The sequence below is a fragment of the Sitophilus oryzae genome, unplaced genomic scaffold (genome assembly GCF_002938485.1).
Source record: "Sitophilus oryzae breed Bouriz unplaced genomic scaffold, Soryzae_2.0 scaffold_1067_pilon_pilon, whole genome shotgun sequence".
Classification (NCBI taxonomy): Eukaryota; Metazoa; Arthropoda; class Insecta; order Coleoptera; family Curculionidae; genus Sitophilus; species Sitophilus oryzae.
This window is the reverse complement of record NW_022145690.1, coordinates 2,379,997-3,306,185: the sequence shown is the minus strand read 5'-3', so window position 1 is coordinate 3,306,185 and position 926,189 is coordinate 2,379,997. Positions and strand designations below refer to the sequence as shown.

General features: G+C 32.2%; 12 protein-coding genes and 1 long non-coding RNA gene across 18 annotated transcripts; 7 read left to right on the top strand and 6 right to left on the bottom strand.

Moving 5' to 3' along the window:
* The first annotated feature begins 20,593 nt into the window (after positions 1–20,593).
* On the top strand, positions 20,594–43,281 carry LOC115880009 (annexin B9-like). 2 transcript variants are annotated; one of them, XM_030897122.1, is made up of 8 exons: positions 20,594–20,826; positions 20,930–21,100; positions 27,171–27,375; positions 30,861–30,940; positions 33,505–33,621; positions 36,905–37,077; positions 37,135–37,276; positions 43,022–43,281. In XM_030897122.1, the coding sequence occupies exons 1-8, from the start codon at positions 20,815–20,817 to the stop codon at positions 43,067–43,069; spliced, it is 948 nt and encodes a 315-aa protein (XP_030752982.1). In that variant the 5' UTR covers positions 20,594–20,814; the 3' UTR covers positions 43,070–43,281. The 2 variants fall into 2 exon arrangements, with proteins under 2 accessions (XP_030752982.1, XP_030752975.1); XM_030897115.1 differs by having other exon boundaries at positions 43,019–43,281.
* A 5,642-nt stretch (positions 43,282–48,923) lies between these two features.
* LOC115880003 (annexin B11-like) lies at positions 48,924–57,662 on the top strand. The gene is made up of 7 exons (XM_030897102.1): positions 48,924–49,111; positions 50,006–50,037; positions 53,763–53,939; positions 53,999–54,203; positions 56,724–56,981; positions 57,040–57,266; positions 57,561–57,662. The coding sequence occupies exons 1-7, from the start codon at positions 49,042–49,044 to the stop codon at positions 57,624–57,626; spliced, it is 1,035 nt and encodes a 344-aa protein (XP_030752962.1). The 5' UTR covers positions 48,924–49,041; the 3' UTR covers positions 57,627–57,662.
* Positions 57,663–59,394: 1,732 nt separating this feature from the next.
* On the top strand, positions 59,395–65,581 carry LOC115879995 (annexin B11-like). 2 transcript variants are annotated; one of them, XM_030897079.1, is made up of 7 exons: positions 59,395–59,620; positions 61,597–62,118; positions 64,118–64,294; positions 64,401–64,605; positions 64,660–64,917; positions 65,055–65,305; positions 65,360–65,581. In XM_030897079.1, exons 1-7 carry the CDS (start codon positions 59,597–59,599, stop codon positions 65,414–65,416), a joined length of 1,494 nt encoding a protein of 497 aa, XP_030752939.1. In that variant the 5' UTR covers positions 59,395–59,596; the 3' UTR covers positions 65,417–65,581. The 2 variants fall into 2 exon arrangements, with proteins under 2 accessions (XP_030752939.1, XP_030752950.1); XM_030897090.1 differs by lacking the exon at positions 61,597–62,118 and having other exon boundaries at positions 59,396–59,620; positions 65,360–65,416.
* Positions 65,582–67,395: 1,814 nt separating this feature from the next.
* LOC115879990 lies at positions 67,396–68,295 on the top strand. Its single transcript, XR_004049784.1, has 2 exons — positions 67,396–67,619; positions 67,695–68,295. It is a non-coding gene; the product is annotated as an uncharacterized LOC115879990 (long non-coding RNA).
* Positions 68,108–314,365, bottom strand: LOC115879954 (MICAL-like protein 1). 3 transcript variants are annotated; one of them, XM_030897021.1, is made up of 12 exons: positions 314,264–314,365; positions 241,862–241,929; positions 175,424–175,597; positions 133,816–134,003; positions 107,042–107,133; positions 86,937–89,014; positions 75,639–75,849; positions 72,676–72,928; positions 71,227–71,472; positions 71,062–71,161; positions 68,772–68,897; positions 68,108–68,627 (listed from the first exon to the last, which is right to left on the bottom strand). In XM_030897021.1, exons 3-12 carry the CDS (start codon positions 175,573–175,575, stop codon positions 68,312–68,314), a joined length of 3,762 nt encoding a protein of 1,253 aa, XP_030752881.1. In that variant the 5' UTR covers positions 175,576–175,597; positions 241,862–241,929; positions 314,264–314,365; the 3' UTR covers positions 68,108–68,311. The 3 variants fall into 3 exon arrangements, with proteins under 3 accessions (XP_030752881.1, XP_030752890.1, XP_030752900.1); XM_030897030.1 differs by lacking the exons at positions 241,862–241,929; positions 314,264–314,365 and adding an exon at positions 219,555–219,849; XM_030897040.1 differs by lacking the exons at positions 133,816–134,003; positions 175,424–175,597; positions 241,862–241,929; positions 314,264–314,365 and adding an exon at positions 91,305–91,357 and having other exon boundaries at positions 107,042–107,125.
* On the bottom strand, positions 155,962–159,584 carry LOC115879981. The gene is made up of 2 exons (XM_030897058.1): positions 159,014–159,584; positions 155,962–157,196 (listed from the first exon to the last, which is right to left on the bottom strand). Exons 1-2 carry the CDS (start codon positions 159,525–159,527, stop codon positions 157,078–157,080), a joined length of 633 nt encoding a protein of 210 aa, XP_030752918.1. The 5' UTR covers positions 159,528–159,584; the 3' UTR covers positions 155,962–157,077.
* LOC115879973 (insulin-like growth factor-binding protein complex acid labile subunit) lies at positions 279,410–284,472 on the bottom strand. The gene is made up of 2 exons (XM_030897047.1): positions 283,913–284,472; positions 279,410–280,122 (listed from the first exon to the last, which is right to left on the bottom strand). The coding sequence occupies exons 1-2, from the start codon at positions 284,331–284,333 to the stop codon at positions 279,521–279,523; spliced, it is 1,023 nt and encodes a 340-aa protein (XP_030752907.1). The 5' UTR covers positions 284,334–284,472; the 3' UTR covers positions 279,410–279,520.
* On the bottom strand, positions 314,265–323,225 carry LOC115879241 (protein-lysine N-methyltransferase EEF2KMT). Its single transcript, XM_030895951.1, has 4 exons — positions 323,115–323,225; positions 315,996–316,316; positions 314,423–314,915; positions 314,265–314,365 (listed from the first exon to the last, which is right to left on the bottom strand). The coding sequence occupies exons 1-4, from the start codon at positions 323,223–323,225 to the stop codon at positions 314,265–314,267; spliced, it is 1,026 nt and encodes a 341-aa protein (XP_030751811.1).
* An 8,581-nt stretch (positions 323,226–331,806) lies between these two features.
* LOC115879944 (annexin B11-like) lies at positions 331,807–334,399 on the bottom strand. The gene is made up of 6 exons (XM_030897013.1): positions 334,308–334,399; positions 333,276–333,449; positions 332,992–333,214; positions 332,679–332,936; positions 332,328–332,578; positions 331,807–332,267 (listed from the first exon to the last, which is right to left on the bottom strand). The coding sequence occupies exons 1-6, from the start codon at positions 334,320–334,322 to the stop codon at positions 332,211–332,213; spliced, it is 978 nt and encodes a 325-aa protein (XP_030752873.1). The 5' UTR covers positions 334,323–334,399; the 3' UTR covers positions 331,807–332,210.
* Positions 334,400–340,499: 6,100 nt separating this feature from the next.
* LOC115879930 (heparan sulfate glucosamine 3-O-sulfotransferase 1) lies at positions 340,500–536,203 on the top strand. 2 transcript variants are annotated; one of them, XM_030896994.1, is made up of 7 exons: positions 340,500–340,657; positions 468,982–469,053; positions 526,573–526,678; positions 529,774–530,029; positions 531,750–531,965; positions 534,011–534,262; positions 535,177–536,203. In XM_030896994.1, exons 3-7 carry the CDS (start codon positions 526,617–526,619, stop codon positions 535,489–535,491), a joined length of 1,101 nt encoding a protein of 366 aa, XP_030752854.1. In that variant the 5' UTR covers positions 340,500–340,657; positions 468,982–469,053; positions 526,573–526,616; the 3' UTR covers positions 535,492–536,203. The 2 variants fall into 2 exon arrangements, with proteins under 2 accessions (XP_030752854.1, XP_030752863.1); XM_030897003.1 differs by lacking the exons at positions 340,500–340,657; positions 468,982–469,053 and adding an exon at positions 521,773–521,800.
* Positions 346,556–347,146, top strand: LOC115879235. Its single transcript, XM_030895939.1, has one exon. The coding sequence runs from the start codon at positions 346,556–346,558 to the stop codon at positions 347,144–347,146; it is 591 nt and encodes a 196-aa protein (XP_030751799.1).
* Positions 536,204–556,325: 20,122 nt separating the features above from the next.
* On the bottom strand, positions 556,326–836,290 carry LOC115879914 (BMP-binding endothelial regulator protein-like). The gene is made up of 12 exons (XM_030896970.1): positions 835,831–836,290; positions 794,986–795,031; positions 730,226–730,314; positions 603,704–603,804; positions 572,063–572,153; positions 571,666–571,842; positions 567,048–567,206; positions 565,135–565,421; positions 562,779–562,929; positions 560,789–561,292; positions 559,119–559,377; positions 556,326–557,586 (listed from the first exon to the last, which is right to left on the bottom strand). Exons 3-12 carry the CDS (start codon positions 730,308–730,310, stop codon positions 557,433–557,435), a joined length of 1,968 nt encoding a protein of 655 aa, XP_030752830.1. The 5' UTR covers positions 730,311–730,314; positions 794,986–795,031; positions 835,831–836,290; the 3' UTR covers positions 556,326–557,432.
* LOC115879922 lies at positions 735,585–736,906 on the top strand. The gene is made up of 2 exons (XM_030896982.1): positions 735,585–736,009; positions 736,339–736,906. Exons 1-2 carry the CDS (start codon positions 735,922–735,924, stop codon positions 736,884–736,886), a joined length of 636 nt encoding a protein of 211 aa, XP_030752842.1. The 5' UTR covers positions 735,585–735,921; the 3' UTR covers positions 736,887–736,906.
* Positions 836,291–926,189: the final 89,899 nt, after the last annotated feature.

The window sequence follows — 926,189 nt, the reverse complement described above, 5'->3', positions numbered from 1 at the left end:
ATACGTTTGAGACATGATAGAACCATTTTATTCTTAAGAGTTGTCTAAGATGTCTCTGTTGCAACTTGTTTAATGCGTTCATGTGTCGGCGGTACGGCACCCAGGTTTCGCTTCCATATAACATGGTGGGAATTATTATCGCTCGGTACACTGCAAGTTTCGTTTTTGTGCTCAAATCAAGATTGTAGGAAACCCTGTCTTTTAATTTCCAGAATGCTCTTGAGGCGCTGCTAATCCTGTGCTGAATTTCAGAGTCGATATTGGCCTTTCAAACAAATATCAAATAATCGTCAGACATTCTGGATATTTTGAAGTATTAATTCATTCTATTGATGTTTAGTCGATAACTTTACGAATTAAAGTTGAATGGCGGAATGATATTACACGTGAAATATTTAAATCCAAGCATATAAGAGTTGACAGCTACATTTCGAGAATTTTTTTGTTATTGTTTCCTGTAGAATTTCATTTATTATGAATGTGTTAGTTCTGTGATTCAACACGGTCAAAAAGTCGATATCTATAATGGTCAGAGGACTTTTAAAACTATATTTTTATGGCTGAACACTATTCACCTTGTTATTCAGACAAATATCGCTATCGATAGGTTCGCTTTTATGTATGGAAACGGTCGATTATTAGGTAAAATATAGGAGGTACCGCAAAAAGTTAAATACAAAAGTTATAGGATTTCTTAATATCTATTAGTGAGTAATAATGATAACTATACAGGGTCATTCATAAAGTCATGGCACATCAAAGTTTTATTTTTTTAAATAGAACCCCCTAATTATTATTATATATTTCAATTCTTCCTTCAATTCTAAGCAAAAACCGAAATATACACAATGTACTTCAAAGCAACCTGTTCCGAGTTATTGACTTTTGAAAATATCACTTAAACAATTCGATTTAATTAATTTCGATGTGTGTGGTTTGATTTAATGATGCCATTCTGCCGAAACTGTGATACTGTTGTAATGAGTTTTTAAATTCCGATTAGCTAGTAGTAAATATAAGTATACAGGATCGGTCATAAAGTTGTGTCACATCAAACTTAATTTTTTTTTAAATGAAACCCCCTGTATATTATTGCAATTTATTCAATTCTCCCTTCAATTTTAAACAATAATCTTAATACACAATGTACATAAACTGAAGAATTGAAATGCTAAACGAAAATTTTGTAATTTCCAGAGACTAGATATACTCTCATTTTATACATCTATAAATGCTTGAGAACTTGAGAACTAACGTCAAATATTATTAAGTATCACAGTTTCAGCAAATTGACATCGTTAAATGAAACTAAACATATCGAAATTAATTAAATCAAATTGTTTAAGTGATATTTTCAAAAGTCAATAACTCGGAAACGGTTGCTTTGAGGTACATTGTGTATGTTTCGATTTTTGCTTAGAATTGAAGGAAGAATTGAAATATGTAATAATATACAGGGGGATCCATTTAAAAAAATGAAACTTTGATGTGCCACGACTTTATGACCGACCCTGTATACTTAAATTTATTACCCAATAATAGATATTTATAAACTCTATACCTCTAATATTTAACTTTTTGCGGTACCTCCTATATTTTACCTAATAATATACCGACATATACCGACCGTTTACATACATAAAAGCGACCCTGTATATCTTATCTATTTAAACATGATTTATCAATAACATATTATGGTTAATATGTTAACACACTCAATAGATAATTTGATTAATAAAATATGTAATAACAGAGATATTCAAATATATTATAGATTTAAACTAACTTATAAAATTTGGTATATTATGTTCTACCTGAAAAGGAAAATATTACAATAATAAATGAAATTGTTTAAAGGTGCAAACCACCATAAAACGAGAGAAATAATTTATTAAGTCATACAGACTAGCTAATATAAAGTAACCGTCTGTATATTAGGAAACTTAGTAACGTTAATATTGACAGCTTCGAAGTTTTCTTTCAATAATAACATTATGTGACATGAATTAGAACTATTTTACGTCGAAGCAGTTTGTACGAATAGCATAAAATGTTTAACTTTTAGATGAATACTCTTTAAATGAAGGGATTCAAATGTATTAAAAAAGATATTCTACGATAAATCTTAAACATTTTTACATATTATATACATTGATATAATATATATAACTGTTAATTGTGACGCTGATAACTACTATAGCAACAATTAAATATAAATATATAGGATATTTCTATAAAGTCATACAATGATGTGTACATACTGATATGTATTGTGTGATCACCATGTGAACTGTCATGATAGTTTTAAAATTTGCCTACGAAAGTTTTTTAAAATAAAACTTGCTTAACAAAATATCTAAAAAAATGACAATTCTACTACAATATAGCAAGAATATGTTTAACAGCTTATACATGATAAAAAAAGTTAAACTAACCAATATACACACTACATTTATATGGATTCAACATATTCAAACAAAATGTAAGCTACCCGTTTGATTATCTACGGTTTCATTTGATCACAGACTTATAAATAGACTTCTGTTGAGATATTCCTTAACCAAGCCTGTATATCTTTCTTAAGGTTTGTGAGTTGTGTGAGATTATTTTTTTTAAGAAAACAGAAAAATGTTTGCTAGTAGTATAAAAACAAGAGGAATAAATTGATAAACCACAAAATAATGGTTCTATTATACCTACTGCTTCATCTTAACGAACTGTGAATGTTAAAAATTAAAAAAAATGTGATATTTAGGTCGAGTTTTTGCAATGAAAGTGAAGTAAATACTTGGTATCATTTATATCAAATTATGTATTTTTAACTTTGATAATATTTAAAAACAAAATAAGCTACTTTACACGAATTTGATAACTTTTATAATGTCATTCTTATGTATAAAGTTATATATACATAATTATTCAGGGTAGTGTCAAGGCCATGGATAATATAATAATATATAATTTTGTGGTATTTACTAAAGATTGATTTGAATCTTAACAATTCATACAAACTGTTTAAACGTAAAATATAAATCTAATAGAAGTAAAGCAATAGTATGTATACAAAACATCGATTTTAGAGTTAACCCAAACATATCATGAAATGCCATTGTAGAAGTTTAGGTTTAAGTTAGTTAAGTTTAACAGAGGGTAAACAAAAGTTTATGAAAATAACTCAAATATTATTTGATATTTCAATTACATATAAATGTATTTAGAAAATGTTAGGGACATAGTTAAAAAATGTGTTTAAGAAAGTAATATATTTGTTTATTCTATCGAATTTATTTTTTAAGAAAGAGTCCACAACTATAAGAAACATATCAAACCTAAAATACACATATCAAAATTGTGATTGAATAAGTTTGTAAAAATATATTGTATATATAATTAAAAGAAAATAGTGTTACCATATCAATTATTTATAGAAATATTAGATTTTTGAATGTGTACGTAGAATATATTGACATTTTACCCTTACATTGATTTAATCTATATGACATATAATCTATAATCGTTACTAGAAAAATTTAATAGGAAAATTTTGTTATATTTGCTTGTTGCAATTAGAATCTTTAGAAATCCACAAATTAATAATATAAACAGATAAATGATAAATAGATCAATGAAAATCATAAAGCATACTTCAAAACAATTCTAAGAAACCACTGATTCTTCTAAATTTATATCATATCAAATAACATCACAAAGACATTTTTGAAATATCGTACGTGCAGAGAAATATCTCGAGAAATACTTAATAATTTGTTATAGTTGTTATTATATTATACACTCACCGGTAAAAAAAACCGGCCACTAAAAACTAGTCCCAATTTCAAAGTTGGATTTCTCGCGAACCACTCATTAGATTTTGATTTTTTTTTAATTGTAAATTAATTCCTTCTTAATGGATGCTACTCAAAAATTTTTATTCCGAATTTATTTTGAACAAATAGAGAGCACAACAATAAGTCGATTTTTTTTACTCGAACTTTGTAACACCCTGTAGGGTGCAGTAGCTGTAGTAGCTATTGCTAAATCAAATCACATTGTAGCCGCATTTTTTGTGAGCATTTTGTATTTTTAATCACGACATTATCTCTGTTTGTATTGGAGATACGTTGCTGGCTGGTCCTTGTCGACCTAACCGCTGCCTACGACACCGTCAACCGCCGCAAAATGCTGTCAAAAGTATATAAAACAAGACTACTTAAATGAATGATTAATGATAAATAGAAATCAACAAACAGTCAATTATTCATAATCTATGAAGGAAAAAAGCCGCTGAGATCAAGAAAACGGACTAGACAGTAAGCGTGCTGGCCGATTTTGTTAATATCTCACACGACACACACCGGAAGAACAAACATTTGTATACGCTGAGAAATGGCATTACGGCTCAGGAATAACTTTGAAGAGGTTTAAAGCAAGGTAGAGGCCATTTCTGCAACTGAGTTGACGTTTAAACAAATCCTTCCAAAAACACAGTCTAGTGATCCACTCCACACGACTAGCAAACAGCAAACTTAAGGTCGCTTGGAACGGAAAGACCCTTGAACACACAAATAAACATGTGTACTGGAGCACATCGAAGATTCTAAACTGACGAACCTATGCGAAAAACACCCGCTCAAAAAGTGCTCGAGAACAATAATTTAAGAAACTAACCAGGTAAGTGGGCGATAAACTATGTAATAAGAACGACGACCACAGGTTGTTTCTCCAGCCGATACGCTGCTGATCTGGTTCAAGATTCGTCGCATGCAAAAGGTCGATAGTAGCCAACGAATTGTAGACTTGTGAGGTCAATAAGGACACGCTGAAAAACTTACGAGCAGTTTCAACAGTCCTACTAAGGGCAATATCATAGACGAAAGTTAAAAAACATTTCAGAACATCGCATATTTGGGAATACAAGAATTAAAGACTAAAATACAGACGACGATTTCTCAGCAGACCCCTGGATGAACCACCCACAAACTACCCTCTGTCAGAAAGCCTGCCCAGTGGTGCCTCGTTCAACTTTAAAACATGGAGAATGTTGAACCGCAAAGAAGGATTCACTCGGTAAAAACCAATTTAGTCGATCGGCATGCGCAACCAAATGAGACAAATGCGACTGGGATATACAGATACTGGAACACATCAAAGTGCGTTATATTGTCTGACATTGTAATCCGAATAGATTATGAAAAGCAAACCGAAGCAATTGAAGTGGCTAATATTAGGTCAGAAAATATAGAATGTTACGGAACACGAAAAGTAAGTAAGTGAGATCTATGCTTTAAACGAAGTCTCGGAACATGCAATGTTCGCAGGCAATACGCGTCTTCACTGAAATGACTTTAGGGATTGCATATCCAATTGTAAAACGGAAACTGAAGACGTGCTCGACAATGTCTTGGAAATAGTTTGGCTCCTGTGTTCTCTGCTAGCTGTTTTCTTGTCATCGTCTGATTGTTCTCTCACTGATTTGAGTTCTACACACGGCTTGTAGCACATGTTGATTCTGAAGCGTATTTACGTATTCGTAAGAATCAGTAACTAAGGGTCGTCAATGCATTTTTTCGTTTCCTTATATCGGAATCAATCGCATGTGAATTTCGTTTCCATATACCGATTCAGGTATCCTGGATTGTTGTTCGAGGTAAGCCAGAGTATCAGACACATAAGGTTGACTTTGCATCTTAAGTAATACGAACACATGTAAGTAATGCATTTTTTATTTTGACAGTGCTGTCATATTGCAAATACATCATAAATCCGTTTTCGCATATGTCGCTTGATTATTTAACTAATTCTGCTTTTCGAACATTTTTCCGAGAGTTCATTCAAAACAGGTATCTCAACAACAGAGATAAAGTGTGATTAAAAAAGCAAACTCTCACAAAGATGAGGCTAAATGTGATTTGATTACAATAGTTACAGCTGCTGACCCTAGGGTGTTTCAGTTCGCGGCAAAAAACTTAGTTTATTGTTTTTCTGTATTGCTGCAAATATATTTAATTAATAAAAAAAAAAAAAAAAAAAAAATCTAATTTAAAATTTAAAAAATCAATCAATAAAAAAAAAAAAAAAAAAAAAAAATACAACTTTGAAATTAAAACTACACCATTTAAATTTTTTTTTATAGTTTATATATTTGTTAGTTGGAAGCTTTATTAAATTTTAATTCGGTATATCTCATATCATTTCCGCTCATAGTTTTCAGCTTATTCAACCATTTCCAATTATGTTGTAACTTCCCTCACATGCTCTCTTTGTAGCTGGGCCCATTGTTTTCTATTGTTGGCTACGCGGGCCCAAGTTATACTTGCTAATTTCCTAATATCATGGTCCCATCTCAGGTTCGGTCTTCCTCTATAATAAGTCTCTTATGTTCTCGTACATCGTGAAATTTTTGTGCTCCATCTGTTCGTTTTTTTTGCCAAGTGTCCTGCCCATTTTCTACCATTTTAGTGATTTGACTCTTTGGATAACATTTATTACCTGAGTCTTTTGTCGTCTCTATTCTTTTACGGCCTCTTTTGGTTATTCCCAGCATATTTCGTTCCATTGAGCTCCTGCAGTTTCCTTATGATGTTTGTTTGAAGTGTCCAGGTTTCGCATGCATTGGTCATGACTGATAGTACACATTCGAATATTTTCTACTTTAGATAAAATGGCATTCTAGATTGGAATATGATTGAGTTTCTTCCATGAGTACTCCATGCCAACTTAATTCTTCTGTTGATTTAGTTGGGAATAGAGATCCCGAGCTGTGTATTAGTTGTCCCAAATATAAGGGAAATTAAAATAACTGTCGTTACACATCATAATACGACCACCAGCAAACTCCTTATAAGACGACGCATGGTATCATTGATGACGTGCAACGAAAGTTGTTCCAATTTTTCTATTATTTCCAGTGTTGTGTTATTTATTAGAATGTCTTTTCTTTCCACCAGTTCGTTATGCATTACTTTAGTTTTTGCTAAATTCATTTTGAGATCCACTTTATTGCTGGCTGTATTTAGTTCTTCAATTTGTGCTTGTAGTTCTTCATGACTATTGGCAACTAAGACTAAAAATTAGGACTATGTCCCATTATTGAACTGTAAACGTAAATGTCATTATATATATTACTCTTTTTGTATCCATTAGTCCTCTACACAATTAGCTATTATTTCTTACAAAAACTTTATTCAATATAATAATTTCATAAAAAAAAGATTTTTGTTGGATCGTTTTAGAATTAGTTAGTGCACTTCTAAGTACTACTAAGGTTGTGCGTACTTCTAAGGTGGTACGATTATTACACAGACTGATACACACTACATACGTTAATAATTCTATCCATTATCAAGATAGAGTTTAAATTTTATTGCATTACTTGGAACCTAATTTTAAGGATTGTCACGTCATACATATAACTTAATAATTTCGGATTCGGGGAATAATTGTATTGATGTGTATTACTTATCGATTGAATTATTTCTGTTGTTTTTATATAACTTAACTTCTTAAAATATAATAGTTTCGTAATCTAGCTTTATATTATATTACACAGAATTTGTTGTTTTACAAATTTGGCAGATAATTTATATGTGCATTTAAGAAATATAGCCAAAATTATCAAATTTCAATAGCGACACAAGTATATACGAGGTTTTTGGAATAGAAATTTCATGATGAACACTCTGAATAACACAACAAATATACATAACAATCAATGATTGACAATCTCAAATACAGAACCTGATATATATTTTTTTTAATAACAAGGGGCCGTCTTCTACAGGAAACACTGCGACCTGTGAGGCCTATTGTGTTTGTCTCCTTTTTTCTGCACCCATTCTCCTATCCCTGTATCCTGCACTAACTTATGCATGTCCTTGATGGGATGGGAACATAGTTCCTGTGGTTCTAGCCTAGCTTTCCCAAATAAAAAGTGTCGCTTGCGATCCAGAGCATCGCAGTGACAGATTATGTGCTCCGCTGTTTCAGGATCTTTATCGCAAAGTTTACAGCAAAGACTTCATTGATGCAGGTTGAGCTTGTTCAGGTAACACTTGACAGCCACGTGCCCTGTCTAGAGGCCTGTTGTAATCCGCATTTTATTCCTGCTAAGCATTAGCAGTTCTTTTGTTGTTTTAGAGCTAGGTCCTTGGATAAAGGCCTTGCTGAGCCTGTGCCCCTGTCTGTTTCTCTAGTGGACATTCTGCTTTTCCATGATCCAGAGTTTTAGTGCATTACGGGCCATACCTTTGGCCAATCCCTGTACTGGCTCTGGACCAAGACAGGATTCCGATGATCCTTGTTTAGCTAGCTCATCGGCTTTTTCGTTGCCTTGGACGTCGCTGTGGCCCGGCAGTCATGATATAAGCTTAATCTGAACCTTTATCTGAACACTGTATCATCCTATAATGTTTTAATGGGTTGTGTAAAATGGATCAGTGCACTGATATTTTTTGAAAGTAATAATAAAGTCTCTATACATTTTTCATAATCGATACATAAACCTAGAATAAAATTCTAAACGATTTTTTCTTGGATATTTTTTTATACTATTTTTATATTTAACCTCATTATTGGTATGTTATGTAAAGAGATTTTTTATAGAAAAAAAAATTAAAAAAATATTCCTGACTCTGGCATAAGCATTATTTTAGAACTCTCAACTCAAAACCCGCTTGATCATAAAACTCTTTGATCGCCTGATATACTTGAGGAACTATGTGTCAAGAAGTGAAATTTTAAATATAAAAACTAATTATTGGTCCCTTTTGGTTAAAATTTAAATTACAGGCAATTAGGCATTTGAATTGGACCAAATAACATTTTCAAAAATATAATGTCTATCAACAGTATGTAAAATAGTAATGAAACGTAAATATCGAGGTAAATATAGTACCTATGATCGAAAAAAAAACGGCGTTGAAGACGGCTGGGGAATCGCAATCGATGATAATTTTGACGAGGTCCATCTTAAAGGTCATTTAGTAAAAATTAACACAAAACTTTTAAAAAATTAAGACTAAATATGGAAAGATTAAAAATGGATAGAACCGTGTTCAGACGCACAAATCTCTTTTCCAAAAATATTTGTTCTCAAATTTTAAACTACACCATTTAAAAATATTTTTTGCTCAATATAAAAATAAATTATAACCTTCTCAAAGCCAACTTTCAAGCGTCATTAAAAAATTAAGAAGAGAACGGTTTTACCTCGTCAAAATTATCATCGATTGTCATTCCCAGCCGTCTTTGACGTCGTTTTTATCGATCGTATTAACTTCTATATTAAGGTGTTGCGATTTATTACTTAGATTTATGTAGTGGAGGCATATTTTCTACTATGGTATTTTGATGAGACATCAAGTTACAATACTAAAAAATAGATTTAATAGAAGAACTTTATCATAAAATCATAAAAAAGCATTTCCCTTAAAAGCTTTCCATTACTTCTGTTGCGTTAGTAATGGACCAAATATTTAAGCGAATTTTATAGTGTTGTGATTCGTAATAGGAACATATATAAATATAGTGCTCCTCAGATAGATATTAATGAAACGTACATAAAAAGTTCCATATTCCTTTGAGAGATGATCTTAGCCGATAATGTATATAGTATAATAGAACAAATTTTAATTTTATTAATATATTCAATTTTTCTCTTTTAGTTATATTTTTGTGTATCCTAATATTTTACATCTCTAAAGAATTACTTGTTCTTATACTTATTCTATGTCTAGGTATACTTTATGAGGTATAAATATTTTGTTGAATTTATGAGTATTCATTCATGTAATGCATACTAAAGTCTGTCCAAGGAAAGAAGGACAAATTTAAACGATGACATAAATAAAAAATTAAAGAAAATAACTAACTACTTTTTAATTAAAATAATAGAAACGCACAAGTCACTGTCATAAAATCTCTCCTTGGACAGATAAGACTACAGTCACTCTAGTATTGTCGATTTCCAAATCAACAAACTATAAAAATGTTTTCTCCTTGTATTAAATTAAAGTATAAAGTGTATAATTGTAAATATATCTTTAAAACGAAACTAGGAAATTTAATCTAAAATAATTGTTGACTAAAAGTTGCTATAGATCTAAAGATTTCTAATTTAAATAGTTTTATCCAAAATTTTTACTACAATGATACGCTTTCTCTTGGTTGTTAACGTTTGCAGGGTGTAACAAAAAAACTCAACAACAATAGATAATAGAGTAGTCAATTTTATAATTAATTAGTATAATATGTAAAATAATACCTGGTATATATTATTTATCGTAAACAAAGTCTTCCGACTTATTTAAAATTAATTTTATATTTTTTTGTATTAATGATGCATTTTCTGGTGCTTGAAAATCAGATCAGTAACTTATGTTTATATTTTAACCTAAGGATATAATACAATAGTTAACTTCAGAACTTACAAGATACTATATAATTTCACATCCACACATGATGTAACTACCGTAATTCTGATGTATTAAATAAAATAATTAGATTGTACCGCAGTGGTACCTAAAATAAATATTCGCATTAATGAAGACAAGTATAGAACTATAAATATCGCGGTATATATTGAAAAATTAAATGGAGGAACATGCAACATGTTCTGTGAAAAATAAGCTAAAATTGCTAATACGTACAGTATTTTATACTACAAATGTGAATAACATTATAAACTTTCGTAAATACTTACTCTAAGATAAAATAAAAATCTTATAATGCGGCCTACTCACGTTCAACTTGGTTGATCCAGTGGTTGAGCTAACGAATTTGGATATTGCCACCACACTATCCTATTTCACAATAAATATATCTGTAATCATGGTAATCGTTGGTATTTCGCTTCCTATAGGTACTTCTTCTTCTTTATGCGACCTGCCCTCGAAGAATGTTGGTTATACTTCCGCGCAAGTTCTTGAGCCAGGACGTGCTTCTTCTTCCAGCTGAGCGTCTCCGTTCTATTTTGCCTTGGATGATGTTCTGCAATAACTGGTATTTCTCCTGTCTCATAAGATATCCAAAGAATCCAGTTTTCTGAAGTTTATGCGTTTTATAAACACGGTACTCGTAATTACTCGCACCCATGATATTCTTAAAATTCTCCTGTAACACCACATTTCAAAGGCTCCTTTTCTTCATCTCGCTCTTATTCATCGTCCATGACTCCATTGCATAGAGCGAGGTCGAAAATACATAACACTTTAATAACTGTAAAGCACTTTACTCATCTTTCTCAACCCAGCCCTAGTTTGTTCTAATCTCATTCTTATTTCAGTTGTGTTTATCCAATTGTTGTTCATACAGTGTGCTTCAAACAATGCTATAAAAATCGGAGAAGAACTATTGAAATATGTAGCGGAATTTAATTACCCCGGCAGTTTGATTTCGGAAAAGGCCAATATCGACTCTGAAATTCAGCACAGGATTAGCAGCGCCTCAAGAGCATTCTGGAAATTAAAAGACAGGGTTTTCTACAATCATGACTTGAGTACAAAAACGAAACTTGCAGTGTACCGAGCAATTATAATCCCCACCATGTTATATGGGAGCGAAACCTGGGTGCCGTACCGCCGACACATGAACGCATTAAACAAGTTGCAACAGAGACACCTTAGACAACTCTTAAGAATCCGGTGGTTCCATCATGTCTCAAACGTATCGGTCTTTGAAAAAGCTAACTGCGAGAGTATTGAAGTCATGGTTACAAAATCCCGCTTAACATGGGCTGGTCACGTATGCAGAATGCAAGAAAACAGCATACCAAAATCTCGGCTTTACGATGAGCTTATAGATGGTAAGAGGAGGCCGGGTGGACAACTCAAAAGGTACAAGGACATTTTCCATAAATTGAACAATAAAACAATTGGATTGTTAAAATTCATTAAACTAGTAATTATTGTACTCATTGTAATTGCAATTATTTTTTCCGAGTGGTATGGCTTCCTGGTGTGACTTTTGTCTTTCTGGGCCTGAGGATGGCAATTAAATGAATCCCGAAACATGTCGCCCCAATTTTGAATCAAATTAAATTTTGAAATAAACATCCTAAAAGATTGTGAGTTTTTTGAGTCCCCTACCCCTCGTCAGAGGTTTTACATTGATATGTATTCACACAGGGTTGGAGAACGTTTAGTTAAAATACTTAAGTATATGAACGATAACCAGGACAGCGCGAAATACAGAGCTGGAAAGTTCTGATTTCTGCCGTACAGAGCGCCGCTGTTGATTTTTTTTAAATCAACTGAAATACACTAAGCTTATATGATTTAACATCTGATTATACTTTGTATAATCTATTATTTCTTTAGTTCATTTATCATTTTATCTTAGTGTTTCTTAACTTTAATTTACTTCATTACCTTATTCATTTATTGTGAAATCGGGTAACATAGAGGTAATATTCCGTTAATAATAACCGTTTGGTTAACCGTTAGGTCAACCAAATTGAACGTATATAGTAGGTCCCTTTAGCATACACATTTTCCAAGATTAGTTTCATGTAGCACTTGAGTTACCAAGGTACTTATTTTATAAAATTCTATTTAAATTATTTTTATAACATACAAATTTATGTGTGAGGGTTAAAATAATCTTCAATAGTACCTAAGCAATTAATAACCATATACATAATTTTTATAAATTTCTTAATTAATTTCATGTAGCGAATACAAGAACTGACCATATGTTTCTTTTATGTGTAAATACTTGATAGTAAACTAATCAAAATGTAGATGAATATAGCTGCCAAGCGTTATTATTCAACCAGAAAAAATCCGCTTACTGTAAATAATACAATTTTTAAAGCGTCTGAACCTTAGCTTGTTATATGCTGTTTACGTATATGTATATTAAAAATTGTTATTTTTATATTATATAAGTCATTTTCATACTTATATATTATAGTTTTGTAACTGTAGCTTTGAATAATTCATCCTAGACACTCGTTAAATATTCCAACGTATTTTTTTCTGTTATTTCATATAGTATAGAACTAGTAATAAAGCGAATTAATGATTATTTTGAACAATATTATAATTTATCGTAAAATCAATTTAAAGATATAAATATTACTATAATATGCTTCTATTTTATTTATAGAAGATATGTGATACTTAGTAGTTTAATCAAAATACCAAGGTTTTTGTTAAAATGTGTTCAACACAATAATATTATGCATATCACTTAAGATATATAGCTAAAATTGCAATAGAGTTACACTGCCTGAAACAAAAATATTTGGGAAAAAAGAAAAACTTAAGAATGTAAGACATTCGAATCTTTGAAATTTCATTTGTTTAACCATCTACAGTAAATTCTATAATTACACAGGACCTTAAAATTATACTCATTTACCTATTTTTATTTTTTTTTGTTTCGATTGCAATTTAAAAAGTAGCGATCGGAAATATCTCAGATTAGAAATATCGAGATCTCAAATATACAGGGTGGTCCGAACTGTATTCCGGAAACTTCAGCAGTATATTCTGCACATAAAAATAAGTAAAAAAATTCTTATAAATGAATGCTTAGTTTCGGGGGTGTAGAAGTTTCATTTTTATTTCGATTTTTTCCAAATATTTTTTGAAGTAACGTCAATATTTGGATGAAAATTGGTATCTAAGGGTATTTTGACATGATAAATTTGATTTTGATGTCAATATGACTCCTACTTATAGAGGGCGCTACCTACATGTTTTTAAGTGGTTTGAAGAGTAATAACTTTTCACCCGTACCTGTATAATAGTAATGAGTAAAAAAATATACATTTACGATGTTTTTTACGTAAAAAAAGTCTCTTGGTAAAAATCGCTACGAGTAATGGTTCTCGAGATATTTTGAATCGAAATTATCAATACCTGTCATCATTGACATAAATTAAACATGATGTTGACTAAATAGTTATTAGACTGAAATCATAAATTTGAAATGTTTTTATGCCAAAAGTTCAACAGAAACTGTTTTATCGTCATTTTATTGAAGAAAAATTTATGATTAATTTAAAAAAGCAAAAAGTTCTCAAATTTATCATTTCAGTCAAATAATAATTATCTGCCCAGCAAGTTTACTTTTTGTCAACAATGACATGCATTGACGATTTCCATTCTAAATATCTTAAGAACGGTTGCTCGTAGAGATTTTTAGCAAGAGAGATTTTTTACGTAGAAAATAACGGAAACGTATATTTTTTCACTCATTAGTTTTATACAGGTACGGACGAAAAGTTATTACTCTTCAAAACAGTTAAAACACATGTAGGTGGCGCCCCCTACAAATAGGAGTCATATTGATATTAAAATCAAATTTCTCATGCCAAAAAACTCCTAGTCACCAATTTTCATTCAAATATTGACGTTACTTCAAAAATTATTCGGAAAAGTCGAAATAAAAATGAAACTTCTACACCCTGTATCTCCGAAACTAAGCATTTTAGGACATACAATTATAGGAACTTTTTTACTAATAGTTACCATTAATTTCCTAACCACTAAATATAACAGAATAAATCCAAGAATAAAAACTTACATTATCCTATACAGTGTACTTTTTATGGAGTCACCAAAACCGAAATATTTAAAATCCTATATCTCTATTTTTTAAAAGCAACACCCTGTATATTATTTTTCATTTAGATGCAGACTTAAATAATGAACATTTTTTGTATTTAAAGTGTTCCCAAATTTTTAGCGGTTTGCAGATATTCGCTGTATTTGTATTATATTACATATAGGGTTTTCAACAGTAAAATACCAGACCAAGATCATATTTATATTAGAAGGTTTTGATTTAAATTTTCTGTAGGAAGAACCATATGTAATATCGGGAATATCTGCGAAACTGTGAAAAATTTAGTAACACTTTAAATACAAAAAATGTTCAATTATTAATTCTGCATACAAAGTGTTGTATTTAAAAATAAATGAGATATAGCAATTTAAATATTGCGATGTAGGCGACACCATAAAAATTACCCTGTATTAGAATATGTAAATTTTTCTTCGCGGGTTTATTCTGTTATCCTTGGTGTTTAGGAAAGTATAACTAAGTATTAAAAAAAATAAACTCACTCCATTTTTTAACCACTTTTCCTATATAGTGTTTTTAACCAAAGTTTTAGTAAATGAGAAACAGAATGGCGACACGGCATAGTACTTCAAACAAAAATACTCTACTACATGCAGAATTTTATGCTGAATCCAGCTATCTACAAAAAAATGGGGGGCACAATTTAAAAAAACTTAAAACTTTATCATAACTTTTTTTACGACACCCTGTATACAACTAAATCTTTTTAAGATATGCTCCTTCCTTTATAAACCATGCAACATATGTATAAAAATTTTTTTCATATCTTCAACAACGACTAGGATATTGGACTTCCTCGCACTAATGGGCCACCGTGTATATTTGCGATCCCTACTTTTCAAATTCGATTTTACTTATTTACATTTTAAATTCGATTTTATTTTGTCAGATTATAACTAATGAAGAAAAAAAAGAGTTTTCTGCAAAATCACAAAACATGAAAGATTTTCATAAAAATGTGGCTTCTCCTCATTAAATTCAATATTAATCTATATGTTAATTTTATGGTCAAGTGTATATCAAGAATCTAATGGACCATTTTTCATTTTTTATTCAAGATTTCATCTCCAACAATCAAAATTCTTTCAACCTTTCATGTAACGAATATTATTGTTGTATATAGAAAATTAAGAATAACTATTTTTAGCTATTGGTTTTTAAGTAGGTCGTCAGGTGAACTGACAATAAAGAAACATTAGACTCTTTTTTAATAAGCAAATAAAGTATTAAAATGGTATTAAACAAGTATGTGGCATTTTAAATAATGTAACCTAAAACATAAAGCCACTGGTCAAAACAAACTTAAAAATGCATTTAAAATAATACCGTTTTTTTCCTTAATAATTAGGTTACATTGTTTAACTTAAATTATAAACTTAACGATATAATATGTAGAGAATTTTAGAATAAATTTTGTTACAAAATGGAAGAGTATCAAATACTGAAAGGAATGTAATATTGTAAAATTGCGATTTGTGACTGTTGTGAGATTATTTAATAAAATATTTTTAAAAAGTTATAAAAATGTATTTTATTACTTATCAAAAATGCGCAGACCGTACTTTAAACGGGTAAACAGTGCACACATATACCGATCTGGTCATCGAAACTGCGTGCTCTGGATTTTAACGTGACCTAACCAACTAAAAACCGGCAATACTGTAGGCTGCTTTTTATTTTGCCTCTCTGTTTGTCAACCGGTCATTTATATTTATCTCTATCGCATGCATTAAAATATAGACCACGCAGATGAAGTGTCCAGAATGGTATTATATTCAAACCAGCTAAGCTTAGTTTTCCTGAATCCGAATTTCGGACTTTTATTCTGAAAGCTACCTACATAATATTAACACAGATATTTGTAGAAAATACTTAAATTTATCAAAAAAGGATGTCAACAGATAATCAAAATTCAAAGGTACTATTAAAAACGGCCGGATATAAAAAATATATAAATTTGACTGAACTTTTTAAAATTTATGACGCACGTATGAAGAAAATTTGAGAAATTCCCATATTCATGAAAACTATGCTTTATTTGTAGTAGCGATTAATTAATTAATCTTCAGCCCTATTTAGCCGAATTAAAGAGGTGACAGCTGTACAGGGTGTCCATCTTCGTGTGTTTTATAGTCGTCAATATTTCACGTCACTGTAAATGAAACTAAAGATGCTACACACAGATTTATCCTAGTCCACTCAGTTCCTGAAATACAGGGCGAATTTGAAAATCCTACATTTTTCGGTTGTCCTATAACCCTTGTTTATATATTCTTAAAGTTGCCCAACCGACTAGACAAAATGTGCTGCCAACTGGAGGACAAATCGTGAACCTTTCGGGGCGGAGTCAAAAATATCGATAATTTTCGTTATTTTCCTCAGAGTAATGTAATAATATAGCCCAGGCTTTCTGCGAACTTTAATAGTGATCAGCTGATTAAGAAATTTAAACGAAACTTTTATTTTATTGTAAATTGTGGATTATTTTTGCCTGTTATTTTAAGAATTCCAGACCGTATTAACAAAGAAATTATTATTTCGATATGTTGGTACATTATTTGTAATTTATGATAATGCTAATTGCTGTTAATTAATATTTAAAAAAAAGTTACATACCTATTTTAATTTGATTTAATGCAGATTTATAAAAGAATCATTTCATTCTTAGATTATTTTATTCTAAATTGAGTGCTTTACGAATTTTATGATATTTTTTTTGAAAACATGAAACTTTTTACATTTTTGATGCCAACTAATTGGCATGGTATTATTGGTATGGAAATTAGCCAAGAAAGAAAATAATTGGCTATAACTTGTAATTTTTCGAAAAAAACATATTATACCTATATCGCTGAAAAGCTTAAAAAATGGCGCTTTTTATGAAGTCATGGCCAACTACGGTTTCCATTTAAAAAAAAACATAATGTTTGTGTCATATGTCAAAAATGACAGTCTTTAGAAAAAAAAACAGAAAACACAAACTCATTAGGTATGTGATTATCTACAACTTTTATCTGAAAACTTTTTGTCTAAAATACCGTATGATCGAATAAAAACGGCTTCAGCGATGGCTATGAAATGACGATCGATGATATTTCCCATATAATTTTACATAGATATAAAATGACAGCGATCTTCATTTCATAGCCATCGTTGACGCCGTTTTTATTCGATCATACGGTAGATTATAATGGAATTAGAGACAAAGTTTTTAAAATAGCCAAAATTTGTTTTTCGAAATATCTAGTAAGCCTTGAATTTCTCCGAAAAATCCGAAAGCGCATATTTATGACCTCACAAAACTGCAATTTTTTCCCCATTTAATCGACTCTCTATCTCCAGTAGTTTCAGAGATACCCATAGAGAAACATCGTAGGAAACTCACCCTGTATAGTATTTAGAAACTAACTATTATTATTATTTGACTAGATTAATTTGATTAATAAAACTCGATTAATTTAATTTAAAATAAATTTGATCAGATTTTTTTTTCGTATATTCTACTACCAGAAAACCAAAATTATATGATAACGCACTTTTCAACGAAGTTGAAGGAAGATATAGTGTATCTATCACAATACTTAATAGAATTACTACAATTAGAAGAAAAACAAAAAGAAAAAATACCCAAATACCTTCACATACTACTCATCTACAAAATAAACTAATATAATCTCCTATAAAAACACTACACAACTACTTCTTCACTACTTCAACCACTTCTACACTGAAAAAATTATCAAATTTACTAATTAATCAAACAAAAAGAAAAAATAACCAAATTATCCTTTCACCTACTACTTAACTGCAAAATAATAAACTATAAAAACACTAATAAACTATTTCTGGTATTCTACACTAAACATTATAATTAAACTTAATAAAATTAATCTAATTTTACACTACAACCACTACAACTACAAAGAAATAAGAACATTTTTTAAAACTAGAAGAAACAGAACCTCGATACGTGCAACCAGTATAATAGATCAAGCGGACAAAGAATATAAAATACTTAAAAATGTGCATTCAGAAAGAAAAAATATCTCGAAAATTATCTAAACAAACATTTTTTTTTCTTCAGTGAAAAGCATCGGCCTCGTCGGCCTTGCGAAATTTTTCGGGTATTTACAATGGTCGAATTGTATAACTACCAGCTTTTATAATATATCTAATAGATAAAAAGTATCTGGTCGATTAGTAACCAATTGGCACACTTCGAAAATTATCGATTTTTATTTTCTCTGTTTTTATTGGTCGCTTCAAAATTCAGAGTAACAAAAAATATTTTTCTGTAGTAAAAGACTGTGAAATACGCCCCGCCATCTGGTGCTTTACATCCATAAACGTCTTAGGTTGAGCTACTTTAAAAATTCATATACAAGGCTATAACATACGAAAGAGGTGAAACCGAGGTGAGTTCCGTAGAAATTTTTACGTAGCATCCTAAGGTAGCATCCAGTGGCGTAACTAGTTTTTAGCTGAGAGCTGTCATTTTCTACCAACGAAAATAGGTCTAGCTAATGAATATGAAACGTTCGGTAGAACGAGATATTAAAATATAAATTTTAACAAAAATTATTAATAATAACTGCGGTTGGTTTCTAACGTTTTTTTTTTATTTTGGTGTACATTGATTTATGTTTTCTAATCCATATAGTTATTGCTTTTTATATAACTATACACATGGTGGCGCACCTCATTCGCCTCGGTTGATAATACGAAAACGGAAAGATGTGGAAACAAAATATTTAAGGGGTATATGTGGGAAAGCAATGTGCATAATTTAAAATTATTTTGAAATGTACAGGGTGTGCCAGAACTAAGACGAAAATTTAAAGCTTCCACGATTTATTTAAAAAAATACAGTGTGTTGCATTTCAAATAACGAAGTTTTTAAAATAAATATTGAAAATAGATCAGCAATTTTTGACACCCCTGTAATTAGGTGACATTGTTTAACTTAAATTATAAACTTAACGATATAATATGTAGAGAATTTTTTAGAATGAATTTTGTTACAAAATGGAAGAATATCAAATAATGAAAGGGATATAATATTGTAAAATTGCGATTTGTGACAGTTGTGAGATTATTTAATAAAATATTTTCATTAAAGGAAGCAATTAAATATTTTACTAAAGTTTATTTCTCTACCTATAAAGTCAGAAGTCACAAGAATTAATTGTGAAAAGTAATGTACATGGTGTTAACAGAATTTCGGACTTCCATTGTCTTTATTTATTTTGATTAACACAACATTTCGCTCAGAAGGATCACTGATCACTATCAATTGTAAACTGTTTTGAGTTTACACTTGGTAACGGTCCGTAATCCTCTTGACCGAAACGTTATGTTTATCGAAATCCGCTGAAAGTACGAAATTCTTTTAGTTTCAATACTGAATCATTCCACATTCATCTACCGCATTCAAAGATAGCATGCATATTTAAAAATCTTTAAATATGTCAAAAACAAAAGTTTTTAAACATATTTAATCCTTATAATAAATGCCTTTTTTAGGTCCAAAAATTCAAAAATGAAATAAAGTACCGGGTGTTTAATAAGAAAAAATATAACTTTGATATGGATCTTAGTTTTGAAACACCCTGTACATTTCAAAATAATTTTAAATTATGCACATTGCCTCCCCACATATACCCATAAAAATTTTTGTTTCTACATCTTTCCGTTTTCGTATTATCAACCGAGACGAATAAGCTGCGCTACCCTGTATATAATGATAAATGCTTTCCCCGAGTACACACAAATACTAACTAATCCAATTTCCATAGATAAGCTTCCACAGTTTAGATCATAAGAACAGTAGGTACCTATATTATTAGATACGTCAGTTTCGTAATTTAAAAATCATGTTCTCTCTTTTTTGTCTGCATGAAAATTGGATGTAAATAAGTCCAGTACACTTTTAGCTAGATATCGTCGTATATTTCGTACAATCTATTCATACTGCGACAGCCCTGATATTCCTGCGGCCTGCGCACTGCAAATACAGACTGTTACTGCAACGCTATAGCAGGTTTTGTCTGTTTGTAAAGGTCTTTGGCTTTATAGCCTCTCCTCTCCCATTCTTGCTTGCTTCGTCTACAGGCTAATAATTTGTGTACTTCCTGTGTAACCTAATTTTAGTGCTTTCTATTAAATTAAATAAATAATTCTAATACTTTTAACTCAAGCAAAATTGGTTGTTGATACACAGTAACAATGGGTAGATCTGTAAGTATTAAATTTATGTAATATCTTTTTAACCGGCAAAAATTTAAATAAACATTCAAATCATTTCATGTTGTTACTAAACAACAAACAATTTGTAATTTAGCCAACTGTGTTTCCTGCGGAAGATTTTGATGAAGAATCCGACGCTAAGGCTTTAAAGCAAGCTTTCAAAGGTTTTGGAACAGATGAAGATACAGTTATAGAAATTTTAGCAAAACGGACTAATGACCAAAGAAGAAAAATTGCTGCTACCTTTAAAACAATGTACGGAAAGGTAAGGAAAAATAGAAAAATTAAATATTGAATTGCGTCCAAAAATATAATTTTGTTTTATTTACTATTTGATCACTGATTTAAATAACTTAAACTTGTTAGCGGTTAATTTTTTGGATGGTATGATTGTTTTAGATCTTTTCAATTTTTCAATGAGTCACACTAGCCTTGAAATATGAACTGTAATATGGCACGATTTAAATATAATTAGTACATCATAACAAAATATTTAAAGTGACATTTTCTCTGTTAAAATTAACAAATATAAGTAAAATTTTAGGGAATTGCCAATAACAATAATTTACACAAAAGGTAAATAAATCTAAGATCACATGTCGAGTTCTGCATCATGCTCTGATTCCATGTAAATAATAAATCAATAGTTCTTAGGATGTGATTAATTTAAATTATCTAATTTGTGTGTCATTATGACTCACGTCAGCCTTGAAATAAAGATTTAAAGAGATGGGATGCTTAGACTATGCTAGGTTAAAAATTATGGATATTGTCTATTGAATTAATAGATACAACACATCGCACAACCTAACATTAAAGAAGAAAAAAAAACACAAACAATATTAATTAATTATTAGATAAATTATAAACAAAACTTTCCTTTATAAAGTAATACAACGCAATTTTTTTATTTGTGTAGAATGTTCCTATAATTTCGATGTCATGGTCTAGATTTATGGAATACATATTTAATCAATAGATCGATATAAAACGTATTTGCAAGTAATCTATAACTATTCATGAACTATTCTTCGCAGGATTGTTTAGAACTTTATGTAATATACCTATAACTAAAAATGACTTGTAGAAAAATTTCTCATTAAATGGTTGATGTGGTTAAATGAATTTATTACATATAAATATTCAATAAGTCAATTTAATACAAAGTCTGTTTAATTTGGCAATTAAATAATGTCTTATGAAAATACGTAAAGCCACGACGTCTAGACATCACTTACTTACACTATGCCTATTTCTCGTTTTATATTTATTAAAAGATATTTTTCTGATAGCTTTATCAAATCTTATAAACAGTAAACTTTGCCATAACCAAAGTTTAATCCATAACCGAGATATATACACGCATAAACTTTGATATGCCTGCTGTGGTTTATTACATATTTTAACAGAAATACATTTTGTAATGACATCTATTATAAAGTCCAGATTAAAAAAAAAAAATTCAAGGAAACAAAAGATATTAATGTTCATTATATTATAATATGTCGCTTATTAACACTAACCAAGAAAACTAAAAAATGTTTACTCTATTAGTTCTATCTATATGTCACTGTAAACGTACGAAATGCGGTAAAAAAACCAAACCTAGGTTTTACCGCATTTCGAGTTGGTTAACGTGGTTATTTAGGGGGTGTTAATTCATTGGTATATCCTAGGTTTAGCGCGCTTATCCTAGGTTTTACTGTGCTTATCCTAGGTTTTACCGCATTTCGGACATTTACAGTAACATATACATATTTCTGACTGTATCTGCATTAGAACAATATCTAGATCAGCGCTTATATGCATGTCAAAGTCTCATAATTCCGATTATAAATTATCAATTTCACTTCCCAACTTCTAAAAGTGACACCATATTAAAATAAGATAACAAGTGAGATCTTAATGTTGATTACGAGAGAACTTAAGTTAATGAAGTTTTGAATAGACCTACTTCTAATCCAAACTCAGCCAGAGTCACTCTGTATATTTAGTCTCCTAGGAATAATATCGCTAAAATAACACAGTTAATAACAAAAGATGGTGTTTTTCTGCTGCTATATTGAGAATCCACAAGAACAAATTCCTCAGTGGTTCATTAACCTTTCTAGGATTATTATTATTAATACTAAAATTAAGATATCCATCGTTTTTTTTTCGTTTATCAACTAAGTATATGTTAATTGCTAACTTGTGATATACTAGATGCATTTTATTTAAACAATTTAAAAAAAACTATTTTCATTACTTGTAATTAAATACAGGGTGTCCCAATATTCCGTGGACACTGAACTACTGCCTATTTTTGAAATAAAAATTAGTTCATTGGACACAATTTACCTTTATACAAAAGTGCTTCGTTTGCCCGTTAGAGGGATCAAACTTTAAAAAAAAATATTTTTTAAGATATTATTTTAAGAACCCATATTCCGATTTGAATAAAATTTGAGGTGCCTATGTTTTCTTTCTTGCAATTCTTTTTATTACTCAATACTTCAGTGAGGTGTTTCTCAAAGTTGTAAATTCTTGGTATGTCATCCACTGGGAGTTGGAGAAGTGGAATTTTCTTTTAGAGGGTGTTCCAAGCCCCTGACCTGAAAATTCTCTCAGTACTGTTTCCGTCAATGACCATTCTAATCATTGTCGCATTGGCATAACTACCGACGACAATATGCAGTGCTGTTAGGTCTAGAATGACCTCTATTGCTGCTGCTGGACATGTTCTCATGGCACCTGTGATGCAGATACATGCCAGTCTCTGTACTTTGCACAGATTTTGCCTTGCTGTACGTTGCTCTAGTTTTGTATACCAAGCAACTGCTCCAGAAGTAATCATGGGTCTTACTATCATGGTATACATCCAGCGCAAAATGTTAGGGGCGCAGCCCCACCTATTTCCCGCCAGTCTTCTGCATATCATGAGAGCCTTTGTGGCTTTGCTGGTAATGTTCTTAATATGCCTGTTCCAGAGAAGTTTACTATCCAGGGTTATTCCCAGATGTTTCACTTCCTGTGATGGCAGTATTTCCTTTCCATCTAGATGGATTCTTTTCAAGTTTTTCTTCGCTTTCTGGTGAATGGCACTACTGCGGTTTTATCTGAATTAATACTTAGCCCGACAGTCCTGCACCATCTCTCAGCGATGCGGAGTCCTCTTTGGATAATATCACACAGGGTGCCTTCATGTTTCCCCCGTGCAATGATGACTATGTCATCTGCATACCCTATGCAGTGTATTCCCGCTAGAGTTAATTCTTCCAGTAGTTCATCCACTACCAAGCTTCACAGTAGGGGGGAGATCACTCCACCTTGTGGAGTTCCTTGCGTTTTGGTACCTATCTCAGCTACAGTTTTGGTACCTATCTCAGCCTCTGCTGTTCGTGTTGAGTGGACATACATAGAACAGCTATGTATTTTTTTAATCAAAATAAGTTGATTAGCCACAATTTACTTCTGTACAAAATGCTTCGTTTGTCCGTTAGAGGGCACCAATCAAAAATAAACCCAAACGTTAATTAATTTGAAATTTATGAAGAGAGAGAGCTTATTGTCAAATATCATTTGTGTTGTAACATAAAATTCTGTAGTTTTGCCAACTAGATTAGCGCATAATGGATTTGATGCTCTTACATAGCTTGATGGGATATGAGACATTTTTTGGAAGTCAGATTCGAAATTTTTTTTTTCTTAAAAAGAATGCGCGGTGCGTTTTTTACAAGAGACAAAAATGTAGGAAAACGAGAAGGACCATTTTACGAAAAAAAAATGGTTGTCGGTAAAGAAAATATTTATACTAAAATTTATGTAGTAGTTTTCACCCTTCCCGTACTTTTTTTTACCCTTAAAACATAAGCACCCCAAATCTTATTCAAATCGGAATAACGGTTTTTAGTTTATTTTATAAAATGTGTTTATTTTTTTAATGTTTGATCACCTCTGACGGACCATTGTGTCCAATGAACTTATTTGATTTCAAAAAAAGCAGTGGTTCTATTTTCACGGAATATTGGGACACCCTGTATATAAACCTACGTATATGGTTGTCACCAAACCTGCAAACAACAATAAATTATATTTATTTGGAACAAATATTATAAATTAGTTTTCCGACAGTTAAACAAGATTGTAATATAAAATTATTTAAGAAAGTAGTCAAAAAATATTCTAAAATTATTTTATTATAATTTTATATTAAAATATAAAATAATTATTCTAATATGCCAACAAAATTTTATTTTGTTTACCTCATGAACAAAAATTGGTAATTTTCGAGGTAAAAAAATAACAGAAGATATTAAAACAAATGTGATAAAAATGATGCTACTAAATATAATCTCACTCGTATATTAACTGTCTGAACGTAATACAACAATAAATTGTTACGTTTAGTCTTGTCAAATTAGTATTAAAGTGTGACTAAATTTACCATTTATCGTACATTTATTTTCGCAAGGATAAAAATAATATATTTATTATGTTTAGCAGCTACAAATATTATTTTATATGAAATGTTGATGTGTATTAATAAATATTTTATGCAGGAGTGTTTCCCATACAGTCAGATCAAAATTGATTTATTTTTAATGATTGCTTTGATTTAATGAAGTTATTAAAGCAAATTTCTCTCCAAATTAGAATGTAAAAAATTCAAAAGTAAATTTGAACAAATATTGAGCAATTATTATTGCAATGCATCTACTTATCTGACGCATGACGTCCAATTTTGTTAAAAATTGCTTTAAGACATAAACAAATATTTTATTAATTTGGACACCAAGGCTTCATCAAAGGAGTTTCTGTAATATCCGACTGAAATTGAAATTACGATATTTCAAATACTGTATAACCAAAAAATATGCTCAACGGGGCTTTTATTTTACCTCATAAAAAATATTGTTTTTATTTCCATAAGAATTGATTATTGTTTCTTCATATTTCTACAAATCAGACTTCATCATACCTATACAGGGTGGTCCGAACTGTATTCCGGAAACTTCAGCGGCACATTCTGGAGAAAAAAAATAAGTAAACAAGTTCCTATAAACGTAGGTCCTAAAATGTTTAGTTTTGGAGATACAGTGTGTAGAACTTTCATTTTTATTTTGCTTTTTTCCAAATAATTTCTGAAGTATCGTCAATATTTGGATAAAAATTGGTATCTGGGAGTTTTTTGACATGAGAAATTTGACTGTGATGACTCCTACTTGAAGGTGACGCCACCTACATGTGTTTTAACTGTTTTGAAGAGTAATAACTTTTCGTCCGTACCTGAATCAAACAAAAGCGAGTGAAGAAATATACATTTCCGTGATTTTTTACGTAATAAATGTCTCTCAGTAAAAATCGTTACAAGCAAACGTTCTCAAGATATTTAGAATGGAAATAGTCAATACATGTCATTATTGACAAAAAGTAAAGATGTCGAGTAGATAGTTATTTAGACTGAAATAATAAATTTGGGAACTTTTTATTAACATTTTTCTTCTAAAAAATGACGATAAAACAGTTTTTGTTGAACTTTTAGCACAACAACATTTCAAATTTATTCACTCTGATAACTATTTAGTCAACATGTTTAATGTATGTCAATGATGACAGGTACTGATAATTTCGATTCCAAATATCTCGAGAATCATTACTTTTTTTACCTTTTTTACGCAAAAAACAATGTCCTTTACAGACGAAAAGTTATTACTCTTCAAACCAGTTAAAAAATATGTAGGTGTCGCCCTCTACAAGTAAGTATCATATGGACATCAAAATCAAATTTCTCATGTCAAGAAACTCCCAAACACCAATTTTCATCCAAATATTGACCTTACTTCAGAAATTATTTGGGAAAAATCGAAATAAAAATGAAACTTCTACACTCTGTATCTCCGAAATTAAGCATTATACGACAGAGCGCTTGCACACACACCGGCAAAATCGGTGCAGGAGTCGGCGCCGGCTTTGCACCCGTTCCGACAGTTGTATTTAATTTTATTGTATTTGCCGGTCGCTGACTATTTTACCGGATCGAAGTATATGTGAAGGAGTTAATCTATTTATATTGCAATCGATTTCAGTTCCGGCACCGGCACCGATTTTGCCGGTGTGTGTGAAAGCGCTCTTATACTATAATTTATACGAACTTTTTTACTTATTTTTATCTGTAAAATATGCTACCGAAGTTTTCGGAATACAGTTCGGACCTCCCTGTATATTGATATTGCACTCATATAATATTTTTCTATGACCAATTTTCATCGGAAAATGAAAAGCAAGAAAATCTGAACTTTAAACTTCTTTCGATCCAACTATTGCTTCCCTTTTAATAATTTATGTGGTTTTAGGATCTGATCAGAGAACTGAAATCTGAACTGAGAGGAAATTTTGAAGACGTGATAATTGCTCTGACGACCGATCCCATCGAGTTCCAAGCTAAAGAACTCCATCATGCAATTAGTGGACTAGGAACAGATGAAAGTACCATTGTGGAGATTATTGGAATCCACAACAACGAGGATATTATTAACATTGCCAACGCTTATGAAGGATGTAAGAACGTATTTCTATATTTATCTGAGTTTCCAAAATTTAAATTAGGCTTATGTCGTTAAAAATTATTAGTATATGGCGTTAAACCCGATAATCATACAACTAACATTGGCACCATTGACGCTGAAACAGCAAAATAATACTAATTAAATATAAAAAATATCTATACCTATGTGGCGGATTCATCTCTCCAAAAAAATCCTATATGAGTATTTCGCCACTGCAAGAAAATCTACAAAATAAAATAGTTATTTTTTGTAAACACTTCTGGGCGTTAATCCAAACGGAAACTACTTGTCAGAAGTTAGGTTTACAGATATACAAATTTGCCTAACGAACAAAAAAATGCTTAACGTTTCGGAAAGTTTCTCTTTCCGTCGTCGTAAGCAAAAAAAATACAAAGACTAAAGACAAAAATACTATTTAAAATATTTAAATTCAACTAAGTATTCGAGAACACTGTAGTTTTTTTTTAAAACAGATAGGTACGTCTACAAAAACCGTTGACGTTCTGTTAAAATTACTATTTTATTTTGTAGATTTTCTTGCTGTGGTGAAATACCCATATAGGATTTTTTGTGTATATGAATATAAATATGTTACAATAATTAAAGTCGGAAATCTAGTAAATTTTAACAATCACTAGGAAATGCTAACAATTACGCAATGGGCCCGTGATCGTATTTTAAAGAAATTTGTGGACATTTACTAGTAAATTGTTAGAAGTGAATAGTGCCAGTAGAATGTAAAATGAGTGGAAGGTAGGTTAATCACCACGGCCTTAAAGATCGAGTGTGTCTTCCTTTCTTGAGTTATAACTCATCATACATGGAGATCTTCCTGTTATAGGGGGGACTGGGTATTTCCCATCCTTCTCTGACAACAGATGTTCATCTTCCGAGGAGTGGATATCTACCTCCTACGAGGGTATACATGCAGCTTTTCACGGTTGGGAGTGTAGCCCTCCGTCTCCTTCCCAGTCGAGGTGCTTGTCTCCGGCTGAGGTACTTGTGAAGTGGACGCTGGAGGATCTGTCTCCATTTTCTCCACCTCTTTAACTCTAACTGCACTTCTTTAACCGGTGTTGTCCCGAATCTATAATGGAGGATATTTCTCTCTTTCTCTATTGCCTCATTGGATTTGAGGTCAATCTGTATTCTTTCTTCAATCCCTATTCTGAACCTGACGACCATGACCCTCCTCTCTCGAGTTAATGACTCGCCAACTCGATGTCCTTACATAGGAGCTCTGGCAAAGCTGGTGATCCTTCGGTCTCGGCTTACTAAAATTAGTTGTTGAACTTTTATTGACGTATTGTCAACAAATTAATGAATTTCAAACTGACGTTACATATACTTTTACTAGTTCAGTGATTCTCTGATCTAGCTTTTGCCACAGTATATTCTGTGTTTTAGCTGTGACATATACACGATACCACTTATTTTGGATTACCAAAACACACTTTATTAATTTTACTTATAAGCCTCTGTTGATGATACTAACATAATTAAGAAAACTTACATCTCTAGTTCAAAACTTATACTGTACACTCTATTGTATTAAATTAATTTTAATTTTCCTCTCTGGAGAATTAACACAGATCAAACACAATACACTAAAATTATTTTTTTATGCCGAAGTCACGTTTTGCTAAGCACGTGAACTTCATCAGTAGATGATTCAAGCTAACGTTACATATTTTATTAACAGTTTTATTAATCGGCTGATGATGCTAACATGATTAGCAAAACGTGCGTTTAGAATTTAAAATCCTTTATTGTACTGTTAGTTGACTTGTGTATTCTTTTAATTCATTTAATTACGTTTATTCTGTTAGCATTGTTTAGTATTAAATATCGAATTTTAGTTGCAAAATGTAACTATAATATAAATATAGAATTAGCAAAAGTGCTAAATAATAGTTGGTAAAATGTAGCATTATCACATATTTGGTTTGTATTTCTAAATGGTAGATATTTATATTAAAAATTGTGGGCTAATTTATATACATAAATTAGTATATTTCTGCGTGTATAAAAATTACAGTACATAATTAATTTTCCATAAAGCATCAATAGATTGATGTTGCGTTACAATTAAAGATCGCTATCGCAGTTTACGATTGGCTTCAATAGTCCTTCAACTGCGACTGCGAATTTCTCTATTTGCTATTTTTTTTCCATAAAGCAAAAATAGATTGATGTTGATTTACAATTAAAGATGAGCAACAAATCGCAACCTACGATTGGCTCCAATAGGAAACTGCGACTGCGAATTTTTCTATTTGCTAGTTTCAATTTCGGCAACCATTTTCTTACTATAGTTCCAATTTACGATTTTGATTGGATTAATTTTGTGGTCCGTTGAAGCATTTTATAGTAAACTGCGATGGAATTTTTTCTCTCATTTTATTTATTTATAGAGCAGGTATTATTTTCTAGGGTCAAGATCATAATATAACGGGTGTTTCTCAAAAGTGGTTCGCTTCTATAACTTTTTATTTTTTCTGATAAAAAAGCGAGATTTGGTATGTAAGCATATGACATAAATTAGGATTGATTGGCGTATTCAATTCGTTTCGATCACTTCCTGTCTCACCGGAAATAAGTACAACTTTTGTTTTATTCGATAGAAAATGACACTGAATAAAATGCCTAGTACAATATTTAAATATTAAAATCGCAATCGCTGGTTACAGTCGCAACGATTTAAAAATCGCAATCGCGGTTTCAATCGCGATTGAAAAATCGCAGTTTTGCTCATCTCTAGTTACAATATGATTCAAATGCGCGTTTCGCTGACCATGTTGGCATCATCAACAGATAAAAACAGTCCTAATCAGTTAAAAGAACTAAAAAAACAGTTAACACAGTTAAAAGAAAAGTATTTTGCTGTTGGCGAACTAGTAGTTCATTTTGCTGACGTAACAACAAAGGTATAACTGTATAACAACTGTATTCAATAACAACTGTATTCTATTAGAGAAAAAAAAAGTAAAAAATGTCTATACCTGTGTGGCGGATTCATCTCTCCAAAAAATCCTATATGGGTATTTCGCCACTGCAAGAAAATCTACGAAATAAAATAGTTATTTTGTGTAAACATTTCTGGGGGGGGGGTTAATCCCAAAAGGAAACTACTTTTTAGAAGTTAGGTTTAAAGATATACAAATTTGCCTAACGAACGAAAAATGCTTCACGTTTCGGAAAGTTTATCTCTTTCCGTCGTCGGAACCAAAAAAATACAAAAAATAAAGAAAAAACCTATTTAAAAAAAATTCAACTATTCGAGAACACATAAATTTTTTTTAAAACAAATACGTCTACAAAAACCGTTGATGTTCTGGTCTGTTTTCTTGCAGTGGCGAAATACCCATTTAAGATTTTTTGGAGAGAAAATAAAACAGATTGCATATAGAATTTATTAAAGCTAGAATTTATATTTGACAAAAAATTTAATAATAACAAACCTACTTTTTTTTTCAGTGTACCAAACATCTCTTGAAGCGGATATCAAAGGCGACACGTCGGGGCACCTAAAACGACTTTTTGTTTCCCTGGCAAATGTGAGTAAACACACAACAGATTGTATTATTACGTATTACATTAAATTTTATCACGTAAAAGTTGTAAAAATGCGTATATAATGCGCCTTCTCATAAATTAGTAAGTATATCCACAAGGTCGTGTTAACGAGATGACGGATATAAATACTTACATATATAGTTTACACTGTTACTGGATATCTAACAGCCATCTTTCATATTTTTGTTGTTTGTCGTAATAATATAGTATAGTAGTTCAAATTACTATTTATATACAGGATGTTCGTGAAGTACATAAATCCATATACATATTTTGAAACGAATGAACGAAACAGAATTTAAAAATAAGACTTGTAAATTGGAAGTGAGAGTCCAAACGTAAACTCAGCTTCCCAGTGATTTTTTACTTGTAAACAAATTTGCTTAACCAAGAAAAAACACTTGACGTTTCAAGAGGTATCTCCTCCCGTCAGTTACAAACAAAAAAGTAAAGAGTGGAGAAAGAACTTTTAAAAATGGAAAATACTTATTGTCAATGTTTCTTCAAAATGTAATTTTGATTTACAAAACTGTTATCACCGGATAGATTATCACACTGCAAATTACACCAATTTATTTAGTGTTATGTGATAACATTTATGTCTGAAATAAAGACTAATATACCGTATGATAAAAAAGCTGTCCAGTTGGCTTGGAATCTTAGCAATGACGATCGATGACATTCCCAATATAATTTTACACATAAAATGACAGCGATCTTCATTTCACCATTTCATAGTCATAGTTGACGCCGTTTTTTTTCGATCATACGATATTTACAAGTATATAAGTTGATTCTTATAAAATAATCATTTCAGACAAGGCAATTTGGAATATTTAAATATAATTAGCTATTTTTAGAACAATCGTTATAGAATATAAACACAGGCATTTTTAAACACAATTAACCAGTTTAACATATCATTACTATTAATCAGTAACAACATTCATTTAAAAATACATACAAATAATTAAGTTTGAAATTTGAAGTTATATAAAGATGGTGTTGTGAAAATGCAGCCTATCCTTCTGAAAACTATAAAACATGAGATTATCTCATATTTGGCGAGTGCGAGTATCTAAATCGACTCTTACTCACGAGATATCCGATCTCATCCGGCCTCAAACCGGCGCGGCGAGAATGAGCAGTGTGCGTCAATAGATTTTACACTCTTGCCATAATACAACAGCAGGACAGAGTTTCCAGAGAGGCATCCCCGTCCATCCTCTCGCATTGTCTAACGTCGCTTAACTATCGTGAACTGGTGTTTCGAAACTAGATCGTAGCTCTATTTTGAAGATAATCTAAATTTAAAAATTGACTCCATCATTTTAAGAAAATTGGTGAATTTGCGGAAAAATAAATCTGAGAAAAAAAAATTATTCAATAATAATAATGAATGAATAATTAATTATTGTTAAAGAAAATTAAATAATCTTTCAAATAATGTGCTATTTATTAAAAATATAAATTTCAATTATACCGTTATTGATATTTAAGCAAAATAAAAACACTAAATCACCACAATACACCAAAACACTTTTACTTTTACACTGGACGCGCGTTTCGCTAACCATAACATTTTTAAAATCATCAGCAGATGATTATAAACCAGTTTATTGTGGTGATTTAGTGTTTTTATTTTGCTGTGTAATACCAAAGGTTCCAACCCTCAACTGTAATTGATATTTAAGACAAAAGAAGTTAAAAAAGACAGCTATACTATCATATTTATTGGAGCGCAAATATTACAATTACTCTTTTAAAATGCCGCCCCCCCCCCTATTTGTAACATTATTTTTTCTATTTATCGCCCAATATAAATCTATATTAGTATATGGCTAAAAACGGCATGATATAAACCAAGCCATGCAGCATGATCTTATCGAAATACTAATCTAAAATCTTATCGTTAATTACATGTTTACTTTACTACATGGTAGTACAATTGGATATTCCTTGTTACGACAATTGAATTGTGAAGGTAAACATGACGAAAATTTAACTCTAATAAGATACCATACTATCGAATAAAAAAACAGCGTCAAACACGGGTGGGGAATAACAATCGCTAGGTAATAATTTTGGCGAAGTCACGCCCTAGACGTCATTTAGGTACTTGGCTCGTACTCGTCTTTATTTTTTTAAGCTGGCGCTTACTGCCAGTTGTTCTTAAGAAGCTTGTAATTTATTTTTATATCGAGTTAAGTGGTAGCTTAAAATTCGAGAAAACATAATTTTTTCAAAATAGATTTGTGTGTCTGGAAACGTTCTGTGCTTTTTTAATCTTTCTATAATTAGTGTGAATTTTTGACAAGTTTTATGTCAGTTTTTAGCAAATGACTTCTAGAGATTGACCTCGGCAAATTTATCATCGATTGTCATTCCCCAGCCGTCTTTGACGCCGTTTTTTTCGATCATACGGTATTTATGCACAACATAACGTAACATGCACAACATATGAAAAAAATTAAATGTCTATTATACAACTACCAAGGTTTTCATTTAAAAAAACTCTATCAAAATGTTTTAATGATATTTTAAGGGACATAGAGATGAGTCTGATGATGTTGATGAGGATGCTGCACGCAAAGATGCTCAGGAATTATTACAGGCTGGTGAATTGCTGTTCGCTGGAACAGATGAATCTGTATTTAATATGGTGAGTTATAATTTATCGCAACTATCATAATCAGTACATTATTATAAAACAGTATTTTACATATTCGTAATTTTACTCACCTATAATTCTAATTTTAATTTTACTACACTTAAAACGGAAAACCTCAAACAGGTCCCAATTATATTAATAGATAGTTACGTTTAGAGTGTTTATTTGTACTACATGTTCAGGGGAAAATATATATAAAATACAATTTGACTTTATTATTTAATAATGTCTTCCATTTAATAAAATCATAATATGATGGTTGGTTTTAAATCGTATTCTTCTCTATTGAGATAAACTTGGCTTTAGATTTAACAGTTAGCTAAAATTATCGAATTGTAAAAATCACAATAGAGGCAAAATAATAAAATTAGGTACTTTTGCTATACACGGTGAGTCTTAAATAAGTGAAAATATTTTCTGGGCTTCTAGATCTCGATAAAATAAACAATTATATCTTTACCGTTTTTCAAATAAGTCCAAAATAACCGAGTTATTAAAGTTTGAAAATCTAAAAAAAATGATTTTCTTTAAACGTCACCAAAGTATTAGTCTTTGCGACATGATTGACAAATATGAAAAAGTTATTTTAACGCCTAGGCATAAAAGTAAAGCACTTTTACGATATATATTCGTACTTTTATGCTTAGGCGTAAACAGACGCTTAAGCATAAAAGTACGAATATATATCATTAGCAAAATAAAAACTCCATTAAATCACCACAATACACCAAAACACTTATACTTTTACACTGGACGCGCGTTTCGCTAACCATGTTAGCATCATCAGCAGACAGTGGTGACGCTAGAACTTGTTTTTTTTTGGGTGGGGGGAGGACAAGCAATTTTCCCAACTCCCTACTTTTTTTTAAAGGCCATAATACATGTAATAATGTATCGTGATAGGAATAAAAACCCTTGTTTTAAAAAGATTGTTTTATTAATTTAAAATTTAAATTTAACATTATTGAACATTATAACATGCATAAATAATTATTGTTATAACAACTCTAAAATTAAAATAAAATCGTACCATCCTTAATATTTTATTTAATAACTAGCATGTACCAGCGACTTCGTTCGCGTCGAATTAATCATTTGTAATGGTGATGATAAAGCAAAGCAAGAATTTCCATTAACATACAAACTAGATTCAATTTTCTCACATTTATGTCAGCATGAGAAAAACAATATGGCGATATTATTATATAACTTGGTAATACTTGAGGGGTAGTTTTATCTCGTTGGAATTTGACTTTCGAAAAATCCGTTTGCCAAAAATAAGCTTTTTACGTCAAGCCGTTTAAGCAGAATCGTGGTTAAGAAATTACCCAACTTTTTGGAGCACCCTGTATGATTTTTTAAAAAAATTCAAAATATGTAAAAAACCAAATAAATTATGCTTGTACAAGCGTTTTCCCGGAGGACTAACCGTTTTTTAAATAACAAATATTGTAATATTGGAGGGGCATTTTTACCCTCTTGGAATTTGAGATTCGAGAAACCCCTCCTTATCGAACCTCTATACCCCACAGTCAATCCGTTTGCCAAAAATCAGCTTTAAACGTCAAGCAGTTTAAGCAGAATCGTGATTACTCAATGGTCATATTTTATGAAACACCCTGTATAAATTTAAAAAAATCTTAAAATATGTAAAACAACAAAATAAAATATACGTGTTTAAGAGTTTTTCCGAAAAACTCACCGGTTTTTAAATAAAAAATATTTTAATATTTGAGGGATAGTTTCACCCCCTTAGAATTCGAGTTTCGAAAAATCCCTTCTTATCGAACCTCTACACCCTAAAGTCAATCTGTTTTCCAAAAATCAACTTTTTACGTCAAGCGCTTTAAGCAGGATCGTGATTAATCAATTACCAGATTTTTCAAAACACCCTGTATACATTTTTAAAAAATTTTAAAATATGTAATAAAACAAAATAACATATACGTGTTTAAGCGTTTTTTCGGATACCTGACCGTTTTTTAAATAAAAAATATTGTAATATTTGAGGGGTGGTTTCACCTTCTTGGAACTGGAATTTCGAAAAATCCCTTCTTATCAAACCTCTACACCCTAGAATCAACCTGTATGGCAAAATTGAGCTTCTTACGTTAAGTGGTTTGAGCAGGATCGCGTGATTAATCAGTATGTCAGTCACTTAAGGATTTTTTATATTAGTATAGACTAGTCGTCTGGTCTTCAAAGTGGCCCAAGTTGTTATTATTTTTTGTTATCTAAGTTGATGGCAATATCCGCTTCACATTAGTGCAGCGGCAAATTTTTTTTTTATTTTTGACAAATTTGGGATTTAGACGTCGCGTCGCGTTGTCATGACTCATTTCCCAACTCAGTTACACATTGGGGGGAGGAGAGGAGCATCCCCCATCACCCCATCACCCCCCATAGCTTCGCCCCTGTCAGCAGATGATTATAAATTCAACATGGTTAGAGAAACGCGCGACCAGTGTAAAAGTAAAAGTATTTTGGTGTATTGTGGTGATTTAGTGTTTTTATTTTGCTGTGTAACACCAAAGGTTCCAACCCTCAACTGTAATAATATATATCATTAAACTGACGTAAAGTGTCAAATTCAACGAGCGTAACCATAGTTTCTCAATATAGTATAATTACTAACAAGCTATTACATTTAAAGATTCATTCAGAACTTCGGAATTAGTGGAATAAATTAGTGTTTTCAATTAGCGTAGAAATTTGTTCCTAGTGGGAGGCATTTTCAATTAGTAGAGAAAGTTATCAAACTTTTAACATGCTTTTAACTTTTCACTAATTATACTTCAAAATTTGCGAGAAATGTCATTTTGGCCTTTGATTATAATCCTTCAAGAGAAATTGTGGTTAGAAATCAAAAGTTGATTGTTTTATAAGCTAAATATTAGGTTTTCTCTATGGATACGACTTACTAACGCAAGCTGTTGCTAGGATATTCTATTAATTTTAATTGTGTTTTTTAAACATTGTAAATGATCGTAAACTAAAAAGTATGAAGTGTAATTGAAACCGCTAATTTATTCCACTAATTGCGAGGTTTTACAAAAAATATACAGGAAAATCTAAAAGAAATGCACGATTTTCAAATTCTTTTTTTTTTGCGAAAATAAAAATATTTGCACTAATTTAAGACTCGCCCTGTATAAGTAGGTAATTAAATTGCTTAAAACGGCTAGAATGACGTATTTTCGAATTGTAAATGTTTTTATTGAAAATTAACTTTATTTAAATTAAGCTTATTAATAATAATTAATAATGTATACAGGTTCTTTGTCAACGCAATCGTCCACAGCTAAGAAGAATATTCCACGAATACGAAGAGATAACTGGTCATTCCATCGAACAAGCTATCGAAAACGAGTTTTCTGGCACCATTAAAGATTCCATGTTGCAGCTGGTTGGTTGCATTCGTGATCCAGTAGATTTTCTAGCAACCAGGTAAGCAAAAGTTTTAAAAAGGAAAATAACCATTTAACACCAAAAGTATTACTTCAGGCTCCACGATGCGATGGCTGGAATTGGTACGGACGACAGAACGTTAATAAGAATCGTCGTTGGAAGATCGGAAGTAGATTTGGGAGAGATTAAAGAAGTCTACAACACTAAATACAACAAGAGTTTGGCAGAAAGGATTGAAGTAAGTCTGAGATCGTAACAGTTGGAAGTTACTTTATTTTTGGCGTTTTGGTACAGCTTGGTGCGGGGCTTCTATTCAATAACTTTCTCATTTTTGCATATTCTTGAGATTTAAAATGCTTTAAAGCGAATAAAAGACATATTCTCAATAATACGGTAGTTGTGTTAAAAATCAATATAACCTCTTCAAAAAAGTCCAATTGGTATTTCGCCACTGACTGTAAGAAAATCAGCTTTTCAGCAGTGATTTACAAGTAAACAAATTTGCCTAACAAACAAAAAAAATGCTTAACGTTTCGGGAAGCATATCTCTTCCCGTCGCCGCGTCGCGCGTCGGAAGCAAAAAACACAAAGAACAAAAAAACTATTTAAAATATCTAAATACAACTATTCAAGAACACTTTAGTTTTTTCAACAGATACATCTATAAAAACCGTTGACGGTCTGTTAAAATGACATTATATCAAGTTAAACTTCAAAATTAACATTTACTACCTGTTAACAATTACTTATTGAGGTAAAATCAAAAAGCCTCAATCTTTCTGAATGATTATTTTTTAATTTGTTTTTAATCTGTATGATATCTTTACAGTTGAGCGTTGGAACCTTTGGTGTTACACAGCAAAATAAAAAACACTAAATCACCACAATACACCAAAACACTTTTACTTTTACACTGGACGCGCGTTTCGCTAACCATGTTAGCATCATCAACAGATGATTATAAAACTATATATATATTTAGTTTATAGTCATCTGTTGATGATGTTAACATGGTTAGCGAAACGCGCGTCCAGTGTAAAAGTAAAAGTGTTTTGGTGTATTGTGGTGATTTAGTGTTTTTATTTTGCTATGATATCTTTATTCATATTATGTTCTTTAAAATCGAAGAAGCGATTGCCATACATTACTACCCTCTACTATTACTAAGCTCTCTCCTGACCTGTTTTAATTATTCTATAATTAGTGGGAATTTCTGACAAGTTTTATGTAATTTTTTAGTAAATGACTAATAAATGACCATCGATTGTTATTCTCCAGCCGTCTTAGACGTCGTTTTTTTTTTATCATACGGATTTATTGCATATATGACAAAAATGAAATGCTTATTATACCGGGTGCGTCTCAAAAGTGGCTCACCTCTATATGTTTTTTGTTTTTTTTTTTATTAAAAGAACAAGATTTGGTATGTTAGTGCATGACATAAATTAGGGTTGATTGATGTATTCAATTGTTTTCAATCACTTCCTGTTTCATCGGAAATGACTACAACTTTTGATTTAAAAATCGAAAAATTGGCAGCCTCGGTATTTTTTTACTTTATTTGATAAAAAATAACACTTTGAGTAGAATGACATATCATATGTCAACTATTGACATTTTTGCATATGCATGGTTTATTCCAAATTATAACTTGCGGTTCGTAACGAAAATTTGACTCGAAATACCAAGTGTGTGTAACCAAATTATTCGTAAAAAAATACTTTTTCCAAATATGTTAATGAGCCACCCTCGTTCTATTTGAAAACATTGAGATATGATTAAAAATACGATTTGTGCATCTTTCAACCGACCAGGACAAGACACAAAAAACATTAGACGATCAAATCTATTTCTCCAAAACTCCTTGAATAAAAATTAGTGTTTTTAACACAACCATGACATTCTAGATTGAAATTTAAAATTAAATTTTGTTTTAAGCAAAAATGACAAAAGTTAACATATAATAAGTCATTCTATTCAGAATGTCATTTTCTATCAAATAAAGTAAAAAAATACCGAGGGTGCCATTTAAAAATAAAAAGTTGTAGTCATTTCCGGTGAAATCGGAAGTGGCCGAAAAGAACTAAATACGTTAATCAATCCCAATTTATGTCATATACTAATATACCAAATTTCGATTTTTTATCTGAAAAAACAAAAAAGTTATAGGGGGTGAGCCACTTTTGAGACGCACCTGGTAGCGTATTTCTATAATATACCTTGTAGAAAGCATAGGGTCTCTAAGCCCCGCCTCCAAGCTTATTTCAGCATTGAAGATGTCTCTAACGCGGTATAGAATGGAATAGGATAATGTGCCAAATGCGGTATAGTATATGCCAGTTGGAATAACAACTTGCGCGGATCTTCATTTGAATCTTTGTTGCAATGTTGCAGAAAAAACGTTTTTATCGCCTTTCAAAAACAATATTTCTGTAGCAAAGTTTCATCAATCACGGCAAAACGTTTACAAATCAACATTACAAAGCAAGCTGTTTGGGGAATGTCTGCAATGTTGCAAATGTAATGTGAGGTTTCTCGCTTGGTGGGAAGCATTAGGTACATTAGGAAACAGTATGTTAGAGATTATGTTAAAAATATAAAACATGAAGTGAAATTCTCGATATGTAAAGTGCCTCAGCTTCACAAGAGTCAACAACTGGCTATTAACCAAAAAAATAGTGCTGTAAGTAGCGATACACCTATATTTGTGGGACTTCAATGATTTAGTGAAGATAGTTTTGAAGATCAGCATTTTTTATTGAAAACGAATATGGAAAAAATATTAGGTTTAACACAGGAATAGAAAAGCTAGAAATATTAACACAATTTAATAATGGTCACGATTTAATAATATGGTCAGATCATAAATATTGATACAGAACGGCAGTTAAAAACAATTCTCATAAATATTACAATAAACTGTAAAAAAAAACAAGTAATTTAAAATACAACCAAGAGCTTTATTCTAAAGAACTTATGGTTCGCGCTCGCAAGAAAGGCTCATCAGGAAGGCCATCAGAAGAGAACAAACTAAAAAAGAAAAAATGGTGCTTGAGCATAAATAGCACCGAAAATACCCCAATTGCCAAAGGGCATTGGTATTTTAATGTTTGTAATTAAAGCTGAGCATTGCTGTTTAACAGGAACTAGCAATGTTTTTTTATTATTTTTTGTTTAGGTGTCTTATATTTTAATGATTAATTTAATTAAAATATAAGACACTTAAACAAAAAATAATTAGTTAATAATTAAAGATAATATAACATTATTTAATAAATAAATCTTGTTTTTGTTGATATTTCTATTTTTAATATAATGATAAAGAATAGACATACACTATTTTACATAAATGAATATTACTGTTTATACTATCAAAGGTTACGCCAGTAATGCGACTACGAACTATACCCGATTTTGGGGCATTTCCCAATTCCATTCTATACCGCGTTAGAGTCATCTTCACTGCTGAACTAAGCATGGGGGCGGGACTTAGAGACCTTATGCTCTCTACATGGTATATTATGGAAATACGCCACCCAATATATTATAGACGATAGAAGAAGCTTCTTTTATATATCGCTTCTTTCATAATAATTTTTGCATTGTTAAAACCTAGCCTGTACCCTGTGTCCCATGAATGCTGACAAATCTTAGCTTTGTGAAAATCGCCCTTCCTTAAATAATCTTTATATTCTTTAACTCGAACATTTAAGGGTCTAGATATTTCACCAATATAAAATGAATAGGGCTTTTATGAAGAGATGAATCCGCCACAGAGGTATAGACATTTTTTCATTAATATAACCACTATCAAAAAGTTTTGTAATCAAGCGGGATGGGACTACTATTTTTGTTCTCTTCAAGTGCCATTAATAAATTTAGCTTATGCAAGTTTAGTAACTAACTGAAGCGTATTATTCATCAGTGCATGAAATATTTGTTCTTTTTTCAAATTAAGTTTAACATGTATTCTTTAAGTTGCCTATAAAATATAACGCCAAAGAATATTAAAAAGGGTGTATTTATGTTTTTACTTTTCTACAAGCGATTCTAATGGACTACATACGTAGTCAGTGGGCCGGATATGCACCAAAATACATATATCATGGTGCTACATGATACATGATGTCCAATCCATTAATTTGTTCAGAGAAATTCAATGATTGCCAATTTCTTTCCAAACTCTAATTTCATTCCCTCCGTGTCATGTTTGACAGAGGGGTTTCAAGGTAATCAATATCCTTATCGCTGTCTAATCTTGATTGAGACTTTCTACTTTTTAGATACTTTCCCTTAAGGTGTGTCTGTTATTGCTACTTTAGGGTTGGTGAGCCTCCTCCTAGTTTGTCCGTGATGTATTAGACTCCACACTCTTATTTTAGATGCTATTTTTTGAGAAGTCGTCTGCTTTTAATTTGAATCCTTCCTTTGTCTGCTTCCCTGACAGGTACTCAACTTTTTTTTTTGATAACAACTCACATTTAGTGCGTAGTAACTTTTTTCCGAGATGGACTATTAGAAGTGGTTCTATCCGAAGGTTGGATTCAAAATGTATCTTCTTCTTACAGTGCTCCGTATCATGATATATATTGAGCCTAAACTACCTTTTGCAAGTAATTCTGATCTGCCGTGAGTACTTCAGCGCCTGTTTATAGCCGAATTCTAACGGAATTTGAGTGGCTGTACAATGAAATGATGCACAAGATGGTACGTCATGGCATACCTTGGGATGACGGCTCAGTGATCGCTCAAAGCACTTATGCAGCCGGTACTCTTGGGCTGCAGACCACTTGCCACTTAGCCCTGGCGGCCACTGTCATGAGAGATACAACTATTTAACTGTCAATATTAAAGATTAAAGTATCCTCAGAAAGAAAATCTTAACTCTTGTTTTGTGTGAAGTAATTTAGTAATTCATAGAAACTGAAGTATTAGTATATGCTTTTTAGGTAAATATTAAATTACTATATTCATTTATATCTATGGCCTGTCATTAGAGTACAGGTAGTAACGCACATATTGTTTGTGCTACTTTTCGATAGGTGTATTTCTGTTTTTCTATATCAAGATTCAACATCTTTTGTAACCGTGAAGTAATACTAGTCAATGGTTCCTACCTTTTCTATTACCGCAAATCATATTTTCATCAGATTGTATTCAGGAAATCATATTATGGTCTCTCCAACGTTCTGCAGTCAGAGCAATGTAACTCTCTTAATCTAATATTTATCAATATGTAATGTTCATGTAATAATATCGTATTATCGAAAAAAATCGGCGTTATATATGGCTTTGAATGATAATTAATCTATGATAATTTTGCCGCGATAAATCTCTAGATGTATTTTGCTAAAAATTAACATAAAATTTGTCAAAAATTCACATTAAAAAAATTTACTCGTTAACTCTATAGAAAGATTAGAAAAAGGGTAGAACTCCCCTAACCGTTTCCAGATATACAAATCTCTTTCTAAAAAAAAATATTTTTTCTCGAATTTTAAACTACACCGTTTAAAAATAATTTTTTCTCAATATAAAAATAAATTAGTAACCTTCCTAAGGCCAACTATCATTAAACGGTATTAAAAAATAAAGAAGAATACGGGCCAAGTAAGGGCCATGTAAGGCCACGTCAAGGGCTTGACCTCGCAAAAATTCCCCAGCCGTCTTAGACGCTATTTTTATCGTATGGTATATTGACCTTCATATATCACAACTTCTGCGTATCTACATGCAGCTGTGTATATTTACCTGAAAGTCTGGGAATGTATCCATGTATAGATGTCTTATTGCACATTTTAAAATATTTAATATTTAACTGAAATGATTACATTATTTATTACAATTCTAAACTTACCCGCTACTGTATAAAATCATTATAATAATTAATCATTATAATAATGCACCGCTTTTCTCTTTATTTAGCTTCCTCTGTGTCACACTTTTTTACGTTATTAGAACTAACTCGTTTATTTTTCAGCAGGACACCTCAGGAGATTACAAGAAGACCTTAGTTACTATTGTAGGATAAGTTACGTTTTAAACATAGTTCTGAGATTTACTCCATTCAGTGAAACTGCACAACATTCTAGCTTTAATCTTTATACTTTATATTGCTTGGTTTTTTAAAATAGCCACTCACGCCTTAAATATAGAGCAAACATATTTTGGAGACCGTTATTTATTGAAATATTGTTACTATACATACGTAAATTTTATAATAAACCAATATTTTAGTTATAATAGTGTGTCATTATTTTATCACCAATCTCTCACCATTATAGGTAACAACAATTTACTTAATTCCATTGAAATAATATTGGAATAGTTTTCTATGTCATATATTTAAGTATTTTGGTTTTTACTAGTGCATTATTATATTATTAACACTATAAATTTCTCAGGTATGAAGTTTGTGTGATGTAGTTTACACACTGTTTCGAGTAGTAAAAATTAAGTGAAAAAGAACGGTTGTTTACGGTAGTATCCGATGGTGGCAGCACTGTCGGAGAATGCACCATGCTTATATTCAATATGTTTTTTGATGAAGTCAATTTTATCTGAAATATAACATAATGGCAAACATAATTCACTAATAAGAAACTCAGAGACTCAAGAGTCACTCACTTTGTACAGGGTGTCCCATTTTGATTGAAATCATACGGTATCTCCGTTATTAGTTAAGATAGAAGGGTCCGGTTTTCACCAACCTGTCCCACTTTTTCACCAATCGGAAGATGCACTAAACTAAATTTTCGTAGTCTTCTTCGTTTCTGAGCTACAGGGTCTTTTTGAAAATTTTGCAGTTTGGGAAACCCGTATCTCTGTTATTGTTAAAGATATCGAAATGAAATGATGGGTTTATTGTAGAACTTTTTACGTAGAATACAGTGGCGTAGTATGTTATTCTACAAAAATAATATTTTTGAAGATATGAACTAAAGTTACGTTTTACGTTTTCTTAAATAGAACAACCTGTATATTTATAAATGATATGATCTGGCTTGCCATAGGCTTCTCAAAAATATATATCACTCTATATTTATTTTCACTATTTACTGCAATATTTAAAAGTTTTCATTAAAAGACCATTTTTATTAGTAGGCCATGATTGATAATAAAAGAAACTAAAGAATTATTAAACATATAAACTGCTAACAGAGCTGCTATCTGTCACTTGTTTTATTTTGGAAGCCACTAATAAATGAAACTCGAGGGGAAACTTAACTCTCTACCGCTATTTCTAAATCTTGGTTGATAATTTACGTGAATTATAGTTTCAGCAATATGGGTTCCCCTCACAACTTTGAGAATATTAGAATTTTGTTAAATGACTATTTCCCAAATCAATGAATTGGGACCAATGGATCCATATTATAGCCCCTCTAAGCCCTGGATTTGTCCGTTCTCGATTTCTATATTTAGGGATTTTTGAAATATGAAATATATCGTGACAACTACAACAATGTCGAAGACCTGGAAAATGCTATCAGGTAAGCTGCGAAAGGTAATCGTGGAAGGTAATCTACAGGTAATAATCAGGTAATCTACGAAAGAGGTATCCTACCCCAGGACTGGCTGACTTCTACGTTCGTACCTCTTCCAAAGAAGAATAAATCAAGGAAGTGCGAGGACCACAGGTCCGTCTGCCTTATGAGCCATGCTGCTAAGATAATGATGAGGATCATTTTTAATCGGATACGCTCCAAGTGCGACAACTACGTAAGTCGATCGCAGTATGGCTTCAGAAGAGGAACAGGAACAGGAGAGACCATCCTGGGCCTAACCTTAATAGCTGAAAGATACGGAGGTAAAGAAGGTAAAGAAAGGAGTGGAGGTAAAGAAGGATCTTTATGTCTGCTTCGTAGACTATAAGAAGGCTTTCAACCGCATACAATATGAAAAACTAATAGACATCCTCCAGGAAATGGGAGTAGATAACCATGACATCATTGTAATTCGTAATATATACTGGAACCATAAGGGGTGCGAACATCAACTGGAAACACCTCTTACGTAGATATCCAAGGCTGCCTCCTCTCCCCATTGTTATTTAATGTGTACTCGGAGTACATAATCAAACAATCGTTGGAAGATCGAACTGAAGGAGCTAAACTAAATGGAATAGTAATTAACAAACTCCGTTACGCAGATGACAACGTAGTGATCGGACAGTAAAGAACAGCTACAGACTCTGATGAACATCCTAACAGAGCACAGTACCAGAATGAGTTTGGAGGTAAACGCATCTAAGACCAAAACTATGGTGTTTTCTCGGACCTCTCAAGATCACCCTCAATTGGACATTGTTGTTAATAACACCACTTTACATAATGTACAAAAGTACTGTTACCTGGGTAGGGAAATAAATAGTCAGCTCGACCACTCTATAGAGATTAAAAGGAGAATAGAAATCGCTTGTGCAGGATTCGTTAAAATGCGAAGCATACTCTGCAACCCGCGTTTGTCCATAAGGGTAAGGTTGAGAACACTCAAGTGCTACGTTTAGCCTTTGTTGCTATACGGGTGCGAAACTTGGACCCTAAAACAGGAGGACCTCAGGAAGGTGGAGGCATTCGAAATGTGGCTTTATAGGCGAATGCTACGTATAAGCTGGACCACTAGAACAACAAATGTGGAAGTACTGACCAGAATGAACACCCGTACCCACTTAGTCAACACAACAAAAATAAGGAAAACTGCTTACCTCGGGCATATAATGAGACACGAAGAATACGAACAGCTTCAGCTAATACTTCAAGGTAAAATCGAGGGCAAGCGCGGCATAGGAAGAAAGAAGAAATCGTGGCTTCGAAGTATACGAGATTGGAGAAATATTTCAAACGGGAATACTTTAATACATCGAGCCCAACATAGGGAAGTTTTTGCCATAGTGGTCGCCAACCTCATCGGAGACGGCACCTAGGAGGAAGCTTTTAGATATTTGCAAACCAATTTCGTTACAATAAATCCTGTTATAAAAAAGAAGAAAAAAACATATTTAGAGATTCAATGGTAACAGTTTAAAAGTAAAATATTTCAGTCCTAAATAAAATTTTAATATGTGTATTACTATTTTAGTAAATATCACATTTTGATTTTTTTGTTATATGTATATCACGACCTACTAATAAGAAAATGATTTTAAATATTGCAGTAAATAGTGAAAATAAATATAGAGTGTTATATATTTTTGAGAAGCTCATAGCAAGACGGATCATACGATTTATAAATATGCAGGGTGTTTCATTTGAAAAAACAACTTTAGTTCATATTTTCAAAAATATTTTTTTCGTAGAAAAAGAGACCACGCCACTCTATTCTACGTAAAAAAATCTACAAGAATCGGTTTTCACCTTCTCGATACCTTTCATAATAACATAATAACAGAGATTGGGGTGCCCCAAAATGCAAAATTTTCGAAAATACCCTGTAGCTCAGGAACGAAGAGGGCTATAAAAATTTTGTTTGCAGCATCTTCCGTTTGACAAAAAAGCGGGACAGGTTTGTGCAAACCGCACCCTTCTATCTTCACTAATAACGGAGATACCCTATGATTTCAACCAAAATGGGACACACTGTACAGGGTGGTCGAAATTAGTCTGTTATAACAGACTATTTCCTGACTAGATGGAGCAAAACCGACAGAGATCTCATGGGCTCGATTTCTGAGAAACGTTTAATGGCGTAAACCGTCTGTTGATATTTTCACTGCCAACCGAGATACAGGGTCTTTTTGAATTTTTTACCATTTGGAAAATAGCCCATAACTTTTGTATTTCGCGGAATAATAAAATTCTGTAAAAACGTTCTTAAGGCACTTTTTTAAGCACAATCCTATACTTGCTCTTTTTGTCAGAAATATTAAAAAGTATAATTTTTTAAATGGAAATCATAGTTGGCTGTGAACTTAAAAAAATGCTGGCGTTTAACCCTTTCCAACGATATAAAGATATGTGTGTTTATTTCTAAGAATGAGAGAAATATTAGGTTTTTTATCTTTGTATCGAAGCAGGCCTTGATTTTGTGTTGACCTAGTTTCCTAATTATTTTTTATCACAATTTAATATTCTATATGATTAATTATCTGCATAATTAAAGACTTTTGAAAAGGTAAATCAACATTCTATATTAGTAGTACCATTTACAATATTTACAATTAAAAAACCAGGGCTACAACCGCACTATTTAATAGAGAATTTAGAGAGAATTGGATTGAAACAAGGGATCCCATCAACTTGGCCTGCTAGGTCCTGTGATGTGATGTAACTCCTTTCGACTTTTCGATAGGGAAATTAAAAGGCCTTATATATAAGGGAAGAACCATTAGGACGAGAGAAGGGTTTCAGAAGGCTACTAGGCAAGCTTTTGGACTTCTTACACCAGTTCGCCTAACTCTACTAACAGTAACTCTGTGCGCAAAAGATGTTTATTGTGTATTCAACAAGGTTTGAACATCTTTGATGATTTTTTTTAAAAAACTTTATTCGTTTTAGTTTTGTTCTTTGTTTACTGTATCGATCTCAATTGTAATTATTAATACTAATATAGAATGTTAATTTACCTTTTCAAAAGTCTTTAATTATGCAGATAAATAATAATATAGAATATTAAATTGTGTGATCTTTTTAACAGAATTTTATTATTCCGCGAAATAAAAAAGTTATGGGTAATTTTCAAAATGGTAAAAAATTCAAAAAGACCCCGTACCTCAGTTGGCAGTGAAAATATCAACAGGCGGTTTAAGGTTGTCGCCCACTAGACCGTTGCGCGGCGCGGCGCTGGGAAGCCATTTAAAAAATTATATTTTTCATTATTTCTGATAAAAAGGGCAAGCATAGAAAAAAACTCACTACGCCACTGGATTGAGCTTAAAAAAGTGGCTAAAGAACGTCTTTACAGAATTTTATTATTCCGCGAAATAAAAAAGTTATGGGCAATTTTCAAAATGGTAAAAAATTCAAAAAGACCCCGTATCTCAGTTAGCAGTGAAAATATCAACAGGCGGTTTATGACATTAAACGTGTCTCAGCAATCGAGCCCATGACATCTATGTCGGTTTTGCTCTATCTAGTCAGGAAATAGGTTTTCTCTGTTAAAACAGACCAATTCTGACCACCCTGTACATTATTATTTGATACCAATATGGCGGATTAGAAATTACTTCTTTCTATTTGACTGCTTCCTACTATGGCCTCTAGTTTAATTTTTAATAAATATAATATCATTCTTTAGCAATTTTTAATATAAAAGTGAACAGATAGATATATTATTAATTTCAAAGTTGGAAAATTAAGTATTTAATTTTTTAGAGTCATTTTCCATATTCATCAATCCTTTTAGTTATACATTCTTAAGTATATATTCATGTTGAAAGTGCATATTTTAAAAAGTGTCCTAATACTTATAATAAAACCATTATTGAGAGTGGTTCTAATAACTTACATGTAGATTTATAGGTACAGTATTACCTTTGGTATTACCTTATGTTCCCAAATTTTTTTAACCTTTAAAAAAAATAAAAAAGCGTATGAAAACAGACTTCCTTTTACTTACGCATATTATTCTTTGTTTTAGTCACTAACATGGTCATTTTTTCAAAACCACAAATAAATTTCTGAATTACTTCTCGGAATACAAAAATTGACCGTAAGGTCAGATGTTGATATTCAGATACATAAGCGTATTAAATATAGGATGTATCTAATAAAGAATCATATAGTTGAATAATTTTTTTTTGGCTAAAATAATATGATATTTCATTTTGTCTTTCCATTAGTTTGACAACAGAGAATAACGCAAATCATGGCCTTCATAAAAATAGATTTAATTAAGTTATAAGATTCAATAAACGAATATTATTAATAAGATTTTATTTGTTTGCGATTCACTATGTATTGCAGTCATTCAAACAACTCAAGTCGTATCTTATAAAGACTTAATTTAGTATTATTAAAACCATAGGCTAAGAACAATAGTGTTGACCAGTAAAACAAATTCAGTATGACACGGAAATGTATTTTACTAGCTTTAATTTTCTGTTTAAATGCGATTTTGGGACAAACAGCGCAAGGTAAGTAATATTGGATTTCATTGTTGTAAAATATTTAAAATTATTCAAGATATCAGTACATAATATATTAATTTTCTATAAAAGCAACTAAAGATATACTAAAAAAAGTTTTTTATAATACCTAAATTTATAAATTATAAATATCAGTACATTTAATCATTAAACAATAATAATAGTACACACATATTTTAAAAGCTTTTTGTTAATACACATTTTACTTATTAATTAGGTATTGAGGTCATCCTTATATTAACTTTGTTGTATGTTCAATATACCACTCTTATCAGTATTTTTAAAAAGATACTTTATGCAGATTTTTTGCTGTTAGTATTAAGTATTTGAATTGTTTTAATTCACTCATGATGCTCTTTTGTAAACATTATTTCCAAAACTGTCCAACTTTTATCGGAAAAAATAAGTCTATGTCAAAACTTTTATAATCAAAAGCGAAAAGGAAAAACATAATAAAAATAAACTTACTGTTGGAATATAATGAAAAAAAATTGATTTTTTTTTTAAATTTTAAGTAAAAAACATAATATCTTGTTAATATGGCAACCATAAGGAGTAGATCAAATTTACAAAAAGAACACCCAGAAAAGATACAGTGGTTCTCAAAATTTAACCAAAAAATTAGTTTTTTCTTAAATTTTCAAAGTAAAATAACTCGGTTATTTTGTAATTATTTGAAAAAGGGTAAAGAAAGAAAATATGCTTCTTTTATCGAGGTTTACCGGTTCTGAAAATATTTGCACTGATTTAAGACTCACCCTGTATTAGCAAATATTGTGATATTTTCCAATGTTCTACAGAAATACATCTAAACAATAATTGTAAATGTACTTTCGGCAAGATATACCCGGTATGATGTGGGATTACATTTATATTTTTCAGATTGCTTAGGAAATGAGGCTCCTGGAGAGACGGTAAGTAACAGTATATTGTTTTTATTTTACACAGGGAGGTTTTTCAAAAGTGACTGACCCGTATAATTTTTTTTTCCGATAAAAAACGAGATTTGGTGTGTTAGTATATGACATATTAAATTAGCACTGATTGACATATTCAATTACTTTCGTCAACTTCCTCCTTCACCGAAAATGACTATAACCACAGACTAACCTATAACTTTTTAGTATTAAATGGTACCCTTGGTATTTTTTTTTTTACTTTATTGGATGGAGAGATAGAAAATGACATTCTGAAGATAATGACATGTTATATGTCAATTTTTGACATTTTCTCTTAAAAAATAGTATTTTTAAATTTCAATAGAGTACCACGACAATTAATGTAACGAAAATTTGACTCCAAATACCAATTATGCGGTACCAAATTATTCGTAAAAAAATGCTTTTTCCAAATATTTTGATGAGCCACCCTCCGTTCCATTTGAAAAAGTTATAATTGAAACCACGATTAGGGCATCTTTAAACCGACCGGAGACCTACAACTGCTACACTTGTACACTTTTGGATAGAGACTTGTAAAGTTTCGTAACACACGGCAACTTGTACTTACCTGTGTAGGACTTATAATTACGGAAAATATTTTACAATTGTAGTTCTGTTCTGTAACTCAAAGATAACACTTGTAAGTTTATGTTACGCATTCCATTACAATTGTAGGAAAATATTAACTATGCTGAAAAGGTGGGTACAAAATTCTACAAGAATCAGTTTAGAAGAAGTTGCTTTATTCACACGTCCCGCGCAATGTGGTCAAGTTCAAGTGATGACGAAAATGAACCTCGTCTGCCATATCGATTCAGAGAGAGAACTGACTTTGCATTCCTTTCCGATAAAGAATTTGAGGAGCGATTTCAACGAAGTAGAGCGCAATGCCAGGATCTCGTAGAAGACCTCTCCTCGGCGCTACAAAACAGGAGTATTCCAACCAAAATAAAATAAAATAACCAAAATTAATTTTAGAACGAACTTGTCTAAACAAGTATTTTACCACCCATACGCACTGATACACAAACGAACGTTTACCGATCTAGTGCGTCTGTCCTACAAATCTTGTGCACTTTAGCTACACTTGTTAGAAATATTCGCCGTTATTACAAGTCATTTTAAGAACTTTGTGTTACAGAAATTAACAGGAATTGTAGCTGACGAATTGAAGTGAATCTTCAACAAGTTCTACGCTTGTTACAGTTGTAGATTTTGTGTTACAGGCCCCAGGACAAGACACGAAAACATTAGACGTTCATATCTATTTTTCCAAGGCTCCATGATTAAAAATTAAAGATTTGATCACAGCTATGGCACTCTAGATCGAAATTTAAAATTCTATTATTTTAATTGAAAAATGTCAAAAGTTAACATATGACATGTCATTCGGGGGAAACAGGAAGTGACCGAAACACATTGAGTACGTCAATCAATCCCGATTTATGTGATATACTACCAAAAATTTCGTTTTTTTATTTAACAAAATTAAAATTTTTAGGAATGAGCCACATTTGAAAAACACCCGGTATACATATAAAATAATTTAAAACTATCTTCTAAATTATTAAAGTAAAGACAACTATTAAAATATGAATAACAATAACCTAATTAAATAATATTGTTAAAGAAGCAACAAAATAAAATTTTCGAATCAACATATGGCTTTGAAAATGGCAACAAAATCAATCTCAAATAATCGGATGATTATCCTATCCTATGACTATGGATATAAAAATCTAACGTATTTTGTCCTTAAGTTCCTCTGGTAGAAATGTTTCTAAAATAAAATAATTATAATTAAAACATTGGTTACAGCTGAGGGTTGGGACCCTTGGTGCTACAACAGCAAAATAAAACAGTAACTCACCACAATACACCAAAACAATTTACTTTTGTACAGGACGCGCATTTCGCTAACCAGCATTATCGGCAGATGATTAAAACTAAACTAATATCTACAAATTGAGTGTTAATATAGGCTCTCAGTTGGTACCGAGTAGATGTGGCAAAACTAGCCAAGCGTGTCGACACCAACCGAGCGTAACGATTAATTACCGAAACTAGAGCAATATAAGCAGAAAACTAGAAGAAATTGGACCATTGTCTCTGTTTATACTATCTTTACATTTATTAATTTGAGACTTGTCTAATTAATTTTAAATTATTATAATCTATACAATGTTCTTTTTCGACAATATGTTCAACAACGCAAGATTTATCCGTAGGTATAATTTTGCTATTTCTGCAAATTCGACTTTTCAAGTGGAGAAAGATAGGTACCTATCTACGTCAAAATATTTCTCAATACCGTTTGATAGAGAGTTATCCCGTGGTTTAAAAATAATTTTTAAGAATATCAATTATATACTTGAGTATAAGTAGTGCTAATTACAATAATTATGAGATAATCCTAATGACAAAACACCTCTACTGGAAAGGTCGGGTATTTATGAAATTTCATGAAAAGATTGTAATCAGAAATATGTTGGGCAAACTAGAAGATCAATATTAACTAGATTTAAAGAACATATGGCTCAGATAAGATATGGTAGACCGGATAAATCTGCGTTGCTCAACATATTGTTAATCAAGGACATTGTATAGATATTAATAATTTAAAATTAATTATACAAATCTCAAATTACAGACACTTAGATGCATATGAAAGTGCCAAAATTAATTAAATATAAAGATATTATGACCAGAATAGTCAAATTCCTTCCAGTTCTCTGTTTATATTGCTCTAGTTTCGGTAATTGTTACGCTCGGTTGACTGGCTTGGCTAGTTTTACCACTCTTTTACTCGAATGTACGTAGTGGTCTATTTAGAGCTCAAACGCACTGACGACCAGATTGCAGCGACCAGCCAAATCAAATAATAAAAAAAATAAATCAAGTGGTCGCAGCTTGGTCAGCAAACCACACAAAGCTGCGACCAGTAATACCATTAAATCAAATGCTGGTCGAGCTTTAAGAGCTCAAACGAATTGAAGACCAGGTCGCAGCTACCAGCCAACCACCAATCCACTTAATGCTTTTTTATTACTGGTCGCGCGGTCGCAGCAACCAAGCTACGACCGACAATTTGATTTAATAGCCTGACCATTGGCTGATCACTACGACCTGGTCGTCAGTGCGTTTGTGCTCTTATACATATTTTTGTTTTTACTTATTTTGTTTTAGTAAAAATACCCAGAAGTTACAACATAAACTGGCTACAATTTTATTAATAGACAAGATACTCATTTCTCCAAAAAAAATCCTTTATGGGTATTTCGCCACTGCACTGCAAGAAAATCTACAAAATAAAATAGTTATTTTTTGTAAACACTTCTGGGGGCGTTAAACCTAAACGGACACTGCTTGTCAGAAGTTATGTTTACAGTTATAAAAATTTGCCTAACAAAGAAAAAAATACTTAACGTTTTGGAAAGTTTCCGTCGTCGAAAGCAAAAAAAAAATACAAAAAATAAAGAAAAAAACTATTTAAAATATTTAAATTCAACTATTTGAGAACACTTTACTTTTTAAAACAGATACGTCTACAAGAAACCGTTGACGTTCTGTTAAAATGACATTTATTTTTTTTTTGGCAGTGCAGTGGCGAAATACCCATAAAAGATTTTTTTTGGAGAGATGAATCCGCCACATTGGTATATACATTTTTTAAGATACTCATTTTCCATTTTTTCCAGAAAACACCTACTTTGTTTCCAATTTATCCGTTTCATCCAGAAAGAGACGCTGCTATTTTACGAGCAGCCATGTACGGTATTGGTACTAATGAAGACGACATTATCGAAGTTTTGGCCAGCAGAACTAAAGAACAAAGGCTGAAAATTGCCGAAAAGTTCAAAGACCTTTATGGGAAGGTATGGTAAACAAACAGATGGGTACACTATAAGCAGTCTAAACGAAAAAATATTTTTAGGATTTATTAAAAGATTTAAAATCGGAAACATCAGGAGACTTTAAGCGATTGCTTAAAGCTATGATGACTCCACCAGCTGAGTACTATGCTAATGAATTAAACCGTGCGATGAAAGGAGCTGATACAGATGAAGATGTTTTAATAGAAATTTTATGCACCAAAGCAAACCACGAGATTGTAGCTATTAGGAGAGTGTACCAAACATGTAAGTAATAAATAATATCTATAACGTTGCGGTGAGATAAAGCTGAGTATTTCGTCACTAGTCAGTAAAGCAGAAATCCAAAAATCAAATAGATATTTTTTATAGAACTCCACTGGATTAGATCAAACGGAATCCAGCATCTCAGCAAGAATTTATTTGTAAACAACTTGCCTAACCAACAAAAAACATCTCCTTAGGGGATGAGTTTCCAAAAATCGCTTTTTGTCAGTATGGATTCATTGCACAAACTTTCATACTGCAACCAATTAAAAAAAACTGTTACCCCTTAACTTACTTTAAACTTTTACCCCTAATTTAAATCACTTAAGGGATGAATTTCCTACTTCGTACACACTTTCGTCGCTTAATGTCACCTTCATAGAATATGAAATTTCAAAAATTGCTTCTGAGTCACTTACAACATAAACTGGCTACAATTTTATTAATAGACAAGACACTCATTTCTCCAAAAAAAAATCCTTTATTTATATATATGTATATATATGGGTAAGTCACTTTCGTTACTTAGGGTTATTTTATACTCCTAGGATTTTTTTTTCATGCATCAACAATTACCCTTCAATTCAACCCCTTATATTCTCATCCCTAGTTTTCCTATGGCTGTATTTCCAAACATTGTTTCTTACTGGTCAATTGCATAATTTCAGGAACTCCTGTGCCAAATTCAGATTCCTAGGAAAGATTTTATTTTTTTATTTTGCCACTTATTTCCCAACCTTAGTGGTCCAATTTCAAAAAATTGCTTCTTAGCGCTCAGCTACGTTACCTAAGGAATTTCATAAAAAAATTCATACTCCTATAACAGATTTTAACAAAGCTTTATGCAACCTTTCATTCTTAATTTCACTCCCTTAGGGGTTGGATTTTGAAATATCTTCTTAGTACTCACTTACGTCACTCAATGAATCTATATGTAGTTTTGAGTGTTATATTATTTAATAGAAGATTAAAAACGGAGATTAGAAGAATAAGAGTTAGTTAATTCAAAGAAATGTTTTGATGTACACAGCCAAAATAGACAATAACAGAATAATTTCGTAAGTAATAAGTCCTTGAGTAACAATTTAGATATGTACGAGTAGCTCTTACTTATTATCTTCCTTCTCCCCTCATTTTATACAACACAATAGAATCATATACCATATGATCAAAAAAAAAACGGCGCCAAAGAGAGCTAGAGAATGACAATCGATGATAATGTTGGAGAGGTCAATCTGTAAACGTCATTTACTAAAAATTGACATAAAACTTGTCAAAAATTAACACTAATTATAGAAAAATTAAAAAAGGGTAGAACGTTTCCAGACAAAAAAAAATATTTTTCTGGGATACTCAATATAAAGATAAATTACAATCTGCTTAAGACAAACTGGCAATGATCGTCATTAAAAAATAATGAAAAGTGCTGGCCAAGAAAATGACGTCAAGGGCTTGACCTCGCCAAAATTGTCATCTATTGTCATTCCCCAGCCGTCTTTGCCGCCGTTTTTTCAATTGTATGGTATTATAACAATGGTTAAAAACATTTTTGATCAAAATTAGTACTTGATTAATACCAACTACTGATGTCATAAATGCCTATATAATACCTATTATTAAAATAATATTCTAGATATCTAAATAGGTTGTCTACAAAATTAACTAGCTCTATTCGCAGAGAAAATATATTATTGTGATAGTTGTTTTCTGCTATTGTAATTTAAAGTTAAGTTACTTTTTGGATATCGTCTGACGAAATCTTCCCTGACTTGTTGGATAGCCGTAAAAAATATCAACTGCTGTTTCCAAACTCAACACCAATAATATTTGTCGTATCTTATTTTTATACCTAATCAAATTAGAAGGAAGAACTAGTATTGGAAAGCATATTCTGGCTTAGTAATACTACTAACAGTTAAAACTATAGTATAGTTCATACCAAATAAACTTTCTGTGGCGTGATTAAGCTTGACTGGCACAGCGTTGTTCACTTTTACATATTTTCTTTTAATCAAAATAGTTTAGGAACCAAAAATAAAATTAATTGTAAATATATAAACAGTTATCATTTACATCAACAAAACTTACCTCCTTAAAAGCACTTAACCGACATAAATGGCCATTACTACCGATTTCCCGTTCAAAGTATTCTAATAATGTCGCGATGAGTTTTTAACAGTTATTAAGCTATCTTGTACACTTCGCACTAAAAGAGGTTCTAACAAGAATAATGTTCGACTGCTAATAAAAAAATTTAAGTATAAAATATCACCAAACCAAACTCATACAAAACTAAAGTGTCAAAACAAATGACAATGTCAGGAAATAAATAAATGAATGTAGCAACTTGACATTTTTACAGCAGAGCTACCACCTGAATCCCCAGCGGGAAATTTAAATTCCAGTTAGTCAGCCCGGCGACGAATATGTTGCCATGGTTGGCAACAATGAATTTAAAAATCGCGCCCTCGATTACGTATCTAAAAGTTTAATTGATATTGAATACACATTTTTTAATAGTATACAAAAACAGCTTAGAAAACGATTTGGTTGCCCGTACATCCAACACTGCTCAAAGACTGATGGTATCTCTCTGCAATGTCTGCCGAGATGATGATAACATAACAGACATAACTGAAGCCAGAAATGATGCTGAAGCTCTAGCAAAGATTGGAGTACTGAATTTGGGCGTTGATCAAACCGCTTTGAACAATATTTTGTATCAAAGAAATTGGAAGCAACTTCAGTTAATATTCAAGGAATACGAGAAAATGACTGGTACTAAAAGTTATAAAAAATAAGATTATCAAATTTAACAGGTTTATTGTATTTTTAGGTTACGATATAGGAAAAGTGATTAAAAATGAATTTGCGGTCACTAGGTCTATCAAAAACCAAGCCTCCTTTTTTGCTAGATTGTTTAGGAAATGTGTGAAAGGATTTTTTGGTACCAAAGACAGGACACTAATTCGATTAGTTGTTAGTAGATGCGAAGTAGACATGAAGGAAATTAAAAAGATATATGAGATCCAATATGGCGAAACATTGGCTGATGCAATTAAAGTAAGACCCAAAGCTATTTTGAAATAATGTTAAAATTACAACCCCGAATATCACAATGTGAAATGTGATATTTTTTAACGATTCCCTAAGTTTTTATAGATTTATAAAATATAAACTTCGTATTGTGTTTTAAGCAATTTACCATTTTTAATATGTACCTATATAACTATAAATAAAATTAAGCAAGAATGGCAATTTTATTTTAAAATTCAGCTTAGTATTAACAATATTAGTTTTAAATCTATCTTTATGGTTACAATTTTAATAAGTCATTAATAATTTTGTATTTTTCAGGGCGATACTTCTGGAGATTACCAAAAGTGTTTACTTAAGCTTATAGGGGAAGGTGATAATCAATGAGTGCAGTATAATTATTAATAAATACTATATTATTATTATTTTTGTTTCTTTTGCTTTCATAAAATTCAAACACAGTCATATAAACAATCAAACTCACCAATACAAAAAATATATTCAGTTTAGATTTATTTTTATATCAAAATATGTAGGTGCGATCCTGCGTTTAAAAAATGAAGATCGCTGTCACACACATTTTATACCATCCTGGACACTTTATCTGTGTGTGGTCTGTATTTTAATGCATGCGACAGAGATAAATATAAACTACAGACAGAGAGGCAAAATAAAAAGCGGCATACAGTGATGCCGGGTTTACAGAGCAAAGCAAATAGGTTTAAACTAAAAGAAATAATGAAAAACCAAATTTATGATAGCATAGACATTAATACCGTGCCGAGAAAAAACGAAAATAAACAAAAATGAACCAACAAACCAAACTAAAGCAATCAAAACATCCAATAAGCTAAAACGCGTCCGTTTACGAATTCCAATTGCCAAGTAATTTTTAAATCTTGCTATATTTTACAATATATTATCAGTAAATGAAAATGGTACACTTTCGCAAGTTTTTTTTGCGTGTATCTATGGTTATAGAAAAAATTCTAAAATGAAAAACAGAAACGTGTTTTCGTGTAACTGGTTTCAGCTATTCTAAAGTTGAAAACCTGAAAAATGTTTGTGACATAATATTCAAAAAGGCTTCCAAATGCTAAATAAACAAATATTTCTTACATAACTTATTTCAAGTAAACGAAAGTAGCCCTTATTTCAGCTATTCTAAAAGTTGAAAAGCTCGAAAAAGATGGATTTCCGCAGAAAATTTTTCATGACATAGGTACCTACTATTTTAAAAGGATTCCAAATTCTAAATAAACAAATATTCCTTAGATAACTGATTTCAAGTAAACGAACCTTGAGCCGGAATCTCCCCACGAGAGATGGTAACAGTAACAAAAGGTAACAAAAGTAGTATGGACTATTAGGCACAATATGTAGGCCATATTACAGTATAATATGAAAAAAATAATCCTTAAATAGTCCTTGTAGGTATTCTTTAGTCATTGTGTCTAATTTGTAACAGGGACAGGGACAGGGGCAGTTTAAATCCATTTTCTGTCATTTTTTGAATGTCGTCTGTCGAAATATTTCCTGACTTCTGACCTGCTGGACAGAGACCATATAGATTAATGGAAAATGTAAGATGGAAACTGAAAAATACATTTTTCTTTAGATTAAAAAGTCATCAAAGAATGAGACACATTTTCCTCTACGTAGATGGGTATCGCGTAGTATTTCTGTCATTTATTTATATAGTACCTACTTATTCATTTTTCTTATGATTATCAAGGCTATTTTAAAATGTATTCGAGGAAAATAGTACTGGTATAACTAGATATGACTAATGCAAAACATCAAAATTCCAAAAAGAACAACAATGACGTCGAAACCTTGTATTATCAATGAAACGAAATTCAGACTAATGATCACGTAATGAGAAAAAAATCTATACACATAGAGCTTAACCAAATATAAATAATTGTCACTTATTTTGTTACGTTATACATTTAAATCTCTATGATTTAAATTTTAAATTGATTTATAAGGGACGGTTTGAATTATTTGAATATAAGCATAACATTTTTTATCAATTATCAACTAAAAATAGGTCTTGAACAGATTTCAAAAGATATGTAAAGTTTTCATACGATCTATTTTTATTTGTGTTGCGCTCTGTTACACTATTTGCGAATTTTTCATACCCAAAACCCAACATAACCTCATTTCTTCGGTGAAAGTCTGACGTGTTGAGGAAGTTGGTTTCGTTTTTAAAATTTTAAGTGATTTTAAGGTAGAAAATACTGAAAATAGTCAAGTTAACGGTGCCTGAAAATTGGTACGTGTTTATCCTTGTGTTAAATAAAAACAAAGGCAATTTAATAATAATAAATTACCTTTTTTAAAGTGACAAAATGAGTTACGGACAATATCAATCAGTAAGTACCTAAAATTTGTTTATTATTTAAATCTGTGTTTAATTAGGTGTTAATCATAGAATATAATATAGTTTGAAATTATGAAAAGGTAGGTAAATCTGTAAAAGAAAATAATTACTACTATTTATTCCACCTACTTATATTAACCTAAACAACTACACAATACAGAAAAATGGAACAGAATATACCTACAGAATACTCTCAGGAATGGTATATGGTTTAAAAGATAAACAGTCTACTGAACTTTTAAATTTTTAGTTTGTTTATGAAATCAAATTGGTTTGGTCAATTGTATTTTAACAATAGTTTTTTAATTAATATGTTTGAGCATTATACCGGGTTGTGGATCGGCTTTGGAAACAGGAAATCCCATGCAAATTTTGAATTGTCCAAATATTGGCTTCCCTGTTGATTTTACATCGAAGTCGTAAGTAGTTTTTTTAAAGATCATCTGGGCCTATGCTAAATACACATGCCAAATTTGAACAATTTTGGACAAGCCGTTTTTAACTAATTTAAGAAAAACTGCTACCTAAATCTATTTTTAAATTAAAACTCAACAGGTAACAATGCAAAACCAGGTAAATGCAAACACACCTTTAGTTGTCAACTTAGAATTTTGTCAGTGTCAAATTATATTTTCAAAACATTTAGCCTTTTGCCTAATTCGAACAAGTTTTAAATTACAAAAATGCATATCGGGCACACTTACCGTAGGTATTATAACATGGTAGCATAAACAGCACAACTTACAAATTGCATTCAATCATAGGTTGACAACTCAAGGTATGTTGACATTTGCCTGGTTTTGCATTGTTACCTACCTGTTTAGTTTTAATTTAAAAATAAATGCAGTTTTTCTTAAATTAGTAAAAAACCGACGGAAAATTGGCATGTGTATTGAGCATACGCTGACCTTTAAAAACCTACTTATGACTTGGTTGTAAAATCAATAGGGGGCTGATATTTGGACAGTTCAAAATTTGCATTTGCAAACGCTGCGATGCACCACCCAGTATGTTATCCCTTTAAGATATTATGTTAAATACTAAACTAATGTATTATCGAGAAATAATAGCTATCTCTTATAATAAATTAGTAATTTTGCATATGCTCGATGCACTATCGCCGGACCCTGTAAAATTAAATAAAACAGCTTTTATAATGATAAAAAAATACTTAAACTGATATCAATATCTCTATTTTTATAACTTATTTTTTTTAATACTTATGTATGTTGTCAATTTATCTGAGAGTTTATGTGGGGTCAATATGAAAACAATATACCTAGGTATTTTATTTTTATTCATATTCTAAGATATTTTATAGTTTTAATTGATACATACACTTTTGCATAGAGATGTTACTTATGAATTGATGATTGAGGATAATTCTCTCTCTCTCTTCATTCTCTCTCTCTCTCTCATATGAATAGAATAACATTTTTTTTTTATCAAATAAAGTAAAAAACTTAAGGATGCATCCAACATTATCCTAGAAAAAGCGCATCGGCGTAACGACCTTGAAACGATTTCCAGTAATTCTATTGGCTGAAAAATTAATCTGTCAAAAATTTCATCTGTCAAAAATTTCAGCCAATAGAATTACTGGAAATCGTTTGAAGGTCATTACGCCGATACGCTGATCCGCTTTTTCTAGGATAATGTGGATGCACCCTAAGGTAACTTTTACTGTACTGATGGTAAACATTTAAAAATCAAAAGTTATAGTAATTTCCGGTGACACAGGAAGCGACCGAAAGTATTTGAATACGTCAATCTATCCCGATTTATGCCATATACTAAGGCTAACTAATAATGGGTAACCTAACCCACTTTTGAGAAACACCCGGTATATTTTGTCAACAAAAAATGATTTAGTATTTAAGCTTCCTATATTCACTACATTTTCGTAATTAATATTAAATTTTATAATAATTTTAATAAATATTCTTATAAATCCTATTTATCCACCAGGGCCAAACACCGGGAGCTCCTTATCCCCAGCAAAGTTATCCCCCGCCAAGTGGGGGAGCACCATATCCCAACGCCGGCTATCCTCCCATAAATCCTAACGCTTTCGGCCATACAAGCAATATGCCTATGTTTATGCCACAACCGATGCCACTGCCCACTTATCCACCAAGCGCGCCTTCTGGCCACGGTACATCATATCCACCTTCTTCAGGAGGGTATCCATCTAATCCGAGCTCTTATCCGGCGACGAATCAGGGTTACCCTCCCGCACCTTCCGCTTATCCTCCTGCACCCTCTTCTTATCCTCAAGCTGCTTCTGCTTATCCTCCGGCACCTTCTGCTTATCCTCAAGCTCCTTCTGCGTATCCTCAAGCACCTTCAGGTTATCCCCCCGCACCTTCTGCTCATCCTCCAACTGGATATCCTTCTGTTCCCTTAGCTCCTGGTGCTTCCCCTGGAGGATCATATGGAAGAGGTGGTCAATCTTCAGTGGGGTCAAGTGGTCCATATACTCGTATTAAGGTATTTAGACAGATGAGACACTTTGTCTATGGAGGATTAAATTGATACTTTTAATCCTAACATATTTAATATTTTGATATATGTCATCAGGATCATATCTAAAATATAATTTATTAGATTATATAACGAAATATAACTACACATTTTTAATCCTCTTAATCATTCTCATTCTGATATCTGTGAATCCCCTTTTCTATTTTTTTTTCTACTTCATACCTACATACTTCAAAGTCAAAATAAACATTATATAATATAAGCTATAAGCAATTATACATATTTCAAACATTTGCAGGTATAAAGGCATATTATGTGTTTCTTTAAATGCAGAATTATTAATTCTCCAATATAAGTAAAATTTTGTATACCTACTTGGATGTATTTACCTCGGTATTTACTTATTTCAGATTTCTTATCAGTATGTTGTATGTACCTAGTGATAAAAATTTATGAATTTAATCATTTATAAAAACCCTTGGTTAAATACTAAGTACCATATGATCGAAAAAAAAACCGCGTTAGCGATGGCTACGAAATGAAGATCGCTGTCATTTTATATGTAAAATGTCATCGATCGTCATTTCCCAGCCAACTAGACGCCGCCGCCGTTTTTTTGTTATCATAGGGTATTTTTTTATAGGTTCGCCTTCGGGTTCCTCTATTAGAAAACTTGTAGGTTGATACTTCGTTCATTAATTAAATTCTAGATTAAGTTATCTTTGTTTTAAAAAATAAATCTGTTAGTATCGTTATAGGTACAACTTAACAAGTATAGCTAGAGACGTGAGTAATATAAAATAACACACGACCGGTGCTATCCCCAAGTCTCTTCCTATATTTGTACAACTGTACATATGTTACTGTCCATATTTGGATATAATTACTAAACTTTTCAAATATGTAATAATCAGAAATAGTACTAAGAATTTTAAATGACAATATAAAAAGTAATCTACAGTAGGTAGGTATGTGTCTGGATTGTCTTTAAAAGAGGAAAAACTTTTTTATTATTGACGTTTTTAGAAAAATACATTATTCTTCATAAAAAAAATTTTGCTTGTTCTAAAACGGTTAGTCCCTTTATACTTATACAAATTTCCACACCATTTTAGAGAAAATGAAAGACAACATGAAATTCTTGTCCTAAAAATCATAACGCGTTTCTATGGTCATTAATTTCGTTTTCATTCTTTTGTAGAATTTTATTGATAGAATTTTAATTAACGTCATATTTTTTGCTTTTTTAAAATGTTAAAAAAGCACAAAATTTATTTAGTTCAATGCTACGGAAATGGCGACAAAATTATCGGAAAATGACATTTTAACAACAGTAAAAAATTTGATGTTAATCAAAATTAATAATAACCATCTATCAATGAATAAAATCTAAATTATATGACCATAGAAACGCGTTTTGATTTTTAGGACTAGAATTTCATGTTGCCTTTAATTTTCTCTAAAAGGGTATGGAAATTTGGAAAAGTATAAAGGGATTAACCATTTTAGAACAAGCAAAACTTCTTTGAAGAATGCATTTTTCTCAAAATGTCAATAATAAAAAAGTTGTTCCTCTTGTAAAGACAATCCGGGGACATACTGTATATTGAATTGTTAGAAAAGCTTGGAATATATTTTACTGTAGCAACCGATGTTACTTAATTCTTTAATAATAAAATGTTTTTTTATGGTTTAATTTTGTTTTTGATGGCTCACTAAGTACCTTGATTATAAAACTTTTAAATAAAGCAATCAATTAATGATCTATAGTTACTACCTACTATGTATTAAGACAGATATACAAAAACCGAGACCAATACCTAAGATCAAAAAATAAATGGCGTCAAGTTATCTTAGAAATCAAAATCGTTGCCATTCACATTTAATTTTACATATAATATGTCAACTATCATTGTTTATAGGTAACTTGACCCTCATTTTTTATTCGGTCAAAGGAAATTTACATGCCTCTATTTATCTCTTACTATAACAATTTCAATTTTAGAGAACACCCACTGTGGTTCCAGCCAGTCCTTTTGATCCTAGGGCTGATGCTGAAATTTTACGTAAGGCTATGAAAGGATTTGGTACAGATGAGAAAGCAATTATAAATGTTTTGGCTCACAGACCAAACGCTCAAAGACTACAGATTGCTGTTCAGTTTAAAACACTTTATGGAAAGGTAATAAAAATAGATTGACACATAGGAACAATATTTACCATTCTTATTCAATGATTACAGTGTAATATATGAAAAGTAATTTTTAAAATTAGTAAATATTTTTTAGGATCTAATTAAAGATTTAAAATCTGAAACAACTGGAAACTTTGAAAATCTACTTGTTGCTATGATGACACCACTTCCTGAATATTATGCTAAACAATTACATGATGCTATGCAAGGCTTGGGAACAGATGAAAATGTGCTGATTGAAGTTTTATGTACCAAGTCAAATCAAGAAATTATGGTCATCAGACAAGCGTACCAAGCTTGTATGTTTTATATTTCCTTTGAGTTCTTTCCTTTTCTAATAATTTTATTTTCAGTGTATTATAGAACTTTAGAAGAGGATTTAAAAGGAGACACCAGTGGTACCTTCAAAAGGCTAATGGTATCTTTGTGCAATGCTTGTCGGGATGAAAGTATGGCTGTAGATCAAAACTCTGCCAGAGCAGACGCACAAGCTTTGCTGAGAGCTGGGGAACTTCGACTGGGTACCGATGAAAGTACTTTTAATATGGTTTTGTGCCAAAGAAATTGGGCCCAGCTTCAACTAATATTTCAGGAATATTATAACTTGACTGGTTAGTACATGATAGATAATTTTTAAAATGTTTTTCCAATAAGCAAGTTACAATTTTGAAGAAAAATACATACTGTTAACAGTTACCGCTGCTAAGTCTGTTATATATTATTTAACAACATTTTGTACATTTTTAAGGGCATGATATTGAAGAAGCAATAAAAAATGAATTCTCTGGAAATTCGGAGGATGGCCTCCTTGCTGTTGTGCGATCAATCAAGAATCAGCCCGCCTTTTTTGCAAAACTACTTAACAAATCTATGAAGGGGTTGGGTACAAATGATAATGATTTGATTCGATTGGTTGTGACTCGATCTGAAATTGATATGGTCGAAATTAAGAGAGAATACCAATCTCATTATGGAGAATCTCTAGCTGAAGCTATTAAAGTATGTATCAGACTCTGCATATTATTAAATAATAGCTCTATTTTTATTTTTTAGGGTGACTGTTCTGGTGATTACAAGAAATGTCTTTTACACCTTATTGGGGAAGCTTAAACTACATTTTTGTATCTTATTATATATTTCTTACACAAAAATCACAACACATTATAAAAGAATTTAATTTTAGCATTGTTTCTGATGTTATCTCAAATTTTAAATTGTATCGCTTATTGTTCGTTAAATCAATATAGCTTTTGCATTTTCTGTAATTTAATCTCAGGGGCAAAAGAGTTTTATATTTACCTAAACTGTAGTTATTGGAAAATTGCTTTTAAATTTTTTATTATTGCATATGTAACATGTTATATTAATTCCCAACTAAAAGATACAATGTTTGTTATACGATATAATTGAAAAAAAAGGCGTCGGAGATGGTTTTGAAATGAAGATCTCCATTAATTTATATATAAAATACAACATTAATTCTATATGGGAAATGTTAGCGATCATCGTTTCCAAGCCAACTGGACGCCGTTTTTTTCGATCATATTTTACTATATTTAGTTAGGAATTGTATATCTATTCGTTACCGGCGAAAAAAAACGGCGTCAGTTGGATTGCTGTCATTTTATATCTAAAATTAAAAGGTGAATCTCATTCATTGTTATTTCCAGGCCAAATTTAGTCTTTTTTTTTCGAACATATGGTATTCAAGTGAGCAAATGAATTATAATAAGAAGATAAAAAGTATAAGGGCCAAATATTTTTAATATTAATGTTTTTAAATGTATAATGTAATTAGTCTTTTCTATATAATATATATTTAGCAGTTGCCTCTATTTTTGAAATTGATGTTTATACAAATATAATTATATATTAAATAAAGCTGAAAGTTGCTAAATGGGATATTTTAATATTTGCAGTATTTTTTTTAGAAGAAAGAAAGTTAAGAAGTTTTTAAATTAAGAGGTTAAGGTAAGCTTTGATCCATTAACTTTGATCTATCAAATTTTTACGAGGTTTATAGAATCTAAGGATGATACATATTTTTACTAATATCTCTGCTAATATACACATTACAAAATGAAGGGCACACGGGAAAAACGATGAAAGCCAATTTTTTGCTATTTTGATTTTAATGTATATTTTTGGTTTTTAAGAGTTACACTTTTTGGTACCTAAATATATTATATACCTGGTATAAACGGAAATATCGATTATGATATCGATAACGCTCACATAGAAACAGCTATTTAAAAATGGGAAAAACTAGTGGAAAAACGATAACAGTCAATGCGTAATTTAAATTAAAAAACGCTTTCCTGAACATTTATTGTTTTGGACACTCATCGTTTTTCCATTGTGCTCTTCAAATGGTAATGTTTGAGCTTTTCTTCTTTTATTTATTAAAATTTTGAATATAAAAGAAATTTATAAATAAATATTGTATTAAAAATTAAAAATTATATAGAGATGTTTGATGACCCTACATTTAGATGTAGGGTCATCTATTGTGTCCCTCTATAAATTTTATTCTATTTGTACAGCTTCCTATATTTTGTTAGAATTAAAAATTTACCTAAAGGTGGACAACTGGTGGACAATTTATATGTTACTGTATATTTGGTTGCAGCAACATAATTAATTTTGAGAAATATATATTGCTGCTGTGGCTGAAAGCACTCTTGTCACTTGTTGCATGTCAAATGTCAATCTTGTCTTGTGTCTTGTCAATTGTCAATCAGCGTTGCCAGAGCTGGTACATTTGTACAGATCTGGTACATTTTGGAACCGTTTGTACCAAAGTACATTTTTCACATTTCTGGTACATTTTTTAATAGTAAACATTGATTACAACAATAATTTTTTGAATAAAAATCGGCAAATTACACTCCAAATATCGAAAGTTCAAAAAAATCGACAATTTTTCCCTTAGAATTTTTTCTAATACCGCTCATCTCTAATTTCGTTTTCTACATCGCCGGTATCGCCCTCTATCAAATATAAGTCAAACTATATTCTGCCAACCCTGCCAAGAATTCTTTTTCTATCTGTGGCTGACAGTACCGAGACGACTTTGACTAATGCGCGATTTGTCTGGTACATTTTCGATCAAATCGATCAAAATCTGGTACATTTTTACCACAGAATAGTACAATTTTGGAAAAGTCTCTGGCAACGCTGTTGTCAATGTCATATTTCATATTGTCAATGTGTTTTGTTTTCGTCGTTTTTTTTATTTTTCCCGTGGAAAAAATATAATTTAAATAGTTTTTGCTGGTCCTTTATCAAATTGTAAAATAAATAGTAGTGTAACGTAAGTATATTATATTTTGTTCAGATAAAAGGGTACTCTCCAAATATTTATCTCAACATACTATTTTTTTTCTAGATTTTGTCATGGCAAAGCATCATCCTGATCTAATTTTCTGCAGAAAACAACCTGGTGTAGCTATAGGGCGTTTATGTGAAAAATGTGACGGTAAATGTGTAATTTGTGATTCTTATGTTAGGCCATGTACTCTTGTGAGAATATGTGACGAATGCAATTATGGATCATATCAAGGTAGATGTGTAATCTGTGGCGGTCCTGGTGTCTCAGATGCATATTACTGTAAAGAATGCACCATTCAAGAAAAAGATAGAGACGGTTGTCCCAAAATCGTTAATCTAGGAAGTTCAAAGACTGATCTATTTTATGAACGGAAAAAGTATGGTTTTAAAAGACGCTAGACACAATTCATCTATTAAGTTGAATTATTCAAGTATAATTATGTGTTATATCAATTGTTCATACTTTTTTGTAACGTCTTAAGAAATTAAACACAGCTCTTATAATAAAAATGTATTAGGTAGTAAAACAAAAATCACAAAAATAACATAATCTTAAAATTAATATGGAAACAAACTTTAGCTCAAAATAATGTAACAGTTTCATGTAAATAGTAAAAATATGTACAACCTAAATAGAAAGTACTGAACTTACAAAAACATTCTCAGATTATAGATTCAAAACAGAAATTTTTTCTTTTTTTTCTTTTCTGCCGAGTTAGTTTCAGTTTCATCCACATCTTTGTCAATATCAACTTTATATTCTCTTTCTTTGTCTTTGTGTCTGTGTAAAGTTGGGATAATTTTTTTGATTTTCTTAAGTTTCTTCTTCTTTTCCTTCTTATCTTTTTCGGGTTGGTCCTTATCACTATCCCTTTTTAAACTATATAAATTTAATTGACTGCTAATACTGTTATCTTCTTCAGCCTCCCTTACTCTGTCCATTTCAAGGCATTCAATTATTTCATTTCTCCTTTCAACAATTTCTAATAACCTGAAAAATACATTAACATCATATAATAATACAGCCAATCCACATATCAAAAATATATAAGTAAACAAACATGGCAAATTTGAATTTTGATATGAATATAATGTTTAGACCAATAATAGGAAATGTGTGATTAAAATGGAGTACCTATTAATTAAAGCCTCTTCTTTAGTTTTATCTGAGTCAGTTTTATTGGCCTCTGGTTGCATCATTATGCAGCGAATCTGATATTCAACGTCTGCATGTTCTTCCTCCAATCTCTGCTGGCGCCTTCTGCAATGAAAAAAGTTTATAAGTAATATATTATAATAATGTAATATGAAATTGGATAAATTTTCAGGCTTGGGTAGTAAGAAGCAACTTTGCTGCTGTAATACACTTACCATTCAAGCTTAACTCTTTTTTATACCGGATGTTCCTTAAGCCGGTCCCACACACTGTGGCAAACACCTTCCAATGTTGGACACATGAATATTTGCCACGTCTTGTAGGAGCCACACTTGTCAATATTGTCGATGAGCTCTAATCACATGCTAATATTTAAAAGGGTGATTCTTGGGCCAGTCATAAGAAAAAAACTTCATACGAATGTATGTCCTAAACAAAAATGGGGAAACACCAGAACACCTTATTACTGAGTGCGCCGAGACGACAACCGTGTGTGCCATAAACTTAGGTATGGCTGATGTCAAAGATGGAGAGCTGGACTCTGTAGAGCCGTGTCAGATACTGGCTTTTGTTAAAAGCCCTGAGACTGAGTTATAACTCAAGAAAGGGGAACACACAATAGATTTGTAAGGTTGCGGTGATTAACCTCCCTCCTAAACATTCTACTACATAATATGTCCCAAACATCTTAACTTTTGAGATACAGGGTGGTAAATTTTCTAAAAAACACTTCATATATTAACTGATATCACAGATTTTTTTATGGAATTTGATACACTTCTTATATGCATCAAAATTAATTTTGATGCAACAATAATTTCTTCTACCTCTTAAATGAGTGACGATTTCGAAAATTGTTTATTTTAAGAGAAATTAGTGGCGTACTATTTTTTTTCCAAAACTATACTAAGGGCTGGCAAAGATTAGTCTTGGGTCGAGATTTCCGGGATGTAAGAAGAGTACAATGTGTCTATAATGTACTGAACAAAGAGAGGACAGTAAACACGTTGCCAAACATATGAAATAAACCGAGAAACTGTGCACATCGCTAAGAGACGTGGAAGGGGATAAGCAGATTTGTCGCAGTTGACCAGTCGACCCAATCAATACCTCTGTCAGTAATTAAAGTTCTAGGGAAAGGTGTACGTCATGCGTTCACGATTTAATTACGTCTCGTGATACTTAATTTGTTCATTTATTAACGAATCGTTGTAATTTTCCCTATGGCAAGCTAGAAACACTTGCATTTTTGGTAAAAATAAGTGGAATTGAGTAGGTGTTCGATAGTGGTCGCGCTATTAGAACTCTGAATTCAAAAATCGATATCTCGAAATCTATTAGAAATAAGAGATTGTAGTTTTTTCAAGAACTTTGTTAATATTTCTGCTGTGTTTTCTTTGTAGACAGTATGTGAAAATCTTTATCAATAAAAAAATTACACGATTGCTGAAAATTGCTATGCTCTAAAAGTAAATGGATGGATTGTTTACAATTTTTGAATAGAAAAAACAACCCTATCGAATTTTTCTTATGTAAACATATTGTAAAATATCCAATCTTGGAAATAAAAAAAAAGTTTCAATATCTAAAGTGGTTCTTCAGTTATGGCCTGTTATGTGTTAAAAAGTTGAATTTTTAAATTATCGCGATTACTGACGTTTTCTCGTTATAAAAAAAATGACACCCTAACGTTATCCTTATAATTCCATTTTGAGATGCTCAGAAACATGTCTAATGACTTTATCTAGTTATCTCTTGAAAAAAAGTCTTTTAAAAATAAGCGGTTTGCGATCGTGATTTTACTTTACTTCATAGGGAAAGGCGTATCGGCAACGCCGCAACAGCACACCGTCGCGCGTCGCGTCGGTCGGTCGCATTTCTCTCACTCCGACTTAATAAGATCCCTATGCGATTTAGTTCCACACATGTAAATGCCGACCCAAAAGTAACAGTTGCCAGCACGGTATATAAAACCCGTATGGACGCCACTGGTTGAAATAAATTAAATCGTTTGTACATCAAAAATGGCATATTGAGGCACAGAAGACATTTATTAAGATTCATAAAGATATCTATCAAACATTAGCGTTATTATGAAAAAAAAATTGAAAATTTTGCTACCCTGCATCTGAAAAGTTATGATGTTTAGGACGTACATTCATATGAAGTTTTTTTCTTAGAATAGGTTCAAGAATCACCGCCTTAAATATTATCATGTCATTAAGGAACACCCTGTATATAAAAAACATAAAGAAAAACTTATACTTACAAGTACATGAGTTCTGCTTGTCTTCTAAACAGTTCATTTTTCTCATTAACTATTTCAAACAGTTGCAGTATTAGATCTTCCACATCAATTGGCACATCATCTATAAACAAAAATCATTACGTTAATACAATTTAAGTATGATTTACCAATAAAATAACTATGTACCTGTTGGAGTACTTTCGGCACCTTCGCATTTTTCTCTGATAATTTGTTCCAACCTAACACCTTGCTTTTCAAGTCCTTGCTGTTGAATCTCAATGGTATCTAATTCCCTACGAATTTCAGAAATTGGAAGTGTTTTGACAATTCTTCTTTCAGGAATTGGCCGGGTTGGTGCCTGCCCTTTTTTCCTTTTCCACCTCCCCAAAGTACTTTTATTGAGCACAGATACACCATCATTATCGGAAGTACCTAAAAATATACAGGGTGTCATTGAAATTGTGTAAAAAATCGGGAGGTAATAGTACTCCTAAAAATAGTAAAAAAAGTTAAGTATAGGGTGGAAAATGCATATTAAGGGAGTTAGGGGCACTGAAACGGTGAATTTAAAAACGATTGTTTTGAAATTGTAGGTTTAAAAAACGAGATAAAATTTCGAAAAAAAATCCTCTGTCATAAATTTTGACCCTAAATCAAACGGTGATACTGAAAAATTATTTGGAAAAGCGGAAAGGGTAGTTTTTGCCAGGGTAGGGGGTTGTTTCGCGAATAACTTTTTTGAGGTTATCTTTTTTTGCAGCGCGGGTTTATTTTTTGAAAACTACATATTTTTTCCTACAAAAAAGGTATTCTTGTTGCACATCATCCAGAGCGATGGTTTTCGAGGAAATTGGAGGCAAAGGGTTTGCTCTGATGGGTTGCTAACTGGTTAATCAATATAAACTTATCAAAAGTAACCAACTAGTTATTAAATAATTAATTGGAAAATCATAAATTTCATGATATTGTCAAGAAAAATGGCGTACCCGCCAGAAATTAAAAATGTATTACTGGTTGCCTGCACAACCGCAACGTATCCGCCAGAAATTAAAAGACTTTTTCAGGCGCCATCTTTTAGTCAATTCGAGAAGTAAGGGAATCAGACAATGGAATTGTCTGGTATGAAGAAGTACGCTTTCCGAGAATTGGGGAAATTTCGAGAAGCAGTCAATAGAGCCGGAGCCATCGAACTGAGACAGTTTTTGAAATTTGAATATACCGCGTGGAAATTGAAAATCGGACAATTTGGTGAAGGAATCTTATAAATAGTTAGTTTGTTGTGTGTTATAAGTTAGTAATTGTGTATAAAGTGAGAAAATAAATTCGTTAAGTATTTTAATTAATTATTTGGCAACTACTTGGCTACTTTTGAACCACCATAACTTTCGTAAGTTTATGTTGATTAACCAGTTAGCAACCCATCAGAGCAAACTCTTTGGGCGATGTGCAACAAGAGTACCATTTTTGTAGGAAAAACTATGTAGTTTTCAAAAAATGAACCCAGGTTACAAAAAAAATAACCTCAAAAAAATTATTCACGAAACAACCCCCCACCCTTGCAAAAATTACCCTTTCCGCTTTTCCAAATAATTTTTCCAAAATTAATTTTTACTTCGAACTTTACAAAGATCTTACCTTGAGTATCACAACCAATGTTTATGTTTTGTTTATTTCTATTTTCCTCATCCTTAACATCTTTGTTCTTTGGAACATCCTCATTTGTGGGAATGGTTGTGGTGGCACTATCTGAATCTATTGGAGATATTTGACTAGGCAATCTATCTGATATATTTTTCGTGTCGGGATTTGGTGTGGATGCTTTTGGTGGAGGTGGAGCCCTTTTATTTTTTCTGCTTCTTATGGTTCCTGACAGGTTGGGAGACTGTGACTGAAAATAAAAACTTAAGTAAGTATCTCTGAAATTTTTTTCGATGTACTTAAACAGCCGTTAAACGGTAGCCTACTAAAATACTGTTAATAGATATTGTGACGTCGTTCATGTCGGCGGAAAGTAATGCCTAGCCATAAGCATATTGCAAGAGCATCTGTGGCTCCGTGGCTGAGACTATCGGTTCGTGAGCGCATGGTCCGGGGTTAAAATCTCACGCTGACCAAGACTTTTTTATATATTTTTTTGCTTATAGCATGATCTTATTGCATTGGTTTCACTCTTTTTGGTTGGATTGGTTTAGTTATTTGGCGGGTTGGTTAGCGTGGTTATTTGGAGGGTGTTAATTCATTGGTTAGTTGGTTATTTGGTGGGGTTGGTTGATTTTTACTAATTTATATTTGTTTTTTATATTTTTTATCAGTGTCGGGGTTAGTTGCGTTGGTTAAGTTGGTTATTTGGTGGGGTGGATAGCGTTGGTTAGTCCTTATAAAATTTCTGTATTTCATAAAGCCGTCAAGTGCGTCACATCAACGACGTCATACCTATTAACGGCATTTTAGTAAGCTACCGTTTAACGGCAGTTTAAGTACAGCCTATTTTTAAGGCTGTACTTAAACTGCCGTTAAGGTATGACGTCGTTGATGTGACGCACTTGACGGTTTTATGAAATATAGGAATTTTATAAGGACTAACCAACACTATCCACCCCACCAAATAACCAACTTTAACCAACGCAACTAACCTCGACACTGATAAAAAAATTTAAAAACAAATATAAATTAGTAAAACCAACCAACCCCACCAAATAACCAACTAACCAATGAATTAACACCCTCCAAATAATCACGCTAACCAACCCGCCAAATAACTAAACCAATCCAACCAAAAAGAGTGAAATCAATGCAATAAGATCATGTTATAAGCAAAAAAAATATAAAAAAGTCTTTTAATATAAAAAATATAAAAAAGCGTGCATTTTAATAGGCTTTTAAGAGGCATTTTAGTAGGCTACCGTTTAACGGCTGTTTAAGTACATCGTTTTTTTAACGATGCTTTACTAGAAAGAACATTAGATTTGTTCTATATTACTGGATTATCTACACTTGTTTTATCCAACTATTTTTTTATTCATACCGTATGATCGAAAAAAAAAAACGTTGACTTGGAAATGAACATCGATGACATTCCCCATATAATTTACATATAAAATGATATTTCTTCATTTAATAGCCATCGTTGACGCCGTTTTTTTTCGATCATATTCTATTTCACCCCTCATTTCAAACCAGCTCTTTTTGAACAGCAATAACTATTGCGAATTAAACCGAGAAATTGATTTGGACTACATCAAAAAAGCTTGGGAAATTAAGTATAGATTTGTTTATAAAATTCTGTAGTATAGAATATATAATTTTGTATGTCTAATTTTGGATACAGGGTGGGCAAGTGTTTTGAAAATTCCTGATATAAAATCAAGTCTCTTATTTGAGATTTTGACTGAAACCTTTTTAAAAAATTGCGGGCTCTAGTATCACACGTTTGATAAAATATTTTCATTTTTATACCGGGTGCGTCTGGAAAGTGGTCTCTCACCCCTATAACTTTTTTATTTTTTCAGATAAAAAAAAAGATATTTGGTATGTTAGTATATGACTTAAAGTAGGATTGATTGACGCATTCAATTGTTTTTGATCACCTCCTGTTTCACCGGAAATTACTACATCTTTTGATTTTTAAATGGCACCCTCGGTATATTTCTACTTTGACATATCGCATGTCAACTTTTGACATTTTCGCTTAAAAAAGCGTATTTTAAATTTCAATCGAGAGTGCCATGGTTGTGTTAAAAACACCAATTTTAAATCAAGGAGCCTTGGAGCAATAGATTTGATTGTCTAATGTTTTTCGTATCTTGTCCTGGCCAGTTAAAGGATGTCCTAATCGTATTTTTAATCATATCCTAATTTTTTCAAAGGAACAAGAGTAGCTCATTAGGATATTTGGAAAAAGCATTTTTTTACAAAAGCATTTAATTTGGTAACAAACACTTGGCATTTCGAGTCAAACTGTCGTTATGAACCACATGTAACATTTTAAAATAAATTATATGCGAAAATGTCAAAAGTTGACATTGATAAAATATGTCATTTTCCATTGAATAAAATAGAAATATACCGAAGGTGCCATTTAAAATCAAAAGTTGTAGTCATTTCCGGTGAAACAGGAAACGACCAAAAACAATTGAATATGTCAATCAATCCTAATTTATGTCATTTTGTAATTTTGTAGTTGGAACAACAATATATCTATTTTTGGCTCTTCCAGTATGTACAGTTGTGCATATTATAGTCTGAATAGATTTAAATAAGATACTAGAATAAAATAATAAAATATTTCTAGTTCAAAAGCATCAATAATTTGAAATTTAAAATAATTTTGAGATAGCTTTAGATGTGTAGAAAACATAAAAATGATCATATTTCAGAAATATCTCCACTGAAACTAAACCAATTCTATTAAAAAAACTACTAACTTCAGAGTCAAGATCTATTTTAATCACCCTGTATACCTATGAATATATAACGAAAATTTAGGTTACCATTGCCCGCATACCCTGAAAGAAAGATTGCAGTGAAAACGTGAAATAAAAAACCTGATAGAAGTTTTTTCAGAGCACTGGCTCACCTCATAATTAATTTTAACTTACAAGACTTTGACTTGGGCTTGTGGTAAGACTACTCGAACCTGAGTGGTCTGCTCTAAACGGCAATGGTGGTCTTGGAGCAGGTTTCTTTTTTCTCGCACTGCCGAACGCACTTCCACTTGAAATAGACGAATTTGACCCTCCGTGACTGCTTTTACTCAAAACAGAGAGCGTATCGCGAGGTTTGGGTTCTGGAGGACTGGAAAATGTTGATCTGAAAAGAAGAGCAAGAAAAATTAGTCGAGCATTGTCTAAAAGTAAATATTAATTAAAATTCACATACATGTTGGAATAATATGCAGAGTCTTTGCTGGAAACAGAAATAGTATCGCTAACTTTAATTTCTTTTTGGAGTACTGATGCTGTGGACGATCTGGTAACCCGATATTTAAGCATATTTTATGAAAATACGCACAATAACAACGCAACGTACTTTAAAATTAGGATTAATTGTTACGTATGTAAGAATGCTGATAAATTTTATAGCTAGTGATTTTGAAGTTCACGTATTTCACCCACTAGGTATATCACAGTTATAAAACACGTTTCAAACTGAACTAAAATAATAAAGAAAGACACACACTTGGCTCGCCAAAGTTGCAGTAGACTGAAAAATAAAACAGAGTTCTTAAATTATCATCTTCGGGCCAACGTTTATGATAAATTGCTTTAAAACAGGAAGCAGGCAAACTTTCAAATGCATTTATATCAAATTAAAAGTCTCTTTGACTATTCGCAAAATACACTGTTCTTGTTTGATTAGAGAATGTACTTCTAGAATATTAATAGATGTTGTGAAATTTCAATTTAAAAAGATTCAAAATCAAATTTCATATGTATTAGTAATATTTAAATAATTACTGTATACTAACAATAATGCTTCATGTAATACGTATCCAATTAGGAACCAATATACAGGGTGGCCCATCGAAAACGTTCCGCAAGGCATAACGGCCAGGGTAATTTTTCTTCAGAAAATCCAAAAACACGTCAATTTTGTTTGTGAGGGGGACAACTTTTGCCCCAAAAATTATTGCAAAATCTTCAACCCTCTAAGCGGGGGTGTCATCACCCAATTTTCTTCAAATGGGAAAGGGGGTTAAGTGGTACCGCAATGAAAAGGGCTTTCTATTCTTTATAATTTCCCGCTTCGTTTTTGAAAATCGGTCGAATAATTGAGAAAATATGAAGGATTGAAATTTGAAAAGTTTATTTAAACATTTACGAGAATAAATGATAAGGATAAATTCTTCGACCAATTTGCTGTTTTTTCTTATTATTTCTAGATGTTTACGCATTTTTTCACTTGCCACAAGGTTGAACGATCAGGTGTGGTAGTTGCTAGATAGCTGTTCTGTGACTTATGCGGTGAAGTTCTTCTTAATATCGTTAAACTTTTTAACAATTATGGTGTACTCACTTGCAGGAAAAGTGGAAATAATCGACCTTTATTTTAAAAATAATGAATGTGGCAATCGGGTTGCGCAGATATTCAATGACCGCCATCCTGACAAACACCTTTATGGCAAAATTATTCGCGAGTTAGTAGCAAAATTTCGCGAAACTCTGGTTCCGTTATGAATAAAAAGAGACACAGGGAAAATCCTGTAGTAAATGAAGCTATGGAGGTATTCGTATTGGGCCAAGTTGCCATGGATAGTAAGCTGAGTACAAGAAAATTAGCCAATGAGACCGGCCTGAATCGTACAAGTGTCCAAAGGATATTAAAAAAACCCGTTCCACAAAAAAAAAGTTCCACCCGTACAAAATTCAGTTGGTACAAGAACTCAACGAAGACGATTTTGATCGTCGCTTGCAATTTTGTAAAACTATGAGTGAACGAGTGGCGAATGATAATCATTTTCTATTTAATGTGTGTTTTTTCGGATGAGTGTACTTTCTTTTTGAACGGTGTCGTTAATCGGTACAACTGTCGGTATTGGGCTGAGGACAACCCCAGTGTTCTTCACGAGGTGCACACACAAAACCCTCAGAAATTGAACGTGTGGGCTGGTATTTTTGGAAATACTATTATGGGTGAGTTTAACAATATTGAGAAGGACAACGCACAAGTCACAGAACAGCTATCTAACAACTACCGCACCTGATCGTTCAACCTTGTGGAAAAAATGCGTAAACATCTAGAAATAATAAGAAAAAACCTCAAATTGGTCGAAGGAATTTATCCTTATCATTTACTCTGATAAATGTTTAAATAAACTTTTCAAATTTCAATCCTTTATATTTTCTCAATGACTTGACCGATTTTCAAAAACGAGGCGGGGAAATATAGAGAATAGAAAGTTCTTTTCATTGCGGTGCCACTTGACACCCCTTCCCATTTAAAAAAAGTTGGGGGATGACACCCCCGCTGAGAGGGTTGACGATTTTGCAATCATATTTGGGGCAAAAGTTGTCCCCCTCATAAACAAAATTGACGTGTTTTTGGATTTTTTGAAAAAAAAAATACCCTGGCCGTTATACCTTGCGGAACATTTTCGATGGGCCACCCTGTATAAAATACATTCACAGGACAGGAAAAAACTGACACTTTAAAATTTTGATATATTTTAAGTTTCATATATTTTGTTCTAGTGGGCCGATTCTGATGATGTTTTAAGCAATTTGTAGCTAAATTATTTGACTTTTTAGTATCTCTTTCTAAATTAAAAATGAAAGTTTCCTTCCATCTATCAATTATACGAGGGAAAATAAAATCTTGATATTTTGGTGAAAATTTGCAACACCCTGTGGAATAGGTGAAGAAAGCAAGGAATTTAAAAATAATTTTATCATCTAGGTACGTCTTTTCCCGATAGTTTATTTTTTGATTCATCTCAATAGCTTTATTTTTGTTGGAGATATTCGCTCTTGAATAAGACAGTATCGATTTACAGCAATTTTTGCATTGATTTTGGGTCCTCATTAACACACTGAAAAGTCAATATTACTATTGTTTATTGACGTCATAGATAAAGGAAACAAGCTTATATTGGAATGCTCGGCGTGCCGCTAAAACTTATAATTGTTTTGGGCATTGGCGTAACTACAGGGGAGCCCGGGTGTGCCGCCCACCCCTCCAGGTACTGCTGGGCACCCCACAGATAAATCCTGAATTATCACTCTTGGCTACGTATTAATTTTTATTTGCTTGAGATGTAGTAAAAATTACGTTTTCTAGTTTTGTTTAGTTAATATTATTTTGTCGTATTCAAAAAATGTGTTAAATTTATTTTTTTTAGAAAATTTATAGGTATTTAAGTAATCTACGGGAACATGGTTTGATTGTAACCAAGATTGTAACCACTGTAACCAAGTGTATGAAATTTATTGATAGAGAAATTCATGGAAACGTTTTATTAAAAAAAACTAATAAATTAAATGTGTTTTTTAAAATTATTTTTCATTTTAAAAAAATAAAAGCCCTAGGCCCCCACTGGTCTCTACACCAGGATAAATTGCTAGTTACGCTAATGGTTTTCGGGTGCATACGTTGCACGGGATCTGGCGCTGTTATGGCAGTTGGTAAGAACCAATTACGTTTAAATAAAATATACTGAAGGATGGCTATAGAATTTCAATGCATTTCCTACATATCCTTGTGTTGTAGGAGGTTTGACTAAACAAGGATGAACTTATGTCCTGAAACCATTCAGACTCGATTTTCTGTCCTTCAATACTGGGACGTAAATCCTCTCATTGCTCTTATGGGGAGGCCGTCGTATATTTTATTTAAACGTATTTGGTAAGAACAATCGTAAACAAGAACAGAAATAATTTTCTCTTGTTAAAGTCACAATCTTCAAAAATTATAAAATCTTTCAAAATTTAAACTGTCCTCATTGAAAAAATACTGAAAAGTGTTTAAAGTGTGTCCATTTTCAAAGTAATTATTGCTATCTTGTGAGTTTCATTTAAATTTTATTTACTCAAACCCGTAATAATTGTGAAAAAGTGGCATTAAAAAGCTGTGTGAACTGTGCAAAAATCATCGTGGATCGTGGTTTCATAACGTCGGTTTCCAATGTTTCATGGGTATTTCATACATGTCCTTATATAAAATTAAGTTTCTTATATGCAACACACTGTAAGTATGTTATTTAAAAAATTAAAAGAAAATAATCAATTTGAATAAATGATATTTGGCGACATAACTCCGGAAAAGCCGAACCGCTCCGAAATTATCAAAATTTTTGGAGAGCGACCGTTCTTTGTAAGAATAGCGCCAAATAGTATTTACATTGCCCTTATGGGCATTTTGCAATCTAAACTTGTTTCCTCTATGATTGACGTTTACTCTAGTAGAGATGGTTTTAAGATCTGAAGTATCGGCTATTGCTGCTTCAATTGATCAATGTAGAGATCCAATTTTGGACTTAAAACCATATCTGTTGGGTAGTTATTCAACTGTCCAACAGACAATATTAATATGATTTTTCAAAGACAGTAAAATTACATAAATCATAAACACTATTTTATACGAGCCCTAACAACTACATATTGGGATAAGGTAATATATTGGAATTATTGCCCTGGTTTTTCAAAATGACTGTTTAATTTGTTAAAATATATGTTTAATTTTTTAAATATAAACATAGCCATATATCCTAAACCACTTGACAATATTTTTATGAATCTGTAAATCAATCCATATTTACAGTAGAAGATTTTGTTCATAAAAGGACATATTTGCTGACAACTAAATGTAGGGACAAGTATTTTTAAATAATTAATATCATCATAGGCGGCTTTGCTATAAACGTCACAAATGTCGCAAACTGTTTACTTCAGCATTGACAGCTTGTAAGTGACTCGATACTTTGAGTAGTGAGATTTACTGTAAGAAATTTTAATTTTTTTAATTTTCAATTTTGTTAATTATTTAATTCAAAGTAATGGTCCGTGGAAAAGCTACAAATCAAAAACTAACGCGAAATTATCATTCGTCAATACAGTATGGGAAAAACAATTCGAAAAATTTCTGATGATTTAACTATTCCAAAAACTACAGTCTTTAATATAATAAAAAAATACGGCGAATCTGCCAATGTAGACGTTAGAGGTAAAAGTTCGGGAAGGCCAAAAGGTGTATCTCAAAGAGATTTACGAAATTTAGTAAAAATTTGCAAGTCTGCGAGGAGTACTCTTCGCGAAGTAACAGTTAAATGGAATACTGTAACTGGTTTAAATATATCAAGGGAATGTTGCCGAAAATATATCCACAAATGCGGTCTGGGGTTTTACAAGGTAAACTTTATTTTGTGTGGATAATCAATTACCTGAAGATTATTGATACAAATTCTTATTTAGGCCAAAGAAAAACCGCTACTGACAGAAATTCAAAAGAAAAATCGCTACAATTGGGCAAAATCTAAATTATCGTGGAGACAAAATGATTGGAATAAGGTCATATTTAGCGATGAGTCTAAATTTGATGTTTGCGTTGGAGATCATCGAAAACGAATAATACGAAATAAAGCAGAAGCCTTTCATAAATATTGCTTAAAGAGGGTTGTTAAATTTCTTGGGAATTATTTATGGGATAATGGTTTTGGGTTTGCATGTCAGCAAGAGGTTTGGGCAAATTAAATTTTATTGATGGCACTGTTAACGCCCAAAGATATCAACATATACTTGAGACCTCACTTTTGCCTAGTGCTCAAGAATTGTTTCCAAACGAAGACTATATTTTCCAACAAGATGGAGCATTGTGCCATTCAGCAAAATCAACTAAAAATTGGTTCGGTAATAATAATATAAAAGTTCTATCCCATCCTGCAAGTAGTCCGGACATCAATGTGATAGAAACTGTGTGGCATAAAATGAAGCAATATTTAAGAAACCACCCTCAACGAACAATTTTTGATTTGCGGGCAAAACTGCAGGAAATTTGGGATAATTTTTCTCCTCAAATGTGGCAATCTTTGGTAAATACAATGCCATTAAGAGTTCAGGCAGTTGTTAAGGCGAAAGGTGATGTAACTCCGTATTAAACAAATTTCTTGTTGTGCTGTCCCAATATATAGTTGTCAGCAAATTTGGCTTGGTTTTGGCAAAATAAGCTATTATCAAAAGTGATTTGTTTGCAAAGTTATAAAAATATAGTAAAATTGTCTAGATCATATTGTAATGTTTGAATTTAGAACAATAAACAAAATAAATTGAGCCGTTTTAACAAATTACTATTTTTTATTGCAAACAAGACCTTGTCCCAACATATAGTTGTTAGGGCTCGTAGGTATGTTGACTAGGACCAAAAACAAAGGCATGATTTTAATGCAAAAAAATATTAAGGAGTTCCTCAAAATATGTCACATGATATAATGACATTTTTTTATAATGCATTAAGTATACAATTAAGTGCAGGATGATATTTTTACAAAACATATTTTACGATCAAATAATAATGTTATTTCTAGCATGAAAGTTTTTTTCTTGTGGGGGTTTGCGCCCACCCTCCTTCACAACTCATGATTCGCTACTGTATTTTTGCTCGAACAACAAACTAATATACCAATATGATGTGGCGAGCCAATGCTTCCTTATTCATAAAAACACAAAGTATTACTCTGTAAGTACTATCTGAAGAATATTAAAAGTACCAACACGTTTCACACCTACGGGCGAGTCGCGTAGTTTGCATTTAAAAGCACGTCGCGATATTCTTAATCGAAATTTCAGTCGTCCACTCCCGTGTCCGGTACTTTAACCACTTTCGATGGTACCGTAACCCGTACACGCACCCGAGGGATACGCACTGCACTCTTCGAAACAATTCAAACAATACTCGGTAAAGACGTACCGTTGGAGCATAAAAATGAGTTCAGTGACACCTGACAATTAAAAACATTAAACGCGCTAAGAAGGGCCTCTTGGCTTGCGCGCTTGTGTAACAGGTAGAACACACACAGGTGCCTTATACCAATTAATTTACAGTGTATGTATTATACGTGTTGGCACTGCACCGGCAAGACTACTAATGTTACCGACATTTGGTACCGTTTTTAGCTTCAAATTGAACTCCCCAGGTCAGCGTGTGGGCTTCTTTTTTTTTGCCGCGTTTATGTCCAACTGTCGTCGGTTAATGATTAGTTCGGTTTTGCAATGGGGCAGTGTGGGAAATGGAAGTTTTGCGTTTCGACAACATGTCTAATGAGGCGTAATTATTAATAGAAGTCGATTTTTCCACGCATAGGTCTCGTTATTGCACCTACGGCACACTAACAAGTTTGCAGGAAATTCACATTTACGGTAATGGTAATTATTCGTTCGATTAAAATAAATCTATAAATAGCGACCTCTTTTCAAACAGCGGGCTTCCAAAATGTGAAATTTGCTTAAGAGTACTTAAATATGCCGTATGATCGAATAAAAACGGCGTCAGCGATGTGATGTAAGAAATGACGATCGATGACATTTCCCATATAATTTTAAATATAAAATGACAGCGATCATACGGTAGTTTTTCTTGCGCAAATATTTCTTGTTTCATTGTTGGCAACTTCATGACTCAAACGAAAATTAATAGTGAATATAAATAATGTTTTCTAAAGTAGACGACGCTGCATTATGTTCCACATTAAGAATATTTCGATTTTTTCAATAATATAACAGTAACGAACGAAAACTAGGAATATTTTATTATTTAACCCCCTTTTTTAAACCTTATTCAATATATATTAACTCATTATAGGCTTAGTGCATTTCAGTTGATTTCAACAAATTCCGACCGCAGCGCACTCTACGGTAGAAATCAGAAATTACCAATATACAGGGTGCTACAAATTTGAGGTACGAGCATTGGTATCTCGGAAACCGTAATAGATACGAACATGGTTAAATTGGGGCAAAGTTGCGCTTTAGAATGTTCACCAAGATGCCATCAAAAAAGTTTTGGAAATTTGAAGGATTGCTGAGTTTTTTGGAAAAAAACGGATTTTTTGAAAATCATTTTTATTTTTTCTTGTCGTTATTTTTTAGAAAATCAAAAAACTAATTACACATTCTCATAGCCACTTTATTAGGGCTATCTAATGGTATTTTTAGATTTTCAAATTAGCTTATAATTTGTGAGATACAGAGGCCAAATTATTTTTTTTAAATAAGGACCTGCGTTTTTTATTTTAGATTTTGAAAGACCTCGGTCTCCTGAGTACAGTGATATGCCACACTTGATACTTTTTTTGTTTTGGGTAAAACACTAAAAAAATATATTTAATTGTTCTTTAAAATAATTTCAAATCCGACTCTGGTTTTTTAATTTATTTAATCTGATTATATTCAGCACAACATTATTGATCAGCGCTAATAACACTAAATAAAGAAAATCAATAAAAATTATTTTGGACATTTGAAATCAATACCTTTCAACATTAAGAGTGCAAAAACAATTAACGAGTAATAAAAAACAATTAAAGAGTACAAAATGCATTCGGAAGTATAAGAAGATCTGTTCAAAGAGCTATAAAAAAGATTGAACAAAAATAAATTTGTGCATTATGGAGTAATATGGTGGTAACCCTTTCGAACATGCAGAGCATTAGAAACTAGTTTGTAGAGAAGTTGATTTATTTATAATAACTACGATTAATATTACGCATATTATTAGATCGTACACTGGGATTTCAAATTCACAACAAAAAAAGTTAAAAATAATAGATAGCTTTAAATTGCTGACCTGGATATTAATTATTTGAATCTTTCAAGACGTGTGTAATTTTCCTTATTCGATGTTAATTAGCGCTGATCAATATTGTTGTGCTGCATATAATCAGATTAAATAAATTAAAAAACCAGAGCCCGAGTTGCAATTATTTTAAATAACAATTAAATAGTTTTTTATTGTTAAGGTATCCGAAACAAAAAAAAAGTATCAAGTGTGGCATATCATTGTACTCAGGAGACCGAAGTCTTTCAAAACTTCAAATAAAAAATGCAGGTCCTTGTTTAGAAAAATTAGGTTGGCCTCTGTATCTCATAAATTATAAGCTAATTTGAAAATCTAAAAATACCATCAGATAGCCCTAATAAAGTGGCTATGAGAATGTGCAATTAGTTTTTTGATTTTCTAAAAAGTAACGACAGGAAAAAATAAAATTGATTTTCAAAAAAATCCGTTTTTTCCAAAAAACTCAGCAATCCTTGAAATTTTTAAAACTTTTTTGATGGCACCTTGGTGAACATGCCAAGGAGGCAACTCTGCCCCAATTTAACCATCTTCGTATCTATTACGGTTTCCGAGATACCAATGCTCGTACCTCGAATTTGTAGCACCCTGTATAGTTCGGGGTTTTGTTTAAATATTTAAGTACTTTAGTATTTTAGTTTTTTGCTAGTGCAGTTATTGAGACTATAAAACACTCAGGTACGAGGTTTGTGTGATGTAACGCTGTTTCGGGTAGTAAAAGTAAAAAATAAGTGAAAAAGAATTCGAACTAGGCGTCTTGTTGTGTTGTGACAATTTCAAATGTTAATAAAATTGCCTGAAAAATATTAACGCGTAAAGGAGAACGTAATTAAGGCGTTGTTGGGTGCAATAACATTCAATAACTCAATATTCCAGAATATTCAACACTCCGCGCGGACCGTCCGCGAGTTCCATGAGTTTAAAGTTTAAATGAACAATTTCACATGAGTCGCGTATGCTCCGTCCGGATGAGCTATCTTGAAAAAACCTAACCGCTCCTTCTGAAAGCGCTGTTAGGTATACTATGAGAGGATAAAATATAATTTGCAATATTAATGGTATACCTTTTTAATCAACTAGTGATTAAATGTTTTATGAACATTTTCTAAAATTATCATTATGTACCTTTAAAAAAGAATATAGCAAAACCGGTGATAAAACTCTGCTCGCTACTCGCTACCGTAGTTGAACCCATTTACTTTTTTTTAACTGAAATAATAAATTATAATGCAAGTTAGACCTTCTGAAGATATCAAAATTAACCTTTTTATTTTTTTGTTTAGAATTTCCATAAATTATACTTTTTAACACTTTTAGAATAATTATATACTAATTTTTTCGTTTACTCGTCATATAAACCCGTTTATTTGTATGTATTCGTTATTTACGATATTCTCCGGCGGTGGCAGCACCGGCGGAGAATGCACCAAGCCTATAGTTTTTAGTAAATATATCTAGGCGGCATTTACGAAAAATAAATAAATTGATCAAATTTCAAAATTTTGCTAATTCACTCTTTTTTTATCAAATTAAAATTTGATAAAAAATCAAACTCCGTTTCTGTTTTTATTCATACCAATTTATGGTATGATGGTATATATGTATTAAAAAAAATATCTTTGATTCCTTTGATAGATGATGTTACGCCAGATTGTCGAACATTACGTAAGAAAAACTAAAAAAGTGGTCTCAATTTTCAAAACACGTAAAAAGTTACATAAAAACTTGTTTAGATTGATAGAGGTCTAATTTTCAAAAAAATACCAAATAACAACAAAAAAATTAAACTAACATAAAATAAAACTTTTGTTTGCAAAAATACTACTAAAAAATTGTTTTGTATTGAAAGCAGATGCCACAGACAGTTTTTGGTATCGTATCATTTTAGTAAATTGAAATTTCATTGATGTATATCGATAGTAATTTAACACAAGATTTTATAAAAAATACCAAAAAAAACACATAAAAATGAGTATTTTTATGTTATTTTTCATACCAACCAACGTTTTTAGTAACTTTTATACATATTTTGGAAATTTAAACCACTTATTGTGAGCAAATTTAAGTTCCTCAAGCATACTGTATATGAAGTATCAAACAAAAGTATGTAAATTCCGTTCGAAACTTGAAAATATCTTTTGTAGCTCTTTTGTTATTTTACAAGTTTTTATAAGTAACGACTTTTGATTCAAACAGTATTCTTCTATATATTTTACTGATTAAAAACAAATCAATGTAAATTTAGGTTTGAAACGTAAAATAGCTGAAAAATTAAATATTAAAATTGTTGCACTGCATTTTCAAAAAAGTATATTTTTTACAAAATGCTAAGAATTAATTAATGATCTATATTTTAATTGTAAAAAACGAAGTAAAATAGAGAACACTGAAACTAAAAAATGTAAATATAATGTTCTTGTAGAGTTATCGCTACTAAAACAAACTCCGAGGAATCCACAAATATTGCTTAACTAGACAATACCAATTTAATAATGATTTTGAAAATCAAAAATAGTAATTCTGTTTTAGTTGCCAAAACAATAAAATTCAATACATTAACTACAGAAATGTGTATTACTTACTTATTCAATTCATAACAAATATGTATTACTTACTTATTCGCACCTCTTGGTTTTGGTACAGGTACTATTTGATCTTCATCTTCATCACTGTCAAACGGATTGAGGCTTATCCTAGCGGGAACGATGATTTTTTTCTTCTGTCGTGGACTTGGGAGGGGTTTACGTGGCACCACTTCTACTTCCTCATCCTCGTCATCTTCAAATGGATTAACACTAATACGTTCCATGTAGATCTTAGCTAGTGCTTCTGGAGTTTCTTTCAGTTCCCTCTCTTCTAACGTAGGATTAATTTTCTTTTTAGGTCTTGGTGCCGGGGTGGGTATCGGAGAAATCTTTTCCTCTTCGTCGGATTCGCCAAATGGATTGAGGGATGTATGACCCATAGAAGCTTCAACAGTATTATCATCATCCTCGTCTCCAAAGGGATTTAAGTCCTCTGATTCTGGAGGTTTGGAAGACTCCGGCGTCTCTGTCATTTTAATCTCACCGGAAGCTTGGTGTTCTGCAATAGTTTCAGTCTCATCTCTCCTATTTATTGTCTGACTGATAGACGAGTCAATTTCTTTGGATGATGGCACTGCTGAAGTGGAAGTTACACTTAGGGATTGCTCCGATTCATTATCGATAGTGTACTGAGGCTTATCTTCCGACGTTAAGGAGCTGAAATTATTTTCTAATTCTAATGAAACATTTTCATCTATCGGCGACTTAAATGTTTCATTTGCGTCTGTCAAAGACACTTCTTTATCGTCATTAAAACTTAATAAAGACTCGTTATTTTGTTCCGATGGATGAACTTCATAGGCCGAATAATATTTTCTCTTTGAAGTTATCTTCTCGGCAGATGATTCACTACCAGATGTAAATATATCTATATTCGAGAGTAAACCTACATTGGCAGAAGGTTTAGAAGGGGATAAAGATTCATGAATAACGTTTTCATCTATTGAAACACTGGAATCGTCTACGCTAAAATGAGTTTCATCATTTTTGTTGATATGGTTAGTTTCTATTTCTTCATTAGTATCGTCAACTGTAATAACACTATCGTCAGATATACTTATTGGTTTTTCATTGACAATTTTAGCACACTCAGAATCTATCTTTTCAACGTTAACCGGTAAAACTATATCGTTATGGTGTGACTTATCTGCCAACTTAATAGCATAGTCTTTGGGTTTATCTGTTTTTTCATCTAAATCTATAACGTTATTTACATTTCGGTCAGGTGCGTTATTACTTTCATTTAACGAAGCATCTTCAATTTCAATATCTTTTTTGCTTACGTTATCGAAATCTTCTAAGTCATCTAACGCTATTACCGTGGCTTGTTTCTTATCCACTACCGTTAAAGGCACTTTCTTAGTAGGCGAAAATCTATTTACATCAGACTTATTATCATCATTATTTTCAAATAACTTCATCCTGGCTCTGACGCTGACACCACCAGAACTGGAAACATTATCTTTGGTAACAAAGTGATTGTTCGTCTGTTCACTAACACTATCACTAATTACATTAGAGTCTGGCTTGTAACTGGAAAAACCACTACTATCACTTACAATCGAGTTAGCGTTCTTTTCACTTAAATCAGTCTGTAGTAACGGGGGTTTACTTTCGGGAAGATCCGGTGGGACATCTTCGTTCGAGGAATCGCTAGAATCTTCAATTTGACTATTGAAAAAGGTCGAACGGGCTTTTGAAAACTCCGTACCTTCTGACTGAGTCAGAGTGAATTTCTTTTTTAATTCGCTATCGACGGGGAACTCTAAGGCTGACTCGAAATGCGTACTGTAAGCGTCCGGAGCTTCTGAAAAACTTAACAAACTGGCGGACTTTTCCTCGTCGCTCATCGAACGCGATAACACCGAGTGTTCCGAAGGCACTTTTTTCGATATGAGTTTCTCCTCATCGGGGCAAATTTCGCAGCAAAACTCCCCACTTTCCGTTTCGTAGTAGTTGGCTAGAGTGAGCTGGGACTGGCAACGGGCACATTTGAAACATGTCCTGTGATAGAGCAGTTTTCCGACGTTGAGACGTTCCGCTATGAAAACCGGAAGTCTGCATTTCGCGCACGGCTCTCTACGGGCCCTGCCAACGGTTACTTGTACCTAAAAGAGACAGAAAAATAAGAGATGCATCAATTACTGTTTACAAAATAAGTTAGTATTTTTGTTAATCAACAATTCCAAATTCTGTAGGTGTTGCCGATAAAAAATATTGTTTCAAAATAACCGATATATCGTCCTATTGCTGCCAAAAGGCACTAACTAACATTTTTCCGAACAACCAAATTCAATCACTAACTATGTTTTGAAGCGGAGAATCGATTGCAAAAGTCATTAACTACGATTTCTAGCTATTTATGTTTTATTTTAGTACCGAATAGTTACTAACTATAACATCTTTATGCAATGCAATTCATCTTTAGACGCATTTTTCTCGGAAGTAATAAAAAGTAAGTTAGTGACTTTTGGCAGCAATGGGACGATATGACTTTATCAAAAAGAATTAAGAATTTATTTGAGTTTGTATGGCAGTTTAACCAATCGCCATAAAAGAGAGACGAGGAAAAATTTTATTTAAATTTTAGTAATGAACACTGTGAATGAACAAGTGTATACCGGATGTTTCTCGAAAGTGACTATAATTTTTTCAGATAAAAAAACAAGATTTTGTATGTTCGTATATGACATAAAATGACCTAAATACAAAATATTTTCATGGTGTCTGACTGTCTGTCCGTCTGTCTGTAACACGATAACTCAAAAACCGCTAAACCGATTTCAACCAAATTTGGCACAAAAATACTGTGGCACCGGAGAATCTGGCCATTAGTTCTTGGTGGGGGTGGGGGGTTGGTAAGGGGGTATGTAGTAGCTAGCGAAACGCGGTTTTCAATTTAAGATTTAGAATAATATTTGCAACAAAATTAGTCAAAGTCGCAGTTTTTGAGATAAAAAAAATTGGAAAAATTCCTTTGCTTTGAAACTAAAAGAACTGCCTACAAACTTTTTATTAACATATTTTAGTATGGGCGGCTATACGTGCCTCCCGGCGCCAATTTTTTCAAATGAAACAGGAATGGCTCATTAACATATTATTCGGAAAGAGCATTTTTGACGAATAATTTACTACATACTTGGCATTTCGATTCAAAATGTCGTTATATTTCGTGTGGCACACTAGACTGAAATTTAAAAACTATTTTTTAAGCAAAAATTTTAAAAGCTGACATATGATATGTCATTTTATTGATCATGAATCAAGCAAATTAAAAAAAATATCTAGGGCACCCTTTGAAAGAAACAGAAAGTGACTAAAACTATCTGATTACGTCAGTCAATCCAGATTTTACCGTTTTAATAATCCAAATACCGTTTTATTTATCTGAAAAAAATAAAAAAGTTATAGAAGTGAGCCACTTTCGGGAAACACCCGGTATGTCATTTGTCACAGAATGCCTACTTATATTCAGAATATTTTTATTGAAAGTGGTGCAAAGATCACAGCACAGGAGGTATTGATTTATGTAATTTTTCAAAAGAAGCTTCAAATATATTGTCAGTCATATGATATATGAGAATTAAATTAAAATATTACAAAGAGAAAATATATAGAGATATAGAGAAAATATAATATATAATAAATTAATTCACCACAATACACGAAAACGCTTTAGTTTTAACACTAGCCGCGTGTTTTGCTAACAATGTTAGCATCATCAGTTGATTAAAACTCTAAAACTCAGTTTTAATCATTTGCTGATGATGAAACATGGTTAGCGAAACGCACGTCGAGGGTTGAAAATATAGTGTTTTGGTGTATTATGGTGAATAAGTGTTTTAATTTGTTGTAACACCAAAAAATTCACCTCAACTGGGTGTCCCAATATTGTTTCGTGGACATAAAACTACTATTTATTTGTGGAATCAAAATAAGTTAACTGAAAAGAACATTTTAATTCCAAAAATACGTAGTAGCTCTATATCCAAAGAATATTGGGATACCTTGTATATCCCATTACAAAACCTCAACAAAGAAATAATGCTGTTTTTCTCACTTTTCTCTACCTACATTTATTAAACCGTTGATTCAAACATATAAGTGGTTAAATCCCAAAAGGCACTTAATGTTAATTGTAATGTTAAAAAGAACAACCTAAATTTTATCCAAGGGAAAAATTTAACTTAACACTTACACTAATTTAAGAAATAACAAGAAAGTAAAAAGTCTAGAAATGCCGCATTAATAATGTTGGTAGAATGCATACATATGTTAAAAGTGTACCTGGTCCTTTACCCCAAAGCAAGTGCAGCAAGAAGCGTGAGACTAATGAAAATGGAGAGTATATGGGTGACAAGACAAGTAATGTAAGTGGAAATCATGTTGTATTTTTACCTTTAACAAAATATTTCGGGTTTGTACTGTCCCATTATGTCCAAGCTTTCCTCCTATGAAAATAAACAGTGTGGGTTAACAAAAAAAAAAGCATCGAAGCTCGACAAATGATAAAAGCTAAGCTCGACTGCTCATAATTGTGCAATGTCTTTTTCCAAATATATCAAAGTACTTAGTTGCTAATTAATTCTCTTCGAGAAATAGAACAATACTAAAAAAAGATGTGACCTAATGTTATCGAACTCTGATATGTACCATATAATTTGGATAAAAATGAAACATTTTTTCTGTCTAACGGCCAGAAGTTATATAATAGATATAATAGTAATTTATTACAAAAATAATAATATTTTTAAACCCCTATACGCCTATACTATATTAAATAAGCTCATCTATACTATTTCTAAATTGCTGCTACCAAAAACTCTTGTGCTTTTTCCGTATTGTTCATTTGGTGTTTATTGCTTATGGTGTTAAACTTTTTGACTGTGGCTTAAGCTTATCTTGAGTTATGTACCTCATCTCATTTGACGAATTGAGTGTTAAATTCAAGGTACATTAGTCTGCTACTGGAAATGATGTTTACTTAAATGTACCAAAAAGTACAAAATAGAAGATCATCATCAATTTCTCTGAAACTCTTCATTCACATATATGTTTTTAACTAAACTGTGTGGCAACTTACATTTTCTTGGTGGAGGATCATTCGTCTTTGAGTGTTGGTTTTTCGAAACTCAGCAATTACTTCTAGCAAACAAATAGATATATATCCATCAGCAATAACAATTCTTTGATCTTGTCGAGGAATTGTTGCTACATGACCCGCTTTTGAGACAAATGTCGCTACCATCTTTTTGGAAACACTTCGAGATGATTTCGGATAACTTTCATTAGTTTTGGTTCATCTCGGAGCACCCAAACAACCGATTGACTTTTATTTTCGGGTTCATAAGAACAAATCCAGGATTGATCACCACTGAATACTGTATATTTTTTTGAGTTTTCTGTGTTAAACCGGTGTACGTTTTTTCGACACCAATTCACTCCAATTGCTTTCTGTTCTTCCGTCAACAGATGCGGTATCCAACTAATTTTTTATAGATAATTCTTTATGGAAAATTTCTTTAATTGATGTCTTTGAAATGCTCAATGATACGTCAATTTCGCGGTATGTGGCATGCCGATCTTCTTGGATTAGCTTACGTACAGCATCGACGTTTTCCTGGGTGACAGCCGTTGTTGGTGGACATGTTCCTGGATCGTCACTTAAACCAATCCGCTCACGTTTAAGTTCTCCATACCAACGAGAAATTTTCGACTGATGTGGTGCTACATTCCGAAAACAGAAACCAACTCGGCAAGACATTATTGTTGAGACAACTATCTTCAAAAATTGTAAAAAAATGATTGCACACACAATTCAATTTCTAAAATTCAGTTTAGGTACAGCTTTAAACAAAGTGGTCTAAAATTTTGGCGTTAACTAATGACAGTTAATTTTGACATTTTATATATGTTGACAGGCGCCTCCTATGTTTCAATATGCAACATTTAAAAGACAACCCTCGTAAGATTAATCAATAATCTGATAAAATTAACAAAAAAAGAATCAGTGTTCCTTAAAAAATAAATTAAACTATGAATTTAAGTATTCTTCGATATAATATCAAATACATATTTTACTTACTGTCAAATTATATATATAACTATTACTGATAATTCATTCGCATTATGCATAACAAAAATACACTAACTACTCGTACCTATCGATAACAATATTATAATATACTAAGAGACTAAGTAAGTTAGTTCGTAGCGCGTGTACATGCTACAAATTATTCTTATAATTATACCAAGGAGAAAATCGACAACTATCGTCTGCATCACGTTATGTTTTCTCCTAATAAATTATTTATAGACTATTATTCTCTGGACGAGTAGCCCTAAATAATAAGTTTAAAGCGTTTTCGGTCATCAGCCTCCTTAGAGGAAGATGGCGCGGTGTGTCAGTTCTCTTCATCGATATTCATTATTTATGTTGTTTAAGGGATCGCCTACGGTTGCGGTTAAACTCTCTAAATATGTTAACAGCTGCCATACACAGTGGTATCATTGAGACAACCGCTTTAAGTCATGACAAGCAAAAGGCTAATTTGCCATCTGGTCATCTATAGAGGCTATAGAGCCACTACTCAGATGAAGAAGTTTGTCTTCAGTAAAAGTTTTAAACAAATAGTGTAGATGTATTTAAACGATTTAAAGAAAAAACACTCTTTCTATATTATAGTACCTAATCATTTCATTGATAATAAAAATAGAGATTATTCTATATGCTCCAAAGAGCTAAACTTAATGGGAGCTAAACTCAGTATTGGAATTTTATCAGAAAGTTCCTACAAAACATTTTCTATTTCAAATGTCTTAGAAACAACGTATTGTGTCAAACGAGTATGGACATGAAATAATTGATTCTTATATTTTAGTCTGGTTTTTTACTTTGATTCTTGGTGTTTGGTTTTTCGAGGTGTGTCATCATCATCATTTACAGTTATGGTGTAGCCTCCCTCATGTAAGCGAGGCTACAGAGAGTATCTAAGTATGTACTTAGATACTCTCTTTGTAGTTGGGCCCATTGCTGTCTATTGATGGCTATGCGGGCCCAAGTTATCTCTGCTAATTTCCTAATATCATGGTCCCATGTCAGGTTCGTCCTTCTAGGTCTCTTAATTACTCGTGGGTACCATGCTGTAATTGTCTCTGTTGTCCTTCCTTCTTGCCAGGTGTCCTGCCCATTGCCAACTAAGGGATTTGACTCTGTGGATGACATCAATAACCTGGATTTTTTGTCGAATCCACTCTATTCTTTTACGGTCTCTCTTGGTTATTCCCAGCATATTTCGTTCCATGGAGTGTTGTGCGATCTGCAGTTTTCTTATGATGCTCGTTTTAAGTGTCCCGGTTTCGCATGCATAGGTAATGACTGGTAGTACATATTGGTCGAATGTTTCCTTCTTTAAATAAAGTGGCCTTCTAGATTTAAATATGATTGAGTTTCTTACGTAAGTACTTCATGCTACCTTAATTCTCCTATTGATTTCAAGTAGTAGAGATCCGGAGCTGGTATATTAGTTGCCGCAAATATTCTTCTACTATTTCGTGTTGTGTTACCTATTAGAATATATATAGTCTTTTCTGTCCACTAGTTCGTTATACATTACCTTAGTTTTTACTAAATTCATTTTGAGACCCACTTTGTTGCTGGCTGTATTTTGTTTTTTAATTTGTGCTTGTAGTTCTTCAGGACTATTGGCAATTAGGACTATGTCAGCGTTATCGTTAATGACTAATTAGTAAACAGTTTTCCCCATTTTTATAATATCTACATAATGTACCGAATTCAAAGATAATATTACTTAAGCAAGTTGTTTTCACATACTCTTCCAACAACTAAAAGTATAGTTACTAATGTTTGGAGATTGGAGACACAGAGTACTGTTATATGTATAAAGCTTATCTTTTTGACAATATTTGAAGATATAAATTCTGAAGCATGTTTACAGCATCTTGATTCAACAAACAACATCCAATGGTTTTATATAACAAAACAAACAACTTTTTTAACTGAAAACAAAAAAAGTTTCACATCGTTCAAAAACTGAAGTCACACAAATCTGAATCAAGCAAATATATGTAAAGAAGTAAAGTGAAAAACGATATCCTGGTTTAAATTCAAACAATTTCCATTTTAAATTTTATATAAGTCTATATACCATTTTTCAACCATATTGATTACCGCCGATTCTGTTCAGAGGCAACAATAATTTATGGTAGTCCGTTTGTCAGTCAAATATCTCTCTAGCGCTCATATTATATTTAGTTAAATATTTTGAGTAGATTAAGTAATAGTGTATTATGAAAAGTTAAATTTTGTTGTGGTTGCGTGATGGAAACTATGAACAGCTCTCTCTTTTATCGAGGTGACATCAATTTCTATCAATATTTCCCTCTAATTACTAGCGATGAGAACTATCGAATGAATTAGACTATCGAATGGTTCCTGAATGAATGATTTCAACTATCGAATAGTTTTATTCGAATAAAATCATTCATTCATTTGTATACTAAAGCATATGTGACAACCTCGCCGTGCGACTAAATGGTTATCGTTGCGCCACGAGCCACGACTATCGAATGCTTTTGATAAATGAAATTTAGTATTCGTTTGATTTTTGTGTGCGTCAGTGCATTATTAGTTTTCCCAAATTTTTATAACTTCGCCTTGTAAATACTATGCTATTTTTGCGTTTATTAAAATATTTAAAATACTAAAATAGTAGTTTTTTTTAATTGACGATTGTGTGCGAAGTGGTCAAAATTTTTCCGAAAATTTGTGTGATTTTCCGTAGCCCGATCTTTCAATTATTTAATTTTATATGGTATATTATGGTTAGGTTAGATTGCATTTTTTTAATGGGAAATTTTGAGAAGTAGCAATTTTTTAGAGAGATGAGATGAACTTACAATTAATTTTAAAATACATATTGGTATTTTAGATGTTTTAATAATATGAATTAGTTGAACTTAATAATCATATTTAAGTAATGTGGTTAAGTAAAAGAGGTTATCGAACTCAAATTTTGGGGTGATAAAATTAAATTGAAGGTTTTACACGTGCCAATTTTAAAAAAAAGTTAACAATGTTTGTATTTTGTTTATTCTAATTCACTTACATGTAGTTTTTTTGCGAAGAAATATTTCATTTATTTTTTAAAGTAAATGCCAGTAAAAGTAAATATTATTTTTAAATATATAATTTAAAGCAATAAAAAGTAGTATAAATAATTTTGATTTCTAATTTTTTATTTATATTTTCCTTCCATTACACTGCATGCTTAGAAAATTAATAAATGTTTATATTTCATGATTTTAAAATTTGTTGTTAATATAACAAATTATTTCTGTAATTATTATTATTTAATAAACCAACGTTGCCATTTAGAGACTATATTATTTTTAAATAGGATCTAATATAAATACTTTTGACTTCTATTTGTTGTTTATATTTTGCTACTACTTAAAAAAAAATTTATATTATTAAATGATTTTTTTTTTCAAGCAATTTTGTTGTTAATAGGTATAACAAATTTTAACTGTTATTATTATTTATAAAACCAGTCTTTGCTTAAAAACATTAAAAAGCATTTTTCTACATCCAAAATAAAAAGTATTATTGCAGTGTAACAACAGAATATTAATAAAAAAATGTAAAACATATATAGACATACTATTCCTAACTAACTAATGCTAAAGAATAATATTCTTTGCTAATACCAACTAATACGAATATATGGCAACAGCGCCCTTCATAATGTATTTTCTGTGTAAATACTAGCACCTCAATAAAAAAAATAATGTGTCGTTATCTTTATTTGACTCCGCAAAAAATCAAAGATGTCGGCTTCTTTCATAGCATGGCCACCGACCGCTGTCGGGTTTCTAGGAAAGAAACCTACGTCGCCGGACGACAACTAAAATCCAGTTTATATTTTATTAAAATCGATCCTGACCAATAAATGAATTTGATAAATGAATGAATTTTATAAATGAATGGTTTTTGCTGCCGAATTACTAGAATACAATACTTCAAGGCAGATGACGCATCTATTCGATAATTTTTATTCGAATAGTTTTCGACGAATGTTTTCTTACTAGCTATCGAATTATTCGAATGAATTGCAACTATCGAATGTTTCGATAGTATTCATTCGATAGTTCCCACTACTACTAATTACTTAACTTAAATTTAGATCTTCTTTAAAAATAAGACCCCCAAGTTAAACTTTTTATTGTAATACTTTATAATTTGATCAGAAATCGCATTTGTCAACGTTTAAACAAACGATTTTTTATTAATATTATTAGTATTGTGCATAATTCGTACATAAATGTACAAATCCGAATTTCGTGATGCTATCTCAATAAATGGCGAATATATTCATACTTTGCATACTCAAGTTAAATTTTCTACAACTAAATTTCACTTTTCTGCAAAATTATACTATATTCCATGATGCAATAAATTTAACACAATATATAACCACTAGATATACAGGGTGTTCCAATATTCCGTGGACAGTTCCATGTATTTTTGGAATGAAAATAAGTTCATTGGACACAATTTACCTCTATACAAAAGTGCTTTATTTTTCCGCTAGAGGGCATCAAACTTAAAAAAAACACATTTTTTCAGATATTTTAAGAACCGCTATTCCGATTTGAATTTTATTTTGGGTGTATATGTATTGCTAAGTGCTTTAACATTTGACTTTCACAAAAATTAAGAAAAAGTATCCCCACCCCTACATAAATTTTAGTATAAATATTTTCCAACTCCACCGATGACAGATTTTCTTTTCGTAAAATGGTTCCTCTAGTATTTTTTGTCTCATCGCATAGATTTTGAGAATTCATTTCTTCAAAGCAGACCTACAAAATATTTAGGAAGTTCTAATATTCCGTGGACATAGAACTACTAGGTATTTTTTGAAACAAAATAAGTTAATTGCACATAATTTACCTTTATACAAAAGTGCTTCGTTTGTCCGTTAGAGGGCATGAATCAATAATAAACCCGGATGTTAATAAAACATTATTATTTTTTAAGCTTTTTTTGAAGCTTATTGTCAAATATTATTTTGGTATTAACACAAAATTCCATATTTTCGCTAACTAGGTTATTAGTTAGGTTACCTAGGTTATTAAGAGTATAATAGAAGTTATGCGCCTCCATAGCTTGATGTCACAAAAATCAGTTTTTGGAAGTCAGCTTAGGAAAAAATATGCGCGGTAGGGTTTTTTTACAAGATACAAAAAATGTAATAAATACTAGAGAAGGACCATTTTACAAAAAAAATCGGTCGTCGGTTGAGTTGGAAAATATTTATACTAAAATTTATGTAGAAATGGGGGTAGTTTTCACCCTTCCAGTTCTTTTTCTTGGGTTTTGTGAAAGTCAAATGTTAAAGCACTCAGCAAAACGTAGACACCCACAATCTCATTCAAATCGGAATAACGGTTCTTAAAATATCTGAAAAACTAGGTTTATTTTTTTAGGTTTGATACCCTCTAACGGACAAACGAAGCACTTTTGTATAGAGGTAAATTGTATTCACGGAATATTGGGACACCCTGTATTATGCTGGTTTATTATTTTATTTCTCGTAGGAACAGGCAACACTCTATGCCGCTTTTGGTTTTGTCTCTCTGTCTGCCAACTGGTCATATATATTTATCTCTGTCGTATGCATTAAAGTACAGACCACAGAAGAAGAAATCAGACCACAGAAATAAAGCGACCAGGGCTAGTAGAGTTTCTATACACAGTGGACCACCCTGTAACCCATCATTATAAAAAATGTATACATATTATCGCTAGGTACTAATTGTTAAATTATATGCATGTTATACCAAATTTAAATGCTTTATACCACCCTACCAAAAATCTACTTAAATACCTACTAGCAAAACAACAATGCATAATAATATTTCAAAAGGCTTGCTTCACACACAAAAAATACATGTACTGTTATATCTGACATTAGCGATAATACAAGATATTGCTTTAAAAATACCCACACTGTTCATTGTCCTATAAGTATATGAGTCATTCTGGCTTGGAGAAATCTATGAGGTGTATGCGCCTAACTACTTCTAGATGGTTACAATTAATACAATGCTAATATAAAAGCTGGGGCGTAGCCAAAAGCACACAAAACACAAACTGAAAAAACAGCCTCGTAATGTTGTTATAAAAGAATTAATTATTTATACAAATAAATGCGGTTTTAAAAGGTTAATTAATGTGCTTTACATATAAGATTATTCATAGATTGCTGTACCAAAGTAAATTGGTTTTAATTATTTTTAACATATTTAAAAATGAAGGGTCCAGAGGAAACGATATAAACGAGATAAGCGCCATTTTACTAATTTTACAGGAGAGCAGTGGACAGCTGGCGGTTATCAGGTTCTTTCCATGTATTCTATATTCCGTCCTATTGCTGCCAAAAGACACTAACATTTTACCGAACAACCAAATTCAATCACTAACTATGTTTTGAAGCGGAGAATCGATTGCAAGTTATTAACTACGATTTCTGGCTATTTATGTTTTATTTTAATACCGAATAGTTACTAACTATAACATTTTTATGCAATGCAATTCATCTTTAGACGCATTTTTCTCGGAAGTAATAAAAAGTAAGTTAGTGACTTATGGCAGCAATGGGACGATTCTTTCTAGGAATATACAGGGTGTCCGGAAATTAATGCAATTTGGTCATAGATTCTTGAAAAAAAGATAGTTGACAGTATTGTTTATTTTTGGCGAGTGACCCCCCTTTTCGGATTTACAGCCTCCTGAATTTCGCCCCTAAAAAGAGTTTTTTTTTTAATATCTCAGGGCCCTGTTGGACGAAAATCACTAAATTTGGTACACGTTGTTTTACCTTAAAATGTCATTTTTTGATGCTATTAACTTTTTTTTTATTTTCATCAGTGGCGTCCATACGGTATTGAAACTAAATATTATTGAAGAAAAAAATGGTATGCCAGTGGTTTTTTAAAATAAAAAATTTTAAAATCTACATTAAATTCTGAACAATTTTGATCTCTTGATTTTTTTCGTAAGACGCACCGTTTTCGTGTAAAAAAATAAAAACCATTTTCATACATGACCAAATCACTAAAATTTTAATGTAAATTTTCAAAGCAAAATTTAAAAAACGGCAATTTAGGTTTTTGGACATTTTGGTTCGCACTTAGGTAATAAAAATAAAAAAATATTTTAAACTTAAGTTTGCCGTTTTAAACATTTTTCCATTGAAATTTACGGTAAAATTTTAGCGATGTCATGTATGAAAATTATTTTTATTTATTGACGCGAAAACGGTGCGTCGTACGAAAAAAAGTCAGGAGATAAAGTTGTTCCAAATTTAATGTAGATTTTAAAAATAATTTTTATTAAAAAAAAAACAGTGGCGTACCATTTTTTTCTTCAATAATATTTAGTTTAAATACCGTAGGGACGCCACTGATGAAAATAAAAAAAAAGTTAATAGCATCAAAAAATGTCATTTTATGGTAAAACAACGTGTACCAAATTTAGTGATTTTCGTCCAACAGGGCCCTGATATATTGAAAAAAAAATCTTTTTAGGGGGGAAATTCAAGGGGCTGTAAATGCGAAAAGGGGGCCACACGCCAAAAATAAAAAATACGGGTCACCTATTTTTTTCAAGAATCTATGACTAAATTTTGTTGCATTATTTCCGGACACCCTGTATTATAGGATTTAACAACTTATTGCCCTGCAGAGCTTATAAGCGCTTTCAGATGTAGCGGACCGTACGCGCGGAGAGTCCAATGCGGATGTTTTTTCAATATAGCTCATCCGGACGGAGCATACGCGACCCATGTGAAATCGTTCATATAAATTCATGGTTCTTGCTCGAAGTCGCGGACGGTCCGAACGGTAAGAACGCTGTATACACTGTGTCAATTTTAAAACTTCCCACCCTTAATATCTTTCTTGCAGATAAAATTATGAAAAATCGGAAAAACACGTCAATATTATTTGTGAGGGGGACCCTTTAAATGAATATTTTTAGCCTCTTTCTTTCAACCCCCTAGGAGGGGTAGATGTCACCCTTACAATCTTAAATGGGATTGGAGGTCAAGTGGCACATCGTTTTAAAGGGCGTTTAATTCTCTTTTTAGTGGTATCATACTTTGTTGCTTTTTTTCCAGAGGTTTCCGAATAATCGTGTTTCAAAGTTGCAGAAACAATTAAATATTTCTGCATTGAGATTTTGGTTTTCAGACTAGTGTTTACAGAAAAATGATTGCAATGGATCTCCTTGTAGTATAAATGATTAGAATATTAGGTTACACCACTTACGCCCTATCTTATAAGTTGTTCAAAATGTTGTCAATTTTCCTGTAAACAATAATAGAGTCTGTTTTCAAACTCCCCCCTAACATGTCGGTAAACTTCACCAGGAATTGACCGGCATTCTGCTGCAATTCGCCTCTTAAGATCATCAATATCAGTAGGTTGTGTTTTGTAAACATTGGATTTAAGATGTTCCAAAAGAAAGAAGTCTAAGGGTGTTAAATCCGGTGATCTTTGGAGGCCATTCAATTGGTCCACTTCGGCCAATCCATGTACCCGGAAATCTCTCGTTTAACCACTGTCGGACCGGAAGAAAATGAGGTGGAGCACCGTCCTTCTGGAATGTTAACAAATTCTCCTGTAAAACTGGATTACCCTCTGCACCAATTTGAGTTTCTAGCTCTTGGGTGATAAAAGGATCACTGGTCTCTTGAAACATATTCAGATGCAGATCACCCCTATCAAGTTTCCTTCAATAAATAAAGGACCAATTTATTCAAGCATTTCCAAAAACACCAGCCCAAACATTAACTTTTTGGGGATATATAAATATGAGGGTTTGAGAAAAATAATAGATAATTTGAGAAAAGAAACCTTAATGCGGTTAATGGTTATGATGGTTTCTGTTTATTAGTATTTCGACCCCCCTAGAAAAATGTAACGGTTACGTCCATGTTACCCCCTAATCTTCTAATCATTTCTACTACAAGGAGACCCATTGCAATATTTTTTTGTGTAAACACTAGCCTGAAAACCAAAATTTCAATGCAGGCATATTTAATTGTTTCTGCAACTTTGGAACGCGATTATTCGGAAACTTCTGGACAAAAAGCAACAAAGTAGGATACCACTAAAAAGAGAATTAAAAGCCCTTTAAAACGATGTGTCACTTGACCCCCATTTCCATTTAAGATTGTAAGGGTGACATCTACCCCTCCTAGGGGGTTGAAAGAAAAAGGCTAAAAATATTAATTTAAAGTGTCCCCGTTACAAATAAAATTGACGTGTCTTTCCGATTTTTCATATTTTTAACTGCAAGAAAGATATTAAGGGTGGGAAGTTTTAAAATTGACACAGTGTATATTCTATAGGGACCAGTTAGACTAGGGTTACCAACCGTCGTCTATTTCAGAAGAAGGTTCTCTTTTTGTTTTCACTGTCCTCTTTTCTCTCACGTATTGAAAAAGTCCTCTTTTTTGCATACCAAACTCAAAATCTAAAAAAAAATCGTCTATGGCCACAGTGCTTTAAAAAATCGTTAATCTGTCTCTTTCGCTATAGCCCAGAGCCTATAGAGGCCGAGGTTCAACAAATTAGAGACAAGCTGAAATTTCGCATGGAGCTTCATTTTGTAGATCTTTAAACATCCTGAAACCCCAGCGATGAACCGTTGAGCCCGTCACCCCAAAACCACCCCTACAAGGGGTAAAAATGGCCCTTTTTTTACTTTTTCTACAATAACTTTAAAACTACGAATTTTAGGAAAAAAAGTCACGAGTAAAAAATTGAAGAGAAAAATTGAAGAGATGAATTTCCTACCACATAGGTAAAGAACCAACATTTTAGAATTTCAGTGGCGCACGTGCGAATTCTTTAATTTAGGAGGATTGGTTTTAATAACCCACCATTCTGTGTTTTTCAAATGAAAGCATTTTTGAGATAAATCTCGAGACCAAAAGATTTATCAGGATACAAGTTCCTATAAAAACGATCTTTTTAATAAAGGTAAGTTACCAGTGGCGGATATAATTTTTTAAAATGTGTGTTTTTTACATTTTAAAAACATTGAATAAGAAAAATTGCTGTTTTACAAATAATTTCAAATGAAAGAGGTATATTGAAGAATTTACACGTTTAATAACAAAATAAGAAAACCTTAGCTCAAAAATAGGATAACTTATCTTAAGGATAGTCCTCATTCATTTCCACATTTGTTGGGTTCGTACATGTAATGTCATTGCATTGACCACATGCCATAGTGCAGGTAAGTCCCATTCAGTTGCATGTACATGCTTTTTTACAGCTTCCCGAAGAGCAATTGCAAAAAATTTTCTATAAAACCCATGTAGGAGCAATGGGCTGGTCTGAATGTATTGGATTCATCTCTCGATTTTTCATTTTCTAACCCCAATCTTGCGGTGGTAAATTGTTATTTAACATTTATTTAACACATTTAAAAAAATTATCTCCGCCACTGGTAACTTATCTTTATTAAAAAGATCGTTTTTATAGGAACTTGTATCCTAATAAATTTTTTGGTCTCGAGATTTATCTCAAAAATGCTTTCATTTGAAGTTAAACACAGAATGGTGGGTTATTAAAACAATCCTCCTAAATTAAAAAATTCGCACCTGCACCATTGAAATTCTAAAAAATTTAGTTCTTTCCCTATGTGGTAGGAAAATTTCTTCTCTTCAATTTTTTACTCTTGACTTTTTCTCTTAAAATTCGTAGTTTTAGAGTTATCGAAGAAAAAGTTAAAAAAGGGCCATTTTTACCCCTTGTAGGGGTGGTTTCGGGGTGACGGGCTCAACGGTTCATCGCTGGGGTTTCAGGATGTTTAAAGATCTACAAAAAGAAGCTCCATGCAAAATTGCAGCTTGTCTCTAATTTGTTGAAGGTCACCCATGTAAAACGATGTATCGGTCCTGAGCTACTACTCCAATTCGTTTGTACAGAAAAGAAAATGAAAAAATATATTATATATTGTACAGAAAAGAAAATGATATATATATATTTTTGGAACCGATAAACATGTTTAACTATTTATTTTATGTTAAATTACCGTTCGCTATGTTTTGAAACAAAAGTTTTGTTGAAATGGTTTGTTTTATTTTGACAAGTTTTGGGTATAAATATTTTTTTAAAAGGAAGAAAGACCATTCGCACACAGTTTATAACTTTTTGGTAAATTTTAGACATTTGGGTGAGATTTCAGGAAATGGTTCGCCTGTGTCTCTTTTTTACCCTTTTATCCTCTATTTTTTTATTTTGAAAGTTGGCAACCCTAAGTTAGACCTACTATAATCTTGTAAAATCCTAAAATTAAGAAATTGGCGCTTATCACGTTTTTCCTCTAGACCCTTCATTTCATCTTGTGTTGCACTCAAGATTTCAAATGATGATAAATGACTTGAATTCGAACTATGTATATCGAGAAGATAATTACATATAAATTTGTTGCAAATTTGCATGGAGTATTAGATTAAATACTTTCTACCATTCTAAAACCGGTATAAAATAAATTGTGCAGAACTGTTAAGAATTTAACAGAATTTATGTCGTCTGTTCTTGTTTTTGCTATTTTTTACAGTTAACTGCGAAATACATAAATATTAAGAAGATTAAAAGATTTCCTCCTGACATCTATCTTCTTGATGTAAAGAACTCTGATAGATTTATTTCTTGTACTAGGCCAAACCATATGGTTTTAACATAATAGATACACCATAGTTTTGGATTCTCTTCAGGTTTAAATATATTTGAAAAAATAGTATAGAAAGATTTTTGGATTAGATGATGACGTTCAATCATAGAAGACATTAAGATAATTAATTAATCAAAAAGTACATATTAGCCACTAGAGATACATGAGCCAATAGAAAATATAATTATGTTTTCAACGTTTTAAACGTGCTGTGAAAGTTTTAATAAGTATTGTGTTTCTGCAAGTTTATACTGTATGATCGAATAAAAACGGCGTCCAGTTGGCTGGAAAATGATGACCGATTACATGCCTCATATAATTGTACATATAAAATGAAAGCGATCTTCATTTCATAGCCATCGCTGACGCCGTTTTTTTTCGATCATAATAAAGTAAATATAAGTAATTATTTCTGAAAAAATAAAATGTACAACATCCTCGTTATAAAATCAAAGTTGTATAACAAGCGAACAACAATGATTGAAATATCTATTGTGATTTTGTTGGTTTCGTGTTTCGTTGGTAATAAATTTAGGATATTTCAATATTTATCGGCTTTAATCACTACTGACAAAAGAAACCAAAAATTGATATTTTTTGACGATATTTAAATCATTTTTTCAAAGTAATGTGCGACTAATGACACATCAGTAGATGACAAATAAATGGATCTAGTTTGAAGGCTTTCTAATTTAACTATTGAATAAGTATTAAAAATATTAGTCAAGTTACGTGCTCGTAGTAAATTTTGATAATAAAATAGTCAAGAAAATAGGCCTTCAAATACGAAGTTTTGGTAAAAACTTGAATTTTTCATACTTTGAAAGATCTAAAAACGAATTGCGAAAAATATTTTTTAAATTCATCTGAATGAAATAAATAAATTCGAAATTTCGAAGAAAAAAAATTGTGATTATACTTTTTTTGCTTAAATCAAAACCGAAATAGGGTGGCTAGAAAGCTGTTATTGAAATATTTTTAAGTCCTTACCGTTTCTCTGAAATTAAAAAAAAAACACTTTATTTATATTTTTCACCCCTTCTCAGAGTGAATTTAAAAAGAAAATTAATTGAACCATATAATTTTCCAAACAAATTGAATAGAAATGGTAAATATATGAATTTTCTACCATCATCCTCTAGTTTCTAGTTAATTTTGATCTGAAAAAAAAGTATAGAGATAATTTCTATGTTAAATTTGACGCTCCACAGTATTTTTTTCTGGTTCTTACCGCTTCTCCGAAATTTCGAAAAAATAATTTTATTTATTTATTTCATCCCTTCCCGGGGATGAATTTTAAAAAATATTTCACAATTCGTTTTTAGGCCTTTCAAAGTAACATATCAAAAATTCAAGTTTTTACCAAAACTTCGTATTTAAAGGTCTATTTTAAGGACTAAAAACGCATATTATGGTATAATGAACTAGATTTATTCCAAAAAAGTGTTTGTTAGAAGGTATTGATCGATAACTTGTTTTAGCATCAGTACCGAGTATTCCCAAAATTCTCGAACACAGCTAACTGTTTCAATCATTCTTGATCGCTCCGTATTATAGTATTGGTACAGCAATCAATAAACTTAAACAGTGATTCACACAAAAATATGTTCCAATGGTACTGTTAAAGAACTAAAAGTATTATTACGAGTAGATTGATATGCAGGTGAAACTACGTAATTTACTATTATTACAAAGTGAAAAGTTCAGTCTATACCTAAAGATTCTATTCTAGACTTAGAAATATTTAAAACATGATATAAAAATAGAGTAATATTCAAAGAGTTATTTTAATGAAAGTATTGAATCATCACTTTTAATTTTTTATATAATTAATTATCATACTTGTTGAATATGGTAATTTTATTCCATACTTTAAAACTATCTCACTATTTTTAATAAGAAGACTCTGTAATTAAAAAGATTCAGTCACATTATGACTTTTACTTTATTTTCCATTTTCAAAAATGTCAGTTTCTTAGTTCGCCAGTATGAATAATATATGTAACACTAAACAGTATAAAAAAACTAAAACTAAATATAAAAACCATGCAATATTAATAGAATATACCCGAATTAACGTTATTCTTGCTAAATAAACAAACCATCCATATCCCCACACTTAATTTCAATAATAAACTCCCATAACAGGCACAAACATCTAAAAAAAAACCATTTTGCCACATGCGTCGAGGTAACTTAACAGCGATTAAAAAAATAAACATAATATGTGAAATGAACACGTGAACGTAGAACGAATACACAATAAAACAGAAATAAAATAAACAACGCTTCGAAAAAAAGAACATTGCACAAAAATAAACAATTGCTAAAAATAATTTTGAAAAAAAGTGAAGTCTACCTTTGTTGGTGGGCTCGTCGATGCGGGAGAGACTATACCGTGGTCAGGAGTACTCTGTGGTCTCTTTGGGGCTACTCGAGCTCCAGATTTTCCTGAAACAAGAAAAAGGAAATTGAAGTACAAATATATTAACAGCACAAAACATTTTCTTGACAATATGAGAGATAGTTCTGCAATTATTTCTTTTAAGTAATGTTTCAAATACAATATAACCGAAAATAAAAAAGCGGCAGCGATGGCTGTGAAATGAAGATCTCTGTCGTTTTATATGTAAAATTATATGGGGAATGTCATCAATCGTCATTCCCAAACCAACTATATATAGACGTCTTTTTTTTCGATCAGACGGTATAATATACCTATATGACGATGGCAGTTATATTTGTTTAGGAAACTTTTAAATCTATATTTCTTCTTTTTCTTTTTCTTAATTACTTTTTTATTTCTAGTTTCAATTAAAATGTAAATGCTTATTTTTGCATTAAATTTATCATCTACCCATATGTGGTACTAGGAGGTACTTCGAGGGCTGAAGCAGGCCTGCGTCAGTCAACCTTTAGCACAAGAACACACAATCTACAAAATTTGTATTTGTCGCATTGAACGAAAATGTGTAAAGGTTGATTCTCACTATACCCTCCGTTTCCATTCCATATCCGTTCCGTATTTTTATTGACGCTATACGTAAGCTTCCGTTCCGTCTCACTTCCATACTTTTTATTGTACAGGGTGAGTCAACGATAGAGTAAAGTCCATTATCTCATTTGTTTCAAGATTTAGAAAAAAAAAATTATATAAAAGTTGAAGGGATGGTTAAGATACACATTTTAAAATTATTATAGAATATACAAGGTGCTTCAAAAAAATGTGGCGGCTATAACATATGTTTTTTAAACGCAACACCCTATTTTTTATTTTATTTTTAGATTCTGCGTAAAATTCCATAACTTTTTTGTATATAATGTTATGTATCTAAAATTAATAGTTTCTGTAATATTTCAATTTATTTAAACAAATGTTAAATTGCAGTGTGGTAAAAAATTGTCAGTGGTGTCATTGTTTCTGAAGTTGGAGTACCAAAATTTGGTAGGAGAGTTTTATAGAGATGAAAAAAAAGATATATGTAAATATATTTTAGTTAAATGATACAGGGTGTTCAAAATATATTTATGAATTTCAACTACTTAAAATTAAAAAATCTCAATTTTTTTAAATGGAACACCCTATATATTATCATTTTTTCTAGATTTTACAAAACTGTTCAACTTTTATTAAGTATGTCATATCCCTAATTTTAATAGTTTGTGATTTATTCCCATTTTTTCTATTTTTACCCATAATTTTAATACAATTACCCTATAAAATCATAGTTACCATGACAAAACAAAACTATTTATTACTTACCATTAACAAGTAGCTTAGTTACAATTGCTGGTATTAGTTAAAATTAATTAACTTTACTCAAATAAACTAAATCGCAGTAGTGAATTTCTTGGTGTTTTTCTATATTATGAAAGATGACACTTGGAATTATATGGAAAAGCCAATATTACTACTGCCGTGAAACCGTCCCATTACACATTGAATATGTTTTCTAGATATATATCTATCCTTATAGTACTTAGCAAAGTACTATATAATATATAGTACTGAACCAAAAAATGTGGTTTTCTAAGCTTGTCCGTGTATATCAATTACATTGACTAATTCATTTCAAGAAAATCTGTAACTATTATCTCTACCATTTATACTTATTACAAAAAATTAAACTAAAATTCAGATTTTGTTCTTAACTTGCTTAACAGACATCAAAATGTGATAATTATTACTTTTTGTCATGGTAACTATGATGTTATAGCGCAATTGTATTAAAAATATGGGTAAAAATAGAAATAATTGGAATAAATCGCAAACTAATAAAAATAGGTATATGACATTCTTAATAAAAGTTGAAAAGTTTGGAAAAATCTATCAGAAAAAAGATAATATATAGGGTGTACCATTTAAAAAAATTGAAATTCCTTAATTTTAAGTAGTTGAAATTCCTAAATATATTTTGAACACCCTGTAACATCTAACTAAAATATCTTTACATAGGTCTTTTTCTATATCTCTATAAAATTCTCCTACCAAATTTTAGTTGTCCAACTTCAGAATCAATGCCATCATTGACAATTTTTTAACCCACTGCAATCTAACATTTGTTTAAACAAATTTAAATATAACAAAAACTGTTAATTTTAGGTATATAACATTATATATAAAAAAAGTTATGGAATTTTTCGCAGAATCTAAAAATAAAATAAAAAATAGGGTGTAGCATTTAAAAAAACATATGTTTTAGTCGCCACACTTTTTTGAAGCACCCTGTATACTGTATAATAATTTTAAAATGTGTATCTTAACCATCTCTATAACTTTTATATTTAATATTTTTTTGTAAACCTTAAAACAAATGAGATAATGGACTTTACTCTATCGTTGACTCACCTTGTACAATTTATATCATTACGAAAGCTTTATTTATTTTTTTTATCTTTTGATGGTCCAATTAAAAGGTGAAAGGATGAATAAATATCAGCCAGATTTTAGCTTAATTAACAAAGACAAAACTTAAAACTTGACAACGCGGTTTCCGATACGCTTCAGTCCGTCCGCTAAAAAATGTGTGGAAGAAAAGGATATGGAACGAAAGGGAAACGGAACGTATAGTGTGCATTGTCCTATTCATTTACATGATATAATAGTTAACGTAAACGGAAGGGAAACGGAAAGGAGCTGATACGGAAGGTATAGTGAGAATCAACCTTAAAGGTTCCTAGAAATTCGGTCCCAATTTACTAGTGCGAGTAGACTTCCTGTTCCAGACATAGGGTGTCCACCCAGGAGAATACTACAATCCTCTCCAAGGTAAGCAGAGCTAGTGCCATCTTTTTTATATCAGCAGGAATTTCTAGTTTCTAGTTCATTGAATATTTATTAAGATTTCCTTTCATTTTTAAACATTGGTCTTCGAGCCGGATAAAACCAAGCAGTCAACTTTTGAAAGTAAAAAAAGTTATTTTTCTCATATTTTTTTTCTTCGCATTTTATTTTCTATACTTTAAAATGGGGGGTTCAAATACAGGGGGTTCTCATACAGGGGGTTAAAATCTTCTCTTTTTTCAATTTGAAGTGCTTTTAGCGATTCGAATGAAATTTTAAGGGTAAAAGTTCCTATAAGTGGGACATATTTTAATGCTAAAAAAGTGTCGACATATTCGCCAAGGACGTGCATATGAATTGTCACTGGAATATTTTCTAAAAAAGTATGTACGCCACTGACATTTTTTCCTCTTATTAGCAAAAGTTAGGCCATTTAATGCCGATTAAAAAGTTGTATATTGATATTTTGTCCATTTCGATCTCCTCCATGAGGTAAACGCAATTCTAACAAAATTCTTATTTTTAGCCGACCATACCAACAGGTATTATCTGACAAACGAGTCTAAAACAGCGGAAGGAATTCGGGCCAAAAAAGTCGATGTTGTCACGTTTAATTATAAAAAAGCAAAGTTGCTCGATATTACCTATAAATTGAATATATTTTAGTTCATTTCAGCATACATAATTATATATATGCTAATATGTTGACGTAGTTCTTATTGTAATAATGTATATTTATCTAATTACAGTTTTCGTTCATTCTGACTATTATAAAAGGTAAAGTATTTCCTTAAGATAATGTCCGCTTAGGGTAAGCTGGCAACGCTGACAAAATTCATCATGGCATCCCGGATTCAACCACTCTGATTAGTCGAGATTGCCGCACGTCTTGCCGCCGTTACCCCCAACTTTATGCCCCTCTCTAGGAATAGTAGAAACTATTCTTAATCTAAGGTAGAAACAGTCACTACTATTAAAAAATCCAGTGGCGGGGTTATTGTATTGTGTTTTATATCTTTAACTTGATTTGTGTTTATTATAATTAGTACACGTGTTTCAACAAATATTACTATATTTGGCAAATGACTAAACAAAATGTAGGTACATTTAAAGTAAAATAATATTATAAACTTTACTGAAAAATATTATAAAATTCCTGATATATTTTTATGAAACACCGCACGCTCGCAGATATTTTATGAATGAAATCGGTCATGATTTTAGAAAATTGCGATCCCCTCACCGTTGCCCCGTTGTTTCAGATCCGTTTATCAAACTGTATGGTAGGCTATGAAGATCGGCAAAAAAAAAGTTTTTTTTTAATTTCACTCAAAATGAGTTATTTGGGCCATAAATGACCTAAATACAAAATATTTTCATGGTGTCTGTTTGTCCATCTGTAACACGATAACTCAAAAACCGCTAAACCGATTTTAACCAAATTTGGCACAAAAATACTGTGGCACTCGAGAATCTGACTATTAGTTTTTAGTGGGAGTGGGGGGTTGGTAAGGGGATATGGGAGGGGGTTAAAAATTTAAAAAAATCGTAACTCCAAAATTACAGTAGCTAGAGAAACGCGGTTTTCAATTTAAGATTATGAATAATATTTGCAACAAAATTTGTAATAACATCAAAATCAATCAAAGTCGCAGTTTTTGAGATAAAAAAAAATTGGAAAAATTCCTTTACTTTGAAACTAAAAGAACTGCCTACCAACTTTTTATTAACATATTTTAGTATGGGCGGCTACACGTGCCTACCGGCGCCATTTTTTTTTTATTATAAGAGCTACAAATGCCCGACGCACACATTTGCACGCACTGTTTGCCCCTGTTTAGACAGTTTATACACTGTTTATACACTTATTACAAAGTCACTAAATTTTGAATCCACAGATACAAATTTCTCTTAAAAATAAAAAAATATTTTAGATGAAAAATCAATCGCTATAGTATGTAATTGGTTTAAAACTAACAATGAATTACAGATCATAAATTATGCCTAGACAAACCTAAAAATATGCCTTGTACTATTACAATATAGATGTAAAATAATAAATAAAATAACCGTTCAAATGGCGTTTTTCATGCAAAAATTAAAACTGGGTCACAAAAAATTAACAAATGTTTCGCCTTTTACGTGGTAATTTAAAACTAGGTTAACCGCCGAATATCAAAAAACACTCCCGCAAATCAACGCACAATGGGTTGTCTAGAGTTTTAAACTGTTAAAATTAGATCACACGTAATATAAACTAGAAAAAAAACGTACGTTTTAAAAACCTGAAGAACCGGAACATGATAACACCGCGCAGAGGATGTGGCAGTACTGTATCGATGGTCTAATGTTAAACAAAATGAAAAACCACATTTAGGGAAAGGCACAGATACACACATTGTACTCGACGTCACAATTGGTATTTTGATCAGGTTCATTATCGCTATAACAATAGTGAACCCAATACAAAGGACATACAGGGTGTTTTGTTTTAACATAATAAGTAAAGTTTCGAAAAATATGCAGTTTGCACAGTTATTTTATATTCGTTAATAATTTAAATGTTTACAGTAAATGAAGAACAGGTAAAATGAACATTTTTAACTTGGATTAGAATTAGAAAGACCGATACTTTCTAATTTTTAACCGATTTAGCGAGTGTCTAAATCGACTCTTACTCACGAGATATTCGTATCTCACGTATGATGCAGTTCTTAAATATTTCACTTAATTTAGACGGCAGGAACACTTGACATCTGTCACTTTTCTCAACAAAAATGTATATTGTTTTTTGGATGTAATCTGTCTTCATGTCATATAATATGGACTTGGATATACAAATACCTTTGGCCATTCCTATGAAGACCAAAATGTATAGATAGAAACACGATCGAAAAAAACATCATAGTATCCTTTAATATGTCTACTAAAATTCAAAAGTTCAAAGTATTTAACTCATTGAGTTCATAACACTGTTGAAAACGTACTATAATTTTATCTATACCGGGTGCGTCTCAAAAGTGGCTCACCCCTAGAACTTTTTTATTTTTTCAGATAAAAAAACGAGATTTGTTAGTATATGACATAAATTAAGATTGATTGACGTATTCAATTGTTTTCGGTCACTTCCTGTTTCACCGGAAATGACTACAACTCTTGATTTTTAATAGCACCGTCAGTATTTTTTTACTTCATTCGATAGAAAATGACACTCGGAATAGAATGATATATTATATGTCAACTTTTGACATATTCGCTCAAAAACAAATTGTATTCTAAATTTCAATATAGAGTGCCATGGCTGTGTTAAAAACATTAATTTTTAATCAAGGAGCCTTGGAAAAATAGATTTTATCATCTAATGTTCTTAGTGTCTTTTCCTGACCGGTTAAAAGATTCCCAAATCGTATTTTTAACCATATCTCAATTTTTTCAAATGGATCGAGGGTGGCTCATTAGCATATTTGGAAAAAGCATTTTTTACGAATAATTTGATACCACACACTTGGTATTTCGAGTCAAATTGTCGCTATGAACCGCATGTTACAATTTCAAATAAACCATATGCGAAAATGTCAAAAGTTGACACACAATATGTCATTCTATTCAGTGTGTCATTTTCTATAGAATAAAGTAAAAAAAAATACAGAGGATGCTATTTAAAAATCAGTTGTAGTCATTTCCGGTGAAACAGGAAGTGACCAAAAACAATTGAATACGTCAATCAATCCTAATTTATGTCATATACTAACATACCAAATCTCGTTTTTTTATCTGAAAAAATAAAGTTATAGGGGGTGAGCCACTTTTGAGACGCATCCGGTATACCCGGTAGCAAGTGATGCAATCCAATTTATTTTTGTTTTAAATTCAATGAGAAAATACAGATCATAATTATAAAACGGAGCAAAGGATAACAGTTCAAAAGGTAATTGTTAATATCAATTGGACCAAAAATATATCTATTTAAATTTGTTACAGATTCATTTTTGTGTCTGTTTTTAGATACATGGTTTTTTATACAAATAGCGAAAGTTATTTTTTTTTACAGCCACACCAGAGTTTCTATTCTAATGTTCAAAGGTTTTGTTAATTAATAACAAACATGATTATTCATATATATTTTTTAGTTAGTTGACCGTTCGATTTTATTTTCTATTACATCGACCTTATTTTGACATAAAGCTTTCGTCTTCCATAATGATTAATTTTGGTGTTCCGGAAGACATTTTATTGAATAATCAAGCAGCCTATCTTATATAATATCTCGTATAATATCCGGTGTTATAAATTAAATTAATAAATAATCTATAAAATCGTGTTTTAATATCGATGGGTTTTAACGATTACACATTAAGAACAGGTGAACGATTACAAATAATATATAATCAAAAAAATAAACTGAAACAATAATATCATAGCAAAATCGTGAAAGTTTTGTTTTGTAAAACATAATTTTTTTATTGTATATTTTTCTTATTTTTTATATTGTAATAAAAAAATAACGACAAAATTAGAAAATTAATACTTCTGTTAAAACATACAAGATTTACCCTGGTATCAGTATGAGACTTTATACCAAAATTATGAAAGAAATGAAAAAAAAATGTACTTTTCATTTAGGTAATCAATACAATTGAGAAAAAAAACGCTGACATCCTATATATGAAATTAGATGGTGAATTGTCAAGTCATATTTTTTCCGTTACTACTACTACACTATTTTGCAACCCTAAATAAAAGATTATGGTTGAATATATTGCAAAAGAAACATGGATGTCAATTCATCGATGTATCAAAAATAAGGTTTTTACCAATTTTCATACAGAATCTGCATTTGCCGTTGTTTCTTAGCTTCCATTTACTGAGGTGTTTATTGAGGAGACAGTGTGACAAAAGTCCTGTGACAATCCCAAGATTTTTTTTACTTAAATCAACGAAAATCTTTGATTTTTCTCACTCGAAAGTGTTGTGAAATTTTTTCGAGTTGTTCGCTTAGACCGTTGGAGGATTCTCATTCCAAGTTACGGATAGAGTCTTCCAGATTCTTTAGTTGTGCTTTAAAATGGTTTCCACTTAGGAAGCAGGATGGTTCTGATTCAGTTAGTGGAGTGTTCGACCCTTTTCTAGCTAGATCGTTTGCTTTCTCATTGCCTCCTTGGTGATATAGAACTAGAGTAGGAGGACTTTATTTTCTTTGCCTAATTTGTTCAGCTTCTCCGGGCATTCATTGACCAACTTCGAATTGATGACTACTGGGTAGATAACATGTATAAACAAATACAAATGTATTGTAACACCGATGTATTTTGTGGTATAAAATGACAAAAAAATTAATTGTTATAGAATAATATTTTTCACAAACATCGATATATCGTTTGCATACCTACTTTCACAATGAAATAATAAATTTTGCCCATTTTGATACACTTTAGTAAATACATTATTAAAAATTGGGACTTATTCTAACAGCGGTTGCTTATAAAACGTTATTTCCAAGTACGAGTACATTTGTGTGGCATTTTTTGCCGTTTCAAAAACTTTTTTAAAGCAATAAAAATCGCAGATAAAAGTATAGTTAATACTGCAGCAGTACATAAAATAACGTCCACGACTTGACAAAAAAGCTATTCGATGCGATTCTCGTAACTCGCATGCATTCTCGTAAAACGCAGTTTACTTCCTTTTTTGATCGTAGCACAGTGGGACGCAACTGATACGAAAAACAGGACAAAAACTAGACGTCTATTATGATTTTCTTATATTCTTTTCCCAGATATTACAGATGGATCTTCTAAAGAAGTAAATATATAAAGAAATATTTAAAACTTATACAACTGCAAATGTTTACTATATAATAAACATTTGCAACAGTTGGGGGTTAAAACCCAGCAGTTGGGGGTTAAAACCTTTAGTGTTACAACAGCAAAATAAAATACTAATTCACACAATACATCAAAACACTTGTTTGGTTCAAAATATGTTAGCATCAGCAGATGACTAAAGCTGAGTCCAGTGCAAAAGCAAAGTGTTTTGATGTATTGTGGTGAATTAGTGTTTTGTTTTGCTAGATACTAAACAACAAATGTAATAATAGATAATTTTATTAGAATTTGCTAGGTATTACTGACCACCGCAATTGAAAGACAGCCAAACATAATTTAGACAATGCCGATGATTATCAAGATATATACAAATCATCTTCTACACATGTTAAATACTAATTATGAATAAGGCTCGCAAGGAATAAGGAAATTTTGAAGAGAACTTAAACAACAAAAGGCAACAATTCAAGAAAACCGTCAAGGTTGTTTACAGAATTATGTATTTTTACACAATTCATATACGGGCAAATCACACACATCAACAGATTGGGATTGAAAACAAAATAAATAGGCTGAGGATGAAACTGCAATGCATATTCTAATCCAAGGTACGGCGTAGAAAGAATAAGGAAGCATACTTAGGAGAAGAAAATAAAACCGGATAAAGTTAGACATCCACTCAGGTGCTTGGACCAAATCGGATTGTTCCGGTGGAGTTTTGATGCTTTGCTTTCAACCATTTTTTCTTGATTACAACGCGACCCTCCAAGCGCGCCACTTGCTTATCGTACACTGCTTTGGTACATACTGTGCATCAAACGTTAGGAGGAATTTGACTCATAGTCTGGAGCCGGTCTTATGGTACTCTAATTGCGTTTGCGATGGTCAGCTTTATTTCTTTTGAGACAAATAGACAATGACGACTTAAAAATATGTTTTGGCTCATGATGAAGATCACTCTTTATGACCTAAATCCTTTGTGACCTAAATACTTGTCATCATTTCTATAACTTCTTTTCTATTATGATATATAGCTAATATTAGACTTGCCATCAATGGTATTTTCTGAGGTGTTCATTTTAAATAAAATGGACAGAAACATTTATTGTACCGCAGTACAGGAGCCATTATGATATTTAGCGCTGTCCAGAAGTAGTCTTTGTCCAATTCTTTGTCCAAACCAAACCAAACTCCAATAGAAAATATAAAAAATGTCTATACCTATGCGGCGGATTCATCTCTCCAAAAAATCCTATATGGGTATTTCGCCACTGCACTGCAATAAAATCTACAAAATAAAATAGTTATTTTTTGTAAACACTTCTGCATTAAACCCAAACGGAAACTACTTGTCAGAAGTTATGTTTACAGTTATACAAATTTGCCTAACAAAGAACAAAATGCTTAACGTTTCGGAAAGTTTATCTCTTTCCGTCGTCGGAAGCAAAAAAATACAAAGAATAAAGAAAAAACTATTTAAAATATTTAAATTCAACTATTCGAGAACACGTTAGTTTAGTGGCGAAATACCCATATAGGATTTTTTGGAGGAATAGAAATTTTGTGCTACATCACATTGCAGGGAAGTAAAAAACGAAGAGGAGACTACTGTCTTGTATAAGTATCCTGCAAGTCCTACTACTCTAGCCTTTTTATGGAAGACAACACTAAGTCAAATTACTACCTTCTTTACAAAATTTGAAGAGCTAGACGATATGCCTCTCCCGAGGGAGGGCGCACAAGGCTTCTTCACAAGGAGGCTTCAGTGCTGCAGCGCTCTACGCTTGTACTCCCTCAACAGATCAGATTAAATCAGAAGTGATTATTTCTATAGTAATTTTCACGGATATTTCATTGACCTCTCTGAACATCGTTTTTGCCTTATGAACTTAAAAAAACTCACCAGGGTAGAGGCAGGCGAAAAAGTTCATAGTAGAACATTCGCCAAAATTCACGGCAGACCTGATAAGAAAAGACAGAAAGACAGTCAAATATATATAGTGGGTCTACTAACAGAGCATTGTAATCTGAATAGCTAATGGGATAAATGGGTCCGTCAATCCCATTAGATTGACGGACGAAGCTATATGTGTAGGTTCTGCCAATCAGAAGAAGAAACGACAGATTACATTTTATGTCGGTGCGACAGCCTGGCAAATGTGCGGCTCGCGGTAATAGACAATGATAAGCCAATGCCACAGAGCTACACGGAGGGTTCAGTCTTCATTTTATAGACTTGGCTGAAATAAAAATATTTTAATCAGTACATTTAATCAGTTCAAATGAAAAGTTATTTTTAAAAGAAGTATGGTTATGTCAATTTTTCACTGATACTTGTAATTGCGAACGAGATTAGATTTTGCAGAATCCATTGTTTTCAAATCGCTTCGGCACTTTGAGCAAACAGTGCAATAGTTTCCTAAAGTTGCTATAATGAGAGACTTACTAGACTTCGTGAAAAGGATAGGATTGGAGAATGAAATCTAAGGATCAGAAGAGGACCACAATAGATCTGCAAAGGTCGCAGTAGATGAGGCTATCGATGCATCTCGAAGAATCTAATCTATATAATGTGTTTTTTTTAATTGGATTAGGATCGAAAGAAATTAACAGAAGTCCTTTGTTTTAAATTTGTCGACGTTTCGCAAAATTTAAAACAAAGGACTTCTGTTGATTTCTTTCGATCCTAATTCAATTAAAAAAACACATTATATATTATTGGATCGACAACAATAAAAATGAAATCTAATCTATGTCATCTGCAAATATCTGTGTAAAGATATTCAAGAACTGGTCGCGAACGGGGTCTGCGCCCTGCTCAAGACACCGGAGCTCGGTAAATCGGTGATCGGCCATCAGTAAATCATTTTTTTCGGCGACAGTCTGTTCTGATTTGTTTTTGGTCCATAGGCCAATGCACTGTGCGGCGACCCAAAAGGACACGTCTGCGATCGCCCGTCCACGACTTCCGCTTTCTTTGGCGACGAGGACCGGCTCGCCGAAGAAGAGGAATCGCACGAGAGAAAGCCGCCGCGCCGGCACACGCGGTCTGTAGGTGCGATTGTGGCCGGTTCGGCCGGCTTGTTTGGCTGCCAGGTGGTCTGGCGATTCGGTGAGCGGCAAAGTCGTCGTAGGTGATGAAAACAAACCGAGTGGGCCGACAAATTGACATGTTCATAGTTTTCTTGTTACACATATGTGCCTAATTTCGGACACCTTTCGCTAGAACGTAACATATTTATTACGAAAATGTCACTTCCAGTTGCGGCTCGCGAGTTCTGACGGTGGGTGGGCAAGATCTATAATTTTTCGTACAAAAAGAGTCTACCTTTCTAATTTTCATGCTAGATATGATATCATTATTTGATCGTAACATAAACATATTGTAATTTACTCAATTATATACTATTTCTTTCCTTATATCTTGACGGTTGTTTGGATACATGCTCGTGCGTCCCTTAGGAGCAGCCGCCATTGGTTACTGTTGTCATTAGGGTTAGAAATTAAGTAACTTTCTCCTACTTTTAATAGCATGCTCTATAACGAGCGTCGGCGACCTCTCACATGTAGGTACTTGTGAATCGCCGAATCCAAACGGTACTATTTGAGAAGTCTTACTAGGCAAATATACTAAAGGTGGCTTGTCATTGTTTTCATTAAAGTGGCGGCTCCCTGGTCACTCGATTAATGTAAATAAATAGTTTTATTTAACTAAATAAAGCGACCGTTCTGGCTTGGGATCAAACCCAGTACAGCACTTCGACACACTACAGCTGGAACCACGGCCGGTCACAGTAGCTTTCTTGGCCCAGATATTGGCAAGACTTAAATAGATGTCAATTTGGGTTTATATCAAATTGGGAGAAATTTTCATGCTAGATATGTAGTAATGTAAAATATAATTCTAGTAAACCAATTTGATGTAAGCCCGGGAGATCGGTTACCTGCATGCCATCAATCCCAGATATGTTGTTAAATAACATTAATAATTAAACAATTAAAATATAACAATCTTGGGTCGATAATCAAACGCAGGTCACCGAAGTTCGATTTCCTCACGGTCATAGCCGGGTTAGCGTAATTGGATTGTAAACTATCTTGACGACGTAACCGGCGATGACTACGAGGAATAGAAGAATATAAAGAATATGCTGAAGAGAGCGGGGTTAGTTAAAGAGTTGATAGTTAGTTCATAGTGATTTGATAATCAAATGGTTAGTCAGAAGACAGTGAAGGCGTTGAAGATGTTCCTGTAGGTACTCTTTTCAGCATACCCTTAGCAAGTCTTGTCATTTCCTGAAATTATTGTTCTCCTGATATTTTTATTCACACTGTGCATTTTTATTTAATAAATGTTTATTTTTCTGATTGTTTTAATCAGAAGAGAGAACCTGGTCTACCGATCCTAGCAAACAACCCCCAAGCTAGGATGCGACAATATACAGGGTCCGGCAATAGTGCGTCGGGCATCTGTAGCTCCTACAATAAAAAACTTGAGAATTTTGTTTAAGTGCAAACCTAAAGTATGTACCAGGATTTATTTCAGGAAAATATGTAAACTTCTATAGGGTGGCTCAAAAAAGTGTGAGTGGACCTGGATGATTTTTTTTAAATGGAACACCCTCTATATTATTGCATTTTTGGCTCTCTTTCAGATAACTTTACATAACCCTAAGATATGAATAAATAAATTTCGATAGTTTCAGAGATATTAAAAAATAAATCAAAAATATATATTTTTCAGCCCTTCTTAAAAAAATTATTAAAAATACACGAACTGTTCTGAAATCAAGACTATTTTAGGTATTTACTTTAGATAGTCTGTACTTACTTTGTTATAAATATGAAAATCGTAAATCATACAGGATGTTCAAAATTCTACGCCAAACTTTCTAAAATATAAAATATTTTTTCTTCGTTTTTTTTAAATGGAACACCCTGTATATTATTTTTTCAATAGACGGAGAATTAAAAAATGAACATTTTTTGTATTTAGAGTATTTCAAAAATTTTAACGGTTTCGCAGATATTTGCGGTTTTATATTTCATATGGCATTTTCCACAGTAAATTTTTATCAAAGCCACCCAATGATTTTTCTCTCGTATTTTACCATTGACAGCGCCATATGAAACAATACTGCGTGTATCTGTGAAACCGTTAAAAATTTTGAAATACTCTAAATACAATAAATGTTCATTTTTTAACTCTCGATCTAATAAAAAAATAATATACCGGGTGTTCCATTTAAAAAAACAAAGAAAAAATATTTTATATTTTAGAAAGTTTGGCGTAGAATATTGAACATCCTGTATGATTTACGATTACCATATTTATAGCAAAGTAAGAACAGACCATCTAAAGTAAATACCTAATATACTTTTGATTTCAAAACAGTTCCTGTATTTTTAATAATTTTTTAAGAAGGGCTGAAAAATATATATTTTTGATTTATTTTTTAATATCTCTGAAACTATCGAAATATATTTATTCATATCTTAGGGTTATGTAAAGTGATCTGAAAGGAAGCCAAAAATGCAATAATATACAGGGTGTTCCATTTAAAAAAAAATCATCCAGGTCCACTGACACTTTTTTGAGCCACCCTATAGAAGTTTACATATTTTCCTGAAATACATCCTGGTACATACTTTAGGTTTGCACTTAAACAAAATTCTCAAGTTTTTTATTCTAGGAGCTACAAATACCCGACGCACTATTGCCGGACCCTGTATATGTACCGTTAAAGGTATGTGCTATAAAAATATTATAAAAAATTTGTATTTGTATGCATATTTCAGAAAACAATAAACGCAACCTATACTAACGGCGACATTGCTAATAAATTACAGAATCTATAACTGATTCAAAAAAATCTGTTCGTGATTTTATTACACAAGCTTGACAACCTCTGGTTTTACAAGTGGCTTTCGTAAGTAACATTGGTTTTTGCTTTCCGATAAGCATAATTACTAAATTCATTCGCCAATAGCCTAGTAGTTGTCGCCTTTAATATTTCCTTGATTAGAAAAAAATATTTTTCTATGTATACCGGGTGCGTCTCAAAAGTGGCTCATCTCTATAACTTTTTTACGTTTTCACATAAAAAAACGAGATTTGGTACGTTATTATATGAAATAAATTAGGATTGATTGACGTATTCAAAAGTTTTTATCACTTCCTGTTTCACCGGAAATGACTACAACTTTTGATTTTTAAATAGCACCCTCAGTATTTTTTTTTATTCGATAGAAAATGACACTCTGAATATATTGACATATCATATGTAAACGTTTGACATTTTCTCATTTGGTTTATTTGAAATTGTAACATGCGACTGATAACGACAATTTGACTCGAAATACCAAGTCTGTGGTACCAAATTATTCGTAAAAAAATGCTTTTACCAAGTATGCTAATGAACCACCCTCGTTCCATTTGAAGAAATTGAGATATGATTAAAAATACGATTTGGGCATCTTTTAACCGGCCAGGACAAGACACCAGAAACATTAGAAGATCAAATCTATTTTCCAAGGCTCCTTGAATAGAAATTAGTGTTTTTAACACAACCACAGCACTCCAGATTGAAAATTAAAATACGATTTTTTTAAAGCGAAAATGTCAAAAGTTTATCATATGTCATTCTATTCGATTATGTCATTTTGTATCAAATAATGTAAAAAAATACGTCGAAAAATACCGAGGGTGTCATTTAAAAACCATCAAAAGTTGTAGTTATTTCCGGTGAAATTGGAAGTGACCAAAAACAAATGAATACCTCAATCAATTCTAATTTATGTCATATACTAACACACCAAATCTCGTTTTTTTTTCTGAAAAAATAAAAAAGTTATAGGGGGTGAGTCACTTGTGACATGCACCCGGTATAATGTAAAAAGATTTTATTTTGTATAGGCGTAGAGCATCTGCGAAGATAATAAATACCTACGTAATAACATTTTCGACTTCATATCTCTCTAGCTTAATGTCTATTACCATTTATTTTCAAATCCAAATATTTATATTACAAAAACTTCATTAGTTGAAAGGGTTATATTTAAATGAAAGTATCATTTTATGCGATGCTTAACAACTCTATAGGTATTTCTTCATTATTTCTATTGTATATAGTTATTAGGAACACAACAACAAATAGCAGAGATTTCATAACATAAATAAAATAATTAACAAGGAAATAATTAACTAAGAAAGATTAAAACCGCAGCCATCATAATTCTCTTCTTAAAAAAATATTGAATCATATGTGTTCACGGATTTGAGTTTATTTAAAACACGAGTCTCAAATCTCAGACTCTCAGGAATTTTCAACAATAGTTCTAACTAAATTATCATCTGATTAGTTAACTTGTCATTTTTAGTAACTATATTCTCTCCATATGATTATTTCAAAAGCAACCTCTTGTATTTATTTCTGCATCTATAGAGATAGAGATGCCTGGTTACTACATAATGTCCGTTTATGCGAAAGTCTTACTAAAACTGTTTTTGTTGATTCGAAACGACTAGAAATTTTAATGCAAAATACATTTTTATGATAAAATATAACATAACAAGTTTAGAAGCAGAGAAATGTTCATATGAGGACATTATGTATTTTGCTGCCCTATCTTCCAACACAATTAAAAATATAAATAAACAAAATTTCTGGTGTCCATATAATTTATAGCACGCAGGGCCTATGTAATATTCATTAGTCCAAAAATAGAAGTCCTCTTGCCCTCCCCAAAAACGAATTCCGTGTTTCACGTTCTATCCGTCACCATTACCTATTTATTTGACTGAAATATTCAGGTTGTAGTCGTTCGATGCCACTAAAACTCGGCATGCCAAACCCAACGCTATAAAAAGCCGCAAAAAGCCAAATGCCAACTGCAAACAATGTCGCTTGTTTTTATTTATCTCTTACCTCATTAAATAACTTAATGTATATATTAACGATTTTTATTCGTATTTTATTGATATTTGATGATTATCTTTTACCTATTTGTATTTACATATATAAAAAAATTGACATAAATGAATATATTTCTTGTAATATGTTGAAAAGTTATTTGTCTAATCCGGTTGTTTTGGTATTCAATGTCAATTAACTAGTCAGAATAATAACCAGGTTTAAAATGTTCCAACCTGTTCATATTCACATCTGTTGTTCCTGCCCCTAATGAAATTAATGCATATTATCTAAATTTATGTAATATTCTTTGATATTTAAATTTCATAATGTACAAAATCTCTTATTTTACATTTCGTCATATTTGAAATATGACGATTGAAAAAAATCACTTTTTGGTTTAAATTAAATTACTTAAAGCCTGAAATGTGATTCACTTAACACTTAATAGAAGCATACCGGGTGTATCTCAAAAGTGGCTTGTTTTTTTTTCAGATAAAAACAACGAGACAACTTGACGTATTCGATTGTTTTTGCTCACTTCCTGTTTCACCGGAAATGACTACAACTTTTGATTTTTAAATGACACCCACGGATTCTTTTTACTTTATTCGATAGAAAATAACACTCTGAATAAAATGACATATCATACGTCAATTTTTGACATTTTCGCATACGGTTTATTAGAAATTGTAACATGCGTTATAACGACAATTATTTGACTCGAAATAGCAAGTGTGTGGTATGAAATTATTCGTAAAAAATTGCTTTTTCCAAATATGCTAATGAGCCACTCTTGTTCCATTTGAAAAAAATGAGAGATATGATTAAAAATACAATTTGGGCATCTTTTAACCGGCTAGAACAAGATACGAAAAACTTTAGACGATTAAATCTGTTTTTCCAGGGTTCCTTGATTAAAAATTAGTGTTTTTAATATAGTCGCGGAACTCTAGATTAAAATTTAAAATACGATTTTCTTTAAAATAAAAATATCAAAATTTGACATATGATATGTCATTCTATTCAGAGTGTCATTTTCTATCGAATAAAGAAAAAAATATACCGAGGGTATCAAAAGTTGTAGTCATTTCTGCTAAAAGAGGAACTGACCAAAAACAACTGAATATGTCAATCAATCATAATTTATGTTGCCTAATTATTGCCGCCAAATCTCTTTTTTTATCTGAAAAAATAAAAAAGTTATAAGGGTGAGCCAGTTTTGAGACGCACCCGGTATAGGGCAATACAAATATAATTGTCTTTCAAGTATTAATACTAATATAATCCATACAATTGCTTACCGATATTTATAATCAAAAAACATAAAAATTGTCGATAAACGTCAAAGGATGATGTCAATTCATAGTTCATCCTTCGTCCAATTATCCCGTAAAACACTTCATACCGTAATATAGGTTACCATTTTTTTCTCTCTCAAAACATCTGCTATCTCACCATCCTATCATCATCTATTATCTGTAATTATAGCATAAAATATGCCTACATACACAATGGACTATAAGCGGCTTAAAGGCATTAGACCTGCCTAATTTTAGAACCGTCTTAAGGTCATGGTTGGTGTTGGGGAATCGATATTCTCCATCTTTCTCTTCTTGGTATCACGCTAAGGTCAGTGCTGGCGCGATTGCCTATTTCTGTCCGAAAGCATAAAGCTTAATTTTCATGCATCCGTTGTCCGACGATACGTTGATACGATATTCATTTTATTGGTTTAATTTAAAGACTTCGATTGGTTAGAAACGGTTAATCAATCAATATCCTTAAATTCAACCAATAAAATTAACATCGTATTATCGTATCGTCGGACAACGGATGCATGAAAATCGAGCTTTAATCCAAAAAAATTTGAGGAACCTTTGATAGGTATCTATAAAAAAAATCTTGAGTTAGCTACATCGAGTGGTATTGATTAGTTAAATTTTTCAAAGTTTCATATCAGACAGTTATTAACTAAAATGATATATGTATGTGTCGCACCCACTTAGCGTAATTGACCGTTTCATGAAATGGATATCCACTTCGCGAACTGGTAACCTGACCTAACCTAACCTAACCAGATAACAGTTGAGGGTTGGAACCTTTGGTGTTACACAGCAAAATAAAAACACTAAATCACCACAATACACCAAAACACTTTCACTTTTACACTGGACGCGCGTTTCGCTAACCATGTTAGCATCATCAGCAGATGATTATAAACTCAACTGACTGAGTTGAAAACAAAACTGAGTTTATAATCATCTGCTGATGATGCTAACATGGTTAGCGAAACGCGCGTCCAGTGTAAAAGTAAAAGTGTTTTGGTGTATTGTGGTGATTTAGTGTTTTTATTTTGCTAACCTAACCAGTTCGCAAAGTGGATGTCCATTTCATGAAACGGACAATTACACTAAGTGGGTGCGACATATATACATCGGGATTTAACGTTCTACAACGTCTTCCGTTTCCTAGTCTCCATTGTTGCCTTTCTGGCCAGAGGTTTTCGACTAGTTGTCTATTTCTCGATCTATTTCCTCTCTCCAGCTTTTTCTTGGCCTTCCTCTTTTGCGCCTACCAATGGGTGTCTAATTCAGAATTTGTTTTAACTAAAATGATAAATACCTTTAATGACTGAAATAATTATATATTAATATTACAGTTATTATATTATCTGCGTAAGATTTTAGGGATTTATCATTAAGCTGGTTTTAACTTTCACCGTCCACTGCTGGACGTAGGCCTCCCTCGTTTGTTTTATAACTCCCTATCTAGAGCAATTTAGTCCACTTACTGTGGATACGTCTTAAGTCGTCATTCCGGTTGGAAGATGGCCTCTTCTCCTGAATGCATCATGTCTTGCTCTCCATTCTCTAATTTTCTTCATCCATCGATCATCGTTTAGCCTTGCAATGTGTCCTGCCCAATTTAAAGTTGTTATTTTTTCTATTGCATCCGTAATTTTTGTTCTGTCTTGTATTCGATATTCGGTAGTTTTTCTCTCAAAGATAGCCCCAACAATGATAAAGGAAGGAAAATACAAGAAAAATGGTCAATCAAGGCCCTCAGAAAAATGTTTCGAAATTCACGAAAAGAGCATCTTTAGAACATCATCATCGAAAACTATGCTTAGCTATTTGATTTATTTGATATCCAGATTTCAGCGAAAGACAAATGCTTAAGTAGATGGTAGTCACAAAGATACCATGAAAAAATTTAGTGATAAGTGTAATCTTCATTATGACTAAAAGTTAAAATAATACTTGGAACATTTTGTGTTACAACAACAAAATAAAACACCAATGCACCACAGTACACCAAAACACTTTATTTTTCACAATAAACGCGCGTTTTGCTAATCATTTTAGAATCATCAGCAGATGATTAAAACTGAAGCTCATAACAAAAGTTAATTAGTAATCATCGAGGTAATCATCTACTGACGATGCTAACATGGTTAGCGAAACGGGCGTCCAGTATTAAAAGTAAAGTATTTTGAAGTATTATGATAAAGAAATGTTTTATTTTGCTCTAGAGACATACATATATGGGTCGTAGAGTATACAAACAAGAAAAAAAAACTGGTTTACAACATTATTGAGCACTTGGAACACTGACATAGTCGCAGGAAAACGCTAGTAGATTTATTTATTCATCATCATACCAACTACCTACACCCTACACATCATCATAAAACATTTTGATCACGCACTATATTTTTATTTGTGCTTATATTGAAGAACCGCCACTGCCTAAAGTCGCGGCTAATACTACAAAGGCATCTCTTTTCCTCTCGCAGGTTTCGAACTAGAATAATATTTTCTCGATTAGGATCGGAAGAACCGTTAGGATAAGCTCCATCACGCAATGTTGTTTGAACAAAATGCAGATTTTTTCTTTTTTAGACGTGGTTACATAATCGGCTCTATCGCGTCCAATCTGTGAATTGCAGTTAATAAAAAGATCTTTAGGTTCGCACTTGCGGAGATAATCAATTTTATTCGCTTTCATTTGAGAATAATGTGTTATATGTACAACAACCTTTGATAATTAACTCTCCTTTAATGAAATTAAATCATTGTAAAGAAAACAATCTATTTGACGAGTGTTTCTATTGCAAACCAAGCTGTAAATTTTCGTTTCATTGAAATTTTTTAACCAACTCAAAAACCACTAGAATGTAGAATGTTTAGGAAGGGGTTAATCACCGCGACCTTACAGATCTATTTTAAGACTTTCTTGAGTTATAACGAGTAATAACTCATCATATAGTCTAAAGGTTTTAATAAAAACCAGAATCTGAGACGGCCCCACAGAGACCAGCTCTCCATCCTCGACATCAGCCGTATAAAGGTTCATGGCACGAACGGTCGTCTGGGCGCACTCAGTGATAAGATGCTCTGGTATTTCCCCATTTTCCCCACAAAATCTGCATTTGCCGTTGTTTCTCAGCTTCAGTCTACTGAGGTGTTCGTTGAGGGGACAGTGTCCTGTTAGAAACTCCGTGACAATCCGAAGATTGTTTTTACTTAAATCAAGGAAAATCTTTAATTTTTCTCGGTCATAAGTTCTGAGGGACTTTCTCAAGTGTCTTAGATCGTTGGAGGACTCCCATTCCAGGTTACGGATGGAGTTTTCCAGGTTCTTCAGTTCCGCTTGGAAAGAGAACGCTCATTTTCTGGCCAGATCAAGCTTTTTCATTGCCTTCTATCCCTTGATGAGTTAGCACCCAGAATAGGAGGTCTTTATTTTCTTTGCCTAATTTGTGCAGCTTCTCTAGGTATTCTTAAACCAACTTCGAATTGATGGTTACTGAGTTGATCGCGTTTAGTGCTGCTTGACTATCGGATAAGATGGCGATTTACTGCCTGAAGGATGCTGGATTATTTGCCCATTGATTCGGAGTAATTAGTTTTCGGCCCAAATACCATGTCCCTGGTTTGGTTTTGGATGCATCAGTATACCACGTTATGGTATGGTCTTTTACATGCTGAGCAAATGTTTCTTCCAATCGTTTTTATTACTCAATACTACAGTGAGGTGTAAACCTTCTCCAAACCAACTCGAAAAGCACTAAAGAAAATACCATCAAATTTTATACTTCTGAAATCAGAAGGAAGAAGAGGAATCAGATATACCTACCTAGAGCATTCTATTTCAAAAAAGTCAATGATCTCAAAAATGTAAAAATTCTGATGGATTTTTGTTATTTGGAAAATTAGAATTTGGCATTTCGAGATAAAAATCTAAAACATTCACAATATAGAATTTTTCAAAAACGGAATTAGGTCATGGCTAAAAGATATGTAAATATCCTGTACATTTATTTACTACCAACCAAACTTAAGTGTTTATAATAAGTATTGAATATCCTGTAAACTCTATTATTGGCAATATATTTTAGGCTGGGATTTTATAAACTGCACCTTTCCTTTTTGAGGTCGATGGATTTAGATTACATTAAAGCAGGTCATGATCCTCGTTGCGGTATGACTTGCAATAAATAGAAAACTGAAACCCACAAAATAATAATTCTCAGTAAAACCAGACATGATTTATGATGTCTTTTGCAACGGTAAATCTGAACTGCCGGGTTATGTTTCATTTCGGCTACCATTGGGATTTTTTAAACTTATTTGCCGTGTATCTTGACGTCTTTAAAGGCATTCTGTCACATAACATGCTCATAACTTAAACCAAAGTCATGTTAATCACGTTATTTAATTTATAGTTGGATATTACGACTCGGTAAGTGTTTTTATGGTTTGTTTTCTAGTTGAAATTTGAATTTTCTCTTCTGGGACGGAACATTGATATCGATCATACAGGGTGTCCTACCGGGAACTACTTCAACCAATATAGCAAAAAGTACATTTAGGACTTGTCCTAAAAGGCCTTATTTAGGACATAAAAGTTATAATTGTTTAAAGTCCCCGGCTTTCTATTATGTGAAGATATTACCCCTGGAATATACAGAATTTTTGGTTGCTTAGCTAAATATTTTTTAGAGTAAAAATCTACTAATAACGTTTCAATTTGATTTGGATTCTACAAAGTGGCGTTTAGAAAAATAACTTTTTTATTTTCTGTCGGATTTCTGTTTTAGTGGCAAATTATTTAAGACATTTTTCGGGAAATATTTAGTTAATAGTACCGAGTCTGTGGATGGTTCTTTGTGAAATATCGTTAAAATATTAATATTTTAATGAAAACACGCTTTTAGAGATGTATCAAATTTAATGATACTTTATCTCTATATATTTTTGGACTTGTTAGGCCTTTTTCAAGAGTTTTTTAAAAATCAGTTTTAAAAAGGTTTAACAAGCCAAAACATATGTCGAGATAAAGTTATAGTCTTATTAAATTTGATATATCTATTTAGTTAATAGCATGACATATACATCAAGGAAAAAACATTGAAGGAAATATGAAAATTAAAGGAACATAAAAAACTGATAGGTGAACAAAAAATAGGTTAGACAGAGTATACTTTCCCACACTAATTTGTCTATAAGAGCAAGTCGGTGCGCCAAATGCACGAAGATGAGGAAATAATTGCATAATAAATTTGCAATAGACTGCTAGTAGAGAAAACTGCATCGGATTAGAGTTAGGAATCATTAAAACGGAAGGTTTTTGTATATAGGTAGTATGATCGAGAACATATTTTAAATACCTACAAAATTAATTTTAATAATTTTATCACCAAACCATCTAGCAGTATTTACTGCTATATATTTCGAGAAGTGATGTATAAAAATGACAACTAACCCAAATAAAGACTTAAGAGTCCATTTCACTAGCCCTAAAAAGTAGCAAAATAAGTGTTCGGCATTTAACGTTTTATGTAAAACTGGCTAGGTATTTTTATACAGATGAAGAAGGAAATTAAAGATAAAGGATTATACTATATCCGTATTGTAGCACATTTTAGACAACTTCTTTATCTTTAAGATTTTGATGGTAAATCATCAACAAAATATTCCTTATGTTTGGACTATTTTTTTTCGAAAATAAAGACATAATTTAAAATTCCGTTACAATACGGAAATAAATTGAACTTTTGTGATTACAGTGATATCTAATTTATATGGTTTTGTAACAAATTACTCGCTATTTTATGGCAAATGCTGAAGCGCTGCAAACCTTAATGAAGCCTTAATCAAAGTAAGTGCTTTTGGAATTTCGGGTGTAACTTAACACGACAGGATCGGGCTAAGCCTTTTATTATTAACTCTAACTGGAATTCTAACAGGACTTTGGCAAATCAATGGATATATCAACACTATTAATTTAACTTGGCACAGCACGCAGCAGAACACGAAAATTAAAAAACAAGACGATTTAAAATGTGTTATGCGAGTGCCCAGCCCTGTAGCATAGTATAAGGAAACTAGTAGTTTTACTCCTTGTCAAATCCTTTGTTCTTTTTCTGCCACTTTATATGACCTTGTTCTCGCCTCCGTAGCCGACGACGTAGCTGTATAGTCGTGGTCTATTAACTAGGCAAAGTATAGACGTGGCACTCGCCATAGTTTCACAGATATGTATTTAGGAAAATATGAGTTCACAATAAAATAAAATCAAAAAAAATGATCATCGAGTAAAAACTTGCTTGAAAACAGAATATTTTCACATTTCGTGTAGGTAACAATTCTTCTGTATCTGAAAATCTTCTGATGGGAAGGAAGGAGGAAAAATATATAATGACATATTTTTATATTATTGTCTATTTCAGAGATTTTCTACGACTTTTTTTTATTTAAAGCAAGTTTAGTTTTCTGTAGATAACTGGATTCGGCATAAAATTATGCTATAGTACACTGTCTTTATTTAAAGCACACTGCGGTGTTGCCAATCTATTTCTTATTTACTAAAACTTTGGTTAAAAACATTATATACGAAAAGTGGTAAAAACTAGAGTGAATATAACTTTATTAATACTTTGCTATGTTTTCTTAAACATGAAGGATATCGGAATAAATTCGTGTAGAAAACTACTTTATCGTATACAGGATATTTTTATGGCGTCACCAAAATCGTAATATTTAAAAAATGTTGTATGTCATTTTTTTTAAATGCAACACCTTGTATATTATTTTTCTTTCAGATGTAGAATTAAAAGGTGAACATATTTTGACAATACAAGACAGACAAAGATCATATTAGGTGGCTTTGAAAAAAAATTACAGTTGAAAGAGCCATATGTAATATAATACTGCGAATATCTGCGACAGCGGTAAAAATTTAGAAACACTTTAAATTAATAAAAAATGTTCACTTTTTAATTCTGCATCTGACAGAAAAATAATATACAGAATGTCGCATTTAAAAAAGTTGAGATATACCATTTATTGTGATTTTGGTGACGCCATAAAAAATACCCAATATAGAATAATGTATATAGAATGATGTAAAATAATAAAAAAATCAAACTAACTTTACCATAACTTTTTTTGTGACACCCTGTATATAACAAAATATTTTAGGATACACCCCTTTATAAACCTTGAAACATATGAATAAAACTTTTTTCACATCTTCGACAACGACGACGATATTGGACTTCCTCGCACTAATGGGCCACCCTGTATATTTACGGTGGTTTAAAGCTAAGTGTGGCACTTTTCTTCCCTCAAATATAAACTCAATATTTTGTCTATAATATTGTTATATTACGACCACTTTTAATAAAAAATAAATAAAAAAAACATAAAAAATACAGTCCACTAAATTTATAAGAGATTATGCTATTATAAAATTCTTTCAATTAAAAAATATGAATAATTTGCGGAGACTTTAGATCTACAAAATATTTACTCTAAAATTGTTTCAAAAACCAATTTATATAAATTATCTCGTAAATTATTATTGGAATGAAAATTTTATGGAAAATCCCCTGACCAAAAAATATTTTCATGCGCATATTTGAGACAACCTGTATATCTAAAAAACTATTTTTAAAATCTACACACATGCTAAAAAAATAATAACATTTAATAATTTACATAATATCTCAGCTTCTAAAATAAACAAATATAATTAAATGTTAATTGATAATTACTATCAGCTTGCCGATTTACATCCAATGGAAATCTAAAAAGACTCAGAGAACAATTTTTTGAATTATTTCCACAATTAATAGCAGCGCACAGTAAGGCACTCATTTTTTGTCAATCCGTCCCTGTGCTCGGACGCAACGCTCGAACCTCACAGCTCGACGGACCTGCCAGCTTGCAAAAACTGGCAGAAAATATTTGCGAGAGTGCAACTACTCTTTTCCTTAAACTATGCCTGTAGTCAATTAAAAAGCCATTGGCTTATTGTGAGTGATTCACAAGAGGCACTCTAGGTTACATCTCCAGCTTAGTTTCTAAATTGCTAGGTGCTGCTGTCCTTTTGGATTACCCCTCCAGCAAATTTAGGCAGAAAAATAAAGCGCTCTTACCCTGGGTGACAGCCCATCAAGGGAAAGAAGGTGAATGAAAGAGCAAACAATCTAGCTAGAAAAGGAGCGAAGAACAGTTCTGCTTCCCAACTCGAAACCAATTTAATGGTACTCAAGTGGTATTACAGGACCTGAAAGACTCCATCCGTAACCTGGAATGAGATCAGGACTTCCTTGACTTAACTAAGAACAATCTACGGATTGTCACGGTTTTTTTAACAGTACACTATCTCCTCAATGAACACCTCAGTAGACTGAAGCTAAGACTACGGCGAATGCAGATTCTGCGGGGAAAATGGGGAAACGCCAGAACACCTCATCACTGAGTACGCTTTTGATAAACTTTGGTAAGACTGATAGCGGAGATGGAGAACTTACCTCTATTACACCGGCTCATCTACTGGCTTTCGTCAAAGCTTTGAGACTATATGATCAGTTATAACTCAAGAAAGAGGGACACAATAGATATAGTCGCGGTAATTCATTTTCCCCGTCATATGCAATGTACGATCTAACATATAATAATTTTAAATATTAATTTTTAATTAAACTTTTGACAAGAATAAAAAACATTTATGATGCATTAATGTTATTTCTCATTTATATGGAACAAATGCTTAGAAAAGTTATTTGTTTGTCTCATTCATTGCTAGCCCAACTTACCTCTTTGAACCTCGAACGTCTGATAGAACTGAGACATATACGTCAAAATTGACAGCTTATCAGGTACCTCGTACTCGACCATATCTTCCGCCTCCAACAATGCCGGTATGCCCAAATGGTGTTCGGCCACTCTGAACGCCAGCTCGTTGTTGTGATATATGTCGGCCTTGTTCAACTTATCGAAGTCGCTGTAACAAAAAGAGAGAAAAAATATAGAACAATGAAGTGGCTAGAGGCTCGGGCTTTATGTCAAGGTCAGTCGAGGACTTTCGTGTCGCGACGAATGGGAGAATCAGGTCAACTGATTGAATTATTGCAAACTAAAATCGTTTCGTTTTCAAATGTTAAAAAATGAATATATTGTAAATAAGTGTTAAAAGGGTTGTTTTAGCATACAATATACAGTCCGCTGTATCGCCAATTTGAACATAGGAAATCTAATGCAAATTTAAAAAATGATAAATAAATCTTCCCCATTATATTTTAGAGAAAATTTTATTGGGAATATGGTAATCATAAGTTATTAAGTTATGTCACAATAGGACAAATTTATTATGATTTTCTTCTACAGAGATCTGTCAAAAAATTTTATTTTCTATAAAGGTTACGAAAACTACATTGTACATAATATAATCTTCTATTTATTAAACGCTAAACAATTTACAAAATCAAGTATCAACTAATATATCTAATTATAAAATGGAGAATGGAAAATAGAAAATTTGAAAAAGTTTTTCAACCCCGTCCAATACTTCTTGGTGTTCGGAATACTTAAATGACTTAAAAATAAGATTCTTTTAACTTGTGTTAAAAGCTTGTGCTTGTGCCCTAAAGGAATTTACATCTTATTACTTATTTCTTTTATTTATTTACTTAATAGTCCAAGAAAATAGGCCTTCAAATACGAAGTTTTGGTAAAAACTTGAATTTTCGATATAAGTAGATAGATAGAAAGATCTGAAAACGAATTGTGAAAGATTTTTTTAATTTATTTTTCGAAATTTCGGAGAAACGGTAAAAACTAGAAAAAAGTTCAAATAAAAGTGTGTAGAGCGTTCAATTTTACATAAAAATCTCTATACTTTTTTTGCTCAGATCGATCAAAATTAACCGAGATAAGGTAGCTAGAAGCTAGAGGACAACTTTGAAAAAACACATAAAGTTTTTTTTGCATGTCATTGTAGAAAATATGTTAGTGTATAATACAAACGTGGTATATTAAATATAATTAAAATAATTTTTAAGAGAAATAAATTAATAATTATGTTCTTTGATATTGTTATTCTGTAGTTATAGTTACATAAAAACTTATCCTAAAATAACAAAAACAAAATATAACAAATCGCACGCTCCATATAAATTTTGAAAATTAATTAAATAAATAACACTAATAAGTAACAATGCAAAGCACGTAGCAATTAACAAATTCTTTCAAATTCCCGCATAAAAATTACTATAATAATACAATTAACAAGGAGAAATGCCCGTTCCACTTACAAAAAATAATTCGTTGTTACAGTAGAATTACATAACAAATTTATATAATCCAATAAAAACACCATGGTAATGAATTATGGTTTTTAGGAATTGGAAATGAACCGAGTCAATTAAACCATTCTAATTTCCTTGGGTGGCAAACAAAACTAAAAAGTTTTGAATATTATGATAAAACATTCCTATAAATATATATGGAGTAATTGATTTGGCACAGATAAATTGTATTAAACACCCACAATAATGAAAAGTATTTTTTTTTAATTTTGCATCGGGGGTATTGTTTTAACTATTTAAAAAAAAGTATTAATCTCAATGATATGTGATATTTTATAAAAAATCAGAAAATTAAAACTACACTTTAGTTTTTCACTTTTGCATTAAATTAATAAGTGGAGAAGTATAATTAATTAAAACTGGAGAAGGAAGAATAGAGCTATGGCAATAGAGATTGACAACCACCTTGTTTTTTGCAGACGACCAAGTATTGCAGGTTGTGAGGAGGATGCCGACTATATGTTTAGGAAACTTGAGGAAGAATAAGATAGATGGGGACTCAATATCAACCTCACAAAAACCGAATACCTGAAAATAGGAGAAGAACAAACTGAAGATTCTGAACTATACATACATGAAATTAAAAGGTGTAGCGAATATAAATATTTAGGAAGTATTATATCTGAAGAAGGGAACTCCGAGAAAGATATACATAGCAGAGTTCAACAAGGTAAGAAAGTAATCGGTCGTTTAAAAAATCTCCTGTGGTCAAATAAAACATCCATCCAAACAAAGCTAAGGATTTACAAAGCAATCGTAGAGCCAATTTTAACAAATGGTGCCCAATGCTGGCAATTTTCATCAATAGAAAGAAGGATGGTCGAGTCAGTGGAGATGGACTTTGTCAGAAGAGCATGTCGAATATCAAGGATGGAGCACATTATAAATGAGGAGATCAGGCAAAGAACAAGGCGAATATATACCAGCACCGACAACATCGAATCAAGACAGCTACTATGGTATGGGCACGTAAAAAGAATGAGAGGGGAAAGATGGCCAAAAAGGGCAATGGAGTATCGTCCCCAAGCAGAAGGAAAAGAGGAAGACCTACAACTACGTGGTTAGATGGAGTAGACCAGTACATGAGAGATAGAGCTATTAACCAGGAAGAATGGCAAAATCGAACAATATGGTGGTCGAAATGCGGGATGCGGCAGAAGCTGTAGGACCCCCGCTTTATACAGATTGTTAACTGGACGGTTACTTATTGGGGAACAGAATGGCAACACAGCCTATATTCCAAATGAGTACTAAGCTAAACTGCCGACTCGTCCCGTCGCGTCGTCTCCCGACGAGCGGGCCTAGGTTGCCATATTTCAACCATAAAGCTCTTGTCGCGAGTAATAAACAAATTAACAACCTGTATACATATAATAAGTGCAGTGGAGAAATTTAGATGACGATTTGTTTTAGAGATAGAAGAAGATTTTTTCATGTATCTCATTTTAAACAATGACTATTTGGTTATATTATATACAGGGTGTTCAAATAGCTCTACTTCATTTATAATATAAATCCCCAGACGAAACGAAAAATATTTCAGCATCAAACATCCAAATGTCCAAAAAGCTCCAAATTTGGAATTTGGAGCTTTTTAATAAGAATATTAGAATTTATGAACTCCTATCATTAGAACAAAAAATCGAGAAATATCATTATTTTTTTAAAATATCCACCTTTTTTGCACTTTATTTTTACACCCTGTATAATAAGTTTGAATAAATTCTCAAACAGAAATATTGAATTATTCAAATAAACTGTTGTGTTCGTCAACTTAAAATATTCATTTGAATATTATTGTGTATGGCCCAGATTTTTAAACCAGATATATACTAAAAAATCTAAACGGATAATAAAAAACATCTGTGCTATAAAAATTTTATGGGGACACTAATAAAATCGTAAAATATTCATTTTTTTAATAAAAGTGATCAAGAAACCAGCTGACTTCTTCAAAACTCGTTATGGTATTAGTAAAAGTGAAAAAACAAACTTTATGTGCCAGGACGGTTGCATAAAATCAAAAGTACTGCTAATAACGTTAATTAGACCATTTGGAGAAGATATATTCAGTTTTATTTTAAATGAAAGCTATACGTGTTAACATAAATGACTATTGATTTCCGAGATTCACGGCCGTGGTTTCGACTTTCATCCATTCTTTTGTATTTTTTGTTCACAAATAAAAGAGAAAAAAGGAACAATTACTGACTTAACATCCGTAATAATTAATTTCCTGAAAATGACATATCAACAGAAATTACGACGTAATAAAATACACAATTTCAAAGAAGCATATAAAATATAATACAAAATTAATGGCGTATTCATCACTATACAGGGTGGCGCCCCTCATACAACACGGAGGCTCCAAGGAGAACGACAGTTTGTATTGAAAAAAAAAATTGTGAGCGTATGTAGGTTAACTTAGAGCATTTTTTTAAAGAGTTCTACAGGGAGAAATCTTTTATTAGAGAAATATATGACCAAAATATAAGGTTTTTGACATAATTAACATTTTCAAAAAATAAAGAAAAAATTCGGACTTGAAATTATTTAAATAATAATTAAATAAGCTTTTTGTTGTTAAGGTACCCAAAACAAAAAAAGTATAAAGTGTGGCATATCATTGTACTCAGGAGACCGAGTTCTTTCAAAACCTAAAATAAAAAATGCAGGTCCGTATTTAAAAAAATTAAGTTGGCCTCTATATCTCACAAATTATCAGCTAATTTGAAAATCTAAAAATACTGTTAGATAGCCCTAATAAAGTGGCTATGAGAATGCGTAATTAGTTTTTTGATTTTCTGAAAAGTAACGACAGGAAAAAATAAAATTGATTTTCAAAAAAATCCGTTTTTTCCAAAAAACACAGCAATCCTTGATCTTTGATTTTTTAGTCAGAGGGAAGAATAGGACTCAACAACAAATTGCATTGGTTTCTGGGGTAAAGAACGGAAACAGGACATTCAAAGATGGAGCATTCTATTAGAGGATCTAGTGAACTAAAACTCTGGCCCAGGAAAAAACAGACCGCCCAAAAACAGACAAGGGTAGAGGCATAACAAGGCCAGGAATATGGTGCGGATTTCAACAGGTCTCTTGTCAGGACTTAGGACTGACAAGTGCTACCTAAAGTGTCAATGCGAGGCTCTGGATGGCAAGCAACACTTTCTATTTGGAAGAGCAAGGTTAGAACTGGAGGAATTATGCTCCCATCCTATCAAGGACCTGCACAAACTGGTGCAGGACATGGGGGACTCTCCGGGTGCATACACGGAAAGAGGACGGAATTTGTAAAATTCTTACAGTAATTCATGAATAATGCACTGGATCTTAGTCAATAGTTTTCCTCGTGCATTTGATAAAATATTCATCAGATGACGTCAGAAAAATATTCAATAACACTTAGTAAAAATGTGCAGAATTTAACAACGCGCATTATCTTTTTTATTATGACTAGTTACCTTAACAAACATACATAAGTCATACTGTACGACAAATTGAGTAAATCGTTTGAAATAAATCGTTATTCCCTTGCAACCTTTCGCAATTCAACATGTGCATATTTTTCCATAGGTGGATAATATTTCCAATGGCTATAAAATAAACAACGTATAATATTGTTCATATATAGAAAATGAAGGTCAACCACAGCGATTCTTACTTTTCAGATTATTATAAACAAAACTATTATCCTATCTTGTTTTCAGTTTTCTCTTAATATACTATAATAGAAATTATGCATGTTGACACGGTTCGTGATTTAACCTCTCTTTGTAGGGGAATACTTGGTTAAAAGTTCTAATTTTGATGAAAATCTAAAATATAAGGTAAATAATGAACATGCAATGCTAATTTTTAGCACAGGAACATTGTTATACATCCATAATGATTCATGTAGAATGTAGAATTTTTGGGAGGGGGCTAATCACCGCGATATTACACTCTCAGGGCCTTGATAAAAGCCAGTATCTAAGACGGCCTCACAAAGGCAAATTCTCCATCTCCAATAACAGTCGTACCAAAGTTTATAGCAAGAAAGCTTGTCATCTCGGCGCACTCAATGATGAGATGTTCTGGTGTTTCCCCATTTTCCCCACAGAATTTCCTCACATTTAACAGTAACTCCTAGCAGTAAAAACCCCATGACAATCCGAAGATTGTTCTTACTTAAATCAAGGAAAAGCTTCGATTTCTTGTCGGTCAGAAGTTCTGAGAAATATCTTCGAGTGTCTTAGTCCGTTGGAGGATTCTCATTCCAGGTTACGGATGGGGTCTTCCAGGTTTTTGAGTTCCGCTTTAAGTTGGTTTCCACTTGGAAAGCAAAACGGTTCTGGTTCAGTTAGCGGAGTGATCGCTCCTTTTCTAGCTAGATCGTTTGCTTTTTAATTGCCTTCTATCCCATGGTGAGCGGGCACTTAGAGTAAGGGATCTTTATTTTCTTTGCCTAATTTCTTGAGCTTCTCTAGGCATTTTTTGACCAACTTCAAACCTATGGTTACTGAGTTGATCGGTTTTAGTGCTGCTTGACTATCGGACAAAATGGCTATTTCCTGTTTTCGATAGTTCCCATCTAAGATAAATTGTACGCCATCTTGCGATAGCGTAAATAGTTCTGATTAGGTAACTGTCATTAGTTAGTAAAAGTAAGGTAGTTATTTTCTAATTTGAATATATTTAATGACTTTTTGGAAAATGTAATATTTCTGTGCATTGATAAAACTAGAAGGTTTCGACAGAGCTATTAAAGAATATTTTCAGAACATTTTTAATATGTCTACCTTCCCCCTATTGAGAATTACAGAACCTTTCCAGCCTCTAGCGCTAATTTCAAATTGAAAATCAAGGATAAATTTAATAATACGCGAGCTGATTCACGTTCGCTGTTAATTGTATTTATTTGAAGAAACGTGACCTCAATTTGGAGGATCAAAACCCGAATCAATTAAAATCGACTATCAATTTAGTTTGGTTAAAGCATAATTAATCTATCTAAAAAATCGATACAATGAGGTTATCAGAGACACTGAACTAGTCCAACGACATGTCATCGATTAACATTTCAGTTTTTTTTCTATGTTCCGAAATTTGACGTATACAATATAATTAGCTCAATAATTTTTTTTTAACTTTTGACTTAACAAAAAGTTTTTCAACAAAGTTTGGTACCGTTTGAGTAGCTCGTTTTAAGCAATAATTAATGAACAAAAAAGAAGTAAAATCGTTCCTATAAATTTTTGATGGAAAGTTTGAAATGATTTCGTTTTGGATTATAAAATTTGAATGTGTTTTCGACAACAAAAGACTTGTAGAGAATTCATTTTTTACATCTTGTACGGGTAATTCATTGATTTTTTTTCAACCAGATAGGTAAATTAACTTTCTTTCAGAGATTATTTTCTTATAGTGCCAAACTCTATAGCGAGCTAAGGCGACCTCTTGCACACATGTGTCTCGCGAGGAGACATCTTATGGGCAGAAAACTGCAATCATCACTAACAGCCAAGCAGCCATTTCGGCGCTGAACTCATCTACCTTATCCTCCAAAATAGTAAAAAAACGTACAAGTTATCATACGTAGCAAATCGGTATGATGTAACATTTCTTCGGGTTCTAGACTAAAGGAACATCGAAGGGAACAAACGCGCTGATGAACTTGCAAGGCGAGGATCCTGCCTTGGTCTAGTTGCATCAGAAGAAGTTTTTACTCCCTCAATACCATAAAAAACACATTGACGTCCATTTTCCGTCTATGGCGAACAGTAGATGCAAAACTTTAAGCACCTGCAGGACAGCTAGGAAAACTTGGCCCAAATACGACCTTAAAAAATCGGCAGAGCTCATTAAGAGAAACTAAGTCGTGTAAGAATATCATCAGGCTAACGACGCTCGACGATACATGGGACATTGGCCGACTAGTGAACATGCGGCGAGAATGAGCATTCCTTTTAAAAATCTCTGAATAAACAAAATATACCTAAACCGGTCCCTGAACCCTTTTCGATAACATCGCCTAACTTCGTAATTTAATTATACATTTTATGGCATTAGCCCAGGTTGTCAGAACCACTAGCCAGGATTTTAAATTACCTACTACTTACTAGTAATTTCATTAATCACCTTATTATTATTATTAAGTCCACATCTCTTTTTACGTATTATATTACAGATTAACACATATTTATGACATTACAACACTAATTCTTAAGAGTTGTTTCTCCACAACAAAAAAGTAAAGAGGCAACAAAGCAATGAGATCTTTGAATGTCCGGAGTGCGGTAGGCAGCTAACATCACGTATCGGGCTTTTCAGTCACAGAAACGCTCATGAAAGAAAACGTCTTGTGTGACCATCTTCTGATGCGTGTCAAATACTCGTCAGCGAGTAACGGCAGTATGTATGTATGTACAACACTAATTCTTTACTAAGCACTTGAATCAGAGCTATCCTCTAAAATATACATATAGTTACTTGGGTAGTATAGTTTGCAAAAATAATTATTGTCAAAACCAATACCGTTAAAATAGAAGTATAGAAAATAATAGTAATAAAATTATAACAGCGTTGCTTTGCCTTTGCTTTTTAATACTGTTGAATATTATTTTTCTAAACAAACAGTCGAGGTTAATGTTTCCCATAAAGTGTCAACAAGCAATATGGCCGTATAATAACAAAAAAAATAAATAGTACAATACTCCAGTAAATAACGCATAACTAATAGATACGTATTGCCACTGATTGAAATGTTTATCATTATAGAAGTAAATGCGAGACAAGAACCCTTTATTGCTGTTTCAATCGGTCTCTGATAGATAGCATAATAAAACATTGACTGTAACGAAATGACGTGCTTGCACAATATTAAAGCAGTTCGATTGGATCATTTAAATTTGTAATTTGATAGTTGAATACGGTAGCTGGCACAATCAAATCAATCGACCAATAATGACGTGTAGAAAATACATACAAAAACGCCACCGGTGAAACGGCAATTTTTAATGCAGTAAAAAGATATGGTAAATAATATACAGCATATAATAGAACAGCTAATATTAATTTTTAAATTCACCGACATATTAATGTATCATCATCATCATCATGCTCAGCTTATTCAACCATTTCTAATTATATTGGTATGGCCTCCCTCACATATTTAGATATCTACTCTCTTTGTAGTTGGGCCCATTATTGCCTATTGTTGGCTATGCGGGCCCAAGTTATCTCTGCTAATATCATGGTACCATCTCTAAGAGACCTAGAACGAAGGACCAAACTTGAGATTTCTCGTGGGTACACTTGCTGTAAATTTTATGGTCCAACTGTGGGCCACTTGAGGAATTTGATTCTATGGATGACATCTAGTCAAACTAATTTCTGGATTTAAATAATCTGTCCAATTAAGTGTCTTTCTGTAGAAGACAAGATTTATATCGATTTATATTTGATCATGCATAACATATTGGAATTAACAGAGAATAAGATAAAACAGAACAACAATTGATGATATTCTAAGGAGAAAATTTTCCAAGAATCATCGTGAAATATGGTGGACTCTCTTTAGTATATTGGAGAAACTCAGATTCTGAAGAATGAAGATGAAGATGACGTCTGTCTCCTTTGCAGGTGTTAAGATCGATATTAGAAAAACTAAATCGATGAGAGTCTGTACGAATAATGTCGCCCCCTTTATCATTGGAACAATACCTATTTAGAGGGGGTAAATAATTTTACTTACTTGGGCAGTGTAATATCAACCAACACAGGCACTGAGCACGATATCAAAAGCAGAATAAAAAAGGCCAGAATAACATTTCGAATGCTCAACAATATCTGGAGATCTAGACAGTACACTCAACTTACCAAACTTAAAATTTTCAATTCAAATGTCCAGTCAGTATTGTTGTATGGCGCAGAGACTTAAGCCTATTGTTGTAAGCGCAGAGGTTATATTGTTGTAAAGGGTATATTGTTGTAAGCGCAGAGAAAAATTATACCGTCGTTAATTAACTAACTCCAAGTATTCATAAACCGCTGTCCGCGAAAAATAGTATGAATATTCTGGCTAAATACTATTAGAAATTAGGATTTATGAAGCTTAACCAACAAGAGGTAGGTGTATAATGAGATCAAACTGAGGAAATGAAGGTGGACTGGTCACACATTAAGGAGAAGCGGCAACAACATCGCTGGCAGAGCTATTGAGTGAAACCTACAAGGCAGTAGAAGAACTGGTCGTCCAAGACACACTTGGCAAAGAACAATTAAAAAGGAGATCGACACAATAAGCCGATCATGGCGAGATGTTAAATCAATTTCTAACAACCGAACTCGCTGGAGAGCATTTATTGAAGCCATCTACGCAGGAGTAACAAACAAAATGAGTGAATATAAGGTAACTATGTTAGACCTGTGATAAACGATAAAAGTAAAGAGTAAAGATACTAGTGAAACAACGAATGTAGAATGCATATACTTGAACGCAGGTGTTTGTTGCAGCGCTGAATAGATTGGCACTTTATGCACACAAATGCATGAATTTTATTCAGCCGCTTCAACATAAACACGACCATCTAAACTTTGATATTGTAGCGCTATAGTAATTTTAAGATTTTTGTCAATATTCCATTATCAATATCATAAACACTATGATTATTGTTAGATCCCAGTAGATAGTACGCAGAAAAAAAATCGTGGGTCTTTGAGAAGGCTTGAAAGGAAACAATGTTTTTGCAAAAAGTCAAGTCAAAAGCAAAAACAATTTTTCCTTTCAAGCCTTCCCAAACACCCACGATTTTTTTTCTGCATCATAAACACTGTAGCAACAGCTTCATTTAGACCTCACGTTCCCACAGAATCGCAGTCCAGCATTAAATAGCCACAGACGCCTTTATCTATGGATCGAAATAAAATAATTTTTGCACTCTCGACTAAACAACTATATCCCGCATCTACATGCGCAGCACCCGATTACCATATTAATATCGCGATATTCTCCGTATCATATCTATATCTCTCCAGGTGATTCGGATTTGCATAATTGTCTTATTAGTTCAAGAGAAAAAATGTCGTTACTACTATATCGCAATCGAAGCGATACGCAAGATTAAACCTTTAGATACACGGAGAAAAAGACAACTTGTTAGTGCCTAAGCTCTTTGTCAACAGAGCAGTTTTTTTCGGCAAAAACTGTGTTTATTCAGCGGACAATACTTTCAGCGCATTGTAGTGGTATGCTCTTATTTCAGTACACTTAGTTAGTTAGTTAGTTTAGGACATTCGGTGTTGTTTTTCTCCAATTTAACCCTCATATCTTCTTCAAAATTCAAAATTGAGCTAGAAGCTTCTTTCATATATTCTTATTTATATCTATTAAAGTCCTGAAGAACTACAAGCACAAATTAACGAACTAAATACATCCAGCAATAAAGTAGGTCTCAAAATTAATTGGGCAAAAACTCAAGTAATGTACAACAAACTAGTAGACATAAAAGACATTCTAATAAATAGCTGGTCGCACTACGTTCGATGGAACGAAGCATGCTGGGAATAATGATAATAAATGTAATAGATGTCATCCACAGACGCTCACGGATCAAATCCCTCAAGTGGCAATGGGCAGGATACCTGGCAAGAAGGACGGACAAAAGATGAACCACAAAGATTGGTACCCAAGAGGTACCCAAGAGGAATAAGAGACCTAGAAGAAGACCAAACCTAAGATGGGACCGTGATATTAGGACATTAGTAGGGATAACTTGGGCCTGCATATCCAACAATAGACAATGCCCAATAATCCAACAATAGACAATGCGCCCAACTACAAAGAGAGTATCTACATATGTGAAGGAGGCTACGCCATAATTAATTGGAAATGGAATTGAAATGGAGAATGTCACTTTATCTAAAGAAGAAAACATTTGATCAATGTGTACTCCAGTCATGACATATCCATGCGAAACCTGGACACTTAAAACAGACATCATAAGGAAAATGCAGGTCGCACAATGTTCAATAGAGAGAAATATGCTGGGAATAACCAAGAGAGACCGTAAAAAAAGATTAGAGTGGATGCGATAGAAGACACAGGTTATAGATGTCATCCACAGAATCAAATCCCTCAAATGGCAATGGGCAGGACACCACAAATATTACAGCATGGTACCCATGAGAAATTAACAGACCTAAAGAGGAATACCGAACCTGAGATGGACCATGATATTAAGAAATTAGCAGGCCCGAATAGCCAATAATGGACAACAATGGACCCAGCTACAAAGAGAGCATGTAAGGTAGGCTACGCAATAATTGGAAATGGATGGATAAGCTGAAAATGATGATGATAATTGTGTTTGGCTCATCAATTAATTAAATAGATGACAGTTGCTGACAAATTAAATTGAAAAAGAATATCTATGTAAACCTGAGGTTGCTGCTCTTTTTTATTATTTTTTTTTTATTTTATACATTATAATAATTACTCAATAGAATAACCTATTTTACCAACAATGATATTATTTCCCAATATATGATGATAATGTGATAATATAAAACACCTATATATTTGTTTGATATTGACATAACTAATTTTATACACTTAGCAATAATGCGACTTAAAAACCGGTTTTCTGGTACCACATATTTACGCCTCTAATGACTTAAAATTTTAAAAACTAATATTATTCGGTATCTTCCAATTTAACACTTTAGCACTTGCGTCATGTCCTTATTATTTTTAGTTTATTCTAATCGTTATATGTTAAATTCGATGTTGAACTCCTACAACAGTTACTATCAGTATCATTGCCTAAACTGTTTACTGGATATTAGAGTATATTTAGGTCTAAACTAGTTTTATACTAAAATAACAAATTTCAACAGAAATTGTAAAATAAGACTAATAATACACTAAGTGTACTTTCAAACAGATTTTAGTCTATTCGACTGAATCGTTTCCTCGGAGGCTACAACTTCGTAGATCTTGAAGACGCTGCCGGGAAGAGCATACCGGAAGTCACCCGTTATCTCAATGCCACCGAATGCCTAAGAAAAAATATGCTAACCCTAAAATTATATTGATCATAAAATTACAATTCAATCACTTAACCTACAGTTACTTTTTCTGGGTTATAATAAGCAAATTAAATAATCTTAGTTTAGTCTTCCGGAAGTATATCTACTATACTCCACTTAAAGATCTAAATAACAGATCTGTAACAGTTCTATTTTCTAACACTGAAGTACCTATTTATAATAAAACATAATTACGAAATTCGAATAAGTTCTTCCTGTGTATATATAAATCTATTCAGTTAGATTTCCGTAAATGCAAACAGCTGTTGTCTTAATGCGCCTCTTGATCGTGTATTTACCAATGATCGGTTTAATCGACTCGTATTATTAGAGTCGCGATACGGAATCGTTAATACCTGAACACGGGCAGCGGTAAACAAAGAAACGTTTAATTAATAATCGGAAAAAATGCGAAAGAAAAATGATAAACAATGAGGGTCACGCTTTGGAGAATGAAAAATGGGAAATAGAGGTATTTAATTATGTTTACTGCAGTTACTTGTTGCAGCTCTTGATTCTCGCAACAGACATTATAGATTATTATAGTTCTAGGATCTGTAAGAACAACTCTCGCCTTAAGGTTTTTTTAAGGAGTGTCACATAATGTTGTAATCATGTAGATTAAATCAGTTATAAGCTAAAAAATAATATAAAAAACTGTTTATATTCACATAAACGGGTGGCAAGTCCAATCCCCTAAAAAAGAATAAGCCTCCATCTTGTATATGTTTTATAATGTTGCTTTCCATCATACCAAAGCATGATTCGCTGAAATAATCAATATTCATATTTCCTTTAATAAACTTAATTCAAATTAGCCAGAAGAAAATGTATTCTAATATTTTTTAATTTTAGTCAAATAATACGTATTTAAATTGGGAACCACGCTGAACGACAAGTGGGATAACGATGAAGAGGTTAAAATACGCGTGGCAGTAGCTCGTTTGTTACAACCTCGTTTGTTAAAACACCTTTGTTAAGTTCCAAACCTACCTTCTAAGACCGGAAGTACCCCTAAGTCTATGGCTACGAGTAGTTAAATATTACATATGACCAATACTGCTGTACGGAGCGGAAACATGGTCACACTGAAGGCCTTAGAAATGTGGATATTAAGAAGATTACTTAAAATTCCCTGGGTTGACCACATATCAAATGAAAAAGAGCAAATATGCACCGGCAGCTCTCTCAGAAAGAGTGAAACAAAGGAAGATATCAGACTTGGGTCATATACTGCGAGGTCCTAGGTACACCCTCCTAAAAACAGTACTTAAAGATCCAAAGAAGAAGAGGACCAGGCCGGAAACAGCATTCATGGCTTCGCAATATCGGTGAATGATGTAACTGCGGATGCTGCCATGATATTTAGAAGAGCTGAGAAGGGCGCACTTTATATCGTGCCCAGAAAAGAACGCAACTAAGTGAACAAACGAACGCCAACACGCTACTGAAGCGGACGGCACCAGAAGAAGAAGAAGAAGAGTATAGAGAGTTGTACTCCGCTAAGGATGCGGCAGGTTGAAATTGGCCTCCGCCGCAGCTGTCCTGGACGATGCCTGTAATCCTGGGTGTCTCTAGATCTAGGCTGCCAATTGAGGCTTTATGGTTCCATTTGACCCTTATGTTTTTTTTCCTATCTTCAAATTTTATAACTTGGATGCACATGAACCATATTGATAAAGTCATAAGACAGTTACAGCTATTCTGCAGTTGATCACTGTTCAGTAAGTTGTGTCGAAAATTCTTTTTTATTGCAATTACTTAGTTACTGCCAGTACTCGCTGACGAGTATTTGACACGCATCAGAAGATGGTTATGCAGGGCGTTTTCTTTCATAAGCTTCTCTGTGAGTGAAAAGCCCGATACGTGATGTTATCAGTCTTTCGCACTTTCAAACATCCGCACATTCAAAAATCTCATTACTTTCTTGCTTCTTTACTTTTTTGTTGTCGTTGTTAACTGAGTTTACATTTCTCCACTGATCTCTATTGTGCGCTGCTTCTTCATGCTTCTTCATTGATTCTGCCTGCTTATCCCTTTTAAGTTTTCGTGGAAAATATCTTTGTACCTTTTGAGTTGTCCACCGTAAAGAAGTTCTCTACCAGCTCACCCTAAAGAAGAGATTTTGGTAGGTTTTCTTGCATCCTGCATACGTGAGCAGCCCATCTTAAGCGGGATTTAGTAATCATGGCTTCAGATCTACTGCAGTAAGCTTCTTTTAAGGACCGATACGTTTGAGACATGGTGGTACCATGACATGGGTGTTTGTTTTTAGAATTATGCTTATTTATGTTATCTTTTCCGTTTTTCTGCGTGAAATTTGCATTCTGGAATTTGAAATTTGACTAAAAATGCTTACTTAAATATTAAGGGCAATGAAAATTCACAAAAAAATTATTCACTATAAAACTCTGTCTGAAATATTCAAAGGAAAATCATCATAGGTATTCTATAACTAAGTTATCTATCTGATTTTAGCACACGGCTTTGATATTTAACATCGACTCTTCTGTTACGTAATACCATGAAGCTTCTTCACGTTTATTAGAAGACGTAATAAGTTACGACACTTTTATTTCTTCAACACATCTGTGCCATAAAATAAATCTAAGGTGCAATAGTTGTCCGTTTACTAAGTGACTGCTTGTGAAACGCAACGATATCTGATAGTATCTGGCGTGTGTGTGTGTATGTGGTTAGGCCCGTCTAATATTCCCTTCTGGCACACATTCTAGTCTAATTTTTTATCTCGCCAAGGAATAACATTATGAAACTGGCGTTTTGCAACTCGTTTATTACTGCCACTAATGGCATACTTTCTAGTCGCTGCTGTCGTGGATCAATTTGTTTCGTTATGTGAACTACCGTATTGAACCGGAATGTTTTGAATTGTAATTAATATTAAACAGGAAAGCATTTTAGAACTGGTTTGGATTTAATGAAGTACTAAGTTAATAATGTTAGTAAAATACAATTAGTTTAACTAAAGTTTTGGCTCTGTCTCCTTCTCTCTATAAACATTCATTTTAGTAGAATTAAAGTAATTTTTTATGATTTTGGCCATTCTTAAAAATACTTAAAATATACCATAAATCTGTACCACCAGTTTGAACCATGAATTTTGTTTCTAGGATTATACAGGGTTCGGCAATAGTGCGTCGGGCATCTGATAATGAGGACTAGAAAGATACTCGTATTTGAATGGATCTATGGCGATGAACATAAATTACCATGAAATAATGACCACAGCTGTTCCTACGTAGAGATGTAAGGACAATTTGCAGATGACGCTAAAAGTTATGAGGGATAAAAGTTAAACACAAAGAAGCTATTAAGGATATACATACCATCATAAAATTTATAAAATGGGTGGAAGAAAACGAAGTTCGTTTAACTAGTTAGACCTTTCTCCGAATGCGATGGTAATGTGTGCAATGAATACTAAGCAAGAAAATATTCATTAAGGAAAAATATTGAATATTTTTCAGTACATTTTTAAGTTCGATTTTTTAACAGTGATACTTGAATTATTTCAAATACAGTAACATAGTTTTTCAAACTTTCCTAATTTGTTAATTTAATACCGAACCAGAATAAAATATTTTCATCCTGGATTAGTTTATATTTATTATACTACGATTTTGCCTGGGTATACACTAGTGCAGCGATCGGCAATACTAATTCACCATATTTCTTGACATATTTAGATATGCATATCACATATTTAGAGATATTTGTTTGTAGTTCGGCCCATTGTTGTCTATTGTTGGCTATGCGGGCTCAAGTTATCCCTGCTAATTTCTTAACACCATGGTCTCATCTCAGATTTAATCTTTCTATAGGTCTCTTAATTCCTCGTGGGTACCATGCTGTAATTTGAAGAAGGCAGCTTGTGATGATTCATACGTCTATGTCTTCTTGTAAGCCGATAGAATGTGGTGTCCCTCAGGATTCAGTACTTGGCCCTATTTTGTTTGGCCCCAAATCAACGACATTGCAAATCTAGACATTAGCGTGGGGTACTTGCTGCGCGACAAAATTTGATCGTATTTTCATGCTTCAAAAGAGAGCAGTTCGATATTTATTTGGACTGAACAGTAGAACTCACTGCCAGAATTTCTTTAAAAATTTCAAAATACTGACTTTCCCTTCTTTATTCATTTTTGAATCCGTTTTCTTAATTCGCAAGCACATATTCCCGAAAGGCCATCTCTGCCAACCCCGAGCTCAGAACTAGTTAAAGGTTCAATACTGTACAATGCCAAAAAATGTACAATCATCTGCCTTTGAATATCAAGTCGCTTTCATTCTTTCCCGCATTTCGCAAAGCTCTGAAATCATACTTACTGGAGAGAGCCCTATATGCGGTAAACGACTTTTTTGTTGATGTTTAATCATGAACAATTTTGAATTTTAAAATTTTGATCATCTCACACACTGGTCAAAGGTCAAGTATTTAATATTTTATAACTCTTAAAATTATATCTATTTACAATCTTCCTATTGTAAAATTTTATTGATACGCCTTTTTTTGTGTTCTGCAATTGTACATGTAAGTTCTATTTGTAATTTTAATGACTTAAGTTTTTTTGAATTGTATGATTTGTATTGTATATTTTTATTATTTGTATATTTTGTTTGGTTTGTAAATACTTTGTCGATGAAGCTATTTTGGCTTTTTGCGCAATAAAGCGTTATTTATTGTTATTATTATAATTTCTGTGGTACATCTGCTGTCCGTTTATTTTAATATTATTAATTGCCTGAACTTTCGGATTCAGAAACTGCTTTAGCTTTATTTGCTAAACCATTGTTTATAGATTTTACATATCCATTCAGTGCACTTGGGGTATTCCATTATTTCATAATTCGGGATTTCTGGGACAAAACAACTGGGACAAAAAAATATCAGTTCTAGACATTCTTTTCACATGTAATGTTTCATGATAATGCTGCACTTTTGGTAGATCTTGTTGAGTCCTCGACATCCAAAAAGTATTTCTTTAATTTTAGTGACGTGATTGCGACTATGTGCTAGCACCGACACCTGCACACTATGGTTAAAGCAGATTTAAGTAAGAACAATCTTTGGATTGTCACAGGGTTTTTAACAGGACACTGTCTCGTCAACGAAAAACTCAGTAGATTGAAGCTAAGAAATAACGGCGAATGCAGATTATGTGGGGAAAATGGGGAAACACCAAAACACCTCATCAATGAGTGCTGCCGTGCTGCCGAGACGACAACCATTCATGCTATAAACTTTGATACGACTGATATCGGAGATAAAGAACTAGCCATTAAGCCGTTTCAGATACTGGCCTTTTCAAAGCCCTGAGACTGTACGATGAGTTATAACTCAAGAAAGACGGATACACAATAGATCTGTAAGGTCGCGGTGATTAACCCCCTCCTAAATCCCCTACATAAATGGTTAAAGAATATACGAGGTTGCATGTAATTTTGACATTCCCTACTGGAAGGTTAAGAAAAGTTTACTCATCTCTTAGAAGTCAGGCTAATAAATATTAATCCGTGAGTGCCTTGAAAATTTCGTCAAAGCAGCTTAAAGAGACAAAAAGCCGCATGCAACTCGCGAGCCGCGGTTTGCTGATCACTGTCCCAGTGAGTACCTTCAACAGAAACTAACTGATATCCGGAATTTCAGTTTCCTGTCTAATGCATACGCCTTACAAACCAACTTCGACACACACTTCGTCATTTCTCGCCAATTACCCTACACCACTTCGATTGGTTGCGGTCTTTTTTGCCCGCTCGACATATTTATTTGTTTTCGCGCACTTCCGCGTCACGAAAGCCAACGAAGATGACGTCCACGCGAATATATGGCCGTTCGGTCTGAAAATAGGCCGTAATCGAGAACGATGCGGCCTAGCGATGCGATCGTTAGAGAGCGCTCTCTTTGAACGACGCGATCCGCATCCTTATAATGCCGATACAATCGATATCTGATCGATTGGCGAACGCAGACAGGCGTGAAAAGAAAATAGATTAAAAAGACCAAATCCAGTGGAAGTATAACTACTAAAGTGATATTAACATTAAAGAAATTATTATTATTAATGATTACAAATGAAGGGTAAGGAGAAAAAATGACGATGTCACAAAACTGACTTTTACAGAGAAAAACGATTTAAACTTCGAAACAGAAACTTCTCTCTAACAGCTATTAAATTGAAGGATTTGAAGGATATACATTATTTTTACGAATGCTTTTACGAATTATTTTTATTAACTTAAAAATATTAGAGTTAATATAAAACCGTATACTATTCTAGCTTTATAATTTTTTTTTTAATTTTTATTAAAAAACGGTAATTCTATTACCCGGCCGGATAGCTGTGGCCATTAAACCAAAATACTACTAGATCTCTATCTCTGACTACTACTAACTGCTACTAACCAACAATTTGTTTTGTGTCTGTGGTCTGTTTTTGTTTAAATGTTTTGTTCATTATTCATGTTGAGGATTTATTTTTAAATTAATGTTAATCATTAGGCAACCAGTATTTCTCTGGTATAATAAAAATTGTCACTCAAAATTTTACATAACCAAATTGTCACTGTAAATTGCTGTCTTTTTTAGACAGATGTTACTTGTCTTGTCATTATTCAATTCATTATTCGAATTCTCAGAATGTTCTTAACAAAAGTTTTATCTTAAAATAACATTTTAATCAAACACAATTGTTTATCTCCATCATTTACCGGATTAATAAGACAGAAATAATTACTGCTCAATTAATTACAAACAATTCATTATTTAGAGTGATTTACAGTAATTTTATTAAATTATACGAATATTCTTGTTGATTATTGGTTCGAAATAAATATGACAGTAATCTCCAATGAAAATGCGAGTTACTAACTCTAAATTCTAATTCTGAGCTCGCAAATGAGCTAGATGCTTTATCTACACTTTATTCGGAAGCTACAAACCTATATCGATAAAAATATGCATGAAATCAAGGTTGGTACAGTTTTTTTTATTATAGTGATTTTCTTAGCTGCGTATAGCTCAGATCGTTACCCAGTGTTGCCACAAGCTTATTTTTCATCGGGGTAGATTATCACGAGATAACGGGGTTAAATTGTTTTACAAAGGGGTAAATCTACCACGACGGAGGTTGTGTACGGCGGTTTCGCATGCGTCTCGTGGCTGTCAATCAAGGGCGTGTGTCACGCCTGCGGATGATTTTCCAACATTTGTGTTGATTCTATAGACGAATAAGACTCGCAAGAAGAACAAAGTAGTTTAATTTTTTTCATTCTCCTTATGGTTGATGAATCTCCAAAGAATAATAATAGATAATTCGGGAAGTTCACTAATAAAAGATGGGGATTCAAACTTATAAATACTACATAATCCATCTTGGACCTAAAAATAACTGTGAATGTAATCTGAATGCAACTCAATCTTTTATTAGTAAATTGTCTTTGTTTAATCTCCCAACCTACCTAACAATCCAATCATTCCATTATTTACGTACGGTCTAAACTAACAATGCTCATTAAAGAGTTAAATAAAAATACCCCATTAAAACGTAAACAAAACAAAGACTTGATTGCGACAAAAAGAATATTACGTAATAAAAATACGAAGCGCGTCATTGCTAAATCAAAGAGAAGACAACAAACACATCTCCAAGCAGCGCATCTCACCTCTAAGGCAACGATTTACGCTGCGATTGCATGTCGAACAGGTGGCTGACCATGAAACTAGGATGTTTTTTCACGGCGAGAAAATTATCAAGAGAAAAAAGGTAAAAAGATGGCGACGTACACTATATATCAGGATGGTCGGTTAGGTAAGATGAGCGGCTGGATAAAAAAGGTGAAGCCTAACCCAGAACGATTGTTTGAATAATTAGTATGGATGTTAATAATAATCGAATGAAAGTGATTTACCTTGAGTCTTCTTGCACAACGCAAACGAGCGATTTTCTATTATGTCGACGTTCGTTTATATATAGTTAAAGAAACTACGACTTAAAAGATGAAAATACCTGCCATATAATTAAAATATTCTATCTAAATTGTCCTCGAGGGGAAAATAAAAAAAAAATAAACACAGATAATGTATATTGATATTGTATTTGAATATATTTTACTCAAATTATACAAACGGTAAAGAGAAAATATTAGATACTTTATTATAGCATCTAATTCCAGCATCAAAACTTTCTGGAGAACTTGTATTTTGAGCGTAAATAATTCCAACACTTAATAGGTTACACTTAAGCCTGGTTGACATGGTCAAAGTGTACTTGAACCAAGTCAACTGGAGGCTGCTTCTATGATTTCAGCTGTTTTATCAATAATTTGTTTTTACCTTAATGTTAAAAAACATAATCAACCTCTGAAAAAAGCAAGGCGAGAGACACCACCTACCTGCTGAGCCTTTATCCAGGCTCAGAACTCCAATGTAAGGACATAGAGTTGGCGAGTCATCCACTCGAGGGAGGAGGGCCATGGTCAGGTCCTCACAGTAGGAATTGACCTCAAATCCCAGGAGGAGGCAATAGAGAAAGACATATATCCCCTATTATAGATTCGGGACAACACCAATAACAGGTCTAAGGAGAGTCCAAGTTAAAAAAGTGGAGACCAGATATTATCCAGCCTCCACTTCACGGATACCTCAGCCAAAGACCAGCTCCTCGACTGTGAAGGGCACGGAGGGCCAAACCCCAACCGTTAAAGGGTGTATACCCTCGTGGGAGGTAGATGTTCTCTCCTCGGAGGATGAACATCTGTTGTCAGAAGAGGTTACCCTGTCTCCCCTACAATAGGAAGATCCCCATGTATGATGAGTTATAACTAAAGAAAGTAGGGTACAATAGATCTGTAAGGTTGCGGTGATAAACCCCTCTTCCACTCATTCTAAATTCTATAACCTCTGAAAAAAAATTTTAAAATTTTGAAAGAGTCATAGACAATCAGACTAATCAGAGTATAGAGTCAGAATATTAATTAACTTTTAAAAGTTTACAAACAAACAAATGAAAATAAATTTTTATGAAGGTTGTATATTTAACAGATCAAATGACTTACCTGTAGGAAATTTGATCCTAATTACACGATCAGTTTTGTCCGAAGTACTACATAAAAGGAATACAAATAGAGTAAGTCTTGTCTTGCTGAAATCCGTGCGACATACAAAAATAAACGTGGCAACGCCGCTCCGCACCGTCCTCGCCGCGACTCGCCCCACCAATGTCATTATAAGTTTTGATAAGAGATCGGCTTGTGAGGGGTGGGAGTGACCAAGGCTCTAGGTATAGTTGTGATGTGGTTCATACATAATATTAATTATCACTGTTATTATTTTATAAGATGGCGTGGGTTATGTAGTACTTCGGACAAAACTGATCGTGTAATTAGGATCAAATTTCCTACAGGTAAGTCATTTGATCTGTTAATTACACTTCTCAGTTTTGTCCTCGTACTACATAAAAGGAATACAAATAGAGTAGCTGTTTAGAGAATGAAAAGACGATCTCTAGAAAATAGCTTTATTCCCTATAAGCTTTGTATAATATATACTTAAGTAATTTGTATATATTTATAGGAAAGGCACCTTTTAAAGGTGTGTAACGAAATATAATAATATAACCATTAAACTGTATGTTTACATTGTAACAAACATATAGGTATATAACGTAATTACAAGGAACAGAACGCACTAAATCTTAAAGTAAGGAACTCTTATTTTAACAGGTAATACTGGATCCTTGGAGGACCCCTTTTGCAAAGAGATCCGCCGGTGTTGATATTGGTTTATTATAAAATTTATTAAAAACGTTTGATTTTTCAGTCCATCCTGCATATTTTCTTATTTCCTCAATGTTAACTCCGCCTCGGTATGCGGCCGAAGTTGAGGCATGCCGAGTGCTGTGGCCTGAAAATTTGCTTGTATCAACACCCGCGGATTTTAGAGTCGAGCGGATCCATCTACTTATCGTTTGGCTTGTGGCCGTATGATAAGGTTTCCTGTGTGTCAGTATTAAATAATCATTATTATCGGCGCGGAGGCTTTTAGTTGTGTTTAGATAAAATAAAACCGTAGATGCTAAACACAACCCTGGTTTGTCTCTAAAGAATGGTAACTTTAGCACAGGTTGAAATTTATTTTTCCCGCTAGTTTTGACGGTATCTGGGATCAGTATTTCGATCCTATCATCAAACTGATTTATATAACTTAATCTAATTTTTGAGAATGTTTGTACTCTATGCGCCGTAATAATTGCTAACAAAGTAACTAACTTATGTGATAACTTTTCTAAGGATAAAGTACTTAAAGGAAACATATTTTCTAACAGACTCAGTACTGGGTGAGGATCCCAGGTTGTATTGTATTTTGGCCTTGGTGGCCTTTGGTTATAAATGCCTTTTAAGTATCTTTTAATTATTCCCTCATCTCGAGTGTCGATGGGGAGTACAAAGGATAATGCTGACTTGCACGCGTTAATGGACGAATAAGAGTTAGAGTTATCTACTTGTATACTTAGAAATTTAATAAAGGTAGTAAGGTCGTAGGACCATTTATCGTGATTTATGTCACAACAGAAACCCCACCATTTTTTAAACCAGGTGTCATATTGTTTTAGTGTACTGTCAGCTACTGATGCTACTATGGATGCAATGGCCTCTTCGGGAAACCCTTTCTTTACAAAGGCTTCCCTGATAAATGGCCGGCAGCCAGGGTAATTGTCCGCCATAAGGGGTGAGGTTTCCTGAAAGGCGATAAAAGTAAGGTTTTACTTGGCTTAAAGAATAATATTTTCCCCACAACCAATCTCTTAAACAGGGGGAACCAAGGTTGTGTGGGCCACCATGGTACTACGACTAGACCTTCTGCCTTGTCCATTATGATTTTATTAAGCATTTTTAATATTAGGCTAAATGGGGGAAAGGCATAAAAGAAATCCTGTGACCAACATGTGGTAAAACTATCAGTTCCCGATGCTCCCGGATCCGGTTTCCAAGAATTATACCTTGCGCATTTTGCGTTAATTCGACTGGCAAAAAGGTCTATTTGCGGAGTTCCATGAATGCGGCATAAGCGTTTATAATGAATATTATTTAATTCGTATTCCGTATCAATATTTTTACAGCGAGACTCAGAATCTGCCTGTTTATTATTTTTAGAGCTAATGTATGTTGCAAAAATATATAAGCCTTTTGATTCGCAATATTGCCAGATATGTCTGGTAATAGTGTTAAGTTTTCTGTGTCTAACGCTACCCATTTTATTAATTAATGCTATGGCAGTGACGTTATCTATTTTCAATAGTATGTTCATATGTGTAAAAGACTTGGTAAACGCTTTTAAACAATGAAAAGCTGCTGCCAATTCTAACCAGTTTATGTGATTTTTTGATTCTTCTTGTAGCCAAAAACCGTGAATGTTCTCGTTATTACAACTACCGCCCCAACCACTGTTTGAAGCGTCTGTGAAAATAGTGATGTCGTAGTTGCCTTGAAAAATTGGAACATATGAACATGCTAATGAATTCTGCCACCACTCAAGTCTGATCTGACCCCTCGCGATAAGGATATATTATGATTGTATGATTTTCCGCTCTTTAGGGCTTTATACTTTTCCCCCCTCGAGAGATTTTATATACAGTGGTCCGTACCTTACTGCTGGGCAGGCTGCTACTAAGTGACCAATTATTTTAGCGAAAAGCTTTATGGAACAGATACGTATTAACAACACGTCATTGATTAAAGATATGATTAGCTGGCTTTTTTCTGAGGGTAGCGAAAGACGCATGTTTTTCGAATCTATGAAAAAGCCCAAAAAACAACAAGTATTATTGGGATTTAACTGGCTTTTATCGTAGTTTACGTTAAAACCAAGATTTGTCAACACTTGTAGGGTTAGGGTGATGTCTTTTTTGCTTTTCTCCATAGTAGGGCTGATGAGGAAAAAATCATCTAAATAACAAACGCAGATTATGTCACGTGTTCTAAGGAAATGAAGTACGGGCTTCATTATCTTTGTAAAGATGAACGGGGCCGAACAGAGACCAAAAGGTAAGGAATTAAATTGAAATAGTTCGTTTTGAAAGCAAAACCGCAAAATTTCCTATATTTTTTCATTTATCTGTATTGAAAAATATGCATCCCTTAAGTCTACTAGGGTAAAAAAACAACCAGGGTATGTTAATTTAATGGCAGTGCGATAATCCTCAAGTTTAAAGTGGGGGGCTTCTAAGTGACAGTTTAAAGATTTTAAATTAAGTATGAAACGGTACTCACCGTTTGTTTTCTGTCTTAGAAAATATGAAGAAACATATTGTGTTTTTGAACGGGAAATGGCGCCCATTTCCAACATGCTGTCAATTAATTTTTTACAATTTTCATGTTCTAACCGTGTTAACTTAGGTTCTTTAATGGAATGTCTTGTAGGGGGGGATGATATGAAGTTAAATTTAATTCCCCTTAACCAACTTAAAACTTGAGGGTTACTTGTCAGCATTTCCCAATAATGTAATCTAGATCTAGTCTTGCCGACACACATGTGCGGATCATTTTTTATGCTCACCATTAATATTGGGTCCTTTTTCTTTTCTGCCGGGCTTGGTTGTATGAGACCCCTTGGGTGTTCCGACCCTTCGCTTTGTAGTTCCATTGGTTCTTGTATTTGGACTTGTATTTGGGGCGCTGGTAGTTTTTGAACTGGTGGAGGGGTTCTGTAATCTAAGATCTGAGGACGTCTTCTGTATTTCCTTGGATGACTTCAGTTTCTCCGCAAACTTGTCCCCAAATAAAAACTCGTCTATTGGGTAGTCTTCGATGATCTTCCTCACCGAGCTGTTCAGATGAGGTAGAATAACATGGCGCCTGTGTGTAGATATGCTATGATGGACATTAGTTAAGATTTTCGCCGCATCAATACTGGGTTTTAAGAATTCATTAGACTGTTCGCTTGGATTAGGGAAGCAATTGCCTAAAGGTTTCCCTAAAGCGGAGATGGCTACCCCAATTTCGTCTTGTATCCTACTAAGGTACATGTCTTGTCGGTTCAAGCTTTCGTTTAAACATGTTGCAATTTCCATGTTTAGTTTAGGTGCGAGTAATTCTTTACAGTTTCCTACGATAGGGTAACTGTCGATCAAAGCTTTTTGTCATCTTTTTCACCCCTTTTCTTAGAAATTCGCTCCAGCGCATTACAATATCTTCGTGAAATTTTTCTCCAAACTGTTGGGTAAGGTTTGGTTGTTTACCTATGATAATAAATAATTACATTTATTATTGTTTCCCAAACTGTTGGGTAACTTTTGTATATACCTAATAAGGTAATTATTGCGTCCGAGGTGTTTGGTTTGTTACTGCCTGCATTTATCGCCGGGCTATCGATGGGTTCAAGCGGGAGATTCACTGGGCTCCGCCTTCCCTTTCGGAACCAGAGTGATTATCTTCACTGGAAGAATCATCACTGCCGGAGGATGATGCGTCATCGCCTGCAATGAAACGCATAATTATTAAGTTTGTTGACCACTGGGCCTTCAAACAAAATATTACTGTCAACCATACTTCGCAAGACCACTGGGTCAAGGAGTTAGGTTAGGTTAGATATTAAAATTCACACGTAGTTGTGCAATTCTTTATTTAAAGTATGGTTAACCAGAGAGTATAGAGGCGATAATTTACTGAAAACACGCCTCCCCCGTTTCCATGTGCACTGTTTTACCTAGGTTATGAAAAAACTGATAATACTTACTTGATACATCCTCTAAACGCTCCCAAAGTTGGTTTAGGCGATTCTGCTTCCGTTTCAGCCTCTTTTTAATTTCATTTTGGACCTGTTTCTACCCATTTCGCCGTAAACACGTAAAAACACTTTACAAAAACACTCGACGCACGAACCTCGTTGACGACAAAACTTATAATGACATTGGTGGGGCGAGTCGCGGCGAGGACGGTGCGGAGCGGCGTTGCCACGTTTATTTTTGTATGTCGCACGGATTTCAGCAAGACAAGACTTACTCTATTTGTATTCCTTTTATGTAGTACGAGGACAAAACTGAGAAGTGTAATTCTTAGTTGCTTAACATTACTAACTAATAGTAACAATTTATCCTTGCTTGAAGTAATTAGATCATATTTTGAAATTATTAGGATGTTAAAAACATATCATAAATTCTTTTTACGAAATTTACGAGGTACATAAAAGTAGTGAACGCTCCAATGGTAACAAGGACTAAATTTCAAAATAGATACCGTACCAACTTATATCAGCTAGTTAAAAATAGATATTTTCTGGTCTAGCACTTCCTTAAATTGATACTGAAACAAAAGCTTATTAGTAGCGACCTTCTAAGAAATTGTTTTACATCGAAACCGTTTAATAAATGGGCTATTTTTTATTTATAATAAACCTATTCCTTTTTAGGTACTGAAAGATTGATATCTGTTTTAATCTCGTAGTTGTTAATTTAGAAGCGGAAAATGCGGACCTGAATTGGTAGAGACAACCTTAAATATTACAAAATTAAATAAAAAATATGGTTTACATCTAAATCGTTTAAGAAATAGCACATTCTTTCTTTATAATTAGTTTATAGAGTCTAGTACTTAATAACTTAAGAACAAAGTATGCTGGGCTCAAATAGATAATTGAGAAATTTAAAAATCCAGGAAGGAAGAAATCGAAAGAATATTAATATTACCAGAACAAACAATATTTGAAACTGATATTTACTGACACCGATGACACTGATCCATATCATCGAAAACATCGAAATTATCATAATAATCCAAGATTAACATTAATAACAACTGCAAGAATTTTTTTGTGATAATAACAGTGATGAGTGAGACTGGTCTTGATCTTACACAAAAAACACGACCAAGACCAAAACTAGCGTTAGATCTGCAAGACCAAGACCAACACCCAGCATGCTTTTTGCGGTCTTGCATTTTTTTCACGTTTTTTATTTATATCTTATTTTTATAGATAATAATGAAAAAAAAATATATCTACAATTTTTATTTACTTATCTTAATATGTTGAATAGAAAATAATATAAAAAAATCTTAAAATTATTGGCAGCAAATATGTGATTTAGGGTTGCCATCAACCATCAAGGCTAAACCATATTCGTAAAAAGTTTTTTTTTGTCCAAATATACAGAATTTTGCTGTATTTGTTATTATATTATTTATTATTGTATTGAATCATTCAAATAAATATTATGATATTAAAAGTTATTGTTTTAATTTACTGCAAATAGTGTTTCCTGACTTTTGTATAAAATTTTAAAGGAAGAAATGCTGATTCAATATATGTATACAGGGTGATTCCTGTAAGTTGGTCATGCTTTCGGGGAATAATACAGGACGCCCCGAAATATTAATTTTGATATAGCACACTATGGGTCGGAAATGCCTCTTACGCAAGATACAGGGTATTAAAGTTTTTGAAAAATTAAAGATATTCTTTAATAGTTTTTTAACAGTTGAAGGTATCGTTATAAAATTTTATTATACGAGTCTACCTATATAGACACTTTAAATGTAAAAAAGAAGAGGTTTTAGTTTCAACCAGTGGCGTAGATGTGATACGCCATCGGGTAATTTTTGCAAAAAAAATAGTACGCCACTGATAAAAAATACAATTTTTTATTTACTCGATTTAGAGTTTTTTTATTTACTCGATTTATTTCCAAGCAAAAATGTCTCTTGCAAATCTCTCCTATCTAACACCATTTTGTCACAATTTAAAAATAAAAACATTTTTCAATGAGAACGTTAAATACAGCGAATTGTTATAACTAGAGGGCAGAAAACACATGTGCACCGTCAGCTCCCTTCATCACTTACATGTGAATTTAAATTGGCCAAGATTTAGCTCCTTGAAAATTTAGCTCCTTATTGTAAATTTTAATTAGAATTTTTTTATTGTTAATAATAAAATTCTTAGTTTTAAGGTAATTATAATAATTCGCATATTTAAGGTTCTCATTTAAAAATTTATTTATTTTTAAATTGTGACAAAATGGTGTTAGATAGGAGAAAGTTGCAAGAGACATTTTTTCTTGAAAATAAATCAAGTAAATAAAAAAAACTCCGAAATATTTATTTTTATCAGTGGCGTACTATTTTTTTTTGAAAAAATTACCCGATGCGTATCACATCTACGCCACTGGTTGAAACTAAAACCTCTTCGTTTTACATTTAAAGTGTCTCTGTTAGGTAGACTCTTATAATAAAATTTTATAGCGATACCTTCAACTGTTAAAAAGCTATTAAAGAATATCATTAATTTTTCAAAAACTTTAACACCCTCCGACCCCTATATCCGACTGCTATATCAAAATTAATATTTCGACGTCCCCCATCATTCCCTGAAAGCATGACCAACTTACAGGAATCACCCTGTATACAGGGTGAGTCTTAAATAAGTGTAAATATATTTAGTGGTATGTAGTATATTTCGACCCCCAGGAACATGTCCATGAGGTGTTAAAAATCGTGCATTTTCTTTTAAATTTTATTGTATATTTTAGAAAACTTTTTAGAACTGCCGTTTTTCCAGGTATAATTTCTTAATCACTGATATTACTATGGTTACGGCACTAAAATGGATGGAAATACAGACAAAAATCTGGTGGCTCCCAAACAAAAAAAAACTTGATCTGGTTCTTGTATTCGCTCGTCACTGAAATATATGTTGGCAATGATAAAGCATTAAAAATAAAAGTGTAGAAGATACAAAAAAGTAAAAATCTAAAAGCATTTGTTTCGTATTGCAGAAGTTTTTGCACTTTGTAAGCTTTTTTAACTTCATTCCTTAGTGCAATTTGTCTTAACCCCAAACTCCACTTATTGGACTTTTCTACTGCAGTTTCTCTTTTATTTAACAAAAGATTTAAAGTTTTTTTCAAATCTCAATACTGAATATTCAATAGAGTTTACAATAGTGCAAACGCTATCCAATAATGAGTAAATCTTTAGACTAATTTGTTTCTGCTCTAAGAAAGGCAAAATAAGTTTTTTAGAATATAATAATTAAAGAAACATAAAACAGCAAAAAAATTAAATAATGATAAAATAAAGCTCTATCGCTTTATTACATGAAAAAATATCTCAATATTTATCAGTCAGCAAATTATTCAACCTGCTTAATGATTATCGCACTAGTTAGCGACGTGAAGTCTTCGATTTATGAATGTACATAAAACAACCTAGCATTACCTTGTTAATCAAAGGCTCGATTTACATGGATATCTTATAAAATAAAATCTAAAACATCCCGTGACAATATCAAACATGAGTTATCCTTGAAAATAATAAAAAAAATGAAATGGCACGATATATAAACGATTTAGTCACACTTTTCATCGCCTTCAGCTAAGTTTTATCCGGTTTTGCTACTTTTATAGCATAATAAATACTCCTCAGTATTATGTCGTCGTATTGGACGTGCATAAATAGAAAGTTATTTTTAAAAATCAAATCATCCAAGCAGTAAATCGACTATAATAATAAAAAATAATTTATTCCTATACAAACGAGGATAAAAAAGTCACGTTTACTTTTACGTTTTACCAAGCCAATAATTAATTTTGCTATTAACTTGCTGAATGTCGTAATGAGAAAGACCAAAAATATTCCTTAACAAATGTCATGATAAATTCAAATTTCTAACACTGGATTTTAATTTTAAAAAGGTTAAAGTTAAAAGTTTATGAAAAATGAATATATTAAATATTCACTGCTTTCTCAACTCATTGCAAATCAAGGGCTAGTCGTGCTCTTATATTTTTTGCAAGACCAAGACCAGTACTATCAGTATCATCACTAGACACTCGGGTATACCGGGTGCGTCTCAAAAGTGGCTTATTTTTTCAGATAATAAAACGAGATTTGGTATGTTAGTATATGACATAAATTAGGATTGATTGACGTATTTAATTGTTTTTGGTTACTTCCTGTTTCGCCGGAAATTACTACAACTTTTGATTTTTAAATAGCACCATCGGTATATTTTTACTTTATTCGATAGAAAATGACACTCTGAACAGAATTCATATGTCATATTTCAAATTTTGACATTTTTGCTAAAACCAAAATTGTATTTTAAATTTCAAGTATGGCTGGAAAAGTAGATTTGATCGTCTAATGTTTTTAGTGTCTTGTCCTGGTCGGTTAAAAGTTGCAAATCGTATTTTTAATCAAATCTCATTTTCTTCAAATGGAACGAGGTTGACTCGTTAGCATATTTGGAAAAGGCATTTTTTTACGAATAATTTGGCACCACACACTTGGTATTTCAAGTCAAATTGTCGTTATGAATCGCATGTTGCAATTTCAAATAAGCCATATTCGAAAATGTCAAAAGTTGACATATGATATATCATTCTATTCAGAGTGTTATTTTCTGTTGAATCAAGTAATAAAATACCGAGGCTGGAAAATCAAGTTGTAGTCATTTATAGTGAAACAGGAAGTGACCGAAAACAATTGAATACGTCAATCAATTCTAATCTATGTCATAAATCTCAATTTTTTATCTGAAAAAATAAAAAAAGTTATAGAGGTGAGCCACTTTAGAGAGCACCCGGTATAGTACATTAATTAGAATACCGTACTTTTTATACATCTTCGAAAATTAATTACAATTTTAATATAGCACCAAAATATATAATTTTATGGATTAATAACTTATAGACACAACTTACTGAAAACAATAGGACTTTCAATTTCTAAATAAAGGACTTGAGCTATTGTATTTGATCAGCGACCAAAATAGAAAAGCAGAAATATAATTCCGTTTAATAATGTCCCCCTATATGCAGTAATGTTTTCTACATTGTTCTTATATGTAGCCAATTAATTAAATAATGCACAATTTCCGGACTTTCTTTTTTCTTTCCTTTGTAGGCGACAATGTAAGAAACAATATAAAGGATATACAGTTATATCGGTTTTTCTGCATTAAGAAATAGAAAAAATGATAAATATGAATCATTTCATTTGAGTGACATTAAATATCTTAAAATCAGTATACTACCGTTTTGTTAAAAATTTATTATAGTACAAATATTAACAAATAATATAATTAGTTGACTTTAATATTGTTATCCGATAATAATGTACTCGTAATTAACGTGTATTATAATGATATAAATTGTTCAAATATGTGAGAGAGCTAAGGAATAAAATGAACATCTTAAGTTAAAAAAAGAATGCTAAAATTCTAGGCAATCATAAAATTAGACATATCAACAGAATTCAATACATAAAACTTATTTTTTTTATTTAATCAAATTATAATTCTTTAGTATACAGGGTAGTGCTTCAGTGTGTTCTTAAAATAAACTACATCAACGTTTTGTTATTCGCAACGAAACACTCCATATATTATTAATGAATTGTTGGATTATGAAAAAATAAGGCTCTCATTAGATTTTATTTATGAGTAAAATATAAAGTTTTTGACATATTTAACATTTCCTAAAAATGAATAAAAATTTTGAATTTCAATAAAAGCTACCTAATTGTAACATATCCTGTTTAGTCTGATTTGCAGTTAAAACCAACTGACGTTAAACCGAATAAAAACTTTACCCGAAAAGTTATACCGGGCGAGACAAAACCACTATCCAATATTGGTCACCTTTGAAAGCAAGTTACACTTTTACTTTAAATGAAACATACAGTAGGTATATTATTCCGATATTCAATTGAGGATTTATGTCTCTTCAAAATACTATTACGGTTACCTTCCCCCCACATACAGCATTTTTTATTTTTTATGATTTAATGTCAGCAGATTTTTAAAAAAAAATATAAATTCATAAAAAAATGGCAAAATGGGCACGTATAGCCGCCCATACTAACATATGCCTAAAAATATGTTAATAAAAAGTTGGTAGGCAGTTCTTTTAGTTTCAAAGTAAAGGAATTTTTCCAATTTTGGTCCGCGGTTATTTCCCCTATCCGCCACCGGGGGTCGCGTCCGATGGGAGTTTGAAGTTCTCCACACGGACTTTCTCAAAAACGGACTACGGAAACACGGAATATCTCAAAAACTGCGACTTTGACTGATTTTGATGTTATTACAAATTTTGTTGCAAATATTATTCATAATCTTAAATTGAAAACCGCGTTTCGCTAGCTACTGTAATTTTAAAGTTACGATTTTTTTTTATTTTTAACCCCCTCCCATACCCCCTTACCAACCCCCCACCCCCACTAAAAACTAATGGCCAGATTCTCGGGTGCCACAGTATTTTTGTGCCAAATTTGGTTAAAATCGGTTTAGCGGTTTTTGAGTTATCGTGTTACAGACGGATGGACGGATAGATGGACAGACGGACAGACAGACAGACAAACAGACAGACAAACAGACAGACAAACAGACAGACAAACAGACAGACAAACAGACAGACAAACAGACAGACAAACAGACAGACAAACAGACAGACAAACAGACAGACAAACAGACAGACAAACAGACAGGCAGAGAGACACCATGAAAATATTTTGTATCTAGGTCCAATTATGTGGTCAAATTTATGACCCAAATATAACTAATTTTGAATAAAATTAAAAAAACTTTTTTTTTGCCGATCTTAATAGCCTATCATACCTGTTGGTATGGTCGGCTAATAATTTATTAAAGGTTAGGTTAATAAACTCTAATAACAATTAAATGCATTCGAATACTAATTGATAAACTGAGAAGTGGAAATGTATATGTAAATTAAATTTCAAAATGTAAATTAAAATATTACTATATACGTAACACCCTCTATGAACGTAAACGATCCAATTAATTGATTAATTATGCTGAATTAATTAATTCATGCTTCAAAAATATCAATGCCAAAGTTTACAGACAATGCTAAAGAGTTACATATAGATTATACCAAATAAACTTTTAGTCACGTGATTAAGCTTGACCGGCACAGCGCCAGCGTTGCCCACTTTTATTCCCTTTTAATCAAAACAATTTAGGAACCAAAATAAATTAATTATAAATATTTAAAAAGTTTTTATTTACATGAACAAGTCACCACCTTAAGGGACGTAAAGAACCATTACTACCGCTTTTCCGTTTAAAATATTCTACTAAGGTTGCGATGAGTTTTTTGCAATGGTTATTAAGTTATCTTGTATACTTCCCACTAGTTCCCCACTGCTAGTTCGAAGTTCTGCTAGTAAATTCTGCTTAAATTTTTTTGAATTGTATTATTTGTATTGTGTATTTTTTGTTTGTATTTTTTTTTTGATTTTGTTGTTTGTGAGTGCTTTGTCGATGAAGCTGTTTTGGCTTTTTGTACAATAAAGCGTTCTTTGTTTGTTTTGTTTGGTTTGGTTTGGTTAAAGTATCAACAAAATTCCATTAAAAACAAAAACTCGTAATACAAAACTGAAGTGTCAAAACGAATGACAATGTCAGGAAATAAATAAATGAATGAGCAAACTTCACATTTTTTACAGCAGAGCAACCACTTGAATCCCCAGCGAGAAATTTAAATTCCAGTTAGTCATCCCGGTGCCAAATATGGCCATGGTTGGCAACAATGAATTTAAAAATCGCACCCTCGATTACGTAACTAAAAGTTTAATTGGTATCGCTTATATAAACCATAAACTTGCTCAATCGAGTATCATTTTATAATGATCAAACAATCTAGATGAAAAAGATAAGAAAAAAAATAATGATATTAAAACTGATTTAAAATAGAAATTGCAGAAAAAAATATTAATTACTTGCACGTAAAGCTTCCTCACTTTCCATTTCCGGTATTAAATAAATACAAATATCAATAATCGTTAAAAGAAACTTTTTATATACTTCCTTATTTAAAATTTCCACGCTTGCCAATTGAGGAATAAAAAACACATACAAAGAACGAGCGTTTCAACATTTAAACAAAATTAATAATAAGTATCGAATGAGATAAAACCTTGAATCAATTTATAAAGGTGTGTTTAATAACAGCAATGCAGGTTTATTATTAAGTCGATACTAAACATGAACTTAGGTATAATGTCTCTTCTTTTATGGAGTTTACAAGGCAAAAAGAACAGAGAGAAGAGGAACTTTTTACTAAAAGACCTTCGTTATCCGGTATTTTTACCAAATATAGACAAATATAAGGTCATCGCATACATTAGTGAGACGTTGACTCGCACTGCCTGTATGTCAGAAACAATTAGGCAATTCGTGGAGAATAAGAAAATCGTTAATATTTTCCTTGTGAAGTAGAAAGCTTTCTATTAAGAAAACATTGTAGAACTGTTGGTAAAAACTGTTAAGTGGATGTTAATAAATGGAAATTATGAGTAAAACAATCTGAACAGTGTTTGAATATTGTAATACTATGGAGTTTTAATATCTGCTACTCTACTAACTATACAACATTGTCCTATTCTATAAGAAAGAAAAAAACTATTAAAAATGTTTAGAGATATAAAATTAAACCTGTAATTTACCACTAATTTTATAAAGAAACACTAATAAAATAAGATGAAAAGATTTGGAAGTTAATAAAATATACAGTTATTTGAAAAACAAGAAGGCACAAAAAGATTGGGCCATCAGATTACTTAAATATACAGGCTTATACACAGTAATATGTATACTATATACACAGATACAGGGTGACAGAGAAACAGTTTTCTAAAAAGTGCGTTCTGTCAGCGTATGTGATGTGGGAATGTGACAGAATAGGAAGCCTTTGGGTGGGAGTTGATTTTATTATTGGATGTCGACTGTTCCATAGATATACAGGAAAACTACATAGTACGACTGAAGAACTTCAATGCTAATCAATATACAGGGCGGTCCGAACTGTATTCCGGAAACTTCGGCAGCACATTCTGCAGATTAAAATAAGTAAAAAAGTTCATATAAATATATGTCCTAAAATGTTTAGTTTCGAAGATACAGGGTGTAGAAGTTTCATTTTTATTTCGATTTTTTCCAAATAATTTCTGACGTAGGTAACGTTAATATTTGGATGAAAATTGGTGTCTGGGACTTTTTTGACATGAGAAATTTGATTTTTATATCAATATGACTCCTACTAGTAGAGGGCGCCACCTACATATTTTTTAACTGGTTTGAAGAGTAATAACTTTTCGTCCTGTATAAAACTACTGAGTAAAAAAAATATACATTTGCGGCGTTTTTTACGTAAAAAATGTTTCTTGGTAAAAATCGCTACGAGTATTGGAGAGATATTATTTCGAGATATTTGGAATCGAAATTATCAATACCTGTCATCATTGACATAAATTAAACATGATGACTAAATAGTTATTAGACAGAGATCATAAATTTGAAAGTTGTTGTGCCAAAAGTTCAACAGAAACTGTTTTATCATCATTTTTTTAAGAAAAATTTATGATTAATTTAAAAAAAAATAAAAATTTCCCAAATTTATTATTTCTGTGAAATAACTATGTAACTCTCTCAACGTGTTTATTTTTCATCAATAATGACATGTATTGACTATTTCCATTCTAAATATCTTGAGAACGGTTGCTCGTAGCGATTTTTACGAGATATTTTTTACGTAAAAAGTCCGCTTTAAAGTTACGCTTCAAAAGAGTTAAAACGCATGTAGGTGGCGCCCTCTACCAGTAGGAGTCATATTGACGTCAAAATCAAATTTCTCATGTCAAAAAACTCCTAAACACCAATTTTCATCCAAATATTGACGTTACTTCAGAAATTATTTGGAAGAAATCGATATGAAAATGAAACTTCTACACCCTGTATCTCTGAAACTAAGCATTTAGGACATATGTTTATACAAACTTTTTTACTTATTTTTATCTTATTTAGTTCGGACCACCCTGTATATGTATATCATACACGTGTAGGTAAGTTTGTTTGGATGTATGGATGTTTGTTACTCTTTCACGCAAAAAGAACTAAATTGATTTTAATGAAACTTTACAATAATATAGCTTGTACATACATCAGAATAATATACAGGGTAAGTTTTCTACGATGTTCTCTATGGGTATCTTGGAAACTACTGGAGATAGAGAGTCGGTTAAATGGGGAAAGAAATGCAGTTTTGTGGGTTCATAAATATGCATGTATATTTTTAACACAATCTCATTAAGAATGTGATTATCTACAACTTTTATCTGAAAAATTTGTGTCTAAAATATATTATAATAGAATTAGGGACCATTTTTAAAATAGCCGATTTTTTTTTTCGAAATATCTAGTAAGCTATAAACTTTTTCAAAAATCTTAAAGGCGCATACTTATGACCCCACAAAACTGCAATAATTCTTTCCCCATTTAACCGACTCTATCTCCAGCAGCTTCCGAGATACTCATAGAGAACACCGTAGAAAACTCACCTTGTATAGGCTATAACTTATAAGAATTAGTTCGGTAGTTCGTAGTTTGTAGTTAAGAAATAAAAAATTCCATGAGACAAATTATTTCATTCTTTAAAGTTTGATCTGCAATAAATTACTTGGAAAACTATTTATTTAGTTAGAACTATTTGTAGAAAGTGCCTCTAGTAAAAATCTTAATTAAAAAAATCTTAAACTTTAATTTATATTATACAAACATTATTAACTAAAAATTAGCCAAATCGAACCAATCCTTTTCAACCTGACTGCGCTCACCAACAAAAACCTTTCATTTTTATTTATTTAGATGTGACATTGAACAATACAAATAAACAAGCTTTTTATGAACTTCATCTCGATCTTTTTTCTTCTACCGTAATTACGTATTGTTTTATTATGACTCTCTCCTGGCAATTTTCCGGCTTACAGAAAAAAAGAGAAACCTCTCCTTCAGGTGCAGCAGCGACGACATCGGCCATCTGTATCTTCAACATCATCGCCCGCAGCTACAGATCGGCACAAGTAAAAAGGCAGTTTCTCGGAACCTTTTAAGACTTTTGACATAGTGAAAACATTGTCAACCGTATCGTTTATGTTAGTTATTCCGCTCGGTATGGTTTGTTTCCGTTTATAAACTATTTTTTTAAACGACTTTAATGGTTGTGGAAGTTTGAAGAATGCACATGACCGCATACATATTTGAATTGATATTTCAAGAATTCCCTATATGAAGAATTATTATTGCATATAATTTTGTAACCGTGATAGGAATATTAAGGATTAAATTAAATAGAAGATAAATTCTTAATTTTGTGTGTTCCTGCCATGCATTTGTACACATAATTTTAAATTTTACATTTAAAGATAAAAAAAATACGAAACAATTTTTTCAACAATACATAAATAAATTCAAATAACTCTAAAATAACCGAAATGTTTTACTTTGAAAATTTCCAAAAAAATAATTTTTTTGCTAAAATTTTGAGAACCACTGGATCTTTTCTGGATTTTCTTTCTTATAAATTTAATCTACTACCTATGTTGCCATAATATCAACAAATTATATATTTTAACTTAAAACTAAAAAAAAATCCAAATTTTTTTCAAAAAATCCCAAATTTTCATTTTTTTTCGCGAAGAAATTCATAATCGTGTTTATGGAATCTAAATATACTACACCTAAAAATATTTGCACTTATTGAAAAACTCACACTGTATACAGGGTTGTTCGCCACATACGACGCGGAGTATTGTAGCTAAACTATTAGATTTTTGCAAATTGTAAGTTTTGGGTTCGTTGAAGGACTATTAGAGCTACAATTTAAAAATATTTTTACATACAAAGTGGCCCAAATAAATAAAAAATATCAAAGTTGTATTTTTTTAAATGGAACACCCTGTATATTATTGCATTTTTAGTTTCTACGATTAAAATAAAGATAAATTTGATTAAGGTTTACCGCATTTTAATTTTACCGTTTTTGAAATATTTAGGTTTATGTCAAAATACAGTAATAATTTTAAGGCTTTATTTCTTCAGGCGTATTTAAGTTTTTAAAACCAAATAATTGTACTGAAGTATTTCTATTTACTAAATTTTGTGTTGCAATAATAAAAATTATACTACCTTATACAGAGTGTCTAAAAATTTATTTTAAATAATAACTAACAATAAACGGCAATTACTTCTATAATTTAAATAGAACACCCTGTATATTTTATGGGAATCAGATGCACAATTTAATTGTCTATTAAATTGTATTATATCATTTTTTACCTATGTCTTCAGGTTTTCGTAGAAAATGCATTTTCTTATAATTTAGACCACAATTATCAATATACCCATGGAATATTGACATTTTTGATTATTTTTAAAGATCTAACAAATTTTTTTAGACAATTTTTAAAAATTGTCTAAATATTTGTAAAAGAGGACCAATTAATATGATTCCAGTATTCAAACTACATTAATTGACTGTTTGCGTTGATTAATAATAATTGCTTCAAATACTAAAAAACTTAATTTTGTATGTGTATTAGACAGTGCGGTAAAAAATAACACCTTAAAAATTTTATTTCATTTTTTGAAAGATGCTTATTTAACAACAGAGACGTTCATTTTCATAACTTATTATTATATTGATTTCTGATTCCAAATCCACATTTATTTAGAATAATTTATTAACTAACACAGTTAAATATGTAATTAATTAGTATTTGGGCGGAAATAATGGTGATATATTTAATTATGGTACACTCTTTTATAAATATTTAAATAGTTTTATTTTTGTATACAAATAGGCTGGTAATATTATCGTTTTTAGCACCTGTACATTTGTTGCTTTAAAAACAATCTAGAATGTCAATATTCCATGGGTATATTGATAAATAAGGTCATAAGTCGAGGAAAAGGCATTTTCTACGAAAACTTGAAGAGATAGGTAAAAATGGTATAAAACAATTTGATGGACAATTAAATTGTGCGTCTGATTCTCCTCAAATATACAGGGTGTTCCATTTAAATTAAACAAGTTATTGCCGTTGAAAGCTAGAAATTATTTAAAATAAATTTTTAGACACTCTGTACGAGGTAGTATTATTTTTATTATTGCAACACAATAACTGATCAATAATTAAACTTCAGTAAATATTTAGTATTAAAAACTTTGATACCCTTGGAGAAATAAAGCCTTAAAATTTTTACTACAATTTCACAAAATTGAAAATATTTTAAAAACGGCCAGGTTTAAGGGTGATAAACCTTAATCAAATTTACCTTTATTTTAATCATAGAAACTAAAAATGTAATAATATACAGGGTGTTCCATTTAAAAAAATACAACTTTGATATTTTTTATTTATTTGGGACACTCTGTATCTTGTAAAAATATTTTTAAATTGTAGGTCTAATAGTCTTTCAACAAACCCAAAACTTACAATTAGTAAAAATCTAATCGTTCAGCTACAATACTCCGTGTCGTATGTGGTGAACAACCCTGTATACTGGACTACTTGCTATACTCAAATATATATTGAAAAAATTGTTTCGTATTTAAGTAAGTAGGTAATAAAAGTAAATTGGATATTTTTGTGTGGATTTTTAACTATAGCAGCAATGTCGCGAGGAGCATCAGCAAGGTTATCTATCTAGTTATTGTATGCAATATTTATGTAAATTTAATGAAGACCATTATACTTAAGTAGGTTTGGAAAGAAAAGTTAAATTTAAATGTAAAATCTGTCCCTCTTTTGCAGGTGACATAGATATTTATAACTAAAGTTCAGGTAGATATGCTAACATTAATACGCTAAAACACTGCCGTACTAGTAAATTGTTTACATAATTTTTATAACACAAAATCCTATATTTAATCATAAATCGTATGAGGGGAACTTAGTAGAAAACATTTCCACAAGCTGGGAATGAAAATAGAAATAGTACTTCATAACACTTGACCTGACACGATACTAAATGCCAAAATATGTTCAAAAAGCTCCATCTCAAAATGAATTCTTAAAAATAAGAATTACGATAAAAAGTAAAAATTTCAAGTTAACGTCTCCTTTTTGCTGCCAGGGCTAATCTGGACGGGGCCTACTTTGTTTACGCGGAATCCGAACCGCGGTCCTCGTCCATATCATGGACAATGGCCTACCGACTTGGCAAGTGTCTAAATCGACTCTTACTCACGAGATATCCGATCTCATCCGGCCTAGAACCGGCGTGAATGAGCAGTGTGTGTCAATAGATTTTACACTTGTGCCTTTATTGGACAACAGCACGAAACAGAGTTTCGAACCGGTCACCCGTCCATCCACTAGTATCGCCTTACGTCGCTTAACTTCGGTGTTCTAATAGTCTAAGAGCTAGCAACGTTTTCGAGAAAGTATTTTAAGACGTCTGGCTCTTTGACATATATTTTACTATGCTCTATGAAACAGCATACGGCCCGTCTGGCTGCCGATACCCGTTGCGTTCACTACTGCGCATCGAAAGAAGATACTATATTTTTTATTAATTTAGTCCTATAAATTCTAGTATTGAATATAAATCGAACATGTCTCCATAGCGCAGTGCGTAGAGTTTCCGACCACGAACCGAAGATTCATAAGAGTTCGAATCCGGGTCAGGTCAAAGAGTTTTTTATTTTATTTTCGTTTATATTCTGATAGTAGAGTATTAAAAAATAATTATGGTGATTCAAAAACAAATATTTAAAACTTTACAATCAGAATATAAACGAAAATAAAATAAAAAAGTGTTTGACCTGACCCAGATTCGAACTCTGAATCATTGGTGCGTGGTCGGAAACTCTACGCACTGCGCTATGGAGACATGTTCGATTAATATTCAATACTAGAATTTAAAGGACTAATAAAAATATAGGATCTTCTTTCAATGCGCAGTAGAGAACGCAACGTTTACCGGCAGCCAGACGGGCCGCATGCTGTTCTTGAGAGTATAGTAAAAGATAGATCAAAGAGCCAGACGTCTTAAAATACTTGTTTTTCCGACGTTGCTAGCTCTCGTACTATAATGGGAACCGGTGTTTCGACGTAGCTGGGCCCTTGCCTGAATTACGATAGAATCTCAATCAGTAATATTACTTACATTAAATCGGGTCTGAAGTGATGTATAATGGCACAAAAAGCAAGGCCGTCCCTCCACGATGTAGTCATGTTTTCAATTTTGACACCAGGGTATCCTTCTGTCATTTTACGACACCACAACTCCAATCCTTTCATCCCCTTGCGTTCACTCATTTTGATATTGGGTATTTCTTATCTGAAAAGAAAAAAAGAAGATTAATAATCGATATATTTTAAATAACAATATGGGAAAAATAAAACAAAGTTTTCTTTAATGAACTAAATGGTATTTCCTAAATCAATCAATGTAAGCCAAATGAACTACTTGTTCACCACAATATACCAAAATCCTGCTACTTTCAACACTGGACGCGCGTTTCGCTCCCAATTTTAGTTAGCAAGTCTCCAGTGTTCAAAATATAGTGTTTTGGTAAACTAGGCGTGTTGTGGTAAACTAGTGATTTGTGTTGTTGCAATTCGAAAGATTCCATTGTGAAATATATTAATTTGCCAAAAAAGTTCATTCTTAAAAGTTAATTCAAATTCAATCCTATCATTACCAATACCAACATCTTGTTCTAGATACCTACTGTGTTTATTAGTTAAAAGATATCAATGATCGCATTAACTGATGGTGACCTCATAAATGACCTAAATACAAAATATTTTCATGGTGTCTGTCTGTCCGTCTGTAACACGATAACTCAAAAACCGCTAAACCGGTTTTAACCAAATTTGGCACAAAATACTGTTTGGCACCCGAGAATCTGGCCATTAGTTTTTGGTGGGGGTGGGGGGTTGGTAAGGGGGTATGGGAGGGGGTTAAAACTTTTAAAAAATCGTAACTCCAAAATTACAGTAGCTAGCGAAACGCGGTTTTCAATTTAAGAATAGGAATAATATTTGCAACAAAATTTGTAATAACATCAAAATCAGTCAAAGTCGCAGTTTTTGAGATAAAAAAATTGGAAAAATTCTTTTTTTTTTTAGATAAAAAAATGAAATTTGGTATGTTTAATTATTTATACTAATGCACAAATGTACACGTTTTTCATGATTGGTCTTTATTGCGATTTAACGTAACCCAAAACAATTATTCTGTTTTACATATTATGTCCTGGTTGTCCTTGTCCGATAACAAAGAACAAGTTTTGGTTACGTAAAATCTTAATAAAGATCACTGAAGTTCAAGCTGTTTAATGTAATATTGCAATAATGGACAAACCTAAAACTAAGATGCTTTCTTTCAACTTATTGCGAGAACTTGAAAATTAAGATCATTTACATCGAAGAAGAAATAAAAAAAACCGTAAATCTTAATAATAATATTAATCAAGGGTGTCTTACGTCAAAATATCACATCTTAAAAATGTACTACACGCAACGGCTATTAAAAATACATCGCCGGACACCTTTACAACCGCCAATAATAAAATAAACATCACGATTAACAGTACCGAAACAGCCATTTCAGCTTATTATGATCGAAAATTAACATAGTCGGACTACAGCCCCGGGCGGCTCTAAACGGAATACACAGGGCCTATCTAGGTCAACATACTCTTCGATTCTTTTATAGATTCTTGCGTCATTGAATTATTTTCCTTATTTCTGTATTATGTAAAGTGAGGGGCGAGCATACTCTCTGAGCTAATAATATATTCTTTGTTTTAGTTTAAAATACAGTATGACGAAAAAAACTTGAATTTACAACTTAGAAAAACGTAGAGTTTCTACTCACTTTACTTTTTTCTATTCAAATATTTTTTTACTAGTCATTCTCAATTTCATTCTCAGGTTTCTGGAAATATGTCAAGCATAGTGCGGCCGATAGGCAAGCGACAATGTCTTCTGTCCTAGAACAGACCGGACAATGTTGGTTGCGTCCAATATTACAGACTTTTGCATATTACTGTAAGTAGCCCATGGTATTGATAGAGCTTCCATACTTTCTTTTAAAGTTACAGGTATCAACTCCATGGATGAAGCAATAACGGGAACAATTGTTACGGAATCCATGCCCCACATTTTTTTAACCCCGCTCCTAAGGTTCTCATATTTGGTACGTTTTTCTGTGTATTTTAACTTAACATTGTTATTGGGAACCGATATATCTACTAGTAAGACTTTTTTAACTTTAGGAAGAATAATTGTTATGTCTGGCCTATTATATATGTTCAATTTTAATATCAGTAATGATGGTCTTGTCCCAATAGATTTTGACATTTTCGTTTTCAACTACTGGTGGTGGTTTGTATTTGTAATAGGGTTCGTTGTCGTTAATTTTGATGTTGTATAATTTAGCAATCTCCAGATATACAATTGTTGCTATTCTGTTATGCCGCGTTCAAGGTATTTATTTCCAGCCAAGGTGGGACAGCTTGATAGAATGTGTTCAACAGTTTCACTCGCAGGGTTACACATTCTGCATAGATCGGTATCCAATGTTTCATTCAGAATATACTTTCTATGGTTTCTTGTATTGATGACATTATCCTGGATTGCCATCATAAAACCCTCTGTTTCCGTATAAATGTTTCCCTTGACCAACCACTCCAAAGACGCTCTTTTATTAACGTCATCCCTTTGCAGATCACTATAAAACCTTCCGTGTAGCTGTTTTGCAGCCCATTCTCCAACATGTTCCTGGACCTCATCAGTTTTTAAAATAATTGGGTCTCTTTGTTTTAAATTTAAAGGTGTGTAGTTATCGTCTGCATTAACCATAGCACGGTGTAATTCCTTACGCTGTTTGTAGAAATATAGCCGAAGTTGCTCTTTCTGTTCTCTACAGGTCTTAAGTAGGTCTTTTTTGTATTCCTCGTCCTCCTAAATGTCTGGGAATGTTAATTCGGTGCTTCGACGATCGCGGGTGATGCATGCGATATTTGGTTAACTGCACTCTTATACTTCTATTTATTGCTTCGAGATCTGTCTTTGTCCATTTTATAATACCAAAAGAATAGCTGAGTACCGGAAGTGCGTAAGTATTTATTGCCTTAACTAGATATTTGGAATCTAGCTTGGTTCTCAGTAAACTTTTCAATCTTGTTTCAAATTGTCTAGTCATCACTTCTTTAACTTTTTTTTTGCTAGTTATTATTATTATCATCATTTTCAGCTTATTCAACCATTTCCAATTATGGTGTAGCCTCCCTTACATATTTAGATACTCACTTTGTATAGTTGGGCCCATTGTTGTCTATTCTTGGCTATGCGGGCCCAAGTTATCCCTGCAAATTTCCTAATATCATGGTTCCACTGTTCCAATTCAAAATGATTTATTAAAAAATGGAAAAACGTAGGCACTTTGGTTTTATTTCCATCACTAAAATTAATATTGATTATATAGAATTTGCGTTTTTTCCATTTCTCCAAAATTTTCTAAAAACTTATACCCAGAAAACTCTGAACTATTAGTTTTTTTCTTCTTTGTCTTTACTAGTATCTGCAGCATTACTAGTGTTTTCTTTATTATCCTTTAAATCAACGTTATCAGTACCAGTTTTAGTTTCCTCTACAAAATCACTGTTTTTTCTCTTAGGGTCATCAAAAGTTTGTATTTCATCATTACTTAAAATATATTCTTGATATGCATTTCATCTATATTGTTTTCTTTTTATGACTTTATGTATCCAAATTCATTTTTAGTATCTTTCTGATTCTGATCTACCATACTGCTACCATGGATCCATGGATGTAAACTTGTTTGGAAGAAACTACTGACTAATAATAATAGTGCTTTAAAAATTAAATGGTTAATAGTTCTTTAAGAATTACCGGCATGTTTGTGTTTCATTATTTCACAAATTCAATTGTCAACATTTTTAACAGGAGATAGTATCAACCTCTTTAATACAGATTATTTTCTTAGTCCACTGAAAATAATAACTAAACCTCGTAATAGATCGTTAGTGTCTGTCTAACTTCTAGGTACTATATTTACCAGTTTTCTCTACTTTCAGGAAGAACTGCGAAACGATACTAAACTCATTTACCAACTTACGGTTCTCAAGAATTATAAGTGTCCTTTAACCATTATAAATCATCACAAAATACGAGTATAGCAGAGCAGCAAATTATATTAATACAATAATTCATATTAGAGTAAAGTAAATATTTCAGTTAACGTCTCCTTTTTGGTGCCAGGGCTAATCTGGACGGGGCCTACTTTGTTTAGAAGGAATCCGAACCGCGGTCCTCGGCCATATCATGGTCAGTGGCCTACCGACTTAGAAAGTGTCTAAATTAACTCTTACTCACGAGATATCCGATCTCATCCGGCCTCGAACCGGCGTGAATGAGCAGTGTGTATCAATAGATTTTACACTTTTCCCTTGGACAACAGAAGTGACAACAGAAGAGTTTCGAACCGGTCACCCGTCCATCCACCAGTATCGCCTTACGTCGCTTAACTTCGGTGTTCTAATGGGTGTTTCCACGTAGCTAGGTCGTTGCCACAATTCATATTAAAAGTAACTGCCATTTTATGTCGAAAAAAAATTCGGCAAAAGCTACTGGCATGAAATTTATATTTAGAACATATTTTTTAAATCCCAAAAAAAAACAAACTGAAATTGTGATGATTTAAAAATGGTATTTTTACTAATGATTTAAAAATTAAAAATTTTTTACTAATGATTTAAAAACAATAGCGCAATTCTAAATTAATAAACTAACTTGTTGTTATCTTATTATTAATCATTGTTACGTTATCTTTAGCTGCTACCATTATATGGACTTATTAACATGGATAAAAACGAACAGTTCTATAAAGGAAGCAGTTAAAGTGGAAGCTAAGTAACATTGGAAACCAAGTAACATTGGAAGCTTGTGGAAATTATCTGAACTGATCTTATGATTGAATAAAAAAACAATCTGAAAGAACAGCACATTACATATATTCATTTGAGCCCCAATGCATTTTTCTTGGAGGTTTTAACACACGTTGTCTAAGTCTCTAGTCAAACTAATTAAACAACACTAACAATGTTAAAAAGGTGTCATGTAAGATACAATAATCTTTAACACTATTTTGGGGGTAAAAATATGGCAGCAGTATCAGGTCGCACGACCATTTCAAACTTAATTTCATTTTCTCAGCTATTTAACAAAGGAATCTCTTGCCTTCACGATAAGACATTACAAATATCAATAATTACAATGCTACCTTTATATCCCAAATGATTAGCATGTTTATAATCCTCAACCTCAAAATATGTAGTTCAATAATATGACGTTATAGACGAACAAACTGTATTAACATTTTTCAAATCGAGTTGACAGTTAATTTTTCCTTTGTTCCCCAAGCAACGTTGCAAAACGTCCCAATTGTTTCTAAATAAATATTTTATGCTTTAGTTTTACAGTTGGCAGATACGTGCCTATAATTCGCATTATTGTGTCTATCGATTACGGACATACGCTTATTCGCAATCGAATCACTGAAGCAAGTTATAATAGAAAATTCCTTTACTAACTGTATTCTTCTTAGACTAACAGTGTTTCAGCAAAGAAAAATTCGTTTTGAAGTCAACGTTAAATCAATTCGGTTCTATTCAAAACTGTTCAAATAATACAGTTATCAAAAAACATTACGTGGAAAACAAAACACACAAGATGAATATTCGAAAATAAGATTTATGTAAAATAAACAAATTGTTACAAATCTTTGCTTTGAGCTACATAATGCGCTTTAAGTAAGTGTAAATATATTTAGGGGTAGTAAATATATTTCGATCCCGGAAATACGTCTATAAGGCTTTTTTCGCCAAAAAATTGGATTTTTTTATATTTTTTTTATTTTTGGTTTAGTTAATCGCGCGTCCAGTGTTAAAAGTAAAGTGTTTTGGTATATTGTAATAAAATCGTGTATTATTTTGCTGTTGTAACATCAAATATAAATAAGCAGTTGGGAAATAAAGTACAAAAAAGTACATTCTGAATAATATAATAATATATATAAAACAATAATAATAATAATATCTATAAAACAAATTCGAAAGGGTTTACTTCTAATAAACGAAATACATGAAACCACTTATTACAAACCCAACATAAAGTCGTAAACCTCACTGTCATTATTTTCTTCTTTATAAGGTATTTTCAAACAAACACTTCCACTTTTATGAACAATTCTTTCTTCGGAAATGGCAATAACTATTACTATTGATACTTAAAAAATAATTAAACTAATGTGTAACTTTTATTAAGCTCTTCCAAAGGGCCTTGAAAAGAATAGGGCTCCATACAAGGCCAATATTATTAATCAGTCGTTCAACTTAAAACTAGAGTTGTAATAATCAAAATATCGGCTTTTAATAAAACTACATAAAAATTCTCTTTAATTTAAATAAAAAATTAAACGCTTAACATATTATAAACTTCTTCAAAAAACTCAACAAACATTTTTTAAACACAATCGTATAACTAAGAATATGGATATGATTTAAAAATTATAGTAATGAGTATAAATAACAAATAAGTTGCCAATGCTTTTTAGAATGAAATTACAAAAAACAAAAATTAAGCATAATGGCCTTCTTCTAGGTTTGTTCTTTGTAAGGCCTAAATGTTTTTTTAGTTAAAAAGATGAATAACTCTTATAAATAATAATATTATAAATAACAAAAATATAATAAAATAAATGTAATAATCTTATTACAACGGAATAAAAAAATAAAAATATACAAATTGGCAATAAAAACGATTACATTACATTAAATAAACATAATTTCTAATTCTAAAGAGGTTAAATATATTCAACGCGAATATTAAATTAGAGATCTTAAGGTCAAGGTGATCAAAAAAGAAAACGAATGACTTCATTCTAGCCACCTATTTATATAGAGGAGAGACTTCTATATAAATTTTTATGAACATTTACATACACGACAATAATAAACAAAGCATAAATCAAAGAAAATATTCTTTCTTTCGGAGGATAGTTACTGCAAGAACTGTTTAAATTTTCTGTATATATTTAGTTTCGTCTTTCCTTTTATTTTTTTTCTTTGTTGTTTCAAGTAATAAATATTGTTAAAAGCATATCAAATACTTACAAAATACCTTTTTGTCACAATTTTCGTAATGTTAGCTGATGAAATTTTGATTGGCCATTTTTTCTCTTTTAGTCTGAATTACATTCAATGTGGTCTTCTAATTATTACAGTATAACTAGTGGCAAATACAATTAAAAAAATTGGATTATGATAGTTCACAAAAACTGACGCAGTAAGTAACTTTCTTTGTAGGTTTATAGTCGCAATTTTCTACAAAATTAATACAAATAATTCAACTACCTACTTCAGCACTATTATAAATTTATACTGATCAATTTCAATTCATTTAATACAAGTCATTGTAAAATTTGTTTTATATTCAAACACTATGGCAATAATTAAAAATACAAAATTTTGAAAAAATAGAAAAAAGCATTAATTTATATGATTTATAGAATTAACATATATTCTTTCTATTAAATATCTTTTGACATATTTAGGAAATTTGAAAAACTATACTTTATTTTTGTGTGAATTTTATGTTCTTAAAGGGCTGTATAACCAATAAACCAATATAACTAATATTTTGAATAGTTTAACAGTCTAGACACAGATACACTAAAAATAACTGTGTATAAATAAAGAACATAAGTGTATATAAATTGATATAAAAAAACAAACGAAAACAATGAAATAGTATTAGGTAATATATGTTCATTTTCTGTACTTTTTTTCTCCATTTTTTAAAAAAAAATTTCATTTCGTTTTTATTTTCATTTTTTGATGTTTGTTGTTACTTTTTGTTTCTTTAATTTAAATTTCCTTGTTAATCTTTTATAGAGGAACCTACTAGAATGCAGCAAAGTGAACCATCTTACCCTAGTATTTTTTTTATTTTTATATTTTCTTCGTTTCACTTTTTTTTCGTTTAGTTTATCGTTTAAATATGATATTAACTACACTATTTTAAGTTACTGTTTTTTAATTTGAAAAATAAATGGAGATAATAGTTAACAGAAGCAGTTTGTAAACACAGCAAAAATTAACAGTTTTGTTGCTTAAATTATTGATTGGTTTTCGAATTCTTTAGAATTTTAATATTTTTTGAAGATATACTAAAATGTTTTAATTTTTTATAAGCTAATCTACTCGCATATATATTGACTTTGTTCCAAATTAGTTCATTTATTAAACAAGTGATTTATATTCTAATGTCGTGGGATATAAAGATTGATACAGGATAGAAACATTGCTATTCCCAGCTTATCTAACCTAGTATAATTAGTTTTAAATCACAACTAAACATTCACACATTTAAATAGGTACTATGAAACTTGTAACATTTTACAAAAATCCAAATTTCCATAGTTACAAATTAATTGAAAAATGTAAAGTGTGAAAAATTAAAAAAAAATAAAACAATATTAAAAAGTTTATATATTTTACCCTTATTAGTTAAAAAAAGTCAAAATATAAATATTATAAATTAACAAGACTATTATATTAAACAAAATAAGCAAACGTAGCTACTAAATTATAAAAGTCCACTTTCTACTTAATCCGTGTCATACGACTTATAAAATTATATTTTCGCATATATTAATCCGGGCTAATAGGCAATTATAAAATGTCAAATAAACCCAAATCGAGTTCTTTATTTATTTATATTCGCCATGAGAGACCGATCCTTGGTAAGTATAGTAATAAAAGAACCGGAAAAATAGCAAGAACAAAGACTATTAAAATTGAAATATTCATAAAATACCAGAAATAATAATACTGCAGCAGATCACAACATGACCTTTAAGCCAAAAAGAGCAAGCAGTTTTCCTAGTTTCGTAAAAGAAATCATCTTAAATCGATTTACTGAAAACATGATTTTGAGAAAATATTTTAGTGCAATTCTCCTTTATATTCACTAAAAATTATGTTTTAATTGGTTACTAAAAATCATGCGTTTAGTAATAAATTTAGAATTATTACTCCAATTTTGGTTTAGCAGCTGAGATATTCTTGTAATACGTTTCTAGCATGGATGAATAAACAACATTTGCAATTAAATAACCCAATTAATAAATAACTTTACGTTAAGCAAACATCCTGGTAAGAGTTAATTTTCTCAGTAGGCTGTTGCTATTTGCCATTATTATATTGCCTACTTATTATATATTATCTTATTTTATTGTGTAAGATCAAAAATGTAGATTTTCGACAATTTAAAAAAGAAATTAAGGAAGTTAATCAACATATTTGTTGTGATTTATATAGAGAAGCACCGAGATTTATGTAAAAAGTTAAAGTTTTGAGCGGAAGGAATTTATATTTTTATTACATCTAGTACATACCTTGTGATCGAAAAGAAAACGGCGTCATGTTACCTGAGAAATAACGATTGATTGATTCACTTTAATTGTAAATTAAATTTTGAATGTGTGAATGTCTAATTGTGAATTAAAACTAATTATATCAGGTTAGATAAGCTGAGTAGTTCTATCCTGTATCAATCTTTATATCCCACGAAATTAGTATATAAAACACTTGTTTAACAGATGAACTAATTTGGAACAAAGTCAATATATACAGGGTGAGTCTTAAATAAGTGCAAATACTTTTAGGCGTGGTATATTTCGACCCTAGGAACACGTCTATGAGGTTTTTTCCGCAAAAAAAGATGATGAAAATCGTGCATTTTTTTTTAAATTTCCCTGTATATTTATCGAAAACTTTTTAGAACTGCCTGTTTACCGCTAATTTTGCCACGGTATAATTTCTTAATCTCTGATATTACCATAGTTACGGCTTTACTCCATGGTTACGGCCCTAAAAGGGATGCAAATACCGAGGCAAATACAGAAAAAATACGGTGGCTCTCAAATTTTTTTCAAAAAAATCATTTTTTTTATTTTCAAACTTAAATAACTCGATTATTTTGGACTTATCTGAAAAATGGTAAAGAGAAAATATGTTTCTTTTATTGAGATCTAGCAGCCCTGAAAATATTTGCACTTATTTAAGACTCACCCTGTATAGGAGTAGATTCGATTATAAAAAATTAATATATTTTAGTGTATCTTCAAAATATGACCACTTTTTAAAAAATATTAAAATTCTAAAGAGTTCGAAAACCAATAAATAATTAAACAGCAAAACCGTTAATTTTTGCTTGTAACAAACTGCGCCTGTTAACTATTATCTCAACTTATTTAAATTAAAAAACAGTAACATAAAATAGTAAGTAGATAACATCACATATAAACAGATATAATAATAGAAAAAGAAGGGAAATTAAGAAAAGATAAAAATTAAACAAAAAAAATAAGAGGGTAAGATGATGGTTCGCTTTACTGCATTCCGGTAGATTCCTCTACAAAAAATTTAAAAAAAAAACAAGGAAAATAAAACTAAGAGAAACAAAGGAAATTAAGAGAAAACAATAAAAAAAGAGAAAAAAAAGGAAGAGAAAATACAGAAAATAAACATAATAATATAATAGATGAGCACAAATTCGTGTAACTTGATAGACAAGGCCGCACTTAACAATGAATGCCAAGAAGACAGATAGATATTTTCAATGTTCTATCAGATGTGATTGTGGCAAAATCAAAAAGAGAAATGATTTTGCTTTACTTCACATCAATTTTTCGCAGAACAAAAGATCGATATAACAGTCGATTTTCTTCTTTTAATTTTATTAGTATTTTTTATATATTAGGTGCACGAAAAACATTATACATATATAACTTTTTTATTTGTTCAGATAAAAAACGAGATTTAGTATGTCAGTATATGACATAAATTAGGATTGATTGAGGTATTCAATTCTTTTTGACCACTTCCTGTTTCACCGGAAACAATTACAACTTTTGATTTTTAAATGGCACCCATTCGATATAGAAAATGACACTCTGAATATAATGACATATCATATGTCAACTTTTGACATTATCGCTTCAAACAAAATTGTATTTTACATTTCTATCTGGAATGTGTAAAAACACTCATTTTTAACCAAGAAGCCTTGGAAAAATACGAAATACGATTTTTTACGAATAATTTGATACCATCACAACACTTGCATGATATTCCGAATCAAATTGCCGTTATGAATCGCATATTTCAAATAAACCATATTCAAAAATGTCAAAAGTTGACATATGATATGATACGTCATTTTATCCAAAGTGTCATTTTCTATCGAATAAAGTAACAAAATGCCAAGGATGCCATTTAAAAATTAAAAGTTGTAGTCATTTCCGGTGAAACAGGAAGTGCCCGAAAACAATTGAATAATTCAATCAATCCCTAATTTATGACATATACTAGCATACCAAATCTCGATTTTTATCTACAAAATTCAAAAAGTTATAGAGGTGTTACAGAGGTTTTGAGACGCACCCGGAATAAAACATGTTCCTGAACCAGATATTAAAAATACATACAATACAATACTTATAGAATATAATAGAATAAAATTAAGCTGAATTAAGCAAAAACTGACTAAAAATATATCAATGATTAATCCTAAAATAACGTGCACCGCCACTGAAGAACAGATACACTCTATTTGGAAATTGATAGCAAAAGCATCATTTCGAGGAGTAAAAGGTTGCTTCATTACATAGGAGGACGTAGTTGCTTTTGCAATACCGTTAGAGAAGGGAAGAAAATATTTGTCTTTTTTTCTTGTTCGACTAATAGAAATAAACGTTTGCAATATCTGACGTGGTTATTTGATAAAGATGCCTTTTCCGTTTAGTACCTACATGACAGCGCTAAAATTAAATTAATTTGATTTTGTTGAGTTTTAGAGATGTACTTAATTTGCAAGAACATTAAAAGAAGCGAATAAAAATTTCAGAAAACATAGTTTGTTTAGCAATATTCGATTTAAACACGCGTGACTTGCTGAAAATTACATGTACTACAAACTACAATAACATAAAGAACCGTTGTTTTATAAAAGTTATGTAAGAATAATTATTGTTTCGTATAATAATAAAATCATATTTCCTAGGATTAAATGGCACATTAAAAATTATGTGTTGTCTATGGTTGTTATGTTTTAAATATTGTGTGTTTTAGACGTGTTAAAATACGATTCCTTGTTTAAATATTTGTCCAAATCTGTTTAAAATGTTATTAATATTACTGTTAAATAAGCCTTTAAAATCATTGTTGAAAGTTACTAATAGATCAGTATTTTATCAATAACTTTCAACATTAGTATTTTAATAAAACACGCTTTTAGATCTAACAAAACTTAATGAGAGTAATCTCTACATAAATATATGTTTCGGCTTGTTAGGCTTTTTTAAGACTTTTTTTTAAACTAACCGTCTGACTACATTGTAAGAATATACCGTGTGTTGCATCGCCAACTGAACATAGGAAATCCCATGTAAATTTTAAAAAGGGTGAAAAAGTTTTTCTCATTTTATTTTACAGAAAAAATTATTTGAAACTTTTTAAAGAACTCCTTAAAATGAAGCAAATTGTTCATTTTGAATGGTTTATACGAATTCGTTCTTATTTTATAAGACATACAAACATACTAAATTAGGCGAAATTTAAAATAATGCCGGCCCCTATCAAACAAACATAACAATCACAAGTTATGCCAGAATATGACAAATGTATATGTTACGGTTAAAGTCCGATGTTCGGTTAATGTCGACATTAACATGCTAATGTTTGGGTTAGGTTATGTTTTTGGTTGTTTTGTTGTGTGTTATTCTCGAGATTAACCGGGTAATGTCGATATTAACCGGACATCGAACCTTAACCGTAACATATATAATATATGAGTATGACAACAGGCTACACCATAATTGGAAATGGTTGAATTAGCTGAAAATGACGATGATAATGACTCGGAAACGGTTGGTTTGAGGTACATTGTGTGTATTTCGATTTCTGCTTAGAATCGAAGGAAGAACCGAAATATGCCATAATATACAGGGGGTTCCATTTAAAAAATGAAACTTTGATGTGCCATAACTTTATCACCGACCCTGTATACTTAAATTTATTACCCGCTAATATATATTTATAAACCCCATAACTTTTATATTTAACTTTTTGCGGTACCTCCTATATTTTACCTAAAATCGACCGTTTCCATACATAACAGCGACCCTGTATATATGAATCTTTTAATGATATCAATATTATGCTTGGTAGATAATTAAACATACTGTTTCAAAATAAAATTTATTTATTAAACAGGAAACAATTCACAAAATTAAGTACTTGTTAGTAATTAAAAAAAAAAAATGGAAAAAATTGCCATACGTTCTTCACCCCCGTCCGAATTATTTCTTGGTGTTCGGAATATTTAAATGACTCAAAATTATGCTTCTTAAAATTCGCCAAGCAGTGGTACAATGTTTTTCGACTATTTCTCCAAGTATTTTGGTACTTACTTAGTTTTCATATTCAACTTGTAACAGAATATTTAATTAATTTTCATTTATTACTTTTCCTCATCAATATTAATCTTCTTTTTATATTTATGGTCTTTAATAACTGTTCGTGTTGGAATTCTTCTCTTACATATTCTTCAATAACTGGTCTAGCATATTTGGAAAATGTACAGAAAATAAATCCTTTACAGCCTGTAGATTTTTTTCTCCATAATATCACTAAACCATTTTTTTTTCTTTAATCGTGTTATTCATATTTACACATTATATTTAGCACATAATATAAAGGCAATATCATATTAAAAAAAGGATTTACTTAAAATTATTTTTGGAAACAATAAAGTCAATTTGACATTAAAAGATTGAATTTGAAGGTGGAATATTTGTTATTCTAATCAGGACCGTATTATTTTTATAATAACTCAACAACTCAAGAACGAATTCGTATAAATCATTCAAAATGAATAATTTGCCTCATTTTAAGGAGTTTCAAATACATTTTTTTGTAAAATAAAATGGGGAAAACGTCCAGGTCGGCGAATAGGGATAATAAAAATGTGTTTAGAAAGCCATGTTGTCGTTTACATCATTGTTGTTTTTAGATGATCATATTTCTAAGTGTTCAAGGGAATTTAAGCGTCTAATTTTTTTTTCAACATATTCAAGCTACACAGTTTGAACTCATTATACAGTATATGTTATTGCAGCATGTTTTTACTTTAATTAAAAAATAAATATATTATATCGGAACGGCTTATTACTAATTAAACGGAAAAATAAATAAGATCTCGAACAGCTGGATATTTTCTAAATCAGATGGACATATCGATAACAGCAAAAAATTCTGATTTATTATACTAGACCTAGCTTTTCAACATAAAATTTAAAACAAGTTTCCTAATACCTTGAATATCTTGAAGGTACTTATGAAAAACTGAAACTTCATACGAAATCAACCATGACTAAATTAGCTTAATGTTTTACTTCCAAGGCATAAAAAGGATCCCGAATCGAATATAAAATATATCTATGTAATTATAATTTATGTGGTTGCAAAAAAACAAGTATTTTCAACTGTAAAACGGCACCTTAGAAAATCATAGAAGCAGCTTTTCAAAGTTAGAAAATACAAGGTGTTGCAATATTCCGTTGACACCGAGTCCGTTGACACCGAGTATTTTTTGCATCAAAATACATAAGTATTAAAAAACACAGTTTGCATAGATACAGAAGTGCTTTATTTCTCCGTTAGGGGGTATCAATCAGAAATAAACGGAAACATTCATTAATTTAAAATTTATAAAGATTATTATCATTTGAGAAGATCATTTGTGAAAGAAATCATGGAAGTAACCATATGGAAATAACAAAGCCAAAAATAATACCTATTATGGAATATTGATTTTTCCATAAAAAAAAACAGGTAATATTTTTCATAAGAACACTCGGGCAAGACAGCTTTATACTGATTAAATTAACAAAAATTGAAAAACGATTCCAGTTCCTTCACAAAATCCATGATAAATTCAAGCATTTTGCTATATGGAACTGAAAAGTGTATTTAAAATAAACGGATATACAGGGTGGTTCGAATTGTATTCCGGAAACTTCGGCGGCATATTCTGCAGATAAAAATAAGTAAAAAAGTTCGTATAAATGTAAGTCCTAAAATGCTTAGTTTCGGAGATACAGGGTGTAGAAGTTTCATTTTTATTTCGATTTTTTCCAAATAATTTTTGAAGTAACGTAAATAATTGGATGAAAATTGGTGACTCGGAGTTTTTTAACATGAGAAATTTGATTTTGATATCAATATGACTCCTATTTGTCGGGGGCGCCACCTACATGTGTTCTAACTGTTTTGAAAAGTAATAACTTTTCGTCCGTACCTGTATAAAACTACTGATTGGAAAAATATACATATTTCATGATTTTTTCGTGATTTTCTACATAAAAAATGTCTCTTGGTAAAAATCGCTGCGAGCAACCGTTCTCAAGATATTTAGAATGGAAATAGTCAGTACATGTCATTATTGACAAAAAATAAAAGTTTTGAGTAGATAAATTATTTGACTGAAATGATAAATTTGGAAACTTTTTGTTTTTCTTAATTAATCATAAATTTTTCTTCGAAAAAATAATGATAAAACAGTTTCTGTTAAACTTTTAGCACAAAAACATTTCAAATTTATGATTTCAGTCTAATAACTATTTAGTCAACATTTTTAATTTATGTCAATGACAGGTATTGATAATTTCAATTCAAAATATCTCGAGAACCATTACTCGTAGCGATTTTTACCAAGAGACTTTATTTTTACAAAAATAAAAAATTGAAATAAAAATAAAACTTCTGCATCCTCTATCTTCGAAACTAAGCATTTTCGAACATACATTTATACGAACTTTTTTACTTATTTTTATGTGCAGAATATGCCGCTGAAGTTTCCGGAATACAGTTCGGACCACCTTGTATAGTAACTATATCAACTACCTAATAATTATTAATTAATAAGAACTAAGTGTAACTTTTAGTAAAAAAGATGAAAAAAAAACCAACATAAAATCTAACGTCGTTAAACTAGATACACATCTAAACAACGACATTAAAAAAGTTAAGCAATATCTTTTCCTATTTAAAAGCTAATGTTATTTCAAAACAACAAACCTATTTCACAGGCTGAAATTAGACAAAAAAGCAAATTACTCGGCTAATTTACACAATCCATTATAATTATAGTTCGTTACACTTTTTACCACATGGATAACAACAAAGAAAAAAATGTAACGGGGTATTCCAACACCTACAATATTACTTAAATACATTTTCGTTAATATAAGGTATAACTTTTAAATTTTTTGACTTTATATTGGGGCCATTAATTATTTTTGTATACGATAAAATAACTTATAAGTCGGTAAGCTTGATTTAATTAAAACTGAACGAAAATTATAGCAATTAAAACATAGCATCTACCTCCAAGTTTCATATTATATTTATTAATTACAACTTAAAATTAATTTTAGATTCGCAATTTAAACTTTTATTTTTTAATATTTATGTAAATATAAGGCAGTTTTATAGTTTTACACATATAAGGTGTTAAGAGTTAATAGAACATTCAAAAGTAATTAATTTATAATATCAGTACAATATGTGGTTTATATTTTTCTCAGTATAAAATAAACCAAGCAATTTTCTATGTTAATTTCAGGCCTCTATCAAGACCTCTATTTTTACCCCTAAAATTAATAAAATTAATTATTAACATTTTAAAAACTGTAAAATGTACTTATTTACTATATTATAACGTATGATTAGCGATAATAATTTTATTACTATTTTTTATTATCTTACTAGTAACTTTTATGTAAACTCATAAAACCTAAAATTCGTAAAATATGTATATCTTTTTGTTAGTCGTTATAATCGAGAATATTTATATTATAAGAATTACCGGAGAGTTTAAAACTATACAAATAAAATCAATCTAATAAACTAATATTACACAAAAACAAACAAAACGAGAAGTTTATAAAGTTCAAAAAAATACCATTACTAATAGTAGAGAGAACTGTTTTTATGAAATAACCTTTTAAAATAAGCCAGCGGATTTAATATCGATATTAATAGATTGCACAAAAAATAAAGAGAACAAAGCGCCAAATATTTGAAATTTCTAGCGCATGCTTCCTTTCCAAATGCCACATTAGATAGTATTAGCAATAATGATATTTAATGGTTTCCTGTTAAGAAATATTGGATAATCCGCTATTAAAGATGATAATGTGCCTCAAAAATTGTTAATATAGTTACAAAGTTTATAAAATAAATATAAAGAGTAAAGGTACCGTTGATTTCAACGTCCGATATTAGTATGAACACCAAACTATATATGTTTTCATTAACACCAATAACTGAAGATTGGATGATTGGACTATTGCCTTGAAACATACAAAAATACAGAAGAAAGCATGGATAAAATACAGATTAAATATTAAATAAATACTGTTACAGCTGGAACCGTTCAAACAGCAAATTGAAACACTAGTTCTATTTTGGTGTAGTGTTACACCAAAAAATTTAAAAACTAGGGCTTTATTTAACTATATTACAAATCGTATATTTGTGATAATATACCGGGTGCGTCTCAAACGCACTTAAAACTCAATCGTCATTCCTCACGCGGTAAAAACACTAATTTTTAACCAAGAGCCCTTGAAAAAATAAATAGATTTGATCGTCTAATGTTTTTGTCCTGGCCGGTTAAAAGATGTGCAAATCGTATTTTTAATCATATCTCAATTTGTTCAAATGGAACAAGGGTGGCTCATTAGCATATTTGGAAAAAGCATTTTTTTACGACTAATTTGGTACACACACTTGGTATTTCGAGTCAAATTGTCGTTATGAACCGCATGTTACAATTTCAAATAAATCAAATATAGCAATAATCATCAAAAGTTGACATATGATATGCCTGTCTATTTAGAATGCCATTTTCTATCGAATAAAGTAAAAAATATCGAGTGTGTCATTCAAAAACCAAAAGTCGTAATCATTTCAGGTAAAACAGGAAGTGATCAAAAACAATTGAATACTTCAATTAATATGTCATATACTAAGATACCAAAATCTCGTTATAAGGGTGAACCAATTTTATACCGGTATTATTGAAAATTTTAGTAACTCCATTCACAGTTTAAGAAGGAAAAAAAACTATGATGTAAAATGTTGAAATGTCACAATCAAGGTACCGTAGATTTTTTAAGAAACTGTAGTAGTTTAAAATCATCTGCAGATACAGAACAAGGAATTCATTTAACCATCAATATCAACGAATAATTAATTAAGCTCGACGCATTGAAACTAAAGCAGGGTAACAAGCAAAGAATAAAGGTGATCAGCAATACGATCAAAAACTTGTATGAGCAACTAGGGCTATAGGAAAAAAATAGGAAATCGTAATTAAAATACCATTTCTTTGGCAAAATACAAATATTTATAAAAAATACCTTCATATATTTAGGCATATAATGAATCATCTTGATGTTTTATACTTGTGTGAGAAATAAGTAATCTTAACAAGATGTCTATCTCCTTTTTGGAACTTTGTATTCGATTCACTAGAAATCATCTGTAATCCATGAATCATATAATAAAATTTAGTACTTATCACAAACATTATATTTAGAAAAGAAACAAAACAAAGTAAAATGGATATAAGTAACTGATAACATTTTATGTGGAAGATAAAATGATTATTTTCTAATAAATAATACTAATATGTTAATAATAATTCTCTAACTATATAGTCTTAAAAAAAGAAAATCTTAAAACTCAATCACCATTCTTGTACTGACGACAAGTCTTGTACTGACGACCGGTAATTCTTGAAGTAATATTATAACTAGACCATAGTGTGTTATTGGAGACCAAAGATAGCACCGTGTAATGTCATTAAGATGCTCCACATGTTCATCAAGCTGTTTGCACATAAAATAGAAGCGTGAGAATCCTTCGCTAAACCCCGCACATTAGAATTTAAAATATTCTTCCAATTGATATGTGTGCTCAGTGCTCGGGTTAAACGAAGAGTAATTGAATTTTCTAGTAGAGTAGTTAGAGAAGTCGTCAAAAATTAATTTATTCCGTTAAGAATGGCGATTTCTAAAAACATTATGTTTATGATTGAGGCATGACTTATTATTAAGTTTTGCGAAAAGGAAGTTCTAAACAAGAAAATAAACAAACGATTATTATGCAGTTAACTGCCAATTAAAACTAGCTTAGTTCATGTAGTTACTGAAAATATAAATACAGTGAGAGTAGAAATTAACTATTTTATTTTTAATACGTTCGATGTTCCATACATCAAAGGCGAAAATTACTCTGGAATGATTATTGATATAATATTTTCGAAAGATATGTTTTATCTTCTTCTTCTAGTGCAAATCCATTAATGGATGTTTGCGATAACATTTTCCTTCGCTTCTCTATTCCTGGCGGTGTTTATTAACGACTGTACATCGTGTAAGGCTGTCTACTGTCTAACATTCCTCATATATCCTATATGTCTGTTATAAAGTTTACAAATTATTATTTTCATTTGTTCTATATGACAAATATACAGGGTGGCGCCTCTCGTACGCCGCGGAGGCTCCAAGGAGAACGACAGTTTGTATTGAAATGAAATTTTGTGGGCATATGTAAGGTAATTCAGAGAACTTTATAAAAATATAGAGAGTTCTACAGGGTGTAGTAGATGACTAAAACGTAAGGTTCTTGACATATTTAACATTTTTTAGAAATAAAAAAGAATTTTTAAATCACAATAAAAGCTACCTAAATTGGAATTTACCCGGTAGCATATGCAGTTAAATTAGCTATTGTACAAACTTGATCACCTGATTATTGAACTTAGTTAACTTGGATTATACTTACTGAACTGGATTGAACTTCATTAACTGGATCCAAAAACTTATACAGGGTGAGACGAAATTAATATTGAATATTGGTCACCTTTAAAAGCACGTTACTCTTTTATTTTAAATGGAACACCCAGTATATTATTCCGATATTCAATGGAAAATTCATGTCTCTTCAAAATACTATTAAAGTTGTCTACCCCTCAAACAAAGTTTTTCCTAGATATTTTCATTTACATGATTTGATCCGAGTAGATCTTTATTATTTGATAAAATCTAGGTGGCTGATTTGTCTGACGTTACTTCAACATAGCTGTCTAATTAGTCCAATTTAACAACTAGTTATCATTTTGTGTCAGTTAAAACAAAACAAAAATCGCAGAAATTTGCTGAAAATGCAAACTTATCCTACATCAGAGAGAATTGATATGATTCTATTAGTTGGTAAATGCAGTGTACATTTACTAATAATTAGAAAACTTAAATGCTCCCGATTTTATCTAGTCTGGGTTTTCTTATGAGGATATGTTAAAGACAGTGTTTACAAAATTCCAGCAACTATTGTTGACAACATAAGAGAAATTATTGTAGCTGCTTTCCGAAGTAGAACTCTTCCTTTTAAAATGAAAATATTTTGTCACATACATACGGTTTATATCTAGTTTTAATTCTGTAATAATTAAAATATTTTTTAAACGTGTATCTTTTTACTACCGTTGAGTATTTTAATATTCACTTTTTAATTTTTGTTAAACTAACAAAAGGTATATCACAGCCACCTAGATTTTTTCAAATAATAAAGATCTACTGACGCAAAATCATAAAAATTAAAATATCTAGAAAAATATTTGTCTGAGGGGTAGGCAACCTTAATAGTATTATGAAGATATAGAAATTCCCCATTGAACAACGGAAAAAGATACTGAGTGTTCCTTTTAAAATAAAGAAGTAACTTACTTTTAAATGTGACTAATGTTCAATATTAATTTTGTCTCACCCTCTATAACTTTTCGAGTCAAATTTCATTTTGGTATAACATACAATGGTTACTGTAATTAAATATCAGCCTATACAAAGTCAACTAAAATTTAGTTAGCTGTTATCGAAATTTTAAATTTACTCTTCATTTTCACAAAATTTGAAATATGTCAAAATCTTTAGATTTTAGGTATATGCTTCTTTACAAAAACTCACCTTTATTTTTTTCCTAGAATCCGAAAATCAAGTAATATATAGGGTGTTTCATTAGAAAAAACTGAACTTTGATGTGTAACTTTTTTCGGGGACACCCTGTATAATTCTATATATTTTTATGAAATGCTTACAGTTAACCTACTACGCTACCAAAATTTCATTTCGATATAAACTACCGTTCTTCTTGGTGTTTCCGCGGCGTATGAGACTCGCCCACCCTGTACATAAACAAAATGATCTTCACCGCTTTTACAACCGACATTCATTAAATAAATGTCATTTTTAACAAACAATATTAAACATGAACTTACAAATTTTTTCACGACCAAAAGCAGAAGGTAAATCGAGGTAAACAAATTGTTTTCGTTTCTGAAAATGAACGATGACAATACGACATACTCAAGACATGAATCACAGGAAATACAGCGAAATATACTAATCAAATTTAAATAGTTTTGTTCTTCATTGTTTAACAAATTTAGAAAAAATAGTGGGTAGAAAAAGAAGACAGGTACTTATTTAACAAAAAAAAACACAGTAGTAGTATAAAGAATACAATAATATTCTTGACAAGAAGCTATTTACCTGCGTTTTATCAATTATAACATTGTGTGTAACAAAATTGTTAAGTTATGGTTTAAATTTCATTTGTAAAAATGGAAAGCTAATTGTACAAATATTATCGTTTGGTAACAATCATTAAATATATTTAAACAATTTCGTAAAATTAGGCCATTTTATAAAACTACGTCAAACTATTAGAAGTCGCTTATTAAAGATACTGGATCTAATATATCTATATTATTTTTTGTAAGTTTGCATACATATTGTTTATACTGAATGATGTTCTGAAACTGTTCCATCATCATTTTCGGCTTATTCAACCATTTCCAATTATGGTGTAGCATCCCTCACATATTTAGATGCTCTCTTTGTAGTTGGGCCCATTGTTGTCTATTGTTGGCTATGTCAGCTCAATCAATGTTTGTTTGATGAGCCGTCCATGGTATTCGCAGAAGCCGTCGATATACCCACATCTCCAAGGCATTTATTCTTTGCTTATCACTTTCCTTTAGTGTCCATGTTTCGGAGCCATGTAGAATGTAGAATGTTTAGAAGGGGAGTTAATCACCGCGACCTTATAGATCTATTGTGTGTTCCCCTTTCTTGAGTTATAACGAGTTATAACTCATCATACAGTCTCAGGGCTTTAAGAAAAGCCAGTATCTGAGACGGCTCCACAGAGGCCAGCTCTCCATCCTCGACATCAGACGTGCCAAGGTTCATGGCACGAATGGTCGTCGTCTCGGCGCACTCAGTGATAAGGTGTTCTGGTGTTTCCCCATTTTTCCCACACAAAATCTGCATTCGCCGTTGTTTCTCAGTTTCAGCCTACTGAGGTGTTCGTTGAGGAGACAGTGTCCTGTTAGAAACCCCGTGACAATTCGAAAATTGGTTTTACTTAAATCAAGGAAAACCTGTGATTTTTCTCGGTCATAAGTTCTAAGGAACTTTTTCGAGTTTCTTAGACCGTTGGAGGACACCCATTCCAAGTTACGGATGGAGTCTTCTAGATTCTTCAGTTCCGCTTTCAGTTGGTTCCCGTTTGGAAAACAGAACGGTTCTGGTCCAGTTAGTGGAGTGTTCGCTCCTTTTCTAGCTAGATAATTGATTTTTCATTGCCTTCCATCCCTTGGTGAGCAGGCACCCAGAGTAGGAGGACTTTATTTTCTTTGCCTAATTTGTTGAGCTTCTCTAGGCATTCTTTGACCAACTTCGAATTGATGGTTACTGAGTTGATCGAGTTAAGTGCTGCTTGACTATCGGATAGGATGGCAATTTCCTGTTTTCGAGAGTTCCTATCTAAGATAAAATGTACGCATCTTTCGATAGCGCAAATTTCTGCCTGAAGGATACTGGGGTAGGTGCCCATTGGTTCGGAGTATTCAGTTTTCGGCCCAAATACTCCTATCCCTGTCCCTGCTTTGGTTTTGGAAGCATCAGTATACCACGTGATGGTATGGTCTTTTATATGCTGAGTAAGCGTTTCTTTCTTCCAATCCTTTTTATTACTCAATACTACAGTGAGGTGTTTCTCAAAGTTGTAAATTCTTGGTATGTCATCCACTGGGAGTTGGAGAAGTGGAATTTTCTTTTTGAGGGTGTTCCAAGCCCCTGACCTGAAAATTCTCCCAGTACTGTTTCCGTCAATGACCATTCTAATCATTGTCGCATTGGCATAACTACCGACGACAATATGCAGTGGTGTTAGGTCTAGAATGACCTCCATTGCTGCTGTTGGACATGTTCTCATGGCACCTGTGATGCAGATACATGCCAGTCTCTGTACTTTGCACAGGGTTTGCCTTGCTGTACGTTGCTCTAGTTTTGTATACCAAGCAACTGCTCCATAAGTAATCATGGGTCTTACTATCATGGTATACATCCAGCGCAAAATGTTAGGGGCGCAGCCCCACCTATTTCCCGCCAGTCTTCTGCATATCATGAGAGCCTTTGTGGCTTTGCTGGTAATGTTCTTAATATGCCTGTTCCAGAGAAGTTTACTATCCAGGGTTATTCCCAGATATTTCACTTCCTGTGATGGCAGTATTTCCTTTCCATCTAGATGGATTCTTTTCAAGTTTTTCAAACTTCGCTTTCTGGTGAATGGCACTACTGCGGTTTTATCTGAGTTAATACTCAGCCCGACAGTCCTGCACCATCTCTCAGCGATGCGGAATCCTCTTTGGATAATATCACACAGGGTGCCTTCATGTTTCCCCTGTGCAATGATGACTATGTCATCTGCGTACCCTATGCAGTGTATTCCCGCTAGAGTTAATTCTTCCAGTAGTTCATCCACTACCAAGCTCCACAGTAGGGGGGAGGTCACTCCACCTTGTGGAGTTCCTTGCGTTGTTTTAACAACTACAGTTTTGGTACCTATCTCAGCCTCTGCTGTTCGTGTTGAGAGCATTTCCCAAAACCAGCGAATTATCGTACTGTTCGCCCCTCTTGTTTCAAGAGATCGCTTGACCACCTTGTGAGGTATATTGTCAAACGCCCCTGCAATGTCCAAGAAGGCACAAAGTGCTGTTTCTTTGCTATCCAGGCTTGCCTGTATTAGCTCAGTTAACTGGTACAGAGCAGTTTCTGTGGATCTGCCCGCTCTATATGCATGCTGACTATCGTGCAGTGGCTTAACCTGTAGATGATTTACTCTAATATGGTTGTCCACTACTTTCTCCATCGTTTTTAATATGAACGATGTGAGACTAATAGGCCTAAATGATTTGGGGTTAGCCCAGTCAGTTTTGCCTATTTTGGGTATGAAGATGACTTTAGCTCTTCTCCAGATGGTTGGTATATATCGCTAAGCTGCTTCTTGTAATGTTTAATAGATGGTGTGCAGCTATTTCCTGACCCTTCTTTAGAAGGGCAGGAAAAATCCCATCTATTCCTGCTGTTTTATAAGGCTGAAAGGTGTCAATAGCCCATTTCAGTTTTTGTTCTGTTATTACTAGCTTGGCCGTCTCCCAGTCTTCCCTGCGAGGATTGTGGGGTTCGGTCGGAGCTACTTGCGTATCAATAGATATGCTACCTGGGAAGTGTGTATGAAGTAGGAGGTTAGCTCTCTCTTCATCTTTTCGGAGCCATACATAGCTACGGGGAATATGAGGGAGTTCACAATGCGCAGTTTAGTTCTTCGTGTGATTGCTGTAGTCTTCCATATCTTAGTCAGCTTTGTTGTTGCATTTCTTGTCATTGCCACTCTGCGCCTGATTTCAGCCTCGCATCCTCCACAGTTTGCTATCATGGAACCTAAATAGTTGAACTGGCTCACAACCTGATATCCAGCCACGGTTCGGACATCAGGTTGGTTATTGCGGAGGCGGTCAACAATCATCGTCTTGGATTTCCGTTTGTTTAGTTCCAAGCCATATTCTGCACTAATAGAGGACATTGCAGTCATGACTTCCTGCAACTCTTCTTTGCTGGCGGCTATAATCACGGTATCATCCGCGTATCTCAGGTTAGTTATCCTCCTGCCCCCTACGGATATTCCACCGTTCCATTCTTCAATTACTTGACGCATGAAATATCCATTGTAGATATTAAACAGGATTGGCGAGAGTATACATCCCTGCCTCACACCTGCGTTACTCTTAAAATCACTCGATAACGTGTTATTAGCTCTGATCTTAGCATTGTTGTCCTTATAGAGCTGTTTGACCAAATTAATGAGGTGATGTGGAGTGCCCATTTCTAGTAAGATAGTCCAAAGTTTATTTCATTTTACCTTATCAAACGCCTTGGAGTAGTCCACGAAAAATCCTTATGGGCACCATGCTGTAATTTTTGTGGTCTATCTGTTGTCCGTCCTTCTTGCCAAGTGGACTGCCCATTGCCACTTGAGGAATTTGATTGTGTGGATGACGTCTATTACCTGAGTCTTTTGTCGTGTTCACTCTCTTTTACAGTCTTTCTTGGTTATTCCCAGCATATTTCGTTCCATTGAGCGCTGTGCGACCTGCAATTTCCTTATAATGTCCGTTTTAAGTGTCCAGGTTTCGCATGCATAGGTCTGACTCGTAGTACATATTGGTGGACTGTTTTCTTCTTTAAGTTTTTGAGTTTCTTCCATAAGTACTCCATGTATTTTTTGATTTCTGGTGGTAGAGATCCCAAGCTGTGTATTAATTTACCAAAAAAAAATACATATTCTTCTATTATTTCCAGTGTTTTATTATTTATTAGAATATATTTTCTGTCTACTAGTTCGTTGTATATTATTGTTTATTTTGAAACCTACTAAAACGATTATTGCTGTAAAAATTTAAAGTTTAATAATAATAAACACTTAATTTAATTAGACAAGGCAGTTAGACATTTAAATATGTTAAACAATATATAAAATAAATTACAATACATTCATTTAACTTGACAAAGTTATTATCGCCAATGGCTTTACAATGTTGAAGCGTGCGAATTTGTCGATAAACTTGTTAGAATACCAGAAACGACTTTTTGTCTTCAGCACCAACTGGTTAAATATAGTCTGTCGTTACTTCAACTATAAAATACAAACTGCTGACAAATAATAACCGTTTACGGCCGTAAGAGAAAATCCTAGATACGCAATTAATAATAATGAAACTTGAATTTGCTTCGCAGTCGAGTGACTAATTGAAAACGTTAGGTCCCCGACTGTGTTATTACCCCGATTTTGCAAATATTCAGCCATTTAATAGGACGATTTTTGCTACTTTACATCGGTAAATAAACTTGTCCCTAACCGTAGACATTCACGCGCAACCATACATCAATAATTTAAATTAAAAGTATTTCTTTCACTATAGTAATATTTCCGTAAACTGGTTTTTACCATATATTATGCGAACCCGTTATCTAACAAGAAGAAAGAACTCACTATATCTCGATTGGTTATGTTTTTGTCTAAAATGTATAATTAACAGATTTAGGCTTTCAAACTTGAGAGAGAGAGAGGAGTTGGTATTTACTAATTATGCTAAAAAACAAATTCCTTTCAAACACCTGGTGATTCCGTATTAAAACATGTGGATGTTTTTTGGATGCTAAAAAATGAAATAATTTGATTTAAATACAAATTATATTACAGTACCTAAATAAATATTGCATTAACAATAGCAATCCAACTATTTATTTCTTCTGATGTATTTAATTTACTACTCATCGTTACTCTGTATTTACTTTACTAGCCTTAGATGTCTATTAACCTTACAGTGTCCTATTAGTAAACCCACTATAGTTTTGACGATCTTTCTGTCTTCGCTTATCTGCCATACATTGCCGAACGATCTACTGTGGACTTTTTCCTTGTCTCTGTCCTGAAGACCACTATTTTGTGGCCATCCATAAGGGTTGATCAGAAAGGTTCTGAGCCTATGAATGACATTGATGAGCCTTGTTCGGCCTTTTCATTGCCCTTGACACCATCGTGGACAGGTCAGGTTAATGTAGCATTGCTACGCTTACCCAATATATTCAGACAACGTATACTGTGGGACCCTGAGTGCCATTAGTCTTGGCTATTTCTTAAAATGGCAACTGATCGATGTGTTCTTTCCTGCCTGAATTTCGTCTACAGAATAATGGACTACCGTTATTTCTGCCTGGAAAATTGAGACATCAAAATTGAAAGATATAATTATAGAAATAAATAATGAAACATTTCTTAACTTTAAGATTATAAGAATGTATTGTAAAATTCAAAAATACTATTTTTAAGTGTTTGTATACATATATATTTATAATGAATTGCTCATCAAGAACGTTTACTCAAATCGTGGCTTCAAATAAAGAAATAAAAATTGAGTTTAATGCCACTCTGCATGAGTTAATTGCGCTTAGTCATCATGCATGCCGGCATTAGCATCAACTACATAAATCAAGACCATTTTTCTCATGCCCGCTTCGAGATAGGGGCTTTATTGACTACGTTTGTTTGGGCTCAAAGAATTAGAATTCGAATCAAGAGAATCAAGTTTTCGTGTAATACCTACCATTTTTTATAAAACATATTTATTAACTTGTAATGCTAAGTAAAATTCATGTATAAAATATGTCTCATAAATAATAATTACATTAGCATCTGCTTATTCTTAAATATTCAGTCATATTAATTAATATATGCAGCTAATAACAAGCAATTAACAATAGTTAGAAATAATTAAATACAAGATACGTAGTCGGGGTATTGATTGCAAACATAGTTATATTTATTATTTATTAAACTTGAACATGTGGGTTATGACATGACAAAGAGAGACATATTATTTTACTAGTTTTCATGCATGATTGGAAAATTTCTGAACAAGAAGGCTTTGCATGATGACAGATAAACAATTTTTACGCTAAATTCCATACAATTGCTTTAAAATTCCATACATTGCTTTAGCTATCACCATTAGGGTTTCCAAACCGGGATCCAGAAATTCCAGGATCCATTATACCGGGATCCTGGAAATTCCGGCATCCCGATATTAAATCCCGGGATCCCAAAAATCTGGCAAAATTGAAATGCCCAATCTAAAATGACTGGACTTTTATACACTTTAGTCTTTCAAAGATCATATTTTCTCTATACAATATCTAAAAGTTATATTTTTGTTTTTGCTATATTTTATTTTTTTGCAACAAGAATTGTATTTTTTTTTACTTACTAAATATGAATGTAACTTTGTTTTGTCCATTTTAATAAATCTCTTTTCTCGTTTTCTTTTTGATACACATAGCTGCATTTTTATTAAGTATTTCTTTAGATTATATTTCTCATTCTGATAGTCAATCTCCGGATTCCGGGATTAAAGGTTCTTATCCCGAGATTTCAAAACGGGATTGACGAAAATAGGAAACCTTTAACCACTCATTGAAAGGTCATAACACATTTTTATTATATGTTTCACCTCAAAATATAAATCTAGTTACATAATATATAAGTAATTATGACTTATACACACACACAGTTCCGCAAACAATTTAAATTTTAAATAAGTATATATTGAAACTAGGTTTATTTGCATACTTTTCAGGTAATAATGATACAGGTAACCAACTAATAATTATTGTTTATTTATGTTAATGAAATGGATATCCAGTTATATGTAAAAAATAATTATTTAAAAATATACCACATAATTGCATTATAATTTTTTTTAAATAATTATTCATTTTTAGCAGTTAAAAAATTAATTTTTTTAATAAATAACTGCTAAAAATGAATAAACTCTTTAATAAATAAAAAAGTACTAATAGGAATAATTCCTAATCGTAATTTGTATAGAATCAACACCATTTAATAAAACTAGGTAAAATATTCAACACGAAAGAAAATAAAACACTAAGAACCTTCAAAACCCTTCCAAAATAATTGAAATTTAAAATTGCTGTTGTACATTTTCATTTTATAAGACTTTTTATCAAAGATAAATATGCGTTTCATTCTGTTGCTCGTTATAATCTTTGAAAGACGTTGAAGAAAAAGAGCATATTCTAAAGATTAACTGTAGTAAAAAATAGTTGAAACTACTTAATAAGAAAATTACACATATTCTTCCCAAGTGAAAATCAACTTAAAAGAGAACCCAAGAACACATGGATGACTCCATCCGTAACGTGGAATGGGAATCCTCCAATAGTCTAAAGCCCAAATTACATTTATGAGTCAACCGTATACGGGTACTCGTATAGGAGTACGAGTTTTATTTACATTTAAATTTAGAATCGTATGCCATTAAACTGTGTAAATATGGCGCCTAGTAAAAGAAAGCGTGCTGCTATAGCCGGAATTCTAATGTTAATAATAAAAAAAAAGGATAGAATGTCAACAGATTGTTAGAAAAAAAGGTGAGTGTGGGTTAAAGCCTCTTTACAATCAAGAAGTGTTTTGGGAATTGAAGAAAAATTATTAACCGAGTTATTAACTCTATATTATTTGCTTCTTACATCCCATAAACACTTCATATTGTGCTAAAGATCTATAAATCCATCAATATCCTCCGGCGATAACTTATTTGCCGCCATTTTTGTCAATAAACAAAACCGGTACTCGTAATGAAATCGGATCTCACTCAACTTTGAAACAAACACGTATACGATCTACGAGTTCCTATTTGCATATGCTAAATCGTATACGATTCGCTTACTCGTAAATGTAATTTCGGCTTATGATACTCGAAGAAAGATTTTCCTCCATTTAAGTAAGAATGATTTTTGGTTTGTCAAGGGGTATTTAACAGGACATTGTCTCCTCAATGAACACCTCAGAAGATTGAAGCTAAAGCAGAGATTACACTGTGTCACTTTGGATGTACAACCAAAATGAATCATTCAGATTGAATTCATCCAAATTGAACATCCTTGTTTACATATTTTCATCCAGTTCGCAGCAGTTTACTGTTTCATCTTCCGCAGGTTGCCCCACCCCTCCCAGTGTTTTCTATATCGAGGTTGGCCGCACGGGTCGGCGTCGGCTGTTTACATTTTTCACTAGCCGTTCAATCTGGATGAATCAACGGTTCGTTGAACCCTTCTTTCAACAAAAGTAGGAAGACCTTCAACTTGTTTCATCGTTCTTGTTAGTGTACACTTTGGATGAAACAGTGATGAAAGGCAATTTATACTTATCACTTTGGATGATTCATCCAAGTTGTACATCCAAAGTGACAAATGTAAATGAGCCTTAAGAAACAACGGCGAATGCAGATTCTGTGGGGAAAATGGTGAAACGCCAGAACACCTCATCACTGAGTGCACCGAGACGACAACCATTCGTGCCATAATCTTTGGTACGCCTGATATCGGAGATGGAGAACTAACCTCTGTAAAACCGTCTCAGATACTGGCTTTTGTCAGATAACGCCTTGAGACAGTATAATGAGTTTTAACTCAAGAAAGGGGGACACAATAGATGCATAAGGTCGCGGTGATTAACTTATAAAAACTTATAAATAATATCAGGAGCATTTCCATTTCTTGTAAATATATACTAAATACTCCTTAGCTTGTAATTATTTGCGTTATATAAGAATGTATTTCCTAAACTGTTCAGTACTGTGTGTGTTTTAATTCGATTGGATTAATACGAAACAAACCTGCCCATCGATTCGGCATCGCCTGAGTGGCAGTCGTTGTAGCGAAAATTGACGTCTGGCACGTTTATTTTTCCTTCTACGGTCTGAGAATGGCGCGTCCTTGACAGAATGACACATTAGAAAATGGGTTGGTCGTTGCTCGATTCCTCGGGCGAGAGTACCAGTAGGTTTTGTTGCGTTGTTTTCGATTGTATACCAGTTCTTGATGGTATTCATTAAGCTGCATTGTATATATTAATTTTAAGACGGGTCAAAGAGATATAATGAAAGTAACTAACACATTAACGAACATATTTAGTAAAATTCTTTTATTAATTATATAGAATTGCGTATTTTGAACGAATTATTACTGAATTTAATTGTAGACCTAGCTGTGGATCTAGTGAGAATAAATACACTCAAATTCAAAAAAATCGCAACGGAAAATTTTGTCGTCAAATTTAAGGTGTTATTCTTTTTATTTTTAGCCTTATTTTCATGATTTTTTTGTAAATTGTATATAAATATATAAACTTTAATTTCTAAACTCAATTTTTTATAAACTTTAGTATTAGGCTTATACAAGGTTAATCGTAGGGTTATTTTTTAACCCTAAGTTTAAAACACCTTGTGCAATGATTTGATGGTTAGGATTTTACCAAACCAATATTTTTCGATCCATGTTTTCTGAGCATTATTTATTTGAGTTTTTTTTGCGTATATCAACACGTGCCTTGGTCAATTTTTAAGAGCGAAATGAACAATTTCCAATTTTTCCATCCATCATTATGTAGTTTTTGATGGTATTTTTCAATATGAGGAGGTGGCTTTGGTAACTATTTCCGTAATGACGTCGCATTAAAACCCTATATTGAAATTTAAAAAATGTTAATAGTAACGATGCAGTCTTGGTTATAATAAACATTATTAACAATAACAGAAGTAATGATATTAATAAAACATAACTTTACTGAATTAGTCTATACACTGAAAAAAAATTGGAAGAAATAACCTAATAGGTACTTCTCAGGCCTCTATATCTGCCACGTTAAAACGTATACATTGTTCAACTACCCTTCTGATGGTAGAGCGATTAGTTAGTGTGTAGTACTCTAGCAACAAGAGCAATGGTTCTTGCACATTCTTCGACACTAAGAACCATATTCAATCGCAGTAGGTACCTATACAATATACAAAATGTAATTATCAATATGATCTTACAACAGTCTGTTGACTGTTGTCGTAAGATCATATCCTCATAAGAGCCACCACCTCATATTCAAAACTCAGAAAACATGGTACTGATCGAAAAATAATGTTTTTGGAAAATTTGCCCACAAAATTATTGCACAGGGTGTTTTAAACTTAGAGTAAAAAACAACCCTTCGATTATCCCTCTATAATAATCGAAATACTAAAGTTTATAAAACAGAGTTTACGGATAAAAGTTGATATATTTATATAAAGTTTGCTAAAAAATCGTGAAAATAAGTAAAAAAATCGAGCTAAAAATAAAAAAATATAACACTTTAAACTTGACGAAATAAATTTCCGTTGCGTTTTTTCTTGCATCTAAGTGTATTTATTTATTTAATATAAAATAGCACATAAACATCGAACATTTAAGCCGGGACCCTATTAGGCCACACGGCACGCCATGCCACCCCACGTCATGAAGATCTGTGCGTATGTTTTTCCGATTAATTACATGTGTTGCGTACACACTAGGGCTCACACCACCCCACGCCACGCCACGCCATCCCACGCTATCACACGTATGATGTGCCAGATTTCATGTATTGTGTACACCCTTTCCCACGTCGCAACACGTGGGCTCTCCTGGGTTACTGTGGCGTGGTGTGGCCTAATGGGGTCCCGGCATTTACTCTTATTTCTTCCAGATGCTAATAAAGCTATTCATTCCAACTTATCAATTTAAGGTGTTATTCTTATTAAACACCACGCAATCCAACTTATTAAATTTAATGTGTTGATCTTACTAGACACCACGCAATATGAGATTAAATTGAAATGAAAGCTTAGCGTGACTAAATAAAAGCACTGCTCTACAAATATACTTTTATAACAACTCCTTATATCTTAATTATTACATCGAAAAATAAAATCATATTACAATGGTTATTCCGATTTCTAAATATCAAGAATCCGTAACTATTAAATTTGAGTCAATCAACATCGATAAACCTATTAATAAATCGATCGATAATTATCAATAAACTGCACCAACTAAGGTTAACTGGCACAATCGAAAACATTTATTACATATCCGTTTTAAGAACGACGAAATATATTCGCCGATTTTATCTTTCGCAAATTTGTAACAGATTCGATATCGTGTAGTGAAATCCACCGATGCATTAGTAGAAAGCTGCATAGGTGTCTAGAAAAAAGCGCATTTTAAACTTATTTGTCGTCTAATCTATAACGAGCGCTTTCTATTATCGACTCGGCTGGAAAGTTCACCTAAATCTAATCAATCTAAAACCAAGTTTACGTTTATCAATCACCGATTCCATAATTTCTCCTTCAATATATTAGCATATATTGACTCCTTATTATGTAGATTTTTTAAGGACATGTCAGTACTCTGATATAGGCACTTTCTAAGCTCATACAAACTACATTTTTTTATACTTGCCAAAAAATATTATCTAAAACGCAAATTCAATATCACCAATCCTATTAATTTCTATTCAAGATACAGAGCGTCCTACCGGTAATACGAGTAGTACCGTATTATCGAATTGTCAAAGACGGCGGGGTATAATGGCAATCAATGTCAAAAATTAACAATAATTATAGAAAAATTAAAAAAGAATAGAACGTTTCCAGACACACAAATCGATTAAATCCATCTGCAGCATATCTCTATACAAATTATAAATAATTTTTACTCAATATACGAATAATGAATTGTTGATGTATTTGTAATGTTGGTCAACCTTCTTAAGGTCAACTGACAGTAAGCGCCATTAAAAAATAAAGAAGAGTACGGGCCAAGTAAATGACGTCTAGGGCTTTACCTCGCCAAAATTATCATCGATTGTGATACCCCACCCGTCTTTGACGCCTTTTCTTTCGTAGGGTACAAGTAGCCTACGCATTTTGAATATTTGAGTGAGTACTGATCTCGCTGGGGAGCAATTCAGATAATCATTTTTGAAAGAATTCAATGATTTCAGTTAAGTTTAGTTTTAAACATCTGCTGATGATGCTAACATGTTTATCAAAAATAAAGTGTTTTCGTGTATTGTTGGAAATTAAAGTTTTATTTTTCTGTTGTAATGCCAAAGGTTCCAACCCTCAACTGTAATCTCTTGGATGTATTAAACGATATGTTACATATTACATTTCTAAATTAAATTTTTAATTTTCTAAATTAAAAATTGGTAATAAAATGATATTATTTTTCTAACAAAAAAGAGTTTAATAAAAACAAATTCTTTGCCTATTCGATTTTTATTGGACTTTGCTGCATCCCTTTAACAGAATGCCTGCTTTACGCAAATTCCTAGATCATAAATGAATCAAGGTACCTATTTCCCAAAAATATCAAGTAAAGACTGGCCAACGACACAGATTACATGAACATTGAACATGACAGTGGTATGTTATTTTAATTCGAAAATAAATTGTATTTTAGGAAACTTTGCACTGTAAAAAAAAATGAGTGAAATTTCACTCAGATTTCACTCAATACTTTCTCAATTTCTGTCCACACCCGATTGAGTGAAATTTCCACTCTACAGAACCGAGTGAATCTTCAATTCTCAGAGTGAAAAGCACTGAGTGTTTTCACTCAATCGAGATTAGACGAAAGACTCCTTTTTTACTCATATTGTTTACCTTGAGTAGGATTTTGATCGATTTTGATAATTTATTCACTTTAAAATGAGTGAACTCACTAAGTGTTGAGTTCAAGACACCTTTTATTGAGTGACTTTTACTCAAATTTGTGTTACACTTAACTCGATTAGTACTCATATCTGAGTATTAATTTCACTCAGTATTGAGAAATATATTCTAAATTATTTTTTTAAAAGCTATATGTAAGCTAACTTGTTATTTTATAACAGGTGGGCAGGTGCCTTTCAAAGGTAAGTTTCAGTTTAGGACATGGTCTCGAACATGTCCATTTCCTAAAATTCACTTTTGGGAGGCATCTGGTCACTTGTAATAAAATAACAAGTTAGCTTACATAGCTTTTAAAAAAATCATTTAGAATATTTCGTTTTTTTTAACAAACCAAATAAAAAACTGTAGAACCTTCAAAAATATTTTTATTTGTCATTTTTATTTGACAAAAAAACAAATAAAACCAAATATAACACTATTATTATAATATCAAAAACATTTTAAAAAGTTTTCAACTCTTTTTGGAAAAAATACAGGAACTTTTTAAGCTAGATGTCTAGAAAAGTTGCATCACATCGCAAAAATCCGCTTTATTAAGAGCATTCGTCAGCTCGGCTACCAACATTCTCGAATATTTCTAATTTCTAAACTAACTTTTAATAACGAAAATCCTCCGGAAAATCCAGATACTTTTCCTCCTGAAAATTAAAAAAAAATGTTATTCTGCCAAATGTTCCAGTTCCCAGTTCCAGATTGAGGGAAAGTACCTAGATTTTCGCTACGCTAATTAGTCCAGGAAACATCCGAGCATTGCGGCAATCAGTAGACGCAGTCGAATTTGAATATATGTTAGGCGGATTTCTGCGATGTGAAAAAAAATGTTCTTAACATAAAACATATTTAGGAGTTATGAGTTCGTATTCGCTTCACCACGCCACGCGGCCACTGTCACACTTTACATCACACACACATACACTATGGACTTGTAACCTGGGCACCTTCGAAGGAACAAGACAACCTACGACTCGAACAGATAATTAAAAACTGAGGAACAGGGAAATAGCTTATTCGGTATCGAAGAAGCGCGTATGACGTATGATTAGTAATGAGCGAAAATACTCTAAACTGGGTGATTTCACTCAAATTTTTATTGTGTAAAACTATAACATGAGTTTTTAAGTGAATTTTTCTATTCCATTACTCAAAGATAGGGGTTATAACTCGAACATGAGCTTATTCAATAGCTATTGATTAAATAGAGATCATATTTGAGTAAAATGATGAATTTACTCTATTTTAGATAAAAATGTACTCAATTATTTCACTCAAAAAATTCACTCCCTGAGAAATATGTGTTCACTCAGGCTGATTTTTTACAGTGTGGATGTTGTCTCTATATGTTGTTTGAATAACGAGTAACTCTCTTATCATTACAGTAAATGACATAAAATCTTTATCATAATCATCATCATCATTTTCAGCTTATTCAACCATTTCCAATTATGTTGTACCCTCCCTCACATATTTAGATACTCTCTTTGTAGTTGGGCCCATTGGTGTCTATTCTTGACTATCCCTGCTAGTTTCCTAATATCATGGTCCCTTCTCACGTTTGATCTTTTTCTAGGTGTCTTAATTCTTGGGCGTGGGTTCTAAAGCGTGGGTACCATGCTGTCATTTTTGTTGTCCGTCCTTGCCATGTGTCCTGCCCATTGCCACTTGAGGGATTTGACTCTGTGGATGACATCTATTACCTGGGTCTTTTGTCGTATCCATTCTATTCTTTTACGGTCTCTTTTGGTTATTCACAGCATATTTCGTTCCATTGCGCGTTGTGCGACCTGCAGTTTCCTTATAATAACCGCTTTAAGTGTCCAGGTTTCGCATGCATAGGTTATGACTGATAGTACACATTGGTCGAATGTTTTCTTCTTTAGATAAAATGGCAAAAAGTGCCTTAGCATAAAATCCTTATAGTGTGTAACCTAACCTATACCTGTGATATTATATTCAACAACATTTTCTGTTTTCTGTCAAACTTTAGCCAAAATATGTTGTATGGACCCTACTTCGATGAGCTCATAATAAGTCGCTACACTTTTTATTAAACATCATAAATTTAATTTATCCAGTTTGTTTCTAATTTAGGCAAATTGATTTTTGTAACACTAAATTCTTAATAAAAGTCATTTCCACTGAAATTTAAATCATATAAATCTTGGAAATAAAAAGTAAAGAAATAAAAAGTCAATCGGAAATATCCTGAATGCAGATAAGGAAAATAACGATAAGATATTGATTGTAATATGTGTTTAATTCTCTTTCATACTGTATATGAAAATATACACTTTTATGTATGCATATAAGAAAATAACAAGATAAAATTAACAAGGTAAGACGACTATGGATTTGAAATAAATTTTATAAAATTATAATTAAAAAAATAAATAAAAAAAATCTTTAAATAGAGATAGCAATGATCAATACATATCACATATAACAAGATATAACATATGCATAATTAATTGTACACTTAATTCTTGAATACTCTGTGCTATAATATATAATTTTTCGAAACAGAAACTCAAAAATAATATAAATTTTATAGACACGAAAACCATTCAATACAAACATATTCAGTAAGTTTTACACAAAATTAAAAAAAAAGTTTTCTTAAGCAGCCTATCACGGTCCTTAGTATTAATGTTTAAATATAGTTGAGTGTTTATCACTGTCCACAAAGTAATTCTCATTGTATATAACCCCCATTAAAATTACATATTGAGGTATATAAATTTAGTTAGAAATCCCATGAAAGAATTATTAGGTACTTCACTAGCAGAAAATACATTGCGATAGCATGACGAAGGCCTAAACATATATCAGTTATTGTCCATTAAAATGTTTTGTAAAACAACCAAATGTTTTTAATAGTTAAACTAGTTCAATATTTTTATAACTCGCTTTTTGTTTAAAAATATGTCATGCAATTTTAATCATCTGATGATAATGCAACCATTATTAGCAAAGCGTTTTTCCAGTAAGCGTAGTCTGAATAAATATGTAGTTTTTGAACAAATTTATCAAAATGTTCCAAAATTGTCGATAGGCCATTGAAAATTATATGGCAAAGGACCGCAGTTCGGATTGCGCCTAAGCAAAATAGGCCCTGTCCATATTAGCCTTTGCAGCAAAGAGCAGACGTTAACTTAAAGAACTTTCCTTTAACATGGTTAGCCAATCGTTCGTTTTTCCATGACCATCTTATCTGATAGCCAAGCAGCACTAAAAGCGAGTAATACCATCAATTCGAAGTTGGTAGGTAAAGAATCCCTAGAGAAGCTGAAAAAACTAGACAAATAAAATAAACTCCTCCTACTCTGGGTGAGCGCTCACCAAGGGATATTAAAAGGCAGTGAAAAAGCAAACGATCTAGCTAGAAAAGGAGCGAACACTCCACTAACTGGACCAGAACCGTGCTTTTCAAGTTGAAACCATTTTAAAGCGGAACTTAATACCTGGAAGACTCCATCCGTAACTTGGAACGGTAATCCTCCAACAGTTTAAGATACTCAAAAAAATTTCTCAGAACTTACGACGCGGTAAATGGGAAAACACCAGAACACCTCATCACTGAGTGCGCCGAGACGACAACCGCGGTTCGTGCCGTAAACTTTGGACTTTGGTATGGCTGATGGAGAACTGGCCTCTGCGGATCCGTTTCAGATACTGGCTTTTGTCAAAACCCTGAGACTGTATGATGAGTTATAACTCGTTATAACTTAAGAAAGGGGAACACACAGTAGTTCTGCAAGGTCGCGGTGATTAACCCCCCTCCTAAACATTCTACACATTCGGTGGTTTTGGTGTATTGTCGAACTGTGTATTTTTTCTGTTTACGTTTTGTTTGCGTCAAAAAGAACTCATTTGATGTCAACATCTGCGAAGAGCGATACAATAAATTAGCCATATAGAGCTCACAGCCAAGATCCCAATAGACTCACTGCGGCTAATTTGAAGTTAAACCCATAACACCTGAAACTTCCTTATTTATTTAACTCGTTAAAGACCCGACAGCCATGGTCGAGAGCGTCTTAGCCATATGCAGTCGAGAAGATTTTATTTGCCTTCTGAAGGACTGCATTTCACAATGTTTACACAACGCATTCAATATGGTCGCATTGTGCAATACAGACGACGACAAACGTTCGCTTATTATAGGACTGGCATATGTAAATATTTAAAAACTGTGTAGTATAAGGAGTTTGAATGGGGCTATATGTGAGTGAGAGATTTGTATGGAAAATTCGACATGGGAAGAGGTTTATTAAAAGAAAACACTTTCCCTTTTTCATACAATAGGCTTCATGTTCAAGACTCGTCATTTATCTGATATGATATTGTTAAATCATTGAAAATCGACATTCAATAATTTTAATTAGTCCATTAAATTAAATAGTGTACTTATTTCAGAAAGTATTTTTAACTTTTAGTAAACACAAAATAATGAACACTTACAGCAGCTTTTCAACAGTTCAGAATCAGCGTCCTCTAAATAGTCAACATTTGATCTAAAATGAAACAGACAAGCTGATTGAATTTTTAGGTAATCTAGTTCATTTACTAGCAAAGATTTACGTTGTTGCTAAGAATTATTCCCTGATTAACTAAACAATCTTTCATTGTACATGGTGCAAATGTAACAAAAAAAATTGGCGCCGGGAGGCACGTATAGCTGCTCATACTAAAATATTTTAATAAAAAGTTCGTAGGCAGTTCTTTTAGTTTCAAAGCAAAGAAATTTTTCCAATTTTGGTCCGCAGTTATTTCCCCTATCCGATCCGCCACCTGGGGTCGCGTCCGATGGGAGTTTCGAGTTCTCCACACGGATTTTCTCAAAAACGGACTACGGAAATACGGAATATCTCAAAAACTGCGACTTTGACTGATTTTGATGTTATTACAACTTTTGTTGCAAATATTATTCCTAATCTTAAATTGAAAACCGCGTTTCGCTAGCTACTGCAATTTTGGAGTTACGATTTTTTAAAATTTTTAACTCCATACCCACTTACCTCCACCCCCAACCCCCCACCCCCACCAAAAACTAATGGCTAGATTCTCGGGTGCCACAATATTTTTGTGCCAAATTTGGTTAAAATCGGTTTAGAGATTTTTGAGTTATCGTGTTACAGACGGACAGACAGACAGACACCATGAAAATATTTTGTATTTATTTAGGTCATTTATGACCCAAATAACTCATTTTGAGAGAAATTAAAAAAAAACGTTTTTTGCCGATCTTAATAGCCTACCATACCTGTCGGTATGGTCGGCTAATAATGATCGATTAAAATATAATCTATAAGTGAATAATAACTAAACTAAAATATAAGTGATTACTTAAACTCTGTTTAACTGCAAATTTGTGCAAACGGCTACTAATTCCCAAAAAATAATCCTAAATAATTCATATAGCATATTATGAATGTATTTTGTGCCAAATACTGGTGGGTATTTAAGTGTAGGTGCTGTCAAGAATCACAGTGAAATGAAGTGTTGCTAAGTGTAGGGTTGCGGTTTTAGGTAGAGTGATAAAACGACGCTCTAAGCTAATTACATCGATCTGCTATCTATCGGAGTCCCGTTTTCTAATATTAGATAATTTTTTTACATTTAATCTGAATTTTCCAAGTCGTTTTTAAATCTGTCTAATCGATGTGTCAACACTGAGTGTCGAACAAGCTAGGATTCTGGTAATTGGTTGGTATTTTAGGCTGATTATCGACTGCTGCCGACGGCTCTCAAAATGTTGCCATTATTTTTTTAAATTTTCAAAGTTAAGTAGTTCGGTTTTTATCAATTTAGTCTAAAAATTGCAAAGAGCAAATATATTTCTCTTTTGGCTGGACCTACCATCCCTTAAAACACTTGCACTTATTTCTGGGACACCCCGTATAAGTATTTTTAATTTTTTAATGCTTTGAGTTTTTGGTATACCATATATACTTATCTTAGATATACCATTTATATTACAGTTATCAATATAGTTGAATTTAACACTCAAGTACGATATACGGCACGTTTTTCAAACTAAATGAAAAAAAACTAAAATTGTACCTAACACAGCGCCAAAAAGTATAGCATTAATTTTGAAACGTGCAAATACTTAATGCACTTTTAAGAGAGGTACAGCTATTTTAGTTAAGTGGTTGTAGTGCATAACATACTTATAGATAGACAAATTTTATAATGGTTTGGTTTCTAGGAATTATTTGTGATATCAAACTAAATTATATGAATATTTTCTGTAATGAGGTGCTAATTATCGATAGATATTGAATAAATAGTTACTAGAACGAAAATGTAATAGAATTGTGACAAAGTTTCATGGCGTGATATAAAAGAGATCAATTATCTTCTGAAATGTGTGAATGTTTAATTTTAAAAATAACATCTGATTCTAGCGATGACTAATCGTTAAGTACATTACTACTCAAGTCGATTCGCTTTACTACAACATGTAATATAAACAAAAATGTCTTAACATAATTAACATTATTATCAAAACAACATGATTGCATTATATTTTAAAGCGAGCATTTCAATGTGTGCTAAAATAACCTCTAAATATAAGTATACTGACCTATTTTTGTTAACCAGGTCTGTTCAATAACTATAAAAACACCTCAGAAACCAAATAAAAACCAGAAGTGGTCACAAATTTTATTACTTTTCTAATGAGATATATAATTTACCGACCTACCATTTTATTTTAATGTAAGTCGACCACGTTTGTTTAATGTGCATGAATGACTAATCTGTAAATATTATAAGTAATCATCTGATAGATTCAAGGTATTTTTTTTCAAAGGTAAATAGAAAATAATCTCTTAGTGAATTATCCAACACATGATCAGTAATACATTATATATGTATGTAATTAATTCTGAGATTTCATAAATGGTTGTGTTTAAGATTATTTGTCGCTTTAAAAATGCACCTAGGTATTTAAGAATTTACTACAGTTAGAGCTGGAACACATTTGGAGCAAAACAACAAACAGACTGGATGGTACTAACCCTGTCAGCATCATCATACTTTTTTTAACCATGCAACTTATATGCAAGAAAAGTTACAACGCGTGCACGTTCTGAGTTTTTTGATAAGTTGCTGCAATTTTTTTGCACTTGCAGATGATAGATCCTGATCTATAATTTTCATCTTGCAACCTTTGGGTATTTTTCAGCGGCGAATCTTCCATTGATGCGGGTGATGCGTCACATCTCTTCAATATATTGTAATACGTTTTTATTTAAAAAGGTCACTAAGATCTCCTATAATAAATTAAAATTGTCAGTAAATTTATTCAAATAATTAAATTCAATTTCAATTATTTAATAAAATTGAAAAAACTGTAAAACGGCTTTACTTAGAAGTGTTTTGGTATATTGTGATGAATTTTTGTTTTATTTTGATAAGAACTTACATTTTTAATATAAAATTATTTTATTGCCTACTAACAATTCAAAAGAGATAAAAATAATAATTATTATTACTGCCCTATAATAGGTTCATTTAGTTCTCATATTGTTCATGGACAATGGTCATTTAGCTAATCATGTCGTTGACCAACTTGACCTTTAACAAAAAGCATTTAAAATATGCTCAAAGGAAAAGAACAATCGTTAATGATCATAACAGAGTAAAAAATCAAGCACCAATTTTTACACAAATCTTAGCTTATAAAAATGTCAAAATATAGTTTAAAATTTATTGATATTTTCAAAGGTAAATAGAAGCTTCATAATTATAATTACTACCTATAATTCAAAACAAATTATGCACAGCATAACAATATAAACAATTATTATTGTTATAATGAAGTATAAAGGTTAATTTAAGTTTTATATTGTTCATGGACAATTGCCATTCAGCTAAAAATATTATGTAGATCATTTTCGTGTCGTTGACCACACTCAAACTTGACCTTTGACAAAACCATTTAAAAATTAAAGCCAATTAAACACTTATCAAGAAGGTATATTTTATAAAGTGATATTCCTAATACTTTATCAAATACCACTAAACTGTGAAGGAACTAACATCATATTTCTGTATGAAATCCAAACACTTATCTAAAAATTAAACACTTATCTAGATTTGTTAGAGTAAAAAATCAAGAAGGTATTTTTGATAAAGTAATATGTATTCCTATTATTTTATCAAAAAACCACTAAACTGGGAAGGGGCTCATCTCACAATTCTGGTTGAAACCGTAGTCCTAGTCTCAGTTTAGTATATTTACTCCAATCCTAGTTTTTCTGTTAGAATCAAAACATAAAAAAAGCTTCAAAAAATCTATTTTTCAGTCAGTAATTAAATTATACTTATTTGATATTATCTACTAAACAAATAAATTAGAAACAAATTAGCATATAGTTCAACAAATTCATTTTCCCCACAATTAATGAATTTCAAATGAATAACAACACACTTAAGGAACCTCAGTTAGTTCATAATTGAAAAGAAATTGTTTTGAAAACGATTGTCATGACCACTGTTTAATAATATAATCATAGTTGTGAAAAAAAATGAATATCTAATTTTTAATTTTGTTCCCTAAAAATTAGTGATGAGCAAGAGTGATCTTGGTCTTGCACAAAAAGCAAGACCATAACTAGCGTTTGATCTGCCAGGCCAGACTAGACCAGAATTCAAGACCTACCAGTGCAAGCCTTCCGCAAGACCAAGACCAAGTATGCAAGAGTCTTGCGGTCTGGCATTTCTTTCTTACAAATTATTGTTTTAATTTATTTAATATAGTGTTATCCGGATTATGGCATAACATTTTAAAGAAATAAATGCTGATTCAATGTATTAAGTATATACTGAAAATCAAAATCAGGAAAATAGCTATTTTAGTAATTTCCCTCTTTAAAAATAAAAGGTTTATTTAGAGATTTTCTATGTAGAATGTGCCTCTAGTAAAAATGCAAGACTTGCAAGAGTCTTGCAGCAAGACCAAGACGATAACTACTAAATTACCTACAGACGAAGACCAAAACCAAAGATGTTTGGTCTTTCATTTGCTCATCACGACTAAAAATTATCAAAAAATTACAAGATTTTATGATTAACTTTGCTAAATATATTTCATCAAGTAGGTATAAATAGACGTATCATAAAAAATAAATAAGAATAATAATTAAATCTAGCTTCTTATCACCCGAATATGCCAGAATAAATGATTCACGAATAATTCGAATTAGGTAATTGTACTGTATTCTTATCTATGTGTAAACACAACATTTCAAACATATCACATTAAAATCTTTTTTAGTATTGAATTCAATTTTGCAAATTTTAACAAATCTGGTAGTAAGCAGCAGAAATAAACTAATTATAGTCAACTTAGTTTTGAAATCTAACCACCAAAACTTAACGTATCGTATCTCCATATCCAAAAAAAAACAACTACAAAAAAGTAGTACTTGCCAATAGAAAAAAGCTGATTTTTATCACTTAAAAATAATGTTAAACGCACATAACTTTACTCATTATGACTCCGAAAATCTCTAGAAACTACAAACAAACCAAAAAAAAATCGGACTTACCAACAAAAAAAAAATTGGAATCTTCGTTCGGCCTTATCGCCGACTGGAACGCTGGAGTCGAGTTGTTTTGGCCGTAAAACAGCTGTGAAATCGCTAAACAATCCTGAATTGCCCAAGGTAACGTACCGACACGTGTCGAATGATGTAAGAGACAGACGACGACGACGGCAGCAGCAATCAGCAGGAGCGGCGACCGGTACGAACCGAAAAGCGCGAGAGAATTTGTGAGACTGACGCGGCCGAATCGTCAACGAACGATCGTCGATCGAGAACATACACATGCACGAACCGACACCCCGGCCTACTCTGAACAACTCCAAGTCGCGCTATCTCGCCGCGAAGGGTAACCGATCTGCACCAACTCCGTTTTAAATTAAAGAATTTAAAAAGTTAGTAATTTCCGAGACTGTAGACGTGAATAGCTCAATATTAACTGATGAAGCACAGTAAAATTTAAATTTACCGAAAACATCGATAGAATCTTTCTACATGTTGCGCACAAGTAAATGGATATTAAACATCAATGATTTTATTGGTATCAAAGCAGTCTGCAAAGACAGAAAGCATCAAGCTCAGACATATAGGTTAGGTTAGGTTAGGTTGATGGGGTTTGGTATCATGTTTGATCCCTCACTCGGAGGCCTTGGGCCCATTGCGATACCCCTATATTGTTGAACCAAACCTCCCCCTCATTCTTTCTTTGCGTTAAAGCACATCCAGCTCTTTGCAAAGTTCCCGATGTCGCTGATGTTGGCTTCTACTGCTTCGTCTAGTCCCTCCAAAAAACCTTGCCCTAATGTTTTAAAGCGTCGGTATTCCAGTGCAGGGCAGTGGCACAGCAGGTGCTATATGGTTTCTTCTTCCCCTCCGCATTCCCTGCAGTAGTCGTCGTTGGAAATTTTCCATCTCACGAGGTTTACCCCCGTGGGGCAGTTTCCAGTGGTGATACCTACCATTATGCGTACTAGATTCTTTTTGTGTTCTAGTATTTGTTTTGTCTGTTTGATATCTACCACTGGCCATAGTCTTCGAGCTGTAGCGTAATCCTCACGGAGCTCAGACATATATCTCTTCCGGAAGAAATGCGAACAAAAAGAACAAAAAAAAAGGTCCAGTCAATAAGAATTAAGAATAATTGAAGAGGCGGCTGTAATATCCAGGCAGCTCCATTTTAATAAATTCTGGTAGCCAAAGCAGGAAGCTCGAAGAGCTGCCCTGTTCTTGCTACAACCAAAAGCAAGGCAGTCCAAATAATGTTGTCATTTATGTATTGTTGTGATGAAGTGCCTAATGAAGATGCTGAATGAAGATGCCTAATTGTTGCAAAGAACGATTGGCAAAGGCTATTTTTTAAAGGATCGTTTTGCTTGCTGAACTATCAGTAAAAATAAAAAAAAATGTGATTTTGCGCGTTCTCCTGCTCTTTAGTTAACCTAACCTAACCTAACCTAACCTAACCTAACTGCTTCTTCTTCTTCTATAAATTCGTCAATAAGTAATTGATCTTTGAATATATCCTTCTATCCTGGCATAAAAAGTTCTGGCGTCAGAGATTGACTTCGCAGTAGTCCTAACGCTGGCTGGACTGAAAGTTGGTAAATAAACTGAGTAACTTGGATATGATTTGGCTGATTCCCTTTTTTAAAGGGAACTAATTTTTCCTCCTACGAAGACAAACCGTCCATTGGCGTTACCAAAGCCACTAGAAGAAATCCATAATTAAAAAATTGAACAAATAGAGTAGGTAAAATAGGTGTAAAACACCCTAGTCCAAAGATAAACCAGGAAGTTTATACAACACATCCTTACAGAAACCTCAAGAACTTACTCGTATTCCCTTAGAAAAAAAAATTGTGGAGTTAACTAGACGTAACCAGTAAGGTGAGAGTGATATCCCCTTAAAAGTTCATTAGTTCATTATGAAACAACCCTGTTACAGTTATATGTACAATAAGATCTGCATATTGCCTGAGAGATACCCATCAGCTTCAAACTATGCACCACAATTACCATTCTTGACGAAATATAGATGAAGTTGAAACATCTTACATGGCAAGAGCAAGTATAGCGGATCTCTTATGAACATTTGGTGTTATTAATAAAGAAAACTATACGCAAAAAATCAAATTATCCAACTCACAGAATAGTTGTTTACATTATTAAGCGTTTTATCCGTAACACGATTGGTGCAGACAACCGATTCGGCCAAATGAAAGGTTAATTTTGTCTTAGTCGAATTTGTTTTGGGATCTCTAGCAGGTAGCCGGCGCATTGGAAATTATTATGAAAGCTCGTATGGGGCCCAGAATAAGGCATCACAAAATAAAGCCCATCAAAAGGGTCGGGGTTTGAGGGGCCGACCCATCCAAAGGTTGTTAGAGCTTGTTCGAACGCGTTCGAGGCTCTCGTGGTGTTGCGCTGTAGACAAGGTAGTCCGGTCACGAAATGGGTTTATTTTATGGAGGTATTAATAAGCCATAATCGGTGTATCGGTAAAAAAGTTGTTTTCTGAGATTTTTAGATGGTCTAGTCTTCAAGAAGATTTGATGATTATGAGTTATAAATATGAAGAGGTCAGAAGCAGCAGATCAATTCACTTGATTAGTTTTCTCTGTTTCCAACAAAGGAAATGGCATTTTTATACTAGAATGAGTCTTAAATAAGTGCAAATATTTTAGGGGTAGTATATTTCGACCGCAGAATTTTTATATAAAAAAAATTTGGATTTTATTTTAGTTTTTAGTTAATAAACATAATTTCTTGATGATATGGCAACATAGATAGTAAAATCAATAGTTCTGAAAATGGTGGACAGTGGTTGTCAAAATTTAAGCAACATTATTTTGGAAATTTTCAGAGTAAAATTACTCGGCTTTTTTGGACATATCTGAAAAACGGGAAAGGGAAAATATGTTTCTTTTATCGAGATCTATCAACCCTGAAAATATTTGCACTTATTTAAAAAAGTGTGTAAAAAAGGTGAGTCTTAAGACTCACCTTGTATATCAAAATGTGTTGCTTTCTATGAAATCCATTGATGTCAAATACATACACTAAACATCTTAAACATAAACTTACATAAACTCTTAGTCTTAAAGTCGTAAAGTAGTAAAGTATACTTTTAGTAGGAAAGTTTGTCCAATGAGAAGATCCCCCACAATGACAGTTTTTCCTGTCATTTTAATTCACAGGCAAATTGTATTTTCTATAATTTTTTGAATGTCGTCACGAAAAAACGTCGTTCGAAATTCAGGACAAGTGAGCTCTGAGATACGGACAAATTCGTCCAGGCATCGCCATAAATAAATCATGAATTTATTTTGGTAAAGTTTATTGTCTAATGAGAAAACACCTGACAGTGAGAAGTGTTGCATGTCGTTTTAATTTACAGGTAAAATGTATTTTCTGTCATTTTTTAGATGTTCTCTGACGATATTCTTCCCCGACTCACAGACGGACAGACACACAGACTTTAAAGGGGAAATTACAAGCAGCAGAGAAAGTGTTAAGTATACTTTTTTGCCTTTGTGAACAGTACTAAGAGTTGTACTGCATACGTTACATACGAGATGATAATTGGCTTATCCTTTTTTAATAGAAGGGAAAACTTTGAGCATATTAGTTACTACGCACTATCGTTTTGGCACTTTTAAATGCTTTATTTAATTGGTAAAATCCAATGTTGCACGTCATACTCGAATACCGATACTTCCACATCAATTTACACGTTGCAAATACAATTAGCAAGAGCTAATCTCCGTCCAACGAGTCTGAGAAGATTTCGACAGATGATATTAAAAAAAAACGATTTTCTAGGGAATTAAAGTGACGCGCACAACTAACTGCCCCCTGACTTCAGACGGCACAGGTATAGGCATCTTATCAGTAAAATATAAGTTATTATTATAGGATGGCTGTAATGTTCTACAAGCAGAGGTTTACGCTATAAAGGAAGCGGTTATATACGAGGGAAAATCGCTGATAGACCAATCACAGTTAGCATGGGCCAAGATGTCAAGAAAAAAATATATAAACTTTGAGTACTTTATTTTTTAAATGCCGATACCACTGGCTTCAAAAAAATATAAAAATTAAAATCGCCGACGTACAATTGGGGTCTCTACACAAATTTAAAAAAAAAAACTTTTTCAACCAAAGTAAAAAGCGCGCAGAAAGTTTTGTTAATAATAAATAACGACCATCATCACCAAAAGGTAAGCTTACTGTTGCCCCCCTCCATGTTTCTAAGTCCAGGAGGTTGGGTTTCTGCACAAATTTAAATAAAAATAGACTTTAATCCAATGCAAAAAGCAAAGAAATATTTTTTTTCTAATATTTTAGTTATAAAATTTTACTTTATGATCATAAGTATAAGGGTATTAGTAAACAAGTAAAACTACAGACTAACAATTAAGGAAGTACAATTAATAACTTTAACACACACTGAATTTGGACTAAAAAGAAAGAAAACCATTAGGTACTAGCTATAAGTAAATAAATAAGTTTTAAACGTGGTTACTGTTGTAGGAAGCAACACTCCTAAGGAGATTTTTTTGATAGTTTTTTGATCTCGGATTTAAATTAAAGTTTTTTGGGAACAACTTAAAATAATGATGCACCTGCTCTGAGGCTTGCTCAGAGTAAAAGCCCAATGCTTTCTGTGAAATACTAACAAAAGTAGTTCTCCACTTGACTGTAAATATTTTGAGTTAACATCACACCAGGCACATGGATGGCATGATGATGAAGATTGAAGGCCCATAATATGATCATTATCAACATTAGATCTGCGGCAAATGTGTAAGAACTGACTCCACAAATAGTATCGAGTTGCAAAATCTCAAACATTGCTCTGATGTTTTTGTAGGTTTCTATTATTTTGGGAGCCAATCCTATTATAAGTTTGTTTATTCCAGTACATTTATGTTTTTCTTGTTTTATTTCGGGATTTTCGTAACAACATAAAGACAGACAAATTTTTAAAGATCCGCCTGTACTATCTATGCCCAGTTTTAAATGGAAATCATCAGTAAGTTCAAGTTTTTTAAACAAATGGTATTTCCTCCTGGCCAGGCAGGCAAATTGGTCAAAAAAAACTCCTTAGGGGTGTTGCTTCCTACAACAGTAACCATGTTTAAAATTTATTTATTTACTTATAGCTAGTACCTAATTGTTTTATTCCGTTTTAGTCTAAATTCAGTGTGTGTTAAAGTTATTAATTGTACTTCCTTAATTGTTAGTTTGTAGTTTTACTTGTTTACTAATACTTATGATCATAAAGTAAAATTTTATCACTAAAATAAATTAAAGAATATAATAAAATATTAGAAACAAATATTTTTTTGCTTTTTCCATTAGATTAAAGTCAATTGTTATTTAAATTTGTGCAGAGACCCAACCTCCTGGATTTAGAAACAGGGAGGGGGGCAACAGTAAGCATACATACCTTTTGGTGATGATGGTGTTATTTATTATTAACAAAACTTTCTGCGCGCTTTTAACTTTGGTTGAAAAAGTTTTTTTTTAATTTGTGTAGAGACCCCAATGGTACGTCGGCGATTTTAATTTTTATATTTTTTTGAAGCCTGTGGTATCGGCATTTAAAAAATAAAGTACTCAAAGTTTATATATTTTTTTTCTTGACATCTTGGCCCAGGCTAACTGTGCAATAGGAGCTTTCGTGATATACTCTGACAGCTTAAGCGATTTAAAAAGCATCACCATGTAATCAGAGAGATCAAAAATTGTGATGGACGATGGACTGCCGAGACCCATCACGTGTGACGATCAACGCATTGAAGGAAGCTATAGGAACTACCATCAATGTCAAGCAGCAAGAGAACACCGTGAGGACTACGCTACAACTCGAAGACTGTGGCCAGTGGTACATAGCAAAAAGACAAAACAACTACTAGACAACAAAAAGAACCTAGTATGCATAATTATTGTAGGGATCATTACTGGAAACTGCCCCACGGGGGTAAACCTCGTGAGATGGAAGGTTTCCAACGACGACTACTGCAAAGAATCAAGCCTGCAGAGAGGAAGAAGAAACCATAGATCACCTGCTGTGCCACTGTCCGGCATTGGAATACCGACGCGCGACGCTTTAACTTTAGGGCAATATTTTTTGGAGGGACTAGAGGAAATCAACATCGGCGACATCAGAAACTTTGCAAAAAGCTGGAAAAGCTTTAACGCAAAGAAAGAATGAGAGGAAGGTTTGGTACAATAATACAGGGGTATCGCAATGGGTTCAAGGTCTCCGAGTGAGGGATCTCAAAGCCCAGCAACCTAATCTGACCTAGATATATGATATAAAGATTAAAATATTCAACAAAGCTAACTTGTTTTTCGAAAGATTTCTTGACATTTTTCCGGAAAAATCCGGACTTGTCGGTAAAGACCCGGGTGAATCAGGCCGTATGGAAACCCTACAAATACCAGAAGTACCAGTAAGATAAAAGCTAGTTTATATTCTACAACTTGTAAAACGCGCGTCTAATACTAATTAGCTATTAAATAGTGATACCCTCTAAAAATAATTATTATATTACTTCTATTTATTGGAAAAAATAAAACAAAAAGCAGTGTATCAGATGAATGGTAAATTATATTAAAGAGAATACGTCTGATCATATACATAAGATCTAATAAATAAGTAATAATAATACTATAAACAAGTATATTCTGTTCTATAGGATATTCAATTCCTATAAAAGACCAGAATACTTGCTTTTGACACTGTCATATATTGCCACAAGAAAGATTGTCGTATGTGATATAAAAACAACCCCTGTTATATAGGTTACAAAGTAATCAATTATTTACATTCAATTTCTCCAGGGAGAGTCAAAATTTAATAGTGAATTGGATATTATATGAAACTACCTGAGATATTTGGTCTCCTATGTGTCACAATTTTTATCTTACTACGGATATAAATCGGTGATTATGTTCCATAAATTTTCATTTCCCCATAAATATTAATATTTAACTCAAAACGCAACTTACAGGACGATTACACAGGGTGAGTCATAAATAAGTGGAAATATTTTAGGGGTAATATATTTCGACTCCAAAAACACGTCTCAAGGTTTTTGTCGCGAAAAGAAATTTTTGAAAATGTTTTTAATTTGTAGTTAAAAAAACATAATATCTTCATAATATGGCAACATAGGTAGTAGATTAAATTAACAAAAAAGTAAATCCAGAAAAAATCCAGTGGCTCCCACAATTTCAGTAAAAAATATTTTTATTTTGAAAATGTCAAAGTAAAATATCTCGTTTATTTTAGACTTACATATTTGAAAAACGGTCAAGAGAAAATATGATTCTTTTATCGAGTTAAAAAGTTAATAGTTTCGAGTTAAAAAGTTAATTAAATAAGTTCTAAATTACAAGAAAATGCATTTTCTACGGAAACTTAAAGAGATAGGTAAAAAATGGTATAATATAATTTGATAGACAATTAAATTGTGCATCTGATTCTCGTAAAATATACAGGGTGTTCCATTTAAATTAAACAAGTTATTGCCGTTTGAAGCTAATAATTATTTAAAATAAATTTTTAGACACTCTGTATAAGGTAGTATTATTTTTATTATTGCAACACAATAACTGATCAGTAAATAAACTTCAGTAAATATTTAGTATTAAAAACTTTGATACCCTTGGAGAAATGAAGCCTTAAAATTTTTACTGCAATTTCACAAAATTGAAAATATTTCAAAAACGGTAAGGTTTAAGTATAATAAATCTTAATCAAATTTACCTTTATTTTAATCGTAGAAACTAAAAATGTAATAATATACAGGGTGTTCCATTTAAAAAAAAACAACTTTGATATGTTTTACTTATTTGGGACACTCTGTATCTTGTAAAATTATTTTTAAATTGCACCTCTAATAGTCCTTCATCGAACCCAAAACTTTCTTTTGGGTAAAAATGTCATCGTTTAGCTACAATACTCCGTGTCGTATGTGGTGAACAACCCTGTATTATATTTCTGAAATTTTAATTAATAATGTTTATGTATATAAACTATACATAAACATATTAATTGTAACAACAAAGAAACTGGCCTGTTAAAATATACCACTAAGTTTTATAAAATTTACAAAATTATTCAATTTACGTCGAGTCAGTCAGTTACAAATTAAGACCAAAGTTTACAGAATATTTATTCTGTAAACTTTGCTAAGACATTTACAAACGGCTCTGGTCTGTTTCTTTGTTGTTACAATTAATAAAATATTATAAATTATGTGATAATTATAATTAATACGCGATGAAAAATTAACTACATTTAATTTGTGGTCATTATTTTCAATATTAAAATGAAGCATTTGATATTACAGGTTGTAGCATAATTAATAAAATATGTGGGAAATATTAAATATAATACATTAATTTAATATAATGTTAAATTAGGTTTCTGTATGTTAACATTAGGTTTTTTATAAACAAATATATAGATGGCCCTGGTAGTTCAATTTATAAATTTCGCTTTTTTGCAATAATGGAATTCGGGTGATCGCCATTTTATTTATACCGCTACAAGTGCTAACAGCCTTTGGTTTTCGACTTATTACCAAATATATTATATTCTTATTATTTTGGGGTATAAACCTGGTGTTAGGTAAGAAATTGATTTACAACCCTTAACTCGGTTCCCTATTAATTATAATTTATTTTAGAACTTTGTAGAACTTTTCCTAAACCACACTTACAACCATCAGCGTGGAAAATAAAAAAGATAATATTTCCTGCAGTAGTTGTTTTATTGACCAGTCTTCAGAACCTTACGTTACATTTTGGAAAATGGCGATCACCCGAATTCCATTATTGCAAAAAGGCTAAATTTATAAATTGAACTACCAGAGCCATCTATATATTTGTTTATAAGAAACCTAATGTTAACATACAGAAACCTAATTTAATATTATATTAAATTAATGTATTATATTTAATATTTCCCACATATTTTGTTAATTATGCTACATCCCAAGATGTAACGTAAGGTTCTGAAGACTGGTCAATAAAACAAATACTGCAGGAAATATTATCTTTTTTATTTTCCACGCTGATGGTTGTAAGTGTGGTTTAGGAAAAGTTCTACAAAGTTCTAAAATAAATTATAATTAATAGGGAACCGAGTTAAGGGTTGTAAATCAATTTCTTAACTAACACCAGGTTTATACCCCAAAATAATAAGAATATAATATATTTGGTAATAAGTCGAAAACCAAAGGCTGTTAGCACTTGTGCGGTATAAATAAAATGGCGAACACCCGAATTCCATTATTGCAAAAAAGCGAAATTTATAAATTGAACTGCCAGGGCCATCTATATATTTGTTTATAAAAAACCTAATGTTAACATACAGAAACCTAATTTAACATTATATTAAATTAATGTATTATATTTAATATTTCCCACATATTTTATTAATTATGCTAGAAGGTAGATCACGCTATGGAGATGATGCGGCTGAAGAGGGACAATAAAGGAATTGTCTCTGTTCAGCTACTTCATTTTCATTGCAACGAGTTTTCCAAAAAGTCCAGCAAGATTTTATGTACTACTCTTTTCAATAACCACTTTTAACAATAGTAATCCCTACATAATCGTTTTTTTATCTTTTCACTGTATTGTATACAATAGTAAACCTAATAGTTCTTCAATAATACACCATTAAAACTGACTTCCTCATGCACCGTCTTACCTGATCTTTTTAACTGATAAGCATGATAAGATATAGTAGAATCTATACCTGCTCTAAAACGAGGTTTCAAATAATTCCAGGATATACCACGAATAACATAATCTGTAGTATGTTCTGTATCAACTGTCAGATTGTTTAGAAATATTAAAATCTGGCATATACAAATAAAATACTTTTTGGTCCAAATTGTCCTTTTCTAAATAAACAACAATTAACAAAATCACTTAATAATAATAAGTTTAATTGTTTCTTTCTTCTTAAACCTTTAGATAATTATCCATATATTTTTTTCCTTTTCTTGGGTATAAGATTTTTTTAAATAAATTGAAAGATGGAAACTTTTTTTTATGCGACGTTTCGCTCCAACATAGGTATAGTGGGCTTTTTCAAGCACTTTATTCTTGAAGTCGCCTTATTGCTAGCACCAGTCTGTATAAATGAGTGTGAATGAAATCATCTCTGGTAGAGTAACTGCCAACAATCAATAATAATATGACTTTTTAATGACAGTGGCATTACAAAAACATGATTGATTAGGACCAAAGGCAAAGGCATGATGTTTATGCAAAAATTGCTCTAAATTGTTAATGCATTTTTCAAAAGCGAATATCTCCAATAAAAATAAGACTGTTGATATGAACCAAAAATCAAACTATCTTGAAGAAATGTACCTTGGGAAGAAAATCTTGGATTCCGTATCTCAAAAGGAGAAAACGGAACCCTAATAATATCACTTTTGTTGTCCGTCCGTCTGTCTGTTAAGACCCTTTATCTTGGGAACGCGTGGAATTTTTATATTTCCTCGCTATTTCTAATCAAACTTAATGTAAGAAAAAGATACGGCTGTTTATGCCGCAAAAAATGTATATTTCGACACTCTCAAGGGAATTAAAATTTATAGGGTATGTTCTGTTGACCTAGAACTATAAATTTTTGGCCATCTTCTAAATAATATCATCTTATACTACAAGTATAGAGAAAAATCTGAAAACTAATTTAGCTACGTATTGCTTAAAAATCATGAAAGTCGGCCCACTAGAATAAAATGTATTGAAGCTTAAAATACTTAAAGTTTAAGGTCCCATTTTTCGTACGGGTCAGTGTAGTTTATAACCAAGTGGTTTTTAAACATCGTGTTCTTTATGATATTTATTTTTAACCAGGAAAATATTTTTGTTTTTCTATTCTTTATGCTTAGTATGTTTAGTGCTATTAATTTACCGTTAATTAAAAGTACGGTTTTCTTAGCAATCTCAACGCTATTACCCCCTTTTTCCACAAATTACTATTATTAATAGTAAATTGTTTCTAACATTGGCGTTGATATCAACAAATGATCGTTTCCATTAAATGAAAAAAAACACAATAAGGTTAACGCTATTGTAAAACAATTATTCGTTATTAAGGAAAGAAGTAATTAATCCCGATAATTAAATTACCCATTATTCAATGTATTTACAGTACTTGACACGGTTCTTGGGTTTCAATCTATAGAGACTGGAAAGAAAGGGGTTTAATGCGGTTGGAAAGAGAAAAAAATAATAAAATATGAACATCCTGCTTCTTGTCTGCTGTATGTCTTTTATTGGTTCAGGCCTTCAAGGAAAATAATACAGACAGAAGGTCAGAAAAAGCATAACCGATTGCACGGCACAAAAATCAGCAGCTTGCCGTTTTTGAGTATTTGTAAAAAATATTGGAGTAAAAGTCTCAAACAAGAACCTGATATCGAGCTTTCTTGAAAGAATTCTTCAGATAATTGGTAATATTAGTTCAAAAGTCATTCTATATATTTGCCCAATCACCAATAACTACTATTGCAAAAAGGTAATGCTAACATTCTACAAAAAGATACAAAATATCTGAAGTCTGATTTGATAGTAGTAGTCAACATAAAATGTAAATTTTATATTAAATTCCAGGCTGCTTAATACGAAATTAATATTTAAATTCAAAAGAGTGACGAGAATTTCCAAGTCGATCTATTATTTCAGCATACAAATTACCTTCTTGGTAGAAATGATACTCGTGTCTTGTCTTTTAATTATATAAAATGTTTTTTTGAACTAGACGTTAGTGATAATAATTCTACTGACAGGATGTTATTTCGATAGATATTTTTTCGAAATATTGGTCTAAAAGATTTTTTTTGATATTACGTCAACTATTTTCTCACGATTTGGTCTTCAATATCAACCAACTTGTTGCCGCTTTTAAGTTTATCTAAATAAAAAGGTTTTTGTCGAACGCGTTGTATCATGTATTTTATTGATGCATTTTTTGTGTTTTGTTTAAGACTATAATTATCTCAGATTTTTGTTTAGTGCCTTTTACTGATTTTGTTGTTTTTAATTCTTTTTCTATCAGATTTATCCTTTTGTTGGGTGCTTCACTGTTTTTCTGCCAGCTTTACTTTTTTAATTACTTTTTTAAGAAAAAAAAGCAATGTGCCATGCTTTAACTGTCTATTATATAAATGTAAACTTGAAATGTATTTTAAAAGAATTGTTTGCTCGAAACGAGACGTCTTTCTTTATTTCTAGTGATGAGCGAGACTTGGTCTTAGTCTTGCAAAAAAAGCAAGACCAAGACTAAGTTGATTTTTTTCATGTTCAATTAAAGCAACAATAGTCGAACTTCTGGAAACTATTTGTGCTAGATTGCAAAACAAACAATAATAAAGCATGACCTCAATGACATTGACTTCATAAAAACAATAAACAGTAATTCATTAGTGTGTTCACTAGAACGAAAAGCATGCATTTTAATGAAGTCCAACTTGAAGAAAACATATGTTTGTGTCATACTTCAAAAATGACAGGCTTTAGAAAAAAAACGGAGAACACGATCTCGTTAAGGATGTGATTATCTACAACTTTTATTTGAAAACTTTTTGTCTAAAATTGATTATAATGCAATTAGCGGGCATTTTTAAATTAGCTTTTTTAAATTTATTTTTTAGGAAATATCTAGTAAGCCATAAACTTTTTCAAAAATCCGAAAGAAGCATAATGTTTGTCCTCACAAAACTGCAATTCTTTCCCCATTTAACCGACTCTCTAGCTCCAGTAGTTTCAGAGTAACACATAGAACACCCTAGAAAACTCACCCTGTATGTGACACATGTATGTAATACCACAAACTACAAAATAATGATTTTTTGCAAAAAAGAGATAGCAATAAACGGACAACGATCAATGTCCATTCTACCAATAAATCAAATTGTACCTCGTTACACCTCAGTTAGAATCCATCCAAAAAAGAATGGCTGGGCGTAAATTTTCACGAACAAAAGATAAAGCCGTTTCAGAAGGCAATTTCCTTTTAGTATTCACACAGCCGTCCCCTCAGACGTCTAACGTCAAGAACGGAACTTTACGATCGATATAAATATTTATGAATTAGTGGGAAAGTTTTTTAAACAATATTTATTGTTTGAGCACGCCATATTCGACAAGAACCGATTCTTTTTTCCGCAGCGAACAATACAAATGAATAATGGAGACATACAAATCGAGTGAATGTTGTTGTTTACATATTTACTAATAGTCTTCTAATGTGTAGACCGGATATTATTGGGACCCTGCGTGACGACACGTAACGACATCTAGTGCCACAAATTTACTACGTTTCTAGCGACACAACACGTTGGCTGTATGAAAAGAAAGTGAACATTTAAAACATGATGGTTATTTTGGTGTAATAAAATTAGATTTGTGGAGAATACGCTGTTTAATTAATAGCAGTTAATTTATAGCATTAAAACAAAATCAGCAAAAATACCGAAACTATAGATCAGACCAAATAAACTATTACACTGAAAAAAAGGATCTCTCAGTCGAAATGAATTTGACTTTGACCCAAAAGATTGGCGCTTTTCGATAGGGCCAAGAACGACGTTTCTTTACCCAAAGCATTAATTATCTTTTCATAAGCTTTAAAAAATTACTTTAGAGAATAGAAGAATCTATCTGTCCAAAGTATTTCACTCTTGACCCAAAATTAATAGGCAAAGAAGTTCTTGCTACAAGAACAATAGTCTCTTTGATTCATACAAAAATTCTTGATTGAAAAGGGACATTTCTTGATTAAAGAGACACTTTTCTTAAACCAATAGCGAATACCATTGACTCAACTAAAATTTATTTTGATCTAAGAGAAGTTTATACATCATATACAGACATATACAGGCATATTACGAGGTATATTATTTTCTGATAAATTTAGTTTTTTTTAGTCTGTAGTAAGTAAAGTGATATTATTTTCTTAGATAGTAGGTAGTTATTTCTGCTTCTTCACTACTTGGTATTTTTTGGGGTGGTTCATCACTCTACAAATTACAAAAAAATGTTACATCACGATTAATCAAAGTAAAGCAAACAAATTATTAAAATTAGAAGCTTTGGTCATATTTTGATTTTTTTAATACGACGACTTGAAATTCTAAAATTTTTGTAATTATTTGTATAAAAAAATTGATACCTATATTCTTATTCTATCTATGTCACGCATGTATTATCTATACAGGTGCATTAGGTAAATGCCTCTTACCTTCAAATATAGCAAATAAATGCTTTAATTTCCATTTTTTCAATTAAAGAACCCATATATCCTAAAATGTGTCCATAAAAAATGGCAAATGCATGTTATTAACGATCACTAATCTGTTATACGATATGCGTTTAAAAAGCAAATTATGCAAAATTCCAAGTGGAAAATTCCAAGCAACAAAACCCTTGCGTACTATGATGTGCGACCTATGAAATGCGACGTGAGACTGATCGAACTGCCGACTGGTTGTATATACCGTCCTTCGTCATCGTCTTTGCGTGTCGTTGTTATTTTTCATCAAGAGTATTTAGCTATTGGAAAAATGGCCATGTTTCTTGAATGAAGTACTTCCTAGCGTATTTTTGTTATTATCTTAAAACAAAGTAACTTGCACTTGGTTGAATGAAAATAGATTCAAGATAAATTTTCGAATTTTTCAAGAGAACAAGTTTTCTTTAGTTAAGAGAGTTTTTCTTCAGGCAAAATATTTTCTTTTACGCTAAAATAAATTCTCTTGCCACTATTTTTTTTTCAAGAACGATGACGACTTTAGTGCAAGTCTATCTTTTTTATCAGTGTAGTCACGTGAATAAGCTTGACCGGCACAGCGCTGCTCACTTTTACATATTTTGTTTTAATCAAAATATTTTAAGAAACAAAAATAAATTAATTCTAAATATATAAACACTTATTATTTACATAAAAAAACTCATCTCCTTAACAGTATTTAAGGGACATAAAGGGCCATTCTATCACTTTCTCGTTCAAAATATTCTAATAAGGTTGCGATGAGCTTTTTGCATTGGGATTAAGCTATCTTGTACAATTCGCACTAAAAGAGGTTCTAAAAAAAACAATGTTCATCTGTAAGGTCTGCTAGTAAACATGTTTAAACTTAAAGTATCATAACACAATTCATTTAAACGAAAAACTCGTAATACAGAACTAAAGTGTCAAAACGAATGACAATGTCAGGAAATAAATAAATAAATGTGTCATTTTTTATAGCAGAGCTACCATACCTGCATCCCCAGCGGAAAATTCAAATCCCAGTTAGTAAGCCCGGCTCCGAATATGTCCATGGCGGCCAACAAGGAACGTAATCGAGCCCTCGATTACGTAACTAAAAGTTTAATTGGTATCGCTAGTAGATATCCAATATAGGTATTTATTTTAAATACTGCTATCCATTCCTAATTTCAGTTTGAATTTCAACGTAGCAAGTATCATATGATCGAAAAAAACTTGGTCAAAGACGGCTGGGGAATGACAATCAATGATAATTTTGGCGAAGTCAGTCTCTAGACGTCCTTTCCTAAATTTTATTTATTTATTTTTTTTATTTAGCGTATGGCTTACATCACAGTATCTTAAGTTATAGGACACAGAATGGTATAAACAACAAAAAAAAAATGTATACAAAAAAACTGCATAAACAACAAAAAAATATGTAGATTAAAAAAAACTGCATAAACAAAGAAAAAAAACATACACAACAAAAAAATAGGCTAATTCGTCTCATAAACAGATATCCAGTCTTTGTATATAATCAATTGCCTCCTGAGTAGCCATAAGGAAATCCGCTGAGTTGCCCGTATATGCTCTTATTGGGCAGTCTTGCACTATATGTGTGACAATCTGCCTGTCAGCTCCATAGTCGCATGCGGCTGAAGGGACTTTTCCCCACCTATTTAGAGAGTCGGCACATCTTCCGCAGTTAGTTCTGATGCGGTTAAGAGTTGTCCATGTTCGACGGGGAAGGTCGAATCCTGCAGTTTCATTAATAGCGTACGGTAGACCATGGTATATTGAAGCTGCCTCATTTTCCCATTTCTCTCTCCATTGCTCATTTATATCAAAATTATTTTGGTGCAACTCATGTGCAGTCTTCAATGGAGGGTGTCTTGATCGTAGTCGATTTCCCTGGATGTGTGGTACGTCATCATGGACCTGCAGCTGAGGGTTATTCATTATTTTAGTAAACTCTCTGACCAAGGCATGTTCTCGGCGCAAATTGGGAGGAGCTATGTTGCTAAGAGTGGGCAGCCATATTGTAGGTGTTGGTCGAATTGTCCCTGATATAGTGCGCATAGTTTGGTTTAATTGAATATCAACCATACGGGTGTGTTTGCTATTAAGCCACACTGGAGCACAGTATTCTGCTACAGGATACACCAAACCCAGCGCAGAGGATCTCAGGGTGGATGCTGATGAGCCCCAAGTTGTGCCACATAATTTTTGAAGTATGTTGGGGTGCAGAGTTAGTTCGCCTCCTCGCGGTGCACCCTGGATAGCGCTAAATGATCTAACAAAATAGGCGGCAGAACAAACGATAAAATTCCTGCCTCACATCCCAGTTACAGTATGAAAACTAAAACCGGTCCTTTTAGGGACCAACTGACCAGAGATTTTGGACCTTGCATCCGAATCTGCCATTTTAATATTGCAGGCATAAGCAGATCAAAATGCCAGATATTACAGAAAATCCTGCACGATAACGATATTGACCTGATAGCAATACAGGAAACCCATGCAGAAAACAAAGCCCAACTAGAATCAAGAGGAAAAATTTCTGGGTACGACCTATTAGGAGCCTTTACTAAAAATTGAATATAAGAAGATAATAGAAAGAAGGATAAATGTTTCCAGATAGAGAGATCTATTTCCAAAAAAAATATGTTTTACCATTTAAAAATAATGTTTACTAAAATCCGGACAAGTTAAAAATAATCCGAAGAAAGTTGGATGGTCCGAATTTCCGGACATGTCCAACAAATCTGGACAGATTGTAATTCTAGATGGAATGGTGACATTACTTCTCATCATAACTTTATTCGTTTGGAATTGCAATTTGACTTATAACAACTTAAAATTATCAATTATTTACTCAAACAGAAAAGAAGCTGAACAAATTAGGCAAAGAAAATAAAGTCCTCCTACTCTGGGTGCCCACTCACCAAAGGATAGAAGGCACTGAGAAAGCAAACGATCTAGCTAGAAAAGGAGCGATCACTCCACTAATTAAACCAGAACCATTCTGCTTTCCAAGCGGAACTGAAGAACCCGGAGGAACTCCATCTGTAACCTGGAATGGGAATCTTCCAACGGTCTAAGTCACTCGAAAAAGTTCTTCAGAACTTACAAGCAAGAACAATCTTCGGATTGTCATGGGATTTCTAACAGAACACTGTCTCCTCAACAAATACCTCAGTAGATTGAAGCTGAGAAACAACGACGAATGCAAATTCTGCGGGGAAACAGCAGAACACCTTATCACTGACTGTGCTGAGACGACGACCATTCGTACCATGAACTTTGGTACGTCTGATGTCGAGGATGGAGAGCTGGCCTCTGTCGAGCCGTCTCAGATACTGGCTTCTGTCAAAGCCCTGAGATTGTATGATAAGTTATAACCCGTTATAACTCAAGAAAGGGGAACACACATTAGATCTTTATGGTCGCGGTGTTTAACCCCTTTAAACCCCTCTCCTAAACATTCTACAAATTCTACCCAAATAGAAAATATTGTGCCATTTGTTAGTATGTCATGTAATATTAGAAAATGTAAGTATGATATTTCAGAATGTTTTCTTACGGCGCCAATCTAGTTTGTTCTTTGATCGATATTTTATTTATTATATTATTATATACACTTATTTTCATATTGTAAGGACATTTTTAACACAACTTATTATTTCGAAGATTGCGATATATTTAACGTGTAAATTTTTAATGTAGTTGTGAAAAGTTCCGAATTTCACCATCCAGAAATTGATTTTACATCTCTCCATAATCGGTTTACTGTATCAATCTCCTTTTCAATAGTTCTTGGTCAGGTGGTTTCGGACGACCATTCTTCTATAGCCTTGCAGGTTCCATTCCATTGCTATATCTGACCAATCCAACTCAATTTCCTGAATTTAATCTCATTTTCATCTGTCTTTGGTGGGTTAAGCTCTATAAATCCTCATTTCCAATAGTGTTGGCCAGAATATTCGTATAGTTTTTCGCAGGTAACGGTTTATAAATACTTGGAGTGTGTTAGTTAGCTGCGGTGTAAGTTTCCACGTCTGATACAGCAATACAGAATTTACAATTAAAAATTTTAAGTTTGACATTGAGAGTATTTGCCTAGATCTCAACATATTGTTTAGTATTTCAAAGGTTATTCTGGCCTTGTATATTTGGTTTATGATATCGAGCTCTGTGTCCCTGCTGGTTGGGACTATTTCCACATAACTCGTCCATTAAAAGTTTTTTAGAGATCTAATTCAAATAAAATCGTATGGTCATTAAACATCCTAATATTTATTTATAATATACAGGTTAGTTAAAAAAGACATTCCTTCTACTTGTCTTATAAAACACTATTTTAGTCTGCGGTCTATGGATTAACGGTGTAGTTTAGAGCATGAATCAAAATTTCTCGCTAGTAGCTATCTGCCACCAATTAAAAGCATCTGCTAAGGATTAAATTGTATAACTGCTCGGCCACCCACGTGGCTCGAAACAATTTTGCAAAGATTTGCGGTAAGAACATTGAAGAATACAAGAGGAACGCCGTTAGTGGTCAGAAAAGCGCTAAGTCAAAAAAAAGTCTGTCTGAGTCATGGATTAACACAAAAATCACTGACCTCTGGCTACAGAAATCTTTTTGTCTATCCGCTGGTTTATTCTGTAGAAAAAAAAAACGTTTAAAAGCTTTTGTTTCCTCGTCAAACGGTCTGACTAATACTCAGTGCGAAGGAATAAAATTACAAAACTGTAAAATTGTGAGTAGTGTAATTTAAGCTGACATTTTAGTAAAGTCACTGTATACGTTGTTTAGCAGGTCGTCAAAAAAAGTACTCGAATGAGTAGTATGTACAGGGTCAGTTAAAATATAATGTAGAGTAGTAGGTAAAGTAAGAGTAGATGAAGAGTATAATGTAGAGTTCTTTTTATATATTCAACGCAATATATAATTAATAAAATAAATAATTCCTATTTATAATAGCTTATGCATCTAGAAATATCAATCTGTTGTTTTCGAAAATGAATTGTAAATGTCTTAGAGCAAAAAGAGTATTAACTTAGAAATAAAGTCACCTATAATGTGAGATTTGCAAAATTATCCAAAAACAGAATAATATATAATTGAATATTGTCCACACAAGTTTAACAGATTGTCCGAAAAGTGAAGTAATAGACTGTCCATTGCTGTCAGTTACCGCTATTCAAAAACCTTGTTATTTCAACTTATTTTTACACTTTCTTTCTTCTATTACATTCATTTATTTCATTTTTTTCATTTATGTCCAGGTGTTTTGCTGTTATGTTGTTTAATACCATTTGGATTGTGTTTGTTTTCTCATGTCCCTCCACTTGGACTTGTTACGCCTCTTGGATACTAGTGGACATTTTCACTAGATGACCCGTCCAATACCAATTGAGGAATTTAATTTTCTAGATCACGTATGTCATCTGGATGTCCTGCCTTAACCACTTTATCTTCTGATGGTCCCTCTTTGATATTTTAAACATCCAACGCTCCAGCCACTCCAGTACTCTAGCCAAAATATCATCATGCAGAAACTACCATCAAGGCAAAGCAGCAAGAGACGTGGCAACACCGTGAGGACTGTGGTAGATAGCAAAAAGACAAAACAACTACTAGAGCACAAAAAGAACCTAGTACCTAGATTGTAAGTGTCATGACTGGAACTGCCCAACGGTGGTAAACCTTGTGAGATGGAATATTTCCAACGACGACTACTGCAGAGAATGTTAAGAGGAAAAAGAAACCATAGAGCATCTGCTGTGCCACTGTTCGGCACTGAAATACCGACGCTTTAAAACTTTTTCGGAGGGACTAGGGGAAGCAGCAGAAGCCAACATCAGCGACAACTAAGAGTTGGAAGTGCTTTAACGCAAAAAAAGAACGAGAGGAAGGTTTAGTACAATAACACAGAGCTATCGCAATGGGACCAAGGCCTCCGAGTGAGGGATCAAACAGGATCCCAATCACCAGCAACCTAACCTAACCTAAAAATAATGAGATACCACAGAAATACTCTCCATGCCAGTCTTATTATAATGTTCATTTCAATGAAGCAGTGAGCCAGAGATGTCTATCACCTTTCAATTGATCCAAATATTTGTATTAATGTATAGCATCCAGTCTGCATCCGGCATAATCTATAATTGTAATGTTTTAAATGTTAACAATTCATTGTACATGACCTTTGTTAGGTGCACGCATTTTTTCCTATTTTAATGCTGACTATGTTAAACTCATTTTGTATTGAACTCTTGCAGCTGCTGTTAGCGATTACTACATACTCATTAGCAAACCTTAGATGGTTCAGGTATTCGCTATCTAGTTTTTATTTTGTGATATTCCAATCAACTTTGTTGAAGATATCGTCCAAAGTTGTAATTTTCTAAATAAGAAAGAAGACATTCAAACAATATTCATTAAATCTACAACATGACCTCTGTTTTAAAGTCATTTAAAATAAAGACAACTCTATAGCGTTTTTTGGTACTCTCTGTATATCAACGCCGAAGCGATATAATTGCTTTTTTATCTTCGTCACGAATATCCCGCCCGATCTTTTTTAATAACGCCATAACACGGATATCAAGTACAACAATGAGGAACATGCATAAACTAACACAAACAGACAAACCTTCAATTACCCCCTCCGAATTCATTGGCTTGTTAAAGAAAACCATAGGCGCACCGAAAATTTTCCTAGTTCAACAAAGCCCCTGAATAATAAGTATTATGTAATACTTCTTTATTTTACGAATTGCTATAAAGTACATATCGTCCTCTACACTACTTGCGAAGTAAGCCGAAGTAGGTCAAAGTCGAATAGTCAAGAGATTTATTTCGTGTTTCTTCGTCTAATGACAATAAGCCAATATGAGACAAAGTTAGGTCACTATACGACCTTGACCTACTTCGGTTTACTTCGCGAGTAACGTAGAGACCGTTTATTTTTACATTCTTGATACCAATAAATTGAACTTTTAGTTAGGTAATCGACAGCGCGATTTTTAAATTCATGGTTGCCAACCCATGGACATATTCAGCGCCGGACTGACCAACTGGAATTTAAATTTCCCGCTGGGGATTCAGGTGGTAGCTCTGCTCTAAAAAATGTCAAGTTGCCAGATTTATTTATTTATTTCCTGACATTGTCAATCGTTTTGACACTTTAGTTTTGTATTACGAATTATTAAGAGTTTTTGGTTTAAATGAGTTTTGTTGTGATGCCTTAAAAATGTTTACTAGCAGTCCTTGCAGTCGAACATTGTTCTTTTTACTACCTCTTTTAGTCCGAAATGTACAAGATAAATTAATAGCCGTAAAAAAACTCATAGCAACTTTATTAGAATAGCTTTAACGTGAAAGCGGAAGTAATGGCCATTTCCCTTAAGTGCCCTTAAGTGTCACTTAAGTCCCTCTGTTAAGAAGGTGAGTTTTGTTGATGTAAATAATAATTGTTTATGTATTTATAATTAATTTTTTTTTTCTCTAAAATATTTTGATTAAAAGAAAATATTTAAAAGTGGAAAACGCTGTGCCGGTCAAGCATAATCACGTGACTAAAAGTTTATTTGATATGAACTATACATAAAAACCAAACCAAACCAAAATACAAATAGTTAATATTAAAAAGTAAAGAGCGATAAACTTGCTATACAGATATTCAAACTTTTTATTGTAGAAAGTTCCAAAAAAGAAGAACCTTACATAAATCCTACAGAGAATAAAAAAATAAATCAAGAAATATATAGTTGGAAATTGTAGAGCTAATCCAAATCCGTGTTTTTTTTCTTATTACAGTATTATAGAATAATTGACGTGACTTCTCTAATTTAGATATAATTTAAAAATCTAATGATCATATTATTCTATAAATTTGCTGGAAATAGGTAATGTCAGAAAACAAAATAAAAGATAATTGCATCAAAAATAGATATTTTTTGGAATTATGATAATTTTTTAGTAAGAATTTAACTAAAATATTGCTCATACCTTGAGTGGTCATCGGAGGATGGCAATGGAAAGTGGCACTTAATGGAACTGTTGAATATTATCCAGATCTGAAAAGAAATATAATCTATTAAATTTTGTTAATTTTGGTTATAAAAGGAAAAATTTCCAAACTAACCAAACACAGAACATATAATAAAAATAGTAATGACAAATAAAAAAGTGGTTGTAAAAGTGATTTTAACATTTACTGTCGAAGAATTTATTCAGGTTTGGTTTGGAATTTATTCAGTTATGGTTGCTGAATTACATTCGAACATTCGGATTTTGCTATGGTAAGCGCAAGTCAGTACTGTATATAGGAAGTCATAGGCGCTCGAGGGAACATTCTTGGGGAAGTGAAAGGATTATGTATGGATTGTGCAAAGCCAGCAAAAACTACAATCTAGTTACAAACTATCCAATAAGTAATCTTAATCACAGGGCCCCTACGTATATTGTTTTCTATAGACAGTAAGCATTGTCGCTCGGTTAAAACGGATTTCAACGGCAGTGTAACTAAATTTGGATACTCACGGATAATCTAGCGATCGGAAAATAAAGAGTCGGACTGTAATTAGAGTCTACTGTAATTAGTTCGTCCTTCTTTTTTACATCAGCTTTCCACCACAGCTTAGCAGCTAAAAAATGCCTAGATATTTGAATGAATTGGCATATGATATACTATATTATTGTTATCGAGATTGAGATAGATGAAACATTTTAAGGTTGACTAAAAATATTGCTATTTATAAACGTACTGGATACAGTTATAAAATTATGAAAATAATCTCCGCCAATGACCCTCCTCCGATTCTCCGTCCGCCTTACCTCCTCGGTCATCTCCGCCGACAACCAGGAGTCATTCACGACGGACCGTCGTTAGTCAGTATTTACGCAAAGCCGGCCCTGTTATTAGGCACCACTTTAAGTGCGGCCGGCGCTGATGGGCGGCGATGCCCCTTTGCCCCCGCCGCGCCGCCGCCCCCAGGGCCCCAACGACGGGATCTCGTTCAGCCAGGACGAAAATTGGAAGGTACCGACCGACCGCCGGACGAACGGACCGCCCGAGCGAACGGTCAAGATGAATCTCTTCTTGGCTGGGAGAGATAGCGAGACGGGATCGTCAATGAATAAAATTTAAATGGTCGAAAGACGAAGATTTTTGATAGCGTGCCATGGTCCAAGGCTTCGATTCACCGCATAATTTATTACATTACGCAGTTTCCAAAACAGCGCAATTCATATGGTATGTTGCATCCGATGGTGTGGTTGAAAGATTAAATAAGAACATTGAAGAACAAAGAACACATCTTGAAAGTTGTGGATGAGAATCAAAGAGATTGGGATCACAACATACAGCTATTTGTAATGGAGAATAGGAGTGCAGTTCATAACACCACCAGACTTACACGTGTTGCCTTGTCATTTGGTGTTCGGATCACAAAACGAAAACACCACGAATGTGGAAGACTAAGCAGAACAACTGAAGGAACGGCTAATCAAAATTCATAAAGTCGTTTGGTTTCGTTTAAATTTTTTCGTTGAATTGTTCAGCATGTTAAAGACCATACGATAACGTCACACGTGGTATACTGATGCTCCCAAAACCAAAGCAAGAACAACTAGGAATAGGAGTATTTGGGCCGAAAACTACTCCGAGCCAATGGGCACCTACACAGTATCCTTCAGGCAAAAATCTATTGAAAGATGCGTATAATTCATCTTAGATAGGAACTAGTCAGGAAAACAGGAAATAGCAATCTTATCCGATAGTTAAGTAGCACTAAAAGCGATCAACTCAGTAACCATCAATTTGGTCAAAGCATGCCTAGAGAAGCTGAACAAATTAGACAATAAACAAAGTTTTCCTACACTGGGTGCCCGCACACCAAGGGATAGAAGGCAATGAAAAAGCTAACGATCTAGCTAGAAAAGGAGCGAACACTCCACTAACTGGGCCAGAACTGTTCTGCTTTCCAAGCGGAAACCAACTTAAAGCGGAACTGAAGAACCTGGAAGACTCCATCCGTAACATGGAATGGGAGCCCTCCAACGATCTAAGACACTCGAAAAAGTCCCTCAGAACTTACGACCGAGAAAAATCAAAAATTTTCCTTGATTTAAGTAAAAACAATCTCCGGATTATCATGGGGTTTCTAACAGGACACTGTCTCCTCAACGAACACCTTAGTAGATTGAAGTGCAACGGCGAATGCAGATGTGGAGAAAATGGGAAAACACCATACCAAACGCCTTATCACTGAGTGCGCCGAGACGACAACCGTTCGTGCCATAAAATTTGGTATGGCTGATGTCGGAGATGGAAAGCTGGCCTCTGTGGAGCCACCTCAGAAACTGGCTTTTGTCAAAACCCTGAGACTGTATGACGACGTTCAACATTATACAAGGCCGTTAGAAGTAAGATTGCGCTAGCCAATGACCGGATCGTTACGACCTCAGAGCTAACTCTACGGGATTTCAACAGGGGGATATGGTATGGCTCTATAACCTACAGCGCAAGAAAGGAAGGTCGCCAAAGCTAACTCCAGAGCATGGGAAGGTCCTTATACAGTCATCAAAAGAATAAATAATGTTGTGTACCGAATTCAACACTACCCTAGAAGTAAGATGAAGTAGTGTAGAAAGTATAATAAGAGATACGACACAGGAAACCTTGATCAGGACGATCAAAATTGGGACAATGTCAAAAAGCGGGGCGACATTTTTCGAGGAACGAACGACCGCTAAAGGGAGATTTGAATTGAGCGCCATCTCTTGGACGTTCGCTACGGCATTTAAATCCGAAATCGCTGGAAACAGCACATCAGTTTCAGATAGACAGTTATGATAAGTGAATTGTTAATCATTTGATGAAAGAACTATAAAATCGGGCAAAGCGTCATTAGTGTGTTGTGTTTATAGTTGTCAAATAAATTAGTTTAAGTGGTTTATCGTGTGTTTTAAATTAAGGACCAGCGGAATACTTAACAATATTAAGATGGTATTTGGTGATGTATTCTCAAAATTCAAAATTGTATTATAATATGTCCATATTGATTTTCATATTTTTGTTAATATAAATAATTTGTTTTGCATCGACAACAAGGATAATCTTCAGCCAGCAGCTAATATATTTTCGTTTATTTTATCATTGTACTTCTTTATGTCTTACACTTTGCAAATTTTAAGAAAACACTTACATTAATATACAAGTTAATTAGTTTGTAACGACTAAAAATCAAATCAATTTCAATCGTTTTCAGTTCCTTTTGAAATTATTTAAGAACTATCTACTGACACTTGATTTCTATTATCGTAATTCATATACCTAGCGTTCGCATTTGCAAATATGGCTTACTATTCTTATAGATATTCAATTGTCGCTTTTTAATGAAAAAAAAATAATAATAAACATACACCAATTATAGGTAAAGTATAGATCGTAAATACTGTCGCTGTTTTCGATTTTCAGCAGGAGAAAATCTCCATGCAGGAGAACGAACGGCTCGTTTCAAAGCAGGCGGCGGCCCCTAAAGGTATAGGAGGGCCGAAAGTTCGTGATACTCGAACTTGGCTTATTTTATATACCGTTGGAAAAATTGTGGGGTACGCCAAGCATAACATTACTTATTCGCAGTCGTAATATGAATATATCGAAATTTTACTTCTCGAAAACTAAAATTATATCAGACAGATGAATAAATTTAATGGTACATCAGGTTTCACTATGTATGCGATGTTTGGAACTATTGACTGTTCAAAGAGTAGTTTCATTTAATTTACATTTAAGGCGCACATTACGGCATAACTTAGATAAAAGTGTTAATTATATTTTTAAGGTCTAAGGTTACTTTTTAAAGTAATTTCAATATACAGGGTGTAGCGATATTCCGTGGACATAGAACTAGTATGTATTTTTGGACACAATTTACCTCTATACAAAAGAGCTTCGTTTGTCGTTAAAAAATAAACACATTTTTCCAGATAATTTAAGAACCGTTATTCCGATTTGAATGAGATTTTGGGCCTCTATGTTTTGCTAAATGCTTTAATATTTGGCTTTCACAAAAAAGTACGGAAAGGGTAAAAACTACCCCCAGCCCTACGCAAATTTTAGTATAAATATTTTCCTCCTTAGTCAAACACCTCCGACGACCGATTTTCTTTTTGTATTATGGTCCCTCTAGTATTTACTACATTTTTCGTCTCTTTCAAAAAAACGCCATCTTGCATACTTTTTGAGGATTTTTTTTTCAAGGCTGACTTGAAAAAGTTCGAAGAAGGTGAAAAATGTTCTTATCACATCAAGCTATGAAATCTATTATACTCTAATAATCTAGTTGGCGAAAATATGGAAAATTTGATGTTAGTATCACAAATTATATTTGACAATAATCTTCATAAAGAGCTTAAAAAAGAGCTTATTTTTGATTGATGCCCTCTAACGGAGAAACGAAGCACTTTTGTATATAGGTAAATTATGCAATTAACTTATTTTGATTAAAACAATACGTGGTTGTTCTATGTACATGGAATATTGGAACTCCCTGTATATTTTGTAGGTTCGCCTTGGAAAAATAAATTCTCCAAAACTATTTTTCTCAAAAACTATGCGATGTGGCGTTTTAATATAAGAGACAAAAAATATTGTAAATACAAGAGTAGATACTATTTTACGAAAAGAAAATTGGTCGTCGGTAGAGTTATATATATATAAATGTATACGGGGTGTACTTTTTAAAGTTTGATGCCCTCGAGCGGACAATTGAAGCACTTTCGTATAGAGGTAATTGTGTCCAATGAACTTATTTTGATTCAAAAAATACGTAGTAGCCCACGGAATATTGCGACACCCTGTATACTTAGTAATAATAATTCGGTTGGCGCCAGTGTTGACCTGGAAATGAAAATCGATTGAATTTACCTCCCTGACAGTTGGCACATAATACCTATACAGGGTGGTCCGAACTGTCTTCCGGAAACATCGGCAGCATATTCTGCAGCTAAAAATAAGTAAAAAAGTTTGCATAAATATATGTCATAAATTGCTTAGTTTTGGAGATACAGGGTGTAGAAGTTTCATTTTTATTTCGATTTTTTCCAAATAATTTCTGTAACGCCAATATTTGGATGGAAATTGGTATCTGGAAGTTTTTAGACATGAGAAATTTGATTTTGATGTCAATATGACTTCTATTTGCAGGGGGCGCCACCCACAGGTGTTTAACTGGTTTGAAGAGTTATAACTTTTCATCCATACCTGTATAAAATTACTGAGTGAAAAAATATACATTTCCTTGATTTTTTACGTAAAAAATGTTCCTTTGTAAAAATCGCTACGAGCAACCGTTCCCAAGATATTTAGAATGGAAATAGTCAATACATGTCATTATTAACAAAAAATAAACACGCTGAATAGATAATTATTTGACTGAAATAATAAATTTGTAAAATTTTTATTTTTTTAAATTAATCATAAATTTTTCTGCGAAAAATGATGATAAAACAGTTTCTGTTGAACTTTTGACACAAAAACATTTCAAATTTATGATTTCAGTCTAATAACTATTTAGTCAACATGTTTAATTTATGTCAATGATGACAGATATTGATAATTTTGATTCCAAATATCTCAAGAACCATTACTCGTAGCGATTTTTACCAAGAGATACTTTTTTACGTAAAAAACGTGGTAAATGTATATTTTTTTACTCAGTAGTTTTATACAGGTACGGACGAAAAGTTATTAGTCTTCAAACCAGTTAAAAAATATGTAGGTGGCGCCCCCTACCAGTAGGAGTCATATTGACATCAAATTCCAAATTTCTCATATCAAAAAACTCCCAGACACCAATTTTCATCCAAATATTGTAACGTCAATAGATTCAGAAATTATATGGAAAAAGTCGAAATAAAAATGAACTTCTACACCCTGTATCTCCGAAACTAAGCATTTTAGGACATACATTTATACGAACTTTTTTACTTATTTTTATCTGCAGAATATGCTGCCGAAGTTTCCGGAATACAGTTCGCACCACCCTGAATATTAACAAATTTGTTTTGTTATTTGGTATGCGAAACTGATTGTGCATAAATTTCAAAAATACATACAGTTAGTGACTTGGTCTTGCAGGGCCCAGTCATGGTCTTAGTCTTGCGTATAAGACTCTTGCAAGCCTTACACTTTATTAAGAGATTTTTGATAGAGGCACTTTCTACATAGAAAATCTCTATGCTTTCGTAAGATATAGTCTTAAAATTGACTTAAATTTCACGATTTGTTACAATATACTTCTGAGAAGACTTAAATTTCAGAATTTGATATAAAAACTATCCTGATACCATAAAAAGAACTTGACATACTCTTCACTCCATAAATTTTCATGGGTACTACGTAGATCGAACCTGTTAAGGATCGGCGTGGGTACGAATAAATAATCGCACAACCGCAATAGATATTTATTACTTATTAAAACTCGATAGCTGTGTGTATCTCTGTTTCGCTTGAAAGCAATAAATCAGATACTGGGTCGATTGGTGAACAAGTGTATGATAGTACCGTATTATTTGATTTTAGATCTATCTATTTATATGTAATTATTGAAATGGTTACGCTTGGATGGTTAGACAGATTGACGAAGATTATCTTGATCTGCTACACATAATTAAATCACAAAATATATGTTAATGTTTTTCTTCTTTGTCTAGATTTTTAATATACATGTTTCAAAAACGTCGCAAAAATAGGAAATAATATCATTGAATTATGAAACTGTATGTAGTGGTGAGCCAGTCTAGACTTGGTCTTGGTCTTACAGAAAAAGAAAGACCAAGACTTGTGTTAGGTCTGACAGACCAAAATCGACTAGAGCAAGACAAAGACCAAGACCCAGATCCACTTTTTCAGTTTTTTTTATTTTTGTTATCTCATTTTTCGAATATACTAGCAGACACGGCCACGCGTTGCTGTGGCAAAGGTCAGTGATGGGCAAGTACCCGGTATATTGAAATTTGGGTAAATACCCAAGTTTTTGCACCCGGTATATACCCAAAGGGTCAATAAGTGGTATATTGAATTTGGAAAAATACCATTATACCCGGTATATACCCAATCATACTCACGTTCTTAATTTAAGGTATTCTAACTCTAACAATTTTTAAAAACAATTTGTTGTTAAATTAAAATTATTGAATTACTAATATCGCTATTAAAAAATAGGGGTTGATGGTAGAAAGGCGAAAATTTAGGATTGTATGAATTTTTTAATGCCACATCATAAAAAAATAAATATAAAAAAATTTGTCCAAAAAATAAAAAAATGAGGTGGACTACCCTTACTACTTAGGGGCATAAAAAATAGATAACAACCTATTCTCAGACCTACTGAATATACATATAAAATATCATCAAAATCGGTCAAGCCGTTTCGGACGAGTAACTATTAAAAAAACAACCCCTATTTAAAACAAAGATTGATGGTAGAAGGGTGAAAATTTAGGGTTGTATGTATTTTTATTTAGTTGCCCGGTGGCGTAGAGGTACAGCTCTCGTCTACCAATTCAAAGGTTGTGGGTTCGAATCCTACAGCCGGCATTTCATCAGCCGACTATATTTATTAAAATAAAAATAGTTTGGGTACCTAGGTCGACTCAGCCTTAAATGCGTACTTGGGATTCACAATCCTGAGGTAATAATAGGCGGCTGAAGCGTAATGCTAGCCACATTACTATCCTTACCTACATACCAAACGGCTCTAGTATGGCAAGCTGTACCTTATTGCTACTCCCAAGGTGTTAAAACGCTATATACGGGAGCTATTATTAAGATCGGCAAAAAAAAGGTTTTTTAATTTCACTCAAAATGAGTTATTTGGGTCATAAATAACCTAAATACAAAATATTTTCATGGTGTCTGTCTGTCTGTCTGTAACACAATAACTCAAAAACCGCTAAACCGATTTTAACCAAATTTGGCACAAAAATACTGTGGCACACGAGAATCTGGCCATTAGTTTTTGGTGGGGGTGGGGGGTTGGTAAGGGGGTATAGGAGAGGGTTAAAAAATTTAAAAAATCGTAACTCCAAAATTACAGTAGTTAGCGAAACGCGGTTTTCAATTTAAGATTAGGAATAATATTTGCAACAAAATTTGTAATAACATCAAAATCAGTCAAAGTCGCAGTTTTTGAGATAAAAAAAATTGGGAAAATTCCTTTACTTTGAAACTAAAAGAACTGCCTACCAACGTTTTATTAACATATTTAATATATAATTAATATAATTTTTTAATGCTACGTCATAAAAAAATAAAATAAAAATGTTGTCCAAAAAGTAAACTGACTAAGTTACTAAATATGTACTAGTTGTTAAATGTTTACTTCTACAATACAGACTGTCGTTAATATACCTTTAAAATTAATTTATCAACCTACCACTGCAAAAAACAAACACTAATAACGTTTGCAGAGAAAGTATTGGAAAGAAAGAGGTTAAGCGAAACTTTTCTCTATGCATTTGAGTTTTGCGGTTTACCGCAGCGACAATATAAAGACAGCCATGTTAGATTTATTACACAGTTTTTATGTTCGAAATGGCCGTAATCGATGTAAATACCGAGAAAGCATTTACGCAGCAGAACTAATTCTTTGATGAAAACAGTCATTTCACTTTTCGTCGTTACATTCTTTTTTTGTTTTTAGTTTTGTCAACATATAAGTTAGTATGCTGTAAAGAAAATCAGTTATAATAAACAGAGGACTTAAGTGTAGATTAAACGAACATAATAATCATTTTGAGTTTATAAATTATCTCTGTACAGGCTCTTAAATGTACGAGGGTTGTCTTTTATATTTTGCATATAGAGGTAGAAAAAAAAACAGTAGATAACTTTTAAACTCTACTGTTTTTCGAAGTATTCTCCACGAAGAAAAATGCATTTTTGAATCTTTTGAACCAACTCTGAAAGCAGGTATTCCACTCGCTTTTTGGTACCTTCAAAATTGCGTTTTGGGCTGGAACCTTTGACCACACATTATATTGTTAATTTTTGGAAAAGTCAAAAAATCGCTAAGACTTAGGTTGGCCATGGACAATGACCCAACAATTCGATGTTTTCTTGCTTTAAAAATTTAATTGTGAATCATTCGTTCGTTGAGGGTTGGTTTTTCGAAACTCAGCAATTAGTTCCGGCAAACAAATAGATATGTATCAATCAGCAGTAACAGTTCTTTGATTCTGCAGAGTAATTTTTGCTCCATCACCTGCTTTTGAGACGATATCGCCACATTCTTTTTGGAAACACTTATTCAAGAACAGATAACTTCCGTCGGTTTTGCTTCATATCGGAATACCCAAACAGCCGATTGACGTTCGGATTCATAAGACTAAATCCAGGATTCATCACCACTGACAATGCTGTCTACGATTCATACCAAATAAACTTTTAGATACGTAATCGAGGGCGCGATTTTTAAATTAATTGTTGCCAACCATGGACATCTTCGGCACCGTGCTGACTAAATGAAATTTAAATTTCCCGCTGGGGATACAGGTGGCAGCTCTGCTGTAAAAAATGTCACGTTGCCACATTATTTATTTATTTCCTGACTTTGTCATTCGTTTTGACACTTTAGTTTTTTATTATGAGTTTTTGGTTTACATAAATAGTGTTGTGGTACTTTAAGCTTAAAAATGTTTACTAGCAGCAGACCTTGCAGTCGAACATTCTTTTTAGAACCTCTTTTACTGCGAAGTGTACAGGGTGGACCATTTTGGTTGTTTCTATAGGGTATCTAGGAAACCGTAAGAAATATTCAAATTTTGATACTGCAGTCTCGGGTTCTTTTTTTGGAAAAATCACAATGGCGCAAACGGATCGTGGCTATCTTGATCGGTTACGAAGCTACAGGGGGATTCTCAAATTTTGTACTTTTTGAAAATGTTCGATAATTTGTTTATTTCAGCAACTATGCAAAAATGAATTATACATTCTAAAGGCACTTTTCTGGGTAGAATGCAGTGGCGTAGTCAGACTTTTTTCGAAAAAGATATTTTTTTAGATATTAACTATACTTCTGTTTTTTTAAATAGAACTCCCTGTATATTTTTAAATTTCCTGATTCAGCTTGGCATGGGCTTCTCGAAAATATATAACACTCTATATTTATTTTCACTATTAACCTGAACATTTAAATTTTTTCTTAAAATATCCAGTTTGTAGTAGGCTGCGCCTAGTAACAAAATAAACGGTTGTCATGGTGATCGGGACATACCTTTGATGAATGCGTGACATTTCATTTCAACAGATTGAAGTGTGTGTATTTTAAATAATAAAAAATGAGTAAATTTGAAAATTTTGAGAAATATAATATTCGTATGTTAGAATGTTATATTGAGTCTAACAAACATAAGCAAATGGCAGCTGATTTATATTTTGAGCGGTATTTTGAGCGCAAGCAACTAAACCAAGCCATTTTTAAAACGTCAGAAAATAGTTTATCTAGCCACTTAGCCACCTAGGTCACCTGATACCACTCTGGACTTCTTTCTCTGGGGATTTCTGAAAAACGAAATTTATCGAAATGGAAATAGAACATTAGAAGAGTTACAAGATAGTTTTGTTGTGGCTTTGCAAAGTGTAACCAGCATACATATTCGAAATGCTGTTAGCGACGGCGCGGCGTGCGGAAACAGTGCCAACTCCGTCTAGATAATAATGGGCAGCAGTTTGAACATTTAATGTAGTTTTTGTGTTTTTATTTTTTATATTAATTGAGAAGCCCGATTGAAGTAACCTGTTGAGTTTGTATTAAAATATGTTATGATATCTTTTGTTGTCAGCTGTACCTTTTCACCGCCAATACAAATGTAGAAGTGAGGTAACGAATTTTGAGCATTTATGACAGGGTTTAATGACAATTTAACGAGAGTGACTTTGGAACATTTACATGCAAATTGTTTTTATCAAGTTTTAGTTATATTATATTTTCGATTTTATATTTTCAAAGATCTTGTAACAGATAGTATAAATTTTTGTCTAGCACAAAGAGTATGAATGAGAGAGTGTAAGGATTTAGTATAGTAGGAAATTGTGTTTATTCTTTTTATTGAATTAAATATTGTTTGCTATTATAGTTCTACATTTATTTTTTATTCAAATATCCAACCAGTATCCTTGACAATACAGTATATACTAAACTAGGTAGTATACGTAGTACTACCTGCTTGTCTTACAAGCTAATACTAGGATCACATATCCTAGTATGTCTGTACGGCAGGAATGACAAATCCTGCTCCGCACACATGGATTAATTTGAAAGTAGATATTCGCTTGTTTCCTTTAATACTCGGCATGACATACCAAGAGGAAAGTCGATATCTCTAAATAAATTGAAATTTTAAAGTTATAATAGTGAAAATAAATACATATAGTGTTATATAGTGTTATATATTTTCGAGAAGCTGTCTGAAAGCGATGTCAAACTGAATTTAAAAATATCCCTGTATATTTTTAAACTTAAACTTTTTCGACTTTTTTACATATTATACAACCTCCTGGTTGTATAATATAAAAAGGTAAAAAAAACATAAATATAGTTAATATCTAAAAAAATATTTTTTTCCAATTAAGTCTGACTACGCCATTGCATTCTACATAGAAAAGTGCCCTTAGAATGTTTAATTCATTTTTACGTAGTCGTTGAAATAAACAAACTATCGAACATCTTCAAAAAGTACAAAATTTGAGAATCCCCCTGTAGCTTCGAAACCGATCAAGATAGCGACGATCCGTTTGCGCCGCGCCATTGTGATTTTTTCAAAAAAAGACACCGAGACTGCAGTATCAAAATTTAAATATTTCTCGCGGTTTCCTAAATAGCCTATAGAAAATACCAAAATGGTACAACCACCCTGTACAAGGTAGCTTAATAGGCGCTGCCAAAAACTCATTGGTACCTTATTAGAATCTTTTGAACGGGAAAGCGGTAGTAATGGTCTTTATGTCCCTTAAGTGCTTTATGTCGCTTAAGAACGTGAGTTTTGTTGATGTAAATAATAGCTGTTTATATATTTATAATTAATTTATTTTTGTTTCCTAAAATATTTTGTTTAAAAGTTTATTTGGTATGAACTGTACGTATTTTGAGTTTCCTCCATTAAATTGGTGTAGAGTTTTTTGACACCAATTGACTTTAATAATTGCTGTCTGTTCTTCCATCAACAGATGCGGTATTCAATGAGAAACTAATTTTTTACAGATAATTCTTCATAAAACTTCGGTCTTTGAAATTCCCAATCATGATTACAGTTGGGGGTTGGAACCTATCCAATCTACTATGTACTACTAGTACTTTGTACTATCCTATCTTGAATCATCTTACGTAGAGCATCCACGTTTTTCTGAACGACTGCCGTTGTTGGTGGACCTTTTCTTGAACCGTCTCTAAGACCAAACCGTCCACGTTTAAATTCTTCATACCAACGAGAAATTGTCGACTGATGTGATTGTGGTGCTTCACAGCTTCACTGCCGAAAACAGAAACCAACTCAACAAGGCATTCTTGTTGGGACAACTATCTCCGAAAATAACTATAATGATGACAGTTCATTTTGACGTTTGATGTATGTTGGCAGGAGCCTACTTTGTTTCTAAATGCAAAATATCAAAGACAACCCTGGTATTAAGTGATTTAGAAATTCAATAAAAAGTAAAGCGTGTTAATAATTAAACACACATTCTGACGGTGTCAGAATGTATGTTAAAGTCAATGTTCAAAAAAATATAAGAGAAATAATACTCCTATATTGCTTTATTTCTTGTACCTTAGTTCTATCACATTAGAATACCAATTAAAGATGATTTATTTCTTTAAAACGAAAACCTTGTTTCTTTATTTCCGTCATCTATCTTATAGACATCTTCCTAATGAGTTTTAAATCATTCGAAATTAAATCCGCTCCAGCGAAAATCCCCATAAAACCTTATCGTTCTCGTTCCTGCTGCTCTCTGTGCCTTCTCTTCTCGCTTTTCCCATTTTCGACTTTTTTACATATTATACTAATAAACGACGCTTCCTATTCCACCTTATCTTATCCGATGCATAAATTCGAAATGTATCTATGTATAACTTGGCTTTAATGTGAAAATTATGAACGTATGCGTATATTACTAATTGACTTCAATAAGTTCAACGGCCGACGGAACAAGAAAATCGTGCATGTGTTTCGGATGAATAATATTTTGTAGAAAAAAGTTTATAATATGTATCATTACATTTCTTATCCTTTACCGAAAAATATAGTGTTATTAGTCGGTTTTCTCAAAAAATTATTAAATTAATTAACTTGCCATACAGTGTATCCCAGAAATAATTATTATAACTGCTAGTATATATAGTTGGACCCCAGAAACACGCCCATTTTTTCTCGACATTTTAAGGAAAATATTGAAACACTTTTGATTGCCGCTTGTTCAGTTTTCGGAAATTTGTACAATGAAAAAAATATTGTTCCTAATATTAATGAACATTGATTATTAACTGTTCTTTCATTGGGACAATGATTTTTTTCATTATATTAATGATTTGTTAATCATAAATCGATGCCTGATTTATTAATAGTATGAATCTAATTTCATCAATATAATGAAAATCTGGTTATTAAATTAATGTAAGATTTTTATTAATATAAAGAACGCGTTCATTCTCCCAATGAATGCCTTCTTTGTTTTAATGCTGAAACTTTAATGAACACATATTCATTATATTAATGTACTAAATCATTGATTAATGAGTTGTACATTGTGACAATGAACAATGTTACTAATACAAGGAACACCCTACATTATATTAATGTACGCGGTTATTAATATCAGGAATAAAATATTAGGACTTAAATAGTGGCCATCTTGATTGGTTACTTTGGCACTTTAATAACGTCTGTGTGGTTGAGTTATTCAGTGAGGCTTTAGTTTCATTAGAGCGGTAAGTGTTCTCTTCAATATTTTAAATATTTTAAATAAAAGTCCTATCGTATTGTAGTTAATTTGTTGTGTTGTCAAATCAAATCCCGCTGTGTGAGATCTCTGGTGTGGGTATTCATTAAAACAGCGGTTTCCAAATATGTTTCAGAAGATAAAAAACAAAAAGAAGAAAAACATAGTAACAAGTCGAGGCATGGAACTGATTATGGTAAATTCGAATGTTCTTTTAATATTTGGCATTTAATTATTTTGATATACGTCTTTTAGAACCGGAAGAAGATGTTGAGACCTGCCTTCAAGCCCTCAAATTCGACAATTTAAGATCGGACCCACTTGATGCGACTTGGAAAGCCTCTTGCAAATTCGTCTAGACGTTATCAAGTCTAAGGATACAGCTAATATAATGAAGAAATGGTCTTTTTATAGAAATCCCTCAGGATATCGACTGGTAAATTAATTTTCTTATTATAATTTACCCTAAAATTAACAATAACATTACTATTCTCTTCGTCGATTCGATTTTTTTAATTTTTAATTTGTATATGCTATATCGAATTTAATAAATTATTATTAGTTTATTGCACTTGTTTTTTATTGCCCTAACGGAAAAATTTACTGTGCTCGTAAGTCGGCATTATTGGTAAGTTTGTTACCTTTGTAGCTAAGGGCTTGTTCAAATGGAAATCTATGTATAGTAGAATTATTTTAGGTAGTTGACTGGGAAATGACTATCAATGACATTTCATATCAATGACATCGATTATACGGTATAACAAGAGTTACTAATAATGTCGACTTTTAAATGTATAACAGTAATAAATAATGAAATTATTTCATTGTATTAATGATAACGGTTCATTAATATAAGGATTTAGGTACATTATATTAATGAAATCTGTTCATTGTACCAATGAATGTGTTCTTCAAATTAGGTAATGAACACTGTTCATTGATTTAATGAATTTAAAGTTCATAGAGTTAATGCATTACTTTTCATTGTGCCAATGAAATCGTTCATCGGCTCAAAATTAATGATTTAATTCATTATATTAATGAACTTTTTCATTATATTTATGTCGACTTTTGGTTCAGTGTATACACTGCTTCTAGAGAATGCAATGTGGCCCACCTCCTATGCTATCCATATTCTGTATGTTCATAAGTTATAAGTTCATATAGGTAGATAATGAGTAATTACAGCTTCAACAGTTGAGAATCACCTCCCTCTATTAGATATTTAAATAGTCAACGACGTCAACGTTTGATCTACATTTAAACAGATCTAGCTGATGGCATTTTTAGGTTATCCAATTCTTTTGAGCTTTAACCTCGGCTTTAACTCAAAACTGTTTAAATTCTTAAAAAAAATCCTAAATAATTCAGATGCCAAAAATAATATACAGGGCGAGTCTTAAATAAGTGCAAATATTTTCAGGACTGGTAGATCTCGATAAAATAATATATTTTCTCTTTACAGCTTTTCAAATAAATTCAAAATATTACAGTTGGGGTTGGAACCTTTGGTGTCACACAACAAAATAAAACACTAAATCACCACAATACACCAAAACAAAGTGTTGTTTTGGTGTATTTTGGTCACGCGAAAAAAAACTCATAAGCTTGTTTCTTAGCAATCAAAATATACTACCACTAAAAACATTTGCAATTATTTAAGAATCACCCTATATAACATAAAGATTGAAGCTTGCGAAGAATATAATATGTATTTATGAGTAAAAATCGCAAGCAAAAGCAGATATGCGAGAAGAAAATCGAAGAACGTATTAGCATAGTAGATTTACTCCTTGTCAAATCCTTTGTTCTTTTTCTGCCACTTTATATGACCTTGTTCTCGCCTCCCGTGACCACTGACGTAACTGTATAGTTGAGGTCTATTAACTAGGCAAAGTATAGTCGTGGCACTCGCAGTAGTTTCACAGATATGTATTTCTTCTTCTTACAGTGCCATACTCTATATAGAGCGTCGGCTACCTCTCGCATGTACTTGTGATGTGTGTCATCAGTGTTTCACAAGTACACGGGACCTACAGTTTATCGCCGAATCCGAACGGCACTATATTTGAGAGGCTGTACAAGGCAAATATACTCAAGGTGGTTTGCCATTGCCTTCCTTGAGGTGGCGGCTCGTTGGTCGCTCTATTTAGATAAATAAATATTTTTATTTAAATAAATAAAGCGACCGTACTAGTGATGGGTTGTTATTTAACTATCTGTTATTTTATAACAATTATTTAGAAATAACATAACGCAACCGTTACTGCTTTTAAAAAATAACAGATATAAAATAACGACACGCAGAGATCGAGTGTTCGTGAAACGAAGTCGGCGCTCTGCACCGCCACGAAATTCGATGCTGCTCGAAGCAATTCCAAAAAACAACTAGTATGGATGGAAAACCTATTATTTCGACAACCATCGATACAGGCGGCGAGATACAACGGACAACGGAGTGGGGTATGCGCTACGGCGCGGCGCGTCGTGTTGGGCTGACAACAGCTTAAAAATAATAGGATATAAAAGAAGCAGCTTTTTTGAAACAGTTGCGGGCATAACGCCTGGCTGTCGAGATAACAGGAGTGGGAAAGGAGCGCTGCTGCATCGGTCGATTGTCGATGGAGGCTCGCAACGGGTTGGAGAATAACGCATCAGTTGTTTTAGCTATGTTGTTTTTTTACCTGTTACGAGCATAACAGAACGGCGTTCGAGATAATCGGAGGTTTGAAACAGGTTGGAGAATAACGCATCAGTTGTTTTAGATACATATTGTTTTTCAACCTGTTACGAGCATAACGGGCGGAGGTCGAGATATTATGGCGCTGTATGTTTCAATACTTTGTTATTAAGTTTCAATATTTAAGTATTTATTTATTCTGAAAAATTTTCAGAATAATATTTTAAGATTTTTTAAAAATGTATACAGGGTGTTTTGAAAAATCTGGTCATTGATTAATCACGATCCTGCTTAAAGCCCTTGACGTAAAAAGCTGATTTTTGGAAAACGGATTGACTTTAGGGTGTAGAGGTGCGATAAGAAGGGATTTTTCGAAACTCAAATTCTAAGGGGGTGAAACCACCCTCAAATATTAGAATATTTTTTATTTAAAAACTGGTGAGTTTTTCGAAAAAACTCTTAAACACGTATATTTTATTTTGTTGTTTTACATATTTTGAGATTTTTACAAAATATATACAGGGTGTTTCATAAAATATGACCACTGAGTAATCACTATTCTGCTTAAACTGCTTGACGTTTAAAGCTGATTTTTGGTAAACGGATTGACTGTGGGGTGTAGAGGTGCGATAAGGAGGGGTTTCTCGAATCTCAAATTCCAAGAGGGTGAAAACGCCCCTCAAATATTACAATATTTATTATTTAAAAAACGGTTAGTCTTTCGGGAAAACGATTGGACACGCATAATTTATTTTGTTTTTTTACATATTTTGAAATTTTTTAAAAAATAATACAGGGTGTTCCAAAAAGTTGAGTAATTGATTAACCACGATTCTGCTTAAACTGCTCGACGTTTAAAGCATATTTTTGGCAAATGTGAGAAAATTTTATCCAGTTTGTATGTTAATGGAAATTCTTGCTTTGCTTTATCATCACCATTACAAATTAATAATTCGATGCGAACGAAGTCGCGGGTACAACTTAACAAGTATAGCTAGAGACGTGAGAAATATAAAATAAGAGACGCCCCCCGATGCGCAGTGGACATCCCACAAATTTGCTTCAATCAGATTTTTCGTAGCGTAACTGCATCTCTCTTCCGCCGAATGCGTTCTCTCTCTATCGTGTGCGCGACCGGTGCTATCCCCAAGTCTCTTCCTATATTTGTCAAACTGTACATGCTAGTTTAAGTGTAAAATTAATTCGAACTCTAGTGTGTAGTTGGTTTACTTATGAAGAATATACTACACATTTTCTTATATTGCTATTTTTTGACCGCAAATGGTAAAATCATAACGAAGAGCTTCTCGCCCGTCGAGTGAGATGCACCCTGTACACTGCTACGCAATTCAGAATCTACGCGGATCGAGGGGTAGGGCGTAGGTAGATCGGAATTTATAGATATAGACGAGTGGCGGCATTTTGGCTTTTTTATATCGCAATTTGTAAACAGCGCTTATTTGTAAACAACCCCCGTTTTTAGAGAGGTATTTTAGATAACAATCGATATTTAGAAATGTTATGACACCCTGGAAATACTACCACCGAGCACGTCATTGTTGCAACTGCGTTAATACGCCTGGCGGTGACCGCCTCATATTCTTTCAGATATTTAGCAATAAAATAAAGAAACCTGTTATTTTTAAGCTGTTATTTTAAGCTGTTTTTTATAAATAACTATAACAGTTTCAACTGTTATCTAAAAATAACAGTTTTGCCCATCACTAGACCGTACTGGCTGGGGATCGAACCCAGTACCTTCCGCTCCGCAGATCGACACACTAACGCTGAAGCTACGGCCGGCCACTGTATGCCGGATATGTATTTAGACTTCCCAAAATATGAGTTCCCAATAAAATAAAATAAAATAAATTGATCATCGAGTCAAAACTTGCTTGAAAACAGAATGTTTTCACATTTCGTGTAGGTAACAATTCTTCTGTATCTGAAAATCTTCTGATGGGAAGAAATGCGGAAAATATATATAATGACATATTTTTATATTATTATCTATTTCAAAGATTTTCTACAATTTTTTTTTGATTTAAAACAAGTTTAATTTTCTGTAGATAACTGGATTCTATTTAAAGCACACTGCGGTGTTGCCATTCTATTTCTTATTTACTAAAACTTTGGTTAAAAACATTATATATGAAAAGTGGCAAAAAACTAGAGTGAATATAACTTTATTAATACTTAGCTATGTTTTCTTAAACATGACAAGGACACGTGACATATGACAAGAATAAATTGGTGTAGAAAAAGTTTACTTTATAGTATACAGGGTATTTTTATGGCGTCACCAAAATCGTAATATTTAAAATGTTGTATCTCATTTTTTTTAAATGAAACACCTAGTATATTATTTTTCTTTCAGATGTAGAATTAAAAAGTGAACATTTTTTGTATTTAAAGTGTTCTTAAATTTTTAGGCGTTTTGCAAATATTTTCTGTATTTCATTATATATGGGATTTTCAACGATAAAATATCAAAGATCATATTAGGTGGCTTTGATAAAAATTTACTGTTGAAAGAGCTATATGTAATATAATACTGCGAATATCTGCGAAACCGTTAAAAATTTAGACAAACACTTTACATAAAAAAATGTTCATTTTTTAATTCTGCATCTGACCGAAAAATAATATACAGAATGTTGCATTTAAAAAAAAATGAGATATACCATTTTAAATATTCCGATTTTGGTGACGCCATCGCCATAAAAAATACCCTATATAGAATAATGTATATAAAATGATGTAAAATAATATAAAAAAAATTAAATTAACTTTATCATAACTTTTTTGTGACAACCTGTATATAACAAAATATTTTAGGATACGACCCTTTATAAACCTTGAAACATATGAATAAAACTATTTTCACATCTTCGATAAGAACGACGATATTAGACTTCCTCGCAATAATGGGCCACCCTGTATATTTACGGTGGTTTAAAGCTAGGTGTGGCACTTTTCTTCCCTCAAATATAAACTCGATATTTTGTCTATAATATTTTGAATATTGTTATATTACGACCACTTATAATAAAAAATAAATAAAATAAAAAAAAACATAAAAAAATACAGTTCACTAAATTTATAATAGATTATGCTATTATAAAATTCTTTCATTTAAAAAATATGAATAATTTGCGGAGACTTTAGATGTACAAAATATTTACTCTAAAATTGTTTCAAAAACCAATCTATAGGTATAAATTATCTCGTAAATTATTATTGGAATGAAAATTTTATGGCAAATCCCCTGACCAAAAAATATTTTCATGCGCATATTTGAGACAACCTGTATATCTAAAAAAACTATTTCTAAGATTTGCCTACATTCTAAAAAAAATAATAACATTTAATTAATTACATAATATCTCAGCTTCTAAAATAAACAAATATAATTAAATGTTTATTGATAATTACTATCAGCTTGCCGATTTACATCCGATGGAAATCTAAAAAACTCAAAGAACAATTTTTTGAATTATTACTACAATTAATAGTAGCACACAGTAAGGCACTCATTTTTTGTCAATCCGTCGCTGTGCTGGGACGCAACGCTCGAACCTCGCAGCTCGACGGAATTCAACTGAAACGCTTTGCAAGCTGCCGATATTCGACAGCTTGCAAAAACTGGCAGAAAATATTTGCGAGAGTGCAACTACTCTTTTCCTTAAACTATGGTATTAGTCAAGGCAGAAAGGCTTAGGTTTATCGATATCTCGAAAAAAACTGGTCTATAATACGACCTAAAAATTTATAATGTTATAATGGCTCTGAGGTAATGTCATTTAAGCGAAAGCCAAAAAAAGAGGTTGTTGTAGACCAAAACTTCTTCTGGCGAAGATCAGCGCGAATCTTCCGTTTAGACAGGATTAGGAACGGGAAAATCCAAGAAAAAATATGGCGTGTAGTCGGCTTGGCAATGACAATTGATGGCATTTCCCTTGTAATTTTACATATAAAATGACAGCGATCTTCATTTCATAGTTATCGCTGACGCCGTTTTTTTTTCGATCATATATGGAACAAAAAATACAAGAACAACCACTGCAGTGGTACAACTAATTAGTAATGAGAGAACATCTACGCAAGTAATGCAGTAGACTAGCCTACAGACTTGCGTACACGAGAGGGATCTAAACTTTGCTGGAATCAAGGAATTAATAGAGCCATTAGGAGAATGTAAGTGATTGGATTTAAGATGATTGGAATTAGGAGATTCTAAGTGATTGAATAAGCCCACAGGTCAAGCTAAGAGGATGCTATAAAAAAAACAGGATATATTTTTTACTCCTCCTGTTCTAGCGGGCTGTTTTGTCGATATTTAACTAGATTTTACGCAGTTTTAGTTGTTGGCAATTGATACATCCATGTAATAATTAATTTGCAGCCTTAGACTAACGAGCTGATTTAAAAAAGAATTAACTACAAGATACAGAATCCCCAAAAAAATGTTTTTTGTGTATAGTCGTCTACATTTTTTTTATTTCTATAAAGTTGTCCATCCCCAAAGTTTTGAACCACGCGTCGCCACTGGACAATGATGATATTAAACAAACATACATTCTTAATTACCAATGTCATAGATAATAAAAATTGTCAACTGTCAGAAAACACAGGTCATAAAATAAAATAACATAATTAGCTATGAACAAATGAACAAGACAATACTGCGTATTTTCTCTTTGTATGTTCAGAACAACTATTATAATCATTAATGTCTTTCAAATTGAATTCAGTTAATTATTCATATATTGTACTTAGCATCTTTGTATACTTAACTGTAAGCAATTGATAAAAGCAATTAAGTGGCATAATTGTAAATAGAAAATTAGATAATATCATGTAATATGGCACTTATAGTATGTAACTTGTTATAATAGCTGCAGTATTATGAACAATGCAGCCTTATATTTATAGCATTTATTAAAAATTTCACTTGGTTATAAATTAAAAGCGTTAAAATGCTTCGCATAATTAATTTATTTCGCTAATTTTGTATTAAAATTAAGGTTAGCTTTATATAAGTAAGGTTCGTTCTTCATTGTAGGATTGGAATACCCAGTGCAGAAGTCCCTAAAGATGGCCGCTCTAGAAATAATATCTAGTGATGGGAAAAACCGATTAATTTCAATAATCGAGTACTCGGGTTTCAAGCGATTGCAATAACCGAGTGATGGCTCGAGCGAAATATCACTCGTATTTAAAAATACGGTTTTTCACCCGTCGCTTATTGTAAGTACTCGTTAACGCCAAGCGCCAAGCAGTAAGTTGCATGCACAGGGCACATAGGTATTTTCGGTGATGAATGGCAAGTTGCAAGCGGCGAGCGATTCACTTGATCGCTTGATTTAGTTTATTTCAAAGCATTGTCGATGTAGGTCGCAAAACTTTGTCTCTCAGATACGCAACCATATACATATCAAATATATACGGTTTATCGCCTATCCCTGCAATATGTTGGAGTTGAAGCCGAGTTAGAGACAACTAGATAATCGGTCCATATATATTCCACATAAGTTCGTCTGTTAGGCAGATACTGGCGCAACAGCGCAACTTCAAAATTCCGAATATCGATTAGCCCTTACTCTGAGGATTAGCCAATTGTTAAACGGGAACGCAAACGAAAACCGTACGAAGTTGGACCGGGCAAGGACGGAGCCGTACGAACGAACAGCTGGTGCTAGCGTCTACTCTCTTATTGGTCTGGATATCCGATCGATAATTCAAAATCCAGGCTTGCTCACTACGCTTAAGCACAGCTAACTGAGCGACTTATGCAAATTCCTTCAGAAGATTTATATACCCATTTCACCGGCTTGACTTCACAAAATATCAAATCAGTTTTATTTTTTCAATATTTTTTCCACGTAAATGAGACATAATTTTTATAAAAATTAAAAAATTAAGACGAAAAACAAAAAAATCCATAAAATCATGCATAGAAAATGTGACGAATGAGCGGAGTGTGTTTTGCGGTGACATACTCGTAAGTCCATGTGGACACTGCCACTTGTATATAGGTAGCAATCTATAAAATGTATTGCTGGTTATTTGAATGTAGTTTGTAGTAAATTGATCATACTCCAATATTGTGTCCGCATTCTTGAAATTCCTTTCATAGTCACAAATCCAGTAGACGTACTTTACTACTCCAGAGCTTAGTAGAAAGCTTATTATCAACAGGATCATCAGCAAAATTATGCCATAATGCCAGGTTAGCTAAACGTCTTATTTCAAAAAACTTAAGTTGATTCAGGTTAATTTTTTTCAATTTTGTATTTGAGCATCAAACACGAACCTGAAATTTATGGTTTAAAGTGTTTGGTATAATATTAAGATATAAAAGTATAGCTCAATGAACACGCAAGAAATTTGTAAGAATCATTTCAAAAGTCGAATGCCTAACATAGAAACCTACAAAATTACCCTCAATTTTCTTTCTACTGGTAACTTAGTGTATCTGCAAAAATTTCCATATAAAATCTTCCAAAACCAGTTAAATGTTTTTAGAAATAAATTAAATTTAATCGACAAAAACAGAGACAGGTGCGGTGTGAAGGTCACGGTTAAAACTCAAGCGTGTACCATACACACGCCCACAGGTCAAGCACATCCGCTATTCGTTTGTTTTCCATATTTAACAAAAGAAGAAACGCCGATTACCTCAAGACGTGACAAGAGATGACTAATTAAAACAACGCCAACCACACACAAAGTAAATAATGACAGAACAGAAAAATATTTCATACAAATAAAAGATAGTTCAGTCTAAATACGATACATATCATATATGTCATTTATAAAAATATAATCAATAAAGTATGTTTAAAAATTTCTTTTAAATGTTAGTACAGGTGTCTAGTAAAAGTGTAATGAAAAAAGACTTTTGGGGGAAAGTTTAGGGATAGTTCAATTTCTTATATTTATTATGTTTTTTTGGGTTACAGTTAGGGGTCGTCATTTTCTTGACAAGTTCTTGATCTTGTCTTGATTTCAAGACAAGATCAAGACAAGAAATTATTTTTTGGTTTTCAAGACAAGACAAGAAATTACTTCTCAAGATCAAGATTTCTTGACAAGAAATCAAGACAACCTTCAAATTTCTTGAAAATATAAAATAAAAAAGAAATACTCATTTACTTAGGTAGGTATTTGTATATTTTATGAACATCCATTAATTGATGGATAAAAAAATTAATGTAGCCAATTTAATGCAGTACTTTGACTTATGAATATTATAGGTCTTTTATCTATGGACTTAAGCTTACATCGGATGTACCGTAACCACCGTAATAACAAGGCCATCCAGCTGTGACGTAAAAATCTCGTGACGTCACCAACCGGAGGCGTAACTCTATTTAGCAGCGTTGATAATTACCCGATAAAAGTTCAAATTGTGGATCTTTTTTCACTTAGTAGATATATTTCGAAGTTTTAAAATGTCTTTATCTGAGTTTTTAAAATATTATAGTATATAAAAATAGTTTTAATAGAATACGGAAAAAATCATACCAGTCAATAAATGTTTATCTCTCACTTTTTATCAATCAAATTTAATAAAGGAATATTTTATAGGACATTTAGGTCTGAAATTAGAAACCTATTTATATGACCAAAATACAACAGTCCAGGTAAATGAACTAAAAACACTATTTGAAAGATTTATTATAGATAAAATTGATAGATTATTACTTAATTCTCTAGTTTTACAAAGCTAATAGTAATAGTACTACTGATCAAATTATTAGTCATGCTTATTATTTACTAAATTCTTTAAAATGCGATGAAAATAATAAATTCCTAACTTTTATCTGTCTTCAATATTAAAATTATTAACTTGAGTTCAGTAACAGGTTGAGCTTGAAGTAATAAAATATTGTTTTAATGAGTAAAATATGAGGTATGTTTTACTAGAAAACTTGCAAACTGATCTTCTTGGAAGTAGGTTTGGAAAATATAGATAGTTAGCTGGGAGTCAGTACAATATTTGTCTTCGACATTTATATGAAGGCGAAAAGAAGCTTAGGATTCAGTCATTAATGTCCCTAAATGATGTCCCCTTTTATGATTTTATGATGACAATACCTTGTCTAAAGAAATACCACATGATACAAATCTCATCGAATCAGATTGGTTTAACATCTACATTACTATTTCTGAACAAGATATCCAAAGTGTGAAGGAAGAAAGGCCTGTTATTGCTTATTTAGGAGGATATTGCTGTTATATTGTCTTAAAGGAAATTAAATGCGATACATGTAAGAATAATTTAACATTTTTAGACAACACTGATATTGAACAAAATTCACTTATAAAAAACCTTACTAAAGGCAGTCTTGGGTCTCCAAAAGATGAAACAACTAATATAGTTTTATTTGAATATATAATTTTTAACAAAGTTTTGCAAAGCCATGAGGAGTTTCCCAAAATTCACAATAAAATAATATTTTTATCAAAAATATCTTTGGATTACATTAAAACTAATAACACCATTATTAAAATTTCCGCAATTTACTATTTATAATGCTAAGTTATTGTAAAAATTGTCATAAATTCTATTAGAAATACACGTCTGAAAAATTACTGTTGTAAAAAAATTATAGACTTGGAAAAGGAAATAAAAGAAACTTAGACACACTTACAGCATAAATAAATACAATAACGATGGATAATGTGAGATGGGATATCAATCTGTTTTTTAAATTTTATATTTAATTATTATTTATTAAAAATTCGGTGCAATTAAAGTTTATATCCATTAGATACGTATAAAGTGTATCAATTGCAATCAAAGTTTAGACCTCCAGTTGATGACGTCACGAATAAGTTGTCCGGCCTTGTTATTACGGTGGTTACGGATGTACTCGGAGTCGGGGAAGTGGAAGTGATAGGGTTCCCAACTTGAGCATCGGCGATTCCGGGACATTTATTTTTAAGCTTTTAAATAATTGAAGCAAGACATTAAATATTAGAAAATAAAATATAGTATGTGTGTAGTACACATTTTTTTAATTTCCAGGTCCCGGCCAAGGCAAAACTTTCGCCGGGACAAACTTTCTGATTCCTGATTAATCCCGGCCAAACCGGGACGGTTGGGAACCCTAGGAAGTGACAGTTTTGAAGTTTTCGTGAGGAAATTCATTGTTAAACAACTTTTCATGCTTTGCTCTCAAATGTCGTTTTAGTCCTAAAGTTCCAGCGTTTTTCATTTTAAGGTACACAAATTTCCTAAACTGTTCATAGCACGGTAAACATTTTGCGACTTTGTCATTTTTTTTCGTATTTGATTTGTCTGTGTTGATTTCAAAAAAGGCGCAAAATTTTTTGCTTTTAAGTTCTTGGTCTCCACTTCTTGAAGAATGTTGGTAGTGTTCATCTGACCCTTTTCTCTTTTTCCCTTTATTGCCACTTCCACTGCTTTTATCATTGTTGTTTTGACTGTTTTTATCTGTAGTAGTATTATCACCGTCACTATATACTGTCAAAGTCACTAACACCTTTTAATCTACGACACCTTTTAAAATTGAGCTAAAAATCCTACCTTCCGGGAATATGTTTTTCTCGGTTATTAGGTTCATTTTAACCCATAAATTGGATAGGTTAGTTTTTTTGGCTCATCCTACTGTATATGTTTAAAATCTGAAGAAAACGATCTTTCAAAAAACTAAAAAAAAAACAGCGAGCTCTATTAAAGAAAGTAAAGTTATAATTTTTTCTTAACTTTCTGATCGTCTTTTATTACTTATCTCTCATTTATGTATTATCGGGCGGTATAGGTAAAACCTTATAAAAGTTCGATATTTAAAGCTGGAGGTTAAAGACTCTTATTGGATGTAATAAAAACATTCATTCGGTGAGCCGACCATAATAGTCCACTTCTATACATAAAAAAAAACAATACCCTTTTTCCGTTATAATAACGACCCGAAACCTCACACTATAATACAGTTACAATATAAACGTAAAGGTTATAGCAAACTTTAAAAATTCTTTGTTTTATTTTCTCAAACGAGTGCAAACGACCTAAACGTAGATTTTCATTTATTTAAACATGCGAGCAAAGAAATGGTTCATAGTTAAAATACAGTTATGTCATTCTTACACCTTGGCGCAAATATTTATAGTACTTTAGTGTTTCTTGAAATAAATGAACGCTATTTCTTTTTATAGCAGTTGCACGTATTACAAATGTTCTCTAAGCATTACTATGTAGACGCACCGTGAATCGTAAATTCTAAGAATGAGGTATTAGCATTCACATTTGGTACTCTTGGTAATTGATTTTCGTAGAATCTAACATCAAAATGGCATTTTGATGTTAGATTCTAACAAATTAACACCTCTTTTTATGGCAACTTTTTTCAATAATATTCCTTTTAAATGCAACTATTTTTTTTTCTTGAGGAAAGCCTAAAGCGAAATCTGAAAAATAAAAAGAGGTAATTTGTGTATAACTTCCTGAAACGTTAAGCATTTGATTGGATTCTAAGCTGTGCCATTTTACACAAAAAAATATCTTTTGTTACTTTTTAGATTTCTCTTTCATTGGTGAAATACTCAGACTTTTTTTTCAATAAATAAACTGGCACAACGGTATACAGTATGTCTCCAGATCGTCTTTACAGGAAGAAAAACTGTTTTATTGTCGTCATTATTATCTCAGTCGAGTCGTGTCTATTATCAAGTCATCAACCCGAGGGAGGAGGGCCATGGTCAGGTCCTCGCAATAGGAATTAACCTCAAATCCAAGCAGGCAATAGAAAAAGATATATCCTTTATTATAGATCCGGGGGACAACACCGGTATCAAGTCTAAGGACACTGATAAAAAAGAGAGACTTGAACTAAAGTCTCAAAAAAAAAAAAACTTAGTGACAAGAGAATTTATTTTAGCGTAATAGAAAATATTTTGCCTGAAGAAAAACTCTCTTAACTCAAGAAAACTGCTTCTCTTGTAAAATTCGATAATTTCTCTTGAATCTATTTTCATTCAACAAAGTGCAAGTTACTTTGTTTTAAGATAATAACAAAAGTACGCTATGAAGTACTTCGTTCAAGAAACATGGCCATTTTTCCAATAGCTAAATACTCTTTTGATGAAAAATAATAACGACACGCAAAGACGATGACGAAGGACGGTATATACAATCAGTTGGCAGTCCGATCAGTCGTACGTCGCATTTCATGGGTCGCACTTCATAATACGCACGGGTTTTGTTGCTTGGAATTTTTCACTTGGAATTTTGCTAAATTTGCTTTTTAAACGCATATCGTATAACAAATTAGTGATCGTTATTAACACGCATTTGTCATTTTATTTTTTATGGACACATTTTAGGATATATGGATTCAAAAAGGAGTTTCTGAAAAAATGGAAATTAGAGCATTTATTTGCTCTATTTGAAGGTAAGAGACATTTACCTAATGCACCTGTTTAGATAATGCATGCGTGACTATAGATAGAATAAGAATATAGGTATATCGATTTTTTATGCAAATAATTACAAAAATTTTAGAATTTCAAGTCGTATTAAAAAATTCAAAATGTGACCAAAGCTTACAATTTTAATAATCTGTTTGCTTTACTTTGATTAATCGTGATGTAACACTTTTTTGTAATTTGTAGAGTGATGAACCACCCCAAAAAATACCAAGGAGTGAAGAAGCAGAAATAACTACTATCGAGAAAAATAATATCACTTTACTTTACTACAGACCAGGAAAACCTGAATTTATCAGAAACTAATATACCTCGTAATATGCCTGTATATGATGTATAGACTTCTCTTATATCAAAATAAATTTTAGTTGAGTCAATGGTATTCGCTATTGGTTTAAGAAAAGTGTCTCTTTAATCAAGAAATGTCCCTTTTCAATCAAGAATTTTTGCATGAATCAAAGAGACTATTGTTCTTGTAGCAAGAACTTCTTTGCATATTAATTTTGCGTCAAGAGTGGACAGATAGATTCTTCTATTCTCTAAAGTTTTTTTTAAAGCTTATGAAAAGATAGTTAATGCTTTGGGCAAAGAAACATCGTTCATTGAAAAGCGCCAATCTTTTGGGTCAAAGTCATATTCATTTCGACTGAGAGATCCTTTTTTTCAGTGGAGAAACCAAGTTAAAGAGGTGGAGAAAATAGGTACGATGACTTTGTGCTAATGCATGATAATGCCCACGTCCATGCCGCAAGAACAGGGAGCCGATACCTTGAGGATGTTGGGATTGAGGCACTAGACTGGCCACCAATGAGTTCTGATGCTAATCCCATACAACATCTGTGAAGCGAAATATACGAGCACGAAATCCGGCTCCTAACTCGATTGCAGAAATAAGAATTGCAGCACAAAAAGAATAGAATTCCGCAAGAAATCATCCAAGATCTTCTACTAAATATCAACTATCACTCGAGCTAGAGGAGGAAACACTAAATACTAAATAGTTATTATATTGTCTTAAAATATTGTTATATTGTCGTTAATGTTATTATTTCTAATTAAATCTTACTAAACCGAACTATTACGAAAACCAGACTGTGTTATTCATTCCACTACGAATCTATTGTAAAGTGTTTAAACAAAAATAAAATAAAAATAATTACTTAAAATAAAATATGCAATATTTTTGTCTGTGAGTGTATATAGTACAAACTGATATTTTTTACGCCCTTTTGAGACTACAGTACGCATGGCGTAAAATTAAATTCTGAACCTTTCCCCCTTAATTTTCTTTATACCGGGTGCATCACCCCTATAAGTTTTATATTTTTTCAGATAAAAAAAACAAGATTTGGTATGTTAGTATATGACATAAATTAGGATTGATTGACGTATTCAGTTGTTTTTGGTCATTTCCTGTTTCACCGGAAATGAATACAACTTTTGAGTTTTAAATGGCTTCCTCGGTATTGTTTAACTTTATTCGATAGAAATTGACATTCTGAATAGAATGCCATATCATATGTCAACTTTTGAAATTCTCGCTAATAAAAAATCGCATTTTAAATTTCAATCTACCGTGCCATGGCTATGTTAAAAACACTAATTTTGAATCAAGGAGCCTTGGAAAAATAGATTTGATGGTCTAATATTTTAGTATCTTGTCCTGGTCGGTTGAAAGATGTCCACAATGTGTTTTTAATCATAAATCAACTTTTCCAAATGGAACGAGGGTGGCTAATTAGCTTATTTGGAAAAAGAATTTTTTTACGAGTAATTTGATATCACACACTTGGTATTGTGAGTCAAATTTTCGTTACCGCATGTTATAATTTCAAATAAACCATATGCAAAAAATGTCAAAAGTTGACATATCATATGTCATTCTATTAAGAGTGTTATTTTCTATTGAATAAAGTAAAAAATACCGAGGGTGCCATTTAAAAATCAAAAGTTGTAGTAAATTTCGATGAAACAAGAAGCGGCCGAAAAGAATTGAATACGTCAATCAATCCTAATTTATGTCATATACTAACATACTTTTTTTTAGCTAAAAAAATAAAAAAGTTATAGGGATGAGCCACTTTTGAGACGCACCCGGTATAGTGTCATTTAACGCCACTTTTTGCATAAATTAAGAACATTGTCGTATGGCATATGTCAAAATAATTGTTTTTTGTAATAGGTCTGTCAAGTAATTCGTCAGTAATACGAGCCCTAACAACTGAATGTTCGGACAAACAAAAATTTATTAAAAACCTTTATTTTCATAAACTGAATTTTTTATAAGTATATATATATAATATATAAAAATATATTAAAATCTGACATTTCTAATGAGTATTTAAATACTTTAGTTTCTACAAACAGTAAAATAACTGTAGGCCAATAAATAAACAAAAATATTGCACAATATCGTGACAACTAAATGTTCGGATACTAAAAAATAACACTGTTCTAATATGGCGTTACATCGGCATGAACTTGCAACCAATGCATGCCTGTTTGGCATTGTTTTTATTAATGATTGACATACGCCAGAGTAAACATTTTGCCATAATTCACTTAATATCATCGTCAAATTGGCAACGGTTTCTTGAGAATTGTGGCACAATTTTTATTTTTTTTTATGCCACATGTCTCGATAACATTTAAGGTCCGGACTGTGCGAGGGCCATGAGGGAACCTTGATGTCCATGTTCCTAAACCATTTTTAGTAGTTTTAGCCATATGGCATGTCCCGCCATCCTGTTGAAACATAACATTCATATCCTGGTAAAGGCCTCTCGCACTTGGCACAAAACTGTTTTAAAAAATTTCTTGATATTTTGATACATTAGTTATGCCTTTCTACCACCTCATACCTTCCTAGACCCATTGCGGGCATAAACTCTAAAAGTATAATGTCTTTAGAAAATTCCACTGCCCATCTTTCATAAAGATCATGCATGCGTGCAGATGTAATCCTTGAACCTGCAGTTTGCGATTAGAATTAACAGCGTCGGATTGGAACTTCTGATGTCAGAAACTACAAAAATGACATTAAGGTAAAAAATTTAATTATTTCCCAATCCGACGGTAATACTTCCAATCGCAAATGGCACGGATTCATGTGCACATGAGCCACCTTAATATCGATATAATAAATATAATCGAATAGAATGTCTATTTGATAAAGATTGCCTCAAAAGGCCAGTGAAATTTCCTAAAGGCATTATGATTTGAAGGTGTATGTCCAAAATAGGCCAAAGTATGAGGCATAATTGATGCGTCAAAAAATTAAAAAATTTTGAAAAACATTCTTGTCAAGTGGGAAGGACAAAGGTGCTTGTAACCAATTGTTCTGGTAAAGACCAGGACAATAATTTTATATTTCAACAGGATGGGCGGGGCATGCCATACAGCTAAAACTACTAAAAAATGGTTTAGGGACATGAACATCAAGGTTTCCTCATGGCCTTCGCACAGTCCGGACCTTAATGTTATCCTTATGACGCTGTTAATTCTAATCGCAAACTGCAGGTTCAAGGATTACATCTGCACGCATGCATGATCTTTATGAAAGATGGGCAGTGGAATTTCCTAAAGACATTATACTTTTAGAGTTTATGCCCGCAATGGGTCTAGGAAGGTATGAGGTGGTAGAAAGGCACAACTAATGTGTCAAAATGTCAAGAAATTTTGAAAAACAGTTTTGTGCCAAGTGCGAGAGACCTTTACCAGGATATGAATTTTATATTTCAACAGGATGGCGGGACATGCCATATGGCTAAAACTACTAAAAATGGTTTAGGGACATGAACATTAAGGTTCCCTCATGGCCCTCGCACAGTCCGGACCTTAAATGTTATCGAGACATGTGGCATAAAACAAAACAAAAATTGTGCCACGATCCCCAAGAAACCGTTGCCCATTTGACGATGATATTAAGTGAATTATGGCAAAATTTTTATTCTGGGGTATGTCAACCATTAATAAAAACATTGCCAAACAGGCTTGCAGTGGCTGCAATAGTTCATGCCGATGTAACGCCATATTAGAACAGTTATTTTTTAAAGTGTCCGAACATTTAATTGTCACGATTTTGTGCAATCTTTTTGTTTATTTATTGGCCTACAGTTTATTTCAATGTTTATAGAAACTAAACTATTTAAATACTCATTAGAAATATTAGATTTTAATATATTTTAAAAGTTTTACTTAAATGTAAATAATTCAGTTAATGAAAATAAAATGTTTTAATAAATTTTTGTTTGTCCGAACATTTAGTTGTTAGGGCTCGTATAAATTTTCACATTTATTGCAAACTTTTTGGCACACCCTGTATATTAGACCACCAAGGTAATATAATTTAAATTCATAACACTTTAATCAGAGATGTTACAGTTCCAGTTCAGCTCAATTTTACCTAGATTTAAAATCCTTAAAACATTAGTTTAATTAAAAAAAAAACATATAATTGGCAACCTTAATTTATAATATTCGCTAATTTATATTTAATTACGCATTATCAAAACTCACAAAAGAGCAAAATAAATTATACGGAGATAACCTACAATTTTCCTATTTAACTAAATCCGGTATTATTGCTCAACATTTTCAGATTCAATTTTCGTAACCATCACAACTATAGCAGCGGCAATTTTACCATTATTTATTCAGGTAGAGCACTTAGATTACCAAACCCGTATCCGCCGGAAATACGCATTTTTATATGAACAATGCACCTAAAGAAGAACTAAATAATATGTATACTCCCAAACAACGCAACAGTTCGTAAAATTAAAGGTTGCCTTTGTTAGCCAATAATTGACGTCGCTACGACGCGACTTCATAATTTTCCTAACACAACGCGAATATTAAAATTCAATCAATTCATCATGGTCCATAGCAATTCAATTATTTAATTAAAAAAAGTTCTTAATAAATTTTTATAAGTTAACTATGGGTCTTTTTGTTTTACTTTAAAAGTGACACATTATATTTCAATATAATATGATTAGAGTGACAGAACGATGAACGACGTATGTCTCGACACGTTCTATACGTACTTGACGTTCTATACGGTACTTGATTTTTGAAACTTGTCAAACTCTTGTCAAATTAAATGTTATTATTTTTGACAAATTATATCAAATAACCAGTGTTCTGAAAAATGATATATATTTGCAATATTGCCTTTGCATTTTGGTTTATGATATTAGGTGTGTTTTGTGTGCAGGAAAATTCGAGGAAAAACTAAGTGTAGACCCATCCCGTATATGGTACATGGTACTAAAACTGCAGTAGGGGAGCGGGGGGCACGTTGTTACACGGGTAAGAAGTTCCACGCTTTTTTTACCAAGATTTTAAACTCTTTGATGGACATAAGTGGACTCATTTGTTTTCTTATAACATTGTGCATTACATAAAAATGATCAGTGACTCGCCAAGCGCCAAGCTGCTAAGTTGTGTGCATGTGTCTCGATTTGAACCAAGTAAGTAAACAAATCTTTTACGAAATTTTTGATTCCTGATGTCTATACTTTTTATTTTCTCAAATGTTTACCTTGAACGTTCATAATATATCTACCTTTAATTTGCAATGTTGTTTTTTTCTACTATCGATATTCATTAATGCTGACTTCAATTTATATTTAAAAACGTGCCATGGGGCAGGTAGTTACAATTTTTTGGGGTAAGTTGTTACATGTAACATCTTACCCCAAAAAATTACCATGCCTTTTATTGTACCGTTCGTCTTCATATTTTAAAAATTCTAAATATTCTTTGTTGTAGAGAAACAATAAATGAAAAACAGAAAGAGGTACAACTAGTCAAGAAGTTTATGAATCGCAGAAGTACTGCAGAATAAATCGAGCATTCGTAAAGCAAGCGAAATGTTTAATTTGCGTCTCTTATCCAGGTATGTCCTTTAAGTAGCCTAAAGTATGTGGAATTGGAACACTTGGGAACAACGAAGATACATCAAAGGAGACCAAAATTTCACCTTCATGCAATGTTATATCTTAAATTTTGTTAATGAATTCAATATTATTTTTAACTGAGAAAGAAGGTTCATGATCAGGTAAATTTTCGAACTTCCTTGATAACCATTTTGCCAAATTATAAGTCGGAGAACCTACAGCCGAAACAATTGGGCGCATAGACTTGTCCGGTTTATGAATTTTTGGCAAAGCATACAATTTTGGTAATGAGGGATTGGATACTTGCAATTTCCTCTTTAAAGAAAGATCAATAAGGGTGTTACATTCTTTTAGAGTTTTTTTAACGTCTGCTACCATCTTAGACAAAGGATTATTTTTCAAATTTATGTAGGGGCCATTATCGATTAAGTTGTTAACCTTATCGTAATAGTCTTTTTTATCTAATATAACAACCTTATTTCCCTTATCAGCTTTTAGATAGAAACAATCTTTGTTACGCAAACTCTTGACAATATTATGCTCTTTGTTAGATTTTAATGAATTACTTGAAACGATATTTTTTGATAACTGATTTCTACAAGCCTCTCTTGTAAATACTTTAGAAGCCTCGGGCAAGTGCTGAATAGCAGTTTTGAAAAATCAAAAGTTGTAGTCATTTCCGATGAAACAGGAAGTGACCGAAAACAATTGAATACGTCAATCAATCCTAATTTATGTCATATACTAACATACCAAATCTGGTTTTTTAACTGAAAAAATAAAAAAGTTATAGGGGTGAGCCAGTTTTGAGACGCATCCGGTATACCAATTAAAAAATTGTACTTTTCGAATTAAAACTTTATGTCAAGACCATTGAGGAAAAAAATATTAAGAATTATACTAATTTATACTCTATAAATATAGAAATAAATTGTCGATAATCTAGGCAACCCTTTATAATTAACTATTTTTCTAATTAATGTCAATGTCAATGTCATTTTATAATTGACTGTAAAATTGCAATTTATATTTTTGCTTTTGACGTAGGTAATTTATAATTATAAATAATAAATATAATAAAAAATGACATAATAAAAGTTAAAATAATTATCTTTTTATAATTATACAGGGTAGGTATTAAATAAAGGCAAATATTTTTAGGCTTGATATATTTCAACCTCAGAAACACCTCGTTCGAGGTTTTTTCGCGAAAGAAATTTTGTATTTTTCGAATAAAAGAAGTGGATTTTTTTTAATTTTTAGTTAAGGTATACAGGGTAGTCCGAACTGTATTCCGGAAACTTCGGCTGTATATTCTGCGGATAAAAATAAGTAAAAAAGTTCGTATAAATGTATGTCCTAATATGCTTAGTTTTGGAGATACAGGGTGTAGAAGTTTCATTTTTATTTCGATTTTTTCCAAATAATTTGTGAAGTAACATCAATTGTGCAGAAATGCAGTTGTGGACTGTATTAATTTTAAATTTTAGTTTGACTGGTCTTATTTTATCAATGTAAATTACGTTAATAGCTGGGAGAAACCGCACAGAGAAATGAGAAACCTGCTCCTACCTTTAATGGTCGTCTCAGGCAGCTTCAGAGGGCCCTCTTCTCGATCTTGATCTTCTCGGCGCTAATTTTCACACATACACTAACATGAATCGTCTTTGAAGGGATTTAACTTTTAAGTTCAGACTTTCGGCGCGTACCGGTTAGCTGACCAATTTCGTCGTACGACGGTTTGTAATAGACTGTGTGCCACACTTCCTAGTGTTCGGGCATGCGTACACTAATGTTGCAGGAAGCAGGTATAAATGCGGCAATTTAAAATTTAAAGAAATTAAAATAATTAATCTTAATCTAAGAAATTACATAAAAGAAAATAATTTTATAAGAAATATTAAGTTTCCTAACCATCAATATTTGTATAAAAATTGGCGTCTAGAAGTTTTTTGACATGAAAAATTTGATTTTGATGTCAATATGACTACTACTTGTAGAGGGCGCCACCTACATATTTTTTAACTGGTTTGAAGAGTAATAACTTTTCGTCCGTTACTGTATAAAACTACTGAGTAAAAGATATACATTTACAACATTTTTTACGTAAAAAAGGTCTCTTGGTAAAAATCATTACGAGTAATGGTTCTCGAGATATTTGGAACCGAAATTATCAATACCTGTCATAACTGACATAAATAAGCATGTTTACTAAATAGTTATTAGATTGAAATCATAAATTTGAAATTTTTTTGTACCAAAAGTTCAACAGAAATTGTTATATCATCATTTTTTCGAAAAAAAAATATTAATTAAAAAAAAAATTCCAAATTTATCATTTCAATCAAAAAACTATATCTACTCAACATGTTTATTTTTTGTCAATCAAGACATGTATTGACTATTTTCATTCTAAATATATTGAGAACGGTTGCTTTTAGCGATTTTTACCAAGAGGCATTATTTACATAAAAAATCACGGAAATGTATATTCTTTCATTCAGTGCTTTTATACAGGTACGGACGAAAAGTTATTACTCATCAAAAGAGTTAAAACATATATAGGTGGCGCCCCCTCGAAATAGGAGTAATATTGACATCAAAATCAAATTTCTCATCTCAAAATACTCCCCGATACCAATTTTCATCCAAATATTGACTTTACTTGAGAAATTATTTGGAAAAAATCGAAATAAAAATGAAACTTCTACACCCTATATCTCCGAAACTGAGCACTTTAGGACATACATTTATACGAACATTTTTACTTATTTTTATCTACAGAATATGCTGCAAAATAAAAACACTAAATCACCACAATACACCAAAACACTTTTACTTTTACACTGAACGCGCGTTTCGCTAACCATGTTAGCATGATCAGCAGACTAAAAAAATCAGTTTATAATCATCTGCTGATGATGCTAACATGGTTAGCGAAACGCGCGTCCAGTGTAAAACTAAAAGTGTTTTGGTGTATTGTGGTGATTTAGTGTTTTTATTTTGCTGTGTAACACCAAAGGTTCCAACCCTCAGCTGTAATACAGAATATGCTGCCGAAGTTTCCGGAATACAGTTCGGACCACCCTGTATATACTTGATAATAATATAGTAACATAGGTAGTAGATTAAATTTAGAAAAAAATCCATTGGTTCTCAAAATTTAAGCAAAAAAATGCTTTTTTAATTTTGAAAGTAAAATAACTTGGATATTTTAGACTTATTTGAAAAACGGTAAAGGGAAAATATGTTTCTTTTATTATATTTGCACTTATTAAAGACTCTATATGTATAGTATTTAAGAAATTAGACACAGAATGTTAAAATATCACAAGAATCAGTATGTTTGGGAATACAGACATTGCATTATTAACATATTAGGGTTTTACATGACATTTTTTTTCTCACAATTATTGTAATTCAATTTTTAATCTTTAATATTTTTTTATTATTTTATCTCTAACATTTTAGTAAAATAAACAACAATACATTTTAAACGGTTTCTTTATTAAAAAACACAGAACAACGTATTTACAAAATATAGTTAAATAAATTAAACAATCTTAAGTTTATACAATTTGAGGTAACTAAATTAAATAAAGTAACGGTAACTTAATAATTATTTAATGGTAATCATGAGTTATAAACGTAGAATTTTTTAAGCTGTTAAACATATCCATGTAAACGTGGTTTCCATATAAATTTAAATGTCGTAAACCAGTCAATTTTAAGAAAGGAATTTCTGACAAATTTTCTAACTTATTATGAGATAAATCTATTGATATTAAGTTACTGGATTTTTCAAAAACCTTATCAGGTAAATTTGTTAAGTTATTATTATTAAGCTGTAAAAACCTTAGCTTGGAAAGCCGAAGCTCTCCGGAAATATAAGTTATATTATTATAATCTAAATATAAATACTCCAGATTCCTCAAGTTATTAAAAACTTCACAGTCTATTGTTTCCAGATTGTTTTTTGTTAAAAACAGAATGTTTAAAGCAGGTAAGCCCCAAAAAGTATGTTCGTCGATTATTTGAATCTTATTTTCATTCAAGTACAAACTTTCCAGTTCCATTAAGTTTTCGAAAACATACGAAGGTAAAGTTTCCAAACTGTTCTGCGATAAATCCAAACTTTTTAATCGAAAAAGATTTGCAAAGCTCTTTTTGTTTAATAATTTGATTTTATTATCTGCTACATTTAATACCTCCAAATCAGATAAATCTAAAATATAAAAATATTTTAGTTAGAAAACTTACACTCAGATGCAAAAAAATGCAAGGGAAAAATTTTTGGTCTAAATTAAAATATTATATTTTTTTATTTTTAGCCCTATTTCCTTGATTTTTTTAGCAAACTGTATACAGGGTGTTTCAAAACAAATGCGAAAAACTTTAGGGGGTGATTCCTTGTTCAAAATAAAGGGTAGTTTGCTTCATAAACGTTGGGTCAAAAGTTAACCATTAGGGAGATATCGCGGTACAAAGATGGCGGAAAAATAATATTTTCATTTTTTATCTTGAAAACGAAAAGAGATAGACTAATGAAATTTTATGGAAGCATTACTGTTATGAAAACACACTTTCTGGTATTTTTTTTACTTTTTTAAAATGAGTGGAAGGGGTTGAAATAAACTACCCCTATCATTCTTGTTAATGAAATTTAAACAACAATCTTATCAAACACATGCAAAAAAATTAAATTGGATAGTTTAGTTTGTTTAGAAACTTTTTTATCTCTTGTCTTTTTTTTTCGATGAAACTCACCGATTTGGAATTAAAAATAAAATGTAAAGCAGTACATGTCAGGACAAAAACATTTATAGATAAAGAACCTAGTGGGCTGCTGTAATTTTTTTATGAAAAAATCTAATCGCCCGCTGGGACTTTTTAGGATCTTTCTAATATTATTTTATTTCACGTTACTATACTGCAATACGTTATTATCTTACTATCAATTAATTATTCCGAAGCCTTTTTATGATCTATTTAATTGCGTAAAAAAAGGAGTCCTGACATGTAATGATTTACATTTTATTTTTTAATTTCAAATCGGTGAGTTTTATTAAAAAAATACAAGAAATAAAAAGTTTCTAAACAAACTAAACTATCCAAATTAATTTTTTTGCCTGTGTTTGATAAGATTTTTCTTTAAATTTCGTTAACAAGAATGATAGGGGTAGTTTATTTCAACTCCTTCCACTCATTTTAAAAAAGTGAGAAAATTACCAGAAAGTGTGTTTTCATAACAATAATGCTTCCATAAAATTTCATTAGTCTATCGCTTTTCGTTTTCAAGATAAAAAATAAAAACATTATTTTTCCGCCATCTTTGTACCGCGATATCTCCCTAGTGGTTGACTTTTGACCCAACGTTTATAAAGCAAACTACCCTTTATTTTGAACAAGAAATCACCCCCTGAAGTTTTTCGCATTTGTTTTGAAACATCCTTTATAAATATATCAACTTTAATTCGTAAACTCAGTTTATTATAAACTTTAATATTTCACTTATTATACAGGGTTAATCGAAGACTTATTTTTACACTATTTTTAAAACAAATTGTGCAATAATTTCGTGAACAAATTTTCCTACATTATTTTTCGGCCAGAACCATGTCTCCTGAATATTTTGTTTTTTTAACTCATGTCAACACATGTCTTAGTTAATTTTTAAGAGCAAAATGAACTTGCCACAAACATATTGTAATTTTTTGAATTGTTGTTACTTCTTGATGTTATTCTTCATAATGACGAGGTGGCTTTGATAACAAAATTATTGTTGTGTATGATTGTTAGTGTCGAAGATTATGCAAAAGTCATTGATCTTGGTGAAGATGGCCGAAATGATGAATATTCGCTTGGTCCTTGAAGAAGAATGGGAAAACATAACAAAATATATTAGCAGCCTCATTAACTGTATGAACCTAATGGAACTCGAAAACATATTTTTCAACAAGACGAGGCACCGCCTCAGAACGCTGAAGCTATCTGCAATTTTTTTCAGCCAATTTCGAAAATAATTGAACAGCTAACCAAGATCCCAGCCGTTGGCCGTCCAGGCAGCCGGACTTAATGCTTATGGATCTAATCCTATGGATATCTTTGCGGAAGAACAAAAAGGTTCTTATTTTTAAATTGCCCGAAAATCTAGACAAAAATTAGAAATACTTAGCGGTTATGCGAGGGTATCTTTCACCGCCACTGAGTTAATGAATTCCACGAGAAATGTTCAAAAACGGCCCCGTTTGTCCATAACAGAAGTCGGTCGATATATCGAACACCTGTAGCAAAATCTTATGTTTTGGTTTGCTATTATTTTTATTGTTATTGGGTATAGTTTAAATATGTTGATGTTGATAAAAATGTTTAAATTGTTATAAAATACTACTTCTCTGATTGCAAATATTATTTTCGTTTTAATTGCTGCTCACAGCTAGAGTTTTTTGCATTACAGCCGGCGTGTTCAAAGCCTATATACTTATTCAAAATGGGGGAATTTTTAAAAACTCTATATCTCGAAGAGGAATCGAGAAAAATATCAAGTGTGCTATATTTTTGGAAAGGTAATTTTAAATTATTTTGAATGAATTAAAAATATACAGGGTGTCCCATATAAAAAATCAAGTTTTCTGTTGATAACTCTTTAATTATTAATTTTAACAAAAGTATACTTAAACCATTAAATTCTACGTAAAAAGGTGCTTTGGAAATATTTTCATGCAAATACAACATTTTCCATAGCAAAGAAGTTACAGCAATTAGTTAAAAATGCACTTTTTTGAAAAACACCCCATAACTCCGAAACGGTAATAGATATCGATATGCGGTTTTCACCATCATGTTTTTGATAAAAATTGAGCTGATATTAGAGAGACACCGATATTAGTTTTTGTATATCTCCTATAGAAAAGGGTTGTTTCCCTTTAAAAGCGTCTAATTTGGCCCACCCTGTACACTTAGTTATTACATTTTTTTAATATACCTAGTTCTGTTAGTGTTACTAACATTTATAAAAACCAAGCCTGTATCGTAACTATTTAACGTTTTTTAAATTTTAATATTCTATTGAGTTCTAATCAGTGTCGATATATGTCATTACGATAATTTTAGCCACCAAAGCCACCTCGCGATATGAAAAAATTACATCATAAAGTAAGGATAGTTGAAAAAATTGCAAATTATTGGTGGCGGACACTCGAAGAAGTTTCTGAGGGCTTACGATCAAGAAAAATCAAAGATCTTCCTGGGTTTAAGTAAGAACAATCTTCGGATTGTCACGGGGTTTTTAACAGGACACTGTCTCCTCAATGAACACCTCAGTAGATTGAAACTAAGAAGAAACGGCGAATGCAGATTCTGTGGGGAAAGTGGGGAAACACCAGTACACTTCATCACTGAGTGCGCCGAGACGACAACCATTCGTACCATGAACTTTGGTACGACTGATATTGGAGATGGAGAACTACCCTCTATAAAACCGTCCCAGATACTGGCTTTTGTCAAAGCCCTGGGACTGTATGATGAGTTATAACTCAAGAAAGGGGGACACAATAGATCTGTAAGGTCGTAGTGATTAACCCCCCTCCCACTCATTCTAATTCTAATTCTAAATTGGTGGCGAGTTCACTTCGCTATTAAAAATTAAAAGCATGTGTTGACATGAGTCAAAAACAAAATGCTCAGGAGGCATGGTTCTGATCGAAAAAAAATAATGTTTTAGAAAAAGGTACTCACGAAATTATTGCACTGGGTGTCTTAAATTTAGGGTAAAAAAACAACCCTTCAATTAACCTTCTATAATAAGCCAAATATATAATAAAAAAAAACATAATAATATATAATAAAAAACTGATTTTATGAATTAAAGTTGATAGATTTATATATATATATAGTTTGTTAAAAAATTCATGAAAATAGGGCAAAAAGTAAAAAAAATATATCACTTAAACTTGACGAAAAAATTCTCCGTTGCGATTTTTTTGGCATTTGAGTGTATAATATTGGAATGTTACCTTTAAAAGTATTTTCTGGTATTTCTTTCCATGGATTCTTGTTAAGCTGTAGATATTTTAAATTATCCAGTCCAAAAAAGGCATTCTTGCTAAGAGCAAGACTAAGGCTGGATATTATTTGGCAGGTTTTTAAATTCGGATGTTTGTTATGAAATATAGCATCTTCTGCCAAAGTAATGTTCTTGCAATTTTTTAAAATTAATATTTGGGTAGAGTTGGTTACGAACGGTTCCAAACTATTATCCACCACCTCTAAACCAACGCATGTCAATATTATTTTGTTCATCGTATAAGAGCACTTATTGTTAAGTTCAAAAACTTCGGTGTTGAAGACCATCCCGCTTTGAAGCACAACCACAACAAACAAAGAACAAATAAATTTCTTCCAGAAATCTACACAAACTAAACAAGTTCTACCCATATTTGAGGTTATGGCACTCGTTTTGAACGATGTTTAATTATTACTGAACTTCGTCGTGTTAATGGTGATTTTAATTTAATAGATCAGAGGTTATCAAGTTAATACAATAACAAACATGCTGGGTGTGCTGTCAAAATGATATAGTACTTAGTATATATGTTTTATTAATAATAACATTCAAAGAAAACTGTGAACCTGGCTTTTGATCTAATAAATTCATTAGAAATATGCATTTCGTACAATGTTCAATTTTCTCCTAAATGTTTGTTATAAATAGATGAAGTCATAATTATAAATAAATATTAGTTTCAAATTTATATATCTACTATATATTTTAAGTTTAAAAATAGTATGGGTGTACGTATGTACATACAAATATTTATGCACTTGGAAAAGCTGGAATTAATGAAACAAACTACAACTACGTTGGGTATAGGTTGGGAGGGTTTATTTCTTGAAAAAAAAGTTGCTAAGTAATTGTGAACGGGTATTGTTAATTTAACGTTTACAGACGCACCCAGGGATGCACTTTAGGCAATTATGAAAAAGTTCGGAGTATCCAACAAATTTCTTATAGTGTGTAAAAGCCTCCAAAACAAGTCAAGAGTGTTACCATTATGGATCACTGAGCGATCCGTTCCTAACAAATATAGGAGTTAGGCAGGGATGTGTCTTAGCGCCTCTCCTATTCAACATATTCATAACAGCGCTCTCCATTATAGTGGACAGCAAACTGCAGAAAAGAGGAAGAGGAATTAGATACAGATACGACAACGGTCTGTTCAACATAAAAAATCAGGGCAAAAATACGTATAAAATTCATCACAGAATTTCAATACGCTCATGACTGTGCTCTAGTTGCAAAAACTTTACAGCAATTACAAGAAATGCTGAACACATATACCTGGGCGTCCGAGGTTTTGGGCCTTAAGCTGAACATCGATAAAACTAAAATATCATGCGCACACCCCCGGAAGATCACAATAATGCTATAAAAATCAGAGAAGAACTATTGGGATATGTAGCGGAATTTAATTACCTCGGCAGTTTGATTTTGGAAAAGGCCAATATCGACTCTGAAATTCAACACAGGGTTAGCAGCGCCACAAGATCATTCTGGAAATTAAAAGACAGGTTTTTCTACAATCATGACTTGAGCACAAAAATGAAACTTGCAGTGTATCGAGCAATAATAATCCCCACCATGTTGTATGGAAGCGAAACCTGAGTGCCGTACCGCTGACACATGAACGCATTAAACAAGTTGCAACAGAGACACCTTAGACAACTCTTAAGAATCAAATGGTTCCACTATGTCTCAAAAAATGAAAGCAAGTCATGATAACTAAATCCCGCTTAAGATTGGTTGGTCACGTATGCAGGATGTAAGAAAATCGCCTACCAAAAAAAGAACGCAATGGAGAAGAATTGTAAACTCAGTTAACAGCTCTAACCAAAGAGTAAAGAGGCGACAAAGCAATGAGATTTTTGAATATCCGGAGTGCGGAAGGGAGATAACATCACGTATCAGTCACAGAAAAGCTCATAGAAGAAAACGCCTTGCGTTACTATCGCGAGTAATAGCAGTGGTAAGTAGTAGTAGTAATTTGACGTTTGTATTGTTTTGACAAATTTGCCTAACAGACAAAAAATGCTTAACGTTTCGGGAAGTAGGTATATCTCTTCCTTTCGTCTGAAGCAAATTTGTTTATTAGTAAATCACTGGTCTCCGTTGGATTAACGCAGAAGATAACTATTTTATTTTGTAGATTTATGATATACCCATAGGACTTTTTTAAAGAGATGAATCCGCCACAGATGTATATTTTTAACGTAAGTATTATGTAGAACAATCGTAAATTCATTTTGCAGTAACTACACTAAAACCCTTAAAAATGTAGACAACTCTTCCCGCATATTTAGAAAAAGACTAGAGTGAAAATCTCAATTAGAAAATCTAATGTAGTGCTTTTTCTCAGAGCGCTGTCTTTATACATCATATTTTCGAATAAAAAATATTTAAATTTTAAGAAAACTATGAGCATGGTGAAAGAAAAATGCCTTCTCCGACACACTTTCCTTACAAGTTCATCACCAATTGTTAAAATTTTATAGCGTCTGTTTTCTCCAGACAAATAAGAAAAGGAACAATGGGACGTAGACTGCCTTATTACGGAATAATTCCCATGTCGCGTTATAAATATAAATTTAAATAGGCCCCGGTCCATCTCGCTTCTTAAAATACGAATATAATGGACTATGGTAATATCGGCTGGTTCCCATCGACTTTTAAAATGGATTCGCCCGAATCGGACACCGCGCGGTGAGCCAAGTCATGGCCCTTTGTAAACTAACCATAGACGTTTCAGTTTGTCGCAGACTTCAATCTTTACACCAGAGGCGGATATATAGGAGGGTTGGGGGTAAGCGCCCCTATCAATGACCTTTCAATGGATGGAGTTAGATTGTCTTTCTAATTGGGAAATTAAATAGAGCTTCAAAGTTCTCTTCTTATATCTAGATTACTATCTCCTGTCATATCCATTTTAAACAGTCTGACAATTTGGATGGCCAGTAGTAGTGTGTCGACTGCAGTGCAAGAGGTACTGGATTCGATCCTCAGCCAGTAAAGCCGTTATATTTATTTGTCTAAATAGAGCAACCAGCGAGCCGCCACCTTAAAGAAGGGATTGGCAAACCACCTCGAATATATTTGCCTTGTACAGCCTCTCAAATACTGCCATTAGGATTCGGCGATCACATCACAAGTACATGCGAGAGGTAGCTGACGCTCTGTATAGAGTATGACACTCTAAGAAGAAGAAAAAGAAGAACAATTTGGAGTAGCGATGAGCAAATGCATTACCAATCCCCCATTTGTCTTGGTCGTGCAGTCTAATAAGTATTCTTGGTCCTGCAGTGTTTAGTCTTGATCATGCTGCAAGACTCTTGCAAGTCTTCCACTATTTTGATAAATTTATACTGGAGGCAATTTCTAGAAGGAAAATCTTTAAAAATTAATGTTCAAGTAATTTAAAGCCAAATAACATTTTATAAAGAAACAATAATTGTCTCATAGAAATATTGCTTTGAATATTAAGTCCTAGTTAATACTGCACCGACAAATAGTGTACTATTTTCTAATAAAAATATTGAAAAAAAATCTGACAGATGATGATCAAAACTGTTGAGTTTGGTGAACGAAACTGGTGAACGAAACGCACGTCCAGTGTTAAAAGTGTTTGGTTTGGTTTGGTACTCTTGTAACACAAAATGTTCTAAGCCCTGTATTCTTGTGGACTTACTTAGCTGTCAATTACGCCGTTAACAGTAGAACAATTTTATTCAAATGTGTGTTTTATTATTTTGATTTAATTTATGATTGTCCAAAATTGAGTTGAAAGAAATATACAGGGTGTCTCAGATTTTAATCGGGAAAATTTAATAGACGATAGAACTTACAAAAATAAAACAAAACGTTCATATCAACTTGTAAGATTTAAAGCTTCCTTTTCGAGATACAGGGTGTTAAAGTTACTTAAAAAAGAAAAAAAAATTAAGATATTTGAAAAACTATTTAATCGATTTTGATATAACTTGACCCGTTTATAATACTTACTATGGGACTTAATTTGGTGTAATTAGATTTAGGTTTAATGGCCAGGGGCGGCGGTGGGGCATCACTGTTAAATTATTTTAAAGGACAAATAGGCACACCACTGCTTTCTTAAAGTTTAATATTATTTTTGTTTAGTAATTAAAAATATTATTTTTTTGTTTCCTGACTTTTTTGTTTATCTTGCTTACTTCTTGCAAAAAAAAATTCTAATTGGTAATTAATATTATAATTGGTATTCTAATGGTACTCTGTATCTCGAAAAGGAAGCTTTAAATCTTATTAGTTGATATGAACTTTTTGTTTTATTTTTGCAAGTTCTATCGTCTATTAAATTTTCCCGATTAAAATCTGAGACACCCTGTATATTTACCTCCCTAAACATATCCAAATTAAGAAGTATTCTTAGTTTGAAAACACATCTTAAACATTTTTCGACTATTCCAACATTATTACTACGGCTTCCTTTAAAATTTCATGCAAGATTTGAAAAAAAACGTAAAAAGTTTAACACTATTTTTGTATTATTTGAACACATTCTCATGCATGCTACAGAAAGTAACTTTTGGCAAACATTTATAGGGAATGTTTCCCATATTTGACCCCAGAAGTTACAAGAATAATTTCTTCTTGAAGGCAATAATCAATTATTTTATTCTTTTTATCTTGGCTGTTGGGTGCATGTAGATACGTCGTACCCTTGTGCTCTTTAGCACCAGCCGCCACTGTGGTTACGTACAATATCTCTTTTGTGAAAAGAAGAGCTTTTGCCGTCACAGTACTACGTCTATTTAAACCTTTAGCCAGTATTTAGGCCTCCCAGTTTGGAGACTTTGCTGCGGGCGCCTCCGAATAACCAGTCCTTTTTTTGTGTTCCCATAGTCGGGATGAAAAAGCAAAAGTTGTCCATCGGTTCGAAAGATCTTTAGCCGCCACTCGATCGAGTTTCACTTACGACAAAACAAAAGTGTTCGAGAATCCATGGACAGATAAGCTTACAGCCACTACCTCAGAGTAATAAGAAATAAAAATACGTAGTTTATAATTATATTTCTTTGACAGCAACGGCATAATCACCAAAGAGTCAGCACAAGCAACATTAAAGATTGGACGCTAGAAGAGCCTAAACAATAATGGACAAGTATCGCATAAGAAAAAAACAAAAAAGAGTTTAAAAAAACAAAGAAGAATTTATTGGTTAACTATGGAATAAAACAGATTAAAAATTGCTACTACTACTGCCATTACTCGCTGACGAGTAACTGCCAAGCATCATAAGATGGTTACACACGGCGTTTTCTTTCATAAAAAAGCCCGATACGTGATCTCTTTTCAGCGTTCCGGATCAACATTTGTTGTCTCTTTACTTTTTGGTTGACGCTGAGTTTATGTTCGCTATGAATTGCAAACTGAGTTGACAATTCTCCATTGCGTTCTGTTGTGCGCTGCTTCTTCCCACTGATTCTGCATGCTTATGCCTTTAAGTTTTCTTGAAAAATATCCTTGTACGTTTTGAGTTGTCCACCCGGTTTCCTCTTACCATCCACAAGCTCACCGTAAAAAAGGGATTTTGGTAGGCGGTTTTTTTGCATCCTGCATACATGACCAGCACATCTTAAGCGAGATTTAGCAATCATCACTTTAACGCTCTCGCAGCCAGATTTTTTAAGGAACGATGCCTCTAAAAAACTCGATATGATTGAGACAGGGTGGAACCCATTTAAGTCTCGCGTACCAGTAAAAAGACAGCTCTATAAAGGTTGATTCTCCCTATACCTTCCATATCAGCTCCCTTCCGTTTCCCTTCCGTTTACATAAAATATTATATCATGTAAATGAATAGGACAATGCACAATCCGTTCCGTTTCCTTTCCGTTCCATATCCTTTCCTGAAGCGTATCGGAAACAGCGTTATCAAGTTCTTACATTTGTACCAGCTTTGTTAAAATGTTGCTGATATTTGTTTATTCTTTCACCTCTTAATTAAATCTATTACCTTTTTCAAAAGATACAAATTTTTAAAATAAAACTTTCGTAATGATATAAATTGTACAATAAAAAGTATGGAACTGACAGGGAACGGAAGCTTACGTATAGCATCAATACAATAAAAAATACGGAACAGATATGGAATGGATATGGAATGGAAACGGAAGGTATAGTGAGAATCAACCTTAAAATGGACCTGTTCTATAATCCTTAAGTAGAGACTGTACCTTGGTACCCTGTCAAAAGTGTATTCTCCTATTCATAAATGCGATGAGCGTAATTATCCTGCAGCCGGATACTGTACTACAGCTTTGTTCAGGGACTATTCGCATGCGCACTTTAAAAAGTGGCGTTCGCGGATGAATAAATTCTGAATTTTAATAACAGTTCTGCGTTCGCGGATCTCCTCGAATCGGTTCATTATTGGTTCGGAATCGGTCCTAGCAGTCCTCGGATTTATGTTAGGACTAAAAATTCGGTTCTGCTAATCATGCGCATTACGTCGACATTGATCGGATCGTCGTCAGCTGTTTGTGTTAATTTCGTTATTTGTCAATTGGTTATTTTGGTGTTTTCCTTGGATTTTGGTATTTTTGGTGTTGACACGGCACATAAACAATAAATTTACCTTCTTAGGCGTAACTCATTTTTTGCGATTTTTTTGTTTGTTTCGTCCCAATAACAAATAAAACAAGTATTTTTTACCAGTTTGTTTACAATAACAAAAATATGAAAAAAAAAGATATGTTGTTAAGTGCCACCTGACATCTGACAGTTTGGAGCATGTTTGGAGTTTTCAAGGTTCTATAAACGTTCGCGGAAAATATAATCTTTACTGGTTCATAATGGTGGTTCTTTACTGGTTCTGGCATGCACTTTACATGAATCAAAAATTAGTTCTGAATTAGAATGGAATCGGACCCCTGAACAAAGCTAATACAATATAAAGAACTTCCAGTGAAATAAAGCACACTCGATGGAATAACTATTACTTCGAACCAGAAAATGGGCTCTTAACAAACTTAACAAAGAAAGATTTTATCTGTCAGTGGAAAAAATCGACCGTGTCGGCGCTTAGAGCGATGAGAAGATGGGACGAGAGAGAATACAAGGACCACGAAAACGTGTCGTAACGAGTTCACACGGTGTGTGGGTTGTGGGACACCCTTCGCTATATAAGAACTCTTTTACCTTTAAATTCGAAAATATATTTTAGTAGTACTCGTAGTGCCGAAAAACATCGGGTTATTTCGGGGTATTTCATAGGTGCGTTGATGAGGACCAAAATCAAAGGCATACTTTTAATTTTTAATGATAAAATTGTTGTAAATCATTAATGGCTTCTTCAAAAGCGAATATAATCAATAAAAATAACGCTATACCGGGTGCGTCTCGAAAGTGGCTCACCCCTATAGCTTTTTTATTTTTTCAGACAAATTTGGTATGTTAGTATATGACATTGACGTTGATTGACGCATTCAATTGTTTCTAGTCACTTCCTGTTTCACCGGAAATGACTACCACTTTTTATTTTTAAATGGCACCTCGGTATATTTCTATTTTATTAGATAGAAAATGACACTCTGAATAGAATGACAATGATCATATGTCAACTTTTGACATTTTTGCTTAAAAACAAATCGTATTTTAAATTTCAATCTAGAGTGCCATGGCTGTGTTAAAAACACTAATTTTTAATCAAGGAGCATTGGAAAAATAGTTTTGATCGTCTAATGTTTTTCGTGTCTTGTCCTGGCCGGTTAAAAGATGCCCAAATCGTATTTTTAATCATAATAATAATCTCAATTTTTACAAATGGACAAAAGGAATTTATTAAGGCTCATTAGCATATTTGGACAAAACATTTTATTACGAATAATTTGGTACCACACACTGAGTCAAATTGTCGTTATGAACCGCACGTTACAATTTCAAATACCTGCCCCGCTGGGGCCAGGACCAGGTTTGAGGTGTTTGGCAAACCCACGCTAGACCTATCAGACCTAGAAGACATATCGCCCACGGACATAACGGCCTATGTTAAAAGGCTGGGTCTTGAGAGTGAACTTTGATGCTCTTTTTCTATTAAAGAGCTTGTAGAAACTAAGCCACAATAGGCCCTCGCGGCCGCAGTGGAGCCTGTAATAGGCCCTCGCGGCCCAGGTGGGACCCACTCTTAGTCAAATACAATACAATACAATGTAACGTTTTAATAAAACGATACTATTGGCAACCCAACATACACCCTACCGAATTAGTTCTGACTAATTTCGGATACTCTGTTGATCGTACTTGCCCTTGTCGGCGCAGAACTAGAGCATCTTTTTGACTATCGGAAGTCACCATTTTTGATTCAGATTTCGACATACTTATCTGAAGTCATCCAAAAAAGTGTCAACCTTTTTACCCTATTAACCTTTGGAATGTAGTCCTAATGGTTCCTGGCATTTGGGGAAGGAATCAATTTTAAGTTTTCATGGGTATTTTGGTGGTAAGTTTGATCTTCATCATATTTTTACTCTTTTTGTTCAACCTTATCTCTTTACAGATTTTCTAAACGTGGTTTTGGTTGTCCTGTCATGAGTTTATTTTTTGAGTAAACCCTCAGCATCGTGAGGTAAGTTCTAAAATTTCTAAAATGCATTTGGTGCCTAAGTTGTGTCGTTTCCAGGGTTTTACCGTCCAGTTACATGGCGAGTTATATGTCGTGATTGGTGGTTTGAGGTACGAGAACCTGTATCTATGATCCATGTTTGATTTCCACATGGCTGGTGGTATTGTAAGGGGCTGTTTGAGGCTGTGGTAGATTGGGGATGAGCTCCCACACCTAACGTCCACACACAATCCAGAAGGACGAGCCAAAGCCTGGAATTGCACCGGATAATCAGGCCAGATTTCATTTTTTTTTATTAACACATTTCAAACCTATTTACTTACTGTTGACGAATGACGTAATTAATTATGTAGTTATTAGATATCATTTTTGAATTTCAGTATTAAAATATAATTTTCTTAATTTTAAATATACAAATTTTTATATATTTTAATATCTTGTCAAGTATTTTATGATGGTGTCACTTGACATATTTATTTAATTAACTGTTGATTGATTTACGGAATTATGTGCGCATACAATAAGGTTCATGAACTGCGTTAGTTTGAGGTACTTATTTAACTTTATTTTGCGTAATTCAATATTAATATGTCAATGATTTTTAATCAGCAAAACAAGTGATACTATTTTTTTTATGTCATACATTTAAATTTTGATTACTTATTATTCTTAATTATTAATTCATTTTAAAAACCTAACTTCATCCATCAATTACTGTCCTTGTCTAATATTTTTTTAATTATAAATAAATTTAAGTTGCGGTAAAGAGATCTATTATTTCTGAGTGAATGTCCTGGCGCCCAATAATTATTGTTTTATTGATTAACTTAAGATAACACCTAATAAAAAAAAATAAAAAAACGAACCTACGACTGCTCGCAAAGACGAATAGCTGCCGTTTGCATTGTGTCAAGAAAACGTTACAACAATTTCAAATAAACGAAAAATGTCAAACTTTGACATATGATATGTCATTCTATTCAGAGTGTAATTTTCTATCAAATAAAGTAGAAATTTAAAAATAAAAAAGTTGTAGTAATTTCCGGTGAAACAGGAAGTGACCAAAAACAATTGAATACCTCAATCAATCCTAATTTATGTCATATACTAACATACTAAATCTCGTTTTTATCCGAAAATATAAAAAAGTTATTGGAGCGAGTCACTTTTGAGACCCGGCAGAGTTCAGTCGAAAACAAACTACGGAGAAAGGATGTATCTTGATAATAACGTGGTTTTCTAATTTCCCTACTTTGTTAAACCATTCCACAGGGTTCAGATATTCGCTCAAATAACAATAACTTAATATTCTCTAATAAAAAAATATAATTTTTAATTCAAAAAGAAGATCAGATTCAAGGCAATATTTAATTTGATAAAACATCTATTAACCGAACTGTACAAATTAAAACTTAAGAAAAAATAAAATCTAAAATAAGCGTTTTATCGAAAAATTAAGTTTAAATAACATATAAAATAAATACAACAAAACAACAACAAAAATTTAAAGGCACGGCCGTATAAACTTTCTACGAATATTTGGAGCGTAACGTTAGTGCGCCAGTCCATTATTTATAGGATGTCAAATATCAAAATCTGAAACAAAGTATTGTAGTTCGTTCCCTGAAATTAAAACAAGGCATGACGTAATTCCCACTCGTAACGCGAATTTCCTAAAGTTATATTTCTCTTTAATTGATCGAAAAAGTAAAACATAGCTGTGTGAACCAACTGGTCCAGTGCAATTAAATGATCGGAATTCTAAGAAGAAAAATAAAATATTAATCTACTGTATTGATACTAAATTAATTTCGAACTTGCATTACCTTTAACTTAGACAACATTTCAAATAGATGAAAACTATTACATTATACTAACTATAATAATACATAAAAATATGTATAATTCTAAACATAGTGTTTTGCGTTCAGAATGCGAGAAAAAAAACAGCAAAATAGATCAACACATATGAAGAAGGTAACATGCTATGGTTAAATCGCACATCAAAGGCAACGTAACATTATCTTAACAGTACCGAATGTAATTTGTTGTAAGTGCCCCTTTACGCATGCATTCTACCTTTAACACATTACAGTGTTTAACTAGAGCCCATACCGAAACCATGAATACTACCCATCAATTTTCCCCGTAACAAAAATGAAACCGTACTATGTTTGCTATTTTTTCCCGAGATTCGCACGCTTAGCTAACGCTAATTTCCATATTGCTTCTTCGAAAGCAACACCATAATTACAAGCAGTAAATATGATACACGCCAAGATATTTCCCCCTTTGAAACTGCAGTTTTTGTTGTGACAGTCCTGTGCGTGTATGTAGTTATTTGTACGCCTCGGAACAAAAAATAGGGGCCTCAGGGGCAAACCGGAGCAACATAGAGGCATAAAAATAATTTATAAAACTATTGGCGCAACAACAAGAAGGCCAGAGAATACTGGACCCACCCCAGGTCGTGCGGGCACCCCCAAGAGAAATCTTGAATTTTGACTAAATTATGGCTCTTGACTTTACAGTATGTCCCCGTATTGAGAGAAAAACAAATTACTTATTGAAATTTTAAGAAAAATGCAATCTTCATTAAAATTTTGGTTGTTCTAAAATGGTTAATCCCGTTTGTACTTTTCCAAATTTCCATACAGTTTTAGAAAAAAATTTAAAAAAAAAAACAAAAATATGTTCAATTTTTTCTAAGTGCTAAAAATCTAAACGCGTTTCTATGGTAATATAATTTAGCTTCCATTCTTTGATAGATGGTTATTAATAATTTTGATTAACGACAAATTTTTTGTTGTAGTCCTCATAGATTGTGTATCTCAAGAATCGGCAAATTGGCAAGGGCCGGTTGAAGGCAAGGACTGGTTGCAGTGAAGGAAGAAAACATCCCTAAAGGGGCGGCCATCACGGTCTTTCTGCCGAGGAGCAAGGGGAAAGACACGACCTACCTGCTGAGCCTTATCCAGGGTCAGAACTTCAATGTAAGGACATCGAGTTGGCGACTCATCAACTCGAAGGAGGGTCATGGTCAGGTCCTCACAATAGGAATTGACCTCAAATCCAAGAAGGCAATAGAGAAAGATGGACATATCCTCTATTATAGGTACGGGTACTAGTATATAATAGATACGGGTACCAGTATCAGGTCTAAGGAAATACCAAGTTAAAGAGGTGGAGAAAGTGGAGACAGATCCTCCAGCCTACACCTCACGTGTACCTCAGCCGAAGACAAGCTACTCGACTGTGAAGAGCACGGAGCGCCAAACTTCAACCGTGGAAGGGTGTGTACCTTCGGAGGAAGAACATCTGTTGTCAGAGGAGGATGGGAAATACCCTGTCCCCTCTACAACATGTATGATGGGTTATAGACTGTGTGGTGAGTTATAACTAAAGGAAGGGGGGCACAATAGATCTTTAAGGTCGCAGTGATTAACCCCCTCTCTCTAATTCTACATTCTACTGCTATATCACAATTATAAAATTGAAAATGATGCTAATATATTAGACTCATTGTATGTAAAAATAAATGTATTAAATATCCCCGGTCTCCACTATCCACGCTACCTGCCATCTCGGAAAAGATCTGCTGCGGTTACCCAGGAAACCTGCGAGAGTCATATCAAATGCCTGTAATTTTAGAAAATACGACGATGCGGTCATATGCAAATTTGGCTTCTCGAAAATATGCAGATTCTTCTTGCTGAAGCGTCAAAGAAACCGTATAAAATGTCGCAGATAAGTAATAAAACGAATTACATATTATTTATAAGCTTAAGATAAAAATTTCACTTGAGAGCGACATAAGAAACAAATTATTTGTTTAATTATGTCCGATAAATTCTTTAAAGTTACAGTAATATTTACGTCACATAATCAATTATTAACCTCGTCATTAAATGCTACTTTATATCAATTCAGACTGGAACTTGTATATTACAACAAAACATTTCAGAAATACACCATAATAAATTAAAACAACTTTGTTTAATTGTGTATTGTACTGCACTTTCTAAAACATAATTGTTAACTAATGACAATAAACCTAAATGGCACAACATATTCATTACCAGCTGGTCACCTTTGTTGTCTGAGTATTCGCGTTTTATCTGATGCCGCGTTCTCGGACACATGAGGCAGTCAAGGCGTCAGCCTCGATCGCTTTTTTATGCAAACTTTTAATGTAGCTCAGAATCCGACTTGTTACATGACATAAGCGAATATCTAGGTAGATACGCAGATTTCCATGCAAATGATCGTCCGCAAGCTGGTCATGAGTAGGATGTGCTAATGGTGTCAAACTGAAATAATATAGAAATAACAGAATTCTGTAAAAAAAATATTCTCTAGAATTTCTTTTTATTAGAAGTGAAAAAGCAATCAAGACATCTAGTAATTTATGTATTATGTTTATATATCATATATCAGCAATTGGGTCGGGGATGATGGTGTTAAATCCGAGTATAAAAATGAATCAAATAAGAAGACTTTACAGAGATGAGCAAAACTGGGATTCTCCAATCGCAATTGAAACTGCGATTGCGATTGAAACTGCGATTGCGATTTTTAAATCGCTGCGACTGCGATTTTAATATTTAAATATTGTAGATACTAGGTATATATTTGTCTCTGAATGTACCTATAGCTTAACAGTTAAAAAGTTAATAAAAATCAGTTTTTTTTTAACATCTGCAACACATAGTATAGGTATTAAATTAAAACTTTATAATATGCAGCAACTGCTGTAAATACACATACCTACTCTTTCAACGAACCCTACTCTTTAAATCTTAACCTAACTCCGAATCATTGATTAAAAATTAGTGTTTTTAACACAGCCATGGCACTAAATTCAAATTTTTTGACATTGAAATTTAAAATACCATTTTTTTAAGCGTAAATGTTGACATATGACATGCCATTCTATTCAGAGTGTCATTTTCTATCGAATAAAGTAAAAATAAATATTGGCGCCGGGAGGCACGTATAGCCGCCCATATGTTAATAATCAACTATCTCAAAAACTGAGACTTTGACTTATTTTGATGTTATTACAAATTTTGCTGCAAATATTATTCCTAATGTTAAATTGAAAATCGCGTTTCGCTAGCTACTGTAATTTTGGAGTTCTGGTTGAGATCATGGAACACTATAAGCTGTTCTGTGTTCTCATATTACTGCCATTACACGCTGACGAGTATTTGACACGCATCAGAAATCAGAAGATAGTCACGCAAGGCATTTCATGAGCTTTTCTGTGAAAGAAAAGTCCGATACGCGATGTTATCTCTCTTCCACACTCCGGACATTCAAGAATCTCATTACTTTGTTGCCTCTTTACTTTTTGGTTGTCGTTGTTAACTGAGTTTACAGTTTCTCATATTGCATTTTGTGTCGCAGCCATCAGTAGATTGAGCAATGACCTAAGACTTCAAACAGGCTAAATTATAAACCAGTGGCACATAAAAACCAAAAACCCACCAAAAAAGATTCAAGTATAAAATTCGAACGAGATTGGCTGTCTAGTATCGATATTTTCCATACCACCGACCGGTACTAGGAGGCTAAACGGCCTTAGGATATTAAATTCGCATAAAAATCGCATCCTGCACTATAGACACGGATTGGAAGCGATCCAGCTCGGGGCGAGTGGCACGAAAACGACTCTAACGGTCAGCTAATCTGCACGTATGCAAACAATTGACCGTCGTCCTTCCTGGTGCTACCCATTTTCGAATTTTCCATCGGCTTAGAAGCAGCAGGAAGTAAGTGAAGCGATCGGGCGCGGTTGCAGGCCGGTCGCGGCGCCAAACGCTCGCTATAGAGCTGCGAATACGCGCTAACGGTATAAGCTGAATATTCATTAGGTAATGCTGTTTAAACTAGATGGCTTATTTAAGATATTAGCATTATTTTCCATTCAAAATAACTGCTATTATAATAATAATGGTGAGACATAAGGAAAAATCTAATATAATATTATTAAGATAATTGTAAACGGTTAAAGCCGAGTGCCGTTTCCAGTTTTAGTCTCTAGAAAAAAATGTCTGAATATAACCGCAATACACGACAGTCAATATTTATTAGGTCTCCAAATTGCAGCTTCAACGAGGTAAAAGCAGGTGTTAATATAGGTACTGCTTTAGGACCAGTTTTATGATTATAGGACCGACACTGGTTGACATTTCAAAGAACCAATCAAAGCTCTACTAAATTCAAAATTGACAGCTGTTTGAATTATGTACAAGTCTCATTGGTTCTTTTGACGCATCGCTGGCGAAAGTACGAAGTTCTGAGAACGAGGCTTTAACCGTGTATGACACGTGTCACTGTGACAGCTAGTTTTGACGTAAGAAACGTCAAAAGTTGATTTCGTCCGATTGCGTCCAAATATGGTGGGTAGGCTATGTGAGCGACGGTGCACACGGTATCACCCTGCAAAGTTGGATACGACGCTTCGTATACATCTTCATCAGGGTGGGACTAACGATTTGATATTTAAAAATGTGGGTCTATTTCGATATAATTGGGCACGGATATAATAGGATGACGCCCTCGACGCGCGACGTTTCGAATCGATGCCTCTAAATGGACGAAATCATCAGAATTTTTCTTAATTATGAGTAGATTGGAACAAAACATGGCACATGGATGGAGGTACCCGAATGGAGTCCTCAGACGGACAGACAGACAGACGGAAGTAAGAAGATTCACTAGAAATATGCGCACATACTTCACACACATTTTTTTTAATTAACTGAATGGAATGAACTATCCACAATTTCTAAGAGCGGAATTGCCATTTGTGAGAAAGTGCCAGTGTTGCTGAGTTGTGCGGCTTATTTCGCTACAAATATGTGGGGCTCTTGGATACTACCTACTATAATAGATGAATAAGCTGAAACGGAATATTTCCATGGCTAGCTAGGTCTCCGGATTTAATATGCCTGGGTTTTTATTTATGGGGTCAAATAAAGAACGAAAATGGAGAATTAATAATAACTAAATGGCATTACCATGAAACTAAAACGATAAGTATTTCGTATTATTTATTAACCTCTTTTTGCTCCATATTCTACTTATAATTTTAATTATACTATTAGAGGCCTAACTTTTTTTTATCCAAGCCAACCAAAAGAAAAGCTTGAAAGTTGCGGTTTACAAAGACTTTTTGGACCTTTTGTACTCTATTTGTACTATGGAAAAAGAAACATAGGCTGCCCTTTCATTTTTATATGCATAGGTACAATATCTGTTGTAATTTAAAAAAAGCGTCCATTGATCCCAAAAAGACCTGGTTTATAAATACAAAGCCAAAGCAATAAGACTCTAAGTCTCGGTCTCAACATTTAACATGACAAAGTTAAATTGTTGCACGTATTTCGGTCATACGAGCATCATCAGACAAATATACAGATAAGGTCACACCACACACATTTATATTTTACATATTGTTACAGTGTTGTTTTAATATGTAAGATGTAAACGTATGTGGTGTGACCATATCTGCATATTTGTGTGATGATGCTCGTATGAGCGAAACAACGTGTAACAATTTAACTATGTCATATTAAATGTTGAGACCGAGACTTGAGTCTTATTGCTGTGACTTTGTATCTGTTGTAATGTCAAACAGCGCCTTCTAGATACCACTTCAATATCTATGGAGACAAAGTTTATATTGCAGATTATTAAGGAGGAAAATATTTTATCCGAGCGCTAGTTTATTTAATTTCGTTAATCTACACCAGACTTATCCTTATGTTTATAAAACCAAGTTTAACCTTCCCCACCAATTTATTTTATGAAATAGAGCAAAATACCCAAAAAAATTAAATTTTTCCATCACATTCATAATTTTGAGAAATATCCCGCTTTCTGATTGGTCATAACAAATGCGCCTCCTAGCTGACATTTTTCAGAACTTGAAAATAAATCCCACTATTTCTCTTGACCGATTTACTTTTTAGAGGCGTCCATTCTTAGTTGGCAACCCGGTAACGTAAAAAAGATCCGTTCATTATACTCATACATTATACTTCTACATATATCAACAATTATTATACAAATCTACAGAAACCGAACTACCTAAAAAACTATGTTTCTTACAACTAATCGGATATCGTAAATATAATATTAACTGTTCGTATTTTCTTCTATTTTTATTTATCCACATATATTATCAAGCAACTAATCAAGCCCGAGCCGGTCTAACAAAAAAGAACGAGGTATAATTTTAATTCTCAGACATTTCTCGTAATTTCACGCCTGGAGGTGCTAACCTTATTCCACAAATGCCATTTTAAGTTAGTTATCGCAATCAAGATAAATAAAGTTTAATTAAAGATGATTTACGACAATATTCAGATGCAAGAAAACATAATCTAACGAGATAAGATATCAAAGAACGTTAATCTTGGGGCGAATAATTAATTTATTACAATTGGTGGTTTAATATAAAGCAATGAAAGCGATAGACTTCTTTGGTCGAAATATAATATCGTTGACCAAGATAGAATGCTTTCAAATAAAAATTATTTTCTTGGTTAAATTGCGTTACCATTGCCTAACCTAACCTAACCTTCATTATAAAATTATCAAAAATTAACGGTATTTAGGTACCTCTGTCTTTAACAATTTCAATTTATTATTATCGCATACAGGGTGTTTTTCAAAAGTGGCTCACCACTAAAACTTTTTTATCATTTCAGATAAAAAAAGCAAGATTTGGTATGTTAGTATATGAGATAAATCAGGATTGATTGACGTATTTAATTAGTTTCGGTCGCTTCCTGTTTCACCGGAAATGAGTACAACTTTTGATTCTAAAATGGTACCCTTGGTAAATTTCTACCTTATTTGATAGAAAATTACATTCTGAATAGAATGACATGCCATATGACAACTTTTGACATTTCAATTAAAAAAGTACATTTTAAATTTAAATTTAGAGTGCCATGATCATAAATGTAACGACAATTTGACTCAAAATACCAAGTGTGTGGTACCAAATTATTCATAAAAAAATGCTTTTTCCAAATATGCTAATGAGCCACCCTCGTTCCATTTGAAACAATTGAGTTATGTTTTTATGCGACTTGGGTATCTTTTAACCAGCTAGGACAAGAGACGAAAAACATTACACAATCAAATCTATTTTTCCAAGGGACCGTCATTAAAAATTAGTATTTTTAATAAGGGTTGGAAAAAATCATGATATAAAAAAAAATCAAAAAAATCCGATTTATTTGATTTAAATCAGATTTTTTTGATTTAAATCAGATTTTTTTATTTTAATTCAAAACAATATTTAAATCGGATTTCCAAATGACTAGGACTTATTTCCAATTAAAGTCCTATCCTAAATGGCTAAATCTTTATAACTCTGCCTGATACCGATAACATTAACAATTCTACGGCGCGTGTCATTTTTCCACATCGGTCACCAATATATTCCGCAAAAAAAGTCGCTCGCTTCAGATTAAAAGGATTTTTTTTTCAAACATCTCTAAGATATTAACTTCTGCCATTTTAACGCCGAGGCACAAAAGTAAAGCACTGTTACAACTAAGCACAAAAGTACAAAAATATATTATTAAACTGATATTAACTGTCAAATTCAACGAGTGTACAAATTGTTGCTCGATTACTGTTCATATTATTTGCAATGTTTGAAATTGATTAAAAATTTATTTGTAATTTTTTAAATAAAATGGTATGTTCTATTCGGAGTAAAAATGTACTTTTTGTGCTCCCTGAAACGTCGGAATAGCTTTACGATGGTCCTTCAAAGGTACAGCATCGCCAAAAAAAGTATAATTTTTACTCTTAATCAAACACTACTACCTATTGTTCGGAAATAGTCTTAGTCGAGAATGAAATTAGTATATATTATCTAATATCAAAGTGTAAAGTGCTTACTGCGGATCAAAATGTCGGTAGGAATTCGGAAACGTACAACCGTTTCAAAAAAAAAATAAAACATTTCGTTTTCTGACAACGATCAAATATTCTCGGGAATGAAGATATAGTCTTTATATCAGAAGAACCTTGTTCTGGCACTAGACTTTGCGAATTTTAAAACAAATTCCTGCGTTTAGCGGTCTAATGGATTCATACGAAATTACTTGAAAAATCGGTCCAACATTTAAATTGATGAATAGATATTTTTATTACTTTTATGTAGTTTTATAACATTTACAATTATTTTTCGATTTACTATCTGTTATCGAAATATTTTTTCTAGTCTTCTAGGACACAGTTTTATAACTTTAAAGTTATTTTTTTATTTAATTATAGAGTCTCAATAAAAAAAAATGATTTAAATCACATGACTAAAATTAAAAAATTCACTTGATTTAAATCATGATTTAAATCATTTGATTTAAATCATGCCAACCCTGTTTTTAATACAGCCATAGCACTCTAGATTAGTGATGGCTAAAACCGATTAATTTCAATAACCAAGTACTCGAGTTTCAAGCGATTTCAATAATCGAGCGATCGCTCTAGCAAAATTTCGCTCGTATTTAAAAATACGGGTTTTCACCCGTCGTTTGTTGTACTCGTAACTAGCAATGGGATAACTCGAGCAACAATTCGCTCGAGTACTCGATTATTAAAATAACCGACATCGCTCGATTATGAACAAGCGATGCAAGTGACAAGTTACGAGCGACGAACGGAAGCGATCCTAGAATGAAATAAATTGAAATCCGAATTTAATGTGACATACTCGATACAAAGCAAATACAAAGAGCGACTTTTCTACATACACATTACATAGCAAATTTATACGACGTTATCCGTTGCGTATTTGAGTGACAAAATTTTACGACCCTACATCGACAATGCTTTAACTTTAAATTAAACTAAATCAAGAGATTTACTCGTTGCTGGTCGCTTGCTACTTGCCATTCATCACCGAAAGAATACGTGCTCTGCGCACAAAACTTACTCTAACATGCGACGGGCGAAAAACCGTATTTTTAAATACGAGCGAAATATCGCTCAATTATTGAAATCGCTTGGAGTTCGATTACTCTATACGACTATTTAAATTAATCGGGTTTTCCCGTCACTATACTCATAACGCCAAGCAGTAAGTTGCGTGCGCAGAGCACATATTCTTTCGGTGATGAATGGCAAGTGGCAAGTAGCAAGCGACGAGTAATTCGCTTGGTTTAGTTTAATTTAAAGCATTGTCGATGTAGGTCGTAAAATTTTGTCATTCGTATACGCAACGGATAACGTCGTATAAATTTGCTACCTGCAGTGTATGTAGAAAATTCGCTCGGCTTTGTATCGAGTATGTCACATTAAAATCAGATTTCTATTTATTTCATTCTAGGATCGCTTGCAAAAGTCGCTCGTAACTCGTCACTTGCATCGCTTGTTCATAATAGAGCGATGTCGGTTATTTAAATAATCGAGTACTCGAGCGAATTTGCGCTCGAGCTATCCCATCGATTTTTTTTAAGCGAGTATGTCAAAAATTTACATAAGATAGGTCTTAAGTGTCTTTTTCTGTCCTGTAAAGTAAAAGAATACCCAGGGAAGTACCCCATTTAAAAATCAAAAATTGTAGTATTTTCCAGTGAAACAGGAAGAAAATATTAATTCCAAAAAACAATTGAATACTTCAATCAGTCTTGATTTATATCATATACTAACGTACCAAATATCGTTTATTTATCTGAGAAAATAAAAAAGTTATAGGGGCGAGCCACTTTCGAGACAAACCCGGTATAATTACACAAAAGACAGCACCACAGAACAAACAAGAAATATAAATAAAAACGCATTACAAAACCGCTTTATTAATGTTCATGACTCATTATCATGTATTGAGCCAGATGGTTTTTATTGCTAACAAAATATAAAAAAAATATTTAACAATAAAAACATTAAAAAGGGGAAAAAGTAAATAGAGAAAAACTAAAATAAACTAAATAAAATTTTTGAAATAAAATCGAATAATCTGTATTTTCCTCCAAAGGCAAATACAAACCTTCAACCAAACAGCCAGCAAACGACTTTAATAATAATATATGATTACAGAAAAGATAAAGAAAAGCACCACAGAACAAACAAGGAAGATGTGCAAAAACCGCATTGAAAAACCGCTTTAATTCACTCACCTAAACATGAACGAGAATAAGCAATTCGCTTTTGATTAACTACTTCCTTATACCATCTGAGAAATAAACAAGAAAAGTCGAGAAAATAAAATCTAGAAAAGCCGTAATAAATTATACATAATTTTTCACTCAAGGTACTGATCTAGATGAGCTTTTGATTAGTTCGTATAATTTCTGCATCCTATGTGTTTTTTAGATCGGATATAAATATATTTGCAATAATAATTCTTGCCAATAAATTGCTAATTACAATTTACAATATGTCTTTTATAATATTAGGTACCTATAATATGTTTTTCGCTTATAATATACAGGGTCAACCGAATTGTAATCGCGAAACTTCGGTTAGGTTAAACATATTTTGCAGCCCAAAAAAAATCCATACCCAAAATGCTTCAATTCAGAGATACAGGGTGTAGAACTATAATTTTTTTCCAAATAATTTCTGAACTAACGTACATATTTGCATAAAAAATGTGCTTGCTGGGTGTTTTTTAATATGATAAATTCGATTTAAACCAATTAAAAACTCAAATACACTATATTGCACGGTATACAATGTATTCTAAAATGTATTCTCTTCCACTGTCCACTACCTACTCCAAATTAACTATCCTGTATTGTATGCACGTAATTTTTATCCAACTTTATGTTTTGATAAATAATTTTTAAATTCATAATCAAAGCTTATTTCACTTTTCTGTTTGTTCATGTTCAATTGTTCATGTTCTGCTGCATTCGCAAGTAATGAATCGCATTTATTAAATCTACGTTCAAGTTCATTCATCGTTAAAATAATTAAGCCGTCTTCAACTAATTCTCAATTTCTGGTTGCATATACAGAGTGGGCCACTGGAAACTTACAATGGCTATAATTTTTAAACCAAATAAGATATCAAAAAAATAAAAAATACCGTTTCTATAATATCGAGGGGGAATACATATGACGTATTTTTTGAACCACCCCGACCTACCCCTAAGGCGGCACCCCTACTCACTTGAAAATCTTAAATGTCAACACCCAACTTGTGGCGCCTTTTTGAAAAGCCCATAAAAAATGCTAAACGATGATCATTAAGTTTTTAGGGTGAAATTGAAAAACTACCCCTTATACGAAAAATTAGGTGGACATTAATGAAAAAAGTGATTTTTTCAGCATAACTTAAAAATTGGGACCCAGCTAGATGAGGTATTTTTCAAACCACCCCGGCCCACCCCTAGGTGCCACCCCCTCACTTCTAACCTCAAGATAGCGATACCCCACTTGTCACACCTCTTTGGAAAGCGTATAAAAAATTCTGAACGACTGTCATAAAAAAGAACAAAAAAAATGGAGCTAAAAATAAAAAATGTCAAAACGTGTCAAAATCAATAGAATGAATTATTTTTGTATCCATGTACCTACCATTGCAAGAAAAAAAACTGGTACACAAAGAAATCTATTATAACTCTTAATGAAGACATCATACACTTTCAGCAAGATGGAGCCCCTCCGCATTATTCTATTGTCACAAGGCAGTGGTTGGATAACTATTATCCAAAGCAATGGATGGCAAAAGGGGTCCAATCGAGTGGCCGCCAAGGTCACCTGATCTCACTCCTTTAAACTTTTTCTTGTGGGGTTACACTAAATCCATAGTCTACAAGACAAAACCAGGTTTGTTGCAAGAATTGCGGCAGAGGAGAACTGAAGCATGTCGAAATATTCCGAGAGAGACTTTCCAAAAAGTGAGAAAAGAATTTGAAAATCGCTTCTATTTTTGTATGGAACAAAACGGCTGTTATTTTGAGCAATTGTTAAAATCAATGATCATTTTAAATTTCTTTCAAATTGTCACACCTACATTTCTTATCACTAGTTACCAGTAATTAAGTTGAAGTTTGTATGACCATCGTTTAGCAATTTCAATTAGCTTTCCAAAGAAGTGAAACAGGTGGGGTATCGCTATCTTGAGATTAGATGTGACGGGGTGGCACCTAGGGATGGGTTGGGGTGGTTTGAAAAATACCTCATCTGCCTCATTTAGCTAGGTCCCAATTTGTAACTTATGCTGAAAAAATCACCTTTTTCATTAATGAATAATAATTTTTCGTGTAAGGGGTAGTTTTTCAATTTCACCCTAAATACTTTATGATCATCGTTTAGCATATTTCATGGGCTTTCCAAAAAGCGAAGAAGCCACAAGTGGGGTGTTGCCATTTAAAATATTCAAGTGAGTAGGGGTGCCGACTAAGGGGTAGGTCGGGGTGGTTCAAAAAATACGTCATATGTATTTCCCCTCGATATTATAGAAACGGTATTTTTTATTTTTTTGATATCTTTTTTGGTTTAAAAATTATAGCCATTGTAAGTTTTCAGTGGCCCACCCTGTATGATGTGATACAAGATATATCACTTTAAAGACAGACTATGACAAAAAGACATTACGTTTATTTATTATTAATTTTTTATTATTAATAATGCGTTTTATTTTCAAAAATAAATAATGTACCTATAGAAAGTAATTAGCAAAACATAGAAAATCTGTGTTCATTTATGATACAAAATATTAAAACGGTGTTCTATTTGAAATAACCCAAAAACGACATTAAATATAAACAATTTCGATTATTTTAATATAACAAAATAAAACACTAATTCACTACAAACATTTTACTTTTAACACTAGACGCGCCTTTCAACTATGTTAGCAGACTATGTTAGTTTAATCATCTGCTGATAATGCCAACATGGTTAGAGAAGCGTGCGTCCAGTAGTTATTTTGTCCAACTAAAAGTTCCAGCCCCCAACTGTAGTATTTCAATATACAATATGTCCTCAGATTGTCTTTACAAGAGGAAAATCTTTTTTATTATTGACATTTTAAGAAAAATCATAAAAAAATTTGTTTCTTCTAAAGGTTCGTTCACACCGGCTGCGTCGCTCCGCGCCGCGCAAAGCATTTTTTTACCATGTACTTGCATGCGCACAAAAGTATATGTTAAAAAAATGATTGCGCGGCACGGAGCGGAACGACGCAGCCGGTGTGAACGCACCTTTAAATGGTTAATCCCGTTTATACCGTTTTAGAGAAAATTAAGAAAAGCATACAATAAAGTTGACTTTTTTATTTTTTTATTTTGGGTTTTGATTTAGTCCTAAAAATCAAACCAAGTAGGGTGTTCAAAATTCTACGCCAATATTTCTAAAATAAAAAATATTTTTCTTCATTTTTTTTAATGGAACACCCTGTATATTTATTTTTTGTAAGATGGGTTATTAAAAAAATTACATTTTTTGTATTTAGAGTTTTAGAGTATGAACTTCATTTGACAGTTATCTTTTACCTTGACTGGTGCTCATAAGTAAATACAGGGCCATAAGAAAGGAGAAATATTTAAAAAGAAATCGGCGATAACTCGTAAACGAGCTAATCAAAAATATCGAAAGTTATTCTTTTGAATGTGGGTTTTAGTGCTCTTCAATAAACCTAAATAGAATTATTCTCTAAAATCATTAGGGAAGCCAATAATTGACTCCATTAAAATTTACATGGGATTTCGTATGTCCCGTCCGACGATGCAACACCCGGTGTAGCGATCAAAACACACATCACCCCTTTTTAATAGACATGAATTTCATGACATCTAAACTGTAACAAAATACTACAAAATGTACTACAAAATCCCTTAAACTTTATAATAAAAAACATATTTTTCCGTTTGTAGTTGTTCTGAAAATTAACTGTTTTATTTTATGTGGTTTTGTCTCATCTGTACCAACAATAAATTAATACTATGATACTAGTAAGAAAATCGTTCTAATTGTTAATACAAGAAAATTATTATTAACATTTAAAAAAATGTACTTAAATTGAATTCTGGTTGTCTTGACTTGAGGGCAATTATATTGATTTAGGTCAGTTTTTACTGACTTAACTTGCAGATCATCATGATTTAAGTCAAAAATATAGACTTAAGTCATAAAAACGACTTAAATAATGTTATATTGATTTAAGTCTTTACAGTCTTTACAAAAATGACTTGACTTGAAAGAAAAAGACTTAAGTCAAAGACTTAAGTCATTTGAACTTTATATTGAAATTGACTTAAGACTTAAATAATTTTGATTTTAGAAATGACTAAGACTTTTTACTAATGACTAAGTCTTTTTAAAACTGACTTGTTGCAGCTCTGATTATTTGGTTAATTTAAATTCTAATATTGTAAAATTAATTTTGAAAACTATACTGTACGCACCTCTAAAATAAATTATTGTTTTCACCAATCCGATTAAATAGAAAACGGTACATATACGAAACGAGTAAACACCGTCTGACAAGTTTCACTTGATCCGCAAAATGTGTCACTATCACGCACGTCCGGTCAATTTATTTAAGCACAAACATAAAAAAGTACTGCGCGTACCACCTCGGAATACTAACGAGCATTTACGGCGATTCTCTTCTTTTTACAGTATGCTCTACATTCTTTCGGCTTATCAGAAAATAACTTAGAAAGCTTTTAGCTAAGTACTGCCAAGTTTGTCGTCTGGCCGTCCGTAACATATATTTTCCGAACGCAACAAAAAAAAAGGATCGTTATAAAAGGATAAGAGAGGTTTTACTGTAAGGTGATAATTGCATTCTTATTGCCCGACTCGATGTGTATTTTTTTCTGTTTTATAGAAATCTGCTTAATTAAATGATTTCTTAAAAATATTGTAATGTGTTAACTCTCTTTCCGCTGTAAACAAAAAATTCATGCTCACTCTTATTTTTCACCTCATTGATATTTTGTTTATTGTTTATTATTAATAATATACCGGGTGTTTTTTCAAAAGTGGCTCACCCCTGTAACTTTTTTATTTTTTACTGATAAAAAAACGAGATTTAGTATGTTTGTATATGACATAAATCAGGATTAACTGACGTATTCAATTATTGGTTCACTGTTTCCCCGAAAATAACTACAACTTGATTTTTAGATGGTTCCTTCAGTATTTTTTTTACTTTCTTTGATAGAAAATGGCATTCTCAATAAAATGACATGTCATATATCAAAAAAGTTTTGACATCTTCGCTTAAAAAAAATGGTATTTCAAATTTCAATCTACAGTATGTCCCCGGATTGTCTTTACAAGAGGAAAATCTTTTTTATTATTGACATTTTGGGAAAATTGCATTCTTTATAAAAAAAATGTTGCTTGTTTTAAAATTGCTAATTCCGTGTATACTTTTCCAAATTTCCATACCGTTTTAGAGAAAATTAAAAAAACATGAAAATATGGTTGAATTGAAAGTCCTTTGCTATAGTAATATAATTTCGTTTTCCTTCTTTGATAGATTGTTGTTGATAGAATTTCAATTAACGTCATATTTCTTGCTGTTTTAAAATGTTAAAGAAGCACAATATTTATTTATTTCAATGCTACGGAGAGGGTGATAATAGTTATCGAAAAATGTGATACTTTAACAACAGCAAAAAAATGACGTTAAACAAAATTAAGGTTGATTCTCACTATACCTTCCATATCAGTTCCCTTCCGTTTCCTTTCCGTTTACATAAAATATATTATATCGTGTAAATGAATAGGACAATGCACACTATCCGTTCCGTTTCCCTTCCGTTGCATATCCTTTCCTTCCATACATTTTTTTGGCGGACGGACTGAAGCGTATCGGAAACAGCGTTGTGAAGTTCTTACATTTGCACCAACTCTGTTAAAATTTTGCTGATATTTATTTATTCTTTCACCTCTTAATTAAATCTATTATCTTTTTCAACAGATGCAAATGTTAAAACTTTCGTAATGATATAAATTGTACAATAAAAAGTATGGAACTGATACGGAACGGAAGCTTACGTCTAGCGTCAATACAATAAAAATACGGAACGGATATGGAATGGATATGGAATGGAAACGGAAGGTATAGTGAGAATCAACCTTTAATAATAAACATCAACCAAAGAACGAAATCGAATTTATATTACCATAGAAACTTCTTTTGATTTTTAGGACTTAATAAAATAAAATATAACCAAATTTTCATGTTTTCTTTCATTTTCTCTAGAACGGTATGGAAATTTGGAAACGTATAAACGGGATAATAAAAAAATATACAGAGAAGAATGCAATTTCTCAAAATGTCAATAATAAAAAAAATCCTCGGGGACATACTGTAGAGTGCCATGGCTGTGTTAAAACCATTAATGTTTCGATGTACTTAAACAGCCGTTAAACGGTAGCCTACTAAAATGCCGTTAATAGATATTGTGACGTCGTTCATGTCGGCGGAAAGTAATGCCTAGCCATAAGCATTTTGCAAGAGCACCTGTGGGTCCGTGGCTGAGGCTATTGCTTCGGGAGCGAATGCTCCGGGGTTCAAATCTCACGCCGACGAAGACTTTTTTATATTTTTATTGCATTGGTTTCACTCTTTTTTGTTGGATTGGTTTAGTTATTTGGCGGGTTGGTTAGCGTGGTTATTTGGAGGGGTTGGTTGGTTTTTACTAATTTATATTTGTTTTTTAAATTTTTTTATCAGTGTCGAGGTTAGTTGGTTATTTGGTGGGATGGATAGCGTTGGTTAGTCCTTATAAAATTCCTATATTTCATAAAGCAGTCAAGTCGTCAAGTGCGTCACATCAACGACGTCATACCTATTAACGGCATTTTAGTAAGCTACCGTTTAACGGCAGTTTAAGTACAGCCTTAATGTTTAATCAAGGAACCGTGAAAAAATGTATGTATTTGGTCGTCCTGTACGTGACTTCTTTTCGTCTATGCTTTACGTGACCTGGTCGCTTCCATCATCATTCAATTTTTTCAAATAGAACGAGGTATCTCTTATTGCATTTTTGGACTCATTAGCATATTTGAAAAAAGCATTTTTTGACGACTAGTTAGATACCCATATGATGGACACTCTATGACATTAACTTAGGTGATCGATCGATGAAAACCGTTGTTTTGACGTAAGAAAGCCGTTGCCAAATTAGTAAAGAGTACATCATTATTTACTAATTAAGAAACATATTTTGAGGTGAAATTTAACTGATTACTTTCCCTCATACATTCCACCATGGATGAGTTGTTTATTAAAAATAATTGTAAATTCACGTATAATTTTTATCTATTCTAATTATTAAAATACAGGGTGTTTCAAAAAACACGTGCCATCTCTCGTGGTGAGATTCCTCTCGTAAAAGTATGATTTATTTTTTATATTAACATAGGTCCGATTCTACTTTGTAGCTACATCAAGTTAAAATGTTATTTATATCAGATTGCGATCATATACAGCGGGTTAAAACTTTCATCCCCTTTTTCGATTTATTATAATTTACTTCCAAGTGCTTTTAGCAATTTGAATGAAATTTGGAGGGTAAAAGTTACTACGAGAACTACATATTTTCATATTAAAAAAGGGTCGACATATTCACCAGGGACGTGCATATAGTCATCACTGTATTATTTTTCTAAATAAAAATATGTACGCCACTGACTTTCTTTTCTAATGTTAGAAAATCTGTGTAGAACGTTAAATGCTGATTAAAATCTGTCTCTTGTTAATGTTTTTGGCAATATCGATCTGCTTGATGAGATAAACACAATTTAATTAATTTGCCTTAATCCAATCCTAATAGTAGGTACATTTAAGAAATTTAATGTCATTTTTAACTTTCCTGAACGTTAAATAGATAACCTAACCAAACTCATTGATTCCTCAACAATAAATATGAAAAAAGGTCCTATAAACATGGCTGCAAAAATGCATAGCTATAACTTTAAAATCTTAAATACCATTATTTTTGGGAGACTTTGCTGTAGGTAGCACGGTAGATGCTATAAATTTTAATAAAATTTAGTAATAAATTACATTAAATAAGTAGTTTATTAATTTATTTTTTTATTTTATTAAGAATTGTGATTAATACAATTGCGTTTATCTCATAGAGTAAATCAAAATGGACAAAATATCAAGATACAACTTTTAATCGGCATTAAATGGCCTACACAAATTTGCCACCAAGACGAAAAAAAGACAGTGGCGCACATGTTTTCTTTTTTAGAAAAACATTCCAGTGATATATACCATATGCACGTCCCTAGGGAATCGGTCGACACATTTTAACATTAAAATATGTAGCACTCATAGTAACTTTTAGCCTCCAAATTTCATTCAAATCGCTAAAAAAGCACTTGAAAGAAAATTATAATGAATCGAAAAAAAATAAAAACTTTAACCTCCTGTACAAAACAGAATCAGACCCGTGCTTTGAATAAGAAGACTAAGGAAGGAGCATATCAAAAATCTTAGGTACACCGCGATGGGCCTCAAATATGGCCGACTTAAATTCCGGTTTATCAGTGTCGTTCTAATTTTATTTAAAAAATGTAAAACTATGATGTAGGGTAGACGTGGGGTAGACTCAATAATTTGTTGTTTTATTTTACGTTGTGAATAAATGTTGGTAGTTATTAAAATTGTTATAAAAATATATAATTGTAATAAAAATAGATAAGTTATAATAAGTATTTATTAACACAAACATCCGATACGCTACTGAAGCAGGTAAGTCAAATTAACATATCTAAATTCTTTGACATTAAATCTTTGACAAGTAATAAATAAAAGCTAAAATGCAAGAAAAATATATAATTTAGTTAATTTAAGTGAATTTCATAAATGATCGGTTTACTACACGTATGTATATTATACCTATAGTCACTTACTAGCGAAAAGTTGTTCCATTATTTCACTCAATTTTTGCCGAGATCTACCGCACGCTACACAACCAACTATTTTAGAGTCTTTTTCGATAAATCGCGATAGTGTCACTGTTAATTTAAGTTCTGCCACAATTTCCATCTAGATTTACTACCTTTATACAACTATCAGTAGTAGAATAAATAATAAATAACATAAAATAAGCTCCGTAAAGACTGACAAATCCACAAAACTTCAAATCAAATTCAAATGTGTCAAATGAATCGTCAAACAGAACTGTCAAGGATCCCCACCCTAGAGAGCTTTTATGGTGGCTTTTCCGCCCACCATGCATGAATACATGGATAGCATTATGCTCCTTCCTTAGTCTTCTTATTCAAAGGACCCGTGTTGATATGAAAAATAAATCTTATTTTTACGTGAGGAATCTCCCAACGAGAGATGGCACATGTTTGAAGCATTCTGTATAGACTTACACTTCTTAATTAATTAAAATAAATAAAGTAAACTGTAAAAAAACATAACAAATTAAAAATTTGAAATAAAAATCTGCTGTCCTTAAATCTACCTGATAAATAAATTATTTCATTAATTTAATTGCATCAATTATTGAGAAAACGCTCTTCTATTAAAGAAACCAAGTTAAAACGGTTTTCAAATTAATGAACTTTTAAATCCAAGATCCTATCAAGATAATAACCCACTAAGGTACAAAATTACAGTAATAAAATTAAAAAGTGCTAAATTAATTGATGCTATTATTGCCCTAATTAATGGTAAAAGTTCTAATTTTATAAAAAAATTAATTGGAATGTCAATGTACACAAAAATAAATTAAAATAACTTACCTTATTTTAAAATAAATCTGAAAAATTTAACTTGAGGTGTAGGACTCCAAATAAAATGTTGTTGAGCAGGACACTTTTCTTCAGTTACAACAAAATGTTCCCCTAAAAATAAACAACCATTTTAGTGCTCAAATTACAGCATAATTTTATAAAACTTACCAATACACTTCAAGAAGCTGTTTAAAGTCTCGGGATTTCTTTCAGTACAAGCAAAAATAATATCTTTAGTTTTGCAATATTTAGCAAAACACTGCAGTGAATTTAGTAAGGAACTAAACAAATCACTATCATACACTACATCTGCTGCAAGTATTATATCAATATTCCCAATCTTGTTACATATACTTAAGTCTACTTCTTCCCAAGGTAAATTTAAAGCTGATAATTTAACACTACTTTTTAATTCAACTTCCAGAACCACATTATCTTCAAGCCTAAAGTTATCACGATTTTCACTAGTGTTTGTTACAATGTTCTGACACAAGTTTTTTAAAACAGAAATATGACAATCAGAGAAGATATATTTCTTAGGTATACACTTCAGTGCAATTACAAGTCCAGTTAAGCCTATTCCTGATCCTAATTCCAGAATAGTTTTATCTTTGAGATAATTCTTATTCTTCAAAGCCCACTCAGAAAGAGCTAGAGATGCCTAAAATTAAAATTTCGTCAAAAACTTGCGCATTCGCCATAATCTTGAATATTAATGGTCACAAATTTTAATAACGGGGGCAAGTATCTTTTCAAGTGATTTTAAATCTGTACATAGAGGGTGTTTCAAATAAACATGTGCTATCCCTCGTGGGGAGATTCCTTGCGTAAAAATAAGACTTATTTTTATATCAACATTCAGCTTTATTTTATAGCTACAAGAGCTTAAAGTTTTCAATTTATTTCAATTTATTATAATTTTCTTCCAAGTCCTTCTAGTTATTGGAATGAAATTTTGGGGGTAAAAGTTACTATAAGTGCCACACATTTCAATGCTAAAAAAGTGTCGACAGGTTCACCAGGGATGTGCATGTGGGTTATCCCTAGAATACTTTTCGAAAATAAATGATGTGCGCCACTAACTTTTTTTCTCTTGTTAGCATAATTGTGTAATGCTGATTAAAAGTTGTATCTTGATAATTTGTGGATTTCGATCTCCTTAATGAGATAAATGCAATTTTATTAATTATAAATAATAAAATTAATAAATTATTTATTTAATTTAATTTATTTTTAGAAACAAAGCAGAATCGGACCTATGTTGACATAAAAAATAAATCTTATTAAGAGATGGCACATGTTTTTTGAAACACCCTGTATATCAATAAAATATGCAATTAAAGTATAAAACAAATAAACACAAAAGTATAAGTACAGGCAACAAGTTATCAAAAAATAGTTCATGTAAATCATCTATAGATGTATCCTAAAAAATCTTTAGTTCCACAAATATGAAGTAAAATTATTTTAATTTAACATAAACCTCTCCTTTTTTATCTAAGAATAATCTAAACGGAACACAAATATACAAGGGTAAAGAAGTTAAGAAAGATCATTACATAATGACAATTCCTACAGTATTAGTACCTACTACTCTCGCTACTACTATACAAGACAAAATAAAAAATGTTTATTGTTTGTTACCAGTACATGGTCAAAATAAATTCTGCTAACTTAAACACATTTGCAATAACTGTAATTTCTTATCTTATTAATAATTGTTACTCAAATACATACTAACCTGCCATGTTTTTAATCCTGTTGTCCCTTCTGATATTAAGTTTATGTTTTCCTTTAAAGATATTACATCAGTATCAACAACATAGTGTTTAAAATACTCAGAATTTGACTCATTTCTTGATATTATCCTTCCATAAGCCGAATAAAAGTCATCATGTATTTCAATCGACCCTTTCAAGTTGCCTTTTTCTAATTTCCCAAGAATCAGTTTCAAAAATGCCTTTTGATACTCTAGTTTTAAAGGATACTTTAGGACAAGATCTGAATTCACTGTTACGTTTAATAAAAGTTCCTGATCAGCTAAAGAAAATTCTTCGATGTTCTAAAAAATTTCATTTAATTACTACAAGTATAAATATTGTCAAAAATATCACTTACGCATGGGAAAACAAACTCATTTAAATTGACACCACATAAAAATTGTTTTCGAATTGTATCAATTATTGTATTTTGCATTATTTCAATAAAATTATTGATGCACCGAAATCTACATCACATTATTGAGGTTAGGTGAACAAAAATTATGTCATTTACGTCCAAATAGCGGTATAAACAGTTGCATAACTTATTTATCTTGAATTTTTACCACATATCTGTTATTGCTGTTATCTGTTCATCTTTGGTTTGCGTTTAATTAGTTGCCTATAGGCAACCTCTAATAACTAGGTACATACAGAGATAACTAGTAGTTGTCTCTGGTACATACTTTAAAAATGGTTTAAAAATATTTTTGTAATATTAAATCCCTTTTATTGGTATAAAAAATACTTTATAACACAATTTAGACATATAGAGTTAAATTACATAATATTAATGTAGCTATATTGGAAATTACGCATTATATCAATCCAAAAAGATCAATTTGGTGAAAAATAAGTCTTTAAAAGCTGACAAAGCTGGAAATAGCCGTTATAAATCACAAATGAAACAAGCCAGATTTATGGTGGCAAAAATTATTACTGTTTGTCGCTTACAAAAGGACAGTAACAACTAACAACCTATTCAACGAGGACAAATCTCCAGCCCTTTAACTTTTTTTTTCTACGTTGAAAAATGTTTGAATTTTTTGGCGTAGGCGAGAAAATGGACTATTATGTTGAAATTTGCATATTCTACATTAGTTAATACAGTGCTTTTGTTGTCTCATCTAATACAGATTTGTGATGTAAGAAAGAACGTAACTGTTTTGTTAAGTCATAATTACATCTCTATCAGCTGTAGTCATGCTGTAGTATAGTAGGTCTAGCAGAACCTACGATTTAAGCGTGGGTGGCTTACGTAAAGTGACGTCATCCATTGCGGGTGTTTGGCCCTTTTATGCGATGATGTCGTCACAGGAAACTGGGATTGTTTTACACACCACACGCCGCATCGGACCATCCTTGTAATTAGAATTAAGGGTTTGTTGTTTGTATGCGAGATTTTTTTTTCCGCTACAGGGCATCAAGTTACATTAGTTATTACAGTGCATAGTACCTAGATAGACATTTTGACAAAATATTTATACACCTCTTTAACTCCTTACCTTTTTCATTCATCGTTATTAAAAATTAGAAATTGATGTGATTATTTCGCTTTTCAGTATTTCTTTTTAATTTATATTTTTATTCAATCAATTTGATATTTTTTCTTTTTATTATTGTATTGCTCATTAATCTATCATTATCTATAACCAACGTGTGACTAATTTTTGCTTTCCCTTCTCATTTTTTCATTAACAACGGAACATTTTTTCATCAAATTTAAAATGTTACTATATTTTTTATTTTTAGCCCAATTTTTATGATTTTTTGGCAAACTGTATATAAATATAACAACTTTAATTCGTAAACTTAGTTTTTTTTATAAACTCTAGTATTGGGCTTTATTATACAGGATCTATCGAATTTTTGTTTTTTACCTTATCTTTAATACATCCTGTGCAATAATTCCGTCAGTAAATTTTCCTAACGCATTTTTTTTTCTGTTAGAATCATGTCTTCTGAACATTTTGTTTTTTGTCTCATGTCAACAGATGCCTTGGTTGATTTTTAAGAGCGAAATGAACTTATCACCAATAATTTAATTACTTTTTATGTTGTTTCATCGTAATGTCATATTACTCTGCATTGAATACTCTATATTAAATTAAAAAAAAAATAAAAAGGGTAACGATACAATCTTGGTTTTAATAAACATTAATAACGATAACAGGACTAACGATATTAAAGAAAACAAAACTGTAATAACCAAGTATAAAAACAGAAAAAAAATTAAAGATACCCTAATACTGTTTGATCGAAAAAAAAACGGAGTCCACTTGGCTAGGAAATGACAATTGATGACGACGATGACAGTTCCCATAAAAATTTACAAATCACATGACAGCGATCTTTATTTCATAGCCATCGCTGACGTCGTTTTTTTTCGATCATACGGTACTTTGCATTGCTTCTCTTGGCTTCTATAACTGCCTGTAGACACCGTTTGTACTGTCAAATAGACTTCATATTTTGTTAAGTTTTCCCATTCTGGCTTTAAGAACAAAGTGGAAATTTCATTTAATATAGCTTTACGACCTTCTAATCCTCTTAACAAGCATTTCCTAAACGTGTTCTATATGGTTCATATCTGTCCAACATGCTAGGCTGTTCATCTGTGATATTAGTATACAGGGTGCTACAAATTCGAGGTACGAGCATTGGTATCTCGGTAACCGTAATAGATACGAGCATGGTTAAATTGGGGCAAAGTTGCGTATTGGGATGTTCACCAAGATGCCATCAAAAAAGTTTAAAAAATTTTGAGGATTGCTGAGTTTTTTAGAAAAAAATGATTTTTTTGAAAATCAATTTTATTTTTTCCTGTCGTTACTTTTTAGAAAATCAAAAAACTAATTGCACATTCTCATAGCCGCTTTGTTAGGACTATCTGATAGTATTTTTAGATTTTCAAATTAGCTGATAATTTGTGACATACAGAGGCCAACTTATTTTTTTAAATACTGACCTGCATTTTTTATTTCAGGTTTTGAAATAAAAAATGCAGGTCCGTATCCAAAACTCGGTCTCCTGAATACAATGGTATGCCACACTTAATACTTTTTTTTGTTTTGGGTACTTTAACAGCAACAAAACTATTTAATTATTATTTAAAATAATTTCAAGTCCTACTCTAGTTTCTTAAATTTTAAATTGTTTAATCTGATTATATTCATTGCAACGATATTGATCAGCGCTAATTAACATCGAATAAGAAAAATCGAGCCAGTTGGAAGATTCAAATAAATAATATCCAGGTCAGAAATTTAAACATATTATTTTTAACTTTTTTTTATTGTGAATTTGAAATTAAATATTAATCGTAGTTATTATAAATACATCAACTTCTACAAACTATAGTTTCTAATGTTCTATATGTTCGAAAGGGTTACCACCCTCCCTATTTCACAAATTTATTTTTCTTTCAATTTTATTTATAGCTCTTTGAATTTTTTTTCTTATACTTCCGAATGCATTTTGTACTCTTTATTGTAAATGTTGAGATGAATTTTTTTCACTTTTACAAATGACGTCAAATGACGAAGTAATGTAGCCTCTTGGCGATAGGTCCAGGAACCTCGCTGGACATTATACTGCTCTACCATTTCCAATCCATCTTCCGGTTTTGATTGTTTATATTATATTAATTAATTATTTTATATTATCTTATTGCATTTGATTTTCCGTATACAATGTTTGACCGCACGTCATTGTTAAGTTTGAAAGTTTATCCATATTGTAACGATGAATAGATTAAATATTTAACAGAGACGAACTTGAAATTGGTTTATATAAATTGTGTTCAAATGTCAAAACAAAAAAAAAATAAGTGTGGCATATCATTATACTCAGGAGACCGAGTTCTTTCAAAATCTGAAATAAAAAATGCAGGTCCGTTTTTAAAAAAATTAAGTTGGCCTCTGTATCTCACAAATTATGAGCTAAGTTGAAAATCTAAAAATACCGTCAGATAGCTCTAATAAAGTGGCTATGAGAATGTGTAATTAGTTTTTTGATTTTCTAAAAAGTGACGACAGGAAAAATTAAAACTGATATTCAAAAAAATCAGTTTTTTCCAAAAAACTCAGCAATCCTTGAAATTTTTAAAACTTTTTTGATAGCATCTTGGTGAACAACCCAATACGCAACTTTGCCCCAATTTAACCATGTTCGTATCTATTACGGTTACCGAGATACCAATGCTCGTACCTCGAATTTGTAGCACCCTGTATAGTTCACTATAATCACCAAAGCCATCTCTTAGTTTTCCACTTTCTGGCGAAAGATATGAAATAGAAAGAGATTACATTAGGAATGTAGCGGAGTGTAATGGATATTCTCCTTCACTAGTTGATAAAATAATTAGAAAACGTATATAGGTATAGGTTAATGATTTCTGAAAATTCGACTTTTTAAGTAGAGAAAGATACGTCAAAATATTTTTCAATACCGTTTGATAGAAAGTTATCCTGTGGTATAAAAGGAATTTTTAAGAATGTCAATTATAAACTTGTGTATAGTGCTAATAAAAAATTACAACAATTATTAGGTAATCCAAAGGATAAAACACCTCCACTGGAAAGGTCGGGTATTTATGAAATTTCTTGTAAAGATTGTAATCAGAAATATGTTGGGCAAACTAGAAAATCAATACTAACTAGATTTAAAGAACATTTAGCTCAGATCAGATATGGTAGACCGGATAAATCTTGCGTTGCCGAACATGTTGTTGATAAAGAACATTGTATAGATCTTAATATTTTAAAATTAATTAAAGAAGTCTCAAATTACAGGCAATTAGATGCATGTGAAAGCATCAGAATTAATAAATGTAAAGATAGTATGAACAGAGACAACGGTCCAGTTCCTTCAAGTTCTTTGTTCCTATTACTCTAGTGGCGGAAATTTAACTGTTACGCTCGGTGGACTCTGACTCGGTTGGCTAGATCTTGCCACGCCCACTCGGTGTCCACTGAGCGAGTATAAAAACGCTCAACTTGAAGATTTTATTTTAGTTTATAATCATCTGCTGATGATGCTAACATGATTAGAGAAACGCGCGTCCAGTGTAAAAGTAAAAGTGTTTTGGTGTATTGTGGTGATTTAGTGTTTTATTTTGCTGTGTAACACCAAAGGTTCCAACCCTCAACTGTAACCATCTCGTCATATTGGAAAATAACGTAAAAAAGAAATGGTAATTGAAATATTTGTAAATTGTTAGAAGTAAATATATTTCGCTCTTAAAAATAACCAATGCTTTTATTCATATGATATATGATGCAAAAAACAAAATGCTAAAGAGACATGGTGTGAAAAATAATGTTTTAGGAGAATTTGCTCACGAAATTATTGCACAGGGTATTTTAAAGTTAGGGTAAAAACCCTTTTGATTAATATTGTATAACACCAAATACTAAAATTTATAAAAAAAATAATTTAGGAATTAAAGTTGATATATTTATATACAGTTTGTTATATACAAAATAAACAATATTTTTATAAAAAATATAGCACTAAATTTGAGTTTTGTTCATTTCCTGTTTCACTGGAAATGACTATAACTTTCGATTTTTAAATCGAACCCTACGTGTTTTATTTTGCTAGAAAATGACATTCTGTATAGAATGAATCATAATATGTCAACTTTTAACATTTTCAATTAGAAAATATAGCATTTTAAATTTCAATCTTTAGTGCCATAGCCGTAAATGTAACGACACTTACATGCCAACGACCACTAACATGCCAAATTTCGTTTTTTTATCTGAAAAAATAAAAAAAGTTATACTTAGGTATAACATTTTTAAAAAATACCCGGTATAAGTGACTTGGTAGTATCAAAAACTGTGCATTAGTTCTATGAATATCTCTGAATTAACTTAATATTGTTTTTTTAATGGAACAAAAAAGGGCTACCTTTAATTTTTGTCCTATCAAGAGATAGGTATGTGAATTTTTTTCTCAGTTAATACGTATTAATAATCTATTTAAAAGATATGTAACATGAATGGCATACCCATACGTTATTCATAATTATATCACAAACCATAATATGACAGCTCCCTATGGCTTAATTACAAAGTTATAACTTTACGAAAACTGTAGTTTCGGAACTAGTGCTTAAGTCTTTATTACTCTGAGGATAAGACTAAGTTAGACAAGTTTTCCCAAATGCAACGATGATATCTGGCATCAGAGAAGTGCACATAGAGAGGTCATTCCTTCATGCTGTACTCATTCTCGCTGAAATGCTTTAGAGCTTTTACATATCCAACGTTGCATGGCGCTGGAAGTTTTTGAGGCAAAGTTTTGAAGCACTGAGAAGAAATAGAGAAGAGACTGACCGTTTTATGGGTACGTTGACCGGCTTGAAAGACCGGCACATGTAATTTTCAGCAAAATTGGAAATAAAATGCAATTTTACTTCCGGTTTTTATTGGCCTACATATGGTCGTACACATACACGTACATATTATGTGTGTTGTTGGCGTACATATTGGTGTATACATAGCAATTGGATATGTATTATATTCATTGTACGACTTTCTCGAAACTAAACAAGAAATAAAAATATAGATCTCTAAGATATCCGATTGGATTATATTGAGACTATACCAGGTGTTTCTCAAAAGTGATTCACCCCTATTTTTTATTTTTATAGATAAAAGAACGAAATTGTTGGCAGTGAGTTGTTGTATGATAATATGTCATTATATTCAGACATCATTTTCTGTCGAATAAAGTAGAAAAACATCGAAGGTGTTAAGGTGGCTACTCATACTTAAAGCTTGACAAGCATGCATGAAAAATCTTTTTGTACAAGCAAACTGTAGCGTCTGTAGGTAAAATTTGCGCAAGCATTTTAATTGTGCAAGCCCCTTGATAATTGATTGAATTTGAATCATGCAAGCTTGGACAAGCCATGCTTGCGCAAGCGAAACGGTACTTACCACACGTATTCAGCTTGTACAAACAATTAGTTCAGTCCGTGATCGTAAATGACCTGTCGTCGCGTCGCCATCATGTCTAGCGATCTGAAATTCGCGCATACGAAAATCAGAATATCATGATAGGGTGAAGAAGGTTAAAAATATAAATGCCTTCAGAATTCCTTCTTCTTTTTCGCGGACTTCCTTCTTCTTTTTCGCGGCATAAACTGAAGCTTGTTCAAGAATGCTTGTACCGTGTGGCGGCGAAGGTGAATTATGCATGTTTGTACAAAAATATTGTTCATGCATGCTTGTCAAGCTTGCAGTAGTGTGTGTAGCCACCTTTAGTTAAAAATTAAAAGTCCGAAAACAATTGAATACTTCAATCAATCCTAATTTATGTCATGTATTAACGTAACGTTTATTTATGTGAAAGAATAAAAAAGTTATAGGGGCGAGCCACTTTAGAGAAACACCCGGTATAGATATATACCGGGTGCAGAAAAATGAGAATGAACTAAATCACAAAAAAATATAATACAGAGCAATGAACAATGATCGAAATAATTGTCAATACTATGTTAGAGGATTTTAGCATTAAGTATTGATTGATACCAATGACCTCTAAATAAAGTAGACCCGGCATTTCATTCATAAAAAGAAAAAGATCAGAATCAGACATTCGTTTCTTGTTCTATGCGAGTGGGAACAAGACGGGCTGATCGCAGTCATGAAGGATTCCCGAGAGAATGGCAACGCTGTTCAGAGATCTTGAGAATGTGTGCCAGTGGCGTAGTTGCTTTGATTGTAATATTATATAATTTAATATTATATTCTCGTAAATATGATTTTTGGATATGATACATTGTTGTGCTAGATGGCTCTTCAAATTTTGAAAATGACTACTTCTATACTCCAATCACTTCTATACGAAAATAACTAATTGAAATTATGATATGCACATTTCCATAGTAATGTCTGTAAATTGCTCCAGTAGTATTATAATCCATCAAACGTTCAATGAATACGAGCCGACTTTTATAAAACATTTATGTGAAGAAAGACGACTTTTATAAAACATTTATGTGAACTTATGGTATTATTTTGATTGAAGCAACGTGAAAAATGAGAATATTTTAAAACTCTCGTGACGAATTGCAATTTAATATTAGGTTTAAAAATATTACTATTTATAACAACAATAATAAAGATCTTTGTTAAACATAAGAAAATTTTTAAAATATTTACTTATTTCTGGATCAGTTTCTTCGCGGATAATCGGGACCTTGTACTGAATAAATAATTAACTATTCAATAAAACATATCAAACAAAGACGCATTCATCTGTTAAACTATATAATTTTTTTTAGTGTTAATAAACAAAACAAAAAATACATTCCTCTATTACAAAAATTATACTATCAAAAAAAAACGGCGTCAAAAATGACAATCGGTGATAATTTTGGCAAGGTGATATGTCATGACCCCTACTCTTGTTTATTTTTTAATGACACTTACTGGCAGTAGTACGCCTTAAGGTTGTATTTGATTTTTCGAAAATTCGAAATTTTTTTTTTGGATATCGATTTGTGTTTCTGGAAACGTTCTATCCTTTTATAATTTTTCTATAATCAGTATTAGTTTTTGACAAGTTTTATGTCAATTTTTAATAAATGACATCTAGAAATAGACCTCGCCAAATTTATATTCGATTGTTATTCCCAGCAGTCTTTGACGCGGTTTTTTTTTTGATCATACGGTATTTAGTATGTACTATCCATTATATAAATCTATTTTGATTTTACACTTAAAAAATCATCTTTAATAACTAAAAATCCTAATAACAATCAGTATAATCGAAAAAAAAGGCGTCCAGTTGGCTTAGAAAGGAACATCGGTGACATTCCCCATATACGCCGTTTTTTTTTCGATCACATGGTATACCACTATTGAACATTTTTCGTAATTGTGACATCAATAATTTTTTTATATATTTTTTCAACAAATTAATATTCGCATTTGTATACTTGGTTTTGATAATATTTAAATATTATGATCAAGATATTCAATAAAACCAAACGTGACGAAACTAACTTAATGTAATGGTTCATTACTTATAACGGTACATTCCAAAACTGTGTGATTTACTAATATTTCGAAAGATTTTTTCCTATTTTACCTTTCGGCACCGCACTGATGTAACATAGCCTTACTCACCTTCAGAATCAAACTTCTAGGTTTAAATATATAGGTTATATATATATATGGTTATATCCATCTCTTTTTAATGCTTGCTTGACGAAAGATTTTTTCTAATGTTGCTGTAAACATGTAAACAGCTTTGTTGATATCGCGTACTCTCTGTTGTAGTCCATTGCTAGTTAGGGACTCTGGAGTTGTTTTATATATCATTACTCTTGCTTTGTCTTCTTTGTATATATTGGCGAGAGTTTCTATATAAGGCCTATAAATACCTTGTTTCACTAGGGCTTCTAACAATCAATTACTAATATAAATAAACAAACATTGCACTACCCCAATAAAGAGGCATGTGTTTAAAGGATCATGTCTCGAAACAATAGCCTTCGAACTGTAACTGATGAGAGACGCAGTGACTCTGACTTCGAATTGTGAGTTATACACAACTCTGAAAGACACAATAAAGATTTTTACATTATCACAAAATTCTTATTAGATATACATACAAAATGTAAACTTACTTTTTACTGAAAGTCACTGTGCAAACCAACTGTGTCAGTACTAGTTCAAATACATATTTATTAGAGATCAACTTTAATTTAAAAGTTCAACTCTGTGGAAATTTAAGATCCCCTAAAATATATTGTTCTCTCTTGGATCGTGGAGAACAGGTGAAAAATACTCTCCATTAGTACTTTAAAATTAGTTTGTTAAACATTTCCGGCCATTCCATCTCCAACTTTTTGAATGCATCGCGCATTTATCAAAAAAACTCGTTCTTTTTGTCATTTCACCGAGCGCTTTTTCGTGCAAATGCATCGTTTGTTTGGCTGCTTTATGTCGGAATACAACAAAAATTACTTTTAAATTCGTTTATACTGTTTGGTTGTCGTTTTCATACATGTTTGTGGATTTAAATTTGAAAGTAAGCTAATCAAAATACTCGTAAGTACATTGAACTGATATCGCCATTGTGATTTTGTTTTAATTCAATCCAATTTGTTCAAATAGCGTAAAAAGTATTTTAATATATTACGAATGACTAAATTACCTTTATTGATGTCGAGAAGGCATTAGAGAGAATACCTGAAGTACTGACCAGTCAAGAAGGCTATTGAAAATAACAGTATTGGTTATTAATATATATAGACCATGTATAATGATAAGAAGGGAGGTTAATCACCGCGACCTTAAAGATCTATTGCGTCCTCCTTTCCTGAGTTATAGCTCATCATACAGTCTATAACTCATCATACATTCATGCATTCATACATCATACACATCTACCTGTTGTATATGGGAGCAGGGTATCTATCTCCTACGAGGGTATATATACACCCTCTTATGGTAGGGGTTTAATTCTCCGGACCCTTCACAGTCGAGGAACTTGTCTCCAGCTGAGGTACTCTTGAGGTGGTGAGTGGAGGATCTGTCTCCATTTTTTCCACCTCTTTAACTTAGTCTCTCCTTAGACATGATACCAGTATTGTCCCGGATCTGTAATAGAGAATATATCTCTCTTTCTCTATTGCCTCCTTGGATTTGAGGTCAATTCCTATTGTGAGGACCTGACCATGGCCCTCCTCCCGCGAGTTGATGACTCTCCTACAGTTCTGGCAAAGCTGATGATACACAGTAAGTGTTAGTCGGTCCACTTCCACAGAGCCCGCATGTACGAGAGACGAGAATACAATGGGTTGCCCCCTTGTGCCCCAAGGAGATACCAGTAGAGACTAGATTTCTATCTAGCCACGGACCTGGTCCCGACATCGTGGGATTTAAGTTTTTGGCGAGGTTGTCTGCTCTTGGTCCGGGCGGTTAAGCCAAAACTCACACCTTCTCCCTTGATACATGATCACAGACAGTACAGGGTGCCTGGTCTGAAGACAGGGTTGTCCCATCCGGCATAGTTATACGTCTTGGTGCAATTCCATGGCCACAACACTACAGCCAGAAACAAGACAGTGAGATAAGGGTACTAGGGGCTCCTCCGTCAACGACAGAGTCTCGCATCTCCTAGAAGAAGATTTCATAGGTGTGTTGATGAGGACCAAATGCAAAGGCATGATTTTGATGCGAAAATTGCTTTAAATCTTTACTTTCTTCTTCAAAAGGAAATATCTCAAATAAAAATAAAGCTACTTATTGAGATGCACGAAAAAACAAACCAAACCAAACTATCAAAAAAAGTGGTACCTTGGCTAAGTAAATTACTAATTTTGTTAAACCATCCTAGAGGGTATTTCAAACTTTCGCTAAAATAATATTTTCTTTTTCCTGGTGTAACCCACAGATAGGGACTTTAGTTTTTAGTTTATAAAGAGGATAAAAAGCAAATAATTTTGCTACAAATTTCTTCAAAAAGAAGCCCACTAGAACAAAATATATTTAACTTTAAAATTAATGAAGCTTTTAAGGTATCCTTTTCTGTGCCAGTCAGTGTATATAATTTTTTGTTTAAAACTGACCACCGTATTTTTTGTTATTTAGGAAAAAATATCTCAATATTACACTCATTACCTAAATTTCTCTTGTATTTATTAAATGATCGCCTTGACCGTGTGACCACTGGTGCATTATCAAATTATACCAATAAATACATCCTGGTTTTGTCGTAAAATAGATAATTGAAATTCGCCCACAAACACTACGTATCTAAACGTAACTGTTTAAATTCATTTTTGTATTATGGTTTCTAATAAAAATTTAATGGATAAAGTTCCATATATACAATCATAAACAACGGCGTAATATATTAATGGCTTTTGTCATGACGATCGGTGATAATGTTTGTCGGATCGATACGAGAGTCATAGATAAGTATAAACATTTTATAGACCAGATGGTAATAATAAAAAAAATTATGTCAAAAAACTTCCTTCATAAATTATTTGGATAAAATCGAAATAAAAATGAAACTTCTACATCCTGTATCTCCGAAACTAAGCATTTTAGGACATACATTTATACAAACTTTTTACTTAGTTTCAACTGTAGATTATGCTGCTGAAGTTTCCGGAATACAGTCCGGACCACCCTGTTTGTTGTTATTACGTTTATTTTGCTTAACTACGAGCTTATATACTTATTCAAGGTAGGTTTTAAATAAGTGCAAATATTTTCAGGGCTCCTAGATCTCGATAAAAGGAACATATTTTCTCTTTAACGTTTTTCAAGTAAATCCCAAATAACCGATATATTTTACTTGGAAAATATCAAAAAAGATTAAGACTCACCCTGTTTATAGCATTCCCTATTTTTGTAACATTGTAGCATTCGTAAAGTAGGTTAAAAACTAGTAAGCATGGTAATTGCTGAATTTTACATACGATATTTGACATTTTATATGATTAAGATAATAGAGTAACGCAGTACGAAGTTGGAAATTGACATGCATTTGGAGTTTGCGGATCATATGCAAATCTGGATTTATTAAATTATGTTGTGTCGGTTCGGATTATACTAAATGCGAGGGATTCTCATCAGAATATTTTTAAATTTCTCATGAAATAATATTCTGGTAAATATTCTTTAGCCAACATGCCATTTATGTGGTATAAATTAAGACTGCCCTGGTATAATTTTATATAGGTTATTCATAATAATTGTTGATTGCCTACTAAACTGTTTATTATCCTATCTATCGTATATTTTATTATAAAAATTACGTTAATTTTGTGTATATTTATCCAAGTTTACAGTTATTTTCCTTTTTCTGGAAATTTGGAAGTTAAGGGTATATCGGTCATATTAGGGCGGTGGCTACACTAGCGGTAGTCAGACGACTTCATGGAAAAATCTGGGGCCTCAGACCACAGATGGTGCACTGGCTGTACACTGAAGTGGTGAGGCCTTCAGTAACATATGCATCCTTGGTATGGTGGCCTAAGGTAATGCAACAAACAACAATGTTCAGCCTCAGCAAGGTGCAAAGACTTGCTTGTCTGAGCATAACAGGGGCGATGAAATCAACGCCCACTGCATCAATGGAGGCGCTTCTGGACCTTCCGCCTCTTCACTTAGTGATCCAGGCGGACGCAAGAATGGGACTCTATCGACAACAAAGTGTCTTGTCTTTAGGAAATAGGACAGAAACAGGACACTCAAAGATGGGAGATTCTATTGGAAGACCTCTACTCCAAATGAGATCGGACCAAATGACCCCTCTTTATCACTACCACAAACCATTCGAGGTGTACAAAATGGATCGAGGAATGTGGCTGTCCACATTCCTTTAGTCCATCCTGAAGGAATGTTATATCTGTATATAACATTCCTTCAGGATGGACTAACCTGGTATACAGACGGGTCAAAGACCGCTGAAGGAACAGGAGCTGGAGTATTTGGGGAAAGACCAAGGGTAAGTTTATCCTTTTCTTTGGGTAAACACTCAACCGTATTCCAGACAGAAATCTTCGTTATTCTACAATGTGCGAGAGAAAACAATAGAAGGGCTTATTCAGGTAAGCTCATCAATATATGCTCAGACATGCAGTCAGGCGGCACTTGGGGCGCTTATGAGCCCAAAGGTATCGTCGAGACTCGTCTGGGAATGCCTAGGTGAACTGGGAGGTCTGGCTCGAAGGAACAGAATTAAATTATTCTGGGTGCCCGGCCTCAGCGGCATCCAAGGCAACGAAAAAGTCGATGAGCTAGCTAGGCAAGGATCATCGGCATCCTATCTTGGTCCAGAGCCACTACTGCGAATACCCAAATGTATGGCCCGTAGTGCACTAAAACTCTGGATCAGGGAAAAGCAGAATGTCCACTGGAGAAACAGACAGGGGCACAGACACAGCAAGGCTTTTATCCAAGGACCTAGCTCTAAAACCGCAAAAGAACTGCTAATGCTTAGCAGAAATAAAGTGCGGATTACAACAGGCCTCTTGACAGGACACATGGCTGTCAAGTGTTACCTGAACAAGCTCAACCTGTATCAAGGAAGTCTTTGCTGCAGACTCTGCGATAAAGATCCTGAAACAGCGGAGCACATAATATGTCACTGCGAGGCTCTGGATCGCAAGCGACACTTTTTATTTGGGAAAGCTAGGCTAGAACCGGAGGAACTATGCTCCCATTCTATCAAAGACCTGCATAAGGTAGTGCAGGGCACAGGGATAGGAGAATGGGAGCAGATATAGAAAGGGAACAAACACAATAGGCCTTACAGGTCGCAGTGTTTCCGGCAGAGGACAGCCACTTGTTGTGGAAAAAAAATATCGGTCATATTAAGGCAAATGAAGTGTTGACGTGATTAAAATTAATATTAAAATCAGTGATTACTCTCGTAGATCAATTGATAAATGGTAGAGATTCAATAATTCTAGTACATAGTGTGTCCTCCCTTCTTGGGAGCGAATAATAATAGATTTGGTTAGGGATTGGATTGCATGTTGAATGTTGACAAAGTGCCAACTAAAGTTGCACTGTTTTAATTTGATATGCATTAAGAGTTGGTGTCGATGCAGCCAATGTGTTCTAACTATGCATTTATATTCTCTAGAATCAAGTACGGACTTATTTTGTGGAATGCTTCTGATGCTCAAAGAATACTAATATAACAAAAAAGATGTATACGAAATATTTTTAATCTGAATCCACTTGAAAAACCTTTTTAGAACCTATAAAATCTTAACACCATGTATATCTTGAAAGTAGTAATTTTTTACTAAAAATAAAAACAATCTTTTTTTCCAGACAAGTATAATTTCAGTTACTTACAAAAAAATGTTGATTAAATGTTAATTAAGATATTTAATTTCCTTCCTGAAACAGTTTGACAACTGCCTTCAAATGCAATAAAAGTGTTTTGGAAGAATAATTCTTGTGCTAAAATGCCTTCTATTTATAAGCCAGATGTATTTTTAGAATCAAATGGAGACATTATGTATAATTTTGAAATGATAAAATATTTATATTTAGTTTCTTTCTTACATTTTTTGATTTATTCTTCGTTTTACTTTGTTGTTTCTTTTAGTTTTAATAATATTATTATAAATATTATAGTATTCAAATATTATAGATAGGTATAAGATTTTATATACTTATATTTTAGAATTTAGTTTTAAATATTTGTACTTATAACACTGTACTTTAAAACTGTTAATATGTACCTGTTTTTGTTTTGGATTATGTGACATTGATTCCATGCCCATAATATTTCCCAAAAATACATAGAGGCCATGTATTTTTGGGAAATAAATAAAGATTATCTATCTATTTATCAATATTATACAGAGTGTCCCAGAAATAATTGCAAGTATTTTAACTGGTAGTATAGTTCAACCCCAGAAACAGGCCTATGTGGTTTTTTTCGTAAAAAAAAAAATTGAAAATTCAAAATTTTTTGGGATTTTTTTTTAGTTTTTAGTTAAAAAACATAATTTCTTGATAATATGGCCACATAGGTACTAGATTAAATTTACAATAAAGAAAATCCACAAAAAAGCTCCAGTGGTTCTCAAAATTTTAGAAAAAAAAATATTTTTCTTTGGAAATTTTTAAAGTAAAATAACTCCGTTATTTTGGACTTATTTGAAAAACGATAAAGAGAAAATATGTTTCTTTTATCGAGATCTACCACCCTTTAAAATACTTGCACTAGTTTCTGGGACAACCTGTATAATGGAGTTATTAATCTAAATATTTATATACTAATTCAACATGTTTCATGGTTGTAAATAAAATAATTTTTAATTTTATGTCGTCATAAAAGGAATGAATTATATATCGATAAAGAGCATCTGACAACAACGCAAACCAAGTTCTGTAGCGAGTTCTGTGCGGCCCGGGTGAAACCTCTCTACAATTTAGAATTTTAAGAAAGAAAATAAAGGTATGCGTATACGTATTAATATCGCCTCATTTCACCCTTATTTAGACCCAATGTAGAATGATATCGGGTCGACAATATGCTATACAATTTAAACTTTGATAGAACATCGTAACCCATGCTAAAGCTAAGAAGTTAAATTAAGAAAGTTAAATTATTTTATAAAGTGTTGTGATTTGAGTAACAATTACATATGTAATAATGTATACTTATAGTAACGACATAAAAAATGTAGCTTAAGCTTCCCCAATAAGATGTAAAAGGCATTTCATGTAATCACCAGAACAGTCACCCTAAAATTTTCAAATAAATCTATTATATTACTTATAATGTATTAAGAGATTGATTCATACTTTAATAGCATCAGCTAGAGATTCTCCATAGCAAGATTGGTATGCTGCCTTAATTTCGACCATATCAATTTCTGATCGAGTCACAACCAATCGAATCAAACCACTATCATTTGTACCCAGTCCCTTCATAGATTTCTTATGCAATTTTGCGAAAAAAGCAGACTGATTCTTGATCGATCGCACAACAGCAAGGAGGCCATCCTTGGAGTTTCCAGAAAATTCATTTTTTATTGCTTCTTCAATATCATGACCTAAAAATACTTAAGTTAAATAATATATAACACTTAGCAGTAGCAAAAATTAACTTGTTTAATTAAGAAGTATTCCAAAAATTATCTAACATGTACTAACCAGTCGAATTATAATATTCTTGAAATATTAGTTGAAGTTGTGCCAAATTTCTTTGACACAAAATCATAATAAAAGTTCTTTCATCTGTACCCAATCGAAGTTCTCCAGCCTGTAGCAATTCTCGAGCATCTGTTCTGGCAGAGTTTTCATCTACAACCATAATTTCATCCCGACCAGCATTACACAAGGATACCATTAGCCTTCTGAATGTACCACTGCTGTCTCCTCTTAAATCCTCTTCTAAAGTTTTAAAATACACTGAAAATAAAAAAAATTAGAAAAGAAAAGAACTCAAAGGAAATATATAACATACAAGCTTCGTATGCTTGTCTGATGACCATAATTTCTTGATTCGACTTGGTACATAAAACTTCAATCAGCACATTTTTACCTCTTCCCAAGACTTGTATCTGTTTCCAAGACATGATAGCATCATGTAATTCTTTAGCATAATATTCAGGAAGTGGTGTCATCATAGCAACAAGTAGAATACTAAAGTCTCCACTTGTTTCAGATTTTAAATCATTTACTAAATCCTAAAAAATCCAATAAGTAAGAGTGTTAAGAAAAACTCCTATGTTAGTCTATTTTTATTACTCTCCCGTAAAGGGTTCTAAACTGAGAAGCAATTTCTAGCCTTTGAGCATTTGGTCTGTGAGCCAAAACATGTATAATTGATTTCTCATCTGTACCGAATCCTCTCATAGCCTCATTTAAAATTTTAGCATCGGCCTGCGGGTCAAAAGGAACTGGAACCACAGTAGGTGTTTGCTAAAATTGAAATAGTGACAGAAATAGACAAATATCGAAGAATACCGTATGACCGGATAAACAATGGGGGTCAAGTTACCTATAAACATTGATCAATGTTAACAAAGACCACGAATGAACTTTTTATATACAGGGTGGTCCGAACTGTATTCCGGAAACTTCGGCAGCATATTCTGCAGATAAAAATAAGTAAAAAATTTTGTATAAATGTATATCCTAAAATGCTTAGTTTTGGAGATACAGGGTGTAGAAGTTTCATTTTTATTTCGATTTTTTCTAAATAATTTTTGAAGTAATGTCAATATTTGGATGAAAATTAGTGTCTGAAAGTTTTATGACATGAGAAATTTGATTTTGATGTCAGTATGACTTCTACTTACAGAGAGTGCCACCTACATATGTTTTAACTGTTTTGAAGAATACTAACTTTTAGTCCGTACCCGTACCTGCATAAAACTACTGAGTGAGAAAAAATCGAAATAAAAATGAGACTTTTACACCCTGTATTTCCCAAACTAAACATTTTAGGACAAGACATTTATAAGAACTTTTTTACTTATTTTTATCTGACGAATATGCTACCGAAGTTTCCGGAATACAGTTCGGACCACCATGTATAAATTTTCGATTATAAGATATGTGTATAAAGTTTAACACCCCTAACGATAGTTTCCATTATTTCCATTTTGTCAAGCTATCGTTAAAAGAGGTTGTTTACTATTAATGTAAATGTATTAAATACATACCTACGAGTTTTTAAATGTAAAATGACTGAATATTTAATTTAGAAACTAAAGTGCATTAATTTATTTTTTTATTTATTAATTATATACAAATATGGAATATTATTTTACTTACAGAAGTCACAGACATAATTTAATCTTGAATTTAATTACTGTATTAAATATCAACCTACAAACTTACAAGTTTTGTAAAGGGCAAATCTAAAAAATACAGTAGAATTTTTAAATGATTAAATTGATAAATTATTATCACTACTGATAAACATGTTGAAATATACAAACACATCAAGTTTATATAGAATATTATACGTTTATTTTGGAAAATTAATAATATATGGAAATATATTATTATATATATGGAAATATATTATTATTTTGGAAAATTAATAATATGATGTACAAATAAAAAAATTGGCACCGGGAGGCACGTATAGCCGCCCATACTAAAATATGTTAATAAAAAGTTGGTAGGCAGTTCTTTTAGTTTCTGGTATTTTGATCTTAGTATTTTGGAAAATTAATAATATATGGAAATATATTATTATATATATGGAAATATATTATTATTTTGGAAAATTAATAATATGATGTACAAATAAAAAATTGGCACCGGGAGGCACGTATAGCCGCCCATACTAAAATATGTTAATAAAAAGTTGGTAGGCAGTTCTTTTAGTTTCTGGTATTTTGATCTTAGTATTTTGGAAAATTAATAATATATATGGAAATATATTATTATATATATATGGAAATATATTATTATTTTGGAAAATTAATAATATGATGTACAAATAAAAAAATTGGCACCGGGAGGCACGTATAGCCGCCCATACTAAAATATGTTAATAAAAAGTTGGTAGGCAGTTCTTTTAGTTTCTGGTATTTTGATCTTAGTATTTTGGAAAATTAATAATATATGGAAATATATTATTATATATATGGAAATATATTATTATTTTGGAAAATTAATAATATGATGTACAAATAAAAAAATTGGCACCGGGAGGCACGTATAGCCGCCCATACTAAAATATGTTAATAAAAAGTTGGTAGGGAGTTCTTTTAGTTTCTGGTATTTTGATCTTAGTATTTTGGAAAATTAATAATATATGGAAATATATTATTATATATATGGAAATATATTATTATTTTGGAAAATTAATAATATGATGTACAAATAAAAAAATTGGCACCGGGAGGCACGTATAGCCGCCCATACTAAAATATGTTAATAAAAAGTTGGTAGGCAGTTGAAATATACAAACACATCAAGTTTATATAGAATATTATACGTCTATTTTGGAAAATTAATAATATATGGAAATATATTATTATATATATGGAAATATATTATTATTTTGGAAAATTAATAATATGATGTACAAATAAAAAAATTGGCACCGGGAGGCACGTATAGCCGCCCATACTAAAATATGTTAATAAAAAGTTGGTAGGCAGTTCTTTTAGTTTCAAAGTAAAGGAATTTTTCCAATTTTGGTTCGCGGTTATTTCCCCTATCCGCCACCTGGGGTCGCGTCCGATGAGAGTTTGGAGTTCTCCACACGGATTTTCTCAAAAACGGACTACGCAAACACGGAATATCTCAAAAACTGCGACTTTGACTGATTTTGATGTTATTACAAATTTTGTTGCAAATATTATTCCTAATCTTAAATTGAAAACCGCGTTTCGCTAGCTACTGTAATTTTGGAGTTACGATTTTTTAAAAATTTTAACCCCCTCCCAAACCCCCTTACCAACCCCCCACCTCCACCAAAAACTAATGGCGAGATTCTCGGGTGCCACAGTATTTTTGTGCCAAATTTGGTTAAAATCGGTTTAGCGGTTTTTGACTTATCGTGTTACAGACAGACACACAGACAGACACCATGAAAATATTTTGTATTTAGGTCATTTATGACCCAAATAACTCATTTTGAGTGAAATTAAAAAAACTTTTTTTTGCCGATCTTAATAGTCCACCATACCTGTTGGTACGGTCGGCTACAAAAACTAGAAAATGAGACACATAGATTGCTTAAGAGGATTGAAAATTTGTAGTTATATTTTGTTAAACAGGGTATCAAAAAAATAGTGTATATAACTTTGGTGGGTAATTCGACAGATAAAAATAAAACAAAAAGTTCCTATAAACATAAGGCATATGTTAAAATGCTTCCCGAACAAGTTACAGCTCTCGAAAGATTAAATAAAAATAAAATATCTATTTTGTTTATTTTTAAGAACGTTGGTAAACCGTTTTTCCTGAAATTCGGTACACTTACACAAATTTTAATGCCAAAGCGAATAGCGTAGTGAAAAATTCAGTAACGCCCATAGTTTACTTTCCATAATGTTAGAGAGTACTACTAGTGGTACTTCTTTTATCCTTATAGATACACCAACTTCAACAAATAATATAAAAAGAATTTTTTACGTAAAAAAGGTGCTCTTCGTTTAGTTCGAAAAGGTGAACGGTTTTTAAGATATTTCCGTTTAAAGATTACGATGCATAGATTTTAGTATTAGTGAAATGATAAAATGTAAAGAAATTTAAATAAATTAATCTCCTGATTTCGCTACTACTGATAAAATAGATGCATCGGAACCTTTAAACGCAAATAACTTGAAAACCGTTCACTTTTTCGAACTAAACGAAGAGCACCCTTTTTCTTCATTTATTGAAATTACTGTATCTATAAGGATAAAAGATGTACCACCAGTAGTACTTTCTACCCTAATGGTAAGTACCCTTTCAGGGCTGTAACGGAATTTTACACTATTGCCATTCGCTTTGTCATTAAATTGTGTGTAAGAATATCTAATTTCGATCAGAAGCATCACTGACCGTTATCAGGTGTAAAGTGTAAACTAAACTAAATCCTAAAACTACTGAGCTTATATACTATAGACACGAGCATTCACTCGTGAATTTGTTGGGTATTTATTAATTGGATATAATATTGTCTAGGGATTTTGCAAGATCTGATTGCTGGTCCGACTCATTGGTACGCCAGCCTGAGGAGGATGCTCTTTCTCTCCTGACGATTCCATATGTGAAAGGAACATCGGAGAAGACCAGGCGAATTGCTAAGTAATATAAAATTATAACTGGTTTTAAGTCTGAGACTACTCTAAGAAGTGCCCTAACAAAAACAAAACCTGAATCATCAAACCAAGAGAAAGAGAGCAACTACCAGGTACCTTGCGAGTGCGGTGTTTCGTGAGCCCAGGGGGGCCTAGGGCTTTTTTTTTATAAAATGAAGAATAATTTTAAAAAACACATTTTTTGAATAAAACGTTTACATGAATTTCTCTCAATAAATTTCATAGACTTGGTTATCAAACCGTGTTCCCGTAGATTAATTATTATGAACAAATTTTCTAAAAAAATTAAAATTAACACATTTTTTAAACACAACAAAATAACATTAACTAAACAATACTAGAAAGTCATTTTTACTACATCACAAGCAAATAAAAACTAAAACTTAGCCAAGTGTCATAATTCAAGATTTCTCTGGGGGGTGCCTAGCAGTACCTGGGCGGGAGGCACCCCCGGGCACCACTGTAGTTACGCCAATGGTGATACTTCTGATCGAAACGTTGTGTAAGCAAAATAAATAAAGACAATGGAAGACCGATACTCTTTTCTTTAGTTTTAATAAAGATAAAAAATTGGCGCCGGGAGGCACGTACAGCCGCCCATACTAAAATATGTTAATAAAAAGTTGGTAGGCAGTTCTTTTAGTTTTAAAGTAAAGGAATTTTTCCAATTTTTTTTTATCTCAAAAACTGCGACTTTGACTGATTTTGATGATATTACAAATTTTGTTGCAAATATTATTCCTAATCTTAAATTGAAAACCGCGTTTCGCTAGCTACTGTAATTTTGGAGTTATAATTTTTTAAAATTTTTAACCCCCTCCCATACCCCCTTACCAACGCCCCACCCCCACCAAAAACTAATGGTCAGATTCTCAGGTGCCACAGTATTTTTGTGCCAAATTTGGTTAAAATCGGTTTAGCTGTTTTTGAGTTATCATACCATACCATACCGCCATTACTCGCTGACGAGTATTTGACACGCATCAGAAGATGGTCACGCAAGGCGTTTTCTTTCATGAGCTTTTCTGTGACTGAAAAGCCCGATACGTGATGTTATCTGTCTACCGCACTCCAGGCATTCAAAAATCTCATTGCTTTGTTGCCTCTTTACTTTTTGGTTGTCGCTCTTAACTGACTTTACAATTCTTCTCCATTCCGTTCTATTGTGAGCTGCCTCTTCCCACTCATTCTGCTTGTTAATTCCTTTTAAGTTTTCGTGGAAAATATCCTTGAACCTTTTGAGTTGTCCACCCGGCCTCCTCTTGCCGTCTACAAGCTCACCGTAAACCAGAGATTTTGGTATGCGGTTTTCTTGCATTCTGCATACATGACCAGCCCATCTTAAGCGGGACTTTGTAATCATGACTTCAATATTCTCGCAGTTAGCTTTTTCAAGGACCGATACGTTTGAGACATGATGGAACCATTTTATTCTTAAGAGTTGTTTAAGATGTCTCTGTTGCAACTTGTTTAATGCGTTCATGTGTCGGCGGTACGGCACCCAGGTTTCGCTTCCATATAACATGGTGGGAATTATTATCGCTCGGTACACCGCAAGTTTCGTTTTTGTGCTCAAGTCATGATTGTAGAAATCCCTGTCTTTTAATTTCCAGAATGCTCTTGAGGCGCTGCTAATCCTGTGCTGAATTTCAGAGTCGATATTGGCCTTTTCCGACATCAAACTGCCGAGGTAATTGAATTCCGCTACATATTCCAACAGTTCATCTCCGATTTTTATAGCATTGTTGTGATCTTCCGGGGGAGTGCACATGATTTTAGTTTTATTGATGTTCAGCTTAAGTCCCAAGGCCTCGTATGCCCATGTATATGTGTTCAACATTTCCTGCAATTGATGTAACGTATTTGCAACTAGAGCACAGTCATCAGCGTATTGAAGTTCTTTGATGAATTTTGTACGTGTTTTTGCCCTGAGTCTTTTTATGTTGAACAGACCGCCGTCGAATCTGTATCTAATGCCCAAACCTCTCTCCTGCAGTTTGCTGTCCAGTATAATGGAGAGCGCTGCCATGAATATATTTAAAATAAATAAAAAATAAAATAATATATTTACGGACCAGCCATTTAAATGTACATACAACAATAACTATAATTACAACTAGAATAAAATCCATCACAACAGAGACTTTACAATAAATTACTACAAAACCACCGCCTTTACTTTATTCTTGAAACTATTTATATTATCACAGAAGAAGTCGATATCACAATCTTTATCAATAATCTGATTAGCCTCTACACAAAATCTTGTAAGCGCAGATAACATTCCATAATTAGTTCTGTGAAAAGGTATATGGAATATTAATAGGAGGGGCGCTAAGACACATCCCTGCCTAACGCCTGTGTTTGTTAGGAAGGGATCGCTCAGTGATCCATGATATGACAATCTTGATTTGTTGTTGTTATGGAGGCTTTTACACACTGTAAGAAATTTGATGGGTACTCCGAACTTTTTCATAATTGCCCAAAGTGCATCTCTGTTCACAGAGTCGAAGGCTTTTGTTAGATCGATGAATGCAATGTAAAGTTTAGACTGCTGCTCTTTTACTTTTTCCTGTAGTTGCCGGATGGAGAATATGGAATCGACGGTACCGCGGTTGGTGCGAAAACCCGTTTGCGATTCTGGGAGGATTTTTCCTATATGTGGGTGCAGGCGGTTTGACATAATTTTTCCTCCTTGTGAGTTATCGTGTTACAAACAGAGGGACAGACGGACAGACAAACAGACAGACAGACATACACCATGAAAATATTTTGTATTTAGGTCCCATGGCCCCCCCCCTTATTTAGGTTATGACCCAAATAACTCATTTTGAGTGAATCGTTGAGTATGGTCGGCTAAATATAAATACGTGATCACAAAACTATTGGCGGGAAATCACCCCCAAAATTGATGACGAAAATACGTAGTGCGACTTAGAGTGTTCTTCAGAAATAAAACACCATAGAGGACAAACCTGCACGAAGTAGAGATAAATCAAATAGTGGCAAGATGTGCTTCCTCCATATAGCCGGTCCTCTGGCAGTGTCTTCATGCGAGTCCTAATTTTCGGGGATTCTTGAGCAGGATGCGTGGTATTCTATCGATCGCTTTGAGGCCTGCGCCCTGCTCTATACCGGTCGGCCGCCGTGCTTTTCGCTATGTCGCAGGAATGAATATAGCAGACTTTGACAGCGGCCGAGAGTGTGCTAGGATTAAGCAGGATCGCGCTAAAAAAACGACAATGCCTGTGCGGTAGTGCGGCTGTTTCGTTTTTTATTTCTCCTGGTGACACTAATCCTCTCGCGTTCTCGCTCTGTGGATCGGTCCTGCTAAATGGTCAACGTCCATCAGCCGATGTAAGTAGATATTTCATTTGGTATTACCGCTTATTGTATGGTTAAAAAAAACAGTAGATATTTCAAACTACTTCTAACAAACATTAGTAGAAGTTCAAACGAACGTCCTATGGAATACGATAAATATTTTACAACCCTATCCATAAATAGAAGATTCTTATATTTTGAAGGACACATGCATATTTTTTTTTCGCAAAAAAAACAAAAACATATATTTTTGTAATATATTAGATATGTTTTAAAAGATAATTTATTATAGTCAGTCAAACTGTGCTCTTATTTCTAATAAAAAAGCATCGCCTTGCAAAAATGTTGGCGGGAAATAATTTGTCACGACGACGCGACGTCTTTCATGTCGTTTTCCTTTCCCATTAATACATTCTATCATAGTGTGCTAAGACGCATTAAATTAATAATATTGTTTATTTTGAACTGAAATTTGCGGATGCATTGTTTATTTCTTCAATTAATCGAAAAAAAACACTGTTATGTACTCTCATTAAAATATGTTAGTATATTATTACATGTATAAGTTTTCGGTCATAAAACATTTTAGTTATTAATTTAAAAAACAACCTTTAAGATCTCTACTGTATATTAAGGAAATTAATCAAATCTATCGATTGTCATAAAAAATTGTTAAAAAATATTGGCGGGAAACTATTTGTTTGTTTTATTCGTCTCATAATAAATTCTTTAGTAGCCTAATAGTGTAGACTAGTAAAGCGCAATTTTTCTATTAGCTTATTAATAAGTTAGATTATTTTGAAAGAAGTTTATTTGCTGTTTTATTTATTTGACTATTAATAATTTAAATGTTTATTTAAAGTATCGATTTGATAGAAATAATACATGTCAACCAGTAAATTTATCGGTAAGTTATTAAATATATAATAAATTTCAAACAGAAAACTACTTGTGTAAGACTAATTAATGCGCTTCTAATTATTTTATATTTCTTTACATTACATATACTAATTTTTATTTATTATTAGTTTATTATTTAATTAATATAATTGTTGTTTTTCATGTTTTTATACTTACTACCGTTGTTTTTCATGTTTTTATACTTATACTGTATTATATTGCAATAATGAGTATTATGAATATTTGATTACATCCCATATCATTTATTTTTATCGGCCAGTTTTAGAATGGTAAAATAAATAGTAAATAATTCTAACGAATCCCAGTAGCGGTTCCTCAGAAAGTGCATATCATTACTGGTATACTGGGTGCGTCTCAAAAAATGGCTCACCCCCATAACCCTTTTATTTTTTCAGTTAAAAGAACGAGATTTAGTATGTTAATACATGACATAAATGAGGATTGATTGACGTATTCAGTTCTTTTCTCGGCCACTTCTGTTTCACCGGAAATGATACACCGGACAGCTTTTGATTTTTTAATGGAACCCCAGGTATCTTTTTATTTTATTCGATAGAAAAAGATACTCTGAATTAAATGATATATCATATGTCAACTTTTGACATTTTCGCTTAAAACAAAATTGTACCTTAAATTTCAATCTAGAGTGCCATGGGTGTGTTAAAAACACTAATTTTTAATTAAGAAGCCTTGGAAAAATAGATTTGATCGCCTAATGCTTCCTCCTCACCGGTTAAAAATGCTTAAATCGTATTTTAAATCATATTTCAATTATTTCAAATGGAACGAGGGTGGCTCATTAGTATATTTTGAAAAAGCATTTTTTACGAATAATTTGATACCATATTTGGAATATACTTGGTATTTCAAGACAAATTGTCGTTATGAATCGCATAATATTGCAATTTCAAATAAATCATGTTCAAAAATGTCAATTGACATATATATGATATATCATTATTTCAAGTCAAATTCTCGTTATGAATCGCATATTGCAATTTCAAATAAATCATGTTCAAAAATTTCAAAAGTTGACGTATGATATATCATTCTATTCAGTGTCATTTTCTATCAATAAAGTAAAAAAATACCAAGGGTGCCATTAGAAAATCAAAAGTTGTAGTCATTTCCAGTGAAACAGGAAGTGACCGAAAGCAATTGAACACGTCAATCAATCCTAATTTTTGTCATATATTAACATAGTAAATCTCGATTTTTTATCTGAAATGGCGTAAGGTGACAATTCCACGCGTGGGGGTTATCATCTTTCATAAGATTTATTCTGCGGCGTTGCTTGATTAATTTGTTCACTGCTCATTGGAATATTAGATCTAATTGGTGAAACCTTTGCCGCCCGCACCCTTTGTTCCCTGCTACACTCCAAAGACTTCAGTGTATTAAGCTGACTTATACATTGATATGCATGTAATCCGTGCACTTGCTGCTCTAGGATTCGAATTATCAGTATCTGGAACTTCATATTGCTGCGCAATACTTGGAGACAATACATTTTAGTAGACGTAGTTTTTAGTTTTTTGAGTATGACTTCAACTTGAGTTGACGTTTTTGGGTATGGTAGCGTGATTTGTTTGTCTAAGCTTGAATTAAACCCCAAAGCGTTAAACCACGAGTAACTAAACATTCTTAAGTTCATCCTCATTCTAAAGCTGTAACTTTTTATGTTATTTGTTGAAATTACTGTATCTATAAGGATAACAAACGTACCGCCAGTAGGACTCTTTACCCTACTGGAAAGCACCCTTTTATGTGTGCAAGAGTACCAAATTTCATGAAAAACGGTTTACCAGTTTTCTTTAAAATAACCAAATCTATTATTTTTATCTATGGCTGTAACTAGTGTTGCACAAGACAAGAATTCTTGTCTTGAAAATCAATTTCTTGTCTTGTCTTGAAATTCAAGACAAGAAATTTTCAAAGACTTGTCTTGCAGATTTCTTGAATAGTCTTGTCTTGTCTTGCAAGACTTAAAATTTCTTGTCTTTAGCAAAAAAATCTTAAAAGACCGCAAACTACGTCAATATATAAGGTTAAGTTCATTTTTTAATTCTTGTTAGTTTATTATGTTCTATTTTGGTTACCCGTTTGTTACTTTTATTTTTTATGGTATTTATTTTATTTTTTTATTATGGAAGATTGGTTGGAAAAGTTTGGCCACAGGGTGTACGGAAAGGTCATGCTAGAGTGTACAGTACGTCTGCTGGATCTGTGTCTATGAAAGGAATGCGGACAAAAAACATTTAAATAAACAGCAATATATTTTATACGTCGACTTGACGAGTCACCGCAAATCGCTCGGCCCACTCATTTTATTGGCCACTTGCGAATTTGTCGAATTTTTATTGATGGGACGCGTCGTCTCATTTTTTACGAAAAACATCGAGAGAATATCGTTTCCCCTCCCACAGATACCCCGTAGCTACAGAACGGACAGACGTACTGTACTATTTGCGCTATTTAATACTACTTTTTGTACGCCGAGCAATTTCGTGCATTAAATGTAGTACCAAATAGCGCAAAGAGCGTGCTTCACGAACCCACCATTAGTTTTAACTACCATTAGTTTTTTTTTATAATACCATTATACCAATATAATTTTGTGTATAATACCAATTACCAATATACGGTTTGTTGCCTCGACTTTATTTTATTTCATTCTCAACTCTAAAACACTGGCTATAATAGAAACAAAATGAACACTGGTCAATATTCCCATAATGATGATGAGTTACGGCTATTTTGAAACAAGATTTTTCACAATTTGTACAGCTTTCTCAAAGTTTAAAATAACAAATTATTTATGCTTTTTGATTAAAAAAAAACTCATTTTTAAAACTAAAGCTTCATTCAGAACCTCGCAATCAGTGGAATAAATTAGTGGTTTCAATTACACTTTATACTACTTAGTTTACGATCATTCACAATATTGATTCTAAATTTATCTTAAAGCCTCATTCAGAGCCTCGCAATTAGTGGAATAAATTAGTAGGTTCAATTAGCGTAGAAGTTTGTTCCTTTAATTTCAATGTAAGCATTCAGAACGTCAAAATTAGTGGTAGACATCTTCAATTAATAGAAAAAGTTGTCAAACTTTCAACTTTTCCACTAATTATACTTCAAAATTTGCGAGAAATGTCATTTTGGCCTTTGATTTTCTTTCGTCAAGAGAAATTCTGGTTAGAAATCAAAAGTTTATTGTTTTATAAGCTAAATATTATGCTTTCTCTATGGATGACTGACGCAAGCTGTTGCTAGGATATTCGATTAATTTTAATTGTGTTTTTTTAAACATTGTGAATGATCGTATACTAAAAAGTGTAAAGTGTAATTGAAACCACTAATTAATTCCACTAACTGAAAGCACAGCTGAGAGGTTCTGAATGAAGCTTAACACTAAAATAAGCTAAATTTATTTTTGTTTCAAATTATTATCTCCTGTGTCCTGTGTAAAAGAGCAGTTCATTGATAATTTAGTATATTGTGAACTAAACCTGTGTGATACATTATTTATTTGTTTACAGTTGATTGAAATGTTTATTAAAAAAATCGATTCCTGGAAATATAGGAAAGTGATGAAATTTTTTTATCAGTTTGTATATAGATAACTAATCCATTAATGATATTTTTCAATCTACAAATTACTTTGTACTACTTCTAAAATATCGATGCATATGTAATAACCTGATTTAGGTGCCTAAGTATTATATCATTTATATTTTAAAATTATAAACTAGTGGCTAAAATTATTAAATACAGGGTGATTCTAAACCTATACGCATAAAGTTGGGAAATTATTGCTGATGACAAATAATGACTAATAATGAAAAAAAAGTTAGTAAAATATTTTTATTTACGGAGATAACAAACTAATTTGAAATAAAAACAAAAAACGTAAATTCCATTAAATTGAATGTGCATGATAAAGTTGATAAACTTTTGTGAAAAAAAAATATTTTACTAACATTTTTTTTTCATTATTAGTCATTATTTGTCATCAGCAATAATTTCCCAAGTTTATGCGTATAGGTTATAAGAATCACCCTGTATATATATATTTTTTTTTTAATTTTCATCATTTACATTTATGATCTAGTCATTTAAACCCTATTAATTTAATACTTAGAGATCCTAACTATGTTCATTAATATTGTTCTAATACAAAATTAAAATGTTGAAAACAAAATATTTCTTCTAAAATATTTTCTTTTATCTAATAGAGCATGACAAAACATCGTTAGATTCGTATATCTAAGTTCTTATACGTATTCACTTTCAAGGCTTATTGCCATTTTTATAGAGATTAAGTTATAAAATGTGTGTAGGGTTTATTTTGATGCAGATGCAGATGCAAGTTTGTTGATTTTAGCTTGTATTATATTAGCACTTTACTTTGAACTGAAAAATTCCTTATCATAAGAAAAGGGCCATTGTGATGACAGTGCATATTATATAAACTCTCTCTAAATATCTAAAGTATACATATGCATACAGCACTTGTGTAAATAAATTCTTATATTAATAATGGTACTTTCATGGTACTTTCGTTTCCTATTGATGCACTTTATCCTATATAGTGTCCCAAAGCGCAAGTGATTAATAATTATTTATGTTAAAGTCTTCTTCTTCCTTCTTTTTCCTTCTTCATACTAGGCGAATCGCCTGTTTGGTTTCGTCGTGTCTACCGGTTAGACTGACAAGTTGTCGCTCCATCGTTTTCCTGGACGTCCTAAGCTTCTGCGACCTAGCGGTGATTTGTCGCGTGCAACTCTCACTATCCTTCTGTTGTCCATTCTGCTTATATGGTCGTTCTATTCTTCCTTTCTGCTGAGTACCCACTCATTTACATTTTCCACCTGCACGCTCTTCTTATGCTTTCATTTCTCTCCCTGTCCAGAAGCGTCTTTCCAGCTATTCTGCGTAGTACTCTCATTTCGGTTGTCTCTAGTAGTTGTTTAGTTTTCGCTGTATCAGGTCGAGAGAAAAAAAAATACCATGGAAACCGAAGTAAACAACCAACTGGCCTTCCTCGATGTGCTTGTCAAGAGAAATGGCGACCTTTTGGATCACACGGTGTATCGAAAACCCACTCATACAGACCGGTACTTACACAAACTATCAAATCACCATCCAAGCCAAAAACAGAGGATTATCCGAACATTAGCAAATAAGGCAAGACGTATCTGTGCTAATGAATACATCCAAGAGAAACTAAGTCATTTAAATAAAGCTTTTCTTGCCAATGGCTATAATGACAGAGAAATAAAGGCGGCGCTGGTACCTAGGCAGAGGAAACCTGACGTCAATGAACAGAAAAACATCATTAATAAGGCCTTCCTACCATATGTTTCCCAGGTCACCGATAGGATTGGTAAAGTTCTCAAGAAGCATAACATCAAATCCATATACAAACCTACCCGGAAAATAAGGGACTGCTTAAGACCAGCCAAAGACAAAAGAGAACCATTATCCTCTGCAGGGATCTACCGTATACCTTGTTCCTGCGGTAGCGTATATATTGGAACTACCAAACGCTCAGTAGGAACGAGACTTACGGAACACAAGAGAAACTGCAGATTAGGGTAAACCGAGAAGTCAGCCGTAGCAGAACATGCTCTAAGAGATGGTGACCACAAAATCCGATTCGAAGACACCCAAGTCATTGCCACAACATCTGGATAACATCCTCGTCTGGTCAGGGAAGCTGTTGAAATTCACAAACATCCAAATAATTTCAACAGGAAGGAAGAAACTTTCTACCTTAACAGAATTTGGCATCCAGCTATATCTAGGACCAAAGTAGCAGCACAGAGAAGTAGACCAGTTCCGGAAGAACTAGCACCCGAACAAACCACGCCCCCTCCGCCGACGCATAAATACGCGCTACGCCGACAAGGAGACATCAGTCTAGTGTGAGCAGCCGGAGCAAACACACCTCTGAAGATGCTAGCCACTCGTGCGAGCGAAACGTTAGGAAGCAATTCTAACCGACGACGGCCTAATAACCCGAAAAACCAAAATTCTCCTAATAAGCCCTGTCGATCGTTCTCATTTTCAGCTACCAATACGGCGTCGTCGGCATAGCATAGAATAGTAATTTCCTGGTCGCCCATACTGTATCCCTCCAGTAAACGTACATTTCCTATTATTTCGTCCATAATGATGTTGAAAAGAAGAGGGCTCAGGGAGTCACCTTGTCGGATACCACGGCCTACTGGTTCGGTCAGGATCCCGTTAATTTTAGCTTGAATTTGGTTCCCTTCATATATGTTTTGTATGGTTTTAACGAGATTGTGTGGGATTTGCCTATTGTAAAGAAGGTGTACAACGTCTCTTAGCTGCACACGGTCGAACGCTTTTTCTAAATCAATAAAACACATATACGCTGGTTTGTTATATGCGTCTGAGCATGATCTGCCCGATCTGAAACCTTGCTGTTCATCTGCTAAGCATGTTAAGTCGTTAATTTTGGTTGTTATCACTTTTGTCGTAAGTAGTCATAGTGTGGTGCTTAGAAGATTTATGCCTCTATAGTTTGAGTGCAGCTTCTTATTTCATTCTTCTTATTTTCTCCTTCTTTTAAACATCAAGATAGTGGTGCTGGTTCGCCATTCATCGGGTATCCTGTGTTCGTAAAGGATTTTTTGAATCAGGGATGTTAGCTGCTGTTTTTGGCGACTTTGGCCGCCATATTTAAGTAATTCATTTGGGATATCATCTTGCCCTGGGCTCTTCCTATTCTTTAGCTTTCGAAGACATGTAATTATATCGGCTGCCTCAATCTGTACGTTGTCGCTGGTCATTATTTCGGATGTATTTAGTTCAACCTCTATTTCTTCTGATTTGTATAGTTCTGACAAATAATCAATCCAGGATTCCCTTGCTATGTGATTTGATTCAACTAGCTCGTTAATCTTTTTTCTTTGAGTTCCTATAAAGCGCCAAATTTGTTTCTGAAGTCCGTGGAAGTCACTCTCCTTAGCATAAGATAAGGAGAGTGAATTCAGTGAGATGTTAAAGTCATTAGAAGATATTTCTGAACTACAGAACTTTGAGAACTAAGGCTAAAATGTTTATATAAAACAACGTAGGTATATTGACAAAAATATCTGAGTTATTGTTATTAGAAACATCTGACACATTAATAGTCGAACTTTAACTGCATATTTTGGTACTATAGTTCTTAACTCAAAAACATTTTTTTTCTAGTTAGGCGGAATCTACTTTTTGCAATTAAAATACTATTAAAGGCAATTTTTTAGAACCTAATTTTAAACGACATGCAAGTTGGAAGATCACTTTTGCAGAAAGCTAACAATATAAAAATAAATAAGAAACTTCATATTGAATGGACGAATCAAAAATCAAAACTATAGAATGAATATGCAACTACAATTAAATATTAAACTATTTTGTACGTAGCTCTAAATTCATCCGTTCAACGATTGGAACGAATGGTAAAAAACATTATGAGTTTTTAAAAAAAATATACCGATGTTCAATATCGAAAACAGATATTTTGACTTATGTCATGTATCAACTGTAATAACGACAATTTACATTATTGTCCTTTTATATATGTGCGAGGTGGATATATGGACGAAAACTAATATCGGTGTCCGGAGCTCAATTTTGATCAAACAAATAATGGTGTTTTTCAATAATTTGAATTTTGAAATGGAGAATCTTTTGCTATGGAGAATTTTATATTTTTATAAAAGCATTTCCAAAGCATATTTTTATGTAGAAGTTTTTAAAATAATTTTTTTTAAATTAATAATTAAAGAGTTATCAACAGTAAATTTTATTTTTTATTTGGGATACCCTGTATATTTTTAATTCACTGAAGAGAATTTGAAATTTACTTTCCAGAAATATTGCATATTTGGTATTTTGTTCGATTCCTCTTCGAGATACAGTTTTAAAAATGCGCCCACTTTGATAAGTAGGTTTGAACGTGCGTCCGTAAATACAGAAAAATGCTAGCTGTGAGTACCAATTAAAACGAAAATAATATTTGCAATGAGAATAATATTTACATGCAGAATTCGATAACAATTTAAACTATATTTAACAAGAACACCACATTTGAACCATATCTAATAACAATAATAATAAATAGCAAACCAAGACATGAGCTGTTCTCTACACGAGGTGTTTTGGTTGGCGACGGGACCGTTTCTGAACATTTCCCGCAAAATTTATTAACTCAGTGGGTGTGAAAGATATCCTAGTATAACCGCTAAGTACTTCTAATTTTTGTCTAGAGTATACGGGCAATTTGAAAATAAGAACCTTTATAGTCTTCCACAAGGATAAAAATCCGTAGACGCTAAGTCCGGCGGCCTCGACGGCCAACGGCTGGGACCTTGGTTAGCTATTCAATTATTATCAAAATTGACTGCAAAAAATTGCTTATAACTTTAGGGTTGTGAGTGGAGGCCTCGTCTTGCTGGAAAAATATGTTTTTGAGTTCCATTAGGTAGAGATCATCAATAAAGGGTCCAAAGTTTACTAAGTAGTTAAAAGTGGCGAACTTTTAAAAATTTTGTATTTCGAAAGGGACTATAACAAAATACTAAGTGTGGTGTTTTTTGAAAAGGTAATTTTACGTTCTTTTTAATTATTAAAAATATACAGCGTATCCCAAATAAAAAATCAAATTTTTTCTTGATAAATCTTAAATTATTAATTAAAAAAAAATATACTTAAACCAATAAATTCTACGTAAAAAGGTGTTTTGGAAATATTTTCATAAATTTTCCATAGCAAAAAAGTTACAGCGATTTCTTAAAAATGCACATGTATGGAAAAACATACTGTAACTCCGAACCGGTAACAGATATCGATGTACGGTTTTACCATCATGTTTTGGATAAAAATTGAGCTCCACACACCGATATTAGTTTTCGTCTATATCCTATAGATGTTTCCCTTAAGTATATATAAAAGTATCCAATTTGTCCCACCCTGTACAAAGAGTGGATATAGATTTCAAAATACTGGAACATGTCAAAGGGTAAACACGTTCAAAATTTGATTGATTGTCTATTTTTACGCTAATTTAATTTTCATAAATTTTTGGGCTTAATGTTTCTTATCAAGGCATAAAGCAAAATCAAGAGAGCATCAAAATAAAACACTAAATCACCACAATATACCAAAACACTTTTACTTTTACACTGGACACGCGTTTCGCTAATCATGTTAGCATCATCAGCAGATGATTAAAAATGAATCATTAGTGTTTTATTTGCTGTGTAACACCAAAGGTTCCAACCCCCAACTGTAAAGAGAGCATATTAAAAATAATTTTTATAACCAAACCAAACTTTTTGGTACATATTCTATATTCAAAATTTTGAAAATTAAGTAATAACGATGATAGTAATTGATTTGCTTGTTTAAAATTAATTTCTTTTATAACACACACTAATATGCGAATTAGCATTATTATTGCGTTTAAAATAGGTATTAAAACGAGAAAAATATACCCGATTTAGCGATCCTCAAGTGGAAAGGCTCGAAGCAGTCAAGCTTGCAAGCAAAATAAATCGGCGGCCTTTTTATCGCCATCTGATAAAAATTTTCGGTAACCGAGAGGCCGCAAAGCAATTTTCCGAAGGACTAAGGAAATTGGGAAGACGATATGACGGGGCGCCAAAAAATGCGACAAGAACGCTCCTGCTACAAACATATTTTCGGATTTTAGATGGAAAATTCTCTCTCTTTTAGGTATAAAAATGTGTTTTGTCACTTATTTCTTTATTAAATCTAATTTCATTTAAAATTCATCCGTTTTGTTTGGATTAATTCAAATGAAACAGTCGATTATTAGGTAAAATATAAGAGGTACCGCAAAAAGTTAAATATAAAAGTTATAGGGTTTATAAATATCTATCAGCAGGTAAATTTCAGTATACAGGGTCGTTCATAAAGTCAGGGCACATCAACGTTTAATTTTTTTAAATAGAACCCCTGTATATTATTACATATTTTCAATTCTTCCTTCAATTCTAAGCAAAAAATCGAAACACACACAATGTACCTCAAAGCAACCGTTTCCGAGTTATTGACTTTTGAAAATATTACTTTCGATTTAATTAATTTCGATGTGTTTGATTTGATTTAATGATGCCATTCTGCCGAAACTGTTATACTATTGTAATGGGTTTATAAATTTCTATTAGCTACTAGTAAATTAAGTATACAGGGTCGTTCAGTCGGGGCATATCAAATTTTCATTTTCTTAAATAGAACTCCCTGTATATTATTATATATTTCAATTCTTCCTTCAATTCTAAGCAAAAATCGAAATACACACAATGTACCTCAAAGTAACCGTTTCCGAGTTATTGACTTTTGAAAAGATCCCTTAAACAATTCGATTTAATAATTAATTTCGATGTGTTTGGTTTGATTTAATGATTTCATTCTGCCGAAACTGTGATAGAGTAAACGCCACGAATGTTTGGGAGTGATTCATCACTTGATGAAGTTAGAATCGACACGCGCGCTATCATTTTTACATTAAAAACGTAAATTTTTACCGCAGACGTAGGTTTTTAAAGACCCTATAATCATCTGCCTGCGCTCCTCCTACTTATTCTAAAATGTTAGCGTGATTGACAAAGACGATACTATATCGCGTTTCTTTGATTGATTCGTTTCTGTGCGTCAGTCCATTGGTGTGCTTGCAGTGCGACCAATGGAGCATTCCATTTTATATTTATAACCAAATATATGTTTTGACAAGACTTTGACAATTAAAACAACAAATTACAACAGATTATGTATTGATTATTATATGACTTGAAAGACCACGGCACTGGAATTAAGTTTTATGTGACCTTGAACAGATTAGTTCATATGGTAGCGACCAATGAATCACTCCCAAACATTCGTGGCGTTTACTATACTATTGTAATGGGGTTTTAAATTCCTATTAGCCACTAGTAAATTTAAGTATACAGGGTCGGTCATAAAGTTGTGTCACATCAAACTTTTTTTTTAAATGAAACCCCTTGTATATTATTGCATATTTCAATTCTTCCTTCAATTTTAAACAATAATCGTAATACACAATGTACATAAATTGAAGAACTAAAATGTTAAACGAAAATTTTGTAATTTCCAGACTTGCTATACTCTCATTTTATACATCTATAAATGCTAACTTGAGAACTAATGTCAAATATTATTAAGTATCACAGTTTCGGCAAAATGGCATTGTTAAATGAAACTAAACATATTTATCGAAATTAATTAAATCAAATTGTTTAAGTGGTATTTTCAAAAGTATTTCGATTTTTGCTTAGAATTGAAGGAAGAACCGAAATATGCAATAATATACAGGGGGTTCCATTTAAAAAAATGAAACTTTGATGTGCCACGACTTTATGACCGACCCTGTATACTTAAATTTAGTACCCGCTGATAGATATTTGTAAACCCTATATCTTTTATATTTAACTTTTTGCGGTACCTTCTATATTTTATCTAATAATCGACCGTTTCCATACATAAAAGCGATCCTGTATATCATATTTTCTTATTTTTTATATTTCAAATAAGGCCACTATGATTCCATATTTTTTTCGATCGTATGGTACTTAAATAGTATGTTTTGCAAAAATGCGATAGGAAAATATTTAATAAAAATCTAACTAGATTTTAACCTTTTTTAACTTTCTATTCATTGCAGTCATTAAATAACGAAAAATATTAATCATTGCGAAAGTAACCTAATAGTACAGGATCCAGCTGCAGAACTATTACGCTCATCGTATTTTTAATCAAAACCTAATTTTTGCGCAATGACTAAATGATACAAGGACTAATTACACCCGACACCAAATTGCTACTATACTTTCAAACAGTGCCGTGGCACAAATTTTTCTTAACATAGCTGCTTGAAAAGATATTTATATTTTTGATAAATGTTTTGACTACGCCTGTGATGTATGCGGTGGTATCATACTAATTAATTACGAAAAAAAAACGTATTAAAATGTAAAAAAAATACAAAACTAGTATTGACGTATCACATATCAAGTACATATAATATCATAAAAATAAAATTATCGATTTCAATAAAAAAAACACTAAAAATGTGGAGTGGCCTGTTTATTTACCTACGAAAAGTAAATCATGGCTCTTTCTTATCGCTACGGCTTTTACACTTGAAAGCTGAAAAACTAATCAACATTGTAATAAAGTTTATACACAGTTCACTACACACAAACTATTAAAAATCGCTAAAACTGTCGCCGATGACCAGCTGATGACTCATTCGCTACTTCCAAAAAAATGGCGTCTAACATCACAAAGTCTGCTGCAGCCCCTATATGGGAGTTACATGTCCTTGTATTCTTTAGTCATTGTTTTAGTATTGAAAATACTTCTGGCTGCGTTTATATGGGACCCATCTTTGAAAAACCGACATGCTCGATGCCACACGAGTTCAATATAACCTGCCTAATCAACTTGTCAACACATAAGTCGATAGTTTAGCCGGCGTTGATCATCGAAGGACGTTTGAGGGCCGAAATGAGGTCTTATTAATTTATCAGTGTATGTGTGTGTGTGTGGGCCAACTATTTTATGGATATGGATGTTTGTCTGGGACGGCGGATAAAGAAAGCCCATATTATTATAAAAAGGAATATGCGTCAAGGCATATGGATTGTTAGATACAGTTTGGCTATTTTAATCTAACTCTTTCTGTATGAGAAGCAAGGGACAAATTATACGTGAGAGAGTGGAATCACATAAATAATAAATTTAGACTAATGCAATATTTTTTCTTGGCGCGTAGGATAGGTAAATGCATTAAAGGGAATAATTAATTAAATCATTAAGTTCCAAAACATAATAACTCGGATCTCATCGGATCTGCTGATACATTTTGCTAAAATTATTTAGGGCTATTTGGACCTATATTTTTTATGATTATTATTTTTTTAATTAACAACTTAGGCCAAAGAAAAAGCTTGCATGGTTTTCACCGCCAACAGGCGTAAAAACACATGAATCCAAGGCGTTGCCAAATATTTATTGGGATAAGATTTTATCCTTTAAATATTGTTGTAAATAATAATTATCATTTAATTAGTGCTAACTTATCCGCACACGTTCATATCCATCATTAATATTTTCCTCACTAAATTCTTCACTTTTACAAAAAACCATCACGATAAAAATCAAATATCAAAATTATTTGACGTTGCGTTAAACTTGTTCACTATACGTATCTGGAATATATTTGTGAATAGTGATCAATGATACGTTTACGTTAGACTGTCAGAGTGCTGACGTCATGAATGTCAAATTGCTTTCCAACGAACAGGGTTTAGTTCTTTTATATTTCTATTGAGATCTTCCAAATGACGCCACAAGTTAATATAAAATGTAAAAAACAGGTGACAACCGCCGACTTGTGTCTGGTATTTTCAATACGCCTATGATGGTTGCGCATGTTGCAAAATCTGTGAATTTTTACGTATATTTATGAATAGGAGAGGAGAATACACTTTTAACAGGGTACCTATCAAAAAGTTGCCGCAACTATGTTTAATTAATAATAACAATAACTGATTTTGGAGAAGACATTACGATCCTAAAATTTTTTTGATCATTTTTATGTCAAATTAAAGCTATTTTTATTTTGAGCATGATTTTATAAGGGTGCCTTCAAAAAATTGCCGCAAATAGAGGTTGTCACGGTTCAAAGTTTTTCCTACGGCCCGACAACCGTCCGTAAGGAATAATTTTATAAATGCCAACCTAAAGTATGTGTTAGCATGTATTTCAGGAAAATATTTTAACTTCTACAGAGTGGCTCAAGAAAGTGTAAGTGGATGGGGATAACATATTACACATTATACATTATACATTACATAATCCTAAGATATCATTAAATGTGTTTCGATAGTTTCAAAAATATTAGGTTTGTTCCAACCAGCACTTCAGGATCGTTTCGAAATCGTACTCGAATGGGTTTTCTTGTACTTTGTTTGCATGCGCGGACTTCGAATAGTTTCGTGACGGTGCAAAAAATATCAACGTTGGAACGCTTTGTGGATTGTTTTCGGGAATGTCAAAAGTGTCAAGCGTGCGTGTATCGATCGGTTTTTTGTTTTTGTTTAGAATTTCATAACATTATCCTATTATTTTTGTTTGCAATTTGGTAATAATAATAATTATTATTCTTGACATGGACATTCCGAATCCAGTAATTGTTGGTAAATGTTGTTTCAACTGTATACCTACTCACTAACTCACTTACCTATCCTCTCTTTTATGATCCAGTGTAGATCCAGCAGTGGTAGAATCTTTGATCATAATTTTATAAATAAAAAATTGATTAAAATTTAACGAATTTAACGAACGATTTACTCCACACAAACTCATAAGCAAAAGTATAACGCACACGTATTCGAATTCGTAAAAAATAACCAAAACAGAAGCATCAGCCGGACGCCGGACCAGAATCAGCTGTTAAAAATCGATAATCTCTGCCAATATTCTTTAATGCTCAAGTCAACCCAAAGAGTTCTCAATTTGGACCAATGACTAAAGAATATAAGGACATGTAACGCCCCTATACGGGCTGCAGCAGAATTTGTGACCTTAGACGCCGGCAAACAATGAGTCATCAGTTGGCCACCAGCGACAATTTTAGCAATTTTTAATAGTTCGTGTGTAGTGAACTTTGTATAAACTTTATTACAATGCTGATTAGTTGTTCAGCTTTCAAATGTAAAAGCAGCAGTGACAAGAGAGTTACGTTTCATAGGTAAATAAACAGTCCGCTCCACCTTTTTAGCGTTTTCTTAAGTTTTCTTATTGAATTCGATAATTATTTTTCTGATATTATATGTACTTGATGTGTGCTATACGTCGATACTAGTTTTGTACCTTTTGTTAACATTTTAATACGTTTTTTTCGTAATTAATTAGTATGATGCCACCGCCGTTGTCAAAAGTAGTCAAAACATTTATCAAAAATATAAATATCCCTTCAACTAGCTAAGTTAAGAAAAAAATATGGCCACGGCACTGTTTGGTGCCATGGTAACAATTTGCTCTCGGGTGTTATTTGTCCTTGAATTCTTTAGTCATTGATTTCGACCATGTACCAAAATTACCGTTCTGAAATCGTAACTAAACGACCCCAAGGAAGGTTGGTATGCAAATAGGATCGTCCGATAACCGGCAAATCTCAGTTGGAACACATTTGAATTACTGCGCACCAGCGTGATCGTTCGGTGACGGTTCTGTGGCGGGTTGGAACAAACCTATCAATAAATAAATAAAAATAAGAAGTGTTTTTAGCCTTTTAAAAAATATATTAAAAATACACAAGAAATGTTCTGAAATCCAAACTATACTAAATATTTACTATTGTTGGTCTGTACTTACTTTGGTATAAATATCGTAATATTAAATTATACAGGGTGTTCAAAATTCTATGGCAAACTTTCTAAAATATAAAATCATCTTTCTTCGTTTTTTTTTAAATAGAGCACCCTGTATATTATTCCTTTTTTAGATGGGGAATTAAAAATGAACATTTTTTGTATTTAAAGTATTTCAAAATTTGTATCTTATGTCAATATTAGTCAGGTATTTTATGATTATTATTTATAAATTCTTTAAAATTCTTAAATGCTTTAAATTCGAAAAATATCAATTTTTTAATTCCCCATCTAACAAAGGAACACTATATAAGGTGTTTCATTTAAAAAGAAAATCATCCCGATCCATTCACACTTTTTTGAGCCACCCTGTAGGCACCCTGAGCCCGTAGGAAAAACTTTGAACCGTGGAAACCATAGGTGGAAACCCTTATTTGCGGCAAGTTTTTGATAGACATCCTTATAACATCATGCACAAAATAAAAATAGCTTTAATTTGACATATAAATTATCAACAAAATTTATGAGCGTAATGTTGTCGTCAAGATCAGTTATTAATATAATTAATTAAACATAGTTGTGGCAACTTTTTGATATGCACCCTGTTAAAAGTGTATTCTCCTATTCATAAATATACGTAAAATTAGGTTTTGATTAAAAATACGATGAGCGTAATAATCCTGCAGCCGGATCTTAGACTATAAGTAATGACTCTATTATGAAAAACAGAGACCGGGAAAAAATAAATCTTGGCTGAGGCGTTAGAACAAAAGATGGAAGACGGGATAATGAGAAAGCCAAAAAGAAAACAAATACGTGATATTAGAGTTAAGTTTTATCCACTGCTTTTATTATCTGACATCGGACGTATTATCCAGAGAACGTAGAGAAATAAAGGAAAAAATGGGGTAAAGAACTGAAGAAAAACATATCGGTCCTCTGGCAATTCCAGAGAAAGCCTGTCTGCTTTCTTTAATTTGTTTTCTTCAGGGACGTCCTATTGTTTTTCCGTAAATTTAGAGAAAATTATATAGGGGAATCGGGGATATAAATCCGATGAGGTATTGAGGTATAAGAATTTTGACTGAAAACGGTCTACGTGAATTAGTGTTAAATAATATTACATTATACAGTAGTTAAAATCTGGGTACACTTTTGAGGATTGTTATATCAATCAAATATTTAAAATAATTTCTATTAGTAAATTTAAATTATTTTTTGGCACATGTTTCAAAAAACATGTGCCATCTCTGGTATAGAAATTCCTCACGTAAAAATAAGATTTATTTTTCATATCAACATAGGTCCAATTAAAGTTTTAATATTTTTTTGATTTATTATAATTTTCTTCCAAGTTCTTCTAGCGTTTCGAATGGAATTTTGAGGGTAAAAGTTGCTTTAAATGCGACATATTTTAAAACTGAAAAAGTTCCGACATATTCACCAGGGACGTGCATATGGGTTATCACTAGAATATTTTTCTAAAAAAAGCATGTACGCCACTGACTTTTTTTCTCTTGTTAGCGAAATTGTGTAAGCAGTTTAATGCCGATAAAAAGTTTTCTCTTGATATTTCGTCAATTTCGGCCTCCTTGATGAGATAAACGCAATTTTATTAATTTGCCTCGATCCAAGTGTAATAGCAACCTTTAAAAAAAATTAATATCATTAACTTCGAAAGTTTTTAATAAGTACTCATTAATTCCACATTAAAAAATATGAAAAAAAGTTCCTATGAACATGGGTATGGAAATGCATAGTTTTAGAGTTACAGGATGTTAAAACTTTTCAAAATTAGGTAGTTTTTTTGTAATTATGTTAAATTATTTTTTTATTTAAAATTGTTGTAGGTTGGACTAATAGTAATAATAACTAATAGTAATAATATTTAATAATAAATGAGGTAAAATATACAGGGTGGCGCACCTCATTCGCCTCGGTTGATTATACGAAAACGGAAAGATGTAGAAACAAATTTTTTTATCGGTATATGTAGAGAGGCAATGTGCATAATTTAAAATTATTTTCAAATGTACAGGGTGTCTCAGAACTAAGATCCATACCAAAGTTATATTTTTTCTTATGGAACACCCGGTATTTTATTTCATTTTTGGAGTCTGGGGCATAAAATAAGGCATTTATTATAAGAGTTTAATATGGTTAAATGCTTTGGTTTTTGAGATATTCAAAGATATTTGAATATGCACGATATAATAAAAAAGTTTGTCAACGCCCTGTCCATTACTTTTCAGAGTTAATTTTTGTCCTGACTTTGAAGCCAGAGAAATAAACTTTACTAAAAAAAAATATTGCTTCCCTAAATGTGTACAGGGGTATCAAAAATTGCTGATCTTTAGATTCTATTGTAGCATGCATTTTTAAATATCTTTAAATATCTCAAAAACCAAAGATTTTAAACATATTTAACCCTTATAATAAATACTTTTTTTTGAGCATAAGAATCCAAAAATGAAATAAAATACCGGGTGTTCCATAAGAAAAAGTATAACTTTGGTATGGATCTTAGTTCTAAAACACCCTGTATATTTCAAAATAATTTTAAATTGTGCACATTGCCTCCCCACATATACCCATAAAATATTTTGTTTCTAGATTTTTTCGTTTTCGTATAATCAACCGAGGCGAATGAGGTGCGCCACCCTGTATAAACTATTAATTTTATTTTTATTTTAGTTTTATTAATTGTGATTAATAAAATTGCGTTTATCTCATCAAGGAGGCCGAATTCGACAAAATATCCAGAGATAACCTTTAATTGGCATTAGACTACACAATTCTAATATCAAAAGAAAAAAGTGAGTGGCGCACATGTTTCTTTTATGGAAAAATATTCCAGTGATAACCCATATGCACGTCCCTGATGAATTAATCGACACTATTTTAGCATTAAAATATGTAGCATTTATAGTAACTTTTACCCTCAAAATTTCATTCGAATCACTAAAAGTACTTGGAAGAAAATTATAATAAATCGAAAAAATATTAAGACTTTAACACCCTGTAGCTACGAAACAAAGCAGAATTGGACCTATGTTGATATGATAAATTAATCTTATTTTTACGTGAGAAATCTCCCCACGAGAGATGGCACATGATTTTTGAAACACCCCTGTATAGTATTTGATTTTTCTTTTGGATATTGAACTTAATCTTTAAAAAGCAAATAACCAAGAAATATCCTGAATTATGGGTATACATAGAAGGTAAAGAAACAGTGAAGGTCTTCCTAAAAACTATGCAATCAGATATGGATATCGATGTACCGCCAAGATCTACCTATATCCACGTGTCGAGTTTGGTTCCAATCGACTCATACTTAAGAAACATTCTGATAATTTCGTCCATTTAGAGGCATCAGTTCGAAACGTCGAGGGCCTCATCCTGTAGCCTATTCCCAATTATGCCAAAATCGACAGACATTTTTCTTTAATATACCAAATCCTTATTTCCACCCTGATGAAGATGTAAACGAAACGTCGTATCCAACTTTGCAGGGTCAGACCCTGATGAAGATGTAAACGAAACGTCGTATCCAACTTTGCAGGGTCAGACCGTGTGCACCGTCGCGTCGCCCACATAGCCTACCCACCAAATATGATAGCAATCGGATGACATCAACTTTTTATGTTTCTTACATCAAAACTAACTGTCACAGTGACACATTTAAACCGGCAATTTTTTCTAAGCCGTAGGCTGTCCTTTCCACTTTTTCTTTCGCGTGTCGTCTCACGTGTCGTGTCACGGCCTTGAATTTTTACTACTAGAAGGCGTAAAGAAATTTCAAAAATCAGAAAGTAATTTCAAAAGTTTCAGTTCAAAAATTCTAGGGGTACAGGAAGTTCTGAGTGAAACAGGAAGTGACCGAAAATAATTAAATACGTCAATCAATCTCGATTTATGTCATACCGTGCTGGCAACTGTTACATTTTTGGGTCGGTATTTACATGTGTGGAAGTAAATCGCATAGGGATCTTATTAAGTCGGAGTGAGATAAATGCGACGGTGTGCTGTTGCGCCGTTGCTGGTACGCCTTTCCCTCAAGTAAAGTAAAATCACGATCGCAAACCGCTTATTTTTAAAAGACTTTTCAGGAAAGATAATAAAATCATTAGACATGTTTCTGAGCATCTGAAATGGAATTATAAGGATATCGTAGGGCGTCATTTTTTTATAACGAGAATACGTCAGTAATCGCGATAATTTAAAAACTCAACTTTTTAACACATAACACGCCAAAGCTCAATACTTTAGATATTGAAACTTTTTTTATTTTGAAGATCGGATCCTTTATGTGTAAACATATTGATGATTACAAAAAAAATTGATAAGTTTTTTTTTTCATTCAAAAATTGTAAACAACCCATCCATTTACTTTTAGAGCATAGCAATTTTGAGCAATCGTGTAATTTTTTTATTGATACAGATTTTTAAAGACATACTGTCTACGAAGAAAATACAGCAGAAATATTAAGCAAGTTTTTGAAAAAACTACAATCAATTCTTCCTAATAGATTTCGAGATATCGATTTTTGAATTCAGAATTCTAATAGCGCGACCACTGTCGAACACCATCTCAATTCCACTTATTTTTACCAAAAATTCAAGTGTTTCTAGCCTTGCACTTAGAAATTTTCAAGCTACTAGGGAAAATAACAACGACTCTTTAATAAATAAACAAATAAATTATCACGAGACGTAATTAAATCGTAAAGCTGAACGCATGATATACACCTTTCCCTAGAACTTTAAGTACCGACAGAGGTACTGATTGGGTCGACCGGACAACTGCGACAAATCTGCTATATCCCTTTCCACATCTCTGAGCAATGTGCACAGTTTCTCGGTTTATTTTATACGTTTGGCAACGTGTTTACTGTTCTCTCTTTGTTCAGTACATTATAAACGCATTGTACTCTTCTTACATCCGGAAATCTCGACCCAAGACTAACCTTTGCCAGCCCTTAGTATACTAACATACCAAATTTCGTTTTGTTATCCGAAAAAATAAAAAAGTTATAGGATTGAACCACTTTTGAAAAAAAACCGATATATTAATTAGATATAGGTGAAAGGTTTAAAATAAAATGCCATTAATAAAGATATTTGCTGAAAAATAACCAAGTATAGATTATCCGCAATCGCCTGAACCGAGGAAACAATTTTCCATAATATCTCTGTGAATTATTCTCGAGAGGCGCGATTTGTAATTTGAAACAATGGAAAATGTCGGTGTTGTGTGTGGTTATTTATCTGGCGATCGATTTACATAAACTAATTTCGGTCTCTTGTCCTTTCGCCAGCCTTAATTCCAGATTACTTTGCGAATCCCGTTCGGGATTTCTTGATGGAAAACCTTTCCGAATAACGAAATCGGTAATGAAATTCGAAGCTATTCTTATTTAGAATTTCCGACAGCCTTGGAAATCTGCAAATTTGATTTATCTATCGGATATCTGAGTAGCATTGAGATCGTATTATATTTAAATTAGTAATTTGTATTTTATAAGATTTTTTTGCGTTGTATTTTTATTATAATTTTTCGATTATTATCAGTTTAAAATAATAAAATTTTACCATATGACAACAATTGAAAAAGCGTCAAAGACCGCTGGGGAATAACAATCGATGATAATTTTGGCGAGGTTAATCTCTACACGCCATTTACAAAAAAAAATTAACTAATTTTTGTATTGTATATGTAAAATGTAAAAAAAGTCTCATTAAAATATCGTGTTCCATAAATTGTGTTATATAAAAACTAAACCGGTGTGGTGCAAATATAATAAGGTATTCTATTATTAAATCAAAAATATAATACACTCAGATACAAAAAAACGCAACTGAGAAAATTTTGGTTACAAAAAAATGGTAAATAAAAATTTTAAAGTATGTTAAGTATAAAAATTTTTGTTATTTTTAGCCCTATTTTCATGAATTTTTTTAGCAAACTGTATATAATTATATCCACTTTAATTCGTAAACTAAGTTTTTTATAAACTTTAGTATTTGGCGTATTATACAGGGTTAATCGAGGGGTTGTTTTTTACCCTAACTTTAAAACACCCTGTGCAATAATTTCGTGTGTAAATTTTCCAAAAATATAATTTTACGGTCAGAACCATGACCATGAGTATTTTGATTTTTGATTCATATCAATACATGCTTTGGTTAATTTTTAAGAGCGAAATGAACTAATCACGATCAATTTGTAATTTTTAAATTATCATTACATTTTGATGTAATTTTTTAATATGACGAGATGATTTGGTGACCATTGTCGTAACGTTATATTACGCTGCATTGGATATTCTATACTAATTAAAAAAAAACACGTTAGACTAACGATACAGTTCTGATTTTAATAAACATTCAAAACGATAACAGAACTAACGATATTAAAGGAAAAATCTGTAATACTCAAGTATAAAAACAGAAAAAAAAAATGTAAAAAATACCCTAATACATTGTTTTGCCTCCCTTGGCTGCTACAACTACCTGTATAAGTCCGTTCATACTGTCATTGAGGCGTATATAATTTTTTGATTAAAATTATAATGATGACAAAAAATAAAAGAGGCTTTTTTAATATATTCAAATACGGTATTGCACTGGCATTTGTAAAGGTATGTTAGGAATAACAGTTTGTCAAAAAAGTCTATTTTTTTGTTTTCTGGTCTTACATTATTAGATAACTATTTTTATTATTATAATAATTTAACAAAAAACACGGCCAAACATCGAATAAATTGTAATGAAATGAAAGTCATCGTTGTTTAATTATTATTCAACATTGATTTCAGGTTTTGATAATTAATAACTGAATTATGGGCATTTTTATAGTTTTAGTCAGCCCACATTTGTTTGTTATACGTTTTAGACTCAAAGATCTTTATAAAAAGTAATTGCAGCGATAAATATAATTAATCTAGATACTTTTAAATGGGACGTCTAAGTTCTTTTCCTTATCGGTTTTGCAGACCACCCTGTATAATTATGGATATTTCCAATAAATACGCTTATTTAAAGAAAGTACTCTTAATATTACTATCTTACTTTTTCATAATTTATAAAACTATGATAACCATTTCATTTTTAACTGATCTGGTGGTTTTATTTATGGCTACCTTTTTTGGCAAGTACATACAATATATTTTTTTTGTTTAATTTATTGATTTAAAATAAACAGTTTTTAATTATACATTGTAGCAGCTATATTTTAATTTAGAAATATTACTTAGTTTAAAATCAGTTATCAAATAAAACTTTATTTTCCAAATCAAATGACTGTATGTACATAATTCAGAAACACATGATGATTCAATTTTCAATTTACTAAAGTTACAGAATAACATACTAATATTAGATAGTATCCTGTATATGCCTTTTCGTCACATTAAAAACAAATCTTTAATTGCAGAATATGTGAAACTAAACTTTCAAATCCTTAATTTCAATGTTTCTTTCTCGGCTTCTTTGAAACTCAAATTAATTTGGAACCATCATGAAAAAGTAACCATATTCGAACTCGAATTAATGTTCTTCGAAGTTTTAAATGACGCTCCTCCAAAGAAAAACCGAAAGTCTCGTAAAACTATGGTCGGAAATCTACCATTGGAAAGAAGAGAAAAGAAAGGGAAAGTAATGGCCTGCAATGAAAATAAACCTGATTATTTATCCATCCATTCGCTGGCCCTCAAAGTCAAATTTAATCTCTGCTCAACCTTAATAAATTCGTGAAGTCGAGAAGGGAAAACGGGTTGCCGGCCGCAAACAGCCCTGCCTATGAGGATATGTGCGACTAGATCGTTTAGAGTAATAAAAACTTGAGTTTGGAGAAGCTTACATTTAAATTAATAGACGGAAAAAGTCAAGGAGAACTATGAATCTCTAATATTGGAAGACGGGGAGGTAATGCGAAATCTAAAGACGCACTCTCACGACTCGTCTACTTGGCAAGTACGCCAATATTTGCGTACTTGGCAAGTATCCCCACTAGTCCCCACTTTATAAACAATATCGGCAAGTGTGGCGCTCACACGAGGTGTCCATTTCAACAAGTACGCTAGCACAAACATTGTTTAAATCCTTGGCAAGTAAACAGTACAGTCGCATCGATGGATACCGGTCGTCCCGAAATTGTCGTTTCTAGTGATTCTTTTTTCTTTTTAAGTTCCTTTACTGTACACTGCAATACGATTTCTATGTTCTTTATATTTGGCCATCCATATGAAGGGCTCATTTTCGTATAAATCCGTAAATTCCAAAACAACATCATTTGAAGACTACAACGGAAAAAACAGTCCATTTTAATTGGAGACATGAAAAATGCAATTTTGTTTTTTTAAAGAAATATGTTATTTTCGGTTGACTAATTAGCAAAAATATATATTACTACCAATTCTGAATTATTAATATTGTGAATTATCGCCATATTCTACCCTATACCGAAATAAAAATGTCAAAATGCAAAACAAAACAGGGGAAAACCAGGGATGGTCCAATAACGGTTGTATAAAACCTAAATCTAAACTATTATTTTTTTGTTGTAGGAAGAAAATTAATATTTAAGTATGTTTTTATTACAATACATAAATATATAACATATAATACTAATTGCAAGATGCATGCTTGTCGCCCATGCGTAAGGACATCTTTGGTTTTTGCCATTTACGCGTGAACTACTCTGGTTTTTTCCTTGTACGGCAAAATAACCAAGCTGTAATATCTCTGAGACTAAGCGTACTATTGCTTTCTTTTTTCTCGAATGACGCTAAAATTTCCTATAAAGTTATATCGCTATTTTAATTTCTATTAAAATGTGACATATCTGGTTTTTCCCGTGTAGTTTTCATTTGTCCACTCCAGTTATTGCCAAAGGAACGATTTAGGTATGTTGCCAATATTGAAATTATTAATGTAAATTTGATATTATATAATCTATTTGTGAGGGTCCCCCGTTTTTGAGAAAGCTCACGGACGCCGAGTTGCCTTGGTTCGGTTCCTCGGGCGCCACCCCCCAACGTTTAAAGTGTTTGAGAGACCACTAGTGCCAATACGGGTAGCTTTTATACAGTGGAGATACCAGGTAATGATGAGATGAAAAGAAAATAAAACACACAATTAACTATAACGTAACATTAGGTTTTTATTTAACTAATTAATTATGTAAAAAAGTAATCAAGGAAGGTTCAAGTCCTCGAATTGTAACAATAGTGAAATAAAATGTATATTTAGAGAATCGTAAAGTAAAATTTACAATAACAACCGTGTACCTCTAGAGTTCTGATCGATTATTCCCGATACGTAACTCTCTGACTGATTCTATCACGCGAATTCAAAACGCGTTCCCGAAGTGACATTCTATTAAACGCGAGTTCCTGATCGGCGTCGGATTTAGCGGCGTCCTAATGAACAGAGACACGTAGGTACCGGAGCAACAAACTCTACCACGACGCGACGGCGACGTCGTTACAGGCGTTTCGATGGTCACGGCTAAATATTTATCGGAACGGTGTCCGTCTTGACAGCGAAATACGGACCGCGGATCGGCGTCGGAGTTAACAGCGTCCCGTGGGATACACAAACGCGAGTCCTGGATCGATCGCGAAGTTAACGGCGTCCCGTGGGATACACAAACGCGAGTCCTGGATCGATCGCGAAGTTAACAGCGTCCCGTGGGATACACAAACGCGAGTCCTGGATCGATCGCGAAGTTAACAGCGTCCCGTGGGATACACAAACGCGAGTCCTGGATCGATCGCAAAGTTAACAGCGCCCCGTGGGATACACAAACGCGAGCCCTGGATCGACCGCGAAGTTAACGGCGTCCCGTGGGATACACAAACGCGAGTCCCGGAGTGACGTTGACGTTAGCGACGTCTCGGCGAGTTGTACGTCGTTCGGATAAGCGCAGCCCGCACACACACCGCCCGGTCAGGACAACCTCGGGATTTCGGCGAGATCCCGTCCAGCGTCACTGATGCAGGGTGCCGTCCGGACGACTCACCTAGAGAAATACGGGAGCTACAAAACCAGCCTCGGGATTTGGGCGAGATCTTGTCTTAGTTCCATAAATATTCGCGCCCGTGTGTTCACTGTACTACCTTGACCGTTAGCTGCATCAGTCTGTCAGTTTAACAAAAGAAAACGTTCCTCGCGTCCACGCGATCCGATCAAATAGCCCACAGCCTCCGTAGAGGTCACCGTTTGGCCTACCTGAGCGCGTATAAGTTTTGCTGTCTCTTTGCGTTCGCGCGATCCGGTCAAATAGCACACAGCCTCCGTAGAGGGCACCGTTTGGCCTACCTGAGCGAATATAAATATCTCTGTCTCCCTTATCCCTGTAACGCGTTAAGGCAGTAAAGTAAACGTCATTAACAATAAAAAGAATACGACCTACTCTCGATCACTTTGGCCGTGGGTGCTTACCTGGTACAGTGCGGCGACGATCGGCGGCTGGCAGCAGGTCACTTGGCAGGCACTCCGGACTCGAACCTCACTGTTTCGCGTGCGACCACCAACTAACTCCGTAGAACTGCTGCAGCCAAGATACTCGACTGACGCTCCCCTCCACTCAGCCTGCACTAGCAGAGTAGGGCGAGCGGCGCAAACGGTTTGGTTTTTCGCATTAAACTATAGCGACCAAAACCGATCAAAACTCTCTTACAATATGGCAATTAAATATTTAACTTATTTAATTCAACAATAGTAACACTAATGAAGTTCATTACAATAATGATTTAACAATAAAATACATTGACTGTCATTATTAAAAGAAAATTAAGTCCCTATTATTCTAGTATAATATTAACACAATATACAGGGTGTCCTAGAAATTTTATGAACTTCATTACATATTATTATTCTGACGTTTTAAAATTGTACTCGAAAAACACTATGATCCGGAAATAAACGGGTCATACGCTATAACATTACAATTATTTGCGCAGTCGTTTGAGCGCCTCGGTAAGTATAGCCAAAGCTGGCCAAGGCTACACTTGTACAAAAATTGTGATCCTTTTACTCGGGCTATGTTTACCGACAGAGAGTGGGAACGCGACGAGCAGGGCCATTCCTGGAGAGCGTGCAGTGCATGTACGCACGTAAGCGCAATATTTTGGGGGCGCAAAATTGAAGTGTCAATCAGTACTTTGTAACAAAAACCGATACGCTTTCTTGTTAATAAACAAATACTTAAACATACATTATAGGATAAAGTTTGCTTAGCGTCTTTTTTGCATTGATCGCACCGAATAAACAAGTCTAGGGCAATCTGCCAGCAACACATTGATCTCATCTATTTATTTTTGGTTTACTCTCACAATGTACGGTTTGTGTCCGGGAAGGGTTCATAGTTTCATAGTTGTCGATTTCCGAAAGAAATCAGCACATGTATATTATTTCCGCTTTTTAGTTTACCTATTGTTTTTATGTATTTCATATAAAATGGGTCAGTTTTTTTCTTTAGGGTACTATTTTTGTTACTAAATATTTTTGTGGTTTTGTTTGTTTTCTTTATTTAATAAATGTTTTTATACTTTAATTAGAATAGTTTTTTTACATTTCCAATTACATATTGCTCGTTTGTTGCAGAATATAAATTCTTTAAATTTTTGAGATTAAGATTAAAATATATAATTGATTTAAATATAAAAAGGGCGCACCAAAGAATGCTGCGCGTAGGCGCCAGATACCCCAGGAACGGGCCTGGCGACGAGTGATCAAGGAAACCGTTCTCACGACATGGCAAGTATATACCAATAACAAATGTTTGTCACGTACACGAGTCGTGAGGATGCGCCTTAAGTCTCGAGCAAGAGGGGAAAACCTCCAGCTGACGCCGTTTTTTTTTCGATCATACAGTATTTAGGTATTTAGATATTTTAAATAGTCTTTTAATTGTTCTTTGTGTTTACTGCTTTCGACGTTGGGAGAAGATATACCTCTTGAAACGTTAAGCGTGTGTTTGTTCTTTAGGGAAAAATTTGTTTCATTAGAAAAATACCGCTTAAAAATTCGTCTCCATTGGATCAACGCAGCGGGGTTACAAAAAATAACTTTTTATTTTGTAGATTTTTTTTTCTAGTGGTGAAATACCCAGAAGTATTTTTTGAAGAATATTTTTTGATATTAAATGCTTGAATTTTTTCGTTGGATGCTATTTTTTATTAAACAATAAAAATTAATATTAAACACAAGTTACAGATGGCAAACAAAGCGGAAAAAAGTTAAAAAAGGTCTCCTTTTAATAATTAAAACATTCAATGTTAATGCCATGAACTTAACATTAAAAATCAATGTTGATTATGTATCTGCCGACTATGCCAATAGTACACTTCGAAGCTACTTTAAATATTTAAAAGAAAATCAATTCAATTCGTGTTCGGCTTTTGCAGTAAAAAGTACTGTTCCATTTAGCAGTTTGTTTGACATACTGCCTAAAATTATTCTGCTCTTAGTAGAGGATTCGATATTTTTAATCAAAACCTAATTTTTACGTATATTTATGAATAGGAAAATACACTTTTAATAGAGTGCCAATTATAAAGTTGCCGCAAATATGTTTAATTAATAATAATCATAATTGATTTTGGAGACGACATTACGTTCATAATATTCATTGATAATTTATATGTCATAAGGCTGTCCATAAAAAATTTGCCGCAAATAGGGGTTGCCATGGTTCAAAATCATTCCTAATACTTTATACGGGCCCGACAACAGTGCGTCGGGCTTCGGCAGATCGTATAATAAAAAACTTTTTTGTATAAATGCCGACCTAAAATATATGTCAGGATTAATTTCAGAAAAATATTTTAACTTCTACAGGGTGGCTGAAAAAAGTGTGAGTGGATCGTGATAATTTTTTTAAAATAGAATACACTGTGTATTATTTAATTTTTGGCTTTCTTTCTGATCATTTTATATAATCGTAAGATATTATTAAATATGTTTCGATAGTTTTAAAAATGTTTTACTAAAAATGAATTACTAAATATTGCTGTTAAAAAATAGGGGTTGAAGGGTGAAAATTTAGAGTTGTATGTATCTATTTCTTAAAAAAAATTAAAAAATTTGGGGTGGGCAGCCCTTATCACTTAGGGTTATAAAAAATAGATAGAAAGCTATCTTTAGACCTACTGAATATATATATACAGGGTGACCCATCGAAAACGTTCCGCAAGGCATAACGGCCAGGATAATTTTTTTTTTCAGAGAATTCAAAAACACGTCGATTTTGTTTGTGAGGGGGACAACTTTTGCCCCAAAAATTATTGCAAAATCTTCAACCCTCTAAACGGGGGTGTCATCCCCGATTTTTTTCAAATGGGAAGGGGGGTCAAGTGGTACCGCAGTAAAAAGGGCTTTCTATTCTCTATACTTTCCTGCTTCGTTTTTGAAGATCGGTCGAGTCGTTGGGAAAAATGAAGGATTGAAATTTGAAAAGTTTATTTAAACATTTATCAGAGTAAATGATAAGGATAAATTCCTTCGACCAATTTGCTGTTTTTTCTTATTATTTCTAGATGTTTGCAATCGGGTTGCGCAGATATTCAATGAACGCCATCCTGACAAATACCTTTATGGCAAAATTGTTCGCCAGTTAGTAGCAAAATTTCGCGAAACTGGTTCCGTTATGAATAAAAAGAGGCAGAGGGAAAATCCTGTAGTACATGAAGCTATGGAGGTATTCGTATTGGGCCAAGTTGCCACGGCGGGAATCGTTCAAGTTTCCAAAGGATATTAAAAAAACACAAGTTCCACCCGTACAAAATTCAGTTGGTACAAGAACTCAACGAAGACGATTTTGATCGTTGCTTGCAATTTTGTGAAACTATGAGTGAACGAGTGGCGAATGATAATAATTTCCTATTTAATGTGTGTTTTTCGGATGAGTGTACTTTTATTTTGAACGGTGTAGTTAATCGGCACAACTGTCGGTACTGGGCTGAGGACAACCCCAGGGTTTTTTACGAGGTGCACACACAAAACCCTCAGAAATTGAACGTGTGGGCTGGTATTTTTGGAAACTCTATTGTAGGTCAGTTTAACGATATTGAGAAGAACTTCAACGTACAAGTCACAGAACAGCTATCTAGCAACTACCGTACCTGATCGTTCAACGTTGTGGCAAGTAAAAAAATGTAACATCTAGAAATAATAAGAAAAAACAGGAAATTGATGGAATTTATCCTTAATTATTATTTACTCTGATAAATGCTTAAATAAACTTTTCAAATTTCAATCCTTCATATTTTCTCAATGACTCCACCGATTTTCAAAAACGAAGCGGGGAAATATAGAGAATAGAAAGCTCTTTTCATTGCGGCGCCACTTGACCCCCCTTTCCGTTTGAAAAAAGTTGGGGGATGACACCCCCGCTTAGAGGATTGAATATTTTGCAATCGTTTTTGGGGCAAAAGTTGCCCCCCTCACAAACAAAATTGACGTGTTTTTGGATTTTTTGAAAAAATGAATACCCTGGCCGTTATGCCTTGCGGAACGTTTTCGATGGGCCACCCTGTATAAAATATCATGAAAACCAGTCAAGCCGTTTCGGAGGAGTATGGTAACAAAAAAATTAAAAAAGATAACCCTTATTAAAAAACAGGGATTAATGGTAAAAGGGTAAAAATTTAGGGTTGTATGTATTTTTTAATGCCAAATCATAAAAAATAAAAATAAAAAAAAATGTCCAAAAAATAAAAAAAAATGGGGTGGGCCAACCTTATCACTTAGGAGTGTAAAAATAGCTAACAACCTATTCTCAGACCCACTGATTCTACACATTATAAAATTTCATCAAAATTGGTCAAGCCGTTTCGGAGAAGGTAACAAAAAATTAAAAAAAAAACAATCCCTATTAACAGTAGGGGTTGATGGTTGAAGGGTGAAAATTTATCGTTGTATGTATTTTTAAATGCCAAATCATAAAAAAATAAAATAAAAAATTTTGTCCAAAAAATTAAAAAAATTGGGGTGGGCTACACTCATCACTTATGGGTATAAAAATAGCTAAAACCCTATTCTCAGACCCACTGATTATACATACCCTGCTGGCAACTGTTACTCTTGGGTCGGTATTTACATACATGTGGAAGTAAATCGCATAGGGATCTTATTAAGTCGGAGTGAGAAAATTGCGGCGTTGCTGGTACGCCTTTCCCTATCAAGTAAAGTAAAACCACGATCGCAAACCGCTTATTTTTAAAAGACTTTTTTTTTGAAAAGATAACTAGATAAAATCATTATAAATGTTTCTGAGCATCTGAAATGGTATTACAAGGATATCTTTAGGGTGTCATTTTTTTATAACGAGAAAACGTCAGTAATCGCAATAATTTAAAAACTCGACTTTTTAACACATAACACGCAATAACTCAAGAACATTTTAGATATTGAAACTATTTTTTATTTTGAAGATAAGATCTTTTACAATATGTTTACATAAGAAAAATTCGATAAGGTTGTTTTTTTTCCATTCAAAAAGTAAACAACCCATCTATTTACTTTTAGAGCATAGCAATATTAAGAAAGTTTTTGAAAAAAACTACAATCAATTATTTCTAATAATCTCGAGATATCGATTTTTGAATTCAGAGTTCTAATAGCCCGACCACTGTCGAAAACCAACTCAATTTCACTTATTTTTGCCAAAAATGCAAGTGTTTCTAGCTTGCACTTAAAAATTTTCAAGCTCTAGGGAAAATTAAAACAACTCGTTAATAAATAAACAAATAAAGTATCACGAGACGTAAACGTGTTTACTGTTCTCTCTTTGTTCAGTACATTATAAACGCATTGTACTCTTCTTACATACGGAAATCTCGACCCAAGACTAACCTTTGCCAGCCCTTAGTATAACATTTCATTAAAATCGGTCAAGCCGTTTCGGAAGAGTAAGGTAACCAAAATAGTGACACGGGAATTTTATATATTAGAGGTTATTTCAAGATCTGTATCTTGTGCCAATATCAGGCTCATATCAGTTAAGATCAAGATCTAGATCTTGATCAGACTCAGATCAACATCTTGACGCATATGTAGATAATAAAAATGCGAATACTTGCAAAACCGTTAAACCTTTTGAAATACTTCAAATTCAAAAAATATTCCCTACAGCTTAGGTCTTGGATTGCTGCAATATATTCCAGCGCCTATTCTTTCTTGATTTTTGTAATACCGCACAGATTTAAAAGCTTCTGGAAAAAAGCAGCTGAGATAAAAAAGTTGATTAAATATAAAATGAAAAAAATCGGACAGTCATGAAAGTGTTAAGTATTTTTATACGATTGCAGAGAATATTCGTATAAAACAACTTAGCTGGAATATCTAAGCAAAGGACGGAAGAGTAACGATATGGAACACAGAGACTAAATTCGATTCCAACAGGTACAAGGTCAAACAAAAAGCCAATAAAGTTGGGAAGAAAGATTAGCCGGAGATACTAAACCGAGAGGGTATGAATGATGAAGATTTCTTTATTACATCAATTTGCGAGAAACGACTAACCCAATATTTTTGTAGAACAACTGGATGAAAGAGATATTAGACATCAGCACCAGAATTAGCACCTATGTCAATATCAACTTTGTGTATGAAATCACGCACACGGAAATATTATTTTGTTTTTTCGCTACTCTGAGGCTTGCGCGATAGTCGTTGTTGCGTTATCGGTCCCTTTTTAAGGATCGCTCGGGTTTTAACGCGGATCTAAACTTTTTATTCTCCGGTCGGTTTTACGAGAAAATGTTTGTTAGGCCGAAATCATTTCGGCGGTTCCGTCATTTGCAGTAAAATGCCCACGAATTTATAACGTAAACCGTAAACATATTACAATAGCGGTTTTTTATGCTGCTTTTGTTTTCCTCTGCGGCCATTGAACAAATGCGAATTTATATTTTGAGAGTGTAACATTGAATAATCCTCCTTTTTTACAATTTTGAATTTATCCGAATTGGAATTAAATACAACAGTTGTGCTTTAATATGTTTATTTTTATAACCAAAAATTAAAAAAAAAATTCCTTAATTTAAGTAAGAACAATCTCCGGATTGTCGCGGTTTTTTAACAGGGCCCTGTCTCCATAATAAACACCTCAGTAGAATGAAGCTAAGAAACAACAACGAATGCAGGTTTTAAAATTAAAAAACATATTCTAAATTTTTTTTTCCTATGTCCCCGGATTGTCTTTTTTATTATTCACATTTTGAAAATCATTCTTCATAAAAAGTTTTTCTTGTTCTAAAATGGGTAATCCCGTTTATGCATTTCCAAATTTCTATGCCATTTTTGAGAAAATTAAAAAACGTGAAAATTTGGTTCAATTTCAAAAAAGTCCTAAAAATCAAACGCGTTTCTATGGTAATATAATTTCGATTTCGCATTCTTTCAAAGATAGTTATTATTAATTTTGAATAACGTTATATTTTTGCTATTATTAAAGTATCACATTTTCCAATAACTATTATCACCCTTAGAATTTTTAGAATTTAGAATGAGTGGGAGGGGGGTTAATCACTTCGACCTTACAGATCCATTGTGTCCCCCTTTCTTGAATCATAACTCATCATACAGTCCCAGGGCTTTGACAAAAGCCAGTATCTGGGACGGTTTTATAGAGGGTAGTTCTCCATCTCCAATATCAGTCGTACTAAAATTCATGGCACGAATGGTTGTCGTCTCGGCGCACTCAGTGATGAGGTGTACTGGTGTTTCACCATCTTCCCCACAGAATCTGCATTCGCCGTTTCTTCTTAGTTTCAATCTACTGAGGTGTTCATTGAGGAGACAGTGTCCTGTTAAAAACCCCTGACAATCCGAAGATTGTTCTTACTCAGACCTAGGAAGATCTGTGATTTTTATTGATCATAAGCCCTCAGAAACTTCTTCGAGTGTCCTAGACCATTGCAAGATTTCCATTCCAGGTTGCGGATGGAATCTTCCAAGTTCTTGAGTTCCTCCTTGAGTTGGTTACCACTTGGAAAGCAGAACGGTTCTGGTCCAGTTAGTGGAGTGTTCGCTCCTTTTCTACCTAGATTATTTGCTTTTTCATTGCCTTTTATCCCTTGGTGAGCAGGCACCCAGTGTAGGAGGACTTTGTTTTCTTTGCCTAATTTATTCAGCTTCTCTATGTATTCTTTGACCAATTTCGAATTGATTGAGACTGAGTTGATCGCCTTTAACGCTGCTTGACTATCAGATAAGATGGCTATTTCTTGTTTCCGATAGTTCCTATCTAAGATAAGTTGTACGCATCTCTCGATAGCGTAGATTTCTGCCTGTAGGATACTAGGGTAAGTGCCCATTGGTTCGGAGTAATTAGCTCTCGGCCCAAACACTCCGATCCCTGTTCCCGTATTGGTTTTGGAAGCATCAGTATACCAAGTTATGGTATGGTCTTTTAACTGCTGGGCAAGCGTTTCGCTCTTCCAATCCTTCTTATTGCTCAATACTACATTGACATGTTTGTCAAAGTTGTACGTTCTTGGCATATCGTCCACTGGGAGTTGCAGGAGTGGTATTTTCTTTATGAGGGTGTTCCAAGCCCCTGATCTGACAATTCTCCCAGTACTAATTCCGTTAGTATTATCACCCTTTCCATAGCATTGATTTTGTGCCCCTTTAATATTTTAAAATAGCAAAAAATACGACATTAATTAAAATTCTATCAATAACAGCTTTCAAAAAATGAAAACGAAAATGTCAATAATAAATAAGTTTTTCCTCTTTTAAAGACACTCCATTATATAATATAACATAAGATTAAAAATATTATTTATATAATAATTATATGTATAACATAAGTTTAAAAAAAATTAAATTAAATTTAAAAATTTTGTAAATTAATAATTTAAGACAATAATTAATGTCTTTTATATTCTAAATATTTATTTACAAAATAATTAATTTTTATTTTTTGACTTACTAATAATAATTAGTAAATTAATTTTTCCCTGTCATGTTAAAGAACCCTTGTTTATCCCCCCTACCATTCTAATGAAAATTAAAAAACAAGATAAATTTCAGCTTTAGATTAAAAAGTAATGTATTAAAATTAATTAAAAAATAAAATCCTTAAAGGCTTAACCTGATTTCGCTAAAACATATAAAAAATACGGTAAAAAATTATAAAGCACAGAGAAAATTTAATTATTTTTTTAACTCACGAAAAAACATTTTAATAGAACTTTTTAACGAAAATAAGAATATTATAAAACAAAAACTTCTATTCTAACACATGTAAATGGAAGAATTAGAAGAGTAAAAGTAAAATTAAAACTATAAATCGAACTCGAAAATTTGAAAATTCAAACAATTTTTTTTAAACATCAAACAACGAAATTTAGGTTCATTATAATTCTAAGTATACTCTATTTTCTCAAGCAAGATTTCGACAGACAATGGCCAGAAAAGGCAGACGACGTCCATGGCAGACCATTTATTTTACTAAAAATAGTTTCTAATATTGTTAAGTTAACTATGGATGAGATTATATATTTATAAATTCTTTATGCGTCGTTTCTTGGTGTTTGTAACCAATTTTATTTGTTTCAAAAATGACAGATCATATTTCAATAGACTGGAGTGCCGAACGACGCACAGACGCAGATGCGTATGAACACGAATTAAGGTTTTTGAAACTTGTCAAACTCTTGTCAAATTAAAAGTTATTATCGTGTCAAATTATGTAAAATAACCAGCAGCGTTCTGGAAAATGAAAAATATTTGCGATATTGCTTTTGCATTTTGGTTTGTTTTACTATGTGTATTTTGTATTTTTTAAAGTTAAGTGGAGGAAAGATCGAGGGAAAAATAAGTGTAAACCTCTATGATATTAACCAATAATAAAGTTTGTATACCATCTCGTATATGGTACTAAAAACTGGAGTAGCTGTAAAATAAAGACATCACATGATAAGTAAATAATAATAGCTTTTAATACTGTAGTGAGATAATGTCAGAAGGTACTGATATAAAAAATAAGATTAAAGATAATATAATATTAGTATATATAATCTATACTAATATATAAAATCCTTAAGTGACTGACATACTGATTAATCACGATCCTGCTCAAACCATTCAATGTAAGAAGCTCACTTTTGGCATACAGGTTGATTCTAGGATATAGAGGTTCGATAAGAAGGGATTTTTCGAAATTTCAGTTCCAAGAGGGTGAAACCACTCCTCAAATATAACAATATTTTTTATTTAAAAAACGGTCAAGTTTCCGAAAAAACGCTTAAACACGTATATTTTATTTTGTTTTTTTGGAAAAGAGATTGACTTTAGGGTGTAGAGGTTCGATAAGAAGGGATTTTTCGAAACTCCAATTCCAAGGGGGTGAAACTATCCCTCAAATATTAAAATATTTTTTATTTAAAAACCGGTGAGTTTTTCGGAAAAACTCTTAAACACGTATAATTTATTTTGTTGTTTTACATATTTTAAGATTTTTTATACATTTATACAGGGTGTTTCATAAAATATGACCACTGAGTAATCACGATTCTGCTTAAACTGCTTGACGTTTAAAGCTGATTTTTGGCAAACGGATTTACTGTGGGTTGTAGAGGTTCGATAAGGAGGGGTTTCTCGAATCTCACATTCCAAGAGGGTGAAAACGCCTCTCAAATATTACAATATTTGTTATTTAAAAAACGGTTAGTCTTTCGGGAAAACGCTTAGACAAGCATAACTTATTTAGTTTTTTACATATTTTGAAATTTTTTAAAAAATCATACAGAGTGTTCCAAAAAGTTGAGTAATTTCTTAACCACGATTCTGCTTAAACTGCTTGACGTAAAAAGCTTATTTTTGGCAAACGGATTTTTCGAAAGTGAAATTCCAACGAGATGAAACTACCCCTCAAATATTACCAAGTTATATAATAATATCGCCATATTGTTTTTTCTCATGCTGACATAAATGTGAGAAAATTTTATCCAGTTTGTATGTTAATAGAAATTCTTCCTTTGCTTTATCATCACCATTACAAATGATTAATTTGACGCGAACGAAGTCGCTGGTACACGCTAGTATTATATATAATATATTATTAGTATACAGGGTGATCCGAACTGTATTCCGGAAACTTCGGGAGCATATTCTGCAGATAAAAATAAGTAAAAAAGTTCGTATAAATGTATGTCCTAAAATGCTTAGTTTAGGAGATAAAGGGTGTAGAAGTTTCATTTTTATTTCGATTTTTTCCAAATAATTTCTGAAGTAACGTCAATATTTGGATGACAATTGGTATCTGATAGTTTTTTGACATGAGAAATTTGATTTTGATGTCATTATGACTCCTATTTGTAGAGGGCGCCACCTACATGTGTTTTAACTGTTTTGAAAAAAATATACATTTTCGTATTTTTTTACGTAAAAAATGTCTCTTGGTAAAAATCGTTACGAGCAACCCTTCTCGATATATTTAGAATGGGAATAGTCAATACATGTCATTATTGACAAAAAATAAACATGTTGAGTAGATAGTTATTGGACTAAAAAGATAAATTTTAAAATTTTTTATTTTTTTAAATTAGTCATAAAATTTTCTTCGAAAAAAATGATGATTGGTGAAAATTTGGTACAAAAACATTTCAAATTTATAATTTCCGTCTATTAACTATTTAGTCAACACGTTTAATTTATGTCAATGATGACAGGTATTGATAATTTTGATTTCAAATATCTCGAGAACTATTACTCGTAGCGATTTTTAATAAGAGATCTTTTTTTACGTTAAAAACGTCGTAAATGTATATCATTCTTCAAACCAGTTAAAAATATGTAGGTGGCGCCCTCTACAAGTAGGAGCCATATTGACATCAAAATCGAATTTCTCATATCAAAAACCTCCCAGACACCAAATTTCATCCAAATATTGATGTTACTTAAGAAATTATTAGGAAAAAATCGAAATAAAAATGAAACTTCTACACCCTGTATCTCCGAAACTAAGCATTTTAGGACATACATTTATAAGAACTTTTTTACTTTTTTTTATCTGTAGAATATGCTGCTGAAGTTTCCGGAATACAGTTCGGACCACCCTGTATATTAGTATATATAATATTAGTATAGTATCATATAACCAACTTTTAATGTTTAACTTTCACTAAGTGTTTTTATTTTTAAAAATAATGCAAGTTTCTAGTTGGCATCTTTCAATATAGAATAATACATATAAAATTTATTGAAATAACATATTAATTTCCTTTTTTTAATTTGTGTTCTATGAAATATAGTGCCTTTTTTTATATAAATAATTTTAACTAAATGTTCAAAACTAACTTATAATAACGCTGGGGCAAAACCTCCATTAATACAGGTTTGAGATCTCCTATAATAAATTAAAATTCTCAGTAAATTTATTCAAATAATTAAATTCAGTTTCAATTATTTAATTAGTGTATTGGTCGAGCTTTGTATATAACGCTAAGATCTACGCTAAACGATAAAAAGAAAAATATCTCAACAGTACGATGATGCGACTGTCCTCGTTACATCTTGAACGCTGCTGAACGCGAGCAGGGGTCAGCGAACTTTCCGGCCGCGATTACGTGTCCCGTTCGCTGTTTTAGTCTTGGGAAAATGCGGTTTTTTAAACACATCTCTTTCGCGGAATAAAATAAAAAATACCGTCGCGTCGTGCGTCGCAATGACCGATTCTGAATGCGGTGTAAAATAGAAATAATTTTGCAATCATCCTTCAGTTCTATGGTGTTTTCAGAAAAATTAAAACCTATTGAAGAAGGTTCTCCATAGCATATTTTGAATATCTATTAATACTGAATTAAAATCTTGTATTCATCATTTTAGTAAACATGTTTATAAAAGTGAACACTGGTTATGTGTGGTTGTAAGGCACTCAATAAACTTTTTTGTTGGCCTTGTCTACTATTTACTATTTTATCTAAGAGAACGTTCACAGTTTTGTTCATTTTTGGTTTGATTATATTTTAACCAGGTACATTTTTTAAATATTTTATTTTTGTTACTTCAAAATTAAAGACTTTAATAAAAAAAGGAAAAAAAACTTTATTGTGTTGGTAAAATTTAATTACAGTTACTTATTACATCCCCTTGTATTCAGACCACATCACTGCGCCGCGCCGCTGTAATGGACTTTTACTACTACTTTTTTTAATATACTCCAATAAAGTTAAAAGAAAAATAGACTCAAAAGAACTTGTAATTATCAAGTTAAACTTTCTTCTTCAAATTTAACTCAAAATTCTTAAGCACCTCTTTTGTTCGTTAGAGAGTGGGAGTAAATGATCTCTTCAACTGTCGAAAACTTAAAAATTACATTGCTCTTTATCCGAAAACAGAAAATGTCGGAGTTCAAGATTGGGATGGGACGTCCATCCGAGCGAAGTTGAGTGGAGTGAGACGAGGATAGAGTACACATGCGGAGGGCGAAAGACTTCACAGAAAAAGTGGATACTTTTTTACGGAAGACTTTTGATTCCAAGAGGTCCTTTAAAAGTTAAATTCGGATGCTCGAACGAGGTAATAAAGAACGGGATAAAAAATTACAAAGCGAATTCCATTAGAGTGAGACAGTTGCAGATTTTTCTAGCCAATTGCCAGTTTTATTTCAGTAGATGCTAATCTAGATCGATTTTTTTAGAAGAATATAATGTTATTTACTCAAATTACAAAATGTAATAAATAACGATACATATTTTGAGTTCTGAAATGATGCAAGATTTCTTTTCTATTTTTTTTCTCAGCAGCAAGCAAGAAAATAATTAAAACTTTATTTATTCTAACAAATAATATTTTGTTAGTGAAAATTTTTAATAATTAATATCTATTTCTAAAATATAAGTTGTTATAACTTCTTAAAACGAGACAGTTTCTGGATGGTATATTTATTTTCTACTCTATGTCTTGGTAGGACACTGTCAATGCTCACCAACACCTTTTACAGTAACAAATTGATTTGTTAACAATGGGAATTATTTTTATTGTTTTCTTATGTTCACATTTATAGTGCATATACCCTAGAAAGTAGAATGAGTGTGTGGACTGTGAGCAGGGCCGTTCCTGGCGAGCGTGCAGTGCGTGCACGCACGTGGCGCAACATTTTGGGGGCGCAAAATCAAAGGGTCAATCAGTACTTTGTAACAAAAAACCAATACGCTTTCTTGCCAATAAACAAATACTTAAACCATCATAGCATAAAGTTTGCTTAGCGTCTTTTTTGCGTTGGCCGCACCGAATAAGCAAGTTTAGGGCAATCCTAGGGGCAATCTGTCGGTAACATATTGATCTCATCTATTTATTTTTCATTTTATTTATTTTATGGAAAGCACTGTTCATTAAAATGTTGTATCCTATCTTATAGGGCCTTCTTTCTCTCTACAATTTCCTGTCTCAGAATGTACCGTTTGTGTCGGGGAAGGGATCATAGTTTCATAGTTGTCGATTTTCGAAAGAAATCAGTACATGTATATTATTTCGTATATTTTTTATTTTATTGATTTTATGGAAACCGCTATTTATTAAAATGTTGTATCCTATGTTATAGGACTTGTTTCTCTCTACAATTTTCTGTCTCACAATGTACTGTTTGTGTCGGGGAAGGGATCATAGTTTCATAGTTGTCGATTTTCGAAAGAAATCAGTATATGTATATTATTTCGTATATTTTTCATTTTATTGATTTTATGGAAAGCACTGTTCATTAAAATGTTGTATCCTATGTTATAGGGCTTGTTTCTCTCTACAATTTCCTGTCTTACAATGTACCGTTTGTGTCCGGGAAGGGTTCATAGTTTCATAGTTGTCGATTTTCGAAAGAAATCAGTACATGTATATTATTTCGTATATTTTTCATTTTATTGATTTTATGGAAAGCACTGTTCATGAAAATGTTGATCCTATGTTATAGGGCTTGTCTCTCTACAATTTCCTGTCTCACAATGTACTGTTTGTATCGGGGAAAGGATCATAGTTTCATAGTTGTCGATTTTCGAAAGAAATCAGTACATGTATATTATTTCGTATATTTTGTATTTTATTGATTTTATGGAAAGCACTGTTCATTAAAATGTTTTATCCTGTGTTATAGGGCTTGTTTCTCTCTACAATTTCCTGGGTCACAATGTACTCTTTGTGTCGGGGAAGGGATCATAGTTTCATAGTTGTCGATTTTCGAAAGAAATCAGTACATGTATATTATTTCGTATTTTTTTCATTATATTGATTTTATGGAAAGCACTGTTCATTAAAATGTTGTATCCTATATTATAGGGCTTGTTTCTCTCTACAATTTCCCGTCTTACAATGTACCGTTTGTGTCCGGGAAGGGTTCATAGTTGTCGATTTTTGAAAGAAATCAGTACATGTGTATTATTTCCGAATTTTAGTTTATTGTTTTTTGATGTATTTTATATAAAATGGGTCAGTTTTTTTCTTTATGGTACTATTTTTGTCACTAAATATTTGTGGTTTTGTTTGTTTTATTTATTTAATAAAAAATTTTATACGTCGCAGAATATAAATTCTTTAAATTTTTAAGAATATATAATTGATTTAAATATAAAAAGGGCGCACCAAAGAATGCTGCACGTAGCCCCCCCCCCATTTCCCATCCCCCTCTATTTACAACAGTTTTTACTCCGAGGAATGAACATCGACCTTCTACGAGAGTATACACCCTTCGACGGTTGGGGTTTGGCCTTCCATGCCCTTCAGAGTCGAGGAGCTTGTCTTGGGCTGAGCTATCCCTGAGTTGTAGGCTGGCGGATCTGTTTCCATTTTCGTCACCTCTTTAACTTTGTCTATTCTTAGATACCGGTGTTGTCCAAAAATAGAGGATATGCCTCTATTTCTCTATTGTTTCTTTTCTGGCAAAGCTGGTGATACGGCCCTGTTTGCCTCCCAGTATTGGATGCATTTTCATCCTGACTTTTTTTCTCCTTGCGGGAGTAGAGGTGAGATGTTCTCATACCCTTTGGTGGAGATGCGCCAGGCTGTTTCTTGGTTCCTTTACTCTCTCCTTTTTTGAAGAAATGTTTTTGCTTTTGCTTCCTCTTAAGCAAATATTTTGTGGAGCAATCGGGAGTATCTCCCACTCTCCTAGGGTATACTCCTGCTTCGCTGAGATCTACTCACAGCCACACTGTTAATGTTCTCAATGCTGTTAGGGGGTTTCCCTCCAGCTTCACCGCAAGAGTTAGTCGGTTTACTTCTACAGAGCGCCCATGTAGAATTAAGTGAAACGAGAATACAATGGGGTACTTCCTAGTACCCTAAGGCTGAGACCAGTAGAGGCTAGTTTTCTACCTAGCCACGCATCCCTTTGACCCGATCCCGCCATCGTAGGATTTAGGTTTTTGGTGAGGCTGTCTCCTCTTAATTCGGGCGGTTAAGCCAAGATCCACCTGACAAACAGGGTAGATCCATCCGGCATCGTTATACGTCTTGGTGCAATTCCCTAGCCACGATACTATAGCCAGGTACAAGACAGTGAGATGCTCCATAGACCAAACCAAAGTACCAGAAGAAATTCCTCCTAGCACCTGACTGGAAGCTTCTTCACCAACGACAAGGCATCTCCTTAATGAAGGCATATACCGTAACACTTGGAAGAAACACCGTAAGTAAAATACAAATGACCCAACTAGCAATAGAACTTTGTATGTTGGGAATAACCCGTACAGAAAATCCCTCACAATATCGTCAGAAAGAGAACTTGGATTCTAGGTGCTGTTTAAATAACTCACCTTAAGTGTAATTGGGCGGGACACGCAAGGAATCTTTAGAAGATTTGGTCCGTCGCAGTCTATAACTTTCATTAATTTGTAGAGTACCACGGATAAATATCGGATATATGGCAGCCCGATTGCACGATGAATGCCGCTTCAAAAAAAAATATTTTGCCATTAACTGCAAGCCTTCTGCAAGGTTAATACCTTTGAGAATCAGATATGAAAGATATCCGCGTTTGTTACTACCAAAATATATGTGCTCTTAACGACTGAGTCGGCCGATATGGAATGTCATATCTAGACTGCAGGACTGATCACTAAAAATCCCTTGCGTGCATGGGCGGCTAATACGAGATAACAGGTGGACTAAGCGCATCATAGAATTGCATCTGAGATTCGATGCTTGTAGAAATAGAGAATTACTCTGATGTCCGTCCTTCTCCGTCCGTCCATCTGATCTTCTTCCTTCTTCCCAGATATCTCGCCCTTTGCGATTTGAGGGATTTGATTCTGCGAATAACATCTATTACCTGTCCCTGTAGTCTTTTGCCATATTCACTCTATTTTTAACAATCTTTCTCTGTTATTCCCATTATATTTCGTTCCATCGAGCGTTGTGTGACCTGCAGTTTTCTTATGATGTTAGTTTTAAGTGTCCATGTTTTGTATGTAAAAGTCATGACTTGTAGTACACATTGATCGAATGTAATAATAAATGTCTTTATTTCCAAATAAAAAAATAGAACTATTTCAAAAAATATATTACAAAATAAAAAAATAACACGCTGATAAAAAAACATAAATACTATAACCAAAAAAAAAATAAACAAAACAGCAGAAAAACAAAAAACTTCTAAATGGCAAGGAGCGAAATTCAGAACCTAACCGAGCTCTGCTCTGCTCCCATTTAACTTCTTTCATGTTTTCTTCTTTAAATAAAGTGTCATTCTAGATTTAAATACGAGTGAGCTTCTCTCTCTTTCATATATGTACTCAATCGTAACTTAATTCTTCTACTGATTTCTGGTATTAAAGATCTCGAGCTGTGTCTTAGTTGTACCAAATAAATATTATTTTACTATATCCAGTGATGTGTTATTTATTGTTTTTTTTTTGTGTCTACCAGTGCGTTGTATAATATAATTTTGCTAAATTCATTCTGAGAGCTACTTTTTTGCTGAGTGTATTTAGTTCGTGAATTTGTGCTTATAGTTCTTCAGGACTATTGGCAATTAGGACTATGCCATCAGATAGTCTTAGATGCTGGTTAAAATGTAATGCATCTATTTTCAATCTTTTGTTGGTTCAGTGTAGTTCACAGTAGATTTCTTCTGGTGTTGCTGTAAACAACTTTGGTGATACCGCGAATATAAATTACGGAAAACATATATGCAAGTACTGTGAGACTAAATTTAAATTTTGATTTTAAATCTCTTAAATATTCTTAAATAAAAGGATACTTCAGAGATGTTACAACGAAATTACAGCACGTTTAAAACAAAGCTTAAAAAATATAGACCGTAACATTTTGCACAATTACCAGAACAATTAAAATAAATTACGGTTGCATTTATGTGCAAAGTATGCTTTCGGAATAATTAAACCAAATACCGAACGTAAAGGAGGTTAGACAACAAGCAGTGAGAAATTAGATTTGCGGCGTGGGCCGTCAGTCCTGTCTCTCGCTCCAATCTTATTCCGCCACTTGAAAATATGTTGCGGAGATCCGAAAGAGGAAAACTTAGGAAATAGAAAATACATATTTTGCCGGAAAGTGCATCACTACGAAATTCGATTGGGAAAAATAAACAGAAATCAACTAGTTGAATTCCGGGCAACGAAAATAAACTGTTTGAAAATATTAACTTTATCAAAATGTATTAATTTTAATCCCACCGGTCCAATGATGACTGAGGAAAAAAAAAATTCACATTTTTTTGAATGCGCCCTCTATTAGATATATAAATAGTCAACGTTGTAACTTGGATCTATGTATATCAAAATTTAAACAGATCAGCTATTCAAAACAGTAAACCTCTGACAGAACTAAAACAAAATAGGCAAATTTAAGATAAACCTGTAAGAATAGTTTTATTATTCAAATAGAAATATCAATTATTTTGGTGTTTATTCAGCAAAATAACAGTGTGGGGTTAGCAAAAAAACAGAGGAGTTTAAATAATCCTAAATATTTCAGGTTTGATGAAAATATGATCAGCATATGAAAATATGAATGTATTTTGTACAATACACGTGGGTATTTAGGTGTACTGCTGTTAAGAATGAAGTGTGGAGTTGCGGTTTTAAGTAAAGTGATAAAACGATGCTCTAACCTAATAGCATCGATCCGCTATACAGGGTGTCCGTACATAATTTACCTCTATACAAAAGTGCTTTGTTTGTCCGCTAGAGGACATTAAACTTTAAAAAAATAAACACAGTTTTTTCAAATATTTTAAGAACCGTTATTCCGATTCAAATGAGATTTTGGATGTCTATGTTTTGCTAAGTGCTTTAACATTTTACTTTCACAAAAATCAAGAGAAAATACGGGAAGGGTCAAAACTACCCCCACCCGTACCTACATAAATGTTAATATAAATATTTTTCTATCCCAGTATCCAGAGCCTCGCAGTGGTATATCATGTGCTCCGCTGTTTCAGGATCTTTATAGTAGGGTCTGCAGCTAAAAGTTCCTTAATACAGGTTGAGCTTGTTCAGGTGACACTTAACTACCATGTGTCTTGTCAAGAGATCTGTTATAATCCGCACTTTATTCCTGCTAAGCATTAGCAATTCTTTTGTGGTTTTAGACCTAGGTCTTTGGACAAATACCTTGCTGTGCCTGTGCCCCTGTCTGTTTCTCCAGTGGATATTCTGCTTTTCCCTGATCCAGAGCTTTAGTGCACTACGGGCCATATATTTGGGTATTCCCAGTACTGGCTCTGGACCAAGATAGGATGCCGATGATCCTTGCCTTATTTTAAAATTTAATATACTTTGTTCTAATGGGCCGATTTTGATGATTTTTTAGCAATTTGTTACTAAATTATTTGACTTTTTAATATCCATTTCTAAATTTAAAAAAAATTAAAGTTTCCATATGTCAATTATACGAGGGAAAATAAAATATTGATATTTTGATAAAAGTTTGAAACACCCTGTGGAATATGTTAACAAAGCAAGGAATTTAAAAAATCATTTTGCCATCTAGGTACGTCTTTTCTCGATAGTTTGTTTTTTGATTCATCTCAATAGCTTTATTTTTGTTGGATATATTTGCTTTTGAATAAGATAGTAACAATTAACAGCAATTTTAGATACACATATAAACTAGTGTTTATTGTCTTGTTTACTGTTATTAACAAGTCATATTATTATTGTGTATTGACTAGTAGTGGGAACTATCGAATGAATACTATCGAAACATTCGATAGTTGCAATTCATTCGAATAATTCGATAGCTAATAAGAAAACATTCGTTAAAAACTATTCGAATAAAAATTATCGAATAGATACGTTATCTGCCTTGAAATTTTGTATTCTAGTAATTCGGCAGCAAAAACCATTCAATTATAAAATTCATTCATTTATAAAATTCATTTATTCGTCAGGATCGATAATAATTAGCGATGGGAACTATCGAATGAATTAAACTATCGAATGGTTACTGAATGAATGATTTCAACTACCGAATGGTTTTATTCGAATAATCGAATCATTCATTCATTTGTATACTAAACCATATGTGACAACCTCGCCGTGCGACTAAATAGTTATCTTTGAGCCACGACTATCGAATGCTTTTGATAAATGAAATTTAGTATTCGTTTGAATTTTGTGTGCGTCAGTGCATTATTAGTTCTTCCAAATTTTTATAACTTCGCCTTATAAATACTGTGCTATTTTTGCGTTTATTAAAATATTTAAAACACTAAAATAGTAGTTTTTTTTAATTGACGATTGTGTGCGTGTGCAGATGATCAAAATTTTTCCGAAAATTTGTGTGATTTTCCGTAGCCCGACCTTTCAATTATTTAATTTTATATGGTAATAAGGTCTATTTTTTAATGGGAAATTTTGAGAAGTAGCAATTTTTAAGAGAGATGAGATGAACTTACCTTACAATTAATTTTAAAAACACATACATATTTGTATTTTAGATGTTTTAATAATATGAATTAGTTGAACTTAATAATCATATCGTCCCATTGCTGCCAAAAGTCACTAACTTACTTTTTATTACTTCCGAGAAAAATGCGTCTAAAGATGAATTGCATTGCATAAAGATGTTATAGTTAGTAACTATTCAGTATTAAAATAAAACATAAATAGCCAGAAATCGTAGTTAATGACTTTTGCAATCGATTCTCCGCTTCAAAACATAGTTAGTGATTGAATTTGGTTGTTCGGAGAAATGTTAGTTAGTGACTTTTGGCAGCAATAGGACGTTATTTAAGTAATGTGGTTAGAGATGGGTTGGGTTGGGATTTTAAGTTCTTCAGTATCGGCTATTGCTACTTTAAATGATCATGAATTCAATTCAATGATCAAGATTAACTTTTGTACTTAAAACCATATCAGCTAGGGTAACTACCTAACCGATAATAATAATAATATCATTTTTCAAAGGCATAACATTACATAAATCATAAACACTATTTTGTAAGTCTGTTGACAAAAGCAAAGGCATGATTTTAATGTAAAAAATACGAAAAAATGTTAGTGTCTGTTTCAAAAGCGTATATCTAAAAAGAAGCTATTAAGATAAATCAAAAAATAAACTATCGAGAAAAGACACACCTAGATTTAAATTCCTTGCTTTGTTAACGGTACCCCACAGAGTGTTTCAAACATTCACCAAAATATAAACATTTTTTTTCTCGTATAATTGACAGATGGCAACTTTCTCTTTAAATTTAGAAAAATATGATAAAAATACAAATAATTTAGCTAAAATTGCTTAAAAATCATCAAAATCGGTCCTCTAGTACACAATATATAAAACTTTAAAATACTTGAAAATTTTCAGGTGCTCGTTTTTCGTGCCGGTGAGTGTAGTAAAACTCAAAAGTCAATAATTTCAAAAATTGTTCTATTAAACGTCGCGTCGTTCAAATAATAAGAGTTTTGTTAACAAGGAAACTTTATTCCATTTCGATCATAACAACTGGGGGGTCCTGTTTAAAAGTTATTAGAAAGCGATTTTGTGCAAATAACGAAAAAACTACATCTATTATTTGAAAATGGAAACCGAAAATTGAAAAATTGGAACAGAAGATTTTGCAGTGGTGATTTAAACTGAAAATTTGATTTACTCTGTACGTCAGTCTGATTTAATAAAAAATGTTTTCGAATTGAATACTTAATGTTTCTGTAATTCTCTATTTACATTTTTCCTGTAACAAAGTAAATGCTTTTAGTGTTTTTTAAAAAGTTCTATATCTCGAAAAAGGATTGTAAAATTTATAGGATATAATATATCCCATTTGTTTTATTTAGTTTAAATAAGAAACGGGACATTTCTTTCACGTCGCTGTGTTTGAAAATCGGTCTGAAGAAAGAAAAAAAGTCCTTTAATATTGTATTATCTAGCTGCGTACTTAATTTTAACGAATTTTATCAAAAATGTAGAAGCTTTTGCGGTTACAGTTGACCTACTTTATTCTTTCTTAAGCTCGCATGACAGTTACGAGCTTTTATATTAAAACATGGCCTCAAGAATATTATGTCGTCAAACTTTACACTTAACGATTTTTACGAAATTCTCAGATCATAACGGACTATCTATTAATGTATAATAATATTGTATATAAAGTTTATTATTAAACATATAAAAGTTTGAAAATACAAAATAATTATCATTTTCATATCTGGGTGCGATATGTAAAGCAGGACTCTGACAACTCGTGTACTTGGCAAACATTTTTTATTGGCTATCTATAGCTGATATAATAAACAAATTAGAAAAGTTGTATAAGTGCAAACCTAAAGTATGTAAAGTTTAATTTTTATTTCTGGATATTTCTTGTATTTTTATATTTTTTTTTAAATGGCCGAAAAATAATAATTTTTTATTTATTTATTAATATCTCCGAAACTATCAAAACACATCTAATAATATCTTAGGATTATGTAAAGTGATCAGAAAGAAAGCCAAAAATGCAATAATATACAGTGTATTCCGTTTAAAAAACATCATCTCGATCCACTCACACTTTTTTGGGCATTAAAATAAGTTCCTAAAATACATCTTAAAACATACTTTAGGTTTGCACTTCTACAAAATTCCTAATTTGTTTATTATAGGAGCTGCGGACGCCCGACGCACTATTGCCGGACCCTGTGTGCCAATAACAAATGTTTGCCAAGTACAGGGTGGGTCAAATTCGACGCTTTTAAATAAAAACCTTTTTCTAAAGGAGATAGACAAAAACTAATATGGGTGTCTGGAGCTCAATTTTTGTCAAAAACATGATGGTGAAAACCGTATATCGATTACCGTATCGGAGTTACGGAGTGTTTTTCAAAAATATGCATTTTTAACAAATTGCTGTAACTTTTTTGCTATGGAAAATTTGGTATTTTTATGAAAACATTTCCAAAGCACCTTTTTACGTAGAATTTAAGTATATTTTTTTAAAAATTAATAATATAAGAATTATCAACAGAAAATTTGATTTTTTATATGGGACACTCTCTATGTTTAATTCATTGAAAAGAAGAAGTTTAAAATTACCTTTCTAAAAATATAGTATACTTGATATTTTGCTCGATTCCTCTTCGAGATATAGATTTTTTAAAAATTCGCCCACTCTGAATAAGTAGGCTTTGAACGGCGCCGGCTGTGATGCAAAAAACTTCTAGCTGTGAGCAAGATTTAAACCAAAAATAATATTTGCAATGAGAGATGCAGAATTTTATAATAATTTAACCTATATTTAACAACATCAACACATTTAAACTATATCAATAACAATAAAAATTAATAGCAAACCAAAACATGAGATTTTCTGTTATAACATGTGTCTTCTGTTATGAACAGACGGGACCGTTTTTGAACATTTCTCTCGGAATTCATTAACTCAGTGGGGGTGAAAGATACCCTCGCAAAACAGCTAAGTACTTTTAATTCTTGTCTAGATTATATGGGCAATTTAAAAATAAAAAACTTTTATTCTTCCGCAAAGACAAAAATCTATAGGCACTAAGTCCGACGGCCTCGATGGCTAACGGCTGGGATCTTGGTTAGCTATTCTGGAAATTGGCTCCAAAAATTTGCTGATAACTTTAGTGTTCTGAGGCGGTACCTCGACTTGCTGGAAAAACATGTTTTCGAGTTCTATTAAGGGCAGATCATCAATAAGGGGTCCAAAGACTACTAGTTAAAAGTGGTAAACTGTTAAAAATTCTGTATTTCGAAGAGGACTATATCAAAATATCCAGTGTGCTATATTTTTAGAAAGGTAATTTTAAGTTCTTTTCATTAAAATAAGAATATACAGGGTGTCCCAAATAAAAAATCAATTTTTCTGTTGATAACTTTTAAATCATTAATTTAAAAAAAAATTATACTTAAATCATTAAATTCTACGTAAAAAGGTGCTTTGGAAATGTTTTCATAAAAATATAATATTTTCCATAGTAAAGAAGTTTTAACAGCGATTAGTTAAAAATGCACATTTTTGAAAAACCCCCGTAACTCATAAAGGGTAACAGGTATCGATGTGTGGTTTTCACCATCATGTTTTTGATAAAAATTGCGCTGCAGACACCGATATTAGTTTTCCTCTATCTCCCATAGAAAAGGGTGTTTCCCTTTAAAAGCGCCGAATTTGATCCATCCTGTACACCAGTTATCTGGGTCCTATTAATGACTTAACATTAATGGTTATGTCACTGTAAATGTCCGAAATGCGGTAAATCCTTGGTTTTACCGCATTTCGAGTTGGTTAGAGTGGTTATTTGGGGGGTGTTAATTAATTGGTAAATCCTAGGTTTAGCGCGCTTATACTAGGTTTTACCGTGCTTATCCTAGGTTTTACCGCATTTCGGACATTTACTGTAACAGTTACATTAAATAAGTTTATAAACCGGATCATTAAAAATAGTTATTTGTGTAACTAGTGCAAAAAGGACATACTTGTTGCATGAGGCATGAGTTTGGTTTGGCTGCAATCATGTTGAGTGTAACAAATATGCATTTTGCACATGTGGCACAGACCATGTTTTCTACAATCGAATTGAAATTCTTATTTAAATATTTATTAAAAAGTTTTTACAGTAATTCACAGAATAATATTACCACTAACAATGACACTATAAACAGATATTATTTTTATTTTTTTAAAAAACTTTTCTTAGAGTTCATTTTAATGTTATGCAGTTACCTATTGTTCAAACTTACTAAGGTAATTGATGGACAAACTTATTTCCAATAGTCATTTGAATTTAATTTTAATCTCTGCTCTTGGACGTCTCGGGTTCTTGTTCTTCCCTTAAAAACTATTTTCCGGAATGTTCTTGCGAGGTGTCCAGTACTGGTACACTTGGTTTAACAAAATCAAGGCACAGTTAAACTCAGTTAAACTTTAGTTAAACTCGTCATTAATAATATCAAGGTGGTATTTGCACATTTTTGCACACACATTGGTAAAAAATTTGACTTTTAATACGGTAGATAGTATAAAAAATAGCTACTTTTTGCACGATCGTAGAAAAAGGTATTTTTTTGTATTTATAGATATTTATTCAGTTTGGTCTAAAAAAAAATATGTAAAAGTCTTCTTTCTATTTTTTTTCATTAATTCCTTATTTTTGAAATTCATTTTATCCTAATTTAAATCATAAAATAAAAATAAATGAGAAAAATTTGGAATATAAAATAAAATAACACGTTTTGAAAAAATTATATTGATATTTTTACATACTATTTTGTAAAATAAAAAATTCTGTATATTTAGGCGAACATGCATGTTTATGGATAAATAAAATTACTCACACACTCCAAAGCATCAAAGGTTTGTTACAAATTATACTGGAAGTAAATTTTTATCATATTTTACATCAAAAATGATTTACATGTTAACGCATTGGAATTCTGCCAAACAATATTTTTTCCTCAAATGCATTTTAATTTTAATTGTAATCCTATGCCGACGCCGCGCCGTAGCTATATTTTATTTAAAATTTTATATAATATTTATATAACTTATAAATTTATTATTTAAATTAATGGGTAAATACAATTTTATTTAATAAAAATAATCCTGCATAACGCGGACGTGTATATTTCTCTTTATTAAAAACGAAAATAGAGTTTCTAAAATTAGGTTATAATTTAGTATCTATGTTTCTGAAATTTTGAATTAAATAATAAAATAAATATTTATATAAATTTAAATTTAGCAGTTTTTAAGAGATTAAGTGGTGATGAAAAGCATAAACTAAAACTATTTCTTTATTATACGGATGAATCTTAAATAAGTGCAAATTTTTTCAGAGCTGGTAGATCTCGATAAGAGGACATATTTTCCCTTTACCCTTTTTGAAATAAGTCTAAAATAACCGAGACATTTATTTATTGAAAACTTTACTACTAAATCTACTAAAAATTAAAAAAATCTATTTTTTTTATGTAATGGTATGTAAATTTGTTATTTTTATTTATTTGTTATTATTTTAATGGCTTAAGCCGGTTGTCCACCAAAGCAACAACTGTGTCGCCGACTTGTGTTGTCGACAATGTTGCTGAAAATTCAGTAATGTCGTCGACATTTTATGTCGCAGATTTAAGTCGCCGACTTTGTTTCATGTTTCGCTTGAGGAGCGGTACATCAAAAGAAAAATCGTGTCGACGACAATGCTTACAAACATGTCGAAAGACGACGTCTCCACCGAATCAACTCCTATCAGTAACTTTATCGGGTATATTTTGCCATTTATACTTGTGTTCACAACGTTCACAACGCCAGAAGTTTGTTTTTCATTTGCTGATATTGATGTAGATGAAATATCTGATAATGGAATGAATTCGCAGACTGATGAAATTTCCAACCAGGGCGACACTAGTAACAGATAAAATGAACATAAAATAGAACATAATACAGAAAAACAACAAATATATTATAAAGAGCCCCAAGAAAAAATTAATCCTCAGCTTCACAGAAAGTTAAATTAGCATCAGCAAAGAAAAAAAAAACGAAGATCCACTGACTGCAGAAACATATAGTATTATGAAAAATGTTTATGAAAGCAGAAATAAACGTGACGAATATAATATATATATATATATATATATATATATATATATATATATATATATATATATATATATATATATATATATATATATATATATATATATATGCTGGCAGTGTAGCAAGTAGAATTCGCCATCTTTGAACACACCATGCAAAGGTCACCGCAAAACATATGATTGAAAATATTGATATATGATGTTCCACAAAATTATAACGAACTTGCAAGCACTTCATCCCAAACAAAAAATATTAATAGTGATGGCACTATGCACAACATTATTTCGGATAATGCTGGGAATACGTACATACAGATGTAAATATGTCGAAATAATAGGTATTTGATTCTTTTTTTTGCAGTTTACTATTTAGATTTTATATTATGTTATACCTACACAGCGAATAATTTCTTTTCTTTAATTTTGCTGAGAATAAATATTTTTTTATTTTTTTACTTGGGTCTTATTTTTGTGTTATGAATACTTACCTTTACATTTTCCTTAAGTTCAGCTATTAGTGCATCACATACTTCTGGTATTATTTTTGAAATCGTCTGCTTTCCACATTTGAAGAGATAACCAAGGCTAGTATATTATGAATCCCCAGAAGCCAAAAATCTAAGCGTAATAGCAAGACGCACCTGAACAGGAATTGCATCCCGATAATTTGTGTCCATTTTACAAATCCTGGGACCATTCATTTGGAGCAATGATTCAAAGTCAGCTGAACTCATTCTTAGAAAATTCTTGAAACTACTTCTTATTTCATTGTGGACCGGATTTAAGTCATCTGTACAAAGATCAGTGAGCAAGTCACTACCACTATATGACTTTAGGTATAGGAAGTGTTCAACAAAACAAAAGTATTAACAAAACCTTGTAGGATTATGATACAAAATACAGGGTGTTTAAAAATTTCAAAAGTCCGCAGCTATACAGTGACGGCCTTTGAGTTCTGAATGAAGACGCAAAAAAGCTTCTTCAAAAAAATATGTTATTTTTATTATTATATAAGTCTATCATTCTAGTTTTTATACTTCTTACAGTGCCATACTCTGTACAGAGTAGAGGTGGGAATTCTAGTTTCTTGGGAGGAACTAGTTCCTTAGTTCTAATTCCTCTAGAGGAATAGTTCTTTAAACTAGGTCTTTAGTTCATAATAGTTCCCGACTAACATTGGCATCCCCCTTGCTTGCTAATGCGTTTCGTTGTCAGTCAGAACTATTCACAGTATGATCTGTATAATTTTTATAATGTACGGAGATATAACGAGACGTGTAATTGTGTATGTATAAAATATTTAAAAAACAAACTAAAAATCAAAAACAGTATCCACGACAATTTTCTGTGGTAATTACGCCGCGCCGCCTGTGGCAATAGACAAGGCCGAATCCATCGTCGTCGCCTTGTATTATATCTCGGATCTGCCTACTGAATAGATTCCCGTGAACTAGTATTTTAATAGTTCCTCTATGTCCGGATCCGATAACATACGGCTGGCACTCCCCACGCCTGCCTAGCATCGATCGCGCTGGCTGATCCATACGTAAACTAGTCTTTTATTTAGTTCCTCTAGTTCCTTTAGGTCCGGATCCGATAACATACGGCATACGGCTGGCACTCCCCACTCCTGCCTAGCATCGATCGCGCTGGCCCGATCCGTTCGTACGTAAACTATTCTTTTATTTAGTTTAGTTCCTCTAGGTCCGGATCCGATAACGTACGGCTGGCACTCCTCACACTCCTGCCTACCATCGGGCTACGCGCGTTGGCCGATCCGTCGCCGTCGCATATTATTCTATATCGATCACATCATTCTCGATCCCGGAATAGGTCCTGAGGAACTAGTTCTTTGAGAAACCAGGAACTAGTTCCTTTCATTCCGGGGTCGGAATAGTTCATTGGAACTAGTTCGTTCACGAACTACACAGTCTAGTACAGAGCGTCGCCGTCGTCGGCTACCTCTCGCCTGTACTTGTGTCACCAGTGTTTTACAAGTACAAGGGATCTACAGTTTATGGACGAATCCGCACGGCACTATTTGAGAGGCTGTACAAGGCAAATATACTCAAGGTGGTTTGCCATTGCTTTCCTTGAGGTGGCGGCTCGCTGTTCGCTCTATTTAGGTAAATCAATATTTTTATTTAAATAAATAAAGCGACCGTACTGGCTTAGGAACGAATCCAGTACCATCCCATCTCTCGCACCGCAGATCGACACACTACTGCTTGCGCTACGGCCGGCCACAGTTTCTATACTATAAAAGATAAAATTCTTTTCTTTTATCGTATAAAGTGTGGCGTATCATCATGCACTCAATTTACTTTTATTTCTTTCTCTTTGCCTATCGATTAGGTTTGGTTTTGACCATCCGCCACTGCATATCTACTATATTTTCCCGAATTACATAGTCTACGATGCCTGACGCATTGTTGCAAGACCCTTTATAAAGTAAACGCCACGAATGTTTGGGAGGGATTCATCGGTCGCTACCATGTGAACTAATCTGTTCAAGGTCACATAAGACTTAATTCCAGTGCCGTGGTGTTTCAAGTCATATAATAATCAATATATAATCTGTTGTAATTTGTTGTTTTAACTGTCAAAGTCTTGTCAAAACATATATTTGGTTATAGAAAATATAAACTGGAATGCCCCATTGATCGCATTGCACAGCAATGGACTGACGCACAAAAACGAATCAATCAAAGAAACGCGATATAGTATCGTCTTTTTCAATCACGCTAACATTTTAGAATAAGTAGGAGGAGCGCAGGCAGATGATTAGACCGGGCCTTTAAAAACCTACGTCTGCGATAAAAAAATACGTTTTTAATGTAAAAATGATAGCGCGCGTGTCGATTCTAACTTCATCAAGCAATGAATCACTCCCAAACATTCGTGGCGTTTACAGTATCAGTTTTTCTAAAAGTTATAGCGTAGTTTCAACAAAATTCAATGTTATTATTTTTTAAGATATTTAGTCGTTAATATATTAGTATCATAACACAAGCACTGTTCGTTTAACCCTTGAGGGCCCTTAATAATTCACCACTGATGCTGCTTCTTTAATTTAGCAACGGCCGAACAAAGTACAAGAAGAATTTAATTAAAAATATATCCCGTAGGAGTTCAGGTTAAACTGACCTAATTAAAATTTTGAACACAGAGTCCACTAGGGCCCCCGCTTTGTAACAGATGCCGGCAACTCAAAAGCTTGAACAATGGACAGGATTTTTTTTTCAGAAGAAGAATGTGGATGCAATGTTAGACAATGATCAGTTTATTAGTTCTATTGTTTAGGAATAAAAACGGTTGCAGAATTTAGTGAGAGAAACTACTCTAAATTATTTTTAGTAATACATTTTAGAAATACATATTTTATTTTATTTCTTTGATTTCTGTATTAAATTAAAATACAGGATATGGAGTGCATACTTTGTAATAACTAAACAAACAGTTAATAGGAACAATAATTATTTTATTATGTTATGCTAATACAAAATCCTTGGAGGGTAGATTTGTAGGCTTGGTGCATTCTCCGCCGGTGCTGCCACCATCGGGGAATATCGTGAACAATCGGCATATACAAATACACGGGTTTAAATAGCGAGTATACGAAAATAAGTGTATATCAGTGGCGGCTCGTGACCCGTGTGAGTGGGTAGACGTCAAATTTTTAGTTGCGTCTATTTGCCCCCCCCCCCCTAATTTACATAATACCCTAGCCCAGTTTGTAAATATATGTTATCCCTGGGTTAAAAACATAGCTCAAAAATATTTAGGATAAAACTAAAGCAAAAATAACAGCATTCAACGTAATGACATAATGATTGACATAATGTACCAAGTATAGTTTTTATTTACACATAAACATGGGGACATAACGGGCTATTTCGGCTATAACGAAATGTGATATATCTCCTTATGAAATATCGGGAATATCCCCTTAACGTCTAAGCCTACCGAGCCTCCACGACTTCATGCGAAGGCGACCGGAGATTTCGCCTAAGCCCCGCCTTAATACAATACACCTCCGACTTACGTCGCGTCGCTACCGCACGATGAGTTAGACAGAGACAGAAGACTGCCGTACGTCGTGCATCGACTCTGATAGTAGACGATGTAGAAATCGCCGAACAAAGAGAAGTGTCTAGCCCTAGCAGTCAACTATTAAGCTTGACCAATCAGATTGGTTAGCGTGGTTATTTGGAGTGTGTTAATTCATTTGTGTTTGTCAAAAACTCTAACGTGATTGGTCGGGCTTAATAGTTGCCTGCTAGGGCTAGACACAAGTCAAAGGCACTCCACAAAGGCGCTGACTGTGTCCGGCACAGTCAGCGCCAGCGGTAGTGAATATGTTAATATACTTAAACACCACAAATATTAAAATAATATTGATTATTAAAACACACTTCCGTGTATTAACAGTATTTTTATGTACTGGCAACATTAATAGTAAATAATGTAATGTAATAAATAGCTTAAATTCTGCCAAAATCTTAGGGTAGGCGCTGTCTACCTTGCCTACCCTGACGAGCCGCCACTGATGTATATCATTGTTCTAAACGTGTTAGGAAGTATAATTTGCGAAAATTCTAAAAAATAAAAGAGTAAATATTTTAGTATCTTCAGAAGGTCTAACTTGTACTATAATTTATTATTGAAGCTAACAAAACTTAATAAATGAGTTCAATTACGGTAGCGAGCATAATTTTACGCACCGGTTTTGCTAGTGGGGACATTACGGGCTATTTCGGCTATAACGAAATTTTTTGAAGGTACATAATTATAATTTTAGAAGATATTCATAAAAAAATTAAGTACTAGTTGATTAAAAAAAGAGTATACCATAATATATAATGGTACAAAATAGTTAATATAGCAAATTATATTTTATCCTCTCGTAATATATGACTAATTTTTTGTTTGGTTTGGTTTCATCATCTAATAGGCACTTTGTTTATTCACTTATTTTGTTGAATTGCTTGAATCCATTTTTGCTTTTGACCAAATCGGTGTGAGAAGCTAGAAAGCTATAAAATGTTATTGAAAAAAATGGGAGTTGAATATCCGGTATAGTTGAGTTATTGAATGTTATTGCATCCAACAACCACGTAATTTACGCCTTCCTTTACGCGTTAACATTTTTTCGGCAATTTTATTAATATTTGATATTGTCACAACACAACGCGACGCGACGCCCAGTTCGAGTTCTTTTTCACTTAATTTTTACTACCCTTGAAGCTGAGGCCGCAGTGCAAGCAAGTTACCTGGAGGGTAGTGGGTATCTAGAGGTATATTTCCGTAACATGCAATTTTAACCAAACCAAGTCAATTGCTTAATAGGAGTGTAATTTCTATGTTGACATTATTAAAACAAAACTTGGATCTGAAATATATTTTCACGGTGACGATTTCCTTGCGTATTCTCTTTTTCGTTTCGCTTCAATAATGGTATAATTTGTTAATGTCAATCCTCTCTAGATGCCCTATCCATTGTCATTTGAGGGATTTATTTGTACTCGAATTGTAACTCGAATCTTCTATCTAATACAACTCTATTGTCTTGTGGTCCTGCTTTGCTATTCCAAGCATACATCGTTTTATAGATCTCTCCGATATTTGAAGTTTTGGAATGATTTGTTGTTTCAATATCTGAGATTCCCAACCATACATAATATGCTATATCTACTAGGATCAATTATTGATTGAACGCTTTTTGCTTTAGTGTTGCATTCTAGACTTAAAAATGATAAAATTTCGATGAAGAATAAAATTGTCATAGAATGCATTTTATGGAAATAGCTAAGGCATAATCGAAACGGTGCACTTAAGAATAAAGTTTTTTAATTACTATAGAATATCATATCGTGCAATTGCCAAGTCGTAATAATTATTATAGAAATAAAGATGACTAATATTAATACTAACAATTTATAACAAAATTTTTGAATAGGTGCTTAAAGAGAAACTAAATAAAATAAACTGACTTGGTTTTACACGAGATCTTACAACTTTTTGTAGCGGAGGAATTGTGTTGCGAGACTTGGCATTTTTTACATTCTATGTTTTTGATGGGATCTTATTTCTTTTTGTAGGTTATCCTTCAATTTTTTTTCGGGTCATTCAAAATAATATTAAAGAAGTTTGACTATAATTCATAAACTTTGAATTATTATCGTATAATTAATTAAGTAAGATAATATCAATTGAATTAATTCTAGTTTTCTAACGATTTGTGTTGTCGACTTTAGTTATAACTTAAACATCAACTTTAAAAATGTTCAATTCATGATTTTACCAATGCTAATTGAAAATTATTTTTTTGTCAATTTTACACATATTTTATTTTTTATCTCGAAAACTATAAGAGATATGAGAGTAGTTTCCAAAAATGTAATAATATATACTTCCATTTAAAATAACAAAGATGCTACTACTTTTCAAATGATCCAGCAACACTGTAACGCTGATAATATTCTAGATAGATGGAGCAGGTGCCTTTCTAGTTTTCTACCTTTTTCTAGACTGGAAAGACAGTTACTGAGCTTAAAGCAACCTAAAATTCTAAATTTGGAATTTGTGACATCTAGAAGTACCTTAGAATTTGTTGATGATCTGTCAGTGAGTCAATGTCGAAATTAAAGAAATTTGACAAGCGATAATTCATAAACTATGAGGGATAATTGCTAGATATTTTGGTAACCTAGCCAGCTATAGTATGTCTTGAAGTGTAGTGAAAATTAATATTCTTGCTTTATCCACAACGAAGTTAGAGGGTGGTCAAAAGTGCCGCTAATACCTTCGAGAAAAGGATATCTACAGCTTTGCTCGACTTGGTGGGGGCCGACCTTGGTGTGCTCGACTGCCGTGCCCCCAGATAAATGGTACAAATAATATTCTTAAAAAGAACATCGTTCTATTCCGATGCTTTTGTTTGAAAAATACGAATGCACCGTTAGAAATAACGTACTTAAATTATAAAATTACTTTTATAAAGTAGTAAAAGTAAAAAGAATTATCCTTTAAAGAATATGATTTAAAGTTATTCTCTAAAAATATCTCTCGGTTTTTAAATAAGTTAAAATATAACTCGTTTGCAAACAAACACAAGTCACGCAAAGTATCAAACACCACCTCAATCATAAATAATTTTTAGTAAACGCACAGAGAAAACAGGGAAAAGAAGAGACTCTTTCTCGTCATTTGACTAAAATAGAACCATCATGCTATCATGCTATTTTCTAAGTGGCAATATTTCCTTAGTTTTATTTAGTATACCCATATTTTTGAAAATATTTTCTGTTGTATTATAAAATGTGACGCAATACCGAAGTCGTCTTTTAGGGAAGTTGGGACTATGAATTAAAGTGACAGACACAGTTGTCCATGTCAAGGATCCCCTCGTTGGATAGTCTTAACAGGGTGAGTCTTAAATAAGTGCAAATATTTTCAGGTTTGGTAGGTCTCGATAAAAGAAACGTATTTTCTCTTTACCGTTTTTCAAATAAGTCCGAGTTATTTTACTTTGAAAATTTCCAAAAAAAATATATTTTTTTTTGCTTTTTTGAGAACCACTGGATCTTTTCCGGGTTTTCTTTCTTGTAAATTTAATATACTGTCTATGTTGCCATATTATCAAAAAATTATGTTTTTAACTAAAAACCAAAAGAAAAATTTCGTTTCCTGAGGTGAAAATATACTAGCCCTAAAATATTTGCACTTATTTATGACTCACACTGTATATTACAGTTGGGGGTTGAAACCATTGCTATTACAACAGCAAAATAACATTAATTTAACAGTGAATATTAATTATCTGATGATGATGCTAACATAGTTCACGAAAATTTGGTCTATTGTGGTGAATTAGAGTTAATTTTGCTAGACCTTATATTTCAATTTCCAGATATTACCAAGATCTTTTGAACCCCAGTTGTATGGTGCTTTAGGAATTAAATTTAGGATCTAAATAATCTTCGCTTAGTTTTGCTTTTTTGTAATCTTAATTAGTATCTATTAGGTGTCTGATTTGATCTGATCAGTCGAGAAAGCACAATCGGAATAGACTACAGCTTATGGGCGCAGTTGAACGATTTGTATATCCTATTCCGGAACATCTAAAGACCTTTAGAAAAACTAACCACCTTTAGAAAAGAAGAAGGCAATCTTATAACAAAAAATGTCTATACTTCTGTGGCGGAGTCATCAAAAATCTACGAAATAAAATAGTTATTTTTTGTAAACTCTGCTGCATTAATCCAACGGAGACCAGCGTGTCAGCAGTCAGTTAGGTTATAAATAAATGCCTTTATTGTCAAAAATTTTTTCAATTTGTAGATAAAGGTAAACTAAACAAAGTAAACAAACAAGGTACACAAACAAACAAACACAAGATAATACAAAACATTATACAAATAATATTGTCAGTCTTATTGTTTAAAATAAACATTTATAAATGTTTACAATGTCAAAGAACAAAAAAATAAAAACAACATTCAAAATTATTTAGCTAGTTTATAGTGAATATCAATGACCTCTAAATAAATTTATTTCGATGTCATTAGTAAATATAGCAATAGCAAACATTAGACCAGTGTTTACAAGATCAAATTCGATTTTCAAAGTATAATTCATTTACAGAGTAGAAAGCCTTGTCTAGTAAATAAGAGTTCAATGCTTTGCGAAATGAAGAAAATGATGTTATGGATTTGACTGCAAATGGCAGGTGATGTGCATTTTTTCGAGTTGTATAATATTGAACTTTTAACTAATTCTGAGCGTGGGGTAGGTAGATAAAGATCTTGCTCCGCGTTCCTGAGTGGATAAGTGTGAGATGGCCTTTCTTGAGAAGCTGATACATGCTTACGTATTAGGCAAACGGATTCAAATATAAATAAGGAAGGAAGAGTCAATATTTTTAATTTTTTAAACAAAGTCCTGGTAATGAGTTCTGCTGTTTAGTCCCAGTGAATATCAAACAGCTCTCTTCTGGAGCTTGAAAATGCGGTCAAATTGACTCACACAACACGTACCCCAGAATGGAAGGGCATACCTGAGGTGCGACTCAAAAGGTGCATAATAAACAGTTCTAGCCACTGACAAGTTAAGCTCCTTAGAAACAGATCTTAATGCAAAACAGGCAGAGCTCAATTTTTTCGACAAAGCTTCGACATGTATGTCCCATTTCAGAGAATTGTCTACAACAAGCCCTAAGAATTTTACAGATTTTACGACGTCAATGGAGGTCTTGTTAAGTACAAAGGGCTGCAGCGAGTTTTTATACGACAAAGCTTTAGTTTTAGAAATGTTGAGACTCAGGAGGTTCGAGTCGCACCAAAATTTAATAGTGATTAAGTCATTTGATATAATCCTATTAAGTGCCGTGACGTCCTTGTTGATCCAAGTGAAGCGAGTGTCGTCCGCAAAAAGACATATTTTCCCACTGACGTTTATGTTAGCAATGTCGTTAATAAAAAGAAGAAACAAAATAAGGCCTAGTACTGAGCCTTGTGGTACTCCACATTCTATTGGCTTGCTAGAAGACAACGTGGTATCCATCCTCACAAGTTGACTTCTGTTGCTCAGATACGACTTAAACCATTCGAGAGAATTTATTATTATTTATTTATAATATATAACTTAAAGTTCTATTCATATCCGGATCTTTTCTTTTTTTCAGCTTTCTTCCTTATTAGGTGTTGAGCTTTCTTGTTTTGGTAAACTACTCCAGGGTGGGATAACATTTTTCCGAACAGGGCTGCCAGATTTCCGAGGAGTGGATTCCAACGGAATCCGCCATCTCTCCACGTACTCTCTTCCTTCCTTTTGTTTCAGCACTGTATATCTTCTGGGCATTCCTATTCCCAAAACTAAATTTATCCTTAAACCAAAACTCAATAATTGTTTGTTTAAGAACTACTTCTATAGTTAAACCTTTGGTTAACCTGTTACAGTGGCGAGGATTCAAGGAAACTAATTTCAGACAATCTATAACAATAAGAGAGTTTGAAATTAATAAACAAAGAACTGAAAAATTAAAACATGAAGGATCCATTACAACGCATAGCTTCATATTCATCTGAATTTAAATTGTGTCTGTTGCCTTTTATTTAGGACAATAACCCTAATTCAAAAAAGTTCACTTACAAGTTTATGATCTAGCCGATAATGCAAATCATTTATCATCGTTTACGTAAACGATGGCAAACCGAGGCAAATTTTGCATACTTTCTTGTTTTATTTCGTTTAGAATGGACTATGCACTTGCTATGCAAATATTTCAAATTAACAGGAAGAGATAAGACCAAAAAGGAGAATATATGAATAAAATTAAAGCTCTCTCTGAAGTGGAGTAGGAAGAAAAATGAGCAAATTTAGTTGAGAATATTTTTCTGCTTTGAAAAAGATTGCGGAGTCATCGAATTATGACCGAAGTTAGAAGTTAAATTAATTTTTTAATTTTAAATTAAAAAAGTTATAATGGACACTGTATTGTCTCAAAGTCAAAATGAGTTTGATATTATAAATATTTTAGTAAGTGAAATATTTTAAGTTAACTTGATCTAGTTGGGGTTTCTTTATATTTGTGAATTTTAAACTGCGGTTTTGAGGAATATATTGTCTCTGCTTAATTAAATAGAGAATGTTTTTTCTGGCTACTAAAGACATTCTAATAAATAACAAAACACTGAAAATAGTAGAAGAATATATATATATATATATATATATATATATATATATATATATATATATATATATATATATATATATATATATATATATATATATATATATATATATATATATATATATATATATATATATATATATATATATATATATATGCTTATATATATATATATATATATATATATATAGATATTCTATATAAATATATATATATATATATATAGAAGAATATATATATATATATATATATATATATATATATATATATATATATATATATATATATATATATATATATATATATATATATATATATATATATTTGGGACAACTAATACACATCTCGGGAGCTCTACTACCAGAAATCAACAGAAGAATTAAGTTCGCATGAAGTACTTATGAAAGAAACTCAACATTGTACCCAGGAGGAATTAAGACATCGAGAAGAAGACCGAACCTAAGATAGGACCATGATATTAGGAAATTAGCAGGTATAACTTGGGCCCGCATAGCTAACAATAGACAACAGTGGGCCCAACTACAAAGAGATTATCTAAATATGTGAGGGACTCTAACACCATAATTGGAAATGGTTGAAAAGTCTGAGAATGATCATGATGATTTAGAAATTAAGAATTTTACTTTACCCACTTTGTGATCATATCTTAAATTTTTAAATTAATCATAGTAATCTTTTTAAATTCTTATACTTTAAACAAAAATTACAAATATTTACTATCTTTGTAAAATTATTATACAATTTACTACTTGGCCCTGTAAATTTATTTTTGACAGTGATATTTTTAGACAAGTATCTCGAACGAGAACTAATATTAATTAAAAATCTATTTTGGTTTCGTTATTGGTAAATTACGGATCAATTTTTTCTCATACCTCCATTCTTAATAATAATTTAGCACTAATTGGTCCAATAAGAAATTCCTTCGTTCCCAAAATAATCCAATAATGGAAATCTTAATTATCCAAATGGACTTAATAAACTCTAATAACTTGCCAAGTTAATGGTCATTCCTATACGCGTGTATTTTCCATAATTGTTATGAGTAGTTCAGTTTTGGAGACGTGTATAGTTTGTACTAAACCTTGAATTAATTAATGGATAGAATGTTATTGGGTATTACCATGAGATTTGTTGGCGCAAAGGAATTTGGAAGGTTTATTAATTATAATTTAATTTGTGTCGTATATATCTGCAGTGTAGTACGAGTTAAATATAAGAACAACCATTAGTTGTTTTATTGTTTAAATGTTAACTATTAATTATATTAAATAAACAAAATACAAACAGCAAAAAATTAAGGCCAAAAAAACCCTACATATATGCTTATTCACTGCATTAAGTTCATCAGACTAAAGGAAACAGCACAGAATATCTAGCTACGCAACAGAAGCCTCGTTACATGTATAAAATCGTAGGTCTCAAAAGGAGACAGGCTTTCAAAGCCTGTCTCCAAATCAGATATTTTGATGCGGTAGTTTCGCTACTACATAACAGAGGGCGAGAAATTTAAAAGAAAACAGTTTTCTACAAACGAAATTTAAAAGAATTTTATGCAGTGTTGCCATTGTGTAATTTATATTGTAATACTTCCTGATAAAGCCTACCTTCAAATTTGCTACATCATTTAAACATATTAAAATAGATTAGAGCTCTTTTTTCAAACGTTTAAGTATTTAACTTGCCATGTTAGTTGGAGTTAAATTTTACGAGCTGAATTAAAATCACTTTCTGACGTTTGATTCTAACTGAATCCTGAATTTTGATTGTAATTCGGCGACAATATAATAAGTATTGTTCTACTATTATGACACCACTTCCTGACGTTCGATTGTGTTCATACCGTATGATCGGGAAAAAACGGCGTTAGCGATGGCTATGAAATGAAAATCGCTGTCATTTTATGTGTAAATTTATATGGGAAATGTCATCGATCGTCTTTTCCCAGCCAACTGGTTGCCGTTTTTTTCGATATCATACGGTATTTGATATATACTTGCGTATTTTTCATGACATTGCAATATTATGGTACCATGAAACATATCAAGTGATACCGTAATATAGTACCATATTACGATACATGGCGTTCGATTGGGCTTAAACTTGGTATATTACGTATCTTCAGTGACATTGTAATATTATGGTGCCATGAAGCATATCAAGAGGCACCATAATAGTACCAGATACGATACCATTTCCTGGCGTGCGATTGGACTTATACTTTGTATAGTAAGTGTCTTCGGTGACATTGTAATATGATGGTACTATGATGCATATAAAGTGGTACCTTAATATAGTACCATATTACGATACCACCTCCTGACATTCGATTGGGCTCATATTTCATTATACTAGCGTATTTTTGATGACATTGCAATATTATGGTACCATGAAGCATATCAAGGGGTACCATAATGTAGTACCATATTACGATACAACTTCCTGACGTTCGATTGGGCTCATATTTGATTATACTTGCGTATTTTTGAAGATATTACAATATTATGGTACCATGAAGCATATCAAGGGGTACCATAATGTAGTACCTTATTACGATACCATTTCCTGGCGTTCGATTGAGCTTAAGCTTTGTATACTACGTATTTTCGGTAACATCGTAATATGATGGCACCATGGAGCATATAAATTGGTACCTTCTATAGTACCATATTATGATACCATTTCCTGACGTTCATTTGGGCTCATATTTTATATATACCTGCATATTTGTGATGACATTGCAATATTATGGTACCATGAAGCATATCAAGAGGTACCATAATAGTACCATATACGATACCATTTCCTGGCGTTCGATTGGGCTTAACTTGGTATAGTAAGTATCTTCGGTGACATTGTAATATGATGGTACTATGATGCATCTACTATGATGCATATATAAAGTGGTACCTTAATATAGTACCATATTACGATATCACTTCCTGACGTTCGATTGGGCTCATATTTGATTATACTAGCGTATTTTTGATGACATTGCAATATTATGGTACCATGAAGCATATCAAGGGGTACCACAATGTAGTTCCATATTACGATACCATTTCCTGGCGTTCGATTAGGCCCAAATTTGATATACTTGTGTTTCTTTATAAAGATTTGTTTAATTAATAAAATTTTAATTTATTTTCCGAATTTTAATTTATTGTACGATGTCGTGACAGCAACTTTTAGCCGAACTAATATATTATTAATTGTACCTGTATCACTTTTGAAAATCTACCTAGGTCTATATAAATAACGTAGCAAACAGAAAAAAATTGTTATTATAGTATTTTTTTACTCAATTAATATTTTTTGTACTGCATTTTAATAAATTATTTCCATTATTATTAAACGTATATTTTATTACTAACGTTTCAGCATTAATAAATATCACTATCAATCGCCCTGTATATTATTAATTTTAAAGGTAATTAAAGTTATTTTCTTAGTTAACATAATAAAGTAGTGTATATTAAAAATGTATTTTGAGAGCATATGTTTTCTAATAATATACTTAAAATTAAAGCTATTTTAAAAGCCAAACGAATAATTAATATAAGTGTATCTGACAAGAAACGAACAATAGAAAGAAATTATTATACACCAGAAAAAGAATGGGATGCCAATTAAAGTCTGTTTGAATCTGGCAACTGTGCATATTTAGCCGAGCTTTAAGGCCGTCGACGTGCCGTCGATCTACGTCGATCCAAAACCGAAAGTTGAAAATTTCCAATTATATTCTGATTATGATATTGTCGCGCCATCTAGTATTTTATTTGTGCAATTTTAGCTCTTTCATTTCGAGTATTTTTCTGTTGCGTAGCTAGATATTCTGTGGAAACAGCCATTCGACGACCGGTTGCGGAGATTTATCTCCATCGTCAGGCCGACTTTGCTGTAACCCTCGATCTGGCAAACGAAAAGCAGAGAATAGCATTTGAGTACAAAACGTACTACTATGGCGAGTGCTAGAGGCTCTCGCCATCTAGCGGCAGCTGTAACAATTACAGATCGTATCGCCAAAAATAAAACCAGAGGGCCTACTGGATAAACATGCTTGCTTCATCCACGTTACCGTAGATGGAGCTGAAGGCTTGGTAGGGTTTATATAAATAATTTTGCTTCTTGTCTTTTGTTTATTTATATAAACCCTACCAAGCCTCCATCTATTGGCACGGACAGATCGCATATCCAGCCGCTGGTTTATTCCAAGCGCTATGATCTGTAATTGTTACTGTTGAGGATAGAGCGTCAGGCGTCATAATAGTACGCTTTATGGTTTACTGTCACCCCCCTGGTTCGATCTAGGATTACAGCAAAGTCGGTCTGACGATAGATATAAATCTCCGAAACCGGTCTGATGAACTTAATGCAGAGAATAAGCATATATGTAGGGTGTTTTTGGTCTTAATTTTTTGCTTCTTGTATTTTGTTTATTTATATAAACCCTACCAAGCCTTCAGCTCCATCTACGGTAACGTGGATGAAGCAAGCAAAATTTTATTAAGCTTAATATAATAATTTAACTATCAAATAACTAAAGCAGCTAAAAGGAGACTTTAACTTTCAACATTTAATCATAGTGATGGTCATGTTTGGCAATGTAAGTCAAAAATTGAACTTTATTTATATCAAATTCATTTACTGGATGTCATCTCTCCAAATCTTATATCGTATATAGTATGTAAATTTTAAATTTTTATTTGTTAATATTTGATTATCATCAATAACGAACATTAATTTAAAATTAAAATATATACTCTCTGCGAAACATAATGTTTATTTCTTCATTTACTTTCTGTAATTCGTTCTGATGAAAAGTAAACATGCCTGGCTCTGAAATTCGTTTAGACCTTACACGATTTTAAATTAATACGGACTTCTCTGAAATGTTTACAGTTTGTACACGTACCAACAATTCTTTATTTTTCCTATCCGACCAAGAAAACCTCTCCTGGCAAGTAGAAAACATCTTTCCTAAATACTGACTCTATCGTGTGGAAAAGGAGTGATCTCATTTCGATGCTGCAGAAGAAAAGTTAAATATATTTTTCAATATTTTACACCTAAATTTTTTTCTTTTAAAATCTTAATGGCTTAAATCAACTATTACAAAGACCAACAATGAAATAGACACTTTTATTAATATAACTTAAACAAACGAAAACCTTCCAGAAAGTGTTATAATCCTAATTACATAATTTATATAATTCCGTTCTTCTCTTTATTTAAACCGAAAGAGAGCTGGATTTTGCCAGACCGGTTTTTGATGCTTTGAACTTCTGGCGCATAGGACCGTTGCCCTTAGGGAACAACTGTTCCAATTTATGGCGGAGTGAAGAGTAACGAACCTTCAGTTTCAGCAGACTGATTGAGTCGAGGAAAAAAAAAGTAGTTTGCAGTTTGAGGGTTCTTATAACGACAGAGCGAGGTATTAGATCATTAAGCTGGGGAACTGTAGAGGCTAAACAAGAAAAGTACAGTTTGAAGTTGCAAGAAGCTCATTAGCGGTTTTAATTTCCTACAAATCTCATATGATGCATTTATTTTAACTGTGAACGTACAGTTGACAGCACACTGCTATTCTGCTATGTGGTACTTTTTAGATGGAAGAGTCAATGCATTGCGTTTTTATGCTTAGTTTGCACCCAACAATTTTTATAAATAAAATTATTTAAATAAAAATAAATAAAATTCAAGATCCAAATTTTTTTCAACCAAAATTAGAATTATGAGAATTTGTTTGAGGAAATAGTAATTAATATGAGGGAATAAGAACTTTTTTAGTTAAATAAAATAAATTGTTTTAAAACAAACAAATATTATTTTTTAAAACGAAGTATTGTTGATTCCAAACCAATCATTCGAATCTAATACATTGACTCGTCCACATTATAAGTGAACGTAGCAGAACAGCATTACATGTGTAATAAGCAGTATGATCACACTTAAAAGTATATAGTATGCATTGTGACTGATAAATGTATGATTATTTATTGAGCATTTATTTTATAGAAAAATACTGCCAAGTTACTAAATACTCGATCGAATAAAAACGGCATTAGCGATGGCTATGAAACGAAGATCGATGTCATTTTATATGTAAAATTGTAAGGGGAATGTTATTGATCGTCATTTCCAAGCCAACTGGACGCCGTTTTTTTTCGATCATACGTTAAGTTATTTAGGTTAACGGCAAAGAATGTAACACAGTTTAAATATTATATAAAAAATATATCTGATTTTAAAGACACTTTTTTTAAAATTATATTACTTTTTTCAAAAATTTCTTAAATTGTTCGATAAACTAGGGTCACTTGGAGGCGTTAAATTTAAATTTTGTAAATTATTTATAATGTTTTCGAGCTCAGACATTAAATTCAAAATTGCACTTATATATTATTTTAAATATTAAAATTTTGATTATTATAAAATCAGATACATATATTTTCTATAAGAATCTGATCTCTGGTAAGCGATGCTGTCATGCCAAATACCTACTGGTACTAGCAAATTTCGACTATGCTGGTCAAACCCTCTGTAGAGTTGATATTCTGAAGACCAATCTTCGATAAACAAACACATCCTTTATTGAACAACAAGTCAGTTTTGGACAGTTTTCAGTTAAACTTTAAACAAAAAATTCGACGTACTTACAATACGATAGAATTTCCAAAACATGCTACCGACTGTGCGCTAGTTAAATAAAATATTTATTAAAATTTACAACTTTTAAAATGGCATCTGCCTTAACAATAACTAAAAAGAACTAAAAATTGTCTAACCTGCAGTGGTGAGTGACGGGTGCTGCGGATTATACAGGGTGGCGCCGCCCATACGACGCTTCTAGGAAAACGCAGTTTCTATTGAAATTAAATTTTGTAAGCATATGTAGGCTAATTTTGAGCATCTCTTAAAAATATAGAGAGTTTTACAGGGTGTCCCCAAAAAAAGTTACAGATTAAAGTTGTGTTTTGGTAATTGAACACCCTATATATCGAGATATTAATTGATTTTCGGATTATAGGTGAAAAATAAAGGTAAGTTTCATATGACTTTATATATTTCTAAGTTTTTGATTTCTTTAACATTTTCAAAAAATAAAGAATAATTTTTAAATTTCAATAAAAAGTACCTATAAACTGGAATTTTCCCGGTATAGCCTAATATGTACAATATGTAGTTAAAATAACTATTGTACTATGAAAACTTGATCCAAAAAGTTATACAGGGTAAGACAAAATTAATATTGAACATTGGTCACCGTTAAAAGCAAGTTTTTTTTTCTCTTTTATTTTAAATGGAACACGTCTTTCCAAGGTTGTGACCCATCCAACAACTAGATGTGCCTACCCATCCAACAAAGATTTTTCCAGATATTTTCAAATTTATATTTGATGACAAAAAATTTTAACATTTTATTTTCAGTTAAATTCTCAGAAGGAAAATCCCTTCTTTTTCATTTATTTTTTTCTGGGTCTATATGTAGATAAAGGTCTATAAGTGTAAAAAGATTACAATTATTGTAATACAATTCGCCAATTCAGATTATTTTAATATTGACAATTTATGATTTTACTGCATGCAAAGTGCTTTAGATCGTTAAAAAATCATTTTCATAATTTAAATAATTACATTTTATGGAGGCTGAACTTTATTTCACTCTTGCGTAGATCTGGAGTTCATTTGGAACACATGGCCTTTCTGCACTTATAATCGTAAAGCAATTTTGAGGTTAATGGCGGAGCAAATTGCTTTCATTTGCACCACAAAATGTGTACGTCTGATAGCATGGCTTTTACCTTCCGTAATTTTGCAAACGACGCGACGCGACGGTTATAACCACCTCTAGCTGTTTTCTCAGATTAAATCAGTTTTGCGCTAACAACCTCACAGAACATAAATCATGTTTTTGCCAGTCGACGAGTGTTTGAGTATTAAATATGTATTAATAAATCGATATTCATTATTGATATAGTGTAATGTATCTGAACAAAATTATTCAATAAGTAAATACATTCACCGGCACGAATATCAGGCACCTTAAAATTTTTATGTATTTTAAAGTTTAATATATTTTGTTGTAGTACGCCGATTTTGATGATTTTTTAAGCAATATGTAGGTAAATTATTTGACTTTTTAGTATCTCTTCCGAAGTTAAAAGTTTCCATCTGTCAAATATACGAGGGAAAACAAAATGGTGATATTTTGATGAAAGTTTGACATCATATGTGGAATATGTTAAGACAGGAAAAATCATTTTATTATCTAGGTACATCCTTTCTTGATAGTATGGTTTTTAGTTGATCTCAATAGCTTCATTTTTGTTGGAGATGTTAGATTTTTAAGAAGACACTTACATGTTTTCGCAATTTTTATATTAAAACTATGCCATGCATTTTAATCTTTTTCTTGTTAGCCTGTTCTTTTCGTCTAGTCTCTTTGACATTTGGATTAGATTAGATATAATTTTGAGGTGACTATTGTCTTGTCCCACTGTGCCCTTTACAGATCTATTGTAGTTTTCGTCTCATCTCAAGGTTGTATTCTACATTTCTTCTCTAATCCTTTTCAAAAAACCTAATAATTCAGAAACTGAATCCCCATAGAGATCTTTGTCAATAGCTTATCATTTCCAACAAAAAGAATCGCACATTTACCAGACTCTGGCACTGACACAAAATGTATTCTGTCCGTCAATCCCACCAGCATTATATGTCTATTAAACTTGCAATGCTCTAGACCTATCACATTTTTTACGGCTTTCCTCTCTTTACTTATGAGGTCTGCCATAAATTTTAGCGATTTTTTTATTATGTAGAATGTAGAATGTATGTGAGGGGGCTTAATCACCGCGACATTACAGATCTATTTTGTCTTCCTTTCTTGAGTTATAACGACTCATCACTCATCATACAGTTTCAGGGATTGGATAAAAGCCAGTATCTGAAACGGTTTTACACAGGTTAGTTCTCCATCTCCGATATTAGTCATACTAAACCTCATGGCACGTATAATCGTCTCGGCGCATTCATTGTGATGAGGTGTACTGGTGTTTCCCCTCTACTGAGGTTGAGGAGTTCGTTGAGGAGTCAGTGTCCTAATAAAAATCCTGTGCCAATCCGAAGATTGATCTTACTTAAATTAAAGAAAATCTTGTGAGTGCCTTAGACCACTGGAGCATTCCCATTCCAAGTATTATATTATTATTCCACTTTAAGCTGGTTTTCACTTGGTAACCAGAACGGTTCTGGTTCAGTTAGTGGAGTGTTTGCTTCTTTTCTATCTCGATCATTTGCTTTTTCGTTGCTTTCTATCCCTTGGTGGGCTGGCACTCAGAGTAGGTGGACTTTATTATCTTTGTCTAGATTGTTCAGCTTATCTAGCCTTTGGCCAACTTAGAATTGTTGGTTACTGAGTTGATCACTTTTAATGCTGCTTGGCTATCGGATAAGATGGGTATTTTTTGTTTTCGATAGTTCCTGTCTAAGATAAGTGAAGAAATAATGTTCTACTATGCACTTTGTCGCCTAGCATTGCGTTGTTGAATTTCTTTATAATTCTAGATGGGTTATTATGAGTGGTATTGATGAGCATTGTTTAACAGTTTATCTACTTTTTCTTTGTCCTTGTGACCCTGGTGCTTCGATAGCCCGCCTACAAGTCTTCTCAATAGTACACAATGAACGTAAAAAGTAAGCGCCAATAATTAAGTGCGCTTTTAAATACACCCGCACACACAAAAAAACTTGTCGGTGCTTGTTGCCAGCATAAATCGGCGCCGACTTTTTACCGGAACAAATTTTTAATTCTTGGTCACTTGTTGTCTGTGCTGGGTATGCATATTGTGGTTTTCGGCGCTGGTTTTCGACGCTGGTTCTGGCGCTATTTTTCGATAGAAATAAACGCTGATTAACCAGCTTTCTTTGTAAGCGTCCCTTGTACGTAGAATGTAGAATGTAGAATGTTTAGGAGGGGAGTTAATCACCGGGACCTTATAGATCTATTGTGTGTTCCCCTTTCTTGAGTTATAACGAGTTATAACTCATCATACAGTCTCAGGGCTTTGACAAAAGCCAGTATCTGAGACGGCTCCACAGAGGCCAGCTCTCCATCCTCGACATCAGACGTACCAAGGTTCATGTCACGAATGGTCGTCGTCTCGGCGCACTCAGTGATAAGGTGTTCTGGTGTTTCCCCATTTTCCCCACATAATCTGCATTCGCCGTTGTTTCTCAGTTTCAGCCTACTGAGGTGTTCGTTGAGGAGACAGTGTCCTGTTAGAAACCCCGTGACAATCCGAAGATTGTTTTTACTTAAATCAAGGAAAACCTTTGATTTTTCTCGGTCATAAGTTCTGAGGAACTTTTTCGAGTGTCTTAGACCGTTGGAGGACACCCATTCCAAGTTACGGATGAAGTCTTCCAGATTCTTCAGTTCCGCTTTCAGTTGGTTCCCGTTTGGAAAACAGAACGGTTCTGGTCCAGTTAGTGGAGTGTTCGCTCCTTTTCTAGCTAGATCATTGCCTTCATTCGGCTTTTTCATTGCCTTCTATTCCTTGTTAAGCAGGCACCTAGAGTAGGAGGACTTTATTTTCTTTGCCTAATTTGTTGAGCTTCTCTAGGCATTCTTTGACCAACTTCGAATTGATGGTTACTGAGTTGATCGCGTTGAGTGCTGCTTGACTATCGGATAGGATGGCCAAGCACGTAACGTTGCTACGCTAACAAAATGTATTTATTTTCGGTCTACTGTGACATTGTTTTAATTCGAATTTTAATTTGATCACACATTATGAAATACATTTATCCTTAAAGCCATAAAGAAATGGAATTGCCTGCAAGGTAACCTAAATCTATATCTCGGCATAAAATAGCAAAAGCGATCGGTTTCAATCCTGCGAACGTACCCAAATTGTGGAATCTTGTACGTTATATACGTTCGCCCGGTTGGCCAACTCGTCTCCTTTATCAGTCGTGTAAATGCAAATCGTAGCCATTATTTGGCGTAGTTTAATTCCATTTGCCGCCCGTAGGCGACCGATAAGAACGGAGAAAGGGTTAAGATTGCCGTTATTATTTGCTGCTCTTTTACTATTGTTGTGGCGGAATAGGAGTACAATCAGGGGACGATTAATTCCAGCTATAGCTGGCTGTTAGGTGTTAAACGTGGTTTGAAATAAAAACTTATCTAGTTTAGGTTTTTATAGCAAACAATTAATTTGTCTCTAGTTTCTTTTAACTGTTTTGAAATACAGGGTGAGTTGACAATTTCATTATGTAATATATATTTTTTTATGTTATAATTAAAATATTTTATGAGTGAATTATTTTTTTTAAATAAGCTATTTTACGCCTATACTTATGTCTAGATATACCGTGCTTGCACTTGTTACTTCTGGGGCGGTATTTACATGTGTGGAAGTAAATCGCATAGGGATCTTATTAAGTTGTAGTGCGAGAAATGCGACAGTGTGCTGTTGCGGCGTTGCCGGTACGCCTTTCCCTATCAAGTAAAGTAAAATCACGATCGCCAACGGACTTTTTTTCGAAAAGATAACTAGATAAAATCATTAGATATGTTTCTGAGCATCTGAAATGGAATTATAAGGATATCGTTAGGGTGTCCATATTTTTATAACTATAAAACGTCAGTAATCGCGATAATTTAAAAACTCAACTTTTGAACACATAACACTATCGAACACCCCCAACGCGACCACTATCGAACACCCACTCAATTCCACTTATTTTTACCAAAAATGCAAGTGTTTCTAGCTTGCACTTAAAAAAATTCAAGCTATAGGGAAAATTACAACGATTCGTTAATAAATAAACGAATTAAGTATCACGAGACGTAATTAAATCGTGAAGCTGAACGCATGACGTACACCTTTCCCTAGAACTTTAAGTACTGACAGAGGTATTGATTGGGTCGACCGGTCAACTGCGACAAATCTGCTATATCCCCTTCCAAGTCTCTTAGCGATGTGCACAGTTTCTTGGTTTATTTCATACGTTTGGCAACGTGTTTACTGTCCTCTCTTTGTTCAGTACATTATAAACGCAATGTACTCTTCTTACATACGGAAATCTCGACCCAAGACTAACCTTTGCCAGCCCTTAGTATACAGATAAATAAGAAATAAATTCGTTATATAAACATAAATTTGTAAATAAGTTTTATTAGTCGGCGCCGAAAGAATAAACTTTGTTAGTTATGTTATGTTAGAATTACACTTGATGATCCGCAAAGACACCTAGCAAAAACGTAACTATAATACAAAAATATTTTCTCTAGGCGTATGTGTTATTATATCATACTAAGGGCTGGCAAAGGTTAGTTTTGGGTCGAGATTTTCGTATGTCGAATGCGTTTATAATGTACTGATCAAAGAGAGAACAGTAAACACGTTGCCAAACGTATGAAATAAACCGAGAAACTGTGCACATTGCTAAGAGACGTGGAAGGGGATATGACCCAATCAGTACCTCTGTCAGTACTGACAAGTTCTAGGGAAAGGTGCATCATGCCTTCAGCTTCACGATTTAATTACGTCTCGCGATACTTTATTGGTTTATCAATTAACGAGTCGTTGTAATTTTCCCTATAGCTTGAAACGTTTTAAATTCAAGTTAGAAACACTTGCATTTTTGGTAAAAATAAGTGGAATTGAGTTGGTGTTTGACAGTGGTCGCGCTATTAGAACTGTGAATTCAAAAATCGATATCTCGAAATCTATTAAAAATAATTGATTGTAGTTTTTTTCAAAAACTTTCTCAACATTCCTGTTTTCTTCGCAGCCAGTATGTGAAAATCTTTATGAATAAAAAAGTTACACGATTGCTGAAAATAGCACTAATAATACAACACGCAATAAGCACACAAATAATACAATTACACTAAAAGTAAATGGATGGGTTGTTTAAAATTTTTGAATGGAAAAAAACAACCTTATCGAATTTTTTTTATTTAAACGTATTGTAAAAGATCCGATGTTCAAAATAAAAAAAAGTTTCAATATCTAAAGTGGTTCTTACCATAACTTAAGAACCACTTTAATACCCAACATAACTTAAGAACCACTTCATAAAGATTTCAAAAATGCAAGTGTTTCTAACTTGAATTTAAAACGTTTCAAGCTATAGGGAAAATTACAACGACTCGTTAATTGATAAACCAATAAAGTATCGCGAGACGTAATTAAATCGTGAAGCTGAAGGCATGATGCACCTTTCCCTAGAACTTGTCAGTACTGACAGAGGTACTGATTGGGTCATATCCCCTTCCACGTCTCTTAGCAATGTGCACAGTTTCTCGGTTTATTTCATACGTTTGGCAACGTGTTTACTGTTCTCTCTTTGTTCAGTTCATTTTTTTTTTAAATTATTTTCTTATTATTACAGTTGAGGGTTGGAACCTTTGGTGTTTCAACAGCAAAATAAAACACTAATTCACCACAATACTTTAACCAAAACAATACCTCTCAATACCAGAATACTTTACTTTTGCACTATACGCGCGTTTCGCCAACATCATCAACAGATGATTAAAATTGAAATGTTTGAAAATATAGTTTCAACACTGACGCCGATTTTTTTGATCGACGGTACTTTTAATAACCTTAGAAAAATGAAAGATTTAATATTTTATTTATACTATACTTCTTGAAGTAAACATTTCTATTTTAAATTTTGCTTTTAATGTATATTATGACACGTTTTAATAACTTTGTTTTACTATAATGTTTTAAGAAATATCTTTTAAAAGAAGTTTTAACAATAAACATTCGAAAGTATATTATTTTACTTTGAGATAATAAACTTGAAAGTTTTAGGTATATAACAGTAGATGTCGAAAAACGGACCGACAAAAACACGTATGTCGTTTTAAAATCGTTGGCCGTCTTCCAACACTCTAGATCCTGTTAAGTGATTTTATATGACCAAATAACGTCCGTCTTTACGAAGTGATAAAACAGCTTAATTAGAAAAAGTAATTCGCCTTTTTACGTTTAGATCTTAGATCACTATATCCTTAGTTAACCTTAGATCACTATATCCTTAGTAGATAAACATATTATTGTCTAACTCTGATGTCAAGATTTAAATACTTTTTTCAAACGTCACAAAAGTATTAATTTTTACGACGATTGACAATATAAAAAATTCATTTCAACGCCTAAGCATAAAAGTAAAGCACTTTTACGCCTAAGCATAAAACTCCGAAAATATATTATTAAACTGACATAAAGTGCCAAGTTCAACGAGTGCAACTATAGTTTCTCGATATGTAATTAGATACAAGATATGACTTTTAAATCTTTATATATTATTTGGAACGTTTGAAATTGTTTAAAAATTATTTGTGGCGTTTGATAAAAAATATCATGTTCTATTCGGAGTAAAAATTACTTTTTGTGCCTCGGCTCTATGTCGGACTCGGTTGGAAAAAGTGTTATTTTTACTCCTAATAAAACAATATACTATTATCCTTCAGGCATTAATTTTTCCGTCATATCTGTCTTATGTAGAATGTTTTTTGTTCAATAATCTATATTGATAGTAATCACATTTTTATGATTCTAGTTTTAATACTGGCATATAAGAACTTGCAAAATAAAATTAATATAATAATAATAATAGCTCCCGTATATAGCGTTTAACGCCTTGGAAGTAGCAAGGTACAGCTTGCCATGCTAGAGCCGTCCGGTATACAAGGAAGGTAACTCGCCTATTATTACCTTAGGATTGTGAATCCCAAGTAGTCATTTAAGGCTGAGTCGCCCTAGGTACTATTTTTATATTAGTAAACTATTTTTATTTTAATAAAAACCATCGGCTGATGAAATGCCGAGTGTAGGACTCGAACCCACTCCCTTGAGATTGGTAGACGAGAGCTTGTACCTCTACGCCACCGGGCACCTAGATTAAAATTATATGGAAGTAATAATTATACTACTTTTCCGTTTTTATCTATATAAATTTTAATAATTATTATTGTTGTATTACAATAAAAAAATTATATATAAATAGAAATATAAACAAATTTTGAGCTTTAATTATTTTTATTAACATGGTTGGCGAAACGTGTGTCCAGTGTTTAAAGTAAAGTGTTTTGGTGTATGGTCGTGTATTAGTGTTTTATTTTGCTGTTGTAACATCAAAGGTTCCAACCCCTAACTGTAGTCTATAAATATATCAGATAACCTATTCAAGGTCCTTCACAACTACAAAATAAATTGTGTTATAAAAGTTTTAGCATACCATTTGATTATGTGAAAAAAATTGATACTATTAATTAAATTTAATATTATTTGGATAATTTAACATGTGTTTGGTGTTCGGTATTCTCAACAAATTAAGTTTATTACTAAAATGGACAGCGTCGGTTTATCTCCTTCTTCATTTGACGTCAGGGCTATATTTAAAGCTATATTTCTTCTCTTTTTTAAAGCTTCAACTTGTTATAACCCCAAACCTGCCTCCCATCCCAAAAAATCAACGTTGTTAAAGTTAAAACTATTTTAAACACATAACTAGCTCTTAGACTATTTAGACGTGTTATGAAAATATGTTAACCTAGCATTAAAAGCGATCAACCAAATCAGTAACCGCCAATTCAATGTTGATCAAAGAATTGGTAGAGAAGCTGAACAAATTAGATAGAGAGAATATAGGCCTCCTACTCTGTGTGCCAAAATGCAAAGGATCTGGCTAGAAAAAGAACAAATACTCTATTAACTGGACCAGAACCGTTCTGGTTTCTAAGTGGAAGCAAACTACAAGCGGAGCTCAAGAATCTAGAAAACTCCATCCGTAACCTGCAACGGTCTAAGACAATCTAAAAAAGTTCTCAGAGCTTACGACCGAGAAAAATGAACATTTTTTATATATTGAAATAAGAACAATCTTCGGATTTTCACAGAGTTTTTAACAGAACACTTTCCCTTCAATAAACGCCTCAATAGATTGAAGCTAAGAAATAACAGCGAATGCAAATTCTGTGGGAAAATAAGGAAAGACCAGAACACCTCGTCACTGAGTGCGCCGAAACGACAACCATTTGTACCATAAACTTTGGTACAACTGATATTGGAGAGAGAGAGAGAATTACCTTCTGTTAAACCGTTTCAGATACTGACTTTTGATAAAAAAAACCTGAGACTGTATGATGAGTTAAAATTGGTTATAACTACAAACAAAATAAATCTATAAGGTCGCGGTAATAACTTTTCCCCTCCGATATAATCTGCAACCTACAATCTACTGAATCTACCCAAAGTTTCTTGGGCTAAGATCTTGGCGAAAAAGCAGAAAAAAGGATGGATTGTTTACATCTTTTCTAATTAATCATTAATAGGCATTGGATAATTAAATGATTAAAATATAAATATAGTTCTTAGCATAGAATATGTCAATGTGAAATTAAACATAAATTTGTAGCTAGTTAAAACTTCGATAGTCGAAAAGTAATTACAATGTTTCAGTTTCATGTCACTTTCAGCGATGAAAAAGACTGCAGCCAGTCTTAGAATCAGGATATCTTATAGCGAAACAGTGTCCACGAAAGTATAATATATGATCTAGGGTTTTTAGAGGTAAAAGGGTCGTTTTAAAGGCTATAAAGCTGGCTCGTGGGGTGTTAAAGTTCAAGGCCGATTCGTTTTCAACTCTCATGCACCTCAAAATTGATAAAATAATTATACGGCCCAGCGTTCGGTCAGACGTAATCTAAATTTTTATTAGTTTTCGAAAAGGAGTTTGTTTTCGTGTTTGCGTAATGGAGGGGAATTAACTTTTAATTAAAAAATACTTAGCGCGTTGAAATATAAGAGTTTTATAGGCTGTATTTCCGCATCATTAATTTTTTTATACTTTGTAAACTCTTTAAAAGTAATATAAGATTAGAATTGAATAAATAACTGTTATTTTTTAATATCAATAATTTTACAACTCACATGAAGTTAGAAAGTATCATTTTACAACAATAATAATTTTAATATGGATATTGAACAGCAGTGGATCTATATTTGCATATATAAACCGTTTGCATATAGTGTAATCACAATTTTGTTTGGCCTTCACTATAATTTACACGTTGCAAGCAAATCATATATAACACACTTGATATTAGCATAAAGAAAGTTACCTAAGTATAGCTTACAATAAGGCTTACAATATTCGATTTTTTCTACAATTTTTATTTCAGATTTGTAAATGTAGTACATAAATAATTAGAAATTTTATGAATGTAAACAAATACTTAAGTAAGAGTTATGTAGGAGTAAAACAAACTATAGTTTGTCCAATGACAAAATCCTTGACAGTGATAGATGTGTTTGTCATTTTAATTTCAATGTAGTTTATTTTATTTTACAAATAAATAAGTTGGTACAATTGGAACGCATAGCATATAATTCTTTTTATTCAAAGCATGAAATAAATGTATTTAAAACTTGAGTGACAAGTGATTACTTCCCAATATTGCAAAAAAAAATACTTTACAAAAGTAAAGAGAAAATGCATATGGCGTGCTTTATATTTTTTATATAACACTTTATATGTATGTAAAATTGTGCGAGGTAACTATCATCGACCTTCATTTCTAAGATACCTTGAAGCTGTTTTTCTCTATACGAACTCTCTAATTCATATACAAAGGTTCGTGAATTCTTTAAATGCGTACACAAAAAATATATTTAAAATATTTAATATTGTTGTAAATCATATGTCAATTATACTATGACTGCAAAATTAATCAGGTGGCAAGATCACAAACAAAACTTATGGCTAAAATGTTAGAGGATAATTATTAGTGGTTTATAGATATTTTATATTAAATTTAGTCATTATATTGGACAGAACAATTATAGTACTAGTATTGTATATATTTATATAAACAAAAGTTGTTATCGTGGGGACTGTAATAAAAAAGAAGAACGAACGGACAAAACCACAAGATTAGCCATGAAACATGACTAAAACATGACTACCTGTAGACACTTAGTGTTTCTGCCTTCCTGCTTCATCAATACGGGAGGAGTCAGCAAGGATGAACTAGTCATCCTGAAAAAAATAAAAGGGAAGCAAACGAGGCAAGAGGCACCATTTGCACCTTGATTAAGCAGTAGCTCACAATTCGCAAGCGTTACCACCAAAAAACTGCTGCGGAGGTACTCCAACAAACCTCGCCGCTATCACCTTGGCACGGAGAAAACAATAAACAAAAGATGTTATCGTGGGAACTGTAATAAAAAAGGAAGAACAAAATTATTGGACAAATCTACAGTAAGATTAGCCATGAAACATGACTAAAACATGACTACCCGTAGACACTTAGTGTTTCTGCTTTCCGGGTTACGGGAGGAATCAGCAACGATAAACTAGTGATCCTGAAAAAAGAAAAAAAAGAAGCAAACAAGACACGAGGCAACATTTGCAACTTGGTGAAGCAGTAACTCACAATTTGAATGCGTTACCACCAAAAAACCGCTGCGGAGGTACTCCAACAAACCTCGCCTCTATCACCTTGGCCCAGAGAAAACAATAAACAAAAGATGTTATCGTGGGGACTGTAATAAAAAAGAACAAAATTATTGGACAAACCTACAGTAAGATTAGCCATTGAACATGACTAAAACATGACTACCTGTAGACACTTAGTGTTTCTGCTTTCCGGGTTACGGGAGGAATCAGCAACGATAAACTAGTGATCCTGAAAAAAGAAAAAAAAGAAGCAAACAAGACACGAGGCAACATTTGCAACTTGGTGAAGCAGTAACTCACAATTTGAATGCGTTACCACCAAAAAACCGCTGCGGAGGTACTCCAACAAACCTCGCCGCTATCACCTTGGCCCAGAGAAAACAATAAACAAAAGATGTTATCGTGGGGACTGTAATAAAAAAGAACAAAATTATTGGACAAACCTACAGTAAGATTAGCCATTGAACATGACTAAAACATGACTACCTGTAGACACTTAGTGTTTCTGCTTTCCGGGTTACGGGAGGAATCAGCAACGATGAACTAGTGACCCTGAAAAAAGAAAAAAAGAAGCAAACAAGGCACGAGACACCATTTGCAACTTGGTGAAGCAGTAACTCACAATTTGCATGCGTTACCGCCAAAAAACCGCTGCGGAGGTACTCCAACAAACTTCGCCGATATCACCTCGACCCAGAGAAAACAATAAACAAAAGATGTTATCGTGGGGACTGTAATAAAAAAGAAGAACGAAATTATTGGGCAAACATACAATAAGATTAGCCATGAAAACATCACTAAACATGACTACCCGTAGACACTTAGTATTTCTGCCTAGTGCTGTCATTATTAGGAAGACTGTTAAATTTTGTAAAATAAATTCAATGAAATCCATTAGTTTGACATAAATTTGTACGATATTCCTCAGACGTTCTAGTTATTTGAAGGATTGTTTGAATTTGTTTTGATGTTTAATAAACATTCTGTAAAAGTTTCATTGCTGCAAATAACGATTTCCTAACAAGAATGGTCAAAAGTGCATTAAATCTTCAAGCCAGAGGAATATACCATAATTTTATTCTCCGCGGTTTAAATTTATCGTTTCAATTATGTAACAAAAATACTGCTCTGGTCTCTGGACTACCTCTAATCTTTCACTTTGCGGCCATTTGTTCCAACGCTTGGTGCGCCCCTAAAGGAAAGCTGTTCGTTTAAGCTAATGCGGTTCATGGTATGGCACGTTTTCATTTAAATTTATCAAATTTATTAACGTCATTTGAAGTGATACTTGATAAAGAGGGAAACTCTACATCTTACCTATATACATTTTTGGAATAATAATTTTTCACTTCAATCAAATTAATTTTTTAATCTCTGTTTTGAGATTCGATGGAAAGTCAATAAAAAGGCTCACAGTGGCATTTAAATTAAGAATCGATAATAAATTTTATACTATAGGGTTTATAACATAAAAATAGTAAAAATAGCAGTTTTACTCAATATATTTTAATCATTTTTATGTTTAGATTAGTTTTTATTTTTGAGGTGTCACTGAGACCTCTACATAAATATTATGGTCCTCTGCGGTTTCTTCTTCAGGTCAACAAAATCCATCAATCCCGTTAGCTTTAAATGCCTAATAAGTTTACAGTACCTCGCTAGTAGATCAACTACAGCTTTGAATGAATTTTTGCCTTTGCTTATCAGGTCTGCCGTAAATTTTGACAAATGTGCTAGGTTAGGTTAGATTAGGTTGCTTGGTTTCGGATCATATTTGATCTCTCACTCGGAGGCCATGGGCCCATTGCTATACCCCTGTATTATTGTACCAAACCTTCCTCTCATTCTTTCTTTGCGCTAAAGCACTTCCTTGCAAAGCTCCTTGCAAAAATTCCGATGTCGCTGATGTTGGCTTCTGCTGCTTCCTCTGCTCACTCCAAAAAACCTTGCCCTAAAGTTTTAATGCATCGGTATTCCAGTGCCAGACAGTGGCACAGCAGGTGCTCTATGTTTTTTCTTCCTCTCCTCATTCTCTGCAGTAGTCGTCGTTGGAAATCTTCCATCTTACGAGGTTTACCTTCGTGGGGCAATTTCTAGTGATGACACTTACAATGTTTTCACTTACAATACTTACAATATGCGTACTAGGTTCTTTTTGTACTCTAGTAATTGTTTTGTGTTTTAGCTCTCTACCACTGGCCACAGTCTCAGAACTGTAGCGCAGTCCTCACTGTCTTGCCGCGTCTCTTCCTGCTTGGCCTTGATGCACACAAGTGGTGGGTCATCTGCTACGGCTTCTCTCCTGACCCCTTCTTTGGTGACTCTATCTACTTTTTGGTTGCCCACCACATTGCTGTGGCCTGGCATCCAGCACAGAGTAGCTCCGCTTTGACGCAGCCAGGAGAGTGCTTCTCGGCAGTCCATCACAGTTTTTGATCTCACTGATTGCATGGTGATGCCTTCTTAAAGCGCCCAAGCTGTCAGACGCAGATGGATTCTGGGTCTATGAATGGCATTGATGAGCCATGTTTGGTCATTTTGTCTACCTTTTCGTTACTTTTGAGACCCTCGTGCCCTATTTTATATTTAGTATAATTTTTTATGGGTCGATAGATTGTCAAAACCACCTCTTAACCACTTATTTCTTTGGTAACTGAATAATATTTTTCCGCTTTCTGTGATCTTTTTGGCGCTTACCGTTTCAAAAAGTACCTTAATTATTACAATTACCAAAATTAATTACAATACTTAACTTTTTTAATTTGTTTTTATGTAGCGTAATTTATTCATATTAAAATTCACAAAAATAACGCACAAGTTTTGCAATTAAAAGTTATATTATTACTAAAATTGAGTATCATTATAAATTAACGTGGTTAACAATACACCATTATTACACTTAAAAGTTCGTATTTTCAACACAATTTGGTAAAATATTTGTTGCTAAATATTTTATGAACCTTTATAACTATTAGTAGATGCAATACATAAAGCGAATGTTGCCTCTATTAAAATTAATGATGCCTTTCTATATGAACTCACCAAGTTATAAAGAAAATTAATAGGACAATTGTAGGTATAATTTTTATGCCCACTTTCATGAAATTTAACGATGGAACGATTATGTTAGTTTTTTAATTTGCTTTTTCTTGGACTTTTAACTGGGACGTAAAAACCTTTTTAAAAATGCAATACTAAATATTCATACGTATGAAGCATTTAGGAATATATATGAATATGATGGCTCTATTTAGATAAATAAATATTTTTATTTTAAATAAATAAAGCGGCCGTAATGACTGGGAATTGTGCCCAGTACTTCTCGCACCGCAGATCGACACACTACTGCTGAAGCTACGTCCGGCCACACACTTTGACACTAGCTTTTTTCGTTTTCCTGTTATTAACGATTCTGAACCGTCCTAGAACTCTGCAGCGCATGCGCAAATGAAATAATGTCTTCATATTTCCTTCTGCGCATACGCATCACAGTTCTAGGACGGTTCAGAATCGGTAGTAACAGGAAAACGAAAAAAGCTACTATATCCCGCGGGCAAGCGAACCTTTAGGTCGGCATTTACATGTATAGGTGTGAGTCGTTATGGCAATCTAGTAAGTCGGAGCGAGCAAAAATACGAAGTATTTATTACATAACTACTTAATCTGACGCTAGACTCGATGCGCTTGGGAAAATACTCGCCTTCTGTATTTATTCAGTACATCTTATTTTACTAAGCGTGTTGACCGTACTCTTCGTACACATGAAAACCGGCACCCAAGACCTGAAATGCCGACCCTTAGTATATATAAACAGAACTTTGCTAACCAAGATACACAGACACATGATACACACAGAATTCGTGACAATGCTGATTTGATTTCCCCTTACGTCTCAATTGCGGTACGGTAGAGACGCCAATCGTTATGCGTTTCAACGTATAAAACGATAGTTTTCTCTAATTCGGCCAGCGAAGGCGTATCGAAGACGGTGTAGAAAGCGACAGTGTTGCCATATTAAATTGTGTGATATGTGTAATACGTTTGACGAAAATATCTTTGAATGAAAAATCCGCGTTTATGTATTGAAAATATATTCGTGTTGCACATAGAATAAACAACAAAAATAACAATTCTTTTATAGGTACTGAATATGTTGTATGATCGAAAAAAGTTTAGTCGTTTAGTTGGCTTGGAAATGACGATTATTTACATTTATATCATAATATTTTACATATGAAATAACAGCGATTTTTATCTCCAATTCAACTCTGACACCGTTCTTTGTTTAAACATATATTATATTAAACTGTTTAATGATAGAAGATCCGTAAAATTAACGTACTGTGCCAAAATTCCGTAAATCTACGGATTAATTAGTAGTTCTGGCAACCACTCACTCTGTCGACTGAAAGCAGAACTACGGTACAGAATTTTACTACATCTCGGAATTAAATTTAACTACATCTCGGAATTCTCGGACAGGCTGATGGTAACGCCAGCTACATTTTGGACAGGTTTTGTGCCACAAAATCGCCCATAAGGTTGCGCACCTTCTTATTTCTTCAACCAACGGTAATAGATATAGCTTAAGGTAAATAAATATGCTAAAAAAACGCTAGTTTATCATGACTTAGAAATGAACATAGCTATCATTTTATGTTAAAAGTCAAAGCCAATTTGACGCCTTTTCTTCGATCATATAAGATTTCTATACATCATACGTGTTTATTTATTCGTCACGTTATTTGACAAGAATATTACCGTAACCATTAACTTGGCTATATTATTATGTCATTTCATTCATTAATGAAAATGAAAACTGCCATGTGATCATGATAAAATCCAGAAAAAAGTAGAACATATTTTAATAAATTGTCTTTATATTACTTTAAATTAATTGATATTCTATGATAAAATTGTGTGTGATACTATTATAAAATACTTCATAGAAAGGCAATACGAAAATTATGCATTAATTTACTAATTTCTATGAAATTTTACGATGAAAGCGATCAAGTTTTGTTTTATTTCTTTCCCCTTTTGACATTACTATGTAGCCTAGCAAAACCCTTTTAAAATGTTATACTAAACGCTAAAGTATTTTAAGGTTGCTTTATCTGTAGATAATAGAGTCATTTACCTGTTTTGCCTTGCTAAATACTTTCAGCCTAATAGTGTTTTAAAACTGCATAAAAGCTGGTTTAATTACAGTTTACATTAATGTAGTAACACTACATTGATGTCAGATTTAAGATTAGATTTTTAACTATATTATTTATAGCATGTTATTTTAGTTATCAAATCTTGTAATTTAGTTTATAAGTAAGGCTAAAAATGTTAAACTGACATTACAAAAATGTTTATTTATTAACTGAAGCTTCAATAATAAATTTTCTATTATAATTAACCATATTGTTGAAAAAGTTGAACGAAGCAAATATTTACATTATGATTCTTTTATATTTAAAAGTAATCTGTAGAGTATAACAGTCAAATTAACGATTATGTTGCTATTTTTTGGCAAATTTATTAATTTTAAAATAGTTTATGAATAACACCTTTCATACTCAAAGCAAAATAATGAGAGTGAAGAGAGAGTTTCCAAATACAATATTCTAGCTCTTTAAATATGGTACTACTGTTAATTTATAAAAACAGGATTAATATTTCTAAGAAAATAATTTTTCAAATATTATTATGTACAACTATGATTGTACATATTTATAAAATATACGTATTTATAGCACATATAGTGCAAGAGGTGATTATGCCTCATTATGGCGCCCAACGTGGGGCCAACAATAATGAGGCTCGGGTATTATTTGCCACATCTTTTAATTACCAGCCGCAATAATGGTTTAGCAAATTATTATATTTTTTAAAGTTAAACTACGTCATGACTTTTTTTGTCTTCCACTTGACTTTTTCGTCTGTCTCTTCGTCTTCTGTTGCTTTTTGGTGCCTCAGTATTGACTCTGAATCATCATTTTTAGTGAAACAATCTATAGAATATTTTCACGATATCGGCAATTCTTTTGGTTTCTATTAATTAAAAAGTAAAATCTATTAATTTAAAAAGTCATTTTAAAAATTTCATTACACTATCATCTGTCTAAAATGCGCAATTTTATTATGCGACAATATTAAAATAATTATTTATCAAGATTGAAAAATATATAATTTCGGTAAAAAAAAATTGGCGCGAAAGAAGAAATTTTAGATTTTTTTTAGTTTTTAATTAAAAAACATAATATCTTGGTAATATGGCAACATAGGTAGTAGATTAAATTTACAATAAAAAAATTCAAAAAAAGATCCAATGGTTCTCAAAATTTAAGCAAAAACTAGATTTCTTTTTTATTTTCAGAATAAAACTTGTTTATTTTGGACATATTTGCAAAACGGTAAAAAATGTGTTCCTTTTATCGAGATCTTACAAGCCCTGAAAATATTTGCACTTATTTAAAATTCACCCTGTATTATCTGTGTTCAAATGTTATAGCTCATAGTCTTTCAGGGTCAATAGAATCTAAGCTTATGGTATTCTTTACATTTATACATAGTTGGTCTAGATCACTACTGGAATCAGAGATTTTGCAATAGGATTATCCGAGTAATCATTTTGAAGCAAATCCCTTTTAGTTTTATTTATTTCAGCATTAAGAGAGGTTTTGTGAAAAAATTTAGAATTAAGAAAATATTAGTCCAAATACCTATCTGGACTAATATGGTATTTTATGTGATAATTCATCATTGTCTACCATTTTCAAAAAACAGAAGAACGGAAAAAAAAACTAGAGTTGATTAAGAGAGATCACACAAGTTGGAGCAAAGTGATGATTTTCATTGAGCAACTTAAGCTTAGATGTGAGCTATTGAGGAACCACTCTTACCTAGTCTGACACAATATATTTAAACTCATATTAAAAACAAATCAAAATGAAATTCAGTCTAAATCATTTCAAGCGCCACGTATTTTGTTTCTATAATGGAATGTCAATGTAAATCGTCAGATTAACTCTGCACAACGATTTTTCTATAACATATTCGGGCATAGAAATAACAAGAGACGTTCGTGGAGAAACTTAAAGCCGAGAGCCGGTAAAATGCATTTTAAACGTAAAGTTTTACGATCGAGAAACTTCGGTTCGGAAAGACAAAGTTATCGGCAAGAGCCGTATCTTGAAAAATCTTTATGTCGATCCTCGGCTGCGGAAATACTATGTGGCTGATAAATTTTGCAAACCTTATGGGACAACCAAGAATTTATAAACCATGGAGCGAATAAAAACTGAAAGCTCATGAAAAATCCAGATCACCACTGGAAATAGGTTTTGAAGGGTTTGAAATAATTTATCTAAAAAAATCAAAAAGAATTGTTACATTGAATTGAAAATAAAAAAGATCATTATCTATGTATTGTTTTATTTCAATTTGAAATTTATACAGGGATCTATAAAAAATAGTCTATTACCTCTTTTTATTTTTTTATATTTATCATTGCCGTTTACTGTGTATCTTTCGAATAAAAAAATAATTACCATATAAATGAGCGACAGCTACTAAAAGAGTGTTAATTATCAAACCGCATTTTTGTCAATAACTAAAAAAACTGTGGGAAAATTTTAGTTAATCACTCGGTTTATCATTAACATTATCGATTGAGCGAAATTATAAGAGTTTTTGTTTGATCACCGAAGTTAAGCGATATTAGACCAGATGAGCATTTGAAAGATAGAAAGATGGATTTTTTTTTAAATTTGGATTTTTGCAAAGTTGCTTGACCCGACTATCTAAATTATTTATCGTATTACAGTGTTGTAGCTTCATACCAAAAGTGGTAGTATCTTCGTTATTTTAAATTCATGCAATGTTTGAGATAAAAAATAAAACGTGTAAAATTGGCTAAAACATGATCTTGAATAAACATTAGTTAAATCATAAATTCGGCATATTGAAAGCTGAAATTTTGTTTAGAGGTTAAGGAAAGTCGACATATTCCATCTGTCTAAATCAACCGATTGGATATCAAACAGAGAGATCAAAAAATTTTTTATTTTTGTTGTTATAACTTGACCAATACATTCCTCTTGTAGGAATAAAGACAGAGAGGGAGAGAGAAGTTATAAAATCGTTCAAATCATTGTTATTTTAAATACAAGCCTATGTTTATTATTAAAAAAAATCGAAACACAAATAAAATTGCTTTGCAACGATATATCATGTTTCTGTAACTAAAATCTGGTGTCTACAGCAAAACCATTTAAAAGATAATAATTCTATTATTGTTGTTTCGTTTGAAGAAAATCGTTACTAAAATGCTACCACTTTCCAAATTATGCGGCAACATTGTAAAACTGAAAATATCGGTTCTCCATAAATTTCTAATACCGTGAATCACCCTATATATTGATACTATATATTATATACTAAGCTGAATGAGGGGGGCTAAATATTAAACATTATACATATAGGGTGACTCCTAAATAAGTGCAAATATTTTAAAGGCTAGTAGATCTCGCTAAAAGAAACATATTTTCTCTTTAATGTTTTTCAAATAAGTTCAAAATAACCGAGTTATTTTACTTTGAAAATTTAAACATATATATATTTTTTGCTAGTATTCTGAGAACCACTGTTTTTTTTCTGGGCTTTCTTTTTTGTAAATTAAATCTACTGCCTATGTTGCCATAATATCAAAATATTATGGTTTTTACCTAAGAATTAAAAAAATCCTTTTTTTTCGAGAAATACTAAACTTTCAATTTTTTTACAAAAAAAACTCAAACACATGTTTCTGGGGTTGAAATATACCACCCATAAGAATATTTACACTTATTTAAGACTTTAAGCTAAGAATAAATAATTTTTAATAGATCTTTATATGAGAACCCCCTTTGATACCATGTAAATTCCATAATATATCTCACAATATCATGAAAAAATACAATATTTTTATATTTATTATTGATTCACTTATTTGACACTAAATAGAACTACGTAAACCCTTTATTCTATTCAAAATCATTGATTGCTGGATTATTGGAACACAAATAATTCACTAAATGAACTCTAGTTTAATATTAATCTGTAATCGAGGGAAATCGGTTATTGAATTGCAATCGATTACAAAATATTTAATAATTTATAATTAAATTGAACATTTGATAGTTTTTTAGAAGAAAACATAGATATTAAATTTAATCAGTTTTCAGTCGTAAAGGAAAATACATTTTTCATCTTAATTTATTTCATGTTAAATAATAGTAAATAGTAATAGTCGTATAATTTACAGACATTTTTACAGTATATGTTTTTTTAAATAGCAAATATTTTCGGTGTTGAATTATTTTATCATTGGGTTACTAAGGTTTCTATAGAATGTAAAGGTGATCTTATGATTTAATACATTTATTTTAATAAAACTATTCTAAAGGGAGATGCTACATTTGGTTGTTATTGTCAATCTAATTGTTACTAAAATGTAACATGGTAGTATTAAACATTGTTTTTATTTGGAAATATCAACACAAATATTACTCAATACGAACACACGAAACTGACAATAATATTAACATAATTAAAGACAATATTAACAAAATTAAATAACAAAACTATTTATTCTTTACAAAATATATATTTATATCTATATATTAAAAGAGTCTGAACTGATTTAATTTTTATTTATTATTTTTATTATACGTTTTTTATATTTTTTAAGTAAAATATTTATCAGATACAAATTGCAAAAAAAAAAATTATGGCTCTCGTCTTGAATTTAAACCTCAACCATTTAAAATTATTTCTATTTTCTGCGGAACATTAAATTTCAGCTCTTGGCATCGTATTTTCTGCATGTTTGTCTTATAGACTAAAACCATAATTTAATTTTCATCTAGGCAATCTCATGCTAGAGAGCTTTATTGTAGGAAGAAGACATACCGCAGAGAAAATTTTACATTAACCTGAATAAATTTAACGTTTAATAGACATGCTTTTAGTTTATACATGTATAAGTTCCCATCTCATTTATAATTTTCAAAAATTGTTCTATAAATATATATGGGAGACAGTTAGACTTGATTTTGTCTTTTATGGTTTTGTACTGATTTAAAAATTATTAAAATATTTTTTCTATCCAATAAAGATTTATAAATATGATTTTTGATTATTTTTACTAGTAATTTGTTTGATTAATAAAATAAATTAAGTTTTAGAATTGTATATAGTGGATTATATAAAAATAGTAAAAGGTAATTAATTGTATTTCCCTTAATTTTAATTAAAATCTAAAATTAGTAAATAATATACAGGGTGAGGCTTAAATAAGTGCAAATATTTTGTGTGCTGGTAGATCTCGATAAAAGAAACATATTTATTTTACTTTCAAATTTTAAAAAATGATTTTTTTTCTTAAATTTTAAGTAACACAGGATCTTTTCAAATAATAATTTCTGATAAATTCTCTCTGTTCTAATATATTTCAGAAAATAATACGTTTTACAAAATCTTATTTTACGAGTTGCATAATCATATATTTTTAAATGTCTTTAGAACTGTGCATTTATTTTTTTGAGTTTCTTATCTCAAAATTTCACGAGAAGCGTAAAAAATCTTCTATATTTTTGTACGAAATATTTTTGTTTTTTGTCATATAAAACATAATAGTAATACTGAATTGATTTAAACTTTATTTGTTCCTAATTGTTTTATATATTTTATTGTATCTTACTCTAACTATCATTTTTCTGAAAAATGTCAATATATTTCTAAAAATTACAGCAAACTTATAGATACTCCAAAGTTTATTTATTTCTCTAATAATTTGGAAAGCCAGGTTTGTCAGATAATTAAATTAAAAGTTTTATTTCAGACAGGACCCGAAAACTTTCTTCAGAGAGTTCACTTTTTGTTCTGTCCAAGGCTCAAGTTTCAACTTGTTAAAGTTGGGATGTGTAACTCCGACATAAGTTTTTTATGAAACTGTTAGACGCAATATTAGAATAAATAGATATTGCAGGAAATAGTAAAAGAATTTGCATACAATTATAATTTAACTTTAGTTTTTATCCTGACATTAAAATATTTTTGTTTCTATAAATCAATAAAGCAAACCAATAGCCACAGACAAATACATGTTAGATTTCTTTTACTAGTTATTTAAACCATTACTCGTTACCTGTTTAAAAAAAATATACATATAAATATATCAACTTTATCCATCTATTATGTCAGTGATTATATTTACTCAGAATTACCAAGACAAACAAATAATATAAACTTTGTTTTTTTTTCTTCTATTTTTCTCACTGACGCTAAGTGAAAAGTCTTGTATTTATCTTAAATTTTTAACCAACTACCTTCATTTAGAGGCTTTAATTTCCGTCTTTAATCGACCGCAGCTTAATTGCATTTGTTCATCTTCTTACTAAAACGCCCAGTTTAATCTTAAGGCTTATATTTTTTTGTCTATTGCAATGTTATTGTAATACGATTAACGCCATATTTTGAGTTTATTTAGCTTTAGAAATCAAAAAAGATTTACTTAACATGGAATACTTTAGACTGCCTCTATTTTGTGTTTGTTTCTTTCTTTTTATTTCTTGTGTAAATACACATTACTATAACATTTTAGCAACAACAGATTTTTAGACTTGTACAAACGAATATAGCTGATATAGGATGTGAAACACAGTTATGTATCATTAAAAATATTTAGAAATGTTAGTTCGAAGTCAAATTTTGGTAAAAGCCTTTTGTTGTTTAAAAAACTAACAGAAATAGAAAATGCGTATCGGAACTGGTAGAGTTATGCAAAACATTTTATTACTTTGGAATCAATATATAAGAATTTATATTGGTATTTTACAATTAGATTTTCACTTTTCTTATATATTAAACCACCGTTTCCTCTGTGGTTTCGATAATATTATTTTGTTCTATTTGGTGGATTCGATTAAAATAGTTACCTTTAAAAATTGAAATAAAAAATATTGAAAACATATCGATTTAATCATAATTACGTTAGAGTTGTGCAGGTAAATAAAAAAAACTACAATAAAATTATAGTTATAATGATAAAGAATACGAGCATTATTTTAACGAGTTGTTAAAATTGGTCAGGCTCGCATACAAATTTTTTAGTATTTTAAGATCGTTATTAATTTTAATTCCTGGTTTGCTGGTGTTAAAATTTCTAATTTTAGATAGCGTATAATGTATTTTTAGGAAGCTCATAATAAGACAAATAAATAAATATATACAGGGTACTGTATTTAAACAAACATAAGTTATCACCCAAATAGAAGAATTACGTTAGCATGGAGTACTTATGGAAGAATCCCAATCATATTCAAATCTAGATTCCCACTTTATCTAAAGAAGAAAACATTCGACCAATGTGTACTACCAGTCATAACCTATGCATTCGAAACCTGGACACTTAAAACAGATATTATAAGGAGCAGGTCGCACAACGCTCTTGGAAAGAAATATGCTGGGAATAACAGAAAAACTGTAGAAGAATAAACTGGATACGACAAAAGACCCAGGTAATAGATGTCATCCACGGAATCAAATCCCTCCCAAAAAATGGCAATGACCAGGACGCCTGGCAAGAAGGACGGACAACAGATGGACCACAAAAATTACAGATTGCAGTTAGGTATGGAATTACATTGCATACCTACCATGCTGTAGGAATTGAAATACCTAGAACGTGGAATTTAGAGACCTAGTTAAAAACGCAACATTCTTTAATTCACCCTGTATTTCAGAAACCTAGGGGGCTAGGACAAATCGGTGTGTAGCATCTTTAATTTTATAAAAAAGTACTACAGTAATGCAAAAACCCTATTTTTAATGCAGACGCCCTGTACTTTGTCATTCTGAACTCAATTTAGATGATTTATTTTTTTAGTCAAAATTAGTTATTATTGCAGATAACTTCAATAAAATACGTCATAAAATTTATTTCTATAGCCACAAATTTTATTTATGTTTTTAATTATATGTTAATAAGAATTAATTATCAATTAAATATTAATTAAATGCTTTAAGTCAAATTAAAGGACGGAAGTTCCTCAAATAACACACACAATCTGATTGGACGTCGTCGTTCCTTCTGCATGCAACAGAACATTTTGGCAAGTTCCGGGTTCCGGATTATTCCAAGACCGTCTGTGCTAAGATAGGGTCCCGTTTTATTAAATTCGAAATTGCCAATTTGCGTGCTGCAGCATGCCAACGAACATATCGATACAATGACCCGGCCTTGAAATGGTATTTCGGTAAAAAATAGCGTTCTATAAAGTCTAATTTTCGTAGCGCTGCTGGCATGAACGCTCATGAATTATAGAACAAAATAATAAGTAGTGAAAAGTAATTTTGGTTTGAGTATTTTATTTTATAAATTTGGAGTTTGATTAGAAATTTTAATATAGAACTATTTAAATTTAAGGGATATATTAATATTCCTTTAATGGTCACGTTGGTCACATTTTTTATTCGAATATTTTTGTATGATTGTTGTGTTCGTGACCGAACTGTACATTAAAAAATATATTTGTTATAGTTTTTAGAGAACAATTCCTTAAGAATCCATTTTACTAGTCCGAACAAGTAGAAAAAAAGCGTTCGGCATTTAATGTTTTATGTAAAACTGGCTAGGTATTTTTACACAAATGAAGAAGGAAATTAAAGATAAAGGATTATACTATATTCGTATTGTAGCACATTTTTAGACGTGTTCTTTATTTTTAAGATTTTAATGGTCAAACATCAACAAAATATTCCTTATGTTTGAACTAATTTTTTTTCGAAAATATAGACATAATTTAAAATTCCGTTACAATACGGAAATAGATTGAAGTTTTGTGATTAGAATAATATATAATTTATATGGTTCTGTAACAAATTGCTCGCTATTTTATGGCAAATGCTGAAGCTCTGCAAACCTTAATCAAGCCTTAACAAAGCACGTGTGTTTGGAATTTTGGGTGTGACTTAATACGACAGGATCCGGCTAAGCCTTAGGGCAGATTTTTGATATATAATATATATTTCCTTCGGCCACACACCCGCCTTACCCGACCCCTGAGAGCGACCCGAACAGTACAGCGTAATAGACTCTTAATAATGCCAATTTACCATTTGGTCTTTTTGGAATTGAATTTTGAATTGGTCTTTTTGGAATTTTTAGTATATTTTTGTTTTGAGCCATGCTAATGAAAAAAATATTTAAATTAATTTGAGATTGAATATATTCCATTTTCCAAGATTCCAATTTTTTTTTAAATAGTAGGTATGTAACCCAATGTACAAAATATTTCTAAATAACGTTTGATGGAATAAAAACGGCGTCAATGACGGCTAGGGAATGACTATTAATGATAATTTTGACGAGGTTAATATCTAGACGTCATTAACTAAAACCTGACTAAAACTTGTCAAAAATTTATGTTAAAAGTTACACAAATTCGAGAAAGATTTAAAAAGGATAAAAGGTTTCCAGACACACAAATCTATTTCCAAACAATATTTTTTTTGGAATTTTAAACTACACCATTTAAAAATCATTCTTACTCAATATAGTTATTACCTACTGGCATAGGGTACGGGAATCAATACAAGTTTTTAATTTTTTAAGGTGAATATTCATTTTATTTTCTAAGTTTTAAATATCTTATATTATAGAAGTTCCTATATCTATTGCTAAATGCTGCAAAATAATTATTAGAACAGTTCTCAAATTTACTGATTTGTTTAATTTAAAGATTTAAGTGAAAAAAGACCACTAGTTAGATATTAAGTGTATATGATTTACAAACGTAATGGTGCCCACATCCAAAATTTACTTTACAAGCTATAGTCTAGAAAACTTACAGTCAAAATATATACAGGGTGAGTCTTAAATAAGTGCAAATATTTTTAGGGATAGAATATTTTAACCCCAGAAAACACGTTTGTGTGTTATTTTCGCGAAAAAAAGTTATGAAAATTTAGAATTTTCTGAAAATAAAAATTTAGATTTTTTTTTTAATTTTTATCTAAAAAGCAAAAAAAAATATTTTTATAGTGTAGCAACATAGGTTGTAGATTAAATTTACATAACGGAAAACAAAGAAGAGATCCAGTGTTTCTTAAAATTTAACCGATAACCATTTTTTTCAAAATTTTAAAGTAAAATACCTCCTTTATTATGGACTTTTTTGTGTAAAGAGAAATATATGTTTCTTTTATCGAGATATACCAGCACTAAAAATATTTGCACTTATTTGAGATTAACCCTGTATATAAAATTGAATGTTTTAAATTTTAAAGCATTTCTTATCAAATAAATATATTTTAAAGATGACACTATCCAAACTATCCTATCGGGGTGGATAGGATAATTTTAAGAGATATAAAAGACTACTTTTAAGGTCGACATATACGTTGCCAGTTAAAATATTTGTACTTATTTATGTACTTAACAACCCGTATTTACACGCTGTGGGAGCGGCAATGTACAGCATCAGTCACAACAATGTACTTACGTCAATCTTAGGGATCCCTGAATATCAAATTTCCTAATATTTCTTAAAATAATATTATTATATTTAGATTTGATTCGATTACTACCTTATAGGGCACTTCATAAGTATTATCTTTAAATTATAAAAAATTGTAAAAAATATTCTCAGGAAAAATATTTGCATTTTAATTTTATACGAGATTACATCTCATGTACCTAGTTCAACAAAAATTAAATATTAAAGAAAATATTTAATATTTACTACCATTAAAATGGATCTAATAATATTTTTTCTTCATCTAACTACTAATATTTATTATATCCTTTTTGTAATCGAATCTTGTTATTAGTTATTAGAAGAAAGAATTTTTTATTTAACTTAATATTAAATTTTCTAATATCTCGTTATACTTATCTACTACCTGCTCTAAATTAGAAGTTCATTCTGTGTAGATGAATTGTTAATTTTTTTCCACTTTAAAGAGACAAAATTATTTATTTATTTTTTGCATAATGGGTATGTACTTAGTGCTACATGAATATATATTTTTCCCAAAATAGAAATAATTAAATGAAATTTATTAGATGCAATTCCCTTAATAATGAATAATATTATTTTATTATTTAAAACCACTTACAAAAAAGCTATAAATAATAATGTTAATACTTTATTAGTTGATACAATAATCGTAATATAATTCAATCGTAATATAATAAAATTTATTTACAATTTTCATTTTCGGATAAAGTTCTGAATAATATATATTTTTACATTAAGTATGCTTCATAAAATTGAATCTAACACTGCAATAATTACAATAAAGTTTTGAAGAATGCTTTGTTTGAAAATAATGTTTGTAAAATCGATAAATACCTAATTGGAATTATCTTTTAATTTGCTGAGGGTGTTTTATTTATTCCAGTATACTTTAATATAAACATAGCTTTAAATTTTTATTCAAATTTAGGTACGTATTACATTTTATTAAAGTGATTGTGCAAATTGTCAGATTTTATTAAAGTAGTATTTAATAAATTAAACAGTTCTGTTTAAAATGTGTAAATATGTAAATAAATATGTTTAAAATTATAATACAAAGAAAGTGAAATATAATAATATAAATGTAGTCAATTTATACAAATAAAAGGCATGTATTAAGTCAATAATCTTACCCCAGCATCCTTCAGGCAGTTTTCGCTATCGAAAGACGCGTACAACTTATCTTAGATAGGAACTATCGGAAACAAGAATCAGCATTCTTGTCCGATAGTCAAGCAGCATTAAAACCGATTATTTTAGTCAAAAATAACATGGGTGCCAGCCGACCAAGGAATAGAAGGCAATGAAAAAGCAAACACCCAGCTAGAAAAAGAGCCAACACTCCACTAACTGAATCAGAAGCGTTTTGCTTCCCAAGTGGAAACCAACTTAAAGCGGAACTCAAGAATCTCGAAGACCCCATCCGTAACCTGGAATGGGAATCTTCCAACAGTCAAAGACAATAGAAGAAAATTTTCAGAACTTACGACCAAGAAAAATCAAAGATTTTCGTTGATTTAGTAAGAAAAATCTTCGAAATTTCGCGGGGGTTTTTAACAGGACATGCAGATTCTATGGGGAAAATGGGAAAAACCCAAGAACACCTCATCATTAAGTGCGCCAAGACGACAACCATTCGTGCCATTAACTTTGGTACGACTGATATCGGAGATAAAACCGTCTCAGATACTGGCTTTTGTCAAAGCCCCGATCCTGTTTAATGAGTTATAACTCAAGAAAGGGGCACACAATAGATCTGTAATGTCGCTGTGATTAACCCTTTCCTATACATTCTTTATTCTCTAGGTCAATAATTCCTCCGTTACTCTTTTTAGGATAGATTATTAAAAATCAGGCCACTTAAGTCATTACTACAAATGACCAATTAATATATTTATCAATAAAAGGACCAATCCCAACTATACTGTAAAAGTAACAAAATACAAGTTTTTGGATGTATTACGAAATAAAGCTTTGTTATATATTGTTATATATATGTTTTTAGGACAACGATTGATTGCTTTAGAAGAAGTAATTATCCCACATCCACTTGAAACAACAAAAACCACCATAAAGAGGCTTTAATTTGGACCCAGAAGAGTTTTTCTTCTGCAGAGAATCATTAATTAACTAAAATACTTGTAACTCTATATCTCTATTTTATAATTTATGGAAATTAAGGCAAACATAATCTAAAAAAAAACACAACGCTTTATTGTACAGAAAGCCAAAACAGCTTCATCGACAAAGCAAAACAAAAAAGCACAAAAACAAATATACAAATAAACAAGTAAAAATGTCATACAATACAAATCAATTCAAAAAAAAAATTACGTCATAAAATTACAAATAAAACATATATGGACATTACAGAAAACAGGCGTATCTAGAAAATTTTACAAAAGGAAAAGTGTAAATGGATAAAATAATGTTATATATTATAAAATCAAGAGTTATAAAATATTAAATACAAGACCTTTAACCAGTGTGTGAGATAATTTTAAAATTCAAAATTGTTCATGATTAAACATCAACCAAAAAGTCGTTTACCGCATATAGGGCTCTCTCCAGTAAGTATAATTTCAGAGCTTTGCGAAATGCGGGAAAGAATGAAAGTGACTTGATATTCGAAGGCAAATGATTGTACATTTTCCTGGCATTGTACAGTATTGAGCCCTTAACTAGTTCTGAGCTCGGGGTTGGCAGATAAATATCGTGCTCCCCATTCCGTGGATAGTTGTGAGAAGGCCTTTCCGGAAGAGAGAATATGTGCTTCCGGATTAAGCAAACGGATTCAAAAATGAATAAGGAAGGAAGAGTCAGTATTTTGAAATTTTTAAAGAAATTCTGGCAGTGAGTTCTACTGTTTAGTCCCAATAAGTATCGAACTGCTCTCTTTTGAAGTTTGAAAATACGATCAAATTTTGTCGCGCAGCAAGTACCCCAGAATGGAAGGGCATAACGAAGATGCGACTCAAAAAGGGCATAATAGACCATTCTCGAGGTTCATGAGTTAAGTTCCTTAGAAACTGATCTTAGCGCAAAACAGGCAGAGCTTAGTTTCTTTGATAAGGCTTCGATGTGCAAGTCCCATTTTAACGAGTTATCTACAAGTCCTAAGAATCTCAAAGAGTCCACGACGTCAATAGTGGTGTTATTAAGTACAAAAGGTTGTATAGTACTTTTATATGACAAAACTTTAGTTTTTAAAAGGTTGAGGCATAGGAGATTAGAATCGTACCAAGATTTAATGGCGTAAGTCACTGGATATAGTACTATATAGTGCCGTAACATCTTGGCCGCTCCAAGTGAAACTAGTGTCGTCCGCAAAGAGGCAGATTTTACCGCTAATGTCTAGACTTGCAATGTCGTTGATAAACACCAGAAATAAAATAGGGCCAAGTACTGAACCCTGAGGGACACCGCATTCTATAGGCTTACAAGAAGACATAGACGTATCAATCCTCACAAGCTGCCTTCTGTTGCCAAGATACGACTTAAGCCATTCGAGCGGCACTCCCCTGAATCCATAGTATTGCAATCTATTAACTCAATACAGATTAACCTAGATTACTGGGTGTTTCTCAAAAGTGGCTCACGCCTATAACTTTTTTTATTTTTTCAGACAAATAACCGAGATTTGGTACGTTAGTATATAACATAAATCAGGATTGATGCACGTATTCAATTGTTTTCGGTCACTTCCTGTTTCACCGGAATTACTACAACTTTTGATTTTTAAATGGTGCCCTCGGTTTTTTGTTGCTTCATTCGATAGAAAATGATACTCTGAATAGAATGACATATCATATGTCAACTTTGACATTGTCGAATATGGCTTATTAGAAATTGCAACAAGCGATTCATAACAATTTGACTCGAAATACCAAGTATGTGGTACCAAATTATTCGTAAAATAATGCTTTTTCCAAATATGCTAATGAGCCACCCTCGTTCCATTTGAAAAAATTGAGATATAATTAAAAATACGATTTGAGCATATTTGATAGAAAATGATAGTCTGAATAGAATGACATATTATGTTAACTTTGGACATAATTTTGGCATTGCCTTAAAAAATCGTATTTTAAATTTCAATTTAGAGTGTTATGGCTGTGTAAAAATGCAAATTATTAATTAAGGAACCTTGGAAAAATAGATTTGATCATCTAATATTTTTCGTGACTAGTCCTGACCGGATAAAATCCCAACAAAAACCCAAATCGTATCTTTTTTTTTAATGAATGAATTTTGGAAAAATAGATTTGATCATTTAATGTTTTTCCTGTCTTGTCCTAGCCGGTTAAAAGATGCCCAAATAGCATTTTTAATCATATATAAACATTTTCTCAAAAATGGAACGAGGGAAACTCATTAGCATATTTAGAAGAAGCATTTTTTTACGAATAATTTGGTTATTTTTGTTTACATTTAAGGCCATGGCACTCTAAATTGAAATTGAAAATGCTTTTTGTTAATTAAAGATGTCAAAAGTTGACATATATGTCATTCTATTCGGAATGTAATTTTCTATAAAATGAATTAAAAAAATACCGGGGGTGTTACTAAAGAAATCAAATGTTGTAAACATTTCTGGCGAAACAAAAGATAACTGATAGTAATTGAATACGTCAATTAATCCTAATTTTTGTCATATATTTACATCAAAATAAAACACTAAATCACCACAATACACCAAAACACTTTTACTTTTACACTGGATGCGCGTTTTACTAACCATGTTAGCATCATCAGCAGATGTTTAAAACTGAAACTAGTTTTAATCATCTACTGATGATGCTCTCGGTTAGCGAAACGTGCATCCAGTGTAAAAGTAAAAGTGTTTTCGTGTATTGTGGTGATTTAGTGTTTTATTTTGCTGTGTAACACCAAAGGTTCCTACCCTCTATGTAATATACTAACATACCAAATCAACGTTTAAAAACCTCGTTTTTAATCTGAAAAAAATAAAAAAGTTATAGGTGATTGGCTACTTTTGAGAAAAACCTGGTTTACACATTCACACTTTCAATAACTTTTACATAAAATAAATATTTTGATTAGCAAAGCTATTATCTTAATAGATTATAATAAACTGGGATTTACCAAAAAATGTTTGTTTTATTTTTATTTGGATTTAATAAAAATAGATTTGTATTTCAAGCTTATATTTATGAAGAAGTAGAAGTAAGTAAGCCTTTTAAACAAATATTTATTTGAGTTTAGTTTAAAGAAAAAATACAATTCTCGTGTATAAAAGTTTGCACTTTCTTTTAAAGAGAATATAAATTTGGAGTGAAAACAGACGCAATAATTCATAAAACTTGACGTTTATTGTCGTCAGTCAAAAACCATACCGAAACACAAATTGTATTCAAATCTGTTACAGCGAGTGAGAGGTAGCGCTTGCGGTGTGCTGAAGCATCTCGACGGTACAAGTCTTAAGCATTAATACCCACAGGGATGTAATGCTTTTAGAGCGCCATATGGAATAAGTTTCGGAATAATTTATCAAGCTTCGTCCCTACTATCCCTTCTATTGTTGTAGTAGTAGCAATTGTGCCGGCTTTCTTATAGTAAAAGTAGCAGGAACAAATAGAGATTTTTTTAAAATAAATTGAAAAATAAAAATTTTAAGTTTAAAATTGAAAAAGATTGATTATATAGTTTTAATTTTAAGAAAAATTAAAACAGTTTTATATATTTAATTAAAACAGTGTTACATACTTTAGTACTAAAAAAGTGTCGAGAGATTTACCAGGGACCTGCATATTATGGGTTATCACTGGAATATTTTTCTAAAATAATACTGTGCGACTTTTTTCTCTTATTTTACAGTTGTGTAGACCATTTAGTGCCGATTAAAAGTCGTTACTTGATATTTTATTGATATCACTCTCATTGATGAAATAAACACAATTTTATTAATTTGTCTTTAAAAAAAATTGCCTTTTTTAAAACTCATAGCAATTTTAAACATATTTAACACCTCATAAAAAATATGAAAAAAAATCTATTTACATGAATGCATAGTTTTAAAGTACAGGATGCCAAGACTTTAAAAAAATTGCATTTGTAACTACATTAAATACCAATATTTTTTTATTGAATTTGTTGTAGGGAGCACTGAACTTCACTGTTATAAATTTTAATAAAACTGACGAAATTTTAGTTATATTTTGATTTTATTAATTGTGATTAATAAAATTACGTTTATCTCATTAATGAGATCGAAATCGATAAAATATAAAGATACAACTTTTAATCAGCTTTAAACGGCTTATACAATTTTGCTAATAAAAAGAAAAAAAGTCAGTTGGGCAGATGTTTTTTTAGAAAAACATTCCAGTGATACGCACATACATACTTACATACATACTGCCATTACTCGCTGACGAGTATTTGACACGCATCAGAAGATGGTCACGCAAGGCGTTTTCTTTCATACGTGATGTTTTCTGTCTACCGCACTCCGGACATTCAAAAATCTCATTGCTTTGTTGCCTCTTAACTTTTTGGGTATCGCTGTTAACTGAGTTTAGGATTCTTCTTCATCGAGTTCTATTGTAAGCTGCTTCCATTCTGCACGTTAATCCCCTTTAAGTTTTCGTGAAAAATGTCCTTGTACCTTTTGAGTTGTCCACCTGGCCTCCTCTTACCGTCTACAAGCTCACAGTGAAGCAGTGATTTTGATATGCGATTTTCTTGCATTCTGCATACGTGACCAGCTCATCTTAGTCGGGATTTTGTAATCATGACTTCAATACTCTCGCAGTTAGCTTTTTCAAGAACCGATACGTTTGAAACATGATGGAACCATTTGATTCTTAAAAGTTGTCTAAGGTGTCTCTGTTGCAACTTTTTTAATGCGTTCATGTGTCAGCGGTACGGCAACAAGGTTTTGTTTCCATATAACATGGTAGGGATTGTTATTGCTCGGTATACTGCAAGTTTTATTTTTGTGCTCAAGTCAAACAAAGCAGAATCGGATCTATGTTGATATAACAATAAATTTTATTTTTACGTGAAGCCGCCACATGTTTTCTGAAACACCCTGTATAGTGTGAAAAATCCTATTTAATATTTATTTTCTTCAATTGCATCTGGCTCTATTTATATTCCGTTTCGCAATATTATTCAATCTTCATATCGAAATTGGTTGAATATATTACAAAATGCATTTAAACTCATGTGTCATAAGTTCGTTTCGAATTTTTCTTCAAACATTTACTTTCAACGGATTTTCTATTCGCGGGAAATGTGAACGTTTGACATTTAATTTTCGTGCTTGGGAAATCCGACGGCGATTTGAGTTTCCTTCCAGTATCTACACACAAAAGAAGTTGAAATGCTAGACGTAGCCGAGACAGCCTAATTTATATTTAAGCCTCCACTCAGGCTTTATATTTATATATGATAAATATAGCTCCTGTTATATTTTACAGACATTTATTTTTAATTTTAATTTGTTCTTTAATAATGGTTGAATAGGAATTATTTAATAATGGTTGAATAGGAGTTTTTTTTAGAATCTTGAAACTGAACTTATGTGTATTTCAGTGCTAATTTTGTCTGCGTACTTTTTTGGCCATTTTTAATTTTATAATAATCTTTTTCACATATATTTTTAAGTATAATTTATAGCAAAAATTAAGTGCAATCAGTTTTATTACACAATATATCTGTAAAATATTGGGAAGCAAACACTGGAAATAGTAGAAGAATATATACAGGGTTGTTCACCACATACGACACGGAATATTGTAGCTAAACGATTATATTTTTACAAATTTCAAGTTTTGGGTTCGATGAAGGACTATTAGAGGTACAATTTAAAAATAATTTACAAGATACAGAGTGTCCCAAATAAGTAAAAAATATCAAAGTTGTATTTTTTTAAATGGAACACGCTGTATATTATTACATTTTTAGTTTCTACGATTAAAATAAAGGTAAATTTGATTAAGGTTTATTACACTTAAACCTTACCGTTTTTGAAATATTTTCAATTTTGTGAAATTGCAGTAAAAAGGCTTCATTTCTCTAAGGGTATCAAAGTTTTTAATACTAAATATTTACTGAAGTTTATTTATTAATCAGTTATTGTGTTGCAATAATAAAAATAATACTACCTTATACAGAGTGTCTAAAAAATTATTTTAAATAATTATTAGCTTCAAACGGCAATAACTTGTTTAATTTAAATGGAACGCCCTATATTTTCAGGAGAATCAGATGCACAATTTAATTGTCTATCAATTTGTATTATACCATTTTTGCTTATCCCTTCAAGCTTTCGTAGAAAATGCATTTTCTTATAATTTAGACCTCATTCATCAATATACCCATGGAATATTGACATTTTATTATTGACACCTATGGAATATTGACATCATATATTGACATTCTAGTAATATTATCGTTTTGCTAAAAACAATAATGTTGTATGCAAAAAGAAAACTATTTAAATCTTTATAAAAGAGTATACCATTAATTAAATATAGCACCATTATTTCCGCTTATATACTAATTAATTACATGCTTAATTGTATTCGTTAATAAATTATTCTAAATAAATGTGGATTTGAGTCAGAAATCAATATAATAATAAGTTATCAAAATTAAAGTCTCTATTGTTATAAATAAGCATTTATTAAAAAATGAAATATCATTTTTAAGGTGCTACTTTTTATCACACTGTCTAATACCCATACAAAATTCAGTTTTTTTAATATTTGGAACAATTATTAATCAATGCAGTCAGTTAATGTAGTTTGAATACTGGAATCATATTAATTGGTCCTTTTTAACAAATATTTAAACAGTTTTTTTTTATTTTTTAATGAAATAAACGAATTAAATCCACGATATTAGTATCTGTACTCTTTAAAAATTTGGTACATGTTTAAAAATAATCTAAAATATCAATATTCCATGGGTATATTGATAAATAAATTCTAAATTACAAGAAAATGCATTTTCTACGGAAACTTAAAGAGATAGGTAAAAAATGGTATAATATAATTTGATAGACAATTAAATTGTGCATCTGATTTTCGTAAAATATACAAGGTGTTCCATTTAAATTAAACAAGTTATTGCCGTTTGAAGCTAATAATTATTTAAAATAAATTTTTAGACACTCTGTATAAGGTAGTTTTATTTTTATTATTGGAACACAATAACTGATCAATAAATAAACTTCAGTAAATATTTAGCATTAAAAACTTTGGTACCCTTGGAGGAATGAAGCCTTAAAATTTTTACTGCAATTTCACAAAATTGAAAATATTTCAAAAACGGTAAGGTTTAAGTATAATAAACCTCAAATTTACCTTTATTTTAATCGTAGAAACTAAAAATGCAATAATATACAGGATGTTCCATTTAAAAAAATACAACTTTGATATTTTTTACTTATTTGGGACACTCTGTATCTTATAAAATTATTTTTAAATTGTACCTCTAATAGTCCTTCATCGAACCCAAGACTTAAAATTTGTAAAAATCTCATCGTTTAGCTACAATACTCCGTGTCGTATGTGGTGAACAACACTGTATATTTGGGAAAACTTATACAACAGCTCTGGATCACTACTACCAGAAATCAACAGATAACTTATGCATAGAGTTCTTATGGAAAAATCTCAATCATATTCAAATCTAGAATGCCACTTTTTCTAAAGAAGAAAACACTTGACCAATGGGTACATTCAGTCATGACCTATATGCATGCAAAACCTGGACACTTAAAACGGGCATTATAAGGAAACTGCAGTTTGTACAACGCTCAATGGAATGAAATATACTAGGAATAACCAAGAAAGGCCGTAAAAGTATAGAGTGGATACGACAAAAGTCCAAGGTAATAGATGTCATCCACAGAATCAAATCCCTGAAATGGCAATGGGCAGAACACCTAGTAAGAAGGACGGACAACACATGGACCACAAAATTTACAGTATGGTGTCCACGAGGAATTAGAGACCTAGAAGTACAACCAAATCTGAGATGTTATCATGATATTAGGAAATTAGCAGGAATAACTTGCCCCCGCACAGCCTACAATAGATAACAATGGGCCCAGCTACAAAGTATCTAAATATGGGAGGGGGAGGCTACTAAATAACGATGCTGGTGATTCACGATACTAGTAATGAGCGCCACCTATTTTGTTTTTGTACAAAAAGCAAGACCATGACCATAATCAAAACCAACCAGCACAAGATTTGCGTAAGACCAAGACCAAAATTCAGCATGCAAGACTTTTGCGGACTTGTATTTTTTTGCGTTTTGTATTTACATCATTTTTTCATAGACAATAATTAAAAATAACTAAATTTGTATTTACTTACTTTTATAATTTAAAATGTAATATTATTTAGTAAATTACAAAAATTTAATATTTATGATAAAAAAAACATCAAATAGTGTAGCTTATTATTATGAAAAAACTAAGTTTATGACAGTTCCCCTTATTTGAATTTTATAATGACACAAAAAGAATTTACTGAAATGAGGATCTTTCAATATAACTTCTTAGTTGTTTCATTAATCCCTTTTACATTAATAAAATTATATTAAAGAAGAAAACCCTATTTAAAACATAACAAATATAAAAAATGCTACTTTTATAAATATTTAAAATATCGTCTCCGTAGTGGTGCGTGAACCGTTTGCCACGAGAACTATTATAAAATTCAATTTCGTAATATTGTGTGGCAATTAAAACTTGAAGAGTTATTACAAATTGGATTCTGTATTTTTGTTTTGTTTTGTAACTAATTTTAAGCAGAGATGTGCACTGGCTGTTGCAATTTTATCAACCCAAATGATATTAATTTGAAATCTGTTAGTTTTGATCAGTAATTTTAATAAACGCAAAATAAAAGTATCTAGTCCCAATAAAATTTTAAGTTAAATTTTCTACACCGGTTTGAAAAACTGGTTCATTTATACCGGGTGCGTCTCAAAAGTGGCTCACCCCTATAACTTTTTTATTTTTTCAGATAAAAAGACGAAATTTGGTATGTATATGACATATATTAGGATTGATTGACGTATTCAATTGTTTTCCGCCACTTCCTGTTTCACTGGAAATGACTATAACATTTGATTTTTAAATGGCACCTTTTGTATTTTCTGACTTTATTCGAGAGAAAATAAGATTCTGAATAGAATGACATATCATATGTCAACTTTTGACATTTTCGAATAATTAAACAATATACCATTTTCGAAATTTCACCATTTCCTGGATTGATGAATTATAGTTTCTCGATAAAAAGTTACTTACAAGGTATTACTTTTAAATCTTTTTATATTATCTGCAACGTTTGAAATTGTTTAAAAAATATTTGTGCCGTTGAGAATGTTGTGTTTTGTTGTCCAGTTTGTTCTTGATTTTTTTGTTGAATTCTTTTTGACGTTGCTTATTTGTTTAAAAAAAATAGCATGTTCTATTTGGAGTAAAATTTACTTTTTATTAATTAAATTGTGTCTATTAAACGTACTGCCTCGCCACAAAAAGTGTAACAGTTTTACTCCTACTAAAACGATATACTATTTTGTTTTTAAATGTTAATTTACTAGCTGTTTTCTTATATACATACTCTACAGTTAAAATATATAATGAACTCCGTCATAAATTTTATCTATTTAGTCGTAAGTTACATCTCGACGACGTCACAAATAAAAAAGTCGCTGAATTGTCTGTCTAAAGTTTGTTTGACTTTCAAGATGGATGATAACTGTTTGGCGTTTCGGCCGAAGGGTACGTGTAAAATATTATGGTAGAAGTTGTAAAAAGGCTCGAAGTTTTTTAATCAATGTGTTATTCAAAGTTACGAATATGCTTCAACACTTCTCGTCTCTCGGGACAGGTATCTACAGAGCAACCCTTTAATATATTTTAATTATTTTAATATCTAATTTGCAAAGTTTGCGAAGTGGTTTGGAATAGAAATTATGACTGACATGATCCTTGGGGAGTCTGGGTTGAGATTATCTTTGATTTTAATAAACTTCTAATGAAGGGATAATACATGCTCTCCGTTAATTACAACAAAACTTTTATATTACATTAGGAAATCGCATACATAAGCATTATTTAAGCTTAAAATACTTTTATTTTGTCTGGACCGAGTTTTTCTCCAATGTTGTTATTATTTTCTCCGATATTAAATATTTCCAAAATTTTATATTATTACTAGCGTGTACCAGCGACTTCGTTCGCGTCGAATTAATCATTTGTAATGGTGATGATGAAGCAAAGCAAGAATTTCCATTAACATACAAACTGGATAAAATTTTCTCCCATTTATGTCAGCATGAGAAAAAACAATATGGCGATATTATTATATAACTTGGTAATATTTGAGGGGTAGTTTCATCTCGTTGGAATTTGACTTTCGAAAAATCCGTTTGCCAAAAATAAGCTTTTTACGTCAAGCAGTTTAAGCAGAATCGTGGTTAAGAAATTATCTAACTTTTTGGAACACCCTGTATGATTTTTTAAAAAATTTCAAAATATTTAAAAAAACCAAATAAATTATCCAAGCGTTTTCCCGAAAGACTAACCGTTTTTTAAATAACAAATATTGTAATATTGGAGAGTTTTCACCCTCTTGGAATTTGAGATTCGAGAAACCCCTCCTTATCGAACCTCTACACCCCACAGTCAATCCGTTTGCCAAAAATCAGCTTTAAACGTCAAGCAGTTTAAGCAGAATTGTGATTACTCAATGGTCATATTTTATGAAACACCCTGTATAAATTTATAAAAAAATCTTAAAATATGTAAAACAACAAAATAAAATATACGTGTTTAAGAGTTTTTCCGAAATACTCACCGGTTTTTAAATAAAAAATATTTTAATATTTGAGGGATAGTTTCACCCCGTTAGAATTCGAGTTCGAAAAATCCCTTTTTATCGAACCTCTACACACTAAAGTCAATCTGTTTTCCAAAAATCAGCTTTTTACGTCAAGCGCTTTAAGCAGGATCGTGATTAATCAAAGACCAGATTTTTCGAAACACCCTGTATACATTTTTAAAAAATCTTAAAATATGTAAAAAACAAAATAAAATATACGTGTTTAAGCCTTTTTTCGCAAACTTGACCGTTTTTTAAATAAAAAATATTGTAATATTTGAGGGGTGATTTCACCCTCTTGGAACTGGAATTTCGAAAAATCCTCTCTTATCGAACCTCTACACCCTAGAATCAACCTGTATGCCAAAATTGAGCTTCTTACGTTGAGTGGTTTGAGCAGGATCGTGATTAATCAGTATGTCAGTCACTTAAGGATTTTAAATATTAGTATAGATTAAAAGAAAGTAACCAAATATGAAATTGTATCCCTAATATGGAACACCGCCATTTTTCGGAAACGAATAAGTCTAATCGTAAAAGACAGTGATTTTTAAACTCTTTCTATCATTATACTCACGTGCAGGTTTTGCCTTGTCATTCAAACGAGCTTTGTGACCACGGTAAGAATATTTTCTTTCAGCGCTATTTAAAAAAAGAAAGTTTTCACGGCAGAAAAGTGTTTAAGTTACTCAGAAAGTAAGTATTTCTTGATACGTGATTGCAAATAATATTGTATATTATGACAATGCATTTATTACATGTTTGTTTGATTGTTTTAGGGGTATTTTCTTGTCTGACTGTGTTTAGTAAAAAAATCGCATATTCGTTTTGATTAGTTTGAAGTGTTTGTTTTAATATGGACCACTATCCATATTTGGGTAGCTATACCATATTTGGGTACTTTTATCTTCAAATTCTTTTTGAGAAAATTTTATACTTTAAATTAATATATACAACAGAAAACAGTTATTAAGTTATGTAGAACTGTATGACTGCTAATATTTATGCAATATTTATTTACTCGAACGACCTACCTGTATGTATCGGTATAAGTACTCCCTTTCACCATTCGCCAATATATGGTGGCTGTCTAAACTATATTGCTCTTCTATTATTTATATTATCGGTGTGCTACATTAGGCGCATTATAATTCAGTTTTAAACATAATAATTTTAACATGCTTTTAACAGCTGCCTTAAAATTGCACGCCTCGTGGTAAGCGCAGTAACTGAATAAACGATGATTATAATGACGATATGCATTTGAAAACGCATATTTTGACAGACTGTATATAACTGAGGACCTCAGTGTTTCCATATATTTATACTATCCACCTACAAACATGTTGCATATGTATTAACAGGTGCATATGCAATTTGTATACGCAGCTGAATGGACAAAATGTCCATTTTATTAGCGTTCGACATACATAAACAGTTTAGTAATATCTATACCAGTGATAGGAAACCTATGACTTGTGGGTCAGACACAGTGTTTTAACTGATTCATAACTTATAGGCAACCATTTGTTTCTTTACGCGTGTTTATTTAGATTTTCTAATTTGTGTAATTTATATTCTCTATGTTTTTTTTTAAGCACTGCATTGACACAAAAGTAATTTAAATAATATAACGTTCAGTGTGATCACTACAGCCCTAAAGTTTCGCAAATGATGACAAATACGTTTGTAGTATTTGAAATTAAGCGAAAAAGTTTACAAAATATCAAATAAAGTGTATAATTTTACTCCCATTTTATTTCTTGAAATGAAAACGTCGATAACCCACTTGTACCAGATAAGACAATTGAATTTTAAAAATGTGAATGTTTTAAAAATACTCAGATACGTTTTTTTAAACATAACTCCTGATCTACACTCTCATATTATATTTTATATGATAACATATCTAAATTAATAAAATAGTCCTAATTTATAAAAATTAAAATTTTTCTGTTATATTGCTAGTTAATACATTTTAATCTTTTAATACATAAAACAATCTATGATTGATTTGTTACCGGTATATAAATTTCATCTCGTAGAATTTATTCATAAACTATTTCTGTTTAACGAAAACTAACCCACCAGTCAAAATTAAATACCTTTAAACAGATTATGGTAATTAAAACATTTATATATAAATCATTCTCTCTATCTAAAATAAAATAATTAACATAACAAACACACGTCTAAATAAAAAAAGAAAGCAAATAATGAAAGAACTAAAAGTGTTTTAAGAAATCTTTAATTTCTAAACTCACTTAACTGAATGATTATGAAATCCAATTAAAATGAAACAACTGTTATAGTTTTCTTCATTTTATTAAAATGACGCTCAAAATAAAGTAACGTCTTTTAGTTATATCTTTTTTAATTATCTTGATATATCAAAAATTTAATTAAATAAACGATATCATTAATTCATTTGTAAAAAGTAAAAATATAACAAACCTTTTTAATTAAAATGTAATGACATTTTTAGAAATGTTTAACCTGATATAATCTTCTAATAGACATGTAAAATAGTACTCAGACACTTTTAATGCTTTATTAAATCTTAAGTTGAGGTAAAAATGTTAATCATTTCATCTAGTGTTATCAAAAAGTATTACTAAAGTTTGAAATAAAATGTCTTAAATTATTATTTAAATTATAAACTTGTTTATTACATATTTGTTGCTAACTTGTACGGGTATTTCAAAAAATATGTGCCATCTCTCATGGGGAGATTTCCTTTTGTAAACATAATTCAGTAAATAAATTAATAAATTTTAATAATTTAATAATTTTTTTATATTAATATAGGTCCGATTCTGCTTTTTTTCGTAGCTACAGGTGGTTAAAGTCTTCATATTTTTTCGATTTATTATAATTTTTTTTAAGTGCTTTTAAATATTCGAATGAAATTTGGAGGGTAAAAGATACTACAGGTGCTATATATTTTAATAGAAAAAAAGTGTCGACATATTCACAAGGGACGTGCATATGGATTATCATTGGGTTATTTGTATATAGGGTGGCGCCTCCCGAACGACGCGAAGGCTTCCTGGAGAACGGTAGTTTATATAGAAATGAAATTTCAGGAGCATATGTAGGTTAATTGAAAGCATTTGTGTGCCAAAAAAAGTTACACACCAATGTTTCTTTTTTGTAATGGAACATTGATGTTCGGATTCTAGAAAAAAATAAAGGTGAGTTTTATTATAGAAGCATATGCCTAAAATGTAAAGTTTTTGATATATTTCACCTTTTGTGAAAATGAACAACACATTTTTAATTTCAATACCAACTATGTACCTAAATTATAATTTACCCTATGTAATAACCATTGTATGTTAAACTATATTAAAATTTGGCCCGAAAAGTTATACAGGATAAGACAAAATTAATGTGGAACATTAGTCACTTTAAAAGCAAGGTACTCTTTTATTTTAAATGAAACAGCCAGTATATTACTATACAGGGTGGTCTAAACTTTTTTCCGGAAACTTCGGCAGCATATTCTGCAGTTAAAAAAGTAAAAAAGTTCCCCGAAACTAAGTATTTTGGGACATACATTTATACGAACTTTTTTACTTGTTTTTATCTGCAGAATATGCAACCGAAGTTTTCGAAAACGGCAGCTTCGAAAACAAAAAAAAACAAACTTCGGCAGCGTATTCAGCAGATAATACAAAGTAAAAAAGTTCGCATATATGTCCTAAAATGCTTAGTTTCAGAGATACCGGGTGTAGAAGTTTCATTTTTATTTCGATTTTTTCCAGATAATTTCTAAAGTAAGGTCAAAAATTGGTGTCTGAGAGTTTTTTGACATGAGAAATTTCATTTTTATGTCAATATGACTCCTATTGGTAGGGGGCGCCACCTACATATGTTTTAACTGGTTTGATGAGTTATAATTTTTCATCCGTACCTGTATAAAACTACTGAATGAAAAAATGTACATTTCCGTGATTTTTTACGTAAAAAAATATCTTGGTAAAAATCGCTATGAGCAACCATTCTCAAGATATTTAGAATGGAAATAGTCAATACATGTCATTATTGACAAAAAAATAAACACGTTGAGAGAGTAGATAATTACTTGACTGAAATAATAAATTTGTGAAATTTTTATTTTTTTAAATTAATCATAAATTTTTCTGCAAAAAAATGATGATAAAACAGTTTCTGTTGAACTTTTGGCACAAAAACATTTCAAATTTATGATTTCAGATTGATAACTATTTTGTTAACATTATTAATTTATGTCAATGATGACAGGTATTGATAATTTTGATTCCAAATATCTTGAGAACCATTACTAGTCGCGATTTTTACCAAGAGACCTTTTTTACGTAAAAAACGTCATAAATGTATATTTTTACTCAGTACTTTTATACAGGTACGGACGACAAGTTATTAGTCTTCAAACCTGTTAAAAAATATGTAGGTGGCGCTCTTTACAAGTAGGAGTCATATTGACATCAAAATCAAATTTCTCATGTCAAAAAACTCCCAGACACCAATTTTCATGCAAATATTGACGTTACTTCAGAAATTATTTGGAAAAAATAGAAATAAAAATGAAACTTCTACACCCTGTATCTCGGAAAGTAAGCATTTTAGGACATATATGCGAACTTTTTTACGAATATACGATTTTTACATTTATACGAACTTTTTTACTTATTTTTATCTGCAGAATATACTGCCGAACTTTTCGGAATAAAGATTGGACCACCCTGTATATTATTCAAAATATAGTAATTTGTAGCAAAAAGAAATTGTAATCTTAAAACATAATATGGCAATAAAAAATATAAAAGGATAACTATATACAGATTAAGAGATTAGCAAAATTTGTTGATTATGCCAGCGCTCCGTTGAAAAATTTGTCTCTGATGTGACGCGGTTAAGTTTCAAAGTAGGGTCTTTGAACTCTCTAAGGATTAGAATACCAGCAACTTAATAAATTGTATAGCACTAGCAGAATTTTATACAAGGTGTTGTGTAAAACTTCTACACTATTATTATTTGTAACTTATATAATCCAGTTTAGTTGTTTGTGCTATTTTGTCTGTACCTACTACAAACTCGATTTTATAGCAACAGCCAATAATGCGAAGTAACTTGACGTGACTAGCCTTTAGTTTTAATCTGGGAAAATCGTATTTTCGATCGACGATTTAACTATAGGCGATCGGGCTTTTCAAACGTTGCGAAATAGGGTAAATAATATCTGCAATATCATGCAACACGCCATAGCAAAACTTTATTTAATCATATTCGGTTATGTATACGGTTATCAACAAAAATCGGCCGGTTCGAATGAATAAATAATGTTATTTTTAACGCTAAACGGTATTTCGGGGTTCTCTTTTTTTGGCAAGGAAAAAGGTTAAATGATTTTGACAAAATAATAATAAATATATCACGCTCGGTTATGGAAATTATGATATTTTTACACTATTCATTATCGACTCTATTAAGTAGCCTTGTATTCTGGGTTTTTAATTTTGTTTTATAACTGATTTTTTATTTATTTTTTGTAAAAATAGCATAAACATATAAATTTGTATAAATATATATTTTTCATTAAAACATTATATTATATTTGTATAAATATATAATCTTTCAACGAAAAATAAATGTTATTAGAACTCTGAAGGATAGATTTAAAGTTTTACCTAGATTTAAAGAATGTATAGCTCAGATAAGATATGGTAGAGCAGATCAATCTTGGCATCGCTCAACATATTGCTGATAACGATTATTGTATAGATATTAATAATTTAAAATTAATTAAACATGTCTCAAATTAAGGGCAATTAGATGCATATGAGAGAATCAAAATTAATAAATGTAAATATAGTATATATAGGCCACGGCTACGTTGAAACAACGGTTTCCATTAGAACACCGAACTTAAGCGACGTAAGGCAATACTGATGGATGGACGGGTGACCGCACCGGTTCGAAACTCTGTATCGTGCTGTTGTCCGAGGGAAAAGTGTAAAATCTATTGATACACACTGCTCATTCACGCCGGTTCGAGGCCGGATGAGATCGGAGATCTCGTAAGTAAGAGTTCATTTAGACACTTCCTAAGTCTGTAGGCCACTGACCATGATATTGCCGAGGACCGCAGTTCGGATTCCGCGTAAACAAAGTAGGCCCCGTCCAGATTAGCCCTGGAAGCAAAAAGGAGAAGTTAACTGAAATCTTTACTTTACTTTATACTTTAAAGATGTATGATATAAAACAGAGATAATGTTGCAATTCCTTCCAGTGCCCTGTTCCTGTTGCTCTAATCTCGATAATTAATTGTTACGCTCAATTAGTTTAGACTCGCTTGGCTAGTTTTGTCACGCCGGATCGGTGCCAGCAGAGCGTCTATATAAACACTCAATTTGTAGATATTAGTTGAGTTTTAATCATCTGCTGATGATGCTACCATGATACATGGTTAGGGAAACGCGCGTGCATTGCAAAAGTAAAGTGTTTTGATGTATTGTGTTAAGTTAGTGTGTTATTTTACTCTAGTTTTAGCCTAATTAGAATGTTCTAATAAGGTTAAAACTAGGGTAAAATAAGACACTAATTCAGCACAATACACCTTCCGTATGTACGAAAGGCATACAAATGTAATAATAGAAATAATAAATAATATTTGTATATATATATATTTCATATCAATTATTAAACATTTAGTTACGTAATCGAGGGCGCAATTTTTAAATTCATTGTTTCCAACCATGTTTCCGACATATTCGGCGCCGTGCTGGTTAACTGGAATTTAAATTTTGCGCTGGGCACTCAGGTGGTAGCTCTGCTGTAAAAATGTTAAGTTGCCGCACTTATTTATTTATTTCCTGACATTGTCATTTGTTTTGACACTTTAGTTTTGTATTACTAGAGTTTTTGGTTTAAAGAAATAGTGTTGTAATACTTTGAGCTTGAAAATGTGTACTATCAGACCTTGCGGTTAAACATAGTTCTTTTTAGTACCTCTTTTGATGCGAAGTGGGTACAAGATAGCTTAATAGCCGTAAAAAACTTATTAAATTATGCCCCTAAATGCTGTTAAGAAGATGATATTTGTTGATGTAAATAATAACTGTTTATATATTTATAAATATTTTATTTTTGTTTCCTAAAATATATTGATTAAAAGAAAATATATAAAAGTGGGCAATGCTGTGCTTGTCAAGCTTAACCACTTGACTAATAGTTTATTTGGTGTGAACTGTACATACTATGTTTGTATTTAAAAAAAATAATTATCGATAAAATATAATCTTGAATTTACTACATTAATTGATATTCCAGGCAGTCAATAATATTATATTAATTTAAGAGAAGCTTATATTTATTTATCGAAAAATAATAATGAAATAATATAACATTATGTATTTCTCAAATAAAATTTTGAGCCAAACTCTCTCAATGATAAATTTGAAAACCAAATTATGATAATTTAATTTAACATTTTAGCTCCTTTTTCAGCTTAAAAAATATAAAAAAGCATCCTCCAGCGCAAAATAAACTAATTACTAAGTAACATAACTTGTTTCGAATTAAAAGGGTGGCATTTTTTTCCCGAAATTTATTTTATTTAAAAGGTTTATGGCTGTTTAAAAGGAAAAATAAGTCTGCTAAACAGAAGTTAATTAATTAAGGGTCTTACTTCGTTGCAACATATTACGTTAATGGAATGTTGAAACGCAATTGTAGTAAGCTATAATTATTTCCATTATGTCATTTTTGCATTTTCTCTTACAATTTAATTAAAAGGAAACTACATGCGTATCCTTTTAAATATTTTGAATAAAAATGTATATTGTTATATATAAAAAATAGACCTGACTGTCTGATTATTAAATCAAACATTTATAAACGGTTTTATTTTTCAAAGAAACGGTCAGTAGGCGTTATATTAGTACGATTTGTTAACAAATTTCTCCTTTCATTTTTTTACATTTTACACATAACATGAATGCTACTCAAAGAACTTTTTAAAGTTATTTCTTCTTTAAAGAGTCAGTTAACCAAAGCTAAGTTCGTTTAAGTGTTATAATATCACATATACCGGGTGCGTCTCAAAGGTGGCTCACTCCTAAAACTTTTTTATTTTTTCAGTTAAAAAAAGGAGATTTGGTATGTTAGTATATGACATAAATTAGGATTGATTGACGTATTCAATTGTTTTTGGGTTAATACATTTCTTTTATGCGGTTTTGCCGGATTTTGCATCAAAATTTCAAGCCGCTCAAGTAGGCGTCCATGAAAAATGTTGCATTTAGGGTTGCAACTTTATTTTTCACAGTTAGTTACTCATTTTACTACAGCTGCAATAGAATATATTTAGCTGAGATATATTATCTTTATTTTATTAGAATACATGATGTTTTTAAAATAGTTTATTTTTTTACACACATTTATCTACAAACTTAAAAACCAGCAACACTGTATGCCGCTTTATATTTTGTCTCTTTGTCTGTCAACCGGTTATTTATAATTATGTCTGTCCCATGCATTAAAATACAGACCACACCGATGAAGTGACCAAACCTATGTGCATATGTATGACAGTATGTATAGGTATTAATAAATAATAATATAAATTATTACATAATTTTATAACGCATGATACCCATTATTTTATTTTTTAGTTCTAAATATCTTATGATTACCTCTAACATAACATACGGCAATATTATTGTATATATATTATATCAAATAGTTTTGGGAAATACTTTGAAAACTTACAGACATATAGTCTATTAAACTCTAGACGGGTGTTGACAGGAATAAATTTTTGAGTCTATTTCCTTGGCCTCTAACAACTAAACATTTTTTCTATCTACCACATTAAAATAATATGTGTTAAAACATGATTTTAAATAGATTTTATAACAGTTTTAAATGCATTTGTATTAATAATATTACAGTTGAGGGTTGGAACCTATGGTGTTTTAACTGCAAAATACAACACTAACTCAACACAATACACCAAAACACTTTACTTTTGCACTGGATTCGCGTTTTGCTAACATCAGCGAATTATTAAAACTAAACTAATATCTAACTGCGCCTACTAATAATCTATATACACCGAGTAGGCTTGGCAAACTTAACCAAGCGGCTTAAAGCCAATCCTAGCGTAACAATTAATTACCGAAACTAGAGAAAATTGAAAAGAATTGGACCATTGTCTCTGTTCATACTATCTTTACATTTATTAATTTTGACGCTCTCATATGCATCTAATTGCTTGTAATTTGAAACTTATTAAATTAATTTTAAATTATTAATATCTATACAATGTCTATTAATAATACTGTTTTATCAAAACAAAACGGCGTCTAGTTGGCTTTGAAATGACGATCGATGACATTTCCCATTTAATTTTACATATAAAATGAGAGCGATATTTATTTCATAGCTATCGCTGACGCCGTTTTTTTTTCGATCATGCTGTACAAACACGTGAGTTGGCTGTAAATTTCAATTCGAAATAATCATCGCTAATTTGCATTGCTATCGTGTGCTTTGAGACTGAAATTGAATATTGCTAAAATTAGTTGTTAAATTGAATTTTCAGACTTTCCCTTAATCTATTTTTTGTTTATATAATGCATTCAGTTTACTACTACTATAGCGTGTGTGTCTGATAAAAGTAGTTCGTTTAAATTAGTTTTCTTCGCAATTACAGGTTCATGTATAACAACTGATTAAAAAGCTTTCTATCTTGGGATTATCGCAATTATCTCGTCATTCTAGTCTTATGTGTCTTTTTTTATCACGAATTTTTCTGTACTGAGTGCATTAAAATACTTGTTACACAAATTGATATGAAGGATTCATTGAAGTTTTAGACATTTTAGTACAGAATAATTATACCGGGTAGTACATCGTCGTTGGGAACATGTCCAAATATTGGCTCCCCTGTTGATTTTACAGCAAAATTGTAAATATATTTTTAAAAGCTTGCTTGTGGCAAATACAAATGCCAATTTAAACGATGTCAATTTGAACAATTAAACACTTTTGAACTAGCCGATTTTCAGTAATTTAAGAAAAACTGCATCTATTTTTATATTAAAACTGAACAGGTAATAATGCAAAACTAGTCAAATGTCAACATACCTTAAGTTGTCAACCTATAATTTTATCATTGTCAAATATTATTTCTTGTTCTATATACACTACTGCGTTATGACATCTACGATTAGTGTCTCCAAAATTCATTTTTGTAATTTAAAATTTGTGCTAATTAGGCAAAAGCCTAACGTATAAAAAATCTGACATTCACAAAATCATAGATTGACAACCTAAAGTATGTTGGAATTTACCTGGTTTTGCATTGTTACTGTGCACTGTTAATTTATTTCCAAAATTGTTCACCTTTGGCAAGTGTATTGAACATATGTAGACCAACATGTTTAAATTTAAAATTAATAGTCTTATAACATATTTTAAATTGTATACTCCATTACGTTATGAATCATCGAAGAAACGATAATACAGTAAGTTTACAACTAAAAACCAGTAAGTTTCGATTTTATCCAGCGGCAAAGCTTCCATTGATGCGGGTGATACGTCGCATCCCTTCAAAATATTGTAATACCTCTTTATTTAAAAAAGTCACTGTGATTTTCTATAATAAAGTAAAATTCTCAGTAAATGTATTCAAAAATTAAATTTAATTTCCATTATTTAATGTTTGTATTGGTTGACTGCGTAAAAACGCTAAAAATAAAAATATCTGGACAGCGCCATGATGCGACTGTCTTCATTACATCTTGAAAGCCGCCGAACGCGAGCCGGGGTCAGCAAACTTTCCGGTCGCGATTACGTCTCCTGTTTGCTGTTTTAGTTGGTGGGTGATACGGTTTCCGAAACACCTCGCTGTATAAAATAAAAATATCGTCCCGCGTGACCGATTCTGAGTGCGGCTGTGAAATAGAAATAGTCTTGTAATCATCCTTAAGTTCTATGATATATTCAGAAAAATTGAAAACTATTGAAGAAGGACCTCCAAAGTTTTTTTAATATATTAATACTAAATTAAAATTGTGTATTCGTCATTTTAGTGAAAATGTTTACAAAAGTGAATACTGGCTAGTGATTTTTGCACTTAATAAATTTTTTTGTTGGCCTTGTCTACTATTTTAGCCATCAGATATATGCACAGCTTTATTTTTTACCTAAATTTAGTTCTTTTTTAAATTGGTTTGATTGTATTTTTAACCTGTTAACCTTATACTTTTTGTATATTTTACTTTTGTAATTTCAAAATTAAAGACTTCAATAAAAAAAAGAAAAAAAAACTTTATTGTGTTGATAAAATATTAATTGCAGTTACTTATTACATCCCCTTGTATTGACGCCACGCTACGTTGCTGAATTTATCTTATTATCTCTAGCACGAATAGTGTAGTTTATACGCCCCATTAAAACAAGTTTGATGAATATTGCATTGCACACTTTAAATACCTATAAAAGGACAGTCGATGTTAAAGAACAGCTAAGCTATCGTCTAGAATTTAAACGTTTTTCATGGCTCTTTGTTTTAAGTACTAAATTTTATATAGGTTTTCAATTCAGTTAAGCATTTTTTACTTTATTGGCATAAAAACCAATTACAGAACTTGCAGTTTTTTTACATATTTTTTTTGTAAAAATTTGTAAAAAATATAATTCATGGTATATATTATAGTGTTTTTTAGTATCTGGGGCATGCTGAGTTTTAGGAAAATATGCATTGAATAGTAATAGACCTAAAAAAGCACTATATAATCAATAAAAGCTAGTAAGAAAAGGTTTCAATGTAGTTGATTTGAATTCCAATTAAAAATAGTTGTTATGATTGTCCTATATATGACAATGCCCATAATATATTGTATTCTTATCAAAATTCAACTAAAATTATATATTGCAGAATTTTTTAATTTTGGTATATTTGAACCTAGCAAAGAAGAATTTATTTTTAGATTTAAATTGCACCAGCCATTGTTGCCACCAGTTTGAACAATGTTATATTATATACAAATTTTTTCGGCATATGCAGGGTTACAGTTGGGGGTTGGAACCTTTGGTGTTACACAGCAAACTAAAACACTAAATTTCCACAATACACCAAAACACTTATACTTTTACACTGGACGCGCGTTTCGCTAACGATGTTAGCATCATCAGTAGATGATTAAAAAATTAACCTACAATCTACAATTTTAGCGTTTATATACTCGCTCAGTGAGCACCGAGTGGGCGTGGCAAGATCTAGCCAACCGAGTCAAAGCCCACCGAGCGTAACAGTTTGATTTCCGCCACTAGAGTAGTAGGAACAAAGAACTTGAAGGAATTGGACCGTTGTCTCTGTTCATACTATCTTTACATTTATTAATTCTGATTCTTTCATATGCATCTAATTGGCATAGGTAGTAGATTACATTTACAGGAAAGAAAATCCAGAAAAGATCAAGTGGTTCTCAAAATGTTAGCAATTAATTTTTTTTGATATTTTAATATTTTGGGATGTATTTGAAAAACGGCAAAGAGAAAATATGCTTCTTTTATCGAGATCTACCAGTACTGAAAATATTTGCACTTATTTAAGACTCACCCTGTACAACGCTCATTGTAAATTTTACGACTAAACGTCTTACATTCATCTTTTTGAGTTCTTTTATTTATACTGTATTTAGGATAGTTCATCAGATATCTCTTGACATTTTCTTGGTTAAAAAACTTTTAGAAACGTATCTTTAAATGTTTTCAAAAAAATACTCATTGACAACCGTGCCACCGTCACGTCGCCGTCGAGCGGTGGCGGTACGTTATAGTGAGAATTGCGTTTAATTTGGTACCATATTCTTGGTATTTTGAGTCAAATTGTCGTTATGAACTGCAATATTACAATTTCAAATAAACCATATACAAAAATGTCAAAAATATGATATGTCATTCTATTCAGATTGTTATTTTCTATCGAATAAAAGTTAAAAAAAATCGGGGATGCTATTTAAAAATCTAAATTTGTAGTCATTTCCGGTAAAACAGGATGCAACCGAAAACAATTGAATACGTCAATTAATCTTGATATACATGAATATAGTATATATATATATATTGTATATAGAATATATAATATATAACAAATCTCGTTTTTTATCTGAAAAATTAAAAAAGTTGTAAAGTTGAGCCACTTTTGAGAATCACCCGATATATAAATACTTAGGATATGAGATCGATATTAGTTTAAGTTCTTTCCTTTAGATATACACTGTGTCAATTTTAAAACTTCCCAGCCTTAATATCTTTCTTGCAGTTAAAAATATAAAAAATCGGAAGGACACGTCAATTTTATTTGTAATGGGGACACTTTAAATTAACATTTTTACTCTTTCTCTGCACCTCCATGAGAGGTAGATGTCACACTTACAATCTTAAATGGGAATGGGGGTCAAGTGGCACATCGTTTTAAAGAGCGTTTAATTCTCTTTTCAGTAGTACTTTCCTACCTTGTTGCTTTTTGTCCAGAAATTTCCGAATAATCGCGTTTCAAAGTTGCAGAAACAATTAACCATGCCTGCATTGAGATTTTGGATTTAAAACTTGTTTTTACACAAAAATTATTGCAATTATCTCCTTGTAGTACAAATGATTAGAACATCCGACAGTGGTTAAACGAGAGATTTCCGGGTACATAGATTGGCAGAAGGGGACCAGTTGAATGGCCTCCAATATCACCGGATTTAACACCCTTAGACTTTTTTCTTTGGGGACATCTTAAATCCATTGTTTATAAAACACAACCGACTGATATTGATGATCTTAAAAAGCGAATTACAGCAGAATGTCGGTCAATTCCTGGTAAAGTTTTCCGAAATGTTAGGAAGGAGTTTCAGAACAGACTTTATTATTGTTTACAAGAAAATGGACGACATTTAAACAGCTTATAAGATTGGACGTAAGTGGTCTAACCCAATCTTCTAATCATTTGTACTACAAGGAGATCCATTGCAAAAAATTTTATGTAAACACTAACCTAAAAACCAAAATCTCAATGCAGGCAATTTAATTGATTCTGTAACTTTGAAACGCGATAATTGGGAAACCTCTGGACAAAAAGCAACACTGAAAAGAGAATTAAACGCCCTTTAAAACGATGTGCCACTTGACCCCCATTTCTATTTAAGATTGTAAGGATGACATCTACCCCTCTTATGTGGATGAAAGAAAAAGACTAAAAATATTCATTTGTCAAGTGTCCCCCATATAAATAAAATTGACTTTTAACTACAAGAAAGATATTAAGGATGAGAAGTTAAAATTGACACAGTGTATTTGAACTCAACTTTAAAGATGAAAATTTGACCCTGTCATGTCGCCACGAGTTTTTACGCTAATTTTTCCAGCACGTATAAAGCTCAATGTAAATTTTACTACAAAAGGTCTTACTCTCACCTTTTTGGCTCCTACTACGTATAGGGTACTTTATATACTCCATCAAAAATCACTTGACATTTCCTCGGCTGAAAGGCTCTCGGCAAAAGCTCTTCAAAGCTGCCGCTGTAATCGAAGAGCCACGCGGCGGCTCTGGCGGTGCCCAGGCCGAGGTCAGGTTTGTTCGTTTGACCTTGATGAAGGCTACAGTCGTCGACGACGACGACGCGCGACGTCGGAAGCTGACGACGCCGACGACGCTGCCGTCACGACGGCGACGCTAGCCTGACACGCTGCATGCAAATTCACATATACACCGTTGAAAGATGAGGACGAACCAGGCTGGATGAAATGAAACGGCAAATGTTTTCGTAAGAGATATTGAAACTGGGTTAAAGGGTCAATATTTTATAACTGAAAACAAAAAAATATCAATCAGATTTTTTCGCTAAGTTGTATTTGTAAATGGGCGTTTTAGACGGTCAGATGATTTGCGCAAATTGGCTGGTGCAAGCCAAACTGTACCAATAAATCGTAAAGTGTAAACAGAAATCGTTTAAACAGAAAAGTTTGTGTAGTTCAATTTGGCTTGAGTAAAATCTGTCTGGTCTTGATTTTTAACTGAACGTTACCACGGTTTTATACAGGGTGGTAATAATTGTATTCAGGAAACTTCGACAGCATTTTCTGTAGATAAAAATAAGTAAAATGTTCCTATAAATTATACCCTAAAATGCTTCGTTTCGGAGATAATATAATTTATTATTAAAACTAAACCTCTCTAGTAAACCAGTGTAGGATATAGAAAAGTTCTTACCTTTGAAAAAAATTGAACTGAATAATTAATTTTGTAATCAATATGTTTCTAATAAATAAATTAATGTAATTACATAATTATAAATATAAACATACGCTACTGGAACAACTAAGGAAACAATATAAAATTTACATCTGTAACTTAAAATTCTAATTATTTTTGACAAGGTTTATTAATAGGAAAATACAAGTATAAAAACATAATTACTTAATTATAACGAAAGGTTTACTTCTCGTATGCTATAATATGGTGAAAAAAACGGCATCAAGTTGGCGTAAAAATGATTATGACATTCCTGATATAATTTTACATACCCTATCGGCAAACGAAGCCTTGAGTTGGTATGCATGTGTAGAAGTGAATCGCTATGGCGATCCAGTAAGTCGAAGAGAGGAAAATGCGAAGTAGTTATTATACAGGGTGTTTCAAAAAACATGTGCCATCTCTCGTGGGGAGATTCCTCACGTGAAAATAAGATTACTCTTTCATATCAACATAGGTCCGATTCTGCTTTATTTCCTAGCTACAGGGTGTTAAAATCTTAATATTTTTTCGATTTATTATAATTTTTTTTCAAGTGCTTTTAGCGTTTCGAATGAAATTTTGAGGGTAAAAGTTACTATAAATGCGACATATTTTAAAGCTAAAAAAAGACATATTCACCAGGGACGTGCATATGGGTTATTACTGAAATATTTTTCTAAAAAAAGCATGTACGCCACTGACTTTTTTCTCTTGTTAGCGGAATAGTGTAAACAGATTAATGCCGATTAAAAGTTGTCTCTTGATATTTTGTCGATTTTGGCCTAATTGATGAGATTAACGTAATTTTATTAATTTGCCTGGATCCAAGTCTAATAGCATCCTTCAAGAAAATTAATATCATTAACTTGCGAGAGTTTGAGCACTCATTGATTCCTCATTAAAAAATATGAAAAAAAGTTCCTGTAAACATGGGTATGGAAATGCATAGTTTTAGAGTTACAGGATGTTAAAACTTTTAAAATTAGGTTTTTTGTAATCATATTAAATACCATTATTTTTTTATTTGAAATTGCTATAGGTTGGACTAATAGTAATAATAACTAGTAGTAATAATATTTAATAATATATTAGTTAAAATATATAATTTATTAATTCTATTTTTATTTTAATTTTATTAATAATTGTTATCAATAAAATTGCGCTTATCTCATCAAAGAGGCCGAATTCGACAAAATATTGAGATATAACATTTAATTGGCATTATACGGCCTACACAATTCTAGTATCAAAAGAAAAAAGTCAGTGCCGTACATGTTTTATTTTGAAAAACATTCGAGTGATAACCCATATGCACGTCCGTGATAAATTTATCGATACTTTTTTGGCATTAAAATATGTAGCATTTATAGTAACTTTTACCCTCAAAATTTCATTCGAATCGATGGCACATGTTTTTTGAAACACCCTGTGTAATCACTTAATCCGATGCTAGATTTCATGCGCTTGGGAATATACTTGTAAAAATTGCTCTTCTTTCTTTATTCAACACATCTTATTTTAGTAAGCGTGTTGACCGTACTCTTTGTATATACGAAAATCGGCACCCAAAGCCAGAAATGTCCACCCGGTACATAATGACATGACCAGCAATCTTCATTTCAGTATGTTGTTATATAATGAATATTACTACTGAAAAATAATTGTTTTAGATTAAATTAGATTTCTGGTTAACCTGATAATAAGTACATGCTTTTATACAATAATTTTAAAATGAATAAAAGTTTTTGGTAAAATGAATATTTCATATTCAAATTTATATTTTTTTAGAAAGTAACAATGGCAACAATGCTTTTTGCCTAGAGCGCGCTAGAATTTCTCATATAGGTTACAAACGGATGGAAGGTTGAATAGAGGCGCTTAAGTATGTGTTTCCTTTTATCCTGGTAGTCGTTATATCAAGCGATATTTTTGTACGTGCTTGTAATTTGTAATTGCAACTTAAAGTTCAGAGCTTCATGTGGTTTTACACTTTATTTTTACTTGGTTTGACATTATTCTTCTTTTCTATATAAAGAAAATATTTCTTTAATACATTAAAATAACACATTATTTTTGTTACAGGAAGCATCCAGACAACAGTTTTCTGAAGTAAATATTTGGAAATACACAAAAACAAGATTTTAAGGACGTATGGTAAGAATAACAGAATTATAATTTTTTAGAAGAATCGGTAGATCATAAAAAAGATAATTATGCTTAAAATTTTAATTTCTCTACAGAATGTACTATAATTCTTCTTTAAATTCTATACGCAAACTTCAATATTAAATATATATTTTATTGGCGTTGACACATTAATTTGTAACAATTTTTTACAAAAATGCAAATCAACCCGATATAATATTTTATATAGACAAAACCCTTTTTTAATACATCAGTGACAAATGTGTAAAATGAAATAATTGTATTTTTCTGAAACTTATACAGGGTTGTTCACCACATACGACACGGAGTATTGTAGCTAAACGATTATATTTTTACAAATTTCAAGTTTTGGGTTCGATGAAGGACTATTAGAGGTACAATTTAAAAATAATTTGACAAGATACAGAGTGTCCCAAATAAGTAAAAAATATCAAAGTTGTATTTTTTTAAATTGAACATCCTGTATATTATTACATTTTTAGTTTCTACGATTAAAATAAAGGTAAATTTGATTAAGGTTTATTATACTTAAACCTTACCGTTTTTGAAATATTTTCAATTATGGGAAATTGCAGTAAAAATTTCAAGGCTTCATTTCTCCAAGGGTATCAAAGTTTTTAATACTAAATATTTAATGAAGTTTATTTATTGATCAGTTATTGTGTTGCAATAATAAAAATAATACTACCTTATACAGAGTGTCTAAAAATTTACTTTAAATAATTTCTAGCTTTAAACGCCAATAACTTCTTTAATTTAAATGGAACGCCCTGTATATTTTAGGAGAATCAGATGCACAATTTAATTGTCTAGAAAATTGTATTATACCATTTTTTACCTATCCCTTCAAGTTTTCGTAGGAAATGCATTTTCTTATAATTTAGACCCTATTTATCAATATACCCATGGAATATTGACATTTTAGATTGTTTTTAAAGCAACAAATGTACAAAATGTACAGACTAGTAATATTATCGTTTTTAGCAAAACGATAATATTACTAGCCCATTTGTATGAAAAAAGAAAACTATTTAAATCTTTATAAAAGAGTATACCATTAATTAAATATAACACCATTATTTCCGCCCATATACTAATTAATTACATACTTAATTGTGTTCGTTAATAAATTATTCTAAATAAATGTGGATTTGAGTCAGAAATCAATATAATAATAAGTTATCAAAATTAAAGTCTGTTGTTATAAATAAGTATTTATTAAAAATTAAATATCATTTTTAAGGTGTTTCTTTTTTATCACACTGTCTAATACCCATACAAAATTCAGTTTTTTAGTATTTGGAGCAATTATTATTAATCAACGCAAACAGTCAGTTAATGTAGTTTGAATACTGGAATCATATTAATTGGTCCCCTTTAACAAATATTTAAACATTTTTTTTTTATTTTTTAATAAAATAAACAAATTATATCGACAATTTTAGTATCTGTACTCTTTAAAAATTTGGTACATCTTTAAAAATAATCTAAAATGTCAATATTCCATGGGTATATTGATAAATAAGTTCTAAATTACAAGAAAATGCATTTTCTATGGAAACTTAAAGAGATAGGTAAAAAATGGTATAATATAATTTGATAGACAATTAAATTGTGCATCTGATTCTCGTAAAATATACAAGGTGTTCCGTTTAAATTAAACAAGTTATTGCCGTTTGAAGCTAATAATTATTTAAAATAAATTTTTAGGCACTCTGTATAAGGTAGTATTATTTTTATTATTGCAACAAAATAACTGATCAATAAATAAACTTCAGTAAATATTTAGTATTAAAAACTTTGATACCCTTCGAGAAATGAAGCCTTAAAATTTTTACTGCAATTTCACAAAATTGAAAATATTTCAAAAACAGTAAGGTTTAAGTATAATAAACCTTAATCAAATTTACCTTTATTTTAATCGTAGAAACTAAAAATTAAATAATATACAGGGTGTTCCATTTAAAAAAATACAACTTTGATATTTTTTACTTATTTGGGACACTCTGTATCCTGTAAAATTATTTTTAAATTGTACCTCTAATGGTCCTTCATCGAACCCAAAACTTACAATTTGTAAAAATCTCATCGTTTAGCTACAATACTCCGTGTCGTATGTGGTGAACAACCCTGTATATCTATTTCTAGCCTAGGAAATGCAAAATATCAGACAAAAAAAAATGTTCTGGATGTCTATACTATATTAGTTATATTATTATTATTATATTATGCTTATAATAAATTTGTATAGATTTGAAATATTGACATGAAGAAGCTTTTACGTCTTATATTGACATGAAGAAGCATGAACGTACTTTTACGTCTAAATTATTTATTTGTACACGATTATTATATATTGAAACTGTTATATTTATTATAAATAATGCTTAATTAATTAATCTTACGGATTTAGCCTGGTAATATCAATACACTAATTGACATAATCAATTAGGATTCAAAGATGTTTATTAATTATATGACAGGTGATGTTTCGTCCAATATATAATTGGTAACAGCCATTTTACTCAAATATTAATATAACTTTATAATTAAACAGAAGAGATCATTTCAAAATCTAGAACAATTAATTATGGATATGGAAGGAAGCATAAATATTTACACGGTAGACAACCGTAACGCTTTATAATTCTTGTATTAACAAAGTAAATATTGTATGTCATAATTAAATATTCTCTAGTAAAATAGACACACATGAATATTTACAATATCATAATACTATCAACAACATATGAAAGTAGACTATAGCAAGGGGAACTAAATTATAATAATTATTTACATTTTGTTACATCGTCAGTACTGAAAAAAGCATAAGAAAAATATTGAAACATATATAACATGTGTAATTAATTCTATAACTGAATTATTAATTTTTAGATGAGACTTTTTCTATAAGCTTTGTCAAGGACAATATTCCTAATATAGCCAAAATTAAGCGCAAATTTATAAGAAATATATCACATATGAACTTGATACTCGCTTAAATTAAAATTAGACACTTGTTAACAATGTTTACTAGATAAGAGTATATAAAATATCAAATATTAAATAAAATCGGTTTTATTCGTTGCAATATGGCTTTATCCGATTGAAAGTTATCGAAGTAGTCGGAACGATCAGTTAATTTCCCTCGAGCTTTGACACGATCCATTTCTTAAACGTATCATTTCCGGTGTGGAAAATTTCATAGTGTTTTTATTTGCAGACATATGTGTTGTATGAAAGTGATATTATGATGAATATTTAATACATTATAATATTACTTTCTTAAATACCGGGTACGTCTCAAAAGTGGCTCACACCTATAACTTGTTTATTTTTTTTAGATAAAAGAATGAGATTTGGTATGCTAGTAGATGACATAAATTGGGATTGATTGACGTATTCAATCGTTTTCGGTCATTTCCTGTTTCACCGCAAATGACAACAACTTTTGATATTTAAATGGCACTCTCGGTATTTTTTTACTTTATCCGATAGAAAATGACACTCTGAATAGAATGACATATAATATGTCAACTTTTGACATTCTCGCTTAAAAAAAGTTGTATTTTAAATTTGAATCTAGAGTGCCATGCCTGTGTTAACACTAACCAAAAACACTAGTTTTTAATCAAGGAGCCTTGGAAAAATAGATTTGATTATCTAATGGTTTTAGTGTCTTCTCTAGCGGTTAAAATATGCCCAAATCGTATTTTTATCACAATTTTTCCAAACGGAACGAGGGTGGCTCATTAGCATATTTGGAAACAGCATTTTTTACAAATAATTTGATACCACACACTTGATATTTCGAGTCAAATTGTCGTTATGAACCGCATGCTATAATTTCAAATAAACCATATGTGAAAATGTCAAAAGTTGACATGTGATGTCATTCTATTCATGTCATTTTCTATCGAATAAATTAAAAAAAGACCGAGGGTACCATTTAAAAATCAAAAGTTGTAGCCATTTCCTGTAAAACAGGAAGCGACCGAAAACGATTGAATACGTTAATCAATCCTAATTTATGTCATAAACAACATACCAAATATCGTTTTTTTATCTGAAAAAATAAAAAATGTATAGGGGGTGAGCCACTTTTGAGACGCACCCGGTATACACTATTGCCTAAAAGCGGCCCACAAATGCTCAATATTTCATATTGTGCAATAATATTGACTTTTTAGAACCTTTCAAACCCTAAACGGTCAATATTATTGCGCAATATTTCATATTATGCAATAATATTGATCGTTTAGGGTTTGCACAATATATTGTGTCAATCAAGAACAGTTTGATTTTTAATGTGCAATAGTGATTAGTTTGTATCGTGTGTGTATAATATTGCACAATACTTCAGTGTATTTTTGCTTTCTCTGCGTGTTTATCTTGCTGCTCGGCTCTATTTAGAATATTTAGATCAGTGGTTTGTCAGCAAATATGGAATCAAAAGCAAAAGGGGAAGAAAAACGATTTATTTTAGAAGTCATCGAAATTGAAATGTACCATTCTTTGCCAGCTTTATGGAATACAAAAAGCAAAGAATATAGCAACAGAAATAAAAAAATGAACAAGTGACCAAAACAATGGCAATAGCAGTTTGTTTTTTCTTATCCATGTTAACCAAAGTGCAAAACAAAACTAATTATTGAACAAATTCATTGTACTGTTTGGAGGTAACTAACAATATTATTGGGCAATATTATTTCGCAAACATATTGACCGTCTGTGGGCTCCTGTCATATTTGACACAATAATGTAATGTCATTTTATATTTTATTATCATTAATAAACATATTTAAATTAAAATTACACAAAACTGTAACGATTGTAGGACAAAAATGTATTGACAATATTGATATACATAATGTATATTTGTATACATAACTAAATGGGTATTCCAGTTGTAGGAATAATTAATTTATTTTACATAAAAAAGTTTTGTTTTAGAGTAAAAAATACTAAATATTTCCTTCAAATTTACAACCAAAGCCTAAGTGTTTAAGTGAAAAGTAAAGTTTTTCAAGTTTGCCTCTTTACACAGCCTAAGAAACTTTTTTCGAAGTTGTTTTTAAGTTACGAGTGATTTTTACTTAAGAGCTAAATTAATTTCTTTTTATTGGCTTTTACGACCAAGTAAATAATTGTTAATGTTTTGGACAGATTTTATTTTTACTCGATAATATTTTCTAAAATAGTTTATTTTTCTATATATTACATTTTTAGAGAGTATTGTTTGTTTAAATATTATGCATTGAATCAGGGATGTAGTTTTCAAGATTTCTTTTGATCCAAGATATTTTTCATAATTAACTATTATATACAGGTTGTTAATTTGTTTATTACGCGCGGCAAGAGCTTTATGGTTGAAATATGGCAACCTCGGCCCGCTCGTCGATAGGCAATGCGACGGGACGAGTCGGCAGAAAACCCTATAAGTGCATGCGTTCTCAATAGGCAGTGTAGCCATTCTGTTCCTCTATAAGTAACTGTCCAGTTAACAACCTGTATAATTTAACAATTTTTTTAATCAGAAATTATTTACAGTTGAGGGTTGGAACCTTTGGTGTTACACAGCAAAATAAAACACTAAATCACTACAATACACCATGATTATAAACTATAGTTTATAATCATCTGCTGATGATGCTAACATGGTTAGCGAAACGCGCGTCCAGTGTAAAAGTAAAAGTGTTTTGGTGTATTGTGGTGATTTAGTGTTTTATTTTGCAGAAATTATTTATTCATTAAAAAGATCTAAAATTTTGATAAATTATTTTGCAACAATATTTACTTACTATAAGATTAGAACACAAATCTTAACTTTTAATAAAACTGAATATTGTATGTTGTTAATAAACATGAATAATATATTTTGCAGAAGAAAAAAGAGTATGCTGATAAGTTATTATTAACTATAAAATAAAATGAAAGAAAAAATAAAAGAATTTATAAATTTACTTTAGATAATTGTTTTTTAATGTGCAAATATAAATAAAACAAGAAAAATAAAAAAAAATAAAGAGCAAACTAATTAATAAGCTTTTAGTTGTGCAAAGCTTGTTAATTTTTATTAGAACCCAGAGTTAAATACCTAAACTATATCAATAAAGGTTTGTCCATAAAACACCTAATCGATTGCTTTCACAGTCTTTGTAAAAGTTAGATCTGTGTAATTTGTGCAACTGATACTTTTATTGAAATTGCTTGTTTTTGTGTAGGTATTTTCCTACAAATTGAAATAGATTAAATCTGCACTTAAACAATTTTAGAGTCCTTTCTATTTTTCATGTGATTAATGATTATAATATTAATTTATATTTAAGTAGGTCACGAGATATAACAACTGTTTTTTTATGTATTTTATATTTTAGCTATTATTTCTAATGTTTTTTAAAAATTGACTTATAAACATTGTTATATACAAAAAAGAATTTGCTAAAATTTTGAGAACCACTGGATTTTCTTGAAAATTTAATCTACTACCTATGTTGCCATATTATCAAGAAATTATGTTTTTTAACTAAGAACGAAAAAAAAACATTTTTTTTTCAAAAATTCTTGCAAAAAAACCTCATGATCGTGTCTCTAAGATCGAAATATACTATCCCAAAAAATATTTGCACTTATTTAAGACTCACTCTATACTCTATATAGTTTATTATACATAATATATAGTATTAAAGTTCTATTGATTATTAAATTTTTATCATACAAATATACCGTATGATCGAAAAAACCGGCGTCAAAGACGTAAATGTGACGGACAATTTATTGTAATTTTGGCGAGGTCAATCTTTAGACGTGATTTACTAGAAATTGCCATAAGACTTGTCAAAAATTAACGCTAATTATAGAAAGATGAAAAAAGGATAGAACGTTTTCAGACACACAAATCTATTTTCAATATAACACCATACCATACCATACCGCCATTACTCGAGTATTTGACACGCATCAGAAGAGGCGTTTTCTTTCATGAGCTTTTCTGTGACTGAAAAGCCCGATACGTGATGTTATCTGTCTACCGCACTCCAGACATTCAAAAATCTCGTTGCTTTGTTACCTCTTTACTTTTTGGTTGTCGCTTTTAACTGACTTTACAATTCTTCTCCATTCCGTTCTATTGTGAGCTGCCTCTTCCCACTAATTCTGCTTGTTAATTCTCTTTAAGTTTTCGTGGAAAATATCCTTGAACCTTTTGAGTTGTCCACCCGGCCTCCTCTTACCGTCTACAAGCTCACCGTAAAGCAGCGATTTTGGTATGCGGTTTTTTTGCATTCTGCATACGTGACCAGCCCATCTTAGACGGGGCTTTGTAATCATGACTTCAATACTCTCGCAGTTAGCTTTTACAAAGACCGATACGTTTGAGACATGATGGAACCATTTTATTCTTAAGAGTTGTCTAAGATGTCTCTGTTGCAACTTGTTTAATGCTTTCATGTGTCGGCGGTACGGCACTCAGGTTTCGCTTCCATATAACATGGTGGGAATTCTTATCGCTCGGTACACCGCAAGTTTCGTTTTTGTGCTCAAGTCATGATTGTAGAAAACCCAGCCTTTTAATTTCCAGAATGCTCTTGAGGCGTTGCTAATCCTTTGCTGAATTTCAGAGTCGATATTAGCCTTTTCCGAAATCAAACTGCCGAGGTAATTGAATACCGCTACATATTCCAACAGCTCATCTCCGATTTTTATAGCAATGTTGTGATGTTCCGGGGGAGTGCACATGATTTTAGTTTTATCGATGTTCAGCTTTAGCCCCAAGGCCTCGTATGCCCATGTATATATTGAATTCCGCTACATATTCCAACAGCTCATCTCCGATTTTTATAGCATTGTTGTGATCTTCCGGGGGAGTGCACATGATTTTAGTTTTATCGATGTTTAGCTTAAGCTTAAGCCCCAGGGCCTCGTATGCCGTAGAAGATGAAAAAAGGATAGAACGTTTAAAGTAACGTATTTGCAACTAGAGCACAGTCATCAGCGTATTGAAGTTCTGTGATGAATTTTGTACATGTTTTTGCTCTGAGTCTTTTTATGTTGAACAGACCGCCGTCGTATCTGTATCTAATGCCCAAACCTCTCTCCTGCAGTTTGCTGTCCACTATAATGGAGAGCGCTGCCATGAATATATTAAATAGGAGAGGCGCTAAGACACATCCCTGCCTAACGCCTGTGTTTGTTAGGAAGGGATCGCTCAGTGATCCATGATATGACACTCTTGATTTGCTGTTGTTATGGAGGCTTTTACATACTGTAAGAAATTTGATGGGTACTCCAAACTTTTTCATAATTGCCCAAAGTGCATCTCTGTTCACAGAGTCGAAGGCTTTTGTTAGATCGATGAATGCAACGTAAAGTTTAGACTGCTGCTCTTTTACTTTTTCCTGTAGTTGCCGGATGGAGAATATGGAATCGACGGTACCGCGGTTGGTGCGAAAACCCGTTTGCGATTCTAGGAGGATTTTTTCTATATGTGGGTGCAGGCGGTTTGACATTTTTTTTTTAATTATGTCAATATAACAATAATTACAGTAAGTGCCATTAAAAAATAAAGAAGAGTACGGTCCAAGTAAATGACATCTAGGGTATGACCTCGCCAAAATTTTCGATTGTCATTCCCAAGTCGTTTTTGACGCCGTTTTTTTTTTAAACATATGGTATATCTATTAAACCTATCAAATATTGATTAAATTCTATCATTTATACTGCCATCAAAGGAACCCTATTGACTAGACACAAATTATTTTAATTAGTTTAGCTAAACATGATATTGAATCGAAGAATCTATATAGCTTCCAAATTTGTGTATTTTTACGAGATATTTCCATTTTTAAATTAAATTTAAGTGCTTAATATTTCCAGAATAAATAAATTAAAATAATCTCTGTACAAGGATATGATAATCAAATTTCAGTCAGTGATAATAAAATTTCTACAACAACAATGTTTATTAATATCATTATTGAAAATGGCGTCCTGTTGTTTTCGGTGCCAATAAAGTCGCTTCTCAAAAATCAATACCGTAAATTACTTTGAATAATACTGGTAGCGTAATTACTCAAATTATGGAATAGTACGTTATTAGTGTGTATTTGTTGGAAATTGCTTGTAACCACATGCCTAATAGAAAGGTCCAAAATAAACAAATGTCGTTTTCGAACAAAGCTGGTAACTACACAAGAGTGTTTACATGTCTATTTAACTCTCTTATAATGAGAATATTTACCTTTCATAATTATTGTTGTATTACGGTGACATTTACACAAGAAAATAGATTTCTTGTATTGAAAAATTAGCAGTATTTTTATAGTTGCTGTTGTTAAATGATTTATAAATTAACACAAGAAAAATAAAAGTTCAAGTTTAGAAATCTAAACCTAGCCATAAATAAATTGAAATGCTGGGAATTTAATGACTAAAACGAGTACCAAAACCTCAATTTTATAAATGCGTATTACTTTTTGCCACTTGGTATAGAATTTAGGATACAGACTTCGGTGGTTCTATATTCATTTACATCTTTATCTAAATCTGTCAATACTTTGTCCTTTTTTTGTATGTATTTTTCCATTTAAAATCAATTCAAGATGTAATGGAAATAGAATTCCATAAAAATGCTCTCTTATATTTATAATACTTAGTTTCAAAATGGTGCTTACTATTTTTTTGAAATCAATTTTGTAAATATTCTCGTTTTGCGTGACTTTCATATTTATTCTGTTGTTAAAAGCTTTAAACGAAACACCACTTATACACCATTAGAAATATTATCCTGTTATAGTATTTATTAATTGACTGTTTTCTTAGTAAATAGGTAAATTATGGTGCGTATGAACTAGCTAATAGTCATTCATAACAAGCAGAGTTTTCAAAAAATCAATGAAAATAAAAAGTTTCGTCATTAGAGACCTCGTTTGCGTCACGAAACACAGTCAAAAGCATTATATTAAAATAATTTGTGGGCTTGTGTAGGAATAGAAATGTGCATGAGGGCAATTGTGGATTTGATAACAAAAGTACTTGTTATAACGCAGAAAAATAGTAAAGTTTTTTTATTATTCTAGAACTATAAAAGTTTTATTATAAAAACTTATTTTATTTCTCATAATTTATATTTTAACAATAAGTTTCCTCGATAAAACTCAAATAGAATATCTAAAAACAGTACGCCGAAGACAGTAAATTCACAGATTTCTTTAATATACAGCGTGAGTCTTTAATAAGTGCAAATATTTTTAGGGCTGGTATATTTTAACCCCAGAAAGACTTTTATGATGTTTTTTTCGCGAAAAAAAATTTGAAAATTTGGTATTTTTGAAAAAAAAAATATTTTTTTTTAATTTTTAGTTAAAAACATAATATTAAATATTCAAAATATCACATAATAATATATTCATATAATATTTTCATTCATGTAAATATTTTGTTTTTGAAAAAAGATGAAGAGAATATATGTTTATTTTATCGAGATGTATGAGCAGAGATCCTATCTTGTGTGTAAAATAAATGGACAGATACGTTTTAAAAATGTTTTTATATTGTACCAAAATTTGTTGACGTAGTTTATTCAGAGACTGTCTATTCTCTAAATATCTTTATCCTTATCCTTTCCCTGAGCCGGAGTCGCATTTATAGCAAGCTTTCACAAATACTATGCTGTTTTCAGAAACGATACTCTTTTTCAATGACAGTAACATTACAAAAACAGTAATCGCTATTTTATACAGATTTGGTCATTGGAGAAGCGTGGTCTGGATTTTAAAGCGTAAGACAGTGATGGAGACAGCTTAGTGAAGAATGAAATGTATTAAAAAAAGAAAAAAAATTGGGCAGACACATTTCTTCTATGCGGTATTGCCGAATTTTGCAAAACACTTGTGAGGTTCCAAATTTTGATCAGAATCCAAAGACCCAGCGCCGTGTTTAGCTACTCGGTAAAGTCCAAGAGGCACAAAACGCATAAAACGCAAAGAATGGCTTAGCGACGATACTTGGAACTTAATAGAACAAAGAGCTCAGATAAAACAAAGAATAAATACAACTTCAACTCACGAGACCAAAACTAATTTACAACAACAATATCAAGTATCGAATAGAGCAGTTAAGAGATCATCCAGAAAAGACAAACGAGCTTGGCATGAACAACTAGCAAACGAGGCACAAAAAGCCGCAGATCAACGCAATATGAGGGAACTGTACAAAATAACAAAACACCTGAGTGGACAACGTAGTAACTTCAATACAGTTATTAAAAGCAAAGACGGCAGACCACTAACATCCTCTGAAGAACAGCTTGACAGATGGAAAGAACACTTCAGCAACCTGCTTGGACCAATAAGTGAACAAAATTTCGACAACGAGGAACCGGAGCCAACAATCGAAATGCCTATCAACTGCCGGCACCGATAGCGTCCTTGCAGAGCTCCTCAAAGCAGATCCTAGCACAGCAGCAGACATACTGCATCCTCTAATTACACGAGCTTGGGTATCTAACATCATCCCAGATGAATGGAAACAGGGTCTCATTATTAAACTCCCTAAAAAAGGAGATACCACTAACTGTGACAATTGGAGAGGTATTGTTTTGTTAAACACCATTCACAAGATAATATCCTCTATAGTTCATTTAAGGTTAAACTCCTATATAGAGCCTACTCTGAGAGAGAACCAAGCTGGTTTCCGACAGAACCACTCGTGCATTGACCCTATTAACACATTGCGCATTATCATAGAGCAGTCAATAGAATTTAGGTCACCTTTATTCTTATTATTCATAGATTTCGTCAAAGCTTTTGACAGTATCCCCCATGCGATGGTATGGAAAACTCTAAAAGAAAAAGGTGTTCCGGAAAAACTAATTAATATAATCAAGGAACTCTACAGAAACACAGAATGCAATGTGCTGCATAACGGTAGAACCAGCGACAGTTTTAACTTAGGGACAGGAGTAAAGCAGGGTTGCACATTATGGCTGCTTCTATTTAATATGTTGGTGACGACGTGTAAAAATAAAATAATCAATACTAGGTTTTTTATGTCGATCCAAATGAAAAAATTAATAAATTATCATGGTTTCTGGTGGTTTCGAAAATACGATTTATTGGAGAGCCAGTTAAATAGTTTGTTACACTGCTGACCAGGGATAGTGTGTGTGTTGATGAGAACCAAAAGCAAAGGCATAATGCTAAAATTCCTGTAAATCGTTAATGTCTTCTAAAAAAGCGAATATCTCCAATAAAAATAAAGCTATTGAGATGAAAAAGAAACCAAATTGTCGAAAAAGGATGCACCTTGACGACAATGCGGTTTTTACAATCCTTAATTTGTTAAACCATTCTACAGGTTGTTTTAAACTTTCGCTTTTTCACTAAAATATCATTTTGTGTCACTATATTTAGCATGATATAACATTTTATTTCTCTTGGTATAATAGACAGATGAAGACTTTAATTTTCGATTTAAAAAGAGACTAAAGATTAGTTTAATAATTCAGTTACACACTAGAACAAAACATTGAACTTTAAAATACATGTGCATTTTACGATCAGTAGATATTTTAGGAAATTTCGTCTAACCTCTTTTTAATAATTTATGAATCTTTCTTTTTAGACAATGAAAAAACACATTGTAATACGTTTCTGTTTTGTTACATCCTCCGACTCTCACAATATAATAAATCCTCCTTTGTATCTGTGCACAAGCGGCAAACAACTTTATTATGTGAAAAGGTGAGGCTACACGCTGCTCTCCAAATTAAGTGTTAAAGTTTAGTTTCCAGCCCACATTGTTAAAATTACTCTTCCTCAACAACTAGCTAGTTCTAATTTGAGTAAGATACTTTATCCGTTAGCAGAAATAATTTCCCAACGACCGTGTTTAGTTAGTCTCGAATTAGCTATTTGTCGGTGTGCATTTAGCGACGACGATACGGTCATAGATCATTTTATAGCTAGAATTTGACTTTCAACCTTTTCAAATACGAGATTGTTATAAATTGCAGCTGTATATAGACGAAGGGTAATAGTAGTTTCGATAATATCGATATTTGAAATGGGAATTACTACTGCAATAATCCCAATGTTTCAAATACTATAAATTAGTTAGAGCACAGTGGTGTACTTCTTTTTTTATATTATTTGATATTAGAAAGATTTCAATTCATTTCAAGTCAATGTTTAAATATCATTTTTTTTTAAACGAACATTATGCAATTAAAAAAATCTATAATTTCATGTATACCCGTTGTAATACAACATTCATGGAAGTCATCAGTCATCACCAGTTAGCTTCGCCCATAGGCTTAGCACATATTTTTTTCATAATAATATATTAATATTTAGTGATATTTAGTTGAACAATAAAGACATTTGTTATTACTATTATAAATATACTATAGACCACCATTAAAAATAAATACAAGTAGTTATTATTTATAGATGTTATATTATATCACAACTTAAGTGACTTAGCAATACCATCACATCCAAAAGATAACAAATAAAGTAAGTACCCCTAAATATATCTAAATTTTATTAATACTTTCAAGATAATATGCAAAATAATGTACGATATTTTTTTATGGTCTTTCAGTCTTTGAAGGGGCTTTGAATCTGATACCTAAATCCATACTATTGTAATTTCTCAAAAATGTTGTTAATCTATTATCATGCAAAGCATCAGTGTTCGTAAAACTTTTTGATCTTATTGTATGTTCTTTAAATCATGTAGGTATATTATAATAAAATAGAAATATAATAAAGTAATCACAATCGTATAAAAATAAAAAAATAATAAATTAAAACTTGTTAATTATTAATAACCTCTAAATATATAATAAAAAATTGTTTAAATTTTGCGAACCGGTGGATCTTTTTTGGGTTTCCTTTCTTGTAATTTTAATCTTCTTAATTTTTTTCCTTAATTTTTTTCAAAAACTTTCAATTTTTTTTCGCGAAATAGACCTCATCAAAAAGACCTCATAATTGTGTTTCTGAGGTCGAAATATACTACCCCTAATTTTGCACTTATTTAAGACTCATCCTGTATTTTAAATCTGACATTTCGTTTCCGAGATGCCATCTTCAATTTTAATTTGTCTCTCTTAAAAGCCTCCCAAAATACAATGATATTGCACACATATACTTATTTTATTCATGTAAGTTTCTATTTGCTGAACTTTATATAAATCAGTTAAACTTTTAGTTACGTAATCAAGGGCGCGATTTTTAAATTCGTTGTTGCCATCCATTCGGCGCCGGACTGACTAACTGGAATTTAAAATTCGCGCTGGGGATTCAGGTGGAAGCTCTGCTGTAAAAAATGTCAAGTTGCCACAATTATTCGTTTGTTTCTTGACTTTGTCATTCGTTTTGACATTTTAGTTTTGTATTAGGAGTTTTTGGTTTTAATAGATTGATAGTGTATATAGATAGTGTATATAAATAAATAGTGTTGTGATACCTTCATCTTAAAAATATTTACTAGCAGACCTTGCAGTCGAACATTGTTCTTTTTAGAACCTCTTTTAGTGCGAAGTGTATATGATAGCTTAATAGCCGTAAAAAAACCATCTCAACTTTATTAGAATATTTTGAACGTAGTAATGACCCTTTTTGTCCCTGTGCTGTTGAGAAGGTGAGTTTTGTTGATGTAAATAATAACTGTTTATATAAACTCACCGGCAAAAAAACCGGCTACTAAAAACTAGTCCCAATTTCAAAGTTGGTTTTCTCGCGAACAATTTATTAGATTTCGATGATTTTTTTTAAATTATAAATTATTTCGTTCTTAACGGATGCTACGTTAGAAATGTTTATTCCGAATTTATTTTGAGCATATACAGGGCACAACAATAAGACGAAGATTTTTGCCCGAATTTTGTAACACTCTGTAGGGTGCAGCAGCTGTAGCAGCTATTGCTAAATCAAATCACATTGTAGCCTCATCTTTTGTGAGCATTTTGTTTATTTACGCTGCTTTAAAACGAACGTCTCGGAAAAATACTTTGCAGGCAGAAAGTTTTATGTATAAATAATCAAGGCGACATAGACGCAAACGGATTTATGAGTATTTGCAATATGGGAACAACGGTTGTCAAATTAAAAAATGCCTTTATCTGTGACGGATGTTGCTCGTATTGTTGCTTTAATTGAGGATGGCCGAAGTCAACGTTATGTGTCCGATACCCTGGGTATACCTCGAACAGCAGTCCAGGATGCCTGGAATCGGTATATGGAAACGGGAAATTTCACCAGGCGAGTGGGTTTGGAAGAAAACGGAAAACATATGCAATTGACGACCGCTTTATTAATTGTCCTGAATACTTCACGAAATCGTAGAATTACAGCGTTTCAGAATCAACGTCTGCTACAAGCCGTGCGTAGGACTCAAGTCAGTGAGAAAACAATCCGACGAAGACTAAAAGAAAATAGCTTTTCTGCAAGGAGGCCACAGAAAACAAAATGCTCACAAAACATGAGGATGTGATTTGATTTAGCAATAGCTACTAGAGATGCTGCACCCTACAAGGTGTTACAAAGTTCGGGAAAAATACTTCGTCTTATTGTTGTGTCCTGTATATGCTCAAAATAAATTCGGAACAAAAATTTCTGACGTAGCATCCGTTAAGAACGAATTAATTTACAATTTAAAAAAAATCATCAAAATCTAATGAGTGGTTCGCGAGAAAGCCAACTTTGAAATTAGGACTAGTTTTTAGTGGCCAGTTTTTTTTGCCGCTGTGTGTATTTATAATTAATTTATTTTTGTTTTCTAAACAATTGGGCAACGCTGTGCCGGTCAAGCTTAATCATTTGACTAAAAGTTTAATTGCTATGTATTTAGTGTCAATACACTTAAACTTTTATAGTCAGTTGAAGTATGACTTTCAACCTTTCCAAATTCGACAATTTGATAAATTACCGTCATATACGAGAGGTAGTGGGCGTCCCGATAATATCGCTGATCGAAATGAGAATTATTACTGGAATAATTCAAAAGCTTTAAACCAAACAAATTGCTCGAATCTGTTCGTACGCTCGGGCGTATTTTTTGTTTTACATTTTCGGGGTCGAAGCATTTGTATTCGGTAATTAATTTCAATAAAAAACATAAAAGAAATGATGCAAAAGAGAAACGAAGGAAACCCGGATATGATATAATATTCCGCGGAATTCCAACAATAAGAGAAAAAAAAAATGATGAATGATTTGACGTACTATTTAAATTTATTTTTAGAATGTAGGTCAGTGAAAATATCCTTTTTTTGTGACAGTCGTATTATAGAAAAATGAGATATATTTTATAAATAGAAAAATGATATGACGTCAGACTCTCATTTTGAAAATTATAAGGTTAACCTGCATATTTAGCATGAAAATTGTAAAGTTTAAATAAACGGATAGAAGGCATCTATTTCCTTATAATAATACACGTAAAGTTTATATTATTTTTATTACATAGATGCTTTTGGGTATACAAGTACTTTAGACGTTTATTCATAACCGGTGATTTCAAAATTTGGAATTTTGCATAAACGCAGCTGCTCCATCAATCTGTCTAAATTATTTTCAGCATTACAGTGTTGCCACTTCATACTAAAAGTGGTAATATCTTTCGTATTTTAAATGGAACACCCGGTATAGTATTATATTTTTCGACACTACTTCCATATCTCAAAATTTTTCTATTATACTTACTTCTGCCAATCTTTAATAATAATAATAATAATAAATAATCTTTATTTCAAAAGTATGTTAAATAACATAAAATGAAACAGAGTCAAAAACAAAAATAACTTAACCTAGTTTTATGAATAATTTACATTAATTTACAGATAGGTAATCCTTTAAATTATATGGTTCCAAATCTATTAAAAATGTATACAAATGATTTTTGAAAGGCACTATATTATCTATTTGTTTTATATAATCGGGTAGGTTATTAAACAATTTCAAACAATAATAATATGGTAATAGTTTCCGAGTTAAAAAATAAAACATGTGTAAAATTGACAAAAACATGATATTGATTGATCTTGGTTAAATAATAAATTCGGCATATTGAAAGCTGACATTTGGTTTATAGGTTAAGGAAAGTCGACATGTCCGATCTGTCTAAATCAACTAATTGGATATCAGACAGGGAGGTCGGGAAAAATAATTATTAATATTGATTATAATAATAGAATTATTAATTTTTAAATAGCTTTCTACTGAAGAAACTGGAAGGTTTAAGTATAGGAACATAATATATCGTTAAAAATCAATTTTATTAGTCATTATAGGGTTGAATTTAAAATAACAAAGACTTGAGGAATTTTATGACAAACGGAATAAATAATATTTTTGCTCTCCCTGTGTAATATCTAATCAGCTTATTTAGATAAATCGAATATATCGACTTTCGAACTAATAGCCCGCGTTTCAACTTTAAAAATGTTTAATTCATGATTTTACCAATGCTTGTTCACGATCATGTTCTTCAATTTTACAGATGTTTTATTTTTTTATCCAAAAAACTATTAGAGGTTAGTATAATAGAAAAATTATGATATATGAAAGTAGTTTTCAAAAATGTAATAATATACTGGGTGTTCCGTTTAAAATAAGAAAGATGCTGCCACTTTTCAAATGATGCGGCAACACTGTTATGCTGAAAATATTTTAGAAAGATGCCTTTATGTAAAAATCCAAATTTTCATAAAAATTCTATCACTGGTTCTCCATAGATTTTTAAAGTGTCATCGCCGTGAATCACCCTATATATTAAAATATGGTATATTAATAGATAGACTTAATAATTTGCTGTTTTTATTTTCCATTGAGTCAATAAATTTAATGTTTTGTTAAAGATTTACAATATTCATAACATATTAATATTTAAAGCAGTTGTTTTTTAGAATAATGCCTTCATCATTTAGATCTATATTCCTTTATAATTTGTTTTTCTGGATTGTCACATAGTAGGACGAAGTTCAATTAGCTCTAACTAAATTATTTTTTATACTATTTTAAGAACATAAGAGGTAAAATTATTTAAATCAATAAATGCAAAACATTTTTCTACCACCGGTTATTTTACCTTGAAAATAACGTGGCAAATTCAGAGGTTGTGTAGTTGAATAAATTTCTGATTTTCTTACTCCATTTTTACACATACTGTTTATTAGTCATTTTATCTAAAATGTTTGTTCAAAATTAATACAATTTATTTAAAAATGCTTTAATCAAATTCTTTCATGGTCTGAAATATTTTTATAGCCCTTAAATACTTTACATTAAGTTACTTAAAAAATGTAACAACAAATCAAAAAATATATCTATACTTTATGAATATAATGAAAATATCTACTCTCAAGATTTCATTAGATTAAAAAAATTGCACTCGGCACTTCATATTGTATAATTATTCCCTCAATAGAAATCAAATCAATAATCAATTAGCTATACCAATTAATTGACGGCATGCTTCAATCAACTATACGGTTGGACGAGGTAGTTAAATAATCATCTTAAGTTACTCCACATGTTAAATAATACAAATGCAAATTTATGTTATTAGAATGCATTGTTCTATAATATTTTGAATTACTGAATTGAGAATTCAATATTCTACAAAGATTAATTAGAGACTTTTTTATTTAATATCTTCAGATATTTGTTTTTTTAAATGTTTATTAAATAATTTTAACATATAGTATATAAAACTATCGAAAAAATTCACAGTCCTTTACAAAGATGCAACCGGGGGGCATTGAAAATGATGAATAAAAACGTAAAAATATGATTAGTGTTAATATGAGTGTATTACATACATATGTTTAAATAACGAATGTTATGGCGCTCTTCTGTGACGGCTTTTTATGTCTTAATAATTATATATAGGGTGTTTTAGAACTCGAACCAAAGTCGAAATTTTGCAAAATCTCAAAAAAGAAAATCTCTCGAAAATAATAAATAGTAAAATGACATTTACCCTCTATGGATATACATATAGTAAAATGACATTTACCCCCTACCTATGGTCCCATATAAACTGTATACTAAAATAAATAGCTTTGACATATAATTGTCGTTTTTCTTGATATACTCCCCTGATTTTATTTTATTTTTCCAGAGCACTAATACTCTCTTTATGTTATTTTTTTATTCCTAGAAGGATGATTTGAAGAAGAAATATTTCGTTCATATTAATGATGTCACTAAATAAACCCTTGTATAATATGTTATACTTCTAGATGTTATAGTAATGCATTTTCGTACAGCAAACTTTCATTCCCTATTCTACTCCCTAAGGGTACGAATTTCATAAATTCCTATGTCCAAATAATTAACTCATGTCTTTTAAATGATCCTTTGTGCAAATTTTTATGTGTATAATCCAGAGGTCACGAAGGTTTATATAATTTTTTACTAACTTTACCCATTTGGTTGATGAATTTCAAAAATCTCTTCTTATTCTTCTTTCTGTAGAATTTCATTCTTCTAGTAAATGATTTTCATACAACAAATCGTTCGACATAATTTAACACTCTAAGAGGATGAATTTTCTAAAATCGCTTTGCATAACTAATTCACTAATCACTAATGTCCTGTAAACGAATCTTTGTGCTAATATTGATGTATCTAAAGCTAGTGGTATGAACTGACCCCTAAAATATCTAAAAACTTGATATATAATCTCTATAATCTAACTGACACACCATTGACAATGACAAATAATTGATTTCTGGAGGTATTTTGTGTAGGTGTTTTTCAGGTATGTTTTAATATTTATTCGTTTTACATAAAGAAATACCGATTAAACGATATAATAATACTTCATAACAAATCTAGACATATATACCTTTCATTTAAAAAAGAATCATCAAGATTGGTGGAGGCGGTTTCGGCGGGATGGATGTAACAAAAAAAACCTTTGAGCTTTTATATATGTATCCCACTTCGGTGTCACAAGCTGAATTTTCAGGGAAGGAAGTACAAGTACGTGATATAGGGGACCCTTATTCCAAAAAGTAGTACAAAATTAGACCGGGAAAAAGAGCACTATCATCAAAAATCGATATATTAATACCACCGTATAGAAAACAAATACTTATTTTTGATCCAGTACAAAATAAAGTCTTCGTAGGGAGTAATTTTTATAATTATTTACAAAAAAACATTTCCATTAGCGCTTATGACCGAAAAAACTTTAAACATGAATAACTCATTTCAATCATGCGAAAATTTGGTTTAAAAATGGACTTTTTTAAATATAACTTTCATTTAACGAAAAACGAAGGCCTTAATGAAAAAAGAAACAATTTATAAGTTTCGCTTATGTCTTGACAAGGTAACAAAGCAAACACCATATTTTTTTGCTTTTAAACTAATAAAGATATATCAATAAACAATTAGCGATGTCCGACTGCCGCCGCCGCGCCGAGATTTCCTATACGTATACGCGTGATGACGTCATGGTGTGGCAAATGTAGCATTTTAATTCGATTTGGGCTCCCTTATATAGGATAACAGAAACATTTTCAATGTTAAAACGGCATCTTTATTTCATAATCATCGCCTACGAAATGAAAATTGTTGTCATTTGATATATAAATTATATATTTGGAATGTCATCGTTGTCTATTTTTCCAAGCCTGAACGCCGTTTATTTTTTGATATTACTGTATAATTGTAATATGTTATTGATTTAGAATACTGAAAAAATATTATATTTATATACATAAAAATATTATTGGTATTCACTGATAAGACACGCAATTTATTTTTACTTTTGGCAATTTTTAAATAAAAACTAGTATGAGATCTTGTAAAATCTAATAATAATTAATTTATATATTATAAAATGTTTTATTGGAAATCAAATTTTCTCAAAGTATTTTAAATGGTAAAGTGACTTTTTTCAGAATTAAGAAAATTTGATCGATAAGAGCTAGAAAATTCTTATTTACGTAATTAATTTTGCAAAAAATATATATAAATTGATAGTATTTTTATAAAGAATTTTTGAATTTCAATAATAAATAAAAAGTAATTTCTATGGTTTTTATTAAAAATATTCATAAATTTTATTCAAGCTTTGACCAGCAATTTAGTCAGAATTAAAATTTATTTTATGTTTTTAATAATTATTTGTCAATAATGTAATTAGCATCTTTTATTACTATACCGGGTGCGTCTCAAAAGTCGCTTTTATTTTTACATTTAAAGAAACGAGATTTGGTATATTAGTATATGACGTAAATTAGGATTGATTGGAGGTATTCAATTATTTTCGGTCACTTCCTGTCTCACCGGAAATGACTATAACTTTTGATTTTTAAATGGCACCCTCGGTATTTTTTTACTATATTTGATAGAAAATAACACTCTGAATAGAATGACAAATCACATGTCAATTTTTGACATTTTCGAATATGGTTTATTGGAAATTATAATTTGCGGTTTGTAACGAAAATTTGTCTCGAAATATTAGTATCAAATTATTAGTAAAAAAATGCTTTTTCCAAATATGCTAATGAGCCACCCTCGTTCCATTTGAAAAAATTGATATATGATTAGAAATACGATTTAAACATTTTTTAACCTGCCAGGACAAGACACTAAAAACATTAGAAGATCAAATCCATTTTTCAGAGGCCTCTTTGATTAAGAATTATTGTTTTTAACATAGCCATGGCACTCTAGATTGAAATTTAAAATACGATTTTTTATTAAGCGAGAATGTCAAAAGTTGACATATGATGTGTCATTTTATTCATAATGTCATTTTCTATCGAATAAAGTAAAAAAAAATACGTCTATCAATCCTGATTTATGTCATATACTAACATACCAAATCTCGTTTTTTATCTGAAGAAATAAAAAAGTTATAGGGTATAATTTATAATTGTTAAAACAATATTAGTTCAATAAAATATGCCTCTTCCTTGCAGATATACCTATTTTTAAGTGACATTTTAATTTGTTATTGTAAACTTCAATTGAATTCATAATAAACTTTAATCAAACATCTAGTCTTTATTTTCCATACTTGAATATTACAAAACAAACGATATGTGTATTTGCCTTATTCAGGTTCAATAAAGTAAATATTTGTCTAAATTAATCATAACTTGCAAACATACGAGACTCATTCTACAGTATGTCCTCGGATTGACGATATTTTGAGAAAAATACATTCTTTATAAAAATATTTGCTTGTTTTAAAATGGTTAATTCCGTTTATGCTTTTCCAAATTTCCTTGCAATTTTAGAGAAAATTTAAAATAACATGAAAACATAGTTAAGTTTTTTCTAATTCCTAAAAATCATAAAGTGTTTCTATGTTAATATCATTTCGATTTCATTATTTAACACATTGTTATTAATATAATTTTAATTAACGTCAAATTTTTTGCTGTTTTAAAATGTTAAAAAGGTACAAAAATTATTTAGTTTATTTTTACGAAAAGGGTGATAATAGTTCTCTCAAAATGTTTTAACAGCAGTAAACAAAATAACGTTAATGGAAATTAATAATAACAATCTATCAAAGAATGAAATCTAAATGATATGACCATAGAAACGTCTGTTGATTTTTAGGAAAACAGTCAAATGTATTTTTATATTTTTTTAAATTTCTAGCAATTTTTTTTATATAATGCATATTTCTGAAAATGTCAATATTAAATAAGTTTTTTCACTTGTAAAGACAATCCGAGGACGTACTGTATATTATTATTCTTCTACACAGGAAATGTATTTACCTTGTTTGCGTTCACTACATATTAGACTAAATTAATCATAACTTGTAAACATACGATGCACTTTTCATATTATTCTTCGTTACGTTATTATCATTTCCAGTCGACATTTTCTATATGGTAGCGTAGCCCGTTGTGTTTGACTGACTTTAATAAATAAAGGCAGCTTTAAAATGCAAAATTGATTTTGTGTCAGAGCGGATATCTGGCCCAAGTTTATTTATAGAATTCAAAGCCGGGTAAGACGGTTCCATTGTCGATTGAAATATCAAAGGGGAGATAGGGCAAGGTAAAATGATTTCGTGTCGTATTTTGTTTATAGTATAGTAGATTTTTATTATCAGGTAGTTGGACATTACATAAAAGTAAAGAAATAAATATATCTCTTTATCTGAGTGTAGAATAAAATATATTGTTCTTTTGTTAAACTATTTATAAAATTCTGCATGAGTGATAAAATACACCCAGATGCAAAAAAAACGCAACGGAGAAATTTTTGGTCAAATTTAAAGTGTTATATTTTTGTTATTTTTAGCCCTATTTTCATGATTTTTTTAACAAACTGTGTATAACTATATCAACTTTAATTGGTAAACGTGTGTTAGTTAGCACAACCACTTTAAACAAAATGTATGAAACTATGTGGAATAATTGCCGTAAATTAGCCGTAAATTTGCCGTGAAAACAAAAAATTTGCCGCTCTTCGCTAAGTATGTTAAATCGATGGTTGTGCTAACTTAATATTAAGTTACACCACCTCCATTGGAAATCCGTGAAAGAACATAGTTAGGAATTTTACAGTATAGCAGGAATTTGCCGTTTTTTGCCGTTCTTAGATAGAATTAAAAAAAATATCTTCCGATCATTCTATATCCCCCTGCATCAAAAAATATAATAGCATCAAGGTCATATATTCAGTTACCACAACCATTCCAGTACTTAAAGGTTGAGTAAAATGTCTGAAATTAGGTGGAACAATTGCCGTAAATTAGCCGTAAATACACCATGCAAACGGAAAATTCACGCTTCCGAAAAAAATCTAAAAAACTATATTAGGTTTTTGGTTTGTGAATTTTATTTCAATTTTTTAAAATACTATGGGGGCAATGGTAACGCACATTTTGATTTTTTTTTGCCAGCATACAGGGTGATCCAAACATATTTTCAAACCAAAGTTGTATATTTTTAAATGGAATACTATATTTTTTTTAACTCTATAACTATTTGATCATCAATAAAGATGAATATGTTTAATACATTTCATTCCTAAAATTCTTAGAATTTAGATTTTTAGAGGGCTTTGAATACGCAGCAACCGGTTATATTTCAAAAACCTTTCGGTATAATATATGACATTATGGTATTTTTGGAAAGGAAATTTTGTTGCAAATACACTGAGCTAAAAATATCTAATATTCTATTTAAAAATATACAACTTTGGTTTGAAAATATGTTTGAATCACCCTGTATGCTGACAAAAATATTTTCAAAATATGCAATATTACTGCTCCTATATTAAATGAAAAATATTAAAAATTGAAATAAAATTCAGAAACCAAAAACCTAATATAGAGCTTTTTCGAAAGCCTGAATCAACCTGTAGATTTTATAAACAAATAAAAGAGCGGCAAATTTTTCGATTCCACGCCGTGTTTACGGCATATTCAAATTTCTTTCTTTCTTTATTAGACCCCGTTAAGTTTTACAGAATAATATTTAAACTTTAGTATTTGGCATATTATACAGAGTTAATCGAGGGGTTGTCTCTTTACCCTAACTTTAAAATACCCTGTGCAATAATTTCGTGTGTAAATTTTCCGAAAATATAATTTTACTCTCAGAACCATGACCACTGAGCATTTTGTTTTTTGATTCATGTCAATACATCTTTTGGTTAATTTTTAAGAGCGAAATGAACTGATCACGATCAATTTTCAATTTTTTCAATTTTCATTACTTTTTGATTTAAGTTTTTAATATGACGAGATGGTTTTGGTGACAATTGTAATGTCATATGACGCTGCATTGAATACTTTATACTAAATAAAAAAAGACGTTAAAGACAAACGATACAGTCCTGGTTTTAATAAACATTAATAACGATAACAGAACTAACTATGTTAAAGAAAGCATCTGTAATACTTAAGTATACAAACAGAAAAAAAATTGTAAAAAGGACCATAATCCTTTGCATTACTTCCCTTGGCTGCTATAACTGCCTCTATACGTCTGTTCATACTATCACTGAGAAACTCGATAGTTTTAAAGAAGGATTTTAAATTTTATGTTCATTTATATATAATTTAGAATTATATGCCAGTAAAGTGATTTTATCTCTATATAGAAATAAATCTTTTAGTATTGGCCGAAAATATTTATTTTTATATCTCTAATACAGTATCTAATAAATTTTATTTTATAGTTCACAGTTCTATAAAATTTTAACAATGCGTTCCCGTGGGATTCCAAAGCTTTCCAAACTCTCGTTACCATTAAATGTTTGTCTGTTTTTAATATAAAATACAGAGAACTGTGATTTAAACCAGTAGTTAGGTAAACTGATTATACAATTTGCTAATAAACCTAATTTGTATAAAGTGAAATCAATGAAAATATTTACATAGTAAATATTAAATAAAAATATTCTTTAAAGTTAGATCATTGCTGTAATAGTACATCAAATTGTATTACGACAAATTATTAAAAGAATCTTAATGAACAAATTAACTTCATCTACCAAGGAGTATATAGTAATTGGTTTCTATTACAAAATTCTCATCCTAAATATTTTTATCAGTATTTTATTTTACAGGACATAAAATTTGATTGTACATTACTTAAAATATAGTAAACTTTTATGAACTTTATATTTTTATAAAATAAATAAATTCTAATATTCTAATAGGACTACCAAAGTGGCATAAATGATGACGCATGTTACTCTCAAGTAGCAAAATTACGTTGTTCAACGTAATCACAACTTCGCCAGGAGCAACCCAACACAGGTTGCTGGACAACGTCGAAGCGACGTCTAAGCGACCCATATTTGCGCCAAAATGATGGATGTTTTTAGGGTCGCTACAACGTCGCCAACGTTGGCGACGTTGTTTGAGGCTACGTAGTACGTCGTGTGCTAAAAGTTGTTTTTCATGCCGATTCACGGCAGAGGTTAGCATTATGAGGTTAGAGTTAAAAATATTCGTCGCCAAATATTACTATATTCAACCATGGGGAAACCAAAACATTGATTTCGATTAACTTGAATTAGAAATAGAATATATTATGCTCCATTAAGAAATAACTAGGTGAATTTAACTTCGACAAATCTGCAAATTTTTGAGATGTCACCATGATACTTCAAAATATCGCAAAACCCCTTTTTTATTTCCTAGTTTTAATTTTAAAATTATAGCTTAGGTACTTGGTTAACCTAACTTTTTTTTTAATTTTGAGACAAATATGCTAAATCTATCAGGAAAATTAGCTTACAACCTTAACAGATACAGTTTTTTAACGAAATTCGCAGTATTTTGTGGTTTCTGATATTTTATTTGATTCTTCCACAACGCAGGAAAAGATAAATCGTATTAAAATGGCGGAGTTGCCTAAGGCAACCTTTAAAATACCAATATAGTGCATAAGGTGCGGTACCCGACTGACTTTAAGTTTTTTAAGCATAAACTACAGAGAATTTGAAGATAATCTTTATTTTAAGAGAAATCAGTGGTGTACCACTTTTTCTCCAAATATATCCAATGTAAAATCCGTATGGACGGCACTGGTTGAAATAAATAAAATTCTTGGCACACCAAAAAAGGTATTTTGGTGCATAGATGACGTGTATTAAGTTTCATAAAGATATCTATAATAAAATCAGAGTTAATATGAAGTAAAGTTTTTTAGGAAATTTTACCACCCTGTAGTTCAGAAATTAAGATGTTTAGAACATACATTCACATGAAGTTATTCTTTTAGAATAGATCCAAAAATCACCCCCTTAGATATTAGCATATCATTAAGGAACACCCTGTATGCATGTTATGACGAATATCAATTTCTGTGTCACAATTCATAGAGATGTGATTGTTATTTCTTTAATAGAATATTTTGTCTATTAGTAATTTTAAATAATCAAATTAACAAAAAGGACATTTTCTTTTAATAAAGTATTGCACAGACAAAAAATAACCATCAGTATTGTTCTTATTAGAGTTTCATTTAAAGGTGCTAATTCTTGTTTAATTGCTACCAGCCATTTGTCTGGAAAATATATGATGTAGGTTTTTCGATCAATTTTTAACTGGATATGTAGGCTCCGATAATTAAAAGCTTAATAACCTTCGAAACGGGAAGCTATAATTTCGTGTGCTTGAAATATGGCGCACAGGCAATAAATGTTTAATCAAAATTTTAGTTACGTGTTCGATGAGAGTAGAAGTAAATACGCGGTAAATGGGAATTGAAATGAAATAAACAGGCCAATTAGTTTATAAGGTACAGTTTTTGACGTTTAATAGTTTCTAACGACAGAATATTCATTTGTACTTGTATGAATAATAAAATTATATTTCTATTTTTATATTATATTTTGTTTAGTTTAGTAATGTGTGTGTGTGTGTGTGTGTATTGATAACAAGTTATTTCATATTTTTATTTTTTATTATTTCATATTATGTTTCTTATATCTTTTTATAAAGTTGATAGATTCTCCAAAATATAAAGAATTATTAAACAAATTGCACAATCTATAAAACATTATAGTTATAAAATATATATTTACAGAGATTAAATTGTTAAAAATATACAGGTTGGAACTTGGAAAACAGATTAAGTTGGCAATATCGCTAAATAAAACACCAAAAAGAGTTTACCGCTATGCATCTAAACACTTGACCTTGAAAATTGGACGCGTGTTTTGCCAGCGTTAGTTTTAATTAAAATAAGTTAAAATGATTATAAATATACAAGTTGGAGAAGAAAGACAACATTTAAAGAAGTTATACTATTTTATTTTGAAAAACTGTAATTGGAAAACAATGAGAATACAGAACAATAGTTGTCACATTTTAGGTAGACATGAAAGCAGACGCTGTAAAACGACAAAGAAAAATGCTTCAATATTCTTCGATCGTATATTCTTTAATCCATATTTATAGATCGTAAACCAAATCTTATAAAGTTATAGTATTAGGGAAGGGTATTTTACTCTAAAATAAGTTTTCCGAATATACTATCTTATATCATATATTATGGTACGGAATAGCCATAAGGAACTCTAAGGGATATTTATTATCTAAAGAAGAAAATAATATTAACTAGATATGGTAAGTTAGTAAGATTTCAACATTTATTAAATAGAAGATGTATCCTTATAATGTTTACTAGTTATTTTAAAAAACTCAAGACATACGATTACAGGAAGTATTTACCGTATGATCGAATAAAAACGGCGTCCAGTTGGCTTGGAAATGACGATCGATGACATTTCCCATATAATTTTACATATAAATGACAGCGATTTTCATTTCATAGCCATCGCTGACGCCGTTTTTATTCGATCATTCGGTATATGGGTGGACTATGACGACTCGTATACTTGGCAAGTATTTTTATTGACATACAGTGTCTGGCGAGAGTGCAGCGTAGCTCCTATAATAAATAACTTAGAAATTCTGTATAGATGCCCGCGCATCATATATACCCTGTATACCAATTACAAATGTTTGTCAAGTACACGAGTCTTCTGAGCGAGCCATAATAAACTGGGTACAACAGTAGACTGGGTACGGTTGAAACAAAGAACTTTTAAAGGACACAATAGATATGTAAGGTCGCAGTGATTAACCCCCCTCGCACTCATTCTAAATTCTAATCTAAATTCTAAATGTGATATTATTACTACAATTATTATTATAAACTGTATTTTATCAAAAGAGGGTTTGAGGACAGTTGAATATTTTTTTGCGGGGGGGGGGGGGTAGAAACAATAAATAATAGTAGTAAATTTATATTTTATTGTTAAAATGTTTCCTTTTAATTTATTTTAAATTATTTTAATATAGTAGCATTGTCTTAAACAATACTATAGATTTTAACTCTTTTTCTTACTTTTTCCTTGTCAAAAGCAAATTAAAATTATCTTTATTAGATATTAAAATACTGAAGACTCATTAGCTTGGAATAATTATTCTTGCAATTAGAATTAATGTTGAATAAAATGTGTTTAAATATTATGTTTTGTATTACTTGCATGTGTTTCAATCGTCCCTGGCATAGGGACTCTTGAAACAAGTTGTTTTCATTTTTTAAATAATACATTATTACTACTAAATATTTCTTGTTTTACTTTTGTTCCTGTTAGTTTGATTAAACCCAAAATTAGTTTGCTTATTTTTAATTAACTTAAGCGATTTTAATGACATTTTTTAATTAAGATTGTGAATACGAAAAAAACATAAAATTTATTTTACCGTACGTCAAATCTCAGCAACGAAAATTAAAATTTTTAAGCAGTTATGGAGTAATAGGAATAAAATAGAATTTTGTATTTAACCCTAACCTATTCAAATTATAAAAAATAATAACAATAAAGCAGAAAAAGGGCTTAAAATTCAACTTCACGAAGTTTTCTAACATCTATTTCTAACTCAATATTCCTTACAATACCTTACTGAAGAAATTTTAAGTTAGGGTAATTGAACACGCTTATAAAAAACCGTTACACGCTATTATTCACACCGATCTACATCGATAGAAGTGTTAGACGGTTTTGCAGAAATGGGGTAATGTAGTGTAGATACCGCAAATGTACGTGATGATTCGCGTTTTGCAAATTCCGAGCCATTTAAATTTCAAGGATGGGGAAAATTGGGTCACGGCTCAACGGGTTAAATCGTTACTCTAAATTAAACTCATTTCGCAAAATTATTCTCATCAAATTGTTATGTTTAGCGATCTAGTTTAATATCATTTGGTTGCTGCATTTGCCAGTGCTTTACAGTCAGACTGTTAAAAGTTAGAACGTGTAACGTAACGATCAAATAGTTTTACGATCAAGTTGGCAACTTTGACAGCATGTTTTTGTGTTTGCTTTAATTACTCTTAAAATTAATTACCTGTCATCAACCATAGAAAACAAGCAAAGCACGCTGAATTAGCGAACTTTTTGATTGCATTCTATATGTAAAGTATCCTAAAAATACACGAGTTTACCTCGTTTAACGCGGAATATTTATTTGCAATTTTGCTTATACGTGTTTACACTTTTAATACCAGTGACTTATTTTAAGAAATTTACTTAATCGCGATTGGACTAAATTTATTAACTCATCTTTTATTTATCAACGAATTGTCAAGTAGGTATATACGAAAAGAAATGGTTATTGACTACATCAATTAAAAGGAGTTGCCTAGAGAGAGATTTAATGATTCGTATCATCAAAATATAAAACATCCTCTTGAATCACATTGTGTTAAACTCACTAAAGAAGAACTGAATGAGTTCTGGGGGACTGTAGAAACGAAACTGAAGAAAATCATGAAGATGTGGTCCTGGTACCAAAGGACTTAAAACTGGAAAGTTTCCACAAATGTCTTAGCATAACGCATTATCTTTGAAAATTGAATAAAGATGTTAGAAAATTTAAAAAGGGATCCTTGCGACATTGGCACCATTCATTTATTTATATTTACACGTAAGGTACATCTACTGGATATGTGTCTATGAAAGGAATTTCAAGAATGCAGACACAGTATTGGAGTATGTTGACTTTACTACAAAACACATTTAAATAAACAGCAATATGATTAATAAGAAGAAAACTATTTAAAATATCTAAATTCTATAAAACTACTCAAGAACACCTTAATATTTTTACCCATATACGTCTATATGGTCTATTATAAACCCTTTACCAATATACGTCTATTATAAACCCTTCAGAAGTAGAAACCAACTAAAAGCGGAACTGAAGAACTTGGAGGACTCCATCCGTAACCTGGAATAGCAATCCTGCAACGGTCACTGCAAGACACTCGAAGAAGCTTCTCAGGACTTACCTCCGATACTTGATTTAAGTAAGAACAATCTTCGGATTGTCACAGATTTTTGAACAGGACCCAGTCTCCTCAATGAAGACCTTTGTAGTTTGCAGCTAGGAAATATCAGTGAATGTCAATTCTGTGGGGAAAATGGGAAACACTAGAACACCATACCACTGAGTGCACCTAGACGAGAAGTTGGAGAACTACCCTCTTTAAAACCGTTTCAGATACTGGCTTTTGTCAAAGCCCTGGGACTGAATAATCAGTTATAACTCAAGGAAGGGGGACACAATAGATTTGTAAAACTGCGGTGGTTAATCTCCCTCCCTCTCATTCTCCACTGTACATTATAAACCGTAGATGTTAGAAAAACCTTATTGGTATTTATTATTCGAACAATTTTAACTGAAATTATAAAACACATCCAAAAAAACTTTCAAAAAATACTTTTTTTGCAAGAAACATTACAGACGCGTTCCTGTAACCAAAATGTATTATCTTTTATTTACACCAACAGCGAAACGAGGAACGCAAAACGATGAACTCTAGTAAATATAAAATAAATTGGATATCAAACAACGTGTTATAAATTTTCAACTCCTGACTCAAGATTTTATTACGTTGCAGTTCTTTTCAACCGGCAAAATTAAAAGGGCAGCTTCATAAATACCAAAGCACGGCACGACCACTTACTTTAGCATGTTTATCTCTAATAAAAGTGTATTTATCCGTTAAACCTGTTGTTTTCGTTTATACTATGTCGGCTTTTGTAGGAAAGCAAATATTGGTTTGTTTTCACAATAAATTCGAACGCTTTGATGGGTAATTTAATTCCGTCGGCGTTCATTCATATTCAAATAAAATTTATGTTATAAGCGATAACAATGAATGTTTGTGAAAGGCATTGAACAGAGATCTTTGGAAAAACGGGGTTAAGCTCGTATTTACATAGGAAAGTAGTGCAAGGAAATATGGAAATTTCAAGTAAAAGTACCTGTTGTTGCAAGCGGGCTGAGCCAAATTCAAACTTGGCCAGTCTACGATAAATATACTACGATAATATTCATACAATTATCTTTGCCATAAATTTATGAATTATTATTATAAAGCTTTGAAAGGACATATAACAAAAAATATGATATCTGCTTAAAACTTTTATCAAAATAACATTTTATTTTTAAAAAATTAATAATTATTTTTAGTAGAATGGCGACTTGCATGCAAATTGCAATGTTGGCTACACCATAAAAATACCTTGTATAAGTCAATATGAGTTTTCTTCACTAATTTATTCTGTTATCCTTAAGCTTAATTTAAAATTTCGAAATTAGTGCAATACATTTATGATTTCAATTAGCGTAGAAGTAAGTTTTTCTAATTTCAACGCCAGCATTCTGAACGTAAAAATTAGTGATAGTATATGTTACGGGCGAGAATTAAGGGGCTCAGTTCATTAGGGTGAGTTAATGTATCAGGATTGTGGGCACTCACCTTTATTCCCGTTCTGGACTCGTACCTGTTGATTTTTTGCTTGAACAAAACACTTGAGGATAGCGCGCGCTTGGAGGTGTACACTGTGTACTCGGCCGATCTTGTCTCTCTCTCGTATTCGACTACTGCTACGTACCCACTAAGGTTTTTCGGGTAAAGGAGGGGAGGAAGGGATAGAATCCAACAGTATATTCAATTAGTAGAAAAAATTAACAAACTTTAGCTTTATTCAGAATCTAAAAATTAGTAGAATAAATTAGTGGTTTCAATTAGCGTAGAAGTTTATTCCTCTTCTTTGAATGTAAACGTTCAGAAACTCTAAATTAGTGGTAGTAATTTTTACGTTCAGAAAAAGTTAACAAATTTTTAATTTTTGCCACTAATTATACTTCAAAATTTGCGAGTAATGTCATTTTGGGCCTTTAATTATCATCCGTCAAGAGAAATTGTGGTTAGAAATCTAAAGTTTATTATTTTATAAGCTAATTATTAGGCTTTCTCTATGGATACAAGTTACAACAGCAAGCTGTTTCTAGGATATTTTATTAATTTTAGTTATATTTTTGGACATTGTGAATGATCTTGAACTCATTAGGTATAAATATAATTGAAACCACTCATTTATTCCACTAATTCGGGGTTCTGAATGACACTTTTTTACTTTTCCCACTAATTTTATCATACCAGGCACCCTCTACTATCTATGGTCATGTATCACGGGCAGAGGATGTGGAGGTGGGGTCTTAGCTTAACCGCCCGGATAAGAGGAGATAACCACACCAAAAACCTAAAACCTATGATGGTATGACCAGGTCAAAGAGGTGGGTGGCTAGATAGAAGACAAGCTTCTATTGGTCTCAACCTTAGGGCACCAGGAGGCAACCCTTTATATTCTCGCCTCCCTTACTTCTACATGCGGGGCTCTGTTAAAGTGGACCGACTAAAAAAGCCCCTCGACTGTGCAGGGCACGGAGGGCTAAACCCCAACTGTGGAAGTTTGTATACCCTCCTAGAAGAATTAACATCTGTTGTCACAAATGAGGATGGGAAATACTCTGCCTCTTACAATAGGAAGATTTCCATGTATGATGAGCTAGAACTTATGAAAGAGGTACACAATATCTTTAAGGTCTCAGTGATTAACTCCTTCCCCCCCTTTTACTCATTCTACATTCTACAATGTTATAATTTGACCGGCTTGTACTAAATATGATAATGTACTTATTATTAAAATTAAACTTGTAAATTAATAATAGTGTTAAGAATATCTACTGAAATTTTTGAAATAAAAAAATTATGGTTTTTTTCGATTTAGATCAAAAGAAGTCTTTAACCAAGCTAAGTTATTAAAATAGGAAAAATAACAATTAGCACTTTATATTCTGTTCATATTTAATGTGTCGCATTTAGAAAATAATAGTCATTTAAAATGTCTTTACAGCATGTACCAGACCTATTGTTCTTGTTTTCCAACTATAAACACGTAGACTTGCCGTACAATAGAATTGAAATTGCACTGGTCTCTAATTTCACTGAACGAAACTTGAAGTCTTGTTTCGATTTATTCTCGAGCAGACGTATTATTTATTTCTATTCTTTTTTTAGCGTAGTGGTTTCCTTTAAGTCTAAGCCAAGATACTTTCTTTGTTATTTATCTTTTGTACGAAAATCGTTTTTTGGAATCTCGAATTGGAATAGCAAGAGATTTGAATTTGGAATTTTCTCTTTGTAGCCACAAGAAACAATGAAACAAAGTAAAAACTAATGGTAGAGGATCTTGAAATAATGTTACGTTTCATAAATAATTGAATTTTAAAGGGTGAAAGCAAATTTTATAAAAGTATTTGTGTTGTGGAATGTACAGTGAGTCTTAAATAGGTGCAAATATTTTCAGAGCTGGTAGATCTCCTAAAAGATACATATTTTCTCTTTACCGTTTTTCAAATAAGTCCAAAATAACCGAGTTACTTTGCTTTTAAAACTTAAAAAAAATGATTTTTGCTTAAATTTTGAGAACCATTGGATCTTTTCTGGGTTTTATTTCTTGTAAATTTAATCTAATTATAACTTCTATTTTGTAAATTCAATCTAATCTACTACTAAAAAAAATCAAAAAAAAAATCCAAATTTTAAAAACAAATTTTCGCGAAAAAAACTCCAATATATACTACCCCTTAAAAAATATTTGCACTTATTTAAAGCTCACCCTGGATTTGCTGCAAATTAAAAAATTAATAATTAAGCAAAAAATTGTTGCATTTCTATAATTTAATTGAAATAAAAGTCGACTTAAATAATGAAATTTTAATTTTCCGTCTAAAGAGAAGATTAAAACGAAATATCGACAGCACAGCATTTTGATCTTAAAGCAATATTTTTTGCAATGCATTTAACTATCATTAAATGTCATAGACCGTGATTCAATGATTCACTAATGGAGTTCCAAACATTTATTGTGTTTATTTAATTTACCTTATACAACGTTAGGGTCAAAAGTAATGTGAACCTTGCACAGTTAGTCTCCAAAAACTCCTGAGGTTATATTTTAATAGAGCAATTAATTCACCCGTGACGGATTGGAGTGAATCAAGCTTTTTTTTCACAACAAGGGGCCGTCCTCTGCAGGAAACACTGCGACCTGTGAAGCCTATTGTGTTTGTTCCCTTTCAATATCTGCACCTATTCTCCTATCCCTGCGTGCCCTGCACTAACTTATGTAGGTCCTTGATATGATGGATGGTTCTTCTGATTCTAGCCTAGCTTTCCCAAATAAAAAGTGTCGCTTGCGATCCAGAGCACCGCAGTGAAATATTATGTGCTCCGCTGTTTCAGGATCTTTATCGCAGAGTCTGCAGCAAAGATTTCCTTATACAGGTATTCAAATAACACTTAACAGCCATGTGTCATGTCAAGAGGTCTGTTGTAATCCGTACTTAATTCTTGCTAAGCATTACCAGTTCTTTTGCGGTTTTTGGGCTATGTACTTGGATAAAAGCCTTGCTGTGCCTGTGCCCCTGTCTGTTTCTCCAGTGGACATTCTGCTTTTCCCTGATCCAGACTTTTAGTGCACTACGGGCCATACATTTGAGTATTCCCAGTACTGGCTCTTGACCAAGTTAGGATATTGATGATTCTTGCCTAGCTAGCTCATCGGCTTTTTCGTTGCCTTGGATGCCGCTGTGGCCCGACACCCAGAACAATTTAATTCTATTCCTTCGAGCCAGAGCTCCCAATTCACCTAGGCATTCCCAGACGAGTCTCGACGATACCTTTGGGCTCATAAGCGCCCCAAGTGCCGCCTGACTGTCTGAGCATATATTGATGAGCTTATCTGAATAAGCTCTTCTATTGCTTTCTCTCGCACATTGTAGAAGGGCGAAGATTTCTATCTGGAATACGGTTGAGTGTTTACACAAGGAAAATGATAAGCTTACCCTTCGTCTTTCCCCAAATACTCCAGCTCCTATTCCTTCAGCGGTCTTTGGCCCGTCTGTATACCTGGTTAGTCCATCCTGAAGGAATGTTATATCTGTCCACATTCCTCGATCCATTCTGTTCACCTCGAATGGTTTGTGGTAGTGATAAAGAGGGGTCATTTTGTCAGATTTGGTCAGTGAATCAAGCTTGAAGTTGTCTTAGAAGTTTTAGAAGAGTTTAATTTCGACCTCTAGAAAATATCAATGGACTTTCGCATATAACAACAAATTTTTTTTAATTATTGTTACCGAGTCTCGAAAGTACCGGGAATTAATAATTCCCGGTACGGGAGTCCCGGTTCTTTGATGTCTAAAAGGAAACGTGGATTCCCGATTTTAATGTAAAATGTTGAACATTTTACACTAAAAACCTGCTATAAAGAACAAAAGGAGAAAAAAGTGTTTTTATAATAGTTTTTCAATCTAAATTGCGAGATTCAATTAGACAAAACCGGTTTTGCCGCAAATTCTGGAGTAGCCTTACCTTAATTTTTAGGTTGTTTTATTAAGCTGTCTCGGTCCGAAAACAAATTATTGATTTGGAAGTTGTGCAACCTGCTTCGAGGTTTGAGAGCAAGCAAATCTTCCGCACTAAATTAGATAATCACAATCATGAGTCTTATAAATTTTGTATAAAATCAAATGGATACATAATATTGTGATATATTAAAATCAATGAAGCCAAATTTGTTTTAATTATTGTTAAGAGATAACAGAAAAACCTTTAATAAAAAGCAAGTTAATTTTAGATCAATATACAGTTAAGGTGGGAACATTTAGAGTTGCAATAACAAAAGAGTTCACCATATTTGTTAAAAACGGCTCTAGATGACATTCATCATACAATTTTACATATACAGTATGTATCTAGATTCTCTTTACAAGAGGAAAACCTTTTTTATTATTAACTTTTTGAGAAAATTTCAATTTTTTCATTTGTCTTTCATTGATTGATGGTTAATATTAATTTTGATAACGTCATATTTTTTACTGTTATCGCATGCTAAAGAAGCACAAAATTTATTTAGTTGAATGTTGCGCAATGGATGATTAATTTTGTGCTTCTTTAACATTTTAAAATAGCAGAAAATATGACATATTATGTTACGGTTAAAGTGCGAAATAATGTTGAGCTAAATATTATCCCGTTAATATCGAGAATAACATAAAACAAATCACTAAAATATTTTTTCACTAAGAGGTGACATTTTATATGCAGTCGTTTAGTGAACTATATTTTCGCAAAAATTGCTGGAACGCGAAATACCTTCCAATATCTCACGTTTCTGCGAGAAAATTATCGTACCCTTAAAGATTGTTATCGATGTGATCTATGTATTTCGATATTCAGTTCTAGATACATCTTTCGAACCATTCAGGGAAATATCCATTATAAAAATATTATTTATACAGTAAAAGTAAAATACTTATCTAGAAAACAAAGTTACTTGGACCATAAAAAATATATTTTTTATTACTCATGCAGGGAAAGTAGTATCTTTTCACATTCTTTTGTAGTCGAAAAGACTCTAATTGCCCACTTCACAATTACCGCACTAGTTTTGAGCAAATTTAATGTCGATTTGAGTGCGACAAGTAAAGATCTCGCACCTAAATTTTCATTGGCACACGCAAATTGACAAGCAAAAAAGACAGTCTCGAAGTGTCAATATTAAAGAAGTGAGGTTGACATTTAAATATGTTTTTATTTTTTGTTTTTTTTTATTACATTGTTTTTTAATGTGTCTCTTTTGTTATATTTCATCATGTAAACATATTATTAAACACCATTAGGAAGAAACAACGTTAAAATTCCTTCAAGTTTTTAATGTCATCTTTTGCATTCATCTATGGGGTGTTCCAAAAGTTTTGTTTCTTGTTGAGATTTTTAGTATTTTAAGTATTTTTTGCTTTTTAATAAGTCTCTTTTGTTTACATGATAAAATATAACAAAAGAGACATATTAAAAAGCAACGTAATAAAAAATAGTATGTGCAATTCGTTCGAAGTTGTCGATTACCCACGAGAGCGAAGTTGGGCACACGAGCGGAGCGAGTGCGCTCATTCGCTCGAACCTAACCTAACTTAATCCAATCGACAACTTTTCGCACTAGTTGCACAATATACTATTTTCTATAAACGTCAAAAAACGACAAGGTTCCTGAATTGATAGCAATGTGCGAAGTGACACTTTTTTTCATTTTCCTACGTTACCATGTCACGGTGCGCGAAGTAATGCGCGAAAAGCCTATTTCGCACACTGCATGTAAATTATATGGGATTTTGGAATTTTGATTCTTCGAAAATCAAAAACTAAATCATAACTAATTATTTATTTCAAAATATTCAAGAATAAACATATAACAAATATCAAACTTAACACTAATGCATATTCTAGTTATTATTTACAATATTAACATTACATACATACATACATACATACAGCCGTTACTCGCTGACGAGTATTCGACACACATAAAGAAAATGGTCACGCAAGGCGTTTTCTTTCATGAGCTTTTCTGTGACTGAAAAGCCCGATACGTGATGTTATCTGCCTACCGCACTCCGGACATTCAAAAATCTCATTGCTTTGTTGCCTCTCTACTTTTTGGTTGCCGCTGTTAACTGAGTTTACAACCCTTCTCCATTGAGTTCTATTGTGAGCTGCTTTTTCCCACTCATTCTGCATGTTAATTCCCTTTAAATTTTCGTGGAAAATGTCCTTGTATCTTTTCAGTTGTCCACCCGGCCTCCTCTTACCGTCCACAAGCTCACCGTAAAGCAGAGATTTTGGTATGCGGTTTTCTTGCATTCTGCATACGTGACCAGCCCATCTTAAGCGGGATTTTGTGACCATGACTTCAATACTCTCGCAGTTAGATTTTTCAAGGACCGATACGTTTGAGACATGATGGAACCACCGGACTCTTAAGAGTTGTCTAAGGTGTCTCTGTTGCAACTTGTTCAATGCGTTCATGTGTCGGCGGTAAGGCACCCAGGTTTCGCTCCCATATATCATGGTGGGGATTATAATTGCTCGGTATACTGCAAGTTTTGTTTTTGTACTCAAGTCATGATTGTAGAAAACCCTGTCTTTTAATTTCCAGAATGCTCTTGAGGCGCTACTAATCCTGTGCTGAATTTCAGAGTCAATATTGGCCTTTTCCGAAATCAAACTGCCAAGGTAATTGAATTCCGCCACATATTCGAATAGTTCTTCTCCGATTTTTATAGCATTGTTGTGATCTTCCGGGGGAGTGCACATGATTTTAGTTTTGCCGATGTTCAGCTTAAGGCCCAAAGCCTCGTATGCCCAGGTATATGTGTTCAACATTTCTTGTAATTGTTGTACCGTGTTTGCAACTAGAGCGCAGTCGTCAGCGTATTGAAGTTCTGTGATAAATTTTGTACGTGTTTTTGCCCTGAGTCTTTTTATGTTGAACAGACCCCGTCATATCTGTATCTAATGCCCAATCCTCTCTCCTGCAGTTTGCTGTCCACTATAATGGAGAGCGCTGCCATGAATATGTTGAATAGGAGAGGCGCTAAGACACATCCCTGCCTAACTCCTGTATTTGTTAGGAATGGGTCGCTCAGTGATCCATGATGTGACACTCTTGACTTGTTGTTGTTATGGATGCTTTTACACACTGTAAGAAATTTGTTGGGTACTCCGAACTTTTCCATAATTGCCCAAAGCGCATCTCTGTTCAAGGAGTCGAAGGCTTTTGTTAGATCGATGAATGCAACATAAAGTTTAGACTGCTGCTCTTTTACTTTTTCCTGTAGTTGACAGATGGAAAATATGGAATCGACGGTGCCGCGGTTGGTACGAAAACCCGTTTGCGATTCCGGAAGAATTTTTTCTATATGTGGGTGCAGGCGGTTTGACATTATTTTTGCAAGAATTTTTCCGCCGATAGCCAATAGCGAAATTCCCCGGTAATTTCCGCAGTCTGATGCACTTCCTTTGTTCTTAAAATAATTTAAAATAATATTAACATTAACAGTACAACCAGTAGACGAACCAATATTTAATCCCAAACTAGATAGTTCTGATTTTGCTTTAGATATGAGGGTTTGGGACTTAAGACACTTTCCAATTTTGATGTAGAGGTACTTGATCCCGGTATAAAATAAAGCATTCTAAAATTTTATTTGATATTTGAATTTTATTGTTGATAGAATCCTCGACGTATCCCTCGGTCACTGTCGAAGATTTTCATCCTCCGTGTCGCTTCAAACTAACGAGCACAAACGTATAATTTTGAAAGGAGTAATTAATATTATTTTTTCCAATTTATTTCCGTAGTTACAGTGACATGTTAATTCGAAATTAAGCCAAGCTCACGCTTTTTTTCCGAAGCAGTAATATAATAATAATTAGTTTTAGGAATATCCACGATTTCAATGTTTGTAGAAAAAATGTTGTTTGCAACTCGTGCGCTAACTACTTTGGTGATCTCGATTAATTTATCAACTTGGCTACGCCTCGTTAAAAAATTCAAGTATCGATCACCAAAGTAGCACTTCGCTCACTAGATACAAAAATAACTATTTTTCTTGACAGGGTTGAAAACTATGCATTTATTTCCAAATCTTTATTTTGCTCCAAATGTCGTATTTCTTGTATACTGTATATTACATATATTTGTCTCTTAAAAGTAAATGCGTCAATCAATCCTGATTTATGTCTTAAGGTTGATTCTTACTATACCTTCCGTTTCCATTCCATATCCATTCCATATCCTTCCCGTATTTTTTATTGTATTGACGCTATACGTAAGCTTCCGTTCCGTATCAGTTCCATACTTTTTATTGTACAATTTATATCATTACGAAAGTTTTATTTTAAAAATTTGTATCTTTTGAAAAAGGTAATAGATTTAATTAAGAGATAAAATAATAAATAAATATCAGCAAAATGTTAACAGAGCTGTAACAAATGTAAGAACTTGACAACGCTCTTTCCGATACGCTTCAGTCCGTCTGCCAAAAAATGTATGGAAGGAAAGGATATGTAAACAGAAGGGAAACGGAAGGGAGCTGATATGGAAGGTATAGTGAGAATCAACCTTTATACTCAAATACCAAATCTTGTTTTTTGATCTGAAAAAATAAAAATGTTATAAGGGTAATCCACTTTTCAAAAACACCCAGTATTTTAGTAATAAACTATAAACTGTTACCCTACTCAATCGTAGGCGTATAATATACTATTTCAATATTGCAGAGGGTATAGGTACTGCGAAATATGTATGTTTATTGAAACAGAATTATGTGACAGGCAATCTCATGGATTAGCTTTGATATCAAATATAGGATGAATATAAGATAAATACGACCGCGTCGGATATGCTATTTCGAAATAACACTACAGGAATGATATACAAGTAAACGCAAATACACGACACTATCCAAACATTAAATTATAGCTCTAGTCGGGTGGTTATCTTATGTCAAACTGATATTACTATTCCACTAGGCGAACAAGTTGCCCTACGCTCCAGCCTTTCTGTCTGCACAAATTTATTCCGTAGTCCGAAACAGAACGAACCAGATTACGTAAATAGACAGCTTAAAATACAAAGAGAAATTTTAGAGAATTTTATGGCAATATATATAGTAATAAAAAATAAATTATTTGTTAACAAAACACAACTAGAATTACATTTTTAGTTATTTAACAAGTGGCTATACTTTTAAAATTTTATAATAATAACATTAAAGATTTATAGTTTCTTTTCAGTGATTTCTCTATCATTAAATACAAAGATTAATCTATGTATTTTTATATTATATGCACTATGTAAAGTTTTGAATATCTAACATACATATGTTTATTTGTTTGCTGTATCTGATAAACAAAAACAAACATGAACTATTGCTTCTTCAAAAAAGTCTTATGGCTCTTTCGCCACTGTAAGAAAATCTACAAAATAAAATAGTTATTTTTGTAAACACTGCTGTGTTAATGCAACGGAGACTAAAGGTAGTATCAGACACAGCTACTTATATTGCGCAATTTTTTTTTGCAGCCGCAGTAAAAGTTGCATAGAGTGTTCATACGCCAGCAGAAAGTAGCCCAAAACGCACAGTTTTTATGCAGCAGCTGCCTAAAAACTTCAACTTTTTTGTCGACACTACATGCTTTTCATATGTTCAGAACAAAGCGCTACTTTTGCAACATCTTTTGCTAGCCGCAGCCTTGGCGGGGCAACATTCAATAATACACCACCCACAGCTCAAGGTATCGTGTGTGTACCTTTCGGGAGACGGTTGCGTCTTTTTTGTAAATGGATGACGAGACAGTGTTAGCAGCGGCATATTTATATGTGACTTTGGCGGCGAAACAAAAGCGGCGACAAAAAAAAAAGAGTGTGGGTCAGGGAATGGATAAGAGAGCGCGAACAGTTGGGTGCATTTAATTTTATTTTTTATGTCTTCATCGGGCCTTAGTAATTCAGAAGAAATTTCCAAAATAACGGCTCGTCTTTGCGTTTGGTTGTGATAGAATGAAGTTTTTACGTTTCATAAACACTCCCTTGCTCTAACCGCTTCTATTAAACATTTTACTTGTGTGTGTTCTCTGTTCCAAATCGCTTATTTTGACTTCGACTACATCGCAATTTGTCGGTTAATTATTTACTAAATACCTATATATAAATCCTGGAGTTAACTGAAAAAAAGTGTATAGTTCGGGCATGCCAACAGAATACTGCACCGGTGTCCGCAATAAAAGTTTCAACTGATTAGTAATCTTTTGCTGCACTTGCAAACCTTCCTCAACAACTGTTCACACACGGCTATTTTCTAACTGCGCGCAACAAAAAAGTAGCCTACGCAACCAGCTGCGATCGCAACGTTGCTAGGTATTCACACTTGCAGCAGATCAAGTTGCGCAGTTTTTTAATGTGCTGCGCGACAAAAGTACCTATGTCTGAAACTACCTTAATTGTTAGAAGTGGTTTACAAATAAACAAATTTGCCTAACGGACAGAAAATGTTTAACGTTTCGGGAAGTACATCTCTTTCCGTCGTCGGAAGCAAATAAACACAAAGAACAATGAAAAAACTTTGTTGACGTTCTCAGTGGTATCTGTTTGAAAAAAACTAAAGTGTTCTCGAATAGCTGTTTTTAGATTTTTTTAATAGTTTTTATCCTCTGTTAGGTACTTTGTGTTTTTTACTTCCGACGACGCGCGACGGGAGGAGATATACTTAAAGGTGTAACGTTAAGCATTTTTTTTTCATTAGGCAAATTTGTTTGTTAGTAAACAACTGCTGAAAATTAGTATGAGTTGAATTATCGCAGCAGTGTTTACAAAAAAAACCTTTGTGTAACTCGCGTGTATTGTACCCTTCGTCTCTCGTGTATTGAATATTTTATCTGCGTCTAAGTATAAAAACACACAATTAATTTTAAAAATTATTGTACTTAACTATATACCTATCCTAAAAATCAATTATCTTAATACCTTTGTTCAAATAATACCATGCATGGCAAAGTCAATATGACAGTAAATAATATTGATGTCACTAGTTTAAAAAATGAGCGATTCGGAAATTATTCCCTCTGACATTGAAAAAGAGGCATTCAGAGCCATTTCTGGATTGCTTCCAGCAAGATCAAAACAGAAGTATGAATATACATACTCTAAGTATGAAAAATGGTGCGCCAAAAAAAAGTACACAACTATGGAAATGAAAAGGTACTCATAACATATTTTTCCAATTTAGTGCAAAATAAATGGTTTTTAAATATTTTTTTTCTCATTGGAAGTCATCTCACCAAATCACTGAAAATTCGTGAATTAAGAGCTTCTTAACTCACTGACGTAGATAAATCTTTATTAAAATATAATTTAAAGGATATTGCGAATCATAGTCTCTAAAATTATGACAAATCAGAAAGTATAAATAAAACACAACATGAAAAGTATTTAAGCATAAAGCAATAATTTAATGCACTACATTAAAATGTGCTTGAAATTTGATATATTACAAGGAAAATTATTTTACCCAATATTTATTGAACTCAACAAATATATTATGCGTATAAAGTACTTTATAATTATATAAATCTATTACAGCCTTTTATGAAAAAAAAACCAGCAGTGCACTTTAATTTACAGTGCTGTTTTCGAATTCTATTGAGGGGCCTTTCAACAAACCCTTCGAACCGTATTAACATATTTTCAGCGTCGACGTAGGCGACCTGGAAAGCATTATTGCTGAAATTGTGCATCAAATTCTTTACAAGAAAACCATCTATTTAAAATAGTATAAAAAGCGTGGGTCTTTTCTTGCGAAATCCAACAAGTTATACATCATTAATTTCTATTTACTATAGTCACGCGTATAGTAGTGCCTCTACGGTCGACTTGTAATGCAACTGAGTAGGTGTCATTCATACGGTATTCAGGGAATAGGAGTTGAGTAATAGGGCAAACATATACAAGGTGGTCCAAACTGTATTCCGGAAACTTCAGCAGCATATTCTGCAGATTAAAATAAGTAAAAATTTTTTATAAATGTATGTCCTAAAATGCTTAGTTTCGGAGATACAGGGTGTAGAAGTTTCATTTTTATTTCGATAGTAGTGGAAATTGGCCGGTTCTAGACCACAAGATACAGATACACCCGGGGGAATAGGCCGGTTCTAGACCACAAGATACAGATACAACCCTTTCCACCCCTCACCCCTCATTCTCTGGTTGTCCCCCCACCCTACCCACGACCCTGACTCGAAAGATACAACATCCTCCTACCGTTTGCTATCCCCCTTTCCTTTATATCCCTTTACTAACTGTACTAAACAGCAACACATATTAAAATACAGTAAAATACGGCAAACAGACAGCAAAATACAGCAAACAGACAGCAAAATACAGCAAACAGACAGCAAACAGACAGCAAAATACAGCAAACAGACAGCGAACAGACAGCAAAATACAGCAAACAGACAGCAAACAGACAGCAAACAGACAACAAACAGACAGCAAAATACAGCAAACAGACAGCAAAATACAGCAAACAGACAGCAAACAGACAGCAAACAGACAGCAAAATACAGCAAACAGACAGCAAATAGACAGCAAACAGACAGAGGGTCGTGGGTGGGGGGACAACCAGAGAATGAGGGGTGAGGGGTGGAAAGGGGTGTATCTGTATCTTGTGGTCTAGAACCGGCCTATTCCCCCGGGTGTATCTGTATCTTGTGGTCTGGAACCGGCCAATTCCCACTACTTTCGATTTTTTCCAAATAATTTCTGAAGTAACATCAATATTTGGATGAAATTTGGTGTCTGGGAGTTTTTTGATATGAGAAATTCGATTTTGATGTCAATATGACTCCTACTTGTAGAGGGCGCCACTTACATGTTTTTAACTGGTTTGAAGAGTAATAACTTTTCGTCCGTACCTGTATAAAGCTACTATGTAAAAAATATACATTTACGACGTTTTTAACGTAAAAAGTAAAAGTTCTCGAGAGTAATAGTTCTCGAGATATTTGAAATCGAAATTAACAATACCTGTCATCATTGACATAAATTATAAACATGTTGACTAAATAGTTCATAGACGGAAATCATAAGTTTGAAATGTGTTTGTGCCAAACCATCATCATTCATAATTTTTTCGAAGAAAATTTTATCATTAATTTAAAAAAATAAAAATTTTCCAAATTTATCTTTTTAGTTAAATAACTATCTACTCAATATGTTTATTTTTTGTCAATAATGACATGTATTGACTATTCCCATTCTAAATATCTCGAGAAGGGTTGCTCGTAACGATTTTTACCAAGAGACATTTTTTACGTTAAAAAATACAAAAATGTATATTTTTTCACTCAGCAGTTCTATACAGGTACGGACAAAAAGTTATTACTCTTCAAAACAGTTCAAACACATGTAGGTGGCGCCCTCTACAAATAGGAGTCATAATGACATCAAAATCAAATTTCTCAACAGACACCAATTTTCATCCAAATATTGACGTTACTGCAGAAATTATTTGGAAAAAATCGAAATAAAAATGAAAATTCTACACCCTGTATCTCCGAAACTAAGCATTTTAAGACATACATTTATAAGAAGTTTTTTACTTCTTTTTATCTGCAGAATATGCTCCCGAAGTTTCCGAAATACAATTGGGACCACCCTGTATATAATCGCCCTTATTAGTTTGTCGTCATTTAAAAACGTACATGCACTGTTTCTATTTTTAAATTGTATTTTTCAATTATTTTTTGTCAAATCTTTCGTGTTTCTCAATAGAAATCATTAATATAGTAATAACATTCTATTATAATTACTACATTACAAATCTGGTAAACAATATTTATATTTAATTATTATATATAATTATTTTTATATATAAATAAATAAATAAATGCCTTTATTGTCAAAAAAACTTTACAATTTGTAGACAAAGGTAAACTAAATAAACGAAGTAAACTAACAAACAAACAAAAGAGAATACAAAACATTATACAAATAACATTGTCAGTCAAATGTTGCAAATTTATCGCACTTTTAAATATATTCGTAACAAATGCAGTTCCTGCATCATTGATTGATATCTACTATAAAATATAAATTTTGATATATTTTATATTATAGCTAACAACATAATACAATTAACAAATACTGTACATGGTGAGTCTGAAATAAGTGCAAATATTTACAGGGCCGGTAGATCTTGATAAAAAAACGTATTTTCTCTTTACCGCTTTTCAAATAAATTCAAAATAACCGAGTTATTTAAATTTGAAAATTAAAAAATATATATATTTTTCAAAAAAAATTTGAGTGTGTAGGTTTGTCGTTTACAATAGTATTTTATCTAATAAAAAATACCTGTACCAAGTTTCAATAAATCTCTATTATGCTATTTTTATTAGTCCCTGCTTTTACCTTTGCTTACCTGCTTTTTTTCCCTGACCCTTCACTTATACCGGCCGCATTTCAAAAGTTGCCTAAAAAGATTTAGTATGTTAGTATATGACATAAATTAGGATTGATTGACGTATTCAATTATTTTCGGTCACTTCCTGTCTCACAGGAAATGACTACAACTTTTGATTTTTAAATGACACCCTCAGTTTTTTTACTTTATTCGAGAGAAAATGACACTCTGAATAGAAAAACATATTGTAAGTCGACTTTTGACATTTTCGCTTAAAAAATCGTATTATAAATTCCAATTTAGAGTAACACGGCTGTGTTAAAAACACTAATTTTAAATCAAGGAACCTTGGAAAAATAAATTTGATAGTCTAATGTTTTTAGTGTTTTGTCCTGGCCGATTAAAGGATGCCAAAATCGTATTTTTAATAATATCTCATTTTTTTCAAATGGAACGAGGGTGGATCGTTAGCATATTTGGAAAAAGATTTTTTTACGAATAATTTGGTACCACACATTTGCTATTTCGAGTCAAATTATCGTTATTTCTATCGAATAAAGTAAAAAAGATACCGAGGGTGTCATTTAAAATCAAAAGTTGTAGTAAACGACCAAAAACAATTGAATACGTCGGTCAATCCTAATTTATGTCATATACATATCAAATTTCGTATTTTTATCTGAAATAATAAAAAAGTTATAGGGGGTAAGCCGCATTTGAAACGCACCCGGTATAAGGCCCACCCTGTTGTAATAAATCAAGTTAACGATGATCTTTTAAAATTAATAATATTAATATTATTAGTAGAATTATTGTTAAGCATCTGTAAAATTTAATTTATCGGATTATAACAAATATTTAAATTAAGTAATTTTAAACTCTTCTCTAAGTTCACATTGCTGCAGGTACCTACTTACACTTTAACAAATTAAATTTTCTATTAAATAAATATACGCCCACGTTATTTTTCTTAAAATATTTATATGCATTGTTTCCGAAACTATATATTTAATTACTATTTTATTAGCTAAAACCATTATGAATATTCTGTTACAGTTTCCATTAGAACGTGTAGTTAGCAAATTAATTTATTTTAGGATGTTCTCCATTATGAGATACAAAATGCCATGTGAGTACTTTGATCTTTGTGTGAGATAATTGAGAAGAAAATAGAACTTAATAGTTGTGTAAAACTTAAAATTAAACTGTTTGTGCTCCCAAAACTTAATTTTAGAGATAATATGCAAGTTTGGGTAAAGAGCAAGATAATATGAAGAAAATAAAATAAAACATAAACAACATCTACGCGTTAAAATTCCCAGTAATAATTGAAGTGTTATAGTAAAATATTTAGATAAAAATATCCTTATACAGGGTATCCCAGAAATAAGTGCAAGTATTTTAACTGGTAGTATAGTTCAACCCCAGAAACACGCCTATGAGGTTTTTTTTCGCGAAAGAAAAAATTTCAAAATTCGAAATTTCTTGAAAAAATTTTTGGAAATTTTTTTAGTTTTTAGTTAGAAAACATAGTTTCTTGATAATATGGCAACATAGGTATTAGATTAAATTTACAAGAAAGACAATCCAGAAAAGATCCAGTGGTTCCCAAAATTTTAGCAAAAAATCATTTTTTTTTGGAAATTTCCAAAGTAAAATAACTCCGTTATTTTGGACTTATTTGAAAAACGATAAAGAGAAAATATGTTTCTTTTATCGAGATCTACCACCCCTTAAAATACTTGTACTTATTTCTGGGACACCCTGTATATTGCTAAGTTTTACAGTAACACTAAAAAAATAAATATAAAATAAATTATAAATTTTAACGTTATGAATTGGAACAGTATTTTTATTTGTTTTGCTTTTTACTTAAATTTATAAATTGTTTAGCATAATTTAAACTGAAGCCATAAATAAATACATTGTATAAAAAGTAAAATAATTATAATTAACAAAACTACTAAAAACAAAATTTCATATCAAAGTCTAAACAAGAGTTAGTATAAAAACAATTGTTAAAATTTAATAACAAATAGAGCTTGATCATCCTAAACCTACGAAATATTATATATATTTTAGATTCTAGATTTCTGCTTGTACTAAATAAATGATATCAAAGTTAAATTAAAACCGCAAGAGAGTAAATTTAATAATAATTTGTCATACATATGAATGTTTTATAGATTTTACTGACGAATCATTAATTTATGGTATATTGAACTTATAAATATATACCAAATCAAAATCTAGAAGGAAATATTATTACAGACTCGGCAAATATAAGTAATTACGGAAACTACAACTTGCACACAAATATCACAAAACAGTTGTTTTATTATATAGCTATATTTCGTTTCAACTAAATTAGTTTTAGAACTAAGTAGTAATTGAGTTAGAAATCGATCTTACGTTCCAAAACAGTTTAATCGAATTTAAAATATTAAAACAAAAATTAAATTAACCAATGATATATTAAAACAATATTAATATCATATATCTCAATCATTATAATATAATTATTAAATATGCAGAAAATCACTTTACTAGTTTTAATTTTTATAATAAAAAAAATGTTGGGGGATTCAGTTACTTGTCAACGTATAATACATAAATTATTCAAAGCTTTTAGCAGCTTTAAAATTATTTTATAAATATAGCAGGCGAAATAAATCTTCTTTGTCTGTAATATAATCTCGCGTAGGTGTTATTCGCGTTTTTTACGCATAAAAGCTAACATTTTTGCTACTAACGATGCTGTGACCTTTTAAGCTACAGATTATTTTTTTGGATTACAAAGCCAAATCCATTTCAACCAGAAAGATATAACTTATATAATCTCATTAATGTCTGTTAAATATATTAAATGTTATAATTTTTACTACCTTTTTAGCAGATATATATGAAAATTGCAAAAAGATGTAGCACAAAATTTAAAAATTAAAAAAAAAATACAAAATTTAAAAAAAATACCGAATAAAAGCTCAGACATGTTTCTAGGATAGAATTATATTACTGCTTAAAATATTTACGCTTTTTTAAGACTCACGCTGTATAATAATTCATATACTGGTAAATGAAAGAATATTTTTAATAAAACGCATTTTAAATGAAACTTAATAAATAAAAATAAAACCAGAAATGTTAATTTTTGTTTATTTAATTGGTTTGTATAAATATCGAAAAATGTGTTTATATAAAATAGCATTCCCGTTTAGTGAGTAGCTGAAATCAGCTACTCATTAAACGGGAATAATAATAAAATGATGTAAATATGATGGTTGCTTTTAGTTAAAAATTTAACTAAAATCAGGCAAACTCAAAGAGATGGAAACAACATACTATAGATAAATTACGAAACTACGAACATATCTAAAAATGACTAAAACATTACCCAGTGTATTTATGAAAACTCCCCAAAAAAGCTGTCTTTAGTTCTTCCAAATTTTAAAAAAATTAAAAAAAAAGATAAATATCAGAACTAAATTCTGTTTAAAGAATTATATATCTAAATAAGCATGTTTGTACAGGTTCAGAAAGTAAACAAATCTAGGAGTATATTATATAAACGAAATATTTTTTATTGATTGCATTAACTAAAAGGGTTTTATGAAAACTTTATTGTACATATCACTTTTATACACATGTTGCTATTAGAGATATGTAAATATTTTATTAGTCACCCATGTACTGACAGTTCAAGCATCGTGAAGAATACAAACAGGCCACGCAGTCCTGTGTAAAAAAGGTTCTTTCATCGTTTTGCATAAGTTAATATGCAAATATAATAATATATAAATGCCTTTAATATCTTAGTATCATATTCTTTATTTGTTAAAGTACTAATTCCATATTACCAACAGCAATTTTTGAAAATAATTTAACATAACAGATATCTAAATATTGCTTAAAAAATAATTTATAATATTAACGTTAATAAGCAATTGTTATTTAGCCTATGTGCTAGAATTATAATTAGAATGAGTGGAAGGGAGGTTAATCACTGCGACCTTACAGATCTATTGTGACCCCTTTATGAGTTATAACTCCTCATACAGTCCCAGGGCTTTTACAAAAGCCAGTATCTGGGACAGTTTTACAGAGAATAGTTCTCTATCCCTAATATCAGTCGTATCAAAGTTCACGGCATAAATGGTTGTCGTCCCGGCACACTAAGTGGTGAGGTGTTGTAGTATTTCTCCACAGAATCTCCATTTGTCGTTTTTTCTTAGTTTCAGTCTACTGAAGTGTTTATTGAGGAGACAGTGTCCTGTTAAAAACCGCGTGACAATCCGAGGATTGTTCTTACTTAAATCCAGGAAGATCTTTGATTTTTCTTAGTCGTAAGCCCTCAGAAATTTCTTAGATAGCCTATATATATACGATACTATTCTTTCACTTCTTTTATTTTTGAAGTATGCTGGTTATTGATTTGTTATTAAATTTGTACAATTATTATAGTAAAAATTGGGGCGGTTTTGGTTCGTAAGGCCTGCTGTGCAAAGGAACTGATTTGATTCGATCCCCGGCCACTCCGATGGGTTATTTATTTATGATATTTATATTAGTCTGATGGTTTATTATAAATATTTGTTTATCTAAATAGATCACCTACCGAACTATCACCGCAATATCAGTAGATTTGCCCAGAAAAGCTTTTCAATTAGTGCTGTTCGGTTACGGCGATTTTATGTATCTTTAAAGTACCTGTGAAAAACTGATAACATATCAATTCAAGTACATGCAAATACCTATATTCTGTCCCGATCATGGTACTTTAAGTAAAAGATATAAAAAATGAACTATATTTTACAAATATCTATAGTTCTCTTCAGTTTTCAAAGCCATCCATTGACTACTATGTATTTATTATAATAAATATTTCATATCTTGTAATATTGTACGTTTAAAGGGCCCAAGAGATATTCACGTTCTTTTTTGCCAATCTCCCTTGATCAATATTTTTGTTTGTTCCAACCTTCTTTTTACTCATTTAGCTTTAAGAGTTCCTTATGGCCTCAAGACAGTTCATCTGTGAGTGGCAATAATGACAGATTAATAATTATCACCACATATATTCATATATCATTAATATATGAAAGTAAAAGCCAATTCTTTTAGTAAAAAAAATTGTCCAACGTTTTAGATACAGATAGATTAATAAATTATTTTAGCGCAAATGTTCTGATTGAGAATATACTTTGTCTTAGTCAGTATTGATTTCCGCATTTTATTTTTAAATTTTGTTCCATGATTCTTTATAAATGAAGATATCATGAGTGAAGTGTAAGGGGGAAAACAGAATGTCCATTTTATAGTCATTTTTAAAAATTCAACAGAATGTGTTGGCAATGCAAATTCCCAAACACATGCTCAATTGTAATTGAATATAACAAACGATGTCCAAATAATAACGCACAGAGTAATAATTATTTTGTATCTTTAATATTTGGCAACATTAAATCATCGTTGTCTCTTTAAGTCAGTTTCGTGACATTGCGTCATCGTCTGTTTTTCCCCTTACCCTTCAATCAAACAGATTTTTTTTGTTTCATTTTTATGAAATGTTAACATATTTATATATGAATATTATACGATTATTAGTACTATAAAAATTTCAAAACCTTCCTGTGTGCATATAAGTATGTATCGTAACCTTTGAACCAAATCGAACTCCCATGCCAGAACCAATTTATATTTATCCAAATCCGATTTGCGTAGGTTTCATTCATAATATCCGCAGAAGCGCCGAACAGAAAGAAGTAAACGGTTCTGTTAAGCGTGAAAAACAACACGTTGGAGCAACAACTTCCCCCAACCTTTTAGATACGCCTACGCGCTACTCTCGTCGTTTCCATTCATAGGCAGCGCGAGTGCGACGACGATGCATCATTCCTGTGTGGGAACGCATGCAGTGAGAACCCCTCTGCGCTATTCTGTAGTGGCATAGATTTTGCTTTTTTCTTAGTACAGTTAGAAGTTCTTTTGTAGTGTAATTACATAAGGTTTTTTCGAAGTTCAGTTATCAGCTCGAGCAGTTATCACTTTTCTGGTAAGAAGATTTTTTAATTTTCTAGCGTATTCCATTCTTAAGCAATATAGCAGTATTTAAATAGCGACTTCATGCAGTAGCAATTCGCGCATAGTAAGATAGATTTACCGATGTTAGATTTTTACACTACTTATTTTCTAATCAGTATTGAACTTTCAATTAAAAAATACAATTTCTCTTTTAGCGTAGTTCACGTACCATCTTGTTTTTTGCGTTTCTTTTGTAACTCTATATGATTATAACAATCAACTTTTATCAAAATGTTATAATTTTGTAATGTATGATGCCCCTTTTCTTATTTTGGTATTTCTTCAATGTGAAATAATCTCTATACTAAACCTATATGTAAAACTCGATTAATAAATACTAATAAATTACTTTATTTACAAAAAAAATATACTTTAACTGTTTAAATTATTATTTTATTTTATATTTAAAAAAAAAATACGGGGCGAGTTACAAATAAGTGCAAATGGTTTTAGGGATGTATATTTCGACACCTGACATACGTCTATGTTTTTTTTGATAATTTTTTATTGACATTGGGAAATATTTTTAATTTTTAGTTAAAAGATATAATATCCTAATAATTTGGCAACATAGGTAGTAGATTAAATTTACAAGAAATGAACCAGTAAAGAAAAAATGTTTCTTTTACTGAGAGGTACTAGCCCAAAAAATATTTTCACTTATTTAAGACTCACCCTGTATAGTTATCCAATAATGGTTTAATTGCTTAATTCCTTTTTTAACTCTTTCTGCTGTTATGGATATATGTTAACCATTAATATACATTTTGTTATTAATGTGTTTGTTTTACATACCACTAAATAATCTCCATATCAGATATATTATTGTATTAAATTAAAATATTTTACCTTTTCCCATAGATAGTAGATAAAATGTCTAAATATTTACAGATCAGGTCTCATATAAACTAGGTAAATTATATTTTTAAACCGAACTGTAATTTCTATTAATTCCTTATTTCTATTTTCTTATGTTTGCGCAGAGAATTATGACAAAATCATTTTTATATTGTAAAATATATATTTCTAGATAAGCAGTTTTATACAGGGTGGCCCAGAAATAAGTGCAAGTATTTTAAGGGGTGGTAGATCTCGATAAAAGAAACATATTTTTTCATAGTTTTTTATCGTTTTTTAAATAAGTCCAAAATAACGGAGTTATTTTACTTTGAAAATTTCCAATGCAAAAATAATGTTTTGCTAAAATTTTGAGAACCACTGGATCTTTTTTGGATTTTTTTTCTTGTAAATTTAATCTAATACCTATGTTGCCATATTCTCAAGATATTATGTTTTTTGACTAAAAACTAAGAAAAATTCCGAAATTTTTTTCCAAAAGTTCCGAATTTTCAATTTTTTTTTCGCAAAAAAAAATCATACTCGTGTTTCTGGGGTTAAACTATACTACCAGTTAAAATACTTGCACTTATTTCAGGGACAGCCTGTATAATACATTTCTTTAAATTGTTGTAGGTACTTCTAAAGTTTCCGTTTTATTTTTCTTCTTGTCGTTTCTGAAGATTCTGCATATTAAAATTAACTTATTATAAAAACTTATAATTTTTTAATGTACGATTCCTTTTCTTTTATTTTAAATACAAATTTGTTAATCTACTTGATTTTATAAACATGCATTAAATAATTTTAGTAATATCCAAAAAATAGAGTAAAATAGAATGATATCTAAAAAATTGTTAAAATAGTCCACAACATACTTATACAAAAGTACAACCTAAAAGCAGATAAAACACCTTACTACAACTACATACTGGAACCTGTCCTAGAAAACCAAACACATAGAATGTATTGGGATTGGAGTGTAATAACAGATAAAAACATTGAACACAACAGGCCAGTATATAGATATAACTTTTCAAAATAAAAACAATTTGCAAGCAACATACCGAAAAAAATTCAAGACATAGGCGGAGCTCGGTAACGAACTAAAGGAATAGTGGAGACAAAAAAAATTACCATAGTACCAGTTACTATATCCACCACAGAAGTGCTGCCAAAAAATTCTTAGAATCAATAAAAATACCAGACCTCCCATCAAAAAAAAATATATATATATATAATATAAGCAACCATACTTAGTATGTGTAACATAGTTAGGAAATTTTTAGGCTATAAACACAAACTGACAAATGTATGCCTTAAAAAGTCGATTTGTTGGTAATTACCGACTAACTAAGTGACAGTTGTGAACAGAAAGAAATAATATGTGTAGAAATGGTACACCTACGAAATGAATTAACTACCCATTTGATAACATATCAAGAGAATCTTGCGTCAGAGTGCATGTAAAGCGATGAAAAATTAAATTCTTTTTAAAATATGTTTCTAAAGTTTATGTCCAATGTTCATATGATTTTTATTATTTTCGAAGCTAGTCTAGGCATATTCTAGAGTAATTAAAATGATTCATTTGCTATTCGTTAACAGTTTAAGCCGTTTCAATTAGCAAGTCAAAAAATGTGTTTCAATATTTTCTTTAAAATGTTTATTATTTATTCAATATAAAATTAACGTATTAATATACCTACAGAAATATCATAATCCTATAATCTATGATTAACATTTTTTTATTTCGTATAATGTAGATGATAATCATTTATATTAATTGAAAACAGTTTAATTAAGCAATAATTATTAATTTTGAAAATATTTTAATATTGTGGGTATAAATTAATATAAGAAATATTTTAATATTGTAAGAGTAATAAGTACGTATAATATGTGTAAATAATATAAGTAAGAATCTACCAACGACTTTTCTCAAACACACAGAATACTAATTCTATGCTCATTGCTTGTGTATTATTAAATGAAAATTATATAATAAAAATATCAAAATAGGAAATTTCTCATATTTATCACAAAAATTTTAAAAAATATTCTTTGAGCATTATTTTCGAAATATATTATAATATCTTAGACTTCTAAAATAAAATTCTCCTCCGTTCAAATATTATTTATATCTATGCAAATCAGAATTGCGTAGGTTTTATTCATAACTTTACCGAAGAGAAAAAGTAAACCGTAATATTAATCATAAAAAAACATAAGGAGCAACTACTACCTCTCACCTTTTCGTTACGCCTACACTGTAGTCTACTTCTCATTCAACGACAGCCCGATTGTATGCCGCGCTGCTTTATTTCTATATCAGTGGGCATGCAGTGAGTACCCTTCCGGCGCTTTGCTTATAGATGTTGATAGATTTTCAGGTTTTCTTTAGCGTCTGTCTTATTTTTTCTATTGGATAATAATTCAACAGTAAATTGTTTTGATATTTATTGAAAGATTGATTAGTTCTTTTGTGAATTGGTGTAAATTATCATATTTTTAAATTTCTTGCGGTAAGAATTAATTTATTTTTAAAGAAAATAGTTTTGATAAAAATTTTTATAATTTATTTTATTTCTGTTGCGAACAATAAAATTGAGGAAAAAAAATCTGTTTTAAACTGCAATATTTATATATATATATATATATTATTAATTTATTTGGTATTTATACAAGGTGAGTCTTAAATAAGTGTAAATATTTTTAAATATATTATACCGTAGGAATTAATTTATTTTTAACGAAAATAGTTGTGATAAAATTATTTATAATTTATTTTATTTCTGTGTTACGAAAAATAAAATTGGAGAAAAAAAATGTAATCTGTTTTAAACTGCAATGTATTATTATTAATATATTTGGTATTTATACAAGGTGAGCCTTGAATAAGTGCAAATATTTTCAGGGATTATCAATATTTAGTAGATCTGGAAAAGAAGCATATTTTCTCTTTACCGTTTTCAAAAAAAAGCCCAAAGTAGCCGAGTGCTTTGAAAATTAAAAATAATGATTTTTCGCTTAAATTTTGAGAACCACTACATCTTTTCGCAAATATAAAAAAAAGGATTTTAAAAAAATTCAATTTTCGCGAAAAAACTCATACACAAGTTTCTGTGATCGAAATATACTACTCCTAAAAACATTTGCACTTATTTAAGATCCACCCTGTATAATATAAAACTATAAATTATTTTAAGCAGTAGTAGTACTAGAATTTGTTGTTGCAGTCACGACCTAGCGTTGGAGTTTTTGGCTAGGGTGGTTTTGGTTCCAGGTGCTCTTTTTTAGATTAGAACAATCATGAAAAATGTCTATTTATTAAAAAAATCATATAAAGTATGCGAATGACAATTTGGGAAATGCCAAGACAAAGTATGGTTAAGAGTAGTTATAGTTTTGTCAACATCTCTTCTCCTCTGCACGATCAACTATCAACTCGTTAAGTGTCTAACTTATCAACTCTATCTCTCTATATCATTAACTAAATGCACTCTCTTTATCATACTCTTTTATAATCCTCTTCTCGTCTCAGTCATCAACAGTTTAAAGTATATTTCCACTACCGATACCTGTGATGAACTTCGCCTTGAATTTATCACCTTACGTGGAACTGACTTAAATTGTTTAATTAATAAGGCTTATAAAAAAATGTCTAAATACGTAGGTAAACGTCGACGAAAATGTCTAGGTCGGCGTTACACGAACGATTCCCTTGGGTTTAGTTTGAACTGGCTTTCTGATCTGAAATATGATTTTTTCACAAATTAATGTAAACCCATGTTGGCCTAGATTTAAGAATAGATTAATTTCTATTTAAAGAATAGATATACGTATTGTAAGGATACTTTAAACAATTTTTACAAAGGTTCTAATTGTTTGTTTTTTTAATTGCAGATTAAGTAAAATGAAATGATGGCCAAAGTATACCGCATACTAGAATGAGTCCGCTAAAATCAGAAAAAAGAAGAGGATGCGTTCGACCACCACACTTCGATATACTGTATGTAGGTTATGTATAATTAAAATTTTGTGTGAAAAAGAATAACAAAAGGTTTTAAAAACTATTCTGAAATTAACCCAGTGGAAACTTCTGAATAGCTTTTTGTTACTGGAAAATTTAAATTTTAAAGGGCGTTATTATTACAAGGCCGCTCGTATTCAATGCAGCTTTTGCTGTGCCAAGGGCACATACATTAGCTTTTCTTCTCTTGAAAATTGATTCGATAGCGCTGTATACGAGAATAGAATCTGAACTGAAATAGTTGAAAAAGTTGTTAAGTTTTAAAATTCTTTTTAGTATAAATCCTTTAATAGTCCAAACCTCCTTCTAGTTTAGTAGTTAAACATTAATTAATACTGTATAACACAGTGCGTTCCAAAGTGTTTCTAACAATTGAGTAAATATTAAATAATTGAGTTATTAAAAAAATGCGAAATGTATTCGGCATGTCTAGTAAAGAATCAATTTGGCATACGCATCATATACAAATGGGTAGGTCCGGTATTTTAAAAAATTCGAATCCAAAGTTACATAAAGCTTCATGGACCTACATCCAAGTTTCAGTTCTGCCGGATCTATATCATACTAACCTTTCATTTTAATTTATCTAAATTTTGTTTTGCATGAAGCAATCCTCGTTCAAAAGCTGTGTAGACCGTTAGGAAAATCTGATGTTTGTGTTTTGCGAAATCCTTATCATCTGATATTAGCTGTTCTATTAATTTAGTAGAGGTACACTAAGGTTCAAATTTATGACTATGGGGGACAGCATTACGAACTTTACGAACTTTGCATACTATACAATAAAAGATAGTCCAGACTGCCGCTTAAAGTTTTGCTTCATGCTAGAAGCAAAATGATCTGCATTTAACAGATAATATTTTTAAGAAATAAAATTGCATTTTTTAGAAAAAAACTAAAACTATTTATTTGAACTTTGTTTGCTGATTTTTTTGACGAACCCTCTACAATCATAACATATTCTATAACTTCCTGAATTTCCCAATAAAGTAACAACACTACATAACACAAATTTCAAATAATATAAAATAATTTTGAATACGGTTACGATTCCGCGAAAGTAAACTTAAAACAGTAAATACAACTCAGCAGTTACAATTCCCTCTTTATTCCAATACTCTCCAATACTAATTTATTTCGCTGCATCGTTATGTTTTCGTTATCTGTCGACGACGTGACCGGTTGGCTGTGAGCAATATAGTTTCGCGGATAGGTCGATATTAAGCAGGATCTGTATCCATCAGTACCGGCACCGGACAGAAGTCCGTGGATTTATATCTATCCGTACGTACCCATCTCTAATGGCGAGCCTGTAGTTTTTAAAAGTACAAAATCATACAAGTAGTAGATAGTTAAATTACAAGAAGTTGAAAAGTATTAAATTGTTGAGTTAATTAAAATTTTTGCTGGGTTAGAAGTTCTCTATGTTGGAATCTGGACAATAAAATATTTTTTAAGTAATTTCTAGTTCTATTAGAAAAAAAATTATACCAATATTTGAAAGTAATAGCCACTTAAAGAATAAGTGCCTCTTAATAAGTGAGTCGTCGAATAAGTGGTTATTAAATAAGTGCAAATCTTTTTAGTGATGGTACATTTCGACCCCAGAAACATGTTTATGGTTTGTTTTTTTTTTTGCTAAAAAGATATGTAAAATCGTTGTTACCAGTATATTTTAGATAACATTTTAGAAGTGTGTGTTCACCGCAAACTTGCCTCCACGGTAAAGTTTCTTAATCTCTGATATTACCAAGGTTACGGCGTTAAAAGATATGCAAATACAGAAAAAGTCCGATGACTCAACATTTTTTAAAAATAAATCAATTTTCTTTTAATTTCAAACTTGAATATCTCGGTTATTTTGGACTTATAAGAAAAACAGTAAAGAGAAAATTCGGTTGTCTTTACTCCTACTTGGAGCTTGACGGAGCTAACTCCTACATAGGGCTTCAATAAACGCTCTCCAGCGGGTTCGGTTGTTGGCAATTGATTTAACATCTCGCCATGATCGGTTTATTGCTTTGAGCTCCTTTTTAATTGTCCTTTGCCATGTGCGTCTTGGACGACCGGTTCCTCTACTGCCTTGTGGATTCCACTCAATAGCTCTGCCAGCGATGTTGTTGCCGATTCGCCTTAAAGTGTGACCAATCCACCTCCATTTCCTAAGTTTGGTCTCGTTATACACCTGCCTCTGGTTGGTCAAGCTCCACAAATCCTCGTTTCTGATAGTATTTGGCCAGAATACTCCCACAAATTTTCGTATACAACGGTTTATAAAAAGCTTGGAGCTTGTTAATTAATGGCGATGTAATTTTCCAGTTCTCTGCACCATACAGCAATACTGACTTTACATTCGAATTAAAAATCCTAAGCTTAGTAAGTTGAGAGTACTGCCTAGATCTCCAAATATTGTTGAGCATTCCAAATTCCGGTATTCTGGCCTTGTTTATTTTATTTATGATATCTTGCTCTGTGCCTCCGTTCGTTGGTTGAGATTATACTGCCTAAGCAGGTAAAATTATTTACCTCCTCTATAGGTGTTGTTCCAATGATAAAGGGAGCGACGTTGTTGGTACAAGCTTTTATCGATTTAGTTTTTTTAATATTGATCTTAAGACCTGCAATTCGAGCTTCCTTTGCCAAGTCAAGTAGTTTTGATGCCATATCCGCGGGACCATGAGAAAGGTGACAGATGTCATCTTCATAACTGAGATCTTCTAATATGCTAAAGGGAGTCCACCATATTCCACGATGATTCCTGGAAATTGTTCTCCTTAGAATATCATCTAAGAGGAACCAAAGAGAAAATACGTTTATTTTATCGAGATCTACGAGCCCTGAAAATATTTGCACTTATTTAAGACTCACACTGTAAATAAGAATATGTTTATTGTTATTTAGCAAATAATTAAAAAGGCCTTTGGTATATAAAACATTCCAATTTGTTGCAAACTTGAAAAAATTGAAAGACTTTCAAAACAAATTTTTGATCCGTCTCTGATGCATTGACCTACGTATTTATAAATAATATTTTTTGAGAGTTGTATTAGTATTATATTACCTATATTTTACAGATGGCTGCCAAGGGCGGCAATTCGTACGGTAGAAGGGGACCCATCGGACTGCATCCTGGTAGTCGGCGTTTCCAGGCCCAAAATGGCCCTAGCAATACTTACCGTAATGCTTCTGTCTCTGTTCCTCACGTTTCATCTTATTTACGACAGCGCTCTTAGCACTTTGCAAAAATCCAATCATATAGAAAACAGTCGACCACCTTTATTTCTCCTATCCAGAAAGCTTTACCCAACTGCAGTTAGGCGGCTACCACAAGTAAGTTTGTTGTTTAGATAGTATACATCAGCTTTATAGTTCCTAAGTAAATTATTTTTTACATGCATTTTTATATTCTTTACCTAGATATTTCATGAAATACCTATATAATATTAGGAGACATCAGAAATAAGAAAGTTTTAGGGGTGAACCACGTTTGAGACACACCCGGTATAAGTAATATTAAATATTTGAATTTCTTTTCGTATTTTATTTTAACTACCTTTCATTTAATCGTCTTACATTTTGTTAAAGAGGCAATTAGTCTCTATTATTACAAAGCTTCTTATTGTGGATTTTTAGACTTTAGACGCCGCACTTAAAGTTTTGTTTTAGTTTGAAGGTAAAGAAAGTTTTATTACTAGATAAACCTATTAGTCTGGGAGAATAAAAATAGTAATAGCAGAAACTTGAAGTAATAAGGGATAATTATAAATATATAGATTTTTTATAGGTTGTATTTTAAAGGTAATTAGAGATCTTTTCCCAAACATACAAAACACTGAATATATGATTAATATCAAACAATTAATATTATTATTAAATTATATTGTTTTTTTATATTTGATAATGGCCGGCCGTAGCGGAAGCGTGTCGCCTGCTGTGCGAGAGGTACTGAGTTCGAACCTCAGCGAGTACGCTCGCTTTATTTATTTAAAATAAAAATATCTAATGATCTAAAATAGAGCAACCAGCGAGTCGCCATCTCAAACCAGCTTGAGTATATTTGCCTTGTACAGCCTCCCAAATAGTGCCGTTCGGATTCGGCGATAAACTGTAGGTCCCGTTCACCAGTTTAAGAAAGAGAAATATTTGATGAATTTAACTGATTAGTGTATTGCCTATTTAAAAATAGTATTACTGTTAGTTTTAGTTATCATTTTTAATTCATTATATTTTTCATTACATACAGGGGGTGATATAGGTATAATAATAAGTTCAAATATTTTAGGGCTGGTAGATCTCGATAAAAAACATATTTTCTCTTTACCGTTTTTCAAATAACTCCGTAATAACCGAGTTATTTTACTTTGAAAATTTGAGATAAATATTTTTTTGGTTAAATTTTGAGAACTATTGTATTTTCCCTACCTATGTTGCTATATTGTGAAGATATTATGTTTTTTATCTTAAAATTTAAGAAAATTCAAATATTTTTTTTACGAAAAAACCTCGAACGTCTAATAATGTTGCTTATTTTGTTATAATTGATTAGGACACGATTAACATTTTATTGTTTTATTAGTTTCTTGAGATACAAATAATTTAAGATTAAAATTTAATCAATTAAGGATTTGTAATACTTAATTAATAAATTGTAATAATAACTAGCATCCTAAAAGATTATTTTCTATTATTACAGACCATTCTAGTCTGTAATTAAAGCTATTGAACTAATATTATCCTCAAACAAATCAAAATGTAATTATATTTTATACAATTATTGTTGACTCTCTGTTATACATTCTACTATAGTAACATTATTTTGGTAATTTTATTTTTTAAGGAGCCACATTGCACTAAATCTACATTAATAAAATATTATAGTTTACATTTGAGTATGTAAAACTTTTACCATTAAAAATAAAATAAAAGATAACATATTCCACGTAACTATAAAATGCAAATAGAAACCATATTTGTGTAAAGTTTAACGATCGATGTGAATGAAGATGTACAGGAAACAAAACGGGTCGTATATATAAATTTCCGTTTTCAGGCTATAATAATGGGCGTTCGAAAATGCGGCACTCGCGCATTACTCGAAATGCTCTACCTCCATCCGATGGTGCAGAAGGCGGCCGGCGAAGTGCACTTTTTCGACAGGGACGAGAATTATAACAAGGGACTCGAGTGGTACAGGACGCAAATGCCGCATTCGCATTACGGACAAATTACGATCGAGAAGAGTCCCAGTTATTTCGTCACTCCAGAGGTAAAGGAAATAAAAAACACACATAGATAATATGCTTATAATACGTGTATATTCAATATATAAAGAGTCCATTTCACTAGTCCGAAAAAGTAGCAAAATAAGCGTTCGGCATTTAACGTTTTATGTAAAACTGGCTAGGTATTTTTACGACGAAGAAGAAAATTAAAGATAAAGGATTATACTATATCCGTATTGTAGCACATTTTTAGACAACTTCTTTATTTTTAAGATTTTGATGGACAAACATCAACAAAATATTCCTTATGTTTGGACTAAATTTTCTCGAAAATATAGACATAAATTAAAATTCCGTTACAATACGGAGAAATAGATTGAAGTTTTTTGATTACAGTGATATATAATTTATATGGTTTTGTAACAAATTGCTCGCTATTTTATGGCAAATGCTAAAGCTCTGCTAACCTTAATCAAGCCTTAATCAAAGCACGTATGTTTCGAATTTTGGGCGTGGCTTAACACGACAGGATTGGGCTAAGCTTTAGGCAGATTTTTGAAATATAATATATATTTCCTTCGGCCTCACACCCGCTTTACCCGACTCCTGAGAGCGACCCGAACAGTACAGCGTAATAGACTCTTAGAACCGTTATAATTTTGAAGTGATAAAACACACATAGATAATATCTTTGTAACATGATACTAAAATAATTTTGGAATTTCATTGTCTTTATTTATTTTAAATTACACAACGTTTGGGTCAAATGTATCACTGAGCATTATGCAAACAAAATAAATTCCTCCTACTAGAGGCGACAATCTTTCCTGCCATAAACTGTGACAGATATTGGAGATGGAGAACTAACGTCTGTAAAACCGTCTCAGATACAGGCTTTTCACATAGCCCTGAGTCTGTATAATGAGTTATGCTTTTCACATAGCCCTGAGTCTGTATAATGAGTTATAACTCAAGAAATAGGAGACACAATTTATCTATTAAGTCGCGGTGATTAACTTCCTTCCTTCTATACACTCTACAATCATTGACCGATATCAAGTCTAAACTTGACATTGTATAAGTTAAAATAAATACAGACAATCGGAGCCTGCTTATATACCCGCGCTTATACAACCGTAAAAAGTTGGGTGTACTCAAGCGTAAGATTATCCACTATTATTGGTGCATTTTTTATATTAAACATTGAATAATATATACTTTCTATTTCTAAATATCACATGATTTTTCATTAACAGAACTAAAGAGTAAGATTGCCCGTATTTAAAGATCTTGATATGTATTGAATATTACTTCCATATAATATATTCTTCTCTCCAAAAAAATCTTATATGGGTTTTTCGCCACTGCTAGAAAATCTACAAAATAAAATAGTTATTTTATGTAAACACATCTGGCGTTAATCCCAAACGAAAACTACTTGTCAGAAGTTAGGTTTAAAGATATACAAATTTGCCTAACGAACAAAAAAATGCTTAACGTTTCGGAACGTTTATCTCTTTCCGTCGTCGGAAGCAAAAAAATACAAAGAATAAAGAAAAAAACTATTTAAAATATTTAAATTCAACTATTTGAGAACACTTTAGTTTTTTAAAACAGATACGTCTACAAAAACCAAATTAGGCAAATTTGTATATCTTTAAACCTAACTTCCGACAAGTAGTTTCCGTTTGGGATTAACGTTGAAGTGTTTACATAAAATAACTATATTATTTTGTAGATTTTCTTGCAGTGGCGAAAAATACATATGGGATTTTTTTGGGGAGATGAAACTGCCACATAGATATAGACATTTTTCATATACTTGTTTTCATATTCTTGTATCACGCAGATATATGACGAAACTTGTTATATAGACGTACCTCTGGAAAAAGTATTTTTGTATCTATGAAATAATTTTTTCTCATTTTAAAAAAATGTACCTTTTAAACTGTCAAGCATTATTTTGAAGACAAATATTAAGAAGTAAAAGGTCACTGAGAAGGTTGGGTTCATAGGTTCAAAACACTATGAAAATAAGCCTACGAATGTAAATAAATTACTAATTTAAATCGTTATTACATAATTTTAGGTCCCCGAAAGAATAAGAGCAATGAACGCGAGTGTGAAGCTTCTGCTTATAGTTCGTGAACCAGTCACCAGGGCAATATCGGACTACACTCAGCTAAGAGCCAATGCGGCCACAGCTTCGCCGGCTACGTTCCCCACCCCCGCACCCAAAAGTTTCGAACAGCTAGTCATGCACCAAAACGGCTCCGTCAATGAGGCTTATCGGCCTCTTGCTATATCTGTCTACCACCATTATCTGCACAGATGGTTAGAGGTAAGCAATTAATAATATCTATATCTAAGTAAAGGTGTATTTAAAATATTTTTTGAACACTATGGACATATGTAATACTCAATCTGTTTGAATTGTTATTGCATTTAATGCTGAACTTTTACACTATGTTTCGATTATATACAGGATGAGTTTTAAATAAGTGCAAATATTATAGTTATAAAAATACGTTTCTTTTATCGAGATCCTCCAATCTCGATAAAAGAAACATATTTTCTCTTTGCCGTTTTTAAAATAAATCCAAAATAACTGAGTTATTTCACTTTGAAAATTTCCAAAAAGAATTTTTTTTGCTAAAATTTTGAGAATCATGATTTTTTTCAGGATGTTCTTTCTTGTAAATTTAACCTACTACCTATGTTGCCATATTATCAAGAAATTATGTTTTTAACTAAGAATATTTCCAAACATTTTTTCAAAAAATTACTAATTTACAAACATTGTTTTTGCGTAACAAAAATTTCAATCGTGTTTCTGGGATCGAAATATACCAGCCCTAAAATATTCGCACTTATTTAAGACTCACTCCCGTATAACTAGTCGTTATTAAGTAAACTTGTAGTTAGTCGTTATTAAGTAAACCATAACACCACCCCCCCCCACAAGTAGTTCAATACTTCAAATTTGTGTAAACTTCTGTTTTAGCTTATAGGTTCCAATCTACTTTTTTACAATTAATTGCATTCTTACATTCATAATTTGTAAACTTAAGACAAGTAATCTTAATTCTAAAAACCAATCGTTTCGTTATTTCCAACAGTAGGTAATAAAGTTTTAAGTGTTTTAAAACAACAGTAATAAAAAAGTTTATTTAAAAATAGGATTGTGTTAAAAATAATTCAAATTCAAATCTTGTTTATATCAACTTCAACATACTAAATTTGCTATTTTCTCAGGTTTTTTCTAGAGACCAACTTCTCATCGTCAATGGTGATCAACTTATCGAAGATCCGGTCCCTCAACTGAAGAGAATAGAGAAATTCCTCGGCCTGGAACCGAAGATCGATAGCCATAACTTTTATTTTAACGAAACCAAAGGTTTCTACTGCTTAAGGAATGAAACAGCTGACAGATGTTTAAGAGAAACTAAAGGCAGAAAACATCCCAGAGTTGATCCCCACGTAGTCTCGAAGTTGAGAAGGTACTTCGGCGAACATAATCAAAAATTTTATGATTTGGTAGGTGAAGATATGGGTTGGCCAGAAGACTAACACTTAAATCATATCCTAGTTTTAATCAGATTAGCAGTTTTATTTTGCTATCCTGTGGAAATTCTGTCTCATATGTATTAATATGGATAATTCTGCAAAAAACTCGAAAGGCAGATGAATCATCCATTTTTTTTTAAATTTTGTTATGGTTTTAACTTAAATGTATCATACTAACTAAATGATCGAAAACAAAAGGCGACGTCAATGTTAGCTTGGAAATTTAGGTGGCTGTTATATTGGTAATTGTCACCGATCTTCATTTCCAAGCCAACTTGAAGCCGCCGTTTTTTTCTTACTTGCAGTACCTACTGGACCCGAATTCCGGATCTTCGACATAAAAACATTACGTTTTCAAAGTGATAAGCGAAAAGTATTCCATTAGCGGAACGCCAAGCAGGTTTGCTATTCTCGTTGCCATGCGAATCGTTTTCTGGATACGCGTTGAGCACATATTGGCAGCATTACAATTTTTCTAATAGTCAAATGTGGATAAAACGATGACATAGATAAGGTATAAATTTAAGAAATAGGAAATGAATTTAGATGAAATGCCTGTCAAAATTTTGGGTCGCAAAATTGTTTTGGGTTTCGACCGTTGTACGCGATCTGGCATTGCTATAGCAGAAATTACAAAAAATTACAAAAACAGAAATAAATTTCTCTTGTCCACATCTCTTGTCAAAGTTAGAATCTTCAAAAATTATAAAATCTTTCAAAATCTAAACCACTCTCATTGGAAAAAATTCCGAAAAGTGTTTAAAAAAAGCGTCTGTTTTCAAAGTAATTATTGCTATGTTGTGAGTTTAATTTAAATTTTATTTACTCAACCCCGTGATAATTGTGAAAAAGTGGCATTAAGAACTTAAAAAGCTGTACTGTGAACTGCAAAAACCATCGTGGATCATGGCATAACGTCGGTTTCCAATGTTTCATAGGTATTTCATATTTCATACATGTCTTTATATAAAAAAAAGTATGCTGTATTTTATTTATAAAATTAAAAGAAAATAATAATAAATTTGAATAAATAATATTTGGCGAAATAATTCCGGAAAAATCTGAATCGCTCCGAAATTATCAAAAGCTTTGGGTCGCGATCGTTGCAAGAATATGGCCAAATAGTATTTACATTGTCCTTATGGGCACTTTCCAATCTAAACTTGTTTCAATATGTATGAACGATGAAAAAGTCAATGTTACGTAAATTTCATAACCCATTGTTGAGTTATGTCAACTTATTTTTCTATGGATATGCCATTATTCTTATTATACGACGGAAATGTTGAAGACATCTTAGAAATGTTGAAGACTTCTCAGCATTTTCGATGTTTTGAACAATATTTATAGCTGCCAAGTAGTAAATTATTAATTATTTATTGAGAAATTTATAGAAGAAGTGATTTTGTACTACATACATACATACTGCCATTACTCGCTGACGAGTATTTGCCATGCATCAGAAGATGGTCACGTAAGGCGTTTTCTTTCATGAGCTGTGACTGAAAAGCCCGATACGTGATGTTATCTGCCTACCGCACTCCGGACATTCAAAAATATTATTGGTTTGTTGCTTCTTTACTTTTTGGTTGTCGATTTTCACTAAAGAGCAAGAAAACGCACAAAATTACAATTTTTACTGACACTTCGACAAGCAAAACAATGCTTTAAGGTAGCCGTTTTCTAATCGCTAGCGCAATCAGTATAGACGGTAAGCGCGACAGATGAGAATACCCAAATCGGTAGTTAAGTGCGCGCTAAGCGAAAATTAACGTCATATACGCTGAGCGTCTAAAAGAAAAGTTACAGAATTCGGCCCTGGTTGTAAGAAATGTCATTAAAATTACAATTTATTTTCAGCTTAGAAAATATTAATTTCTTCCATATTAATACACATGGACAAGAGGAAAAGCAAATACTCTAATTCAGAATTTTTTTATTATTACAAGTAATATATTTATACAACATCAAAGGCGACTATTAGGTAGTAATCATTGCTCAAAAATTAGTCTAAAAATAATTTTGCTAAATGCTCTTTTTGAATCGCGATATTCAACAAGCTTTTTTAATATTATTTAGGTATTTATTACATGGGACACAAAAGATAATTCATTGTGAATTTCTAAAACGTTTGCAATCGTAGAGGAAAAATGATCGCTTTTGTAGGTATTATAAAAATGAGCTAAAAATGTAAAGTCAAAAACATATCGTATGAAACAAGAAACATATCACAAAAAGTGTTTAGTTAACATAAATGTTTACATTATTCATATACAACATACCTCATTTTAGATGTTAATAATTAAGGATCATTGTGAGAAGCTGTTATGTGGATCCAGGTTTTTTAGTTTGATCATATTGATCAGTGCCTTATTTAGATGTTACCCAATATCCACATTGGAACTCAGAATTAGTTGAGTGTGTACAAATAAACATACAAAATCAAAATTATCTGTTGGAAAACTTTAGAGCTGTCTTTACATAATTTATCTTAAATCCAATAAACCGCATTATAAGATTTTTAGATCAAACAAATACCATACCGTACCGCCATTACTCGCTGACGAGTATTTGACACGCATCAGAAGATGGTCATGCAAGGCGTTTTCTTTTATGAGCTTTTCTGTGACTGAAAAGCCCGATACGTGATGCTATCTGTCTACCGCACTCCAGACATTCAAAAATCTCATTGCTTTGTTGCCTCTTTACTTTTTGGTTGTCGCTGTTAACTGACTTTATAATTCTTCTCCATTCCGTTCTATTGTGAGCTGCCTCTTCCCACTCATTCTGCTTGTTAATACCCTTTAAGTTTTCGTGGAAATTATCCTTGAACCTTTTCAGTTGTCAACTCGGCCCCCTCTTATCGTCTACAAGCTCACCGTAAAAAGCAGAGATTTTGGTATGCAGTTTTCTTGCATTCAGCATACGTGACCAGTCCATCTTAAGCGGGACTTTGTAATCATAACTTCAATACTCTCGCAGTTAGCTTGTTCAAGGACCGATACGTTTGAGACATGATAGAACCATTTTATTCTTAAGAGTTGTCTGAGATGTCTCTGTTGCAACTTGTTTAATGCGTTCATGTGTCGGCGGTACGGCACCCAGGTTTCGCTTCCATATAACATGGTGGGAATTATTATCGCTCGATACACTGCAAGTTTCGTTTTTGTGCTCAAGTCATGATTGTAGAAAATCCTGTCTTTTAATTTTCAGAATGCTCTTGAGGCGCTGCTAATCCTGTGCTGAATTTCAGAGTCGATATTGGCCTTTCAAACAAATATCAAATAATCGTCAGACATTCTGGATATTTTGAAGTATTAATTCATTCTATTGATGTTTAGTCGATAACTTTACAATTAAAGTTGAATGGCGGAATGATATTACACGTGAAATATTTAAATCCAAGCATATAACAGTTGACAGCTACATTTCGAGAATTTTTTGGTTGTTGTTTCTTGTAGAATTTCATTTATTATGAATGTGTTAGTTCTGTGATTCTACACGGTCAAGAAGTCGATATCTATAATGGTCACAGGACTGTTAAAACTATATTTTTATGGCTGAACAGTCTTCACCTTGTTATTTAGATAAATATCGCTATGGATAGGGTCGCTTTTATCAAACCAAACCAAAAAGTTAAATACAAAAGTTATAGGATTTTTTAATATCTATTAGTGAGTAATAATTTTAAGTATACAGGGTCATTCATAAAGTCATGGCACATCAAAGTTTCATTTTTTAAAATAGAACCCTTATATATTATTACATATTTCAATTCTTCCTTCAATTCTAAGCAAAAATCGAAATATAGTTCAAAGCAACCCGTTCCGAGTTATTGACTTTTGAAAATATCACTTAAACAATTCGATTTAATTAATTTCGATGTGTTTGGTTTCATTTAATGATGCCGTTCTGCCGAAAGTGTGATACTGTTGTAATGGGTTTTTAAATTCCGATTAGCTACTAGTAAATATAAGTATACAGGGTCGGTCATAAATTTGTGTCACATCAAACTTTTTTTTTAAATGAAACCCCCTGTATATTATTGCAATTTATTCATTTCTTTCTTCAATTTTACACACTAATCTTAATACACAATATATATAAATTGAAGAATTGAAATGCTAAACGAACATTTTCTAATTTCCAGAGACTTGATATACTCTCATTTTATACATCTATAAATGCTTGAGAACTTGAGAACTAGCGTCAAATATTATTAAGTATCACAGTTTCAGCAAATTGACATCGTTAAATGAAACTGAACATATCGAAATTAATTAAATCAAATTGTTTAAGTGATATTTTCAAAAGTCAATAACTCGGAAACAGTTGCTTTGAGGTTCATTGTGTGTATTTTGATTTTTGCTTAGAATTGAAGGAATATACAATAATATACAGAGGGATCCATTTAAAAAAATGAAACGTTGATGTGCCACGACTTTATGACCAACCCTGTATACTTAAATTTATTACCCGCTAATAGATATTTATAAACTCTATACCTTTAATATTTAACTTTTTGCGGTACCTCCTATATTTTACCTAATAATCGACCGTTTACATACATAAAAGTGACCCTGTATATCTTATCTATTTAAGCATGGTTTATCAATAACGTACTATGGTTAATATGTTAATAAACTCAATAGATAATTTGATTAATAAAATATGTAATAACAGAGATATTCAAATATATTGTAGATTTAAACTAACTCACAAAATTTGGTACATTATGTTCTACTGAAAAGAAAAATATTACAATAATAAATAAAATTGTTTAAAATTGCAAACCATCATAAAACAAGAAATAATTTATTAAGTCATACAGGCAAGCACACATAAGTAACAGTCTGTGTATTAGGAAACAGTAACATTAATATTGACAGCTTTAAAGTTTTCTTTCAATAATAGCATTATGTGACATGCATTAGAACTATTTTACGTCGAAGCAGTTTGTAGGAATAACATACAATTTTTAACCTTTAGATGAATTCTCTTTAATTGAAAGGATTCAAATGTATTAAAAAATATATTCTACAATAAACCTTAAACATTTTTACATATTATATACATTGATATAATATATATAACTGTTAATTGTGAAGCTGATAACTGCTATAGCAACAATTAAATATGGATATATAGGATATTTCTATAAAGTCATACAAGAAATTCGACGCTTTTAAATGGAAACACCCTTTTCTATAGATGATAGACGAAAACTAATATCGGTGTCTGGAGCTCAATTTTCATCAAAAATATGATGGTGAAAACCGCATATCAATATCTGTTACCGTTTCGGAGTTACGGGGTATTTTTCAAAAATGTGCATTTTTAACAAATCGCTTAACTTTTTTGTTAGGGAAAATTTTGTATTTCTAAGAAAACATTTCCAAAGCACCTTTTTACGTAGAATTTAATGGTTTAAGTATAATTTTTTTAACATTAATAATTTAAGAGTTATCAACAGAAAAATTGGTTTTTTATTTGGGACACTCTCTATATTTTTAATTAACCGAAGAGAATTTAAAATTGCCTTTCCAAAAATATAGCACACTTGATATTTTGTTATAATCCCCTTCGAAATACAGAATTTTTAAAAGTTCGCCACTTTTAATTAGTAGGCTTTGGACCCATTATTGATGATATGCCCTTAATGGAACTCGAAAATATATTTTTCCAGCAAGACGACGCACCGCCTCTGAACGCTGAAGTTATTAGCAAATTTTTGCAGCCAATTTCAAGAATAATTGGATAGCTAACCAAGATCCCAGCCGTTGGCCGTCGAGGCCGCCTGACTTAGAGCCCATGGATCTAATCCTATGGATATATTTGCGAATAAAGGTTCCTTTATTCTTCCGTATAATCTAGAAGAATTAAAATACTTAGCAGTTATGAAAGGGTATTTTTTTCCCCCACTGAGTTAATGAATTCCGCGAGAAATGTTCAAAACTGCCCTGTCTGTCCATAACAGATATAAGGTCGATATGTCGAACACCTGTAGCAAAATCTCATGTCTTGATTTGCTATTTATTTTTATTGTTATTAGATATAGTTTAAATGTGTTGATGTTGGTTAAATATATTTTAAATTGTTATAAAATTCTGCATCTCTCATAGCAAATATTATTTTCTTTTTAATTGGTGCTCACAGCTAGATTTTTTTGGCATTACAGCCGATGCCGTTCAAAGCCTACTTATTTAAAGCGGGCGAATTTTTATATACTCTATATCTCGAAGAGGAATCGAGCAAAATATCAAGTGTGTTATATTTTTGGAAAGTTAATTTTAAATTTTTTTCAATAAATTAAAAATATACAGGGTGTCCCATATAAAAAATCAAATTTTCTGTCGATAATTTTTAAATTATTAATTTCAAAAAAATTATACTTAAACCATTAAATTCTACGTAAAAAGGTGCTTTGGAAATGTTTTCATAAAAATACAAAATTTTCCATAGCAAAAAAGTTAAAGTGATTTGTTAAAAATGCATATTTTTGAAAAACACCCCGTAACTCCGAAACGATAACAGATATCGATATGCGGTTTTCACCATCATGTTTTTGACAAAAATTGAGCTCCAGACACCGATATTAGTTTTTGTCTATCTCCTATAGAAAAGGGTGTTTCCATTTAAAAGCGTCGAATTTGACCCACCCTGTACATACTGATATGTATTGTGTGATCACCATGTGAACTGTCATGATAGTTTTAAAATTTGCCTGCGAAAGTTTTTTAAAATAAAACTTGCCTAACAAAATATCTAAAAAAATGACAATTCTACTACAATATAGCAAGAATATGTTTAACAGCTTACACATGATAAAAAAAAGTTAAACTAACCAATATTTACACACCTTTTATATGGATTCAACATATTCAAACAAAATGTAAGCTACCCGTTTGATTATTTACGGTTTCATTTGATCACAGACTTATAAATAGACTTCTGTTGAGATATTCCTTAACCAAGCTTGTATATCTTTCTTAAGGGTTGTGAGTTGTGTGAGATTATTTTTTTTAAGAAAACAGAAATATGTTTGCTAGTAGTATAAAAACAAGAGGAATAAATTGATAAACCACAAAATAATGGTTCTATTATACCTACTGCTTCATCTTAACGAACTGTGAATGTTAAAAATTAAAAAAAAATGTGATATTTAGGTGGAGTTTTCGCAATGAAACTGAAGTAAATACTTGGTATCATTTATATCAAATTATGTATTTTTGCCTTTGATAATATTTAAAAACAAAATAAGCTACTTTACACGAATTTGATAACTTTTATAATGTCATTCTTATGTATAAAGTTATATATACATAATTATTCAGGGTAGTGTCAAGGCATGGATAATATAATAATATATAATTTTGTGGTATTTACTAAAGATTGATTTGAATCTTAACAATTAATACAAACTGTTTAAACGTAAAATATAAATCTAATAGAAGTAAAGCAATAGTATGTATACAAAACATCGATTTTAGAGTTAACCCAAACATATCATGAAATGCCATTGTAGAAGTTTAGGTTTAAGTTAGTTAAGTTTAACAGAGGGTAAACAAAAGTTTATGAAAATAACTCAAATATTATTTGATATTTCAATTACATATAAATGTATTTAGAAAATGTTAGGGACATAGTTAAAAAATGTGTTTAAGAAAGCAATATATTTGTTTATTCTATCGAATTTATTTTTTAAGAAAGAGTCCACAACTATAAGAAACATATCAAACCTAAAATACACATATCAAAATTGTGATTGTAAGTTTGTAAAAATATATTGTATATATAATTAAAAGAAAATAGTGTTACCATATCAATTATTTATAGAAATATTAGATTTTTGAATGTGTACGTAGAATATATTGACATTTTACCCTTACATTGATTTAATCTATATGACATATAATCTATAATCGTTACTAGAAAAAATTAATAGGAAAATTTTGTTATATTTGCTTGTTGCAATTAGAATCTTCAGAAATCCACAAATTAATAATATAAACAGATAAATGATAAATAGATCAATGAAAATCATAAAGCATACTTCAAAACAATTCTAAGAAACCACTGATTCTTCTAAATTCATATCATATCAAATAACATCACAAAGACATTTTTGAAATGTCGTACGTGCAGAGAAATATCCTCGAGAAATACTTAATAATTTGTTATAGTTGTTATTATATTATACACTCACCGGTAAAAAAAACGGCTACTAAAAACTAGTCCCAATTTCAAAGTTGGATTTCTCGCGAACCACTCATTAGATTTTGATTGTTTTTTAAATTGTAAATTAATTCCTTCTTAATGGATGCTACTCAAAAATTTTTATTCCGAATTTATTTTGAACATATATACAGAGCACAACAATAAGACGATTTTTTTACTCGAACTTTGTAACACCCTGTAGGGTGCAGTAGCTGTAGTAGCTATTGCTAAGCCAAATCACATTGTAGCCGCATTTTTTGTGAGCATTTTGTATTTTTAATCACGACAATATCTCTCTTTTTATTGGAGATACGCTGCTGGCTGGTCTTTGTCGACATAACCGCTGCATACGACACCGTCAACCGCCGCAAAATGCTGTCAAAAGTATATAACACAACAGGAGACTACCAATTAATGAAGATAATAGAATCACTCCAGCAAAACCGTCAATTCTATGTCACTCTTGAAGGAAAAAAAAGCCGCTGGAGATACCAAAGAAACGGCCTAGCCCAGGGTAGCGTGCTGGCTCCGATTTTGTTTAATATCTAGCACCGGAAGACACAAAACACTTTGTATACGCTGATGACCTGGGCATTACGGCTCAAGGAAGAACCTTGAAGAGGTTGAAGCAAGGTTAGAGAGCGCTTTAAACGCCATGTCTGCCTACTATGAGCTGAACTCCTTAAAACCAAATCCTTCCAAAACACAGGTCTGTGCATTCCACCTTCACACACGACTAGCAAACCGCAAACTTAAGGTCGCTTGGAACGGAGAGACCCTGGAACACACAAATAAACCTGTGTACCTTGGAGTCACACTCGACAGATCTCTAACCTACAAACACCAGTGCGAAAAAAACCGTCAAAAAGTGGCTGCGAAGAACAATATATTAAGAAAACTAACCCACAGTAAGTGGGGCGCTAAACCTGATGTCCTAAGAACGACGGCACAAGCGCTATGTTTCTCCACAGCCGAATACGCCTGCCCTGTCTGGTCAAGATCGGCGCATGCCAAAAAGGTCGATGTAAGCCTCAACGAAACTTGTAGACTTGTGACAGGGTGCATAAAGGCTACTCCGCTGGATAAACTGTACAAGCAGCAGGTTTTCACAGTCCTAACTCACGTAGAGAGGCACATGAATTCAGCGAAAAGTTTAAAAAAACATTCGACAATCGTCATCCACTTTTCGGGCAATACCAAGAATCTAAAAGACTAAAATACAGACGACGATTTCTCAGCAGCCCGCTGGATGCACCACCCACAAACTATCGTCTGTCAGAAAGCCTGCCGAGTCGTGCCTCGTTCAACTTTAAAACCTGGAGAATGTCGAACCGCATAAGAACAGGAGTTGCTTCGGTAAAAACCAATATGATCAGATCGGGCCTTGCGCAACCAAATGACGACAAATGCGACTGTGGGATGATACAAGATTTGGAACACCTTCTAAAGTGCGTTAATTGTCCTGCACATTGTAACTCCGACGATTTATGGCAAAGCAAACCCGAAGCATTGGACGTGGTTCAATATTGGGCCGAGAAAATATAGAATGTCCCGGACACGAAAAAGTAAAGTAAGTGGAGATACGTTGCTTTAAAACGAACGTCTCGGAAAAATGCTTCGCAGGCAAAACCGCGATTCTTCCGTGAAAATGACTTTAGGGCATTGCTCAATATCCCATTCACATGTAAACGCGCAAACTGAAGACGTGCTCGACAATGTCTTGGAAATAGTTTGGCTCCTGTGTTCTCTGCTAGCTGTTTTCTTGTCATCGTCGGATTGTTCTCTCACTGACTTGAGTTCTACGCACGGCTTGTAGCAGATGTTGATTCTGAAACGCTGTAATTCTACGATTTCGTTAAGAAGTCAGGTCAATAAAGCGGTCGTCAATTGCATTTGTCTTCCGTTTCCTTTTCGGAACTCAATCGCCTGGTGAAATTTCCCGTTTCTATATACCGATTCCAGGCATCCTGGACTATTGTTCGAGGTATACCCAGACTTTGGCCATCCTTAATTAATACGAGCAACATCCGTCACAGATAATGGCATTTTTTAATTTGACAACCGTTGCTGTCATATTGCAAATACTCATAAATCCCTTTTCGCGTATGTCGCCTTGATTATTTACACATAAAACTTTCTGCTTTCGAAACATTTTTCCGAGACGTTCATTCTAAAACAGCGTATCTCCAATACAAACAGAGATAATGTCGTGATTAAAAAAGCAAAATGCTCACAAAAGATGAGGCTACAATGTGATTTGATTTAGCAATAGCTACTACAGCTGCTGCACCCTACAGGGTGTTCCAAAGTTCGGGCAAAAAACTTCGTTTTATTGTTGTGTTCTGTATATGCTCAAGATAAATTCGAAATAAAAATTTCCGAAGTAGCATTCGTTAAGAAGGAATTAATTTACAATTTAAAAAAAATCATCAAAATCTAATGAGTGGTTCACGAGAAATCCAACTTTGAAATTGGGACTAGTTCGTAGTGGCCGGTTTTTTTTGCCGGTAAGTTTTTATAATTTGTTACGTTGGGAAAGCTTTATTAAATTTTATAAACTTAATAGTTAATTTTGTATAATGTAACCTAATTTTGTTAAATATACGTTTAATACCGTATCAGTTTTAATAAATGATCACTTACACACAAATATTTTATGAAATAATTCTGTATGAAATATGTTGGTTAAATACCAACTAACATACTTTTAAACATATCAGTACCTATTCAGTATTTATTGATCATTTCTATTTTTAATATTAAAATCATTGATTCTATTTGCAACATGTTCTTTCTCTATATAACCTAATCCAAATTTCTCCTAATGGACCTATAAATATACAAAAAAAACTTTCATAATCTTAATATATAAAAATATATATTTTTCTCGTATTGACTTTATGTGTGTGTATGTGTAAGTATACGTGACTATTCTATATATTTATATATAATACATGACTTTTCTTCTAAATCTATTAAATGTCTTACTTTAACATAAATTTACTAGATTAAATCACTTGTTAAAATGAATGTCTTAGATAATAAAATAATAAGTAATTGTTAAATAAACTTATTTTTTGCTAGCTATCTAATTGTTACTTCAATATTATATTTACATCATTTTTAAGTTAAGTAAAATTTAGTAGGTAATTTAATTATATACCACTTTTAATTATTTATATTAAGAATGGATCTGGCTAAGAATAGCCCTCCATACACCAGCGGTTAGGTTGACAGATTTGGTCGGCGGGGCTCAACTTTCGTTTAACTCTAAGAAATATTTATTTATTTAGTATTTGGAAGCCTTCTCGAATAGCTGAAACCAGTTACATGAGAACACCGTTTCTGTTTTTCGCTCAATTTTCAATTTTTTCTAAACATAGACACGCAAAAAACTTGCGGAATTGTACCATTTTTATTTATTAATAAAATATTGTAAAATATAGCAAGATTTTAAAAGCATTCATTCGATTAGATTTGCACGATTGAATCTTCTTGTGTGTTTGGGACAAACCCAATACAAAAATCCACAAACACAATATCTTATCTGTGGATTTAGCTCGTGCCGTATCAAGTCGGTCAACTTATCCGCTGGTGTATGAGGGGTTATTTAACATTTTTAAAAGTAATAGTGGAATCGAAAAATACATTCAAGTAATAAGAAGCGCAGTAAATATTCATAACATGATCAAAATTTTCAAAAGTGAAAAGTGGTTAATATTGCCCGGTTAATCTTGCCAGTTTATTCATAAGAGTGTCTTGTGTTTGATCTATGTTTGATTATTTATTCATTTCTATATAGCTTAAGGAAATAAAATGTAACTGAGTGAACAAAATAAAAAACTTATTTTAGGAAATAAGGTGTATGACGGAGATATCACGGTGTACAAAAATGATGAAGACTGTTTAAATAATTTGAATAACATTCGGCTAATTTTCTATAATTTTCAAAGTTAGATGTTCGTATTATTGTTTTAAATCATTTAAAGAAATTTAGATATGTACACTGTTATGATATACGCACTAGAATGGGCAAAATGTTTTATTGCTTTTTTATAAAATTTGCTAACATTTTAAAATTAACTTTTTAGTAAAAAAAGAGATACATATCGGTGGGCAGCGTTTATAGTAAACGTTGACCAAGCAATTATTTTTAACAGAAAATGCAATAATTTTTGTAAACATTCGTATGTTTTCAAGAGTTATTTTTATTCAAAGAACGTATGTACTTTTTGGGTAAATAAATGTAATAAAACAAAAAATTGTCTTTTTATACCCTGTAAAGTCAGATTAGCATTTAGTGCGGGTAAGGTAGATTTTATAAAAAAATATTCAGCCAAAACATTAAGAAAAGTAAAATGTTTCCAGTTTCAACTAGTATAATGTTACGGATTCCGAGGGTTCTTAATTCAACACACACGATAAAACACTTAACAAATTTAAATTCCAACTCTATAGAATAGAAGATACTAATTAAGTATAACACTCAAATAACTTTTTCCTCTATATTCTAGGCACCTTCGCCATTTACTCAAATTCGCTTATTACAGAACGCTATTCAAAACTGACTGACTTGACTCGCTTTCAAACTTTATATACCCCAGCAGATTTCTCGGAATTTCTTTTCTAGAATATTACAGAACGCTATTCAAAACTGACTGACTTGGCACGCTTTGAACCTTTATATTTTTGTATACCCCAGCAGATTTCTTGCAATTTCTTTTCTAGAACTCTGTAGTATTCTCCTGGTTTCCAGAATTTCCGTTGTCTCGTTCGGGATTTTCCACCTGTGTCTAAGAGATGGTACACCATTCAATTCCCAAAAGATGGCGTGACGATTCTTGACAATATAAACACGCTTAGTGGTTTTTTGCTCTTCCGACAGATGTCGCCATACACCTTGACAATATTTATCGTTACCTGAAAACCTTCTAATAGGTACATAGTATAAGACATAGACCATGGCATATAGAGGAAAATGACTCTTCGGATGACTCGCCTCTCAATAAAAATAAAAATAGTACTGGAAAAAGTATTCATTCATATTGAAATGAACTAACAAGAAAGCTTTCTTGTTATTTACTAGATTCTTGAAAATATGAGTAATAGTGCACAAAGTATTTGTGTACACACCGTGTACTATGATGAATACTAAATACCATATTTGGTTGAAAATAACACAATAATGAGAAATTGTAAGATAAAATAAAAAATATGTAATCGGGAGATTAATATATTTAACAGAAATTGATATTTAAAAATATAATTCTAACTAGCTTGACAAACAATGTCTTCTCTCTGGGCCGAAATCAACAATCTCCGACATTCAATTGTTTCCAAAGCCTACTACTCCGCTACTCGCCAACATCAGCGGACACGGGGTGCAGGCACGGCGTGAAAATGACTGCCTATCATAAGGATCATAGGCGTCGATAACATTCGGCCATTCCTGACTTTTGAGTGTCCTCACTCCTCTGAATCACACTAAAAGGTTATAAATAATCAAAACCTTTTAAATGGCATTTTTAAATGCTGAAATAAAAATATTCATTAGTTTTTTTGCTGCTGAGCCATATCTTTATCAGCTAATTGCTACCATTGTTACATCACACTAAAAGGACAAAAATAATCAGAATCGTTTAAGGGACATTTTTAAATGCTGAAATAAAAATATATTATGATAGATTGTTTGCTGCTGATACTAGACAATTGATACAAAACCAATTGACAAAACCTTATCAGCTAATTGTTACCATTATTACAACACACTAAAAGGAGAAACATAATCAGAATCATTTAAAGGACATTTTTAAAAGCTGAAATAAAAATATAGTTAGATTGTTCACTGCTCATACTGGATGTCTTATTTGCTACTTAAATAAATAAAAATAAAATATCGTAACTCACTCAGAAACAATACTCAAAAACTAATGATGGACAAATAAATTATTCAGGGACAAAAGACAATTTCAAAAGGTAAAATAAACGAATTACTTATTATTTATTGGTGTTACACGCAATCTGCAGCCTGCGTGCAACAAAATAAAGTTAAATTTCAACTCTAAAATCTTAAACCTAAATTCTAAAATATAAATCTAAACTCTAAAATGTAAATTGTAAAATCTAAATCTAAATTCAAAAATCTAAATCTAAAATGTAAATTGTAAAATCTAAATCTAAATTTAAAAATCTAAATCTAACTATGGGCCCACGCCTATTCCAGCCACTGGAAAAGAGAGCAATCCGGGTCGAACTAACCAGACCGAATACCGGGACTCATCCCTATTCGCAAGTCTTGTCCGCCCTACTCACAAAGCGCCCAGGTGGTAAACTCATACCTTAGCAACCACCACACGCCTTTTCCAGCTATCATACTAACGTATACCTTGAAAAAGAGAGTACCGGGTAGAACTAACCCTACTCCTTTTTCCTATCCTAATACACGTTTGAATCTGCCAGAACCAAATCCATAGCTTGCCAAACCTAGCTATTCCACAGTACTTGTTCTTTGACCGTGCATACCATCCTAGGATGTTTCTAACTTCATATCAATCAATCCTCAGCTGCTTAGAAGTTCAAATGAACCTGTCTACCATGGAGTTGATTGGGATCCTATTAGCTGTGTCGAAGTGATCCTTAGTAGATCTAACGCTAAATATAGTTCGCTACGCATCCAATTTTTCTTTTATTCCGCTTGATATTTCGCATAATTCGCTACTCATTTACGCCGAAACTCGCTAACGCCGACTTTATCATTTACGCCCGGAGGGATAAACGCAACTTGTCCAGATACGCTCATTTTGCTCCTAGTGCTTAGATTCAACACAATCCAAACTGAATGTTTGAAACATTTTCAATCTAGATATCGTTATGCAACTTGTTACACATACTAGAGATTATGCCTTTCTACTTGTCCCATTCCACCTGGATGTCAAACAGTATTCAGGTAGTGAGATATGGCTAGTTTATATTGAAAGTATTCGTTTTCTTTAGGTAAAAGGGTATCCCTAAATGATTACTTTATTCGGGGTTGTAAAACTCATATATTAACGTCGCATAAAGATTTAAGTACATACCTAGGTAGCTTAGTTTATGTATTTTGAATTAAAATAATATTACCGCTTTATTTATTTTTGTTTACGCATAATATGAAAAGTGTATGCATTTTATATAAGATTAAGATAATCGGATTTGCTAGCAGAATGATCCCTCCGGTTTTCTTTACGCGCTTCACCGATCCGACGACGGTATCCGAAATCCGACGCCTACGGGTACCCGTATCTGAGACAACCGAATAGATCCTCGAAACCGACGCGACGCGACGCCTTTACAAAACGATAGTCTCAAAGGTCAAAGTCAAGTCAATAGTCGTCAGTAAGTCAGAAATACGCCGTTACGGCCTAAGAACGCTGGATTAAACTCATCCCACTTCTGATGTAATCGGGAGATTAATATATTTAACAGAAATTGATATTTAAAAATATAATTCTAACTAGCTTGACAAACAACGTCTTCTCTCTGTGCCAAAATCAACAATCTCCGACATTCAACTGTTTCCAAAGCCTATTACTCCGCTACTCGCCAACATCAGCGGACACGGGGTGCAGGCACGGCGTGAAAATGACTGCCTATCATAAGGATCATAGGCGTCGATAACAAATATCTATACCTCTGTGGCGGATTCATCTCTCCAAAAAAGTAATTTTGGTCATTTTAACAGAACGACAGCGGTTTTTGTAGACGTATCTGTTTTTAAAAAAAACTAAAGTGTTATCGAATATTTGCATTTGGATATTTTATATATTTTTTTTTGTTTGTTTTTTGTATTTTTTGCTATACTTGCCGAAACGTTAAGCATTTTTTTGTTCGTTAGGCAAATTTGTTTATTAGTAGGCCACTGCTGACAATTAGTCTCCGTGGGATTAACGTAGCATGAATAATTATAAATAAATAAACAACGCTTTATTGTACAAAAAGCCAAAATAGCTTCATCGACAAAGCATTTACACAACAAACAAAAGCACAGAAAAAATATATACAAATAATAAAAAAATATCATACAATACAAATCAATTAAAAAAAAAATTACGTCATTAAAATTACAAATAAAACATACATGGACATTGCAGTACACAGGCGTATCAATAAAAATTTACAAAAGGAAAATTGTAAATAGATAAAATCATGTAAGAGTTATAAAATATTAAATACTAGACCTTTAACCAGTGTGTGAAATGATCAAAATTTAAAATTCAAAAATTGTTCATGATTAAACATCAACAAAAAAGTCGTTTACCGCATACAGGGCTCTCTCCAGTAAGTATGATTTCAGAGCTTTGTGAAATGCGGGAAAGAATGAAAGTGACTTGATATTCAAAGGCAGATGATTGTACATTTTTTGGCATTGTACAGTATTGAGTCTTTAACTAGTTCTGAGCTCGGGGTTGGCAGACAAAGATCGTGCTCCGCATTCCTTCGCAAGTGGATAGTTGTGAGACGACCTTTCCGAAATAGCAAATATAGGAAGAGTCAGTATTTGAAGAAATTCTGGCAGTGAGTTCTACTGTTCAGTCCGAATAAATATCGAACTCTCTTTTGAAGTTTGAAAATACGATCAAATTTTGTCGCGCAGCAAGTACCCCAAAATGGAAAGGCATAACGAAGATGCGACTTAAAAAGGGCATAATAGGGTTAAAGGGCATGTGTATATTTTCTTAAAGTGGCGAAATACCCATAGAACTTTTTTAGAGACAAGATAAAATACCATCTTGGACTGACATTTTATTTAATTTTGAAATTTTAGACGTTTGGGTCATCAGTCTCACTGGCCGTTATCTAAGGTATGATCTAATTGAATCTCATACCTCCTAGTATATCTTCTATAGTCTATATTCATATACTCTTAATATATGAAAGATTAGGCGAATAGCCAAACAGTATAAGATTAAAACTGTTTTAATCTTATAATGTTTGCGTTTTTATTGCAGGTACCTTGTGAATGCGGTAAGTTCTACTAAGAATATCTTTCGGCTGTATCTCGGGAAGTATTAGCTACAGAACCGCGGAAAAAATATTCGTAACTAAAGAGGCGATGAAAAATTTCTGGAAAGTATTTTATAGTTTATATTACGACCGCTAGGGAGCGCCATAGCAACGACAAATAAGAAAAATTTCTTTATGCTTAGAAAAAAAAATGAAAACATATAGAATAAAAGAAATAAAACAACTATCAATATTATATATTTTATTTATGTATATATATTTTAGTAGAGAACATAATGTTTATCATTGCAATAAAACATAGAAAATGCAAGAATATGAATAATTTATTAATATACAGCGGTGCATTACTATAGGAAAATTATACAGTTGCCATTAACATGTGAATATATTAAATATTTAATAATATTAAAACAAGTTCGATGTTTCATTATGTAAACCTATTATGAAAAAAGTTTTTAAGTAGAGATTCGTTAATTTCATTTGTTGCATCAACGTTATTTCACATATTTTATTATTTTAAAAAATATAATGTAATATTAAAAGTGTGAATTTATTCTAATCAATAAAAAAGGGCATTTTTTAAATATTAAATGTTCAAATATGTGTTGTAAAAAAATCAAAAATATAACTAACTACATAGTACATTTTAACAAAAATTACTATAAATAACGGTGATTGCAAATATTTGACAAACTTAACTATATTCGTAAAAAGTACAAAACTGTAATTTTAAGTCTTGGAAAATAATACATATAGGATATAGGAACCAGTAAAAAAATAAACTACGTTAAATAGAACTTATAAGTATGTACAACATGTAACATAAGTAACCACAACTACGTCATTAAAATCGTAAACATGTTTATGTTACACTTACAGTAGAGATCCTTCAATATAAAAATTATAATTCATTAAACTTACATGGCTAATAAATTCATACTAAAACGTATATACAAATCAATATTTTCGCAACGGAATCATTTACGAAAAGAATATTTTAAAACAAATGCACAGTAAAATGTCTTTGGTAATCAAAAAACTTTTACAATAATTTTTACATTTTCAATAAGTACTAAATTAAACTCACTAATTAAATGGCTATAATAACACAATACGCAATAGTCCAGTCTAAATATTCTGTAATTAACATAAATATATTTTTCTTAAAAAAAAATTTTTTACTACAGTTTTACTACAACACTTTAACCTAGCGATGTAAAGGGTAATATTGCCGCGGTAATATTACCGGTAATCTTGATAATATTACGCAATATTACCACAAGATCGGTAACATTGGAAATATTGCTTTTTCCCGCTCTACTCTTTTCCTTTTTTTGTGAAAACAAAATGAGACTGCTTTGTTTCTTGTCTAAAAAGCCCCTTTTGGACACTAAATACTCATTAAAAAGCTTAGAAGTTGATGAACCCAGATATTTCTGATGTTCCTTCGCCAAACACTGCAAATCATCTGCTTCGAAACGAATTTTGGTTAAAAAACAAGTAACTTATGACCTGTTTGAGCCAATCTCTAAGTGGATAACAGTTTTTGAAGCTAAAGGGTCAACAGTCTCAAAAGTGTTTACCTGATTTTTTGAAATAAGGTCTATATATTATGTAGCAAAGCATCAGATTCATCCGCTAGGTCGGAAAATAAGAAAATGTGTGCAATTCTGGAAAACGGGCAAGTAAATGTTTAGGACTTGCTCATCTTTCTGCCTACCTATTATAACCAAATCTACACTGCAAAAATTTAACTGAAGCTGAAAATTTAATTGCAACGGAGTTCGTCTATGAAACTGCAAGGCATCATCGAAAGTATTTTTCACAAATAGATCTCGTTATTGATACACCGACTGGCACAATACAAAATTAGAGGTAATATTTTAGAATCCGTCCTTTCCAGAGAAAAGTTTATGTCTGGACCTGCCTGACTGGCAGGAATTTGATCCAGCTCTATAGTAAGTATATTGGCTATAGAGAATTTAAATTTACCATCAACAGGCCGCAACCGAAAGAACCTTTAGGACTTATGGATTTGTCCATCGGCCAAGAAGAAACAAACTTACCGTGGAAAGGACCGGAAGACTTACTTATATTGCCCATAATTATAATTTACTAAATCAAAAGAACAACAGAAACAAACAGCCCACATGAAAGTTGAAAATGACAATTCCAATCCAGTCAATATACAGAGAGGAGTAAGACAGGGATGTGTGCTCTCTCCTTCGCTGTCTAAGCTTTCTCTTCAACAGATTGCGATATTAAAGGCAACGGCGAAGTCATTAACAAAATTAGATTTGCCGATGACACAGTTGTTATTGCCGACTCTGATACTAGGCTCCAGAGTTTAGTGAAACGACTTGAAGGCTCCTGTAAGAAATACGGGATGAGATCAATTCATCTAAAACCAAAGTCATGGTATTTGGAATGAACCAAAATGTACCAATCCCTATAAAAATAGAGGGCGATACCTTAGAACAGGTCTACAAGTTCAGATATTAGGGGTCCTGGATAGTTAACACCTTGAACAATGACGTGGAAATAAAAACCAGAATAGAATGCATTTTTAAGAATAAAGAACGTTTTCCAGAACCCCAGATTGGACCTTGAATTGAGAACTAGGCTCGTCAGGTGTTATGTTTGGACAATCCTATTATACGGAGCAGAAACATGGGCACTGAAAGTTCAAGAGATTAATGGCCTCGGATCGTTCGAAACATGGATATATCAAAGAATGCTTCAAATTCCAAGAACAACCCATATCACCAATACCGAAGTTTATAACAGAATAGGCAGAGAAAGAGAATTGCTTAATATAATAAAAATAAGAAAAACATCCTACTTAGGGCATATATTGAGAAATAAAAAATATCACGTCTTACAATTAATAGTTAAGGGTAAAACTGAAGGAAAAAGAGGTCTCGGTAGGAAGAAACTATCTTGGTTGAGGAGCATCAGAAATTGGACTCACCTAACTTTTGAAGAATTCCCAAGGAAAGCCGAGAATCGTGAAGATTTTGCCAATGTGATCGCCAACCTCCACGAAAGAGACGACACGTAAAGAAGAAGAAATCAAAAGAATATCCAAGAACGGTAGAGGCTGCTGAGAAAGAAATGGAAGAAGATATCGATTTCGAAGTAATAGACTTGACTTAGTTAACAAAAGAGAAAGAAGAACCATATGACAAGATTGAGGATAATAATTTAGCATTATTCACTCTATTATGCAGTATAACATAGGCCACTCTGACTCTAACTAACTTAAAAAACGTTCTTGTCTTTTTTTTTCTAATATTTTTACAATTTTGAAAGATTTGTTTTTTTATAGAAGAGAATTTATTTTTAAGAAGCTGTTTTGTTATAAATTAACAATGTTACCGTAATATTATCGATAATATTACCGATTTATAAATTACCTACTTTAACCAATGAATGTCTATTACACGTGAAAACCAACTGTTTCTAGTTTTTTAATAAAATATAAGACTGGACTAACAAGGTATATTTTATATTTGCATATACATATTTATGGCTAGCTATTTTTTAGCATTGCCATAAAATTTAAATTAAAAATAGAAACGGAAAGGCACAATACGCGTAATTTAAATATTAAATAAATAAATATCAATATATTACTAATTATTTATAGAAAATTTGACACAATTTACATAAATATAGAAGAAAATCCGCCTTATCTCATAATAAATTTACTTTAGTTTTTTCATTTATATTTTTTGAAATATTTAAAAAATAATCAAATTTCCTTATTCCAAGATTCTAATAACAGTACAACTCGTATATACAAATAATTTAATATTAAATTTTCATAGTATATCAGTTATAACGTCTATATTTTTTTAATTCTCGAACATTATGGAAAATTCAATATTTGAATACTCTTGAAAAGTCAACATTTTATAAGTATATGTACAATATGCTTATCTATTCCTACACAGAACAAATACGAACCAGCAACCACTTTATGTGAAACGCTTGAAATTATAATACATAGTAGTTTTTGTTATATTGGTGGTCATTATAATTCAGTGATGCTTAAAATTAAAAATTTACTAGACTGGCCTAATATCTAATGTATGAGTATTTGAATGAAATTCACAATAAAAATATAGTAAAGTTAAACATAAAATCTAGTGGACTGTTTTCAGGATATTTTCGATTCAATTCTCAGATCTTCTGGTCATCGTATTGGAATAAGTTAAGGAATTAAAAAGTAAAGAATCAGAAAGTTACTTAACTTAAATATGCTGTTTAAAAATATATACATTCTTTTCTTGAGATTACATAACACACTTCTGTGCGGAATTCTATGTAGGCGATAATTTAAATACTGAAAGTGACTAGCAGTCTACATAAGGTAGCCAAAATTTAAATAGTAGGAACCAATCAAACAGGATCCTATACAAACTATATCATTTAAAGAAAAGAGAACTTAATCAAAAGAAAACTTAACTCAAAAAAGTCATTTTAACCAATCAGATCTCAAATTCATACCCTTAAGTAGATTCAGAAATAGCACAAAAAATGAACAAAATAAGCTTAACATAAAATTTATACATATATATCTAGTTTTTTTTTATTAAAGCTTGTTTAAATTCAATACTACTAGGTTATCTTTTATTTAAATGAACAATTTCTAGTAAAGATCTGAAGGGGTCATTTAGTTTCAAAAAGTCACATTGTTTAAATTTTGACATCTTGCCTTTTCACTTACTAATAGGAATAGGACTTCGTAGTGATTTCTGTCTAATATCTGGTATCCGACTTCTGGAAAATGATTTTGGATTGAAAACCTTTTGGTGTTTTTTCCTTTGGTGATTGGTGATACGTCGTGAATGGTGAGGGTCACAACCACTTTCCCTAAAACAATTAGGATATTTAAATGAATAGCAATTAAGAGAGAACCATATTGATATAATACTATAGTTACAACAGTCATTTGGAAATTACATCAGCAAATTATAGAGTCTACTACACACATTATCTATTATATTACAGAATGAGTTTTTTACGATGTTCTCTATGGGTATCTCGGAAACTACTGGAGCTAAAGAGACGGTTAAATAGGGAAATAATTGCGAGGACAAACATATGCGCCTATTGGAATTTTAAAAATGTTTATGGCTTACTAGATATTAAAAAAAACAAATTCCGGCTGTCTTAAAAATACTCTATAATTCCGTTGAAATATATTTTAGACAAACAGTTTTCAGATAAAAGTTGTAGATCATCCCATCCTTAATGAGATTGTGTTCTCCGTTTTTTTTTCTAAAGCCTGTAATTTTTGACATATGTTTTTTTTTCAAATCGAAATCATAGTTGGCCATGTGACCCATTGGAACCCCAGCATCCTTCAGGCAGAAATCTACGCTATCGAAAGATACGTACAATTTATCTTAGATAGGAACTATCGGAAACAAGAAAAAGCCAGCCTCTCCGATAGTCAAGCAGCCTTAAAGGCAATCAACTTAGTAACTATTAACTCAAAGTTGGTCAAAGAATGCCTTACGAAGCTGAACATATTAGACAAGGAAAATAAGTCCTCCTACTCAGGATGCCAGCCCACTAAGTGATAGAACGAATTGATAATGCAAACGATTGAGCAAGGAAAGGAGCCAACACTCCAGTAACTCAACCAGAAACGTTCTGCTTCCCAAGTGAAAACTAACCTAAAGCTGAACTCAAGAACCTGGAAGAGTCCATCTGTAATCTGGAATGGGAATCATTCACTTGCTTTCTTTGTTTTAAGTAAGAATTTCCTAATTATCACGAGGTTTTTAACACGTTAAGCGCCAGACAAAATGTTGAAAAAATGCTCTCTGGGTCAAGTTATAATTATGTCATATACTTTCAACATTTGAAATTCAAAAAAATCTATTTTTTTTCAAATCAAAAAGTTCGCATAGGTATACATGCCGCGCAAGCCAGAGATGTCCGCCCATCACACTCAAATAGGCTTAAACAAGGACCGCTGGCTTGTGGAACAAATAATTATAACCGAATACCGAGCGGTCCCTGGGGACCTCCGTGGCGTAGGGGGTACTTCCTTTGGCGGTCCATAGGGCCCACCATGCCGCTTAACGTGTTAATAGGACACTGTCCTCTCAGTAGATTGAAGCTAAGAAACAACGGCGAATGCAGATTCTGTGGGAAAAATGGAGAAATACCAGAAAACAGCATTGCACTGAGTGCGCCGAAATGACAACCATTCGTGCCATAAACCATAAATTTTGCAACGCCTGATATCGCATATGGAGAACTACTCTCTGTAAAAGCGTATGAGATACTGGCTTTTGTCAAAGCCCTAAAACTATATAACTCACGAAAGGGGGACACAATTTACAATCTACATCTACAAAATCAGTATAATAATATCAATCCAGTATACTTACTTCTGCCAATTGGAAAGTTTAACGCCCAGTCTCTCGCACTCCCTTGCGTACGCCATCAAACTATCGCAATAGCACTTCTCGTTTGGACAATGACACATGTCCATTCTACAAGCCTTATAATATTTGCTGTAGCTCAACTTCGATGAACAAGACGAAAATATATCGCTAGTCACATATCGGCAAGGATGTAAATCCACGCGATATTTTGAACAGGTAGCTTTACTCGGTTTGATTTTTTTCGCACATTCCGTTTTATTACCTGTAACATAATAAAATAACAATAAGTATTAATAAACTCACAATTATACAAGGTAAAATAAAATATTAGAGACTAACTAAATACTTAGGACAAACAATAAGTATTCACAAATTTATGTACTATTTAACACAGTTAAACTCAGAAGTTCAATGGCATATAATAAATATTAAAGAATCTCAAACCAATATACCGGGTGCGTCTCAAAATTGTGGCTCACCCCCTATAACTTTTTTATTTTTTCAGACAAAAAAAACGAGATTAGGTATGTTGGTATATGATATAAATTAGGATTGACTGACGTATTCAATTCTTTTCGGCCACTTCGTTTTTCACCGGAAATTTCTTATACTTTATTTTTATACTTTATTCGATAGAAAATGACACTCTGAATAGAATGACATATCATATGTCAACTTTTGACATTTTCGTTTAAAACAAAATTGTATTTTAAATTTCAGTCTAGAGTGAATTAGAATTTTTAATCAAGGAGCCTTGGAAAAATAGATTTGATCGTCTAATGTTTCAGTGTCTTGTCCTGGCCGGTTAAAAGATGCCCAAATCATATTTTTAATAATATCTCAATTTTTTCAAATGGAACGAGTGTGGCTCATTAGCATATTTGGAAGAAGCACTTTATACGAATAATTTGATATTAAATATTTTTTACCAATGAAAGTTATAATCAAAATAGCTGTAGTTAGACGATTATAGTTTTCAAGATATTTACACGTTAACAACAAACAACTATATGACAACTACTAAACTAACTTGATTGATTGGTTTCATCAGTCTATCAGCGATTGAGATCATGGTTCATGAATATGGCGTTTTATTTTCACTATTTTGCTAAACTGTTGAAAATATGTGATGTAACTCGAATGCAATCGACATGGGATATTATGCAATTTTTATTCAAATTTTCAAAATTTCTATCATAATACAGAGTTTACTTTGATAGTATTATTTTGTGGTATTAAAATTGAAGTAAAATATAGGCCTTGATTTATTTACAATTCCATTTCTGTTGTTATATCTATTTGGAGATTTATTTTGAAGAAGAAAAAATGAATCTAAAAAAGTGTTCTCCAATAAACCTTAATGAAATTCTAATGCATTTGGTTTGATGGCATTTATTTTTCAATGCCAATAAAACAAATTTGTGTCATTTTGCATTCTAAACATGAGTCAAGATGATTCAAAAATCGCACACAAAAAAAGTTCAACTTGTGAAGTACTTATAAGTTTTAGTTTTAGTCATTTGAAGATCCTACTTATGACCTACTCAGATAATTCAATACTAAAGCGTAATTTAATTAGTGTGATCCAAGCCATAAAATTTAAACTATTGATAACCGTTTTTGAATAAAGCCGATATAATTATGATTGTTGATTTCAATTCTGATTTACTCACCGATACACCACGACGTTCCAAAATGCAACAAATCCTTATCGCCCACCACCTGCCCCAGCTTGGTCTTCAAGTCATCCTGCACGTTCCCATTGAAATTCCCACACAACCCACACAACTTGTTCTTGTAAGTGGGTGGCACCGTAATTTCCAGGAACCCGTGCCCGTTCCACAAGAACCTGACGTCGTTCTGCAGCACAACCTCGACCACGTCGCGCACCTTGGTCACTCTGAATCTGCCCTCTTTCCTGAATGGAAACGAGATCTTTTTGCCGTTATACTTGACGCGGCCCCGCTGCTGCAAATTCAGGCGAGAGTCGCCGAAATTTATCGCCACCCTTTTGGTCGTTGTCGATTTGTCGGCCAGCAAGTTGGCAACCTTGACCGAGAAGGAGTCGCCCTCACAGTCCTTGGTCAGCTGATATTTGCCTATGCCCTTGAAAGTGTAGATTTTTCCGTCGAAAGATTTGTAGTGGGGGTCGCCGAATGCCATACAAACACCGTCAGCTAGAAAAAAATTGAGCTATAGTTTGCCGTATATCATCAATAGAGCTGAGATTGAAACTACAAGTTATTTAGTATCCAGCTATCCAACTTTTAATTATTTTGGAAAATCCGTGTTTCACGTATTACACCATTATTACACCTATTCTTATACGCATGCGAATAGACAGAACACTAGTCCCGGTCGTTTTTTACAGGAAGCCCAATCGAGTTCAGAATCAGACAATTTTTGTAATCATAGAACACTCTCTACACTAAGCCCGAAATTTTTCGCAAAATATTTCTGCATATATTTCGTAAAACATTTCGAAAACATTTCTTAAAATACTTGTCCCCCGAAATGTTTCGAGAAACGTTTCAAACAGTTTTAGAATAGATAATTTAATATTTTTAGTTTTAATTATTGTCTAATCTTATTAATTACAATACCGGGTGCGTCTCAAAAGTGGCTCACCCCTATAACTTTTTTATTTTTTCAGTTAAAAAAACAAGATATGGTATGTTAGTATATGTCATAAATTAGGATTGATTGAACTATTCAATTGTTTCCGGTTACTTCCTGTTTCACCGGAAATGACTACAACTTTTGATTTTTAAATGGCACTCTCGGTATTTTTTTACTTTATTCGAAAGAAAATGACACTCTGAATAGAATGACATATCATATGTAAACTTTTGACATTTTGGCATATTGTGTATTTGAAATTATAACTTGCGGTTTGTAATTTTTCAAATTAAAATTTGACTCGAAATACCAAGTGTGTGGTATCAAATTATTCGTAAAAAATGCTTTTTCCAAATATGCTAATGAGCCACCCTCGTTCCATTTAAAAAAATTGAGATATGATTAAAAATACGATTTGAGCCTTTTCTAACTGGCTAGGACAAGGCACTAAAAACATTAGATGATCAAATCTATTTTCCAAGGCTCCTTGATTAAGAATTAGTGTTTTTAACATATCCATGGCACTCTAAATTGAAATTTAAAATTCAATTTCGTTTTAAGCGAAAATGTCAAAAGTTGACATATGATATGTCATTATATTCAGAATGTAATTTTCTATCGAATAAAGTAAAAAAAACATCGAGGGTGCCATTTAAAAATGAAAAGTTGTAGTCATTTCCGGTGAAACAGGAAGTGACCAAAAACAATTGAATACGTCAATCAATCCTAATTTATGTCATATACTAAACTACCAAATCTCGTTTTTTCGTCTGAAGAAATAAAAAAGTTATAGGGGTGAGCCAATTTTGAGACGCACCCGGTATAGTATAAAATATATTTCATAAGTTATAATCATAAAACTGGCAAGGAAACAGTGTAAAATTGTGTCCATTTAAAAAATAGACTAATTATTTGTTATTTTATGAAAAATTTTAATAATTTCTATGATATTTTTTCTGTTCATTAAAACTTATTGATAATACGATATAATACTCTAAGTATGTATCTTAGAGTCGGAGGAAATTAAGTATAAAATTAAATTACCTTCAACGCATTTAGGACAACATTCGAGTGGATGTTTTATTTTCTTCAAACCCGCCGCACATGTAGTGTTGCATCTAGTTCTGGCACAACTGATTTTTCCATCGTAGCATTTACAAGAGCTGCAAATATCCAAAGGCCATTCCTCGCCATCCTACCTAACACAATCTGGTTATATTAATATGTAAATAAAAAATACTAATAACTTAACTAAATAGGTACTGTGCCATTTCTTTAAAAAAAATGTCTCACAAATAACTGCAAGTATTTTAACTATTAGTTCGATCCCAGAAACACACCCATGAGGTTTTTTGCGAAGAAAAATGTTGCAATTTTCTATTTTTTCTTGACATTTCCGGAAAACGTTGAAAAACTTTTGAGTACCACTGTTCATTCTCCTGAAATTTGTTTAAAATGCATGTAGAGGATGCAATATTGCCACCTCCTAATGCAATGTTGTCATCTCCTACGTTACTCACTGTATAAATTAATACTGTATATGTAATTAGAAGAATATACATAAAAAATACGCAAAATAACTTTATTTATATCAGTTTAGGTAGCTACTAATTCTAAAGAAACTTCCACTTTTTTAAATACCTTTTTTAGAGTTGAGTTGATTTTTAACAAAAGAAGAACCAAAACTCGTAAATGTATTCATTTCATGTGACTAAGCGTTACATCAGCTTGCCATAGGAGTTTTGGCACCACTATTTTAATGCTAGGTAAGTGTTTTTCTTCTAATATTCAATTTACTTGCGGCACTGTCGAATATGCTCTTAAAAAAATAATGAACCTCTACTAACCCCTTTGGTGATGTGTGGTGTGGAATAGTGATGTAAAAATTCTAAGTAATCGTTACAAAGTAACAGTTATTTTACGAGGACTCGAAATAACGTTTACTATTTGAACTTAGGACTCGTTACTCGTTACTAAGCTAATTCGTTACTTTTGCGCCGGCAGTAATCGTAATTCCTGGAAATGCACGAACCGAGGACTCGAAACTCGATACTGAAATATTCCTTACTTCGACGTAGGTCTAGTTGTTATCAATATGTTTATGTTTAAAGTGTTGACTTGACGCCGGCCGGTGTTTTGGATGGAAAATGTGTGATATTTTTATTACAATTATTATGATTGGCTCATGCCGACCCGGCGGCGGTCTCTCCCTTTGCCGTTTGTTGTCGCTTTTTATTTATAGAATAGAATTGTTTATTTCGATTAACATGGCTTAGATATTAATTAAAAATTGATTCACGTTAGTCACAAAAAATGTTAACATCTGAAAAAGCAGAGCAAATATTTTTCTTCTTCAAAGAGAATAGATATTTCGCCACTTACACTGTAAGAAAATCTACAAAATAACAATAGTAATTTTTAGTAAACACTGCTGGCGTTAATCCAAAGGACTTCTTTGAAGAGATGAATCCGCCACAGAGGAATATACATTTTTTAATATTTTTACATTTTAACAAAAATATATACATTTTTTTATTTTTACCCTTTAATGTTTGCCTATTTATTAATGTAATACAAAGAGAGAGAGAGAGAGAAAAATAAAAAAAAATACTTTATATTTATTATAAACATATTTTCTTTATTTGATTTGTTTTCTTTTATTTTTAATTTTATTAATAGTACATAGTTTTATTTACCATATCATTATAAAAAGATTATATATATGATTAAAAACATATTATTCAGTACTTGAATACCGAGTATTAAAATTATCGTATTAAGCCCTTGCACTAGAAGAAAGTAGAAACCCCTTATAGGTTAAACCGAGCACGCAACGAAGATCGCCGCTCACAATAAGTAACGAAGTTCCACGTCAAGCCCAAGTCTTCCAACACCTGTACAGAAAACAACGATTATAAAGTAACGATACTAAGTACCAAAGTAACGAGCAACTAAAGTAACTAAAGTAACGAGTCCTATTACCAAAAGTAACTAGTAGTTACGAGTCCATAAAAGTAACTAAAGTTTACATCACTAGTGTGGAAAGAAGAAGCAGAGATCCAGGTAAATTGCAGCTGAAAACCAATTGTAGCCAGCGGTTGTCAAAATGTTGCCTTTATTTTTTAAAATTTTCGTTTTATAAAGTTAAATAACTCGGTTATTATCAATTCATTTTAAAAATAGTAGAGTTTCTTTTGTCCAGACCTACCACCCCTTAAACTACTTGCACTTATTTCTGAGACAACCTGTATAATAGTCACATTCAGAGTCTAACAATAATATAATATAAAAGATAAAATGAACAATAAAAACATGATGCTATATGGTATTTTTTAGTTATCCCTGCATAATTATATTAGATCATAGGAAGAATATTATCGACAATAGACTAAGTACTTGCCTCATAGTCTTTCCCCCGATAATGACACTTGGAGACAATCGTATCGTTTGCCAACTTAATGCACATTGGGCAGCACTGCGTTGAAAAAAGTTTCTGTTCTTCTGGCGCGCAATCCAAAATTGGACAGGATATTCGACGACAGACGTTAGTAGTGTTAAGACATTCACAGTCGGTACATCTATCCAATGTGATCCTTTCGGTTTCCCTTATTACATTATTCTGGATAAGACATCTGTCCTGTATTTCCATATAAGATCTAGTGCCGTTACATTTGGGACAGCATTCTCCTAAAATAGATTTATTATTAACCCTTTGTTATTATGAATCTTTTTTAAAACAATCCTTTGCAATACATTTGGAAAAAAAATAATTTTAGTCAGATTGGTATGTCTCTAAAATTGTTCTTTGATATTGGTAAAACTTTTTACAGTTTTACAGACTTTATTGACTAATAATTGTATAATATAAAAACAAGATGATAAAATATAGTTTCATTAGGTATTGGTTTAAAGTGTGACCTTTGCTCTACAGAAGACATGGATTGATAAAAAATGTTGCATAATTCAAAAAAATATTTTAGTGTAAAATAATGCCAAGCTCCACGTTGAAACAGAACATACCTCAGAAGTAAACATCCAGCGACTGAAGTAGCCACCAAGTAGTCTGATATACAATCCACTATTGTGTAGAAGAAATAATAAGGCAGCAAAGAACACATCGTCCGGTGACCATCTTCAAAGACAACCAAGCAGCGCTAAAGGCACTCGATTTCGCGGAGGTCAATTCTAGATTAGTCTGGGATTGTGTGTGTGTGTGTGCTTTAAATTCGTTGGGTATGCATAGCAATGTTATGTTAGCCTGAGTACCAGGACACGAATGTCAAAAGGGTAACGAAAATGCAGATGAAATGGCCAAACAAGGCTCATCAATGCCATTCATAGACCTAGAATCCTTCTGCGGCGTCGAAAAAGGAGTCAGGAGAATGGCCAGAGAACGATGAGTGGCAACAAATCTCTAGAATGATGGACAAATTCACCAGGGCAGAGACAGGCGAAAAAGGTTATAGTAGAACAAAATTAACGGCAGACCTGATAAGCAAAGACAGAAAGACAGTCGTACTTGTAGTGGGTCTACTAACAGGGCATTATAAGCTGAATAGACATCTAAAGCTAATGGGAATAACGAACGAAGCCATGTGCAGGTTCTGTCAATCTGAATGTGGAATGAAGAAACGACAGAACATATTTTATGTCGATGAGCCAAGCCTGACAAATGTGCGATTCTCCGTAATAGGCAATAATAGACCATTGAAAGAGAGCTATATGGAGGGTTCAGTGGAGGATTCCAAATTGCTAGACGAATGATCCCGTACTAAGAGAAGCAGACGAAGACCACTAGATCTAAAAAGATCGTAATGGATCAGACTGATAGCCACCTCGAAGAATCCAATCTGATCTAAGTAGTCTAAAATATTGCAAATTTTGCGCGAGAAAACAACACGTGCTTAATTTTTGGATATTTCTTTAGGCTATTACCAAGAATGTAGCGTTTTTTATTGGTTAACAAGACTGTAGTAACGCAACACTTTCTATAAAATTTGTTTTTCAAAAAACATATATTGACATATAAAAAAACATTGTATAAAGGAAAAATAACACTTGAAACTCAAACTTAATAAAGTTTTGTATGACCGCTCAGTTGTTCAACAAGGAATCTCTCAAGTTTATAAGGGTAAAATGTAATTTTCTCTTCCACATGTAATCAAGGAATGAGTAAGTTTTCAGAAGTAAATTTGAGGATAACCTTTACCAAAATTGAAAAATTATTTAAAAAATTATAGCACTGTGACTAAAATGATCTTTTTCCAGAATTTATTTTACTACAAAAAATATACCTATATCTATGATAATTACCTGGCGAATGATATTGATAACGAGGATGGCACTGAAGTACGGGGCAAGCTTTCTTTGTACATATTAATTTTCCACTGTTACAACGACATTTTAAACATGGATCGTCGTCAGGTATGACGTCTCTATCCTCTGCCGCCTTTTGCCCATTTATTCGACATTCTGGAAATTAAAACTATTTTCAATTTTCTTTAAACGTAATTTTTTTTAAAATACAATATGTGCCTACACTAAAGCCTTCAGCTTGCTTTTGTACATAGTAGTCCAATAACGAAGAACGTTAGCTATAGCGTAGAAATTATTAATGATAAAACTTAGTAGGTAGAAAAAATATAGATCCAAGAAACAGTAGTGTAAATTATTTTGAAGTTCGAAAATTGGCCGCTAGAGCAACAGTTTTTTATTAAGCTTTTTTTACTGGAGATATTCGTTTTTGAATAAGACAGTAACGATTAACAGCAATTTTTGCATTAAAAATATGCTTTTACTTTTGAATTATTATCAGCATACCTAGATGAAATAGTGTTTATGGTTTTTGTAATGTCGCTGTCATTGAAAAGTAATATTGTTATTGTTTGTTGGCATAGAATTTGGAAGTGTATCGACTATAGTAGCTATACTTGAACATGGTAGAACTTCTGAACTTAAAGCCATATCTGCTAGAGTAACGGCAAATAAATACTATTTGACTGTGTTGATAGGACAAAAAGATTTTGATGGTGTAAATCGTTCAGAATCGAATATCTCCAATAAAAAAAGCTATCGAGATGAACTAAAGAACAAATTATGGAGCAAAGATGCACCTTGATGGGAAAGTGGTTTTTAAATTTCGTAATTTGTTATATCGTTTGACAGGGTGTTTCAAACTTAAAATATAATTTTGTTATCCCTCGTATAATAGACAGATGAAGGCTTAAAAAATAGGCTAAAAAATAATGGCCCACTAGAACAAAAAATATTAACATTTAAAGTTTTAGGTGTCCGTTTTCATGCCGGTGTCACAGATTAACACAGATTTATCAGTAAAATGGAGAAACATAATTTGCAGACTGTAGAAACATAATAAGCATGCATAAATAGAATATTTAAAGGGACCGAATGCGAAGCGCATGCGTATGTAAATAGTTACAAATAAGAAGTGCCACAGTTTAAGTAGGTATTGTTTCCATTGAGAATATGTTTTTTACAAAAGTCCACAATGCATTCCACAAAAAAAAAACGAAATCTGACAATGCCATAGCCCTATCAAAGGTTCGAGGTCACGGCGACGTTTTTCAGCAGGATGAAATAAGTGCCACATCGAAAATAAAAGAATTTCGGACTTCCATTTTCTTTATAATAATAATAATAGCTCCCGTATATAGCGTTTAACGCCTTGGGAGTAGCAAGGTACAGCTTGCTATACTAGAGCCGTTCGGTATACAAGGAAGATAATGTGGCTAGCACTCTACGCTTCAACCGCCTATTATTACCTCAGGATTGTGAATCCCAAGTACTCATTTAAGGCTGAGTCGACCTAGATACCCAAACTATTTTTATTTTCATAAAAATAGTCGGCTGAGAACCTGTACCTCTACGCCACCGGGCACCTCATTTTCTTTATTTTACTTTTTTATTTTGCAAGCCTGACTCATTGGTACGCCAGCCCGAGGAGAATGCTCTCCAAACCTAACAAAAACAAAACCAAAATCATCAAACCAATAAAAAAAGTGCATCTACCACGTACCTGGTGAGTGCGGCGAGTCGTATATTGGAGAGACAACTTCCTCTATATGTACGACTTGATGAACATAAAAAATATACGCACAGAGATGAGACAATGAAATCGGGCATTGTAGATCATGTGTGGTACAAGCACCACAAAATAAAACTGTCGGAAGCTCGGGTTTTCCACAAAGAACCCCATTGGAAAAAAGCGCAAATTTAAAGAAGCCGTATTCGTATCTGATAATAATAAAATCTTTAGCAATCCAAGTATGGAAATTTCAACAATATGGCAACCACTCATAAAACGTTTGGTATTCTTAGTGGACAACCTCATGCTTTACTGCACCCAACTAATTGAAGGGTGAATGCTCGGCTCTAGTATATTAGCTCAGTAGTTTTAGGATTCAGATTAGTTCACACCTGATAACGGTCGGTGATACTTGTGACCGAAACGTTGTATAAGCAAAATAAATAAAGTCAACGGACATTCAAAGTGCCAAATCTGTATAATACTTACCAGTGTATTAATGCTATAATATGTACCAGTGTATTAATGCAAAAGGTCAAACCCAAAAGAAAAACAAAAAGGGGTACAAAAAAACGAACTTATATATATTCAAAATTTCTAATGAATAAAAGATTGGATTATGCTCAAAAATTCGTGTAGTCTTTATCTGCAAAAGAATTTGTTGAATGTAAATGTTGCATGCTAGACTCTTATACGGACGCGAGTGTCCTTCATTTATATAAAATGAGCAAACAAAAATTAATGAGTTAAATAACCCCATCGGAATTCTCTTTGGCACGAACAATTCAAGCTGTTGGAAGCTTTCGGTTATCAAATTAGTTTTATTAGGATGTCGAACCATTCGCAAACAATAAGCGTATAATTAGAATTTTAAATAGATGATATTGGCTGTTTGACTTTTATTACCGGTTTATAAAGTTTGAATAACAGTGTAAATATTGGAGCAGTCAGTATTTCAGCTCAAATGATGATAACACCAGTCCATTAAATGGATTTTAGTGAAGTATATATAGAGGGTGAAAGGACTACATATATATAGGAACGCGTCTCTAATCAATTATAAATAGAGCGACAATTTATATCGGAATGAATATTGTCGAGCGCACGTATGTCCCCGGATTGTCTTTACAAGAGGAAAAGCTTTTTATTTTTGACATTTGGAGAAAAATTATTAATAGAGAAAAAAAAAGTATTCTTCATAAAAATTTTTGCTTGTTCTAAAATGCTAAATTCTGTTTATACTTTTCCAAATATCCATACCGTTTTCAAGAAAATTAAAAAAACAAGTCTAAAAAATATTAAAAAGTCCTACGCGTTTCTATGGTAATATAATTTCGTTTTCATTCTTTGGTAGATTATTATTAACAGAATTTTAATTAACCCCATATTTTTTGCTATTTTGTAATGTTAAAGAAGCTCAAAATTTATTTAATTCAGTGCTTCGGAAAGAGTGGTAAAAGTTATCAGAAAATGTGATATTTTAACAACATCAAAAAATAGCACGTTTATCAAAATTAATTACAACATCTATCAAAGAATGAAATCGAAATGATATTACCATAAAAACGCCTTTTAATTTTTAGGACTTCACAACTACATTTATCTGTTTTTTTTAATTCTCTCTATAATGGTAATTCTCTAAACGGTATGGAAATTTGAAAAAGTATAAACGGGATTAACTATTTTAAAACAAGCAATTTTTTTTATGAAGAATGCATTATTCTCAAATTATCAATAATAAAAATTCGTCTTTCCTTGTTTGTTTTTCCTCTTTCTAAGAAAATATAGGAAAACAATTCTTATAAAAAAGAACTCTGCCAAAACGCCATCATGCGAAAAAACAATGTTTTCATTTAAAAAAAATGATTTTTTTACAGTTTTGTTAGTGGAATATTGGTATGAACATTTGACAGTCTATAATGTTTGATATTTTTTTTAAAAAATTTAAGTAGTCACAGTTTTTTAAAATCAAGCAACATTAACTTTTAAAAATAACGCACGTATGTTGATTTTTTTTAATAAATGCTCAGCAATCGTCAGACATAGTAGGCAACTAGGTCTAGGCGATGTGACAAAAAAGTTTCTAAGACAGTTGATGATTTTGTCAAGTGCTATATCAAGGTAAGACTGTTATAAATATGCCATCGAGGTTTCCGAACACTCATTATGTACCGGAAGTAATATTATTTCCGATGCTTTTCTAAAGTTGGTAGATCTTATGAGCAGCTTCGGAATACTATGCAATGTCACAAGACTTGAAGTGTGGGCATAGGACATTCTAGATTAAAATGACGGCAGTATGAGATTTAGCGAAAATGTTACGACTTAAAAGATAAACTTGAAGTTGAAGAGATAAACGGAGAAAATTCTAATTAAGTCTAAATTTTTAAAAAAATTTGCATTAAATTCAATAAACAAACATAAGGTACACTAGAATTGTGATAACAATTAATAAAAATACATGGTATTGTACTAATGAATGTAATCCAATGCGTGTTACAATACGATAAGTTGGGCGATAAGGAATTAGAAAATTATGTAAAAATACAAACAACGGTCCATCATATCCACCAAAGTAATGAAGAAAGGCTCATTACGGATGTGTGTAGGGCAGAATGTATCCGATACTCAAAAAATCTGTACTGAATGTGTATGTGATAACCAGCAGGTTTAAATTCTCTAGTTAACGGCTAAAGGTTATTCGCTTAAAGGTTGCTTTTATTATTTATCACAGATCTAATATAAATACATGCAGCTCAACGCTATGACTAATGTGTAGTCCAATAAACAAACATTGATTTCTTATGTACTATATCTTGCGGACCTTTTAGGCCATAAATTCTATATCTTCTCTATGTTTAATATAAAGTTTCTAACAATACCTACCTGAACACGTCGGACAACATTTTCCCGGCTCCGGTGGCAAAGGATTCGCACAAGGCGTGTGACAATGCAACTTCGAAATGGTAAGGATACCACCCTCGCATCTCTTCACTGTACAAGGATCAGATGGATCTGTCCATTCTGTGTGGCTGTCATAATAAGTCCCATTGAAACTACAACCTAGAAAATTTAATACATATTAAATACATTCCGTCTATATTGCGATTTTGAAGATTTTAGACACTAAAATCAAAACTAGCTATTACATTAAGTGTTTTACATATAACCACATTAATTTGATTAGTAAGTAGTGAAATATGTTAAAAATGTATGTTAGTTCTATACTATTCCTTATAATAATAGCAAAATTTTAATATTTTTTTGAAAAAAACTAACTCACCTTTGCAAATTTTACAGCAAGCGTTACCATCTACAATCATTTGACATTCATCTATTTTAGGACAGTTGTTGTTGCACTCAACGTAACCATTCTGAAACAAAAAAGAGTAATATATATAAATAAGTATATAATAATAAAGTAAAGTTAAAAGTACAAAAGCATGAGAAATTTTATCTCATAATTAAATCTTGGTCATTTTCGGCCAAGTCTTGTATTATTTTAATAAAAAATGAATAGTCAATAGTTATTATTATCTGTTGGATGCTACAAGTGCTTAAAAACCAATTGCTGTACAAAATAAATCGCCTTCTAAACTACAACCATTTAATTAGACAGCTAACAGACTTATCATTTGCACCTCTGCATATCTGCAGCAAATTCTGTGAGATCCATTGAAGCTCTTTTATATAAAAACTATCGAAACTGGTGCTCTGACTGTAGGCATATCCACTGGTTTTGGAATGAGTAGTCTGTGGCAATATTAGTTTAAGGTGTTTACAATACTGACAGGTTAGGTTATGTTGCTGGGGTTTGGGATCATGTGTGATCCCTCACTCGGAGGCCTTGGGCCCATTGCGGTACTCCTATATTATTGAACCAAACCTCCCTCTCATTCTTTCTTTGCGTTAAAGCACTTCCATCTCTTTGCAAAGTTTCCTATGTCACTTATGTTGGCTTCTGCTGCTTCGTCTAATCCCTCCAAAAAACCTTGTCCTAAAGTTTTAAAGCATCTGTATTCCAGTGCCGGACACTAGCACAGCAGGTGCTCTATGATTTCTTCTTCCTCATCGCATTCTCTGCAGTAGTCGTCGTTGGAAATCTTCTATCTCACGAGGATTACTCCCATGGGGCAATTTCCAGTGATGACACCTTTAATTATGCGTACTAGGTTCTTTTTGTGCTCTAGTAGTTGTTTAGTCTTTTTGCAATCTACCACTGGCCACAGTCTTCCAGTTGTAGCATAGTATAATATTGATAATAATTTAAAATTTAAAATAATCTAAAAATTATTTGCTTACATTTTTAGACGTAAATAAAATATCAATGCAACTCCACTGAATTGTGCTTTGAAAAATGAATACCTTTTAGCAACGTTGCATTCCAATCAAGCTAAAAAATACTATACATGTTAGACACAAATATTTATACAAAAAAAGGCTATTGTTCATTGTGCTGCTTATACAAATTAGTTTCAAGGGGAGGCGTAAAAATTTGAAATTAAAATAAATAGAAGCAAAAAACAGCTTCTAGCTTTTTGCGTTCTAAATCTAAGCAGGTTTTTCGTACGTTCACATAACCAATAGGTCAATGTAAAACGCGTTGGATAGTCTATATTCTATATTATATTAGCACAGGGCTGTTGTATAATAAACAACATTTTGATTATAATTGATTATTTAATTATTAATATCTACAGCAATATTCTGATTACTTTTTTGACAAAGCGTCTGTCTTATATTGTAAGTACCATATACGATCTAAAAAACGAAGTTATTTTGGAAATGAAGATCGCTGTTATTTTGAATGTAAAATTAAAAATAAGCAATCTCATCGATCGTGAATTCCAAGCCAACTGAATGCAATTTTTTTCATTATACGCACCAAAGATAATTGAATACGTCAATCAATCCTAATTTATGTGATATACTAATATAACAATTCTCGTTTTTTTATCTGAAAAAAATAAAAAGTAATAGATGTGAGCCACTTTTGAGGTGCACCCTGTATAACCTGTAATATTCAATTAAATTTTAGAGTAAACGTGGAAACTAAATAATTACCTCGATGACTTTATAAAAAAATCACTTGAATTTATAAAATCCCTCGCTAAATTTTATGAAATCCTACAAAATGTACTTTTTATTTATATAGATTAAAACTAATTCAAATGAAAATAATTTAAAACCAAAGTTTGCTATTCATTTTATGTAAATATGAAAAACGAAAAATGTAAATATGAAATATGACAAATATTATTTAATAAAAACATATTTAAAAAAAATTATATTTTTGACTTAAGTAGGTAGTTTGTATTTTTCATACATTTTGCGGATTGGTAAATCGGTATATTTTTAAATGATATCAGTAACTATCAAAAATAATCATAAGTTAATGAATTATAAGCTAATAATAATTTAGACTTAAATTATTTTATAAATTCTGTTTTTGTATACTCTTCTCCATCATAAAAATCACATTATTTAAATATTATTAAAATATGTATTTAAATAATTTTTGGAATATTTTTGTACCAGGTATCTAATTCCCATGTCAAATTTTAAAATTAAGCTACTCAATTTAAAAAAATGAATTATAGCACCTTTGCAAGTTCCTTCTATAATAACGTATTTACAAAATTTTATAAAATGTTGTAATATTTCATGAACAAGATACTATCAAAATTTATAATGAGGTGTTAAATAGGAACTGTTAAATTATGCAAAAAAATAGTTATTTTATGCATAAACACCAGAATAAACATTAATGCTGCGTTATGGGCTGCAAAGTAATATAAATAAAACGACGTGTTAAATATGTAGATTTTTGTGTTGCAATGTCAATATTGTTAGGAATTTAATTGAATAAATTGTGCGTTAAATAAGGAAAGTTGTTTTTATGTTATTGTTGAAAAAATCAGTTCTAATTAATTCGGCTATAATTTTAATTTTATTACAAATTTTCCTGACATTTTGGTGACGTCCCAGTAATAAACATGTTTATATTAGGATGTCGGTGGTATTTATGCCAGTTATTGCTTTTCTCGGAAATATAATATACCCATAAACTCGATGGAAAAATAAGCCGTTTTAAATTAATTAAAAATTCCTTATTATTATTAGACCCAGAAAACTTAAAGAATATTTGAAAAAATGAGCAAGTATAAAGTATGTCCCCGATTGTCTTTATAAGAGGAAAAACTTTTTTATTATTGACATTATGATAAAAATGCATTCTTTATAAATATTTTTGCTTATTCTAAATTGATTAAAAACATCTTTACTTTTCCAAATTTCCATACCTTCCATACCGTTTTAGAGAAAATTAACAAAACATAAAAATAGATTTAAATTTTTTCAAAGTCCTAAAAATCAAAAGAAGTCTCTATGGTAATATCATTTCGATTTCATTCTTTGATAGATGGGTATTATTAATGGTGATAAACGTCATCTTTTTGCTGTTGTAGCCACCCTTTCCGTGGCATTGAACGAAATAAATTGTATGATTCTTTTAACATTTTAAAACAACAAAAAATATAACGTTAATTAAAATTCTATCGACAACAATCTATTAAAGAATGAAAAAAGAAATTATATTACCACAGAAAACGTTTTGATTTTTAAGACTTCAAACTTTCAAGTGTATTTTCATGTTTTTTTTAATTTTCTTTAAAACGGTATGGAAATTTAAAAAAGTATAAACGGGATTAACCATTCTAGAATCGCTTTTTTATGAAGTATGCGTCTTTCTCAAAATGTCTATAATAAAAAAACTCCTCTTGTAAAAATAATCCAGAACTAATGTAGAACTCTTTTTTATCTACAGTATGTCCTCGGATTGTCTTTACAAAAGGAACAACTTTTTTATTATTGACATTTTGAGAAAAATGCATTGTTCATAAAAAAAAATGCTTGTTCTAAAATAGTCACGCAAGGGCGTGAGACAAGGAGATACCATCTCTCCCAAGTTATTTACACTGGCACTGGAAACTACCTTTAAGAAATTAGAATGGGAAAATAGAGGTCTAAACATCGATGGGGTAAACCTTAGCTTTCTTATCAAAACAAACTTTTGAAGGAGGGTAAAAGGACAATAACTCACAATAACTCACACTTTTACCCTCCTGCAAAGGTTTGCTTTGATAATATGTACTCACACTGAGTTAGAGAACGTTTAGTCTTAGCTATCTTAGGTTCGCAGATGATATTCTCTTGCTGAGCACCGACATTTAGGAACTGAACACCATGCTAAAGGAGCTAAATAACCAATCCCAGAAAATTGGTCTTAAAATGAACTTGAAGAAGACCAAGATAATGAGCAACAATAGCAATAACATTACTGTAGACAACGTTGTTGTTATTGAAAACGTAGACCACACACACATTATATATTTTTTTTTATTATTTTCTTTGACCTCTCAATATATATTTTATTTTATTTTTTCTTGGCTTTAGGTCAGGTAAAAATGAGAAAAACGGTTTTTTATATTAAAAATTTCATTGACGTTTCGACCTGGTAGGGTCTTTATCAAAATTTGTTACTTGAACGTAGATTTCGGCCGTTTTGTTTTAGTTTTTATTTTAATTTTTATTGATTTCTTTTTACAATTTTATCATTTTCATTCTGAAATCTTAGCGAAGAAAATAATCCAATATCCAACATTGGTATCCACACACATAACATAAACATATCGATACAGTCGTCACAATTTTTGCAAAGAGACATACACATTGAATGGATTTTACAACACTGATCAGTGTTGTAAACTCAGTTCAGATCAGTGTTGGCTACTAAAGCCAAGAAAAAATTAAATAAAATAAAAAATGATATATATTTAGGTCATAAAATCAAGCTAAATAAAGAGATTACAGTTGAGGGTTGGAACTTTTGGTGTTACACAGCAAAATAAAAACATTAAATCACCACAATACACTAAAACACTTTTTATTCAAACCAAAATAAGGAGATCAAACGCAGGATCCATTTGGCATGGGTAGCATTTGGAAATATAAGCGATATTTTCAAGGATAAACAGGTGCCCATCAACCTAAAGAAAAATCCTACCATATCCTACCTGTGCTTTACGTATAGCTTAGAGACTATGGCAATTACCCGAAAAAGCAGAAGAACTCCGAGTTGCACAAAATGCCATGGAAAGAATCATGTTAGGAGTCACCATGAAGGAAAAAATGCGGAACACCCACATACGCCAAAAAAAACTAATAGATGTTGTTAAAAGAGTGGCAAGTCTGAAGTGGCAATGGATCGAACATGTGGCAAGACAGGATCCAGATCGATGGCCCCTATTTTGGATTTTATGGAGACCTAGGGGAAAAACAAGAAGTGTGGGCCGACCTAAAAAGAGATGGGTCGATGACGTCAGAACAGTGGCAGGAAGACAACGGATAAGATTGGCTAGAGATCTCAAAGCATTGAAAAACCTACAGAGGCCTATATCCCAACATTGGATGGAGCCAGGCTGAGAAAGAAGGAGAAGGACAAAATGTTTAATCCCATTTATATTTTTCCAAATTTCTATACATTTTTAGAGAAAATTAAGGAAAACTTGAAAATATAGTTAAAGTTTTAAAAATCAAAATGTTTCTATTGTAATATAAATTCACTTTCATTCTTTGATAGGTTATTATTCATATAATTTTAATTAACATAACATTTTTGGTGTCTTAAAATGTTAAGTACAAAATTTATTTAGTTTAATGCTACCGTAAGAGTGATGATCAGAAAATATGATATTTTAACAACAGCAAAGTATATGACGTTAATCAAATTTAATAATAATAATCTATCAAAGAATGAAATCGAAATGATATAACCATATAAACGCCTTTTGATTTTTAGGAAAAAATTCAGCCATATTTTCATGTTTTTCTTAGTTTTCTCTAAAACGGTATGGAAATTTCGAAAATTATAAACGGGATTAACAATTTGAGAACAACAAGTTGCGTTTATGAAGATGCATTTTTCTCAAATGTCAATAATAAAAGAGTTAAGTCTCCTCTTGTAAAGACAATTCGGGGACATACGACGGGGAAATATTATGACTTTTTTACTTATGATAATTTTTTTATTCTAGGGTAGTATTTTAGAAAATAACGAAAAAAATAATGTATATTATGTATGTTACTGTAAATGTTCTTCAAATCTTGATTGGGGCTATTTTGTTTATGCGAATGGAATATTTGCGTAAACAACGTAGGTCCAATTAAGTAATTGTGAACCTCGGTCAGTAACAAAAAAAATCACGGAAATACCATGGATCATATCATGGTTCCTATTGTCTCTCACTCATTTATGTTATTGTAAACTGTAATTGTTTGTTGTTGGTTACATGTTTAATCTTAAATTACAGATACATGCTATACAGAATATTTTTCATTCAAAATATTATATAGTATTGATTTGCAGCTTTGTTCTACAAATTTGATCAATATCTATGCTTCCTTTGTATAAACAGAAATAAACAATCCTTTTGAGAAACTATATTAGATTTTTATAACAACTGTCAACGGAACGAACCTGATCATAAAAATTTTTGATTATATGTGATGTATAAGTCCGATATCCGGTTAGAGTCGACATTAACATGTTAATGTTTGGGTTAGGTTATGTTTTTGATTGTTTTGTTGTGTGTTATTCTCGAGATTAACCGGGTAATGTCGACATTAACCGGACATCGGACTTTAACCGTAACATATATATTACGCTCAATAGTCGAATTCAGGCAATGCCCGAGAAAAATACGCAAATCTAGTTTTGAGCAAGGAATATTTCTCAAACCCGAAAAATTAATTTTATTCGATTATTTTTTTTTGCTTATAGTATGATTTGATTGCATTGGTTTCACTCTTTTTGGTTGGATTGGTTTAGTTATTTGGCGAGTTGGTTAGCGTGGTTATTTGGAGGGTGTTAATTCATTGGTTAGTTGGTTTTTCGGGTTTGGGAAATATTCCTTGCTCAAAACTAGATTTGCGTATTTTTTTCCGGCATTGCCCGAATTCGACTATTGAGCGTAACTTATATACTTCTGTAGATAGTCGCTGCGGCAGGTAGTGTCGAAAGAGGAGGCTCTTTACGGTGAGCTTGTAGACAGTATAGCTTGTAGCAACCGATAGCGTCTAAACTAAAAATAAAAGAAGCATTTTTAATACACTTTAATACAAATAAATGTATTGCTCAGGCTTAAAGGTATTATAGAGCTTAGGAATGTATAGTTAGCGCTTCTTAAGGTAAAAGTTTGAAGTTTTTGGTTTTACCTCATTAATTCAAGTAGTAAAGATTTACCTCATTGTTATCAAGTAGTGATTGTTAAAGTTGAAGTAAGAAAGTGAAGTTAGTTTTGCAGTGCTTACTAGTTGTTAAATTAACGATATATTTTAGGCCTATTCTTTGACGCAGGTCGTGGTTTGTGACGTGATTTCTCAAATTCAATGCAAGCATGAATGATCTTTCCAGTTACCGTTGTGCAACTTTGATTTTTCCCTTTTGCGGATACGTTAAGGTATACGCGTTTAAAGTAGTTCCATTAATTATAATGACAATATTCTTAGAAAAACCTAGCCACGAGTTATTTTATCATTAATATGGGTGATTTAAGATCGACTATAATCGAACTTCGTACCGAGGAATGCGGGTACCTGCCGAAACTCGTAAAAGTGAGACGACGAAGACGAAGGAAAAAAAGCGCGCTACGTACGTAGATGTTTTTTGCATTTGCGCGAGGTCTCTATACGCTATTGAAAATGTTGTTTATCGACCTAAAAAAGACAACATAAAACCACTTCTGCCGAGTGGCCGTTACGGGACATTCTTGGCGCGTTAATTTCAAGAGTGCTGCGCGCCCGCGGCAAGGTCTTTCGCTCGTTCTTGTTGTCTTGCCGTCGGCCAAATACTTTATATCGTTACGTCACGATGTATATACGTATGCGTCTTGCCTTAGGACCACTAAATTCGTACCAAAAGAATGGATATATAAAAATTATCGAAAGGTTTTCAACTATGTCATTTCAAGAAAATTGAAAACAATGTCACAGATAATGTCCGTTAGACTTAGGTGATTGATTTATCAAGTCTGGCGGACTTGACGGCCAACGGCTGGGATTATGCTTAGCTATCCAATTATATTTGATTTTGGCTGCAAAAAATTGTTCATAACTTCAGCGTTTCTCGTTTTGCTGGAAAAATATGTTTTGGAGTTCCATTAGGAGCAGATCATCAATAAAGTATCCCAAAGCCTACTAGTTAAAAGTGTCGAACTTTTAAAAATGATGTATTTCGAAGAGGACTCGAACAAAATATAAGTGTGCTATATTTTTCGAAAGATAATTTTAAGTCTTTTTCGGTGAATTAAAAATATATAGGGTGTCCCAAAATAAAAATCAATTTTTCTGTGGATAGCTCTTAAATTATTAATTTAAAAAATATATACTTAAACCATTAAATGCTACGTAAAAGTAGCAATGTTGAAATGTTTTCATAAAAATACAAAATTTTCCATAGCAAAAAAGTTATAGCGATTTGTTAAAAATGCAGATATTCTGAAAAACACACCGTAACACCGAAAGTGTAGCAGATATCGATGTACGGAACATACAATCATGTTTTTGATAAAAATTGATCTCCAGACACCAATATTAGTTTTCGTCTATCTCCTATAGAAAAGGATGTTTTCCCTTTTGACTATCTTAACTGATAGTCAAGCAGCGTTAAAAGCGATCAACTCAGTACCAATCCATTCGAAATTGGTCAAAGAATGCATAGAAGCTGAATAAATTCTTCTTCTTTATGTGCCCTGCCCGGTTCTCCGAACGTTGGCGATCACTGCAGAGAGCGCAACTCTATCTTCTGCCAGTCTGAAAAGCTCACCAGCCCCAGACACTCCCGTCCACTGTCTGATATTCCTCAGCCATGACATCTGCCTTCTGCCGACTCCTCGTTTGTCCTCTATTTTTCCCTTTTTAGAATAAGTTGTAAGAGATGATACTTTTCTCCCCGCAACACATGTCCTAGGTAGGAAATCTTGCGACATTTTATCGTTGTTAGCAGCTGTCGTTCTGTTCTTGCTCGCCGAAGGACTTCTTCGTTGGTCAGCATATCGGTCCAGGAGACTCTCGCAGCATTCTTCGATGAATCCACATCTCCAATGCCTCCAGTCTATTAAGCATGACAGCTTTCAAAGTCCAGCTCTCAACTCCATAGAGAAGGACGGACCAAACGTAACACCTGACCATACGTTGTCGCAGTTTGAGATTTAGGTCTTTGTTGCAGAATAGGGATCTCATCCTTTTTAAACGTTGTTCTTGCTATTTCAATACGGGATTTGATTTCAATGTCGGGTTCCAGGCTCTCCGTGATTATGCTGCCCAGATACTTAAACTGATTTACTCGTTCAATCGCGGAACCGTTGAGGCTGAGTTGTGCATTTACATGTCGTTCTCTGCTGAACACCATAAATTTCGTCTTGCTGGTGTTTATGTTTAGTCCCAGATCTACTCCAGTTGAGCTTATTTTATCAATCAGATGTTGGAGCCCCTCCATACTATCGCAGATAATCAGAGTGTCATCTGCATATCTAATTGTATTCAAGAGAACACCGTTAACTTTTATTCCATGTTCGGTCTCCCTCTGAATAAATTAGGCAAAGAAAACAAAGTGTGGGTGCCTGCTCACCAAGGGATAGAAAACAATGAAAAAGCAAATTATCTAACTGGACCAGAACCGTTCTGCTTCCCAAGTGGTAACCAACTAAAGGCCGAACTTGGAAGACTCCATCCGCAAACTGGAATGGGAATCTTCCAACGGTCTAAGACACTCGAAGAAGTTTCTGAGGGCTTACGACCAAGAAAAATCAAAGATCTTCCTGGATTTAAATAAGAACAATCTTCGGATTGTCACGGGGTTTTTAACAGGACACTGTCTCCTCAATGAACACCTCAGTAGATTGAAACTAAGAAGAAACGGCGAATGCAGATCCTGTGGGGAAAATGGGGAAACACTAGAACGCCTCATCAATGCGTGCGCCGAGACAACAACTATTCGAGTATTATCAAAAGTATCAGACACTTCCTATGGAGCAGAACTTTTATCAGACGCTTTAAAACTCCGCAAAAAATAAATGAACTTTACTTATTTTCACATGTCTGATTTGTACATATGTTATTAAGACAGCTATTATAAGAAAGCTAAGTTATATTTAATCAGTCAAACAAAATCTGCCAAAGTGCCACAGGGCGAACTCCACAAACACGCCAGTATTCAAAGCACATGAGAGTGAAAGCCCAAGGTTTCATTCTTGTGAAAATAAGTTATGTCTGATCGCTCTGGGATCTTGGACTATTAGTAATAAAGATTCGTACTGAGTTTATAATTTAGTATGGTTTAGCAGAAGCCTTGGTTGAAATGTACTAATATTTTTATTTCGTGACTGGGCAAAATATTTTAGCAAACAAATGGAAAGTCTAAAGCAAAGAATATAATTTACTGGCAAGTCATACTGAGTTTTTAATTTAGAATGACTTAGCAAGGGCCTACCGTGACAGGGCAAATATTTTAGTATCAATGAAATAAACTTGAAACTACAAAATTTAGTATGAGTAGACTATTTAAATTGTATATATTACTCTTTTATTAAATCATCATGGTTCATACTGAGGAATTGAGAATGAAGGTATCTTATGTTGATTGCCTTCGTGAATTCCTGACTAAATACGACATAATTTTCATTTAATTTAATAAAATATATGTCTGACAATAACCCCCAAAAATTGGTAAATATACCAATTTAGAGTTTGATTTACATAACCTATTTCTCTTCAAATTTCTCCAATTTTGTTAGCAGTTAAAGGTAAATTTCCAGTTATCTATACTAATATACCTATAAAATCCTTAAGTGACTGACTCACTGATTAATCACGATCCTGCTCAAACCACTCAACGTAAGAAGCTCAATTTTGGCATACAGATTGATTCTAGGGTGTAGAGGTTCGATAAGAAGGGATTCTTCAAAATTCCAGTTCCAAGGGGGTGAAATCACCCCTCAAATATTACAATATTTTTTATTTAAAAAACGGTCAAGTTTCCACTTAAACACGTATATTTTATTTTGTTTCTTTTTACATATTTTAAAATTTTTAAAAAATGTATACAGGGTGTCTCGAAAAATCTGGTCATTGATTAATCACGATCCTGCTTAAAGCGCTTGACGTAAAAAGCTGATTTTTGGAAAACGGATTGACTTTAGGGTGTAGAGGTTCGATAAGAAGGGATTTTTCGAAACTCGAATTCTTTCGAAACAACCACCCCTCAAATATTAGAATATTTTTTATTTAAAAGCCGATGAGTTTTTCGGAAAAACTCTTGAACACGTATATTTTATTTTGTTGTTTTATATATTTTAAGATTTTTTAAAAATTTATACAGGGTGTTTCATAAAATATGACCATTGAGTAATCAGGATTCTGCTTAAACTGCTTGACGTTTAAAGCTGATTTTTGGCAAACGGATTGACTGTGGGGTGTAGTGGTTCGATAAGGAGGGGTTTCTCGAATCTCAAATTCCAAAAAGGTGAAAACACCCCTCAAATATTACAATATTTGTTATTTAAAAAACGGTTAGTCTTTCGGGAAAACGCTTGGACACGCATAATTTATTTTGTTTTTTACATATTTTGAATTTTTTTAAAAAATCATACGGGGTGTTCCAAAAAGTTGGGTAATTGATTAACCACGATTCTGCTTAAACTGCTTGACGTAAAAAGCTTATTTTTGGCAAACGGATTTTTCGAAAGTCAAGTTCTATATAACGAGATGAAACTACCTAACATATTGTTTATCTCATGCTGACATTAATGTGAGAAAATTTTATCCAGTTTGTATGCTAATGGAACTCATCACCATTACAAATGATTAATTCGACGCGAACGAAGTCGAGGGTACACGCTAGTTTTTAATAAAATAAATAAAGAAAAAATTCAAACTTTACCTAACAAATTTTAGATACAATATATTATACTTTACTGGTTAATGGAAGTAACAAAACTTCTTATGGCCAATATAAAAAGTAAAACATGCTAATACTACTTGATACAGTAGAAGTATAAATAAAAAAAGTGCTCAATAAAGTTGATGAATGATCAAACAGACATGTGGAATTCCCCCTTGTTTAGAATATTAGATATTTAAAAGAGATAAAAATGTTCAGGTCAGAAATGTTAAGGTCAAAATATATATTATAAATAACAAAATGTCGTGGGTTAAAAACACAGTTTTTAAATGAAGTAGTACTACGAAACTACAGTCCATATCTGATTTATGGAAATATATCAATATTTAAAACATAGAGTAACAAGTAACATTATCGTTATAAGTAGGTATTACGTTTACTTTTATTAAAATTAAAAAAGAAGTTAATTTTTTTTGTGTGACATCTGTGAATTTACCAGATGACACACAATAGATCTGTAAGTTCGCGCTGTAACCCCTCTCCTAAACATTCTATATTCTACCAGAGTGCATTAACGAACTAAGTTAAACCGTTGACTAAAGAAATAAGTAGATGCGAAACATGTCGGTAACTGGTGTTACCGACAGCCTGTCCGAGATTTAGTTTGGCTCTGCGCCACTGCGCGCTGATCGTTTACAGCGCAGCGGATAAAGAATAATGTGCTGTAGTTCTGCTTTCAGTCGAGAGAGTAAGTGGTTGCCAGAGACACTGTTGCCACAACTACTGTTTAATCCGTAGATTTACGGATTTTGATTATAGTACGTTAATAATCCGGATTTTCTATAATTAAACAATTTAATATAATATTATATGATTAAACAAAGAACGGCGTCAGAGCTGGCTTGGAAATGAATATCGCTGTTATTTCATACGTAAAATATTATGAGACATGTCAATAATCGTCATTTCCAAGCCGACTAAACGACTTTTTTCGATCATACGACATATTCAGTACCTATAAAAGATTTTTTTTTGTTTATTCTAGGTTTAACACGAATAAATATTCAATACATTAACGCGGATTTTTAATCCAAACGTATTTCCGTCACATGTAGTAGAGATATTACACATTTTAATATGGCAACACTGTCGCTTTCAGAACCACACCGTCTTCGATATGCCTTCGCTGGCCGAATTAGAAAAAAATAAGTGTTTTATGCGTTGACTGCAGAACGATTGGTGTCTCCACCTTATAGCACTTGAGATGTAAGGGGAAATCAAATCAACCTTTTCACGAATTTGACCATTAGGTTGCGTATCTTTCCAATTTTTTCAATCAACGGTTAAACGTAAAAATTTAGGTTCATTCATCTGGAGTTCAAGTAAAAAACAAATGCCCAATTGTGTGAATACCCAAAGTGAATTGAAAAATGAGACGTGATATATTCAAAGAGTCTAACTGCCAAAAGTTTATTACTATATTTACGAGAAAATGAAGAAAAAGGATGTAATTAAACTTAACCATCAAATAAGAACAAAAAAATCTGCAAATAAAATATTAATTATAGCAACAATACAATAGTTTTATACCTAATAAAAAAAATTAAAAAACAAAAATAAAATAACTTATTGTTTATATTAATGGTTAGCTTGTTTTATACTAAATATTCAAAACTAAATCAAGACAGTGCAGGTACTGGAAAATATACACCTTGTTACTTCTGTTCTGACAGACAATTTTTAGTTGGCCGATTATTTAGTTGCAAAAGTGAAAACAATACATTCTTACGGAGCCGATCAGCCAACTATTTGATGCGATCTATGCCAGCATGGCACAAAGAAAAAAACGGTAAAAAATTTTGGGTGATTTTTGCACCAATGAATTTGCAAATGAATGCAAAATGAATTTTGGGAGAATTTTTGTTTGGTCACCCTTCAAAAACTAGGCCGTTCACTGCACAATTCGATTAAATCCGCTTATTTAAAAATCTTAAATTTAAGTGTAAAACCACTTGTTATATTCATACAACATTTTTCCACACTTCAAAGGTTACTATTTCTCTAATGTTGGAAAAATGTTATAAATATAAAAAGGTATGAATATACTAAGTTGTTTTACGGCTCATTTAGTGTAGTGAACGGCTCATTTATTGTATACTATTGTATACTCATTATAAAAGTTTCAACACAGCCAAAGTAGTCATAATTTAAGCATATTTTTATATACTGGGGGCCTCAAAAATATTATTTTTGCTTAAGAGCAAAAAGAAATGTTAAGTAAAATGGTACCATGTGGTCGAAAGAAAACGGCATCCAGTTGGCATGGAAATAACGCGATCGATGACGTTCCCCATATAATTTTACACAAAAAATGACAGTGATTCTTTTCATAGCCATCGCTGATGCTTTTTTTTAGCCGACCATACCAATAGGTATGGTAGGCTATTAACTATTAACTATTCACTCAAAATGAGTTATTTGGGTCATAAATGACCTAAATACAAAATATTTTCATGGTGTCTGTCTGTCCGTCTGTAACACGATAACTCAAAAACCGCTAAACCGATTTTAACCAAATTTGGCACAAAAAATACTGTGGCACCCGAAAATCTGGACATTAGTTTTTGGTCGGGGTGGGGGGTTGGTAAGGGGGTATGGGAGGGGGTTAAAAATTTAAAAAATCGTTACTCCAAAATTACAGTAGCTAGCGAAACGCCCGTTTACAATTTAAGATTAGGAATAATATTTGCAACAAAATTTGTAATAACATCAAAATCAGTGAAAGTCGCAGTTTTTGAGATAAAAAAAATTCGAAAAATTCCTTTACTTTGAAACTAAAAGAACTGCCTACCAACTTTTTATTAACATATTTTAGTACGGGCGGCTATACATGCCTTCCGGCGCCAATTTTTTTCGATCATATTATATTTAAGAAAAAAGTATTAAAGTATTAAGTAGGTTATTTTTAAAATCATACGAGGGTGGTCTGAAAAGTTTCCGACCTAACAAAGATACAAGACATTTTTTCTGAATATTTTTTTTATTTTTCAACATGTAACCCTTGTAGCACTACACACTTTTCCCGGCGATGCTCCCATCTCTGTAACCCGTCCAAATAGTACTCGGCGTTTTTCTCTGCAAAATAGTGGTTCACGAAGGTGATTGCCTCTTCATTTGACAAAAATCTCTGTCCTCCGAGCGCAATTTTTAAATGAGGGAACAAAAAGAAGTCGCTAGGGGCTAGATCTGGTGAGTAAGGCGGATGGTCAAGCAGTTCAAACCGTAATTCGTGGATTTTCGCCATGGCAACCGCTGAGGTGTGAGACGGTGCGTTATCTTGGTGAAACAGGATTTTCTTTTTCTGTAAATGTGGCCGTTTTCCGTAAGTTCTGCTTTTAGCTTGTCAAGTAATGATGCGTAGTATGCTTCTGTGATGGTTTTTCCTTTTTGAAGATAATCAATTAAAATAACTCCATGACTATCCCAAAAAACAGTTGCCATCACTTTCCCAGCCGAAATAACAGTTATTGCTTTTTTTGGAGCCGGTTCTCCCTTTGCCGTACACTGTTTGGACTGTATTTTTGTTTCTGGTGTATAGTGGTGTATCCAATTTTCATCTACAGTAATTAATCGACGCCAAAACTCGGATTTATTGCACCTAAACTGCGCCAACATAGCGTTGGAAATGTTCATACGAACACGCTTTTGGTCTAACGTGAGCAAACGCGGCACCCAACGCGCGGACAACTTTCTCATGCCTAAATCTTGATTTAATATGTGACAAACACGTTCTTTTGATATGTTCATAACCCCTGCTATCTCTCTCACTTTAATTCGGCGGTCGTCTAACACCATTTGGTGAACTTTGGCGATGTTATCGTCGGTAGTTGCAGTTTTTGGACGTCCCGAACGTTCATCGTCTACCAAGCTCTTACGGCCACGTTTAAATTCAGCTGCCCAAAATTTCACTGTGGTAAATGATGGTGCAGAGTCCCCATACACAGAATCCAACTGATGATTAATTTGTGTAGGCGTATTGCCTTTCAAAACCAGATATTTAATGACAGCTCGATACTCGATTTTGTCCATTTTCACAAAAACACTGACATCAACTAGTTCAAATGACTGTTACATAACAACTGCAAATCCAAAATGGCTAAAACTTTGGTGAATAACTGTCAACAGATGAACAATGAAAATTCACTAGCTTTTATCTACGAGTGCTGCCATCTTCACGTTGAGGTCGGAAACTTTTTAGACCATCCTCGTAGCAACAAATTAATAAAGTACTGTGTGATAAAGTTATTTTTTTCTTTTTTTTATAGACAGATGTAATGTGAGAAGAACCATAGATTTAATTTAACCATTATGCACGCGTACCCATTCATAAACCAAACCCAAAACAGATTGCATGCATCTATTCTTACAAAACACCACATTACAAACAAAAGATAAATAATAATTTATGATTATTAGATTGAAAAATACACGTGTATATATGATATTTTAAATTAAAAGCCAAAATTCTGTTATTGTTTTCATATTTAAATTGTTTGTTATTGAATAGTCTTAAAAATAGTTGAGCTTTTCTAAAAAGAACTGCAAAAATTCAATTATAATGGCACTTCTACTAATGATTTTTCACTGCTATTGTGAAATTTATCTGTTTTTAAATTAATAATAATGAAATCTTTGTATTTTTTCGTATAATATGAAATATATATTTAAATTTAGATTAGTTTAATTGACGTTTATTGTAATGCAGCGACTTTTATTCAGAATAAAAACTATATTTTTTTTCAAATATGAACAAACATCTAATATTCTTAAAGACGAGCTTAAAGATAATCAAACAGAAAACTAAAATAGTTGAAACCGAGGTTGAAACTAACCAACAGATAAACATCTTATAAAAAAAAAGTTATTAAAAGTAAGTTATAAAATAAACCAAATTTTTGAGTCTGCTTTCTAAAAACGCAACTTTAGATAATGTATTTTAAAAACAGAAGTGATATCTAAAAGCATATGAAAAAAAAAGAAAAAAAAATTGATACATGATTTAAATGCATTTTATTATCATACATGATAATAAAATAAATGCATTTAATGTTTCAAGAAAATAAGAAAATAATTGAATAAAAATATTCTTCAAAATATTCATTACCTTATCAAATATAAAGAGACGATGAAAGATAAAGATTCATAGAGCTCAAATAAAAAATAGTTTTATTCTTTTTATTTTTCAAGTTAAGAAGACGAGATTCGGTATATTAGTATATGACATAAATTAGGATTGATTGACGTATTCAATTGTTTTCGGTCACTTCCTGTTTAACCGGAAATGACTACAACTTTTGATTTTTAAATGGCGCCCTCGGTATTTTTTACTTTATTGGACAGAAAATAACACTCTGAATAGAATGACATATTATATTATGTCAACTTTTGACATTTTCGAATATGGTTTATTTATAACTTACTTTATTATTTATTAACTTAAAAATTTGACTCGAAATACCAAGTGTGTGGTATCAAATTATTCGTAAAAAAATCTTTTTTTCAAATATGCTAATGAGCTACCCTCGTTCCCTTTAAAAAAATTGAGATATGATTAAAAATACGATTTAAGCATTTTCTAACTGGCCAGGACAAGACACTAAAAACATTACACGATCAAATCTATTTTTCTAAGGCTCCTTGATTAAGAACTAGTGTTATTAACATAGCCATGGCACTCTAAATTGAAATTTAAAATACGATTTTTTATTAAGCGAGAATGTCAAAAGTTGACATTCTATTCAGAATGTCATTTTCTATCCAATAAAGTAAAAAAATACTGAAAATCAAAAGTTGTAGTAATTTCCGGTGAAACAGGAAGTGGCCAAAAACAATTGAATATGTCAATCAATCCTAATTTGTGTCATATACTAACATACCAAATCTCGTTTTTTTAAATAAAAAAATAAAATGTTATAGGGGTGAGCCACTTTTGATACGCACCCGGTATTCATAACTTATAGAAGACTAACTAAACTTTTGCAATTAACTTCTGCAAACAAATATATTCACTGAAAACCTCAAGAAATTAAGATTTCACAAAGGAAGCAAATCACTTGATAGTGGTATTATAAAAACCACTAGCCAAAATCTATTTCCACTAAGAGTTGATAACAAAATTTAAAATCATTATCTAAAACCAGTGTAGCTTCAAATCATAAATTAAAATACGCATTCGATTCTTAATGCTACTGTGTCATCTTAAATAAATAATATAGCACAGAAAGCCAAATTCTAATACCGTATGATAGAAAAAAAATAGCGTCCAGTTGGCTTGGAAATGACGATCGATGACATTTCCCATATAATTTTACATATAAAATGACAGCGATCTTCATTTCATAAAATCGCTGACGCCGTTTTTATTCGATCATACGGTATTTACTATTGTTTTTATATTCTGCATTGTTAAACAATTGATTTTAGGTCATACCAGTAAACTGTAGTAGGCGGTGGTAATTAGCCCTAATTTAAATTCATTAATTCATTCCCAATTTTTTGGAATATTCACGTTTTTATCACTTGGTTCTCTCCTTGAGACCAGAATCGAATTAAATAAAACTGGTTTAGAATTAATTTTGAATTTATTTCTCTTTGTATTTTCTATGAAATATTTTACAAATTAATAGTAGAATAGAAAATGTAGATAGCAAATATTGTGTAAAAATTGTTTTGATCGAAAAATAAATTGGAAAATACTAATTGATGCTCACTAGTTAGCAAAACGAACATAGGTAAATAAGACAAACAACTTACCAGTTACGACATACACTCGATTAATCTTTTAAACGAGAAGTAACGTATTGTGTCATAAATAATAAATTAAACAATTAATTTTGAAAAAATCCAATAATAATTTACATATTAAATAATAAGTGTATTGAATACTAAACATTCTACAGATGCCAGATTTACGAAACTCAATGTTGTTTAATTTAAAATGTGTATTTCAAGTCATCTAGATATTAACTAAAATTATTAGATTTCAGCTTTAAAAATTTGAAATATATGAAAAGTCAAAAGTTGATATGTGATATGTCATTCTATTGAATGTGTAATTTTCTATCGAATAAAGTAAAAAATATTGAAGGTGCCATTTAAAAATCAAAAGTCTTAGTCATTTCCAGTGAATCAAGAAGTGACCGAAATCAACTGAATCAATCCCTGATGTATGTCATATACTAACATACCAAATTTCGTTTTTTATATATGAAAAAATAAAAAGGTTATAGAGGTGAGCCACTTTTGAGAAACACGCGGTATAGAATGTCATATACAAGATGTCAAAAAAGTAGTGTATCTAACTCCACTGGCTGATTCTACAGATAAAAATAAAACAAAAAGTTCCTATGAATATATGCCATGAAATGGTTCCCGAAGAAGTTACAGCCCTCGAAAGAGTAAATAAAAATAATGTATCTTGTTTATTTTTAAGAACAATGGTAAACCGTTTTTCTTGAAATTTAGCACCCTTACACACATTTTAATGCAGGAGCGAATGGCGATAGTGTAAAATTCCGTAACAACGCTGAAAGGGTACTTTTAATTAGGGTAAAGATTATATACTACTAGTGGTACTTTTTTTATCCACAGATAGAGTAATTTAACAATTGACATAAAAAGTTAGGAGTTTTTTACATAAAAAAAGTGTTCTTTGTTTAGTTCGATACAGTAAACCCGGTTTTCAAGATATTTGCGTTTAAAGGGTAGGATGCGTCGATTTTAGAATTAGCGAAATAATGAAATATATGCAAAGAAATTATAAATAAATTAATCCCATGATATGTTCATAGGACTTTTTGTTTTATATTTATCTGTAGAATCACCCACCGGAGACAGATACACTATTTTCTGACACCCTGCATAGCAACAAATATTTTAAAAGATCTCAATTCTTTTTATTTAATTATAAATTCCTTCTGATAAATAATAGCCGTAAACCAATATTAATATTTCCAATGTTTTAAAACTTTATGGAATAAATATCAAAGAGGAAGTAAGTACTCAATAATATACCGGGTGTTGCATCGTCGGACAGGAAATAGGAAATTCCATATAAATTTTAATGGGGTCAATTATTGGCTTCCTTAATTATTTTAAAGAATAATTCTATTTAGGCAGCCATCCATTTGGTACCAAACTTCCTGATTTTCACGAGCGGCATCATGTAAAGCAGGTAAAATATGATTTTCGAGTAGTTCCAAATAATGTTCTGCATTTAAATTTCGCGTAAGAATTAATGGCCCGATAATATTGTGTCCGAATATCCCTGCCCAAACATGCCCAAACTGCCCATTTACTTTCTGTGGATATTGCGTCCTTGTTCCGACAAACCTGTGTTGGTTTTCTTTGTTCCAATATCGATAATTTTGAACATTCATTATTTAAGGTAAACGTGCATTCGTCATTGAAACATATGTTTTTTTTTTAAATTCCCTATCCGTGTTTGCTCTTTCCATCATTATCAAAACAAAACGCCTGCCGCCGTATTTCGTCCCCATCTCGTAGCTCTTGGTGCTTTCCATATTTGAAGGAATAGTATTTATGTCGTTTCAAAATTCGAAATGCTGTAATGTGATCTATTCCTAATTCATCCTCAAGTTTCCTTGTGCTGATCTTTCCATCGTTATTTAGTACCAGTTATTTATTAGGGTACCTTTGGTCTCAAACCTCTGGATATTCCTTGCGATTGTAGATTTTCCAGGTATCGGTCTATTCGGATACAGAGCAGCAAACATGTCCGACACCTTTTGATAACTATTTCCTTGATAATACCATTTAATCATCAATACTTTTTCTTCGGTAGTGTAATTCATTGCTAATATTTTCGATGTAGGTATGAGTTTTTAATAATAATAATAAAGCACTAAATAGATAAATTTCTGAAATGACAACTTCATTTGACAGTTATCTTTTACCTTGACTGGTGCTCATAAGTAAATACAGGGCCATAAGAAAGAAGAAATATTTAAAAAGAAATCGGCGATAACTCGTAAATGATTCGACGATAACTCGTAATCAAAAATATCTTAAGTTATTCTTTTGAATGTGGGTTTTAGTGCTCTTCAATAGACCTAAATAGAATTATTCTCTAAAATAATTATGGAAGCCAATAATTGACCCCATTTAAATTTACATGGGATTTCCTATGTCCCGCTCGACGATGCAACTCCCGGTATGATATTGCTGTTCTAGCTCAAACTCTGGAAGCCTAAAATCTAATTGAATGTAATGTCAATAATTATGTCTTCAACACCTAATGCCGGGTCCAGACCAAGGCGACAAAAAGTAAACACGATTTTGAGACAAAAAATGAGACAAACTTGCGACAAAAAATGGGGAATTCTGACAAGACAAACTTGAGACAAATTATCCACACCGCAAGCACAAAAGTACAACAAAGTCAAAAGTTTAGTTTGAATTGAATGAATTTTATTAACCATGTGTAATTTCACTGGTCTCCTACTGCTGGCAGCAGCACACGCCATCTACACTGCGCCGACAACTTGTCGTAAAATATGCGAACAAAACATAGACACTTTGATCTTTATCGACTCGAGACGGGACATTGAAAAGTCTTCGAATTTTGAAACAAAACAAAAATGAGATAAGAATGTTGCAGAAATGTATTGGATTTGTCGCAATTTTGTCGTAAAACATGAATGTTTCTATCTTGTCGTTGTTTTATCTGCTTGGTCTGGATCCGGCATAAAATCTTATAAATATAAGTAAAACTCAAAAATAGCGTTTTTACTAAGATATATAAGTATATGACATTCTATAACATAAAATACCTAAATCAGAAAGTAGTTTTTTACACGAAACAATTATTCCTCGGCATGTGGCAACCCTGCCTTAATCGTTTGCACCACTACTACCTTTTTTACAAGATAGAATAATTGCATTGTGTGTAAATCTTCTGATATGGCATTTATCAGGTATTTATAGTTAATTATATCGCATGAAGCTTTTAGTGATTTACATTTACCCAGAGGTTATACACCAATTACGATCGTACGATCAAACGATTCTATAATCAAAGCGATTTTATTAACTGTTAAAAGGTTGCAATAAAATTATTAATCAGATATTTTGCTAATTCAAATACTCATCGAATAAAGTGGTAATTATTGTTTTTGTGGTTTACTACTATTTTGTAATTAAATCGTATAGCTTTTTCGCAAGAAAAAACAGCAAAGGTATTACTAGTAGCCTAGTTACTAGTAGCCTAGTAATGATAGGCGTCAGTTGATGCTCCAGACTTCAAAGATTCTTTTATTTTAGGAGTTAAAGTTTTTTATTTTACTTCCTGTAAAAATTTTTCAGGTCATTTCAGTTTTTAAAGACAGTATATGTTTTATTCAGTCGTAGCATTGCTTACAGTTTGTATACCAACGTCAAGGCTGACTTTCGTAAAATTTTATAAAATCTCCCACAAATTGATGGTTTATAATTGCAAAATATCCGTAGTACACAGCGGAAAACTAGAAAATTAACAATACTACCACACATGCAGAGTTTGGCCTGCTGAGGCAAGTCATCATCATCATGATTTTCAGCTTACTCAATAATTTCCAATTGTGGTGTAACCTCCCTCACATATTTAAAACTCTCTTTGTAATTCGGCCCGTTGTTTTCAATTGTTGACTATGCGGGTCCAAGTTATCCTAGTAATTTTTGTGGTCCATCTGTTGTCCGTCCTTCGTGCCAGGTGTCCTCTCCATTGCCACTTAAAGGATTTAATTCTGTTGATAACATCAATTACCTGGGTCTTTTGTCATATCCAGTCTTTCCTTTTGCGGTCTTTCTTGGTTATTCCCAGCATATTTCGTTCGATTGAGCGTTCTGCGCCCTGTAGTTTCCCTATAATGTCCGTTTTACTCTCTAGATTTCGCATGCATAAATCATGACTGGTAGTGCACATTGGTCGAATATTTCTTCTTGACTTAGGTACAGTTATTTACCATGTTTTTTCAACGTCTCTACCATTCACGTTGATGAATATCTCAAGGCTTAGATTGAGCACTAACAACCTTTAAGAAAAACATGTATGGTTGCCTTTAAGTATACAAATTTACCATGCTCTTAATTTGATCACTAATATACTCTGGCAGATTGAAGTATTATGACACACACAAGACATTATTTTACGACAAAAAAAATGATAAAACCACGTTGATTTTGAAAATTAACATTTTTTACGAGTTTTTTATATTAAAAGTGGAAAAGTAATATATTTAGCGGTTTCATAGAGATTCGATCTTTACAGATGAAGAGTACAGGGGAAAACCTTGCCATTATCTTTTTTGACGTAAATAAATACAGAAGCCAATCGGTATATCTGATGTAGAATCCAAATTCGATCTTATTTTGGGGGAAACACCATCATTGCGTTCAATAGTGGGGGAATACTGGGAAAGAATTTCGTTATACCAAAAAAAAATCTGTCATTGCATTGTCATCGTTGCAATGATCAAAACCTCATACAAAATATCCGTTGAAAATAAACAATTAATTTACCACAAAACCACTAAACTTGAAGGCCTACTATCCTTCTCCATTTGCAAAACAACCACCGAAAAAAGTCCAACAAAAAACAACCTCAAAATTCCTGAATCAATGGAACTCCAGAATTCATACAATGAAAAAATGCCTTTAAATGCTGCACATTACAGGGACTTACTTCATCTCACCAAATTTCTGTAAAACCCAAAGTTTTTTCAAAAATAAACATAATAACTAACATCTATTGATCTTCCTGAGAAGAGAACTACATCGAACTACATCGACGACCCGTCCATTGATGCAGAGTCCTTCAGAAGAAGAAGGATACCCGGTACTTTCATGGATATTTTATATTTTCATTAGTAATTCATGTCAACAAGTCCCTTTTTTCACTTCTAACAGAGCACTGAAGTGGAGTAAATAGACTCCAAAACATCGGCGAGAATCTATTTGGTGTTCTTTGGTCAAATTGACCACTCTACCTTTACATAAAACTTCCACCATGGATTAAGCCTTGATTAATAGCACCGCTAAGATTTACTTATACTTCCGATTTTAATAGATAAATTTTAATTTGCATCTTTCTCAGAAAGAGCTTTTATTCAATGGCGATGTTTTTCCATAAACCCTTTAAATGGTTCTTTCAATAGTCACTTTTTATCAAAGCCACAGGAGCTATTTACACACATTAGCTTTTATTCACAATTTTTTATTGTTATTTTAGCACCTATAGATGCCTGGGGGACTGTTGCAGAACCCTGTATGTTTTTATAGTTTCTATTATCATTTCGATATTAATTGACCTTCTTGCTGAGCGACTATTATCTCGACTAACCACACTTTTACAGACAGCGTGTTTTTTGCCTTCCTTATCTTCAATTGCGGGATTTCGTTTGACGACAGATTCGTAGAAATGCCAATTGCGCGCTAAATTTATTAATGGAAGTAGTGCCGTGTAGGTGTAGACGGGGATATCAAAATAAAAATTCTAGGAAGACCACAATACATTGAAAAATGCTATTTTGTCCAGAGGTCACAATATTCTAAATAAATGTTATCATTTGAGTTTTCTAATTACAAATATATATTTTTTGATTATACAGAATTAAATTTTCGTTCAATACATTAAGATGTACATCATTATAAAGTGTCCTGTTGAGTGGGTGTATAATAAACACCTTGCATTTTTCTCTTTCCGACTTATAAGATAGCCATAACGATCCACTCCTAGATATGTAAATACCAGCCCAAGATTCTCTCTTGCCCACCCTGTATATTATATATACAAATATAAGTATGATTATGGATGGAAAAACAGAACGTCCACTGGAGAATCAGCCAGGGGTACAGGCATAGCAAGGCCTTTATCCAAGAGCCTTAGTGTAAAACCACAAAGGAACTGCTAATGCTTAGCAAGATTAAAGTGCTGATTGTAACAGGTCTCTTGACAGGAGATATGGCTGTCAACAAGCTCAACCTGTATCAAGGAAGTGATTGCTAAATAAATATCATAAAACAGCGGAGCACATAATATGTCACTGCGAGGCTCTGGATCGCAAGCGACACATTCTATTTGGGAAAGAAGGCTAGAAATGAAGAAACTATGCTCTCATCCTATCAAGTAAGAGATAGGACAGTGGATGTAAACATAGAAAAAGATAAACAGTACCTATAGGCCTTTCAGGTCGCAGTGTTAAAAATAATATCATTGATAATAACTGGAAAGAGTTGCTTATTTTACCACCGAAGAAAAAAGTTTAAATATCTTTCATCTTTCTCTTTGTAAAGTACCAACAGACACCTAGTGGATTTTTTCTTGTTAAGAAATTCACCAAATCAACAAAAACAAAACAGACATATGTTTGTAGTTAATACCGACTGGTAATTAAAAAAACTATGGCTGTTCAAGAATATATTTTATTATAAAAAGAACGTTTCAAAGGTATGTTAAAACCACAAAGGAACTGCTAATGCTTAGCAAGATTAAAGTGCGGATTGTAACAGGTCTCTTAACAGGAGATATGGCTGTCAACAAGCTCAACCTGTATCAAGGAAGTGATTGCTAAATAAATATCATAAAACAGCGGAGCACATAATATGTCACTGCGAGGCTCTGGATCGCAAGCGACACATTCTATTTGGGAAAGAAGGCTAGAAATGAAGAAACTATGCTCTCATCCTATCAAGTAAGAGATAGGACAGTGGATGTAAACATAGAAAAAGATAAACAGTACCTATAGGCCTTTCAGGTCGCAGTGTTAAAAATAATATCATTGATAATAACTGGAAAGAGTTGCTTATTTTACCACCGAAGAAAAAAGTTTAAATATCTTTCATCTTTCTCTTTGTAAAGTACCAACAGACACCTAGTGGATTTTTTCTTGTTAATAAATTCACCAAATCAACAAAAACAAAACAGACATATGTTTGTAGTTAATACCGACTGGTAATTAAAAAAACTATGGCTGTTCAAGAAAATATTTTATTATAAAAAGAACGTTTCAAAGGTATGTTTACTATGGTCATTAAAAGCAAAGGATAATATATTATATAGAAAAAATATAATCCATAACATCGCAAAAATACATAAACATTTTTTCAATTATTGTTTATTATTATATTATTTCTTGATGTGGACCTTTTTAAATTATCATCCACAGGAAACAACAATCAGTCTACCCGGAAGCAATTTATATACGTCAGATTTTTTGTCGCGTACTTGGTCAAATCTGTGATAGGAAAATTGTTAAAATAGCTATCGAGTGAAATTAATCGGGGGAAATTGAAAATCAGCATACTCTACCTTACCCTAATATAAAATCTATATATTTGCAGATATTATTTTCATGGCTTGAGAATCTCATCTTAAAATACAAATAAATTATATAGATATTGTATAACTATACCATATCACTACACTCCATTCTTTTATAGGAACTAAGATATATAATGTACTATTTTTATATAGTTTCGAAAAAGTTCTTTCAAAATAACAATACCATAACTATTTCATTGCTGCATGTTGTATACTAATGAAAAACACCACAAACTCTTTTGTTTATGTCAATCGACAAAGTTTGTGTTTTGCTTTGCCGACCATAAAGTTTAACATTTTTCTTGAAAATAGCAAAACTGATTTTTCCGCCATAATAATCAAACAAATCGTGAGCCTGATTTTATGGCTGAAAACCCCAATTTGCCATTTCGGAAAAATCGTTAAACTTTCTTTATATAGCTCTTTCTCTGGATGTTGTGAAAATATAAATCAATTTTGGAAATTCGATAATAGTAGTATTCGAGTATTTCCCCAAAATTAAAATTATTAATTTATTAATTATAGTCAAATGATATTTCGATTTCCTAATTATAATATTACTGTAAATACGGGAAATGCAAAATGACTTTTGTCATCTTCGGTCATCTATTTAGATTTACTGTAATCTAATGTAAATAATCTATGGATTAATCTACTGTCCTGTGAATAAGATGCGTTTATATATTAATTCATATAAAATCCAAATTTTTAAATAGGTATTATTTTTATACAGTATGTCCCTTCGTTCGACCTAAGCGTTCGACCGTGTGCAGCTAAGAGACGTTGTACACCTTCTTTACAATAGGCAAATCCCACACAACCTCGTTAAAACCATACAAAACATATATGAAGTGAACCAAATTCAAGCTAAAATTAACGGGGTCCTGACCGAACCAATAAATGTAGGCTGTGGTATCCGACAAGGTGACTCCCTGAGCCCTCTTCTTTTCAACATCATTATGGACGAAATAATAGGAAATGTACATTTACTGAAGGGATACAGTATGGGCGACCAGGAAATTACTATTCCGACGACGCCGCGCCGTATTGGTAGCTGAAAATGAGAACGATCTACAGCGCTTATTACATCGATTTAATTGCACTGCCAAATCACTTAATATGATAATATCGACCCAGAAAACTAAATGCATGACGACATCAAAAGTACCACTAAGATGCAAACTGGAAGTCGAGGGCAATATTATCCAGCAAGAAATGAAGTTGAAGTATCTAGGCATAGAAATCTTAGGATATGGTGATGTAGAGGCGGAGGTGCGAGAACAGATAACGAAGGCAACCAGAATAGCAGGATGCCTGAATGATACAATATGGCGAAATAAAAACATTGAGGTGGAAACTAAAGCGAGAATTTACAAGGCAACGGTACGACCAATAATGACATACACTGCAGAAACTCGACCTGATACAGCAAAAACTAAACAACTACTAGAGACAACCGAAATGAGAGTATACTACGCAGAATAGCTGGAAAGACGTTTCTGGACAGGGAGAGAAATGAAAGCATAAGAAGAGCGTGCAAGGTGGAAAATGTAAATGAGTGGGTACTCAGCAGAAAGGAAGAATGGAACGACCATATCAGCAGAATGGACAACAGAAGGATAGTGAGAGTTGCACGCGACAAATCACCGCTAGGTCGCAGAAGCTTAGGATGTCCACGAAAACGATGGAGCGACAACTTGTCAGTCTAACCGGTAGAGACGACGAAACCAAACAGGCGATTCGCCTAGTATGAAGAAGGAAGAAGAAGAAGAAGAAGTATGTCCCTTATTGTCTTTACAAGAGGAAAAACTTTTTTAGTATTGTTATTTTGAGGAAAATACATTCATCGTAAAAAGTTTTTCTTGTTCTAAATTTCAGGATTAACCCTGTATATAATTTTCCACATTTTCGAAAAAAATATATTAGATAAAAATAAAAAAATACAAATTACATTTTTAAAACAAAGATATTTCTAACAAAGACTAGTAAATATTATTTCCATTCTGAAATAAGTAGTTCGCATCATCTACACGCAGTTAACATCAAATGACAATTCATTCTGCTCCCAGAAAGATTGCTATCGCAAATAAATGCATACACATATGCATTTACAAAGTAGGAAAACAATTAAAGTAATAATATTCGCAATTAAATCAGTATCGATTTAATTGGTTTAGCGGAACTATAATTACTACAATATAATAATAATTATACCTAATTTGCAATGTAGCAGGCTGTTTATTCTATTACGATCGGGAGGTAATAGATTTTCTTTTATAATCGGCGAAGGAATTTTTATTGAAACGTTTAGTCGCATCGAATGTCTCTATAAGTCTCTATAACGAGCACGAGTTGTACTATTCAAAGGCTTTATTGTATCGCATAAAATTTATTCAGTATAGCAGATTAACGCTGTTTCATTGTTCTGTAAAGATTTAAATTACATATACGCGATTTTATACAGATAAAATTAAATACGGAACAAAATTAATCAAATAATCATAAGCGCGTTTCAAGTTTTTTATTTATATGGCAGTGTCATAGACTACAAAATATTAAACCCCATTAGAGCTATTGTACATCCTTCTAAGTCACCAGCAAATCTAATTTAAATAACAGAAAACCGAACTTCATTCAGGTGCATAATATGCCGTCGACCAAATCTGTAATTTTTAGAATCGGATTAATTGATTATTAACGCTATTTTGGAATGAACAGATAATAGCTGTGCCAGGTTCCAGAGCCCTTCTATGCGCTTTGTATTTGCATTCTCTTCGTATCATGTTCAATGGGCTACTCTGGGTGCCTGCTCACCAAGGGATAAAAGGCAATGAAAAAGCAAATGATCTAGTTAGGAAAGGAGCGAGCACTCCACTAACTGGACCAGAACCGTTCTGTTTTCCAAACGAGAACCACCTGAAAGCGGAACTGAAGAATCTGGAAGACTCCATCCGTAACTTGGAATGGGTATCCTCCAACGGTCTAGGACACTCGAAAAAGTTCCTCAGAACTTACGACCGAGAAAAATGAAAGGATTTTCTTGATTTAAGTAAAAACAATCTTCGGATTGTCACGGGGTTTCTAACAGGACACTGTCTCCTCAACGAACACCTCAGTAGGCTGAAGCTGAAAAACAACGGCGAATGCAGATTCTTTGGGGAAGATGGGAAAACACCAGATCACCTTATCACTGAGTGTGCCGAGACGACGACCATATATGATATCGAGGATGGAGAGCTAGCCTCTGCGGAGCCGTCTCAGATACTGGCTTTTGTTAAAGCCTTGAGACTGTATGATGAGTTATAACTCGTTATAACTCAAGAAAGAGGAACACACAATAGATCTGTAAGGTCGCGATGATTAACTCCCCTCCTAAACATTCCACATTCTACATTGGAATGAACAGATAATAGCTGCGCCAGGCTCCAGAGCCCTTCTATGCGCTTTGTATTTGCATTCTCTTCGTATCATGTTCAACGGGCAGTATCTTCAAAATAAAAAGGAGCAACCAAACCAACAAGTTTTTTGTCCTTAAGTAGTTGATGTAAAACGTCTTACTAACAGCCATTAAATTGAAGGATATCTATTTTTCATGAATATTTTTTATAAACTTCAAAAAAATAGAGAGTAATATAAAACCGTATACTATTCTTTATTATTTTATATTTTTTTTTAATTTTGATTAAAAAACGAATTCTATCAAACGACCGGATAGCCCTAGCAGCTGTTGCCATTAAACCAAAATATTACTACATCTATGTCTCTGACTACTACTATCCAACAATTTGTTTTGTGTGGTCTGTGGTCTGTTTTTGTTCAAATGTTTTGTTTATTATTCATTATTTAATTGTATTAATAATTATGTAATTATTATAATTTTCCCTTGACCCCCAGGGCACCTACCCCTAAAATTTTAAATAGCAACCCCTATTTCTTTTACCATTTTTGTGTTTCTTATAATTCTACATAAACTGCATTATTTTTTTGAGAACACAAAAATGGTAAAAGAAATAGGGGTTGCCATTTAAAATTTTAGGGGTAGGTGCCCTGGACCCCCAAAGGGACAAAAATTGTCCCTCTTGATATGTAAATTGACGTATTTCGGCAAATTTTCATACTATCATCGGTAGAGGTAATATTAAATACTGTTCGTTTTCAAATTGTCACCCTGTATAATGATACATACATACTGATATGATACATACAGTAGTTTTATTAAATTACTAGCGTGTACCAGCGACTTTGTTCACGTCGAATTAATCATTTGTAATGGTGATGATAAAGCAAAGCAAGAATTTCCATTAACATACAAACTGGATAAAATTTTCTCACATTTATGTCAGCATGAAAAAAAAAACAATATGGCGATATTATTATATAACTTGGTAATATTTGAGGGGTAGTTTCATCTCGTTGGAATTTGACTTTCGAAAAATCCGTTTGCCAAAAATAAGCTTTTTACGTCAAGCAGTTTAAGCAGAATCGTGGTTAAGAAATTACCTAACTTTTTGGAACACCCTGGATGATTTTTTAAAAAATTTCAAAATATGTAAAACAAACCAAATAAATTATACTTGTCCAAGCGTTTTCCCGAAAGACTAACCGTTTTTTAAATAACAAATATTGTAATATTTGAGGGGCGTTTTCACCCTCTTGGAATTTGAGATTCGACAAACCCCTCCTTATCGAATCTCTACACCCCACAGTCAATCCGTTTGCCAAAAATTAGCTTAAACGTCAAGCAGTTTAAGCAGAATCGTGATTACTCAATGGTCATATTTTATGAAACACCCTGTATAAATTTATAAAAAATCTTAAAATATGTAAAACAACAAAATAGAATATACGTGTTTAAGAGTTTTTCCGAAAAACTCACCGGTTTTTAAATAAAAAATATTTTAATATTTCAGGGATAGTTTCACCCCCTTAGAATTCGAGTTTCGAAAAATCCCTTCTTATCGAACCTCTACACCCTAAAGTCAATCTGTTTTCCAAAAATCAGCTTTGTACGTCAAGCGCTTTAAGCAGGATCGTGATTAATCAATTACCAGATTTTTCGAAACACTCTGTATACATTTTCAAAAAATCTTAAAATATGTAAAAAAACAAAATAAAATATACGTGTTTAAGCGTTTTTTCGGACACTTGACCGTTTTTTAAATAAAAAATATTGTAATATTTGAGGGGTGGTTTCACCCTCTTGGAACTGGAATTTCAAAAAATCCCTTCTTATCGAACCTCTACACCCTAGAATCAATCTGTATGCCAAAATTGAGCCTCTTACGTTGAGTGGTTTGAGCAGGATCGTGATTAATCAGTATGTCAGTCACTTAAGGATTTTATATATTAGTATATATACGAATATTCCCGTTAATTATTGGTTTGAAATAAATATCACAGTATCCTCCAATGAAAACACGAGTTACTAACTCCAAATTCTAATTCTGAGATAGCATAGAAAAAAAATAAAAAGTTATAGGGGTGAGCCACTTTTGAGTAACGTCCTGTATAATGAGACTATTATTATATAAAAATGTTAGAAAAAATTATACATTTCATGGTTAATAATAATGTAATTTACTACATACCTTACATGTACAAGAATAACAAGTTGCTGACTCCATAAAATTTAAGGGAACTATTGCGCCTTCGTTAGAACAGTGCTGTCGTTTTCCTTGTGGAAATGGAGCTGGAAATAAAAGAAATATCTCGATTAATACAATAACTCAAAAGAGTAATATTATTTTTTTTTTAAACGAAATATTGCTATAGCCTATAAAACGAATAACTTTGAATTTGGCAGTTCCCGTGGGCTTTTCTAGTGTTAATTTTATTAGATTAGCAACTTGCGGTCATGCTGACGCAATGCCGGCTCTAATAGAACAGCCTCAGAGCGAGATTTATGACGTCACGCTAGTTAGATACTACGGATTAATAAATATGTTGTAGAATACATGGAAAACATAATTATTCCTCGTATTTTTGGTTTGTATTTTAAAAATGATATAGTTTACATGAAATATACATAATATACAGTTAATAAATACAATATATATACCTATTTATAGTAATAAATACTTTGGCAGATAATCTATGAACCATACAAAGGCAGCAAATGTTTTACAATATGGCTGAAATCGTACTCCATAGTCAATGTAGATAGTTTTTGTGTTAAGAATAATAATTTTTAAAAAATATGTGGTCATCTTTTGACAAGTTTGTATTAGTTTATTAATTGCAGTAAACATTATGATATATAATTAAATTTTGTGAATGCAAATAATAATACATCACTATTAATAGATATTGAATGTTTTTTGTTAAATTAGATCGATTTTCAAACCCCAAAATTTAAAATATATCTTATATTTTACCCATTATCATATGTACCACCTATTCATTATTTGTATATTATAAAACATTTGCTGCATTTGTATGGTTCATAGTTTATTTGCCAAAATATTTATTACTATAAATAGGTATATATTATATTGTATTTATTAACTGTATATTATGGATATTTCAAGTAAACTATATCATTTTTAAAATACAAACCAAAAATACGAGGAATAATTATGTTTTCCATGTATTCTACAACATATTTATTAGTCCGTAGTATCTAACTAGCGTGACGTCATAAATCTCGCTCTTGGCTGTTCTATTAGAGACGGCATTGGTCTAATATTTAGAAATGTCAAAAGCTAATGACATTTTACTTTTGTCAATTATGACATTTCGTGTTGATTTTTGCAAGAAGAGGAAGAACTGTCACTTGTTTTATTATTTTCCTTTTCGATTTCACGAAAGAGTTACCTATCTGATTCGTTCAGGCACTCAATTTCATGAATATCAGTAACTATTTTGACAGGGGTATTTTATATTCGCCAATATGTTGGTAAAAAATAACGGTCAAAATTCAAAGTTATTCATTTTATAGACTATACAAAACAAAGCATAGGTTGCAGTTTTTTGCCATAATTGAAATTAAACACAATTTAATTAATTCCTAAATCAAAGATAATTATGTATAGTAATAATTGTATTTCAATTGGTTTATTGATAACCAAATAAAATAGAACGGATTTATCCAATCATTTTGTAATAGATACATATATGTTTAACAAAATGAATTATTAAATATACCTTGAAAAATGAGGCCACCTAATACTAATCCGTTTATTTACATTTGCAATTCTCATCTCGCTACATACTTGTGCGCAGTACTAAGCCGATCAAATCAAGCTAATAAGGTCTAAGAGCAACGTTGTTATGTTTTTTATATAACCATAATTTATAAATATTAAGTACCTAATTTCATATATTATATTGTAATACACAATTCCTAACATATGTTTTATTTTGCCCATTCCTAGAGGATGTAGCTGTCCACTCCTCAGAGGATGAACAGTTGTTGTCAGAGGAGAATGCGAAATACCCTGTCCCCCCTACAAAAAACAGGAAGATCCCCATGTATGATGAGTAATTATAACTCAAGAAAGGGTGACACAACAGATCATTAAGGTATCGATCATTAACCCCCCCCCCCTCCACACATTCTACATTTTACATTCTATGTACCAAAAGCAAACATTTTTCGAAGCATTCTAGGCCATGCCATTATAAACTGGACACACACAAAAACATTATATAACAGAAATATAATTGCAATAAACACACAAGAGATGGCTTACAAGGTTATTGCTTCCCCTTACGTTTTTTGGAATACAAGATGCAAGTTTAAGACGTTAATATGGTATATTAATTAGTTCTTATTTTCATATATCTTAGATAATAGATAGTAAGATTTTAAAAATTGGGTTACCTATTTTGTAAATGCTTTAATGATTTTGTTATAAAGCTTCAGTCAGAACATAGAAATTGCAATTAGTGGAATAAATTAGTGGTTTAAATTATATTTTATACTTTTTAGTTTACGATCATTCACATTGTCTAAAAAACACAATTAAAATTAATAGGATATCCTAGCAACAGCTTGCGGTAATCAGTGGTATCCATAGAGAAAGCCTAATATTTAGCTTATAAAACAATAAACTTTTGGTTTCTAACCACATTTTCTCTTGACGGATGATAATCAAAGGCCAAAATGACATTACTCGCAAATTTTGAAGTATAATTAGTGGAAAAGTCAAAAGTTTGTTAACTCTTTCTACTGATTGAAAATGACTACTACTAATTTTGACGTTTTTAATGCTTACATTGAAATAAGAGGAACAAACTTCTACGCTAATTGAAACCACTAATTTATTCCAGTAATTGCGAGGTTCTGAATGAAGCTTATATATTTAAACCAGTTAAAAAATATGTAAATAGCGCTCCTTACAAGTAGGGGTTCTATTGCTATCCAAATCAAATTTCTCATGTTAAAAAACTCCCAGACACCAAAAACTAATGATAACAATATAAAACAAAATAATAAAATCAATAAAAATATATTTTTATTGAACAGTAACAGTAACTAAAATAAAATTAAAGGAGTACAAACTTGACACAAAATATCACATTGTTGATTTCATATTTCCTATACAACTCTATGTAATAATTACTCAACCATTGATATCTACTATAAAGCGGTACATATCAATGGTTACAACAAAAGCAGAAAAAAAATAGATTTAAATAATTTTCTTTCATAACAATACGATACATTCTTCAATCTAGACCGCCGTTTACAAGGCTGAGAGAATTATAATTTTAAGTTATCAACATGCTATTAAAATAAATAATATTTGTCAATAACATACGATTTCCAAGAAATCTAGGAAATAAAACTGTTATTAGCATTCTTCTGTATTAAAATAGCTAACTTTGTATCGCAATACCCTACAGGTTATAAATATTAGAAAAATCAAGAGCACAATATACTACATTATTATGTTTCTTGATGTGTTTTCTATATTATGGAATGCCCCTGTTGAAAAATATAATGAATTCAAATGAAAAATAAGAATTATGTTTTGATTAAATCATACAGATTGAAACTTTTTAATTATCTGTTGATGATGCCCACATTGTTAGAGAAATGCGCCTGCAGTGTTAAATGTAATGTGTTCTAATGTATCGTGAATTAGTGTTTTATTTTTCTGTTCGCATAACAACAAAGTTTACTACTTATTACACAAACTAACTACTGACTATATTAACTACTATAATAAATAAATGAATGACCAAGGTATAATATTATGGTGGCTCACCCCTATAACTTTTTTACTTTTACAGATAAAAAAATGAGATTTGACATGTTAGTATATGACATAAATTAGGATTGATTGACGCATTCAATTGTTTTTGGTCACTTCCTGTTTCACGGGAAATGGTTACAAGTTTTTATTTTTAAACGGCACCCTCAGTATTTTTTTACTTTATTCGATAGAAAATGACATTCTGAATAGAATGACATATCCGAGGACATATCATATGTCAACTTTTGACATTCTCGCTTAATAAAAAACCATATTTTAAAATTCAATCTAGAGTGCCATGGCTATGTTAAAAACACCAATTCTTAATCAAGGAGCCTGGGAAAAATATATTGGATCGTCTAATGTTTTTAGTGTCTTGTCCTGGCCGGTTAGAAAAAATGCTCAAATCGTATTTTTATTCATATCTCAATTTTTTCAAATGGAACGAGGGTGGCTCATTAACATATTTGGAAAAAGCAATTTTTTACGAATAATTTGATACCACACACTTGGTATTTCGAGTCAAATTTTCGTTACGAACCGCAAGTTAAAATTTCAAATAAACCATATGCAAAAATGTCAAAAGTTGACATATGATATGTCATTTTATTCAGAGTGTTATTTTCTATCGAATAAAGTAAAATAATACCGAGGGTGCCATTTAAAAATCAAAAGTTGTAGTCATTTCCGGTAAAACAGGAAGTGATCGAAAACAATTGAATAAGTCAATCAATCCCAATTTATGTCATATACTGTCATTTTTTTAACTGAAAAACTAAAAAAGTTATAGAGGTGAGCCACTTTTGAGACGCACCCAGTATACATTTTAGATATACAGGTATTTTTATAGAGTATATGGCTAAAAATTAAATAAAAGAAAAACAAAATTAATGATTATCGATCGAAAACCCATGAATACAACAGAAATAGCAGGTTTCAAAGTTGCAGATCAATACATATACCTCGGCTCTTTGATCTCAAACAAAGGAGGATGTGATGCAGAAATCAAGATAAGACTGTGTATAGCACACAATTCCACGATCAAACTCAATAAAATAAGGGAAAAATTCAGCTATTTCAATTAGCAACAAACTAAAACTACTAAGAGCCCTAATTTTACCCATTGCCATTTATGCCTCTTGCAACGCAAAATCGATGCTTTTGAAATGTGGTGTTATAGACGGATGCTGCGAATACCGTACACAGCTCACCGTACAAACATTTCAATTTCGCGAACAACTGAATATCGAATATAGACTGTCAACATCAATAAATCTATCATATTTAAGATAATTTAGCCACATATCCAGGAACACCAGTGGCCTAGAGAAACTAATTGTGGAGGGAAAAGTCAACAGGAAACGTATTAGAAGATGTCCAAACCGTTGGGTGGACCAAATGAAGACGATAATAGGTCATAGTCTGTACGAGGCCAGAGAGATAATGAATGTGATATCATAATGTCACCATACTCTAAAGTAATAGGAAGGAGAAGGATTTTATATGTGTACAGGGTGGTCGGAATTAGTCTGTTACTGGATAGAGTAAAACCGACAGAGATGTCATGGGCTCGATTTCGGAGACACATTTAATGGCATAAACCGCCTGTTGATATTTTCACTGCCAACTGAGATACGGGGTCTTTTTGAATTTTTTACCATTTTGAAAATTGCCCATAACTTTTTTATTTCGCGGAATAATAAAATTCTGTAAAGACGTTCTTAAGGCACTTTTTTAAGAACAATCTAGTGGCGTAGTGAGTTTTTTTCAATGCTTGCTCTTTTTGTCAGAAATAATAAAAAATATAATTTTTTAAATGGAAATCATATTTGGCTATGAACTTAAAAAAATGCTGGCGTTTAACCATTTCTAACGATATAAAGTTATGGGTACCTATTTCTAAGAATGAGAGAAATATTAGGTTTTTCATGTTTGTATCGAAGTGTGCCTTGATTTTGTGTTGGCCAAGTTGTCTAATTATTTTTTATCGCAATTTAATATTCTATATTATTTATCTGCATAATTAAAGACTTTTGAAAAGGTAAATTAACATTCTATATTAGTTTTAGTAATTACAATTGAAATCCATACAATAAATAGTTTTCTAAAAAAACTCATCTAATATGTTCAAACTGAGCACCTCCTCGTTGAATACATAATAAACATCTTTTGCGCACCGAGTCACAGCGATTTATTAGGCAAACTGGTGTAATAAGCCCAAAAGCTTGCCTAGTAGCCTTCTGCAATTCTTCTCTCGTTCAATGGTTCTTCTCTTATATATAAGGTCTTTTAATTTCCCCCATAAAAAAGTCGAAAGAAGTTAAATCACAGGACCCAGCAGGCCAAGATATGCGGCCCCTTGTTCCAATCCGATTCTCTCTAAATTCTCCATTTAATGGCGTTTTAATTGTAATTGGCAAAACTAATATAGAATGTTGATTTATCTTTTCGAAAGTCTTTAATTTTGCAGATAAATAATACTATAGAATATTAAATTGCGATAAAAAATAATTAGGCAACTAGGTCAATAGAAAATCAAGGCCCTCTTCGATACAAAGATAAAAAACTCTAATATTTCTCTCATTCTTAGAAATAAATACCCATAACCGTATATCGTCGGAAAGAATTAAACATCAGCATTTTTTTAAGTTCATAGCCAACTATGATTTCCATTTAAATAATTATATTTTTTATTATTTATGACAAAAAGAGCAAGCATAAAAAAAACTGACTACGCCACTGGATTGTGCTTAAAAAAGTGCCTTAAGAACGTCTTTACAGAATTTTATTATTCCGCGAAATAAAAAAGTTATGGGCAATTTTCAAAATGGTAAAAAATTAAAAAAGACCCCGTATCTCAGTTGGCAGTGAAAATATCAACATGCGGTTTATGCCATTAATCATGTCTCAGAAATCGAGCCCATAACATCTACGTCGGTTTTGCTCTATCTAGTCAGGAAATATATTTTCTCTGTTACAACAGACCAATTTCGACCACCCTGTACATAAATAAACGTGAACAAATTCTGGCAATTGTATGGCCAAATTTATTCTATGATTTCTAGGACTTCAAATTCAACCATATTTTTATGTTTTTTTTTCTAATTTTCTCTAAAAGGGTATGGAAATTTGGAAAAGTAAAATCAGGATTAACCATTTTAGAACAAGCCAATATTTTTATGAAGAATGAATTTTTCTCAAATTATCAATAATAAAAATTCCTCTTTCCTTGTATATTTTTCATGTTTCTAAGAAATTATAGAAAAACAATTCTTATAAAAAATTACAATAGAATTTTAGTTAAATGTCAAAGTCAAAGCCCCGTTGATTATACATTATATAGTTAATTACAAATTAGTCTTTGGCGGTAACAAATATCATATTAACTTTTAAATCAAATCGAATGATTATTAGATAACAGCAAAACATTTCGGTTTCCAATTACATCTGAAAATATCTAAAGTATTTGGACGACCAAATAAGGAATTTGCCCGATACATCGAAAATGTTTCCGTCGAATAACAACTCCTTGCACGTGTCACTTGTATGGCACGTTATGCATTATTAATAAGGTAGTACGACACAATGGAAGCAATAAAAACCCAGTACCACACACTTCAATTTAATTAATGGTAACAGTTTTGAGATTCCGCTTCGGGAATTTAATTCGTCCGATGAAAGATAAGGAGGCGCGCGCGCTTAAGTTGATTGAAGAAAAAGAAGACTCCTCATCTGACTCGTTTTCTAAAAAACATGAGTAATTGGTTAGTTACATACGTGTAATTATCAACAGGACATCCTTCTAATATGTATGTTTAGTTTTTAATGCTAAAATAAAAATTTAGAAAGTAGTTACTGGACTTTTTCTATTTAGGTACTTCAATGCATTATTTTTTAAATAAATTAAATAAGTTATAGAATATCTGTCAAGACTGAAATAGTATATTACATACCGAGGAGTGAATAAGTGTATCATTACTGTCGAGAGATTAACTAAATCTCGATACAATAATGAAAACTTTTCTCCGAGGTTTCTATACTCTTTTATTTACAACCACATCATTAATTAAAAAATAGGTATTTTATTTTGAAAAAAAAATATGCGAAAATTTGTCGTTTTCTGTTTTGGCATTTCCATATCTATAGTTACCGGTACCAGTGGTTGTTATGGCGCAAACCAACAGCGAAACAAAAAACTAAGTGACGGTTTTGAATTTCTCGTTCGCTTTTTCGAATTTATATAGCATAGAAAGCCAGAATTTTGTCGAAAAGTTTTTATAATGAAGACTACATTAATATTGGTACTCCACCAGAACTTACAGAAGCTGCAAAAAGAGCAGAAGCCAGTTTACTTCCAGAGAAAAGTAGGGGGCGATAGGTAGCATTGAAAGTATACGAAAAATGGTGTGCCGAAAGAAATGCTATAAGAATATTGCTTCGGAGACAGTCTTGATGGCATATTTTAGCGAAATGGCAAGGCAGAAAAAGCCATCTACTCTTTGAGCTATGTACAGCATGATACGGACAATGCTAGAATTAAGGGAAAAGACTGACATATCAAAATATCACAAACTCAACAGAATATAGGTTTTTAGCCAAAGAAGTCTAGCATTTTTACCAGTCAAAACTTGGAAGATTTTCTCACGAAAGCAACTCAACAATTCCTTCCAATTAAAGTAAGGTTTTTTTTAAATGCTTTTTTTTCTGTTTTTAAATATTTCTTTTCGTTGTTTTAGGTTGCGCTTATAGTAGGTGTATGAAAGTGATGAGCTACTGAAGATGAAAACTACGCATATTGATATTTTAGATAACAAAATTTGCATAGAAATTCCCGATACAAAAACTTATAAGAGCAGATTTATGATAACTAACACAAGTTGGATAGAAATTGTGAAAGAATTTATACAGTTACGAAAAGATATTGAAAATGAGAGATTTTTTGTTCAATATCGATTACGAAAAGCTCGAAATCAACCCTTTGGATACAATTCTATATCTAAATTTCCGTACAAGATTGCTAGCTTTTTGAAACTTCCCAATGCGAAAACCTATACAGGTCATGTTTTTAGACGAACAGCGGCTACGTTGCTGGTAAATAGCGGAGCTGATATTTTACAGCTGAAGGTCTAGGGCCTAGGGGAATGGAAATCCAGTGCTGTGGCAGAGGGTTATGTGGATGCATCTGTAGCCAACCAAACTGAAACCGCAAATATGATATCTTCAACGACATCGTTTCCATCGTCTTCCTGTAGCAATTCAAACTCTTTGCCTTCTTTCGTTGATATTAGAAGACCTGGCACAAGTCAGGAGTTAAGTTTTTGCAGCAGTGAAACCTCAATGAGTGAAACACATCATCGGGACTGTCCCTTAACAATATCGATTAACGCGTACAATAACTTCAAATTTGTTTATCAAAAAAAAAAAAATGTTGCAGCTGTTAATAAGATAGAATCCTACTATGTAAAATAACATTATACATTTTCAATAATTCATCATACACAAATATCTTATTTTAAGCTATTTTACGTCAAATATTCCGTGTGGTAGAAATAAAAAAGCATCAAGTTATCATATAATAACTTATCAACATAGCAGGCATTATCAACATTACAGGCAAGCGCTGGACGGCTGGTTACCAGGTTCTTTCCCTGCATGTATATTCTTACTAGGCATATATCATAGGATTTAATACAGGATTTAGCAGCTTATTGCCCTGCAGAGTTTATACATTTTGTTGGACCTACTATGGTATCATAAAACCCTAAAATTAAGAAATCGGAGCTTATCATGTTTTCCTTCATATAGAATTACAGTGATCTTCATTTCCAACCCAACTCTTTTCTTTTTCGATTCGCCTCTTCTCTTCGCCTTCGAGCACCCTGTATAATGGTTATATTTAACACGTTGTGATATTTGGATAGGAATTATAACTATTTTTTTTTATATTCGTGACTCATTCTGCGCTTATTCTTCTCTTTAGAGATCTACTACCCTGTATGACATTAATATATTATGAACATTTAAAATACTTTGGGACCACCTGGGACTTAACTAATTGTTTTTGTATCCAATACCCCTATTTTATATTAAAAAAAAACAATAAAATATTATACCGATAGAAAAATATTACTAAAAATATTACAGCATTATATCTATTTTTAATAAATAAATATTTATATTAATAATTCAACTGTTTGCCCATTTCCTGATTTTAATTACGGAGTCACGTAAAAACACTCAATTTATAGTTGTACATATGTTGAAGCTATATCAAAAACGAGTTTTATATACATATCTATCTACTTATCGCACGAGTCCATAGTCCAAAGCAAATGCGCTAATAAGCTTTACAAAACGTGTTTTTCGTCTATTTTTTAGGGATATCTCTTTACATCTACCTGACAACTTTCTTTAGCAAAATATTAAGTTTCTTATAGCTTTTTTTAAGAGAGTTTATTATCCAAGAAATTCCATTATTTAAAAAATAAAACTATTCTATGTTTAAAATTTGTATTCGGTATTTAAAAGTAACTTATATATTACGTGGAAGAAGCTTGTTAAGAATATAAATAAACCTAACAGTAAAAAAAACAGAAGTAATTAATTCGAAAAAGGATTTTTTGAATTCCGATTTTAAGTCTAATTACAACTGGAGAAAGAAACATTTATTGCAAAACTACTTATTACAGTTGAGCGAAACGCGCGTCCAGTGTAAAAGTAAAAGTGTTTTGGTGTATTGTGGTGATTTAGTGTAATTTTATTTTGAAAACTACTTATACCTACTTTACCACGATAATCACATTTTTCTGTAATAAAAAGTATTCATCCTTTTGGATACTTTCGGTCATGAGCAAGTTAGTAATAGCATCTGAAAATACAATATTTTATAATTAAATATAATTTAAATGATTAATTTTGTGACTGCTAAATCTGGTATATCGTCAAAAATGTGTAAAATACCTTTGATTTTAGAATTCACAAACACAATAGCAATAGTTAAGGAAGTCGAGAATTCAAAAGTTGAATCACTGAAGTATTGAGATTTATTTTATTCTTTTTGCCAACATAATACCGTGTGGTCGAAAAAAAGTGTCCAGTTGACTTGGAATCAATGCCATGCCCCATATAATTTTACTTATAAATTGGCAACAAACTTCATTCCATAGCCATCGCTGACGCCATTTTTTTATAAATTAAACTTATAAAAATTATTGAAATACCAGTTACCAGATACCGCCAATTAAAATACCAGCAAAAATGTGATTTTGTCATTGTCAAATTCGATACTACATTTTTTTTGTTTAGAAGAATTTATGTGGTTAATTTTTTTCTGAATTGGAATGATCATCTATAAAAGTATTAGTTGAACTGAGAATAATATTCGCGTTGTTTATATGACTTCTCGCACTCGCAGATAATACACAATAATTCAAGGGATAATCGAAGTACTTGTAATATAAGGAACTTTATTAAACTATACTAATTAATAAAATGTCTACATAATTTCCCCTTCACAAATGATTGTAAAATTCACGCCTCAGAGTACAAAACTGTTAAGGGGAGAATCTTTAGCATTCCACGTTTTAAGTCCATAAATTTCTACCCTCCTAAACAACTCTTTCTAAGTCCTCTAAATTTCTGTATTTAATATGCCGGGTCCGGTGAACTATCCTGATACACGATTTTTGCATTTTTCTTTTTTTTTATCAAAAAGTAACCATTTTTAGTAGCAGTTTTAAACAAAAATAAATGGAGATTATGCACAGAATTTTAAAATATTTTAATTTCATTTTCGTAGTTTTTGACACATATCTGACTTTATGGAGAATTTTAATACTTGATTTAACATGACAGCGACAAAAGGAAAAGCAATGTTGCCAGGTCCACTGAATTTTCTGTTTCTGTTTTTTATTTTTATTTTGAAAAATAGCCATTTTTAATAATAAAAATGCGTTGGTAATGTGTGAATGGGAAAACTAAAAAAAACAACAGAACAGTAAAACAAAAGCAACCAAAACACGCTTACGCGTGATTTGCTGGCTTTTGTTTCGCTCTTGTTTAAACCAAAATACCAATCAAACAGATAAAAAAAGAAATAGCCAAATCAACCCAAACCAACCCTACCAAACCCTAACTAACCCATACAAAACCAACCAATACAAAACCAAACCGACCAATACCAAACCAACTCAACCCGAGCCAAACACAAACCAAAGAAATGAAAACACGCTGTAAGCTTTGTTTCGGTGGCTTCCAGCTTACAGCGTGTTTTCATTGCTAGAGCTATAACTATAGCAATTGTCTCGCCGGAGGCGGTAATTTAGCCAATTTGATAAACTAAAGTAATCTAATTCATATTAAAAAAAATTAAAACTTATGACGTCATTTTTTTCCATAAACAAAAACATGCATGAAATTCCAGATAATTTACTAGCTGATCTGACAACCATGTATCAATTCGCAATATTTGTTAAAATTCGACGTTCACTACTGTCAGCGTAAACATAGAAACCATCATAGAAACGGATATAAACAAGTCCGCGACTCTTTTGTTATCGGTTATGGAATTTGCCCTGGAATTTGCTATAAAAATCAAATAACAACATTTTTAAGAATATTTTTTATGTGAAACGTGTTTTTCCGCATCAGATTTTAGTCAAAGAATCCAAGAAGTTCATTTTTAGGTAACATAAACTTTATTTTCTAAGAAAAATCGTGTGTCAGGATAGTTCACCGAAGCCTAATATGCCCATAAAGGCGGTTTTTGAGCGTGCTCCACAAGAAGTCGTTCGGCGAAAGATCTTGTGGGCTTTTCCTACAGTATCCGCAATAAACGGAAGTCAATGTTTTCCTTTTCTTCATCATGAACATGAAGAATATTCAAGTCATTGTTATTTTCTTCTTTGAATTATTTTTGTCATCAAAATTTCGTGTGTTTAATACCTTAGTGCCTTTAGTTTCAAACATCCGGTTATTTTTTAAACTGTCGAATTATTCAGTATAGACTTTCCGGAGACGGAGCTGTGAACATATCTAATACAGCAGGAATACTATTTCAAACAAAAATGCCGTTTAACCATCGTAACTTGTACAGAAGTTGCAAAATTCCTAATTATTTTACACAAAATTACTCTGTTTGGTATCTTCAAATTTTTGTAAACAAAATGTGACATCGAATTTGACAATGACAGGATCACATTTTTGCTGGTATTTTAATTGTAACTTTCTCTGGGTCGTATTATAAATTTTACTAATTTGAAGGTAGATTTTTGCAAATAACTTTTAAATTACTATTCAAATGAAACTAAATTCTACACAAAAGTACAATTTTAACGCCTCTTCAAAAAAATCTAATACAACATTTGCATAAAATCATCTGGGGAGATAATATTTGACATTTTCAAAATTAACATGGGATTTCCTATGCCCCATGTTCCGATGCACCACACGGTACATTTGTAATTTCTATACCAGGTGGTGCATCGTCGTTGGAAACAGGAAATCCCATGCAAATTTTGAACGGTCCAAATATTGGATCCCCTGTTAATTTTACAACGATGTCGTAAATAGGGTTTTTAACCGTCTAAGTATGCTGAATACACATGCAAAATTTGAAAAATTTTGAAAAAGCCGATTTTAACTAAACTATAATTATAACAACCTACTAAATTTATTTTTTGAAGAAAAGCTATTATTTGAAGCAGTATCTGTATCTACATATATAAAATGCTAATGTTTATCTGTGTTGTCTCTACTGAAGTAACGACTTGCTCTAGGAAGTTGCTTTTTTTTACTAAAAGATAGCTAATTGGCTCTTCTAAAAACTGTCGTCGCCGGATTTTCTGTTTTTCGTTTAATTAAAAAAAATAAGAAGTATTTTTTTTTCGTTATGCCGTGGCGGATGCGCCAGGCTTCAACTAGTATTACAATAAAATTACATAAAAAAATTATTTCGAAAAGTTAATTAAAAGTCCCAAGAAAGCAGAGAGAGGTCAACAAACGTAAATTATAATATAAATTTCCAAATGCGCTATAAATAATTAGTCCGCAATCTAAGACTAATTTAATTATAGAAACAAAAAGTAACTGTGTCAAGAGGTTTAATTAACTTTACATTTATCACTTGACGAGAGCAGTTTTAATTTGAACGTTTACACACACATACGCAGGTGTGCAATATGATGGAATATATTTACATACATTTTCTATTTGACGTGATAAATTAGGTGAGTGGCTGTTCTGTTGGACAAAATTTCTACCTCTTGTGCGTTCGTTGTATTCCACATGTGATCAGGGATATCTATAATTATAATCTAGGCACTTTTAATTTTGAATATAATTGGCATAGTCGAAAAAAAACGAAAAAAATTATGTATTCGAGATCGGCTAAAGTTCCAAGGAAAATGTCCTTAACTATCATGTATCCTCTCGCTGGACAAACTTTAGTTACTTAATAAAAGTGTTTAGTAAGCTCAATATGACATCCAGTAATACCCAAAATCTTACACTTCACAACTATATACATACAGCATCAGCAGCAGATGATTAAAACTGAAAAAGTTTTAATTAAGATTAGTTTTAATCATTTGCTGGTGTTGCTAACACGGTTAGCAAAACGCGCGTCCAGTGTAAGTGTTTTGATGTACTGGTGGTAAATTAGTGTTTTTATTTTGCAGTTGTAACACCAAAGGTTAATGGGCACTTACCCCAGCATCCTTCAGGCAGAAATCTACACTATCGAAAGATGCGTACGATTTATCTTAGATAGAAACTATCGAAAACAATAGCGATCTTATCAGATAGTCAACCAGCACTAAACGCGATCAACTCAGTAACCATCAATTCGAAGTTAGTGAAATAATGCCAAGAAAAGCTGAACAAAGTAGGCAAATAAAATAAAGTCCTCCTACTGTAGGAGGCATAGAAGGGCATAGAAGGTAATGAAAAAGCAAATGATCTAGCCAGAAAAGGAGCGAACACTCCACTAACTGGATAACAACGTTATGTTTTCCAAGTGGAAACTAACTAAAAGCGGAACTGCAGAACCTGGAATACTCCATCTGTAACCTGGAATGGGAGTTACAGATCTAAGACACTCGAAAAAGTTCCTCAGAACTTACGACCGGGAAAGATCAAAGATTTTCCTTGATTTAAGTAAAAACAATCTCCGAATTGTCACGGGGATTCTAACAGGACACTGTCTGCTCAACGAACACCTCAGTAGGCTGAAGCTGAGAAACAACGGCGAATGCAGATTCTGCAGGGAAAATCTGGAAACACCAGAACACATCACTGCGTGCGCCGAGGCGACGACTGTTCGTGCCATGAACTTTGGTACGGCTGATGTCGAGGATTGAGAGCTGGCCTCTGTGGAGTCGTCTGAGGTACTGGCTTTTGTTAAAGCCCTGAACCAGTATGATGAGTAATAACTCGTTATAATTCAAGAAAGGGGAACACACAACAGAAAGTAAGGTCGCGGTGATTAACTCCCTCCTAAACATTCTACATTCTAACACCAAAGGTTCTATCCTCCCAACTGTAATCGTTGTTAATCCTATAAAATATACCTTTTGAAGAGAACATGTGAACAAAAAAATTGTTGATCAAGACAAACATAAGGTAAAATTTAATTTCTATTCCAATCTCCCATTGGTTTGAGTAAAACTAACTGCCTAATTAAAATTTTAAATCCTCACGTAAAAGATACAAACATAAGAATCACTAATTATTTGTAATCAACAATAATACTGTTTTAGGAAGTCTGTAGTCGTATAATAAAGCAAGTTATATAATATTACGGGATCTCCTAAAGGATTATTTATGAGATAAATGGAGAAAATGGCGAGCACGAGCCATTTTGTCAATCTCACGTATCGAGTAAGAGCGAGTTTTCTTAACGGGCTGCCCCCTGGAGAGTAATACCTTCTTCAATTGCGCTATCAGCTAAAAAGGGCATAATTGGAGTCAATTTAGCAAACTAAATCGTCGTTCGGGATGTATTGTTTACAGGAAAGTCAGTCACCCAATAAAGTTTTATCGTTACTACAAAAAAGTTGTTTGGAAAAATACAAATAAACAAAATTCCTTAAAACAAGGAAAATATTGGCGAGCAAATATTATGAGCAAATAATTTTGGTCTTGGTTTTAGACCCACCCACCACGCCAATTGATGGTTATCAACTGGCGTGGTGAATATTTGTACCGCTTATGGCGTGCTTATTTTTTTTCAGTTAAAAATAGATGATGAAGAGATTTTATAAAAAGCTTGTTATTTTAACACTGTTTACAATATATTCAAACTTGTGAACAAACAATTTCATCAATATTCAACAAATTAATAAGAACGGACACAAAAATAAATTAAAACGCATTTTTTAGGAGTTTTTGACAACAGAAATATAACTTGGCTAAGAAACCCATAGAAATTAAAAACATATACAGGGTTGTTCACCACATACGACACGGAGTATTGTAGCTAAACGATGAGATTTTTACAAATTGTAAGTTTGGGGTTCGTTGAAGGACTATTACAGCTACAATTTAAAAATATTTTTGCAAGATACAGAGTGTCCCAAATAAATAAAAAATATCAAAGTTGTATTTTTTTAAATGGAACACTCTGTATATTATTACATTTTTAGTTTCTACGATTAAAATAAAGGTAAATTTGATTAAGGTTTATTATACTTAAACCTTACCGTTTTTGAAATATTTTCAATTTTGTGAAATTGCAGTAAAAATTTTAAAGCTTCATTTCTCCAAGCGTATCAATGTTTTTAATACTAAATATTTAATGAAGTTTATTTATTGATCAGTTATTATGTTGCAATAATAAAAATAATACTACCTTATACAGAGTGTCTAAAAATTTATTTTAAATAATTATTATTTATAACTATATTGATATATATAGAAAAGAAAGAGATGTGGCTTTCTTTTCTGGTATTGATTATTCAATTTTCTCTCTTCTATAAGTAAGATATTCAGAATAGGAGTTATGGTTACTCTTCGGAGAAAAATCAATGTCTCAATGATTTTCATCTCATTTAAGCCTCGTTAAGTTGATCAAACTACTCAATTAACGCTTCCTCAAAATTAGCGTCCCAGTTAGGCACACTTTTTAGACTACCCACCATCCTAATAATGAAACATTCTTGGCGTGGTGGTGCCACAAAAACCCCAATGAAACAACTTTAGCCCCCACTGGTAGGAACAATACTTGATAAAATCAAGTGCACCTTTAACAGTTGCATATCCCTAAGGTAAATGGCGCGGTGAGGCCTAATTCTTACACGTAAACATTTAACAGAGGTTTAAATAGTGCTTGGGATCTAACCTAACCTAACCTAACCTCCATGGTCTTAGACTTGCAGTCTAATAACTAGTCTAGATCTAGGTTTTGCAGGGTCCAGACTTGGACTTGGTTTTTCAAGCCTTGCACTTTTATGATAGATTTTTGATAGAAGCACTGTCCAATATTAGGTACTAGTACTACTACTTTTTGGGAGGTAGATTGGTTACACATTAAGGCGAAGCAGCAACAAGATCGCTGGCAGAGCTATTGAGTGGAACCCACAAGGCAGTAGAAGAACTAGTCATTCAGGACATAGTACGTAGCAAAAAAAATGAAAAAGGAGATTGAAACAGTAAACCGATCAAGGTGAGATGTTAAATCAAATTTCGAACAACCGAACCCGCCGGAGAGCATTTACTAAAGTTCTATGCTCCTTCTTCTTCTTAAGGTGCCGTGCAGATTCCTGCGTAGGCGTTCATCTTTTTCTCCCTCATCAGATGGTTCTATTAATTGCAGCGACTTGGAGTACTTGGAAGTCCTATATGCCTGTCCAATGACGAATATTTCTCAGCCAGGATAGCTTCCTTCGGCCTATTGCCCCTTTGCCCCCCTCTATTTTACCCTGGAGAATCAGACACTGAAAGTGATAGCGTTCTCCACGTAATATGTGTCCCAAATAGGCTATTTTCCTCTTCTTGATGATTTCGAAGAGTTCACGTTGTTCTAGACCAGCTCTTTCTATGCTCCACATAGGAGCAAAGGACAAAATAAATAAATATTCATATATTTATTTCTTCAAAATCCCTATTTTCCATAAAATCATTAGGTATTTTTTTTAAACATATTCTCTTTCTATCTATAAATTAAAATAGATTGACGTGAAAAAAATTATGTGTGAGTACGAATTTTTTGTACCAAACAAAATACCTACTAAATTCATGACATTAACTGCCCTAAGACATTTTAATTGCGTTACAAAACTTGTATTAATAAAAACATACCTACTCATTTAATTTAAATATTCAAATAAACGTAATTTCTAGAAATTCTTTATATTATATAAACAGAAAGAATATACTAAAAGCATGCCGACTTGAATGAAATTTCAAACTAGAACTCCAAACGTGACTGCAATATCAACAAGACGTCAAATTGTTGCCAAGTCGTTTTCTTCGATTTTCGTTAAAACGGCCAATTCTCAACTTATTCCTACAAAGTTTATGCGCATAATTTCTAGTTCACAATAATTCGCGAATGATAATACTCGTCAAGAATCCTTACGAACCGAACGACATTTAAGACTACTACGTACGTACCTGAATACAGATTTTACCTTGAAAATCGAGATCTCTATCTATTCAGTAAAAGTACGATTCTACTCGGAATCCAGTATTTGATTTTACGGGGTGCGGCAGTGAAAAAAAAAATCGCATCAAGAATAAATAATAAATATTCAGTAATACTTGGGATTTTTTAAATAACAACTTCAAAATATTATTTCGACAAAACCTTATGTGAATTTTAATAAAAAACAAGAAATGCACCTGCAAGATATTTATAACATTTAAAAAATACTACCTTATTTTGACTTGGACAAAGTATATTATATTAAAAGTAGGGATATTGTTAAAGATCTTGAAGCTCTCTTAAAAGAAGATTCTCTTGGCGGATAACGCGCTGAACTGGACCATAAAACCAATATCCTTTTTTCTCATGAAGAGTCAGGCAGAGAAAATGAGGTAGTATCTCTGTGTATTCAAAACCACACAATCTAACCTCAAAAAAAACGCGGCGGCGGCGACGTAGTCATTTACTAACTTGGTAAACGGGGAAAAGGAAAAACCGGCAAGGTTGAAAGACCACCATCTTCACAGTCTTCACGAGTCTCCCAAAGAAAAATTAAGCTAGTCCAGAGAGAACGAAAGATTCTAAACGAAGCAAGTCAAGCAGATCGTTTTCTGTGAGGAATATCTCTGTAGAGAAGGAACGGCATCCTGTCGAAAGGAGGTTTGAAAGAAAAATCAAAATTAAAATTAAGAATCCTTCTAACTACGAGAAGGACGAGAAAAGCAGACATGAAAAGAGACATGAGGCGAAGAGGAATGTGAAAGTTGAAAGAAGTGTTGAGGTGGAAAATCAGTCGAAGGTCGAAGAAGATGATGATAATGATTTTGAAACTGAGATTATTATAGAACATGATGAGGACGAAGTAGAGAATAACGTTAAAGATGATGGTAAGTAATTTTAATTGTTCAAACAATTAATACAGAGAAATCATTAAAAGTTCACGTTCATGTCATCAAAAACGTCGAAACTATCACCAAATTAAATTTCTAATAAAAATAATCGTTACTTAGAGGGCACTTTTTTCTCTGTAGCATCAAGTAACAATAAAAAAAGAAGGGCATCATGGACAGGAATATGTGGCCGGCCGTAGAGCAAGCAGTAGTGTGTCGATCTTCTGTGCGAGAGGTACTGGGTTCGATCCCAGCCAGTATGGTTTGCCACTTTATTTATTTAAATAAAAATATTACTTTATGCAAATAGAGCGACCAGCGAGCCGCCACCTCAAGGAAGGCAATGGCAAACCACTTTGAGTATATTTGCCTTATACAGCCTCTCAAATAGTGCCGTTCGAATTCGCTAATAAACTGTAGGTCCCGTGTACTTGTGAAACACTGATGACACACATCACATGTACATGCGAGAGGTAACCGACGCTCTGTATAGAGTATGGCACTGTAAGAAGGAAATGAACATAAATATGATCAGACGATGATGCTCAACATGCCTTTTTATAAGCATCCTTGAAAATTAAGAACTATATCTTTTTATCTCTTCCTAAGAATTGAGGCTGTCATGGCGAAGCCGTAACGGCTTAAATTACTAGATTCCAGAAACCTCTTACCCAGGCCTTTGCCCAGACGTAGTAGTGTCAAAGGTAGTGTGTTTCTTTTAGGAGACTAGTTATACAGGCTTAAGCTTGATTTTCATGCATCCGTTATACGTTGATACTGAATTTAAGCTAACCTTAATAAAAATATAAGTAAAACAGCAAAATCGTTATGGAAACGAAAATATAAAATGACACCAACGTATATCCGATAAACGGAAGCATGAAAATGCAGTAAATTTATAAACTGCGTTATTTTCTAACCAATCAAAGTCTTTAAATTCTACCAATAAAATTAATATAGTATCAACGTATCGTCGGACAACGGATGCATAAAAATCAAGCTTTACTTGTACTACTATATACAGTGACGTATATGACATATAGACAGTGAGGTATATGATAGCGCGGTTGCTTCACAAGTTCCTGGGGAATATAATAACAACATTAACAATAATTCAATTTGAGGCATCACGTTCAGTCATCCTATATATTGGTATTAGGACAAACAAGTATGTTTTAGTAGTTTCTTAAAAAAAATGCAAAATACCAAAACACCCTATAGCTAGTAAATAATTACCCTAAGTTGACGAAAACCACATAAAGCCTGCAGAAGCAACCTGTAGAAAATAAAGACATATCTCACAATTATCCTACAAGCGAGCTTACAAGTATAGAGAGTCCATTCTGTTAGTTTATAAACTAGCTAGCAATCTTGCTATATTAAATCATAAATGACACTGAAATGAATGAATAAATGTTATTAAACAAACTAACTAAAATAACTGGTTAAGCAAAGTTTGGTTCTAGCAAATTCGTTGGCTCCACCACTGTACTGTGTGAAGACTGTATGTATTTTATGAAGAAGTGATGGCATTAACTTTCCAATGTCCGATACAAAGTTCCTACAATTATTTCTGGAGAGTTTAGGAAGTTTCTAGTTTTCAGTTACCAGTGAGTCTGCGATGCCTTATTTCATATTAATATCCATACTGTTTGGTCCATTCATTTTGAAGTATATTAACAAACACTTTTTTGGGAATCGACTGCAGTTGAAGTTTCTTTAATATTCTGAAGAACTCATTAGCCATTTTTAAGTTTCATTAGTTTCTCAGGAGCCTCAGTTCAGTGTTTCAGGACCTCCTGTCTTCTTTCTTTCTTTACCAGGAATTCATATAAAGTTTATATTGTCGTTTTTTTTTCAATAAGTGGATATACAAGAGTTCTCATTACGCAAGTCAAAGGTAAAATAATAATAATCGCCCCCGTATATAGCGTTTAACGCCTTGGGAGTAGCAAGGTACAGCTTGCCATGCTAGAGCCGTTCGGTATACAAGGAAGGTAATGTGGCTAGCACTACGCTTCAACCGCCTATTATTACCTCAGGATTGTGAATCCCAAGTACTCATTTAAGGTGAGTTGACCTAGGTACCCAAACTATTTTTATTTTAATAAAAATAGTCGGCTGATGAAATGCCAGGTGTAGGATTCGAACCCACTACCTTGAGATTGGTAGATGAGAGCCTGTACCTCTACGCCACCGAGTACTATCGCAAGTCAAAGGTCAAGGTTTTAATAAAAAAAAATTATTTGTAGTGTCAGTTCAAATATTAGTCAGTACAAAGGTATTAAAACACACTGTGTTTTAATACCTTTGTATCAGTCACACCTGGAACTTCTCATACACCTTTATTACAGAAAATCTTCACATATATTCTACTCATATTTCCCGATCTATTTCCAACGTGGCGGAATCTCCTTGGGCCGACCGATACAATGTTTTATGAAATCTCACATAAATTTACATTAGTGCCGTGGAATAATAAACAGCCTTAAACGTGTGGCCGGCTGAAACAATTTCAAGTCTGGCGTAATGCGAAATGTGCTCGCGTAAACCCAACACACGAAAATTAAAAATAGCTTAAGAGGGGGAGTACTTTATAAATTGATCCGATGAAATCTGGTTTTATTGGATATTGGCATAGGCGAATCGATTCGTTTGGCAGTACCGCGCGGTTTATGTTATTCTAAGCGATTTAATTTACTTCAGAAATAACAAAGCGATGTCTTCTTAGCAGAAAGAGGAGTTTGAAAAGTAAATTCGCAAATGAAGTTGTTTCAGTAAAGTTGAATCTGTTTTGTACGATGATTAAAAGTAATAATAACGTCTCATTTTTAAGATATTGATTTTTATTCTTATATCGTATTCATAATCATCATAATCATGGCCAATATCATAACTATCAACATGATCATCTTCATGTTCATCATCTGAAGCATTATCATCATCAAATTCAGATTTACCGTTAACTAATGATGATCACCACCTGTGAGCATGTGTGGTATGTCGTAAAATTGTTTTTTTTTTTTGGCAAACATAATGTTTATACAAGGTAATTCAAATTGGATCCCAACCACTGGGATCTCGAAAAAAAAGTTTAAATTAGAGCAAATTTGTGCATTAACGTGCCTAATATATATGTCCTTTAGAAACATTTAAAATTCCGAGTAGTTCCGGAGATATTCGACGAAAGACGAAAATCAAAGATATCGATTTTATTTTCTGATGTTTTTTGACAATGTATCCTAAAACTAAAAAAAACAATTTCATTGCCATTTTTATCCAGCTACACAACAGGGTTTTCAGATTTGTCATCCGACGTTTCGTCCTTTGACCACCATCATCAACTTTGCGATTGTACCACCAAGTTATACCTAATGGCGTTTAGGGCACAGTTTCTTGGAGGGACTAGAGGAAGCAGCAGAAGCCAACATCAGCGAAATCGATAATTTTACAAAGAGTTGGAAATGCTTTAAAGCAAAGAAAGAATGAGAGGAAGGTTTGGTATTCAATAATACAGGGGTATCGCAATGGGCCCAAGGCCTCCGAGTGAGGTATTAAACAGGATTCCAAACTCCAGCAACCTAACCTAACCTATACGTAATGGCTTTGAAACGTCAATAATTTGTAAAAATCGTTTTTTAATAGGCGGCTTGGATTGAAGACAAATGCGATATGTTAAAAGTTTATTACAAATTTGACAGAAATAAAGCAAAAATAGTATGTGTTTAAAGTTTGAGTTTGGATTGAAAATCATAAAAAAGAAAGAAACATTATACTAAAATATTCAGTAATTCGGATTCTTCACTAATTCCGCAGTAGCTGTTTCGATATATGTCTAGATAATCGAAGGTTTATTGCATAAATATAAATTACTCTTAATATACAAAAAAAATGTTCTACTATTATACTATACTTATTATCCTACTTATTATAACGTATAGAGTAAACTACACAGTTTACTCCATACGTCATAATAATTTTATGAGATCAAACGTTACTATAAAATTATCCAAATTAATAATGCCTTTCTTTAAGAAGGGGAAACTTCAATCATATCAATATTAATTACTGTTATTTAGTAAATACAACTGCTAAAAAATGGCTCGAATAATGGTTATTGTGCAAATTTGCTTTATCTTTAGCAGATATTGAGGCGGATATCGTCTTTGAAACTAAAATGTCCGTATATCAAAAAACAAATGTTTAAGCCGATAAAGGAAAAACGCCTTCGCATCATATCTCCGATTTTTTTATCATATTTGTGTCATCCCTTTCCGAAATATTTGCATAAGATAGAGATATTTGACATATTCGATATGATTATCTACAATCGAATATTGCAAATATAAGTAAAATACAATTTTCAGGTATTTTAATCAGCAAATAAATAATGATTAAAAAAATAATATACCTAGATATCAAACAATTTACTATAATAATAATATCACTTATAAATACATAATATGACTCATAAATACAATAACAAACGTAGAAATTGCGATTTTTGCAAATTGTTTATTTAAAAAAAAATAAGTTTTTATTGGTAACTATAATTAAGTAAGAAAGTTAACACAAAATGAGAAATTTGTTAACGCAATTTCGAAATGAAACATAATCTACATTTGATAGTATCGAAATGTACTCTACGATCCTTTATTCTCATCATTCTCTCAGAATAGAAAAAAATATTGTTGAATATTACACAAAATATTATAAAAAAATTGCATTTCTCTTCTAATAATCCTAATTATAAACAATTTGTCACATTTTTGCTATAGACCAATTTTGTTAGTTTAATGTCATATTCAAAACCTATAATAATATATTAAAAATAAATGGCGCCTAACTTTATTTCCATAATCTATTCATAAATCCTCCTTCATATTTCTGAATTATACAGACCGCTGAATATAAATATAAACGACAAAATTAGTAAACTACTAATAACACTCCAGTCGCCTCCATGGACATAAACTTGTACAAATTACAATATTATTTTCCTGTGTGGTGGCCATCAGAAAACAAAAGAAATAACGTATAATAGATGCGTATTTTTTTAAATTTCCCACGCCTATGGTAATATAAACTGTCATAAAATCCGAGTATCATATTTAAATGCGTAACTTGGAAAAAGTGTATTTCTATAAATTTCGTCTTATAATATTATACCAAAAGATATAAATGTATGTATCATTGGCTTGATTAATATACAACCTTAACCTTTTCTTTTCAGTAGCAAGATTGTATGATTACTACTTTATTTTTCCTTTTTGGATATTCAAAAATTAAAGATTTATTGTTATCTTCACCAAAATTCTAGAATGTAGATGTTTTAATCTACTAGAATTAATTCTAGATTGTAGATGGTTATCACTGCGACCTTAAAGATCTATTGTGTGCCCCTTCCTTGAGTTATAACTCATCATACAGTCTATAACACATCATATTTGATGATTTGCCTGTTGTAGGGGGGACATGGTATTTTCCATCCTACTCTGACAACAGATGCTCTTCATCCGAGGGTATACACCCTCCCAGAGTTAGGATTTGGTACTCTGGCTGAGGTACCCGTGGGGTGGAGGCTGGAAGATATGTCTCTATTTTCTCAACCTCTTTAAGTTGGTCTCTCCTTAGACCTGATACCGGTGTTGTCCCGAATCTATCATAGAGGATATATCCCTCTTTCTCTATTGCCTCCTTGGTTTTGGGGTAAATTCCTATTATGAGGATCTGACCATGGCCCTCCTCTCTCGAGTTGATGACTCGCCAACTCAATGTCCTTACATTGGAGTTGTGAGTCAGGATAACGCTCAAGGGGTGGGTGGTGTCTTTGCCCTTGCTCCTCGGTAGAAAGGCCGTGATGGTCGTCCCTTTTGGAATGTTTTCTCCCATCACTGTAACCAGCCCGGCCCTTAAGCATAGGTGCCGTTTCCACAAACCAATCCGCCTATTCTTGAAATAAACAATCTATGAGGAGCATGGCCACCCGAAAGTGTATCCCCTCAAAACGCAGCTGATCCATATTTTGTGGACCGTTGAGTTGCAATTCGCTCGCTACTATTTCGTCTAGTATCGTTTCTTCCAGAGCCGTTCGCTGATCGGTGATCAGTGAAATCTCTGGGAAATTCTTTGGCAGCACCGTTATTTTCACTTGTCCAGCAATAGCGGCAAAGCTGGTGATACGTCCCTGCTTGTTTCTCGACGTTGGACGACTTTCCATCCTGGCTTTTTTCTCTCCTTGCATAACTCAATTTTTTCAAACGGAACCAAGCATATTATGGCATATTTGGAAAAATCATATTTTTACGAATAACTTGGTACCACACACTTGGTATTTCAATTGTCAATTTCGAGCCAAATTGTCGTTATATTTATGGCGCTCTAAATTGAAATTTAAAATGCTATTTTTTTTTATTTGGAAATGTCAAAAATTTATATATATATGTTATGTCATTCTATTCAGAATGTCTTTTTTTATCAACCGAAGTAAAAAAATACCGAGTATGTCTTTTTTTAGAAATCAAAAGATGTTGTCATTACCCATCGGTAATAACAACGTATCTATCGTCACTTGATGTTTCATCAAACATCAAGTGACCAAAAACAATTGAATAAGTAAATCAATCCAATAAATACCAAATTTCATTTTTTTTATCTGAAAAAATAAAAAAGTTATAGGGGTGAGCCACTTTTGAGAAAAACCCGGTAAATTGGTAAATTTTCGGAGGATAAAACATTAGGGAAATTATTATATTTTTTTAGACCAAATACAACATTAATACACCTAGTTCGATGTAATGTAAAAAGTATTATTAACAGTCAATAAAAGGCACCTTTGTATAGTAATAATCACAAATTTTATAGGTTTACGCTTCATAACAATTATTGGAATGTAAAACAAGTATGCCAAGACCTTTAAATTAATAAGGAAGCTATAAAAGCAACAACGGTGTGGATCCATCGGCTTGCGTTAAATCAACACTAGGAAGCGATAAATATAACGCATCATCATAATAAACATATACCATAAATTAACCACATCAACGCTGTAGAAATTAAATTTCCGAAGTAGTTTAACACGATCGAAAAAATTATTATTCTGTTGGCACCGAACTTCGTTCTAATATTGAAAAGCGGCAATAAAAACCTACCGAAACAATTATTTTTTATAGTAATGGCACAAAGGAAATTTTCCGCATCGAAAATAGACCGAAAATAATAGTAGTTACGACATTACGGGAAATAACAATAAAATCGAATTGATGACGTAATGACGTAAAACGTGAAAATGCAGACGTGATGTCTAGAAGTATTGCTACAGCATTCAATTACTTTAACTAATACTAGATTGTATATAAAGTTGAGTAAATAAAATTTAAATACTTAACCACACAACTATAATTCATTAACACGACCTATTGTTACTTCTTAATACATTCCGTTTTAACAACTACTCTTTTCCTCCGATGCTTTCTTGCTCATAAAGTTATTACCTACATGCTGTCTCTAGAAATTGACCTAAACTTTTTGTTTTGCTTGGCTGACACTTGATCGTTGCTTCGATTGTATCAACTGTCTTTTCAGGTCAGGTTGGAAAGCTTGCTAACATCCAAGTCTGCCAACTTACTTTGTCCAAGTGTAAATTTTTTAGAAATATAAATGACGGCAAGTAAAAACAACGATGAAATCCGTAAAGCAAAAAAACTTAAGTAAGTGGACTACTAGGGAGAATGAAATGGAGAGCGTCCGTGAGAGGGATGGTCTACTAGTTACCAAGTAACAACAAGTAATTTCTAACTCCAGGTCTGCAGGTGAGGCAACGTCGCATGTTCATATCATGATTTTGAATTTTAGGCAATACAAAGCCCAGTTGGTTTGGTTTGGTAACCACGATTTTTAGCAGTTCACGTTTCTGTATCCTTAACTGCTACTTCACGGAGGAAATTGGAAGAAGCCCCTAATATTGAAATTAAAAGAATTTCGGACTTCCATTATTTTTATTTCTTCTGATTACCACAACGTTTCGGTCAGAAGGAATTAACCTAACCTAACCTAACCATTGTCCGTTAACAAGTGTAAACTTTTAGTTTGAATACTGAATCATTTTCTACCACATTCAAAGCCCCAAGTGTCTCACGCTTAAGGATCCATGTCCGGGTCCATGCTCATTTCTTCTCATTTTATGAAGTTCTCTTTGCAATTCAAGTTCTTGTATAAGCGAGCAACATTGTATATATACGAGCAACTACTTCCACACCTTGGGGACACCAAATTTGACATCTTACTACCTATCCAGGTACACTGTCTTAATCATAGGTACACTGTTTTAAATACAAGTTACATGGTTACATTGTTACCCAAGAATCGGGTAATTGTACACTTACGGTACAATTATTACTTACACGGTACACTTTTACCGAGCAAAAGGGGCTTTAAATCAAAGTGCAAACTTTTTCATAATTTCACTACCGTGGTTCATACTTTTACTACTTTGGTTCAAATAGAACAAATAGATAAATTGTCCATTATACATTATGAGCAATTTCCAAAAAAACTGGACTTCGGTCCTGTATTTTACAGTAAAAAAAATCCGTAACACAATACAGGGTGAATCTTAAATAAGAGCAAATATTTTCAGGGCTAGTAGATCTCTATATGGAACTAACCTAACATAACCATTGTCCGTTATCAAGTGTAAACTTTTAGTTTGAATACTGAATCATTTTCTACCACATTCAAAGCGCCAAGTATCTCACGCTTAAGGATCCACGTCCGGGTCCATGTTCATTTCTTCTCTTTTTATGAAGTTCTGTTTGCAATTCAGGTTCTTGTATAAGCATAAGAGCAACTAGTTCCACACCTTGGGGGCACCAAATTTGACATCTTACTACATATCCAGGAACACTGTCTTAATAATAGGTACACTGTCTTAAATACAAGTTACATGGTTACATTGTTACCCAAGTACACTTTTACCGAGCAAAAGGGGCTTTAAATCAAAGTGAAAAGTTTTTCATACTTTCACTACTTTGGTTCATACTTTTACTACTTTTTTTACTTTTACTACTTTGGTTCAAATAGAACAAATAGATAAATTGTCCATTATATATTATGGGCAATTTCCAAAAAAAACTGGACTCCGGTCCTGTATTTTACAGTAAAAAAAATCCGTAACACAATACAGGGTGAATCTTAAATAAGAGCAAATATTTTCAGGGCTAGTAGATCTCGGTAAAATAAACCAAATAAATAAATTCAAGTATGTCCAAAATAACCGAGATACATTATTTTTTACTTTAAATTTTTAAAAAATATATTTTTCGCTTAAATTTTAAGAACCACTGGATCTTTTCTGTTTTTTTTTCTAGTAAATTGAATCTACTACCTATATTGCCATATATTATGAAGTTACTATGTTTTTTTACTAGAATTTCAATTTTTTTTCAAAAAATTCCAAATTTTCAATTTTTTTTTCGAACAAAAAACTCATAGACGTGTTTCTCAAATTTATACTACCCCTAAAGATATTTTCACTTATTTAACACTCATCCTGTATATTCAAATTCAAATTCAAATTTCTTTATTAGACCCCATTAAGTTTTACAGAATAATATTAGTATTAATAAATGTGTGTCTAAAGGGATCGCACCGCGATTAAAAACCGATACAATGGCACAAAGTGCCAGAGTGGTGCGACCCCAAATGTATATGTGAACAACAATAAATCTAAAGAACAAACAATTTCTAAAACAACAAATATGTAGTTTACAAGAAATTTAGAAGACTAACGTTTTTAATTACAAACTAAACTAAATGTCAATATTTCAATAGATTGAAATTATTGTTTCAGTAAGATGTTTTCCAGGCTCCGCTTCACCGTATATTATATGTATATTCTATGATGTTAAATTTAAAATCTTCAAATACGTAGAAACATTTTTTATATATCTGTATTTACTGCCTTATGCAATGGAATCGACAGCAGTCCCAAGATCATTCATTTATTTTACTGGTTTTCCGCCTATATAAACAGAATCAGTGCAGCTAGGCTGAGAAACGTTTAAACCGGAAATGTTTAAACCAGTTGTTTAAGTATATTTCAATATAATGGAATAAAAACGCTAGACAGATACATTTTATGCATCAATTAAACATTCATTATCTCATAGTCATTTTTATAATATCGTTCTAAACATCTACACCCTGTATTTAATGCAAAGTAGCAGGTGTGCTGTCCTACGGGTCTGATCGTATGAAGTTCAGAGTAATAATAACTTTTGGATAATCATTCATGTAACAGTTTATGTTTCCAATTTTATTTCTGTTATTATAAGAAACTGTAAAGAATTACCTTTAATAAATCAAACTCGCATAACGATGCAATGTTATGACATGAAAATTACTTAAAAATATTATTTTGTAGAAAACTAAAAAAATATTTTCGCTTATTTAGGAAAACTAATGTTGATGAGTGCCATTTGGCTAAAATATTTTCAAGATTCTAGTATACTTCCGATTATCCTGGATCTATAGATGCCCATATAGTTATTTCAAATTACTATACAGAGTGTTTCAAAAAAACATGTGCCATCTCTCGTGGGGAGATTCCTCACGTAAAAATAAGATTAATTTGGACCTATATCTATCAACATGGGTCCGATTCTGCTTTGTTTCGTAGCTACAGGGTGTTAAGATCGTAATAATCTCTCAATTTATTATATTTTTTTTCCAAGTACTTTTAGTGATTCGAATGACTTTCAAGGTAAAACTGCTACATATTTTCATGCTAAAAAAGTGTCGATAAATTCATAAGGGACTTGCATACCGTGGCCGAGCCGAGCATGTTCCGTGAAGTAGACACCGAGCCACGTCCGATCCTTCTGTATATGCAACACCGAGTTGATAACGGGGTTCGTATTAGTTCCGAGTATATTAGAAAACACAGCCCCATAGACACACGAAGATTTAATACGAACAATGCCAAAGTTCTCGCAATTGGAATTGGTACCAATTGCAGTTGATGAATAAAGAACAACACCTGCAGGGGAAACACATGCTCAAAGGAAAAGATAAAGGACCTATCTTCTTCATTACATCCTTTCATTCTCCAGTTTTACGCCTGTCGTCAAATACTGCCTTAAGATTCACTAATACCCTTGTTTTCATATACAAGGCTAATACTTACTACAGACATGATAAAAAGTGTATTTTGTTTATATCATGACTGCAGATTGCAGTCGGGGCACCGGGAAAAGTACATTCATGCTTTCCGCAACGTGGCGGGAATGGAGAGGATACGAGAAAACAATGTACGCCGACATTTCTGGGACGGGGCACGGACGAGTTCCGGCGAAGCTCGGATCGTGCTCGGCCTGGCATGAATGTATATGTGTAAAGAACACTTGACAATGTTTGGCCGTGTCTTCACCGACGGACGGCACGGACCCGTTACGGTGTAGCGTGAAGCATCCTTAATAAATAGGGAACAGAACATATCCCGTCAACGTGGAAAGAAGGACTTATTGTAAAACTCCCAAAGAAGGGCGACTTATCCCAGAGTAAGAACTGGCAAGGCATTACCTTACTTAACACCATTAACAAGATAATCGATACAGTCATTCAAAAAAAAATATGAGATGCCCTTGAACCGACTTTGAGAAAGAACAAGCAGGCTTCAGTCCTCAAAGACCATGTATCGATCAAATTAATACTCTCAGAATAATAATAGAGCAATCTCAAAACTTCAGATCGCCATTATATATGGTGTTCCTGGATTTTCAAAGAGCCTTCGATACAATAAAACACATAGCCATCTGGAAAGCTTTGAGAGAAAAAGGACTGCCTGACAAAATAATCCGTATGATTAAAATGTTTTGAGGATGCTACAAGCTGTGTATTACATAAAGGTTAAGTTGGGGAGAAAATGTCTATTGCAGTAGGTGTAAACCGAGCTGTATACTTTCGCCGCTACTCTTTAACATCGTTCTGGATGTAGCACTCAACAGAGCATTTAAAGAAAAAAAATTAAAGAAATAAAGGATAGACGTTTTACCATCCTTTATTTTCAATCCTTGCTGCACATCCATGTGCAGCTTGATACAGCTGTAACATATTCACTTCAATCTACCAATGGTAATGAATCCTACCATACGAATAATAGGTTTAGAAAAGACCATGTCCATCTGGATGTAATCCAGCTTACTGTAGCGGTTTTACAAAAAACAATCCTGATCACATTGCCTGCACATTCCTCCATCCAACCAACATATTATTAGAACACTCTATTCAACTTCAAGAAATAGAAAACATCATTTAAACACAGTAAGTGTTAAAAGCAAGTTCTTTATATGGCGTGTTCAGAATTAGAAGTTATTGGCCTGCGTCTTATTTAATATTGAAGGAAGACGCAGACGAGAAAATATACAAATTGACTTTCAATTCACAATCAATTTTTTTAAACCTAATTATATCAATAAAATTATTGGTTGACTTGGACTGACTAACTTCTGAACCCTCCTTCTATCATTAGAATTTACGTTTATGTGTATTTATTAGTCTGAGCTGCTAAGAGAGCCATGCAGCCTGCGAGATCGCAACGCATTAAAAATAAAGTGAGTACTGCTGGCCGGCAGCAGGCAGGCCGTCGCGCTACGATCCGATTCGTACGCGAGCAACAGGAACGATCACAATAACAGTGTAAATAATGCGCCGCCCGCGGGAAATAGGAGCGACTTTTTACCATCTCGCGGGCTCGCAAACTATTACGACCCATTGAATCTTAAGTCTAATGTTCGACTTTTTACGATGCCGCGATGGTTTATAGGCGTCGGTGCATTCTTTATTGTTTCCTCTGTGTCTAGAGGTTGCGATTAACCGTTTTTATTGCCGCTAAACAATATATCTTCCATTGCTTCCATTCGGTGTTTGTAATACAAATAATAAATATGTTATAACCTTGATATACTCTGTTTTATGACTCAAGGTACATTTAGACAGACGATGACAGAAAAAAAGTAGATTATATCAATATCAATCCATTTATTTCGAGAAAAAAGTTTCTAATCTTTTTAAGTTAACTATTGATGGGTTTACATATAAATCCGTCATGCATTGACTCCTCTTGTTTTTAACAAGTCTTTTGGGTTTGTTTCTAAAATGACAGATCATATTTCAATACGATAGGAGTGGACGATGAACGACGCATGGACGCAGATGCCTATAAACCCGAATTAATATTTTTAAAATTTGTCAAACTCTTGTCAATTTAAAGGCTATGATTTGTGTCAATTTATGTCAAATAACCAGCATACTGGAAATAATAAATATTGGTGCTTTTGCATTTTGGTTTGTATTATTACCACATTATTACTGTATGTGTTTGGTGTATTTTAAAGTTAAATGGGAGGAAAAATCAACATCAAAAGTAGTCTTCGATCCAATAATCGACATCGCTCGATTATGAACGAGCGATGCAAGTGACGAATTACAAGCGACGAACTCAAGCTATCCTAAAATGAAATAAAATGAAATCCGATGTTAATGTGACATACTCGATAAAAAGTCGAGCGAATTTTCTACATTTATTGCAGGTACCAAATTTATACGACGCCGTATATATATTTATCCGTTAAGCATCTGAGGGACAAAATTTTACGACCTACATTGGCAAAAATGCTTTGAAATAAACTAAATCAAGCGATCAAGCGAATCGCTCGTCGCTTGCTACTTGCCATTCATCACCAAAAGAATATGTGCCCTGCGCACGCAACTTACTGCTGGGCGCTTGGCGTTAACGAGTACTTACAACAAGCGACGGGCGAAAACCCGTATTTTTATATACGAGTGATATTTCGCTCGAGCGATCACTCGATTATTGCAATCGCTTGAAACTCGAGTACTCTATTATTGAAATTAATCGGTTTTTCCCATCACTAGTTATAGATGCTTGCGACAAGCATGTGATACAAGGCGCATGCCATAGAGGAAACACTAATATGATGTGTAGCATGCTGAAATAGCGCCTTGTTAAGCTGGACTAGCATTTTTAAATTTAAAACAATTCATTTTAAAACTATTTGAAGCATAAACTGAATTATTTCAAAGAACATATACAGACTGGATATGAAATAGAGTAATAACGGGCTGTAAGTAAAGTTTAATAAATATAATATTTTATTATTTTCTTGAAGGCTTTTCCTTATAAGCTATAAAAATAATATTAATAATTCATCTAAAGTTCAAAGCTCATATTCCTTGATGCATAATATGAAAGCATATGACTAATCTGTGACTAAAACATTCATCTTTCAGATTAGTGTAGATTATTCACACTTAAACTTATTTTTATTTGGGGATTTACATTAAACATCTTTCGAACTATTATGAAAATGAAAGACAATAAACTGGGTAATTTGTGGGATTTGGTCTAAGAATAGATTCCTTTGTTGTGACCACCGCTCATTCAGAGTTTATGACATTACGCAAACCTATTTTTGCATCGTCATTTCTCCTCTAGGTCCAGTACACGCACTAGCTTAATGGGCCACACATCTATTTTAGATTTGATCTAAATTAATGATGAAGCGAATAAACGGGAATTTCCAGAAATTAATATCTTAAAGTAGGCGAAGTATTCGTCGTTATTCTTCGAAGTAAACATGTAAAAATAGTTGTGTGAAACGAGATTAGAAAAAATCTAATAAATTATTTGTTATTTTATTTTTTGCAAGCTGGAATGCAAGAATTTTATAAAATTAACTACATATAAAATAAAAATATACACGATTATTTTTATTTTGTTTTAAAAGAAAAACAAAATGTAAACTGGATGTTTCATCATCAACCAGCCACAAGTCTGGACACATCGCTGGATACGTCCAGGCCTACGGGTTTCCCTTGTTTGCTTCCATAACTCTTTAGCAATTTGCATCCAATTATTGTGAATACGTCTTAAGTCGTCATACCATCTGGTTGGAGGACGGCCTCTGCTCCTGAATGCATCATTTCTTGATCTCCATTCTACAGCCTTGCAATGTGCCCTGCCCAATTTCATTATAAAATTAGTTAAGATATTTTTTTCTCTGGCATCTATGACTTTTGTTCTGTCTTTTGTTTGTTGTCTCTCAGAGATATCCCCAATATTGTTCTTTGTGTTATTCTTATTTTGCTGGCTGTTTTCTTTGTTAATGTTATGATCTCCGCGCCATACCTCAGAACAGGGTAGTACACATTGATTGAGCATCTTTCTCTTCAAACATATCGGAAGTGTCCTTTTGAAAGTGTATTCCAGTCGTCCCTAGGCAGTCCAAGTTAGCCCTATTCGTCTGTTAAGCTCGCAAGCCTGGTAATCGCGGCTTATACGTATTTCATGACCAAAATACTTGGAAGCAATTGTTTCTTCAATTTGATATTGATTAATTCCACCGCTAATTACTAGATTTGTGTATACCATTATGCTAGGATGTTGTATACTACACAAATATTGAGACACTGTTATGACAATTTAAATAAAGATATTATCAAAAAGACTAACCATCATAAAGAAATCAACATCTTGACTTCCATTTCACGATATCTCAATATAATTGACAGTGGTTTAGTATACTCTTCAATAAAAAAGCCACATCGGAGTTGTTGACTTGGGAATAAAGATCACTTTTCTGATCTTCATATCCAACTGCCTGATGATTTTTGTGATCAATTTCATTTACTTTTTCATAAATACTTCATATCTTTTTATTAAAGGATAATAGGTACGTCCAGGAATTTTCGAATAGAACATTTAGTTAAAAAATGTATAAAAATGATTTGTTACTACAAATATAAAATCCCCAACAAATCAACAATATTGGTGTCAACGTTCATTCTTTGCATCATTGGTGGCGGTATTTAATACAACATTTGGTGACAGCGACTCATCACAAACTCTTCCTAATATCAAACTAACAAAAGAAATTTCATTCGTTCAGTAGCTTTGTAGACAACTAAAGTTAAAAAAGTGCTGTCCTCTTTACAAAGCAGCGACTCATTATTAGAAGAGACAACATAAATGTGTTTAAATGTTCTATGTTGTAACAGAGAACACGTTGTTGGCTAAAATACATCTGTGTCTCTCAGGTCGCAGGTGTGCAAGATATATACACGGAAATAAAGTTTAAAGTATATGACTTAATGGTTTTTACAAATTAGTTTCATTTAACAAACTTAATAAAACCCTATTTTGAAAATTTTACAGCTTCACTAGCGTAATAGTTTCAGGATATTCATAAAAACAGGATAAATCAGATAAGGGGTGATAAATGAATAAACATCTGTAGGTACGCGAAAAAACATTAAGGCACTAAAAAAATCTTAAATGACAACTTTTTTCTAACAACAAACTTATGATAATATCATAAAATACAAAATAGAAATCTAAAAAATCCACGTCTTTCCATTGTTGTTTCCATTCTCCATTTTCACAAATCTTGCACTTTATACATTCCATAGCACAGAATTTGTGTCTTACTTTGATAAAAAAAGAAAGTATGACAACATCCATGCACAGGTTTTTCACAAAAAAAATTGTGTGTGCGCTATGTGTGCTGTGTATTTGAAGTGAACTTGTTACTAGCATCTGTTAAATTAAAAGATTTGAAGAAAATGTTTATGTATATATAATTATTTACCTGGGAGATATAAAGAAGGTACACAGTTTTTGCTTTTCTTCAGTAGCAATTCTAAATTCTACATCACTATTTGTAAAATTCTTATTAAAAATATGCACTTTCTTGTATGCTTGTTGTGGGGCTAACATAGAAAATTTAGCATTTCCTCTTGCTCGCCACCAAGATAGAAATAAATACCATTTTTATTTAGGATTGATTGGGAATCCGGAATACACATTTTCATCATTCTACCACAACCAAACACTCCGCAACTAAAATGAGCCATTTCCTAAGAAATAAATAATAACTAACTACTTTTACAATGCCAAAATTATTTATAATAATCTTCCCGTTTACATGTAAACAGTTGGTAGTTATTATAAGCATCTTCCAAATCGGTATGCTCTATAATGACCTTTGACTTGAAGAGTGGGCCTAAACCAGATCAAAATGATGGCTTTATAAGATTTAGCGAAAATGTTACAAGCACCTAAAGTTGAAGAGATGTGTGGAGATGATTCGGATTCAGACTAATTTTCTCACAAATTTGGCGCAAAATTTGATCATCATTCTTCGTTTCCAAGCAAAGATGAAAATACGAACAACCTTGCTATTCTCGTATCCACCACGGTCTTCGAAAACACACCACAATTTTTCAAGCTGAGCTATATGCTACTGAAACATGTGTGCATCTGCTGGTAGAACGGCAATACACCGGAAAAACAATAAGCATATTTTCGGATATTCAAGCCGCGCTGAAAGCACTTGATTTGTATACCTATCTTCGATAAATTTGTTTTGAACTCAGAACTGTGAAGTTTGTCTTTTAATATTGTATCTCTGAGATAAAATTTTTCATAAAAAATTATACAGTGTTCTTTCTGTGTAGAACAAACCTAGTAATGACGCTTTGGTCAATTTGCAGCTACGAAGCTCCAGTTGACGTTTGAAAGGTAGAGGCAGGTGTGGCGAAGATATATTGAGTTAGCTCGTTACTCTCATCTAAAAGAATAGATTAATAATTTAGATTGCACTAGCGCAGTTTCTTCAGTGGGTAATCGCTAGTAGGCGGAAATAAATCTTTAGTTATTTTTCACGTTTCGGAGAAAATTGTAGGTTTTTAATCTGAAATTATTGGCAACAGGTCGACGCGCGCCAGTCTGTAACCGATGGCCTAGGAATCGATGAAAGGTAGATGAAATGTTGTTCTTGTTAGTGGTTAACCTTATAATTCGAGCTGATATAAAATCTAAAATTAGAAACTGCATTTTGAAATTGTTAGGTACCGACGCTACGCAACAAAATTGAATGTTCGAATATGTACTATTATACCAACCATAAAAAATTAAAACATCAAATGCTTCTCTTTAAATAAAAATAGCATTCATGTCATTTATTTTTTTTTCCTTTTTGCCTTCATCTAGATACTCTCATTACAAAAGCTATTAATTAATTCAAGCATTCGTATAGACTAACTATTAATAATTTTTTTTAAAGATAAAAATGTTACTTTTTTTAATACGAACTAATATCTTTCTTTATTTTTGAAATGAGTATAATTATATAAGAAATAATATTTATAATGCAGAGCAAAAGAAAAATAAACATAATTCGGAAGAAAAAAATAACTCCAGTCGGCATAGCTAAAGTACGAATCAGAAATAGGCAAAAGCAACGATAATATAAATTTATGAGAAAAATACGATGATTGATAATCAATTTTCTTTTGCTCTCCAAATATCATTTCGGATATAAAATTGAATTTATTTCAAAAAGGCTAAACTTAGGTAGACGGCATTATACAGGGCGAGTCAAATAAGTGCAAATATTTGTTGGTAGATCTCTCAACAAAATATATAAATGTTCTTTTTGCCGTTTTTCAATTTAGTCCAAAATAGCCGAGATATTTTACTTAAATTTTAAAATCCACTATTTTCTTTCTTATTTTAACTTCCTCTAAATTTAATCTACTACCTAGTTGATATATAGTCAAGAAAATATTTTTTGATATTAACTGAAACTTTAAAAAAATTGCAAAAAAATGAACAATACAAAATTTTGTTTTTTTTTCACGAAAAAAAAAACCACCATGGACGTGTTTCTTGGGTCGAGGTATACCACCCTTAAAATGTTTGCACTTATTTAAGACATACAGAGTGTCCCAGAAGAATGCATTTAGAAGTTTAGTTTTTGCAGAGCGTGTATTAAAAGTTTCTGGAGAACTACAATCTCTAGATCGGAGATTTTTTGCACATTATTTCACAAACATTTCCGGAAATACCGGATATTGACAGCAACTTTCATATTTTAAATGGGTACCCCCTTTTTTATTACATACTTATGTATTAAGTAATAATTATTTAATATATATAATTATTAATTATTTATAAATAATAATTATTTATAAATATATTAATATAATAATAATAATTATTTATAAATTATACATCATTAAACACTCTATACCTAACATTAACCGTTTTTGAGGTATGTCATATAATATTGGCCATAGCTATCATGGAATTGGGCGATTAAAAATTATCATAAATAATGTTTTTCAAATGGAAACCCACTTTTTTATTTCATTCTAGTGAAAAGGTTTTTTAATCCGTTGCTTTGTATTTATACGTGTTCCTATACGTAAAATAAATCGTTTTTAAATTATTTATGATTTAATTTTAAAGCGCTTATTTTTCTTGATTTTAACCAGTGGCCTATTACTTTAAACGTCAAGTGATGTAAAATAAAAAATCTGGCCATGTCATATTGTGACACTTTGTTAAGAAATCAGTATGTCATAAATCGTCACTTTCAAGCCAACTTTGCGCGTTTTTCTCAAGCAGTATTGATAATATACGAAATTCAAATAATTAGTTTTCTGACCGAAGGAAACAAATTGTCTGATGGTTTGACATTTAATGTCCAAAGGAAGCTAGATAAAATTCAGGAAAATATACGCTTCAAAACTAGATCTTAAATAACTTAAAAACGATTTATTTCAGGCAGAGGTACAATCAAAAAGTAACCAATTAAAAAATCTTTTCACTAGTCAAATAAAAAAAGTAAGTTTCTATTTGAAAAAAAATGATTTATTATAATTTTTGAATCGCTCAATTCCATGACAACTACGGCCAATATTATATGACGTTCGTTTTTATAAAATTTTACAGATAATTTACGTACGTAATAAAAACTGGCTATACCCACTTAAAATAAGAAAACTGCTGTCAACTTCCGGTATTTCCGGAAGTGCCGCCATATTGAAAATATTTTGACTCGATAGATCTCGTTATGAAACAAAGATGTGCAAAAAGTTCACACTAAAAACTTTTAACGAACCAGTTACGTGAATAACCCTGTATATTAAGCAATATAAATGTAAATTCGCCTAGTGCTAAATGTAAATTAGTAAAATAATCTAAAATCTGTCGCTTATTCTTTCATTAAATCTACGTCCGCTTTTAACGAGCTCCTTATCTTTTTTTTAATAGAACAATCTAATAAAAAAATAGTTGCCACTCATAGTAATTACAATGTTTTGTCATATTCCATTGATGGAATGCACGAAAAAAAATGACTTGGTGTCAACCTTAACTGCCGCTATCCGACTTTATCTTGTTAACAATTTTTTGTCGAGGCAAGTGTATTGATTGATAGTCGCTGAGGCGACGACCAATACCTAATAGCCGCCATATTAATTAATAAATTTACCAAATCACATTTAATTAGTGATCCTGATTTATCACCTGATCGATTAATAATTCATTAGAGGCAACGATCTAGATCATATACATATACTCGTTAAGTTATCACAGGCAGATAATGATATGAAAAACCATGATAGCGTATCAATTAAGACAGTTTATTAAGACTTGAGTGTTGGACAATTCCCAACATTATGATATAGATAGCTCATATCATAGCAAATTAGAGTTAAGTTTACAACATTATACTAAATGGAAATCCGTTTAGGATAGATGACAACAAAATTATTACACCAGCCGCCATTTCATGGCTTATTATATTATTAAATAAGTTTTATTTAGTTTCAAAATATTGTTCATTAAATTAACGAAGAACAAATTGCTAATATTTTTCAAAAATAAAAAAGGCGCAGGGTGGGTTTATTCCATATTCAACATGATGAAATTTTGAAGTTAATACTGATCAACTGAGATACGTGTCAAAATTATAATCATTCAACGAGCTGAAGAAATAAAGAAGAGTTTAACGAAAAAGAAACATGTAACAAATTCTGCTAAATTCTCTATATTTTTTCCAAAACCTAACCATGGTAGTCAAGTGGTGTAACCCTCTTTGATAGAGTATTAATATAGATTCGTATATTTGTAAAACCACGGCTTAATCTTGAAAAAATTTAAGATTAAAGTAGAGATTTTAAAGTAAAACATGTAACAAATTATGCTAAATTCTCTATATTTTTTCCAAAACCTAACCATGGTAGTCAAGTGGTGTAACCCTCTTTGATAGAGTATTAATATAGATTCGTATATTTGTAAAACCACGGCTTAATCTTGAAAAAATTTAAGATTAAAGTAGAGATTTTAAAGTAAAACAAAAATAACGATTGCTTTCAATTAATCACTAATAATGTGATACATATGCGTCCCTAGATATGAAATGAAGTTTAGGAACAAGAAAGAAAAAACCCTTTGTTTTGAAAATTTGCCGACGTTTTGAAGCATAACTAAGACTTCTACAAGACTATTTTTAGCTAAAAAGTTTCCTGTCAAATGCAAGAATAATTCCAGTAGCTTCTTCTACAACAGTATGGATACAACTTTAAAAAAACTTTACACATAACAGAGTCTCTATACAGAAAAAATAACATTAGTACATCACATACGTGAAAAAACACATAAGTTTCTTTTACTTCATAAGACATTAATATTGGGTATTTAAAATACTTAATTGGATCAAAACTTCAAAACCAGGCAACACAGATGACTAACAATCTTTTGGTTTTTTACCAAATCAAGACCAAGGGAATCTTGGTCTTGCATTTGCTCTTCACTATATACAGGGTAAGTCTTAAATAATAGTACATTTTTGAGGAGCAGTATTTTTTGAATCCAAGAACTCGTGTACTTCCGCAATTTTTTTTTTGAAGATTTAGTGTTTTTAATTTCTATTAAATGTCGTTTAATGTTTTGTTAAAAACCATAATATTTTGATAATTTTGATAAAGTGTGGCAGTAGATTAAATTTAGAAGATCGAAAAAACGGAAAAACTCCAGTGGATTTCAAAATTTCCGAAAAAAATATTTTCATTAATTTTTAAATTAAAATAACTCGGTTATTTTAGACTTATTTGAAAAACGGTAAAGAGAAAATATGGTTCTTTTCGCGAAATCTACCAGCCCTGAAAATATGAGCACTTATTTAAGACTCACCCTGTATATTGTACTCAAATTTGAAATTTTTACAACAAAAATTAAATTAGCGATCTATTCAAGAATTTTGTTATTACTCGGTATATTGGTAGATTGATATTCAGTAGAAATAATAAGACAAAACTTCACATAATTTTCAGAGAAAATATTACTGCAACACATTACCTAAAGTACGCTATTTTTAATTTAATTTTAATCACAGGTTCATAATTTTTACCAAAAAAATTACAAGTATTTAAAAGAAGTACTGTATTATAGAAGCAGTCCTTGATTCGTTTATTGAATAATGGCATATTTCAAACATATTTAATTATATACCTAATTAGAACAACTAATTCAAAATGCATATATTAGAGACTTGAGATAAATCAAGATTTGCAAGGCTGATTTATAGTTCAATATATCCGCTCCAAGGTACACCGTATGGAAGAAATTATACAGCTATACCTCGTAAGACAAGAACAGAGCCGCTGATAACAGCTGTTGAATAACAGTTGTCCTGGACTGGCTCTATACCATACATCAGATATGGTCAAGTCTCGTGTCCGCGTCTCCTTTTTGCAATTTGGGCCGATTACACATCCTACGGTACATACCGTTACCGGCAAGGTCATCTCTTAAAGAATAATTTATCAGTATTATTTGATATAGAGTAATGAATTAAAAGAACTAAAGTTTTTTCAATAGGATTAGTGTTGAATAGATATAGTTTCAATGAAAGAGATATTCAACGTTTCACATTTAAAGAAGTTTAGTGTATAAAAATATATTTGAATATTTGTACCTTTTTTGGAACACTAGGTCACTCTGTACAGAGTATTATAAATAAACGTTGTCTCATATTCTATTATCATTAACATTCATTTTTAGGTGATTTATTGCTTTGGCTTATTTTGGCTTTATAAGCCTTCCAAAATATTTATTATTTGTTTCATTCATTTTTTGCGTAGTCATACAATTATTTAAATGTATTAAACTAATTAATAAGTTTCAATAAAAAATGTAATTTAGTATGAAGAAAACTGAATTATGCAGCGTTAATTACTGAGTAACAGATTTATTTATTCATTCGTGTCCAAACTCAGCAAAAAAATCCAAAAAATATAAGATACAAACAAAAAATATTAAAAACAAGAAGTAAGAAGAAGAAACCTAAAACTTTAACCTGTACTCGGAGACTATATTTAGAGAAGCACTGGATCGAATCCAGGGCGGAATCAAGTTCAATGGAATCACAATAAACAATATCAGATATGCCGATGATACGGCTATAATATCCAACGATATACAAAAACTGCAAAGCATTATAGATTCCGTAGTCCACTATAGTGAGATGTTTGGACTGCATCTCAATGTCTCCAAGACCAAACTATTGGCCTTTTCTAAGACTCCAATAAATGCACACCTGCGTGTCAAGGGACAAACAATCGAACAAGTGACCTCAATAAAGTATTTAGGAGCTAACATCAATAGTCAGTGCGACCCGAAAAGAGAAATATTTTCAAGAATTTAGCAAGCGAGAAAAATCTTCGTGGAAATGAAATCATTTTTTACAAGACGAGACCTCAGTGCGGAACTCGAATGGCCAGATGCTACGTCTTCTCTGTGTTACTCTATGGATGTGAGAGCTGGACACTGGATTCACAGACCGAAAAGAGAATAGAAGCCTTCGAAATATATGTATATAGACGGATGCTGCGACTCTCATGGGTACAAAGGATCACCAACGATGAAGTACTTCAGCGCATGCAGAAACAAAAAGATATACTGAACAGCATCAAGGAAAGAAAAATGCAATACCTGGGTCATGTGATGAGAGGTAGTAGATACGAAATACTGCGCCTCATAATAGAGCAAGTGCAAGGGAAAAGATCAGTAGGCCAGAACTCATGGCTAAAAGATTTGAGGAGATGGTTTGAACGCTCGTCTGTGGAAATCTTCCGGGCTGCAGTTTCCAGAGCCACAATTGCCATTTGGATCGCCAACCTTCGGCAGGAGAGGGCATGATAAGAAGAAGAAGAAGAAGTATGAACAAATGAGAGGCAAAAAGAAACAGATTATCTGGAATAATTAACTGAATGGGAACAAATGAAAACTGGATGAAAACTGGAATTTAATTATTCCAGATAATTAAAATTATCTGGAATCAGTACTCAGTTTTCTACTGACCAAGCTAGTCTGGCTATATATCAAAGCTAAATATCTGGCCTTCACCTTGGAACTGAGACCATAGAACAAGATAATTCTCTTAATATCTTAGAAATCAGAAAGTATTGGAACATAATTATAACTATAACAGAAATTATGTTGAAAAAAATCTCCAAAACAAAGCTAAAATGAAAAAGAAATATAGAATAATAAATGAATAATAAGTAACAACAGGAATAGCCACTGAATGGAATGATAATGGATGATAATCCAACGCATCTTGTGGTAGAATTTCAAAATTTATCTATTCTATTAAAAATATGTGTGCTACACTGATCTGTTTGTATGTAATTTATAGTATACCCAATGCGCCTTTAAGTCTGATCGTTTCACATAATATATTGACGAGTGTCATATAATTATTACATATAACTATTATATATTTTAAAAACTTAAATGAGAGAGAACCTTCTAATATGCTAGTCAGTAAAATATAATAGAAATACGCAATTTTCATGGGATATCACATAGATAATATAGTGTTCTTTCTAAATGTTTACAATGTTGTTTTACGGTATAACAGGCTGGCAACACTGCTGAAGAGTGAAGCAAAAGATGTGTAAGTCATCGACCTTCAACGGATTCTTTGCAGACCATACTTAAACACTCTATTGTATTGCAATGTCACATAGGTATATGATGATACTACATACTTACTTTATATTTTTATTAACAATAAAATACACATATAATTGATGCTTTATACTTAATTAACTACCTATTAATTTTATGTGTTGACATCTGAAAAGTCACATCATATCATGTGTTATTTGTTAGTTATCGCATTATATACGAAAATAATGACTTCTTTAACGAGACAACTTGTAGTTAAACCGAAATCATAAAATTACGTACGTACACGAAGAACATCTCCGATAAACATATAATGTCTGTCATAAGCAAGCAAATTGCTGTTTGTTGTTTAAAGCTCATCATGTTTGATTACCATGTCAGGTCGAATAAATAATATAAACAATGGTTGATCTACTATTATTAAATCGTGTAAGTACATCGAAGAATATTAAGCGATGCAGATATGATAAACTCACTATAATCGTTTTGATTTTAGTTCGTTGAATATACCATGCAGTCAAATAAAAACGACAATACTGCAGGAGTAGAGAAATTTCTGGAATATAACAAACATAACCTAATAGATGTTTTTGTTTGGAAACTATTTATACTTTTTATATTGTTGCTTCAACATGTTTAACATGGCTTTTAAATGCCTTATGAATAGATGTCACTGTATTATTACTCGTTGGGCCTATTTTGACGTCATTTTTATTATGACAATGATGACAATCAAATAAATAAACTCTAATTTTCCAAAAGAATGTTTTTCTGTCATTGTTTAAAGCACACTTGATTTTTTAATCATATGAACAATTATATATATACAATATGTTTCGATAATTTCAGAGATATTAATAAAGAAATCACAAATATAATTTGGGTGGCTTTGATAAAAATTTGCTGTGGAAAATGCCATATGAGATATAAAACCGCAAATATCTGATTCTCCATCTACTTAAGAAATAATATACAGGGTGTTACATTTAAACAACCGAATAAAAATTATTTTATGTTTTAGAAAGTTTGGCGTAGAATTTTAAACATCCTGTATGATCTACGATTACCATATTTATAGCAAAGTAAGAACAGACCATCTAAAGTAAATACCTAATATAGTTTTGATTTCAGGACAGTTCTTGTATTTTTAATAATTTTTTTAAGAAAGGCCGAAAAAAATATATTTCTTATTTATTTTTTAATATCTCTGAAACTATCGAAATATATTTACTCATATCTTAGAATTATGTCAAGTGATCTGAAAGGAAGCCAAAAATGCAATATTATACATGGCAAAAATGCAATAATATATCCATTAAAAAAAATCATCCCGATCCACTCACACTTTTTTGAGCCACCCTATAGAAGTTATATATAGAAAATATTTTCCTGAAATACATTCTAGTACATACTATAGGTTTGCACTTAAACAAAATTTCCAAGTTTTTTTATTCTAGGAGCTGCAGATTCCCGACGCGCTATTTCCGGACCGTGTAATAGCTGTATTATTTAGATATTTTAAATAGTTTTTTTTTTCTTTTTTAATAAAATAAATGAAAATGGATGAATATTTCGATAAAGAAAATAAAAACTCTCAATATAAAACAGATCCTTTAAAACTATACACCAAATACATAATAAATCTACCCAAACATCATCGGATCAAAGACGCAATCATATTTATTGGAAATCTTCAAAAACCGATTTAAGTAAAACCTTCAAAACTTAAACTCGTAATTCTCCTAAAAGATTTATGTGCAAAATAAATCTTTGTATCGCATAATCCTCCAACTTATGAGAAGTTGTAAATCGAATAGAAAATATTGTCCGACCGCAGACATCTTGTCTGGATCAAAGGATTTCCAAAACAGAGATTACCTCAACTAGGTTAATCCAAATAGATGCATCGCGGATCATTATTACGTTATTTAAATAGTGATAAGAATTTTAGTTTATCCGAAAATGATTGACACAATCGTTTCACCTGGATGACTCACAAAAGGTTTTATTTAATAATCCTAAAAAGTATCTTATATCTATTTCGTGACAACAAATTTAATTTTTTGGGTTCAAATTGAATAAATTATTTCAAACAATGGCATATTTCGACATATATATTAGCCTTAAGGCGGATTTCTACCAAATAAACTGCGACAAAATAGATATTCTTGAGTTTTCAACAAAATATCAACTGGAATTTCCAAAATGGGGGGAATATTTAGGAGACATTATTTTTGGCAACAACGAAGTCGAGTTCCTTCTGAGTCCCGTCGCTAGTCGGAAATATTTAAGGGTTAGTGGGTTTTTGTAAACAGTCAGTTTTTGTCTAAATCCGTTTGTTCATCTAATTATTAATCATTAATTATCTGCTGATGATGTTAACATGGTTAGCGAAATGCGCGTCTGGTGTAAAAGTAAAAGTATTTTGGTGTATTGTGCTGATTTAATGTTTAATTTTGCTGTGTAAGACTAAAGGTTCCAATCCCCAACTGTAATCATCTAATCATTGAAAGGATTAATAAATTTCCAAATTCGTTCCTGGGCATTCTCATAATTAAAGGATGATCTTAGTTTTTCATTTATTTTTGTCCTCATTTATCACGCATTAATATAATATGGAGAAGCCTGAACCGTCTGAGTACTCAGGTCGACAGATGAAAGACAAACCTAAACCAGTGGGGCTACCTTGATGGACCTGTATTCTGAGAATGCGGAGAGGAACAATCTATGAGGCACCTTTCAGTATGGCCAAATCACCCCAATATATTCAATCACAGTGATCTGGCGGAGGGAAATAGCAACACTCTGGAATGCGCCAATTATTGGTTATCTGGATGTCCTGCATATAACCTCTACGTGCATATACAGGGTGTCCCAGAAATAAGTGCAGATATTTTAACCGGTAGTATAGTTCAACCCCAAAAACACGCCTATGAGGTGTTTTTCGCGAAAAATTTTTTTTGAAAATTCAACATTTTTTGGAAATTTTTTTAGTTTTTAGTTAAAAAGCATAATTTCTTGATAATATGGCAACATAGGTATTAGATTAAATTTACAAGAAAGAAAATCCAGAAAAGATCCAGTGGTTCTCAAAATTTTAGCAAAAAATCATTTTTTTTTAAATTTTCAAAGTAAAATAACTCCGTTATTTTGGACTTATTTGAAAAACGATAAAGAGAAAATATGTTTCTTTTATCGAGATCTACCACCCCTTAAAATATTTGCACTTATTTCTGGGACACCCTGTATATGTTCATTTGTCTATATACTATATAGTTGTTTTTTTCCATTTATAATGATTCTTACTTTGACTATGTTTTTTTATATATATGATGACCCGTTTTAGTTTCAGTCTTTTGTTGTCTTTTTGTCTTGCTCTCTGTGCATTTCTTCATAATTCTTATACCGCTTCTGTTGCTTATAACTTTTATTTTTTCAGATAAAAAACCAAGATTTTGTATGTTAGTATATGACAAAAATTAGGATTGATTGACGTATTCAATTGTTTTTGGTCACTTCCTGTTTCACCGGAAATGACTACAACTTTTGATTTTTAAATGGCACCCTCGGTATTTTTTTACTTTATTCGGCAGAAAATGACATTCTGAATAGAATGACATATCATATCTTAACTTTTGACATTCTCACTTAATAAAAATAGATTATGCAAAAAACACTAATTCTTAATCAAGGACACTTGGAAAAATAGATTTGATCGTCTAATGTTTTTAGTGTCTTGTCCTGGATGGTTAGAAAATGACCAAATCGTATTTATAATGATATCTCAAATTTTTCAAATGGAACAAGGGTAGCTCATTAGCATATTTAGAAAAAGCATTTTTTTACGAATAAATTGATACCACGCACTCGGTATTTCGAGTCAAATTTTCGTTACGAACCGCAAGTTATAATTTCAAATAAACCATATGCGAAAATATCATAAGACATATGATATGAAAAAAAATACCGAGGGTGCCATTTAAAAATCAAAAGTTTTATTCATTTCCGGTGACACAGGAAGTAACCGAAAACAATTGCACACGTCAATCAATCCTAATTTATATTATATGTATACTAACATATCAAATCTCAAAAAAAAATTTAACTGAAAAAATAAAGAAGTTATAGGGGTGAGCCACTTTTGAGACGCACCCGGTATATTTTTTTATTTTTTGTATGTTTTATGTATTTTTATGTACTTTATATTTTTTGGAAAATATTTTCAAAAAAACAAAAACGAGTTAGTTGTGATTGAGACAGTTAGTAGTTGTAATTCATCAATCATCTACATTATATTGATTTTTCGAAATTTAAAATGCTTGGTTTAAGAATACAGAACTTGCAGCAGTAGTCTACAGTATGTGCCCAACCATCTATCAAAGAATGAAATCGAAATTATATTACTATAGATGCCTTTTAATTTTTAGGAGAAATAAAAAAAAATAAAAAAAATTCAGCCATTATGTCACATTTTTCTTAATTTTCTCTAAAAAGGTATGGACATTTGGAAAAGTATAAATGGAATTAACCATTTTAAAATAAGCAAATGTTTTTTATGAAGAATGCGTTTTTCTCAAGATATCAATATTAAAAAAGTTTTTCCTCTTATAAAGACAATCCGTAGACATGCTGTATATTATAGACCATTGCTGCAAAAAAAATATATTTTGTATTATTTTTTTTATTTTCTATAAACTCTATAGAAAACAAAAAAATAATACTAATGATTTTTTTCTAGTTCTAGTTGGATAAGTATGTATTATCATAAACTAAGCTTTCCAAGAAACAACTAAATACAAAGAAAAATAATTATAATGTAAAGACAAATATTTATTATTATGCAGGAATTATTAAAAATCGAGTCAAAGAACAAATTAAATAAAAATATGAATTTTTATTCTCCCATTAGCATAAAAATGCAACAATAACAATGTTTAAGTCCTGTAAATTTTCGAACGAAATTTGTTTTTAATTAATTTCTATTACACAAACTATCATTAGCAACAGGAGCCAGCGCTGTTAACAAGCAACTAACAGACAATAAAGGAAATAAATTATGGTATCGATAAAATAAAAATCTCAAATAATAATTTTATGATATTTATGAAAAATGAAATCTATTAATATGGTAATTATTAGTTACGGACTTAAGCGTGTATATAAATAGATTTTTTTTTCAAAATAACTTGAATAATAATAAAGCTTTCGGTTACATAAATTACATTTAATAGGGTTATAAATAAATCCGTAAACCTTTATTACGTGTTTATTATTACAATGTTTGCTCCACATCAGAAAATAGCAAAGCAATGCTACGCTTGAATTACAAGATAGACTGGATATAATAGATAAAATCTCCTCTTCACGTTGGAATCAAGCTTTAATTAATAATTACGTTAAAAAATTAAAATATATCTAAATGCATATAGTAATTATCACCTTGACAAAAATAACTGTTATCTCCGTTATCAAGTTGATCCATCATTCTTGCTTAAAAAGCAAGGCCAAGACTAGCGTTTGATCCGCAAAAACAACTAGGATTTTATACGAATTTGCTAGTTCTTTTGAGTTTTATTATTTTAAACGAAATTTTCCTCAACCCCCAACATTTTTTTTTCTACCAAAAGAATATATTTCCATCGAAACTTTCAATTTAACTCAAGCGAATAAAGCTTTCGAGTTATTTCTATTTTATTTTGTAGTCTAGAGTCTTAAAACAAGCTAGAATTTTATTGCCTCGAGTTGGTTTCTCCGTTTGTTTTCTTTCTACATAGTTTTTTTTTATTTCCTTTATTGCATAGCACTAAATAGCTCGCGTACTTTTTGCGTTCCATTTTCTAGATTCTTCTAGAGGAGCCAACAACGAAACTGGCAAAGATTTACGTAAATTAAATATTTTCCGTCGAGTCTTTTGCTGTCTTGAAGTTTTTATTTTAGCATACATATTTCATCTTTTAGAAAGTTATATCTATAGTTGTTATTTCTTCTAATATATCTAGAAAACTATCATTTTAAATACCGTATAATCGAAATAAAATCGACGTCAAAGACGGCTATCTATAGATGTCAATTCCTAAGAATTTTGACATAAAACTTGTCAAAAATTAACACTAATTATAAAAAGATTAAAAATCGGATAGGTCGTTTCCAGAAACACAAATCTAGTTCCAAGAAAATATTTCTTCTCGAATTTTAAACTAAACCATTTTTACTCAATATATTACCTAATACCTTCTTAAAGCTAGCTGATAATATGCGCCATTAAAAAGTAAAAAAGTGCAGACCAAGTAATAACATCTAGGGTTTGTTCTCGGCTAAATTATCATCAATTGTCATTCCCGAGCCCTCTTTGCGCGCCGGTTAGGTTAGGTTAGGTATGTACCTTGTATTTTTACTCTACTACGTAGCATGGAGTACTTATGGAAGAAACTTAATCATATTCAAATCTATAATGCCACTTTATCTAATGAAGAAAACATTCGACTAATGTGTACTGCCAGTCATCACCTATGCATGCAAAACCTGGACTCTTAAAACAGACATTATAAGAAAACTGCAGGTCGCACAACGCTCAATGGAAGGAAATATGCTGGGAATGAACAAGAAAGACCGTAAAAGAATAGAATGGATACGACAAAAGATCCAGGTAATAGATGTCATCCACAGAATCAAATCCCTCAAGTGGCAATGGGCAGGACACCTTGCAAGAAGGACGGACAACAGATGGACCACAAAAATTACAGCATGGTACCCACGAGGAATTAACAGACCTAAAAAAAGACCAAAAATGAGATGGGGTCATGATACTAGAAAATTAGCAGGGATAACTTGGGTCCGCATAGCCAACAATAAGCCCAAGTACAAAGAGAGCATCTAAACATGTGGGGGAGGCTACATCATAATTATTGCAAATGGTTGAATAAGCTAAGAATGATGATGATGATGATGCTAGTATATCCTTAATATTTTTAATTTGCATAATTTTTGTCTATACCCAACCAATTTGTTAGCTATAAAATATATCTACCAACAAGATTTATTTAAACATCTGATTTTCTTCAATATTTATACTATCTCTATTCTGATAAAGACTGATTGACATATCCAAAGTGATCAAACAGGTTTATGAATAAATGGGTTTTGACAATGATTGAGAAATAATCCTTATGATAAGTTACTTTAGAATGTGTTGAACTCTCTGTGAAAATAAAATTGCTTTTAGCACGTATATCACGTTATTTAAATTACAAACGTCAGTAAAAGCATAAATAAACACATTTTTACAATAATAAATTCATACCTAAAGAGGGGAAAGTCGCCTATACCGTTCCGCAGGATCGTACCTCTTCAATATCTGATTTAAAATTGCAATGGCGAGCATAGTACCTTGTGGTAGTCCTGTATTACCTAAGACCTTTTAGAAGTAGCACGAATACTTTTAGAAAAATTTACATATTAAAGATTCTTTCTACATTGGTACGGGAGGGAAGTTAATCGCCACGACCATACCTATCTATTGTGTTCGCATTTCTTGAGTTATATCTCATCATACAGTCTTTGACAAAACAAGTATCTGAGACGGTTTTACAGAGATTAGTTCTCCACCTCCGAGATCAGTCGTTTTAAAGACTTTATGTACTTTATAGTAGGAATGGTTGTGGTCTCGGCGCACTCAGTGATGAGATGTTCTGCTGTTTTCCTATTTTTCCCACAAAATCTGCATTTGCAATTGTTTTTTAGCTTCAGCTTCTTCTATACTGAGGTGTTCATTGAAGAGACAATCCGACGATTGTTCTTACTTAAATCAACGAAAATCTTCGATTTTTCTCGGTCGTAAAATTTTCTTCCTGAAAAATTTCTTCGTTTATCTTAGACTCTTTGAGAATTCTCACTCCAGATTACGAATGGAGTCTTTGGTAGGATGCTTTGTATCTGCCCTCTCTAATATTTCGTTGTATTTTTTTCGCAAACTAGGGAATAATCATCCATCACGATCAAACCATGGTTTCAACCATGTCCAATTATGGTACAGCCTGCGTCACATACTCTCTTTGTAGCTGGAGCCATTCTTGTCTATTGTTAGCTATGCGGGCCCAAATTATCCCTGCTAATTTCCTAATATCATAGTCCCATCTCGGGTTCGGTCTTCCTCTACGTCTCTTAATTCTTCGTGGGTACCATGCCGTAATTTCTGTGGTCGATCTGTTGTCTGTTATTCTTGTCAGGTGTCCTGCCCATCGCCATTTGAGGGATTTGACTCTGGGAATGACATCTATTACCTGCGTCTTTTGTCGTATCCACTCTATTCTTTTACGGTCCCTCTTGGTTATTCCCAGCATATTTCGTTCCATTGAGCGTTGTGCGACCTGCAGTTTCCTTATGAAGCCCGTTTTAAATGTCCAGGTTTCGCATGCATAGGTCATGATTGGCGGTACACATTGGTTGGCTAATCCAGAGAATATTCCCATACATTTCACTTGGTTAAACACCGCCTTATTTCTAAAAACAGCGAAATAATTTACTTTGCTATTTTCAATGATGTTGCCTAAACAGCATTTCTGTAATATGGTTGCTCTGTTTGTACAAGTATGATTCAGGAAAGTAGTCAGCAGGTTTAAAAGTGGAATCTTAGAGTCGAGCAAGTAATAGCAAATGCTACCCAAATTGATTTTGGGGGCGTAGCATTTGGTCTGTAAAGAGAAATGTTTAGACAGATTTTGAGGTTCAATATGACCGAATGACCTAATATAATATAAAATAAGCTGATAGTAGTAAAAGTAGATAAAAATAATTGTTCGGAAGATGAGTATAAAAATAATATAATTTTTTTGAACCACTCTCAAATGTGGTTTGATTTAGCTTAGTAAATCGCGAAAACGTTTGAAAAATTGATATTTTCGTTGATATAGTCCTAATATAAATCTAAATCATATACATAAAATGTGTGTGTGAAAGAAATCAAACTAAATATATTCGCAATAATCACTACCACCCTAAAATTTGGTAACTAAATGATGAACTAGTAGGTAATTCAATTTTGTTCAAAAAAGTTCTAATGGCTATTTTTTTAATTTAATTTTGCTGTTATAACAGCAAAGGTTTACGTCAACTACATTCTACTTCGGTCAGAAGAAACTAAAAAAAAATAAATAAACACATATTTGCGCTAATAAATTACAACTTCAGATTGCCAAAATTTTTAATGTGTGCATAAAATTTTGTTAAAAAAGTTGATAAAGTATCAAAACCATCAATCGATTTCCGTACAATCAACAGTATGGAGAAGTTTTCAAAAAAGAAATATAAAAATGTAATTTACTAATCAGTGTTAAAAGTAAATATTTTAACAGAAGTACATTACTTTTAACACATGTATTATAAAATGATAGTTTAGATACTGAAAGCATACCTTTAAAATAATAATTTTACAGACCTCTGTAGCAAAAACAAATTTTGCACACTATATGAACAACCCTTTGGAGTTTTTTTTATTGCTACGCTACTGGATTTAGGAATTGAAATAGTCGACGTACATCGCACCGCAAGTTTGTAAAGCGTAGGTAATGTATACCTATTTGCATGATAAATAGATAAGGGCATACGCGAACGCTGTATAAAGATATTTTACAATTTTTACGAAACATGATACGTCGGCCACGGGAATAATTTGTGCACAGTTATGCATGAGAAATGCAACGCACGATACGATTTCCTACCTCGATGGTTCACAGAACTGACTTGTGGCGAAACGTGTTATCATCACTGTATTATATAAACAGAAGCTGGACATTTTTTCGTACTCTCATTGACGCATAATTCGCGAAAGATAAAGACTACATTAGAATATGTTTTGTTTAGTTAGAAAGTTATGTGTTCGACTGAGAGAACTATAACATTCATTTTCTTAAAATAGGCCATTTTTAGCCGACCATACCAACAGGTATGGTAGGCTATTAAGATCGGCAAAAAAAAGTTTTTTTTTTAATTTCACTCAAAATGAGTTATTTGGGTCATAGATGACCTAAATACAAAATATTTTCGTGGTGTCTGTCTGTCTGTCCGTCTGTCCGTCTGCCGTCTGTAACACGATAACTCAAAAACCGCTGAACCGATTTTAACCAAATTTGGCACAAAAATACTGTGGCACCCGAGAATCTGGCCATTAGTTTTTGGTGGTGGTGGGGGGTTGGTAAGGGGGTATGGGAGGGGGTTAAAAATTTTAAAAAATCCTTACTCCAAAATTACAGTAGCTAACGAAACGCGGTTTTCAATTTAAGATTAGGAATAATATTTGCAACAAAATTTGTAATAACATCAAAATCAGTCAAAGTCGCAGTTTTTGAGATAAAAAAAATTGGAAAAATTCCTTTACTTTGAAAGTAAAAGAACTGCCTACCAACTTTGTATTAACATATTTTAGTATGTGCGGCTATACGTGCCTCCCGGCGCCAATTTTTTTTCTTAAGTTTCATGAACACGAAGAGGATTATTGAATAAATATATTATATTACAGACGTATGTTCATTTCTTAGTTCGTTAGAATGTAAGTGTCTTGAATCTCCGGAATCATCGCATGGCGAAGTCAACTTTATAAAAAATTCAATATTATAATTTTTAAGTTGCAAATACAGGGTTCGGAAATAGTGCGTCGGGAATCTTTAGCTCCTAGAATAAAAAACTTAAGAATTTTGTTTAAATGCAAACCTAAAGGTAGCTCAAAAAAGTGTGAGTGGATCGGGATAATTTTTTTTAAATGGAACACTATATATTATTGCATTTTTGGCTTCCTTTCAGATCACTTTACATAATCCTAGATATGAGTATTTAGATAGCTTCAGAGATATTAATAAATAAATAAAAAATATTTTTTTGAAACTTCCCTTAAAAAGAATTATTACAAATACCAGAACTGTCCTGAAAGCAAAACTATATTAGGTAGTTACTTTAGAAGATCTATCTTACTTTGCTATAAATATCGTAATCTTAAAGCATACAGGATGTTCAAAATTCTCCGCTAAACTTTCTAAAATATAAAATAATTTTTCTTTGTTTTTTTTTAATTGAACAACCTGTATATTATTTTTTATGAGATGGAGAGAATTGTGTGGCGTAGAATTTTGAACAACCTGCATGATTTATGATTACCAAATTTATAGCAAAGTAAGTACAGACCATCTAAAGTAAATACCTAATATAGTTTTGATTTCAAGACAGTTCTTGTATTTTCAATAATTTTTTAAGGCTAAAAAATATATATTTTATATTTATTTTTTATTTTATATGTATATTTATTAATATCTCTGAAACTATCCAAATATATTTACTCATGTCTTACTCCCACTCATTTTATTGGCTACTTGCAAATTTGTCGAATTTTTATTGATGGGACGCGTCGTCTAATTTTTTACGAAAAACATCGAGAGAATATCGTTTCCCCTCTCACGGATACTCCGTAGCTACAGAACGAACAGACTCTAGGTTTGCACTTAAACAAAATTCCCATTTTTTTAATTTTAGGAGCTACAGATGCCCGACGCACTATTGCCTGACCCTGTATATCTAATGACATTGTACGAGTCCTAACAACTAAATGTTCGGACAAACAAAAATTTATTAAAAACTTTTATTTTCATTAACTGAATTATTTACATTTAAGAAATACATTAAAAATATATCAAAATCTAACATTTCTAATGAGTATTTAAATAGTTTAGTTTCTATAAACATTAAAATAAACTGTAGGCCAATAAATAAACAAAAGTATTGCACAATATCGTGACAACTAAATGTTCGCGGACACTTTAAAAAATAACTGTTCTAATATGGCGTTACATCGGCATGAACTTTTGCAACCACTGCATGTCTGTTTGGCATTGTTTTTATAAATGATTGATATACGCCAGAGTAAAAATTTTGCCATAATTCACTTAATATCATCGTCAAATGGGCAACGGTTTCTTGGGGATCGTGGCATAATTTTTGTTTTGTTTTATGCCACATGTCTCGATAACATTAAGGTCCGGATTGTGCGAAGGCCATGAGGGGACCTTGATATTCATGTCCCTAAACCATTTTTTAGTAGTTTTAGCCATATGGCATGCCCCGCCATCCTGTTGAAATATAAAATTCATATCCTGGTAAAGGTCTCCCGCACTTAGCACAAAACTGTTTTTCAAAATTTCATGAGATTTTGACACATTAGTTGTACCTTTCTACCACCTCATACCTTCCTAGACCCATTGCGGACATAAACTCTAAAAGCCTAATGACTTTAGGAAATTCCACTGTCCATCTTTCATAAAGATCATGCATGCGTGCAGATGTAATCCTTGAATTTGCAATTTGCGATTAGAATTATCAGCGTCGGATTGGAACTTCTGATGTCACAAACTACAAAAATGACATTAAGGTAAAATATTTAATTATTTCCCAATCCGACGCTAATAATTACAATCGCAAATGGCAAGTGCACGGATTACATGTGCACATGAGCCACCTTAATGTCGATATAATTAACACCGCTAGAGTGTCTATTTGATAAAGGTTGCCTCAAAAGGACAGTGAAATTTCCTAAAGGCATTATGATTTGAAGGAGTATGTCCAAAATAGGCCCAGAAAAGTATGAGGTGGTAGAAGGCATAATTGATGCGTCAAAAAATCAAAAAATTTTGAAAAATATTCTTGTGTCAAGTGGCAAGGACAAAGGTCCTTGTAACGAATTGTTCTGGTAAAGACCAAGACAATAATTTTATATTTCAACAGGATGGCGGGGCATACCATACAGCTAAAACTACTAAAAAATGGTTTAGGGACATGAACATCAAGGTCCCCTCATGGCCTTCGCACAGTCCGGACCTTAATATTCGGGACATGTGGCATAAAACAAGACAAAAATTGTGCCACGATCCCCAATAAACCATTGCTCATTTGACGATGATATTAATTGAATTGGGAAAATTTTTACTCTGGCATATGTCAATAATTAATAAAAACAATGCCAAATAGGCTTGCAGTGGTTGCAAAAGTTCATGCTGATGTAACGCCATATTAGAACAGTTATTTTTTAAAGTGTCCGAACATTTAGTTGTCACGATATTGTGCAATCTTTTTGTTTATTTATTGGCCTATAGTTTATTTTAATGTTTACAGAAACTAAACTATTTAAATATTCATTAGAAATGTTAGATTTTAATATATTTTTAATGTATTTCTTAAATGTAAATAATTCAGTTAATGAAAATAAAAATTTTTAATAAATTTTTGTTTGTCCGAACATTTAGTTGTTAGGGCTCGTAATTTATACCTAATATTGAATTAATATATTGAAATGAAGATTATTTTTTTTTCAAGTAAATGTTTCATTGAATATTGAAAAAGATTTAACAAATAATTTGACAATAATGAAAATAGACGCTAATCGAAAATCATACTTGTTCAGTTTCAAAGATGTATAATACCCTTAGTTTTTCGTCATGGTGAGGAACAGATGTTGTCTCGTACCTCAACGTATCATTACAAAGCCGCATTATTTATTTATACAATGTGATTCAACAACACTCAAATGAATAATTTATTTTACCAGACCACCCAGTTTAAGAAATTAAGAACAATACTCAAGACGGCAGCATTTCAACTGAGAATATTCAACTGCCTTTCTTTATCAAGAGATGGATTCATTATACACCTACATGGTACGGCCGTTTATATTGTTTCATCTTGTCAAAATGCATTGTAATATTTAGTTAATGTCGTATCTTGCACACAGGTCATAATTTATTTCACGAAAGGGCTAAATATGAAATAGGATAATTTATTTTAATAATACCCTTAAAAAATTCACAACAGAAAAGTGTATATCATATTTTACCATAAAAAGTCTAAAAATTAAACATACTGGGTTAAATATAGTGTCGTAAACGGAAATATTGGAAATTTCCAAACGTGTCTCGGAAATATTGGAAATATTAGAAATATTGGAAATATCTTTAAAAATACTTAAATCTTGTCATTAACGATTCAAACCCGATGTTTATTAATATATCTTTCATATTTTGTAACCCTATAAACATTAAACTTACAGTTTTACAAACACAGTTTTACAAACATATAATATTGTGAATATATCCATAGGCGCCGGACAGGGGGGGGCAAGAGGGGGCATTTGCCCCCCCCCTGGTTCACTGAAACAGTAAAAATAAAAGCTATCTTCTTACATCCATCTGTAAAAAAATAATCATTATTATGAAATTTTTAGGTGTTACCTGTAAAAGAATAAAAAATGTGGTAATTATTGGGAAAACTGGAAATCGTCCGATTTTCACCAAAATTATTATACACTATTATGAGGTAGATTACGAATCTATTTTTTTCTTGGCGGTCTCTTACCGAAAATTATTTCAACATTGAATTTTTCTTTATTTCGGTCCTAGAAAGTAATAATTTCACTATATTTTCATTATATTATAGTTTATCTAAAAGCCACACTTGATTGGGGATAGAAAAATGTCCAACATTTTACTGAAAAACACTTTTCTTAACAAAATAACAAAGAAAGTTGAGACCAAATGGAAGTTTGACATTTGATATATCCTTCTTTCTCTCTCCTATGTAATGAGAAAGACAACTATATTCTAGACCTAATTTAGAAATTTGAAAATTTACAACGTTGCCATATCTTCTATTTTTTCGGGTGATTAGGGATATTAAATAAATTACCTATTATGAGATCGACAATAATTAAATATACACCTATATCCACAAAGTTACGTGGAAGAGTTTTGATTGCATTGGTTTTAACTTCTTTGCGGAGGGGGTTAATCTTTTTTTGATATAATATAACAACAAAAGATTAACACCCTCCGCATGGAAGTTGTAACCAATGCAATCAAAACTCTTTCCTGCAACTTCGTGGGTATAAATGGTCAGATCTCGTTGGTAAAATAGCAGTTATGGGAAGGCGACCGGAATTCTTCTGGCGACCGCCTTTCGTAATTCCAGAATGAGCGAAAAAAACACGCTAAATTTAGGTTTAGCATTGGCAACGTTACGTTAAATGCCAGAAACAAATAAGCTTACTTTGGGTTTCTCTTATTACCGATTCTGAACCGTCCTAGAACTGTGATGTTTATGCGCAGAAGGAAATATAAAGACATTATTTCATTTGCTCATGCGCTGCAGAGTTCTAGGACGGTTCAGAATCGGTAATAACAAGAACCCGAACAAAGCTATAACCTAACATTTTCAGATTGTTTACAAATTTATTTTAGCAAATTTTCCTCTATTATGCATAGAATTGGTTGAAAAAGTAACAGAAAATAGCAAAAACATCATTGATTATTGAATACCTAACAAAATATGTGCTAGAGAACCTTAAAAATATGAGAAATTAAGAAAAATCCGATATTGAAATTATTTTCCGTTTTTCTGAAAAACGGTAAGAGACCGCCAAGAAAAAAGTTCAGATTCGTAATCTACGACTTCAAAATAGGGTGTATACCAATTTTGGTGAAAATCGGACGATTTCCAATTTTCCCAATAATTACCAAAAATGTGTTTCAATTTTTTATTCATTTTTACCTTGCCCCCCCCCCCTAAATTTCATTCTTCCGGCGCCCATGAATATATCGAGTTTGAGGATTCGCCAACTTATTTGCAACCTCGCATTTCTACGGGGAAGTCCCGAGCTCGTAAGTCGTAGCGTAGTAAAAACTCGCTGGTCTCAATTTTGACCAATTTAAAAAGTGTATACAATACTAGGCTCAGTTTACAAGGAGTTGCAGTTAGTCAAGAAGCAACACAAATGATTGATAAAAATGTTAAGTAGTGGATATTAGATGAAGTATTTTGGGCCCAAATTTCAAACGTAATTAACATTTTTGAACCTATTGGCAAATGGTTAAAAATTGTAAAAGGAGATTATAGCACTATTCATTTTGCTGTCAAGGCATTTTGTGATATTAGAAGGGTAATTCAGAATATATTGCATAGGAAACGGCAATAGATCAATTTTTATTTCCGATACTATTGAAGATTTTGAGGAAGTAGAGTGGCAAGAAGATGATATTGAGTGTGATAAGATATGCCTCTTCCTCGACTAGTATGTCAAAAATATTTTTTTGTACAAATTTAACTTTAATTTATTTTTTAATTTGAAGAATAACTCTTTATTTGTGTTTATGTATGTATAAACATTTTGTGTTTTGCGATGTTTTGTTATGATTTTTAAAAATAAATATTTCAGTTTTTCTTATTTTTTATAATATTTCATATACTTCCAATATTTCCATATATTTCCAATGTTTCAGGAAATATTTCCGGAAATATATTTCTGGAAATTTTACATCACTAGTTAAATATGAGACAGTCACTAAACATACGTTTAAAGGCTCTGTTATCGTTTATATTAATTATTGAAATAAAGATGAGTTTAGAAGAATAGAAATTAGACATAAAAATTAATCTTTTTTTATTGGAACTCTAATAAAAAATATCTAAACTAATAAAGATTCAAATCAAAATACAGTAAAATTACACCGCAACAAAACATTTATAAACTGAAAATGTAAAACAATTATTACATTAAAATAAAAATGAAAAAAAATATGTAGTTATTAAGTGACATTAAAATATTAATAGCGTCACTTAAAGAGTGAAATAAAAAAATGCCAGATATTAACGAACTAAATCTTTCTCAAAATATATTAAAAAAAGCAAACATCTCAGTAGGTAATCCTAAAAGTACCGCCTTGCAAATTTGATGGTGGTAATTTTAAAACAATGTCTTTCTTTAAAATATTATTTATCTCAGTAACACAGTTTTGATCAACATGAAAATTTTTAGCTGCGTTACATCTCCGCCGCTGTCTAACTTTGCAGCCTTTTTGATATCTTCTTTTGAATACATGTTTGGTTTCTTTACATTTTGTTTGGTAGTTTTGAGTTGTGACTAAAATTTAAATATATGCATCATATTAAGTTGTCAATAATTAATAAGTAATTAATTAATTAATTAATGCGTGAAGCACTCTTGTCTTCTCCCTAAATGTAATGACACAAAGGTGTAGAGACATGAATATGGATGTATTTGCATGCTTCATAGACTATCGTAAGGTGTTCGACTGTATTAACCATCAGAAGATGATCAAAATTCTAAGAACAACCGGAGTTGACGAACAAGACCTACGTTTCATGAGATGAAGCAGTCAACCAACATCGAAAGATATACAAATCAGACGGGGTGTTCGGCAGGGTTGCGCCTTGTCTCCGCTCCTGTTTAACCCGTACTCGGAGACTATATTTAGAGAAGCACTGGATCGAATCTAGGGCAGAATCAAGTTAAATGGAATCCCAATAAACAATATCAGATATGCCGATGATACGGTTATAATAGCCAACGATATACAAGAACTGCAAAGCATCATAGATTCCGTAGTACACTATAGTGAGATGTTTGGACTGCATCTCAATGTCTCCAAGACCATACTATTGGTCTTTTCTAAGACTCCAAAAAATGCATATCTGCGTTGGAGGGGACCAACAATCGAACAAGTGACCTCAATAAAGTATTTAGGAGCTAACATCAATAGTCAGTGTGACCCGAAACGAAAAATATTTTCAAGAATTAAGCAAGCGAGAAAAAGAGTATGAAATCATATTTTACAAGTCGAGACCTCAGTACGGAACTCAGAACTTGAATGTCTTCTCTGTGTTGCTCTATGAATGTGAGAGCTGGACACTAAATTCACAGACCAAAAATAGAATAGAAGCCTTCGAAATGTATGTGTACATACGGATGCTGCGAATCTCATGGGTACAAAGGATCACCAACGATGAAGTACTCCAGTGCGTGCAGAAACAAAAAGAGATACTGAATACCATCAAGGAAAGAAAAATGCAATACCTGGATCATGTGATGAGAGGTGATAGATACGAAATACTGCGCCTCATAATAGAGGGCAAAGTGCAAGAATAAAGATCAGTAGGAAGACGCCAGAACTGATGGCTAAAAGATTTAAGGAGATGATTTGAACGCTTGTCTGCGGAAATCTTCCGGGCTGCAGTCTCCAGAGCCACAATTGCCATTTGGATCGCCAACCTTCGGCAGGAGAGGGCGTGATCAGAAGAATTAAGTTGTCTCTAATTTATCCCTCTAAAAAATTGCTTCTCATACCAGCAGGGCTTAATTGAAATGAACATGCCTTTCTAGATCATACCGTAAACGCACGCGACAGAAGTCGAATGAGTTCTACTTCATACTGATGTATCCTGACATAAGTTTGGTAGTCAGTTACAAAAGTTTTAAACCTCAAAACGAGACAGTGGATTTGTAATTTCAGTTTTCCCATAATTCATCACCCAAAGATTAAACAAACTATGGGGATGATCTCTTAACAATTACTGTCAAATGTTCCTAACAAGAAAACTGACTGAATACAAGTTTTTAGTAGTTTTATTTGAATGTCTCATATTTAACCTAAATATGGCGTGTGTCATTTTTACACCACTTCAATCTAACTCTTGTGACCCTCTTGATTCTGTAACCAGGCTAACGTCACAGAGATGGTGAATCGGAAAAGGATACCACGACTAAGTTATTTTTTTGTAAAAACCACCGCGTTGAATCCAAACGGAAATCTGCTTGTCAGTACAGACAGAAAATGCTAGACGTTTCGGGAGATATATCTCCTGCCCAAAAAACTTTTTTACTTCTTTATAGTACCGCAAAAAAGAACTAGGTATTGTTCTAAAAAATCGACCAAGTGAGTATCAACAAATTAATTCCGCAAATGCGCCATTCGCAAAGCCTGCCGCCGTATTTATTATTTCCTCTCTCGGTGGGCAAATTGCGAGATTCATGGCTCAATATCGCCTTTTCTAGCTAGAAATTTCCACTATAATCCTCCGCGCCCCATTGGCTAATCGCTTTCTGATTTATCGCTTTGTTTTATCGTTTTTCATTCTCTTTCTCCGAGTGTAAAACACCGCGAGCTATCCGGGAAATCGATTGATATACGGCTAATTATTTATCGATGTAAAACAGTCGTACATGTTGCTAACAATAGAGTTTCGGCGCAGTAAAACTCGGGTACTAAGCGTCTTAAATTGATAGCCGCGCAGTTCTTAAAATACTCATTAAACAGCACTTAAAATGTCAGATAAAAACTTTTGTTTATTTGTCGGAAAAGTTGAAAGGTGTTTAGGTTTTTAAAATAGTGCCTAATTACTTCCCATTGAATTTCTTTAATGTGCAAACATGGAAGAAGTCTATTGAATGTAACTAAATAACTTAATTACTAATAATTATTCACAATACCTAGACAATTTTGTTCATTTGCATGGAAAAAATTAAAATAAAATATCTAATATTTCCTTTTTCTTCTTTTAATTTAAGAATATAACATATTGTTATATACAGGATGAGTCTTACATTCAGTAATTATTAAAACTAATATGTATAAAGCTAAAGATTGAAAGCACCGGAGATTGAAATTTAGTTTAAATTTATGGTCAATGTTTCTTAAAGTATGTCGGATTATGGATAGATTTAACATGTATAAAATTAACTTGTATCATTAGCATTAGAGTATTGTACAAATATAAATAATTTTTGTAAAAAATTTATTACTGCAAGATCTCAAAACAAAACAAAACATCTTTAATAATCATAATCTATATACAGATACAGGGTGGTCCGAACTGTATTCCAGAAACTTCGGCAACATATTTTGCAGATAAAAATAAATAAAAAAGTTCGTATAAATGTATGTCCTAAAACGCATAGTTTGGGAGATACAGGGTGTAGAAGTTTCATTTTTATTTCAATTATTTCCAAATAATTTCTGAAATAACGTCAATATTTGGATGAAAATTTGTGTCTGGTAGTTCTTTGACATGAGAAATTTAATTTTGATGTCAATATGACTCTTATTTGTAGGAGGAGCCACCTATATGCGTTTTAACTGTTTTGAGGAGTAAAAATTTTTGGTCCGTACCTGTATAAAACTACTGACTCAAAAAATGTTTAATATATTGCGGAAAAAATGTCTCTTTGTAAAAATCGCCACGGGGAACCGTTCTCAAGATATTTAGAATTGAAATAGTCGATGCATGTCATTATTAACATAAATAAACACGTTGAGTAGGTAATTATTTGACTGAAATAATAAAGTTGGGAAATTTTTATTTTTTTAAATCATTTATAATTTTTTTCTCGAATAAATGATATAAAACAGTGAACTTTTTGCATAAAAACATTCCAAATTTATGATTTCAGTCTAATAACTATTTATTCAACATGTTTAATTTATGTCAATGATGACAGGTATTGATAATTTTGATTCCAAATATCTCGAGAACCATTACTCCTAGCGATTTTTACTAAGAGACCATTTTTAAGTAAAAAAATCGTAAATATATAATTTTTTTACTCAGTAGTTTTATACAGGTACGGACGAAAAGTTCTCACTTTTCAAACCAGTTAATAAATATATAGGTGGCGCCCTCTACAAGTAGAAGTCATATTGACATCAAAATCAAATTTCTCATATTAAACTCCCCCACTCACACCAATTTTCATCCAAATATTGACGTTACCTCAGAAATTATTTGGAGATAATCGAAATTAAAATGAAATTTCTACACCCTGTATCCCCCAAACTATGCGTTTTAGGACATACATTTATACTTTATACGAACTTTTTTACTTATTTTTATCTGCAGAATATGCTGCCAAAGTTTCCGGAATATAATTCGGACCACCCTGTATACAGGGTGAGTCTTAAATAAGTGCAAATATTTTTAGGGCTAGTATATTTCAACCCCACAAACTCGTCTATAAGGCTTTTTTTTGCAAAAAAAATCAAAATTTGGAATATTTTGAAAAAAAAAAATTGGATTTTTTTATTTTTAGTATATACTTTCACAATATAGGTAGTAGATTAAATTTACAAGAAAGAAAACCGAAAAATCCAGTGGTTTACAAAATTTAAGCGACAAATATATTTTTTTAATTTTCAAAGTAAAATATCTCGGTTATTTTAGACTTATTTGAACAACGGCATGGCATAGAGAAAATATGTTTCTTTTATCGAGATCTACCAGCCCTGAAAATATTTGCACTTATTTAAGACTCACTCTGTATAACTATGTCTATATATTTTTTGCCTTTTATTGTCTTTGTATTTTTTGACACATTGGGAAGAATACATTACTTATAACGATTAAAACTTCTACCATAGAGTCAGAAATAAAGACAACCGAATTTTTATAGTTTCTAGACCAAAATAAAATTATTTCACACAAAGCTTAAAATGTCTCCTTGACATATATTTCAAGACATTATTATACCTGTACTTCGAAAATAATCTTCTGTTCTAATTTTCATGTTTATTTATGTGTGTGATATATCGGGTGTCCTTCACACATTCAAAATAAACTAAATCTACTTATTTAAAATTCTTCCTGGTCATTGCATATATCACATGCTCCCCTAATTGGCTTAAAGAAATATAGAAAAGCAGTTTGTATTTTTGTGTGTCATTAACCATTATTTAAGAGATTTTTTCTGTTTACCGTTTTCCAAATAAATCCAAAATAACCGAGTTATTTTATTTTTTTACTAAAATTTTGGATCTTTTTCTGGATTTTCTTTTTTCGTAAATTTAATCTACTACCTATATTGCCATAATATCAACAAATCATGTTTTTAACTCAAAAACTAAAAAAAAAAATTTTAAATTTTAAAATTTTTTCAAAAAATTCCAAATTTTCATTTTTTTTCACAAAATAAAACTCACAATCGTGTCTCTGGGGTCGAAATATATACTACCCTAAAAAATATTTGCACTTATTTAAGACTCACCATGTATACAGGGTGGTCCTGAACTGTATTCCGAATCTTCGGCAGCATATTCTGCAGATAAAAATAAGTAAAAAAGTTCTTACAAATGTTTGTCCTAAAATGCTTAGCTTCGGAAATACAAGGTGTAGAAGTTTCATTTTTATCTCCTCCCTTTATGCAGGAATAATTATGTGCTGTCTTAAGGCAGTTTTGAAAAACTCCTTTTGAATGACTCATTAATTAAAGTAGAGAATAGGATTAATGTGCATTCCGGAAGTTCAGAGAACATTTTGAGAGTAAGCCTCCATCAGTCCCAGATGAGAATTTATTTTAATATCTTTTTAACTGTACTACGGGAGCTCATCTAATACTACGGGCGTGAGAGAAGAATATGTGTAAATCTCATTTGCCTTTAGGGAGATACGAAAGTGAATCATGGGAAGGGAGTTATGTATGTTCACTAAAGTTTTAGCCACATTAACAAAGTAAGTGTTTAAATCTTCAAGGTGGAATTAAAGACTGTGCCAGACGAGAAAGTCTTATTCCTCATAGCCATTTACAATAGCCCAAGTCTCTTTAGCAACATTACGAAGATAATTCGGACCATGTACTCCCATTATAATAAATGTCCAAACGAGCTTTTATAGTCTTACAATAAGCCTGGCTTCTATAAAGTTTTTTAAATCAAAATTTAGAATATTTTAGTTTTTAAATTTACAAAGAAGAAAACCCAGAAAAAACGCATAATTATGAAAAGAAAACGCTGTCTCAGAGAATTTTTAAGGTTGAGATAATGAGCTCATGTTCTTTGCTGGATAAAACGCAAGCCTGTCGTGAATTGTGGTACACCTTGGCTTACTTTGACAGGCCTAAGAGGAAACGCCTTGCACGCCAAAAGTTAGACAAGGGGTATTTATAAATCCTAGAAAATTCGGAATCGACGTCAGCCGAGAGTGGCCAACTCCACCTAGTTGTGATGAAAATAGATATAGGTGGTGAAAATTTGAAAATTTTTATCCGGAAAATAATAAGGCCCAATTTTAGATGAGGTAATTTTTGCATTTGGATTGTGGCAAAAACGTTGGGTCAATATTGCCTCATGATCAGAGAAACCTGAGGAAGGACTTCTACAGTCAACGAATTCCAATAGAAAAAAGACGACACGACATAGTCTATGAGTACTAGAGCCAGTTTTAGTTATTCCTAGTATGGTGAGTCAACATGCATGGAGTATACCAAAAGAATCTTCTGTTCTAATTTTCTGTTTATTTATGTGTGATATATCGGTGTCCTTCGCACATTGAATATTAAATCTCTTATTTGAAATTTCTTCCTGGTCATTAACATATATCTCTAATTGACTAAAAAGAAATACAATGGTTTTATTTTGTCAACTATTTCAAAGTTTTTCTGTTTTCCCAAATAAATCAAAATAATAGAGAGTTATTGTTAACGAGACGTAAACGAGACGTAAGATGTAACTTAATGAGACATAAATTTAATCTACTTGATAATATAATATACCTAATAACCTATGTTGCCATAATATCAACAAATTATGTTTTTTAACTGAAAACTAAAATAAATTATAAAATTTTTTTCAAAAAATTCCAAATTTTCATTTTTTTTTCACAAAATAAAACTCACCGTCAAAAATTCTGGGTTCGAAATATACCACCCCTAAAAATATTTGCACTTATTTAAGACTCACCATGTACAGGGTGGTCGAACTGTGGTTCCGGAAACTTCAGCAGCATATTCTGCCAGATAAAAGAGGTAAGTAAAGTTCTTATAAATGTTTGTCCCTAAAATGCTTAACTTAGGAGATACTGAGATAGTAGGTTTCATTTTATTTCGATTTTTTCCCAATAATTTCCGAAGTAGCGTCAATATTTGGATGAAAATTGGTGTCTGTGAATTTTTTGATATGAGAAATTTGATTTAGATGTCAATATGGCTCCTACTTGTAGAGGGCACACCTATGTATTTTTTAACTGGTTTGAAGAGTAATAAATATGCATTTACTATGTTTTTTACGTAAAAAAAGTCTCTTGGTAAAAATCGCTACGAGCTCGAGATATTTGGAATCGAAATTACCAACACATGTCATCATTGACATAAATTAAACATGTTGACTAATTAGTTATTAGACTAAAATCATAAATTTGCAATGTTTTTGTGCCAAAAGTTCAACAGAAACTGTTTTATCATCATTTTTTAGAAAAAAAATTTATGATTAGTTTAAAAAAATAAAAAGTTCCCAAATTTCCCATTTCGGTCAAAGAACTATCTACTCAACATGTTTATTTTTAGCAAAATAAAAACACTAAATCACCACAATACACCAAAACACTTTTACTTTTACACTGGACGCGCGTTTCGCTAACCATGTTAGCATCATCAGCAGATGATTATAAACTGAAAGTGTAAAAGTAAAAGTGTTTTGGTGCATTGTGGTGATTTAGTGTTTTTATTTTGCTGTGTAACACCAAAGGTTCCAACCCTCAACTGTAATGTTTACTTTTAGTCAATAATGACATATACTGACTATTTACATTGTAAATATCTTGAAAACGGTTGTTCGTAGTGATTTTCACCAAGAGACATTTTTACGTAGAAAATCACGGAAATGTATCTTTTTTCCCTCAGTAGTTTTATACAGGTACGGACAAAAAGTTATTACACTTCAAAACAATTAAAACACATGCAGGTGGCGCCCCCTACAAATAGGACTCATTTTGACATTAAAATAAAATGTCTCATGTCAAAAAATTCCCAGACACCAATTTTCATCCAAATATTGACGTTACTTCAAAAATTATTTGGAAAAAATCGAAATAAAAATGAAACTTCTACACCCTGTATCTCCGAAACTAAGCAGTTTAGGACATACATTTATATGAACTTTTTTACTTATTTTTTCAGTAAAATATGCTGCCTTGTGTATGAAATCAGTTTTACAAGCCTCCCATCAAATATGAATTTGATGTAATTTTTTTGTGTTTTGTATAAATATACTACGCAAATATAAAATAATGTACGCACCACAATGTCTCCGGTATCTTCATCTAACACTGTTTAGGGAACTTACCTAAAACAAAAAAGAAATAAATTAGCAAAAATGTATAGCAAAATGCAGTATTAATATATTCTACAACATTGTTAAATCTTGCTAATAAAAATAAATTTTATATTTTAGGTTCATGTAAGTTCAAGCATTCTTGCAATTCATACACGTGTAATTTTTGCACGTGAGTCAGTAATAAACTATAAAAAAAAGTCATTAGCCTGAAAATTGAACCTTTGTATCTTTATCTCGACTCGTGGGTAATTTTTTAAATAATTCAGGTTAATATGCGGCAGGTTTTAAATATCGCACGGTTTACAGTTTCAGAAAGAGCTCGAATACATGACAAGTTAACTACACGCAATGCTCACTTCTTTTGCACCATGATATCTGTAAAATAAAAAATAACCATCCGATGGAGATTAAATTACTTCGATCAATCAAGTAAGAGTCTTTAAAATCGAAATTTTGTTTTATAATTTTAACGTATTAACCGTTAAAATAAGACTAATTATTATATAAACAATATGTGAGTTTAGAAATCATTTTTCTAACCTACAATTTCTTATACCTTCAACATTCACCCTTATTTCGCCCCCTTATAGTGCGAATTTCCAGAAATCACCCTTTGTGCTCGATTACGTCACCACAGAAATCTCTATGTAAAAGGTCCTACTTCTAGAAGCCATTTTAACAAAATTTTGTACAAATTTTCACCCTCTTAGTGGATGAATTTTCAAAAATCGTTTCTGAGTACCCATTTCCTCCACTTAAAGGACCTCTGTGCAAAATTTCATACACCTAGGACAGATTTTAAAAAATGTTATACAAATTTTCACCCCTTAGTTTCACCCTCTTAGGGGATGAATTTCGGAAAATTGTTCCCTAGTATTCAATAATTGCTCCACTTAAGGGACTGTGCAAAATTTCAAACTCCTAGGACAGATTTTATTTTTTTCTTATACAATATTTACCCCTCATTTAAAAGTACTCAATTAAGTCTTAGTTTCTTAGTACTCAATTAAGTCACCTAAGGAATCTCAAACCGAATTTCATACTCCTAGAACAGATTTTAACAAATTTTTGTTCAGCCTTTTATCCCTAATTTCACCCCCTTAGAGCGCTTTCACACACACCGGCAAAATCGGTGCCGGTGCCGGTCCTGAAGTCGATTGCAAAATAAATAAATTAGCTCCTTCACATATACTCCGATCCGGTAAAATAGTCGGGGGCCGGCAAATACAATAGAATTAAATACAACTGTCGGAACGGGTGCAAACCCGGCGCCGAGTCCGGCACCGATTTTGCCGGTGTGTGTGCAAGCGCTCTTAGGGGAGGAATTTCCAAAAATCACTTCTGAATGCCTACTTACGTCACTCAAATAACCTATGTAATAACCCAATTTCCTTGGTACCTTGGTTCCTCAGTCAATCAGCATTGAGTTTTATACAGGGCGAGTCTTAAATAAGAACAAATATTTGCAGGGCTGGTAGATCGATAAAAGAAACATATATTCTCATTAACGTTTTTCAAATAAGTCCAAAATTACCGAGATATTTTACTTTGAAAATTAAAAAATATATATTTTTTGCTTAAATTTTGAGAATAGCTTTTTTGGGGTTTTCTTTCTTGTAAATTTAGTTTTCTGTACCCATGTTGCCATATTATCAAGATTTTATGTTTTTAACTAAAAAGTAAAAAATTACATTTTTCTTGAAAAATAACAAATTTTCAAAAAAAAAATATTGCGAAAAAAACTCGTAGACGTGTTTCTGGGGTCGAGATCTACCAACTCTAAAAATATTTGCACTTATTTAAGACTGACCCCCTGTATATATAGATTATGATTACTAAAGATGTTTTGTTTTGTTTTGAGATTTTGCAGTAATAAATTCGCTAAAAATTCGCTCTTTTAAAAATCAACATTATTAACATATGATATGTATAATTTTATACACGTTAAATCTATCCATAATCCGACATAATTTAAGAAACATTGATCATAAATTTAAACTAAATTTCAATCTCCGGTGCTTTAGCTTTAGATTCGTTTTAATAAGTACTGAATGTTAAATATGCGAACCTTATCTCATTTTAGTACCACCGCACCGTAAGATTAGCTGTGAATATTTACTCACTAATACTTGCTAATACAAATTATATGTTCATTTTATGGGATATAAAATGGTAGGATGAGCTTGAAATAAGAACGAAACTATGTAATAAAACACGAAATTAATATCTGTTTAGTTAAAAATCATTAAACGGTTATGCCGATAAATTTTCGAATAGGTCATAGTTTTGAATCATCGACCCATTAAATATTTAATATGTAATTTAAGTAGCCGTATGTTATATAGATTAGTCATGTTTTAAATTTTACAACTGTTTGGATTACTGTTCTGTTTGGAATAATATTGTCGCAGTCCTTAGAAGTGTCCGCCAAAAAAATAATACCAGTATTTATAGTAAGATATCGAACAAAATGGTTGACTTAAACTAAAAAAATATAACTAAAAGATTTATGATTATTCTAGAACATTGACGTAAAGGTTTTTCAACTCAGAAAAATAACATCATGCACTATTTATAAAATTTATTTTTCTAACAATTATATCTGGTTGTACAAAATAGCAAAATACTAGGCTGTACAAAATGAATTTCAATAACCTACTATACAGTTCGTTTATACAGGGTGTTTCAAAACAAATGCGAAAAACTTCAGGGGCTGATTTCTTGTCCAAAATAAAGGGTAGTTTGCTTCATAAACGTTGGGTCAAAAGTCAACCATTAGGGAGATATCGCGGTACAAAGATGGCGGAAAAATAATGTTTTTATTTTTTATCTTGAAAACGAAAAGAGATAGACTAATGAAATTTTTTGGAAGCATTACCGTTATGAAAACACACTTTCTGGTAATTTTTTCACTTTTTTAAAATAAGTGGAAGGGGTTGAAATAAACTACCCTTATCATTCTTGTTAACGAAATTTAATGAAAAATCTTATCAAATACATGCAAAAAAATTTGGATAGTTTAGTTTGTTTAGACACTTTTTTATCTCTTGTTTTTTTTGGTAAAACTCACCGATTTGAAATTAAAAAATAAAATGTAAAGCATTACAATCATGTCAGGACAAAAACATTTTTGGATAAAGAATCTAGTAGGCTGCTGTCAAACAGTTTTATTTCGTAATAATATCGTTACATTTTCTTCTGAACGATAACCTCTTAAAAATTATTTAGCAAGACAATTTTTAATTCTGTATTTTAATTCGAATGAACGAGTTCTAAACCAAATGAACAAGGATCGAGAACTCCTCGACATAATAAAAAGAGGAAAGCAGCCTATTTGGGCCATATCATGAGACATAGCAAGTATGAATTCCTTCAGCTCATCATCGAGGGTAAAATTGAGGGAAAGCGCGGACCCGTACGACGGCAATGCTCCTGGCTGAAGAACATCAGAGATTGGACAGGCCTGGACTCACATACTTTGCTGAGAAGAGCGAAAAATAGAGAGGAATTTGCCATGGTTGTTGCCGATCTTCACTAAATGGAGAAGGCACTTTAAGAAGAAGAAGTATTTTAATTTATGAAAGTACAAAATAATAAAAAAAGTACATATTAAAAAATAAAAATGTTTTTTGTCCTGACATGGGGTAATGCTTTTACATTTTATTTTTAATTTCAAATCGGTGAGTTTTATCAAAAAACAACAAGAGATAAAAAGTTTCTAAACAAACTAAACTATCCAAATTAATTTTGCATGTGTTTGATAAGATTTTTCTTTAAATTTCGTTAACAAGTATAATAGGGGTAGTTTATTTCAACCCCTTCCACTCATTTTAAAAAAGTGAGAAAATTACCAGAAAGTGTGTTTTCATAACAGTAATGCTTCCATAAAATTTCATTAGTCTATCTCTTTTCGTTTTCAAGATAAAAAATTAAAACATTATTTTTCCGCCATCTTTGTACCGCGATATCTCCCTAATGGTTGACTTTTGACCCAACGTTTATGAAGCAAACTACCCTTTATTTTGAACAAGGAATCACCTCCTGAAGTTTTTCGCATTTGTTTTGAAACACCCTGTAGATATATCCTTTGGAAACAAAAATCGATAATCAAATTTCATGCAAATCTTTTTTGTGTGAGAAATTTAGTCTCTGAATCAGAATTTTCCCCATTCATCTCTTTCAACTTCAAGTATATCTTCGTTATTCTCGCTAAATCCTATACTGTCATTATTTTAATCGATATTTTATGCCCACTCTTCAAGTCTTGGGTCATTAAAGAGAATATGAGGTATCAATCTGAAGAGAGAATCTACAATCTGAGAATATGAGGTATCTATCCGCTAATATGAGGTATCAAAGAACCGCAATAATAAATGTTTGCTATATTATCCCACAAGAATTCGCAAGATCATGTTGGCAACTGAAACATCATCTGAGTCAACCCCTTTCCGAAATGTATTGAACTCTCCATAATGCAACTGTCTTGCTTTGCCACATTGTGAGATAAATTGTAGTGAGTGGAGTACCATAAAAGGTGTTATTCACATTTTTTTAATTATGTTTATTATTATGAACTAATGTTAGTGTTTTATGTTTTACAGTCAATGTAAATATGCTTTAATTCTGTTCACATAGAAAGAACTTAAATAATCATGAATGATATGTCTTCATAACTTTCTTTAAATAACTAATATTTTAGATTGTTGTTTAACATTTCACCTCTGACTAAGGACCTAGCAAGGACAAGACTTACATACAACTATGGTTGAAGAGACAATACGGAGAAATCGATTACTTTATGAGTAAAGCATTGTCTGGGTATGGGCGTTTTAAAAAATATTTGAATGATCGTCGTAGGGTTGATAGGGAATCTGGAAATTAAAAGACAGGGTTTTCTACAATCATGACTTGAGTACAAAAATAAAACTTGCAGTATACCAAACAATAACAATCCCCACCGTGTTATATGGAAACAAAACCTTGTTGCCGTACCGCTGACACATGAACCCATTAAACAAGTCGCAACAGAGATACCTTAGACAACTCTTAACAATCAAATGGTTCCACCATCTCTCAAACGTATCGATCCTTGAAAAAGCTAGCTGGGTGAGCGTTGAAGTCATGATTACTATATTCCGCTTAAGATGGGCTGGTCACTTATGCAGGTTGCAAGAAAACCGCCTACCAAAATAGCTTCTTTGCGATGAGCTTGTAAACAGTAAGAAGAAACAGGGTAGACAATTCAAAAGGTACAAGGATATTTTTCACGAAAACTTAAAGATGATAAGCATGCAGAATCAGGATAAGCAATAGAACGCAATGGACAAGAATTCTAAACTTAGTTAAAAGCGACAACCAAAAAGTAAAGAGGCAACAAAGCAATGAGATTTTTGAATGTCCGGAAGAGAAATAACATTACGTATTGGCTTTTTAGTCACAGAAAAGCTCATGAAAGAAAACGCCATGCATAACCATCTTCTGATGTGTGTCAAATACTCGTCAGCGAGTAATGGCAGTAGTAGTAGTAGAGCATCATGCATCTACTGTGGTGTGATTCAAGATGTCCAGCACGCACTGTTCGCGTGCGAACCATGGCAATTCTTTAGGGAGCAATTCCGTATGTAATCTGGGACTCTGACTCACCCGCATTTATGACATATTTAGTTGAATTGGAAGAATAATGGAGCTAATATATCGGATAGTCCAAAGTATAATAAACTGTAAAGAGAGAAAAGAGAATGAATGAGCATCACAAAGTAAATATAGACACCCTTTGCACTGAAGCAATGCGAGAGCGGATTTAAGGCACTTATTGTCGTAGTGAATCCAACTACATGCTAGACACGGGTATAGTAGTGTCTTTTTCCCTCTCACTCAAAAAAAATAAATAAAAAACATGTCACCTCTGACGAGCCACCACTGGAAATTAAACCATAACCTCGATATAAAAAAGAGCTTCTATTATTTCAAACAAATACTTTAGTAGGTTAGATTGGGACCAGAAGCTGGCCGGGCGATGTTATCTGACTTTGAAATATGAGCGTGATCGTGATGCCGATGGCGCTCGAAAACTAACACGTTTATTACTGCAGGTGTTTGGTTCGACGTACCGCTGTCCGTGTTTGCCGATTATTGGCGTTAGATAATTTGTGTTTTTAGCCTTTCACGTGAAAGTCGTCGTCGGTTCGTATCATTTCAGAAGCTGTAATAGACCAGTTCGTTAACGTTCGGGGGGAAGTTTCAAAACCGACCATTAACTCAACCTTGATTTTTTCAGCCACAAAAATTTTAAGTTTTATATGATGTGTATATTATATTGGTTTTAGTGTTGAAGCATTAGGAAATTAGTAGAACATCCGCCAAAAGTCACGACAGACCTGATAAGAGTGATAAGCAAAGATAGTCAAAGCATGTAATGGGCATCTAAATCTGATAGAATTGACGGACAAATCCATGTGCAGATTTTGTCAATCTGAAGAAGAAACGACAGCCTGGCAAATGTGCGATTCTTTGTATTAGACAATGACAAACAATTGAAAAAAAGCTATTTAGAGGGTTCAGTCTCCAAATTGCTAGCTTTTTTCTATATGACAAGGATAGAATCAGAAAAGAACAACAATAAATCTGAAAAGGTCGCAGTGAAACAGACAGATCAGATTTTAAAAATCATAGTGGCATACTTTACCGTACTTATAAGATTTAATAATAAGTAAACATCAAAGTATCAAGTAAACTTTATGAAAATCATCTATTTATAGCCAATAAATATTTACTTGCCGATTTTAAGAAAACAAACAATACCACAAATATTCTTCATAAATGATTTCAATTAGGAGATAAATATCCATCACAAGAATTGATAATCTGTGGACATCGTCAAAAATATCATTGTTGCTTCCATATTGAGGTACCTTCATAGAGTTAAATGACCTATTATCTATCAAGATCCTGATGGATTTTTTATGATTATTTTTCCACAGGTTATAACCTTGATTGCTATGGCATTGTCTGCCAGTTTCTATAGATGCTTTCTGTATGACACTGTCATTTTTATCTATGGGCTATATACCTTAAATTCTCAATCTTTGTGAAATATATTCCTTTTTGATATGTCTGCGAAAATAATGCTCATACCTATTGTAGGTTTTATAAAATAAAAATTTTGAAGGAATATTGTAGCAGGGGTATAGTTTTGTACATCTTCATTAAAGAAGTGCCGCCTACTTTCTTATCCACTGTCAACGAGATTATTTACATCAATAGATTTAAATTAATAACAAGACTAGAGAGATATTTACGCAGAATTATCTCCAAATCTCATCATCTACCATCAAATACTGAATACACTATAGTCTATTTTAAGAATCAGTAAAGATTTAGACAGACGACATCCAAAAAATTACAGAAAATACAATTTGACTGTGAATTAAAATGACCGATAAAATTGTCACTGTCAGAAATCCTGTTGTTGTACAGTCTGTAGTTGACTGCCTTGAAAATTCAAGGCAGCCCTCCTACTAAATAAAATTGGGAACTTTTATTTGCCATTTTTAAAGTATACGACGGGATACAACACACTGTATAAAAGAGCAGAACAACAAACAATATCAAAACCCTGAACCTAACCACATAGATAAGACATATAAAGAACAAAAAAAGATAGTTGTAACAAGAAAAACAACAAAATATTAAATACGTAACATGCATAATGCCAATATTTATATCTTTTTCGTTGACACAGAAAACCACACTGAATAATAATTATGTCACAAAGGTATTGATGACAACACCTATAAACTCTGTGAATCCAGTGATAAACACAAAAACGTAGAGACAACGTTTATTTTAGAGCTCCCAGAGTTTCACTTAGAAGATTCATAGAATATCAAAAACATTTTTCATGCCTAGTTCCACACATTTTAGAACATTTATGGACTTCATTAAAAAGATCTATCGTGTCCCTCTTTCTTGAGTTATAACCAATCGTACAGTCTACTATAACTAATCATACATGGGAATTTTCTTGTTATAGAGAGACAGGGTATTTCTCCTCCTCCGACAACATGCAGACACTCTTCCTCCGAGGAGTGCACATCTACCTCCTACGAGGTTTTCTACGGTTGGGGTTTAGCCCTCCGTTTTTTATTTTATATATATAATATTCATTATGTATGAGTAAAAAGTATATATCGTTATCACATATTACTCTGGAATTTTATTAAAATATTTTTCGTAATTTGGTCCTTCGACCCTTAATGATAATTCGAAATATATTTTCGACAAATATCTCGTCAATCATGAAGCAGAGACTAATTTTGTTGGTCTTCAAAACTCGAACGTTATCGGGGCCGTTTATTCCTATTTATAGATAATTACAAGAAATTATTTTTACACCTTGGCATAACACCTGTGTGCTCTCGAGCGTACTTCTCGTATTTCCAGTGAAAGTCAAGACGATTGCGAACGAGGACCTCTAGTCTGTTAAGCTCTATTACACGAAACAGACTGCGGCTGCTTCTCAGGTAGATTGTATAAGCCGTCTAAATAACGACCAGATCATGGATTCGCACCTATCAAAGAGAAACGAGAGATTATCGGTTTCGTTCGATATCTTAAAGATGATACATTCATTCTAGTTATGATCTAGTTTTAATATATCTTTGTCAAAAGTAAGAGTAAGTAGTAGTTACTAAAAAATAATTTGCAATCACATTTTATTTCACACAACTTCTGTGGTAGAAAAGCATAGATCTGTGAAACATGTCAAAGGTAAAATCTGGCTTTGATATGTTGATGATACCTTTATAACTTGAAATGAAACCAATAGAACAGTTGAATTCCTTTCTCGATCATCTCAATTAACGAAATAACTTCATCAAATTTAAAACTAAGAAAGAAGAAAACAACTTTCTGCGATTTCCGAATGATCTTGTAACTAGAAATAATGAAGCCATTAGCACCTCTGTTTGTAGAACAGCAAGCAACCAAGATAGCAATAATCAAAACTTTCTGTCGTCGGGCCATCATCACCATAATATGCATTGTCCAAGCACCAATTAATGCTAAACAACCTGTGGGAGATATTACATATTATGAAAAAGGAATATTAGAAAAGATTAGACGTAAAATAATATAACATTAAAACTGTCTTTAAGTATGGAACTACTACTACTACTACTGTTATATTGAGAAGCATATCAACAAAAACAAGACTATAAATAAACATCTACCAGGTATCTTGTGGATACGGTGAGTCGTATATTAGAGAGGCAAAACGTCCTCTAAATATAGAGCAGGTATTGCGTGTACTTATGAAACACTCATGACACATATCACAGGTACATGCGAGAAGTAGCCGACGCTCTATATAGAGTATGGCATTGTAAGAAGAAGATTGCTCTATATGGCTGTGTGGTTCAAAAGGCACAATACTACACAAGAGCACGAACAAAACACTAGAAAGCTCGATTTCTCTACTCAAAACCTTATTGGAAAAAAGGTTTTGCAAAGCTGTTTTTATATAAAATAACAAGACATATTTAGCAATAAAAATACCTACTTATAGTCATAGTCATAGTGAATTTTCCAAAACACCGGGAGGCCTCAGAATTAACAACAAGGTGGTAGAACAAGTATTGTCCATAAAGTATCTAGGAGCCCTCTTTAACGACGCTTGCGCCCCCAAAACTGAAATTTTAACAAAGATCCAAGAGGCCAGACGTACTTTTGCTTCCATCAAAACTCTTCTCCAGCCGAGATCTAAGCGTCGAACTGCGCATACGCATGCCGCGTTGCTACATCTTTCCAGTATTTCTCTACGGCTCTGAGAGTTGGACACTCAATCAGACATTGGAAAACCGTATTAAAGCTTTTGAGATGTACTTGTATCGTCGTATGCTGCGATGTATCGTCCTATCTTGGATGGATAGAGTGCCAAATGAGGAGGTTCTCAGGCGGATTGGCAAAGGTAAAGAACTCCTATCAACAGTGAAGGAAAGGAAGTTACAGTACGTCGGTCACATCATAAGGGGTGATCGATACCAGGTGCTCAGACTGGTCATCGAAGGCAAAATTGAGGGCAGGAGATCCGTGGGAAGAAGACAAAACTCCTGGCTTAAGGATCTGCGTCGTTGGTTCGGAAGAACATCTATTGAAATTTTCAGAGGTGCGGTTTCACGCACCATCATAGCCAGTTGGATCGCCAACCTCCGAAGGGAGACTGCGGCCTAAGAAGGAGAAGTCATAGTACGATAAGTACCTACTTATGGATCTTCTTGCTTTGTTTCCTGGCATAATTCCTAGTTTTGTATTGTTTGTTTTATGTTTGATAAATCTCATAACATGTCCTATAAGTTTTCTTCTAGATATTATTTTAGTTAACTGGTATCACTTTATATTGTTTTCTTCTATCGACAGTGTTTCTTTTTGTTACATCTGTTGGTCACTATACTTATATTGCTAGTTTAACTGTATTGGAATGATGGTCTACTATTAATATCTTCATTCTACGCTTCTTTTTCTAAATTTTATTTTTTTTTTCTCATCTACACTGAATTAAATTCTACTATCAGCTTAAACAAACTACTAGCTTAAACAAACACATAACAAAAAATGTATGGAGTAAGCACAAGAATAGAGAATTTTGAAAAGAAAATAGCAATATACGGTGGAAATTATTAACATATAATAGAAAAGTAAAAATATCGTAATTAAGAGATGTTATTATCAATTTGTATGGCTATAAATAAAAGATAAATCTTACTGCTGACAGTTCATAATATATTATCGTATTCATAGATTTTGCATTCATTACTGTATAAATTCTATAAATATCTAGCAATTAGCGAATTAATGGAACTAATACACGACGTATTCACTTAATATTATAACGTTATTCTAACATATTACCTATAAAGTATCATTGAACAATTTTCGCGTAGCGAAAAGCCTTAAATCAAGCCGACACCTGGCCATTCTGTTATTACGGCCGTCCGGCTAGCGCTGTCTTGAACATAGAGTCGTAGTTGTGTCAAAAGCGTCCGTGTGTGCAGCTAAGCAGTAATTATGCAAATAACTATTCGAGTAGGGCTGTATTTTCTTGGTTTTTTGCGGCTCGTGTGTCAGGCCGATACTTGGCCACATGTCGTGGCGGCAAAACGAACTGACAGTTTGACGATACGAGCTTTTAAAAGGAGGCCATTATCGCGCCGATCTGGTAAATGGGGAGAAAAAATGCCGATCCACTACCACTAATTGTACGATCCGATAAGAATGCATTCTTGAAATTGTTTCGGATGAGGAGATAGGACAATGACCACTTTTGTCAAATTAACATTCTGCCTGCGGTTTCTGGATGCTCGTATCAGTGGCAGGTAAAATGGTTGATCAATCATGACTTCTGTATGTAGAAAACGACACACACGGGATAATAGATTGTAGATTTTATGGGAAGGAGGAAGTTAATCACCGTGACCTTACTTAAGACTTAAGACCATAGATCTATTGTATCCCCCTTTCTTGAGTTAGTACTCATCATAGAGTCTCAGGGCTTTGAGAAGGTTAATTCTCCATCTCCGATATCAGTTGTACCAAAGTTTATGACATGAATGGTTGTCGTTTCGGAGCACTCAGTGATCAGGTGTTCTGGGTTTTCCTCATTTTCCCCACAGAATCTGCATTCACCGTTGTTTTTTAACTTAATTCTATTAAGGTGTTCATTGACTGTTAAAAAAACCATTACAATCCCAAGATTATTCTTACTTAAATCAAACTATATATTTAATTATTTTCAATGGTAATTCCTGACAAAGTTCTTCATGTGTCTTGGATTCCCATTTCAGGTTGCGGATGGAATTTTCCAGGTTATTGAGTCCCGCTTTAAGTTGATTTCCAGTTGGCAATCAGAACGATTCTGGTCCAGTTAATGGAGTTCGGTCCTCTTCTAGCTAGATCGTTTGCTTTTTCTATCCCTTGGTGGGCTGGGACGCCAAGTAAGGAGACTTTATTTTCTTTGCTTCATTTGTTCAGCTTCTCTAAGCATTCTTTGACCAACTTAGAATTGATATTTTCTAAACTGATAGCTCTTAAGGCTGCTTGACTGTTGCATAAGATGGCAAGACAGAAAATAATTTTTCAAATAAACAGTGTCTGAACAGTACGTAACATTAACTTTATAATTTTATACTATACAATTTGAGATGGGAGTCTCTGTGATTCAAAAGAAGTGCAAATTGACCGTGAGGTACAAATTAAAAAGAATTACTTCAACAGGCATTCTGAACAGGAAATTTTTAAATATATGTTACGATTTCATTCGGGTTAATTTCATGTCTTGAACACGCACAGCGTGCACGAATTAAACTTTGCATTTTTTTACCCCGAAGGATATACACAAATTGAGTCCGATTGAGTAAAGTATTTAGTCGGTCTACGAGTATATACCATATACATATAACCTACATCCACAAAGGAATACGAATTTTTATGTGTAAAAGACTACATATGAGAATTAACTCTATCGAAAATTAAATCTACTTAACGATTGTTATTTTTTCAACTACACAACACTAAACGTTATCAAGTGTGCACTGGATGAAGGTAATATAGGGTCAGTGATATCAGACCGAAACGTGTATATATTCAAAACAAGATATGTTTTTCATAATGCATCATTGTCTACCAGTTTCAAGCAAAATTCAAATATTTTAGGCTCGGAGCAATCAAGCAATTACAGGGATCACTTTATACTGCGTTTTACAACATGGACATAATGATTCACAAAGACAATTGAAAATTTAAATTGGCCTTAGCAGAATTAAGGCAATTGTACATGACACTATGAGCACCAACAAAATATTATAAGTCGAGTGATAAAACATCAAAATAGACACAAAAAAGTAAAAAATAATCGATAACAAACAACACAAACAACAAGTAAAATAGCTAAGTAAGTAGTAACATCACAATCGAGTATGTGCATGCAGCCTTCCATGCAATATCACAGATAGTGGTATATATTTGATATCAATTAAACTTTTAGTTACGTAATCGAGGGTGCGATGTTTAAATTCATTGTTGCCAACCATGGACATATTCAGTGCCAGGCTGACTTAAATTTAAATTAAATTTCGCGCTGGGGATTCAGGTGGTAGCTCTGCTGTAAAAAATGTCAAGTTGCCATATTTATTTATCTATTTCCTGACACTGTTATTCATTTTAACATTTTAGTTTTGTATTACGAGTAATTGGTTTAATTAAATAATGTTGTGATAGTTTAAGTTTGGTTTGGTTTGGTTTGGTTTTGATGTCAAATGCACTCAAAGGAGATCAATTCATAATCTTTATTTAACTTTCAGACTGATATAGAGTATAGGTGTCGTCAAAATTTTAACCTTGTAAATTAATAGTATATACAAAAGTACAAACAAATCATAAAATTAAATTTTACAATTAAACTAACAGATAAAAAGTATAGACAGGACCAAACTGTCGCTATCAGTAATTGATTATAAGAAAAAAACTCCATTTCATGTATTTAACTACATGTAAAATGGATCTAACGAAAAGATAAATTATATATAATTAGTATACATATTTCACTTTATTAAGATTTAATAAAGCATTCTATTAAATCATCTGTTCTTGGATTTTTAATGGAATGGTTAACGGATATGATCTAGCTTGTTTTCTAGGCCCCCAATTCAAAAAAAAATCTTAAACAATCTTCGTATTGTTACTTCGCGCTAACAATACATTTGTTCTGTATCTAATGACACTTCCCGTCAAAATCGATACCACACACAGAAAGGCCCCCGGCATTTAACCCACCGGCCACGTTCATTATCTTTATGTCAACATCTACTTAAAACGTTCCTCGAATACCTGTTTGGGTGTGTGTTCGCCTAATGTTAAAAGCGCCCTGCTCCCATTCAAAAACCGATTAAAACATTTTCCTTGGGAGCAAACCTTTCTCAAACATTAACTTTATCTAAACAAATATCTAGACAAAGAACAAAACCGTTGAAATGGTCACAACATCTTCTTTAGTACCGACAAGTCTAGGATCCCTAAGAAGCTGCTCCATTCAAGTGATCTGTACAGGGTGATACGACTAACTTTTCAAAATTTTTATTTCATAAAGGGAGAATCGTATTCAGCCGTTCTTCAGATTTTATTTGTTATTAAAATTATACATATTTTTTCTAAAAAAATATGATAAAACATTGTAACATGCTTGGTGAAATTCTATACACATGAACTATTTTCTATTTTATACATATGAATTAAATTATTGTTTTCAGATCACTCACCGACACGAAAAACAGGCACCCTAAATTTTTGATATAATTTAAAGTCTAATATATTTTGTTCTAGTGGGCCGATTTTGTGATGATTTTTTAAACAATTTGTAGCTAAATTAATTTACTTTTTACTATGTATTTCTAAATTAAACACAAAAGTATCCATCTGTCAATTATATGAGTTATAAAAAAATGTTGATATTTTGGTGAAAGTTTGAAACAGCCTGTGGGATATGTTTACAAAGCAAGGAATTTAAAAATCACTTTATCATCTAGGTACCCGGTGACCAACTAAGAATGGACGCCGGCTGTATCTCAGAAACTACTTATCGTATAACTTTGGGAAAACAATTCTAATAAGTAGATCGACCAAGAGAAATCGCTGGAAATTATTTTCAAATTCGAAAAATGTGCGCTAGAGGGCGTTTATCTGGTAGCCAATCAAAAAACAGGGTTTTTCTCAAAAATATGCAGGTGAACAGGTATTTTAAATATTACTATTGTAATCATCGAGAAATTTGTAATTTTTTTGATATGGATTGTTTTGCTCTATCTCTTAAAATAAAGTGGTGGGGGAAGGTTAAACTTGCTTTTATTAAAATACGGATAACTCTGGTTTCGGTTACCCGATTTAAACAAACTAGGGCTCGTTTAAGAGAGCTTTTCTTCCTTAATGATACCCTGTATAAATTTTGTTTCCATAATTGTTTTCGTGGTAGCTAGAAAGCGCTGTTTGACATCATAACAGATATTGCGCTTTTGCATAAAAATTTTAAATAGGAGGCTATATTTCTCTTTGCACAGGTAAATAGAGCACAAAATTTCCAAAATATCAGTGCAAACCGCATCTGCCTATCTTCTCTCTAACCGGAGATAATAAGAGAAAAAATGATGTTAGGCTGCCGCTTAGTATTATATGGTCTAAAAATTATAGTTGCTAGGAAACAAAAAGAGGTAAATTAGTTACGTCAAAATATCAAAACGTTTAATTTCAGTTTTCATGCATACGAATTTCGGGCGTTTTCTTAAAAAATGACGTTATAAATATTTAAACGTGTTTATGTAACATTATCATCCGTCCATATAATTTTTACAAATTTCATGGTTAATTATACGTAGGTAGTTCTCAGATTAAAATGTCCGAAAGTCGGACAATCAATAATTATATTAAAATTTCTAGGAATTTTGTGCCGCCATATTGATGTTAACAGAAAACGGCCGAATTTCGTATGGTCGAAAACTAGGGGTATATTTCATATAACGTCATTTGTTATTAATCCAAGTTCGTCCTTGATTTCACTTGTTTTCGTGTTTTACCTGTTGTTTGTGTTATTTATTATTATATTATAAAGTTTATGTCGTTTGGGTCACTTTTCATATACCACTAAAAGTGCGAATCTTAACAATATGCACTACTGGTCCAAATCTACCCTTGATGCAAGTAGTTCAGCACCAAGACCGTTGGTCGGTAAATGTTTGTTAGGAATTCTAGGATGGCAAATGATTAAACTTTTTTAATTATCTGAATGAAATGAACTATCCATAATTTTTAAGAAATGAATTGCCAATTTTTTTAGGGGATCCATCATGATAAAATTGCGTTGGTTGCAATTTCATCAGCATGAATGCGGTTGGTGTAGTTGATGCAGTTGGTGCAGTGGTGCCTTATTTTGCTATGAATGTGTGGGGCTTCTGGATACCACTTACTTTAGTAGATAGAGACGCTAGAGCGGCATATTTCCATGGCCAGATAGGTCATCAAATTCAATATGCCTGGATTTTAATTTATGAGGTCGAATCAAGAACGAACATGAATAAATAACAATTAAATAGTATTAATATGAAATTAAAATATATGTTTTGATATTTTGTCGTAACCAATTTACCTCTTTTTGTTTCCTAGCCTACTACTATACATTTTAGACCATATAATCCTAAGCGGCAGTCTAAAGTGATTTGTTATTTTAATATGTCTGGTTAGAGAGAAGATAGAAAGTTGCGGTTTGCGCTGAAATTGTGGAAATTTTGTGCTCTATTTAACTATGCAAAGAAAAATATGGCCTCCTATTTAAATTTTTATGCAAAAGCGCAATATCTGTTATGATGTCAAACAGCGCCCTCTAGCTACCACGAAAATAATTATGGACATAAAATTTATACTGGAGATCATTAAGGAAGAAAAGACTTTTTAAACTAGCCCTAGTTTGTTTAAATCGGGTAACCCAAACCAGAGTTATCCTTATTTTAATAAAAGCATGTTTAACCTTCCCCCATCACTGTATTTTAAGAGATAGAGCAAAAACTCTATATCAAAAAAATTACAAATTTCTCGATAATTACAATAGTAATGTTTAAAATACCTGTACACCTGCATATTTTTGAGAAAAACACTGTTTTCTGATTGGTTATCACAGAAACGCCTCCTAGCGGACATTTTTCGAATTTGAAAATAATTTCCAGCGATTTCTCTAGGCCGATTTACTTATTAGAATTTTTTTCCCAAAGTTATACGATAAGTAGTTTCTGAGATACAGCCGGCGTCCATTCTTAGTTGGCCACCCGGTACATATTTTCTCGATAGTTTGTTTTTTGATTCATTTACGAGTAAATAGCTTTATTTCTATTGGAGATATTCGCTTTTGAATAAGACAATAATAATTTACAGCAATTTTAGCATTGACTTTGGGTCCTGATCAAAACACTTAATTTTAAGTGTTTTGATCAATTAAGGTTCCAACCCTCAACTGTAATCAAAACACTTTATTAATAAATTAGTGTTTATTATTTTTGTAATGTCACTGTCATTGAAAAGTCATATTATTATTATTCATTAATGTTTACTTAAGTAGAGATGATTTTAAGTTATCATATCAGCTAGAATAACTGCCCAACAGACAATAATATGATTTTTTTTAAGACAATAGCATTAATAACTCATAAGCACTATTTTATAGGTCTGTTGACTAGGACCAAAAACGGAGGAACGGTTTTAATGTAAAAAATACCAAAAAATGTTAGTGTCTTCATCAAAAGCAAATACCTATCTCCAAAAAAAGCTATTGAGATGAATCAAAAACTAAACTATCGAGAAAAGGTACATCTAGATGATAAAATTATTTTTAAATGCCTTGCTTTGTTAACACACAGGGTGTTTCAAATTTTCACCAAAATATCAACATTTTGTTTTTCCTCGTATAATTGACAGATAGCAACTTTCTTTTTTAATTTAGAAAGAGATACTAAAAATTCAAATAATTTAGCTACAAATTGCTTAAAAAATAATCAAAATCGGTTCTCTAGAACACAATATACCGTGCTGGGGGGCAACAGCACACAATTCCACTACTCTTGGGTCGGTATTTACATGTGTGGAAGTAAATCGCATAGGGATCTGATTAAGTCGGAGTGAGAGAAATGAGAATGGAGCGACGGAGTGCTGTTGCGGCGTTGCCGGTACGCCTTTCCCTACCAAGTAAAGTAAAATCACGATCGCAAACCGCTTATTTTTTAGACTTTTTTTTCGAAAAGATAACTAGATAAAATCATTAAAAATGTTTCTGAGCATCTGAAATGGAATTATAAGGATAGGTGTCATAAGGATTAGGGTGTCATTTTTTTTATAACGAGAAAACGTCAGTAATCGCGATAATTTAAAAACTCAACTTTTTACCACATAACACGCCATAATTCAAGAAACACTTTAGATATTGAAACTTTATTATATTTTGAAGATAGGATCTTTTACAATATGTTTACATAGGAAGAATTCGATGAGGTTGTTTTTTTCCATTCAAAAATTGTAAACAACCCATCTATTTACTTTTAGACCATAGCAATTTTCAGCAGTCGTGTAATCTTTTTATTGATAAATATTTTCACTTACTGCCTACGAAGAAAATTCAGCGGAAATATTAAGAAAGTTTTTGAAAAAACTACAATCAATTATTTCTAATAGATTTCGAGATATCGATTTTTGAATTCAGAGTTCTAATAGCCCGACCACTGTCGAAAACCAACTCGATTCCACTTATTTTTACCAAAAATGCAAGTGTTTCTAGCTTGCACTTAAAAATTTTCAAGCTATAGGGGAAATTACAACGACTCGTTAATAAATAAACAAATAAAGTATCACGAGACGTAATTAAATCGTGAAGCTGAACGTATGATGCACACCTCTCCCTTGAACTTTAAGTACTAACAGAGGTACTGATTGGGTCGACCCGCGACCGGTCAACTGCGACAAATCTGCTTTACCCCCTTCCACGTCTCTTAGCAATGTGCACAGTTTCTCGATTCATTTCATACGTTTAGCAACGTGTTTGCTGTTCTTTCTTAGTTCAGTACATTATAAACGCATTGTACTCTTCTTACATACCGAAATCTCAACCCAAGACTAACCTTTGCCAGCCCTTAGTATAAAACTTTAATATACATGAAAATTTTATGGCCCGTTTTTCGTGCCGGTGAGTGTATGAACATTTTTTGAGCTAAACACTAGTTCAAAACAATACTGACGGTAATTATAAAACAGGAAGACTATGTTTATATCCTTTTCTGGTACAATACGTCATAAGATCACTTTCGTTAAAGTTTATAAGAATCATAAAGTAATGTGTAAAAGTCATAATATAATTTATACTTCTTTCCAATTACATAAAATAGAAGTGGTTAACTATTTTTTCTTTCGGGCACTGCTGACCAGAGTTGAGCGACATAACTAACTAACTAACTCGTGAGCTATAGTGTAGACGTCGATTTCCTAAGTAAAGTCGTCAATGTCGAGAATGTCTACATGTAAATAATTTGATACAAAAATTATAGGTAAAACGCTGTATGATTAAATGGGTTTAGATATAACAAAATAGTCTTCTACTTCGCAGAGTAACTTGAGTGCTGAATCAGAATCAGAAATATCAGAATCAAGATTTCATTCAGTATTCTCACTTTGGAGAGTAAAATATAAGTGGACCAATTTTTTTGAATATTCAAATAATAGAGAGAGGTGTGTGTATCTCCAGTTCCAAGTCAAGTAATAAAGGATTGTTTCCGTCTTTTTTAAAAAGTGTTGCAAATATACGCATGAGAAAATTGTTAGTACTTATTTTAGCAAGAAGGAAAAATGCATAAGATGATTAAGTAGTACTTAATGACTGATACACTTCAAAATTTTTAATAACTCCTAAATATAGAGCCAAAGTCTAATGTAGTCTAGTGTACTGTAACCGCCGGTTGTGAAGTTCAGAGAACTGCCTACGTCAAACCAGATGACCAAAAATATGCGGAAAAATGAGTAATCATTAATAAATCAAGGAGCTAATCATGCCTCTTCTAATGCCAAACCTAACCTCAACTAACAAAAAATGACAAACCTAACATCAAGACCTAACCGAGTCGCAGTCGACAATAAAAGTTGACGCGTCAACAACCAACTCAACTGCTGACGTTTACTTTAGAATTTTCGAATTACAATAAATCCAATGCATCCAATAAAGTTTGAACATATGTATAACTCAATTCAATAACATACCCATAAAATTTGCAGGATATTTATATTGATTTAACAGATAGAATACTGTACTAAATTTTTATGCTTGCTCTGTATTTTTCAATATCTAATGGTATTATCAAAACAAAAAAATAAAAAACTTTATTTTACAGCTTTCTCATAAAAGGAGTTTTAAAAAAGAGAGTTTTATAAAAAGCAGATATAAGCATAAAACAAGTCAATAAACTGATTTAATAGCTAGGTTTAGTTTATTAGATTTATTAGTTTGTTATTGTTCTTCCTTTTCGCTTTTTTGTTTGTTTCTGCATCATTCTTTTTACTGCATATATTCAAATTTTAGTATTAATACGCGCAGTTTTATTATGAATGCCGTTAAAAAATTGAATTTGAAGGTGGCATGCTTGTTATTCCAAACAGGACCAATTTTTACAATTAATTTAGTATTTTTTAGCTTTCATAACTGCAAAAAGAATTCGCAGAAGCTATTTAAAATGAACTAATTGCTTCATTTTAAGGAGTTCCATAAAAAGTGTCCAATAAAATTTTCTGCGCAATAAAATCGGGAAAACTTATTCATCATTTTTTAAAGTTTGCATAGGACTTCCTCTGTTCAAGTCGGCTATGCTACAGACGGTATGTTACTGATTGTTTCATCTTGTAGAAGACGGTTTAACAAGAAAGGTATAAAAGAGTGAGCGGGCGGTCCGTAGCCTCTTAACCCCCTGCCGATCCGCCCCTGATTACTTAATGACGGGATACGGGTGGTCCATCATAAAATAAAGCCGCAGATATCGGCCGTCGTCGCAAGGCAAACCCTAATAACTTAAAAATAGACTACGATGATAGAATCGCCGATTCATCAATTGACTTTCGGCTTTTAACAAAGCCATATTAATTAGAACTTAATATAAAACTAAATAATTAATGCATTGATCATCTCATCATTTGTTAATATCTTTATTAACTGCAATGGTGAAAAATGTAAAGTAAAAGTTCCTATCTACCTTAAATTTTGCGTACACATATGTTGATATGTACAACTTATATTAGATAGAAAACTAACATCTTATTCGATAGTCAAACAGCTTTAAGAGCGATCAACTCAGTAGTCGAAAATTCGAAGTTGATCAAAAAATGCATAGAGAAGCTGAACAAATTAAGCAAAGAAAATAAAGCGTTCCTACTCTGGGTGGCAACCCACTGAGGTATGAAAGGTAATGAAAAATCAAACGATCTAGCTAGAAAAAGGAGCGGACACTAACTGGAGAAGAACTCATGAGCCCACTAACTGGACCAGAACCGTTCTTCATATGTTTAACTAACTAAAGCGGATCTCAAGAATCCATCCGTAGATATTTGAGATGAGGATACCGTGAAGAGCATCGGAACACGGGATATAGGAAATCACATCTAAATTTTGAAAAGGTCAATTATTATCTCACCAGATAATTTTACGCAAAAGTTGTATTAGACTTTTGTGAAGAGGCGTTAAAGTTGTTCTTTTGTCTAGAATTTTGTTACATTTGGAATAGTCATTTAAAAGTTATTTGCAAGAAACTTCCTTTAAATTAGTAAAATTTAAATACGATCCAAAAAAAGCTACAATTAAAATAGCTGCAAAAATGTGATTCTATTCCGGAAAGTCTATTCCGAATAAGTCAATAGTTTCAAGAATAAACATAAACCAAAGGTTTGAAACTAAAGGAACTAAGGTATAATCACATGGAAGACAAAAATAATTGAACAGGAAGAAAACAACAATGACTTGAAGTTATACTAATACTAGTTACTCGACTATTTGGGATACAGTAGGAAAAAACCACAGGATCTTTTGCCAAACTTCTTCCTGTGGAGCACACTCAAAAACCGTGTTATTATTATTATATTATATATCCGGTTTTATAGCGTTCTACGCCTTCCGGTTCCCAGTCTGCATTGGCTTCGATCTTCCCAATCTCCTGGAAGTCAATTTCTTTCGGACAAGGCTCGGTTAATGCCCTCAATCCAGGTAGCTTTAGGTCTTCCTTTCTTTCTTCTTTCCGCCGGTGTCCATTTTAGGATTTGTTTTGGTAGACGTTCGTTTGGTAGACGAACGAAGAAACCGTGTTTATTGACAAATTAAATACAGAAATTTAGATGGACTGAAAACGATATCTCTGTGGAATGCTAAAGATTCTCGCCTTAACAGCTTTGTATTGTGAGATGTGAATTTTACAATCCTTTGGGGTATTGTTTGGCTGTGAATGGGGGATTATGTATATATTTTATTAACTAGTATAGTTTAATAAAGTTCCTTTAGTTACAAATATTTCTTTTATTTGTTAAATTTTTGTGGATGTAAATGGTATGAGCGAGGCCTGCAAGTTATCGAGTAATGAACAGCAAACAAGTCATACACCGCAAATACTATTCTCAGTTAAATTAAACTAATTTTTTGTAGACCGGTAGAACCATATAAATTCTAGTAAACAAAAAAAAACGTGACATCGAATTTGACAATGACAAAGTCATATTTTTGCTGGTGTTTTAATTGTAACTGTATCTGGACCGTATTATAAAAGTTTAGTAATTTGAAGGTAGATTTTTGCAAAGAACTTTTAGATGCCTATTCCAAATAAAACAAAATTCTAGACGACAGTACAACTTTAACGCCTCTTCAAAAAAGTTTAATACAATTTTTGCATAAAACTATCTGGGGAGATAATATTTGACCTTTTCAAAATTTACACGAGATTTCCTATGTGACGCGTTTCGATGCACCGAACGGTATATACCGATGTAAAATTAACATGAAAACCACTTTTTTCATCCAATGGAAGATAACCATCGAATAAAGCTTTTCAAAATTAGTCAATAACCCCATTTTTTACCCATTTATCACTATTAATTTACTCCAAAGTAACTGGTAAAATTTTATTATGTCAATTTTAATCTCTTCAAGCAAAAACTAACGCCGAAATCGAATTTCACCCAAATCAATAATTATTGATAAAAAAATCTCATATGGTCGAACTTTATCTGAGGCATTGTATAAAAACTCATTTTATATAAAAAAAAATGATCTAATCAGCATCAACAAGTGAAGAGTGATAATTTATTTGTAAAATATTCGTACAGAGTACGAAAAATTTTAGAAATAATTTCAATATACCTAATATAATTAATTTATGTTATGCTTTAAATTAAACATGAATTGAATTATTTTAAAAGTTCGCCAATGTCAGTTCTCAAAACACATATAAATTTTTTGAAAGTAAAAAAAAACAGAACATTCTAAATATAAAATCTCGTCTTCTCTGGTACCGCTTCTAAAAATACTGCCGTTTTGAATGGTAATAAAACGACTAGATACTAAACGATCCTGCAACTTTTAATAATCGTTTTCAGTGACACACACACACATCAGCACACCTGGCACAAGTGACGCGTATCAGCGATGACAGCTCGGAAATCCCAAAAGTCATCTCGATGATTTTTCGTTTCGACACTAACACGACCGCATGTCTCGTTGGGCGGAAAGATGTTCTTTCCGAATAACGTGTATAAAAAGACCCTAGGTTGACAAAAATAGATAAAAGTTTCAGTTGTTATTCATGCAAAGGCTATGTGTGCACTATAATTTCTAACACAATGAAAACAGTCAAATTCCTAATTTCTACTTAGTTGCGCATTTTAATTATGTTCTATCCTGTATATGGTTGATACTGTTTAACTGTTATTATTTTAAAGATTTTTGTACACCAACCCTGTTACAATTGCCTATCTGTATGCATGGTATTGAACTCGTTATTGTTTTACCTAAAAGAGGTAAAACAATCGTTCAAAATAATTATTGTAATTTAGAATACTTCTGAATGTGTAAAGCTTCATTCAGGACCTCGAAATTAGTGGAATAAATTAGTGGTTTCAATTACACTTTATATATAAAAGTTTACGATCATTCACAATGTCTCAAAAATTAATTAAAATTAATTAATTTATTAATTTTTTACCCTAGCAAGAGCTTGCGGTAGTCTGTTGTATCCATAGAGAAAACCTAATAATTAGCTTTAAAAGCAACCTAGCAACAACCTAAGCTAACCTAACCTAACTCCTGACAAAAATTGCTAACCAACAATTTCTCTTGACGGGCGATAATCAAAGACCAAAATGACATTACGCACTAATTTTGAAATATAATTAGTGGCAAAAGTTTTTACTTTTAAGTTTGTTAACTTTTTCTACTAATTGGATATTACTACCGCTAATTTTGACGTTCTGAATGCTTCATTCAGAACCTCTCATTAGTTGTATAAATTAGTGCCTTCAATTAACGTAGAAGTTTGTTCCTCTAATTTTAATGTAAGCATTCAGAACGTCAAAATTAGTAGTAGAAATTTTCAATTAGTGGAAAAGGTCTCTTAACTGTTCCACTAATTATACTTCAAAATTCGCTAGAAATATCATTTTGGAATTTGATTGCCATCCTTCAAGAAAAATTGAGGTTAGAAATCAAAAGTTTATTGTTTTATAAGCTAAATATTAGGCTTTCTCTATGGATACAACTGCCTAGTGCAAGAGGTTGCTAGGATATTATACTTATTTTGATTATGTTTTTTAGACATTGCGAATGATCATAAACTAAAAGAACAAAGAGTAATTGAAACCACTAATTTATTCCACTAATTCGGAGGTCCTGAATCAAGAATTACATTGAAATTAGAAGAGTAAACTTCTACGCTAATTGAAACCACTAATTTATTTCACTAATTTCGAGGTTCTGAATAGCTTAATTAGTGGCCGAAGTTAAAAGTTTATTAACTTTTTCCACTAATTTTGACCAATGATTTTTAGTTTAAGTTTTATCAGGGTTTTATAGATTGCAAGAAGATCAGTATTCCAAAAATTAACATTTTTTGCTATCAAGAATTTACTATTACTATTAAGATTTATCCTTGATAATAATATTAATAACGATTTATATTTCTTGATGAAATAATAGTCTAAGAGCTAGCAACGTTTTCGAGAAAGTATTTTAAGACGTCTGGCTCTTTGATATATCTTTTATTATGCTCTCTGGAACAGCGTGCAGGCCGTCTGGCTGCCGATACACGTTGCGTTCACTACTGCGCATCCAAAGAAGATTCTCTATTTATATATTCTCACTTAGCGCTTTAAAATCTAGTATTGAATAAAAGTCGAGTAAGTCTCAATTAGCTCAGCGCGTAGAGCTTTCGCCTATGAAACGAAGGTCAGTGGTTCGATACCGGCTGGGGTGCAACTTTTTTATTTTTTTTTTCGTTTATATTCTGATAGCAAAGTATTAAATATTTGCTTTTTTATCACCAGAACGGATAGCGTTTATGGGTTTATGATCCGTAGTGTATATAAGTAGAATTTGATACTTTCATTTGTTTTAAAGGATTATTGTAGTAATTAATTATTAGATAGGTTTAGGATGGTCTGGCTGCCGCGCCGGTAGGTTGCGTTCACTACTGCGCATCACATGGGTACAGGGTGTCTTATTTTCGTCCGTTTTTTGGGATTTGGGATATCTGGGATTTCTCGTTTATGAGTGGAGATACAATGATGCGTTTTTTTTTACATTACATTGCTAGTTTTTTATGTAACTAAATATTCTACCCATAGATTTGCTCATTTTCTACACATTAACATTAGTCAATCTTGTTTAAAATGTATTATTATTTTATTTAATTTAATTTAACCAGATAATTTTGTTTTCCATCGTTATCTTAACAAACTGAACTGAAAATAAACTTGTGTAGCTTTTAGAAAACAATCTGTTAAAAAAAGTATTATTAAAATGATTATTAAAATAATAAACAACAGCTGAAAAAAATATTTTGAAGAAAGACAGGCAGAAATTACCTTCATAAAGCATTAAAATGTTAATTTTTATATATTATGTTTAAATCTTTAAAATGAAATTATAAACGAGAAATCCCAAAAAACGCACAATAATGGGACACCCTGTACATATGTGATGCGCAGTAGTGAACGCAACCTACTGGCGCGGCAGCCGGACCATTCTAAACCTGTCTAATAATTAATTACCACAATAATCTTTCAAAACAAATGAAAGTATCAAATTCTACTTATATACACTACGGATCATAAACCCATAAGCGCCATCCGTTCTGGTGATAAAAAAGCAAATATTTAATACTTTACTATCAGAATATAAACGAAAAAAAAATAAAAAAGTTGCACCCCCGGTATCGAACCACTGACCTTCGCTTCATAGGCGAAGGCTCTACACGCCGAGCTAATGGAGACTTGCTCAATTTTTATTCAATACTAGAATTTAAAGCGCTAAGTAAAAAATAGAGGATCTTCTTTGGATGCGCAGTAGTGAACGCAACGGGTATCGGCAGCCAGACGCAGTATGAAATAAGACATGCTGTTCCAGAGAGCATAATAAAAGATATATCAAAGAGCCAGACGTCTTAAAATACTTGTTTTCCCGACGTTGCTAGCTCTCGTACTATAACATTTTACAGTGCCAAAATGATTTGTAGAAAATTAAAAAGTTATTTTTTATAATAACAAAATGTTTGAATCGACATATAGAAAATACAAATTTCAATAAAATATGTTGTTTCTTTCCCCTAGAATAAAAAATTATTAGAAATATTTAAAACCAAATAACAATAAATAAATATGTTCTATTAGTTAACTGCGACTGTTTTGGTTATTTACAGTTCATTGCCAGATACTAAAGTTATTGCACATTATTCTTTCGTTAATTTGGAGTAATTATTTTTAAATAAAAACCTTTTTTAGAGGTAGCAAGAGGTAGTTACGGAAACACGATTATGAGGATTTTTTCGCGAAATTTTTTTATTGAAAATTTAGTATTTAAAAAAAATGATAAGGTTTTTAGTTAAAAAACATAATTTCATGATAATATGGTAACATAGGTTGTAGATTAAATTTACAAGAACGAAAACCCCAAAAGGATCCAGTGCTTCTCAAAACTAAGCAAAAAATTATTTTTTTAGAAATGTTCAAAGTAAAAGAACTCGGTTATTTTGGACTTAATTGAAAAACGGTATACAAAAAATATTTGCACTTATTTTAAGACTCACCCTGTATAGAATTATTTATCTATATGTTCGATATACCGTATGATCGAAAAAGGAGTAAAAAGAAAGATTAAAAAAGGTTTCAAGACACACAAATCTATTTCCAAAAAAATATTTTTCCTAGAATTTTAAACTACACCATTAAAAAAAATTACTCGATATTACAACCTTACTTTACAATAAATTACAACCTTCTTAAGCCTAATTCTATAAACTAAATTCGTATTCAGTAAACTGGTAATACGGCTAAACCAGCAAATTGTAATAATTCATATATAATTTAGACAAATTTTTATTCTTAACATTTTCGAAAAAGGAAAAATAAACGACCTAGAAAGAGGAAAATATACAACTCAGATAAACCGAAAAATAAACTTAACTACAATGGAAAACCGAATAAAACGAATAAAACCCCAAAGAGGGTATGAAGCCGCTAAAGAAGATGCCAAAATGTTTACTCGAGAAGAAGTTATGAGTGAAATTTATGAGAGCTTTTAAAAATTCATTTAGAAAACAATTTAAGTTATCAGTTGAATTAAAGGATATAAATCGTTTTTATTGGTATGGTTGGCGCTGGGTCCAACATAAAACTAACAACATGCAAAAACATGGCTCGCCATACATAAAATAAATCGGATTTTCTATCAAAAGGTCGTGAGGATTTATAAGGAGTATGAGGTTGGATAAATTTAGATATATAACACAAGGAAAATACATTTTTATTTTTATTCATTTAAAGCTTTTCCAAAATTACAAAATAAGACATCCATATTTCTTTTTTAGGAAGATTTGTGTTCATGTCACATTAAATATTATACAAGGTGTATATTAAATAAGTGCAAATAGTTTCAGGGATGGTAGATCTCGATAAAAGAAGTATTTTTTCTCTTTACAGTTATTCACATAAGTCCAAAATAACGTGAAAATTTGAAACCCCTCAAAATATTTGTACTTATTTAAGAACTCACCCTGAATAGTGAGTTAAACTCACCCTGAATAGATTATATTTTATGCTACAAATTAACGTAGTTTATATCCAACAAAATGTTTTGATTAATAATTTTTAGATGCAAAAATTAAAATTATTCACTGCTCTTCAGATTTAGACAATATTTTCAGCTGCATTAGTATAACTGAAAATCTCATTTTGAAATTACTTAAGACGTCTTCAACTAAAACTGAAATTTTGTTGTAGATCAAAAAACACCAAAGCGAAATTATTTCTCCAAAATATGTTTCAAGTGTTTAGAAAGTGCTCAAAGCCCCATACTCACTATGCGTTGATGCGTCTATGCGATCGTCGATGCAATGCGTCGATGCGGTTCGTCATTCTCCCATACTCATACTCATTATGCGTTAATGCGGTTCGTTGATGCAATTCGTTAGTTCGTTTGGAAATCGTCCGTTGTGTTCGTACTATTTCTTTTGATAGCTCGTACAAAAACCGTGCGCAAAAACTTCGTCATGAAGTCAATGTATAGTGACTATGAGGTTGACTATGACTATAACCAAGACTAACTGACAAACCACATCGATGATCCGCATAAACGCATAATGAGTATGAGGCTTAAAAAACATACAGCTCGAAAAAGACTTGGTTTCATTTACTCGACAAATTGGTTTTGAATAGTTTTTATTTTAATTAAAACTAGTTTAATATGATTAGTTTTGAAAATCACACTATATTATAAAGATTTTCAGTTACAATTATCGAAGGGCTTTAAATGTGTAGGAAATTAATCTAAAGGTGTGTCCAGACCGGCCGCGTCGCTCCGCGCCAAGCCGCGCTGTGCATTTGTCAATGCGCAGTAACATCTGTATACATAGTTTGGTCTTGGCGCGGGATAAGTCGAAATAGGCTACCTCGTTCTACAACAAACATCTGCTTGTCAGTGTTCCGTTCAGTTTAGCTGCTAAAACCCCGTCCAAACCGACTGCTCCAAAACGCGCATGCACCTCGACTTTCCAAACCAAACATAATTAAATTTGGCGCTGTAAACAAGATAGGTGCTGTTTAATAATTTAATAATTAATTATGCATGTCACACATTGACTGAAACAAACACAGAAACATAATTAACAATCAAAACACTTCCAAAATACAAACAAATTAGACAAACAATCTGTTTTATCGGTCTCTACAGTAGTTTAAACCGCGCGAGACTAATTTGGATGTTTATAGGAATTTAAAAAACTATAGAGATAAAACAAAATTTTATATTATTAATTTTGTTTACGTTATTATTTACTGAGTCTTTATTTAAATTGCCAGTTGATAAGGATGTTATTGTAAATTCTATTTTAATTGGCATAACCTGTTATTAAATTAAATCATAATTTATTAGCTCAGTTTTTTCCTACGGCTTTTAGTAATTTATGAAGTTCAATAGGTATGTGTTATATTGAAAAGTTATAAATTCAATTATGTTTAAGCTGATACTGAAGAAACAGATATTTATATGTGTGTAAATCTTACTCTAAGTCGAATTTTTAAAGGAATAACATTAAAAAAATTTACAAATTACATCAATCTTGTAAAGCACGTCTATAGCATGTGTCTATAAAAGGAATGCGGACAAAAAATATTTATTGGCTACTTGCAAATTTTTCGAATTTTTATTGATGGGACGCGTCGTCAAATTTTTTACGAGGAACATCGAGAGAATATCGTTTCCCCCTTACGGATGCCCCGTAGCTACAGAACGGATAAACGTACTTGTAGTATTTTCCTATTGCTAGTCTGGTAATCTCTACAATTTATTTTCGTATATTATGAGTGCAACTTTTTATTGATTTGTCTAATTCAAATATTTTGAATTGATATATAGTTAAAATATAATTATTGCAGTTAGGGTTTGGAACCTTTGGTGTTATAACGACAAAATAAAACACTAATTCGCCAAAATAGACCAAAACACTTTACTTTTAAATCAGCATGATTAAAACTGAGTTGAATTAAAATATAGTTAAAAAATGTCTATACCTCTGTGGCGGATTCATCTCTTCAAAAAATATTCTACGTTTTTTGCTTCAGACAGTGGGAAGAGAATACTTCCCGAAATATTAAGCATTTTTTATCCATTAGGTTAAATTTGTTTTATTAGTAAAAACCGCTGACAAATTGGTAATAACTAACTAGTTGGTATAACTGAATTAACAGTTGGTATAACTGAATTATAAATTTTTTAATTAAATATAATTGTGCTACATAAACTTCACAGATATAACTTTAAGAAATATTATAAATTATTATTAATCGTTTGGTTAGGTTAGGTTAGGTTAGATAAGGAAATATATATAAGAATATAAGGAAAGTTTCCTTTTACTATGGTTGTACGTTGCAAAAACTGTGGTTGGTCCAATAGTACAGTAGCGATAAGTGTAATAGCTCAGCGGTAAGTGTGTTTGCTGCTGTGCGCGCATGCAATGTTTCTTCCATAGCCAAGGAGCGTCTCACTTGGGTCAAAAATGTACATGTACTGCCAAAATTTCATCTTACTGCCAATGACTGCCAGCGACTGTCAAGAGACATGTTGAAGTTAATTTAAGAATGAATGCTGATTGGTAAATACTCAATATCCTTGAAGATTATGTTTTACCTCATGCCGGCTTTATTGGGTACGACTACTTTGTGATAATGCCCGATAATGCCCGCACCCATACCGCAAGAACAGTGAGCCGATACCTTGAGAATGTCGGGATTGAGGCACTAGACTGGCAACCAAATGAGCCCTGATGCTAATCCCATAGAACATCTATGGGACATCCCAAAGCGAAATATACGAGCACGAAATCCAGCTCTTAACTCAATTGCTGGACAAGAAGAATGGAATAGAATTCCGCAAGAAAGCCTACATGATACTCTGCGCAGCATACCTACGAAGATGCAGGCTATCACTCATCACTCAAGCTAGAGAAGGAAACACTAACCACTAAATAGTTATTATCTTTCCTTAAAATATTGTTATATAGTCATTATTGATATTATTTCTAATCAAATCTTATAACCAAAATCAGATTATGTCATTCATTGCTCTACGAATCTATTGTAAAGCTTCAGTTTTTATTTTATTTTACTATAATATACGTGAAACCCTCCAGTCGAAATGCAGAATATAGCAAAAAAAAACGAAGAATATCTAAAATATTTCCAACACAAATAAAACAAGAAGCTCAAGGAATTTTAAAATGCCCACCGATCGAGGACCGTCCATCTGATGTCGACGCTTAAAGGAATTTCAACCACGTCGATCAAAATTATCGTAAAATATAAATCAAAACACCGGAAAAACTACCTCCAGACATTAAAAATGTAAAATAAACTAAAAACAGACTATAGCCACTGACGTAATCGCTAAAATTTATGTTTAGGCTGGATACGATCGAAGAACGAAGGTTACAGGTAGTAACACACTTGTAGCTAATTTTTCGGGTATGTCATTTAATTAATTAAATAGAAATGTAAACCACGGCAGTTTACACATTACAAATTGCCGAGACATTTCCAGATGTTTAATGAACAGAGAAAACGATGCAAAAAAATGTTAGGCCATTTTTTTATCGCAGCTAAAAGATCAAAGCAATGTAAGGCCTTGAATATAATTAATGGTTCATTTTTGAATTAGTTTTTATGGATAAAATCCAGTCTTATGTCATTGACAAGTAAAATAAATATAGAATATCAAATTTAGAGACATCTGTAATATATATAAATCAAAATTTAGATAATACAAAGTGATTTATTTTTGTTTTACAGAGTGTCTCAATATTCCGTGGACATAGAACCACCTCTATCTGTTTTATTACTCAGGTAAGATTTTGACAGACGATGACAGAAAAAAACAGGTGACGTCCATACCAATCAATTTAGTATTTCACTAAAAAAAGTTTCTAATAATTTTTAAGTTAACTATTGGTTTATATCCTTCATACAAAATCCTTCATGCATCGTCTCTAGTTGTTTTTAATCAGTTTTATTGGTTTATTTCAAAAATGACAGATCATACTTCAATTTTATTGGTTTGACGGGACGATGAACGATGCACGGACGCAGATGCGTATGAACTCGACTTAAGATTTTTGAAGCTAATCCAAACTCTTGTCAAATTATAGGTTATAATTTGTGTCAAATTATAGGTTATAATTTGTGTCAAATTATGTCATATAACCTCCGTTTTGGAATATGATAAACTTTTGCGGATTGCTTTTGTATTTTAGTTCGTGTTATTACGTGTGTTTTTTTTTTTGTTTTTTGTTAAGTGGAGGAAAAATCGAGTGAAAAATAACTGGAGACCCAAGGCACATTTTATAGTAATATTCGGTGCACAGACAGAGAGTTTTACTAGCCACAAATAATGTTGTCACAAATAAAGTTTGTATACCATCTCGTATACAAAAAGCTTTTCCAAAAATGCATTAGATCAGGTGGGTTACAATGTATCATTATTAGCTTTAAAATTCCAATTTACATTTAATGAATTTGTTTAATTTTGTTGTGCGTATCTGTGTTTAGTTTATTTGTAAATTATTCTATATTTTACGGTAAAAGTGTTTATTTGAATAGTTTATAGACAAGCAGGATAGTTTACAGACTCTATAATCTGGTTATTCCGGTGGAAAGGTATTTAAATGCGAAAAAGTTATTTTCGTCCTTCTTTAAACAAATACCATCTTAAAATATTCATTGGAAATAGAAATACCACAAAATGTCATAGTTTTGAAGAAATACTTTTATTAAAAAACGATTTAATATTATAAAACACTAGCAAAATGAAACACTAATTCACCACAATGCACCAAAACACTTTACCTTTGCACTGGAATCATCTGCTGATAATGCTAACATGGTTAGTGAAACGCTCGACCAGTGCAGAAGTAAAGTGTTTTAGTGTATTGTGGTAAATTAGTGTTTTATTTTGCTGTTATAACACCATAGGTTCCAACACCCAACTGTAACATAAAACACCAACAAAATTTAATAAATAATAATAATTGTCACATTCTCAATGATAAAATTATTAATAATCAAAAATCAGTTATTTTAGGAGTGTTTTTTTTCTCGTCAAGACTTCTTGCAAAATCACCACTATACCCTGTTTTCTTTTTATATCCAATACAACGGAAGTGAAATTAAAACAATCAAAATCATGAACTCTTTCTTCTTAAGCATCAACAGTAACAAAAATTACCGAAGGTTCAGTTAATTTTAAGTAGTGTGTAAATATTTTCTTTTCAAAAGGCACTCCGCAGTAGGACAGAGTGCAAATAAACAAAAAATGCCCGAAACAAAAAAGAGCAGCAATAAAACAATCAAAACAAAAGCTCGCAGGCCGAAAGCCAAAGGCCAGTCGGACTTGATGTCCATTAGAGATCATATTAAGTGCTTGACCACCTGGGAGAACCACAAGCGGCACGAGAAAAAAAAACGAAAATTCTTTTTGTTTGCCAATTAACATTCAAACCGTTCCTTGGCCAGTGACGTGCGGATTTCACGATTTAATTTAAGTGTTTTTAAAAATGTACGTTTAATTGGAAATAACATAAAGGCATTCGTTTTTTAACACTTAATTCTACAAATATATAAAGAATAAGTAAGTATGATATTTAGTTATAGCCGTAATTAGTAAAAAGTATATGGTTAATTTTGAAAAGGTTTGCTTTGTTTCAGCGGTCCTTAACTATATAATGACCTACACAGCGAATGTCTAAAATTGACCATCTCGCGAGATATCCGATCTCATCCAGGCTCATTTATTCGTGAATGTGCAATGCGTCTGAATAATTTTTTATCCTTGCGTTCGAACACTATTTCAGTTGGGGATTGGAACCTTTGGTGTTATAACTTCTTCTTCTTTCAGTGCCTATCCTCTATGGATGTTGGCAATCATGTTGGTCCACATAATCCTATTGACAGCCGCCCTGAATAGATGTACGGTCGTCATTCCCGTCCACTGTATAATATTTTTCAGCCAAGATGTTCGTCGGCGTCCCTGACCTCTTCTGCTATCTATTTTGCCCTGCATGGTGTTATAACAGCAAAATAAAACACAAAATCAATGAAAATCAAAATTACTAATACGCCAAAACACTTTAATAAGTGTATTGTAGTGATTTAGTGTTTTATTTGAACAATAGTTCAAAAGGGATTTCTAGAGGTGATAGGGTACTAATTAATATGCAGTATACCGAGTCATGCTGGGTATAGAAATGCTATACCTGTGGCTATACCGAAAACGAAACACTATTACGTACTGCATTGTTTATGTTTTGGTTGTTTCGGTATGTAATGTTTTTATTTTTGGCTATATATTTTTTCATCAAAAAAGTATACATTGAACGTATTCTGTTGAAGTTATATATTTACATTTTTCTATATATAATGCAAGGAATGTGAGACAAAATGCAAAAGGTGACTTCATTACAATGTGTAAAACTAATACAAACAGAATTAACTAGGCATAATTTTCTGTTTTGTTTGTTTGCATTGTGTTCAATAAGTTTGCATAGGTTATTACGCACCTACCAGCATAGATAATAAATAGAAAAATGCTTTTCCAATAAAATTTAGTCAAAAAAAGTAACTGCATAATGCAATAGATAGGTATACAGGGTGTCCCAATATTCCGTGGACATAGAACTACAACGTATTTTTGGAATAAGCATTGCAAAACAAAAGTACAAAAGTGCTGAGTTTGTTCGCAAGAGAGCATCAAACTTTAAAAAAAATAACACATTTTTTTAGGTATTTTAAGAACTGTTGTTCCGATTTGAAGGGTGAAAACTACCCCCACCCCTACATAAATTTTAGTATAAATATTTTCCAACTCTACCAATGACAGATTTTCTTTGCGTAACATTGTCCCTTTAGTATTTACTACATTTTTTGTCTCTTGTAAGAAAACGCCACATCGCATAGTTTTTGGGAAAACATAGGGAAACATTTTTGGAGAATTGGGAACTTGGAAAAAAAATTTTTGGAGAATTTATTTTTCCAAAACAGGCCTACAAAATATACAGGAAGTTCCAATATTACGTGGACATAGAACAACTACGTATTTTATGAACCAAAATAAGTAAATTGCATATAATTTACATTTATACAAAAGTGCTTCGTTTGTCCGTTAGAGAGCATAAATCAAAAATAAACCCGAACATTAATTACCTAATTTATTAATTTTTTATGTTTTTTATGAAGTTTATTCTCAAATATAATACCTATGTGGTAAACATAAAATTCCATATTTTCCCCAACTAGTTTATTAGAGCATAATAAAATTTATGCGCCTCCTTAGTTTGATGTGGCAAAAAACATTTTTTTGAAATCAGCTTCGGAAAAATAATTTGTTTCCTTAAAAAATATGCGCGATGTAGTTTTTTTACAAGAGAGAAAAATGTAGTAAATAATAGATAGGAAAATTTTACAAAAAAAAATCTGTCGGCGGTTGAGTTGGAAAATATTTCTACTAAAATTTATGTAGGGGTGGGGGTAGTTTTCACCCTTCCCGTACTTTGTCATGATTTTTTTGAAAGTCAAATGTTAAAGCGCTTAGCAAAACATAGGCACCCAAAATCTCATCCAAATCAGAATAACGGTTCTTAAAATATCTGAAAAGTGTTTATGTTTTTAAAATTTGATGCTCTCTAATAGTCCGGTTTCAATTTGTCAAATATTGGATCCCGTGTGCAGATTTGTGATACAATATTGTGCCACACCTTAAAATTTTCAGGAAACCTTGTAGAATATGAATATTGATGGGCCCTCTCTATCAAATATGGTAGAGGGGTATATTTTACCCCTTTAACACCCCTAAAGGAACAAAAATTAAGTTAAATGAAATTATGGAAACAAATTGTTGCGCATAATTTTAAAAACTCTTTTTTTGATTTAAGATAACAAAAAATATGGTTTAAAAAGTGACAAGGGGTGAGTTTTACCTCTTGCGACGTAAAGGGGTAACTTTTAATGTATGCGTGTTACTTAAAAATACTGTATTCTTTTCATGTTTCAAATTTTAAAATAAATCTAAATTAAAATTTGCACTGGAGTATCAGAGGGTGGTATTCACCCTTTATAATATGTCACCCCTAAAATAAAAAAGTTTTTTTCTATGTTTTAATAAATAAATAATTTTAATAAATAACTAAAGTAAGCACAACTTCATTGTTTAAATAAAGTGTAAGAACATGCGAATGTAGTTTTCTTACCCCAAGCACACTTTCTTATTAAGTTGTTATAAAGTTATATTATGGTTTTATATTTTTCACTTTTTAGCATTATTTTAATATTTTTATAATTTTTATAATATTTTTATAATGTTTATAATTTTTATAAAAACCAAGTCAGGGATACTAGAGCTTAAACAAGATTTAAGCATGTTTTCACGATGCGTTCTTATATGTAGAAGTCGTGCTGATTTAAACTTAAAGGAGATTATTGGAAAATATGAATTAACTGCCTTGCCACGGTCTTTATTTTATCCCGATGGCTCAATGATTCATGGCCAGGGAAAAAGTTAAATTAGACATCTTCTGGCAGAGCTTGTTCACAAAGGAGCAGACCCTATACAATATTTACTTATAACATATACAAACTCTATAATTTGGTACCTGACTATTTAAGAAATCTTTCACCTGAATCGTTCAAATTTTCCTACAAGTCATTATTAAGTAAGGTTTTATAGTTTGTTCCGGCTGGAGTGCCTGCCCAAACCTTATTTCATTGATACCTTTTGTTTCTTTTCTGTTCCGCTTCTCCCGTCTTTGATCATATATATGCTTATGTTTTTTTTATAGTTTATATTATGGTAAACTAAGTTTAGAATTGTAATTATGAATTTAAGAACACAGTACAATAAGTGAATGGATATAATATATTTTTTATGGATCTGGACTAGAACATTTTTGAAATGATTCCAGTATCCATTTGGGTACTAAAAACTATGATTTTGTATTGTATGAATTGTAGACGTGTGTTGTTAGTATTCAATAAACTGTATATTATTATTATTATTATATAGTTAGTGATAAAACTAGTCTTAAAAACACAAATCTAAAAAAGCTGCTCTCATGCATCGACGAAAGGGAAAATTACACAATATTTCTCAAAACATCTAATATCACTGGGAAATGAAACTAAACGCAAAGTCTTATGTTCCTTGGAAATTTTCATATTGGCTACAACTACTTGTGACAATATGACGGACTTGCAGAGCTCACACGAAGAAGCTGATCCAAAATTAATACTTCATTTTGTACATGCATCTAAGAGAGGAGTCAATAGGATAAGAATATTTTCACCAGATACTGACGTTTTGTTACTTGCTTTGAGACGTTTTCCTTTGTTTCCAGAAAACACAAACTTTGTAAGCATAGGATCAAGTAATCAGGAAATACCTTTACGACCAATTTATGATTCGTTGGGAGAGTTAAAGGTAGAAGCTCTTCCAGGAATTCACGCATTGTCAGGAGCTGACGTTACAGGTGCCTTCAAAGGTAAATCAAAAATTGGCTTTTGGAAAAAGTTTCTAACAGCTTCTCCATCTACACTTCAGAGGTTAGCTGCTCTTGGGAAAAATGAAAGATTAGCTGAATCTGTTATTGAAGAAATCGAATCTTTTATTTGCATGGTGTATTCATCAACAAAGGAAGGCTTTAGGAAGTTATCCGACCTGCGATGGTGGATCTTTAGCCAAAAACAAAATTCCAGCGATAATATGCCACCAACCTTAGCAGCTCTGAAACCAGCAATACTGAGATGCCATTATCAATGCATGGAATGATATAGAGATATACTTCCCCATCCTTGCTTACCACCAGCAGCGAAATATGGGTGGAAATTGGTTAATGGTGAATTTGAACCCATAATAGGTGATCTTCCCTGCGCCCCTGATGAAGTGTTAAATTTAGTGAGATGCTCATGTTCCCAAACTAATTGCTCCCAACGCTGCAAATGTGCCACTTTAAGTGTGGTATGCACAGAGATGTGTGCATGTGAAGGAAACGTTGATTCTTGTGCAAATGTCGGTTTTGTAGAGGAAACTTGCTTGGATTCGGAGGACTCAACGGATGACGAGTATTATACTGTTAGATAAAATTGTAACATTTAGGGATTGCGCCCCTCGTTGCCCTCTCCCTCTTGCTACAAAAATGCCACATTTAACAAACATTTATATACCGTTTCTCTATCTCTGTTTTATTTGATATATAAATATTAATGAACATCTATATAAACATTCATCAGTGTTTCTATAAACATCAACACTTATATAGCCAAGAAGGTTTTTTTAATATTTATTGCTATTTAAAACAAAACTGACATTTATAGGTTAGGCATTGATTATATGGCGTAATCGTATATTTTCAACCCCCAATGACTTAGGGGTGGAACAATTGGAAGTATTTACAAGTTCCAAAAACAGTTTTGTTTTAAAAAATACTCGTTGTTAAAATTAAAATATATTCAATACATTTTATTAAGCGAATTTACATTATTTTATAAGGAGGTGAATATAGGGGGTTGTTTCTTCCCTCAGACGCATTTGCGAGAGAGGGCCCATCGATTCTCGGAATCTGTGTGGTATTATGAAAATTTTAAGGTATCGTCCAATATTGTATCATAAATCTGCAAACGGAATACAAATTCAAACCGGACTATAACGGACAAAGGAAGCACTTTTATATTGATTCCAAAAATACGTAGTAGTAGCCGTAACCCTCGACGCCACTGTCTTCAACCCAATGGGCCCATATAACTATGTTGTTTCCAAAGTGCATTTTCAGGGGGGTCGTTAATAAATTACTCGGGATAGAGACCTTATTAGTATAATTTGCTATTTACATCACTAAAACTTAAAGGGACGCGACGATTTAGACTGTGGCTTTACAACTTTATTATTTCCAAACTATAGGTTGTGGATGGTACCATTAAAGACGTGGGAAAATACCTTTTTAAGCCCGCTGTGATTTTTAATAAGGGACATTTTCTTATTATTACGTTATAAAGTTGGTCTATTATCTCCGATACCTATTAATGTTTAAAATTATGATAAAATATGAGTGAGAGATAAAACGAATAAGCCGAAATAACAGATAACAGAATCATAATAATAAATCACTATTCAATTATAAAAAGAATTAAATATTATCAACTACATATGATTTTTTTTAAAAATAATTAATACCATTTTTTTTAAATTCAAATAAATTTAAATATTCGAGAAAAAGCGTTAATTGTGAAAAATTGTCTAATTGTGAAAGTAAATGATTTTTTGTCCATTAAAAAATACTTTTATTATAAAGTCAAAGGTTAAATGTTGATGTCAATTCGGCAGAAAATATCAGGTATACTAAGAAAGAGAAAAGATAGATATAGATATATATAGCTAGATTTTATAGAAAGTTAGATATATTAGAAATAATTACTAGTATAGAGTATAGAAGTTATATTATATTAAATAGTGAAATAGTGAAAAATGTATAAATGATGACACCGTGCATTGTTACTTGTTCAGTTTTAATTTAAAAATAGATGCAGTTTTTCTTAAATTACTTGAAATTGGCTTGTCCAAAATTGTTCCAGCCTATTTAGAACTTCGCTCTAAAATTAACAGAAGAACCAATATCTGGACAGTTCAAAATTCGCATAGGATTTCCCATGTTTCCAACGACGATGCACCACCGGTAGCTATTAGTATTAATGGATAGTTCATCATTATCTATACTAATATATGTATAAAATCCTTAATCCTTAACTCACTGATTAATCACGATCCTGCTCAAACCACTCAACGTAAGAAGCTCAATTTTGGCATACAGGTTGATTCTATGGTGTAGAGGTTCGATAAGAAGGGATTTTTCGAAATTCCAGTCCCAAGGGGGTGAAACCACCCCTCAAATATTACAATATTTTTTTATTTAAAAAACGGTCAAGTTTCAGAAAAAATGCTTAAATACGTATATTTTATTTTGTTTTTTTACATATTTTAAGAGTTTTTAAAAATGTATACAGGGTGTTTCGAAATATCTGGTCATTGATTAATCACGATCCTGCTTAAAGCGCTTGACGTAAAAAGCTGATTTTTGGAAAACGGATTGACTTTAGGGTGTAGAGGTTCGATAAGAAGGGATTTTTCAAAACTCGAATTCTAAGGGGGTGAAACCACCCCTCAAATATTAGAATATTTTCTTTATTTAAAAACCGGTGAGTTTTTTGCAAAAACTCTTAAACACGTATATTTTATTTTGTTGTTTTACATATTTTAAGATTTTTAAGAAAATTATACAGGGTATTTCATAACATATGACGATTGAGTAATCACAATTCTGCTTTAACTGCTTGACGTGTAAAGCTGATTTTTGGCAAACGGATTGACTCTGGGGTGTAGAGGTTAGATAAGGAGGGGTTTCTCGAATCTCAAATTCCAAGAGGGTGAAAACGCCTCTCAAATATTACAATATTTGTTATTTAAAAAACGGTTATCTTTCGGGAAAACGCTTAGATACGCATAATTTATTTTGTTTTTTACATATTTTCAAATTTTTTTAAAAAATCATACAGGGTGTTCCAAAAAGTTGGGTAAGTCAAATTCCAACGAGATGAAACTACCTCTCAAATATTACCAAGTTATATGATAATATCGCCATATTGTTTTTTCTCATGCTGACATAAATGTGAGAAAAATTTATCCAGTTTGTATGTTAATGAAAATTCTTGCTTTGCTTTATCATCACCATTACAAATGATTAATTCAACGCGAACGAAGTCGCGGGTACACGCTAGTAGATATATGTTAAAGTTCATAACTTAAATGTGTATTAATGCGATTATCAATGAACAGTAAATCATAGGTGGAACCTTAGGTGTTACAACAGGAAAATAAAACACTGCTTTACCACAATACATCAAAACACTTTACTTTTAAATTTTGGACGCGCGTTTTGCTAACCATCTTAGCATCATCAGCAGAGTTTTAATAATATGTTCATGACTCTAACATGGTTAGCAAACGTAGAGTTGCCACCTGTTCTTTTTTGAAAAGGACAGTCCTTTGGAACAAATTGTCCTTTTTACTTTACCCTAAAAAGTTCTTTTTATTTACGTATTTTCCCTAAAAAAAATTATCTACAGCAACCAGCAGTATTCCTTTCGTCCAAATTTAATTAGACATGTTACAAAACTTACAAATAAATATTTTTTTCAAACGTCACAAAAGTATAAATTTTTGCGACGTGATTAACAATATTAAAAAGTAATTTTAACGCCTAGGCATAAAACTAAAGCACTTTTACGCCTAAGCGCAAAAGTACGAAAATACAAAGAACGGAAATATATTACTAAACTGACATAAAGTGTCAAATTCAACGAGTGTAACCATAGTTTCTCGATATATAATTACTTCTAGGGTATTACTTTTAAATCTTTTATATTATTTGCAACATTTGAAATTTTTAAAGAAAAAAAAGTTAAAACATTATTTGTGACGTTTGAAAAAAATAGCATGTTCTATTCCGAGTAAAAATGTGTTTTTGTGCCACGCCTGTAATGTCAAACGTACAGCCTCGCCACAAAAGATATCATTTTTACTCCTAATAAAACAATATACTATTGTTTAGAATTCGGCAACATTATTTAGAACTCCCCGTTTAATCTCAAATGATAGTTTAGGCTTTATTTTTAATAATTTTGAGCTTAAAAAGAGCTTTTCAATATTTTAGAGTAGCGATTTATAACCGGCGGTTCGCCATCGGCCAGCTTACACCCCCTCCCCCCTCTCCACCATTGTCCTTTTTATACTTGGCAAAAAGGTGGCAACCCTAAGCCAAACGTGTGTCCAGTGTTTAAAAGTAAAGTGTTTTGGTGTATTGTGATGAATTAGTGTTTTTTTTTTGCAATAACATCTTAGAGTCTAAAGGTGTAGCACTTGTCTGGTTATAATCCGATAGATATACTAAATATTAAATTATCTATTTACATAATTTTCATTCCGAAATTCTCATAATGCAAAAAAAATAATTATTGATTCTTATTGATAATATCACTTTGTTTAGAGTTCAGACATCAATTAATTCTCTTAACACTTCTCTGTTTTTTACCACCTGGCACAACATAAGACATAAAATAAAGATGGTCTATCAAAACCATTGTCCCACGTATATCTCCATCATAATCCTTTAAGAAGGCTCTCATCCTCTTATCTCTTATTTGTTTCCTCTAACAAGCTGACCATCGGCCCATTCTCACACACAACAGGTAGTTTCTTTGTTGGAACGTGATTTAAAGAAGTCATTTCGACAGTCTCGAGCAATAAAAAAAGGCTAAACCGGAGGACCGACCCGATAAAAACTACCTCGAAAGATATTGCGAAATAATGTGTTTTAATGGTTTCATCTGATAGTGCTAATGGCCACGATCATAACATTTTCAGGACAGTGTTTCTTATCTGTTTGTAGCCTGAAAAGGAATTTACCTAAGTTTAACCAAATACCGAAGTCGAATTAGCATATCTTAGATTTTAATCGCGAGAAGAACAAATGATGGCAACATAAAATACTCGTTGTATTGTATGCTACATTACAGAAACTTGAACAAACAAAAAATTTTGTTGCGAGCTATTATTGCTGACTTAAAAAGTTATTTACAAATATCTGCATCATTTATATTAAAATATATTGTTAAATTTTAATTAAATTTCGACGTGACATAAATCCGAAATAATCATAAATTGTATGAACGAGAATTATGGTTTGGTTTGCTTTGGTTCGTTTGATTTGGTTGGAAATCTTTCAAGTGCCAGCAAACATTTTTCTTTTGTCTTTTACAGTATAATTTACAATTAGTTATTATGAGGTTCATTATAAAAATATAAATGAGTTCAAGTCCTATATATACCTATGTTTTTACCATTTTGGCTGTATTTCGTTTCTTACCTTTGTTAGGGTCTTATGACTTATGGTTTCATTTCTGTCGGTTTCCTGAAAGTTCTAATATTTAGGAACACGGTTCCTGAAAAATATCTATCATAATTGTCACCAAACTAATCAGCGCGAGAAGGCTGGTTTTTCTGGTTTTGTTAGTCAGGCAATATCAATAATTTGGCATAATTAAAGCAAAAATTGCAATTTTCTGCAAAATTCTCATTTAATTTCCAAAATGTGTGTTATTATTTTGTATTTATATTCAAAAGCAGTGGAGGTAGGTAGTAAAGGTAAAGAAACCTCATTAACTTAATAGAATTACCCTTTTAGGACCATTTAAACTTATCATGCGGCCATTATTTCTTAAAATCTGGAATATTGAACGATATTATAAGAAACGAGAGAACTCATAATCATGAGTGTTTAATGTAAACTATGAAAATATAAATACTGATTAGATTTATTTCATCATCATCATCATTTTCAGCTTATTCAACCAATTATGGTGTAGCCTCACATACTCTCTTTGTAGTTGGTCCCATTGTTGTCTATTGTTGGCTATGCGGGCTCAAGTTATCCCTGCTAATTTCCTAATATCATGGTTCCATCTCAGGTTTGGTCTTCCTCTCGATCTCTAATTCCTCGTGTGTACTATTCTCTAATCTGTTGCCCATCCTTCTTGCCAGGTGTCCCTTTGCCACTTGAGGGATTTGACTCTGTGGATAACATCTATTACCTGGATCTTTTGTCGTATCCACTCTATTCTTTTACGGTCTCTCTTGGTTATTCCCAGCATATTTCGTCCCACTGAGCGTTATGCGACCTGCAGTTTCCTTATAATGTCTTTTTTAAGTGTCCAGGTATTGCATGCATAGGTCATGACTGGTAGTACACATTGGTCGTATGTTTTCTTCTTTAGATAGAGTGGCATTCTAGATTTCAATATGATTGAGTTTCTTCCATAAATAATCCATGCTAACTTATTTCTTTTGTTGATTTATGGTAGTAAAGATCCCGAGCTGTGTAGTAGTTGTCCCAAATATAAATATTCTTCTACTATTTCCAGTGCTTTGTTATTTATTAGAATGTCTTTTCTTTCCACTAGTTCATTATAAATTACTTTCGTTTTTAATAAATTTATTTTAAGATCCACTTTATTGCTGGCTGTATTTAGTTCATTAATTCGTCCTTGTAGTTCTTCAGGACTATTGGCAATTAGGACTATGTCATCATCGAATCTTAGATGATTAAGATATTCTTCATCTATTTCTAAATCCTTTGTTGGTCTAGTCCAATTGACGAAAGGTATCTTATAATGTTGCTCTAAACAGTTTTGGGGATATCGCATCTCCCTGTCATTTGGGTACTCTGGGGTTGTTTTATACATCATTACTCTTGCTGAAGTTTGTTTTATATATCATTACTCTTGATTTATTTATTTATTATTGATTTATTTTAATATCTATCCTAGATACCTATGTGGCAGACCTCCAGATACCTATGTGGCACCAATCTCCATTGACAAGAAAAATCAAAGGTAAAAAATAAATTCTACAATAAATGTATTGAAATTTAGAAAACCTAAATACAGCCTAAAATTCTCTATTCTGTCTAAATGACAGCTACATCCCAAACAATCGAGAGTTATTATTAACAATCCAGGCACAAATCAAAAAGTAAGAGTAGCTTCTAACCTAATTACCGAATTTTTAATGATACGGTGTAGTTGCATTCATTATACTACACGATTTTTACATATGAAACGAAAAAGTTTCACAGATGAGAGAAAGAAATGGTGTTTCCTATACTAAAATATTGTTATTACCTGGTCGTAATACAAGAAGTCAAATTGGCAGCATAAAATATATTGGCCACAAAGGTTTAATATATTATCACGTTGGCCATGGACCCATGGCGGATGACAATAAAAAAAATCGTTTATAATGAGGAATAAAAGGATTATGTTATTACCCGAGATAATTGGTATTCTTAATTACAATAACATTTTACTGGTTTGTTATAAGAATACGATTATTTATGTTCTAGAAGCATAATTTTATTCAATGGACATTGAAAGATTCATTGGGAACACTTAATTACTTTATATATAAGGATAAAAAAGTACCAGCATAGCTCCAGAAACATAGTACCAGAAACCCTTTCGATGACATGATATTTATTTATCTTGTTAAAAATTATTTTTATTGACACAAATTTACCGCAAAAATCCTTCATATTTTGCGGTGAGTAAACCTTATTTATTATCAATTATTTCCAAATGCAATAACGTTTTCATACAAAAATTTTGTATAAAACAATTTGCTTCAAACGATTCATATGAAGGACGCAGTGATTTTTTCATATAAAGCTGTAACTAACAAATAAAGCATTGCAAAATTCGCTACTTTATTGACTTCTTTGACCATTCCTATTTCCATATTTAAACCTCTTACAGTAAAAAAAATTGCTTGTCCATTACTACATAACTAAATATAACATCTATGTACAGATAATTTTTAGGACAAAAGGTGTAAAACACACCAGCACGCAGATATATCTGTTTTATATTACGGTATAAGCAATTAAGTGTTCAGCTGGTAGTTCAGTAATCTCTAAATTGATTTTTTAGTACATACTCTTCGCTGCATCACTATATTAAGGAAACGCTAAATCAATCAAAACTTCCGATAAAGATTAGCGAGGCACTCAGGTTAATATTTTATGGAATTTCATAATTGAATTTTACTATTCACCACGTCAATATTAAAATACTACTTCCTCCTAAGTTGTTTAGTAAGGATTAAAAATATCAATTACAATTCTGGTCAGTAACCTGTTACAATAATTTTATAAAAAAGACAATTAAAAAATTAATTAATATTGGTTCCTTGATTTTTTTTTCAACATATCTTATAAGCATATTTATTGGTTCATATGTTTGAAACTTTCATTTAGTAGGTACCTAGTAGTACTCTTGAGATACAGACATACTCACATATATGTAGCTAATATTTATCATCAAGCATATAATACACAAATACTTAATACTTGTAATAAAATAACTTTTAAAAACTCCTTAAAATAATTATAATATAGGTAATCTTTATTATACATTGAACAAAGCTTTTTTGATATTATTATTATCTATATGTACTAATATATAAAATCCTTAAGTGACTGACATACTGATTAATCACGATCCTGCTCAAACCACTCAACGTAAGAAGCTCAATTTTGGCATACAGGTTTATCCTAGGGTGTAGAGGTTCGATAAGAAGGGATTTTACGAAATTCCAGTTCCAAGAGGGTGAAACCACCCCTCAAATATTACAATATTTTTTATTTAAAAAACGGTCAAGTTTCCGAAAAAACGCATAAACACGTATATTTTATTTTGTTTTTTTACATATTTCAAGATTTTTTAAAAATGTATACAGGGTGTTTCGAAAAATCTGGTCATTGATTAATCACGATCCTGCTTAAAGCGCTTGACGTAAAAAGCTGATTTTTGGAAAACAGATTGACTTTAGGATGTAGAGGTTCGATAAGAAGGGATTTTTCGAAACTCGAATTCTAAGGGGGTGAAACTATCCCTCAAATATTAAAATATTTTTTATTTAAAAACCGGTGAGTTTTTCGGAAAAACTCTTAAACACGTATATTTTATTTTGTTGTTTTACATATTTTAAGATTTTTTTATAAATTTATACAGGGTGTTTCAGAAAATATGACCATTGAGTAATCACGATTCTGCTTAAACTGCTTGACGTTTAAAGCTGATTTTTGGCAAACGGATTGACTGTGGGGTATAGAGGTTCGATAAGGAGGGGTTTATCGAATCTCATATTCCAAGAGGGCGAAAACACCTCTCAAATATTACAATATTTGTTATTTAAAAAACGGTTAGTCTTTCGGGAAAACGCTTGGACAAGCATAATTTATTTGGTTTTTTTACATATTTTGAAATTTTTTAAAAAATCATAGAGGGTATTCCAAAAAGTTGGGTAATTTCTTAACCACGATTCTGCTTAAACTGCTTGACGTAAAAAGCTTATTTTTAGCAAACGGATTTTTCAAAAGTCAAATTCCAACGAGATGAAACTACCCCTCAAATATTAGCAAGTTATATAATAATATCGCCATATTGTTTTTTCTCATGCTGACAAAAATGTGAGAAAATTTTATCCAGTTTGTATGTTAATGGAAATTCTTGCTTTGCTTTATCATCACCATTACAAATGATTAATTCGACGCGAACGAAGTCGCTGGTACACGCTAGTACACTTATATGCCTATTTTTATGCATATATGACCATTTTAAGGCTTCATTGAATACAAAAAAAATCAAGGGCAAAGCAAACATGAACTTTTATGACTCAAGGAAAGATCGAGATCATAAATATGACTGTGACAAGACATAAGTCTAATGTTAATACATTAACGATAGCATAAATACTACAGAACTAACCTCTGTTAAACGATCTCAGATACTTGCTTTTGTCAAATCTCTGAGACTTATGAGTTATAACTCAAAAAAGCGGACACAATAGATCTTAACTTCCATTGAGACACATTCTACAAAGGTTGTACCTTGGTTATTATAGTGCCAAAAACATAAAAACTTTTTAGTATTTCTTTCTCCACTTTCAGCAAAATATCATATAGATAGCAAGATACCAATAGATAAAAAGAATAGATACATTATGAGGTGTAGATCTACTATACAAAAGTAACTGTTTTTTTTTGCAATTCTAAAATTTCAATATGATCAGCTATGATCATATTGAAGCTTCAGTTATCGCACCGTATATAGAAAACTAGACAAATAAAAAAGAAATATCAAAGAACAAGCCATGGCTTTTGTGCCGGCCAACATAAATTCCCTTTAAAGAATTCTATAGCTTTTAAATTAAGGCTGCAAGTTCAGCGACATGTTATCTTATTAAACAATCGTAAACAGTCTTTATACTTAATTAGGTTGCTAACATTTTCGAAAATAAATTCCGGTAGCTAAATTAAAATTAAATTATACTAACAAATTCGGCGTATCATCGTAAAGTTGTAATTCAGGTTTTTTTCTTCTTCTCCCGTTCGGTTAAATAGAGCTCGATGATTGGACGCGGTATCGTAAAAATTAATAATAATGATACCGTTTCGATAAGAGAGTGCGAGAGAACCCGGATTGAGCATCCGCGTTGAAGTAACGTTGAAGTAATAAAAATCAACGCGTTAAATTAAATGTGGAACACGTAATAAGACACTTTCCAGATATGATATAAAACTGCCAGCGGTTTTTACCACGTAGCGATATACCGGGTGTCCCGAAAAAGTTCCATATCAAGGTTTCCTGCGTTTGATATTTTCTGTATTCAGTGTATTTAACATAAATTATGTATATGTCGCACCCACTTAGTGTAATTGTCCGTTTCATGAAATGGATATGGCGTTTGTCGCCTCAGCCTGAATATCTGTTGGTAATTTACTTCTTTCGTTTTGAGCCATTTCTGGCTCCAATTCAATCAGCAATCGACACTCAAGGAATATTGACTCAAAATTGACAACTAAAGAGACAGCTTTATTTATTTTTCAAATTACATAGAAACCAACGCCAACCCTGCAGCACAATATTTTTTCTACTCATAATAAATTCCTTGAAATAATAATTTCTGAATATCTTTTAAAACGTAACTCGCTATGGAGAAAATATTGTTTTATACACGACGATAAAATACCATTTTATCATCTTGTATAAAAAATAACTATTGAGGCGTTTGAAAAAAACAGCATGTTCTATTCGGAGTAAAAATTACTTTTTATGCCCCGGCTGTATATGTCGGACTCGTCAACGCCCGTCCGTCAAACGTACAGCTTCACAACAAAAGGGTCATTTTTACTCCTAATAAAACAATATACTATTATTAAATTTCTATTTAATTCTCAGGCGATACTAGAACAGTGATACTAGCCCAAGTAGCATTTTCACGACTTGCGACCACATGTTTACTAAACACAACGTTGGATTAGTTACAAAAAATAGTTAGCTCCCTACCTTGGGTATTAAAATAAATTTAAACGTTTTTATAACGTTGTGCCGACGTTGGACTAGTACTACAGCAAAGTAGAAGCTTCTGCGACGTCGAATAAACGTTGTCTTGTAACCTTTTTTGCTTAAGTGATCTTTAGGTGATTCGGACAACGTAGTTACAACGTTGAACAATATAGAGTTTTCCGACGTCAGTTTCAGGACCTATTACAACGTTATGCAAACGTCGTCTGTTTTACTAATTCCAACGTTGTTTTGATTTCCTTATTCTTACGTTGGTAGGACGTCGAGTCACTACCTTTTTGCAACTGTATTGAACCATAACCTTAAATCTTAAATGTTCACTTCATTGTTCTGTTCAGTCAGACAGTTCAGTGCTGTTTTTGTTTTTATAAAAAAAAACTTAATTAAAATGGGACATAAGAAAGGTACATATAAAACTAAATTTAAATATACATCGACATATATTACCGATAGTTTATCCACTCCCTCGTTTATTTAGATTATAGAGTTTTTTTTATTTAGATTATATAGTTATAGAGCACAAGCTAGACTCTAGGATGACTAAATTAGGCAATCTTGCGACTAGTATACTACCTGTTAAGGCCGAACTGCGACTTTATTAGTCCAGTATGCGACTACTCGAACTACTCCATCTTAATCTCCAAAACAACAAAGTGAAAGCCGCCATGTTGTAAAATAAGAAAATGTTTCGTTCCTAAAATAGCAATTCCTGCTTTTTGAATACATTAACTTGAAATATTTGACCCTAAAAAACACGCGGAAACAATATTTTTCGACTGCGAAAAATTATTCTCATTTTACTAAAAAAAATCAAGAAAATTTTTAAAACTTCTTTAATTTTAAGGCCCATTAGTATTTTTCAAAGTAGAAACAATACATTTATCAATAAAGTTGTTTGCGTTTAACTTTTCTGCCTTGGGTAACGAGTTACAGAGTCGGTTAAAGTGTTTCAATAATTATGATCTTCAAACATTCTCCACACTTAAATACTTTTGTTTTGTTTTCCTTCACTGCCATCTCACATATGTCTCTAACTAAATCATAAAAATAATATTTTTACTATAATTATCTCAATTTAGGATAAAACGCGACTTAGACGCCATATTAGTTTTGTATTTCTGTGAATTAGGATTTTAAACAACGTTGCAGTTTTAAATGGAAACACCCTTTTCTATAGGAGATAGACGAAAACTAATATCGGTGTCTGGAGCTCAATTTTCATTAAAAACATGATGGTGAAAACCGCACGTCAATATCTGTTACCGTTTCGGAGTTGCGGGGTGATTTTCAAAAATGTGCATTTTTAACAAATCGCTGTAACTTTTTTACTATGGAAAATTTTGTATTTCTATGAAAACATTTCCAAAGCACCTTTTTACGTAGAATTTAATGGTTTAAGTATAATTTTTTTAAAATTAATAATTTAAGAGTTATCAACAGAAATATTGATTTTTTATTTGGGACACCCTCTATATTTTTAATTAACTGAAAAGAATTTAAAATTACCTTTCCAAAAATATAGCACACTTGATATTTTGTTATAATCCCCTTCGAAATACAAAATTTTTAAAAGTTCGCCACTTTTAACTAGTAGGCTTTGGACCCCTTATTGATGATATGCCCTTAATGGCACTGGAAAACATATTTTCCAGCAAGACGACGCACCGCCTCTGAACACTGAAGTTATCAGCAAATTTTTGCAGCAAATTTCAAAAATAATTGAATAGCTAACCAAGATCCCAGCCGTTGGCCGTCGAGGCCGCCTGACTTAGTGCCCATGGATCTAATCCTATGAATATATTTGCGGAAGAATAAAGGTTCCTTATTCTGCCGTATAATCTAGACAAGAATTAGAAATATTTAGCAGTTATGAGAGGGTATCTTTCACCCCCACTGAGTTTATGAATTCCGCGAGAAATGTTCAAAAACTACCCCGTCTGTCCATAACAGAAGATGGTCGATATGTCGAATACCTGCAGCAAAATCGCATGTCTTGGTTTGCTATTTATTTTTATTGTTATTAGATATAGTTAAATTTTGTTGATGTTGGTTAAATATATTTTAAATTGTTATAAAATTTTGCATCTCTCATAGGAAATATTATTTTTGTTTTAATTGATTCTCACAGCTATAATTTTTTTGCATTACAGCCGGTGCCGTTCAAAGCCTACTTATTTAAAGCGGGCGAATTTTTATATACTCCATATCTCAAGGAGGAATCGAGCAAAATAGCAAGTGTGTTATATTTTTGGAAAGGTAATTTTAAATTCTTTTCAATAAATTAAAAATATATAGGGTGTCCCATATAAAAAATCAAATTTTCTGTTGATAATTCTTAACTTATTAATTTTTAAAAAATTATACTTAAACCATTAAATTCTACGTACAAAGGTGCTTTGGAAATATTTTCATAAAAATACAAAATTTGCCATAGCAAAAAAGTTACAGCGATTTGTTAAAAATGCATATTTTTGAAAAACACCCTGTAACTCTGAAACGGTAACAGATATCGATATGCGGTTTTCACCATCATGTTTTTGACAAAAATTGAGCTGCAGACACCGATATTAGTTTTTGTCTATCTCCTAGAGAAAAGGGTGTTTCCATTTAAAAGCGTCTTTTTTTGCCCCACCCTGTACATTATTTCAATGCTATCCACATTCTGAACTAACCTAAACATAATAACATTTTATAAAATATTCAGTTAAATTTGTAAAATTGTACCATGAAACTAAAAAAAGAAATATATCTACTTGCTGTTCTAATTTCTTTTTACCTTGCTCAATCTTGTATCTATTAGTACTAATCTACAATATGTAAAGTTTTGCAACAGTATTTTTCATTCAGTTTCAATATTTTATTAAATCATAAATACGTACATATTTTGTAACGCTTTATCTCATTAAAAACGCAAATTCAAATATTGCTTTTAAATCGAACAATTACTCGCGGCAACATGATTAAATCAAAGTTTACAATCCGACGAGTGGCAAACAACTCGAAGCGTCAGGAGTTACGCAATCGTCAATAAATCCATTTAAAAATTTATAAATTCAGGGATTTGAAAACACTGACAAATTTTTATGCAGGAAGTGGATAAATATAAATTTGCATAACCATAGAATATTTATGCCGCATCTGTCGCAGAACCGTCATTTTTTTCTCTCTTAATTGAAGTGTTAATTTTCATAGTAGGAGATGCCAAAAAATGCTAATTAAATCTTGGAGATGTTCGATAATAATGTAAACATTCCTTAAATTTCTTGTTTTGGAGATATTAATATTCATATTTAATCACTTTGATCACATAAAATAAAATATAGGTAAATGATATAAACCAGTAGAATAATATACCTTCTATGGATTGATATTTATATCAATCTCTACTACAAGAAATCAACAGAAGTATTAAGTTAACATGGAATACTTATGGAAGAAACTCATTCGTATTTAAATCTAAAATGCCACTCTATCTAAAGAAGAAAACATTCGACAATTGTGTACTACCAGTCATGACCTATGCATGCAAAACCTGAACACTTAAAACAGACATCATAAGGAAACTGCAGATCGCACAACGCTCAATGGAACGAAATGTGCTGGGAATAACCAATAAAGACCGTAAAAGAATAGAATGGATACGACAAAACACCCAGGGAATAGATGTTATCCACATAATCAAATCCCTCAAATGGCAATGGGCAGGACACATGGCATGAAGAACGAACAACAAATGGACCACAAAAATTAAAACATGGTATCCACGAGGAATTAAGAGACCTAGAGGAAGACGGAACCTGAGATGGGACCATTATATTAGGAAATTAGCAGGGATAACTTGGGCCCGTATAACCAACAATAGACAACATAGGACCCAAGGAGGCTACACCATAATTAAAAATGGTTGAGTAAGCTGAAGATGGTGATGATGATAATATGGATTCATAAAATGTGTGTCGTAATATTTAATCTACAACAATGTCATTATGACATATTTAACATTGTCATTTGGATGTCCATTATGGCTTTCATAATAGCACTTCATAATTCATAATAACACGCAAATTTTAAAATAAGAAACAAGCAAAGAAAGGTACCTAAATACGTTTATTTATTGTAAACATTAATTATAATATCAGTACAATTGGTTAAATTAATTCCAGACGATGACAGGTGAGTTGAATTTTTAGAAATAAATTTATTTCCTGAGTGCTTGAACTTGTTGAAGACCCATCATTGCCAGAAATTTTACCCAAAATATTACATGACACTTTTTTCCTATTTTCTTTGGAATTTTCTATATAGCTCTCTGTCACTGTGTTAGAGCGCCAACCATCATGCCTTTTAACAGTTAATAAATCCACTCCTGACTCTGCATGCAACGACGCAGACGATCTACGGAAACAATGTCCACTGTATTGTTTTGGATTTGGAAGACTTAGGAACAATGCTATTTTAATAATGCCAACGGGTTGCTTAATACATTTTCCATTTCTGTACCCCACAAAAAATCGAGTATGCTCTGTGTTGCTTGGCCGCATAGCTATATATCTTCAAAGCATTTCCACCATATTTATTCCTTCAACATTTTCTTTCGTTATAAAAAAATCTCGTGATATGTTTGTTTTCGTAAATGGAATAATGACATGAATGCATTGTCCTTCATCTTTAACATTTTGCAGCTGCAGATTTGTTAACTCGATACGCCTCCAGGCTCCCGCAAGTCCCACTATCAATGAAACTTTTGTCAGGAAATAAGTTTTATCATCGGCTTCCAACAAAAAAAACTCTAAAAACGAGTTATGTCATCTTTTCTTAAAATTCTCGATTTTTTTGACCGAAATCCTCCGATTTTCTTTTTAAAAATGCAATTAAATGGACGTACTTACTAATATCTGTATTTTTCTTCACTGATATAACTGAACGTAGCATGGAATAATATACCCAAAGTGATGAAGCCTTCATATGTTTTGAAAGATGTTCAAAATATGCAAGGAGAACCTTTTCGTTACTACTATTCTTGATTCCTTTCCATTTACACCAATCTTCAAGTTTTACATAGGCTTGCTCGTACGTTTGTCTTGGGAAGTAGGGAATCGACAACGTTTTGCGCAATGCCTTTAATATCCGAAGGGACACTTTCAGAATCAGAATCACCCATATTAATTTTAATTTTTATGAGGATATCTCTGATATTTTAAATTAAATCAAATCTCTTTGGATCGTACCTCGTGTCGCGTCGTAGATTAAATTTTGAATGATACACGTTCGATACGAACTTTTTAATGAAACTTGTGTAACTAAACGTGTGTAACTTAACGTTACACGCGTTTCATTATGATGTTCGTATCGAACTTGTATCATTAATAACTATAATGATTTTGTTTAACTACAGGCAGAAGATTGCTGAGAAAAACGAAAAGAACAAAAGATATTTAAGCCGGATACTCTAACCAGGGTGTATTTCCATTAAAAAAGCAAATTGATCAACAGATGCATTGCATCCTACTATTAATGTGTTGGTGATGTATTTCGATAGTACCATATAAGTTTTCTTATACGAAGTTCGTGCATGAACGCATCAAGTTATAAGCTTTAAAAAAATAAAAACTGTAAATTGATACTCCTGGTATACCACTAGATAGGATTCTTTCATAAAAAAATACCATATGTGTAAAATATGAAAGAGAGTTTTTTGTAGAAATGAAAAAAATATATAGTTAATTAATAACCTGATAAATATGGTGTTTATATCCTCAAAATTGAATTATAATTGGTTGCCAATTAAAATCATTTTTCCCAATATAATTTTTTCATCGCAACCCATAAATTTGTCTCCGCCATGAATATTGATCCATATCCTAGTCAATTAAGAGAAATTTAAATTGAAATGTAAATATTCATTCTATCAAACAATTTAATTAAAAATATATTAACGAAACGATACAGAACATAAGAAATAAATAAAATAAATTTAGTTAAGAATTCCAATAATAACCTATGATAAAATAAAAGGTGATATATTAAACAAACAACCTTGATTAACATAAAAGTTCTATGCTGCACAAAAGTCAAGAGACATGTTTACGAAAAAAGCAAATAATCAATTTATTTCTCGTGTAGATTTTGACTAACACACAATAAAACGAATCATTAAATCACTAGAAAATTAATAAATAAAATAGTACCATACTCTGTCCACATACCATAAACAACCAATCACAATACAATCTAGAAGGAACATACGAGGGAAATAAGATATGAATTGAAATATTATATCATTTGGCAATTTGCACAAGCACTATCTTTGACATTAACTTAATAATATATTTAATATTTACACCTATTATTATATCACATAGAGATACACAATTATTAATGTCAGGAATAAACTGAATCTTTCAATTGTATCCAAATTTGAAATTATTCTTATACATAATTATAAAAAAGTACCTAACATTACTTTTAATTCATCGTCACTTGTTAATCAGAATATTACGGAAGTGATTCCTTATATCACATACGATCAAAACGAATATAGCAGTAATAACATATTCCACTTGGACGTTATAGAAAATTGAATCTTTAGTTCCATCAAATATTGAATCAACAAATAATATATGACATTAATCGAAGTCATTAAAATAGATTTGTTTTTAATTCTAAGCCGTATCAATATCTTGGGCTATTTAACAGCTTATCACTAGTCTATATATAAAAACAATAATATGCCAATGTTTAAAAAAACATACCCTAAGGTGGTATACTGATACTTCCAAGACCAAAACAGGACCAAAGAGAGGAGTATTTGGGTCGAAAACTAAAAACTCCGAACTTATGGACACCTACCCCAGCATCCTTCAGACAGGAAACGATGCTATCGAAAGATGCCTACAACTTATCTGAGATAGGAACTATCGAAAACAAGAAATAGCCATCATATCTGATAGTCCAGCAACCATAAAATCAACCAACTCAGTAACCGTCAATTCGAAGTTGGTCAAAGAATGTTTAGAGAAAATTAAACAAAGAAAATAAAGTCCTCCTACTCTGAGTGCCAAGGGATAGAAAGTAGTGAAAAAGCAAATGATCTAACTAGGAAAGAAGCGAACACTAACTGCACTAAAACCGTTCTGCTTCCCAAATGGAAACCAACTTAAAGCGGAACTCAAGAACCTGGAAAACTCCATCCGACCGAAAAAATAAAGATTTTCCTTGATTTAAGTAAGCACAATCTTCGGATTGTCACGGGGTTTTTAATAGGATACTGTCACCACAATGAACACACAGCTTCAATCAGTTGACTGAAGCTAAGAAACAACGGCGCGTGCACATTCTAGGCGGAAAATGGAAAAATACCAGAACACCTCATCACTGTACACATAGTACGCCAAGATGACAACCATTCGTACCAATAAGCTTTCGTACCACTGATATCAAGGAGAACTAACCTCTGTAAAACCATCCCAGATACTGGCTTTTGTCAAAGCCCTGAGACTGTATGATGAGATATAACTCACGAAAGAGGTATATAAGGTACTAAGCTACTATAAGGTCGCGGTGACTAACTTCCTCCCATATAATCTACATCTTCTTCTTTACGTGCCGTCTCTTTCGTGGAGGTTGGCGACCACATTGGCAAAATCTTCACGATTCTCGGCTTTCCTTATTAGTTCTTCAAAAGTTAGGTGAGTCCAGTTTCTGATGTTTCAAACCAAGATAGTTTCTTCCTGTCGAGACCTCTCTTTCCTTCAATCTTACCCTTAACTATCAATTGTAAGACGTGGTATTTTTCATTTCTCAATATATGCCCTAAGTATGATGTCTTTCTTATTTTTATTATATTAAGCAATTCTCTTTCTCTGCCTTTCTGTTGTAGACTTCGGTATTTGTTATATGGGCTGTCCATGGAATTTTAAGCATTCTTCGATATATCCATGTTTCGAACGATTCGAGGCGATTCATCTCTTGAACTTTCAGTATCCATGTTTCTGCTCCGTATAATAGAATTGACCAAACATAACACTTAACGGGCCTAGTTCTCAACTCAAGGTCCAATCTGGGGTTCTGGAAGACGTTCTTCATTTTTAAAAATGCATTTCTCGCTTGTTCTATTCTAGTTTTTATTTCCACAATCTACATCTACATCATATAAAAGTATTGGATTAATTAAGAGTATTAATCATACTGGTGAAAATGCTAAATAATAATAGTAATGCGTATTCCCGAAAGTTAACGGAACGGCGACATCAAGATTCAAGAAACAACATGTTTCGTTTAGATAAGATTATCAAATAACAAGGAATAAAGCAAAATTTAACAGTAGATCATAATTTAGCTCACTTTACTTAACTTTAATATCACTTCAGTCTCATTATTTGAATATACATTTTATATACATAATAACTTCGTTGCTTATTTTTCTATCATTTCCATCCATTATTTTTTAGCTCTTTATCCTATTCTTATAACTCCATGTCCGATCAATAGCATTTTTTAAAAAAACTATAGAGCGGACAAACGGAAAATAAAAACATAGTTGTTTTGTATACGGATACAAAATAATCTTAGATCCACCCTCGTATAGAAAAATAATATCTGGTTAATTTACTTTATGATTGTTATGCATTGGAAATTAATTCCGCTATAAATAATCACAGTAAGTGAGTGCTTGCAATGTGTAAACATTCTTCACACCTGAGAGTGTAATTAACAATGTTATAAATAATAACATATCGAAGGACTTACCCATTCCTGATCCATATACTGTTGCTATTTGTGCTATAAGGACGAATAAAATGCACGTGTACAGGTGTTTATTCGATTGCTTCATATTTCTGAAAAAAAACAGAAATGTTATAAATATTGAAGAAGTGTATTCAAATTTAGTTTAATTAAATATTAAATTTACCAAGAAACGGGATGTCATGACAGCAGATACAGACTAGTAATACAACTGTAAAAATTGCTTCAACGAAATGTCAATATAAAATTATTATTTTATATTGACATTTCGTTGTTCATTACAAACTAAATGCAGAAACACCAATGTATCTCAATAACCAGACTACAATGTATATGTCACTATATTTCTTTATCTAAGCATGGCTGTTGATATCAAGCAAGCTGCAGTGGAAATTTTTAATTGTAACTCAACTTTTCAAATGGAACAAAAGTGACTTATTACCATATTTCAAATAGCATTTTTTAAGGAATAATTTAGTACCATATACTTGGTTATTTGGAGTCAAATTTTCGTTATGAACACAGCCATTGCACTCTAGATTAAAAATTAAAATGTCAAAAGTTAACACGTGATATGTCATTCTATCTATAAATGTCACTTTCTGTCAAATAATTTCCTAGAATACCGAGGATGCTATTAAAAAATCAATAGTTATAGTCAGGTGAAACAGGAAGTGACCGAAAATAATTGAATACGTCAATCAATCCTAATTTATGTGATATATTAACATATTAAATCTTTCGTATTTTTGTCTGAAAAATAAAAAAGATATAAAGGTGAGCTACTTTTGAAAAACACCCGGTATAAACGCATTGTTATGACTGAACTTAACTGAATTCAGTTAAAAACGACTTAAAGTATTATAATTCTTAACGATTAAATAAAATATCCATAAAACTGGATTTAAAACATAAAACAGACTAGAAATCGATTAATAATCTTAACAATCACTTCTTATTTCATTTAAGAGCGTAGAATAAGCATATTCTGTTTGTCTTTAATCTCCTAAAATAAATACACCTACGCAAGACCACCTTCTATAAAGATTTCCTAGATCTAGTTTCGGGATTAAGCGTTATTCTTTTTTCCGTCCAAACATTTCAGAGGATTATCCCATAAAAAATCGTTAGCAGGTCATAAGCCTGTCAATAAATTCGGGTATTTTCATTCAAATTTATAATAATTAAGTATTTCGGTAATAGCCAGCGAAATGCTTCATTTGGATAGCAGTTCTGCCACTAAATCTTCCATAAATCATTTTTAATCCAGTCTCTTTAGTTTGTCTGAAGCTGAAATATCGGGGTTTGAAGATAAACAGGTATATTTTGATAATTATTGATGTAGGTCAAAAATCACAATGGAAAAATATATTATAAAAGCTTTTTTCCAAGAATCTGTACTAGATCTACACTATATTGCGTGATTATTTCGTTCTTTTCAGAACACGGATAACAATAATTAAATTTCTGTAATATTCATTTGATATATTTAGTTTCCTATAGACCAACCAGAACTACTAAAGACAGCCGGGCATTTATCAAATGAAATTTGAACATAATACCGACGTATGATCGAAAAAAACGGCGTCAAAAACAGCTAAGAAATGGCAATCGTTGATAATTTTGGCGAGGTCAATCTCTAAACGTCATTTACTAAAAATTGCCATAAAACTTATCAAAAATTAACACTAATTATAGAAATATTAATAAAAGATAAAAAGTTTCCAGACACACAAATCTAAAAATTTCTCTCGAATTTTAAACTACACTATTTAAAAGTAATTTTGACTCAATATAAAAATAAAATACAACCTTCTTGGCCGACTGGATGTAAACGTCATTAAAAAATAAAGAAGTTTACGAGCCAAGTAAATGACATTTAGAGTTTGATCCCGCGAAAATTATCATCCATGGTCATTTGACGCTGTTTTTTTTTAGATTTTATGTTATTATTATTATAAATAAGAATACTATGTATTATTCCCTAAATCCAGAGTTCGTTTTTTGGAGAGGAACTCTTAGGTATTTTTATTAAAATAAATGAAGTAGCTGGTTAAAGATAAATTTAAAAATTTCAAATTAAAATTTATATCACAGGAAAGTATAAATATATTTAAAAAAAATAGTAAATATTTGTTAGCCATTAATTAAAAATATGGAATTTTTTTCACGGGCAGACGCCAAGAACAAAAAAATTAATTATGTATCTGATTAAATAGATGTCAACAATGATTAATTAGCTTTAAATGAACTGAGGTTATTCAATATAATAATAGAACTCATTACTGCGTTTGCTGTGCGTTTTTACAATACTTGTTTTCTGAAAATTATCTTCTATTTTCATGAAATAATTAGAAGTTAGTTATTCAGTTTCAAGATATTCAGTTTTAAGATATATGTACTACATACATTTTTGATTTTTAAAATACTTATATGCAAACTAGTGCGCGGGGAATCTGAAGACAACCGTAGAGGATAGGGGTTAGTTAATAGTCTTTCAACGACCATTCAATACAGATATATGCAGGTTTTTTTTTTGTCCATTTTGGTTGTTGTAACCAAGAACATTATGATAGATAAAATATATGTGTTCTCGATAATCAATTTGTAAAACATACGTAAAATTTATAAATAATCATACAGAAATTTGGGGCTTTTTGGTTTTACCTTATTAAGTAATTGTTAATTTTGAAGTTTAACTTAATATAATGTTATTTTAACAGAACGTCAACGGTTTCTTGTAGACGTATCTGTATTAATAAAGTAAAGTGTTCTCGAATAGTTGAATTTAAATATTTTAAATAGTTTTTTTCTTTATTCTTTGTATTTTTTTTGCTTCCGACGACGGAAAGAGATAAACTTTCCGAAACGTTAAGCATTTTTTTCTTTGTTAGGCAAATTTGTATAACTGTAAATATAACTTCTGACAAGCAGTGTCCGTTTAGGTTTAACGCCAGAAGTGTTTACAAGAAATAACTATTTTATTTTGCAGATTTTCTTGCAATGCAGTGGCGAAAAATCCATAAAGGATTTTTTTGGAGAGATGAGTCCGCCACATAGGTATAGACATTTTTTAATCAATTTGTGTTAACTTTAGCAAATATTTTCTTTTATTAGACTCTGTGGAGTTATAGTATTTGTTAAGGGTGTCATTTAAAAATCAAAAGTTGTAAGTACTTATTTCCGGTAAAACAGGAAGTGACCGAAAACAATTGAATACATCGCTCAATCCTAATGTATGTGACAATGTTATATACTAACATACCAAATCACGTTTTTTTATCTGAAAAAAAAATAAAAAAGTTATAGGGGTGAGCCACTTGTAAGAAACACCCGGTAAGGTTTGTATTGGTATAGTATCTTACTGGTCTAGTGGAATATGTCGAATCCAGTGCTTTTTTTATGATAGCTTAGGTATAGACTTATTATATCTGTGACCGTATGTATGTGATTAATAGTGCTGAAGCCACTTTTGAATCCTGACTGTACTTGTACTTGTGCCTGTACATTGTATAATATTTTATAGAGTCTAATTATATTCTCTAACACATATGAGTTCTTTTTGAAAATGCCATTAATATGAATTATTCGAATTAGTGCGATACATCACTGGTTTTGGGACCATAGAAGTTTCTAAAATGTTTAGTAAAAGGCCAGGGCCGTATTTAGAAGGAGAAAATTAAAAAGAACAGCCCAAAGACAAAAAAGTATTGGGATTGTTAATGTGTCATTTTAATCAGTATCAAATTGTGCAACTTTGTTTTCCTTCGATCTTATATTAGGGGCCCCTTGTAAATATTTAATATATTTATAAATTGTAAATATTAATTATAAATAAATAAAAAATTGACGTTATTTGTTCATGTATTTGTATTTCTGATTTTGTATTATTATTTAGTTGTATTTTCCATATTTACCTAGTCTATTAATTTATATTTTATTAGATAAATATAAAATAATATACATCGTATCTTTAAAGCAAAGGGTCACTTTTTTTCGATCCGAAATATTACAATTAATGATACATATATTTAAGATTTGCTGTATAATGAACCCGATTGATTTATAAAGACGATTTGCTCATTAAGTTTATTTATCCCGTCTTAAATTTAGGTTCATTAGGGTTTGCCTCTCTGTTAATATTCGCCACGAAATAAAGCTGCTAGCCACCAGAAGATACAAATAAAATTTATGCACCGTATAAATCATTGACCGATTACGTTTACCACACTACTACACACATACGAGATAAACTATTCAACTGGTTCTCAACTATCGCGTGCAAGTGATTTATTAAGGTCGCGTACTCGAATTTTTGCCAGGAAATCCACGTTACAACATTGAAAATATACAGAGTGGGTGATGTATCTGACATACAGTGTGTCCTTTCTATCCACAAGAAAAAAAAAGTATCTTCCATAAAACTTAAAATATACAGAGTGTTTCCTTAAACAAAAATTATATATTTTTTTAAATTTCTCTTTGCCTTTGTTTATTTTTATTTCACTTTCTAGTGGTTCACATCATGAAACTTTACAACTCCTAAATTTAAGTTTTTTGCTATCTCCAACAACCAAGTCTGCAGATACAGCACTAAATATCTCTGAAAACCCTATACAACAAAATGGTAAACATTGCAAATTAGTAGATGAGTACCTACATACCGATTTGGTCATCGAAACTGTGCGGTCTGGATTTTAACGTGTAAGACAGTGATGTAGACAGCTTAATGGAAAATCAAATGTATTAAAAAGAGATAAAAATAGGGTTGACACTTTTCTTCTATGCGGTATTGCCGGATTTTGCGGATGAAAATTTCAAACCGCACAAGTAGGCGTTTACGAAAAATGTTGCATCTAGGATTGGAACTTTATTTTTCATTATTAGTTACTCATTTTAGTACAGTTGTAATAGATTATATTTAGTTTAGGTATATTATCATCATTTCAGGAGTATACATGAAAGTTTTTAAAGTAGCTTATATTTTCCTACACGCATTTTCCTACAAACGTAAAAAAACCGGCAACACTGTATCCCGCTTTTGATTTTGTCTCTGTGTCTGTCAACCGGTCATTTATATTATTCTCTGTCACATGCATTAAAATCCAGACCACGTAAATTTGATGACCAGCAGGGTATATACTCTAAGATCGAAATAACCTGAAAAATAATGAAATAAAGCTTAGTGTGATGATAATATCGATGTCCCCTCAAGAATGGCTTGAAAATCACATACCTACCAAAAATATTGTTAATTAAACACTTTTCGAATATTTATTTTAATTAAACAGGTCCCTTCAAACTCGGTAAAAGTTTTTCAAAAATATCCGCCGACAAATTAAATGAGGGGTTGAGTATCAAAACTCGTCTTATCCATTTTTGGTAATTTTGAGTAAAAGTATCTATAGTCTAGTATTGGCAGCCCTGCACAATATTCAGCATCATTTTTGTGGCATAACTCATTCTATCCTGTATAATTTACATGTTAAAGTCGTGCATTTGTTCCAAAACTAATCTTATCCACGCCTATATTGGTAGCAAAACTTGTCATATCATGCATGTGACGATTTGCCCTATTATCTTCATTTTAATAGTGCTTTCTTTAGTCATTGATGCAATTTCAGGCAAAGCACGATATATTTTATAAACGTTTAGTGTTAAACGATATATTTTTCAATAGTTTTTAAGCAAAATGGACAATGAAACGGTCGTGTTACATGAAGGAAAGGGCAGGCGGAAAAATAGAAATAAAAGTTCCTGGAGTAAAGAAAAAGCCAAGGTTGAGAGGTATGTATAAGTTAATGTGTCTAAGATAATTAGAGGCCTTTTTAATATAACATTCATACCTAAATTTTTATAATAGTAACTGATTAATGATGAGTATTATATCGAATGTATTAGAACCGGCATATTTATTAGTGTTAAATTCATTTTTAAAGAGATACAATCATGAAATTAATAATAATTGATAAGAAATAGACCAGATCGAATCCTCATAACCAGAGAAAAGACTATTTTGTTCCAGAGTATTATTATTTTGTGAAATCTTAACATTACTTTAACGGCTATTACTATTAGAAAATTTGGTCTTGATTGGTTTACTTTTATATTTTTAGGAGAAAATCAAAAGGTCTACCAAAAAAGATTAGAAAAAGACCTTAAAAGGAAGGATACCATAATAATTGATCCCCAGGAGTATATAAACATATTTTCTAAATACGGAAAAGTAAAAATACTTGGTAAAGACGTGCCTGTTTTTGATTTTAAAACATGTGTAGCTGAAAATATTAAAGCACCTGGTCAGTTACATTTCCAGTTTGCGCCAGCAAAAAGATTAAAATTGATAAAAGATAAAAACACTATTTTACTTAAAGGGGAAACAACATACAAAAGTGATTTAGGTGTCTTTAAACCATTCCTCAAAAAAGGAAAAAATTTCCATTTTAAGCCTGAATTGCTTCCACTGAAGGTCCCGGTAAAAAAGGAGAAACTAGAAGATGTCAATAAACTTCTCAAACAGCATTTTGGACCAAATTGGATGGAGCTTAGTGAATTGGACTTCTACAAGAACCTTCTATCCAGACCAGACAAAGACGAGATTCAAGAAGAAATGGAAGAAATTCAGGATATTCCAACAGAATTAAGTGATGAATTGACCGTATGATTTAATCAACTTTAATTTGTTTAAGATACTGTCTAATAATTTGTTAATAACACGTTTCTTTCAATAAATAGTATGTTCAATAAACATGTACATTTAGTTAACATTTAGTAACATACATTAATTAACCCACTTTATTATTAAAAAAGTAGTTGATCCTGTATATATCTTATTTCCAAAACTCTCTTTATCCCGTCTTTTTTGTTCCATAACTGCCCTAATTCATTAATTTGCAACAAAAATGTTCTTATCCAATTTTATTTTTTTAGTAAAAAGTGCAATTATGCATAAATTTATTTTTCCTTTTGTAAAATATCTAAGTAATGCTTAAATTAGCAAATGACAAAGTATTGTTGATAAATATTGACTAATTAAGTTGCTGTTCGTTTTTTGCGATTATTGAAAATTAACGAATTTGGATAAAACTAGTTTTGGAACTCAGCCCCTCAAATATTTTAAAGCAAGTATTTGAATTTTACTAACTTATAAACCATATTTATGATCTTAAAAAATTATATTTCGAAACCACAGATATGTTGTGTTATTTTGTTATTTATATGTATAGAAATATGTAAAATAATAATGACTCAAATTCTAATATTCTTATCTCTTAAGCTCATTCAGTAGAACGAAAAGAATCACGACATGAATAACATGTTTTCCTTTGATGTAGGTACACACAAATCAATCCCGATATTAAGCAATAAATTAGAAAATCTCCGGTAAACTGTCACCTTTTTATTAGAAACATAACCGAATCGTTGTCGGTAAAAATATTCTGGTATTAAAATAGTGTCTGATATTCATAAAATAAATACTCGTTCCGTTTCCAGGCATTTAACACCTCCCTAAAGTGTGAACAGTTTATAAAGTGTATTTGTGTTTAGAATTAAAGAGATGATTTATCGCCGATATTGATTTAGTTTATCGGCTGCTATTGATGTAACAGCCAGCCTTGGAATTTTGAAAATTCCTCAAAAAACAGATTTCGCGGATTTAAGTTTAGATTTTAGGCTATATATTGACTTTAGATTTAATTTTTTTTTTCCTAAAATTTTCGAGATGCAATATGTTTATAATAATAGTAGATAGTAAACATATATTTAAAAAACAACATATTATGCGAAAAGCTTTATCGATAAATAAACATAAAATTTAGTACGTCTACAAGTGTATATTCCATTTTTAAATTAATTTATAATAATTTATTTTCAACATTCAAGTAAGTACCAATTTTAGAAACTATAATATTTGGAAATAGACAACTTTAAACAAAATTTGAGGGACATGAACGTCTATATATATGCCTGCTTTATAGATTATAAAAAGGTCTTTGACTGTGTGTCGCACCAAAAACTTGCGAGATTGTTAGAACCACTGGTGTAGATGAGGGGGACCTGCGCATTATCACCCAGTTATACTGGAACCAGACTGCAGAGATCAGGGCGGATGGTGGAACATCTGATGAAGTAGCAATTAGAAAGGGCGTCAGGCAGGGGTGTGTATTATTCCCACTCCTTTTTAATAGAGGAACACACAATAAATCTACTCCGAGGCAGTATTACGTAAGGCAATAAAGAGCGTTGAGGATGGTATCAAAATCAATAGTACCCTGATCGACAATATTCGCTTCGCAAATGATATACGGTCGTACAGGCTTGCAACATTCTACACCTTCAGAACATGATGGACTACATCGTTGAACATAGCATGCAGTACCGATTACACATCAATGTTAACTAAACTTGTTGTATTTTCCAAAACACCGGAAAAAGCTGTCCTCAGAATTAACAACCAGGTGGTAGAACAAGTATGGTCCATAAAATATCTAGGAGCCCTCGTTAACGACGCTTGCGACCCCAAAACTGAAATTTTAGCGAAGATTGAACAGACGTATTTTTACTTCTATAAAACCCTCTTCTCTAGCCGAGATCTAAGCCTCGAACTGCGCATACAATACATATGCTGCGTTGCTACATCTTTCCAGTATTTCTATACGGCTCTGAGAGTTGGACACTCAATCAGACATTGGAAAACCGCATTAACGCTTTTGAGATGTACTTGTATCGTCGTATGCTACGTATATCCTGGATGGATAGAGTGACAAATGAGGGGGTACTCAGGCGGATGGGCAAAGATAAAGACCTCCTACCAACAGTGAAGGAAAGGAAGTTACAGTACATCGGTCACATCATGAGGGGTGATCGATACGAGGTGCTCAGACTGGTCATCGAAGGCAAAACTCCTAGCTTAAGGATCTGCGTCGTTGGTTCGGAAAAACATGGATTGAAATTTGCAGAGATGCGGTTTCACACACCATCATAGCCAGTTGGATCGCCAACCTCTGAAGCAAGACGGCGGCCTAAGAAAAAGAAACAAAATTATCTTTATTTTTGAATTTAATAAAAGGAAAAAATAGAATTTTCCATTTTGATGTATTATAAAAATACCTTTTCAAACTTTCTCTAGGAGATGCGAGACCTTGTCGTTGATCGGGAAGCTCCTAGTCAGGTGCTAGGAGTTACCCCTCTGGCACTTTGGCTGAATCTAAAGGAGCATCTCACTCTCTTGTCTCTGGCCGTGTTATCGTGGCCAGGGAATTGCACCAAGACATATAACGATGCCGGATGGGACTACCCTGTCCATCATACCTGGCACTCTCTAATGTTTGTGGTCATGTATATGTCCAACTGCCACAGGGTGTGGGGACTACTGGCTAGTGATACTCTAATATATGAATTTGCATTGAAATTTTAGGAGACTAAATTCAAATTATATTAAATTATATAGTACAGAGATTTATATTAATAAATGGATAAATAAATATCCAACTCTACTTAAAATACATAAATAGCTCAAACCACAACACTATACATATATGTATTCAACAAAGATTTAACATATTCTAACAAAATCATATTACAACCCATCAGAGATTATCCGAATGAAATATACCATCCACACAATTTCCAGTCGTTTATAGGAATGTCCAAATCATCGATTTTCCCCGAGTATCGATAATTTTATATTCGATACTCAATATTTTATACAGACAATTTTTTTATTACTATTAGATTAGAATGTATTTTTGACGCTTTGTTGCACTGTAACTTTTTCAAGTCTATTTTGGTCTTCTTCTGCTTTAGGTTACATGTTCTAGTCCTATCATTTTCAAAAAACCTCAGAACTTGGAGACTGAATCCTCCATATAGCTTTCTCAATGTATTATCATTGCATCATTATATTAGAAAGAACCGCACATTTGTCATGTCGCAATTAAAATTAATTATAAATATATTTATAATTGGTTAGGTTAGGTTAGGTTATTATTTACATCAACAAAACTCACCTCCTTAACAACACTTAAGGGACATAAAGGGCCATTACTACCTCTTTCTTGTTCAATTTTTTTTATAAAGTTGCGAGTTTTTTACACCGGCTATAAAGCTATCTTGTGCCCTACTTCGCACTAAAAGGGGTTCTAAAAAGAACAATGTTCGACTGCAAGGTCTGCTAGTAAATATTTTAAGCTTAAAATATCACAATTCATTTAAACCAAAAAAAACGAATGACAATATCAGGAAATAAATAAATGTGACAACTTGACATTTAGCAGAGCTGCCACCTGAATCTCCAGCGAGAAATTTAAATTGCAGTTAGTCAGCCCGGCGCCGGCACAGCGCCGAATATCTCCATGGTTGGTAACAATGAATTTAAAAATCGCGCCCTCGATTACGTAACTAAAAGTTTAAATAGTATCGATTATAACTTTATTCTAGAATAAATTACTGTGACAAATACCATGCTTGAATATTATTCGTTAATTTGTCCATGTGCTCCTTGTTGATTAATGCTATTTTATGCTATATGCCATATGTTTTCTATTTTCTAATAAATCCCAGATTTTCCCCGTCGTCATGATCATTTAACTTCTCTCGAATACCATTGAATAATGCATCTTCGGTAGATGTCTTGCCCATTGTCAATTTCATGTTGTATTTTGATCTGTTATCTGTGATTTCTGTAGGTACTTCTGTGTTATCCACGCTATTCTTTCTTGTGGTCCCTCTTTATCATTGCAAACATAAATCACTTTTGTTGTACTACCTACTTAAAGTTCCTTTATGAATTATGGTTTCTTCTTCTTATTTTATCATAACCCACTGACTAGATCTAATCTTTGGAATTCTAACCTAAATGTTTCATTGTCAATTTTATTCTTCTGTTAATATCTGAGGAGTGATAAAATATATTGTTATACAAGGTGAATCTTAGCAAATAAGTGCAAATATTTTCAGGGCTAGTAGATCTCAAGAAAATAAACATATATTTCTCTTTACCGTTCTTCAAATAAGTTCAAAATAACCGAGTTAGAATTACTTTGAAAATTTAAACAGAAAATATTTTTTGCTTAAATTTTGAGAATCACTGGATCTTTTCTGGGTTTTCTTTCTAAATTTAATCTATGTTGTCATATTATCAAATTATGCTTTGTATGTAAAACCTGCAAAAATTTCCAAGATTTTTTTTTCAAAAAAATCCCAAATTTTCAAATTTTATTTTTGCGAAAAAGAAGCTCATAGACGTGTTCCTGGGGTCGAAATATACCACCCCTAAAATATTTGCACTTATTTAAGACTCACCTTGTATAGTGTTTTTACACTGATTCTTTTCAATTATAAATTTATAAATAATACTATATCGATTTCCACAATATTTCACGATTTTATTGAATTGTTCGTTGAATTGTTATTGAATCGATACTTTCTGGCACAAATATTTACAGGCGTTATATCGATATTAGTAAAAGGATTGTACATCCCTAATCGTTTGTGTTAATAATGAAAATCATATGCGAGCCATTCAATACCATTCTCTCGGCCTCAAGTTATCAAACACCAATTACATCGGTTTCTAATATTTACTGGTCTGGATTTCCGAACGCTATTTGTACCGTCGATAGTCTAAACAAAAGCAGCTTACCGCCTTTTGATAATTATAGAATACCCATTAGACATCAATTAGTTTCTATCGATACGACGGATATCATTGAAGCCTTTTGGGAAGGTTAAATACATCGTTAAGCGATAATATTTATTTTTAATTAACTAACTGTAGGTTAGAACTTATATTTGGAATTTTAGAAAAATGAGTTTTTAACAAGCGTACTATTCATTAACAATTATTTCAAAGGAAATACATACTTCAATACATTTTGAAAAAGAATTATTCTGTTTTAGATCTTTTACTTATTTGTAACCTTAGAACTATTCTATTGGATTGTTTTCATAGGAAAGTATTGGAAAGGTTCTGTGTCTTTATTATTTAAATTCCAAAAATAGGTTTTAACTACTAACATAATACCGTATGATCGAAAAAAAACGGCGTCCAAGATGGCTGATGTCAATGGTTTCTAGACGTCATTTACTAAAAAATGACATTAAACTTATCAAAAATTAATACTAATTATAGAAAGATTAAAAAAGGATAGAGCGCTTCCAAAAAATAATTTTTTCTCGAATTTTAAACTACACCATTTGAAAATAATTTCTACTCAATATAAAAATAAAATACAACTGGCAGTAAGCGCCATTATAAAATAAAGAAGACTATAGGGCAAGTAAATGACATCAGGTCTTGACCTCGCCCAAAATTATCATCGACTGTCATTCTCCAGCCATCTTTGACGCTGTTTTTTTTTCGATCATAAGGTATATTTAAGAATAATATTTTTATTTTTTTATGAGAACATGCCCAACAGCAGCAATGGAGATCATCGACGGATTTAGTACTGGGAGAATTTTCAGGTCAGGGGCTTGGAACACCCCCAAAAAAGAAAATTCCACTTCTCCAATTCCCAGTGGATGACATACCAAAAATTTACAACTTTGAGAAACATCTCAGTGTTGCATTGATCAATAAAAAGGATTGAAAAAGAGAAAGTTTGCTCAGCATGTAAAAGTCCATACCATAACGTGGTATACTGATGCTTCAAAAACGAAAGCAGGAACAGGGATAGGAGTATTTGGGCCGAAAACTAAATACTCCGAACCATTGGGCATCTCTATCTACCTACCCCAGCATCCTTCAGGCAGGAAACAGGAAATAGCCATCTTATCCGATAGTCAGGCAGCACTATAAGCGATCAACTCAGTAACCATCATTTCAAGTTGATCAAAGAATGCCTAGAGAAGCTGAACAAATTAGGCAAAGAAAATAAAGTCCTTCCACTCTCTAGACTCTAGATGCCCGCTCACCAAGGGATAGAAGGCAATAAAAAAGCAAACTATCTAGCTAGAAAAGGAGCGAACACTCCACTAACTGAACCAGATCTACTTTCCAAGCGGAAAGCAGCTTAATGCGGAACTGAAGAACCTGGAGGATTTCGTCCGTAACCTGAAATGAGAATGCTTCAACGGTCTAAGACACTCGAAAAAGTTCCTCAAAACTTACAACCGAGAAAAATCAAATATTTTCCTTGATTTAAGTAAGAACAATCACCGGATTGTCACGGGGTTTCTAACAGGTCTCCTTAACGAACACCTCAGTAGATTGAAGCTGACAAACAACGGCGTATGCGGATTCTGTGGGGAAAATTGGGAAACACCAGAACATCTTATCACTGAGCGCGCCGAGGCGATAACCGTTCGTGCCATAAATTTTAGTACGGCTGATATAGTATATTTCTATTCACACATAAAAATTAATAAATCTTATCCTTAATGTACTTCTAAAAAACTCTAAAGAGAATAAATTTACACTAAAAAAATTATATATGATTGTATATAATCATTTAAAGATCAAACGTAGACGTACTCGATCGCAAAAAATCTGTATTTTCGAACGGCATCATGTTTAAACAAAAATCTAAATCAGTTTTATTCTCTATACCGACTGGCCAATTCGATTTTTTTAGCATTTGATTGTTGATTTTACTACAATGTTAAAAAAATGTTTTGATTCGTGGTATTTATATAACAGCAGCTGGCAACATTATTCAATCAACACGTTTTTAAGACTTTTTATATTTTGGTAGAACAAACTATAATAGAACACTATTTTTTCGAAGTATTATCCACGAAAAGAAATGCATTTTTGCATACATTGAAATCAATTCTGAAAACGGTTATTCCAATCGCTTATTAGTACCTTCAAAATTGCGTTTTTGAAGGCGCTGACTGCATCTTCTTGGGACGGGAACCTTTGACCACGCAGTTAACGTTAGGTCGTTAGTAGTTAGGTGGGCTGTATGGAGAATTTTCCAACAATTCGTTTTCGTGCTTTGAAAACTCAATTGTTTTTCGAGCTGCGAGCTGTGTGGGAAGTTGTACTGACTTGGTGTCCACAGTTACTTTGGGCAAACAACTAGATATGTACCAATCAACATTAACAGTTCTTCGAACTTGCAGAGGAATTGTTGATACATGACCCGTTTTTGAGACAAATTTCGCCACCATCTTTTTGGAAACACTTCGAGAACGGAAAACTTTCGTCGGTTTTGGTTCATCTCGAAACACACAAACAGCCGGCTGGCGTTTATTTCCAGGTTCGTAAGTGTAAATCCAGGATTCATTACCATTGACAGCACTCTATGTATTTTCTGAGTCTCCTGCATTAAACTGGTGTAGAGTTTTTTGACACCAATTGACTCTAAATTGCTTTCTGTTCTTCCGTCAACAGATGCAGTATCCAACGGGAAACTCTTTTTTACAGATAATTCTTCTTGTAAAATTTTCCGTTCTCCAATTATTATTAGATACAGACTTTTTCCATTATTGTCTACATATTTCTGTTCCATGTACTTTGATACCAGTTTAGACCGGCATCTACATGGCGGTCTATATAGCGCTCTACCAGCACTTCTACGCTCCCATTCTCTCCGTATCTAGCAACGTTTCATGACTATTGTCACTTAAAAGAACTTATTCTTACCATAATATCTGCCAGGTACGTCTGTGTCTGGTATTTTATGTACTTTAGGTATACTGGTTATGTATGGATATCTGAAATTTGTTTGTGGTTTTGATCATGACCTAGAGTTTCGTTAGAACAATGGCAAATTCTTCATTTTATTTACCGAGTGTTAAGCTTGATTTTCATGCATCCGTTATACGTTGATACGATGGTCCGACGGTGCTCTGATTGGTCATAGCGTTTTCGCGCCACTTTTCATCCGTAGATATTTTACTTCAGCCCGTCAACGAATCCATTCATACGATAACGGACGTTTTTGACACTTTTTTGACAAATTTAATCTAACCTTAATAAAAATATAAGTAAAATAGCAAAATCGTTATGGAAACGAAAATATAAAATAACTCCAACGTATATCCGATAAACGGAGGCATGAAAATGCAATAAATTTAAAAACTGCGTTATTTTCTAACCAATCAAAGTCTTTAAATTCTACCAATAAAATTAATATCGTATATCGTCGGACAACGGATGCATGAAAATTAAGCTTTATTACTTATCCAAGGCATATAATATGCTATATGCCTGACTGAGTCATCTTTTTTATCTGCCCCGTGAACTGATATAATTTTTCTTAATTCACAAATATTAATCACATATTGTAATTTGTAGTGTTCATAATCCCTACTTCTAACTTCTCCAAGTGTCAATTTGTTTAATTTCAATCATTTTGATTACTTTTTTCTAAGTTATTATATTGAAAAGGAGGTAGAGTTTTGATGAATACCTGTGACAGGTCACTGAATTTCACGTTATTAAAGAACGCACATGGTAGATTTCTTTAAAATTTTATCCGTCCTAAAAACTAATTACACGTGATAATGGAATGGATGTATAAAAATAAAAATGAATTTTAATTTATTTACTAAAGTTATTTAACATAAAAAACTTTTTAATGATGTATATATACTTTGTCTACATATTACTGTGTAAGTTAGAACGGTCTAAGACACTCGAAAAAGTTCCTCAAAACTTACAACCGAGAAAAATCAAATATTTTCCTTGATTTAAGTAAGAACAATCACCGGATTGTCACGGGGTTTCTAACAGGTCTCCTTAACGAACACCTCAGTAGATTGAAGCTGACAAACAACGGCGTATGCGGATTCTGTGGGGAAAATTGGGAAACACCAGAACATCTTATCACTGAGCGCGCCGAGGCGATAACCGTTCGTGCCATAAATTTTAGTACGGCTGATATAGTATATTTCTATTCACACATAAAAATTAATAAATCTTATCCTTAATGTACTTCTAAAAAACTCTAAAGAGAATAAATTTACACTAAAAAAATTATATATGATTGTATATAATCATTTTATTATATTGTTACTTTTATATATTATTACTGTGTAAGACTAACAAGTCACGTCTGCTCGCTACCAGTTCGATAAAAAATAATTCGTGACGTATAAGCTGGGAGAAAATGCTAAATAAATTGCCATGTGTAACATATATCTATCAATTTTGTAGGCTTTAATACTATTATACAAACAATCAATTTTATAGTATCAGACGGTTCAACTAGACAGTTCGACGTGGAAGCTCACAGGGTGGTCAAAATTTTATTGATCTAAAGAGTGCGAAGTGATGAAAAATGATTAGTCTGTCGTTATATGTTTAGACAACTGACTAATAGAGGACTATGTGCAAAGGAATTTTTATGATTCTAATATAAAATGATGCCTGCTAAGTTTTGACATCAATATAATTTTTTTTTATAAATATGCCCATTTTTATTTAATTTTGACAGATATCACATTACATATACACGTATAATTTTTTCATGGACATGCTGAATTGATTTCCCCTATACCTATTTTTCGAATAATTGGTACATTCTATATAAAATAAATATAATATTAATTCATAGAATAATTTGTTTTGGTTTAAAAAATGCTACAAATTAAACAGCAGCACGTAGATAATTATAAATATAAACAAAATTTAATTTGTTTCAAAGTACAGGGTTCTTAAAGATATTTGGTACTACATCTGCAGGCTCACTTAATAGAGGTACCTAGTAAAAAGGTGAAATGCTGGAGTTAGGATGTAAGGAGTTTGGTTTGGTTTGGTTTGGTTGGTTCACAACCAAACCAAACACACTGTATTTTTTTAAATAAATTAAAGCAGATCCAAATGCTCTTTTAAACTATATTAGGGTTTCCTATACCTCTCTATCTCATATTTTAAATAAAAAGCGATTTTTAAATAAAATGGCAATCAAGATGGCTGGTATCGCCATGGCAATTTTCTAGTGACAGTAACTATTTTCAAAATCGACATTAGTGTATGGACATTATTATTTAAACAGTTTACTAAAATTTACCCACAATATTTTAATAAGTAAGTATTCTTTATTTTATGAAGAAAAATAAAGCCATATGTATCTGCTTGTGGAACGAATGGATATGTTACTAGTTACTATATTACTATACTAGTGATTTTGTTTTGTGAGGAAAATTATTTCTTGGCCTTGAGGCTCTTGAAGCGATTCCAAATAGGATCTTCCTGATAAGCTTTCCTTTGAAAAATTACTTGTCCCCTATTTCGCAGAATTGGTAGTGTAGTTTATAAAAAAACTATTAGGCAGAAACCTGTCGTTGGAAGTGAAGAAATTGAATTTGCCGTAATTGGCTCTTTTATAAAAAAATCATATATCTACAATTTATCGTAAAATAAAACAAAGAACTACTTCGTTTTTCTTGATAGAATAATAAATACATATTAATAAATATTATTTATTAAACTATTGTAGGCCAATTAAATGAAAGTAAACTGGTGTAGATTTAAATAAAGTCTATAAATTAATGTCGATTTTGAAAATAGTTACTAATTGTCACTATAAAATTGCCATGGCCATACCAGCCATCTTGATTGCCATTTTATTTAAAAATCGCTTTTTATTCAAAATCTGAGATAGATAGGTATAGGAAACTCTAATATAGTTTGAGAGAGCATTTGAATCTGATTCGATTCATTTAAAAAAATACAGGGCGTTGCATTTAAAATAACAAAGTTTTTATGTAAAATAAATCCTCATATAAATCACCAATTTTTGGTACCCCTGTATAAATTTAAGCAAGCAATAATATTTTTCAGTAAAGTTTATTTTCACTTTAAACTCAGCACAAGAATTAATTCTAGCAATGTACAGGGTGTTAATAATCCATTCTTTAGAAGCATGCATATTTAAATATCTTTATATCTCCTTAAAACCAAAGAATTTAAACATATTTAACCCTATAATAAATGCCTTTTTTGGGCCCAAGACCAAAAAAATGAAATAAATACCGGGTTTTCCATAAGAAAAAATATAACTTTGGTATGAATCTTAGTTCTGAGACACCCTGTGTATTTCAAAATAATTTTAAATTGTGCACATTGCCTCCCCACATATACCCTTAAAATATTTTGTTTCTACATCTTTCCGTTTTCGTATAATCAACCGAGGCGAATGAGGTGCGAATCTGAAAATAAAAATCCCTCAAAAGCCTCAAAATATACAGTGTTCCATGAAAAAAAAGTAATGTTATACATTTTCTTGATTTTCTGATCGTGGTTTGTTTATTTTTACAATTAAGTTTTTTGCATCAGGTGTCATACTAAATATCTCTGATAAACTGATAACCCTGTATTGTATCAAGCTTTAATAAAAATATATTGATTTATAAAAAACAGACACCCTGTATTTATTTCTACATACATAAATACCAATTAGTACCAGGTTAAAACAACCTTTAAATCTAAATATGTAGATGATTTACATTTTAAACACTTTAGTCATATGCCAAATACCTTGAAGATGATTTTATAGTGTGCTTTTATTAAGTCGTGAAACCAATAATGCTATGTAGGTATATACAATCTGGGCATAATAATTATATACATATGCGTATTTTCTAGCATGAATATTTGAACTTTATTTTTGACATGGATTCTTAAAAATTCAGTTTTACTTGTAAGTTTTAAGCAATAACTAGATGTATTAATACTTTAAAAAATAAATATATTTATAGAAATTAATTGAAAATGATTCTTGTTTATTGATCGTTGTACACAAAATGATTGATATTGAATGAAGATTGGCTAATTTAATCTGCCGTTAAATCTAGTAATAAACATACAAACTATTAATTTTGTGTCCTAATTGCTTTCCTAACTTTTTTTTTAATGTTAAGATTAATGTTGAGATCACACCAATCAAAATAGAACATGTATAGGGAAATTAAAATAACTTTGGTTGCACATCATAATATGACCACCAGCAAACTCCATAAGACGACGTGGTGTCATTGATGACGTGCAACAAAGTTGTTTTAAATTTCCCTTTAGTAGTAACGTGTGGTTAAGAAGTACCTTGTCTCTGAATTGTCTGTTCACACTAGAGTTTCCGGAACCGGAGCTGTTTTTTGAACAGGGAATTTTGATACTATGTCTTTAAAGAACCGATTTCCCGATTTTTGGTACTTTCGGCACTAGCCAATTTTTGTTTAGTGATGGTGAAATTCGTCAATCAACAAACAAGGCATCGTTTTTAAAGGTAAAATGGATAAGAAATTGACCTTTTAATTAAAAATAATATCAAATTAGTATCTGCCATGAGAAATTAACATGAACACAAACGAAGAAAAACATAAGTAACTTAAAATCTACATCAAACAACATTAGCTAGAGTTGAAACAAAGCCCTTCATTTTTGAATTGAAAATGCAAATGCCTCTAAAAATTAACATAAAATATAACTAATACATTGAGCAACATTATACTAAATAAAAAAATATCATATTTAAATAGTTTGTTTAAAACAAACTGTATACAGACGGATGCTGCGAATCTCATGGGTACAAAGGATCACCAACGATGAAGTACTCCAGCGCATGCAGAAACAAAAAGAGATACTGAACACCATCAAGGAAAGAAAATGGGCCACCTGGGTCATGTGATGAGAGGTGGTAGATACGAAATACTGCGCTCTCATAATAGAGGGCAAAGTGCCAGGGAAAAGATTTGAGGAGATGGTTTGAACGCTCGTCTGCGGGAAATCTTCCAGGCTGCAGTTTCCAGGTCACAATGCTATTACAACCTTCGGCAAGTGAAAGGGCGTGATAAGAAGAAGAAGAAACTACTAAAGAACTTTCGCAAGTAAATAAAAATATGATTTTTTAATTATTCTTAGGTAGTTTAATAATAATAGTAAAAATTTTTAGTTGGTAGGTATCGAGTCCCGAAAGTACCGGGAATTAATTTAGAGCCACTGTTCTTTTGATGCCTCAAACATAGGATTATAATTGCTTTATTATAAATATGATTGAAAAAACCGGCGTTCAGTTGGCTTGGAAATGACGATTGATCACAGTCCCCATATCATTTTACTTATAAAATGACAGCTATCTTCATTTCATAGCCATAGCTGACGCCGTTTTTTTTATCATATTGTATTTAAAAAATAATCTTGCCTATATCGTCATCATCATCATCATCATTGTCAGCTTATTCAACCATTTCCAATTATGGTGTAGCCTCTCTCACATATTTAGATCTTTGTAGTTGGGGCCCATTGTCTATTGTTATTATGCAGGACCATACCTGCGAATTTCCTAATATCATGGTCCCATCTCAGGTTTGTCTCTCCTCTAGGTCTCTAATTCTTCGTGGGTACCATGCTGTCATTTTTGTGGTCCATCTTTTGTCCATTCTTTCTTGTCAGGTCTCGTCCTGCCCATTGCCACTTGAGGGATTTCTTATTCTATGGATGGTATCTACGAGTATTACCTGGGTCTTTTGTCGTATCCACTATATTCTTTACGGTCTTTCTTGATTATCAAGTTAATATATTTTCTTTTTATGTTTTAAAGTGGTAAACAATGATGAATTTCTAAATTAAAATATATATTCTTAGGATTGGCATTGTCTAATTTAAAAATTTTTACACAACGTTTCCCAACATTAGTTCACCCCTTTTTAGTTCATACTTGATAAATCAGTGTTAAGTTAGTGTGAGTCCAACAAGATATTTTATTTCATATTTTCTGTATTGTCTGATTTTGTTATCAAATTTTATGATTCTAAGAGGTTATCTGTCCTCATACTTAGTGTTATGTTTTAGTGGCGAAAAATTTTTTATTGCCGATAATTTTATTAGTAGAAATAATTCCACTGTGCAATCTTCCTTCCAAAGCTTATTGACAGAAACATTCTTAACGTACGCTTTGTTTCGTGTATTTTTTACTTTTTTCTGAAGGGTGCAACATCTGATGCCCGAAAAAAGAAAGTAGTTAACTAAATCCGAACCTGCTTTTACTTTTTATTCTAAAACATATTGGACCTTAATACCAGATATATTAAACAGTTTTTATCTAATGGCCTCAAGAAAATAACGAGAAATGTATACACATAATAGTTTTTCGTGGAATCGAATGGCTCTGTAATACTCATTTGCCATTCACCAGTATTTGGTTTGAAAATAACCAAATTAGAATTTATTCAAATTCGATTTTATGCGGAATTGGGCAGGGCACTTTAATATTCCTGTTCGTGCGTGTATGTAAAGGCAGATACCATTTCTCCAATTATGCCTTTTGGTACAGGTGGCTAAGCTATAATGGATCATCTTCAACTTCAAAGTACTCTGCTCTGTTTAAAGCATTGATGGATTGTTATACAACATAGATTGAAATAGTTAACAAAATAAAAACACTAAATCACCACAATACACCAAAACACTTTTACTTACACTGACGCGCGTTTCGCTAACCATGTTAGCATCAATAGCAGGATGATTATAAACTAAAGCAATAATCTACAAGGCGAGCGTTTATACTCGCTCAGTGGGCCTCGAGTGGGCGTGGCAAATCTAGCCAACCGAGTCAGAGCAACTAAGCGTAACAGTTAGATTTCCGCCACTAGAGTAGTAGTAGGAACAAAAGAACTGAAGGAATTGGACCGTTGACTCTGTTCATACTATCTTTACATTTATTAATTTGATAAGCCATATGCATCTAATTGCCTGTATTTGAGACTTGTTTAATTAATTTTAAAATTATTAAGATCTATACAATGTTCATTTACAGGCTGACATGATTTTGTAACACGAGTCGGAAGTTGCAGAATTTCTTCATAAAATATGCTTCTAATAACAGAAAAATACTCCTGAAGTTCTACACGTACCACTTTTCAGTTGCTGCCTAATTACGCCTTTTTTGCAGGTAGTCAATTTTATAGATGTCAGGTATTAAGTCTAGGTAGATTCGTTTACATACAGGTAAATTTTATGATGGGATGATTGAAAGGACGCATTTTTGTGCACTATAATATATTGTGAAAACATAAGAGAGTTCAGTTTTCAGTTGATTTTCGACGTGAGTTGTTCATGCGTGTAGATAAATAGTACGAAATGTCAAGTCAAACGCGCCGCAGTTGTAAAGTGTCTCCTGATCGATTTTGTTACATTTGTGGAGAATTTATGGTGCAATCACAAGCTGTGACCATTTTCTGAAAATGTGAAGAAAGCCTACCAAGTATTTTGGAGTTTTGGAGATCAAGACAAAGCAGGGCTCTCATGTGTGCTGCGTTACTTGTAGCGTGTCGCTTGTGCAGTGGATGAAAGGGAAGAGGAAAAAATGCCATTTGGTGGTTCCAATGGTATGGCGAGAACCAACTAACCATTTTGACGATTGCTATTTTTGCCTGACGAAAACTGAAGGTTTTTTCCAAAAACAAAAGCACAAGTGATCGAGTATCCCAATTTGCCGTCTGCCATACGACCTGTTCTTCATGGTGCAGAGATCTCCCAAGTGCCGATCGCGCCCCTTAGACTGGCAAGGTATTGCTTTGGAAGATAAGGAAGATATTGAATCAAACAGCTCTGAGACCAGTGTACTGATCCTACCTTTTACCTCAGAGGGCGGCCCCTGGCAAGCCACATTTGATTAAACAAAGCGAGTTGAATGACTTAGTGCGTGACTTGGGGTTATTACCAAAGCAGCAGTCAGAACTTCTTGGATCCCGGCTTAAAGGAATGGAATCTGTTAGCCAATGAAACAAAAAAATCACCACTTTTAGAAAGAATGTCTGGCTCCCTCTGCAATTCTACAGTATGGAGGATTCGTTGTGTGCATGTACTGATATCGATGGTTTAATGCAGGAACTTTCTATAGAACATTCTCCCTGTGAGTGGCGCTTATTCATAGATTCGTCGAAATATAGCCTAAAGCTGTGTTGTTGCATAACGGAAATTTAAACCCTCTATACTCAGTTACCCATTCAGTGACAATGAAGGAAACTTATGAAAATATGCGCATGCTTTTAGATAGAACTCCAAACGGGCAACAGGTATAAATGGCAGATATGGGGACTTGAAAGTTATAGGAATTTTTAGTGGACTTCAGGGAGGATTTACAAAATATTGCTGTTTTCTTTGTTTGTGGGACAGTCGCAGTAAATCATCATTATGTACAGAAAATTTGGCCAGAAAAGAAGTGACCCCAACCGGGTTCCCAAAATGTCAAGTATATCCTCTTGTAGACCCCAAAGACGTCCCTGCCTCCTCTCTTCATATCAAACTTGGCCTCATGAAAACTTCGTGAAAGCTATGAATAAAGAAGGTGATGGATTTAAATACCTAAGGCAAGTCTTTCCCAGTTGAGTGATGCCAAATTGAAAGAGGGTATTTTTATTGACCACAATCAGGAAATTGTTGGACGACACAAATTTCACAGACACGCTTACCAGGCAGGAACTCAGAGCATGGACCTCATTTGTTAGTGTAGTGAGGGGATTTTGGAAACAATAAGGATGCGAACTACGAACAATTGGTTAATGAGCTTTTTAGATGCTTATAATCGCTTGGTGCCCGAATGTCTTTAAAATTACCTTCTCCATTCTCATTTGTCATTTTTCCCTGAAAATATGGGTGCTGTCAGTGATGAGCAGGAGAGATTCCATCAAGACATATGACAATAAAGTTGGTTTTTGAAGAGAGAAGACGCGGTCCCTCATAAAAAGGAAAAAGTAAAAGTTTTGTTTATGTTTCTTTGATCTCGTTTCTGATTGTTTTTGTACTTTTTAGGTATAAGTAATGTTTGAGGAGTGTAAACTATAAATATAATCGGTATATAGGCTTGGTTCTTAAATCATGTTTTGAATAGCTATCTTAATATATTGAATATGTAATATTGAATGATGTTTTATTAATGTAACAAAAACTCATGTGTTACGACTTTTTTTTTGCCACTTTCGTGATTAGATAGGTTCATTCTACCACAATATCCTATTGAGCTTTGTGTTACATCGAAAAAATTTTTTGTCGGTCTGTGTTATCATCAATATGTTCGGCAACGCAAGATTTATCCGGTCTACCATATCTTTATCTGAGCTAAATGTTCTTTAAATCTAGTTAATATTGATCTTCATTTGCTCCAACATATTTCTGATTACAATCTTTACAAGAAATTTCATAAATACCCGACCTTTCCAGTGGAGGTGTTTTATCTTTTGATTACCTAATAATTGCTACTTATTATTAGCACTATGCAAGTTTATAATTGACATTCTTAAAATTCCTTTTTAGACCACGGATAACTCTCTATCAAACGCTATCGAAAAATATTTAGACGATCTTTTCTCCTAATTTGAAAAGTCGAATTTTCAGAAATCATTAACCTATACCTACGTTTTCTAATTAATTTATCAACTAGTGAAGGAGAATATCCATTACACTCAGCTACATTCCTAATGTAATCTCTTTCTATTTCATATCTTCGTTGGAAAGTGGGAAACTAAGTAATCTATGAACTAAGAAATTTAAACTAGCCATTTTATGTTCAACACTATGATGTGATTCATTAGAATATATCTGCGTGTGGTCGTATTTTCCTATAGATATCAAATTCCAGGCAATTATTAGTATTTCTAATAACTAATATATCTAGAAATGGTCTGTCGTTAGCTCAATTTCATGCGTAATTTAATGGAAGGAAAAACGATTATTTAACTTAGAAATAAAATTATTCATGGTGTCTGAATGTGTATCAAAACAGCAAAAAATATCATCCACATACTAAACCATACTCTGGAAAATACTCCAAACTGGATTCTTAGCCTCCACTTCAAACCTGCTCATGAATAAATTAGCCAAAATGGAGACAATGGATTACCCATTGCTGTACCTTCCCGCTGTTCAAAAAAGTTGTTATTAAATTGAAAAACAATTTTGTTTCATACATAACGATGTAAGCTCAATATATTCACTCACAGTTTTGTTGTCGAGACCATTTATGTTCAGTACTTTAAGTAGCCTAAAGCATGTGGAATTGGAACACTTGGGAACAACGAAGATACATCAAAGGAGACCAAAATTTCACCTTCATGCAATGTTATATCTTTTAATTTTGTTAATGAATTCAATATTATTTTTAACTGAGAAAGAAGGTTCATGATCAGGTAAATTTTCGAACTCCCTTGGATAACCATTTTGCCAAATTATAAGTCGGAGAACCTACAGCCGAAACAATTGGGCGCATAGACTTGTCCGGTTTATGAATTTTTGGCAAAGCATACAATTTTGCATGAGGGATTGGATACTTGTACTTCCTCTTTAAAGAAAGATCAATAAGGGTAAGCTACATTCTTTTTAACGTCTGCTACCATCTTCGGCAAGGGATTCTTTTTCAAATTTATGTAGGGGCCATTACGATTAAGTTGTTAACCTTATCGTAATAGTCTTTTTAATTAATATAACAACCTTATTTCCCTTTATCAGCTTTAGATAGAAACAATTCTTGTTACGCAAACTCTTGAGACAATATTGTGCTCTTTTGTTAGATTTTAATAAATTACTGAAACAATATTTTTGATAACTGATTTCTACAAGCCTCTCTTGTAAATACTTTAGAAGCTTCGGGCAAGTGCTGAATAGCAGTTTCAACACCAACGACGGCAATGGGTAATCCATTGTCTCCATTTTTGGCTAATTTATTCATGAGCAGGTTTGAAGTGGAGGCTAAGAATCAGTTTGAGTATTTTCCAAGAGTATGGTTTAGGTATGTGGATGATATTTTTGCTGTTTTTGATACACATTCAGACACCATAGATAATTTTATTTCAAGTTACAACAATCGTTTTCCTCCATTTAAATTTACGCATGAAATTGAGAACAACGACAGATTACCATTTCTAGATGTATTAGTTATTAGAAATACTAATAATTGCCTGGAATTTGATATCTATAGGAAAAATACGACCATACGCAGATATATTCCTAATGAATCACATCATAGTTGAACATAAAATGGCTAGTTTAAATTTCTTAGTTCATAGATTACTTAGTTTCCCATTTTCCAACGAAAGATATGAAATAGAATTAGGAATGTAGCTGAGTGTAATGGATATTCTCCATCACTAGTTGATAAATTAATTAGAAAACGTATAGGTTAATGATTTCTGAAAATTCGACTTTTCAAGTGGAGAAAGATACGTCTAAATATTTTTCGATAGCGTTTGATAGAGAGTTATCCCGTGGTTTAAAAGGAATTTTTAAGAATGTCAATTATAACTTAGGCATAGTGCTAATAATAAATTACAACAATTATTAGGTAATCCAAAAGATAAAACACCTCCACTGGAAAGGTCGGGTATTTATGAAATTTCTTGTAAAGATTGTAACTGTAGTGTTGGGCAAACTAGAAGATCAATATTAACTAGATTTAAAGAACATTTAGCTCAGATAAGATATATGGTAGACCGGATAAATCTTTGCGTTGCCGAACATATTGTTGATAATGAACATTGTATAGATCTTAATAATTTAAAATTAATTAAACAAGTCTCAAATTATAGGCAATTAGATGGCTATGAAAGCATCAGAATTAATAAATGTAAAGATAGTATGAACAGAGTCAACGGTCCAATTCCTTCAAGTTCTTTGTTCCTACTACCTAGTGGCGGAAATTCAACTGTTACGCTTAGTTGGCTCTGACTGGTTGGCTAGATTTTGCCAATACGCCCACTTCCGGGGCCCACTGAGCGAGTATATATAAACGCTCACCTTGTGATTGTACTTTAGTTTATAATCATCTGCTGATGATGCTACCATGGTTAGCGAAACGCGCGTCCAGTGTAAAAGTAAAAGTGTTTTGGTGTATTGTGGTGATTTAGTGTTTTTATTTTGCTGTGTAACACCAAAGGTTCCAAACCTCAACTGTAATCTTGAAATAGTTGGCAATACTGTGTTAGAGGATTTTAGAACTAGTAATTGGTACTATTAATCATACTAAATTATGTAAATTCATTTACAAAATTCCTAGTATTTCTCGCCACCTTTTAACAAGGCTTTTTTGCAGGTTGGGACCGTGCGCACCGTGGCTCACATTGTCTACCCACCAAATTTGGTCATCGAGATCAGACGACATCAAATTTTGACGTTTCTTACGTCAAAACTAACTGTCACAGTGACGCGTACACGGTCAAGTTGGCATTATTCCAATCTATAGACATACCAAATTTCATTTAAATCGGACGATCTTTCCTAAGCTGTTAGTTGTCCTTACTTAATTTCGTGTGTGTCGCGTGTCGTTACGGCCTTGAATTTCTAATCATTATCATCGTATATCATACTCTCTTTGTAGTTGGGCCCATTGTCTATTGTTGGCTGCATGGGCCCAAGTTATTCCTGCTAATTTCCTAATACATGGTCCCATCTCAGGATTGGTCTTCCTCTAGGTCTCTTAATTCCTCGTGGGTACAATGCTGTAGTTTTTGTTGTCCATCTGTTGTCCGTCCTTCTTCCAGGTTTTTGATTTGTTGTGCTGCCCATTGCCACTTGAGGGATTTGATTCTATGGATGACAGGTATTACCTGGGTCTTTGTTGTACCCATTTCTATTACTTAGCGCTTTTAGCGCTTTTTTCTTATTACTCTAACGCCCGTCACTTCAAAAAATTATGTAAATAAAAAAAAGTAAGTATCTATGTAGAAAATGCCTCTAGTAAAATTCTATTAAAAAGTGCAAAACTTGCGAAAAGTCTTGCAGCGAAACCAAGACCAGTATTGGCCTGCAAATATCAAAACCAAAGCTACCTATTAAGGTACGCGCACACTGACCAGAGCGCACGCGCTGCATCGACCGAAAAAAAATATTGTTTTGCTTTCAATGAAGGTGCGCATTATTCAGCCAGAGCCGCATGAATCGCTTCGACCAAAATGCGGCCAGCATTGTTAGGCCAGAATGATTTTCAATAAAATGCGGCTAGTGCTGCTGACGTCACACGCAATTCCTTCCACTCTACGTAGGTAGCCGAAGAGGAGATTATAAATTCAATATGCTAAGAAAGTTGGCAAATTTTTTCATGGTCTATTGAAATGTTTTTTAGTTCATCTCTCAATTAAATAAGGAAATAATGTGGATTTTTGCAAATATTGTGAACCTATAACTTTCTGGATTCTTTCGTGATTTCTTCTTCTATTAGCAAGGAGCTTATAATTATTTCTGTTCGTTGTCATTCATTGTCGAGAAATAAAAAACACGCTTATCACCGCAGACAGGACTCTGGAAGCGACTGATGAGAAATTCGATTGGCAAATACGGGTGTAGTAGGGGCAAAAAAACAAAATAGCGAATAATGCGGCGCGTTCGGTACGGCTCAGTGAGCGCGACAAGCAAAAAAGGTGCGATTCGTGCGGCGCGTGCGGCGAGTGCGGCGCTGGTCAATGTGCGCGTATACCTTTAGACTGCAAGTAGGAAGTCTTGGTTCTGGACATGCATTTGCTCATCCCTAATGATTAATTCTGGATAAAATTAATTTCATCATTTTATAAAAAATAATAGCTTCTTTGTGCAGAACTAGTAAGGTAAATCATCAACTATTACAAAACTAGTTGAAGCCTGGCGCATCCGCCACGACCGACATCAGGAAAAAAAGTTTTTTTTAATTAAATGAAAAATAAAAATCCGGCGACGACAGTTTTTAGAAGAGCTACCTTTAGCTATCTTTAGTAAAAAGCAACTTTCTAGAGCAAGTCGTTACTTCGGTAGAGACGACACAGATAAACATTAGCATTTTATATATGTAGATACACAGCATATTACCAATGGTAAATTATTATTATTAGGGTATGTAATTTGATAACCATTAATTAAACCACACAGAAAAATTCTGTTTGATTATATATTGCTTATATTTATACAAGTTTTTAATAAAGTGCTCACATACGTTAATTAAATTTGATAATATTGTGTGAATATGACAAATCAAAGATATTCAGTAAAGTTCATTCAACAGAACGACTCCTAATTGATACTAAATAAAAATACGAAATAACCTTGGACTGGCAAGATAACGTATTTTAAAATAAAACTGCAAAACAAATTTCTATATTTGGTACAAAAAATCAAGCTGCCTTTAACAGAATCAATTTCAAATCATTAAGACAAAGTTGTAAACAATAAAGCTGGAGAATAATACTATTCGATTGGATTTAATCTCATTTTTCTGCATCGTTTATTCTTTTCGTTCTCATCTGTGGCGAACAAACGTCGCATTTCCTTTGTGTAGGAAAGAAACAAATAGAGACGCGGTTCACGTATCTTGGAAATGCAACGATTAATTAATAAGTTATTTTGTTGCGACCTCAATTAAATCAAAGCAACAGCTATTTATTTAGATTAACCAGGTCAGAAGGCAAGATCCCTTAACTATTTTATTGTCAATTTATCATGGCTATTATGAATTATTGGCCCATTTCATGTATATTTATATGTACTTTCCGATAATAACGTTCAACAATCTCGGAAATAAATGAATAGCTCTTTTTCATATATTTAATAACTTATTTATAAAAATGCTGACTTCAATACAGGATGAGTTTTCTATGATGTTCTCTATGGATATCTCGGAAACTACTGGAGATAGGGTGTCGGTTAAAAGGAGAAAAAATTGCAGTTTTGTGGGGTCATAAATATGCGGCTTTCAAATTTTTGAAAAAGTTCATGGTTTACTAGATATTTCAAAAAAAAATTTCGGCTATTTTAACAACTGTCCCTAATTCCATTATAATCTATTTTAGACAAAAAGTTTTCAGATAAAAGTTGTAGATAATCACATCCTTAATGAGATTGTATTCTCCGTATTTTTTTTTCCTAACGCCAATAAAACCATAATAGGCCATGACTTCATAAAACGCGCCATTTTTTAGGCTGTTCAGCGATATAAGCCATAATATGTTTTTTTTTCGAAAAATTTCTGACTTGTAGCCAATTATTTACCAAACTTTATAAAAATAAACAAAAATTGTAAATATGAATTTTTCAAATGAAGAAAAGCGTGTAGGTTCAACTTTCCTGGACCATACATTTTCGACGATGCATGGACTGGTGAACGTTACTTACGCTTTTTAGGGAACGGTTTTCAGGACATGTTAGAAAAGTTAAATTTAGAGACTCGCGCATCAATAGAGTTCCAACATGACTTTCATTATGACTCTCCAACAACAAATTTAAATATACAAACAATACAAAGTGTAAATTTTCGTAAAAGAAAAACGAAATTAATCAAACATTTTGTGACAGACCCAACATATATTTCAACTTTCCAGCCATATATTTCTCCTGCGGAACATTTCCAAACAGACTTAAAAGAGGAAAACAAACTTTATGTCTCCGCTTGTTTATAACATTTATTATTCGTCACGTGATACGTCCCGACACGAAAACAAAGTGCTCATCAGGATAAGCAACGTGTCGGACTGGATCAGACAACGGTCGAATAACAAATGAATTCATCTAGCAGTGCTACAGTTACAAAATTGTTCAGTAATTTAAAAATAGAACGTTCAAAGGAATAATTAATTTTAGGAGGTATTTAGTCTGCCCGTGAATTAGAAATGAATACTAACATGTTTTACTAGATTTATTATATCGATATTTTTAATAGAAAACTTTACTTAGATAATGGTGAAACTATTACATAATTGAAAGTAATAAGCAACATTGAATTACTTAAATCTACATGCGCTCACTTTGGGCCAAATTTTAAATTTGAAGAATACAAATAAAAGCAACCCCTCGAAAAAAATCATGAAAATAGGGCTAAAAATAAAAAATATAACACTTTAAATTCGACGAAAAATGTCTCCGTTGCATTTTTTTGCACCTGTATAAGCAAAATCCAAATTACATTGGTATTTTTAACAGTGCTGGAACTGACACATTAGAGGGTCTAAAGGACAAGCTCAAGGTAAATTGGGCCAAACCGGTAACAAACACTGGGAGTTGGAGGAGTGGAATTTTCCTTTGGAGGGTGTTCCAAGCTCCTGAGCTGAAAGTTCTCCCAGAACTGTTTCCGTCAATGATGACCATTTTAATCATTGTCACATTGGCATATACAATGACAATATGTAGTGGTAGGTTGTAGTCTAGAATAACCTCCATTGCTGCTATTGAGCAGGTTCTCATGGCTCCTGTGATGCAGATGCATGCCAGTCTCTGCAATTTGCACAGATTTTGCCTTGCCGTACGTTACTCAAGTTGTATATACGTAGCTCCATAAGTAAAACCTATACTATGTATGCTCTCAATTGTATTTTACTCATTATACATAAGTGAGGCACTCGAAGAGGCGGTACGGGAGAAGTTTAATAAAGTTGACCCGTCGTTGTATGAGAAAAGCTAATAATTCAGTTTTAAAAAGATGCATTTATGTACTCAAAACAATGGCGGATTTTTTGAACATTTTCTAAAATAACTTAAAGTGTATGTAGTGATATTATTTTGTGAAGTTTTACTTTGTTTAATGTAAATTGTAAGGAACCGTTTAATAAAATATTCTGTCTTTTTATAAGTTATAAATCACAACAAAATAAGAATACCATACCAACTAACTGAAATTAGTCAAGGAAAAGTGGGTTTTCATGAAAGCATAGTACGTCTTATACTACGGCTTATAGATATATTTTAACAAGTTATAATAATTAAAACGAATTAACAAATTTATATATTTCAAAAATATATTTTGAGTTTCGCCTTTCAACAAAAACAGTTCTGTTTTTAGTCTTTCCCCTAAAATTTTACGAAGATTTTCATTCTAAAAGCAATATATTAATATTTGCCTTTGCCTTTCTCCGACAACAAATTTAAATATACAAACAATACAAAGTGTAAATTTCCGTAAAAGAAAAACGAAATTAATCAAACATTCTGCGACAGACCCAACATATATTTCAACTTTCCAGCCATATATTTCTCCTGCGGAACATTTCCAAACAGACTTAAAAGAGGAAAACAAACTTTATGTCTCCGCTTGTTTATAACATTTATTATTCGTCACGTGATACGTCCCAACACGAAACAAAGTGCTCATCAGGATAAGCAACGTGTCGGACTGGATCAGACAACGGTCGCATAACAAATGAATTCGTCTAGCAGTGCTACAGTTACAAAATCGTTCAGTAATTTGAAAATAGGACGTTCAAAGGAATAATTAATTTTAGTAGGTATTTAGTCTGCCCGTGAATTAGAAATGAATATTAATATGTTTTACTAGATTTAAAGTTGATATATGATATTTATAAAAAAAAAACTGCAGATCGCACAACGCTCAATGGGACGAAATATGCTGGGAATAATAAAAAAAGATCGTAAAAGAATAACTGGATACGACAAAAGACAGAAGTAGATAAAAGATGTCATCCAAAGAATCAAATCCCTCCAGTGGGAATGGGTTGGGCAAGTACAAAGCGCAAGATACCTGGCAAGAAGGACGGACAACAACTGGACCACAAAAATTAAAGCATGGTACATTAGAGAAGCCAAAGCTCAATAGACAAAAAGGTAAACTGGAACAAACCGGTAACAAACTCTGGAAGTGGGAAGAGTGGAATTTTCCTTTTGAAGGTGTATCAAGTTCCTGAGCTGACAATTAAGCTACGTTGACACGGGTAGTTAGATATTTCACGAACCAAATCGATAGTGAATAAAAAATCGCAGAGGAAGTTGAAGTAAAAAAGGCATATTTTGCACTATCCTCGCATTAGAAAATATTGATTGACTTCCGATTATAATCTTTGTTGCAAAAAGTTCGAATGTTTAATTGTTACATTTTTTTAAAATATATTTTAGTATATGATTATAAAAATTAACTTCATATGCATAACAAAACCATAATTAAAATAAATATAAATTTAGGCTGTTTGCACGGCGAACGTGCTAGTCTTCTATAAAGTTCCTTTCGTGGAAGGTTGTACACTAATGTGTCAAATATTACGACATTAAAAGACGAGTAAAAATAATTAATTGTGGCATTCATGCCAATATCTCTTCACAGAGTGGCCAATATTTACTATTTTACGTCTTTTCATCAGACATTTCTAATTTACTTCCGAGTCATTTCTGCATGGTTTGGTTATGCATATGAAGTTAATTTTAATATACAGGCCCGGCAATGGATCTCTAGGCATAGGAATTACATGCATTGGAATGAAACGCCTATAAAAAGTCTATGCTTAAACAGAGATGGACAACAACTTCCCCGTTTCCACTTCCACTACGACTGTCTACTTAGACAAACTCCAATAAGATAACAAATTTTGGAAATTCCGCCACCTCCCATCCACTCATGATACCCATCTCCCTGCTCTTTATTTATCGCCATTATTTTATTTCCCTTCCCGAGCCTCCGCACCTCGCTATTCCGACTCCCGTCAGTTCATCACAGAGTTGCCAGGTCTAAAAATCTAACGATATATTCAACTGCGTCTTTAGTTTTTACAATAGAAGCACTTTTAAAAAGCTGACTTATTTGACTAAAAATTAAGCGACTGCCGCGTTGGAATCTGTATAATCTGACTTTATTATTGTTTCATTAAATTTTATTTAGTAATAACACACATACAGGTCATCGTTCTGTCTAGTTGCAGAGTTACAGAGATATTCCTAAAAATCCTTATTACTCCTTATTAGGCGCGGTATTGGCGACATGCCCGAAGAAGTTGATATCTTTTGAAAAAATTTTATTTCATTCATCTACTAAAGTTGAACCCATATTTTCCCCCAAAAATGTAAACAAAAACAAAATTTAAGTTAAGAAACAACCTAAATTCGGACAAATATTTTAGTGATTTTCCCGTCAAAAAAATATATTAATATGAAAAAAGAGTTGAGAGTTGCTACAGCTTTCCCATTGAAATGAAATTAATTTTAGATATCACTGATCAAAATTTGTACAAAGGTAAAAAGTGACTGCTACACTAATTTGTGACTGCTATCCCTACTTGTTATAGTTTTATATGTTTTTATTAATATATTAATATTATTTAATTCAATATTTTTTTTAATATTAAATAATATACCTAGCTATTTCTAATTCTTGTTATATTTATTATATTTGTATTTTATTTGAGTGATCTATTATTACGACACATAGGAATGCTAATTTTGGACTTAAATATTATATTTTATTTCGTTTCTGTACTTTTAATTTTTGTTGAAGATCTACCGAGAATTTTGTTCTCGTATGGAATTATAATCTAACAAACCCGGCAACCCTGTTCGTCTACTCCTTATAAAGTTTTTTTCGGCCTAATTCCTTTGTCACAGCCGCGGCTTTGTGAAGCGCCGCCGCCGACCGACTGTGTCGGGGCGACTGCTAGGAAGATCGTACAGTATTGCCATTTCATAGAATTGCACTTGCTATTTTAGAAATGATATCAAAGTTTTGCATGTTACTTTTCGTTTTAGAAAGAAGTTATGTGCCTAGAGAAAACATTCGTAAAATTGTTTCGTACTTTATTTAATATTTCATTAAGTAGGCAAGATAATGGGATTAGAAGATTTAGGATTTTGACAAGCCAACATAATTTCGATTTAATTGAATGGCAACACTGTCCGTCCTGTTTCTATTTTTTCGATTCTGTTCTATTAGTAGGCGGTAGCCCCCACACAAGCGTCTTAAAGACCCGCCCGGCGCCCTCTCGCAGGGGGGCTCTCGTCGTATCACTTCTATGATCACTTCCCTATACGATGGTAGGGAAAAGACACTTTATCCGTCTCTGTTGCACTGCAGTGTATTTTGCAGCCTTACCATCTTTTTTTATCGCATTGAAAACCTCCTATTGCTAATATTCCTTTGCCAGTAGTGTATAATCATATACTAAAATATATTAAAAAAATGCAATTCGAACTTTCTTTTGCAACAATGATTATAATCGGAAGTCAATCAATATTTTCTAATGCGAGAATAGTGCAAAATATGCCTTTTTTACTTCAACTTCCTCTGCGATTTCTTATTCACGATCGATTTGGTTCGTGAAATATCTAACACGTTTGATTTGCTTATTCACGATCGTGGCGTCTTTCGTATTGATTCGTTTCTATTCTTCTTTCACGAATCTACTGTTGACATGAGGCGTGGTCCACGAAAGTGTGGGCCACGATCGTGCTTCACTACACGTGTCAACGTAGCTTTAAAGGTTGACTCTCACTATACGTTTTATACTATACTATACGACTTCGGTATCCGTTCCATATTATATCCGTTCCGCATACTTTTCATATAACTTGATTGTATTCACACTATTAAACGTAACCATGGAAACGGTACGGAAACGGATAGTTTGCATTGTCCTATTCATTTACATGATATAATATTTTACGTAAACGGAAATGAAACGGAAAGGAGCGGATATGGAACGTATAGTGAGAAATAACCTTAATTCTCCCAGTACTGTTCAATAACCATTCGCAATGACCATTAACAATGTGCAGCGGCGTTAGGTATAGAATGACCTCCATTGCTGCTATTGGACAGGTTTTCACTGCTCCTGTGATGCTGATGCGTGCCAGTTTCTGTATTTTGCACAGATTTTGCCTTGCTGTACCTTGCTCTAGTTTTCTGCAGCAAGCAACTGCTCCTTAAGTAAAACGTATACAATGTATTTTACTCATTATATGAATTTGAAATTTAATTTTCATTATAATGAAAATTTCTTAAATTATTTTAATGCCTCTTAGCTTACTTATGCTTCTTATCCGCTAAATTAATTTTATTTTATTCCTTTTGCACTTAATTTATTATATATTTTTTGACTTGTTACATCACGTTGTAATAAATTGAATTAATAAGTATATAAGCCCTATTTCTATTTCTAACAAATTAGCCATATACATATAACTTTATATACTCAGCCTAATCTCTAAAAAGTAAAGCCCAAACAGTGAAAGAGAAATATGGAATTCTGCATAAGTCTATTTCACCCGGATATTCATTTAACTGCGCATGCCTTACCTGAAGAAGTTTTCATTGGTCGGTGTTTTTAACGGGAAGTGGTTGACTGACATTTCACCTAACCTGCATTTTTATTTATATTTTTATTGGCCCAACACGTATCATGGAGTTGGGAAAATATCAAAAAATGAATTCCAAACAATAGACTAAACAAAATCACTCTTTTACGCGCACAAAAAAAAATAAGACCCTAACTTACAAGAATCAATCGGAGTTTGGCACGTAACATCTGGATTCTACGTTCTGAATTGCGGACGTTGAAGGACAGGTTACATAGTATATTTCGCATTTTGTTAAATGTCTCTCTCGCGATTTCGATTCGGTGTTTCATTTCGCGCGAGTGGTCCCAGTCTTTAGTCAGGGTGCAGCACAGGTATGCAACTGTCTCGAATAAATTTAAACTAAAGGAACTCTGGCCGAAAGTATCGATTGAATGGAAAAATATATTCGGTAAAGCAGCACGACGAAAAATCCACGAGGGATGAAAAGTTAGTTAAAGTGGTATTAGTGGAGGTATCCATGACTAATTGTAATCTAACTTTATACTGAGAGGGGCTCTCAAACAAAACTAATGGAACGGAGGGTTCGGTAAATACACCTCGGGACCGCAACAGACAATCGAACGGACCGGATATCGCACAGTCAAACATTCTTCGGGGTCCGATTACACCCAAAGGTTTGCTTTGCATTGCGCATTTCTCGATTTTCCAATTACATCTTAAGTAGTTCACAATCACATTAATCCTACTTGGCAAATAGCACAATGAGTCGCACAAAATTAAGTAAGTGAAAATAGTGTAGCATTTTCATTTTCCAAATGCTACTTTGTTTTATATTAATGTAGAATGTAGAATGAGAGACAGGGGGGGTTAATCACTGCGACCTTAAAGATCTATTGTGTGTCCTTCCTTGAGTCATCACACAGTCTATAACCCATCATACCTTTGTTGTAGAGGGGACAGGGTATTTCCCATCCTCCTCTGACAACAGTTCCCATACAGCACATCCAAATGAAATTACGTTTCTACAAGGGAGACACACGAGAAACAAAATATAATACATATATCGGAAGCTCTATATAAATGTTCTGTTTGTGTGTAGTTTAAAATAGATTTTAAGGTAAGCACAAGTTTTTAATTACCTTGTTACACTTTCCTAAGAGTATTATTAATATTATAGCAGCGACTCTTCCCTTACTCGATGCCTAATTTAACAAATTTTGACTCCAGTGAATGAAAACTCCAAATATTCTCGTATAATGATAAAGAGGTTAGCTCTGCAATACATTTTTTTAATTTGGAAATAATAAAAATCTAAATGGACCAGAGAAAGAAAGATTTAAACACTTCAAAGAACTTCTTACACTGATATTCGGTCAGTTATTGATGGATCAATATACAGATATGTTTAATATTCAATAATCAGTTTCATATAAAATTTAAGGGTGAGATTGTTAATCTGGAAATAAAATACAAGTCCAACAGAGTGCTCGTTGAATGAGTGTGCTAACAAACCAACTGCTTGGAGGGAAAAGAGGAGAAAAAAATGACTAAACGAGGTCCACCAAATCGTGGCGATATACCAGTGTTTACTATTTTAGTATGTTGTTATATTAGGTACTTATATTTTTAATACATTTTGATACAAATTCTGTTCTTTTACAGTGTTTTCTTACTTCTGGTTTCTGCAGTGTAAATAATTATTATTATTGTGTTATTTGCGCTATTGCGTTTCATGATATAAAGAAATATAAGAATTTTATTTTTTAACCACTTAATCCATTTTATAGAAGAGAAATGGTACATTGGTAATATTGGTAATACAAAACAAAAATGGAACAATTTTAAGGCTACTTCTTTTGAACTTACGACCGAGATACTTTTGGAAAATACAAAGTTTTGCCTTCCTAATTTTCGTTCTAAAAAGATATAATTTCCTAAATTCGTTCATAAGGAGTAGTTTTATCTAGTACAAGATGTATATACGAAGCAAAATACATACGTATGTACGCGGTAGTCACAACTGCAATGTGTAAACAGAGTATAAACGTAATACACAAGCATTGTGTATCCTACGGCACACTGTGTATACCTTACTTTGTGTATACGTAAATGCTATACTGTGGGTACATTGTGAGGCGGACGTTTAACCTTTGTGCATACGTGTTGAACTACAATGTCTAAACGTAGCATATTTATATCGGGGGAATTGTGTCACCCTGTGTCTACATTTAATAATGTCAACACATCGTAAATGTGATTTGATGTGCTGTATGGGTTCTTCCTCCGAGGGTACACACCCTTCCACGGTTGGAGTTTGACTCCCCGTGCCCCTTCACAGTCGAAGAGCTTGCCTCCGGTTGAGGAACCCGTGAGGTCGAGGCTGGAGGATCTGTCTCCTTTTTCTCCACCTCTTTAACTTGGTCTCTCCCGAGGTCTCTCCTTAGACCTCATACCGGTGTTGTCCCGTATCTATAATAGAGGATATGTCCCTCTTTCTCTATTGCCTCCTTGGAGAGATTTGAGGTCAATTCCTATTGTCAGGACCTGACCACAACCTTCCTCACTCGAGTTGATGACCCGCCAACTCGATCTCCTTACATTAAAGTTCTCACCCTGGATAAGGCTCAGCAGGTAGGTGGTGTCTTTCCCCTTGCTCCTCGCCAGAAAGACCGTGATTTTTATAATAAAGTTATGTGTTATTTACACTTAAATTTGGCAACGTTCTCAATTGAAAACATTTATTTGCTTTGCCGGCTATCGGCGGCTCTCAAAATGTTGACATTATTTTTTTAAATTTTCAAAAAAGTTGAATAATTGATGGGTTATTATAGTACCAGAAAACATGGTATGCCTATGCGCATGTATAGCTCCATCTCTCTCACGAATGACGTCAGATTCGAATAAAAATTTGAAATCGCTAAATGTTAAAGCACAGCTTTTCATAACAATTTTGAGTTAAATTCTCTATAAGCTTTTTAAATAATTTATGCATAAATTTTATTAATATTTCTTTATTAGTTGATCATTTCATAGAATGAAAATTAATATTTGTTGACTAGATGATCTTTAATTCTATGTTTTGAATACCCGACAATACTAAACCAATAAAGTCTGATATATTTTTATTTATTTCTTACTGAATTAATATAGGCTTATCGTCAAATCTCTCTTCGGACATTATTAACGGGAATTAAGATGCTATAATTCCTTCTACCTTTTATAGGTAACAACTAAGTACCTAATACAAGAGAGATTTTGACTAATAATATAAAATGAAAATGGACACTCATCGAACTACTAATAATTTATTTACATCATTAATGTCACATATAATAAATTTACAAGGGAACAGTTGCATCGACATCCCCCAACGCACATTTTCATATTTCTGGAGAATATCCTTCATTACCCTAACTTGTTCTTGTAGCTCTTCATTTTGCTCCTCTAACACTTAACACTTAATTTTATCTCTAAACTGATCAAGTCCATATGACCTAAAAAGTGTGTTTTTTTTGTTTAAACTGCTTTATATATACAAAGTTAAACTTACTCAGGATTACTAATTCTGGTGGTAATAAAATAAAATTGCTTTGTTTAATTTAGCCATCATGGGTCTATTATTAGGTACCAGATGCTTGGTTTTCTTCATTAGTTCAAGATTGCAATTGAGGTTTTTCATATATGAAGTTGAAGGTTGAGTCTCAAATGACTCCTTTAATATCTGCGTAACTTACTGTGTTATGTTGCCATTTTTTAGCAATTTGACCAGATCTTGCAGTAGTCTTAGGTTTATGAGATGACCAGTTTTTGGATTGTATTATAGCAACCTTTGTTTCATTGGACAGCAAGCAATTATCCACTGTTTAACCAAATCTTGGAAATCCGAAATATTTACTGTGGGTGTCTTTCGTTTTCCGATTAGTGTTGTAGCAAGTAGCACCTTACACCCAGGCATTTTAAGCTTTTAAAACAAATTAATACCTAGTCTAGCTACCTAAAATCAATCGTAATAAATACTAGAAACTGAATTAAAGAAAATACTAACAAAACTCACTATATAAAAACAGGCAAATTACCATAAAACCACGATAAAAACCGTTCGATCAAATACAGCTGTCAAGGATTTGATTCGAATGTGACGTCATACGCAGAAATGAACCAATTTGAAATGTCAAATGAGCATACCATGGTTTATGTATCTTGAGTTCTTATCAATTAATTTTAAAAATGACAAAGAGAAAATATGTTTTTTTTGGTCAGATCTACCACTCATTGAAATATTTGTACTTATTTTTGGGACGCCCTGTAGAATAGAAATATAAATTATGTAAATTAAAATATAATTTATTGATGCTTTTATCGCTGTTATTATAATTTTCAAGAGCATTTTCCCCCCGATGTACATTTCAATATTATTATTCAATATAAAATTTGCCTTTATATTTATTACAAATATTATTATGTTTGGGTTACGTACATTTAACGGGCAATTTTTAATTAATTGATGTACAGAAAACCGTTAAAATATTTAGTAATTTATGCAACTAACAATTCCACACTGTCAATTATTATGTATGTTTATGTCACTGGGAAACAACAACGTATAAATATATAGTAATACGACGTATAAGCGGTACCAATTAAACTTTTAATTACGTAATCGAGGGCGCAAATTTTAAATTCATTGTTGCCAACCAAAACAAAAACATATTCTTTGCCGCTTAGATGGACCTCTAAAGTGCCGTTTTAATTTTATTTAAAAAGTGTAAAACTATGATGTAGGGTAGACGTGGGATATATTAAAATTGTTATAAAAATATATAATTCTAATAAAAATAGATAAGTTATAACAATTATTTGTTAACACAAACATCCGATACGCTACTGAAGCAGGTAAGTCATAGATAAATGAAACAAGTTTAGATTGGAAACTGCCCATAAGGACAATGTAAACACTATTTGGCGCTATTCTTGCAACGGTCGCGACCCAAAACTTTTGAAAATTTCGGAGCGGTTCGGCTGTTTCCGGAATTATATCGCCAAATATTGTTTATTCAAATTTATTATTAATTTCGTTTAATTTTATAAATAAAAGACATTGTGTTGGCTACAAGAAACTTTATTTTATATAAGGACGCATGTATGAAATACATATGAAACATTGGAAACCGACGTTATGCCACGATCCACGATGGTTTTTGCAGTTCACAGTTTACAGCACAGCTTTTTAAGTTTTTAATGCCACTTTTTCACAATTATCACCGGTTGGAGTAAATAAAACTTGAATTAAACTCATAAGATAGGAACTATTACTTTGAAAATGGACGCTATAAACACTTTTCGGAATTTTTTTAATGAGAGCGGTTTAGATTTTGAAAGATTATTATGATTTTTGAAGATTCTGACTTTGACAAGAGAAAATTATTTCTGTTTTTGTTTGCCGTTGTTCTTAGCGACCGCTATAGCAGCGCCAGATCGCGTATGACGGTCGCGACCCAAAATAATTTCGCGACCTAAAATTTTTACGGGCTTTCCATCTAAACTTGTTGCATTTATCTATGAGGTAAGTGAAATTGACGTATCAATTCTTTGCCATCCGAATCTTTGACAAGTAATAAACAAAAGCAAAAATGCAAGAAAAAAATATATAATTAGTTAATTTAAGTGAATTTCATAAATGATCGGTTTACTACACGTATGTATATTAATATAGTTACTTACTAGCGAAAAGTTATTCAATTATTTCACACGATTTTTGACCGAGATCTACTGCACGCTACACAACTAACTATTTTACAGTCTTTTTCGATGAATTGCAATAGTGTCACTGTTAATTTAAGTTCTGCCACAATTTCCATCTAGATTTACTACCCTTATACAACTATCAGTAGTAGAATTAATAATAAACAACATAAAATAAGGTCAGTAAAGACTGACAAATCCACAAAATTTCAAATCAAATTCAAATGTGTCAAATGAATCGTCGTTAACAGAACTGTCAAGGATCCCCATCCTAGAGTCCCTTTTCCGTTCACTATGCATGAATACATGGAAATCATTATCCTTCTTTCTTAATATTTTTAATCAAAGTGTGTAGTGTGACCGCAAGAGTCAGGTTGAGGTCATAAAGGTCAACATTTGCTCTCGTGTAATGAAAGAGCTAACTGGAATGATGAGTGGCATACTGCGATGTTCAACGATGAAAGCCGCTTTTGTCTTCGTACTTACAGACGTACAGTTCGTGTGTGGAGACTAAAAAATACAAGACTTAACGACCGACATGTTCAAGAAGAGCATCCCTTTGGAGTTAGAGGTGTAATAGTCTGGAGAGGAATTTTCTACGGAGGCCGAACGGAATTGTATGTCTGTGAAGGTACATTGACAGGTGAAATTTATGCTGTCGACACCATTGGAGGATCACGAAGGGCGTCTTATAGGCCTATAGCAATCTAAATCTGCTTTTTTAATTGATTTCAGACCGTCCGAGGGGTAATATGTATCCTGCTGGCAGCCAAAAGGTCCTGGCTGAGCAACGTGTAGTTTCTTGCAGGATCCATCCTAGCTCGTCTCATTAAGCTTCGGTCCTCCCTAGCATTTGTCGACCTTGGTCTACCCTCCCTATGCCTCTCCATGACAGATCCAGTCTCATTAAATCGAGTTTTAAGTCTAGAAATTACACTTTAGCTGACTAAATCGATCAGCCACATCGATCTGTCGCGCACCGCCAAGAAGCAACCCAATGACTCGATTTGCTTCTTCTACTGTTAAATGACGTCTGTTCATATTATCGATGACAGAATAATGACAATATCGCCAACTGCCACTTAACAACACGCAAACAAATTCTATTCTAAAAAAAATTAAATGTACATTTTTAATGATAATGCTTTTTATTTCTTTGGGTACAATTTTTTATGTTTACAAATAGTATTTTTTTAAATAGGTCGACTCAGCTTTAAATGAGCACTTGGGATTCACAATCCTGAGGTAATAATAAGCGGTTGAAGCGTAGTGCTAGCCACATTACCTTCCTTGTATACCGAACGGCTCTAGTATAGCAAGCTGTACCTTGCTACTCCCAAGGCGTTAAACGCTATATACGGGAGCTATTATTATTATTATTTTTTTAAATACAAACCACATAGGTATTAATAGCTATAACACATTTTTTCTGAAAAATTTTCTTCCTAGCGAAAACACAATATCCTTAACTTTTTTCGATTAGTTTATATGAAATATAAAGAAAATTGGATTTTCTATGATTTTTTTTATTTATAGGTACGTGACGGTGGCAAATTAAAACAGGGGCAATATAAATAATTAATTTCGCATTCGTTAAATCCGAATGATGCGGAAATTGTTCTAATTGTTTGCGGCCGGCCCCGTAAATTCCAACTTGAGAAGTTTTGCATAACGAGGGCCGGCAGCTGTTTCGCCATATTTATCTCCGGCGCCCTGCTCTTCGCCGTGACGTCGCACGTGCTGCTGCCGCCGGCCAAATTTAGTTTCCAGATCGGGTGGCAGCGGTGGGACCCACAAGCAGGGGGAGGGGGAGTCTAGTTGGTGGTTCGAGGGGGTGGGAGGCGGTCTGGAACTGGACACAGTCGGACCTGGATGGCGGCAAATGGCCCTCGGGTCCAGGCCGAACGTGATAATAATGATAAATAGAAATTATAGGTCGAGTAACGTCTAGCTGGACAGGTGTAATTTCAATGTTTTTACTTTCTAGTTTCTAGACATAGATAAAAAGTCAAATGCCACCTAACCAACTAAGATTATACAGGGTGTTTCAAAAAACAAATGCCATCTCTCGTGGAGAGATTCCTCACGTAAAAATAAGATTTATTTTTTATATCAACATAGGTCCGATTCTGCTTTGTTTCGTAGCTACAGGGTGTTAAAGTCTTAATAATCTTTTTAGTTTATTATAATTTTCTTCCAAGTAGTTTTAGTGATTCGAATGAAATTTTGAGGGTAAGAGTTACTATGAATGCGACATATTTTAAAGCTAAAAAAAGTGTCGACATATTCACCAGCGACGTGCATATGGGTTACCGCTAGAACATCTTTCTAAAAAAAAACATGTACGCCACTAACTTTTTTTCTTCTTATTAGAAAAAAATGTCAGCAATTTAATGCCGACTAAAAGTTGTCTCTTGATATTTTGTCGATTTTGGCCTCTTTGATGAGATAAACACAATTTTATTAATTTGCCTTGTCTAATAGCAACCTTGAAAAAAATATGAAAAAAAAGTTCCTATAAATATGATGATAATAATGATTTAACTAAGGAAACTGTAAAAAATTGCCTACATAACCAACTACAGAACCGAAAAAACACCAAGAACAAAACAAATAAAAAATCTATATTTTTTGTCGTCAGAAGCAAAAAAATGCTATACTGCATCGCCCTGAGGAGGATTGCTCCCTTTCTCTTGACTATTCCATATGTAAAAAGAACATCCTAAAAGATCAGGCAAATAGCCAAAAAGTATAAAATTATAAGTGTTTTCAAATCTGGATCGACTCTAAGATATATCCTAAACAAAAACAAGACCGGAGTCATTGAAACAGGAGAAAGAGTATATCTACTAGGTATCTTATGAATTCGGTGAGTCGTATATTGGAGAGACTAAACGTCCGTAGTAATGATAATCGACTTAGCACAATATAAAATGATCAGGAGCTCGGGTTGTTCATAGGGAACCTCATTGGAAAAAGCGTAAATTTAAAGAAGCCGTTTTTCTTTCAAACAATAACAACATTTTTGGCAATTCTAGTATGGACATATCTACGATAAAGCAATCACTAATAGATCGCACCAATGCAGGCATGCTAAGTGAACAACCTCAAGCCTGGCTGTAATATAAAAGCTCAGTAGTTTTAGGAATTAGATTCGACTTTAGATTTACACTTGAGTGAATATGACATTTGCACACAGTGAAAAATAAATAAAAACAATGGAATGAATCTGAAAATTATTTAGCATTTATTTTCAAAATCCTATCTTATTTCAGTTATTTCCTCGAATATTATTCAGAGACCGCATCGAATATGAACACGCATTCCAAACCATTTCCTCAAATTGAAAGGGTTAAAAATAGACAGGATCCGAAGGGTTTCGGATTTCAAATTTGCCGTTCAAAGTATTCGTAAAATATTCAACAGGTAGATTTTACATTTACAGAATTTTTCTATTAAATAATGTATGAACAATTTTTTTCTTGTCTTTTAAGGTTTTGATCCCTTCATAATAGAGTTAATTGAGGCGTCAAGTTGCAAAACCCATTTTATCCCCAAAACGTTGTTGCGAGATGATATTATGCAAAAACTGTTTTAGAATTTTTTTTTGGAAAAAGTCACTCTTTATTTTATGGAATCATTGTTTTGTATCTTGTTTTTCTGGAAATAAAGATTAATATTTAATTTTTAAAGAGGAAAAAAAACAAAAATAATCCGGATAAGGCGGGTTTTGTTGCAGTATGATGCATTATTGCTGGTTTTGCTACAGGAAGATATTTTCATCCTAACTTGATTTATTAGATATATGCTATTTTATTAAATTAAGGTAAGGATTTGAAATGGATAAGAAGTTAGTAGTAATATTATAATTATTGTTTAAAAAACCTATGAAGAAATGCGAGATTTGCAATAATAATGATAATAAAAAACAAATATAAGCGGATAAGACAGATTTTGCTACAGTAACGTAATTTGTAGTGAATTTTATATAGGAACAGCAAACTTTTACTGCAGGAAAGATGCACCGTTGATTGAGCAAGAGTTGATTGTTTTATAAGCTATATATAAATATTAGGCTTTCTCTATGGATACAACTGACTGACGTAAGCTGTTCCCAGGCTTTCCTATTAATTTTAATTGTGTTTTTAAAACATTGTGAATGATCGTAAACTAAAAAGTATAAAGTGTAATTGAAACCACGAATCCACTAATTTATTCCACTAATTGCGAGGTTCTGAATGAAACTTAAATAGGTATAGAAAAAGATACTGAAAAGTCAAATAATTTAGCTACCAATTCTTTCACAATATATAAAACTTAAAAATACATAAAATTGTAAGGTGCACGTTTTTTTGTGCCGGTGAGTGTAGATAGTGAATCCCCCCACCAAAAAAATCAGTAAAATATATAGTTAAGTTACCTTTTGAAATAAAACTTTCAAGTACAATAGCACTGGTCCTTATCTATCTCATCGGTTATCCGATTTAAAGTCTTACTTGATCCACGTACACTTTTGGAAACTATTCCTGAACATTTTCGATACCATTTTCTCTGTGAAATTGTCGGAGAGCGAGGGTATAAGTACCGACACCCGGCAGATTTCGATTTTTAGAGTAACTCCGATGTCAAATAGTTTTTGAGCCTGGTAAGAGAGAATAGCTTTTAATAAAATAACATTTTAGAAGTGTTATTTAATATAGGATGGCTTTCTAACACTCAGATTTAAGGAAAACGCAACGGTAAAATTTTTCGTCAAATTTAAATTGGTATAATGTGTGTGTTTTTTTTTAAATTGGATTAGGATCGAAAGAAATCAACAGAAGTCCTTTGTTTTAAATTTGTCGACGTTTCGCAAAATTTATTTGCAGCTTCAGGACAATTTAAATCTGTGGTATACACGTGTGGCAAAATTTCATTAGCAATAGGAGCTTTTCAATGCGATAAAAATAGATGGTAAGGCTGCAAAATACACTGCAGTACAACAGAGACGGATAAAGTGTCTTTTCCCTACCATTGTATAGGGGAAGTGATCATAGAAGTGATACGACAAGAGAATTTCTGCGTGAGGGGGCGGGTCTTTAAGACGCTTGTGTGGGGGCTACCGGCTACTAATAGAATAGAATGGAAAAATAGAAAGACGAAGGACAGTGTTGCCATTCTGTTAAATCAAAATTATGTTGGCTTATCCTAAATCCCGAATCTTCTAATCCCATTATCTTGCCTACTTAATGAAATATTAAATAAAGTACAAAACAATTTTATTCACAGCATTTAAGGTACCTTTGTATGGCCTATGGCTGCCATTATATGAAGTAAAATTAAAAACATCAAAATAAATTGTAAATATTGCTATTTTGAGAACTATTTTGTGATAAGATTCCCACATAACAGTAATAAACTGTTTAATTAAATTAAAAACAAGAATTTTTGAAAATTTTATTTTATTTTATTGTTTAAATTTATACGTAAACCTTAATCGAAATTAAAGCGCTTAAATTTTTTGCCAAATACATACCTATAATCTACCAGTAAAATTTTCGGCGCAACAAAAATTGTCCCTACTTTTCAAACCCCATTAATGATTTTTTATATTACATAATTGTTGTAGCTTTTGGCTCTAGCCGCCATTTTCACCGTCGAGTAAAGTCTCCTTTTTAACAATCCACATCCTCTAGATTCATTTTACGACACGCTTAAAATATAATTTGCTCCTAATATTCTTCGGTAAAAAATAAAATACTCTTTTAACTCGCTAAATGATCAAATGCTTTTATTGTTCTGTCTCTTAGATGTGGCCACGTAATACACAATAAAACTAGTTTTATAATAGTTATATAACGCTGTGTAAAATAGTTGCATAAGAGTTGTATACCCTTTTTATAGAACTTCTATACTACTAAACGGTTGTATAAAAATGGGCCTTTTTTGGTTGTAAAGCTATCATTATTACGGTCTTATAGCACGTTATACGAATTGAGGTATCCTATAAAAATGATCATATAGCTGTTTGTACAGCCTTTATAAAATAAAATTTGCTACTTGGGTAAGTGAAATTAGTCAAGAAAAATAAGAATTGGATATAACTCAATAATTTAAAAAAAACATATTACAGCTTATATTGATGAAAAGCTTAAAAATGACGCTTTTTTATAAAGTCATGGCCATCTACGGTTTCCATTTAAAAAACATATGTTTGTGTCATATGCAAAAATGACAGGCTTTAGAATAAAAACGGAGGAACACAATCTCATTAAAAATGTGATTATCTACAACTTTTATCTGAAAACTGTTTGTCCAAAATAGATTATAATGAAATTAGGGACAATTTTTAAATATGTGGTTTCTATATACATTGATGAGACACCCTGTGATACATTTAGTAGGCCCAACGTACCTTTATTTATCTTTTTCCATTTATATTATTTATACCAAGATCTTTTTGAACATGTCTGTTTAAAGAAATCATAGATATCAAAGATTCATTGCATCTGTTGTCTAATATTTCCATGAATTATAATAAGTGATTCATCTTCTTAAATCGCCTCTGTCCCTTCGGATGTTGGCGATCCAACTGGCTATGATGATGCCTGAAACTGCACCTCACAAAATTTCATTGTTCTTCGAATCCAGCACTGCAGGACAGCCAGAACTTCTGACTTCTTCTCACTGATCTCCCGTCCTCAATTTTACCTTTAATGGCCAGTCTGAGCACGTCGCGCCTCGTATCGTTCACCACTCGGGCCTTTCCCGATGTATTGTAGCTTCATTTCTTTAAATATTAATTGGAGCCTTTATCTTTGTCTATCCATCTAAGCACCTCCTCATTCATTACTTTATCCGTCCAGGATACACGCTGCATACAACGATACACACGATATTAAAGCGATTTTCCATGTCTGACTGAGTGTCCAACTCTAAGAGCCGTAGAGAAATAATGAAAGAATGTAGCCAGGCAGCATACGTATGCACAGTTCGAGGCTTAATTCGGCTGGAAAAGTGGGTTTTCATGAAAGCAAAGTACGTTTTATACTACGTCTTATAGATATATTTTAACAAGTTATAATAATTAAAACGAATTAACAAATTTATATATTTCAAAAGTATATTTTGAGTTTCGCCTTTCAACAAAAACAGTTCTGTTTTTAGTCTTTTCCCCCAAATTTTACGAAAATTTTCATTCTAAAAGCAATATATTAATATTTGCCTTTGCCTTTCTCCAACAACAAATTTAAATATACAAACAATACAAAGTGTAAATTTTCGTAAAAGAAAAACGAAATTAATCAAACATTTTGCGACAGACCCAACATATATTTCAACTTTCCAGCCATATATTTCTCCTGCGGAACATTTCCAAACAGACTTAAAAGAGGAAAACAAACTTTGTCTCCGCTTGTTTATAACATTTATTATTCGTCACGTGATACGTCCCAACACGAAAACAAAGTGCTCATCAGGATAAGCAACGTGTCGGACTGGATCAGACAACGGTCGAATAACAAATGAGTTCGTCTAGCAGTGCTACAGTTACAAAATCGTTCAGTAATTTAAAAATAGAACGTTCGAAGGAATAATTAATTTTAGTAGGTATTTAGTCTGCCCGTGAATTAGAAATGAATATACTAACATGTTTTACTAGATTTATTATATCGATATTTTTAATAGAAAACTTAAAAAAAATAGAAAATGGTGAAACCATTTCATAATTAAATTAAGTTAAATATTAAATTGTTTATGTGCTCGCTTTCACCAAAATTGTAAATTTGGAAAACACAAATTATAAGTTCATATAAAAACCCCTCGGTTAACCCTGTATAATACGCCAAATAATAAAACTTATAAAGACTGAGTTTACGAATTAAAGTTGATATATGATATTTATAAAAAAAACTGCAGATCGCACAACGCTCAATGGGACGAAATATGATCCTAAAAGAATAACTGGATACGACAAAAGACACTAGTAGATAAAAGATGTCATCCAAAGAATCAAATCCTTCCAGTGGGAATGGGTTGGGCAAGGACAAAGCGCAGGATACCTGGCAAGAAGGACGGACAACAACTGGACCACAAAAATTACAGCATGGTACATTAGAGACTCAATAGACAACAAGGTAAACTGGAACAAACCGATAACAAACTCTGGAAGTGGGAGGAGTGGAATTTTCCTTTTGAAGGTGTATCAACCTCCTGAGCTGACAATTAAAGGTTGACTCTCACTATACGTTCCATATTATATCCGTTCCGTATACTTTCCATATAACTTGATTGTATTCACACTATTAAACGTAGCCATGAAAACGGTATGGAAACGGATAGTTTGCATTGTCCTATTCATTTACATGATATACTATTTTACGTAAACGGAAATGAAACGGAAAGGAGCGGATATGGAACGTATAGTGAGAATCAACCTTAGTTCTCCCAGTACTGTTCAATAACCATTCGAAATGACCATTAACAATGTGCAGCGGCGTTAGGTATAGAATGACCTCCATTGCTGCTAATGGACAGGTTTTCACCTCTCCTGTGATGCAGATGCGTGCCAGTCTCTGTATTTTGCACAGATTTGCCTTGCTGTACCTTGCTCTAGTTTTCTGCACCAAGCAACTGCTCCATAAGTAAAACGTATACAATGTATGGTCTGAAATGTATTTTACTCATTATACGAATTTTTAATTTTCATTATAATGAAAATTTCTTAAATTATTTTAATGCCTCTTAGCTTACTTATGCTTCTTATCCGCTAAATTAATTTTATTTTATTCCTTTTGCACTTAATTTATTATATATTTTTTGACTTGTTACATTACGTTGTAATAAATTGATAAAGCCCTATTTCTATTTCTAACAAATTAGCCATATACATATAACTTTATATACTCAGCCTAATCTCTAAAAAGTAAAGCCCAAACAGTAAAAGAGAAATATGGAATTCTGCATAAGTCTATTTCACCCGGATATTCATTTAACTGCGCATGCCTTACCTGAAGAAGTTTTCATTGGCTGGTGTTTTTAACAGGAAGTGGTTGACTGACATTTCACCTAACCTGCAATTTTATTTATATTTTTATTATTTATAACACATTATCAGGGAGTTGGAAAAATATCAAAAAATAGTTGGAAACAATGAACTAAACAAAATCACTCTTTTACGCGCACAAAAAAAAGTAATCCAAATAGAACTAACACAACAATCAATCGGAGTTTGGCGCAATCGCAGTTCAATCGATATCCGGGTGGAATAGACTTATGCAGCATTAATATAAAGCTGAGTTATGTTGTCTTTTTCTTACAACACGGAAACAGCACACGGGGTTAAATAGGAAACACTGAGTATATATAGTTATATGTATACGAAATTAATCGATAAATTAATGACTTCTCTAGAAGAAATCGGAATAAAAAATGGGTCTTAAACAAGAACATGAACAGCATTAACAAAAAAATTAATTCGTTCACCACCAGTTCATCAAATTGGTTAATACTGGTGCGTGTTTCGGTAAGCATGTTAGTTTCATTAGGCATTAACAAATTAGTCAAAGAAAATAAAATCCTACTTTGGGTACCCGCTCACCAAAGGATAGAAGGCAATGAAAAAAAGGCAAACGATCTAGCCAAAAAAGGAGCGAACTCCACTAACTGGATCCAAACCGTTCCGCTTCCCAAGTAAAAAACAAAATAAAGCAGAACTCCAGAACCTGGAAGTCTCCATCCACAACCTGGACTGGGAATCCTCCAACAGTCTAAGACACTCGAAAAAATTTCTCAGAACTTACGACCGAGAAAAATCTTGGGATTTTCACGGGGTTTCTAATAGGACACTGTCTCCTCAACGAACACTTCAGTAGATTGAAGCTGAGAAAAAACGACGAATGCAGATTCTGTGGGGAAAATGGGGAAACAACAGAACACATCATCACTGAATTGGCCGTGACGACAGCTGTTCGTGCCATAAACTTTAGTACGGCTGATGTCGGAGATAGAGAGCTTGCCTCTGTAGAGCCGTCTCAAATACTGGCTTTCGTCAAAGCTCTGAGACTGTATGATAAGTTATACCTCGCTATAACTCAAGAAAGGGTAGCACACAATAGATCTGTAAGGAAGCGGTGATTAATCAGATTAATCACCCTCATAAACATTCTAATTCTTTCACCTGCTGATGTAAAATGTCGAAAGTAAGGTGTTTTGGTGTATTGTAATAAATTGTTGCATTTTGCTGTTGTAACACCAAAGGTTCCAACCACAACTAATCATGATAGTTGTGGTATCATTGTCTTGCAAATACTACAAATGCATAGAAAATATGTAAGATAAATATAACCAAAAAGTAAATATAAAGATACATTTGCAAAAGATTTTATTTTTACAAAGACAACGGGTTTAGCAAATCGGTTGATAAATAAATGATTTTTCTCGAATGAGTCAGAGTAAAATAAAAGGGGCATAAAATATAACCGTAGTAAAAAATCGCGTGCATCGGCAATGCAAATGCTCGTAATTGTAAACTACAAGCCCACGTACACGCCCAGAGAATTATTAATTATTTATGAATGTATTTGTGACGTTAGACGGTTTTCCACATCACGATAGTACAGCACAGTCGAACCAGACATCCTCTCGAATTTCTTATTTTTCCAGATTTGCTTGTACAGTCCAAGGCTAATCAATTTTACCATTATCCATCTAGAGAGGTAATTAATTATGTATTATTTTCATATCAACATTAATTTGCTAAATGAATTTACTGACGTTTAACATCAGAATTGTTCACGACGAACATAACTAATATCAATAATAAAGGCATTTATAAATTGCATAGTGTTTTTTTATTCTTCCCTTATTCTTTTCAGATGTGTGGGTTGCTTCTGGGAAAAGCGTCATTAAACAGATAATTATCTATAAAAATATGTATTCCTTCTTTTTTATCTAATGTCATTATGTTTAGAAAAATATACTGAAAATTTCTGACTAAATCTAAAGCCGCGTACAAACTTGGGGTGAATGTGTTAAACACGCATATGTATATTTTTTAGATATATGCGTTTAACTCATGTGTACTCACCTCAAAATAAATGAGGCTCTCATGATATGCAGACTGATATATAAAACTGGCGTGAAATAGATGGGGTTGCGCCCATAAAAATTTGCGCTGGGTGTATAACGACCCACGATTACCTATGGAGTAGTTGCATGGTATACAAAACTAGAGTAACGTACAGCAAGGTAAAACCTGTGCAAAGTACAGAGTCTGGCATGCATCTGCATCACAAAAGCCATGAGAAGATGCCCAACAGCAGCAATGGAGGTCATTCTAGACCTAACACCACTGCACATTGTCGTCGGTAGATATGCCAATGCGACAATGATTGGAATGGCCATTGACGGAAACGGTACTGGATGTTGAGAGGTTGCAAATGAAACGTCCACACTATATAAGTGTGTACCCACTTAATAAAAGAATAAATATTTGAATTCTAAAGAACTTTATTAATTTTCTCCAATAGGATACTAACTCAACCCAACAGAAACAAATAACAACTGGTATAAAATATATTTCAAATATAATACTAATTTTATTCTCTAACGTCACAAAAATATTTTATATTTAAATGATTCATTCAATGGAATCCACCACAAAAACTATATATCCTTTAAGTTAACCTTTGACGTACCTCGGATTCTATTATTTCCGCTTTTTTGTAGTACTAATTAATCATTATCAGGTTGAAAAAACACATTTCAGTTAAAAAATTTAATATTAATGGAAAATTACAAATGTATGTAAACTCAATTCTTGACCTTATATACTTTGTTTACTTTGAAATGTGCAAATAACAAACAAGTTCGCACAAATTTTTCTAGGTATAAAAATATAAGTAATAGTATAATGTTATTTGAACATGAAGAAAATAGATAAAACTTTCAAACTAGAAAAAGAGAACTATAAAAATATCATCCCTGGTAGAAACCCCTACAGATGTGATGTCGGAATTAGAATTCGGGGTAGTTTCTACGGTACTTATTTCTCTATCCAACGACCCAGGGAAGACTTGGACAAACGACATACAAGAAATGACAGGAACTAAAATTTGATATAAATTAAAATGACAGACACAACTGTCACTGTCATTGATCTTCCCGTTGGACAGACTATACTTCCAAACAGATACAATAATATTATTGCGCTGGCATTGATAGCTCGCAAAATCATAATGATCATAATAATATAATTCATACCAAATCACGCTTGACCAGCACAGCGTTGCCCACTTTTACATATTATTTTCTTTTAATCAAAATATTTTAGAAAACAAAAATAAATTAATTATAAATATATAATCAGTTTTTATTTACATCAATAACACTCACCTACTTAACAACACTTAAGGGACATAAACGGCCATTACTATCGCTTTCCCATTCAAAATATTCTAATAAAGTCACATAGAGCTTAATAGCAACGGCTATTACACTCCGCACTTAAAGAGGTTCTAAAAATTAAAAAAATTTAAGTTTATAAATGTGGCAACTTGACATTTTTTACAGCAGAGCTACCAGCTGAATCGCCAGCGGGAAATTTAAATTCCAGTTAGTCAGCCCGGCATCAAATATATATTTGCCATAGTTGGCAACAATGAATTTAAAAATCGCGCCCTCGCTGACATTACAGATAGTGAGGGTGTCTGCAGCGTCATATTAAAAATATTTATTGGAGTATACTCGTACCGTATTTATATTTTTAATACTTATGATGATTAGCAAGATGATCCAGCAAGACCAAGACCAATACCAAGACTGAACCCCACAAGACCATACGACCAAGGAAGTCTAGGTCTTGGTTTTGTATTTGCTCATCACTATTTGTGCGTGTTGAATTCTAGTTTATGTTGAAATGCAGTATGTTAATTTTGTATGTTTTTAATTTGTGATACCTCATAAAATGGATACTCGACAGTTGATTTCATACCAGATTTCGGTTAAATAAAATAAAACAAAGTAATTTTGAAAACTGGTTGTGTTTGCTCAGTGGCACACAATGCGTTTTTTTGCAACTGCAAACTACACAGTGCGCTAGTGCTGCGGCAAAAACGCATAATATATCTCATAAAGTCGTATGTTGTCACCATGTTTTTACTGCAGCCGCAAAAACGCGCAGTCTGCCACCGGGCTTTGTATATTTGTTTTATTATAATTTTTATTTTTTTATCAATATATTTAATGATCACAAGTTATGTTAGTTCCGCCACAAAAGATCGTATACCTTGTTGAATAAAATCATTCTACCGGAAGGCAAAATAAATACATATTGCAGTTTCTCTAGAAAGTAAAATTAGTGTAGTCAAATTACTAAGCAATACTTATTCAACTAGTAGAATAACATTATATCTTTGCTTTCTTTGGAAAGTTATATTTTTGGCTTTTGGCAAGTTAAATGCTAAACTAATAATACTTCTTTAAGCTAATAATCGTTTATTTATATCGGCAATGATTATAGGTTATACATAACCACGGTGCTTGCTGAAGTTTAAAATTTGTATATGCGACGAAACTTTGTTCATATTTAAGCTTCTTGACTGCCTTCAAATGAATATATAAGAAGGCAGTGGCGCATCTAGAGAATTAGTCTGAGAGAGGTAGTAGAAGTATAGTTTAGTAAGGTTTATATAAAATTTGCACTGTCAATAAGCTACTTTCTGGGAGGGGTAATTAACCCCATTACCCCTCCCCTATATGCGCCCCCGTAAAAACTGTTTAGAGACAAGACATTCTATTAAATAACACAACACTGAAAATAGTAGAAGAATATATATATTTGGGACAACTAATACACAGCTCGGGATCTCTACTACCAGAAATAAACAGAAGAATTAAGTTAGCATGGAGTAGTCGTGGAAGAAATGCATCTTATACAAATCTAGAATGCCATTCTATCTAAAGAAGAAAATATTCGACCAATGTGTATTACCACCTACCTTTGCCTGCGAAACCTGGGCACTTAAAACGGGCATCATAAGGAAACTGCAGGTCGCACAACGCTCAATGGAACGAAATATGCTGGGAATAACCAAGAGAGACCGTTAAAGAATAGAGTGGATACGACAAAAGGCCCAGGTAATAGATGTGATCCTCAGAGTCAAATACCTCAAATGGCAATGGGCAGGACACCTGGCAAGAAGAACAGACAATAGATGGACCACAAAACAAACAATTACAGCATGGTACCCACGAGGAATTAAGAGACCTAGAGGAAGACCGAACCTGAGATGGGACCATGATATTTAAAAATTAACAGGGATAACTTGGGCCCGCATAGCCAACAATAGACAACAATAGACACAACTACAAAGAGGGAGGGAGGCTACATTATAATTGAAAATGGTTGAATAAGCTGTGACGATGAAAAGCTGTTTCTGATATTCGCCGAAAGATCCAAACTCAGATAGAACTTAAAAAAGAAAGACTTTTTTAAAATATTTATGCTGCTCTATTAATACAAAAAATTGCGTTTTACTTTTTTTCACATTAATTCTCGGAAGAAAACAGAATGCCTAAATCTTTCGCGTTAAGGATATAAATCCATTTCGAACTAAGACGTGAAAATATAGCAATAATGCAACTGATGCTCGTAAAAATTGAACAGATTTTCCGAGACGCAAACCTTCAGAGATTTCAAACATAAACACAGCCGGCGGGATTCGATAAAATGCCAGGTTTTCGCTCCTTTTTATTATCGGATTTTACAAAATCCATCCATCAGATTCTACGTACTTTTTTATATTAGATTTACCGCTACAACTTTCGCATCATCAAATCTATATTTATTTTACACTTACAGATTTAAAGTTTATTCTGTGATTGATTTATTGCCCGATCTAATTCGAAGAGTTGTTAAACATAGATTCCTGAAATTAGAGGTACACCGGTCTGCATGAAAATCGGCCTGGCACTAATCTTTCCGATTACTATGTAAAATGACCTCCTCAATCGAAATATGACATCGGTTTTCCCCCATCACACAGCCGTTTTGTAAGGAGACCCTCCTATCTATCTATTTTTACTGTTTTTTAGTTTATTGGGAAGAAAAGAATTATTTTGATCTCTACATTGTTATTTCTGAGGTACTAGAGATATAAAGTGTTCTGAAAATGAACTTTTGAAGTAAGGCTGTAGGCTTTTAATAGAGAAGGAGAAGTCCCGCGCGTCCCCAGATTGTAAAAAAATCAATTAACATGACCGATTTTATCTTTTTAGATATTTCCTGTTCCGTTTCTAGTAGGTAAGAAAATTGAAAGCAAAATGGGCACCTTAAATTTTTATGTATTTTAAATTTAAAAATATATTGTTCTAGTATTCCGATTTTGATGATTTTTTAAGCAATATGTTGCTAAATTATTTGATTTTTTAGTATCTCTTTCTAAATTATAATTGAAATTTCCCATCTGCCAATTATACGAGGGAAAATAAAACGTTGATATTTTGTCTTTGAAACACCCGGTGGAATACGTTAAGACAGCACCATACAGGACAGGAATATAAAAATAATTTTTTCACCTAGGTACGTCCTTTCGCGCTAATTTGTTTTTCGGTTCCTCTCAATAGCTTTATTGTTGTTGGAGATATTGGGTTTTGAGTAACACACTAACATTTTTTCACAATTTTTACATTAAAACCATGTCTTTGCTTTTGATCTATATCTACTAAATAAGTGGTGATACCCAGAAGCCCCACGCATTTACAGCAAAATAAGCCGCACAACTGCACCAATTGAACCATCATGCTGAAATGGCAACAAATGCAATTTCATCATGATAGATCCTCGAACAAAGTTGGCAATTCCTTTCTTAGAAATTGTGAATAGTTATTACAGTCATATAATTAAAAAAGTCCAATCATTCGCCCTCCTAGAATTCCAGCCTAAACATCTACCGACTAACTCTTGGTGATGTCCCAACTACTTGGTAAAATTGAACTACTTAGATTTGGTTTGGATCAGTAGTGCATATTGTTAAGATTCGCACCTTCCTTGCTATTTGAAAAGCGACCCGAATAACATAAACTAAATAATATAATAATAAATAACGCAAACAACAGGAAAGATACGAAAACAGCTAAACAAACAAACAAACAAACAAACAACGCTTTATTGTGCAAAAAGCCAAAACAGCTTCATCGACAAAGCACTCACAAACAACAAAATCACAAAAAAATACAAACAACAAAAAATACACAATACAAATAATACAATTAAAAAAAATTTAAGTCTTTAAAATTACAAAAAGAATATACATGGACAATTTTAGAACAGTACGCAGTAAATAGATATAATTTTAAAGTTATAGAATATTAAATACTTGACCTTTGACCAGTGTGTGAGATGATCAAAATTTTAAAATTCAAAATTGTTCATAATTAAACTACAACAAAAAAGTCGTTTACCGCATATAGGGCTCTCTCCAGTAGGTATGATTTTAGAGCCTTGCGAAATGCGGGAAAGAATGAAAGCTATTTGATATTCAAAGGCAGATGATTGTACATTTTTTTGGCATTGTACAGTATTGAACCCTTAACTAGTTCTGAGCTCGGGGTTGGCAGATAAAGATCGTGCTCTGCATTCCTAAGTGGATAGTTATGAGATGGCCTTTCGGGAATAGCAGATATGTGCTTGCGGATTAAGCAAACGGATTCAAAAATGAATAAAGAAGGAAGAGTCAGTATTTTCAAATTTTTAAAGAAATTCTGGCAGTGAGTTCTACTGTTCAGTCCCAATAAATATCGAACTGCTCTCTTTTGAAGTATGAAAACACGATCAAATTTTGTTGCGCAGCAAGTACCCCAGAATGGAAGGGCATAACGAAGATGTGACTCAAAAAGGGCATAATAGGCTATTCTAGAGGTTGAGAAGTTAAGTTCCTTGGAAACTGATCTTAGCGCAAAACAGGCAGCGCTTAGTTTCTTTGATAAAGCTTCAATGTGAAAGTCCCATTTTAACGAGTTGTCTACAAGAAGTCCTAAGAATTTCACAGAGTCCACGACGTCAATAGTAGTGTTATTAGGTACAATAGGTTGTATAGTACTTTTATATGACAAAACTTTAGTTTTTGATAGGTTGAGGCATAGGAGATTAGAATCGCACCAAGACTTAATGGTGCGTAAGTCATTGGATATAGTATCATATAGCGCCGCAACATCTGGGCCGCTCCAAGTGAAACTAGTATCGTCCGCAAAGAGGCAGATTTTACCGCTAAAAAAATCAAGGACGAACTTGGATTAATAACTAAATGACATTACTATGAAAATAAATTCTAGTTAGATAGTTTTCGGGCATAAGAAATTCGGACATTTTCTGTTAAAAGCAATATGGCGGCACAAAATTCCTAAAAATTTAAATAAAATTATTAAATTATCCGACTTTCGGACATTTTAATCTGACAACTACATAAAAAAATAAAACAAAATTATGGATGGACGATAATGTTACATAAACACATTTAAAAATTTATGGCGTCCTTTTTTCTCAAAAAACGTCCAAAATTCAAATGCATGAAAATTATTATTAAACGTTTTGATATTTTGACGTAACCAATTTACCTCTTTTTGTTTCCTAGCCTTCTACTATAACGTTTAGACCTTCTAATCTCTCCATTCTATTATTTTCTTCGTCCATCGGTCATCGTTTAGCCCTGCCCTGCCCAATTCCATTTCAAAGTAGTTATTTTCTCTATGGTATCTATGACTTTTGTTCTGTCTCCCCCGTACTTTGATATTCGGTACTCTGTCTCTTAGAGATAGCCCCAACATTGATCTTTCCATTACATTTTGCGTTATTCTCATTTTGCTTACAGTTTTCTTGGTTAATCAAGCTATTAGCTTCTCCGCACCATACGTTTTAACAGATAGTACGCATTAATTGAATACCTTTCTCTTCAAACATATCGGAAGTGCCCCTTTGGAAATGTATTTCAATCGTCCATAAGTCAGTCCTATTCATCTGTTAAGCTAGCAAGTTTGGTTATCGCGACTTATATGTATTTCATGTCCCAAGTCCCAAGTACTTGTAAACCCAGTTGTTTCTTCTATTTGATATTTGTTAATATCCGCCGCCAATTACTAGGTTTGTCATCACTTGGGTTTTTGAGATATTGATTTTTAATCCCATTTGTTGAGAGGTTGCATTCAATTTTTGTAACATTTCTTGTGCTTTACACAATCGGGTATCGATTGATTTGCTGATGACATTGTCTTGTCATCAGCAAATCGCAGGTGGTTCAAGTTTTCGCGATTTATATTTATACCCAATTCATTCCCATCATTTATTATTATGTTTTCATTCAATCCCATCGATTAAAATAGCAATATTTAAAATATCTCTTCACCTGCATATTGAAAGCGTTTAAAAAAATCATGTTTTCTGTTCGGCCATCACAAATGCGCCCCCTAGCGGACATTTTTCGAACTAGTAAATAATTTCCAGCGATTTCTCTTGACCGATTTACTTATTACAATTTTTTTCCCAAAGTTATACGATAAGTAGTTTCTGAGATACAGCCGGCGTCCATTCTTAGTTAGCCACCCTGTACATATTTCTGATCGAAATAATATTAATAAAAAAGACTCCAGTCATACTCTGAAACATGAATCAACAACGTCCAAGTTAATGAACCGTCCAGACTTTTGGCCTCTAAAGTTTATATTTGTTTTCTTTTTTATTTAAGTAGGTATTGCATTTCAAACGATTGTTATGTCTAAGAATACAGCTTGTTTGCTGTTTATTTTTTGGCTGGTCCTCACTGTACATATAGAAAACTAATTAATGAAAAACTTGATAGTTTAGTATAGTTATAATTACATTGATTTACTCATCACTGAATATATCAAAACTTTTAAATAATTTTATGTAAGAAAATATATTATGATCATTAATAAAACCATTAAGCAGGTCAATATATTAATTTTGACTTTGACTTGCTCTACTTTAACTGACCATCTTAAAATTATCTTCAATTTTGCTTCATAGTGTCAGATTATAATTTTATTATAGTTGATATCTTGAAAAAATTTAATGTCCCCTAATTAAATTTCTTATATAATATTCAAATTACAGAGAAGTAAAAAAATTCCAAACGATTTTTTTATTGCTCTTATAATTAGAATATTTTATTAAACTATAAATTTAAAATGATGCTTTTGTAATTAAATTGTTACATCATAAACTTAATATGTATACATGAAAAAAAAGAAATAAAATGGGGTGTCACGCCACGTCACGCTGTCTAAAATTTACTAGCAAAGCAATTGAAAAAATATTGCAATTTAATATCCTTATCATTTTTCATTCAAGATCATACAGATATTACATTTTCTTTAATTTTGTTTAATACATCTAACAACCAGGGCCTATTTACTTACCATAAGGTCCATAAGGCCCGGGCCTTGGGCCCGGTGATCTGGGGGGCCCATTAAGGATTGTAAAATATTCATAATTTCTTCAATTTTATTGGAAAAGAGGTCCCAATTTTTTGCTTGGGCCTTAGGGCCCGACCAGATGAAAAATAGACCCTGCTAACAACAGTTTTTTTTTTCTGTCTAGACATTTCAGTTGATTAAAAAGATTCCGACCGCAGCGCTCGATCGGCAGAAATCAAAAGTTTGCACTCTGTATTTCACGCCGGCGCCGTCCCTGTTACACAGTTCATGTTGATTGCATTAAAATAACATTGAAATCGTGGCTTTGTTATAGTACCTGTAAGTATTTTAGCTTTTAATAGTGCAGTTATCTATACTAATATATAAAATCCTTAAGTGCTCAAACCACGCAACGGTAGAGGGTGTAGAGGTTCGATAAGAAGGGATTTTTCGAAATTCCAGTTCCAATGGAGGTGAAACCGCCCCTCAAATATTACAATATTTTTTATTTAAAAAACGGTCAAGTTTCCGAAAAAACGCTTAAACACGTATATTTTATTTTGTTTTTTACATATTTTAAGATTTTTTAAAAATGTATACAGGGTGTTTCGAAAAATTTGGTCATTGATTAATCACGATCCTGCTTAAAGCGCTTGACCTAATAGGATTGGATTGACTTTAGGGTGTAGAGGTTCGATAAGAATGGATTTTTCGAAACTGGGATTCTAAGGGGGTGAAACCACCCCTGAAATATTAGAATATTTTCTATTTAAAAACCGGTGAGTTTTTCGGAAAAACTCTTAAACACGTATATTTTATTTTGTTGTTTTACATATTTTAAGATTTTTTTAAAAATTTTACAGGGTGTTTCATAAAATATGACCATTGAGTAATCACGATTCTGCTCAAACTGCTTGACGTTTAAAACTGATTTTTGGCAAACGGATTGACTGTGGGGTGTAGAGGTTCGATAAGGAGGGGTTTCTCGAATCTCAAATTCCAAGAGGGTGAAAACGCCCCTCAAATATTACAATATTTGTTATTTAAAAACGGTTAGTCTTTCGGGAAAACGCTTGGACAAGCATAACTTATTTTGTTTTTCATATATTTTGATTTTTTTAAAAAAAAATCGTACAGAGTGTTCCAGAAAGTTGGGTAATTGATTAACCACGATTCTGCTTAAACTGCTTGACGTAAAAAGCTTATATTTGACAAACGGATTTTTCGAAAGTCAAATTCCAACGAGCTGAAACTACCCCTCAAATATTATTAAGTTATATAATAATATCGCCATATTGTTTTTTCTCATGCTGACATAAATGTGAGAAAATTTTATCCAGTTTGTATGTTAATGGAAATTCTTGCTTTGCTTTATCATCACCATTACAAATGATTAATTCGACGCCAAGTCGCGGGTACACGCTAGTTAAAACTATAAAACACTCAGGTACGAGGTTTGTACGATGTAACGCTGTTTCGGGTAGTAAAATTAAGTGAAAAAGAGCCCCAACTATAAGCGTTATCTTGTGTTTCAAATGTTAATAAAATCGGCGAAAAAATGTTAATGCATAAAAGAGGGCGTAATTAGGGCGTTGTTCGGTGCAATAACATTCAATAACTCAATTTTCTCAGATATTCAACTCTTCCAAAACAACATTTTATAGCTTCATAGTTTCTCACACCGATTTGGTCAAAAGGAAAAATGGACACAGTGCGACGAAACAAGTGAGTTTCATGACAATCAAAAAATTAAATAAACTCTACTATAAGAGGATAAAATATAATTTTTTATCAACTAGTACTTTAATTTTTGATGAATATCTTCTAAAATTATAATAACCTTCAATACTTTTACCCCTCATACCTTCAACCTTCAAAATTCAAATGTCCCTACTAGCAAAACCGGTGCATAAAACTATGCTCGTTACCGTAATTATAACTCATCTAAAAAGTTTTTTAGCTGGAATATAATAAATTACAATACAAGTTAGACCTTCTGAACATATCCAAATATTTACTTTTTTAGAATTTTCACATATTATACTTCCTAATATTTTTAGAATAATTATATAAACTTTATTTAACATCCCCAAAAAGCATTTAACAATTTCATTAGAGGCCAGTGTTAAACCTAGGCATTCTATAAAGTGCGTTTGTTTTTAATCTAATACATGACACATAGAACTACAAAATGAAAATAAATTTAATTAATCTTAATAAATTTGACTAGATATTTCTGGGTTAACTAAGATGTAATTGTTTTCATTAAATGATATGTCAAAAATTCCAATCAATAATTTCTAATATAATTTATACGAGGAGCGATTATCTTAATAATTGAATGTTTTTTTGACCTTTGAATTCTGAAGACATTAACAAATTATGTTTACTGATTTTTACTGCTGCACACTCTTTTTTTTGAATGAGTGGGGGTTAAAGGTGATAAACTAATATCGCAAATGCAAACGATTTGATTAGTAATCGTTCAAAAAACAATTTAACATCAATAATTGTTAAAAATTAAAATAACACATACACATTCCAAATTTATAAAAAAAAGTGTCAATGCATCGAAAATAAACATCCAGATATTGTGTTTCCGCGATTTGTTTTGTAAATGGGTTATTTCCAGGATTTGTGGAAAGTTGGTAACAATTAGTGTTGAGCAAATAATTAACGACATTAAATGTAGCTGTGATAATATGTTCGGTTTAAAATATTATTAATAGTCGCGTGTAAAAATAATTCGTTATGAAAAATAATAAATAATTTAAACCTGCAATAACAAAATTGACAGGAAACAAAATTTCTTGGTAATTTCTAATTGGTAATATTTTATTTTATACACAGGGATGAGACTTGAATATATTAACAAATACAGCAATGTGCGACAGATTTTTTACTAATTTATTAATAATTATTATCAATCTTCAGTTATTTTTCTATTATTAGCCGACCATACCAACAGGTATGGTAGGCTATTAAGATTTTTTAATCTCACTCAAAATGAGTTATTTGGGCCATAAATGTTCATATATTATATTCATGTGGTCATAATAATAATATTTTCATGGTGTCTATCTGTCTGTCCGTCTGTCCGTCTGTACGTATGTAGGTCTGTCCGTCTGTAACACGATAACTCAAAAACCACTAAACCGATTTTAACCAAATTTGGCACAAAAATACTGTGGCACCCGGGAATCTGGCCATTAGTTTTTGGTGGGGGTTGGGGAATTGGTAAGGGGGTATGGGAGGGGGTTAAAAATTTTAAAAAATCGTAACTCCAAAATTACAGTAGCTCGTGAAACGCGGTTTTCAATTTAAGATTAGGAATAATATTAGCAACAAAATTTGTAATAACATCAAAATCAGTCAAAGTCGCAGTTTTTGAGATAAAAAAAGTTGGAAAAATTCCTTTACTTTGAAACTAAAAGAACTGCCTACCAACTTTTCATTAACATTTTTTTTCTATTATCAATTTTGTAACAAGTCCTTCCAGATTATATTTTTGAATGCTCGTTTTTAAGAGTAATTCGTATAAAAATATTTACATTGGCGACACCTAATTCCTAATATCCAAAATTGAAGTAACTTAAGACTAAAAATAACTATATTATTATTATTAAATTAATACAGAATATAGATTAACTGTCATATCACAGGCTAACTAACAAAAATAATAAAGAAAACTGTCAAAACTTACGCAAGTCAATTTTACAGCTCCTCGTACTCGAAGATATTCCCAATATCTGAGGAAAGAAAAAAATCATTAGTATTTTACATCAAATAGTCCTTCAAAATTGTAAAATTCTTTTAAATTGGAAGCTATACCAAAAACTAATCACTAAAAACTAAATACTGGGTGACCCAATAGTCCGTGGGAGTCCAATATCGTTGTAGTCGAACATATAATATAAAAGTTTTATATAAAGGGCGCATTGTTTGTATCTAGGGTGTCCCAAAAAAGGAATGAAAAAGTTGTAAATGTTTAAACTACAATCCCTATTTTTCTGTGCAGATCTAGTATAAACTTCTGATTTTTATTTGAAGTACTGTGCAGTTTTGCCAGGCTATTTCTTATTTACTAATAAAAGGCAAACAATCTTTAGATGGCATTTTTTCAACAAAAATTTAGCTATTTGTTATTTGAAAAACGGTTAAGAGAAAATATGTTTCTTTTATCGAAATCTACAACCCCTGAATATATTGGAACTTATTTAAGACTCACCCTGTATATATTTTTTTATTTGAGACTGACAAGTATATTATCATTTTGGTTAATGTTTTATAAGTAAATAACTTTTTAGAAAAACGCCAAATTCAAAATAATTTTATATGAAAAATATCTATCATTTTCTAAATAGCTATCACCACCAATATTATAAATTTTGGCGCTTACTCATTTACACCCTGTAAATAATATTAAATATTAACCAAAAAAGTAATTCATTAGTTACAGAGTAAAATAAGGTAATGGTGCACCTGGTTCTATCATTTTCAATCTAGAAAAAAATATAATCAAAACATAAAATTCATAGAATTATTAACAAAAAAAACCTACCGCTATCCCACAATGAATAAACTACTCAATTAGAAGCACTATTAATTGAAAGCCACGGACCTTATAAATAACGTAAACAAGAGTAACGTGGATTCCAGTTCTAACTTTATTTCTAATTTTAGCCAGGGATCCACTTGCCAATAAATGTCACCTAATGAGATTGGTATTTGATATTAATCACTGGTCGATTCGATTGATGAAAGGTAGGATAATTATTTTTAGGATACGCAATTTCTCTTTGTTTCTCGGTAACAAAGACTTTGGAATACCGTTTAATTGCATCTGGTAATTAGATAACGGAACTACTTTAGATACACATATGTTGTCTTGCTAATTTAGTCATAATAATAGTAATTATAGAACAAGTTACGTCAGTGGAGAATCTAATTTTAAAGTACTACATAAATAGATAGTATTAAGAGTAATGTCGTCGGCTTTATGACGAAAAGGCGTATCTCGATTTTTGCTACTTTTCAGGAGAGCAATTTAAAGAAAATCTCTTACTTTATTTGGCCAATAAATGTAAAGTCTTTAATTTTTTAATAGTGTTTTTGTATTAACACTTAAACGGAGACATTGAGGAAATGCTCTGAAGATAAATTAAGCGTAAATTCTAATAAATAATTTATTTTTAGTTGTTTAATAGAGATAGGCCTTTTTGTTATGATAATATTAAATTTATTTCCGAACGAATATTATACATCCCATGTAAAATAAATTTAAAAATGACGGTAAAGTGTCCTTAATAAGAAAAAAAAATACAATATTCACATTATGGAATACTTACAAGAAAATACAATACATACATACAAGAAAAAATCTGAAAATCACCAAAAAATCAGAAACAAATAATTTTAAATACTTTTATTCGCGTTGGATTAGATCAACTGAAAACAAAGACAATTTTCATTCCAGAAACAAAGACAATAATCAATTAAAATACTCTAATCTAGCTTATTTTAATAATATTGTTTTTTTATACAAAAATGCATTTTTTAACTAATATACTTTTCCAAATAAAAACACTAAATCACCACAATACACCAAAGGTTCCAACACCAAAGTGTAACACCAAAGGTTCCAACCCTCAACTGTAATAATATATTTTTAGTAATTATTTACTTAATTGAGGGCATTAATAGAGGGCATTTAAACTCACGGTCCATTTAATAAAAACCAAACTAAACAAAAACAAAACATGTTTCTTCATTCGTTTTTTTATACAAATAACTGTGGAGTAACAGTTTCTGTTTTCCCTGTTCAATGATAACAAATTCGACTTCCATTCTACGTGTTTATACTGGATGATGATAGGCACAATACATAAAATTTTTCAAAAATTAGCAGGGATGACAATGCCAATCGCCTGACAATTATAATGAGACAAAATTATCTTATATATTATTGTATTTTTCGGGCAAGTTTTTGGTTCGCTAAAATGTTCTTAGAGAAATTATGATTTCGGGAAATTTTCCATGAGGGCAATTTTAGTTTCGTTGTTTTGCTTTCGATCAAAATTTTCCTTTTATTCGGTCCTTTATTCTCGGACAATCTTTTGCATACCCGATACAGCTATGTGCAGAGTCTAGCTCATTCTAAGAATAGTTTTTGGCAAAAAACAGACTCTAAAATCACAATGTAAAAGAGAGCTGCTGTCATGATAGAAGTTTTATTTTGTCCCAAGCAACCGTCAGAAAATAATTAGGTAGAATGGTGTGATTTTCTCTCGTATGCATTTTCATAACTTAAAATAAAAGGACCTATCTCAAATTCCATTTTTCTTGTAGTATAACAATTGGTATAACAATAATTGACATAACAAAGAGCCCTATCTAACATACGTCTCTTCGTCATAACGAAGAATTGTAATATTTGAGATGGAGCAAATTTTTAAACGAATATAAAATGAAAAAGGTACAATATTGAGATGCGAAAATTCGCTATGTTAAAATATGATCCATTGGGCATGTCATGACGTTGGTATCTCATAATCGCCAAAAATCGAAATACGCCTTTTCGTCATAAAGCCGACGATGTAATAATATATCTGTTATAATATTGATATAGAAATTTTTGATAGTGTTCATCAAGACAGTGTTTTGTACAGGGTCCGGCAATAGTGCGTCGGGCATCTGTACCTCCTAGAATAAAAAACTTGGAAATTATGTTTAAGTGCAAATCTAAAGTATGTACAAGGATGTATTTCAGGAAAATATTTTAACTTCTATAGGGTGGCTCAAAAAAGTGTGAGTGGATCTGGATGATTTTTTTTAAATGGAACACCCTATATATTTTGGCATTTTTGGTTTCCTTTCACACCACTTTACATATTCCTAAGATATGAGTAAATATATTTCGATAGTTTCAGAGATATTAATAAATAAATCAAAAATATGTATTTTTCAGCACTTCTTAAAAAAATATTTAAAATACAAGAACTATTCGAAAATCGAAACTGTATTAGGTATTTACTTTAGACGGTCTGTTCTTACTTTGCTATAAATATGGTAATCGTAAATCATACAGGAGGTTCAAAATCCTACACCAAACTTTCTAAAATATAAAATAATTTTTCTTTGTTTTTTAAATAGAACACCCTGTATATTTTTATTAGATGCAGAGTTATAAAATCAACAACTTTTGTATTTAAAGTATTTCAAAATTTTTAATAGTTTCGCAGATACACGCAGTATTATTTAATTATTTCACATGGCGCTTTCAATAGTAAAATACGAGAGACAAATCATTGGGTAGCTTTGATAAAAAATTACTGTGGAAAATGCCATATGAAATATAAAATTGCGAATATCTGCGAAACGTGTTATAATATAGTAACGAATAACAGATATTAACGAAATGTTCATTTTTAAAATCTCCATCTATTTTAAAAATAATATACAGGGTGTACCATTTAAAAAAAAACAAGAAAAAATATATTTGTTATTTTGGAAAGTTTTTTCGTAAAATTTCGAACATCCTGTATGATTTACGATTTCCATATTTATAGCAAAGGAAGTACAGACCATCTAAATTAAATACCTAATATAGTTTTGATTTCAGGACAATTCTTGTATTTTTAATAATTCTATTAAGAAAGGCTAAAAAATATATTTTTTTTATTTATTTTTTAATATCTCTGAAATTATCAAAATATATTTACTCATATTTTAGGATTACGTAAAAGTGATCTGAAGGGCAGCCGAAAATGCAATAATACACAGGGTGTTCCATTTAAAAAAAATCATCCCTATCCACTCACTTTTTTGAGCCACCCTATAGAAGTTAAAATATTTTCCTGAAACACATCCTTGTACATACTTTAGGTCTGCACTTAGACAAAATTCCCAAGTTTTTTATTCTAGGAGCTTCAAATGTCCGACGCACTATTGCCGGACCCTGTATATTTCCCTGCAATATCATTTACATTTTATATTAATGAGTAAGTTTAATTTTCTTTCTCCTTCATAGTTGTTAGCCAGATATATCAATAACAAAAACAAGTACACAGCTCATCCTGTTTATGAAATATCCAAACTCATTTGAGATAATGCTGAAATAAATGTAGTGGAAATTTTTAAACAATTTGTTCGCTAATAATAACAAGGATTTTCATTCATTAAAAATTGTCGTTAAATTATTGATGATAATGTTGCATCACATTGAATTGTTGTGATATTAGTCTCAACAAAGTTTCAAATTAATCTATTAATTTATGAATTCATAAAAATTAACTGTTTAAAAAGATTTTTTACTTTAGAAAATAATTAATTTTTTTGAAAATATTCTTTATACTACAGATAGTGGCCGGCCGTGGTTCAACAGCAAGTGTGTCTGACCTCTGACCCGAAAGTACCAGGTTCGGTCCCCAGCTGGTACAGTCGCTTTATTAATTTAAATAAAAATATGTGTTTATCTAAATAGAACATCCATCGAGTCGCTATCTAAAGGAAGGCAATCGCAAGTACACCTTGAGTATACACATAGCCAAAATTATTGCATATAACGATATTTTTACTTTATTTTGGACCTAATATGATTCTTTTTATATTTTTGGACATATTGGTTTACTACACGACTAACTAATATAAAATTAAAAATCTAAGTGCAACTAGGCTGTTATTATTAATTTCATTTCATAATGAGTGAAAATCAACAAAAACAAATTTCATTTTAAAGAGAAAATATTGAAGACAATTTTAATTATTTCTCACAAGTAATAGTCTGTATTACCTCCTCGAGCCTCAATACAAGCTGTGAGACGACGTGGCATGCTCTCAATTAAGTTGTACAGAAGATGTTGAGGAATGGCTTCCCATGTTTCGCGTGCAGCAATTTTCAATTCATTTAAGGTACGGGGGGGGGTCATTCCTTTTGGCAATAATATGGCGTTTTAGCATGCCCCAAGCATGCTCGATCACACTCATATTATCTGTGTGAGATCGGTGGCCACCACAGTTTTCTCATACCCTCTTCCTCACAAAATTCGCAAACCGCTAAAGTGCGATGGGGAGGAGCATTATCGTCCATGTAAACAAATTCATCCCCCACTGCCCCTCGAAATGGACGCACAAGAGGCTCTAAAACGTCTCAAAGATATGAGGCACCTGTCATTGCGCCATCAATAAAAACAAGAGGAGTTCGAGCTCCGCGCATTATACCTGCCCATACCATAATAGTTCCCCCTTGAAACGGGACACGGGGTTGAGCTGCATTCAAGCGTGCTCGTCTTCCAAATGCTCTCCAGACCAAAGTTCGTCGCGAGTCTGACACTAGGCCTATTCTTGTTTCATCACTAAACATGACAAAATTAAAATTAGATCCATTTGCTCTCATCTCCTCAGCCCATTGTAGTCGCGTCATTTCGTGCTGTAAATTAAGCTTCGGAACACGTAGCCTCCTTAAATGTAATCCTCTGTCATGGAGTGTGCTTGCTATGGTCTTTCTTGAAAAATTTACTCCTTCAAGGCGAGCTAACTCGTTTTTAAGAGCAGTACTAGAAAGCAGGGGATTGCGTCGTGGCAATAAGGGATATTTGACGGTCTTGCACAGTAGTAGTAACTCTCTACCTCTTCCAGGCCGGACGCCGGTCCTCGTTGGTCTCCCTGAATTTTTTTAATATTCGCGAAACATCGCTTTGGTTAACTCCTACAATTTCAGCTATTGCAACTTGCTGGTAGCACTGTTGAGACAGTGTTACTATTCTGATTCTATTAAACTGTAAAATAATGTTTCTAGGCACTTTAAGGCCAAAACAATGGTCAAATTTCTTCTGAAACCCAAGAGACCACAAATCGAAATGTGCAAGAATTTGTAATAATATTGGGTCTGAACGATAAACATTGTTTACCATATTCATTTTAACAAAAAAATGTTTATTACAGATTATCAAAGCTATGTATAAAAAAAGATTCTTTAAATTCCTTTCCGTATATTTTTAAAAGGATATATTATGCAATAATTTTGGCCATGTGTGTATAATTGCCTAGTATAACCTCTCAAATAGTTTCGTTTATTCGTTCGGAATCAGTTGAAGAAAAGAAGGTCTCTTTTATCCTCTACTCAACGATTTTAGCCTAAAATTAAAGTAATTTCATACAAGTGATGTTAAAGACGGAAATAATTAAATATCTACTAGCTTCACTATCTATACAGGGTCCGGAAATAGTGCGTCGGGCATCTGTATAGTTAGAATAAAAAACTTAGGAATTTTGTTTAAGTGCAAACCTAAAGTATGTGCTAGGATGTATTTCAGGAAAATATTTTAACATCTACAGGGTGACTCAAAAAAGCGTGAGTGAACTCTGATCTCGTCTGACTACGTTCGCAGGGTTCAAATGCGTTTCAACTTGTTTAAAATTCCCGGTTCTGAATCCCAGTACACAAGCATATTTTTGTTCGATTTTGCTTGATCATCAAAACTATTCAACTGCAATCGACTCGTTAACTATACCGGATGCGTCTCGAAAGTGGGTCACCTCTAAAACTTTTTTGTTTTTTCAGATAAAAATCAAGATTTGGTATGTTGGTAATAAATTAAGATTGACTGACGTATTCAATTGTTTTTGGTCACTTCCTGTTTCACCGGAAATTACTACAACTTAATTTTTAAATAGTACCATCAGTATTTTGTTACTTTATTCGATAGATAATGACACTCTGAATAGAATGACACATCACATGTCAACTTTTGAAATTTACAAATATGGTTTATTTGCAATTGCAACATGCGATTCGTAAAGACAATTTGATACGCAATACCAAGTGTGTGGTCCCAAATTATTCTTAAAAAATGCTTTTTTCCAAAAATACGATTTAGACATCTTTTAACCGGCGAGGACAAGACACTAAAACATAAGATGATCAAATCTATTTTTCCAAAGCTCCTTGATTAAAAACACAGCCATTGTACCTACTCTAATTGAAATTGCTAAATCTTTTTTCTTGTTTATCTAAATATAAAAAAATTATAGGGGTGAGCCACTTTTGAGACGCACCCGGTATAATGTAGAATGCTATTTGAAACACATTTTTGTAGATTTTTTTATAACAGTGATAATGATTCATAAGAAAATTTATGAATATAAGGAAGCGGACTTATTCTAACGTTATTTCCATATAAGAATTCAATTACTGAGAATAATTGATAGAAATCCATTAAATTCGAACAATATGCGATCATAACTTAACTCTATGCAAAATAAATAAAATAGCACCATTAATACATCTATTTTTCCTGGAACAGTTAAAGCAATAAAAGATGGTAAAAAAAGTTTAATGGCTATTTAACAAACCTTTTGTGAAGCAATGTTCGTAACTTATTGGCATTCTTTACAAAATCAGGTTTGGAATTAATTAAAATGTTTATCTGTAATTTTTTAAGTGATGATGTTTGGTAGTATTGGCCATATAAGTTTCAAAATAAAATTTAGTGGAGAGCTTTGCACAGCGAGACGAATTTAATTATTAATTTATAAGTGCTACTAAGAAATTTTTTTTTATTTATTTTATTTTTCTTCATTTAATTAATGCAATGGCTATTTATCAAAAAATTCACCGTGCACGTGAACTGGTAAACCTTCAAATTTAATCTCTCTAAAAAAAATCCTTTATGGGTATTTCGCCACTGTACTGCAAGAAAATCTACAAAATAAAATAGTTATTTTTTGTAAACACTTCTGGCGTTAAACCTAAACGGACGCTGCTTGTCAGAAGTTATGTTTACAGTTATACAAATTTGCCTAACAAAGAAAAGAATGCTTAACGCTTCGGAAAGTTTAAAATAATGATATAATGTCATTTTAACAGAACGTCAACGGTTTCTTGTAGACGTATCTGTTTTAAAAAAGTAAAGTGTTCTCGAATAGTTGAATTTAAATATTTTAAATAGTTTTTTTCTTTATTCTTTGTATTTTTTGCTTCCGACGACGGAAAGAGATAAACTTTCCGAAACGTTAAGCATTTTTTTCATTATTAGGCAAATTTGTATAACTGTAAACATAACTTCTGACAAGCAGCGTCCGTTTAGGTTTAACGCAGAAGTGTTTACAAAAAATAACTATTTTATTTTGTAGATTTTCTTGCAGTACAGTGGCGAAATACCCATAAAGGATTTTTTGGAGAGATGAATCCGCCACATAACGTATAAACATTTTTTTTCAAATTTAATGCCTCTCTCTGAGAAAAAGAACTTTGTTAGTAAAATAAAACACCAATTCACCAATTGGGCACAAATTGGACATTTATAAGAACACGGAAGAGGCATTGTAAAACAATTAAATTAACAAAAAAGTCTATACATATGTCTATACCCGCGGATTCATCTCTTCAAAAAAGTCCTATGAGATATAAACCACATAAAAAATACATTTATAAAAAATTACTATCTACCATCTTTTATTGACAAAACATTAAATGAAATACAAACCCCAAATCATAGACAGAATACACACAATGATAACAATACACAATATATACAACTAACAATTCCATACATACGAGGTGTTTCGGAAAAGAAAGATAGGAAAACAATATAACATACGAACATCCTTCAAAACACAAAATACACTTCTTAGATTACATTTTAACTCAAACTAAACCAATGAACACTGAACAACTAAAAAAAAATGTAACATACAAAATACTATGTGAAGTGATAACTTTTATATTGGGGAAACATCTAGACCCTTAAATGTTCTAATTAAAGAACATAAAGATTACTTAAGAATTTCACAAATCTAAAATTTGTCAGCATTCATGGGACACAGGGCACAGAGTAGATTTTAACAACGCAAAAATTATATTGAAAGAAGCGATAGCCTCTAAAAGAAAAAGAAAAGAGGCTATTTTAAAATACAATCTAATAAAAATGAATGTATTGCTATGCACATGTAGAGATTAGATATGGCAATCGCTTCTTTGATTTTAAAGAATATAATATAATAAATAAACATAAGTAAAAATTAAAAAATAATCATACAAAAAGTTTGAAGCTTTTTGGTTTTACTTTACTAAGTAATTATTCATATCAAGTAGCAATTGTTAATTTTGTTTAAGTTTAACTTGATATAATGTAATTTTAACAGAACATCAACGGTTTTAATAGACGTATCATTTAATACAGTTGCATTTAGATATTTTAAATAGTTTTTTTTTCTTTCTTCTGTGTGAAGAAAATTTCTTCCCGCCACATTAAGCATTTTTTTGTCCGTTAGGCAAATATGTTTATTACTAAACCACTGCTGACAAATAGTCTCCGTTGGATTAACGCTGCAGTGTTTACAAAAAATAACTATTTTATTTCGTAGATTTTCTTGTGTGAGTGGCGAAATATCCATAGGACTTTTTTGAAGGAATTAAATTAACATTGTAACAATAAATTTCGGAACTAAAGCAACAGGAACTGAGAACTAGAAGGAATTGAACCAATATCTCTGTTCATATTATCTTGTTTCATCTATTAAGTTTAATACTTTCATAAACAATGATGAATTGAGATGATCTCTCAAAAAAACATATATTGTCATATTGAGTTTCTGCAATACAAATTATCTCTCTAAGGCATGAAAAAAAAAAATTGCTCCATCTTAAACTCGGAGTGAATAAATTACAAAGCAGAATAATTTACTGTTACCCTTCATTTTTCTAGTAAGCCTGTCAAGTTGCGAAACGTGTCAAATAAAATTAGCATTATACACTGTCTATCATTTTATTGTAGTGTATTAATAAGTAATTATTTAAATCACTTTATCTGATAAGTCGTGAAATGAAATGAATATGTAAAATCTAAACTAAATCCTGATTCCTGCTCGACTTGACTATGTAATGATAAAATATTTCTTTTTCGGATGAACGATTTTAGATGGAAAAGATTTGCCAATTATCTCTAATAATCTGAAATGCCTGGATTTTAATATTAATAAATAATATTTTTTTGCCTTTAGCTGTGTATTTTTTCTAATTTCGAAAAGTCGAAAGTAGAGAAAAAATAAAAATAAATAAAAAGTAAAAAGAAAATTGTTTTGCTTGTCGTAAAAGGGGGACCAAACTCCACTCCCACAACCGGTTCCTGGGCCTACCCTTCATCAGGTAGGCTGTCCAGGGGCTGGTTCTTTTCCTTTACCATCTTTTGACGGGAAATGCACTAATATCTCACCGACACTTTACGACATCGTCTGTTAATATTGAAGGAGTTTTACTTGCCGTATCGGTGAGAACCAGTCCCTGGACAGCCCACCTGATGAAGGGTAGGCCCAGAAAACGGTTGTGGGAGTGGACCTTGGTTCCCCCCTTTACGACAAGCAAAACAATTTTCTTTTTACTTTTTATTTTTTCTCTACTTTCAATTTTTCGAAATTAGAAAAAATACACAGCTAAAGGCAAGAAAATATTATTTATTAATATACACTAAAGCTGTAAGAATTTTGTTCATTTCATATAAATTTTAATATTTATATATGTTTTTCATTATACTTAATGTAATGAAAATGATTTGATTGAAAAACCATTGAATTCCAAAACCAAGATATGTTACTTTATTTTTGATACCTATGCCATAAGGTCTTTGATTTCATACGGTTACTACCTTTGGCTTACCTTTTGAATGCTTATGATGAAATAGTGCTGTTTAATTTAGATCCTCTGATTGGATACACTGGCATGTCGGTATGTTTGTGAGGTCATAGCATTCCATATTATCTGTTAATCAATGACTTTTGTTACATTCAGTTACATGCAAACATTTAATCTTTTTCCGTAACTTTTCCAGAACCTCGAAATTAATTGTTTCAATTAGCGTAGGAGTGTGTTCCTCTAATTTCAAAGTAAGCATTCAGAATACCAAAATTAAGGGTAGCAATTTTTAATTAGTAGAAAATATTAACTTTTAACTTTTTCCACTAGTTATACTTCAAAATTTACGAGTAATGCCATTTTGGCCTTTAATTATTATCCGTCAAAGGAAACTGTGATTAGAAAGAAAAAAGGTATTGTGTTATAATAAGCTAATTATTAGACTTTCTCTATGAATACAAGTGGCCTGGTAGCCCTGGTAGGATATCCTAGCAACAGCTTGCTGTAGTCAGTTGTATCCATAGAGAAGGCAGTTAGTAGTTAGTCTATAAAACAATCAACTTTTGATTTCTAACCACGATTTCCCTGGAGGTATGATAATCAAAGACCAAAATGGTATTACTTGCAAATTTTGATGTACAATTGATGGAAAAAGTTAAAAGTTTGTTAACTTTTTCTACTAATTGCAAATTACTACTACTAATTTTGACGTTTTGAATGCTTATATTGAAATTAGAGGAACAAACTTTAACATCAAACCTGTCGTAAATTCAATTAATTAGTTTTTCTATTTTAATTTAAAAAATATCTGTATAATGTCATTATATTTAACATATATTTTTTATTTCAACCTGAAACTTATTTATCAGTATCATTTAAATTTTAAATTTGATTATCAACATCTAAAATACCGTACTTCAAACACCATTTGCTCCAATTTAAAATATTAATTATCATAAACGTGTTATGGAAAATATTCAGAGGGAAAATTAGATTTCCTTTCAACCATTAACAATGCCTCGCTTCACACGATAGTGTTAATTTTCTTAAAACAATTGTTGTTTAGCTCAAGTTATTATTACTAAATCATTCTATTCACAGGTGTTTTCGATATACTAAAGTTGACTAGTTAGGATTTTTCCATATTCATGTAAAAATTCCCCAACAAAACAAAGAATAAATATTTTAGCAGATACGTTAGTGAAATCCTTTACATAAATAAAAGACTAATATTGTACAGAGGTTTAGGACTGGTCTTTGATAAAACTTTCTTTCGTATATTTGAAAACTTCCTTGCTGGTTTCAATTAATCAAAAAACTTTGTCATTTTTGTCCTCTGACAATATCGATCATCATATTATCTCAATTGATGTAACCGATGCCTAAAGCCAAAAGTTTGGAATAAGCTTATTCACCACTATATCAACTTTATCAAAGCTTATTATCTTTTTCCAGGCGATCTCTTATTTTTATAGCCCATTCGAGCCACTCGTTTCTATGAGCTATTTAGTTAGTGTGACAGGAATGACAGTGGGAAAAATATAAGAAATACAGTTTATCAAAAAGAAACATCTTTTTGTCAGCATTTGTTTCTTTTATAGTTTTTGGTTATTCCGGTGTTTGATATAAAATACTGTAACTTCGTATCTACCAATTAATGCTAAAAGAAAAAATATATATTATATTGTAATAGAATCGGCATAATGGACCAATCAAATTAGAGGGGTCAGATGGAAAAAAGTGTTGGAAAGGTAATTATTGATTTGATTGATTCATTTGACGTGAAAAATGGTTATGAGTGGTTGCCACTAGTTGCCACTGATACCATGGTCCATGGTTGCTCGACCGCCGCTTGACTCTGGAGAACCAAAAAATGGATTAATTAGTTTACGGAGGCTTTAAGGATCTGTTTCCATTTTTTCCACCTCTTTAACTTGATGTCTCCTTAGACCTGATACCGGTGTTGTCCGGGATCTATAATAGTGAATACATCCCACTTTCTCTATTGCCTCCTTGGATTTGAGGTCAATTCCTAGTGTAAGGACCCAACCATGGCTTTTGTCCCTCGATTTGATGACTCGCCGACTCGATGTCCTTAGACTGGAGTTCTAACAAAGCTGGTGATGCACCGCAAAGGTTAATCGGACTTCTTCAGAGCCCCGCATGTAGAAGTAAGTGAAACAAGAACTATAAAGGTATATTTCTAGTTTATTCGATAGAAAACGACACTCTGAATAGAATGACATATCATATGTCAACTTTTGACTTTTCGCGTTTTGGTTGCCCCCTGATGCTCCAAGGTTGAGACCAGTAGAGGCTAATCTTCCATCTAAAATGTCCACGCATCCCTTCGACCTGTCTCATCCGGCATAATTATACGCCTTGGTGCAATTTCCTGGCTACGACACTACAGCCAGGGATAAGACAATGAGATGCTCCTTAGACCCAGCCTGAGTAGGAGCTTCCCCACCAAAAACAAGGTCTTGCAACTTCTAGAGGAAGTAATCTACGCCTTATGAATGTACGCCTTGTATAGGCGTACCATAGGCCTAGTACAACCATACGAATACTACGCGTTATTCTGTCTTTTCCATTTAACTATATATTTTGGAATATGGTACAATTTTTTTTCTTGTTTTAACTGTTGTTGTTATTTCCATTAAATCTTATCTTTATTCCCTTTTAATGTCACTGTTATTGATTGCAATATTTTATGTCATAACGTCCTTTAATAAAAATGTTTTTTACTTGCTGGTATCACTGCAAAACAGTGTTATGTTTACGTACTTTTGGTTTTGTTTTTGCTATATAATTATACCATAATTAGAACATAAAATTCTGTATCAAAATAAAGCTATAAATTTTATATTCGCTTTAACCTTTAGTATGGTAATGGACTATTTTGACATTCTTTTATTGAAATGGTTGATTATATGACTCACGCGCTATTCATATTTTCTTTCAATATCGTTCTCCAGAAATTACGTAAAGTCCTGACAACATTGTTTTAACGTTGTTAACTTACCTTTATTATTACTGGCAGAATTTTTCTTATTGTTGTACTTTACCATTGGATAAATTAATATCAATGATTAAACAACAGATGTGGCTTTATAGTTCTTGATAAATATTGTAAAAACATTTTAAGATCATTATTTTATGAGCAGGATCAATTATTCTTAATAACTAAACCCAGTTGGTTTCTAAGAATTACATTATTGCGATTGCAAGTGGTAGAGGAAATAAAATGAATAAGTATATTTTGTTTGTTGACAAAATGCATTTAGTAAGTCTGCTCCTCAAGTGATCTAGCTAGAAAAAGGGAGTGCACTCCACCAACTGGACTAGAACCGTTCTGATTCCCAAGTGAAAACCAACGAAAAGCGGAACTCAAGAACTTACGACGAGAAAAATCAAGGATTCTCCTTGATCTAACTAAGAATGATTTTCGGATTATCATGAGTTTTTTTAACAGGACACTGTCTCCTTAATGAACACCTCAGTAGATTGAAGCTAAGAAAAACCGGCGAATGTAGATTCTGTTTGGAGATTAGGGAAACACCAGAACATCTCATCTATAACGCCGAGATGACAACCATTTGTGCCATAAACTTTGGACAACTCATATCGGAGATGAAGAACTACCCCCTGGTAAACCGTCTCAGATAATGGCTTTTGCCGGAGCCCTGGGCCTGTATGATGAGTTATAACTCAAGAAAAGGGGACACAACATTTCATCTATAACGGCGATATAACCACCATTTGTGCCATAAACTTTGGTACGACTCATATCGGAGATGAAGAACTACCCCCTGTAAAACCGTCTCAGATAATGGCTTTTGCCAGAGCCCTGGGCCTGTATGATGAGTTATAACTCAAGAAAAGGGGACACAACATCTCATCTATAACGCCGATATAACAACCATTTGTGCCATAAACTTTGGTACGACTCATACCGGAGATGAAGAACTACCCCCTGTAAAACCGTCTCAGATAATGGCTTTTGCCAGAGCACTGAGCCTGTGTGATGAGTTATAACTCAAGAAAAGGGGACACAACATCTCATCTATAACGCCGATATAACAACCATTTGTGCCATAAACTTTGGTACGACTCATATCGGAGATGAAGAACTACCCCTGTAAAACCGTCTCAGATAATGGCTTTTGCCAGAGCCCTGAGCCTGTATGATGAGTTATAACTCAAGAAAAGGGGACACAACAGCTCATCTATAACGCCGATATAACAACCATTTGTGCCATAAACTTTGATACGACTCATATAGGAGATGAAGAACTACCCCCTGTAAAACCGTCTCAGATAATGCCTTTACCAGAGCCCTGGGCCTGTACGATGAGTTATAACTCAACAAAGGCTAATTAATTACAATAGATCTGTAAGGTCGCGGTGACTAACCCCCCCTCCCACTCACTCTACATTTGTCACTAAAAATTATCATTATTCACTGAACAGGTTGTTCATCATTTGATATGCAATGTATCTATATATTAATGTCTCTTCATTTTTCAAAACGTAACTGCTTTATATAGTTATATACAGCTTATCACGGACGCTGTAAATAAAAAGAAGAACCACGGTCTGTGCCACGGTGTTTAGGGACAGGTTACGGCGGAAACCCCAATATTAATAACTAATCAGCATTAATATGTATTTTTAAACTATTCAGTTTTTACTCGATAGAAAAATTTAAATACTCAGCCGGTACTTGGAATTCACGTGCCTAACATTACATTTAAATGTTAAATAAAAACTGGTTCTCTAAGCCTTTGCATTTATTAGTTACTATTAATTATCTGCGTTCCTATTGGCAGTTTTTTCCTCTCTTATCGAACGCACGGTTACGCTTTATTTTTAATCAAATATTTGCCGTGGTTTTTCAGAACGGTTACGGCATTTAATGATTCAAAAATAGCTTTTTTAATTAGCATAATTTGAATCGATGTGGAAGGGTACGTATTTTCTAATAAAACAAACTTAAGCACGATTTATCGTAATAGCGATAATATACGCATAATTCAATCGTTACCCAATATTTATTAAACAAATAATAATTTGTGCATGGATTCAAATTCAGAAAAAAAGTTTTAATGGGAAATTATTAAGAGGAACTATAGTTTCTTATCAGAAGTAATATGGCAAGTGCAACGAATACAGATAACTATTAAATGCTTCTAAACCCAAAGCAGGAAAAGGGATAGGAGTATCTGAGCCGAAAACTAAATACCCCGAACCAATAGGCACCTACCCCAGTATTCTTTAGGCGGAAATATATTATAGATAGGAACTACCGGAAACAAGAAATAGCCATTTTAGCCGATAGTCGAGCAGCCTTAAAAGCGATAAACTCAGTAACTATCAATTCGAAGTTGGTCAAAGTATGCCTAGAAAAGAGGAACAAATTAGGCAAAGAAAATAAAGACGTCCTACTCTGGATGCAAGTTCGCCAAGGGATAGAAGATAGTGAAAAAACAAACAATCTAGCTAGAAAAGGAGCAAACACTCACGCACTAACTGGATCAGAACCGTTCTACTTCCCAAGTTGAAACCAATTTAAAGCGGAACTCAAGATCCTGGAAGACTACATCCGTAACCTGGAAGTATCCTCTCTAAGACACAGGACTTAGGACCGACAAAAATCACAGATTTTCCTTAATTTCAGTAAGAACAATCTTCGGATTATCACGGGGTTTTTAACAGGACAGTGTCTCTTCAATAAACACTTAAGAGTCTATTACACTCTAGTGTTCGGGTCGCTGTCAGGGGTCGAGTAAAGCGGGTGTTTGGCCGAAGGAAATATAAAGGTTGTTAACCGGACAGTTACTTATAGGAGAACAGAATGGCAACACTGCTTACTGAGAACACATGCACTTATAGGGTTTTCTGCCGACTCATCCCGTCGCGTCGCACAGTGCTTCGAACATATGGCTCTAGAGGACAAAAATGCAAAACTTCTCTTTTATTGTAGGCAATTTATTCAAACTAGGTTTATTTGACATAAATGATAAGTACTCTCATTGTACTAAATGATAATGTTCTCAGTCCCACGTTTATGAAAAAAAATCTTATAAATAATAAAAATTATTATAGTATGAAAACAGTGTAAGTATTAAATAAATCCCTGTGATAAAAAAGAATTGAAATAACATTAGAACATGATTCCTACAATATAAGCCTAATATAAGATAAAAATGTTTTTCTTTAATGAAAAAGAAACATTAATGTTATATTTAATTTAAAAAAAACCTAAGATACTATAAATTTACTTTAGGACAACAAAATGCATAGATCGTAACTTACTGATTCAGAAAAATCACTGCTGACATAATCTTCCAAATTTATAGTAACCAAATCACAGGTAGATAAAGTATCCTTACATATAAGATATTTCTGTACATACATAATTTTCTAATGTCTTACTTTTTCGCGTTGTTACTGTTCTTTTTGTTGGTATGAGGAGTTCGGATGTTAATAGTTACCTCTTTAATAGGCCATATCCATGTATTATTTTTTCCTTTTCTTGGGTATGAGATTTAATTATTGAGTAATAAATTGAAAGATGGAAACTTTTTTTATGCGACGTTTCACTCCAACATAGCGGGCTTTTTCAGGCATAAGTGGTGTCTCATTTGACTGGAAGGTTCATCAATATCTAATAAAGAACACATTTTTTGAAATACAAATAATTTTGAGTTCTTGTCCTTATGATCAAGCCAAGTATTAACCAGATCTTATCAATTTTACTCCATATGAAAAGTATTATAAAATAAGGTTCGTCGTAAGCAGACGCAGGTGAACTATACAAAAATTGAAAGTGTATGAATATGACAACAAAAATATTCAATAAATACGATATGTTTTGATATGTTTTTTTAAATGCCTTTTTGATGTTTGAAAACCTAAAATTTTTATATCCATTTAAGAATCATTTTAAAAAATAAATAAAAACTATCACGAACTTGGTTAGAAATAAATTTAAAGTACATACCTTGTTTAACAATATCCATAGTGGCTTTCAATTAAGTACGTACCGTTTAACTCCATAATATACAGAACTACTATGAATGTTATTCTTTCCACTGATAAGATGATGATCGCAAAATTTATTTTTAGTGAAAATATTTGCTAACAAAAAACGATGTTTGTGAAAAATAATATACAGGATGGTTGAACTTTGCTATAAGTATAAAATTTCATATTCAGATATTAGTAAATTTTAACTTTTTTTTCGATTTTTGTCCAAGGGACGAAGCACTGTGCGTCGTCTATCGACGAGCGGGCCGAGGTTGCCATATTTCACCCATAAAGCTCTTGCCGCGAGTAATAAACAAATTAACAACCTGTATATTATATTTCAGAAATATGCGTAAGGATTAGGGATCTTGTCGTATTAAGCCACATCCAAAATTCCTTCAGCATTGCTTGCTTCAGCATTTTCCATAAAATAGCGAGCAATTTGTTACGAAACCATATTATAAACTTTACGAGGGGTAAACCGCAGAGAAATTATGGTGTACACTATGAAGGAATTCTACAGGAATTGCAAGGAATTACGAGGAATTCTGAGGAATTATTTGAGTAAAAGGAATTACGGTGTACACTTTTCCCTCTGCGATTTACCTCTCGAAACTTTATATCACAAAACTTCAATCTATTTCCGTATTGTAACGGAATTTTAAATTTTGTCTTTATTTTCGGGAAAATTTGGTCCAAACATAAGGAATATTTTATTGATGTTTGACCATCAAAATCTTAAAAATAAAGAAGTTGTCTAAACATATGGTACCATACGGATATAGTATAATCCTTTATCTTTAATTTCCTTCTTCATTTGTGTAAAAATACCTAGCCAGTTTTACATAAAACGTTAAATGCCGAACGCTTATTTTGCTACTTTTTCGGATTAGTGAAATGGATTCTTAAGTAGTCTTAGTTTGGTCTGTAAAGTAAGATCTCTGCTCTTGTACAGATCAGAACAGATTTCTACATCCATCCCATTGCTCTTTAACCGTAGTAGGTACCCAAATATGTGTAATTAGGTACTCTTTCAATTGGTTGAATATTGATTACAAGTTGGCCGGGTTCTATGTTATGTTCTTCTAATTACCATGAATTTGTTTTTTTTTGTTGTATTAAGACAGTCCATGTCCATACTTAAGGGAATCAGCGAACACAATGTGTATAAAAAAAGTAATTATAATACCTACCATTTTATAATATAAGTAAAAATAAACAGGACATTATGATATATGAATATACAGATGGATGCAAAATGAATTATGGAAAGAAGAATACATAAAAAATGCGTTACACCGTTTTCGCAATTCTCCATTTACATAAACATATCTTCATGTTGTCGTTGATTAATTGAAATAAATAATAATACCATAATAGGTATTATATAACAATAAAAGAGCTGTTGAACAACATATAATCGTTTTAAGTTATAAGAAAGTCTTTGAACACATATTTCTTTTTCCCGACAAGTAACAGTAAACATTAATAATTCTATTACAATATCACGCAGATTGTAATAAAAGAATTATAATATATCTATAATTAACCGAGTCAGTGAGAAAAATCCTTGACATTAGATAAACAATACTGGACATGGATTGAACAAAAAATAATTAGAAGCCTGATGATTTTCTGTGAAACAGATCAGTTTGTGGCGCCGCACAGTGTAACGAAAACTAAAATAGTGGGACATTGACATTTTTCTTCAGTTATCACTATTCTTGCTCACATTTTTTGACAGAAATTAAATAATACGACTAGGAATTTTTGCTACAGGGCGAAAAGAGTAATAAAAGGCGTAATGGAAGGTCAAAAACATACGAAGTTTTATAAAAGGACTTTACAGGTATATTTTTTTTTATTTACGAAGAGTTTATAGCTCTTATGGACCAAAAACGTTATCAAATTACTGTCGAACAATCATTTATCTCCCGCTAATATGTCAAAACTCAATCAACATTCCTAAATATTCAAATAATCAGGGATACATTAGATAAGACTGCAAAACTCAAAGAGAACGACACAAGTGGCAAATATCATTTAACAGTATTAAATAATATGATAATATGCGAAAAAAACGTATTCAACTTTAACAAAGGAAACCATAATACACACCTCACAAAAAATTTCGCAACACTTATATTTTTCGTAGTATTTATTCTTGAAACGCTTCAAACATTTTATGTGAAAAACTTAAATCTAAGGTCTGCCGGAGTTATGATATACTTTCCGTTCCTTAACAAGTTGCTATTAATGCAAATAACTTTTGAGATTATTGTTAACCAAGATAATTTTTAAGAATACTTTGCAGTTTTCCAAATTAATAAGTGATGCGATAATTTATGTGGGGTGTATATTATTCCAAAATAACATAATATGTAAGGCAATTACATAAAACATGCTTAAGAATCATTCTCAATTTCTTCTCCATCCATATACTTTTCCGGAAGCTCTTTCGCTTCCGGAAACAAGTCTACTTTTTTATTTTTAGAGTGCTTTGGTCGCAGATGTGAAAGTAGAGGATCTGAATATATCAATAAGTTGTGCAATATATCTCCAATAGTTTGGCACCAACAATGATGCAGCATTGAGGGTGGAGTGTTAAATACATCGAACGAAATTTTGCCGGTTTGGAAAAATATTCTCTTGAGTAATTTTTCTTCAATGTTGAGATTTTCTGAATTGTTGTAAACTGTTCCCCACCCCAATGTGAGGATGGTTTCTCGCCCCTAAAATAGCATTCAGTATGTTCATAGTAAGCGTATGGCCTTTTCAATAAAGAAATTATAGCACAAAAAATTACGGATAAAAACTACGGTCGAATCAATGGAAAACGTAATTATTGCCGAAGAAATTTATTTTTTTCTTCCAGGTTCGGATCTAGGTGGATGAAATTTATATGTAACAGATACTAGAAGGTTCACTCTATGATATCTTGTATATATAACCTTGCGCGAATGTAAGCTGCTTTTTTTGAAAGTCATAATAAACATGTAGAAACTAGACTTGAAAAAATTGGGACATTTTTTCAGGTTTGTTGTTGGTAAAAGACCTCTTTACGGAAAAAATTGTTGGAATTGAACAACACAAGGAAAATTCTGAAAATAATAAATTTCATTGTATGAAATTTTTGTACAGATTTGGTAAATTAAGGAAACCATAACTTTAACCCGCCATAACTCCCCGACTAAGAGGTCAACTCAAGAAATATCTCACATGGTGGGGCTCTGGGATGTCCTTTATCCATCTATATAAAAAACTTGATGAATTAATTTTTTGGTTTTATGGGCTAATGTATTTCTTGGGCCCGCATTTCCCGATTTCATTACACTGTGCGCCGCCGCCGCATCGAGAAACCAATGTTATTTTATATTTTACTATGTTGTTCTGAACGCCAATCAAGGAATTCATTTTCTTTAAAATGACAAAGGAAAACTATTATTTACAGTTTTTTACAGTTATGTTATAATACTTTCTTCGTAATTTTCAAAGCCGTTTGTAATGGTATTTTAATGGTTTTGTCTAGTATAATCATTAAAAATATTAAAAAAATACGTGAAAGAAAAAAAAACGGAAAGATTTTAACTGAATTCAAATGTATAAGAGGCAATAGAGGCAACCATAAAATAATTAACTAGAAAGAAGTGTCAACTCTGTGTTAAATCGTGGAAACACGATACGCCACCGAAAGCCTTCGTTGTCGTCTGGAGAACTAATTTTCCAATTGACAGGTTGACATGATAAGGACATGATGGCTTAATTTTCACTTCCGTTTCCGGTTATTTAATGGCGGGCCCTCTTTCAGTTCAAATGTATTTTGTATTTTTTCTTTTCATAAATAAAACCAAAAAATAATTTATTCACATATATTTATTTGAAGTATGGAACAACGTGACTAAATAAACATAAAAATATAGAGGATTGTATTGTTTCAATACCAATTAGTTAATTATATGTACTTTTAACGTAAATTAGTTAAGGTATAAGCATGACTTACAGTAATTTGTAAATAAACACACGTATTCGCAGACTTCAAGGACAGAAAACGGACACAGGGACATGAAAACGGGAGCCTTATACAAAAACCTGAAAACAGAAAAACAAATTTTTTTATACTAAAATTAACAATGTAAAAATATCAATAGGTATAAAATATAAATATACTGTTTAAAAAAGCGTCCATTATTCCCAAAGAGACCTGGCTTATAAATCAAAAAGAAGCAAAAAGAGACTTTTAGTCGGATAACATAATCAGATTATCAGTCCGATTTATTGCATTATTGACAATAAATCGCACATATTGGAGATAAATGATGTTGGCTATAGTTAAAAATGATCTTACCTTGCTGTAAATTGTTTCCATTTTCAAAAAAATCGCCGATCAAAGAGATTATAACACCATTTTCTTGCATCTAAAAAATGTAAAAACAGTGTTTATTTACTACCTATTTTTCATATACATGGGACATACCTACTACGGCAGAAACGTCATTTTCTCCAGGATTCTTCATGTAATATATATTTTATATACTTTATTACCTTTATATTTATAAATTTCAGCCGAAATATTAAATTGAACTTCCAAAACGAAACTAAACGGAATGAATTAAAATGGCGTCGAATATTTTCGAATTTGTTCTAGAACAAATCTGAAGTTGTCTCTGAAAGTGAAATCTGTCAATTCTAAACTGTGAAGTTAGACAATAGTTAGACAAAAACAATGCTGTCCTTGTCTAGGCGGCCATACTTGTCGTGAGGAGAATGACAGGAATGACACTAATGACTGTTTCCAATTTTCCTATCTCACTGTCACCCCCCTGGAGGCAACTAGTCGCTAACATGGCAATTTCGAATCGGATTATTTAGTTGTAGAAGTAAAAACAATATCTATGAAGCTTTCATAGTATACAAACATCAAAATGGTCTAGGGGCCAAAGGTATTTTTTTAAGGTTCCGTACCGAAAGGGTAAAAACGGGAACCCTATTACTAAGACTTCCCTGTCCGTCCGTCCGTCTGTCACAAAGATCTATCTTATGAACCGTTATAGCTAGACAGTTGAAATTTTTACAGATAATGTATCTATGTTGCCGCTATAAGAACCAATACTAAAAACAGAATTAAATAAATGTTTATAAATAAAAAAGTACTTTCACTAAACATAATCTTTTAAGTAAGAATTTTACATAGAATCTTTCAAGTACTCGGTGGCCGCGTGGTTAAAGCGTTAGGGCTTTACGCTGATATGACGTTGGAGCCGTAGTAAGGCAGGTTCGAATCCTAGTCAAGGTGAAGGATCGTTTTTTTTTAATTTTTACATATTTTTGCATATTTATTTTTACTTTTAACATATTTATTATTGATTAATACAATTTTCAGTAATGTGTTTCTTCATTTTTCTTTAAATTACTTATACGCGCGTTTAAAATTTCAGCTAAATCGGAAAAAAAGTTTATAATAATATAATGTCTAATGTTGTATAGATAATGAATGGTACGGAACCCTTCATGCGCGATTCCGACTCACACTTGACCAATTTTACTATAATTTTAAATGTTTATTCACACGTTAATAAGATTAATAAACAAAAATGCCTATTTAGTACAATATTTAGTTCAAAATACTACATATGTACAATTTATTATCCGGGTGTAAAATTCAATGCTAAACTATCTCGATTTATCTAGTTGAGGCAATACTTTTTAATATTTGATGAGCTTTAAACAAATAATCAAACTAAAGATGTTTGAAAATCAAAATAAATAATATTTTAATGCCAACTTAGTAAATCATTAGAGTCTGATGAAGCAGCATCTGTGGGATACGATTACCAACATTACAATGTAATTTCCATGCATCTGGCTATTACAAATGAAGTTCGTAATGTGAATAAAGTAAATCAAAACGTTTTTCAATAATATTTTTGTTGTATCCACGATGCTACGTAGTATTGCGCCTTATATAACCGCTGCGTCCTTTGAAAGTAAATTTGCAAATAACTGTGAGCAACACAATAGCCGATAATTATAAACAATCGTTTAATTACAACACAAAACTGAATTATCTGGAAAAGATTATATTCCTTTACGATTTTCAATCTTCTTTAGACGGCGATTTGACTCTGATTACATGCCAAGTCAAGTTACGCAAGTTACATTATTCATGTCAGTAATGTTTCCAATTATTTCCTAATTACACCGATTGTAATTTAATGTTTCCTATTGAACACCCTGGTATTAACATTTTTATTGAACAAAATAATATCTGATACACTGCAAAATAATGTTATGTATACCTGTCTACCTATATCTCCCAGTATATTATTGTATGATAATTAATAATAAACTTGTATGTATAGTATCGGCAAAATAATGCCCTTTATATGGCATATATTCTTCTACTAGCTCTAGGGATTATATTATAAGTAATAATTACTGGTAGTTCCTGCCATTTTTTTACAGTTCTAATGAACAATGGGTGGCTCTTTATATTTTTCTTCACCGCTTTCCCTTTACCATTGAACTTAAAGATCTCTAAAGAATATTAGGCATATTATCCTTCCACACATGGTCAAATCACTTACACACGTAGAATATTGTTCTCTTTTTATTACGGCGCTATTATTAAATCAAGAATTGATTGTATTTAAATTGTTTTAATGGTATTACCTTATTACATAAAATATATTTTAATTTGTTTAAAGATTAGATAAAATTGTGCAGTTAAGATAAACCGCAATATTAGCATATTTGTTGCATAGTCAACCAGCATAAATTTATAAAATTGATTAAAAAATAATTAAATAAAAAAATGTAGTAAAGCGCATATAATATATAATGATTATTCTGTATTTACAGTCATTTAAATGCACGGGTATATATTCTGTTGGTTGTATTACAGAATGTTTGTAATGCAAAATTATAATAAAAGGGTACAATTAAATATAACTGTGATTTATAATAATAATGTATGAATCAAATAAAGATACTTTTGTAAAATGCAAAATAAAACAAGAATAAAGAAAATAGTAGTAGTAGAATGTTGTAGAATGTTTAGGGGGAGGGTTAATCACCGCAACATTTAAGCTACACGCACACTGGTGCGATCACGGCCGCGATCACGATCTACACGCGGCCGCGGCCAAAAGTTGCTGTAGGATACATATGAGCAGTTTCACATTGGCGCGATCGAGTTTTGGAGACGAAGCAGCCTGGCTGCGTTCTATTCTGCGGTGGAGATCAGATTCAACTTGTCGAGTTTGATCGCGTGATCGCGACCCAACTGAGTTGCAATTTAGAAATGGAGTTAACCGAGCAGCTAATTAAGGCTGTAAAATTACACAAAATTCTATATGGTTTATCCGATCCAAGTTACAAAATTAATCGAATTAAAAATAAAAAGTTTGAGACAAAATTGGAGTTGCAATTGGATTGGATAGTACATATGTATACATTTTTATTGTTTAAGTTTAAATATTGAAGGTAAATATTTAAGAATGTTTTTTTTTCGGTATACATAATTCACATTTTTAATTTGTACCTATGTATACCTACCTATGTATACCTACAGGATAGCTCACTACATATAGGTACGGCGGTCAACGTGAACGCGTTGGTGTGTGCTAGAATGATCGCTCATGTTATCGCTGCCTTGATCGTGATCGTGATCGCGGCCGTGATCGCACCAGTGCGCGTGTAGCTTAACAGATCTATTGTGTGTTCCACTTTCTTGAGTTACAACCAGTTATAACTCATCATACAGTCTCAGGGCTTTGACAAAAGCCAGTAGCTGAAGCGGCGGCGCGCGGCGGCGGCGCCACAGAGACCAGCTCTCCATCTCCGACATCAGCCGTACCAAAGTTTATGGCACGAAGTAGTGATGGGCAAAACCAGTACAATTGGTTGTACTAGCACACTTCGTACAGTACACTTAATTGTATCGTACAGTGCGTGTCGTACAATTGTACGACGAGATTCACGAGATCAAGGGCGGACGGCAACGGACTAGAATGAGTATGAGTCACCCGTAACAGAAGCGTACGAGTACAGTTGTACAAATATAGGAAGAGACTTGGGGATAGCACCGGTCGCGTGTTATTTTATATTTTTCACGTCTCTAGCTATACTTGTTATGTTGTACGATACGTACATATTTACTATGCTACTATACTTTATACTTTACTAATGTACCTAGTAATAAAATCTACAAAATAGCAATACCTTCAGAATTGTTTAACTATAATTATTATATTTTTATATCGATAAATCAAGTTCTAGAATACCTACGTATATTTTAAATTTAAATTGAAAATCCTAAAAAAATTACCTATTTGAATTAGGATATTAGAAACTAGGCATATTAGTAATACGTTAGGCATACCTATAAACTACAAAAATAAATCGCTACTAATTTTCAAGTTAAACCACAGTACTAATAAAATAGCCACACCCTATAATATACACAGTACATCAATTCACTAATTCACTACGTACGTGCGTATTACTGCGTATGTAGTGTACGTATTTTGGTTTAAAGCTAATTTAACCAAGCAACAGTTCCCGTAGTATGTTGTTTTGCCGGTCCCCGGTCCCGGGTCCAGTGCTTGCAAAGATGCAAAGTACAATGATAATGGTGGATTGTACGTTTCGTACAATAAAATTGTACGACACGTACACCGTACATTGAAATGTATCGTACATTTTGTACGACACGCACACGTACTTCCCATCTCTAGCACGAAGGGTTGTCGTCTCGGCGCTCTCAGTGATGAGGTGTTCTGCTGTTTCCCACATTTTTCCCACAGAATCTACATTCGCCGTTGTTTTTCAGCTTCAGTCTACTGTGGTGTTCGTTGAGGAGACAGTGTCCTGTTAGAAACCTCGTGACAATCCGAAGATTGTTCTTACTTAAATCAAGGAAAATCTTTGATGATGAAAAGATTAGAGAAAAAGTCATTATATATATATATATATATATATATATATATATATATATATATATATATATATATATATATATATATATATATATATATATATATATATATATATATATATATATATATATATATATATATATATATATATATATATATATATATATATAAGAGATTTAAATTTCAATTTTTTACAAATTAATTATTATTAAACAGATCAGTATTAAAGAAAAATAAGAAGATAAGTATCACGAACTACTCCTTTGTTTTTCTCTTTTGCACTCGACCAAATAATGTTAAGTGACACGTATCAAGATGGTAATGAAAGTGTCAATCGTAAAATTACTAATTACTAGTGCGCAACAATTAAGTTGATTATTCCAATGATACGTCTTGCAAGGCAGAGACGTTCAGCATTGTTTAGGTGTTAATTTTATTCACAAATTAAATATTAATAGCTAAGAAATATAACAATAAAGAATATTGTTAATTGTTAGTTTCTAATAACTTTGGTGAAATATATAATTAATCATCCACAAAATCAATATATTATTTATATACCGTATGATCGAAAAAAAAACGGCGTCAGTAATATCTATGATATGAAGATCGCTGTGAATTTATATGAAAATTTATATGGGAAATGTCATCGATCGTCATTTCCCAGCCAACTAGACGCCGTTTTTTTCGATCTTACAGTACTACTTAGGGTGTAAATAAATTAGTGCGAAAAAAGTCGGGAGGTGATTACACTATGAAAAATAAAACGTGGTTTTCATTTTTAACAGTGCAGGGTTTAAACTTATTAAATTATACAGGAAGAACCAAATTCACTAAAAATATCCTAATAGGGAATTTGCACATTTTTTTTAATTAAAGCCAGTGGTTAGAATGCGAAATAGTAATACCAATAATCTTTGAAAAATTAACATACAGCCTCTAAAAATATAGTAATTAATTATTCCCATTTTGGCCTAGCTCCGCTCACCTGAGACCTAAGCCGAAGAGAATCACTCTAAATAGTTTATTTGTCCCTACTTAAACCTAATGATATCATGATGTAAAGCAAATAAGAAAGATGTATCTTAGACCTACAATTCAGGCGCATGCTATAAGCCGACATGTTAGACGTTCAATTCAACGTTTTAGTTCTTTGCAACCCGCCATGAACTTTATTCTCAACTAAAAATATTAAATGAGGGATGTCATCAAAAAGAACAAGTCGGAATTTTGTACAGTTCAACATAAAAAAGTTAGAAAATTGTCACTCTCTGTGCTTATAGAATCCTTGGTTCCATATTATCCCCCCCCCCCTGTTTTAATCGTGTTCGCACGATTAAAACAGTCAGTTATCATCAGTATATTTTTAGAAATTTCAAAAAAATATTTTTGCTGATTCATTTACACCCTCTATATATTTCGAGAAATTACATTAAAATACTATCAGTTACAGATCTAAATATTTAAGATAATTATTAAGATTATCTTTATCAGATATCGATTAAAAAGTAAATAATGATTCATGGACAACTTATGCAAATTATATTAACGCGAAACAATAAAGTCGAATTACTGTACGGTAATCTCATACTGATAATAAATAGATAATAAATAGCTTTGAGACGCGTAGAATTTTTATTTTTATTTACCTAACACCTGCGTTCCAGAACATAGCAGAATTATCGCGAGATACAGAGCGTTGAATATCTATCTAAATCAACTGTTTCTTTAATTATGTATCATAATATGGTATTATGGTTTAGCAATTATATATAGTTTGATTTGGTCATTGCACACGTCAGTTGGCTTGGAAATGAACATCTCTATTATTTTATATATAGACTTAATATGGGAATTGTCTTTGATAGTAATTTACAAGCCAACTAATTAAAAAATAAATAGGAGAATAAACAGAAATATTTAAACATAAAACGTAGAAAGATGGAAAACAAGCAATAAATCTTATCCGATAGTCAAGGAGCCTTAAGAACGATCAACTCAGTAACCATCGATTCGAAATTGGTCAAAGGATGCCTAGAGAAACTGAGCAAATTAAGCAAAGAAAATAAAGTCCTCCTATTCTATGCCAGCCCACGAAGGGATTGAAGGTAATGAAAAAGCAAACAATCTAGCTAAAAGGAGCAAACACTCACTGACTAACTGGACCAGAACCGTTTTGCTTTCCAAATGGAAACCAATTTAAAGCGGAACTGAAGATCCTGGAAGACTCCATCCGTAACATGGAATGGGAATCCTTCAACGGTCTAAGACACTCAAAGACATTTCTCAGGACTTACGACCGAGAAAAAGTATAAAGATTTCCTTTGATTTAGGTTAGGTTAGGTTGCTAGGGTTTGGGATCATGTTTGATCCCTCACCCAGAGGCCTTGGGCCCATTGCGATCTGTATTATTGTACCAAACCTTCCTCTCATTCTTTCTTTGCGTTAAGGCATTTTCAGCCCTTTGCAAAGTTCCTGATGTCGCTAATGTCGGTTTCCGCTGCTTCCTCTAGACCCTCCAAAAAAACTTGCCCTAAAGTTTTAAAGCGTCGGTATTCCAGTGCCGGACAGTGGCAGAGCAGGTGCTCTATGGTTTCTTCTTCCTCTCCGCATCCTCTGCAGTAGTCGTCGTTGGAAATCTTCCATCCCACGAGGTTTACCCCCGTGGGCCAGTTTCAAGTGATGACACCTAGAATTATTCGTACTAGGTTCTTTTTGTGCTCTAGTAGTTGTTTTATTTTTTTGCTATCTACCATTGGCCATAGCCTTCGAGCTGTAGCGCAGTCCTCAGGGTGTTGCCACGTCTCTTGCTGCTTGGCCTTGATGGTAGTTTCTATGGCTTCCCTCAGTATGTTGATCGTCACAAGTGGTGGGTCATCAGCCACAACATCTCCCCTGGCCCCCTCTTTGGCGAGTCTGTTTACAGAGTTAGTAGATCGCCGAGTAGCGACAGCAACCGTCGGCTCTTTTGATGTGGTGGGACCAAATTTTCTTTCTCTCTCTTTTGACGTGTTTGACAGATAGACTACGTATTTAACTGCTCAACTTATGAAGTGGTCCTATAAACATGGTATACACTGCTCATAATTTGAAGTGGAATTAATTATAAAGTTTAATACATATGTTTTTGTTTTCTTTTATCCTTATTTCTAAATTTGGATGTATAAAATATCTTACAGCTAATAAATAATTAAAAAAACGATTCGTTGCCTGAAGTATACTTGAAATAAAGTACATAGAGATATTTGATAAATGACAATAGTGACAACTTCGCTTCTTCATATGACAGATAACCTACTTATTTCGCGCAGCCGCAAAAAAAATTGAAAACGGGACTGTCACTACTCGTCGGTTTACTTACTCTGCTGTCTACTTCTTGATTGTCCACCACATTGCTGTGGCCTGGCACCCAGATTAACCCCGCCTTGACGCAGCCAGGACAGTGCTTCACAGTTTCGATTTCCATGGTAATGCTTCTTAAAGCGCTTTTCCTTTGATTTAAGTAAGAACAATCTTCGGATTGTCACGGGGTTTGGTTTGGTTTGGTAACAAAAACAGAATATTTTTTCAGAAGGCAAAGAAGTGTTGAACATAATGTTAAGATCAACCAGTCCAGTTATTAAAACCAAACCAAACCTAAGAAAATTCAAGGATAAAACATATCGCTAGACTATTTAAGTCACTGGATATCAAAGATATCATCATAGCAATAGTTGCGCTTCTGGAGTGCCGCTATACATTCGTTCGTAATGTATTATTTACAATACACAATAATACAATAAATTTGGAAAATTTTCCTCCAAAAACAAGATTACAAAAATCAAGACATCTTTAAAAAGTTTTTACCAAACAAATGTCTTAAGTACTTTATAAATAAAAAGATAGTTACTTCCGTGTTACCAAATAAACTACTAATAAAGAACAATAAGATATTTGTATTGAATTTAGTAAAAACCAGTACCTTAATTTTATAACATATAAATCTATAAGTAATGTTACCTGGAATGTTATAATATAATCTGTTAACTGATCTTTCATGAACACGAAACATAACAAAAATACTGGAACGCAGTCTTTTTTTTTGTTATCTGATATTGATAATTTAGATTTGAATTACGCGGATTTTTTTATTGTTGTTCGCGGCCCAGTTAATGTTATCGTCAGCTAATTAAATGGCAGAGAGCATGTTGGCACAAGTTCTTTTGTTACGTTTTTGTTTACATTGACGCATAATCCTACCGACTCGCTGTTGCGAAACATTTGAACATAAATCGACATCAATTACGCGGGTCGTGACTCGTACAAATTCAAATTATCACTCAACTGTTTAAGCTGAATCCAAAGGAACATTTCTTTTGACCATCTTGTTTTAGTCGAAAACATTTCAAAACAATAAGAATGTTCTTTTGATGAATTCTAAAGTGCGGTTACTTGTATTCGTCTTTTATTCTCAACGACCACGCATTTTTCAGTCCAAAACTAGCAACCTCTATAGTTTTGAATATTACTTTATTACTTATACAGTGATCATAAAAATCATAATTTTTTAGTTATTATTATGTTTAATACTTATTTTGGTGATCGGTACTAAATAAATTATCGATTACCAACGATAATTTATTTTTTTGTGCACAAATTGCACATATTGATCTACAAAAACGTCAAAATATATTTTTATTATTGTTTTAAACGTATATACAGGGTGAGCCTTAAATAAGTGCAAATATTTTTAGAGGTAGTATATTTCGACCCTAGAAACATGATAATCAATTTTTTTTCGCTAATAAAGCTAAGATTTTAAAAATTTGAAATTTTTTGATAAATTTTTTGGATTTTTTTTTAGTTTTTAGTTAATAAACATAATTTCTTGGTAATATGACAAGATAAGTAGTAGTTAAAATTTTCAAGAAAGAAAACTTAGAAAAGAGCCGTGATTCTCAAAATTTAAGCCAAAAAAATATTTTTGCAAATTTTCAAAGTAAAATAACTCGGTTGTTTTGGATTTATTTGAAAAACGCTAAAGAAAAAATCCGTTTATTTTATCGACATCGACTAGTACTGAAAATATTTGCACTTATTTAAGACTCACCCTGTATAATTATAAGCCATCTGAGACCCCATCAGTGTAATATACGTATAATAATAACATTAAGTGTCGATTTTTAGAAAAATACTTCACACACAGCGGTCACCATAGAACAGAATAGTGACTGGAGAGAAAAGAATGAGTGGGGGGGAGTTAATCACCGCAACCTTACAGATCTATTGTGTCCCCCTTTCTTGAGTTATAACTCATCGTACAGTCCCAGGTCAGGGTACAGAGGGTAGTTCTCCATCTCCAATATCAGTAGTACCACAGTTTATCGCACGAATGGTTGCTGTCTCGACGCACTCAGTAATGAGGTATTCTGGTGTTTCCCCATTTTGCCCAGAGAATCTGGAATCGCCGTTTTTTTTACGGCTATGGTAACTTTGCTATTGATATCAAGGCAAACACCTAACTTAAATTTTTAATGTTTAAAAAAATCTGTGGACAAGACCAATAGATATTGTATTCTAAAAATCACATTTTTAATATTTTTTACAATAGATACGAGCACATACAGGATGTTTCAAAAATCATGTGTCATCTTTCGTGGGGAGATTCCTTCCGTAAAAAAAAAAGATTTTTTTTAGATCAACATAGGTCCGATTCTACTTTATTTCGTAGCTACAAGTTAGTCTTAATTTTTTTATTATTATTGGATTCGGTATCACTGGAATATTTTGTTAAAAAAAACATGTGCGCCAACCTAACCACTTACTTTTTCCTCTTATTAGCAAAATTGTGTAGGCCGTTTAATGCCGATTAAAAGTTGTCCTAATATAAGCTTCTTTTTTTTTCAAGAAGCAAACCTGCCACAACAGTGGACATTATTTGTAAATCGTAATGAAAAACAGTATTAAAAATTGTATTGAATATTAGAGAGACAAAATTATCTTAAAGTCACTTTGAAAACTGAATATAATCAACTAGCAACGGCATTAATTCTTGTAGATATACCTATAAAAATTATATTACATCTCATAATAAAATATATTACATATACTATGTACTTTTCCTAAATTAAAACATTAAGCCATCACCGTAGCGTCACGTTGAATAAACGAGAACCGTCATTCTTTACAAAAAAATAACGTCAAAAAACGTAATAATAACACGTCATTTATTGGTAATAAATGCCCCATGAGGAAACCGTACCGGAAAGATTTGAAGTCATAATTTTATGACAGCATATCGACATCAAGGTGTTGGGTTATAATTGAGAGAATGCATTTAAAGAAATTATGGTGATATTTAAAGTCTGGAAATTAAATTTTCTTTTAATTATCTCATAAAAAAAGAAATATTGGCGACAAAAATATAATAACTTTTCAAATTATACTCTTAGTTCAATATACATACAGGGTCCGGCAGTAGTGCGTCGGGCATCTGTAGCTCCTAGAATAAAAAACTTGAGAATTTTGTTTAAGTGCTAACCTAAAGTATGTACCAGGATGTATATCAGGAAAATATTTTAACTTCTATAGGGTGGCTCAAAAAAGTGTGAGTGGACCTGGATGATTTTTTTTAAATGGAACACCCTGTATATTATTGCATTTTCGGCTTCCTTTCAGATCACTTTACGTAACCCTAAGATATGAATAAATATATTTCGATAGTTTCAGAGATATTAAAAAATAAATCAAAAATATATATTTTTCAGCCCTTCTTAAAAAAAATTATTAAAAATACAAGAACTGTTCTGAAATCAAAACTATATTAGGTATTTACTTTAGATGGTCTGTACTTACTTTGCTATAAATATGAAAATCGTAAATCATACAGGATGTTCAAAATATAAAATAATTTTTCTTCGTTTTTTAAAATGGAACACCCTGTATATTATTTTTTCAATAGACGAAGAATTAAAAAATGAACATTTTTTGTATTTAGAGTATTTCAAAATTTTTAACGGTTTTGCAGATATTTGCGGTTTTATATTTCATATGGCATTTTCCAGAGTAAATTTTTATCAAAGCCACACCCAATGATTTTTCTCTCGTATTTTACCATTGAAAACGCCATATGAAATAATACTGCGTGTATCTGCGAAACCGTTAAAAATTTTGAAATACTCTAAATACAAAAAATGTTCATTTTTTAACTCTCCATCTAATAAAAAAATAATATACAGGGTGTTCCATTTAAATAAACAAAGAAAAAATATATTTTATATTTTAGAAAGTTTGGCGTAGAACATTGAACATCCTGTATGATTTACGATTACCATATTTTTAGCAAAGTAAGAACAGACCATCTAAAGTAAATACCTAATATAGTTTTGATTTCAGAACAGTTCCTGTGTTTTTAATAGTTTTTTTAAGAAGGGCTGAAAAATATATATTTTTGATTTGTTTTTTAATATCTCTGAAACTATCGAAATATATTTATTCATATCTTAGGTTATGTAAAGTGATCTGAAAGGAAGCCAAAATGCAATAATATACAGGGTATTCCAAAAAAAATCATCCAGATCCACTCACACTTTTTGAGCCACCCTATAGAAGTTAAAATATTTTCCTGAAATACATCCTGGTACATACTTTAGGTTTGCACTTAAACAAAATTCTCAAGTTTTTTATTCTAGGAGCTCAGTATGCCTGACGCACTATTGCCGGACCCTGTATATCTGAAAATAGTTTTTATAAGAAAAGAACATTTGAGTAGAACTCATAAATGACAAAGTCAATTTCAATTTTTCAATAGAAAAAAAGACAATGTCAGCTGAAGTCACCAACAACAACTGATTTTATTTGTTGTTGCTCACTTAACGCCAATTGACGAAATGGAATTTTAGTCAAATAATATTATTATTTTCGCTAGGAGATAACTATGAAATTTAAAGCTTAATTAAGATTAATTAAACTAAGAGTAAATTAACGGCGGCTTCTTTGAAGATCAAAGCATTAATGAATAAACTGGGCCAGATCCGCTGTAAATCACAACAATTTACTCTAAGATTCCGAATATTACCAACGCTTTATAATAAGTGCGTGTACGTTCGGCTAGCAAAATGTTTGTGTTTTTTACGAAAACTAGGCATCTATTCAGTTATATTCTTAGCCTTTAAATTACGATAATTCAGTTTTTTGTTTACTAATCAATTAATAGATCTGCTTATTATACTGCACTGGTGTATCATAGAGCAACCTAAATTGCATTGCATTACACCAAAACATTGGTCATAAGCTTTAGTGTGCTTGTATATTGTATCCCCCTTTCTTGGTTTTTGCTGCCGAATTACTAGAATACAGTATTTCAAGGCAGATGACGCATCTATTCGATAATTTTTATTCGAATAGTTTTCAACGAATGTTTTTTTACTAGCTATCGAATTATTCGAATGAATTGCAACTATCGAATGTTTCGATAGTATTCATTCGATAGTTCCCACTACTAATAAGGAGTTCTGGTGTTTCCCCATTTTCACTACAGCATCTGTTTTCGGCGTTGTTTCTTAGCTTTAATATACTGGGGTGTTCAATGAGTAGGCATTGTCCTATTAAAAAAACCGTGACAATCCGAAGACTGTTCTTACTTAAATGAAGGAAAATCTTTGAATTTTCTCGGTCATAAGTCCTGAAAAATTTCTTCAAGTGTCTTAGATCGTTGGAAAATTCCCATTACAAGTTCCAGATAGAGTTGGCCCAAGTTCCTGAGTTCTGCTTTAAGGTGGTTTCCACTTGGGAAACAAAACAGTTCTGGTTAGTGGATTGCTCCCTTTCTAGCTAGCTTTGGTTTTTTATTACCTTCTATCCCTTGGTACGCTGGCACCCAGAGTAAGAGGACTTTTCTTTGCGTAATTTGTTCAGCTTCTCTTGGTCAAAGGATTTTGACCAACTTCGAATTGATGGCTACTGCGTTGATAGGTCTTAAAGCAAGGCTGCTTGGCTATCGGATCAGATGGCTATTTCTTGTTTCCAATAGTTCCTATCTAAGATAAATTGCAAGGATTTTTCGATAGCGTAGATTTCTGCCTAAAAGATGCTGGCGTTGGTGCCCATTGCTTTGGAGTATTTAGTGCGCTTAGTGCATGTTGTACCTTATGTCACTTAATATACACTGTGTTAAATAGTATCTTTAGTAATTTAATGCTAATGAAACGTTAACTAAAGGAACGTTTAGAATGTATACCGAAAGTTTTTATTTTTCAATATTTTATGTTAAATCAGCAGTTCTTTTTTTTAAATGTTTGCAATAGTAGAGAAAACACTATTTGTAATAACTTAAAATGATAATTTTTCAATTACCGCACATATTATTTTGCAAAAGACAGCAAGAGCCTTGCATGCTTGGTTTTGGTCTTAGTCTTGCACTTTTCGATCTTCGTCTTGGTCTTGCAGATCCAACGCTAGTCTTGGTAATGGTCTTGCATTTTATGCTAATTTCGACAAACGGCGTTCAAAAAATTACAGAAAATGCCATTCACCACACGCCAATTAAAATGACCATCGACTACTGTCACTATTATATATTTTCATGGACAGACTTTAGATTCTTTAAACAAGCATTATTTTCTATTAAATGTCAAAAACAAACATTTACAGTTCTAGTGTATCATAATACGCATTACATGTATTTATTATTTGTATTATTTACAAATATCATAATGCACATTTATTTGTTTCACGTTCATTCTGTAATTTATCTCTTTCCATAAAAGAATAAAAATATCCAGCTGAAAACAGGAAATATTAAAAATCTTAAGAAATAGATGATATTTCTAATCAAATATTTCTCGTAAAATGAATGAACTTTAAGCGGTGAATAGCGATATTAGAATTCCGATATTACAAAGATTGTTAGTAATCTAGAAAAGAAAAAAACAAGATAAATGGAAAGTCGATAACCCAAAATAAATCATCTTTAATTTGATAGCGAACAAAAAATGTTATTTCCAATTTCTAAAACTATTTCAATTTGTAAGGGATAGCACAAATTCGATAAATTAGAATCGTATCTTGTTCTAAATGAGAAGTAAGTGATTTTTTATGTTAATAACTTTCAAATCAATAAATCTGAAAAATCTTATATACAGAATGTCTTTTACATAAGTGTCGATACGATTTGTTATATGATAACCAAATGACCTATCACAATAAATGTATATGGACAAATAAAGGTTGATTATCACTATACCTTCCATATCAGCTCCCTTCCGTTTGCCATCCGTTTACATAAAATATTAATAACATGTAAATGAATAGGACAATGCACACTATCCGTTCCGTTTCCCTTCCGTTCCATATCATTTCCTTCCATACATTTTTTTGACGGAAGAACTGAAGCGTATCGGAAACAGCGTTGTCAAGTTACATTTGTACCAACTCTGTTAAAATTTTGCTGATATTTATTTATTCTTTCGCCTCTTAATTCAATCTATTGCTTTTTTCAACAGATATAAATTTTTAAAATAAAATTTTCGTAATGATATAAATTGTACAATATAAAGTATGGAACTGATACGGAACGGAGGCTTACGTATAGCGTCAACACAATAAAAATACGGAGCGAATATGAAATGGATATGGAATGGAAACGGAAGGTATAGTGACAACCAACCTTAAGAATGCAAATAATATACAAATAATTTAGATCTAGTCATCACTTCATTTAGTCAACTGTTTTAATAAAAAAAATATCAGTAAATTAGCCTGCCCAACTGTTATAAAGATTTTTCATTGTATCTTCAAAATATTGAAAAATTCTACTTTCAATTGTAGAGCTTCCAATACAGATCTAATTGAATTACAGGAATGTATTTATAAAACCGTTAGTTACCTTTAACTAAAATAATTAAATTAAATTAATTACTGAAAAGCTTAATTTAGCATACTAATTCGTTTAAAAAACTCGTTCCTCTAACAAATAAATATTTAATTAGCTAATAGACTGAATATATTTATTAGATTAAAAATACATCTAGTCTATAAAATCTATTGGCATAATCCTACTCTTAACTTTAAATTCTTGTAGATAATAAAATACTTTACGAAATCTTGATGTGCTTTGTATTTTTTGATATTTTAATGCTACTATCATCATCATTTTTAACTTATTCAACCATTTCCAATTATGGTGTAGCCTTCCTCACATGTTTAGATACTCTCGTTGTAGTTGGACCCATTGTTGTCTATTGATGGCTATGCGGGCACAAGTTATCCCTGCTAATTTCCTAATATCATGAGCCCATCTGAAGTTTGATATTCGTCTAGGTCTTTTAATTCCTCGTGGGTACCATGTTATAATGTTTGTGGTCCATCTCTTGTCAGTCCCTCTTGCCAGATGACCTGCCTATTGTCACTTAAGGGATTTGATTCTGTGGATGACATCTATTACCTGTGTCTTATCCATTCTATTCTTTTACGGTCTTTCTTGGTTATTTCCAGCATATTTTATTCCATTGAGCGTTGTGCGACCTGCAGTTTCTTTCGTTTAGAGTGTCCAGGTTTCGCATACAAAGGTCATGACTGGTAATATACACATTGGTCGAATGTTTTCTTCTTTAGGTAAAATGACATTCTAGATTTGATTATGTTTGAATTTATTTCATAAGTACTCCATGCTATTTTAATGTTATAGGTAGTAGAAAATAATTAACTCCTAAAGTATCAATCAGATGTAAGTCTACATTAAAAGTAAGTAGTATGCTCTGTATATATGATGTGTAAATGTAACCCGACATATAACCAAAAAAGTATGATGATCAAGAGTGCTTGATGACAAATAATATTTGCAAATCATACGGTATAAATGAAGCAGTTTTTTTTAAAGTAGGTAATTAAAATAATTGCAAGTATACTTGAGGGTAAAACTATTAATCATTATATTATTTTTTCAATTCTTAAACAAATAAAGAAAACTTTATAAAAATGGATACCTAGCGATTAAAAAATATTAATTTTTTGTGTTCAAATTAAATAACAAACACTTTGTTATAAAATATTATAAACATGGCATATGATTAATTAAAATTATAAAAGATATTTAATCGCGATAATTAAAAAATGATATGATGAAATCCTGTGAAATGAGATGACGGAAAGTTTAATTCAATTTAAATTAATAAGTATTTTTTTGCCGTTAAAGTTTTATAATGGTAGAAATATAAGATATATTTATATATAAACGTTTTATATTATAATTGTTATATAGTTAATTTAGAAGAATATTCCTTGCTTAGAATTATTTATATTTTAAGAACTATATTATACTTAATTATAATGTCTACTAAAAACTGTTAAGTAGTGGTATAGCTTGATTACTAATTAAAGTTACGTATTTATCTATTGGATATCAAAAGAAACACAATAGAATTAAAATATCAAATCAATGAGAATCATATTAGACTCAATATTAAAACAGTACAGTTGAAATCTAAAAATCAATATTTTTATTGACATAGAAGTATGTCATGTATAATTAATTATATTAGGTATATGTTACTGACCGTAATATGTAAAATTACGTACGATATTTTCAGGGGTATCGGTCAATAACTAAAATATTTTTCAAAATCTACATTTCAGTTTATTTTAAAACCCCATTCTCACTATGCGCTGATGCGGTTCGTCAATGCGTTGATTTGATGCTCCAATGGGTCGATGCGATAGGTTGTAATGCGGTTCGGCGGAATATAGGTTTTTGAACGCACTATGAAAAGAAATATCACAAATAAAATAGACAAATTTCAAAACGACCTAACGAATCGCATCGACGAACTGCATCATGCCCATTATGCGTGCATGGGCGCATGGAGGTATCAAATCGACGCATCACTGCATAGTGAGTATGAGGTATAAAATAATATACAGATATCTCTAGGTAATGTTACATTATAAAACAAAAAATTCAAATTATATTCTAAACGAAATTAGTATTAAATTATATTGCATACTACGTTACTATTTATAGGCAAAATTGTTTCATAATTAATCATTATATTTCACAAATTAACTAAATATAAATTTGCAAAATAATAAAAAAATATGGTATGTATTAATATTTTTTTAATATATTACTGATACTTATAATATTAATTAATAATGATTAAACTTGCAAAAAATTGCCTAACAACCTAACTCAAAAGAATTGCCTCAAATCGGATGATATACAATTACCCGTATAATTAAAAGAAAATAAATAAATACAAGTTTATTAAAAATATTTAAAATCTAGTATGTATTTAAAAATTATGGAAAAGAAACTAAAGAAAAAATAATTCAGTTTATAATAAAATCTAATAAAAACAAAAAAGTAAACCAAACTGCAAAGTCCTAGAAAGAAACTCAAACTCTGTCTACAACTTCTCAAAAGAATCGACAAACGAGCAAGAGAAACTGCAAAGAATTATCACAAATTTTTTAACAGTAATAGAGAATGAAAATAGAAATAAGAAAAATTAATTTACAACACCCCAGTTTTTATAAATAAATTATTTTTAAAAAATAATATATAAACTATTTAAAAGGAAATAGTGACCATTTTTCGTTACTGTTTAAAACGTAGAATTGTTTCATAATAATTTGTAATTAGTAAATAATAGGGATATAATAATATTTACTTATTATAAGTTATTATGAAGCCATTTTAAATTTTATAATAAAATGAAATGTCATAATAATAAAGTAAAAAAATTAAATTATTCACCTTTACAAACAATTAAAAAAGTGTAAAATAAAAATATATTATACCTATCTAATATCAACTAATGCGATTGAAGAAGAAAATATAAAAAAATTGTATATTTTTTTGTTAGTAAATTTAACAAAATAAATTTTTAAAAAATTATATAAAACGTAATCTATAATATGTATTATTAACTATTTAAAGTTAATAATATAGTTAAAAAAGCATAAGATCACTTACAGAAAATTCGCAGAAATCTCTGAGAAAGAAAAATAAACCAATCTTTAAGTCCAGCAAGAATCTCGCAACTCCTCCAAAAAACAGAAAAAAAAACAAAAAAACCCACTAAACCTCAAAAAGGCGAAAAGTTAAGAATTGGCGCCAAAAAACGCGGAGATCGCCGTCGAAACTGAAACGCGCCGAGCGTCGGAAAAAACTGTCGTGGTAGTCGTCGTCGTCGTTCGGCGACGCGCGTTCGAAACTGATGTCGGCGCTCTGTTGCGGAGGTCCGTCCGTCCGTGGCCGTCGCCGTTACGGTTTCCCCTCTACCGGAACGTATATAGGATTGAAACGACGCGAGGACGTGGCCGCGAGACGCGCGAATCCTGCGGAATCGACGCCAGGATCAGGATTCGCAGCGTCCGCCGGCGGCCGAGTCCTTTTGAGCGGCGCGACGCCCACGCGACGGCGGGGGAGGCGGTGGCCGCTACTGCTGCTGCCGCTGCCGCGACGGGCTGGATTCGAGTCGAATGTAGCGAAACGATAGACAATATCACGTATAGGTATGTGTTACAGGCAGAGTTTGAAATCCGACATTGTATAGAATTCCTTTAGGTATTATACAAAATTCCAAAAACTATAGTTATACAGGGTGGTCCGAATTGTATTCCGGAAACTTTGGCAGCATATTCTGCAGATAAAAATAGGTGAAAAAGTTCGTATAAATGTATGTCCTAAAATGCTTAGTTTCGGAGATACAGGGTGTAGAAATTTCATTTTTATTTCGATTTTTTCCAAATAACTTCTGAAGTAATGTTAATATTTAAATGAAAATTGGTGTTTGGGAGTTTTTTGACATGAAAAATTTGGATTTTGATGTCAATATGACTCCTACTGGTAGAGGGCGCCATCTACATGTGTTTTAACTGTTTTGAAGCGTAATAACTTTTTGTCCGTACCTGTATAAAACTACTGAGGGAAAAAATATACATTTCTGTGATTTTTTACGTAAAAATCGTCTCTTTGCAAAAATCGCTACAAGCAACCGTTCTCAAGATATTTAGAATGGAAAGAGTCAATACATACCATTATTAACGAAAAATAAACACGTTGAGTAGATTCACTGAAATAATAAATTTGGGAAATCTTTATTTTTTTAAATTAATCATATTTCTTCTGCTAAAAAAATGATGATAAAACAGTTTTTGTTGAACTTTTGGTACAAAAACATTTCAAATTTATGATCTCAGTCTAATAACTATATATTTAGTCAACATGTTTAATTTATGTCAGTGATGACAGATGTTGAATTTCGATTCCAAATATCTCGAAAACCATTACTCGTAGCGATTTTTACCAAGAGAGTATTTTTACGTAAAAAGCGTCGTAAATGTATATTTTTTTACTTAGTAAGTTTATACAGCTATGGACGAAAAGTTATTACTCTTAAAACCAGTTAAAAAATATGTAGGTGGCGCCCTCTACTAGTAGGAGTCATATTGACATCAAAATCAAATTTTTCATGTCACAAAACTTCCAGACACCAATTTTAATGCAAATATTGACGTTACTGCAGAAATTATTTGGAAAAAATCGAAATAAAAATGAAACTTCTACACCCTGTATCTCCGAAACTAAGCATTTTTGGACATACATCTATACGAACATTTTTACTTATTTTTATCTGCAGAATATGCTGCCGAAGTTTCCGGAATACAGTTCGGGCCACTCTGTATATCAAGAATTGTATGAAATAATAGTATATTGTTTTATTAGGAGTATAAGTGATACTTAGAAAATACGACGACATACAGCGGAGACACAAAAAGTAATTCTTACTCCAAATAGAACATGCTATTTTTTTCAAACGCCACAAACAAGTTTTTAAATAATTTCAAACGTTTCAAATAATATAAAAATATTTAAAAGTAAGTAATTATACAGAGTGCTACAAATTCGAGGTACGAGCATTGGTATCTCGGTAACCATAATAGATACGAACATGGTTAAAATGGGGTAAAATTGCGCTTTAGGATGTTCATCAAGATGCTTTCAAAAAAGTTTTAAAAATTTCAGGGATTGCTGAGTTTTTTGGAAAAAACGGATTTTTTTGAAAATCAATTTTATTTTTTCCTGTCGTTACTTTTTAGAAAATCAAAAAACTAATTGCACATTCTCATAGCCACTTTTATTAAAGCTATCAGATGGTATATTTTTAGATTTTCAAATTAGCTGATAATTTGTGAGATACAGAGGCCAACTTATTTTTTTAAATACGGACCTGCATTTTTTATTTTAGGTTTTGAAAGAACTCGGTCTCCTGAGTTCAAATGATATGCCACACTTGATACTTTTTTTTGGGATACCTTAACAATAACAAAATTATTTAATTATAAGTATAATCAATAAAAAACTATTTTTTTAATTATTATTTAAAATAATTTCAAATCCAGCTCTGGTTTTTTAATTTATTTAATCTGATTATATTTATTACGACAATATTGAACAGCGCTAATTAACATTGAATAAGGAAAATCAATAAAAATTGTTTTGGACATTTGAAATCAAGACATATTTCAACAATAAGAGTACAAAAACAATTAACGAGTACAAATGCATTCGGAAGTATAAGAAGATCTGTTCAAAGAGCTATAAATAAGACTGAACGAAAAACAAATGTGTGCATTATGGGGGGGTGGCAACCCTTTCGAACATATAGAGCATTAGAAACTAGTTTGTAGAAGTTGATTTATTTATAGTAATTATTTATGGTATTTTATAATAGGTGGCCCGGTGGCGTAGAGGTACAGGCTCTCGTCTACCAATCTCAAGGTGTAGGTTCGATTCCCACACCCGGCATTTCATCAGCCGACTATTTTTATTAAAATAAAAATAGTTTGGGTACCTAGGTCGACTTCAACCTTTTAAATGAGTACTTGGGATTCACGATCCTGAGGTAATAATAGGCGGTTGAAGCGTAGTGCTAGCCACATTACCTTCCTTGTATACCGAACGGCTCTAGTATAGCAAGCTGTACCTTGCTACTCCCAAGGCGTTACACGCTATATACGGGAGCTATTATTATTATTTTATAATAACTACTATTAATATTATGCATATTATTAGATCGTACACTGAAGTTTCAAATTTACAATAAAAAAAGTTAAAAATAATGGATATCTTTAAATTGCAAATTATATATTTGAATCTTTCAATTGGCGTGATTTTCCTTAGTCAATGTTAATTAGCGCTAATCAATATTATTGTGCTGAATATAATCAGATAAAATAAATCAAAAAACCAGAATTGGACTTCGAATTATTTTAAATAACAGTTAAATAGTTTTGTTACTGTTAAGGTACCCAAAATAAAAATAAAAGTATCAAGTGTGGCATATCATTGTACTCAATAGAGAAAAATTAAGTTGGTCTCTGTATCTCACAAATTATCAGCTAAATTTAAAATCTAAAAACACCATCAGATAACCCTAATAAAGTGGCTATGAGTATGTGCAATTAGTCTTTTGATTTTCTAAAAAAGAACGACAGGAAAAAATAAAATTGATTTTCAAAAAAATCCGTTTGTTTTTCAAAAAACTCACCAATCCTTGAAATTTTTAAAAAAATGTTGATGGAATCTTGGTGAACATGCCAAGGAGCAACTTTTCCACAATTTAACCATATTCGTATCTATTACGGTTTCCGAGATGCCAATGCTCGTACCTCGAATTTGTAGCACCCTGTATATCAAGAAACTATGGTTACGCTCACTGAATTTGATACTTATTTTCTCAGTTTATTAGGTCAGTCAGAACTTATATTGTTTTGGGGTGCATCCGTTGTAGGGAGCTGCTATAGAGGTTGCCAAGAATAACCGCAAACAAGAATAATTGCGGAAATAGCCGAATCGCTCCGAAATTATCAAAAGCTTTGGAAAGCGACCGCAGTAAGAATGGCGCCAATTAATATTTACATTGTTTTTATGGGCAGTTTCCAATCTAAACTTCTTTTATCTATGATATTTATGCTTCGGCTGTTAAACGCGCGAAGTTTAAATCGACGGGAAGTTTTCTAAAATGTTCCAATTTTCTGCACAATGTTCTTAATTTTTCTTTCCATAATAACCAGATATTACAAAACTGAAACAAAAAAGATGAATGAAATTGTACTCAAGTTATGCCATGGCCAAGGGGGAAATAGGGATTCATTTTTGAATTTTTGATTGAACTTATTATGCAAACCCATTATTAACTAACTTTCAAAGTATATAATATGCCTTTAAATTACTGTAAACCGGTTTTTCGGAAATTTAGACATTTACCACTATAATTTATTTTACATATTCGTAAACACCCCGTACATACACATATACTAATTATCTGTTTTTATTCTGTTAGTTAACTTATTATTATTGAAATAATGAGTTCAATTACAATACTATTAATGGTAATTAGAATAATGGGTAAAATTAAAAATTAAACGCGCAATTCATAAAACATAGAACAATCGTATTAGATATTCGAGTGTCTGTATGCTGCTGTTTTTTTTATATTCTCTATGGAGCAATCGTGAGAAAACCTTGAGATAATCAGCGAATATTTATACTTATTAGTAGAATATTCAAGTAATTTCTAAAAAGAAGCCACATTATTTCTTAACTTAAAAACATGTACTAATTATATACCAGTGACAGGAAATATAATTATCCCACCTAAGTTCAAATATGAGGAAACCGGAGGTATTTAGTTATACATTAAATCTGTATTACAATACCTATTATATTAGTTAAATAAATCGTTAAAAATATATTAATAAAAGAGAAAACATCAGTAGAAAATACTTAAATCGATTTGCAACCGATTTAACACCAAAGGAGTGTAGAAATAACATGTACTTTCTGTTAAATGTCTTTTTCTCAAATATTTATCTAACCTAAAGTATTTTTGCTATAATTCTAATATTAGCGAATAATTATCATTTACTCACATGTGACAGAATTTGAATCGTCAATCTCATCAATGCGAATTATCAAAAAAAATTAAAAAGGTATTTTAAATCTGTTTGTATTGCTTCAAGTTCGTTTTTAAAATATCAGTGAGCAGCTATGTTTTTCAATAGTACAGATGTAGATTTTACGAATGCCTAACAGTTCTTTCATTGAACATCTCTGTGTATAACCCCAAACAAATTTCATATTCTTACCAATCCAATAAATAGAAACCAACTTAAAGCAGAACTCAAGAACCTGGAAGACTTCATTCGTAAAGTGGAATGAAAATCATCCAACGGTCTAAGACACTCGAAGAAATTTCTCAGGACTTACGACCAAGAAAAATCAAACATTTTCTTTGATTTAAGTAAGAACAATCTTCGGATTGTTACGGGATTTTTAACAGAACACTGTCTCCTCAATAAACACATCAGTAAATTGAGGCTAAGAAACAATGGCGAATGCAAATTCTGTGGGGAAAATGGGTCACACAAGAACAAATCGCCACTGAGCGCATCGAGACGACAACCATTCGTGCCATAAACTTTGGCACGACTGATATCGAAGGTGGAAAACTAAACTCTGTAATACCGTCTCAGATACTGGCTTTTATTAAAGCTCTGAGACTGTATGATGAGTTATCATTCAAGAAAGGGGACACAATAGATCTATATGGTCGCGGTGATCAATTTCTCCTCTACCATACAATCTACATAAAGTTTTGGTCAGTTGTATCACTCAATAATTAACCGTTTTCATGTATAAAAATCTAAATACTAAATACTCTCTAATCTAAATACTAAAACTACTGAACATACATATTAGCACTAGAGCAATCCACTCACCTGTGAAAAAGTTGGTGCAAACAAGCACGAGGTTGTCTGCTGACGATCCTAGCATTGGACCGTTTGATATGACTATTCCAAGTATTCCATACCTTAAAGAGACATTAGAATTAGAAAAGATGAGGCATGAGACTAATAGCAAAACAATGTGGCAATGCAGCAAAACTAGTTTCAAATCTGGACAGATTCTAAGAAGCGTCTTAAAAAGACAAGATCGAAAACATCAAAATCCGAAAAAGATTGCATTTATCAGGTACCTTGTGAATACGGTGAATCGATAGAGTGTAATCGGCGAGATACAAAACGTCCTCTACATGTACAATTCGACGATTTTCGATCGAGATTTGAAGAGAGTTTTAATATTTTATTATTTGGCTATTCACCTGATCTTTTCGGATGTTTCTTTTACATACTGAATAGTCATGAGAGACTGAGAGAGAGAGCATCTTCCTCAGGCTGATGAACCAGGGTCTCCTCAGAGTATCCTTCTACGTTTTTAGTCTGAAATAAAATCCGTATTATTACTGACAATCATAGTATTCCAAATTTATCTAATTCTTTAGACATGCGCGTTTAGATGTGCGCAAATTTATGGACACACACTGTTCATTCACGCCGGTTTAAGGCCGGATCAGGGCCAGTCAACTGAGATATACGACCTTGAACGATCTGTTTTTGGGGTAGTAATTTCCTGGGGCGCTAGATGCCGTATTTTTATTTTAATTTTTCTAGTTGCCTAACAATTGCGTACAAAATTGTTTTTATAGTTGCCTAAATAGGCCTATTATTTATTTTCTGTCATTGTTCTGTATGTCAAATCAGTTTTCCGTTTCCGGCTTCCTCCTTCCTCTTCAGTTGTGTTTTGCAATTGAACGGAGATGTGCGTTTCGCTGTTTTCTGGTTGTTTCGCTGTGTTTTTTGCAATCTTCATTTTAAAATCGTGATTTTGTATTTTTGAATTTTTTTGAACTTTGTTTTGTGTTTGATTTTTAAGATCTTTATTAAAGGTAAGGTCTGAGTTAAAGGTCTTTGATTTATCTAACAATTTTATTTAATAATCCGAGAAAGTGAGGTGAGGTAACCTAACCAAGTCCAAATATTCGTGAATTTTATTTTTTAACAATGTAATATTTACAACGCCATATATTTTTACAAAAAAATATTGATCAACTCCATATTTTTGTACATAAATTCCACAATGTGATATTACACAATTGTTCAAGTCCATAATGTAAAAAATACACGTAAATAAAACATTGTTTCTAATGGACGTCACTTTCTCTTGTATTCCAACGATATTTGTTATGTGTTCTTAAATCTGGTACTATAATAAATATTATACTTTTAAATCTGTTGTTTTATTTGTCTGTAAAATGTTTCATGGTATAATTTTCTGTAAATTAAAATAAATTATTTATTGTAGGTTTTTATGCACATAAAATGATATAAGCAAACCATTTAACACTTTACAATAGTTTAACCTGGTTTAACCTTTATATATAAATCCTTGTTTTTTACCATTTGACTTGTTTGCCAACTTAGGACCAATCAGATGACTACACATTATTTTGTAGAAATCTGATTGGCTCTAACTGGCGAACAAGTCAATACGTCTTGCTTAAAAATAAATTGCATCTATTTAAATTTGCCGCCACATTTGTTACTTTCCTGGGTGGCTAGATGGCGCCACTTCAATATACAGATTACAGATTTCTTTACAAATTTGAAACCGTTTTGAAACTAAAAAATGCATGGGAGTTAGCGTTCTTCTTTAGTGTGTTCTGTGGGCCGGATGAAATCTCGTGAGAAAGAGCCGACACTTGCCGAGTCGGTAGGTCATTGATCATGATATGACTGAGGACCGCGTAAACCAAATTTCGGATAAACAAAGTAGGCCCCGTCCAGGTTAGCCCTAGCCCAGCAAAACAGAGACGTTAACTTAAAGTTTACTTATTTACTTTTGTACTTAGGCGTAAAAGTGCTTTACTTTTATGCATAAGCGTTAAAATTACTTTTTTATATTGTCAATCACGTCGCAAACAATAATACATTTGTCATCATCATCATCAACAACCAGCCACTAAAGTCCATTGCTGGACGTAGGCCTCCCTTGTTTGCTTCAATAACTCCCTATCTTGAGCTATTTGCATCTAGTTACTGGGGATACGCCTTAAGTCGTCATGCCATCTGGTTGGAGGTTGGCATCTGCTCCTGAATGCATCATGTCTTGGTCTGCATTCTATTGTGCCCTGTACAATTCCATTAAAGTAGTTATTTACTCTATGGCAACCATGACTTTTGTTCTGTCTCCCCCGTACTTCGATATTCGGTACTTTGCTTTGAATAAGAAGACTAAGGAAGGAGCATATCAAAAATCTTAGGTACACCGCGATGGGCCTCAAATATGGCTGACTTAAATTCCGTTTATCAGTATCGTTCTAATTTTATTTAAAAAATGTAAAACTATGATGTAGGGTAGACGTGGGGTAGACTCAATAATTTGTTGTTTTATTTTACGTTGTGAATAAATGTTGGTAGTTATTAAAATTGTTATAAAAATATATAATTCTAATAAAAATAGATAAGTTATAATAAGTATTTATTAACACAAACAACCGATACGCTACTGAAGCAGGTAAGTCAAATTACCGTATCTAAATTCTTTGACATCTAATCTTTGACAAGTAATAAATAAAAGCTAAAATGCAAGAAAAATATATAATTTAGTTAATTTAAGTGAATTTCATAAATGATCGGTTTACTACACGTATGTATATTATATAGTCACTTACTAGCGAAAAGTTGTTCCATTATTTCACTCAATTTTTGCCGAGATCTACTGCACGCTACACAACCAACTATTTTAGAGTCTTTTTCGATAAATCGCGATAATGTTACTGTTAATTTAAGTTCTGCCACAATTTCCATCTAGATTTACTACCTTTATACAACTATCAGTAGTAGAATAAATAATAAATAACATCAAATAAGTTCCGTAAAGACTGCTTTTCCCAAGCGCATGAAATCTAGCGTCAGATTAAGTGGTTATGTAATACATAAATACTTCGCATTTTTCTCTCTCCCAGTTACTAGAATTAAATCAATTACTAGATTCTCTCCTAGACATGTAAACACCGATCCACGACTTCACCGATAGTATATCATAATATGATCGACAAAATCTGCGCCAAAGTGGACTTTGAAATTGCAATAGATTACAATTTTTGTCGGGCCGATCTCTGTATGTTATCTATCAATAATTGACATAAAAATTTTGAAAAATGAATATTTTAGAAAAAAGTAAAAGGTTTCACGACACAAATGTATTTTCAAAAATTAATTCTTGCTGAATAACTTTTGCATATGATTGATGAACTTGTAAGGTAACTTTTTTTCGGTTAGTTATTAGTTTTAGTAAACGTTTAATAAATATCTTATAGAGGTCGACAGAACTTATTAGTCAATATAAAAGCCACTCTGACATCATTTTTTTATTGTATTATATTTTAGTTAAACTTCATCTATTGTATGAAAAGAATCCCAAAAGAAAACAATTTCTTTAGGCTTTTTTTATAATTCAATTAATAAGGACCAAACTATGTTCTAGTTTTGGTTAGTACCTTATTTGAGTCCAAAAATATAGGTACTAGACATTCTCGACTTTTTGGAAAAACTGATTTCTACCTGCAAAAATTCTTTAAATTTTTCAATGGTTAGTGTCTGCGCCAAAGTAATCGACATGTCTAGCTATTTTCTTTGCTTCCTATTATGCGCCACCTATTACTTCCTCGAGAGATTTATGACATTTTAATGGCTTTTTTCATTTATTTATTGCTTTACAAAGTGCCGTATTTCACTGAACTAATCCGTTAATCTAACAAGATAGTAAATAATACATTTTCACAATAACAATCCGAGCAACGATAATATTTTAATGCTTTATTGACTCAAACGAATAGAGAAGGTGTAGGTAGGTACAATTTGCGTCAAAATGATGCATTAAATGTTCAAACACAATTATCAGATATCGAAACAAATTGGTGTTGTATGACGACACACTGACGCGCTGATTTTTGCGTTGTTTGTTTCTTGATTAAAAAGCATTTTTGTTTGTTCCTCGCCCAGTCATAAAATGGATTTACACTGCGCTCTCTTTTGGGTTCTTATTGGGATTATTAATTAAATATAATTTATAATCATTTTACGATTGTACTTAGAAGTTAAAATTAGATGAAAAGAAGCGAAACTTATATTGATTTACAATGACTTATCATAGAAATCCTAGATAAATATACAGATGAATGAAAACCAGAAAGATAATTGCAGTATGATTTATATAGATTTAAAAATCAGGAAAAAATTCTTCTAATTCTTGGAACAGAGTCTTAACTATCAAACATTGTGAATTTGAACTTATCTATTAATACATCATTAATGTTTTATTATTTTTAAAATAATTGTTCTCTTCCATCTTCACTAAAAGTGCGACTTCGTCCGCTTTACACGTGTATACGTTATTATGTATTAATCGGAAATTTAAAAACAACAAAAAATAGGAGATTTAAAAACCGATTTTTATTTTGTCACCCCTGTACAGTACCGGCCAAAAGTGGAGAAACTTTTAATATTTTTACTATGTCAAAATACAGTTTACTCGCAGAATATGATATATCAAGAAAATATTTCGCATTTAAAATGCTTTGTATAGTCATATAAAAATCGCTTATTTTGTGAATAAATTTGCAGGCAAAAAATTATTTACAAATTCCAGCAGACATAGGTGGAGAAACCTTATCTTCTTCTTAACATTCTGTGAGATATTCTCTTGTTAAAGCATCTAGATCGTGGTATTGGTGTGGTATTGGGTTCAGAGAGCGTTAAAAATATGCCGCGCGGGTTAAATCTGTCAGATCAAATAAAAGAAAATCATAATTGAGAAGTATCATTCGGGAATTAAACAAATTGATATTGCTAGACACTTAAATTTACATAAAAGTGTTGTGTGCAAACAGATTAATTTGTATAGAAGTCGTGAGACAACTGCCAGTATACCCAAGCTCGGAAGACCCAAAAAACAACTTTGGCGACAGATAAAATAATAAGAGAAGATATTTACTTAGAAATCCATTTTGCACTGCGGAGGACATAAGGAATCCCTTTATTTCAATATCTGTTAGGTCCATTAGATGGCGTCTGAAAAAGGCACAACTAAATGCCACAAGACCTGCCCGAAAGCCGTTTATTTCTAAGAAAAATAGGCAGGCCCGACTACAATTTGCATTGGAACATGCAAATTGGACCTACAAGCAGTGGAAAAATGTACTCTGGTCGGACGAAAGCAAGTACAATCTATTTGGTTCGGATGGTACTAAGTGGGTGAAACGTCTTGCTAATGAGTGGTTCAATCCCAAGTACCTACACCATACCCACCATAAAACACGGAGATGGGAACGCTCTAGTTTGGGGTTGTTTTTCTGTGCATGGGTTCGGGCCCCTTGTTCAAATAGATGGAATTATGGATCGTTATATGTATTTAAATATTTTACAAGAAACAATGGTACCTTATGCTGAGTCCTCTCTCCCTTTATCCTGGAAATTTAGGCACGATAATGATCCGAAACACACTGCCAAACTTATTAAGGAATTTTTAACCGAGGAACAAGTTGAAGTGATCAATTGGCCAGCTCAAAGTCCCGATTACAAATGTATAAAAAATACCAGTTTCTCATGCGGCCTGCTCCCCTCCCCCCCTAGAATCTACTAAATTAGGTTAAATATTAGACTTTTAAAAATGGCGCAGAACAAGTAATACACTAGTACCGTATGATCGAGAAAAAACGGCGTCAGCGATGGCTATGGAATGAAGATCGCTGTCATTTTATATGTAAATTTATATGGGAAATGTCATTGATGTTCATTTCCCAGCCAACTGGACGCCGTTTTTTTTCGATCATACGGTATAAGCAAAAAGCGTAATTGTGCACATATATACACGGTTAAGGAAACACGCTCTTTATAAATCAGTGCAAATCGATTTCCTTCAACAGATGATATTAGTTTTTCATTTTTTTTTCTACTTTTTCAATCTCATCATCTATCTACTGATAAGTTAAATGAAATATTTCGAGAGTAGATCTACCAGCAACTAACATACATTTAATTGGCTAGCAGAAAGGTCAAAAAAATTCAAAACAGACGACTGACTACTGATAACACATAAAATAGCACAGGATATACTATTATTACTTCTACATATCCTTAACGCTAATACATAATGTTTAAAGTTATTTATGGTATCAAGGGAATTATAAGGGTGTTAATTACCGAGGGCAAAGTTTCTATGACCCCAAAGGCAATAATTTCCCGAGGTTACTAACAGTTTATACTTTTCGTGGTACATAGATAATTTATTTCTTATTGAGGTTAGTATATTTTGTGCCATTTTAAAACGACAGGATTGTTGCATTTATTTAATTTTCCGGTATATTAATATTAACGCAGCTGGTAGGAACTTTGTTTGTTGCCAGGTTACTATTGTGTTAAATGACCTGTTTATATTGACGGTTGTCGTCAATTGAGTTCATTTTTTTTGTCAAAACACGTTTTTTGTACAAATTCAGCAATACGTTTGAGTACGTTTCCATTAAAATGGAGGCAATATTAAAAACATCTGAAAAAGCACGACAAGCGTTGCTTCCACCTAAAATGATTCCATTTACCAAAAAAAAATATATAAAAAATACCTTCAGTGTTTGGGATAGAAAAATATTGTACCAGGGGATGTCGATGCAACTCTATGATGAAACTGTTCACTTGTAAATTTATTATATGTGACATTAATCATGTAAATAATTAACATTATTACTGTAATGTTTTTAGTTCGTTACATGTCTTTTTTATATATGATATATATGATGTCTGGCGTATCGTCATCGGATTCCGTATCGTTGAGGCCTGATAATTTATTTGGCGCGCTTGGCGTAGTTTTTACGTTCCCTAGTCGCCAACCCTATTATCGTTTGACACAACCCTGTTATCGCTCTGAGGAGGCGCTGTCAACATCGCTTCTGTCAACTCTCTCCGTGCTTAACCTCACTTTGTTTTGCCGCTCTGTTGTATCCCGGCTTTTAGAAATGGTGATTATTTAAATCTTGCTGTATAGTTTGAATCAGCTGCTATTTCAAACCAACAGGTAAAGATGAGATATTATCCTTTTAGACTCGATATTATTACTGCATATTTTTAGGGTAGAGTTTTGGATGTCCCAACTTAACTTGTATTTGTGTTTTGCTGGCGCGTTGGCGTCCCTTTTCTTTTGTCCTCCAGAATGTTACGTGGAGGAGGGGACGGTTTCTTTGTTTATTGTTGAGCCCTCGGAAGTAATTCGAGGTAGGTTTATTTTGTTTATTAGACCTTGTTTGCTTTTAAACAGGGGTTTCATATTTTTAGGGTCCAAGGTACGGACTATTTACAAGGTACGGGCATTATCCAAGGTCCTAGTAGTATCCAAAGTACGGGTAGTGTTCCCCTATACCGTTGTCTTATGGACGGACTGTGTCCAAGTTTATGGTCCAAGTTACGGACATTATCCAAGGTCTTAGTAGTGTTCCAAGGTACGGGTAGTGTCCCCATATTGCCACAGTATGGATACAGCGTAAGCCCCATGCTGCTTCGCTCCCATTTCTAAGCCTAGTCAGTAGCTACGGCTGTATTGATTCATGGTGTCCTCATTCTGGCCCCTTTTGTTGTTTTGGCCAACAGGATCGCCGACAGACAGTACAGAGATGCGAGACCACCTCACGCTGTTACTGTTTGAAGCAGGATTACATAAAAAACAGCTAAGTGTAGATTTAAGTTCTAGTTTTACATTTAACATCTAAAACATTTTCAGTCTTAAACAATAACGTACATCTTAAGTAATATCGTACAGACTATGTTTAGTGGTTAGATTGTTAAGAACATTCATGTCGATTTAATATTTAAAATATGATTTAGATCTTAGGTTTCATTACATTACGCCTTGTAATAGTATTTAACCACTATAATAATTATTAAAATTGTACAATGCTATTTATCATCAGAATTCATCATGAATAAATATAGCCATTAGTTTTAAGTAATAAACCACTGTGTTTTCTTTCTCTGTACATGCCTGGCGCCCAATATCTATTTCTTTTGTTTATTGTTATTAATTAGTTTTCTTTCCAGTGAAATACCTTATCCACGACTGCTCTCCGATGAAAAGCTGCCGTTCGCAGTGGTAGTTGTTTAAAAAACGCTACATTACTCAAAATCTCTCTTGTACAATATGTCCGGCAACACTCATAAATCTGGAAACGCTGTCGAAAAAGATTGCCACTAAGCATGTTCGTGCATCAGACAGTTGTGTCTGTGTCATAATATGTAAGATAACACTTGCTCGTCGAATAGACGCGTTTTCAGAATGAATAACCTGATGAATGGTTGCCTGACTTATGCCGACCCCTGTATTTCATGGCTGTTACCTATAAAAGGTAGAGGAAATTATGGCATCCAAAATTCCCGTTAATAATGTCCCGAGAGTTGTGACTCTATTTATGGTTAACGCAACCAAGACAATATAACCTTATATTAATTCCAATATGAAGTAAATTAAAATTACTTAAACATTTCGAATTACAGTTTTTGAGGCCTCTACGAGAAAGTATAAAACTTTCTATTCCAACGACTTTAAACACGAAATCAAATTTTGGGCAAGAATGAATTGTTTGAAAAATGAGTCAGCACAAAAAAAGTCGGCACCAGATTGACAGCTGTATGTATAAGACTGGTGTATAAGACTGAAGGAGATAAAGCCTGTTTAATAGTTCAATAATTGGCGGATAAAAGTCCGATTACCGATTCTTTTTTTTACTCAGCGGTTATAACTCGATTGACTGGAGCGTTAAGTTGAAATGTTGCGTATGAAACAAATATATTCTAATAAAAATTGCTGGCTGTAAAGAACATTGCGGCAGGTAAAATTGCAGAACTATCAAAACGGCCGTTTAAGAATTAATAAACAAAGAGCTCTTTTATCCAGGCTCAGAACTCCAATGTACGGACATCGAGTTGGCGAGTCAACTCGAGGGAGGTGGGTCATGGTCAGGTCCTCATAATAGGAATTAACCTCAAATCCAAGGAGGCAATAAAGAAAGAGGGATATATCCTCTAATATAGATTCGGGACAACACCGGTAGGTTAAAGGTAGGTCTAAGGAGAGACCAAGTTAAAGAAGTGGAGAGAAAATGGAGGGTCAAACCCCAACCGTGAAAAGGTGTATGCCCTCGGAGGAAGAACATCTGTTGTCAGAGGAGGATGGGAATTACCCTGTCTCCCTACAACAGGAAAATCCTCATGTATGATATGTAATAGACTGTATGATGAGTTTTAACTCAAGGAAGGAGGACACAATATATCTTTAAGGTCGCAGTGATTATCCCCTCTCCCACTCATTCTACATTATATCTTATACTTAGCTTTTTCTTGTTCTTCCTTCTTCAGCGAATCGCCTGTTTAGTTTCGTCGTCTCTACCGGTCAGACTAACAAGTTGTCGGTCCATCGTTTTCATGGACGTCCTAAGCTTCTGCGACCTAGCGGTGATTTGTCGCGTGCAACTCTCTATACTATACTTCTGTTGTCCATTCTGCTGATATGCTCATTCCATTGTTCCTTTCTGCTGAGTACCCACTCATTTACATTTTCCACCTTGCATGCTCTTCTTATGCTTTCATTTCTCTCCCTGTCCAGAAGCGTCTTTCCAGCTATTCTCCGTAGTACTCTCATTTCGGTTGTCTCTAATAGTTGTTTAGTTTTCGCTGTATATATTAGGTCTAGTTTCTGCAGTGTATATCATTATTGGTCGTACCTTTGCCTTGTAAATTTTCGCTTTAGTTTCCACCTCAATATTTTTATTTCGCCATATTGTGTCATTCAGGCATCCTGCTATTCTGGTTGCCTTCGTTGTCCGTTCTCGCACCTCCGCCTCTACATCACCATATCCTGAGATTTCTATGCCTAGATACTTGAACTTTATTTCTTACTGGATAACATTACCCTCGACTTCCAGTTTATATCTTAGTGGTACTTTTGATGTCGTTATGCAATTGATTTTCTGGGTTGATATTATCATATTAAGTTATTTGGCAGAGCAGTTAAATCGATGTAATAAACGCTGTAGATTGTCCTCATTTTCGGCTACCAATACGGCGCGGCGTCGTCGGCATAGCACAGACTAGTAATTTCCTGGTCGCCCATACTGTATCACTTCAGTAAACGTACATTTCCTATTATTTCGTCCATAATGATGTTGAGAAAAAGAGGGCTCAGGGAATCACCTTGTCGGATACCACGGCTTACATTTATTGGTTCGGTCAGGACCCCGTTAATTTTGGCTTGAATTTGGCTCGCTTCATATATGTTTTCTATGGTTTTAACGAGGTTGTGTGGGATTTGCCTATTATAAGAAGGTGTATAACGTCTCTCAGCCGCACATGGTCGAACGCTTTTTCTAAACCAATAAAACACATATACGCTGGTTTGTTATATTCGATTTATTTTTCTGTTATCTGTCTGATGACATAAACTTTGTCTGCCAAGAATGTTAAATCGTTAATTTTGTTTGTTATCACTTTTGTTGTAAGTTTTAGTGCGGTACTTAGAAGATTTAACTAAACTATACTTAGCTGACAATGTTTATTCTATGTTTTTAAATTTTAATCATTAACGTTTTACTATAACTGTAATTTTCGTACAAAACTATACGCTTTCGACATTGTCGTAAACTATTTTGACGTCGTCAAAATAGTTGTTGCATCAACAATTCAATTGTCGACGTTACAATCTCGATGTCGCCCGAAGATTTTGATATGTTTTGATGAAAAAATCTTCTGACGTGTACATGATATACACTATATTACAGCAACGTTTAGTAGATACTATGTTTTATCGGCAGCAAAGTTCTTCCCTAACAGTCTACATATTTTTTCGGAATTTAATGTTTCATGTTGTAGCAAAAGTAACATCAGTACGTACAGACAAAAAAAAATCGGAAACCAACAAGAGATAACATTAATTTATTGCTGTCCAATTACGCGGTCCATTTTCTTTGTTTTTATTTATTCATTAGCGCGTTTGAAAAAGCCACCGGGCTGCTGGGTTTAATTAATGCTCGAACATTCGTATCGGTTTCAAGAGTTGGTCGATTTTTTTCCAGCTAATGAATTGGAAAATAACGATCGAACAAGCGGAATGTGGACGGTAGCCGATTGTCCGACAGAGGAAAAACGAAAAAACGAGGGCTATCTGTTGAAGGGAATCGATTTGCACTGGTTTAGGAAGTGCGTGTTTCCTTAACCGTGTATATGTGTGTGCATACGCTTTTTTCTTGTACTCGTGTACTTGCCTACCGCTTCAGACCAGTATACAATAAAACGTTCGTTAATTTAGCGAGTGTTAGGTCTAGCGACTTGCAGGTGGTCACAATATATAGGGTGAGTGATAAATAAGTGCAATTTCAAGGCTCGATAAAAGAAACAACATATATTATCTTTACAGTTTTTCGGATAAGTCCAAAATAACCGAGTTATTCAAGTTTGAAAATTACAAAAAAAAATATTTTTAAAAAAATTTGAGTAACCGGATTTTTTTTTTGTATATGCGTCCCTGTTTGTGCCGTAACCATGGTAATATCAGAGATCAAGAAATTATAACATGGACAAATTGCAATGGAACAGCAGTTCTAAAAAGTTTAATAGAGCAGAATAATCGCTAGTCAAGTAATAAAGGCTTGTTTATCTCTTTTTTAAAAAGTGTTGCAAATTGCAAATATATACCTGAAAAAAATTATATATAGTATAATAATAGCTCCCGTATATAATTGTGTTTAACGCCTTGGGAGGAGCAAGGTACAGCTTGCCATGCTAGAGCTGTTCGGCATACAAGGAAGGTAATGTGGCTAGCACTACGCTTCAACCTCAACCCTGTGCCTGTGATTCTCGATATTTGCTTCATTGTCGACTTATTGTCGACGTGGCGAGGTCGATAATTAATGTCGATACATCGACGTCCAACTTTGATCAAAATATAATTTAGAATTCTATTAATACACCTGCCCTGCACAAATCCCACAACCCTGAGCGAGTGTATAGATCTAGGCTGCAAATTGATCTCCAACTTATTAACTTATATGTATTACAAATCGGTTGTAGCAAAAACTTGACACATTCTTTTGCAACAGTCTCTTCATCAATCGAAGTAGTCGTGTAAATTTTTTAAGAAAATTTTGATCTACATCTTCTAGTTTGTAAAATAAAACTCTAAATGAATTCTTACATTATCTGCTCATTTTAAAAGTTAAAATGGTTTAAATAGATTGCATGTCAATTCTTACTACGCAAAATTCTATTTTATGTGAAATAGCAACAAAAACAACGATACCAATCGGTGCATGTAAACTTAACCACCGCATGACGTTACAAGCGCATTCCCCAGTGGCGCCGCGATCGCAAGCGTGTCGGCAAAGGACGCACAATTTCTATCTAATGAATAGTAAGGGAAAACTATTATCGATAATTTTATATCAAATGTAAATATACTAGAACTAATTTAATTATTTTAGAAAATATATGCAATGCGAATATTTTTAAAATAATTACAAAAAACTTCTTAAATAACAAAATGTAAATGTAGAAAAAAAGATAAATAAATTGGCTTTCCTTCGAATTAAAATTACAGGATGCTGAAGCTAAATCTGAATATTTTGGAAATTTAAGATATTTGTATTATAGAATGCTTACCACTTCAGGGGTATACATAAAGTATTAAACGAAGAAATGATTAAAGAACTATTATTAACCATGTTAACTTGATATTATCATGCCAAAACTGTTTATTAAAGGACCTCAGAGAGTGGTTTCGATTTTCGCTTTCATCATTGAAGTATCTTTAGAACTGCATTATCTAAGGGTGTATTCCGTTGCTTACCTTGGTTATGGTTTTATGTTCCTATTCTATCGGTTTCCTGAAAGTTTTCTTATTACGGAACACGGATCCTGAAAAATTCGGTTATAACTATCACCAAATAAACCAGCGCAAGAAGGCTGGTTTTTCTGGTTTTGTTTGTCAATCAATGTCATTTATGTGACAGAAATCAAGCAAATATTGGAAGTTCGAGTAAAATTCTCATTTAATTTCTAAAATTTGTGATAATATTTTGTATTTACATCCAAAAGCAATGGAGGTAGGCAGTAAAGGTAAATAAATTTCATTAACTAAATAGAATGACATTTTAGGACCATTTAAACTTATCATATAGCCATTGTTTCTTAAAGTCAGGAACATTATTTAAAGAAAACATGAAAAACAAGACAACAAGTAATCGTGAATGTTTCGTAAGCTATAAAAATATAAATATTGATTAGATTTGTTTATTTATTATTGATCTGTTTTAATATTGGACCTGCAAATCTTCACTTCAGCTGTCTAACGAGTTTAACAGTTTATTAATAAAGTACTTTTCAATATTAAACTCCATTGAAAAGAAGAAGCAAACGCAAAAGCAGAGAACAGGTACATTAAAAATGCATAAAAGATAATTTTTATAACAGAGGTACTGAAATTTAGAAAACGTCAACATTTGACGTTTCCAGTATTTTACCAAACCGTTCCGTATCAAGCCGATGTTTTTCAGTTTTTCAACTGCTCCTTACCATAGTTTACCGGTCTGGTTCGCTTGGTTTTACAACGGAATATATAAAACATACTTAATGACGTTTGAAATTTTGACAGAAAACCTTTGAGCTGAAAATAGCCTTGAAAAAGATGAGAATATACGACAAAATGTCAGCAAATCTTAAAAAGAGTCATTTCTATGTCCCAAAACTGTAAATTTCAATTCATATCTCCATATAAGGATACAAATCTATTATCTTAAACCACACTATTACCTAAAACCATGCTTAGGTTTTGTATTTTGCTATACAGCTTTCGCCAACAGACAAATGCTTAAGAAGATGGTAATCATAGAGATACCATGAAACATTTAGTGGTGGTGACAAACTTCATGACTGATGATGTATGACTAAAAGTTCTAAAAGAAAAAAAGAAAGTATAGAGACAAAAAATGCAGCCCTATAATAAGAACCAACTGTGAATAACTGTAAATATCATTAACTTTCCTATTTATTGAAGCGACATAACTTTCCATATAGTTTTTCTTCTGGATATTCTTGAAACATTTGTGTATCTACGGTAGTAGATTATTTGAACCTGTTTTTATATTACAAAACAGCAAATTTGATCAGAAACCTTACAGGAGACATATCGGCACATACAAACAAAACATTTTACATGTAATGCCTAAAATTGGCTGGACTCTTCTAGCATTAGAAGCTAATTTGCGCAACACTAAATGTCAAATTCAGTTTTTCATATTGTGAATTGTTATAAAAAACCTTGTACGTCTTCTCCACAATCAATAAAAAACATTGTTTAAGTAATTTGTGGTTTAACTATCTTATTAGCTCTATAGCCAAGCTTGTATTTTATCTAAATTTAATTTAGTTACTTGGAAAAAAAGGGAAAACATATGCATTAGTAATGGAAAGAAGGTGTATTCAGATATTGTATTTCTGATATAATTAATTTACAATTTTTATTTCTTTAAATACTGTTAATTGATTCTTAAATGTAATGATACGACTCTAGATAAATATTTGACTAATCTCGGTCACAAAATTTCTGATGCCCAAACGTCAAACATTGTATATCGAAGTAACTGCGTGACATTGTATATCGAAGTAAATGTATTACTTCTCATCTCTACTAATAAGTCTAGATCATCGCATGATTAGTAATTTAATTATCGGTTGCAATAGCAGAAAGGATATGGCGCTAATAGTTTTTAAATTCAGATGGCGCTTGCCGCCGTCTATAGAAATAAGTACGATAAGATCTTCGTACGTGATATTCTATACCGAGTACATCCCACATACTGTAAAACAAATAAGAACAATATGTAACTTGTACATAATATACTAGTTACTTATTGGATAATATTAATATGGAGTTATAGTTATTACTACTTAAATATAAAATTATTTCTTTGGATGTGGTAGACAATGATTTAGTATTGATTCTAAAAGAATTTCGTACTTATTATTATGCTTCCATTATCTTTATTTATTTTGACCTACACAACTTTTCGGTCGGATAGAGCAAAATGGCGTCCAGTTGGCATGAAAATGACGATCGATGATATTCCCCATATAATTTTACATGTAAAATGACAGCGATCTTCATTTCAGAGCCATCGCTGACGCTGTTTTTATTCGGTATTTTAAAGTTAATTATATTTTGGCAAGAAGGCCGATTTTGCTAATTTTTAAACAATTTGTAGCTAAATTATTTGATTTCTTAGTATTTTTTAGTATCTCTTTCTAAATTAAAAATGAAAGTTCCTTTCCAAAAAAATCCTTTATGGGTATTTCGCCACTGCACTGCAAGAAAATCTACAAAATAATATAATTATTTTTTGTAAACACTTCTGCGTTAAACCTAAACGGACTCTGATTGTCAGAAGTTATGTTTACAGTAATATAAATTTGATTAACAAAGAAAAAAAAATGCTTAACGTTTCGGAAAGTTATCTCTTTTCGTCGTCGGAAGCAAAAAAATACAAAAAATAAAGAAAAAAACTATTTAAAATATTTAAATTCAACTATTCGAGAACACTTTACTTTTTTAAAACAGATACGTCTACAAGAAACCGTTAACGTTCTGTTAAAATGACATTTTTAACTTGATATTTAAACTTCAAAATTAACAATTACTTAATAAGGTAAAACCAAAAAGCCCCAAACTTTCTGTATGATTATTTTTAAATTTTACGTATATTATGTTTATTTATCTTGTTGTATCTATTGTTCTTTAAAATCAAAGAAGGGATTGCCATACATTACTAACATCTACAGATGCATGAGCAATATATTTATTTTTTTAGATTGAATTAAAAAAGCCTCTTTTATTTTTCTTATCTTTTCTTGCAGTGCAGTGGCGAAGTACCCATAAAGGATTTCTTTGGAAAGATGAATCCGCCACATAGGTATAGACATTTTTCATGAAAGTTCCTGTCTGTCAATTATACGAGGGAAAACAAAATGTTGATATTTTGGTGATAGTTTAAGATATCCCGTGGAATATATTAACAAAAATCATTTTATCAGCTAGGTACGTTTTTTTTTCGATAGTTTATTTTTTATTCATCTCAATAGCTTTGTATTTATTGAAGATATTGGCTTTTGAATAAGGCAGTAAAGATTTACAGCAATTTCAGCATTCAAAGCATGCCTTTACTATTGGGCCCTCATCAACATACTTATAAAATAGTGTCTATTGTTTTTGTCATGCCACTGTCTTTGAAAAGTCAAATTATTATTGTTTACTGACATTTACTCTAATAGAAATTGTTTTAAGTTCTGAAGTATCGGCTGTTACTGCTTTAATTGATCATGGTAGGGATCAACTTTTGGACTTAAAATCATGTCTGCTACAGTAACTGCCGAAATTTGTAATAATAATATGATCTTTCAAAAATACACATTACATAAATCATAAACACTATTTGATAAGTCTATTGACTAGGTCCGAAAGCAAAGGTATGCTTTTAATATAAAAAATACGAAAAAATGTGAATCAAGAGTGAATATCTCCAAAAAAAATAAAGCTATTGAGATGAACCAAAAAACAAAATATCGAGAAAAAACACATCTAGATGATAAAATGATTTTTAAATTTCTTGCTTTGTTAACATACTCCACAGGGTGTTTCAAATTTTCACCAAAATATCAACATTTTGTTTTCCCTCGTATAGGTGACAACTTTCAATTTTAATCTAAATTATCTTTTTAATATCCCTTTCTAAAAAGGGATATTAAAAAATCAAATAACTTAGCTACAAGTTGCTTAAAAATCATCAAAATCAGTCCAGTTGAACACAATATATAAAACTTTAAAATGGATGAAAATTTTAAGGTGCCCGTTTTACGTGCCGGTGAGTTTAGGTACTAGAACAAGGCATTCGCCCATGAAAAATTTGGGTGGTTTGGTTTGGTTTACAGTCAAGCATGCGGTTATGCACTGAAAATACCCACATTGGTGCATTTTATAAGCGGATGCCATATCATGGAGATTTCCATACAAGAATTGTTAAAGATGGTATTGCTGTGTGCTATTTTATGCTCGTTGAGTACTACGACCAGTGGCGGACTAAGGGGGGGACAGAAGGGGTGGTCCGCCCCGGACCCCGTCTTTTAGGGGGCCTCCGAATCTTAATAAGTAATTTTTTATTCAACTGGCAATCAAGGCCAATATGTGTTTAGTAGTTATAAAGCAATTTGTAGTTAGAGTATGCAAACCATACATATACGCCAACTATAAACAGTATAAATGGAAGCAGATATTTACTTAATTATCAATTATCAGGCCCCAGTAATTGTCAATGGCATTTTCTATTTAGGAAATTAATTTAATTAGTAATTTTCTTTGTTTAAAATATCGAATAATTATTATTTGTTGCACTTTAACTTCATTACTGATGATGAGCAGTGAAGTCTTTAGTATATCCAAGGCCACGACCATGAGACAGCGAAGAGGCCCCTCGGATCTTGGAGGACTTACAAAATCGCGACATTTTGTCGCGGTATTTCCAGTACGGCAGCTTTTTTCCTCCAAAAATTATAAATATTTTTTTTTCTCAAAAAGGGTTAACGTTAGGTATAGAGGTTTAATATCAAAATTCATAAGATTTTACAGAGAATTTTAGTAGGTATTAAAAAATGGGTTCACCCATTTAAAATAAGAAAGTTGTTGTCAACTTCCGGTACTTCCGGAAGTGCCGCCATATTGAAAATTGTTATAATCGATAGATCTCATTGTGATGCACAAAATCTCATATCTAGATATTGTAATTCTCTAGAAACTTCTAACGCATGCTCAGCCTGGAACACTGTATAAATACTTGAATTTTGTCAACCATTATACATACGTCATTCAATTTTTACAAAATGTGCATTAGAAGTATATCATTATCTAAACAGACCGGGGGCCACATTTAGCTTTGCCGCCCCGGGCCCCTGACAGGCTTAGTCCGCCACTGTATACGACTCACTGCATTCACAGGGTATCTCTGATGATGCACTTTTTTTCGTGATCCGATGTTCCAGGATTTATTTTTGTTAAAATGCTTCAGACATTTTTATGTGATACTTCTTAGCTCTTCGTCTGATTTATTCTGACATTCATTTTATATCTATATGGAATCGCCAAGAGAAAAATAAAGGTTGATTCTCACTATACCTTCGGTTTCCATTTCATATTCGTTCCGTATTTTTATTGTATTGACGCTATACTATGTAAGCTTCCGTTCCGTATCAGTTCCATATTTTTTATAGTACAGTTTATATCATTACAAAAGTTTCATTTTAAAAATTTGTATCTTTTAAAAGAGGTAATAGATTTAATTAAGAGGCCAAAGAATAAATAAATGTCAGCAACTTTTTAACAGAGCTGGTGCAAATGCAAGAACTTGACAGCGCTGTTTCCGACATACTTCAATCCATCTGCCAAAAAATGTATGGAAGGAAAGGATATGGAACGGAAGGGAAAAGGAACGGATAGTGTGCATTGTCCTATTCATTTACATGATATAATATTTTATGTAAACGGAAGTTTCCTCATGTTGGCTAATCAAAATGTCTGTCTGACAATTCCAGGGTCTTCTCCAAAGATCTCAGAATATATCAATTTATTGTGTGTTTGACTGTGAAAATTTTAACAGATGTCACTAATAGTAGATAGTATTTTTTATTCATTGTTTACAAAACGTTTTCTGGCATTTTGCATTACCAAAACGGGTTGAGACATATATATTTTTCTAATGTTTAATGTGGGTTATTATTAGATTGCAATGGCGCTCGCCTTGCCATCTTTAGACTTGTGTACGATAATATCAGTATACGTGATAGGTATTCTAGGTATTCGTATGCACCGAAAACCTTTAAATATGCGTAATTAATTCCAGACTTGTCACAATTTGTTTACAAGTTACAACAATAGCAACAATAGCACGGAAGTCTAATAGCATAGTAGTTATAAAATAAATAGTATACAGAGTGAGTCTTAAATAAATGCAAAAATGATTAGGGGTAGTATATTTTGACCCCAAAAATACGATTATGAGTTTTTAAAAATTTTCTGGAATTTTTTTTTATTTGAAAAAATAATTTCTTGATATGACAACATAGGTAGTAGATTAAATTTACAAGAAAGAAAACCTAGAAAGAATTTAATTTAAACATTTTTTTGGAAATGTTCAAAGAAAATTAACTCGGATTTTTTAAACTAATTTTGGACTTACTTGAAAAACGGTAAAGAGAAAATATGTTTCATTCATCGAGATCTACCAGCCCAGAAAATATTTGCACTTATTTAAGACACGCCCTGTATAATATCGTCTTTTAGTTTAATTTATTTATTTATTGATAATAAATTTGAGCTCCTATTAAAAGAGTTAGTGATGGGAAAACCGATTAATTTCAATAATCGAGAACTCGAGTTTCAAGCAATTGCAATAATCGAGCGATCGCTCGAGCAAAATACCGCTCGTATTTAAAAATACAGTTTTTCGACCGTCGCGCGTCGCTTGTTGTACAGTACGTCTGTCCGTTCTATAGCTACGGGGTATCCGTGAGAGGGGAAACGATATTCTCTCGATGTTTTTCGTAAAAAATTAGACGACGCGTCTCATCAATAAAAATTCGACAAATTTACAAGTAGCCAATAAAATGAGTGGGCGTAGCGATTTACGGTGACGTACTCGGCAAGTCGACGTATAAAATATATTGTTGTTTATTTAAATGTTTTTTGTCCGCATTCCTTTCATAGACACAGATCCAGCAGACGTACTGTAAGTACTCGTTAACGCCAAGCGCCAAGCAGTAAGTTGCGTGCGCAGGGCACATATTCTTTCGGTGATAAATGGCAAGTAGCAAGCGATTCGTTTGATCGCTTGATTTAGATTTAGTTTATTTCAAAGCATTGTCGATGTAGGTCGTAAAATTTTGTCCATCAGATACGCAACGGATAACGTCGTATAAATTTGCTTCCTACAATGTATATAGAAAATTCGCTCGGCTTTTTATCGAGTATGTCACATTAAAATCGGATTTCAATTTATTTCATTCTAGGATCGCTTGCGTTCGTCGCTCGTAACTCGTCACTTGCATATCTCGTTCATAATCGAGCGATGTCGGTTATTTCAATAATCGAGTACTCGAGCAAATTTTCCCATCTAATTCTATCTACGCGCTCTTTAGATCTCCAATCTCTAATGAGACTTTTCTCTTTTGTACTACGAACATTAAATCAACCCGTGATAACGCGCTTCAGTTTCATTGTTCTCTAAATTTTTACAATCCTCTGAATATTCATAAGAAGGAACACGCTTTGAATATTATGGTGTTATTATCGATGTCGACTCAATTGAAACAAATTGTATACGAAGCATGCATTATTCGTAACGCAGTAAATAATAGATAAAACATGATATTCTAAAATTCAGATATAATAATTGTTTATTGCTTGTCGTTATGACTGTTTATGGATGTCACGCTTTGCAAGACTACTAAAACTAATTTACTGCATTTTTTACATAAAATATACATAAAAATATGATGTTTCTATATAGATATACGGTTTTTAATATATTTACTTTTTTATTCCCTCATTTTTATAATATACAAACAATAACTTTTAACATTTTGATGAGACATCGATCACCACGATCATTAGCCATATACAACCAGTGCCTATTTTACCATAAGGCTCGGGCCTTGGGCCCGGTGGTCTGGGGGACCCGTTAAAGGTTGTAAAATATTCATAATTTTTGAATTTCATCGGAAAAGAGGGCCCGAATTTTTGCTTGGGCCTTAGAGCCCGACCAGATGAAAAATAGGCCCTAAGTACATGCATATTATTTCGTATATTTTTCATTTTATTGATTTTATGGAAAGCACTGTTCATTAAAATGTTGTATCCTATGTTATAGGGCTTGTTTCTCTCTACAATTTTCTATCTCACAATGTACCGTTTGCGTCCATGATGAGTTTATAGTTTCATAGTTGTCGATTTTCGAAAGAAATCAGTACATGCATATTATTTCGTATATATTTCATTTTATTGATTTTATGGAAAGCACTGTTCATTAAAATGTTGTATCCTATGTTATAGGGCTTGTTTCCCTCTACAATTTTCTGTCTTACAAGGTACCGTTTGTGTCCAGGATAAGTTCATAGTTTCATAGTTGTCGATTTTCGAAAGAAATCAGTACATGCATATTATTTCGTATATTTTTCATTTTATTTATTTTATGGAAAGCACTGTTCATTAAAATGTTGTATCCTATGTTATAGGGCTTGTTTCTCTCTACAATTTTCTGACTCACAATGTACCGTTTGTGTCCAGGAAGAGTTCATAGTTTCATAGTTGTCGATTTTCGAAAGAAATCAGTAGATGCATATTATTTCGTATATTTTTCATTTTATTGATTTTATGGAAAGCACTGTTCATTAAAATGTTATATCCTATGTTATAGGGCTTTTTTCTCTCTACAATTTTCTGTCTCACAATGTACCGTTTGTGTCCAGGATGAGTTCATAGTTTCATAGTTGTCGATTTTCGAAAGAAATCAGTAGATGCATATTATTTCGTATATTTTTCATTTTATTGATTTTATGGAAAGCACTGTTCATTAAAATGTTATATCCTATGTTATAGGGCTTGTTTCTCTCTATAATTTTCTGTCTCACAATGTACCGTTTGTGTCCAGGAAGAGTTCATAGTTTCATAGTTGTCGATTTTCGAAAGAAATCATTACATGCAGGGACTATTTTACCATAAGGCCCATCAGGCCCGGTGGTCTGCGGGGCCCGTTAAAGGTTGTAAAATATTCATAATTTTTGAATTTTATCGAAAGAGGGTCCGAATTTTTGCTTGGGCCTTAGGGCCCGACCAGATGAAAAATAGGCCCTGTATACAACTCGTTCTTATTAACAATGCAATTACAGGGATCTATCTCAATATCCTCTTACAAGGACAATTCAAAATCTACCTTGACATAAACATTTCATGTTGAGTGGCAAAAAAAACTAAACACAAAAAAATAGAGAAACAAAAAAGAAACAACAAGAAAAATAGGTAATTATTTACATCACAGTATCACAGTTGGATTAGAGTGTCACAGGCGAGCATTACAGTTGGTGTTACAGTTGGTGGTATATATTAATATATTTCATAAATTTCAAAATATTTTTAATTTTTTCTTCTTCAGTTAAATTTTCACGAATTTCACCACGTATATCGAATCTATTTCTTTCTACTCTATATTGAGGACATTCACATATAATGTGACTTACTATCAACTCAACATCATAGGCTATGCACATTGGAGGTATTTCTCTTTTAAGCAGATATGCATGAGTCACCGCAGTCTGCCCAATACGAAAACGATGCATTCTGGATTCATCCGCTCGTCCTAGTGCAAGACGTAAGGATGGGGTTTTGACGGATCCTGTTTCATTGCGCGAGGCTTTGAATGTTCGTTGGCGTAACTACAGGTACTGCTGAGAACCCCCCAGGGAAATCCTGAATTATGACTCCTGGCTACGTATTAATTTTTATTTGCTTGTGATGCAGTAAAAATCACGATTTCTAGTTTTGTTTAGTTATTATTTTGTTGTGATCAAAAAATGTGTTAATTTTTATTTTTTTTTTAAAATTTGTAGGTATTTAAGTAATCTACGGGAACACATCCCCAGTCCTCTCCCCCCAGGCCCACCTTAGGATAAATTGCTAGTCACGCTAATGTGAATGTTTACCTGCCCATTCATCCTGCCATTCCCTTTCTGTTCTTTTATGCAGTAATAATTTAAAAGCATACTTACTAATATAAGGGAAATCAATGGTATCTCTTCTAGTAGCTTGCTGAGCAGCTCCATCTGCCATTGTGTTGCTAAGTATATTAGTGTGGATTGGGTCCCATGCAAATGTGAGTTTCGTTCCATTTTCGCTGCACTCTCGAATAAGCGTCTGAATTTTTTATTTCAGAGGATCATGGACAAATATGTCATTAATCTTATGCGGCCCACACACAAGCTATTTTTGTGGCGTTCAGGCAGCTAGCTATAGCGATGTAGCCAGCGTCCAAGACGCTCATACATTTTTGCCACACACAAGAGTTCCAGTAGTTTGCGATTTTGCGGTTCAATAGCATTAAAAAATGTCGTTGAGACAGAAACGATTAGCTAGTACGCTAATTATAATTAATGAAAACAAAAAATTCAAAAATCGTCGTACATGGGTGAAAGAGTGGTTGTTGAAAAAGAATCAATTTTCCCAAGTAAACCTCTTGAATGAACTGAAACTCCATCCAAATGACTATAGAAATTTTCTACGGATGGATGAGGATGCATTCAAGTTATTACTATATAAAGTCACATCTCTATTACTTAAACAAGACACTCATATGAGAAAAGCTATTAGTATAGAAGAGAAGCTTATTGTTAGGCTACGTTTTTTAGCAACTGGAAGATCTCTGGAAGACCTGAAATTTTCTAGTAATTTGTAGTACCTACCACAAATTTGGTTCATAAAGGTCATCAGTACTTGCACCAGACCTTTCTGAAGCTAGGATCTTTTTATATTCTTTTCTGAAGAAGAAAAGAAAGAAGACTTTTATTTTTTTTTACAAAATCTAGGTAGCATTCTTCATTGTAAACTTTACAGAAATTTATTAATTCTTCGTAAACCTTATTTTTCAAAATTCTTTTGAAATACTCCTTGCTCTTCACTATCCATAGCCACTTATTCTGTTTAAATATTTCGATAAAGGAAGAAACAAGTTCTTCTGTCTGCCGAAATCGTCAATTCTGAGCCCTTTCGGAACACACACAAGCGTTTTGTTGGTTTTCCGGCCGCTGACTCGACGCAAAAATCAAACAAGTTAGATCTCGCCGACGAGCGTCTTGAGACGCCGCGCCGCCGCGCCGAGCGACTCTCTAGCGCGGCAGCAAACAAGCACACACAGGCGTTTTCCTTGCGATTTTTGAGCGTTTTGGCCGCTGGCGACATCGCTAGCTGCCAGAAAGCCATAAAAGTAGCTTGTGTGTGGGCCGCATTAGACACTATCTCTAAAGAGTCAGAAACAATTAAAACTGTAGATTGATTATACTCCTCGATGACATAGAATAATACTTTTAACTCTGACCGCGCGTTTCGCTAACCATGTTAGCATAATTAGCAAATGATTTAAACTGATGATTAGAGTTCAAAGTAAAATATTTTGTTGTATTGCGGTAATTTAGTTGTATATTTTGCTGTTGTGATACCAAAGGTCCCATCCCCAACCGTAATATTTGAATTGCTTTAATATTAAGTCAAATTTAGTAGATGTTTCATAACTTATTTTATTTTAAAAATGTTTTTTTGCTTTACAACTTAAATATTTCATTATCACTTGAAATAAACACGTCTTTCAAATCAATTATTTGTCAAGTTACTATCGGTAAATCAGTGCTTTTATGAAATATGGAAAATATGTCGTAACCATGCCACCACTGATATCATCGAAACAGATGGTAAGTCCCTACATCAAAACATAACTTATGTGAACTCTTGACTTAAAACTGTTTATCAACAAGCATATTTTACAGTACAAGAGAAACAACAAAGGTCATCATCTTACTATTAAAGTATTTAATTCGATCTATGCTCTTCTGAGATCTCGAATCTTTAATGAGTCTTTTCTCTTGTGCGGTACTAACATTAAATCAGCTCGTGATAACGCGCTTCGGTTTCATTGTTCTGCAGATTTTTACAATCGCCTGAATATTCATGAGAATCGACTCGCGTTGAGTGTTATGGTTTTATTGTCGATGTCGATCCGCTTGAAAGCAAAGTGTAGACGAAGCGACCATTGTTCGTAATGCAATTAATAGATAAACTGGATATTCTAAAATACAGATATAATTATTTATTGCTTGTCGTTACGATTAATAATGGATGTAACGCATTATTGCGTGATACTATTAAATCTACTTCACTACTTTTTAAACATGAAATTAAAATAACAATTATGGCGTTTATATAAAGTTACACGGTTTGACAACAATCATCATCATTTTCAGATTATTCAACAATTTCCAATTATGGTGTAGCCTCCCTCACATATTTAGATACTCTCTTTGTAGTTGGGCCCATTGTTATCTATTGTTGGCTATGCGGGCTCAAGTTATCACTGCTAACTTCCTAATATCATGGTCCATCTCAGGTTTGGTCTTTTTCTATCTTCTTGCCATTTGTCCTACCCATTGCCACTTGAGGCATTTGATTCTGTGGATGATATCTATTATCCGGGGCTATTGTCGTATCCACTCAATTCTTTTACGGTCTCTCTTGGTTATTTCCACCATATTTCGTTCCATTGAGCGTTGTGCGACCTATAATGCTGGTTTCCTTATAATGTCCCTTTTAAATGTCCAGGTTTTGCATGCATAAGTCATGACTGGTAGTACACATTGGTCGAATGTTTTCTTCTATATGATTGAGTTTCTTCAATAAGTACTCTATACTAACTTAATTCTTCTGTTGATTTCTGGTAGTAGAAGTCCCGAGCTATGTATTAGCTGTCCCAAATGTATAGATATATTCTTCTACAACAATATTTAGTGACATTTATAAAATAATAAAAATTACCAATATATTGTTTATATAGTGTTAAAAAAGTATTTTACTCGAAACTAACTATAAATAATAAAAAAAAGAGGATGGACCAACATATAGGCACCACCAAAAAGATATAAAAGTGGCATATTTGTTGAAAAGTCTGTATTTGCTAATATATATATAGTGTCCACAAAAATTGGTACTCCCATATAAAACATTAACCTAAATAAACAGACGGAAATACAGGCCATTATTTTAAAGAGATGGAGTGTTAGTAATATGCAAATGACCATAAGTTAAATAAAAAATGGTTTATAATAACATCGTTGGTTCAAAATATGAAAAGCGTAGATTAATATTTAAAATACAAAGTTTAAAATATAGTTAATAATGTTAAAGCTGCATTAAGACAAATCTTATTGAAAAGACAAAAGGTGCTAAGAATTAACAAGGACACAAAACTTGAGAATCTAAAATACTACGTGAGCCATTTCAAAAAATGCCAGATCATCCTGGCAAAACTTTCCATGACATTCATGGCAATATCCCGAAGAAAGATAATGGGAAAAAGAATTATTGAATGTTATACCTAAAGAAACTTTATCCAAATAAGGGGGTGACAAAAGCCTACTAACCTACACTAGTTAGATCTACCCCAATTAAGCTATATGACATATTACTTTGCCAATGTTAAGAAACAGCTTTTGGTACTATAACTGATTTACCTTCCAAATTGACGCATTTATAAAAAAATTACACCGCACTATATTATAGGGGATGACCTGGTTCATGGAGACGATAAGACAAAACGCTACAACATTTGGCACTGTCATTAGTCAGGGTTCATTCTAGGTATATTATAACCGATTTACTGGAGACACATACCCGACTTGTAGCCTTTTTTTCTAAATCAGGTTAGATAGAAATGTACCCCATGAGCGTTTCCATAATAGGGTCTAGAAGAGGTTCATGGGTTTCTTAGTGCTGTAGTTCCTTTAAGCTGTTCCCTTTCCAAGAATCATGTCAGATGATCAGGACCGGCGCGGCGGAAGGGTCGGGAGACGCACGAGCGGCGGAGCGCACAATACAAAGAGCGCCAGACTACTAGAACAAAAATAATAAAAAAAAATAGTAATCTAAATAAATAATAACCAAAAATTACATCAATAATTAATCAATAATTAGTAGATGCTATTAATTTCCGCATCAAAATATTAGCAATTACCACACCACATAGAGAAAATATTATCTGAGTAAACATGAAACCATCTTTATCTACAACCGTGTAGTTATAACGTTTTTACATCACTATTTTTTTAGTATTTCAGTTACGTTATGAGATACATAACACAACTAGTGGTGTTATGAATCTACGAGGCATGTTTTTAAAGTAAGTACCGTTTTGCGATTCCGCCGCCGCAGCGCTACGGTCGGCGTTCCGCGCATGCGCGCTGGTTACCTACATCTCTTGTCTATCAGTGTTGCCAGATATACCATTTAAATGGTATCTATACCATTTTTTCTTCCTTGATACCTGCAAAAATTTTGAGTATACCATTTTCCATTTTTCTACCATTTTTTGAAGACGTTACCATTTTTCTACCATTTTTTTAGAATCCCAGCGATCTACATTTTTTAAACTTTTTAATGCAAACCAATCTAGTTTTCCACATCTACTAAAAATATGAAGCACATCTCTATTAGGCTATCTCATATCTCTATTATTTTTTATAGGTATTATTTCTTGAAAAGTTTTATTTTATTCTAAGTCTATGGTTTTACCTATATTTTCAGAGCCAAATATGTAGATTATTAATGCTGAATTATTAATAATATATTTTATGTTACCTATCTATTTAAAATGTTCCCATTACCTTATTATTATATTAGGTCTGTTCGTTTTCCTGTTATTATCGATTCTGAATTGTCCAAGAACTCTCCAGCGCATGCGCAAATGAAATAATGTCTTCATATTTCCTTCTGCGCATACGCATCACAATTCTAGGACGGTTCAGAAACGGTAATAACTGGAAAACGAAAAAAGCTATTAATTATACCTATTTCTTTTATTATTATTTTGCATAAATAAAATGTTAAAAAAAAATTAAATGCCTTGCGCAAGAGTTCAAAACTGATGTGACAACCAACAGCTACGATGTTTTCAACCAAAATGAGGTTCGTTTGGTTTTTGGGGTTAATCCACGGTTAATCAGAGTATCAAAATTATAAAAATATTAAGATCCTCTTTAAAAGTAAAAATACCATTTTTTTTACAGTCAAATACCATTTTTTTAAATACTCGATACCACTTTTTATTTTTTCCATCTGGCAACACTGTTGTCTATGCACAGACGCCAGTACAGTCTGATTCTTCATTGTATACGTTGTTTATTGAGTGTTTAAGATGCCTCCGACAATCGTGAGCCCCGCCGATTGTGAAGTACGGGCTGTCATACGATTTCTTAGTGCTAAAGGCGTAAAACCGATCGATATTCATCGTGAGATCTGTGAAGTTTACGGACAAAACATTATGAGTGATGGAATGGTAAGGAAATGGGTGAGAGCATTTAAAGATGGCCGCACAAATGTACATGATGAAGAACGGAGTGGGTGTCCTTCGGTCGTTAATGAAGATTTGGTGCAGAAAGTGGACGAAAAGGTGAAAAAAAAACAGACGCTTTACAATTTCATCATTGTGCGACTACTTTCCTCAATGTTCTCGTACTGTTTTGTATCGCATTGTGACCGAGAACTTGAATTACCGGAAATTGTGTTCACGTTGGGTTCAGAAAATGTTGACGGATTTGCACAAAACCCAGCGTTTAGGCAGTGCATTGACTTTCCTTGAGCAGTACCACAATGAAGGTGAAGATTTTTTAGACAAAATTGTTACTGGTCACAAAACATGGGTGGCCTACGTCACACCAGAATCGAAACAACAGTCCATGGAATGGCGACATTCATCATCACCCAAAACAGTTAAGCAAACAATTTCTGCCCGGAAAATCATGTGCACATTTTTTTGGGACAGAAAAGGAGTATTGCTAGTGGAGTTTCTGCCTCGTAATGAGACAATCAATGCAGCATCTTATTGTGAGACATTGAACAATCTGCGCCGTGCAATCCAAAACAAAAGGCGTGGCAAGTTGAGTAAGGGTATTGTTTTGCTGCATGACAATGCCCGTCCACATGTGGCTAATCGGACCAAAGATCTAATCAAATCTTTTAAATGGGAAACTCTAGATCATCCTCCATACAGCCCTGATCTGGCGCCCAGTGACTACCATTTATTCCTGCACTTGAAGAAACACCTGGGCGGTCAGCGTCTTCAAGACGATAACGAAGTCAAAACAGTTGTGATACAATGGTTAACCAGTCAGGCGGCAGAATTTTATGAGGAGGGTATTGAAAAACTGGTGCCACGTTATGACAAGTGCCTCAATATTCACGTAAATTATGTAGAAAAGTAGATTAAGGTACAGGCTTTCATGTAAAAATAAAATTATTGCGATATCTTTGCACGTTTTTTTTAATTCCAAAACGGTACTTACTTAAAAAACATGCCTCGTATAACACAACTAGTTTTTATAATAATGAAAAACAACTACGAACATCTAAATATTATTACATTTTTGATACAAATTCCTACTACTAATTATTATAAATATTAATAACACATTTTTTACACTTCTTCGAAACAATTCCTGCTGCTGATGATGATGACGATGATAATAGTGAAGGTCTAACTGAAATGTCCAAGGTCTGTCTGTCACAATAGTTATAATTAAAAAATTGTGACAAATGTCATAGTTAAAGGTATTAAAGGTGGGCGACTAATAAACGAAAATTAAAACAGCATTTTCTTATTTTTCGGTTGTAGATAAAACGTTGTACATGACACGTACGTTTAAACACGATTAAAACACTCGTGTGATTAGAACGACTCGGTACACCACCTCGTCGTTCTAATCGTTCACACTCGTTGTTGTAATCATGTTCATAAACACACTTGTACTGTAAATAACTATTAAAACATTTCTATCCATCACTTTTATGTTGTTATAGTTTATGTAGTAATTTTTTTTTCAAGAAATCCTTGGTGGTGAAGTTTTAGGATAATTGTGTATTCTTCTATTCCATGATTTTGGAGCACAAAATCTCGTGTTTGCAAACAAAATTTCATGACGAAACATTGAACATTTTTTAAAAATATAAAAATCTTTTTGGGGAGTTTGCTGATAAATTAAAAACTAACTAGAACTGGTAGTAGAAGAGTGGAATATTCTTATCGAAACCAGAGAGAGTGGAAAGATATATGAAACACTGTATGATCCTTATCTTGGAGCTGACAAGACTAAGTTGTTATTGTTCATATATTGTTACTGCAAAATATAACTGATGGTGATAGAACTTCTAGCATTATTTAATCAAGGAAAACAAAATTATTTTCTTGTTAACTTCAAACCTCTTGATTATTTATAAATAAGAAGTGGTCATCAATCCATTTGCTTTTATATTTTCATTTACTTTCATATTTTCATTATCAAACTGTTCAGTATAACTACAATTATTGTCTTACGAAGTCTTCATATGAATTTTTAAAAAAACTTGTCATATGAATTCTTATCCAATCTAACTAGAGTCTGGTAAATACATAAAATATTTCTTAACATTCAATCATAATAATCATCTGCTGATGAACTAACATAGTGAAACGCGCGTCCAACGCAAAAGTAAAGTGTTTTAGTGTATTGTGGTGAATTAGTGTTTTATTTTGCTGTTGTTAAGTTTTTTAATTTTTAGTTATTTTTTTTATTGAGATCAGCCCTAAAAATTATTGCAAGTGTAACTAACCCGACTTTGTTTTATTTATTTAGATGTCCAATAGCTAAGTTAAAAACTGAAATATTTTATAATTGCCATTTTACTACTCTAAAAACTTTATAATTAATACTATGATAGGGTAAAGATAAATGTTAACTTTATCTTCCTCTAAGAGAACAACAAATTGTAAATATTGTTACTAAACAGACTTTATCTTTATTAATTAATAGCATAGCTTACTGCACAGGCTAATGGAAAAACAACTGTACAAAGAATACATTCAGTAAAATATTGCATTAGTCCAAACACCTGTTCGGAATTGTCTAACAATCAGTTACCTTCAGATTACAAGGAATTTAATAAAAAGCAATGTACATTAAATTAAATTGCCATAGAAAATGACTTGCTGTTCTCATATGCTAATACGGTATATGAGTTGGTATGAATTGATTATTCTCAACTCCAGTTTCAATTCGATTTGATTGGTGAAAAGAGAAATATGGGCGGGTTTATCTGAATGCAAATATGTAATATTTATCTCCACAAATAAGATTCTAAATTCAAATAGAATTTCAAAACCAGCATATTAATATTTACAGAAAATAGGCTTATATGAATTTTATTAATTTTTATGTAAAGTCTGCCAGGAAACCAACTAGTACCAGATTTATCTAATGCCAATTTACACATCAACTCACACTAAATATATAAAAGTTTTATAAAAGTCTACATAACATTAGATCAAAAAATAAATGATCAGGCGATAATCTACTGAACGAAGACATTAACTATAAAAAACAAGCAATAATAAATAAGATTACCCCCAAACTATTTATTGAAAATAATTTAAAAAAAATTCAAGGCACAAACTGCACTTGAAGACTTGACTATACAAGGTGCCCCATCGAAAACGTTCCGCAAGGCATAACGGCCAGGGTATTTTTTTTTTCAAAAAATCCAAACACGTCAATTTTGTTTGTGAGGGGGACAACTGTTGCCCTAAAAATGATTGCAGAATCTTCAACCTTCTAAGCGGGGGTGTCATCCCCCAATTTTTTTCAAATGGGAAGGGGGATCAAGTGGTACCGCAATGAAAAGGGCTTTCTATTCTCTATACTTTCCCGCTTCGTTTTTGAAAATCGATCGAGTCATTGAGAAAATATGAAGGATTGAAATTTCAAAAGTTTATTTAAACATTTGCTGTTTTTTTCTTATTATTTCTAGATGTTTACGTATTTTTTCACTTGCCACAAGGTTGAAGATCAGGTGCGGTAGTTGCTAGATAGCTGTTTTGTGATTTGTACGTTGAAGTTGTTCTCAATATCGTTAAACTTTTTAAAAATAATTATGGTGTACTCACTTGCAGAAAAAGTAGAAATAATCATACTTTATTTTAAAAATAAACTTTATTTTACTTTATTTTAAAACGTCTTCGTTGAGTTCTTGTACCAACTGAATTTTGTACGGGTGGAACTTGTGTTTTTTAAATATCCTTTGGACGCTTGTACGATTCACGCCGGTCTCATTGGCTAATTTTCTTGTACTCAGCGTACTATCCATGGCAACTTGGCCCAATACGAATACCTCCATAACTTCATTTACTACAGCATTTTCCCTCTGCCTCTTTTTATTCATAACGGAACCAGTTTCACCAAATTTTGCTACTAACTCGCGAACAATTTTGCCATAAAGATGTTTGTCAGGATGGCGTTCATTGAATATCTGCGCAACCTGATTGCCATATTCATTATTTTTAAAATAAAGTTCGATTATTTCCACTGTTTCTGCAAGTGAGTACACTATAATTGTTAAAAAGTTTAACGTTATTGAGAAGAACTTCAACGCACAAGTCACAGAACAGCTATCTAGCAACTACCGCACCTGATCGTTCAACGTTGTGGTAAGTGAAAAGATGCGTAAACATCTAGAAATAATAACAAAAAAACAACAAATTGGTCGAAGAAATTTATCCTTATCATTTACTCTGATAAATGTTTAAATAAACTTTTCAAATTTCAATCCTTCATATTTTCTCAATGACTCGACCGATTTTCAAAAACGAAGCGGGAAAGTATAGAGAATAGAAAGCCTTTTTCATTGCGGTATCACTTGACCCCCCTTCCCATTTGAAAGAAAATGGGGGATGATACCCCCGCTTAGAGGGTTGAAGATTTTGCAATTATTTTTGGGGCAAAAGTTGTCCCCCTCACAAACAAAATTGACGTGTTTTTGAATTTTCTGAAAAAAAAATTACCCTGGCAGTTATGCCTTGCGGAACGTTTTCGATGGGCTACCCTGTATAGCATAAATTAGGATTGAATGACGTATTCAATTGTTTTCGGTTACTTCCTGTTTTACCGGTATTTCAGCCTGTTAGTAGTGTTCTTCTTTGGTTTTTCAGAAAATACCACACCTCTTAACATAAATCATAGTGAAAAACAAAATAATTCATATACAGGGTCGTGCATCTGCGCTGGAAACATTGGAAATCCCATGCACATTTTAAACTGTCCAAATATTGGCTCCCTTGTTGATTTTACAGCGAAGTAGTAAAGAGGTTTATTAAAGGTCTCCATATGCTGAATACAATTCAAATCAACAATCAAACTATCTAACAAAAATCAAATTAGACTAAAGCCTAATGTTGAGGAAATATGATTTGACATTGACAAAATTATAAGTTACATTAGTTGCCTTATTATATAAGGCAACTTAAGGTATATTGACATTTGTCTGGTTTTGCATACTTACCTGTTTAGTTTTAATTTAAAAAGAGATGCAGTTTGTCTTAAATTACTTAAAATCGGCTTGTCCAAAATGGTTCAAAAAACGTATAGATATTTTTCTGCATTCTAAGCTTAACATTTAAGCGAAGCTTTGAAATTCTAGGTGTATCATTATCTGTATATTTCCTTGTTCTATTTTATTCATTTATAAACAAACATGATATAGTAAACCTTAAGAAAGGTGTCGTTCAACACGTGTAGTAATTAAATTAATTATAGACTTATAGGATACTTACTTACTAGGATATTATATTGAATTCTTTCTTATATTGAGCTGCACTTATAACAAAGGATTTTTTTATGATATATGATTACTATGCAACTATAAATTGTTCTAATAATAAATTAATATCTTTAATAATATTTTTTATGAGTAACAGCTTTTAATGTGTTAGAATTCGATTGTAATTTAGTTAATAATAATGTAATTTATACAAGACTGAGAGTTATTATGCACAGAAAACATATTATAACTTTCGTATTCTAAGAATGATTGCATTCAACTTATTCTTTATTTTTTTAATAATTTTGAACTTATTTTATTGGTTAACAGGAAATATTGCATGTGATCAAAAAAGTATTTTGATATGAACTTACTATGATTCTGTTTTATACATATTTTTCAGCGTAATTTTAAGTCACAGTTGTTAAGAATAAAAACATTAAAACTAGCATGGCATTTCGAAAGAATACAATATAAGTACAAGAATTTTCATAAAGTGAAATAACTTGATTTACCATATCCATTTTAATGTATATAAAATAATGTTTATTAAAAGCCACTATAACTAGACAGGATGAGTTTAAATCATCATCACTATCGTCATCATTTTCAGCTTATTCAGCCATTTCCAATTATGGTGTAGCCTCTCTCAGATATTTAGATAATTGTAGTTGGACCTTCTTCTTGTTCTTCTTCTTCTTCGTCGTCGTCGTCTCTTCATGTCTGAAGAATCGTGATATTATGGCTATGTGCAGCTGGTGATTTTGGTCTTCCATCGTTGGCGATCTTCCGCCTCTCGGAAATTTGACTGAAATGGATGACCTGTAATATTTGTTATTTGGTCAACCCATCTTGATGTTGATCGTCCTCTGGGTCTTCGACCTTCTACTTTGCCTTGTACAATGAGTTTTTCAAGGTTGTCTTCACCTCTGAGAGTGATACGACCGATGTATTGCAGGATGCGTAGATGGTGGATAATCGATCTGTGATGCCGAGGTCATTGAGAATTGACTGGTTTGTTCTTCGAACTGTCCATGGGATACGGAGCATTCTCCTCCAGCACAGCACCACATCTCAAATGCATCTATACGGTGTCTATCAGCGCTCTTGACGGTCCATGACTCAGACCCGTATAGGAATATGGAGAACACCAAATATCGAACAAGGGTCTTTCTGGTGTTTTTAGTTAAGTTCCTATCTGCCCATACCTTTCTTAAGCTCATCATAGTAGTTGGACCTATTGTTACCTATTGTTGGCTATGCCGGCCGAAGCTAATTTCCTAATATTCCGGCCCTGCTAATTTCCTAATATCATGGTCCCACCTCAGGTTCAATCTTCTTCTGGGTCTCTTAATTCCCCGTGGATACCATGCTGTAATTTGTGTGGTCCATCTGTTGTTTGTTCTTCTTGCCAGGTGTCCTGCCCATTGCCATTTGAGGAATTTGACTCTGCGGATGACATCTATTACCTGGGTCTTTTGTCGTATCCATTCTAATCTTTTACGGTCTCTCTTGGTTATTCTCAGCATATTTCATTCCATTGAGCGTTGTGCCACCTGCAGTTTCCTTATGATGTCCGTTTTAAGTGGCCAGGTTTCGCATGCATAGGTCATGACTGCTAGTACACATTGGTCGAATGTTTTCTTCTTTAGATAGAGCGGTATTCTAGATTTGAATATAGTTGAGTTTTATTGATTTGTTTTGTTGTTTTTAAATAAATGCAAATATTTTTAAAGGTGGTATATAATGTTGATCATATTGTATATACACTGATTCCATAATGTCAAAAATCAGGATATTCAGACAATTCTTTGTTCTAGAAACTACAAAAAGACATAATTGAAAGTACACTTTACAATTTAAAAAAAATAAAAATAATATTATTGTTGTAAGAGTAAGCATTATTGCTTACTAAATATTTTAAAAAGCAAATACAGAAAATATTTTTGTAGCGCACTACGAAACAAAGGGGTGTTGATATATTGCAGGAGAAAATAATAAATAGCAATCAATACGTTTATAAAAAAAGTAAATATTAAAGCATTCAGTGATAATCTACGAATATTACCTTCAGGAAAGTAGGTATAATTTTCCTGTTTTTTTCCTAAAATACAAATTGGTCGATAAATTCACCTGATCGCTACGGCTTTTTGCAATTGCGTGTCAACTATAAACATACGCGTGCAAACAGAATAATTATACACTATGAAACATTAGAATGTTACTTATCTAGACTTCACTTGATTAACTGGCGCCTAATATACTTAGAAAATATAACAAATCATAGACACCGCCAATTTCATTTGATATGCATTATAAAGTGTCTCCGTTTTCTTATAAAAATTGAATAGGTATATAGAGAGCTTTGTCTGCATTATTAAACATTATACTGTATTTTATAAGAGCGAATTTTACACTAGATATACAGCCAAAGATATTAATTGTTTTTTAATATCTTTGGATAAAACACTGCAACGGTGGAGCCGGAAAAGCACATTGTGGGTCAATTGTCTAAACCAGTGTTTTTCAATCCTTTTGATTTTGCGACTCCTTTACAGGTTGAAATATTCTGGCGACCCCCTGTGTCATAGAAAGCCAAAAAAATAATTTAATTAAATGACTATATACGTTAGGTAATTATTTTTTCCCTACAAATTTAATACATTTATTGTAGTATTTGTGCGCTTTGAAGCAGATAACAGTATCAGGGAAGAAATTTTATTTTGCAAAACACTTCCTGCAAACACTACTGGCCAGTGTTTATACGATATGTTTTTAGAAAGTACTTGCGACTACGATATTTACGATTGATTGGAAAAACTGTATCGCTATTTGTAACGATGGCGCTAAAACTATAACTGAAGAGCGGACTTATTGCAAAGTTAAAACCGATAATGCCAAACATATCCTGGACACACTGTTTTGTTCATCGACAGGCTCTAGCTGCTAAGGTAGTACCTTCTGATTTAAATTACGTGCTCAAGGAGGTAATAAAAATTGTGAATTCATGCATAGGTAAAGCTTTGCAAACCCGGCTATTCAAAATCATTTGTGAAGATGTGGGCTCGCTTCATCAAAATGTTTTTGCAAGATGTAAAATCTGAATATGCTTCTCGTTTCTCTGAGCCTATTTGGCTCTTGAAATTAGCAATTTAAGAAGATATTTTAGCCACATTAACAATTTGAACAAGAACATTCAAGGAAGAGAAGAAAATATTTTCAAAGCAAAAGATAAAGTAAAAGCATTTCATGCAAAACTTCGTTTGTGGTCAACCTCTCTGCAAAAGTTTGAATCTTTTCCATATGTTCAGAAGATTATTGAAGATAATGCAACAGACCAAAGTTTTGAAGAATCAGCCAACATTCCTTGCATGATACAGAGCTTGCATAATTTGCAAGAGAAACTTGGTCATTGATTAATCACGAGCCTGCTTAAAGCGCTTCACGTAAAAAGCTGATTTTTGGAAAACGGATTGACTTTAGGGTGTAGAGGTTCGATAAGAAGGGATTTTTCGAAACTCGAATTCTAAGGGGGTGAAACCACCCCTCAAATATTAGAATATTTTTTATTTAAAAACCGGAGAGTTTTTCAGAAGAACTCTTAAACACGTATATTTTATTTTGTTATTTTACATATTTTAAGATTTTTAAAAAAATTATACATGGTGTTTCATAAAATATGACCATTGAATCATCACGATTCCGCTTAAACTGCTTGACGTTTAAAGCTGATTTCTGGCAAACGGATTGACTATGGGGTGTAGAGGTAATGACTATGGGGTGTCGATAAGGAGGGGTTTCTCGAATCTCAAATTCCAAGAGGGTGAAAACACCCCTCAAATATTACAATATTTGTTATTTAAAAAACAGTTAGTCTTTCGGGAAAACGCTTGGACACGCATAATTTATTTTGCTTTTTTACATATTTTAATTTTTTTTAAATAACCATACAGGGTGTTCCAAAAAGTTGGGTAATTGATTAACCACGATTCTGCTTAAATTGCTTGGCGTAAAAAAACTGTTTCTCATGCTGACATAAATGTGAGAAAATGTTATGCAGTTTGTATGTTAATAGAAATTCGTGCTTTGCTTTATCATCACCGTTACAAATGAATAATTCGACGCGAACGAAGTCGCGGGTACACGCTAGTATACATATAATAATCAGTAGGTCTGAGAATAGGTTGTTAGGTTAGGTTGTTTTTTTTTGACAAAATTTTTTATTTTTATTTTTTTATGATGGGGCGTTAAAAAATATACACAACCCTAATTTTCACTCCTTTACCATCAACCCCTACTTTTTAACAGGGGTTGTTTTTTTTTAAGTTTTTGTTACTATACTACTACGAAACGGCTTGGCCGATTTTGATGAAATTTTATATGTATATTCAGTAGGTCTGAGAATAAGCTTTTTTACCTCTATGTGATAAGGGTGGCCCACCCAAATTTTTAATTTTTATTTTTTTATGATGTGGCATTAAAAAATACATAGAATCCTAAATTTTCACCCTTCTTCCATCAACCCCTATTTTTTAATAGCGATATTGGTAATTTAATAATTTTAATTTAACAACAAATTGCTTTTAAAAATTGTTAGAATACCTTAAATTAAAAACGTGAGTATGATTGGGTATATACCGGTATTTACCTAAATTCAATTTACCATTTATTGACCCTTTGGGTATATATCGGGTGCAAAAGCTTGGGTATTTACCCAAATTTTAATATACCGGGTACTTGCCAATCACTGACCTTAGTCACAGCAACGCGTGGCCGAGTCTGCTAGTTATTAATAATTAATAATATTATTATTAATTATTAATATTATTATAAAAAAAAATAAAAAGTATAAAGAAAATTGTTTTGCTTCTAGTAAAGGGGGGAACCAAGCTCCACTCCCACAACCGGTTTCTGGGCCTACCCTTCATCACGTGGGCTGTCCAGCGGCGGGTTCTCACCGACACGGCAAGCAAGACTCCCTCTATATCTACAGACGATGTCGTAAAGTGTCGGTAAGATATTAGTGCATCTCCCGTCAACAGATGGTAAAGAGCGTTTTTCGGCCCGCTCAAATATAGAAATGAACAAAATTCTAATTCCAATCTGTATAGATCGTTTTTATTGTAAAATTATTATTGACCGTCATTTCAAAGACCACTCTAATGTCGTTTTCTTTGTCGTTAAGTATCTTTTGTATTATGTTTTACACAACGAAAAAATATATGTAAGTTAATAGCATCAGATTAATGAGTCATAAAGGCAACTGATAAGTTGGCAGACTCCAGTTATGGGTAACTGACAAAGCAACTCTTGTATTTCTGCAATAATCTACCTTTTCAATTGTACCATAGGCAATGATACATCTATTTTCCAGGAAAGCAAATAAAGCCTTATGCTAAAACACAGATTAGTCATTTCCTTTCATGTGTACGATCTTCATATTATGGTCTAATTGCTTATAAGTGTTGTCATAAACTAGTTGATATAAATAATTAGTTTTTAGAATAATAAAATATTACTAAGTATACATTTCTAAAAACAGTAGTAAATTCAATTAAATTCAATTCAATCATTAATTATTATTTATAATTTTTATAAAAACTTATTGAACAATAGAATAAATACTTATTTACAATTTTTTATTTTGATCGGATATTCTATTTTGTTTTCAGTGAATAGTTAATAATTTACTAATCTATCTCTTAATTAAGTTTTCAGTATATGTATATATTTCAATTGTAACTAATATTTCTAAGTTAAATAAACATAAAATACGTAAAATTTGCATAATTATAGATATTAAATTTTCATCGACACAAATACAACAATAAATTTTCATTTAGTTTGGCTATATATTAGTTTTGAAAATAATTTAAATCAACTGAGAGAGTATAAATCTCAAACAACCATCTAACTATGTCTGAAACATGATTTCAGTTTATTATTATTATCTGATCGGTGAGTTTAACGACAATCTAACAAACAAACGAACATTTGTTTACACAGATTTATATTATTGCAAGAGTAATTTGGTGTGATTTATTATATACGTACTTCATGTAATCACTGTATGTATTCCTTAAAAAGAAACTGCACAATGTCACTTGCAACACGAAGTAGCACAGTGTTATAAGTATAAAATCGATTAAAAAATCCTCTTACATATGATCAGGTGATAATATATTGGCTACCTGTCTGTAGGCATATTTCTTTAAGATTTCTATCAAAGATATTTATTATTTTAATAATCATTACACACATATTAATAACTTATATCAATTCACATCTGTCTTGATATTAGTTATTTTTTCAACGAAAAATTTCTTCTAAAATAACCTAACGAAGTAAAATTTCTTTTAAGATATGACTCTCCTTCGGTTGGATATACAGGATGCTACAAATTCGGGGTACGAGCATTGGTATCTCAGAAACCGTAATAGATACGAAGAGAGTCAAATTGGGACAAAGTTGCGCCTTGGGATGTTCGCAAAGATGCCATCAAAAAAGTTTTAAATATTTCAAGGATTGCAGAGTTTTTTGGAAGAAACGGATTTTTTTGAAAATCAATTTTATTTTTTCCTGTCCTTACTTTTTAGAAAATCAAAAAACTAGTTACCCATTCTTATAGCCGCTTTATTAAGGCTATCTGACAGTATTTTTAGATTTTCAAAATAGCTGATCAAATTTGTGAGATACAGAGGAATTTCCAAACTATTTTTTTAAATACGGATCTGAATTTTTTATTTTAAGTTTTGAAAGAACTCGCTTTTCCGAGTACAATGATATGTCACATATACTTTTTTTTGTTTTGGGTACCTTAACAACAACAAAACCATTTAATTATTAATTAAAATGATTTCAAGTCCGATTGCGTTTTTCTAAATTGTTTAATCTGATTATATTCATCGCAACACAGTGATCAGCGCTAATTTACATTGAATAGGGAAAATAGCCAATTGAAAGAATAAAATAAATAATATCCAGGTCAGTAATTTAAAGATATTATTTTTTGTTTCTTTATTGTGAATTTGAAATCTCAATATACGATCTAATAATATGCATCATATTAATCCTAGTTATTATAAATAAATCAACTTTTACAAACTAGTTTCTAATGCTCTATATTTTCGAAAGGGTTACCACCCTCCCTATTGCACAAATTTATTTTTCGTTCATTTTTTATTTATAGCTCTTTTTGAACAGATCTTCTTCTCATACTTCCGAATGCATTTTGTACTCTTTATTGCAAATGTTGAGGTGTATTGATTTCACTTTTACAAATGACGTCAAGTAATGCCACCCCACCTCCCGCCCCTTGGCGACAGGCCCAGGAACCTCGCTGCTGTTATAGTGCTCTACCTTTTCTAATTCATCTTCCGGGGAAATAATTTAATTGTTTATATTATATTTATATTATTTTATTGCATTTGATATTCTCTAGTCAACGTTTTACCCCACGTCATTCTTGAGTTTGAAAGCTAATCAATATTATAACGGTGAATAGATTAAATATTTAAAAAAAAAACAGAGCCGGACTTGAAATTATTTTAAATCAATTGTATTCAAATATCTAAAACAAAAAAAAATATTAAGTGTGGCATATCATTGTACTCAGGAGACCGAGGTCTTTTTTCAAAACCTGAAATAAAAAATGCAGGTCAGTATTTAAAAAAATTAAGTTGGCCTCTGTATTTTACAAACTATAAGCTAATTCGAAAATCTAAAAATACTCTCAGATAGCCTTGAAATGTTTAAAACTTTTTTGATGGCATCTTGGTGAACATCCAAAAGCGCAACTTTGTCCCAATTTAATCATGTTCGCATCTATTACGGTTGTACCCTGTATACCCAAATTCTTTTTATTCTTTTTGATTCGGAGGACAATATACTCAAGCGATTTCAGAAATACACTAAAATCTTCTTTTTTTTTCTTTTTCGTATCCGGATTATATTATAGTTTATTAACCCAGTAATGAGCTACGTCCAATGCTTCCCGTTTAGCCAGCTATAGGTCATCGAGGGTACATCTGTGGGGGCACGCAGAACATTAAAGAAGATGTTCCATGACCTGAAAGGCGCCGCAGTCGCATTTATCGTCATTTCTGTCCAGCAAACCCCATTTGATCAAATTGTATTTAACTGGGGCCACCCCAGTTCTGATTCGGTTGACCATTCTCCAGGTTTTCCAGTCGCTAGAAACACTATTTGGTGGGTCCTCTCTAAGTGGATAGTGGGAGGGAGGTTCATCCAGGGGTGGCTTAGGAAACGGCGCGGCGTCTGGATTTAAGTCTATCTGCCGCACTCTTGGCCAAAAATTGAATGACGAGCATCAAAGGTTTGTTTTAGCTTCTCAGTATGTTTATGAGCTTTTCTGCGTAAATCGGGCCTGTAAAATCTGCGGCCTTGTAAAGCTTTTCTAAGGGGGTGGGTTTCATAGAACCTGTCACTATTCTGCATGTTTCATTCAGACTGATGTTCACCTTTTTATACACTAAAATAGAATTGTTAATAATTATTTTGAAATTAATTTATTTCCTAGACCACCTGCACTATCTACTTTGAACCTGTAGACGCATTTATAAAAACGCATCCCATAATAACAAGGCCTTGTTCACTTTCAGGTCTTGTTTCCTATTCCCCAACTAACGAGATAAAACTAGCAGTACGAGGAATAATATCCTTCGTCCACTCATGTCCCCATCTGTAACTTTCCACGTACATACCGCAGTAATTAGGCGCATACAATTTAAATTTGATTGATTGTAGTGACCGAGAGCGAATCTGAGGCCATAATAAATTTTAGCTTGTACTATTTTCCCAGTAGCGGCATTATACTAGGAAATATTCAACTTAATTGGAAGAAAAAACTAATTTCAAACTAATTTAACAATTTATTAAGTATAACGGTCACAATTTAAACACTAGAAACTCTTCATTATGCTTTTATGGATTGATAATAATAATATAATTTTATATAGGGTGTTCCAATATTGCGTCAATATAGACCTACTACGTAATTTTGGAATCAAAATAAGTTCATTGGACACTATTTACCTCTTAGAGGGCATCAAACTTTAAAAAAATAAACACATTTTTTCAGGTATTTTAAGAACTGTAATTCCGATTTGAATGAGATTTCGGGTGTCTATGTTCTGGTAAGTGCTTAATACGGGATGAGTAAAAACTACCCCCAACTCTATATAAATTTTAATATAAATATTTTCCAACTAAACCCACAACCCATTTTTTTTCGTAAAACGATCCTCTAGTATTTATTACATTTTTTCATGTAGATTTTTCATTTCTTTAAAAAAACGCGCATCCTTTTTGATGAAAAGAATTATTTTTCCGAAGATGACTTCCAAAAAATGAGTTTTGTCAGATCAAGCTATGGAGGCGCATAAAATCTATTATGCTCTGATAATCTTGACTAAAAATATAATCTAAACTTAAAAAAAATAATAAATTTTAAATTAATTAGCGTTCGGGTTTAATTTTGATTCATGCCCTCGAAAAATCTAAAAATCTCGAAAAATTTAAAAGCCCAATCTAAAATAATTTGACTTTATACAGAACAGCCTCTACACTATGCGGAGAACTATTCGAAACAGGTCAAGCCCGACTTTGTAGCATTTCTGTTTATTTCTAGTTGTCTTGGCCCACTTCGGTTTGCCTCGACCTACTTTCGATTCTTAAAAGCATCTAAAAACTACGCCACGTGAGGAGAACGCGGGGGGATTTTTTTTGGCGTTTCCTGTTGCCTTGTTCAATTTTGTTTTGTTTTGAGCTATTACCAAAACGTGCCGGTATCTGTACCCGAGGCAAAGGACTTTTTTCATAAATCTCAGTAAAATTAGTAAACCTAGACGTTTCTAAAATAGCTGAGTAGTACTGGCAACATCATCAATAAAACGAGCTGATTGGAAAAATTATTGATTGACTCGATGTCAATAAAAAATACTTTTATATACAGGGTGGTCCGAACTGTATTCCGGAAACTTCGGTAGCATATTGCGCAGATAAAAATAAGTACAAATGTTCGTATAGATGTATGTCCATAAATGCTTAGTTTCGGAGATACAGGGTGTAGAAGTTTCATTTTTATTTCGAGTTTTTTCAAATAATTTCTGCAGTAACGGTATTTGGATTAAAATTGGTGTCTGGGAATTTTTTGACGTGAGAAATTTGATTTTGATGTCAATATGACTCCTACTACTAGAGGACACCACCTACATTTTTTTAACTGGTTTGAAGAGTAATAGCTTTTCGTCCTTACCTGTATAAAACTAGTGAGAAAAAAATATACATTTACGGCGCTTGTTACGTAAAAAAGGTCTCTTGGTAAAAATCGCTACGAGTAATGGTTTTCGAGATATTTGAAATTATCAATACCTGTCATCACTGACATAAATTAAACATGTTGACTAAATAGTTATTAAACTGAGATCATAAACTTGAAATGTTTTTGTACCAGAAATTCAACAAAAACTAATTTATCATCATTTTTTGCCGAAAAAATATATGACCAATTTAAAAAAATAAAAATTTCACAAATTTATTATTTCAGTGAACAACTATCTACTCAACGTGTTTATTTTTCGTTAATAATGGCATGTATTGACTATTTCCATTCAAAATATCTTGAGAACGGTTGCTCGTAGCTATTTTTACGAAGAGATATTTTTTATGTAGAAAATCACAGAGATGTATATTTTTCCCTCGGTAGTTTTATACAGGTACGGACAAAAAGTTATTACGCTTCAAAACAGTTAAAACACATGTAGGTGGCCCTCTACAAGTAGGAGCCATATTGACATCAAAATCAAATTTCACATGTCAGAAAACTCCCAGATACCAATTTTCATCTAAATATTGACGTTACTTCAGAAATTATTTAGAAAAAAACAAAATAAAAATGAAATTTCTACACCCTGTATCTCCGAAACTAAGCATTTTAGGACATACATTTATAGGAACTTTTTTACTTATTTTTATCTTCAGAATATGCTGCCAAAGTTTCCGGAATACAATTCGGACCACCCTGTATAATAATAACATGCTTTGATATAAATCCATTCAAAAATAAGAAATTAATAGACTATTTTTTAAATAGTTTAACACTGTGGATTATAACCTATAAAAGGCGGACCGCCAGAAAAGTAACTGCGTTACGATTTTAAGTTTTAGAAATATATACATATTTTTTTACTATATTGTAGATAATGTTAGACAATGATTAAAACTAAATATTCTTGTGTAACCTTAGAGGAATAGCCAATTTAAACTACCATCGGTAACTGTTTTCTAAATGAACTATTTTTGATTTTTTATATCTGTTTAATGTAGTGGTATTACATTACACTCCATTACAAATTAATGATATTTATTCATACTCTATGTTTACTTATTTTTCTGAACCCACTACAACGTTTGACCTTGATTGCTTCGTGCTATTTCACAAAATAGTACAATAAATATAAGCCCGTGTTATAAAAATTAGTTCCCACGTTTCCTGAAATAGATCGGGACGCGCCGTGATTGGTTGTTTGTTTTTTATTGTTAACCCAGATAAACAATAAAATACAAACAACCAATCACGACGCAGGAAAATGGGAACTAATTTTTATAACACGGGCTTATATTTGAGTTTACTTCAGTTAGTATTATATCAGTACTTATAAGTATTTCAAGAAATATTTTGTAAAACATTAATTTCAGGGATAGAGCCTGTTTAAAAAGTTATATTTCCGCTTTTGTATAACGAAAAATAAAAGTTTTCATTTACCAAATACAACAATATTGTGTATTGGACAAATATTGTTTCTTTCATCAAAAAGTTTAATTTGCAGTAATTTACTTAAAATGCTATTTATTTATTTCTAGATTTTCTAAAATTGCCTTTAGTAAAAATCCATTAAAAAAGTGCAAGACTTGTACGAGCCTTGCAGCAAGACCAAGATCAAGACCAAGACTTGGGTATGCTAGACAAAAACCAAGATCCCTATTAGACTGCGAAACCAAGAACAAGTAAGTCTTTGTCTTGGTCTTCCAATTGTTCATGATTAGTATACACGACTTTGGCGTATAAGTATTTATCAAGCCTTGTATTAAATCCCATTCTACATCAAAACAAATTATAATTTATGTAAGCATGTAAGATAAGGGGAGTCTTCATACACTTGACAACGAGTCGCCACTGACATTTTTAATAGATCCAGCGTCGCATGTCAATGCCGCACCTCTATAAAATTTTAATATTAAATAAAATATTTCGACGGGGCCGGTACTACCATTTGTCAATGGGAGACGCGGTGTTATTATATTACGCGTCGCGCGGCCATTCCACCAAACACATTTTCGAATCGAACCGCGATAAATATCTCAAAACAACGGAATAGACAACAAAATGCTTTACATATTTAATTCGTGTAACGTTAAGTACTACAGCTCAGAGACCGGCCAGTCGATGACAGTGATTTATCTCTCGTGATACGATATCAGAACTAGCAAGCCACACACCGACATTAACATTAAGATTATTAGTTGGTACCAAGCTGCAGTTATTATATATTATGCCCCGATACAACTGCTATTACATTTCGATAATTTATTATTCTTGTAATATATTGTAATAGTTATCTGGACCTGGTGGAAACATAGCATTGACTCCAAAGTCATTGTATTAAACGAGTTGAATTCTCTTATAATCCTTAAAATAATAAATATTTACAATTAATTCCTATAAGGTAATACTTTTTATAACGCTGTATTCTTCAAGAGCGCATAGCAGCTAAGTCATTTCAAAATCAGATGGGACATCTGTGAACTTCTGTGATTGACTAATTTGAACTTCTGTGAGCTGTTTCTGGATATTCAAGTAAGCATTATTAAGTAAGCAGGATTCATTAGCACCTCTGTATATCGGAAACATATAATATAAACACATACGGGCTAGTATTTAAGTTCTCATTCAAACTTTCTAAAGCAACCTAAAATAAGAACACTCAAAACATTACGCCCATCATGCAAACATCATAATATGCAGTGAATAATCATCACTCAATTTTGAACTTTTTTGGTGTTAGAAGAGAAAAATGTACAAAAACATTATCAGACCTGTAGCAAAATTGGATTTACTCTGGAAAAAGTACCTACCGCCAATAAGAGCCTCCTCCAAATACCATTATACACCGAAATCCACTCTAGCGTTGCTTCAATGCAAAGGGTGTCTAGATTTACTTCCTCTATATTTCTTCACTGCTTATTGTCTCTTCTTTCTCTTTAACAGTTTATTATACTTATTACTATACAATATATTAGCTTCCACTGTTCAACTCTTTCAACTAATTATAACATAAATTACTTACTTACTGCCATTACTCGCTGACTAGTATTTGACACGCATCAGAAAACGCCTTGCGTAACCAAACGCGTTTTCTTTCATGAACTTTTCAGTGCCTGAAAAGACCGATACGTGATGTTATCTATCTTCCGCACTGTGGACATTCATTTTTTTCTTCATTTATTCTATCTTTTTATTCATTTCTTCTATCTAACAAATTCCTAACCATCTCATGGTATCTTCATGGGTATCTGTCATATATTTCTTGTATGAGCAGTTAAATGGACGATATTTTAGCCATAACCCCTCCATCGCCTCTCCAGATACTGTTTTTATGTGATTTTCTGTGCTATACCCTAGTAGGCATGATGCATTGTATTCTGCGTAGTTTTTGTGTTAGCTGGCTGTTGTTAATGACTTTATACCATACGAGTGCAGCATACGACTGTACAATACTAGTAAACAGTAAGCACTCTCCTTTTGGACGCTTTAGGTTTTCCTATGTTTAACATGAGTAATTTTCACTCAATTATAAACTAAATATTATTAAAACGGAGAGAGACTTCCCCCACTTCTTTAAAATAGTCCCCCCAAATTCCCATAAATATTCTCTTCCTCTTTCTCATTCTCCCCAATCCCAGCAGGAATAATAGCTGACCATACTTCGGCAGCTGATTCCTCGGAGGTGGACTTTTTAGTGGATAACATTTGACTCCCCCACTGTCTGGAGTTCGTCACTATGATCATCTCTCTTGAGATGGTGATGGGAACGAGCACCATTTGCCTACAAAAGGTTTTTTGCCACCTCCACATAAAAAAACGGGGAGAGGTCTGCTTTAGAATGGTGACTCTAAGAAGTTCCTTAAGATTGAAGAATTTCATAAGAGACGCATTGGTACATTAATCTCATATTTCTTCTATAAAAGTATTATCCAAAAAGCGTAAAAATAGTTATTGCTCTTTTTTTTTTTAGAAAAATGCATTTTCAAAAAAAATATAAACAAAATCATCAAAAAATTATAGATGGTGAAAATCTAAATATTAAAATACTTAATATGCAAATTATTTTGTGTTAAATGTTGGAATACTACCTAATACTTACAGAAGTAGAGAGCCTCCTACAACTTCATACATTGTCTCAAAAGACCTAGAACTCTTTATATAATAAATTGTGTGGTAGTGCCCATGTTTTTTCTTACATTTCAAAAATCAGTTAAAACATTGTATAAGGAATAATGAAATATTGTATCAATTAATTAGAAAAACAAAAAAATATATCATGAATATATCATTAAATAATAAAAATGTCCATAAATCTAAATCATATCAAAAAAAATATACATATAATAGCATTAGAAAGTATCTGAAGTAGATTAGAACAAATTAAGCTAACTACAAAATCAAGCGTATGTGTCTAATAATTTGGTCAGGGACTGATCTAAGAAACGGGTTCCCCTAGATTTCTAACCCAAATACTTTTCGTTTCCGACTATTTTTTGTCTAATTTGTTACAATAATAAGTCTTGTTAAAATATAAACATTAATAATTGTACCGCAATGAGTCAATGTCACAAGGTTTCAATTAGAAGGATAGTAAGAAAAAATATAGTAGTAAGGAAGAGATTAAAATAAAACACCTGTTACTTGATTAGCCAAGTTAGGAATATACCAAGTATTCATAAAATATAAAAACTTAGCCAGTCTTTTTTATTGATTGACTAAATATGAATGGGTTAATCAAAACTATGCAGAAATTGTCAAGCATAATGTCTATGAAAATCATCGAAAATCATATACCATAGTAATTAATTAGAAAATATTAATATCAAAATACCACAAATGTTACCTCCTGAAAATATTAATTTACACTTTTTTTGCGCCGTTTGTAAAATATCTATCTATTTAAGTATTAAGGCTCATACTGACTATTCGCTGATTCGGTTCGTCCATGCGGAGATTCTGCGGAATGTCGGTTTTTGGGCGAATCATTTAATGAAATATCATGAACACAATGAACGAACTGTCAAACGGACTAAACAATCGCATCGATAATCCGCGAATAGTGGCCATTACCGCCCCCCCCCCGGCAGACTACTGCATTAAACAAGTTGCAACAGAGACACCTTAGACAACTGTTCAACTGTTCAAAGAATCAAATGGTACCACTATGTCCCAAACGTATCAGTCCTTGAAAAAGGTAGTTACGAGAGCGCTGAAGTCATGATTACCAAATCCCCCTTAAGATAAGCCTGCCACTTATGCAGGATGCAAGAAAACCGCCTACTGAAATCTCTTTTTTACGGTGAACTTGTAGAGAATAAGAGGAAACCGGGTGGACAACTCAAAAAATACAAGGATATTTTCCATGAAAACTTTAAGGGAGTAAGCATGTAGAATCAGTGGGAGGAAACAGCGCACAATAGAACGCAATGAAGAACAATTGTAAACTCACTTAACAACGAAAAAAAAAGTAAAGAGGCAACAAAGTAATGAAATTTTTGAATGTCCGGAGTGCGGAAAAGGGAGATAACATTAGATATCGGACTTCAGTCACAGAAAATCTCATGAAAGAAAACGCCTTGCGTAATCATCTTCTGATGCCTGTCAAATACTCGTCAGCGAGTAATGGCAGTAAGTAAGTAAATGAGAATGGGGCTTGAGAATGGAGTCTTGCCTTCCCGTTTTATTTCCTAACCTAGAGACTTGAATAATCAAAGTTATCTTTATGTATTTTGTGTGTTCTGGTCGTTTCATGTAATTTTCAAATGAGAATAAGAAAAATCTGCAAAATTATTTCAATTTCAATATCAGATTTTTTAGTGTTTATTGCAGTTAACTAAAAGGTTCATTCTTCTTACAGTGCCATACTCTATACAGAGCGTCGGCTACCCCTCGCATGTACTTGTGATGTGTACACTGTCTAGGAGTGTACTTGTGATCAGTGTTTCACAAGTACGCGGGACCTACAGTTTATCGCCGACTCCGAACAGCACTATTTGAGAGGCAACAAACAACAACAAACAACGCTTTATTGTACAAAAAGCCAAAGCAGCTTCATCGACAAAGCACTCACAAACAACAAAATCACAAAAAAATACAAACAACAAAAAATACACAATACAAATAATACAAATCAAAAAAATTTAAGTCTTTAAAATTACAAAAAGAATATTTATACATGGACAAAATATAGAACAATACGCAGTAAATAGATATAATTTTAGAGTTATAAAATATTAAATACTTGACCTTTGACCAGTGTGTGAGATGATAAAAATTTTAAAATTCAAAATTGTTCATAATTAAACATCAACAAAAAAGTCGTTTACCGCATATAGGGCTCTCTCCAGTAGGTATAATTTTAGAGCTTTGCGAAATGCGGGAAAGAATGAAAGCGACTTGATATTCAAAGGCAGATGGTTGTACATTTTTTTGGCATTGTAGAGTATTGAACCTTTAACTAGTTCTGAGCTCGGGGTTGGCAGATAAAGATCGTGCTATGCATTCCTAAGTGGATAGTTATGAGATGGCCTTTCGGGAATAGCAGATATGTGCTTGCGGATTAAGCAAACGGATTCAAAAATTATTAAAGAAGGAAGAGTCAGTATTTTCAAATTTTTAAAGAAATTCTGGCAGTGAGTTCTAATGTTCAGTCCCAATAAATATCGAACTGCTCTCTTTTGAAGTCTGAAAACACGATCAAATTTTGTTGCGCAGCAAGTACCCCAGAATGGAAGGGCATAACGAAGATGTGACTCAAAAAGGGCATAATAGGCTATTCTAGAGGTTTAGAAGTTAAGTTCCTTAGAAACTGACCTTAGCGCAAAACAGGCAGCGCTTAGTTTCTTTGACAGAGCTTCGATGTGAAAGTCCCATTTTAACGAGTTGTCTACAACAAGTCCTAAGAATTTCACAGAGTCCACGACGTCAATAGTGGTGTTATTAAGTACAAAAGGTTGTATAGTACTTTTATATGACAAAACTTTAGTTTTTGAAAGGTTGAGGCATAGTAGATTAGAATCGCACCAAGACTTAATGGTGCGTAAGTCACTGGATATAGTATCATATAGTGCCGCAACATCTGGGCCGCTCCAAGTGAAACTAGTATCGTCCGCAAAGAGGCAGATTTTACCGCTAATGTCTAGATTTGCAATGTCGTTGATAAACACCAGAAACAAAATAGGGCCAAGTACTGAACCCTGAGGGACACCACATTCTATAGGCTTACAAGAAGACATAGACGTATCAATCCTCACAAGCTGCCTTCTGTTGCCAAGATATGACTTAAGCCATTCGAGCGGCACTCCCCTGAAACCATAGTATTGCAATTTGTTAATTAAGATATTATGGTTTACACAATCGAAAGCCTTAGAGAAATCACAGAAAATTGTAGCTGTAGAGTGATGGTTATTCAGGCTAGAGTATACATTATTAAAAAGGTCGAACATAGCTGTACAAGGCAAGGGTGTTTTGCCAAGTACAAGGCTCAAGGTGGTTTGCCATTGCCTTCCTTGAGATGGCGGCTCGGTGGTCGCTCTATTTAGATAAATCAATATTTTTATTTTATTTAAATAAATAAATCGACCGTACTGGCTGGGGATCGAACCAAGTATCTCTCGCACGCCAGATTATCACACTATTGTTAGCGCACAAAACACAACAGCTTCATTGCTTCCATTTAAAGAAGCACAGCCCCTTCTAGAACCATACGATACTTGACAAAAAAAAGATTTTATTGACTAATAAAGGAGTTCATATTTATATATATCATCGAACATAAACTAGGAAATATTAAGTAACCTATGCTAAAAACCTTGAATATATCGACCTATAAATATCGTTTATTCGTAATGAATCCAACGATTTGTGGCGATGCAAATGCACAGCCATAAACAGCAAAATGTTAATGACAAACGATAAATGTCGATATTGCGGACGACAGTCCTATATTTTCCGAAGTTTATTTACATATTCTATAAAACATCGCACATTCTCATTAGATCTCCATTTTCAATCAATTTCTGCCAAGAAAGGTAACGCAAACGTATATTAAAAAGCAATTTATCAACGTAAATTAAATGATTGATTTATGAATCCTCTAGCACATGATTTTTTATGTTACACATTGATTAATTATTTTTTATATGTATATTTTCCTTAAGGATCTTGCATCTTTAATGTAAGCAGCGGTTGTGAGTGAAACCCACTTCTAACATGAATACGAGATTAGCTTGTTTTCTTTTGTATACTAAAGCAGTTGACTTGTTTTGCATCATTATATTTTTTTTTGAAATACCAACGCAGTGTCTTTTTAAAATATTTTTATTTTCTTATTTCAAAATTCAATAAAACCAAAAAACAAATTTAAAGAAAAGAATATATAATATTTAAATGTTGTAACCAAAGACTGCGGTTGTAACTGACCAATGTTTAGTTATTAAAGTAGGAGCATTTTAAGCGGAACTTAACGCTTGTGTTGTAAACTGTTCTGATGAGGATATTCTAGACAAAAAGACTCAACAGATTTGCTTCCTTACTGAAAAAAAAAACAAGTGTAAGGGCACAAACATAGTGAGGCATCTCGATGCGATGCTCGCCAAGATGCTGGCCGTGCTGCTCGCCAGGATGCTAGCCGCGATGCATCCAACGCGCACTGCTTTAAAACGGCGAGTAAGTGCGCGTAGGATGCCATCGCGACTATCGTACAAACATAGTGCAGGGCATTTCATCTCGACGCGATGCGCGCCATTCACCTCGCCTTCCGGCGATGCTAAATCTAACATGTACAAATTTATGCGTCAAAACATACTGGAGCCTCGCACCTCGCCACGCACCTATATGTTAAGCGCGATGCTTCCTAGGAAACAAAAATTTTGTTTTTTGCGAGAAGCGGACGCGGATGCCTGAAACTTTACATTTGATTGGTCGGTTTAGGATCACAATTCGTTGAGCATATGTCGAACTAGAGTCGGGTGGAATAAAATGTTCACAATACTAGTATTTAATTTATCACCAACAATGTAATCACCTTGATTCTTCAAGGTCCGGCAATAGTGCGTCGGGCATCTGCAGCTCCTATAATAAAAAACTTATGAATTTTGTAGTCCAGACATAAAGTATGTATTAGGATGTATTTGAGGAAAATATTTGAACTTCTAAAGGGTGGCTCAAAAAAGTGTGAGTGGATCGCGAATATTTTTTTAAATGGAACACCTATATACAGAGTGGCGCAACTCATTCGCCTCGGTTGATTATACGAAAACGGAAATATGTAGACACAAAATATTTTATGGGCATATGTGGGAAGACCATGTGCATAATTTAAAATTATTTTGAAATGTACTGGGTAAGAACTAAGATTTACACCAAAGTGTTATATTTTTTCTTATGGAACACCCGGTATTTTATTTCATATTTGGATCCTTGGGCACAAAATAAGGCCTTTATTATAAGGGTTATTATATATTAATATATTTACAAGCTTTGGTTTTTGAGATATTTAAATATGCATGCTACAATGGAATAGATTATCAACACCCTGTGCATTACTTTTTAGAATTAATTATTGTGCTGAGTTTAAAAATAGAGAAATAAACTTTACTGAAAAAGTGTATTGCTCCCTTAAATTTATACAGGGGTACCAAAAATTGATGATTTATTTTAAATATTTATTTTACACAAAAACCTTGTTATTTCAAATACGACAACCTGTATTTTTTTAAATAAATCGAAACAGATTCAAATGCTCTTTCAAACTATTATTAGGGTATACCTATCTAGCTCAGATTTTGAATAAAGAGCAATTTTTCAATAAAGTGGCAACAAAGAGAGCTAATGTCGTCATGGCAAGTTTCTAGTGACAGTAGCTATTTTCAGAATCGAAATTAGTTTATGGACTTTATTTATTTATAGCAAGTACTTTAATCGCTAGTTGATTAAAAAAAGTATACCATTAATATTGCAAATTATATTTTATCCTCTCATAGTATGTGTTTTTAATTTTTTGATGATGTAACGAGCACTTTGTTTACTCACTTGTTTCGTCGAAATGCTTGAATCCATTTTTGCTTTTGATATCAAATCTGTGTGAGAAACTATGAAGCTATAAAATTTTGTTTCGGGAGAGTTGAATATCCGGGAAAATTGAGTTATTGAATGTATATAATTGCACCCAACAGCGCCCTAAGTACGCTCTCCTTTACGCGTTAACATTTTTTCGGCAGTTTTATTAACATTTGAAATTGTCACAACACAGCACGACGCCGACGCCTAGTTCGAATTATTTTTCATTTATTTTTTATTACCCGAAACAGCGATAACATAATACATCTCGTACCTGAGTGTTTTATCTCTTTTTTTGTCTCAATAACTGCACTAGCAAAAAACTAAAATACTTAAATATTATAACCAAACCACGATTTCAATATTATTCTATGCGATCAACATGACGGCGACGTGAAATAGGTAGGGATAATATCTGAGTTTTGCCGATGTAGCGCTGCTGTCGGAATTTGTTGAAATCAACTGAAATGCAACCAGGGCCTATACTAATTAATTAATTAATAACTACTTTATATAAACTGGTGTTTAATAAAACGGCGATGGTAAATGCTTGAGTGTGCCTACGCGCACCTATTTGCCGTTTTAAAACAGTGCGCGTAGGATTCATCGCGGCTACCATCCTGGCGAGCAGCGCGGCCAGCTTCTTGGAGAGCATCGCATCGAGATGCCTCACTATGTTGGTGCCCTAAGACAGGATGCACTTTAAATACCTCGATCTCGTTACCTCTTCACAAACCTCTCTTTTGACCGAATGCGTCAGAATCATACATTGCATGTATTATATCGGCTTCAATATTCGAACCTGCATTGGCAAAGGTTAAACAACTGAATTTTTGTAGAGAATAGTTCACGTAGATGGTCCAGTAAGAGAGAGCACGTGGAAAAAAGTCAGGGAAGATTTCAACAGACGCGAGATCCAAAAATGATGAAAACACTGAACTAAAATGCCATGCAACAACTGTCAAATATCGTCTCGTTAGGCAGACTTTATAATATATGACTGCCTTATCCCTTCTACCGCTTAGTGGTATGGATTAGTGATGGGATAACTCAAGCGAAAATTCGCTCGAGTACTCGATTGAAATAACCGACATCGCTCAATTATGAACGGGCGATGCAAGTGACGAGTTACGACAAACGCAAGCGATCCTAGACCTAGAATGAAATAAATTGAAATCTGATTTTGATGTGACATACTCGATACAAGCGAATTTTCTACATACATTGCAGGTAGCAAATTTATACGACGTTATGCGTTGCGTACATGAATGGCAAAATTTTACGACCTACATCGACAATGCTTTAAATTAAACTAAACCAAGCGAATTACTCGTCGCTCGTCGCTTGCTACTTGCCATTCATCGCCGAAAAAATATGTGTTGTGTGCTCTACGCACGCAACTTACTGCTTGGCGATATGAATACAACAAGCGACGGGCGAAAACCCCTATTTTTAAATAGCGATCGCTCGATTCTTGAAATTGCTTGAAATTCGAGTACCTACTCGGTTATTGAAATTAATCGGTTTTTCCCATCACTAGTATGGATCCTTTAATTTTCCACAAATTGATATATTTCTCTCCGTTAAGTTGCAACTCCTCATCAGGAGTTCATCGCCTCATCTCAGCGTTTTCCTCATTTTATCAATACTGCAGCTACTGCGTTATCACGAGATGATTTGAAGCTACCGGCCCAAAAACCGGCCCAATTCACAAACTCGCAAATTTGAGCTGAATAATATTTATTTTATAAAATTAATTTTGTATCTAAATAAAAATAAAAGTTTTAAGCTACAAAATTTGCTTCATTAAATTCATAAAGAAAAACGGCCTAATTCACATTTTTATAATAATCAACATTTATTATACATACTCTTGTGTCTAAATTTTAGTTCATTAGGACTTTGGTTTTAGAACTTTATTCCCTGTTTTCTCAAAACAAGTTTTTTGGGCTTAGGCCGTTTTTGCGCTGGTAGCCTCATTTATGTCTGCCCCTTTTTTGTTTTTATTAATTACACATCAAGCCGGGTCTCCACCAAAGCAACATTTGTCGGCGACTGTGTCGCCGACTAGGTTTGTCAACAATGTTGCTGGAAATTCAGTAAAGTCGTCGACATTTTATGTCGCCGATTTAAGTCGCCGACTTTGTTTCATGTTTCACTTGAGGAGCGGTACATCAAACAAAAATAGTGTCGACGACAATGTTTACAAACATGTCGAAAGGCGTCTCCACCGAATCAACTCCTATGAGTAACTTTATCGGGTATATTTTGCCATTTGTATACTCGTGTAGTTCACAAGGCCAGAAGTTTGTTTTTGATTCTGTTGCTAAAAATAAATTTGGTATGGAGTGGAGCAATGATAAAACAAGAAATCTGATTGAAAAATATCAAGCCCACCCCGAACTTTGGGACACTAAGCATACTTGGTATAAAAACAGAAATAGAAAGTATGATGCCTGGAATGATATTGCAACTGGTTTAGAAGTGGAGAGGCTGAGATTATAATTACATCCTTGTCGTTCCACATGTTGATAAACGCTAAATAAACTTTCGCTCTTTAGTCGAAAAATGAAGTCGAGCAACAATATTTCTCTGGTAGGTGCGATCTACATTTCTCGACAATATTTATGAAAATTGTAACAAAAGTTGATGACAATGTCGTCGACATATGTTGCTTTGGTGGAGACCCGGCTTGGGGGTGATGGGGGGATGCTCAACCCAATGTATAATTGAGTTGGGAAATTTGTCATGACAACGCGACGTCTAAATCTCAAATTTGTCAAAAATAAAAAAAAATTGTCGCTGCACTAATGTGAAGCGGATATTGCTATCAACTTAGATTTACAAAAAATAATAACAACTTGGGCCACTTGAAGCACACGAAGAATAGACGACTAGTCTATAGTCTATACTAATATACATATATAAAATTGGGTGCTAAAAACTTTGAAAACTTCGTCATTTAAATATCTATACTAATTATAAAATCCTAAAGTGACTGACATACTGGTTAATCACGATCCTGTTCAAACCAAGCTCAATTTTGGCATACAGGTTGATTCTAGGGTGTAGAGGTTCGATAAGAAGGGATTTTTCGAAATTCCAGTTCCAAGAGGGTGAAACCACCCCTCAAATATTACAATATTTTTTTATTTAAAAACGGTCAAGTTTCCGAAAAAACGCTTAAACACGTATATTTTATTTTATTTTTTTACATCATTTAAGATTTTTTAAAAATGTATACAGGGTGTTTCGAAAAATCTGGTCATTGATTAATCACGATCCTGCTTAAAGCGCTTGACGTAAAAAGCTGATTTTTAGAAAACAGATTGACTTTAGGGTGTAGATATTCCATAAGAAGGGATTTTTCGAATTCTAAGGGGGTGAAACTATCCCTCAAATATTAAAATATTTTTTATTTAAAAACCGGTTAGTTTTTCGGAAAAACTCTTAAACATGTATATTTTATTTTGTTGTTTTATATATATTTTAAGATTTTTATAATATAATAATATAATTTATACAGGGTGTTTCATAAAATATGACCATTGAGTAATCACGATTCTGCTTAAACTGCTTGACGTTTAAAGCTGATTTTTGGCAAACGGATTGACTGTGGGGTGTAGAGGTTCGATAAGGAGGGGTTTCTCGAATCTCAAATTCCAAGAGGGTGAAAACGCCCCTCAAATATTACAATATTTGTTATTTTAAAAACGGTTAGTCTTTCGGGAAAACGCTTGGACAAGCATAATTTATTTGTTTTTTTACATATTTTGAATTTTTTTAAAAAATCATACAGGGTGTTACCCAACCAAACCATACCAAAAAGTTGGGTAATTTCTTAACCACGATTCTGCTTAAACGGCTTGACGTAAAAAGCTTATTTTTGGCAAACGGAATTTTCGAAAGTCAAATTCCAACGACATGAAACTACCCCTCGAATATTACCAAGTTACATAATAATATCGCCATATTGTTTTTTCTCATACTGACATAAATGTGAGAATATTTTATCCAATTTGTATGTTAATGGAAATTCTTGCTTTGCTTTATCATCACCATTACAAATGATTAATTCGAGGCGAACGAAGTCGCTGGTACACGCTAGTTATTAAATAAAATATTAAGGATGGTACGATTTTATTTTAATTTTAGAGTTGTCATAACAATAATTATTTATGCATGTTATAATGTTCAATAATGTTAAATTTAAATTTTAAATTAATAAAACAATTTTTTTAAAACAAGGGTTTTTATTAGTAGTGGGAACTATCGAATGAATACTATCGAAACATTCGATAGTTGCAATTCATTCGAATAATTCGATAGTAAAAAAACATTCGTTGAAAACTATTCGAATAAAAATTATCGAATAGATCCGTCATCTGCCTTGAAACATTGTATTCTAGTAATTCGGCAGCAAAAACCATTCATTTATAAAATTCATTCATTTATGAAATTCATTTATTCGTCAGGATCGATTATAATAAAATATTAACTGAATTTTAGTTGTCGCCCGGCGACGTAGGTTTCCAAACCCGACAGCGGTCGGTGGCAATGCTATGAAAGAAGCCGGCATCTTTGATTTTTTGCGGAGTCAGATATAGATAACGACACATTATTTTTTTTATTGAGGTGCTAGTATTTACACAGAAAATACATTATGAAGGGCGCTGTTGCCATATTTTGGTATTAGTTGATATTAGCAAAGAATATTATTGTTTGGCTTTAGTTAGTTAGGGATAGTATGTCTATATATTCTGAATTTTTTTTTATTAATATCCTGTTGTTACACTGCAATAATACTTGTTATTTTGGATGTAAGAAAATGATTTTTAATGTTTTTAAGCAAAGACTGGTTTAATAAATAATAATAACAGTAATAATTTGTTATACCTATTAACAACAAAATTTAAAATGATTTAATATAAATATTTTTTTTAAGTATTAGCAAAATATAAACAACAAATTAGATGTCAAAATTATTTATATTAGATCCTATTTAAAAATAATATAGTCTCTAAATTTTTTGGCAAGGTTGGTTTATTAAAGAATAATAATTACAGAACTAATTTGTTATATTAACAACAAATTTTAAAATCATGAAATATAAACATTTATTAATTTTCTAAGCATGCAATGTAATGGAAGGGAAATATAAATAAAAAATTAGAAATCAAAATTATTTATATTAGGTGCTTTATAATTACTATTTAAAAATTATATTTACTTTTACTGGCATTTACTTTAAAAAATAAATTAAATATTTCTTCGCAAAAAACTACATGTAAGAGAATTAACATAAACAAAATACAAACATTGCTAACCTTTTTTTTAAATTGGCACGTGTAAAACTTTCATTTTATTTTTCTCACCCCATAGTTTGAGTTCGATAACCCCATTTACTTAACAACATTACTTAAATATGATTATTAAGTTCCAACTAATTCATATTATTAAAACATCTAAAATACAAATATGTATTTTTAAAATTAATTGTAAGTTCATCTCATCTCTGTTAAAAATTGCTACTTCGCCTAAAAATTTCCCTTTAAAAAAATGCAATCTAACCTAACCATAATATACCATATAAAATGAAATAATTGAAAGATCGGGCTACGGAAAATCACACAAATTTTCGGAAAAATTTGTGTGATGACCACTTCGCACACAATCGTCAATTAAAAAAAACTACTATTTTAGTATTTTAAATATTTTAATAAACGCAAAAATTGCATAGTATTTACAAGGCGAAGTTATAAAAACTTGGAAGAACTAATAATGCACTGACGCACACAAAAATCAAACGAATACTAAATTTATTTATCAAAAGCATTCGATAGTCGTGGCGCAACGATAACCATTTAGTCGCACGGCGAGGTTGTCACATATGCTTTAGTATACAAATGAATGAATGATTTTATTCGAATAAAACCATTCGATAGTTGAAATCATTCATTCAGTAACCATTCGATAGTCTAATTCATTCGATAGTTCCCATCGCTAGTTTTTATTCCTATCACCTAAAAAAAAGTAGGAAGTTGGGAAAATTGCTTGTCCTCCCCTCATAACATATTGAAAATAATTAGAATTTTACTCATATATTATAACATATTGAAAACATCTTACTCAGAATAATTCAATTTCTTCCACATTAAAAAAATACAAGTTAATCCGGAATTCAAGCTAGAAGTGGGTTTCACTCACAACCGGTATTTACATTAAAATGCAGGATTCCTTGACAGAATGCATATAGAAAAATTAATTAATACATGAGTAATATAAACAATCATGTGTTAATAAATCCATAAATCAATCAAATCAATTACTTTAGTAATTTAGTACATCTCATTTATGGATACATAAATCCAATATAAAACAAGTTCAGTCAATAAATCATCACAAAATAAATATTGCGTTTAAACCTGAAAAACCACTGCGGGCACAGTGGTTTTTCAAGTTTTAACATCATTTTAGTTACATTTTAGTACAAATTAGGCAAAGAAAATAAAGTCCTCTTATTCTGGCTGCCAGCCCACCAAGGTATAGAAGGAAATGAAAAATCCAAACGATCTACCTAGAAAAGGAGCAAACACTTCACTAACTGGATAAGACTGTTCTGATTCCCAAGTGGAAACCAACTTAAAGCGAAATTGAAGAACCGGGAAAACTCCATCCGTAACCTGGAGTGGAAATCCTCCAACGGTCAAAGACACTTGACAAATTTTTTTTTTTTTAACATTTAGGGAACATTAGGAAACAGTTACGTATCTGCGTTTTATTGCTTTATATCAGGCATAAGAAGGGCCTGGTAACTTAACAACGACGTCACCTACACTGTAAAAAATATATATGTTATAACAGGTGGGCAGGTGTCTTTCAAAGGTAAGTTTCAGTTTAGGACATGGTCTCGAACATAAAATAACAAGCTAGCTTACATATAGCTTTTAAAAAAATCATTTAGAATATTTCGTTTTTTTTTTAACAAACCAAATGAAAAACTGTAGAACCTTCAAATATATTTTATTTGTTATTTCCATTCGACAAAAACAAATAAAACCAAGATGTTAGATTAGTAATGAGCGAAAATACTCTAAACTGGGAGATTTCACTCAAATTTTTATTGTGTTAAGCTATAACATGAGTTTTTAGTGAATTTTTCTATTCCATTACTCAAAGATAGGGGTTATAACTCGAACATGGGCTTATTCAATCGCTATTGAATAAATAGAGATCATATTTGAGTAAAATGATGAATTTACTCTATTTTAGATAAAAGTGTACTCAATTATTTCACTCAAAAAATTCACTCCCTGAGAAATATGTGTTCACTCAGGCTGACTTTTTACAGTGTAGAACACATTTTTAGACACACATGATTTTCCTTGATATAAATAAAAAAAAATCGGATTGTCATGGCGTTTGTAACAGGGCACTCCTCAGCGAACACCACAGTAGATTGAAGCTAAGAAACAACGTCGAATACATATTCTGTACAAAAAATGGGAAAATACCAGAACACCTCATCACTGAGTGCGCCGCGCCGAGACGACAACTATTCATACCATAAACTTTGGTATGACTGAGATCGGATGCCCCCTCCCATGCAATCTACAAACATTTTAATTAGATTTATGACTAAATCGGAATTAACAGAATAAAATAACCAAAATTTCTGACAATAACAAGCCGAGTACTTCCTATGTTACATACGACGATCACGTCTTTCGTATAGTTGCGCTTATAGATGCAGGTGCACTGTTGTACTGTCATATAACTCAAGGTGTGGTACGGAAAGTCTGCATACGGATGTCATTGTCCTATCTACATATACCTGTATTCGTTATATTCAATATGTATACTTAGATGATTCGAATGCATGAATAGCTTATTGTTCAATTTACAGATTTACTGATGTAATCTTGTAAAAATAATAATCAACGAACTAAGTTAGTCGTTTGATGAAAATGTATTTCAATAATTATGAAATACAACTTAAGGTTGTAAAAAAATACTATATTTAAAACGCTATAATAATTATTTCAACCAACAGTGTCTTCTTCAGAGTTTTAAATACTCAAGAAAAAACATCATCACAGATATGGCTTTGAAATAAAGATCGCTATCATTTTATATACGTAAAATTATATGAGGAAAGACATCGATCCACATTTTTAAGCAAACTGGACACCATTTTTTTTATCACACATTTTAGTATTGCCACTGTATAAAACAATTGTTTTAGTAGCAATCAGTTTTTAATATATTTTTTTTACTTAATTAATTTCGGGAGACGACAATGCAATTTTATCGTCGTGTATAAAACAATATTTTTTCCATAGCGAGTTACGTTTTAAAAGATATTCAGAAATTATTATTTCAAGGAATTTATTACGAGTAGAAAAAATATTGTGCTGGGTTGGCATTGGTTTCTATGTAATTTGACAAATAAATAAAGCTGTCTCTTTAGTTGTCAGTTTTGAGTCAATATTTTTTAATTCTCTTTCGTGTCGATTGCTGATTGAATCGGAGCCAGAAATGGATCAAAACGAAATAAGTAAATTACCAACACATATTCAGGCTGAGGCGACAAACGCCATATCCAAACTATACTTCCATTTAAATCCCGAATAACTTATGAAAAGGAATACAAAAATTTTCAAAAATGGAAGCAATTAAAAAACGTGCGAGAAGAAATAAAATTTTTAACCTGTCCTCGCTGTTAAAGTATCATTTAATCTACCCTTGCGGTTAAAGTACTATTTTATCTACTATTTTTGATAGATATAAGGCAATTTTAACAGTTGCTATAGAAAAAAAGAATGAAATCGATATTGTACCATAGAAACGCTTTTTGATTTTTAGAAGTTAAACTCAACCATATATGCATGATTTTTTTAATTTTCTCTAAAACGGTAGGAAAATTTGAAAAGTATAAACAGGATTAACCATTTTAGAGCAAGCAACAATTTTTATGAAGAATGCGTTTTTCTCAAAATGTCACTAACAAAAAGTTTTCGATCTTGTAAAGATAATCCGAGGACATACTGTACATTAAATATTATACTAAAAAATAGTTCCACTTATGATATTAAGATTTTAAGAATAATCAATAAACAAGCCGTAGCCTCTATATCCAAGAAATCCTGGGGAAAACAGAATTCCGATAGGATTCTTAAGTAATTGGCTTTTTGTAACGATCGACTCGCTTGATATATTGATACCAAAACAAGAATACCGAGAAAACATGAGGAATCTCTAAATTGATGTGTGCGTAGGTCTTGGCATCAAAATTGACACCATATAAGCGTGTTCGTGACAGTAGTCAGAACGTGCTCAATGATCAATTAATAAGCTGGAAAAAGCGGAACGGTCTGTTTGTTGTTCATGGCGCCACTTTCAAACAAGGAAAATCTAATTGAACTAAACCACAACAGCACTTTACACATAAAAACACCACTAATTATTCTAAATACAAGAAAAATTTCAGCCATATTTTTATACGGTAATCTCAAAACATTTTCCGATGCACGTCATCAATCATATCGAAATTGACCCTAAAGCCTATAAACCTGACTAAATGAAATGTTGGCATAAATGTTTAAATTTTTTGTATAATTTAAGATACCGAGCATCTCTTCATTTTACTTCATAGGGCAAACAGATACTTTGTTTAGATTAACAGATATTTTATTTAGATATTTTAACAGATATTTTAATTAGATTAAAGCTGCAAAAATTAGTTTAAAGCGATTTTTATTATCGCCATGTTGGTCACCTTGCGCCGCGATCAGCAACGCCGTCGTTTATTATTTGACAATTATTATGATAATGCCAGCCATTATTTTGTATAATATCGTGTTGTTGTTGAATCTTTCGGAGTAATTCTTGTTTTTCAAAGTCTTTTTTTTAAATTGTAGTTTTAAGCACAAACATTTCTATGCAACGGCCCAGCTACGTCGAAATACCGGTTCCCATTAGAACACCGAAGTTAAGCGACGTAAGGCGATACTAGTTGATGGACGGGTGACCGGTTCGAAACTCTGTATCGTGCTGTTGTCCAAAAAAAGGCAAAAGTGTAAAATCTATTGACACGCACTGCTCATTCACGCCGGTTCGAGGCCGGATGAGATCGCATATCTCGTGAGTAAGAGTCGATTTAGACACTTGCCAAGTCGGTTAGGCCATTGACCATGATATGGCCGAGGACCGCGGTTCGGATTCCGCGTAAACAAAGTAGACCTCAGATTAGCCCTGGCAGCAAAAAAGAGACGTTAACTGAAATCTTTACTTTTTACTTTAAAAACATTTCTTTTAAAAACTAAATTTTCCAGTTTTTATATTGCATTTCTTGAAATTGTGTGTCGAAATTCGAAAATATGCCGAAGCAATTAAACAGTCGAGACAAAGAGCTTGTAGCTTTTCTGATAAACTATTTTGAATGAGAACGTGACAATAAAGCTCCTCTATGACCCTTGACTCCAGTCAGAGAAATAAGTTTCATTTGTAAGCACATTATACCACTTTCAAAGTTATTTCTATTTGTTCGGTTTATAGCAAGTAGCTGCTGCCTTAGATTTAAAATTTTTAATTGTTACTGTGAGTGTTAGTGACTACTATTAATAAATAAATTACCTGATTACTAGAATATTAAGTATTAAATTAAAAATTAAACTTAAAAATATTTAAAAAATTATATAATAAATATATTGTTTCCCAATTTTGCATTAAGATTTATCTCATAAATCCATCACAATCTGGCAGTCAACTGGACGCCTTTTTTCGTTCATATTTTTTATTACATTTTAAAAAATTAAAATAACGAAAAAATAGAAAAATGAACTTAAAAATGGTAAACATTTTCATATTTACCACTTTCCTATTATTATACAGAATATTTAGGACATACATACATATATTTAAGTAGTGTATTTTAGTCAAGAATGCAACCAAAAGTGTCAACTTTAGACTTAAGAAGGTTGGAATTTATTTTTATATTGAGTAAAAATTATTTTTAAATCGTATAATTTAAAATTCGAAGAAAAAGATTCCTTTTTTGAAATAGATTTTTATGTCTGGAAACGTCTTATCCTTTTTTAATCTTTCTATAATTAGTATTAATTTTTGACAGGTTTTATATCAATTTTTAGTAACTGACGTTTATAGATAGAGCTCGCTAAAATTATTACCCATTGTCTTGACGCCGTTTTTACTAACAAAATCCGAAAATGTTGACAACAAGATCTGCTATATACCACAGTGAAAAATCAGTGTCAAATCACCTTAGAAACGTTCACCGTTGATAATCATGGGTGTAAAATCAGTTCTTTCAGTGTATACTGCTTTTTTCTCGCTCTTGGCTCTGAGCGCATTCTTAAAAATAAAGCTCAATTTTCTAATACCACCCATTAATGGTAACAAACGATATCGCATACCGTCGTTTATGGTGATTTCTGGTTAATCTGGTCGTGTCGTGGTACTGCCGCCTCCTTTTTAGGCATCCAGCAGCAACGGATGAATGGAACTGCCAGACGGACCGTATTAAAGTACCACCGTGGCCTGTTAACGTTTCCGAGACGCGTTCGTCGAATTGAAGGTGCACCAAGAAGTTATGAATTGATTTTCGAACATGCACGGAATACGTAATGCCACCCGTATATTCATTCTTTGTCTCTACAAGGCCGAGATATGCGAATTTGCTGTAGTAGGATCTAACTAACATACCTTCTTTATAAGTACATCACATTGCTGCTACTTCTGCATACCAGAACCAGAAGGGCCGCTTTCCCCAGAAGGACCGTTACCTTTCCCACAAGAAAGGCAGCTGGCTAGGGCAGCAGACCGTTGGGGGAGGCATCAATTTTTAACCCTAAAAATACAATATATTTGAAAATGTGGATTTTTACATAGAGGCTAACCTAACCTAACCTGCTCCATCTTTCTAAAATAATTGCAGCATTACAGTAATGGCGGATCATTTCAAAAGTGGTTAAATGGAAAAAACCCAATATATTATTACATTTTTGGAAACTACTTTCATATTTCATCATTTTTCTATTATACTAAATACCTCTCTAATAGGTTTTGAGATAAAAAAATAAAACGTGTAAAATTGACAAAAACATGATCTTGAATTGGTAAAATCATGAATTAAACAATTTTAAAATTGAAATTGGGTTATAAGTTAACGAAAGTTGATATACTGAATCTGTCTAAATAAACCAATTATACACAAGGGGCGTAAAAATATTATTTATTTCCGTTTGTTTTAAAATTGCTCAAATCTTTGTTATTTTAAATGTAACCCTATGTATATGTATATTATTTAAAAAATCAAAAGACTAATAAAATTGCTTTTCAACGATATTTCATGTTCCTATATCTAAACCTTCCGGTTTCTTAAGTAGGGCTATTTAAAAATTAATAATTATATTATTATACCTAGTTTCATTTCCAGAATTTCGTTGCCATGATAATTTTAGACATTTAGCACGTAAAATCTAATTGATACTTATAAGGTTTGAATATTTGTCATGATTTTGTTCAAACCTTGTTCAAACGAAACAATTATAATAGAATTATTATCTTTTAAATAGTTTTACTGAAGAAACTAGAAGCACAGAATATCTAGCTACGCAACAGAAGCCTCGTTACATGTATAAAATTGTAGGTAGCAAAAGGAGACAGGCTTTAAAAGTCTGTCTCCAAATCAGATATTTTGATGTGGTAGTTTCGCTACTACATAATAGAGGGCAATAAATTTAAAAGAAAACAGTTTTCTACAAACAAAATTTAAAGAATTTTGTGCAGTGTTGCCATTGTGTAATTCAGATCGTTATACTTCCTGATAAAGCCTACCTTCAAATTTGCTACATCATTTAAACATATTAAAATAGATCAGAGCTGTTTTTTTTTCAGTTTGCCATGTTAGTTGGAATTAAATCTTATGAGCTAAATTACAATCACTTCCTGACGTTAGATTGTATAATTGAATCCTGAATTTTCATTGTAATTCGGCGACAATATAATAAGTATTGTTCTACTATTATGATACCACTTCCAGACGTTCGATTGTGTTCATACCAAGTTCATATTGTATAATCGGGAAAAAACGGCGTTAGCGATAGCTATGAAATTAATATCACGGTCATTTTATATGTAAATTTATATGGGAAATGTCATCGATCGTCCTTTTCCAGCCAACTGGACGCCGTTTTTTTCAGAAGCATATCAAGTGATACCTTAATATAGTACTCTATTACGATACATGGCGTTCGATTGGGCTTAAACTTGGTATACTATATCTTCAGTGATATTGTAATATCATGGTACCATGGAGCATATAAAGTGGTACCTTCTATAGTACCATATTTGATGACATAGCAATATTAGGTACATGGCGGCAATAGGGCTTAAACTTGGTATACTACGTATTTTCGGTGACATTGTAATATGATGGTACTATGATGCATATCATCTGGTACCATAATATAGTACCATATTACGATACCATTTCCTGGCGTTTGATTGGACTTAAATCTGTTATACTACGTATTTTCGGTTACATTGTAATATGATGGTACTATGATGCATATAAAGTGGTACCGTAATATAGTACCATATTTCAATACCATTTCCTGGCGTTCGATTGAGCTCATATTTGATATATACTTGCGTATTTTTGATGACATTGCATTATTATGGTACCATGAAGCATATCAACTGGTACCATAATATAGTACTATTTTACGTACATGGCGTTCGATTGGGCTTAAACTTGGGATACTACGTATTTTCGGTGACATTGTAATATGATGGTACTATGATGCATATAAAGTGGTACCTTAATATAGTACCATATTACGATACCATTTCCTGGCGTTCGAATGGGCTCAAACTTGGTATACTACGTATCTTCGGTTACATTGTAATATGATTGAACTATGATGTATATAAAGTGGTACCTTAATATAGTACCATATTACGATACCATTTCATAGCGTTCGATTGTTCTTAAATTTGGTATACCACGGATCTTCGGTGACATTGCAATATTATGGTACCTTGAAGTATATCGAGTGGTACCATAATATAGTAGACTATTATGATATCATTTCCTGGAGTTCGATTGGGCCCAAATTTGGTATACTTGCGTTTCTTTATAAAGATTTGTTTAATTAATAATTTTAATTTATTTTACGAATTTTAATTTATTGTTCGATGTCGTGACAGCAACTTTTATGCCGAACTAATATATTATTAATTGTACCTGTGTCACTTTTTAAAATCTACCTAGGTCTATATAAATAACGTGGCAAACGGAAGAAATTTGTTATTATAGTATATTTTAGTCAGTTAACATTTTTTGTACTGCATTTTAATACATTATTTCCATTATTATTAAACTTATATTTCATTACTAACGTTCCAGCATTAATAAATATCACTATCAATCGCCCTGTATATTATTAATTTTAAAAGTAATTAAAAGGTATTTTCTTAGTTAACATTATAAGGTAGTGTATATTAAAATGTATATGTTTTGTAATAATATACTTAAAACTATTTTAATAGCCAAAGGAATAATTAATATAAGTGTATCTGACAAGAAAAGAAGAATAGAAAGAAACACATACTGCATTATACACAATAAAGAATGGGATGCCAATTCAAGTCTTTTTGAATCTGGCAACTGTGCATATTTAGCCGAGCTATAAGGCCGTCGACGAGCCGTCGATCCAAAACCGAAAGTTTAAAATTTCTAATTATATTCTGATTATGATATTGTCGCGCCATCTAGTATTCTATTTGTGCAATTTTCGTTCTTTCATTTCGAGTATTTTTCTGTTGCGTAGCTAGATATTCTGTGCTAGAAGGTTTAGGTATAGGAACATGATATATCGTTGAAAAGCAATTTTATTTGGGTTTCGATTTTTTAAATAATATTCATAGGCTTGAATTTAAAATAACAATAATTTGAACGATTTTATAACAATATCAATTTTTATACCTATATTAGGCGTTCTGATGGAACATTTTGATATTTAAACCTCCTATATGCGCATCTATTTGATCATCGCTACATAAATTATTAGTGATAATAAAATAGTTTTCTTTGACTTACCCTGATTTCAATGTGTCCATTGCGTTGAAGTTAACGCTACTTGTAGTTATCTGCTTGAGTATTCTAGAGCTTCATTTTATTGTTCTACGTTTTCGTTATTATATACTTACGTACCTAATAAATTGAAAAATAAAGCTTAATTTACTGTGTAGGATCTATTCTACTCACTTACACCAATTAATTTTTTTTTGTTAACTGTACATCTCAACTGTAATTTATGCTCAAAAGAGTAAATAACTACACTCTCACAAATTTAACACTTCGCAACATTCGTGTATTCCTCAGAAAAACTCTTGGTAATGTATACTACGCGCGATCATTACAAATAAACAACTTATTATGTAACTATGTTTTTAAGAGCGTTTTGACGCGTACATTTGAATTTATTTTTCTGAGTCGATTACATAATGAATGTAACATATAGTTTGTCCGGCAATAGATTGAATAAATAGGCAACCATCCACAATCCATACCGAGTTGAAACTTTAAAACCATATTATTGTAATCGGGAGATTAATATATTTAACAGAAATTGATATTTAAAATACATATAATTCTAAATATCTTGACTGATCTTAACCAGTAATGTCTTCTCTGGGCCGAAATCAACAATCTCCGACATTCAACTGTTTCCAAAGCCTACGACTCCGCTACTCGCAAACATCAGCGGTCAAGGGGTGCAGGCACGGCGTGACAATGACTACCTATCCATAGATAAAAGAAAATAATCTTCTATTCTACCTATCATAAGGATCATAGGCGTCGATAACATTATTATACTCAGATTTACAGTCCCTCAGCTGTGAAAAAATCAAACTTCTAGTTAACGTAAAACAAAGATCCCCCATTTATACCGCAAAAAACGTATGAAAAGGGTAAAAACTACCCCACCCCTACATAAATGTCAATATAAACATTTTCCAATTCCACTGACGATACATTTTCTTTTAGTAAAATTTTTCCTCAAAAAGTATGCGGAGTTGCGTTTTCCGTTGACCTAGAATTATGAAATTTTGCAACTAATAAAAATCTAAAAACTATACATTCGTTTTTATGCAAGGAAGGGTGGTCCAAATTGAATTGAGTTTACTGTGTCATGTGGGGTAAACTATGAAAGGGCTTCATTGGCACAAGTTTACACAGATTTATAATAATTATTTTTATGGTGTATAACGAAGAATACAATTATTTATCGATGGAATATGTAGATGTTTTCATATTGGCGATGCTTGCATTCAGTGATGCCAACTCGTGGGAAATTTTCCGATTCGTAGGAAATTTCGAGATCCAAAGAGAAAATTCGTGTGAAATTATAAATTCATATACTATTCGTAAAAAATAGTTATCGTATACTCATTTTTGCAGCAAAGTGAGTAAATTTAAATTAGGATTATCGCAACTAAATACACATTTTCGGTTGGCATCAGACATTATTCTAGTACCCCCCCCCCCTTCAAATACATGGTGGATTTTAAATAAGTGCAACTATTTATATGAATAGTATATTTCGATCCCAGGAACACGACGACGATTTTTTTTGGAAAAAATTTAAAATATATTTCGAAGCTTGTTTCGATAAAATTGTAAAGTGTTTTTGGTTTATTGTTGTGAACTAGTGCTTTATTTTGCTGTTGTAGCATCAAAGGTCCATCCCCAACTGTAAAAATCATATCTCTATCGTGTTGACGACGCTATATTGGATTTGAGAACTTGTGGAAATTTTTAGAAAAAACGGAAAATTTTAACTGCCTTCGTAGATCAGGGGCTTGGAACACCCTCAAAAAGGAAATACCACTCCTGCAACTCCCAGTGGACGATATGCCAAGAACGTACAACTTTGACAAACATGTCAATGTAGTATTGAGCAATAAGAAGGATTGGAAGAGCGAAACGCTTGCCCAGCAGTTAAAAGACCATACCATAACTTGGTATACTGATGCTTCCAAAACCAATACGGGAACAGGGATCGGAGTTTGGGCCGAGAGCTAATTACTCCGAACCAATGGGCACTTACCCTAGTATCCTACAGGCAGAAATCTACGCTATCGAGAGATGCGTACAACTTATCTTAGATAGGAACTATCGGAAACAAGAAATAGCCATCTTATCTGATAGTCAAGCAGCGTTAAAGGCGATCAACTCAGTCTCAATCAATTCGAAATTGGTCAAAGAATACATAGAGAAGCTGAATAAATTAGGCAAAGAAAACAAAGTCCTCCTACACTGGGTGCCTGCTCACCAAGGGATAAAAGGCAATGAAAAAGCAAATAATCTAGGTAGAAAAGGAGCGAACACTCCACTAACTGGACCAGAACCGTTCTGCTTTCCAAGTGGTAACCAACTCAAGGAGGAACTCAAGAACTTGGAAGATTCCATCCGCAACCTGGAATGGAAATCTTGCAATGGTCTAGGACACTCGAAGAAGTTTCTGAGGGCTTATGATCAATAAAAATCACAGATCTTCCTAGGTCTGAGTAAGAACAATCTTCGGATTGTCACGGGGTTTTTAACAGGACACTGTCTCCTCAATGAACACCTCAGTAGATTGAAACTAAGAAGAAACGGCGAATGCAGATTCTGTGGGGAAGATGGTGAAACACCAGTACACCTCATCACTGAGTGCGCCGAGACGACAACCATTCGTGCCATGAATTTTGGTACGACTGATATTGGAGATGGAGAACTACCCTCTATAAAACCGTCCCAGATACTGGCTTTTGTCAAAGCCCTGGGACTGTATGATGAGTTATGATTCAAGAAAGGGGGACACAATGGATCTGTAAGGTCGAAGTGATTAACCCCCCTCCCACTCATTCTAAATTCTAAAATTCTAAACTGCCTTCGTAGGAAATTTTATTTCATAAAGTTGGCAACCCTACTGGTGCTATGCTATAGACATTTTCTTAATCTTTCGGACGTCGCGCTTTATTTGTTACATGAAAAGTCGCGCGCGGGCTCTGAGTCCGCATTGCTAGTGGTGTAAAGACATAAAATAATATGATAATCAAAATAGCAATTATTTATTGACTTGCTTCATTACAAATAGCAAACATAAACATAAAATATATAACATAAAACACGCAAAAAAAACAAATTAATAAATATTATTCAAAAATAAAAATAATTAATAATAATGAAAAAATCAATCCGTATAAAGGTTGATTCTCACTATACCTTCCACCTTCCATATCAGCTCCCTTCCGTTTACATATAATATTATATCATGTAAATGAATAGGACAATGCACACTATCCGTTCCGTTTCCCTTCCGTTCCATATCCTTTCCTTCCATACATTTTTTGGCGGACGGACTGAAGAGTATCGGAAACAGCGTTGTCCTTACATTTGTACCAGCTCTGTTAAAATTTTGCTGATATTTATTTATTCTTTCACCTCTTAGTTAAATCTATTACCTTTTTCAAAAGATACAAATTTTTTAAATAAAACTTTCGTAATAATATACATTGTACAATAAAAAGTATGGAACTGATACAGAACGGAAGCTTACGTATAGCGTCAATACAATAAAAATACGGAACGGATATGGAATGGATATGGAATGGAAACAGAAGGTATAGTGAGAATCAACCTTAACAGTGATTACAAAATATTTGTGTATGCCTAAAATATACGAAATTGTGACACTGTACAAAAGTAACGAGTTGATCTGATTTTCCGCCTATCACAATTCTGTATTGCCGATATTGTATTCAGTACAGAATCTGAAATTTATTTTTCAGTCTCAGAATTTATTTTGGGCCCTGGCCTTTCTATAATATTCACTTTTAGTTCTTCCTTTTCATCGTCATGTTCAGTAGTTAATTCGTCATCTTCGTTCAAACAGTCTTGCATGTTGCAATTTTTCTTGCAGAGTACCTATAAAAAAATAATACTTGTTTAATAAAAGAGTCGATTATTCACTTTTTTTGAATCACAATTTGCTCATTTTCAATTAAAACAAATCAGTAAATTAACTTATCTTGTTCGACATTATAAAATTATTGTTGTAAAAATAGTATCACAAACGGTCGCGCGCGGACTGACACTCCGCATATGAGTATAAAAAGATACTAACTACCCCTCTGACTACCCTAAACGATGTGCTAAACGTAAATTTCTCATAAATATGCAGAGAAAGATACTAAGCCACCTCCCCCCCGGAGCAGCATGTGATATTTCCAGATTTTCGAATTATCGGGAAGAATAGGTACGTGTGCGGACCGTGAAACCGCGCGCAACCTCCGGATTGTTGAGAAGTAATTTGCTTAGATAGGGTGAACCTAAATCAAAATATAGTCACTTTTGTTTCAAACTGGGTTTGCTGAGTCCAAATTTGCTAATTCCCTTTAATGAAGATTAATCCCGATAAGGAAGAAAGCCTCCAATATAACCTATTACATATGGAAATAAAAATATTCTATATATTGACGTAACGCCCACTCTATTTCGTCATAATGTATTCGCTGTTAAAATTTAATAAGGTTCGACTCGTAAATATCGTTTTGTCTGTGAATAAAAGTTTAATTGCATATTCTTGTCATTTGGCTCACGACCAGAGATAATACATAATAAAAACGATTAGTTTACTTACAGGATTTTTTTCGCTCTATGCATACAAATACGTGATTATATTGTCCTACGTGGGCTAGAAGCAGATATATGAAATGATTAAAACATTAGTAACATGTTAATACAAACTTTAATAGACTGTAAAAGATACATGATTTATATATCAGAAAATTGGTTTGGATGAACGAAACCTTTGATTTTATGACGCATGTAAAAGCAAAACTCGTCCAAATCCTTGCTATATATATTTTATCCCAATCTTTCAGTGCCTAGTTTCTTGATAAGGGAGTAGTACAACGTTTCCAAAAGGTTTCAAATGGTTCCATACAGCTTATTTGCGCGAAAATGTAATTCTGTAACAACGGACCCAAAGTCGAATAATTAACTGATGCTATAATTTATTGTAACAAACAAAGAACTAACCTGCACTATAGTCTTGGAAAACACACAAAATTATTCCAGACAGAACTATAGTAGCAGTATAATAGCTTATACAGGGTTGTTCACCACATACGATAGACAATTAAATTGTACATCTGATTCCCGTAAACTATACAGGATGTTCCATTTAAATTAAACAAGTTATTGCCCTTTAAAGCTAGTAATTATTTAATATAAATTTTTGGATACTCTGTATAAGGTAGTATAATTTTTATTATTGCAACACAATATTTGATCAATAAATAATCTTCAGTAAATATGTGGTATTAAAAACTTACCCTTGGAGAAATGAAGCCTTAATTTTTTTACTGCAATTTCACAAAATTGAAAATATTTCAAAAACGGTAAGGTTTAAGTGTGATAAACCTTAATCAAATTTACCGTTATTTCAATCGTAGAATCTAAAAATAGAATAATATACAGCGTGGTCCATTTAAAAAAATTCAACTATAAAATTTTTTACTTATTTGGGACACTCTGTATATGGTAAAAACATTTGTAGCTCTAATTGTCCTTCAACGAACCCAAAACCTACAATTCATAAAAATCTAATCGTTTAGCTACAATACTCCGTGTCGTATGTGGTCAACAACTCTGTATAGATACTGTTCAAAGTATTAAGGTGCGTTCACACCCGCTGCGCCGCTCTGCGCCGCGCAAAACATTTTTTAACATGTACTTTTGAAGTGTATTTTTTTAGAGCGCATAAAAGTATATGTTAAAAAAATGATTGGGGCGGCGCGGCGCGGAGCGGCGCAGCCGGTATAAACGCACCTTTACAGTTGAGGATTGGAACCAGGGTTGGACTAGCTATATATTCAGGGTGGCGATTGCTATCTAGCCCCCCTGTCTTAGGACCTACATGTAAAATAGTTTATTACTTAATCTTAAATACACGAAAAAAATAAATTGTAATAAACCATACAATTGTAGAAAACACTGCTGCATTTTGCGTCTAAAATGGTACTAGACACCACGTTGTAGCTTTTATTTCTATCACAAGATCTCCAAAATAGTTAAATATGCCTGATTTTATACGAAAATAGCGAAGAAGTAGGGTGGTAGTTCTCACAATTTGTGACAGAGAATATTCAGATTGTACTCGTTGAAATTTAAATAAAACTCATTATTACAAATTGTAGCACTACTAACAATAGCATCCAGCCCCAAAACTGTTGTTCGTGTCATCTGCAGTGGAAATATCAGCAAGCTAACTGCCATCGTCTTCCAGTGTTAGTGAGCTGAGTGAAATACCATATGTTCAACTGAATACCGCTTCTTAAAGAATGAACAACTCTAACTAGTATCAAAAAATTGAACTAAAAGAATTTTGGACTTCCATTATCTTTTTTTCAGACGTTTCAGTCAGAAAGATCATTGACCGTTATCAAGTGTAAAAAATGATTCTTTGATAATATACATACACTGTGTCAATTTTAAAACTTCCCACCCTTAATATCTTTCTTGCAGTTAAAAATATAAAAAATCGGAAAAAGACACGTCAATTTTATTTAGGGACACTTTAAAAAATATTAAGGAGGGGTAGATGTCACCTTTACAATCTTAAATGGGAATGGGGGTTAAGTAGTGACCCATAGTTGTAAAGGGCGTTTAATTCTGTTTTCAGTGGTATCCTACTTTGTTACTTTTTGTCCAGAGGTTTCTGTATAATCGCATTTCAAAGTTGCAGAAACAATTACACATACCTGCATTGAGATTTTTGTTTTCAGGGTAAAAATTCAAAAATTATTGCAATGGGTCTCCTTGTATAGTACAAATGATTAGAAGATTAGGTGGCAACAGGGACGTAGCCATTACATTTTTCTAGGGGGGTCGATTTATTAATAAACAGAAAACATCATAAACATTAACGTTCCTTTTCTCAAATTCGAATGAGTGGCAACTTCCAGAGGGGGCATGGAATATCTGTTTTTCCCATAAATGTTCTTTTTTTCTAAATGGAAATGTTAACAAACAAAATTTTATTGTCGATATTGGAGTGACGAAAACCCGCATATTTTTTCGAGAAGGACATACAAAATACCCCAAAAAAGTTAATGTTTGGACAGGTATTCTTGGAAATGCCATTACTGATCCTTTATTTATTGAAGGAAACTTCACAGGTGATCACACTGTATCTTAATATGCTTCAAGAGACTATTATCCTAGATCCTCTTATCACGCAAGAGCTAAAAACTCAATTGATGCAGAGGGTAATCCAGTTTCTTCCGGTCCGACAGTGATTAAACGAGAGATTTCCGGGTAGGTATATGGATTGGCAGAAGGGGACCAATTGAATAGCCTCCAAGATCACCGGATTTAACACCTTTAGACTTCTTTGAGGACATCTTAGATCCATTGTTTATAAGACACAATCTACTGATATTGATGATCTTAAAAGGCGAATTACAGCAGAATGCCGGTCAATTCCCGGTGATGTTTTAAAAAAAATCCTCCCTAAAATGTTAGGGAGGAGTTTCAGAACAGACTTTATTATTGTTTACAGGAAAATGGACAACATTTTAAAAAGCTTATAAGATTGGGCGTAAGTGGTGTAACCCAATCTTCTAATCATTTGTACTACAAGGAGATCCATTGCAATCATTTTTGTGTAAACACTAACCTGAAAACCAAAGTCTCAATGCAGGCATATTTAATTGTTTCTGCCACTTTGAAACGCGTTAAAACGCGTTTGAAACGCGTTTTTAACTTCGTAAACCTTTGGACAAAAAGCAACAAAGTAGGATACCACTAAAAAGAGAATTAAACGCCCTTTAAAACGATGAGCCACTTGGCCCTCATTCCCATTTAAGGCTGCAAGGGGCATCTACCCCTTCGAAAGAAAAAGGCTAAAAATATTTATTTAAAGTGCCCCCTTTACAAATTTTATTCTGTGTGTCTTAAAAAAAATAAATATTTGTTTTCTTTCAAAAAAATGTCATTTAAATAATTGATAAGAGTTAGCTAAAGTTGACCCTGGCATATTCTCCATATCATTATAAAGTTCGTAAATGTTCTTAGTTTTTACAAGCATTCTTCATACCTACGACATATATACTATACATATCTACATAAGATTCTTTGCTTACCTACCTCTGACTTAAATAAGTTGTAATGAATGTATTACAATCCAAACAATAGTAATTAAAATGTAAATAGTTTTTAAGATATAAATATAAAAAATGTAATTGTAACATTTCGATAATTGGTTTTAATGGTTTAATCGAAACATTAAGGCATTATTTATTAACATATTCCGACATTGTTTGATCGCCTACGTTCAATTAGACGACAAAAAATGTTTAGATCAATTTGCATTTCTCGCATATGCCAGCAGATTTAATTTATGTCCCATATGGACAATATGATTTGCCGAGTTTTGTCTAATAAATCATTCGGCTTTGTTGCTACGTATACATTGATTTCATTTATAAAATCTAAATCAGAAATTGGACTCACATTAGTTTAACTCACTGAATTCAATTCTTATAAATATTTATTCTTGACAAATTGGTGACAAGAATAATTTTATTGAAATTGAACCGCTCCGAAATTGAAAGTTATACTGTTATTTCAAAATTTACTAATAATTACTATTCCTTCAATAATACTCCCAACTGCTTCTGTATTGGAACCTTTGGTGTTACAACACTAAAATGTAATACTAATTCACCACAATACACCAAAACATTTTACTTTTGACATTGGACGGGCGTATTGCTATGCTATCCATGTTAGCATTATATCAGCAGATGCTTAAAACCAAACTATTATATTTACAAATTTAACTTTATATAGGCACTCGGTTGGTATTGACCAAGCGTGACAAACTTAGCCAAGCGAGACAAAATCAATCGATCGTAACAATTAATTATCGAGACTAGTAGAATAGTGAACAGAGAACTGAAATGAATTGGGTTATTATCTCTGTTCATATTATCTTTACATTTATTTATTTCAACGCTCTCATATGCATCTGATTACCTATAATTTGAGACGCGTTAATTTTATATTAATAACAGCTATAGATTTTTATCAAAAATATGTTGAGTAACATAAGATTTATTGGCTCTACCATATCTTAAAAATTCAGCCATATATGTTCTTTAAATCTACACTCAGGTGCAAAAAAACGCAACGGAAATTTTTTTTGTCAAATTTAAAGCGTTATATTTTTTGTATTTTTCGTCCAGTTTTCATAATTTTTTTAACAAACTGTATATAAATATATCAACTTTAATTCGTAAACTCAGTTTTTTTTATAAATTTTAGTATTTCGCTTATTATACAAGGTTAATCGAAAGGTTTTTTTTACCTTAACTTTAAAACACCCTGTGCATTAATTTCATGAGCAACTTTTTCTAAAGCACTTTTCGGTCAGAACCATGGTCTTGAGCATTTTATTTTTGGATCATGTCAATACATGCCTTATTGTGAACTATATACTACTATGAAAGTGATCTGAAATGAAGCCAAAAATGCAATAATATTAGTGATGGGAAAAACCGATTAATTTCAATAATCGAGTACTCGAGTTTCAAGCGATTGCAATAACCGATTGATCGCTCGAGCGAAATATCACTCGTATTTAAAAATACGTTTTTTCACCCGTGGGTTGTTGTAAGTACTCGTTAACGCCAAGCGCCAAGCAGTAAGTTGCGTGCGCAGTGATGAATGGCAAGTAGCAAGCGGCGAAAAATTCGCTTGATCGCTTGATTTGGTTTATTTCAAAGTATTGTCGATGTAGGTCGTAAAATTTTGTCTCTCAGATACGCAACGGATAAATATATATATACGGCGTCGTATAAATTTGCTACCTGCAATGTATGTAGAAAATTCGCTTGGCTTTTTATCAAGTATGTCACATTAAAATCGGACTTCAATTTATTTCATTCTAGAATCGCTTGCTTTCGTCGCTTGGTACTCTTTAAGGTCACTTAAGGTCACTTAACTCGGGTGGTACTCGTTCATAATCGGCGATGTCGGTTATTTCAATAATCGAGTACTTGAGCGAAATTTCAGTGTTCCTTTTAATAAATATCATCCCGATCCACTCACACTTTTTTGAGCCACTCTGTAGAGGTTAGAATATTTTCCTGAAATACATCTTAGTACATACTTTAGATTTGCACTTAAACAAAACTTACAATTTTTTTATTCTAGGAGCTATAGATGCCTGACGCACGATTGTCGGACTCTGTATACAGTTCGCCAAAAATGCATGAAAATTGGGAAAAACCTTAAATTTGAGGGAAAAATTTTCCGTAGCGTTTTCCGTCCTGAGTGTAATTACCATCTGAGTGTAATTCCATTCCATCTGAGTGTAATTACTATTGATTTTTTAGTTTGCGCAACATGTTTTTGATTGCAATCCTTACATGAAATTTTGTGATTACCTGATCTTTCCAATGAATGTATTTTATTTTTAGGATTATTTAATAGTTGCTATAATTTATTATTAGTGCTATACTAGTCAATATAACTCCTACTAGTAGAGGGCGCCACCTACATATTTTTTAACTGGTTTGAAGAGTAATAACTTTTCGTCCGTACCTGTATAAAACTACTGACTAAAAAAATATACATTTACGACGTTTTTTACGTGAAAAAGGTCTCTTAGCAAAAATCGCTACAAGTAATGGTTCTCGAGATATTTGGAATCGAAATTATCAATACCTGTCATCATTGACATAAATTAAACATGTTGACTAAATAGTTATTAGACTCAAACCATAAATTTGAAATGTTTTTGTGCCAAAAGTTCAACAGAAACTGTTTTATCGTCATTTTTTGCAGAAAAATTTATGATTAATTAAAAAAAATAAAAATTTCCCAAATTTAGTATTTCAGTAAAATAACTATCTACTCAACGTGTTTATTTTTCGTCAATAATGACATGGTATTGACTATTTCCATTCTAAATATCTTAAGAACGGTTGCTCGTAGCGATTTTTACAAAGGGATGTTTTTTACGTAAAAAGTCACAGAGATGTATATTTTTTCGCTCGGAAGTTTTATACAGGTACGGACAAAAAGTTATTACGTTTCAAAACAGTTAAAACACATGTAGGTGGCGCCCTCTACTAGTAGGAGTCATATTGACGCCAAAATCAAATTTTTCATGTCAAAAAACTCCCAGACACCAATTTTCATCCAAATACTGATGTTTCCTCATAAATTATTTGGAAAAAAATCGAAATAAAAATGAAACTTCTACACCCTGTATCTCCGAAACTAAGCATTTTAGGACATACATTTATACAAACTTTTTTACTTATTTTTATATGCAGAATATTCTGCCGAAGTTTTCGGAATACAGTTCGGACTACCCTGTATACGGAATTCGTGATCATATTCTGGTATTTCAACAGAAAATATTGTATAACAAAAAATTCTTTATCTCTGTAGCTGGAAACGATAATAGATATCATAAAATATGAATACATCCTTAGGGAAACTGCCCCCGAGGTCTGGAAAGCATCCATAAGAGTCCAGCAAAAAGGAACTTTAACTTTCATCCCCTCGCCTGAGAATGGCTTATGAAATTCATCGGTCGTTCAGCATAATGAACGTTAACTGGCAAAGTGATTGTTCAGAGTCTAGTCTATGTAAGTTTATGATGGCTCTTTCAATTTCCTTTTGTGCTGTGGGGCGTAGGATTGTATTAAATAACGTGGAATAGGAAATCGGGGAGGATCTTTAAGAGAAATTGTAGTTTTCCCCTTCAGCCACCGTAAAATATCTTGAAATTATAATGTAAGAAACTATGTAATTTCTTGAAAACGTCTACGTTATTCGTTGGGGAAATGTTAAATGTCAAGTTTAAAGTGATTTTTTTTTTGTTAGTTTTAGCCCTATTTCCTTGATTTTTTTTAACAAACTGTATACAGGGTTGTTCACCACATATGACACGGAGTATTGTAGCTAAACGATTAGATTTTTACAAATTGTATGTTATGGGTTCATTGAAAGACTATTAGAGCTACAATTTAAAAATATTTTACAAGATACAGAGTGTCCCAAATAAATAAAAAATATCAAAGTTGTATTTTTTTAAATGGAACACCCTGTGTATTATTACATTTTTAGTTTCTACGATTAAAATAAAGATAAATTTGATTAAGGTTTATTATACTTAAACCTTACCGTTTTTGAAGTATTTTAAATTTTGTGAAATTGCAGTAAAAATTTTAATGCTTCATTTCTCCAAGGTTATCAAAGTTTTTAATACTAAATATTTACTGAAGTTTATTCACTGATCAGTTAGTTATTGTGTTGCAATAATAAAAATAATACTACCTCATACAGAGTGTCTAAAAATTTATTTTAACTAAGTTCTAGCTTTAACTTGGCAATAACTTGTTTAATTTAAATGGAACACCCTCTATATTTTACGAGAGTCAGATGCACAATTTAATTGTCTATCATTATATTATTATACCATTTTTTACTTATCCCTTCAAGTTTTCGTAGAAAATGCACTTTCTTATAATTTAGACCTCATTTATCAATGGTGACATTTTAATTTAACAATTGACATTTTAGATTGTTTTTACAACCGATTACTAGCCCATTTGTATACAAAAAAAATTAAATCTTTATAAAAGAGTATACCATTAATTAAATATTAATTAATTACGTTCTTAATTGTGTTAGTTAATAAATGATTCTAAATAAATGTGTTAGTTATGAAAATTAACGTCTCTGTTGTTATAAATAAGCATTCGTCAAAACAATGAAATAAAATTTTTAAGGTGTTACTTTTTATCACATTGTCTAATACACATACAAAACTAAGTTTTTTAGTATTTAAAGCAATTATTACTAATCAACGCAAACAGTTAATTACTGTAGTTTGAATACTCGAATCATATCAATATGGTTCGATTCGGTCAATATTTAAACGAACAAATATTTAAACAGTTTTTTTTTATTTTTTTTTTTTTAATGAAATAAATGAACTATATCGACAATATTAGTATCAGTACTCTTTAAAAATAATTTAAAATGTCAATATTCCATGGGTGTATTGATAAATGAGGTCTAAATTATAAGAAAATGCATTTTCTACGAAAACTATATAGATAGTAAAAAGAGATAGGTAAAAAATGGTATAATACAATTTGATAGACAATTAAATTGTGCATCTAATTCTCATAAAATATACAGGGTGTTCCATTTAAATTAATCAAGTTATTGCCGTTTAAAGTTAGTAATTATTTAAAATAATTTTTTAGACACTCTGTATAAGGTAGTAAAATATTTATTATTACAACACAAAATTTAGTAAATAGAAATACTTCAGTACAATATTTGTTTTTAAAAACTGAAATACGTCTAGAGAAATGAAGTATTAAAATTATTACTATACTAGTTGAAGCCTGGCGCATCCGCCACGACATCAGGAAAAAAAATACTTTTTATTTTTTTTTAATTAAATGAAAAAGAAAAAATCCGGCGACGACAGTTTTTAGAAGAGCCAATTAGCTACCTTTTAGTAAAAAAAGCAACTTTCTAAAGCAAGTCCTTACTTCAGTAGAGACGACACAGATAAACATTAGCATTTTATATATGTAGATTTTAACAAAAACCTAAATATTTCAAAAACGGTAAGATTAAAATGCGGTAAACCTCATCAAATTTACCTTTCTTTTTATTGTAGAAATTAAAAATGTAATAATATACAGGGTGTTCGATTTAAAAAATACAACTTTGCTATTTTTTATTTATTTGTGACAATCTGTATCTTGTAAAAAAAAATTTAAATTGTAGCTCTAATAATCCTTCAACGAACCCATAAACTTACAATTTGCAAAAATTTAATCATTTAGCTACAATACTCCGTGTGGTCTGTGGTGAACAACCCTATATAAATATATCAACTTTAATCCCTAGACTCAATTTATTATAAACTTTGGTATTTGACTTATTATGCAGGGTTAATCGAAAAGTTGTTTTTTACCCTATCTTTAAAAGACCCTGTGCAATGCTTTGGTGAGCAAATTTTCCTAAAACATTATTTTTTGGTCAGAACCATGTCTCTTGAATATTTTATTTTTTGACTCATGTCAATACATGCCTGGGTTAATTTTCAAGAGCAAAATGAACATGCCACTAACATTTTTGCAATTTTTTTCAATTATCGTTACTTTTTAATGTTATTCTTCATAATGACACGGTGGCTTTAGTGATTATTGTTGTGTACGATTGAATATGGTTCTTAGTGTCGAAGATTGTACAAAAGTTATTGATATTGTTAAAGATGGCCAAAATTATGAATATTCGCTTGGTTCTTGAAGAAGAATGGGAAAACATAACACAATATATTTGCAGCCTCGTTAACAGTATGGACCGAAGTCTACAGACAGTTCTTGCAGCCGGGGGAAGCAATACAAAGTATTAGAGTATTTTTTACAAGTTTTTTGTTTGTTTGTACGCTTAGTTATTACAGTTTTTTTCTTTAATATCTTTAGTTCTGTTAGTGTTACTAATATTTATTAAAAACATGCCTAGGATTGCCAGCCGTCCTCTATTTCAGAGGACAGTCCCCTTTTTGATCGTACTGTCCTCTGTTCTCTGGCGCATCGAAAAAGTCCTCTTTAGGCGCATCGAAAAGTTCTCTAATAGATTTTGAGTTTGGTGTGTAAACCAAACTCAAAATCTATTAAATTATCGTTTATCACAACAATGCTTAATAAAACTGCTAATCTGGAAACGTCATGTCTTTTGCTACCTCCATTCCTTCATTCAGAAAAGAAATATTTACGTACAAGAAATATTAAGGTTCCTGTAAGAAATAAAAAACAACGTACCTACTTTATGTATTGAGAACTATATTTGTTATTGTATACTATTGTACAAATGTATATATTTTTAAAACAAAATAAAATACATTGACATGTAATCTTGTACTACCAATAACTATAAGAGATCAATAAATATATCAAAAACGACATATTTTCAATTTTGAATCACTAATAAATGTTGCAATGTTTTTTTACAAAATTAAATATGGCAGTGTAAGATAATTATAAATTAACATATTATCACAAATTATGGCTATTGTATTGCTGGTTATTGTATATTTAGTATATTTTTTATTCTTTTTAATTTTTATTTCAGTAAGAAGATAAAATCCTTCATTTAATTGTACACGAAGTTAATGCCAAAGATTTATAAATATATTTACAAATCACAATTATATCTAAATTAATCACTTAAATAAATTTCTAAAAAAATAAATCTACAGTATATATGTCCCAGGATTATCTTTACAAGAGGAAAAACTTTTTTATTATTGCCATTTTGGGAAAAATGCATTCCTCATAAAAAATTTTGCCTGTTCTAAGATGGTTAATCCCATTTATATTTTTCCAAATT

Coding starts and splice junctions, on each gene's coding strand:
- LOC115880009 (XM_030897115.1), top strand. Junction 27,376..30,860: donor TGCCAACGCTTATGAAGGAT/GTAAGAACGTAT, acceptor TTTTTTTTTCAG/TGTACCAAACATCTCTTGAA. Junction 33,622..36,904: donor ATGAATCTGTATTTAATATG/GTGAGTTATAAT, acceptor TAATGTATACAG/GTTCTTTGTCAACGCAATCG.
- LOC115880003 (XM_030897102.1), top strand. CDS start 49,042: ATGACACGGAAATGTATTTTACTAGCTTTAATTTTCTGTTTAAATGCG. Junction 54,204..56,723: donor TAGGAGAGTGTACCAAACAT/GTAAGTAATAAA, acceptor ATTTTTTAATAG/TATACAAAAACAGCTTAGAA. Junction 56,982..57,039: donor GGAATACGAGAAAATGACTG/GTACTAAAAGTT, acceptor TTGTATTTTTAG/GTTACGATATAGGAAAAGTG.
- LOC115879995 (XM_030897079.1), top strand. CDS start 59,597: ATGAGTTACGGACAATATCAATCA. Junction 64,918..65,054: donor GGAATATTATAACTTGACTG/GTTAGTACATGA, acceptor TACATTTTTAAG/GGCATGATATTGAAGAAGCA. Junction 65,306..65,359: donor CTCTAGCTGAAGCTATTAAA/GTATGTATCAGA, acceptor TTTATTTTTTAG/GGTGACTGTTCTGGTGATTA.
- LOC115879981 (XM_030897058.1), bottom strand. CDS start 159,527: ATGGAAATTGCAACATGTTTAAACGAAAGCTTGAACCGACAAGACATG. Junction 157,197..159,013: donor AAAAGGACCCAATATTAATG/GTGAGCATAAAA, acceptor ATCGCCTTTCAG/GAAACCTCACCCCTTATGGC.
- LOC115879954 (XM_030897021.1), bottom strand. CDS start 175,575: ATGAGTGAACGCAAGGGGATGAAAGGATTGGAGTTGTGGTGTCGTAAA. Junction 75,850..86,936: donor AAACCAAGAGGTGCGAATAA/GTAAGTAATACA, acceptor TCTTCTTTTCAG/ATCAACATTTTCCAGTCCTC. Junction 72,929..75,638: donor CAAGCCCAAGTCAAAGTCTT/GTAAGTTAAAAT, acceptor TTTTATTTTCAG/TCACAGTCTCCCAACCTGTC.
- LOC115879973 (XM_030897047.1), bottom strand. CDS start 284,333: ATGGGTAGAACTTGTTTAGTTTGTGTAGATTTCTGGAAGAAATTTATT. Junction 280,123..283,912: donor ACCAGAAAATACTTTTAAAG/GTAACATTCCAA, acceptor TTTATATTTTAG/ATTTATCTGATTTGGAGGTA.
- LOC115879241 (XM_030895951.1), bottom strand. CDS start 323,225: ATGCATAATTCACCTTCGCCGCCACACGGTACAAGCATTCTTGAACAA. Junction 316,317..323,114: donor AAGAAGAAGGAATTCTGAAG/GCATTTATATTT, acceptor GAAATTTTTTAG/AACATCGAAGAATTTTCTTT. Junction 314,366..314,422: donor CAGCTTCTTGAAGTGTATTG/GTAAGTTTTATA, acceptor GTTTATTTTTAG/GGGAACATTTTGTTGTAACT.
- LOC115879944 (XM_030897013.1), bottom strand. Junction 333,215..333,275: donor TTAGAACCCTTTACGGGAGA/GTAATAAAAATA, acceptor TGGATTTTTTAG/GATTTAGTAAATGATTTAAA. Junction 332,268..332,327: donor CTCTAGCTGATGCTATTAAA/GTATGAATCAAT, acceptor TGAAAATTTTAG/GGTGACTGTTCTGGTGATTA.
- LOC115879235 (XM_030895939.1), top strand. CDS start 346,556: ATGGAAACCGAAGTAAACAACCAACTGGCCTTCCTCGATGTGCTTGTC.
- LOC115879930 (XM_030896994.1), top strand. CDS start 526,617: ATGAGTCCGCTAAAATCAGAAAAAAGAAGAGGATGCGTTCGACCACCA. Junction 530,030..531,749: donor CAGTTAGGCGGCTACCACAA/GTAAGTTTGTTG, acceptor TTCCGTTTTCAG/GCTATAATAATGGGCGTTCG. Junction 531,966..534,010: donor GTTATTTCGTCACTCCAGAG/GTAAAGGAAATA, acceptor ACATAATTTTAG/GTCCCCGAAAGAATAAGAGC.
- LOC115879914 (XM_030896970.1), bottom strand. CDS start 730,310: ATGAAGCAATCGAATAAACACCTGTACACGTGCATTTTATTCGTCCTT. Junction 572,154..603,703: donor GTTATTCTTGTACATGTAAG/GTATGTAGTAAA, acceptor TTTTTGTTTCAG/AATGGTTACGTTGAGTGCAA. Junction 567,207..571,665: donor ATGTTGTCCGACGTGTTCAG/GTAGGTATTGTT, acceptor TTTAATTTCCAG/AATGTCGAATAAATGGGCAA.
- LOC115879922 (XM_030896982.1), top strand. CDS start 735,922: ATGAAACGGTCGTGTTACATGAAGGAAAGGGCAGGCGGAAAAATAGAA. Junction 736,010..736,338: donor GAAAAAGCCAAGGTTGAGAG/GTATGTATAAGT, acceptor TTATATTTTTAG/GAGAAAATCAAAAGGTCTAC.